At 36.6% G+C, this 1,153,433-nt stretch overlaps 37 protein-coding genes, 9 long non-coding RNA genes, 3 other non-coding genes and 1 pseudogene across 102 annotated transcripts; 26 read left to right on the top strand and 24 right to left on the bottom strand.

The window, feature by feature from the left end:
• Window positions 1-180,448: 180,448 nt before the first annotated feature.
• Window positions 180,449-537,035, bottom strand: LOC100645596. Of its 9 annotated transcripts, none has more exons than XM_048407495.1 (23): window positions 535,773-537,035; window positions 397,919-397,990; window positions 307,648-307,869; window positions 303,625-303,750; window positions 292,335-292,346; window positions 289,346-289,627; window positions 284,615-284,980; window positions 259,181-259,411; window positions 240,294-240,458; window positions 230,977-231,273; window positions 225,859-225,969; window positions 222,538-222,762; window positions 221,907-222,061; window positions 202,273-203,049; window positions 198,655-200,729; window positions 197,804-198,092; window positions 196,796-197,023; window positions 194,896-195,210; window positions 192,966-193,373; window positions 192,656-192,884; window positions 191,459-191,879; window positions 189,954-190,506; window positions 180,449-189,004 (listed from the first exon to the last, which is right to left on the bottom strand). In XM_048407495.1, exons 3-23 carry the CDS (start codon window positions 307,847-307,849, stop codon window positions 188,792-188,794), a joined length of 7,680 nt encoding a protein of 2,559 aa, XP_048263452.1. In that variant the 5' UTR covers window positions 307,850-307,869; window positions 397,919-397,990; window positions 535,773-537,035; the 3' UTR covers window positions 180,449-188,791. The 9 variants fall into 9 exon arrangements, with proteins under 9 accessions (XP_048263452.1, XP_048263455.1, XP_048263457.1 ...); XM_048407498.1 differs by having other exon boundaries at window positions 189,954-190,503; XM_048407500.1 differs by having other exon boundaries at window positions 202,273-203,028.
• TRNAF-GAA lies at window positions 305,364-305,436 on the bottom strand. The gene has a single exon. It is a non-coding gene; the product is annotated as a tRNA-Phe (tRNA).
• TRNAF-GAA lies at window positions 305,520-305,592 on the bottom strand. The gene has a single exon. It is a non-coding gene; the product is annotated as a tRNA-Phe (tRNA).
• Window positions 537,036-539,131: 2,096 nt separating the features above from the next.
• LOC125385439 lies at window positions 539,132-540,490 on the bottom strand. The gene is made up of 2 exons (XR_007224720.1): window positions 540,362-540,490; window positions 539,132-540,231 (listed from the first exon to the last, which is right to left on the bottom strand). It is a non-coding gene; the product is annotated as an uncharacterized LOC125385439 (long non-coding RNA).
• A 2,540-nt stretch (window positions 540,491-543,030) lies between these two features.
• On the top strand, window positions 543,031-545,598 carry LOC100645492 (lipid droplet-associated hydrolase). The gene is made up of 4 exons (XM_012310561.3): window positions 543,031-543,424; window positions 543,695-544,014; window positions 544,082-544,273; window positions 544,350-545,598. Exons 2-4 carry the CDS (start codon window positions 543,706-543,708, stop codon window positions 544,776-544,778), a joined length of 930 nt encoding a protein of 309 aa, XP_012165951.1. The 5' UTR covers window positions 543,031-543,424; window positions 543,695-543,705; the 3' UTR covers window positions 544,779-545,598.
• LOC105665629 lies at window positions 544,550-554,529 on the top strand. Of its 4 annotated transcripts, none has more exons than XM_048407506.1 (6): window positions 544,550-544,686; window positions 546,073-546,183; window positions 548,177-548,336; window positions 550,909-551,033; window positions 553,305-553,406; window positions 553,638-554,529. In XM_048407506.1, exons 2-6 carry the CDS (start codon window positions 546,126-546,128, stop codon window positions 553,724-553,726), a joined length of 534 nt encoding a protein of 177 aa, XP_048263463.1. In that variant the 5' UTR covers window positions 544,550-544,686; window positions 546,073-546,125; the 3' UTR covers window positions 553,727-554,529. The 4 variants fall into 4 exon arrangements, with proteins under 4 accessions (XP_048263463.1, XP_012165949.1, XP_012165950.1 ...); XM_012310559.3 differs by lacking the exon at window positions 544,550-544,686 and adding an exon at window positions 545,891-546,002; XM_012310560.3 differs by lacking the exon at window positions 544,550-544,686 and having other exon boundaries at window positions 545,931-546,183; window positions 553,308-553,406.
• A 1,989-nt stretch (window positions 554,530-556,518) lies between these two features.
• LOC100645248 (guanine nucleotide exchange factor subunit Rich) lies at window positions 556,519-562,883 on the bottom strand. Of its 2 annotated transcripts, XM_012310557.3 has the most exons (17): window positions 562,609-562,883; window positions 562,358-562,532; window positions 561,890-561,997; window positions 561,664-561,819; window positions 561,278-561,592; window positions 561,126-561,217; window positions 560,783-561,056; window positions 560,530-560,682; window positions 560,249-560,449; window positions 559,795-560,158; window positions 559,512-559,717; window positions 559,105-559,446; window positions 558,556-559,045; window positions 558,191-558,485; window positions 557,616-558,091; window positions 557,167-557,527; window positions 556,519-557,085 (listed from the first exon to the last, which is right to left on the bottom strand). In XM_012310557.3, exons 2-17 carry the CDS (start codon window positions 562,490-562,492, stop codon window positions 556,758-556,760), a joined length of 4,296 nt encoding a protein of 1,431 aa, XP_012165947.1. In that variant the 5' UTR covers window positions 562,493-562,532; window positions 562,609-562,883; the 3' UTR covers window positions 556,519-556,757. The 2 variants fall into 2 exon arrangements, with proteins under 2 accessions (XP_012165947.1, XP_048263461.1); XM_048407504.1 differs by having other exon boundaries at window positions 562,358-562,883.
• A 486-nt stretch (window positions 562,884-563,369) lies between these two features.
• On the bottom strand, window positions 563,370-567,563 carry LOC100645376 (la-related protein 6). The gene is made up of 4 exons (XM_003396767.4): window positions 566,946-567,563; window positions 566,076-566,867; window positions 565,581-565,905; window positions 563,370-564,836 (listed from the first exon to the last, which is right to left on the bottom strand). Exons 2-4 carry the CDS (start codon window positions 566,835-566,837, stop codon window positions 564,280-564,282), a joined length of 1,644 nt encoding a protein of 547 aa, XP_003396815.1. The 5' UTR covers window positions 566,838-566,867; window positions 566,946-567,563; the 3' UTR covers window positions 563,370-564,279.
• Window positions 567,564-574,957: 7,394 nt separating this feature from the next.
• LOC100645126 (CCR4-NOT transcription complex subunit 10) lies at window positions 574,958-578,380 on the bottom strand. The gene is made up of 10 exons (XM_003396765.4): window positions 577,669-578,380; window positions 577,265-577,587; window positions 577,085-577,191; window positions 576,845-576,996; window positions 576,562-576,761; window positions 576,149-576,440; window positions 575,719-576,066; window positions 575,505-575,614; window positions 575,317-575,395; window positions 574,958-575,247 (listed from the first exon to the last, which is right to left on the bottom strand). The coding sequence occupies exons 1-10, from the start codon at window positions 578,075-578,077 to the stop codon at window positions 575,192-575,194; spliced, it is 2,076 nt and encodes a 691-aa protein (XP_003396813.1). The 5' UTR covers window positions 578,078-578,380; the 3' UTR covers window positions 574,958-575,191.
• Window positions 578,381-579,048: 668 nt separating this feature from the next.
• On the top strand, window positions 579,049-582,876 carry LOC100651525 (zinc finger protein 90). Of its 2 annotated transcripts, none has more exons than XM_048407210.1 (5): window positions 579,049-579,294; window positions 579,381-579,583; window positions 579,725-580,850; window positions 580,917-581,482; window positions 581,574-582,876. In XM_048407210.1, the coding sequence occupies exons 2-5, from the start codon at window positions 579,524-579,526 to the stop codon at window positions 582,171-582,173; spliced, it is 2,352 nt and encodes a 783-aa protein (XP_048263167.1). In that variant the 5' UTR covers window positions 579,049-579,294; window positions 579,381-579,523; the 3' UTR covers window positions 582,174-582,876. The 2 variants fall into 2 exon arrangements, with proteins under 2 accessions (XP_048263167.1, XP_048263166.1); XM_048407209.1 differs by having other exon boundaries at window positions 579,055-579,327; window positions 579,437-579,583.
• On the bottom strand, window positions 582,865-586,043 carry LOC100644443 (peptidyl-prolyl cis-trans isomerase FKBP8). Its single transcript, XM_012310554.3, has 5 exons — window positions 585,781-586,043; window positions 585,065-585,373; window positions 584,649-584,848; window positions 584,279-584,580; window positions 582,865-584,197 (listed from the first exon to the last, which is right to left on the bottom strand). Exons 1-5 carry the CDS (start codon window positions 585,808-585,810, stop codon window positions 583,890-583,892), a joined length of 1,149 nt encoding a protein of 382 aa, XP_012165944.3. The 5' UTR covers window positions 585,811-586,043; the 3' UTR covers window positions 582,865-583,889.
• On the top strand, window positions 585,978-588,313 carry LOC100644681 (peptidyl-prolyl cis-trans isomerase 5). 3 transcript variants are annotated; one of them, XM_048407212.1, is made up of 5 exons: window positions 585,978-586,066; window positions 586,683-586,965; window positions 587,349-587,556; window positions 587,751-587,935; window positions 588,010-588,313. In XM_048407212.1, exons 2-5 carry the CDS (start codon window positions 586,873-586,875, stop codon window positions 588,142-588,144), a joined length of 621 nt encoding a protein of 206 aa, XP_048263169.1. In that variant the 5' UTR covers window positions 585,978-586,066; window positions 586,683-586,872; the 3' UTR covers window positions 588,145-588,313. The 3 variants fall into 3 exon arrangements, with proteins under 3 accessions (XP_048263169.1, XP_003396809.1, XP_048263168.1); XM_003396761.4 differs by lacking the exon at window positions 585,978-586,066 and adding an exon at window positions 586,367-586,475; XM_048407211.1 differs by lacking the exon at window positions 585,978-586,066 and adding an exon at window positions 586,400-586,501.
• Window positions 588,314-589,211: 898 nt separating this feature from the next.
• Window positions 589,212-591,218, top strand: LOC100644805 (uncharacterized protein KIAA1143 homolog). Its single transcript, XM_012310553.3, has 5 exons — window positions 589,212-589,876; window positions 590,250-590,395; window positions 590,477-590,599; window positions 590,791-590,920; window positions 590,977-591,218. The coding sequence occupies exons 3-5, from the start codon at window positions 590,489-590,491 to the stop codon at window positions 591,144-591,146; spliced, it is 411 nt and encodes a 136-aa protein (XP_012165943.2). The 5' UTR covers window positions 589,212-589,876; window positions 590,250-590,395; window positions 590,477-590,488; the 3' UTR covers window positions 591,147-591,218.
• A 629-nt stretch (window positions 591,219-591,847) lies between these two features.
• On the top strand, window positions 591,848-601,244 carry LOC100644135 (MOG interacting and ectopic P-granules protein 1). 8 transcript variants are annotated; one of them, XM_048407196.1, is made up of 10 exons: window positions 591,848-591,911; window positions 593,441-593,568; window positions 594,991-595,083; window positions 595,488-597,830; window positions 597,930-598,018; window positions 598,658-598,795; window positions 599,325-599,501; window positions 600,086-600,208; window positions 600,433-600,537; window positions 600,648-601,244. In XM_048407196.1, exons 3-10 carry the CDS (start codon window positions 595,014-595,016, stop codon window positions 600,960-600,962), a joined length of 3,360 nt encoding a protein of 1,119 aa, XP_048263153.1. In that variant the 5' UTR covers window positions 591,848-591,911; window positions 593,441-593,568; window positions 594,991-595,013; the 3' UTR covers window positions 600,963-601,244. The 8 variants fall into 8 exon arrangements, with proteins under 8 accessions (XP_048263153.1, XP_048263152.1, XP_048263151.1 ...); XM_048407195.1 differs by having other exon boundaries at window positions 591,904-591,981; XM_048407194.1 differs by having other exon boundaries at window positions 591,907-592,043.
• A 1,237-nt stretch (window positions 601,245-602,481) lies between these two features.
• Window positions 602,482-603,097, bottom strand: LOC125385396. The gene is made up of 2 exons (XR_007224596.1): window positions 602,971-603,097; window positions 602,482-602,696 (listed from the first exon to the last, which is right to left on the bottom strand). It is a non-coding gene; the product is annotated as an uncharacterized LOC125385396 (long non-coding RNA).
• A 251-nt stretch (window positions 603,098-603,348) lies between these two features.
• On the top strand, window positions 603,349-607,143 carry LOC100644329 (poly [ADP-ribose] polymerase). Of its 3 annotated transcripts, none has more exons than XM_020863788.2 (5): window positions 603,349-603,490; window positions 603,839-603,980; window positions 604,066-604,610; window positions 604,692-604,897; window positions 604,998-607,143. In XM_020863788.2, exons 1-5 carry the CDS (start codon window positions 603,377-603,379, stop codon window positions 606,961-606,963), a joined length of 2,973 nt encoding a protein of 990 aa, XP_020719447.2. In that variant the 5' UTR covers window positions 603,349-603,376; the 3' UTR covers window positions 606,964-607,143. The 3 variants fall into 3 exon arrangements, with proteins under 3 accessions (XP_020719447.2, XP_048263158.1, XP_048263159.1); XM_048407201.1 differs by having other exon boundaries at window positions 603,825-603,980; XM_048407202.1 differs by lacking the exon at window positions 603,349-603,490 and adding an exon at window positions 603,563-603,587.
• Window positions 607,144-607,229: 86 nt separating this feature from the next.
• Window positions 607,230-609,019, bottom strand: LOC100644561 (eukaryotic translation initiation factor 3 subunit I). The gene is made up of 5 exons (XM_012310542.2): window positions 608,871-609,019; window positions 608,220-608,466; window positions 607,862-608,142; window positions 607,588-607,788; window positions 607,230-607,513 (listed from the first exon to the last, which is right to left on the bottom strand). Exons 1-5 carry the CDS (start codon window positions 608,871-608,873, stop codon window positions 607,265-607,267), a joined length of 981 nt encoding a protein of 326 aa, XP_012165932.1. The 5' UTR covers window positions 608,874-609,019; the 3' UTR covers window positions 607,230-607,264.
• A 329-nt stretch (window positions 609,020-609,348) lies between these two features.
• On the top strand, window positions 609,349-612,189 carry LOC100644020 (protein abrupt). The gene is made up of 7 exons (XM_003396755.4): window positions 609,349-609,755; window positions 610,047-610,223; window positions 610,301-610,712; window positions 610,791-610,984; window positions 611,063-611,392; window positions 611,485-611,613; window positions 611,689-612,189. The coding sequence occupies exons 1-7, from the start codon at window positions 609,561-609,563 to the stop codon at window positions 611,761-611,763; spliced, it is 1,512 nt and encodes a 503-aa protein (XP_003396803.1). The 5' UTR covers window positions 609,349-609,560; the 3' UTR covers window positions 611,764-612,189.
• Window positions 612,190-612,365: 176 nt separating this feature from the next.
• LOC100643893 (AFG3-like protein 2) lies at window positions 612,366-617,318 on the top strand. Its single transcript, XM_003396754.4, has 13 exons — window positions 612,366-612,567; window positions 612,829-612,952; window positions 613,031-613,331; window positions 613,419-613,512; window positions 613,579-613,744; window positions 613,831-613,960; window positions 614,316-614,434; window positions 614,524-614,799; window positions 614,880-615,107; window positions 615,208-615,434; window positions 615,503-615,679; window positions 615,766-615,984; window positions 616,068-617,318. The coding sequence occupies exons 1-13, from the start codon at window positions 612,484-612,486 to the stop codon at window positions 616,329-616,331; spliced, it is 2,409 nt and encodes an 802-aa protein (XP_003396802.3). The 5' UTR covers window positions 612,366-612,483; the 3' UTR covers window positions 616,332-617,318.
• LOC100643767 (zinc finger protein with KRAB and SCAN domains 3) lies at window positions 616,762-636,044 on the bottom strand. Of its 4 annotated transcripts, XM_048407204.1 has the most exons (6): window positions 632,476-636,044; window positions 631,712-631,905; window positions 627,692-628,156; window positions 626,918-627,610; window positions 626,127-626,618; window positions 616,762-625,661 (listed from the first exon to the last, which is right to left on the bottom strand). In XM_048407204.1, exons 2-5 carry the CDS (start codon window positions 631,875-631,877, stop codon window positions 626,179-626,181), a joined length of 1,764 nt encoding a protein of 587 aa, XP_048263161.1. In that variant the 5' UTR covers window positions 631,878-631,905; window positions 632,476-636,044; the 3' UTR covers window positions 616,762-625,661; window positions 626,127-626,178. The 4 variants fall into 4 exon arrangements, with proteins under 4 accessions (XP_048263161.1, XP_003396801.2, XP_048263163.1 ...); XM_003396753.4 differs by having other exon boundaries at window positions 626,918-628,156; XM_048407206.1 differs by lacking the exons at window positions 631,712-631,905; window positions 632,476-636,044 and adding exons at window positions 628,618-629,624; window positions 629,935-630,256 and having other exon boundaries at window positions 626,918-628,156.
• A 6,906-nt stretch (window positions 636,045-642,950) lies between these two features.
• LOC110119383 lies at window positions 642,951-720,914 on the bottom strand. 3 transcript variants are annotated; one of them, XR_007224594.1, is made up of 4 exons: window positions 720,819-720,914; window positions 656,175-656,973; window positions 643,266-647,872; window positions 642,951-643,124 (listed from the first exon to the last, which is right to left on the bottom strand). It is a non-coding gene; the product is annotated as an uncharacterized LOC110119383 (long non-coding RNA). The 3 variants fall into 3 exon arrangements; XR_007224593.1 differs by lacking the exon at window positions 720,819-720,914 and adding an exon at window positions 708,190-708,284; XR_007224595.1 differs by lacking the exon at window positions 720,819-720,914 and adding an exon at window positions 666,239-667,876.
• LOC100643530 (zinc finger and SCAN domain-containing protein 21) lies at window positions 668,499-699,409 on the top strand. Its single transcript, XM_012310539.2, has 3 exons — window positions 668,499-669,427; window positions 679,009-679,774; window positions 680,454-699,409. Exons 1-3 carry the CDS (start codon window positions 669,109-669,111, stop codon window positions 681,106-681,108), a joined length of 1,740 nt encoding a protein of 579 aa, XP_012165929.1. The 5' UTR covers window positions 668,499-669,108; the 3' UTR covers window positions 681,109-699,409.
• LOC100651405 (juvenile hormone esterase-like) lies at window positions 700,271-704,437 on the top strand. 2 transcript variants are annotated; one of them, XM_003396486.4, is made up of 10 exons: window positions 700,278-701,905; window positions 702,134-702,271; window positions 702,377-702,536; window positions 702,642-702,827; window positions 702,911-703,110; window positions 703,202-703,364; window positions 703,455-703,606; window positions 703,688-703,835; window positions 703,947-704,079; window positions 704,179-704,437. In XM_003396486.4, exons 1-10 carry the CDS (start codon window positions 701,699-701,701, stop codon window positions 704,393-704,395), a joined length of 1,704 nt encoding a protein of 567 aa, XP_003396534.2. In that variant the 5' UTR covers window positions 700,278-701,698; the 3' UTR covers window positions 704,396-704,437. The 2 variants fall into 2 exon arrangements, with proteins under 2 accessions (XP_020719232.2, XP_003396534.2); XM_020863573.2 differs by lacking the exons at window positions 703,455-703,606; window positions 703,688-703,835 and having other exon boundaries at window positions 700,271-701,905.
• Window positions 706,936-718,923, top strand: LOC100643327 (solute carrier family 26 member 6). 4 transcript variants are annotated; one of them, XM_012310538.3, is made up of 14 exons: window positions 706,936-706,959; window positions 709,969-710,082; window positions 710,814-710,975; window positions 711,449-711,559; window positions 712,375-712,547; window positions 712,898-713,065; window positions 715,764-715,865; window positions 716,078-716,211; window positions 716,314-716,476; window positions 716,883-717,059; window positions 717,206-717,478; window positions 717,670-717,831; window positions 718,031-718,157; window positions 718,246-718,923. In XM_012310538.3, exons 2-14 carry the CDS (start codon window positions 709,986-709,988, stop codon window positions 718,407-718,409), a joined length of 2,013 nt encoding a protein of 670 aa, XP_012165928.1. In that variant the 5' UTR covers window positions 706,936-706,959; window positions 709,969-709,985; the 3' UTR covers window positions 718,410-718,923. The 4 variants fall into 4 exon arrangements, with proteins under 4 accessions (XP_012165928.1, XP_012165926.1, XP_003396798.4 ...); XM_012310536.3 differs by lacking the exon at window positions 706,936-706,959 and adding an exon at window positions 707,002-707,460; XM_003396750.4 differs by lacking the exon at window positions 706,936-706,959 and adding an exon at window positions 708,248-708,377.
• LOC100651284 (signal peptidase complex subunit 1) lies at window positions 719,017-719,901 on the top strand. Its single transcript, XM_012310533.3, has 3 exons — window positions 719,017-719,177; window positions 719,329-719,388; window positions 719,468-719,901. The coding sequence occupies exons 1-3, from the start codon at window positions 719,133-719,135 to the stop codon at window positions 719,648-719,650; spliced, it is 288 nt and encodes a 95-aa protein (XP_012165923.1). The 5' UTR covers window positions 719,017-719,132; the 3' UTR covers window positions 719,651-719,901.
• Window positions 720,915-720,934: 20 nt separating the features above from the next.
• LOC100643201 (signal peptidase complex subunit 1) lies at window positions 720,935-721,971 on the top strand. The gene is made up of 3 exons (XM_003396749.4): window positions 720,935-721,185; window positions 721,325-721,384; window positions 721,456-721,971. The coding sequence occupies exons 1-3, from the start codon at window positions 721,141-721,143 to the stop codon at window positions 721,636-721,638; spliced, it is 288 nt and encodes a 95-aa protein (XP_003396797.1). The 5' UTR covers window positions 720,935-721,140; the 3' UTR covers window positions 721,639-721,971.
• Window positions 721,972-725,896: 3,925 nt separating this feature from the next.
• On the top strand, window positions 725,897-727,888 carry LOC110119401 (uncharacterized histidine-rich protein DDB_G0274557-like). Its single transcript, XM_020863696.2, has 4 exons — window positions 725,897-726,134; window positions 726,701-726,759; window positions 727,020-727,302; window positions 727,634-727,888. The coding sequence occupies exons 1-3, from the start codon at window positions 726,114-726,116 to the stop codon at window positions 727,264-727,266; spliced, it is 327 nt and encodes a 108-aa protein (XP_020719355.1). The 5' UTR covers window positions 725,897-726,113; the 3' UTR covers window positions 727,267-727,302; window positions 727,634-727,888.
• A 234-nt stretch (window positions 727,889-728,122) lies between these two features.
• LOC100643081 lies at window positions 728,123-730,306 on the bottom strand. Its single transcript, XM_003396748.3, is given in 7 exon segments — window positions 728,123-728,243; window positions 728,329-728,402; window positions 729,103-729,153; window positions 729,156-729,200; window positions 729,203-729,296; window positions 729,298-729,338; window positions 730,292-730,306. Coding segments are annotated over 7 exon segments (441 nt in total).
• A 2,145-nt stretch (window positions 730,307-732,451) lies between these two features.
• Window positions 732,452-736,443, bottom strand: LOC105665972 (glycine-rich cell wall structural protein). Of its 3 annotated transcripts, XM_048407742.1 has the most exons (6): window positions 735,907-736,188; window positions 735,692-735,817; window positions 735,412-735,473; window positions 734,992-735,305; window positions 733,442-734,252; window positions 732,452-733,303 (listed from the first exon to the last, which is right to left on the bottom strand). In XM_048407742.1, the coding sequence occupies exons 3-6, from the start codon at window positions 735,471-735,473 to the stop codon at window positions 733,168-733,170; spliced, it is 1,323 nt and encodes a 440-aa protein (XP_048263699.1). In that variant the 5' UTR covers window positions 735,692-735,817; window positions 735,907-736,188; the 3' UTR covers window positions 732,452-733,167. The 3 variants fall into 3 exon arrangements, with proteins under 3 accessions (XP_048263699.1, XP_048263698.1, XP_048263700.1); XM_048407741.1 differs by lacking the exons at window positions 735,692-735,817; window positions 735,907-736,188 and adding an exon at window positions 736,196-736,443; XM_048407743.1 differs by having other exon boundaries at window positions 735,692-736,188.
• Window positions 736,444-744,710: 8,267 nt separating this feature from the next.
• LOC105665971 lies at window positions 744,711-748,629 on the bottom strand. The gene is made up of 2 exons (XM_048407002.1): window positions 747,612-748,629; window positions 744,711-746,341 (listed from the first exon to the last, which is right to left on the bottom strand). The coding sequence occupies exons 1-2, from the start codon at window positions 747,920-747,922 to the stop codon at window positions 745,618-745,620; spliced, it is 1,035 nt and encodes a 344-aa protein (XP_048262959.1). The 5' UTR covers window positions 747,923-748,629; the 3' UTR covers window positions 744,711-745,617.
• Window positions 748,630-755,017: 6,388 nt separating this feature from the next.
• LOC105665939 (glycine-rich protein 5-like) lies at window positions 755,018-757,715 on the top strand. Its single transcript, XM_012310532.3, has 3 exons — window positions 755,018-755,304; window positions 755,823-755,884; window positions 756,729-757,715. Exons 1-3 carry the CDS (start codon window positions 755,290-755,292, stop codon window positions 757,141-757,143), a joined length of 492 nt encoding a protein of 163 aa, XP_012165922.1. The 5' UTR covers window positions 755,018-755,289; the 3' UTR covers window positions 757,144-757,715.
• Window positions 757,716-757,718: 3 nt separating this feature from the next.
• On the bottom strand, window positions 757,719-759,616 carry LOC100642963. The gene is made up of 3 exons (XM_020863558.2): window positions 759,282-759,616; window positions 758,885-758,952; window positions 757,719-758,709 (listed from the first exon to the last, which is right to left on the bottom strand). Exons 1-3 carry the CDS (start codon window positions 759,282-759,284, stop codon window positions 758,001-758,003), a joined length of 780 nt encoding a protein of 259 aa, XP_020719217.1. The 5' UTR covers window positions 759,285-759,616; the 3' UTR covers window positions 757,719-758,000.
• A 32-nt stretch (window positions 759,617-759,648) lies between these two features.
• Window positions 759,649-760,793, bottom strand: LOC125385479 (annotated as a pseudogene).
• A 625-nt stretch (window positions 760,794-761,418) lies between these two features.
• LOC100642882 lies at window positions 761,419-762,994 on the top strand. The gene is made up of 3 exons (XR_132025.4): window positions 761,419-761,561; window positions 761,631-761,998; window positions 762,068-762,994. It is a non-coding gene; the product is annotated as an uncharacterized LOC100642882 (long non-coding RNA).
• A 147-nt stretch (window positions 762,995-763,141) lies between these two features.
• On the bottom strand, window positions 763,142-765,599 carry LOC100651040. The gene is made up of 3 exons (XM_003396484.4): window positions 765,518-765,599; window positions 765,072-765,127; window positions 763,142-764,921 (listed from the first exon to the last, which is right to left on the bottom strand). Exons 1-3 carry the CDS (start codon window positions 765,539-765,541, stop codon window positions 763,229-763,231), a joined length of 1,773 nt encoding a protein of 590 aa, XP_003396532.2. The 5' UTR covers window positions 765,542-765,599; the 3' UTR covers window positions 763,142-763,228.
• Window positions 765,600-766,886: 1,287 nt separating this feature from the next.
• LOC100642638 lies at window positions 766,887-769,287 on the bottom strand. The gene is made up of 3 exons (XM_003396745.4): window positions 769,044-769,287; window positions 767,992-768,053; window positions 766,887-767,822 (listed from the first exon to the last, which is right to left on the bottom strand). The coding sequence occupies exons 2-3, from the start codon at window positions 768,019-768,021 to the stop codon at window positions 767,559-767,561; spliced, it is 294 nt and encodes a 97-aa protein (XP_003396793.2). The 5' UTR covers window positions 768,022-768,053; window positions 769,044-769,287; the 3' UTR covers window positions 766,887-767,558.
• Window positions 769,288-769,341: 54 nt separating this feature from the next.
• Window positions 769,342-772,074, bottom strand: LOC100642519 (palmitoyltransferase ZDHHC3). The gene is made up of 7 exons (XM_020863551.2): window positions 771,528-772,074; window positions 771,243-771,390; window positions 770,954-771,139; window positions 770,748-770,884; window positions 770,585-770,669; window positions 770,302-770,514; window positions 769,342-770,228 (listed from the first exon to the last, which is right to left on the bottom strand). The coding sequence occupies exons 2-7, from the start codon at window positions 771,321-771,323 to the stop codon at window positions 770,067-770,069; spliced, it is 864 nt and encodes a 287-aa protein (XP_020719210.1). The 5' UTR covers window positions 771,324-771,390; window positions 771,528-772,074; the 3' UTR covers window positions 769,342-770,066.
• A 45-nt stretch (window positions 772,075-772,119) lies between these two features.
• On the top strand, window positions 772,120-775,832 carry LOC100642403 (vacuolar protein sorting-associated protein 26B-like). The gene is made up of 6 exons (XM_003396743.4): window positions 772,120-772,308; window positions 772,415-772,558; window positions 773,035-773,429; window positions 773,518-773,624; window positions 773,722-773,933; window positions 774,005-775,832. Exons 1-6 carry the CDS (start codon window positions 772,306-772,308, stop codon window positions 774,272-774,274), a joined length of 1,131 nt encoding a protein of 376 aa, XP_003396791.1. The 5' UTR covers window positions 772,120-772,305; the 3' UTR covers window positions 774,275-775,832.
• Window positions 775,833-776,717: 885 nt separating this feature from the next.
• LOC100642285 (motile sperm domain-containing protein 2) lies at window positions 776,718-779,827 on the top strand. Of its 2 annotated transcripts, none has more exons than XM_048407691.1 (9): window positions 776,718-777,205; window positions 777,450-777,590; window positions 777,688-777,865; window positions 777,946-778,315; window positions 778,402-778,477; window positions 778,685-778,791; window positions 778,876-779,076; window positions 779,145-779,273; window positions 779,348-779,827. In XM_048407691.1, exons 2-9 carry the CDS (start codon window positions 777,527-777,529, stop codon window positions 779,522-779,524), a joined length of 1,302 nt encoding a protein of 433 aa, XP_048263648.1. In that variant the 5' UTR covers window positions 776,718-777,205; window positions 777,450-777,526; the 3' UTR covers window positions 779,525-779,827. The 2 variants fall into 2 exon arrangements, with proteins under 2 accessions (XP_048263648.1, XP_003396790.1); XM_003396742.4 differs by having other exon boundaries at window positions 776,719-777,174.
• On the bottom strand, window positions 779,377-780,933 carry LOC125385480. The gene is made up of 2 exons (XR_007224799.1): window positions 780,792-780,933; window positions 779,377-780,725 (listed from the first exon to the last, which is right to left on the bottom strand). It is a non-coding gene; the product is annotated as an uncharacterized LOC125385480 (long non-coding RNA).
• On the top strand, window positions 780,720-787,133 carry LOC100652194 (transcriptional repressor CTCF). Of its 5 annotated transcripts, none has more exons than XM_048407687.1 (13): window positions 780,720-780,946; window positions 782,176-782,348; window positions 782,422-782,645; window positions 782,720-783,084; window positions 783,169-783,338; window positions 783,470-783,606; window positions 783,672-783,822; window positions 783,908-784,049; window positions 784,143-784,415; window positions 784,497-784,633; window positions 784,878-785,017; window positions 785,103-785,357; window positions 785,437-787,133. In XM_048407687.1, exons 2-13 carry the CDS (start codon window positions 782,219-782,221, stop codon window positions 785,494-785,496), a joined length of 2,184 nt encoding a protein of 727 aa, XP_048263644.1. In that variant the 5' UTR covers window positions 780,720-780,946; window positions 782,176-782,218; the 3' UTR covers window positions 785,497-787,133. The 5 variants fall into 5 exon arrangements, with proteins under 5 accessions (XP_048263644.1, XP_020719207.1, XP_020719206.1 ...); XM_020863548.2 differs by having other exon boundaries at window positions 780,720-781,086; window positions 784,902-785,017; XM_020863547.2 differs by having other exon boundaries at window positions 780,720-781,086.
• Window positions 787,134-790,370: 3,237 nt separating this feature from the next.
• Window positions 790,371-796,127, top strand: LOC100652314 (transcriptional repressor CTCFL). 6 transcript variants are annotated; one of them, XM_012310523.3, is made up of 12 exons: window positions 790,371-790,561; window positions 791,678-791,850; window positions 791,922-792,142; window positions 792,216-792,577; window positions 792,662-792,831; window positions 792,955-793,091; window positions 793,157-793,307; window positions 793,392-793,533; window positions 793,602-793,874; window positions 793,956-794,223; window positions 794,316-794,549; window positions 794,638-796,127. In XM_012310523.3, exons 2-12 carry the CDS (start codon window positions 791,721-791,723, stop codon window positions 794,698-794,700), a joined length of 2,151 nt encoding a protein of 716 aa, XP_012165913.2. In that variant the 5' UTR covers window positions 790,371-790,561; window positions 791,678-791,720; the 3' UTR covers window positions 794,701-796,127. The 6 variants fall into 6 exon arrangements, with proteins under 6 accessions (XP_012165913.2, XP_048263646.1, XP_048263645.1 ...); XM_048407689.1 differs by having other exon boundaries at window positions 790,371-790,750; XM_048407688.1 differs by having other exon boundaries at window positions 790,371-790,768.
• A 3,796-nt stretch (window positions 796,128-799,923) lies between these two features.
• Window positions 799,924-812,191, bottom strand: LOC105665937. 5 transcript variants are annotated; one of them, XR_007224804.1, is made up of 7 exons: window positions 811,683-812,191; window positions 811,158-811,340; window positions 810,062-810,646; window positions 809,694-809,852; window positions 806,696-808,728; window positions 806,388-806,604; window positions 799,924-805,792 (listed from the first exon to the last, which is right to left on the bottom strand). It is a non-coding gene; the product is annotated as an uncharacterized LOC105665937 (long non-coding RNA). The 5 variants fall into 5 exon arrangements; XR_007224802.1 differs by lacking the exon at window positions 811,683-812,191 and having other exon boundaries at window positions 799,924-802,815; window positions 803,481-805,792; window positions 811,158-811,443; XR_007224801.1 differs by lacking the exon at window positions 811,683-812,191 and having other exon boundaries at window positions 799,924-803,608; window positions 803,744-805,792; window positions 811,158-811,443.
• Window positions 811,430-1,114,611, top strand: LOC100651955. Of its 4 annotated transcripts, none has more exons than XM_048407710.1 (23): window positions 811,430-811,745; window positions 848,520-849,407; window positions 878,119-878,316; window positions 976,094-976,294; window positions 976,722-977,697; window positions 992,089-992,178; window positions 1,012,125-1,012,242; window positions 1,023,267-1,023,360; window positions 1,023,475-1,023,564; window positions 1,024,019-1,024,108; window positions 1,027,438-1,027,655; window positions 1,028,211-1,028,349; window positions 1,061,502-1,061,627; window positions 1,108,398-1,108,845; window positions 1,109,216-1,109,468; window positions 1,109,791-1,109,866; window positions 1,109,955-1,110,128; window positions 1,110,236-1,110,607; window positions 1,110,777-1,110,920; window positions 1,111,007-1,111,220; window positions 1,111,300-1,111,416; window positions 1,111,531-1,111,737; window positions 1,111,825-1,114,611. In XM_048407710.1, the coding sequence occupies exons 1-23, from the start codon at window positions 811,674-811,676 to the stop codon at window positions 1,112,049-1,112,051; spliced, it is 5,532 nt and encodes a 1,843-aa protein (XP_048263667.1). In that variant the 5' UTR covers window positions 811,430-811,673; the 3' UTR covers window positions 1,112,052-1,114,611. The 4 variants fall into 4 exon arrangements, with proteins under 4 accessions (XP_048263667.1, XP_048263668.1, XP_048263666.1 ...); XM_048407711.1 differs by lacking the exon at window positions 811,430-811,745 and adding an exon at window positions 832,231-833,825; XM_048407709.1 differs by lacking the exon at window positions 811,430-811,745 and adding an exon at window positions 833,885-833,995 and having other exon boundaries at window positions 1,111,534-1,111,737.
• On the top strand, window positions 816,670-817,750 carry LOC125385483. Its single transcript, XR_007224807.1, has 3 exons — window positions 816,670-817,130; window positions 817,222-817,343; window positions 817,500-817,750. It is a non-coding gene; the product is annotated as an uncharacterized LOC125385483 (long non-coding RNA).
• Window positions 891,145-891,285, top strand: LOC125385518. The gene has a single exon (XR_007224906.1). It is a non-coding gene; the product is annotated as a U4 spliceosomal RNA (small nuclear RNA).
• On the top strand, window positions 1,047,379-1,048,858 carry LOC125385482. Its single transcript, XR_007224806.1, has 3 exons — window positions 1,047,379-1,048,371; window positions 1,048,443-1,048,485; window positions 1,048,592-1,048,858. It is a non-coding gene; the product is annotated as an uncharacterized LOC125385482 (long non-coding RNA).
• Window positions 1,114,612-1,115,929: 1,318 nt separating the features above from the next.
• LOC105665936 lies at window positions 1,115,930-1,119,670 on the bottom strand. Its single transcript, XM_012310519.3, has 2 exons — window positions 1,119,577-1,119,670; window positions 1,115,930-1,119,210 (listed from the first exon to the last, which is right to left on the bottom strand). The coding sequence occupies exon 2, from the start codon at window positions 1,119,208-1,119,210 to the stop codon at window positions 1,116,031-1,116,033; it is 3,180 nt and encodes a 1,059-aa protein (XP_012165909.2). The 5' UTR covers window positions 1,119,577-1,119,670; the 3' UTR covers window positions 1,115,930-1,116,030.
• A 3,816-nt stretch (window positions 1,119,671-1,123,486) lies between these two features.
• Window positions 1,123,487-1,125,744, bottom strand: LOC100650645 (syntaxin-17). Of its 2 annotated transcripts, none has more exons than XM_048407713.1 (5): window positions 1,125,330-1,125,744; window positions 1,125,068-1,125,263; window positions 1,124,863-1,124,990; window positions 1,124,495-1,124,711; window positions 1,123,487-1,124,422 (listed from the first exon to the last, which is right to left on the bottom strand). In XM_048407713.1, the coding sequence occupies exons 1-5, from the start codon at window positions 1,125,459-1,125,461 to the stop codon at window positions 1,124,274-1,124,276; spliced, it is 822 nt and encodes a 273-aa protein (XP_048263670.1). In that variant the 5' UTR covers window positions 1,125,462-1,125,744; the 3' UTR covers window positions 1,123,487-1,124,273. The 2 variants fall into 2 exon arrangements, with proteins under 2 accessions (XP_048263670.1, XP_003396778.1); XM_003396730.4 differs by having other exon boundaries at window positions 1,124,779-1,124,990; window positions 1,125,330-1,125,741.
• LOC125385481 lies at window positions 1,123,543-1,127,470 on the top strand. The gene is made up of 3 exons (XR_007224805.1): window positions 1,123,543-1,123,675; window positions 1,124,840-1,125,035; window positions 1,127,027-1,127,470. It is a non-coding gene; the product is annotated as an uncharacterized LOC125385481 (long non-coding RNA).
• Window positions 1,127,471-1,153,433: the final 25,963 nt, after the last annotated feature.

Below are 1,153,433 nucleotides of genomic sequence, written 5' to 3'. Positions count from 1 at the left end.
AAGAAAATTTATCTTAAAAATCATCTCTATCATAACTAGACTGCGATATAACCAGACTATTATATAGATTCAGTTTTATCAGAATATAATTAAAAAAGTGCAAACTCGGCAAAGTATCACTTTGCCTATTAACATAAATATTATCGCGAACACCATACTACTTCGAATATTTTATGTATTTTTTAACATTATACGCATTGTGAGCAACTTTGCAATTTGTAATTTCCTATGAATGCACAACAATCCGCTGTCCAATCGTAATTCTGTCTAACCGCGTGTAAACATTGCCCACATTCATAATCGAATTAAGGAACGATCAAGTGTCGCTGTCATCATTCTGGTCGGCTCTTGAGCCGACCAAAAAATGATCAATGAAACGTACAAGCAATTAAAGTCCAATTAAAAAGCTCTCCCAGCGAAAATTGCAGGAACGCGGCAACGCGGCAGATTTCAATAAAAAAAATCCGACACGGACACGGAGCCGCCATATTTCTCTCTTATTCGTCGAATCGTTTGTTCGTCCAGTCGATGGATCGTTTGTAAAGGGAAGAACTCAATCCGCCGTCGAATAAAAAGTTTCCATTCTCTCCTCTTCTCTCTCACCCTCAGCCATCTCTCACCAAAAAAGGAAAACAAGGAGAAAACGAAAGAATGAAATAAAATAGAAAAGAAATAAGAGAGATAGGATCGTTTCGTAAAGGGCTACAATCAATTTCAGAGACGAGTCTAAATATTTAACGGACCGCGATAAATTAAATTCTATCGGCAGCGTTTGTCGATCGAGCAGTTTTTTTTCTATTCCAACTTCGACGAAAAATCGTCACCGATAGGACAACATTAATTGACCGAGAATTCGACGAGCCACCCCCTTCTGATAACTTAAACGTTGGAGAGAAACTGGAGCAAATAGAGTCGTATATACACCGTGGTCTTAAATTCGTGGTACAATTGAAGTTAAGATGATTCTATGGTTAAAAATAAGACGAAAATTACAGTAACAAAATTACGTCGGATATTTCAGTTTGGACAAAATCGAATTTGCATACCTACCAAGTATCTTTTGGAGGAAATCCAATTAAAAAATTAATCTAGGACTAAGTACGTGGTCGTGTACTAGCCTACTACTCGATTAAACATGTTCAATCTCTCTATCTTCCCGAAAACAAGGCCTTTACTCTACATCTTCGATTTATTTTCAAACGTATGATAATCTCCTATCGATTGTCAATTCTCTTCTAATTATGATTACGCAAATTCATGTATACTTGACGAGGTACCAAATTCGATTTCCTCAAAAATAAAACCTTCAACGTGTAATTTCATTACTCTTGGTTTTTATCTTAGTTTGAAATATAGATTTTCTCTGGCCTCAATCGTACCACGAATCTAGGGCCACGGTGTATATAGAAATGGCAATGGGACGAGAAAATCGAGGATAGAACCGAGGCACTGACGGTGACGGTTGGAGGATAAAAAAAGTGGTTCTTCTTGCTTCTTCTACTGGTGTTCGCTAGGCTCAAGAGCCACGTATGTTCCGGATGTTATGTACGTCCCGATTTGCCAGAGTTCGATCACGAAATAAACGGATATCAATTGACAAGCGTTTTAGGGAAATGGCTGTAGGCGTTTGATCTCAATTAAATTATCTTCCGGTTGGTATTAGAGGCAGAATCCAGCTTCGATTCGCCGGCATTCAATCCTTTCATCTGATTAATTCCTTCTTACACTGGATTCCTACTTTGCTTTACTGTTTTGGAATTTTTCACGTTATCATAATTTAATAAAATATTATTTTCAAATTGACATTAGTTGCTCGGACCATAATGAGTATTATTATTTTCGTAACGTGTTTATTTTATTTGGTTTACTGACGAAAGATATTTCCACTTGCTTTTTCTGCACCTTCTTCTTCTGGTTATTGTTATTTCAATATGGTATGTATGTTGTTTCGGTTAGTCTATGTATGGCTATCATTTCACGTTTGGGCTATTAATGGTGTGCTTTTAACTGTGGATGTCCATTTATATTATTATTATTGGTAGTAGTAGTAGTAATATTTTAGTAGTTTTATTTTTGGATGGAATTTTCGGGTATGGTATTTGAATTAAAGGTGGTATTTATTGATATAATACATTTGTAATCTTCTTTCTGCTGTTTCTTTAATAATTATTACTTTGTTATTAAACAGAATCGATAAACACAGTCTTCTCATATTCATTAACACTAGAACTACCGATAGTTAACACGAAGCTATTTCTACCAAAACCAGTAAAAATGATTGGTCTTTAAAAAATACGTAACAATATAATATTTTTATATTTATTGATTTATTATTACTTTCTTACAGAAGGAATTCCATGTTATATAGTACACTTTTGGTATTATTAATTCATCTGCGACCATGATCCCTAAACGAGTGTCAACACATTTATAAAATTGTAGAACCAATCGTTTTGACTGGTATGGTATTTCTAGTGTTAGCATCTAGCAATCCAGCGATCGATCCGGAATTTTCCTGATATCTGATATCATCATATCGGATGATACGCAGTAAAAATTTTAAAAACGTGTGTAAAGTTGTACAAAACGGGGAAACTGGTTAATTGGGGTTCGATATACAGATTGCAAGACCCTTTTACACTTTGACAAGTACCAGTCATTTTGATTGGTATTGTTATAAGTAGCATTGATACAAAATTATTTTCAGTTTGAATACATAAAAAACAAAATAAAATTCATTATATTATTCTTTTAGTTATCGTTGCGAAAATCATTACATCATTGCGGAAAGAAAATATAACATGAAGTAGGAATTTTAAAATGAAATTGTAAAACCAGCCAATTTGACTGGTGTGGTAGTTCTAGTGTTAATTGGTGCGTAATTTTTAGAAATATCGAGGTTATTAAAACAACTGTGAACAATAATTTATAAAATGACACGATGGATTTAAAACACCGCTGTACATTAGATGAAGATCAATTGACTTTACGATAATAAACCGATCTCTAAAGTACATTTTGCCGACAAATTGGACCTAATGTACAAGATGACGATACCAAATGTATTTTAAGAACATTTCGTTCGATTTGCGGTCGTGAAAAATTTATGCAATTCGACGGTGAAATAGAAATGTCACTCTACGACTACGGGGTTATAAATGGAGTAACATTTCATTAAATGAAAACGTTTCCGCCTTCAGATCTTTATCTGATGTTTTATTGTAAAAATAGTGGAATTTCTCTGAAAATATCAATTTCTTCTTAATGTATTTGCGATATTCTAGATCAGGTATTGGTAACACGAGATTCGCGGATACTTAAGTTTCCAGTTAGATACTTTCGAAAAGTGGCTTTAAAAAATGATTGTACATAATATAGTTGTTTGTAAATAGAATTTTAAATTAATAAATTCGCTAAAAATAAGTACTCGTTGAATGTACCTCTAGCTTACAACTAAAAAGGTTTTAATAAAAAGGTTCAGGCTCATCTCTGATCAAGAGCTAACTGAAGTTACAATCTATTTAATAGTAATATTTAATTACATTTTATTCATTCGTTTGCAATTCTTCGTATTAGACAAATTCTATAATATTTTCAATATATAATAGAAATATTTGAGCTAAAGAGATAAAAATGGATGCTGAAATTTTCATTTAAAATCAATTAATATTTAAATATTTCGTTTCAATATTTGAAGATCTCATATATTTCTGGCTCCTATATTATATATATTTTTCGGTATAAGTAGGTCTGAAGAGTTAAATTTGTCTGCCTTTCAAGCACAAATGGATGCTTGGTTGCATAAAACGCATCCTTCGTTCGTTGATTGAGTTCATGCAGAAGAATTAAATATAACTTCTCGTGTGCCATCAAGATTATATTTTGTGTCATATTTTAGTACGATTCTTTTTATAAATATGAAAAGATATGTACAGTGATATGTGCTAATAGTATTTAAAATAAAAAAAAGGCATTTGTTACTAGCAGATATTTTTATTGGATAACAGATTTTTCGGATATTATGGTAACTCTATTGTATCAATATTTGTTTCCGTAAGAAGATCAATACTCAGAAGATATTAATCAGACGTTTTGTTATTTCAATAAGTTCACACCTCTCAATCCTCGTGTTTCACAGTAAAGCTTACGATCACAATTGAAGTAGCAAAGCGGCTTTGCGCTTATATTTTCCCCGATTCTTCTTCTTGTGAACATTGACGAATGATTCATCTTTCCACTATAACGTAATCTCCATCTTTTCACTCTGTTATTTCTTCGATCTTCGATTCGCACCCCTTTGTAATTCTCTTTTCCTTCAAACATTTTTTCCTTTTAAAATTCCAAGTTAAACCGTATCTATACGTGCTGTATAACTTTTATTTTCCTTTCATTCAGCTTTTCTCCCACCGTGATCCTACTTCAATTCTCCTATTTGTTTCTTTATTCTTTCTCTTTCCGCCAAGGAGATAAATTCCATCCCTACCTCAGTGTTCATCCCTTCGCTTTACACTTTTAAATCTCTTTCGGGTCCATTCGTTTCTTCCTTTCCCTTCAATTTCTATTGCTTCCTTTCCCAGCCGCTTTCATCTGACAATTTATCTTCTATTCGGGTCCCCACCGACCCCTTGGTCTCCTCCTCATGCTACTGTCCCTTCTCATTCACATTTTCCCGCCGCCGTTTCCACCATCGCAGCCACTTCGTCGTTCGATTTATTTCCTCCTCTTTCGCATCTCTCTCTCTTTCTCTTTCTCCCTCTTTCTCTCTCTTTCTTTCGGTCTCTGTTTTTCTGTCTCTCTTAATGTCCTTTCCGATTTCTCGTTTTGCCGCTGCCGCCCCTCCATCGATTTCAAGCCACGAAAACGTTCGTTATTGTCATCGTGGGGAAACTTCAAACCAAAGAGGAAGACTCGCGTCAGAAGAGTTCTCTTCGTTTTTTGAAGCGAGAAGTGGATCAAGGATCGACGAGAATCGAAGTGTTTTTCGATTCCAGCGAAATCACAAGACGGTGTACACTCCCGTTCATAGATGTTAGAACACCTGGGCCTTCTTGCACAATTGAACTAATGTTATTAGCGAAATTGTACAAGTCACTGGTTACAAGTTTTCAACAGTAATATATTCTCCCGCATAACAGCAACAAGTTTGATAATTAAACGGAATTATACACGTAAATTAGACGATTTAGATTATCGGAGCAACGATTAATTGATCGGAATTACATGGTCATGCAAAATGAAGATTCCGCAAAAATGTGGCAGTCATTTTTAAGAGTTACAAAAAAGAAATGAACTAAGATTTTTTATTATATAGACGCATGCAATCATTTGATCTATACCTAATTAAGCAAATTTTTGATGAATTGGTTTAGAACATCAGCGAAGTCTGAAAATTTGAATCTCACTTGTGAAATCATTTATAGAATATTTAGAACCAAAGAATAACAAATAGGATAGAAAATATAATAATATAAATGTTAAAATTATGTGATTGGAAAACAATAGACTTTTATCTGTGACTCATATTTATGAGATTTTTTATCATAACCTAGTATATAGGAATTCTTCGTAATCCAAAGATTCAAGTAAGAAGATAATTGAAGATCGTTGGGTTGAAACGTGACAAGTACATTTTTGTTGATTTTTTTTTATTTTAATTTTTCTTCTTGAATAGATAGGAAAATGTTAATGTGACATAACTAAAAATTCTAAAGGAGATAAAAGAACACAAAATCAGCTTCTTCAGGATTGATTAACGTACTGAATTTGAAAACTGCTAACCCACAACAAATAGGAAATGTGACTCATCGTATTCTCCATATACTAAGCGTTCTAATTCGATTACATCGAAAATTAAATCTTAGACAAATGATGTTATCCTACATTTTCGATTTATTTTCTTTCGTAGTATAATCTCCCGTCGATTGTCCATCTTTGTCTTGTTGGAATTGGATAAATTTACTTAATAAATTATCAGTCTCGATTTTCTCAAGAATAAATCTTCCAATGCAATTTTGTTATTCCTGATCTATTAAGATAATAAGTTGCTAATCATTCGTCCAGTTTATCTGGTTTTCTGTAAACATTTTAATACTTATGAACGAGGATGTACGTTAGGGAATCAGACGGGAGAATCACTTTTCTGTGATGTTCCGATCGCGAAGCGGTCCGCTTGACACGTGCCAAGAGAAATCTCGTCGGTGCGTATGGTTCGTATGGAAGATTGCTCGGCAAAGAGGAACAAGAAGGAGTTGGAAAATGATTGGTACCTTTGTGCGGGGAATTTCAGCGATTCCAACGGAGACGTTGTGGTTAATAGAGCTGCTCGACGATTCGCTGGCTCTCTGAAAGGGAAGAAGTGCGTGAGAGTGTGGATCAGAGTAAATTGCACGCGAAATATTTCTGCAAACGGTTGAACAGACAGAGGGAAAGGGGATCGTCGCTGCGTAAAATGGGATTTCGAGTTAAGTGGATGAAATCGGGGAGGAAGATGTGAAAAGAAGTTGTGGGTTATGACGAGGTATTTTTATTGGAAATGATAGGGCGAGATGAAATTTCCTTAAAAATTGGGTAGATAGGAGAAGGTTAGAGTGAATGTGGAATTATGCGGAAGTTTACTATGCTGATATGGAATATTAGCACGTGTATTACGGAGGATTGCTGCTAAACCTTCCGCTGAATCTGGTTCAAAGTTTCTGCATTACAGTGGCGATTAGCAATTCTAAAGTAGGCGATTATGTGTTAGGTTATCTTGTAACTATTGGCCGTAATAAACTGTTTAGTTTCTCTCGAAACTGTGGTAATTAGAGGAAAGTTCAACACTTTATCCTACAATTTTTATCTTACAATGATATCATTCGCCTGTCGTACAATGATTCAATGAATGAATTCAATGAATGATTCAATGTCGTACAATGAATGAAGTGGTATATTTAAATATCATAATGGTTGTTACAATTTCGTTAAGAATATGAATATACTTATTTTGCGTTGGGAGAAGAACTGTTTTAATAGTCTAATAGAATATAGAAATACTATGATTAATTGATCAATGTAGATCATTTCTGTAAGTTAATTTTAATAAGAAAATTCTACAAGAAATATAAATGAATATATTTTACGATCTTCGTTTATTCACATAAACTATAAATAAATATATTAAAAAGAGAAATTAATTAATTCATAAATAAATCTTATATCTTATTTCATAAATATCTAAAAATATGAACATCACTACACTAGATCTTCTATTTTTTTGTTTGTACTGTACTGGGATAATTCGAGTTATAATTTCATTTTATACCAGTTTTTGTAAATGCCAGGAATAAGATGTGAGATGATCTGAAATCCGCAAGTTTAATTTTTTTTATATTTTAACTTTCAGGTTACACGCGCTTTTAAAGGGTATTAGTTTATTAATGACTGTTTTACATTATTAGTATACAATTATCTTAATATAATATAATCTGTATGAAGAGTACATGAGGCACGGAATAGTATATTATACATATTATATTAAATGGTAAACGTCTAACATCTCTCAGAAATAATAAAATCTTCTTACAAGTATTTTCTTCTTGTAAAATATCCAGTGAATTTGACCAAAATTCTTATCATGTTCTTTTAGTTTCATATTTTGGGCCTCTTACAGTGACGATTGTGTTCGATGGAATTTTTAATTAATATCGCATATGTCACAGGTGGTTGGGTTTTCTTTGGCAACAATAAAGGAATAAATTAGATTTATATGGACTATTCTTAATGTGGTGTAACCCAACACTGTATTTCGTCATTAATCCAAAAACAAAGACACAGCGAATTATACGTTTAAGCAAGTGGAATAATTACAAGCATTGTAAATTGAAACGAGGTTATTTGCATGAGAACAGTTGATAGTGTGAGAAGCTTCAGAATATAAACCGTGTCATTTTGGAAGAGATACCGTTGTCGGTACATCATCAGACCTTTAGTAACGTATCATCATGTCATCAGACATCTAATGCAGCAACAATGCCAGCAAAATGTCAGAGCACTCTTACAAAAGGACACGTTATGCCATCAGTAGCTTGATATCGTATCAGTATGTCACTCGATGAAACCAGTAATACTGGCTAAAGGATGAAATCTGTTTTTCGCAGAATATAGATATTGTGTATTAAACACGAACGATATATGTAGATTTATATTATGCTAAATCCAATTGCACCAGTGTACTTTAAATTATACTATGGAAATTATAAAGATATTATCAGATTTCCTGGCAATTTATTCCTGGTAATTTTAAGGAAATTTTTTATTCATTTCTACATTTAACGATTATCGTCGAATTATCTAAAATATATTAACCCAATTGGGACAGAATAACTTAGAACGGTTGGGTTAATAAAATATTATTTCAAAAATAGAAGAATTTTAGTTATTTAAGAAGCGTATAAAGACCAATTAGAAGACATTTTTATATGCAAGAATAAAGAAAGAGTATAAAGTAGCGGTTCTTAATATTCTACTTACCACGAACTCGTTTTAAATAATTTTTTGTTATCGCGGACTCCCAAGACTTAACTCAAAATTCTGTATATTCGAAACAGTAATCGACCTGTCATTAACAAGCTTCACTAAGATCACTGACATATTAGTAACGTACCCTTTCTTTATCACAATGACTATCATTGTTCAATGTCTTTATTACATATACACTAAGTTTTCTACCATTTCAAAACGTTTAAATACATATTTTAAAGCTGTCTTGAAACTTTGAAAACTTTTAAGAAGACCTTTAAATCCATTCTGTAAAATAACAGTCCTAAGACATAACGCATCACGCCATTACAAAAATTTCACCACTTAGTACATCCATATAACTCTATTAATAATAAAAACTGGAGGAATCCACGCTATTTTTCAGTTAGGAAGCTTTTAATCGCCGGAAGTTCTAAGCCGCACGAGTGAAGTGTTAATGGAACGGCCGATGGCCACGAGCAAAGGATCGATGGATCGTAGCCCGTAACGACGATGAGAGCGAACGACCGTTGTAATTTAATTAGTAACAGGAAGCTACGACAATGGATTAATCGCGAAATTAGTGAGTCGGTAAATCGAATGGCCGTGCCGTTGTTGATTTTATCGCGGACCGGGCTCGTCGTTCGCGGAGAACGGCGTGTAATGGACTTTAAAACGCTGGATTTCGCTCTTCGCTGATTCTCTGGTCGGCCGAATCGGTGTTTATTTTTTGTCGGGGGGAAAAAATCCACGGCCACGGGTGCAACTAAAAGAGGGTAATTGAAACGGTCAGCGAACTTTAGTCAAAGAAAAAAGCGACGGACTTTGAGCGTACCGGAATCGAGCAAATTTGAGATTTTTCGGTTGCGACCGACAAATGAAAGGAATGAGCAATGTCCATGTAGGCGAATGATGTGATGTAAAGGAAACTTGTATCAAAGCTGCTTTTGAAAATCGTTCAGCATAGAAATTTATTTTATGATAATTTCTTATAAAAATTTGCAAGAGTAATTCTATTATTTACGATACTTTCCTTACAATAATCGATAATGGATTAATTCTGGTGAAATATTGGATTTGTTATTTAAATCTATGCTATTGCTATACACTACGTTTAATTAAAAATACGGGACGAGTAAAATGAAAATATAATAAATACAGTTGCGTGTAAAATAGTTTGGAAGGAGTTTAAAATATAACAAGCGTTACTGCTTTATATGACAAGTAAGTAAATTAAGTATAGCATTTGTACAGATACTTAAATTTCTTGTTCAGAATTTAAATGTAGTAAAGTTAATACTGTGGAACTAAAATGTATTACTTCACCTCTTTTCTAAAATATTTCTTCCATTCTCAGAGATTTGTAAATAACGAGTATCATAGCTCTTGGATGAAAATTTTTCAATAAGGATTCAGGCGATTGAAATACTTTTAGAGAAATATTTTATCTTTTGATGTTTTCAAGATACGTTTTATTTATTAGTCCAATTCTATCACATCTTATCTGAAATAAGTATCTACGTATTATTTTGAAAAGTGATGAAGGTACTGACAAAAGCGACAGTGACAGGAAATCAGTGGAAACAGACAATAACAGTAGCGCTACATCATCGCATAAAAATATAAATAATTTTGTGTGCAATTTATCGTAAAACATGTATTTTTTATCTAACAACTTAATTTTACTGAAATTCGTTCGAAATGACTATTACTTTGAAGATTATTGAACATCAGTAGAACAAGTCAATAACGGTAGGAGCGTATTATAAAAAATCAAATAGGAAAAGATAACTTTTAATAATAAATATTTATAACAATGTTTTTACATCCTAAAGCCCAATTTACTTTTTAAAACAGTATTTTTTAACTTGTCTATATTATAGTTAAATGAAATATATCGCGTTATTTATTTACACACAAGATGCATTGGTAATATGAAAATACGATGATAAAATATTACTTGAAAATATATTGCCATCTAAAATTTTTTCAGATAAAATATTTTATTCGTAATATGATTCACGTACAATCGATCACAAAAATCTACACACACCTTTTGAATATAAATATCTATGGTAAAACTGTTACTCTACGAATTCCTCTAGCACATTAAGGCACATATGTATTGTTAAAATGTAACACAATTTATTCATTTTCACATTTATCAAGAAAAAAAAATGGGTGAAAGATATAAATAAAATGTGAATAAAAATAAAATAGTTATGTTTAGGAACATCACATACATTCGTTACATCAACATGAAATCATAAAAATAATAGATTTAGTATTATATTAATATCACGTAATCTCCTAATTCTTTTAATTGGCAAAATTCACCATATCAAATATTCGGTATCATCGCACGAAATTAACGGAAGAAATATTAAATATCCGCTCATGTAAAATAATTACAGAACTCTGCATTCTAAATTTCGTGGCTAGTAAAATAGGTAGTTCAACTAGCATAAAATTGTTATTATTTAGCACAGTTCTACTTTTTGTACGTCGTGTGTGTGTGTATTTATTGTTAATTTGTCACGAAACCTATGTTCTAAATGACTGTCTGTAGTCATTGAAAGGTCAACAAACTCACGGCGAGAACTTATTACTAATCAGAATATCAACTCGGGATTCTATCGAAATCGTTTATCTTCCCAGTAGAATCAAGGAAACGAGTATTTAATAGTCGAACAATATGATCGGTCGTTTGAATGCAAGAAATATCGCGATCCATTCTGCCTGCCCCGTTAATGCCTTTTCACAGATCGCGTGAATCGGCATGCTCGCATGGCATTAAATTGTGCCATGCTATTCGTTATCGCAATTAGCGGCGTTATTATTACAAACGTCGCGTAATTTCGATCTCGCACGACTGTGAAACGCATAGAGCACATGTGCCACGAATTATAACGCTGTACGCGTCTAATCACAGGAATACCTTCGGTGTGAACAATGTGTCGAATTGCGTACTGACGCGACCGCCAGAGGAGCAGGAACTTAATAACCCTGCCATGAATCGGATTCCATCTGGGGTCGAATGTAATAGCCGTTCTCGAGAATCGTTCGGGGTTTGTTAATTAAGATGGAAACATTTTTGTTTCTAATCCCTTGAGTCGTAATAGTCTGAAAGTGTAATAAAACGCGATAATAGGAAGAATTCGAAAAGATCGATTTAAAAAATGATTATTTTTTCATCGTCCAAATTTTCTACGTTTCTGTTATCAAATTAGGTATGATGGTATTTAAAATGCGAGTTAACGAATTTGTAAATTTTCGTAGAAATGTTATTTATATTTACGGTGTGTTTTTGGAAATTTTAAAATGTGTGGGTACATACTTGGCTTTTTCCTTACTTTAGAAATTTGTTTACGTATCTTTCACTTTTGATTTATCGTCGGTTGTCATAGCGTAAAAATATAATACTTGTTTGCAGCGGAATTTTATTTTCCGCGACAAAATTTTACTACAAAAAAATAATTATTTAAATAACATATCGTCACATGTGTATCTGGATATTGTATTAGAGTATTGGTAAAAACGAAACAGCGTAGCTGTAAATCCGAAGGTTGGAACGTTGAAATATTTCCAATGGATGCAAAGATCTGAAGCCCCATTTAGGAACACACGACATCAATACTACTTCAAAAGTATATATTTTAATTTTTAGCAACTGCAGTGTTAGTGAGGCTTAATGCCATACAAATTTAATGAAATGCCGTAAGCTTAATGTCAATTTGTCCACGATTTTTGCAGCTAACGATTTAAAATGCATCTCAAAACGTTTTATCTGGGACAACATCGGTAAGTGCTATTACTCAGTACTGTAATTTACTAATTGCTTCATGTTTTTATGTTTTATTTCAAATAATTATAAATTTTATTCCAAAAATAAAAGAAGACTCAGGAAGGACATAATTGAATAAACATTTATTTTAATTGTAATTACAAATAGACTAAGAAAGAAAGTAAAATAAAGAATCTCTTTAATTTTCAAGAAAGAAAGAATTTAAATAATTGTATATCTTTTAGATCCTTCAAATTCCTGAATATTGTTCGTCTCTGAAAATGTGCTAACTAAATTACAAAAATGATCGTTGCTTAAAGATATAAGTCAATAAAGTCAATGAAACAAAAAGAAAAGTTAGGATCATGCTATGAAAACGTGCTAAATGACTTCCTATAGATTAGATCTAGTTATCTTAATCGACGTTTTGTTATATGATCGCAAAGTCATAGGCAATGATTAGAATTGATGAATTTCAATTAAATGAATTCCAGTTATACGAACTATTTGTCTCCAGATAAATGAAGATCTACTTTAATTTGAAAAAAAGAAAATTGGAATTTAATATCTGTCTGAAGGCAGACAAAGAGATAAAAAATTATTGGTTTGCTAGTGAACCAGCGTATTTTTCTCGTTATTGGCTCATTTATGAATCAGAATATTGAATTAATTTGATGTATACATGGAAAGTTAAAATTCAATATCAGGTGTTTATAATCAGCCTGTACGAAAACTGGATGTAATAGCTGTAATAGAAAATTATTGGATTTTTGTTTATTAACGGAATATGCTTTTACCGTTAATTTGTAATTTATATGCATGCGTATATCATATAGAATATCAAGTTATATTTTGAAGCTAGTACACAAAGATTGGGAATTAATGTTATTAAGCGTAAATACGATTTCCCAAAAATTGTACAGTATGAAAGAGTATTGTTGATTTTTTATTTAATAATACAATTGATCGAGAAGTATATGTTACCATTGATAATCTTCCCTATTTATTTAAAATATTGAATAATTTTTGATTCACAAAAATGAAAGAATTATGTTTATTATATTTGATCCTATTAGGTTTCATATTTTACATGTTAATAATGATTCCATGATTATGTGAACTTAGTTAAATGCTAACCGTGTGCTGAAACTATCTCAGACATTAATCATTTATGATACTAAAACGATAATAGAAGATATAAAATAGAAGAATTATTGTTCCTAAAATATTAATTTGCTAAGTTACTAAGTAGATTATTGGATTGAGAGCGAAAATGATATGAAACCACAGTCATCAATAAAATAACGGTGCTGTGCAAAAATAAAGAAATAAAATGTTGAAACTTTAATGATAAATTAAAATTCATTTTGCTATAAGCAACGCGAGAAGTTGTATGAATGTTAATGTGGAAGTGGCAGCAGAGAGCTAGAACTCTCTCTCTTTGGTTCTTGGTAATTCTGGTGACTTTCTTGCTCGTCTTTTCGCCGATGGTCAAAGGTTTAAGAAAGTGTCTCGACGAGGGAATGAATAAACATCCATGTGAAATGACGAAAAGTGTGGAAGTAACGAAACGGAATTTTAGATCGGGTTGACTTAAGTGGACATAAAAGTGTGTACGTGTATATGTTATCTTTCGTGCAGCATGACGATAAATTCATAGAGCTATGCTCGTAAAATACGCATTCTCGTAGCGCTTTACTGAATGGAAAACATGGGTAATGAGCACGAGTTATGATAATATTACAGCAATTATTAACTTATTTAAAGAGAGAATATCAGCATAAATTTTCTTTTTTCTTCGGCTGCATAATAACGAGGCAATGTAACGTATATGTGTACCTAGCGATAGTAATTCAACTTTAAATTTATGATGAAGGATAGAATATTAAATAGCAGCATGTAGTTGAAATAAAACTAAGAACATCTTCCTATAAATGTAGATAAATTCTTTCTTCTTCGATGTTTCTGTGATTTTTCTTCTTTAATATATTGTTTTAAAGTCGCATCGAATATTTAGTTATCGAAAATTACAAAGTATTTTACATTATTTTGGACAGCAGGTTGGTTAGATTTAAGAACACGAGAAGGTTACCTATTTTCTTCTTGTAGAAGTTGTGTTTTAGTGGCTGTTATAAGTTACGTAACAAGTTAAAAATATCAAGATCCTCTATAAAAAAAAGTATTAACCGACGTATGTTGCAAAGTTATTAGTTTAAGAGATATTTTAACTTTTATCTTGTAAATGCTACCGTATAAAAGACAAGGGAAGCAAATATAAAAGTAGTGCCTTATGTCTTTCTTTGTTGTTCATACGAAACGATAACTTTCACGAAATAAAAATTTAAATATCTATTAAACTAATAATTTTTCGACGTAAGTACATTAATAACTTGTTAATAGAGAATGCCTAGCTTTATCGACTAATGCACTCAAAAGGAAACTGTTTAAGCTAACAATGTTGATCTTCACATGATCTTCAATCACTCATCTAGAATGTTCTTCCATCGAAGTCATTCAATTTTTATCTTTAATAGTAGTGACGTAAGTCAAGGTGTTCGTATCGGGCGAGACACCTATATATTTTGTATATTCATCAACATATTTACATCAACATATATTTACACGGAATCCTACGAATTTATTATTAAAATCCTCTGAAACGTATTCAAACGTAAGAAAACAAGGTGTCTCGTAACACGAGGAAGAATCAAGAATAGCTTACACTGAAAAAATGAATGTAAATCATCGTTATACAAGAGGAGAAACGTTGAAGGAGAAAAGAATTTCTTTTGACGTTACAATAGAAGGCTGCTGTACCAATTATAAAGTTTTCTCGTTTCAGATCCGTGTTGGACGAGTATAACGAGAGTAATGAGATTTTCATTCAGCCGATATCGGTGATCTGCGAATTCAACGAGGAAAGGTAAACCCCAGGCCTGCAATTTCTTCCTTGGATCATTCGTTCTTATTCTTTCAATCCGCCTTTCTATCGCGATTCTTCGAAACGATGAATCAAAGTATCCGGACATTCTGCCAAATTATATCGTCAGTATTCCAATTAAACTTAACGCATCGATCCTTTTTGAAGTTCCAAGAATTATGCAGTCCACGAACATTTGCTTTTCCAACGATCAAACGAGGTCGTTACTATTGTTATTTACCAACTTCCGATATCGGGCGCAACGATGAAAGGACCTTCTACGAAATCACTTCGTTATTTTTGCTTCCCGTTAAGTACGATAAACAAGTAGACGATAGAAACTTTATTTTCATTTTGACTCTCCTCTGTGCAAAAAATAATTTTTCTAGAATAGAATAATTGAAGGGATGAGTATAAATAATTCGAGTTTCTTAGGAATAAAGTGGAAAAAGAAAAGAAACATTTGTGTGAAATAGAATAAGAATATTTCGGTTCCAACGTCATAGAAATTTCTTCAAATCATCGTAGATTTATTTAAGATCGAAAAACTGTACTGATTCGGAGAAAAGAGATAATGGTCCAAACATTTTCAAAGAGTTTCCTCAAAATTGATTATCGTTTATTCCATCTTCTTCCAGTAAATAATCTTCTGGAAGTACTGTCATTCGTATGTTGAAAAATTCAATACTAACAATAAAATCTAGAAATTTACAATAAGTGGAATTTGCCTTTTGAAAGGCTTAATTAATTCTAAAAATAATCTTTAAATCGTCTCTAACGATCAGTCCGTTTTTCAAAACAACGTTAACATTATTCACTATAGTTAGACTAATTGACGTGTCTTTCCGCGTAAACAAGATATATTTTTTTATTTTAATTACTCAAATTTTCTACGTTATTATATAATAGCGGAATTCTTTTTCTTTTCATTCATCTAAACTTAATACATTTTTCACGCAAGACTTCATCTGAAATTGGAACCTCTTTTAAACATGTCATTACTGAAAAAATCTTCATTTATAGCCATACGCCATAACCAATGTATGTACACCTATGTACACACATATGTATGTTACTTTTATTCGTAATAATCGTCGTTGTCACTGTCGTTACTCGAACTAACACTTGTAATTCATAACGTAGAAACAGTTTGACATGCACGCAATATGAATCGCAATGCAGCGAGTTACTGCACATGAGCATATTTCCTCGTACAAGTAAACCGTCGGCTGATCCAACCATAAATTTCAAATTAATAGGTCATGGGACAATGGCTATACATTCATACTCGTATATTCATTTGTTCTTGTTACATTGTAATTTATCGAAATTGTGATTATATATTTATTGCTTGTCGAAGTTCACATCGAAAGAGATTCATAACGAAAATATTCTTGCACTTCATATGCTGAAAGCTGACGTATTGGTGTGAAACAATTCGAAAAAATATGTTGCAGGAAAAACCTAGTAAATCTCCAAAGTTTTAGATTTAAAAAATATTGTTTAAAAAAAACAGATGCTTTTAATGTTAGAATCTCTAAAGAAGCGTAAAATATTCGAGATTTTGACTTTTGCGTAATACGTTAAAAAGTTGCAACGATAAATGCTTAATGAATTTTAAAAGCTCGAAGGTTTAAATTTTCATAACTTTGTAACTTTTCAGTTTAACTAGATTTCAAGTTTCGAAATATCAGAACGTTTTATTTCGTGGAATTTTATGACGTTAAATCAAATCCTATATATCTCTGTTCTAAAATTCCGCCGAGTTTTTAAGCTTTCAACAATTTCAAATTTTTCATATTGCGAACGTATCGCTGATACAACAATATGTGAAAGATTGGGAAAAGCTAAATTTGTCACGTACTGTATCAGTCTATTGCATTAATCCATCTCATGTTATTGTGAAATCATTTTCGACGCATATATAATTAGAAATTGAGCCGATTAATGGTATCCAAAAAAATAATTGTTAAAAGGTGAAATATTCTAGAGCTTTACGATGTTACTCTTGAAATATTTCACACGATTGTTCTTGAAAATACATAACTAAATCATCAATATGTTAACTTAAGCACTGATCATATTTATATTTATCTTATCCACAGTGTGCCCTTCAGAATTAATACAATACTGCATACGCTGGAGATAAACTAAATAAACAGATTTTTAGAAATCTGTTTTTGCAATCAATTAGTCAACCAATATATATATACCACATAACGATATCCAAAAATTCAGAAACTTGAACACAGCCATTTACGGTCGTTCATGAAGCGATGACAATTCCAAAGCGCGTATAGAACATTTATAGTCCACTTTGGCCGATATTACGTCGCTAATCGTGCCATTCGTGTAACTTGTCATCGTCGTCGCGCGTCTACAGAAGCGGAAGTGATAAAAGAATGATCGTACTATAAATCGTAATGAAACAAACGAGTAGACACGAAGCGGATTCTGGATGGGAGGCCGAGGGCTGCTGACAGCTGCGGTCGTAAATTCCAAATTAGCGGTCGTGCCAGCCATGGGATTCATTTATCTTCATCCCAACTTATCGCGCGTATATACTTTTGCGAACACGATATCCACGTGATACAGATACGCGAGGACCTTTAATAAAAAGGTAGGCCGGTATCGATTCGCTCGTAAGTTCGATCGAACAAACAGCACCACTTGCTGTAGAGTTATTCGTATTATGTGTTAGTATAAAAGAGCTACAATAATATTTTTATAATATTAATACGTAAAAATTATTCCTCAAGTGATCGTATCGAGTATCATGAGGTGATTCGCAATAAATTGGGTTAAATTAGTTTAGTTTAGAATATCTATTTCATTTTAATTCGTGGTTTGTATTTTAAGCGATAAGATCAACTAGTGACATTTATCGTGTAAATTATAAATGTTAGTTTATCGTGGAATATAAATCGATATTAAGTATCTGGTTCAAATCCAGCGCAAACTGTTATGGCACCTATGACCTAATGGCACCAATTGAGGGTTAAAGGTCAAACCTGTCTGTCAATTGTTCTTGTCTGCAGAGCGTACGTTTTTCGTACATACGTGGACGGCATATATCTCGAAGAACGTGTCTTATTATGGAAAGGTCCAAGTTAAAAGTATTATAAGAAAAATGTTAGTTCAATGAATTTTCTTATGCAAAATGACCGAGCTAAATAGGGTCGTCTAAATATTTGCCTTATTTATTGTCGCATGAAGAAACTTCTCAAGACAAAGTTATATTAATACTTCGACGGACACGTATATGATGAGAAAAAATAAATTAATAGAGTAGAATTTTTTATTTCATTTCAAATGATCAAAAGTGATATACATATTAACATTTTATATGTTTCTTTCTTTCGTAATAACAGGCAACAATATTTTATTCACATTCCCAGACAGCTATCATAAACAATATGGAAGAAGTCAAGAAAGAAGTTGCACAAACGTGCCATAAGACGCTATAGGGAGAGCAGATAGTGTGAAATTAACACGTCAGGTGTGTGATCGGCTGACAGAGCAGTGATGTTTGTCATAACGGATCAGGCGTCTTGCTTCCTTCATAAGTTTCGACCATGATATACGGTCTTACGAAACTTTGAAGAACTTGACTCCAACCAATCCCCGTTAACGCGAATATAGAAGACGTAAGATGCCTTGAACCCAAGGTATGACAACGTGTCAACTACTTCTGTAATAATCTATCTATAATATTAAATATAATTCTATCTAATAAATATCTTATCCTGTTAGCAAACTTCAATTTTATAATTACGATTAGAATAATATTTTTGTTAGATATTTACAAGTACATTAAAAAAAATATATATATACAACTTTTTCTTGTTAGATTCTGTGTTTTAGTTTGAGTAGTTTAGTTTCTCAATTTCTTCCACAATTAGTTAAATTTGCTCGTGATATGTCAGTTTTAAAGAACTCTAGGAATTATTTTGCTATGAAGAAAATATGAAACAATATATTAAATTCTAATGAAAGTTTTACATTTTTATTCGTTTCTAATATTTAATTAAAAAATTGAAACCTAGCCCTAGGACTTCAAACGTCGTTAGAGAAACGTCGTCACAAATTGGATTTATATATACGTACCAATTCCTCTTACGTAGTAAAAGTAAATATATCATTCACGAAATTCCGAAAACAAATATTTAAGAATTTTTATTTCTATAATAACGATCTTTATCCGTAATATTTCCATAGGATTCAATGTGGATACATATCGATATCAAATCCAATAGAAAAAAAATTTTTCCATCAAAGTAAGGATATGAAAGCTAACACGATCTTCCTACAGAGACAAACCGTTCAGAGCAATAATTATTCCATAAAATATTTTTAAGGCGACTTTTCCAATTTCGTTCCATTTACCCTTTTTCGTAATTTCGATGGTTGATGAAAGAAGAAGCTCGATTACTTTTTAATCATTGCTGTTAAGCCCACGAAACGAACGGCTATCGCGAAATCTCTTTATCAGTTTATGTCATATTTTCACAGGGAAAAATTATAGCACGTTGATTATTCATACGAATTAATGTTTCCATCATGATCGGTTCGTTCGCTCGATTTCTGTCCTCGTGCTCCAGCTTTAATATTTTAACACGGTGCATCGGGTCATACTGTTTATGGTATCGAAATATTGATTTCTGATCGTTAAAGTATGTATATGTGTATTAAATCGTTATAACTGGATGGTATTACGTAACTAAAAATGTAAAGTTGCTTTTGATACTTAATGGCATATGAATAATACGGGGTGGATTATATGTAATGTTGTATATGTATTTCAGTTAAATTAGAAGTAATTGAATCAGTGATGAAATATTTTGTAATCTCTCCTGTTATTTTATCTAATTGAATACAGTTTCGGAGGTAACTATCATTTACAATTAGTGCTTTAAACAAAAATTTATGTGTTTTAATAAAGTAACAATTAGGTAGATATATTGTTAGCTCTTATTAATTTCAATATAATTCCTTTGCTTACTCGTACTTTCAGTTTTTCAATTGTCGTTTTTCACTAATTAATGAATAAAGATTGTTTCATTTTTCTGACAACACCTTAATAGTCAATACTTTAATTTTCGATCTCTAAGATCAGCTCTCTAAACGTAAAAATATAGAAATCCAAGTATTTTGGATTAGACTAATCTCTTTCATGTTTCAGTAATTTGAATTTGAATACAAACTTTAAAAAATACTTTAAAAATAGTATTTATAAATATTAGAATAAACATGAATATACTCTACTTATCGAACTTTTAGAGTCCAAGCCTAGTGAATGCAATAAAAATTGAGTAAAGAGATGAATATCCTTTTTATCCTTTTATCCACTTTTATATTGCTACTTGAGAAACTCTTTAATTATCATAATGCGTCTTAAGTATCGTTTTGAACTAATAAATCTAAGTATTTCTTCTTGTTAGTTTAATAAAGAATTAATTAAATCAAAATGTTATTTTCTTTGTCATATATTGAAATCTGATTTTTGCTCATAGTCCGCAATAGTTAAGTTTCAGTATTCTGAAGTTCTTCTCATACTTGTTTAAATAATTTATAACGTCAATAATTATCTTCCATTTCTTTCAACACGATTAATTTGTAGAGTATGTATGACTCCGCTTAGTTAATACAGGTACCATACTCCAGCAAATCAATTACAAGCACGCACAACTCAGCAATTTCTCTTATCTGAAACCAACTTCCCAGAACGCAGACAATATCGTAACTTCATTTCGTAAATCTGGATCATCAATCGATCGATGCAATGACAAGTAACGAGTCGAGACGAAAATCACAGTGATACAGTGTTAGTCAGTCAATTTCGAAAGAGACATTTCGCAGGTCATCTATGGTCGTTGGTAGGTAGTCACGAATTGCCGACCGGATCGTTAGGTTGATAAATCGGCCTGTGAAGGGCCAGGTGCCCTGGATACAGACTGACACGCTAGATAACGAAGGATATGCGTAAATCACGCACGTATCACTGATTCGAACGATGACTTCCTAGAAACTAGTCAACTACGCACCAGATTCATCTTAGAATTGAGACAAAAATGAGGTGAAAGAAAAGACATCGAAGTTGTTGAAGAATATGTTATTGAAACCATACAATGTATACAGTTGGCCACAAAAGCCTACGCACAAGTATCAAAATTTTCGTATCTGACTTAACAATAAAAAAAACTAAAAAAATGCAATTTGTCGTGAAATTAGTCAGACGTATAGTGGGAAAAAAATGAAGACTTCAATTCACGAATGTTGGAAAAAAAGTACGTCAGAAATGACAAAACTTCAACCTTTTCAACGCCAAGAAGATGGTAGGATATTTACACAGGGAACTTACAAGATTTTAATGTGATATCATGTCAATTATTTCTATGATTTCACGTAGATATAACAAGTATATGCAATTTCTGTAATTTTATTTTATACGTTTTTTTACTTCTTTTTCCTAAATAACGCTGCAAATGAATCATTTGCATTACGTTTTAATGATATGTGTTTTAATATAAAAAAAAATCGTAGCTTCTACTATAATATTTTATATGTAAATGCTGTACGTACACTTTTCTCGCTGATTATACACGACAAGAATACTAGCTGTATCTTGAATCGTGAAGTGATGATGTTAAAAATTACTCAAAAGGAGATAAATGGAATAGCAGAGAGCATACTTCGACAAGTTAGGAAAATATTGAATGGATAGAGGATTGCAACAAAGGAAATATTTGAAATTCCATCTACAAAGTGGAACTTTCTCGTTATTTAAATCTTGCATTTGTTGACTAGAATTTTGAGTCTTTGTATCTCATTGGAGCTAAACTCTGTGATATTTGTGTAGATGCATTTCTATCATCTTTTGCTTAAATATAATATCTAGTATGAAATCTACAGAAAACGTGCAGTAGCATGTGTCGAGGTTGAGACAGACACTTTGAACATTTCCTTTAATCATCCATAACTTTGAAATTAAACTATGCAGGACATATGTTTGTAAGAGGGTTTCTATTTATTTTAATGCGTTGATTCATCCTCACTTTCCTCACCCTGTATATATAGAGTGCATATTTTAATTTTGCGCGCAATGGAACACTCTAATTAACAAAATATCTCATAATCTAGTACTTTATTCGCTTGTTGGGATAATAGGCATGCTCATTATTGGGTATTTTAGTATATCAATGTCAAGTGAATAACAATATAATTTAGAACCATACAGGGTCTGAATTTTGGTACTTTGTTGTCGATATTGTACACTTTATGCTGTATAAGGTGCACTCAAAGGATTGTGTAAATTGCTCTTGGAACTTAATTATTCTGTTTCAGAATGTAATTAAATAGACTTAATAGCACTTGGAAAATAATATGTTTGCGTAAATTTATTTAATAGAAGTGAAAAGTGATGTATGTTTGTACAAATTTATTTAATAGAAATGAAGATTTGTGTGTGAATTCTCGATGTCAATAGCATTGAAGTAAGAAAACACATGTTTGGAAAGCCTACGTGCTGACTTGAAATAATGAATCAAAAATTGTTTAATTGAAAACTGTAAATTTTTATAATGCAGCTATTAGGTTGTCCGAAAAGTTTCTTTCGTTTTATAAGGAAATAATAGGCGTCAATGTTTTTTGTTTTATATTAGTTTATTGAATTATGCACGAACATAATAATAGAAATATAACGAAATGGGCCATACCTAATTCAATAAAATAATATAAAACAGGAATTGTTGTAGCTTTGTGCTACGGTGATTATGACGCAAGGTTAAACTGCATACATCTTCCCTTTCAGTAGGAATTTTTATGTTAATAATCCAGGATGAATATAATTCAGGAATTATACTATAGTTAGTCACTGTTCAACTATTTAAAGAGCAGTGGAACTACTAACGGGAATTGAATATCTGTCTTGTATAATAAATTTTATTTATTCTGTTGAAACGAGCGAACAGTGAGAATAAGTGAATATTTTTATTTACTTTATATGGGACAAAGAGAAAGAAAGAAATACAGAGGAAATGACAAAAACTATGACTCTGGCTTGAGACGCAAAGATTCGGAAAGCATGTATTTTATGCTTTCTTTTGCTCAAGACTCTCTTTGGTTCGTTTGGTTGGATCTTTGACGAGAATGACTCCAGTGCTACGGAAGCTTAATTTTAATTGCAAATTTTCCTTTTTCTTCTTCCACTTCGACTTCTACGCAGGAACATCTTAATGCGTTCCGGTTGTTCATCTAACAATGAGACTTTGTTATCGTTCTCTAAGATAAATTTTATTTTTCCAGACAAACTAACAATTGGAATGAATTAATATGATTTCACTGAATGTTATGTACGTTAACTTCATTGAAAAAAAGTATTATGTGATCTTAAATTTGTAATTAAACAAGATACTCATAAGCAAGAAAAATTCTGTACTTCTGTATATATAAAAAAAGTGTCCTATCAGTTTAAAACTTTTTAATTCGATTGAAATAATTCACTGATTTGTAACAATAAATATTATTACTAAATAGGACTTTATTATTATTACTAGATAGGAGTATTTAACTGAAAGTTAAAACTCCTCTCGAATAAAACATATCCAATAGTATTGCAAATACTTTAATATGATTTTGATAAAATATGAAATGTTAAAAAATTTTGTATTAGATGAAGAATGTACTCTGCAATTGTGTTTCTGCAAATGTACGTATAAACATATATATTCGCTTTTTATATGTTAAATTTGATACAATTGAAATAAAAATATTAGTTGTACTAGACTCATGTATCCTAATTCTTTTTTAAACTAAATATTTGACAATAAATGATTTACATAAAGGAAATATCCGTATATTTTAAAAGGAAGTTGCAAAGTGCACCTTTAAAAAGGGTAATTCGTTGCATTTAAAAGAAAAACAAAGTTGTAGAATGATGAATTTTCCTCTACCGCTCATATTTTCCTAATTCCAATCAGAAAACAGACAACACTTGTTTCAGTTACACAAATGATCCCCATATATGTATCTACACTACATACTGCATATATATTACATGTACTACAGCGATAACATAAAGACTTCAACATCTTTTGTTTCCAACTTCTTAAAATCTACCCCAACGCCATTAAAACTATAGCGTCTCATGGTTCTCTCATCCATTGAATTTCAAATGAATTTCACTTCTTCTATTCGATATCTCAAACATCAAACCGGTACATCAAACCATTCTCCGTCGTTACGATAAACAACAGATCAAGCAGATTTATCCTTTATCCAAGCAGATCAATGACCAGCTTACTTATTTGCTTTCCTCTTGGCCCACTGTTTTCTCTTCAACTTTACTTTCTGTCTCCCTTCACCGACGATATTAAGCCGCAACGTTTCAGAGGAAAGAAATCTCGCCGCTTGAAATTCACCACGCGTTGCATTGAGTGCGGAGATCAAGATAACTCAAAACGGTACACCATATATACGAATATGTAAAGGTGTTGGTAGTAGTTAGTTTTATGCCAAATTCGTGACGCACACGTTATGTTATTTTATGTATAGTTCTAGGCTTTCTATATGCATTTTTGCTATACACCGTGAGCTTAAATTCATGATACAAGCGAGAACGGGTAAATTTGATGAGCGAAAATAAAGCGAAAATCAGGAATAATGAAAGTTTCTTTAAAATTATGTTAAAATAATTATGTTAAAAACGTGTCCTATAATATACAAGAAATTTGATTATTCATGATAAAATTCAAAATTGAATTTTAAGACTTTCAAGTTTAGCTGACTTAAATAGCCTTACTATGTTCTCGTATTACTCGTCGTTTCTTTCAACAACACGTAACCGTAACGATCATACAGTTCACTTTGTCGAACTATTTCACGAGCTGTTCGTAGAAGAATTCGTGACGCAAGAGAACACAAAAGTTGAACAGAGAGATTAGAACACGTCCCAGCAGCTGTTCGTTGGAAGGGACGAACAAAGAGATTGCAGTAGCCACGGTGAGAACGGGTGAACGGAGAGGAAATTCTGTTGCAGTCGAGTCTAGTTCAACCCTAAATTTTGGCTATGCGACGAACTGCGGTGTACCAGACGAGATAGAAAGGGAAAGAGAAAGAGATGACGCTGAAAGAGACTGTCTGCGAAGCTGGAAGCGCGTCGGTCGGATTTTCGGTCGGAAAAAGGATTTTCCGTGTCCCGCGGGACACGTTCGCGGGGTCGAAGGAAATTTCGTATACGTGTTTACCGTGGCTGGATTCGCGTACGTGCTAGCAGACGCGGAACCAGAGACGCTACCAGCACGTACGGTATCCACCAGTATAAACAGACCAGTACTGGTAGAATTTGCGGAAACGACGAATCCGAATTCGCTTTCCCGGATCATCTTGTTCCGTTCGCGTTGCCGTGGACCACTGTAATTGAGTGATATAATCCTTTATTGGCTCGAATCTTGACGATGGAATTAATTTGGCTGCTTACAGAATAGTTTCTTGATTTGTGAAATTTGTCTTAGGTGCTTGTACGTAGTCGGAGGAATTTACATAAGTGGTTGCTAGTTGGTTAGGCAAAACGTTAATAGAAACAGTGAAGAGGAGGTCGTCGTTTTAGTTGCGAAATAATCAACCAGTACAATCCTTGGCTATTAACTCCTTGGTTTCGCGTTAGTATGACTCATCATAGTGATATACAACGTATACAAATAATGATAATAACGTTATATACAGAGTATACAGTGACGAGGTAATTTTAATGCATTTCGTTCATCGTGTGGTTAAAGTAAAACCACTTAAAGCTTTCATTGTGTTTAATTTTTTTAAGTAGAATTGAGAATATATGAGAGAAGGTTGATAGTAAAAAGAAAACGTTGCACAGATATACCTGTCTTTCATGAACATTAGGATGCCTGATAGTCTGACACTGAATGTGATAATTAGTAAAAATTGTATTGTATAGTGTAAAAATTGTATTCAAGAGAAAATTTCATTTATTAAATAATTATGACCTAGGAATTATATATATGTTGTTTTTTATAACTATCTCATTTAAAGTTTACTAAAATAATTCGCGATGAATTAAACAGAAAACTGAAGAATTATTTAAAATTTGAGTTTTATTTACAATATTACTTTGTAGTGTGTAGTTGTTGCTAACGATGAATTATTATTAAAGACGTATTGTTATAACAAGATATTACTGAAATTTGTACGTTCTCTTTAGCTATCGTAATTTCATTTGGATTAATTGAATGCTTTAAAGAGTATAATTTCTATGGTTAATATCTATTATTTATTAAAGATACTTCCAGCATGTTAATTACTGGACTAGATATTAATATATTAAACGGACATTTAGATATTAGTAGATGAAAGAAGTGCTTTCAAATTACTAAGTAAATAACCCTGCAATGATTTATGATATTCTACCCTTAAAGAGAAATCAGCGCTATATATCAAAAAGCTTAATTTAATCTCCATCCTGATTCCTTGGAACATCATTAAGCTTAATTACCAACACAATTTAAATAGGAACTCGGTACATTATTATCGTATTTGGTTTTAACTAAATACTAATACAATTCCAATTAAATTATAACTAAGAATAATTAAATTCATAAATTTACAATGGAATTTAATTTTTGAATTATTTTTATTGGTATAATAATGATTTATGTCCTAATATTTTCTTGCAACTACATATATAAAAGATTATGAACTATTAAAATAAAAATTGAATCATTTGATTCTTATCCTTGTTTCCTTAATTAAACGTTTGACTTTATGTCAATGTCTGACTCTACTTCGATATATCTCATTCTCCTTACATAACGTCTTCATTTTGACTGATAATAATTATTTTCAGTATTAAAGATTTCGGTTTTTTTTTGTTGGCTGGAATGCTGACGGTAAAATTAATCTCGCTACTAGACGATTCTAGTTAGACAAATCCACTTGGTGGTTGATTAGATGAAACATTAACGGACGGAGAGTGGAAAGGAGTTCATTATTTTAATTGTGGAATCGCCAAGTTCAACCCTTGGCTATTAGATTTGTAAATTAGACGTTTATCTACGTTAGAAACCTTCTTCGATCTTAAAATTTACTATATTTTAAAAAAGAATTTTTGTTTTACTCTGACGACGATCTCATAAAATCCGATAAAAATTCTTTTCTTCTATCTACTAATTACTTTAATAAGTTTAAGTACTAATGAAGTCGACTGAATTGTTTAATCAAAATTCACAATATTTTTTGTGAAGTAATTTTACATTACTATAACTATTTTAATATCTTCTGAAACTTCAGCCATTTTCAATTTAGTCTTCGCTAACTAACATTCTATCAAAGTAGAACTCCATTGACACGGTCCTTTAAGTAACTTCGATCGCGTTCCACAACTTGATACATCTAGGAATAATTTAACTTTCAAATAGAAACGGGAATCTGAAATTATAAAAAGCAATACAAAAAGAAGGTTGCCAATTTTTAATAGTAAATTTAATTTGTGCCATTAATTCCTACACGACTTTTATAAATATCAGATATCGCATTATCAATTTACATTAATACTTTACAGCAAATAAAAACAAATTAATTGGAAATCAATTTAAAACTTAATTGATTCTCTTTTTTAAATTTAAGTTTAATTACCTTACCTATTTAATTGCTGACTGTACATTGATCTAAAACTAAATGCTAACTCTCTGAATACTGAACCATTTAGTGAAAGTTAGTTTCTAACGTTACTAACTAATTGAACTAATTAGATTAAATTGAAAGGTAACGAGTCTATTAAACTAGGGAATAAATTGACACGAATTGATCGTTTAATAACAATTTTAAGAAACGATAAATACAATTAACAATTATTATCTCTTTCAATGTGTATATGTCTGTGTGTACACTGTTTATGTATATAAAATATACACTGACAATTTCTATATAATCTTCTTACTATTGTAGGATAATCACTATGCGAGTTATATTTACATACAATGTATATAAATTGTATTGGAAATCATGTTTTGTTTCTGCAATGAATTTCGTTTAATACAAGTTACACAGATCTGTATTATGTGCACTATTAATGATTAGCCTATTAACGGTTCTTTCCACTATTAATGATTATTGAATATTATATGGTAATTTATTATTATGTCTAAATATTATTATGTATATAGATTATTGATATTATGCAATATTACTTGTATAATATTCATCATCGTTTATCTCTTATATTATTCAATAAAATGGAAATGAAAATGTAATCTTTAACCAAAATATAGTTCTTCAGTTATGTATATTTGATAATTTTACATATGAAACCACAGTATTATAAAAATGAATCTCATGTAGCTGAAACAAAAATTCAAACTTTCGAAGAGCTGAATAGTTTGTAATCGAAAGATGAACTGTATCAGCTATTTGATTGTAATAGTATATTTGACTAATGATATTACAATTATCTTTCACTATACTCTCTTCATTACAAGTTTTCTAAAAAAATTCTAAGTTCAGAATCGAAATAAATAAAACCTGTACTTATACAAGGAATGTTTCTATTACAATTTTAAAGCATCAACGACAAGGAGTTACTCGAAACCATGGAACCCCATGGAAAAGTTATTTTATTATTACACATATATGTACATCGCATATTCATGGTGCATCATCTACTACACCTCGTCTATGAATTTGTTGCATATCAGTCTACTAAAGACATGAATATGTATTTCACTTGTAATCTTTCATTGTATAATCAACGCTTGCAATATTTAACTTGTTACTTTCACCAATTGCAACTTTTGATTCCAGCCTAATCTATAATACGTCTATTACGGAGCGATTGTTCCAGCAGGATTAATGGAGAGGAAAGCGGTATAATAATCATATAGGCAATGGAATCGTAAATCGATCGTAAGGAATTTGCAACGAAATGGAGCTTCGAATTCTCTTCCGAGATATTCGTTATCGTTCGATGAGAGTTTTCCCATTCGATGCGTCGCAACTTCTCTCTATGATTTACGACCCTGACCGTTTCATAGCTAAATCGCCATCTTCCATCGTACTGGAAGTTGGCTCGTTTTGTCACTATGGACCATCTTCTCCTCGACGATCGTCTCCGCATCCTCTAAAACGCTACTGATCTTTCTGCCACCAGTTGTTCCCTGAAACGAGGAATTACGCTTCGCAAGACTCTCGTGCTGGTCAAATATGGTTTCATTCCCCACAATCGTGTTTCTACCCCTTTAATTTTAATGCGAGAGTCGGTCCTCCCTGATCGAAACCTGTTCCTTATGGCTTCCAGGAGAATACGGTTTCACTTGCCTAGTAAGCGTTAGAGTTGCTATAGTTGTATGGAAGATTCTAAAGGGTTGCTGGAGGCGGTGGAAATTTTCAAAGACGAATATTTGTGTTAGGTCTCGTAAATTACGTTTTATTTATAATTGTTTCCCAGCCAATGTACATTATTGAATTCTGTTTCTTAATGTTTTAATTATGCAAGCGAATAGAAATTAGAATTAAATAATTTTCTAACGTTAGTGTTTCTTTAAAACTTTCTAAAGGAATTAATTAAATATCGCAATTAATAGAATACACTGATTAATTATTTAATGTCCTTCAATCCTGTGATTTAGATATCGCATTTCAGTTTATGCGGTTTCTTGTTTTTGCGTTATATTGCACTTTTTAAATTGGTGCTAGGCAACACGATATGAACAATACACGTTCTTCGTTTAACATTTATAGCACGACATTGAAGTCTCCCTGGTGACTCGTGACTGATAAAAATAATAGATAACGTTTAGAGAACGAGTTTCCATTGGACAGACGATAATATCTCAAAATACTAATTTAAATGAAAATTGGAAGAATATGTAAGTAAAAACGTTTATATATATTTTCCGTAATTTCATTATTTTATTTCATGTAAATTATTAAAATTATTGAACAATTAAAATTTGCGGGATAGACAATTAATGCAACTTTAATTGCAGTAAATTTTAATTCATAAATATCTTGATTAGCAACGAAGATCATTCATTTTGCATTTAACGATTGCATGAGTACAAGAGTTTCATTAAATATGTTTAATTGTTAAACCTGTTTCAATTTAAGGATGTCCCAATAAAAGCTCCATTTACATGTCGCTACTTTTCAATTAAAACCTACATTCATGAAACGAACATTGCAACGATGCAATTACGAATTCAACAGTGTAACCAGTAACCACAGAACAACACGAACTTGTTTCATTCTAAAACATTTAAATTCCGGGGCAAGTCGATCTGAAATGCAGTAAAACTTTTATACCGTACCAATTCACCACGATCATACAGTATCATGTCACAATGAAACATGAATTGATTACCCAATTCCACGATTTCCGTTCGAAATGATTCTAAATTTTCCCGTTCCTGATAATTTATTTAAGGATAGTTTCATCCGAAGATCTATAATAATTTTATTTGCTTCTGAGAAGCTATTATCTAACAATTTTGGAAAAGTACTTATAATTTATTCTGTGTATAATAACGACGAATATAGAACGTATTATAAAATAATTTCTTAACGCAGATTTAATTTTGACAAAAAAAGAAGGTATTTAATTGTCTGGAAATATAACATTTAAAATAGAGATTGCCGACGATTACGGAAGATAGACGTACTTTCGTAAAATGAGAAATTTAATTGTGCTAAAGATAATGGATGTCCAATGGTGAGCTAAATTATGTATTGTTTTTGATAACATGCGTATTTAATGTCTCCAATTTCCAATTTTTCACTCTGTTACTTTTTACACTTTATCAACTTCTTTTATAATTGTCTCGTCATATTGACAAATCAATGCGTTTACTTTCTTAATTATCAAGTATCGGACAGAGAAGTTTTCTGCGTTCATGGGAAATTTAATAGTTCACAGAATAACATACACAAGCATTCTTTATAATATTTAGAGGATGGAACAACAATATCTCCACTTTGGTTCTACTTCGTTAATTGTATAAAAATTGATAATCTATGGATAGATAAAGATCAGGAAACTTCCCTGGCGGAAAACGAAGATCACTTTCAATTGAAAAATGTTTCGGTGAAACGAAAATCTGATTAGCTTGACAATAATTCAATAGCTGACATTTTGCGCAACAACTATTTTAAACTGTTACTAACGAATATTAATTCAATAAAATTCTAAGCAACTTAAAATAAAATTCTAATGACGTAACATCCTTCGATTTCATAAAGTCTTAATCGGTAGGAAATCACGATAAGATTAATCGTCGCTCGATTTTCTGCTTCTTCGTCAAAATTATGAATTTTGCAGCAATTCTTTCGACAGTAATTTTTAGAATTTGCGGATTCTTTTTGTACAATTATGAAAAATTTAAATGTTTAGACTCGATTGAAAATATGCCTCTGATCAGCAAACTTTTCTTACAGATACAGAAGTTTATTTTGTTTAAAGACAGAATAATTGTTATCGTATCTCGAAACCGTAGTACAGTAGTCTTCGAAACTTGTGTAAAACTCCATAGAAGCCTCGAGTTCGATTCATTTCTGCAGCAAGGTAAGACGTTTCCTTTCCACTTCCTTTTTCACCTTATTCGCGTTCGAATGGCTGCAAGCTCCACGATAACTCTGGCTGCGATTTATGCAGAGGTCGCGCGTTAAACCGCTCGAGCGTGCAACGTATGTTAGGCAGTGGCGTCTATAAGGGGTGAAAAAAAGAATAGGGTATCAGACTTCTCGCATTCGATTCGGATAATATCCTGCTCTGCAAATAATATATGTAAGCCAAGAAAAATCGACAATATCGTCGTTGATGCAGGTGGGAAGTAGTCGACAAGAAGTCACTTGCCAACTTTTCATATATCAGACCCATTTTGCATAACAATTTACCAATAATATTGGCGAATTTCTTGTGAGACGAGCAAAATTGCGAATTTATGAATTGAGCAGGTGGCAAGTTGTAGATTATGATCTCACAACTTTCTACGTCTCTACAATTTTAGTATTCAATTGGTTCTTAAATATTCGAAACACGATAATCAAATGACTTGCAATTTGTAGAATTTTCTTTTAAAATGTCACAGTCTCATTGGAAGAAACGCGTTAATTTGTTGCTCGCGACTTATCAAATTTCGCCAATAACTTTCAAGCTTTCTATAGATGCGTAAAAATCCGCTCAAATCTAATGATAACGCATTCCAATTCCATAAAGAAAGAGGTCAAATTGCGTTAAATCTTCGTAAACTTTCAAAAACACGATGTGTCTTAACAACAACTCCATCCAATAATGTCACTGATCGAACGTTCCCTAATAATATTCTTCTATACGAGCACACCACCTTGAAATCAGTTGGCTATAAGAAATTTCACGACGCTGCGACGTCGAAACTTCGTTGGTTCTCTGATCCAATAAGGTGGCTGAAAATTGTTCGTAGAAGCTCGACGAGGGGGGTGGCGGGATAGTTCGGTGAACCCTCTTTACGGGTCTATTCAGCAGGCAAAATGCGTACACGGTCGTGTTTCGCGGGTCGGAAATACATGGAAGAACGATGATAAGAGGATGAGACAAGAAGAGAGAACGTCCAAAGGGTGGGAGAAAGCGTTCCACGGATCTATGTAGATAGCGTGAAAGCCCTGAAAGGGTTGCACACCGGGACCGGGGGCAGGACTCGACGAATCTTGCCAACTGCGTTTCGAGATCGTAACCGGGCAAGCCTGGAAGCTTTTATTGGCCACGTACACTTACGAATAAGCCCGTAACGAGTTGCAATTTTAAGCCCCGCGGGAGATCCGTGTAACAGTGTGGAGCAACGAGCCCTTCGCTCTTCTCTGCGTGAAGCAACAAAAAAAATGTCCGACGATGGGAGGAGAAGAGGAGCAAATTCATGACGCCTGGAAAAGAAACGGAGCGGTGAATTCTTGGCGCAGTTTTAGGAAATCTATTCCGTTCTCGTGACCATTCCTTTCCGTTTCCCTGGAGTTCGAGTTCATTAGATGGCATGAATCTTGTAAGAAACGCGTTCAAGTGTGCAAATTGATTTCTGAGTCTACGAAATATTTTATGCGACGCGACGATGCAATTTGGCCGATGCAATAAGCGTCGTTTGTTTGGTTTACGTTTTTCGATTTGAGAAGTGGAGTAGTTATCGGAAAGTTAGAACCTATCTTCGTTAATAAAACTCTGTTCGTTAATAAGGTTTAGGTTTGTATTGTGCAGATTGAATTTGTTTGTGGATAAATTTATTTTGCACTAATCAAAGTAATTTATTATATTAATTTTTTATATTACTTGATTATTATCGATTATTAAATATGATTATTAAATAATGTAAAATAACAAATATATAGTAAATATAATAGTAATATAATAGTATGGTATATAATAGTAAATAATAAAAAATAATAAATTAAATAATTTAACGTATTATATACTTTTATAGAATGAGAAGAAACGAAGGAAACTTTCTTTTTTTTTTATGAAACAATTAAAGATGGTACTCTAATAATTCTTTATTATACATTATTATTTATACATTTTTCATATCTAAATAGATACCTATATTAGTAAATCAATTTCGATTAATCCTATTAAAACGAGTATATGCGAATAGTAAAATGTCTATATTTTTTACGTACATCATGAGATAAATGTTTGATATCGTAGAATTTCTTTTACAAGAAATGTTACTTCGATACTGTGTATATAGTTGAATTTTTTTATTTTATTCAAAATTAAATATTATTTTACTTTTCAAGCCAATGTTTATAATATGCTTATGTCTGTAAGGTTTTAGGATCATCTTTTCTACGATGAACAGTCATTCTTTATGAAGAGATAACTTTCAGTTTTATAGAGAACAGCAAGGTTCTTACAATTGCAAGATTTATATTGAGTTAAGTAATTTAAGATGAAGTAAAACGAAGGAGAAGTAGGTTACTCGTGATGCCATTTTTCTAAAGAATCGCTTGGAAAGCTGAAATATGGTAACAATATTTTTGATTTATAAGAACGTGCAAGACTCAGTTCGATGAGCAATCTTGTAAAGGAGAGATATCAATCTTTATAGCTAATATTTTGTAAGAAAAGTGGTGTATTATGTGCAGTTATTTTGTTTATTCCAAATCGCTAACGACAAACAAATTCTTTCAATGATGACTTAGTAAATATGTATGAAGATATATAGATAATCGTAGTAAAGAAAATAAAAAACATTTTGATAAGGAAAAATTGTTAAAAAATTGTGCTTATGTAAATAATACAAATTATAATGAACGATATGTATCCAATTTTTAAATCAATATTTTAGGATGATATCTATTTAGATAGATATTAGCAATATTTGGCTTTGAGATGAAATATATTAATTTTCCATAGAAAAGTACATATTTCAAATATAATACTCCAGATACAAATAGAAACGAATCAGATTACAGTTTTCAAAGCGTATGTATATTTAATCCTTAGTTTTCTTATCACTATTTATTCCAATTGTTTAATCCTGTTGAGTTTCATAAGACCGATAAGTTTCAAAATTGCGCTCTTAAAGATTATGTAATTCCCTACGATACAAATTCTTTCACACAAATTTTTCATATTTTTATTGTTGTTATATGACATTATTTTAAAATTTACAATATCCATGAATAATTCTTAATTATAACATTCGTCATTGGATAAACACATATAAAGTAATTTCACAAGTTGTTTACGAATTATAAAAATTCCAATAGAATTCCTTGTTTCAAAGTTACTCGGGCATTTAGAGGAGGCTTAACGCAAATCTGTGTTAAATATGTTGTTTGCTTCTACTTCGCGTAAGCTTCCGCTCTACTGAATTAAATATTCTGAAAAAACAAAAACGTGACAGACTATTTACTAAGCGAAAATTCTATCAGATACGTTATTTATACACAACTAATTATCGCGAGTAATTTGTCGATATCGACAAGTTGAAACGATTCGAAAATCGTTTCAAGTACACGCGAAAACTCTGCGTGGTGATTTGTCGGGCATAAATTTTCGAGACCCGCAGAATATTTTGCCGGCATTGCGTTTATCCCATCCTCTCCTTTTTTCCTGCTCCTTCTTTCTCTCTCTCTCTCTCTCTTTCTCTCTCGTTACTCTCCCTTATCAATAATGCCGGCGTTTCCTTTTTACATCATCGCTAAATTCCAGGCGAAATATGTCGAGCGGTGCGTATTTCAGTTTTTGCATTATTAATCGTTTATATTTGCCACGGAGAGAGTGTAACGCAGACAGGCGTGCCACGTTTGAATAGAATTTTTCCGGCAAAATTTTATCAGTCGAGCATCGTTCAAAGTGAAATATAATTACTGCTATTTAATAGGATGTATCATGATCGAAACGAACCGTAACAGTGTACACACACATGTCAGGTCGTCATGAAAATCGGCGAAATGCAATATTAACAAATTTGAGGATATTAAATTATGGTTAGTTTTGTTAGGCGATTTTGTTTAACCGTTTCGTATTATAACGTTTTAATGAAAGTTAATGAGTTATATTAAATGTTTATGCAACGATCAAACGATCATACTTTTCTAAGGAGCTTCTGGTTTGTTCTGATAATAGAGATCATTTGCTTTGTAAATATCTAATGGTTAAGATAAAAGATAACGTGACTTTTCGAATATTCATTTTCATGTCACATTTTTTATGCTTTTTCCAGTGCTATGGATATTGATACTTCCCATATAACAAAAATTGTCATATTATTACGTAAACATACCACTGTTTATTAATTGCATCGTGGAAAATATTATGTATTTAATTTAATATTACGAAATTCAAGAGAAGGTCGTAATCATCAAAGTGTAATCGTAGTACTAATTATTTAATTATAATAAGCATGATACAGTTTTGGAATAATCGTGCTTTCCGAGGAAGCATAAAATATAAATATTATTCATAAATAAATTTAAATTACATCGTTAAATGTGGACTTTCCACAAGTCAATTGTATACTAGACGAAACATACTTCGTCGTTATGTATGTTCGTATAAGGTTTATAAATAAATTCTATATTGCATTTATTAGCAAATTTCGCAACATTTCCTCCGAGCAAACATTTTACAGACTTGTTATAAATTTGCAGGAAAAAGTTTGCAATTTTTTTCTTACAATAAGCGCTTGAATGCGCTTTCCTTTACTTCCGTTCCAATTTTAATAAAAACTCACGATATCAGGTTGTTACATGGGAATTCTTGCTTTTAAAACACGAACACCTACATCTGCTAACTTTATGAATTTATTATTCTGTCCCAACAATTTTTCTGGCACAACTTGGAATTTATATAAATCAACGTATATATCATTAATTTGACAAAATCCCACTGTTGTGAATGTACACAGATAATGTAAGCAAAAATCATAAGTTATAGGTGCATGTGCAACTTCTTTCCACGGGCAATATCCATCGTAATTGTGCAATGAACGCGACAAAACATTTGTATTAATATTTGTTTGATTGCAACCGTTCTTTTCCTATTAAAATTAAAAACATTTTGTTTATATTTTTCACTAATCAACATTAAATTCCAATTGCTACAGAATATATAAATTATCATATTATAAATTATAAGACTCAAAGTAATTTGATTAACAAGTTTCATATAATTTTTAAATCTCGTACACATAAAGTGATAAAAAATGAATTTTTAAACATCAGTCAGCGAATCTAGTGATTTAATCTTAAGATTAACAGAATCACTTTTTTCATGAATATACACAACTGACTTCCCTGTGCGTGTTTCCTGTTTATCTGTTTGCAACGAATTATATTTCTCCTGTATAATAAGATGTACGAACGCAAATGTAAGGTATTATATTAAGTTTGGGGTATCACAATAATGCGAGTGCGTTAGGAAGAACAGTTTTCCTCGCGTAACTTCTTTTAAAGTCGGCGCAACGACACTGAAAAACACGCGTGGCGCGATAATGAAAATTACGCTACAGCCCACCAAACTTCGCTCGTGCTACTTTCAGAATTAATTTTCTCATCTTTTCCTCTTGGAAAGGATATTACCTTCTCAACATTTTGATTGCACTTTTAAAACTTTAGACATCTGTACTAATTTCACATAATTTAAACTGGCAATTACGTTTCCCACATCATTTCCTTGGAGATATCGAACTTGTGAAATTAATTTCAAGTATATAGAAAATAAGGTTACGTGATTAGAAATTTTGAGAACAGCACTGAAGGCATCGCTTAACAAATAACACGATTTCATGCGGATAATCCCTAACAATTGGGAACTCGTACAAAATTCCACACATGCTGTATTTTCTAATAACTATATCATTATCTAATGATTATACAAGTTAACATTTATTGAATTATAAATTAATATGGTTATAAATTATGAATTCTGGAAATTAGTATTTATGACGATTAGTACTTCTTAAATCAGGATACAATAAATATTTTATATTCGTCAATTACCATGAGAACATCAGAAAAATCAGAAAAATAATTACCAATGAATTCGTTTTAAACGAACTTGTGTTACAAATACATTGTATGGTATCGTTACATTTGAGGATAAACTTGAAGGAAAGAACTGTAATTTTTGTAACGTACAATAATTAATTAAACGACTAAAAGATATCTAGATGGCGAGTACAAGTAATTTTCCAGAACTTGCTTATAAAAGGCTTTTATGAAAAAAGAAACATTATGTCTATGTATTTTAATGTGAAAGTTTAACATAATCACCACCAGCCGGCAATTCTTACATTCTGTCATAAGAATTTTTAAATTTCTAATATAAACCATTAATCTATTTTATCAAGCCATCAACTGAAAGCGAACGAATTAAAAATTGTACGTGTTTTTATTAAAATATGTTTAATACGCTTAATAATATTTATAAAAGAACGTATTTACCGTGTTATATTTCTATAAATATTTAGAAAGATATTTATCTTTGGTAAAATAACATTATTAGGTTTCAACAAGCGATACTAATTTTACCAATAAGCCATTTAAATCATAGAATGTTCTATATTCATCTCTGATCTTAATACGTACATCGATTTCTCCATGCAGTTTCGTCGTAATTTCATCGACACTTTTTCGACTGGCATAAATGAGACAAGCCACGACTTGTTGGAAGCGAGTGATACGTAAGAAACGGAGAGATGTTGGTCGAACCAAAACTAATAAATTTCGCGGGGAATGGAATCGCAAGGAGAAAAGAAAATGCGGCGTCTCGTCGTGTCGTTGTGACTTCCGGTCGATCTAAGCCACTCCGTCGTTGGTGCGGTCGCATTCGATGAAATATGGCCGCAGCAGAAGCAGCTACAAACACGTGCAAGCTTTCCGTTCTTGAAATCCGGGCTCGGTGAAAACGCGAAGTCGCTTTTCACCCGAAGGAAGTGGAGCCAGCAACGCGAATTGAAATGTTCTTGCTCAACGTGTTGGCTCACGAAGAGAGAAATTACTTTGGGACGCGACTAACTGTGTCTAGCCATACCTTCGTGATATTGTCTTGTAATGGAATTTTAGAAGAGAATCAAAAGTGATAGTTACTGACCTCTTTGACTTCCAGCCTTCAGAGAATTATATCCGCTAGGCATCATTTTGGAGATAAACTTGTTTTCAATCCTTTGACAACGCAATGAGACGACGAAGGATTCGGAATAGACGATTTAGGAAATTGTTGTCGTTTTATCTTCAAGATTTTCTGTATTTTTAGATATGGAGAAGAGATATTTGCACGAATCGTTTTATCGAAGAAAAGTAGATGTAAAATATATTATATAACGAGCGACAAAGAGGTATAAATTGGTAATTGAAGTTTGATATGATTTTAATGAGGCCTTCCTGTTTCATATTTTGGTATATTTTATTTTACAAATATATATACACTCTTTGACATTCTTTTATCTCTTTTATTACATTTATACGCAACAAATTGAAAAGTGAATTTAGTTTTCATTAAATATTATCACTTCGTTTACATTATTAGATTTTGTTGTTTGATCAAATTAAAGACCCAGAGATAGAAAAATGCTTAAAGAAACTTTATTGAATTATCTTTAATTAGACGTCGAAAACTCAGAATTCTTCATAGAATATTTAGTAATCGGATTTTTTATTATACTTAATAGAAAAGTTTATTATGTATTCTACTTGAGCTTTCATGTTAAATATTCCGTAAGATTATTCTCATTTACATCCCATGAGGTATATTATTTAATAAAAAATTTTGCTAAATTACAGTCTTCATCAGGAAGCATATCCTCAGTGGAAAAGTTATGAAAAATGTTAGAAGTTTATGTATATTATAATACTAATGCCATAAAGTAGTTAAATGGTTATTACTGAAACTCCCAGGCAGCAACACTTGCGCCCCGATGTGGCCCGCGCTCTTGAAAAATGTTACTTAATTGTTGAAGTAGAATTTCTTAGAAACTTTGTTGTATTACGTGTGTTCACTGTTCATCCACGTGCATCATACTAAATACAATTTGAAACTTCCATATATTTATGTCATGCTCCGATAACATTTTAAGAAATTAGTCTTGAGAGTTATAAACGGTATTAAAACTTAACGAGGACTTGGTACAAATAGTAAAAAGTTTAAGACCGAAAGATTAACGTATTTTCATGAATTCATTAATGAACAATTTTACTTTAAAATAATATTATATAATTCTATCCCTTTATTGTCTGTTCTTTGATCAACTTAGCATAAATAAATATGTAATAAAAATTAAACAAATTTTTTTTAATTTCTTATAACGATTAGAAGATAAAACCTTTGACGGTTTGATTAACCTTTGAGGAAGAATAATTTTTAGTGTATTCGATCGAAAACAATGTTGAAAGGATGTGTGAAAAATGACGAACTTGAAAATTATTCAAATTTCTTAAATATATTTTATTAATCTCGATGCTTAAAAATTACTTGTTTAACGAAAATTATATTGAAATCAATACGAAAGAAAGGTTGCTTAAGTATATCTGCTTTAAAATCTTCAACATTCTAAATGCATGTAAATGTTATAAAATGCAGTATTAAGTCGGTAAATGGAAAGGTCGTGGGAGCATTAAAAGTAACTGTGCTTAGCTATTTTACGCGCTGAAGAGAATTGTTTGAAACCAGCGTTATGCAAATCCTATTCTTAAATACTTTAATTGCTTTCGCTATTGATATCTACTGAAACAAAGAATGAAATATTTTTATTCCGTGCTTATCGTGTGCGCACAGATCTCTCCTATCTGATCATTGTTAAAATAGCTATGTATAAAACGTATTTGGAATTTGTACTTTTATACAAAATTTATTCGTATTTAACTCTGATCAAGGTGTTTCTCATCTTTAACTTTCTTCAATTAGGAATTAGAAATTCAAACAGGGAATTATTTGTTGTATATATAACACAGTAAGGGAAGAGAATTGGTAGTGAGGTGACTTAGAATTTTAATAAACGAATGAATTTTATATTGAAATGATACGAAATTTGTATCCAAAATACGGTATGTCTTTGCGAAATAAATGATAGAAATTTCTAAATTAATTCTGACAACAAAATTAACATGACAGTGACGAGTATTAATCAATATACTCATCAAATAGTAGTATCAATTTGAATTTCTTAAAAATTTATTCATTTTCAGAACATCAAAAGTGGTTAAAAGTAATTACAATTATACAGCCTATTAAGAATTTTCAAACGCATTTAAATAATTTACTGTTTTATAATAATTCATCTTGTGATTTTAATATCAGATATAGTAATATCAGTAAAAGCAGAATTCGACTCAATCGATTAATATTTTGACCGACATTCTGCTAAACACTGAATTATCAGGAGTTTCTGATGTCTGACGTGAAAAACTCGATGGAGTAGTTCGATTTTTATATAATATTTCGATATTTTTCAAAACAAGGGAGACGGAGCAGTTGTGAAAATAACGATGGCAAATGTTCAGAGACTTTTCAACGATCGAAAAGGGCGACGTAGATGTGAAATTTCATCGTTGTCCGTAATGCAGTAAAATCGAACCACGAAGATTGATAGTGAAAGTGACTAGATTTGTATAGTTGGGATTCGATTTCGAAGAAAGGAAGCAATATTTGACTACGATTATTTCTTTTCAGTATTACTTCTGTCTTCCTTCCTTTCTTATCCTCATTTATAGCATCGAATTATTTTAACAATACGTTTATCCTCTAAAATAATAATGCTTAATTATTTTATAATTTTTGTCCCCCTGCCACGAAAAATTCCTGTTAATTAAATTTCTTCCTTCATGAGAGTAACGTAAAATAATTTTTGTTACAAAACTAAATTTCCATAATGGACTGTACTTACTTATTTACTTAACAAATAGTAAAAATAACGTAGCTTATTTAGAAGTCGTACAATATCTCTGTAATGCATAAATAGTACTACTTCAGAACCCCTTATATTCTCACTATCTTTCTCCAAGTTACTATTTTTAATACTAATCTCCATTATTTTTAACAAACGATGAGAAATTTGTAAAAATTCCCAATATACAAATTTGAAAGACTCAGTTACTATCCTGCAAGTATTCCGTATCGTGTTTTACGATCCACGTGTTTAATTTATTAGGTGTCTCTAAACTTCCCATTTTCCTCTTTAAACAAGCATGCTGGTGATGGAAAATTAATTCACGAGTTTACGTTAAATACCTCTACATAACTAATACGCCATACTTCCAAGTTGTTCAAGTTTTTCTTCGCATTGTACTACATCTGGTCTACTTGCAAAGGTTCTTGCACGTGCAGCATGCAAACGATGCACGATTTCTTGTTTACTGAACTCTGAGCTTCAAGCAACTAAAGTTCAAGATGAAATTCAGCAAGATCTTGCTTGACGTCTAAGTATCACGAAGGCCTCCGGGAGATGTGGTCAAGTAAATAAAGGTATGTCGGCACACTGACGCAACAATATTCATTTCGTCAGTTCGATAACGAAAGTAACTACTACCATGTTCCTACATTTGAATGTTGCATCTTAAAACTATTATTTTTATTAATAAAGATATATACTTTGAAATGCGATAAAATGCTATGATGCAAATGATCTTTGAAATAAATGTTATACGTAGCATTGAATGTAATTGATATTACAACTGCATCTGTAATTGTTCATGAACGTTCCAAATGTACGATTCTCTAATTTGTAATAGGATATTCGTTGCTCAAATGTATATTATAGGACACGAGAATAATATAAAATTCATACGCATATGCGTGCGCACTGGTAGCGTTATAAAATTACACAGAATATCAAATACCACAAAAGATGATAAAAATGGTATAAAAATTTAGAAAGTGGAGCCGATTGTTCGTTTTTGTTACTACTAATACATTAGCATTATATATTGTTCACGTACAATAGGGAACATCTCACAAATGATAAGAACTTTATCTTCGTTTAATTAATAACAAAAAATTGATAATAAATCTAGATGGGAATTAAACAATTTATTTGAAATTATTAGATACGAGTTTAAAGTAAAATATTATAAATTTAAGAAATCATAAAAATTCAGGGAAACGTATATATATTTTATTTCAAATAATTTCGCAGTGTTGTTTTTAATTATGTATTAGCATAAATTCAATTTTCTTTCGAATGGAAAATTTCAGAATGTACTCGTAATACAAATCGAGGCAGATTGAAAAATTTTAAAGCAATATTTCTAAATTGTTAGTAACTGTCTTCACGTGAAAGTTTCGAGAATTCATGTGGGACGTAAAAACATTTCTTTACAGAACTTTTTGAAAGTAAAAAAACCCAAATACCCGGTCCCGAGGGGAAAAGTCAAACATTACAGTGAAAAAAAAACTGGCGCCTGAACTATGTCAAAGTAGATAAATATTCGAACCTCAATCAATATTCATTTCTCCAAGTAGCTAGATAGCTTTCTCCAGAATGTTAACATCAGAAGAATTCCCGATGGGATCGTAAATCTATGGAACGGTGACTCGTTTTTGTACCTTCTCAAGATGATCTTTGCTCTAATTCATTTTCTGTATGCTGAGAAAATGTTTAATTCTACGTTCAAACATTTTTAACTTGTTTCTTCTCATTATCTTTCTACTCTGAGCAATTTATGTAATTACCTCGTGTGATTTTAAGTAAGAAATGACTCATTCATTTTCTTTTCTTTGAAAAGAAACGTGTATTACCTTATTCGAATTTTTGTATGCTTTTGAATACTTTCAAATATTACATTTTGTGATAATTATGGCAATTAATTTCTATGTAATCACCTTTTACAATCGCAATCAAGGTTCATATAAACAAAAAAGAAATTCTTTCGAAATTATTCGAACATTTTATAGTTATTTGAGAAAGTTGAAAAAGTAGAGCTATATGTCAAAGAAAACCATGTATCTCAACTTATGTATTGCGATAAATGAAGCTCGTTCGCTAAAATGCTCGGGCATTCCATCAAGAACACCCCATACAGTGACCATCGAATGGCTAGTGGTCGGAAACATCTTTCAACTCGAAGAAAAGATAGCAGGTGGATCGATGGTATCACGATGTTGGCTTGTAGGAAAATCCCGACGAGAAACCAGTTCGTTCAGTGGTATAGGTTCGTTATGTCGAGGTCAGAACGAGGTTTGCGGCTGAGAGGAACGCTCAGTAGTGTCAGTCGTTTGTAGGTCAGACGTACAGATGGATAGAACTTGCCCCAAACCCCTAGATTCCCTCCCCTTCTTCATTTACCTCACTCACCTCGAAAATTCTATAATTCGAGGATCATTGTTCTCAGGCTGCTGGGGTCGAATTGCGAGATAAATTGAAATGAGCTGAAACGAGAAGCAATTTTTTCAACAGCTGTTGAGTATGAGAGGCGAATAGAAAAAGGATTTTTGTGAGCGAAAAAGATGAGAGGTTGAGTGTGTTAACTATCCTGTTGTGTGTACTGAACATTCATTAAAGACTTTCTTTTTATATTTGTTACAAATGTGATTAGAATATGGAATTTTCATATTTCCAAATAGTAGTTGAATGATCTTGTCGTATATAATTTTATATTATTACTTTCTGTTTCTTCTACAGTTGGAAACATGTAAATGAACTCTGATGATTTATGAAAAATAATCTCACATCGGTACCGAAATATTGTTGTTTTTATATATATTATTGTAAATATATGAATATATTGAAATATTATTGTTTTTTAATAACAATTTCCATATAATGGGATATACAAGTGTTAGAATTTTAATGTAATTGTTCCAACGCAATTCTATCTCCTAAAAATTTGTTCTAATCAATATCATACCGAGTAATATTTTTTGATAATATTTACTGCATACATACTTATAATTGCGCAGGGGACGGTTATGACATAACATCGATCAATTTCAAACCTTACCTACTATAATTTCCATAATCCATAAATCTTGGGCACTTCGACAATTATTTATAGCAAAAATGTTCTAGAATCTACGTCTTAATAATACATCAAATTATCTCCTATGTAAATAACCTTCTTTCAAGACATCCGTTTTTTTATTTAAGACATCCGTGCGTGAGACTTGCTTGTTCTGAAAAACGATACAAGACTTTATCGTCAATCCATGTTTCTTCGTTTATCCAACCAGTTTCCTTTCCAATCCTTTTCAATTCTCACTGACATTGCTAAATTTCTTTTTACGAAATTAATTTGTTCTTATTAAATTCGAATTTTGTGACTGAAGAAATCGTTTCAGCAATTTCATGAATGGTTCTATTGGGATGAAACATGGAAAGTAATACGTACAAAAGAGTAAGTAAAAGAGCAGAGTAAAGTTGTTTTCCGCGCCTAATGCATCGCCTCGTTATGTGGCAAGACGAAATCAGCCACACAGTTAAGGTATGCTTAGTCAATGAGATATAGTGGGGTCATAAATTAATAGCTGACACCGATTAATGCGGTTGCAGCTAGAGCGATATGTATCTAAGGGTAAAAACATAGCGAGTAGATTTAGGTCGCGGTATAGTTACCTATTCAACTGACTAGTCAGGTTAACCTCTTGCTGTATAGCGAACCCTATATGTCACAAATCAAACGTTTATTTATCGTTCATTTTTTTATGTACAATTTGATATATCTACTGTTTATCATTTGATATACATTCTTATATATGTATATCGTGATTATACTGCATTCCATGCCATACATTTGATACATTATGTGTCGTTATTTTTTTTATTATTAGTTTTCTTACTTTTTATTACTTTTCCCAAAAATGGTATAATTCTTCCTATGGTTAGTATATTTTCTTCAAGCGAAACGGATGTGGTAAAGGTTTACATCAGAGTAAAGTGTGCGTAGCCGCTAGTCAGCTGACACTAAGTCGCTCTGTATGATGTCGCATTTGTTTTACGTGCCTTGTTCTCTCAGTCATCTGAGAAGTCAGCTACATCGCGATCTAAATCTGATTGCTATGGTTTTACTCTTAGAGCAGTATTTTGAATTCTGAGCTTCTGAATTTCTGATTTCTGAAAGTCATTTATTATTTGACATTATATCAAGTTTTTGGAATATAATTTTGAATCGATACGATTTTCTCAAAAATGTAAAGTTAATATCGTACGGTCCTGAATAAAATCTTGAATAGCCCATCATCTGCTACACGTTTCAAATAACTATTTCTGTTCTCGAAACACATGACCTCTAATGTCTGACCAATTTTATGACCTAGCTGTATCTCTCCCAACACAACCCCGTTGCAGGAAGCCATAGAACAGAAATGGCGAATCCTATTGCGGAATTTTGCGCAACGAGGTGAGAGTAGATAATTAAAAAGAGATCTGACAGTGACGTGCAGCCCCGGCCGGGTTTAAAACGCCGCATAAAAAGGGAACAAGGAAATATTCCACTGGAATAAAAGAAACAATTGCCAACTCGCCCTCTTTATCTTTCCACCCTTCAGATCTTTTTCCTCTTTGCTGCACTCTATTGTATTCAACTAACCAGCACTTTGATTCAATTAATATCGACTTAATTACAATATTTCGCTGTTAAGCCGCAAACAGAATGAAGTTCGTGTTGGCTCGACTGTTTCTAAGAAACGATCTTCGATGCGTGGAAATACATATAAATGTGTTAGATTTATTGTACACAAGTAACACGCGTTATTTTTGCCGCTACGTTACACCAATTTCGTCTTTCAATTATCCTTATACGTTGTGATTTCAATTTGATGTCACCTTTAGAAGAAATATAAAGAAGAATATTGAGTTCGTCCTTTTAATAATGCTTAAAAACCCAGTAAAATTGATGAACATAAGTGTTTATTATTAGCTCTTGTATTAGTATTAAGTCGTGTAATGAATTGTCCATAGGGAATCGTGGTAAGATGAAATGTAAAAACGTTACAATCAGGTGACGTAACTGTACCACCTCTCGAAATTATTTCATTAATTGACTTCAGAGAAAATGCTGTTCTACTTTACGTACATTATCATTATATTTATATTTTGGCGATAATTTCATTCATCTTAAGTCACAATCAATGGTTGCACAGTTGTGAATTTCTCCTTGTACAATGATGAACACATATTATACATAAAAACAGAAGAATCCTTATGCTGAATTCCATTTGATTTAGTTTGTAATTATTACTCGAAATAAAAATTTAAAGATCTTCTATATTTACATCTTGTGCTTCAAAGTACAAGGAATATATCTTTAAACCTTAGCTTGCAGAAACAAAAATAAAAATAAAATTTTTCACGTTATAATTAATCATACCTAATAGTAATTTCCTATTTATAGGCGCATCAAAAAATACTACAAATACCTATACTACGATATATTTCAAATTATGCACATTATATGCTAAAGTATGGTATATACTCAGGTAGATAGCAATATCTGATGAAGCGCAATATTTATATAGACCGCTCCAGTATCGATTCGTTTTCCTGGAAAAGGCGCTTGATGTAGACGATGTTTAGTTTGATAATGAAGGCAGAAAATGAAATATGATTCCGCTGGTTCGTTTGTTCATTCTCCCTGTATCCGTTTCATTGTTCGTTGCCCTCTGCTTTTCGTATGAAATTATTAATGTCGGTTACTGCAATCCCGTCGAACGGAGGGGATTCAGACTGATCCAGGACGGGAATTAAGGTAATCTGCTTTTGGATTGTTGGGCGTACGCTTTGTAGCTTTATTGCACGTTTTTCGGTGGTGTTGATATGAACCTGCTCTTAATTACATTGATATTTGGAGAAACTTGTACGTGACTCTTATTGCTCTGTTGCGTTTATTATACGTAAGCATTTATTGAAATATATATTTTTTAATGTTGTTTAACTGTTATTATGGCCGATTTTATTATATTTTATCTGTTGATGAATTACAGAATTTATGAAGACTTTCTGTGTGTAACAATTCTCTTATTAAATTCTACCATGATAAAAATTATCAGAAATATAATTAGAATAAAACAATGTTTATTCATGAGTAATTAGTACTTTTCGTTAAAATTCATTTGAATTCTTACGTACATGTATTTTACCAAATATATTGAAACATTTTGAATACACCAATTTATGTCTAATGCTACAAAAAAACAATGGTAAAAATTCATTGGATTATCTTATTGAACAGAATCTTCCTAATATACATATGTTTACTACGTATAAACATAACGCAAACTGGTCATCTTGAAGATATTGCAGAATACAAAATAACTTTTCCTTATTGATTGCATAATACAATTTCTAAAGTATGTTAATGTGTAATAAGTAGATTGCACAAGTGAAACTGGAATAAAGGCGCATCTTATTCTCAATCTTGCATATTTACTTTTGACATTCGATACATTTTTCTTTAGCGTTGGTAACTTGTAACTTGTGAAACGACATGAATAGTTACATTGATTCTGCAAATGATCTCCGGCAGTATAAAAGTACATTTATTTATTGAACATAAATACTATATATACAATACTAAATAAATTTTTTTTTCAGATGGCTATAAGGATTAACAATTAATGTTAATCAACGTTTTTTTTCTACTGTCATGTGATTCATGCAAGCATCGACAACGTCATAAATTTTTAAACATCTTAAATTTGTACATATATTGACATAAATTCCATGAATATTAATGAGAATTTCGGTTACACCTCTTAGTGACATTTGGTAAATAGCAAACAACACTCGGTAGAATTGAAACTAATTGATCGCACAATAATTTATGTAGATTCTACGCTCTGCAATTACCTTGGAATTATACGGAGTACACGATAAGTGAAACATAGTGCTTGGTATTGCAAACAAAACCTCTGGAGACCGCGATACGAGCATTGCGCGAGTGAGGTATCTGATCATTAACTTGAAGTACGGGGACAAGTCGGTATATCTACGATGAAGTTTTGATCGACGAACTGTTCGTTGTCTTTGATATCTGTTTCGAATTCCAATTCGAATTTGTCATGCTCCAAAATATCGGGGAGTATCAATATTTCATTCGCAAGAAGATCTAGTCTGTGATCTGAATTAAAAATTTCTCCGGAATGAACTTTCTAAGTTTTACATTGGAATCTAGGTAGAATTTAAAAGCGAAAAATATTGTGTTGTAATGTTAATGTGACAGAAGATAACGGCAAATATTAGATTTTGAGTCAAAATGTAATCCAGAATAAGTATAAATTTTATGAAGTATCGGTCATATACCTCGAAGTTGAGAAATAACGAGCTAACTAAAAATTATTCATAAGGCCTTTAATCAATATTGATCATACACAGTGCATTCAAAAAGTTCCGGAACTAATGTCATTAAGAACACGGATTTTGAGGTAAATGAAATTTTATTATCTATTATTCAACGTACATGCCTTTTCCATTTATATAAATTTTAAGTCGCTCATGCAACCATTGAAAAGTTCTCTTTTAAAATTGTATTTAAAACAGTTGTCACATTCTTTGGAATTGTTTCTACGTCGTCAAAATGTTGTCCTTTTATATATATATCTTTAGCTTAGAAAACAGGAAGAAGTCAGCAGGAGCCAAATTCACGGAATAGAATGGGTTCTGGGTAACCCATCAACCAAGCGTCATAAAAGGGAAACGTGAATGGTGCGATTCAGGAGATGTCTGACCGATGAAAGTGAGGGCTGCAAAAACAAAAGTGAAAACAACGTTGATTGCATTTTAATGCGTTACTTAATGATGACATGTTGATGAATGGACATTATAATCTCCCTTATTTCTTGTCGGTATGGTCTTGTAAAATATTGCGGTACATTATCGTATCTGGAGCACATAAACAGCAGTAAACTGATATTTGTTTCATTTGTAGAGACTAGTATAAATGAACATAATTTTTATTTCATCTGATATTGTCTGTTGTTCGTATTGAGATCATAGACATTTCACGCTGAAGAATAATCTTAGGTTTATCGATTTATCACGGATCTTACTCTTGTAATCTTACTTTCGTATTCTTGTTTTACTTATCTTTTCATACTTGGTTTGCCATTTTAAATTAATTATTTGGACTGCTACAGCTACGATTTTAAATAGTATATATCCATACTATTAGAATTATCTCTATTGGAATTATTTTATCTTCTAAGAATACAAAACTAATATTCAAACTTTTGCGGTGAAACTAATTAAGTTAGTCGATAACAATATAGGTATGTCTTCATTTTTTCTAATTTTACGATTAATTTTACGGTACTATTTTTAATGAAATTTAGTCAAAATTATCGCTATTTTCCATTGTATCTAAACTATTTCGCGAACGTGGCGTATCGTTTACTTTTTTACATTTGTTTCTCCAAGACGATAAAACGCAATAGTGGCGCACGTAGCACGTAACGTGTACAGTTTCCGCAATTGAATGGCCAGATAAAAGTATTTCGGGAATGAAGGAAGATAGAAAGTAGAAATTTGTAGAATGTTCATAATGCAAAACGCTGCAGATGCTTGTTTTTAACTTGAAATAAAAACGCGGATGACGCCGGTTGGCTAGAAACGATTTTTAATAATGCATTCTCGTAATATCGATCGAAATCTCAAAGCTCTGATTATGCTATATATTTTGTGTCAATGAAACGCATTCTATTCCCACGTTGGTTAAAAACGTAAAATGTCTCAGGTTGAATTGTATAGTTAAATGTAAGTCTAGAATTTTAATGTTCTTTCTTCCCTTTTCTTTTGTCCCCTTTTTTCCCAGTTTCCAACGGTGAGCTTTCTCGTTGTTTAAAATTGTTGTATTTTACAAACTGCTTTCCAACGAAGTTCGCAATTGCTTACTGCGAACTGTTCTCCTGCAATGGTAATTGCTGTAATTAAATACTTCAAGTTCAGCTAATTTTACTTTGCACTATAATGGAAAAATGTGCCATGCCACGATTAGGAGCTGGTTTTCGTGGTGCCTTGCTTTCCACTGCCAGAAAGGATGAACTATTCCTTGCAATCTTCTCTCTTTTGAATAATTTTTACGCAAAAAATTATGAAATATCAAGATCTGCTATTGTGCCAGATGTATAAATATTCTTCATGTGAAAGATTAAAGAATTTCAGCACGTTGAATCAGCATAATATTTTATAAATATGCATAGCTTGTTTGTATCGTTTTAGTCTAATCAAACTAATATTTTCTCATTTTAAATGTATTCTGCTGTGTCACATTTTTACTTATAACAGGGAAACTAAAAAGACACGTCAACTTACTGCAGTCTTTCCTGTTGATTATTAACTAGGGAAGGAGAAACTAAACTTTTAAACAGAAAACACGATCGAATGAACAGAAAAATACAGATAATATTCAGCAAGAATTTTCATTAATGCCATATTTTAATCAACGTCAAAACACGAGTGGTCCGTAACACAAGTTTCCACTCGTATAACGACAAATCTGTAAATCCATAAATAAACGATATCAGAATAATAAAAAAATCCGACCAATTGGAGACCCAAATAATCGATAGCCGGATAATCAGTATTTTAGTGCATTAGTACCGAAAACAGAAGGACCCTCTTCCTTGTTGAATTCCAATTACCATTCACCTATTTTTCCATTAGTATCGAATGGAAATAATTCACAGTTGAGTTGTTTGGAAGGAACGTCTTAGAAAATTTAGGAAATACATTTTGAAACTAAATGACTTATCATCGTCAAGTTTTCTCGGATATTGAATTCATAAAGCCATGAGCACGTTGCCTGGTGCACCATAAACGCGGTAAAAGTCGCTGAGATAGAGAGATTCAGCGTGGCCTGGGAACGAAAGTAAAACACTTGAATTTTCATATACGACAACAGAAATCCTGATATACGCTCGTTTCACCGAGTCGACTTTAGAAACACTCGATCAAATTTTCCAGACGCTTCTCCACTATCTCCATTTGCATTCAGACGTCGACTACGCGTCCTATACTTTGTGAACGTCTTGTTTCAACATCCGTTCCCAGCGAGGTATATGGTTTCCTAGCTTAACTTACATTAGATGTAATTATTTAAGGGATTAATTTGGTTCAAATAACCCGCGAAATATATATTGTCAGAATATAGTAAATTCCGGCGTTACAGTATTGTTTCGATGTCATGAATATTGTGCAATGCATGTGAGGAATTGGTACAAGTTATGAATATTGGGAAATGTAGATAAATCGGTAATATTTATGTTTTAATTACATCAATAGGTAATATGTATTTGTAATAATTCAAGACTGCAAACTATAAGGTTATTATTGGTTATTATATGGTTTAAATGTATAGTGTATACATGATGTTATTTCTCTAACTATTGAAAATATGAAAGGATCTTTTATATCGAAATTAATAAAAGCTTGAGATTCTTTTTAATTATTATTTGTGGAGACTTCAATATCAATGTAATTCTTTGAAGTGAAAATATATATATTTTATTGCACATTTATTTATTTCCAAAATGGGTTTTATGCGTTTCATGCATTACTCTTTACAAAAATATTTCTATAATTTTTATACTGCGATTTTATATTTTAATTTTATTGATGTACTTTGAATATCATTCAGCATTTACGTTTCAGTTTTATTTACATATCAATTTATTTTAAAAGTGAATTACGTTTAATGTTCACAGGTTTTATTCTTTGTAAATTATTATTTAAGGTTGAAAAGTTTAAACTGCCTTTCTTCTCTTGTTTCAGTTCATAATTCGAGTTTATAACCTCCAGTTTGAAAACATAAAATTACTGTCATAATTTTATTCACCATTGCATTTACGATATACACAACGTTTAAGTTATGAACGTTAAATTACTTCATGTTACTATATCTATCGTAAGCCATAAGCTAATAATGACACAATAAATATATACGTAATAATATATTCGTAAGGACATAAATTCGCTTCACGGTTATTCTTTATGGTGACTTTATGGTGAAAATTTATTTCACATTGCTTATTTATTCCTCTTATTGTCAAATACTGTATCGTATTATATCACTATTCCTAATTAATTACATCAAACTTGGGCCCAAAGAGTTTTATCAAAGATAAATAATCAGCAAATCGCACGTATAAGTATTTTTATTTTATCGAATTTACCAATAATTTGTACGTTCAATATTATACAATTTTTAAAACTGTTTAAAAATAATAAATGCAATAAGTATACTATATATATTAAATAATACGTAATTATTACATTCTAGGTACCATTAGGAAATTCATTTTACTATAATATAGGACTGTTTCCAAAAAAAGTGTTTTACTTCAGTAAAATCAAAATATTATAAATTATAATAATAAAGAGATTGAAAGAACCAGAGAGAGAGAGAGAGAGAGAGAGAGAGACGCAGAGAAATTTGTTTGCCTATGACCACGCTTTAAAACTCTCAAATCATTTTGTTTTGGTTGTCAATCATCATATCCTCACAACTACGTCATATGTCAATTTACATCCGATTGATTATCACGCCACGAACAGAAGTCAATTAACTTTAATAATCCATAATGAAATATGCAAATAGGGCAAGAACTACTAAAATTGTTCTTACATTACACCTAAATATTCCTATTTTTAAAATGATATTGATAATGATAGATTGATATAAATATAATATGATTTCTTATCTACTGTTGTAATAATCTAATATCTTTTATGTAAAATGAAACCTTTCTCATAACAATAATGGAAATATTCCAAAATCCCAATAAACGCACGATGTCTTGAATCTGTTTCAATTCTTGCTATATGTATTTTTTCTTTTGCGTTTCTTACACGTGCTTTCTAATGAGATAATCAAAAATTGTCACGCTCAATCTTTAATTAGTAATTTTACATTGTAATTGAGCACTGTGGATATTTTACACAAATACCCAAATATTTTTACGAACACAACTAAAGGAAGACGTTTAAATAAAGATTTGTTTGATTACATTGATATACAGACAGGTACTGGCGTTAGATATTTTGGCGATTTCTGCATATCACGTACGCCCTGTGCATTCTTCGCGTTCAATTTTCTCATAAATGCACAAACAACTGCAATCTATCGACTGCAAAATATTAATACGAAATTAGGTTTATTAAAACAGTAATAATAGGTACCGTACACGTGATATTTCCTACTTAAAACAGAATACATAATAAAGTCCTCTAAAATTAAACGATCCAAACCACTTTAGTCGCCTATGTATAACCCAGCCGTAATTAAGTTCGCAACAAACTTCACTTTCGTAATGAAATACAGCCCAGGAACAATTTTAATCGCTGACTATTGCTCAAACTTCTTCCTTATCTATCCCTCTCAGGATGCAAAGTCCGCAACATTTTATACGTAGATACACGATATGTAAACATGTAAACAAGTCAAGTTCGACGGTTGAGAACAAAGCACGGATGAAAGCGCGCAGCTGGTAAAACAAGCCTGTCTCGTGGATGGCGAAGAAAAGCGTGCGCTACTCGGTGTAGGAAAAAGGTAATGCTCCTGATAGTCCTCGGGGTGGATTTGTCACAGAGAATCCGATGGAGAAGAAACAGCGAGGAAAGAAAAAAAACGAAGAAGTCGAAGGAGAAAAACAAAGAGAAAGCGAAGGAAACAGATGAGAAGATGGGAAGATGGAAAAAGACGAAGGTGGGATAGAAACGGAGAGAAGAATGGGGTGGAGGAGGACGAGCACGTAGCTTGTTACCACTTGTTTATCCAGCCGCGTTGCGGGCTTGTTCTCTAGCTACCTTAGAAAACCGGAACCGTTTCCCTGCATCCTCTGCCGGTTTGAGTCTTTGCTCTCGAATGCCGGGGACATACTAAACGTACGTTGTACGTGCACTCATTAGCTTCCTGGAAGATACTCCATTTCTCTCGATTGTCTCTTCGTTGCTCGTACACCTTTTCTTTCCTACTTTCGACGAGCCTCGATCCACGTATCCATTTATATCCTCTTGTCTTCTGGTCGTAGTGCGCCGCTTCCCGTCCTTCAGCCCGTTTCGCTCGTTCGTCCATCCCGAAACTTTGTCCCTGTCCCCTTCAGTCACTCCGTTTCTCTCGACGCTACCTACAATCTCCCTCGTTATTGGCTCCTTTCTGCTAGAAAATCACGAGAAACGAGATCGCAGTCCACTTCATTCGACGATATTTTAGGGAAGCTCCTGCTAGGTATACTGTGTAATCCAGTTGCGCCGAAATGTTGCTGCGGACGTAGAGTAATCGTCATTATTTGTTCAACCGTTTCTTGTTCGTGGAATTTTGTATCGTGGACTTCAACTGATCGCGTTGATTTTGTACGGTTATCTGAGTACACAACTTCACGAAAGTACTTTCCAATACTTCTGGGAGCTTATTCTGAATATATTGTGTGTGATATATAAGGCAGCATTAGGAGACGAATAAATTTTAGTAACGTCGGTTTTATCCCTTATAATGTAATGTATAAATACGTATGTATTTTAATATAGTAAAATATAATGTATTTTTATCTTTAGCAACGAGAATTCTCCGAAACAAAAGTTCCACAATTTCTGTTTCGTGGCGAAATGTAATACAGAAGGGTGCAATATTTCAAAAGCACGTTTCATTTGCAGAATAAGGCCATAAGATCGTGTGTTTTAACGTTATGAACAGAACATGAAATTTGGGTGATAAAAGATAGAGTAATAATGGTGTCTGAAAATATTAATTCAGTTTACCTATACGTTCTAGAAAACATGACAAAGATGGATTTTGAATTTGCGGAAGGGAAATTTCTGTTAAAAAAATTTTCACCATAAAGGTTTCTAAATGGAAAAGCTGATGGAGAACGAGATAGAACATTGATAATGGAATTAATGCTTTTTCTTAATTTCATATGAAGTAATATTAATTACTCAAATAATACATAATATGGTAATAAGAGAAGAAGAGATTTGCAGTTGAATGAACGACATATTTTCGGAAATGCAAATATTCATGTAAAACATGGTAAAATTAAACTTTGCGTGGTTATACCTGTCGGTATAATTATAATATTATAATTGGAAGATAGACGTATCGTGGTGTTCAGTTTCACGTTCGAAGATTGCAAATAGTTCAGTTACATTTGGACATACTGGTATAATAATCTTGCTGGAGAAGAATGTAGAACTCATTAAACTTGGAATTTTTAATTATTTTTAATTATTTTGAGGTTAGAGGAATTATAACTTTTTCCAAGGAGATAATAACAATTCCAGAACAATGTACAAATAATATATGATATATTGTCAACAGAAAAGAAGAAAGCTGAGAAAGGAACATGAAATTTATGAATGAAAGTAGAGCACAGTTTATCAAAAAACAGTCGACCAACGAACAAATGTAACAAGGTGAGGGAAAGTGACAATGAAAAAGCAACAAAAGAAAGAAAATACATGGTATGTCGAGTAGTAGCTACTAGCCATGTCGACCTATTTTTGTTAGTATGGTACGCACGACACTGCAGACTTCCACACGTTCCATAGAAATACAGAGAGGAACTGGCGTAACACGGTTAAATACCAGACGCGGCTCGTTTATAAAATTCTAACCCCGGAACGGTAGTTGCTGGACTCTCGATGCTATAATAAATTTCTAGCTGCAGCAAGGGTACTATTCCCGCTATTAACTGTTCGAGAGCCAACTTCCTTATAATGGTATTTCCGTGTTCGACCGTGTCCTTAAGCGATACCGTGTTGTACAAAAACGATTAATTAGAACGTGCTACATATTCTAGTAAATTTATATTCAGTTAGACAAAATCGAAACTTGTTTTCTTCTGATTTATTTGGATCGTAAATTGTATGTTTTTTAAATGAAATAATGCGAATGAAATTCTATCGTTGAGAAAATTATCTTTTTTTAGCTGAATTCATTATTGGTAAAATTATGTAGTTTACTTCATATGTATATATAAACGTATTTAACGTATTGAATTTAGGGCTCGTTAACATAATATCATTTTAATTAAAAATAAATTAAAAAGTAATAAACAGAAATACTTGAATGAATAATTTTGTGTATAATTGGTAGTTGGTGAAAATTCCTTGAATAAATGATAGCTAGATAGATTAATTTAGTGAAATTAATCAAATTTTAATTTAATTTTTCAATTCAAAATTCAAATTATTTTGAAATTATGTAATTTTACGGGCGCAGCGAACTGATTTACTTTAAAGTAAAGGCAAGACTACCAATTAACTAAAATATAATTGTAAAGTATTAATTTTCTTGTCTTGAAGTAACTTATTCAATTTCCTTTATTTGATTCATTTCTCTAAAATATCATGTTAAATAAAGATCTTTTTTTATCAAGAATTCTAAAGAATAATTTTGTTGAAAAGAAAGTTAATTTTGTGTTTGCGTTCCTGCCTATTATAATTATCATACATTTCATTAATTATCCAAATAAGCATTATAATCGAATAGAGAAGAATGGTAAGTGGATGGAAAAAGAAGACAGATGATAATAGGAAAGTAAAGCACAAGGAATATTCGTAGAAAATAGGTTAAAAGGAGAATCGTGGAAAGCAAAGGATCACAGAAAAGGTAAGATTAGATAAAACAGAATGATAAGAGTAAAAGAAAACATGCAAAACTAGGAAATCTAGTATTCTGATAATACCTGCTTAATAAAAACCTTGTTAAGTTTTACAGGATTTCGTCAAAGAAAAGTTACAGCTGGAAAGTTTCTTCTTTGGCTCCGCGAGTGAAGAGCTGTTGCGAGTAAAGAACTGGGATTACGGATCAATGATTCGGTTTAAGTATCTTCTTGGATACTTTAGCATTTATCACAATCTTCTACTATTTTTAAACTTAAGAATTTTTTAACAAGATTTTATAAAAAATATTAGAATATTTTGCAAATTGAATAAAGTTATTTTCTTGTATTATTATTAATATCAAATTATCGATATTATTTTATTATTATTATATTAAACCGTAATAATATCAATATTAAAAACTGCAAAATTTTGGGATTTAAAATTTCGAAACTTCAATTAAATGAATTTCACAATATCGTATGAGTTATATTATCAGGAAACAGTTGTAAATTACGTACACTATATTTCGCTTGATCCAATTGATGTAATTTTACAATGTAACTTTGTGTCTTTAAGACACAAAAAATTGTATCTGCATTACATTGTAGACTTAAAGTCTTTACATACGTTTCATTCATAAACATTCTCTTGATAAACCGAATTTGAAATTTAGATTCGAAATTCATTTTGTTATTGTCTTTTTCTACAAGGTATGTTTTAAAATTATTCAATTTCAGTCGCAAAATCGAGCGGCGATTTGAATGGAATAAAGTAAGAAAAACAAATTCATTCCTACGGCGTGCATGCATTATTCGTAGACGCACCTGTGACATGGAAGTTAATCGATATTCGGAACAGTAGTGGTTCACCAAATAGAGAATATTCCAGATAGAAGTGATAGCATGTTTAGTTCTTCCCTACCTTGTTGCACGGGAATGTTATTCTTCCGTGAAATATTTCCATTGAAATATTTTTGTGAGATTTCTTTGCGATTATTTTTCGATATAAAAAGATAGATATAAAATCCATGTTTTCTAAATGTTAGCTATTTAACGCAAAAAGGTAGTACAACGCGTTTTCAGAGATAAAGATATTAAATCTATTCACTTACGAGCCTATTTTCTTAATTTATTATGGGTGATTTGCATTATGAGGAGAATTTCGTAATTGTATAAAACGAGGCAATGTATCCACATAGACACTTTGTGAGGATTAAATTTAAAAATAATAAAAATAAATGAAGAATTTATATTCCCTGAATGTTTCAACTTTATTCATGTTAAATTGCGTAAATTTAGAATTTGTTCCCCGTAGCCTGTTCTTTACATTTTTTTATAACTGCTTTGTTTAGAAACTATATAAAGTACGTAATGTTTTAATATAAAACTATAGATACATAATGTAGCTTTACTTCTTTTAATTGGTTGTTTCAGCTACCATATTTTGGAGTATCAACCACCATAATGAGTTACTACTAGAAAAAAGAGGCATCCCTTAAGCGTAACATCCTGATAAAACTTTGCAGATTCATACTGCAACCAAAAATATCTGACATATATGTTTTTATCGGCAATCAGCTACATTTAAGTGATGAAGAGGGTTCTCGGCGGTCAGTTAACTGTAACATTAAGGAAAGGTTTCAATTGTAACTGTAAGTTTTAACTGCAACTTTATTAAAAGGCTTCGAATAATGTATGCTACCATAATAACATCAATCATTTACGATATTATTACAATCTAATCAAATTTTGGCGTTGATAGATTAAAAATTAAATTCTCCTTATACTTTGTACTACTTGTTCCTAAGAGTTTTATCAATTGATTCTTGCGATTCTCCTAGTGAAAATGAGAACAAACATCTTTTCTAATTATGATATTTTTTGTCAGGTAACGCTTTAGTTGTTGTTCAAGCCAACAAATTTTGCTTACTTTACGATCAAGAAAAATTAAAAGTAACTGATGCTTACGTTATAAGCTTAGTGAAAGCGTTACCAATGAACGAATAATACTTTTCATCTCCTAGATCGTTTCGAACACTTTTGCAGAGAAGTAACGAAGAAAAATTAAATTCAAGGAATAATTTTTAATAAGCAAAATGTTCCCTCGAGTCGGAACACGTGTCGAACAAAAACTTCGCCGTCAAATTCCTCGATCGTATCAATGTCCGGAGTTTGATTGCGCTCCAGCTTGCGTGCTTGCAGTTTAACGTAGAGACGAAAATGTTTAAAAGTGTACGCGAAGTTGCGCGGGAAAAGCGCGACGACCGGTGTCCTATTAGAACTTGGCTGTAGTTTCGAAGTTTTTCGAAATACAAACCGTGGCGGTGTTCAGTGTGTACGCGTACTAGCGCATGTGTGTACTATTGAGTAGCTGTGGCGTGTTATACGCTGGTCACGTTTGAAATCGAAAAGTTGTATACCATAGGAACTCACCTCGTGAAAAGTTTTTCCAAAGTTTCGAGCATGTGTACCGTTGAACGAGGAATGACGGAATTATAAGAGTATAAGAAAGGAAAAAGGACGAGAAGAGGTTCAAATTGTGTAAAGAAACGAAGAAAACAGGCACGAATTATCATGAATAACTTAAGGATATTAAAGATTCGTTTGCTTCGGAAAAATGATCTTTTCTTTGTTTAGATGCTGATACGTATGTATGCGTGCGTATACGTATATAGGAATTATTTTGTAGACGTTCTATTTCTATGGAATTAAAATATATAATTAATTTATCTATAACTTTTCGTATTTTGAAATTATTTTATTCTTATTTTTCAATTATTATAATGTGTTAAATCGCTACGTCTCGGCCATCACACTCATACGGATCAAATTCAACTATTTTCTCGTAATCATTAATCAAACATGCGAAGAAGTTAATAATTAACAGCATTGTTCAGCAAGAGAGAAAACCGGCATTCAAATTTAGAGAAATAAAGCGAAAACTCGTATGAAAATCATTAAATCTTAACACAAACAACATACCGATACTGTGTTGGTAACAAAAAGAATGGAATATAAAGCCTACGACTACTCACGATGGTAAAACGATATTTAACTTTCATCATCATATTTTATCAATTAATCATTTTATGTTTTAAAGACAAATATTAAAATTTGTCACATGAATTATCACGAAATAACTGATCTCTGTATATATTTATTTCTATTCGTTTTAGATTTTCTTAATGCAATTTGTGTACGTTTATTGCTTTTCGTAAGTTTAAAAAGCTAGAACAAAATTGCAAGCTACAGAAAAAAGTGACATAAAACTTTAGTTTAAGATTTTTTACACATTCAGAAAATTGTTTTATGTCTTTTCAAATAGTGAAATTGAAATTTTATAGAAATTTTCTGTTTTTCCCAACAATTTTCATGAAACATTCGACAGTGTGAAGCGTTATTAATGAATTTTCCGACCAGTTATTACGTGCTAATCCTTAGTCGCATAAATCTGTGAATGATATTAATTACTGACTGCTAATGGACAGGGGATGATTGTTACTCGTCAATGTAACACCATCGATCTAGGTTTCTAAAGATTAATTCCATTGCACGCGCATTATGGCTATCAATTGTTATCTGCGATGCTTGTCCATTTTATTATGTTAATATAATGTAAATTTGATAATCCACTGTGGAAAATTGATTGTATGCTGATTTTACGTGAACACGTGTAAAACTATTGTAGGACACATTTGGTATAAAAGATTCATTTCATTATTCGCATAATATAATGAATATAAACTATAATGAAAATTAAAAGTAATAATATATATATGTATGATTAATTAAATCACATATATTCATTAATAATCGTTGTTAATAATTTCTAGAAAGAGGATATAAAATCCAAAAGAAAAGAATGTTTATTGAAAAATATGATATAATTTAATGTACAGCAAGCATCAAATAAAATGACAGAATAATTACATTTTTTAATGATAAGACAATCACTTTTCTGATATTAAATTTCATTTCATTAAATAGGAAACATTTCATCATTTTGTTCCAATATTTAAACATCTCATATTCCTTAGCTGCGACAGTAGACCACATAACTTCGTACTTTACTTTATAGAAACAAAGTGTTTAAACTTGTTAATTTTACTACATTTTAAGTGCAGCTTTTGATAATTAGAATGTGTTACTATCTGAAAAATTGAAAAATTCTACGCGAGTCGTTTTCTTAATATGAGCGCTTCAATCACGAAAGCTATTATTAAATATCTGTTGTAAGATATTAGAGTTATATGTATTATAAAATTTGATATCGTATAATATGTTAATCCACAGCATATTACCTTATGTATTACGTATAGTTGCATATTTTGCATATTTTATATGCATAAATATCATAATAATATTATGTTCCTTGGATATCTGTCGTGCATAAACATCCTAGTCTGCTGATAATGCTTAAATTGGAAATTCCTTGAATTCTAGACTACTTGTCGATTTAATTTACCACTAGCCGATGAACGATGATTGCGAAATTAAGAGACGAGGCCGATAAACTGTTTTCAACTGTTCGTGTTCTAAGTTCGTGAGCGTATTCCAGTTCAATTACAGATCGGTTAGTTCTGTGAAATCAGTTTTTCCGCGGGCGGTTTGGAAGTAGAAATGGAGAAATTCGTCGAACAATTTGCAGAGCTGTCCTCTGCTGTAATCGATCGTTCCCACGCCGTCCGTTACCACTACAATTAGACAAGCCACCCTTCTATATTTACACTTTAGCCAACCTATTTCACGAATTTATTTTCGGTAGTTTTGGGATCTTCCTTCGCACTCCACTCCACTTCTATATTGGATGCTTGAAACATTTAATGAACAGTTAAGTAATCATACATAATCAAAAAATAAATTCAGGGCGACCTTAGAATAAAAGAGTTCACAACAATAAGGAATTTACAGCTTCAATATTTAAATTGCATTTGTTGCAAGAGAAATAAATATATAGGCTTCATATTAAAAAATGTTGAAGTTTGCTATTATTAGTTTATTATGAACTTACAGTATGTTTCTAAAAGCCAATTGTTTTTAATTGATATCGAAGCAGTTTTCCATGTTTTACATATTTTTACGTTCTTCAAAAATAGAACTGCCTTCCTATTCTAGCAAATCCTTCAATTATTGTTTAATCCGTTGAAGAGCATTTAAGTATTGAAACAATATGTCAAAGTTGCGTAAATGTAACATAGTAAAGAAGTTATACATCGATGAAGTCGTGTAACAGAATAGCATTCATCGATCATCTTGAAAATTTAAAATCTTAAAGGTATTAAGGAAGATGAACAATGTAACTTGCATGTTTTGTCAAAGTTCCGAAGATGTATTACGATAATATTGCAATAATAATACCGTTTAAATGTCCATTGTACAAATTAAACACATAGACAAATTTTACACTGATTTAAAGAAAAATGGTTTATCATGGTATCATAAATATTTCAAATTCATCAAATTTTATAAAATTCTTGGATTTAAATGGATTGGATTTGTGACGAAGACAATATTAATAATACAATGTTAACAAAAATAGAATTCGATAATGTAAATTGAAAAAGATTGTAAACGAAATGTTGCATTAATGTAACGTTGGCCCTTAATGGTTTAAGCAAAAAACTACGAAGCATGGCATTTCAGGATGAAAATGTAAAATAACGTAATTATTTTGTACATCACCGATCTCAGTTGACATGTGCTTTTATGACATGCATGTGATATATTGATTTAAATGCTAGAAGTATATTAAAAATCACGAAATATTTAGACTTCAATATGAGGTTTTATTAAACCAGAATGCATCAGTACATCTCGCTATATTATTTATATTTATGGTCATTCCTTTTCGATAATTAAATTCAATGTCTCATCGAATAATATTTGCTCCTCTTGAAAATTCTTTCACTAAAATTATATTATATTATTTTCATTTTATTAAAAGTATCATTATTCTCCACCTCTATGTACAGGTTCATCTAAATTCACTCAAGGATGTACTTTACAAACGTATATTTCAAATAAATAAATTAAATTAAAAATATAATGGATATATTTTACTTATTTAAAATATATTTATTTATACATGTTTAAAGATATAAATATAATACCGTAGCTCTTAAAAAATCGGTGAAGTCTATGAAAACAATGAAGCTTCATATCTTATGTACAGATTAATTATTATAAAAGCTAATTATACGAAATATTTAATTATATAATATTTTAATACATAAATCAGCGGTGGTAATACAAAAGTTATTTATCATTGACAGAAATGTTTTAAACAAACGTCTTTTGTTTCCTCATAGTTATTTCTCGAAGAACCGTTTGAATTTCTTTCGTTATTATTTAAATCTTATTCCACAGACTCGCATATATTCAGGCAAAAGATTCTACTTTCTCGGATATACTTAATATTCTTGGTTTCCCCGCATCAAAGTTTCCAACAGGACTTCTGGAAGAAAAATTTTGGTAAAGAGATCGCGGAATGGAGATCATTTCAATGTGAATTTAAAATGAGGCGAATTGATAGATAGGCGAAGTGCTTCACGTCGATAAATCATGCTAATTCATTTGAGTGACTTAGATACTGAAAGATGTTAAACAATCATTTCCATTATCCACTTTTCCAAAGTTGGCTCATAGACAATTTCTATGGAGTTTTGATATCTGTAACAGTTCGAGATCGAAATAAACTTCGCGAAGAAACAAGAAAAATCTCTTTTCTTAAAATAGAAATGTTTAATGTGTAGATGTATATGTATCATACTTTACCTGATTCAACGAATGCTTATCTATATATAACATATTTGATGTATTATATTCATCATGTGGAAATCGCATTATATAAAGTTTAAATATATGAAGTAATTGCTTATTAAGTAAATTCTGCATCCATTTTGTAGGTCGTAATTAATAATCAAATTTTTAACTCGTTAAAATTTTCTTATCAGAATATTAAATTTGGGAAACTCCGTGTTTTCAATATAATTCCCATTCTATATTATGAAACATAAATTTTTGGTCATAATTTAATCAGTTGCACATAGCTTAGTAATATCGAAATAAATTAATTCTTTCGTGTATAGATTCTCATCAAAATATGTGATGTATGTAAATGCTTCTATTGTGTGGTTTATTTTATTCTCGATTTTTAATTTTTTAAATTTTCATTAAACTTTTGTATTGAGATTGTTAGTCTCTGGGAATTCTAACTCAGTACACGTTTCAGCTGACTCTTTCAAACGTGAACGTTAGATGAAGAAGCGTCATAAAGACGGATACGAGGGTACGTGCGAGCCGTTTCTTTCTGTGCACGAAATAATGGCAAAGGAGCCGTAATTTGCTGTGTTAGCTTTCATTGCAGAATGATAATAATAATCACTATATAAATTATTTTATCAAATTATGGTATGTATAGTATATACATTATTTTCCTTTTTTTCTGTTTTTATTTATGAAATAGACGTAGTTATATTTCTATCTGAAGGTTTTTTATGTTACAAATATAAATATTATATTCCAAGTAATAAATCTGTATTTATATTCTCTTAATAATTCTTTAAGAGAATTCTTGTTTTTATAATTTTTTCTTGTTGAATATTGATCATATTTGCGAGCAATCTATAATCAATTGTCAATTAGTGTACTTTCTCATTCTATATGTTATTTCCTATACACAAGAAACAAATAATAGCATAATTCCTAAAATACAGAATAATATGGAAACTATATTATTATGGCAACTATGTTGACCAAGCATTAACCTATTATACACATAACCCAACAATTTCATGGAAGCTTCGATTCTAGCAAACACCGTCTATTTGCAATTACTCCAATTATTTGCTAGAATAGAAACAACTAGGAAACGAGATAATTATTCAGATAACTAAATTTCACGGGTAATTAAATAACTTTCTCTTTATATGAGATAATATCATTTACCTGGAACTATTTTATCGATAATAATTTTTTGAGTTTTTACCTTTGTTTCCCAATTTTCCTTATAGGCAATCATCCCAAGTTTTCGATTAATCAATGTTCCAATATTGTTTTTCGATGTTTTAATAATCAAGCTTCTATTAATCTAATAATCTATCTAATTTTTCACAAGCAATCATCCCTATTGCTATAAAGCTTATTTTACCGGTCACTTCACTTGGAAATCAACACAAGAAGCAAATAACTCGGTTACAAAATCTGATGTAACGAGAGACGACTTTCCATCTGTTTTCCGAAGTCGGAGGAGCAGTCGAATCGTCGTAAATGGTTCTAGAGAGAAGCATTAAGTTCGTAGATCTGAGAGGTTGATTCTATGTGTACCGAACACGAGGTTCCCACTCGAGGATACGAGATCGTGATCCGATACTTTCCGTAGCCTTTGACGTAGCGTCGAAGAGGATCGATTCATGGCGGGGGTGTCTGTTACGTGTGTATTTCGTGGCGCATTCTCCCGTCGATTTATTCAGGACAACGTCAGGAAGAGAGGAAACGCGTGCCCCGAGAAGTTCAGGGCGGAATAATTTGCCGGCAGATCCACTGGCGTCCAGTCTTTCTGTTTTGTTTATCCTCTCGGGTTGCTGGGAAAGTTTCCGGGGAACACGAGAACTCGACTTGGACGGGCTCGTCCTTTCGCTTGTACTCTCCCTTTATTAGGCTGCCGATCCTGATTTTGTATCCTTTTGAATCGGGTGTTGTCTTTTATTGTTTTTTACCTGATTTGCTTTTTAGTTGCATACTTAGTTTTCCTTCTTTATTTTCTTCTTTCTTTGTCATTATTCAGGTTGTATTAATCCATAATTATTTAAAAAATCTCTGTATACGTAGTGATATATAAAAAAGATTATTTTATACTTGACTTTGTAATATAAAATTATTAATGTCGCGGTTTCAAAAATTTAATATGCGCATTTATATTTCAGAATATTGAAGACCATTGACATTATAGGATAATTGACAAGGTAGTTGTTGCTTGTAGCTGATGCATAAAGTAATTGTTGCGTATGAAGTGTCCTGTTATGGAATTAAGATCCTTATATCAAATTTCTTCCTTGTGGCTCAGTGAAAGCACTGCGCCAAGGGTAACACATACCCTTGATTAAATCTCGGACATTCTTTGAAGTATCGTATAATTTTCTCAAATTACTGTGAGGAAACATATTCTTTTATAAAATTATTACATCACATTACTTAAAACTCATTTAATGCATAACTACTTGCTCGTTCTAAGTATTTAAAAATTCCTCAAAATAATTAAATTAAACAGAACTGTTACAAAAAATTTTCATATAAGTCCTACGTATATAGTGGCAAAATATTAAATAAATAAATCTGCATCTTATTAAAAATTCGAATAGCTGCAACTATTTTAATTTAGGTAATTACTGAAGCATTTGGCATCGGGAATTTAATTGATATCATCTTTACATACGACCACTGCTTAATTGAATAACCGTTTTGAAACATGTTTGAAGCTTCCAAGTATTCTCCTTTTTCTTTTGTTACGACGAAACCAGGTTGAACGTAAAAGGAAATAATTTTATTTTCCTTGCTCTTCGACCACTATAAATTATCCGTTATCTTCATAACTTGGATACATTCGTTCTCCGTTATCTTTTCCACTTCGAGCAGCGTTCTTTACGGTGGCTTTGGTCGATCTCTAAACTAGAATACTTTAATTTCTGCTTCTTTAGTAGGCTGTAGTTGCTGACTGAGTGCACGAGGCGAAGGTAGACTACTTTACAGGCCGAAAGAATTTGTGAGTCATTCTTGTTGATAAAGAACACATTTGGAAGTTTGTTATAATTCCGTCAAAAGCGCTTGTGTACAAAATTTTCTAGAGGACTACGATTTTTATGAAAATTTTGCATGTTTGTAGAGAACCTTCATAAGAGCATTGGGAAATATTTTTTGCTACTTTTTGTTTTTCAGAACAAAAATATTCTTTCGTTATTAACACGTTCATTATGTATATCGCAGATCCAAGTCCATTTATAGTTTTATATATTATATATTATTATTATACTATTGTATTGTTTGTAAGATGTAAATTTAGAGAAACATTTTATAATAATTCAGATAAAGTATGTATGTACGTAAAGTTTTACGATGCATAATTGGATTTGCCTGAAAATATCTTAGATGTCTATAATAGATAAACTACGATAGATATAAAAATATGTTTAGAACGAAAATTATTTGTAAATTGTAAAACAAAAACATGTTTTTTGCTATTATTATTTCTAAAAAAATTTGTTCTTTTGTAATATAGTGAAATATGATTTTTAAAGAAATGCATCTTTCGATCTTCATGCCCCCACCAGCAATATTTTACTAGTAAAAAATTTGCATGTTAATTGATTCAGTTTTTCAAAGAGCTTCGTTAATTCGTGCATAACGCATATCGCATTATGAGATTGCTTTCAACAAATTCAATTCAGAACGCGATATTGCGCCAGGAAAAATTGATTTAAAACCGATCAAGCAGAAGTTGAATGCTTTAAAAGCTTTTACGAGTTTAATTCAACTGATTAAAATATGTCCAAGGTGTATAAAAAGCATGAAAGTACTCGGGAAAATTTATGTATTAAAAGAACATGTCCAGCTTCATAAAAATTTTTAAATAGATAATTATTCAATTATTATTAGATATAATATTATTCTATATCATTAAGAGAATATTACGATATATGTACACCTTCATTCGGAATTAAAACGTGAACTTTCCAGTACACGTGATAATATTAAATTATATAAATGTAAATATTTCAATATCATATTATTTTATATTGTCTTCTATTATATCTTACTTTACTTTTTATTATTATTTTATTCATCATAGGTAGTTTCAACATTACTATAGTCTTGGTTCAATATCGGTTAAATACAAAGACTATCGACGTAGCCATCCAGGCATTTTTTATAATTTGTTGATTTTGTTTCTGAATAACGATCAAAAATTTTATTTTTTTTATTAGTTCACCGCGACATGCAACTTTCAAACTATCTTAACTTTAATCTTAACATAATTATTAAGTTATACATATATTTGTAATTAATCATGTTGTGAATTATTAATTTGAAGTTTACTTTGTACTTTCTTAAGGAATTATTATATTTTATTCGTTGCATATATTAATGTGTAACTAAAACTCTAATATAATGTACTCTACAGCATCTCAATTTCCTATTTAATATTCAAACAAGGATTTTAACAATTCATGTTACTACTTCCTCAATTTATAATTTCCTATGGCAAATCAATATTCCTCGGTTCATAAACAATTCATACTAGAATTTCATAATAAACGTTCCCATTTCTTGTAATTCATCCGGACCATGAAAATCGCCTGTGACGATGTCAGTCGCGGGTGCTAAGGAGCTTAGAATCTCTTTGCCTAGATTATTAGATTATTCATGATTCGAGCGTGTTTTAGCGGTGAACAAACGGAAGAAAGTTCGTGAAAGGATGTTTCGTTCGTCACAGAGAGCAGCGTAAGCCGACTTGCTGACGTCGAAAGCCAGACAGACAATCATGAATAATCAATTCATTTTCACGACACTCGATGTGCATCAGCTGGCTTGTTGTAACGCGAAGGAATAGTTTCAGTGGGTTTCACGCCACGAGAAACCGCTCGCGGCGGACCTGAATAGTTTACCAGCGGTAGAACATTGTCCGGATTAGCTGATGCGCGACTTGTTTTTATTTCTGTCGCTCTTGAAACTTTTATACGGATCCTCCAAGGAAGCAAAACCGATGGAGAATGTGCTCTTGAGGAAACGATGGTTGATCCACCTTGGAACGATTCTGAGCTGTTATTGTAAAACAAGTTGTTTCTGTTGCTATACATAGAGCGTATCATAATATGTGAAAACCATTAATCGATAAGAAATACCACTCAAAACTATTCGAACACTTGTTTATTTTTGACAGGATATATTCTAATTCGTGGCATTCGTGGATATCACAGAGATGGAATGCGTATGTTTTAATTTTAGTTAATTAAGGTAGATATCTATAGGCTTATACTTTGCAGACTTTCGTTCACTGATACATTACCTAATTATGAACGAAAAATAAAATAATACTCTTTCTTTAATTCTTCTTCTTTATTAAATGGAACATATACGTATAAGATTTCGAGATTCATAGAATATTTTTGCTTTATTATACCCACAGAGTATAGTTATGAAATTTGGCTGTTATATCCTGAAATACCCTGTGTAATTAAAATATTCAATTTTATTCAACCAAATTAAACTAGCGTGCGCAAACATACATACATGCAATATAGGTATGTAAATATGTGAATACATTATACATGCGCTATATATATATGTGTGTGTGCGTGTGTGTGGTATGGTTACAACTGAAATACATATTATGTATGTATTTGTTAGGACACTTGACTTTTATACGGCGTAGCCCGAATCCTGTTCGTGTAAGATCTTGCCCCCTCTCTATCAAGTTCCATGGTGAACCTACGAGGCGTACGGGGTGTCATTATACAACGTATTGAAAACTCGTTTTGGATGCAGCATTAACCTATTAACTACGTAATACCATGGTAATGGCCCGTTTTCTGACTCGCCAATTTGACTCTGGATCTATAATGTGAAGAATCGATAATGAAACTGGTCAAATACCAGTGAAGACCAGTAAATGTCACTCGTTTCTGGTTCTGCCTAACCATTTTTCAAATTTGGCAACTTTTTCAGTCGCCATTGCATCATAGTTGCGAGATAGGTTTTGAAATGAATAGGTATCGTTTGGTATTTTGTACTATGGGTAGCGGTCGCTATGGTCGTTACTCGTACATGCGACGGCTACAGAAAGTGTACAGCACTGTGTTCATTATAGCATTTATATATGTACTAATTAATTAAGTTCAAATATATTAATTTTATATCATTTAGTAATGCTTTCGTAAAACCACTACAAACGATACTATGAAAATGAAATGTAGGACCTGCTAAAAAAATACTTCATTGAAAAATAAGGGTATATAAATATTTTTTACAGCCACCGTATGTACTCGAGTGGTGTGTTTTAGCGATATTCTTTTCTTTTTCTTTTTCCTTTTTTTTTTCTTTTTTTGGCGATTAAAGAATCCCGAACCTAGGTTTAAGTTTCAACGGGCATCGCGCCCGAAGAAAGAAAAGACTTTAAGCTGAAGAGCCCCGGCAAATTGCCATAGAAAAGGGCTACTACCTACTAATGGTTTTCCATTCTCTGGATCAACCAGAGAACGGGAAGTCATTTTTGCTACTTTGTCACTGTGGTCGCTTTTAGTACTAGTAGTACTAGTAGTAGTAGTTCGTGTTTCGGCTGATGTACATTCCGGTCCGTGATCATGAACAAATCATGATTCTTTTCGTATGATTTGTTGTTCATTAACATTCATTAGCTTACGTCAGATTTGTAAAGTAGCTGAAATTTCGCATTTTAAATTAGAGATCCGTCGACTAATGTATTTGGCTTGAATTAAAGTTGCGAAGAAGTGCTAACTTTGATTTGAATTAGTATTATGATGAAATGATGATCGCATTTATTTTAGTATTGAGAATTGTGAGATATAGCGACTACTTTTAGAGTCTTTTTATTATGAACTGATGTAATTCTTTAAGGAATGATGTTAATTTTTAAATTGAAGTTTTAATTTATAATGTAATGTAACATTTTACTGCTTCAATCTTCCTTGAAGTTTTTTAAAAATACACCAAAGAAGAATTTATTTGAAACTGAGAAGATTTTTAAGCATGAAAATACTATGTATGAGACGTAATTAGGATAGAGTTATCATTTCATCTCATAAAATTCTTATGATTTATATCTTCAAGATTCAGAAGATTTCTATAAAAGAATATTTGTTCAATTTATAAGATCACGAAACTGGAGATCAGATAGATATAGTCTTCGTTTGTCGAAATCCAAATTCAAACGAGGTTCGAAACGTAATTCTGTTTCTGGTCTGAATTCTATCTGAGATGTCGATCGAAATCCGGGGTACAACAATGCGATTATACGAAAGAGAATGTAGGATGTTCCTTCAACCGAGTAAATTCCGTAATTCGAGAAAGAGGTATGTGTTCATACTGACCAGAAGCAGTACCATTAATTTAGTGTCGTGAAAAATTAGAATATCGTAGATTATAGAATTAGAATAGATTATAGAATGCTTAGTATTGATCACAATTAGTTGGAACTTAGCTATTTCAATGTTTTCTACGCGAATGATACTCATTCTTGCTAGTAATGTTTATCCGTTAATAAGATATAAGTTTATATCAAACAATTTTTTATTCTTCTTAATTACAATTACGGGCTGTGGATTTTTATACATTTATACAAAATTTAAAGATGCAAAAATGTATAAAATGTAGCAACTGTACACAATGTAGGAAATGTATAAAAAATCCAAAGTAGAGTGGACGTTTTAATACTTAACTGGAAATAAGAAAGTCAAATTTGAAAATTGAATTTTTGAAAAATTGAAAATTTGAATTTTTGAAAAATTGAAAATTTGAAAATTTGAAAATTCAAATTTGAAAACTCAAATTTGAAAATTTAAAAATTTGAAAATTCAAATTTGAAAATTTGAAAATTTGAAAATTAGAAAATTCAAATTTGAAAATTCAAATTTGAAAATTTGAAAATTTGAAAATTACAAAATTCAAATTTGAAAATTCAAATTTGAAAATTTGAATTTTTGAAAAATTGAAAATTTAAAAATTTGAAAATTCAAATTTGAAAATTTAAAAATTTGAAAATTTAAATTTGAAAATTCAAATTTGAAAATTTGAAAATTTGAAAATTCAAATTTGAACATTTAAATTTGAAAATACAAATTTGAAAATTCAAATTTGAAAATTTAAAAATTTGAAAATTCAAATTTGAATATTTAAATTTGAAAATTTGAAAATTGGAAAATTCAAATTTGAAAATTCAAATTTGAATATTTAAATTTGAAAATTCAAATTTGAACATTTGAAAATTCAAATTTGAATATTGAAATTTGAAAATTTAAAAATTCGAAAATTCAAATTTGAAAATTTGAAAATTCAAATTTAAAAATTTGAAAATTCAAATTTGAAAATTTAAATTTGAAAATTTGAAAATTCAAATTTGAAAATTTGAAAATTCAAATTTGAAAATTTGAAAATTCAAATTTAAAAATTCAAATTTGAAAATTTAAAAATTCAAATTTAAAAATTTGAGAATTCAAATTTGAAAATTTGAACATTCAAATTTGAATATTTAACTTTGAGAATTTAAAAATTTGAAAATTCAAATTTGAAAATTTAAATTTGAAAATTTGAAAATTCAAATTTGAATATTCAAATTTGAAAATTTCAAAATTCAAATTTGAATATTCAAATTTGAAAATTTCAAAATTCAAATTTGAAAATTTGAAAATTCAAATTTGAAAATTTGAAAATTCAAATTTGAAAATTTGAAAATTCAAATTTGAAAATTCAAATTTGAAAATTTAAAAATTTGAAAATTCAAATTTGAAAATTCAAATTTGAAAATTTAAAAATTTGAAAATTCAAATTTGAAAATTTGAAAATTCAAATTTGGAAATTTGAAAATTCAAATTTGAATATTTAAATTTGAAAATTTAAAAAATTGAAAATTCAAATTTGAATATTTAAATTTGAAAATTCAAATTTGAAAATTCAAATTTGAATATTTAAATTTGAGAATTCAAATTTGAAAATTTGAAAATTCAAATTTGAAAATTCAAATTTCAAAATTCAAATTTGAAAATTCAAATTTGAAAATTTGAAAATTCAAATTTGAAAATTCAAATTTGAAAATTTGAAAATTCAAATTTGAAAATTTGAAAATTCAAATTTGAAAATTTGGGAATTTGAAAATTCAAATTTGAAAATTTGGGAATTTGAAAATTCAAATTTGAAAATTCAAATTTGAAAATTCAAATTTGAAAATTCAAATTTGAAAATTTGGGAATTTGAAAATTCAAATTTAAAAATTCAAATTTGAAAATTTAAAAATTTGAAAATTCAAATTTGAAAATTCAAATTTGAAAATTCAAATTTGAAAATTTAAAGATTTGAAAATTTGAAAATTCAAATTTGGAAATTCAAATTTGAATATTTAAATTTGAAAATTTAAAAATTTGAAAATTCAAATTTGAAAATTCAAATTTGAATATTTAAATTTGAAAATTCAAATTTGAAAATTTGAAAATTCAAATTTGAAAATTCAAATTTGAAAATGTGGGAATTTGAAAATTCAAATTTAAAAATTCAAACTTGAAAATTTAAAAATTTGAAAATTCAAATTTGGAAATTTGAAAATTCAAATTTGAAAATTCAAATTTGAATATTTAAATTTGAGCATTCAAATTTGAAAATTTGAAATTTCAAATTTGAAAATTTGAAAATTGAAATTTGAAAATTCAAATTTGAATATTTAAATTTGAAAATTCAAATTTGAAAATTTGAAAATTCAATTTTGAAAATTTGAAAATTCAAATTTGAAAATTTGAAAATTCAAATTTGAAAATTCAAATTTGAAAATTCAAATTTGAATATTTAAATTTGAGCATTCAAATTTGAAAATTTGAAATTTCAAATTTGAAAATTTGAAAATTGAAATTTGAAAATTCAAATTTGAATATTTAAATTTGAAAATTCAAATTTGCAAATTTGAAAACTCAAATTTGAAAATTTGAAAATTCAAATTTGAAAATTCAAATTTGAAAATTTAAAAATTAGAAAATTCAAATTTGAAAATTCAAATTTGAAAATTTGAAAACTCAAATTTGAAAATTTGAAAACTCAAATTTGAAAATTTGAAAACTCAAATTTGAAAATTTGAAAATTTGGAAATTTGAAAATTCAAATTTGAAAATTCAAATTTGAATATTTAAATTTGAGAATTTAAAAATTTGAAAATTCAAATTTGAATATTTAAATTTGAAAATTCAAGTTTGAAAATTTGAAAATTCAAATTTGAAAATTTGAAAATTCAAATTTGAAAATTCAAATTTGAAAATTTGAAAATTCAAATTTGAAAATTCAAATTTGAAAATTTGGGAATTTGAAAATTCAAATTTAAAAATTCAAATTTGAAAATTTAAAAATTTGAAAATTCAAATTTGAAAATTTGAAAATTCAAATTTGAAAATTCAAATTTGAATATTTAAATTTGAGCATTCAAATTTGAAAATTTGAAATTTCAAATTTGAAAATTTGAAAATTGAAATTTGAAAATTCAAATTTGAATATTTAAATTTGAAAATTCAAATTTGAAAATTTGAAAATTCAAATTTGTAAATTTGAAAATTCAAATTTGAAAATTCAAATTTGAAAATTTAAAAATTTGAAAATTCAAATTTGAAAATTTGAAAATTCAAATTTGAAAATTCAAATTTGAAAATTTGAAAATTCAAATTTGAAAATTTGAAAACTCAAATTTGAAAATTTGAAAATTCAAATTTGAAAATTCAAATTTGAAAATTTGAAAATTCAAATTTGAAAATTTGAAAATTCAAATTTGAAAATTTGAAAATTCAAATTTGAAAATTTGGAAATTTGAAAATTCAAATTTGAAAATTCAAATTTGAATATTTAAATTTGAGAATTTAAAAATTTGAAAATTCAAATTTGAAAATTTAAATTTGAAAATTTGAAAATTCAAATTTGAAAATTCAAATTTGAAAATTTAAAAATTTGAAAATTCAAATTTGAAAATTTGAAAATTCAAATTTGAAAATTTGAAAATTCAAATTTGAAAATTCAAATTTGAAAATTCAAATTTGAGAAATTGGAATTTGTCAAATTAGAAAAGTTGATATAAATTAGAGAATATTTTGTTATAACTGCTTTATTGCAGAATTATTAACAAATATTATATATGTCGGATTAGAGTCAGGATTAAGGAGATGGGCGTTTAATGGATTTTCATAGAATTAGCCATTGTTGTGATACAACGGAGAGTTTATTAGCACAGGCTTATTAACAATATTAAGCACTCGTAGCACTAGTGATGATGACCTTAGGTTCGAAACGAATCCGCGGTCACGGGATGGTAAACGTATGTTCTCGCACAGTTCAAGTCTAACTCTTTGTTAACTAGATGTGTGGTATTCACTGGTTGTAAGGCGGCACTGTCATTCGTCGATGAGATCGTACCAAAGAATGCCTCTCCGTCTCGACGATGTCGTCGAGGAAAACTATATTGGGTCGGTCTAAGGATATGAGATCCTCGGATTCGTCAAAGAAAGCTTTCGTTCCAAAAGAGAGGGAAATTAGCGCTATTGCTAATTGGTCGATCTCCACACCGGCGTTTTGAAAAAGACGCTGGCCGCCCTTGAGGGGCGGTTGTTGTCGGGGGGCATCGCTCGTGGAGGATAGGTTTCTCCTATCTTCCCGTAGTTGCAACAAAGTCTATTTGACGGACTTCGCTTGACTAAATCTTAAGATCTATAGCGGGTCCTCACGTTAGCTAAACATACGCCACAAAGGTATGCCGTCACCCGGCGATCATCTTACCCGGTGGCCAAAATCTGCGTGTGGTGGGCCGCGGGATAGAAACTATTGAAGTATTTACTGCCACGTGTCGCTACGACTATTTCTTTTAAGGAGAGGTATAGAGTTACTCTGTGCCTTTGTTAGATAAAAGGTTCATCCCTTTGACCGTGGCTACGTTCGGCGACTGATTGTCGCCTCGAGCCCAAGCTCATGATCATAAATCTCGAACAATCGGAGCGGCATTTGTTTAATCCAAGTTACAGAGTTGCGGTATTCCCGCGAATCCAAGGAGGAGCTCCGGCGTTCTTTCATCTCCGACATATATAAATTAAAATATAGATCTGGTAATGGATTCTACATTTTGAAATGAGTGTTGAAGTGCTTTAAGCAATTTCTGTTATCTATGTCCTCTTGCTACAATACATTTTTACTAGAAGAACTAGTTAAACATTTAAATTAATATCTTTCATATAATACATATCCGATACCAGACTTTCTTTTAGATCAACTTTAAAAAATAATAGAATTCTCGTGAAAAAGATATTTAAGCGAAGGGTATAATAGAATTAAACCATGAATCACACGTTTTTAATTTAAGTGTAATGTAGATATTAATGTTCATATATGGTTATTGGTACATTATAATGTACCAAATTTATTATTCTTTGACAACACACAGTTTAGTTTATAATTCTATTTATAATGTATTTTTTCTTTTAAAGTTATCATTTCATCGTTCTAAAATTATAAAAAGGTTGTAAAAGTGATTGATACATTAATACTATACAAACACAATATTTTTTAATGAAGAAAGGCTCTTTTGTGACATTTAACCACTAAAGCAGAAGTAATACAAATTTTAAAACGCATTTTGTGTCTGAAATTAGAAATACCGAGCTCTATTAAGTTATATGGGATGCAATTAAGTATATGCTTTTAATATTAATATAGATGTATCATCCTTGTGTTGGAAGTGTCATAAAATATTTATTCTCTATTTTTTTCTCTGACTGCAGCATTCACTGTAGCAAGCTTCAACATTAAATTTTGTATATAATATTTTTAGAGATTACAGTGACACTGCAACATTAAATCAATCTAGTGCTAGCCTAGAGTTAATTAAATCGTGTTCAAATAAACTAATAAAAGATAAATGATAAAAGCATCTACCATACAAATGTAAATAAAATATTTAAAAAAGAAGTAACTTATTTTATATGAATTAATTTTATGCAATTCATTTGTAATTTAAATTTATATGAATTATTTATATCAAATCCTATAAGCAATTGGCTAAAATAGAGAATATTTCTTTATAAAAAAATTACACATATTTTATTACACAAAATTACAAAATTACACAAGTAATAATATAATAATTAACTAATTGTTCCAAACCAATTCTACAAACTATTGCTTCTACATAGCGTTGTATAAAGGAGCTCGTGAATGATACTGTGGATGTCAGATTATAATAATAAGTTCACTGTTTCCAACTATGATACGTAAAATCCTTCGTAATTAGTCATTACTTGATGAAATTCTGTGAAGTGCATGGTAAACTCACGAAGCCTTTTTGAACTTTCAACAGCTTATTGACAAGAGAAATCTCTGTTTAAATGCCTCTCTATATATCGAATTCCATTGTGTTTCTTCCAATATTGTTAGAGTCTGCTGAATTTATTCTTATTGTGTAAATAAAGAGGAAAACGAAGTAGAAATCTCTTCGTCGTACGCATTTACGTTTAAATACTACGAACAAAACGCGAAATTTGGGCACGTCACGTTATAATCAATCAAGATATAAACTAAATATATTTCGACAATATCTGAATCATATCAACATTCTTTTTTAATTTTGTCTTATGTCTAGACAAAACGCATTGTGTCACAATGACAGTAGATACAACACTTATTTTGAAATAAAATGGGCAACCATGAAGATAACATTTATTATATAAATATATTATTTATTTCATAACAAAGAAAAATGAAAGTATACGAAGAAAGTATAAGAAAGATAAAAGAAATATAATAAGAGTACCGCAAAATAATATTTTATATTTGCAAAGAATATATGTTTCGATAATGACTTTAATATAAAATATAGTCCTAGATAACAAATTACTTCTTAGAATTACTTTTTCTCAATAGTATTTTGTCCTATATACAAATTTCGTAAGAAATTTTAGAGTTTTAAAGGATTAAGTGCTCGTTAAGAGCATTTCAGAAGCTGTTAATTATTAAATATGTAGAAATCAATTAAATCAACTGTTACTCAATTTTAATAGTATAACTTACTTCGAAACAGGTTGTATAATTTTTTTAAATGATGTAATGTAACAAATTTTCGTATAATCTTACAAGACACATATGTACATTCAATAGCAATAGAAAATTATATGAACTTGGTTTCATCTTTAAGATTTTTAATAACGTGGTATACGAGAGAAGTTTTTAAAATGTATAAATATCCTTCTGATTTCAATAACCGGGGAAAACGCGACTTTTCTTATCCACACGGTTAATGACGATCCGTTCTTGCACTGAGCTCATGCTACAATAATTAGTGAACTGATAATGAGAGGTGAAATATATATACATAGAACATTACATAATTACTTAAACCGAGATACACGTGAAACATAATCAACTTACGAACTTGATAAAATATTTCATCATAACGTGCGTTGCATTAAATCTTTATTGCTACTCTGCTATTAAGTTCCACTGCCAAATCTCCGTAGGAATAGATATTATAATTATCAGCATAATACAAAGATTGTAATAGCATATATATAGCTACTTCTGCTTTTAGATATTTTTATTATGAAATATAAGTATAAACTTTAAACTCTCATATAAGAAAATTTGGAAAGAAGTGTCTTTTTTCGAGTATTTTGAATTTACCATAATTGTGTGATTTGATTATTTTTATTTTCTTTTTAATTAATTATATCACATGCGTAACTGATTTCAATTCTTTTTACTTGTTTTAAAGGAACATAAATTTCCGATCATATGGGTTCTGTAAATTATTAATTTAATTGATAATTGCTAGCGTTACCAATCCTGTCGAAGCATTTAATTTATTTATGTGTTTCATAATATTCACATAATACCTGTATATGTCTCACAACAAAATTAATAAACTGCAGTTAATCTGATTTTCCTACGTTGGTATTATGTATAGATTTTTAACTCATAATCTTAGATTAATTACATAACTGATAATCAATAATTTAATTTGATAATTAATTGTTCCAAGTGTATACGAAATTAGTACTAATTTTGATTAATTTTGAAAGATGTCATGTAGGTGTATCATTTTCCTATTTGTGTAGGGTTATCTTGTATAAAACTGTAATTAAATTATCTCGTACCAAAGTAAATTTAATACAAAATGCTCGATGGAAAAGTGGTACCTATTATTGAAAATATCTTTGAGTTGAGAAAATTGTAAACATAAATGAGATTGTAAATATTGCAATGCATTATTATATGCAGCTTTAGAAATTCATAACAAAATCTTTTAGATAAATATAAACACTATACTTTTTGTTTCTTTCTTGCAAAATAAATGTTCTTGAATAAACAACTTTTCTACTGAGCTCTTCAAACACAGTACATGAGTCACATCTAAGCCATGATATCAGAAGAACTCGTAAACATAACAAAGAACCAAAATTAAGTTAACTTAAACCCAAGATTAAAATACCAAAGAGCACACAAATAAAAAACGCTCCAATTTAAAACTGAGTCATAAATGTCGTAATCTAGGAACAATGGGCGTCGACTTAGCCAGATTTTCTCGGACAATGAATGGAATTTCCACGAAAGTCATATTCAATTAATCGCACGTGATGGAGAACGTTGGGACGTTTCTTAAGAAGCAAGTATGCATAGCAATCGGAAGAAAGGGAATTATAATGAAAGGAGAAAAGGAAATAAAAATTGTTTCTGCCGCCATTGCGGCATTTAATTAAAATTTGCCAGCTGGGATTAATAATTTTTCTTCGTGCTCGTCCCGTTCTTTCTCTTCTCATCCCATGTTTCTATTCGGTGTACCTTTCGGAAATAATCGACCCTTTCCGACAATACCGATCTGATGCTTTGACGTTCCAAGAAAATGAGCGGCGGCATTCTTTCTCCGCGTACTTCGATCTTTAATTACTGGCTGGCGGACAATTACAAAGCCAGACAGCGTCTCTGCGACATTCTTTGCCTCGTGGCCATTCCCTTTCTATTGCTTCCTTCTTATATAGCTTGTCATCGTTCCGACATTATCCACTGAATCGCAATACGTGACCAACGAAGCTTGTCGTAAATAGTGGCTATCTCTGTTTCGAACTATGAAACCTCCCATGCTCGTTGGTCCTTAAAAAAAGAATGCTGCCCGTCTTGTTTTCATATTAAAGGCTGGATTAATGAAGACTCTATATAATGTAAAAAGTTCGTTTATTGAATGTGGATATCGACTGACTAGGTTTGGTGCATTGATTGTGCAGTTACAGAGGAGAAACGAGAGAGAGAGAGAGAGAGAGAGAGAGAGAGAGAAAGAGAGAGAGAAAGAGAGAAAGAGAGAGAGAGAGAGAGAGAAAGAGAGAAAGAGAGAGAGAGAGAGAACTGTATTGTGAAGACTTCTTATTCGAGATGATACTTCAGTTAAGAGTTGTTGGTTTTATAGTGTGACTTTGGAAGTGGTGGACCTCTATTCCTGAGCTTGAGAATCATATTTATTCGCATGATTAGAATAGTGATTCTAATCAAAGTTGCGATTTTCGGAATTTGAATTTTTTTAGTTTCGTAGCTAAACGCATATCACTGAATAATCATGATCTTTTTATATGAGAAGATAATTATTAGTAAATAGCTATCAATATATTGACAGGACACTTACTGTGAGCAATGACTTTGTTCAAATCGGATTTTTGTAACAATTTTTGTACAATTGTAAAAAATCTGTTTCTTAAATTATTGCATATTTTAATAATAAAAATAATTAGATTAAGATATTGATATGAAAATTTAACGATATAAGTTGCGAAGGCATCGATTCATTTTTTCATTATTCATTATTTTTGACATTGTTTGTTTAAGATTACTCAAATTACATGTTATTTGAAATATACTTATATTTCAGATGTAAACGTTACAATGAAATTATTTTCGTAAGAGGCGAATTACCGTGCCTTGTTGTCAAAGTATTGATAACAGAGAGATCTAAAAAATAATTCAAACAAAAATGGGCGAGGAAGGTAATAATATTGTGAGAATATAATTCGGTAAGGTATCGTCCCTGAATAGACGTGAATATCGTCTGCGACGTCGCGGTACTGGAAGGTTTCTAATCAAAAATATGCCTCATCTGATATACATCCTGATATGCATAATGATTTATAGCGGAGCTGTATCGGGAGTGCTGTAAATTACATTCTAATGCGTTATTCATAGGGCACGTGTAATTAATTGATAACATACGAGCGGTTGAGAATCTAATTTTTCATCCAATTCTACCTTCACGCATTTTGGTTTTGCAAATCAAAAATGTTTGGTACGAGATGTATATAGGATTTATAAGAAATTTGTGTCACTAATTGAAATGAAGTAGCTACTTTAAAATTAAGAAACTTAAATCAAACATTGTGAACGATCCGACAATAATTAAATAATATTAGAATTTATCAGAGAAGTAAAAACGACCATTTAACTTATTAATGTTATTATATGTAATCTTTTGTAGACAATTAAGGAACACGGTAGTCTATTTTTGAGAAATTAAATAATTTTTATAAAATATATGAACGAAAGGACATGTACCTTTCATTTCGATTTCTATAATTATCTCAAATATTAAGGATTATTAGTGTCCTTCGTATTACTTCCAAATATAATTAAACTTGTGAATGTTCTCTTATGATAAATTCTACCAGCGATACATTATCTCTATCTATGTACTATCCAAGATTTCACAACTCCTTCTTCTTAATTGCAGCAAGTACTCAGGAAAATCGTAATTCCAGTGTGACAGGGATTCTTACGTCGTGGAACGCCCGGTTTCCACAATAATGTACTGTAGTATTGCGTAATTTAACGGGTACAATATGTAACAGTGCGATTATGGATGACGAACATTAGGGAAACTTGCTATAAATATAAGTGGATGTGGTACGTCCCACTACACACCGTGTTATATCAAACCGCGTAATATGCAATTATGTGGAGTGCAATGTGCGCAGGTAGGAAGGTAGAGGGAAAATTGTGTTGTTCTTCAATTTCAATCCTAATTCTCGTTACCAAAAATGATGCTTATATGCGCGAATTATTCGTGTAATGAAGCATCATTCCATTGAACGCCAAATGTATCGTATTTGTTAATAGATAAACGCGATATTGTAGCATACAAGAGCTATACAATTAGCATTAATATATCATAAATTTGACAAAAATAAAATTTTTGTTGCAAAATATTTGCTCCAATAAAAAAAATGTATCTATAAAAATTAAAAAGGTAACATTTTTATTTTCTGTAATTACATTTCGGTTAGATTCTATAATTATCGTAGAATTGTGTTGTTTAATAGTTGTGTCATTACGTAAATACAATTTTATTGCACGATGAGATATCTTTCGAATTATAACATTGTAGAATTGCAAAATTATAAAAGTACAACATCATGAAATTCTTTATTAAAATAATTAATGAGAATCAATATACTGGAAATAGGACGGAAATAAAATTTGTGTAATTTGTAACTGTCCAACCAAAACAATTTATCTATTAAACATATTATAAAATTGATCTGTTTTCTGTAATTTTCTTTCAATTAAACTCCGTAATTAAAGAGTTGTAACATTTAAAATTTGTGCTGCTACGTAGATACAAAATTTTAGAATTATCTCACATTACGGGACAATATAATTTTAGAATTACAAAATCTTAGAGCTATAAAATTACGGAATTGCAAAATTATAAAGTTCTACAACTGAACAGATTATAATTTGTTAATGTTCACTAGGCACTATCTTTTCTAATAGAAAAATATCGTAGAACAAAAATATTAGGCAAAGGAAAAGTTATACAAAAGAATATGTATTTTGAAAACAATATAAGAAATTATTCGTGCTAGTGGTTAATTGAACTGATAATTAAATTAGATTTTCGTGTTGGAGTGTGCACCTGACAGGTCTACGCAGCAATTACAGTTAGCAATTAGATGCAGCAAACTTCGATTTTCCCTAGATTCGTGCGGCATGAAATTGTGCCGCTGAATAATATTGTAATACATTAAACTCGTCTTTCTTGGGTTAAACTTACTTTAGCTACTATTATGTAAATTCTATATTGTAATATTTAACGATGAATTAATATAACAATAATAACAACAACAACAAAAGTATTCGAATTTTAAGTATTTAATTTCATTTTCTACAATAATAATACATACATGAAACTTTACAACAATAATACCTAATCATATTCTAATATTTTCTTCGAAATAATATCCTTAAAATTATCTAACATTATCAATTAATTTCATTACAAAAAATTATCCAAATTTCAACACTTAAGTAATCATAACAGATTATCTAACATTAAACATGTCGTAATCGAAGTGTAGTCAAAACATAGTGCTTTTGCTAATTTTGCTAATTATATAAATATGTCATTGATCGTTCATATTATGAGATTATGGACACAAGGGTTGATCAGCGTTAGACAGACTTCGCGTAGACGCGCACAACTTGTATACCTCAAAGCCTCGTTCGAAGCTAAACTAAGCCAAGTCGAGACGATCTAGGTTTCGTACTCCACGCCATGTATACACATACACGTTACTGCCAGCACTTGCCTAACTTGTCCTACACCAACTCGCTTTTCCTCAACCCAATGTCCTCCCCAGAGGGTCGTTGGTCACCAAACATCGGAGAGTCTTCGTTTATTGGCACGAAGCAGCACGGACTTTATACTCGACTGTTACAAGATCTGTGCATAATATCAGAAGAAAATTGATCCGATGTACTTATACAGAAACACATGTATAAATTTTGATTATTGGTCTGGAACTGTGACAAATTCAACTTTGGAATTACCCTTATCAATTATTGATTTTATGGAACTGGCACATCTTTCTTTTTTTTTCTTTTGTTTGGGAATGTTACATTGAAATTGTTTCATTAAAAATATATCATTGGTTTAATAGAAGAGTAACATGTTTAAAATAATCATCAATTTTATGATATCTGTAAAAAATTATCTGAGATCATTATCTGGATCATTATCTAAAAATTATCTGAATCATTTGCTGTCATAAGAGTCGAAAAATTACCTAGAAAATAATACTATCTGATAGGAAGAATGTCACTATTCACAAAAGAAACAATATTTATTATGTTAAATTAAAATTTAAATTAAAAGTTTGGGGGAAAGGTATAAATTATATATTGTAAATAATATATTTATATTACTCGTTTGTTTTAAAACAAGAAGCACAAAATGTATGCATATAGGAGACAATAACTCCTCTGAAGATAGTACAATAAATAGTGGAGAAAATAAAGAGTGCGAAGGGCTGCAGGGACAATACAAAAGTGGCGAAAGAAATTAGGGAAAGAGGAATGAGGGTAGCCGAGGACATGAAACTCATAAATTGTACCCAGTGGAAATTAAGTAGGGACATATCATAGTCTCTTGAGAACGATAAAGAAACCAGGTAACCGATATATGTATAAGAAGAAATATTTGTGCAAATTATTACATATGATTGAGAATGTAATACAAAATGTCGCATTATACGCAACATTTATATATTTCTATCAGTAAAGGGGATATTAATAATCACAAGCCAAAAGAAAATAAAAAGAGAAATACAATACTAATAGAGAACTGATAATAATTAAATTATAAAACAATAATAATTTTCGATAACATTAAAACAATAAATTTTTCTACTTCTCTTGGCATATTTATGAATGCTTTTTATATTTAAAAAAAAGTTCTATTAATATATTAAGAATATTTGTACTCGTGTTCAAAGATTGATGAGATGGTTGATTAGATAGATATTTTATAAGACTAATAATCTTTAACGCTAAAAGAAAACACAAACGTATTTACAGTGAAACTTCGTTTACATGAACTTCATTTATATATCATTTTTGTAGTGTCTGATTAACTGAACTTTAGCTGATCCTATTAGGATACATTTTCATGCTTCACAATCGATACAAGTTTGCAACATTATTATGTATTTAAGAGCAAATGTTTCGTGAAATCCTCTTATATGAACAATGAACGTAAACTCCTATTAACTGAACGAAAAATCATAGGTGGTGGGGAGAAATGGATGGACTCCTATTATATGAACGACCTGGTTGTATGAACCAATTTGTCGTCTGACAGGTTCACATAAGTGGAATTATATTGGACATAATTTAATGTATAAATTTTTATTTCTTTAAAGTATGTACATTATATCAGATTACTCAAATTGAATTTTCTAAGTCGATCGACTTGCCAATACATAAGGTTGGGTACAATTACGGCATGGCCGCGCGTTGAAAGAAATCTCGTGAAATATGTCTGAAAATGCGGCCTGGCATTATTGAAATCCGATAAAGTTGTATACGCGAAACATGTGTAAAGTTTCCTACAGTAGCCGCAAGCTCCCACGAGTCGGCTTACAGAAGTATTTACGAAGTTCATAAAATTCTATTGAGTTTCTTTAAGTATCGAGTGATCGGGGAAACTGTTGACGATGTATTTCATATCGAGTTCTGTACTGGGACCGCTTTACCCATCAAAATTGTAACATACGCGAGCTACGAGTTCAACTTTCGATGAACTCAAAACGGTCCTCCTGCATCGTGGACGAAACGTTTATTTATTCGTCGTTACGTAAACATACAATTTGAATACTTTCATCCTTTTCCTTTTTGGTTTCCTGCAATCGAAAACCTTTTTCGATATCGAATGCAAACGTCAAAGGTATTTTAGCAAACTAAACAGAAAAAAACAGCAGACACGGGCGTGACGAATAGACAAATAAATGTTTAATATGAGGAACTAAAAATATTTGAAGCAGATGAATATTGATACTGGTAAGCGAAAACAAGGAATGTTATAACGTAACGTTTCGATTTCATAATACTGACGTTTACAAAATTGTTCGGTCCTTGAATTAAAACAATTTTACGAAATAAAGGGTGATATGAAAATATTTAAAATGGACATTATTCTTAATTATATAAAATGGTATTAAAATTATGCAAGTTAAATTATTTCATCCTTTTGATGAAAGCATTTCGAGCAAAATTATACGTTCCTTTTACCTACTGCTCCATAAATGTAAAATAGGACAAAAAGGATAATGCATTAGCTCTTTATATTTCTCACTACATTTAAATGTAATTTCTTTAGGAAATAACTTCTCTAATACATGTGTTATACAAATACGATATTATATAATTATAAATCCATTATCTATAATATACATAGAGACTTTCATAATTAACCAATTAATAAATGTTATACAATTAACCAAAGCTAAGGATCGCAATCCTAAAACTTTGTAATTTTGAATATTGAACATAAAATTCAATGAAAAGAATCACTATTGTTCACTATTAAATATGCATCGAAAAATTGTAATATTACGGTATAATAAGAAGTGTATTTTTGGAGCATACTTTATTTTAGAATAATATCTTTATCCATTTCCGAATTATAACGTACGCGATACAATATATACCACATATTGAATGCCAGCCAAATTCTAAAATATCGACACTTTTTTCCGAGAGATGCGTGTGTACATAGCATACTGATGGTAAAAGCTGCTGACTTAGCGTCTGATCACTCCAGTCCCGCAATACGCGTGTACAAGTGAGAGACCCAATCAGACGAAAAAAATAGAGGTAAAGAACTATTAAAAATTTAACTTTTCTTTGAACGATGATATTTCGATACCCAGATGTCGTGTTAGGATAAAACACAGCATATTTTTAATGGTAAAGTTCACCACTTTTAACTGTGGTCTAATTAAATTGATATACGTTTTAGATTGCATAATATAATAATTTACCTTTTTACAGAGACTAATCCGATATAGTAAAAATGAGTATGCTTTTAAAATCATATTTCCATTTCAATAAAAATGAACATTAATTTTGGTGAAGGTAAGCTTTTCATTGATTTTAATTATATATTTTAACGTAATATGTTTTAAATCGTACATTATATAATTAATTATTCGTAATTAATTAATTATTGTAACAACTTATTATATTAATACTGGAAGAGAATTGTAACGTTTGAAGTTATTGTCCTAGATTCTGCGGCAATTGATATCAATTATGTTTAATATTGTTATTCATGACTGATCATGAGTGAGTAGTGTATGCAGTTGTATTGAAATCAATACATGTATATAGGAGTGAGATGTCTTTATGCACTTTATGTGATACATCCATCAGTAAAAATATTGTGTTTTTATGCAAATTTATCAGGGTGGCTAATATGAATCGGATCGAACACAGATACATAGGTATAATTTATTAAATCAAATGTGACTGTTAATAAAATACTGTCAAATATTCAATATGGAATTGATATAAGAAATAAATTGTATTTGTTCTTCAAAAGAGATAGCATGAAGCAATAATTTTATAAATAAACACAGCACGAATAATTTCTTCTTAATTAATTATATTCTGATTTGATCAATCTATGTGAGTTCCACTGAAGAAAGTTATCGACTTCGTGCTTTACTTTGAATTTCAGTGCAACATTAAGTGATTATTTTAGTTCGAAATTAAACCATAACTATTCTCATTTGAAATACTCATTACATAGTTGTAACACTCTATTTTCACAGAGGAAGTTGGTATGCATGAGTTAAATATTTCAGCAAAGAATTAAGGTTATTCCATAAAACAACGCGATAATGTTAAAATAAATTTATCTATGATAATGCAACGTATAATAAATTACTTTTTTTACAGCTAAATTACGGTGTAGTTATAAGTACATTAAATTATAGAATATTAAAAATTTCAGATATCATCTCGAATAAATGCATTGTTATCTATTACTTTAATTTATTGCTCCCTGTATAGCATTATTAATTAATATTTTTGGTAATAATACAAATATTGACTGTTATCTACAAAATAACATTTGAATATTAGGATTTTATGCCCTTTCATTTTAAAGTCATGTTTAGTCAGTCGAATTTTTCATTCTGTGTATTTTATTATTTTCCTTTATAATTTTCTCGTCATATTTAGAATTAAATAAGTTTACTATTAAGATTCTTAATTATAAATGAATATAATCGATCTTTTAAGACATCTTGAAACTTATCGAACGATAGTTCATTAATAAATTACGGATATTTATTTATTTCTAGCAAATATATAAAGTATCCAGAATATAGGATACGTTATAAAATTTTAAAATATGTACAAACATTTTAGACACCAAAGTTACCCAAATTTTAACCATTTCCTATTATCTTCCTTTTATTAATGAAACAATATATTATTATATCCAACAAAGCCTCCCATTCATTGAAAAATTTGTATCTTTGAATTCTTTCATCTTCATAACAATAATGCAAATAATATATTTGCAAAAACAGGCTATAAAGGATTTCGTAAACAAACACGATTTTAATTATCTCCCTTCGGGTTAGTTTCAATTAACCAGCCTCAATTTCAATAAGCCGGTTAATCGAGATTTCAGGGTACTTTATATTTTGCATTATTTCGTATTGTGGCCAAATTAATCCACCGAATGCCCACCTATTCCAATGAAAACCGCTTCTCATTTACATTTTTACCTTCATCACAACTTAACGCTCGACGTTAATAGCCGACTGATTAACATTCGAGTGTTTATCTAAGATATTTGCTCACGGATGTTCCGCAAAAATGTAAATTCAGCCAAAGCTCATTTTGTAAACAATACGATTACGCTGTTTATCGCGATGTCCGAGTTAGCGTTTATTCGCCCTCGCTTTTTCGACACGCATACATGTTATGCATAGTAATCCACGCGAAATTACAACAAAATCGTGAAAGAAAAAATGTGAATGGTTCAAAGGGGACTAATTTCTAGGATTACACGTTTGCATGTATAATGATGCATGTGCGTTATGCATTTGCGTAACCTATTTTTTAAACAGAAATATATACCTACTACGACACTAGAATAATTAACCTTAATCTGTATTTGAATTTGATACATTTAGACAATTATAATTAAAATGATATGGTGAAAATGAAATAAATACATGCATATAATCACATGTTGTTCCCAATGAAAGTCTGCATTAATTCTTCCAAAAGCTCTTACATATTTTGGATAACTGTAGAATGAGAAGACTGAATTTTGAATATTTTAGTGAAATTAATGGGTCTTGTAAAAATCACACGTGGTTACTTATGTGACACTTGTAACAGCCGGTATATGTTAATGATATTATGAAATTTGTTGATCATGTACATTGAAAAAGTTTAACGAATTGTACTTTATTTAATATTATATATTATGAGGTAGATATGTACAAATTTATTAAAAAATTGGTCGAAAATTATCCTGAGCAAAGGAAAAGGTAGAACGAGATTGACAGTGACAAAGAAATATTTTGTAAGATGATTTAAATAAATATCTTTATTAAATAAAATATACAAAAATTTGTCTATTGAATTCGATTTCACTGTTTCCATGGCTGATCTGAAGTTATTTCCATTTATTGCTATCATTTTTAGCTCTTCCGTAAAATTAAATGGTCGCGCGTGAATATACCTTATTTTTTTATCGCTTCGTATATATTACGTATTAATTGGTCGGATCAATTAATAATCACGTACAGAAGGTAAACGATATCATCGGCATGTTGGTTGCACGTAAAAATAAATCTAGGCAAGCAGACAATAAAGATGTAAATATCTCGCATATCGGCGTTGCTGTTTTACGAGGGCAATTTTTAATTCCCAACGAACAGCGAATCCACCGCATAAATAATACGGGAATGGTATCGACTAGCTGACGTAAATAATACGAAGTGCTACAAAGTGTCAGATGGGATACTCTATCCCGTTCCCCTGGCACGAATTTTATTTCAACCGTATTTGATAGCTTTACGAGCGTAATTCATAATTGAATCGTAATATCATTGAATTAAAGTCACTTGCTTTCCATGAATGCAATATTTGCGATACTGTTTTAAAATATTATTATTGTTTGATTTAGTAAAATTCACATTCCGTCTCATTCTCTTATTTTCTTCTCTTTAATTTGATAATACTCTTATCGTTAAAAATTCTATCAATTTCATGAAACGAGGTTATTCATCGCAACGTTCATTCTAAAATTATTTATTTTCTAATATTCCCTGATTCATCTTTTAATTTTACAGAATATAGAATCTCATTTTTTTTTCATAGTTTCAAAGTCATACGTTATTTTATGGCGTCGAATAAAAATTTCTGTAAATATACTTAATGCTTCCGTTTTAAAAACATTGGTTTCTGTAAGCTTTTTATAACGGACGAAATTATTTCTCGAATTATTTATTTTATCTTAATTTTAATTATTTAATATAACCGCTATAATAATAATATAATAATAGCGTATAAATCGAGAAATATCTATATTATGAATAATGAGAGAAAAAGAACAAAAGAGATATTTGAATTATTTCCATCAAGAAATTGAACTACTGTAACTTTAACACACCCAAGATTTAATAATTTCATTGATGACAATTGTACACGTGAATACATCATTTTTATCACAGAGCATCGGACACAATTTTATCTATTCAAATTTCACAGATATGAAACTTTTATGATAGGTAAAAATTCCCGTTATAAATGGGTTTATTCATCGATGAAACCAAAGATTGAATGATAGCATAGTCTCGCCAGTCTGCCAATAGACTCTTGTATTGCAGAACGATGTTCTGGAGGCTTGTCTGGATGAACACCATTCATTGGTGGAAACATTGTACGATCATCGCGACACTTAACACCACTTGACATCGTTGAATATCAGTAGGAATTGACCTGATGGAAAGAGGACATGGCCGCTGATTCATCTGCTTACAGAATACTCTGCTTCTCAAAATGGAATTTCTCTGTAACTCCGTGGAAACTAGAACAATCACTCTCTATGCTCATGTACGATCCTCGTTTTGCTCTTTAAAATGCATCTCTTAAGATCGTTCGTCTAACAACGCGATGTATCTAATGCGCTTTAGGTTTTCTCTTTGATTCGTTTTATCGATTTCTCTTCCCTTACTTCGACGAAGATTTAGTAATTCAATTGAATTTCCATTAAAACTTTGTGCAGTATAGAAAATTAGAATATATTGAAACGAACTTTTAGGTACTGTTTAACATAAAAGAATTATATGAGCATTTTATGTAGAGTTTGTTACATTGAAATTCATGATTGCTATGATGATAGTCTTTCGACTTTTTATTGTATATTTGATTTGAAAAATTGTCATAACGATTGTTGAATAGTTCATTCTTCCAATCATTATTAATTTCATGCCGGATTATGAAAAATGCGGCACTCAGCCGGCAATTGGAATGAAAATTAATTACCGCGGCTTGATTTTGATGTACATCGGACCTGACTTCGAGCGAATCCAATTAATGCCTCTGATCAGAAATGGATTTATAATTAATTCTCTTTAATGATTTAAACAATTATAAATGAGAAATAGTAATAATTTGTTTGTTGTTTTTACTCATTCTTTCTTTCTTTTTATTCATTCTTTCCCCAATAATTTATATTTCGTACTTAAAAGCGACGAAACTCAAGGTTTCTTTTTATATAGAGCTGAACTTAATTTTTTAGTGCATTTCAAAACTTACTGATTAATTTAATAAGCAATTTACAAAATGTACAAAAGAGAAGTCAATGACTATGAAATTATACAATTGGAATAAGTAAATTATATTTGACATAATATTTTCAAGTAAAATAAATTCATGCCAAAATTGTTTTCTAGTTACAATATTAAATGAAGTTATGCAAAGATTAATTTCATGATGGAAAGTTCTCTTAACTTTTAGAAGAAAACTTTCAGGGACGCGTGATAAGAGGACAAAATTCATATCGGTTTTTTTAATATACAGATACGGTTCCTTCTTTTTTTTTCTTTTTTTTAAAAATTTAGTTTTTCTTAAATCAAGATCAGAATCGCTATCTTTCCTTCATAAGACACTTTTAACACTATGTTTTCTGCAATGTGTACATCTACTACCCATTGATGATATGGTAAAGATAAATAGGAATATAAAAGCATATTTTCATTTAGTTTAATTAATTTTATTAAAAATACATACTTGTACGAAAACAAAAAATCTCGCTAGTTCTATAATTAATGCAAAATATCTCCAATAATATGGAATTACGATTTTTATTGGTTTTAATTAAGTACAGATCTTAATCATAATAAAATTAGTCGACTTCTCGTATATGTGTAATGTACTGGAAGAGCACAATGTCTACAAACAAAGACGAAAACTGTGTAGCTTCCCGAATTTTATCGTCTCATTTAATTCATCGTGGTGAAGTTTTAAGACGATCCTCCTTATAAGTCAATTTGTAAATACGATTCACGAAGTCCTGGTATCTGGAACGTCACGACGACATCGTTGACGAGGAAGTTAATATCGAACTCGCGATGTGGTGGAGCGATGTTGTCGAAAGTTTTGACCGTGTTTTCTTCATTGTCGTGACGCTGACAATTAATTAGGATAGCTATTTAACAGTTTGTAATTTCTCACCGTAATTACACATTTTCCTTGAATGACCGAATACTTAGACAGATATGAACTGGATAATTTTATTCACATCCGCGAAATCTACATACATATTATGTATTCATGTACATCATTAAACACAATTCCAAAGATTGACGATACATATCATTATATTAACACTCTCAGTTGCTTGTTACATCAAAGAAAATTCTCTCTTTATACATCCATATCTTCGTGTACATCTTTCGATCTTAAAACCAAACTTTACGCGTTAGGGACATTCGCGTGGCACAAGAAGGCGTGTTAACGTTCTCGTGAAATCGCGCGAAACAACCGTATGAATTATACAAGCGAATTTCATAGGCTGCTGCGCAATACGTCCGCATGAATATTCCCAAGAAATAATATAAGAGTACAACCCGTGATCCACGAGAAAACACAAGTTTCGTGGCCGCATTCTACAGGGCTATTTTCGCGAGATGCTTTAGCGATCGTGAAACGATGTTTCTAAACTCCTGGTTAGCTTATTTGGCGAACAACGGAACATGACAGAGCAGTTCAGATCAAAGGGAACTTCTGCTTATATTTTTTTCATGGAACCAAGCTCAGTCACGGAATTTTATAACATCGCGTTCCACGTTTTCCATGCACGCGAATTATTTCGATGAAACTTTACCCTACCCGTCGTATATTTCGTCGACACGACACGCTTCGAACAGTTGCAATGCTATTTGCCCACCTGGCGTTCGTCAACTGTGCTCATTTACTTTTTAAATCTACCGATCGTTAACTGTACAGCATCGGTTTCCACGTAGAAAAGTGCTCTGTAAAGCGATCCTAAAAATCCCTTGGTATTGTATGCTTGAAAATCAATTGATCGCGTAAAAGCACTTATCATACACTCAACGGTAACACGTATAATCGGATTTCTTCATAATCTGAATACGTTTTTCACTGTATTATCCAATCGGTGTGTTTAGAGCGATTAATGCTTAAGCGAAGAATAGTTGAATTTTTCTTTTACACCATGAATGGTGTACTTTAATATTCTTTTCGCTTATTTTTGTATTTGGTCATTTTATGAACTTTTGTTTTATTATCAATCTTCAATAACGTTAATGTATCAAGACAGAAAGTACACAAAAATTTCTTTCAAAAAAAGGCTAATAATGAAATGCATTAAAGAATGTTGAATGTTGGAGGTGGTGTAAGAATAATTGTTTTTTTAAACAAATAAATGTAAGCTTTAGTGGATGATACAACTACGATATACTCGGGACATATGTCAAAAAACATAGAAAAAATGTTACAGAAAAGAAATACCGCACAAAGCTTCTTTTGTATAAAAATTCAATTGGCTGTCACAATTTTATGCAATACATGGATTTTTAAATTATTTATGTACTTCGTTTGTATATAAACTAGAACGATTATTACTAAATTTTGATAGTTCTTTATATTAGTTAGTCCCTTTTATTATTTTTATTTTTCACGTTACTTTATTTTAAAATATGAGAAACAGTTCCACATATGAATCTAACGTCTGCATTTTTAATAATATCTAATGTTGAAAATTATTCGTATTTCTTTGTGATATTCCTACTTCTATCTTTATTCGTCACATAATTTCAATAAAAAAAAATTTCCACAAAATCCTCCTCTATAAAAATTTGTATCCTTTTGTACAAAAATTTTGTCTATTGAAATATAGAAGCAAAAAGCAGGGAACGTCCACTTTTTAAAATAAATTACTGTGCATATGACGTTTCATTGGTAGAGGCTGAGACTGCAAGACTATCGAATCACGAATAGTCACAAAGCAAAAATGTCCACACGAGATAACATTACAGATTCGATATACTGGTTAAAAAAAGGAAATGTCTATAGAAGCATAAATTACATATTATGAATAATATAAATAAATGCAATGGGAATTTTGGTTCTGTTTCCTACGGAGACTAAAGTATTAAAGATTGGAGAATTGACTTTTCGTCTTTTTTTAAAAAAAGTTTTCATATAGCACATTATTATAGGAGTGAAATATATGAAAAATCAACTATTTTAAAATATGTAGAAAAAATGACTCTAAAGGAGAAGTATTTATTAATACGAGCGTGTCATATAATAAATTATTATATATTAAAATTACACCGCACACATATATATATGCATGTATGTAGGTGAAATAAATGTTACAATTCACAAAAGCTGTTTTGCCTCTACTTTTAGTAGTAAGGAATACAGCTAAGGAGAAAACTATTTTCATTGTTAGATAGTTGAGTAATTAATAATTATTTACTTCAAACTATTTAGCTCAGAAATTTATTTTTCCAATTATTTGATTATGTCATTCTTGTACTAAAACAACAATATGTTACGTAACATTTCTTGTCCTTCCTTACTAATCCTTACTAAAAATTAAGCAAGTAATTAATACAATTAGAACTTAGCTCAAGCATGCAACAGACTGTTCACAAAAACCGGCTATATTTCATGCTCACAGTTTTATTTCCCTAAAAGAAAGGACTATTCGCGTGCCCACTGGCATCGAACCGATAAGAAATGTGCAAAAGGTATCGTTGGTGGCACGCGAGGCAATAAATCCACGTGAAACGAGTCGCGCTGTTATTGTTGCTCGACCGAGATAAAAATCAGAGTAGCGCCGTTAAGTAGCTAAGCAACGATGTTTTACAAGCCCACCCAGTTGATACAGGCGAGAAGAAAAATCGTGGGTTTAGAAGATTCCCAGGAGCGCTATATAAAACACTGAGAACAGCATTCAATGCCGAATAAAAAGGCTCCGTGGCGCACTAAAAGATCGTTTACGGCACTTTCGAGCCTCTTATTACCTCCGCGAGACGGAGAAAATTATTAATTCCCCTGAAAATTAATGTTCTCTGCGACTGGCAAATTCTGCACGATTTTTCTTTCTCTTTTTTTTCCTTCTTCCCTATTTTTTTTATTTCAGTTACAAAGTCGAGAACAATCGTCGAGGATTCAAGGGTCTGAGCTATTCTTAAAGGGTAAATTATGTATATTTCTAGTCGGAGGGAGTTTTATTATCGTGCTAAATTTCAGACTATTATTTTCCCTTGGAAATTGCAGGTATTAGAATTTCTGTTATAATGAAGGAATTATTCAGGGGGAAAGATCAATTAATTTTACATTTAACGTGGAGGAATACTGATCATTTTTTGTAGGGATCCTATGGAATTATTTCTTTTTATTTTGATTTAGTTATTCATTTTAGTATGTTTTCTTCGTAACTTCGTTCAGTATATTAATATTTATATGGAATCCATATATTCTTCATATTGCAAATACAATCGTAATACATTCATTTTGACAAAATTTTAGATGAAAAGGCATATACATATGTGTATCAATTTATTTCATTTACCATAAGCGAGCATAACATTCTACTATATCAGAAACGTACAAGCCAAACTATAATATACCATTTATAGCACACCATTAAATTTATCAAGATTTCAGAGATATCGTAATTATGCAAGTGGTGAAATACAGAACCTAAATATCTCAGCTGATGCTGAATAATATAACAGCTGTTGATTCGAAGCTCATCCAATCTGGAACTGTTAAATTTAATTGCTCCTCTAATACGTTCTATCTACGTATTAATTTTTGTAAATATACCACATTGATATACCATATTGATATATAGTAATGGTACATATGACACCTGTGCTACTAAATTAATTTAAACACTTATTCACGCTTCTAATAATATAAGGAAAACTTCAAAATGAATTTTTCAATTCTTCTACGTCCATCAAATCCAAAATCTCACATGTCAACTTCAACTAACAAGAAAATCAACGACTAGTACAAAGGAAATACGAATAGTGAGAGACGAGTTAAAACGGGAGACAGAAAGGCCGCAAGATGAAATGCAATGCACTTTATTCTCGTAGTTTGTGCCAGGCAAGTAAGAATGGTTAAAAGGTAAAAAGAGCATGCTCGATCTCTTAGTTGGCTCGTTAGCAGACGAGTTCTTTCTCCTTTCGCGGGCTGCTAATTATCTCTATAGCTTCCAAGAGACCGCCATCTCGACAACTACCAATCCCCCTTTATGCACCCCCTTCTGGTGCCGAGTGCTGAGCTTACGAGTTCGATAATCGCTCCTCTGCCACGATAAGCTCTGATTTATGAGCTTTTCAGCGTTTCTAGGCCCCTGCGACTACACCAACTTCTGGACAATGAAAAACACTGTTGGCCGCAGTTACTCATCCGCGAGCACACAGTTTCGCGCCACGAAACGGTTGCACGCTACTTTCGACCAAGTCGACGACTCGTTTTTGTGTCAAATCGCGCGTGCATTACCACTGCTCGTGCATCTTCGTTTCTCCCTTCTTTTCTTTTTTTATTCTTTCCGGAATCAACGATACTTATCAACACTTCCAGGAGGCTGGTTTCACTGGAAGATTTATTTTTCGTCTTCGGTACCTGTGACAAGCTGCTACGTTATCTACGAGTTTCTGATATACGTGATTCGGCTAATTCGAGGATATATAAACATCGCGATGTCAGCGATATTTGATTGTTAGTTTAGAATCTGGTAAGTGTTCTTTGATAACATTTTTTAATATAAAATTCTTTATATATATAACAAAAGGTACATATGAAATGTTATATCAGTTGTGGCTACCTTTTCGGGAGTTTCCTCTTGCTTTAAACTTCCTAACTCGGTATAAATTTCAGAGTTTAACGTTTGTAAGTGAACAGACACATAGTATTGTATTTAAAGAGATGGAAGAAAATACGTACGTACTACTTAAATAATGACAGAAAATTTCTGGATTGCGTGTGCCTGTGAAACTGCAAAAGTGATATATTCTTCTTGTCCACTTTGAAATATTTTCTTCTCTCTTGTGCGCGCGTCACAACCCTCTTGTACATCTCACGATGTTTATAACGAAGTTTACACGCAAATAACTTTTCCAAGATGCCAGATATCCACGAAGTAATTGACGCGGGTTTAAATCACGTAAAACTAAGCTAGGATTCGTAACTATATAATACAATTTGTTTGCCGAAGATAGTGCGAAATCAGATCGCGTATCAACCACGAAGCTTACGAGTTCGATAATCACTTTGACGCGATAAGTCCTGATTTATTGGCCACTCACTGAAACGCGTTTCGAATCGCGGTTACTTTTACCTTTTCATGTTAGTTTCTTCTATCTCCCTTTTTTCTCTCTTTCCCTTTTTTATTTTTCTTGCAAGCTCGAAACGATACGATCCTCGTGAATACATCATATCTGATTGTTCCAGGCAGAAATGCAATTATCGTCAGCTGCATAGTAATATTTTGTACGTCGGAAGTGATAAATTATTAACACGTGCATGAACGCGTGATTTCCTTCATTGCTAGTCAAAATTAATTTCCCAATATACGCGTTACGTTGAATAGGTAAAATTTCATTTTCCGAGGCAAAAATTCGGGAAACTTCATCCTGACATTCCGGTTGCTATTCGAAGTGGATTGTTGATCAGGCAATTTATTATATCGAGCGATATATCATTCTAGATAAGAGCTGTTACCTAGGGGATTGTAATTATAATTTGAAAACGTGTGGAATAGTTGTTTCTTTATTCTATAATTATATTCCTTGTTCTTGTTATATATTTTTTTTCTATAAATATTTAATATTTAGATGTGACATTTTTCTGATCAATTTCCAATTTTAAGTGCGATGTTTTAATATTTTAAACATCTCAAATTATACATAAATACATGAAATTATGTATTTGTCAACTTTCATATAAGCAATTTTTTCATTCCAATCTTAATGTATTATTGAGAATGCATACAATGTAACGAGTAGATTTCGTATAAAAATGTGAAGGGACATTGCCCTCGAAAAAAAGTAAAAGGATATGTCTGTTGACCGGAAATATTGATTTATCAAGTAGTCTGGCCTTCGCAAGACAATATCGGTAAAAGAACATGTATTAAACAAGTCTATTATTTATAAAACACAATTAACTATAATTTAATTTGATAATAATTTAGTTATGAAAATAAATATGTCCTCTTTGATTTGCAAAAACACGATAATCGTCGCTATTATTATCTTTTACTGCTATGTTATTGTATCAAGTAACTTATTTATTATTTTATTATGTCACAATGAAAAGTTTGTGGGAAAGTTGACGATAATTTTTATAAGCACACCTAGAAGAAATTCCAATGGTAAATGATTAAATATTACTATCACATATAAATATACAAAATTCTGCATAAATGGTAGTTATAGAAATTTTTTATTTTAGAAAATACATCGAACTTTTTATTTATATAACCGATAAACATAAAAATATCGTGTATATAATTAACAGATATATTATTAAACGTATTATTAGGTAAATGGCAATTATTATTGTCAATGAAAAATTCTACTTACAAACAGGACCACTCTTCTCTTAAATAATTTACTTAAGACATACAATTATTACCTACATGCAATGGTAAATTAAAAACAAAGCTATTAATGATTAATAAAAATTTTTGAGGTGAAATTTGTAATTAGAAATTTGATTATACATTCTGTCGTATACGTCTAGTATAAATGACAACATCTTTTTGAAATTAATACCTCAATAGAAATTCAATAATTCTCTATTGAATTAATGCAAGATATCTCAGACGCACGGAATACTGAATTCTAATCAGCTAAACGTTATACGTATATAAATTACCCAGCTTTATCTCACTAATGAGTGGCTGTTGCCAATGTTTTTATCAAAGCGCTTCTCTGTATCGATAGCTTAAAATAGAAATTTTCCCTTGAGCGAACCAAGCCGTGCGAAGATGTAACATTAAACGAAAAAGTTTCGCAAACAGACAGGAGGAGAACAGGTGGGCAGAAATGAGGATGAGGAAACTCTGAGAGGAATACTAAAATGTAAGCACATGTAAGAGGAATAGAACCATTATAAAAGTACTGCAATAAAGAATAAACTTATACAATGGAATGTTTTGTGAGTAATTAAAAGTAATTTCCATGAGTGAATTGATAGAGAAAGTATAAGGGTTGTCCAAATTTATTGCAGTTTTCGTTTAATTTCATAAAGTATTTCTGACGTTGTTTTGATCGAATGTTTTTAACGTTGTTCTGCTTCTAAATGGTATAAATAGACTGACAAATAGCGTGAATGAGATATATTTAAATTTACATTATACTACATGTAGTCACATTACTATACTGGTAATAAATATAATAAATCTAGACACATAATGAAAGGACAAAATAACCAACATGAACGAGAGAAATCAAGGTAAAAGGGACTGGAAGATAGCAGAGATTGAGTAAGAGGAGACATATCCCCAGAAGGGATTCAAAATGAGAAAATCATGGAAGAAAAAAGAAGGAAGAGCAAAGAGAGAAGCTGGACAACAGTGACATCGCGACCTTTTAAATTTTTCATGCCACGTTCGAAAAACTGTGACCAGAATCGCAAACATATTTAAAGGATGGGTAGAATTTAATGAGATTGCACCACGTACATTTAAAGTTAATCGAACTGTCAGCGAGATTAACCGTTCACGATCTTCTCTGTGAAAAAGACTACAAAATTATTATAAATTTTTCTTCTTGTATAGATCAATCTTTGAAATTATTCATTTTTTAAATTACACTAACGTATGAGTATTGCCACTGTGTTATTTTGAAAAATGTGAGAAAGAAAAATTCTTAATTATGTAACTACAGTTAATAGATTTTATGCACGTATGTTAATATAGATTTATATTCAACGAATTTTAATTAGTGGATATTTGTCACAATGATGTGGATATCGACATAGGGACATTGAAAAATTAATTCTTTTTTGCAATTGTATAACCCATTTTCTAATATTCTAATGAGTTTAACATTTCTGTCTCTAACGATACATAATGCAATATTATCAAATTAACAAAATTTCATTTTATAATTTACCGATTAAGATGTAAAGGAACGAGAATACCAAAATGAGCCTAATAGTTTATATTACATTGGGATACATATATACTATATTTCATTATATAATGCGTGGCTTCTTAGTTCTGCAAAATTTATTTATTACTTATTTTAAAGCAGAACGGAGTATAACTGATATTAACAGAGAAATTTAATAAGTTACTACTAGTAAAAGTTAGTAAAATGACAAAAAATTTAATAATAAATTGACTCCTTAATTAATTTACTAGTTCTAAAATTTGATAATATTAAAAATTAGTGAAGTAATGGCAAAATTAATAACAAACTTTGGAATTTAATTCACTAATAACAAAATTTGATATATTATGCCTAGGAGAAATTAGCACGTTTTTACCAATAATTCTTAATAGGAGATTACAGAATTTAAAGTTCAATTTCTTGTACCAAGTAATCAGTCAAAATCTTCATATTCCTATGTCAGTATCCAACACAGACTTATGTTTCTATGGTAGTATTTCCAACATTTCCCATTTTCACTGATCAATATCAACACATTCAGAATTCAGTATCGAAACAGATATCTGTATTTGTACTGTAATTCATCCACTTTACGTGAATCAAGGGTATTTTCACATAAAAACGTTTGATCTGGCAATCCAGCAAACGACTAACATCGATCAACTGAGCGTGTTAAAACGCAGCGGATCGCGAAGTCGATAAACGATACGATAGGACAGGATAGGACTCATCGAACGCGTAAAAAATTTCATTGCTGGCATCGTCCAGCGACTACGAGATTGATCGAATGACGAACGCCGGTCATCCTGCGATGTTCTATTCGATTTTCGCGACTGCATTGATGTTGAGCTCGTATACTTGCTCTTTAACGAAACAAAGGATCCGGCGGGTGAAACCGAGATCAACGCATAAAGAAGAAATATGGATTTGCGAAAGAAAGAAACTTGACACGGGGAAGAATGCATGTCGACCTATGGAAAAACGGAAGATCAATGTGGAAGGGAGGAAAGTTTAAAACACGGAGAAGAAAGGAATTGATATGTGGGAAAAAGGAATTGATATACAAAGATCAAAATGTGAAATGTACAGTGTATGTAAAATAAAGAAATCAAGATTTGTGGGAAAAAGAAATTGACGTAAAAGAAAACTCTGCATCACAAAAGTAGAACTAATTTGTGGAAGGAACAAAATTTAATGTATGAAAATAGAAAGATATATAGATTTATTATATGGAGGATAGAAAAGTCATGGGTCGAAGGAAAAAGGAATTGATTTGAAAGAAAAGTCTGAAACAGCAGAAAAGTCGAGCTAAATTATAGAAGAAATAAAGATTAGGAAAAGAAAGAGAAATATTATATAGTAAATGAAAATAGAAAAATTACAACTTGTAAGAGAATGAAAAATCTAAATTTGGGGAAGGATTGAGTCAATTTATAGAGGAAGTGTAAATTAATATAGGAAAATAAAAGCGGAGGAATATATTTAGTATAGAGATAAGTAGAAAATATAATGGTCCATAAAGGAGAAACCATAATAAGAATAGAGATAACTATATCTTTTAATCATAATATTACATAAAAAAGTTTGGGAGAATTAAACATTGCTAATATATATCTATATATGTATACTCTTTCAATATTCTGCTTTGACAATTCCATGAAGAACGAGCCTTCTGCTCACAATCGTAAAATGTTAGTCCATGATGCAATGCCGAGAAGGGTCCAATTTATGGCACCCTCAAGAGTTTACGCTTTCTCTTCCTGAAGCCAATGATGACAGAAACCGAATGACCCTTCCGAACGGTCGACCCTTCACATTTTCTTACAAAGTCAATTTCTAGAAGCAAATATTAATGAAAATAAAAAAAAAAACAGTATATAGCGTACGAAAAATACGAAGTCACAATTCGAAAGAAAAAGAAATCGATTTAAGAAAAAAGTAACAAGTGTGGCAACGAAAAGCATCAATCGAAAACAATAGTAACTAATACTCGAGATAATGAAGAAATTGATGAATTCTTACGCAGCAAGAGAAGGAATTGATATTCCAAAATGAAAAAGACGTAGGAGAGGGTCTATAAGGGGTGATCGTATTGTTAGTCAACTTAAAGGCGATGTCGCCAATCACACCGCGGCGATAACGCCTTGTCGGTATGTGTGATCTGTCATCAGAGACCGATATCACTTCTGTATCAGGGTGGAGACGGTTATATATGCAAAGTGAAAACGAGAGTGTGTGATCTACGGTGTGTTTGGCGATAGTGCGTTTGAGTTAACCAGCTGCAGGATCATCTCGTAGAAAGGAATGATCGATGTGGCGAAGGGAAAAGGATCAACGATATTGAATATGAACGGGAGAATAGAAATTAATTCACAAAAGGAAAGAAAATCGATAAATAAAATAAACGAGTGTTATAGATATGGCTGACTGATAGTCCCTATTAGTTCTTCGTATAAGGCTATGTTACGAAGAGTTTAATAGTTATGTATTTTAGTTGTATATTAAATAAATAGAGGAAAACAGAACGATACAAAAACAAAATAAAAATCCGCGTAACATTGTTAGATATTAATATGTTACGTTATATTTATATAATAGAATGAAAGAAAATAAGATGGAAATAAAGAAAGATAGTAAAAAGAAGAAGAGGAACGTACATTTTCTTTGGGTGCTCGCTAATGGAAACGTTAGTAAAATTTCTTAACCTTTTCACTATAAATGGCAGGACATATAGATATATATATATTTATGTGCATTTCGTGCTGTTTCTATAAATTATTAATTGTAATCTAGTAAGTGCAAAATTTACTTTTGTTCGGTCAAACAATTGGTTAATCATTTTCTGTGTCATTTTGATTTTTCTGTTCTGGTTTCTCTAGTTATTCTATATTCCATTCTAATTTTTCTATAATTGAGGATCATACGAGTAACGTGTCTTGAAATCTATAAGACTTCCGCGCTCCTCTTCATTCAACTGGTACAATAGAACCGTTCATAATAGCAATCTTTTAACTTCTTTGAACAGTGTATTTCTATAAACGAGATGATTGAACGAAGAATTTTGAGAATTTTCTTTAACATTTGGTAATAAGCGTGAAGCACAGAACGTTATAAAGTACAAAACCGACCGATAGATAGAGAAAAACGGGAATGAGACGCGATCATGCTTTCCCATTTGACGCATATCGAATTCTTGCGTCGCCGAACATCCGCGACAGAGCGTGGATCAAATCTGCGGAATAGAGCGGACAAAAAGCGGTGGTTACGATTCACGTGCCGATTTGTTTGCACGCGGAAACTATTTGCTCTATGACCAATGGTTCTATCTATCCCCGAACTTCCATTTGCGCTCGATGGAGCGCGTAATGCACCGCGTTTGACGTGTCAGCATCGTGCTAACTAATGGGAGCAGTTCGGTTTTGTATCACGAAGACCAGAACTAGTCCACCAGGTAGAAAAATTAAAAACGAAAACAATCGTAAAATACTAAGCTAACGTGACTCGATCATATTATGGAAAACCATTATTGTGTGTTGCAAGGAAGGAAGCTTGAGAAATGGTATTCTAAAGAGTCATTTTTCTTTTTAATAGTAGAAGATTGTGCTTTGCAACCCTTACGTGATAGCGATCGAATTATGTGGGAGTCGATTGCTGAAGGAAACATACGAATGCACGTTTAATCGTCAAAGGCTATCACGAATGAAATTTCATCTCACATGAATTTTGTTTTTGAACGTTTTCGTCTCGTATATCATATAGTATCGTGGAAGATGATAATTAACTATTCGTTGGAAGAAAGGAAACTTAAGAGGCGATTATTATTTAAGTAGTAATGTTTCTTTTTTATAGTATAGAATTACGATGTGCAACCCTTGCGTGCAACCTTTGTGCAATTGGATTATTTGAGGCCCTAGCACTGAATGAAACAGAGAAATGTATTTTTAATTCTTACGTACATAAGTACGTAACTATTGTACAAAACATTGTATATAACATTTCACACATTACACATTACACACGTACGAAATAAATGAATTAATCAATGCAGAACTTAGCTTTTTAATCTTGCATTGGAAAGGGTATTAAAAATATATCAGCTAATGAAAAGTGCAATTTTCTGGCAGGAAAAATGGAAAACACGTATCTATAAGCAAATACATTTTGTTTATCAGCAATTTCAGATATGGCAATCTTAATGATAAGAAATTCGATTTTGTAACTTTCATTTTCCAACATTATAACAGATACATTATGGCAACTTAACTAAAATTTTGTTCTTGTCATGCAAGAATATGTTTATTTGACAGATTTTATAATTAATTTACAACATAATAATTAATTATATTAGAGAATAAATTATAGATGATGTTAAAACGAACATTTAATAGTGGTTTCTGATTATTGAAACGTAAGCTTCATTTAACAGAAACTCCTTATTAATTATTTATCTGAAATTTAATTGATATAGTTATTATTTAACACTGCCCAAATATCTAATATTATTTTCATTTAATTGTAAATTTAATATCAAAATAAGGAACACATTTAAATTCTTAAAATGGGACTTATTATAGTAGAAGTTGTTTCTACCGTATAATTAAAATAATTAAACCAAGAATGGGCTTGAACAAGATTGTTATTTTTAATTAAAATTCTTATTACTCATTTAGATCGGATAAATTTAACGAATAATAAATTTAAAAAAGAATGGAAATTTTGGTAGAATTTAATTTAAGCAAAGGAATGAAATAAAGCTTTTTTGCTAGGTAGAATTAATGACTGTTAAAATAAATAATATGAGTTTACCAAAAACAAATGCAAGTAGCGTTCTACAATGGTGTATTGCGTGTTCCCAAGTAATGTTTCCTCGAAATCACGTACGTTCATTATACAGCCGATAAAGGAAGCGGAAACATTACACTTAATTATATAAAATTTAAATACCATAAATTGTAACTTGATATCGAAACATTGCGTGACACTTCTTACTGCATAACTACGCAAACACAATATAAATAAGCTCGTACGATAACGACAAATAAAATTAACTAACAGACCATTATTCTTATTAATAATCGTGCAGCAATAGTAATCCATTTAACTTGTATAACTCATTATAATTGCGAAAGAGGAATACGTATTTAACAATTTTTTGAAAGATGCTAGAGATGCAGAAGGTAGAGATAGACTTACAATTAGATATATGTTTTTTATCAGTATCTTTTACTAAAACATATTCTCTTCGTTACACTTAGAAATAAATCATTTTTCATTTCATGCAAAACTAATTTCTAGCTGTATCATTTTAATATAGTAAAACATGATAAAAAATTATAATCTAAACATTTAAGGCACTATCAAAAAAATATATTACTCCTTTGATATTCGATGCAAATATTCTACTTCATATTCCATACAGTTATGTCATAAATATTTTACATATTTGTACAGCTGAAATAAATTTCATAAGATTCCAAAAAAAAGAAAAAAAAATGTAATAATTTTCAATTATGAACAGAGAATGAAGCTATTAGATCAGGTTTTTTAAATAATATCCCTTTTGTTCACGTTTTCGATGTTCTCTGAAGAGAAACAATTTAACATATATTCCCGCGAAATAAAACAATGGGAATCTGCGGGATGTACTATGAAAAATGTTGTTTAGCTCATAATAGAAATTTTATTCCATTGTATTTAAAACATAATTTATCTAACTTTTAATTAATCCCAATAGCATTGTCATTATTAACGTGGTTTTAATTGTATCTTTTTTTCGAAACATATCGTTAAAATGATTCGCTAAAGCGAAACCTGAAATGTAAGACAAAGTAATATAAGTCTCGAACGGCAATGGAGTAATAATTTTCAAGATTCAGTTTCGTCGAATTTATAGTAGAAATCCCAAAGGATACGCGGATTTCCTTTTTACTTTGCCGCGGTACGTATGCAAATAGAACGAGGCGTAATTAACACTAATGTAACTCACCTGAATGTGGAGTGACACTTGAGTGACGTTTTCCCCTAGAAATTCTGGCCCGCCTAGTCCAGAGGGTTACCTCTTGTGGTCAAAATCTGCCCATATAACGTTAATCAACCATCAGTCGAGTCCAACTGCCTATCCTACTGTATACTATTTGCTGTTAAGGATCACTTTCTGTAATGAAAAGGAACACAACTCTATTGAATAGAAAAGCGTAATTATTTCACCAAGTTAAAGATATTTTCAAATGCCATTGGAAGGATAGGATAGGATTGGAATTAACGTGGTTTGAAAAATGTAATGTGCCTTAATGTAATTTGTGTTGTATTTAAATTGAGAAATGATAAAATGGTACATGGAACTTTATATGTATATTCTATTTATTTTCTTTGAAAATTTTATATTCTTGAACAATTGGATTTTAACTTGTTGCATTAATTTCATTTAGGAACTTTCTTCTAATAGGTGCAAACGTATAGATAAATATTTTTTCCAATGTACTCTTATATTTGGGTCCATTTTGTCTTTAAATAATATTTTTGTCTTTAAAACGCGAACACTATCTTTAGTTTAATTATTGTTTAATTTCTCGAGTTCGTTTCTTCACTATTGTCATCTTCATATCTGTCCATAGATTTCTGAGTAAATTTATATCAACTTAGTCGAGAAGGTACACACATATAATTGCATAGAAAATCCGTGTTTCTCTAATTAATACATACGTGTCTTGTGCGCAACGGTTGCGCAATTGAGAGATGGTCACAGCTTTTACAACGCCAGTTGCCGATCGGTATCAGAGAATGGCAGTACTTGTTTGATTGTCGATTCATGTAGAATCTGTTAAATTGATTCCACTGAATTCTCCTGCGACACTATTCTTAATGAATTCAATCTACAGGAAATTAATGAATTACTTTCCGCGCGATCTGTCGTATTCTTCGAATTTCGAGCTAAGAAATTCTTTTTCCATCGACTGAAACGTTTCCACTTCGTAATTTCGCTCTGAAATAACGGGATGAAAATGATTCCATAAAATTGGAATATATCGAGTCTAATTGTATATGCAGCAATTTTGAAAATTAAATACGTCATCAATTATTCCCATGTTGCCAAAATTGTCCTTCTATTTTATGCTGACGTTAAATACACATTTCCTTGCCCTCTTGATAATTTAAGAAATTTAGATATTCGTTTTAAAAATTCAGGTCGATGTCATAACCGTTTGGATTTGGATTTGGATCTCATAACCGATTTTCCCGATGGAAAATCAAATAAAGAATAGCGAGTTCTACAAATTTACGCAGTTTTTTATAAGTAAAGTTGCCTAACCTGATCCTTAGTCGTAACGATGAAATCAACAATTTGCCAAACGCCTTGTTTCGCAATACGCTCGCTATTTTTCCATTACGGTGCCGAAATAGCCAAGTACGTAAAACTAAGAGAAGAAAAGACCGAATAACATTTGTTAGAGTATGCAGCAACAAGTTAACGAAAATATTCCTCATGCAAGGTTGAATTCAGGCTTGATTATTATTTGTCAGCGTCTACAAGTATTTCAGTATTTTCTTCAGCAGGAATCGTGTCGATCAGAAAAACAGGAACAAAGAAAAAACAACGTAAACAAACAAATGTTTCACAAATGAACAAAGTAAATGTTTCAAGGGAATTGAAACAATAGGTAATTTAGGAATGTTTTAATATTTGAGTGTCTGGACGGAAATGAATAATATTCCACGGACATCGAGCTAATTCCTATAATACTCCTTATTCCACGTCACGAATGAATAAGATTCGTTTGCAATGAATTGATATCGCTGCTTTAGTAACATGCATAAAGTTATGTAACCAGCGTAGATAATTTCAGTCTTAAAAGAACGTGACTGGAATCGTAGTACTTGTATTTGCATGAAGTGAACTGTCGACTTGAAAGTAGACAAAACTGACAGTCGGATAATTTCGCCGTGTTTTGATAATATACTTTATCATCGGAGTAAAATGGTTCTGTATTAGTTTTTGCGTTAGTGTTGCATATTACCGTCGTGGATTTTTGTGGGCGAGTACGATTGGGGACTATTAGAATAATTAATTCATCTTTTTTTACGAAATGAAAAATACTATCGTGCAGAATAATTATAATAATACAGGAAGTTTTCGATTTTTCACCGCAAATTGTAAAAATGAAAAATATACACATGTCAAATTTATTTGTGTAGATGCTTTAGTATAATACAAATAAATGAACGTCGAATGCAATATGAAATTCGTTTCTCAATTTTTATAATATTACAAAGAATTTTTCATTACTTGTGCCGCGTAGTGTTAAAAATTTATCTATAACTTTTTCATCGGACCCATTTCGCCTTCTTCCAAGCTGTCGGGACAAATTGGGAATATATCTTGTATATTTTATAGCATTTTGTAATAGTTTGTAATAGACTGATATGTAAAATATGAATGAAAGTTAAAACATACGTAGAAAAGATTACGTATATTGATTTATATGAAAACATCGTGCAAAATCAAATGTTACAAAATTCATCATAAAATACTATTTTTCCACAATTATATTATCATTATGTATTGTAATTATATTATTATATTTTTACTTATTATTAGAGCGCATATCGGATATTCATATTGCTGTCTATTAAATCTTCGAATTTCATATCATTTTTCTTTCTATTAAGGAAAAAAAAACACTAGCTATCTTTAGGGATGTAATCCCTGTAATCTAACGATAATCTGATCTCGTTTAAACAGTGTCCATTACGGATCACGGGTTTCCCTTGTAAGCAAACCCCAACTACATTAGCTGTGTTCTTAATCCAGTCCCTAAAGATGGATAGTCCAGAATTAACCTCCACTTTATCTCAACCAAGGCAGTCCAAAATAATCCTGCATTGCTGAAACTTCCCCTACAGGATATATCCGTAAGCTACATGCAGCGAAAATTAATAATATCAGAATCTACGAGGTTCAATAAAAAAAATTATCTTGATATTTGGCAAATGGAAGATACTGACACAGTATCGTTGCATTGTATTTTGACTGTTACGTGCATTTAGATTCCACCAAAAAATCGTTTCTTCTATGAGTGACAGTTTTCATTTCACTTTATTCCCCACTTTTTTTTATTTGATGTTTTATTTCTTTTTACGTATCATAATAACATGTCGTCATTAGTTATGAGAATACATAATTGTGCTACTACGAAAATTTATTACGAATATCAAACATGTCAAAATGACGATTAGACTAGATTAGAATTGTTCATTTTGGTAATTATAATAATTTATTAGTTTTTGTGCTGATATAGAAAATTTAAACAGGTTAATTACTCGTTGAAATACATACCATAAAGTAGAAAGAAGTGGGCGATAAACATTATTTGACGAATTAAACATTAAGAAAGAAACGATCTCTCTATTATTAATCTATCTAGTAATCTCAAATTTTAATCTTAACTTATTAATGTTTCTTGTAGGACATAATAACGTTACCTGATAACAGCAGAAATTTCGGCAAATAAGAACCTAGCAGTAGGTTAAAAAGGGGATTTTATGCATTTTCATACTTGTAAAACAAACGAGGAATGCAAGAAAAGAGTACATGTCACGTTTTTCACACTTTAGTAGAATTTGCCTAATTTTCGTAGAATTCATTTACTCGTCAAAGCACCTTCCTAATAATATCGCACAGTTATCGTGTTATACTCGTCAATCGTTGTAAAGATTTAGTCTACTTCTCTTACGTTTATTTGCTATGTTAAAAATCGCAAGTATCGAGCTACTTGTGTGAGCGTTCGCAGCGCAACAAATTGTTACAAAAATCTCTTAATTACACGTTCCGCAAATACTATACTCCGCCATTGATCATCCAAGCGGCATAGTTACCTCCAAAACTAAACTTGAACATTATTCGAATAAATTTTTATCTAGCCAATAATTCGAATAAGTAAATTATTCAATACTTGTATTCACGAATAAGATTATTCACACACAATACTATTCTATCCTATATGTCATTATTCGCTATTAGTAATTAAAAATTGCTATCTGTCATTTACTATTCGTATATTTATCCATGAATGGTATAAATAAAAGCATATTGTGTCCATTTGTTATCTACGTATCCGTACGGAAAATACTATGTTTACGCGCTTTTATCCTCGCTATTGTCCTCGTGCTTATCTTCTGCAAAAGATTGATTACAAACAGTGTAGTTGTATCTATTTGTCGGATTATCTTAATTCACTCCACGAGTACAAGTACCGAGAATAACTAAAATTATTCGCAATTCGCGAATAACGATTACTTTGTTTATCTTTATTTCTCATTCGTCGTTCGAATAAATTTCGTCCGACTTTGTTTGAAACTATCAGGTGCGGCTAAGAATATTCTCGTCGTACATTGATGGACGTTCTTGGATGGACGTGCGATTGCGAGCAGCGATCATTCGGTTTATCTACGTGGACGTCAACGGTTCGTTCGATCGAACGGGCGACTTTCGACCCGGCGGAATAATAATTCCGGGGTGGGGGGGGGGGGGGTGTAGCGGAACACCGTGGCCGTGGACGGCGTTTGCCAGAGGAACGGATTTGCACTTGGCAAAGAACCGAGAGACAACTTCCTGAGAAAGTTTCTCGAGTGGCCGGCCACCCATCTATCTCATCCCCATTCGACTCTCTTCGCGTCGCTCTTATCTTTGTCTCTTTCCATTCGGCCTTATCGCCTTTGCCACTGCGCTCGGCGAAGCTCAAAGAGCCAAGGGTACGAACGTGTCTGGAAAAATTTTCTCGCAACCAGCCACGGTCAGAAAACTCTTCGCTTGGCTTCGGCTTTCGAAAATGGACATCGCGCCTGTAATGTTCTCCTTGTGTTCGAAGCTACCTTAGCTCGATGAACCCTCCAACTATCTTCTGATTACGATCGATTTACGCTCCACCCGGTAAAGGGACGGAGAGTTCGATCGATCGATCGATTAATTTTAAGGGCCAATGCTTGAAGTTCCATGGTGTCGGGGATATTGAGGAGACAGGACTTAAACGGTAACTGTGTTTAACAAGATAGAGGATCCAGCCGGACACCTGTCGGTTAGACTGTATGCTATTTATAAAAGTAAAGAAATAGGATCTAGAGAGAAATTTGTCTGGCTCTTTAAACGGTGTAACGAGTACTTTACCTTGAATATTTTTTGCACGGTTTTTATTTATTATTATTTATTGTTATTATTTATTATTAGTTATTTTTGATACATTACAATTTTGTACATATTATCAATTATTATCAATTTGCACCGCATTGCAGAAACATTGATCTTGGCAATGATACAATGATCACAGTGTACCTTATGAAAGATTATATCACTTTCGTTTATATTATTATTTTTTATTACAAACGAATTTAATCAATTTCTATCGAACGGAAGAAAAAATGCGTTAAAGGGTTGCGTAACATTGCATTGGAATATTAAATTTCAGACATTTATCATATTTGTTGTATTTTATTTTATGCGATGGGATATTGTAAACGAAAATGAGAATATAACCTACCGTAGAAAATAAATATAATAAATATAATAAATTAACCGAATTATTTCATCTTATATTACGAAAATATTGAAAGTGAACAGTAAATTAGACGAAGAAACGAATACTAATTTGACTGAAAGTGGAATACATGAAACGAAAATATAGGTCGGAGGAAATGAAAGTAATGAGAAATAAATTGCAGTAAACTAAGTAGACTACAAAACGTAGGATGTAATATAGGTGGATATGCGCTGCTTAATTATTTATAGAAGCTGTAAAAGAAAATAATGAGGTAATAATAAATATAGGAATATTAAAAATTAAAAGTAAATTACATTACACGATGGAAAATCGAAAATAACACAAATTCAAGCATTTAATCAATTTATTTCAAATGTGTTGATAATTTGCAGTATCGATATCAAACTGAAACCGATGATAAACATTTCATATTAAATAATTATTGCTGTATTTATTTTATACAGAATATCTTCTTCTGTTTGTTTTTTTTTCAAATATTTCATATAAATTGTGTTTCCTTTTTCATGTTTTTTCGTATTGATTAGCGACGTTCCAAATTATGCAATTAATTTTCCAAAATATTTTTAGTATCAAGTTGACTAAAAAGTTTTTTTCATTTTTTCCATAATTACTGTTTGTAAATTTGAGATAACATTTTTCCACTTATTTTGAAAAAAGCACTCATAACATCTTCAATAGAGGTTTTAATTTAAGATCTAATGAATTTAATTAAAACGATATAAAGAATTAAAAATTGAAAATTTGGAATTATGAACTCTATGGATATAAACTAAAACTTTTAACATTATTGATATGACTTTTTTGAAACGTTATTCAAGAGCAAGTAGTAATAACAATATTTTCTACTCTGTGTCGTTATTTAAATATTTTAGCAACTGTGTAATCAACACAATTTTTCAAGAATTTATTAATAATATAATGACTGATGAAAGAAGGAAAGAGTACTGGACCACATGAACAACAAAATAACACAGTGTAAGATTAATCTCATAAACATACAAAATCAAAAGTCAGATTACTTTCGTACCAGTTAAAAAATAATCATACTTATTCTTACATAGATTTTATATCCATAAATGTGATAACAGAAGTCAACATAAATCTCTATCAAGAACAATCAGTAAGAAGAAGTGAGGGTAATTAGAAGATGTAGAAGTTCGTCGTTTAAAATTAGGAATATAAGTTAAGGAAGGAAGAAGTAAGTAAGGAATTTCCTTTTTCACCTTCCAGTCTTTTCTTATCCGCCAAATTTATTTTTCTCGCAATTCGATGAAGATTCTCGCCGCAAGAATCGTCGATCGTGCACGTCGATATGAAAAGCCTATTCGTTTTATGGTCGATCGTTTTCCGTGCCAATCCGATAGAGATATTATTGCAGCGCGTTTTCGTGAGAAATCCGCTTGCTGGTTGGCCGCCCCGGTCGTTCGTTAAGTCTAAAACGAAATTAGCCTAGTTTGTCGGCAGTCTACGTCCTCTGCTATTGAACATTGGGTCGCTAACTCTTTGTCGTTGCTACAAAAAGATTTTCATTCATTTAATTAAGCGACAGAATGCTAAATTGCGAAGTCTTTTATAAATAGAAGCAATTTTCCAGTATTTGCCAATGCCAATTTCGCTTATATCAATCGAATATTTAACTACAGTACCTCGCTTTGAATATAGAAATTGAGTACTAATATTGAGTGAATCGATAAAAATAATATTACTTTGGCATATAATGTCATTATACAATAGTTGAAAAGAGCAGCATTGTAAATTTTCGGTGCATGAAACATATATTTCTAGATGATAGAAATATGTAATCTGAAAAAATAATATTATTAGTAGAACAATAAATATTGAATAACGAAATAAAATCGTAATTGCCATTCTTTTCACAGTTTGTATTGGACAATATAAAGACGATTAACACAGTAACCTGAAGCACACACATATACAAATATTTTGATATCATTCTATACTTAGATAATATATCTATTTCAACCTGATAGTAAATATTTCATACTCCTGTGTATTTAATGATATAGTAATATATTTAGCTATTAAAAATTATTTGCTATAGAAACGATAAATATTTAGATAAAGTATGATAACATTTATTATGGATTTACATATATTCAAAAAAGTATTATAAAATATTGGGATAAATATTCACATCTCTGGGTTAAAATAAGTCTTAAAATATATAACTAGCTACTTATATTGTAAAGTTAAATTTAAAATTACCTATCGTTGAAAATAGTTACCTATAATCTATGTACATGTACATATATCTACGTGTACGAATAACAACACAACGTATTAGATTTTCATATATACACACAACTGATGTGTGTAATTTAGAGACACGCACACATATGCCACATGATTTAATTTATGTAATTTATCACAAACGGCACAGTGTAATAGAATCAAAGTTAAATAACGATCGATTGCTTTATAATACCGTTCGTGTGAAATCACAGCCGGCGAAAATAAAATCGACGCGAAGCAGGACAACCGTGTAATTCGATTTAGCTTCAGTTTTATTTGTAAATGAACAATTGTCGTAGAATACGTGACGATATTGATCATATCTAAATCAACTTTCTGAATGAACGATTATCAGGACTTCGCGTATTAAAAGTAAATAGCACACATTGTTGCGGAAATCGGTGATACGTTTCCAATAAATGGTAATGGTTGGTGCTATCATTAAAGAGAAAAGCGGAAATTCGGGTGGCTGTTCAATAAAAGGATGGGAGTGCTCTTCTAACGGAACGCATACGATGCAATTTTGCGACATCTGTGATCATTGGAAAAAGGAAGAATATAACAGATGTTAGACATGAAATAAAAGCAATTACTGTGCAAATAATTTACTAGAATTTTATACAAGAAAGACTTCCACGTAACGTGCGGTAATGCACTAACACGAAACAAACGTGTTGCTATATTTTGTTTGAAGCAATTTAATGGAAAATTGACGATCATTTTTGCAATGCAATTTTTCAGATTTCTCAGAAATAGCATAATCAAAGAGCGATAAAAGAAGTCGCGTAAGTAAAGGCTACAACTGTACAAGTGGTATAATCAGAGTTTTAGTCAAACAAGTAGTACGAGAGTAAAAACACCGATCGTTGCGGTAATAAAAGCGTATTGTACAGTGGAGCGCTAGATAGGCAAGCCATTTGTGATGAAAATAGAATTTTTCGTTTCAAGTACATCGTTATATAAAAAGGTAAAGATAAAAGTAATGTGTCTGATATTTACAGAAAAAGCTTGCATTATATTTTTCCCTTCGGATGCAGAAAAATAACACATTATACATATAGCGGCATAATAGCAAAAATGTTCCTCGATAATAACACAATGAAATATATGAGAATAAACTTGTTTCAGCTATATAAAATCTAAAAACAAAATAATAAACTTATTTCAATAGTTAAAAAATATATCTACCAGATAAAACATATTTCAATTAGAGAAAGTGTATCAAAAACAAATTTCTTTTCAGTTTTTATTATTTAGAATTCGTATTATAACTTTTTACTAAAGCTTTAAATGACCAATGTTTATACAATAGTTTTTGCATGATTGTACCCACGGAATATGGTAACATTGGTAAAGTTTGGCTATTAAACTCTGCAACACACTCTATATGAAAACTCATTCGGGGTCATAATCGTGAAAGAGTTGACAGTATTCCATATCTTATGTCTACAAATATTTTGCAAAATACTCGATAATATATACAAAAAATTTCTCAAAACCTTCTCAAAGGTTCTCAAAACGAGTCAAAGCAATTTTTTCAAAAATATATTCCAAACTAATCTACACGTCTGTAAAGAATAACTTCATTCTGAAAAGCTGCATTCTTTGACTGTGCGTGTACGGTACTCTCACAATCACCATCGCAGGCTAACACTGATTCGAAAACCATTTCAAACAACAATCTCCTTCATTGTATGAAATCCAATTTAATTAATAGCAATTTATAAACCGCTTCAACTGGACGCTTTTCGATGTTTATCTAATGGCTGAAAATGGAATCTCAAAACGAAACCCAGCGAATCGGTGCGGTGATTGTTGCGAAATCGGGCAGGTTGGGCAGAAGGGGAGAGAGAGAGACGCAATGTGAAAGCCACGATCGCGATTCAATCGCCGAAAGATTCGAACGATGTCGACAAAAGGAAGAAAACGAACGCTTCTGTTAGAAACCGCACACTTTACGAACGAGAGTGCTTTAATTTCATCGAGAAAACGTCGACGCAGAAAGCCTCGAATCGACGCGGCGCGAAAGAGGACACCGGAAGAGAGGAAAAAAAAAGCGAGAACGCGAACGAATCGGTCCCTGCGAAACGAAAATAAAGGCAACGATGTCAGGGGTTGAGAGAGAGAGAGAGAGAAAGAGGAAGAGAAGCAAACGCCGCGAAACCGTCGTTCTTCCGCAGCAACGAATGAATTTCATTCGCGATCCACTCACGTTAACAAGCGGAAATTAAAGAAATTGTTTATGTAGAGGATTAAAACAATGCCAGTAATAATTAGTTTTTCCGTCGACCGGCCACTACGATTATAATTGCGGCTGAACGCAGTAACAATTCAAACAAGAGCCTTTGGCGACACGAATGAAGCGAAGAAAGGAAACACCATACCGGGAGAACGCAAACAAAGAGCTCCTATTTCATTTTGTCAATTATTTCGAGAAAAATAAATCCGTTGTTTTCTTTTTATTCTCTTTCTTCTACTTTTTGTACTTTTATGCCGCGATAAAAACGTTTAAAGGGTAGTGAAAATCTCTTAGAGTTTCTCTTATAGGTGTTATAAGGGGGATGTTTAACGAGCTTTATTGCAAGAATTTTATTTATTATTTGTTAGTTACTTTTTTCGTTGTTCAATTCGGTTTCAATGCAGAGGTAAAAAAGGATTGCTATCCAATTACATTTTTTAATTTCTCGAACTAATGAAGAGAATATTTTGTAAAACGCGAATTGAACTTTGATTTTTATGGATACGAACAAATTGAACATTTAACAAAGCATAAACCGAACGCACAAACAACTGAAAAGTTTTGCGTTGATATAGAATAGTATTTGGGCAAATGGAGGCTTTGTAATAATAGTTTCAAGAGTTAAGATATGTAACACTGGTGGATTAAATCGATAATATATAAAATTCCCAGAATATTTTACTAAAATCCACAACATTTTATTAAAACAAAGAATATACGTGGTTGGTCAGTATGGGGGTTGCTTAATGACTCGATCGACAACGTTATAAGCAATAACGATGCAATTTCCTTGACGATACTTGTATATCTTCCTCACTGTGGCCCGCAATGACGCTTTAAATCGGTACGGTTTCACGATACAATCGATTATCTATCGGAAACGAAATTGGTTTTCGGTTGTTTCGAAAACAACTATTCACGCGAGAATTAATAGCTTTATCGTACGAACAAATAGCACTAGAATATAAAAAAAGTAAGTAGAGAAATTGACCCCTGTCGCTAATAATTGTTTCTGATCGGGATTATTGTATATATATATATATATATATCGATTTGAATGCCGGAAAACTCTGCATGCACGCATGTTCCTGACGATAATCATGTGTAATTTGGTCCGTTGTCAACGTTGATAGATTGAGGGGTTGAAGCCGGATTTAGACGATAAAAGCTTCCTTCGTGATTTATTCGGGGGATAAGTTTAATAGTTCGAACGGTGACACACTGTAATTGTTTTCATTTGATTTATAAGTGGGATCAATATGGTATCGAAAAATCATTGCATATGAATTCTTTACTTGTTTGTTTGATATATTGTTAGTTTATTATCAGAGTTTACATACAGCAGGTAAAATTTGAGATATTATAATAGAAATGTTCGCTTTATCGATGTTTTTGGCATCAAATTTTAAATTTACTGAAGATATATGTATATTTAGAAAAAATAATAGTTTATTAGAAATATTAACCCTGCTGTTCTCTTCGGATCTGAATGATCCAAATGAATATTATATTTCAGGAGATATCTTTAAAATATAAATAGTCTTTAAATATTTCGGCTTAGGATTCAGTATATTTAAATGTTACCACTCTTTGTATATCTCATGTTGTTCATGAATAAAGTATTTCAAAATCAAGAAAAGAGAAGATATCTAAAAGAATAGAAAAAATAATTTCATTCAAACATTCATTTGGTATTTGAATTATTTTTCGGATATACTCTTCTTATAATAGATGCAATACTAAATTTCCTTTCATCGCTCTCTAATATCTTTACGATCCTAATTGATGTGTTTTATCTAGCTATAAATATACAACATTTTATACGTGTAATTTTAATTGGTTGATTAATAATGGATAATCTTATTCTATGACTATTTACATTTAATCAATACCTTGTTTATTTCATTTAATACAGATGGTAAATAGCAAATTCATGTAAGTAAATGCCTATTAATATGTAATAAGTGGTATAAATGGCAATCTAGGCGAAAGATTTTCTTCAGAGATTACTGATTGTTTTAGTTTAATTTTATCAATTGGGGTAAATGATAACATCATATAATAGTCGTTGCGTGCTAAGGCATGTAGATATATATAGTAATAACTTTAATGTTTTAGATCAAGATTGTAAATAATTTTTTAATCCTTGTTCTTGAAAGTTACTGACAGCGTAAATATTATTATTATATTAATTGAGAAATATCTGTGTACAAAGATCTATGTAATTATTATTCCGGCAAACTATTACATAGAATATTGAACCACTATCCATAGGTACAAAATATACTGTAATATGCCATATAGGTAACATGTAACTCCAATTTATACGTATCTGACGATTCTACGCACTATTGAGCTGTTTATGTGACTCTACCAAATATCTATTTATATTTAATCATTTATAACATCTAAGTTTAGCAAATATATATTATAGAATATATAAAATTGAAGGCGACAGCGATAAATTTAATGAAGAAATATTAATGCAAAATATTTAGTACTTTTTTGAGGAAACTCATTGAAAATACAGTGACAAACAAAGCAAATTGAATTGAATTTAATTATTACGCGAAATGAAAATGTGGAAGTTTTTCTATGTTTATAGCGTTTTAAAGTATAAGAAATGTGTTTGTAAATCCTATATTACGGAAGAAATAGAAATAGAATTTTCCATAACAAAATTAAATACACGAGTATGCATCTCCTTATTTATATTATTTTATACGCTCGTCACTGGAGAGCGTGTCTGACATAACACGGCTCTACGCTTATTCTACTTATAATTGTTTTGAGGACTTGACTTTTCTCTTCCTTTTGAAAAGTATCTGTGTAAAAGATACACTCACACTAAGCATACATTACTTGACTAAAACATACATTCGATACCTTTATATTATATTAATTATAATTAATTTATATTATACCCATATATTTTTACCTATATTATAATATTAATCCTATATATTTTATTAAAAAAGATCCTCGATTAAAGATCTTAAAATAATTAAAATAATAAAAATGATTTCTATTCTAAATTAATTGTAATTGCAGTTATTATCGAGTCAACGTTAAACGTTGCTCACTATTGCATGTAACATACTATAACATTAAATATCATGTTTTTGGACAATAATGAACCGAGATATTATTTTCACGAAGGAAATATTTGATATCTTCATAACTGTTTTGTTATTTAAAAGAATCTCTGTGAGACTATTCAACGGCTATGCAAACGATGCATTTGCAACACATGTTGCGAAGAAAATTGCGCTTTTTCGATCGTAATGGCCCCGTAATGGTTAATTTAGCGCTGCCAAAGCTGGGTCGTTTAGTTTTATTGAAAGATAATTTTACCTTAATGCTGATAACAGATATTACGATGGTAACAGGGGACTTGGTATCTTTGACCGTTATCGTTGCAGTACTGAAGCGTTCTGTAAAACGTTATTGGCCCAGATTGTATGTTTCGGCTGGAAACTCGTATAGAATATTTCGAATTTTCTGCTCTGTTATCAGAGGCAAAGCAGTAAAATAACCTCGATCGATTAGACCGATATTGGGAATTGGATTTGAGGTCACGTTATTGCGGACCAATTATAAATACCTTTACATATGTTAGTTCATGTACTGTACTCTATAGAGTAGTTCACTAAAAAATTACACCAATATCACAACGTCTGTATAGTTTAAAAATTTTAATATTATAATTTACAGGAGGTATGTATTTTAAGATAACCTAACGTAAATGGTAAGTTGAATAAAATAAACAGTTTAAAGAAAAATTTGTTATTTCAAAAATATATTTGGCACTATTGACATATTTAGTACTTGGTTTGATAATAACACATTTTCTTTATCAATGGGAAAGATGATTAGCAGCAAAGTGTATATTGCGATTAAAATCTTTATACCTATTATAAGGTAATACATCATTCTATATAATTACATATTTAGTATCTATGGAGATCATGTTATTTTCTAATTAGCAAGTACATGCAACAACTGTAGTTCTGTCTTTATTATATTATTAAATTTTCAATGATGACTGTAATTAAAGTATTCTCACGTAAATGGAACGTACATGCATGGTGTGATATAAAGATACACGAAAATATTAATAAGTACAAAAAGTAAACGACTTTGCGTGTGATACTGCAGTAAACAGTTTTTAATCAATCTGTAGAATAATCTTGCTCTTTGACGTAGGTACTAAAAATGTAGCTCGTTATAGATAACATGCAACAAAGCCCTATAGAAATGTTCAAATTAATATTAAAGTCCGTTAGAAATCTTCTAATTTGAAATTTAATATCGCAGCAAATATTGTTTAATCAATCCTTGAAATAATTCTCCTTTTAATTTATTATTAAGAAGATATCTCATCATCCACAATTTTCCACAAAATGTTACAAAATTCTAAATTCTAAAATTAAAAATACTATCATCTTAGAATAGACTAAAAAATCAATCGAATGTAATTTCACTTGACGTTACACGTAATATTGTAGCGAACGCTCTTCGATCAATCTCTAAAATAAGCCTTTCAATCTATTAACAAAATAGTTTACTATTTGCGATGTACCAGAAAATATTGTAAAATTCTCAAATTACCGTCGCTTTGAGAGATATTAAAAAATCAAGCAAAATTAATTAAATTTCGAATCGTTTGTTTCTCACAACGAAAAGGTCGATATCTTCGTACTAATTAGAACTTGTTATCATCTCAGAGGATACGTAGACGAAATGCAAAATGTATCAAATGTACACATACTTATGCCTGCGGGAACACGGGAGCATCTAATCGAAAGCGTACATACAGGCACGAAAACAAGCGAATACACGACGGTCAGGTATGTGCACAAGTGCACTAAGGGAATCCGCGCACTAAGTGCTATCAATAATGTTCAGCTTTCCGGTCGAATTAAAGGAGAAGCTCGAGATCGACTTGATTGCCATACCGTTGAAAAATTCAACTATTCGGAAAGGAGGGTTATCGGATGTTAGTTCCTATTTTCTCTGACTAGCTAAAGATTCGTTTGGTCCTTTAATGTCGAGAAACATTTGTTCGTTACACGAGAGCGTCGCTGTCTGTCAGATGGAGAGAATTTCAATGAAATAATAATTATGCGATAGCAGCGTGACTGAATTTCTATTATGTATCGTGATCGATAATACTGCAGTGAAGCTAACAAGGAAATCATTTAGCTAATAATGGATTAATTTAATCTTTCGTACATTTATCGTTAAAAATATTGTATTGAGTTTTAGTTTGTTGCATTTTCCTAATAGTTTTATTAATGTAGGTTTTGGATTTTTTCTAACTGTAGTAAATGAGTGATCAAAGTATTTAATTATTTTCTGTACACGCAGTGTTTAGTTTTTAGATTATTTTGATTTTACGTTAATCCTTTGTATTTAATACACATATTAGATTTTTATATGAACTTCTCAGGGGCCAAATCAATAAATTCGAAATTAATAGATAATTAATAAGATTAATATTCAGTTCTCAAGAAAAAATTACCTACCTCCATAGATTCATTCATCGCAAAAGAATGACATAGATAATAGTACATTCTCAAGTAAATTTAAAAGACAGTGTTTGTGGTCTCTAAACGGTTTATATAATATATTCGTTCTTCCTATATGCTGTATATAATATCATTTTCTGGCCATTTGCTAACTTTATGCTCGTTAATGTTTTATGTATATTACTTTAAGAGTTATACTTTATTGTTTTAACTGTAAAATTATTTGTGACATTTTAAGAATGTCAGAATACGAAGATCATTTTTATAATATAACAGATTCTCATAAAACACTGTAAATTTATGGATATTGTGCAATAAATGTAGAAAGAAATTGATGTTACAACCCAATAAGTTAAAATAACTGTCACTGTGTAGTAAGTATCAATTTGGTCTCAAATTTTGATTGGAAAAGTATAATTTACGAAATGTATATTATACGATATAGATATATACATATATTCAATTTTTCTTCCTCCATGGTTTAGAACAAAATTTGTATCTTCGAGTGACTGAAAGCATATTCAGAATATATCGACTGAATAATATAGTTAATTTAAGACTCTTCATTTTATTTAGGCCACGATATCATATACGATACGAATATCACTTTCTCTTATCTATGTACGTACGTGCAATTCTATATAATGCAAGCTGCGATTAAGTATGTGAAGTTAAATGATGTATAATTCAATACGTAGCAACTATAGAATCGATTATTATTTCATTTTCACTTCGCAATATATCTATTCACAATTTTCATTTTAATCTGTCCTTAAAATGATTAAATGTGTACGAAAAATTAAACTAAATGGCTGGTATAAATAAAAGATAAACATAGGAAACATTTAAAGTCACACTTTGCTAACAAACTTTCGAAACTATATAGGATAAAGTAAATATACTTTGATGGCACGCCATTTGATAATCGAGACTTTGCGTAGCAACATTTTAAAGAACCTGTGATGTAACGTTTCGTAGAAATCACTCGTAAGCCTCGAATAATATTCCAGGACTGCTTGACGTCCTTTGCTGCATACACTCAATTTTAATAGAGTCCGGATCAAAGGGAATCAAGGATCTAACTACAGGAACCCAACAACGTGTTCTTGTTACACTAAAACCAGCCCATAACCCTCTGGACAAATCGATGCCTCGTATAATGGGAAAACCGGGAATATTAATCTCCCTGGCCGACAGTATCAAGACTATGGTTACTTTTTGCTGAATAGAACGAGCTTAAACTCTCCGTCTGCTGCTCTTTGAAAGCACAGTTTTTTATATCTTGTCTTACGTATAAATTAATAAATAAAAGTTACGATATGAATTTTTTAAAATGTATATCTGTAATAATCTTTATATCGTAATTGTGATTATCACTGATAACAGGATTATTACGGTGGTTAATATTTTTCATGAATCTTCAACAAATTTTACGTGGATTTTTATACACAAAATATAATACTCGTTATACATGTACATATATATGTCTAGAAAGTGAAACAAATCTTCATTTGGACCAGCCCATTTCTTTGATCGAGTTCACCAAAATATGAATTTGCATGAAGATTCACAGTTTACTTATGAATATTGAAATTTTATAAGATGTCCGGATTTTTTTATGAATTATAGAGTGAAATTAGAATCAATAACAAAATGGTGAAATGGCGAAGGTAGTTGCAGAAGGTGAGATATTGATTCTGAGATGTTGCAGCTCTACGTAAGAAGGTATAATCGAAGAAAACATCAGAATTGCTATAAATTTACAATTGTGCATTTTTCGGAATTTGAGTAATTTATTATAAAAAAAATATATGTTATAAAAAATCTCATATATCCTTAAACCTAGAAAAATTTATCGATCATGTTATACTTTTAATTCTGAAAGAGAAAGAATTTATTGGCAGTACCAAACTTTTAGAGTTAAGAGACAGAAACTTTATTAACTTTCAGTATCGTAAAACTACTTGTTCAAAATAACTAAATAACTAAAAGTAAATTTATCTTAAATTTTTAATCTGATTTTCATAGACACAAAACTGTGGATAAGGAAAGAATATATCATTATATTTTGAACTTATAACCATCTTTTGTTCGAATAAATTATTCGTTCTGCTGACATCACATCTTGTTCATAGATTTACATACGAAATATTGGTATACCTCAATCGTTGAATTTGAAAACACCTTACATCAGTGTTTCATATTATTCATAGAATCTCCATTATTAGAACAAGCAATACGTGAATATTCCATTATGCCGATACTTTATTACTATAATATTATATCACTCAAATGTACTTGTATAACATTGTACGTTGACTACCACTAAAGGAAAAGCAGAAATTCATAATTGAATATGTTTTATTATAATATACACACATGATTTAGCGTAAATTTATTAGAGTACCGTAACAAAGACAGTAGTTTTTATTATATTGAATTGTCAGTTTAATTAATAACAACATTTCATGCGCCGCTGTATGTATTCTATTAGGTTGTCCAAAAGTTTCTTTTGCTTTATAAGGAAATAACAGATGCACAATATTTTTTGTTTTATATTATCTTATTGCATTTTATTGAAGCATAAAATGTTGTGCATCTGTTATTTCCCTATGAAACGAAAGAAACTTTTGGGACAAGCTAATAAATAATCGAGCTAATTGTCATATAAGTATTCTATGACAGTTCAAAATTTTTCAAATTTGTGCTAAAGAAGTATTTAATTATTTGAGATATAGAATCAGTTAGGTAAATAAATTATTAATTTATTGCTCAGAAACGCTCAAATATCCCGAAAAATATGAATAATACGAAAAAATATTTCGAATGAAAATTGTGCGATAGCGAGGTGGACATATTGTATTCTTATCATTTGAGATTTTTGATGATCTTGAAATGTCCTGTTAATTTTATCGATAATAATAATAATAAAAACAGCATAATAATCAACGGTTAATAGCTTCACGCAGTAGATCGAGATAGGAAGAACCGTTTTAGAACGCTTATCTTCATTTCCGCGTTTCATTGTATTTTCGTTGGAAACGACATTTTTCACGACGAAGAAACAGAAAAGGTGAAAAATATACACGCGTGTTAAACGGGAAGTCATACGGTTGAGCATTTTACTGCATGGTAAAATTGTTTCGTTTATAACGTCCAAGGGAGATAAAGTACGGCGGACTCCCGATGCGATCGCAACGAGTTGATGAAGTTTCGACCAAGTTAGACGACGAAACTTTACGACAAAGGGAAGAATATCGAGGCGAGAAGGGACTTTCGAGAGAAATCGAAACCGTTTACCGAATGACAAGTGACAATGGAGTTTCGACGGCACGAAATGAGGTATATTTAAACGGCGACAAGAATTTTGGTCTAAAAGGATTCGAGAAAAGATAAAAATTCTATTTATATATAAGCTAGGAGAAAACTATTTAATTCGCTATTTACAAAATTGATGTAAATTTGCTTTATCTCGATACTCTATGAAAATCATGATAATAATTATTAACTATCTCAAAACTTATAATTGATGAACATTCCACTCGTTAATTAATGGAATGAATAACTATTCAACGAACTATTTGCTTCCCTTTGGTTCTGTATGAAAATTACGATAATAATTATTAACTGCCTCAAGAGTCTCAGTTTACAGACATTCCATGAAGAAATAATTCATTAATTAGTAGAACTTAGAACTATTCACGCAACTACCGTAGACAACTATTCGTTTGCACTTGATCTTCTGTGAAGATCAAAGTAATAATTATTTGATATCCCAAGATTTATAATTGACCGAAAATAATCATTAATCGGTGGAATTTGTATATTTCCTCCTATATATATGCATTATACTATATCGAATATACGTGTATTCGGCTAGTTGTGTTTCATTATATCGCCAATGAAATTTCCGAAATCAAGATCAGATCAAATACTTACAAAAATTTCCCATCGTAAATGTTCGAATATTTTCGTGAATCACTATGTACATATGTACTACATATGAGTTCATTGTAATTGTTATTTCCGAATAACAACCAAGGATCAAACTTTATATGATAATTGAAAAGAGTGGAGCAGTAAAGAGGCACATGCTGTAAAGTACCGTCGGATGATAACGACTTAAATCTCTTCGTTAAAATTCATACAGTCTGTATCGTTAACCTCGTTCGTGACTTTTGATTTGAAAATTCCGAGTGGCTGTCTGAATCTTCCATACGTTGCGTACGCTGTATCCTCGCTGCAGAAACTTAACCATGAGCTAACAAATCTAACGTAAGCTCCATTTTCTAGCAGGGGAAAGGAGGGGTAAGTGTCGCGACGGGTTAACGCATAGCCGTGTCAATAAAGTTTCGCGATACGTCGGGCGAAGTAGAAAAGGAACGACGGTAATCCCGATGGAAGATTTAACTGTCGCTAGAAATAGGCGGCCGTCCTGCACAGAAACTTCCTCTTGCCGTTTGCTTCTCCAAGCCCCAAAGGAAATTATAAATTGGACAGCTTGCTACCGCCGTGGTCCCCATGAGCAAAGTAACAACTAGTAACCGGCAAAATTTTTGGAAAGAACTCAATTATCGGCCGGCAATCGGCTGAAATTTAATCAGTCCCTTGACGAACTTTGAGTTCTCTTTGGGAACAGATCGAAGTTCTAACAGTGATTTATGGACTGTTATCGTTTTATGATTATAGTTGTGGTCGTCGTTCTTCTTTTATTATTATTATCATTAGACTGTGGATGTTTATACAAATTCATACTTCTCTGAATATAATTAACAAAATGGATATCCAGGCAGAACTTTGCTTTATGTATTAGGTTGTCCAAAAAGTATCTTTCTTTTACAGACACGTCCTTTACAACAACGCATCTTTATACAAACATGAAACCTAATCTGTCGAATGTTGTAATCTTTATCTGGATAGAATGAGATGGATCATACGTAATTCGACAAAATAATGTAAAACGAAAAATATTGTGCATCTATTATTTCTTTATAAAGCGAAAGAAACTTTTCAGACGACCTAATAGCGTTACGTTATGGATATTTTTACTTTTTAAATTATTTGATCTTTAGATATTTTATACGATATATTTTCGTATATTATATCCATTCTATGTGTTTTTTTACTTTAAAATTCCTGGTAAATTAATAAGAATTGTCAATATAACTATGTGCATATTCTTATCGTTTTTAATTTATTGTTGTTATAAATATATAGTAATTCATATTTCGTTTATTCATGTTAGCCCTATTTGAAATTTGATGAAATTATGGTTTTGTCAATACAGAACTGGAAATGTTACGAACTTCAATCATCTTTTACTAAATCATCTCTTAATAAATAATTGTAAATTTAATAAGTACGAACTAAAACTGATTTTAAATTTTGTGCTATTCCATTAAAGTTTTAATTATACTGAGAAATCAATAAAAATTCATTCGTTGGCGATTTGATAGAAAATTAATTTATGTTTTTGACCAAGTAAAACAATTGTGTAATAAATTGGAACGTACTTTGAATGGCTGTGAAACACTATTGCAAAAGAAAATGAATCTTCGATTATTTTAATAGTTTTCTGTAACAATCAAATTATTCGTAGAACTTTCTTATATTATTTTCATATTATCTTATATTTCTTAGAGAATTCTTATATTATCTGATTAATCAATTTCTCAATTCTTGTTAATATACGAATTTACATAAAGTTAGATGAAGAAAAGGAATAACAATGAACGTACAATTTTTAATTAAATTTTGAAACCGATCATTCGACCGGGCCTGGTAAGGTTAGTGTTAATAAAGTAAAAGCTACACATAGGTATATTTATATATTTGTTTAAGTTAAAGTTTGAGATTCTCCCACATCTCATGTTTTATGTATTCATAGATAAAAACTTTTCCACTTTTAACACGACTCCGTACGTTTCAAATGCTCTTGGACTTTGGCTAAACTTAACGAAACTTCTACGATCGCGCTGGTCTTTCAAAACTATCACGTGGCACGTGTCACTTTACATTTAACGATTCATACGTTCCCTGAAATTGAATCAAACTCAGCTTCTTTTTCAAACTGGTCACTAAAGATACACGACAACTAATAACATCTAATCTACACTTCAATAAAAACTGCTTCATTTATTTCTCATGTCTAAAAGGCTTTATGCAATGTATTTGTTTCCGCTGTCCAGTAACATTAGGTTCAGTAAACGTTAATACGATTCTAATAATTGTATTTTAATTATTATAATATTCGTATTCCTTGAAATTTTAATGTTTGTTAATATATTCAATCGTTGAAGAATAGTTTTAAAAATTTTATGTAACTTGTAACTCTGAAGATATTCAAAGTATTTTAGGAAGTCAAGGGTGAAATGTTTTATTATTATTATAAATAACTTTTGGTTAAGCAGTTTCATGCACACTCATTTTGATTTGTACGAAGAAAATGCAATTTAATATTTTTACTGACGACTAGTTTATTCACTTTGATTTATTGCTGCCACGGTATCATTTACTTTAATGTAAAAAGCATATTGTATAATTTAACGTTATTATGTCAATATTACTATATAAACTGTGTAATTTAATCTTAATCTCGACCACGAAACCTGCTTAACCCTTTCGATGCAATGACTCTTGAGCATGAAACAATTTCCGATAGCCAACAGTCACGAGCTGTAGATACGCGCACTATTATTATTTTCACATAGTATCTCATTTAATTGCTAGTTTTTAGTAAATGATATATCACACGTATACGACTTCATCATCCTCGATACTCCTATGGAAAAATATTACGAAGCAGCTCCATTTTAATTATAGAATTTTATGATTACTGAGTTCGTTATTTTATTCGAATTTGAAAGAAAAATATGTGATTGGATTAAAACAAAACATCGATGATGTCGAACTCTGATAGAGAAATGAATTGCTTTTACATGAATATAAAGAACACATAGCTCTTCAAATAGCGTATTTTTCCTCTCAGAAGTCTTTTCATATAACAATGGCTGAGAGAAATATTTAAATCTCACTTAAACGAGTCACTTTATACGTACATTCTACATAATCACTATAATCTTATTTATATTTATAAAAACGTTGTCTTTATTTTTATTAATCATATTAATCGCGATAAATGTGTTAACTTTTCGCCGTCTATTGTGTACTTTATTTCTAAGATGAAAGAAATATTGGATTCGATGAAAAATGAGGTATTATATTATATGTTAATGTAAATTAGGTATATATTAATGTTGAATGAAAAAATTTACTACTATTAATATTGTTGACTATAAGCTCAAGGTACATTTAAAAAAGAACTTGATTTTTAATTAGCTTTTTATTCATTTACTTACATTACCGGCGAAATAATTCCCCAAAGAATATCAATAACATTTAAAACGACATAATCCAATTTGGAACGGTATAACGAACTCTAAAAAGGACGAGAAAGGCGAGAGAAGGAAGGAAAGGAATAAATGTGCATAGTTAGTTTCCATATTACGGCTTAGCTTTTGCCGAGTACGAAAGAGAAAAGGAGAGAGCACCGGTCAAAGGCGATGCTCGTTCAATTTTCCATGACGAGAAATCGTCATAGCAAAGTCCAATTTCATCATACTGTAAACAAATACGATCGGGTAAATAGCTGAAAATCCTGCTTCGACCTTTATACCTTTGCGATATTTGCCCGTTTTTCGTTCAGAGGCAAAAGCACGCGGCATTTCGAATTCGTTTCTAATGGATTCTCGATGAGTAATGGCCAACCAACATACAAATGGTTTCACAGGCGATACGCTTCGTTCCAACTGCCGTTAATTAAAGAAAATACAGGTCAATGGAAATTATGCAGGTACATTTCATTTAGATCGGTTTGAGAAGAATCTCGTTTTCCTCTTCTTCTTCGTTCGTTTTCCTTTGTCACGATTATCTAGCGATGAGCTGCGGTTAATGAGATGCGAGAGTATTCGAATACCTTTTATCAATATATCGAGTGTCATATAAGAAAAATTTTAAATATATTCATTTTTTTAAATTACAAGTTAAAGGTTACGTGCACCTTCCAAGGTGACCACGATGAGAATCAGTGGAACAAACACTTGTACATAGCAGGTGATAAAAGCTAATATGTTTCAAGAAGATTAGAACTAGATCCATTTTTGTATCGTAGGATTTAAAAGAATTTCAGCCATAAATTGATTTAACACTCTGTATTAAACTCATGCGACTTTTAGTCTCAATTATATTAATCGATAACGTTCATTTTGATAATTCTGACGAAGACTTTTTAGTAATTGATGGCTCGGTAACTTCGCGCAATTTCAAGTTCTAATTGCTCATTTTCAAACAAAACATTATGTTTGTCTAAAGTGATATGGATATCATGCACTTGTGAAAATAGCCATGCCGGAGAAAATGAATTTTAACGAAAATTGAAGTTTCGGTTCACATGCATAGTCATTATTAATTCACGAATAACATTCTATTTATTTAACTCTGAGCGTAGTCCGCAGTACATTTCATCCCAGGTCTAGTTTATCGATAAATTTTCATTTCAGCATGAAAGTAAAATTATTTATCTTTACTTTTACGCGATCCCATTTTTCTTCCTTTTATAAAGGTGTTGAGCATTGAAAGATACTATTTGAAATTAAAATGAATTTATATTGAAATGCGAATTATAACGATGAAATCAGTATCGTCGTCGTTATTATTGTTCCAGTGGTTGCAATACAATAGAAAGATAATAATAAACCGAATATGAGGCATTTCAATGAGAAAACATTAAAATATACCATTTCTATTTACATATACATGTTAATAGATATTGTAATACCTTCGATCTGAATTACTTCGGTTAAATAAATAATATTTTCATTATTCATCTCCTTACCTCTTTATATAATTATATTCTCTCTTTATCTAATTATATCGCCTTATCTCTATAAATAAAAAATGAAAATAGGAATAAACTAATAAATTTTAACAATATAGTTTAATATTCTTATGGATAATATTTGAAATACTACAACGGCTTGTTTAAATAAATAATAATTTACGGATTTTTAATGAAAATATTTGGAAGGTTTTAGATTTGACTTTGTTCTTAAATAAAAATTTATTAAGTTGCTTTAAAACATTTGAGCATATATAATCTCCAGTTTCGATGGATTATTTTGTTTTGTACTAACAATTTTTTTCAATTTTGATACAATTAATGCAGCTGTAGCTCCAAAATTGTCTATATTTGTAGCAAAAGTGAATAAACATATTATGTCTAACAGGACGAGTTGTTAATTTCACAAGATGATAATTTTTTACTTTAAACTTGATTGTAACTTGAAACTTTTGCGTGTTTTATCACTGTCCTTTATGAAAACACATAAAATCTTGTCTACCAACGAACATGATTTCGTTGCAAACGAGTTGAAGAGGTTTACAAAAGCGTTTGCTTTCTCTGTTATTTTAACATTCATAATGACAAAAGAATGCGACGGAAACATTTTATATAATGATGTAAGAAAGAAACAAAAATATTTGTACCGTAACAAACGATTAGTCAGAAAGTAGGTAAAACAAATGTACTGACAGCCTTTGGTATTTTAAAATTAATGTTAGCTTGAAAAAAATAATCGAAACATCATCATGTGTAACGAAACATATTAAAAAAATTTATATTTATTAAATAGTAAATAATCACTGGGTACATTTATTGATAATTTTAATTTGAAATAACGAGTATGTATAAAATATAATATCTGTTGAAGTACAGCGTGTATGTTAAATTCGCTAAAAGTACGCTATTAAATACATACGATTAATGCGAATAGTTAAAATGTCAGTTTCCTTAGAAATTTCCAGGTGTCTCAATTCCATCTAAATTAGACATATGATGATAATACTTTCTATATTAATAAGGTAGAATAGATAATTTTAAATTTATATTTATTAAACTCTATATAAATGTGTTACCATTTTCACTAATTTGGTCTGACAAAGCAAAATAATATATGTGGATATCGTTAAAACTTTATGAAACCGTGACTCGACCATTTCATATCAATTTTTCAAATTAAGGAATTTAAAATAGGGTGACATTATTTAATTAATATCAAATTAAAGTAATCTATCTTTAGCAAGTACTATTTACTAAATGTTATGGTAATTTTTATCGTAATATACGCTGCTATAAATTATATTATTTTATAGTTTAAGACATAGTACGTAAAATACAAGTTTGTTTGCAATTATAAATTAGAAGATATCAGAAAAATTGCCTTATCCAACAATTGATGCGTCTTTACAGCATGTAATATTTTACTGGTTAAACTGGCTATCTAATTTATCCAATATGCCTCACCTGTTCGATTTTTCGTAATAATTGATAGTATCGATCGTGCAGTTTATTCTGAAATTCACGGTCTTAACTTTGATGCAGTTAATAAATTTAATTAATGACACGTCATGTCTTAAGGCTCACACAATTACTGGAAGAATATTTTATGAGATGTTAATAAATTACATGAATATTTAATATCAGAAAAATGCGCAGCACTTTAAAATCAAGCAATTTGTAAACCTTTAACCGATGACTACTTGTGTGCTCGTAATGAGTACTGAACCCTTAGAGATTTGTTTAAACATTTTCATATCTCTCCCTGTGTCTGTCTCTCGTGATTAATTTATTCGTCACGTACATAGTCTTTATTTTAATAATTCTCTGAAGGCAAAGGCGATGTACAGAGCGGTAAAAGAATTATATGTCCTGACTTTGACAGATGATTCTACATCCTCGGGTCGTTGGTGATCCGATAAAAAAGTGTAAAATTGACTTGGAATTCCGCGGTTAAATGTTTGTTTATTGCATCGTGTAGTACTCGTCGTGAACAACTAAAATCTCAAAGAAACGATGAGTCGCAAATGAACCGTTCTCTTGGAAATTGATATTAAAGTTGCCTCTTACATTGGTATTATCTACGATGTACAAAAACATAATCGATCAATTCAATAGTTATAGAAACATAATATCATTAATCGAAAGATAACAAAATTGAACGCAATTAGATTTTTATACATTTTTCAATTCTTAACAATAATATCCACTGACAATGAATTTAGAAATAATTTTCATCGCGATCAATTACATCTAAGCATAATACTCGTATCAGTTAGAAGATAATACAAAAATCGTTCATCAATCGAGAAATTCTCGTTTCATCGACTAAAGATAAATCCCTTTCTGTATGAGAAATTCGAATTCCAACGACAATAAAAGCAAGTCGATCCCATAAATCGGCTGCCGGTGCATTCAGCATGCTTTTCCGGATTGATAGTGGTTAAAGAACTTTAAATCGTTACCTCGAACAGATTCGTTGTGCACGGCGCCGAGTAGACAGCATTGTTTCAAGTTTCGAAACATTCCGTTGATTGTGTTTTACTATATCGTAAAGAAAGGATGGTGCTAGCAATTAATTCGATCTCTTTCCTCCCATTCTAGCCTCCTGTCATTTTCTCGCCCAACATTCTTTGATTCTGTCCTATTGTTTCCCTTATTTGATTCGCGCTTCTACAACCTCTATTTCTCTTCTGGATTTCCTTCACCTTTTTTTCTTTTTTTTCTTTTTTTCTTTTTTTTTTTTGTTGTTGCCGCCCACTCTCTATCGCTTCTTCCGTCTCTGAGAGATTCACACTTTTCTGTTTCCTCCCCTGCCCCTTTGGTCTTCTTTGTTTGCTCGTTTACGGAGTTTATTTGACTTTTTTAATTGAAAACACAGCGCCGGCCGGCGTGGAGATTGTCTGACGTGGAAATGAAATGTCATTGCCGCTCGTCGGTGACCAAAGAAAAGAGGAAAAAGAAGAATCATGAGAAATGTGGAAATATGTTAACACAAGATAACGGACAAATTAGAATTTATCTTATTACAAGGAAAATATGACAAATTTGTTGAATTTATTAGTGATTCATTATCATTTTACTATTTGGGCCATCTTATGCAATAACTCGCTAATTAAAAATATTTGTGAATTGGCAAGTTGAAAATTATAGGTTCTCCTTTATGATTTCATAATTTCTTATCGATTAGAATAATTCATAATTTTTTATGGAGAAAATTTCATTTAGTTTATTATTAAATTTAGTGTGCACTAAATGCTGGCAACTTGTAATTCAATTTCACACAACGAACGTTTCGTTCGTTCATTTCTGTCTATTTTTATCAACTTTTATTGTGTAATAGCATAAGAATTTTGAAGTAAAGAGATGTTGCTATCGGTTTTTCTAGACACAAGGAAAAAATGGAGTTACTGATAAATATTCTACTAGACCTATATCGCGCCTGTACCACTAGCATCAAGTTATCGCTTCTATACTTTTACTTTCGCCTTGAGAATTTATTTAATCGAATAACTGGTGCATAATACGATACATACTTCAGTTAGTTATCAAAACTAAAATATCAGGTATTTCATCGTATTTACGTAAAAACCCACTAGTGATCATTTTGACCAAATACAATTTTTTACAATTTTATCCACGTATTTTACAAACACTATTGGCAAATGCTATTTTAATGAATAATATTCAATAATTTTCATAATTTTGATAAATACGTTATGGAAATGTAAAAAACGAATAATCAGTCATTTTTTATAGAGTTCTCACAGTTCGATTAATTAACATATCTTGTATAAAATATGCACACTGAATTACTACCAAATCGCAAAGAAACTATCATACTAAATGATTACAAAAATAATCTATCTCGCTGAAATTGATCTCACAAACAAATTCTTTTTTATATTCTAGCCTAAACGCAAAATAGGGTTCGTATACAATCGTATCGTAATTTCTTAATTCTAGATAATGGTAAAAAAATTGTGATCATGTCATGATTTCTTATTCTCATTCCATGGGATGTTACTTGTATAGCGTAACGTTTTACTGTATCTAAAGTTTCAGATTTATTTCTTCCGGCACAAGAGACATCATGAAAATGCCAGTCTCTTTCATATATTGTCTCGTTGTTTGAATCGGCACAACGAGTGTCATAAAAACGAAAATCATTGTCCTGGAGGATGTCTCACGAGTTATCGACTTTCTCGTTCCATTTTAGCACGTTCTCTATTTCGAACGCCTCTCATTACGGTCACCGATCGAAAGAGTCGACTGTGCCGAAGCGCCAGTCTCTCGTTAAAAATAAAAATTGCCGATAAAACGCCCAGGAATTGAAGTACGGCGAGTGCAGCTGGCGCCGTTAAAAATTTTTCGATATTTCACGCCTTGTTTCTTTAAAGGCAAATAGAGATCGACTCTTTATTCGGTAACCATTTATATCGTACACGGTCGATACAGGCACAGTTGAATGATTGTAAATGACTATTAATTCGGTTTACTATGAGATTTTTAACACGTTATCCATAAAAAGTGCATCATTCAACTGATCGAGATCAATAGATGGAAATTCAGAAAAAAATATAATACATTCATATTTGTATTATATATATAAATACAGTAATTGTTACACTGAATGGTCCAGTGTATTCGTACTGTCAAAATACAAAATATTAAAACAAGGGAAGAATCAAATATTTTTACATAAATAAATTATTTTCTGTTTCATTTCTCTAATTCCAAAAATGTATCCTTTATTTTCGTCGATAGTTACATATGAAATTTCATACGAAAATAGGGTAGTATTCAAAGAGTAGATTAGTATAAAAAAAATTACCGGGAAGATCTAGTATTTAATATATTATTAAAACAAGTGACTCTATATTATTTGAACTGTTCCATATATATTTGAAACGGTACGTGTAATTTCAAACCTCAACTTTGTGGACTGCTTTCACCCTTTTATGATTTCCAATAAAAAAAATACCTATCAAATATTTTTTCAAGGACTATCTTCAACATAAAAATCGGCGTTCCGGAGTTTGAATTGTACTCTTGAAAGTGCTACGTGTAACTATTGCCTCTATTTATATGTAGAGTGTTATTCCACTAAAGTACTCTCAGAAGCTTGCTATGCAACCAGTAAAGTAAGCAGTTTATTGTATATTCGTAATAATTACTTTGAGAATTGTTCATCGATTTTACACAGGTTGCAGCCATTTAGCAGGAAATCTTTTCATGCTTTATTCAGAATTAATTATTCAGATTCAATATGATGTGATATACCGTTACGGTATTTTTGGTTAATTAAATAATTATTTTCATTTATCGTATAAATTTTCTGATTATCTTTAATATGAAAAACATTTAACAACGAGGCATTTAATGACAACGAAAACTGATTATGAGATGACAGAGGGTGATATTACATATTTTCATTTTACATGCAATATAGTAATATTCAAACAAATATTACAATTTTAATACCTCACGAGGACAACGAAGAGAACAATGAGAACGAAAATTATGTCCAAATCATATAAATAAATTATTTAAAAATGTCAATGACTAGAAATTCTAGATAAATCCTTTTCAAATAATAAAACGATTAAAATAAATTCGTCCCCTAGTTTCAATGGAAAATTTACCAACTTCTTTCCTACATTACAATTTTTCCTAGTTTTATCTATAGTTTTTATATTTGTGTCTACTCCTTTTTGTTGCTTCTTTATTTTCCTGAAGATTTGTCTTTCCCATTTGTTTCTGTTGCCAGTTTCCTATAATCGAAAATTGTCAATTTCATCGATCGAATAAAAGGAATTTCGAATAATTTGAATTGTTTAAAAACAAACACGCTCTTCAAATAAACCGTAATAACGTTAGTATATTAACAATTCGTGTTTTTAATATTATTAGTTTTCATTAATGATTTGTTTCTCAATTGAATGATATTTTTACTTATTTTTATTAATCTAACGATTTTATTATTGTTAATTTTATTATTCCTACGCCGATTTATATTTTTTACTCGTTTTTATTGGCCTCGCTATTTTACTGAATTTATTATTCTGACGCGAATTTATATTATTACTAACCTTTTTATTATTTCTGCTATTTTCCAATGTTATTAATGTTACTGGTGTGACCCGAATTTCCATCGACTCTCTCAGTTGTTTGCTAGCATTTCACGATAATGCCAAATGAATATCGAGTCTTAAGACGGTGATGCCTAATTCAGGAGCGTGCTACTCCAGTAGCGACAGTTAATGGCTCACTGTCCCTCGAAGCGTGCAAGCGAGCTAATCTTGTTACACCTGATCAATAATTAATAAACTCAATTAAGTCTGAGCTTCCGAGAGACGAACTATAGTTGCGAGGCAAGTGCTGAAGCAACGTTGGCTTTGATGTGCGAACATTATGGATTCGTTCAACGTACGTTAGTGTATGGGCCCCGATAATCGGACTCGGTCTTTTTTTTTCTGCTATTTGAATGTTGCATACTTCGTTTTCTTAACGTTTCTAAAATCGTGTAAATAGTCAAATGAAATATTAATTAATACGAATACATATATACATTGGAGTATATTAACAACTTGCCTCGAATTTTAGTTTCTAGAAATTGTTACGTTCTTGGAAATAAAATTTATGTATCTATGTTTTTGAATGTAGAATTTACGGAGAATTTATAGGAAATGTATCGAAAATAAGAAGACTGTAGTTGGAACAATTAAGTGGATAAATGAATGATCGTTAATTTGAGTATTTGCCTGAAAATTGTAATTTATGCATAGTAATTGTACGAGTACATTTGCTAATTCACATGTTTACAAGAGATAAAAGCGTAATATGGAAATGTTATAAATAGCATATTGCACTACCTTTTATTGCATTCCACTGTAGCACGTTTCATGTTTACATAAGTAAGTTTTACATTTATGATTTTGCATAATTCTTACAATGTACACTCTTGCTCAAGAATTTGCAATGCCCTTTGCTTTTAAGCGTATTCTTATTACAATTCCCATTCTCAAAAAATTATTTAGAAAGAATAAATGTCATTTATCGAACACTTAAAATAGTATTAAACAGCAAGTGGCTTTAAAAAGTGAAACTTTAGTCGATAATTATATTATCCTGGAGGAAGCGAAGATACAGAAGATCAGGTTAGAAACACGGGAAGGAGCACAAAAATACGAAGAAAAAGGCGGAAGAGAAAACGGAAAGGAAATAATAACAGAATGTTGGAGACAAGTAAAAGAAAAAGAATACAGCAAAAGATGAAGATGGAAATCAAGAAAGAGAGCGGTACTATATGAAAAACGGGATAGCGATGGAAGAAGTAAAGGAAATCAGGACGGAGAGAATAAAGAAATATTGTCTTAAAAATCGCAGATAATGAAAATCGAAACAAGGATAATGTGAAAAAATAATGAAAAGTAAATAGAATCAAAGATACAAAGCGTTAAGCTGCTGAAGACATTCCAAAGTATCTGACGATGGAATACGGCGGAGGAGATCAAAAATTAATAGCAAGGTTCAAATGCGGTAATGAAGAAAGGAGAAATAGATATTGGAAAAACGACGAAGAAAACAATTGTGGTTTATGCACTGGAAATAAAGAAACGATGGAACATTTAATAGGGGATTGCAGCGGTATGACAAGAACTATAAAGGCAGTTGCTGAAATATTGAGGAGCTCAGGAGAAGGAGTGGAGTGGGTAAGAGAGATTATTAACAGAAGGAGGCAATGTGAAAACGTAGTGCGGTTATAATGTATTCTCGGTGTCGAGTGGAGATGAGTTGAATTTTGAAGATATATGTTAAATTTGATAGGTATGAAAATTTGTTTAAATTTGTGATCCAATTTATGATATTCTATTAATTGTTAGGAATCAATTTGTAAATCCTCCTTTCAAAAACCAAAAGGCAAAAGAAATAAACGCATTACCACTACTTTAGTCAACAATAATTTTTTAGCTATTTTCCAACTAAAATGAAAATGGAAATAAAGAAGCGAAATTAAAAATTGACTAAAATATTAGACGAATATACAAGTAGTGTAATTAATCAAAATCAATGAAAGACTTTAATGCAAGAAAATTGTAATGAAGCTTTAATGAGATGCACTAAATATATATGATGCCCAGACATGTATTGGTTCATTGTTCTTTGTAAGCCGAGAAGCAGTTTGCTATACTGAGTTTTGTACAAAAATAAATATCGGCATCGCTTCAAAGACTAAATGAATTGTTATACCTAATTAATGCAATATACAGCATATCTTTTTGATATTCATAGTTCTCGACGTACTATTTTCGTGTCATGGAATTTCATTTCGCTTCTATTGATGTGTACACTTCGTAGCAAAACGTGTATGCTCAGATATTTCGAATATAAGCCATATTTTCATATATTTGGGATATGTACTACCTCTATTTCATGTTTATTATATTTTCTATTGTCTACATTTCACATTTCATTGCCTAATTTATATTCCACGCACATTTATATTTTATACAGCAAATATAACATACATGTGCGTTGAAGTATAGATACTTCGATAGAATATGTGAAGTATAAAATGGTTATACATATGAAGATCCCAAAAGAAAAACGTGATAAGTAGATTTTTGTTGACTTCCTGATTTTAATATCACTGTATGATAAAATAAGAGAATTGTTATATGACATAATCGAAAATGAATCTGTCAGGTCTAAAAATGTATGTCCTTCAAAAATAGTTGACAAGTTGTTCACGTTTTATGGAAGCCAAAGACCTAATTTATTTTTAAGACAAAAAATATTTTAATACCTTCGATGTTGTAATATTATGACACGGGATATTTTAAAAATGTTAAAGAGAATGGGAAAATACGTGTTCAGTATGAGATTGATTGACAACATACCGAATTTTAAAACTGCTTCTCTGTAAAATATACAAAATGCGACTTATCACATTCTTTGCTTGTAGTTTTCATATCTTCATATAGAAACAAACAAATAATATACAGATTATACTATACCGTACTCGATATAATTCATGCTCAACTTTCATACAGGGTTATCTCTTAAAACACCATTCAAGATATTTTTCATATCTATCCATGCGCAAATTTTTGCGTTTAAGGAATGATGATTCACGGTTACAGAATATACCATGAGGGGTGCAACTTTAGCACAGTTTCCGAAAACGTTCGTTGAACGTACGTAAAGCTGAAGATTAGAGGGATCTCCATGTAAATTACACAGGAGAGATGAAACGAGAGCAATTTCATCGTTCGTACAGAGACGCTTGAACTTAGTATAACGCAAATTGTGAAATGAAAATTGCAAATATTATATGTAATTCAGCGAGTAGAAACTTATAACGTACTGGTCCTCGCTTTCTATTTCGCTCTAACTGGCCGACCAAATACTCTGAGCGTTAGGATAACAAAAAATTTACTATATACACGGTTTATTATATATCATTTATATACAGGGTATACCGCGTAAATATAGCCACGATTGTTCAGGCACTTTCGATAATTTGACGAAGAAATGTTTTGAATACAAGTTAATTGGCTTTCAATCGGCTACAAATTGCAATATAAAAAATTTCCATGAAATTGTTTTTCCATAAAAAATTAAGACCATCTTGACTTTTTTAAATGACATTACTTATCCTTAATTTCATATCGTTGTAGCTGATATTAACACGAGTTCAATGACCTATTATAATATGGCCTTGAAGTGATTCCGAACATTGAAATGGCGGTTTAATCAATGGAAATGTTATTGCAAGGGAAATTGCACATTTTAAAATGATGAGCTTCAATAAAAAAAAAAAAAAAAAAAATATTAACCATACGCATATTACAAAACGAGCATGAACAGCGTACAGAAATAAATATACTGGCGAAATTCAATGCCATTTCGTGGAAGATATTAAAAACAATTATTCGTTTTTCACTATTGGAACAATCGATCAGAAATATTCAATCGGATTTCATTTGATTAGAATAATTGAATAGAGTAATTGGTTAGAAATGTTTGATTAGATTCTAATTCAGAATAATTCATCAGAAATAATCATGAATTTAAACATAACATATCGTACAATCAATAACTGTATCTTTTTCAATAATGTATAATCCACTTTTAACAAATTATTATAATCGTTTAGGACAGCATTATTAATAATATAAAAAGATAAATTGTGTATAAAATATACATATATATAATATGACTGTAATAATTATCAGCATATGTACAACCAATTACATTTCCTGAATTTTTGATAAATTGTTTTAATAATCAAAGTTACAATCTCTATTTTTTTTCTGTAGAATTTTTTTTTATGTGATATATCAAATCAGCCGTTGCGATATGTAATCTTATTTATTCATTCCTTGATGAGTACAGTCTAAATTGTATATTTTTAATGAAAATATTCAAGCAATTCACATTTCTAATTGTTTCAATTGATTCAGTGACTTCGAAACTCCTTTCTTTCTCAAATATATAATACTTATCAAGCCGCGAACAAATGTAACAAATGTAACAGTGAAACGTACAAAGCGAGTCGGGCAACTATTCGACAGTCGCTAATTTCACATACCGATTTCAGAATGAAACTTTGCGAGAATTTCCAAGGAACAAGGTCCAACGTAAGATTGCGCGTGCGACAGAATGAAAACGCTCCTCTCGAAACGTTCTCAATTTCGCTACGGAGAGAGTTGCAGATGTCAAAAGAAACGCAATTAATCGCGGAGAACATGGTCGAACGATTGAATCTTAGACAATGGCCACTTGTTTATACAGGGAATGTAATTTACGCGATACCACCGAACAGTAAGAACCGTTTAACCATGGAACGCATTACACGACAAAGCGTTCATTATTACGAACAGGACAAAAGGAAAGGATAAAATAAAGGATGAAGAAACGTCCGAGAAAGGTTAGAGCGACCGACCCTATTATTCGCACCGAGGAAATAATATCTGAACCACCATCGAATTACACCCTCGTTACAAAATGTGTACTCTTCTCAGTCTTTGATCGATCCTTCTTCTTTCTTACAACCCCATTATGACCATTGCTCTTTAACTCGAACTCGTTTCAAAGAAGCCTGATATTTTTATCGCGCACTTTCATATATATCAAAGTGTTTAAAATATTATTTGAAAATTAAGGGGAGTATTAATGTATCGTTAAATCTATAGAGGATTGACCCAAATGACTCGACGTAGCGTACAAATTATAATAGAGACGAAAAAGTGATAGATCTATGAAAACCTTATTTTTTAAAGAAGAAATTTTATTCATAATTAGGCATGCTTGTAATTAAATAACGAGAAAAAGTGTTTGATATTGGCAACAAACTGATATAGAAGATTTTAATTACTTTTTAGTTGCGTCATAAAGGCTATTAACTGTTATAATGCAAGAAACTGTTACTGGAATAGTATTTTAATTTAAAGAATTAGAATATTAAATTGCTAGAAAGGAAGTAAATCGTGTTTCTGCAATTATTTATAATTTGAGTTAACTTGTTTTCTATGGAGGTCTTCATATATTTCATGCAATCGATAATTACAAAGTTTATGGTTAGAAAATCTACTAATTAATAATTGTGGAATTCGTCGTAATTAAATTTATTAATTAAGGAAAGACTTTTGATTTTCGGTAATCTCGCGCGATTCTACTTGTCTCTTTATTCCTTTATCACCTTCTTTGACATAATTCCCACGAATACTTCGAATTCGTAACGGCTGTAGTACAAGACGCAGTGAAATTTCATCGACAAAGGGGGATTGTAAGACGAAAAGTGGAAGAAGAGGGAGGATATACCATCGTTCTACTCCCGATACGATCTTTCGTCGACTCGACAATGGAGGATCGCGTATTATCGTAATTATATCTCTATCTAATATAAGTTGGATAGAAACGATAAGTGGGTGTGAAGATGGTTGCGGCACTTTCACATTCTCAGAATAATTTACAGCTAATTAAGGATCCCTATGACGTACTTCCATAGCGCGATAATTATTATACAGCTAGAACTACTTGGTAGAAAGGAGCCGTTCCCGCGGGAACTTCGATTTTGCAAATTTTGCGAAATTCGCGATCTTTCTGAAATTACGTAATTAACTGTTCAGTATGACGGAGATAAATAACGTTCTTTCATTGTATGTCTTTTTCGTGATAAGAAAGAAAGACGCGGGTGAAAAAATTAACTACTAATGAGCTCATCAGTTAAGTTTCCTATTTCGCGCCTTAGACGCGAATGATAATCCTGTCAGAATATATTTCTTCAGACAACGTCGTTAACTGAAGATCTTTAAAAATTGTATTCATACAAATAGCGTGGTTGGCACAGTGTCTCTGTTGTAGTTTATACTTTAAGATAGTATTCTTAGCTTAGTCACAATCTGTTTAACAGGAAATTCCAGTTAATTCGTCACTGAATTCACAATGCATTGAATGTAATCTTTTCTTTATTTGTAAATTTCCCACATTTTAACGAATCGCGTCGTTTGCGTTAGAAGTAAATATTATATTTGTATTTAAGTTTGTAAGGAGTGAAATCGATCTTACTAAAGTTAATTTGTCTTTATTAATTTCTAGTTCTATAATTATCGAAGTTTTTGATTAAAAAACGACGAGGTCAACGGCTGAGTCGCAATTCAAAGCACGAACAGTGGAATTTTCTAAATTTAAATGTTTGAACGTCAATTTAGAAACTTATTAATCTTTTTATAACAATGTTTGTTTCTTTTGTATTAATTTAAGATTTTTTCTTTCAAGTACATATTTTTGGAATATTTTTATTCATACACATAACATACATAACTTATTTACCTTGGCAATTTGTAAGTAGAATACAGTACATATAAGTCAGACAAATAAAATTCCCAACGAGGAGAAAAAATCATTGAGTTTACTACTGTATTGCATGACGTTAGGAGGCATCAATATACTTTCCTATTTAAGGAGCATTAAGTTAAGATTAATGAAAATATTATATCACTGGCTTAGGGAATATATTAATTTTTAAGTCATAAGATTGACGAAATTCGGCTGAAATTAGAAATTTCTCGTGTTTAATGATATCTACGATGATTCTTTTAAGATGTATCCAGAAGATTTATGTACGTAAAATGTATGGAATGTAATGAATATTCTTAAGGACGGTCAGTACGAGGTAAGAGCGAAGTATTACAGAAAGTCATGAGTACTGCGCCATTTCAGAAAGTAGAACAAGCAATATCCTGCGAAGAATTTAATGTTAGTAGGTACGTAGAAACATAATAATAATTCCACTCTTCGCCAGTATAAGAACCAAAGCTACATGCATTTTTGTTAATTCGGATGTAATTAACTTTGAAGTCGAAACATGACAAGCAATAAATACTGACATTTGATAATATGTTATAATGTATATATTTATGTTTAATAACATTTTATATGTGTCTATCTGTATATTTCTATTCCATAAAGTAACTCATTGTTGATTGACCTTTTCATGCTTTTATAGTACTTTAAAACTACATTAATCTATAAGTGAATCTTTCAACATTTCTAGATATAAACAGTCAAAAAAGTTTCGCCAAATAATCAACACAAGCTGTACCTTTTGAAACTAGCGAAATTCTTAAAAACCCCGAATATTTATCCCTAACACTCTGCTCTCCTTGGTTAAAGTATCCTCTCTACTATTTCAAAGCTGAAGACCTTCACTCAATTCATCAAATATCCAACCGCTACTTCTCAATGTGTATAATGTAACTCTACTTTGAAAAGTAAGCAAAAGAATGAAAAAAAAACACGGAGAACTTCAAATATCTCGGCGCATCTTAAAAAAGTGAAAAATGACGAACACAACGTCTTAACAAAGGAGCAAAGAACCAAAGACGTAAAATGCATGAAAATTTCGCTCGTGGTATTTTACAAACTTCCCGTGCGGTACAGATGTTTATTAAATTACGTCGGAATCGCATAAATTCCCTCCTAAAAATAGCGAATTAAAGTCTTCGTATCGTTCCACAAAATACAGAACCGAGAGCAGTTTCCGTATCGAAGGTGGAATGCGATATCAAATGCTAACACGGAAAGTGGAAATTCATATTTCTCCGCGCACAAATAAAAAGTTACTCTCGCCGCGAGCTTTATCCTTTGCCGGAGCGCCGTGAGAGACGACCTCTCGTAAAGGAACAATGCAAGAGGAAAAGAGTGGAAATCGCATATGCTATTCTCTCGTCGAGGAACGAACGTATAGACAGAGTCGTACGCGCGCGTCGTCTTTTATTCTTCCGATAGATAGGCCAACGGCGTGTGCGCGGATCGAAAGAACGCGATCGAAAGAATATGAAAATTGACGCGTGGCTGCAGAGACGTTCTCTGTTCGTCTGTTTGTCCTCTTAACTCTCGATACCAGCGTAAAGGGAACGTTGATCGACTTTTTCTTCAGAAAAGGAAAGCTGCGAAGAAACGAGGTATCGCGCAGTGATTCGACTTGATACGCGCGGAGACTCGACAAGCATCGGAATCTTGCCGTTTTCCCATTTGTTGTTAGTAAGATCGTTTACCATGTTGAGAGAATGTAATTGTGTTTGAATATGCTTTGGTACTCATTTTCCTTTTCTTTGCTCATAAATCTTCAAAATTTAATTTTTTTTTTTTTTTATAGTAGACGTTTGCTTCTGCTTACATTTTTCCATTGTTGGACTCGTTTAAAGGAATCAGGATTGTACGAAATTGTTAAGAATCCTATCTTTGTCTCTTAACACTGTCAATCAATTTTTTCAACGGTTAAAAGATAAAGTATAATAGTTGATTCTATAATTCAGTATATTATTGAAATGATTTAAAAGCTTTTATTATCAATATTTATTTATCGTGCAAAATATTTTCGATTTAACGTTTAAAAGATTTGCATACGTAGAATATCGGTGTTCTTGAAACTTTTTGCAAGATTAAATATTTATATTAACGTAGAAACACTTGAAATTCTGGCACATACATATATCTGTGTCACAATCTGTACTTTTCATTTTTCCCGCGAGTAACAAGTAAAAATGCGCGCTATGCAATTTTCACGATTTCATAAGCGAAAGCCAAGCGACAGAAACAAATGGAGTAGAACTAATTTTAAACAGGGTTATAAATGTAATAGTAACAAGTGGTTATAACGCGGGCTCGAGCTGCGGAAACTTATAATTTATAATGGAAACGATTACGAGACAAACTTATCCAGCTGCAATAAGCGTAGTAGCCGCGTTAAATCGGACTGTGTTTCAATTTTTTAGAAATCTTCCAGAACACCTCGAGCTGTTAAGACGTTCTTAAAGCTACCTTCCGTGAGCCGTTCCGCGGTGGCAAGTTTCATGAAAACATACTATCGAGGAAGGCAGCTACAGAGGAAATGTTTCATAATGTCTTTTCTCATATTTGGCTCGCGCGTTTTCTTCTGTTCTTGCCTTTACCGCTTTGTAGGGACTCGTGATTTAATAAAAACACAGGACGCATGCGGAAGGCGAAAACTGTGTCCAAGACTTCGTCAATTTATCAAGAATGTAATCAATCCAGTGGCTAGCGGAAGTATTCGAACTTTGCTATAAAAAAAACTTCTATATGTATGCTGTGCGCGTGCTTTATAAAACACTTTGAAATTTCATTAGTATTCTAATGATATACGATTGTCGTGGTTATATTGGTAAAATCTGAAACTAATCTGAAAATGTACATAGAAGTTACGAGATATTTATTGCAAACATATCCCATTGGATATCAAGATTTGTTAATATAGTGAATAATTGACCGTTTAAATATTTTTGTGATCTCTGCGAAATATATAAGTACTTGTTCTAAATATTTTGTAGCTCTTATGTACATTCTTAGATTTTAGAAATTTCAAGATCTACGCATATCGCGCATAATATATTTATAAAAGATGTCTATAAAAAAGTATTCAACTGGTTTTATGAATTGCTGTACATATGTACCTTTTAGTTTTTAACTTGTCGCAGTATTTCAATATTATGTAATAAGAGTCAAATATTATTTTATAGTTTATCGTTAAATGGCAATGAAGGCTAAAAATAATATTTACCGATTTGCATACGATCGGAATCATATATTTGACATGATAATATCAATATTTTATACTATTGATTTCATAAGTATTCTCGTAATGCATGTTTATTTGTTACGAATTCGTGCGAGTTGGTCATTTATTGAATTCATGTTTCATTAATCAATCTGCGTTCCGTTCCACCATGAGTGTTGTTAAAACAATTTATAAATTAAATATTCCTTCTCATTTAGTGAAGTCCTTACGGCGAACAAGCAAAAATTTATTAGCATTAATAAATTATTTGTTTCATAATTATTAAATTCGATTATTAAATTCGTCGTTAAATTTGTATAAGAATTATACAATTGTTCGTCAATACTTAGCAGATGTTAAGAAATCTAAAATGGTCCTTATACAAAACCCTCGAAATGAAGAAAGTTTCTTCAACTAAAATTATATAACTCCAAGTTTTCGCTTCTCTTCTATCGTCTGCAAAATTTATTGTATTAGGATTTTAAACAATGTGTTCGTCGTTTGTCTTTCTAAATTATGATCTACCTGCTCAATCCAACAAGTTACAAAATTCTCAACAATTTACAAAATGCCAATAATCGAATTTATTGCAGCATTTAGAATCGAGTATTTATTTCCTTGTTTTGATTACATTTATTTTTTGATATCGTTTATAAACGTCACTTCATCGTTATAGGGAGAGAAAGATTGGAGAAAATACAATATACAGCCAACATGTTAAATGTTTCATTTGTTCCTAACTTTTAATGAATATCTCATGATTTTCTCGTTCGAGTGCGTATCCGCGTAACACGAAGCAAAGATATTCCATTTCACGTAAGGTTCAGAACATGTAACGACAATCGGTACTGAGCGTATAACGAGCGTTCCTCGAATACGTTCGCAATTGCAGAAACTCGATGTCTAAGCTGCATCCACGGAGCTTTCCAAGAGAACCGTTTAATGCATCCGAGAAAGTCGTAATGGCAACACGACTCTCATTTCGTTCCACGATGATTCACGCCAGCTGGCGTTCACCATTTAAACGTAAATTATTACGTACAAATGACTGCTTCCATATAAAAATTTGTGTTAAACGAATCTATAACTTGCTTTCATACATCCTTTCTTTTCTCTCCTTTCTCTTCTTCTCTTTATGTAAATATGATGATATTTCTAGAAAACATAAAAATATTACATTTTTGTACGATGAATGTCACTTTTTGCCAAAGTCTTGTTTCAGTCATTTTAAGATTAGGGAACATTTGATAATTATTTTTTTTTCGCGATATTTCTAACACAACTATTGTCCATTTCTTCCAAAGTGCAACACGTAGAAATGTAACCTGCGAAACATTTTTATTGGTTTCGCATTTTATTGAATATTATAGTCAAGCTTTTTGTTAATATTTAGGGAACCCTTTAATTGTTTCTCTTAATGGTAATTTGTCATAAACGTTGATATATGTATTGCTTAAATTTGTAATGTTCAATCGATATATTAGATTTCTGTTTTACTAATGTATGAAAGCTCGATAAAAATGATAAAATATTAACCCTTTAAGCTGAGCGCATATATGCAATGCACCTAGTAAATGTCATTGACGTAAATATATACATATGCATGTGAATATACATACGCAAGCAGTGAAATTTCACTAATATGGGTCATTGTTGTACCTGAAATAAAATATATATTCATCGTCTTAATTTTATATAAATAATACAGAACCAAAAAAATAACTTAATTATGACTTTTAATTGATATTTATATAGCGTACAAAACATTGAATATATCATAACAAAGAGATCATTAATACGTATGAAAAATATTCTTGTGCCGTGTTTTTTATTTTGATAATTGTATATTATTGACAATTAATGATAATTGATGCAAATACTCCTATCTTCTTAATTCGCTACTATTGCGAATACTAAAAGTATAATGCTCGCCTTTGGTGAATCGCGGGCAGAAGAATCTTTCACGTTTTAACGTTGAATGTACTTTAATGTTGTTTAGTGATGTTTTAAAAGAATCGAAAGACCTGTTATAATGAGAAGCTAGCTCTTTCTATTAATTTAAGTAAACGAACAAAAACCAACTCAATATCAACTAACGTTAAATCACTTTCTAAAACGTACTATGAATTCGTAGTCAACTAATATTCATAATAAATGCAATTTGTGTATTGAAGCTATCTCCTTGTTGCGCTGTAAATCTGTTAATTGTAAAAATTATGTATGAGGAACTCTCGATTTGTAATATTAATCGATAGAAGTTTCGCTGACAGGCATAGATCAATGTTCTTTTTATATTTATTACACGTACTTTTATTTTTCTCTTCATATTTCACTGAAATTTAGAGTAAACGGTAAAGGTCGAAATATGTAGAAACATATCAACTGTTCGCGTTTGATAACGGCAGATATTCATTTTAATGTCTTTTCCAATATTTTTTCAATTTAACGTTTTTTCCAACGATAACGTGATGCAAAGCATTTCACATGATAAAATGCTTCGCGAATTTTTACAACACCCAGATGTTCTTTTCGATAGAATGGATTTTAATAATGAAAAAGGACAGCGAAAGCAAGAGAAACGAAGATTACAGAGGACACAAGACCTTGTGATTATCCGGTGGAAATCAATGTAATTTGCGCAGGCCAACGAGGCAACGGGTCACGTTATGAAACGAAACGAAATAATTCACTCTCCTGCAACCTAGTGAATAAAAATAGGAAAGTCAAGAACACCTGAACCTTCGCGCACGATGCAGCTAATATTATTCATGAAATTCTGAATCTCTGCAAACTAGAGATTGCAAACTATATTAATAAGTTCTTAATATATTAAAACGTACATATAGTAACTTAACATTAATCAATTCTTTTGCATAGCAACGGATTTGGAAATAGAGCGGACAAAATTTTACAGTTAAATTCTACAAAGCAAAAAACATTCAAGTTATTCTATTCGTATCAGACATTTAGTTACCCTATTAGAATTCGTGGAAAATAAATCCATAATCTATGATTAACTGGTGAATTATTGTGCAAGAAGGCTAGGTAATACAACGATTTGTCAAGAGCTCAAAGAATTACTCCATTCAGAGACCATTAATACAGGGTGCGGCTAAATGACACGTACGAACGAGCATGAGGTAATTCCTTATGAAAAGATAGGAAAATGTAAAATAAAATCTTTCTGTCCGAAGCTTAATTTTCGAAAAAAGCCAAGATTGGGGATTTACCAGGTATACTTGGATTTGGTTTATACTTGAAATTTTTAAGACTATCTTTAGCTTTTGTTCTTTGAATTTATTTAGTCGATAGGAAAATTCTATCGTCGAATTTTACTTCTGTATTTATGATTTTATTTGGAGATTTGTACGTATATTGTATGCAAACTATATGTACATACAGTAAGAACCTCGTTTATCTGAACAGACAGTTCCAATAATGTTTCTGCTCCGTATAATCATTATAAAAATAAGTGGTTATATGTATTGCAAAATTACGTGCGACAGTAATTCGGATAATAAAGGTTTAGCATTAATTCGTTCGTATACGAGTGGTGTGGATAAACGATGTTCTACTGTATATGTTACCTGTCAGAACATATATTACGAAAAGACAGTGTAATATTACTGGAGAAATTATCTGTTGCTGAAAATTTGATCAGTAAATTGTTGTATAACAAAGTTTCGAGAATTTTCAATGGCCTTTGCAAGAGAAAATGGTAATTCCTTTTGACGTTCGTAATATTTGTCGACAGAAAAATATATTGATTACTCTCAGTCTGGCTACAAAGGCATTTAATAAATATTTTAATAACAAAAGTGGTAAATTGAACAGCAACCAACAGAGATAACTTAATTACCAGATAAGTGGAAGATAATCAGTAGTTAATATGAAATATTATAGTTACTACCGACAACTAGCATGATGTCTTGTGTTTTGAAGATTACGTCTCTAACAATTTTACTAATTTCTAATATTTAAACGAGACAACGTTCTCAATATTATTCAGTTCTTTTAAAAAGCAGCTCCTCTCAGATCGTTTGTATTTAAAATGAGGACAGATTAATAAATATTTCAATGAAACCCAACCTTCAAAGTAGAATAAATCAAACAAGAATGTTCCAATCGATTTAATATTTATCTATTATAATATAACAAATATTCTTGTCCTTTGTTAATAAATTCATTACCTCAGCAATTGCCCGCGAATCTTGGTGTTATCTATAATGAAATGATATCTTTGTGAATATATTGAAACATACTGAAATATATTGAAACATTTGCATTTTGAATTTCCAAGTCATCGGGTAAATCCCACGATGCTGTTTAACCGTCCTGTCACTCTGCTGTATCTCAAAGCTACAGGCGTACGCTCTGCCCATAAAGGATCACTCATGACGTCACTCAGAGTACTACAATTTGCTTTGAACAGCCAATTGATCTTCAATATGCAACAATTCATACCATGGATCCTATCCTTCACCAATACTCTCAACCTGATCCTCCCTACTAGAAATTAACACTTAACTCTCTTACGTAACGATAAACTTCCTCCTAGTACAGTAAACTCTCTAAAATCTTAAACAGATTGCACATATTTATGCAAATTCATATTTTCTCTAGATTTAGATAAAGGATTATAAATCAAACGTGAAAGAGTATTTTATTGTCCAAATGTAATAATATGTACTTTTCATCTGATATTTTATATATTTTTGCATTCGTGCATACCTGTGTACATTTTTACATATATGTTGTTTCATTTGAATCTAACTTGATTATTATTATTCTTAATTTGATATTTTATGTTATTCGATATCAAACAGTACATACGTAAATAACGAGAAATGCAAATAAGTAAATGTCATCGTCGTAAATGTACAAATATCCAATTTAATCGTAAATCGTGCGAACTGCGATCTTAACGCTTTGCACTTCAAGAATTCTTTAATATAATCGACCAGTAATTGAAGCTTGTCGAAATCATAGGTTACGTTAAGCTTGTCGTTATCATAATTTTCTCTCTTTATTGATGAAAAGTGAATGCCAAAGGATAATTTATATATAATAATTTACAGAAATCAGTGTTTTCAGTTTGGTAATTTGGTTAGATTTCCATGAAACTTTTTGACACAGGAAATGTTTAATAATGCTCCGTATTAGATTCTGAAAGTACTGTATGAATATTTTAGTAACAAAAATGAAAACTTTTGGCAGGAGTTCATGCTCGATACTCGGTATTAAATTGTAGAAACATCGACGGAATATTTTAATAACAAAAATGAACATGAAAATAATTGAATATCTACAAGCACCGTGTTAGAGATTAATTAATTCATTAATTAATTAAGTTGAAACAATTCACTTTTCCCTTCTCGGAGAACGTAAAATGCAGTTTACCGGTAATAAATTAATAACGAATTAATTTCTTCGTCAATTCCTGCCACGAATTTATTTGCGTACATTCAACACATATCCAACATGCATCTTGCATCATCACAAACTACCCTTTGAAAAATGGCTCGCGTTAACCTTTCTTCCAACAATACCCACGCTAATAAAAGCAAAAAATTTTCAAAATAACCAAGAATCTTTTCTCAACGTAACATGACGTGACAAGGCGTGTTGCATAAAATCGATTGTCCCTATTCTAAGCGGAGATGTACGGTCATCCCGCAAGAAAGCAGAGTGGATGAGCCAGGACAGAAAGAGGAGTAAGGGGCTAGCTATTCTCGCGGCCGTCTTCTGCCCGATAAGTTTTCCATAGGCGCGTTTCACGGCCGCGGACAAGGGTGAAAGAAGCCGCAACACTGGCAGGCGTGAAAAGTACGGCCAGGAAGGATCCACCTTGTCGGAAACGAAAAGGAGCCGGTAGAATAGCAGCTCGGCCAAAAGGGACAGAATTCCTCGTGATAAGATGGGAGGGACACACGAACGCTATTGTCGTAACAGATATAATGGTGCACCTACACGGAAGTGTAGTTCTGTTGGGAAATAATGGCACGCTATGAGTAGTCTTAGCCACTCGCTTTTCACGTTTCGAGAGGGTGTAACTACCACTAAATGATGAACACTGAGATCTTGGAATCTGCATTTCGTGGATTAAATTAACCCTTTGAATTCGGCGGTAGTCAATAGACAACGAGTCAAAAATTTTGTAAATCAAAATCCTCAAAGAACGATATTAAGATTTCAATTAAGATTTCAATTAATTATATCATAATTTTATGTGCCTTTATTTTCTTATTATATTCTTTCTTACGAGATAAATATTTCTATTTATAAGCGTGTCTCAGAATTAACCTAATTTTGGTACGCTCATTCGCATGTATTATATTGATAATGATGTATTTAGCTTCATCATTTGCTTGCGTTTGAACGAGTAATTTAAGAAAATGTATCCTTAAAGATTAAAGACATCTTTTTATCAAAAAAAAAAATAATAAGAAACATACTAGTTTCTCCTATCCATCTCCTATCGATTTGTCCTTTTATTGTTGGTGATAAAGCTCTTAAGAAAAACTTGTCTGGAATAAAATAATCGAAATAGTCAAATTGTCAAAATTAGAAAAAGTCATTAAATTGCATAATTATCGAAACGAATTACCGTCTTAACCTTACAGTTGAAAGATTAGATTTTAGCTACGAAATGCCGCTTTCCAGATCATTGTGTAGCGTTTGGCGACATTAGGTGGCGTTGGATGGTATTGGGCGGCATTGGGTGGCGTTGGGTGCTCGCCTAGTACGCGACAAGCGTCGTAAACAATTTCCTTGTTACGAGAAGAGACCAACAACAATGGAGCTTTCAGAGGGTGGAGTATCGGCCAGGAAAGTCGATGGTGATTTATATGAGGTAAGCGTGGGCGGATGCGAGTATATTTTCTAACTAAGGAGGAGAGGGATATTTAACGTTCGCAGCGTTGTTGCTGGATAAAAGGGGCTTTCTGGTAAGAAGGCCAACCCTTTGTCTTTGTGCATTCGACTTTCTACGCCTTGTTTTCGCTCGTGACACTTCGGGAATCCGCGAGGGAACGGGTTGAAAGATCGACTGGTCTTTTTTGAGGCAAACTGGAGATGATGCTCGAGAGTGGCCGGGATTTAAGAGGCCTTGAGAATGCTTCGTGAGATTTCTGTGCTTGAAGGTCCATTCTTAATTTAATTTGATTTTGAATAAATATTTTTACGTGATACTGAAAGTTGAGAAAGATTCTCTGGTTTCGAAAATTATTATATATTAACAAATAATTTAGAAGAATATATTTTCTATTTAATTAAATTAAATTAGTCGGTCAGATAGCGTCAAATGTCGCGAAACGCTTTTAGAATATTACTTTTTGTAAGATTATCAAATTTTGAAGATTTTTATATCGATTTAGTATCGTATTTTACTATTTAAATAAATTAAATCAGCGTCAGAACTATTAACCTGTGAAATAATTCTCTTAAACCCTTTATTTTTGGAATGGTTGGAAAGATGTAATATTAATATTAATGTAATATTAATGTCTCATTTTCTTGAGACAACAGAACATGATTACGTGTATTATATATCGTCAGCATATCGTTTTAATTCTAATTCTATATAACATATTTATGTACATATTAAAAGTTTTAGTGATAATCAATCAGACTGAACCAAATACCACGAGTTGTTTTTAATATTGCTCTTCGAATGTTTCATATTTTTGTATTTTTCTTTATTAATATTCCTAGTGCTTTTTAAATCGTTCAAGACTTGTAAAAATCTTGCTGAGAAGTAAACGCTCGAGTACCTATTTCTTCGTTGACAAAGGTTATTGAAATCCACGTTCCAATATCGTTGCAGTCTCGTAAATAGGGAAAACTCGTAAAATAAAATGAAATAAAATTTATTTTATCGGAGAATTTATAGTATGATTCGAGTCACATCAACTGAAACATCAGGAAACGGAATAAAATCACATTATTCTGTAAGTAGAAAAATCACGATAGATTCTCAGTGTGTGGCGAGGCTTTATCACGTTGACATTAGAATGCACGATAGAAGAATCCGAAGAAAACTATAACGAAATCGTTTTTGAAGAAGAAAGAAAGAAAGAATCTACATCGAATAAAACTTAAAGTAGCAAAGTCTGTAATACTATCCTCTCTTGAATGTATACAAGCTCGTAAAAGTGTTCCAAAATTTGTACACATCTTTCATCGATATATTATGCATTTCATAGCAAACTTTTTGAAATTTTATTATCACTGTTACGAGATCCGATTATCATAATTATATTGTCAAAGTTTGAAACAGATCTGAAGATGTACATGAATGTCATAAGATATTTAATACACGTATATGTATATGCATTTTGCAAAAGTTCCAAAACTATCTGAATAGTCAATCATCCATTGTGTTAATGAATCACAATATTCAATGGGATCATACTTGACATTTATTTAAGATGTCTGTTCACGTTCTATGGTAATTTTTTACTAAATATATATTTACAATAAATATCTCCTAATTTCTACATACGTTTTCAGATTGCTTTACAATTTTACGAATGTAGTCATAACAGTTGCATCTCGTTATAGTGTAAATGAAATTCCATATTGCTTTATATACCGTATACAATACGTGGATATCGAAGTTTTATATGGTAGATATTCGAATAATTCCGTGAACCACTTCTATATAGCAGAGTAACTGTACTTAACACTAATTGGATCCTAAGAATATCGATAGTATCGGAGGTAACCGAAATTTACGAACATCTTAACCATGTGTATCGACTCCCCGATAAGTGCGTTACGAAGTTCGAAATTCAGCGGCGCGGTTTACAGGTCGTGTTCTGCGCGGTTTTTGTTAGCAGAAAATCGATCTGGCTCGAGGCTTCTCGCAAAATACAGCGGCTGATACACGCGTTATCCTGCAGCGTTATGTTGCAGCTGTAGTTACTGGAGGTTCGTTTATCCTCCAAAGAGAAACGGATGCCAGAAATACCGCGACCACGTTTGGCTTCGATAGCTTTTAACGAAGCTTCCGCCAGTCCCTGGAGTTTTGGTGATATTTTGTCTTCTGATCAGCTCGCCCCCATTGTTGCTGTCGTTACTGCTACCCTCGTGGCCGCAATTGATGTTTACAGCTACTGATCTTTCCTCCAAGACAATTTGTTATTTGACTGTGAATGTACGTGCAAATTCATACATTTATATCTTTGCGGACACAGCTAAAAATATGAAAACTAAGTATTTTTGATATTATTATATTATATTATATTATTTTTGTATATTATTCGTTATATATCTTTATTCGTTTCTTATATACTTTTATATATGATGCATTCCATGTATTTCTGCATCTTAATCCTCTCAGGATTGAATTTTATTTAGTCAGTGAGAAAATCTTTAGTCTATTTCGTTATTAATTATTAATAGCAGAAACACTTTTTTCACTGGTTTTTCAAAGAAGGTTTTGTAATGTGTTGAAAGTTGAGATCGATACTAGAAAACACTGTGAAGCTTATTTGCAATTATAAAAACTAGACTGTAAATATTTATAAAAATTCGTATTTTTATGGGCACAACTAAAGAAACAGAATTTAAATAAACGTGAACATTCTCCATAACTAACGAAGTCTCCTCTATTGTGTCTTGAATTTATAAAGTGAATGTAAGTGGTAACTTACTGAAACTTAAGTTAAGAAGTAGAAAGAGCACAAGTAACATTGGTATGAAATTAGGAATTATTATGACAATCGCCAGTTTCATAGAGGAGGGACATTAAATAAGACATGTAGAGTAATAGAATCGAAAATTATTACATTATTTATCCTGTTTCGTAAACTCAGTACCGATAAACTTTCATTTATTTCAATCACTACGAAACACTATAAAAAATAAAGAGACGAAATGGGCAACCTCAGAAGTGGTAACAAAATATTTTGCGTCAATTTTCATTCTGAACCCTTCGATTCGAAATATATTGTCGTACGATTATGGCGAAATCGAAAGGGTTAAATACACAATTCAAAGGAGAAAAAACTTTGAAAATTAACTTGTTCATGGAATTGACTTCAAGTAGTAATCGATTTTAGTCATTGCGAATGTAAATACGATATAATTTATTCGTGTCAAAAATGAAAAAAAATGAAACAACACATTACAAAAGTAAAAGCATTATTATATCAAAGAGCTGGTCCTTCAATTCTTTTATATACTTGTTTCCACGTCGAGAATAACCGAAGATTCTTTTAAGTATTTATGTCATCTTTTCTGTGAATTCAGCTGTCTAGTCGTCCTTTTCAGAGACTCAAAGAATCGGTGTACAAAGGGACTCTCCGTGACCGTATTACCTTTTAACGTGGTTTGAACGATCTCTTAGAAACAGAATTTAAATGAACAAAATTGAATGAAATACAATTTAAAGCAAAGAGTCACAACCAATGTAAGATACAATGATATCACGCTGGTAAATATAATTTTATATTCGAAATGAATAAACGTGTATAGTTCTATTATTATTATTAAACATATAATTTTGGTAGAGGAATATGTATATTTATGTTTCAATTTCAATTTTTATTTAATCTTCATTTCAATATTGAACAAAAGTGGTATGTAAAGTATTATGATACAAATAATTTAACCAGAGTTTCATTTTCTTGAATTATATTAAGATAATAATATACGAGATATTATTTCAGAAAACAGTTGCTCTTAGAATCTCGAATTTCAAACTTTCTACGTATAATAAGATACAATAATATTGCCTATAATACAATACGATCTAAGTTGTATAAAATTTTCAAGGTTTTAGAAACAATAGCAACTATAAGATGATTCTTGTAGTATTTTTCCATTGTACCTTAAAAAATGGGGCTACTCTAAACAAAAACGTTCTTCGATTTAAACACATAATTTAAAATACATTAAACGAGTGAAAGTGGAATTCTTTCAGTTACAGAAACTATATCCAATTTTAAATTACGTAAATTGTCTCGTTCTGCTATTTCACCAAGAAAATGGAACAGCAGTTACCCTATTTCCAACGTAGCACTTCAGATACCATTTTTCCCAAGTTTATTTCGATCCTCTTTCCTTAACCCTGAACCAACAAATCCCAAGAATCAAAGAAAACAAGAATCTCATCCTAATAAGCATCTTTCTACAAGGTCCACTCCCTACATATACATATACATCGTTACATAAAGAACAGAGAACTCCCGAGAGAATTCTTTCGCTCATCGACCTTAATCCAAAGATGAGAAAACGTAGCCCTTGCTCTTCCAGCCTTGGTCGACAAAGTGATCTTACAGCAGGCCTCTCTAAACGTAGACGCGAATGTCTTTGGCGTAAAGTCCTTAAATCCCTCGATATCGGTGTTTGCGCAGCAGTGCCGGCACGACCGTCGCCGTTTCATTATTTCCGTTCCTTTGAAATAACTAGGCCAGTAACGCGAGCCCGCGACCAACCGCCTTTCCTCTACTTTCCCTCCCTTTCCTTTACAACCATTGCTCGAAGGTTCTCGACATGGCAGTAGCGGCGGTGGTCGTCGTCTTATTCCGTCGAAGCCATCGAGTTAAGTCGCTCTTAAGTCTCAGCCTGGCGTCTGCGATCGTTGCGGGATTTCAGCTTTAGTGAAATTTTAAGCTTCGAAGCCGTGTGGAGAAGAGCAACGATTGCATCGAGAAAAGGGAAAGAGAGATTCCTATTTCCTCGTCGGTTACGTCCTTTATTCCCTTTTTCCTTCCTACACGCGACAAAGTCCTTTGGTCTGTCTCGACGTCTTTCTCGATGGTTTCCCGACTATTCTTTCCTGAGTCCTTTCAATTCATCGACTTCGCCGTATCTTTGCTGGAATTTCGAAAAATTCTTCGAGAAACGTTTTGTTTCCCATCGTCGAAGAAGAGAGAATTTGATACGATCGCGTTCGAGGAATCTTCTTTCAGCTTTGTATCGCTCGTCTCGCGTCTCTTAGAACCTTTGAAGCCTACGCGTGGGAGTTCGTTGCGGCACCGTTTGATTGGGTAGATCGGGATGGATACTCAGCTTTTGCCCTTTCGTGAAACTATTTGTATATTTGAGAGAGGAATCTCGAAAGAATTCCATAAAATAACTCGTTTGGTATGATATTATCCTTTTACGTAACTTTGATTCATGCGAGTCAATATAACAAATGTTCAGAGAAAGAACACGATAAATCACATTTCTTACTAATTTCAAGAGCACCGGGTGAAACAAGTCGTAAACACATTACAATCTTCGGAAACTTTTATCATTGATGTTTATTGCTCCGAGTTTCTATTTGGTTTAGAAAAATCTATCGTAATACCTAAGTGGATATTTCTTATAAGAGCCTGTCTTTTTTACATCTTCGTGATAATCTTCATGACATTTTCTTGGAAAAGGGGACAAGTATAACCTCGTTATACGTAGACGCAATTAGCGTTCGACTGGGATTCTACGAGAGCTTGTTTTTTCAGAAGACTCATTGCCCTGACAAGTGTCAATTGACGTCCTGGACGGGAATAAGCCGTGAGAACTCCTCGGGACCCGATCCATTATCCCAACAACGTTGGAATCCAAACAGCCAACATAATTTATGATTGGCGCGAGTGTCACTGCATGTTATATATTGAAATACTTTTGCAAACTTTTTGGCGAAAAAGTGAAACTCGAGTGATAAAATTGCATCGCTTAATTACAGAAAATTGATACCTTTACTTAATTATACTTGTAATAAGAGATAACTGATGCATTTATTGTATTCTAATTAGAAAAAACTTTTTTAGAGTACTTACTTAAATACGTTTAAAAGATTTAGCGTTTAATTTATATTCGATGCCAATATATTGTTACTTCATTATTTATCTTTAAAAATTTTACAAATAATTTTCTATATATTTTGGCACATATTTTAAATTAGTATGCCATTATTATTGTCATTAGGTAAGTACAGAATTCATATCGATTACTTCCACAACAATCTATGTCAATTGCCAGATAGTGTACAAAAGTAGGAGATCCTTGCAAGTTATATTCGATAAAAGATTAGTATGCAGCTAAACAACCATTTTGAACGTATAATGAGCATTAAAGATAGATATTGAGACTTCAATTATAAGTAATCTTCAGATTTCAAACTTTAATATTTAATCATGATTATTCTCATTACAGTGTTAACGAAATGTTAATATAATTTTGTGCGACATGTGATAAATTTCTGGCAGATTTCAACAAGCGTTTCAATGCTTTTGTGATTTATTTTAGATAATATAAACATATCCACGATACAAACGAATCGCATCAGGTCAGAAAATTCAGAGCTGTTCTATGTATAGTACAAATAGTAATCAATTTACGATCAATATATTCCAGCAATTTGTCTCCGAATTAGTACATTAAACAAAGTAACGTTCCGTTAGAAAACGAGTGTAAAGCGAGAATTATCACGAAATTACGACGAACTGCGAACGATATAAATTGGCGAACTAATAATTATATCCAATGGCGCGTAAAATTTTCACGTGAATTTTATGAAGACAAGTTTGCCTATTTGATTTCAATGTGGAATATAAATACAGATCCATGTGGATTTTTATACTCGTAGCAAAGCACAAAATGTTACATTTCGACGATGAACGAGGCACGAACAATCGCCAAACGAATTTGTACGTTCGAGATGGGTTATGTATCTGCAGAAAAATCAATATCCATTTAAAAGGCTATACTTCGTTTCATGCGACTTTATACAGGCATAGTTATACGATACTAGTGAGAAAATATTAGTCGAGTTGCTGCTCGAGTGTCATTTATTTCTTTCGATATTAAACCAAATTTATCTCACTTTTGACTTTATTCGTTTATTGCGATTTCATTTGACTTTTTCCATGCTGAAAAGAGATGGCAATATCGGATTTTTAAAGATTAGAGATTTTGCATTAGTAGTTTATGGGATGCTAGTAAGAAAATATTGAGTTGTTTACTGGAAAGTCATTTGTTTTTTCTGGTATTAAACCGAATTTATGTTATGTTATGTTTTCAAGCAAGAAACAATATTTCGAGTACGTAGTAGCCAATAACATGATTAATATCACGACTAACATAAAGTTAATTCTGAGAATTGTAAATAATTAATGATTGGCCACAATCAGTCACAAAAATCTACATACGTCTCTCTTTCAAACGTTATGACAAAAATGTCAATACTAATAATACATTTGATATCAAATTTTGTATAAATAAAGTTACGTTCATAAAAGAATAACAATATATTGTATCGATTAAAAAATATGCAAAATAAAATTTCACAATACATTTGTACATGCGTTTGTTTTATCTCTATGAAATCATAAAAAAACATGGGCTTGACATAGTATTTGTATCTTCTATAAACTTTTCATTATTTTATATTTTTTATAAACTTTTTTCCACTCTATCGAAAACATTACGATAAGGATTCCTACTTTTCCGAATAAACAATAAAATAAATACCGACGAATCCTACTTAAATGAACCAGCAAACTAACAAACTAACAGAAATCAAACGCAGCCGATTGGCACACAGCGATCGTTAACCCCCGAAAGCTCGACCCCGAAAAGTAGTCTAATTAATTCTCGACGATAGCTGATCGCGGGTTATTAAATTCGATCGATGAATCAACGAGGTTGCCAGGAGCGAGGCAAGAATCTAGAACGGCGTTCCAGCTTAATAGGCGATCGGGATGAGGGAGGGTTGGCGGTGGTAACGACGGGGGTAACAATGGTCGGCTATTATGCAGAACCTTCTCGTTTTCTACGCTCCGGTTACTCGCAATACGAGGCCCGTCCACCACGAGACTTAAGCGTGTATGTAAACGATTCCTAATTATCGGTAGCGACGACATGGCCCATGGCAGTACAACCTCTTAGAGGACCGTCCTTACAGGGAACGAATCGCTGAAGAACACGCGATAAAACAGGAGGCGAGCAGCTTGTACGTCGGAGCGTCTTGAAAATTGCCCACGATCGTCGATTCGGACGAGGATACCACGAAGAAAGCAAAGAGAGAGAGAAGGAGGGGGGAGATAGAGAAAGAGAGGAGTAGAATTTGCGATAACCGCAATTACGGAACAGGGATCGATGCCAATTTCGTGGCCGCTCGAATTCTATCACCGTCCCTGAAATGATTCTTGCAGTTACGGCACACACAAATATTTGCCGAACCGGGTAATGCTCCTTAATCGATCGAACCGGATCGAATCGCTATCCCTATATTTGCCCCCGTTGTTGCGGAAACATCGGTCTCGGTTAAGTAAATACGCTTATCCAAGGATAGACCGTTGATGAAGAATTCGAATCGTGTGATATGTTGATTAAGGTGGAGCGAAAAGATCGAAATTATATGATTATTTGCTAACAGTTAAGAAAACTTGTCACTACTTTTTCAGATTAAGCGAGTGAAATTTTATGTTTGCACTCTTCAGATGCTGCAACAGTTTTTTTTTTTTAACAGTTTAAAATTAATAGTTTTCATTGAAAGCTATTTAATATTAGTTACTCGTAACATTCGATACTTGGTTTGTAGTAACAATACGTGGATAATAATGAAACGTACAAATGAATGGCAATTTAATCACTGAAAGCAGTACTTATTACCACCTATGCAAATTTATGCATGTAGAGATAGAGATAAAGAATTGAACGTTGAATGAAGGACGTTTCATAGCCACGATATTAACAAAACAAAATTCAATAGATTAATTTAGCATAAATTGTCCTTAACAGATTAAAACTAAAAACAAACTAGAGAAACTGCTATTTTTTGACAACATTTTCTATTCAAATATCCTTTATTCCAGATACAGAATACGAAATTACAAAATAACCTTCCTCGAACTTCAATCAGAAACACTCTAATATTTATCCACACACGTACCTCAATATCTATTCACAACACCAATACATTTTCTAAAAATGTTTGTTTTTCAACCGATTCAGAAACCTGTACTGGTATAACACGACCGCGTTTAACGCGTCGACCACGAGGTTAGTCATCGGCGACCCACGTTATTAAAATTTTTAGAATGATTAAATTAAGATAAATTTTATGAACTAAATAATTTCCAACAATGTGAATGACCTAGATGAATCCATCGTCAAAGAAAAATGTCCAGATATGATATAATATTTTGAAAAAATTAAATTTTATGCTGTGATATTTATTAATATTTCTCTATTTACTTACTTATTTTATCTTATTTATATCTTTTAATAATTATTAATATTTGAATTAATATTTCACTGCTGCGAGCAATTTACGGTTCCCAGGGCAAAATATCTAAAAGAGCGACAGTCAACGTGTTAACGTTTGTAGTGTCAGTGAAACTCAGGATCGATTTAGCCCCAAGATCCTGCGAACAGTACCAATATTGAAAGGGCAGGTATTTCATGAGATCATGTTTCGGTTATTCAATGAACCAAATTACGTGGGTTAATCAACGCGGAGACAGCGGGGGCAGCGAGCATGAAGTAGAACAACTCGGTGTTGGTCAGACGGGCGGAGCAAGCACCGATATTACAGCGTGGCATCTCTACGTAATATAATGGAATGTGGGGTACATGGAAAGCGTATTTGGGAGTTCGGTGTTCTCAGCGATTCATCGCGTGTGCAGATTCGCTTTGGAATATTGCGCGGAGAGGCACGCCGATTGGTAGCTGGGAATTAGTCAGAGGTCACACGTGATAGCTTCGACGCACACGTGCTCGCTGCTGCGATTTCGTGGCGGCTGCTTTGCGACCGGAAACGTGCCAACAGTGTCATTGTTGAGATCAGTTCAGACGTTGGCTAATTGTACTACGTGTTCTTGTCAAACTAATATAGGGTCTCATGGGAATATGTGGAGGAGCAACGGCTGACAGTGGCGACTGTGCGATAAGCAAACGTAACATGACCTATAAATCGGTAAAGTCTGGAAAAGTATCGCATATTGCGATCCGTGTTTTGAAAGATTCTGTATACATAATGGGGGGGGGGGGGATTTTCTGGGAAGAGAGTTCATACGATATAGTGGTGAATATAGTAAATTGCGTTAGAAATGTTAGTATTGGTTTTGTAATATGAGCTATGTTTGAATTGATAATCATGATAATCTGAAAGGCCAGAACTTTGTTCTTTTTATACTCGCGAAAAAAATAAAAATAAATAAATAAAAATGATCTTCTTAGGATGTACTGTAATTGGGACTTATATTATTATTGGAAGTTTTCTAGGTTGAACAGATGCATTGAAAAAATTGTCTGAAAAATATTTCGAAGAATATATATATAATTTGTTCATTTAATTCAAATTTACTTAAAAGAACAATTAGTAATTCTTTCTAATATATCGTATTATTTATTTTCTTTAATATAGAACAGATTATAATAAAAGTAATTCAATAATTAAACAGAATCTAAAGACTATAAAATACGCTTATAAATCTGAAATAACACATACGGCACTACTATTTATGTTTAACTTTTAATAATTTAAATATGATGAATGTAATGTAATTATGAAATTGTTTATAGCCTGCGCACTGGAAAATTATTCCACTTTCTTTCAGTACTATGCATTCATTTGCTAAGGCCACATACATATGTATGTGTACGCGAAGGAACTGAACATAAATTTCCGAAAGTAGAGTCATCCATTATAGGTCAGACGTACTTCCTCGCAAATAATAATCACTATCATCGTTCACGTTCTACCATATGCGACACAATATAGTGTTCCTACTTTATCTAGTTCTTGTCAAATTTACACAATTCAACCTGCAAAATATGGCAACTGCGTAATGTAATGTGATTCAATTACCACCACGATAAAATTCATAAACCGATTCAGTTTAAAATAAATATAATGGAAAGAGAAAAAGTTTTCTTCGTACGAATTTCTGGAATTTGTTCCAGAACGATATTTCCCAATATCGCTTTAATGTTTCAAATGCCTGAGGAGTATTTTTATTGTGTTTTGGAATTTCTGTTTATTTTGATTTCGAAACTTCCGTTTGTAAGAAATTTTTAGTCGAAATATACCATATTAAGAGAGAATATTTTTTTGGGAAGCAAATATTTATGTATTCGTGAAAATACTACAGAACGTGATCTTTATTGAAACTCTGAATAAAATGTTATTGGCAAAAAATACTTTTTGTTAAAGTAACTAAAAAATAAGGAATGTTCTTTAAATTCCAATTTCTAATTTATAATGAACTTGATTCGTACTGATATTTAAAATATTAAACGAAATAGATTTTCAGATAATGAAATATCAATTGACAGTCAATGAACCAATATATATTGTTGTTTCGATATTTCTTAACACAATAGTTCTAATAATGTGTATACAATAACTTTGCATAATTTGATTTCTGTTTCTCTATTTCCCTCTGAATTTAAATTATTTCTACCGGTATCAATCAATCTTAATTATTGTCAAAGTTAACTTTCTACGAACACGACACAAAGTCATAATTATCGGTACAATAGAATTTCATTTGTCTGAATTTATCAAGGAACAAACAGTTCGTATAACTGGATTTCGTACAATAGAATTTCACCAATTCTTCCCACTATTATTTTTCATTCGCGCAATAGAAATTCACATTCGAGGGTTTAATTAATCGAACACTATCGAAACTTTCGTTTCGAATGGTATTCAGTACAATAGAATTCTAATATGGAGTTCTACTCTGATATACAGCTCGAAGCTTTCTAACTTCAATATCGATCGAAGTTTAATTCGATTAATTCGAATCGTAATCTCGTTGATATTAAAAAAATTTCGTCGATAAGTAAAATGGCATCCAACAAGAAACCGATACTTTGTCTCGTAATGCAGGCAACTTTAGTCCGCTATATAAAATTTATAGCTGGACTCGAGGGCAAGTAAGGGTTGAAAAATGCTATGCTCGAAAGCGGTTCGTATAATCGATGAGTGTAAGATCTATCAACATGAAGTATATCGCTTTAAGCAATTACCTCAGGTAAATATAATACATGTAACTTCTCTATGTTTCAGTATGTTGAACAAATAAAGTGGAAATATGTATATCCTAAGATAGAACGATAAGGCGTGAAGTCCTGAATTTTATTTTTGTTCTCGCTGATGCTGGTGAATAACATGTTGATTTGAAGTGATATTTTTTCTCTTTTTTAATACAACTGTGTTGTGTATACACTGACGTGTGCACTGACGTAGTTTCCACTTTGTCAGAAATGTATATTATTTCACTTTCACGGTGAATAAATTACATGTTTGTGATTCGTCGGCTTTCAATCGTGTTATTAGAGTACGTTTCGTTTCCTTCGACACGACATTTCGCCAACATTACAAGCTCATATTTTTCGGTGATAGACCTGAAAAGACCTCTCTTCGAAACCCGACGAATCATAAACATGTCATCATAGAATAGCTTGTTGTTTCTCCAAGCTTCAGTGATTGAAGAAAATTCCAATCAGCATGCTTTAAATGTCACTCTCGCCCTTGCGATATCAGCACTGACATGAGGCGATGGAAACTATTAGGCAAGATAGCAGAATTTTCCTCGGATGACCCTCGATCGATCGAACATTTACGCGATACTATTTATTTCTTGGAAAAGCCGAATTTATGACCTCGGCTATTCTGACACGACAAACATAGAAAGTATAAAATGCATATATACGTACGACAATGAATATACACCAGCAACGAATAAAATAGCTACGATTATTGTATTCGATTGTATTCGAACACGGGTGTCACAAAAATATTTACGAATATTGCTTTGCGCGAAACAAGCAATGTTTTAAAGTTACCAAGAAGGTTGAGAAAATACGGATTGAATTTTAAGAGGCTCAAGCTTAAGGCTTCAAGGACTCAAATAATGCTTACTATACTATTAATTAGTCACTAATTATAAATAACATAAAAATAAAAAATCAAGGAGAATCAAGTTTTGTGATCTTTTTCGCGTGAATCCTTCATACGTAATATTTGCTTTCTATATCGACTTTGGAAACCATGTATCAGCCAAAGAATCGTTAAAAGGGCCTAATTGCAAGATACTAAGGAAACACGCAATACCGGCGCGGCACTGCACGGTATTAAATCAATATTCGCCATAATTCGTTGGCTCTGTCGTGTCGCACGCGACGAAACTTGACACGCCTGCGAGAAACTTTCGACGATCTAGCGATCTAAACTGAATTTTCCAGCGAAAAAATTTCCGCTTCGATTGAGCGGGATAAAAACGCGATAAAAAAGAGCCGGATACAGACCGCGTAGGAAAATTTGTTGTCCATTTGAACTCCGTTTACAGCTGCTCTGTTATCCCGACCGTGTCACGCGCTTGTAAAGCCGTTAAATTAAAATCCAATTGGAAACAATAGGTGTCCCAATCGGCCTCCGAAATAGGACGATCGTTAGGGAGACAAAGCGGAAGCACTTTTTCCATATTCGGGACTGCGGGAAACGGGGATCGTCTCTCCCGCTTGTAGATCCTTGTTTTGACGATTGTTCGATGACGCTTGGAACATGGACATCCTCGTTCTCTCCGTTGTTTTCCTGCCGACTTTTTTTTCGCCGCGTTTCAGTTTCGAATATTCCAGTCACGTTCAGATTTTAATTATTCGTCAATTTCTTTTTTCTCCTAGCCGATTTCGAAAGTTTGCTTCGACTAGATGTTCTATCGCCAAAACAGATGCGTCATTTGGTCGAACTGTTGGTATTACGATCGAAAAAATCTACGACAACGTATCATTTATGTACGATGAATTTTGGGTTTGTCAGGATCCGGATATTCTTTTTGGAGAATTTCAATTACTTTGTTAACTTTAATGTATACTTTCGTGTATCTGAGTTTTTCTCGCGTTGCAGCTTGGAAAAATATTTTTGTATGTTTTCATTCTATCGCTATTATCATTATCATTATATCGCTCTAATATTATCTATTATATATTATCTCGCTTATATATTATCGATCATTTATTTATTTGATTACTTTTCTCTGATTTAATTAATTTTGAATAAAATCGTACATCTTTTATAGTTTATTGTCGATTTTTCGCAGATTTAAATTGACGAATTTAGAGAAAAATCATTAGAATGAGAATACGATTTAGGATACAATTTATAAAATTCTTTAGACACCTTTGAGCCATTCAGAAGTCACATTGATCAATTTCATAAAAGCAAACGTACAAAAAGTAATAATGTAAAAAACATTGTTTTATAAGATTATCTTAGAATTTATATTATCTTCTTGTAATGAATCGACTTTTGCAAATAAAATTTGTTCCTTGAAAATTCAATTAATTAATCTCGTACTTATGCAAAGAAATTAAGAAATGTATAAAAAGTGAATTGATTCAGAAAGACAGTTGATCATTTTGGCTTTGGAAATGTTCAAATAACAAAGCTATTTAGTTTATATTTAATTTGTTCATTTGTCGTCGCTCCTTGCTTCCTAATCTACAAGCGGTCAATGTTGATCATTAAAGTTTTAATACACTTGAGAGCAACGTCAACAACACACGGAATGTCTAAATGGTTGCACATCTAAATATCAATTATGTCTAATATAGTCTAATTTTAATAACCAAACGGGAACTGGTGTTCTCTGCTAAATAGAAAAAAAAACTAACAAAAATTAATTAAATTATGAATAAAAGTTCAACGTACGTTATAAAATATGCAAGAAATCTTTTCACAAAGTATCGTCTTATTAACTAATACGGTAATTATCGAATATCCTAGTTTTTACTAGAACTCTAGGCAAATTAAATCTCCTTTAACTTGTTATAAAAATAGAAAGTTAGATCGAAATGATTGAAACATCAATCTAAAATTGAAAATGCAAAGTTCGAAATTCGAAGTTGAAGTTTGAAACTGATTTCTGGATTTGGAAAACCGACACGTTGTCGACACCATTCGAAAATTAACTTCATTTCATGGAAAATGAAAAAGTGCAATGAACGCGACTTTTCGAATTTAACAATACAATTGATTAAATTCAATTGCATGAAAATTAAATCTAAAGATTTTTATGTAAAGTTTGCAAATACAATTATATCGATTTTAACACATTTACGCTCAAAGTTATTCGAAGCGTATATATAACATTCTGCTTCAATAATTTATTCACGATTTAAGTGAACGATAAATCTATCTGTTCTCAATAACAACGGTCCTAATTTTACTTTATAATATCCTTTTTACAGAAATGTCGAACAGAATATATTCCTCTCGTCGATAAACTGAGAATATTTATCCAAATACGTATCTTTAGGAATATGATTGAAAAACCTGGAATTTCGAGAAAAACGTATTCTGCCTACTAAATACTACAAGTATATTAGATATTTCATTTTGATAGAATTTAATATCTTTAAATCTCTCATAAATACATAAATATCTAATACTTCAACTATCGATGATTAAAAAAGAAATTCTCATAATCCAAAGAAACATTTACTTTCATAAGAGTTAATACAATAATTTCCAACCAGAAATTGTAAAATCAATCAGACGAAGAAGCATCGCTACCTGATAACTTCAAAAACCCATCTCACTTCTTATTCCGCGAACATTTTCCTCGATCCTCGACTTCGATTCGCGTTTAGATTGAATTTATCGGTTCTCAGGATCAACACTCTCGTTCACTAACCCTGGTAAACTTGGTCTATCCCTTGAAACGTTTCAAACGAGTCACTCAAAGCCGCCTCTCTCCTCTGTTTTCCCTATGTCTCTCTGAATTTGTTACGTCCGGCTTGCCTGTTTCCGACTTTCGACGTTCTAAACGGCTGGATACGTCGTTTCAACGATCGTTACGAAAAACGTCGTCGACGACGAGTCGACCATCTTCCAAGGGTGCCTCGACGAGCTACGCAAGTCGTATCTATCTTTGCCTTTCCGACGGTCGTTGCGCCTCGTGTTTCCGCTTTCGTGGAATTTTTCCCGTTCGTTTTAATTCCTTAGCCCGCTTTAATTTCCTCGTTTCGAGGCTCCGTTACGTCAGTGTCTTGAATAACGATTACCGCTCCTGAAACGATCCGTCTGCTACTCGAGTAGCCTTTTCACAAGTTTCGTTCGTCTCCTTTGCGCCGATCCTCCAATTTGGCTTGTGTTAGCAGCCAGTCGTAGACCGACGACACTCTGTTCCGTCAACGTGAGATTGTTAGAAACGATTTCTTTTTCTCTTCTCGTTGCTTACAGAACGTCAGAAAATACGTGTGGAATATTTATAGGATCAATTCTAGGCATTAAAATGGTGAAAGTGAAGTTCAGGTACAAAAATATGGTTCGAAGCTCGTTTTCAATGCTACCATGACGAAAATAAAAACATTTTTAATAATAAATAGATATAAACTTACGTTTACAGTCTTTCATTAAGCTCGTCAATTATTCCGTTCAATTTACGGAACTGCTTAATACGATGAATATTTACAGGGAGCAATTATTATAATTAGAAAGTTGCGGAAAAAGGAATGGGGATTTTTCGCTCCACTTTAGGGCCACGGAATGGCCACAAGGGAATTGTTAATAATTAAATAAAAGCAACAAACGTACGGGAGTATCTTAATTTATCAGAGTCGAGTGTTTTTCATCGAGAAATGAAAACATCATCGAAACGAATTCCAACGGAAATAAAGAAGAATACGATTCGAGGAGAGCAGCAGGGTTTCCCATTGCGAACGTATTGAAAGCACAGCCTTGAAATGGTTTCTCCTATGGGCCATTTTTGTCGGCCATTGCCTGCTGAAGCGAGTATCTTTTATTGCTTCCATTTTCTCTTTCTGATTTTGCTTCCAATTTTCTTCGTGATATTCTGTCGGATTAACGACTCGTGGGCGACTTCATTTTTCATCGATGTTTCTCCATCGATATAAATCCGCTTTTACAGTGAAAAAATAAGAAAAATATTTGCCCTTTCCTCTACGGTTACGCCATAACATAAATGTACGCCACATAATTTTAGAATTAGTCTGTGTCGTTCCATGAGCTTAAACGGAAGTGCCTGTTGTGAAAATGTTGAACATTTATTGAATTTTATAGCAACGAGATTTGGTTGGTCCAATGTAACTTCTTTCCTATTTTTATTGATTTGATTGATTTTATTATTGCACTTTTTCAATCACTCTCTGGGAGATATATTTTTTAACGTAAATGATTTGTATATAGAATTTCGAACCTCTTGTAGAGAAAATACTTCATTTGCGAGTTTCATAAAATAAAAGTATTTCTTAGGGAGGATATTTATATAGTAAGAATATTTCTTATACGATAGTGTATTCTTAGAGTAATATTCTTAGAGTAATTTAACATTTAAGAAATTAGAATATCTGAAGATATATCTTAGAATAATATCTGAAGGTACTATCGTACATAAATCATTAATGTCATTATCTTTAGCTTTATCAATGGCTTAACATCATAAGTTTTTAAAATAAATGTTGAAAATAACAACGTGAGTTCTCGCTCGCCGTCTATATGCTGACAGCTAGTTACAAAAGGAGTAACTAGAAGTTATCACTAGACGCGGTCGATAGATCTGATCGATAGTTTTAAGACTTGTTTTTTCATTCTTTTCGTTCGTGTTCCTTTCAAATGTGTGCAATAAAGGTTTTCTGCCCCGAGAAGTATGGATTTATTATCCAGATAATAACTAACGCGATCCTACCTCTAAAATATAAAATAACAACTGGTTATGGGCCCAGGTTCGATAATTAGTTATTATTTTTATTGAAAATATTATAAATAGTAGGGAGCGCAGAAGATAACCTAAAAAACAAAAAAAAGTCACGTGGTCGATGATTCAGTGTTGAATATCGTAAGGGCGCTTTATCAAATATAAAATAATTGCTTGCGTTATAATACAGTTATTAGAAGAACAAAAATGTCGAGCGGAGTGAGTTCAAGTATTGAAAAACTAAACAGAGAAAATTACGATACGTGGAAAATGCAAATGAAGGCAATACTCGTTAAAGATGACTTATGGGAATATGCGGATGGTACAACAAGTAAACCCCAAGCGGATGAAGCCTCTCTATGGAATAAAAGGGATGGTAAAGCCCAAGCCGATATTATTCTTGCCATGAGCTCGAGTGAGCTATGTGAAGCATTGCAAAACTTCACATGAAATATGGAATAAATTATAGGAGGTTTACGAATCCAAAGAACCCGCAAGAAAGGCTACGCTCCTGAAATAATTATTATTCACGAAAATGTCCGTATGTATAAATGTAATGAAAATATGTCCGATCATTTAAACAATTTTTTCAGCCACATGGATAAACTAAAGGAAATGGATATTGGAATCGCTGATGATCTGCTGTCAATCCTATTATTATACAGCGTCCCGAATACGTATGAAAACTTTAGATGTATGATCGAATCGCGGGACCAATTGCCTACCCCAGATGCACTTAGGACAAAATTATTAGAAGAAGCTAATTCTTGTTGCAATTCGAACGCTGTGAGCGATCACCAAGAAGCTCTACAAGTGGAAGATTCAAACAAATACAAAAGGTATGACAAAAATAGAAATTCCTTAAATAAGAATGGACTTACTAAAGCTAATAAGGCAAAACACATTGAATGTTTTTATTGTTACAAACATGGACATAAAGCAAATCAATGTTTGAAGAAGAAAAACAATGACCATAAAGCTCAATTAGCACAAGTCCCTGAAATACCCAACACTGAACAATGCCTACTTCCAATATTCAGGATGAAGATAATCAGGGAAATAGTATTATTACTGATATTTCATTGAATACAAACATGGAATTACCGAAGGAATGGTGCATTGACAGTGGTGCAAAGTCACACATATGCCGTGACATAAACTGTTTTGAATCCATAGAGCCAATCAAAAATCAAAGGGTAAGATTAATGAATGACAAATTAGTACAAATCAAAGGTAAAGGTACTGCAATACTATTTAGTTACAAAAAAATAAACTTGAGAAATTCCGATTGGAAAACACATTGTACGTACCAGAATTAAAGGCAAATTTGATCTCGGTATCAAAAGTTACAGCGAAAGGAAAAAGAATCGTGTTCACAAGTAAGGTGGCCACAATACTTGGAAAGAAGGATGAGATCATTACCACTGCAAATCGCAAAAGGGATTTGTATATTATAGATACAAAATCTGAACATGTTGGTATGGTGTATGAAAACAAAAATACACTTATGGACTGGCACTATCGATATGGACACCTAAATGAATCTGATCTTTGGAAATTAATAAATAAAAATATGGTAAACGGTCTATCTGACATAAGATGGAGTAAAATGAATGCTTGCGAAATATGTCTGAAAGGCAAACAGGCAGCAATCCCAATACCAAAGAGGTTGGAATCAAGAAAATTGGAAATATTGGAACTGATACATTCTGACGTATGTGGCCCTATAAAACAAGCATCTGTAGGCAGAACAAGGTATTTTGCCACCTTTATAGATGACACGTCAAGGTTAGTACATGTATATATCCTCAAGACAAAGGATGAGGTTAAGAACGCATTCTTGAAATTTAAAGCCTTAGTTGAAAGACAAACAGGAAAAAAGATAAAAACCCTCAGGACTGACAATGGTTTAGAATATCTAGAAAAGGAGTTCACAAATGAACTGGAAAATTGTGGTATTCGCAGGGAATTTACAACTCCCCATACACCTCAGTAAAATGGAATGGCTGAGCGAATGAACAGGACACTTGTGGAGATAGCACAATGTATACTGATCCAGTCAAAGTTAGCTATTCATTTTTGGGTTGAAGCTGTTAATATAGCATCATATATTAGAAATAGATGCCCAACAGTTCATGGTAAAACACCATATGAAATTTGGCACAAAAGGAAACCAAATGTGAATCATCTAAAAATTTTTGGCACTGAAACTTATGCACTAAATAAGCGGCCCGAAAAAGGTAAATTTGAAGCAAGATCAACAAAATACATTTTTGTAGGATACGCCGACGAAGCAAAAGCATTTCGATTATGGAATCCAAATAAAAGAAAAATTGTAATAAGTAGAGATGTTTCCTTCTTAAAAAATATTGAATACCACGATGATGAAACTGAAAATGAGCATGAACAATTCAAATATGAACTGATAAACCAAAAACTTTATGAAGAAACCACAGAAGAGATTCATGAGGAATAACATGATGATGATGATGTAAACATGGATCAAAATGAAAATGGTGGTCAAGGTAGATCTGTGGTTAAGAGGGGGCGAGGAAAGCCAAGCATAATACGAACAGGAAATGTAGGCAGACGAAAGAAAATTTACAAAACAGTTCCAATAGATCAAGAAACGGTGCACTAGTTAATGATAATTTGACCGAGTCAGTAGATGAATTGTTATCTGGACCTCATGCCGAAAAATGGAAGGAAGCCATGAAAATAGAATATGATGGCTTGATTAAGAATGACGTTTGGGAATTGGTAAAATGCCCAGCGAATAGATCTCCGATTGGATAAAAATGGGTCTTAAAGACCAAATACAAGGAAAATGGAGAGGTTGAGCGCAGAAAGGCTAGTTTAGTAGTGAGAGGTTTTGCTCAAAAACCAGGTATAGAATACAACGAAACCTTCGCTCCCGTGGCTCGATTGACTTCCATTAGAGTCATAATGGCTTTAGCTGCCAAATTGAGATTGGACTTATATCAATTGGATATAACCATGGTGTACACTTACGGTGATTTAAAAGAAGATATTTATATGCAACAAGCCAAGTATTTCGAGGTATCGGGCAAGGAAGACCATGTATATTACTTGAAGAAATCATTATATGGATTGAAGCAATCCGGTAAACAATGGTTTGGTAAATTAAATGGCTTCTTGAAAGAACTCAACCTTAGACAAATGGAAGAAGATCCTTGTGTTTACTCAATAAGAGATGGAGATAAAATCCTCATACTGGCAGTTTATGTAGATGATTTGATAGTAGCAACTAACAACCATAAGTTGTTTGATTATTTAAAAGAGAATTTAGTATAAAAGTTCGAAATGAGAGACCTTGAAAAGTTGAATTTTTGTTTGGGTCTGCAATTCTATCAAAATGACAAAACCAAAAGGGTAAGGATAAGTCAAGAGAAATACATTAAAGATATGGTGAAGAAATTCGGTCTTGAAGATGCTAAGATAGCACTTACTCCGTTAGAAGCAAAAATAAACCTAAGTAAAGATGACAACTCACCTGAATTTGACTCGAGCACCTATCAGTCAGTGATCGGATCGCTAATGTATGATGTCAAAGCTGCCAGACCAGACATAATGTATATTGTGAGCGCGCTAAGTTGTTTTAATGACAACCCGAAGAAAATCATTAGTTATCTGCCAAAAGGGTTTTACGTTACCTTAAGGGAACGTCTAACATTGGTCTATGTTTCAGAGATACTGGTGATAATCTAACAGGATATGTCGACTCCGACTGGAGAGGTGATATTGACGATAGGAAATCTAGAACTGGCTTCATATTCAAATTATCGAATGGTGCCATATCATGGGAATCTAGGAAACAAAAAAGTGTGGCGATTTCCAGCACTGAGGCCGAATACATGGCGCTAACAGAAGCCACTAGAGAAGCCGTATACTTACGACGATTCCTAAACAAGTTCGATATAGTAGCTGAAGATAGAGCTACCAAAATATACTGCGACAACCAGAGTGCAGCTAAGCTAGTGCAAAACCCACTGTTCCACGGTCGTACGAAACACATAGATGTCCGACATCGTTCGTGAGATTTTCCAACAGGGGATCATTGGAATTTGCTACATGCCCTCAAATGAGATGCCAGCAGACTTGTTAACGAAAAGTTTGGGAAGGCCAAGTCATAATGCTCACCTAGAGACTATTGATTTGACGAGCATTCGAATTCCGTTGAGAGGGGGTGTTGAAAATAACAACATGAGTCTCGCTCGCCATCTATATGCTGACGGCTACTTACAAAAAGAGTAACTGGAAGTTATTACTAGACACGGTCGATAGACCTGATCGATAGTTTTAAGACTTCTCTTATTTTTTCATTCTTTTCGTTCGTGTTCCTTCCAAGTGTGTGCAATAAAGGTTTTTCTGCTCCAAGAAGTGTAGATTTATTATCCAGATAATATAATAATAACTAACGCGATCCTACCTCTAAAATATAAAATAACAACAATAAATGTATAAATCTTTAAATTATTCTTCGTGGTCTTGATTAAAAATTCAATATGAAACCGAGCTAAAAATCGTAGACATAATGATTAAAAGATTTTTTAAATCCCACTTATTATTTCAAACAATTGCAATACTTTATTCGACATTTAAATAATCAAATCTGCAACTATTAAATCAAATTAAATATCACAGTAAATGAAAGAAATATTCAGAAAATTCGTAGAATTCCCTCTCAGAGTAACAAATTCCATAGTTTGTAAATTAATTGAAAAAAAATTGCAAATTAAATATTGCGTGTATACCTTAGCCTTTAATAAGATAATTAAATTTATAAACTAGTTAAGAAAAGATTCAAGAAACTGAGGAAAAGACGATTCAATGTTTCGAAGATTTTCGTCAAATTCACCAAAATCGTAAGAACAGAAAGAGGATCTGGAGGAGATGAAAGTTCGGAATAAAAACTCGGTTTGATTTTTTATCTAATATGCATTTTATTGTTGGCCAAGTACTTAGCTAATAGAAGTAAACAAGAATGCTTCTCTTTGTTCTCTTGCTTATCGCTATAACCGATGGCCCATTCTTTCTGTCATTTGCACTTATCGTATATCTTCGTCATCGCGACAGAACGCGCGTTCTATTTTATCATCGATATATTTTATATACAAAATCACCGTGTCATCGTGTTCACGTAGCTTCCGCTAGTTTTTATCATCTTTTTTTTTATTTTCGTTAAATCTGCGTGCGTAATAATATAAATGTGCTTATCACATCCCATCGTCCTAGCTTCATTTTCTGACCGTGTAACGTGTGTGCGCGTTAAGTCTTCGACAGATCAAAATATCCCTTTCATCGTGGACAGACGGTTCGACAATCAATCAATCGGTGGACAATTCGACAACTAATCGGTCGTCAAACAATCGTATAATATTAAAAGACGGTGGGTAATACATGGTGAAGATTTTCTATTTTCATTACAGGCAACTGACTTTTCTAGAAGCATTAGCACAAAACACGCTTAGAAATCTCTTCTCTTTCACTCTCTCGTAATAATTCTTACTGCGACTCGTTTGTTTTCATCTGTGTAAAACTATACAGCCGGAAATGTACAGTTATATCGTGCAATAAAGCTATGTATAACGAACTGATGGAATGATTGAAAAATTTGATATAACGTGTATTATGATACATGGAAATATTTCAACACTTGTAGAAATCCTTTATAAATATATTACGTGTGTTATGAGAAATATTTAACAATTTTATTAACACTATAACGAGACTCGTGTCTATAGTATTGTTACAGGATGAAACAAACCTAAAAATGTACACGGAAGCTGCAAAATATTTTACACAAGCATATACATCGCAAAAATTATAAAAATGAATTATCCATTGCATTAACAAGCTTCAATATTCAGTGGAACGATTTTTAACACTTACTCTATGTTTAAGATGAGTATTTACGCCGTATAATAATTTTTTACTAAATATATATTTTTTTCAATAAAATAACTCTCATGTACATTTTCAAATTTGTTTCAAATTTTACCAACATAATCGTGACAATCGTGGTTCATTACAGCGTTAATATAGAACTTGAAGAAATAAACTTCACGTATTATTCGTGAACATGAACTTTCTGTATCATCTTGAGGTTTAGAATCGACTTTGTAAGAAGCACGTAATACGTTCTTTTAATACTTCGTATACGAAACACCTATTTAGTTGTTGCTCGTTTACAAATCATTTTCCTAATCGCACGTAAAGTTTAGTACACGAAAGACATTTCTTTTTAAATGTCATTCTTTACTCCAATATTTTCTTTCTCCCGTCTCTTTCGTCTTTAGAAAAGCAATATCATTGAAAATAAGTTTTCTTTCGATACGTTGTTTGTTGTTGTTAGACTGCGGATTTTTGTGCAAATTTATATTTTTCTAAACGCAACTAAAATAACAGGATTTATATAGATATTTATTTCACCTATGAAAAATAATAAAGAATACTGCGCTGTGTATATTTCATATATTTTTAATCATTAAATTTTCCATAAATATATAAAAATCCGCAGTCCATTAATTACTTTAATTCTACCATTTTATTTCTCTCTCTTTTTTGTTTCATTATCTTACTCCAATTTAGTTATCATTGGAGCAACATTTTGACTAAAAGTTTCGCTATGAAATTTGGACCAAAGATGAAAGAAAAAATGGTACATTTATATGGAAAAGCAAAAACTTTCATTCTGATTACTTTTTTGTTCGAGTTCTTAGAAAGCGTTATTGCACGACATAAATGAAAATCGATAGCTGGCTTCGCCTTTCTCCTCATTCCCTGCTTGATCATTCGTACATGCACACGTTTACACCTTCTTCGATCTCATTCTCTCATTCCTTCTCACAAATATACTGTTTTCCGTGTATACGCAACAATAGCTCCTTCTCCTTTCGCGCTCAACCGCGTTACAATCGAGGCAAACAGCAGAACATCCTATAGATATTCTAAACCGATATTAATACTATTCAGACGCGATCATCGAACATCCACGGTTGGTTTCTTATCGATCAATTTCACTTTACCTCGCGTATTGCCTCGCCACTTTCGAATCGAATTTTCTTCGCGGAAGTTCTACCATTCGATGAACGCCCGCCTATTTTATGATGCGAATTCTGGAGATCGTTGGAAATAATTTCGAGGGGTACATTTAGATAGATATTCGATTGACTTATTAAATTCGTTTTTCGAAGGATTATTACCAATATTTTCAAGCGAAATAACGAAATCAGTCGAACGGTTCTTTATAATATAAAATTTTATATATAATATATAAAATCTATTTATTATCGTTTAAACGTTTAAACGTAGTATTATTTTTTCTCAAAATTTGTCATGGATTTCGAACCTACTTTGAACTCAATTGATATAAAATACCCTTCTCAATTATCAATATTCCTATATAATGAATCGTATTAATTGTTTCGAAAGCGTACGACGTTTGAAATATCGTATACCTATATCTTCGTATTATTAATAGCTTAGAACCGTGTTTCAGAGTTTAATAACTTTCCAACTAGCTTTCAAACTTATATTAAGTGTTATGTATTTTAAATTCCAACCAATGTTACGACAGGCACAAAGCTGAAAGAGAATACGCGTTTCTTTCGATTATATCAATGGAATAATTATAATCCAGTTTACGTAATTTATTTTCAATATCTTACGTTAAGTCTGTAATTTTACAACTTACTCTTAAATTAGCAGTAAAAATTGCAATGTATGATCTAGTAAACACTTTATGAATTTGTGGTGAATTTAGATGTTATCTATAATGTACTCGTAAATGACGGATTTCATTTACTCGAAATTGTCTCCAACTAAATCGAGCCGAAGGAAATAATTTGCCGAAATGGCGATTCGTATTCTTGTGCTCTGCACGATATCATTTATCTTTTTTTTTTCTTTTTTTGTAGTTAAATTGATATAATTCCTATATCAGCAATACGGTATTACTCATTGTCAAATATTTCATTTTTACAAGTAAAATCGAATTTTTTCGAAGGCACAGAAGAAGAAATCTTTCCATTGAAAGCGTCAAAAATCTTTTGTTGAACATAAGCTCCAATAGAGAAATCAAAGATATTGAAAATCTGTCAGATTAATGTGACAAATGTTTCAAAGTCTATAAGAGAGGTTCGATCATTATTAAATAAATACGCATTGGTCCAGGTTTTATATAAATGAAAATATTCTACATTTCTGTATGAACATTTATCAATTTTTATTTGAAATTTTTATCCATTTTATGGAAATAGGACAAATGGGAATATACGTATGAAAATTGAATTTTATTTATATTAGATCATATTGTATGTCTGTTTCCTAATTCTTGCGTTATATACATACATAAATACATTATTATTAGAAGTATTGCTAATATTAATGTTTCTAGTATTTATTCAAGAGAGAAAATAAAGATGTTAAGAAAGTTTCTTAAACAAAGCGTAAAGCCTTTTTATGAATATAAACTAAGAGTATGATGATACCTTATAACGAAGTTTAATAGATCTTTAAAAATCTATTCACGTACTCGATAGTGTATAACGTGTATTTTAAAATTGATTATCTTATGCCTAGTGCATATAATAAAATTAGACCTCGTAGTTATTCATAAATTTATAATATTACAGAATCCATTTGATCGAGTCCCTGTATCGTATTCAATAGAACGTATACATATTCCGAAATGAAGAACGACGTCTTTCTTCTGCATCTTCGAAATATTCAATCCATAAACACTAGCATACTCAAGATAAAGTAATAATTCGTTTATTTCATTACCCATTATTTTTCATCTACGTCTTCAACATCAAACTACTTAATTGTCGCTTAGAAAATAATTAAATGTAATTCAAAAAACTTAGTCTATCAATATATACACAATACTTCACCCCGCAAAATACAAAAGTATTCGTTCGCAATTTTCGAAAAATCCCTGTCATACATTCATCTGCTATTCAAACGATCACGATATCAATCATTCATCTGGGTATTAATGAGAAGAGAAAAGTTGACAAAATAGGCGAGGTTCATCCATCCTTACGACGTTCATTTGAACAGGATCGAATTGAAAATTAATGATAATTTTCTACGATGACTCGTGTGTACAACCACGTGTGATCGATAAATGTTCATACAGAGGTACTCCGTTGTAGATCAATAATTTTGCTTCGAATGGAAGCGTCGTTATCGACGACGAATTCTATCACAGATTTGCCAGGTTCTCCCTTCTTCTTTTTCTTTCTTTCCTTTTTATTTTTTAAGCGATAGGAAATAGGTTCACAGACTTCGCTCGATTCCAAAGAAAAGGATCGATAAAGCGAAAGAAGTCCGAGGTCCTAAGCGTTCCGTACGATGGATAAAACAAATTTCGACTTGAAGCCTCTGTGATAGTGATTGGCACGTAAGGGACTTGGTTTTTGGGAACCTGTGTCAGATACTTGACGTTTTACTGCGATCAAACATTGATTATATTCATCTTTCTACGAAGCTGACGTTATATCTTTAATGCAATCGAAGAATGAGACGAGAAATAAGAAGTTTAATTCAGATATCATGTCTATTAGCCTTTTAATGGGATAGCTGAAAGTAGGTTTCGTATTTTGTAACACTTTTACAACGCTAGACGATAACTAACATTATATAACACTGGATGTTTATGCAAATTCGTATTTTCACGGATACAACTAATGCAATGGAACCTAAACAACGAGTTATTTCATTTCAGTAAACACTTTGAATAGTTTGTATATTCTATAAGCTTTCTGTATATTTTTATGTTTTTAAACTTTTCATAAATGTGTAAACATTCAAAGGCTACCAATAATCTTTAAAAGGAATGGCCATTTCTAGAAATTTAGTTACTTGAAGACTAAGTTACGACTAGTAGCTGTGAAAAATACAAAAATTAAAAGAAAATATTGAATTTAAATCTGAAATAAAGCGAGAAAACGACACTAATTAAATAATAGAAAAATATTACAAAAGAATAATGACATATCTGGATTAAAATTACGAGTTAAATAAGAATATTAAGGGCTTTAATAACGAAAAAAAATATTTTGCAACAATTTCAACGTACTCGATATAGCTTGACAATTAGTATGTTTGTCGCTATACTGTTTTAGTATCTGAACAATAGTGAATTTTTCAGTTTTGTATACTTACTAAGAAAATACGACTACTGTGATATAAAATATATAGTGATGGAATTACGTATAACATGTACATACATCACTAAATAAATTTCTTCTCATAACTTTAGGAAAATATAGATTACTATTATAATTTATGATTCGTCTTAAATATATCATTAACTATAAGCTCATATCAAGAAAATGACACAGATTGTTTTATTCCAAGTTGGGAATGACTAAAGACGTTCGTCCAATGAATAGACTTTTCTATATATTTTAAACAAATAAGTTGTCAATAATTGCGTCCTGAAGTTTACTTTCCACTGACGTATGAAATATATTTTATTTTTATCTTTCTATTAATTTTACCAAAAATTACAACTGAATGTAATTTCAAAAATAATATTATTTGTTAAACGAAAATGAATATCCTATTATCATTGATACAATATAAGGTCTTGCTGCTAAACTTGAAAATTTGAAAATTAAATCCTACAAGAAAGAAAAAAATATTAAAGAATGTTGAATATTGAATAATTATTGAATTGTTAGATCGGGTTATATTCTTCGATATTTCCGTAAAATTAGAATTTCTAATTAAAGTTTTATTGGAATTTATTCAATTTACGTTCGTAAGTCATTGTTGTCTTCAGTCTTACATTCTAAATTTCATTCTTAAGATTCCATTTATAAATTTAGTTACATACCCTCTACTAAATAGAAGATTAATTTGAGAAAAATCTACTCATAGAACTGATCTAATCTTACGTTAAGTACTAATATTAATCTATTATCCGTTCCACAGAAACTTGTTTCTCAATAATCGTACAGGAAAGCCAAGGAAATCCTTATCCCAAACGCAATCGAGGCACGCATGACCATCTGAGCGGCTAGGCTCAGAAGAAAAATGTCGCCAACAATATAAAGAAATCTGAACGAAATCTCGTTATCATGTCCAGTAAGGACTGCATTTATTGAAACTTTCCGCAATGTAAATACGAGAATCGTATATATCGAGTAGAAAAAGAAAAGGAAAATCTATGCAATGTGTCGTTCGATCACGGGAAAAAGCAGTCGACCTGACAATACTGCAAAAACCAAAACACGGAGAAATACAAAATACTTATATACACGTTTAACGCAGTACATCAAACGTTTTCCGCTTCTTCTGCTCTTCCCATATTTTCCTACATATAACACGTTTGAATGTCGGTCTTTGAATTTCATGCATGGTTTTTTTGTCGCTTGTTTCTTTTTTCGTTTTTATTACAAACAAACGTCAACCGAGATTTTCCATACACGCACACGCACACACGCGTCATTCGCCATACAAAAAGTTTCGCGTAGGAAAATATAAATGAAGTTCAACTGTATCTCTCTTTTGTTTCATTTTTCTTTTTTTTTTCTTTTTTGTTTTGTTTTTAATCCTGAATTCTTTTTCTCAGACTTTTGGGTTCGAAAAAACAGTCGCTCCATTATATTTTTAAATTTCTTTCTCTCTTCCTCCCTCCCTCTCTCTCTCTCTCTCTCTCTCTCTCTCTATCTCTCTCTTTCATCCTTACATCACCTTCACTCGTGCATACAATTCTTCTCACTCGTATTTCATTTTTTTCCTTTTTTTTATTCGCGTCTTTTATACCTTTTTTTTTGTTGTTGTTGTTGCTTGTCATTTACTTGCACGATTACTCGCTCTCTCGCGTCTCGTATCTTTCGTACTACACATTTTGTTTTTTTTTTACTCCTTTTAAATCGCAGCTCCGTTATTAAAATATAATAATTTCGATAATTCTCTACGATAAAATATTATCTTCTTCTGTTTTAACTTCACCCTCTCCGTCTCTTTCTCTCTCGTTCATTCTATTTCTCTCGCTCTTGTTCTTACTCACTTGCCTTAATCATCCACGCATCGGCTATACATATCGTAAAATATACAGGCTCGCATAATCTCCTAACCTTAGCTAGATCGCTTATACGTTGTCCTTTTCTTGACGCTTCGTGACTATAATTACGATTTTCTTTTCTTCTCCGTATCTCGCGCGAACGATACAAATGGCAATCGAGTACGCAACGTGACGAAAGAGGGATCCTTCTTCATGGTACCGGATGCACGATAACGTTCACGTCCCCTTTTTAACTAGTCAACCTCTCTATGAAATCCAAAGGAAACTGTTGTACAAACAAATTTCAAATTTATTACAAGCCTAGAAAATAAGAAAGATTCTACGTGGAAAGATAATAAAAATTCTAAATAAAATAAAAATATTGGGTAACTAAGTGGTAGCGGATTTTGTCATTGAGTGGTAATTTGTCAATGACAAATTACCACTTAATAACAAAATCCGCATTCATTTAATTGCCAAATCAATAGAAATTGCTCGTTTCAGTTCTTCTATAAACGGAGACACGAACTTCTCGTTCATCCGCTATCTTGACCAGACGCTTACAAACTATCCTTATCGTAACGGCTAGACTAGCTCGAACGGTATACGCTTAAATCGTACGGATTCTCTCGTTCGTTCTGAATCGTCTCGCTGAAAAATGACAGGAAAATAATGTCGTATTTGCCGGAGCGAAGCAAGCCTCGTCTCCTCGAGAAGGAAACGTCACATTGCGGTTCATCTTTACGCGATATAAGTAGATTTGTCGATATACGGTGGTTCGTTCGACATAATCCTCCAAGAAACGATCGTAGCCCTCAACGAGAAGCGCCTCAATTCCATGTGAATTCGAAGAAAGAGGAGTGTCGTCGCGAAATGTCGGCGTCTCTTTATTCATCGTGTGTATATACAATGGTCACTTATTAAATCTCTCTTTTTTTTCATTAACTTTCGTCATTATCGTACATTTTGTTTCCTCGTTTTTTTCACGCGAAACGCAGCATCGTTTCGACTATCTGTTCCCATTCTCCAATTATCATAGGAAGATACATTGGACGACGTAGAGGAGCAAAATGGATCGAATGCAACGACCAAGAAATCGATTTTTTGGAGGGGACGTATAAAAAAACGACCGAGGACACCGACATTTCCCTCGATCTACCTAAGTCTACGTTATTTACAAATCTACAAGCGAACGTGCCTCGTCTACGTTGTCTACCGATAGGCTACTCCTCATAGAATCGAAGCATCGAAAAAATTATCGTCGAAGAAACGATATCTCTGAACGAAGAACCGTTCGCTCCTTCGAGCGATCGGTTTCGTCGACTGCGTGGTTTTCTCTTCGTGTTCCATTTTTATTCTCTGAACGTTTATCGGAATGATTCGACTAAAATCTCTTTTCTTTTCTCCGCCGCTGCTTCCATTTTGATCGCTTATGTACATTCTCGTCCATGTCATTCCGTCTAACGCGCTTGAATATCTTTCATTGAGAGAACAATATGGACCAATGGAAAACTATCGAGTCAACGAATAGCATCAAAGATCGCTTGTAGGATAACGATTCATCGACAGTATCTTTTCCTTTTTTTTTCTTTTTTTTTTTCTTTTGCCTTTTCCTCGTCGTTTTCTACCTTAATGGAAAAATACTATGCAATATACAGATTGCGCGCGCTGCGTGAGACCTATCTAAGGATAGATCGATCGTCGTGATTTTTAAGATTCGACCACGACGTCTCCGCGCGCTAATAACGTGCACGCACGACGATAACAATGAATGTACACTAGAGATAGAAATCTATGGAGATCGATCAGCTTGTGTCTAAGACAGGCGACTCGCCGATCCTTGTACGGCTTACATGATCTATTTACACGCGAACAATAATACGCGCCACGACGTAAGTACTCTGGTTCGCTTTATTCTCCCGTTATATCTCGCCCATATGAATATGAACGTCAGCAGAAAAAATGCATGATAATTATTGTATCTGCAGTTTGTACTAGGATCGTGTTTTTCTCGCCCTACGGGTGGTTATCCTCTTTTAAAAGGGAAACCAGAGGACTGAACCGGGAAACGACACGTTTATCCGCGTAATAAGTAGGCAAGGTATCGAGAATCGGCGAAAAATCGGCGAAAAATTCTCGATCCGTTGCTGATCGACGAAGAGCGTCATTGGTACCATCACCATCCGAGCTATGCGTACGCGTGTCTCTGATGGATCTGTTATTAACGTTCCTCTACGACGATCTGTCGCGGATTAGAAGAGAAACGATCGTTGTTTGATCGTTAAAGCGATCGAAAATCGTGGGCGAAAGTGGTCAGCTCTCCCGTTCTTTCTGTCGACGAAACGAATACCGCGGAGAGATACAAAGAACGATTAAAAAATCAAAAAAGAACATCTTAATTCTAGCATGATAGCGCAATGCTCGCAAAATGAACGCGTATACAATATGAAAAAATGATTCGCGAGTGTCAACTTATTGTTTAATACGCGCTCGCAACAAACAAAAACGTTGTATGTAGCACCTTATATCGTATCACCAGCAACAACGGTTCGCCATGGACTTGACGCTCCAAACGCTTCGATCGTTCCGAGCGCCGCGATCCATTGAATCTCTTCTGTAGTATCGAGAAAATAAAAAAAGACAAATATACAAAGTGTGGAACATCCGCTCGCGTCAACCTCTCCATCTTATCATACGTATCAGTGCCTTGCAACCTGTATTTCGAAGCTTATAAAAGCTTTTTTTGTTTTTATCTCTATTATCGTAGATAGAGAACGTCAGACGGTTGAGTATCTATGTGGTAATAAGCGACAGAGATTTAATGAAAATTCTTGTTCCATTAAGTAGTAATTGATCCCTTTGCTGAAACTAATTTATCAAATTTTCACTTCAAACGGACAATACAAATTGTTACAAATGTTTTATTTCAAAAATATGTTTAAATGATTAGCATTACTCTGACATATAATTATTCTGTCAAAATTTTCAATTTGAATGAAAAATCAATATCAGAACCCTTCTACGTCTATCGATTTATACTCGATACAACGTGTCTTTCCACGAGCAAACATTTTCTTGAATTTAGAGAAAAATACGAAAGGATCGTCGTTAACATACGTAATTTCTCATTTCAATTTTATATCAATATTTTTCTTGATACGTTAAATCTTTTTGTTTGTTGTAAGCGAGCAGTTCCGATGGACACAAGAATATTTCAGTAATAGATAGATAATTAGGAAAAAATTATCGATTGTGCTAACTTGCTAACATCTTACTTAAACTCTACATTCAACTTTATCTTTTATAATAAAAGTTTTACTTTCATCAAGAAATGTTCGTCAAGAATTTTGAAAAGAGGTTCATTCTGAATATAGAATACTGCCTGTATTGTTCGTCTCAAGTACATACAGATTTTTCTATCTAAACCAATGGAATCATAAAAAGAATCACTATAAAACCTAAATCTCTATTTACGAACAACGCTGAAGTAAGTGATCGACACTCGAAAGATGAAGAAATTAACGTGAGAAGGTGATTTTCAATCTAAGTACATCGCGTCTTGTAAACGCCGATCGCTGGAGTATTGAAATTCTCAAAGCTCGAGAATGGCAGAACAGGCCACTTCGTCTCGCAACTTGAAATTTTGTTATTTTTACGTGTAGAGTCTGCGTGATCGGGCTACAAGATTCGCACAAAATCTTCCGATTTTCTGTTTTTCAATATCAGTACATGTGTGTGATTGTATATACAATACAATGTATTGTATTTTCGCGGTTAGACAACGATATATAACACTAGTCTAACGGTTAATAATCGGATTTTACACTTACAGATATATACGCACTTAACGTTTATGTACAGCATACATATACGTATATATACTATGTATTTTCTATTTACAGTCGATAAAAGATTTTTATAAATATCTTCGTAGTTGATTTCGCGCTTTTTTCGTTAATGCCACTCATAGATTTATTGCATCTGTCCTCTACATATGTAATATATATATATATATATATATATGCGTTCTTTGTAATTATTCATCAACGTACGTGGTGGGAAATTCAATGTGATCCAAGTAGCGACAAACGCAACCCGTAGGCATCAAAAAAATTAAGCTATTCATTTTGTTTCATTTAACTTTGTTATACACAAGGCACAAGCCTCCTCCTCTATCTCAGTTCGAAAATTCTTTGCGGTAAATATTAAACTCTCTCGGTTCTTATTTACAAGCTCTTGGATCCTAAGAAATCTCGGAAAAAATTCCACCACCCACGTGCATCGTACACATTTATCGCGTTAACGCACAAATAATCAGATATCCCTGTCAAGAACAGTGATACAATTTTGTCATTGCACGTTTCTCCTCGTATTCCATCGGAAAAATATACAACACTCGCGTTTCGCTTAAATGCGAATCATATCGTCACAACAACATCCCGCGATTCACAAAAATATATTCTCCATTCATCGTTCAGCACCAGAAATGAAATACAATCCTGTCGAATCTGTGAGCGACGCGAAAAACGCAAAAATATTAACGGAAAACTATCAAATCAACAACGATTATCCCGCATAAACAATGCATATAAATGAGAAAATAGATTCGAATGGATTCTATGCTCGATCAAAAGGAAACCGATCGTAACAATGTATGCAATACGTAATAACCGTAAAAAAAAGACAAGATATGATCGATGTATAAATGGGAACGATCTCTTGTCCATTGTGACAATAAATAATGCTTGTGCCTTGTAGTGATTCTGAATGCCTCTCTGAAAGCTTATGTCATCGATCGCATCATCGAGCCAAGGTTCAAAATTGAACGTGCTCGTTATTCACAATGTAAAACTCTAATGTCTCTGGATCGACGAATGTTCGATTCGTTCGTCCATGTACGTGAATCGTACGATAATCCTAATCCTCACATCTCGTTTCCAAATCTTTGAAAACTGGCAGACGTAACAGTTTCGATCACGGCGTTAACGGCCATGGCGTTTCATATAATTTCGCATAATATTTTATTGGCTGACAACAATTAAGTAACACCAGTTAACCTAATCGTCAGCTTAAGCTGTTCTCAAACAACCCCTGGCTGCATGGTCAACAGGTACGTCGTGGGATCGTAATATCCAGCCAAATAGTAAATGTCGTTGTTATCGTATATAGTCAGATATCTATGCGGCTCTTTTCCTAGCTTGTCCGTGTACTCCTGAAGCGGCAAGACCTCACATTTATGAGAAATCGTTTGAACATCATTCTCGTCCATGTGAGGGGATTCGAATAGAGCACCCTAGGGACATTCGTTTGAACAGATTTCATTAATACAAGAGGAAAAGTTAAGCGTAGAATGCTGTGTAGAAAATTTCTAGAACGATACTCGTATTCTATAATGATTGTGACGTAGTGAAAGATAAAGACTGGTAGTTTTACTGTTGAAAACTTGTGTGTGGATGTGAATTACGTGGAATGATATTTTCACTTGCACTATTAGTCTTTTTCCGCTATTTTTATTTTTCTTTGATTATTTGTTCTTTTGCTTTTTATTTACAATTGAATTATTTGTTTGAGTGACTCACTGGAAATTTATTTGTCCTTCTTACTGTTTTGAGATAATATAAGAATGAAATATGGAGAACGTTACGGTACATGTATGGTAAAACATATAGTAAATGTATGTTAAAAATCTTATGTGCATGTAAAATGCTTTTTGAGAATGTGTCTGTCTTTAAAATATTCTTCCTCCAGCGTGCTCACGTTTATCAAACTGTGCAATTTAATTATCTGTTATCAATCACAAATTTGAAATTACTTTTGCCGAAACTGTCTATCGAATTAACACATTTCTTTCGTCAGAATAATTTTATTATAAATAGCAATGTTTCCTTCGATATCTGCTTTTTCCTTATTGTTCTAACCAGGCCAAAACTTGAAGAAACGTAATAATTAAAGAAATGCAAGACTGATAACAAATCTCTATTGTTTCAAAATATAGTGGCTGCAGAAGATATTCGTACGTTGTACTTATCATAGTCACTACATACTAATCAATTTAACTCCAAGTACACAAGTAACGATATTTCGTATCATTGAGTAATAATTTCGTATGACTATTCAAAATTTGATACTATACAAATGATATGTAAAATCTGATAGAAGAACTCTTCATTAAAGAATAGGAGTCCGTACTAATAATCTTTCTAGCTAGTGTGATTATTTAAAACATCCCATGATATTCTTACCGGATATTTCAAATTCTTCGGACAACCCACGGTTTCTTCAGGATGATAAAACCATTTTACTTTCACGATCATATTGGAACTTGAAGTTTCCCACATGGATTCGATGCGTCCAATGTAGGGTCTATCGGGTCTACCAGTCGACAGAAAGACGGCACTGTCGCCGATTTGGATCGTTTCGCTACCTCGTTGAATAGCTCGGAAGAATTGTTTCTTGGCTCTTCCCTTGGCACCTGGTCGTCTGTAACCTTTTCCAGCCCAGCCCCATAATTGTCTCGCTGGCAAGAAAGCTGCCATTTTGCTTCGACTTTCCACCGATTCTTGTCGTTCACGCACTTTCGACTTTTTGTCCGTTTTCCTCGATTTCTCGGGTTTTTCGGGTTTCTCGGGTTTCTCGGGCTTTTCCTCGCGAACGGGTTCTTTGATCGGTTCCGGGACTACCTCTTCTTGCGTTACTACTGGTTCTTCTTCGACTTGTTCTTCGCATTCCACTGTAGCTACCGTTTCCTTGGGCAGTTCTTCTTCGCTCTTCTGCCCGCAACAACTTTCCCCACTGCTAGAAGCATTTAAAAACATTCAAATTAAGATCGAAAAAGTAGTGTAGAGATATATTGTTTTAGTTTTATTTTATTTATTTACTTATTTATTTTATTAAAAATCTTTCAGTATTTTTCTATTCATTTATAGATTTCATTGCGCGAAACGAGAGTAATAAAGAAATATGAAAGAAACATCTTCCAGTTTGATTAAATTTTTAACCCTTCCACTGCGATGCTCAGAGAAAGATACTGTGACTGAGCGCCTGCCTATAGGCGCTGTTCGCTCGGACAGAGCGACTCTGGTTGAGCACCTACAGGCGCTGTTCGATCGGAGAGAGTGACTCTAGCTGAGCGCCCATAGGCGCTGTTCGCAGCAAAAAGGTTGATTAACCCATCAAGAGCTAGATAATTGTTGAAAGTATGATTTAATAACTTTAGTGAAGAGTATGGATGTTGGAAAGATAGTATAGCGTGTGCCTTGTTATATTTTGAATAGATTAAACGTGATGTAACAATTAAGTCATTACAATTTTCTGCTGTAATAACAATGGTAAAATATAGAATTTAATAAAAGAAAGAGTTATAACTGAAACACCCATTAACTCTACGTTTGCCCTTAATGAGTTAATGTCTTATGTTTTTCATTTATATTTATAATGATACAATCAATTTCTTTAATAATAGCATTTTTAGAATGAAGAACTGTTGTTGTATAACTATATTTAATAATTTAAAAAATATCAAAGGCATACTGCAATAAAATCTTTTCAATTAATTTATAGTTTATTCCGTATTTACTTGTATTTACGTATATCCTACTGTCATTGACAAGAATTATAGATCTCAAATTGTTATCGAATAAATATAGATTTTTAGTAGTTTCAAACGGCGATTCAAAACAAACCTTATATATCAAAAAAATAAAAAATTGATCCAATGTACCATAATTTAACGCGAAAAAGAACAAACCTAATATGACTTCCTTCGCTGTGACTGCTGTGATGACTATGCCTGTGCTTGTGTTTACGGTGTTTTCTGTGCTTGTGCTTTCTGTGTTCTTCGCAAAATTTGCGCCTTCTGTGTTTCTTTTTCCCTTCTTGAGTCTCCTGTAATTTTTTCAATTTGTCTCTTCTCCTTTTCTTCATTCGTTTCCTTTCACGATATTCTTCCAATACTTTTGCATCTACGTCATCCACCTTCGGTCGATCCAGGGACTGTGCGTCAGACGGGGAAACGTAACAACTCGTTGTGGATAAAACAGGAGGCAACACGTTATTCGTATTCGTGGAAGTAGAAGGTTGACTGTTACTGGAAGAGCGTTTATCCTCCGTCGACATTGACGTTTGTCGTCGACGTTTTCCCAACGACAACAGGGGATTGGGATCATATTCTGTAATTTGATAAAAAATTCGACATACATGAGTATGTTCGGATGATAAAGAAATTGTTAAATACTATAAATACATATATGTGAAATTTCATTCAGCTTCGTGAAAACTATCTGAGAACAAATACTTTATATACGTATATACATATAACTGAAGTTCAAGTAATAGAAGCTTTCACCGATTCTCCCAACTAGGTATTGCTTGTGCAAATAAGTGGATTTAATCGATAGAAATTCAGTTAACCTGGTACTAAATGAAAGTTTCGTTTGAATAAATTGAGTTCAATTTTATAGAAATACAATTTTAACGATGGTAGATTTCGTGATACTCGTACACAAAAGTCAACACTAATAATTCAAGAAAATTCCAAAAAGTTAAAAGAAAATCCTTAAACCATTCCAATACGGTAATTTAAAATTCTCAAAGAAAAATGTATCTTAAAAACCAGTAATCTTTAGAATATCACAGCCAATACCATAAAAATTTCAAAACTGAATTCCAAATTCACATCTCTGAATTCAAATCTGCGTAAGTAGTTATTAGGTTGTCCGGAAAGTGTCTTTCTTTCGTAAACGTGTTTTTTACAACAATGCACCTTCACACAAACGTGAAACCAAGTCTGTGAAATGTCGCGATGTTTATCTCAACAGAACAAGATGGATCGTACGTAATTCGACAAAATAATATAAAACAAAAAACGTTGCGCGTCTATTATTTTCTCATAAAACGAAAGAAACTTTTTGGACAATCTAATACATTAGAAAACATCCAAACTTACCAACAACGGGATAATCGGGCTGCAACAGTCTAATATCATCCAAAGCTATCCTGCCACTATCCCCGTCATCGAACTCCACGCTAACAAACTTCTCATCGAGCTCAGGATCAGGTTCCGATGGTTCAACCGATGTACCCGGATACAGACAACGATATTGCTGACTCCAATAGGCGCATAATCTCGTGCCAGGCGGTAGCTCTTTCGTGGAAGTGGGACAGACCTCGACGATCTGTAAACAGTAACGGAAAACAGAAACATGAGCCCTCTATACGAACGAAAGATAGAGTAAAATAAATCAACGTTAATTTACCGCGTCTCGTAGAATCTCTTCTCTGGAATGGATGTGAGGCCTGTTGCCCCGTTCGCCGTCCAGCGTGATCGCATAAACGTCAGGCGCCTGAACCGCGCTCAGTCTTCCGGCGTAAAATAGACCACCCATCGCAGTTAAGACCCTCAACTGGTCTATAGCCAAGTGCGCCGATGTTAATTTGCATTTGTTCAGACTCTCCGTCTTCTCCGCTCGAGCAGCCTTTGCGCATTCCTTGCACTCTTTGCACTCGAGCGACTTTCGACGTTTTGACTCTTTCTTATCTCGATCGCTTAACTTATGTCGCGATGGCGATGACGAGCTGGACTTCCGTTTCTTCTTCTTCGATTTCTCGTGTTTATTTTTTTCAGGTTCGTTTTCGGTAGGTTGGGCCGTGTCTACTGGGATTTCCTAACGAATTAGAGAGTAGATTACAGTGGATGAAATATTGGTAGGAATGGCGTTTGATTATGATGGAATTTGTATTTCTTGAAGAAGCGGTGAATGGTGGAAGATATATGTTTTCTAATAATACTATTTCCTTTAAAAAATTTTATATATAAATTCTGTATAACTTTATCTCGATCATTGACCCCCAAGAAATATCCTATTTACGTACACTGAAATTGTATTCGTATAAGATCAATTTGGGGGGAGGTGTAATTCTTTTCCTCTATTTTTTTTTTTTTCGTATTTTTTCTTTTCTTTTTTTTTTTTTTTTTTTTTCTTTTCTTTTTTTTTTTTTTTTTTTTTTTTATTAATGTCTAATGTTGAATAGTTTGATAATTGAATCTTTGTTTCTAATGTTTTCTAATAATGTTATTTCCTTTAAAAAATTTTATATATAAATTCTGTATAACTTTATCTCGATCATTGATCCCCAAGAAATATCCTATTTACGTACACTGAAATTGTATTCGTATAAAATCAATTTGGGGGGAGGTGTAATTCTTTTCCTCTATTTTTTTTTTTCGTTTTTTTCTTTTCTTTTCTTTTTTTTTTTTTTTTTTCTTTTTTTTTTTTTTTTTTTTTTATTAATGTCTAATGTTGAATAGTTTGATAATTGAATCTTTGTTTCTAATGTTTTCTAATAATGTTATTTCCTTTAAAAAATTTTATATATAAATTCTGTATAACTTTATCTCGATCATTGACCCCCAAGAAATATCCTATTTACGTACACTGAAATTGTATTCGTATAAGATCAATTTGGGGGGAGGTGTAATTCTTTTCCTCTATTTTTTTTTTTTTTCGTTTTTTTTCTTTTCTTTTTTTTTTTTTTTTTTTTTTTTTTTTTTTTTTTTTTTTTTTTTATTAATGTCTAATGTTGAATAGTTTGATAATTGAATCTTTGTTTCTAATGTTTTCTAATAATGTTATTTCCTTTAAAAAATTTTATATATAAATTCTGTATAACTTTATCTCGATCATTGACCCCCAAGAAATATCCTATTTACGTACACTGAAATTGTATTCGTATAAGATCAATTTGGGGGGAGGTGTAATTCTTTTCCTCTATTTTTTTTTTTTCGTTTTTTTTCTTTTTTTTCTTTTTTTTTTTTTTTTTTCTTTTCTTTTTTTTTTTTTTTTTTTTTTTTTATTAATGTCTAATGTTGAATAGTTTGATAATTGAATCTTTGTTTCTAATGTTTTCTAATAATGTTATTTCCTTTAAAAAATTTTATATATAAATTCTGTATAACTTTATCTCGATCATTGACCCCCAAGAAATATCCTATTTACGTACACTGAAATTGTATTCGTATAAGATCAATTTGGGGGGAGGTGTAATTCTTTTCCTCTATTTTTTTTTTCGTTTTTTTTCTTTTCTTCCTTTTTTTTTTTTTTTTTAAATTAATGTCTAATGTTGAATAGTGATGAATAATGATAATAGTGTTGAATAATGATAATTGAATCTTTCTCTTTACGTTACCTTCACTGGTTCCTCCGCGATGGATTCTGGCAATATATTTTCCGTGACACTGCTGGTTTCGTCATCCTCCCACGTCTTCACCTTCGCTTCAGCTTTCAATTTCGGCTTCATCTTACTTTGCTTATCCAATTTCACTTCTTGACTTAATTTTGCCTTTTCCGCGATAATGGAACTGATCACATTCTTATTGTGTAAAGGAGTTTGTTTCGCTGGTTTCGGCTTCGATTTTGTCGATTTGTGACTCTTGGAAGAGGATTTTATGGAAGATATCCCAGTCTTGAACGGTAATGGAGTGTAACCAGTTTTTCCTACATACTGTTTAAACAAATAAAATGAAATTATGCCTCATGCGTGATAACAAAATAATTATATATTAGAAAATATAATATTAGGTCGTCCGGAAAGTTCGCCGTTTAGGATCTTACCTCGTTCTGCTTAAATAAACAAACTACACTGTCGCCAATCGTGTGGCCACCAGTTATCCTCTGGTGAGGCAAGAGAACAGTTCTTGATGTTAGTAGAAAGTGTATTGAGTGTTTTTTGGGTAGTGAAAGATGGAAGACCAAAAGATGCATTTCAGGCTATGCATGCCGCAGCATTCATGCTAGTCGTAGCATTCATGCTATTTCTCCAAGCCAATAGACATTTGCAACATTAAACCCACTAGCCGTTGTTGAATATAGTGAAGGAAAGTGTGATAGGAGTTATGGTGATCGGTCTATAACTATTCAAATAGTCCGGAATTTACGAGGTTTAGAGCCGGAAACTTTAATTTGAAAGATGAAGATCGCAGCAAACGTCCATCCACCACTGATAATGGCTTCATCAAGGCCTACCTCGATAAAAACCCAAGGTCTAGTGTTTGTGAGATAGCATATGCTTTAAAGATTCCGCGAACAACGATTCATGAGCATTTAACAAATGGGTACGTTAATCGCTACGAAGTGTGGGCCCTCATGAACTGACTGAGAGTAATCTCTTAAATCGAATCTCGACATGCGATTTGTTAATTCAACGCAACAAAAGAGAGCCATTTTTAAAGAAGTTAATTACTAAAGATGAAAGTTGAATTCTCTACGACAACACTACGCGATCTTGGTCGAATCGACATAAGCGTTCTCCAACGATAACAAGACCTGGATTTCACCCGAAGAAGGTGTTGCTTTTAATTTGCTAGGACTGGAATGGTATCCTCTACTACTAATTACTTCCGAGTGAGCAAACGATCAACAGTGAAAAATATTGCACTTAATTCGAAAAACTTAAGGAAGCCAGTATCACAAAACATGCTGAAGTGGTGAACGTACGTGGCGTCGTGTTCCACCACGATAAGAAGTCATACGTTTCTTTAGCAGTGCGTACGAAAGTTCTAGAGTTTGATTGGGATGTTTTAACATATTCTCCATACTCTCCAGATCTTGTACCATCGAACTATTATTTGTTTCTCTTCCTAAAGAATTTTCTTCTCAATAGAAAATTTCAATTAGTAAACGAAGTGAAAAACGGCCTCGAAGAATATTTTAAAAGTAAGCCAAGAGAGTTTTGGAAAAATGGCATTATGAGACTCCCGGAGAGATGGCAAAAGATGGTAGAAGAGAAAGGATCATACGTTATTTAAGAAAAGTAGGAAATATATTTTATACTTACCTCCTGTTTAAAAAACGAAAAGAACTTTCTGGACAACCTAATAACTACGTATTATATTGTTCTAAAACTATAGTTTGTAATGAAATTATTTTATAATTGTAGTATTAAAATAAAATAGAAAATTATGTATAATAAATATAATAAAATTAAAATTCATATATCTTTCTCTATACTGCGTTGCATATATTTTATAGATATAATGTATCTCATATATCTGAAACATCTAATAAACAAAGCTAGAAGCAAAACTCACTTTCGTTTGAAGATGTCTATTCTTCGACAAAAGATAGCCCACCAAAGAACTTTTGCTCTTAGGTTTTTTAGCAACTATCGTTTCCGTGAGGTGTCTGACACCTCCGGATGAGCACATTAACTTCCTGGGTCGACCAACTTTCCGTTTCTTCGATGCTGAACTAGAACTCGCGATAGTAGGTGCTGGAGATGATGTATCATACCCAAGTTGCATACATTTGTCAGAGATCTGATGACATTTATTAGAAAAAAATTCTTTATTTATACACATATGTTATAGTCTCTTCAACTCCTTATATCTAATACTTAGCGAATCGAATAGGGAGATCTCCTCGCTTTAAAATACATTGCTGCATGATCCATCGGGGAGATATCCCATTTTGAGCTTGGAAACGCATTCTTGTTTTCTATTAACCAATTTAGTGGTGAACTTAACTGATATATTTCAATTATGAGATATTCGTTCCTACTAATCTTAATGTTTAATTGTCATAAAAACATTCGAAATTTTAAAATTAATGAAATTAATAAAACATATCACATAAATGAAATATATCAATAAAGATCTTAATATCGTGATAATATAATTAATATATATGTTATATATGTATATATATATATATATATATATATGTATATATATATGATTATATTATGTTCTTTATATATATAGTAAAATTTATATATAATTTATGATATGATATGATATTATATATATATACATATATATATATATAATACATTATAACTATCTTTAATTTGAGCGTTACAGACAAATAATTTTTCATTATTTCTTGTCATTAAAATAAATCTTTTTTCATTTTTTATGTTTTTCTTAACAATTCCTTGCGTTTTAATTTGGTATCTTAATTTGTCAAAAATAACAGAATTGTCCTCATTTATAAAATTTTGTATTATAATTACAAATATAAACTATAAAAATTTTATTAGCTCTAATTATTTAATGGTCTACTTCTACTTTTTCTGGTGTTTTCATTTAATGATTTACCCGTCTTGCGTTTTTCTCATTGTCCTCTTGCGGCGATTTGTTTGTTGGTAGTTCGGTGATTGGTGAAGCAACTGGTGCAACGGACATGGGAATACTTGGTATACTATCCAGTAATTTGATGTGGCTCCTTTGTTCACCCAGTTTTACCAAATTCACGTTACATCTTGGCATAGCTAGGACAGCTGAAGCTAATGGCTGCGGAGCTCCATCGGACGATTGCGATGGAGATTTGTGGGGTAAAGATGTCGATTCCGACGCCGGTGTGGATGTGACGAGACCGTGATCGGAACTGTGAACATTATTAATTGTGTTTTATTAATCATTTTTATGGTAACTCAATGATTTTCTATTAAAATTTTAATCAAGGTTTTTTCAATTAAGTTATTCAAGAAATCTTGCAGTAAGAAAAATATTCTGCATATATATATTTATAAACTATATTTTTTTCAAACTATAAAAATCGTCTTAGTCGTTATGAGAAAGGAACTATCCTACGTGAAAAAGTAAGTTAATAATGTGAAACAAAATTTTTTTACATTAATCCCTTATAAAGAGTTTCATATAAGACTTCGTTTGTGAAAGTATGATGTGGTGAAATTTTGTTATCTAGAAAAATATAATTAAATGCATGCATATATAATGATTTTTCAAAGCAAATTTTCTCAAAGCTAGAAATGGAAATTCTATGTTTCTTGTTTCTTGTTTACTACCTTAAAAAGATCAATTTAATACATGATATACTATAAAAAATAAGCATATACATTCTAATATAAATATATGAAATAGCAAAATTTATATCTACGTAAACACATTTAAAATGATTTAATAATAGAGTGTAGAATTTGACTTACTTAGAAGAATGGCTCTTCTTGCGCGGTCTCCCAGAACTCTTTTTCTCGTCTTTCTTTGGGATCAATTTAGACAATTCTTTCTGCGTTTCTCTATATTGTCTTTGAATGTCAGCCAACCTGACTCTCATGTCAAGTTCCATGGCATCCATGTTCGGCCAATCTGCATCATTATCAATGTGCCCTTTTCTAGCGATAAACTTCTTTGCGTCTAGTTTCGCTTGCAAATTTCTATAATCATGACAATCTCGGTGTTCTCCCAAGATATGTCTTCTGTCCTCATATCTGCTATCTTCGTCGTTTTCCATTTTATCATCCGAACACATCTTTTCATCGTACATTTCAGCATCAGAATCCGATAGAAAATCATCAATAGATTCCTTGCTGCTATACGTTTCATTCATATGATACTGTTCGTATGTTTTTCTTTCATATTTTTCAAAACTTTCGTCTCTTTCGTAGCTTACATCATTGTAAGGACTACTACTACAAAGGGGAGAGTCTTGTAACATATCATTATCTTCTTCATCCACATAAATATCATCTTCTTCAGAAAAATTTATGCATCCTCTTGTATTTTCATTCATCATAGACACAATTTTTTCTGTCTCATTTTCATCATACCTTTTATCACAATCATCATCTTCGGAATACGAGTCGAGAATAGATTCCTCATCTTCCAAATTACTATCGGTTTTGAGCCTCTTGCAATCTTCAAAATTTTCTTGCGCGTACTTTCTCTTTTCCGATGGCTCTGTTTTATTTTCTGGGACATTTGCTCTGCCCAGGTTCAATAATAATCTACCAGCATGAGATACCTCTTCTTGCGAATTCTCCAGATTCGACTTCCGGGAAGCCTTATTCCCTACTTCCTCCATAAATCTTTGCTCTGCCAAAGCGCACAGCAACCCCAAAGGGCTGTTCACGTTGTTGCTGTGGTTGATATTGGAGCCCTTTTCCACAGGAAAAATTACTCTGCCCTTGATAGCCGATCTGTCTAATTCAGACCTTCTACTGCCGTTTAATCTCATGCGTTCCAACTCCGCAACACTATTTGACAGTAATTCTAAGCCGCTAATATCAACTATAGGTCTCGATCTAGAATTAAGAGATAATCTAGATTTGGGAGTTTCATTAAGCGTCAAGGTCAACGAGTTTTCTAGCGGTTCAAATTTTCCTTTTTTAGGCGTTACCGCGTTATTGTTCGTGCATTGCATATCGCAGACCTCGGGCGGCGAGACATTCTCCTTTTTCACGACAGGTTCTTTATCGTCGTTTAACTCCATATTATCATTACTGCTTCTCGCGTCGTTGTTATCATTGTTCAAAAAGTAATTTATGGGCAGGGGATGCGTGCTACTCGTAAGAGAATCGCAAGGATGTTCGGTCGTTGTTACGTAATTAGGGACATCCTGAGAATCTTTAGCCGGACGAGCATTTTCCGAAGAAGATACCTCAAGTTCTCGTGCCACCTCGTATTTTTCCATGAACTGAGAGTTCTCGCAGGATCTCAGAATGTGTTTTTTCAAACCGTTTTCTAGTTTTCTTGGTGGTGTTTCTGAATGTTTTCTTGATCTAAGATTTTCTGCACTTTTCTCTTTCGAGTCGTCCGCTTTTTGAGGTGTCGTTTCCTGTAAAGCTGCAGCTGCGTTCTTTTTCAACTTCTCTACCACGTTCTCAATTCCAGGATGAGACTTTTCAACAATGTGCTTCTTAGACAGGTCCTGACACTTTGGCTTTTCCGTGGTTGATGTTGGTTCGCATCTGTATGAATAATCTTCATACATTGCTTCATCTGCTTCTTGCTTTATCACAATTGGTTCGACCACCTGTTCCACAGAATCGATGTTCGGCATATCGAATGACCTTACAATGATCTGTGGACGCGGATCGGTTGCCTGCGATCGCTCGTCTTTACTCTTCTCAAAACTTTTATAATTCGGATCGATCTCTACTTTTGATTCTTTCGGATCCTCCGATAGTTTTGGAATTTGATTGATTTCTGACGTTTCAACCGAAGAATTTGCATGTCTGTGTAACTCAGTCGCCGACATTTCATCTGGTTTAGGTAATTCGGCCTGTAAAATGTAACGTGAATGTTATTGAAAGTTGTATAAAATTGATACTTTGTAATTTCTTATCGGTCGATGAAATCGAATGATTTTAACACTTAGCCAACCGAATAGGCAGATTTTCCTTCTGTGAAGTACATCGCTGCCGTGACCGAACGGGGAGATTTCTCTTTTTGACTTTAGCAACGCGTTTTTTTTTTTTTTTTTTTGTTAACCGATTTAGTGGTGTTAAACTTAATTAAAAAGATACACTATCAGTTATTCGAACGATATCACATTGGAAAAAATATTGAAATGCATTGTGAATTTTTAATTTCAAGTTCAAATCGTATTATTTATCTTTAATCATTTTTAATGTTTTTAATTCTACCTATATTTTTTTATACTTTTAATATATACTATCAATTTGATGTTTTGTATAAACGATATGTAAAATCGTTAAACAAAATTATCACCGGAAAATATAATTGACCGTTTAAATAATTTTTAGACTTCTTTGTTTTTTAAGTAGTGAAAATTAATCCTCGATACTTGGAAAAATGCGCGCTGGACTGCATATAGGTTTGTATATTCGAGCGCGGTGGAAATATATAGCTCGCTGTGGCGCGCGCGGTTGGCTAAGTGTTAATAATTACATTGCGTTTGGTTTATTTTTTTCGTAAAGAGTAACATTGAGAGACTCATGGTTCCATAAAATATTTCTTATTTAAGTTCAATGATAGTTATGAAATAATCAATTTTATCTTTTATAATAATAATAATTAATTTAATAATAATTAATTTATAATAATTAATATCGAGAGTTGACTATCGTATTATATATATTAACAAATAACATTATTTTGCACATTAATTTTCTTCATCTAATAATCAAAAAATTGTATACTTTTCTTTTTATCGATATCGAGCGTCGACTGACTATCACGCGATATTATATACAAGAAACGAAAGATGTTTCTCTATATGTCGATGTTACTGTTTCGTTAATATAATAACATATAATCGAATTACTGAACAAGTGACATGTTAAAAACCTTCAATTTCCAGGTATAATGTGTTATTCTATATTATTGTTTTTACTTTATATCTAACAAGAAATACATCACATATGCGTATATAAATAATATTTTGTTAGTGATACTCGAAAGCTAAAAATCATTCAATAATGTAAAATATTATGAAAAATATTATTAATCTAAAATAAAATGTAGCGCAGAAGAAAAAGAAGAAAGTTGTTCATTACTAAATAATTATATAATTGATCATCTTTTACTTCAAATTTTCTATAAAAAAAAAAATTTCCCGAAAAATATGGTTTTCTTAGTTATGCCACTCTTCTAATGAATCAACGATAACGAAAATCAAATAACACTCACAGCATAAAATTTCATATTAAACGTGTATTATCATTATAATCAAATATATTACTCCTCATAAAGAAAAACAAGGTGCTACAACGCGAAACTTCTCGATCTCCAAAAAAAAAAAAAAAATTAACATTTTCGCCTAACGTCGAAAAACAAGAAACAATAAATTCTTTGATTCTTACCTCGCACTTTTCGTCGGCAACTTTTGTATCCGCCTCTTTCTCCTGTTCAGCACTAGCAGTTTCCTGCGGATAATTCTTTTTCTCGTCTCTGAGTCTATCCAAGGAATGATCTCGTCTTCTTCCAAAGAATTCCAAATTCTCATGAAAACTATCGCAATTCTCTTCGGTTATTTCAATAATTCTCGGTCCAGTTCGCACATCTCGACCTGATATCCTATCCTCGGCGAACTGTTGCTCGCCTTCCTCCTCCATGTGATTTCTATCAACATGTTCTCTATCAATCTGCCGTGTAACCACGTGTTCGATCGTTCTATCGATCGACGTGACGCTTCTACACTCCTTCGTGATAGAATATTTCGGGCAATCAGCCATGTTGATGACAGTATTTTCAGCTTTATCCACTTTACCCACTATGCTACAGACCGCTGGATTTACGGTTGTTGTTGTGGTGGTTATTCGAACAACGTTGCACACCTTCTCCGGTGAGGCAGCCACGATCTCGAAGTTGGTCAAATTCGTCAAGTTGGTAGTGGTAGTGGTTAAGTTAGCCGAATTCTGTAGTTGACAGGGACTCAAACTTTGTTCCTGTTTAACGGATGCCTCGATCAAAGATTGCTCCTGATCTTCGGATTCCGGTGCGTCTGTCTGATTCGACGCGTCTTGTACGCCTACTATTGGCGCTACTTCAGCTGGCTCGATCGCGTGGATCGTCGTTACCTCTGGCGGTGGCGTCAAACACGAAACCGGAGAAGTCGCCTTCGACAGAAACGAATTTCGCTGCAACGCGAGGGATATTCCAGGATCAAATATTGGTGAGTTAGGAAACGACGAATTTCGACAAAGTTGGACCAAGCTGGGAAATCGAACTGGGTCAACAATTCCGGGCAACTGCCTCGAATTGACTACTTCGGGGGTTTTCAAACGCCATTTGAATCTTTAGGGATCGTTGATTGAATTGAATTGATATTTGAGTATGTGGCACTGATTAAATGTAGATTTCTTGGCCATTATAATGGAAATTATATACGTTTGTAAATATTAGGCAATGCACTTATAATTTCATGTTTTCGAGACATTTGCGCGAGGAGAGTTAATATGAATATAAAATGACATCGTTCTGCTTGTATTTGTAAGCGTAATAAGAAGTTTAATGCATATCCGAGGTGATATTGATATGTTAGAAAATGATTTGATATAGTTATTCCTATACTTATAAAATGTTCTGATAGACTTTCAAAATTATAGATTTTTATGATTTCATGTTATGTAAAATATCAATTCGGAAATGTTTTACTATACTTGGAAAAATTATGCAAATAAAGTTGCTGTTATTAAAAAAATCTATAATACATAATGATATACAATACCCGTGATTTTATTATTCGAAATATTCAATATGTGTATATTATAAATAAACTTTACACTATAAGATATATAAAATATATAAAAATTGGTACCATAGTACCATTCTACAAAGAACAGCAATGAAGTGAGACCATTAAATGATTCTGATTTATAATTACACAGGCTAATCAAACTAGATGAATGCTAGAAAAGAAACTATAATAATAACTACAACGTAATTTTACTAAAAAATAGTGTACTTTTAAATCAAGAAAAATAAGAATAATAAAAACAAACATGCAGAATAACGTTACACGCTTTCACATTTTCTTTCTGGTCTCCAAACGAATAGGGAATACTAATAAAATATCAATATCGCTCCTCAACATCGAATACGCACAACTTAAGCACAACGAACATCAAATATATTCGACGAAGGTTACGCTTATTGTCCACCGCTTTGTCCGAGCGATCGGTAAGATCGTTTCAAAAATGCTTCGACCAACTTTGTTATAATTTGTCGCAATGCATTGCGATATTATAACAGAAAGAACCAAAAGCCAAAGACTATAGCGTTGTTTCGTATGCAGAGTTAAATGAATTGGTCGAGATTTGATAACTGAAAATATAGAATTATCTGAAATCTATCACTGGTTTGATATAGCTTCTATTCGATCGCTACAATCGATCAAGATCATTGAAATCGCTACAATTGAAAACAGAACCGTATTACACAGATATAAGTATGCAACTTAACCCTTTGAGTGCTACGCACGCGTATATGCTACCAGCGAAAACTACCCGCGTGAACTATGGACACATATATATGCGTTTATCAATTTTCATCCCTTCACTCGCGAGCGAGATTCTTTCAGTAGCGTATGAACGATACACGCGTATTTCTTAGCGAACGACAAGAAACAAGAGAAAAATGAAAGTTGATTTACCTTCTGTACGCTTTGTGAAGAGTTCACTTGTTACACTACGAGAATTATGACGACGCACAAAAATTTGTCGCACAGCGTTCTGACTACGTCCACGTTACGAGCGAAACTAACAGATCTGCTTCTAGCAAGGTACGAAAACTGGACTATGAGTAACAGGTGCGAAGTTGCCGTAGTGGGCACGCTCTGGGCGGAGAAGTACTAATAGTAAATGCGAATGCAAGGTTTACTTACTGACAAACAATCCGTAAGAAATATTGTGGAAAATTTTCGGGCGTCGAAAGTTCAAAAGAATGTTATAAACATGCAATCTATAAATGCAATTTATGTTACGTTTGATTTAAAAAAAATAGCCCGTCCTGAATGATTGCAACCGATACTCGGGGAATCTATCCACGCGGCGTATTCATCACTCAAATGATTAATCCAATATTTAATATTTAATATTTAATATTTAATATTTAATATTTAATATATAATATTTATCTGCTGCAATAAATTATATTGATGTGGACATAGCAAAATAATTTCAACATGCGCGAAAGTAATAATGATAGATATATGAAATATTTTAATACAGCTTTTATTTCTAATTATATCAGGAAACGTAATGCCAATGAGAAGAAAGTGTTTCGATAATTAATTATTCTATATAAATTTTGAAAAAAAATTCAGTTTACAAGATAATTTATATTCGATCGCTACAATCGATCAAGATCATTGAAATCGCTACAATTGAAAACAGAACCGTATTACACAGATATAAGTATGCAACTTAACCCTTTGAGTGCTACGCACGCGTATATGCTACTAGCGAAAACTACCCGCGTGAACTATGGACACATATATATGCGTTTATCAATTTTCATCCCTTCACTCGCGAGCGAGATTCTTTCAGTAGCGTATGAACGATACACGCGTATTTCTTAGCGAACGACAAGAAACAAGAGAAAAATGAAAGTTGATTTACCTTCTGTACGCTTTGTGAAGAGTTCACTTGTTACACTACGAGAATTATGACGACGCACAAAAATTTGTCGCACAGCGTTCTGACTACGTCCACGTTACGAGCGAAACTAACAGATCTGCTTCTAGCAAGGTACGAAAACTGGACTATGAGTAACAGGTGCGAAGTTGCCGTAGTGGGGACGCTCTGGGCGGAGAAGTACGAATAGTAAATGCGAATGCAAGGTTTACTTACTGACAAACAATCCGTAAAAAATATTGTGGAAAATTTTCGGGCGTCGAAAGTTCAAAAGAATGTTATAAACATGCAATCTATAAATGCAATTTATGTTACGTTTGATTTAAAAAAAATAGCCCGTCCTGAATGATTGCAACCGATACTCGGGGAATCTATCCACGCGGCGTATTCATCACTCAAATGATTAATCCAATATTTAATATTTAATATTTAATATTTAATATTTAATATTTAATATATAATATTTATCTGCTGCAATAAATTATATTGATGTGGACATAGCAAAATAATTTCAACATGCGCGAAAGTAATAATGATAGATATATGAAATATTTTAATACAGCTTTTATTTCTAATTATATCAGAAAACGTAATGCCAATGAGAAGAAAGTGTTTCGATAATTAATTATTCTATATAAATTTTGAAAAAAAATTCAATTTACAAGATAATTTATATTCGATCGCTACAATCGATCAAGATCATTGATATCGCTACAATTGAAAACAGAACCGTATTACACAGATATAAGTATGCAACTTAACCCTTTGAGTGCTACGCACGCGTATATGCTACCAGCGAAAACTACCCGCGTGAACTATGGACACATATATATGCGTTTCTCAATTTTCATCCCTTCACTCGCGAGCGAGATTCTTTCAGTAGCGTATGAACGATACACGCGTATTTCTTAGCGAACGACAAGAAACAAGAGAAAAATGAAAGTTGATTTACCTTCTGTACGCTTTGTGAAGAGTTCACTTGTTACACTACGAGAATTATGACGACGCACAAAAATTTGTCGCACAGCGTTCTGACTACGTCCACGTTACGAGCGAAACTAACAGATCTGCTTCTAGCAAGGTACGAAAACTGGACTATGAGTAACAGGTCCGATGTTGCCGTAGTGGGGACCGCTCTGGGCGGAGAAGTACTAATAGTAAATGCGAATGCAAGGTTTACTTACTGACAAACAATCCGTAAGAAATATTGTGGAAAATTTTCGGGCGTCGAAAGTTCAAAAGAATGTTATAAACATGCAATCTATAAATGCAATTTATGTTACGTTTGATTGAAAAAAAATAGCCCGTCCTGAATGATTGCAACCGATACTCGGGGAATCTATCCACGCGGCGTATTCATCACTCAAATGATTAATCCAATATTTAATATTTAATATTTAATATTTAATATTTAATATATAATATTTATCTGCTGCAATAAATTATATTGATGTGGACATAGCAAAATAATTTCAACATGCGCGAAAGTAATAATGATAGATATATGAAATATTTTAATACAGCTTTTATTTCTAATTATATCAGAAAACGTAATGCCAATGAGAAGAAAGTGTTTCGATAATTAATTATTCTATATAAATTTTGAAAAAAAATTCAATTTACAAGATAATTTATATTCGATCGCTACAATCGATCAAGATCATTGATATCGCTACAATTGAAAACAGAACCGTATTACACAGATATAAGTATGCAACTTAACCCTTTGAGTGCTACGCACGCGTATATGCTACCAGCGAAAACTACCCGCGTGAACTATGGACACATATATATGCGTTTCTCAATTTTCATCCCTTCACTCGCGAGCGAGATTCTTTCAGTAGCGTATGAACGATACACGCGTATTTCTTAGCGAACGACAAGAAACAAGAGAAAAATGAAAGTTGATTTACCTTCTGTACGCTTTGTGAAGAGTTCACTTGTTACACTACGAGAATTATGACGACGCACAAAAATTTGTCGCACAGCGTTCTGACTACGTCCACGTTACGAGCGAAACTAACAGATCTGCTTCTAGCAAGGTACGAAAACTGGACTATGAGTAACAGGTCCGATGTTGCCGTAGTGGGGACCGCTCTGGGCGGAGAAGTACTAATAGTAAATGCGAATGCAAGGTTTACTTACTGACAAACAATCCGTAAGAAATATTGTGGAAAATTTTCGGGCGTCGAAAGTTCAAAAGAATGTTATAAACATGCAATCTATAAATGCAATTTATGTTACGTTTGATTTAAAAAAAATAGCCCGTCCTGAATGATTGCAACCGATACTCGGGGAATCTATCCACGCGGCGTATTCATCACTCAAATGATTAATCCAATATTTAATATTTAATATTTAATATTTAATATTTAATATTTAATATATAATATTTATCTGCTGCAATAAATTATATTGATGTGGACATAGCAAAATAATTTCAACATGCGCGAAAGTAATAATGATAGATATATGAAATATTTTAATACAGCTTTTATTTCTAATTATATCAGAAAACGTAATGCCAATGAGAAGAAAGTGTTTCGATAATTAATTATTCTATATAAATTTTGAAAAAAAATTCAATTTACAAGGTAATTTATATTCGATCGCTACAATCGATCAAGATCATTGATATCGCTACAATTGAAAACAGAACCGTATTACACAGATATAAGTATGCAACTTAACCCTTTGAGTGCTACGCACGCGTATATGCTACCAGCGAAAACTACCCGCGTGAACTATGGACACATATATATGCGTTTATCAATTTTCATCCCTTCACTCGCGAGCGAGATTCTTTCAGTAGCGTATGAACGATACACGCGTATTTCTTAGCGAACGACAAGAAACAAGAGAAAAATGAAAGTTGATTTACCTTCTGTACGCTTTGTGAAGAGTTCACTTGTTACACTACGAGAATTATGACGACGCACAAAAATTTGTCGCACAGCGTTCTGACTACGTCCACGTTACGAGCGAAACTAACAGATCTGCTTCTAGCAAGGTACGAAAACTGGACTATGAGTAACAGGTCCGATATTGCCGTAGTGGGGACGCTCTGGGCGGAGAAGTACGAATAGTAAATGCGAATGCAAGGTTTACTTACTGACAAACAATCCGTAAAAAATATTGTGGAAAATTTTCGGGCGTCGAAAGTTCAAAAGAATGTTATAAACATGCAATCTATAAATGCAATTTATGTTACGTTTGATTGAAAAAAAATAGCCCGTCCTGAATGATTGCAACCGATACTCGGGGAATCTATCCACGCGGCGTATTCATCACTCAAATGATTAATCCAATATTTAATATTTAATATTTAATATTTAATATTTAATATATAATATTTATCTGCTGCAATAAATTATATTGATGTGGACATAGCAAAATAATTTCAACATGCGCGAAAGTAATAATGATAGATATATGAAATATTTTAATACAGCTTTTATTTCTAATTATATCAGAAAACGTAATGCCAATGAGAAGAAAGTGTTTCGATAATTAATTATTCTATATAAATTTTGAAAAAAAATTCAATTTACAAGATAATTTATATTCGATCGCTACAATCGATCAAGATCATTGATATCGCTACAATTGAAAACAGAACCGTATTACACAGATATAAGTATGCAACTTAACCCTTTGAGTGCTACGCACGCGTATATGCTACCAGCGAAAACTACCCGCGTGAACTATGGACACATATATATGCGTTTCTCAATTTTCATCCCTTCACTCGCGAGCGAGATTCTTTCAGTAGCGTATGAACGATACACGCGTATTTCTTAGCGAACGACAAGAAACAAGAGAAAAATGAAAGTTGATTTACCTTCTGTACGCTTTGTGAAGAGTTCACTTGTTACACTACGAGAATTATGACGACGCACAAAAATTTGTCGCACAGCGTTCTGACTACGTCCACGTTACGAGCGAAACTAACAGATCTGCTTCTAGCAAGGTACGAAAACTGGACTATGAGTAACAGGTCCGATGTTGCCGTAGTGGGGACCGCTCTGGGCGGAGAAGTACTAATAGTAAATGCGAATGCAAGGTTTACTTACTGACAAACAATCCGTAAGAAATATTGTGGAAAATTTTCGGGCGTCGAAAGTTCAAAAGAATGTTATAAACATGCAATCTATAAATGCAATTTATGTTACGTTTGATTTAAAAAAAATAGCCCGTCCTGAATGATTGCAACCGATACTCGGGGAATCTATCCACGCGGCGTATTCATCACTCAAATGATTAATCCAATATTTAATATTTAATATTTAATATTTAATATTTAATATTTAATATATAATATTTATCTGCTGCAATAAATTATATTGATGTGGACATAGCAAAATAATTTCAACATGCGCGAAAGTAATAATGATAGATATATGAAATATTTTAATACAGCTTTTATTTCTAATTATATCAGAAAACGTAATGCCAATGAGAAGAAAGTGTTTCGATAATTAATTATTCTATATAAATTTTGAAAAAAAATTCAATTTACAAGGTAATTTATATTCGATCGCTACAATCGATCAAGATCATTGATATCGCTACAATTGAAAACAGAACCGTATTACACAGATATAAGTATGCAACTTAACCCTTTGAGTGCTACGCACGCGTATATGCTACCAGCGAAAACTACCCGCGTGAACTATGGACACATATATATGCGTTTATCAATTTTCATCCCTTCACTCGCGAGCGAGATTCTTTCAGTAGCGTATGAACGATACACGCGTATTTCTTAGCGAACGACAAGAAACAAGAGAAAAATGAAAGTTGATTTACCTTCTGTACGCTTTGTGAAGAGTTCACTTGTTACACTACGAGAATTATGACGACGCACAAAAATTTGTCGCACAGCGTTCTGACTACGTCCACGTTACGAGCGAAACTAACAGATCTGCTTCTAGCAAGGTACGAAAACTGGACTATGAGTAACAGGTCCGATATTGCCGTAGTGGGGACGCTCTGGGCGGAGAAGTACGAATAGTAAATGCGAATGCAAGGTTTACTTACTGACAAACAATCCGTAAAAAATATTGTGGAAAATTTTCGGGCGTCGAAAGTTCAAAAGAATGTTATAAACATGCAATCTATAAATGCAATTTATGTTACGTTTGATTGAAAAAAAATAGCCCGTCCTGAATGATTGCAACCGATACTCGGGGAATCTATCCACGCGGCGTATTCATCACTCAAATGATTAATCCAATATTTAATATTTAATATTTAATATTTAATATTTAATATATAATATTTATCTGCTGCAATAAATTATATTGATGTGGACATAGCAAAATAATTTCAACATGCGCGAAAGTAATAATGATAGATATATGAAATATTTTAATACAGCTTTTATTTCTAATTATATCAGAAAACGTAATGCCAATGAGAAGAAAGTGTTTCGATAATTAATTATTCTATATAAATTTTGAAAAAAAATTCAATTTACAAGATAATTTATATTCGATCGCTACAATCGATCAAGATCATTGATATCGCTACAATTGAAAACAGAACCGTATTACACAGATATAAGTATGCAACTTAACCCTTTGAGTGCTACGCACGCGTATATGCTACCAGCGAAAACTACCCGCGTGAACTATGGACACATATATATGCGTTTATCAATTTTCATCCCTTCACTCGCGAGCGAGATTCTTTCAGTAGCGTATGAACGATACACGCGTATTTCTTAGCGAACGACAAGAAACAAGAGAAAAATGAAAGTTGATTTACCTTCTGTACGCTTTGTGAAGAGTTCACTTGTTACACTACGAGAATTATGACGACGCACAAAAATTTGTCGCACAGCGTTCTGACTACGTCCACGTTACGAGCGAAACTAACAGATCTGCTTCTAGCAAGGTACGAAAACTGGACTATGAGTAACAGGTGCGAAGTTGCCGTAGTGGGCACGCTCTGGGCGGAGAAGTACTAATAGTAAATGCGAATGCAAGGTTTACTTACTGACAAACAATCCGTAAGAAATATTGTGGAAAATTTTCGGGCGTCGAAAGTTCAAAAGAATGTTATAAACATGCAATCTATAAATGCAATTTATGTTACGTCTGATTTAAAAAAAATAGCCCGTCCTAAATGATTGCAACCGATACTCGGGGAATCTATCCACGCGGCGTATTCATCACTCAAATGATTAATCCAATATTTAATATTTAATATTTAATATTTAATATTTAATATTTAATATATAATATTTATCTGCTGCAATAAATTATATTGATGTGGACATAGCAAAATAATTTCAACATGCGCGAAAGTAATAATAATAGATATATGAAATATTTTAATACAGCTTTTATTTCTAATTATATCAGGAAACGTAATGCCAATGAGAAGAAAGTGTTTCGATAATTAATTATTCTATATAAATTTTGAAAAAAAATTCAGTTTACAAGATAATTTATATTCGATCGCTACAATCGATCAAGATCATTGAAATCGCTACAATTGAAAACAGAACCGTATTACACAGATATAAGTATGCAACTTAACCCTTTGAGTGCTACGCACGCGTATATGCTACTAGCGAAAACTACCCGCGTGAACTATGGACACATATATATGCGTTTATCAATTTTCATCCCTTCACTCGCGAGCGAGATTCTTTCAGTAGCGTATGAACGATACACGCGTATTTCTTAGCGAACGACAAGAAACAAGAGAAAAATGAAAGTTGATTTACCTTCTGTACGCTTTGTGAAGAGTTCACTTGTTACACTACGAGAATTATGACGACGCACAAAAATTTGTCGCACAGCGTTCTGACTACGTCCACGTTACGAGCGAAACTAACAGATCTGCTTCTAGCAAGGTACGAAAACTGGACTATGAGTAACAGGTCCGATGTTGCCGTAGTGGGGACGCTCTGGGCGGAGAAGTACGAATAGTAAATGCGAATGCAAGGTTTACTTACTGACAAACAATCCGTAAAAAATATTGTGGAAAATTTTCGGGCGTCGAAAGTTCAAAAGAATGTTATAAACATGCAATCTATAAATGCAATTTATGTTACGTTTGATTGAAAAAAAATAGCCCGTCCTGAATGATTGCAACCGATACTCGGGGAATCTATCCACGCGGCGTATTCATCACTCAAATGATTAATCCAATATTTAATATTTAATATTTAATATTTAATATTTAATATATAATATTTATCTGCTGCAATAAATTATATTGATGTGGACATAGCAAAATAATTTCAACATGCGCGAAAGTAATAATGATAGATATATGAAATATTTTAATACAGCTTTTATTTCTAATTATATCAGAAAACGTAATGCCAATGAGAAGAAAGTGTTTCGATAATTAATTATTCTATATAAATTTTGAAAAAAAATTCAGTTTACAAGATAATTTATATTCGATCGCTACAGTCGATCAAGATCATTGAAATCGCTACAATTGAAAACAGAACCGTATTACACAGATATAAGTATGCAACTTAACCCTTTGAGTGCTACGCACGCGTATATGCTACCAGCGAAAACTACCCGCGTGAACTATGGACACATATATATGCGTTTATCAATTTTCATCCCTTCACTCGCGAGCGAGATTCTTTCAGTAGCGTATGAACGATACACGCGTATTTCTTAGCGAACGACAAGAAACAAGAGAAAAATGAAAGTTGATTTACCTTCTGTACGCTTTGTGAAGAGTTCACTTGTTACACTACGAGAATTATGACGACGCACAAAAATTTGTCGCACAGCGTTCTGACTACGTCCACGTTACGAGCGAAACTAACAGATCTGCTTCTAGCAAGGTACGAAAACTGGACTATGAGTAACAGGTCCGATGTTGCCGTAGTGGGGACGCTCTGGGCGGAGAAGTACGAATAGTAAATGCGAATGCAAGGTTTACTTACTGACAAACAATCCGTAAAAAATATTGTGGAAAATTTTCGGGCGTCGAAAGTTCAAAAGAATGTTATAAACATGCAATCTATAAATGCAATTTATGTTACGTTTGATTGAAAAAAAATAGCCCGTCCTGAATGATTGCAACCGATACTCGGGGAATCTATCCACGCGGCGTATTCATCACTCAAATGATTAATCCAATATTTAATATTTAATATTTAATATTTAATATTTAATATATAATATTTATCTGCTGCAATAAATTATATTGATGTGGACATAGCAAAATAATTTCAACATGCGCGAAAGTAATAATGATAGATATATGAAATATTTTAATACAGCTTTTATTTCTAATTATATCAGGAAACGTAATGCCAATGAGAAGAAAGTGTTTCGATAATTAATTATTCTATATAAATTTTGAAAAAAAATTCAGTTTACAAGATAATTTATATTCGATCGCTACAGTCGATCAAGATCATTGAAATCGCTACAATTGAAAACAGAACCGTATTACACAGATATAAGTATGCAACTTAACCCTTTGAGTGCTACGCACGCGTATATGCTACCAGCGAAAACTACCCGCGTGAACTATGGACACATATATATGCGTTTATCAATTTTCATCCCTTCACTCGCGAGCGAGATTCTTTCAGTAGCGTATGAACGATACACGCGTATTTCTTAGCGAACGACAAGAAACAAGAGAAAAATGAAAGTTGATTTACCTTCTGTACGCTTTGTGAAGAGTTCACTTGTTACACTACGAGAATTATGACGACGCACAAAAATTTGTCGCACAGCGTTCTGACTACGTCCACGTTACGAGCGAAACTAACAGATCTGCTTCTAGCAAGGTACGAAAACTGGACTATGAGTAACAGGTCCGATGTTGCCGTAGTGGGGACGCTCTGGGCGGAGAAGTACGAATAGTAAATGCGAATGCAAGGTTTACTTACTGACAAACAATCCGTAAAAAATATTGTGGAAAATTTTCGGGCGTCGAAAGTTCAAAAGAATGTTATAAACATGCAATCTATAAATGCAATTTATGTTACGTTTGATTGAAAAAAAATAGCCCGTCCTGAATGATTGCAACCGATACTCGGGGAATCTATCCACGCGGCGTATTCATCACTCAAATGATTAATCCAATATTTAATATTTAATATTTAATATTTAATATTTAATATTTAATATTTAATATTTAATATATAATATTTATCTGCTGCAATAAATTATATTGATGTGGACATAGCAAAATAATTTCAACATGCGCGAAAGTAATAATGATAGATATATGAAATATTTTAATACAGCTTTTATTTCTAATTATATCAGAAAACGTAATGCCAATGAGAAGAAAGTGTTTCGATAATTAATTATTCTATATAAATTTTGAAAAAAAATTCAATTTACAAGGTAATTTATATTCGATCGCTACAATCGATCAAGATCATTGATATCGCTACAATTGAAAACAGAACCGTATTACACAGATATAAGTATGCAACTTAACCCTTTGAGTGCTACGCACGCGTATATGCTACCAGCGAAAACTACCCGCGTGAACTATGGACACATATATATGCGTTTATCAATTTTCATCCCTTCACTCGCGAGCGAGATTCTTTCAGTAGCGTATGAACGATACACGCGTATTTCTTAGCGAACGACAAGAAACAAGAGAAAAATGAAAGTTGATTTACCTTCTGTACGCTTTGTGAAGAGTTCACTTGTTACACTACGAGAATTATGACGACGCACAAAAATTTGTCGCACAGCGTTCTGACTACGTCCACGTTACGAGCGAAACTAACAGATCTGCTTCTAGCAAGGTACGAAAACTGGACTATGAGTAACAGGTCCGATGTTGCCGTAGTGGGGACGCTCTGGGCGGAGAAGTACGAATAGTAAATGCGAATGCAAGGTTTACTTACTGACAAACAATCCGTAAAAAATATTGTGGAAAATTTTCGGGCGTCGAAAGTTCAAAAGAATGTTATAAACATGCAATCTATAAATGCAATTTATGTTACGTTTGATTGAAAAAAAATAGCCCGTCCTGAATGATTGCAACCGATACTCGGGGAATCTATCCACGCGGCGTATTCATCACTCAAATGATTAATCCAATATTTAATATTTAATATTTAATATTTAATATTTAATATTTAATATTTAATATTTAATATATAATATTTATCTGCTGCAATAAATTATATTGATGTGGACATAGCAAAATAATTTCAACATGCGCGAAAGTAATAATGATAGATATATGAAATATTTTAATACAGCTTTTATTTCTAATTATATCAGAAAACGTAATGCCAATGAGAAGAAAGTGTTTCGATAATTAATTATTCTATATAAATTTTGAAAAAAAATTCAATTTACAAGGTAATTTATATTCGATCGCTACAATCGATCAAGATCATTGATATCGCTACAATTGAAAACAGAACCGTATTACACAGATATAAGTATGCAACTTAACCCTTTGAGTGCTACGCACGCGTATATGCTACCAGCGAAAACTACCCGCGTGAACTATGGACACATATATATGCGTTTATCAATTTTCATCCCTTCACTCGCGAGCGAGATTCTTTCAGTAGCGTATGAACGATACACGCGTATTTCTTAGCGAACGACAAGAAACAAGAGAAAAATGAAAGTTGATTTACCTTCTGTACGCTTTGTGAAGAGTTCACTTGTTACACTACGAGAATTATGACGACGCACAAAAATTTGTCGCACAGCGTTCTGACTACGTCCACGTTACGAGCGAAACTAACAGATCTGCTTCTAGCAAGGTACGAAAACTGGACTATGAGTAACAGGTCCGATGTTGCCGTAGTGGGGACGCTCTGGGCGGAGAAGTACGAATAGTAAATGCGAATGCAAGGTTTACTTACTGACAAACAATCCGTAAAAAATATTGTGGAAAATTTTCGGGCGTCGAAAGTTCAAAAGAATGTTATAAACATGCAATCTATAAATGCAATTTATGTTACGTTTGATTGAAAAAAAATAGCCCGTCCTGAATGATTGCAACCGATACTCGGGGAATCTATCCACGCGGCGTATTCATCACTCAAATGATTAATCCAATATTTAATATTTAATATTTAATATTTAATATTTAATATTTAATATTTAATATTTAATATATAATATTTATCTGCTGCAATAAATTATATTGATGTGGACATAGCAAAATAATTTCAACATGCGCGAAAGTAATAATGATAGATATATGAAATATTTTAATACAGCTTTTATTTCTAATTATATCAGAAAACGTAATGCCAATGAGAAGAAAGTGTTTCGATAATTAATTATTCTATATAAATTTTGAAAAAAAATTCAATTTACAAGGTAATTTATATTCGATCGCTACAATCGATCAAGATCATTGATATCGCTACAATTGAAAACAGAACCGTATTACACAGATATAAGTATGCAACTTAACCCTTTGAGTGCTACGCACGCGTATATGCTACCAGCGAAAACTACCCGCGTGAACTATGGACACATATATATGCGTTTATCAATTTTCATCCCTTCACTCGCGAGCGAGATTCTTTCAGTAGCGTATGAACGATACACGCGTATTTCTTAGCGAACGACAAGAAACAAGAGAAAAATGAAAGTTGATTTACCTTCTGTACGCTTTGTGAAGAGTTCACTTGTTACACTACGAGAATTATGACGACGCACAAAAATTTGTCGCACAGCGTTCTGACTACGTCCACGTTACGAGCGAAACTAACAGATCTGCTTCTAGCAAGGTACGAAAACTGGACTATGAGTAACAGGTCCGATATTGCCGTAGTGGGGACGCTCTGGGCGGAGAAGTACGAATAGTAAATGCGAATGCAAGGTTTACTTACTGACAAACAATCCGTAAAAAATATTGTGGAAAATTTTCGGGCGTCGAAAGTTCAAAAGAATGTTATAAACATGCAATCTATAAATGCAATTTATGTTACGTTTGATTGAAAAAAAATAGCCCGTCCTGAATGATTGCAACCGATACTCGGGGAATCTATCCACGCGGCGTATTCATCACTCAAATGATTAATCCAATATTTAATATTTAATATTTAATATTTAATATTTAATATATAATATTTATCTGCTGCAATAAATTATATTGATGTGGACATAGCAAAATAATTTCAACATGCGCGAAAGTAATAATGATAGATATATGAAATATTTTAATACAGCTTTTATTTCTAATTATATCAGAAAACGTAATGCCAATGAGAAGAAAGTGTTTCGATAATTAATTATTCTATATAAATTTTGAAAAAAAATTCAGTTTACAAGATAATTTATATTCGATCGCTACAATCGATCAAGATCATTGAAATCGCTACAATTGAAAACAGAACCGTATTACACAGATATAAGTATGCAACTTAACCCTTTGAGTGCTACGCACGCGTATATGCTACCAGCGAAAACTACCCGCGTGAACTATGGACACATATATATGCGTTTATCAATTTTCATCCCTTCACTCGCGAGCGAGATTCTTTCAGTAGCGTATGAACGATACACGCGTATTTCTTAGCGAACGACAAGAAACAAGAGAAAAATGAAAGTTGATTTACCTTCTGTACGCTTTGTGAAGAGTTCACTTGTTACACTACGAGAATTATGACGACGCACAAAAATTTGTCGCACAGCGTTCTGACTACGTCCACGTTACGAGCGAAACTAACAGATCTGCTTCTAGCAAGGTACGAAAACTTGACTATGAGTAACAGGTGCGATGTTGCCGTAGTGGGGACGCTCTGGGCGGAGAATTACTAATAGTAAGTACGAATGAAAGTTTTGCTTACTGACTAACAATCCGTAAGAAATATTGTGGAAAATTTTCGCTAGAAAATTTTCGGGCGTTCAAAGTTCAAAAGAATGTTATAAACATGCAATCTATAAATACAATTTATGTTACGTTTGATTCAAAAAAAAAATAGCCCGTCCTGAACGATTGCAACCGATACTCGCGGAATCTTTCCACGCGACGTATTCAGCACTCAAAGGATTATTCCAATATTTAATATTTAATATTTAATATATAATAAATTATATTGATGTGGATATAGCAAAATAATTTCAACATGCGAGAAAGTAATATTGATAGATATATGAATCATTTTGATACAGCCTTTACTTCTAATTATAGTAATCTAATTATATAATCAGAAAACGTAATGCCAATGAGAAGAATATGTTTCGATAATTAGTTTTTTGTTAGAAATTTTAGAAGAAAATTTGAAGGTTGCAAAATTTTGATATAAAGACTATGAAAATGTACCTAAAATACTTTACATTCTTCTATATCGCTAACAATCCATGCTCGCGGTTTAAGCAATTATAAATAATAAACAAACTATGAAACAAATAGTATGTGTTACATAATTAAAGCGTTTCAAAAAAGCTTATTAGATTTTTCTTTCATTTACAGGAAAAAAAAGATATTTAGAAAAATTGGAAATACTAGATAGTAAATTATCTAAAATTTAAGTAGGTATTCAAAATACATATTTTAATATTATGATATTAGATCAAACGAGAGAATTCTATATATTTTTTCTTATGTTTTATTATTATTCTGCATTAAGTACAGAATTGATATTAATATGTTTACATTCGATATCTGCGATATATATTCTGTACACGATATCGCATTTTGAACAGCAATTTCAATACAGGACGAAGATTATTAATTACGAGAGATTCAGAGCAAGAAACGTAATTAGTAGCGATATTGGGAATAACATAAATATTTGTGTATGTTCTTAATCTATATTCGACCATTATTGTTGCTCATTATGTTAATAAAAAATTCAATCTCAACTACAGTTGAGAGTTTCATAAATCAAATTAAAATTGAAATATTGTGTTGAATGCTAACTAATAATATAAATGAACTTCTAAACTCATTTAAAAAATTGAAGATTTTGTGATATATGGAAAAAACCAAAATATAATACAAAAAAATATAATATAAAAAATTGTCGTAATTAAAATTATTTGATAATTATACCTACATAATGCAATTGTAAATATTTATCAGTTAGTGTCAATTAATATAGTTGTAACAAATTCCCTCATGTAATTTCATTTAGAAAAGGAAATAATAAAATTTATGAGAATCGTCAAAATATAATTTTGACAGAAACAATATACTGATTTAACAATATACTAATTTAAGAAAGATATATATATATATGCCTTGTTCGACAACAAGTAATTAATCAGAAACTATAAATTCAATTGGAAGAACACGTCGTAAAAGAAATTGGTAAAAAAAACCATAAGGTGCATTATTTCATAAAGGAAACCAATTTTACGAAGAAGTGAAAAAATGAGAGCGAGGCTTATTGAAAGAAGCGAGAAAAGAAATCGACAATGCAAGGAAAGAAACGTAAAACGAAAGAAGAACAGTAAAATAGAAAAGAAGCGATAGAAAAAAGAAAGATAAACGGTATCGTAGTCCACGACTGAAAACCTCTTTGAAATTCTACTTAGAAAAAGTAAAACGTCGTAAGAAAGCAGAATAAACGAGAAGTAACGCACTTTCTGATGAATAAACGACAGTTTATTCTTCTGTTTGCACAAAGGATTAACACTCTTCAGACATGAATCACGGAAGGAGAATCACGAGGAAAAACATGAGGAAGGAAAGAAATATGTTTTTTGTAGTTCTGTGACATGTACGAAATTTGAAGAATCTGTAGAAGAGAGATTAATTATGCGATATACCCGATTTTAAATTAATTAAAAATTTTAACCCTTACCTCTGAAACCTTTAATTCTAACAATTAAATGTACTAAAGAAGAACACGTTAAAACATCATGGATGAAATTTCACATTAATAGATACATGCGTTTTATTTTAAAATTCAGTAAAATCAAATAAACGCAAACTCTGTTATAATTATATTTGCTATTAAATCAAGTGTTTAAGGTGATTATAAATGGGAATAGTATTATTAAAAGATGATAGTATTGGAAGAAATCTCGCATTAGGTGTAATTTTTAGATAGTCTATATAGACGAAAATAAGAAACCAAAAAACTTCTAAACAAGAAATTTTACCACTTATTCAAGAGTAACCTTTAATAGAGGCTACTTTTTTTTATTAAAAAACAATTTTTAATCGGAATTTTATAGGCAATAATTCTTTTTTTTTTTTTTTTTTGTTTCAATGGTAATTTCTGCCCATTGAAATGTTATATATAAATCTATCGATTTTTATACGTATTATCGAAATCTCGAAATTATTCAGAATCAAGAAAATTCAAAATTATGCGAGTGACCATACCACGCGCCATATAGCCATACTCTTCCGCTATACAAATCACGTCAAAAATCGAAAAATATCAAAATATAAAATAAAACGTCGATTCGAAAGAAAGATAATAAAATAGAAAAGCATAGAAATGGTAACAGATAAATGACCAACGAAAAGCAAACCAAAGACCGCGTCGGGCGAACCAACGGGAAACGTTCAGCGTTCCAGAAATTGCAGGGTCAACAACGAGCTGGTTAGTAATATCTATGCAGATAGCGACGCAAATAGGTTTGCGCATGATTAATACAATGTGCCACAACGTTTCCGCATTATGCGAACGGTTGGACCGCGCCCTGAGCTTGGCATAATTACTGTCGTCTCTCCTCTACGTTTGCTTTTCTCTCTTGTCACTATGCTCGATTCGACGTACGATTGACAAACATATAGCGGTTAACGAAAGTATTTCGTCATTTACCATAGAAAAATGTGTGTGTGTGTGTGAACTCCCCAGAGAGTAATTATTTAAAACATTAAAAATTGACGGAGAAAGATCGGTAGCTCAGGACGTTGAAAATCGATTCTCGATTTTCAGCTAGACACTGCACAAAACTTGTTATTTATTGTTTACTGTTATTAATTGGTTACTGTTTATTTAATTATTCTTATTATTTGTTATTAATTATTAATTGTTATTTACTCCTGTATTTCATTTAAGTATTTTCACAATAAACTCGATTTTCAGACTTCAGAATCGATCTTCTGAATATTTAATCGGCTGCTTAAATATTTTTATGATCTCCGCCAAACACATACACAGTGTGATTGCGCTAAATATCTTGTAATTTCTATTCACAGTTTCAGGCTTATTTCGAACTTTTCCAATTTAACCATGATAGTCTCGTTATAGAGCCAATGAAATTTCAAAATGTTTCGTGTAACGCACGTAATATATTCATAAAAGGTTTCTATTAGTGTTTCAATACTTTCGTATGCTATCGTAGATACGGAAAAAGCAATAGAGTATAACGACAATAGGGAAACGAATTGAATAAAATGAAAGGAGGAAAAGCGATGAACAGAAGCGGAAACAGGAAAAAAAATGGAGGACTTACTTGAGATCTGCAGTGTGTTGGTTCGGCCTGGCTGATTTGAACTAATGCAGGCGCATGAGGGTAATAGTGCAACGTGGTCACCAGGGGTGCATCGGGTACAAGAGTTCCAGTCATCGAAGTTACGGTCTGGAGCGCCTTCGTTGATTCTGTTGACGCTGTGGGATTTAGAATTTCCATGTTATCTAGCAAGCCATTCGATCGATGAATCTTTGCATGTGAATGTTGTTAGCTGATTACAGTACGATCTCCTTTGGATACGTGTATTTCTGCTAGTATTTTGATTAATATTTATATAAGAAATGTTGAAATTATATATATATATACGATAGTTCGTACGTAGTACACGTAAATGTATTTTTGCAATAGAGGATTTAGTTTTAATTATCATTCGAGAATGTATTTTTCGTTACTGCTCAAGCACTTGATCTATTTTAATTATCTTCATAGCAGAAAGATTTTCTGAAATTTTTTAAATAGACACGTATCTACTCGCTTGCGACTTTAGAATTGTTTATATTCTATAACAATAACAATGAACAGAAAAGAATTACTGATCATTTTTTCCTCATTCAATGCCGTCAATAATTTAATTAGAAAATAATTAGTTCACTTTAAAAATCACATCGCTTACTGATTATAGTCGTAGGGCTGGTGCCGCAATCTGCCTCTATTTTCACGATAGGTAAGGTGCTTTGCTGTTTCCTTTTACTTTCCGTAAGAACTAGCCTTGCGCCTCCAATGTCGCTAAGAAGTTGAAGCGAAGGCGGCGGAGGAGGAAGAAGAAGAGGCGGTGGCGCGACGTTTCCGTTGTTGTGATTCGAATAATTTGGCCACACCACGGCTTGTTGCATTTGTTCTGCGAACAGAAAATTTCATGTTCTTTTTTCAGAAATATTCCGTTGTACGTTTTATTGTACATGATATATATTTTCTAGGATAGAATTTTTATATTTGCCGAGTTGACGTTTAAAACAATATTCCGAAACTTCGACATTGCTTATTGTATATAAACTTGCTTTGTATGTGTTCAATAAGTTCAATCTAACGAAAAAGTATTCCGTCCACAGCGATCGTCTGCGCTAGCCGTGCGCCGTCCACCTCTAAGGATTAATATTTTATTATACACCATGTAATTTAGTACAAAGACTATTTGGTGCCTAAACTATTTGGCGCGGTAAACGCATAATGGTCGTTGGGCATCATGGTGTGCTTGTGACCGTAATATAGCTTTTATGACATTTTTGACCTTTCTCGAAATATTTCTGCATTTACGGGGATTATTTCTCTGGTGATTCTATGCAATAAGGATTACACGGCAATCTTAGTAATCAATGGTAAATAGATTATTTGTGTAAAGTGAATTCACAACAGGTAAATATTAGATATTTTTAGTAATAGTAGAATGTTATTTCATCGATGTTCTACTAGCTCACTTGTTTCGAAGCAAACAATCCTTCTGATGCACGTTGCACATCATGGGATTATTGTTTAGTTTCGTGTTTCGATATTAGAAATTTTATTCTGAACAATTGAGAATGCAGAATTTACATTTATAAAGAAAACTGATTTTTTCATTTCTCCTACTGATTTTGAACAAGTATCATTAGTATGATTTTCAACAATGATTGAAATATATTTGACATTAATTTATTCTCCCTTTATTCCGAAATATGTTCAGTTTTGAATTTTATAAATATCATTTTTACTTTTTCCCTTATGTTCTTTTTTCTCAAAACTTACCAAATTACATTCCGTTGTTTGGATACATTTCGCTGAGATAGAATTTTCTCGGTCGACACTTAATTTTAGACGGTTATTATTGACTGTTGTTTGAAATATTCTGTAGTTTCACGGCATAAGCAAGTGTGCACTTAGTAATATTAAAATAAGTAATAACCCGAGAAGAAAAAGAAGAATAGTTAGAAGATAATTCAAGTCTCGGTAATTCCTGGAAAATTTTAATTTTGGGTCAGGTTTAAGATTTTGGTTGATAAGAACTTCATATTACCCCCTGCTGCTCGCCGCCAATAAATATTAGAATTTTTTCGAAGGAAGGAAAAAGGGGAAGGAGAGGAAAGGTTTATTGCATTACTGAAACTTAGGATTAATGCCAAGAAAGCACTAAGGAGATTTTCTTAAGTAGGTAACTATCGCAGGTAGAAGTTACTCTTCCGGAACAGTCAACGGAAAATGGTTATAGATTAAATTCTTATAGAACCAAAAATTAGCTGACACTTTCTGTTGTAGCAACCCAAAATTTTCTAAAATTATCAGCCTTCCGTTTGTCGTATATGTTAGGTTGTCCGAAATGTTTCTTTCGTTTTATAAGGAAATAATAGACGCAAAATGTTTTTTGTTTTATATTAGTTTATTGAATTATGCACGAATATAATAATAGAAATAGAACGAAATGAATCACCTATAATTCAATAAAATAATATAAAACAGAAATTGTTATTCATGAAACGAAAGAAACTTTTCGGACAACCTAACATACATTTTTTTAAATTAATTTATATATTTTAAATTTATTTATTTTAAATTAAAAATTTAATTTAAAAATTAAATTTTAATAAAATTTAATTATTTAATTATTTAATTATTAATTATTTAATTAATTATTAAATTAATAATTTAATTAATTATTTAATTATTTAAAAATTAAATTTTAATAAAATTTAATTATAAAATTAAATTTTAATAAAATTTAATTATGAAATTAAATTTTTAATTTATTTATTTTAAATTTATACTATATATTTTTATTTGTATTATGTATTATATATTTTGTTATATTTAAATATATAACTATTTGTTGTTATCAATTTACAAACGTATGCAATATCCGATAGAAACAAATAAATGGTCACTTGCCATTCTGCATGCACAGAATTTTTCTTCTGACATTTAAAATTACTTCGCTCGCGACGCAACAAAACATTTTGAGAGTATCGATTGTAATTCTCAGGTATGTTGATATAGCTTTTAAATTCAATATAGAATATAAATTTAAATTCAATGTATGTTCAAAGATATTTAAATTATAAGATATAATATATATTTTATTATATTATATTTTTTAGTTGCGAAATAGATTCGCAAAGAAAATTCATGTAATTATACAAGTTTGTTAAAAACTCGTGTTATACGAAAGCGGAATTTATGCAAAAGTATTTACTTGTGGTTTACACGCGAAAGAGTTTTCTTCATAGAAATAGATAAAAAGAAAAACGTAGAAGGGGCTTGTGTATTACACGCGTATTTTAATTTCACGCATCACATTTAACTATGTCATAGGTATCTGTCATTTTCTACAGAATCAAATCTCCTAACGCATTTCTGGCTTAAAAATTCCGACTAAAATCCTTTATTAAACGAAAATAATTTTAACGTTTTAAGTAAATTATTTCTCGGTTGAAAGCTTCTATTAAAAAAATAATTGGAAATTAATGACAGTGAATTATAATTCATTTATTCCCCAAAAATGCGAGCCGGATACTATATTTTTTAAATAAATGCAACAGTGGCTCGAGTTCCTTTAATGTACTTAAAATAATTAATAATTCCTGTGCAACAGTTATATAATATTCACAATTTGAATTACGAGTTAAAAGTTAAAACTTCGATGTAGGATCATTGATTAGAATCGTTGAATGATAACTTTTTGAAAAAGATCAATTTCTCTAGAGGAAAAGAAGCATGATACGATGTTCAATTGGTATTTTTGGTTTTACGCGTTTTTAAAATCGATTAAATTTTATAAAAAATAGGATCTTAGATAAATTTAGAAATTTTATAATTTTTCAAATGACCTCTAATCAAGTTTGTGTGTTAGAAACCTCGTGTTAAATTATTCGAGAAACTGAACTCTTTTTAACATTCATACGTATACTCAATTATCCTTATGTCAATTGTTACATTGTATTTAATGTATATTTTCCATCTAACATACCAGCAGCATGAATAAGAAGAAGGTGACCTGTAGTTGGATCTCTGACCAGCTGCAAACCACCTTGGAGACCAACACCCATTTGGGGAAAACCAACTGGTTCCATTGGCATCGCTGTAACATAATTTAGTGAATTAAAAAATTAATGAATTGAAATTAAAATATCAAGATTAATATTATGAATTTCCTAAAGATATCTTTACTGTAATGAAATTTACTTCTGTTCAATTTTTATTTAATTAATCCTAATTAACATTGACTTTTAAATTTTAAATTTTGAAAGAAATTGCAATATAATATTTCGTTAAAAAAAAAAATTCATATAATATAATTTAATAGAAATGTGGAAAATTTATCAAATGCAAAGCCTTTATTACGTGAACAAAAATTCTCTTTGATTCAGTATCCAATTTAACGATACATGCGTGAATGAACCGCGGCAAATACGACAATTCCCCAATTGCAATTTTTTATAATTACTCTGGTTCTATCTCTTGCATATTCGAAAATTCCATTGAAGATCTTAATTTTCGTGCGATACAAAGGTGTATAAAACAAATTTCTACGAAAAGGAAAAATAGCGGGGGGAAAAAAGATTCGAACAACTCGCACTCTTCGTTCAAATGGGAAACCTCGTTCGTTTTTATACCGTCTACGATAAAATCTCTACAACAGCGTTTCCATTCTCGTATTCCATATTGCCCGCAAATTTCAAATCTTTCCTCTGCGAAGGATTTCCCGATACTTCGCTGTCGGGCCAAATTAAAAACCATTTTTTACCAGACACGAAACGCGCCCGAAGGATTTTTCGCGTCTCTTCAATGGCGATCAAGAAAATCGACAGCCGGTCGAAATAAACGACGAGCAAAGAGTAGAAAATCGACAATTTGAATGCAGAACATCGTGAATGATTTAGATGGCGCGAGAATGCTCAGGCAAAGCGAATATAGACGCTCGTTATTCGGATAAATGTCACTCGGTCACCGAGGGAGGTCGGCCAGGCTTCCGAACAGGGGTGAAATTCCACCCGAAATCGCGCTCGACGCTGTTCGAAAATATATATGTTCCAACGAAACCGCGACAAAACTTTGATTTCTATTTCGTATTTAATTCCAAGAAAAGATATTTGTTATTAATCGATTCGTTTGCGAAGTGATATATATTATTGATGATATAAAATACAATTTAAAAAGGAATTTTGAAGAATAATTTTATAGATACGTGAATTATTCGGTAAACATCGATGAATATTATTTTTAATGAATTTCGAATTAGAAGATTAAAAATTTATTGAGAGATCAATGTTTGAAAAAGTTAGCAACATAGCGTTTTTTAGAACGCATACGGCATATATTAGAAAAATCTTATGAATAAAGAATCGTATATTCTCTAGCTCTTTTAAATTCAAAATCGTAAATGGATCTTCTAATTCTAATTAAATGTATGAATTTAAGAGATTACCTACATTAATTAAAAAATCCAATTGAATGATGAATCGAAGTACCAGCTAAATCCAATATCATGCTGCTCACTAATAAAAGCAATAAGACAAGAAAAGATATTTGAAACAATTAATACTACATATTCGGATTTGGAAACTACGAGTTTAATTGAATTTCCAAAAGCCTCGCCATTTTATAAATCCATCGCGAACGTTCAATCAAAGAATATGACAGCGATCAGTATCTAATCCAGACACAACGATCCTTCAAAATAAACGTAAAAACACAACAGAACACAAAGGCAAACTAAAAATGTACAAAATGTACAAAATGTACAAAATTCAATTAAGCATAAATATCAATTATTTGATCAACATCATGAATTGAAAAGCGGGGAAAAATAATGTTGCAAACACTATTTTAAAGTTATGATAAATGCTCATATGAAAGTAAATATGTATTAGGCTCTACTAGACCATGCACTGTCTCTACGACAAAAGACACTATGTCTTTAATTTTAATTATAACGTCTTTATAATTTGTTGAAATGCATCTTGCAACAACTAGCTTATTCACTAGACATTACTCCTTCGGATTATTACCCGTAAAGCACGTCATATCCAATATATCTACTTCCAATTAGCGAATGAGATAGAAAAATGACTTGACGATTGGATTTTTGCGTGACGGAATTCATCACTTGCCTGATAGATGGTTGAAAGTAATAGAAGGCAACGACGAATATTTTGATCGAATAACATTCTGTACATTCTGTTAGATAGACCTTGAGTTTCACTGAAAAATTTGGATTATTCATTTATTTTATCTTTTTTTTTTTTAGAATTAAACATCGATCATGTACTGATACAATAAAGTGGAAAAATTGACGAATAGTCGAGTTGATTTTACTTTGATATTTTGATTCAGTTTGATTAATTCTGATTGTTCTGACCGTAATGTTAAAAATGCGATCCAAGAGAGTACAAAATATCTCTGAAAAAAACTTTCCCTTTTCGAACTTGCAATGGTTACTTTTGTATCGCTCGAATAAACGAAATTAATGGTGACGACTTTTTGGAAAATATTCTCGATGTCACGGGAGGTACGACGCGTTCAACGAACGCGATGCGGCGCCAGTTCACGCATCGAGTACCGAAAGATTTGCACGGCTTAACTAAATGGCGGTCACCGGTTTGCAAATAAATATCCGATTACTGGAATGATTTATTCCACCACGCAATCCGCCGGAGAATTAACCGAAAAAGAAAAACGAGCGGGTTGGTTGTAACGTTGCTAATTCGCGGAATCGGGGCAAAGCTCCGCGCCGGTACTGCACACGATAAATTCGACAAACGGCTAGCTTTTTACTTTCCCCTTTACTTCCAATTACGCAAGTTCGAACGCGAGCATTTGTATAGATTCTCTGTTATATGTACATGATGCTTGATTATTCGATGACTATCTTTTGTGTCTTATTTAAGATAATAGCAGATCGATCTTTAGCAATTGAGTTTAATAAAATACATTAAAAGAACATACCTAGCTAAACTCTGCTATTTCTAGTCTATTTTTATTAACAAATGTTTTATGGTAATATTAATAGCGAATAGAAATAAAAATTAACATTTTTAGAAACAGAACGTGCTAAATATGATAAGAAACGGAATGTGTAAGAATGACAGTTTAACGAATCGTTCTCTGCTCTGGTTTTGATATTTGTTTATAGCCGATGCATCAACAATCAAAGCGCAATTGATAAATTCATACGCCCGTTAAATAGTAAATTACAAGTAAATAAGTTCGTTATACATGCTGATTATTAACGTAAGTAAATAAGTTTGTTGCACATGTTGATTATTAACGTGGCATTTATAAATAAATCCGAAATCGTGTTTCGTCTGTGGTATCAATTATTTGCATAAGATTAATTTTCGCCTTAACGCATTATGAATTTTCATTCCACTCTATCAGAGTATATTGAAGTTTCAACAGTCGTGTTATAAAGCATCTTTTTATCAATATTCGTGATACCATTTCTTTCACTTGAAATGAAACTTTCATTAAACTCATACGTAGCTTGTGTAACAAGCCGAATTAACATTAAAAAAAACTATTAATTAAAAAGTTAAGGTATTAATCGACGAAAACGATAGAAAATAAGAAAATATGCATACCACCTTTAACTACTAGCCATTACATACTACGATGTCACATTAACAATTCAAAATATATTTCGTACTAAGAACAAAAAGTGATAAAAGCGACGAAAAGAAATTTAGCGTAGCTGTTTAAATTTTCTCCCTTAACCTACGATCTACGTTCGAGAATTTTGGATCGAAAATGTAAACAAGCTCCCGCAACTTTTGAGCTATTTGCACGACATGTATAGAACGATGACCCGTACATGAAGTATGCCCGTAATATTTACATTTGGTCCAGTCATCTGCTACGGAACATTCCCGTAGTTGCAGGTTATAGACGCAGGTCTCCCGTAGAGCGAGACAAGTTAGATAAGAAAAATAAACAAACCAAAGATTCACTTTAAGGGTAGTTTGCCAGACTCCTTGCTATAACCATTTGTGACATTCTTTTTATGACTCATACTACGAACTACTATTTTCCGAAACAGAAACATCGTTGCCAAATCTAACTTGTACACCTAGCATGAAATTTTAACCATTTTAACATTTAGCCAACCGCGCGTGTCACAGCGAGCATTTTTCCAAGTATTTAGGATTATATTTAAAAAATAAAAAAATCTAAAAATTATTTAAGTGGTCAATTATATTTTACGGTGATAATTTTGTTTAACGATTTTACATGTTATTTATGCAATATATCAAACTGAAAGTATATACTGAACGTATAAAAAATATAGGTAAAATTAAAAACATTAAAGATGTCTAAAGATAAATAACACGACTTGAACGTGAAATTAAAAATTCATAATGCACTTTAGTATCTTTTTACAATGCGGTATCGTTCGAATATAATTTTATTTAGTCGTAACTGATAGTGTAACTTTTTAATTAATTTTAACACCGCTAAATTGATGTATTCTATTATATACTGTACTTTATAAAAGCAAAGAAAATGATGCAATTAATTCGGAACAATTCCAGGTAAACAATAACTAATGATAACAACAAAAAAAGAAAACACGTTCCAAAGGTCAAAAAGAGAGATCTCCCCTTATCGTTCGGCCACGAGCGATATACTTTACAGATGGGAGATCTCCCTATTCGGTTGGCTAAATGTTAAAGGTTCTGCCGAGAAAATGATCAAATAACTGAAAATTGTAAATACGCTGCTGATTCACCTATGCTCGCTTCTTACTTTATTCTGACTCCTCGTTGATTAGAAATCTATAGATAGGGATCGATATATTTATCTCTAGATAAATTATTATTTATTATCAAAAAACGTTGTATACTGGCAGATAACGCGAAAAAATATATTTACCCACAAAAAGATAATTTTCCGAGAAGGACAGAAAGGAAGAAAACGTAGCGTATCCCCTTTAACCTTTCGAAAAAGAATCATACATTTCCATGTGTTTCAAAGAAACATGCACTACCCCATTCATTAAAAATTAAAAGACAATCCGAGAAACGTATTTATCATCGAACGGGAAAAATTGGTAAAAACGATAAAAGGAGAGAAGGGGATTTGGCCTCACCTGCAGCTGCAGCTGCAGCAGCCGCGGCCGCCGCGGGGTACTGCCATAAGGTTGGCGGCCATGCGGCTGTGGCCGCGGCCGTGGCGGCGGTTGCCGCGCTCGCCGCCGCACCGATGCTGCCCAACGTAGAATTTAGGCTGGAATTTAGGCTGGAATTCAGGCTCGATCCAAGAGCGGCGTTCAACGAGGGTGCCAGGGCTCCCGAGGGAATGGCAAGGTGGGCCGGTCTGTCCTCCCCTCCAGGTCCTCCGCAATGCACCAGGGTCGCGCCGCCTACCGCCATGGCCGTGCTCGAACCTAACAACAGGCCCAGTTAGATGTATTTCTCTTACGACGACGCGATTAGATTCGTCGTAATTACCTATCGTTAATCTGTTATTGCACGGCTATCGTTGTATTACATGTCATGTTCGATGCTTATCACCCGATGCGTGGGTAAAACGAATCGCGAATAGAATCGAAATATTTCGGAAAATTTGATTGTTCCGTGCTTCGATTTCCTTTTGAAAAGATCGAGCGATAAGAATGTTAGTGCGTCTAATGCTGACGTCGAATTATTCAAATGAAACGCGCGAAATCTAAAAATTTGGTTGCTCGTGCTTCAATTTCCGGGGTTGGTCGAAGTTTGGAATGAAGTTTGGAAAGATCGAGCGATAAGAATATTAATGCGAGTGGTTAGAGATCTGTCTAACGCTCGAGTCGAATTTATTCGAGTGAAACGTGTGAAATCCAAAAATTTGTTTGCTCGTGCTTTGATTTGTAGAAGCGACTGAATTTTGGCAAGATCGAGTGATAAAGTGATTAATTGAAATGGTTGAACGTTTGTTGCGTAAAGTATTGGAGCAGGTCCTAATTTTGTAGTTGATATTTAGCTGCGGCGATTCTGATTTGACTATTTAAAGTAGGACGCGTATCAGATGAATTCGTGCGTATTTCTGTGTAGAATAAAACGAGAGAAAGCTAAAAAGTTAGAATTTATTTCGACTAAAAATGTATTTACTACGAAATATATTCTATGATTCATCTGCGTAAAATGATTTTTATGAGACCGATTCTTTTTAACAATCACGAGAAAATGCTCGCGAATTTTCGGTTCGAACACTTTTATACAGTAATTTACTAATTAATAATATTAATGTATTAACAAATGACAAGTTATTGGTTATCACTAAGTATTTGGTACTTCTCATTGCGCAAACATTTTTAACAATATTAGAATTTTAGTTGTAAATTGTACAGTTCGCTTATAAATTTTCCCTTTGCGTGTGTCGAAACTTGTTACTGTTACGAAGTAGTACTTATTAAGATTGATAATTTGTAATTCGTGACTTGCAAAACTTCATTAATGATATTAGTTTTATCACGCTAGAAATTCCTGACCTAGATAAAGTCTGATTTTCGTATAAAACCATCAAAATTCGATCTAAAACCCATCGGAAGAAGAAAAAGCACGCGGTAGATATTGATAATGAAGACGAATAATGACGATTCGTAGATGACAAGAGGCATAGTATGTTTTCCTGGCTGCCAAGCCTATTTTCGTCCGTATATGTTCACGTTGCCATTTTATCTGGCTCGTAACAATGGAATAGTGTTCGCCGAGGGTGCGCAACAATGGAATAGTGCGCTTGGGATACTATTTCAGCATTGTGCGACAGGGAACAAGTGACGGCTACGACGAAGATTCCTGTCTTCCTGTGTCAGATATAACAGTCGTCTTCATTCTCATCTATCTTCGTCGCGGTCTATGATTCATATCCGAACTGGGGTGAGATTACACCCGCTACTATTATCTGTGATTCGTGATCGATTCGAGTGATCGTGGCGTATACCTAAATGTACTACTTCCAGATTCCGAGCTATTAATGATAGCTTGCCACCAGTTTTTTCTTCCTTGTATAAATATTTATATTTATATATATATTTATATACGCGGATAAAAGTTTACATTAAATTCATTCCGCTTGTGTTTTTAAGCTATTTCGAACATTAATTTCGCTACGTTCTCCTTTTTCTGTTTCTAGAAATATCTACGTACTTTTCTTCTTGCTGTATTTTATAACGTGTTGGATTGACAACACGGTGATTAGCAGCGGTTTTGCTTATATCTTGATCTCGTCTCATACGTCTGTTAAATTTGATAAATCTTGGGAAATTCTCTCTACTTTGTCCCGAACTGAGTATTTCCTTGTGTTCCTTGGGAATTTTGAATCTGTGTGCGTGGTTTGTCTAATTTTCTACGTTTTAGAATCGTGTGTCGCCCTGTACGTGATAGGTCGCACAGTTCACACGGAGAAGCTTCCCTTCGTAATAGAAATTCGTGCGTTAGTCTTGTGTATCCAATTAATAGTCTGAATAGTTTAACTTGATCTCTTTTATTAGTAGTTGGGGGGGGGGCAACATTGGAACATCGCTGTTATTTTGTGTTATCTTGCGAAGCTATTTCATTATTGTCATAATGTTCAGCCTCTCAAACGAACTTACTAGAAAAAAAAAAAAAAAAAAAAAAAAACTAAGATCCTTTCTACCTATAAAATTCCACTTGCATCCGCATCATTTCCATCCGACATTTTCCCTTCGATCGGGAATATTTCTACCCCAAAAGAACGGATAATACCTCGACGCACGCCGTCGCTATCCTACTGCAAAGTTATTCATGTCCAGAAAAATTCCGCCTGCTTCTCGTTCTGCGACGAACGATCCGTAACGCGGTTCGGTCGCGCGAAAAAGTATCGATATTCCACGCACCGATTGGACACCCTTCGACGAGGAGTTGCAACCATCGTCGGAGAAATCCACGAATAATTATAACAAAACCGAGGAAGACGTGGGACAAATAAAATTTCGAATAATAAATAAATAAAATTAAATTAAAAAATCGATGCGATTGCAAATATTCTTGCATTTTTCGCTTCCGATTGGACACCCTTCGACGAGGAGTTGCAACCATCGTCGGAGAAATCCACGAATAATTACAACAAAATCAAGGAAGACGTGGGACAAATAAAATTTCGAATAATAAATAAATAAAATTAAATTAAAAAATCGATGCGATTGCAAATATTCCTGCATTTTTCGCTTCCGATTGGACACCCTTCGACGAGGAGTTGCAACCATCGTCGGAGAAATCCACGAATAATTACAACAAAATCAAGGAAGACGTGGGACAAATAAAATTTCGAATAATAAATAAATAAAATTAAATTAAAAAATCGATGCGATTGCAAATATTCTTGCATTTTTCGCTTCCGATTGGACACCCTTCGACGAGGAGTTGCAACCATCGTCGGAGAAATCCACGAATAATTACAACAAAACCGAGGAAGACGCGGGACAAATAAAATTTCGAATAATAAATAAATAAAATTAAATTAAAAAATCGATGCGATTGCAAATATTCCTGCATTTTTCGCTTCTTTCAAGAGACGATTCGTATTTGTCACGCGCTTGCTTTTTACGTCGAATCATTTGCCGTGACGAAATTTCTCAAAAATCAGTTTCTGCAATTTCGTAATCTGGAAGGAACACGAAACAATTTAATTACATCATCCACGAGTGCTTTTATTACGCTTGCTCGCGCTATTAACTTTGTACCTACACACACATTTTCGAAAAAATAGTAGGAGAATCGGCAATCTCGTGTCTCCGAGACTGCTGCGCCGATAACCTCCAAGTGATAACGAACATCTGTTACCAAGACACGAAACTACTCTTATACTGTTTCCGTATCTAGAATCATCTCTTCCAGATCGTTGTAACGCGTTCAGAGTGGCCGCAGATGATTTCAACGTATCGGAAACTTACAAGTTTTTTTTTTATACAACGAAGTAATTCTCTTTATAGGATCGATATCGTATCAATCCTAGATAATTAGAAATTTGTTTGATAATAAACAAAGGATTGAATATTAATTAGGCGATTTTGGTTTGACACAACGAATAGGGATTACTAATAGTTACAAATTGCTATGTTATGCTAGTTTCGTCCCATTTTTCAAGTGCATTGGTCCCTTATTGCCGTATGTTTACAAACTAACACATGAAATGTATACACAAAAGTGGGCACGAGCTTATGGGATGATCTAATATCTAAATACACATTAAAGTACGTATCATTTTCAAATAGCAAACTCCTGTCGAAACCTTCAAAATAAAATGAATATTGAATATAAATAAGTATTAAATTTTAAGCATCGGCTAAAATATTCAAAATAATTCGAAAAAAGTCGAAGCTTCAAAATTCCCAGGCTTCGTTCACTTTATCGCCACGACATTCTTTGCCTGTTGACTTAAAAAAAAAGAGTATTATTAAGAAATTAAAAATTCCCCTCTTCGTAGATAATTATACCTGCGATTATACTCAAGAACCCAACACCCTACGCGTGTTACGAATATTAAATTTGCAAGGAAGGACCTCGTCCCGTGGACGAGCAATGAATATTTCAACGAAACGTTAATTAATTTATCCCGGCTGGCAACTTTTATCGATATTCTGGTGGTTCCTTTAAGCTTCCAAAGTTTCCTTTTTACAGGTTTATTGCGGTCTTTGCGTCGTTTCGAACGTCAAGTTACCTGAATCACCTTGTACATCGTCTGTTCCACACATATACTACCCCTCTGAGTCATGCACCTGCCGTAAGAATGGAAGCTCTTGGTTTGGTTTCGCGATATCGAGAGACAAATGTTTTATGCGTGCTCGTACAGTATAGCGTCGACAATCGCTGTTTGCGTCGAGAAATATGCGTTACGTGGGAAGTAAAACGGTAGAATTATTTTATTTTGGAGAAACTTTCAATTCCTCTAGTGTAGTATCGCGTTATATATATATCGTAACAGCACGTAATTTAAAATTTTATTTTCGTACAATATCACGTACCTTAATTAGATTTCCTATGTTCAATCTTTGAATATACAAAACAGAAGTCTCTTTTAAAAAATATTAGATTGTTTGATGCATATGAAATATCGTTTCTTCGAAGTTTGAATTTAACACCAACTTTGCCAGGCCCGGTCAAATGACCGGTTTCAAAATTTAATATAAAGTTGTACGTTCATTGTTATTTCTTTCTGTCATCTGACTTTATGAAAATTCTGGTATTACCTGATCAATCGATCTTTTAATTTTTGTTAATATATATAATATACGTAGACATTTTGTCAATCCAGTATGAGATGAAAATTGCAAAAGATTCAGCGACGGGTAAACCCTGTCTTTGCTTCTTTTATAATATTCATCCTCTTTTCTAAAACGATTATACGAATATCTACAAAGTTTCAGTGATCAAATCACAGTAGATTTGACAGATAAAACTCAACTTGTATGTGCACGTTAATATGTAGCTTTCCTGAATCGTTGGTTATATTTATTTACTTTTATACTCAGTACACAGCATGCTTTTATGCCATACCGCGTGTACGAATATATTTTATCAATCAAAGATCATTTCAAAGAAACCCATCTATGTTTACCTTAAATAACAAAAAGCTTCTTAGTAAACAACACTAGCTATGCAAAAATTCTGTACAAGAATATTTTCAGTAATGCCTGGAGGAATCGCAGCAATGTCCAGAAAATTTATATTATAAGTAGAAAAATGCCTTTCAGGGAAGACCATAGAGAGAAAGGATAGATAGAAAATTCAACCACCAAATAAAAATCCTTAGTATCTCGTACAGCGCAACTATTTGCTTGAAAAGCGAAAAGTATACGAAGTATTCGCTATGAAAGGAAAAATGCACGGCCACGAGGAAATTTTGCCCAGGGTCGGGTCGATCTGGACGCGTGGAAAGATGATCGGTTTCGTACCCCTCGGACGACGGAAGAGGAATTCCCGAAGAACGTCGACAGCCCTTCACTGTCCCTCGTTAATATTCCGTCCAGATGTTTCAGCTCGCTTTAGGAATGCCGATGGTTGCAGCACCGCATCAAATGAAAACAGCCGTATATCCGATAACGCTTGTTCCCCCTGTGCGTAGGCAACCGCGTGGAAATATATCTAATATTCCACAGGTGAGGCTGTGTAACAAAGGGAAACTCTCGTTGTAGCGATGAACTTTGATAACGATGAGAATCATCTCGTGATTAACGCATATTCGTGGCTAACGGGTCTATTTGATTTCATTGCTGTTTGAAACAAAAGGAAAAAGAAGGAAGCTTGAGATGTTTGAAATGTATTTATCGTGAAATTAACCCTTAAATGTATGATTTTTTTTTTAATTGAGCAAAACATTTAAAGATAGCCGATCCATATGGTGCAAGACGATAGAAAAATAATAATAAGACGATAGAAAAAATCCGTCTGATTTTTATTTGGATATAGAAACCTACAACATCTAAAGTTCTTATGTTTCATTGTTATTAATCGATCTTTAAATAACCTGGAAAAAATTTCCATTCATTGGTTACCGCATTATCAAGACAGACATACAAATACCAGGATCGGAATTTAGATTACGACAACCATCGGGCTCGCTGCGAGTGAAATTCAATCGCTCGGACATTCCCCTACGTCGAAACGTAAAAAATTCGAAAAGTGTATTGCCTGTGATGAAAATAGCTCCTATGTTCGCTGACGAATAATTCGAATCTATCGCCTGTGTCAAAAATACCAGTATCTATGGAAGAAAAAAAAAAAGCATCCTCAGAAGGAATAGGTGACGCAATGAATGCGCTGTAAGCGCGATACACGGAACAATGTATACAACGAACACAGTCGGACAGGCATGAAAAGTAATTAGCCTAGAATGAGTTTTTCTCGGCAGGTTTCATACACGCGAATGTAGTCGACCCTGAGCATTATTGCGTATCAAAGGCGGATAAAAGTCACGGAGGAAAACGTTCCTATAGCGATTCTTGATTTTGGTTTTACGCAAGCATTGTGCAAGATAATTTTAAAGATTTCACGAGCTTCTGAAACTTATTAAAAAGAGTAGAAGATGTTTAACTAACATTGACGCTAAGATCAATCGTTTCGATGAAATACATAATTTATTTTCACACTTGTAAAACTTGTCTCGCGTGTTTTTCATTTTAATCAATTTCTATAAAATTTTCAAATCCAATAGATTTCAATGCAACATAGTTCATAAAGGATATTACCTATAGGTTATTGACGATATAAATTATTCTAAATTTTTTATCGTAGATCATCGTAGAAAACGTTAATTGAATGAGAAATTTCATATCTTACAACCCTCAAAATTTTCAATTTCCTTCGTTACTAAACGTTTCATCGAAGTCTCTTCGAGTTTAATCGTCTTCGTCTGATGATTTTCCTTCTCGAACGACACTCGACCACTGAATATCGCCTCTCGAAAGAGAAAGAAAGTAATTTACCTCGTTCTTGTTTACTTTTTTTCTCCCGTTGTTTTTCATTAGACGAATTTTGATCCCACGAAATGGCCGAGCTTTTACGGATATCGTTCGGTCTCTTAGGGTGCAAGCAGCCTCCACGAAAATACTCGCTGCATTGTTCCCTCGAAAACGTTCAACTACCCTGTAGTCCGGCTTTGTGCCTCGCGTGCTCTTTTCCTGCGATTTAATCGCGATATAATTATTTCGTTGAAACGATATTGTGGCACGCGTCTTTAAGAATCAAAGGAGACCACTTCCCATGATTCTACACGCTCTGTTTCTCAACAGCGTCTTTTGGAGTCACCCTCTTAGTCCTTGTCGTGTGTTCGATGATGCTTTCTTCTTATCCCGTGAACTTTGGTTGAACAATATTTTTTCTTTCGCTTTTCGTTTCGCTGCTATGGATTTTCCGATTTTTGCATTCTTTTATTCCTTATTTTTTATACTGTTCAATGTTTAAGTGTAGAGTATAGGTACTTAATATTAGAAATAATATTAATATTTCGTGATAGATAATTGATTTATGCGATTGACAGTCTGGTTGATGCGATCTTTTTGAGGTGTGTGTGGCGTTATATATTGTCCGTGCGTGATAGTTGTAATTGCTGGGCCTCGTCCGGAATAATTGTTGCTAGGGGCTGTAAGATGTCGCTGCTGCTGGGGTACCTGCTGATTTTTCCTCCGTTTTTTTTTTTTTTTTGGTGTGTGGAAGAAAAATCGGACTCCGTCGCCGGGATTTGAACCCGGGTTCCGAACGTTCGAAACCTAAGACGCTAACCACTGCGCCGCCGTCGTCCAACACTAGTTAGTGTCGAGTGATGGTATTTGGCTTGTTGAGTGCCGCCACATTTTCATCAGCAGTGATCTTGCGTTAAGCGTCTTTCTAACAATATTTTCAGAATTCATTTCGCGAGTTGTAGTATTTCAATCCATTGAGAAATTTTTAACGTTATTAACAAACACAAATTATTATTTAGTAATACAATCGTTTGGTTAAATTCCCGATCTTTTCCAGACGTGATTATGGATACCGGAGAAAATCTTGAAAAGATCAAATAATAATTAATATCTGATGATGATAACATTAAATTGTCGAGTATGATATATTTATCAAATTCCGTTTATATTTCGATTGTAAAGCAAACATTACTTTATTCATATCATACATAATTTATTTTCTTTGATTGTCCAGAGACATATTTTCCTAATTACTTCGAGCATTACAATGTATATATCGAAGGAATACATCTCTTTCATCGATACAATTCATTGTTCTGTAGCCCATAAATTCTATGCCTAGTGACAAGTGATTAGCAATTCTCCCACACTGGTAAATTTTAATAATTAATTTAAAGTTTCACGCGTGACAGTCAACGCGAAAATATTCGATAATAAATAATGGATAGCCACGTTTTCAAATTGCCAATAACAGATAGTAGAAAATATTTTATCTGGTTGTTAAGTAATTAATCGTAGCAATTTTTACTGCCGTAAATTTATTAACGCGATTGCAATTGGTTATTTTACAAAAATCCATAAGTCAAAAGAAAAGGATTGAACTAATAATTTTTACAAAAAAGACAATAAGCGACCACGACCATCGTAAAAAAATATAATAATCTTCAAATACTTTATTTCCAATCATCGTTAAAGATATCAATATCGTGTATAAATAAAATCCTTTGTAGAAACATTATATTAATTTCTACTTCCTTCTTTGCGCAATTTTGATCATCAAAAAATAAAAATTTCGTTTCTCCGACTATACAACTATTTTTAACGAATCAGAACAAATTGGATCTTTCATAACAACCCTTTCCATCCAAAAATTCCAAATTTTCCAACCTAAATTTCAAATCCTTCGTAAATTGAAGCACGAGCAGGACGAAGATTTACCGCGCGTTTCCCGGAGACTTGTCGTAAAAGCATAGAGGTGGGAACATAAAGAGATCGTAAAAACTTACCCAGATTGTCGGGCTGGAAGTGATGATAGCTCGCGTGATGCGAGGTATGATGACTCAGGGAAACATTGCGCATCGAAGTGGATGTTTCCTGATGCTGCAGTCTCTGCCTGGCCACCGCGATCCCAACCGGAACACCACCGGTTCCTGCATTCGACACCACGATCCCTGAAAGACAGATACGCGTTCGTATAAATTTCCACTTCCATTTTCGCGCCTTTTCCCTGCGAACACTCCGCCGGCCGGCAATAAGCGCGAAATGAAAAACTGTAACGCGGATACGCGGTGTTCGCAATATGCGAACCTTCGCCTGATAAATCACACAACTGTGAGCTGAAGTTTGAACGACATTGCATGCTGTGCTCGCGATATTTCACGCCCCTACACAAAAGGAGGTGTGTACGTGAATGAATGCTCCGATTTTTTGTCATTTCTATGGCTTTCTTGTTCTGCGTATAGGTTTGAAGTATGCCTGCTAATTTGTCAAGATTCAGGCCAATTCGAAGGATTAATACGTTTTAATACGTACGCTATCGCTCAAAAGTATGTTACGCATTTGCTTTCTTTTTTCTTTTTTTTTTTTGCTCGTAGAATATAATTCGATCACGACATCATAAATGAAGAGTTCTAAGATGATTTATTTATTCCCTGTTAGGGTTATCATAGAACATTATGACACGATAAAATTTATTTTTTAAATCTAATATACGATAAAGAAAGCTATTGTTACCTGTATGTTATATTAGGTTGTCCGAAAAATGTCTTTCTTTTACACACACGTCTTTTACAACGATGCATCTTTATACAAACATGAAATCTAATGTCAAACGTTGTGATCGTTATCCTGATAGAACAAAATGGATCATACGTAATTCGATAAAATAATATAACACGAAAAATGTTGTGCATCCATTATTTCCTTATAAAACGAAAGAAACTTTTCGGACGACCTAATACATTTCAAGTTATAGGTAAAATTTCTTCCAGATTGATAGAAAATCTATCGTGATTAATCGGAGTAACGATATATATTTTTTTTTTATCTCTGTTTATTTGTTCCAGGTTATTTATATATTTTTTTACATCATTTTTTTTCCAGAATAAACGCTGAATTCTAATTGTAGGGTGGTACAGGCAAGAGTACCGATACGCGGCGGTACGACGTAGCCATGCATTATTACATTCTTTTCTCTTTTTTTTTTTTTTTAAGATTATTATTGTTAAATAAAATAAAATTAAGCCGCTGTTGCGCTGTGCTTATGTACGATATTTTAATTTATGTCCTGAAAGCCTGGACGGAGTAACGATATATGAGACAGATTAACGTGTCAAGGCGTTTTACATTTATTTTCAATATTCCATTTGATATCTTTTAAGCGAACTATACAAATTTCATATAATATATATTCGTTGATTTCACAATTGTTTTCGACCATTAGTTTGCCATTAATTCATACATTTTAGTAACATTCCTACTATTAAAATATAAATAAATCAAAATGTACACATACTTATAAGCGACAGTGTTCGTCTCAAATCTAATTGTAAGACGACATATATACTTTTATGTGGGATATATTAATTTAAAAATCGGTCAAATAATATCTCACAATTGTTTTATCAATTGTGTTATCAATCATGTTGAGCAGGAATAACCACTGAATAAATTTAAAAACTCGTAACCTATTAAGAAAATTATACGAATTTGAACTTTCAATTATTCCTATCTTTTTAATACGATTCGCCTTAGCTGCAATATATCTCGAATATAAAGATACTCGATTTGTCGTATAAAAGAAATCCGTTTCTTAATATCTTGGAAGCACACGATAGACTGAGAGATCTACGAGGAAAAACATGGAATAAAGAAGCAAACCGTAATTCCATTCATCGATTTTTCTTATAGATGCAACGTTATATGCGATATTATCTATTTTATAGACAGACATCAATATAGATTTATTTGAATTGATTTTTACGACAAACTACCTCACAGGTCAACTTCGAACTTCAACACACATATGTTTCTTCGTTATATACACAGAATCAGTAGAGATAAATGAGTATTGACACGTATGTGCATTGAAAATCTCGAAATATTTTACAAAATGATTCAGATTTTGATAATAAACTTTGATAATCCTAATACTTTTATGTGCGAAATGAAATTATTTGAAATAATTATGAAATAATATATTATGAAAACCAAATTATGTAATTCTATTCATAAAAAGAAACAGGTGCAATATTACAATTTGCAATCGCATCAGTGCACGGTATCAATTAATTTTGTTATCCTGAAATTGTTATCTATTTCGAATCGTTTAAAATATACGTGTGCGTAGAATCGTCCAGTCGCCTCAAGTACTCTGTATAACTTCATTGGAATCCGCGCGTTTATTCTTTCTTGCCTTACATAATTTCAAATTCATGCACTTAGAGATTTTTATGCCTCTTCCACCCATACAAACACCTAGCTATCGACACCTACCGCTTTTCTTTCCATGAACAATGTCCAATCAATGCAGTTACCTTCCACAACGATCGCACCCAACATCCTCTCCAACTATTATCTTCTATCGTATCTACAATCACTCTTTCTCACATCATGTACAGCAGTATCAACAGAGTAAACACGAAGTATCTTAACCGTTTCCATCAAATATCAAACTATAGTAAAGTGGAAAAGCGTTAACTTTTCACTGGTGTTCTAAGGCACTTTACTAAAAGTCTAAATCTTATATAATGTCAACGTCATTTTAATATTAAAATGTAATTCATACTTGATAATATTGAAGTAATTATAGTCATATAATTATAAGGTACCAATTAATGGTAACTGATAACGGGACACTTACTATTAGCGTTATAACTATGAGCTTTCCAAAATTTTTCCGATAGACTCCAATAGGTACCAATTGATGGTAACTGATAACGGGACACTTACTATTAGCGTTATAACTATGAGCTTTCTAAAATTCATTCGATAGATTCCAATTCTCTTGTTTATTCAATTACCGAGATTTCATACTTGATAATATTGAAATAATTATAGTCATATAATTATAAGGTACCAATTAATGGTAACTGATAACGGGACACTTACTATTAGCGTTATAACTATGAGCTTTCCAAAATTTTTCCGATAGACTCCAATAGATACCAACTGATGGTAACTGATAACGGGACACTTACTATTAGCGTTATAACTATGAGCTTTCCAAAATTTTTCCGATAGACTCCAATTCTCTTATTTATTCAATTACCGAGATTTCATACTTGATAATATTGAAATAATTATAGTCATATAATTATAAGGTACCAATTAATGGTAACTGATAACGGGACACTTACTATTAGCGTTATAACTATTTCCAAAATTTCCAAAATTTTTCCGATAGACTCCAATAGATACCAATTGATGGTAACTGATAACGGGACACTTACTATTAGCGTTATAACTATGAGCTTTCCAAAATTTTTCCGATAGACTCCAATTCTCTTATTTATTTAATTACCGAGATTTCATTAGACGATTAATATTCAATTCTCAAGAAACAAATGTAAATTGTAAAAAATATTTGACGAAGTTATGATAAAGTAGAATAGAGTTTAGGCAACTCCCTGGGAGTATTCGTTAAACAAGCAATTTGTTACGAGATTGCCATAATTTGAACACCTTACTACCTCCATTATATCGCATCTTAAAAGAACAAAAGTTTCCCACGGTATTGAACTTCTATCGTTACTGGCTTCTGCTCTCAACGCGTCTGCCTAAAATTTATCCTCGTAACTCATCCCTGAACTCACCTATCGCTACCTGCGCCTCCGCTCATATCTGCCGGCCAAACCGCCAACGCGACTTCTCATCTCCTTCGAATTTTCCACGACGTTAAAAGTCCATCGATCACCGCACGATCCAACGTAACAAAGCAAGCTCGACCCAATCAAACCAAACCGAACCCAACGTCACAAAGAAGAAACAACGAAAGTATCCGAAGAACGAAAACTAAAAAGAAACAAGAAAAAGATGTTCAAGGAGGGAAACGAAGCGGAGAAAAATGAAAAGAAAGAGACAACCTCTTGACGCGGCACGCCGACGATCGATTCCCGCGGCGGACTGTTGGAATCAGATCTACCGAATGAATTCTCACGGCGGCTCTCCCACCCTCGCGCGCGGCGCTCTTTCACGTTTTACTCGTCGTTATTTCGCCGCGAGATACTCGCTCGCATGACGTAACGCGCGCGGATAAACGTGGGCCGTGGATCGTTCCAATCGTGGGTGTAAGTGTACGTGTGCCAGCGGGTACCAGGGATAGACACATAGGGTCGAGACTCTTTTGAGCCACGCCTTGTGTTTGCGTCGCCATGCGTGCCACGCACCTCCTACTTAACAAGGTCGTTTCTCTCCTTCTCTCTCCTCTCTCTCTTTTTCCTCTTTTTTTCCCACTCTATCTCCTTCCCTCCTCTTGATCCATCCCCTTCTACCAATGGTTCTTCCTTCTCTTTCTTAGCCCTTTAACGTCAGCCCTCCTTCGTCCTGTCTTCTCCCTTTCTCGTTGGAAGGAGTTCTTCGAGCACTTGCTGCTTTCTTTTTCACCACCCTTCTTCAACTTCTTTTCTTTGGATCTCATGGTTGACTCGTAACTTCCTTTTTGGCACCCTTCTTCTTCCTCTTCTTCTTGTTGCAGGCTTTTATCGTGCTCGTCTCTTCCTCCTCTCAGCCTTGTTAGTTTTGTTTTTGGTGAATCGATTACGACATCTTCTGAGAACATCGGGACGAAGCGGTTTCGGTCCGATCGACTTCGGTTTCCAACGCTACCGAGTCTATACTCGAATATGATTTTCGATGGTGGTATTCGTTTTGGAAAACCTCAATCTTCTCACGCGTTTCTACCTTGGCTTAGTTAGCATTGCCGGTATTCTAAGTTTGTTTCCGCCGGATTTGTCAAGGTTGTCGTAGAATTTAATATTCTTAAAGGAAAGTTTGTTATTGGAAATGTTGTTTTTATACTGTGGCTTCGAGAAGAGTGAATTTCTAATTAAATTCTATTCAATTTTACGCGCTTTGTATAAATGATCTTACGTCCTGTTTTCTGAAGGGCAAATTGATTAAACAAACGCAAAAATTAGATCTTTTCCTTCCATTGTTATGTAATGTTTTATAATAGACTATAATGTCCGTAATTCGTAATTTTTCTGCTACTCAAAAATGTACTATGTAAAGCGAAATAATTTCTTCTCTTAAATTACACAGTTTAGTTATAAGATATTTCTTGGGAAATTTCAGCGTTTGTTTAAATAATCAAATATGGGCAAATGAATGTTTATATTTGTAATGAGATGACGAAGTACTTGTAATGCTTTAGAATTGTTCTTGTGTTATTTACGTTCCGTTGTTTTTTACACAGAGACATATTGTCAAACATGAAACATTTAAAATACCTACATATTCTGTTTACGAGTAAGCAGAAGTTGTTTTCAGTGGCAGTCTTGTAAATTACAATTACTATCAGAGCTATCATTTTTAAATTCGTACACATATAAATTATTTCATACAGATATTAAAAGTTAATCTATAATTACGTCATAATTTTTCCAAGATAAAGCTCAAACATATATCGTTGTGCATAGCGCGATAGGAGCACGATTCACTTGCAACTACGATAAAGAGAAACGTTTCATATACATCAAAATCCGTATATTCAAGAACATCTCACAAATCCGTTGTCATTTATTTCACAGTGCGGCTGGCTTAGATTTGAATGGGAGTCAATGACTATCATCACCGTTTGTCACGTGAAGCGTGACACAAGACTTTTACGTTAGAATAGTACTCTTACGTAACACGTGACGTTGAATCGCACAAGCTTGACACAATTTGCGATAGAGTAATAAACGAATAAAACTATGGAACAGGAAGAACAAGTGAAGAAGATTACGTAATGTCAAAAAATATTTATTACATAAGGAAATAAACGAGTAACGTCTAAATTTTTTATAATTTTCGCGATAAAATATATAAAAACATCATCCTGGAATTATTAGGTTGATCTATCATCATTAAGGGGCAAATGAGATAACACGTGAAAGTTGCATAGATGCAACGTTGTTACAGTATATAACGATGTAACGTACGTTAAGCACATTACCGTTTTATTAAGTAACAACGAATCTATCAAAATACTAGACACATTACAAAAGCCTATTACACATATTAAACAAAAATAATTTTTATAACTTAAAGAGAAAGATAGTAGGGATATAAAATATCTCAATCTCTTGAGAAAGAAATTACAGCTTAACAAAGTTTCTCTGGATTTATGCAATTTTGCAGCATACAAATACAAAGAAGAAATGAAAAAAATTTGTTTACTTTAGTTTCCAAATTTTGCTATTACGATACCCAATATCATGTTTATTTTCTTAATAATTAATTAAAATATGAATTTTTTGCTAAATGAATTTTACGTACCGTCTAGCAATACAAGTCGATTTAATATTTATTCTAGCAAATGTAATATTGAGAATGTAGCTTCTATGTTTATATATTCAAATTTTTATTGCTTTAGATATATAGATATAAAATGGCTCTTTAATGGCTCTTCTCCGTTTTTAATTGCAGCACCAATTTATGTTGTCTATTACTTTTAATTAAGGCGCTTATTACAAGCTTTGTTACTATATTGTATTATGTTTCAAAATCTACAAACGAACAAAATTATCCGCCACCATCATTCCGCTCATAAACCAAGAGGCAAATTCAAAAATTTAAAAAGAAGGACGCTGGTAACACGTTCGATAAGCAGGAAATCCGTCAGATAACTGCAATCATAAACCTCTTTCGATCGAAATATTATCAGTCAATAGTAAACATAAAGCCTCATCCAAAAATTCGAAAAGAAAAGCGATGGTATAATACATTCGATAAACTGGAAATCCATAAGATAGCAGAAACCGTAAGCCTCTTTCGATCGAAACACTATCAATCGATAGCAAATACAAACTCTCGCTCGAACACCTCAAAAAACAGGACGACGATACGACGTTCGACACGTAAGAAAGCCGCAAAAGATAATAAGAATCGCGAGTGTTTTTCGTATCGATACAAATTTCTATCTCCTTCAATATACAATCGATCAATATAAAACGCAGCTTCGAGCACAATTGATCAATCTCACACAAAGAAGCAAGTCGCTGCGCTATTGCTGCTAAACATTTCCTGTGACTCTTCCCCCCCCCCTCTTCCACTTCTCTTTTTTTCTCTCATGCTGGATTACACGAATAAAACGAACAGCCAGCCACAACGAGGCCCCCTTTTTATACGAGCGATTCGTACTGATTTTCGAGGGGTTTCTCGAGAAGGGTTCCACTCGAACAGCCGACCTCTCATTGGTCGATTGTGGTTAACATTCAACCTCCTCGCGCCGAGCCACGTTTTCCACCCCTAGGCCACGCGAGAAATTAATCGGCATGCACAGGACCTGATACTCTCGTCTGGGCGGTGCTTTTTCGTCGTGGTTTTCGCACCGTAAACTCCTTTCGACGGGTCTTCCGCATCGAAGAATCCACCCCCTCGTTGCACTCTCGCGTGTATTTTATCGCGACCATTTCAGGCATTTTCAAACTGACATTTTATTATTAGATCGGTGAAAATTAATTGGACTTTTGATATGGTTCTTAATGAAAGTAAATTTTTTTTTAAATATAAAGTATATTAGCATAGTTCTTCCAACCTTTATCGGAGATTGTGTGTCAATTCGAAGTACAATTTGTCCTGTAGATTGCTTCTTTATTCGCGAACGATCTTCCGTTTGACAAGGGGAGATTGGCAAACCAGCAGATTCAAAAAATGTTGGGATTTTAGGGTTATGCAGGGGATATATAGCTACGTATTATGCAATTCTTTTTTGCTGGGCAAGTGTACTCGAAGAGGGTAGAATTGGTCCTTGGAATTCCGATCATTTCTTGATTTTTATAATTCGCTGTGACATTGATAAATCTTTTACTAACTCGTAATTCTTACCAGAAGAAGTAATTTCTCACTGTAAACATTTTTTAAAATTTTTCAAATCTCATTTTCAAATCTGTAAATTGTCAATTTTTTTTACGAATGTATAACCATATTTTTCCATATCAACAGTCATAAATATAAATCACCGGTCCTATCAATTAATTAATTAATTTTTCAAGTGTCTTTGATAAAGCAAAATATACAAAATTATAATAAATTGTAACAAATAAATACAACAATAGAAAGAGAAAAAATACGTCCAAGATTAATTCGCCATTCTAACATTCCCTCATTCCAATATCTCATATTTAACATTTTCTTCGTTGTAATAATATTTGCTTATGCATATTGTTCCTTTCAAAGTAAAGAACAAAGATCCACAAGCGTACACGTATCTTGTATTTAAAATACAATAGGTAATGATCGAAGTATCTATTGAAATCATGAAAATTGGAGTTAGATCGTGCCGTTATTCAGAGTGGAAGAAGTGGCCTTGAAGAGTCAATTGATCTTGGAAATGGAATAGTATCATCGAGATATTGAATGGAACCAAGTACGAGAATTAAAAAATTGACATCTATAGCGCACACAATTATAGTGTGCAAAACGATCTTTATTTCTAACCCTTTCATTCTCAAATTATTTAATAGGAACAAACATTTGTGTATAATTTTTCTGGCTATTAATTCTGGCAAATAAATAATTCATACGAACATTTTGATACCTGGAAACGTATAAAAAATTGTTTGCTATAATTCTACATCGAAACTAACAAAGTTATTTGTTGAATTTGTACAAATTGCGTGTAATAATATGGGAAAGAATTGTTTTAGAAAAAAATAATTATTGAGGCATAATTTACATGAAATTTATTTGCAAATTGCGCGGTGTTGCGCTGATTCGGAGCAACGTGCATAGATACATTATAAGTGCTTTAGTAAGTTATGAGGTAACTGAAATTGAATGTCTTTATTTTTAATTAAACTCGTCTCAAATTTTAATGCGTTATGTTCCATTTACGAAAACATAAAAAGATTTGCTTCTTTGTAAATAACTAACAGAGAGATAATTCTCCTAGTAGTTGAAATAATTTTGTCGTAAGTAGGGAGCGAAACCTAGAAATTCCCTTCACGCCATAAATATTATAATGAGTATTTATCTTTGGACATTATGCGCATTTTGAACACTTTCGTATATTTAATTTCCCCATAAATGAATAAATATTTTTTATCTACCTGTCTGTAACACCAGCGTCTGACAGGTGGAACCCATTCTACGTAATAAATCTGAATATATACGTGCACTGCAGCTCATAAGTACTTACGTTTATTTCGTCTGTACTTTAACGATATGAATGTTAATAAAAATATACGAATTAATAGCAAACTAATGAACAAAGGTAATTTTATTTTATTTGCCGCGAAAATTCATTAGTAATAAAAGTGAATAAGTAAAAACTGAATAAGTAAGTAAGTGAATAATCTACTAGGAACTCAATAGCTAAAACTAGTGCTAGCTGATACATAATTAACAAAAGATAACAAACTACTTAAATAGAACTTCAATACCAAGAATTACTAATTAATAAAATAAGAACATAAACAACGAGATAAACGAGACCTAAAACGATACAAGAGATCGTTGCTGCGTGTCTGTGTTTAAGTTAAGCGACATGGTTGCATAAAAAAGATCAGCGAATGTACGTGCGCTATTGGCACACACTATTGTAGAATTCACACATATATGTATATTATATGAAATTTAATTTGTTTACTCAAAACTTAGTCAGCGTTAAATTAACCCTCCATCTACAGATCTGGGTCGTTTTCAACCAGTAATTTTAAACATTTTTTAATTTTGTCGTTTAAATTTTCGTTTAAATTTTGCTTCGTTTAAAAAGATTATGGTAACACCCAGCAATAAAAACTATTGGATGATATTCCAGAAAGTTGGGAGTATATTCGAGAATTGTTTGGGATTTTTTAAAACAGAGAAACCTAAAAAAAAGCTGCATGAACTTAAATGACCCAGTATGCAAACAGCGTGAGTAAAAATAAGGTTGCAGACGGAGGGTTAAAATTAAAATTGAATGTGTGCCTGTTCCATATATTATTACTTCGATTAATCACGATAGTCTTACAGGCAACAAAATTTTATCTGTAATTTCAGTTAAATGTATAACATTGAGAGGTGGTAATTTTTTTTTATTGCATATTAAATTTTAAAAATAAATTTGATCGCACAATAATATTCTACGATAGCCCTAATGCGAGAAGAAACAACCCCAGCTCTTTTTCTTTGTAATTTTAAATTAAATTTAAAAAGTACATTCTATCAGAGACAAACGAACTTCCAAACGAAAATGTATATATTTGCATATACTCATATGACTGCCATGCGAGCAAGAAGGATAATAACTCCTATGTTTCATATATTGTATCGCAAAACTATTCTATTTAAAATTTTACTTTTACTTTACTATTCTACTTTTTATTCAAAGCACCGAAATTCCTTCTGTGTGGAACTGAAAAACCTATAAATCGCAACGAAATCACAATGCTCGAAATATACCAAGCACCTAGTTTCCCACAAAGGATCCCTTAATTCGACCAACGAAATCGATTTCGTCCGTTTCTGGCCGCGAGCTGCCAACCGAATGATGTTTGCCAGCTCGCGAGCAAAACACTGGTATATCGCGAAACGCGAAATTATTGTAAATTTCATGGCTACGGAACAAATCGACCGATCATATCAGCTTGATGGACAAATTCGTGGGCGTTTCACAGTAGGTATCGATCATTACGCGAAGGCCACAGAGACTATGATCATCGTGAAGAAGGAGAAACGTTAGGTAAGGACACTATACTAACGTAAGAATCTTGTGTCACGCTTCGAGTGACAAACGTTGATGACGGTCATTCGCGTCCATTCGAGTCTACGCGAGATACACGATGAAGTATAGGGTAAGGTCAGGGATTTGTCAGGTGATCTTGAATACACGGATTCTTGCATATGCTTGTACGAAACATTTTTCTTCATAATTATAAAAGTGAATCGTGTTCCTTTCATCATGCTGCATACAATAATAATTCTTTGAAATTTATTTTCATAAGACTATAATAAATTAAAATACTTAATAAGTGTATAAAATAGTCGTGCAAATTTATAAATAACAATTATGATAATAATTGTGATTCATGCGAGTATCATTGGAAACAATTTTCGATTGCCGGTAAATTTTGATCCTAATCGTTTGAGCGACTACTCAGTCTGTTCTTTTTCTGTATCAGAAGTCTGTGACGTTGGGAAAAAAAATAATTTCCCTTATATTGCGTTTAAGAAATTGAAACATTACAATGGTGTATTTTAATAAAATGAAAAAACATAAAAGTACTTAGAGATAGATGCGTTCTTTATACGTTGTATCCTAAGACTAAGACGAAGACATTTTAACATGAAATCAATCAACAAGATATTTATAAACACAACGAACCCTTTACTATACAAACGTGCAGATGGCTGGCGAAATTAATACAAAAATTCGTGGATATTTCGCCGTACCGATTATTACGAAAAATTATTAGGAAAATATAGCCTGGGGACAACTACGTAAAGGGTGAAACAAGAATCTCGTCAATTGTGAGGACGATTCAACGATAATAGGCCGGGAGAATCGATAGAGAGAAATTTTCGCGCGGGACGCTAACGATGACGATTAAAAAGTATGGACGCGATAAAATCCGTGCCGGAAACGGCCCTTTTCCGTGGATCGAACGGAAATTCGAGAAGTTCGGAATATTAAGAACCAATGGAGAACAGGAGCTGGTTGATTGCCTTTTTGTGCGAACCAGTTAGAGATCTTTGATCGCTGATATTTGCACGGAAGCGGAGAAAAGTAAGAGAAAATTGTGACGTTTCAGCTTGAGATTGATTCGATGATGTTGGTGATTGAAAAATGTTACTTACTACGATTCCTTTGTAAATGTATTTACATCTGTTTTACTAGTAAGCGTTCTTTTTTTTTTTCTTTATAATATTATGCGTATCTCTCTTATAGTTTTATCACCAAAGTTAAAGTTACCAGCAAAGAAATAATTTTCTGTACGAAAACATGTATCTTACGATTATTTCAAATTCGTATTCCTTTGAAGTCAAAATAGCGCACGCAATTGTATATATTGCAGACATTTGCGAATCTGAAGTTTATTAAATGTATCTACTTGTTTAATCTTTTAATATAAGAATAAATAATGTTTCACATGATATTTTAAAGAATTTTTACTATTATTATGCCAATCTCTACTGTAAGATCTCTTAATGAATCTGTGCGAATGAATAATGTAATAGCAGATAAGATACGATATAATAAAGATATAAAAATCAGTAATTATAAGAATCAAGAGTAAATTATGTTAGATGAAATGTTGGGTATCATAAAAATAACACAATTCTAGATTATTCGTCTAGATTGTTTTTCTACGTTATTACACTACAAATATACATAACTAATTTAAAAAAATCAAAAAATATCGCATGCTATTTTATCCTAAAATTACACACATTCTACGTTTAATTATTTCAAATATTAATTATACATAAGATGGTAACTTGAAATACACAGATATTATGCAAATACAGAAGTATTATTTCAAACATCTATAGAAATAGTATAATGGTGAGTTCTAGAAAAGTTCGAAATATTCTCAAAAATTCATATTTCTATATGCAAACAGAATACAATTTATTAGAATTTTTAGAATTAGCTAATGCAACGATATAATCCTACAAAAAGTAATCGTCAAATTTTCATCAATGAAATGAAAATGAAAATTTTAGAAGTTTCAAGGCTTGATCGCGATTTTTCATGATTCCATTTGATCCGGACATACTACGCGGGTAATGTAAATGAAGATTTTAATTGGCCAATATATGCGTTTCATTTCTTGTCATTTCTCTTTTTAAATCGTACGAACCAACCGGCGTGTGTCATTAAAGAAATAATTTGAAAAATCAATATTCACTCTCGAAAGCACATACCATGTCTTTGAACGGACACGAATTTTTTATTCACATACATGCACATACACTCGGCTCTATCCTCTGCAGATTTTTTTGCGATTTAAATTTAAAACTTGCCATTCTATATTCTTTCGAAATATTTATATACTTTAAAACTTCATACATACGAATCTGTACAAACTATAAATTCGTAGTTTTGTTATTTTCTTAAGAGAGAAATCTGTGAAGTTGTAATTGACCGAATAAAAGAAGCAATTGCAAAGAAAGTCCAGAAAAATTGTTGTAACACGATTTATAATGAAACGTGATTTTATTTCTCGATTGTATAAAATTTATCTATGACTTAGTGATATATTAAGACCTTTAAATTGTTGTGATTACTAGGTTGGAAAGTGGAAGATTTGCTTTCTCCTCCAAATATTGTTCCACGCATTGTCATTATTATTTTTATTTATTATTACTTCACTCTTTATCATTATAGTTAATAGTATACTTGGAATACTTTATGGGCTCTACTATATAATTGTATACTATATACATTTTTTCACATTTTTTCGTATTATCTAAAGAAAGGATGTTAATATGACCGCCTCATGATTTTCCATATCACAACGAATACATCTAACTATTAATGGTGTCATGTGTTGCATCTACTAAATTTGCAGGTGAAGAAACATGAGTAAATTACATGTAGGTTAAAAGTTACGAGATTAAAGAAAATTATGGTTCTACAGCCTAAGAGAAGATAATGGAAAAAAAGATTATAAGTCAACGTCGACTTATCTCATAAAGAGCACACGATGAGTGCACATCGTGTGAAAGAAAAATATGCGTGTGATTTTCGTATATAAATAGAAGAACCTGCTTCGTTTATTTACTTCTAATCTCAAAATGTTACCAAAGAGTGATTTTCTATGATTTTCGTTAAGAGTCTTTTGCTGATGTTCCAGAGACGACTTTCATAAAATACAGACATAAAATATATTTCGAAATTCAATTAAATTGTCTTTCTTTTACTTTCACCTTTCATATCACAGATAATATTATCAGCCTACGAACATTTCGCGCAAGAATTTAAAGCATTATAAGTTTTAAGAGTCAGACTTTAGGAAGAAATATAAAAGTGTGGGGGAGGTGAGTTACCTCTATATTCTATGCATTTTTGCATCTTTAAACTTCACGCAGACGCATAAATATTTACAGTATAGTAATTACCATTCGTGGAATAAAAATCTTTGGAACGTACACTTAGGTAGGAAAGAGTAATAAGCCAAGCAATCCAAGCGATAACTAAATATTTCATTTTCTACTACTTTACATTCTACTTTATATTTAAAGTTGCTTTGTCATTATGTTTTGCGATTATGCAAATATATTTCATACTCTATTGACTAAATTATTGTATCTTGTATGTAAATTCAAGGAATATTTATTTTTACGAGTTTATCGACGAAACTAGCATTTAACAATTTATTGTAAAGGCGAAGCGTGCAGTTTCCGCGAATGATATTACATTTTAGTGTTGCGATCGTGATGCTCCACTTTCATACTTCGTTTGTATCTTATATTTATCTTCTTACTAATGAACGTCAAGGATGATCATCTTGTGCCTCAAATTATTAATGATCCGCAAATTCTTCGAAGTTTAGTAACCGTGTATATTTAACCTGCGTGATCATACCATATATTTTGAATGAATTCCAACTTATAGTAATATTTTCCATGATTCTTTATATCCATAGAGAACTCGTTCTACTGATTGAGCTAATTTAAAAGCTTGAAGAAAAGCATCGCTTATATTCTCGTTTCATATTTTCCCGAAGTATATTTAAGAACTGAAGAGTATATTTAAGAATATCTACATTACGATAATGGCCAATGCATTTGTTAACAACTATTCACTTTTTATCTCCATCATAGAATTTTGTTTCGTTGAATCTGAGCTTCAAAAGGTTAAATGCAATTTTATGTATTTTACGATGATCATCTTGAATACAATCAGAGTACTGGAACCCACACAGAGATTTGTTTCGTTCATTAAAATGTCATACTAGTACTATACCAGTACTATACTCCGGATACTTTGTACATTTCCGTTTATGATATATGTTCGGCGTATTTTTGTGCCTTTGAATTTTTCATAAATGCATGAACGTCAGAATCTAGTTAAATGTCAATAAACTTCCAATTTAGAGGGCATACGTGGAGTTTCGTTTATTACGTCAGAAACTGACAATATTTTAACATTTCCAATAAAACAAAAGAAGAGAGAACTCCGAGAACATACCAAATGTTCATAGAATCGAATAAAATTTCTGAACAAGTCGCATCAAATATTCACCTCGGAGAGAATCGATCGAAAGCTGAACTTTCTTTCTTTTTTCTTCTTTTCTTTTTTACACAATTTTTAGTATTTCCAAAACCACCTCGAAACCCTGAACGCTAAAAATTTGTAATTCTCTCGCACTCTGCTCGGTTCACCGTGTGAAACCCTGCAGGAGGAAAAGAAAAGACGAAAAAATCTTATTCAAACAACACTTGCACGAAACGAGGAATATTTTCACGACCATTTTAGCAGCGATGTCGCGGAAAAAAGTGGAAAATCGACGAGGCAAACTTTCCGATAAGTGCAAACGATCTGACCTCCCGTTCAAATGTAAATCGCTTAATTACATGCCCGACAGCGTCGCAGTAAAATTCTGCCATTGATAAAAACTCGCTATTATCCAGCCAGGGGCACACGACTCAGGTATTCCCGTCCTAATTGCGCTAATCGATAACGCTAACAACGTTCGCGAATCCTTAGTCGCCCGAGACCCACGCGAAATAGCTCTGGATATCGTTCCTGTGGATCTTAATTTCGATTATTGAATAATGTCTTGGAGAAACGTCCATGCGGGATAAGACGCTCGAAAGATAACACGCAGCTTGAATTACGATCGTTAATTACGATACGACCACGTCACGCCTCGTGTGCACAGCAACAGCTGTCCGATCGCTTTTTCCTGGAAGCTCGAGAAAGAAAAGGGTTCGAAGGAACTACGAATTCTGAGGAAAATCTCCTTTTGGAACTATTATACTGGTTTTCATAAACGTTCGCACAATTCTATTCTGTTATAAATATTACATTATAATTTATATATAAATATATATACAGGGTGGTCCGATGAGAATTAGCTGTTGAATATTCTTTAAAATTGTTGCCTTTGGAAATATGAGAAATCTTTATTAACGAAAATTGTTCAGCATAGATGAGGCTATAATATGGCAGGAATAACCGTATTGCAGCTAAAGTTGTTTAACAGTCTTTTAACTAGAATCGTACGTTCTTTTATGCACTTCGATATTCGCTATAAAAAATTATTAACTTACTCAAATCGAAAAAATATTGGTTTGTAAAAAATATTTTAACTTGGCATTGAAAAAATGAATTTCTTTCCATAATTACTGTTTCAGGTAACCATCCAGGTAAACGTATAAAAAAATTCTGTAATAGTAACTTTTCTATTTACAAATTACCTTTGTATCAAAATTCGCTTAACCATGTAATATTACATAAAACGTAACGAAACTTGCAATAAATAGGATTGGATTAATAAGCCTAGTTAAACTCTCTTTCTTCTACGTTCTTTGAAATTTTATTCCGTTCCCTTTTATCCATTCATCTGCTATATTTCATACGCTCTCTCACCTTCGAATATTAATCGTGAAAATCAAATAGATTATTTTACGAACAAAGCAGCAAGGGTAGCAAAGTAAATTAACGAGGTATAAATTCGAGCGGATACAATAGCGCGTTGAAGCGACCTAAAACTTTCCACGCGAATTGAACGAACAGTTCTATTTGAAACTCCTTACGGAATTACTTTAAGCAAAGCAGAATCCAGATATCGAGCAAGAAACTCGTTTCACGGCCCTCAAATTAGTTTCACGACCAACGGCAAAACGAAATCAAAGATTTCGTTGCGTTCCCTCTAACAACCCATTAAAACCTGTGCATCGCGAACTTGCCAAAACTCCAATTAAAAACTACGCCAGTGTATCATCAATCACCGGTAATATTATAACGATCAAACTGGCGTAAAAAATTTCCAACTTCGCAAGTTGCGTCATTCTAGAAGTCTGCTGTTCGAACTATAGATCATATTATTATTTTATATATGAAATTAGTACAATTGGTAAAAGAAAAATATAATTTCTTTTCAGTTCATCTAATTCCCAACGATATTAATAAATAAATGCAACTGTAAGTGTAGAAACAGAACGACAATCGACGTAAAATAATAACCGAAGGATAATTAAAATTATTAAGTTTGTAATTAAAAATTCAAAGTGAAAAAATAAATTAATTGCGATTAATTCCACATTTAACCCTTTGCACTACGACATGAAAGTATCTACGTTATGTATAATTTGATAGCATGTGTTTCATTGATTCTTATTTTATCTTTTTCTTGCCATTTTAGTTTCTCAAGTTTATGCTTCGATAATTACAAACGTTATTCGTAGAAAGTAAAATAGTTTGAAAATAATATATTATTTGTTGGAAAATTGGCGCAACAAGGAAGTGTAAAATCTGTAGGAAATTAAAAGTAACTCGAAGAAAATACTTGATCATTTAGCGATGAAAATAATTCTGTTCTTTTACGATTCGGATAATGGGAGGTAGGGGAATTTAAGGGAATTTAAGGGTCAATTTCAAGGGAATTTAGTAAAATACTGTTTATTATATTGTTTGTTATTTAAAAAAAAAGATAGATTAAAATAGTTTTTGAACTGTGACATTCTGGTTATAAAATAGCACGATTTTATTAATTACAGAATATAGATAGTTCACGTTTAGAGTCATTTCCTTGAAATATTTCGAAATTTCCAATTTTTTAGATGCTTCACGTTTCAAACATACCGACGATATGACAGTAGACAATTCGCAAATTTCACAGATAAATTTAGCGAATGAAGCAATTATGTTTGAACAAATGTGATAAGGAACGTCACATCTAGTTCAATGGTAATTGTGAGAAGTATAAAACGCGAGGTTTTCTAACTTCAAGAGAATTTTTTTTAATAAAACTGTTTCCTACTGATTTATTTTATTAACTTACCCAACTGTTAAATTAGATATGATTCACGAGTTCTAGAGAAAAATAGATAATTTTACCAATGTCATTTATCTAAAGCAAATTGAGATGACTATGAAAACTATGCTTTGTCCAACCAAATATGTAAATTCTTCTATATTCGTGTAGTCAAACCTATTCGTACTCCCCAGCGTATATTCAGCGAATGTCACTCATACATTTCTCATAACTTGTTCCCTTTTTCACTTTCATCGCTTTCAAATCTTACACGAACAAAGCTCAGAAATACCTCTCTATCCACACACGAGAATTCGTACACGCATTTTGTCAAATGCATATTATCATTCAAACCACTATCGTAACGCTTCATTCTGTTATTTCACGTACCAAATCAAAATATGCCTTTAAAAAATTCCAAAAGACGAGATATGTACAGCCATTCTCAAAAGTCTTTATACACCTAACATAAAAGCTACTTTTCTAAAAATAAAATACTAGGAAAATGCATCGCGATATTAATGCATTTAATATAACGACAGACGACTAACGATAAGATCTATTTTATTTAATTATTTCTTTTTATTGAGACAATTTTAATCTCTGTAAAAAGATGGTTTATTGTAACACATTGTTTATTCTTCCTTAGAAAATAAAATGTTATTATACTACATATAATTTACTTCGATAAAGATGTCCCTTTTGCGATAGAAATGTACCAAGACTTTTCCAGGTGACTGTATACTAATTAACACTGATCGCCAATGATAAAAACTTACCATTTTCTGATTTCGGTGGGACAGGCTCGATTTTCACGGAAGTGGTGGTAGCATGAAGAGAAGTTGAAACTTCAGCAACCTGACAAGGCACCGAAGCCAATGGTTCCCTCTTTACCAAGTTGTTAGCCCCATTATTATTGCCATTGCAGTTTGCATCCTGTCCGTTCCAAGACGAGGCGACTGGCAACGTTCTGCTGCAGCCTGCGTCGGAATGCACCGCCTTTGTCTTTCCTAAAATTTGTAAAACGAGTCGACTATAGTCGTATCTTCTCACTTTACATTTCAGAAAAAACTTTTGTATAAATAAAACAAGTTACATCGAGGAAAAAATGTATCACGAATGTAAATTCTATTGTCGATACTCATTCACGGTGATTCTACATGAAAAGATAGAAAATACATGGAATAACATTCGTTTATTTGAAGCCACGTTTTCGAGAATATCAAATTTGAAAATTTCTCAAGTTTGCGTGTATCGATGTATCGAGCAACTTTTTGATCAAACGAGTCGAATGTCTTGGAAACGAAACCGTGAAAGAAAAAATGTTACAAACTTGATTTTCTTGGAAAGGAGACGTCGTATGAAATGGATAATTTTACTCTATGTATTTCTGTACTATTTTTCCTCTATATTTTCACGTAATAATTTTATTCATTTTTTCACATACAATCACCCCTTTCTCGATTGTACCATAATTACCGGGACATTGTGTATAGCGATTACGATTATTTAAAACTGTATTACCCTCGCTGTTACGGTAAATCTACTGTAAGTTGAAGTTGCATCATTTGAATAGAGATTTGTTTCACTTATTAAACATTATCACGAGTATTCTATTTTAGATACTTGCAGATTCTTTTACATATTATAACGTAGTTTGCACATTTTTTTGTTTGAAACATCCGCAGTCTACTTATCACGAATCTTTCTACTCTGCTGACGACCATTTAAAATACATTTTGCTAATTCAATCTCTATCGAATTGAGAAATCTTGCAGGTAAAATGTCAGATTACAGATATTTCGCTACTATGTTACAACTCTGCACTGATATACGCGTTAGCATGTACATCGTTATATATTTAATAAATATTTCTTTTAGGAAGTAATTTCACAACTTGCAGAGCGAAAATTCAAATGGTCTTAACTATACTAGAACGAAAGGCACGTGATTTTATTTTTATTAATACTATTTACTAATATCAATTGAAAGTTTCACAGCTCCTGAAACAACCTTATAAAAATACCTGTTAGGAAACAAGTATAATATTGAATAATAAGTTCGTTCAACCGTCAGTGGTGTATTGAGGAAATATGAAGATAGATATTAGTTCGAAAATTAATAATATTAAATATATTACAAAAATATGAAGCATATACAGAAAACGAAATTAAATTTCTTTGCATTTAAAGCAAAATGAAAACCATGTGCAATATTTCAAACTCGCATAGATTAACTGAGAAAAATTTGCTGAACTAACAGAATTTTGTTTTTTCAAATCCATTTCTTTCGAACGATTAATTATACTACATAAATAAAAGCAACTTTCGAATGTTCAAAGAAAACTTTTAGCTTTTAATTTAATTTTGAGAAAATTCTTTCCGCAAGAAATTATTAAACAAATGGAAAGAAAGTTTTAAATTTAAATAGACCATTTAATAACTTTACAGAAAACAAAATAAACAAAATAATATATACATTCTTGATTGTGAATTTTTGATATCTAAAAATAATGATATTAAATGCTCTTTTTAGTAAATGCAAACGAACTTATTATTCAACCCAGCGCATTACCTTCTATTAACGTCACCATTAATAACACATTTCATATCTTCCTATTAACACAACACAATAGATACTTAAACTGCGCGTTAACGTCCCCTCCCTGACTCCATTCATTTCGATTCAAACGCATCCATCCACGAATCAAAAAAAAAAAAAAAAAAAAAAGAAGCAGAAGAAAAAAAACAAAAATTCCAGCCTCACAATTTAACAACCATTACCCACACAACACTCGTTCCGCGTAAAGCACAATTCAACCGTCACAATAATATTCAACGCACACCAGCGTCCCTTTCCTCGCGCCATCCACTTCCGTTCCGTCGAATTTCCAGCGGGCGCCGCGTTTAAAAAACACTCGGCCGATCCTCTCGCGTCTCGCGATCGTCGAGACAAAAGGGATTCGCAACGAGGTCAATAGCTGCGTGAGTAACGCCGACATTAATTCCACGGGCAACGGTCTCTATCGCGGGGCCCAACGGGGAAAAAAAGGACGATCTTGATTTTATCGTTTGATTAAAGTTCGATTCACACTGGCGACCACAGTACGGTCAGATCACGGCGAGTCAGCCATCGATCCAAATCGCTTACACGTACGCGTAATCCAATGAGAGCACACACAGTAATAAGTCAAATGAAAATCTGTTGACCGTGGCGTCGGTTTGTTAGCGATCAAAAGGCCGCGGTCAACATTCGAAAAGGAACATGAAGGACGAGCGTTTAATTCGATGTATCGAGGACCATCGTTTCTTTGTAATAATTTTTAATGCAATATCCTGCTGGATTAAAACTGACGCGACTTTTATTAAAGTACAGTCGAAAAACGATATTGTTGCTTCTTCGAGCGAGCGAATAAAAATGAGAGAGATTGCGACGAGATTTGTTTGTTTCTGGTGGTTTCGGTGTGAACGCCTCGGTGAAATCCTCGATTTTGATTTATCGCGATCTGATCGTACGTTTGGCCGTTGGTATGAATCGGGCTTTAAGCTGGCGATCAAAGCTGGACGGTGTTGGACTGTGTTGGAAGCTTGCAAGGTTCGTGTGAATTGCAAACCGACGAACAATATTTGGTCCAGCAAGTTTTGTACCGAAAGATTGCAAATTTTTGATGACCGAAACAGTAAAAAATAATCAATTTTTGCATAAATGTAATTTAGCCGTTTCAAACCAAACTATACGAATTGCTGCGAATTGGTATAAGTTTCACTGTTATTTTATATGTAGTTCTGATTTAATCCTTTGATTTCTGCGAAAATCTAGCGCCACATCGTGCAGTTTTCTTTCTAATTCAATTTTTAAGTTCACTGTACAACACTGTACAAAATCTATAATGCACGAACACGGTTTAAACGTCACTTTCTACAACCATAAGGAACATTAAATTAGAAATCAGCACTATTATGCTGTATTCTTTAAGACGACAAGATTATAGATATCGTTCCACTTAAATAATCGTTACGGATAAATCGCAATTCGATTTGTAGTTCCTTAAAAATATAGAAACTTAGATAATGTGGAATGATAAAAATTATGAGCTTTTCTCAGCCAGGCAACCATTGTCAAACACCGTGCATCGCACGGTAGAATATTCGGCGCAGACAACTGATTAATATTCAACCGAAGGATATAAAAATTGAGAGTAAACTGTAGAATAAAATATATAGTGAAACCAAAGAGTAGAAAATCTCATAAAACTAATAAAAATTAGTATTTCTCGGGCACAATAATTTTGTCCCGTTGAATCGCTGAAATGTCATGTCGCGATATCAACGTTTATGGGGGCTGGACGCGCGACGTGTAAAGTTCGCGTGAACGTCGTACAGACGGCTCGTTCACCGCCTATGAAAACATTTATATCGTCCAGCACTTTGTGACACAACACAAAGTAAAGGGAATTATGGCCGGCGAGAGCGTTCTTTCCGCTATTGTTTCCGAGGAGCTTCGTCGTGTCGTTCCGCGCCGCGCTCTTTGTGCTCACCTCGCGACGACCCGAGCAACACGACCAATAACTTCTCGGCTGGAACGAGACTTTTATGGCCCAGATCCGCGATTTTGCCAGCTTTCGTGCAACTTTGTTTAACGATTGAAGCGAATTGAGGTTCCGTTTAATTCGAACCTGTTGGAATTTAGATTAGGCCACGCTATCTTGGACTTCGGTGTCAGTGGCTTTGGGGATGCTCGATAGAGTACTTAATCATTGATTAACAAATTAAATTGCGTAGTGAGAAAATGTAACGCGTGATCTATGTGATGTTATATCACGTGTGATGTGTCTCAGTGAACTTTTTGAACGATTTTTAAATTCTTGTTCGTTTGGCGTATTTTTCCTCTATGATCTTCGAGTGTAATATTACCTTCCATTCATCCCTTTGGAAGGTTAATAGACAGATTTGAGTTAAAGGAGAATGCAAGGAGTTCCTTTAACGCGATAAACCCAAAGACTTAGTTCAGAGTCCAATAATTTTAGACAGTGGTGTTTACGCGTGTTGGAAGGAGAAGAAGGAGGAAAGGATGAAACAAGGCAGCAATGCCACGAAGCTGTAACCTATTTACGCGTTAACTAGAATCCAGAACGCGTTTACCTGTTTGTCGCTAATCTCGTTACTTGTGATGCGTCGAGGCGGAGGACGAGCGTAACTTAAACCCGGCCGCAAGGTACTCGGTGCCGCGTTAATTCGACAATTGAAGGATTTGCCGGGAGAGCGATTTAACTCTCCGTCAAACGCGATGTTAAGTATTTAAAGCGACCGTGCTTCGCTTCGAAATCAGAGGATTTTCGCCGATTCGTCGATTTCGAGGTTGTAGAAGTTAGAAAATTTCTAATTTAATTATTTTTCCCCGCAAGAGGGTTTTTTTTTAGGTTTTTCATTATATTGGGTTGGCAACTAAGTGATTGCGGATTTTGTCAATATCACTTAATGACAAAATCCGCAATCACTTAGTAATCACGATAGTAATCATTTGGTAAAATATAGTGCGTTTTGCAAGAAAATTGTGAAGAAATTCGTTGAATCGATTCAATCGTAAATAATTGTCATTAACTAACTCGGTGAGAATCGTGATGATAGCGAGTTAGTTCATTGATATTTCTCATAAACTAATTCATAAAATCTCATAATAATAAATAATGAATTTTACGTTTGTAATAATTGTAATAATTGTATACGCAAGATGAGATCAACTTTTATTTAGGATCAATTTTTCTGAATTGAAATACAGTGATTAAATTCAAATATTTAATATCTCCATTTGCACAACTGTAATATTCAGTTCACCAATTGTGGATGGTGTGTATGTCAGCGAGAAAATTGGTTGTATGTCTTTTAATGAATTTTTACTAATTATCTGTAATAAGTCTAATATTTAATTCTATGTCAAACCTAATTTATTTATTAGAGTTTCAAAAGATTTAAAACAGTTCTCTGATACTTATTAATTATCTCTACTGTTATACATCATACAACTGTTCGTTAAATATTTGAAAGCTTTTTCAATAAAAATTAAAGATTCAAAAGAAAGATATTTATAGGAAAAAAAATTCCCTCGTCGAAGCTTAATTTTCGAAGTGGCGTTTTAATCGATACTATCATCTCATCTACGGCAGAATTAATATTTTACCCGAGTTAAATTAAATTATGCTTGCAACAAATAATCCAAATTATTGTAATCGCAGTACATAAAATCATGAATTTAGCAAATAAGATGGTAGATATTTTTACTTGGTATTTATTTAATACAAATAAATTGTATAAATTTCTCGAATTGTTCAAATTTTATGGATCATTACATTAATATTTTATAACGAATGAGAAATTATTTGGGCACGCATTTAAATCTTAGTCTTGTTTGGAAAATTTACTAAAGTACATATATTTACAATAATTGTTTTCCAATACGAGTTTACAATGAGACTCCTAGATATTTTAATCGATAATATCATATTTCGTAATAAAAGAGGAATTTTTTAAATTTATGTAGATCGTAAATTTCTTGAAAGAGGAAACACGCGATGTGTAATTCCAATGTATTTCATGTTATTATACATTTTAATATAAATAAACTGCTTTTGTTTTCAGATACGAGAATTGTATTAATTTATTAATGTTGTAATTCCACTTGATAACATCGTATTCTTCAACGAGTCAGATATTTCGATCCATTTGTATCGCATACCTTTTTCAAATAAATATAATTGACGAGTGTTTATCACGTATTACTTAATCCATTTTATAAATGAATTTTATTTTTTTATTTCGCAGAATATTTTTTCTATCGATGCAGAATTAACTACGCGTAAGTGAACATTACACCATGGAGAATTAAATTTTATAGCAGAGATTTATGTTATATCTTGTATTTTATGGATAAATGTATAATTACCATTTTCCATTTTCTTATGCAATGAAGCGATTGCTAATTAATAACGTAATAAACTTTTGAGTAAAAAAAATGTTGATCCAATCAAAAAGAAGGGGCATAAAAATCATTCTCGATATCGTGAAATATCTTTTTTTACGTGCCGCAACATATTGAATTTCAATTAAATTAAAAAGTCATCGATAGGTGTATGATACGTTATCCAATAAATGAATAACTTGGAAATTTCAATCGCGGTATTATCAATGAACTTTTTCACAAAAAATTAAACTTCCTTTATTGTCTCGTTTTCCAATTCAATTCATCAGTTGAAATTGAAAATTTTATTCAACGCCGCCCTTCGAAAATTCCCTCGTCAAACGCCGCCAATTGATAAGCGTTAAATGAAGTAAAAGCGAAGCTATTTATTTATTTTTTTCCTTTCCACCTTCGCTCGCTAGTTTAATCCTCTTCGATGAATAATATTGATAAAATAATCTGTATGCATCGAACGGAACAGCATAGAAACGAAGGCAAAACAGTCTATTCAACTAGAATTGATTTTCACGCCAAACTGCAATCCTCAATTATTCATCGGTTTACACCGGTATTTTACAGCTAAACTGATTTTCAATCTCATAATACGATTATCGATCACTTATTCGAATTTCCTCTTTTTGCAATAAGACGTACACAATTATTGTCGTTCCCTTCATGAAAAATATAGTCACACGCGAAGATAATTCTTACAAATGTTTAGAGGTATGAATTTTTTAGAATAAACAAATGAAGAGTTTGTTAGAACGAATGATTAATTATTAAACATTAGATTATTTCAAGGTTTTATAGTATATCGAAAGGGCAGACGAAACATCGTATGTTAAACTTGATAAGTTTACATGCAAAATCAGTGGATTCGATATGCTCTCCATGGAAATTAAATCAACTTCGATGAAATAATTTATTGAAATATTCATTTCCAAGAAAATGATGTTAAATGTTAAATTACCCGTTAGAATAATACAAGGGATTAAAATCGACTTATAATTTCAATATTTTAACGACTAAATACTTAACAATATGAAATTTGCAGTAAAAGCACGAACTTCGAAAATGATGGCACGTTTTCCTGAAAAATATATTTGCTAAAAACAAACTATTAGTAAGTTTTTAATTTGCCTTTCAAATAATTCCCCATTAATGTTATTGATATCTCTGTTATCTTTTCAAATAGATAATAAGACTATTCGATATAAAAATTCAATATCTAAAACTGACGTGAAAATTATTGTCGAAAGAAGCCTAATAACAGACTATACTTCGTAATTTTATTTGTTAGCTTATATTTTCCTCAATTCCGACTCCACTTTTCCTCTACATCCAGTAATAAATATCATCATAATTCAAAGAAATCATTACTATTATGAATGTAATTATTATTTTGTAAAATTTCTTAATACTATAGTCTGTCTAAAATAAATAAAACAGCTATTTTCTTAGTTAGAAATCAGAGTGTACTGAAAATAACGTCATCACAGATATTTAAATTACTGCAATAAAAATAAAATTAATATCCAATTAATATGACAACGCATAAATCTAAAACATAACCATAGAAAAATTGCGCACAAAAATACTGCGTTCAAAGAATCCACAATGAACACCAATAGATAGAGAACGATGTTAAGTAGATGAAGACATTTGAAAAAGGAAGAAGATGAAAGATACTATCACTGAGTTCATGGTCGACAAAATACAAAGGACGAAAGACCGTCGGGCCGCGACGCTCGCTCGCAACTTCTCATCTGGCAACCGTCGGATCACGAGCTAATCCTTTCAGCCGTGCACGTCGTCTTCATCGACGTTTCCCAAACAAACGCGTCCTCGGCGAACAGTTCGCCGGTGGAAAGCACCTGCCGTTATCCTCTCCGTTTTCCCAGTCATCCTGTTACATCCACTCGAAAGAAAACATACACGACAATTCGAACGATTCGAGTTCAAATTTTCGAACTCTCAGAGACAAGAAAATATTTAAGAAAAAAAAAAAAAAAAAGGAAATGATAAAAAGCAACCGACGTTAGTTACAAAACCAATGTAGATACCATATATAATGTGCTAAGACACGATCAAATTGTAATTTGCAGAATTGAGACCTAAGAGACTTGGGGAGAGTCGAGTGATAGAATTAGTTCATTTTCTCAAGAGAAAATCACATATGAATTATGTATGCAATATCACATTAACGATAGAACATTTCATTCTCCAATGAAAGAGTCTACCGACAGGAATTCGATTGAGGAGAATTTAAAAGATAAATATATCGTAAATCAACATAAGGATTATTAAATTAAAAGATGGAACCAATGCCTTATATCTCCCTTAGTTGAATAATTTTGCAGTGACTGATAATAATTATAATGCCATGGTGGTGTATCTGTAGAACAGAGAAGATGAAAGAGAATTCCAGGTAATTACATTTACACATTTTTCAAATTCGTGTAACATGATTAAGCTAAGAACAGGCTTCGTCATTTTCCATGTCTAATTTTGCTGAAATACAAATAAAATTGCTCGAACTACACGGACTGTTAAGTTCGAACGTGAGTCAAGTGTTTTATAAACATTAATATCATTTAATTTATTATTAATTAATATTAAATTATAAAATAATTTCATCGTAAACCGTGACGTATTAATTATTTCAGACTGGTTTTCTTAATTTAATCGAAAGCCGACATTACATTCCTGCCAACTTAATACAATCGTAACTTTTCATTTCTTGCGTCGTCATATAATAATTCACGCGAACGGTTGATGCAATTATAATTAGAGAAAAAGAAGAAAGCTCGGAGATCTTTCTTTTTTCCGTAGATTTTAACGTCGCATCAGCCGCGCATGTGTGGTTATTAGACGACAACGAAGATTGAAAATATTACGGGGATTAAATCCTGTTATACAACACCGCGTCATTTAAAATGACACGACGAAATTGACGTTTGTTTTCCGTTACTGAAATTTCCATTTAGAGTTTCTCGGACGTGGAGTTTGCAACGGGACTCTTTATATTTAGGGCAGCTGAAAGGAATGCGTTTAACGGTAATTCGGCAATTGCAAATATCGGAAGTTGTCGTTGGATCAGATTTAGAATTAAATGTGCACATGTAAATCTGAATCTGTTTAATATCATTTGTCGCTTGCGGTCGATATTTACAGCAGTTAGATCTTTGCCGAGTAATTCTTTTTAACTCAACTGTTCTGTAAACAGCAGGGATTAGAAAAATCGAAAAGAAAAAGCCAAGGGAAACGACGATCGAGGAAAAAATGCTTCACGCGTGCTACTCGACGATTTCTGCGAGAAAAAATCGAGAAAATCACACTTTTGCAGGCGACGCGTGTGTTTCATCGAGGGAAAAGGGACGAAAGTCGACGCGGAAATTTCGTTCCGTTGAAATTAATTCAGCGTTCTGTGGCGAACCAAGCCGAAGCTACGAAAATTATACAGGTATTTAAAATATACGTGCACCGGAATATGGATAGCTCGTTTAAGTACCGAGCCGGCGGCCTTTCACGCGTTCAACCTTTTGAATAAATGAAACCATAATTTACCGACCGATAATAAAACCGGCCGACCGATGCTAATACTCCGCGAATTAAAAACTTATTAAGACGAGTTCCCGCGCGATTTCACGCTGCGACATCGACCTCTTCGCGAATCGATCGCCAATCAAATTAATTTCCATCGATTGTTAAAGTCACCCGCGATAGAACGTTTACCTACCTCCCCGCTTGTCTCGGAAAATCGACGATGGAAAATTATTAAGTATGGTGAATTTTGTTTGAAAATCGGCAGAAAGCAAGGAAGGTTTTATCTGAAATAATCAAAGTTTTATTTTTCGCGATCGAAGAAAAATAATGTTTGACTCGAAACTCTTGTTCGAATAGTTTCCATTGTTGATGCGGTTGTGTGGTTGAATATTGCAAACCACAGAAACCAAGAAATTTGAGGGATGATGGTAAATCTTGTTTGGAAACGAGGAAATTTTTGTTTTTGCTATTGAGAAGAATCTTAAATTAAATCGGATTTGTTGATGAGTTTGATTGCATGTTTGAAAATGGAAAATTGAGATCAAGAAATTTAGAGTTTGATGTATAAAGTGTGAAAACGGGGAATAAAAATAACGCAAAGTTTTGTTTGAAGCAATGGAAGAATGATTGCAAAGTGTCTTGTTGAGATAATTTTAATTTTTTAATTATTGTTCAATTTAATTGGAGATTGGAAATCGAACAGACCAGGTCATTTATAACTAGATTAATTTTGTTTAAAAACGGAGAAGAGAAAGCAATGAAAATTGTATTTTTACGATCGAAAAGTCTTATTAAAATAATTTTGATTTGTTGAATTTAGTTCGTGATGGAACGAGAACGAGGATGCACTCAACGCGGTATAAGCGTTGGATGAATTTGTTTGTACAGTTTGGCATTTGAAGTCGAAATTATCAAAAAATTCAGAGTTTGATATATGAATTTCAATTAAATGTTTGATGAATGAATCAATTGAATGCGAAAGTAATAATACCGTAGTTCCACATAAATGTTTACGTTGACCTATTTATAATGGACACTAAATACATGAACGTTAATTATCATATAACTAACTAATACTAACTAATAACTATGTTCCTGACATTACTATTCGAAATAAGTAAATGATCGTTTTAATAAAATAATAATTAAATAAAAAACGACGCCATTTATATCTTGAACAATCTGAAAAATTTTCAGAGCTTAAAAAGCAACATAGTACGAATTTGTGATTTTCGATTTAAAACTACTTTCTGATAACAGAAATGAGAAATGAATTATTTAGAATTCCATAATATATTTGTAGAAAATCAAATTTTGCTCGGAATTTCTCCCGACAAATATTTATCTGCATATTCTTTATTCTGTTTTTCTTTTTTATCTATATCATTGTTCTTTCATTAGTACGATTACGATTCAAAATAATTATGCACTTGTTTCATTGAGTCATAGCAATTAAAGTTATTTTTGATAACATTTCACGTAATTATGAACGTCTCTTCGAGTCGGCTTTTTATACGCAGTCTCCGATATATTGTATAATCATATTTCTTTGCTTATGTTAGCCGGATAATTAAAAACAATATCTGGCTCGGTTTTAAAATTGCACGGTTAACGAACGAGTACATGAAGTTTTATTACTTGCTCTCATTTCTTTTCCACATTGCTTAACCTAGATGATATGCATAACTGAAAAATTTAATGGTACCTAAAGCGATTATTAAGAATTCCTCCATATGCAAATGCATGATAATCACTTAGGAATAAACCCGGTTAAAACACACTGTTTTAATAGCTGTCTTGAACTTTGCAAATGCTTTTGTTGTGTTTATTTATAGTTAGCCATGGCTACGAATTACCCATTTGCATAGATATATAATTATGTAAAATTCTTTTTAATATTTTGTTGCCACAGTATGAAACTTACTCACAACAAAGTATTAATTATTTTACTAGAGAAAAAAATTTGCCAGTTATTCTAAGCTGTACTTTTCGTGTAGCTTTAGTATTTCTTGAATTATTAAGGTAAATATTGTTTTGCATCGTGTTTTCTGCACTCTGGCAAGATATGAAAATTTTAATTTGATTAAAAGCATACGTATCAAGCTAATGTATATCTTGCAGTATACATATACGTTGGTTAATATTTATTAGCCATATTGCGTATATCAAATTTTATATCAAGATTTGTGAAAGGCAGATGTATGTATCATTGTAAAACATTTGTTAGAGAAAAGATAATGACATAAAAGTTTGAAAAATTTACGAACAATTATTGATTCTAAAACATATCAGTATCGGCAGTTAATATATCTAATTATTATTATATCTTATCGAGATTTATTTCATTATCGATAATTTCATTATCGAGATTAATAAAATATATTTCTATTTAGCGAATAATTTTTTTTTAATTTCATCAAAATCTTCAGACCTTAATTTACAATTTATTCCTGGATAAACTTGTTTTCAATTATTTTGCCGAAGTAGCTAAATTTGCAGAACGAAAACGCCCTACAAGATTAATTGTTGCACAATATCTTCAATTTTTTAGTTGGAACCACAACTGAAAACAAGTCTAAAATTATTTTTACAAAGTCGCCTGAGGCATAAACAATCAAATTGACAAATTTGAGAAAACATAATTTTAGTAAATACTTGTATGTTGCTCACAAAGTTAAAGTCCCTACCAAAAATATTACAACTATAATTTGCTCTATGAACAAATAGTTATATTCATAACTATCACATAAAACCTATGTAAAAGTTAATCAAAATAAACTCGCGCAAACTACCAATCAATCACGGAAATTTAGCTTACTGATTAGCGTCAATAACGAGGACGAAGCCTCGCGATGTCCGTCGATCATGTTACGAAAAATTAGCTAGATCGCTGGTCGAAGCCTCCCATTGGGAGAGCTCATCAGTTTCTCGGTATTTCGTGCAATTTACTCAACACGCGGGTAACGAGTTTTGGCCTACAAAAGTCGTCGCGGTCGTTCTTCGAACAAGTAGCCCGCCGTGGGAAGCGTCGTCGACTGGGCCACGTGGTGGACAGGAATGAATCATGAAAACGAAGCGTAAAACTGGCTCGTCGGGGGATACCAAAGAGAAACTGCCGGAGAGACCAGTCGGTTCTTACAGTAAATATAGAAGCGGGAGAATCTTGCGTAAGCTCGTCCCTCTCTTTCTCTCTCTTTCCTCATTTTCCTGTCTCACCTCGTCGTTTCCTTCTTTAACTAACATGCAACCCTCTTTCATATCAACCTTCTCCGTTCATCCGTCTCTCTACCTCTCCACGCTTTTTTGTCTCCTCTTTTTTGGCTCCTCCTCCTTCGCCTCCTCCTCCTCCGCTACCACTTCTTTTTTCTTTCGTCCCTTCGTTTTTTACTCATCCCCCTCTTCCTCCTCCTTCATCCTCTTCGTCCCTTTTATTTATCCTTTTCTACTGCTTCGATTTCGTCCTTTTCTTCCTCGACCCCTACCCCTTCTTATACAGGGTGTCACAGAATATATGGGTAACATTTATGGGGTTGATTCGAAATTAGAAAACGATGGGAAACTCTACTACTTTACGTAGAAATGTGCTGGCATCAATGAATCAGCGAGTGAACCTTCCTCTCAGTCTCATTCACGCTTCAGGTTTCTGATTTTGAGATCCACCAACCGAAACAAATGATATACAGTTGCTCACTTGTAGAGATATTTTATGAACATGTCACGTACGTGTCTTGTACGAAACATTCTGGAATTTCATTAACGTCGTAATGAGATTCGGCTATGACGATTTCATTGATCAAGTTTGAAACATACCTGAAAATGTACGTTACACAGAAAAAACAAGATATTTAACGGATGTATATATTTCACAGAGGTCATAAATGTACATGAATAGTTAAAGAGACAATTATTTATTATATTAATAAGCTTGAATATTCAGTGGAACCATCCTTAATATTTATGTTGCATGATATATTTTTATTAAATATACATTTGTAGAAAATGTCTTGCAATTACTATATGTGTACATCCCTGGAACATTAGGACATCCGTATGTTGATTTAGTGTGTTACGTGATAATTGGTATAGTTTGTCAGGGAAATATTTAACCGGCTAGAGTCTTGTATTTGTACGGAATAACACTTGATACTACATAGCGAGAGATTGTGAAAACTGTTTATAAGAATTTTAGAGGTAACTAATGAATTGATAATATGTTAGCATCTATACAACTCTTCGATCTAAATCACGTTGAAAGAATTTGAGATGAATCAAATAGCCTAAAGTTTGAATCTGACGTATGGAATTGCTTACAGCATTTACAACGTTTATAACGCAATAACAGAATATCTAACAGGTACAACTATAATCAGATACCTAATACGTAGATACGACGAATATAAGCAAAACCGATATATTTCAATTTATTACATAATTTTGGCATTTTTATTGCAACGTTGAATTTATAGATTCATTACAGTCTGAGCTCACGAGGATTGACGACGATTTCCTAATAGTTTGTCACAGGTTTTACCATATTTTTCTGTAAGTGTCCTGATACTTACGAATAGGGGTGGTTCCGGAGTTCTTTCAGATTTTACCAATACATACAATTATGACAGTCGTGTCTCGTCATAGTGCTAATGAAATTTCAAAACGTTTCATATAGTGCATACAATATACCAACATATCAGAGTTTTTTTATGGTAAATGTTCAAATGATACTTTCGTTGGCTGCTGTAGAATATAAATTGGATTTCGACTGTTACATTAAAATGAGAAACACGAAGAATATGAATAAGATCGAAGCTTTCGTCAGCTGATTTCTTATGTTAATATATTTCTAACGAAAAAAACAGCGTTGCACATAATTTGAAAAATAAGCCTTAAACGACATTCTTGTTAATGGGCATTTCTCATCGTTTCGGTACCTACAATCGATCTTATAAATTGAGAGCTTAAAAGCCAATAAGTACAAGTCAGTAGTTCGTTAAGAGTGATTTATATGGATCGCAAATAGCTTTTCATTGCCAAATCCTTCAACCGACGATCCTATCTAATTCAGGATTCGTAATTCCTGTAGCTATATCAAAACGACTATGTCGTAATGTTAATAAACCGTTTCGACAATTGCAACGAACAAATAAATATCCCTATTTGCACGGTGTAAGACATTTTTAACCCGACACTGACATACACCGATTCGCTCCTGTACCCTTAAAATTTCCCTACATATTTTGCGACACCCTGTATTCTCTCGTCCCGTCTCCCTCTTTTTCTCCCTATTTTACTTCTTTACTCCTTCAGCTTGCCTTTCCAACTCACGACCATTCCCTCCTTGCTTCTCCGCGTGGTTCGTGTGTCTGTTTCAGCCTGTCGTTCTCCGACGCTTTTGCCCTCTCTCTGTCGCGTCCGACCAACCCGTAACCGCCTCTTTCCCCTGCTGCCGACTCCAAACACGACTTCGTGTTGCGGAACGCCCGGAGGGAGTCGCTGCAAGGTCGTCAATTGCATCAGCGACGGTAGCTCCGCACGCTTCCTGCTTCTCTTCTTGCCCGCGCGCCACACTGCTCACGGATCGTGTTCGACAACGACCAACCGATTTCGAGTTCGTTCCAGTCCACTCTATTTAGACGGCCAACCGCGAAAATCCGAACGAAACATTCGTGCTTTCGATGCTTCGTACGAGTAGATATCATGATTTGTTCTTGCCCGTGCGCTACATCGCTCGCGGACTGTGTTCGACGACGACCAACCGATTTCCAGTTCGTTCCAGTCGATTCTATTTAGGCAACCAACCGCGCAAACCTCGTCGAAACACTCGTGCTTTCGATGCTCAATAGGAGAAGATATCATGACCTGTTGGATGGTTGCGGTATTTTATGGTTGTTCTGAGGTGATGTTCCGAGCTAGAGCAAGTTAATTGATCTAGTGATGTTTACGAGGATTGGGTAAACGACTTTTCGTCGATGGTTGCAAATGGGTTAATTGAAAACGAAGATTTTTAAGTTGAGCAGAGTGTTTACTTCTTAACTTTTTTTTCTTTTTTTTTTTTTTGAAGCGTTATTTTGATGAGCAATTTGTCGGGTGATAATCGATGATGGTTTGAGCGGTAGGGTAGAACGAGGTAGATTTGAGGATTGCGATCGATTGATTTGATTAAGAAGTTCGGTTGCCTGAATTCAGGCGTTGAGAAATGAAAAGTTCATAGAGATAAGGCCAGACGGGTTCGATATTTCAATTGCATTATATTTATTGGAAGAAAAAGGGAGGTATAGATTTGGTATTCAAGAGCGCAATGTTTGTTATTAGGAACGTTATTTGATTACGAATTTATGGGAAAATTGAAACAGTGACTTGACGATTTTGAGATGCTTTCCGTTGATTTACTCGAGTTATTGCAGCAACCTCTTCAATGTGGTTTGGATAGTTTGCGTGAAATGTGAGTTTGAATAAGGATTTGTTTATCCTTTAAATTTGGAATCTTTAAACAGCGCGTTCCAAAAATAAGACGGTATAATACTACAAATTTCACGTGTTAAATGCCGCTGCACGTAGCACAGATCTTAACATTTATTTTTCTATAAGAAGCCAAGAAAGAGAGAGAATATGTACGTACTTTTATATCTGATATCAAAAATACACGACTATGCGAGAATATATGAATCACAGAACTCATATACTCGAATCAATCAGAAATTATCGGTGTCTCTTACAAGTGGTGTTGAAAGTCTTTCTTATAAATGTGATTTTCAATTTTAGTTATTTAACTTGTTCGCGCAGTTCAAAAACCTGCAAGTTTACCTTACAGCATTCTTTAGATCGTTTTCCAGTCGATCGTGTTTTTCTATTATTAAAAGATTTTATATTAAACTTCTTCTTCAAATGCTAAAAACTGGTAAATACAGTTAAAAGATGCGCGAGTAAGAAATTGTCGTTGCGAAAATGTACAGCTGAAATCGCAACGTATAAATAACAATTAAGGATCGAAACTAATCATTGATGAATTTGATATGGATGTTTCAAGTTGGACGTAAAGTTTGACACGTGATGAGCGGTTTATTGATAGTTAGATGATCACATTTTGGAAAGTGGCCGTTATTAGTCTGGATTAATTGCTTCTGGATTTAACTTAGATACCCTAAACTACGGTAGAAGCACATACGAAGCTTTGTGCATTTAAGCCATTAACAGTTCGATAGTGGTATTTTGTAAAGTAGCTCTTTATCGTGGTTAAAGATCTAGTTACCAACCTTTTCGACACGATCAATTTACATATTCGATATTCTAAACTAAATTTACGTAAAGCTTTAATATTAGAAAATAAGCAACTCGCTGCTAGATTAACTCTTGAAAGCTATCGTCAAAGAAAATTAAATTTCTGCTATTACCGGTAAAATTTAACTAATCCTTTTCGCTTTAGATCAATAAAGATCGATAGAATTAAACGAACGCTATGTATATTTAAATGTTTCATCGCTATGCGATGTTAAATAAAAAATAGAGAGATTGTCGTTTGTGATGGTTACAAATAACATCGGGATAGCATTTACGTGTGATGGAATTTCACCTTCGATAGCTTTTACAGATTTATTTTGCTAATATTTGAACAACTATGTGTGTGTGGTTAGAAGTTACTACGAACGATACTTAAATGTTTCCAATTGAAATCTCCAGTTTAAACGTTTTACTTATCGATCTACCAATTTCATTAGATGGATAATTAAAATGTTCAAATAAGATATTCTAACGAAAGTTCAATTCAGGAGCAACAATTTGTTCGTGTTCACTCGAGCTGAAAATACTGTTATCGATCACTTGGAGTTCATTGCTGTTGAATTTGATTTAAACGCCTTAAATTTCTGTAGAAAGTTATACGGAACTTTAATAGTCATATAAGTTCAGTTGCAGTTTCATGTTGCAGTCTATGTGTTCATGTTGGACTTGGAATTAATGGCTTCCGTTCAATGTTATAATGTTATTCGAAACTTCTATTATCTATCTATTAAATGGTAAAGTAGTTTCGTGAACCATCTTTGTTTACGAGTATTATAATCAAATCATTGTTTCTTCTCTACTTGCATCGCTCTTCAATAATAACATTCGTGCTCCAATTTAAGCTGCTATAAATTGAAAACAATTTCAAACACACAGACAAAATTCACATCTGAAATTAAGTATCATTTTTTCTATAACTCATTATAGATTCCTATCGTAATTAAGCTCTATCGTGTATCGGAAATTGGAAGTTACTTGTTCATGATAAATTTCAATTAAATAACAAAACTCTCAATTTATATGAATGCTGTTCTCAGTCGGATCGATTAAATGCAGCAATTAAAGAGAAATATTTGGAATTGGTCAATAATTTATTTTTTAACAAGTTGATACTAGACTTCGATCTGTCAGTGAAGAGTGCGCAGAAATTGTCGGATTCGTCCGATTTAACCAACGGAATGCTATCTGACTGTTGTTCATTGCAACATTTGCAAAATATTTTTAACCGCAAGAAATTGAAGAAACTAGATGTTTGTAGCAACATCGCGTGGGTAAATCTATTGCTGAGGATGACGAATAATTTCTTCAAAAAGAATTACGATAAAAATCATTAACCCTTAAATTTTAGACAGTGAAATGAAGAATCGCGGAAAGATACGATATAAGCAATAAAATAGTATACAAATATTATTGAAAATCGTAAAAAGAAACTGATTTATATATCGTTTTGTCATAAATATTGACACAGTAACATCTCTTGGAATGATAAATATTTTAAAAAGGTCCGTGATACGGTGAATCAGGGACGCAACAGAGATTTCCATAATTTGAAAAAGAATAATTTATCACAATCGTGTAAATATTTATGTGCTTCGATTTCTTCAAGCTCCATGATACAGAATTCAAAGTAGAAGAAGAGAGCGTAACGAGAAAAGTATTAGGAAATCTTGGACTTCGCTTTCGTAATCGTTACCTTAGTGAATAAGATTCAATAACTTAAACAGCCTAAAAAAGAAACTGCAAATGAAACGTTGCGTTAACAGTGACACCTGATCGATTGAGCAAGGATCAAATCGCGAATCCGGTTCTTAACAAATTCGCTCGAGCTTTTTTTTATTCGGCTATATAGGGTGCCCCTTCGTAACTGGATCAGACTATGATCCTGAAACGGCGAAGGATAGAAAAGAATTTCATTAAGCAAAATTGAACGGTTCCAAACGATGTGGTGATTCGATGATGCTAAATGACGCACAAGTGGCAATCTAATCTTTAAAACGTCGTCGCTTGCAAATTACATCAGGTCGTGTATTATTCGAAGCTGTTTCATTTCTCCTTATGAAATTTTCTTCAATCTTCTATCGTTTCGTACTTATAGCTTGTCCTAATTGCACGGAACACCCTGTGTAACTTCTACGTCTCTCATTCTACATTCACAGTTAAGTAAAATCCTCTAAATCCGTAAATTCTCGTATATCCGTTATCGTAGCATGGAATTCGATACAAATAAGCATTCGCTAAGAAGTCGACGAGAGAGAACAGCCATCGAACGCGAACAGACCTTACGTAACGAAACGTGATTCGTCGAGCCGATGAAAAACGTCACGTCTGGGACGGCAACCATGAAGTTTACGTCGAAGTTTAGCAACCGTGCACCCTACAAGGAAGTCGGCTGTAACGTCGTCAATTGCATAAGCGGCAGTAAAGCTTCGAGGTTTCCTGCTTTGCACTTCAATGCAGCCAGTCGACCGATCCTCAGATTTTATCTCGTTCTTAGTTCCGCGATGTTTGCTCCAAAGTGCCAAGGAATTCCGTGGAATTTCCACGGAATCCCGTCCGCTCTGACTTTTACGCGTCACGAGGCGTTGAAATATACGAAACCTTCCGCTGCTTGGTCTAATAAATATTAGATGCGATCACTGTTGCACGATGCTACGTCAATACATGTCAATAGAGAATTGTGTCAGGATCGTATATCTCGATGATGATCGTAATCGTAATTGTATCGGTAATTTTAAAAACGAGCGAGGAATTATCAAGTAGGTTTTTTCAAGAACTATAAATTGATTACTGCACTGCTTTAGTACGTAGATAGATCAAGTAGCCATTTTACGCAGTAGAATTGATCATTCTAATTGCAAAAAATCGACAGTCCAATGCGACGAATGCAACTTCCTTTTAATCTAACAGCAGCTCATTCAATTACAAGCTGCTAAGAAGTAGAATCTAAATATAAATCGAAGCCCTAAGTGTAGAACAAAACCCTTGCTTAAGGATAACTTTGACGACGATATAAATATAGGAAATATAATTTATTGGAATTCTTGAAAGGTCTAAAATTAGTGAATTACGCAGAATAATCTGAATAACGTTCACGTACCGTACAATACTTTCTATTCTGTTTTTTCTCGTTTAAATTACTCTTATGCCCCGTTTGCGTGCATGCGGTTTTTTGGTGCACATGCGAGGAGACGATAATGAAGAAACGAAAGACAAATGATGTATATTTCGATTCTACCAAAATGAAACATTTTCTTTTCTTTGTACACGTGCCTCAAATAATTATGATGATCCATAGGTAAATCGATCGTCTCTTCCTATTAGGGATGATGTTTTTCTTAAAGTTATTCTTCGATCTAAATTATCCTGGAACTTTCGTTTTAATATTGTTGATTTTTTAATTATTTCCAATGAATGCGCATGAATGGCCCATGACTCGATAATATCTGTGCTTGATAAATTACCACGAATAATATCTTAAATATTCTTTACGATTTCAAATGGACCATTTACAAATATTAATAAAGTATTCTGACAGAAGGGAAGTCGGTTCAGGGAATATTTATAATAAAAGATGAATCACTTATACGTAATTAATCTTCCACTAAAATTTTACTTCTTCCCGTTCCCTCATTTATCATTCATCATTCATCGTTTTTCAATTGTTATGTTCCTCGGTTATTTTTTTAAAACCTCGTCAAAACATTTTTGCCTAAAAGAAATTCAATACAGTTCATAAATATTTGGTACAAAAATTTCACTAAATCGCTAAAATTTTAATTAATGCAGATAATGTTTCCATCGTTTTTAGAATTCCAATACAAGCTTTTTCAATAGAAAATACAAAGGAGCACTAGTTAATTATAAATCGATCAATTATTCCAACTTGTGATTTGTCATTTAAAAACATCGAAGACACGTCGATTCGATAAAATAAATCTCTAGCTTCTGCAAGTGAATTGCATTAATTTTCAGTGTAGAATACTCCGGTCAGAATACTCCAAATTCTTAGCTCTTGTAACTATTTGAAACAAATATAAAGAGAATCTCATAAAATAAAACGAATTCCGAAAGATTTTAGACCGTGGACCTTTAAAGATTAAGAAACTAAAACAGTTTGATAAATAGATTTTTTAAATTAAACTTATGAATACAAATTTCGTAATACTTTGTTCATTTATTATAAAATATATTTTTTAATTACTTAAAATTTGTGTAATTCGAAATTAAATTTTATTTCTGTCATTTTATTAAAATAGCTACAAGAATAAGAGAAACGTAGCAAAGTCAAATTTAACTAGCTAACTAGCTTTGTAACTAGCTTAAGCTAAATTTGATGTAAAATTCTTGCCATGTTAAAAGTAATAATGCATTTATAGGATTTGCATTTCTTAACATTTATATTACATTTCGTTTATAATGCCAGTATTATACACGAATATAAGTGTATTAAAGATATAGGAAAGATGTAACGTGGAGATGTCACGAATATTTATTTAAACATAACGTTGTAAAAATTTTCAAATATATCACTTTGAACATAATTGACCTATTATATTTTAAGTGATCGGCTTCGTGCATTTCACGCATCAATTATCATGCTTAATATGCATTAACCTAGCTATATTGTAAAATTTTACTCGAATTCTGAAAACTCGTATCGTGTTAAACTTGTGCTTTCATCCTGTTAAACTTCACGCTCAAACATAAATGAAGCAGTATACATTTTCATAAAACAGATTCTTTCTCTCCTTACGGATACATCAAATAACATAAAGCGAAGAAAAATGAACAAAAATTATTTCTAATAAAACAGTGACTTTGAATCGAAACGTACTACATTTATCTTCCTTCAAATTCGTTGATACGTTTTGAATGAAAACACAATTACTACGCCATCGGGAAAAAATTGTAAAAAAGTACGTCCTTGTAATATTCCACTATTCCAATCGTCAATATATAACTTAATAACATTTCCTGTAGAATTCTCATCTCAACGTTTCCGCAACAGAATCACGTTTTACCCCTAAGAGCGAAGCATTAAGATCACCATTCGTAATTAAAGTTGCCATCGAAGAAGCCCTTCGAACAAAGGACGCTCTAGCTCACCCCCTGACAATAATGCAGATGCAAGAAGACTTCCAGCAAGGTCAGCAATCGTATCTCCGACCTGTTCGAAGCTTTGATGCGAGGGCATCTCTCTTAAAATCTTCTGCCAGCTTTGCTAATCCCGATAACAAGTAAAAGGAAAGCGTAAGGACTTCTAAGAAATCGTTCTTTCGTGTCAGGGACAAATTACCAGGGTCGAATCGCGTAGAATAGAATTGAATGGCGTCTTTTACAAAGGAAACAGGCCTTCTAGTGACTGGACTGAGGCAACTTAAAAGACTATATACAATATAATGCGGAAGTTCTATATCGACTACATTTAGAGTCTCGTAATGGCAAATAAATATAAAATTGATCGGGAGATTCCGTCGTTTTGTTCTTTGAGAGGAAAGAAATTAATTGTCCTAGATCTGCTACGTTCTTTGCATTATTTTCGACTGAAATTTACGTTTCGTTATCCTTGGAGAGTTCCTTAATTTGTGAAAAATTAGAAGGAATCGTCGTTGATGGAGTGCGGATATTTATGCAAATTTGTAGTTCTATAGATAGAATTAAAGAGATGGAACTTACGCAGAAATTTGTTTCACCCAGTAAATATTTTTACAGCTGCTCTACTTTGGATATTTTAGATATTTTTCCACATTGTTCGCGCAATTTTCCGTACATGCATAAAAATCTGCAATCTAGTTATTAATAATTTCTTCCCTCGATACCACGCCAAAGATCTTCTTAAAGGATCAATTCCTTTTTCTCGGTAAAAGAAGAGCAAGAAAACATTGAACCGTCTGTTCAATAAAACATTGAAATTATTATCAGTTAGTCTTCGATATAAAATTCACTGTTACCGCGTCTACAGGTAATTCAAGTATGTCCCGGCATTGTTGAATTTTTCATTTTTATTACTAAAATATTGCTTCAGCGAGTTTTCTTGAAGTTTCATAAAGACTCAAACAAGTTACCACTTTATTTAAAAACTGCTGTAGAAGATACAATTTTTCTATCTAATGCTCGTAAATACAAAGTGCAACCATCTTAATTTCATCTCATTTTCTTTTATCACTTTTAACTTCATCTAAGATGCGCTCTGTTACAGAATAATTTATTGATCAAATTTTTATATGTCTTACGTCTCATAATAATTTAGCCGCTCCACTCATTTAACGTAGTTACTTAGTTTGCAAGACAAATTTACTTTGGTCACAAAAATGTCTAGGAGATTGATGTATGTATCTACTGGATTTCTACGTACATGTAGAGCCTTAATGCGTTCCTTCGGCCAAGACAGGCTAACTGCACACGACAAACCTGGCCTTAAATTTGGCAACGAACAGCGTGTCGTGATTTATGTTAATCTTTGTCCACGGCCAGAAACGTTTCGATAGAGCTACACTGTGACCAATCCGTGCAAGGATTAATTGGACGTCGGCCTAGAATCGAAGCGTCTCTGAACGTGTTCGGACCTTCGTCGTAAAATACTGAGAATCGCCTCTAAACTCTGTCAGTCCATTTCGATGCTTTCGAAAGTTACAAATTTACGCCCTTTTAAATGAATAAAATAACAACATTTTTGGAGTCTTTCAATATGAAGTATGAAAAGTATACAACTTCATCTAATGAAAGATTTTTTAGTATTGGTACATAGGAAAATTTTGCTCTGGAATAAAATTAATCTTAAAGTTTAAAGGAATATATTGAGAATTATTGAAATTCTATGGATGCTATTCGAAATTTAAAATTTGTTTAACTTTGAACACATGCTTCCATTGTGAAACATTGGAAATAAAATTAATTTCAAAATCTTTCTATTTTTCATTCAGGTAAAATGTTACAAGGAAGAATTTAGACGTTCTTAATGTGAAATATCAGAGGTCTAGAAATTCAGTTGAATGAAGATTCTTGGAAGCTTTAATCCGTTGTTCAGAAAAATTGATTGGGTCATCTATTATAAAAACTTTGAACTACAGCTAATTTCAAACGCTGATATATCAATTCTTATTTATGAAAGATGCTATTTCTTCATACAGAATATATCAAAAATCACATTTTTCAATGCCATTGAATGATTTTGATATTTCTAGAAATTCAAAGCTAATGACCAAAAGAATCTTGAGTCTTCATTGTCAAATATCGGAAATATAAATAATTTTACATATTTAGACATATTTTCTAACAAGACTTTAACGCCTTTACTTTTTAATAAAAATATCGAAAATTGCATCCAAACGATATTGATCTCAAACTGTCGTTGCTTGAAAAATACATGTATCGTAGAAAAATGGTGTTTCACAATATCCAAAGGTCTACGTCCGCCGATCAACGGCCTAGCTAACCCAGAAACCAACGATCTTGTCTTTCGCAACTAGCGAACTGTCCGATACTCGGCAATCAAACGAAAAACAACAAGTGTCAAAAAACGAGTCCCGTTCCACAAGATCATCCTAACCGATCTACTTTCGAATTCCTCTTGTAGAGGCGTGACCATTCCGTATAGTTCGAGATCCGACAATCAACCTCGCTATGGATCGTTAAAGCATTAACCAGGAAAGATGTAATTAAGTAAAGATCCCTCTGAATTGGGACGATAATATTTACTATTGGATGTAGCGATGCGAGAAAAGAACCACGTGGCAGTTAATCTTTGTACAACGCGAAAGGAAGCAAAGCCATGTAATACTCGTGTAGCTACGTAATAATAAAACTATAAACTATAAAAAAAAATAGACTGACAACTGAAATATATTAAAATTCAGTTTGATATTTTTCTCCCAATACTCATCTTTCAGGGATTTAATAGTCCTCTTCATTTATTTATATTTATTGCAACATGTTAATTGTCACTATTATTATCACCAAATAGTAGGAAATATCAACGTTTAGTGATCGACCAATGTTCTTCTTAAATTATGTATTAAATTACGTATTAATATAATCCTTCTTGGAAAAATTTTGTCGATATTAGTATTGTTTATAAGATGCATTATATACCGTACTTGCGTAAGAGATTTTAATTTTCTACAACTTTTCATTCCAAGAGTATAATAAGAGTACGTTTGGTCCGAAAACTTTCGACAGCCACTCTATATAAATTTTCAATGTGTAACCGATATTCCTTTATGTTTTACCAATTATTAACCGATTATTATCAAAGATTTAATTGCCTAATTATAGAATTCTCTACTCGATAAATACTCGATTCGGTAAACAGGTTACGAGTTCTTGTCGATGGGCGACACAACTGAACGTTGTTAGCGCAGATAGGCAGAAGAGAAAAGAAGAGAAATAAAGAGAAGGAGAAACAAGAAAAAAGGTAAATCAGCTAGGGCTACACGTACCGTTGCTGTTTCTGCAAACACACGGCTGCCTCGTCGATTTGTTCTCCAGTTTCACTGGTTGACCTTGACTCGATAGGAAGGCCTCTCGTTTCTTGCCAGTGGCCTGGACAACCTGGTTGCCATTCTGGCCACCCTGCACCACCATCGCGCTCGAGGTCGAGCTCGTAGGGCACGAAGTGCCGTTCACAGTGACCGAGCATCCGGTAGTCGAACCTGCCGGCGATTGATACTCCTGGAGCAACACTCCCGTCGTTGGTACCACATTCCCTGTCGAATTCGGTGACGAGAAGCTGTTGATCGTCAGCGTTGGCGTGTTCCCGGTCACCAGAGACAGTTGAGGGGAGAAAGTGTTCTGGTGCAAGCCTCCTGTTCACAGAAAACATTATCATGTCAGTATTATCAGTGATTCTACATTTGGCTGTGTGAAATATCAGTTAGTGTAATAAATTAATAGTATAGCCAGCGTTTAGAGAGATATTCTCTTTGCCATTCGTTTTTCATTTTTCCTAGTTTATAAATTCTTATACTACCTTATCACTTATGTACTATCCTAGCCTACTACCCTAATATACTAACCCTAAGATACTACCCTAAGTCAAATGTTAGAAAACGCATAGAGAAAGATTTTGAATGAATCATAAGAATGAACTTTGTGAAAAAAACGTGAATGATCTTATTATAGCGCGTAATAAGTTGCGATCGGTTGATTTATGGTACTGGTGAAAAGTTTAAATTTTTCTATTCAGGATTATATAGTTGTATTATTGAGGATGATGACGAGGATGATGAATAAGGGGAAAAACTGCTCGGTTTACGATGAAACGAATTTTAGGTGTTATCGAGTTTGAATCGCAGCAATATTGCATAGAGGGTATAAGCTGTTTGAAATGAGATAAATTTGAAGTATTGCAGAGTTTCATCTAAAGTAGGATTATGTATTTGTTATATATTATTATATATTATTCAGTTAATACGTTAATCATACTAAATATTCGAGGTTGTCGTGAAATGTTCGAGGTTGATATATATGTATGTGAAATGTTGGTATATACAGGATGATAAACCTTTAACGTTACCAACAGATATAGTTTAATTAACAATTATGGAATAGATCATATATTCTCGTTTAATTTAAGGATAAAGTTTGTTCGTTCTACAAAAATTCATATACGTTTCAATTTGAAAATTGAAACGAAGTATATAAAATGGTATTAACTAGTATGTACATGATATTATTCAAAGAAGCGTAATCGATTAAAATTCACTGCAAACTAATAAGTAAAAATGCATTATTCATTGTAGTAAACATCGTCTTTATTCTTGAATATTTCTCAACATGTAGATATATTTCTATTTTTAAATTATTAATGAATTATTCAATAAAAATGGCTTAATTCTGTCTAGTTATTTAAATCGTAAAGTAACAACTTTTTAATTTCTTAATTTACTTTATCCATTACAATTAATTGATTGTTAATTGGGTTATAAAATATTATTTCTACGAAAAAAAGCAATTTCATAAAGGAGGAAACGAAATCCGAATGAATAAACGAATTTTAGACCGTTTTCGAAATAATTAATGCTAGTAATAGTAAAAGGAAGTAGACAATAAAATCGGCGAGTAAGATCCTCGCGATTCGGATAACATTAATTAAGCTACTAACCACGAAATATCTGGCTAATTATTAATACAATGTGGTAGACGCAATGAAACCACAACTTCGACCAGTTTCAAACTTCTACTCGATAAACCGATTTTGTACGGTTACCTACACTTTTGTGACAAACGTTTCACACGATTCATACGTTATTTGTATAATAAAAACATTATGCAAATATTTGATTTATTCCCACTTGCATTTTTAATTCATAATAGCGTCGAGTATATCGAACAATTTTGCGGAACGAGGTTGTTTTCAAAATAATTATATCATTGTTATTAATACATTATAGAGATATGTATTAGGAACATATATTGTTAATTATTTAAGATTATTTTGTACTCTATGTTTCATACGTAAAACAAAAGGGAACATATTCAGACAGTACAGAAAAACACGGAGAAATGTGATATAATAATATAAATGTCATACGACACAAAAATTACTAGAGTATCTCATTCTATACTGCAACAAATTTTTCATTGTTAGAGCTGCTGAATTTTGTAAAATCAAACTAATCTTTTCCAAAAATTACAAATGTCTTACCAACAACGTATTAGAGATATTGATACGATTACAAAGAACCAATTTAAAAAAAGAAAGCGATAATACGTCCTAGAGGAATAAATTTCTATATTTGCTTCTGATGCTTTCAGGATATAAAAAAAATCTCATAAAGTAAAAATGTACTGAAATAAATAATATAAAAAATGTAAAAATGTTCGAAAACTATCTATAAAAGACTTAGGGACAAAATCACTGATTTTATCGAAATTGAAATTTATTAAACTTCGATGTACGTTAATAACTTAAACGTCAAAGAATAAAAATTCAGTCTACCAATCGCTATAATTACAATTTAATTTTTATTAAATATACCGAATAAGAAATAAAACCGAGCCATGCACGTAGAAATAATTACCAATAGATTACATCAATGGCGAGATCAAAGGCTGCGAGGGAGCAACTCGAGGTGATTTATGAAACAATTTCAATTACATACACAGAGGAACATACATACATAGGAATTCCAACTTGGAAACTCTTTCTCACGACCATCTTATTTTCCGACATTGTAAGCTGCTTAACGGGCGAATCGACGTCGAACTTGGAGAGCGATTCGTCGGCATAGATACAGCCTTAAAAGTACTCGAGAGAACGTTGAATAACCCTGTGTCAACTTCCGCGGTGATCGAAGATTATTCCAGCATTCGCGTCGAATTAGTCGGCAATCGAGCGCCGATTAAACTCTTTCCGAACTTGTTGAATGCGTAACTTTTCGTTCCGTCGTTTATTACGGTAACACGATCGATAAAGTTAAACGAGAAAACTTTCACGACTTCCTTCCCGATATCTTCGAGATCATGTTTGGATGAATCAAAACAAGTTGCTCCGTTTGTTTTTCGTCATTTGAATCTATCGTTTGCGTTGGGTGGAACAAGTAATTTTCGTCATTTTTTGTCGTATTAAATATGCATTAGTATGTCCATTATTATATTTGCACAGTTGACCGAGATATGCAAATTATCCTTCCAGAAGAATAATTAAAGAAGTTTCTGGAAAAATGGCTGACAAAGCAGAATGAAGACTTGGAAAGTTTTTAGTAGATTGAATAATTAGTCATAGAAAGACGATGTAGAAATAATAATGAAATTAAAAATAATAATTTGCAAAAATGAGAAAACAATAATAATGGAAAATATAATTCTTAAGTCAGCTACGTTTGAATTAATAATTATGAGTCCTAAAGGATACCGATTATCTTTCATTTATGAAAAGAATAAAAATTTCATAACATTTCAACCGTTTAATTAACAAATACACTGCATATTTATGTAGATATTTATGGGATTTATATCTGATACACGACGATTCATTTTCATCAAATATTACTCCTTTTTCAAGATACCTATATTGTTATGTAATAGAATATTGGATAAAGTTACGTAATAGAATAATAGACGAGGTTATAAAAATAGTTAATTAGTAATTAATTACATTGTATGATTTTATAATATTTCCTGTTGGATGATGGTCGACTTTTTGAAGAAACACCACATATTTCTAGAACTACTTGCTAGATTACTTTCTACTACTTTCTAAAGTTCTATCTCTTTTTAATTAATATTTACTGATAATATACTAATACAAATTACTTTCTCTATTGTATCAACCTTGTTATTCGTCATGTTTTACAACGGCGTATGATAAAATAACTGTAGATGAGTGATAACTCTAAAATTTGGAGAGAAAATGTATTGTGGAAGTAAAATTACTAACTGTCATGTTCATCCCCTTCTATTTTTCATTTTTAACAGTAACAATGATAAACGATGATAAAGTAGTCGAGATAAATAAAGTGCTCTGTGTATTACTTGCCCTTAACAACATTTAATTCTAAAAACGTGAAATTAAGATTAAAATCAAATTGCATCACGAGACCATTAATGTTTCTTACAGTTGGATTAAAAGTAACTTTGCGCAAACGAGCATGATCTCGATGGTTTAAAGGTTAACGAGTCGAAAACATTTAAGATTTTTAATTCGATATATAAAATAATATACGACGGTATCTAGCATAATTCATACATATCTTATATTTTCAAACTAGATTTGCACGCGACATAATAACCTTTTCTAGGTCACCTGGTATTTTTAAACAAATCATTATAAATGTATCGTTATTAATAAAAAAATACTCTCGAGAACGTACTCGAATCAATTGCAAGTTTATTCATTTTCTACCAAAAAAAATACCTAAACATTCTTCAATTACTTCACAAAGAGCAATCCAGAATAATCCTAACGAAAAACTTATCAGTCATATTATCTGTTTCTTGCAACTTGCGGCTAATTTAATTCCTAATTTAATTCCAAACGACGAGAAAAAGAAGATCTCTTCATACTTTATAATATAAAAAAAACGTACCATAATGAAAATTATGAAGACCAGAAAATTCATTCATCACGTTATTCATTTCAAATTAACAACTTGTTGATACTAATTTAATTCCAAACAATATATCTCTTCTATAATTTATGGCAAAAAAAAAAAAAAAAAAACACTCACCATGATGAAGATGATGAAGACCAGTCAGATTTAGTGTATGTTGCGTGTGCTGGGTGTGCTGTGTGTGCTGAGCGTGATGCAAGCTGCCTACGTTCACACCAACACCTTGAAGGCTAAGCGCTTGTTGACCCGGAGGAGCCAAACTAGCCAAATTCTTGGCCAGCAACTCGAGCTGCGTCACGGGCACAGGACTGTAGGGTGAGCCAGGGGGTGGCGTGGGAGCACCCCAGGTGTAGCCACCCACCCCAACTCCAACGGCCGCGGAAAACACGCTCTCTGAAACTACAGAATCCGACGATTAATCGATTTACTCCTTCTCTGGCTCCCTAATCGGAACCGGGCCGCTTTCAGAGTCACAATAGTCACTTTGATCCCAGTCAATTATTTTCCCGATACAATTGTACATAGAATGTGCACAAATTGCGAATTGTTTCCACAGACATAATAGCATATCTGTGTCCAGTCTCGTGGAAAATTTATATATTATACTCTCTCAGGGAAATAAGAAGGATCAAAGTGAAAAATTTGATGAATAAAGGATTCGCACTAACAACAAAGTGGCAGTTACAAATATTCAAATCGCATTTATTAAAAGAGAAGGAAGTTTCGTATTGGAAAGTTTCACATTCAAAAAGTGCAAAAGTTTATTATTACGAATAACCAATTGCTTATGGCTTTATAGCATCATTCTAAAAGTACTTGATTTTCAGTTTTATTTTTTACTGGTTCGTTGAAATTGCTGTAAAGTGGAAGTGCCTGGTTGTGCCTTATTGCAGCAACCGTTTCGAGTATCATTTGCAAGTAGACTTCGAATACTTATATACAGATTCATATTTTTATGAATATTCAGAAATGCAATCGAAGTATCTAGATAGTTGTTTCACGTATTAAACGTTATAAAGAGCGCTCTGTTTTCGATGTTTTATATATTTGTGCATATTATACGCATTTTGGATACTTCTACATATTTGATCCTCACACGATCGATGTTTCGTGCACGCGTTAACAAGTTATCAATTAACTGAACGATGAACTTATTCGCTTTTGATAAAAGTGGTTTCAAATTTTTTTTATATTATGCACTCTTTACAAGATCACCCGAGATGTTTCTTTATTATTTATAATTGATACGAAAAAACTATTTTTCTCAAAGGCAAAAAGAAAAATTCAATTCTAAAATGTAAAAATTATTATTCAGTAAAATTATTATTGAGAACTATTTCTTAAATTAATTCCGACTGTAAAATCCAGCACATTTCGCTATTTATAACTTCCCACTTGTTCGGTTGCAATTTTTAATCTGTACAATTAGCACTAATATAGAGATTATCCTTATTATTAAAATTTCATAATAATGTAAAACAAAACATAAATTATTAATGATGGACGATATACATATCTACTATTAATAGATCGTGTATCTTTTTATATTCAATAGAAATTTAAATATGCAAAAATGTACGGAATGCACATCCTATGTAAAAATACACAAAATATTCAAAGTAGAATATTCAATATAAATATGTATCCTCCACTTTGCAATTCTACAAATGTCTACACTGGCATCTACACTGTACTTAGTAATTGCAAAAAAAGAGGGAACTAAAAATTGTCATTTTGAGAAGATTCGTAGCGTCAAGTCAAGTCATTACACAATTGGAATTAAAACATAAAGCATCGAAGGCGTTTGAATCGAACCCTTATACGACCATCCTGAATCAACGTCGTATTAATTCCATTGCATCTTATCGATATAAAAAAGAACCGAACGAACGGCACTCGTCGTTAATTCTCCAATCAATTCATCAACGAAATTCCATCGAGGCAGAATCTCTCTCGTCGTTTCCAGCAATAAGCAAAGAAGCACGAGGCGTGGTATACGCCGAATGAAAAATCAGTCGAAGGAACGCAGTCCAGCGAGCGCAAAACGTCTAGCAGCTCGACTTGTGACTTGGATCGTAAATCAGGCATCGAGCCCTCTCACGACAAGGATCGTTCGCGCCTCCACGTTTCGAAACGCTCGTTCTACCAGTGCTGCTTCGCCTGTAGACGGTTTGTTGCATTTCCTGATTTCGCGAACGATCGTCCAAAGCCTCTGTGTACCCGCGTATGAATATTAAAGTCGGCGTGTGACGCGTTACCCGATGGGCTTATTGAAATTTATCGCATTAGTTCTTCGCCACTTTCGATAAATATGCAATAAACGACCGGCCAGACGGATAAATGGAAAATCTATGCAAATTCATTTAAATCGGACGCGACACTCGCCGCCGTGAACGGAAGAAAGACAGACAGTGGCCGGAGAACTGGGGAGAGAGGGCGAAAAGCGAGCAGGGTGAAGGGAAGTGCACCGATTTGCTTTTTACCCTTGTGCCGGGCAGTATTTTTGCTTTGGGGATGATACAGCGACACTTTGGAACAAATTGTCTCGATTCGCAGAGACTCACTGGCTGTTTTGTCCCGATGACGATGGAATCCTCTGACGATCTTCCGGTTATTGGTCTGAGAGACCTTTGAACAATTGGAAATCGTCAGGTGACAGAGTGCGTTTCGAACGAACGATACTGCTCTTTTAGGAGTTTCAATTTCTTCGTGGATGAATGGAGTTGAAATAATTCCGATCGTTCATCGGCTATTGTATCCTTCTGTCTTTCGATGTAACCTTTGATCCGTTTCGAGTATACGATACAGCTAATTTATTTCATTTTCATTGCTCGTCTCTTAGAAAACAGGATAATATGAATGAAACGACGCGTATAATATTTCATTTATCAATGTTGAAACATCCCTCGTATGACCTAGTTTCCTTAATGTTACGCTGTATTTGCAGTAACTATATTTGATTTATATAAATGTATTATCTAGTATACCATGTTACGTACAACAACAATACTAATCTGCAAATTAATCTATTCCATCGTACCAGTTGTCAAGCAGATATCTCACCCTAGCAATTCTGGGTGATGATACTTCTGAATATTGCACTCACCTGTTCGTTCTGCTGACCATCCGCAGCATGAAAGAAAAACGAAACGTACGAATTATTAATGAACAACTCTTTGCCGTAGACTTACAATTTACAAGGCACAGATGGAAATCGAAACCTTTGATTATCTGTCTCTCGTATAATCGAAAAAGAAAGCTGTAATTTATATCACCTACTCTTCAATTAGGGTAAGTGAAACAAGTGGAGTGACATTTCGAGACGAATAAAGTACTATAGAATTGCCTTTATTTAATTTACGACTTATATTTGCCTTTATTTATTTATTTAATTTTTAGAAAGTGTGTGAAGCGTTTTAATTAAAGAGGAAATATGTATTAAATATGTGTTTCCAATATTGGATTATTAATCGTCGTTCAAATCTTAATTGATGAAAAAGAAGTACAAGTAATATGAGCTTCCGATATGTTGCCGATCCTAGTCGCATAACCCGTACTTGTTTCACATAAATTTGCAATCTTTTTCGCTGAACTTGCAGTTCTACCGCTTGCATAAAACGAACGAGAAATGATTTTCTTCGGAATATCGTAGCATGTGATTACGGAGAGTAAGAGTTTATTTTCAACTGAATTTGAAATTGAGAATTGAAACTTGAAATATTTAAATCTTAGATGTATACGTATGAAAAGCATAAGAATTGTAAATATCTGAGTTCTTTTAGAGATTAGGTATGTAGTTTTATATAACTTTCAGAATATTTAAAGAGCGATTACTAAATATTCATTTCTATGAACTAAAACGTTACGAAAGGAATCTCCAAGTCAAGCTGTACGTTAGTCAGTCACTTAATAGAACGACGTTTCGAAAATAAAGGCAGTCTATTTAGACACATTCTTAAATTTATATTCGTAAAAAATCTAATTCCCTTTGCGCGTTTTAAAAATTTATTTCAATATCGTTAAAGGTAATTTATTAAATCGAAAAATCTCCGATATACATAAGCCTTTCAGAAAAGTAACGAGCAGGCTGAAGCAATACATGTTTAATGAATTGGAATTAATCGACAATGTGCGCAATTTTCAAACTGTTCATCCGTAAAAAAACAGCAAATTACCACTTTATCATATTCCTCCTCTGTAATTTCCATATCTGATTATTCCGACGTAATCATCGGAATGACATTTCGTCATAACGCGAATTCGCCGTAACTATAGCCTTTCCAACCCATCCCAAAAGATCATCAACTACCCATAACCCAAAGGCCAGCCCCGATACCATCCACCCTCGACTAAATTCGCGTATTCATTTGGGATTCGAGCGGTCGGCGCGGACGGAAAGCGTGGCGCGGACTCGGGCGCGTTCGCGCCACGCGAGGCGGGCCAGCTTGTTCGCGTGGATTTGCATGGCGGGCGGGGATAATCGAAATCTCGCCCGCGGCTCGAGATTCGATTTTAGACAAGCGGCCACGGCGTTAAAGAGGAATCGATCGGCGTCTAAGGTGTTTCTGCCGGTACGTCCTACGTACCAGCTCATCTCTCTCTTTTTCTTTTTCTTCCCCAACCACGCGTCTTTGCTTCCTCTCTTTCTCTCACTGCCTCCAAAAAGTTCGTCTTTAATTTCTTTTGCTTTCTTTCACTCGCGCGGACGCACGGTCCTCGCGAATGGCGTTTTGGATTACACCTCGAACAATGAGGTCGTTAGGGGCGAGCGAAGGAGGTAGAAAGTAGAAAGACGCGGCTCGCCACCCTTACCACCTCTCCACCCCCTTCCCCTTCTTCGCTCGCTCTTCTGTCCACTTCTTTTCGGCCTTTCTGTCTTTTTCCTTCGCTATTCTCGCGTAGAATTCGCGATCTTTCTTGCTCGCGCAGCACGAAGAACCGGCCAGGATACACAGAGAACGCGCACGTTACGATGGAATTCTATTTGGCCGAGACTTTTTCGTCCTCCCCGCGTCCTGCCCACCACCGGGCCCACCTCATTCACCCGCTTTAATTGCATAATTGCGCCATTGTGCGAGCGAGGAGGGGGCCCCGTGAAAGGCCAGTCCCGCCGACGGGGGCAGCTTTCGAGGTGAGAAAAAATGCCAAGGGGCCCCCTCCACAAAACGACTTCGCCAGGTAGCCAGCCACGGTACGATTACGATTTTTCGCCCGCGACTCGCCATTGCTCTCTGATCTAATTAGTACAGTTTTAATTAGGCGATTCGAAACACGTTTTCGGGACGTAGAGCGATATTTTTCTAGTCGGTTTTCGGATAATAGCCAGATGGAGATTCTGAAAAACGAATCGGTCGGAGACGAGTCAACTGGTCACTTAGATTTTCAATCTTTCGACTATGAAAATCTTTTTATTCGCAAGTATCTTATTTTTTAATAATCGACTCGTTGATTCATGTCTGTTGGAAATATATCGTGTTGAAATTGTGTTCGTCAACACAATTACCTTCTGTAGATAATTATACAAGTTTCTGGTTAAAGAATTGATTAACAGGTTAATCGATAAACCGCTGTCTGTAAATTTCTTAGTTTTATAATCTTAGGTGCGCTTACATGGTATGAAAATTATTAAGATTAGTCATGCGGGAAGTTAGAGGTAGTAAGTTGTAGATTTCTCTTTTCTAATTTCATAATGTTACATCGTTTAGAAAAATCAATAAATTTAATTTGTAAAATTTACGAGCGAAATTTCGCTTGTATAATTATCAATTTATAAGAGAATTTATTAGTAGCAGTATTTTGTAACTTGTAACTTAAAATTTCTAACTTGTCAGATTTCACTAACGATGTTAGATCAATCGTGCAAGAACATTTCGGATATATGATTAATAGAAACAAAGCAATTTAAGTTTACTATTGCAGTTACTTTGTTTCGATACGACAAACCAATTTATATATATATGTAGGGTTGGCGTTAAGGTTAGAGTTAGGGTTAAGGGCGTGAAACGAATCCCTATTGACACTAGACGTGATCATTATGCAATAGAGGAGATATTTACCAGTGCAAACATGACCATGATGGAATTGGACAAGTAATCGCGATAATTCAATACTCGAGAAGTTAATGACAATGATCCTAGGCTCAATAACGAATCCACGGTCAACGGGATGACGGACTCTACTCCTCTTTAGCGTCTAAGTTGTACTCAATGTTAATGCATGGGGCAATCACTACGTATCTGAGAGTTACTTGAATCGTCGTCGAGATCGTACAGGAGAGTCGTTCTCTATCACGGTGACACTGTCGAGGAAAACTGTGATGGATATGCCTAAGGGCACGAAGTCATCGGATTCGTGGAGAAAAGTCTTCGTTCGGAAAGTGAGGGAAATTGATATTACTGTTAATTGGTCAATTTCCATGTTGGTGGTTAGGGAAGGGTGCTAGCCGCCCTTAAGAGAAAGTTGCTATCGGGTAGCGTCGTTCGTAAGAAAAATAGATTTCTCCAAGTTTCCTGTAGTTGGAACAAAGACTATTTGTCGGTTTGAAGGACTTTCGTTAAATAAATCTTAAGATTTATAGCGGGTCCTCGGGCTAGCTGAACATGTGCTGTGAGGACGCATCAACATCTGGTAATTGTCTTACTCGAAGAATAGAGTCTGCGTGTGGCGAGCCACGGGACAGAAATCGTTGAAATGCTTACCGTCGTCCCAAGTATTTCTTTTAAGGAGAGCTATAGAGTTACTTCATGCCTTTGTTAGACAAAGCGTTCATCCCTTGACCGCGGCTACGTTCGGCGACTGGTTGTCGCCTCGAGCCCAAGCTCACTACCATAAATCTCGAACAATCGGGGTGACATTTGTTTAATCTAAATTACGACATTACGGTATTCCCGAGAATCCAAGGAGAGATTCCGGTGTTCTTCCATCACCGACATATAGATTAAAGAAAAATAAATTTAATGTTTATTTTAAATGATACGAGGATTTCGAGTCTAGAAGGCACTCGTCTAAAATTCCGAAAATCATCAAAATAAAATAATTATATAGAGATGAAAATTCAGTTGTTCTTACTCTCGTAATAAAATAACGCTACTGTGTCATAAAAATTTTAATTACCAAAGTTTACCTTTTCGATGCAATATATTTGAATGTAATTTCGTTTTCAAATAAAATATATAATTGGAAAATTAATGAAAAACAAACATGAAACGCAACTGCAAACGTAAAAACACAGGAAATTTTAAATGAATTGTATCTATAGAGGCAAATGTTGAAATATCAAAAATTAAATTGAGATTAAAATGACATTTGTTTCCTGATTTTTTTTTTTCTCTTTATCGTAAGAAAATGCAAGAAAAATCATTACCTTGCATTTGTTAGTTAAGTTTAATAAATTAGCTGCCTGTTTCAGACAATCTAGGTATACTCGCCTCTTCTTTTTCGTATATTAATTGCCTCACCGCAAAAATGGAATCCTTTACTGCTTCTTCATAATTCAAAATAAAAACGAAAGACAATATAGATGCAAATGAAATAGCAGCGCGTTTTATTTAAATGTAACTGACCTCGTTTACCAAAATTTAATTAATTCAACCATCACTCGTGAAGGTAACCATTTTCATAATTCATTTTTTCTTTATCAATTGTGCAATTATGTTGTTGGTATACGCACAGTAATTTATTTCCAACGTGCTATGCTAAAAAATTATTATTTTAATTTATTTCCTGATTAAAAATAAATATTTTGCGCAATGAAAATAACGAATTTCCGAATTTCTTGTGTTTCTAGAAAAAAATATTTCAAATCATTGTTTCAATAAGAAATGAGAATAATTTGAAATTATTATTCATGAATGTATGCATTAATATAATTAACAATTCTTTTTGTATCTACGAAAATACATAACAGACTTTTTGCATTTTAGTAAAATTTAGACAATTGACCGAGATTTAAAATTTTCAAAAATAGATGTATACGATGCTACACATACGATAAACGTATTATCTCTAATTGGCCTAAAGTCGAACACAATTATCACAAAAAATCTTCCCGGCTTCAAATGCAAAGCGAACAAAAACCAATACAAATGACCAGGCGAATTTGTACGTTCGCACAATCGAGACCGTTTCCCTCGGTCAGCCTTAATTTCCTCGTCGAAATTTCCCATTATTCGTATGCAGCTGCAGCAGGTGATGCGTAGTCCGCGTCCGACAATCATTAATGCCCCGCGCGTATTATTTCATTTAGATCGCATCTCAACGGACAAATTATTGCCACGCACGTGTTTGAAGACTCTCTCGAGCTTCCTCGAGCATCGACGTATCGAGGCTGCCATAGCAGGCGTCGCGACCGGAACACAGCTGGCCTCGCGTCTCGAATTTATTTCCCCGGAAACCATCGACTCCTTCGTTTCTCGGCTCGATACCGGCGCGACGCCCGCATTCGCCTGATAATTATCGGTTTTCTCGGGGCATCTCAAACGACGTAGTATTCCAGACATTGCGTGTTTTTGGTTCAACATGATTATATCGCTAGGCTCTAGTATGGTTGCGATATACAGTAACGTTCGAAAGATTGGAAACTTTTATTGGATAAGAATTGAGCTTGAAGCGTGTGTGAGTAGTATATCACTCTGACAGTTTAAAATAATTGAACGTTCTTTTTTTTTAATTTTTTTATAATGCCAATTTTTACAGTGTTAATGAAATGTCAAATGCTTTATCGACGTATGGTATATAAGGTGCACATGACACGAACGATAGTCATCAATGAGCATAAGATCTTCAACTTTATGAATCGGATATTGAAACGCATTTTCATGTATGTGGTTTTCTTAACAGATGTAATTTCCAAGTTTGAGCTTTCAGCGACTGGCGGTCAAAATCTCATGTATCTCGAAAAATAATGCATTTATAATGTAAGAACTTTATGTATAAATATAATGACTTTTTTCAGCGTAATGCATAAAAAGTATTTGATACGTTCATAAATGTTTTCATCGAAATAACATGTGCTAGATTGAAATAATTTCTGCAAGGTTCGATACACTTTCTCGATGATTAATTTCATTATTTCAGATTTACAACAATTGTTCATTCTACATAGAATTGAAAAATTCTTCGAACGAAGTTATCACAGTTACATGTTATGTGTAACACACATGTTGCTCTTTTAACCTGTCTGATATCTTTCTCACTTCTGCTTCACGTTCACGTCTCTTCAAATTTCCTAATTATAACGTAGATGAGTTTCCTCGAGAAGAAGAATTATATTGCAAATATATTTTCAAAGAATACCTAGAGACGCCTTTAAAAATATTGGGAGAAAAATGCAGCTTCTTCAGGAAATTGAATATGTATTAGGTTGTCCGAAAAGTTTCTTTCGTTTCATAAGGTGATAATAGATGAACAACAATTTCTGTTTTATATTATTTTATTGAATTAGGTATAATCCATTTCGTTCTATTTCTATTATTATGTTCGTGCATAATTCCATAAACTAATATAAAACAAAAATCATAGTGCGTCTATTATTTCCTTATAAAACAAAAGAAGCTTTCCGGACAATCTAATATACATATAAACCCGCGTAGAATTTAATTAATTAATAAAACACATTAAGGAATAGAAAACATTGCAGAACCCGAAACCATAATATAATTTCCGCAATGCTTAGCTTTTCTTTTTTTTCAATCTGTATGCAGATACCATTTTGCACCATTAAAAATGCTAATTAAAATAATCAATGCATACGTGTAATAAACGAAATTAAGGCATAGCTAGAAAATGATATACATATAAATATTTCGACAACCTATTAAACGTTGAAAATTGTGCATTTTTTATTCTCGCATTTCCTACATACTTTTGCGATCTTCTTCCGTTTGTAATACTTCGTTAACTTATCAAGCTCTTAAGAACAAGTATTCTAAAATATCTGCAATTATACCAAACCAAACTGAAACCACTCCACCATATCAAATTACCCCATAAATAAACAACCCGCAAGCTTATGTTTATTAATACCTTTCCATCTATTTTACGAGACTAATGAAACCATTTATTTACATCCATTGTTCTCAAAAGCTCTTAATATACCGCATCATCAATAATTCTCTAATTCGATGCAAAATTTTCGGCACGATGAACTAAATACCGGTTATTTAAGCTCGGGCGAGTCACGCGTTGTAAATCGACGCTGAATGCTCACGTGAAACGGAAAAACATTGGGCAAAAAGACGAATAAAAACGTATAATGCAAACGACGTTGGTTTCGCGGAGGTGGCGCAAAGAACACAAACGAAGAGAAATTTTCGTAAGGTTTGAAAAGCTGTCCGAAACAGAAGCAAGTCGCGGGGAACACACGTATCCGAGGAGAAAAATATGTATTCGCGCGTTCAGCAAAACATGTGCGCAAATATGGCGGGACCAGCGTCTCGCATAAACTGGTTGAACGACCACAAACTTTACGCGAGTTGCGTAATTTCAGATTTTTACGAACGATGAAAGCCAATAATAACGACTGATGTATGCACGAATACTATCGCGGTGATTTGAGGAAGTCAATTATTATGGAAATTTCCAGTGCTGGAAAATGAACGCCGATGTACGTGGAAATTCAAACCGAATGCAGCTAAAGAAACCAATCGTAGACGGAGACTTATTACTTTTTTTAAATACCAGACGTTGTTTTTGGATACTATGTTCCTTCTTCTTATGTCAAGTTATCATATTAAGTTCATATTATGTTCATAAAGTTTGTAAGTACATTTTTACATATATATACGTATAAGTGTTTTCACAGATAAAATAGAAACACATAATGCACGCTTTAATTATAGAGACCCTCGCGTTTTTTTTATTTAAATCTTAACCTTTGAAGTGACTTGCAATGACATAGATGAATCTAAATCGGTTCGACTCATGGACGAAGAATTTTTTAGATAAATATTAATCGATTGGCTTTTTATTTGATTTCAGCATTCGAGCCGAAACGTTCGTGTTTCTTTTAATAAAATACGCGTTTATGGCAGTGAATTATCTATCAACGATTTGACGATTGTATCGAAGTATCTAAAAAAATGTAGAGAAATTAAAATAGAACTCCGTGTCTTACTGTTTCTTTCGTAGTATTTCAAATAACGCATATCATGCTATTGGATATCTAATGGTGAAAATAATTCGCTAATTTTTGGATATCACGTAAAGGATGAATTAACGTATTGATGACTTTAACATTCTGACGAGTTATATTTAAAGATACAATTCTATTTACATGATCTTATTGTGAGGCAAACTGTTGATACAACTAGAATTCGTATCGATATAAAGATCATGTTTAGATAAGTAGGAGTTCATTTAATCAGAGATAAACTAAAATTTACTTTGCATAAATCTGAGAATTTATTTATTTATTTATTTAATTTATTTTTTCTACATCTGGAATTCTATTGTATATGTATAACAGTAGTGTTGAATTTTTCGTCTTACACGCATGATTTTAGCATTTAATGAATGGTATCTTTCTTGTCCTACGACCGATTGAAGTTATGGTATGGTAAAAGACAGGTAAGGATCGTTTGAAAAACCGCAAGCTTTCTATTTCGCTGCTTTAGAGTCTCGAGTATTAAAATTTGATTTAACATTGGTATTTTATTAGAAAAAAAAGAAAAGATTATTAGATACGTAAAACTGTCAAAATCTTGAACCTTTTAATACATACTATTCATAATCATTAGAACAAAAATTACTTCAATTTAACATCCAGTTAAATTAAGATATTCAATTTTGACGATTTCTAATTAATATATTATTGTTCCAGTAACATTAATTAATGATTCCATTACTCTAACATCGATATTGTCAATATTCGTAGTAGCATCGATATTAATAAATTACTCGATATCATCAATAATCGTAATATTGTTTACTAGAAAATATTAGTTGAAAACATTCTCTATTACATACAGTAGCTATAAAAAGTATTGTTTTATACACTTTCATATACTTTATTGCGGTATTTACGTATTAATTAATTAGTACGTAATACCACAATTACTTAGTAATAATACATGTATACATAAAGCCTGATTAAAAAAAAAAAGGTACGCGTCAATACTTTTGTAGCCATTGTACATTAGAGTAGCTTAAAGAATCCGAAAAATAATATTTTGCTTGTTTGCTTAAATAATAAAGTATATCCTCCTTATATTACAAATTAAAAATACGATTAATAAATCAATAGAATTACAAAGGCGACTTAAACAGTGAACAAATTAAAGTAAAGTTACACATACGATAGATCACGAAAAGGGGATGCTCGTGGAGCGCGTCTACCGGAAGCACAGTTCCCTAGCAGCATAAACACAAGAGCACAGGCATCAGACAACCAATCACAGCAGACGAGTGAGTCCGACTGATCACGAACAATGAACAAAGTGTCGACGGTCTAGGCCGATGGATTCCGTAAATATCCGAATTTTCACGACAAGTTTACGCAACTACGATACACGTACTAACGTAGCAAACGATAATAGGGCTAGTATTCTGAGAAGCATAGTATGAGGAGCAGTTCTTGGAAAGGTACAAATTAAGGGAAAGAAAAATAGACAAAGGAAAACATTGGTGAATCAGAATAATCCCATAAATATTTTGATCGACAAGAGGCACAGGCAATCAACGTGGTATGTAGCTTCATTAGCCAAAATATTCTTCTTGTGTATGCTTTTATTTAATTTCCTTATTATTTATTAACTCGCTATGTAATTGCATTATAATTTAGAAATTAGTAAACGCACACACAGTCGCAAAAGTATTTGAATTCGTATCGTATGAAACTTTTACGGATAGAAGAAAATACTTTTGAAATTTCATTGGTACTATGATAAAAACCACGATCGTGATTATATTGGTAAAATTTGGTAGCAATCTGAAAATGTATAATTATTAAAATATTTATAGAAAAATAAAAATATCGGACAACTCTTGCTTCTTCAAATAAGAATCATTGTCGTTAGTAAATAAATTTTAAATAATTTTATATATTTAATTTTATGTATTTAATAACCTGTGTCAGTGGTTAATGCAACTAAAAGATTAGAAGCAAGATACATCCTGATTACAGGAGGCTAAATATCATCTTTATCTTGATTTCTACTGCATAGGATTATTTTATCTAAACAAAAAAAAAAAATAATGATATTTTGATTTAACTACGATATTGCTTTATTATTACTTAGGATACTGGAATATGTATCTGAATATTATGTGTTTATAAACCACAGAATATCGGGTAACGTAATATAATACAGGTAATACATCATTAGGGTAATGGATTTTGATTAGAACGTAGTGCATTGCATGCATATAATTTAATGGAAATTTATATTATTATCGATGATTATATTATTATTTTATATTATCATTCATCATATTATATTCATATATTTAAAACAAAATATCACGCTAAGAATTACAATGATCGTATTTGCCAAATATCTATTACGTCTGGAAGTCTCTCAGTATCGTAACAATGAAATATTTTCATAATATGCAATGTATATATTATTTATAAAAAAAATTTAAAGGTGAAAAATTGAAAATTAAAAGTATAGAGTCGATATACACTAATCACAATATCATCTATCGCACAATTAAACAACTAGAATCTGATATTTCCAATATCAATTTAATGACTAAAATGGAATAAATACTTTACAGTAAGCGTAGTAAAATTCCAATTGAAGTTTCTATACAGGATATTTCCAAACTATAGCCATAATTACAAAGAGAATTAGAAAGTGTCAATATTATAATTTCTTCGATTAAAATATCAGAATTCCTAATTATATCAGTTCTTTCTACCACGTGAAACGCATTACAGCAACGTGTCAACAGCACGATACTCGCTCGCCATTATCACAAACGCACTTGCGATTACGAAGAAATAAAAAAGAAATTTCAATATTTATATTCCTCCGATCATTCGATCCATCCATCAGAATTCGAAATTAGGCTACTTTCTCCCATTAACAATAAGCCAACGGAGCACGGCAACCACCCACCGCGAAGTCAGCGAGAACTTCTTACAACTCCTGTAACTTTCCCATCTGCTAAATTTAAACAAAAGTGATAAAGCATTGCCTCACTGAAATATCCCATCCGAGCTATTTTCATCCTATTGCAATCGAACCGCACGCGATAATAATATATCGACTATCATGTATCGAAAGGGTTGCTACGAGCTGAAAATAAATCTCGCGGAGCAAGTTATAAGAAGATCAATCGCGAGAGTAAATGATAGGCGGGAAGACTCGACTCGCGACAAAAGGTAGAATAAAAAGAGACAGACAGAAAGAGAGGGGGGAAGTAAAATAAAGTAGAAATCGTTGTAAACTTACCCTTGTGTGTTGTCGCGTGGTAAGCTCGCGCAGGTGTGGGTGGTCCAGGGGTGGTGGGAGTGGCAGCGACGTAACTGCCCCCGCCACCCCCTGGGAATAACGAGTATAGCCCGTAACGACTCACACCTGTAACACCATTCAGACGGAGAATTTATTTTTTACAGCGTGGATCGTGGTCGTTGCACGACAACCGTGCATCTCGATTTGATAAGCGGAAGAGAATTACTTTTAACGGTTTAGCTACATCGTTGTAAATAGTCGAGTTTGTCCATTGCTAATTGTCGCTTTAGGAAGAGTTGTGAATTTTATCAATCTTATTCAGGGGTTAAGCAAAATTTGACGGATTGCACGGATGAATGGAATAAAGAAGGAATACAATGTAGAGGTAGCGGAAGATTCTTAATTCGAAATAGGGATGGTTTAACGAAGTTGCAACTCAATTGGGATCTGACATTTTGTGAAATTTGAACATGTAAAAATATTCGTAATTCAATCTAACATTCGTGCTCGTATTAAGAGCAGTCGCATTCCGATAGAGGTAGTTTTATAAGAAATTGTAAGTCATAAGGTGTAAATCTTAATATGTAGTAATAACAATTGTAATAATATATTATAACCTGTACATAGTAAATTGCAAATTGTTTATTATAAATAGTAAAGCGTAGTAGGAAGTTATGGGCTGTAAGTTGTACAATTATAATAGTAAGTTGTGATATATACATATATATGTCATTTATAATACCAAAATACATAGTAACAAAATATGTGTAAATCTCATATTTGTATACAATGTGTAAATTTCATATTTGTATACAATGTCCTATAACGAAAATTTCTATAAATAAAATTGTTATATTGCGTTTTATTAACAAGTGATTGTATTAACACATTGTTGATAAATCACGAGTAAAATCATGCATTCATGCGCAAGCGTTGTTGCCGGTGGCACATATTAATTTCTGCATAAAATAGCCGATGATAGGACTAAAAATAAAATAAAAAAATTTTTGCATACAATAACCGGTGACACGTCACAAAATAAAATAAAACTTTTGCATAGAATAGTCGACGATACGCGTTGAAATAGAATTTTTTGCATAAAATACCGTCCAATCAACAATATGTTAATACCAAGCAGACTACTAATAATAATCGTCGATATCTAATTTTCGCGTCAAAATAAAAAAAGTATAATCAATATTTATTTCTTTTGCCTTAAACAAATAGAATTTTATTCGCGGTAGAGTTAAACAAACTCGTAAAACAAATTCTCTGTGTATTGTACAGAATTCTTTAATTTTGCTACGGTTTTCAATCATCCAACGAACAATCAAATTATAGGTAAACAAATAAATTAATCAAACAGAAGAATCCAAAAGATTTAACAGAAAATATATGAATCGTTCTGGAGCCATATTGATCGACTCCATAAATTGAAATGTAGAGAAAACTGATGATATTACGAACATAATTTTTTAAATTTATTTATTGTTATTTGTGTTATTCTCGTACAATAAATGAATTTATAGAAATAAGACGTTTGCTTCTTACGAATTGACGATTGACCATATACTTCTGTAATGGAATCGAGAAATTGACAAACACATATATTACTCGGAGTAAAAATTAAATAATAAAAAATGTTGTAATAAAAAAATACAACAATTAAATTAAAATATAGATAGAGCTCGTCATAATAAACGTTAAAATAAAAAATTATTGAAAAAAAAATTCCACATTGCCGAAACCCGGGATTGAACCGGGGACATTTAGATCTTCAGTCTAACGCTCTCCCAACTGAGCTATTTCGGCTCTTGGGAATCTTGCTTTCCAAACTCAACTTATTCTGACCTGCTCGTAAAATTACGTAACTGTAAGGGGAAAAAAAAACCACTTGCCGAAACCCGGGATTGAACCGGGGACATTCAGATCTTCAGTCTAATGCTCTTCCAACTGAGCTATTTCGGCTCGTGCCAACCACTACGATGCAACTATAACTGGAGATTCGATTACAAAATTAAGAAAACCGGGTTAAAGGAAAAAGGACAAAATTTTGTTTATTTTAAATAAATATTACATTTTGAAGGTATTAATTCTTTTTCTGCAATGTAAATAAAAATTTATTAGGCAAATCAATATGAAATTGCCGTTAATCTTTAATTAATGATTCGTTATAAATTTCCGGATTGGAAAATAACTCGAATATCGTGATATTTTAAACGGAAATGATTTAAATACGATTTGTCAATTTTATTTACGGGAAATTATTTTTTTTTCTTCCTTCTTTAATTTTTCATTCGCAAAAACATGAATTATGTAATAATACGTATACGAATGAATTGCACATTGCAAGTATGAAAGTATAATAATAAGTTTTACGGATTAAAAACTTTACGATACATCGAATCAGACATTTTGTGTTATCATCGAATTTGGGATTATAATTTTTACTTTATATAGCAAGCTTTCCGTGATTTTCTGCGATGCTGATGCTCGAAATTTATTACATTAATATTTCAGGCTTTTTAAATTCGGCAAATATATATTTTGCAATATAATGACAATTTCTATAATCCAACAATTTCAATCATTTACGAGGATAATCTTTAACATTACCTGCAATTTCGTAATATTATATAAAACTACATTACAGTTTAATTATGAATGACAAACCATATCGGAATAAATAATTCAAATTATGACTTATAATTATTACCGATTTTTGTTGAGTAAGTAATCTAATATTCTAGCCACGTTGCTTGATTGTTAAAAGTATTTCTCTCGACGATAAGATCGACATTCGTAAATACATATATACTTGACGATAAACTTAATAAGAAATCTAGTACTTTTTAACTGGAAAACAGTCATTTATCAACGCTTGTTTGTCAATGAATACACCAAGCCATTTGTTAAAATACTGATATTTATATCACACTGGGCAATAATAAGATAATGAAAACTAGATTTAACAGTTGCTTCAAAACCAATTTAATTTATAACAAGAAAGACGCATCTTATAGATAAGATTCTGTACTATCGAGAAAAAGCTGTATTTGCGTATATATTTATTTACGTGAAGGCATGATAGATATTGCCACACCTTATTAAATAAATTTTATAGATACTTTATTCTTTTCGTTAGAAAATATCTTATTTTTTTCATATCGATTCTTTTCTCATTTTTGGAAATCTCAGAACAAATGATTTACACGCAGATATTAAAAATTCAATTAAAAAAGCAGAACATTTAATTTCCATAATATCAAATTGTTAATATTAAATATTAAATCAAATAAAGATATTTTATAACAGAGAATATTACATCATTCGTATCAAATATTAAATTAGATAAATATATTGCATACTTTATGATTAAATATTACAAAATAAGTATTTTTCCATCTAAAGTTAGAATATTTTTATTACTTAGAAGTAATTAATTTGCATAAAGGAAATAAGAACGATTTAACTTTATAGGAACATTGCAAATCGAGATATTGCCAGAAGAATTCGTGTAACAAACAGAAGAATTTCTATTTCTCGAGAAATTTTATATATTATTTCATTCTACAGTTTTAAATTTTACTTCCGTATGAGACGCGTCTTTCACAGTCTGAACAACGTTATTACGTTCAAACGTATATGAATATCAAGGGTGGAAAATATTACTTTATAAAACTTTATAAAACTTTATAAAACTGCTTGTAAAATTTTCAATTATATCATTTGATCAACCTATCTTATATTGCGGTATATTTTTCGCATAAAAATGTTTATTCTAAAATATTCTCATCGTTATCGTATTGTACAATATTCATGACATGAACTTTTTTTTAAATCTCAATTTTCTTTTCCTTGATAAATGATTTATCGACGAAAAATTTTAGATCATTAACGTCCATCAAACCCAAACTGATTATCGTTCTATAAAGTGACATATATTTCAAAATGTTTCCCAGTCGTTTGGATAAAAAAATAAAAAATAATTTTTTAGTGATTAATACAAGGTAAATAGCGTACCTTGGTTGTGAGTCGGCGCGGGGGTGGCGGCCAGGGGTGGAATAGCCTGAGACTGCTGGTTCGGAACCTGATTGGACTGTGCAGGTGCTAAGGGCCATAGGGTTGCTGCCGCGGCAGGGCCGGACGTCTGTTGGGCCCGGGCACCCGTGTCGCCCACGGGACGATCCCCAGTCCCACTTTGGGCCACGGGAGGGACCAACATCGGACCTCCCCCTCCCGAGGCTGAAATATAACACGAACAGAATTTGGCGATTAAAATATTTGTATACTGTCACATTACATTCGATGAATGTTTTACAAAAAATTTAAGGATTATAATGTTACCAAAATTATAAAAATTATAGCTTCTTAGGGTTACATTGGTGTTCTAAAGTTATAAGAGAAGATGGCTTATATTTAGAACGTGATTAGATATTTCTTGTAAAATTATATTCATAGAAAATATGAAGAACATTGGAAGCAAGAGATTCGAATGGATAGAAATTTGAAACAAAGTTAGTGCAATACATACATGCAAAGTTAGTGCACGATACATTTTAAAGAAAATTTTCTAGTTTCATGGAAAGCTATGATACATCGACGAAACCATTTTGAAAATTAGAATTAGATTCCAATTAGCAGGAAGATTCCAAATGCTAAAAAATAGCGATCGCAATGCTATTCTTCACACTGAATTAGATATTTTCTATTCACGCGTTACATGTTGCACGATTTTTAATAATTTTCATTGCGGCTATTTATATAACCTTTAATACTCTTCTTTAATTAATTAACGTAATAGTTGACACTGACATTTCATTCAGCTTTACGTTGATATTTATTTTACATGTACCGAAAATTGCAATGAGTTGAATGGAAAATTCACCATAAACAATATATGACATACAGGCTATGCGAACGTTTTAATAACGAGCGATGTGACGTTTCACTTCGTTCATCATTTTCCTAGTCGGTGAATCGAAAGGTATAGGGAAAAGCAGATATCAGTATCTGGCTATCGGAATCAACTTTTCATCGTTAATCTCTCTGCACACTTGTATCTATGGATCGTGGTATCAAGGGGCCAATAGGAACACATACAGTAAAGGGAAATTTGGCAGTCACGTTTAGTAGAACAAAATAGGAACAAAGAAAGACTAACAGCGAGATGAACGTGAAGAACGAAATATGAAAATACATATTTTTCGTCAGTTGCAGAAGAAAAAAAACTACGCAGAAATAATATGTTAATTTGACATTAAAATGAAATTCAGAGGAAAGGTGAATGGATTAAAATAGAAATAATTGCTTCAGTAGAGGTACCTATGAAATTAATCCACAACAGAGTTTCATATATTACGTACAGTTTCATATAATACTCTAGAAAATGATAGAAATTGAAAAATAAACAGAAAAGAAAAATTGCATATATATACTACTAGCAATACTAATTAAAATATTTGAATAGTATCGTTTAAGTAATTTCGTACATTTAATAGTCAACTAGTGTCAATTAATGCAGATATATTTCAGACACGACATATGTAAAAATTTTTCGAAGAAATGAAAAGCTAATTAAGAAACTATATGGTTTATCAAGAAAAGGTAGAATCTTTTGTCTTCTATTTTACTGATAGTTCAAAAATTACAATTCACATACTTCCACAGAAATATATATAAAACCTGCTACACGGTCAAAGAAAATCATGTATCTATCGAAAAGATTAAGGATAACACAATGGAAAAAGCACCTACTCGAAACGCGACATAATCCTCAAAAATTTAATTAGTTAAAAAATTAAGGAACGAATAATAATTACTACTTCAACTTTGTTAACGTTTCGATACATAATTTTTTAATAAATTAACAAATAAACAATCGTTTCTTCAAACTTCTATATTCCCTAAAATGAAAGAAAATTCTCTTGCTTTTTAAATATGTATGCAAATATTCTAAAAATGACGATGGATAAAAAAGATCACCGAAAAAGAACATTCGAGCTCGACCAAAAATTAGCGAAATTAAAAACCCAAGCTCTCTTCTTTTTCGCCGCCCTTCATTTCCACGGAACAGGAAACGGAACAGGAAGAAGAATGGAAGGCAAGGGCCAAAAAGCCGCGTGAACACATCGTGGATGGCGTAGCATCGTAGGCGCCTGGACCAATGTAACCTTGTGCAAAAAAAGCAAGAAAAAAGAGGGGACAGACAGAGGTCGAGATAGAATATAGAACATTCTCAATGAGCTGAACGAAGCCAGAGCTTCGCCATTTTCTAGCAGAGGGTGATTCACCGAAGGGATGGCCATGGAGGGTTGAGAAGCGGTAGAAACGGAGGAGGGGTAGCAACAGGTCGGCAAGCATAATGTACTCTCTTAGGTACACACACACGCACACACACACGTCACTATAGTTCCATTTGATACACAAATCTCTAAGTATGAGTTCACGTCTTTTTCTTGCGCGCTAAAATACAGGGGTTGCGGAAACGACGTACTCGGAGAAATCTTTTTACCGAAAGAATTTGTTAACGACAGGATTTTAATGGCGAGAGGAGTTATACGAGAAAACGTAAAATATACGTTGCGTATAATTTGTCGAAAAATTGTCATTTTTCGAGTAACAAAAAAAGGTGGATAATTTGCACTTGATTGTATCGTAAATTCTGGCAAATGTCAAATTACATGGTTCGCGTATGTACATCGAATACTTTTTGTGGATGACTGGAAACTGTAACAAGTTCTGAAGAATAATCGAGTGTTTCTGAGATATGTATATAAACAAACACAGAAATGCAATTGTGATATATATCATAATGGCACAATTGAAGTACTTTGGATATTTCTATACATGGAACGTATTTCTTCTCTTTAATTCTTGGTCGTTTCTTTCTAGATAATTTCTTAATTTTATAAAGCTTTTACGTATAACATTTTTTTAATATAACGTACTTTATTTCTTTAAATACTAAATCGAAATTAAACAAAACTAAATAAATTATTTTAATTCATTTAGGTTATTCTTTAGGCTAATTAATTTACAATGAATATTAATATAATTACAAATCGTCTTCATAATACAATTCAATACAATTTTAATACAATTTGATTTCGTCAGGGGCTTACAGTAAACTGAAGTTTTCATGACTATTTTCCAGTGAAGTATCTTCTTAACAGATCCTACCGTTATTTTTCCATTTTTTATAGTCGCATGACGGTACATACTACCAAACGACATGAAATTGAATATTCTTGAAGCTATTTAATTAGTATATGAATCCTATAATAAATACAATGTACAAACACCTTTTGTAGTCATCACATATCAATTTGATAATATTTGACAAACGTGTAAGAAGAATATTAATTAAACTTCACGTCTAACAATCCTTCATTTCCCACATCCTTTCCCAAATTTTCTCCGATTTTGTATTCCTTTCGCAGAAAAATTTTCCGTATCACCAAATATATTCATTTTCAAAAACCGTAAAAGGAAGAGAAAGAAGCGATGGAAGTGGACCTGAAAGTGAATCACTCTTAGAACACCTTGCCGGTTTCACGCCAGTATCGTCGTTGGAATTATTCAGAACCGCGGGATAAATCAGGATACTTGCGGAACAGGATAATGAGCCCGGTGCGACGACCTGAAATTCAAGCGAACTTCCAGCTGGAGAAAACGGCGGATGTCGCGTGTCCAAAAAAGCTGCACGTGCGAATACGATATCCCTCTCGCTTTCGCTATGTGAAAATACGTCTTAGTTGCTCTCGTTAAACTCACGCGATAATAACTGTCAATAAACTGTCAATCGGTCGGGTGTATGTTGCGGAGATGTAAGTGCGCAGCGATTAACGTCGCTACCGATCGTGTCCGTGAATTATAATGATTAAGTGGCCAATGTGCGACTCGACGTTCCCAACTACCGATTCAGAATACGCAAATAACGAGTTTTGATTCGGGCTAATAATTTACACGTAGAAAATTGAGACGTTGCTTCCCTTTTTTATCGTGTATCGCGTGGGGATTTTAGGAAGTTGATCGAAATTTGAAGAGACGTAAAAAGTGAGACGCAGATTATGGTGCGCACGTGTGAGAAATACTGTGTTAAATACGATTATTATGAGACAGTAAGTATTGAACGGAGTGTGACTATTAAACTGTGAACATTTATGGAAGATTTACAGACACAAAATGAATGTGTTATACATACATGTACAATACATAGCGTGCAAGAATGTAGCAAGTATCAGAGGGTAATGTATTTATGTAATATTTAGAGGATTTAACTTTTCCAAGCGTGTTCTGCAAAACGTAAATTTGCATAAATATCTGAGCGTTCTTGCATGACCGAGCTAACATTATCAGTAAAATTTTCCAAATCACAAATAAATTTGACAAGTTGTAAGTTATAAGTCATGTTCGGTGAAAAATTTTACATTTTTGATATTTAATTTAGATGATCATGTGATGATAAGCTAATTACATTAGCTACTTGCTTTCCTTTCCAAGAATAAAATTTAAACTTTAAGAATATATTAATATACTTCAGCCAGTTCAGCTACTTTAACGAATAAACGGAGAGAAGTCGAGAATGAGTCTGTAATTTTCGAAATGTTGGGAACTAAAGTTTCTTGAAAGTTACGAAAAGAATTCAACCTCTGTAACTCCGTTGCATCTTTTCTTACAACTTTTCTTTAACTCTGTTAGTCTCCTGGTCTCAATAGACTCGAGTATTCATTGCAGTGTCAAAGTTTCCTTGCATTTGTTCTTTACTTTATTACACTCTGTAAACGATTTGCATGAAACCGTGTTATATAAGCATGAAAGTTATCGTTAAACTTTGATTTTTGAACGTTTCAGCCTGGAAAACATTTGAATTCAAAGAAATAAATGGTGAAACGTAATTACAAAAATTGCCCATGTGAGACTCGAAGTAGCGATGTGTAGCTAATATGACAGAATGCATACTCATATATCTACATCGTGCACGCAGTTCAGTTAATTTAATTAATAAAAGATAGTACTATTAAATACTAATATACTTTGTCTGCGAAAAAGGATTTTAAACCCAGAAATTTTATAATGGACGAGGCGGATCGTATGTCCTCTTAAAATTTACGAATTACTTTTTTCTCATACTTCAACCTTTTTTATACTGTAGCGTGTTATTTTATAGAGAGATATGTTAATGTGTTCCTAAAATTAGATTTCATTTTTAAAAAGGAACAGACGATTTATAACACAGTAGTTCATACTGCAACAAGATAAGGTATTTTTACTAGCTTTAGTAGGTTAATTGAATCTTGTGACGATTATAAACACTGAAAATCTATAGTTCAAAGAATAAAGCTAACATCAACAGAAATGTGCTTTTTCATTCTATTAGAAACTTTTTAATTTCTAACATTTATATCGTTTACCATCTCAACTCCTGAATTATTAAACATACACGTAAATTAAACCTAGTCTTATGTGGATTTACGCCCATAATCACAACGTTCTATGCTCTAAACGCAATTTACTGGTTTTCTCGATCGAATCTACACGCAGGATATTCCGGTAGGTCGTTAAGAAATTCGACGACCGACTCTGCTCTCGATAATTAAGGGTCCACGAGAACCCGCGGTTCTTGATCCTGTAATTTGTACCGTGCACAACTAAGAAGGGGAAGGCAAGAAAAGTCGGAGGCGTCAGATTTTTACGAGCACCTGTTCACCATTTTCCAGCCGTGAAAGGGGCCAGCACTACGTCGTCAGGTAGTCACGATTCATGGCGAGGCCCTTCTCGTACCCTACCGACCTGAAAACCTGTTCTTCTAGCCCTCCTCCGCCTCACAGCCCTTCGTCCCTCTTCTACGCTCTTGCAGCCAGCCAGAAGCAAGGGAAATTAAGAATTAGGTCGCTGTCAGGACTCTCAAACTTTCTGTTTCTGTCAATTTTATTTCTTTACAATTTTCCTTTGAAAATTCAAAGCCTCTTGCGCCATACAATAGAGTAGATTTGTACAAAATGTTAACTCGTTAAATCTGTACTTTCATATTCAATGTTTTGCATGTTTAATTGGTAACTTGATGGCAATGTGCAACGAAGGAATTTTTGACGTTTAACGTCATGAATGCAATATCACAGGAAACAGAACATAGCAAGTTCACTTTGTCGAATATACTGTAATGTTAAATTAGATTAAAGAGGAAAATTTTAATACGGTAGAAGTTGATGAAGGTTTGCGAAAGTCAAAGGTATAATTATCAGGACAGACAATGTTTTAATACTATGGCGAGGAATATTTTAAAAAATTTGAGGAGGACGAAGAAACACGCCAAAACGCCAATAAATCCAAAATCAAATAACGAAACAATTTTGAAAACTGTTTCCCTATGAGAAGTAGGAAATGTGACTTATCGTGTTCCTTTCGTACAGTCTTCAATTATGATACTTGAAAACTCAATGAAGATGTAAGATATATTATCGAATTGAATTGTATCATACTTTCAATGTTTGTTGCACGTGGCGTAAAATTTATCAAAGTATTATAAATTTATCAGTACAAGCAGATTGCGTGTAACAATATTTCATAACATGATGCAAGATAAAATTTTAGAAATAATAAACGTCACAATATGAATCTTTAATACTAGAAGCATCTGTATATGTTTTCTATATATCGAAAATAAATATAATAAAAATTATTCAACTTCAGCACGGGAAGATATTTATATCTCTTAGAAATATAAAATTATTATCGAATTGTTCAATTTTTTCCAGATCCTGATAATCATTACTGAATCAATTGTTTCGTCGCGGCGAAAGAATTCGTACCACTGTTAAAATATATTTTTTCATTTTCAAAACAGCACTAGCGATAAATTCGTACTTTAAATTTCATGGAAACAACGACTATCAATTCAAATGTAACTACAGCTTAAACAAACAGAACTAAATCTCCCAACAATATTTATTTAATTCACCACTTTATCTTACGGTCGATTTTTTTCACAAATTTTCTCCTATTTCCAATTCCAATCCAACGAATCAAATCTCCAAAAAGCCGGTATCCATTTAAACAACGAATTTCCATCGCCGTATTTAATCAAACAGGTGAAACAGTCTTTACCATTGTATTCATACGGTGGCCATCCGAACGTGTATCCCCCGAGTGAACCTCGGGACCAAACAGGATCGGACCAACAGTTCACCGGACGAGCTTGAAACCCCGGTAAAGCTTCGAAAAGCGTTTAAATCACGTCAAAGAGAAACGAGTTTCCCCTTTTTCTCTATAATACGACCACTTTCGTCTCGCTAGCGGTTCAAAGAGTAAGCACGATCGGGCACTCGCTCCCGGCTGACCTATATTTTTCCATTGAACATTTTATCATTTCAAGCTTGTATTTCGAATCAGTGGTCGAACGAATTGGACAATGAATACAGTAAAATCACGCAGGATTACCCAAAACTGGTGACGCCTCTCCACTTCTTTTACCGATTCTCGCGGATTCAGATAATCCTGGTAACAGCGGTTAGCAGCGCTGACAAACAAGAAATTGTGCAAACAGCTAGCTGTCGGTTCACAACATAAAAACAGCGAAACTATTTTTTAGGAAGCTGTTAGCTTCAATAAACAACTTTCTTCGGGGCATCGTTCGTTAGAGAATTTTACGATGCCGTCAATAGAAAATTGCTAGTCTCGTGAACTCTGGATTTCCCAAAGGGTCCGCGACGCGAGCCCAGACGGCCATGGTCGGTCACGTCGCGACTCTCGGCCCGGGCCCGGAGCAAATCCCGTTACGTCGCCAACTTCCTCTGGCAACAATACCCTCCCCTCTTCCAAACGTGCAAACGAAAATACGCGAAATTTTCACGAAGGAAAAATAAAGAGACAGGGCAGAGTCTCCGACGCGTACAGACATAAGAATTTCTGGCTGAAAATACAGCATCGAAAAACTAACTTAGCGATTCCTGGACTCAAAGTACACGATGTTTACCCATTCCTTCGTTATTACGTTGCGAGCAAAGAAATGGTGTCCCATAACATGCAGCAAGTTTGATTATTCTGTGCGAAGTTTCAAATATTCGGAATTCTATACTCTCTGTCGCTCAATTTGGCAGATCTCGCTTGCACAATCCTATGCAACCCTCGAGCACGTGCCCAGTCCCGCGTGTTGAATCTACTTTTACACAGAAATCCGCGTGTACGTGTATGCATGGAGATCGATTTTTGGTAGAGTCGCAGTGGTACCAGTTAAGTTTCAGGGGAACGAGACTAGCTGCTACAGAGCTTGCTACTTTGCGTTAGGGAACTTGTTTCGCGAGAGTTTAACCTGCTATGGAGTGTGAGCTTCTCATGGTGGCCCACCAGGTTTATTCGTAATGCGGCTTCTGGTAGTAGGATGGGAATGTTCTATGAGCTAACAAGTTCAAGGCTGGTGATAACAAATACATGTATGTTCTACAGGATTTCCTATTTTAATCTACTATCGCAAAGATTTTAAAAGATGTACTGGGTTGTAGAAAGTGGTTTAAAAAATTGGAGCGTTGTAAAAATAGGTTGCTAGGTTAAGGTCAGGGGAATTTGGAGAAATTTACGTCGTTTTAAATGGAATTGTATAATTTTTAATGCATCAATTACACATAAAAACTACTTTCTTATTTGATTTTGAGATCAAATATGTCTTGTCATCTTCTTGAATATTTAAAACCATTAATAACGTTAGTCATATATTATACAAGGACTAGTGGTTAGGTTGAATTAATTCTAAGATAACAATTAAGCTAATATTATTAATGTCTTTTTGTATTAAGAATAATATTTAATATCCACCTTTTACAAAACATCGTAGGCATATCACATATTCTCCCATCTATTTTACAATGACATTCTTTACAATGACAAGCGACATGAGATCAGGAAATCAAGAAAAATAAACTTATTGTATTTTTCCCGTGTATTCTGCAAACGAAGCCATATAAAAATACACACAGCCTTTACCCAAATTGTTTAAACAAATGACACAAAAGTAATCATTTAATGTACGAAATAGCGAAAAATAATAGGGTAATAAGATATTTACTCATTGTTACGCCAAAACAGGAGCTTCAACCACCACTTTGCATGCTCCTCAAATCTACTTACACCTAATCGACTTCAATCTCGAGAAGTCGAGAATCGTTCGCCTGTTCTTTAACTAACCCACGACCATAGACCAACCGAAAAAGAGATTCGGTCAGAAATATTACGAGGTCCGACGTAACAAGCCACCGTGAATCCAACGTGAATCATGCAACGTGCTATTCTTTGAAGTCCTTTCGCGGTGACGGCGAAGGAAAGCGCGTCGCAAGTGTTGTCCGCGTGAAAGTCACGGGGCGCGTACTCTGGCACGCGTGTGCGTGTACGTACACACGAACAGAGCGCACGTGCACGTTTCGACATAGCAATTTATGTAGACGCGAACGTGAATGGCGTAGTAAATTCAAGTACACAAGGGTGCGGCCTGAACGAGGCCGCTGCAAGCAAAGAGAGATTCGGCCGCTTGCAGCCGATGTGATTTGCAGCCAAACTTTTTTCCCCTCTTTTTCTCTCTTTTTTCCACCCCCCTTTTTTTCATTTCACGGTTGTGGTTTATACGAATACACGAACATGCTGGAAGAGGTCTCGCGCGGATTAACCCGAAACTATATCACCATAACCGCAACAACGGTAATTAGTCCTCTGGTACTTCGCGCGCTGGTCTCCAAGGTCTTACTGTCGCCATTGCTATACCGACACTTTGTATGCTTTTCCGAGAAATATATATATGTACATATGTACGTTATATGTATAGGACTGGTGATAATTAATTTTTTAACGCTATCCAACCGGCCCTCTCTAATTGTCGTATGCCCTTGAAGACTCGTTTATCATCTTCCATGCGCTCTTCTGGACGAACGCGAATTATGAGCTTTTTAATTAATGTCCGTGGCAAATTATTTCGTGAATTACGTGGATACTGTCAGATATTTCCCGGTTTCAGACGGTTTCACACCATTCGATTAGGATCATTGATTTACAAGTGGTTAGCGTGTTAAGAATATGAATATGTTTAGGCAGAGATAAAAATATTCTTGTAAATATTATGAAAGATGTTTTGGTACGTTGGAAGTCGGTATTTTTATCGACTCTGTAGATTTTGTAGATTTTATAAATTTTATGCATTCATAAATTTGTAGATTTTATGGATCTTATAAATTGTGCAATCAGAAATTGAAGTATGAATTATATGCTTAGCATTAAAGAAAATGTCAGTGATCTTTTATGATAACGATGGCCTTTTAAATTCATCAACTTCCTTGTTACTTGTATAGTTCCTGAGTTGTGTAAAAATTATGGCATATAATTTTGCATATATAATAGTTTTATTTAAAATGTATTAGATCGGAATTTACGTAACGTTACGTATTGTTTTTTTATATAAAATCTTAAATATAAAAATCGTAAAAGTCCAGATCACGTAATTTGTGAGTATATTAAGAATTAAATAATCTACTTTCGTGTTAAAGTATATAAAGATTCATTTCCGTCGTATGAAGATCGTAAAAGTCACGACCATATAAATCGCATTAAATAACGTGTGTTTTTCAAACAGAATCTCGTCCCGCTTACATGGCGAACCTAGGCAGACAGATTGATGAGCGCATATTGCATATCGCTCGAAATGCACGTCGCTGTATGCACTTTTTATTCCTCTTATTAATGTCTATGCTATCAATGCGAATTCTATTCGAGCGGAAAAGCTCGAAACGCGAGGCCGAGGCAAAAATCGAACAAAAGTAGACTTTGAAGTCAAAGTTGAATTATATCCCGTGTGATTAAACGGACAGACAGAGTTGACGTGGATAATTAGCGATTATTGCGGAACTTTCACCGAATCTAAAAAAATATCGCAGCTATTTATTGCATATGAAACTGCTCGCGCTTGCAATGCATTGAATCTCGCTGTACAAAATATAATGACGTTTCTGTATCTTTGTCAAATGTAATTTACATTATTACGTTACTCGCTGTACTTGGAGTGAAACGAAAGAAAAGGGACGTGATTTAGGATATTTATGAAGAGAAAAGTTTTGGAGAGGGAACAGAAATCGTTTTCAGGGGAAAGAAATTATGTTAAAAAGGAAACTTGTTGTATTTTAAAATTAATCGTATTAGGATCGAATTTTGTTTTTAATCTGTGAAAGAAATATTAGCTGTTAATAACAGAAATGTATTTTTGCGAATAGTTTTGCAAAGAAGGGACGATATAATAAATAACATAATTTAAGATCAGTTTTATAGAAAACAAGATACGTCTATTTAATTAATTAATAACTCATAAAAGTGCAATGTACGTATTCGATATCGAATGTGAAATGGTTAAAAAATTTGTATTCTAACAAAATGTTACATCTTAAATTACGTAATTATTGGAGTTTAAGTTGTCTACACATTTAAGTTGTTGCAACAAATGACCACTTTATATTTGTATGTATTATAGAATCTTGTACGCAATTAAGAAAAACCCCAAAACCTCAACCCGTTCAACGACATCGACTTTAATTTATTTTTTCGATATATGCAACGTAACAGTTTCGATGTACACAGTATGAGTGCTATTAAACGTTGTAATTCGAAAAGGGAAATCGGTATTATTAATTTCATCTTTCCACTTTGTTTGCAAATTTAATCTCTCATAAACTGTTATACAACTGTTATAAATTCTTAATTTATTTTCTCTTGCCCGTTATAACTTTTATAGGAAATTAACTCATTTTGAATTATTGAACAAAGTTTCGAACTTTTAATTCATGTAATTTATTACTTAATAAACATTTTAAATTTTATAGTCACTTTAAGGAGAAGTACAGTATCAACCCTTAACTCTACAATAGTGAAGTAGCTATATAAGATATACTCCATAAAACTAATACTAACATACCATATTACACTAAATTCAAATTTCTCCAGAAGTTAGTAACATTATAGAATATTATTTTAATGTAATACGAGCACAAAATTACAAGTCCGTGCTTCTCATTGTGAATAATATTACAAGCAATCCTATCATAATTTATATGATAATCTTCCACTAATAGATTTATATTTTTAGCCCTCAAAACAAACACGCGAAAAGAAAAGACGCAACTCACAGTAGCGAAGTATGTAAAAACGTTAATTAACTAAAATAAGCCGAATAAAGGAATCAAGGATATCTTCTTTTATCCTTAATGACAATTACAAGTTCATTCGCTGTCATATAGAATCCTTCAACGATTAAATAGCAACCCTTAACTAAATCATTAAAATTCATGAGATAACACCTTAGAACGAAGCATCGAAAAGGAAACCGCACTGCAGAGCAATCACAATCGTGTTAAGTAAAGAAAAGAAACGGAAAAAAAACAACGGAAAAGAAACATAGAAAGAGAGGGAAAGAAAACAAGAGAGCAAGAGAAACCGGGGAAAGCGCACGATACGAGACAAGACACCTGTGACAAGATTTGCTGCGACAGGAGACAGCGCGATGGAGAACTTGAAGATGTGTTTGTGAAGAACCAGAGTGCTTGTAAATCCATAATAAAAGTATTCTGTCATTATTTTTTTATATCTCATACGATTATTTTAATACTTTGCCTTTACTATGAAACAAGATTCATGGATAATAATTAGACTGTGGATTTTTATGCATTTATGACAAAGTTAAAAGTTCTAAAATGTGTATAGAATGCGTATATTATTAAAACATACATGGGGCAGACAAAGTAAAATGCTTTAATATTTAGTAGACGAAACAAACTTTCTCTCAGGTTTGAATTTGTTCAAGTATATCTATAAAACTTAGAATGCTCATAAATATCCGCGGCACAACCATTAACTTTCACCCCAGTGTAAGTAAAGTCCAGTACAGTGCAAGTCCAGTATAGTACAAGTTCAGTCCAGTTCAGTACAGTGCAAGTCCAGTACGGTGCAAGTCCAGTACGGTGCAAGTCCAGTACAGTCTAGTATAGTACAAATCCATTCCAGTTCAGTACAGTGCAAGTCCAGTACAGTACAGTACAGCTTTTTGTATGGTATAGAACATTGTTTGAAACCTTCGTCCCGAATTCTCAGTTCATCAGACTTTTATTGGTCTCAAGCTTGAATTACAATTTATTGAAATATCATTTTCTGAAGCATAAGAATAGTGTAAGTGTACGTGTTAAGCACTAACTGATTTATTAAAAGTTCGATAATAAAAAGATACATATTTCCTTCACGATCATCTTCGCCAAACAAAATATGAACTTGATTCATTCATCTTTAACCACAGACACACACGACTCACCTAAAGACTCGTTTCTTTAGTAATCGATGTTTTACCTTGACGTCATTCGTCATCGAAGCAAAGATGATTTTAAAATACAAGTATGTACTTAATCTTCCTTTCTATTTTCCGGTTACGTGATCTTTTCCAAAGTCCTTTTGAAAAGGCAGTTTCGTTCCCTTTTTCGATTTCGTCGATTGCACAATTCGATGTTGCATCGGTCGAACGGTTTTATGATCCAGGAAAGAGGAACACAACCGTTTGATACCGTAGAAGGAGAGAACTCAACTCTGGCATGGAGGTGGAATTGAAGGAGGAGGAGGAGGAACGACGAGAGGCTACTGTCTAAGCGAGTCTATTGTTGTGTCGGCGACTTAATACGAGTCTCTCTCTCAAAGGCGAACTCTCCAAGCTTCTCTTTCTTTCAGACTTTCCTCCGCGAACGAGGAATAAACGACGAATCGTGTCTGCCTGTAAAAACCTCGCGATGTGCTTGTGCATCTCTTAACACTTTAACGACAGAGTACGATCAATTGACGTCCTAACTGAAGCTCACGTTATCCATAGAGAACGCTAACTGGCAATCTATGTGAAATAATCGCATCGCGTGTGAACAGTGAACACTGTGTGTCTAAACGGTATATATGTGTTTTACGATAGCACAAAAGTATAAAGTTTGAGCGACTAATGAAGCGATTGGATATGTTGGAGAATTCTGTTGCGTTTTAAACTCCTAAACACAGTGATATAAAGTAACTCAGAATCGTTCGAAGTTATTATTTTTAGGGATTCTTGAATAGTTTCGAATTCTAAGAAGTAGACTATGAAGACGAGAGGATTTCTTCCATTTCTAGAATGATACATTTTAATTTGTATAACATTGTACTCGTGATAGTAAAGGAGGATTGTGTCAGGCAGTTTGTTGCAAAATTCTGAGTAATTCGCTGCGTAAGTTTTCAGCTGTGGAATTGTTTTTGGTTAGTTGAATTGAATAAAATATCCTTCGATCACTTGTACGACTGGACAGTGTAAGATAAAATACGAGTTATATGAAACATGATTCGATCATGTAGAAAATACCTTAAATTACATAAAACTTTTATCGTTAATTCATCGTGTACTCATCATCCTACAAAACGTATTCCAACGTAGAAGAAGAGAAAGATGATTTCGTTGCTGATGAATTCATAGTAGATGTGACATGAAAGAAGAAATGTATATTTTCTATTATTATTATAAGAACAAGAAAATGTAATTCCTACACAAACATGTACAGCCAACCAAACGATGAGCTCAAAACCATGAATATAAAAATAAATGACTCGCTAAACATATTAAATAGCTAAATAAAATGAAATAGTTAAATTACTTCCAAATAGTTAAATAAAATGAAATATCCAGTTACATACCGTAAATATCTAAATTGCAGATGAAATGAAATATCAAAAGAAATTATAGAATGAATGGACTGTCACTAACGTATCAAGGATTATTTCCTCATTTTTCTCTTCTCTCGTCTTATCAGTATGTAATTAATCCTCGTTCTTTCATTATAAACGATATGTTGTCCGTAATCTCTACTAAATATTATATCTCAAGCATCTCCCTAAAATAGTAGATACCAATATAATAATACTAGACCACTTTGTAAAGTGCTTGTATTTCCAGAACTTCTGGTTCTCGTAAGTTTTCACGGAAGCCTGAATATGTTCTTGACGAAGTCCAAACATTCACGTTCTTGCTCCTAAACTACTTAGGAGTCCGACATTGTTCTGATCAAAACACTAGATTATCCCGTTATAAATTCTTTGATCAATCTCGCATTTACGAGATAAACTATTTGCGAACAATATATTGCCAAATATTAATACCACCAGGCAAGAAAACGTAGTTAGTTTCTCAATTTATCATATACAATAATCGAAACAAAAAAATAAAAAGAATGAAAACGTTGGAAAATTCGATGGAACTCGGGGGCAGAAAATATGAAAAATTTCATTGTAATCGAACGAGATAAAATTACTAAACTCACTGTAGCGTTCGATCAATCGAACGTGCAATTATTTTCGAAATTAAATACAGAGATATGTTTTCTATTATCGAATCGATTCGCTGTTTCCGGTCGAACGAATTCCCTGGAATATAATCGTCCCGAGGAAACGGACGATTCTTAAACACGCCAGCAAACAGGATTTAATGAATGTTATTGTATTTACGACAATAGCGCAAATTTCATCACGGAAACATTTATTACGAAAGGCCTGTTAAATCGTCCCATTGAAATCGAGGGTTAGCTAATGAGCGGATTCGCTGCCGACTGACACAGGTAAATTAATCGCGATTCCAGTGATACACATCGTTGTTCTAATTGTTTGCTAGCGACACGACGATTCCGCATAGCGATTTAATAATTCACCATGCCAAAGGAAAAAGTAAATTTACGTTCCTCTACCACGAGATTTGATAAATGACTGATGAGACGCAGAACAGAAAAATCTTTGACCATAATAAGAAAAAATATCATCCATCTTCTCGACATTATATATATATGAAACGACCACGTTTGAGGATGTGAAGATCGCAGGAAAAAATATGATTGGTAGGTGTTTGTTAATTTTTCGATTTCAACTCTCTGTACTCGAAAAACATTTGAACTTTCCCTTTCATCAATTCGGTAAAAAAAAAAAAAAGAAAAAAGAAAAAATAGGTGTTACGACTATTTTGCGTAGTTTTATTCGACAAAACGAAATTTTATATTTTCCGAACGAAGGGGAAATTATTTAATGAAAAATTCCATTAGCGTGCGCAACCGAATTAAAATTTCTCTGGACTCTCGAATTCATCGCATTTTTGTATTGTGTGCGCATTCCGTTCCACTCGTCAAATAGTATTTCAACTCTCTCAATCGTTCATGGTTCCCCTTTGAGAACGCACGGTTGGAAGTTCTTGCGTGTTATCAAAGGAAAACAAAATAACCGTAGGAATGACGTAATTTCTGAAAGAACGACAAATATTCCGCTTTTCCTTCATCGATGCATATTTTCGCGTGCATGCGCGGATGCCATGCCGGAAACGGTAACAACGACTGTCGTTCCGCAATAAAACGAATACACATTTTCCAATATAAACATCGGCCCACCGTGGAGACACCCATAACGATAAATTCTTGTAGCACCACGTGCTTCGAAATCTTCGATGTCAATCCTTAAACGTTATATCCCAACGGTGTCAAGCCATCGAATGTTATGAACACGTTTTTTGGCTCAGCCAATTCCGATGGTTCAGAATAATTCAATTTTGATCAATATTTTTATTGAGACAATCGTTGGTATTTGTAGAAAAAAATAATTGGGCAGAAGTTAATTTAGAAAGTATATCGATTCTAATGAAACGAACGAATTGTTAATTTCGTTGATGTAGTTTATTGGCAATTCTGTTTTGATTACCTGTTGCACTAATTTATGTTCATTTCTTTTGGAGATAGATTTTATGTTATGAAATTACATACCAGATGATGAGTGATTTATATTCGTTATATTTCTCTTACTACTTTTGTATTGGTTTAATTTTTATTATTCGATACTATATTATAAGCGTCGAATATAATAAAGTACGGTATTCTTTAGTTAATTACACGGAGATACATATTTCTACAGATTGATTTTTAAATCTTTCTGCTATATGTGAATATAATAAATAGCGAACTATTTGCTTTAAACTTCGTTTCATTGATGTTTTATATTATATTTGTCTTATATAGAATGTATTTCTCTTGCCCTCTTTCTCTTTCATGTAACGCGAATATATGAATTATTTTCATTTGAGTAATCTAATATAACATATGGATTATTCCAAAACATTCTAATAGTAGCAACAAATTCAGGACAATATCCAATAGATGTGAAAAAAGAATTAATTTACATTATAAACATCCCATAAATATTTCTGTGTAAATATCTCGATTTCATAATTACAGAGACGATTGAACATACATGTAAATCAATAAATAAATCTACGTGTATAGATAAACGGAATTCCTGTATGATTCTAATACCAGAGCCCACAAGAGTTACTTCTTCTATAATGAACATAATTATAATTTTTAATACCTAACATCAGCCTAGTCATAAAAAAAGACAAAAAAGAAAAAGAGCAAAAGCGAAATGTGTGGATCTCGATCAAACAGAAACACTAGAACAGAAAAATCTATCTAGAAACAAGAAGAAGCAAGTAGCGAGGTGAAAGAAACCTTGCTAAAACCACGAGTTCGAAGCGAACTCAGCGAAACTCATTCCAGTAACTTCTGTTAACCCAAATCGACGAGTTTCATAAGGCAAGGAATTTTCTGCACAAAGAGGGTCGACGTTGTCGCGTGTTTTTTTCCACCTCGCCCTCTGTACATCACGAAAAGTACTTTATACTCCGTTGCCTTCCCTCTTTCTTTACCTCTTTCTTCGTCGTTCGCTGCTGCACGTGTGTTTCTCTTTTCTACCCTTCGCGAGCACCGAATGCGCCTTTTTCAACCTGCTACACTCGCTAACATAAGCGTCAGGAGTCGGTGCCTAGATAGATTACCGCAAGATCAAAAAGAAAAATCACGATGGACGATCACCTAACGCGACGTGGTAGCTTCTCTCGCGAACTTCACGTCCGACGCGATTTCGAATGTGCGAAAATACGGAAAGAAATTATTTACCTGATCACGGAACTACGTTGCACATCGTGCAATTCTGGTTCTTTTGTTTCTTTGAGATGTACAGTGCTGTGTAGGAAAGTAAAAACAAACTTCGATTATACAAGGTGGTTGGTAATTGGTGGTACAAGCGGAAAGGGGCTGATTTTACGCGAAAAAAGAAGTCGAAAATATAGAATAAAAATTTTTTGTTTGAGGCTTTGTTTTCGAGAAAATCGACTTAGAATTTTCGCTCGGTACGCGTGCACTTTATCACGTCTTGTTATAATCGCAAGTTGCGAGCAATTGAAAGAAAAGATTATTGTAGCCTTTCATATTTTAAAACTTTTGTAATAATAAACTTTATGATTACTTTATATTATTTCATTATGTATTCCTAATTTTTCGTTACGGCAAAAACAAACTTGAACTGCGATAATATCCATCGAGACTGCGATCTACAGTGAGATCCGTTATAACGAGACGTGATAAAGTGCACGCGTACCGAACGAAAATTCAAAGTCGATTTTCTCGAAAACAAAGCCTCAAACGAAAAATTTTTATTCTATATTTTCGACTTCTTTTTTCGCGTAGAATCACCCTCTTTCCGCTTGTACTACCAGTTACCAACCACCCATAATTCTTTACGTTTGACGATTAAGAGATTTGCCCTTCGCATTGAGAAAAGTGAAAAATCTAACTAATTCGACGTTTGAAGAGTTCTCTGTTTGTGTCGCTGGAAAGCAAACTATTTCGAACAGAAGATTCACGTTGGAAGGAAGGGTACGTGAAAAATGTACGTAAAAAACGAGAAGACAGATAGATATCGAGTTTTGATTACTGAGTGCTAGAAATTTACCGTAGAAAAACGAATTAATGCTAGGATACAGTGTACTGAAGTATATTGAAAAAGCTTCGCGACTTTATAATTTAACAGTCCGCGGAAATAGCAAGATTTATGGGGTCGAAGAAAAGCTTCGGATTTCTATGTCGATTCACTTTCGTCGTGGAAAAGAGGCCAATCGACTCGCGTGTAAGCCCGATGTGACGCGATTTCGTCTCGGTCAATCAGATAAGGCAACATGCGACGAAAAAAAGGAACGTGCACTTAAAAAAAAAAAAAAAATATACGTGCGAACCTTCGTCGCGTCCGTTGCATACCGGCCCGAAGAAATTACGATCAAACGGCGTTTAGAAAGCCATCGCGTGAAAAATACGTCGCGTGACGTGGGCAAATTTGAAGTATCGGAAGGGAGGGAAAGGTATGAAAGAGAGAAAAGAGAAAAATATATGGAAACCCCACCATCGACTTTTGCTCGTCGGAATAAATTAGATGCGAATCACGAAACGCTAGAATTTCAGATGCAACGATTCCGAGGGATGCTTGTTGTTCAAATAACGTTATTTATCAGGTTGATACATACGTCGTTAATTACAGAAGACCAATTAGAATCTACTGGCAATTATATTTGCGTAAAGTTCGTGGAAGCTAACATTGTGGCCGATAGGTAATAATAAATACACTTTTTGTATTTTATTATCGAGAAACGGGCGTCTGTTTACGAGTTTATCTAATTAGTCATAATGAATGTTTCAATAGCGCCAAATTAAAAAATGGAAAATACAGCGTAGGTATTAAAATGGTATTGCGTCGTAATGGCTAATGAACATTAAACGAGCATTAAGACCCGATTGCCTTGAAGATGCATTTTCATTTATTTTTCATTAATCATTTATTGCCTCGTATACCGATAATAAAGAACACATTTATTTTATAATGTTGCTGAACATTGCTATGGTCCATAACTACGAATGGAACTAATTATCATAGCAACTCGATCTTACTAGAATAGCTATTATATAATATATCCTTCGTGAATCTTGATAGTATACTGGAAGTAGCTGGAAGTTTGTATTTCGTATTGTCGTTTGTATCTTTTTGCTCAAATTGTCTTTCGTATCTTCGAAAAACAAGTTGTTTATTCGACACGTTCTTTTTTTAATGAAATAAAATATGAATATGATATGAAATTACTACACTACAATGGATGCAGATATTTAATAAGAGGAATTTTTCGTAAACGCGTCAACTTTTTGAGGTTGAACCATATAAGAGATGAGAAATTTGTTCTCAAATAGAAATAAGTAATTTCATTAAGCTCGAAAAAAATGAGAATCTTCTCTGCTACCAATATAAAGAAATCATCATTACACCAAAACATTGTAGTTTCTAAATTTACTGTGGTAAATTTCGAATACAGAGATCTACTTATACACGAGATGCTAATACAAAATTACAATCACCTGTTATACGTCAGAAATAAAAAGGATTTATTGAATTCTTCGTTTCTCTGTTCAGTTTATTTCGCGTTTCTCACTTTTAACGTTGTATTTTATCGAAAGAGTCAAGTACTCAATCATAAAGTGTATTACTACAAAACGAAGATATCGATTAATGGGAACGATACATATCAATTGTCTTTCTAAACAGGGCGCAAGTTATCGACAATTTTCATTTACGTTGAACGAAATGCGGTGGCCGATGGTTACCGCGGAAATATCGAACGAAAAGTTTGCCTCTGGTTTTTGCATCCTGTCTCTAATATAATTGGAGCCTGGGGAAACGAGATCGACGAGGACCGCCTGTACGAAACAAGATCGAAAATTGGAGAAAGAGATAAAAGAAACAGACCAGCTGGGTTTTCGATACGACTCGAACGCAGCGCGACTGTGATTTCTATAAAATCACGCTGCCCGAAGGTAGACATATCTCTACATGTTTTGACAATTTGTTAGCTTCCATCAAATTGATATAACAAAAATATTTAGTTTTAATGTCGCTTCCTATCATTTTACCTTTCGCGCGAGATGAAATTTAGTATGAATTTCTGGGCTGAATGGTTTCGGGTTGGTGTGTGATCGTGTGTGTAAAATTTAATTATTATTTGCTTTCAATTGGAGATTAAAAATTGCTAGGATTTATGACAACATTCATGGCAATTTACAGAATTTTTAATCTCACCTAACTAGCAGTGTCGCTAATTAACATTAATTATTTGTAAAGGCAAGATTGTAGACTTTTGAGATGATAGATTTTCGAATATTGCAAATTTATAAAGCATACGATGTATTATTCGCTTTAGATTTACGTTAAAAATCAGGTTAAAGTTAATAATCGAATTGTCAGAGAAAACTTTGTAATTTCAATTTTAACTATATGGTGGTTCCATGTAGAATTATTGTAATTTAATTGATATATTATACCACGTATCGTAGATTTATCTTAAAAATTACATGTCAAAAATAATGCTTCAATTATCAAAGGAATCTTCCAAATAAATAATGATCTTATAGAAAGCGCGCATAATTTAAATATTATACGCTATTTGCTTTAAATGTACGCTTAAATGAACAAGTATTAGTAAAAAATTAATACTTCTATAATTACAGGCAGCTGTAGTTTTAGAATAATTATAATTACAGTATCGAAATCCAACATGCTTGCAAAATCTATGAAGTTACGATTGTAATACTGATAAAAGCTAAGGTAGTTATAGTTGCATTACTGACAGAAACCAACTTAGTCTCACGTAGAGCATAATTGTTAAAACATGTTATGGAAAACTGTACAATATCGCAGTATTATACAACAGGTTACTGTACAGCGATATATAACTACCCATAACAAGTTCTCCGTCATCCAAAATAAAATGAGCACGATCGAAAGCTTATAACTCGTGCCATTAATAAGAAGAACGGGGTTATAACTCAAACAACATTTAAAAGTCCATCGATTACCCATCGATTATCCAGAAAGAGAAAAAAAAAAGAAAACTGCATGATAGAAGCATCCAATAAAGAACGTTTCGAAGCGCAAAATGCGCTTTAAATTTTGACAAATTTGTCACGGGTGTCGCTCGAAAATTAAATTAAACCATTCTAGTTTAGAACACCGGTTTATATTAAGCAACTTTTTTCTTCAGTCCAACCAGCTTCTACCGCGTCGTTCGATGTAAAATGACCACTTTTTAATGAGCACACGGCACATCCACGCCACGACAAATTACCATGAGACCAAAGGAGAAAGAAGAATGACGTTGACGACGTTTTCAACGTGACGCTTTGATAGCCGCCGGTTCTTGCGATTCTCAGAACGGCCAGTTGCTGAACCTTTTCTTGGAAATCAGTTTACGTTACATATTACGTAGCGGGCTCGTTGTTTCGACTTATTATGTCATCATAAAAATGTATCGCATCTTGATCAGTACGGGAACGTAGCACCTTGCCTTGGTTGGTCCTACCAATTACACAGTTCCGTTGTTAGAAACTGTTATTCCTTGCACGAACATATCTCTTTTTGTTGTGGAAATTTCGTGTCAGTTTCCGCTTAATCTCGAATTAGATTTTTTGGGAATATAAGAATTCTTGTTTAATTCTAATATATTATTTTTTATGTAGATTTAGATTTATCGAAGAATAAGAATTGAATTTCTTTTTCTTCGTTTATTTTCTGCATCTTAGAAATGTTACTTCCATCCTCTATTTGCTATTCTTCTTTTTTTATTCTTAAAGTTACTTTAGGAAACTAAGAACTAGTTTCTACTTTCTTTCCAGATCTTCCCCTTCCAGTGATCCAATTTTATTTCTGTCCAGCTCTTTTTTCTTTATTTATTTATAGAAAAATTCTTATCTTACGAACTTCTCTATCTTTATTGAATTTCTATTTACGAAATAAGGATGTTTCTTTATAATCTGAAAACGACTATTTTTATCCCCAAAAATGTGGAAAGTAGCAAATAACATATTCATTCATTTTCGCTTAAATTTCAAATTTCTAAAAAATAAGATAGATATTTTATCTATTAATTTCATCCTATGTAAATTCTAATAAAAGACGTTTCCAATAAGAATGCTATTTCAGACTCATTCCTTTTGCTTAAGTGTGGAAAATAAACATTTCAGTAGTAGCCATACTCGTTGCTTTTCTTCACGTTTTCCTTAGAAAATAAAAGTTTCAGTTCTATCACCCTATTATCCCTATCCCTATCCCTATCCCCATTTATCACTTTAATTCTACACTAACCTGCAATTCTTCTAACGCTACATATTTTCTCCTGACATCCGTATCTTTAAAGCTACGTAACATACACAATGCACTTTATACATATCACCACACAAACGATTGTCAAGCCATGTATATTCATTCAATCCGTACCAATCACTATAAAACACATTATCACTATTACATACGTTAAATTCCATAAAATATCCCGACACTGACCTTAACAATCATGTAAGAACACAAGAAAAGAGAAGAATGAAAATACCCAAGAATCAATAATAAGACGCAAACATAAAACAAAACGAATAAAATAAAATGTGTTAAAAGTCGTACATATATTCTACCTTAAGAAACTTTAATGTTTTTTGTCTGTGATTAATAACTTACCATTTAAGTTCCAGGCTTAAGTTAAGAATTTCACAAATTTCAACAAAACGTAGCAAACAGAAAATAGAACGAGACAAAGGAAGACTGTCACGAGAAATCTAAATGCAAGCGGGGTTCATTAGATTTTCTGGCTGACTTATTCAAAATTCTCTGATTGTGGTTTACATCACAAGATTGTGAACGCCTATATATTGGCTTGTCCGGAAAGTGTCTTTCTTTCTTTCTTTCACAAACTTTATTTTACAACAGTATACCTTCATACAAACGTGAAACCAAGTCTGTGAAATATCGCGGTGTTTATCTCAACAGAACAAAATGGACGTACATAATTCGACAAAATAATATAAACCAAAAAACGTTGTGCGTCTATTATTTCCTCATAAAACGAAAGAAACTTTTCGGACAACATACAACAGATACATATAATCCTTTATTTATTATTTTTCCCGTAATTCTTATGCGTAACTGTTCAAAATATATACTCTGAATTTTGCGTTATTATCTTTCGTGAACACACAATTGTAATCGATTAATCGTCCCTTAATAATCCGGATCGATTACTATATTTTGTATGTGACCAGCGTAGCCAAAAATTGACGCGCAGTTCGCACCCTATGACAAAAGATTCCGAAACAATATGAATTTCGCCAGCGGTTAGGCTGTTTCACCTCCCTCTAAAACTCGAAAGAAAAATCAAAGAACCGTCGAAAAATCAGCAACAAGACGTGATCGTAAGGCGGAAAGAGAAGTAAACAAGCGCGTGGAACGTGCGGAGAGCGTGCAGCGGACTGTTTGTTTCGCGGCAATATTTCAGGAACATAATATCGCGTAGCCAAGAGGGGCGATTTAGAGGGATGGTCGGAGGGGTTGGTGGGCAGAGGTTGGGTGGAAATGACAGCCAGTTTGCCTGTCCCCTGCTCGAGGCACACGCGAACCCTCGAGCACGAGCCCAACCGCGTATATCGACCCATCGTCAGCTACAGGAACAGGGAAGGAGAGAGAAGGAGAAAGTGAGAGAAGGTCCAGGATTTCTGACACGCGTACGGCTCCATAGGCCGCGTGTGTGCACCACTGACGCTGCTTCAAAAACACTTGAATAGCCCAACGACGAAGAGGAAAAAAAGGGACGAATCATTAAATTGTTCTACTTGTTGACGCAGGTTCCGATGGGATCTTCCGGTGACAGCTGGCAACGCTCGTTGATGACGGCTTGGATTCTGCTTTCCGAATTATTTATGATTTCGCGAATGTCCACGAGGGAGATATTCGATGAGAAAATTAGTTTATCGTGGAATATACCGTGAAAGAAATAATAGAATCAAAATACGTTTGGGCGATTGCGCGCACTAACGACAATTTGTCGCGCAACAGTTTCATTGCTTACGAAAAGGACATTCGTTTGTACGATCGCAGTTGGCAACGCGACTGCGGAATAACTTTTTCGTTATTTGGAAGAAGAAATTGGATCTTTAATTGGTGCGAACGAGAGCGACGAAACTGTTGCACGACAAATTGGCGATAGAGCGCGCATAGCCTTATTGTTAGTCTGAAATGATACGAGTTATCGATTTACCGAATACTGCTTGACACTGCCTTTTTTTTCTCCTGTGAATTAGCGATATTTTTTTAAAGTACATATAGAACAAACATCGAGAGCAGAAGTGGACTAATTTGTTGCCTAAAGTGGATATGAACGCAAAATGTTCGACGCAACAACAGGTTTAGTTATGTTGTTTGAAATTGAATTGGAGAGAATGAATTCTCCTGTTTTTGTACTGTTAATACGATTTAAAAGATCCATTTTTACCATACAATTATGTGTATTCCAAAAAATGTCCTCATTTAGTCACAAAATTGTTACAAAAATGTCTCAGTTAGTTGAACAGAGAATGTTAAACGATACTCACGAGGTCATTTGTGTTCATGTACGAAAAACACGAATGAAATGTACTTGGGTGATCTTAAATCATGAGAATCATTGCGAAATGATGAAAGAAAACACCACAACGTCCCAAATAATTCCAACACAACCCTACGTGATTAGACTCTCATAGTTTCTACAAGATACAAATTTTCTACAAACATATACCTAGTAAAAGTTAGTGTACCTTTTAACTGTTAATTAGCGTAACTAACCAACTTAAGTATATAATAGGCGTTAAATGATTGAAGCGTTATGATTGTTCGTAAATTCTTAATTAATGAAATTTCCAAATATCGAAATAATTAATATATTCGAATATTAATTATTGCTATTATCGAATATTAATTTGCTATGTAACGAAAGACATTTGTAATAGGATATGTAAATTCGAAAACGAACTTATTTCACGTAACTTAATACTTTTTGAATTTTCCCCTTTTTCTACATTTTTCGTCCAAATTCATTTTATTATCCGGCTCTTACTTTTCATTTTTCTTCTCGTCGTCTTATGAAGATTGGTGGAATAGTGAAGAACGCGGGATTAAATTTCGTAATAAAAATTAACGGGGGATTCCTTTGCAGGAGCACGCTGCGCTTGGAGAGTTTGTTGAGTTTATTTAACGGAACGCTGGGTTAGGTTTAGAGTGGTTTTTTAAATTCGCTTGGAATAATTTAAAAATATGACGTAGATATTCGGTAAGTTAATCGCGAGATTTTCGGATAGTTTTACCATTCGATGTAATTATTCAAACTATCGTTCTGTACACAATATACCATAATTGGTTATAATTAGAGAACAGAGATAGAATAAAATTAATACAACAGATTAAAGTACGATAATGCAAAATTAACTAAAGTAATAACGATTTAAATGCCATTTATACCAAGTGGGAAATATCGTATAATATACATTCCCAAATTGGATTTAAATTTTACATATTATATAATCAAGATGATTGTATCTTATTATAGTTAGAGTCAAATCTCAGCAAGTTTTATATTCCTAAAGTTTTCCCGTGGTAAATGTTCAAGTACTTTTTCCAGTCCCAATTGTATATCAACTTAATTCCTATGACTCTTCAAATTAACCGATTCAACAGCTTTCTTCGATCGAAAGGCCTTCTTCGGTCTTCCTCTAAAGCAAAAATCCTCGTCGGCTCAACGGCGAATGGAGAAGGGACGAAAGAGAAAAAACGAAAAGAAAATTTATACCCTGAGAAACATCAAATTTCACGTGCAACATCATACGTTCGTAGGAATTCTACAAGTAGCCAAGTCGCAAGGAACGTAGGTTAAAATCGTTGCTCGACCTCCCGCCAGCCGCGGTTCAGATAAATCGTCGTTTCTCGAGGACCCTCGCCCCGTGTCTCCAATTATTTTCGCGATTCGTAAAGGAGAGATCAAGGGTTCGACGACCGAGTAACGGAGGCAATAATTCGCAGGATAATCCGATAATAACGTGGAAAGAACTCGCAGGCTTTTCCTTTAACAATTTATCTTCATCGTTGATATTTATGGATTACAGAAGAAATCGATCTTCACAGGATCCTATCGAGTTTTCGTCGAGATACACTGGCTACGAAAAATAAGCCCACCGTTGTATCTCTTACGACATCTACTGATTAGGTCCAAGTATATTCAACTTCATACAACATAATATGAAGTGTAAAAAATGAAAAAAAAAAGAAAGAAAAGAAACGATTCATCGGAAAGCAAAGATACGCGTAAATATTTCTTGTAGCCGCTGTATTTCTTTCCTCTCTTTTACCACTTTGTCCGTCTCTGTGTTGAATTTGCGAAGCTTTCGATTCTGAAATTTCATTCCAAGTTTGAAAATCAGGGAATTATAATTTGACACGACAAGATTGGTGTTTGCGTAACCTCTTGCAACTTCGATCATAAGGAAACTTAACCAAAGAAAATAAGTAAAATGCATTACGACGTCTTGCAACTTCGATCGTACGTGGAGTAAAGATTTCCGAGTATTTATTGGAAATTTCAAAATGCACGAATACATGGAACACATTGTAACACCTTGTAACTTCTATCGTAAATAAAATATGGATATCCGTACATGTAATACACCAGAACAGATAAGATATCTAAAGTATATTATTTCTTATAATATTCAAAATCTTCGCTCACGTTCCGTTTCTACAGTTCTGTAGATAAAAGTATGAATTTTCTTAAACATTCTAGAAATACGTTAATATGAATCGAATATCGTCTAATGGAGCTACACTATTCTATAATGTATCTAAAAAAAAGCATACGTTAAAATACTCGTCTTCCTCTTCGACTTGATCTAAAAATATCAAGTAATCTACCATTTGCATTCAACATACGCGCTACTCGTACATCTTTATATCCTTTAATATTTCCGCGGTATATTTCAACGTGGAGAAAGAAGAGTTGCCATAAATTTCCGAAAAGTTGCTGCAGCGAACGTTGAACACGTTAAATCGCAGCAACACATGTGACGTTAAGATTGAAAAGTTCCCTCGAGTTCATACAGTACAGATGCGCATGTATTAAATTGATACACGTATCGAGCAGACCGTGAAAGTAATGCGTATCGATTACATCCGGCAGTTGGAACTTGGTGAAATACGGGTCAGAAATATCCGTCTGGCCGAACTGTTTCGCGGATCCTCGAAACTTTTCGCGGTTGTTCGGCCAGGTTTCCGTGGCCTGCTACATTTTCTTCCTGTTTCGGCGAGCAACTTTTATGAATCGACGTCTCGGAGCACCCGTTTGCGTGTACAGCCGCGAAGGCAAGGAGGGTTCCACGTTAAAGAACGGAAATCATGGCAGAAGGATTATTCTCGAGCAAACTTATCGCGTTTTGATTACGCCCGAGATAAACCGAAGGATTGTGAATCGTTCTCGGCCTGGAATGAAGTTCGTGCTTCAGAACGACGGGCTTTTAGATTCGAACGAGTTCTCCGATTCTTCGTAATGGATTTGTTTGATTCCTTTTCCCTTTGTTTAATTATCCGTAGATTATTGTATTAGGTTGTTAGTGGCAATATTTCAGGAGGACAGATCCTCGTGAAATTTACATTTTATCGAATAAAATACGAATCTTTGGTTCGACTGGGAGTAATATTTGTTCAAGCTTATCGGAAAAGGGATGGAAGAGAAGGAGAAAGAGAGAGAGAGAGTTATCGGCTCGGAACATGTTAATCGACAAAAATGTTGAAAACTTTACGAGCAACTAAATAGCATGGTCTAAATTCATCATTGACGATACGAGGAAAATATGATAAGTCTCTATTTGTTGATTTATTAATTTTTATACTACACTTGGTGATTGAAGAGAAAGCGGTAATTTTAATATGACTTGTAATTAATTCAAACGAAAAATCACCTATTATGTGTGCGTAAAGACTTTGTATTAAACATTATATAATTCTAATTGATCACTGTTGTATTGCAACTAGATCGGCTGTAGAAAATTCTTTGTAACCCCCATATAATGTACATTTGACATTTTACCAGTATAATCGTAGCGATCGTACCTCATTATAACGCTAATCTTTCAAAATGTTTTATATAGGACGAATACGATACGAACATAAAAGGTCTCTATGGTAGTTAAGTGTTTAAATATTTTCGTCAGCCATCGTAAGATCTTAGATAAAAGCAAATCTTTGACGCTCTTTTGAAAAGATACGAACGAATTTATTACGTGTAATAATTCCTATGTAATAATTTCATGAACGATCGATTTCTATGTTCGAGGAAGTTTAAGGCTTCGAACGAAATAAATCGATGGCTACGTTGTTTCTATCCGTTCTATTGCCACGAAAGGACGAAACGTTGAAATTTCCCGTTTCTCGTTTGTTTCTATGAGAATTAGCCCACCGGTACGTTGCCAGCTTATTTATTGACTCAGGCTATGTTCCAAGTTCGCAGGTAGAACAGCACGAAAACGAACCAGTCCGGGTCGAATTGAATCGAACCGAAATGAGAATGAAATGACATTTCGATTTTTAATTACCGCCGGGCTACGTTGTTTCTTCCTGATCCTCCTGTTTCATAAAATGAAACAGGACAAATAATTGCGCTTCGATCAACCCTTTTTAATAGAATACAATCGATATTTCTTCGTAGAGCATCGAAAACGGAGTATCGCGCGCGAGTCGCCAATTTCGCTGCATATTGGTCATGTATGATCGTTATGATATTTATGCTAATGGACTAGGTCCGTTAGTATTATATCTGTGTATGAGCTCTCCACTTTCATTCCTTTCTTCATTCATTCATTCATTCCTTTCCATTTTCAGATAGGTTGTTAATTTTCATTAAAAAGTATCCAATTTATATTCTGAACACTACTTTGATCCATTGAGGACCAAAAATTAGAACCTAAGAAACATGTTAGAACACTAGATACGTTACAGAAGCCCATTAGAAATAATTTCTATAAGTTGAAAAAATAGCTGCATACACTACTTCTACTTCTTCAAATTTCGTAGAATTGTACGATCCAGACGGAAGAATAAATAGAAACAAAAAGAATGTTGAGCAAATTTTCGAAATTTCGTTTCACTATAGCAATTTGGATTTAATGGAATTCAATAGTATAAATCAACTAAAAAATAAAAAAAAGAAAAAATAACGAATGAAATATAAAGCATTTATTAATATATGTTTTTCTATCAAAATTCAAATCGTTCAAATTTCCAGTGCAAAACTACAGTGTCGTAAAAAAGTTACTATACAAAATTATGAATTTCAATGATTCTGGCAGTTCTAGTTATAAATTTGTTTCTGTGATTTTATCCAATTTATATGATTTTATTTATGATATTATTGAAGAACGAACCATTTGATTAGTATTTAATTATTTCTTTATTTGTACTATTGTATTGTAGGTATTGGATGATTTAATTTAGAAATCAAATAAGCTCTCTGTGTTAGTTTTATGTTTTTAATCTTCAGTCTGTTTTATGCTATTTATTCTATTAATCGGAATTATTAAACTTAGAAGATAATTCTTTTTCTTTTTTAAGCAAATATTTAAACATATTTAACTGATTCTCTTTCTGATAGTTTTCACTGGCTACATCTACGTAATTAAAAATTTATGTCACTGAGAAATCGTATTTCTTCTCTTATTGAAATTAGGTTTATTTCATACTCGCATATACACATTGTTTTCGCAGTACAGTAAAACTGCAAGCTACAAAAGCTTCCACATCCTGGTATTTTTTAATAAAACGTTATTTCTGTTATTTTTGTATCTGGTTGTTCCGATATCAATTTTGCTCAACCAAATTGGTGTATTCCGAAATGAAAAAAAATAACAAATTGAAGCAAAATAAGCTTTTCTAATTATTGGAAGAATTTTTCTTTCGAAATTGACAAATCTTCCGTTTAAAATAGAAGAAGAATGAGCAAAAAATCGTGTTCATTAATTCTTAAAGATCGAGCTGATCAAACCAATCATCTCGATCATTTTACCATTTAACCATTTTTCCAATATTATCAAGAGAAATACAAATGAAGCTATTAAATTATCAACACAATTAGTCTCTTCTTCCACAATATTAAATTGTGTTCATGATACGAGATAAATTTGTATTCTAATTTCAGTTTTAGCTCGAATTATGTAAGTTCAATTCTAACCCGAGTTATAAAACAAAAATTTTACGATAGAAATGTTTAGGCCATTTTTACATTTTTGAGATTTTTTCAAATTCTTATTCGGATTACAAACACATTTACACTGATCAAAATGTTCTTTTAATCTTTTTCTTTCAGACAGGTACAATGGCTAGATCAGTCGCTGGAACGTTTTTTTCTGTATCTCGCGTAATTTGAATTGTTTTTGCTTACGCAAGACCTACATACGCAACAATTCTTATTGGGAAAGGCCCTGAAAAATATCTAAACAATGGCACGTTAAGTCAAAAATAAATTTAATCGACGCCATAAATTAATTTAATCAACTAGGAAAGAAGATCACGAGGCAAAATATTCATTGACGAAATTATAAATTACTGAAAAATATCTTTTTATCATATTGCAAGTAAGTATTCTAGCGAGATAGACAGATTCGAAAATAAAATCTGAAATCGAATAGAGATTCCATCGAAAAGAGATTGCGAAAGACAAACAAGAGGATTCTACTTGTTGCCCTGATCGCGTCAGATGGATAATTATCTACGAACACTGAAAACATAGGAAAAGAAGGTTGTCGTACAGGACCGTATCTTCCGGAATCAAGGATTTTAGACGGCCAAGCACGTTTCAGCTCCTGGCAATAGGACAAAGAGTTTGCAGAGAGGTTCGTGCCGCTCCGATCGATGTTTGCCAGCGGAATTTCTGTTTCGTAAAGCAGAGGCACGCCAATGTGCGTCCATCTGCCGACCTTGTCTCCCTTAATTCAAATGGTCGTTAGATGCACAACACTTTCCTGACGTTTTGTTGCATCCACGAAGAGTATTTCGAGGCTGAAGTATTGATATTTCATACGTAAATTCATAAAAAATTGTATTTTTTATAATATTTCATTTGTTTATACGTCACACTTATATTGTTGCTCCTTTAACCTAATTATCAATTAAAAAGAAAAAAAAGAAGAATAGATCGTTAGAATCATTTTTTTGTAATTTTGTAAAACATAAATTGATAATTTCAAAGTGTTTTATTATGTTTGACAAAATCGTGCGTTTAATAATTATCAAATTTACTTCTATTCTCATTAGTCGTATTATTACATATTTTTGATCCGTAAATTTGTTAAATTTTCACTAACAGGTTGTTAAATTTGTTATATTAAATATTAATCAATATAAAAGAAATTTCTGAAAACATTCACTACGTACTATGTGAAATCAATACTTTGTAAATTGAAATAGAAATTTTAGAAGAAAATACGATTATGCACAATCTTTTTTATTTACTGTAAACCTAGTCGATTAATGTAGAATTTTTTTACACGATTATGCTAATTTTTATAATCATTTGCACGAAACTTCATGAAAAATTCAATAGCTCGAATTAAATTTAAAAATTGTTGGCTATATTAAGTTAACTCCATTATATTACAGCATATTTGTTTAAAAAATAACACAAAAATTCTTTAAAAAAGATAAACAGCGAGTTCGAAACTTTAACTCAATTTCTTCGATCTTTCGTAAATTTTGATTATCGCTAAATATAGATAGAATACTAGGGAACTCTGGAAATATAAATATAAAATACTATGCCAGTGTTATTCAACTTCTTAACTAATTTCGAATAACAACGTTACGTGCGGAGAATCTACGAAACTTAGCATTTGGGAAAAAGTTTTCTAACTATAAGGTATCGTTCACGTTCGAGCGATATAGACGCAAAGCTGGTATCAGCGAACGACCGTGTTCTTATCAATTTTATCAGAACAACTGACATTCTGTTGCTGTCTCCAAATGATAAACGCCTGACCATATAACTTTCCCATCGTTGGTACTCCTATCTCGACTTCTTGCACGAATCAGCAGCCTTTTTCCGATTTTTCTACTCACGTGGAAAAGATTTTACGAATGTGAAATACATAGTGACATTAAACATGTTATTCGTGAATATTATTTTTTTAAAATACTAACACTGAGTTTTACCATCGATAAGGTAAGAAGCAACAACAACAGACTAATACATCATCTGTAAAATTTTTGAAATTAGATTCATCGATATTACCGAATAACGAACTATTCGTTATCCTTCGAGTTCATTATTCGTGATTTCCATAAAAAGAAACGATTTAAGAATTGTTATCGATTTCATCTAACTACTTATGATTGTAATTACAACTTGTATAAAATGATAATTTTGTTTAAACCTCAGTTTAAAATAGAGTCTCGTAAATTAATGTTTATACACACAAGGAAAATGATCGGAGTGCGTATTATTTTTCTATCGAAGGTTAAGTCAAAGTCCGGATTATACGAAGAGATTTTAGTTACATAAAATTTATAAACGCACTACGTGTAAATATTTCATGTACCGAGGAGAACTCAAAAACCTATTATTACATTAGATTTAAGTTCCAGATATTGGAAATTTTACTTGTTACTCAATTTTTTCAATTTCATTTCGTTTTATCGTATATACGTAACTACATATTAATTTTGAACATGATCGATATATATTAAGCAAGTTATTTTGTTGTATTATTTTCGTCGTGACAAAAGTCATGATTCCAGGAAACTACATATACATATTTATGTCATATAATTGCTACATACATTAAAAACTAATTGCACGTCTTCAAACATAACACTTAATTATTTCTTTCCTTTACTTCTACAAAATTAATACTTTTTATGTTTCTACGCGTTGCATCGTTGATATCATGAATTATTAATTCAACGTTATGCCGATTAAAGCAATATAAAAAAAAAAAATTCAATTTTTGTGCGACGTAAATTAACCCCGGCCGGAATACACTGTCAAAAATAAAAAAAAATTGGCCTCGATTAATTAATATTTGCTTAAAATTCTAGGCAAGTAAAATCGATGATCGAACGATTACGATTTTTAATATAATTTTAATTGTATAATCGATTGATCTGTATTTTCTAATGAATGTATAATATGTACATCAGCATCGAAATTTTTCTATCATTGGTAACCGATTGTCTAGAATTTTATATAAATGTACAAATGTACGTGCACATTTATATTCATTAGAAAATACATACGATAGGATTAATTGATTATGTGATTAAAATTATTTTAAAAATTGCAGTCTCACGATCATCGACGCTAATTATCTCGAATTTTATCAATTCAACTTTTACTATTGAAAAACTCATAAAATTCTACCAAGCTTAAAAAATTGTTGTTTCGCAAAAATTTAATCACGACCAGGCTACTCATTTAACAATATTAATAATGAATATTCGTTGGAAGACAGTACGCCATTTTGTTTTTATTCAGAAACATTTCGATATCGTTCGCTGACTATGCTTCAAGGGGATCAGGTTTACACGACACTCGTACGATTTCAGTTTCATTAATTTAATTAATACCAAACCGAGGGAAAAAGACCGCGAAAAAAGTGATCGTCCCATCTGAACATTCGTAACGTCGAACGAGCTTTCATCAGTTGCTGTACGTCTGTAGTCGATTATGAAACTGCAAAAGTGTTGGTCAAAAGCTTCTATGAATCTTCGAATGTCAAATTAATGAAATTTAGAACTAATAATTATTTATTTTATGAATTACTAAGCTAATAAATTATTGTTGCTAACGAAGAAAAACTGTCATGATAAGAATGAAAATTCGATTTTTATTTCAACTAACTCTATTGTATTAATATTTTAGTATCTAACAATTTATCTGCTAATATGTGATCTACTTGGTAAAAAGTTTAGTATTGTATATTGATATTTTGCTTCCTGTTTTGCACGAAAAAGATCTTTCAGTAATTTATTAGCCTAACAGGTTGCATCGAATGCATCGGATTTTTGTAAAGTATATGCGTAAAAGAACTTGTGTTGCGTGATGTCTATTAATCTCGCATGAAATCAAAGTGGAATTCAAAAACATAAAATTTCCCCTCTGCTTTTAAAAATTCATGAGAAATAAATGGTTCGTGAAATATATCCACAGTCAGCACATAATTATGACAACTATTATATCTGATTATTATTTATAATTTCCTGATTTATATTAGATTTATACTAAATTTATATCTTTATATTTATTTATATTCTTTATATTAGATTTATATTTATTAAATGTGATCCTTATCTTCAAGGAAATTCTTAATATATGTAATGTTCGCCTCTGCGTATAAAAAATGGTTATAAAGTTTGTAATTGCGATTCCTTCTCTTTACATTCGTTGCTTTATACCGTCACAGTTTTTAAACATTCAGGAAATTTCTTAAAGCAAGAAAATTTTGCTAGAATAATAATAAAATTGGAGCTCCTAAAAAATTGATTAATACAAACAGGTTGAAACTTTCGCCAAAATGGAATGCAGTAACTTCGATTTTCTTTTACTCTTTCATGTTCACCGTACCATTTGTAAGAAAAATCTATTTCAATTTTGATAAAAGTATCATGATATTTCGTTTATTGAAAATGACAAAAAAACACTGCCTTTTTTCCATTGTACGCATTTAGATCTACCGTATGTCGTTTAATAAATATTTTCTAGTAAGAATATTTAATATATGCTATCATTCATTTCTATAGCTATAGCAATTAATACGATATCATTTTTGTAAATGTTTAATAGCAACGTTTAATAAAACAACAAGCGCTATCACAAGATTGTATACCACTGGAAAAATGTATATTTCTAAAACGCAACCAAAAATAGAAAGATTCGGATAAAAGATCTTTTACCATCAAACTATCATCTCTTTCTATTAATGTAACAGCTTGCGATAGAGAAAATATTTGAAAGCGAAGGGTATACGAAGCCCCGCAGTTTTTAATACGCAAAAACATACAAATTGCTTAAAAAAATCCAGATACATAGAATATCCTGTGTATCATATGATGAATAGAAAGATCATGGAAATATACCCACTATTACCTACGTATGTGGGTCTTCGTTCAGATTATCCTAATGTACTGTACGACTGAAAATAGTATGAAATTGTTCTACAAACAAGGCTGTTCCGAAGCTTCCTTAAAAATGTGCAATAAAAATATGAGCATAAAGTAATGAATAACAATCATACACAGAAAGTTAAATGTTGTGTATCAGTTAGACGACGTAAAATGCAAAAATTAGCTCTGTAAGTAGGCTATGAGTTTTCTAACCGGTAAGTATTATTATTTGATCTAATAAAATCATACAATTAAAGAATTCGGAAATTATTTTAATAGTAAGCAACATTCATCGACAGTACGTTTGTTAATCGGGAACCTTAACAATCTCAAAATTATTATCGAAATTACAAAAGGGAACAAATTTCTTCCTTACTAAATCATCAAACTATCGATAATTATCTGCTTCAAACTTTCCTAATTTTAAACCAATTTCCTTCAAAATTTACTTCTTCTAACCTTGCTGCTCTTCTATGAAATTCCCCATAATGATAAACGAAAACTATATAGACCATTCTCTAGAATATTTTACTTCGAATTAAAGCATCTCTCTCTCTCTCCCTCCCTCCCTCTCTCTCTCTCTTAGACGAAAGTGCGGAATGGTTTTTCTCGGCGAGAAGGAAGCTTGTTGCGAAATGCTCGATAGAAGAACGAGAAAACAGCCGTATGTGCACGATGCACCGTGGGAGGGCTCGCAGCAACTTTTATTGCGTCCGCCGCAGTAAAACAGCCGACGTAGTTGGTGGCGATTTGCCGATCGTGTCGCAACACCAAGTCCCAGGGATTCGAGGGAAACACCGAGGGACAGAGGAAAAAGCCTATAGCCTTTCGAAATATGCATTACGTGGAAATAATTCATGCAGAATGCGCTCGCTATCGGTGCAACCCGGTCGACGTTCGCGTGCAAGAAAATGCAGCAGGGCCAATTAAAGGAGAATACCGAGATCGCAAGCCCGCCTTGCAATTAAACTTTCCGATACAGCTACTTCGATATTTCTACCCCTCCTTTGTTATTTTCCGCCCTTCCTCTCACTTTTTCGTTATATCTTTATTTCTTTCTTGTTGTTCTTGTTTTATCGGTAGCTTGAGTCATAATGCCGATAAGAGGCTTAAAATTGTGAGTCACAAGAAGGTTTACGGGAGAAAGTTGATATTTAGGGATGGCGGAGGGTGCAGTTTAGTAATATGTAAGGTTCGTGTTCGCTGAGAGAGGAAATAATAAGCTTTTGAATGGAAGATATTAAAGTGGCAGGATTGAATGGTATTTTTTGTTAATAGTATAATTTATTTTAAGCCTGGTTCGTATTATGTGTTTCTTCTTTTTTAGTTGCAATGGCTCTCACGTAACGAGAATACGAGATTTTGTTTTATTCCGCAAAATTATTTCGTAACTTCTACGTTATAATATCTCGTAGAAATCATACGATGTATGACAGTGTTAATCCGAGAAGTTTTATACGTTTATGTTCTACTCTAAACATTAAAACATACTTTCTAAATTCGAACGTAACAAACAATGTACAAGTATATAATATATAATATACAAATGCAGATATTGAATAAAATTTTATTTTTTACAGTTGGATATTCCAATCCAAATCTTTGTAGTTGCTTATGACCCGATAATGCTCGACGATTAAAGCCAACTCTACAATTGTTAATAAATCGAGAAATTTATTAAAAGTAATATTGGTGTATAGTAGGTTGGAAAATTCTGTCACTGTCACAGTTTGAAAGAAAAGAATCAATCGTATCGTGATTGTCTTCCATCCATCTGACAATTTGTTTATTATCCTTATTGTTGAATTTTTCATTCTTGTTATACATGTATAAATATATTCCTCCAGACGAACATTTTTCAAAGATCCAAACAAACTATCAATTTATCGGAGATTGGCTACGAAATCTTAATCAGAGTCTAGAAATACCGTGGAAGCTGCTTCCCAATATTCGTATTAAGATCCAGAAAGCTCTTCAAAAATTGAAATGAATTCCACCAAAAAAAACGTGCAAACTCAATACGATCTTTTCACACGTTGAATTACGTACGAATTGTATATATTTTGTCCTAGGGACCGCAGCAGATTGAAACATACCGCATCGTAACATTCAATTTTTTCAAAATATTATACGATATTGGCACACTTTTTTTGACGATTTTACCTAAATCGTTCACGTTGTTGGAATTTTGTTAATCCACGATATTTATCTTACTTTGATCAAACTAAAAGACTTCGGGAAAATTTGTAAAAAATTCTAAAAAAATGTAAAATGATTGAGATGCATTTAAAAAAAATTTAAGTATCGTCTCACCGACGATCAGGATGACGGTGAACGTGTTAAACAGATTCAATACAACGCTAATCAACCTTCCATCCATCTTCCCAAGCTTAATGGCACCTGACAAGGTAGCAAAATATATTTGACAAAAATTGATCGAACTCGATAATTACGATAGTGCGTGTAACGCTAATTTCCGAGGATTCGTAAGCATCATTAACACCGGGTCGTACGAATATATAGAAAGTTTCGTTGCTTCTAATCAGGTGAATATGGTGAATAATCCGAAAGCGTGCCGTGGGCAGCTGACAAATTACGTGTTATAAATTTTACCGTCGATCTATTCGCTGTTTCTAACGCAACTAACGGCGATCATCGATATTCGATTAGTCGAGATAGACGACGATACGTCTCTCGATTGAGCCAGATGTTTGAAAGAAACACACCAAACATCAAAGTGATAAAATACCTTTGCGACCTTAAACAATCAAGAATTTATTAAAATTCCATAGCTCGTTAAAGGTGGAAGATCGATGTTGTAGCGTTGAAGAGTGGCAAGTGGACGTTGATCGACTCTTTCTGAAGGAGCATCGTTAAGTTTCAGAGGAACCAAGGGAATGAGGATTACGTGATGGGTAGTTGGATACGTTAATGAGTTTTGTACCTGTGTAGGGCGAAAGATATATTGCAAGAAATTTTATATCCTTGACAATAGAATTTTTCCTTCTCGTCTTATTCGTTATTACGGTGTTCTTTAATGCTCGATGATATTTCTTATTCTTATTTCACTTTCCTACGATTCTCGATGTTTGACACTTAAAAAAGAAGAGAAAAGATCTACATCAATAAGAATTTTTTCGTATATTTTATTGACATTTGAGATGTATTTTGACGTTCGATAAATATAATGGAGTTATTATCGCATTATATGTACAAAATTTCGTAATCACTTTCGTAATCGTTTATGACGCGATCATTTATGAATCCTAATTTGTATAAAATATGCGAAACCTGAGAAAAGAAGAAAATTTCATTTGTACGTTTTGTAAATGCTACGTTTTGCAATTATTTAAAATCTCTTGTATATCGTAGAACGACATGATATTTAATCGTAATGTTTGTAATAATATCAAGAAACTTTTACGCTGTCGAAACGATCGTTACAAAGGATCTAAGGTGCGTAAAATTCCAGAAATTCTAGAATCAACCCTTCCTTACTAAAATGTACGAGACATCTCGCAGTGAGTGGTACAACATTGATTCGAATAACAAAGTTCACGTCTAATAATAACAACATCATAACAGAGACTCTGTATTTCGATTTGGAATATGCATTAATAAGACTACGAGATATGTATGTATTATGATCGAATACAGTAAATTTATAATGTCATGTTTATTTTAACATTTTCAGTCTGATTAATAATAAAATTGAAAGCCAATACTTCGTTCTGAGTACATACGTCTAAAATATGAGTGTAGCTTAACCATGTTCAAGACTAAAGTTTCAGTGACCACGTTATTAAACTTATAACGAATAAAATTCGTATCATTCATATTTATAAACTATTTATAAAATAGCATCAATTACAATAACGAAAACGATAAAGTTTGAGTAATACGTTTCACTGTGAATGTGGTCATGAAATGGTCAGCAAGTGATAGAAATTTAATCGACTCAATCTGCGCAAGATTATATAATTAATCAGCCTATCGTATTGTCCGTTACACACTGCGCTATGATAATCATGACCAACCAAGCTAGGAATTAATAAAACACATTATATGTGCGTATTTGTAAAAATTTCTAAATTTCTAACCCTTTTTATCTCCTTCGATTTATCAACAATCATTGTTCATTCGTAGAAAACCTACTTTCAATAAAATCTAGCTGGATATATTGAAAATAATTCTTATGATAAAATTGTCTACTCGTATAATTACAAATAAAAATAACCACAACGATCCTCTAAAAACTGCTTTGCGATTTCCCTCGCAGAGTGTAAGTGCAGACGTGCGGGTACTCTTGCCATCAATGCAAAAAATTCAAGTTCTTACTATTTTTTTTTTTTTTTTTTTTTTTATTGTCTATTATTACACGATTCATCAAATGGAAGAGAATTACAAGGAAACGCAAAGAGACTGAAGAAAAACATGGAAAGGAAACGTATTTAAAGTACGTTTAAAGGTGAAGCATTTACGTCTCGTGGCTTATTCATGGATAGTAATAACATTACAAAATTGGTTAAAATGATGTCGCATTTCTAGCAATGTTAAGAAAAGGAAACATGCCTGAGAATTTTATTTCGTCTATCAATGTGTATTATAAAATTGCACGTTCCGCGTAAGTTATAGCTTGTTTTTCAAGTAAGACATAACATGGATTATTAAAACTATTCTTCTCTGATTTGATAAAATGAAGATCACAGGCAAACACGTGAAAAGCAATTTCAAAGTCCGATAATCAATTTCACGTTAACTGTCCCTTCGCTCGATTGCGTAGTGGTTCATTTTATCGAACATGATTCTCCCCTCGTGCAAAACTGATTCTTTGCTTGATCGTTTACGAAATTTTACAGATGTGTCACCGATTTTCAAGAAACTTACTTGTGAACCTCACAAGTTGTACGGAATCGAGAAATTAAAAGCAAACCTGCCGACAAAAGTGTTCTTCTCGTCTGCTTCTCATACATAAATCGACAATTTCAAAACGCTCCACTGGATATCAAACAATTTTCCATTTAAGATTTAAATCGTCCAAAATAGCCATGTAACTTACTCTTTGAAAGTACCTCTAGTATGACAGTCTGCTGCATGAAAAATTTTCAAATACTCCGACGCTAACAAGTTCATTAATTTCGACGAAAAATCCGCCAAGGTACGTCCATGTTTCGCATTACGAAACTCCCGCAGCGAGTTAATATTTTACAGGGGAAAAAACGTTCGATTTTTTCGGCAGGCACGAAAGTGGCCGAGCGCCGCGTGACGCGGCGCAAATAACGAAGTATTTGCATTTAATTAACGCGGCGTGCACACGTTCGTGTCTGTCGCATCCGGTACCGTTCGATCGAAACGTCGCCTAGCAAATGTAATTCATGCTGACGTTAGGAAATCACGCGCTATAGTTCGCGCCAAAGATTACGCCCTCTTGAGACTGCGTCCCTATCCTCGAATAATACTCAAACTGATTTCTACTTTTACGACTTCGACACGTGCTTCGACTTTCATCTAGCGTCTATTATTGATAGGAATAAAATTATGGCCGTTCCTTTCGGTTCGATCTTTTTGCTATTTATTTTTATGTTATTCGTGTTTTACGTGTTTTAAAATTATTCGCTTTTCGTACGTTTCGTTCGTACGTTTATGTTTAATCTTCATTTAATAGTTAATTTCTTTCCTGCATCTATTCGAGATAACTTGCTTCTTTTATAAATGTTGTCGCTTCTTCGTTAGGAATTTGAAATGAAATTAGAAGAAAACGTTGAGTTCAATTGGTATTGACGTATTTTTCCAAGTTTTCGTCCCTTCCTGTCTAAGAGACAACTATTCCATCATAAATTCTCTGTGATTTTGGATATGGCCAAAACTTTCTTCAGATAATTTCTAATCTCCTCGAAATGCTTCCTTGTGATCCGCAACTTGTAGATAAATTGAATCATGGAATATTTCCAGTTGTCATTTGATATTTTATATGAAATTCATAAAGCATAGAATGTCGGCAATACTTTTAATTTCTAACTCAAAATGGGTCTTTGTCAGAATCTTAAATTCGAGTATTAAAGTTACCTATCAATATGTATGTTTAATTAGGAAATAGTAACAACATCTACTTTACTTAAACAACGTAACAGGGAATATTTTTGTTCACCTAATGAACATTTTTCGTTTGTCTCACGGATCGTGTTGATGTTCATGACATCTATTTTATGCACTATATGATGTACATAATAATAATACATAATGGTAGGCGCTATATGGTACGCACAAAATAAATATTATGAACATTAAACACGACCTGTGTGACAAAACAAAAATGTTCATTATATATCTTTTTCTTCTAAATTCCTATTAGCCTCTAAAAAGAAAGAAGGAATAGTACGATAATTGAATTATACGATAAAATGATAAGTTACTCTGTTCTTGAATGGTGAAAGTGGCTTTAACTCTGATTGTAATAAATGACGGTTATTCCTTAGATTGGCATATGTTGTTTGTCATAATAAATACTCCGAAAGATTTATGTGCAATTAGATCTTACTCGATGGATACCTGCTGTTCGAATAGTATTATAGATTGTCCCCCTTTATCAGCTTGTTGGTTACGAAATTTTTACGCAATTACGTTGCAAAAAATGTTTCAACGGAAATAATAAAATATATGTAACATGAGAAAAATATATGAAAGATAATCACGCGATTTCAGGCTGAAGAATTTTCTAGCGACACGATCACGATTGTCGTGAATTATACGCCTTTAAATCTTTCACGTAAAAACTTTTCCAAGCAATAAGCAGACCGAACAGAACCATCGAACTAGTAGCATTATTATCATATCTTCAATTTTGTTACTTTTTATTATTATCCTGTTTTAAACTGTAGAATCCTCCTCGCTTTACTTCTCTACCATGATTTACAAGCTGCGATACTGTTCGTTGCTACAAAACTTGGCTAACGAAAGGAATGCGAATCTGATTGTTCCATGGTACAATAGAACTGAGTTTCCTACTACAATCTGAATAATATAGGATACATATATTTTCGATATCGAATGAAATAATCCCATCTACGAATGAGAAAAGCAATGGTTGAGAAGAAAAGAACAGGAGAAATTTGCAATTTGCAAATTATCTTCAACTATTGAACGGCCAATCGTAATATAAGTCTTCTACGATCAGAACTAACTGGACCAATTAGGAGGAAACAGAAAATGCTTATTAACATGTGTCCAATATCTTTAATAATATTTCATACTGGACCAGCTTTTATGTTTATAATAGATACTAAAATATTTGTTTTGAAAAAAACTTGAGAAATTTCCTTAACAAGATAGTCTGGTAATCCGTAAATAACAAAATATTAAAATAATAAAATAGGAAGCAGATAATAAAGTAATTCCTCGTATTTCAGCCAAGCACGTTCGCAAACGCTAAGATATTTCTTACTTCAGTAAAAGAACTTGAAAGAAGGAATTACCTCGATTTTCCTTCTAACAAGTTAACTTACTAATTCCTAAAAAACAATATGATAATGGTAATAATTTCTAGCGTGAAAAAAAGAAATTGAGAGAAGGAATTGCCATCCTTTAACGAGATAGCCTAATAATATCCAAATACTTCGACAAAAGCATCACCAATATCCTTGGACATCCAAACTGTTCGACTTGGACTACAGCGATCGAACGAGGCCATAAGCGACATTCCAAGCTACATACCGGAATTTTGGCACGGGAACTGACGTTCTCTTGTCGTCTCTTGATATTTTATATCCGGCCCTACGAAACAACGCGCACAATACGACGCGGGTTGGGAACGAGAGCAAGAGATATACGCGAGGCAGGTTCTTAAACCGTCGTTGCACGAGCTAACGCGAGCAGATGCCGCAATTCAGCCGCGTCTATTATCCGTATAGTTGTGAGCCGAGTACGCGCCAGTAGCATCGTAAACTTGCCGCGCGAAATTTTGAGCAATATTAATACACTGCGCGCGGATTCGCCCTATCTCGCTCTTTCGCACGATCATACGATCACTTTTGTTCCAAGTTTCGACGAAACACGGGCTGGTATGAGTTATAGGTAATTTTAAGTCAGCCAACCCATAATTAGAAACGTGAATTTTAAGTTAGTGGTAGTGCATAATATATAGTATGACATGATTTAATATTCCTAGGACTTAACTGTCGCGATGATTACGATTGTGCAGAATCATACTTCTAGCAATATATTCTGTCACTTTATGCGACTTTCTTGATTAGTGAAATAGAGTAAGCTCGAGAGAACGAGAAATTTATATTAGCAGAATATTGTTATTTACACGTATAAGGAAATATGGATTGATTACAGTATACGAAAGAATTTCTAATAACAAACACGAGGGAGTAGATATTACGTTAATGTAAAAGAAATAAGATAGGAAAGTGTCTATTTTTATCTTAAGTAACAGAATGTGCAATAATATAAGCAACAGTTTCATATATTAAATATGAATTGATTCGACAGAAATTTCGAATTATCTCTTTCGAAAATGATCAAGCTTTTTGTGTCTACTATAAATATTTAGCAACGTTCTGTATTATGGGAAGTACTTTAATAAAGAAGAAATTAACGAAATTAAGATACTTGAAGCGGGATCTTAGTATTCCAGCAAGGGAACAGGCAAGAAAATTGGTAGGATCTTTTACAATTAATCATTCCTTTAGGGGTTCTAGAGTTTATACGAAAGAAATATGTAAAAAACAAAGGAAAGAGAGACATTACAAATTCATTTAAATTACTGCATTCAATTTAGCGTGTGATCAAAGATCATGATATTCGTAAATCTACATGCTATGAAAAAAACTCATTATTTCACGAAATTATAAATCACAAAAGAATATTTCTATAGTATTTTATATAACATTCATTAATTATTCATTATTAATTATTTCCTAATACTTATTGCTATTATTTATTAGAACGGTTCTGTTACTAACACCTATTGCTCTATTATTTATCATATTAAATCGAACTCTATGTATGAATTCTACAACGAACGAAAATTAACACTTAAGCAATTGAGCATAATAATTGCCACCCTATATGAAATAATCATAATGAGATCCATAAACATAAGACACCAATAGATACACGTATAAGAAATAACAATCAAATTTTCATATCAACATCTTAATAATCATTATCTGCCATAAAGACACCCCATCGATAAAATGGTAATAAAACCAAATTCTCACAGTTTAATTGCGTATACCGTTAATTACAAAAGAATATTCATCCGCCGATAAATATCCATCTCTTAATTTCAATACAATAAAGATAATTTCAGTTAACATCGAACAAATGAAATCGCACGATTATTTTCATCTTATCGTAAATTGGTCGTCGTCGGTAAAGCACGCGGAGATCGTAGGGTTCGATGACATTCTTTCCTTTTGCCAACGGAACCTCTTCATTTTATTTTCCGCCAGAGGAAGCTTCCCAGGGGATTCGTGTTCTGGCAGCAGTGCGTCTATCTCGATAAGCTTCCAGTCACCCCTTGGTGTGTTTCGGATGATATTCTGTTCCCTACTGCCGCCACCCTCTGCGCGTCGTGTATTAGAGATATGCGAGTAACGTGCATTAGACGTGGCTAAATTCGTGCGCGATAAAATACTACTAGGAAATAAAGTTTCACAGCGTTTTCCATGGAATTTACGTTCTGCCGATTATGAACAAGGATTTCCTATTATTTTCTTTTGTTTCTTTTCCAACAGGAAGTTGAACAATTTTTATTCTCGAATTTATATTGCGCTCATTTTTAGTAGATTTTACTCTGTTGATTTTTTTTTTAATACGAAGAGATTTAAGGTAATAGATGATCATAAATGTATCCTGTAATTGTAAATATTTGGATAATCGGTACACGATGTTTATTTACGTTGCATAATTTTCTATCGTTTTGTATTATTTTATATCAAACATTCGCGTATTAATCTGTTTACTTCTGTTGAATACACACGTACATACACATACAGAATATGGAATTATTAAAATGGTCTCTCTGTTTCTGAATTTATCACCATTAGGGAACGAAACAAATTCGTGTTGTACGAATGAAAATAAAGTATCTTACGAAATCATTTAAAAGGAATAAAATTTTGAATAATGCAAAGACGATATCGATTGCTAGTGAAATTACTGCAATGTATCTGATTTCTTTCTTTTCTTTCGTAAAACTATTTCCAATAACAATATGCAGTCGATATGGAGTTTATGAAATATAAACCTTTCAATTTCAAATTACGCTGTTACCGTTTCTAACAAGCCTCCTCGAGTCGATTGCCGAACTAACGTTTACATGGAAACATTTCCATCGAATAAAACACTAAAATCAATTTAATTTCAAATCATAGAGCCACGATTGTTTAAAATAGCCGTATAGAAGTGACTGTGGGTATCAAATAAACAAAGTAAATTCAGAAGCAAACACAAAATGAAATGAAACAAAATTTATATGAAACAACAGTAAATAGGGCTGGAACGTTGATACAACAACACTCCTAACAAAAATATGAATCGTTTTGTATATAAAAATTCTGATACCGATCAATTTTGCTTTAAGCTATACAATCAGGAATATTTCAGTCCGAATAACTGCAAATATAAAAAATCCTACGTGAAAATGAAAAATATTAAAAACGAAGTAAAAATAAATCAAAGAAATATCAGGCAAGAATATATCACATTAATCTATACTTACAAATAAACATTTTTAGTGAAATTACATAGACGATAAATACAAATTTCTGAATTTTTAATATCTAGAAAATAATTTAAAGTAACAATGAAGATGCTATGTGAAGAAAAAAATTCTGTAACATATTTTTAATTTTATAGTTTATTTTGTACTTTCAAATTCAATTTCAAATATCTCACTATTCTTTCGCCTAATATGAAATAATAATTTTAATCGTATTGTTTTAATACATAATATATATGTTGTATTCTGATTACGATACATCTATCACAAAAGATACAAAATACAATGCCAGTCGATAAAACGTTTATACATGCATTGCATTCTGTTTGCGTGTTAGTTCAATAAACACGTTATTGAGGTAGCTGAAACAATTTGTTCCGTTCATTGATATTAATACAATATACTTTGGCTATTGAAAATATTGTAAATGTTCAGAACTTTTAAAAGGATTTTTTGTTCACAAAAATACAGAAAATATGAAGCTAAAATCACGGAATATTTTTCTAATTGCATACGCGTGCTAAAGAAATTATTCAATCGAAGATAATACGAGAAAGATATTCAATATTCAATTTCAATAGAATAAGAATTTTCTACCCCTAAGAATTACATTCAAAGAAATTATTTGACCAAAATTAATTTCAAATATGTATACACGCAAATTTGAAAAGTATAAGAATTTTTTACATCTAATTAGATGCATTAAAGAAGTTATTTGTGATGAAGATAATTCAAAATATAGAAACTAAAATTTCCAACATCTAGTTGTTAGTTCGAAAGACGAGTTTCCAACAAGTACATGATTTCAGTCGATGGTTTCCTTTTTCTTTTTTTTTTTTTTTTTTTTGCTCTTCAAGTAGTGTTTCCTGCGTGACTGAACTTGCGTAACTCGATTCCTATTCGGTAAACATTTTTCGTGTGCTGATGGACGACGTTTATCGGAGATGTCGCGCGTAGAAAAGCGGCGGACGTTGTACACATGACCTACAGAAATTGATCAATGGTCAGCTTTGCATACGAATCTGGCCATTGGTGATGGATGGAGATTTCTTTTCTACGCGTCGCGTCGTTTCATTTACAGATTTCTTCCAATCTCCCGCGACAGATTAATCGTTGTACGATCCTTGAATCGCGTCGCGATTATTCCTTTGCTTATCGTATTGACGATTTCAGAATGATTCGCGATTATTTTAAAAACACGTTATTTGTTCAAGATATTAAAGCGGAGTAATAATATAGCATTTTTATAGAAATCTGGTATACTTTTTCTATTCTTGAAGCAATCAGATACTATCTATGACAGCCAATAGAAGATATTAAATTTATATCGAAATATATATTTTTATTTAATCAACTATCATCGAATATGTGAGAAAGAAAGGTAATTTATATTTTGAAAAAAGATTTACGAATCTCTTAACGCTATTATTTATAATCAAATCACGTTATAATGTATCTCCTTATGGAAATTCTTGATTTATAATCTTAAGAGAAATATAACTTGATTGGTATTCTGGAATACACAGCATTGCACATGTAGGTGGGTTCAAGGGGAATTCGAACAATATCCGAATTGACATACTGGATTTTCCGTAATTAAGATTAGTTGGCAATGTCACTCTATCCGTCTGTACCTGACCATTGATGAACAAGCGACCTCATAGAACAGTACTCAGGGATCAGGAGCATTAGATGGTTTGATATCTTCTATATACTATGAAATTCTCATGAATGACGTATGTTATATAGTATTTACTAGTCAGTTTTATTTACAATGGTAACATATTACACTATCGCGTTACCATAATTCTTAAATCTCAGGAGACTCGAATGACATTTATATCTCAACAGAAACTACTTGAAAAATAAAAGATCCTATAAATATCGAACAATTCATCTTCACTTGCATTTCATTTATCATGATAATGTAAAAATGATTTGATGAAAAACCTTTGTGTTTAAAATTATACAGAATTTACCACCTTTGCGAAACTCTCAATTTGAATGCATTTTTCAAGCTTACATTCTATAGTTATCTAAGTATAAAGATGACGTGCTACAAAATAGTCTACCACGAATACACTAATACTTTTATCCCAGCATCTCTGAAATTAAATGCATTCTAGGTACATAGATTTTATAAATATAGAAGATTAAAATATCTGGATATCTCGTGTAATTGAATCAAATGCAATGAGTACGACTAACGATATAAATAATGGTAGAGATGCCACTGTTGTGTAGACAATACACACGTACATTTTTAGAAAATAAATCAAGTTTTAAACGGTACTGTGTATACACTGAGTTCGTCCGAGTAACATGTAAAAGCTTCGATGAGATAATTTTTTATGAAAAAATACGAAAGAAAAGATAAGAAGAAAACATAGAACAATATTTTTTCGTCCGAGGCTTAGTCTCGAAGAAAATCAAATTTGAAACTTTGTCAGAATACTCGCATTTTGCTAAATGTCTGTCTGAATATAAGAAAATAGTCGACAGTGGGATGTTCTACGTGGAAAAATAAGTAAAAAATGTGTAAGTATAAAATCTCACGCATAGATTTTCCTACGCATTTGCGTATCATAAATCGTCTTTATTGATACGCATCGCTTGCCTCTGTTACGCAAGACTGATTACGCTTTCTCCTAGCATCTGCAAGCTTCATTATCGCCACTTTTACCTGACTAACCTAAAATTAAAATGCAAATTAATCCAAACCTCTCGTCATGTTCTTCGATTGTTAACGTCTGTCAAGTAGTAAGTTTAAAATTGCGTTTAACTGTTCTATTGAATCCTGTATTAATCGCGCTTCTATAGCAGGAAAAAATAACATTCGTGATGGAATAACGGGATAACGTTTATTTAAACGTTAATGGTAATCCTAGTCTGGCCGCTTTCACGGATGACTTTTTCTAACGAAAGTATGTAGAAACGTAAGTGGAGTATGAAAGTCTTTTGCAAATTTCTCATATTATGCTTGCTTTCATTTCTTCTACCTCCCGTGTTATTTATGTTCATTGACTGGTTCTATTATATTTTCCATTTTTTTCTTTGATATTATTTATCTTCGATATATTTTTATAAAATTGTCGAGATGTTAAAAAACAGTCTAACATGACTTATGGGGGAACAAATGTTCTATGAAGGTAAACGTGAATGATCGCTTTCCCTCATTCAATTCATCGACTTCACTAACCAACGAATTCTTAAACCATGTTCTTTAATATGCTACGTTATTCTTAAACAAACTATGGCTATGCAGAGTATACATTTTCTACATTGAAGATAATTCAGGTAAGTTCGCTACTGTATTGGAACAATTTTAATATCTCACTCGTAAAATTAAATCTCATCGGTAGCTATTTCTTTCTATTTAATTTTTTTTTTTTTTTAATTATCACAAATCTACGGAATCACGTTCTCTAGACTTTTAAACTGGAACAATATTATTAAATCAAATCAAACAAGCTAGATCGACGACATATTTATACTGTCGGAATGTCTCATTTAAAATTAAAATTCCACAATTTGTCATTTAATTCATCGAGTATCGCGTATCTTTGGTTTCTCGTGTATGATGATATCACGTCTCTTTTTAACTTTTAAACTCTTCCAACTTCTAACCTTATAAATAAGTTAGTTCGCCCAATATATTTATGCTATCGAAGCATCTCATTTATAACTAAATCCATTAATTCTTCTACACAAAGTATCCAAAGTAAGATCAATTATATTTGTAACGAAGTCATTCTAATCAAATATGCTCGTTTGAAAACAGGTGTTTTCATTGATTCCATTGATTAACAATCAATGCAATCAACAAAAATCCATTGATTAACAATCTGTATCTATCCAACAAACTAGAGAAATTTTCTTCGATAAGAATTTCTTGCCTCATTGCACCACGAACACAATCCAGTTTCGTTTCAATCACGACACGAGCACGCTGTAAATAAACGTTATCATAAGCGTGTCACCGGAAACGAACGACACTCCCTCGATTCTTGACTTTTCCATCCTCTGCAGCATCGAACACCCGACCATTTCCGTAACGCGTATACGCGTGTTCGCGCAATTGCTGTCCATCGCCCCGAGCTATACGCGTCCCCTGGATTCGTTGCTAAACCCACGTACGATTCACGGAAAATCCACCCCTAGATAATGTTACTCGCTAATTGAGCGTCTAGGGGATTCCGCAATTTTCGTGCAGTATTCTATCCGTCTCCTGGCTAACATCTCCTCGACCTACGACCTTCGTTCTCTGCGTATCTGATTTCCAAGAACCGTGTTCCATATTCCCGTTTCCACGTCGTTTCACCATTCCTTTCCCGTTTTCCCTGTTTCTCCTCGTTGTTTTGTTTGCCTGGATATATCGTATGCTTTGTGCCGAAGCTTTTGTTGTATTGTAATATTGTATATATATATACTCTTTTTTTCTTTTTTTAGATTGGGAAAATTAGTGGGAAATTTAGAATACGTAATATAGAAATAGAATATTTGGAAAGAAATATTTGATACAAGTATTAATTTACTATTTAGCCTTTCAATTTGAATTTGAGTCTCTTTACTTCGAGTGTTTATTTCTATGGAGGAAAGTTTCAGATATTTGACTTAATTGTATAACATAGTAGAAACATTAATATGCATATTCCAGAATCTTTTTAGATTCTTGTCTGAAGACAATATGCCTATGAAATGCCAAAGAGTACGTTTGACTACGGAGGTTTAATTAATTTTTGCTTCTTTATATCGTCAGTTTCCCGAAAGTAGAGGTTTTGCATCGAAAGCTACGCAGTTAAAAAATATTAATTTTTATGATTTTCACACTGTTTTAGTTTCTCAATAAAATTTCTTCCTAAGTTAGATAAAGTTTATAAAATAAGGCAAACTATCAATCTCGTTATTTTCAGCTTAAAATCTCAAAGAATCCTTTCTTTCTTCACGGTGATGCATGTTTTCCACAACAAGCACGATAGAGAATCTACTTGTCTCACGAAGGAACCTAATTTTCGGAATTCTTCCTAGAATACGTTCAATTTCATAAATTTAAATGCTACTCTGCTTCATACCTTCGTGTAGTTGCGTGCAGTAAGTAGTTTGCGGCAGAAGAGTTTCGTAACTAGTTCGTTTGCTCAACAGAATGTCATTAAAAAATATTCTCTGTAGAACGTTAAGAATTATTGTGCGTCAGGAAAAACCAACAGCGTCATATCATTATAACACACGCTACAATCAACCCGGAAGTGATAACATGTGCATTGGCTTTAGACCTAACGGTTGCAATGTTGCATTGGTGCAAACTAGTGCTTCCAGCATCTGTTACGATGTACGACTCGTTGTTTTATTGCTTCATTTAACATGTTAGTTTGCATTGTAGGTTGTTGAAATCGTCTACTATTGTACAAGAAACAAACGTGTATAACATGCCATTTAAAAATGGAATAAAAGTACTATTATCCAAACATACATCGGCTATTTACTTTTATATTAAATATTTTATATATATAACCATTGACTTGTTTTTAACATACACTACAATTGTATTGAAGTTTACTAACTGTACTGTAATTATACTCTATAGATGTCCAAAATGTATAGATACTATTATTTATATTTGTAATTTGCCCTGTATATGTGTTTTGTATATCCTTGTTATGTATTTTGTTAATCGCGATTATGTCAAACGCGACCTTAAATAAAATAAACAATAATAACGAAAGTCTATCATTCATCGGAGCAAATGATACGTCCACTGATTTCCTCCTTTCTTTCTCAGATCACAGGATTTCCTGTTATTCCCTAATTACTTCCCTCAGAATCATCATTTTTCTTCCCTTCTTCACGATCTGCTTCTTCCTTTCTCTCTTCTTCCTCATTTATGTTAGTTTTATTAACTCGTATTTAAACTTCGACACGTTTATCTGCCGTTTCTTTCTGCATCGTCTTCCTTTCGCGAGGACCATAGTCTATTTATCTCATTTGTGTACTCGCTCGCTTCCCTTCTCCTTCGTTTCTTTTGCTCTTCCCCGTTTTCCTGCTCTGCTTGTTTCTCTTTGAATCTTTGCTCCTATACTCTTCCTTTCGACACTCGTTTCCTCTTCAACACCGCATATTTTATCTTCTTTGTATGTAATTATCCTTTTATCGTCTTATCCGCATACTTTCTTTCACCCGTTCGCTGAAAACGTCCCCTTCCTGTTTCATCTTCTCGATTTGCTCTCATCCTTCTCCCCCTATCCTCTACTCATCGCCTCTTCTTGTAATTTTTCTACGTTTTGTCTTCGTCGTTCGTCGTATCTTCCCGCATCATCAATTTCTTCGTAATTTACCTTTCTCTTTTTTACACGTTTCGCTTGTTCTCTTTCTGTATCGCACGTTGCAGGATATATGTCCATTTTTCGTTGATACTTCATTCCATATTGACGTCGTTTTTTTCTTCTTTGATTTTTGTCGTTTGTTTATTACCTTTCTTTCTATGGATTTTATCAGATTTATAAACGTAATATGAATATTATTCTATGACCTGGTGCGTGTTCTACATTCATTACACCCCTTATCCCCTTTTACGGTTTATCTTAGTCTCTTTGTACGTTTATTCTTAGATTTTCATGTTCCAATTCGTTCCATCGCATTGATTTTCTTGTATTTGCTCTCAGTTTCTTCTACAATTCTATTCTCTACATCCTTCTTGAACCCTTTTTATTCGTCATACTTTATCTTTATTGTTTGTTATTAGACAATCGTTGTACTTAATTAGTTTTGCCGATGCAGAAGATCATATCAGAACAAAATTACCTGGCAGATCGACGAATTTACACCAGCTATTTCTTCTTTTCTAAGTTAAATCTAGTTTAGAAACTCGACATACTTCCATTTCCTTTATTCGCAATTAAATATACTCCGCCTTGCGTTCTCATGAATAATTGTGTTTTTTAATCAGTTCTAATCTTTGTAAAGCCTGCAGTCTATTTTCTCAGGTTCTCTTCTATTTTCTTTTCACAATTTATTCCTCCCTTCCTGCATCCCACCTTATGCCATCTTTTCAAATTGCACCATTCTTACTTTCCATACACTTCTTGCTCTTCCTTATTCAATTTAGATTCTTCCTTCTTCCCTGAGCATCATATTCTCTCTGTACCGACATTTATCTTTCTTCAATCCGCCTCTTCTAATTTTCTCCGATACTTCCTTCCCTGTTATCATCTTAAATCAGTTTCTCTTCTCTTTCGTTCACATTACCTTCCCAGCGCATATTATTATTTTTAACATGTTACTTAATTTCTCAATTCTATCCTTCCTTTTCTAATTGCGCTCAATATTTCCCAATTTTCTTCTTTGCGTAGTTTCCATTCTCTTCTGATAATTTATTCTGCCTCCTCTCGGGTTCTACCTATCCCGTTCTATGTTTTTTTAAGTGTTTAACTTTTTTTTACAGGTTTCATCTCACGAACCTCTCGTTTAAAATTTATTTTGCATTCCCGTTTCTCTCGTTTTCCCCCTTAATTCAATTTTTCTTTGTACGTAGGTATTCCTTTTCTTTCATCGCCATATTTTTCTTCTTCTACGCTCCTCGATTCCGCTCTATAGCTACTCATTTTTTACTAATTATCTGCGTGTAAACGATCAACCTTAAATAAAATTCCTGCTGGTAATTTATATTGTTTCTTTTCGCTAGTAATATTTGTTCGTAACGTTAGTTAATTAATAACAGCGAAAACACTTTGAAGTTAAAATTATTAGAAAATTTATCATGCGCATCTTCCAATTTTCTTCTCGACGATATTGTCGTCTCTTGATTGACTTTTCTTCCCGATTTTACGCGACGTTTTAACGTTTTCCGTTGTACGATATTACTAGCGAGATTTTGCAAGTCACTGAGTGTTAAACTCTCTCGCAGCAAGTTCGATAAGAAAACAAGCGATGTTCTGCAGGTAAATTTCAGACACCATAAGCTACTTAATGAACTTCCTCAACGTAAGATTGTAAAAACTATTTATGCGATGGAAGGCTATAACCAACAACTTTCTACTTGTAAATTCACCGACCTATCCACTTATTAGTCGGCAAATTATTATACGAGAAGGCTTGCTCGTAACAGAAATTTCGTATTCCTATAAATACGAATAATGTGAATCTCCATGATCATTTCACCCTTAATTTAAGGGATGCTTTTAGGATTTAACAAAAGGAGCAAAAAAATTCGTCGCTTCTCAACGAATGAAACCACGAAAAAATATTCTTCTACGTTGTCGACAGCAAACGTGTCAACTTTAAAATCGACATTTCTTCCCTGTTTTTGCCTTCTCTTGCTCCATCGACACATACTCAATGCGATGCATCCACGTACTCTCCTCGCTGTGCCATCATAATCCAGTCGTTTCCACGCCTTTATTCCTTCCGGAGTTGCTTGTTTTGCTGTCTCGACGTGCCGGCAGCATTTTCGTCCCGTCATCCGTCTTTCCATCTCATTGACACTATTCGTTACGTTTCCTTCGTTCGTACCTCATATTTTATTCATGTGCCACGGAATCCGTAATTGATCTGGAAAGTAAGGTGGTATCGCCAGACGTTCTCGCTATCCGCCGCGACCAATTAATACACGAAATTCGCATGCTCAACGCCAAATGATATAGTTGAGCGTTCTCGAAGCGCCGACGATATTTAATCGACCACGTCTTTCATTCGGAGACGAGTCAATCTGTTCCGTTGTTAAGGCGGAATCTGAGCTCTTAATGATATCGTTAATCATAGAATATCCGCATCGAAGCAAGGAAAGTTGTTTGGAATAATAAGATATATTTGGGAAATCGCAGATGAGCTGTCGTCTATTTAAAATACATTTATATAGATAATCGTAGCTTTGACGACTTAGTATCCAGCATGTTTTGCCTTTTTGGTCGATTTTATGAATTGCTTCGTAACTTTCTATGAGATCCTAGAGCGATCTGAATGTTAAAAATATCGTTTTCATTTCTTAAGTTCTCGAGCAATGCGTAATACTCGATGTTTCGTTGGTCTCCGATTGGATTAAAAATTGGATTAAATTATAATTTTTTTATTGAAATATCCGAGAGATTTACGTGAATGTTAACAGCCTATTTCTATTTTATCGTACTATTGGGTTGGCAATTAAGTGTTTGCGGATTTGTCAAAATCCGCAATCACCCAATAATTAAGAGTCGAAGAAGAAGAAATTTGCAAGGGAAGATTAAAAGACTATTACAAAGGCGTACGGAATTGTTATATCGTAAGTTCTTTCCTTGTATTCATTAACTGACTGATTTACGTTTAATGATAAAACCAGACATTGTGATTAAAAGACATTATCATACACAAGACCATATATTACTGTCGATATTTAATTTTTTATGTATATCTATGATTTGCAAAAAGTCAAACAGGTTTTCCTCGGCTTGTAAATATTTAACGCATCGAACAAATTCAATTCTTATATAATATTGTGGTAGCTAACGAACAAGATAATTCGAATAATCCGTACTTTTTGGCGATTCAAATTCTCAAATATACAATAACCTATATCATTTTATTAAATCCACAATAATATTTAGTAACGAATAATATTTTCTACTAATAATTATATTGCATGCATGATTCATAATAATGAAATGTAAAAGGAAAAAAATTGAGGGAAAAACTTTTGCATAATTAACAACGCGTCACTAACCCAATACCCTCCATTTCCATAATTACAGCTATTCAACATATTTCAAGAGAAATCAGAACCTCGCCTCGGTAATGTACTAACACCCATTTCGATATTAAAATTCAACATCTCTGATTCAACCTAATCATTCACACGATTAAGCCATCCTTGGAGTTAAAAAAAGGAACTACGTACCACTTAACCACCTCACATCTAACACCAATCTATAACTGACATACCTGAAAAATAAAAATACAAATAATATTAGTAAATGATAGTGTAATAAAATTACACCGTAAAAAAAAAAAGAAATGTGTAATGATACCAGAAAAGTAAGAGCACATGTAAAAGAGAAAGATAAATCTGATTTCCAGTCTTTTATACTGCAATTTGAAAATGCAAAGCTACTTTTGCTTTTTGATTTTAGAATTAGATATGTGCTTGTGTGTATTCGCAACATTTCATGAATGTTAATAACGTTAATTACGCAGTCACGTAGACTGATGTTAATTAAACTAATATAACAATTAATGTAATATTAAACAATATCATAGATTATCACATATTTCTTAAATCTATCGGATTATTCTCTTCTTCGACTATTTCGTATTGAAATACAACTTTTTTAGAATTCAGAGAATCAACAAAAACAAGCTTGTCATATTCCTTTCCTGTGATTTTCAATTATTATCATTCTCGTATTTATACTTTCTATCGAGCATACCAGATATAGACACAAGATAAATTGAGAATGCCACTGTTCACGTGGTCAGCTCATTTTTTGTCGTCGATCTTAGCGATCAGCTTAAATACCTCGAATAAAAATTTAAATCAAGTGTCATTTCACAATCGAACTATCGTTCTTTGCATTAAAATCGTAAACACGTCGAACATAGGCAGAATTTCATGCCTTCTTGTTTACCTTCTATCGATGAATCAATCGTAGTACGACCCACGCAAAACGTTACAAACTCTTTCCTTCAAAATTGTTGCAAAATTATCGACTTGCTCTTTCCTGGTTTAAATAGGACAGAAAACGACGAGAAATTTCTGAATGAGATTCTGTTGGTTCATCCGAAACCATTCGGGCTAATCTCACGAGAAAATGTGTCGAACAAGAAGTTCGAAGATCGATAACAAATTGCAACGATAAAAACATCGAACGAATCTGAATTCCATACAAATTTTAGGTCACTTCGACCTTCTCAAATGGTATCGTATAAAAAAGGCTAGCGGAGAAGCTTGAAAAATCATGACGATTATTGCGACGAACACCCGTAATTAATCGATCCACTCAACAACGAAATTGAATGAAAATTCGTTCATCGATATTTTGATATAAACACGCTTATAGCACGCACACCATCGCCATATTAGGACGTAGAAACACGGGCGAATTTTTGATCGTCGACCTGCCGGAAATTCCACTCGCTGTCCCTCAACCTGCATTCTCTTCGACGATATCCGACAAAAAATTATGCAAGTACTAAACGTATTCCACGAGCATAATGTCTTTGTTCTGCGTCGATTATACTTTAACCTCGTGTCTTCCTTTCTTTCTTCCCGACAACTATTACGATCATCAGGATGATTCGATGTACGGATTCAAGGATATTCCACTTTTCCTCGATGGTTGTTGCGGTTAGAACAGACCTTGATCAACAGAGGCTCCTTACGAGGAAGAACCTTCGCACGGATGAGTCACGCGGCCGGAACGAAATCGATTGACCGCCTCTTTCCTCCTCGATGGATTGCAAGTCCCCTCCTATCGTTTCCCATCGAAGAACAGGTGGCATCCTGACGATACGCCGACTTTCGGATAGGGTATTTCGCCTTGTAATTCGATTGGGTCGCTAGTCGCTGCCTTTCCAACACTCGAAATGTTGGCATAGTGATGGATAAAGTAGGGATGCTCGTACATTTATAGCATGGGAAATTCGGCGACATAGAAATAGAGATAATGTATAAATGTCGCGAAAAAATATAGCTGTATATATTGTATAGAAATATACTAGATCGTAGTAAGAAAAGAAAAGTGTGAGCAAGAATATGAACAACGGAAGAAAAGAAAGAAAATCATACGATTTATTTTTGACGGAAGGGCGGTTTCCATATTCGGTAAGCTATCAATCAATCGCATGTTTCTAGGATTGTATTGTCGTCTGGTTTTGAAAGTAAACATCGTTGTTTCAGCCTATGCACTATTTTAAGTATTAGCTTGCCATAAGTTTGTCGTGATATTAAAACGTTGATCGAGAATATTGAATTATTGGGTTGGCAATTATGCGATTGCGGATTTTGTCATTAGGTGGTAATGAAAAAATCCGCAATAACTTAGTTATCAACCCAATAGAATGAATATGAAAGTTTTTAGAGTATTGCCTGTCTTAGTAGTTTCATATTCGGTCTTTTTACAAAATTTCGTCAGCCTGTAAGCTATTTCTGAAACGTTTCTATTCGTAGATCTAACGGGTTGTTCTTATGGTCAACTGTGCCGTATGAAAATATTATTTTTTAGTCATAAAGTGGTATTAAAATCAGACGATCGATAAAACTTGTACTTGTCGTGTATCCCCCTGGGATCTTCACGTAAAATATCCATTTGAAGGTTTCAAAATTTTCATCTAGATTATATTATATAAGGGAAATACAAGTGAGTGGAGAGATACAATTCGTCGATATATAAAAATATATATCCGTTTTTAAACGATTTGAGATAATATTTCCTATTTTTATTTTCGATGATAGAATTAAGATGCACACGAGGATAACAGATTCAATTTAATTGAAAGATATTTATAAATATATTCCTTTCATTTTGTTTTAAATCTATTTCCCCTTCTTTCTTACAGGATGATAATAAAAAATGTTCTCTTTCATGCGTGCGTTGCTGTACTATCTCAAACTTTATTATATGTAGGAATGTTCAGTATGAGAGGATAAGTAGCTTAAAAGAGCGTGCTTTTTCTAATTTATTTCGGAATTCTCGCATACAATAACGATTAAAATATTCCTCTTTGCGTACCTCGTTACATTGTTGGAAATTTGATCGTAGATTCAATTTGAGAGGGTGAGAAGCTTATGAAAGTATTTTACTTCATCTCATCTCTAATTTATTTCTGTTTTAATTTTTCACGAAGATGATTAAAAATGTTCATCGTTAGGGCATTGCTATAACCACGAATTATTTTCAATTTTATTACAGTGACGCGGATTGTACGCGCGCTTTAAAAAGAAAGAAAATTAAATAAATTCTTCTTGCGAAATATTAAATGCTACGGTGTATATTTATTATGCTACTACTAGTAGAGTTTGACAGCTAAAGATTGTAAATTTTGGCGCTTCATCGATCATCATGACAGTTTCATTAAACTTCGATTTGAACTTCGTAAAGTATTTATATCGCGAACACATACTTATTCAAATATATCCAACTTTGTATTTTTCTAACAATGTTCAATTTTAATAACAATTTTCTATCTTAATATCTTGTAAATCGTAGATTATAATACGCGATTAAAATCAAATATAACAGTACTCGAATTTTCAACACAATACATCAGCTACAATTATTTTCCACGTGTTAGTAGTCAGAAACTTAGCAATATCGCTCAGAACCGTTTGTCTCTTATAGTACGACAGATCTGAATTTTCAACACGATTGAATAAAATTAAATAAATTTACTTAGTAAAATCACTTTTTCTCAAATTAGTAACTAAGAACTAATATTTGTTAATACCGTTTTAAAAATACTTTCCTCTTATGGTATGGTAGGCTTGGCGTTAATAAAAAATAGCATACACAAACTATGATCTAAGAACATTGCGTCATACGTACACGATCAGCAGATACAATATAAAACGTCTCCAGCTGATTCAATGAATAATTAATGATAGAGGTATGTTCGTGTTAAATGGACACCATTATACATCGCGGCCTGAATTTATTAACGATGAATGCAAAATAAAATTTGCAAAGCACTTAGGATTAGACATTCTATGGGTGAATATAAACAAAACCATTTACCACATCGGATAGTAATTTAAAATATTACTTCAAATGGCTTTAGAAAATGACGTTCTTATCATATATTTCGGGAAAAAACATTTGCAATCGTATACATTTACATAACTTTTCCAGGTGTTCCCGTGAAATTTGTGAACAACAGCGAAACATTATACCATGTTAATGTATTACCATAATAGTAGATAATACATTATATGTTTGATAAATAATTTGTCGAATATCGAGAAATTCAATCGTCTTATCTACTTTAACCGAAGCTCACGTGTCTCTTGTAATGAATAAAATTAAAAAGTGGCAAATGGAACCCATTACTACACGTATACGTAAATATTTTTCAACTAAATACAGTTGTGTCGTAATAATTAGTCAAGCAGATGGAAATGTTAGTTCGAATAAATTTTTGGTGATTTTTAGTCGTTTGTCATTCGAACATCTATTAATAAAGCCAGAGGAAATTTGTCCATCATAGCTATTTCAATAAATGATAAATTTAACAACTATCGAAAACAGATGTAGAAAAATATTACGAAAACCCAACATAAGTTATTTATTTTTCACTAAGTATTAAATATCGAATACCAACGTTCATTCTGTATATTCTAAACACGAAATTAGCTGTACAATTTCTTTTTATACTTCGAAATAACGAATGAGATATTTCGCTTATATAAAGAAGTATATGAAATGTAGATCAAAAATTGTTGCAATAATGTAAGCAACAAGAAGAGTCTTCCAATATTCTTTCTTAATCGCATCATAATATATCACAAATAAATCAGAAGCACAGAGGTAAATGAAAAGTAAAAATTGTGCCAATAAACTAATCTTCGTTACATTTCTTACTTCTCTATACGATACAGAACGTACGTTATATTTCGATAGATTCTATTAAACTATGGATATCGTTTAAATATTTGGCTTTAAAACACAGTATCATTTTACTACCTTTCGTATTATATATTCTATGCTTTCTACGAACAGAGCGTTCCAAGAAAGATATCCGTCAAGATACAGACGCGACGAAGAAGCGAAGAGAGCAGCGCTGTAAAACCTACGGAAAACTTAAAAAAAAAGAAAAGAACCCTTATCGACACACACACGATTACTCGTTCCGTTTACGTACCAATAAGTTTTCTTAAAACGTCAAGTCTCCTTCTCAGTTGAAACTACATAAACAAAAATTGAGACATAAAAGATTCGCGAGCCGCATCCAGCGACTGAAAGCCATCGTCTATCCGCTTAAAACCTAACGAGTCATCGCGATGACCATGTGGGCGTGAAGGACGCAGGCTATGCCAGGCGATCGTACGCCGATCGTGCGCCAAGCCGTCAGAATTCCTTGCGGTTCTCTAATTCGAGGCGTCCGGGGGCCGGGCCACGCAAAGCCCGGGAACACCGATTGTTATTACATTCCGGTCATCGCAATCTTCGCAGGCGGGCAACAGGGATCGCGCTGGCGATCGGCAAAGGGAGAGAACACGGTCGGCGTTCGTGCGGTGGTCGAGCCGCTGCGTTAGCGATGTCTAGCTAACAGTCCACTTGAGTCAACAGACGACTGATTGTTACGGCAAACAGCCAAACACACATCGCCAACGAACGACCAACGTGTGTATACCCGACGATGACGTTCGTTCCTTTCGTCTATCTGCACGTCTTTTCTCTACGGTTTATCTACAGACTTTATCGTGGCGTGAAACGACCGACATTCGTTCTCCTCTTGCCGCGGATTTCTCCTCGCTTTAGAAGTCCGTCGGAACGCAATGGCTCGTGCAACTTATTCTGACGGATTTCGATTGCGTTTCGATACCAGTTTGTTGGATTATCTTTTTCTTGCGTGTAGGTTTTTTGTGGCGTGAGAGGTTGGAAAGTACGAAGAGTTTGTGTGTAACATGCATATGAAAATGACACGCGAAAGTATTCGAGTATTATAACAACGATGGGAAAACGAAAGGTTCGTAGTAAAAGTAACATTCTTGCGATTCTAACAAATTCCATCAGAGAACATGTTAATCGTCAAAAGCTCTGCGAATTTTCCGAACAAATACTAAGAAATAGCTTAACGATGACGGAAAATAGACAATGATCGTCAAGATAAATACCGATCGTTCGAAAAGAACATTACACCAAAGACACAAACGCAACAACGATAGAGAAACGAAGAATCGAAGTATAGCGAGGCGATTGAAGGAGCGACGGAAGCGAGCGCGTCGCCTCGGTGCACCGCGAGGAATTTCAATCCCGTCGTCCCTCGGCCACGGTTTATCTGGAAAAGTCATCGAGCCGCTTCACTCGTATACACGTCACCCTCTCTGTTCGCAAGAAACTCTGGCTTTCACCTGGCAGCCGGAGCGAAGTCGCGTGGTCGTTGGAACGAGAGTGAAGGCCTTTGCACGAATTCTATCCGTTTCCATTCTATGGTCGACGTAACCGATGTTCGTGCCACGAGAAGAAAAACATCCTTCCCGGTCCTTTTAATCGTGGAACCGAGCTGCGGTGTTAAATGCGAGACGCGAAACGAACGAACGCCCTGTTGAATTAAAATTAAATGTTAAAATGCCCTTTGAAAGGCGGAGACGCTTTGTGCGGGGTCATCTCGCGACAGACGCGACAAAATGTTGTATTGATGCTTTTTAGAGCAAGTTGCCGCGGTTGCTGTCGCTGTCTGGCAAAGTAAAATGCGGAGGTGTGTCGCGAGGGGGAAAAAAAGGAAAGAGTTTCAGCGATGGGTTTCTTGTTTGCATGTGAAACATTGTAAAATAGAATTTTTCTAGAGTGAGTTAATTCTGGAAAATTTGTTGGTCGTGCGTTTTAGTTTCGAGGTTTCTGCCCTTTTTTAGCCGAGACGTACCATCCACCAGTTTGAAACGGAAGGGAACTGAAATTTTATTATTCTCTTTGCGCAAGTTCTTCTTTCGTCCAATTTGAAACATAATATCCAGTCGTTGTTTCGTCACAGTCTGTACGATGCACGGTGACTCAATGAAAGTATTCGTACTTTGAACACTTTGAAATTTCATTATCATTGTAACGAGGCATGACTGATTCCACGATAGTGCAAACCTGGTACACATTTGTTTCTTCTTTAGTTGTTCGTAGAAGTCGAAGAATTTATCTTATACTCTTTTGTATAGCGTATCTTTGTATGAAATTCGAATTCTAAGAATTGATATATGTGCCTAGAGTCGGAGAATTCTTTGAAATCTCTATACGTGACGATTACTATTTACTTTACTGAAGTAAATATCTACTGAGATAGGGTTGAAATGAAATTCCAAGCGTAATGAAGATTTTCCAAGCTTCCAGGGAAGCATAAACTTGTCAATTCATAATGTAAGTACAATAATTTTAGTACGTACAGCATATTACGTTAATCGCAAACATTCACTGTACGATGTTATTCCCCAGTCCATTAGAAGCTAAAATTTTCTAACTTTTATTAGAATTTGTAACTTCCACTGCACCGCTCATTCACCGTTCACGCATCACGAAAGTTCAATTTCATTTTCAGGAAAAGGAACGTAATTTCGAAAAGCAAGTATCAATTATTTTCCAATTAGCCAAGTACAAATGTAAAACGTTTGATGAGATACTTAATTAGAGAAATATTTCTCGTGTTGTTGAGTTTCATTTTCCACCAGTCATGCACGAAATAAAAAATCTCATGAAATAAGAAACATTCTTCGCATCGCATTAAATTAAGAAACTATCGTTCGTGTTATAATTGTGTTTTATATTATAATATAAATGCAAACGTACGAAATGGCATTTCGCTTTAATACGTTGCATAATATTGTAATAACAATTGATTGCGTTCTCTCGTTCGATGAAATTGATATTTCTGTCAACCACGATATTACAATTTCATTATCTTTGGTAATGAATCATTACGGACTCGTGCGAGAAAACCTCGTCTGGATAATATTCCTTTGATATAAATAAAAATCAATGCACTGAAGTCTATAAAAGTTTATTCAAATTTTACCAATCAGATGCCATGCGCGCAAATAAAAAATACGTAGAAATAAGAAATATCTTTGGACGAAAACTCCATAGACAGAACGTTAAAACGTGAACTGCAGCTTTTTCATGTTATTTTCCTTGGAGCGTTGAACAGCTGATTTTAAATAGAATTTAATTCTATTGTTCGTCGAAGGTTTTCGTCTAACGTTCCATTGGTCGTTGTAACGAGTCCTTTTACGGTAACGAATCGCAAATTCCTAGACCAGAGACTAGTAAATTCTGAGAATCGACTATAACCGTCGTTGAGGTATTGTTCAAGGGTACTGGGTTTCTGTCGTTGTCTGCCAAAATCCAGATTTGCATTGCGGTTTTTCGATACTTTTCTAAACTTACTTAGCCCTCCGTAAGTAAACTTACGCTTTCACTCTTTTGTAAAATATTTTAATCTTTGTAGGATAACATTCAAAACCTTTGGAAAGCGCGCAATTGTCCTTCAACTTTTCCTAAAACTATCTCCATTTCTATTCGAAAATAGTTTTAAACTTAACGTAGATAAATTCATTTTTAAATTTCTTCGAGAAAAACTGTTACAGTTTTATCCCAAGAGTATTTTAGTTCTAGGCCCAATAATCTCTCATAAATCTGGAACGTCGAAGCTAATTGATCGCGCATTGGGAAAGTAATCGAATTACGTGGAAATTATTTCGATTAAATGTCTGCCGTTTCAGAGAAACTTCTTGGAAAATCATTCAATATGCGTCAATCTGATAATTCATCGAAAAAAAGTGAATTAAAAATAAAATAAAATTGAATTAAAAATAGTGAAAGTACTTCGCTACGAATAGAAAACTCAGGAATCTCAAATTGTTCCCCAGCTGTAACCGATAAAGTAGGTTTTTACGAAAAATATCATACTCCTGATGACGATGTCAACTATTATTAACCTTCATTCGCGGCTGTTTTCGCCACAGTTATCAAAGCCTGTTCGATGAACGATTCATAAAGACAGCATCGCAACGATTATCGAGGAACGAATATTTAATTCCCTGGAACGAGTTTCCTTCCCGGATAAGGCGAAAACGCGAGTTTCCAACCATGTGCACACTTATGTACACTATGAAAATATTTGAACGCTTATCATGGAAGATTTTCATATCCATATTATATGTGTCATATAAAACATTTTGAGATATCACTGCCGCGATCGTATTGGTAAAATTAACGTCGTAATTATACTGATAAAATTTGAAACTAATCTGAAGATGTATATAAAAATTACAAGGTTTGTATTGCAAGCATATACTCGATAAAAATTACTATACAGAGTGAATAGTCCACCTTAAACATGTAATAAATGTTAAACATGGTTCCACTGAATATTGAGATTTGTTAATGTAACGGATAATATGTTATTTAAATACTTTTGTAATCTCAGTGAAATATGTATCTGTATTGAGTATGTAGCAGTCTCTGTATACGTAGATATATTTGCAAACTTGTTTCAAACTTTATCAGTATAATCATGATAGCCGAGTGCTCGTAACAACGCTAGTGAAATTTGAAAATATGTCGCATAATATCAAATATTTTGCACTGCGGAGACACACCTCAACCAATTACGAACATTTTATTCGCTTAACTTTCTAATTTGTCGTATCCTACTGTGTCTTATAAATAAAACTCAACATTAATTGTATCCTGACTAGAAGGGTGACTTTCCAAGATTACTTGATTTTGTGAGCATTATCTTATCCGTAAATTTGATCTAATTCTGTGTAGAAATAGTTTTTCGTTGCTTCTGGAAAACATACTTTTTCCAGTTGCGACACTTCTTCGCAAGGCTGCGATATATTCATAAAATCGTTGTTTCCAAGTGTTCCAATACTTTCGTCAGGTTACGTATCTCACAAACATTTACGCTAAATAAAAATTTACACCGCTTGTCTCTGCGATCGTGTCACGGAATAGCAATTCATTCGTATTAAGTCTCGAACGGAAGAACATGGACGAAACAGCGTGCAAAACATAATACGCGTGATACACATACCAGTTTGTCGTCTCTCGTATTCGTATTTTATAGCGTCGTCGAGTGAAGCCTCGTATTTTAACGATAAATCATCGCAAAAATCCTTTCCTCGCTTCCCTCTCTCGAGATGATAATTTTCGCGTCGAATCAATGTCCGCTCGACCGAGTTAGCAAAAAGACAACCGTCGAACGAAATATAAATCAAATTGTTAGAAAGGAACGTTGGTCGTCGTGTCTCGAATTCGAAGCTTTGTGCATTTAAATGGAAAAGCGAGGGACCCTTTTGACCATCGACACGCGGGGGTTTTGTTTAGGTTACCCTAACATTTCCTACCCAGGTCAGCATAATATACAAGCTGTAATGCCAAAGTACAATTGGTATGACCATTTGGAGAAAAGTATTGTTCTTTTTTGTCGTTAGGACGGTTGAAGTTTTACGCTAAAATTTTTAAGTGAGATATTTCGTCTTAGAAATATGGGCTTGCAGCAGTAAGAAGGCAGCCTGCCATTTAAATTGTATTTCTATGGAGAGAAAGAAAGACAAGATGACATTTAAAAGCGCGAAAGTTTCTTATTACGAATATTAGTCGACCATGAATTTATAGCACGTCTCAAAACGTGCTATGATTTTGATTGATTTTTCAGTTGATTTATTTGAATTACTCGTTCGTTCCACGACTTAAATTCAGTTTTCATGTTATTTTATAATTTTGAATGAGATGAATTATATAATGTTAATTCTATGTAATACCAGAAATTAAATGCTGATAAAACACTGGTGTATGCAACGCTACGCGATCTGTTTTATAATACGGAAATCGCTGAGCTCGTCTTTAGCAACTTCAGCAACTCCGACACTCGTGACAATTCGAGAACTGCACTTTTAGCACTTACTTAGCGTCAACAGCAGCTAGTTCACGACAGAAACTCGCCAAGTCGATTTAGACTTCTAACTTCCTTGCGCTCCATATTGTTCAAGTTTCTATTTACTTACTACTGTTCTTACTACTATAGTTTGACGAAGGCCGGTTCGCCTAAAGGGAAATCTGTAAAACTTGCGCAATTAATCAAGTTTATCCGTGTTTCTCTAATTCCTGAGATTAACTCTTTCGAAAAATCAAATCTCCGGAAAACAATATCAATCTTTGTGTATTGTTGTTGTATTCGAGCATTAAGAAACTAAAATTTTCAAAATTCTCTGTACAAACAGAAACAATCCATCGAAAGTAAATCGCGTACCACTGCAACCAAAATCGCAGCTTTTTCCCTGGTTAAACACCGAATACGTAGATCGTTCCCACTGTTGTACGATAAATCGTTGGCTACCGATCGAGAATCTCTCCCGGTCGCCTGATAAATTATAACCTGGCCGAACGAGCACCAAACAATCGAGATATTTATGCAAAACGTACGAATACACGAATAACGAGAAGAGCACAGTCCGGCCGAAAATTTACCTTTCGTCCGGTCGCGCAAATTAGCCTCATTATTCAATCAGCTCAAGTTATATTACTCGCACGCGTAAACGTTACTACTATCGTAGTTATATTCAACGCGGCGACACGGCGTCAATTTGAAGCAGGAGATCCCCCTTTTGGCCCCCCATACCATCCCTGTAGTGCATCGATTGTATATCGTTATTAGATTACACTGGCCTAATTACGTTAAAAGGTACTCTCCTTCGTTAACGAAGGCAAGGTAAACATTAAAGTAACCGTCCCTCTCGCGGAGCAATCGCTCCGATTTTAATGAAATTTTGTCGCGCCTGATTCCCTTACGGGACGAAAGTAATTGTCGAAGGACAGGCGGAAAAGCTGGCGAATTGTCCATTTTGCTTTTTTGCCTAGAGACGGTCTACCAAGTCGTGAATTTCTTTTATCGTCTGCACGGTTATTCGATTGTGAAAACTGACGTATTGTACGATACATCGTTAAGCTTAACTTGAGCGAAGTTTTTACATGAAATTAATTGTACGTTCTCTTTTTCATTCTCAATGTGGATAAGATTGGTATAGAAATTATCGTTTTAATATCTGCTACGTTCGTGCAAAATTGACTTTTCGAGTAGTTCGTACAAGTCTTGACTTCAATTTTACTGAAAGTTACTGAATATCATCACTCGCCAGCTTTCTTTTTTAAAGCACGGGAAACGAAGAGAGAAATACTATTTCTGAATGAGTTTGTTACGTAGAAGTATATTCGTGATTTTGTAAATTGTTTCACTTTGGATAAATGGAATCATAGTTATAATAATAATAACAATCTTCTTCGCAATTATCGATATGGTTTTCTTAAGCTTCGAGGAAATTGTTCCTTAATAAAATAGAGAATTTTGTTTTCTAATCTACGCTGGTACTTGACTTTAATGTGTTTGGAGAATGTTAAAATCTTCAGTCAACAATTTAAAGGCAAACACGTTTCTTCCTCACGACACCTCTTCATCTAATAATAAACTCATCAGGATGTAATTAATGTACTTCGTATCCACTGCTCTTCTTAACGTTAACCTTATTTCTAACAACCTATCTGTTCTATCGTATTTTTACACACACATAAATGCACATATCAATTATTCTTCGTACGTAAGTACATGTATTAAAACCCTGAAATAAATTCAACCAAATTAAGAACCCTATTAAGAGAGAAAGAGGAGGAGGAAAGTATGTAATGTCTAACGATATGATAATTTTATAAACATACCTTTATATTTCCGCAACGAACGTTTCAAAGGACAAGATACACACATTTTCCTTCATCGGTCAAGATAATTTCAATCCACGATCTTCAAACGAACATGGTTGCCACTCGACTGATGTTCGGAAAATACTCGAATATTCGGAAATTTTTCACTGCGGACAAAGTGCACGGCCGGCAGCGCGCAGTTTAGTGACGAGACGTCGACGCACACACCGCCTTCAGGCCGCAACCTAAACAGGCACCAGAGGGCCAGAGGACTCAGAGGACCCAGGGTGGGTCTTTGCCTACGTATATACTGAAACGCCTTCTCCTTTCCTTTCCAACTGATTATTTCCCCCCAGGTCTAACCACTCTTCCCCGTATTTCTCGCCTTTTCCTTTCCTTCTCTGTCTGATACAGCGTGCTCGCCCCCTGGTCACGAATCGTATGTCCATCAGGGGTGCTCATTTTTCCACGGTACGTGACCCAGCATTTCCATTTCCATAAGCGAGCCCGCGGATTTTGTTTGAACGAGATTATTGATATTAGCGGATGGGATTTAGACGCGTCGTTACCGAGCCTACTGGTTTCGAGTGATACGGGCCCGAACGAGATATCGGAGAATGCCGGTACTTGTCGCGTGTGCAATATAGCACGATAATAGAGCGATCCGTGTTCTCGGTTCCGTGGTCACGGTTCCTGCACGGATTTGTAGCAAAAATTGGCAAGTATTGCGGTAGGTTCGAGTCGACGCGCGCTGTTGTTCCAATTGATTGGGTATTTTGTTTAGGCCGAATTTTTGACCGATCGATATATGTCCGCGATGAAAGAGGATAATGTTTGAGTGGAAGATTTTTATGTACGGAGGATTAGATACTTTAATGTCCAAAATATACAGATATCTGGGCGAGACAAATCGAATTAACGAATTAAGGAAATTTACGATAGCACTGTTGCGCTGCTTGTGCTCAAGCAAATTGGAATTTTCAGCGTGTGAAATGAAGGTTTTTAAAGAATTTTTGGATGCGGCGATTTAATCGAATTTTGATAGGAGTTTTAATACTCATTTTTGAGTTACTCTTGGCTGAACGCGCGGTAACTTTCATTTTATAATTTACATCGGTTTTTGTTCTATAGTCTCAAATTCGGTATAAAGAATGTTTACAGGAATTAACGTTTAATCAATTTTGAATATTAACTTTTCATTTCGTTTCCAATTTAGAAATATGCGGCAAGCGTAGAGATTTTGGTTCGAGAGCAAGTGTGACATTCTCATGGTCAAGTAAAAGTAACATTTTCATAAATTATTCAAATACGCAAATTGAAATAAATTAACATATGATCGATGTTATTAACACAATTCCATATATCAGTATAAAATTCCTAGCTGACGTTGGATTTACAATTAAAAAGTTTCTAAACTACACTAAATTATCGAGAATGAACACAGTTACGCTATGTACGATAATTTTGTTATAAGAGCAACACGAACTCCAATATGTACCACTAAACTTGCAATAAACACTTGAGCCAGCGTAGACAGGAAGAATAGAAAGCAGCTCAATGCACATATGTAGCTTTCTCGAAAGTTAGTCTCAATCTCCTCAAGGAAGCTATCAAATTGTCCGCATCGTCAAAAATAATCTTCGTACAAAGCACTATGCAAAATAGTGCTTCACTGTTTCAAGAAATCAGCCCATTCTTGTGTCTAAAAAACACAAAAAGAACAACGCACGCCATGGAAACGCTCGACTGATTTCGAACAATTAAAGTACCCTTGCAGAAAGAGCACTGTTAGTGACAAAATTGAAGAATATTGTTTTTTATCGAAAAATATTCCACCTATTAATAGGAAAAATCTTTTGCAGTATCCTCGTTCTACTTATTGAATAAATATAATTTTGATTTCCTATACGATTTATCTTACGGTAGGATTTGCGCTTTAAACGAATGACATTAAAAGTCGGCATACAGCATAACGCAAGTTTCTTTCTCGCGAATTTGGTGTAAATTAATACAAAAGAGAAAAAGATAGAAAATCTTGTGATGCATTTAGGTCTTTATATTTTTATTCATATTTGGCGATAAAAACAAACCGAATGTTACACATAATATAACTTTTATCTTTTTCCTGACGAAATTTCATTTTTGTCAGCCACGGTGTTTCGTGCAAGTATGCTTCGATTAAAATTAACGCGTAAGGCGGAACTGACCTCCCCGTTCTAACAACGCAAAGAGGCTAACTAATACGGTTGTTCGGGCGTGACCCGAAAAGGAAACACGCGATTGTAAACAAAATGAGAGCCCCTAAAACGAGAAGAGAGGCGGAGCAGGCCTGGAGCTAGACCAGACAGGAGAAAGGAAGACCAGGATACCGTCATGTTGATGCCTTTAACAGAGAACGCGTAGGCCAACATAGAATCACAGGGAAACGCAGGAACGAGAGAGACGAAACGAGGGTTGAAAACAACAGAGGCAGGAAGCATGGGAAGAGGACGAGAAAGAGAGAGATAAAGAATAAACTAGGGAAAGCTGGAAAACAAACGGTGGAGAAGGATGGATAGAACGACGGTATAGAGACAGACGGAAGTGGGTGAACGTAATGAAAGTGAAAGAGACGAAGTGAGAGGGGCTGGTGGAAAGGGAAGAAGGGAAGAGAAACGCCCGAAGCTAGGTATGGCATTCCAGGACCCGATCTCCTCTTCATCCCTTTGCCAGGATCAGGGTCAACACCAGGATTGTTCAATGGATAAACGGGCCTGTAAGCATCCCCTGGCTGCATCGACCGTACAGACACCACGATGCGGGTCGAATTGCATTTCTTCGATTATCGGAAAAATGACGAGGGTGATGCGTATGTGTATCGTGGTGGTCTGTTTTCGCAAGAATCGGTGAGATTTCGTGCCTCAGTCGCGGATATTTTGGGGTAAGATTAGAATGCGCGATAATTTATCAATGGCGTATGAACTTTGTAAATGGCATTTAAATAATTATATGGAAGTAATTGTATAAATTACGTAGTAATGTAGTAGTAGTTTATGTGGTTATATAAGAAATTTATAATTTGTGCGAAAATGTGCAGCATATAGAGAGTCTATAAAGTTCGTAAATTATGTTTGTTTCGTTGCAGGGAATTTATATTGTATGCGAGAATGAATCGTTGGGAAGCTATATTGATCAACTTCGTAAATTGGACACTGAGGAGAAGCGTGTTGAATATTGCGATTTTTTAAGAACTTTCTTGAGATGTACGTTTATTTATGTTATTTTCTTGTGGCGAATAAACTTACAGAGAAAGTTAATTTCTTTACAAAGTTCTTGTATTAATCGCATATCCAGATGAAATTCAGTAATTCACAGAAAGCAGAATTAGTCAGTTTGGCTTCCAAGAAGCTCATATATAAATATACATAAAATATCCCTTATAATTTTTAATTGATGAAACAAATGTCTATTTAAATTCCATTCCTTTAGTCATATTCGTAAAAATATAAATGTAGCTTTCTTTCCCTTTTTATTTAATGTTTGTTAGAATAATTATTGTGAAATGTAAGTGAAAAACTTGAGAATTGAACTTGAGAGTTATCATAGGAAATATTTCTTTCTTTTAGACTAAAGGTTATCTTCTTTCATATAATATTCTTTCACTATTTCCGTAATAAAAAAGGTCTGCTTCACACAGAAAGAATTTATTTAGCACTAAGATCGTTTAAGCGATACCTTGAATATTTAATTCCTGCTAAGCGTGCCATAACGATAATAAAAAATTTTCAACGTGAACTTTTCTCACCTATTTATTCAAGAAGAATAAGCACAAAGTAATGTAGATCACAATCGAAATATTTAATCAACAAGATTGTTTTATAAATCATATTAAACGATTCAACACACACTGATTCAGATTTTTAGAAGAATGGATTCTTCCTAAATTAAAAAATCCATAAATTATGCAGCTTTTATTACAGACAATTAACGCGATGTATCGCATTGCAAAATATAATAAATATAAACGACACAACAAATATGTAAACTTATACAATGCAATATTCATATGAAAGTTCCGTGACAACAATAAAATATTCCCACGACAATTTTCCAATTTTTTATTACAAAAATATAAACAACGTAACAGATATAGATACAGATTAACGCGATATAAATCATTCGACATAAATCGAACAATCATTCGAAATGTTGAATTCCACAATGGCGATAGAAAAATTTCAACGTTTCCTATATGAACACGCGAAAATTCCATTTACACGAGCACCTTCATTTTTATCGTAATGGGCTGTTACCACGTGATGTTTCAGAAAAGCATTTCGTTGCGCCATTTCGTAGCACACAAAAACGCGGAAAGGCTGAATTTCACCGGCGAGAGAGGCTGTCGTACGCGCAATATCATTCGCCTACAAATTTTTCAAGCAAACAATACGCGACTGGCACTGGCAGAAAGGCTTCTTGAAAGCGGAACTACGAACAATATAATTTCATGTTTGAAAAGTTCGGTTGTACACAGCGCACGGCTTTATTGCGAGGATGAAACGCTTTATAGCGAGGTTTGGCTCCGAATGGTCGACAAACGAAACGCGTGCACACGTCCAAGGAAAGTGAATAAAGAGAAAGATTGCGAGAGTCCCGATACCGATACCGACACCGATACCGATGTGGAAATAATCCGTCGCGTTTCCTCCGGCGATATTTTAACAGAAGAGTATCTGGCTGTTTAAAAACGAGTATCGCAAAATGTATTGAAAAAGTCAGGCCTAATCGATGCGTAAGCGATGAACACCGTCAGATATTTCGTGTATCGATTCATATTGTTATGAATATAAAATGTGGAAACTGGAGAAATTTCTTCCATCTACTAAGTAATCATAAACAAATGCTACACTTTCAATGTTTCGTATAGTTTTGTGTATTATATATACATTCTGTGCGTTTTTGCACCTTTAAATTTACCACAAAATCTTGAGAATTTGTAGTCTAACGATTATAAACAGATATATTCTTATTGGAAATTCGAAGGTATAAAGATGCACGTGATATACAAAGATACGTATATCAAATATCTAGTATATACTATTCGTTGGAATATTTATCGAGAATAAATTTTCTTCTCTTTAGGTTTCATTTCTTTAATTACGCTGCGTCTAAAACACGCACAAAAGGTCTACGTGGGGTCTTCGTCGAATAAATTTAAAGGTACGAGCATAAAGAGAGCTATTTGTGAATTGGAATCTTAATCTTTTAAGGGAGGCAACAGACAGCACACTCTTTAGAATTCTAATTTATTTCGCACCCTATTGCATGGCCTATTGCCTGGAACGTGCTGTAAACTCGAGATTTCCGAAGGGTAGTTGGAAAACGCATCTAACGGTACAAGTTGCCGAAGCCTAGGGCTTGGAGGAATATCACGATCTTTCCAAATAGATAAATGTCTCACGTAAGTTTAGATAGCGCCCTTCGCCCGTACTAGAAGATATATCACGAGCATGTGAAAAGGTGGGAGTCACGTGAAAATCAGATTTTCGTCAATTATCAATCCAGCAAGCATCAATACATTGACTTACTTAAAACTTTGTAAAATTCTTAGTTTTACTTGTTTCGTACAATGATATATATATCAAATATATATAATATAAATATAATATATTCGTTGTTAACAATTCCCGAGTGCTTTCAGTATCCAACGAAAACAATTAAACATTCACTGACCGTTAATTCCGCGCGTGAGGCATCCACAAAAAGTTTCTGTCAACGTTAAAAAATATTTGACTCGCGACGCAACGTGCATTTTTCTCATTATCTTCGTAAGAATACGAACTTGTGCAAATATCCGTAGCCTAATTAAGAATTTTGACTAGCAGCCCATAATAGTAGTTTCACCGTTTAAAAAGACCCCGTCTCCAAAATTTTCGCTAATAAACCGTTCCAACATCGCTTCGCGATATTCTCGTTAAACGACATGCTTGGAGACAAAATGCAGTTTAAGAAACATCAATTACACTTGGTAGTTGGCAATGTAAAAAAGATACGGAACCGAGCAAATGTTCGAGGCATGGTTGGCTCGTCGGAGGATTTTCAGCTGGCTGCGAGATACACGAGATGTTATCGGTGGCCAGACAGCGAAGGAGAATAGCGTGTTGCTTCAGCGAGTGTATGTAAAAAACGATAATGACAAGGATCGTGCGAGATAAAGATAATTATTGACAACGATCGGAGCCGATGGCTCGTGGCCGCTCCTCTTTCCGCCTTGCCGTTTGTTTCGCGAGTGAAAGTATCCCTCGGAAAACCTGCCTGCGCGATCCTTGATCCTTGATCCTTGAAAGGTTTCAAGGGGCGCGAAAGCAAATGGAAAACTGGCCGCTGCACGTGCAACTTCCAAACGGTTTCTTTATTCTTATTCGAAGAACTTGCGCGGTATGTACTTTGGTGCTAACATCTTTTGCTAACATCTTTCACTTACTGGTCGTTGCAGAAAGTATTTGCACATGTTTTTATTTCTCAATGAAGTGTTTTCTTTTTTTATCAGTTTCTACATTTTGGTTCCCTATCTTCGTAGCATCAAATTTCTGTAAGTTTGTGCGATCGAATTGTACATATATATATATTTAAATCTTATTGATCAGTGTGTAAATGTTATAATAAATAAAATGTACTATAAATACAAAATGATTCAGAATTCACAATCTTCTCTTACAGTAGTTGGCGCAATTAAGAAACGAAGTACATATGGAGCAAGAATTAAATAATACAAAGTATTCTGAACACGCAACAACGTTTGGTCTATTACGATAGAATGAGAGTTTTAGAGATTTTCATATACTTCCTTGGAATTCGAGTTTATCTTGTGAAGACGAGATTTTTAAAATGATAAAAAGAACGTGTATTAAGAAGTCAAACCTGACAGCTGCGTAGAAGCATACAACACATGTATTATAAAATATTTATTATTCGATATAGAAGAGAGACGCGAATGCCGAAATGGAGAGTCGAAAGTGAATTTTCAACTTACCAAGAGCAAGTCACGTAAACTTTCCATCGCATCAAAAATATTCGAAAGGGAATAGGAAGAAGCGAGACTCTTTCCAATAAATCGCACACAAAATTTCAAATATACGTAAAAAGTCTTAAGAGGAAGATATTTTAAATGTCAAGTCGCGAAGATATTCGTTTTTTTTATCCAACAAATTTGCTCGACTTGTGATTTGTCAAAGGGCTTGTACGTAATGAAAAAAGCTACTCTCAGCATGAAAACCGAGTACCCCGAAAAAGATAAAGCTTTCTAGTACGTAAACGGCGAATTATTAAAGTATCACTATTGAAGTATGTGCGCTACTACCCTTCGACGTATCATATTTCGCACGGTTGACACAATATCATCTCCAAGAGATCGGGTTACAACGATTTGATATGTCTCTGCATCGTCCATTTCTGAGACACCAAAATAACTAATTTCCTACATGGTTTTCTTACAAATTTCGTTCGTCTGTCTTTTATTGGGTTGGCAATTAAGTGATTGCCGACTTTGTCATTACCAGCTAATGACAAAATCCACAATCACTTAATTGTCAACCCAATAATATAATTCAAACGTTTCACGGAAATTTCTATTCTATTCGCGTAATATACAGTAGATAGGATGGTGACACATGGCCGAACGACTATAATTTTATTTTCTCCGTATCTGTATCGAAAATGTCACTTTACTTTCTACAGATGAACCAGAGAATTACTTGGTTACGAACTCAACTAAAGTAGAAAAAGTAACAATGAAGTCCATAAATAACCTTAATTCGGAAGATACGAGAAGATACGATGAGTTAATGAAAGCTACGTGTATTTATCGTGTTGTGTCTAGAGTTTAACACCTTCGCTTCGTTAAACTTTCTTCCACTTTATACGCGCTAAACTAACAAGAAGAAGCTTCCCGTTTCGAAAATGCGGGTTATGTCAACTCGTTCGTTATTCGGTCAGTGGTCAAAGGTCAGTCGGTACTAGGTCGATGAAGATTATCGCAATTAAATCGTCATTTGAACAGAGGCGCGTGGCCAATCAAAATTTCCAATCAAGAACGTACAAAAAGACAGTTATCGAGTTGCTGGAAAATTTCGGTATGTTTGACCAAATGGAGATAATTTATCGATATATAAGAAAAACGATAAGGTGTAAGAAAGAGAGCTAGTATTTATAATTTGCTAATTTCTATTTATTATTTATCAGTGTACGCAATTATTATGTAAAACATAATAAAAACATGAAACTTTTACTATTACTAGATATTATTATTATTGTTTTTAACGATCATCAAACACAAATTTATGCAAATTCATATTTTCACCCCTTAGTATTTCTTATATTTTTGCATATTATGCGCGTTATATATATTTTTATGTGTCCAATTTTCCCAAAAAACAAGTAAACAATTAATTTCATAATTTTTATATTCCTTTTCTTGGATAAATACCTTCTTCGATTAACTCAGTATTATTATTTTACTAAACGTGCGCTGTGTTACTATCCTTTAACGTCTTCCTCCTATATCGCACTCTTTTATTTCAACAAACTACATATTTACTATCATACAGCGGTAAATGATAATTAAAAATGAAGATCTGGCTCTTTTCCCTAACAACATCACCTAAAAGGGATATAAGTATTTCTTATATAATATTTAATACCTCGCGGTAGTTTCAAATCTTACTATTTAGAACGAATTTAATAATAATTCGAAATGTTAAAAGCATATGCTGAGATTCTATATGTAGGTTGAAAAGAATTCTATCGAAGGAATTAAATAGCAATGTAGAGGCACACTTGAAAAGATTCGAACATTTTGCCGTAGATACGAAGAGATTTAACGCGTGTCGAGCACACCCCTGATGGTAGTTGCACAGGGTGCGCCCCGAGGGGCTACGAGGGTTTCCAGGGCCGGTCGCTAGGCAACTGGCGCCTCCACCCTCGAAGGACAACGTGCTTTTCCATGCTCCCCCATCTACAGGGTGATCGGTCAAAATACGAGAGTTTCACGTCCATCGTGCACGTGACGAATATCTGGAAGACAACGTCTGGACTCCTGGGGAGATCCACACAAGGAACGCGTCTGGCATACAACATCTGACTGATTCGAGAAGGTTGCCAACGAACAAGCTAATTAAAATAAGTGCACGTTTTACCGAATAACTGTCAATTATAGTCGTTGTTGAATGCTATACAAGGGATGTAAATTCTTTAATTAAGAATCTTTTTCGATGATGATTTTTTAATATAATTCTTAATATAAAGTAATCACTCGCTAAAGAATTTTTGTAGATCGCAGTAATTTGTGATTATGTCCTTTAAGAATTATTACAGGTAGCTCTGTATTTTCTTTTTAATTTTTATATAATTTAATAAAGTTTGTTCCCAATTATATTTATGTCTCAAATCAGTTCTCAGTTTTCAATTGTAATAATTGTTGGATTTTCGAATGGCGAAGATGTGGTTGTAAATTGCGAATACATTTTTTAAATTGATAATTCAATAATATTTAAGACTAGGTAGCTGTCTTTTTGTCATCGCCGAATATCTTTGTTACTGTAAATTATATCGAGTTAACGAGTTTAGCTTTTTTTAAGTTTTCCTCAGTAATTGAATACCTATTATTTTCGTAAATAGTTTTAACATTCTGATAATAATTTAACTCATAAATGATCGGTAACTGCTTAAACAAATAAGCCTACTTTAATCATAATTATATTCAAGCTCATGAGAAACTTTAGCAGAAGTTCTACGAATGATTGATAAATCGTAAATTTATATAACGCTATACTACAATATCATATACGTAGACGATCGTCTACAACGTACTATCCTCCACTTTACTTCTACTTCTTCCCTCATTTTCTCGATCGAATCAAAGTCTAAATGAGCGCCATGGAATGGAGCAAAAATTCTTTCGGACCACCTAATAAAATCGCCTGATCCTGTAACTGCCGCGAAAGAGCGGTCAAAAACAGGTGTCCCTGTTGAATACGCGGTCGTGAGGACGATAAAACGGGCTGGTTAAACTGGAAACCACAAGTGACGGTGAAAAATGCGTGCGCTGATCAAAGGGTTTGCCCCATAAACGCGCGACGGTTTCATTGTTAGCCGAGCGAAAAACGTTCCATAGCCGATCGAAAACGGCCTGTTTGGGATTTTTACACGTTCGTCGTGTGCACGTGCGAAGGAAGCTTAACAGAATTGAATAGGCACGTGGTGACGACCGAACGAGGAGAGAATGATTGTCGAATTCCCCGAGCCCGATCATCGTTTTACTATTCACGAAGTTATAGCTGGCACCCAAACTTATCGTCAAGGGAATCCTGATATTTAGTATACCTCTATTGCACGAGACTTTTCGATAATAAAGTGCTATAATAGTAAAATTAGTGAAATACAGTGAAATGTAGTAAACTAAATATAAACTATGATTAGGAACACTCGTGATCATTGTCTTTATTTCAATGAAACATCGACAAATTTATTTAGAGGCGATCGTATAAAAATTTGATGAATATTAAACAGAAAAATGAAGAAACAAACATGTTCCAATTTTGTAAATATTGTTACTCGATTTGTTGGATTTTCTGCCTTTTTCCTACCATTACCCACACTTACCAAAATGATACAGAAATTTAATTCTCGCAGTGTCTCACAGATATAATTTTCATTATATTTAGTTATGTTAATAATTTTCAATGTTTCGATACCATATACGTAGTATACCATACTCTGTGAAAAATAATATTAAAAGCTTATTCTTGAATTATCGTAATGCTATTTTTGGAAAGAATACACCTTTTGGTTATCGCCGATGTTAATGTCGTTGTATCAAAGAACCATTAATCTAAAAGTAAATTAAATTACAAAATCCACGATTAAAAAAGTTTGCTAACACTTTTCCGATATTCTGTATTTTTTATACTTGTATTCCTTGTTAAACTTGAAAGATTTTTAATCTACAACAAATTCTCCGTGTTACCGCGAAAGAAACCACACCCTGTACGGTACAAAGAAGCTCTGAAAAGGAAGTCCGACCATCGACAGAATACATACTGCTTAAGGAGTAGTCGCAAGCATTAAAATTACGGCACGTTTTTCATGCAAAATTCATTCCACAAACATTTTTGTTATTCGGCACTTGTTTTATGATCGAATAATCAATCGTTTCATAGAGTAATAACCTACAAGGATCATTCGATCGATTACTATTATAATTAATATATTGATCATCACAGATAAATTTTATGGAAAAAGATTTATTATCGTATAAAATAAAAGAACGAAATTTATTGAAATTTAAAATTCTGTAAATTTTTATGTACAGTTTCTTCGTGAAATTTTCAACAATTATGTAAAATCATGGTACAAAATTTTCATAATTTTTGTTAGCGAGAAACATCTAAAGATATTTAATTTTACCAGTCGAACAACAGAATTCATACGGATTTCACTAGAGATCTCGCTTTCTCGCGATCAAATGCATTGAGAAAAAGTTTAAATGTTTTCACACTATATAGCTTGCTTAAATACGTCGAATCTTAAACATTCCAACATTATTAAACCATGGCTTACGAATTACGATATGTGAAATACGCAGGAATGCGTAATATTCGCTGAATTCTGCTATATATTAAACAATTTTACATTCGAATCTATTTAAATCGTCAAATATTTCTGCACGAATAAATGAATTCTAAGCATGAACGTTAACGCGTTATAGTAATCGAAAAAGTGGATAATAAATTTCGTACGAGCATAGTATTAGCATCGCAGCAAGTACCAGCGGTCTTGCACGTTAATCAAAGTTAATGGTCCTTGAAAATCACGAAAGACTCGGATTTATTAGGAATTTCAATTATGACATCAATGTCGTGCATAATACTACTGTAATATCGAATTATAATAAAATTACATTTTGTGGTACGTAACATTGAAATAGTAGGTTGTCCGAAAAGTGTCTTTCTTTTACAGACACGTCTTTTACAACGATGCATCTTTATACAAATATGAAACCTAATCTGTCGAACATTGTGATCTTTATTTTGATAGAACAAAATGGACCATACCTAATTCGATAAAATAATATAAAACGGAAAATGTTGTGCATCTATTATTTCCTTATAAAACGAAAGAAACTTTTCGGACGACCTAATATATTTGTAGAATACAACGCGTTAAAGAACGTTTAATATTCGTGGAACACTCGCATCTAATCACTGGAAATTGTGATTAAGAACGAAACAAGACAACATTATATGTATATACAGGGTGGTTGGTAACTGGTGGTACAAGCGGAAAGGGGCTGATTCTACGCGAAAAAAGAAGTCGAAAATATGGAATAAAAATTTTTCGTTTGAGGCTTTGTTTTCGAGAAAATCGACTTTGAATTTTCGCTCGGTACGCGTGCACTTTATCACGTCTCGTTATAACGTATCTCACTGTAGATCGCAGTCTCGATGGATATTATCGCAGTTTAATTTTTTTTTCCGTAACGGAAAATTAGGAATACATAATGAAATAATATAAAGTAATCATGAAGTTTATTATTACAAAAACTGCTGAAAATGTTGCCCATTCTGCCGAACACATACTTCTGCCCTTCTAATTAAATTTCTATGAACACTTTCTAAGTCGATTTTCTCGAAAACAAAGCCTCAAACGAAAAATTTTTATTCTATATTTTCGACTTCTTTTTTCGCGTAGAATCGCCCCCTTTCCGCTTGTACCACCAGTTACCAATCACCCTGTATATTTAGAATTCACATCGTAATTGTTTTCTATATTAAAAATTGAAGAGATTATTAATTAGTTCTACGTACATATATGTTTTAAAACATCGATTACAGTAGCCCGAACAATTATAAAATAAAGCAACTTAATTTATAAGACCAATGGTGTAATTAGAATAAGAAATAAAAGAAAGATATAATTCAAATATCGAATATATTACTCAGTTCATAAATAAGAAGAAAATTAGTTATACTGTTTCACCCTTTAAAAATACCATCAAGTATTTTCGATATTTTATATATTTTCGTATATCGTGTCTAAATTTCCCATAAACGAATCACCATCCACAGTCTAGCAATAACCCATACTTTCAGTTAGACTACACAAAAAAATAAAGAAATAAGAGAAAAGCAACTTTATGGTGCGCTATACCCTCTACTTTTACTACCAATATACCTGCTATGTTGTTTACGTAGTACTTCTTTTTTTCAAACGCCATAAAAGATATAGTTTTGAAACAGTTTCTTATCGAATTTAGCGAGATGCAGAAAAAGTCGAATAGATATAATTCAGATAAACAATTTCTCTCATTAATACCTCGTAGTTATGTATAGTTGTACGTTGTTCTTTTAACAACACGTAGACACACAGATTCGGAGAAAGTCTGGGAAGAACGAACTCTCGCCGTTTTCATTCATAGACCGAGATTCCTTCTTTTCGCCGCGAAGTGCCAATTAACGAGTTGTAACACCATCGTATCGTGCAACTATGTCGCAATTAAACGATACTAAAGAAACGCAAATATCACGCTGTGCATCATGTATTGTACAGTCAGTGTCGCTAATTAACATTTCTTACACTTCACCCGCGAATCGAGCAAGACCTTGCGAAAACAGTAAGAAAGTCGACTTTCAGGAATACGAGATTCTAACGGAGGCATCGACAACCTTCCGTTAAATATCACGGACTACATCTGGATCGTAAGTCAAAGTGCGAAAAACACGCGCGGGAAAAAATTCAGCAAACAATGTTAACAGGAGGATCCGTGTACTGAATTCCAGCGAGAAAATCTACATTAGACACGACCAACAAATTACTAATTTGCAGAACTAATGTGGACATATTGGATACAAATTTTGAGAATAGCAGCTAAGTTAGATCTAAAGACAATGGGACTCCAACGATGCATAAAACTAATTGCAAAATATGTTCATATAAGATAATAGGAGACTTATTAATCTTCTATTGAAATATATTCATGCTATTCTACCTATTCTGAAATTCATACTAAACTCGTGTTAAATCTCAGCCGAAGGAAATTCAACACGTACTTTACGATTACACGGTTTAAAAAAATGCATAATTTACATCGATCAAATATCGATACAGGCGATAAAACGGCACCGCGCAAATTTCTTAAAGGAGTTATCGCAAATATCGTATTTCAAAAGATGGAGAAAAAATTTCGTAAATCTACAAATCTTAATAAACAACCGGTACATACCACGGTAGACCTTTCCTTAAGTCATAAACTAAAGATCAGGCCCATATTAAGATCACTACTGTCGAATGTGCGCCGCCGGGAGTACTGCGAGCGTTTCGCTCACAAAAAGCCCATACATCAACTTAATAACACGTTTCGAAATCGTTGGAAACTGTTCTTCCGTGGAGAACTTAGTGGTCAAACCTAACCCACGGCCAAAAACTTCAATTTCGACGTTCGGTTCCTCTTGAGTATGTAAATTCGAATTTATGGACCATAATACGTGAAATCTCTCCAAGACCCTAGCGTTTCATTTAATTGTATGGAACTTTACGATATTATTTTATAGGCATCGTACGTGCAAATTCTTCGACAAATGGAATTTTTATTTCGGTAGGTTTATTTATTAATACGGTTCGGTATTGTAGAAAATATAAGGGAACATTTTATAATATGCTTGGTAATTTCTAAAATGATGAAATTTTAACGAGACTCGGTGCTCCATTTATTTGAGCGGAGAGTTCCGAATATAGATAAATTGAAATTAAATTATTAGATCGAAAGTTTTTAAATTTAATTTCAACTTACGTCGATTTAAGTCATATTTCTTCCGTTTAAATAATGCGAAGAAATGAATAATTCTGGGAATGGCATGAACTATACTATTTTCGAATTTTTCTGATTACAGATCCATTTTTAAGTAGAATTTATACGAGTGTATGGTAATTAGCGTACTCGAAGATTAAACACATTTATTTATAAGTTTCATTATTAAATGATTATTGATTTATCGATATTGGAAATTAAAATTACCGTGCAGTATTTTAAGAAACATTTTAAGAAAAAAAGAAAAATTATCCTTACAGATTAACAAAAGATATTCAACAATGAAATTATTAAACATGAATTTAAATATTTATGGAATCTGATGTGTAATCATGTAATATTTTAAATTTCAAAGCATGCAATTGCTTACTATCAGATATTCTATAGTACAAATCCTATATTTTTTTACTTTGCCGACATGGAGAAACATAAAATTAACCTTGTCACCTAGCACTTAATTATATCTCCATATACAAAAATAATATCTTAACCCGTTTCCTTCCACCACTGAACGTGAGTCACTCTCATGACACAGATTATAGTCCAAGTATAACAACCACGAATTATATTTTTGGTCTAATTTAATTTTAATTTTAATCTACGAAATCAAAAGCTATACAAATTTTGCGTCACTATTAACGTTAAAACCTTTTACGATTTGCCTTTTTTAAAAGTAATAATTTTAAACATTTAACAAATCGTCAGAGAAATGCAACGATTCCTGGCGGTATAAGATTCCTAAATGCATAAATAATGTCTGAAGTAAACTATTATACGATATCGTGACATATAAGTAATGCTTTCTGTATTTCTACGATAAATAAATATACGAATATTTTTGCACCTATTCTCACAGCATATTAGTTAGAAACAAAGAATTGTTTATTATTAATTGCTCAGTGATTTATTTTCCATAATTTTCTAAAATTTGTTGTCACCTCAGTATTAAGTTTCCCGTTTGATTTTCATACAGCTACTGCTATCCTAAAGAGTTTCCCTAAAGAGTTTATCCTAAAGAGTTAAAAATTCGTCAATTAAATTTTTCTATTACTGTCAGCTGATTTGAGATTCCTTCGGGAGAATCTCGTTTAGTATAAACCAGAATAAACTGTGCTGTAAGAAATAAGATTACCTTGTAATCATCCTTCTGAAATGACAGATTTATCTAGGTTAAACAGAACTCTGAGAAAAACCACGTTACATACTTACTGGATGACCTAAATTATGATAAGTAATGTAATCGTTGGTAATCGTAAAGTGATTCTAAGAACAAAGTTAATTGTGCGCAAGGAATGATAAAAATAAAACTATGAGTTTGTGCAACTTCAATAGCAGGGATGACGAATTTTCAAAGCCTCGATGACTCAATGCAATAATGTACAAAAGAAAGGAATTATCATGTTAAGATACTTTGTACAACCAACATCAAATCTTTCTTTATTTTCTGCAAAATTACATTATAATTTTAATATAAGAATTTCCAGTATATAATATCGTCGTTGATAATTATAAGATGAATAACAATACGTATGCGATTTTTCATATAAAAGATGACAAAAAACTTTTGTAGCTTTCGATTTTTGATCACAAATTAAAATTGCATCTATTATTGTACCATAACTCTCACTTCCTATCCTTCTGAACTTGATTATAAATATCTCGGTAATTCAATATTATGATACAAACTGTGATGTTTATGGATTTCTGATAAATCTAAGTATACTATTAAGATATAATTTTGAGAAAAGAATAGCATATTTGCAACGATTATTCTTTTATTTTAAACTTGCTTCTATAAAATATCTCAATAATTATTCACATATTCAACCTACCAAAACGTTAACGAATTCAGCCTCTTACAATAAGAATATCATGGCAAGTCTCGTATACACAGCAGAGCAATCAAAGAGAAAATAAAAAAAGAAGAAGAAAGAAACACGTAAGTACAAATATTCGAACGTTTCGGAGAAAATCGGTAGTATCTCAGAGACGGAGGATGCAAGACACTTGCACAAACAGTGAAAGTCGGGGATGAGGAAGAAAGAGAGGGAAAGACAGGACTCTGTGCGTTTGTAGTTGCTATTCGAGGCGGTGCGGCGCGACGCGCCGCGCGAAAGACGAAGTCGACGAGGACTAAAAATGGCGAGAAACGTAAACGCGGCTGCGATACAAATGCTAAGCGGATTCGATTTGCATAATGAGCAATATAATTAGCGCGTGTCGCTGAATACGCTAAGATGACCGGCGTAGATGGAAAAATGTTCCTCTTTCCCTCGCCAAAACTCTTCGCATTTTTCCTTCGAACGAGCCTCGCATCTTTTGCCTCCAGACCAACAGCAAGTTTAGCCGGCTGAATTCCGTCTGCGGACATATTTTACACGCTTGTCACAAAGCGTTTTTACCAGGAATTATACGTGTAGCCGAGAAAGAAAGGGATCGCTCCAACAGTCACCCGTTTCACGCGAATAAATATTAATTTGTTCCTGTATAAATTTTGTTCTAAATATGCGTTGGCTTACGAATGTATTCGGACGTTTGTAGACAACTTTATATAGGGTGTTTCATAATATGCGGGAGCCGCTTCAAGAGTGAACAGGCAACGGGGAAAAAAATGGAAAAAGGTTCGTAGGAACATGTGTCCTGTTTGACCTCGTTTCAAAGTTATTATCGCTTTTGTGTTACCAATAATCCGCGATGGTTTATCTCCATAGAAGGTACTGGAAATTTCTATCCTCGGTTTGTATGCAAGCTCGCAGCCGTCGTGTCAAAGGATCTCACAATCTTTCAAAAATTCCGGACGAATAATACAGACCGAAGATAGCCATTTCGAGCACCTTCTACGAAGATAAACTATCACGGATCATTGAAATACGAAGGTGGCTATAACTTCGAAACGAGGTCAAATAGAACACACGATTATGTGAATCTTTTTCACTGTGTCTGTGTCTCCTGTTCACCCCTGAAGTGGGCCCCGCATGTTATGAAACACCCGCTATGTATTATCGTATGTTACACGAAACATTTGAACATTTCATTAGTATTCTAATAAGACTCGGCTATCTAATCATGACATTGATATATTTGTCAGATGTGAAACACATCGAAGAACACACAGAAAAGCTATAAGATATATAGTACAAGTAGCTTCATAGAAATTACAAGTATATTTCAAGTCAAATTAAATTAGACTATTTTTAATACTTCTTGTGTGTTTAAAATAATCATTCATGTTTTATATTAATCTTTATTAATTGCAGGCTCTGATTTAAGAGTAAATAGCTAGTAACTCGTATATATATCTTCAGATTCGTTTCAAATTTTGGGGATATAATTATGGTAGTTGTGTCTCGTCATAGTGCCAATAAAATTTCAATATATTTTATATAATGCACGTAATATACACATTAAGTGCGTAGGGTAAGTTACAAGGCTACGGTGACAACGATTGCTATTCGGAAGAAATGTTATTCCGACGAACTCGATAAGTTGATAATAATTAAATATATAGATAGATATTTTTGTTATGTATACATTGCAGTTTTCGGATATTTCATCCATCGTAATCATGACCTAACGTGTACGTACAATTAAGACAATTCAGGCGTGTAAACAAATTTTTGTGATCTCAGGCTGTATATATTTAATGTGACCCTACTATATGCTGTGGATCATTTTTTATCTAATCGTGGCTTTTTTATTATTAAGAAATTTTTTACGTTTATACGAAATGTCACGTCTGGTGACTCTACGTTCGAAACGGCCACCAGCTGTGCACATTGAATTAAGCGGACCGCAATAATTCTAAGGAACTGTCATAAAACGAGCCTTTTTGATTTACCATTAAGTCCATCAATTGGCATAAAACATCTTCGAGTCAAAAGGTAAAAATATGGGAAACGTGGGTTTTCCTATGTTTCCCAGAATTCCACCCGCAAGCGACCAGTGGTGGAGCGATCACCACCGAACAAGAGTTTTCCTTTGCAACAGCATCGTTACCTGACATCACTGATTTATCGACATTAAAACAGTCAACATCTCTTTGTCGGGTTTATACCCGTCGATCATTCACTACTTCGCTTATACCTTGCGCAACAGCGTAGCTGTTCTTCTCTACAAGGTTGTTGGAAATATATAATATCTCTGAACTGTTAATCAAGTGTTATACTCATTAAACCACCTCTATTATCCTAACCGTGATAAGGGATCGATCTGTTCGTGGCGCCGATTGTCTAATCGTAACGGGAATTTACGACTCCCGTTGATGCGCTTCCTCGTGATCGCGTCTCTCCGCGACTGGTCGAAAAGACAGGAAATATAAAACAATTATTGTTAATATACACGAACGCTATGGAAGAAGATGGTCAATTAACCTGAAATTATCAAAATTGTCTGTTTATTTGATTTTCAGGCTAAACGTGTGCTTTCCATGCTCTTGGAATTTTCTTAATATTTGAATTGCCTTCATAATTATACCTGTGACTTTCGTACAACTTGGTCGAATTATTAGTCATAGTATTAAAACTTCTTCTGTTTAAATTGAAAGTGACATTAAAATTAAAAAATATAAATTTCCCAATTTTAAAAAATTCAGATTTTCAAGATTCTCGTACGCACTTACCTTTTTTATTTTCACTAAAAACTGCACCGTTTCGCGAAAGATAATTTTTGTTCCTATTGAACGCCTCAAAAATGAGATTCGCATGTGCCCGTGCCATTTCACAGGCCTGCTATTTTTAGCAGACTATTATATCAATTTTAAAACTTCAATTTCGAGTCGCACCGATTCTAAGAGGTTAACACGGTTAAACGCAGCGAAATTGAAAAGTTTCGAGCATAAATTAGGGGCATGATAAAATCTTTATGCAATATCCACGAAGGAAAGACTTTATGATCATCAGGTACTACCTTATCTGACGTCTTCATTTGAAACTGCAATAACTCGCAAGTGCCTGACGCAGTTGCACGAAGAAAATAAAGATAACATTAAAAATATCGTAAATAGCATTGAAATTTTATAAAATGATATGAATTCTACTTCAAAATGTATCAATAAACACCAATTAATTAAAAAAATCTAGAAAAGTATGCTCGAACTCTGTACGAATACTTCGATGGACTAACTTAGATTTTTGTTTCACATCCAAAAGTTAAAGTCATCATTAAGTAACGTAAATCGTGTAAAAATGTAAATACCGTTGTTTCAACGAGATTTAATGCAATTTTCAAATTCATTTAATTCGGATCGATAGCTGTTTATTAAAAAAAAAATAAATAAATTTTACAATTTAACATTATTTTCCAGATACACGTAACAGGGCATTCCTGCAATTTGGTTTAATTCCAACACAAGAAATTCAAAAATTAAGAACAAAACTGTAGCAGAAAGCTCAGAAGATGAAGACATTTTATGGGGAGTACACCCTTGTTTAATGGTGTTCAATAATGTTAAAGAAGAACAAAATTATCATGCGCTAGTGTATAATTAAGAATGCCCAATCGTAGATATTTTTAATAAGCACATTTCTGATATAATTTACGAAAAGAAAATAATGTGTTTTCATACATTCTTCGAACTTAACTTTGGTTTCTATATCGTCGAGACGCTTAGAACAAATACGTGAATTGACCATCTGTCTACTTCCTAGTATACAGTACCTAATAGAAATTTGTTCAGGCCTGTTTGCCAAAAAATAACTTATTAACAGCTGCAACTTGATAAAGATTTACAATAAATTCAGAGGTCGTGAATTTTCGTTACTAACGAAAAACGTCACAACTGTCGAAATGCTTGAAACATGAAATCGTAGGAAATGACTACAAAAAAAAAAAAAAAAACAAACTGGTATTAGACTGATCATAAAACCAAACGATTAAAACCAAATCTCCACTTCAACCCTGCGTCACTTTCGCATCGGCTCTAGCCATTTCAATAAAAATCCTTCGTTTCGTATAATACGGAACTGAAAGAAACCAACACTTTCTAAAAAAGCTAATCGCTACTAATCGTTATAGAAAGTTCGTCTACGCACGTGAAATATCTTCTAGCAAAATCTAACTGACAATCTGTTTCAATCGCTACCACTAGACATCTATCTAATTCCAATTCACTGCTACTTAAAAGCACAAGTGAAATTGTAGCTAATAACAGCTGCAAATAAATAGAATCTTAGCTAGTTTCGCAGCGAACAAAGCTACTTGCATATAGACAAACACACTAAAAGACATACAGAATGAAATCTGCGTCAATCTCTGTGATCACGCGAAAGGAAAAAAGAAAGAAGAAGAAAGAAATATAAACGCAAGATCGTACAGCGAACGTCCACACTGTATCTCAAGCTTCGAAAAAATTAACGACTACTTGGCGCATTCCGAAAAAAGAAGAAGGAACAAAAAAAGGAAAACGCAACAAATCAAACTGGAAACAAGTATAGTATGCGTTGGAAACTTTACCTGAATGTTACAGTAGATTATAGAGGATTAAGAGCGCGCTGTTCGCCGCAGTGACGAGATCGTTCGTAGATTCTGAAAGAAACGACAATCGTGATGTTTCATGGAAATGTATCGAGTTCGAAGTTCGCGATTAATGCAAATTCTGATGTTCCTGTCTTTGAATAAATCTCGTTTACAGCTCTCTTTCGTTGATGACCGCGGTTCTCGGGTATTCATCAGGCGATACCTGAAGTGCGATCTTTCGATACGTGTAAATAATTGCCTTGAACGTACAGACGTGTTCAGGATAGTATTTCACTTGTATTTTGGAAGTTTTGCAAAAAAAAAAAAAATACTTGGAAAGTTGAATATCATTTGGCTTGTGTAAACTTTTGCACAAGAGGATAACGAGATTGCATACATTAATTAAATTCGAGATTTAATGTTCAGATTATTTTTCAAGAAGATTCGATGTTCTACCTTTTGTGTCGTCTGGTTTCTCAGAATATGAATATTTTCTTAAAATAAGACGTTCGACTGTTGCAAAGACACAAGGTCATATTTCATGAAGACTCGGTAAAGTGAAATTAAAATTCGATTCTTTTGTGAGTTTGCAGAATACGTTTAGCGATGTAACGCATTGTATATACATCGTACATAATTTTACATATTATGTGAAATAGAGAAATATTTAATATTATTATTTCGATCGTTCTCTGAAGCCAAATTTTTACTGTAATTCATACTGTATAAGCTTCTTTGTATAAAGAATTTTGCATAAAATATAACGCCATATAGTGATAAAATTTCTGTTGATCACCAACTCTGCACATCAAAAACGTTACTTCGTAGAGAAAATTTTGATGAAGTAACAGTAGGGTAACAAGATACCGTTGCAAGTCTGGTACCTATTAAATGTGAAACGCGCAAATAATGATTTCAAAAAGATAAACTTCCATGAGATATCAAATATTTTTATTAAGTTTTTATACGTTCTGGTCTATTTTTACGTGTTTATAGTCAGCATAAATGTATATAACTTTACAGTTTGTTGGTTGTTAATATTTTCTAACGAAACAGTAATGTAATTCGTTATGTTTCTCTCACAGGATTAACTAACTATAAGAACAACGATCTATACGGACTTACGAAAGTATCTGAACACCTGTGGATACCTGTCATGAATATATTACACATGTTATAGGAAACATTTTGAAAAGCACTATGTGTGTAATGAAATTCATGTATCATACCTGTATTGGTAAAGTTTGAAACAAATCTACAACATATATATACAAATTACGAGACATTTAATACAAGTATATACTTTACAAAAATCGCAAAACTGTTTAGACAATTAATCAATTATCTATTACATTATTAATAATCCTCGATATCGAATAAGACAAAGTCGACGTGGCAATAAATAAATAAATCAATAAATAACAATAAATCCTTAACACTTATTATTAGACATCAGACGTGGCTATGCATACTGTACACTAATTGTTTACTAAATGTACGTTTGCGATAATATCTTGCGATAAATCTCAATTTCTACCAATACATACATACAAGTCATAATCGTGTTTCATCAGAGTGCTAATGAAATCTCAAGCTGTTTTATATAACACATGGAACGTGTCTACACATGAAAGTTCCCTATGATAAATACTCGAATACCTCCGTGAGCAAGTGTACGTACGTTCTTTGCTTACTTCCATCAAAACAACCTATCGATCTCTCATTGCTTCTGATTCTAATAAAACAGCAACAACGTTCTAATCGTTTTACCTTCTCCTTGAATTCGACTAACGTCACAGCCTTCCACGATCTTCCAAGGAATCAACCGTCATCGTACGCAACACCATCAACACCTTCACCTATCACCTCGTGCAGCAACGAAACACGAGAGTACGACGCGAATACTCGCGACTATGAAAACGATTGCGAAAACCGAAGGGTGCGAATCGGTCGACCCTCGAAGAATCTCGCGGTCACGAAAACCACGACGGATTGGAGCGCGACGCCGTGAAGTGCATACCTTGGACATTTTTGCAATCCACTTTTCCCGCCTCGTCCACCGGCGGTATCCTTTCAAAATGGCGTTGGATCGCATTCATTCGCGTCACACCCTGCGCTGCCCATTCGCATTCACCTGCGTTCTTCTCCTTCCCGCATCCCCCTTTCAGCCTACCCCCTCTCGATATTCCTTTCTTACTATTTTTTTTTCTCCTTCCCCCCTTTTCCTCTCTCTCACGCCCTTTCTACCCCTTCCTTGCCATTCTGTGTCCTCCACTCGCTCACACTTCTTGGCCCATCGACACCTGAACCGCCACGGTGATCATCGGTGACCCACGTTTTACTAAATTTCTCAGGATGACTGAAGTAAGAAATTAAAATATATTTTTTGCGACAGAGATCGAGGAGTATTCAGCGATGCTGATAGGACATAACATTTCGTAAAAATTAAAGCGTCAGTGGGAGTAGCTTCGAATCTAAAGCGGACTTTAGGGTAAGATATTTACTATGCAAGAAGCTGTATGGACGTTTGTTTATCATGATGTTATAAATATGAGAAAATCGTAGAAAATTGTATGTTTATGGTTTTTTAATTTAGGAAACAGACTTTGTGTTTACTAAATGCCTTCATAATGAACGTAAAGTGATAGACGTAGAATTCGAAAGTTTAAGCGTAGTGATAAAAGTTAACGATGAAACGAAATCTCTTCTTTCTTCGATCTTGGATCGTGGGTTTTGTAAAATCGTACTGTACGATATCGATCTTGATCGAAGCTAGTGAATGATACTAAAATGAATGAAAATAGTTCTCGTAAATCCATTCACCAAATATTATACGTTGTACAAAATTTTCGTTCCACTGGTTTATGTCATATTTCTCATGGCTATACGTAAAAGTTATTTTCATTGTTATTTCTTCTAGGTTCACGTGCCTTGGCTTATTTGTTCGTCGACATTTGTTTTTTAACCGTAATTGCCAAAAGATTAAACGACAGTTTAAGAACAGCGGAGTACGAAATGCAACCTCGCGCATACACATTATAACCAAATACGAATACAAAAATGATCGGCGATAGTTTTAAAAACATGCTGTAGACACTGTTAATATATTTCTTCGTGTAGCGTCGAGAATAAGATCGGAAGACTTGAAAATACAGGAAACTTAATAATTCTCTGTGATGCACGCGCTTTGTAATGCATTTTTATCGACAAACGCTTGAATATGACGAAAAGTAGTAGCCAAATGACCGCCAATTTCTTTTTAATTACTTATCAAGATCTTAACCCAGCTATAGAGATAAGCACGATATACGTTTTACCTTGCAATAATATAATACAATTTCGTACAGGTTTCCCATATTTCAATTTCTCCAATTTTCATAGAATCGTAAAATCTATGTGAAATAGACAGTGGCGAAAAAAAACCACCAACTCTAACTACGAATCCTTGAAACAGAAAACAGAATTGGATTACGTAAATTGATTGAAAAAAAAGAGTTGCAAATGAAATGCTGCGTTAACGCAACGTTGGTCCCGAATGAGTCAACGTTGCTGCAATGCCTCCGACGCTGACACGCGTCTACGCTTTTTTCACTCGCCGAAACTGCGACCGAATCCACTTGGTGTTTCGCGGATTAACGATCGGACGTGATCCCCGCGCGCTTATTATCCCCGACACGCCGAATCTTTTAGACATCGAGGACCATCGAGGAGCAGAGAGCGCCGATATGAATTCCGCGACGTGGAAACATGGCCCTCTCAGCTTTTATTATAAAATCGAAATAGATTGCACGGTTTGTAAGGTTGTAACTTTGTGATTGGAGTTTGAGAATGTTTGCGATGATGAACGGGATGGGATGAATTTCAAGAGAGAGCAGATGTTATTCTCGATTACTGATAATTAGATAGCCTCGGGGTGAAAAGTGGGAAACGAGGCAATTAAAAGACGAAGAGTCTCCAACTGACGTAAACGGTACATGGCTTGGCGTTGCTGATCATTTCTATGAGATTTTTGCCGATTTAAAGTGTTTGCTTGTGATCCTGTTGGAAAGCAGATGTCTGCGATTATATCGTTTAATTATTATACAGCAGAACTCGGGTCTTTTGCTTGATAAGAAAATAGTTGTTACGAAGAAGTGTATAGGTATTGTTAAGGGAAAAATAAAATAAAAGTATTGAGTTAAAGTTTCATATTTCCGTTGGATTTAGTCTCTTCAGCTAAACTGTACTAATCTGGCAAAATTATTTTCATACATCTTCGATAGTGAAGTTTGAAATAGAATAGCTTACGTTAGACGATTGTTTGTATCTTTGTCGATTAGAATTTTTAAAGATACACGATATTTACGCGTAATGCTTTCTACGTAAGAAAAGAAAAGTGTACTCTACTGTCCTACGATGTAGGACAAAATCGGAGGCGGACACCTCCTACAGCTCTCTCTTTATGAGTCACACTGATACCGATTGTGATCCACAAAATCTAGCCTGATAGAACGTAATATAAAAATTCGATATTGAAATACAGTTTTAAATTACAATTTTAAATATGGAATAAAAATAATATATCATTGATACAGAGAATATACTCTTTCGTTTATAACAATTGATTTTGAACAAAGTATTCCATTCGCTCTTCTCTTTTCTTCCGCGTCAATATTTCGTTTTAAAATGCGCAATCTCTTCGTCGAATAAAAGTAAATTTAAAACAGAATTTACGTAATCGTTCGAATTCAATTCGAAGTAACGCGAAATGCACAAAATTAGCGCCGTATTCATTCGATAGGAAAATAGCGAATCCACGAAGATCATTTCAACGTGAATGTTTCAATCAACGATGAGTACGACCACGAGCATCGTTATTCTCTGTTCATTGTCATTAATTACCGATGCCCGAGCAAAATAGTAAATTTACGCGAAAGTGGTAAACGATCCAAGTCAATATAGACATGCAAATTTCGAACTATCTGTATTTCGCACGTCCTATTTTACATTATGAAAGCCACTTTCCCTTCAACGTTGATAGAAACGCTAATACAGTTGCGATTTTTACATAGAACGAATAGAAATGATAAGTTTGCTACTGGTCCTGTTGATTCAATCTCCAGTAGCTACCATGAAATAAAAAACAGAAAAAGAAGAAAATTCTACACGCTGAATAAGAGAAAAAGAAGTTACTTGTTACGGTGTATACTCTTCACGTTTTTATCTTCCCTTATTCCGAATTAATTTTTTAAACAGCTGACTACGCCAGCTGAATCTTATATTTTTGTGTACTTTACTATATCTATGCTTCTTTTGTTTCCTTTTTTTATATATATATATGTATAATTATTTTTGCAATCTTTCCGTAATAATTAAATAGTAAAATTTAGCGAAGTCAACGAACACTAATTACATTTTAGCTGAAACGACTCTTTTACAAATTGCTACACTTAGTAATTGCTCGCGATAATTTTTAACGAGTTCAACGAACAGTAATTGTGTTTTAGCTCACAAACGACACTTTTGCAAATTGTTACACATAATGATTGTTCATTAGGAGCATTTGCGTTACTACGAATTTTTGTACGCCCAACATGGCGAAACACCGTTTCTTTATTAACCGTATTTTCGTTCAAACGATCCTTTTCCACGCGACATTTTACAATGCAGGGCGTGCACTCGCAACACATACGATGCCATATCCCTTTGCATTGGAGATGCATACGCGTCTGAAAATTACATCATCGCTATTATACGAACAACTCGGCACAAAATGCGCGACTATCGTGCACATGGTACATCATTTCAACCGTGTATCAATTTTCAACCGGTGGATTTGTTAATTCGCAAAAATATCCTCATTGTTCTCTGAATTTTAAATCGGACAGCGTTCAGCAGCGACATATAGGCGATAATTGGCCATTTGAATTTTTAAAAGAGTTTCTTTGAAATCCATTAGTTCTATTTTTTTTTTTTTTTAATTTATGGTTATAGATATTCGTTACCTTTACAACTCTGTTCCTGAGTATTTATTATCTTTTACATTTGATCGTTGATATCGGAACAATTGACTGATTTAGTCTTAATTCATCTTAATACATTTTTGTTTATGTTGTTTCTATATATTTGTATATTTTCTACTTTTAATTTATATCACTTCGTATTATTAAACAAATATTAAGTGTCGAAACAGAACACAAATACCAAATACAGCTGCTTGTTTATTCGCTGTTTCTCACATAATGCCAATTGTTGTCCTGCTAAGATGTTTTCTATGAAAAATGTTGCATAAACATAGATCGTTTAAAGTTTCATTAACCAGTCTCTTTCTTTCTTTTCTGTCACCTCGAACAATCGTCATAAGGTATAAATTTTGGAGACGATAAATGCGACCCAAAATGTGTTAAAAAACTGTTAGAATCTTCGGAATCTATTATCTATAACATTATGTATTTTATTTTCCTCGAATTCACACCTTACAATTGCTTTCACATAGGTTCCACAATTTTATTTTTGGAAATTCCTTGCCGAGCAAAGATCAAGCTTTCTCTCGTACGAAATACGAAATACTCTCCATACGCGAAGTGAGAAAATTACAAATTTATAGCGTAATGTCGAAGAATACGTCGGAAATGGTTCCTTCAGATAATATAGCGTAAAGTGCAGTTTAACGACGAAGCTGATGGGAACTGTGTTTGACGTTAAATGAATGCTACGAGTGCAGTTTTCGGATACATGTACACAACGTAATCCTAGAATCTGGGTCGAGCTACTGTTTACTACCGAATGGAGGAAATTTTGTAAGAGGAAATTTGCCGAAACTCCTATACTTCTGCAAAAATATTCCTTAGAAGAAAAGTTGCATCATTCCATTCCATCATAGTTTGCTGTATCTTTTCCTTTTTTTTCCTTTTTTTTTTTTGTGTGTAACTTTTCACGCTTAAAATCGATGTTTATCGCCATAAATAGAGAACTGAAGATTGACAGGTAATTATCAACGAAGTATATGAAAAATTAGATAAATTTAGTAAATGACGGGAGAAATCACGAATCGCTACCTCAAAAGCGATATTATTTGACGATGAGATATTCTCAGTTGGCCAATACCCGGAAGAAGGAAACACAAACGCTTGAAGCGATTGATCACAGCGCAGTAAGCCTATTACCTCCAAAGATATAACTTTATACTAATGCAATTCATACTTCCCGATTCGAGAACATCGTGCAAATGTTCTACATGCACAAACGAATCGGGCCAGGCAAAGGTCGTGGCTGACGTCACAGAGTTGATTGAACGAAAGAGAATATAAGCGAAAATTTTTCATGAATTTTTAAACAAGTTGTTCTATTTCCGTGCCACTAATCATTAACCGGAAATAATTCCCACTGATTGGTGTCAGAACCAAACTAACCATGTTACGAATTAATACACAGTGGCAAGTTGGCAAATATTTAGTAATATTAGGTATTTGGAATGTCGATATAAGTAAGAATAGAATTTCATTGAAATATAAATTTTTATTATGAAACGTGGAATTATTGAAAGAATCTTAAATGATGAAATATTAGCCAGAGAAATTTCGTACGTTGAATATTCTGTTTCAACCATCGATTATTGAGAAATGAAGGTTTACGAAAGGATTTCTAAATTTGTAACAACGGTAATGTTATATGTTTCGTTTGCAACACTTTGATGCTATTGCACTTAAAAAATTAGAAAAAATATTGTCTTACGATGAAAATCAAGAACATCATAGAAAACCACGCTCCATCCAATCCTTGATTGACAAGATCAACATACGAATTCTAAATAATTAAATACAATATAATTTCTATACGAAAATTGATAGAAATGTTAAAGATATCATAAATTTCTGTTCATGATAAATTAACTAGTAACATCTGATTTTTTTATTACAATCTAAAATTTTGCATCAACTTTCTAAATAATCCAATATATTAATTTATTCGTTTTGACCTTTATATCACAGAAAACGAAAGACTCTGTTATGAAGCCACGTGATGAATATCGTGTATATTTCGATTTATTTATTACATTTACAGTTCGAAAAAATATCCTGGATATTGTAATACATAACAATAGCATCATCCATTGTAGCCATAAGAAATACCATAAATATTTATATAAAATTTCGTAGTGTCAGAATGCCCAAAATTGGTCGTTCGTCAAGATTCCGTAGATTTTCCGTCAAATATACGTTTTCCTGCTTTTATTATACGTGGATATACTTTTTCATCTATCTTTCGTCACGAGTTTAACCGTCCTTACTTCTACTATAAACGGCTCATCATTACCATAATCCACGTGGCAAGCCACGAATTTCCCAAATTACCACTTCAACCATTTCAGATACCATCTCAAATTCAAATCGAAAAGTCACGGTAAATACGTTAATCGCTATGCCCCTACGAAAAGAAAAAAAGATCAAAAGCCTTGCAACAAATCTTTCATCTTAACAGGTTCCTCATCATCCTCGATTTTTGCTTATGACTTATTTATTTATCGATAATTCGCTGGATCCCAAACGCGCGATGAAATATCGTCGAAAGATTGGCCGTGTATAGCCCACGGCTGCTCGTCCTTTCTTCGTTTTCTTTTCTTTCGTCTTGCCCTTTTATCCCACATTTAATCTCGCAACCATTCTCCTCTTTCTCTTCGACCCAGAGAAAGATCGACTTCTATATCCTCACCTTCCACTCTTTCTCTCGTTCTCCAGCGACTACTCTTCGCGAAATTACGTTACTGTCAGAAAAGTTCTCCTTCGCCTGGCGCAGAGGAAAGTTGGAGGAAAATCGCGGCAAGTTCAATCGGCTAGTTCCCAGCGTACGTGTATGGTAAAATATGATTCCACTTTTGTCAGAGTTCCGCGGAAACCTGACGTTACCCGGCCAGAAATTAGAGGAATTCGTTTTATTACATACTTGTACGATAATTCTCTCTCTAACGGCGGAAAGAGCGTAAACTTGAGAAATAAAACACGCGAGCGCTTCGATACTTTGGTACTTACGATTTCTGAAGTGTAATGTGGGAATTGCGAACTTGGTAAAAAAAGGCGTTAACGTTTATCTTTATCTGTAATATTTTTGCCTATTACGTGACATTCTATCGATATTCAGGATTGTTTAAACATGGAATAAAATTTACTTACAATTCTACGATTAGCTGCTGACGAAAGTAACGTTCTACGTATTTCGTAATTCTGAATATGTAATCATAAGACTGTCGTAGAAATGAAAGAGTTAAAGCCATGGTTTATCCGTATTTATCCTTCAAGTATTCGAGATAAGAATCGTACAGTGCTATTTTACACGCAATTAAAGGAGAAGATACCCTTAAAGCCTTAAGAAATTCAAACAATTCCTACGAAAGTATTAATCAAAACGATGTTAAACATTCAACTTGAATTGATCACGCTTGAATCAACTTACGTTTTTGCATAAGAAATTAGCCCGATATAGACAAAGAAAGGAACGGAATATTTATATCTACTGGTAATATTCTAAGAATGAAAAATTGGATAGAGTGATTTGCAAAAGCGCGTTCCAAAGCAAAATCAGCTACGTTTAAATTAACCTTCTCTAACAATGTGTACATTAGAAGTTACATGTACATAATAATATGCAATTCTATTTACGTTTCACTATACCATTGTATTCTAATATATTATTATACTGATCCCGAAATAGCCATTTATAATTACTACAATTCAAAGTGAATCAACGTATTGCAACTATAATTATAATTCTTCCCTGGAGAACGAATAAAATTTCAACTATAAAAACTGTCCGAGTAGTAGGTCGCGGAAATTCATACAATTTTATATCTTCATTGATAGGACGTATAGAGTCTAAATAGAAATTTGTGTGAAAAATCACCGGAGTATTGCAATTATGCGAAAAGAGATAAGTTTTTAATTTTTGTTATCATTCGTTAATTTTTGTCCATTATATGCAAAGATACCATTACCTGTTAAAAATAGCCAATCTAAGAAGTTTTGTATAATTTGTATAATATTTGTAAAATACTCGAGAATAGACGAGTAGCAATAACATATTATTTCATTCCTAAATCAAATAGAAAATTATTTAGACAGTATGGAATTAGCCAAAAGCGAGTGAAATTTTAAAATCGTATTTTTATACAAGACGAAACATATGACTTATCGCACTTCAAATATCGTAAGTAGCGAGTATATTTCGTTCATTTTATATATTTTTGCATATATTTATATGCTCTATGTGCTCTATCTCTAAATCTGCCACGAACGAATAAAAAAAATCCTCACTCTACATACCACACAAAATCAACTCGCAATTCTTCCTAATAAATTACTCGAAAACGAGAAAAGAAACAACTTTATCTCTCTTATCACTTTCCACGCTACCCTTCGGCAGAAAAAGGAAAGGTATCATAATACGCAGAAATTCTGGCGAAAACTACGATCCAGCGACACTAATCCGATAACCAACAACCAGATAACAGCGATATAAGAATAACAACGATGACAATAGGAAGAATTCCAGACGAATGGAGATAGTAGCCTTCGCCTTCCTTCGTCAGCTTCCCATTTATCATTGACCCAATTTCGCTGCTGCGTATCGATGTAATTTATTAACTTTTCATCTCGACGACGCTTTGATATCGTCGATTTTCTTCTTTTCTCTCTTTCATTCTTTCTCTCCCTCTCTCTTTCTCTTGTAGTCCACACGCCGAACATAAACGATGACAGAGAGACAAAATTCGTAGCACGCATTTTTGATTATCGGTGAATCGACGCAGCTTGGATCGCGCGCGCGTGACACGCCAGCACATCAAAGTGAACATCCGGGGCTCCGCATCGGCGTGTAATGCATCGTTTGCTAGCAAACCGTTCTATCGGAAATGCAGGTTACAGGCCACCGAAACGCAAACGCTCCTCTACTGATTCGTGCAAAATTATCGATCTTCGACCGGACCCGAACACGCGGCTCCCTCCAACCGAAAACACTTTGTCCTGACCTGTACGTGCGATGCACAGATTTATTGCCCGTACGAAATTGTTGAAGAAAACGAGGCGCTCGTGGATGCGATGCATCAAATAGAGGATTAGAGATCGGGCTTTGCCGAGAATTATTTTTAACACAGTTTGCGAATCTCCGGACATTGTTGGATTTATTCGTTTATTAAGGAGCAACTTTATTTCGTTAGAATAAAAACACGATAGTGAACACAGTAGATCACAGATTATATACAAAAGCTATTTGCACATCCAAATTTTCGTATGAGATACTGGCGTATCTTTAAATTATTTATGGTTTGTCAATTGTTAAAACTCATTGTTAATTTCAACAAATATCTGTTATTTTAAGAACTTGTCGAATGTAATTGAATGTTTTCGATGAATCAATAATTCTCGTCACGAGGAAACATCAAACCATCGCGTAAACTGTTCATGAAATTACCCAGTCAATCTTCAAATTAATACTTTCCATTTTTTCGATTGCACGACAATCGCATCGTTAAAGTTCACACTTTGAACTTTCATCGCTATTACGATTCCATTCGCCGTCAATATCGTTTGGAAAATCGTTCTATCATAGCCGTGTTATTAGTCTGTGAACTGTAAAAACCAATCGACTAAACTGCGGAATTTCATGCGTTTATAAGAAATTTAAATATACATATGCGATATAAAATATGGAAAAATGTGTAAAGTTTTCGAAACTAGCTCCTTATTCTCATATTTTATACTGTAATATAAAGAGTGAAACAGAGGAAAGATTAGAAATATCTAAAGAGTAGAGCAAATCTCCGCTAGTGTTCCAATGCTTTAGTTGCGTTCATACAGATTTAAATTTATATAAGAATCAGCAGTTTGATGAATTCAGACAAATATGCAGATTTTCACCGGTTGGTATTTCTGAAAAATATACTTGTACAAACATCTGCAATATCGTTTCCTTCTTTATGACTCTCTCTCTCTCTCTCTATTTAATTGATCTGGAAAATTAATTCGCGTAACAAATCGCCAGAAAACTTCAAAATATTGACATTTGCATATCGCTATATAAAGACTATTCTTGGCCGATAAATAGAAAACACGTTGTGTTTCATCATCAGCAATGCAAATTTATTAGATAATAAATTACAAAACGATGTTACGTAATTTATAATTCTGTTTGTTTATAATTAATTTTTATGTTAGAGGGTTAGAGATGTTTGTTTATAAAAATCTATTGTAAATAGCAAAGTACATGCGTGTTTGCTGTTTCTTACAAACTGAACACAGACTCTATGTTATAAAAACATATTGTTTATTGGAAGTGCTAGAAACGAAAAATGTATTTTGTGAAATCCGGAGAGGTATACTTTTTTAAAATTATCAATAGCGAACTGTTTTTTTAAAGTCGTTGATAATAAATTATATATGTGTAATATATTATACGTATATAAAATATTACTTACATTAGTAGCTCTATTATAATAAAATTGTTGAAGAGAACGATACCGAAGCATTTGATGCTTGTTCGAGTTTGTTAAAACATTCTATATCTTGTATCAGGTAACTTTGAGAAATATAAAGTTTGACGATTATAATGCAATGGAAACGCACCATGAGAATGATCTACGAATATGGTATAATACAGTACATGAAAATACACGATGATTAAAATCCAGCGGTATTCGATTTCAATTCCATTTCAATGGAAACGAAACGTTGGATCGCGTAGCTCTGTTTAAAAAATATATAAAATTGGTAATATTAAATATTAAATACGGAATGTAGAATATTAAATATAAAACGTAATACGTGAAATATTGGATGTAATAAATACACAATTTAAACGGCTCAATGAAAACATGTATTTTAACATTTCTTCTTACAGGTACATCATATTTTCTAAAATTATTCGAAATCTTCTAGAGTTTGCGCGATATTCGGAACAAATGAAATCTTTACACGGTAGACTTGCTTGAAAATTTTCGAAACAGAAAATCGAATGTCTATCAATAGTTAAAGCGTGTTTGATACGCAACGCGGCTCTCGAGAACAGGAAATATTTCAAATTTATTATCAATCGTGTTTAATTGACACGAATATCGGATTTATTGAATTTAAAGCGTATCAATTTCAACAGAAAACAGAGAAACTAAAAGTACGGCGAAGTGCAGTTTTTAAAACAGCATTACGTGCATCAAACGATATACTTTGAACATTGAAAAATTATGCATTTATAAACTATGTTTTACAAGATGTAATAAAGTTTTTCGAGGGAAAAATACTATTATAAAGAACGAGTATTACATTTTATATATTTATTTACTACGATTACTACATTTACGATGTTCATCGATATTTATGAAATTATTCGATACAAATAGAGGAATACTTTTTTAATGTTCGACAAGAATTAAGAAACTTGAAATTGGAGATATAAATTTGTCAGAAATTCAAACTAAACGTTGGAAGAATTAAAATATTACTTTTTATATCACATTTGATATTCTTGAATATTTTACGGATAAAATAACCGATATTTAAAATGTGAGATTTTTATTCTGTGTTAATAATAAGAATCATAGGATAAAGGATAAAAGGCAAAAATATTCTTAGAAAAATGTTCGTCAACATTTTACCCAAATATACTATATTCGAAGAAAATTACATGTTTTCCAAACAATCGTTTGATGTATTACATAAAGAATATAAAACGTATCTCAACTGTGTATTTTAAAACAAACGTGCGAAAGCAAGGCATCCACAAATTCTATAAAAAGTAGAATAATATACATAAAAAGTTTTAAACAGCTTTTCCTCCGAAATTTCATTTTTGGGAATATGAAATTAAAAACCTCTGTTCCATAATAATTTATTAAATAATACAATAATATTACCGAATTAATAAATGACAAATGTATACTGTTGTATCCTTCTGTTAATAATTTTACATTTTAAGTTTTACATTTTAATTTTACATTTTAATTTTAAATTTTAGTTTATATAATTTGTCGTCAATATTACAAAAAAATTACTTAACACTGGTAACTTGTAACTTGAATTATACATTGTACGTTATAATATTAGCTTAATTGTACAAGAAAATTCCAACTCACAAATCTACTAAATATATCTAACAACGTACAATAAAATTCATCTCAAAGAAACATAGTCCAATAACAAATGCACATCTTAAACTTTATTTATATTCATCCTTAAACTTTATTTTCTGCGAAACAAATCTTCGAATGAAACAACTGAATCTCATTATTATATTCTTTGCTTATCTTTTCTTTTCTTAAAATAATTCGATCTAGTTTAGCTTCGTCTAACATCAGGATATTCCAACTCGTCTTAAACCTTCATTTTCTCCGGAACGAAGCTACAAGCTGAAAAACTTCATTACATACCTTCTACCTAAGTTTGATTCAGAGTATCGATCACGGTACGCGATCAAGTCACCACAAGTCAGGCACCGGTCAAGAGATTTTCATTTGATTCTGCCGAACCGCTTACTGCGAATCCTCTCGTGGGATTACGTGTAAACGATTTCGTCCATCACACCATCTTATCTTTTAATTCGTCCTGAAACTTCATTTTCTCCGAAATAAAGGTTCGAACAACTCGATTTTATCGTAACATTTCTTATTTCTCTTCCTCGCAGAAAAATATTTCTCTGTATTTATACCACGGATCTGAAAATACTTTGTGCATTAGCCAAATTGAAAATTAAAACTGAAATAAAAGCAGAATTCGCGGAATACGAAATTTCCTACGGAACAGTCAATGCAAGGTTTTCACCATTTGTTTCGGCGGATGGGAATCGAGCGAGTCCAGCTACGAACAGCCGATTCGAAAGTTTAGACGGGACGTTGGAGGCGGAAAAACGCTCGTGCATTTATTAAATTACATCGGTGGAACTATTTCATCCGCGACGAAGGAGGGATAAGGACGGGTGCAAAAAAAAAAAAAAAACGGAGCATCGAATCGCGAGCTGGCGAATTTAAAAAAGCAGCCTCGGTCTCTAGAAACGCGTTTCCTGGCAGCCGAGCTTAAAAGCACTCCCTTTTGGCCGGCTAAACTCTTCGCGGTGAAGAAGCAAACAGGAAAAAGGTAGCACGCGCGACCAACGCCGAGTGTTTCGGCCGTGCGTTAAACACGCTCGCGAGTTTGTCGCGCGTCCTCGCGCTGACTCGAGCTTCTCTCCTCCTCGGATCGGAGAAGCTGAATTCGTTTGTCGGTGAAAAAGAATCCACCTCGTGGTACCGAGAATTTCGAATGCATTTCGAATGTAACGAAATTTATAGTTGAAATAATTTGGGTGTGATAAGCCGCGTTAGACTACTACCGTACTTACTGAACCTTTCGTTTTTATTTTTATGAATTATGAATTTCTATACGTTTAAATTAGTTTTAATTTAATGAGATAGACGAATTTTTTAGAGGAAGCCAGGAATGTAAATTGACAGAGGATTTTTATATGAAAATATGTTGCAGAATGTCTTGCAATATGTTTGGAATTTAAATAGCGAGAATCGAAAGGTGCAAGTTTTCAGAATCATCAAAGAATTGTACAGGATTTCTACCGCTTTAAACATTGGAAAGTATTCTACATTCTAGAGAATCCTATTTTTAGGAAAAACGATCTTCAAGCAACGACATCAAGTTATATTATAGTGAAAAAGAAGTCTATGATATCGGAGCACCTTCTTGTTGACACATTCTTGTTGAAATACAACACCCTTTTCACTTTGTTTTTTGGAAAGTTTACTTCTTGCTTCTATATAATAATTTTTCATTCCATTAGCTGCAAATAGTCTAAAAAGAAAGAAAAAGGAAAGAAACAATTTTTGTTACATCTGTAAATTCACTACAAACACAATTATTAAAGCCTGAATAATTGTATATATTGTATTCTGTCCTTTGAACTTTTCAGACAAATAAATATTTCTTAGAAAGTAGAAATGTTCATCAATTGTTTAAAAATATGATGTAGAATAAGCAAGAAATATCTGATAAAATTTCAACAGATTATCAAACGTTAGTCGAGTTTCACGCTGCTCGAAACATCTTTAAGCTGATTATCCTTCGATTAACGATCTTCCCTCTTTAAAATACAGGATATACGTAACAAAACAACGTCGCATTTAGTACGTATCTATCAATCAATGAATAACAAAAAGTAAAATACCAACACTCCTTAGGAGCAAAGTAAAACACCTCAAAAGAAGTTCAAGTCAAGCACAATTACTCATTGTGCAAGCATGCAACGGGGCTGTTGCGCCAGCTGGAGGAGACCTGCGCAACGTTTCCCTCTGACAACGTTATTATCGCGAATAAACTATCAGAGGATTAAACGGAACGAGCAGCCCGAGCGGACAGTGGCCTCGGAAGAATAACAAAAAAATTATTTCCTCCGTTGGTTTCGAGCACAAGCGTTGCCAGCCTTAGCCGTTCTCTCTTCCTCTTTCACCCCTCTAATTTTCTCTCGGTTTCCTTGGCCACGTTCGTGTTTAGTCTACGTAGACCACCACGTGGCAGTTCTCTCCGTGTCGAGAACCTTCACGTTTTATCGTGAAACGAACGCCATGAAGAAAGAGAGCGAGGAATACATCACATAGACGTGGCCGAAAGATCGTTCGAAACTCGTCGGCGCATGTTCAACGACGTGTACGCTCCTTTTTTTTCCTACTCTTTCTTCTCTTCCTCTTCATTTTTAGCCGCCTTTTTGTCAACGTTGCAGCGGTTTATTTTTTCGGCGGAACGATGAACTGCCGCAATTAAGCGGCACGAAATGAAATTAATGCGACACCGTTGCTCGTTGCCCGCGAGAAAGACAAACGACCATGTACACCCCTGTTCATAAGTAATGAGCATTAGCACACGATCCGAGTTTATACGAAAGGCGATAATCGGAGCAGATATTTAAAAACAGACGATTAAGCGATCAGAGGAACATCTAAGAATTTGTAAAAGTTGTTCAGGAGAGTTGCAAGAGGTATACGATGAATTAAGAATTATCAGGAAACTGGAAGATTCTCACTTTGCCTTCTTTGATATTTGTACATCGTAAAATATACGTAAAACGAATGAATTTAGAACACGTAACAAATTTATAGTGAAATAACTTGAAAATAAAAGCTGCGGGAGGCATCCTATTTGCTCTAAATATTTTTCTAATATTTGTGATTGCGCAAATGTTATCCCCAGGGGTCTCTTAATTTAGACGTCATTGAGAAAATTGATTGAAGCAATAATTGAAAAATGTGATGGACATAAACGAGAACATAAACGTGTTGTTGCCGTCATAAAAGTAAAATTTGTATTACATCATTGAATACATGGATTCTTTATTTACTTAGAATTCTATAAACTAATTCGAAAATAATACTACGTTTCACATGTTTTATTTTATACTATTCCCTATATAAAATATATTTCAACAAATCACCTGTCAGAAATTCTGTATCAATGTTAATTTGAAATGGTTAAAGGTGACGTATGACTTTTCTAGGCATTTTTGAAAATTATTACACCCTGAAAAATTTGTCGAAAATGAAATATTTACATTTCAGAGTATCGTATCTATCCACCATAGACATCTGCACGAAAACAGTGAATTTTGATTTTAAAAGAAAAAATGATTTTAAAGAACATAACAACCCTTAAACGTGTCGATAATTTTCTAAGAATATTTGAAGCTTACTTTTCTGTAAGCGTGCCGATATTTATGAACGAGGATGTACGCGTAAACGTGGCGACGAGCCGAGTTTTCGTCTCCTATATAGAATCGAGGTTTGATTTTGAGAAATGGAGAACATCGCGAAAATATGGTGTTTATTAGCGATTTAATCGCGTTGTTAGCCTCGTTTTAATGGACCAACCGGCGATCAATTTTCTGATTTTGCACGAGAGGTACAGGAGTGTAGTCTTGACGTGTGTATTGGAGTTTAAATTTGTGGATGCAGAAATTATTAAGGACGGACCATTTGCTTGGTGATCTAACTATAGAATGGAATTGTGACGGGTCAAATTCTAATGTGCATGCTTTGAAAAGAGTCGCTTGCGATTTTAAACATTGATCTTGGTTCAAGATTTAACGTAATTATTTTCCAACAATTATTTAGTATCCTTACTTTCTGAAAGTACACAAGAAGAAAGTTGTAATATTTCGTGTTTTCAATTAATCTACTTTCTATTCATTACGAATAATTTTTAAGTATTTATAAAGTTATTTAGTGCTTAGCAGTTAGAGCGGATTTTGATTGTAGTCTGATAATGTGACTCTGTAAAATTTAGTACGTATATCGATAATAAGTAAAGTAATAGATATTTATACAATAAAACTCGGTTTTTCTGTTTCATCGTGATTAAAACGTTTGCTGGAATTTATTTTAAAATAAAAAAAAAACGAACAAATTAAATTGAAACCGACGCAATAAATTGGAGCTGCAAGAAATATATGTTCGAAGCTTTCAAACGAGATATTGTTAAAAGTATTTTGGATCCTGCAGCACGATTTTCCAAAAAAATCTTACTTAAAAACGGGTTTTTCTTAAAAATCCTTCTTAAAATAAACCTGCAAGGCAACGATCGCAAACGAAGTCTCGTAAAATGTCGAAAAAAGGAGAATGGCGTTCCAATAGCTAAAAAAGAAAAAATCTCTTCGTGACCAAAAAATATTTACACGAACAAGAGGCGGATATTTCCGTGTCAAGGCGAGGTGTTACCAAGCAGCCACTGTATTCGAACCTCCACGTGCGATTTCGAGTCAGATGTTGATCGTTACCATGAGATGACGTTGACGTCATCGGCTAAACCATCATTTTAACCACCGGTGCAACGACCACGATCGTGGCAATAGCGCTTATTCACTCGTCGACAATCTACGTTAAAACAACTCGTATTACATATCGTTCGAACGAACTTGTTAACTGGATTATCTATCGACACGATCGCTATGATATCTGCAGTAAATCAAAAAATATTTGAACACTCTTAGAAACCTTTTGTAGATATGTTATGTGTGTTGCAAGAAACATCTTAAAAAGCTTCGTCATGAGGCTCGTCTATTACGATGATATCGATTAAATTCGAAACAGATCTGAAAGTGTATCTACTGCGAAGGTTATATTTGGTGCAAGCATATATTTTGTAGAGATCGCAAAAGCGTTTAAGCAGTCGATTATTCATTATAATTATACAAATTATACAATTATAATTACAACAATTACTTATTATAACAACAAATCTCAAAGTCAAATTCAGTGAGACCATCTTTCACACTTATCGTTATGTATCATACGTTTAGGATGACTGTTCATGCTGCGTACTGCTTTTTTATTAAATTTTTAAATATATACATGTTTACAATAAATATAGTGTAACTTCTATATACAGTTTCAGATGAGTTTGAAATTTTATCGATACAATCATCACAGTCGTGTCTCGTTACAATGTTAATGGAGTTTTAAAATGTTATATGTATACATATAATACATATAGTAATATATGTACACATAAATGTTCTCCATGGCAAGTTTTCAAATACTTTTACAAATGTAAATATATTGGATTGTCAACCTATCTTATGATGTTTATCGATAGCAGCAAATATTTCATGCAAATGTCCCATCCAACATTCACATTTCTTCGATCCCTTCTCCTATCATCCTTACGCCATCCTTGTTATCTATGATACGTACTATAAGTTTGCCCAAATAAAAAATCAGTCAATTATCATACGAATTTTTGAGTCGCACTTTCGTGAACAAACTTTGCTGTCAAAAGTAAAAAGAATTTCACTTGCGATTCCGCAATCTGGATTCAGCAGGTATCGCAGAATTTATTTTCAACAGAAATTGACCGATTCGTCAGAATGTAGAAGACGCGAACAAAGCAATATTGACAGTCAAAGTGACGAGTTAACTAGCTTTCTCCGATTGATGTACTAAATAAAGTTCTGTACTTTCTTATTTCACGTTTAATTCCACCGACGTGTACAGGAAAAGGAAAGGAACACGTGACAATTATGCAAATGAACAGGCGTCTATCAACTTCCTATGTTAATTCGATTCCTATTTCCAGAACCATGACTCGGTTTGATTTATTTCAACCGGAATGCGGTATAAATTACGCGAGAGCTCTGAAAGAGGGTTGTAGAGCCAGGGGGAAAAAAGCTGAAAACGAAGGGAACGCGTCCATGGAACGAACAAAACGCGCAGAATTTTAGGCGAAGACAGGGAAAAAGAGGCCGGAGAAGGAGATAAAGCGGCACAAAGAGTTGAATATTAAAAAGAGGAGGACAAATACAGGTAGAAACGCGAGACAGAGATTAGAAGGCGCCAAACGTGCAGCACAAAGAGTAGAGACGAGAGAGAGAGAGAGAGAGAGAAAACGCATTATTTCAGAAAGAAAATACAACATACAGTGGCCGGCGAAAATATTCGAACACCTACCGTGAACAATTCTTATAAAAGTATTATGTTCGTTATATTATACTTTTTAAAATTTCAGCAGGCATCGCATTATTATTAGCGAGACACGAGTATCGTGATTATAGCGATCAAATTTGAAACAAATCTGAAAATCTACACAGAAGTTGAAAGATATTCGATGCAAGCATTCATACAGAAATTGCATATTTCATACAGAAATCGCAGAATTGTTTAAAGTATTTGTCAATTGTCCCTTATATTAATAAGCCTCAATATTCAGTGGAACTATAACAATTTATTATTAAACATACGTTTGTAAGAAATATCTTGTAACTGTTTAAAATATTTCTTAATTATCCCTTATATTAGTAAGCCTCAATATTCAGTGGAACTATAACAATTTGTTATTAAACACACGTTTGTAAGAAATATCTTGTAACTTCTCATATATTCATATATACATTCTCGTTCACAAATGATATTGTACAAATACCGTTCCCTTTTGACAACGTGCCGTGTATATACGCGTTAAAGCTTTTATCGCGCGATAAGCAATTTCAATCAAACGCGTAACTTCGTTTCGCTCGATCGACGTTGAATCGAGGTTTTGCATTGATTACCATGCGTCATCTAGCCGCCTATTTCCTGTAATAAATCATTTTTTCTCCGTTCCGACGTGGCGAAGAAACGCGTGAAAAACATAATGATCGCTCGCGAATTAACGTTAAGGCCAATTATACGACGCGTATAACAATTTCGCCAGCGAGATAAACCTATCCTGCGTGTCGCGGTAATTACATACTTGTTAAGCAATAATTGTGCTGCCCGCAATAATTTTCGCCGGGTGAGCGAGCTACGCTGCCGGAGAAAATGGTGCTAGCTTGAATGCTATTGTGAATTACGTTCTTATTCTGTTTAAGCTCTTAAAGTAAAGCATATACGTAAAGTATTTGGTATTTACATATATATTATAAATACTATGTATGCACGTATGTGCTAACCCATTGAAAGTAACTGCGCGCTTACTTGTTTTCGATAAAATTTGTTGCATCGTGTGATTCGATCGAATTGTCTTTTGACTTGATCGAAGAAACATAGCTTTGAGAAAAGTGCATTTACCTGAACGCTCTTCCATGCAATTTTAATTGATCGTTGTATCTTTCAAACAGCTATAACTATATTAATTTTACACATATATCTTTCAAGTCATCCATGTGTTAGGAAGATGTAAAGAAAAATCAATTTTTCGGAAGATGAAAATAGAATGTTCTTTTGATAAAATTAGGATTAAGAAGGTCTGAAATTATTTTAATTAATGGACTTTTATGTGCGACGTAGTTACGCGTGTACAGTAGAATCTTACAATGAAAATAACATTGATCCTCGTTTTTCTATAAATCGCAAAAGTTTCGTATTATAAAGTAATCGTAGGATTCTAAAAAAAACGATGCTACCCTTCCTTTCATGTCTCCGTGTTTAACTTATCGATAACAATCTTCTCTGAAGTAGTAAAAACATTTTTTACATCGGAGTCGAGAAAAAGAAATGAAAACAAGAAGTAACTCACGGAACACTTTAATCTCAAAATATAAATAGACTTCCTTCCTTACTGCGTAAAAAGTGCTCCTCTTTTTAAACAGACTTTTTGTAATTACGTTTAAACACAGTAAAGCTATAAGAATACGTAACATTGTAAATAACATTTGTCTTGACTTTTTTAGGTAATACAAGTCTCTCAGCATTTCACTCTTATAGTATTCTACGGCCGTTTCGTAATAAAATAAACAAACTTGTTTACTCGAAAGTACTTTCTTATTAGGCTATTAAAAAGTTGTATTCCGCATTAATGTTTCGGCGAAGATCAAAAAAATTTATGGATCTTTTTAATAACTTAGCACGTGTAGTAAATTTTGTACTCGTCTAGATATTAACCGTAATTTTGTGAACAATAAAAGGACTTTATGTTCATGTACTAATTATGAGAATAATCCAGTAAGTAACCGAGTTTCGTTGGATAGTTTTGGACGAGAGGTTCTGGATCATCTGCTGTATAATTCAGGCCTTGCTACTTTTCACGTATCTCCTTAAGGTAAAAGAATTCCTGGATGAAGAACATTTTACAGGCGATAACGAATATTTTACACAAATATTTCACTTAAGCATTACAAAAGATTAAGAAAGAAAAACATAAAATCATCTTTCAACCAAAACATAATCGCCCGACTTAACGAAAGATACCAATCGTCGCTCCACCTAACAGCCTCGCAGCGAATCTCCTGGACACCTCCGAGGAACAAGAAAAGTTAACTACTCTTCAGATTTAGCGATACGCTCTAGTAAATGGCAATGTGACACTCCGCTAGGTGTATTCACTTTCAAGACATATACAGATAACCATAATCAATACTAAATATTGTTATTTGATTGGTTGTACGTAAGCAATTAATAAATAAAAAAAAAGTATATATATATCCATAATATCTTTCTTTCTGCGTTACCATAACGTAAGAGAATATTTTAATAATTCGCCCCTGCGAGAGATACGAAAGGCGACGAAAGGTGACCTCGAAAGCTACCCTAAAGGACCATGCCATCGCACATTCTGCCAAAGGCTGGAACAAACGAACCGACCTTACGAGGCACTTTTATAACCAATCAGTCCTCTCCACCTCCACCGCTGGACACAATTTCCAAAGGCAAAGAAAACATCTCATCCATTGGACGAAAATGAAAAAGCTTTCCAAGGTCTCCTACCTACTCGTCAAGGGGCGCAGCGTGATGCAACCGTTAAGAAAGGATCGAGAAGAACGAAGCAGGTAACGATCCCCAATGGCGAAGAAATTACGCTCACCATTCCGGTCAAGAGTCACCCTGTAGAACCAGTCTCTAATAGGTTCGACTATGTTTTATGCCCGGGAAGAACGTGTTCATGGCGCGAGGCAAGGATCGCGGTGTCAAGTTTCGGCAGTGCTAGCTGCCGGCCAGTACAATCATACGTTAATGGTTAATTCTGGCTACCCCATAAAGCCAGCCCCTATAGGCCCTTTTCGAGGATCCGCCAGGCCTCGGTGCTGGTGTATACACAAGAATTAAAGCCAGTTCGGGCGGTTCTGGTGCGGCGGCAACCTTCGCTAGACCGCAACAGGTCCATTCGTCAACGTTCACCAAGACGAATCTGCCGTCTTCAACAATAACCGTGATACAGCATTGCCTTATCACACTGACAACCTTTGCAACGGGCCCTCGACCCGAAATAATCGATTCGCGAAACGTTCGAGCTTCGGGGCCTGGTTTGCTAAAATCGACGGTTCACACGGTCCAATGAGTTTGAAAAGAATTTCATTTGGCTGAATGGAAAGTTTTATGATGACTTTCGGCTTGGGAATGTTTCCTCGTTTATGATGCAAAATGTTTCATAGTTTGATCGTTAGAAGGTTTTCTTCATCCTGGTAAAGAAGGAATTTAGCGTTGATTTTCTTTGTCCTTGAATAATTACTGGAAGAATGTTTTGAAGAAAATTGTTCTCAGGTTTGCTAGCGAAAAAATGTTGTTTCTTTGGTAACGAAGTGTCCATAGCTCGATAATAAAAGAGCTTTGTGTTAATTTTTCTTCGTTTTTAGTATTCTTTATGACTTGATGAGAAAAGAATTCGATGCTTTTTGATTGACTTTGTAACCGTTGAATTGAATTCTTCTATTGGTTTCGATGTGAAATTTGATTGTTTCAATCATATTTATTGTTTGATAGCGACGGGATTCCACGTTGAATTCGTCGTAGGTCGATTACTGGAAAATTTCATATTGATTGTTCTTAGTTTTGGTAAAGTAAGGAATTCGGCGTTGACTTTCTGTTATCGTTCGATAATAGAGGAATGCAATACTGAATTCTTAGTGCTTTGATAATGAAAGAATTTCACGCTTACCTTTCCTGGCTTGATAAGGAATTTGATGTTGATCCTTCTAATTATTTGATATCCAAGGAATTTAATCTTGAATTCTTCATAGCTTAATAACGAAAGAATTTCATGCTAATTCTTCTTGGTTCTATCAAAGAATTTTTTATTGAACTTTTATATCATTTGATGATAGAATAATTCCATGGCGAACAGTTTATAGTGTGACGAAGAAATTATGAAATGCAAATTTTTCCTAATTTGATGAATTAATAAGGAGACGTTAAATAACGAAGTTGAAAGTCGCAAGAATATCGATACTTTAAAAATATATTAACCAATGGAAATAAAATCAATTTTAATTCGATCGAATGAAATACCGTTTACATTTACAAAATCTTATTTCATCGAAAATTTATCTGACTAATGATACATTCGACTAATATTCGAACAACTTTACATACAATCTTACAAGATGTTTATAAACATGTTATTTATAGGATGTTTGGTTAAAGATGTCGTTTATAAGATGTTTATAAAATATTGTTTTCCCGACTATTTCAAAACGATAAATTCTGTCAAGCTAAATTTATTAAACACCAACGATTCCACTCATCTCGGCACAGCATCTGGCTATTTTAGCGCAGTAGACCTATCGCTGTGTTACCAAGGATGATGTATGGTTTCGGTAATTGGTTTATTAGGTGGATAATTTCATGTTCCTCTAGGATGTAGATATCGGATGCTTGGTATATAAATATTGCGTATGTACAATTTTAAAGGAGAAGTTGTAGTCTCTAAGCGGAGTAAAAAGAGAGCGATACGAACCAAAATTAAAAAAAAAAAAAAGAAAAGAATAGGAAGAGAAAGAGATTGAAATGAAAATCAATCGAAGCATCGAACTCGACGGATTCTGGCCATAAAGGAAGAACGCACGAAGCGACGAGTCTACCTGTTTATCGTTAGCTAACGAATGACCGGTTGCTCGGTTTTCAACCGGTGGTCACCAAACCATCAGAAATTCCGCCTTCTTAACCGGATAGTCTCGCATTTGCATATAGATGACGAACCGTAACGTATAGCCACCTTAGAACTAGCAACCGGACTGACTTCGATACTTTTTTCGTGATATAGATCGAAAGGATCTCGAGGTCGAATGATGCGAACGAGAATGAAAAAAATGGAGAAAAAAGAAAGATGCAACGGACTCACGAAAGCGAAACAGATTCGAATTCCATCGGTCAGTTGGACGGAGAGAAATTACCAAACCAATGAGTTACAATCCGATTCTACGGTAGGATGATCCTCCAGATTTGATAATTCATCGAGAGCTGTTGAAATATCAGATTGCGACATTTATATGAGATACGCTTGCTCGAATAAAATCATTTTATATGAACATATTTCCCTTTATATCGTATTAATGATTCGAATTTATTCTGTTTTTTGTTTTTTATTTACTGTTTTCGTTGCATCTATTCGTACGCAAATTGTGCGCGATCATCTCGCTATTATTTTATTATACTGCATTTCTAATAATTTCTTCTAAATTTTTAAGATTATTACAATTTTTGTCGACTTTTCTGATCTTACGTTTATTAACGATTTAAATAAACTTTGAAATTGGCTACTACGATATCTTAGAAATTGTCTGCATAATATATATTTGCATGATATTTATCGATAGTTATATTAAATATAGATTACTTGGTAATTAATAGGTTTTTCAATTTTTCGAAGATCATATAGTTTCGTAATATCTTTCGCGTAATTTATTCTACGTGATGATTAATAAAGGCTGAAAAATGTTAAACATCTACGTATTAGGCTGCCTAATTATAAAGAAATAATTACTTTAATAAAATTTCGCATCGAATTCCTTTACCATCAGATTCAACATTCGTTGGTAATAAATAAACGAAATATATTAAAGATAGAAATTTCAGAATATTCGCGAACAACACAGGGGGAGAAAAATTCATTCAAAGCAAATCCACGTCAGTCTGTCAGAAAGCTTGCAGAGCAACAGAACATGTGTACGCGCTCTGATAATTTCCAGATCTAAAGTTGAAAAACTCGTAATGTCGGTGTCTTACGGGTTCAGCGGGTTCAGTTGGAGTCGATCAGTAAGATGAAAGGAAACACGAATTCCATGTGACAGCCATCGACAGATAATAATTAATGTCTTAATGGCTAAACATTGAGTCAGAAATTAACTTAACAAGATAAAATGTTCTATATCTACTATACTATGTGGCTACTACTATACAGCTATGTATGGTAAACTGCGTTGCAATTTTATAGAATTTGTCGTGATATATAAAAATAACAGCTATTGCAATACATTTTCCATCAAATATTGATCTATTCGCTTTCAATAAATCGTGCAACGAAAACCAGCAATAAGCTACGATATAACCGACACCTAATAATAAATTGCACGAACCAATTGTATGATCCTTTCCGCTATCATCAAGTTCAATTACAGTTCTTACTACGTAAACAATTACATGTTTCACGCACGTAAATTTCGATCGACAACCGCACCGACCCTCGTGTCAATAACTATCCTAAGCAAATCATCCAGTAAAACAGCAAAGCAATCATACACCCCTAAAACCGACGCTTCTTGCGACGGTAAACCAGAAAGGGCGTCGAAGTTACGGCGAATGTACCGTAGAAGATACTACATATGTGCCGTTATACAAGGTGTCTCGTATAACACAATACAAGCTAAAGAGTAATTCTACGTACGAATATAATTCGAATATGTCGAGTACAATTTCTTCATAGGACGCTTCGTTTTTGAGAAAATCGGCTTTGAAAATTCGTACGTTTGATGTACTCGAACTTGGCTAATTCTGAATTGGATAGCGGGCGAATAATCGACAGTGGGTTATTTTATGCGTTAAAATAAATCGAAAATGCATATAATAACGTTTTCTCGTAGGACGCTTTGTTTCTGAAAAAATTAAATTAAGAGATTTATCCACCGCGCGTTCATCGAGTCAATTCTTTAATTCGATGTGTTCACATTCTATGTTCCTGAGAATCAGGCCTTAAAGGGAAATACGTATTTTACATTTTCTATTTACTTTCGCACATAGTATAACTACACAGAATAATCCTGTCGATTACTCGCCAGTCCGGAATAAACAAAGTTCGACTACATGCTGTTAAACGAATTTTCAAACTGGATTTTCTCGAAAACAAAACATTGCACGAGCAAGTTGTCTTCTACATTTTCGACTTGTTTCTGTATATACAATTACCCCTTGGCCTGTGGCTCTACGGCCACCCTGTATATCCTGGCTGAATAGGTGGAACTGGTATCTCTGTGTGGTTCGTACAGATATATAGGAAGTGGGAACGAAGAGAGGTCTCTCCCTCTGAACGTAAAGGGGATAGAAGCAGGGATACGTGGACCGTGGCGAACGTGGGCCAGACCAGTGTGGTCGAGCCAGTGTTCTATCCGCTTTAACAACGAGTTTCAGAGCGCGAGGCGCTTTCTGCCCGCTCCTCCTTCTCCTCCACCTTCTTTTCCACCTCTAGCTTCTCTGCCTCTATTCCGCCGCCTCAACCTCCACCTCCGCCTTCGCCCTCGTCTTCGGCTTCGCCTTCGCCGCCACCTCCTCCTCTTCTTTCCTACCTCTTCGCTGTCTTTCTGAATTTTTCAGCTCTATCCCCTCCGCTATATCACCGGATAGAGCTCTAGTACTCGTTTTCTCCCTTCCCCATTCCTCTCAGTCGCTATCTTTCAACGTCCTTCTTCGTTCCATTCCTCTCTAATAGTCGCGCTCTATTAGCACGCTCTCTTTCTATCCTTTTGTCCTTCCTTCGACTCCGTTCACAGCGGGCTACTCTACTACCGGGCTATCCCTGTCCTTCACGGATCTATCGTCGTTGCATCGTGTTCACGGTTTTCGACCAGCCTCGCGTCATCCACACTTCACGCGCTTTTCTCCTTTTTCCCGGGGCTTCGCACGAAGCAGTCTCGGTGAAAAGTTAAGTGTCCTATGGACGAGTATTCGCGACGAAACCGTTTCGCCAGTCTCGTTTGCTTTTTCCACAATGGATCGACGAATGGATTTAAACGATACGCCAGCCTTTCAGAAGCTACGGTGGTTCACTTCTTGTCAATTTCTCGATGTCGTTACGCAGCTAACGTAACTAACGTACAGTTCTTGAGAATCGGATCGTTCTTCATAAATTGCAAAATTAATTTAGAAAGTAATGTTTGCGATGTTATTTTTCTCCGCTTTGCAGTTTATGCGCAGTTTATTTCTGAGCACCTTCTGTGAAGATCGAGATTTTGTGCACGTTTCTCGGTGAATTATTTTGTAATTAGTATAATATTAACGTTTCGTTCATGGTACGATCTCTCAAAGCAAATAACTTCATAATTGGTGTCGCGTGAAACAGTCATTTTGTAAAAGTGAGCATTTAGCGATCGCTTTTGATCATCGCTGCCTAGTGATTTCGATTATAGTTGGGAACAAAGTTCGATACTGTATTATTGGAATTTTATTTGTTCACGACAGTTGGAATTTTTACTGATTAAGGTTTTCCAGCATGACTTGCAAAATAAGAAGCAATAATTACAACAAATAGATATCTTGATACAAGTATAATGATGTATGCATCTCGTAAGATAGTTACTTCCACAACTTCGAAAATTTCATACTGCTGTTTTATTTTAAAATACAACTTCTACATTAATTATTTGCAAAAAGAAAATATCGAGTAAGACAGGGACATAATTCTATGAAATAATTGAACTCTGTGCTGTAATTAAGGGGTAAATTTGATATTTATCATCATTATCTACCAAGATATTAAGAGAAATAATTAACGAACCTTATATTTCATTCGATAATCAAATATGTAAAAAATCTACGATGAAATAACTGGCAAAAATGAAAGAAGTATAATGTTATATTTTGTCCTCTAAGTCGTATTTTTATATCTCGTGTCTATCATTATAAATTAATTACGTTTCTTCTACCATCGATGCAAATGTGCTTGAAAATTAACCTTAATATCGTGTTTCCTCTTCCTTAATGATATCTCAAAAGTCAGAAATCAGAAATCGCTTAAGGAAGCGTTTAATAATTTCTTTTTCTTGCGTAAGATCCTTCCGTCCTGAATAAAAACTTTTCGTCTATTAATTATTTTTTTTTTTTTTAATTTACTTATCACTTTACTAGAAATCGACCATTTTATTTCATATATTCTTCCCTGTAAGAGTGTAATACAAACTTACTCCTACTAGAAATAGTACGAATAGAAAATATAAAAATATTTCGTGTTTCGTTTTAGCAACGTGGACATTTTCTGCTTTTAGCCAGAATTTTAGCCACGTATTTTTATTTCGTAGCTACATATTTATAATTTCATTCTACAATCCCATATAGCTATTCACAAAATATATTATAAATCAATATTCCCTTTTCTTGCTTTTCCTTTCGATATTAAATTTAAAAGATCAGGAAACTCTTATGAATATTAAAATCTAGTCTCTCTTTCTCAGTCTGTACAACTCGTAAATAACATTACTGTCATGAACACATAAATATTAACGCAAACAGAAATGCAGTCCGCTTTATTACAGTTACTTGAGCGTACAGTGGCTACAAGAATTAGCTATTACATACACATACTCTTATTTACCAATAAAATTCTTTTATTAGCTTCTCTATACGCTTTATTTTTATAGAATCAAATCTTTTCTTTATTTTTATAGAATCAAATCAATTCTTGTAGTTATACAAAGATGCCACTAAATTATACGAAATTTAATGTACAATGGCTACAAATGTACATATCTTTGCTTTTCATTGAAACGTTTCTTTAACGAACTCTACATTTCATTTTCACAGTATCGGTTCTTTTATAGTCGTTATGAAAGTACCGCTAAATGATACAAAGTTTAATATGCTTTCGTCCAATTGATCACTATAAAAATGCTGTAACAAGTATAATACAATGGTGTACGAATATATACTTTTTGGTGGCCATTGTATATTCCATAACGACCCAGCAGCGAACACGAAAATAAATTACGTATTCCAGTCCCACTGCGAAGTTTTGCAAATTGTCAAATGACACGTTGCGCTCGAATAACACGCGCTGTTAATTATTCCGCAATATAATACGATGACTCAACCGTGAGTGGAACTTTTCTCCGCGGTCGAAAGCTCGTATTGTTCCAGTGATTCCATAGTTCAGGAATGTCTGAATCGTGCGTGTCATTACACGTAAGTGGGAGTACTGTAATTACAAGGGGTCGGTGATTACGATAGTTCCTGGCTAATGCCTCGTTGTCCCTTATAATCACGAGTTCGAATTATCGTCCAATTTCCACTCAGAGTCCGCACGATAAAGACCACGGTGATATCTTTCGCGTGACTTTCCCGCTCTCGTTTCCCTTTTGCCCATCTTCGTTCCACGTAGAACTTCCCGAAGTTCGCTCGATGTTTTCCACGACGTTAATGCACCGTACGTCGAACGTTAGCGGAGCAACCGCGACAACCTTGTCGGAGCAACGATAGCCGAATTGTCGATATCAGAAATGATTTTCAATAAGCAGGCCTGACTGTCACCTGTCAATAAGCGATTTTCATCGTCGCGGGCTAATAGCAACGAGAACGTGCCTGCATTCCATGCAATTCTCACGCTCCGCCGTTAATACTGTTTATTTGCTATCGATCGAGAATAAATACGAAACCTCGCGAAGACGTAGATTTTCCGTTGCTCGATGGTAACCAAAGAGTGTTCGTTTTTCGACATATTATGCTATTGATATATATTTTAGGAGTTTTAGTTCTACGAACGTTTATAGAAGTTTCCTAATTTTGAAAAAATGTTGTTTCTATGAACCTGTTGGATTTAACGGATGTTTTATTAAACGAAATTTTGTCCAAATGTTTGCATCTCGTAATTAACGATACGGGAACTGCAGATTTGGAAAAATAATAATTGAAAAATAATCATTTCGATGGAAAAGGAATAGACACGATTTAGTGTGAAATAAAATTAGCAAAACGCAAATGAAAATCCGACAGGATACTAACGTAATCTGTAGTAACTATACCTACAAACATTTTTTGCCCGATTATCTGCTTTTTTTATATTAGTTATTAATACTTTATGCGTTCATTGATAAATATGTTATTATACGGGGGTATGGTTTATTTGAATAAAAATGACCTTTTTTTAGAACGTGCAAAGATCTTCGCGAGTGATTATAAGTGGACAAAATATATACGTAGAATGCATTAATGGCCTATGTTTTTTCATGATTAAAGACCGGGAATACCAATTATCGGTGATTTTGCAGAAAAGAAAATTTCTTGCAATATCATCTAGCCGAGTCGATCGATAATAATAAACGATAAACGGTAAGTAAACACTTAAAATTCTTGCCTTTTAGCTAACTTTGACTTGATAAAACCTTCGAAACGTTTTATTTAATCTAGTCCAAACCTTAAGAACTTAATTCAAATCTAATTACGTCGGACGTCTTTAAGAACGCAGCACGTTTTCCCAGAAACACGACACGAATCCGTAGAAATTCGATCAAAAGACCTGAGAAACGTACTTCCGATACTCTTAAGACCGGGTCATCGAACGAAACATCGTATTCCACGTTTCCAATTCTTTCCCGCACGAGCTCGCGAGAGAACGTCGTTATACGTAGGGAAATTACACGGCAACCTGTATATTCCATTAAAACCTGTACAGTCTCGTTTCGTTGAAAAACGGAGTTTCCACGTTGCCTAAAAATTCTCACGAAATATTTGCCGCAGAGAACTTTTAAACGGGCGAGTGAAGGGAAAGGAAGAAAGGAGCCGTATTCGTTCGCTGTAATTATAAGAAAGCAGTAACGGAAAAATTCGCAACGTTATCGCGATTAACACAGTTGCGCGTGTATCAAAATTCGCGTTTCGTAAATTTCGAAGGTACCGTTGTCCTCCGGCAGAATTTACACGCGTTGGTAACAGCTTAAACTCGGCGTGCGCGAAAATTCGCAAATATTTCACGTACGCTCGGCGTCGCTGCTCGTTCGCTCGCGAGAGTTCCGCTGTGTGTACATCAAAAAACCGGCTTTTCTCCGTTGCATTTTCTGTCTAGACGTGCTTCCACTTATTCGTCGACCGACACACGGTCCTCGTCGTCATCGAGCTGCGCCACGATTTACCTTTAATTCTCATCAACGTGTATTTTCTGCGCCTTCCGTTTAACGCGATACCAAAAGAGTTTCTCCGTCTTGGCGAATGGCGGAAATGAGACAGGAAATTATTTACACCGGGCTTGACCTGTCGATACGAAATGTCTGGCTATTTAACTTACTATGTCTGTTTTGTTAGATCTTTATACTTGGAACTTGGCGTATATTTTTCTTCTTTTTTTCAAATTTAGATGTTCGGATAACGAAACATTTTACGTTGGTTGGTTGGCAAGTTGTGCTGGAAATTTCTACGTCGATGAGAGTTTGTATGAAATTATCTTGTTTCGATATCGTCTATGCGGAATTTGTAATTTTATATAATGTGTTTGAAGAATAACTTGGAAGATATTTTAAGCTATTTCTTTGGAACATTGCACTGAAAATTCGTATTCCGAATGGAGCTGTACATGAAACAAACCTTTCGATATCACTCGTGATTTTCTATATTTGAACAATTTAATACACGTTTCTATTAGATTTAGATAATTATTAGGTCGTCCGAAAAGTTTCTTTTCTTTTATAAGGAAATAATGAATGCACAACATTTCCCGTTTTATATTATTTTATAAAATGATCCATTTTGTTCTATCAAAATAAAGATCACAACGTTGGACAAATTAGGTTTCAGGTTTGTATAAAGATGCATCTTTGTAAAAGACGGGTCTGCAAAAGAAAGACACTTTTCGGACAACCTAATACAAAATGAAAAGTTTTATATTACACCTTTGAAAAGTCGTATTCCTTCTGCTTTGATCTGGATAAAGTTTAGTGCGACATTCTTTCATTTGGGTAAAATAATTTATATAAAATATATAATACAATTCGCTTATTATTACATTTAAATATGTACTTAGAAATTAGAAAATTTCATATTTTGAGGGGAAAGGTTCTATTTAGGTGAAATGAAGTTTCATATGAAAATGACTATAGAGAAGAGAGCATGGGTAGTAATTATTCTCTTTTAAAGAGAGGAGAAATACTCCAAGAAAAGAGTAAGTAAAAGAAACGAAGTTTTTAAGAATTAACCGTGTCTAAAAGGAACGTTTCTCAGTTTCTTTGTACGTTCTAAGTGTTTCGTAAAATATGAATATTACTTCAGGGAAGAATTCATTGCGCAAAATAATGCGAAGAACTTGGTGCACTTGTTGTATCTCTCACCTTCTTTCAACGTCGCAACTATTTTTAAGCTCCACTCTGTTGTATTAGTAAAATAATAATCCTGAATGTTATTGAATATTCCGAAATTTATTGACATTATTAAAACATCAACTTCTCGTATAAAATTATCCATATTTCCATAGCTGTTTGTTTATTTATATTCAACATGAAAACCTGGTACCTATACGTGCAATTATTGAAACTTAAAACAGCAATTAAGTTATACGTTAAAAAAAGATTTACAAAATAGAATATTTGGGAAAAACTTGAAACCAATACCTCGCTAAAATTACAACTTCGACTAAAATACTTATTGTATACTATTCGTATACTAAATATTTTTCAACATTTGCAAACGTTCGCTGTACAGCTGGGATTTCAAGGATAATGTGACTTTTATATGCGCACAGTTCCAACTTCTTTCTAGAGATCATGTTCCAATTTCTTTTTCAATAATGTCACGAACGATCTAAGATCATAGTCACATCGACGCTATCAAAGTTATTAGGACAATTTTTATCGATTTTCTGAAATCGCAATTTTAATTCTTTTTTTACATGGAATTACACTTACACATCTCTGTTTCGGCAAATATCTACTTCACGTTTCGATATCATTTCCACATTATCAAAATTATTATTGCGTATTTATTTAATTTTGGGATTGAATTTTATTATTACTCCGAATAAAATTATTTTCATCGTTATCATTATTTCGAGTAAAATATTGATCGTCGTGATATTATATAGTTACACTGTTAATTTTTTACAAATCTTCGTGAATTTATCGCCTCTTCTAAAGAACTTACATCATTGAACTTAATGACCTATGCCACACTAAAAACCATTTAAGCAACACATAACATCAGAAACATAAAATCGATAAAAATGGACTCATCATATTCTCGCCAGTTGTCTTTATATGCCAAAGAGAATTCGATATCGCTATCGACCATCAAGATTTGATCACCAAAATGACTACAAAATTCTCTGCCCTTTCTGTAAAGACATTTCCACTCGTGTAGCTCTTTCTTTCAATAGCCTTATTCAAAATTACATTTCAATTTATTTCTCAACAAATTCTACACTCGAACGAAGAGTAAAATATTACTCGACGATACTTCGCTAATTTCATAAGATCATTTTCCCTGGTTTTCAAATTTCCCTCTTCGCTTCCAACTCCTTTCTTAACTCTCCAACGACGTAGCCGGGGAGAGATTCATATATAACGTCGTCGAATCCCAAATACCATCGCAATGCAATTATTAGATTGTCCGTAAAGTTTCTTTCGTTTCATAAGATGATAATAGACGAAAAACAATTTCTGTTTTATATTATTTTATTGAATTAGGTATGATCCATTTCGTTCCATTTCTATTATTATGTTCGTGCATAATTCAATAAACTAATATAAAACCAAAAACATCGTGCGTCTATTATTTCCTTATACAGCGAAAGAAACTTTTCGGACAATCTAATGCGAATATTTATCTTGTATAAAAGAATCGAAACTAATAAACATTTTCACATCTGACGCTGGAAACGTAGAAAATCTCGAGAAAAATAAATCTTCGTCGCTTCGTTACCATTACGTTGTTAGAAGAATTAATTTTACTTGATTTAATTTCACCTGAGGGAATAACGAACGATCAATTTCAAAAAACGTCTACCACACGACCGAGCGTAACGGGCGCGTAAAAAATATTTTTCACGGTATCGCGTTCGTTTCCCGCGCTTATTTGCAAACTCGGCCGACGGCCAGCGGGATTTCTTATCGAAGGAGAAAAAAAATTTCCCAGCAGATCACCGTTTGATAGCTCGCTTCCCCCGTTCTACATATTCATCGTATGTAAAGAGAACGCCGTGAAAACAACTTGTAACGCAGATCCTATCCGTCACATAAATAATAGCGCTCATTATTTCCACTTCTTGAGAGGCAACGGCTTAGAAACCGGCGGCTCTCGATCCCGTGAAGGGAAATGGGAGTGTTGCAGCGCGACACCTAAGATTCGTAACAAAGTGGGTGCAGCATCTCGTGTTTTCTCATGCTTAGAATTTTCATACAGAGCCCTTTGTTACGAAAGAGGCTTTGAAACATGCTAGTTCTGCGAGTTTAATCATCGAATTCTTTCTTTTTCAATTTTCTACGTAGAATCTCCAAAATAATTCGAAACAGCTAAGATACACTTAATACGTGTGGTTGGGCAGAAATTTGCTGTTTCTAGGGAATCTTCATTATATCGATTATTCCGATTGGAAAATAAGATTCTTATCCCGAATCGAAGGCTTTTTCGAATAATCTTTGCGATGACAGAAACAACTCTCACGTTACGATACTCGAAGTGGACTGCTCTTCTTGATCAAAAAATCCTATCTGTCATTGGAAAAGTGGAGACAATTCAAGTTTCATCATTTTCTTTCTGCTTTTCTGTCGTCTTTCTCGTTATTCGATTTCAACTATTTAGTCACTATTTATACTTTGTAACAGTCTGTACGATATAACTTTACTCGAGATGTACAGCACGCGGGCAACGTCAAAAGCATTTCAACATACCTTGAAAAATGAGGAAACGCTAGTAGATAAGATATTCCAACGAAAGAGAACAGAATAGTCTGAAATTCATCGAGAAATTCAGATTCGATGTATCTCGTAATTAAACGTCTCGATTTTTTAACTTTCCTTCCTAAAGGTAACAGTTTTTAATGAAAGAAGGGGAAATTTCTTTGTACGATGGTAGAGATAATAATATAAAGACAGATTTTTGAAAGTATTTTAACAATAGCCAATAGGCTTCTTTTATATCAAAGTCTGTCATTGCTAAAAGTTATTCATTCTAAAAGTCTGTCGTTCTAAAAGTTAGAATTTTTAACGAAGGAACAAGGGAACTGTATTAATACCGAATGTACTAAATTATAAACAAATTGCTGTCTTACGTCGATGAAAAACACACGTAGATAAAGCCGATTAGTTATTAGTAATTCTGCAACTGTATTGAAAAACAATCTAAGACACGAATCTAGTTCAAATCCCACACGGATATGTTTGTGAATAAATAATACTACACAATGAAGCTATTTCTATTCGTCTTAACTAGTTCAACAATGTTAATCGTTCGCATTTTTATGTAAAGCTAAACCTGTCGCGGTATATCCATCCAGACTGACAATGAGCTTAGCACTTGAATAATGAAAACACGTTTAAATATATTGCGAGTACGTGAATTAAAGGAGACAATAAAGTATCGAATCAAATTTAGTTGAAATTCTGAAAGTCGATTATACACGTTCAAGATGAAGGAACAGCATTTAAACGTAACAAATCTACGAAAGATTTTTACGAGATTGTCGAGTTTGAAAAGTATCTTGAGAACGGGCACGACAGAAACAGAAATTTCTTCATCCTAAACCGCTGTTTAGCAATTTCATTATATTTTAAACTAGAATCACGTCGGTTTCCTTTTTTTACCTCTGTTTCACAATTACAAAATATTCCACGTATTATGTCACCATCCTTTAATTTATCAGACGCATCTGTCTAAACAATCTTCCAATAAATCGTATGTTTCACACGTTCGATCATCCTGATACGTACTTCCGACGCTTATCCTCTCTTAATCGTCTTTTTTTAATCATTTTCGACCCTATCGTGTTTCATTATAATTAGTAGATTTTTAAGTCAAAGAGAAATATTAAAAAGGTCGCTGCTAGCCCCGGAGAATATGTCTCGAATTAATTTTAATATAATTTCCTTGGCTGTATGTAAAATTTCCTTTGCAAATCATCTTTGAAATCTGTCCTTAATTTTTGCCTCATTTTTGCCCAAAGTCTCTCTTGCGTTACTAAAATCTCTTTAATCGTCGAAGCAGAAACGCCACGATTAAAACATAAAAGTTCCAAGAACTTTTTCACGCATAATACATATACGTAGCAAAATCCACAAACAGCGATATTTAGTATTCCACAGACAGACACACACCGAGACACACACAAGACACAAAGGACCAAAACCCTTTTCCATGTTACAGATACGTTTTCCACGCAAAGTGCAAAGAAGAATAAAGAAAGCAGATAAGAAAGAAGAAGAAGAAGTCCATTGTTTTCTCACAAGGTCAATGTCCGCCATGACTCAATCACGACCGATAAGAAATCACTGACAAGAGGTAGCAACGGAACCGGAAGTGGAAATTGTCTGGAGGCTGTCGCTGTGTTTCCTCCGCGGTAAGCATCGTTTTTACCGGCGCCGCGATCATCTGTCGACGATTTGCGCTCAAGTTCTTCCTACGTCGCTATCGAGGGCCAGGAGAAGAAGAAGATTAAGAAAAAGAAAACCAAGGGGCAAAAAAGCGTGGCCGGCCCAAGAGGGAGCGGAGGAACGAGACTCGCTAAGTGACTGAGCGAGCGAGTGAATATGTAAGGAAGAGTCGTCGAGAAGGAAGAGAGAGAGAGAGAGGGAGAGAGAGGGAGAGAGAGAGGTTTGGACGTGAGAAGGAAAAGGACAGAGCTTTTTGTGCGCCCTCGCTCCGAGGGCCTTAGAGTAGCGTTCAGCCCGCAGAGCGGATACCTTTATTTTTCTTATTTCCTCTTTTCCCTTCATGTTCTTTTTGTTACTCCTTTTACGCCACGGTTCATTCGTCTCCTCCTCTCTCCTACGGCTACTCTGATTTTTCTTCTTGTAGCCTGTCTTCCTTCTCCTACTCCTTCGCCTGTATCGTCTTATCTTCGTCTAACATAGGTTGTACTCTTTTTTTATGCATCTTCCGACGTGCATATATTTTTGAAAAAACTTCAAACGTTTTTAGAAACTTTGTTTCGTTATGCTGCTGTTTCGTTTGGACGACTTTTAACCACACTACCAAATAAAATCTTCGTTTGTAAAAGCAGAACGTCTTACCAGAAGATACCTTGTGTACGCTGATCGATATCGTTCTGTGTTTAACGACCAATTAAAAACAATACTCCTATTCTCACGAAATATAGGACAAAAGTTGTCAAGTTCTTGCAGAACTTCACGAATACGTAGGACGAAAGTAAACTAAGATTCCAAAGAAACGAACATAGTTTCCTAAAATTTGGCGACCCTCTACTTTGTCGAAATCGCCTATCTTTTTCTCCTTCGTTCTTATTGCCCATACTCGTCGCTTGCAGTCCTCCTCTCTTGCTCAATTTGTTTCCTCTGTTTCTTTCGTAACTTCGACGACACCTCGGCGTGTAATTTTCCAAAATTTCACAATTCTGCTATCTCCTTTCATTCGACATTTATTCCTCTTTCCTGGGTCGTTAATCGGCACGTTGACTGCCTGCAATTTTCGAAAATATCCAGGCAAAGAAACAGTCGTTTCGCAAGAAACACAGTGTAAATTGGCATGCTGCACGAGTAAGTTGCAGGCTTTAACGGCCAAAGAAAGAGAAATCAATCAGTTATCGATCCTTCCTGCTGGCAAAGGAGCGATTTTGTTGAAACGAACCGCGCACCTCGAGTGCATCCCTTCTTCGTATACCTGTTTCCTTGATCATGATAACGACTTTTGTCGATATCTGATAAACCATTAATCATTCGAATAACTTTTTGAAAACATTTTAGCAGATCATTATGCGCATTTAAAGATATTCGAGACAACAAGATATTCAGAGATTTCGCATAAAAAGAAAAACTTCATCCAATGTCACCAATTGTATGTCATAATTCTTCCACCGTGATGTTCACGCATTGGTAGGAAATTCACGAGCGCAAAAATTTACAGACATACACGATATACAAAAATATACAAAATATTCAAAATACAATACTTATTAGAATATCTAGTAGATAAAACAAATTTTTATTTACACTCTGTTTCATTAGTTATCCATAAAAATATAAAATTACCAAAATATCCGCAATCTAGTAATTACGTACTTGATAATTACTGCGTTAAGTAGATTAAGTACGTTTTTCGAGTTTATTCTCCTCATAATAGAACATGTTGAAAGTGATACGAACGTTCGAAATGATTTGCTGAATTTTGAGCTGGCACAAGTCCTAATCTATTTCAATAAGAAGATTGATCGTACCTACTTCAGCATATGACGGATATGAATATTAACGACTGTACATTTTAATTAGCACACTTTCGTTTGAATAAAATATTCATTATCATTAACATACGTTGACCTGCGCTCTCAATTCGCTCTAATCCATGTAAATCTAACGCTACGTAACACTGAAACTTCGTTCAGATTAGCCAAGTCGCACGAATTCGAGTCTATGTTTATACAAATCAAGTTACTTGATTTAACATAATTTAAATTCAACAGACTGTGACATGGCACTTAATGGAAACTGGATGGCTAACACGGGGTATATCTAGATCCATCTGGTTTAGAAATATAATATCGACAGGCGCTAAGCTAAGAAACAACGTTACACTGTCTCTGCGTATTACAATATGCTGTTCTTTTCGAGTCTACAGATAATCGAAAGAAACACAACTTCGTTCATAACTTGAAACGATATTTCAAGTCGTTTGAAATGCTAATATCATCCTCGAAGCTTTGACAAACACATAGTTATCAATCGTAAGTTAAGTTTTATCATCTTTAGTACATATCGGCCTGTTTCAAAAATTTTACAATTCGTCGAATTCAAATTTTTTAAATTATCTCCTGTAGGAGGGGAATCGATAACGAAGCACGACACAGAAGCAGGCAATTTATTGTATTTCAACTATTAAACTTTATACGAATTAATCGAATTATCTAAATCCAAAAAATTTGATGGACGAGCGTAGAAGCTTACAAAGTATCTCAAGTTAAATAAATAATACGTTCAGACTGTTACAAATGTTTCAAGTTCCAAATTGACTAATTTGTACGAGATTTGATATGAGACGCGTTACAGTAACAGCAACGAAACCGATTTCTTACGAAATCCAACACAAAAGGTTCACTGTGCTCGAAATAGACATGTCCAATTGCTTTTTCGTAAAAATTTCCAAGTTAATGAAAAGCAGCTTTATTTTCTCGGTCATTTCACTCGCGTGATCTATTTACGAAGAAAAGTAATAAAACGGAATACTGCATCGTAATAATTTTGTTACGCGGCCCGACAAGGTGCACGCAAGTAACGTCAGTAAACGAAATGGCACGCAAGTAAATTTAATAATGTGCAGGGCACGCGACGGCCGCGGCTACTTTTAAAATTATGCCGCGAAAGCAGCGGATTAATGGCTGTACCGCAACTAAACTTTCGATAACCATTGCGCTGCTCTGTTTCGCGTTCGAAAATCTGCCAGCAATTCATCGTCGACCACGATCGTCCAAGGATAATCTGGCAATTAACGACCCAACGTTCTCTACCACACGTAATCGATTACGTGTGCTTGCGCCTCAAAACTGGCGAAGATTAAAATATAAAAATAAAAATCACAGCGCAAACTGAAAAATTTAAGCCGTGTATTCTACTTTGAAACTATACACGTTTACGCATTTGCAGGTTTTTCTCGCGATCTTCCGGCAATTTTCACTTGAAATTAACTTCTGCTCGAATTGATAAAGAAATGGATTGTTTTCATCATGGTTCACGGAAACAGGACATTTCTTTCGGAATACACCGTTTGTGGAAATTGCTTCTAAAGTATGGAAAATTGAAGGACTTAGATTCAAATGTAATTAGATACGACGCTCATTTTTTAACGATTCGTTATTGGATAGATCGTTTATCTATTAAATATTAACGCGACGTATGTCACGTACGTCAATGTGAATACCTTCTGTACGTTTGATAAAATGTGTCACTTTGATTTAACAGAGAAAATCAAAAGTAAAATTGCAACGTATAAAAGAAATCAAATGACCGAAAAGAATGACCCTTCACGCTGCATCGCGAAGCGACGTATTAGCTTTGAGATAAAATTGAAAAAGACGTTGTTAGTGAAATTCGTCGTTGTTCAAATTGCTTAAATAAAAATAGAGAGAGAGAAAACGAACCCGGAGATAACGCGACGTAATTATTCCAACAAAGCCGAACATATCTGAATAACTCGAAATTCCAATAAATCAAAATTCTGTGGAAACAAATAAGCAGAGCCAATTTGCTGCGAGTTGGCCGAGTTAGCAGCAGGCCTATTCAATTCAAGGCAACAAAAGGCAACGATCGAACGTGGATCGCGGTAACGTAACATCTCACGTAACTCATCGAGGGAGCAGCAATTCGAGAAACACGAAGCACAAAAATCAGCGGAGACCCGGTGATTCAGTTTCGGCCGGGCATTATCGTTCCTCGATTTCCATTCTGCCCTAAGCCAAACGGCACCAAAACGCAAGCGGTAATTGGGCGCAGGAGGCAGCAGACCGGAGAAACTAACGGAATTTCACGTCTCCGGCGACTTTTACGCGAAAACTATCGTTCCTAACCCATTATTACGTGTGACTAACAAGCAGAAGCGAAACAAAGACGGATAGAAGGCGATGGAGTGACAGGTGAAGGAAGATCGACGACCGAAAACGAGCTTACGAAAAGGACAGCTCGCCGGAGAGCAAGGAAAAGCAAGAAGAAAAAATAATACGAATTTGGGACGCAGTGAAAGGAAGACAGAAGTAGGGTTTGACGTAAGTAGAAACTAGATACAACGGAGTAGACGCTCTTTTATTCGGTCTGTGTTTTAAGCGTACGTATTTCACTTAGAAAGTCCTGCAGGATGGATAAAGAAACGAGACGAATAAAGGAACGGAAAGTCAACGAAACAAATAAGCGATATATTCTTTGGACTCGAGTTTGAAGCCAGATGAAAAGAAGAGAAGCGAGAAATGGAAAAGCAGAAAGAATTTAACTGGAGAATTCTGTTTCTATTATGAAATATCGCAGTCCCATGTTTTGGTCATTTTTTACATTAGCAAATAAAAATTCTTATTCGTATGGATTGTTGAAAATGACAATGTGAGATCGCGCTCGCCATCCATATGCAAATGCGTTAGTTACAATAAATAGTAACTGGTAGTAGATCGTTCTAGATACAATCGATGGATTTAATCGATAGGTTTAAAATGTTCTTTTGTTTTTATCCCCAGTCCATGTAAGAAAGTGCAATAAAGGTTTTTCGGCTCAGAACGGCGTGATGGATTTATCCGAAGAATAAAATAATTACTATTATGATCCTACCTCTAAATATAGAAATAACAACATAGATGTTGGCTACACGTTGTTTGTTTATGTACATAAATATATATATATATATATTTCTTGCTTCAGTATGTTATATATGTACATATAAAGTAAACTTTGATGTGCATGTAAATATCCAAACATGTAGAAGATGGACTGTAATTTGTGGTACGACCGAGAAAAGGGTAGTTTCGTATGATCTGCGCACGTTTGTTTTTATTACATTACATAACGATACAGCATATGCACCAGAGATAAATTTTACTAGCTAATTTAAAAATTGTTGAAAATATTTCCCGTTTCATGAAACGCGATTCTCCTCCTCCATTGAAATTTCCACCAGCAGTTCCTGCTGCTTCACTTCGTCAGATGTTAAAACAATCCTCTTTTCTAATTATTCGAAAGTGTTATTTCCTCTGAATACGTGCAATATGATTGCAAAAATAAGAATCGAAGAAAATTAGACGAGACGTACAATACGAATATTCAATTCTCTGGGAAACGTAACGTCGAAGATAAAATTTTCGTTTAAGTAGACCTACCCTTTTCTTCGTTCCATCGTCGATTACACGATGACTTGTACATTTCATTTCATTTACAATTAATGTATATCTTACGATTAATAATTTATGATTGTTACACAGTTTTCATGATAACTGGTTATAAATGATATTCGCTATATATTTTCCGATTAATCGAACGCTCGTTCGTACAGATACGAATCGATAGTTTTATCGGCGTCAAGTAGAGAGTCGAGTCAACTGTTAAGTCTACAAAATTTCAGAAAGGAACAACACGAAGAGAAGGTCCAGCGACGAACAAAGAACGACGATCGAACCGTGAAACGAAGACGAATATTTAAATTTTAGAGGCGGAAGAAAGAGATGAAAGACGAATCAGAGTGAGATTAACGCAGAAAGAGACGAAGGAGAAGAGATGAAGCTACGTAGATTGGGGTAGCGGGATTTTAGAACGAGAATCGGTCTATTGAACGAGCAGAGAAACGCGAGCAAAGACGAGGTCTGACAGAGAATGAGACGAATAGGAGGAAACAAACGCCTTTACTGCAAACCGAGAACGATGTAACATGAAATCATTGGCGCATTCATTGTAAATGGCAACGAATCGAAGTTTGTAATAGAGCGAGGAAAGGTTCCTTCCAACGATAGCTACGTTCTTTGACGCGGCGTAGAAATGTTTTCGGCAGTTGGTTCATGAGAAAAATAGATGGTTGCTTTGATTTCGAATCGACGAACGTACGAGATCGCACACCTACGTTAGAGAGACGTAGAAAAATATATTAATAGGAAATTTCTCGAAAGAGAGACGTTCTAGGATCTTCAGTTTCTTATACGTACTCTGTTTCGTTATTCATAACAAAATATATTAGTCGAAAATATCAAGAAAAAAAGATTCTACCCTTTAAATTTTACATTTTATATTATTCTAATAATTTGTTAATCTACATCGTATTTAAATAACTTAACGCTTATTAAAGTGGTCACAGTACCGACGTTTAAGCTTTAAAGTAGCGTCTCATTCGGTATTCTGATTGCGATGTAACTCAAAAAATAGTCGTGAATGTAATACCTGCCGATAAGGTATGTGTACACGTTTCATTCTGTATTCTCATTGCGTTCTAACGCGATAAAAATGCTATTGAAGTTACCGAAGTGGTTTAGTTCATTTTTAATTACATATAATGCAATGATACACACGCAATGCACATTATATGCAAAAAGTGATACGAGGAGTTTTTCAAAGACCGTAAGCCAGACTTGAAACAACATAGAATCGCAAGAGAATAGGTTAAAACGAGCAGAAGATGAAAAAAATGTTATTGATATTAAAATTGAGCTGAAAACGACACCTCGGTACCTATATGTAATTGTAACTGTTTTCATTTTGAATAATAATTATTTTATTTTAAAAATGGGCCTTTTCATTCGCTCTTATCCAGTCTTTTACGAATTTTCTCAAAATCTTCTCGCTATGCGTGTTAAAATAATGTTTATGTAATATATCGGATCGTTATTATGTTTCGTATATCGTTTTGTTTCTTTCTTTTTATTATTGCTATTACTTATTTTTACATTTATTATTAGTAATCAGGTTATTTTTAACGATATATTACTAAAAAGTTTATTTCTAATAACACTCGCTCACCTACTCCGATAGACTTCTTCCTCGATCGTAAATAAATGTTGCAACGCGTATTTAAAACTAACAAGCTTGTAATTATAGGCATTACAAACATGCGATAAGGCATGAATGAATTTAAAAGTTAATGCAGAAATGCAAAATTTCTAACGAGAAACAATTGAATAGGCGAAGCAGAAGTTACGAACAACACGAAGATAAATCACGCGAGTCGTTTAATGTGCCTCCTTAGTTATAGTGCTTTATACGAATGGTGAATTATCATCTTTGGCACGGTATCAAGGCCATCCGTTCGTTCTTTCAAACTAGAAGCTTACGAAGCAAAAACAGGACGCGAGAATTCAAACTTTTCTCTGAAACATTCTTACGTTATCCTATAGCACCATTTTCCGCTAACACCATCGATGATTATACGTAGAATTTTACGATATTAACAATGTTCCAGTCTTCCTTGTACAACTTTATAACAGCTTCGACCTTATAAAAATGAACATAAAGAGATTTCCTTCGATTTTCATTCTCGTTCGTGTTTTCAAGTAGATTCTTATGGTGAAATTTCGTTTCCTCGAATCGTTCAAGCCAGTGTTCAAATGGTGTTTTAATCTAATTCCTTGACACCTGAATCACGTGGCTGAATTCGCAATTTGCTTTCTTCCAGTTTCGTTAAATATCGCATCGACATTTAACCAGCCATTAAAACATTAACAACAATTCCCTTGAAGCTAAGTCGACCCACGTCCTCGTATAAAAATATACCTTTCGATGAAATTTTCCATCAGTTAAGATGCTTAATTGGAGAAAAATTCTGCTGGTTTGCTGATATTCCGATCTCTTAGCACCGCGTCTTATTCCACTGTTATATTTATCTACGTTTGTTTTCTCCGAAAAATTTGGGCAAAATATCTGAATTACTTATCAGGATTTCTACTACATTAAGCAATCGATGGATCTCTCAAACGTTTCCGAAGGTCAAACATTTGAAAGAATCTGCACGTGTTTAGAGTTCTACTTAACAAACAAACAATTCATATGCACAAGCCGAACATGCGCAGACTCTTATCTCACTAGACTGGTAGACTTTTATGCAGTCTTTCATGAACACAATCAAAGAAACGGAATCCAAATAAAGTTTGCAGGCAATTTCGCCTTCCTTGAACATCGAGCTACGTCCATTATACCGAATCAAACTAGTTTAGTAACTGCCGCATTAGAACTACAAAATGACAAGTTCATTGTCGAAAGTTCGTACATTTCTGCGCGTTATATACGCGTTTGCATATTTAAATTTCCCACGGATGTACAAAGATCTGTGGTCCGCCTATTTCGCGCGAAGCAGAAAACAACGCCCACGAAACGATAAAAAAAAAAAAGAAAAGAACGAAGAAACAGGCAGATAAGCCGACAAGCGAGATGGACAAACGCGCGAGGAAAAGCAAAGAGCGAATGGGCGAAAGGCGAGAAAACAGGGAGCAAAGATAGAGGACCAAGGACAGATTCAGCGAGGAAAGAGAAGAAAATGAGAAAATAGCGCGGGAACGATTAGATACGCGGCGAAAGAGAAGAACGGCACGTGTGTGTTCCGAATAAGAGAGAAAGAGAGAAACACAGAGAGAGAGGGAAGAAGAGGCGCGATTCATCGTGAGCAAGTGGAAGTGAGGCGAAAGAAGAGAGGGAGAAAACGAGGGAAGGGAAAAGCACGCGCGCGCGTGGTACTTGTATCGAATAAAGAGAAGAGCGAAGAAAAGAAGAGAGAAAGAGAAAGAGAGAGAGAGAGAGAGAAGAGAACGAAAAGAAAGAGAGAAAAGAGCCAGTGAAGGCCGACCGCTCGTCAAACGTCTCTCTCAGCAATTCTTACTCAAAATTTTATCTATCCCACGCGCCTTTCTCGCGGCGCGCCCCTTTCAAACCCGCCTTTGCCATTTTCCACGTGACAGCGCACACTGTAGCGTACAATAGGCAAAAATTGGAATAAACGTTATTCGATGTTGATCTTGTTTGTTCAATGACGTCATCAGTCTGCGCGTAGGTATAATAATAATAATAATAATAAGACAGATTTAAAAAATAATTCGGTCGATAGTCGACTAACAATTGGTAAAAATCTTTGGAACATCGAGATCCGACCGCTTGATAATTAGCTGGCTCATTCGTCGTACATTCTTGTTTATTTAATCGCTGTTAAATGGTATTACACCTTAGGCGTGGAGAATTTGAGCAAAGATGTGTGTAATTTCAATTTCCAAGTTTCTCTTTCTATCTTTAAAGGAAGGCGATTGAAGGAAAAAACGCGAAAAAAAAGAGTTTTGTAATTCTCATTGTTCTGTGTGACAAAGCTATCGTATTACATTGCTGTGTAATTTTTTATAAACTTCTACACTGCATGTTCTTTGTCATTTTTTAGTGAAATCTATTCGTGAGCGTAAATCGCTGCAAGAGTGGATTTCTCGCCACATTTGTTCCAAGGAAATTTTTGAAGTTACGCGAAAGCTCTGTTCTTTACTAAATAGACACAATATCTAAGGAAAAGGGAGGATAAATGATTTCTACACGACGCTCGCGAAAAAAATGAAACGATTGTTTCGAGTATCGGCGCTGTTTGCTTAAACGTCACCGTATGTGGTTCGACAAGAAGATAAATATCGAAGATATTTCAACGGAGCCAGCAAGTAAGCAAAATACTACCAAAAATTTGATAAACAAATCTTTACTCGCCTCGGATCTCCTGATATCAAGTTTCAGAAAAATTGCACATTATACGCATTCTTTGATCTCTGTTGCGAATCCTCGTTCAAATGCCGCACTGTGGAACGTGGACTATGAACGCGCGAACGTTGCCTGCGAACGTGGCCAGCGAATTTTGATTTCTGTCCCGAACGCTCATTCAAATACCGCACTGTGCAGCGGCTCGAATCTGACACGCAAACGCGAATCCGACGGGCAATTTCGATTCGATAGAGAATAATAGCAACTTGCGAACATTGTTCCGTAACGTGTCCCTTTATCTTTCTATCTTTGATATCTTTTTTCTTTTTTATATTTCTGATATTCCAACTATTACACACCGACGCTTTAAAATATAAAGTTTGCAGTAATCGGATTAAAATGCAAACGTATGAAAATATATGTAGAGATATATAATGCGAGAAAGCGCGCTTTTGTATACATGTTTTAACAAACAATCGTTCGAATCAAAATGTTTTAACATTTCCATCAAAATGTTTTTACGTTCAGATCGTGTTTTGACAAACAATCGTTCAAATCAAAATTGTACGTACAAAGTTGATATGAAAAATTACGAGTTTGACTAGTGGTTCTACTAGCACCTATTGATATTTAAATTTTCTATATTCCTGCAATGATCGTCCTTGGCCTTTCTTATAGGCGTTGTTGGTTTAAAATGTCTTTCGTTACTATACCTTTCTTAAACCTGACTTTTGGACATTTTTATGTGAATCATAGTGCACTGTATACGTAAGTTTCAATCTCACTCATACTCCAAGATGCTGTTTGATTTCATATAGTGACGTAGTATCTACTTCTTGTTAAACGATTAAAATGAAGCTAGCGCGTTCAAACGATGTATCAAATATGAATACAATACGTAATTTTAATCGTCATGTTTGAATCGTATTGTACATGTCTTGAACTGTACGTATATTTCAACGAATTACGCTTAACTTACAGCAAGCGTAGCTTTGCATTTTTATACAGATTCAACGCTTTTTCTCGTAATTCGATGATAGATGGGGATAATGGGAAAAATATACGGAAACGTTTATTCTAGTTACATATAACGCAAAAATTCTGGCAAAAAGTGAACTCAGTTTAAGCCCATTTTACCCATCGATCAGTAATCGCACATACCGAATTTCTCGAAATTTAATCTACCTTTACGAAGTTTACTCCAAGGAAGAACTTGTCCTACCTGAAACAAAAAGGAAAGGTTCATGATATTACAAGAAATATCAATCTGTATTAAATTATATAAAATAAAATTCCAAGATAAATTCTAAATCGAACAGAATATCTTGTAATTGTTAGAAAAGCCCTAAGCGAATCGTTACTTACTTAATTAGTATTAAATTACAGTAGCTGGTTGTAGTTGTAGACGAGAAGAAGTAAAATATCTATGGATATAACAAAATCATCGAAAATATTAATATCGTTGGAAGATAAGAAATACATTTTCTATTATGGTATTTTCTAATATGATCGAACTGAACGCCACAGCTGCCAATGGAAACATTTAGATACTCTAAACGTAAAATGAAAAAAGGCCATTTCCCGGAAGAGGAAAGGTTATTCTACCGCGTGATAACGCCGCAATTGCTATTCGTATCCAACACGATGTTGGAAATTGATCGGGAAGTAGGCACTTAACTGTTACTTTAGCCGGCATATTCTTCCTATATTATATTCTTGGATTTCCATTTTTCTCGGTAAATAAGACATATAGTAGAGCGTTTATTATCCCAACTATATAATCGGGGCACACGTTGTTCGGATAATCGATTTATTTTTATTCTTTACACGAGAGAATGATCATTTATTCTTGTATTATTATTATTACTATTTTTATAAATTTTAGTAACTAACGTTGACCGTAAGAGCAAAAGCTTCTCAATAAGAATGTAATAATTTCTTTCAATTTCTATTCTTCTTCTCGAATCTACCTTACAGTAAATCATCTCCAAATGTATTGGTGTACCAATGACCGAGGTTCTAGTATACAGTTTTCAGAAAAGAACTTAAAGCAACGAAACGTAATCGTAAGAAATTATAAGCTACGTATTTCGAGAAAAATATATAGACATGGAATACTTAGACAATTCTTGCAGCGAGCAAAATTTTCTAGTTAGCAAAATGAATTTAGTATCCTAATGAGACGAACTCCGGGTAGGCAAACGCGGTATATTTTCTTACTGTGTACAAAGTGTTTCATTTTAGCATATACACGCGTTTTCATAATTCGATATACGTATGTCGAGCAATTATAGAAGTTGAAATATTTGAGTATAAATCATAATCTCGTGAAGGAAATATCCTAATATTCTGCAAACATTAATAAAGAAAAGCAGCACAAACAGCAATGATATCAATGAATAACACGACGAAAACAGTAAATAATGAAAGACATTATTTTAGTTGATTATTCTCGTGCCTATAAATTACCAAACATCGATATAGATAAATCCTAATTACTTTACACACGTTCAACATATCAAGAGCAAGATCCACTATACAGCAGACTGTTGCTAAAGAAGATTTACCATTTAGTTATATAGTAGATGATAATACAGTTATATATAATTAAATTATTTATATATATTTTTATTAATAGATACGATACGGGCGTAGTAGCCACCTGTAGCAGCTTTACAAATACGCACCCTTTCAACACGATGCTTCGTAACATTTTCACGTTTCTTGTTTTATTTCTCCGCGAATATTCTGCTGTTTGATCTACCAGCCGCGATAAAGAAACGTCCTAAATCTCCGATTATTCGAGCAACGATGGATTCACTTGGCACGTAATTGCGTAATTGTGAAATCCTCTCTCTGTCTGCGCAGCGGGTGATTAATTTTAACGTTAAATTCTTATTAAAAGGCGTTGCCGTGACGTCGAACGTTCCATATGAAAACTGGATGGTCCGCGCAACACAGTCGTTGCTACAAAATTACCGTTGCCACAAAAGCTGCCACGACGCCAAGTGAAACGAGATAACGACGAAACAGAAAGCTAACGCTCCTTTCACGGCACATCCGAATAACAACGAACGAATAACAATTTCCAATCCAATAAAGACCACTCCTCTTTGTTGGACGCGTGGAGCGCGAGAATTCCAATTCGAATTCCTATAACTCCAAGTTTGCAGCGTGTCGACGAGTATACGTTGGGGTATTTCCGAAGGAAAAGGCTACACTTTGATCCTGTAGGTTCGTAGGGCAGGTACGCGTTCGAAGAGAAACGAAAGAGGCCGTGTCCCAACCATAGAATCGGCAGACTCTCTTCTCCACCTTGTGGGCGGCGCTCGTGGAAACTGGTGGCGTGGAAACTAGAAGGAAAACGACGATCTATTTCGAGGATTTTCGTGCAGGCTAGTTGGCAGCATTCGCAGTGCCCCTGCGTCGAGACAGGTCCGTTAAGTAATGCTTAGCTTTCGTGGAAGTGCTCGATCAGCGTGACGCTCGAGAAAACCAACGATTATTTATTTTCGCGATCGCGATTATCCGCTGAGCGTGCGTAACGCGACGACCGGTGATTCGCTGTTTCTCAGTTTCGCAATCGTCGATTTAAGATGATACATGGATTTTTTTCTGGCGAATACAGATGAAGTTTTTGCTGGAAGTTACGAGACGCGGTGCTTTTTATTCGAGGCCGTTCGATTCAACAAGGGTAAATGAATGGCACAACGTAGATCTTGCGGCGGTTAACCGCGTTCTAAAGACACGGTTCGAGACGCGAGAAAAAGTACACGCGCGCTGTCATTTCGTTAACGCGTTAAATATGTATCGTGACATCGATCATCGATAACAGTGATCTTTCTGTTTCAATCATGTACTTCATTCTTTGACTATTCTTGCGAATGTTCCTTTTTTTTTTTTTTTTTTTTGAGTATTTCTACATTCGCATAATCATTTATTGCGATATCTATTCATCGCGAAACAAATGACTTTGAGCAAATGTTGATAAATGTCTCAGGCCTCTCTACATCCATGCAAACTGACATTTTTCCATCGTCGTATTTCTAGCGTTTCTATAGTTTCCATTAAAAATGTACGTTTCGTTACAAGATCTAGTAATAGCAATTGAAATAGTAAATATCATCGGCCGGCGACAAAATCTCTCTAAACCCCGACTACCCTTATCAAAAGGAGAAGATAAACGCATTTTACGTATTTCGAGAAATAAAAAAAATGCTGCATAGGAGAAGTATAGGAATGGACATGATACGCTTTGCAATGGAACCGGAATTTAAAATGTTAGGTGACCAATGTCGGATACGGTCGTGTCCGACGATAAAACACAAATTGGCACTGTTAATCCCACGACTGGGACTACTATAAACCGGCGCGCCGTGTACACGAGACCCGTAAGCGTTTCGACTATGAACTTTTAAGGGGATAAAACCAGACGATGCTTTTCCCGAAACTCGGAGGCAAAAAGCTGTCGTTTGGCACGGGACGACAAAAACGGTACGACGCATCTGAAAATACGCGCCAGTTTCGCGAGCGCGTCCCACGAAAAGAGCATGGCGCGCGCCTTTGAAGGATTAAAAGCGTGGCAAGGGTGATAAAATACAGGCCGGTATATACGTTATTCGAAAAAGGAAGCGGCAATTTATTCGCATCAATTCGGATAACGAACCGTGCCGTATCGTATATCACTGTAACGCGCCGACATTATAATAACGCGTCGCTTGGAGACGCGACGCTGAAAGAATTGCTAGGATCGTTTTAATGCCGCTTAACCGAGTTATTCGGGAAAATACGCTGCCCGTAAATCGAGCGCCGCTACGAAATTTAGCATCGGCCAATGACAACGAAATTTAGTACGGTATCGGATAGCAGAGTTTTACGGTGTTTCGTAATTCGTGAAATGACTTTTCAGATGACTTTTTAAATATTTGGGACTAGAATTACGGAACCGTTTTCGGCCTTCTCCGACGGACAAATGAGTTATAAACATGGGAAACTATGCATGCAAATTTATATAACGGTTGTTCGAAAGAAATATTTGATCATCGGACAGTTGCGAGTAGCATAGTTTTTAACATACTGTATACTGCGTAGAATGTGTTTTCAAGAGATATAAACGAATATTAATACTTGATATTGTTCAAAGATGAATATTATGTTCTTCTTAGTGGCTGAAGCTTTCTAATGTTTTTAGTATAAAACAATGCGAAAACAGAATCTGTTTAAAGAACTTTACGTAATTTTCGACGCGACACAACTTTAATCTATCGTGAACATTGATCGTGACTTATAAAGATTATAATTCATCGAAAATAATATAATTTTTGCAACATGCATTCGTTTCTTCTCGTCTATATATATATATATATCTACCTTTATCGGCTTTTACACGAGAAATTCATAAAAATTCCAACGCCCGAGTTAATTTTACCAAGTCATAGGAGGCAAATCAAGTTGTACAATGTTTCCTTGATGGACGATCTTTAACCGAAAAAAGAAATCGAATACATATAACGTTGTTTCCAATCTTGACACTCTGAATATTCTCCTTTTTACCTTTATCTATTTGCGAAACCGGGTCGCATTTAAATAAACCTTCTATATTCGTCTCATCCAATTTCATCCATAGATATCTAATTATAGTGACTATATTCTCTACATTCTCTACAATCTGGAAATAACTTGAAATTTCTTATTGGTAGAATATGAGGATCACGAGGGGAAGATAGGACGTGTCACATTTTGCTGTTTAATTTAAAAATCCAATACCTTGTCGATCGATTACGTACTAGCAAAATTCGTTAATTGTCTTCTTGAAAAGTATTTACATCAAAAATATCGATTATCATTGGACTATGCATTTTAATGCATAAAAATGTATATGCTGCGAAAATGCAGAGAATGCACATAATGTGCAAAGATGTATAAAATACTCGAGACACAGTAATAGTTATAACATTTAGCGGATGAAACAAATTTTTGCTTAGCTTTCGCTTCTTTAATTATGTTTCTAAAAATATAAATTTCTGATCTATTTTCTATTCTTTTTCATTTTCTTTCGTCTAAGTGCAAAACAACTTCCATGTCTGTAGATCAAATAGGTTACCTCTATTTTTAATTATATCAAAACATTCACTTTTATACCTTTTCGCGCAAAGTAACATGAAAGTAAAAAAATCGACAAAATTATACATATCGTACTTTTTTCTATAACTTCGGTGTATACGCTTTTAAAATTGTTCATATGGCGAAGGTTGATATAAAAAGAAATTGGATATTGTTAGCGTAACTCCTGTATCGCATCGCGCGAAAGTCATCCGAGGAAATATTTCGAAGTAACGTTTCAAAGTTTTCCAAACGAAAACCACAGCGGCGATTCCATCAATGCGCTTCCAACCGAAAGATTCAAAATGAATGCGCTCGAATCGGGAAGCTTGCGTATTTCCGAGCGGAATAAAAATAAAATTGACAAATAAAATCTATTCCATTCCATTTCTTTCCAATATTGCGTACTCGCGCGTATTCTAACATTTTTATTTTCGTTTTATTCACAAATTGATGTGACGTTTCGTTCGACACACTAACGTTCCCTTCTATGTAAATAAAGGATATTCATTAAAAAAAGACCTTCGTAATCCTGCAGCGCTGCGATCTTGATATTTTGAGAAAATCTTTATGAATAAAGCTTGAACGTGAAATTACGCATCGAAAAGATTCTTCCGTTGCATCCTCGAATTTAAAAAAATGATGGAAACATCTTAAGCACATTATTCTCCACTTTCTTGTTTTAATATCGCTTTATGTTTAAACAGAAGGATTTTAATACGACGTATGTAATTGAAAAGGAAAACAACGTGTAAGGTCTAAAGATAGTAGTGTTTTAAAAATAGCTGCTAAGCTAACGAATTTTTAATGAAAAGCAGATATAAGCATCGAAGCAAGCAATATTTTAATACCTTTAATGCCTCGATATCACGACATGTAGTATGTTGAGAATTTTAAAGAGGATGGAAAACGTTTAACTGCGTCTATTAAAGCAAATAGAAAGACGATATTGGTAATACGAGATTGATTAACACCGTATTAAAGCTGCTTCCCTTTAAAAAAATTTGTCTTGTAAAATTCGCTCAAAGAACGCAACAGAGTTAAACGAGAGAGAAAAGTCGAACCTCGTTGAATGATACGAGGATATTTATTTAATTATAAATAATAAAATTATGCGTCGAATGTTCAACTGATATAAACTAGAGAATTCAATGTAACATATAGCCGTGCGATCGTAACTATAATTTCATCGTCTGGTTTCTCTACTTCAATCAGCTAAAATGAAAGATCATCAAACTTGTCAACTGTATCCTTTTCTTTCCTGACGAGTGATAGACGTGATTTCAAAAAATCGGTAAGTATTACTTTAAGCCCGATCTATTTAGATGATATTACGTTCATACGTGAATGCAAACCTGTTTTAAGAAAAACGAATCGAGGTACTCAGCTTATCTTTGAAATGTTCGAATAACGAATCAGTATGTCTTCTTCCTGCTTTAATATTTTCTTCAATCTTTATCCACGATCATTTACACGATTTCGTATTATACATATCGTTAGAACGTTTCACTCTCTATAATTCAAAATTTCATTTTTAATATTATAGATAACTTGATTTATCGTTTGATGCGATTGATTTTATCAATCTTCTGGTTAAACCTCATACTGCAGGACTGAAAGGGAGAAGCCAATTATTATTCTCTCAATTAATGCCGTTTAATTCGATATCGCAAAGCTATTTTTGGCTAGCGATATTTAGTTTTCTAAGAAGACTGTAAATCTGTTATTTCGTTAAATTGGGACTGATTTGTAGGACGAATATTATCACGGTATTTAGTAGAAAAAATGATTTTTTCAAAGATTTATTACCATTACTATACGACAGAGAATAGGTTAAAAAATTGTCCAAATCCATTCAAGTTTCTCTACTTCTTGAAACACACGAGTAGCTTTCAATTACATGTTTCCGTTTCTCGTGTCATTAATTATAATTATAATTGCTTTTGCAACATCTTCACGCTTTCCTCTATTTCTTGCAATATCTATATTATATCTACCATTGGCTCTGCTGAGCCAACAAATAATTTTGTCTAATCTCTTCGACGATATCTTTTCTTTCCTTTCGACGTTCGATCAGTTCGATATTTCCTCCTTGCTATCGTTACACGCAAGATATTAACGTGTACGATATTAGCTTCGTATTAAAGCGATAAGCGATATGAAGTCACAGAAACGACGCGCAACAGCAAAGGACACAAGCAAAAAATATCGTTCCGTTGATAGAACGTTCAGACAGCGAAGCGTTCTTATAGCGGAACTTTCCTCCACCTTACGTCGATCAAAAACGTACAAAATAAAACTAAACGCTTCTTTATTATCGCAAATATCATCGATTACAACGCGCACTTCGCAACCACCCAGGCCGTTGCAATAGCAAAAGAAGCAAACAACATCGGCAGCGAGAAACCTTGGAAGAAGGCGAGGAATCTTGTTCCTCGGTTCTTCCTAATCATCGTGACGCTTTTATCGTGTCGTCGCGTCGGCCGAATAGGAAACAACTCCAGCTGCGGCGTTTCCTTATAAAAGGCCTGGAGGAGGCCGGTTCGTGTGTCGTGTCGACGAAACGGAAAAGCGCCTTTAGGGTCGGCTCGAAAGGAGCATCCAGCCACGCGCATTACCACCCTATCTGACGCGCTTGCCACGGGGTGGTTACCCCTTATCAGATCGCACGTTAAGCACAGGTGCGAGAAACGTCCGTGGCCATGTAGCGCGATGTGTACGTGGATTCCGCACGATGCAAGCCAGGTAGAAAACCCGCCGGCAATTATTGCGCCTTCGAGTGACCGGCGACCGAGGGACGCCGTCATACGGAACACCATGGTATTTTCCATCGATCGATATAAGTACCCTTCTGGGCCAGCCACGAGATTAATTCCTACGCAGATTCTTTAGCAAAGAATTGTCCATCGCGGAAAATAATTAAAGAACGTTGGATGTAGCGTGGCTGGTACGTAAGTATATGGTATAGCAAGGAAGTGTTTGTGTTCACGTTTAGTATCTTTTTACTTGTGGTGGGTTCTGGTAACTTTTTGAGCTGCTACGTTTTCATCGATCTACTATACGTAGGAATACACACGCAGAATCGACGAGATAAGAGGGGAATGTGGATTTTATCGAATTTTTAGTTCAACGTTCTTCTGTATGCTCCTGTGTGCGCTCTTTGTCGCTAATCATATCGTGTTAATTCGAGTAGCAATTTTCCGAGTTTTACCGTGGTTGTAAGAAATCGAGTTGTACAACGTAGTTCTCACTTTTCGCAGTGTTGTAAGTTAAAGATGACAATGATGCAGAGGAAAATGAAGAATGAAATGTTTCATTGTGACATAGTATCTATGAAGAAATGCGAAGAATTGTGGTATTATATATTACACATTTAAATTTAATTATCAAGCTTGTTATAACGTAATATAAGTGTGCACACACGTAATATATGCGTATGTAGCCTGTAATACGAGTAGCAGGCTCCTCGATACGATACTTCACTGTCTTACCGTGAATGTACAGAAAAATCTTGATTAGAAGGTGAATCTTAAACTAAATCTTAAGCTTTAACGTTATAAAGAAGATCGAAACAAAACGTAATTGAAAAGTCTCATGGATAAAGGGATCTTTAAATATTTTGAAACATTACGTGCATAACGAATTCGATCATTCCAATTACTTTCAAACTAGGTGTCAAACCATAACACATATCGAGAGATCGTTGGAAGAATCTTCCCGTGCCAATTAAAATGCCACACTTTCTATGCTACTCGTAAATCGTCTCGTTTCAATGAACCACAGTTCTAAATGATGAAATATTTTCCATCAAATTCTAATACCGCAAAATAATGCAACATGGCTCGATCGAAATTGAATAAGAATCGTGTACGCCTAACGATCTAACGTCAAACATCGAACATCATCGATATGATCTATCATTTATTATATTATCATAATCGTGATATTTTACGAAAGCATTTGTCACTAAAACGTAACGTAGTTCCAAATATCCATCGATCGGATATGTACATAAAGGATTGCCACTTTAAACGTTAAATAATAATTGAAAATCACCGTTCAATTGTCACTTAATACGCGCGAACTTCCGAAGAGAAATAGGGCCACACGCCATTCTATGTGCATTATTAAAAGTGGGCGAATAATCGAACGACAGCATAACAATCGTCTTCGTCCTTAATTTACCTGAACCACTAACGAGCATAATGCATTGAATGAAGGACATCCTGGCTAAAGGTCTTGCTAATATCGAGCCGGTTGAATGGCATTCGTTAACGATCGATAATGGTAACGTGAAATTTACAGATCAATTTTCAGCTGTCATCGTTCGAAGAAAATTTCATCGTGATATTTGAAACTAGAGAACGGAGGACGTTGTCGTTTTTTAGGCTGCCATTGAATCGTTTTGCATTGCATATTACATAGAATAGTTAGGAAAATAAACAATTCACCGATCTCTTGACACGCGTAAATTTTTCTCAAAATTAAACAGCTTTTTACCCTCTCGCGCGATATGTTTCCATGTAAAGTAAAAGGCAACAATTTTGGTGCGATGACTGGAAATTCTCAACGAACGTTTCGTATCTGTTGAATGATTTCTACAAGAGAAATATACTCACCCTGACAAGACATCATTCGGTAGCAATTTTATGAATTAGAATAACACATACAAAATTTGTTGACGGAAGAAAATCTTCTAATAATTACGCGTTTGATAACGTTATAATAATTCATTCTGAGCAATTCATTCGAATAATCCACCCTTGGACGTGATTTCTTCATTCAAAAAATTTAATACTATTAAAATGTCTTTCGATTCCTGTTAATAGTAAATTATATCGTATTTACATATACAAGAATCAAAAGCTTTTAATTAAAATCTAACTGATATCGATTTGTCTTTATTCATCTGTAATTTTGAAATTATACAAATTTCTAATTATTTCACTTGGCACCTATTGGTAAATTAACATTGTTACAGCTAAATAAGATAACCTATTAGAAGTCTCTGGTGGAGAGACGGCCCAGTTAACGTGTTACAAACTTAAAACGTGTTACATACGTTCTTAGATTTATTCAACCATTCTTTTATACGAAGTCACGTCCGACACTGTACGTATTTGATATAAAACACACGAGATATACGATTCAAGCCAGCGCATGAACGACACTGCGAGATATCTCGTCCGCAGATGTAAAGATTCTAAAAGATTGATAACGATAATACCGGATGTTCATGCACTTTTCGAAGAAATTATATGCAGCGCTTTAATGAACGCGTTTTAATTCCTCCACATCCGCAGACAAGATATCTTGGAACTCGATGTTGTTCATGTGACGCTTTGCGCGAGATACCTCGCGTGGCTTTTCATTAGAACGCGAGATATCTCATCCAAAGTGTCACAAGAGCGACGTCGAGTTACGACGAGATATCTCGCACGTGTTATTTCTACACTGGTCGCTATACCGCTTCTACATTAATTTTTTCACATTTTATGTAGCTTCGAAAAGAATTCTAGTTCAGTAATTAAGATCTTGTATTTCGCAAAAAAAGAAAAAAAAACACACACACACACACAGTTCGCATTATATTTCACGGGAAAGTGGAATAAAGAATCAATTTGCAGATTTATACTGCATTTTACAGAAAAATGTCGTCTGTACCGATACTTTTGTTGGTAGTTAACGAAACAATTAAAACGTACAAGAGAAAGAACAGGGAAAATAGAATGAAATCGTACAATTTATGAAAAGCGAGAATTTATGAGAAAGTACAAAGAATCGTCAACTATCAGGAGAATAATGTCCAAGACATAGGTGAAACATAAATTAGTATAAAACGTTGATCACGGATAAGTGAAATGTTAAAGTACTACCGTGCTGTTCTACAGGGAATTTATGCGTGGCGTACGTAAAACAGAGGAAACAGTCTTAAAAAAATACCCAGTGGCCTTCTTACATCTGCAATTACCGCGTAATCTTCAAGAATATCTGGCAGAGAGAAATTGCTACTTGTAGAATTCATTAGACAATTTTTTTTTTACCATTATACCTGTATATTTGTTGAATAAGTGAAATTAAAGCGATATTGAAATTCAATAATAATTTTCCTCCAGTTATACAGGAAAACCTTCCATGATATAAACACGATATAATTCTTTAGCCTCCGGCCGCTATACTTCTTACCTTAACATGATTTCGTTGTATTTAATTCTAATGGCTGCATTTCAAATAAGCTAAACTGTTTTTCTGTTCTTACGTTCTGACGTCTCGTATTCACGTTGTAACGACGCGAGAGGTAAAACGTATTATCGCAGCTTGGAGCATACTTATACCTCGTACGCTTCAACTTGATGCTCTTTAAAAAAGAACTCGCAGGCCTGAGAGCTCAAGTGCCGATGATTCACATTTATAACCAAAACACATCGTATAAAAACATAATCTTAATATGTTTACGCTCCTGCATATTACGTTTAATTACTAACTGTGTCTTTTATGCGTAATACAACGATGATTAAAAAACGATGAAACGAATACAAACGCGGTACATTTTCGGTAACACGCGACTAACAACCGTTTTGTTCCCAACGTCGTCATATACATCTCCCTCTTGTCATTCAATTATACAAGCATGACTAAATAAATCTGAAATTTTCTCATCTCCCGAACAATTATCTTTTGCAATTGTGTCCTACCCTTTTTCCAACAATGAGATGTATTTCGATTTAACAATTAAACGTGGAAATCCATATTAACGCTGCATCACTCTGTACGTCGTATGTCTACTAGTAAAGTAGCATTCCTTTTTAGTGGAAGCTAAACGAACTACTGGTTGTTCAATCTACTTATTCGTACGCGAATTCCTACCATACGAACGAGAAGTCATAGGTGACGGAGATAATCAATGGATTTTTATTACATGATCTTCGATCAATAAATCGATCGGTTCGTGTAAACAGTTTGTTTAACGTATCATATATATGACATTGTTATTTCAGAAAGCAACGACGTAAGTATAAGATTACGAAATTTCTGGTAAATAGTCTCCAAGGTACCTTATTTTTCGCATAATAAGACAATGCAATAGCAGTATGCCGGTTCGATTGTTTTGTCCTCCACATTACCAAACCAAAAAAAAAAATTATCATTTATCCGTAAAACATAGATTTCTCCAATTAATGAAGACTATCCTTTTCGCCGCGCGTTTCCGGTTCTATCGTTCTTCTTCCAGTTACCCCCACGCACGTACACGAGCTCCCTTTTCTCGTTCCGACAAATTCAAAAATTCCATCCAGTCCTACCATCTTTTGTCGGCTGGATGGTTTCACGGAAATCTTACTCGGGCAAACTTGACCACACGCGTGGATTAAGATCCACAATTCTCAACAGATCTATCTCACGATCGATGCAAAAGTCGCACAACTCCGACGCGAACACCTTTAAAAATAACGCCATGCCGGAAAAAAACAAAGGAGTATTGAAATAAGAGAAACAAAGCGTGATACGAAGATACTACGAAGAAAGAGGGAAAAAAGGATCGGGGGGATGAAAGGGAAAGAGGGAGGTAATAACGGGCAGAATAGATCGGATAAAGCGGCGCACAGGTAGGAAAGAAAAAAGATGGCGCCAACGAGATACACGCGTTTCGCACGCCACGTTACCGATGAGTCGATCCAAGATAAGGCGCAACTAGGTTACTCCACGCCGTTGCGCCATTCCGGCTTAATTGATCGACCAGTAGGAAGGTGTACACGTCGCGGAAATACACGTCGCCGTAACTTGCTCGATTATAAAAACGCGCGATTAATCGAATCGTGGTAACTGGCCCGTCCGGCTTCCTGTTCAACGACGTACATAGTTCCGCCGAACTGAACCAACGAAGGTGTAAAGGAAGAGACAGAGATCTTTCATCGTTGACAATAACAAACAGCGATACGCGTTATGAATTTTTTGCTGGCAGATACGAGAGCCTTTTTTCCACGAGGAATACATAATCAAGCATTTTAATTAAACGTAAGTATAACGTAACGATCATGAGAAACAATGGCTATGATAGTTTTAGATGCTTTTGATAACCTGACAAGGACGTATTACGTGTAGCTCGGTTATCGATAATGAAATGCGATAGTAAAAATTTGTACAATTTAAACGGGAAGTTAAATAAGATAAGAAATTCGCCTTTAAATAGGATGCTAAAAGTTCGCTCAATAGGATGCTCAAGTCCGATATTTTAATAAATAATTAATTAAGCTAAGCGTGAGTAGATACGAACAAACCTCTTATACCTTTTGAAAGATTTAAACAGTCAAAGTATTTTAAAAATAGTTGATAAATTGAGCTAATTTTTATAGAAGCCAAAAGTATAAATATTTACTAAGACGAAAAATATTGTAATGTCATTGAATATTCCGATATTACGACAAACAGTATTTTCAAGATTATTTATTACGTTATTTAAAAATATTAGAATTTCCTTAGCAAAATTCTCTCTCTTTATGAATTTACATTATGAAAAATTCGATAGAAATTATCGCATAAATCATTACAGGAATTTCAAGTTATTCGTAGAAAGACATACATATTAATGGGAAAAATACCTATATAGAGCATTGTTACGACTTCTTATGTCAATGCCTGTAGAGAGATAAAGATTTTTGCATTTCCGCTACAAAAGGTTAGTCGTCGTTTACACTGTAAAATGTTATCGGGCCAACTTTTATGGATTTCATGTTAAAATTTAAATCCACAGGCTAAGACTCTTTTTACCTACGATGTAAAAACTCTCGAGCTCGCTTTCGGCTTTGTGAAAGCTGTTTGAGAAGATAAAACTCCGTGTTCACCGTGCTATTAACACATGAAAAGCAATAAAACCGTCCTTAGACTGGCTGAGGAATTTCTATCGTACATCAACTTCTAACTTCTCTTCGTTTTGCGACAGCCAGCCTTCCTCGTCCTCAAAATACGAGTTCTAGTACCATTAACGACAAGAAATTTAATTAACAAACCCTTTTCCTTCCAACCTACAAATCATTAATTTTTTTTTTTCATCAGAATCGTTCGAGCACATTTATTAGTCTATTAACTGGGAAAGAAGAAATAACGAATTATCGGGGTTGCCAACTAAGTGATTGCGGATTTTGTCAATACTACCTAATGGCAAAATCCGCAATCATTTAGTTGCCAAGCCAATATATATTAAATTAGACCATTCGTTTAGAGAGAAACTAAACGCAACCTTAAATTTATGTCAAAGGTACAACCCAACAATCGAAAATATAAATGCAATTCAAATGCGATAGAGGGCTTTTATTAGCAGAACTAAGAAGCTTTTGTCTTTACTTAAATATCGAAACGTAAACATTAATATTTCGATTAGTGTCGAACATCGACACTGAGATGATTTTGTCTCATAAGAAAACAAATTGACTTGATCATTCGAAACATTCGATGTGTGTCATGCTTGGTTCGTAAAACATATCGATTCAGGTTTATCAATTTTTAATTCCCTTAAAAAAAGACAATTTCTAATTTTGCGTATCAATATTGCAAAATCACGATAGGAACGATATTAACGTTCGTACGAAATATCCTAATTGTTGTGTATGAATTAGCAGCCGTATAGAAATTTCTAACAGATTTAATAAAACGGAAACACATCCACTTTACTAATTGGTGGAAAATGAAATCCGTGAAAAATAGGACGAATTAAGTCGACACCAGATACCGTGCGATTTCCGGAGTAATAATGATATCCAATACTAATTAGGAATAATAGCGATTGGCGATTATTCGTAGCACGCAATGCAAAACTGTTAATCGAACTCGTTCTTATCCTACTTTAGAGTTATCCAAACTTTTAAACTGGGCTATTACGCGATGGTCGTTCAGTTTTCTCGAGTCATCAACATATAAGGAGAACAGACGCGCGAATTAACGGCAATTAATTGAGTCACAGCGATTGCGACACGCGCGAGCACGTTTACGCGGGATCGTCGACTCGAATGCTATATAAAGAAGTAAAAAAGAAAGACGAAGCAGTTGAGAACTTAGCGATAGATAGTACGCGCTCGATGGAGAATGAGAGTCTTATGGAATATTAGTGGAAAAATTAGTACTTTCGAAGTTAGGAACAATTTCGCGGTACGAAAAAATGCCACATTATTTTAGTATTTTTTCTTCCTACGCGATTACATCTTAATCGCGTTGTAATAATAATCTTTGTTATCAGAGAATTACGTACTTTCTCAGAAATTCCTCACCGTATTTCAAACATTTCGCAAACATTTTCTGCTTCTTGACGTAGTTGAGGAATTAGAATGACAAATAACGCAGTGTCAAAATTACACTTGCACACATAGTTTATGTATATTATTTATCGCTCGAACGTTATGAAATTCCAAAATTGATCACTTTTGTAGATTCATAGGAAGAATAAATAATAAAACAAAAAAAAAAAGGAAAGAGAAAAATCGTTGGTAAAATATTCGCGTGAAATTGTTGAAATTAAATAATCGCGATTTTTTTTACCATATATTGTAGTAATGGCAATTATCAATCTTCGACTATAATAGTGCAACGAATAAATTATAATAGAGCTAATTAAATATACCGACATGTAGCTGGAACGTTTAAACGCAAAGGGAATGTTTCAATTACGGGAAACGGAAGGTAATTACGCGTATTCAAATGCATCAGCGATTTCGATGCGATCGATCGTTCAAACGCTTTTGTGAAGCAAAAGTAACGTTAATGTAGTGGATAATCTGAAAAATAGATACAACAATTTAAGATAAGCGAAAGACGTCTTATTAATACTTGTCTGCGAATTAATGCAAATAGATACTTTACTATGTCAGTTAGTATGTTAAAACAATTGCGACTCTACACTAATCGCAATACTATTCAAACTACTTCAAAAATCGATGAATGTTCCTTTATCGAATATATTGGGTTGGCAATCATTACCATCTAATGACAAAATCCGCAATCACTTAGTTTCCAACCCAATGATAATTCGTTATTGTTGATTAATCCACGTAAAATTACGCGAAGATAGTAGCGCGAATTTGTTGAAATATCTTTTGTTATAAAATCAGAATGTGAAAATGAAGTATCATACATATAACGTAAAAATGTCTGTTTTATATAACAATTGTAATTTTCTTTCGATAACCTAAATGTGCTCTTACCTTTTATCCGAATCGATCGATCAACTTGTATTGTTGAAATCGAATTATCCCAACTACCGACGTGAGTTTGCTATTCATTTAATATTTCCAAATGTTCATCGACAAGGCTGGTATCTTTAGCAAAAAGTTTCAGATAACCATGAATAATATGATCATTAGCGCGAATTCTACATTAATGTTATGTCCGGCATTGAATGCAAAATGATTGAGTTTAATGAAGGAAAATTAATCCACAGCTATTCCTTCTATCGTTATGAAAACGATACCGAAGGATTTTTAATGCGATTTCACATAACAGATAATTAGAATATACCTATCGACGTTCAATTTCATATAAATCATATGAAATCGAGACTGTAGAAATTTCGCCGACAAATCTTTTCTCTGCATACGCGTAAACCGTTTAAAAATATTGATTGATTCCATAAATTGATAAATAGAGAAGGATCATGCATGATATGGTAAAAATGTTTCTCTCATTTTTAACTTTTCTTTAAATTTATCGTTATTCCTGTTACCTTCTTATAATAAATCAACTTATGGAAATAAATCATGTCATTGCTTCCTGAGAATCGAACATTAATTTTACACGTGGCTAATGAAATTCAGAAATTCAAGAAAAAGGAGAGTTAATCATTTTGCTATTCCTGACAGGCTCGTGTAGCAGATAATTTAAAAAAGTGTCGAATATCTTAGGAAAGATTGAATCCATATTTATGCTCATTTGTCTAGAACTATTCTCTGAAAGAAATTCTCAAATAGGCTGTGGTAGGATTATTTTGAGTCAGAAGGGCGCTCGAGTCGAGCTACGAATAAGCAATTTCCCTCGTAACTCATCAAATTCGTTCATCGACGATTAGTAAACCGGCTACAATTTAAGGTAGACTATTTAACTCGTTTTTAGCGTCGAGATAAACAGTGAAATATATCGTGTACCTACGCTGATAGTTCAAGGGCCATAGTTTTCCACGAGGATGTAAGTAACTTACGCTCGTTAAGAAGAAAGAAGATTCTTCGATGTTAATACTCTCAGTTGTAATTATTACAATTCAATAACGTGTATATATTACTTTATTTCTGAAAGTCAGTTTGTTCATTAGTTTTTGTATCGTTATATCTTAATTCTTACATCTTCTATTATATTTGATCAGTTCTTACGTAATGCCTTCTCGCTGATTCAAATAATATGAATATGATGATTCAAATGATTGATTCAAATAATATGATACGAATCATGTTTTCCTTCTTAATATTTCTTTCACTGTATCTAAAGTACGTACAGTAAAGTAAATTAAACTAAAGTAAAGTAAAGTATTTACTCTGCTGTATACGCGATATTTACTCGTCCCTTCGTTATTATATTAAAAACTGACGTTGTCTGATATGATATACCACAAGTTTGACCATTCTTCGCAAAGTTCAATTTTAATTTTTCAAACGTTGAAACGCGGATGACTTAAATGACCATATCTATTATATATTACACATTTGCAGCATTTAAAGAAACGAAGCGGAATGTTTCTACTCCTCTCTCTCTCTCTCTCTCTCCCTCTCTCCTGTTTCTTTTTCTACAATACCAGGTATTCATTTTAATTTCAATTTCGCGAGAGCATCGTGGTCGGTTCTTTTCACGCGGCCCGATTCATTTCGAGAGAAAAGTTACGATAAGCGCATTACGAACCGGTTCGAAAAGAGCGTGCCGACGAAAATGCGGTTTAACGAATCGCGTGGGTATCCGCGTATTGAACCAACGATAGGAATACCTGTAATATCCGCAAATTATTCGGCACGATACCGAGCGGCGCGCGTTATTGAGATATGCACGCTATTCACTGATACAGATGCTCGTAACTTTGAATATTCGTTCTGCCGATAAGCAGATTACGGATGTCAGTGGTAGGCATCGTTGATATACATGGACCGCGGAATAGTCGCTATACCACTCGTTGTTATATCGACGTCGGTTCTGAAGCATTGTTCGTCACTGTTAATAAATAAGTAGCGGCCGATTGGATCGTTCGCCAGTACCGGAATTGTTACGATAGCGTGAACGATAACAAAGGATGCTGGTAAATTCGAAAGGGTTGAAAGCACGAATGGAAATATTGAAGAAAAGAAGAAGAATTTTTGTTGTTTGAAGACTCTCGGGGCAAAAGTGAATAATTGTTTTTAAACAGATTACAAGGATAGAATCTCCTACCTTTTTATGTTGTTATATAAAACTATTTACATATTTATGTGTTTGATATTAGGCTTAGGCTGTAACGTACATTGGTACGATTTTCACCGCTTTTTCCATAATTCACCAACTTCACTTTCACAAATGCCTGAACATTTTCAAGCTACATTTTAAAAGTCACGTTTCAGCAATTACCTTGATAAAAATTGATCGTGATCGGTGGATCATAGCGCCTTTTTTGTGAAATTTTGACACGTTAAAAAATGGAGAACATTTTTCAAAAGTAACGATACGTCTGTAATTATCGTCGACGGTTCTTGATAAACTTGTAAAAGTTCCAAAGCGTAAGAAGCTCTTAATTGGTCACTTTCTAGACAGTTCAGGCTATCGAAAAGACAAGTCATAGAAAATGGAAATTAATGTTCGGTAATTAATTAATTAATTACCAATGGAGAGCGTTCTTTCATCGAATAAGAATCGATGAAAAATCAAAGCATTGACAGAAATAAAACGGATAACACAATTAGCGCGATCAATGATCAAACCAGCCAGTGCTTCTTCTAGGAAGCTTACGAAAGAAACAACGCAATTGATTCTTAGAAATTGAGCATCGCGAGAACAAACGATCCCATTGAAATTCATGATTATACACCGCCGCAAAGCTGTATACGACACGTAAAAAAAAAAAAAATACCGCTCGCGTAACTCGTACATCTGTCGCAGAGGCTAATGGTAAACGCGCATGAAATATTTACCGGCCACGTTCCGGATACCGCAACAATACGCGCGTGTCACGAGAAAATCAATTTGCTTCTGACCATCGAACTAGGTCGTCCGATTACTACCCTCTTCTTTTTTTACTCTTCTTTCCCATCTTTCCATGGCTCGCAAAAATTACGACCAATTTTTATAGCAACATAAAGCTCTTATCGCGTCCGTGTCCGCGCCACCCAATCGTGTCTACGACATGTACTATAACATACTTTTTATTTTGATCGGCGTTCGAGTTAGATCTTGCGACCTGACATCTTCCACTCAGATTTATGTACACGATATACGAAAGAGCGTAGTCTATACACTGGTGTCTATAACTACTTAACAATTTTGAAACAATTTCAATTTATTTAATAATAGGTTATCGTTGTTACATCTGTCTTTTCGTTTACAAGCAGGAATATTCTCTTATTTTTCTGTTTAACTCGCGCATCTCATCGTTAATTTCATGGATTATAGAATTTTTCGATTAGACATTAATTCGATAATTCATTTTTCCGTGTCTATTTACCTGCATCTTATTGCACCCTGTTTCTTGAGCAGGCGCGCTTGTACAATTTCTCCACGCCTTCACCGACACGAACTTTTACGAACGCGATAAAAGGGACAAAATTGTACGCTCTTTTCCGTGGAATTTATAAGATTATTGCGTTTAAAGACGCGGACAAATATGGTTGCGGAGACGATGTTTCGGCAACTTGTTCGGACAGAAACCAGTAACGAGTGAAACGGTTCTAACCGGAGGCGGTGCAGGCAGAGAGAGTAGTAAAGATCTCGTCGATTAGGCTCCTTTCTACCTTCGTTAGTAGTCTACAAACGTTCGTTAGTGTCGCTTCGAAAGGACTCGGTCCTTTGCCTGTCCCCGAACGGCTAGTATTTATCGGGACGAACAAAAAATTTGTCCCTGAAAAGGGATCGATGACGCCTCGTACGAGACTAGTTAGCTTCGTTAATTGATGAACCGTATGGAGCTGGTATTTTATTCCGAACGTGACTCGCGCTGGACTTTGATGGCGCGCTATAAAATTATAAAGGGGTACAAGCGACACAGGATCTCTTTTCGCGTTCATGTTCCTCCACCCTCTTCATCTTTTCTTGCTTTTCTCTCTCACGTTTCATTCCCTCGATATATCTCATAGTCGCTAAAATGATTGTTACAACGAAAGATACTACGAAAGTTTATAGGTAGATTGTAAATGTACGCTTTTATCGCGAGCTCGATCGATTCGTTAAATTTATTTCGTTTATTAATTTTTTCTGTACTCGCCTTTTTCACTTGATCGGTCGATGCTTACGATCGGAAGACATCGATCGTCAAAAAATGATAATTTACTCGATTGATTAATGAAACCAGTGATCGATAGGATTGAGAATATATATAGTTAATTACGAATCGTTGGATCAAATTGATAATTGCCCTTATGCACACATTTAATTAAAGATCCTTTTCATCTTTACGAATACGTATCGCTCTAATTAAAATGTAAATATCGACGACTCAAGGTGATTAAGATCCGAGACCAGAATCAAATATTAATTTGACAATAAGAAGAATTTTAATGGTAAGTGATCATCTCGTTGACGATTAACCAACTATTCACTGATGATCGTTAATCCAAGCGATAATTAAATAATCATGCTAATCGGTAATTATATCGTAACCAACAATCGATTGTACATCGGTTAAATACGTTAATCGTTAATTGCGATTAATAATAAAGTATTCTAATTATAATTGATAATTGCTAATTGCAGTAAATATTGACTCACGCGACTGTTACCTCAACCGTATATTTTACTCCTCCACAATCTTCGCAATTTTTTACAATTTCCCAGCTTCTCGTCACGTAAACGAAGAATTTATAATAATTAAAATTTAACGAAATCGAAGTTAGAAGGATGTAAAAAACAATAGCGTTTAAAATAAACTGAAAATTATACGTATATCGAAGATACATTAGGTTGTCCGAAAAGTGTCTTTCTTTTACAGACACGTCTTTTACATTGATGCATCTTTATACAAACATGAAACCTAATCTGTCGAACGTTGTAATCCTTATTTTGATAGAACAAAATGGATCATACGTAATTCGATAAAATAATATAAAACGAAAAATGTTGTGCATCCATTATTTTCTTATAAAACGAAATAAACTTTTCGATCGACCTATATATTAATTAATACAACGAGTGTATCGTTGAAGGGGTTTTCGTAAAATTAATTCTATTTTTATAAAATTAGACCGACGATAGAAAGAATGTCACCACTACAAAAGAAAAACCTTATTTTTTTAATTGTTCATTTCTATTACAAAAAGGAGCCGAGATGTACCAACCAATTTCGACAAGAACAATCGTTTCTTTTTATTCTCGAAAGGGAAAACAATTAAAATATCTCGCGTCATACGTGGCACCGTGTGTGCGTGCGCGTGTATCGAAAACATTAATACGGTGTGTGTTTATTCGACGATAATTAAATCGGTGAGACATTGACGATTTTATCTGTCGACACGTATCACATATCAGCTGTTACTATACGTATTATCAAAACGAGACATCGTACGTCAGATTCCAGTGTTCAGGTCATATCGATGAAAGAAGCGTATACCCGATTCACTATATTCTTATGAAAATGGTCACATTGGACGTCGTCGAACCGTGACAATTGCTTGGCGACGTTCGCATCGTCACTGATCGTTGCGCATCGTTGCTATCCAGCGTAATTTGTTTCGCGACATTACGATAAACCTGCAGCTATTAAATATCTTAAGATTAACTGTACCTCAACATTTTATTTATAATATGTAGATTACGTCTGGTGTATTTGTCTTGCGTATTTTTATCGAACGAATCACGGGATAACTGGGATATACAAATTGCTAAAGTAAATGCTCTGTGAATCATTGCGATGGCGATCTAATGTATATTTACAGATAAGATACGTTCTTGTTGATGCTTTCGCAGATTTGCATAAATTGTGAATAGTATAGAGTGTTGTTAGCTATTGAGTATTAGCTACGAAGCTATCTAACTAGTCAAGAACTAAACTTAGCTTAGTAGGTTGTAGCAAGTTGTTGGAAAATATGGTAAATAAAATAATAGATACGATATATGTATTGGAGTAACAAATATTTTGCGGAAATTCGCTGTACGAATTATTTGAGGAATAATTCTGTGATTAAAAGGAAAGATAGTTTATCATAGTGATATGAAATACTTAAATTTCTTCAAACTTCATAAAATCGATAGATTTAAGTGGAGGAAGAAATATGATGCAGATTCTTGGAATTTCTTTTCACCACAAAAAATAGAATTCTATAATATATAGTGATTGAAAAAGAATCGCAAATGAAACGTTGCGTTAATACACGTTCGACATTTAATGGACTATATTTAAACGATGAATCCGGAATATTGGAGCCATAAAGATATAGCAGCTTCTGATAATCCGAAATTTCATGCAAATTTCACGGGCATTAATATTTTTTTTTAGCAAGATAAATAAATCCTGCGATATAATAAGTTTCCCATTAAGTAGAAATGTTCTAATTAATCGACAAGGACATTTATGTTTAAATTAACAGACCAAAATATATAAATAATTCTTCATGAAGAAAAAATCTAAAAATTAATACAATTTTATTTATACATGTACACTCTCAGCTTAAATATCATTAACCAAATTGTTGAATTAGTCAAATTGTTTCAAATTCATAAAGTAAATTCAAAATATAATTCTATTCTATAATTCAATGAATTTTAACCTCACATAATTATCTTAATTAGCTAAAACGAGTCTTAGATGAAGAAGGTTGATATTTTGAAATCATTGTTTAGTGAAATAATAAAATGTGAGTATCACTGGTTACGTAGTCATCGTTTGTTTTCAACTCGTATAAGTAGTTTCTAATGTCAATCGAACAAAATGAAACTATAAGTGGAGTTAATAAAAAAAAAAACAAAGAAATTCCTTCTCAACTGATGTTTTACCATTTTTAGAACTTAATGGCATAAAGAAACAACGCCTCGTATCTTACGACTTCTTGGAGGAAACGCTATCTAACAACTCTGTAAATACACTTTAAAAACTTACTAAAATTTCTCATAAAAGATTCTTAAAAATCTCTTTCGTCTACTCGTTTAACTACTTTCGAGAGTAGCTGCTTCATAAATGCTTGGATGGGACTTGTCGCGTTTAATCATCCGACTTTCTTCGTTTGTGAATAGCGTTTGTCCTTGATCGAATATTATAAAACTTTTCAACTATTTCAAAAGATACTTTATTACGTGTAATTCTAATTTAACTCGAATGGTAACTTTCACAACGAAGTTAATAGCAATTGAAGCTTTTTCAAAGGCTTAAAACATCTGCTCCCTTTAACCTAACTTCTGATTGGATTCCATGAACTTTGAACTACATTCACTTCTTAATAAAATTGCTTATATATTGCTACGATGTACTGTTGTTATATATTGCTCCGGCATATTTTTATAATTATACGATAACTGAAATAGAATAACTTTTTTCATAGAGCTTTCGAATATTAAGGATTGTAAATGATATCTAAATTACAAAATCTGAAGTACGAGACTTAAATATTGTTACGTTGTTTTTGTTACATAAATTCTTAAAAATCGTGCAATACCTATCGTATCGCATTATGTATATCACATTATATATCATAGTTAATGTTTTTACTATAGTGAAAAGTAGATGTATCTTCCGGAAAATAATTTTTGCAAAATACACAATAAACAAGCTAGCCATGTACTTATATCATATCCTGCAACGCAAATTTATCGATAATATTTTCAAGTCAAATATAAAACAAATTAATGACGAACTACGTACGTAGAATAAATCGTATCTTATTAAACGTGTTTTAAAAAATTCATATTTCTAATCATAAAGACTTCTATCTCGATTAGCAGTGGAAAGCACAAATGGCTTTGACAACGAAGGAAATTGAAACGAAATATATTTCGACCTTCTACGCTAACGAGTATTCGATATATTCGTGATACGATATTCTTCGATCTAAGACGATACAATTCGATTAACGTTTCTCACTGGTGTTCGACGGTTTACAAAAATCCACGCGGGAAATAGTCGCAACGACGCAGATCCGCTTGTCTCGTGGAAGTTACGTTTACATTTTTACCTGCGACGACACGCCAGAAAGCAGAAAGAAAGAAGAAAACAAAGGTGGAACAACGGTAGCGACGTTTTCATTTTACGGCAATCTCATTGAAAAGGAGCGACAGTTACTCTATTAAATGGGTGAATTAAAAGGCAACAGAACGGTCAGCGGAAGCGGAACACTCGCTTCCGGGAATGGAACATTACCTTGCCAGAAGTGATTCGACCTTTCCTGTGACTAACCCTGCTGCCACGAATTATTTATCATTGAATTTTGATAATGTTCTACGTATAAAAAAAAGAAATCGCTTTAGACGCAATATGTAAATTTTTATCTTGAATGTTTTTATTTAGTACTTGTTGTTAGAACTTTTTAGAGCTTGTAATTGAATAAAAAAAAAAAGAACACACAATTTGGCTTTACATCGACGATTCCAGTCTCTCTTATAGTAAAAGTTTTATAGTATAGTAGAAGAAGAAGTTCTTATAGTACAAGTGAAAGGGTTTCAAACAGAAATTGATTGTATGATTACATATATTGTATATATAATTTAAGAAAATGTAAAACCTGCTGTCTCGGTGAATAAAAGCTTGGACGGTGGTTTTCGTTTCAATTAGATTTTAATTGTCACTAGAAATTTTAATGAATCGTAACTGGAAACATCTATAAACGTTTCACGTTTCACCTTCGAGAAGAATATACCTTTTTTTGACTGCCTCGACTCATCCTCTAGAGAGAAGATCCTGCGATTACTGAAATTTCGAAAAATACTTTTTACTTAACGAGCTGATGTATTAAACTAATTTATTCATCGCCAGTAGCAGCACTATCTTACATCAGCCAACCATAGAAAATTAAAATACAATCAAACTGAGTAAACCGCCGCGATAAGCGAAACGATAGTTGAGAGAAATTATGCGGTAGGTATACGAGCAAATTGCTCAGCGCAATTAGAACCCCCTGTAAAAAACAATTGATAAAAGAGGAGACATGCAACGTTGGCGAGTTCCTTTGTCGCGTTTGCACGGGTCACGTTCCCGAAGAACAGAGTATGGCGGCGCGTCTGTTGCGTCGTTGCACACGAGTTACGAGGAAGGAGAGCAAACGCAGGAAGTGCTTACAAGTTGCACCGTCTATAACGTTTCTCTGACACTTCGCTAATCCAATAATGCTCACACTTCGGAAACTTTGTCTCCCTTATAATCCGACTCTCGCCACCAAGGCACGCGAGATCAATTTCGGTCCAAGTATCTACTCAACTTCCTTTAAGTAGCAATCGCCCCTGATCCAAGAGAAATTGAATTCGACGCTTTTCAATTTTTCGACCACGCTGTAAACTTTTCGACTTAATCGTTATACCAGGTCCGATTTACGTGTTTCAGGATGGACGAACATCGCTGTCTTTCGCTGTAGCTATTTGTGATTCTTAGGTCAGTCATATCGTAGGTTCACGATTTCTTACTATCTCGAGTCAATTATTGAGAAAGTAAAAGATTCGTTGATTACGCGATGACACTTTGCCAAGAAGCTAAGGCAACACATATTTCTACTTGAATCTGGCATTAATCCTTCGATACTTCCTTAATATGTGATTTACTTCTTCAAAATATATTACTTTCGTCTCATAAATTTGTAATTCCATCATCCGGATATCAAGTACAACCTGAAGATTTGATATACTTAACTTTCTACCATAAATACAAAAATAGTTTCTTCCATTCTTAATAATAGATTTTACAACAGTTCCTAATAATAGTTCTTCTCGATATTTGGCAAAGTTAACGATTTAAAATCGTTCATTATTATTACGGGAAATTAATAAAAAGGAAAGTTAATTCAGCGTTACATGAAATAAAGAGAACAGAGATCTTCCACTGTATCTCGATAAATAATGACAAAATGAAACTTTGCGACAGAGATCTCGTGTTCCGAAAATTTATCGACCTCTTAAGCTCGTGTTCAAACACCGCTGGTAATCCGGATTTCGCAAACTACCCCGAAAACCCAGCACTCATTTCAAATCCATTTCGTTCTCGTCAAACATCCATTGCTTCCGGCACGAGCATTTTCTCTGGCCCTAAAGGACGCCAGGAACGAACGTACGCGTACACGTGTGTATGTACGTATATCGCGTACGTACAAAACGATAAGTATCGGCGTCGCGCTTTCGCGCATCGGAGTCGGCCGTTCTCCGAAGAAAGAGACAAACGACGAGCAACGTGAACGAGTCTCTCGTGTAACACGATAGAAAGAAAGAGACAACGGCGGGAAATGAAAGCACCGCGGGGGAGTAGGAGCAAAAAGCGTAAGAGGGATGGAAAGGGAAGGGAGCAGGACGGAGATAGCGCAGGCATGCAACAAAAGTAGATACCACGACGCGATATCTCGCGTCCTCGTGGTGTACGCGCACACGTGTGCACACGCTTCGTTCCCCAGTGTAGCGGAACGCGGGTAACGTTGCGCGGTGGGGATAAGAAAAAAAGGCGGGAAAAAAAGAGTCAAAGGGAGGTAAAAAAAAAAGGAACGATAGAATCCGCTTACGAGTAAGCAAGAGGGGAGAAGAACGAAAGAACCGTGCAACATCGTGGTAGAAAGAAAAAAAAAAGAACGAGAAGGGGGACCACAAAGAGAAAGAGAACGAGAGATCGAACGAGATACAGAAGGACGGAGAAAGAGAGAAGGAGAAAAGAGATAGGGAGTGGGATAAGGATTGTGCGTTCACGCACGTACCGTGAGCGCTCGTTTCGTACACGAGTAGCGTGTTGTATATATGGTGGGAGGCGCTTGAATCCGAGCCCTCCTACACCGAAGAAAGCCGCGGTGAACGAGGAATCCCGGTCTTCACGCGTGTGCACATACGCATCATATGATACGCACGCACGCACGCACCCACCCACGCAGTCACAAGCCCACACGATGTCGCGCATACACTGACCTCACTCTCTGCCGCGCTCGTTCTGCTCGTATCTCGCACCCTTCTGGAAGCTTTATCTTACTCGGTCACGTACACCACTTCCCTCCTCTTTCTTCCGCGGGTTCCCTAACAACCGCGCTCTTTCACTTTGTTCCATATCGTATGCACGCTCTATCTTCCTTATCCTCTCGCGCATATTTCCCTCTTATACCCCCTGACACCTTGCATCCCTCTCGCTCCCTCTTTCTCTCTCTAACTACGCTCTACGCTCTCCCGCATTCTTCCTTTCTTCTGCCGGTCACTTATCCGCTCGCGCGCAACTTCTTTCTCTCGTTTACTCTTTCGTTAACTCGATCATTTCCTGTCCTCCTTGTACTCGTGTACTCTCGTTCACCAGCTAGCTCTACTCGCGTTCGCCCCCTTCTGGCTCTGCTCGCATTCTTCCAGTCTTTAGGTCGACCGACTCGTTTGCTCCGCGGCCTCTCCTCCTTGGTGTTCCTTCTTTTTTTTCCCCCCGCCTCGCCCGCTTCGTTCCACCCGATCCGTCTACCAACTCGTCTCGCTTCGATCGCATGTCTCTCCGCCTTCTTCGCTCTACGATCCTCCTAACGGATACCCGGGATAACCTTCGCCGGAGCGACGGAGGCCGGCTGTCAGTGGGACACACGCGTCGTGTTCTTATCCTATCAGCCACGCTAGACTATACTTATCCTAAGGACCACGCGATGCGAGCGAATGGCTAGCGTGTGCGAGAACATACGGACTACAGACCGTTTCAGAAAAGCTGCTGCCAACCTGAGTATGTAGATGTATATCTCAGCAAACGAAGGAAGAAAAATTTCTTGGTAAAAACGAGTCCATCCGAGTAGCATCTCGTTCGAAGACGTTTTCATCGACGAAGCATAATCTACGTGTCGAATTGTTGGAAAAACTTGTGGCACGTTTGTCAGTCGATGCCTGAGTATCTTATAACTGAACAAAATTGTGATTCTATTGGGTTGGCAACTAAGTGATTGCGGACTTTATCAATAGGTAGTATTGACAAACTGCGCAATCACTTAGTTGCCAACCCAATAGTTGAATACCAAAAGAAATTAAAGAGAGAGATACCCGAAATTGGTTAATTTCAAGGTAGCATCAACTACGAGGTTATTAGGGACACTGTAAGAGGATTATCAAGATAACATTGATTCTTATGTGTAGATACAAAACAGGTAACACGTGTCTGAATCTTGACTGGAATGCACAATTTCATTCACTGTATATAACGCTGTCATTTATTCCAGTTTTTATAAACTTTGTTTGATATATAACGCTATCATTTATTCTAGTTTTTATAAAATTCGTTTAACATATGACACGATCATTTATTCTAGCTCCTATAGAATTCGCTTAACGTGTAACGCTGTCATTTATTCCAGTTTTTATAAAATTCGTTTAATTATGAGAAGTTGGACGCTCTAAGGATCTGAAAGTGTTCCAAGCGAGATCGTTGCGAAAAGAATAAGATGTTTCTCGAGAAAGAGCCATTGAAGAAACCGATGCATTATTCGACAGAACGTTCAATTTTTCTTGAATTTCGCTACGAAGTTTCCAAAGAATGTAATACGTGCGAGTTATCCGATATTTGTATTGCGTAAGAAAGTAACACGTAGAAAATTCTCCACACGGCAACGCGGTTAACAGCTCCTTCTTCGATCGTCGTTCCACGTTTAATGAATTCCAGCTTGTGTCGTGATTTTGGCCAATTTTTTACAAACCTATCTTCTTGCGAGTTAAAGCTACGAATCGACGCCGATCTCCCGCAGTTTCGAAAATTACCTTTCGATGTTCCGACCTCTCTTAATTATTTATCTATGCCGTTGAACACGTTACTGATTAAATGCCCTGAGTTTGGAAAAATTTCCTCGTGTAATAAAGTTTCTTGCGTCGTTACAAGCTCGGCGGTGGTTCGTTAAAGTGTCATTCGACCACTTTCACGTACCTTTTACGAATATGTATTGTACGTAACACTTTGAAATTTTATTAACCTCGACTATTTTAACGATACACAGCTACTATAATTACATTGGTTTCTGGGTGGGATTTGAAAATGAACAATATACGGAAAGAAGACGTTTAATGCAAGCGTATAATCCACAGAAATTAGGAAAGTATTTAAGCGATCGGTTGGTTAATCTTTAACATTTATCATATGTTTAAAATGGCTATTCTTGCTGTATACTTTTACAAACTATGCGTTTACAATAAATATTGGTCTCAAATTTTACCGATATAACCATGACATCGTCGTGACACGTTGTAGCGCTAATGAAACCTCATAGTAAAATACAAAATGCGAATATTGGAATACATTTCAATAAACCAGCGTAGTTGAGAACGTTTTATAACTCGAAAACCGATGATATTCGGAGCCACGCTCGTTAACACCGTTTTACTTGTTTCACCGTTTTGTACTACGCGCTGCAGAAATTTGATAACAACTTTTTGAAACGCTCTGTAGGCTCGCAGAGATTCACGCGGGCAAGAACGCAATGCGAACGGTATCGCGGATGGAAGTGCAATCAAGGCGGTAATTGCTATGCCAATCTCGATCGATTTTCGACGCTCGTCTGTTGCGCTCGTCTGCAGTACGAGCGACCGGTATACTTCGCGTTCCTACCCTCTTAAAGCGGCGATTCCGCGGAGTGGGTTTAGCAGTTTCGCTCGGCCGATGATGATGGATGATGGCTCGCCGAATTCGACGTGCATACGTGGCTTTCGATGTGATAGAAACGCAATTAGCGGATGGCAGAGCGGGGCAAGATACCGCGGAGAGAAATTGCTGCGAAAGATTCGGTGAAAGAGAGGAGAAGCTACGCGTGTGTTGACGAGATGAGAGAAAATTTATTTAATGTTCGTCGATGTTAACGTTCCACCCGGTGGATAGTGACGCTACAAGTTTGATAGAAAATAAATACGGTGGGGTGTTTTACAGGGAATAATGTTACAACAGGTAGTTTTTATTAATAAAACTAGGATGCTGCAACAGGTGCCATATCATATTATTATTATATTACAACTATCGTAGCTTACCCTTTTCACGAGTGTTAAAGGGTTTATGGATTTTATTTTTATATGGATTTATCGTACGAGCTGCTACAAAATTCAGAGGATTTCAAACATAAATAACTATATTTATATCTTATAACATATTTATACGATAATGAAGTGTATGGGTGCAAGATGATATCTTTCGAATACACTCTATTTAGTTCCTGGCAAAGTCAGGCTCTTTCGATGGCGTGTTTCATAACAATGGTGAATGTCCGAGGTTGTGATATTCGAATTTCTGCACGAATGTTTTCCTTCAGCTCTTCAAGTGTACGTGGCTTATTCACATATACTCGTTCCATTTAGATAGCCCCATAGGAAGTAATCAGGGGTCGGAGGATCGGGTTAACGTGGCGGCCAATAATGGACTTATTACTTCGGTAATAAAAGTCTACTATTTCTACGCGTTGTTCCTTAGTATAACTCATCATAATAAATCTTCTATGTTTCAGCTCTAACACTTGTAACATGAAACTAAGCAAACAAGGAATTTATTCCTTTCTCCAACCCTACCTTGAATTTTCCTACCAGCTGTATTTATTTCTAAAAATATTCTTTGGATTATTATGTTTTATCATTTAATTTAGTATTATTCACGTGTGGATAGATGTTAAAATATTTTAACGTGACATCATTTCTCTATATTATTTTCTTTTTTTATATTATTTGTATCATATGGTAACTTTATTTTGGAGACCACAGATCTGAAACGAGTTTTTAAATTCGTACACTACATATGCTACAGCGAACAGATGCTGTAACAAACAAAATTCTAGTGAATATTATACAGTATAGTATCGAATACTACGTTCTCTACGTTCATTCATCTACTTGGATGCACTTCTCGCTTACTAAAATAAGCCGGCCGATAAGATAAAAATAAAAATGGATATGTACGGCCAGACGTAATATATCTTAGAGTATCGTTTAAGAAAGTATTTCAAACAGAGATTTGACGTTTTTGTAACCCGCTATCACACGTTGCTAAAAGTTTTTCGGATCAGAGTCACGTTCTTTAAAAAGGAATATTTCAAATTTTTACAAGCAAACGAATGACAACGCTTTGAATGACACGCTGATATTCCGATGAAGCTAACTGCAATGCTTGGAAAACATTGAGATACTTCTGCCAACAGACATGCATCTGAAAACCTCAACTTTTATAACTGCGTTTTAAATAGAACTTGCCGTATTTCGCCGAGGACATTTTATGACAGACATAAGCGTTGTCTATACGAGATTTCAAAGTGACCTCGCTCTTCTCAACAAATGAAACTTTCGTTCAATTATGTGGCCGTGAAAATAATTTTTTTTACTCGATTACGTATGTGTGTAGCTACGACAAATTCATTGGTCTAATGGTCTTACTCTTTTAAGACCATTCGAAATCATTTATACGCATTCGTTTAACGTTCCATGTCAATGAAAATGTTCTTTATCTTTTGTCCTTTGCCTGGAAATGTCAGAGATACATGGATTCCACGCACACAGATACACAGATCGTCTTATAGAACGCAATCTTACGTCCATCGCAAATATAGCGCGAGTTGGCAATTTTAATTTAAGAATCATTTCGAGTAGAACTTGCAGAATTCGTTCTAATCCGATTTAGTCGGTCCAAATATCCTACCTCAAATTAAATATTCAAATTTTCCAAAAAAAGACCTATTACTTTAGATCATACTTTAAAGCGAATTAAAATCTTCGTACCATTCGATACCATAATAATCGTATCTCCACCGCTTTTATTATAGATTATTATAATTCAATATTTTTACGTAATTTAACTTTCTTAACTGATATTCTCAATTTAACGTTCAGTGTGGCATTTTCATGTAATCGAAAATTAGACGCTGGCAGACATTAACCGCTTAAGGACATTGCATATGTGCGCACGTGTATTGAAAATTAATTTTGATGCAGTGTGTGTACAGTCTCCTATATCAACCACACAGTACACTAATTTAGTTGCCTCGAAAATCTGTACCTACGTATCTGTACGATTGAACGCTGTTCTTTTTTTATTTTCTTGCTCTTTAAATAAAAAATTACGGTATTAAACTCTTCAACGACGCTATGCAAATATGTGCACAGTTTCCTATACCAACTACACAGTACACTAATTTAGTTGCCCCGAAAATCTGTACCTACGTATCTGTACGATTGAACGCTGTTCTTTTTTTATTTTCTTGCTCTTTAAATAAAAAATTACGGTATTAAACTCTTAAACTACGCTATAAAAAAAATTAAAACAGGCCAAGACAAGCTAAGCTAAGTATTTTCTGAATATTTATAACATTAATTTAATTCGATAGAAGCTGTATTAATGACACAAAAGTGAAGGATAGATAATTTTAATTTTCCACGTTTAACCTACTTAAGGATATCTTGTGCTCTCATTTACAATATCTTCGACAGCAACGAGTATCGTTCGTTGTCAATTTGTCAAGTATTGGCAGTCTACCTCTGCTCTAAGTGCCTTAAATTTAAATCCTTTTGCGATTCTACACGCAAGTCTCGATCGAACGCGATAAACCCTTAGCAGATCAAAAATAAAGAAATTCTGTTAAAAAAAAGGAACAAAATCCTTAGATCGAATCTTGTTCAAATTCGTTGCTTAAAAACTCCTTCAGAAAGTTCATCGGTCAGTGTTCCTTAGCGCACCGGAACAACGTACCTACTGTGTGCAGTACAAGAGATATCGCGTGGTTCGCACAATAAAATACACGAATCCCCTAATGACGAAGTCACCTACGAGTCAGTGACGTGAATGAAAGGAAGGAAAAAAAGATTAAATCAACGATCGTCATGGAATGTGGCCGCTTTGTCCGCGATAACGTAGGCGCAGAGGAGCGCGCGTCGCAAACGTGAATGTGAAATTCCGCGAGGGCTCGGATGAAAACTAACAACGAGAAACGCGTGTTCCCTTCGTACGGACGATGCACAGCGAGAAAGGCCAGGCCGCCTCGAAAGGGAAATCTCTTTTTTTCCGGGAGAAGACGAACAGACGACGCCCGCGGACGGAATAATTACTCGCGCGGTTATAATTTATCGATTTCGACGGGCTGGGAAATTGAAACGTGGCGAACCGCGTTACCCGTCGTGAGTAATTATCTGAGGACAAATTTGAAACGCGGCGAACAGAACGAGACCTGCCAACATAAAAAGGACTCCTGATATTCTTTTCCTTTTTCTTTCTTTTTTCCAACTGCACCAGCGTTTTTGTACGGTTTCGTCAAATGAAATAAAAACGTAAAAAGAATGGCGCGTGTTCGGTAATGATATAAGGATTAAAAGGCTCGTAACAGGTATGACACATTTATACGTGTTTGTCAGTTGCCAGAAAAACGAAAGAACACTCCTGCGCCTTTAATTTTTGCTCGATCGAACTTAATTCGGTTTTCACGAAATACCTATGGTATTCGTAATTACTCCTTTTCTTTCGTTTATTCATATGCCGCGTCTCTCGTTTCTACTTGACGTTGTATCATCTTAAATCCGAATATTTATTAATTAGGACGCACTAACGAACAATATCTATTTCTATACTATGCTTGTACAAAGCGTAGTTTTCAGGTACAACGTTTATCTAATAATCAGTCTTAATCTATTCTGCTTTCTTATTGCCAGTTTATATTTCCTGTATTATTTTAAGCTGTTCTATGAAAAATATTGTATTTCACGTATATTTTTTATCGTTCTGTCTTTGATCGTAGAGGGGAGCTTTTTTTGTTTTTTGTCTTGGGGCTTCGCAGTCAGAGCAACAGTCTCGGAATATATGTTTTATAGATAATTTAGTATTGCGATTGTCGCAGAGCAGCTGTTCCACTTTTGTAATTACATATCCACGGCGATATTCGGTATAATTATATAATTCTTGGTGTCGTATTATCATCGTTATCATCATCCTCTGATTCAGATAGAGGCGGATTTAATAAATAGATATTTTCTCTAATTCCACGGGGTTCGGTACGTTTACTAGTTTTCCTTTAAGATGATTTTCGTATCTAGAGTTGGAATTTCCCGATTGCACAAGCCACTCTTTTCTTTCGATCTGTAATTACATCGTAGAACCGTATCTAATTAAGTGGCGAAGTTGTGAAACCGTGGCAAAAGTTGTTTTCGTAGAACTGGTTAATTCTCGTTCCATAAGTCACGACATAGAACATTTTCGCGACAATACCGATCTCTTATTGGAAACGTCGATTCTGATTACTAGACTGCGTTATTATGTAAAAAAAGAAACTCGAAAAAGGTCGTTTTTGTCACGAGACCGACGATTCGGACGAGAGCGCAGAATTTGAATAAACGCGAAGTATCATAGTTTGACGACAGAGAGTTAGGAATTCTGCGTTATCGTCTGATCGATTAAAAACAACGAAGTTTCTGATAATAAACTCGGCGAACGAAAAGTAGGTTGGCTAAGTAAGAGAAAAGAACTTTTGACTAGCAATTCGACCATCGATATCGCGAAAAGATCATTCCGTAAGAAAATACAATCTTTCGTTTCGCTCGTTGAATTTCTCTAAGCAAAAATTAAATGCCATTCGTAGCTATGTATTCCTATATTGTATTCGTTTTATGTATTACCAAGGATGTAGAATACGTGTTACAGTAAATGGAAAAACAGCGTCTGTCTAGGAATAAACTTCATCTTATTTCAGTATCTTCTAACGTTATACGAATTTCTAATTATAACTATCATATGCATGATAGTAACTATCGTGTACACAAGTATATACGTACGTATTACGTATATGTATATAAGTAATTACACGTAATATACACGCGTATACATATGAATATATACATTTTTCTAAACTCAGAATATTATTAGATCGAATCAAAGACATTAGTTACAATGTAACCAAGGAAATAAACCATAATTTATATTTAGCCGCTCTACGCGCTTTAAATAACAGAATTTAAATAACAAAGCGAAACGTTAAAATTATTTCCTACACTCTGATAGAACGTAGATTTTACTTGCAAATAATTTTCGAAAAATACGAAAACTTTACACACGTACTACGTAATATACATACTATGCTATATACCTATATCGTACACCTATGTTTATCGATCTTCAATTGGAAAGAATATCGCGAATAATAATAATTTGCGAAGGGTTTGCAACAGCAGCCACGTGGTGATCAGGATGTTCTTCAAGCAACTCTTACTCCGAGTTCTTCGATCGCCCACTTGTTATGCACTGCCACGCACTCGCGTCTTTAAGCGTGCTTGTGTGAGAAATTCGATATGTATCGGTACAATGCGACGGTGAACACCAGCCAGACAACACTTTGTCGGAGTTGTCCTACCTGCGCTGCTACCGCAAAACCGAGAGAAACGTGATGCTTTTCTTTCCTTCTACGTTCTTGTCCAGAAGTCTCTTGGCCTGGATCTATCTCACTGTTTACGGATTAACCGAAGATTCTCGTAGAAATACGGATAACACAGACCAACTTCTCTCTATCTGCTCTCTATCGGCCGTGACACGTTGGTGAGTCAACGAAGGAAGGGCAGAAAAATTCTTAAAAAGAACAGCTCCGATCTCTATAGAGATCTATAGAATAGACTATGTTAAGTGACACAGTATTCCGTAATATACTTTGTAAAGTAGCGATAAAATTCGTTGGTAACCTAACGTGTCGATTAATCGTATTTTAAAATCGTAATTTTAGTATCAATAAAGTCGTTAACGTTTCAATTAGAGATAGGTGTTCTCTAATAAAATCAAGAACGTACGTGTAACAAAGAATTCTATTGTTCGACTAAATCAAATTAGATGTTTCGTTGAAATTTTTTATGTAATTAATCTTCCATTATTTTTTTTATTTTATGCGATTTTATTTCCCTGGAAAACTTTTGGGATAGCGACATTAATTTTTCCTCGAGTATGCGAGTGTGTTATTAAATACACATGTCAACTAGACTTTGTTAAAGCGATCAACATTGTCTCTTGTTACTTTATATCGTCATAGAATGAAAATGTTAGTTATTGCATAATTATAACTGTACATAACTGTACTAAACTAAATATCCAATTATAAATCATAACAATTAAATCGTAATCAGTATTAACAACTCTTCGATTATTTATGATTACATATATAATATACAAGAACACGTAATATATCAAATATGTTGAAATATGTTATATTCAATGATTGGCTGCGCTATTTCATCAACGAATAAAGGAAACTGCTCCAGGAACAAGATCTTCAAAACCACTGGAACAATGTATTTTATAATTAACAATTAATAAAAGACAATTGTTTTAACAGTGAAAAAAGGAATTCGATCCTGAAAGGGTTAAAATCGGGACCCCCGGAAGAAGATCAGCCACGTGATACGAAATAATTGAGAGAATGAATTTTATCGTTAAAAATTTCTTCGTAGCTTTACGCAGGATGTCTGCGAAAGTTGGGACAAAACTTCTACTATAAAGTTAAATAAGTAAAAAAAAGTTCCTGGAAGCTTATGTCGAAAAATGCTTTATCGCAGAGTCATAGTGTTCGAAAATTTCCAGGCAAGTTGTTCTTACGACTCGTTAGACAAAATCGCGGACAAACCCAAACGTTTACTGCTATCTCTGCAACAGCAGGAATACTCGAAAGACCGAGAAGACTCGTTAGTTCGACGAACGAAAACCTGCGTTCTCGCAGAGCAAAGAAATTTCATTCAGAACATTTGTTAAATCTGCCGAGACAATTTTAAATAACAATTTTTGGACGCTTACGATTGGCCCATAGAGGGTTCAGTTTCCGTTTAGAAGTTGATATGAATTTTATTTTTAACTACTTGATCTGATCAACAGGCAAAGTAAATTTTATGCCGATATTTACGGACACCCTGTATATAGGAAGGAGAAAGAAGCATGGAAACAAAGGCGATCAGCCACACGCGGAGATATCGTTGTTCTTTGATAAAAACATCCTTTATTTCGCTGGGGCAGCTACAATGCGGTCCATTGAGAAAGATCTAGCCTCGGATTCTTTGTTCGAAGCGTGCAAATAAAAGACTAATCACCGTTCGACCGCTCGAACCCCGAGTAAATCGCAATTTTGCATTGATCCGGCGAGAATAAATGCGCGGCGAGCGTCAACATTCGCCGCTGGTAAATGCTTTTAATTAGAGGTCACTGAAAAGCCAACGAGTGGTCGCGACCGACCGGAACGAAAAAAAATCAGGCGAAACAGTGAATCAATGGCATTGTTATTAACCAAGCGAGTTATATCGACGCGTGTCGATCCACGCTCCGCTACTTGTTTCACTAATTCAAGCTTTAATTAAACCGCGCTTTAACACTGCTTGCCCGTGTCGAACAGGCAAAAATCCTGAAGCAGCATCGTCAAACCACATTTCCCATTTGTGTATTCCGACGATCGCTTTCGCCAATTCTACCACGTGTCGAGGAAAATTTGCGAGATGTCGCGATACAGTTTACGTTAGAAGAGAAAACAGCGAGAAAATAACGAAAGAGGAGAAATGGTTTGAAAAACGAACGATTATTCGAGGAATTAAAACACGTACGAGAGCATTGGCTGAGAGGTTGTCCTTCTGGGACTGTACGGTGACTCGCAAAAGAGAGATCTTTTTATGAATAATACGTTTTGATTAACGATAATAATAGCGTTTATTTCGTAATTCACGGGGAAGAGAACTCTTTTGTACACGCGGTTATGTATTACAGAGTACCTAAAAAGGCGGACTCACATGAAAAGAAAACATAACGATACTAAATGACAAGTGGTCATAGAAAAATGGAAGATGAGAAAAAGGAAACGATAGGATGGAATATACAAATGACAATAAATAATCACTGCGTTCGTAGGCTGATTCGTTCGAAAGAATGAAAAGCAGTCGATGGTATTACAAAACTGATTAGCAATTATACATATACTCGATAATTATACTTAATTGGCTCGATAAGATGCAGACTCAAAAGGAGTAGAATTTCCAGGCAAACGAGACTCACATCGATAGGATTCGATACAAATTTGATAATCTACATAGAAGATAGAAGACGTGTACTCGACTCGGTGCTATTGGATTGGCAACTAAGAGATTGCGGATTTTGTCATTAGGTGGTATTGACAAAATCCGCAATCGCTTAGTTGCCAACCCAATAGTATCGTATAATTTCGCAAAGATCATACAAATGTCTGAACAGTCGACTGTCCGTTATATCGATAAATCTCAATATTCAGTAGGACTATGTTTAACGCTTACTGTACGTTTAAACTGGCAGTGAATCTTGCGTTACGTATTAATTGTTTCTCAAGTTTGCGATAAAAGTTCCTCGCGGCTCTTATACGTATAAATTTCCAAGTTAATTTTAAATTTAATCGATGTAATTACGAATGCCTGGCAACCAAATGATCGTAACGTCGTAACAGTGTTCACGAAATTTCAAAATACTTTATACGTATAACACGCAGAAAACGTCGCACCTCGTACACCAAGGACGAACTTTGAAAGTATAAAGAAGGATGGAAATTTTCGTCTCTGTCTAGCCGACGAAGAGGAAGAAACTGGAGGAAGCTGGAGTCGCGGGAAAGGGTTGATCGTGTGTGCGAGAGGAAGCGGAACGTATGTAGGAAGAGAAGCAGCTTCTTCGTCTCATGCGCGCGTTCAGAATCGCAATCTGTCGGCGAGTATCTCTTCCTGAATTTAAAAACGATCGTTACTGCTGTCGAGCACGCCGGAAAACATCGAATACGGACGAAGAACTCGTAGAGGAGGCAAGGACGAACAGAGAGACGAGAGCTGAAATGAGAAGAGAGGAAACGACCGATCTCCTAAAGTCTAAAGTTTAGAGTAGAGGCGTTCTAGAGTTCGCGAGGGTTCAACGTCGTGCGGTACGTCGGTCTTCTGTTTCGCCAGAAAGACGATGATCAAGTTTGATTCGGCGAAATAAAGACACCCTCGCGACACGGGAAAAATATCGTCGTCCGCGTCGGCTTCGTTTCGCAGACGTGCCACTGTTTACGTCCGTGCTCGTTTAGGCCGACGTCGTTACCAAGATGTCTTAAATTAACGCGGGAATCGTGATGATGCTTCGCTGTTCAAGACGCTTGACAAACTCACCAGACATCGCATTAATCTCTGTTTAGACTTGTGCGCCGCTACGTTAGATACGTAAGTAACTGGCGAGATGGATAAAGAGGACAGAAAATTCATCGTCAACGAATGATCGAGATAATTGCAAGTCGCGTTTGATGTTGAGCAGTCGTTAAAAGGTTCGAAATCGTCTCTAATATTCGCAGGCGATAATTTATGATTTATTTGGAGCGTTTTCTCCTTCGATTACCTCCTTGCCTCTTCGCTTCGACAAGCAGTAATATTTATATCGTCGTTTTGTCTAGTGTATATCGAAGTTTTCCTTTCTTTCTTCTTACTGAATCTCTCGGTTCGTAGGTTACCGATGAAAATAATTTTAATTCACCGTAAGATCTCATTAAATCATTAACTTTTCGTAGCTAGTTTCTGGTTATGTATGATAGTGAAAGTAGAAGAAATCTATGCTCCAACAATGTTCATGGTGATGAAAAATCGTATTTGAAATTTAGAAACTTTCAGTATAAATAAATTTGAAGTTATTCGTATTATAAATTGTATAATAATTAATTGCATATTTAACTGGTATGGTGTTAAGAATCAAATCTTAAAAACATTTTGAATAAATCTAATATAAATTTAAGCTTTAATTTAAGTAAAACTACCCTCTAAAGATATATAGAAACTCAAGTACACACTCACATATATATCCACTTGTATTTATTTCATTAAAAGATCCAAGTTTCTCTTTCATCAAATCTTTCATTTCTTCCTTCCCCTTCCCTTTTAATCAAAGTTTCAAATATTTGAAGGTTCCTCCTCGATATTGAATAAGAATAATTCTACATTTGAAATTAAACGGGTGTCTAATCGGTATACGAACAGCAAAGGCCCTTACATGTCGTGAGAATTAACATATGTGCGTGTGTACGTATCGAGAGAAACGGAATTATTTACGAGGACGCCAAATAATGTTTTAATATTCGCGAATGAAAAGGTAGAACTTACGCTCGAAGGCTATACAAAGAAAATTATACCCCGTCCGTTGAACAAAAGAAAATTACATTCCCTTTATTAGGTTTTCATTCGTTGTTAAATTACATTACAATTTTACACCATTTATAATTACATCGTTTTCTATTAACGTACCGCATAGTACATTTAACGTTTAATAATTAAACACATTGACTCGCTTCATTATTTAACTCAACTGCCGGGCAAGACAGTTTTAACGATGGAAATTTTTCAGTTTCCCTATACGTAGTCTTCAGTTTTATAAACGAAGATCTTTCTATTCAACTCTTTTTACGCTACTTCCACGTAGAAAATTGTAAATTTTTATTTCTTACGAAATAACGAAAATCATGAATATGGAAAGATCGAATAATTGCGCTAAATAAACTGAGAATTAAATTTATGAAAATTAAAGATGAAGTTTTGAAATCAGAAAATAATAATTTATTTGGCAAATATTTAATTATAGAACATAAGAGAGGATAAATATCTGTTGATACAAATCCAAACATTTCATCGGATCAGGCAACGCGAATATTAAAAGACAAGAAAACGAATGTAACCAGACGGAGACATGGAAATATTCCGGGGGTGGGCATAAATTTTCTGCGTCGTAAATAAACATTTTTATATTTTTCGGGTGAGATCGAAACGACGAATACGCCTACAGCAAATAAAACAACAGACACTGAGACACTGACACTCACTCGCCAAATGCGTTATTATTTAAACAGTGTTATCTACAATAAAGTATCTAACAAAAATAATGCAAATTTTACTTGAACGATTATTCGAGTAAACTTTTATCTCGACAATGATACTTAATACAGCTTTCATACGACTTTTATATTTTAATCGCAATTACCGTGCAAACGACAGCTAATAGCAAGTCGATGAATTCTTCGGTAAATTTTCTAAACGTTTAAACATCTCTTACTCGATGATAATAACTTAATTAGTTAATCGATTTTCACGAACAATATGCATCCTCTAATTATTAGTATCGACCGGTCGTTGATTATTAAAAGTTCGTTAATTAGAATTCCGCACATTAACCATCGCGTTGCTTGGCGATTTCCAATTTTTCGGCTTCCGTATAGAAGACCGATAGCTCTCTAGTCGTTTAAAGGTGCACCGTGGCCGGAACGACCGCTCGAAACCGCCGATTACAGCGGAACTCGATAAAGCATGTCAAAAACCAACGAAACATTTCAAAACCCGATAGAGCCAGATAAATCCAATAAAAGAGCGCACGGTTATCACAATCGGAAAACGTCTTTTGTGTCCGGTAAATTTCGTTCCGCTGAAATTCGAAACATTCGACGTGCAGTACTCCTGTTCTTAGTTTAAAATGTCCCAGCTATCATTTCGAAACATTCGACAAAGCTGAACTTTTATCATTTCCTATTTGCCATCTTTCTTTCTCTTCGTTCGATATTTAATGTATCTAGCTACTGTCTCGTAACAGACTGTTATACAGTAGGTCGCCAGAGTATTTGAATACTCATAGAAGATCATTACGGATGCGTTACACGAAAGATGTTAGTATTTTATTAGCGTCGTAACGACACTCGACTATCGTTGCTATACTGGAACTATCGAGATATGTATAATTTTGTGTGCTACACTAGATTAGCCGTATACTAGTAACACACGTATGTGAGTATGAATGTATGGAAGTATGTGTGTGCACAGCGTCTCGAAAAACGGATGAATGTAACTGCTCCGTTAGTAGCGTGGTATAGAAGATGGTGAGACAAAGAGAGTGCTGAGACGACTGCAAATGCTAATCGACGAAGATCCTGCAAATCATTTATTAAATAAATCTGAAACTATTTTAATATAAATTCTAAGTGTAATCTTAATGTTCCTTTACTTTTATTTCGGCGATTAAGATCCACAATTCTCAACAGGAACATTTGAAACGAATCTGAAAATGTAGATGGAAGTTGCCAACCCAATATTTGGCGACCATACGTTTCGCAAGGATCGTCGAAAGATTTGGTCAGTCTGATGGGTATTCGCTATGTTAGTGAGCCGTAATATTTAGCGAGAGTGTGTTTGACAGAAATTACAAGTATAATACCACTATTCGCGTCGTATATTAATTTTTTATAAAAAGTCTGTTTGCAGTAGAGATGTAGTAAGTTTTGCATATGTTTCAAAATTGCTCCCTTTTATCAATGTAATCGTGAGAATCTTGCGGCAAATTTTAAAATGTTTCGTATAACGTGAATAACAGGTTCATAAAAATTGGCCGCGGTGGTAGTTCCGATGGTTTCGCGAACTAGTGTAACTATTATATAATTGCATACATACAGTACAAGTACACCGGCAGAAAATTTATTATAGTAATTAATTAAATGCTTCAGATAAGATATTCTAATGTATGAAACACCTGAGATCGGATTTAATTCAGACTTTTTTAATATACGACTTCGGATGAAAAATAGAAACGAAGGCTGGACAAATTAATTAGGAAATTAAAAAGTGGCTTGGTGTTCCGACACTTATTATAGAGAACTTTTATGTATACATTGCATGCTCTGCGAAAAAGCATTTTCAGATTTCATTAGCATCGTAACGAGAACGAAAGAGCAAAAAGAAAAAGGAAATAAAAGCAGAGAAAGAAGGAAGAGGAATCAAGGCGAAACGAATGTAAAACGGGCAACCAGGTTTTAAACAGGGCAACAATTTTCAAGAATAATACTTAATTATGGACGTTTAAGTTGCGGTCAAAACGAAGCACGTCGTGTAACGATTTTTTAATTTCTTGTTTCCCGCGCGTTGCACGCGAAGACGCACGATCCCAGCAAAACCGCACGCGTGTCGTAACGAGACGCGGCCAACTGTATGCACGAACTGGAGCGAAAAGTCGGTTTTAATACGCGTTTGAGAGGATTTCGAAGAGAACTAAACCTCCTCGGCGTACTGCAAACATTTTAAGCCTTAACCTTAAGTGGATTACGGAAATCGTTGCGGTATTATGCAACTTTAAACTTTTATTTAATATGTACGAATATATGTATAGCTATTTAAAGAATATATATATGTAGCTATTTTTAATTATATTTTTAAAAACATAAACAAAGGATAAAGAATTGCAAAGCATAACTGATTTCCACCTAGCAATCTTATAAAAATATTAAACGAAGAATATTATCGATAGTTGCCGATGCTGAATTTTCGAAGCTGCGATTAAAGTTGAATTATAAATATTGGGTTGACGACTAAGTGATTGTGGATTTTGTCAATACCGTCTGACAAAATCCACAATCACTTAGTTGCCAACCAGATAATTACGTTCTGAAGCTTGAAATAATGAACCGTTTTGGTAATTTCATGAAAGAAAGATTTTATAAATACGGTAGAATTTCATTTATTCGAAATCCATTGAAGAATATATAATTCATATAACCGGAGTTGATATAATTGGAGTTCCCTAATTTTTCCCCATTATTCACAATTTCTCGTTCAAATAAGAGAAATTCGTATTCGGCCAAATGGGCTCGATCGGCGGCAGCTCAACGAATCGAACAGTAACTAAAATTTTGTTCTAATAAAGTGAAATTCGTGCAAACGGAAATCTATCACAGGTGTAACAAAATTGAAATTGGTACAGAAATTATACACGTTTCGTAGACAAATTAACCTGCTTGAAGTAAGAAAATAAAACGGAACAAGATGAGTTTAAAACTAGCGCGAGAAATTACAAGATTAAAGCTCGTGGCAATTTTTCATAAACAAACAAAGAAACAAATTCAGTAATTTTTTATTTATTAGAAATAATGTAAATGTAATTACTTTGTAAAAGAAACTACATTGCCTAATTTATTTAACAAGTACAACAAGTAATTTCCAAACTAACTTTTGATAAAAGATTTAAGTACGTAAGGTAGTAACGTATTTATTACCTAACGAATATCAAATTAACCCTTCGCCTACTAAGGGTAACTTTAGTAACATAACGTAGAATGCTCGCCATATACTACGGGTAATAGTCAGCCTTGGAAGCTTGTAATATTCTATTACGACACACGTAGTAAAATTCATTTGATATACTGACTTCGAACGTATCTATCCTTAATAAGTAGAAGCTGTGCGCTCGCAAATAAAATCTTGGGAGAAAGTTAATACTCTTCTTTCAGTGAAAGAGCCTGGCGAATAGCTTACAACCATAAGTAATGATTCACCAAAGTTCTATTGCAAGTATACAAGTACGAAAGATTTTCCTTCCGCATAGCGTAACTATAGTTTTCAAACAGAATCGATTATAGGATTATAGGATAGCGTTGTTACAGGATCTCGAAGATGAAGCCAGTCACAGATAATAAAAATAAGACACGTTCATCGCGTTTCTTATGATAAACTATCGTTGTAGGAACGATATATCGGAATTGCGTAACAGATCGATCTTTTTACCGATAACGCGGCTCGTTTAAACTTGAAACATATTCGCTGTTGTTGAAACGTGATTAATCACCTTTGGAATTTCGCAGTTCTTCTTGAACTTCAACCAGAAACGTTCTTTGTTTCAATTGTACCGCAGCATTCCAAATTCTTTCGCGTTCTGCTCCGATCTCAGATATTTTTAACGTTAGAAAAATACATTTAGATGAAAAATTAGCGAAAGAAGGTAGCAAAGTTAATAAAATACATGGATATAGTTATTTAGGAACTTGGAGGATCTTCTATTATTTTATTATTACATTGCTATGTCGAGAAACAAAATTGCTCTCTGTCTACGAATTTTATAAAAATCAGTAATCGCATTTTTCTATCGCTGAAAAATTTCTTCGAAACTTTCCGTTTCGTGCGTAACAATTTTCTCGAGTTTTCTGCAAGCTTTTGTTCGTCATTTTTCTTCCCATTGAAAGCTTTTTACGTTTACTGAAACGCGAACGAGAATGAGACGGAAATATAAAAATTGCATGGGCGACTCGCTTGCCTTTCCACATCGTTTTGTTACAGAAAAGTAGCTGAAATCTTCGCTTAAATAATTGAACCGATGCAACGTGCGCGTGAATATATTAAATCTGGCACCGGAATTGCAAAACTGTTAGATACGTTCCCAAGAAATACAACTGTTCGAATAGGCATGCTCCAATCAGTATGCGACAGAGTCGTAAGAATAAAGCTAAGCTCTAAGAACTCGATACGTTATCTTTTATTTCGGATTTGCGATGCAAATACGATACCCATCAGGTGTCCTGGATTAAATATTCGTCTAGAAATCCGGAATGGACATAAAATTTTACTATCGACGAGATAATGCGCGCACGTGTACGTACGACAGAGATAGCGTATTCGAAAAGGCGACCTTAGATCAAGGATGAAGCGAATGGAGGATAAGCTACAGGAGAAAATTACAATACATTTGCATTTTCCGTGAATTTTATAAAATTACTAAATTCGTTCAATGTATTAAAAACTTTTCACGAATGCTTATATTTTATATCAACTTCGTAAAACTTCTCAACATTCTGCGAAATATATACAAACGTATTAGAAACTCTATGTAGAACGATATTTTCAAAATTAAAAGATGACACGATAATAGTTCGTACCAGAAGAACGATGTACAGATAAATAATAATTCCTGGATGAAGACTAACGCGCATCTATTGATATTATCTATTGATATTTTGTCATTACAACCTAATGACAAAATCCGCAGTCACTTAGTTGCCAACCCAATATAAAGTACAAATAATCGATCTTCCAAATTAACAAGAAATATATACAAATATATAACATCTTTTCGCTTCCTCTCTTTAGACTACGAAAAATAAGAATCAAACACTGCGCCAAAGCAGAATTCCTCGGTATCGTTGCTGGCGCGTTTCAAATTATCAGAAGAATTATCGTCAAGTACGAAATCTTAAAGTACAAAATTCCGAAGATTTTGAACTTTTTCGAAGATTTTGAATTGATTCGATTTTAAAGATTTTAAGAAAGAAAGAAAGGTTTGACGAATCACCATCCTCTACAGCTGCGCACAAAACGATCGAGTAGCGATCGAGCCATAATATTCGATCACCATAATATTCCTGTTCACGTATGACGAACGTGCAACGAACGGAATCGTTGCGTCTTCTCTAGCCAATAAAATACACGTATGCACGACACCACGATATCCGTCATTACACCTTATATACCAACGCGATATAAAGAAGGAACAGGTTCATCGTTTCGAATACACAACGTGCAATTATATCGGTTGGCCCCGTTCCACCGGCTTCCTTTTATTCCCTCGCTTCTGAACCTGGCTTCTGGTTAATGGAATTAATGAATAAGGATTTATTCAGTGTTTTACGGCCCGTATCTTTGAATAACCTCGCGATAACTCGAACCATACAACGAGTACGCATCGGCCGGGAATTCGGTATCTGCGGTTTTTCCCTGTTATTTGTCGTTGTACCGCGAGTTTTTCTTCATTAGGATGAAAACGAGTTGGAACCGCGGTAAATACAAGATGCACGGCTTCATCTCCACTTCGCTTTTATTTATCTGTTTTATTTCCTCGTTTTCATTTTCCAGAGCGAGTCCTGCTGCAATGCCTGCTCGAGATTTCGTGATAAAGAAAATTTCCCTCTGCACGTTGGAGTACGCTAAACGCTTGCACGTAATGCGATATTATGAAAAACACCGTGACGGTGATGATTGATGACGACGACGACGACGATGACTATTGCATCACTTGGATGTTTCTAACGTGTTTCTGCGGGATTAGTCGAAACTTTTCTTCCGTTGAAGCGATTCTAATCGAAAGGCGGCGAAGAAATTTATCGCGGAACGAGATTTTTTAGATCGTTGATTGGCAAGAGAATCAACGAACAATGAGAAATTATTAAGTCGGGAAATTGTGTTTTTCAAATGATTTTATGATTCATCTTGATCTTTTTAAATAGACCCGAAGATTATGTTTCGTTTAGTTTATTTCCAACTGATCTCTGCCAGAAATAGGTCTGATTCTAGTAGATTCGTATGAAATGATATTCCACGAATTTGGAAACAGTAAATATCACTGCTTTATTACTTGCTATACTTTTTCATTATATTGCCATCGCTTTACCTTTATTACTTTTTCAATCTTCAACTTTTAACGATATAACTATTACAGGTACCATTCGTACGAGGATTTTAAACAAAAGAGACGCTTTTCTTAAATACTCTCTTAATAAATAACAAGAAAATAACGTCGTATACGATATTGCATACAACGACTCGCGGAGGTATTTGAACACCATTTAAAACAGAATAAAACATTTTAAAAACTGGACTGAACGGCTCGAGCTTCTCTGAGTAGTTAGGAACATTAGCCAACCAAACGAAATGCAAAACCAATTTTGAAAAAATTGCGACTGGTCGAAACGGCGAAGAAAAATAGTACAGGTCTCCTTTTGCGATCTTCTATCAGAGTCCACGATGAAAACTTAAAAAAATCGTTTCATAGTGTTTGTGTCGATTATGCTAGAACTCTGCTCGAAAGCGATTGATAGAGAAACGAGCGACAGGCATCGAAGAATGTGGGAATCTGTAGATTTATTACAGTTCTATGTAATCCATATTTAATAGACTTTGATACGGCGAATGCATTCATTCATAAACTCGCTATATAGTTGATGTATGCGCATACTAATTTTCTAGTAAACGAAGACATTTTCCCACGCGTACTATTTGTTATCATTTACGTACTGATTAATTACTCCCAATCATAGATATCGTATCGTTTAGTAGTACTGTTCTCGTACGACCATGAAACTTTGATACTTCAAAAATGACATATCTACATACGCGTGACATATAAGTGACAAGAGCTGATAAAAAGATGCCTTATTGTAAAACGAATACTTCCTGCAGCTGCTGCATAATTATCGAGCTTCCGAACTTCGACAAACCACCCTGCTACGATACACGCTTCAACGAACACCTTTAACACGATGGTCGGTGCGAACACGCAATCCGAGACTGAAGATGAAGCTCCGCCGCGTCACAAGCGTCAACGTTCAAAAGATACGAACGCGCCTATCTGTAGCGAGTCCGATCCGTGTTCACACTCGGTGCTCTTTCATTCAGACGGGAACTTCACCCGCCAGACCAGCATCCCCTCGCGCCCTTTGACCCGAACTTCGTTACCATTCGCGTTCTCTTTCTCATTTCCTATCACGTTCGTCGCACTAGCTCGTTCGTCGCGAGATGGTGGCTGTTGGTTTCTTAAAGGAGACAATCAGCCGTGTGTCACGATGGAAGAAGCATCGTCGTGGAAGAGCGGGAGAAGTTCATTTTCAAGTAGTTAACGAGTCTCTATCTCTCTCTCTCTATCATCCTCGAACTATTGCATCGAATCATCCCCTTCGCGTTAATGTCTCTCTCTCTTTCTCTCTCTCTCTCTCTCTTCCCCGTGTTTCTGCCTACTCTCTTACGCTATCCTTCTTCGAGCTGGTCCGTTAAGATCCGCTATATAATCGAGAAGACCAGGATCCCTCGGACCATCGCTACGAGAGCTTCATCGGCTCTTCCTCTTCCTCTCTTCCTTTCTTCTCCATCCGTCTTCCTCTTTCTCCCAACCTCCCCTTCTCCCTTTCCCCGGCCAACGAGATTTCAGATTAATTGCTTCGACGTTAGTTGCAAGTTAATGAGACTAGACGGTCGCGGCCTGACACTTGCCGCGGACTGCCGCACACGCTGACGATAAGTTTCCAGAAACGCTGCATCGAGACAGAGATTTCCGAGTTGGAAGATGATCATCGAATTTTCGCGATCCTACTTAGGTAGGGTCTTGGTAGGTTCGCGAGCGTGATACGTAGCGTATCGGATTTTGCTGCAGAACGTTTTGTACTAAATTTTGTGCGCTTAATCCTGACGCGTTAGGATATTAGGTAACACCGGAGGGTCGCTGTATTTTTGACTAGTTGACATTTTAATTGGTAGATTTTGTTTTAGTCTACGTGCCGCTAAAGTCGATTCTCATTCGGTGTAAGGTTAGACGACGATGCGAATCCCCTTATACTTCAAAACTGAACAGGTGTCGATCGTACGACATCCAGCCTTTGTAATTTGCGACATTTTACGGAAATGATAAGAAAAGCGAGAATTGATCTTTATCGTTAGAATTATACGAATGCCCGCAGCGGCTTCATTCTTATCTCCGAAGAAGTTAAGACTTTCGTGAAAAAGCCAACAGTGCTGCTTTTCGTGGCTACTATATTCTGGAAATACAATTTTCGTTTTATTTTAGCAAGGACGTTAACGACATTCATACAGATCAAGTTTATACATTTGATATTCCTGTCTGTCGTCAATAGGACAAGACGAATAGTGGCAGTCGTACAAAGTACCATTTTCCGCTCCTAATCATCTTAAAACTATTATTTTATGCCATATACATAAATATACTAAAATTACTAAATAAATGTACTAAATATAAATAAATATAATCAATAATAAACAAATGTATTAAATTCTCGAAATATACCACCATAGCCGAACTATAAGGAAACCTCTCACCCGCATATCTTTAGATTCTAAGACCCATATCTGATATTAATATAATCCTGCAAACCTATGTTTCGTAATATAAAAGAAGTTGCAAAGCTACAAAAAGCTGAAAAAGATTGGCCGTTTGAAGAATTCCATTGCATTAAATAATCAAGTTTAATTCAGCCGACCCAATCGTCCACCGTCAGTTCCAAATGAAACATTGTCTACGAGCAAACACAATAAATTCGTCCATGTTTCTACAGCAGTATTTCAGCAATACGGGTATCTGCAGTTAACTCAGTTTGCTGAGAAAACAACGTCAGATACTGTTCGTAGCAGCGTGCAATTTACTACTATCAAAAATATCGCCTTGCCATTCCGCGGGAGGCAACCATAATCTAAAAAGAACGCAAGAAAACTTGAGAACCTGTGAAGCAAATGGAAAACCAAATGGACGAAGACCGTCGCTGCTGGAGAAAAGATGGTAACGCTGGTGGATGGTTAAAGGGCGTCCGGTAACCGAAGCAAAGCATCCTTCCAGTCCAGGCAGAAGAACAGGAAAAAGGAACAAAGAAAATTAGCAGGGAACTCGGATTTACTTAGGATTTTAGGTAGAACAACGTATATTGTACTGTGAGCATTTTCGTACGATCCTCCAGACTCTCGGACACAAAGGCCAAGAGACATCGCGATCTTAAACTGGATATTTCGATTTATATCTCCTCCACTTTGTATTTATTATCCTTGAAACGTGCTTCGAGATTATGCGTATACCTGGTGTCTCTATAGAACTGTATATTACAGCTCTATCTTAATTTTTTAAGTATGCTTTACAGCTTATGTACATCCACGTTCACGGGTACTTAAGGACACCGACGAGAAATTCTGAAAACTTGAACGAATAATCGTTCGGAGATTATTAAAAGCCTTAAGAATGAAAATCTCGTATAGAATCTCACGCTGTAGGAAATCCAAACACGTGCTCGATGTTACAATAACCTTACCGATTATGTATAATTCAATTATACCCTTTTTAAACTATATCGAACCTACGTACGATCGCGATGTCTATGTTACCAGCTTTCCTATCATAATATTTATTTATAGGTGAGATAGTGGAATATTATGGGACCAACGAATAACAGTTAATTCGTTATTTTCCTGTAACTTTTGCAAACAGTCTCTATATATTTTAGTACATCTTGAAACATTACATTCATTGAGTTCAGGATTTCCATCGATCGATACGATTTAGCCTATCATTGCGCAGGGCGCATCTGTCAGTTAATCATTTTGTAAAAGAATCTCTCCGTTTCTTATTAACAAAGACTGATTCGACTTGTAGAGAAACCGTACAAAATCATTTTCAGTTTCAAGAATATCAAATCCACGGGATACTAAACTAGAAGATCCAACGACTAACCCAAACCGAAAGCGCGTACTTTTGTACAACGACCGAGCAAAAGGATTAAGGAACGAAACGACCGAAAATTATGCCGATGACAAAAATTGGATAAACGAGGAAGTACGAAAGAGAAAGGCAGACAATAAACTGACGGATAAACATAGCTTGAAGCAATTATTATAACTTGTTATCGTCTTTATTGTCTTTAGACAAAAGGAGGTTCTATTACCGTAACTTCAAACGTGCGTAAGATCGGCTGTCTCGCCGGTATCTGACATTCCGAGAAAGTCAAAGGGAGGAATGGAGATTATTATAGGGAACGATCGAAGGAGAGAGCGAGGTCCCCAGGAAGGGAGCCAACATGTCCCTTAAATGATTGACGGCCAGCCAGGCCACAAGCGGTTAGGGGATGGGCCAGTGGTTCCCAAATGCTCTCAATCGTGTCGGCGTCATTGAGATAAAGCATGCCGATAATCGTGTTCCAAGGAGAAATTGTTGGCCTCCGTTGATATATACGTATGTACGTATTGGCGTATTAAGCATTAGGACGATGGGAATTTACGTTATTCAAAGCGAACACCCTCGACGAGAAATTACAAACAGGTACGTTGTGTTAAGATACTAAATATAAAGTGCATTTAATATCGTAATCGGGTTTGGAATTTTTCTTTGGAATTACAAATACGTCTCGTGTTTCTAACACTAACGTAAAATTTCTGATGCTTACGTAGTTGCAAAATAAGATATATGGTACGACGAATTGGGAATAGTATGCAGAATCGAATAGTTAAACTTACAACAGTTTTTGTTACAGTTACATCCTGATCATTCTATCCTGATTGCAATCTTTCTGTAATAAAATATTCTTTTGGGCTGGTTAGTCGCAGGGGAATAAACTAGTTTTAAACGAACTTTTTCATAAACGTCTTTTCATTTTTCCAATGCTTAAGCGTGCAAAGTAAAATAATGCTATATAAAGCCATATTAAAACCTGTTTGGACCTATGGGATCCGACTATGGGAAACAGCGAGTAATTCCAACATAGAAATTTTTCGACGATTCCAATCAAAAACTCTAAGATCCTTGATAGATGCACCTTGGTATGTTACCAACGAAACAATACATCGCGACCTTAAGACACCTATAGTTAAAGAAGAAATATCCAAATTCAGTAATAGATATAGCATAAGAGTTAACAATCACCAAAACCCAATAGTTGCTCGATTACTTGACACGACGGACCAGATCCGCAGGCTAAAAAGACATTACCCTCTAGATTTAAACATTAGATTCAGCTAAAATCAAACATACGATAATCACTTATTATTCACAGTACAATACCACGCCAAAATAATTTACTTATAATTCTCAATGAGAATTGATTGTAAAATTCTTCCAAATAAAAAAAAAATTTTCCAATGAATATCATCTACGTTCTTTCCGAACAGGGCGTACTTTATTCCTTATCGCGCGCTATTACGAAAGATCAAATGTTTTGTGGTAGCTTTATAGTTATGATACGCGGTGTATTACTGTTGCTTCCTAACGTTGATATTAGAATACAGTCTATTAATTTTTGTCCGAGGTACATACATGTACGCATATGAAATTGATACTGAGACATTCTTTTCTGATTATTTACGTGCAATATAATATTCCATATAGATAAGAATAACTGAGGCGGGAAATCCAAGCAACGGACAGTTTCGCGTAATCATTCAGCAGAATTAAAAGCTTCGGTAGATCCCAAAAATACATCTACAAGGAAATGTACCTCGGAAAGTTCCAAATATACTACGAAAGACCTGAAAAATACTCGAGAAGGTCACGAAAAATCCCAAATATATAGGGAGAGAGCACGGAAATGAAATATTTCTTATAAAATGAAATGAAAACACGTGTCTTAGAAACCTCAAAAAGAAAAAAGAAAAAAAAAATAAAAAGTTCGTCTATTTAGCCAAGAAACTCTAAACGCGTAGTTACGCTACTTCTTCACCCGTTTCAAGCGATTATACGCGTAACAACAACGTAATACGCACACCTCGCGCATCACCTTCATACTTCGCTACTTTAAAGTGGCAAAAGAACGTTTGAAAGTGCACGCGTCGTCGGTAAGCACGTGATCGAAACAAAAGAGGCGCGATAGCATCGTGTTCTATCTACGAGGGAGCGGATGGGAACTGAGAACTAGCGAGAGCCGCGAGGTCGGTGTTTTTCGGCGTGGATCGGTGATTTAAGACGGCGCGGGCGGTGCGGCGCGGCGCGTAGAACTTTCCGGCGTTACGTCGCGTGTCTCTTCCGCCCGTGAGGGTCAAGGCCGACTACACGCTGGGACTTAGAATACGCATTTAGATTCTTGGCATCGTGCTAACGCGCCGTCTCACCGCGGCGAACCACGAACATAGGCGTCCGACGAATGCGACGCGACGATGTCACGGTTCGTCGTCGATCCGACACCCTATTTTCCGCCTCTTCTCGCCCTCCAACCCCGCCTGTCCCTTTCTATATGTATATTTAGGATCTACTCGTAATGATCATTAGCGGATGATACGAAGACAGAGATGTGTAAGTACGTGGTTAAAAATGTGTCAAGGTAGCGTTCGCGGGCTGAAGATTAAACCGTGTCAAAGTAATTTTTGGTGAAATAATACAGCGTATTTATAGTTTTATGAGATTAATTTTGCAGGTGATATTTGATATTAGGACAACGAGGTTCTGGCGTGTATCCTGTACGAATAATTGCGATTGAAATGATAGGATGAAAGTAAAAAAATAGGTGTATACGTTTAAGAGGAGTTGAGATTAATATTGCAAAAACATCTAGACGTTGGTAGTTGCAAAAAGAGCAGTTGCTGGTAGGAGAAGTAAAACGCGCGTTTATGTGTAAATAATTATAATTAAAGCGACACGATGAAAGTAAAATAAGTATGTACGCTTCAGAAGGGTCAAAGTTAATTTTGTAAAAACACCTGTGTATTCTTGATTGCAGAAAAAGGAAAAAAAGAAAAGAAAACTCGTCGGTTTAACGAGTTTAGTAGTTCCAGGCTCGATACGAAGATTGATTCGGACAAAACTCGCGTTTTTGCATCGTTAAACAACTACTTTAAGTTCGAGAGAAACATAAAACAATCGTTATTAATATGCGCGATTTCCTGGCTCGATCTTACGATAAATTTTCTGTTACGATATTAAAAATCTTCTTATTTGTTGAAACGAGCGCAGAACTGAATTATACAAGTACGAAGACCTAATAGCAGGTTTAATTGCAAGAGGATCATTATGAAAAGTGATTAAATTAAACACAAAACGATACGTAAAATATTAATTGCTTGAACTTTGACCTTTTTATTGCATATTATAGATCTCTGTTACATCGATGTATAATTTATGAACAATCGAGCTTTGATATTTTATTCTCTCTTTTACATTTACGAACAATTACTCTATTTTATTTTATATATTTTACATTTAGATTCGACGTACGATTCGAAAGCAAGCGATTTAATTTCATTGTGTTTGCTTCTTATAACTACGCAAATCTTGCGTATTTTATGAAATAATTACTATGAATTTATAATCAATCGTCTCTTATTAACCTTGCTAAAATGTAGGAAAATGTCTTGAAAATTTCTGCCAAAAAATCTGTAAAAAAAATACATCCAATTTGTCAGAAAATGAAAGAGCTTGATTTATCTTCCAATTTTTTAAACGTTCGCGTGAACCATTTATTTTTCAATTATAAAAAACTTTTTATACGCTTATTTAAAAAACATCAAAAATAGTAGATATTTTTGCAGTTCCTATAGACATAGTAGGTTTGTGTCACAGACCATTTATTCTGGTTTTTTGTGACGTCCACGCACACTCGGCCCACTACAAAATTTATTTCCTACAAAACGAAAACTCGGGCGTATAAAAAATTGTACCGTATACATATCTCTGATTTACCATATAAATCACGCTTTTTATATAAATCGCTATCTTTTATATGGTGTTATGTACTTTCGAATAGCGTGCGTCAAGGTACGAACAATCGATCGATATCAAATCTTATTTCTATCAAATACCGTACTATATTCGAGCCAGAAGCAATCCTAAAGCAAAAACTAAAATTTCAACCACAAGTGACTCAAATCCGATACGCTTAGTACCTTGATACTTCAAGCCCAACGTTACTCTTTTTTAACATTAAAGTAAAATCACTCGGACGAACGATTGTCGATTTGAAATAGAACGTGTATTCCTGAAATTAAATTCTACAGAGATATATCTAAATACTTTATTTGATTTCTTCGCAACTGAACACACGAAAGATATACCTTGTTTCTTTACGTTCGCTTTTAGATATAACAAGGACCAATGGAAAAAATACAAACTAACGAAAACACCAGTTTCACACGTCGATTTAACGATAGATACGACGATAGTCAAAATTTGACTTTCGACAAACTCTTCCTTCGCTTTTCCATCCTGTTCGTCTTTCACGAATTCTCGACGCATTACTCCATGGCCACGATGTGTGAAATATTTCGGAGTTGAACCCTATTAACGCCCCAACGTACAATCCTAATATTTACCGACCAGTTAAACCGCATCACGGCTTGGAAGTTGGAAAGCCGTCGAATCTAGTTTTCAGAATCGAACGTTCAAACGTCTCGAGGCTTCGCTTCGATGTACCATGGCTCACGAGAGTACACATACGAGCACTTACTGTAGACCAGTTTTATGTAGATATTGTTTGTGTTACATAAAACATTTTGAAAGTCCATTAGCGTCGTAATGAAACTCCAATGTCATGATCATATTGACCAAATTTGAAACGAATCTGAAAATATTCAGTGGCTAAAAAAAGTATTTGCACGTGCCCTCATCTCCCAATGAAACGTTTTTTCTTGTCGGATTCTACACTCCATTTGTATAATTATATTTGTGCAGTAACACGAAAACGGTATTAAATGATACGAAATTTAATATACTCGAACCTAATTAATCACTATGAAAATGCCATAACAAATATAGTGGCGTGCAAATACATTCTAGTAGCTAGTATATCTGATAGCTGTGTATAGAAATTCCTATGTATTTACTACAAACGTACATTCAGTAAAATTTCCACGCAACATAGATAATCGTCTTAAACAAATAAAACCAATAAGTCGAAATAATCTGACGATATATTGGGACCATTCTTTAAGTATTTTTATAATCTTTACGAGATATATATATATATATAGATATACATATTGATGTAATCGTGATAAACGTTTTAAAAACGTTTCCTGCAACACACGCGTAATATGTATTTATTCGTAAAAAGTTCGTACAAGCGTCCGAATACTTTTATAGACAGGTGTATCACGCGTATTAAAACGTACGTACTACATGGAAACGCAATCTATTATGAAAAAAGCACGATGTACTTTTTCAAGGGACAGGAAAGCAATTTTCCTCTAAGCTGGATCGAACGACGACGTCGTTTGTCGTCGAGTGACAGGCCGCTTCCTATCTGTTCTTTTTCCATCGCTCGTTCACTTTCCCACGTCCACGGCCGAGACTGTGAATCGAGTCACGGATTATTTGCATGCTTTGCCCACTGTCGATTATTTACGCTTACGCCGAGACGGCGTCGGGTTAATGAAACGCGATTATTTGTCGATCCTCTTTCTGGTGTCGCGCAACATTTACGTAACTCGCGCGTGTTTAACTTCGGAGAATCATCCAAGCTCCGAGAAAAAAGTTTTTAACGCTCTCCGAATTTCCTTCTTTCCTCATCGGAAACGTATTTCCACCACAGATTAGACTGCGGATTTCTACGCATTCACGGGAGATCTAAAGGTACGAGGATACGCAGAACGTGAATATGAAAGCGAAGATCATAAGCTACCTGTTGGTAATAATTTATTATGTTATTTATTAATAATAGAAGTTACGCTGTTTGCTTCTTACAAAAGAGCAATTCTACATTACGTTGTCAATCGATCCCACGCTAAAATCTTTCGTTTAATTTCCAGATTAAACGCGCGTTTTTAACGTCCAACAATCGAACGACTCAACGAACGAACGTTTCGTGAAAACTACCCGACAACATTCTGACAATTGAACGTTTCATGGAAACTTGAAACTAACTTTTCTTATAGATACAGAACGTTCATATATACCGTCCTCCTTTCGATGCACTTTTTCTCGTCCATAAGATCTTTTCGGGGAATTGGCCGTTCCTCTCAGAAACGAACCCCTCTAACTTAACTTGCTTGGTGATTACGATTCAACTTCCACTGGCGACTAATAATACGCAATCCTATTAAAAATACTTCTTTATGCAAATACGAGTTGAAGTTTTTACGCGGATGACGTTGCACGTTGTTCGATAATTACGAAAAGATGGTAAAGATTCGAGGATGGTTGGAAAACATCGTACCGGAGGCTAATCTTCATCAATGACGAAGAAGATTTCGTACAAGTATACCGCGCGCGTGTTTAAAACTACTTTTTCGAATAAGAACGACGAAATTGGAGGACGAGGAACGGAAGACTACAAAAGAAGAAATATAATTGCGAATTATCACAGCGTCGAGTAATTTCATCTGCGTTCGTCAAAAGTTTTGTCATCGATATTAACATTAGAAATTAACCGAAAAATTAACCGATAGTTAACACGAAGCTATTTGTACCAAAACCAGTCAAGATAACTGGTCTTTAAAAAATACGTAATAGTAGAATATTTTTGTATTTATTATTATATTAAGCAATTCCATATTATGTAGAACATTTTTGATATTATTAATCCATCTGGGATCTCTAAATGAGGGTTGACACATTTATAAAATTGTCGAGCCAGTCATTTTGACTAGTGTGGCATTTCTACTGTTAGCATCTAGCGATCGATCCGGAATTTTCCTGATAACTGATATCATCACATTGAATGATACGCAGTAAAAATTTAAAAAACGCGTGACAAGTTGTACAAAACGAGGAAACTGGTTAATTGGGGTTCGATAAGCAGAATGCAGGATCCTTTTACACTTTGACAAGTACCAGTCATTTTGACTGGTATTGGTAAAAGTAGCCTTGATACAAAATTATTTTGAGTTGGAATACATAAAAAACAAAATAAAATTCATTATAATATTCTTTCAATTATCGTTGCGAAAATCATTATGGAAAAAATATAACATGAAGTAGGAATTTTAAAATAAAATTGTAAAACCAGCCATTTTGACTAGTGTGGTATTTTTAGTGTTAATCGAAAACAACTGATAATTCCTTTCCACGATTTTCAACTAGAACGATACTAGCAAAGGCTGTACAACATAGAAGGCTGCACATTATAATACGCTGGATTTTCTTCGTCCATTTTCGTTCTCTTTCCAACTCCTAACGACACTGTCATCGAATAAGATTATTTCACTCGTACGTTTTATTTAAAAATTCTACCAAAGAATTCTATCGTGAGAATTAATTAAATATTGATTTTACTATCGCTTACGCGTTTGCCCTCGTTAGCCAAGTGAAACAACGAAATAAAATTGCACAGGTAGATCCTGTAACTTTCGTTTGCTTCCGCCAATCTGATCGATTCAAGCAAAACAAAGCAATCGAAAACGATTACTAGATTCTACGTTATAAAACTGGATTTATTCCCCTTCTGGTTCTTCCGATTTGATCTAGCGTTTCAAGATAAATACACGATCGTGTAATAGTTATGAATAGCAGCTACCAGCGCGAAAACACGGTCCGCGGCGAAGCTACAACGAATACGTTTCCCGATAAATATTTGCGATTTCATTACGATCAATGAATTTACGGGCCGGTAATATCGAGTGGCCATTGATTAAAAAGTAATACATTTACAATGGAATTATTTATCAATTAGCGTGTAATCTAATTACTGGCCGGTTGTTTCCGCACGAAGGCGATCGGATATCCATGGAAACTGAAAACCGAAAATATATTCTTCCCGATCATCAATATCTGTCTATCTCTCTCTCTCTCTCTCTCTCTCTCTCTCTCTCTCTCTCTCTCTTTCCTTCTCCCTTTAATTCCAATTTCGAGTATCGCCGCCTCTGTTTGTACATAATACGTTGTTCTTCGTTCCACTCGTTCTCGTTAAAGAAAATAAAAAGAAGAAAGAGAACGGGGGAAACGGGAAATTTAATTGTTAGCACCTCTTACATAATAATAAACAACGTTGGCGATTAATAATATTACCAAATTCCGAAGTTACAATGCCGTATAGGCCTTGCTGCGCGCAATTTCATTAATATTATTGGCGAATAATTACATGAACGATAAATTATAAATTACAAGCGATTAATGTCGAGAAATTATTTCACGTGACACTCGACTATTCTGTTTAAGGTAAAATTAGAAAATTGTAGGTAAGAAGCTTGTGATCTACAATTCGTAACTTATCGATTCGCTAATATTATCGATAAATAATAAATAATAAATATCGTGTAAGAAGCTGGTGATGGCGTAAAAACGCGTCGTTAGCAACGCGCAGGGTTACACAAAATCGCCATACACGTTCAATTTCGTTTACATTCCGATCATTGTTTGGTTGGTTTATCAAATTTGGAATGTTTTAATTACCCCTAGCGGTATTCAAAGTCGAAAGTACTTACTTTACTCTAATCTCGTCGATTATAACTTTGTTGAAACGTCTAGTAATATGTCTAATTATGGCCGTAATTACAGGGGTGCTCAAGAAGAGATAGCGGCGTTAAATTTACTAGCGTCACATTTTAGTTGAACGAAAGTTCTAAAACGCTGAAGTTACTCGAAACAAGCTTTCCACGCTTGTGGAAAGTCAATGAAACAGGTATTCCACGACGAAATATTTTTCCTTTCAAACGCTTGAATTAGATTAACATGATTAATAGATTTATAGAAAATCATGTTTTTACGAGTATAATAAACAAGTGGTATATAGGTAGAGAATTTGTTTATCTACTAAATATTATATCTTACGTATCGTGTATATTTTTCTCGTATTATGTGCATTCCAAATTTTCCATGAAAATATGTAAAACCCGGCAGCCTATTGATAAATAAAAATCTGATATAATCCGTATGGAATAATTACGATTCAATTTGCATGGTATTAAGTAGCTATTATCAAGGAAAGGATTTCGTATCACATGCCGTATAAAAATTCATTAACTAAAACAGAAAGGTAGATACGATGGCTTAAAATATAATTTCGTTATTTCCAGAGCTGAATAAAACTGGGTTAAGTGGCTGCTTTAATCTCGATATTAACATGAAAATTCTGCCCTTTCAAACAAAATATTGTCATACTTATATCGAACGATACTTTTTATGCAAACGATCGTTTCAAAATTAAACGCACGACGGGGTAACTTTCTAAAGTACAAATAATACAATTATTTATAAGCCATAGAAATTTGTTTAATGTATCCAGAGCGCATCTGTTCGAAGATAATAAACCAAGTTGCCATAGGTAATTTAAATAAAATAGATAACGTATTTATCATCGGCTGCCTGCTCCAATATGTTAAAAAACCATTTCGTATTCACGACGCGCAACGAGATTATCTAATCAATAACAAGTGCCCTGCAATATTAATCAGCTTTGGTTTTATGTATACCTATACGGGTCGAAAAAGATAACATGCCGCATGATCTTTTGCTCTAATTATGTATCTGCTTTCAACAAGTAGCTAGGTATGTATTACAAGGAAGAAATTGTATTGAATGACAGGAGACTATCGAATCGACGTATAACTTTTATAACTGAGGCTATAACTTAGCAGCAGTTGCATAAATGAAAAATAAGCTAACGAATTATAACTTTTCGAAAGAGAAGATATCGAAGTACGAAGAACAAACGTAAATCGCACAACGAAACTAAATCTATCGTTTCAAATAATTCGTATCGTTCAATGCAATCGATTTAGAAAGAAGATCTTCACCTCTGTCGTTTTGTATAAAAATCTTTTTCTATGAGCCTTTACGCAACTCGAATACTAAGTTTGTACCTTTGATTCGACACAAAATTATTTTGATATAAAATCTGCTCTTCACGCTCCAACATTTTTTGTTTTACAACTGCGAGTGGATTCGAAATACTCGAATGGCAAAGAAAACCTACACGTACAACGAGGCTAATTATTTCCCCCAAATTCATCCTGTCGGGAATTAATGGATCGTAGGTGAAATCCAGTCGCTTAGACTAAATAATGTACTTTATAAAAGGCTATAATCAAAAAGCGAATCACATTCGTCGTAATAATACAAATGACTCGCCCCGTCGTATGGGAAGCTTCAAAACGGGGAAACGTTTTACGAACATCGCTACGAGGAATCCACGAAATCAATACGAAGGACGAAAATAAAATTACAAGAGAAACTGGATATTATTAACGCTATAGGCTTGTGCATTCTGTGCGTGCAACACACTTTCAATTGTATCGAATAGAGAGCGATTACAAAAAAAAAAATTAAGTAAAAAGATAAAAATATGCAAATATAAATACGAATTTAACGTGTATATTTTTATAGATCAAGTGTCGTGATAAGTGGATATTTTTTCAATAATGTTTGTCCATTTTAGCGATCGCTCTATCGTTTAAACTCCGCTTAAATCGGCGAATGAAACTGGCAAGATATTCGAATCGTCTTGCACGAGTGAAAATATCGTCGAAAGTCTTACAAAGCAGTGGTCACGCTCTGTTCTATCGTCAACGCGCGCGGCTAGAAACGAACAAACGTAAGGAACTTTCCAACGTTAGCGGACTAATGGCCTCGCCTCACGGTCACAATTTGCGCGGAACAATAAATTTATATGGAACGTAGCGTTCGAAGGACGCCTACCGCTAAACTACACCATTCCGGATTAAGTAATCCCTCCACCAAGTATCTGTATCTTCCAAGTCATATCGAAAAAACTGACGATCAGAATGCCGATAGTTTGTCGCAAGATCGTTGCCTCCTCTCTACCTGTACCAACACGAACGAGGCTGCGGTTCGAAAACAATGTTCTACTGGTGAAATGGCAAGTCTCTTATTTTATGGAACGTCGAACTCCGTGACAGTGTCGAAATCGAAACAGGCAAATGTCTATAACATTCGTAACCCAAATACCGTAAACTCTCTCTCTCTTGTTCAGTTCAATTTTAATTCGCCAAAATTTTCGATCAAATTGCACTGACATCGATGCATTTGAATAAATAAATCGTAACGACATCATACTATCGTAATATCGATGATATTGGTAAGAATTATAGCGTTATGACAAGTATATCGATAGTGGATGATTTACGTATCCTTGCAAGATTTATATCTTTCTTGATGTATTTCTTATCTTGCTTTAAAGAAACTATTTCTTTGCACAGGTACGTGTTTAATAAAAATTTCTTTACGCAATATCCTCGGGTTGCTACAGAAAAGACACATATTAAGAATCGTTAATTTTGAGATATTTGTCAAATTTGTAGAAGTATGAATTATGTACTAGGATAGCGCTCTTAATTATTCAATAAAGTTATAGTATACGGGAGTATCAATGTTACGATTCTACACAGAGATTCTGAAGTTACTGTAATAATTTTTTTAATGATAAACAACATTATATTAGAAATTAGAGTCAAGAATTATCTATTTGTCTCATTGCTAAATAAATGAGTAATTAACAATCTTTCGTACGAAGCTTTTTACCTCAAACTGAAATATGTACATTTCTCGCTTCTTTCATTTGTTGGATGATTGGATGTATTGTTGTATATTTATTATATCTACGCTTTACTCGCATTAATATAAATAATACATATTATATACTAAATGTATTTATTTTATTTTATTTATATCCCGTAAACTACATCCAACAAATATATTTTCAGGCTGGCTAGCTATTTGTTTATCCCGCTGGGAACCTGGCCTTACAGGGGCTGGCTAGCGGATTTCTCTTCGAAAAATAGCCTACTGATACGATATATCCAAATGTGAAGAGAAAATAGATCAAACGTAATTTTTCAAATAACAGACGCAGTCCTACTCATAATGGTATTCTACGTTTTACTAGATTTCGGTAATGTTCAAAAAAGGAAACGTCTTGGCAAGTATCGCTTCGTTGGCCTGACAAAGAATTAAAACAAAGCCCACTGCCACATATTTATGTTAGTCTTGTGACATAAACAAAATATAATTATCAACGATAGATCGAGCTACGAAATTTTCCTGGAACTGAAAGCAACGAAAACAGCTAAATACAATGATCGGGAAATTTTTGTAAATTTCGAGAAAAATTATCTTCAACTGCCTCGTAAATCATTCCGTAAGTGGTTCGTACGAATATGTGTTCTATGTATCCTGCCAAATTGCGTAGACTATGCGTGTAGGTAGAAGCAAGCTTATCTTTCTTCGTAGCAACATTCTACCAAGCAACTTTCGACTCACATTAGACTCGATAGTGTATATGAAAAAAATAGAAAAATGTTGAAATACTCTGATACATCAAGTCGTGCAATTAATACACGTTCAAAGGACAAATATTCGTTTCTCTTCGCAAAATCCGCCGAGTCTCTATCTCGAGTCGCAACCCACACGTTCCCTTATCTTCCGTTTATTTTCACGCCGGATTGATTTACGAAACGAAGTTCTCGAGATCGACGCTAACATCACCGCGCTGCAGCTTCAACGTTCTCAATGAAGTTCTCGCGAAAGCTCGTTACGATATTACGATATACTGGCGCCGTAAATAACAGGAATGCGATAACTACGTAGAATTTCAATTTTTCCATCGCGTCGGTGAATAAGCGTTGGAAATTATATTATAGGGCCGGCTTCCATCGGAAATTGAACGCTCGCTAATTTAATTAATTAAGATTCTTCACATACTTTAAGTACGGGCTAACGAAATTTCAACGCGACGCGAGTAAGAATGAAATTAAAATCAGTCACGCAGAATGAATATCTTTCGTTTCGTATTTAAAGCTGCAGCCTCTAACGTGCGATGCATTCATTTTTAATGGCCAATGACGATTAAGAAATATCACGTTTCAAATTGAACTTAAGTTCTAGGTGATATCTTAACGTATTCAGTGCCGATTGAATTTTCCTCGTGCGTGTTGTGCAAAACTTTAAACATATACCTTACGCTAATTATTACAAAATTCAAAGTGTTTTTCAAAGTTTCAAATACATGTAGCGGCACTCGACAGCAAACTTCCCAACGGTTTCTACCCTGACGACAGCAGCGCTGACTGTCCTGTTTTTGGGTCCAGGCTTTCAGGACATAAATTAAAATATCGTACATAAGCACAGCGCAACAGCGGCTTAAATTTAAGACACAATAATAATCTTAAAAAAAAAAAAATGTAATAATGCATGGCTACGTCGTACCGTCGCGTATCAGTACTTTTGCCTGTACCACCCTACAATTAGAATTCAGCGTTTATTCTGGGAAAAAAATCATATAAAAAAAATATGTAAAAAACCTGGAATTAATAAACAAAGTTAAAAAAAAAAAAAAAATAGCAGCGCTGTGATTAGCGTGATTGGTTTCGAACGCTGCAGACCCAGGTTCGAACCCCGGCACTCATAGTCCTGTTTTCTACGATTCCTAGAAGAGAAGAAGGGAGCGGTCCGGATGGTTGGAAGAAAATCCCCCAACCCGGATGAGATCAAAAATCTTACACACCACCACGACCTATCCACCCCATTTACATAAAAATTGTAAAAGTATACTGTAAACTGTATACTGTGTACTGTAAAAGAAACTTCGAACAACGTATGGACCGTGGTAACTTGATTAAGAATCATCGTTAAAAATACAAAAGAATACACTTACATAGCAATGAGGAGATCAAACCCCAACCTAACCCTAGAGGGCAAAAGTTCATAGCTTCAAAGCGACTGTCAAAACTCTCGTTTATCACGAATACCGTTGCTTCGAGTATTGATCGTTAACCAAATTGTACGATACTACCACACGACGAAAGATGAAAGGCGTTGCATTAAAAATACAAAAATCCAGAAAAAGTCGTAAATTTCACAAACTTCTCTTATAAATGTTCAATATCTTTAACCAAAGCGATTAGCTACCTACGTTCCGAATCGCGTATCTCCACTTTGCCATTCTACTCAACTTTCTTATTTTAACCGCTATCGTTTCCTAAGAGCTCGTGAAAAACGTTCAAAGTATCACGAACTTGACAAAATTGAAGCAAAGTTATTTACCATCTAAATCTAAAACCGTATTATATATATATATATATTCCTAACACCTTGCAAAAGCTCATCGAAATCGAAGTGTGCCACTCGAGATCCACTCGTGGTTATTAAATTGAAACGGTCTTGTTAGTCGTTTGTTAAACGACTGAATTTCTTTTTCATCGTATCGTTGACACTCTGTTCCTTGTTCGACGAGTTAGTTTCTTATAAATAAATAAATATATATATATAAGAGATGGGTATCGAGAGACGATATCGATGGAAAAAAAGAATCTGCAGGTCGACGGTCGTACCGGGGTCGGGTCGATCGGGGCAAACAGGAAACGGGACTTACGTCACGGTCTCCGGTACGACTCTCGGACCACTCCGAGCACCATCGACAACGTTAAACACGATTTCGCGATTTTATATCCTGCGCTTGCACGCTCGAATTACCACGACCGGATCGCGACGTTTCGATACACCTCCACCGTCACGCTGCACGGATTAAACAGAATTGTAACTAGTAATCTGGCGAAACATTCGGCAGGAAAGATATTTGTTACGATAGTATGTTTATCGTAGTATGATCATTGTCTTTATTATTATTATCGTTGTTTTTATTCATCGGTATTATCACGGTCACTTTATTTTGTTGTTATATTTATCGTTGACATAAGCCGTAATATTGGTATTATCTAATATTATTTATTAATATTATTAATATTAATAATTATTTTATATAATTTATTTATATTATTTAATATTGAAGTACAATTTATATTAAGCGTTTTACGTGGAGGAAGATCGTCAATAACGGTGTTCGTTGTGCAAAATATAAGACATAAAGTAAAATTGAATAATCTGATTCACATGTAATTCAAATAGTGCTGGCCACCTATGATCGAACGATACCAATCGAACGTTGATCGCTATATTAATCTGATTTGTATGTTTTCATGCGGTAAAAAAATAATTTTCGTATAAAATCTCCGTATTGGGTAAAATTTGTACATCGTGCAAAGTTATATGTTGTCAATCTGTTGAAAAGGTGGCACATTTAAAACATTGCTATTTTGAGATCTGCATCTATGAAAGTCATTATTTTGTCTAATAAAAATCCAATCATATTATCTATATAGTCATATTATATATATATAGGTGTTAAGAAAAATACGTTCCAAATGCTCATTTCCTATCGAGCTTCACGTCTTACCGCAAAGAATACTTTTTGAAAACAAAAAACACAATTTGATGAAATAACAAATTTTTAATAAAACGTATCTTTGTATCTTCGGTGGTAAGTGAATTCTAGAAACTCACGTTACGACGTCTAACCGTATAGATATGACAAAAGGTCTGAATTCTCGGCACTTATTATTAGCCTCAGATTTTACATACTTTTTGCTGGAGAAATGGGTGAAGAAGCGTATGTGTTCGACGAAGGTTTTATCTTTAGCCAGGATACAGATACAGAACATGCTAAAAGCGAGTTCTGTGCTATGGATGGCAGTGTAAAGAAATTGATATCGATTATACAATTACCTAAATGCTAGACAATGGTAGTTTGAAACTTTGAACTGGAAAAAATTTCAACTATAATAATTTGGTAACCGTGAAAGTTTGAAATAAAAGTTTCTAGAGTTCAATTCCAGAGTTCTATGCAAAGTGCAATTAAGTGTTGCGAGATAGAATTGAACTTGACATATTATGATATTTGTCAGCTATCGTTCTGCAGTCTTTCCACCATTCTTACGTAATTTTCGTTCTTTCGTAATTTTTCACTGCAACTTTTCGCTAACGATTTTGTTACAATTCGAAGAACGCTTCTTTTTTTTGTTAAATAGAAGAAATCGATTCAGGCATAAAAATTCGAGGGCTGTGAACGTGGCTTAAATTATAGTCGAGCGCAAAATGCTGCAGAATACTGTTCTTGCGATTCTACAGCAAAACCAAATTATCCGTAATTTGAAAACTAAGCATCGATCAACGTTTTTGCATACGAACTCTTTTCATTATTTCGATATCTACGCTAAATTCCATATATTTTGCGACACTCCGTATGTATGTTAAAACAAAATAATTGCAAACTCGAATAACTCGTTTCAGTTTGAAAATACACCGATGAATTGTTCGATCCTAACGCAATTTCTTTTCTCTAATTTAAATAAATCTCGGAGTGATCGCGCTAAGTTTAGCTGTGTAAAAATTGGAAGAACAAAACTGCAAACTATCGCGACAAGAAATTATCGATGTTGGTATATCGGAAGCGAGGGAATGAAAGTTTCATCGGTGAATTTTCATTTACGTGCCACCAGGTCAGTATTAATGTTACGTTATACCTAAGAGCACATTTATGGAAAATCGATTTCACGTGCGTGCGACAAAACTTCAACACGACAATCGCATGACGTGCAATGATTTTCAGATGTATGCACGATTATTCTCAACTGGTCTTCTACCTGTGCTATAGCTCGTGTTACCTGGTATATAAGGGGTGAATGATTAACACCTGACATGTGACTTCCCTTTCTCATACCTCGTTAACATCACAAAGAAACTAGTAATATCTCGGTGCTCGTGCCGAACGTCTCTAACAGGCATCTTCCAACGAATAAAAACTTACTTTTCCATGTTTTATTATTGTTACTATTAATGTTCCTTGAATAGATATAACGTAAGATATAAACAACGAATTATATTCGAAGATCGCAAGAGGAGTACACTTTTGTTGAACTTCCGAATTCTGATCTCGATGTCGTTGTACGATTTTAATAATCCAATTTAAGATAAACAGAAAGAAAAATAAATAAATCGATGCGACTTAAATCAAAGGACGAGTAACAGTGGTAACACAAAACTAGAACATTTCTGTGACTGTGAGTATTTCTGTAAATTCGAATTATTATAAACGCAACTGTGGCGGCACTCGACAAGCCAAATACCACCACTCGACGCTAACTAACGTTGGACGACGGCAGCGCGGTGGTTAGCGCCTTAGGTTACGAACGTGTTCGGAACCCGGGTTCTCGAATCCGATTTTTCTTCCACGCATCAAAAATAGACGAAAAATAGCAGTACCCCAGCAGCGACATCTACAGCCCCTAGCAACAATTACCCCGGACGAGAACCAGCGACGATCATCACGGACTGTACACCTCAGAACTAAGGAGACGAAAAGCTATGGAAATAAAATTTGTTTCAAATCCACGTCCGAATGTTTACTTTGAACATTTTGTATATCCTTGTATATTACGTACATTTTGCAAATTTATAATATCTAATTTTCGAGTTCCGGTTCATTCGAATAAACATACGACGATCTACTTGCAGCGTTCGATCGAATAATCGCGTGTATCGACGGAAAAACCACGAAAGAGAAAATTAAAATCTCAACAGAGAAAAAGTAGGAAAAACGGTTCGTTCGAGGATTAATACGTTTTGGCCGAAAAGCAACGCCACAGATATAGAGATTTCGATGGTTTACGCTAGTACTCTTTACGGTAGAAGCTAAGAGGGTAATAAAGTTAATGTCCAGAGCTACGATACATAGCGAGCCATTCGTCAAATTAACCACCAAAAACCATTGTTCGTACCTGTTATATCAACAAACAACTGACCGTAATGATCGTCGTGCTTTCACGCGACTAACCGAGCAAGACATTCGCAACAAAGTGACGCTGCTCGAGTATAAAGTATGCAGGCTGAAACGTCATTAAACCGGCACTATTGTCAGCTGTCCAAACATCTCGAAAGCTGCTAACAGACAGACGTGTCTTATCTAACGCGTTGCGTAAAAATGAAAACATCATCCGACTCATGGCCCGTAATAAAACATCCTTCTCTATCGTTTAATAAGCTGTGTAGCGTATCGAGCGACTTTCACGTGCTGAAACAGTTATTTAAAGACTCGCAGAAATCGAACAATCTTTAAGAGAAATTTTCACCTCGATCTGACTTTTCGTTTTCGTATCATCATCGTAACGTTATTTGCGGCTATAGTGAACCATCATTTCCTTGCTTCTGCTCTAGTGTTGGATAACGATGAAACATTTAATTTCACTTTCTTTGACATTGGTAATCTTTTGATTTAAAAAGGACGAACTAAGCGACCGACCATGAAAGAAATCACAAAGGAAATCGTCAACGTAACGTTGCTTCTCGATGGATTAATTCGACTCGTAATTAAAAGATTAAGAAACTTCTTGGCCCATCGTCGGATCGTCCGTACAAGCCGCAAGTGTTCCTCGAGAACGCGTTTTAATAACGAAATCACGAGTCATTAATCCATGTCGAGATCCACAAGAGTCCCTAAGCTCAGTTTAACAATGATACATTAGAAACTCGTCGAAATTCCAGCTTGGAAACTGCTTCGTTTCCTCAACAGTTAGCCGCAACGTTCAGACGCGCGTCTACCGAGGTTACAATGTTATTCTTTGATTCGAAAGGTTCTGCCAAAAAGGATCGATGAAACGCGCGACTACGAGATTTTGCTGGCACACAATTCAAATTTTGCTCGACTCGAAACATTCTACCAAAAGGGATCAACGAAATATGCGACTACGAGATTTCCATAGCACGCGACTTAAATTTCGTGCGGCTGGAAACATTCGCCAAGAAGGTTCAACAAAATCCAGCGTACGAGCGAGCGGAATTTATTCGAAACAAGATTTATCCCCTCGAGAGACACTTCTCTCGTCGCTTTTCCCCATGGACTGAGATCTTTGGAAAAAAGGCTGGACTCCGTCCAAATAGAGCGAGCCCACACACCGATCGAAATACACGTGCAACGAGTACTTACTCTGGACGTCGGTCGGCCGTACAAATCATGTTTCGCGTAAGTCTAACTTCGTGAGTAGAATATTCAAAAGCTTTAAGCGTTCAGTTGCCCATAATGTTAATACGCTGAACGCCATGGTGACTATACGTAACGCGCGTTACTAGATACTTTCACTATAATATAGAATTTTAACACAATATTTTGGATTACGATAAGAGGAATTTCATGCACCGACTAATTTTCAACGATGCGGACGGTTTATCAGGTTGGAAACTAAGCGATTGCGGATTTTGTCAATACCACCTAATGGCAAAATCCGCGATCACTTAGTTGCCAACCCGATAGATAACGTTACGGAAAAACTGGAACGCTATCAGGAAAAAATACCCAGACGTAAACATAACATTTTGCAAAAAATAAAAAGTTATGGCGTAGTATATTTCCATGTACCGCAGTTTGTAGACGAAGATATACGAAATTTGGTTGGTAAAGAGAGGAGAGAGAGAGAGAGAGACTCGACGTATTACGCATTCCCGCTACACTTCATTCGCGATTTATCCGAGTCTAAATTGAGAATCACTTATTTAGTATTAGTTAATCGAGTTCCTCTAACTTCTCTATGTAATTATTACTTCGCTATCTATATTGCCTGTACATAGTTGTTTTACACACAGTAGCTTATGAGAGTATTTATTATACGATTACCGCGCAAAATTGTTAATAAACACATTATGTGCGTTATACGATACTTTTTGATATTTCGTTAGTACCATAATAAGACACGATTGTTATGATCGTATTGATAGAACTTGTTCGGAATTTTGAGTGGTCGTTCGTTTATGGAGCGGACAAGTCCATTCCCTTCTTTAGGAAATTCTGAATTACATGTCCTGCCCGAGTTGTAAACCTAATGATTCCGAGGTCAGATAAAAAACCCCGGCAAAGGACCAGTCGGAAGGGCACGATGAACAGACGAAACCCAATGGCTGGTAGAGAGAATCAACAACGTAGGAGGACAGTTCATCAAAAGACTTCGTACCGTGCCGGTGAAATATTTCACTCCCAGCAAGATCCTACCACCGCCGTATTCATAACATCAGACTTTACTTTTATACAACAAGTGCAAATACAGTGCTAGATTACTCTAACACTCGATCTATTAAACCTCATCCACCTTGAGCGTTAATTCATTCCAGGTACGCGATATCGACCGATCGGTTTCGCCTGACCGGTTACTCTTTAGCGGAGAATTCGCAACAGAATTGAATACCAATCAGTCTATGAGATAAGTCTATGAAGAAGCTACGAGGCGTTTGTTACAAACGCTTATCGTTTATGAAAAATTGGTACACGGCTTAAGTAATTGCCTGGAGCATAGAATCAAACGAGAAACGATCTCGCTAGATCTTTTGGTTTACCGATATAGCGAATAATCGATAGTCCAAATAGCACGATCCTTGCGAAGTCTCCAATACGATATTTTCTCATTTTCATACGAGTTTTCGGATCAGTTTGAAACTTTACCAGTGTAATCGCGATAGCTGTCTCTCGCTACAACGACAATGAAATTCCAAAATCTTGCGTGTAACATGTATTAGGTAAAAGTGTCTTTCTCCCGCAAACGTGTTTATTACAACAGTGCACCTTCATACAAACGTGAAAGCAAGTATGTGAAATGTCGCGGTGTTTATCTCAACAGAACAAAATGTATCGTACGTAATTCGACAAAATAATGTGGTCACCACTTCTAAGAAAACTCTACATCTGGTCTTTTTAGTTTTCTCAGGCACTCAAGCCATCGACAGCGTATAGACAATAGACTGGGACGAAGGCAGACCATAGACAGTAAACAAGCGACGATGGCTTCGGGGTTTTCAGTTATAGGGTAACGCTGCTAGCGTGCGGATCTGGACCAGCTCGAATTATATTTTTATTAATTAATTCTTATCAAATTATATACCTATCTGTACTTACACTTCTGTATTAAAATATATCTTCTACCTTACGATTGATCCACGCGTTTCTCTGTTTATAAATACATCTAATAACCTCGACAAAAGCAAAAAACGTTGTGCGTCTATTATTTCCTCGTAAAACGAAAGAAACTTTTCGAACAAGCTGATATATCCGCAAAAAGTTTCTCGCACGTGTTCAAGCGCTTTCTCCAGCAGCTTGTACATTTCAAATTTTCATCGACCCACGACTCGTTCGATAATACGAACGATATATATCGGGTGTTGCGAGTAAAATCAGAATACGTCTTAATCCTTATAAACGGTAGCGTGTACGTCGCAAGTATTTTAAAATATTAACCATTCCTGCTACATCTCATCTGCGTTTTAGCAAATGGGGCAAATTCGCACACGGTTCGAAATACACGTGTAACAAGTACGGTAGACGTCGGTCAGCCGCGCGAATCATGTTTCGCACAGAACTAATGTCGTGAGTACATTTTACGTACTAGTACCTGTTGGAGGACGTGACTGGTAAAAGCCAGGGGGGCAAGACGGAAAGAAAGAAAATAAAGCGAGGCCGAGGGCAGAGAATGGGAAAAAGAAAGAGAGAGGGAGAGAGAGATACGAAGAGAAAGGAGGTAGATGGACTAAACGAAGCTAGAGGAAGGTATGTAGCTGTTCTTTGTGCGAAAGAGAAACCGGTCCGCCAATCTTAGCGCCGTATTGCGAAATTTTGTCCAATCAACGTCGCGCGGCTCTTCCTCCTTTTGCCCGCCAACCTGATTCATTTATTTATTTACGTCAGTGCACAATTAATGATACGTAATAGGGCTGCGAATCACCGAATTTTTCCTCCCATATCGACATCACGAGATTCGTGCGATGATTTCAGAGCGTACCAAGTTTGATGACCCTTTGGACATTTTATGAATTTTGTGAGTTGAAAGTAAAGATTGTTACATTAGGTCGTGCGGAAAGTTTCTTTCGTTTTTATAAGGAAATAATGGATGCACAATATTTTAGATTATTTTATCGAATGATCGATTTTGTTCTATCAAAATAAAAATCACAACGTTCGATAGATTGGATTTCGTGTTTATATTTCTTTTTATTTAGGAAGCGAGTAATATATTCGATATTTGAATTATATCTTTATTACACCATTGGTCTTATAAATTAAGTTGCTTTGTTTTATAACTGTTCGATGTGTAATCGATGTTTTAAAACGTTTATGTACGTAGAATTAATTAATGATTAATTATAATATATAATAAGTATATAATATATGTGAATTCTAAATATATATACATATAATGTTGTCTTGTTTCGTTTTTAATCACAATTTCCAGTGATTAGACGCGAATGTTCCACGAATATTAAACGTTCTTTAACGCGTTGTATTCTATTATACAAATATATTAGGTCGTCCGAAAAGTTTCTTTCGTTTTATAAGGAAATAATGGATGCACATTTTCCACTACGTATGATCCATTTTGTTCTATCAAACACAGATTAGGTTTCATGTTTGTATAAAGATACATCGTTGTAAAAGACGTTTCTGTAAAAGGGAGACACTTCGTTCGGACAACCTGATATATACAGGTGAATAGTGTTCGTACTAGAAGACGCAGTAACTTCTTTGTGTTTGTTGCATTGGATAATTTGATCGTAAACGCTTTACAATCCGATTTAACGTTTAAAGGATGGTCGAACATAATATTTTCCAGAAAAGATCAATACGAGTACTTTCTACTTGTGTACAGAATGTAGTCAACGTGGTATTTAAACCAGCCAAATGAAATGTAGGAAATAAATAAAAAATAAATTATACAATCAATGCTGTCTACAAAATGTAGGAACATAAAGCATTAAAGCGTCAATTTGATAGAAATTGCTTAAGGAACAGACGTTGAAAATATTGCGGATCATGATAATGGCAATATCTGAAAATGAGTCTGCTCAAGTGTAAAAAAGTTATTGATATTTTATCACTGAAACAAAACATATACTTTTTTTAGAACAACAACGACGAACGAATACCTATACCTTTGCGTATTTTTTATAAAAACATACAATTCGCGTAAACGTTCGTGATCTAGATTACGAGCTGCGAATACAAGAAGAAGAGCCAAAAGTTTGAATCTTCAAACCTCATTCTATCGTAACATACTTTCGTAAGCGCATCGTATTTTCGTTGTTCGAATCGTCGTTCAAACTTATCAGAAGCTAACCAATCTTAACTAGAGACTGAAAGAATTACCCAAACAATGAAAAATCTACGGTAACTTCCGCGAGATTCTTCCCTTAGAGATTTCACCTCGATAACGTTTAGAAAGTACCTCGACCTACCTCTACATGAAATTCATTAAAATATCTCGTAGCTTCGCTTCAAAAAGAAGAAGAAAAAAAAAAGATAGAAAAGACAGAAACAAAAAGATATTGCCATTTTGATATCGCGTAAATCGTCGAACGTTTCCGATTTCCATCAATTTTAGGAGTTTCCCAACGATCTAACATACAAATCGACGGATTTAAAATTGCAAATAACGGGAGTTTTCAGAGCATGTAGAGCGCTTAGATCGTCGGAAGGATACAACACGTGCACGCCGCTTGTTTTATAATACACACTTTCCATTGTTGCAACGCAATATTGCGTTTGAGCGCCGGTTTCCATTTTAATTATTGAACGCCACGCTCAAACACTGTTTGCCCGTGTGAGCACTGGTTCCCGCAGTCTCTCGCCGTTCCAGTGAAATTCAAAAATACCAACCATGATAAAAGAGAAGCGTGCAACACGTTCGCGCCAACGAGAAACAAACTTCCTGCGAAACGTTCGATCCGCTAGCAATTTTTCTCGTACGCTTGAATCGCGTTCGAACGTTTCCAAGCGATAGATATTGCTATTATCGCAAGAACGAGCACGGTAAGCTTGTTCGTTCGTCGAAGGAAAGGAAAGCAACGAGATAGCGCGGAATTTCGTCAATGTTTTCGTATACGATACAAAGCAAGAACGGGAACGGACGACGACGTAAGAAAGATAAACCAGGTCGTATGTTTTTGATTTTTACAAGGAAACGCTTTTAAAATTTACTTCTACGCTATTAACCCTTAACGAAGGTTGGCGCGTAACTTGCCGCTGGATCGTCGGTTTACTCGCTGCTTGTACGAAAAGCGTCGGGTTGAATATCAAACTGAATTACTCCGTACGAAAACATATTATTTTCGCATAGAGATATTTCTGTGAATATTTTCCATCGTAATCTGTATATCTATGATTTAATCGTCTATTTGTATATGGCGAATGTGAGATTTTTTGAATATTCTCCAACGTGGTAGAATGATTTTCTGTTACACGTTTTACAAAAGTATATGATCCCAGTTCACGCCAACCGTGAACCTATCGTAATTCAATACAACTTGAGGTTTTTTAGTTTTTAAATCACCTCCTCCGTGACATACATACGCGCGATACGGTAGAATTACAAAGTTGCATCACGGCTGACATACGCTCGTTAAGGATTAAAAATTGTTTGCAATTAAATACGTATTTTCACTTGTCTTCGGAACGCGTGTCTCAAAGGTATTAACATTTTTGGAAAAATTCGTGGAATGGACTAAATTCCGTAATACGCTAAAATCATTAACGAATTTTACCGAACTTTACGTATTTTGTTTTCGTTAGATCATAACGTGTGTTGCTTGTACGATAATACGCGTCTTGTTAAACATCCTATGTCAGACATCAATCATCCTATGACAAGTATATTTTTGTCACGTTTGTAATATAGCCGCTTTCTAGAATTATAAATAAAAATATAGCCCATTCGATCTCTTCCTAGAATTTTATTCCAACTCGGAGCACATTTTCCACGCTTTACCATATATAAACAATCCGAAAACTTTTGCATAGAATTCTTCATTTCCAAGCTTGAGATAATCACTCTATCATTCTCATACCACAACTCTTTCGTCTAACCATTACATAGGCAAATCATTTCTAGAGACTTTTTTACATACGCCTCAGTGTCAATGACTTGCGTATAAAAATAAAATAAAATCGAATATGGTAAGTGTTTTCACACCTTGAAACACGCAGGTGTGCATAACGCAAGCGTATAATCTTGGCTACAAAAAAATATTGACACACTGTATTTATTAGAGCGATTAGACGTTAATTAATTACACTGAAATCTGTGTATGTACCAAGTTTCCTATCATTTACTTTCGTGTCGCTAAAAATTCCATACTACGAAAATCGGACACACAGAGTCGGAAAAACAACGGAACTCGCCGGAAAATAAGGGTACGAGCGAATATTTTTTACAGCCATCTGTATCTCTACCGCGAAAAAAAAAAGCATAACGAAGTTGCAACCACCGCTGACAACCACGACAGGAACTATGTATCGGTGTCGTAACGTGTCTAAAAAACGAACAACGTAGCCGCTGCTCTATGGCGTTGAATTACTTCTTTGAGAACATTCCTCGGACACTTCGTTACTTCGTTAAAAAGAGAGCAATCCTACCTACCACTTCTCCGCTGCCAGAGTTTTCCCGCAACATCGCGAAAATAATACGGTAGAAAGCAGAGTCGTAAACGACGGGAGGAAAGTTGCGTATTCGAGATGGAAAACGCTGTTATTGAAACTTCCACCGTTCGAAATTCCCAGACATACGGACAGAAAATAGTTCTGGGATCGATGGCGAATGGAAAACGATAGTTCGCTATTTGCGCCAGGGAAACGAATAATTACGTCGACCTGGCGAATAAGAGCAACGAAAAGGTAAACACATCGTGTGTTACGGAATTCGCTTAATATTCAAATAACAGGGAATTTGCCTCGCTGCTACGATCGCACGCGTACATGCGCCGAAACGCGAGAAAATCGTGAAAATTATAGCGTTGTTACAGCAGCAAGTAAAATCTTCCGATCGCTCGCGACTTTCGGGATAATATCGCGAATCGGTAAATTGATTTTTTTGCAAGATAACAGGATTTGTAAAGGGAGATCTGTCGGAGATTCGAACGAGACTCGTGTGCTTGTATATTACTTGCATTCGTTTCGTGGCGATCGCGTTTCCTTATCGTTAGAGAATTTTTGGAATTCGAGTGAATCGCAGAAGAATCGCTCGGAATTCGAAAACTTTGTAGGATTTCTCTTCGTAGGATTTCGAACGTCTCGACTTTTCCCTTCGAACTTCGAAGTTTACGGAATTGTTAGAATCTCACAGACTTTCCAACGTTTCGTAGAACCTGAGAATTTAAAAATATTTACGATGTTTGGGTAATTACGCGGACTTTCCACGGACACGCGGTCCTCAAACTCCGTACTAAACCATCATTGTTATTATCGTTAAACGTTCGTCTAGCGGTATACGCCTAAGTTTCGAATTTACTTGCTAAATAACTGATTCCACGAACGAAAGAATTGTATAACAAAAATTGTCACTGATATAAAAGGCCAAGAACGACGAAACTATTTTCCTTCGGGTTAAGAATTAATTTAATTAATTTAAAGTGACGCCTCGTTAACTGCGCGATTGTCGACAAACATCGTTATATTATCTCAATGATCGTTTCGGTATCTTTAACGAATTCAACCTGATTTCGAGTTTTATCGTTTTCGATATTCTTCTTCCTATTGTTACTATTATTATTATTATTATACTATGATAAACTTTATATAATAGTACCTAGTATTATTCTCGTCTCAACACCAGTATTACCTTGTATGGCGTATTATTTTACATGTAAAGAAGCCCGTAAATAAAATAAAATTAAAATTAATTCTTCTATTTTTATCGCTATTTTTATCCTATTATTATCAGCTACGTTTAAGGATATTCCAATTTGTATTCACGAAAGCATATCTCATCGATGGAAAGAAGTGTAGGTCACCTTAACACGTATTTAAGATAGACCATCCTAAATTATCTTGCTTTTATCTGACAGTCTCAAACGAGCCAGCTAGCCCCGTGTTCAAACGAAGAAGCGAGAGAAAAAAAGATGTGGAAATCGATAAGAAAATACAACGACCAGTACAGTTTATTGGCACAGGAATTTTCGCAACAATTTCCCGAGCCCTCTGATCCCAGAAAGGGGACGCAGGTTGGGATGAAAATTCGCAAAAGCGTGGACAGCTCAAAGGCGCGACAGAAATACACCGCGTAGGGCGAAAAAGCCGAGGTCTCGTCTCTTGCGGGCAAGTTGCGCGTGTACGCGTCGAATGATTTTCGTGGCTCGTTAGCCATTCGTCATTAATCGACGGGGTTAATCGGTCTCCACCCTCGGGCTCCCTTGTTCGCGTGTCTCGCCAAGCATCGTGACGCGAACAACGGTATGGCATTAAAAAATGCAGCCGATTAGGCAGAGAATTCGCGAAAGCTCGTCGTTTCTAAACGCTGTTGGTTCGGCAAAGCGACCGGAACGTCGTGCTCTCGCCTCTGCTCGCCTCGATGTTTCGTCTGGCAAAACCGAGAGGACCGGTTTTTATAACCTTTGGAATACACGCCCGATCCCTGCGTCTCTCGCCTCGAATTCCCAGCTGCGCCAAACCGAAATTCAAGTACGTATTCCAGTTACGTCGCATTTGCGATTTATCCGATCGCAACTCGGCAATTACTCGTTCGGTTGGCAACTAAGTGATCGCGGATTTTTTCATTGGGTGGTATTGACAAAAGCCGCAGTCACTTAGTTGCCAATACAATATTTAACGTAGCCGCGAATTTTTCGATCTTGCTCGTTCAGGTTGTCGTAAATGGTGCGCGTTATTAAGTTCAAGCGATTCAAGTATCGAAAAATGCGTACGTATCGCAAGCATTTCGAAACGTCGTGTATCGTTGTTGTTTTGCATTTGCAATTTCGCTCCATAACGTTAGGTAATCTAACCTGATTCGACTTTGACAATTACTTGTTTCTTACTTGTCAGCTCCAACTTTTTCGTCATCGCGGTTACGCGCAACGTGTATTACTCCTGTTGTTATCCGAGTGTTAGCGCTTCGATACTTGAACCGTTTCAACTATCCAAAAACGTTAAGTGGCCAAAATATTCCAAATCATTCTTTCTTTTTTTTCTTTTTAGCTACATCTTATTGCCGTGACTTTTCGATTTATCCAATTCTGCATTGAGAATTTACGCGTTTCGTATTAGCTGGGCTTTCTACAATTTTATTACCGAAAGCGATATTAACCTACATATCACCGCAGAGTGTTGTCACGCCTAAATGTAAGAAGTTTCCTGAGTACTCTAAAACGCTAAATATTCGCGATTTACCCGATCTTCACTGGGATATTATTTATATGCCACGAGCTCGAATTTTTTGGTACCGGCTGCTCTATATAAACGATATAATTATCCACGTTGTTATTCGAATGTCAGGATCTAATAATTGAAAGGTTTGAAATATTTACAAATATCAGGTATCCCAAGCGTTTCGAAATGTCTAGGTTTATTATACGAACGATTCGTATACCAGATTTTGGCTTGAAAAAAATTGACATATTTAGCATTAACTGGACTTTCTAAATCTTTATCGCTGAGGGCGATACGAGTCATTAGACGATAGAGTATTAGCATTGATTGATTATAGCAATCGTTTAACTGCAAGTTTATATTTATCCAGTATCGATAGTGGAGGATGAGTGATACTCGATAATTTGAACAACGACGGGGATGTTTGAACCTCTATAACTGGAATTTTGTTTGTTTACGAGGGTAAAGAAAGGAATTATAGTTGATTATAGCTTTCCTGCCACGATTCCAAAACTAGGATCTGATAATCGCTACAAATATCTGAAATATTTCAAATCTTATCAACGAAATAGCATTTTATATATTTGTTACGTACAATACAAGCCTCGTTCGTTCGATTAACTAGAAAAATTGAAATCATAGTGAATTCACGATAATGAAAATTTTTTTACTTTCTAATATCTTGTCTCCTCAATCGAACCAGTAAAAATTCAAAATTTCTTTACTATTGGGTTGGCAACTAAGAGACTGCGGGTTTTGTCAATATCACCTAATGACAAAATCCGCAATCACTTAGTTGCCAACCCAATGGATCCTCGAGCTAACTACATTAAACGATATTTTCGTTGCTTTTCTTTACGCGTTAAAAGTGATATGATTTCCAGTTACTCGCGAACTTACGTCTTTTGGAAATTCCTATCGTCCAACGTCATCGGACGATCGTGGTTTTAAATAATTATTAACTATCTATAGCTCAACTAACGTGGCACAATAATCGTCTAATTCGATTTTACCAATAGTTCAAACGAAAAGGAAAAAGAAGCGCGCACATATGCGTCTTACGTAAGGACGATACAGCTTCTCTATTCACATCTCACGTACAATCTTAAACGTGACTATATGTTTCTGTACAACACCTGTCGACTACAAACGTAATGCATGCTTTCAACGAAACATGGAACACGAAACTGCGCAAGAAAAAACGATGAAAATGGCACTTTCGTTAGCAGAAATCTGAAACTGCGGAAAAATCGATCCACCGTTCGCTATCTTCCAACCATCATAATATCCTGTATTTCGGACTATATAGCTTCCCTAAGACGCCTAATATTAGGTTGTGTCGTGTAATAATTTGCTATACGCGTAATTGTATGCCTAATATGTAATCGTATATTGTGTAATAGATTCGTTTGCTTCTCTATGTTACATCATTAAACAATATGAAAATATACGTATTGCGATTTTTTGACAAAAGCTCGACAGCTTTGGAGTAAAAGTTACTTAACCAATGCAACGGATAATGAAACAAAATAACGCGTACGTCGTCGACAAAATATTTTATTGGGTCGGTCATTAGGTAGTAATTTTTTTTTATAGTTTATTTAAATTACAATCAATTCTCGCGTTGAGAATTTTCAGCAATTTTTCTGGCGTGGCGCAGTAACATGGCTAGTATTTATAATAAGTTGATACATATTATAGAAACGAAACAACGGACCACATTCGCAGGCTGAACAGACACTACCCGCTAGACCTAAACGACAGATTCAATTAGGTAGTAATGACAAAATCCGCAATCACTTAGTTACCGACCTAAAAGATTATCAAACATCGTTACCTTTATATAAAATCTTCGTGTATCGGGTTGGCAACTAAGTGATTAAATCCGCAACCCAATACACGAAGATTTTATATAAAGGTAACGATGTTTGATAATCTTTCAAAGAAACACGAACGAACTTGCCATACGATCTGATATTTTAAAATCTAATTATTATTGGCACGTGCATCGATTAAAATGTTCGTCATTTGTAACTGGTTGCGCGTTAGTAGTACCGTTTTAGCAATGTTGGAAATAAGCAAGTTGTTATTTTGTTCTCTTTTTGTCAATGGAAAGTGGCAAAGAATATAAATAACTTTCAATTGTAAGAAAACTTCATTGCCAAAGGGTGCGGTTACTTGCTTAAAATAAAAAAAGTTTCTGGCGTGCAAAGGATTTGAGACCTGGTTCATCCTCCCTGTAAGAGGATGATCCAATTACTCTGATTCACTCTGCTACCATACACTGCATGTTTCTATATTTTCCAATACATAGCTGGAAAATGTGGAACTCTCAATGTTACTCTTATTTCGATTGCTGTCGCTACAAACATTATGATACAGCATGAGCGAACAAAGACTTGGATACTTTAAAATTGAAGATTTGACGAATAATTGAAGACTCTGATACCTCGAAGAACAAGGTAAAATTTCAAACTCGACTATAATCACAGGTAAAGAAAGATCGTAACAATGAGAAATACCGAACTTGTTTGGAAAAGTAATTGATATCTCTGATTTCCTGAATAATAACGTAAAACGCCAAGCTCGAAGAACTTCGACCTCTGCGTGTTGCACCAACGATACTCATCGTACTTTTTAACCGACTAGATGACTGCATTGTGAAACTGATAGAAAGAGAAAGTGAGATTGACGTAAAAAAAAAAAAAGATAACTAAAAATGAATTTTCTCGGAATTATCACTTTCACTTCAGCGGCGTACAAATAGTGCAACAATTGGAAATGCTAGCACGTCGCGTATACGCTCCGGATACTCCTCTGGTCGATTCAAACGACAAAGGTGAATAAACGTTTATCTCGTAATCAGTTCGTTATTCGAATGCACAAGGAGATTTCACGAAGCCTTTTGCTACAATAAAACAATAAGTTCGTAATAAAATAATCACGTTTGATACGAAGAACAAAATCATCGAGAGATATATGTAATTTCAAGGGAAGATGAGTTTCCAGATTTGTAAATCAATTACAGTTAAAAATTGTCAAGCTTTAAAAGTTTGTAAGAAAAGAATGTCCTGGAAACGAGGCAGGAACGACGAAGGAACAAGATGGTTTTCACTTTCGTTCTCTTTGCCGCTGTATTATTACTTTACTTCTTGTCTATCTTTTAACAGAGCTAAAGTTACGTAATAGTCGGCGAACGAGTCACCGTAATTATTTAAAATCCTAGCCTGGATTACGTTTCAAATTGCGATACTGCAATGCTCGACCTAATGCTGCACAGAAAATCCGATACTAGATCCGAATTTTAGTAGCAGATGGTTTGACAATCCCAAAGATTACAGTCATATTTATACTGACATGATTAATTGCGATCGAAACGAAGGGAAGATATACGACTTGTAGAATATCGTATCTTCGCACTAGCATCGTGTATTTTATTCGTAATAAAGAATTTTAAACGGCCAGATTCAATGGTCGTCGATTCATCGCAACGAATCGATGCTTCTCTAAAATTCCTTTCTTATGCTAAAAAAAAAAAAAAAAAGCTTCAAGCAGGAGACCAAGCAAATATTAGGTATACAGATAATATTCTGTACTTAAATCGTCAATATTATTTTGAAGCGAAGTTTACCTTTAAATAGACGACTTTAACAAAGTAACGATTGTCTACAATGCGTCACAGAGTGTGCATTGTGCATACTTCGTACATTGGCCTTCGAGACAGCCAAGGAAAAAACTGAATCTTTATTATTTTCTATACGCTCCTTGTTTTTCTCGTTCGATACATAGTCGTTATTTATTAAAGGTCTTATTACAACTTTGATTACAAGGCGATGAATCTAAAAGGAGATCTTAAGAAATTAAAAAAAAAAAAAGATCGTTGTCAGAAGTCTAAGCGCATCGTCTCCTCCTTGGAAAGTCATCGGAAAAACAAATGCGTTTTTAATATCAACAACTATAAACTCCAGGTATTTATAGACAATTTCATATCTTCGTCAAGGGGATTAATGAAAATTAAATATCCTAAGACGCGTCAACTTTTGCGTCTTTGAAATTTCTTAATAAATACATAGAAAAAATCTCAAGTATATTAATAGCCAAGACAATGGACTGACCGAGAGAGGATTGATCTATGTAATTATCGGGCAAAGGGGCTGAGGAAGAGGCAGAGAACGGATGGAAAAACGAGAGTATGTCAATGAAGAGTTTCTCGTTTCGTCGGGTAACGAGAAGCGGTGTGTCGCCGTTCCAACAATTATTTCAACTACGATCGTTTTACGCTTGAAAAGCTGCCTAAATCGATCGGAATAAGCACCAGGGATTCGTAAGCCACAAGATGAACGACGTTCGTCTGCCCATAACGCAAAATATTTCGGCTATTCGTTTTGGCATCGAAGCATCCAAACCGACGGCAGTTTCCATCGAATAAAATAGCTGGATACTGTCCGTTATTTATTGTCTGTTATACTTGAGTAAAATAAAGACAACGAGCTGTACAACAGCTCGTACGAACGTATACTAACGCTTATGCAAACTTACAAATATATTACCTATGTGTCTTTGTACAAAACACTTTGAAATTTCATTAGCTGTTCTAACGAATATCGTAGAGTTTGAAATAAATCTGAAACTGTATATGGAAGCTACAAAATATTTAGTGCAAGCATTAACAAAACTGGATATTCAGTGATATTATATTTTTAACGCTTATGTATTTAAAATGACTGTTCATTTGGTATATTCATTTTTTTACTAAATATATGTTTATAACGAGTATCTGTTTATAACTAATTATATTAGTTCGAAATTAGTCCCGAATTTTATAAATATAATCACACCAGTCGTATCTTGTTGGTATTAACAAAATTTGAGAAAAAAAAAAATTTTATATATCGGACACGATACCTACGTGGAAGTTGCCTATAATATTGTAGGTATCCGGATATTTTCGTGTGCCATTGTACATCGTTCGTTTGATCGTGGTTTATGTACAATTTGCTGTTTACGTTCCCGCGTTCCCAATGCTTTTATCAGGGAAATACAGAAACAAATTTTTCAACCGTTTTAAGTTACTTTTCTGCTCGAGTTTAATTGGAAAAATAAATTTGCCTTTCTTTAAACTTCGCGTTTTGTTTCCCCGTTTTCACCAGTTTATTCGGATTATTCGTTAATTAAAGGTAACCGCTACTACGCTCCGATCTATCTTATTCTTTGCACCAGGACCCTGTTTTACAAAATAATTTACCAATCGATGTAAGTAACGTTAGTAAATGGACAGCTTAGAATTTGTAAACTTCGTATTATAAAATATCGTTCGTTTCGTAGGTTGTATTTCGTGATTTGTAAAATTTCGGTAATTATGTTTAGGTAATTATATTTATAAACAATCCTGTATGTAGAGAAGATACGTGTTAAGCGCGTGTTTAAAATCGGCGGCACACGGTTAAAAATAAAAATAGAAATTCTAGCTAGAGTAGGAAAGAGAAATTACGGTAATTTGTGACATTTAGTGAACACGAAGAAATAAACGACAGTCAGCTTGAAATAGATAAAGCTAAGAGGGTTAAAGTACTCTAGATAACAAAGTAATCAAGATGAAAATGCACAAACAGGATAAAATTTCACTCTAATCGTGTTATTTTTCTTCCCAAATTTGTACAAAAAAGATAGGAGAAGGAAAGTTTTGAAGCAAAGGTTGACTCTAAATGAAATCCTTTATCTTTCCATGTATGATTCCTAGCTGTTTGTAATTTATTTCCGTAACTTACGACGATAATTATAAATAATTACAACTTATATACCGTTAATAAATATTAGAATTTTATAACACGTGCCGAAAGAACAAATTCAAGGATCTAACTTTTATTTAATACGCAAAATACAATCGATTTTTTCTACCTCTAATATTCATTTTCGCATTTTTTATTGCACTCGTGTTAGTCGATTGAATATTAATTTTAAATACGAGATTACCATGTGTTTAAACTTAGATTATCAAAAATTGTTCTTTGTGCTTTAGTCCTTCTCCATAGTTCTGTTTTTCTCGCAACAAAGAAGCTTCATTCTCCAGTAATCTGTATAAACCAACAAAACCGACCAAAATCAAACTACTTTCTCAAATGTGTTGTAAATTCGTAAATAAATAATATTCGTAGTAAGAAGCTTTCGCATTTCTCCATGCTACTCCCTTGTCTTCGATTATAATTATGTATTTATATACGATTACCACGTACTCTTACTCAATATATAACTTCGCAAATAAGTAATTTCACAATCTACTTCATCGAAGTTCTAAAGAGAAAATAACAGAGAATTTAAAATTCCTAACTATCTATTCCAAAATACAGATTTAGAGAAAACAAATGTAAGTCTACGATTCCCCTATCTGAGCTACTCACATACCTATATATAGTAGCTAGTCCCGTTTTATGGAACCACGTGTTCGTTTGTATACCTCTGCGAAGCATGAGTGACAAAACACATTTACGAGAAAGGTCAGTAAAGGCTGAACCATGTAAAAGAAAGTTTCAGAAATCTGACCTGCGAGACGCGACCGCGTGTGCCAGGAAGAGGCAAACTATGTACATATATACAAAAAAATTCAGTACCCGAGACACCGTCTACTTATTGTAGAATTATAAATTCGATTAATGGATAAAACGCGTGAAAAATAACAGAAAATGCTAATATTATAAATACTCGAACAAATATAATTTTCCTAATTCTTCTCATAAGCGGTAGATTATCAGTTTTTGTTTATAAAAGGTGTTCGACGCGACTGCAGTTTTTCTCTCTTTCTGTTTTCCATACTGTCATCGATAGTGTAAACAAAATTAATCTATAGAAAAAATACATTCCGAAGATTTGCATTAGTATCAACACGCGGAATTCTCAATATTGTTGAATATTTTATAATACCGTACGGCGCGTAAATAAGTACTTACATACGTATGTACAGATACCGAACTTATAGGTTAGGAAACTAAATATCTCTGTGACGATTGGTCTTCAGATACGTGCTTATTATACATATCCATTGAGACTCTTCGATTAGTTTTCTTTTATTTTATTTCTATTCACTAGTCGATTGTTTACTTCCACTATGCCAAACATTCTATATATAGTGACTGAGGAAAGTATTTAAACATTTACGGAAACCTTTTATCAATATATTACGTGTATTATACAAAACATTTTGAAATTTCATTACTATCGCATCGAGATGGTACTGGTTATATTGATCATGTCCGAAATAAATCTGAAAATGTATATACATTATACATAGAAGCTGCAAAATATTTAATGCAAGATATCTTTTTCACAGGGATCACAGAAATCAATTATTCATTATATTAATGAGGTTCAATACTTAATGATACTATTTTAAAGACTTACTATATGTTTGTAATAAATATCTTCTAACTTCTATATATATTCTCGAATCGGTTCCAAGTTTTATAATACCAATATAGTCGTGGCAGTTGCGCCTCGTTATGATGTTAATTCTTACAATTTTCATAATGTTAGATTTTGAAATAAATAATACAAATAAAATAAAACGTATATAAATAAAACAATATCTACATAAAAACTTTCTATGGCAAAAACCATTATATTATATCGTGAGCTCTTCAGAAAGTAAAGTGACGTTACAAACCCTGTTCTTTGAATTTTCTATTATTTATGTCATCTTGAACTTATCAATGAACTTATGATAGTAAATCATTTGTTTCCTGAAAATATTCATCATATACTTATGTAATGAAGTTAGGAAATTAATAAGAACGAAAAGTGAACAGTTTAGTTTCTGAGAACCTTATATAAATAATTTTTCTATAGCATGGAATCCGATGAAAGAATCCTGCGAACTTTTAACTCAAAGGACACCTTCTGCAGATTAACAAAACTAAACAGCTTACAACTTAGGTGTAACAGAATTACACGAACACGCAACGTCGCTAAACGATAAAGTCGCCTAACCTATCTAACAGTGGATGCATTCGAAACATCATATAAAAAGCGTTCTCCTTCGATAAAAATTCGCCGCTACCGATAATGCGACCGATCGTTAAATCATACCGACAGAAAAATACGCGACACGACGTAGAATGTCGGTAAACGCATGGAAAAATGCGAAAGAAATCGATGGTCGATACATCGAGGCGTCGTTCGCTCGAAGATTATGATAGTACGTATTTCTCCGCGAAGAAAGCAATGACCGATTTCACCGAGATAGAGGAGAACGACTGTTTTCGCTAGATACTATGCTACACGATCGATCTTCCGTGTTTGTGTGTTTACCTAGAAGTTTCAAGCGAAAGAAATTTCGTACAAACTTTTATCGTTATCAAGAACAGGACAAGAAACTTGCATATGTATGTCTTACGTGCATATTTTGAGTAATATATATATATGAAAATCGAATCGAATCGAATCGAATCGAACACTAATAAACAACGATCTCAGTTTTCGATTTTTATCATAATACATATGTCGGCTGATCGAGATTCGATTTTATGGTTTCCCGATTAGCAGAGGTTCCATTATGTGATACATTAAAAATGGTACCTACTGTTGTTGTTATCTGAATAATATGGATTTTCCAATTCTTTTTTAATTACACAATAGCGATTTTAAAATACACAAATTATTCTTTGATCTATGTACCGACAACTATTATCGCATTTCATTATTCAACTTCTATTCCGAATAAGTCGAACTTCTATATGAACAGTTAATTGCTATTATACATTTTGCAACTAATTTCTATAATAATGTATTATTACCACTATTTTTAAAAAAATAATTTAACTTAACAAATGTGTCTCATACTGAAAATATAGCCTTTATTTTTACCGACAGATAGTTCCTATCGAGCAATTAAAAACAAACTGTACGCGAAAAATGATATACGTGACACTATACGATTAGCTTGTGTGACGGTGTTCTGTGTATCAGTAGAAAACATCCCATTCAAAATCCATAAGCAAATACCGTTCTTGTAACTCCTTCAAAAGTCTCGATTTATACGAGCTACCTGATTTTGATTATTCTGAGCAATAAATATTTTGTAATATCTAATATACTATTATATATCAGTCTTCATACGCCTAAGATTACAATCTTAGAAGTTACATTTCGAATTTAGATAGCATTGACAGCATTAATGTTAAAAATAAATATTTACATGTACAATTATCATAAAGTTTTATCACATTTTAATTTCAACTATTTCTAAACGCCTTAAAATTCTATAATATTCCATATAATCTCTCTGTAATTTTCTATAATATTCTATATCTATGATAGAATATGTTGAATGTTCATTAACGATGGTTTACCATAAAATGGCGCGAAAACGAAATATCATATGACCTACACCTTGAGATTAGATATATATTTCGTGAAGCAAGAAATTCATAAAAAACGCGCCAAAAATTTAAATCCCATCACCACGCAATAATCTTACATAGTTTCCTGAAGCATCAAGTTAGTTTCGATAGAAACTTCGATTGAACTTTTCCGAAGTGAAGAATTTTAAATCATAAACGCAATTTCGTGGTTGAAAGCACGAAGAAACGGAAACAAGTACAAACGCGTTGAACTCGTCGTGGCGAAAGTTTCGTAACAATACTTACCTGCGATTAAGCAGAACTCCACTGTGACGACTATACGAACGCTCCGTAAAGACAGGTTCTGGTCATCCTGGAGAGATGTCTCCAAGAAAAAAACGTATCCGTTCAAAAAATCATGCTTCTTCAAAAACGCCAAGTCGTAATAACCGAGCCGTCGGAAGTCGTTACTCCTGTTACGATTCTTATTCCGACTCGAACACACCACCGTAATTCACTCGTTTGTTCACTATTCACTGCCCGACATCGAGTTTCACTTATAGATACGCAACAAGCAAAACAACAAAATCAGTAAACAAAGTTCGTATAACTTTCGCACATTCACTCCACAACAAAGAACATGGCTCTCGCGATCTCTCTCGAACACCCGAAATCGTTGGAAACAGCCAATAACAAGAATGTCCGTTTTCACGTATCAAATATCTCTTAATCGATCCGCAACGATAAAAACTTAATACGTTCGAAAACCGAACCGAGCGAGAAGTAATAAACATAGGACAAATCAGGTAAATATTTATGGAGATGGATCTTCGTTTGGCATTGTCGTCCTTCTGTCGAAAGAAGGTATTGGGATTACGAACCACGAAAAGCTACATTTTCAACGAATATCTCGAAATATTTAGCGAATAAGAATTCTTACAGTTCTTTGAAATTCCTCAGTTCGTATCGAAGCAAGGTACTCATTTCGACACTACTAGCGTTTTCTCGAACTTCGCTTGTATAAAGACCGCGAAGATATCGATAAGAACATGGACAATTCGATACAGACATTCGATTAGTAAATTCGAATTTGAGAAGAGTCGCAACTCGCAACACAACGATAGTCGAAACGGAATTCGGTGACTTATACGCTTCGGTTATATTCCCTTTAATGCGGGCGCCGGCCGGCTTAAAGCTGTGCAACCTAACAAACCTAGCGGCTCTCCTTGCTTTCGATCGGTAGCTCGAGAATTTTTTAAACACACGCAACGATCCACTTGATGCCCGATCAACGTACGAATCACTTTTTCCAAACGTTCAACAAGCTTGCATTTTTATTAAACGAAGTTTTGTCGTCACGTTCACAGGTTCGTTCGGTCACGCACTGAGAAAATTTACATTGGTTGTTATTTCCGTATAAGTGGAACGACGTATAACTGGTTTCAAAATATCACGTATACATATGTCAAGATTCAATCGACGGACAAGTAATCTCCTTCGTTTCCGGTAAAAGGAGATCTACCCGTAACGCGGCGCATTATAACGTACTCACCATCGAGCGGTTGAATTGTGACTGCAGCTAGCTGGGTTCGATGCCGTCTCCCCCACTACCATGCTTAACAGCTAACTGGCGAAACGCCTAGAAGGGTAGTGGACGTTTCGAAGGTTACGCCCATTGCCACGCCCTCCGCTCTGTTCACACCTCCTTTGGTCGCGCCTCTTTTTTTCGGGACTTCACAAGGACTCCCTTAGTCCCCTAAAGTGCGTTCGGGCAACTTGAATATTCTCGCGCGCTTTTTTTGAAGTAGGTACAACCTGATCAGGAAAAATTATATGTAATATTACGTTGAGTATTTAAGAGAACAACTGTAAATGAAATAACAATGAAAAAGGTAAATTAAAATTGCAAAAATATATGAAATATTTGAACAAATAAATGTAACTTGAATTTGCGATGGAATATAATTTACGAAATGAAAAATACCTAAATGTACGAATGAATAATCTTTTATCAACTTTGGATGTGAATGCAGCAAACAAATATGTACAGATAAATTCTGTCTGCGATAAACACGTATGCTATATGTTCGAATGGTCTTTTTGATTTCTCCTTGACGTTGTATTTCTCAGATTAAAGGATGTGAATTGAACGCTTGTTTATATACGAATTTGGATTAAGCGTATCGAAATATAGGAATAGTCAAAATATTATCGTGCTTCGTAATATTAAACATGGAAAGTTAATACTTTAGAAAATCGTACGATTCTTTTTCCTTGGAAAATTATAATATGCCTCTCGTATATCAGGAAATAATGCGATGAAAGCAATAAAATAAGGAATTTAATATATAATATAACTAAGTATATAATTAAATATGTATCAGCTAAATATCTGTAACTTTCTTTCACAACATAACCTATAACTAGGACAATTTAAGCATTTAAATATACATACAATTATTAAGTTGTATTGGCAAAATCATGTTATTCGTCGTTTTAATTGTTAACTGAAGACTCGTTAAAAAATTATAAATTCAATAATGCTACTTAATATGATTGATATGTATCCATCTTTAATTTTCAGTCAAGTTTCTTGAATGATTAAAAATCATTCTTATTCTCAATTGTTTTAATCAATAGGACTTTATATCTATACCTAAGCATTATTACTAGATAAAATAATTATTTGTTAACGATAAGACTTGAAAATCTCTGTACTTAAACTTAAGTACATACATACATACTTAGAGTTTCAAGAAATTATGATAAGTTGTTTGTTTCAAAGATAAAATGTACTTTTTGTCATGAAGTAAGTAATCTATAAATTAAATTATTACCCAAGCATGGATAATTTCATTTTTACAATATTAATATAAAATAATACTCGTGGTAAGATAAAAAATTGAACCATTGGAAGTAAAATATCTATATGCTTCGCTATTTATTAGATATCTCTAGGCTGTAGAGCATAATCTTCTGAGTGTTAGTAAGTTTTCTGTCAAACAAATATTATAGAACTTTTTATAAATAACGTATGGTATCTCGGTATCTAGATAACGCATGATTGATTGAACGAATGAAATGTCTATGATAAGGTTGCGTAAAGACTTACCAGTATAAACCGATCTGAAATACTTTCTTTCACGCAAATATCTGAAATACCTGTACGAAAATGATTGTATTATTATTACATTACTTTCCTAAAATTTAGTTCTAAAACATCTTGTTAAATTATACAGCACGAACAGGAATATTCCCTAGTAACTATTAACTATACTTATTTCATTATGATTAGATATTTTAGCGAACTTCTATTACGACATAAGAAAATCCGAAATTATAATTTGAGAAGTATTAAAAATCATACATTAATCAATATACACTACGATTGCTACTGTGGTACGTATTATGTAGGTATGTACGTAGAGGTATCAACGTAGCAACAATAAATAACACAATTCGATCACGTGATGGTTTCGTACAATTAATTTTATAATAACAAATGGAAATTAGATGGTAGACGTATTGTAATAGTATATTTTATAGTGCAACGCTAATATTGTATATACATTTACAATACCTATACCTATTTTTTACGATTTATACATGGTATAATGTACTCGGGGGTTAGGTTAGGGTTAGGTATCTATATGTTACAAAGTATCTATATGTACATACTATATTATAAATCTAGATATGAACCTATATCTATACACTTAACAATGTTACAATTTTATACTAAATTATGATACGTATTACCTACATATGTAAGTATCAAAATATTGAAGATATTAACATGCATACTGGTACTAAATATGTATGTATATGTACAACTACCTACATACGTGGTAAATAGTGATAAGTATTGTATTGCAATAGTATTTCAGTTGTTACGATGATATCTGCTTTGTTTTCAATAAATATATGGCAACAAATAAACATCTTTCAAAAATCATATAACAAGCATATATAATAATACTCTACGCACTTCACATTTTTCATTAGCCTTTTTAGATAATAATGAATATAAGAATATAAAAATGTGTAAGTTGAAACAACCGTCGATGTCATATGTCCAATACATATGTACAGAGTAAACATATTTATTAATCATCAAATGTTTATATGAATATTGTTCGCAAATTTCTATTAGAACATAAGAAGTTCCAGAATCCTTATTATAATATCTAGAACTACAAATTAAAAGAAGAATAGAAATATCTGGAAGTACAGTTTTTAATTACAAGAACCTAGTACTTGAGTTCTAAAAACATCTATGTATGTATTTATTTCTTTATGGTAGTACCTGTTGCATTAAATTTAAGATCTAATCTTTGTTATAAAATATGTAATAGGTACATATGCATTGGAAGTAACAAAAATGCTATTTGTACAAATGCAATAAAACTATATAAAACCTAATGCGACCTTTAATTTAATGTGCGATAGTTTCTCAAATATATGTAATACCACAACCCTATAATAATAGTAACCCTGATAAGACAAATGCCATAATAATAGAATCATACTCATAATTAAACCTCAATCCTACATATATATTTCCATAACGTATTATAATATGTACTATACTTTTTTATTTGTAACATTCTTTCTTCTTGCAGAATATCCTGTATTTCTCCAAGAATCAATTCACGTATACAACAAACATCTCCACCATATCTGTCGTTTATTACTCATCCAGACGAGATACATAACCGCATGCGTGACCATTCCCATACGTAGTCTCTCCGACTGCAAATAATATCTAAAAATTCATGCAAATGAAAAAAGAAGAAGGGTAGGAATGATGAAAAATTCTGTAGCAGAGATTGAATTTCACTCGAAATGGCGAGTTAAGAGAATAAAATGGTACGGAAGAACGGTCATCCGATTACCTGGAAGTGCGTGCGCGTCATCGTCAGCATGGCGCTTCCCCGTGCGTCCCCGTGGCGCCACGGCTGCCTTGAACTTCCGTCCTGCCCCACGAGCAACCCGAACCCCCCACCCCCCTGCATCGTTACACCAGAGAAGCGAATGGTGCCGTTTTATGCGGTTTTTGCTGACAGTGATGCGGTACCACCCGGTACAAGTTAGTTCTGGATGCCGCTCCGCCTACCGACACCATCGCAGTCACACGTAGTACCTATGCTGCGCATGCGCAGCATACAGGGCTATATGACGCGTGTTCGAATTACCCTCCGCCATCTTTCCACCAGCCGGAATCAGTGATACAACTCAACGTGACTCTTCTCTCTCCATCCTTGTCTACCATATACGCTGTAAGTACACGATGCCTTGCCTGCGCGGCTTTCTAGCTTTCTCTCTCTCTCTCTCTCTCCCTCTCTCTCTCACTCATTCACTCACTTTCTCCCTCTCTCTCTCTAATACATTCTATCTTCATCTCTATCTATCTGTCGCTCCTTGATGCTATCTTCTTCTCTCTCACTCGATACCTTTCTATCTCGCCCTTTCTCGCACTTGTTTGATTCTCCTGGAGCAGATATTGCCGCGTCTACTGATGTCGCAGTGCACCGTGGGAAATACGCTATCAGAGAAGCTACCAAAATGGCGGCCCACTAACTTCTGCGCCTATAGAGATTTATACTGGATCTTTATTTTACTAAAATAACACTCGCTACTTTATATAAACTGTAACTTGGCTATACTTAACTTGGCAATGTTTTACATACGTAGACAACTTTATTCAACCAATGGACGCGCATGCTAATTAAGTGATTGAAAAATTAGTGCAAATATTGCAACTTTGTACGAATTCCAAAATTAATCGTATGCGGCATGCTAGATATTAACTTGTTTATTATGTTGTATAATTTGGAAAACAGAAACTCGTTGGTTTTGCAAATATCGATATTTGTTTTCTTTTTTTATACAAGGAGAAGAAAATGCATAACAAAGCATAAGTTTTTACTGCATGTAAAGGCAAAATAATTAAAAGCTGTATATAGTCTGTAATTTAGAAGTTTGCCAAGATATTTTATCGTATTTACATATCTACAATACAATAGGTAAACAGAAAGTACTTCCCTTATGAAATAATTTTTCAATTTTTCAGTTACGCAATTATTCAGTTTATATTATTAAAAATATTGATAATTACAGAAACAAAATTATGGGTTAAATATTTTTTATGAATTATATATTATATTAATTGTATATTATAAGAGTTATTTCTTATCAAAGCAATTTTGCAATAAAAACATTAGTTTAATTAACATAATAGTTATCTATTAAAATCTATAGTTGCGTTAAAGCTTTTCTTGTATGATAATATTTTATTATATTACAATACGAAATATATGTTTTATATTGAGTCATCTCATAAGATCGCTTTTCCAGTATACCTTTTACGACAAAATTTCAATCACACCTGTTAAATTATGAAAATTGAAAATATATCATCTTCCCGTTCTATTACCTGTTTCCATCATTTTGGTAAAGATATTTTATGCCTTCGCTATAAAACATTTGTGATTTTTCACTAAAATATTTTTTAATATTTTATTTTATTTATTTATTGTTGCTTAGTTCGTGCCTTTCGGCTTTGGACGAACTTTCGGTTTTACATCTCTTATGTCTTATTTTTTGATAAAATCATTTATAAATTTTTGTAAAATATTATTTGATTTTCATCTTTTAATCTCAATAAGTATCGTCAAATATTTTGCCAGCTAGAAAATATTACAGCGAAGAAATAAATAGTAATTTGGGAATTCAATATATTGAGGTGGCATATGTTGTTCGTGATAGTTGTAGTTGCCGGCTATAGATGTCGCTGCCGGGGTACTGCCAATTATTCTTCTATTTTGATGCGTGGAAGAAAAATCGGGCGCCGGGAATCGAACCCGGGTCCGTTGCTTAGTTAGTGTGTCGAGTGGTGGTATTTGTTGTCGAGTGCCGCCAAAATATAAAGAATATGGAATATGTGATAAAACTTCCCAATTAAATATTCACGTAATTCTTTTGTACATTTTGTGCTACACGTGCTCTAACATCGCTATGATATAGAAATGGTGAGAATTATTCTGAAAAATATTTTAGTGTAGAGCCACAAGTTTCAGAAAACTAGTTGTAGAATGAGAATGTGATTACATATATTCATAGCATCTACAGGTATGTGTTGAATTCTGGTCCAAATACCATAGTAAAAATCAAAACGAACTTATGGGATGACTTAATGTATAAAATAATTATACCTTCTGTTTTAGTGATTGATCCTAATTATATTTTGACCATCTAATTCTTATTATCAGTTATTACTTTTACAACAGAATGTGTGTAAATACACACATAATGAATGTCCGAATAAGATCGTATTAAAAATTAAAATTTGATCAATATAATTTTATTGTATACGCTACCGTAAAATATAATTATTATAAAAATGTAAAAGAATTTATACTTGTAGAAAAATAATTACAAAGTTTCATAAAATTATATACAAAACCACAGAAAAAAAATTTTTTTTTGCTAAATATAAAACATCTGGAATTGAACTGGGACTTTCGTATTCTGGACTTTATAGTTTGCTCAACTGAGCTTCTTCGATGATAGGATATATATATAGTTTAATTTCAATATCATATTCAGTACATGCATATGTACAATATAAAGTGCATATGTTAATGTAAAGTGTCACCAAAATTGTATTTCGATATTTATGTATTAATGTTAAAGATATAGCTTCTTAAAATTGTAAGTTATTTATATTTATCATAAAAGTACAAAAACTTGTTACTGGTGAATGACACGTCATTAATTGGTTAAGAAGAACACAAAATTCGAAGCAAAAGTTTAGTGTAACATAAACAAAGTCTTGCTCCTTGAAACTCGTTAGGTTAAATTTATCTAATTATTAGTCATCTATCAATTATTAATATATCTATATTCTTAAATAGAAATAGCCTTTATACGTGATCCGTTACTATCACTACTATCAGGTATGTTAACCCAACATTTTTATTTAATTTGTGTCTAAAAAGATTAATATTAAGTTTTGTTCTGTTATAACAAAATGAATCTTACGTAATTCAATAAAATAATATAAAACAAAAAATGTTGTATATCTATTATAAAAATATAATAAAATAAAAGAAACTTTTGGAACAACTAAATATAATGCATAGCAATTAAATATATTTTGTAATAAATTTGATAGATACTAATAGAGAATTAGAAACATATTGTATATATTAAAAATCTTATTATAGTGAGAAACAATATGCAACGTGCTATGTTACGAATAAATGACATACCAACTCAAGTAATTACAGAAGGTCGTTGGGTAGAAGAAGGCCTTGCAGAATATGGTAAGAAAGACATAGTACTTGTTATTACAGGTAACCCTGGCGTTGCAGAATTTTATGAAGGATTTATAAAAACTATAAAATCAAGACTTCCTACTGAAGTACCTGTTTGGGTGGTTGGAAATGCTGGTCATGTACAACCACCGAACAATTTGGCGATTACTATGCCAAGTAATTCAACTTGGAACGAACATTATAGTTTAATGGCACAATTAGAGCACAAGGTATTTCTATTTATTAAATTTTATTGTTCTGTGGAAGAAACTTTAAATCGTCATAATTTAATTACAGAAAGACTTCATAAAGAAATATATACCAGAAGATGCAAGACTGCATCTTATTGGGCATTCAGCAGGGAGTTGGATGATATTAAATATGCTAAAAGATGATATCATTGCTAAAAAAATAACCAAATGTTATCTATTATTTCCAACCATAGAACATTTAGCCACAACCACTAATGGATGGATATTCACTAAAATTGTAAGTTCTTTCGTTATCAAAATAGTATTTTGCGTAGTAGCATATAGAATGTCAATTAAAAACTAACTTTTTCCAGATATCGCAAATTGCATTCTTTGTCATTTTTGTTGCTTGGACTTTTCAATTTCTTCCACATTTTTTACAAATCTTTTTTATCAGTATAATAACACTATTAAGAGGAATTCCTTCAAAATACAATAATGCAGTACTTCAATTGCTAAATCCTGATGTTCTAGAAAGGATAATTAAAATGGCAAAGGAAGAGATGGAAATAATAAAAGAACGAGATGACGACATAATTTCAAAATATGCAGATAAATTATGGTTTTATTATGGCAATTGTGATGGTTGGACACCAGTTAAATATTACGAAGATTTGAAATCTAAACATCCTGATCTCAATGCAGAACTATGTAAGCATGGTTATCATCATTCCTTTGTTTTGCAATATGATAAAGAAATGGGAAAGCTTGTTGCTGATGTAATTAATGATAACATATTGTAATCTTAAAAAAGAAAAACGATAATTAATCTTTTATCATATTTTTAAGACATTAATTTGGTTGATAATTAATAATTCATATTATTTTAAAGCTTTTATTAATATCTTAATAGTTAAATAATTGTTTAATGCTACTTAAAACTTCTCACATAAAAAACATTGGTGCAATATGTTTACATTCAACCTTATTAAAATCATAACTCTGTGATTTGAAATCCAAATTTTAAATGTTTTTACATGAAAAGCATGAGCATAGGGAGCACCACGTTATTCAATTCATGCTTAATGTTCCTAAGTGTTTCATCGTGTACTAGTTTATTAGCAATAACTTGTGAGAGATATTGTATTATATGTAAACATATTGACATTATACTAGATGATCAATTAAATTTAGCTCCTTTATGAATTTCAAAATTGATCATGGATTTTTCCATTTATGAAGTTATCTTCAAGAATTTTGGTTGTATCACAAAATCTATTATACTTTGAGCAGTTTAGAAGGGGATTATTATCAATACGCCTATTAAATTATTAAATTATATTCAATTTACTTATTATGTGACAGAAATTGAAATGAAGATATCAATAATACACAAAAATATGTATGTGTCTTTTAATTTACTTTTATTGTCATTTATTATATCTAAATTGCGCGTGTGTGTGGCGCGTATGTTGGTGAATACAATTCAAAATAAAATACTAATATTTTAAAATTTTGCATGTTCGTGCGATTTCAAAATCACAAAATTAGTACGTTCTATACTGAAACAATTAAGCGTTATTTACTTTATATGTTAAGAAATAAATATGTTATTATACGATATTACATATGTTTTATTTAAATAAAAATAGTCTTTTCCTAAGATGTACGAAGATTTTTCTAGATGATTGTAAGTTAGTGTAAAACTATATATATAATAGAAAGGATTAATACAGATGTAAAATAAGAAATGTACACCGTTTAACTTACAAAATTAAATCATAATCTAAATTCAAACATAATTTAATATATACATAACATTAATATAATTTAATATTCAAACAAGTACTTTATGGCTAATGACAAATCAAAGTTACCGCTAAAAGCGTGATTAAATGATCGGCTTTCTTCGGCAATATTCGACTGACGCAAGGGATGAGGCTGACATCTTTTGAGTCATACCAACATTCGACACTATATTTAACAGTCTGCAACTTGCAGCATTCCGTTACATATTAGGGAGAAGAGTTTGTACATTACGTTTGTTTATTAATTGTATAGTTAATAGGTACCTCAATCTCAGTGTATTATTTTTAGGGTCAATCTTGTTGAAGCCATAATTCTGTGATTTGAAATTCAAGTTGCTTAAAATGTCGCGTGTTACTACTTTATTCCTGCTTATTTGCATCAACGCGGGGTTATCTTATGGTAAGTGTGAGATTTCAGAGTACTGAATCTGTTCTTCTAGTAACAGGGTGGTATCAACATAAAAGTAATCTGGTAAAATTAGATACGTACGACAATAACTGATTCACTATGATTATTAACTATTAGAAATCCAGAGTATTCCACTCAAACTCGGTGTAATCTATTTGAAATCTAGATAAAAATCTTGCCCCTTGATTTTGCCTTATGTATATATGCATACAGTAGATAATAATGGATATCGTCAGCAAATACATTTTTTATACTTACAACCTTTCGTAGCTGATTTCTGAGAAATACATTATTAATTTTAAAAAATTTATATTTAATATGTAACAACGTAGATTAGTCTATATATATATATATATATATATATATATATATATATATATATATTTATAGTACCTTAAACTTTAAATTACATCTATAGATTGTAAGCATCAAATATTATTAGAAATGAAAAATTTTTCTGTATTATATGTTGTATAAAAATATTAATATTGTTCATTTTACGTTTTTATGACTACTATTTGAATGGTTTTTTCTTCGTATATTTTGACAAATATTTCAATTATATGTCTTTCTTCGATTATATAGTATTAAATAATTAACAGACCTAATTACATTTTATTATTTCTCAATTACTTACTTTATGTACTTTTATGTAAGATCAACATTCGTACATTAATACATATGCAGTTACCTCTATGAATAATTAACCATATAGTTCAATATCTCTGTTTGTTATTATAATGATATTCAAAGAGGAAAAAATAGTCATATAAAAATATAAAAAATTTAGAATTTTGTGGGTAACTTAAGATTCTCTGATGGACGCTCATAAAAATTGATTAGGCTGTAATCTATTATAAGTAAACATTTTTTAATTACTTTCGTTTTTAGAATAAGAAGTTTCATTGTTCAAAAATATAGTTTACATTGTTATTAACTAATCTACATTAGTAACTTATCTTTTCATTAATGCCATCTTAATCAACATTGTTTGTATATATCTTAATTTTATCACCAAAATAAGTGAGTTTGTATTAAAATTACGTAAAATTGAATTGTTAAAACAATTTGAAAGAATTGCATAAGTACGTAATATATCGACAAACTTAATAAAAAATAAATTTATAGCCTTTTTTTAATGATTTTAACAATCTAATGGTTATTCATAGAATATTTCAGCAATCTTTTTTCTTCCGATTTTCTTTTAATTCGATAAATAATTTGAAAATCAATTTATAATTTTACAATTTATAATAACAGCGGTTATGATCATCGATTTGTATGAAGTATACACTCGAATTATAGTTTCATATTTTCTACTTAGTCGACATCATCCTTTATCTTTTTATTTTAATTTGAAAGTTTGGTTTATCTGAATCGTTGAAATATAAGACCGGAAGCTGACGCTATCAACGACGGCTATTTCATTTATCTATGTATTGTATGTATATACATATAAAATGAAACTGTAAAATTGACTATAGTTAATTTAATTAACTGAAATTTGTATCATGTAGTTACTTATAATTTCTGTGATTATAAATAAGGAATAGATGTATAATTCTTTAATTATATGATGAATTAATAAGAAAATATATATTAAATGAAAGTATTTATAGGAATTAGGAATATTTTCTATTTAACCAAAATTAAACATAGAATACACAAATAATGATATTAAAAACTGCATCGAGTATGTAAATAATGCATACAGTAAAGTATTTAAAATGGCATATATGTAATTATCTTAAACAATATTTAGCATAAAAAGAACGTTCCAAAACAAAAAATATAATAATTAATATTTTCTCATAATTTTTCAATATCATTTAATTACGTTTTTTTGTATAAATTCTAGCATACTCGATAATATTTTAGTTATTATTTATTTATACATTATATACATATATAATATATATATATATATATATATACGTATGTATGTATATTTATTAATGTCCCCAAATGAAATTAATTGTTTTAGGAATGGAGTGCTCGCTCAGAAACAGTAACTTCATAACACGAGCAATTAATTCATGTCCAGGATTGCTTGATCCTACGGAAAAATCTTATTGTTGCTATGATATTACTAGTGAAAAAATTTATTGCTGTGATGCCATGGAATTTAGTTTGCAATCGTCATGGTAAATGAATTAACATTAATATTTTTGTTTATGTAGTCTTTTTGTAATTTTTTTTATGCTCTTGCTATCGTTTATGCATAAAATCGTCAATTAATTAATGCTGCATTTAAATAGGAACATCTAAATATCCATTACTAACGATAGTATGAAAAAACTCGAGAAGTCAAAAATATACTGTTTAGATGGACACATGTAATAGTAATGGTGACATTTTTTAATGAAATTTCAAGGTCATCGTTGTTTTTTTAATGGAATCATATATTTTCTAATATATTAATCGATCCACCTCCAGATTCTCTATAAAAAAAAAATATTAATCTGTTTGTTGAAAACAATTACTTCAACAAATATTTTGTCTTTAATTTTGCTAAGTTGAGTGTATGAAAGACAAGGAAAAATGCGAAACGATATTCTTGTGTTTATGTTGTCTGAGGAGTTTTTTCACACAACAATAGATATAAATAAGACAGATATTTAAATGATCCCATTTAGTTGAGTTACACCATACAATGTAAAGCGCAAAGGAAGTATAGTTCATTCTAATAACTTGAAATTGAACTGATATTTTAATAATGATATTGATGACGGCACACATTATTCTGATCACCTAGTCAATTTTTACTTCCGCTTATAGATATGATAGCCGCTTGAAAAAAATTTGTCATTTACTGAATACCAGCGAGATAAGCTAAAACGAACGAATTGGTTCTGCATCCACGTTCGTTATAGCATTTATTCGTTGAAGTATATATTGAAAAATATGTACTTAGGAGTGATTCATCTCAAGCTCACAGTTAAAAACGAAGTTATCATTAGTACAACGATTTAAACAGCGGAAAAATATAACATAAATTAAAAAATAAGTGACAAAAATAATATGAAATTTATTTATTTAGTAGAAATTATAAATTGATGAGACAATCATGTTTACCAGCTTTCTTTTACCTACGTTATCTTCCCAAAAACAAATCTCGTCCGTTGACTATGACATACGATACTTGTTCATCCTGGACTACATTAGTTTATAATGTCATTCACGAGTGCTTATACTGTTTAGTTATCTTCTATACGATAGATATTACTAAACGAGAGAAAGAAAAGTTTAAGCAGATTCGCATCGTCAATATCATCGTCTACCATCGTAACGAAGGCAGGATGAAAAAATCGGTGAAGCGAATTACGTTGAGCAGATATTTCTTCGTATTCGTTGTAACATTTTTGTATGCTATGCTATAGCAGTCTGATATTAGTTATAATAATTATTCATTGTAGCATTCGTTCATTATAGCATATCTTACTATAGCATATAATACATACATATATGCATATGTCGCGTAAAATAAAAAAAAGAAACTTTATTTTTTTCTCGTTTATACACTTAATAATACACTTATAATACACTTCTGAGCTCTAGGCGTGACTGTTCGAGACTGAAACTCTTACAATTTGACTTTCGGGCGGATCTGCTTCTTCTTTGTTTATCACCCCTCAATATCCCCACTATCCTGTAGGCGTATGGGATCGTTGCCACGCTTCTAGAGCATTCGATGGAAGGACCGTTGGGATATCGATGACTCATTAGGCACTTCGGCGATATACATTGTCGCCGAAGCCGCCACATCTTTATCTCCATTGTCAGTCCATCAGATTCGAAGTATGCCGATCGTGACACCATCCTGCCCGCGGTGTGTGTGTCCTGATCTCTGACGTGATTTACGTTACACATACATGTATGCTCTAGCATAGCTAAGTTCAATTCCTTTCTTATCTTTCTGTATATTTACAAATTAAAACGTGAGACGTATAAACACATTCCAGACAAACGTATATATATAATATAATCATATCGGTATATGAACTTGGCCCAAACTTAACTCAAACTTAATCCACTATAGTAAATTTGTTACTGAAGTAAAAATATCAAAAATATCTTCAGGTTTATAACTACCTATTCTATTACAATATATTGCTCTTTCTATTACTATTATTACTATTAACTATCTTTGGATCCTTCATTCCTGCCCCCTCGTGTCTCCCCATTCTTATCCTCCAGATATCCTAATTATTCTATTATTTCTTTGTAACTCGGACCCTCCACTATTTTTTCCAGTCTCACGCTTCTGCCCTCCATTACTCTGTATTTATCCATCCAATGTTCTAAAGTCTTTACTATAACACAACATACATTTCCTCTGTTCTTCCTTCAACCAGTATCTATTAGCTTCTTCCATACTTCTGCATTTAAATAATTTATTATTACAGGTTTATTAAATTAAGTGCAAATGTCTTTGCATTTTATTAATTTAACTTAATTCATATAAGTTAGTTCATAACAATGTCTATACGTGATAATATTTATATTTAAAAATTGCGCATATTTTCTATAAAATAGTGTCTCTGTAACACATCTATTAGTGTGTTAATATATGTATTAAATAAACTGTTACTAAAACGGTTAAATAATATTAAAATTAAATAATAATGTAATAATTTAAAATGTCCATTACAATTCACTATATATATAAAATGATTTAACTTTGCTTGATTTTCTTTCATGAATTCTTCTTTATAGGGTGGTGCTGGTAGTGATTCTCACAATATGCGTTTTGTTTACAATAATAGTATTCTGCATATCATGCCTATGCTGTAGTTGCTGCCCATGGTATCGTAGACGTCATCGAGGAACAGTTTATGGAAGTAAGAATCTTTTTTGTATAATATTCGCGTTTTAAAAATATTATTCTATATCATTAGATGAAAATTTTCATAACAATCATCAATTTAATTTTGATATTTTTCCTTTTTACTATTCTTCTTTTTATGATATAAAAATTGGTCTAAGCATTTGCAACTAAACAGATATTTAATTAAAGTAATTGAAAATATTATTACTATTACCATATATACAATATATAGACCACTTTTTATATTATTTTATATACTCAATTTTTATAATATATCATATCTCATGGAAATATCAATTTATTGATTTTATTTCTTTTTTATATTGCTTCTTAAACATATACATATAAATAATATTATTTAATTAAATAAGTAATCTATTACCTAATTTTTAATTCGTATTAAATACTTATTTGTAGAGACAGTCAAAACGAATATTAAAAAAGAAATACATTTTATTTACTTATAAAATAGATTTGCAGGAAAAGTAATAGCTAATTTCGTCCTGTAATTATTTTTAGGGCCACCTATGATCTGAATCCATTTCATCACATCTTCCAACCTCCTGACATTACATATAATATTTCCTATAAGTATATATCGAACTACACATGTTTTTTAAATATTTTGACTTCGCTTCCTATTTGTATAATCTTAACGCATTGAACTTATGTGCTTATAACATTTTTTAACGTATACGTAGATGCGCGATTTTGAAAACTATGTAACGCTCAGTACTTCTAGAACAGTACTTCAATCGCAATATGGTACAGTTTTGTTGAAGAAACAATTCTAGAAATATCCTAATGATAAATCACAGTGTTTAGCTTACATTGTTAGAAACAATGTTAGAAAATCATTTATTACTTGACAATATATTGCGCTTAATATTACTACATTGTCAAGTATAACAACTACAACTATTCAACGTTATGAATGACAATTATGTTGGTAACTTTCACGCGTTTGCCTTGAACTCTTTGCATGCCAAAAAAATTCTACGACCTTGAATTTTTAGGTAATCAAAGAGTGATCAAACATTCCATGATTAGCTTTTTTTTTATACAAAAGATGTGATATTTTTTTGCTTTTTTTATATCTATGTTATGTAACAAATATATCAATAATATAAGGCGTTTGTGAAATTAAATAAACAGGCGCGAGTCGTGTTTATTTAATGAAAACTAATACACGTATAACGATGTTTATTATATTTTACATTTATTTTAAAGATTCAATCTTATAGATATATGCACTGAAATATAGTACATATTTACTTGTTAAATGCCGTATTGAAACCGTTATGCAAGTATAAAGTTTATCCATATATTTGTAAATTGCAAGATTTTACTTTTGCCAGATTATACAGCGAAACAGTTGATTTCCATTCTTAATACATAATATCTATTTTTATATGCAATTTTATATTGACATACACAAAGTATTGTGATAATACTTGTGACCCACTTTTTGTTTATATGTACTTCAATGACTAATGACAGAAAGCTATTGAATTTTGTAGAAAAATGTAAACTTATGATATATAACTAACATATATATAAGTGCTTTTTATTGTAACATTATATAATAAATATCTTTGTGATCTTTCAATGTGAGCAAACATTTTCTTCCCACTGTCACATTAAGAATGATAAATTATAATATTTCAAAACAACCATGTTACTAAGGTATGTATTGTAAAATATAGGTCACCTAAATTGCCTAACGATTACCGTTAATATAAAAATAAAATGTAAATATTAATTTATTTTTAAATCGGTTTCCATAAAACATGTTGATAGATAAGCTTTAAAAAAATATTAATGCAAGAAATGATAAATAGTTGTTATTAATAATACTTCAATTACTTGGAATATTTTTCTCTCGTCATCTTTTTTGAAATCGTTTTTGAAGCTTCGTTGTTGGTTTGGAATGCATAATTTGTAGAAAATTCGAAAAATAAAATCTCTTTTACTACGGAATAATATATAATTTTACTTTTATGCGATGAATATGAAAATTGCAATATGATTTTATTATATCAATTGCGAAAAGTATAATTGTTCATAAAAAAAATTAAATAAAGACTTGTAGATAATAAAAATTTTTCAAAATATATATTTTTTTAAACAATTTATTTAAGCATTTCACATACGACACATGCATAACAGATTTTCAAACTTGTATCTTTTAACTTAACTTCTATATATTCAAATATTCGTCTACTGTCTCTATAAATAAAATATTCTCCTGAATTGGATTTACTTTACGGAAATTTTGTTCCAGAAGTACAGTTACCTAATATGGTACATGTAATTCAATCACCCACGAGTATTCCACAAGCAACTCCACTCTATATAAACACTGCGTATCCAACGAATTCAGCAGGTGATTTTTAAATACATATATATAAAATAAAAAAAGTAGCAATTTTTGCATAAAAATTTTCATTAACTTATTTCAGACACAATTTACGAAAACTAAAGATGAACTTTTTAATATTTATATTACTCAGTATTAAATATTAATTAGTGTTGTGTTTTACAAGAATATATAAATTTACCTATTCTTTTACTATTATAAAATTTAAATAATAAAATTTAAATTGCCTCCTTCTAGGAATATCACAACCACCGATTTATTCTGAAGCTATTTATGAAAAACAAGCACCTTATAATCCAAATTATATGTCTCCAACGCAACAGTAACGTCGAATAATGTTTGAAGAAGTCCCATCACAAACCGTGTATTTTCGAAACGGATGCTTGTAACATGATTTTTCGTTTACAAGTGTTACTCGTCTTTCCCTTCCAAGCACTAAAGACGCAGTAAAGTTCCGAGTTTTCACTAATCTTCCTTAATCCTAAAGAGCTAAGGAATGGGGTACTCGTACAATTATTACATTTAAATTACTGCGATATTTCAGTTGAACGCAGGAAATATCAAGATCAGTATTTATTTAGAATATGCCACTTTTTGGACGATTTTACAAGAACGTGTCCAAATGGACAATTCAATAAATTATGAACATTTTATTTATACGTTTATTAACAAAATGAACTCGGTGCCATATCAATTCTATGAAACTAATATTTTTTGTATATTTAAAAGACTACTGATAGTTACATAACTACACTCCAAATAGTCAATTTATAAGGAAATTAATATACTGAATTAATATGAACAATGTATTATTAAAGCTCAAATGAATTTGAAATATTATAGATACCTTTAAACTGATGTAAAACATAAAAATATTGTATGTATTTGGATTCACATTTTTATAGAAGTTTCTGATATTTTTTTACGTATTATTTACAAGTATATCTTATTGATTATCTTTATATATTATCATTGAATCCTAATTTAAATTTTTTAAAATATTACTCGCTATATAATTACAGATATCTAAATGTTAAAAAATATATGTTCAAGTGTACTACTATGTTTAGTTAATTATAGACACTACTATCACAATGTATAATTTGAAAATAAAATTTTCGATTATTTATTTCGTGTTTAAAATCACTTCCTTTGTTTCTAAAATATATAATTGTAACTAATATGATGTTTTCAATGTACAATACGATTATATTCGTCCTACAATTCTTAAAAATTATATATTATATATTTACGTAAAATATATATTATAAAGCATCATATACATAAGTATATTGTACGTGTTACTTGTATTTTATATTAACATTTTATCATTTTGAAATACATATAAAAATTAATTCTTATATTGGTAAAAAGAAACCACATGATTTATGGGAAAATATATATTTCTGAATATCTATGTTACAGTATGTATATATATATTTGTTTATTTATATATTATATATATAAATAACTTACTATGTATTAATGTTTCACAGTTTTTCTTTCTACAAATTATGTAAGACAATTTTTTAATATAAGGTAAAATCGAATATTCATTGCTAAATCCATAGAAATTGAGATTTATTAGTGACTAGTGTCTAATTAAAAGAGAATTGCACATTTTGGTTATTAACTTAATGTATTTGCTTCTGTATATAAAAAAAAGCAGTATTAAATATATTTGTATTACATGTAGAAACTGTGAAACAATGGAGCTATCGTATTCGAGTTTAAATATAAGTTTTCTTTATCAATTGACCATTTTCCCATATTAATTAAATTTACATTCTGTCATAAATACTTATAAATAATTTTGATTATTGTTTTTGACTGTGTATAGTAACCTATTCTCCTCAATGCTAAAATTTCGAAATTAATACATAAAATTAATATTTTCCAAAATCAAAAATAAAACTTAGTAAATATAAATAAGATTAAAAAATTAATTATTTTAGTACATACTAGCCATATGTAGTATAAATAAAACATTGAGTTTCTTTTCTTCATAAGTAAAACATAAAGTAACCTTGCATATTAGTTTGCTTTCACTGTTTAGCAAGACATTCAATTATAGTTTTTAATGGTATTACTCTTATATTTTTAATCTACACTATTAAAACTTCTACTTCCAAATAAAATATTACAAATTATAATTTCAAAAATTGTTTATACAACATAAATGCGTCTATCTCATTCTTATAAAATCCATTTTACGAGTATTAGTGTTCCCTTTAAGCATACAAATAATTTTGACATATTACTAGTAACCAATAAAATTATATAATCTATAATTTTTTTAAACAGAAATATTTGTCATTAACTATTACTATAAACTAAAAAGTTTATGTTATACGATTAAAACTCTTTAAATAATTATCATTTTATCTTCTATCATCGAGCATATTAGCTCTTAATAAAAAAACCAATATCTATAGCAATATCAATCATGCAGTTATTGACATTAAATTTATATAGTTACATAGTTAATTTCATTACATAAAATTCAATTTTCTACCTGTATGAAAGAAATTTAGATCATAGGACGGCCATGTTATTTTATCAACTATTGCTCAAATAAAATTATATTTTGTCAGTATTAGATTTTATAACTTTATAACTAAGTATATAATTTATATTGGTAACTTATATTGAAATAGATTGAATTAGTGCAAATTATTTTTTCACAATATAGTCACAATTCAGTCAGTATACTGTTCCAATGTATAAAATATTAGAGTCTATTATTTTCGTTTGTCTCATATCTAAATCTACAATCTACTAACATCAATTACATTCATATAAATATTTATTATTTCTGTATATTGTCTACGAAGAAAGGAAGAAATAGTATCAGTCATATTTTGCTGTATCTCCGAACTCTATTGTTTCTTATTAAATGTTACTAGAATAGCCCTAAAAATATTTCAACAGTACTTTTTTCTATGATATTAGTAACATATTTACAGACATAAAAATGTTTACAAAATGACAAATATTAATTCTGTAATATCTTTTCTTAGATATTAAAATTTTCAATAGAGATATTGTATACATAATTATCATACAATAGTTAATTAATTACGACGAAAGTTGTTAGTCCTTTTTTTGTATAATGCACGTATAATTTACTGGTTAAATTTTGGGGTTTAATACTCATTGTATTTATATTGTACATTATTTTAAGAAAAATCTTAGTACAAAAAAGTAATCTGACAAATTCTTACTTCAAATTCTTATCATATTTAACCACATTCCATAGAAAGCTGAAAAATTCTGGAAAATCTTTGCATTTACTTACCAATGCTAGAATATATGTATAACACAATACATTTGAATTTTAAAGAAAACACCTTTGTTCTAGGAGACCACACATGTAGATTGTGAAGTAGCATTTTCCATATTATTGAGGTTACTATAACTACCTCGAAAATTTACATCTTCCACTTTTAGCGATAATTCATGTGATCGGTCTTCATCTAACGGAGCAGTTGCTGAAGTATGACTAATAGATGAATGGCGGGATCGAGATAAAGTTCCTCGTTGATTACTACCTGCCGATGGAGCTGGACTAGGAGAAGGACTCTCTGGTATTTGCTCTTGTTCTTGTTGTTGTTTTGTTACAATTAGTCTGTTTAGCAAAGAAATCTGACCTTGGATACCTGACATGAAAGGTTTATATCCTAAACTGAAACGCAAATTTAATTTCTCCTATAATTTTTTAAACTACTTTTGTTTTAAACACACATGTTGTTGATATAATACATACCACTCAGAATGAGACCATTTCGTTAATGTAAGAAGACCGTCTCTTAAATTAATTACAGAATCAAATGTTTGCATAGGAGCATGTGCTGCTCTGATAGTTCTAGCCATAGCAGGTGCATCACGTAAAACAGTTGCTAATACTGCAGCCCATCCTAAGCAACCACCTTCCAAAAATAATTGTAAAAGATATCTAAGTTGCACTTCTGCACGACTTATCGGTGCACAAAGTGAAGCGTTATGAACTTCCGTTTGTTCTACCGGATCTGCTGAAACCCAACATACTGTTCCCACTCCAGTTCCAACAATTGATTCGGTATCATCTCTCCAAATAGTACTGCTATCACTAAGAACGCTATTAGCATCTATAAAACGGAAACAAAATTTATTTTTGCTTAATTTAAAATGATTTTAAATTTTGATTAAATTTATGTAATAAGATGATGCAAATACCATGTAACATGTTAGCTGTTAACTTAGTTTCAGTAGCAGGAAATTGTGTTTCTAAACTTGCAACAGGAGATATTAATGTAGTATAAGGTGGTCTTCCACTTGGTAAACTAGTATAACCACTATCAGGCAAATCAACGACAAAACTAGAATTTAACGGTTGTTCATCTTCTGGACTTTCTAGACTGACCGATCTTATAGAACGTAGAGAGGTAAGGCTAGATCTTCGAAACTTTTGTAAAGTTGGAAGAGATAGCACGGGATAAGCAAATGAAAAATCTTCATGCACTGCTTTTAACGTTACAATGTAATCATCTATTTTCGCTGCTCTATCGCGTTCTCTGGCAAACCATGTAACTAAATGAAAATCTAATCGTGCAGCAAATCTGCCTAAATCTGCGAGCCGCTTTGCTGAAAGTAATCGACGGGCATGACGTTGTAGGATTACGTCAATGAAAAATTCTTCGGCTGAACCTTCTCTAAAAAGTAATAAACACTTTATTTTCGTACCGTCTGCATATTTTAACAGTTTTGATCAAAATCTATATTAGAATTTAATTTCAATAATTAAAACATACTTGCTATCAGCCTTTTCAGTTTTAGGAGTGCTTGTAGGTACAGATTTTTTTCGTCTCATAACGACGTTTCTAGTCTTTTCAAGCATTGAAGACGGAGCTATATCTTTGGCTACTGAATCAGATTGTACTTTAGGCGTTATAGTAGTACTGTAACTTCGACTTCTTGAAACTTGCATAGTCCCTAATACTAAAGATAAGTCATCTTCATGAGGTGAGAGTGGCGGAGTTTGAGGAGGTCCGCCTAATTTTGATGTTCCGCCCCAAGATGTTCTTGGTGATTCCACGTCGTTTGGATCTTATAAAAAGAAAAACAAACATATAAAAATAATAAAAGCGGTATAAGCACAACAAATTTTTTATGTTACCAATCGCTCTAAGGAAGCGAACAAGATCTTTTGACAGCTCCCATCTTCCTTGTTCCAGAGCAGCGTCCAATAATAAAGTAGCATGTTGCCGACTAACGGTTGAAGGTTCTAGGTTTTGTAAAATTATTAAATAGCTAGCAGCAGTATCAAGCTGTTGACGTTGTAAACAATCTTGCAATAATTTCTTAGGTGGCCCAGCAACAGAAAATAAATAAGGCCATAGTGCTATTTCAGTCTTTCTAGCGCATTGTACAACTGCTCTAGCCCATACTCCTGGAAATTCACGGATGAATTCCACCACAGAAGGCAGTTGAGCATCTGGGATTGGTTCTTTACTAGTTGCTTCTTCTTCCAGTACCTCATGAAGTAAAAGCTCTAATGAATGTGGAAAGTATGGCAGTCCAGAGCACGAACGAGCAATTTCCCAAGCATGGTATCCTAAATTGCGGTGAATAAGTTGTCGCAATATTTGATGGAGATAGACTTGACTCTGCAATTAAAATGACAATTTTTAACTAGAAGGAAATATTCCAATGATATTACACTTACTGTAAGTTCTAATAGACTGAATGGCAACGAAAATGGGGAGTTAGTATCCGAAGTAAAAAGTACTGTGTCATTCTCTGCACCCAATAAAATGGCATCCTCAAATAATATAGCCAATGGATAAATACGTAAATGGAAAGGTAACATTATTCTTTTGCTCATAAAAGTATGCGTTTTTTCTTGATGATTTCTTGGGAATAATGGAAGCCAAACACGCATGCCATGAGCACCGCAAAATAACCATAGAGCTTCTGTTAAATGAGGTTTATCTCTTCTTGATCTCCATGGTACCCAAACATTTTCTACATAAGAAGCTAATACTGTTGGAGCACTACACGTAAATAGCTGTAAAATATAATAAAATTAGAAGAAAATTCTTTAAATTAAGTACAGAAATATTATTTACATACAACTTCTGGAGTATCAGTACAGTGTTCCCGTTGAACCATAAGAAGACGCCCAGATACGTTCAACAGAAGACTTTCAGGATGTGGATGACTCCCAGCAGTTTCTGCACGTATAGTGGTTAAAGTGGCACTTACAACACAAGCAGGATGAACACAAAGTCCACTGATATCTACAGTTTGCAATCTCGTTAATTCTATACTTCCTGCATCTAAAACCATAACGTTTTAAAACAATTTCCTTACCTGTAATTCATAATGTTATTTTCCCTTGTTTATTCTTACTTACCACTATTGCTTTCTATTACCATGTCATAAATGCTAATTTGTGCATTAGCACAAAATGTTAAGAGCCTGTCTTTTAATGTATTGAGCAGTAATACCTGTGATGGCATTCTAACAGTTCTAACGTAATTATTATCCAAACGTGTATCACGTGGATATATTCTAACTTCGTCTTTATCATCTAATATTGAATAACTACTGGCTATCAAGAAACCTCGATGCCATAATAACCCTCCAGTTACAATAAAATCTCGCTCTTGTGTTTCATTACCAAAAAGTTTCCATTTACGTGAAGGTAAAGAATAATGAGCTAGTCCTGTGCGTCCAGCTACAGCTATACTCATACCTTCATTATCAATAGCAGTATACTATAAAAAATATACATTTAATAACATATATATAGTGTGTTACTGTATAAAAATTTTGGCAATCTACACATAACATGTGGAACTAAATACCCTTATTGGCCAATTGGCTCCACTGTATGCAATAGGAATAGGAACAACTAGCCATTGCTTACAACCTGCAAGTGTCTGTGTTATGGAATCATTAGGAATTTCACTACCAATATGAAAAGTTGAAATATTTGTGGAAACTCCACCACCAAGATTTAAATATAATCTATCTTCGCCTTGTAAATACAAATGTCCATGATGACCCTATATAAAAATTCATTGTTATTCATCAGTGTTACTAATAAAAGATAGAAATTATGGAAATACGTGTTTTGAATATGTACCATACAAGGATTAATAGTTAGAGGACTTTTTACAAAATCTAACTGTATTAAAGAACATTTTAAATTAGCTTCCTCAATTCCATTTTCTTCAACCAAAGAAGGAATTGGAGACTCTCTTAACATCCAAAGCTGATAGCCTTCGGCAGACCATTCCTAATATATATAAAATCAAGTTAAATAAAATGTATTTAAATAATACCAAGAACTAATATTATAAAATCATATATACATATATAGTAGTTAATTCACTAACCATTGTGTGGATATGTAAAGGATTATCATGTGTTAAGTCTACTCTTAAACCATAATCCCATTTTAAACTACAAAGTAGTAGAGCTCCAAATGTACTCCATATTGCTAGGCCACCACCTTCCCAAGCTAGTGCAATGGCACAACTATCAGGAGTCCACCTTAAACATCTTACACGGCCTGGCCTTCCTGGATAATCTTTTGAGGATAAACTTAATGTATGTGACATTTCTAAACTTCCTGTGGTTTCATCAACATAGTACACTACACCTTCAGAACTAATAAAATATACATTATAAATTACATAAATTGATTTTAAAAGACGAAAATTTGTAAAGAAAGCATACTTTTGCCTTCCAATTGCAATAAGACGATATTTATGATTTACAGCTGCACAGGTAGCATCGTCAACATCCCTAGCCCAAATTCCTTGTACTTGCTAAAAAAATAATACTATTGTAAATTATTTGTCTACATATATTAACAATAATTGACGTACATTAGGATCAAATTTTAATGACTGTGCTGTGAGAAATGCTGCTTTGCCAGTGTTTAATACAATTGCAAATCCACCAACTAAAGGAGAATATTCAATATCGGTGACAAACACATTGTTTTCAGTAAGTGGTATAGCTACAGTAGATATTTGTTGATCTACACTAAATGGTATTCTTCTTAGGTCAAGAGAATAATCTCGATTTACTGTACCATCCCACTTATGACGTATTACATGACTTGTTTTTGTGGCTACCATAAGCTCATCACGTATACAAACTAAAGAACTGATTCCACCATCTATCCAAGCTGATTTTTCCTAAATAAAAAAAGTTTTTCTTATAAATTATTTAATCTACGAATGAAAAATATATTTGTATATTTACTTACAAATGTCAAAACTAAAGAAGGGATAACTTCTTTAATAAAAAGTTCAGCACTATCCCTTTTTAAGCTCGTAACTGGAGAGTCTCTTTGTTCGTAGAGACCCCTTCCCTCTGGACTGGTATCTTGCAAACGATAAAATAAAAGATAACTGTCTGATGTCTAAAAACAAATTAACAATATAAGATCCTTCCTTGCGATATAATTTAATTTGTTACACAATTTTTCATACCGCAATAACCACCATACTGGAGTCTGGCCTCCATTGTACGAAAATATTGTCACCGTGTTTCTTTAAAGAATCTGTAGTTCGTCTGATGAACACAATGGGCACACATGGCTATATGAAAAATTAATATTTTATAATAAATTATATAGTTGTACTAAAGGAATACATATCTTTTACAACATTATTTGAGAAGAAACTGTCAATGAACATACATAATAAATGAAAAATATAAATAACAAACATACGTAAGGTGAAATTATAATAAACATAAACTATTATACAACAATTATATCAAAATATTTCAATATAAATGAAATAAAATTGCTAAATATAAATATTATTTATTACAAATACAATTCATAAATAAAGAAAGATGCTTTTCATATTCGATATTATGCATTATAGAGGACTATGATTTTATTTTTTAGGACATTTATAATAAAATTACAATATTACATTTATAATACATGCCTTACAATACCAGATGGTAAGAGTATCCGTCGTTAAGACAGCAAAAAGTATTTTATCTCTATTGCAAACAACCGCAGTTATTTTTTCTGGTTCTGTAGTATTTAGAACCCGTGGCCATCCAATAGGAAAAAACATGATTTAGCCTTAGGATTGTTCCTTTTTTACGTTCACATTCCTGTTATGTTTAAGTCGTCTTTTGATTTCATTCTTTGCCTCGAAGAATCTGACAAGTAAACACGTTCTAACCTCACCATTTTATACGAAGCATACATACTAGGTTTCTCATTTCTCATGTAACTAAGCGAAGTGAAGCTTTTTGGCATCCACGTAGCCTAAAGCCTATAAGTATGAAAACTCATTATTCGCACTACTTATCTAAATGGCGATGTCAACCCATTTACAATCCCTATGTTATGTGTAATCTCTATTTTAGATACATATTTGAATGCATACGTGTTTCTCATGTGATTTGTATACAATAATTAACATAAATGTATATAAGCAAAAAAAGTGAATGGCGTAACTTAGGTATACATATATACATATATATATGTTTAATTTAAAAAAAATTAGTATTTTGCACATAAAAAATCGAATTATTCGAAAATATATGGTTTAAAACAATATAAATTAAAATATACAATATGCGTATACTTGTATATATATATATATTTGGAAACAGTTAAATTATTTAATTTTTTAAAATCCAAAATAAATTAAAAATAATTATATAGAAAGATCCTCGTTTTATTGTAAAAAGTTTTAATTATTCCGTTACTAATTTGTATTTGTATGATATTGTATATACATATATATGTATGTTATAAGCACGATACTTACTAAAATTTGGTTCCAAACTAATATTTAGAAAAATAATGTTTTAAATCTTTTTTTAAATATATAAGAATGTCTAAAATTAAGAACAAATAAAATAATTATTAATTTATTTATAGATTTAATATGAGTACGATATAGAGTGATCGAAATCTGATACAAAACTGGTACAACTGAAAAATTGTTATACCAATATATTTGTTCTAGAATGTTTACACAATTAACATTTATCATGAATATTCTTATAATACTCTTAAATAATCAGATTCAGATGCATTGCTGATTGAGTATCACGAACAGTATAAGAACGCGTCTGTCTAGCACAGGTATATTCTACTTACTCGCGGTTTCGAAGTCTGTACATTATTCGTCAATATCACAGAACCTCAGATCGAACATTTTTATGTAAGGCTTCATACGACTTTCGCCTACCCTTACAGTAAAATCGACGCTTATCACAAATAACATTATTGTTGTAATACTATTATTTACATATTTTCTAGGCACAAACCTCTTATCAATAATATAATATGTAATCCAGACAAATAGAGTTCACATAAATATCTTTAAACATACTCATTTTCGGCGGTTATAGGCAGCCTTTATAAGAGTTCGAAATCATTTCGTAAGATGGAATGGAACCATGAATTTCAGAGAGGGTATTAAATCTTTCATACATATATAAGATGTAGATCGCTGTAAATGACAATTTTTGTTAAAACTCTCTAATGCTATATCAAAAACAATACATATATGAAAAATATGCAATCCGTCTATAAATGCAAATAACGTCATCCAGTAATATATATATACAACTAATAAAATACATTAAACCATGGTAAATACACTTGTACATTAACCAACGTTTTTGTACATCATCAATTACTTTACTTAATTTCAAGTAAACGACTGATTGTACTCCAGAGATCTCTTGTATAAAAGTCGTTAAAAAACATATACGTGTATGTAAATATATCTCTTGTTTAATCTATTGGAAAACACAGAGTTGGTCATTCAAAAAAGAGCAAGAAACAACGAATATATGTAACGGTCTATCTACGATAGAAATTCTCGAGAGTAATTGACGTCTAACAGGTGGGTTCCATTGGCGGCGGCATGGCGTTCATTTTGGGTGGTCGGCCAAATCCACGCGTTCCATCTGGTCCAGACGGCATTCTCGTCACATTCTCTGGAAGATGAGTCAATGCGATACCACTGTTGCTTCTGGGCCGACAATAGCTACCCTGTTCAGAACCGGAAGAACATAGAGACAGCCTCCTGGAACCTGCGTCAAAGGCTGAATCTCGGCTGCAGGCGGACAATCTTCTCAAAAATGGTCCGTAATCCGCGGACCCGCGGCGACTAGAATGATAACAAACACCACTGCACTCGGAGCCGGAACTCGAACAACAAGAGAAACGCCGATTCTCTTGATAATAGTAACTCGGCGGGAAAACTGGGTGACAGTAACCAGTCTCAGAACCGGAAGAGCAAGCGGAGTAACGTCTGCCAAAACTTCCGGTTTCGGAACCGGAGCCTGAACCGGAACAGGAAGACAAGCGACGTAGAATGAAACCGTTCTCTGAACCAGAGACAGAACAAGCGGACAACCGACGGGATAACCATGCATCCGGTGAGGGGGGTCCTGCAACAATAGCGTTATAGGGTGAGTTTTAAAAGATACAGAGGAAGAGAATAATTTTTTTTAACCCTTAAGCAGTGAAACTGTTTAATGACCGAATATATATGATATTAAAAAAATAGTGCAAAATATAGACAATCTCAAATAATAATTGATAAACGATAGGACAGCAGGACTGTAGTATTTTACTTTTGCTTAACTCTTACCTGACTTGTAGCAAAGTGTTAAGATATGTTACATTCGAGTTACTTAGCTCAGAAATATAACAATAAGGGTTTGATTTATTTTACATTAACTTCTGTTAATGAGCGAAAAGTAATGAATGAATTATTGCACTGTATACAGTTAGCACAATACTTTAAATAATATATTTTTTATATGAAAGAAATCTGAAGGAATGCACTGAAACATTTTGCTAATGATGCAGATAGCTGATGCAGGAATTTGATGAATCATTTTCTGTGCTTAAAACTAAGTAATTGTTCGTGATCAGTTTCTTATTAATAAATTTGGATACAATTAATATTTTTCCTTCGTAATTGTGTGTAATGCTTTAAAAATAAAAAGGATATATCTATAAAGTTATCTTCCTCTCTTTAAAATATCGAATAAGATGAAAAATATACGAAACGAATAATCTATACTAAAGTAAGAGTAATATGTATTAGGTATAAGAATTCAAATTATGAGAGACTCGAAAACTTCTACATCGCAAGAAACAGCATAGCAAATAAGTAATTTCCAAACCTTGGAACGGATGGCCCGGATAAGCGTGATACATTGGGTAACCATGAATGGGTTTCTTATGTCTGGCTCTTCCATCTTCTGTCTCGGATCCGCTGGCGCAACTCGAGGAGTTGTAAGCTTCCTCTTTGGTCAATCTTGTCAGGGCACTTTTCTTTGCTGGTTGTTGTTTCCTCTTCTTGTCGCTGGATTGTTGCAGCTCAAATACCTTGGCATCGCCCAAGGTCATTTGTAAGGCGGTACGAGCGGACGCTGAATCCGTGAACTCGACCATGGCGCACTCCTCGCTCGATGCCAATTCTGGCCTTTTGGCGATTGCTTGTCGCACCTGATAATTGATAGATTAAGCGATTGCTCCTATTAATTACGATTATCAAAGATTTTCTTTTCAAAAAAACGAATTTTATAAGTTTCTAACTCAATCATATTTCCTTCTTTCCCACTCTTTAAATCAACGTATCAACAATTAGGAGCGCGAAAGATAAAAAAAGATGTTACCTCAGCTGGTGCTGGATGCCCAGGTCGAAGTACTCTAATGAGAGCGATCTCTCCACACGGCCTGAAGATTTCAGCCACAGATTCGACCGACAACTTCTCTACCGGGAGTCTCGCGGCTAATATCGTCCTCGATGGGGTGGTTTGATCGAAAGGTGGCAAAGGATCGACTCTTCGTAGCTTAGTACCCTGTGGATTTACTTGAAGTTTCTTTGATTTTGCCAAAGCAGCTCCAACGACCCGCCAATCTCTGCTTAGATGTTTTACTCGTTTGAAACTCGAGATAAGCTTCAGAGATACGTATCCTTCCTTGTTCCTTTTCACGTGTTTCAAGAGAAAAGCATCCTTCACGATGTTTTCGTCCGAGAAGTAAAATTCCACTTGCGCGCATATCTTCTCGGCCAATTCGTCGCTTGGTGGAACAAAGTCATCTTGAGTGGTTGTACTTACTTCGATCGATGTTGGCTGTTTCTGATCCTTTGGATCTCTAACGACATTTTCTTCCAAAGAATCTGCTCCCGAATCTGGATCGCAATTCTTCTGTTGCTCCATCGCATCGTTCACTTTTTTCTCATTGTCAGAACTTCCACTGTCTGATAAGTCGGCCTCTTCCCCTTTCGAGCCTCTTCGATCGAATGAAAGGCTCACGTCGCTGTCTACAGAGGAGATGCTTTCCCTCGTGTCGGATTTTTTCATCGGTGGTGGAGAAAACATCAAGTTGCCCACTTGATCCCTCGACTCTTGCTGAACATCCACCTCTTCCATGTTTGCGTTTCGACCCTCGACGATGAATCCCTGGATATCCAAGAGTCCAGTTGATTATATATACTGTATATTTGTCGAGTTAATCCATTAGAGAAACTGAATTACAACCTGTCCTTCGGAGAATATCTTCAGTCTCTCGATATCTCGTATTTCGATAACCGATCCTTCCAACAGTCAAACGAACATCACGCGTTTCATATTAGAGATAGAAATTCGTCGGATTTCGTTGATAGCTCGTTTCTTACGATCGATCACACTCGAAGATAGTTGAAACTAAGACGACCAAGTCAGATCGAAGAATCGAATATGTTCACGATCAATTTGCTTCCGAAGGAATTATATTTTCATGACTCGAAACTAGAGACGTTGGTGTTTGCCTCGAAGAAAAATTCGTCTGGTCAATGGCGGTGATCTCTTCCTTCCTGTCACGTTCGCCGATACCAAATTGAACCTGCGAAGACAGACCAGCGGGTCTATTAAACGAATCGATGGCACACTGACGTTTCTTGGAGAGGGAAAGTATGGAGGACAAACGATTCTAAAGGAGGGGAGAGACTATGATAGCGTTAAAGGGACGATTACAAAAAGGGGGAGAAAATAGACTAAAAGAGCCGATTTTCCCGCTCTCGTTGGGAACGCGTGCTCGTTCGCCTCGGAAGGGGAGGAAAGTGGGGGACTTGCGCGATTCGTGACAGTTCGGGGAAGAGTGGCCTTCCCGAAGGCGCGTCCACCTCTTTAAATACTTTCGCCCACAGGTCGCGCATGCGTGAATATTTGTCTCGCGACAAACCTACCCTGAGGTCGTGACCTTCCTAAATACCGGTCAAGAGTGAGGCTCCGGGAAGATAGAAATTACTTGGCGAAACCTTGGAAAAATAAAAATATAGACACCAGAAGGGTTGATGAGCGAGTTTGCCTGTTCTCTTATATACATGTTTATTTTAATCGAATCATTTACAAAATGTAAATACTTTTATATTCAGTCAGGACTTTTTGCTCGAGAAAAAGTCAGTTACGACTTTTCATTCAAGGTTGTAACGTTCCGCATAGAGGAGAAATGAGCAACGTATAAAAATTGATTATCCTTTATTCAAGGCCTGTAATACTTTACGCGTGTAATATAACATGTAAGAGTTACGTCAAATATTGTTTCCAATCTTGCCTCTAACACGTTTCTGTAAAAGTATGATAGATAGCAAGACGAAATTTCCAAGTTAAAGATATCATTAAAAATTGATCTAAAATCTCGCACTGCTCCAAAGCATCGAAACAGATAATATTGATATTACATTTTATCATAAAAGCAAATTAAAAGTTCGATAGTAAGAGAACCTGTTTAGAGAAATGGTAAATGAACGGATCCAATTAGTCGGTCAAATTATTAGCAACCAAATACGTTAAATTAACAGTGTTACTGTTAATTACTTACCGTAAGAAGCACAGTTCCAATATCTTACACGTAAAAGTAAATATTGACACCGATGAGTAAGAAAGATTTCCATTCAAAATCGTTACGTTCAGTGGACTGCGTTTGGAAAAAAACGTAAAACTAGAAGAGCGACGCGAACTCCTCGACTACTTGGACCTTGTCTGCGTCTGTCGCGGAAGCCGGGATATCGAGACGACTGCTACAGGAAGGAAGGACTTCTTTATGGTGGTGGTGAACCTCGGTAACCTCGAAGAGACCCGGCGGGCTTATTCACAAACGCTTCGCATTGCATCCGGACGCTGCCAGCATAATAAGATATAGGTCAAGTGCGGCTGGTACCATGTATGGCTATACCTGTGGTGAGGAAGGACAAAGATATACGTAGGTTATCGTTGTCGAATCGAAAGGGTTCATTCTATATCTTCGTCTTACCGCCTCTTTGTCTATTTCAGTATACCACCTGTCGTATATAAAACTTCTTAATCTCGCCTGAGATTAATACCTACGCACAGAAAAACTCAATTAAATTTATTATCGTATCATATTTAATCTGTGGATTTCTATGGGAATTCGCACTTTTACCGATATTAATAAAAAAGTTCAATTTGAATGAAAGCATGTCTCTAAATGTTGTAAAATAGAATGTATCGAACACGCACAAACTTTAACACTCGTAAGGAAATCGTTTCATTTTATTAGCTTAGTTCTTTATTTTAAATGACAATTTAAGGATAATTTAGTATGATAATTTAATATTTAGTATTTGATGTCTAACATTTAGAGGGAATCTTCCAATGTATTTAATTCTGTGGTAAATTTATTTTACACAAATATGAGTCTGTTAATGGTTCTTGTGTCGATGTTTTACAAGACCAGAGGTGTAAAACGATTGATTTTAAAATTATGAAAAATGTGATTAAGGGATAATTACAGAGAAAATATTATCATATCAATAATTTATCGTAGTAGGATTCAACGTATTATTAAGACATTTATTGTCTATCCAAAATTATATGTATCGATGTTAACATTTATAACAATGAAAAAATACAAAAATAAATTTATTTCATGACAATTTATACATATCTGTAATAATAATCAAATTGATGTCGATGAATCATCGGAATCTGATTAATAGTTCGAGTCAGTTATGAATACATACATATGTAATCGCGGCAATCATGTAACTTTTCTTATACCTACTGTGGCTCATAATTATATTATAATCTAGAATCATAATTGATAAATTTCTGTAACAACAAAATAATTATGCAATTACGATAAAATAGAAAGCAAGTAATTCTTAAAACAAATTCTTTTAATCTAACGTTCGTTTTTTCAAGAAGCAAAAGGAACGGGCCGAGGATGTGAATACCATCGCGAAAAAAGAAATTGGATTAAGATTTACGTAAAAGTATTTAGAGCTACACTATATAACCCTCTTAGGTATGGCTTCGTATATTGCGTAAGTTGTCGGTCCGAACCTTTCAGAGTGTAGATTGTTCAAGCAGCGCTCATTCTTTCAGATCGTTGTTGGTTAGCTCATATACATATACACGATAATGATTACACGTTCGCTATCTTTTGTGAGATTATAAGACAAGTATAATTACGTGTTGTACAACCGTTTGTCACGTTCTATTAGCGATGATAATATTCTTTATTAGATTTTCAACTAATACTCATCTTGTTTGCTATTGCGTGTAATTTTTCTGTAAAATTAAGTAATCTACTAATTGCTCCTAAATCTTTATTTAGCACTGGCTTCTGTAAGCTCTCTATGATCTTCTATCAAAATCACATGCAGTTTTTCCATCGTATTATTAATGAAATTCTGAGATATCATTTTCAAACTTAATAAATTGTACAGCAATTCCTAATTATCCAATTAGGACATTGGGATTCTATGATTAATCTCATCCGAATTCACCGTATGAGCGGATGTATTTAGTATCCAATGTGTGCTTCGTGTATTCAACCCTGAGGGGATATTTCAAAAGAGAACCTTTTAAAAGTCTAGTAACATAAGTAGAATGCAGAGACCCAGCGGGAACAATATTTTTAACGACGAGATATGCATATTACGGTGAAAATAGTACAATGTTCTTATTCATCGTCAGATTTCCCTCTACACGCATACGCTGGTTCTTCCGTTGTACAAATACAATTATTATTTATGTTCTGATATTTATAAATGTTCAATCACGTATATATTAACATTTTTACATCGCTAGGATACGATAAATTAAAATAAGTACATTTTGTATCGATCTAAATATGATCATAAAATTAATAGACGTAATTTTACATACTCCGTGCATTGAAATTGATAATTAATCTCTGAAACTTGGTTATTACTCATTCTACATAATGATAGATGAAAGTAAAACGATATTTCCTGGCTGTTTCGACCAATCGTACCTGGAAATATTCGCCCAGGGATATTCGTCAAACGTTCTATCGCCTAAGGCCACTATAGTGAATGAATGGCATGAATAATAATAGCCTTAAAGTATTATGTCATATATTATTATATGAAATAACTTCACGTAACAATATCATTATTTGTTACTTTAGAAATAAATTATCATTGTTGATAAGATACAGCCACGTTACAGGAATATAATATATATCGGTACAAAACAACAAATAGAAACTATGTACAAAATAAAATTGCTAAAATCTCGGTTATCTGTTATTCAATATTAATTACGCAATTGATTATAAGGAAAGAACATAATATATGTATAAATCATATTTTTATCTTTTTGTCATAGGAAGGCAATTTAAAAATAGTAAAGAAACTTTACATGCATATTTGATATAGAATACCAACTTCAAAATAAATAAGGCAGTCTCTATTTGGTTTTTCCATTAAACGTAGTTTTCCTATCCTCTTGAACATTTCAAAAATCGTCTATCGATCGTATCGAAAATTGCGAATTTATTAGCTGCGAACTTTTTATTTTTTTCCAATTCCGCGTATTGTCGCCCTCTTCGAGCGTCATCGAACGTCATTGAAATAAAAAAATCCTGAAAGTAACGCTTAATTCTAAAACATATCGTTTATAAAATAATTATTCAACAAATAAGTAACGAATACAGAATATAGAATGAAAAATCTGAACGGGAACAGGAATTTTGCCCGTCATTATTTAATGAATTTTTCGATTACCATGACAACGTTCCTTTTACAATTGTCAGCGAATGTCGCGTTGCAGATTAATTGTCTGTAATTATTTTGTTGTTTCGAGAGAAACCAGGACGCGAACATTTATAATCGCCGACCTACTGAAGCCTGGAGGAAGGATCTTAGATACGAGAACGATCTTTTCTCTCTTACGTATGTCCTTGCTGATCTCGGTAATTTAAAAATTTTGAACAATTCAGCAAGGTCCGTTCTTGCTCGCAAACTCTCAAATTCACGGGACGGTGCCAAGATCTCGTATTTCATGAAAATGTGTCACTCATTGACCTAAGAATTATTAATCATTATTTGGACGACATGCTGATTTTACTGATTAAAAAGTGGTATGTAACCACTTTCTGTCATGTTGTTCGTAAAATATACAAAATATCATACTTTCGACACATTCGTCATTTATTATAGTTAGTATAACAGATAGTACGTCTAACGAATGATTTATACGTTGATTACGTAATAAGACAAGGTACATAAAAGAAGTAACACGCGTTAATGAGAATTAATACATTAGTATTTAATAATATGTTTAAAAGGAATTGAGGCATTTTGTGAAATTTTGAATAAATGCTTAGTTAAATGAAATTATACAATAAAAAAAGACAATAAATTGCTTCGTGAACTAGACGTATCGTTCGACGTATATAGTATATATACAATGTAATCGAATAAATAAAATCCAATGAAAGATGAAAAGATAGAGGTGGAAGCCAGATAAAAAATTAAACCAAGTTTCTATTAGATTTTATACCTTCTTCAAACATCCAATATTCCACCATTAGTTCTGTCTAAGATACTTGACTATTTGAATTACAAATAAATTCGAATGCTTAAAGTAATAAAATAATTGTACATTTAAGAAGTATAAGTCTGGTAAATATCAAGATAATACCTAGAATTTGCTATCTTCTTAGAAACATCTCATTTTTATTCACCGATTACTTAATACCTCGGCTTGCTTTTACGTGTCATCTTTCTTTACCAGCCTGCGATATATAAAAGATATATTTTAAAGATCAAGTGAAGTAAAAAATGTAATAGGATATCGTGCGTCTTCATCGTTCTTAGCCTTTAAGGTATTCGACGTAAAAGAATGTTGATGAAAATTTCAGTATAGATAGCCTTGTTCACGTGATACCCATTTTCCTTTTATCAATGCGTTTGCTGTTATTCATTACTACTAAGAAATCACGTTGATTAAAATAATTCCAATAACTGATACAACTTTCTTATTCTCAGTATACATCTTATTATTCATAAGTTATTCGGAAATTCGTAAGTTACGTAATCAAGTATCTAAATAATTATAGAATTAATCCTAAAAACATGGAATCGTTATATTATTAATTTGGTAGACCTATTTTTCACCAACGTTTCGTGCAGTTAAACGTCATAGCAAGTGAGTCGTTTATTTCGTAACTTCAGATCTAAATTAAGATACAAAGTAAACGAATCTTAATCAATGTGTGTCATCAACTTATTTTTACACGTTCTTAGTTAAAAAGGGTCGATCATCTTTTAAACTATCGCTATTTGTCTAAATAAAGAATGTTAATTTTTGTTAACTTGTAAACTTAGGTATTAGCTCGCAGGAAAGTACAGATAGATGCAAAATAATTATATACCTACTAATATGACTTATGATTATAATATTAAGAACTTTGCTTTAGCACTAGTTAAGGATATGATGATTCTTTTACAATTAAAAAAATGTTTATTACATTAATTAAAGTACTAAGCAAAAACTAAGCGATCTTTAGAAATATTGTCATTGCACGGTTAGAGGAGTTACTTGCATAAAATTTTTCTAATAAGTATAGCAAGTACAAACAAGTATTAACGGAGATAGAAAAATCTGGAAAACCGCAGAAGTCGGCAGGGTACCCTACAGTTCTCCAATGTTCGCGACGATTTCCCGGCGCAGAGGGCGGCGATTCCCTGAGGCGATTCTTGGTGTTCGTCGTCTTGTTCTGTTCACTGGAGACGGGAGCAGAACTCGAACTGGGTCAGGGCAGCGCGCCAAATGGTTGGATCAATTTTATTTTAAATTTATCAAGTCCGCTTCGACTCCATGGACACGCGTGATCAGTTCAGATTTCCAGACTGTGCATACCGATTAAAATGGTATCTTGCTCGTGTAACGTGAAGAATAACCAACCACCGAATCGTTTGCTAGTTCAATCGATTCTTAGTCCTTTTTTTTTTTAATAAAAACCTTATTATTTTCTACCTATGTTTCACGATATTTCGCAAAAATATGTAATTATGCTCTTTGTTTGAAAGTTAGAACTATCAATTTTGCTAATTTTTGCTAATTTTATATCTTACAAGTTTGTTGGCTCATTTTTATACAATATAATTTTCTATTATATTTTTACAAACAAACGAGTCTTAATAACAATAAGTAATCGTGTATCGCGAATTCAAATTATAAGCGGAATGAGAAAAATATCAGCTCAATGTTACTTTAAACCGATTTACGAAAGAAAGTCGCGTAATATGTATATCGCACCTGCGACTAAGGACCTTCCGCTGTCCTTCAATCGAAGAAGCATTGAAATTTCCAGATAAACCTTTAGTGTGATTGTTCTTCAATGCGATGCAATTGAATTGTTTATTCTTCTTTCATTGTTTAAATGTGATTACTCATGGAGTTGGAGCTTCTTTGATTGAGGTCGTGTATGTATATCTTTTATCATGATCATATACATTCATATCTTTACAATTACTTTGATAATCAGTTACTACAAAAATTGTTATGAAGATATTAATATGAACATATTATAATTATGAAATCATATTGTAAATAATAAATACTTATTTAACATATTTATTATTTACAATATGATTTTATAACGCGATATGAAATTATCATTAAGTATCAAAAACTCATGTTTAAATTCGTATTATTTACTTGCAAGAAACGATTATTTTTATGTTTATTACGTATATTCAATAGGAAAAAAAGAGATAAATCACGTGGAATAACAAACAGCGGAGAACCACTGGAACTATGTGAGTCAGACAGAGTAAGGTCCAGTATAAGGCCCTGGGGTGATTCGCCTAGACGGCCATGACCATATTACAGGCCAGAGGCCCCCAATACCATCCAGTAAACTTCCAATAACAATTGGCGAAATCATTACCGGCAATTCGCTTCTCATGTTTATGGCGATAATACTGGAGTTCGTAGACAAATCTGTTCTGACAACTATGTAGAGTTATCTTTATTCTTCATTGTATATTTGAATATTATCTAGTGTATACCTTTATTATATTTATTATTTCTAGTATAAAAATGATTCTAAATAAGTTTAAAATATAAATTTTATTACAGAATAATTTTAGAAAAATATTATGAAACGATGAATTTCTAAATTATATAAATATTAATTACATAAAATAATTGATATTTAAAAAGGGATAAATCATATACTTTTTTGTATTAAGAAAATATTTTTAAAGTATTCTAATATATGTACACATTACTGTTTTCAATACAGTAAATTTTATTTTACAAACATCCTATCATTTCTTTACCACACAAACTATTCATTATACTTATGGGAATAAAGCTAATTCATATTTTACATATAAAGGGTACAAAAATTTTACAAATTTTATTAATTATTTACGACGTACTTGAGAAATCCGTGATTTTTTAAGGTATACATTTATTTACAGCTATAGAAAGAAAACTTTACATAAATATAAAATTTACCGTCAACGATACTGTGGACAATGTTGTTTTATTATTGATCTTGAAATATCTGCATGACCTATTGCATAAAAAAATCGTTAATTATATTTTGCGTGATATTATTTATAACCAAAAATACTATTATTACCTAATTGCAATTCTATATATAAAGCTAGCATTATTACATGTATAGGAACATCACAGTCTGGACCCTTTGACATCCAAACCTAAAACATTTATTAGAAGCATCGATTAATAGGTATATATTATTAAGGTAATTCATTTATAAATTTGTAAGAAATGTACACACATAAATGGCATAAGTTTTTTAATTACCTGTTTTAAAATTTCTCCAGACTTATCGAGTTCACCACGGATTGCGTAAGCTACGGCTAAGTTATAACGAAGTACAGCAATACCCGTAGGAACTGTCGTCGGATACCACACTATAAAATTAGTAATTATTTTATGTAGTAACCGTTTATACATAAAATTATGATAATAACTAATAATTTCATAAAAGAATTAAATGATTTAAATAAATTCTCACTTTTTATTGGTTTTGAAATAACCTCATCTGATTTTTCTTTATCTTTATCTTGAGTTTCAGGAATAAGTACAGAAGTACTTAAATCTTGAATATTTTCCGGTTTCAGATATTCAATGGCATCACTAATTTTGTCCATAAATATCAAACTTTCTGCTGCATAAAGATTTCCTAACATTCTATATGCACCAGGTAATTTATTAGTATTTAGTAATGCTTTAGCATGTTCAAGTGCAATAACATAATCACCAAGACATAAGCATACATAAGCACTTGCAGCCAGAACGCTAATTTTTAAATTTAACGTTTCAACGGTAGTAGTTGGAGACATTACAGTTGAATGTTGAGCGCCTAAAATATTTTTGATACAAATATATATAGCAATCAAACTTATGAATATTTACATTTTTGAATACATAGATTATTTAAATACCTAAATTATGACCGGCTGTTAATGATAAAGGTACTGTTTGTGGAGTAGCAATTGGTGTAATTGGTATATTAAGTTCATTGTTATTTGGTAATAAAAATAACGCATTCTTTAAACACAGAGAAGCGAATTCTAATGTTAATTGTGGTATAGCGGAAGGAAAACCTTCAGGATGATACTTTATATCTTTGGAAAGAGAAGAAGCTAAAATAATCTTTCTATAAATTCCAGTACCAACAACTTTTTGTACTAGATCTTTTCTTCGTTTTGGAATATTAAAATCAACTTCATTTGTCTGAAAAAATAATAAATAAAAATAGTATAATAGCAAATGAAAGAATAGAAGATATTTAGTTTCTCTTGAAATATTGTGTAACGATCTAACTAACAATCTAACATATAATATATATATTTACCGGTTTATGACAATAAATACAACACTCGGCAATTCTCAGCCATAGTTTAGGATTATTATGAAGCTTTTGTGCAGCTTCCATGAAACAATCGAAAGCAAGCGATGCATGTCCTGCATGTAAAAGTGTTACACCAAGACTATACATTAATTCATAATGTTTATTTCCACCAAGTGTACACAGTGGTCGTGAAGATAAAGGATCTATATAAAAACAACTTTCTAAAATTATTATTTCCAATATTTTTACATAAAAACACTATAGAGTAAAAGTTTATTATAATTACCATTATCTTTTACTTGTACACTTTCTAGAGCACATTTATTTTCATGTAAAGCCTTTCGTAAGTAGAAACTTGCTAAATTTGGTTTACCCATAGCAAGATATAAACATGCCATATTATTATAATATAACACAGGAGAAGATTCTCCACAAGTCCTAAAAGCCAAAAAAATTAAAACAGTAAATGTATTATAATTACAAAAAATTTTTTCCATTGTGTAATATAGTAATATAATCATCATACTTAAAATCTAAATTCTCTGATGTTACAGAATTCAATAATCTAACGGCTTTCTTGTAATTGCCTCTTAAATACTCAATATTAGCTTTCAAAAATACAGTTGATATATTCTGAAAGTAAAAGAAATTAAATACAAAATATAACACATAATACAATAACATAATTTTTAAAAATATATCTTACTACAGGTGTACCCAAAGAAACTAATGTCTTCCATTCCCTTTTACATAATTTCAATTGATGCATCATAAGGTATATTCTAGCTTTACATTTTAATAATTTTAGTTTGAATGCATCTGTAACTATATCAACTTCTCTTTTTGGTTCCTTCTGTTCTTTTATGGATTTTATTATACCTTCTTTGTCAACAGATGAAATTTTGGAATTATCTGTGGATATAAGTTGACTTTCTATGTAATTAATTAGAGATAACGCTGCATCTGGTTGTTCCGTTACTATATGTAATTCTATTAAAAGAAGGCACACTTTATGTGCCAATGATTCCTCTAAAAAAAACAATGCATATTTGTAGGATTTGATATTATTAACTTAAAAGCTATCATGAAATTTGTTATCTTATTACTTACCCATAGGTTCTATGAAAGCAAATAATCTATTCATAATTTGAATTGCAGCATTATATTGTTTTGTGTGATATAATAAAACTGCTTGATTGTATCTCATAACACACTTCTCAATATCATCTATGGTTTCAGTGGAATCAATTGTAGACATTTGCCCACATATTGCATTCAAACTTTTTCTTAATAATTCTGTTTTCTTTAAATCATTTTTGTAACATTCTACCACAACTTTATTATGCATTACTTTCAAGTCTTTGGGTCTTAAGGTTTCTAATTTGTTTAAATATGACAGACAGTTAGCATATGCTCCTTTTTGAAATTCAGATAGTGCATTTTGGGCCAGTTCACGTTCTTGTTCAGTTATAACTCCAGGACCAATATCTTTATTCTGTGTTTCAGATGTTTCACCCATTTTTATTTATAGCACAGTAATATTTATATTATATCGTAAAATCCTATACATACAATGTTTACACTTAGTGATTTAGATTAAATAATCTTTTACATCTCCACATTTGACATTTATAAAGGTTAAAATTGTAGCAAAAGATTAAAAGATATTCTTATTCTCGAATAATACTTTAAAAATAAAAATTGTTGACTATGTGCGTATGTATAGTGTTAAAACAGTCTTTAATAAAAAATAATTACTAATTTATTTTAAATAAATCTTTCTAACAACAACTTTTCATATTGACATTATTATTTTGCTGAAAGATGCCGCCACAAGTTAAAATCTCCTAGGACTTGAAACTAATTAGGTGAAATGTATTTAGCGGGAAATATAATATATATTATGATAAAATGATTATAGATATGTACTCTACCTTAAATAATTAAATCAAAACATTTAATAATAAAAAGATATAAAAACAATCAAATTATTAAATTGCTTTTATATTGGTTAATGTTTTAAATAAGCTTTTTAAGCATAAAAAGCTCTTTCTGCTTTTGAAAATATCAATTGAAGCATGCTTATTCTCGGAAAAATTTCTTATTTGTTTTAATAATAGTAATTAAAATTAATCTTTAAGTAAACCTTAATTTATAATTTTTTTTTGAATTAAAAATTGTAGTAAATTTTTTAATATATTATTTCAAGTATTTCTAAGCTTCTAATTATAATAATTAAACAACAATGTAATATATTTTTTAAATTAAATATGTTATAATATCTAATAATAATACAATAAATTTATACATAATTATATATGTATGTGCATTTATAAATTATATGTATTTTTATTACGTCTTTATACTATAAATAAAAAATATGTAAAAATTTAGTACTCCTAATTTTATTTCAATTTATTTCTATAATATTATCTTCCCTAGATTACATATAAATGCTAATAATTCGTAGCTTTGAATTAAAATATAATACATATGTATACGAAATATAATAACGCTTATACATATACAAATAAGTATGTATATATTTTTAATACACGTATATCTCATTTAATTCTTAGAGGTATAACGATTGTGTTCTAAAAAATACTACAAATAATAGATTTGTATTTAAAGATCAATGAAAATAATAGTACAATAAAAATCGTTATGTCCGATGGACCATGATTGTCAATTTAAAAAACATGGTGCATATTAAAATACTATAAACAAAAAAATGTATTTATATGTAATTATAAGTTATATAATAAGGTAAATAGATGTACTTAAACTAAAATTATTTTTTTCGTTTATAATTTTTTTAGGTTATATTTAAGTGCAATTATGTTATAAACATCATGAAATGTTTAATTAATTTTAGTTTTGGCTTAAAAACTATCCTATAGTTGTCAAATATACGAAATATCATATGTGGGACTCATTATTATTGTTTAAAATAATTTGAACAATGTCAGATATCAAACACCAACAATCAAAAATGTTATCACAACATTCAGTTGAAGATCAGGTAAAATTTCTTAAGCAAACAATATTTTATTAAAAAATAGAAATATAATTTGTAATCAGCAAATTTATTAAATAATTGTATTAAGGAAGGAATAATTAATAATGAATATAAATATAATAGATTAAACATTTTTTTTATTAGGATAATTCAATACTACAGGTAGTACAAAAATCGCCTTCAGAAATTAATGAAGTTAATGTCGTTGATTATTTACAAGACTGTGTAAATAAATTTTTAACTAAAGATTCAGGAATACATTTATCTTCTACGCCAATATGTAATTCAAACATTGAGTCACAATTGAAAAACAAAAATAATGATTATAAAAATAATATTGAATTGGATTTTATAAAAATTGAAAACATTTTTTTACAAAATATACCAAATTCTCAAAATGAATTGAGATTTAAATGCATAGAGCAAAATCATTTAAAAATGAAAAATGAATCTGCAGAATCTATAACTCATTTAGATGAAAAGAGTACTAATAGTATTAAATCAATAAAAATGAATAATGCAATTGATACAGAAGATGTAAAAAGTAACAATATCCCTATTAAAGTAAAAAAGGCTTTTGTACTTGAGAAAAATATTTTTACTCAAGTTAAAGATAAATCGTATAATTTAGAAGTTAAGAATGAAAATTTGAATGATGAAAATAATGATCCTGAAACTAAATTTATAACATCAAATAATCAGAGTAAAATTAAAATCAATAATCTAGTTATGTTAAATAAACAAGTTAAAACATGTAGTCAATGTTCAATGACATTTAGATATAAAAGACATTTAGATCGGCATCTGGAAGGTCATCAAAAAAATAATTGTTCTCACTGCAGTGCAAAATTTGCCAGGCGTAAACACCTTGATATACACTTATTTCGTTCACATGGTGAAAGAGTAACAAAATATCCACATTCTTGTGATGCATGTTCCCGTAGTTTTCCTAAACGTATTTTATTAAATCGTCATCGTGCAAAACACAACTATGAAAATGGCAAAGTTTGTTCAGATTGTGGAGAGATGTTGAAAGTAGAAGAAGATGATAAGGAACACAAAGAAAATCATTGCACACGAAAACAATTTAAATGTAAAAGATGTTTACAAACATTTAGTATTGAACAGACATATATAGCTCATATCCAAAATCATGATAATCATAAATGTCCAAAGTGTGATGTCACTTTTGCCTCCAAAAAGAAGGTGCATGAACATTACAAAATGGTGCATTCTTCAAAATTGAATCATAATAAAATATCAAATAATGGTAAGTTTTTAAAAATAGAATAAGAAAATATATATTCATAATTTATAAAAACTGACTATTTTATAGGTATTTACTTTTGTACTGACTGCAGGCATACTTTTTTAAAAAAGGATGATTATTCTCGTCATTTAGATTCTACATTACATCTTAATAAAGTAAACAGGGAAATATTCCAAAGAGACATTTTTACATGCCTAATTTGTTCTAAGAAATTAATTTCACAAAGAGCTCTCGATCAACATGTTAGACGTATACATAAAGAAGAAAAAAGATTTACATGCAATATATATGGTTGTACATTTCAGTGTGCAAGAAAATCAGATTTGGATAGACATAGACAATTACATGTAGAACAAAGAAATGTTGTATGTGAACAATGTGGTAAAACTTTTACTAGTGTTAGTATTCTTAATGATCATGTTCTCTATATACACAATAAGGAAAGACAATTTATATGTGAAGAATGTGGTAAAGCATTTAAACGAAATAGTTTATTAAAAAGACATAAATTATCTCATCAACAATATCGGCCATTTGCTTGTATGCAATGCAGTACTGCTTTCAAGAGATCCCATCATCTTTCTCGTCATATGGAAACTTGTCATAGAATTACACTTGAGAAGAAAAAGAAGGTGAATTTAACTCTACATTTATATTTTACTTTTTAAGCATTTATATAATTTAACAAAGATGCACAATTAAAATACAATAAAAATTCAACAGGTTGTAAAACTTATGAAAACAGAAGATGGTCATCTTGTTCCAGTACCAGAGAAACCAAAAAAGCTTAAACCTAAAAAATTAAAAATGAAAGCAGGATCTAATAAAATCTTATCGTCAGATGACAAATCTGTTACTTTTCAAAACATGGATATTAATAACAAATATTCTGATTCATATTTGGAAGCACACACATTGCTTAATTCTAATGACTTATGTGAAAATTCAGCATTGCCATTAGAACTTACAAATGTATTATCGAACACAGATTTTGCCCCTCAGGTTCTTTCATTAGTAGATATTAACGCAGAACAAATTGTGACTGTAGAAGTTACTACTCCAAAAACATTAATAATGAATGATCTTGTAGATCAACTTGAAATAAATTGTAATGAAATATTGAATCTAACAAATTATCAAGATTTAGAACTTGGAATTTCAAATACAGATCAAAATTTGTATGATCATATAAATTATTCCGAATTATCATTAGAAACTGCTGAAGGAACATCATTTTTTGTGGATTCGAATATTAACAAACTAGATACTTTACCAATAGAAAATTATTTGAATCAATCGTTTCCATCTTTTTTAAATTTTTAATCATATTACATAATATGTATTAATATAAAATATCTAGCTTATAAGCTAAAGAATTTTTTCTATATCTCTATCATTATTTGAATTTATAGATACAAAATTTTATTAACATGAATTATAAATATATATTAAAAGTATGTAAAACTGCCTAAAATTACTTTAAACATAATTAAAATGTTTAATAAGTGATCAACAAAAATGTGATATATTTTGTAATACTTAGATTTTATCAAAATTTATCATGCATTTAATAAGTATAGTAAGTAATGAGTATAAATAAAATTGTATAGTAATCTTTCTAGATTTTTTATTTATAGTTGTTTTTATTAATGTATATAATATATAAATGCCATGAATATGTTATTCTTTTTGCTTAAAAATATACATTTTAATGAATATAACTAATGTTTATTTTTATTATTTATTAGAGACATGGATAACTCATGCTAGTTATCATGATGAGAAAATTATAAAACAAGGTATGCACAATCTCATATACTCTTATCAAATTTGATTAATTTCAGATGAGCTCACATGAGCTCACCATAAAAACATTTTGTGACATGCCAAATCAGTTTTTTATAAGTATAAATCATTATTTCTCAAAATATGATATAACATTAGATATATTTATTTTTCCAATTTTATTAGTGCTAATTTACTTAATTAGTGCCATTCAATAAATAATACTTTGTTATATTTTGTATATCTGAGTTCTTTATTACAACAGCAAGTTTCTAAAAATAGAAAGCATTGACAAATTTTGTGACATTTCCCTACTCACTTGATTATTGCTCCATTTCACGTCATTTTAATTATTGAGTACACCAAATGGCATACTTATAGAACCATTGTTCATAGTGAAGATTCTTTCGTATGGACAACAGTTAACCATACCTAATTTACTATATTAATATAAGATAGTATATATGAAATCTAAATAATAATAGAAAAGATTGAAATAATAAAAATATATCATAAATACGTATTTAAGTGGTATTTGAATATGCCCAAAAATATTAATGCAATTAAATTGTTATTAATATAAAACACAAGTGTAAAATATATTGTACATATTCGTTTAAATCATATACACTTTTTCACATAAATGTTTGAATTTATATATCTTGTATATATTTATTTCTCACGTTATTTATATTCTTTTTAACACACCATCATTGTACATCATTGTAAAAATTGCTATAAAATAATAATAAGGAAAAGAATTCTATAGTATTTCTTACTTTATTACTGATATTAAGATAAATAAATAATTAATATGAATAAGATTATGAGAATCTTCCTCTTATTAATTACGTTCGTAAATGCAAAAAGTTCATGTTGAGTATATATGTCAATGAAGTTTACACATTTAGAATATGTATATAATTACTCACATACATATAGTTTTAACCTTTTTTAGCACCCCGTATATTGTAAATATCCAATTGAAAAGGTTAACTATATTTTTGTATGCAAATTTTTGTTGCAAAATTTACAGACATAATTTATAATACAAGATTTGAACAAAGTTTAAATAAAATTTTATTAATAGTATGATCTTTTCTTTTGATTTGTCCGTATATTATTAAAGTTATCAAATTTTTACTTGTTTTTACTTATATCTTTTAGTTTGAAGTCTATGATACTTCAGTATATATATTTATACTTATTTAGCTTAAACAATGTGTTTCATTTAAATTTTTTCCTAAATTTTTTTCACGAAACAAATCTATATAAAAATACGCTTAAGATTGCTGCAGTTGCTCCACCAATTAAACTCCATGTAAGCTTTGATGAATTTTTACTTTTTTGTTCTTTTGTATTTTTTTGAGAATTATTGCCATTTTTATGTGCTCCTAACATTTTACGATACAGATTTTTTTCATACTGAGCATCCTTAGCATTCTTCTCTTTTAAAATAGCTAATTCCGACTGAATAGCCTTTGTTTCTGGCTCCAACTTTGCTGCTTGAAGCAATGTTTGATATGCTAATGCATGTTCTCCTTTATAATGCAAAATTTTTCCTAAAAAAAAAAGTGTAATATGCTTAATATACAAAATTTATTATTATATGTATATATAAAATGGCACGTATACAATATTACCTTTCCTAAAGAGTGCTTTTACATTTTGAGGTTGGCAACTTAGAACACTTTCTACACTTTTCAATGCTGCATCATAAGCTTGTGTTTTCATTTGTGCAGCTGCTAAGTTATTATATACTTTCATACGATCCTCCAGTAAAGCCTGTAATTCTGCATCAGTAGTAGTATCTTCAACTTCATTTTGATAAGATGTATGACTTTCTGTTGGTAACAAAAATTCTAATGCTCTCCGATAACACTGAATCGCAAGTGTTGGTTCATTACGAGTAAACCACCAATTGCCCCGTTCCCGTTTTTTATTGCTTTAAAAGAAGTAAAGATATCCAATCAATCGTAATATCAAATATCAACAATCATGAAAAATAATTACCCAATTTCTTTTCGCTGATTGACATTGAGTGTTTCTGTTTCTTCTTCTAATTCACTGGACTTCAATTCAACTGTATATAAAATAGTGGCATTTGGTGGAATATTTGGTTCTTTTCCTAGAGAACCATAAGCAAACCTTGGGTCAATCTCAATTTCAGCAACTTCATTTACGTCCATTAATGCAATTGCTAGATCTAATCCCTACAATTGAGCAAAGTAATAACAAACATTATTGATACTACTATATCAAGTAAAATTTTTTTCATTAGAAAATTAATAATAATTATGTTACTCATAATCTAATAAAACATAAGTAGCATTATAGCAGAATAATCAATATAACATTATTTCCGAAATACAATTTAAAAAATATATTTATAAAACAGAGATTTAAAAAATAAAGATATCACTCAATACCTGAATCACTTCAACATCACCTAATTGAATTTTGAGGTCTTCATATTCTTCAACCGTTGTACCATCTTTTAATTTACCAGTAATTTTTAAAGTACAAATATCAGATCTATTTGGTCGTGTTCCATTTTTCCCACTTTTTATAACTTTCTTTCTAAGCTGTCCATTTCCTAAGATATCTATCCACTCTTCAGGTGGATGTTCATTTAAAGCTGCTTTTGTCATTGGTTCATTTGGGTTTATATCAAAGTTTAATCCTTCTTTAATGAAATCAGTTTGACTTGTCCCTGGTTGAATAGATTCATCTTCCATCTTCAAAATCCACAAAGTCCAACAAATTAATCACTTGTTATAGACATAAAAAATTAATGAGTTTTTAAAAGATTTTATTTGAAACAGTAAATCTCTATAGCAATATTAAGAAATTAAAAATTCATTCTATTATAGATATAGAAATAAATTTCAATCTTAATAAAATGTTCATTAATTCTTAATTTGCAATACCAAATATGTCATATTCATTAAAAATAAGAACATTATAAATTGTAAAAAATGTTAAATGCATGTAAAAATAAACAATATAAACAATCGAAAAATGCACACTCATTCTATGAAACGAAAAAATTTTAAACAGAAATAATAATATTAACATTATTACTTCTTGTTATGTGATAACGTGATACGAGTTTAAACTGACTTTTATTTAAAAAGATACGTACCTTGTTATTTTCAAAGGTTTCAATAATCATTAGAAATGCTAAGAAATAATATTCAACTTGTGTTTATTTGCAGAACACGCGATACTGATTAACTTCACTGATTACTTGAAATGAGCACTACTAAAATATCGAATCGTATTTAATCGATAATCGAACTTTTATCGACTTTCTTAAGCCAGTTGATTACGTAAATGTATACGTATAACGAATGTATATGTATCTTTGTGTTTATTAGAAGAAACAAACGTGATTTAATTGCTTAATTCAACTAGAATAAATTTATCAAGTAAATGCTTTCGCTTTATAATTCATTCTGATACATATGTAATAACCGAAAATGAAATTAATCCCTAATTTTGATTGGTAGTAAAACTGATTATCAAGATCATATAATGCTATTACCCTGTGTTTGTTTAACAATCTAAAATTCCCTGCAATTTTATTACAACAGAAATAAATTTATATAACTGCTAAATCATAAAATCAGCTCTTTCTCTCTCTCTTTCTTTTGTGTTTAGATACTATACATACATATGTATATACTATATGTACATATATATGAGCAACAGAATAAATTAGCGAAATGTTACATAAAATATGTTTGTAATATCAAAGATCATTTTGTGTCATATCAGTGCGTAAAACTTTCAATCTCCTATATACCTTTAGATTGAGATATCTATAGATTGTAGATTGTAAGTTTTAAAATCTTATTACTGTGGTAAATAATTTTTATTTTCAACTACATTGAAACGAACATGTATTTTTATATAAGATATTCTATAATTATTGCTCAAATATTGATAACAGTTGCTAAATAAATACTAAAATCATATTATATCATATCATATCAATCTGTTTCAATCTTTTTATCAACTAATAACATATTTACCAATTCTCAGTTGTAGTTTATATTACATGTAAGGTGAATGGAACCAATCGAATGATCCCACATTTCTAACATATGCGCATGCGCATGGGATCCACGTTCGACTGTATATTGTATATGTACCACTCTGACAAAGTGCATAGTTGCTAAGAAGTCTTTATCCTGTTAATTCCCATTCAATTTTAAAATTCTTTTTATTAATAATGAAATCGCTTTTATTAGTGGGAGTCGTATTAGCGACCTTTTGTTCAAGTAGTATCGCTGACGATAAAAAAGGCCCAAAAGTTACAGATAAGGTAAATAAATGAAATGTACTAATATAAAACATCAGACTTGTTAACAAAGAATTTATTTTCGAACAAAGTAAATAAAAATAAAATTAAATAAACTAAATATGACTCATTGTTGAAAAATAGTCGCTTTTCTTATTTTCAAATTAAGAAATATACTTTCGATTTATATATATTTTGATTTATTTTTTACATTCATATGTTAGAACATTTTTAAAATTAATTTCGTAATTAGGATATACAATTTTAAATTCTTTATTTGTTTTTGTCTATGAGGTATTTCTATATAAGTATGTGCTATATACATATATAAGCAATAGTTTTTATAAGTCTATAAAATTTTAAGAAAATAATTAAATCTATAACTATACATACATATTTATACATAGGTATGGTTTGATATTAATATTGATGGTAAATATGAAGGAAGAATTGAAATTGGGCTGTTTGGAAAGACAGTTCCAAAGACTGTCAAGAATTTCATTGAATTAGCAAAAAAACCTCAAGGAGAAGGATATAAGGGTAGTAAATTTCATAGAGTCATTCGTGAATTTATGATCCAAGGAGGAGATTTTACAAAAGGAGATGGAACTGGAGGTTTGATATCATCATATTATTTATTACTAGTCTGAAAATTAATGTTTACATTTTATTTAGTATAAAATTAAGATTTAATAAATCCTTTAAATTTTATTAAATAAAATGACACATAGCTCAAGGTTTGTATAATATTTAAAATATTGGACAATTATTAATAATTAGATTTAGTTTTATTTAATTTTTTGTATTAGGTCGCAGTATTTATGGAGCTCGTTTTGAAGATGAAAACTTCAAATTGAAACATTATGGTGCTGGATGGTTGTCTATGGCAAATGCTGGAAAAGATACCAATGGATCACAGTTCTTTATTACTGTGAAACAAACTCCTTGGCTTGATGGTAGACATGTTGTATTTGGCAAAATAATTAAGGGAATGGTATGTCATTTTCTTTACATAATCTGTTGGATTACATAACTTATTAAGTACCTATTATGAAAATAATTTTACAGGACGTAGTAAGAAAAATTGAAAATGTAAACACTGATACTCGAGATAGACCAACAAAAGATGTTGTAATTGCTGATTGTGGTGCAGAAGTAGTAGCACAACCTTTCAGTGTATCAAAGGAAAGTGCTACTGATTAAACATATTCTTATTTTTATGATGATGGAAACTAACCATTTATGGCTCTTATGTATTAAAAGAATAAGCTTATTTAGTTTAATATGTTCATAACTTCATATACACTAAAAATTCATAAAATGTAATATTTACTAACTTTGTATAAAAATCATTTAGATATTATTTACATAATTGCTCAAAAAATTATTCACAAACCTTATTGTAATATATTTATCTAAAATACATTTTAACAATTATGATCAATCGTTAAAAAAATAAGTAAAATAAGAATTTGTTCTTAACAATTTTAAATCATAGAACATTCAAAGTGAAATGCATGTTTATAAGTAGAAATTTCTTAAACAAGTAGAGTTGAAAAATCACAAAATCGTATGAAACCATCTTGTAATCCATTATCTTATTCCAATTTTTATAAAATTATATACATACATATGCTAAAATGCGCAATAAATTTTATATACTTATAATTACATTTTTTCAAATAAATAGATATATCTACTTTAGTGATGTATTTTATTCGTTTTCCGTTCATGCTTATTTTTATTCAATACAAATATAAATAACATAGTACAATTGAATACAGCAAAATTATGTGAAATATAAATTGTATATATTATAAATCTACATATATATGCATAGGTATGCTTTTTTAATTCAATGCAGTAAATATATATGTAGTATGATATAGTACAAACAGGTATGAACAATATTAAGCCTTTCACTTCAAAGTTCATGACATTCTCATAAGTAAGAATTCTTCATTTATTTTTTACAAAATACATACTGACTACGTAAATGAAAGTTAGTTAAATAATTTCTGAAGAAACTTTATTATATGTACTTATATGTACTTATATGTACATATGTTAATCATGCAATTATATATGTTAATTAATTTTTGTAACATAATGCTTCTGTATACAAGATATTAAAAAATTTGTACAATTTTAGATATAAAATATTTATATTTAGTAGTTAAATAAATTATATCAAAAAATACTAATTCATTTATATATATGTCAATGATGTCAATAATTTGCATTGAAATATATATAAGTAAATATATATGTAAGTATGTGTATGTAACGTCATAGCCTTGCGGCTCCCCATAGCGTATGGGGAGCCATACATTTACGAACTTTTATGTATTGACGCAGCCTTGAGGTTCGCGTAGCACGGTAACTGATAGTTCGAAGCCCATCTTAAACTATAGGTCCTACATGCCCTTCAATGGTACCAAAAATCATTCTTATTTACTCTCCGAGTCGTACCTAAGCCAATTAAAATACTAGTGCTTGATACCGAAAAACAAATCCCTTGGAGCACTAGAGCCCATGTAGGCAAATACCACAATGATACATGTTTAATGTATAACCTAAACTAGTCGCTAATAACCTCGTATTTCTTACGATTTTAAATAAATAACAAACGGTCATGATCGTGTATACACTTTTGTTTTTTTTCTACTCGTCTTTTGTTTCTATTCGAATGTGTGGCGGCCTAGTGACAACTTCAATCACTCATCGTGGAGCAGTGTAGTGGCCACTAAACGTGCCGAGGAATTTTGTCGCAGTGCTATGAAGCCAATAAGTGAACTAATATACATAACATGATGACATTTTACAGAAATTGAGCGATTTGCTGGTCATATAAATAGGTCTGAGCACTCCTTACTGAAAACATTATTGAAACTTTCTATCTTTTGAATTGAATCGAAAAAGACCGAGATGAGAGGTAAGGGAAGGTCTCGTTCTGTGTATACACGATGCTGATATCATGTATACTTTGATAGTTTATTCGTTTTCCGGGTGTTTACAGCTTTCATAATATATTGCACATTTCCCCCAATGGTGGTGTGTCGGAAGAGATTCTTTCCTATATTGCCTTCTTATAGGTACACACGTATATATATATATACATATGTATATACATACTATGAATGTTCAACAGAAACATTATTCATCTCTATCTATTTTGCAAGAACGTGGACTTTGTTAATCTTTCACCTTGATTTTTAATGATTAGACACGACTCAATTTACGGACGGTTTTCCCTAGTAAATATTAAGACCTGTTTATATGATCGTATCGTGGTTTTTATACTCCAGGGATAATAACTAACAATTTAGCTTGAAATTCCCCAAGTTTCTGAACGGCCACACAACAGTACCAACTAATTAAAATTAAGACACTAGTGAATTTTGCTAGATGTATCCAACTTGATTTTATTTCCCGATCTATGTAGAATTCATACGTAATGTATTGCACAGTATTATTTTGTAGCATACAAAAATTAGGTTATATTTTGATGTTTGAAATTTTAAAATATTAATAGGAAGATAGTAAAATGTCAAGGAAGAAACATAATGTGTCGTATATTAAGCCGAATGAACCAAAATTTTTACGTGAATTAAAGGAACAAATCGGATACAAGGAAGGACCTACAATAGACACAAAGGTAAATCGTATTTTTCATTATATACAAATAATTGCTCAACTTCTAGGTTATTAATTAGGACGTAACTATATATTAATAATTATTCATTGCAATTAAGTATATTTGCAATTAAATCATTACATACACCACAATATATACTTATAACTAACATAAACAATTATTTAAATAATTTAAAACATTCTCTTAAACAGAGAGAAGTATTACCGCAAGATTCAGACAATGAAGAAGAACATGAAGAAGAAAAGCCTGTTGTAGTTGTATTAAATTCTGAACACTTGACAGCAGAACAAGCAGAGGCATATAAGAAAAAGAAAGGAGAAGGTATAAAGTGCATAAATTTCATCTATGATAATTACACATGAATTTTTATATTGTAGAGGAAGCTAATACTCCAGCAGATTTATCTAAAAGAATTATATTCAAGAAAAACAAAATAACAGAGGCAGAATCAGATAAAGCAGATAAACCATTGAAAAAGAAGATTAAAAAATCAAAACAAGAGAAAGTTGTATTATCATTTAGTGATAATGATGAAGATTATTCGTAACATTGCTTATGTATGCCAAATGCATTTATAATTAAAATATATAAAATAAAAATGACTGTACAAGATCTTAAAGATATTTAACATATTTTCTAAATATATACACTAGGATCTACAGCATATAATGGTTGATGTAATAACATATTTATATGTTATTGAAGGAACTTTGTATATTTAAGATACTGAAAATATTGATATTTAAAATGTAAATATTGTATATAAAACTCTCACATTTTTTTCCAATAACAATGTTAAAAAAAAGTGGATGTAATTAGCTGTATAAATATAAATTCTTAATAAAAAGATAGTATATTTTTGAAAATAATTCTTTTAATAGTGTAAAAAAGAATGATAATAAAAATTTATTAAATAAAAAAGCTATGTTATTTTATTTAGAATACATATATATATATATATAAATTAAATAATAAACTTTGTATTTATAAGTATAATGTATATAAAAATAATAAAATTACATATTTTAATACTCTTACGTGAATTGTAGGTGTGTCTTCCCAAAGGAACCTATAGAAAAGGGCGGAGGCTTGTTAGTCAACCCTATTACTAATATTACTATACACATTGTTGCAATTGCAGATTGTCCTTATTCTTGGGAGAGGCTCTCATTGGATGTGCACGTGTACCTAGTCACGTGACTATATATAACAAACGCTACTGGTCGTTTCGTCCCTTTAACATCACGCGTACGTCATAAAATTTACGGTCACGTGATTATCGTCGCCATCTTGGCAGTTTTCGACGACGAAGGTAAGAAGGATCCGTGACGTCGAACCCAAATAAACACAAAGTATATGTGAATAATTTTGATATAAAAACGGTGTGTATCAAGTGTCGAAGGAGTCGCGTGTGTAGCCGAATATTTATCAGTGCTTGCGAACGGTCAGTGAATTTAAATAGCACGGCATTTGCGATGTGTGTGTGCTTCGATTATTGGTCCTCTTTGGGGGGATAATCGCGATCGGCTAGCGACCACCACGGCAGCTGTTCGACAGTTAAGCCAGCCCTTATGAAGAAATGGCGGCACCTTCCTAAAAAATTTCAATGAATTAATAAACACGAGTGTTTCCACAATTTTCGAGATCGTAGATGGAAACAAAGAATTATTATTTGTAAAAAAAAAAAGGAAACGCCAAGGGACTTGCGATTGATTTGTTGGATTTTATGATTTGTACAGTTGTGGTACCGAATAACACAATATAACCAGGGCCGTGACAATCCTCTCAATTCCCTTGCGTATTTCCCATAATTTTAACTCCTCTTATCTCTCTTTATTAAACAGATTGTCTCGAAAGATTTTTGACAAGAAATTTCTTTCGAATGTATACACTAATGTTTATGTTTTTTGACTTCTAGTGTAAATACATTACCACACTATTGATGATATTAGAATTCATTTACGATATATCGATTGCTATTAACTACCGACATTCGCGTAACTTAACTAAATTACTTACATTACATATAGTGATATTAGTGATACTTACACGCTAAGAACTGTTTAGTGGAATTTATTATGTACTTCGTTACTATTGTTTTCACGTTGATCGATCGATTCGAAACTGATAGTTAATTATTTATTTCAATTATATCGACGCAGAACGTATTTATCCTTTAAATAATGCGATCTTGCACCATTATTTTGCTTACTTAAGTGCATGATCAGCAAGATATGGAGTAGAAGAATGCTGTATGTGAATTATTGAAATTACAATAGAGAATCATGATTTTGATCCTTTAAATGGACTAAATAAAACATTGCATATTAATGTTTCTATAATTTCAATTATTTAATTGTATATTTCTTTGTTTCAATTTTACACTACATTGGAATAGAAGATAATTCAATCAATGCTCTCATTTTATTTTTAACATATTTTAAACAATTTGCATCTCGTACACAATATACATTTTTTTTACAAAGTAAACGAAAACATCTAATCAATTTTGTTCTTTTATTTTCATTAAAAGATAATGAATATCATTCAATATTAAAAATATATCTTTTTAATATTTTTTGTACAAAGTTTCGTTCAAGACTAATGACATTCATATAGACAGCTATAAAAGAATGATAAATAGCATCCAGGGAAAATATAAATCACGAAATATTCTGTTCCGTTCTGCCACCCTTTCTTTCTAGCTTGATTTCTGCTTAACCCTTGTGGAAAAGAGCCCACGATTCTTACGACGGCCCTGGGCATAACTTTTTAACGTTTCCAACGTCGCGCCTGCCCTCTGGTGCCTAATTTTCAGCGATGAATGTTCACTATTTACAGGTTTTGTGAATAAATCGTGTAGAAGTGTGTATAAAGGACAAATCGTAGCTCCGCCACCGCCACTGAAGATCGCACGTTGTGAGAATGTCGCGGTATCAGAAAATCGTTTAGGACAAGCAAGCGGTCAGGTGCGTATATTTGTGCCTAGTGACAGGAGACGAATGGAGTTTGTACGCGTTCCATTACCTCATAGATCTGCCGGGGATTTGTGGATAAGCGAATTAAGTAGCACGAGACACGTCCCGAAACGAGCATACTGAATGGAATTCCTCGGTGTTTTCGATCACTTGCACACCCGATTCTTATTCACGTTCTCCAATTTCCAAATAATCTTATCGTTACTACTTCCAATGAACGATGCGAATGCTGCATCAAAGAGCATTAGTGTAGGTTAAAGTATGCTTAGCATCTTTTAAGAGAACACTGTAATGCTCTTTCAATAGGATGCACAAGAGACTTTATCATTGTCTCTTTCTACTTCATATATCAAACCACTTATTTCCTACAAAATTTCGTTTGTCATAAGGACAAATGGTAGTAATTTCGATAATTTTAATAAGAACTTTGAATAAAAACGCCATCGATCCGGTGAATCAGATCTATGTATACAGATAATTTGACAAAATGATCCGCGTTTATCTAGTTTCTTCTTCGTCACGTATCATCAATCTATATTAGAATGTTACTTGACGTGTTTAAGTTACATGGATAAATGTGAAACTATTTGATACTTGCAATTTCAAATTCGTTCACGTTTAGTATCGTCGTATGAGATGAATTTGTCATGATTGGATTCGGTAGGTCATAGGGTTGTTCTGTAGGTGGTTGGCGTGTTGTCCGGCATGTATAGTGTAGAGTACTGTAGAGAGTCGGAAGGTTGTGCGCTCGCGCGCTCACCTATGGATGGCGAGTCGGATGGTTCGTGTGTGCGTATCACTGCGTGTATGTTTATATACCTACGACTACATGTCTGTCAGTGTGTACGAAAGGCGAAAGTTCGATGTATAAGTTGTAGGTATAGATGTAGGTTTGGTAGGTTTGTGAAGGTTGAGTGAGGAGAGGTACGGCGGAGGGCTGACTGGCTGGCTGGCTGGCGCTCGGACGCGGTGGCTGGCGAGTGCAGGTGACTGACTGAGAGACGCTAACCATTCAAGCTACTTCGCAGGACTTCGCTTCGTCTCCGATCATTTTTATCCACGAGTCCACTCCCTGGTTCCTCTTTCTCCAAGTGTGCGCGCGTGCCAAGAGTTTCTCACCGACCAACCAGAGACTCATTTCGGGAATTCTGTCGGGTCTGGAGCGTGGGGATATATATCCAACGAACTTTGTTGGTTATGGGAACAAGGAAATAGGAGTACGGAATTCGCAGCGCCATTTTGAAAAATTCGGCCCCGCTAAAAATTCCCTCTCTCTCTTTCTCTCTCTCTCTCTCTCTCTCTCTCTCTCTCTCTCTCTCTCTCCCCGCCCTCGCGTTCTCATATCGTCGATGTAATGAAACGCGTCGTCGTCACTACGAGCCGCTTATCCCTCTGCTCTTATTAATTGTTTAGATCAACTGTACAGTGGTGGCCCCATGGAAGGCACGCTGGAAGAACCCCCTATTAAGGACTCATCTCAGACCAGTCCTGATAAGGTTCTCAAAGGTATGCTCTATTCCTCTTTCAAACTGTTAGAGCAACCCTTTTTTATGCGACCGATATATTCATTTTTCTGTTTTGCTTCGCTATTTTCTTCCGCTATCGTTGAAAAGTGACGCCAGTATTGAGTTTTTCATTTTTCTGGTATATGGATGGATATTATTTTATTGTATTTTATAACATTTTATTGGATTTGCATGTTGTTAAGAAGGTGTAGTTTGCTCAAGTTTTGTAGAAATGATTCACATTTTCTAATATCTCTGCTATGTTCTCTGATTATTGTAATGTAATTGTAATTATTAGTGAAGTACTAATAGTCTGCTTCATCTATCATGTTATACTTAATATAATGTATATTTAATATTAAAAAAGAATTAATACTTTTATAAAAATAATGTTATATTTTGCAGATGTGATTCCAAATGGGGTTAATGGAAATTATAATGACAAGGAAGAATTCATTGATGCTGACACTAATATATCCAAACTTGTGTCAAAAGAAATTAGTGTAGTAAGGGAGGAGAGAGAGGCAAATGGAAAAGAAGATGATGAGGATAAACACAGAATGGATGTTGAAATGGAAGAAAGGGGTCTAGAACCTGAAAATAGTGAACAGAATGGGATAGCGCAAAACAGAAGTAAAGGGAGTGAAATGTCAGAGTCAGAAAATGACTCTAAAATGTCTAAATCTCCAGAGGGTGCCAGTGACATAAACAATTTTAGTGAAGTGTCCAAGACTGAAGATAAGTGTAGAAACACATCTTGTGAGGCTATGGAAGTTGATGAACAGAGTAATAACTCGGATGTTGAATGTCTTGACGAAAACATAACAGAAATACACTCTGATAACGATGATGTGTTCACTACAAAAGCTTCTGCCCTTAAAGATAATAATTTATCAGGCAGTAGTGATATCCAACTTAATGACAGTAGTGAAATTGCTGATAGTAGTATGGATACATCTGATGTCAAAATTTGTGAAGAAAACGGTAGTTGCGATAGTCCTGATATTGAAGAAATAACTGATAGTGCAAAGAATGGTCATAATACTTCACCAGAACGTATTAATAAAGACCCAAAACAAAGAAAACAAAGAAAGCAAGTAGATCTTAGTAGTATTACACCAAGAAGAAGTTCTCGAAATATAAAGAGGACAAGTTACATAGAAAAAGAAATAGAAGAAGAGGAAGTAGACGATGATGGCTCAGATATTGAGGAAATTAAGCCAGAAGATCCTCTGGCTGGTATTGATAGTAAAGATAAAGAGAATTCTAAACTAAAGTCACCAGTCAAAAATAGTAAGACTACTATTGTAGTCAATGATACGAAACGGTTAGTAGAAATAGCCGCTGGTAGCAAATCTGTAAAAGGAGGAAAGAAAGAACCTACCTTAGTTATCATAGATACAAATTCTATACTTTCTGGACGTGGTGGCGTTCCTGTAAGTAGCAGTAAACCTCATCACACTGTTTCTAGTACTAGTTCATTTTCAGTAGTTCCAGTGGGAATGACTACACAAACTATGTATCCTAATATGAGGACGACTATTACACCAGTGCCCATGACGTCAAAAACTGCACAGCTAAGTCCTAAAACCACTAGTATGACAACGGTAACACCTACGGTTACACCTCCAATATTACCTACTTTAAGCGATGACATGTTTGTGGTAGAAGCACCATCTTTTATAGTACCATATGTATATGAAAAACCACCTCTGAAACCTTTAAAGGAGTTCGTCACAAAATTGGAAAAATGCTTAGAGGAACAAGAAAAAGAAGAGATAAGCAAAAGAAGCATAGAAGAAAATAAGGGAGAGGAATGTGATGAGGATTCACTGGATATAATTCAAAAAAATAAAGATAAAAGTGATGAAAGTGAAAATGAAGGAACTTGTAGTAAGAGTAAAAAGGATGAAGACAGAGGTGATAATTCACTAGATATAACTGAATCTGGATTTAGTAATATAAGTGATAAACAGGATATACGACAAGAGGATAGGAATAAAGTACTGACATATTTTGATTTACCACTGGGGAAATTTTTCATGCAAATTGGAGTGAATCTTGTTCAGGAATATGTGCAAACTGATCTTTTACGGACTCAAAAACGTAAACAGGGAAAAAATAGCACATCGGCTGAAACTCAACTAGCTATAAATTCACTCATTAAAAATCTAGAATTTAGTAAAGAAAATAATGAACCATTCCATTTAGAACAGAAAAAATGTGAATTCTGTAATTTTAAAACAGAATCAACTTTAGTCATGCAACATCATTTAGAAACTCCACATATGCGCAATTATGTCTACAAGTGTAACTTTTGTCCGACTGAAATGCGTAGTCCTCACGACATATTATACCATATGGAAGCAGAACATAATACTCGCGGGAGGTTGGAGCGGGGTCCAGCTTTTCATCAATGTCCTAATTGTCCGTTCGAAGACAACCAGAAAGGCAAACTAAATCGACATATACTTGCTTGTACTAAGAAATTCAGATCAGAAAAGAATTTAGAACCAGGTGCTGACTGGGAACCTCCAGCAAAAATTCCACGATTCAATCGAACAAGACCTGTTGGACCGACTAATCCCAGTGCACTTGCGATGGCAATGAGCGGCAAAGGACCTCAACCACTTTTACCAAAATTACTTCCTGCTCCAATCACTGGTCGTGGAAGAGGACGACCGCCTATGCAACCAAGATATTCAGATTTGAAAACGTTACGACCGGGTGGTACGACAATGCGTCAAGGTAACTTTTTATCATTTTACATTAATATTAACATATTACATTGAATTATACTCGACCTGTGCAAATTCGATTATGTATAATATATTGCTGATGTTTTAGATAATGTTGCAGGAATGATGTATCGTCCAACATCGTCTGGCTTATTGGTCCCTACTTCATATCGATTTGGTAGTAATCAAATATTTCAGGTAAAAATGTTTTCATTTTTTTAAATTCTTTTTTATTAATAATAGAACATATTTCAGTATTTTTTTGGTAGAAAAAGGATGCACAGTATTTTGTAAATATTGAAGGATTATGTTGTATATTAAACGTATTCTAATCTCATAACTTTTATAAGATTTAATAGTAATAAGGGGAATGATAATTATTTAAAGTCATGTCCCTGAAGGCAATGTCCATAAAGCAATGTAATTTCAGTTACAACGTATAAGCACACATATGATATGCACAGTATATATTTATGCCTTTATATTTCTTTGAATCTTTTTGTAATAATTATCACCACTATTAATACACACAGTATCTAATAAAATTTGCAAAAGCTGTCTTACAATATTTTATGTATCAAATTTAAAGAATGATTAATATAGTAAATTATCATAATGGGAAGAAAAGAAAGGATTATATTTGTTTTATTTATTTACATTTAAGTATTTTATTTTCTATCTATTTATCTATTAGTAGTGGAGTATGTTGATTTCCTTCTGTGAATTTTCCTCAACTAATTTTGTTTTACTAATATCTATAAAAAAAACTACAGGTTCACAAATTCAAGTATATAAGAGTTTAAGAATTAGTAAAAAAATATATGGGTGGTGACACAGGTGGTGGGTGGCTCTGGGACTGTCATGTCGGCTGTCTCGGGAGTGAGTAGCAGTAGCGGCGGCAGTTCCGGTCAACCCACACCCATTGCACTTGTACCCAACGTAATCGACTCTCTCTCTAGATTGTCCTCATCACAGGTAAATAATTGTTGGAACCTATCAGGAAGGTTATATTGATTTTGTAAAATTTGTGGTCGCATGGATAATGTGTTCTGCAGGTGCAAAACGGCTTTTATAACCGACTTCTTGAGATTTACTTAATCGAAGCTGTACACAATTGCTTATAAGAGTTAACAATATGTGTAAAGTTATGGCTAAACATATCATTAGTGTGCAGTGCAACTAGTTTCGTAATTATTGATTTCATCAATGTATTTTTACCCTTATAATATTTTGCATTATGAAAATATTTAATTTTGTATTGATATAATCTTACATTGTTTATAAATTTCGAAGGAATTCATTGACAATTTTTATTACCTTTACTATTACCTTTGTAAAAAAGGTCAATAATAACTAGTATATATTTAAGTTATATTTAAGATATAAAGATTTTTTTAAATAAGATACAATTTGGTACTGTAACATAATTGGATTAAAAATTTACCGATTCTGAAAGTACACATTTTTAATATTTAAAATAATTAGTGTATTTTATATTTTTCAGAATACAACAGCAAGTCCCAAAAATCCTACTGCAAAATTGCTAAGTCAACCAAGTATATCTATAACTCCATTACCACGTACAACATCTCAAACCTCCATTCCTGGTTCTGGAACTTCATCAAAGTCTGGAGAAAAAACTACATTTGTCATATGTGAAATTTGCGATGGTTATATTAAGGTGAGTTATGTATTAAGATGATGGGAAAAATACTGTCGGATTTTCTATTGTAAAATGTTTCATTAATTTTTAATTACCTATTTGCAAATAAAGATGCACTTCTGTCTTTACTATCAGTTGCAACAGAGAAATTCACAAGCAAAGATTAAGACAAAGTGCACTTATCATCTCATTGTATCTTTCATGGGTTTTAAAAAGTTAACAATGCGACTGTTGTGATTGAAAATTTGTGCAAAGCTTTCAAATATGAGGAACATATAGGATAAAGATGATATAAGAAGCTTCAAACTGGTGATTTCAACTTTGAGAGAGAATCAAGTGGAATATTTTTCTTTGAAAATTCAATAACTTTTTTGAAGAAGTGTAAAAAAGATGGAAGATAGCCATAGGAAATCATGAAAGTGCCTTATCAGAAAATTCGACATTACTTCCCGCTCAACTTAATATCTTATATTCAAATGGTTTTAACGATATAAAATGTTGTAAAATTAAATAATACTCTAAGTATTATACATTATATATTATAAGTATCATACTTTGTACATGTGTCTTGTCTCTTATATAAAATTGTTTCTATCTTTCAGGATTTAGAACAACTACGTAATCATATGCAATGGATTCACAAAGTAAAAATACATCCAAAGATGATTTATAGTAGACCTCCATTGAATTGCCAAAAATGTCAATTTCGGTTTTTCACAGATCAGGTACATAAATATATACTTTTCCTCTTTTATAAATTTTATTACTGCATTTAAATATAAAATAATACAACAAACAACATGTGATATATATAGAGCACATTTTATGATTTAAAAATGAATATTTTTCCAATTTTTTAATTTTTTTTATTGAATTATTGACTGTGCCTTATTCAATCTTTTATATGTAAAAATAAAATTATAATAGTATTGCGTAAATATTATTACAGGGTCTGGAAAGACATTTACTTGGGTCTCATGGTTTGGTTACATCTAGTATGCAAGAAGCTGCAAATAGAGGTAAAGATGCAGGTCGCTGTCCCGCTTGCGGCAGGGTGAGTTATATATTTTATGTTGCTCAACATTCGAAATTATATACATGTGAGATTGGGAGATATAAATTTAAGCAGCATATTACTTGAGGGTTGTGGATCTTAATTTTTAGGTATATCAATGGAAATTACTAAATCATGTTGCGCGAGATCATGGAATGACATTAAAACCAGCGCATCTATCTTATAAATGTACAGTTTGCACTTCCACGTTTGGAATGTATAAGCAGTTTGAAAATCACGTATATTCGGCACATAGTGGCGTAGCTAAAAGAGTAATGGATAAGAAGAATACACCTTCATCTCCATCGTCCAGATCCAATGACTCCCTTCTGAAACCACTGAAGATTAATGATGAAATTACGATTATTCCACAACCAGCAAAACCTACAACCAGGTCGGGTACATCTCAAGGCAGAGGAAAATAGCAATGATCAGCAGAGTGATACATGTGTCTTGTCTTAACGAATTTCATCTAATTTTGTGGTACTCCATACCAGTCATTGTAGTATACAATGATTGACGTACCGTGTACATGTGTATGCATATTATGCTTAAGACGCAATTACAACACATAAACATACAACTTTCAGCAAAAAAACTAGTTGATTGCGTAATAATATTCCATCAGTGATTATACCGATATATTTATTTAAGAATTTTTATTGTTGTTATCAGACATAGATAAAATAGACTGTAAAAATATTAAAGGGTGGCCTTCAGTCTAATTCCTTGGTTAATCCTAGAGCTGCATATTCCTGACCTACACGCCTATAAAAACCTATAAATACGAAGTATATTTACATTTTATGCGACACTCACATGTCATATTGCGAATCACTCTTGGATAGTAAATTCACTAATAATATAAATTCTTTTTCTAAGGACAAATATATTTGAATTAATTCTATTTTGTTATTAATCCTAATACGATTACGTAAGGCAATGAACGATAAACTGTCCTTACTCCATATATTCGATGTGTCTACGCGTCATGTTGCGAAGAAATTTCTGAACGATATACCAAATAAAAAATTGTATTAATTAACGGGAGTGACCTAAAACTCGCGATATTTTTTGGTAAATAATAAGTATTATTTACCAAAAAGATGGGTAAATAAAGGGGAATAAATTTTCTCCATTTTTTCCATCACATATATATTTTTGTCTTCTTTTCAAATTTGGAATCATACTTTTAAGCGATGAATGTGGGATATATAATTCTCTGTTTAATTTGTAACGTTTCATAAAGTTGTGTGTATGAAGTAAGTTATAAAATCAAAACATTTTTTGAAGTTGTAAATTGTATCTATTGCTATAAGTTTAAATTTTTCGTGGCAGACGTCATAATAAAATATTAAGTTTTATTTTTGCGCTCTTATATAAACAAAAATGTACATTAATATAGAATATAATATAAACGACTATATCAATAAAATAGGATGGCACACATATGTGTATACATTTTTTCTGTTGGAACGATAAATTTATTATGGAACACCGAATTTGTTAGTACGAACAACGTGACATCTAAACATATATATTTATATATGTATATATATAATATCAAGAAAAGTATTATATATATAAATATGTAAAATCATATATATATATATATATATACACTTATTCTAGCATAGTGATAGCGTGGTATAAGAAGGGACAGTTAATTATCTTCTTGTAAGCACTATGGATTTACATAATAGACTTATATGAATATGTAGATAGTCGAAAGAAGTAACAATTAATTTAATAATTTTGATCTTTTCTTAATAAGTTTTGTACGTTATTGTAGGAAATAATTTTAGAAAAAAGAGATTGCATTCGATAAAGGACATAACATAGTGCATTTTTACACTGTATGGTTATATTATTTAATTGAACTACCACTTGTCAGCCACTTTTATGGCAAACTATGTTGGTAAAACAGAAAAACATTCATAGACATAATTACAGAAATATATAGTTTACTGTAATAATTTGTACAATATTATACGATTATAAAAATAAAGTGTACCAACATTGTATTACAACTCACAGCTTATTTATAATATCCTTTAGACTACGTACAATAATGTAGATCTATGTTTACCGGGTACGCATTTATTTTAAATGTTTTATGCATTTTAATGCATCATGTATAATTGATAATGAGTACAAGCCTGTAACAATATAATGTAAATCAAATCATATAAATTGATTATATATAAAGCATTATATAAATTAATAAATAATTATTAGGTATGAAAAGATAATATTATATATATATATATATATAAAATATAAAAGTATAATTGTATTATAAGTAAAATAAATGTTTCATATTTTAATTATTAGTTTGAAAATAAATTTAAAAGATTAAAAAATTGAGTAATTTCCCAAATTAAATTAAAGATTTTATATTAGAAAGAAAAAATAATTTCCAAGTTAGAATACCTTTTTAGAGTAAACTAACGTATAAATGTATGAAGAACGAAAGTGATAATTAAGGTAAGTTCTAAAATTCGTAGAAAATAGGATATCACTTCCGGTTTATATATCATACGTATATATCACATGATTGGTCATCAATTTATTATCGAAATATTTAACACATACTTCTTGAATTTAAATTGAATTAATTGAAGTAGATAAAATTGAAATTACATATAATCATTGTAGGATTTTTTTTTTATGATTAGTCACTTATTTAAGATAGATCGTAATTGTAACAGAAAATAAGATAAACTTCCGAATGTACTGGTATTTGGCGCGCAACGCGCATTTTGTCTTCGCTCATTGAATACTGCTCTTTGGCACTTGGTTTCAAGACTAAAATTATTGAACGGATTTTAGTGAAACAATGAATTCTGATTTACCATATTCTGTCGAATATGCAAAAAGTTCGAGGGCTTCATGCCAAAATTGTAAGAAAAATATCGAAAAAGATTCGTTAAGACTCGCCGTTATTGTTCAGGTATACCATGTCAACATGATTAATTTTGCATGAATTTATACGTCATTGCTGTAATCAGCATAAGTTTTAAATTCAATTATTGTTCAACTTCATCAAGGTTACATAATATAATGGCAATTGATGATGTGTTCGATAATACAATATAAAATGCAATATATTTATGAAGATTAATGTGTTTCTATTAATAAATTATTATTTTATCTACAATTAATTTGAATAAAACTGGGGAAATTTATTTAGAATTACTTTTTAATAAAGTCATTGAGTTTATCCATATGTTTTATATTCATTTAAAACTATTATAATGTTTTAAAATATGTTTGTTAAATTTTAGCGTTTAAATTTTAGAGTCCTGTTCATGATGGAAAGGTACCAAAGTGGTATCATCCGCCTTGTTTTTTTATGAAACAAAGGCCAAAAACTACTGCAGATATTGCTAATTTTGATAATATTCGCTGGGAAGATCAAAAGGAACTTCAAAGGAGAATTGGTTTGTTTATTATATTGTTGTAAATCATATTTGATATTATAATACAATAATATAATGCAATAGTTTGAATCAAACATTTTTATAGAGGAAGCAAGCACCCTTCCATTGCCTGCGTCTAGAAAAGGAAGAAAGCGTAGTGGTGGTGGTACTGCTGCTGCAGGTCCATTACATGATTTTTTAGTCCAATATGCAAAATCTAACAAATCAACTTGCAAAGCCTGTGAAGAAAAGATAGTACAGGGTGAGATCAGAGTATCAAAAAAAGATTTTGAAAGTGAGCACGGCAGAAGATACGGTGGTATAGATAGATGGCATCATCTTGAATGCTTTGCCAAAGTAAGGGAAAGTTTACAATTTTATGAGAGTGGAGATGCACTTCCTGGCAAAGATGAACTTTCCAAAGATGATCAGAAGAAACTCAAAAGTGTTTTGCCAAGAATTAAGGTAGATGATGTCCCACCCATTAAGAAAATCAAAGATGAACCAGAAGATGCAGAAGAAGAGAAAGAAATGAAAAAACAAAATGATGAATTATTTGCAATTAAAGATAAATTATCCTCTATAAAGAAACCTGACCTCATTACCATGTTAGAAGAAAATGAACAACAAATACCAGAAGGTATTTCAGCTGTATGTATCTTATTTTAATTAAGTTTATTTTTGATTTAAAATAAATAAAATATTTAAATGATTAAAATATTTGTTGTGTAGATAATAGATCGTTTATCAGATGCAATTTGTTTTGGAGCTTTAAAGCCATGTCCAAAATGTAATGGACAGCTTGTGTATAACTCAGGTACTGGATACAAATGTACTGGAGATTTGACAGAATGGACAAAGTGTGAAAATGTCATGCAAGATCCTAAAAGAAAGAAATTTGTAATATCATCTGATATAAAAGAAGCATATCCAGATCTGTAAGTATTTTCATAAATTAAAATTAAAAGCTATTTTTATAAATTAGCATATTTACAAAAGATATGTGAAAAAATTAATCACTGTTTCAATGTTTAATAGCAAATCTTTGAAATACAAAGTTAGAAAACGACTTATAAAGATAGCTGTACCATCAACATCTAGTGCAGTAAAAAAGGAAGATGAAGTTGATTCTGGACCCAAAGTTGAAGCAAAACCCAAGCCATTAAAGCATATGCAATTCTTTATTATAGGGAACATAGGAAAAGATAGAAATACCTTAAAAAAGGAAATTTTACATTTAGGAGGAGAGATAACTTCAAAACTTCATGAAAATGTAGCTGCTATTATATCAACACAACATGAAGTAGATAAAATGAGTAAAAAGATGGAAGAAGCCAAAAGTTTTAACATTCAAGTTATTACTGCAGACTTCATTGAGGAAGCTAAAAAATATACGAAACCTGCTATATCGCTCATTGAAAAGAAAACTATTTCAAGTTGGGGAGGTGACTTGTCTAATAAAATTAACGTTCTGACAGAAAAATCGAATGTCTCAAAAAGTAAAGGGAAAAGTACATTTGAAAAATCAGGATCTGGTAAAATGAAATTGCAATTGAAAAAAGGTGAAACTGTTGACCCAGATAGTGGTTTACAAGATTGTGCACATGTATATCAAGAGGGTAAAAATAAATATAATGTTACATTGATACTTTCAGATATACAAACTAAAAAAAATAGTTATTATAAGTTGCAGATTTTAAAGCACGATAAGAAAGATGAATACTGGTTGTTTAGAAGCTGGGGCAGGATAGGAACTTCTATCGGTGGTTCAAAAGTACAGAAATTATCTCTAGAGGAATGTATAGCTCAGTTTGAGGGATTATACGAGGAGAAAAGTGGAAACTGTTGGAATCAGAGAGATAATTTTGTTAAAGTACCTGGTAAAATGTACCCAGTGGATATTGATTATGGGGACGATGTATCGACAAAATTAGACTCTCATATTAAGAGTGAGTTAGAACTGCCAATTCAAGATTTAATGAAATTGATTTTCGATGAAGTAAATATGAAAAAGGTGATGGTTGAATTTGAAATTGATGTAGAAAAAATGCCACTTGGAAAATTGTCCAAAACACAAATCCAAAAGGCGTATTCAATATTAACTGAATTACAAGAAGTATTAAAGAAGAAAGATGTCGATTCGGTTCAGTTGGTTGATGCATCCAACAGATTTTATAACCTAATACCTCATAATTTCGGAGTATCCGAGCTTAAAATCTTGAATACGATGGAAGAAATTCATGCCAAGTGTGAAATGTTAGACGCATTACTTGAAATGGAAATTGCGTATTCGCTTTTGCATGTTAAGGCGGATGCAACAAAGAATCCACTCGATACCTATTACAAGCAACTCAATACTGAAATTAAAATATTGGATAAGGAAAGTGAGGAATATAAAGTCATTAAAAAATATGTGCAAAATACTCATGCAGCAACTCATACACTATACGAACTTGAAATTCAAGATGTATTTGTTATTAAGAGACAAGGAGAAGACAATAGATTTAAGCCATTCAAGAAATTACACAACAGGAAGTTACTGTGGCATGGTTCTAGAACGACTAACTTTGCTGGTATACTTTCTCAAGGTTTAAGAATAGCGCCACCAGAAGCTCCCGTTACTGGTTATATGTTTGGTAAAGGTATATACTTCGCGGACATGGTTTCCAAATCTGCGAATTATTGTTGTACACACAGCGGAAACCCTACGGGTTTGTTATTGCTTTGTGAAGTGGCATTAGGTAATATGCATGAACGATATCGTGCAGATTATATTGAAAAGTTACCGAGCGGTAAGCATTCAACATGGGGTCGTGGTCGGACGCAACCCGACCCTGAAACTGTTTACAAAATGAAAGACGGTGTTGAAGTTCCATATGGTGTGCCTGTATCTGCTAAATTACCAAAAAAATCTGATTTATTATACAATGAATACATTGTATATGATGTTGCTCAGGTAAAAGCGCAATACTTACTGAAAATGAATTTCAAATACAAAGAGTAATATTTTTTTAAATATTTAAGCAAAATAAATATAAAAGTAAGTTTATATTCAATATAATTTAGCTATGTATGTTAAATATTTAGAACTATTCCATTAATAATACTATCTCCCATGTTTTTGCCACTGATAGTGATGTACCAATTTTCATTTTATATGAACAATAAATTTAAAAATAGTAAATCTTTATTTTTAACATACTGTATTAGACCGCCTTTATCCTAATATCCATACATCTCAAGAATAGAAAAAATAATTTACACTATTCATTTAATTGATACATATTTATTTTTATTTCATAAAATTAGTATTCAAAATGGAAGTCAAAATAAGATTGATCAAATGTATTAATACGAACATAACCATCTTCTCCACCTGTTGAAAAACTACGCCCATTAGGGTGAAATGCTAGAGAATTAATTGGACCAAAGTGTCCTTTTAAACGTGCAAATTCTTCTTCAAATACTAAATGGAAAAATCGAGAATCGAATTTTCCTTGACGAGTGGACGTTGTTGTGACATCCATTGCATCTTGACCTCCTCCAAGAACCACCTATGAAAATACAGTATTTATAAATTTTGATAAATATTATTTCCCAAATGTCTTAATCACTATATGACACATACATGATCAAAAATTGGAGAAATCGTAGCAGAATTAACAGGTCTTTCTGTTTTGTATGTTTTTAGTAACATTAACGATTCACTGTCAAAAAGTTTAGCAGTATTATCTTTTGAGGCAGTCACGAACATAGTGCCATCTTTGTTGAATTGCATGTCATTTATTTGTGATTTGTGACTTCTGACACTTGTCATCTTTTTTCTTGTCTACAAAAAAATAGATAAAATTATAAAAAAGTTTTAAACATTTAATTCATGAGAATACAAACATATTACATACTCTAACATCCCAAAGAGTGATTTCACCATCTTCATGGCCAGTAATAATTGTTTCATCTAATGCACCCCACAAGATAGCAGTGATTTTGGGACCATTCACAGCGATTCTAGAAATTGCATCTGCTTGTGATAATACTGCATCAACATTTTTGATATCAATGATAAACATTTCACATTGGTGTCCTAAAGCTTTATCTGTAGAATAAACAGCAAGATTTGCTGAATAACTAAAGCTACATGTTCTCACTGAACTGTTTGTATGAAGCAAACCTATTTCTTTTCCTATAATGTAACATAGTCATATTTTAATAAATAAAGCAAATAAGTGAAAAAATATTTTATGTATGTGCAATACAAACCAGTTTGACAATCCCAAACCCTTAGTGAATTGTCACCACTTCCAGATAAAAATCTTGTTGTATCCCAATTAATGTCAATACACCATACAGAGCCATTGTGTCCGTTGAAAGATCCAAGACGTTCTCCATTCAAAGAATACCAAACATTTGGCTTTTTATCCTTACTAGAGGAGAATAATAAGTCTCCTTCTCTATTGTATTTAATTTGCGTTATGGCACGTTCGTGCCCATGCAACATTAGAGGTTTCTACAAAAAATTATAAATTTATCATTTTTAAATATGTTTTATATTAAATACGTTTTTTTTTTTATAAAAACGACTGACTAAATATTACCATTACTAAATTTTACAATATATGGAATAACATAACCACAAAATATCACGAAGCAATATGTGATAATATCAGTTTAAATTATTGCAGTAAGTATTATAAAAAGAATCTTTCAAGCTTTAAAATCGTGAATACAATTTAAAAAAAAGAATATCCGAATTTTCAAAAATGCATTCATACTTAATAATGTGTAACATTTTTAACGTAGCAATAATATTGAGGTTATGCTGTCACATGTTTAAATACATCAAAGAAAATGTACATCGAATCACAATGAAAAACAATATGTAAAATGATTGATACGTATAAAATCACTAACCATTCTGTTTTTAAATAGGCGATTAAATAAATTGGTCAAAAAGTTAGCAAACACAAACACTCCGTTACTCTAAAGCAGTCATACAACTCTCACATATAAAAGAACGTGAGTTTACTAATACATATAAAGGCTCAATTCTTTTGTATACATACATATCTTTGTACTAACATCTCAAATTTTATGAAAGTTGGCAATTAGAATCAAGCGGAAATATTCTAATTACTAGAATCTAAGCAAATGAAATAAACTTAATTATTGTTTAAATAAAAATCTTTCTATATTTTATATTTTATACATTTTTTACATATTTTTTAAAGCTTTAAAATGAAATGTTATATCGTTAAATTCGGTATAGATAACATGTGTATGAACCAATCATAATATACGTTTAACTGACAATTAGTATGTTTCTAATACAATTTTTTTATTATATTTGATTTTTAAATAAGTGTTTGTATATAAATATAACACGTACGCAAAATAGTTTAATGATACATAAGTAATCAGGATAAATGATCGTATAAAGGTGGTGTAAAATTTATTAGGGTTTTTACAAAGTGCCATGAATAATCACTGAGGTCCTCCGTATCTTGGTTGTGAAGCACTCTGAAGAGTTCAGTCCTGTTCCAAATTCCGGTTGTATATGATACGAATTATTGAAACTGAAAAAGGAAACGAAACTGAAACGGCATGTCCGAAATTACTAACCAACACGAGATCAATCAGAGTTATTGGTTTAAATGGAATGATTATCAAAACCATCTCTCCGATGTAGTTAGACAACTTTTAGAGGAGGACTGTATGGTAGACGTTACGCTGGCTGCGGGCGGGGAACGTATTCATGCTCATCGCATAGTTCTCTGCGCTTGTAGTACTTTATTTCGAGTAAACAATCTTTGTACTTTTAAGAATTCATAGCTTTGAATTTGAACATTGTTTTATGATTACTTTCAAATAGTTTTCAGTGATTAAAGTTTGTACTTCAAATTCATTTTTATACAAGTTTTAATAATTTTTTCTGTGAAATATATTACAAAATGTAATGTTCATTACACACTATAATGACATACTTTTTCATGTTAAAAAAATATATATTTCTTTTTGTTTTAAGATAGATTAGGTATGTATGTAGTATTCTGCATGATTTGCATAATAATCCATTTTTTTTATTTATAGGAAATATTGAGTCAAGTAAATGAAGATCATCCAACAATAATATTAAGCGATATATCTGCTCAAGATATAAAATCTATTATAGAATTTACTTACCATGGAGAAGTGAGAGTACCAGTTGAAAATATTAGTACCTTATTAGATGCGGCACGTTCACTAAAAATCTGTGGCCTTATTGAAGTTAGTTATACTACTTAAGGAGAGTTAAATGGAAATATTTTTCTTTTCTTATCATTATTATGTTTCTTTGTTTATAGATTGATGGACTTGAAGAAACTGACTCAGTTGTAAGCAATAAGGATTTTAATGATAATAATGAAGAGCCAATGACTGTAATTAGCGAGGCTGAAGAAAATGTTATTAATGCATTGCAACATAGTTATGAAGATTTAGAAGATCAACAAAAAGATGAGGTTGCTGAAAATTCCACTTTGAATAAAAAAAAGAAACGTAGGCGCGATACAACGAAAAGAGATTATAGCGAAGATATGTTGGCAGCGGCAATTAATGATTTAAAAGCAGGACAGACATTAATAGAAGCTTCTACTAAACATAATATACCACGTTCAACTTTGTACATGCGTGCTAAAGCATTAGGTATACATTTAAACGCATCAAGAAACGAATATCCTGCAGAGTGTATGAAAGCTGCTATAAATGCGGTAATTGGTTGGTATCTATACCATATTTACTGAACATATTAATTCTGTGGCATTATTCAACTTGTCATCGTCACTTTTACTACAGGTGGATCAAGTTTACAGCATGCATCAGAACTTTTTAGTATACCAAAGACTGTATTATGGAGGAGGATTCAGAAAGAAGGATATCAAATACTACGTTCGGAAATGAAGAGGTCTTATGGATCAGATAAACGGGAAGCTGCAGTTAAGGCTTTAGAAAGAGGAGAGAATTTAACGAAAGTAGCACTTGAATTCAAAGTAAATTATTTAACATTTTGTTTCTTGCTCAATTTTATTTAGGCTGTCTAAGAGTAATAACGGTAATTATGATTTTAGATTCCGAAAACTACTTTATTTAGAGATAAGGCGCGATTGGTAGATGAAGGAAAATTGCCATTATCATTTTGGAAGAAACGTAAGACGGAAAATGAAGAATTGAAAAAATCTCGTTTGGAAGAAGCTGTTGCTGCATGTAAAGGGGGGAAAATGTCGCAAGCAGCAGCATCAATGACTTACCATATTCCAAAAACAACGATATGGAGACGTCTCCAACAAGATGGTAAAAAGTCAGAGCGCTCGTTAAGTTCAAGGAAACAAAGAATAGCGGATTCTAAACATAATACAGAAACAAAGGTACAAGAAGGATCTGATTTTACATATTGCGAGGTATTATGGATTAATAATATCTATCTTATATCTTTTATTGTCAAAATTTTTGTGTTGCAGATTTTGTGATTGCTAATAAATTTTAATTACAGGTTTCGTCAGAAATTCCTATAACTTATATAGATGAAAATAGTATACCTGAAGATTCTGTGATAATATTAACAGCAGAAGATATGGATGGACTTAATTTAGAGGAGGGACGACAAATTATTGTTAACTCAGTATGTTTTTTATTCATTCTTTTTTTAAAACATTTCATAAAAACTCTTCATATATATAAAATTTATGTTTTGCAGGAATCGGGACAAGAATATGTTCCTTGTGCTATAAGTATTGAAGAAAATTCAAACTATTCACAAACTGAAAGTTAGCATATGAACTATTACCAATAGAGTAACTCTCATTAATATTTGTTTTGTATAATAATACGTGTATTAATTTAGATTTTAGTAATATATATATATATATCATATATGAAAACAATGCGCATATACGTATACATGACGTAGCACATATAAAAATTTGTATCTAATATCTTCATGAGACGATTGAGTTATTATTAACGTCTACATTTTTGTGTGCATAATTTCCTTATATTTATTTATAAATAAACTTTGTTATAATTTTTGTCTTTTAGAAAAATGTATGTTAACTTAGTTAAATCTGAATCAGAAGCTAGAGATTAGTAGAGATATAGACTTATACAATTCTTTATGTGAATTGGTATAATATGTTTGATTCATCTGAATGTCGCAATGATCAAGCATGTGCTTCAATAAAAATAATTTTTCTTAGAATGTCAAAAATATCTTTCACTTTAGTCCCCTATATTTCTAGTAACACTAAATAAAATTAATATCCTAGTAGTGAACTGAGTCATTTATTAGTCAATTCTCTTCGTGCAAAATTGAATAACCAATAATTGTTCGGCTTAAGAACTTATATACGTTTTGCGTTGTAAACGAGAAATAGGGATTAAGACTGGGGATATTTGTTGAAATAATGTCTTGTGGCCGGTAATCTACTACAAGGAACGTGTGGAAACTACGAAATTTCATCATATTACGTGATTACAGACACTTACCACAAATATGGCCCATCAGCTATTACATTCGACAAGTAAATTAGAAAGATTTGTACTGAACTCTGTTTACAAAAATGCCAATATATTTCAGGTATAAATATGATCTGACATAACCTTTGTTTTTTATCATGAATGACTTCTTTAATAAAGATCAATTTTTTTTTTAATTGATGTATACATAATTTGTAGTTATCCGATACTTTTTGTAATTATGTATATATTTATTTAAATGTGGGTATATAAAGATTAAATTAATAGTATTTGAAACTTTTATAATGTTTGTATAGAATGCTTTTTATGTTGCATTTCATTGCTATATTTGTTATATTGTATATCACAAAATTTGTTTTAGTTAAGAAGATATTTATCATTGATAAGAAATAGCAACGAAACAAGTACATTGGAACATTTACGAAATCAATGGAGATTACTACGCAATGAGCCACCAAAAGGATTTGAAAAATTTTTTAAACCAAGTTATTATCCTATATGTATTAATTTGCTCTAAACTATAAAAAATAGATTATAAAATATCTTAAATTTCTCATCTATAGAAAAAAATTCTGGTAAAACTGAAAAGATTACTGAGAAAGCTAAACAAGAACAATCCAAGGAAGCTTCTCAATCGCAATCATCTAGAGCAGAATCTCAAAAATCTAGTATGCATTCTGCGAGTAGTGATAAACGTATATTTTCATGGGAGTTTAAATGGAATGGAGGCAATAAATCATTTGGAGATAAAAAGAACGAAAAATTGCTTCTTCTTGGTGTTGCATTAATGGGATTGTTTTACTTGTATTTGCAACAATTATCGAATCAAGCTACAGAAATTACATGGAAAGAATTTGTAACAAAGTAAATGAATCATAATGTATAGTAATTTTTTGTAGACATACCCAGTATGCAAATTTTATGTAAATGTTTTATATTAATTTTATTTAGATATTTAGATAAGGGAGTAGTGGATAAAGTGGAAGTTATCAATAAACAGTGGGTCCGTGTCAAATTATTACCTGGGAATTTTGTGAATGGACAAGTAAGTTTAGAGGTAGTTTAATTTAAGTTTAATAGGTGAATGAATGGATACTTTATCATTGTGTAGGATACTTTATGGTTCAACATTGGTAGTGTTGAAACTTTTGAAAGAAATTTGGAGAATGCACAAATTGAATTAAATATAGAGCCACAAAATTATATATTAGTACAGTACAAGGATGAGCTAGAATTATATCATGTTTTAAAAGTTTTACCACAGGTGCTTATGTATGGTAAGCTATGTTTATTTTTGTGTAGATATACATTTATGACAGATATTTAGATCATAGCTGGATATAATATTAAATGTTATTTACAGGAGCCATATTTTATATATTCCGTAAATCAGCAGAATCACTTGGTAAGGGAAGGAAAGGTGGCCTTTTTGGAGCGTTAATGGAATCAACTGCAAAAATGGTTAATTCTAAAGATATTGGTGTAAGATTTAAGTAAGTTAATAGAAATATTGTTGTATAATTCTACTTTATAGTATATCAAAAGATTATCATGAATTGTAGACAATTTTCTTCTACTCTGGGCTCTTCTGCCATATTCGTTAGAATGTTTTAGGATGAAATGAACACAGTGGAAAACAAGAGGTATTAACAAAATAACAAAAGCAGGTAGAAGACAAACGAATATGCAGTTGAAACGATTAACAAGTAATCAATTTATAGAGTAGGAAAAAGTTGTGTGCAATTGTACGACTCCCTTTAAGGATATCGTGTTTGAGTAATATTTCATTTATCACCTATTTGCTATATAATTGCTATAAATATTTCTATGTGTATTATTGAAATTTAGGGATGTTGCTGGATGTGAAGAAGCTAAGATTGAAATTATGGAGTTTGTAAATTTTTTAAAAAATCCACAACAATATATAGAGCTTGGTGCTAAAATACCTAAGGGTGCAATGCTGACAGGTAAGTACATATAGCTTAGGAATAAATAGCTTTTCTTAGATTTGGATTAATTTAGGATTATAATTTAGAACTTGTATAATATTTTATAGGTCCACCGGGTACTGGTAAAACGTTATTGGCTAAAGCTACAGCTGGTGAAGCAAATGTACCTTTTATTAGTGTATCAGGTTCTGAGTTTTTGGAAATGTTCGTTGGTGTTGGTCCATCAAGAGTTCGAGATATGTTCGCATTGGCACGGAAACATGCTCCGTGTATATTATTTATTGATGAGATCGATGCTGTTGGAAGAAAAAGGGGAGGCCGAAACTTTGGCGGTCATTCGGAACAAGAAAATACACTTAATCAACTTCTAGTTGAAATGGATGGTATACAATAATAATTGATAAGATCATCTATTACATTATTCAAAATTTATATTTGTTGAGTAATATATTTTTTTCTTCAGGTTTCAATACAACTACTAATGTAGTTGTATTAGCGGCAACTAATAGAATAGATATTTTAGATAAAGCTTTGTTGCGACCTGGAAGGTTTGATAGACAAATTTTCGTTCCTGCTCCAGACATTAAAGGTCGAGCTTCTATCTTTAAAGTACACTTGAAACCTTTAAAAATCACAATGGATAAAGACCAATTAGCCAGAAAAATGGCTTCCTTAACGCCTGGTTTTACAGGTATAAAAAGTGAAATTAGTTACTAATAAAATCTTGAAAACAAAGATGAAAGAAGAACGTTAAAAATGTATTGAAAATACTATGAGTGAATTGATTTTAGGAGCTGATATTGCTAATGTTTGTAACGAAGCAGCTTTAATAGCAGCCAGAGACTTGAGCGATAATATCTACTTAAAACATTTTGAACAGGCCATTGAAAGAGTTATTGCAGGCATGGAAAAAAAGACGAATGTCTTGCAACCTGAAGAAAAAAAGACGGTTGCCTATCATGAAGCAGGCCATGCAGTAGCAGGCTGGTTTTTGAGATATGCGGATCCATTACTGAAGGTGATTCTTAGATTTCAAAAATAGTAATAGTTTGATTATAATTTCACTTATGTTTTTTTATGGGGCAGGTCTCCATAATTCCTCGAGGAAAAGGTTTAGGTTATGCACAATATTTACCTCATGAACAATATCTTTATACAAAAGAACAATTGTTTGACAGAATGTGTATGGCACTTGGAGGGCGAGTGTCGGAAGAAATCTTTTTTGGTCGTATTACGACAGGAGCGCAAGATGACCTACAAAAAGTATTGTCGTGCTGCGTTTCTCTTCTTTCTTTACAAATTTATAACGCGCGTAAGTAATTTACTAATATTGAATTTATTTTTATCAGGTAACTGCAAATGCATATGCTCAAGTCATTCAGTATGGTATGAACGAAAAAGTTGGCAATGTGAGTTTTCAAATGCCACAACAAGGCGATATGACTTTCGATAAACCATATTCTGAACACACTGCACAGCTTATCGATACTGAAGTACGTGAATTAATTGAACGAGCCCATACTCACACACGCGATTTACTTATGAAACATAAGGAGAACGTATCTAAGGTATAAAATATTCTTGGTTTATGAAAAAAGTTACTTTTTATGATTATAGTAGCAGGTGAATGATTTTACGATTGTTTGTTTAGGTTGCCGAACGTTTGTTAAAGCAAGAAATTTTAAGTAGAGATGATATGATAGAGTTACTAGGTCCTAGGCCCTTCCCTGAAAAGTCAACTTACGAACAGTTTGTGGAGGGTACGGGATCGTTCGAAGAGGACACCAGTTTACCTAAAGGTTTACAGGAATGGAATAAATCGAAGAAGGATAAGAAAAAGGGTGAAAGTACAGATACTCCACCGCAACCAGTTTCAGGAATGAGTTCTCAAAATCAACCGCAACAGCGATTATAAACCATACTATTATGGATTATAGCCTATTAAGTACTTTGTATTATAGTTTGAAATACATGTAATAAGTAGCGATACACGAATATACACTCGATTGCATTGGTTATAAATGATAATATTATAATTTGCAATATGCAAAGCTTTTAAATGTCAATGAAATTAAATACCGTTTTGCAAAAAAAGATATCCATATCGGTTTGATCCACTGTATAACAATGCCCTTTTGTAACAAAAACCAAGTTGTGTACAAAAAGCGTGACAATGAATATAAATTATTAAAAAACTTTTCTTATAATTATAGTTAAGCGATAGTCAAAGCGATAAGATGATAAGGATCGTATGACTTATTATTTTTTTAAAGAGTAAATGAGCAAAGTGATGAATTAGGTGAAATGAATAACAACTTTTGTTCACGTCATTTTTTTTTGCAACGTATAATTAATAAAGTTTACAAATGTAGTGCAATGAAACTTTTTATCCTTAAATATTGTAAGTACATTGATAATTTGGTATGTTACTGTTTTCTTTTTATCGCTAATTGTTGGGTTTCGCTTTGGTGGAATTTCTGTAGTATATTCCAATGAAACATAATGCGTTTACATTAATTGGATTTTTGTTTATATTAAAATAGCAATTGAGAAAAGAAAAGACCAAACGGAAAAAAAATGTAAACTTGCTTCTACTTGCTCTTTGTATATGAAGCTTCATATACGTATAATTATTTATGACAAGATTGAAAATGCTTTGATACGACGAAGGTCTCTTCTTTGTCAGTAAAAAGGTCATGGTTCTAGGAACAAATTTTTTTTATCCTTGATGTATCTCGTGTTGTCGTGAATGTGTTGTATTTTTATCGCGTTTGTAAGGAGTTTCACGAAATTAAATTATTAACCGATTAATATAAAATATTATTAACGATGAATATAGCATATAACAAATTGTACAATCCATTTTTAGAAAAAATAAAAGAATATCTACGTTAAAAACAGAGTAAGATGCGTCCATGAATGTAGAAATTCCAGACCTTCGTTTATTTTCTCCCTCATGCATTCACTCACTTACTCTCTCTCTCTCTCTCTCTCTCTCTCTTTCTCTTCCTTCTCATATTATTTACGAAGTTAGAACATTAAAAAATGACCTCTATAAGATAAATAAGCTTTGAGCTCATTTAAATGTGTGTTTAAACAAATCGGAGCAATACATGTGCATGCATCTCGATATATCCACTATATCAGTCTTGGGATTTTTCTTTAAAAATTATTTTCATGAGCCGAAACGCCCTTGGGAATATTGAACGTTTTGTCCCGAAGAAAAGTATCGTTTGATCGAAAAATTTGCTAGTGTTTAATTTTATACGCGTCCCGTGTTATTGTTCCCATCAGAAACAATTAGAAATTTAAAAACAGCGACACAATTTACTTCTTCGTTGGCTTTTCTGCACGTATTTTGCTTTTTTCCTCGCATATTGTGTAGTTACATAAATATAGTATTGAGCGTGCATATTGTATAAAAAAGGAAGACCGCAATTTTTTACCATTAATTTCCAAATACATATCTCTGAATTAATTCAACCGATACTCGTTATACGCAGTGTGTTATATAATATCATAGTTAATAGCATGAAAGAAATATTATTCATTTCTAGTTGGCTTGATGCTCTTAATACGGAACGCAGGCAATATGTAAACTTGAAGTTTTCAGCGATGAAAGGGTTACGTATAAACATAAATTTGTATGTAAACATCTGCAATGTTTTTACTTTTACAATGTTTGTTACTTATATGTTACGTTTACAATTTGCAATATTTTTACGTGTTTCGCATAAAAATTATCCCTTGGTGCTTTTTAATGCTTACAACGTAGCAATAAATGTTTCGAATAACTGCACATTTATTTATAAAAGATTTTTGTTAATTTTTATAAATGCATATATAAAAAGTATAACGTAAATATTATAATAGAGTTTGCAAAAACAATTTTTCTACGTACTTCAAACGCGATGTTCACATACACGTACATATGTGTAAGATTATTAATGCATAGTGTATAAAGAGGACAAAAGGAAAATGACGAATTCAAAATCCAAGAAGAAGAAAAGATCGTTATGAAATTTTATCATCGATCGTCAGCTTTACATATTTTACTAAAAACCCTTTCCCGACCTTCGTCGCTCTATCTTTGATCCCAAGACAGCGTTTTCTTAATTTTTTTTCTTTGTTTTTCATCTCTGAAGTGGCGAATCTTCTCAGCATTTCTACAAAACTATACGATTTATCGAGTAGGTATTTATAGGTTTCGAAAGTTCACCATTAAACTTAGCTCGCTAACTCACTAATCAAATATATCGTACAATCACTAAATTATTGCTTTGTCGTGCTTTGTATCACACTAATCTAAATCTTATGTTTTCTGTTTATCTTACGTTTTTTTCCTTTTTTTTCCTCGTTTTCATTTTTCCTCTTTTTTTTTTTAATCCTTTTCACAAAAGCCAGGTTTACTGATGATCATGCCTGCTTCTCTATAAAGTTCTGCTTTCACCGATGCGTTTCTTTTTCCCTAACGTTGTTCGCTCGTATCTTGTCCTCGTGTCTACGTGTGTTTTCTTGTGGTACATGCGAAATGATTCGATGGCGCAGATAACTTGCAGATTTCAGACTTATCGACTCTGCATGAAACTCGAGCGAAATCTAAATTATCGCGTACGGAGGCGAGCCTGGATCGCGCTCTAATTAATTTCATAATTGGATTTAATAAAGGATAACCCGTTTCTTATCTAGTGCCTGAAAATTGTCCGTTTAACGTGCAATGGATAATTCATTTTTCACGTCCTCTTACGTCGTTGCGAATAATTTTCTCCTAAACTACGTTCAGAAATAGAAAATCTTGAAAACGAAGCTTAACATCAATCTATCATAATTGCTATATCATGACTTTGTCATTAATTTATCATAACATATAAGAACATTCATATTAACACATAAATACCAAGAAATATAAATTGTATTTATAAGAGCGACTCTATCGTAGAGGACCGATACAATCCAAATTCCAAAGACATCAAGCTCGATTTACAATTTTTTTTTCTTTTTTCTTTTTTTTTTCATGAAAGCGTCCATGTATCGAGATTAATTAGAGGCGATCGTTCTCGCGAAAAGTTTCGGTGTAGCGAAAATTCGACTAACATATACGTACATATACACATAGATATAGCATATATCGTGCATATTCGGTCTAATAAGTTAATTAATTATAGTTACAGCGGACAACTTTTGTCACGTTGGTTTCGTTGTTCATTTTTACCGTGTTTTCGAACGTACGTAATTTTAACAGTCAGCACCTTCACGCTTATTTTGCTCTCTTTCTTCTCTTTCCTTTCTTTTCTTTCTTCCTCGCGTCATCTTTTCCTTCTCATTATTACTCGTTTGCTTATTGACAACAATCGCGAAAGGTGACATTAATTACGTTTTATCGCTGCGTTTAAGAGCGCCACGGCTTCGGCGTAGTTACGTTTAAGTACTTTGGTCCTCTTTAGAGTCTTCTAAACGCTTAATTATGCGACGAATCGAAATAGCAATCGGTCTCTCGCTGAAGAAACAAGGAAAATCTTCTCTTGTTTCGTTCTGCTTCCACTCTTTCCTCGCTCTTCGGCTCGTTTGTCCTTTAGCTAACATTATAACGGCTATGAGGCAATTAGTTACATCAGGGCTCCGTTTAATCAGCTTTATCTACTAGAAAAATTCGGTTAAGCGTGGCTTCGTGACGGCACGACGCAAATCCGAGTAATTAACTCTGACATACGCAAAAAGTAGAAAATTAGTAAATTATGTTGTACTGAAAAACTTGGCCAATGGAAAGATTTAGATCAATTACGCTGATAATATAACGACGCAATTATAAAGTTTCCTTCAACTTACGAGACAGATCTCGCTCAGATTAGAAACTTAGAAACTTCTTGATTCGTTGTCACGCGGAAATTAGTTTCAATATACAGGGCGTTTTAAAACCTCGATCCTATAATTTAAAGTCATTTTGCGGCCCGAAAGATGTTCAACCCTTAAAGGCTATTTACAAGTTAGGAAATTTCACTTCGTATGAATTTTCTCTTGATATTATCGCTCTGTAACAGTACAATGTTATCTGTAACTACTTTGAACAATAATCTTCTACCTTCTAATATCGAATAACAGTGAAACATTTAATTCTATCTGTCCAACTTTATTAATTCTTTTTATTCGAAACAGATGTGCTGTTTGTGAACTTTTACCAAGTAACGATTAAGGTAGCCTTTAAGGATCAATCTTTCTGTAAGAAGGAGCGATTAATGTTTGAAAAATTTCATTTCCAACTTTCTTTCTAAATATCCTGTAATATAATATATTATTAACTTCTGCTCTACAATCCGAGTTTAATAATAGTCCCAATGAAATCAATAAAGTTATTTTTAAAATATATCACAGTAATTTTACCCAGATAATCGTCGTACACATGCACGATTCCTCCAATTCGATTAAATTCGGCTCGAAGTATGAACGCACAGCCAATAAAAATTGTGTGTTCTTTGTGACGTTGAACAAGAAAAATTGATTTTCACTGGACCGAGAAACGTACGAGGCATGATCGTCCTGGGTCCTGGCTTAACTCGTTTGCGTATCTAAAAAATAGCGTCGACTGCTTGTTTATCGTTAATATAGTTAATAATTACACCATTTTTATCGTACCATTTTTTTTTTTTGTAAATTTTTTTTGCTTTCGTTCAAGTTTACACTACGGCGACGATCTAACGTTAGTTTGTAATCGCGTGTTCATCAGTTCTGCGGTTTGCTACATCGTTTCTTTTCTTTTTTCCCCCTTATTTTCCTCTTTACCATTGAATAATTAACTCCACTAACTTATCATGCTTTCCTGTCCACGAATTCGACAAAAAAGCATCGAGGAAATCGTGTTTCGAAAACTTTTTTCGTCGCTGAAAATAGTCTTCGAGACGGCAACGAATTTTTGTAATTTTTTATTCGAGTCAAGCATTGATCGCTGAGTCGTTTGATCTTGAACGAAGGAATTTAATTATTTGTAGATTTTTTTAATTCAAACAATGTCGAGAATTTTAGAAATTTGTTAAAAGTAGTATTATGTGATAAAGATAATAATATAGCGTTAATAATAAGCAACGTGCCTTCATACTTGTATAGCATCTTTCAAATTATTTATCACCACTGTAGCGATTATTAGACTGCAGGTATCTATGCGAATTTATATTTTTCTGAACGCAACACTAAAGATATGGTGTCTAAACAGAAATTTATTTCACGTAGTCTGTATTATATCAACTACTCCACTTTTCATGTTTTACACGTATCCTGTTCATTTTTGTTTCTTGAAATTTCTCATAAATGCATAAAAATCTCTAGTCTAGCAATTATTGAATGAGAAAAAGGTATCGTAGCTCTTCATTAAATAATAATCTCAGTGATCAATCGCTTGCGCTATACTATATCTTTTTTAATTTTCTAATTCGAAGAATCCAGACGTTAATATACTTCGCCTTTCCTAAGAAGTTTTATCTTTGTTAAAATTTGTTGCGCTGATGAAGAAGATGTACTTTGATAACCATATAGATCATTCTCTTTTGTTTCATTATTGACTACCGTTACGAGGTTAACTCTAATTGATTAGAGATTCGATTGACTGTCGAGTATTGTGTATTAGAGCACGAAAACGAGACTGGTACAGCTTGTGAATATCATTGAAGATGTGGATCAAATTTTCCAACGACCTGTTCGAATTGGTCGTTCCCGGTTATCGCAACACCGGCATGAACTATTATTATCCGTCTCCCATAATATTGAATAGAACTGGAATGTTTGGTTTGTCCCATGGAAACGAACGTACGGGACGATTTTCGAAGCTGTTCCCCTAATCGTTGAAACTTGGTCAGACACAGACTCGCTTAACTCATCGTTAATTAAAATGATATAAATAAAAGCGTTAAGAGAAAATAGCTACTACGTCTAGGAACCTTATACTTACAATTATAATAGACTTTATATAAGAACGTGGAAAAATAATCGAATATATTTACATGTCAACAGCCAATCTAGTCTTATAGAATCGAACGGACGAACGTTAGGCAAGTCTATTTCTGACTTTTCGCTCAAACACTGTTACGAGCAACGTACACGTGATTTCATTAATTCCGTTTACAACCGTCGATCTATCAAAGAGAGTGGAATTAAATTCAGAGTTGTATCTGTTTTTAAAATCTTCCTCTTTCTTTCAATTTTCACCCTTCAAGGCTATCATGGACCTTGTTTTGATGTTATCGTCCAGTAACGATACCACCACCGTTATGTTATTTGACCAGCGCAAACGGTAATTTTGCTGCTGCTCGTCTAGATCGAACAACGATAAAACAATTAATTTTATAGTTTAAAGAAGATTCGTCTCAGTAAACTTTCATTCGTGATCGCCTTTAAGGGTTGAATTTTCTTCCATTTTCTGTTTTCGAAAAATCACTTGCACGTTGCTGGTATGTCGAATGCAGACGTGAAAATCCTCGAGATCGAGGTTCGACGTTGCTCTGCTAAACAGACACACGGCGCGAGAAAACTTGCAGACGCATTCGACGCCGTTTTATTCTCATTTTCTTTAGTTTATTAGAAACTTAAACCGCTAAAGCTCGTTTATTCCGTTGCGTCCGTTTAAAAACTACTTAACGCGAATTAACCGATACGTCGAGTACGCAATAATATAATCGGTCGATCCCCTAAGTTTCTTGTTTTTTTTTTTTTTCTAATCGCTGAAAATGTTTTCGTACCAAAATATCTCTACGGTCGTTATAAAAAACGCGTTTTTTCCCACATGAAAGCAATAGCGACACGAACAACTTAAATTTAAGAACGATCACTTCACCTATTATACAAGACTAAGCCCCATTTTTCGAGGCAACCTAAGATAAAACGATACAATACAAGCGTAGCTCACTGACTAGAGCGGAAGTCTCTTTATTCCTTTTTTCAGTTTCTTGCCGGTGCTTGTCCTTGATATTTTCTATACGTCGACATTCCTTTCGTCTTTCCCGCTCTAATTTTCCTTCCGTCGTTACAATACAATATTAAATTAATATTACGATTAAGAGTGGTACGAGTGAACTAGACGATAAATAAAACGACTATTGGACTAGGAACGATGAAAGCGTAGCTAACGATCTAAGTACAATCTTATGCATAGAACAGTCTACATCTATTTTGCAATATTTGTTCATTCGTTAATTCCTAAAATAAAAATTTATGCACTTACAAACTATCGAGTAAAAGTTGCATTATTGCCTTATTAAATTAGAAATTGTCGAAGGAGATTTCCATCTTCGAAATTTACGATAAAAGAAGAATCTCAAGGTTTTGTTAGTGATCGATCACCAACTAGAAGCTTCTGACTAGATAGGTGATTAGGAAATTTCTCGAGGATGTAAAAAATTTCCATAATTTTTTAATATGCAGATCGAGTCATTCTATAAATCATCTCTCATTGAAGAAAAAAAAAAATGGAAACAGAAAAATGGCGGTCTCGTTGGCGTATACTTCTGACAACGAGGAAATTACGGGAGGATGTTCTATAATTTAGGAGAGCGAAACGAGAGAGCGACCCTTTCGCCACCAATGGTCATTCCTGCATTCAACAGGTGGTCCAGTTTACGTGAAATGTTGATGAAAACCTCCGACGTGTGCTCATCCTCCCTCTATCGTTTCCATTGTACGCCAAGGGCGCCGATGGAACTTTGGGAAAACGATTCCTCGAGGAAATTACATTCGCGCGGAAACTTTTCGCGTTTCTAACATCGATAGTCTCCTATCATCCATCGATAGGTATCGGATATCAACTTGCCCGCGAATCATTTCGACGACGATCAAGTTACGATACGATATATTGTTTTACCTCGCCGTGAAGATATTAGTACATTTGTACGAAAAATAAATACGAAAGAAAGTTGAGAATGAGGTTGAGATTAATCTCGAGCAGAATCGAAAAAGAAGAGGCACGTTAAAGCGTTGACAAGTATGAAATGGAGAATCAAACGAAATTTTCTTTGGCTATAGCTTGCCCTGAAATTAGTTGGTCGCTTGAGATCGCTTTCCCTATCACGAATCACGTTTCAGTCTGTGTTTCGACTATTTTATTCCGCGCGACTAAGATAGAACTAAGATAGAAGTAAAATATTCCTATGAACATGCTAATGATCCCAATTAGTGGATCCACTATATACAGGCTATTACATTAAGTCAAATTGCAGAAGAGCACGCAGAAAACCAATAAGAATTTGACGATGGTACACAAATTGCCACGCGACATCTGAAAACTGCCAAGTTTCATCAAAGAGAAGGTCGTTAAATCGACTAGTAAGCGTACTTGGAGCATGCATTATTTTCATTGGATTCCGAAGTTCTTTGACTAGAATTGACCCGGTTCCCATCGACTATCGGCGATTCGAAATGAATTTTACTCACAAATTGATGGTCCCTCGATAGTATTGCATCGATTTTCGCCGCGCTGTTCGTTCTTTGCTTCTCCCTATCGTATATCAGACACTTCATCGGGAAGCGAACGAGCGTCGTTTTCGTTTCCCTTGATGCCACGCGAATATCGATTTCATCGGACGACGAATAAAATCTCATCGAGCGTCCATGGACGAAAGGAATGTCGTTTGAATCGCACCATGCGCGTCTTGATGCAATGAAACACGTGTCTCCTTACTTTACGACGATTTATCCCTGTATATACGCTCCGTTCTCCTCTAACGTTCCTTTCTCTGTGCGAACACGACTTTAATAATCAGCTTACGTTAATAATATATGCCTTTGGATGTTTACTCACACGAAGAACAAAACGAGAATTCAGAACGTTAGTTTAACCACGATATTCTCGTGTTGGTTCAACGTCCGCCTATTTTATGGGTTTCATCTTCAAAATGTCTGTTCCTTGCTTGCTGGTAGCTTCTGGTGACATGAATCGCGATCAGTTTGAGATCGTTTGCTTACCCAGACTGGGAACTTGATGAATTCGTGATTGCTGGTTAATAATGAAGAATCACCTGTGACGTCAACGATCGAAATTCTTCGTTGTTTCTGTTGTTTCGTGGACGAATCCTTCCTTTTACGGTTTTCATCGAGAGAATGGTTCGTGGAATTTTGGAAGTTTTCGAGAGGGAGGAAGGGAAACAACGAAGTAGTCACTGTTGAATTCCAGAAAGATTGAATTGACCCATTGAAGTTGATACCAGAAGGGATTGCACCTTGGAGAATTTTTTTTTTGCATTTCGTTTATCGTCTGATGTGTCGCCAACTGAAAGAAAAGAATACGAATTGATTTCTTGGAGGAAAAATTATTTCGAGGATTTAGATATCTATCAAACATCTTCGAGCTATTTAAGTATCTTACTACATTCGTTATCCGTTTACACTAATCCACCAAACTTTCTTAAACATTCAAACTTATAACTATTCAATTTCAAAGACTCTACTCTAATATCTAATATTCTCGCTTCTTATCCTTCAAACATTTTCTTTCTCACAACCACTTCCTGAATTGCTTCAAATTTTCTTACCAAAGTTTCTATTCTAGTATCTAATATTTTCACTCTCAACTTTTCAAACATTTTCTGACACCGTCAACTTCCATTTACTTAATTTCTCAGAATTACTCTCCATAAATTCTTTCTTGAATTTTACCGAAAACTTAACCCAAACCTGACTCAATTTTCTCGATCGTTCTTTAAATTTTTCCAGTACCTGAAGCTTAAAAACCTACTTGATGACATGCAGCGACACTAGCGCCAAAAGTGACCGTAACTCGATGGAATTTATTGAGGTGCATCTAGGTCATTGTTGGAATCGTCGTTCTCCCTTTGACAGGCGGATTCTAGATGCTTGTTCAGGTAAGATTTGAGCGCGAACGATTTGTGACACTTGTGGCACTCGTAGTTCTTGTCCGCGGAGTGCGTCTGCATGTGGGCGCGCAGATTCGACCGATCGGCGAACGCTTTGCCGCAATGCGCGCACCCGTAAGGTTTCTCGCCCGTGTGACTTCTCAGGTGTCCTTGGAGTAGCCACGGTCTGGAGAACATCTTGCCACAGACACCGCAACTGTGTGTTAGTTTATGGGTCAGCACGTGCATCGCCAAGGCTGGCATGCTTACGTATGCTTTGCCACAGTGGATGCATTTCTTCGCCGATTGCGAGTCGATACTACGATGGGTTTGTTTGTGTCGTGACAAGTTTGACGAAGTCGCGTACTGTTTACCTGGAAGCAGAAAATTGCTACTGTGAACGATGACGTGATGGGGCTGACCTGCTGTTCGGGTTTAAATGGATCCTATTTTTCAAGAGACACATTTTATGTAAAACTAATCCGTGCCTTTGAAGCTACAAAAATTTGTGTAGTTAAAATTCAATATCTTTCTTTTTAAAAATACCTATAGCAAAAAAATGAGCGACACTCGAAGAAATGACAATGAGAGTACTTTAGATGGGGTAATTCACTGACAACAACTACCCTGATCCCAATATTTCTCACGATATCTAATTTTCTCAACAACTTACCGCACTCGCAACAGACGTAACGCCCGATCTTTGACGCCTCAAGTCCCTCAATCGGTTCAGTCTCCTGCGTCTTCTGAATAGGTAAAACCTTCTTATTCTTCGACCTCCCGTCAGTTACCAATAAAGTGTCATACGTATAACTCGCCGGTTTCACTTCGCTCTGTTCGAGCACCGTTTGCACCTCTTTATCCTTCTGACTGGGTTGCGAATTGGGATTATTATTTTCAATATCGCTGCTACACTCTGACGTAGGTGGGGTCAATGGTGGTGCTGTCTCTATGGTTGGGAGAAGATGCTGTTGCTGTGGTATTAGTTGGGGTGGATGATGTGTAGTCATAATCGGCGTGCACGGGATGGTCGGTGTGCACGGGATGGCCGGCGTGCACGGGATGGACGGCGCGCTATAGGTGAGCAGAATCTCTTGAACAGGGGATAGTGGAATGAACACGCTGCCCGTTTGCTGGACTATCGCTGCGCTGGGCTCGTAAATGATGCTCGCTGTTGTTGGTTGCTGGTGTTGGTGATGGGTGTAGACTGCAGAACCTGCTAAACCGATAGTGTTCACTTGGTAGATCGGTTGATTCGGTTGGTACACCGTCATCTCTTGGATATCGGTTGCAGGTGACTCTATCACGTTTTGTGGCCCGATGGCGACACTGGGTGGTGGTAATGGGGGCAACGATCTTGAGAGCTCTAGTAAATCGTGTGCAGCTTCTGTTTCAGCTGCTGAACGGTCTTTGAACATCGAGGACACGCAATTGGTGATCACATTACCGTTATTGGACCCTATCCTTGAATCAGACGTGGAATGATCCGCTGTTTCTTCCACGTGGTACGGTGTAGCGGTGTTCGAAGGTGGAGAAGGCTCCCTTGGTGGCGTGTAATGGAGCACGGTCGTATGTTGCTGATGGTCTGTGTGAACTGTTTTGGACGGTGATATGGGAGCCGTGGAAGGCAACGTGGACGTCGTGATCGTTGTGTCCTCGACGCTCAAGGCGATTGATTCTGTCGTTTGAGGAGCTACCACCGTGGATGGTGAGCATGTAGCTGTGCAGGTGATCACCGATGTCTCCGTTCGAGCTGTAGTCGAAGATTCCGTCGATGGTGTACTCGTGGTGTTTGTCGTCGCCGTCATGTCCACATTGCTAGGCTCGTTTACCTTCTCCTTCGGGACATTCTGCTCGAGCGTCTTCGCTCCTGTCGTCGCAGTCGTATCTTGGGACTTCGTATTCAGGTTTTCTGCGACAGAAAAGATATTTCTGCAGCTGTGATTGGTTTACAAAGTCAATTGATGCATTTAAGACGACCAATTCTTATATACAATTTTGAGATTCCATTGATGTGTTTAAAACTAATGGTCTTTGCAAGATATGGAGTTTAAACATGCTTAATCCCTTAATCTACAATCGTGTGGAAGACGTGGAACGTCGATGTTATTGATTTATTATTCACTTTAAGATAATAAATCTTTCTTGTTTAATGATCAATTGTAATAATTAGTTATCAAATATCTTGCAGAATAAAATTAGTTGTACCTTACACATACATTTACATATCAAAAGACATGTGCCATTTGCACAGCTTCGAACGTTCAGCCAAACCGTGAAATGGCTCAGCGTGCGACCAACCCTGTCGTCGTTTATAGCACGTGCTATTGGAACTTAAGTTGTAAGGCAAGAATTAGCCTGGTGCATACGTACTTTGCAAATCTCCAAATTAAATTTCCACAGAAGCGAGGCCTTAAATGAAGGGAGCCTTGTTCTACATCTTCGACTTATTTTTGTATTTTGTTTTCTGCTCCACGTATTCTCAAACTTGATTTCGAAACTAAAATATCCACCGTGATTACTCTTAATCATCGTCTTACTTTGAGTCGTAGAATCTCCCTGCTTTGATCGTACCACAAATTTAAAACCATAGTATATACAATTTCGAGGTACTATTAACGTTACGAGGCTGATAAATCCTAAAATTTGAAAGATCCCTCAAATTCTCTGCTCCATCGTTCCAGGTAAGTTCTCAAAGCGAAACGAGGAAGCTGGTGCAATTCAATAACCGCGGCTGCTTTCCTTCCTCCGAGAAAAAAGCACGGGAAAGTCGAAAAAAAGGAAGGAGAACACAAAGGAGAGCCAGGAGCACTTTGAGCAAAGGAGCGGAAACGGCATCGTCAGCCCTATTTCGTCCCTTCCGTCCGCGACAATGCGATATTAACGAGACAACTGACGAGCGACAGCGCGGCGCGTAACTCGATTTCTTAATTTGACTTTTTAATCGAGGTTTAACGAGGAGAAATCGCGGGGGAGAGGAGCGTGCCGGGTTCTTCTGTTGTCGACGTGCCAACGAAAGAGTGTCGAACCTCGTTGTAGCAGTGGCAAGAGGGTGAGACGAAGGAGGACCAGGGATTATGACGGCAAGCATGTTGGAAACGAGGTCAAAGGGGATGGGTGGCTGGCCAAGGAAAGTGTACGACCGAGCGGATATAAAATTTCACGATAACTCGGTTATGAAACTGCGTGTCTCGTTTCAACGACGCTCCTCTTATCTTCTTTCCTTTTTTTTCCTTAGAATTGTTTCGAGTCTCGATTCAGTGTTGTTGTCGCTGTGTTTCACCTCCCTTGGGATAAGTTTCTTTGCTATTAGCGTGACAACGTGATGAGCCTGCAATTTTCTCCGAGATCTACGGAGTCTTGCGTTTTCAGCAGTCGAGCTACAAGAAGATGAGATTGAGTCAATTGTGGGTTATTGAGTGCTTAGATTAGGTGAATTCTTTGATTTCATGGGCTATTTTGAAAGATTTTGAAGTATCATGATTTTTCTAGATCAGATGATTGGATGTTGTTTCGATGTTTGATCATTCGAAACAATTGATATTCGTTAATTTCGATATTAATTCTAGCATCGATTGGCTTAATTAGGAAACTCCAGGAAGTTCACAAAATGCAAGTAAGAACAACTACCTTCGTACAATAGCATTGAAGATCTGGAGAACTTACGAATCTATTGTATCTATATATTACCTCAGTTTTGATCATAGAAATCTGTCCCTTTCTCAAGATTTCACCATTTAAATCGATCTAACTGAAACGTCAAGCGAAATGTTTTATCTTCAGTAAGTTTCTGACGCTTTTACGATGGAAATCGTTCGTATTTCACGTTCGATTGGCCTGGTTTTACCGAGAGAGGCTCCAAGCAAGCGTGTACTGGCATTGTAACGAGTCTTAAGTGCGGTCTTTGTAGCTCCATTAACGTCTCCGGCAAGTTTCGCATGACACTCTCTCATTCACTCGATTACTGAACGCGAAGCATAAACGGGGCCGTTGCTGGAAACTGCTGCCACCGGGAACGACAATTCAGACAATTAATGCAGCTTTGCCGTGGTGAGTAACACGTTACCGCGAATTACTCCGACGCTAGGAATTTTCACCACGACGACGTTAAAATATAGTAACGACGAAGCCTCTTTAAAAGTATTTATAAAAATATATGTATATACATCATGACCCTAATTTCGTAGAACAACGCGAGTTGATTAATATAGTTTCTGAACGGTTCATTTATAAAAAGACGGAAGAGTTTGTACGTATTTGACACGTTAATCCTTCGACTAATCCTTCTACAGTCCTTGAATTTTTTATATCTCAATTTCGCTTTAGTTTCAACTGAGTAAAAGTGTTTTAATGTTTTAAGAGAACGTTTGGCATAAAATTCAAATGAGAAATTACCTATATCAAGAATGATTCTTTCACATTTTCCACGTCATTCACTTGCATCGTTCACTAGTTACGATGTGAAGGGCAATTTAGTTTTTTGCAAAAGTATGCAGAAGGTTTTCTTGCTAGGAGCAAGACACGCGTCCGTGCAGTGCCTCGGCACGAGATGAACGATATATGGCTACAGGCTGAATCAATACCACGGGCCAATAGCAAAAATCGTATTAATTGAACGTAATAATCGCAAGTAAGATATCGCTCAACATTCTTCGTCGTGATATAACGATACTCGTTTCTGAATCTTCACGCATGACCGCGATCGATTTTCCGCTTCAAAATCGACCATTATTATTTTTATTTGTAATCGAGCTTCATCCCTTTTCAGGATGATAACGCTTTGAGAATCATGGAAGCAATGGTTTAAAATAATCTTCGATGCTATATAATTCTTTTGAGTATGTGTTTGAAAATATTTTCTACGTAAGATAAATTCGAATATATTCAAATAAGTCTAAATAAATTGAGATTCAAGTAAGTCCAATTACGTCCCCCTAAAATAACAAAAAGTCTAAATAAATGCCAATAAATCCAGACGAATTTAAAAATATCTAAATAAATCCAAATAAATTCGAATAAACCCAAGTAAATTCGAATAAACCTAAATAAATTCGAATAAATCCAAATGATCCTAAACAAATCTAAATAAATCCAAATTAGTTTAAATAAATAAAAATAATAAATCCGACCAAATTCCAATAAATCCAAACACCCGAATAAAGAAGAACTAAAAAAGAAAAAATATAATAAAAAAGAAAAAATAACAAGATTATAGTACAAAAATCAGAAGGAAGCATGTATTAACTTTGTATCTCGTATTCTTAACATCTGTACTTAATCGCAACAAGTATCAATCAATGAAAGCCTTTGAGCTATAATCAACCCGCCACGTACTCCATAAAACACGAAATCCCCAAACACCTATCGCTTCTATCGTAAAGAATCTTGCACGACCATTTAATTACTATACCAGGGATCATAATCGAGCCAAAGGTAGAACTATAAGAAGCCGGAGCCAGGATTGTACCTTGAGCAACAGGGGGTGCGACGCTCCCTTCTGTAGGCGAAACTGGGATTTGTATGGTGGTCGGCGATGGCGTGGTCCTTCCGCGACCCCAGCTCTCGAATCCTCTGGCAACGTTGCTTATATACTTGTTGCACAGGGCCTTCTTCACCATATAACACCGCGGCATCTTGGCTTTTGGTTTCTTTCTCTTGTTCCTAAATAGAGAGAAATTCAGATCCGATGTAGATGAAGAATAAACAACTAACAAAAAGAAATCCTTCAATTTTTATATTTTTTTGGAAAAAAATTCTTCTCTATCTTCGTATTTCCAGAGCATCGGATAGATTTTTATTGAATTATTTCGATTATATTTCTAGTTAAAAAAAGGTGTGACGAGTAAGAAGAAATCCTCCAATGTTTATATTCTTTTCGAAAAACGAAATATTTTTCTCAATGATCAATTCTTCCCGAGTTTGTACTTCCAGAGCACCAGATAGACGGTCGTTCAGCCAAAGACGATCGTCGTTTATCAAACGATCGATCGTGGTTTCGATTCGCGCAAAATGTCGCCCTGGTGGTCCTCGTGGAGGCCACCAGGATTACGGTCGATCGAACGATCGATGCTTCAGCCCAGCAACGCCTCGTTTCTCATCGTCAATCTTCTCGACCTCATCCTACTTCCTGTTCGCGATTGGATCACCTATCGAATCTCCTCTTGCTCGTTAAACAAATTTCGTCCTGCGTTCTCTGTGTCGTACGATGAAACGTGTTCCAAGTGGACTTACACGAGTGTTTCGGGAGGAACTAGTCAAGCTCCAAGTAATTGCAGCATCGATATTCGATTCGCAGAGTTGATAAAAACGGGACACTTCCTTGTGGCGGGCTCGTTTCTACCGGAAATGTCGATTCCGATCGCCGTTTGGGGGCGGTATTTTAATTCTAGATGTCGTTGCACGATTTCAAACGGAGCTACGTGTGTATTTCACGTAAATATATATACACACGTGTCTGTGTGTATAAATATACTTGTATATTTGTGTATTTATATAGTGTGTATATATACACATATAGATACGTGTATAGATTTATATTAAAATATTTTTTCGGCGAAGCGAGTCAGTCCAACTCGAGATTTCAGATACACCCGGAAGTTGAGATTATCCGGAAATGTTTCCTCACTGGAAACTTTCTTTTTAATAACACTTGGTTTGCACGTGTTAATGTACGTGGTTCCAGATGAGATTCTTCGGTGTAACTCGAGTTTATAAGAGAGAAAGAAAAATGTAGCTTGCCTTGCTTTATTTCTTCTTAGTTTGCTTCTTTTGTTTTTTTTTCTTAGATTCTCTTTGTTGCTTTACCTTGTTTGTAATATTGCTTTCGTTGTATTCACGGGTGGAAGATTACGTGGTTCTTACGGTATTTCTCGGTCTTCGTCTACTTTTGCCCTGTCTTCCGCTTACTGTCGCCTCCGGTGCTTACGTTCTTCCTCTGGATAAATCTTTCATCTATACGCTTCATCGTAGTTTAATAAAATCCAAACAATCCGTATCAACTATTTTATTAACGCTATTTTCTTCGGTAATTTTCTTTCGTACACCGCTTGAAAAACTCTCTTCGATTAAAATTTGCTTCAGTGTTCACGGTTATTAAAAATGTACATATACTTCGTGATTATTTATGAATATTCATATTATATTTAATTATTTATGTTTTATATCTCGGTTCGTCCTGATACCGTATCGAGTTTCTCTCAGAGGTCAGTTCTCGCCACTCGGACTAATTTTCACCGTCTACTCGCCTTCCTGATCCGAGCATCGTTCCATTCTGCCGGCAACACTCTCGTGCAGCATCGGGCGTGTCCATTCTCGCGACGATACCCTCATCTCGGCGATTTCGAGTACGGTGAATCCGATAAATGATGGTCGCGACGCCGCGTGCTTCCTCTTACTCTTCTTCTCTAAAACCGTTCCAGTAAATTCTAAAAAAATCTTTCCAAATATATTCCTTCTTCTCGATACAAATCACCGATTTTCCCGATAAAAACAGTCTCTCGTAGAACCTTCAATCTTCCACCATTAAACAGATTTTCTAATAAGAAGGTACAATTCCAGTAGCGTAGAGGAGCAAATCGAATCACCAGTTTCTTATCTCTGGAGCGAGCGGATTTATAAAATACGCTCGATTAATCACGATTCTCTCGGTAGGCTGAATAACAGACCGAGCCAGCCAGGCTGTGGTTCTTCCAGCTGAACATTCAAGCTGCTATCTTCGAGTTAACGAATTGTAAATAACCGAAGGTCCTTTTTCGGAAAGCAAACGTGTGCGTCGTGGAGGCAGGCGAGGTGTGCCTTTTGCAGGGACGAGCAACAAGTTGGACAACAGGTCCGCGATGTTTGTGTATCCGTACGTGTGCGCTGTCGCCTTACGTGTGTAGTCGATAACTCCCTCTGGTAAGTGGTCCCCTCTCCCTTTCTCTCTTTCACCCTGTCTCAGTGTCTACTGGTAGCTTGGTGTCTTGCTTGCCAGTCAGAAAGCAGGAACAAACCCGTAGGAGGACTTTGCGTGACTTCTTCGCCCTCTCTTAGCCTCCTCGTACTGGTGATGGCTGGTTTTGTACGGCGGGGAAGCACCGTGAAAGGAGGAACCCGCGTGAAGCTACAACTCTGCCCTCGTGCGGCTGTTCGCGGGCCTCGTCGCAGCCTTGGATCGCCGGTGGCTCACGGCGACGAACCACGTATGCGTTCCTAGTCCCTCCTCGTACTCTTTCTTCGTCCCACCTTTCTCTTTCTTCTATTCCTCTTCCTCCCTAACACCTTCGATTAACGCAGAAATAATTCAGGCTCGACTTTACCTGTCTACTCGGTTCGATACGACTGGGTCGTTTGCCGTAGAGGGGTTGCTTCGAGTAACGCACACGGTAAACCCAAGCTCACAATACACATAGACGCGAGTATCATGAAAGCAGCACCACGGAAGTATACGTAAAAGTAACCACGACGACGAAACAAATGACGGACGAACGTTGAAAACGACGTTGAACGAGGAAACGAAATAGGTTTTTGCAAGCGGTGGCACGTAAGTAACACTAGGGTCTCTAGACACGTAGAGAGAGGCACGACATGGACGAGCAGAGCGCGGTTACGAGCAGCACGACGCGCGCTTGGTCGAACGGTCAACGATAGATCGAGGCTCGTCCATGGGCCCCGGTCGCGTTCGACGACGTGGCACACCGGACGCGAACGTCTACGGGCACGAAGATCGAAGATGAAGATGTACCACCTGTGGGCGCAGAAGCAACAATTGTCCGCCGTGTATCGCGGTGGAGGGTAGCCCGACTACATGGCTCGTACCGGGTGTGGCTGGGGTGCAACTGCCAATGCAGCGTCGTCGAGCAGCGTCGCCCCGCGTCCTGGGCGCCTGCGTCCTTTCCTCCTCGCTTCGTGCAGAGCTCCTTCTCGCTTCCCTCCCTAAAAGGCCTGCACACAACCTGCCCGGTGTTGCCCTCTCTGTCTTCCCAGTCCTCTTCCACCCTCTTTACGCTTTGTCTCTTTTTTTCTTCCATACTTTCCCTCTATTTCTGTCCTGCTCCGTAAACCATCCCCAGTACCTCTTTCACCCTCGTAAACTGCTTCTCCTTCTTTATCCTATACGTTGGTTATTTCTTTCCTTGTTCCGCTTTATCAACCATCCCCTGTCAAGCGTGAGCAGCGTACTGCTCGTCGTCTCTCCGTTTCGCTTTTGCTCCGTTCCATCTCCAACGAACTGCCACACCGTCTCGCGAACACACACGCCAGGCATTATACGTATACGTGTATATATAAAGCTCTGGCTGGCTCCGCGATCGAGGGGTTGAAACGAGCAGAGGAACGAGGAAGCCGAGCAAGAGGGCGAACCGGCAGGGGTAACCCACCCCTCGCCGCGACGCCGATGTGGCTCTTGCCCATCGATTTTGTACGAGTTCGGGGCCGGAGCAACACCTGTTACCGCGTCGGATGGAAAAGAGTCGTAGACGGGGGGGTAGGAGCGGGTACGGAGAGCAACGAGGGACCAACGAAGAGAGCTATGCAACTAGCAGGCTGCACAAGGGGGTGTAGATGGCGAGAGAACGAAGGGTGGTTGCTTCTAGCCGGTGGTGGAATCATCCGGCGGGACAGAGATGGGATCGTCTAATGTGTAGTGAAATAGAGAAGATAGAGAAGAAGTATATAGAGATAGTAGAAGCTCGACGAATAGAAGGGTGATTCTGTGCAACAGAGAGGGACACTGTTATAGGAAGCATTATGAGGGCGAGAGAGAAGAAGAAGCGAGGGTAAACAGAGACGAAGAGGAGGGTGGTTCGAGGGTGGCGAAGCAGGATGAACGGAGTGGAGGTGAGAACGTACGAGGAAGCAAGACAGGGAGAATGGAAGAGGGTGGCGAGTAGGAGGAAGAGAGAAAGGAAACGTCGGCGGCGGGCAAATAGCGACGTCGAGGAAACGCCGACGCCAATCGATAGCGCCGACCCCGGCGTCGTGCCGCGTTCGCTGCCAGGGTTTTGCGATAGCGCATCGCTCATGTTACCTTTTCTCTTTTTCCTTCTTCATCCTCTTTCTCTTTGCCAATCATCTAGCTCTCTCTTCCACTCACCGAAAGATCTCTCTTGGTCCTTCTCCTTACTCATTGCCAGCTTTGCGTCCTGCTTTCCTTTTGCTTTTTCCCCTCTGCCTTCGTTTACCACCCCCTCTATATTCCTCCTTTTCACCCTTTTACTGTTTCTTGCAGATATTTTTCTATCTATCTTTCTCTTTCTCTCTCTCTCTTTCTCTCTCTCTCCAGAGAGGGAGAGCTCTCTCCCTCGCTGGTTACAGTTACGAGACGTCCTTGTTGTACAAGGTAGCTCTAGCTGTGCTTGTTCGTTGAATGTTCTCTGTCTTCTGTCCACGTGGTCGCTAAGAGAAGAGAGAAAGCTGGGGTGGTTTGTATGCGTTCCTTATAATCTCGACGCTTACTCCTGGACGTCGTCTAACCGCTCGTATCGTCTGCGTCGTTCGCGATAGCGCATCGTTCACTTATTTAGCCTGTTCTTCTTCATCTTAGAATTCGCTCTCTTTCTTGCGGTCTCTTTCTGGCTGTGTTCATCCCTCGTGTTTTCCTTGATTCCTAGGGACGCCGTAAAAGTTATACGATCCTCCTCCTTTTGCTTCTTCTACTGGCGTGGATTTAATGATACCTAAGGAGTGGTCGAAATTCCTCGTAGACGAGAGAACTTTGTTTCTGACAGCTGGCAGCAAGATGATATAAGTTGCTGATATGTATTTTTCGTACGCTTATGTAGAGTAGAATGGGTCATCGTGTATGTGATGGAATATATGCCGATAATGTTTGATCAGGGATTATAACAATTATTAGAACGTTTATGCGTTTATGGAAAATTTAATCTGTTAACCAAACGCTCCTGCAATACCGGAATTAAAAGTTAGTAAATTCAAATTCGTTTTCAGACAGAGAAGGCAGCGAATAAATACGAAACTGGAATATGCGAAAATGTTCAAAATGTTTAAAACAAAACATTCATTCATCATGAACAGTCATATTTCTAGAACACACAGAATATGAAAAAATACTCCAAATATTCGAAACAAAATATGTATTCTAATATTTAAGCTACAAAGAAATTTCATTTCAGTTGCATTCATAAGAACATGAATTTGCACAAACATTTATGGTGTAATAATAATTATTCGGCTGAGAATAATTATATTTCGAGAAAGATCATGTATGGAGAGCGGAATGGCGGGTAGAGAAGCTCGAGGGAAAATATTTCTGCGGTTAGTTCCGTCGTGCCTTTGATAACGAATTAACGTAGTATATGTAGGAACGTTTTTTCGTTTGGAAAACTGAGAGTCGGTAGGGAAGAAAAGTCACCGGTGAATGGAGAAAGGAAATTTAAAAGGCGTCCTTTCAGAGGTTAACGCGATTCAATCCTTCGATACGTTCTTCCAGACACGACGGTCGATTCAATCGCGTGAAACTCCGAGAGAGGAACGCGATCCCGCATTACGGACCGTGTATTTTAGTTTTACGAGCCCCGCGGTCCCCGGTTACAAAACGCTCTTATTAATATTTATCGAGCCGCTTTCCAGTGCGGAGCTTTGACCGACAACGAGACAATTAAAACGCTGAACCGAATTTCGACGTAAGCCCCGAGGATTAAAGGAAAGTCTGATTAGCGAATCGTGTTACCGTTCGATCTTCAATTAAATGCAACAGAATTTTCATTCGCAATTGTCATCCCCCTTGTGTGCGAAAATGTTTCCTTCCCGTGGAACGAGCAGTTTTGCTCTGGAATTGTACGCGTTTCCATCTGTCTTTTTATGAAATGTTATGTAACTAACATGCTCTGAAATTAGAAAAAAATCATTTAAAAAATCTATCTCGTTGTATCTTTCTTATTTAATACAGATAAATTAATAATTATGTTCGTAAATGGTTATTAGAAAAAATCAATTCGCAATAAAAAAAAAACAGCAGTTTAAAACTTGATTTTAATAAATTCGTACCTCAAAAAATTTAAGGGTCAAAGATAAATGTGAGTGGGGATTTATAACATTTTCTCTGTATTGTTTTTTTTTTTTTTTTTAGGAAATTATAGCTCGTTGATATTGCATACGCGAAGAAAACTGACTTAGTTCCGTTGTAGCTTGTTTGAACTTAAACATCTTGGCTATTTTTCTTTGAAGATGTCTCAAAGAGCTTGTTTGTGGAAGCCTAGTTGGTGGTGAATAAGATTTGCATGCAGAAGGTTACTGCGTAATATAGAATATTTTTCCAGTTATTGTAGTTCGCCATATAATATCGTAGAACTTGTATCTTTTACGTAGATAGAACGTGAAAATGTTTTGTGAGATAATATTGTTAGAGAGGAATGTGTTTATCCGCATGGCGCTACACCGTAAAACTTGTAAACGCGTCAGAGCATGGGATGCCGCGAGTGGATCTGACGCAGAGAACTTCATTCTTTATTTTAGTATCCTTTAATGGAAAGCTTTCACGGTATACATTGCAACCTTAATTTAATGCTTTTAATATTTCTCCTATTTCTTTTCAAGTTAGGAACGCCGGCAATTTACAATTGCGGTGTCTCAATGTTTCTCCGTATGTTTTCGCGGTGATACTCGTGACTAATTAGTTCGAAAATCATTGAAAACATTTCAAAGTTCAAATCGAGCTGTTCGGAATTCGTATCGATTAACTCCATAAATTGGGAAACAAGGGAAATTGAATCTAGTGTTACAATTTCTCAAGAATTTATGCCATTTTCTTCTAATAAATAAACTTATGGAAGCAAATAATCCGTTTCTTCGAAAAGGCAATATTAATCACGTATCTAGATAAAAACTGGAATTAATTAGTCTGGCTTCCGAGAAACCCAATTAATTCAAGCATAAATTGGAAAAATATTAAATTCTTTCAACAATAGTTGATCTTAAAATTCGTTAAAAAAATCTCTGATAAAAGCTATGAGTGTGGAAAAAATCAAATTAATTCAATCGTGAATTTATAACGAACAGACAATCTAAAAATTCACGACAGGTATGAAGAAAATCATGAAAAATATCCGATACTCTCTAACTACGGATATTGGAAATAAAAATAGTAGCAGAGAATATATTACGCAAAAAATTCCAAATTGACCAAGAACCGTAAAATAGAAGCATCGATAGGACGATGGGAAAGTTAGGAAGTTGTATGAAAGTTTCGTCTCGCGGATGGAAACGGTCAGAAGACAGGCCGGTTGGCCCGTGTTGAAGCTACTTCCGATCCCATGGACGATAATCGCGGGCAGGCTCTTACGTTCGATCGCGTTAGATGGCCGGGTAATTGCGGGATACATTCTATTTTACAATCTCCTCGGTAACTCCCACTTAGCGTCCGTTCGCTCGTTCTCGCCCGGTCCTCTGGTAATTGCGCATATTCACCGGTTGCTCGGCAACCTTCGGAGCACGGCGCGGCGTCGGCTCAACCGGCATCCCGGGACCATTGCGCCAGCTACGCGGATACGCGCCTCCTCCGGGGCCGGAACCTCAATTCGACCGGCCATCCATGAGCTAAAATTTTATAAAATTAATCGACGATAAAAATCTTTCGGAAATCAAACTGATTAGCTACATCTTTTGCCTTTAGCCAATGTTGCTTGATTTACATTTAAATGCGATCTTATCTAGCATCGAATTTAACGATATGATAACGAGTGACCTATTTTGTGTTAATCGAAGACACGATAACTCTGAGAAATTAAACTGATCAATTGCACTTTTTTCTTTATCTAGGTATATCGGTCAGTGGTGAAATTATAGGATAATAAATAATTAAGTATTTTTATAAATTTATATGCTGCAACGATATGAAACAGAGAATCATAAATTTCAAGGTGAATTTTAAAAAGTATATATTTTATTTGTTAGAAGTTATTTTTAACAAATTTTCTCTAGAAATATAGTTTTAAAGTTATGAAATTAATTAGTGGTTTCTGAGAGGCTTATATTCGTTTCGTTCGAAGTCGTTGTGGAATTTATCATTGGTTCGTACTACTTGAAGATTTTTGGGTAGAAAACCGTAGGAGGTTTGTCATACTTGGAATACTCTTTTCAAGAGTATGAGTATACGTGGGTTTCGATGAAAGGTTTACTGTGAACCTAAGGACCTATATAAGAGTTCGATATTGATATCGAGTATTTTCTTAAGGTCTTAAGCACTATATTGAAGTTTAATATACTCTCGATATCTGATTTATGGTGATGGTTATGGAAATATTTAGTTTACTGAATTTACGCAAATATAGGACTTTTAATGTATTTCTTACATCTAAGGATAGATAACATTATTTGTCACAAACATCAATTTCTTGCAATAGAATCTACGATTAAATGAATCTGAATCTAGACAAACGAGATCTTTTACAATTCTGTTTGATAATTTGATCTCCAAATTCTTAGTAACATCTTTGTGAAAAATCCAGGAAGATCAATTTATCAAGTTTGCAATAATCCTTAAGACGATTGGAAGACTACTTAAAAGTAGCTAAACACCCAATCTTGAAGCCACTACGACTTTACGAATATATATCATAGAATTAATCTTATATCGCGAGATCGGTTGAATGGTTACCGGCAACGGATGGGGAACATAGAGCCGTCGTTGCTGAAACTGCTGATCGATTAAAGCGGCCCGACTGATTCACTGGCTTACGAACTGATCACGAGCAGAAGCGGCGCGAGTAGGTCTTCATAAATCAAAGGATTACCCGGGGATTACTTGGAGAATGAAATACGTTCGTGGCGGAGTCGCGATCGTGAATTCTGGATCGTTTGTTGAACCAGAGTTATCCGACAATCGTGGAATCCTTTTATTCCTCCTTTTCTTCGTTTTCTTCGACGACGAAAAGAAGAATCCTTGGCTGGTACCCGCGACACGTTCACGAACCACGGTGATCCAGTGAAATTGCTTATGTAAGTAGAGAAACGGCCAATAATTTTCCGCTCGTTTTAGACGCCCCCGTGCCACCGTGCATTCTCCTACTACCACCATAGAGAATGGACTCCTTGGAAATCGGCGCACGTTTACGCGCACCTTTACGTGGATACCGGTCCTTTTCTACGTGATTTAATCTGCATGGTAAAAATGCAATGGCTCGGCGGAGATGCCTGGACAGGTGTATGAATAAGGCAATGCCTGTTTCTATGGGAACTCTGGTCTATTTGCGTGCTGTTAAATAGCGGAGAAACGTGAAAATTGTTGGAACGGTAGAAATTTTTCGCGCGTGGTTCTTCGTGGTATTTTTGGCTTGATTGAACGAGTGCAATTATTTTGCTTGCTGGTGTGTGAATTAATGAGATAGCGAGCTTAGGTTCATGCAGGAATGGAAGATTCCGAGGTGAAGTACATTCCAGGCAAAATATCCAGACACTTGTCATAGAAAATATTTATGAATATATTATGTGCGTTATACCAACTTTTTAGAAATATCGTGCACTTTAACGAGGACAGTAATGAGACGTGACTGTCGTGATTATTGCACAATTTGAAATCAATCTGGGAATGTATATATCGAATGGGAGATCGGAGCGCCAGGTTAAGTGGAATATATACAATCATGGCCAGACGCACGGAGCAGTAGAATGGGACGGGTTTTACAGCGCAACGTAATTTGCTGAAATTCTTCTCTTGTATTGATTGGATGTAGAATCCTATCTTTTTCGAAGTTTAAATCTGACGTACTGGTGCTACCTACAAACATTTGATTTAATTATTTGATAATTTCGTTTTATCATCTAAAAATGAATATAACAACGTCAGGAGTGTATGAACCATGTTCAGACCCATTTTATCAAGACCTTTTTGCTATTTTAATAAGTACTAAAATTTGCTACTAATTTCCCAACTCACCCTGTATACAGACAACACAGAAAATTCTCAAATAAAAGAAATCAGGAGACAAACGCAGAAGTTGTAAAAAAGGATGGAAGCAATAAAAATTTGCAAATAAAACCCATTTAAAGTGCGCAGGTCGCTCGATGTACAATACTATTGTCTTAATTCTTTCACCACTAAGCCGATATTATTTTTGTTCTTCCCACTTGTGAATCGATTCCACTTTGGACAAATGCGGTTGGTATATCGATTCCAGGAGAAACAAGGGACGTTGGATCGGTTATGGACGCGCAGCTTCACGACGAGGCGGATCAGAATCGATAATTGAACCGTCGAATCAAGAGAATCGTGTTGTGAATGGCCGATGAGGTGGTGCATCGCGCCGGCCCCGAGGATAATGGAACGATATCGTGGGATCTGCGTATTCGGTGACTGCCATTCGGATATCCAGCGAACGTACGGAGATTACGACCGCCGTTGGTTTCTGTGCCATTTGTCTTACGTACGTCATCCGGCACCCTAGCTCCGGAGACTACAATTTCGCGCTATAAATTATTTCGCTTAATGCGTCGCGATGCCGGCCTGCGTTAATGCACGGCGTCGTGCGATTCGTGTCATGGAATTGGCTTGGTAATTTTACAGGATCGTGGCTTGCATCTCGACGCCTGTTCAGGATCGAGTATTGCATTCGAATTATTACGTTACTGCATAACAAATGCCGTTTCGAGTTAAATGATATCGATACATGTAACTAGTTGTAAAATAAATATGTTTTCTTCCATTCATTCTTTTTCTGTCTCCCCTTCCTTCTCTTCTTCCTATTTTTTCCCTCTTTGTTTTCTCCCATTTCTCCTTTTCTTTTCCTTTCTTTTCGTTTCACTGCGCCTCTTCTTTGTGTAGATTCCTTTCCTTATTTTCTATCGTTCCTTCCTTCATATCCATTCCTCACTTTTCTTCTCTCCCTTTCACATTTGACCCTCTTGCCCTTACAAGTCGCAATTCACAATTTGAGCATCCCACGCATCTATATACATATAATAAAACAGTAGATGGTCGTATCTGTACATTGAATAAAATAAATAAAACATTCATTCAGGAATAGCTCATAAGCTATGGAGTTCATAAAACTAATTTTTGGAATTTTTATCTGTCTGTTTGTACTCACATTATGTAAAAACTGCCGAGAGAGTTTTGGTTGCGTTTTCTATGTCGTATAGCCTAGTGTCTGGGAAAGAAGATAGGGCATCTCTCATCTCGATTTGTATTCTAAAAGCTGAGAAATAGCTTGGCATTTGAGTTGCATGCGCTTCCAAGTTTGCTAGAAGTTAAGCAACGATGGTTATTATTTACGTCGTGTTTCTTCTGAAATCGAGCAGTTCTATAATTGAATATTTTTTACCTGTTACATTTCGTTCACAAAAAATTCATCTGCTGAAAATTTTCCGTATATTAGTAGTATTAGCGCGAACGAAGTAACAGGTAAAAGCTGATTTTTCAATAATTCCATGTAACTTCCAACAACCATTTACATACATAAAAATAAAATATCCAATTCTGCAATAACTCATTAAACCAGTGTATCAAAATTTCAAGACTCTCCTCGTTTCGATACACCAAAATTGCACGATATCTATTCGAATGTTTCCCGAGTGAGACTGTCGCATCCCCGCACGTGGCATCCTCGTTAGCCGTTCGGCTGACATTTCTATCTCATCGATACAGGAACGGGTAATGTTGCTGACACCGTAGTTACCGCAGCAACACGTCGAATTAATAGAGAAAGGGGAACAGAGACGGGAATTCGCAAGAGTGACAAAGAGGAGAGAACACGAAGAGAGAAAGACAGAAAGGTTCGTCGTTCTCGTTCGAGGCTGTAAAGTGCCTACGTTATCGCGGTGCTCGAGCTCCGGTGCACGAGGGGATGATTCATCCCGTGCCGCGGAACTTCGCTGAATCAGGAATGACTTCGCATACATTAAATACATTGTAGAAAAGCCTATGCGGATACATGTGTCGCCGCTAACGAAGGACGTAAGCCAGCCCCTGATTAGTTCGTTAGGTCACTTTGCTTTGCTCTTTGTTATCTAATATTTTTGCTCATTCAATTTGATACCAGCAATCAAGAACTTCGTGCGCAGAATTTTTACTTTTATTCTCATGTAACATCTCTTTTTTACAAAAATGTTTTGCATTTCAGAAGATATAAATATATAGAAAAAGGGACGATGATGTCCGACGAATGCATATTTTCATAAATACCGAGATTGTAGAGAAACGAGCCTCTCAAAAGCCAAGCGGAGCAATTCCACTTTTTATCAATTCTTTAATTTCATTGCATAAGTACACGATTATCGTCCATTCATCGAGGGACAAGCGATTTACTTCCACAACTTTATTTCAAATTAAACGATTAATTAAATCATCTAAAATTATTTGAACAACGATGAATTCCAATGTAGGTTTAAAAATCAATATTTGTAACATCACCGCCCTTCCGTACCTTTCAATTTATGGAGTTGATCAATATCCCCTCCACAAAACGCGTCAACCTTGTTTGTTAACATTTTTATATTAATAATATTTCCAATTATCACCTACCCTATATAATGACCTATACGCTTATATTGGGTTGGCAACTATGTAATTGCGGATTTTTTCATTAGATGGTAATACTTCGTACGTTATTACCAATATATTATTAAAATATTCCTACTCTTCTATTATAACGTAAGTTTCCTCGTTCAATTATCGATCGTGATTACTTTCTAGAAGTTCTTGTTTAGGCACGTTTCACCATTACCACAACTAAATTTGCGTCAATTATAATTTGTTTCTGTATATATACAGAAATATATATGTATATATATATATACATACGTATATGGAGAGGGAAATTCCGTTTCAGTTCTTGGAGAGCTTACGTTACCATGGCGCTCGAGTGGCGTCGTGTATAGGGGATAATTTACCCGGCAACTGTGAGTGTGTGTATCGTCACAGAGACACTGGGAACGCTGTTCTATCACCCTCGCTGTTCTCCGGCTCGTTTTACGATGCCGTACGTTCTTATACCTCTACGTAGACAAATCGCGCGACAAAATGAAGAATAACGTGAGCCGTCGTATTCTTTTTACCGTATAAAATGGAAATCCTGTTGAAACCACGAAATAATACCGTATTCTCCTTCAAGTAATCACAGGATACGATATAGTGATATATCGAACGTTTTATGGCATTCTTTTCTGATCACGTAGCTGCTACGTTTTTCTTTATTCACGAGTACCGCTGCAATTTTCTAAACTTCTCCAATATCGTGTGTTTTTTATCTCACATTAGGATATGAAAAATATAGGGCTGAGTTTCTCCGTGCACTTTATCAATTGCTCTTTTATCAATGTATATCGTATAAATATTTTATTAACTGCTTTCTTCTTATCGCTCGGTATTATACGAGTGGAATCTAATACGCACAATATTATCTCAATCCCATTTGCTACCGATAAAATACGGAAAAGGGGGAAAAGTTACGAGCTAAATAAATTTACAAATAAAGCATTTCTCTTTTCAAAACAGAAGTTCCTAGTTTTAAAAAGTTCTATCGTTAAAAATGTGCTAAAGCTATCGATCGATCATATACAAAAATTGTGGAATCAGAAAGCACGTTAAACATTTCCAACTCTAAGAGGACCACTTTCAAAAACAGAAGCTCAACATTCATCCATTCTGCTTTCCAAAAATATATGATAATAAAACGCGTGTAAATTTTATTGAGACACTATCCATGTAACTAACGAAGATTGATATTTATTAAAAACACACGTACTATATTGTTTGGAATTCATGCGCCAATAGGAGCGAACGTAAAACTAGGCACATTTTACGGACGATACCGTTATCTCGGCGAGCCAACAAACAACCCTCTTTTCGACTGGAACAAGCTGTCGAAACGACAGAGTTCGGTACCACGAATCTCACAAGTGTCACGTATAAATTTCGTTAGCCCGATATCTCTTCAGTGTCTCCGTTCTTTCGTCTCGTTACACGAACTTATTGCGGTTGACGAAAGTTCGCGAAAATTCAGAAACTTACCATAGAATATTGTTTTACGAACATATTATGTGTTTTCTTACGAAACTTTTTGGAAACTACGATACATAGCGAGACCATCTATAGCACTAATCTTATGTTTAAATTTATTCATGAGATACGCTAAATTTTTTACTAAATATCGGTTTACGATAAATGTCTTGTAACTCCTACATATACTCTCAGATTGATTCCAAATTTTACTATCATAATCACGATAGTTGCTGTGTCTCAGTTACGGTGCTAATAAGATTTCAAATATTATATATATCTAAAAATATTCTGAGAATGTTCGAATACTTTCGCGAGTCACTGTATATATTTCTGCTCGTAGAAAGTCTCTACCCTTTCTTTATAAATACGACGTCACGGTTACGGGTTAACCTGTACGGACAACCCTTTCGTTGTACGCCACGAAGTATTTACGTTATCGTGAAGGGGTTGAGGCAGCGTGAAAGCGGCAGCAAGGGTCCTGGAACGTGGCAGACGACGACCGTCCTCTAAGATTAGCATAGTCGATATAAAGTAACCATGAAAGACGTTCAGAGGCGAATCTACCGCAGTTTTTCTTTGTTTCTTCGGTAGAATTTGTGTGCTAGCTCTTATGTAGGACGTGAGATTGATTACTGAGAGGTTTAAAGGGATTCGATAAAGACAAAGTTTTGTCTCAAGTTCAAATAAAATTCGATCGCTTTACCTTCTAATCTGTTTCATTTTTAAACGTCGATGTCGTATAATACCTGGCACAGGTGTGTTGATCCACTGGCTATTCAGCGTTACAATTCTCTAAAAATAAAACGATAGGTATTAAGTTTGTTACAAAGAGTTATTTTAATACAAAATTAATACAAAATTATTTATCGGAAAATTTGTCCTTCGCCGAGTTTCCACAGGAAATTAAAAAGAACTTTTTGTTACGATCGTACGAGCATACAACGTTCCATTCGCGTCGATGAATTCACCAAAATCTTCTGCCTATCTCCCTCCCCAGAAAATTCAAAGCGTCTAAATTAGAAGATAAACAAATTCCGTAAAGACAATAAAAAGCCTGTTCGTCCCAATAACACTCTTGTCAAACTAAAGTTTCGACAGCTTTCGAAACGAAAGTTCCCCAGCGACAGCTCGATTCCTGGCCACGGCGTTCCTCCAGTGGCGTCGAGAAACTCGCCAAGATCATCAAGTGTATCATCCTCGCGGAAATTCGAGGCGGCTACTTATCGTTTGCTCGGTGTAATCACGGTGGCACGGCGATAAAGAAGAGATAAAGAATAGTCGCGGAGAACACTCGAGTAAATTGCACGGTCGTTTGACCAATCATCAGATTGCATCTTGATATGAAGAGGATACAAATGGATTCGCATGGACGAGGTCGCTCGCACACCAGCGGCCATCGACGAACCGCAGAACCGCAAAGGCGCGTTTTATGCCACGAGCTCGATTGTATCGCGGCATGATTCACCCTGGAACTGCAGCAGGGTGCAGCACGAGCACCCTTCTTCCTCGATTAGATCTCTGGATATATCCTTGGCCGTACAGCGCCCAGTGCTGCCCCCGATTTAACTCCGCTGGATTTTCGTTTCATGGAGGAAACTGCGAGTGGAAAGGGTGACGACGAGCCGAGGATATCCCAAGAATTGGATACGTTCCTATTTTCTCTCCTCGTCTCTTCGCTGGTATTTCTGTCTGCTGCTGGAAAAGATATATTTAACCTTTTCAGTTTTTACGGGAATAGCTGAACGTGGTTGAAAAAGTATTTATTTCCTTGGGAATTATATTGTTGGTATCGTTATTGTTATTACACAAAGTTTTTGGTATATTTGGTAAAGTAAGGTATTTTTGATTTTTGTATTCATAAATGGTATATTTATATGTTTTTGTCTTTACGAAAATTAAATTACGGATAAGAGTTATAAATACGGAAACATACGTACGAATTTGTATATTTCTTATATTACTTTTTATATTTTTGTAATTATTGCTTCTTGTGCGATAGGTTAAAGTATAATATCGTTTCTATCTTCTAATCAATGTTTTGTATATATTGTTGTTCGTATATATTAAAACAGTTTCTGTCCTTTGTACTTGTATTTACACAAAGCCTTGACAATTTTTTTCAAGGAATGTATTTATACGAAGTTTTGAGAATTTTTCCAAAACGCTTCGACTATCCTCAGCTTCCTGAGCTTTCTGATTCGTCAGAAAAGATCTTCCAGTGCTACAATGACGAACCAATATTATTTCCAACGATTATCACCGTTAAATTTCCAGACAAAACACTCGTTTGAGGAAAGTATCCCGCTCGAACAGCTCAACTCCTTCCGTTTCAGCACCCTTTAGAAAAACACAATCTCGCGAAGTCTCCCCCTCTCGAGGCGTCCTCGAAAAAAGGAATAAAAGAGAAGAGCCAAACCCCTTCCAAGCCCGCTTCAACTCGTTTTAATAAAATCTCCTTTCTGCGGGGTGCATTCGATTAAAACCAAACGCAGAAAGAAAAAAGCGGCAAAAAGGAGGAAGACCAATAAAGAGGACAGGAAGAAAACGAACGAACCATCAAGAGAAAGAGGAGGGTAGAGAAAATCCTCTCTTCAGGGTGACACGCTAAGCTTACTTAGCCCCACTCGACCACTTGCCAGCTACGATTCTGCTCGAATCGCGCTGTGTTCCTTCCACGACGACGAGTGCTCCCTGCAAGATTTCGAGAGGACACCATTACCATTGAATCAGTTTTTATTAGGCTAGAGCCTTGTTTAAATTATTTGGACGGATAGTAAATTTAACGGTTTGACGATGTGACAAAATAGAAAATTTAGAAGAATTTAGAAGAAGAGAAAGGTACGAATTTCTGTTTTTTTCACAGGGAATAAACATTAAAAATAAATATTAATAATTGTGTTACGTACAATGGCATTTAAAACGTGAAATTTGTGGTGTTACGTTTGAAGATTTGCTGATGTCTGTTTAGGGCTACATTGTAAAATGATTCAAGAATATACGTATTATCTTCTTTGGCGTGTTATTATTTATCTTGAAATAGTTACGTTGAAATTTATTTGACTAGGAAAGTTAACTTTCTTTCTAAAAAACTGGAAGAATCTTTTACTTTAGTTCTTAATTAAATAGATGTTTTCTGAAATACAATGTAAATAAATTACTCCTTATAAATTGCAAAAAATAAAGTTCTTAAAATGAGAAAAATACCATAGATTAATTAAAATGATCCGTTATTTCGATCTGTTATTTTTTTTATCTCTATCTTAAATAAAACTTGTTTAGATTTGTTTTCTAGTCAGCGAAGGGAGTTGGTGGGTTCGAGGGGTAGGGAAACAAGAAATCGTGGGTTGCTGTTGCCTGGAGCAGAGGAACGAGCCTTTCAGCACGGGCCATCTCGTACCCTCTCTCAATTTCGTCCTTCCTCCGCTATTCGAAGGTTTGGGGATAGAAACAGAGGGGTTGGAGCACACAGAGGGTGGACATATTCGACGAACGTTGTACACGGTGAAAATATCGGTGCGACGCAGGAATTTACTGCCTCTCGTCCAGGAATTTCGTGCATCGCTCGTCGTACAACCCCGTATCTTTCGTTTTTCAACCCCCAAACTTTCCTGTCCTGGCCCTTGCTAGCAAACTATTTCCGTTGCACAGGAATCGCCGGTATTTAATCTCGAAGGAAATCTTCCGTTTCAATTTACTCGTCCAAGCAGGAAGTGGCACGACGTCTGAGTCAGAGGGATGATAAATAGGCTCGTCCCGAAGATCATCCACCCTTATGTGAATATATTCCCTGGAATATACTTCAGGCTTCGTTTGGGACACATCGAGGAAACTGGACTCTGAGCGGTAAAATCTTCGAATATGTAGAATGTGTTTCACTAACCCTCTTTATTTTAGTTACACACAAGATCTGTGTTTTTTATTCGAAAAATTTTGCCTATTACGAATTTGTGTCAGCGAAGCTTATGTTAGCGTTGAAATTAAATTTTGTTAGAATTAAAACCTGTCTCTGTCGAATTTAATTCGTATCACGGGTATAGCTCGATATTATAATGAAAGAGATAAAAGCAGTAAGGTACATTCATCATCGTTAAGATTAATAATAGTAAATTGTATATAATTTGTTCATATCTCGCGTCAGTAAATACCTGACATTGACTTAAGCAGCTACTGAAAAAGATCGCAAGGTAAAAGGTGAAGGATGAACGTTCCTCTGACCCGTAGAGAACAGTTGGTTCGGTTAAAACGAGTGGCAATTGTGCTCGTGCTTTATCGAAAATTTAATTCCACTGCTGTTCCATGGACGGAAGAGGAAATTAAGGAGATTTAATGAGAACCGTTTCTCGCTTGCTCGCGCAACGAAATGAAATTGTTTTTCCTGAGCGCCATGCGTATCTGTCCTGCAACGGGGAAATTCTGCCGTAATAAACGTTCCGCGTATTCATCGATTTTTCTAGGAAGGCAGACGAACGGTCGACCGTTCAAAATGTTATATCGCGTTGCTTCGTGTTTCTTGCGATATTTTTGCGTTACAAATTGTCGATGTAAAAGTTTATAATTCGATGCAATGTTAATCCTTAATCCCTTTATCGATTATCAACAGATATCAATTATTAATCAACTACCAACAGATACAAATTAACTCATCCGATTATCAACAGAAGCTAATTAACTCACGCAACTATCCAGTTTCCAGAATTTTCCACTCGTATTAATCACCAAACTTGTACCCAAGAAAAATCCAAAAATTTAAAACACGCTTTAAATATGTTTAATGACGGTATGCAAATAAGAAACAGCGCCAAAGATAAAGGTAATAAAACATGTGCTGATTTCATCGAGAGTGGCTGGCTCCTGGGAATGCGGAATAACGCGAGGCACGCGGTTAGCGCAATACCAACATGATATCAAGAGCGTTATAAGAATATATTAATATTGCATGGCTGGCTCCATAAAGGTCCGGCTATTAGAGGCCAAATTTTCCGTTTATAGTTGGCAGGATTCGCGTGACACCGCGATAACAATGAAGTAAATGAGAGGGAGCATAAGCGTAATACGATGCTACTCCCCAGCACCGACAACGTGCCACGTTATGATACTTATTATTACTGTTGTCGTATTCGCGCCGCACCGCGGTTAATGATTATGAGAAATCGTTATTAATTACGTGGCCGTGGTTGGTCTGGCCTTTATCGTTGCTCGACTATCAGGGTCAGACAGGGATAGACTAGGTTCAATTATTTTCGCGGAAGATTCTGGTCCCTATGGTTGTACAGTTACTCAGTACAGTTACTCACAGAAATATCCGAATATTTACCATTGAAAATTTTTATGAATATATCGTGTATATTATATAAGACATTGTGAAATTTCAATGGCACTATAACAAGACACGATTGTCACGATAATGTGGATAAAATTTGAAATGAATTCGAAAATGTACATACAATAGTTACAAGATATTTACTGAAAATATATGCATCTTAAATATATATAATTAATAAGTGTTAAAGATGCCGTGAATATTAAAGTTTATTGATATAACGGATAATTAATATAATGTATTGATTAAGCAATTTTGTGGTCTCTGCAAAATATACATGTAGATATTTGTATGAAATGTCTTGTGATTTCTATATTATATGCTTTCAGGTTTAGGTTCAAACTTTATCAATATAATCATGATAATCGAATATCATGATACTGGCAATGAAATGTCAAAATATTTAATACTACGCACAGGTTATATTTATAAAATCTGTGTACAAGCGTTCGAATACTTTCTCGAGGCACTTCAGGTTATTAGGTTATTTATTTACCCTGAAGCTCGGATCACGGTTCGCGATATCCGGAAGAAAAATGACCCCGGAACGTTTCCAATTTCCTTTCGCGCTTCGTTCCCGATCGAATGCCTCGATAAGTGGGGGGAGCCAGGTAGAAGATCGACGAATGTTCATTGCAAACAGAGAATACGTGCGTGTACAATGTTTAATAGTATGATTAATAATTTTGTTACTTGAGATAGGTAGACTAAGTTGGGCTTGGATACCGGGAATTGTTATTGCGAGAATAGGGAAGCTTTGCGTGTATCATTTGTTGAAGAGTTGCGCATGGTATTCAATTTTGCAGGTAGAATAGCCTGAATAAGACTTCTCTCGTCTTCTGTTAGAATAAATGCTCATTGTGTACTTTGTTACAGTTGTAAATTTCAACTTGAATTTTCCCCCTTCCCATTTCATTTTTTAATTTTTCCTGCCACTCACTTTCAAATGAACAACCTAACTCACCTAACGAAGAACGAAAGAAAATATCAAAGTTTTTTTGTACGATGTTCTTTTAAATTTTATTGGTCACGCGATCTAGAAAATACTTACTTTTCTCGGAACACGAAGCACTTTAAGAAAACGACGTATTCCACACCTCTTTCCAAAATGCTGTCGTTGTTCATTCGAAGGACACAATGGCGAACGGAGGAAGCCTTTATTCCCCTTTTCTTTAGTCCTGTCCCTTCGTGTCGCGTAGGGTAAAATCGACATAGACGTATACGCGTGTGTCGAATAATTTACGAGCCACGGTCCGATCCGATTTAGGTCCTGATTCCGGGCACCGCCCGGTGGGACGCCACGAAGAGATTGCACGCTGCTGGGATGAAATTAGGCCCGACGCGTGTCCGCACGGTCCGATACCAATCGCTAGCGACACGCTAGTCGCTCGTGTCTACTAATCTACTCGAGCTATCTTAACGAACACGAGGACTATCCAATTGCCAGTGGATTTGTTCGAGGAGAGATCGAACTTCGAGTTTAAGGGATAAAGCGTGTTTTAATTCGAAGATGAGAAGGTCAAGATTTTTTTACGTACATACAGATCTAGGGAAGGAAAAATTTTTAGACGGCAGTAGAAAAGAGGAGATCTTTATAGTGGCTATAAGAATTATTTGTACATCATTGCATTTTTATTATAACATTTATATGGTAATCAATTATGACCAAGCATATTATGTTTCATATCATTTGGTAATATCTTCGTGTAGTTATCTGTACAGATAATTTTCGAAGCTACCGTAGATATACAGCTAGTTTTGCATATAATTAGAAGAATGTCTCCAAAAATTCTTTTACTTTAACATCGCCCATCACTATAGAAACAAATTTTAATTTCCATTTAAAGAAATAAACGGTGTCTGTTAAATTCCTATTTCTGAACAATATTGTAAATCTACTGTTTCAAACTATTACGCGTATTATTACTTACTTCGACAACGAAGATAAATAAAACACTGTAGCAAATGTAGGTGTAAATAAATGAAACACTAAATACGTACGTACGTAACGAACGTATGTAATCCAGTATCGAAAGCACATATATCAATTCCTATCTCTATGAAATTCAAGTTTTAACCCGTTAAGGATCGTTAATTCCACCGTATATCCACAGGTAAAAGAGAAAGGAGAAAAAAGAAATATGGTAGCGGAACATCGTATCTCAATTATCGAGCACGGACGATTAAGATAACCGATAAAACGGGAGGAGGCGGATAGGAAAGAAAGTCCGAAGAATTCGATTAATTGCATAATGGGCGACCGTGGCGGGAATGAAATTCGCGTTATTGAAACTTTATCGCGCATAATTGGTGGTGGTAGCTGGCGCAGCGCGGAGTCACTTAAGTTGCATCCACAGGTAGTTGATTTCGCTCGGGGTGGTCGCGTTCCGCAGGCTGCAGTCGCGAGAGAACCAACGGTTGAAAGAGGGAGAGGAGTACACGGAACAGATGGCAACTAGTGGTTGAATACGACGCCGAGAGATCTCAAAAAATTTCAAACCCGGCGGTGGCTTCGTCGACGAGCGGCCGCTTTAATTAAATTCTTCGAGCCACTTCTTTCGCCGGATTTAAAAAACATTTGCTCCATCGCCCCGTTGTACTCTACGTCCTTACCCCCCTCACCCCTTCCTCTTTCTGCTTCGCCTTTCTTTTTCGAATAGTACGAATATCCGTGCTCGTTATCATGAAATTAGTGTAGTAGAATCTTTAATGAATTTCGAAGAAAAATATTCGTATTCTGGAAGCTGAAATACACGGTGGAATGATGGATACACATGATGGATAATATCCTCTTTTCGTAAACGTGGAACTATCGGTGTATCGTTTGTTTTATGGCAGACAATTCGTTTTCTTTCGCTCTTCTCTTCTCCGTCAATTCTTGCAGCGCTGGATCCTTAAACTTTCAAGCGACCACGTTGAAAATGGAGCTTTTATGAACGAACGCATGTTGTCTTTGAACAGAGCAACGTTTCGAGTAATTATAACTTTCTATTTGTTTACGATGCGTGATAGATCGAATATATTTATTTTTATTGAGCCCGTAAATTATTCTCTTATCTCAACTCTTAATTCTTCAAGTGGTCAGAGTGATACCTCTATGAACGTGCTATCCTTAAACAGAGCTACATTTCGAGTAATTAACTCTGGCGGTAAGCGCGTGGCTACATACGAGGAATACCATTGGCCAAACAGACGCAAGTGGTAACATTACACCAAGCTGGCCTCTAGTAAATACCGTTTAAACGGAATCCGGCCGAATTGTTGTTAAGCAATTTGCAACGAAAACATAGAGCGTTCGAGCGTGTGGTTTTACAAAGGAGCCAGCATGCAAATGTCCTGACGCGAATTACGGATACGGGCACGACACGTTACCCTCTCCCTCCTATACCTTTCCAACTTCTCTGTGTGTACGTATGCGTTGCGAATAATTCAAGCAAACCGAGAAACATAAATATGTCGTTTGAGTACGACTAATGTGTACGCGCTTAAACGGATTTGCCACTTAGATTTATCGCATGGAACGATTTAAACGGATCGCGCAGCACGCTCCCGTAGAAGGTCAATGCAAGAATAACGCGTCCAAGATTAATAAATCTATAGCATCGTGAACACACACACCGGTTGTCGATTTAATCCCCAGCCACGTGAATCCCTTCCACGACCTTATAACGCGTCGCTTTGTTCCATCCCATTTGCACATCGTACCTTTCTGATCCATGGTTCCTAAGTACCTTTACAGACATCGATTTTTGTTCTCCTTTTTCATATATTATTAGCGCAGAGGTTTACGAAGGTGTTCGAACACCTACAGATACCTTACCATGTTAAATTTGCAGAGCCGACAGGTCACTATTTGTGCCTATCAGATAATTTCAGAATGGGAGATTTAAAAGATGATATTCAATTGTCCTTATGAAGATGAATTATTCTTCAGGATAAAAAAGATCTTAAATCTATTCTCAAACTTATTCTCTGAGAAACAAATAATGGAAAATATATGAAACTGAATATTTTCAAATGATGATTATTATACATTACTACCTCCGAAGCAAAAAGAAAGAAACGAAGCCGAATGAAACAACATTTTCTAAGATCATCCAAGAACTATGTTACGTATCAAATGCAAAACGCGTACACCTTCGAGTTATGTAAGATTAAACGAGTAGGCTGAAAATTTTCTAAGGATGATTTGTGACGAAACGCGGTTTCCACGTCAAAGGTTTCCAATAATAGACCCCGAGAAGGCATCTTGTTACATCATACGTTGCCAAGTTTAGCTTTTAACAAAAACATAACGCTTGAGCTTCGGCATACGAGAAGACGTAGTACTATGTCTTCGATCGATCGCGAACGTTGTATCGGTCTCTCGAAGCTGTAGCGAATGTTTCGTGGAAGTTCGAAAAATGGAAAAATCGATGGCGAGTTTACGGCGCGTCGAGCAAAGGCCGCGTTGGTTTCAATCGCAGATCTGGACGTTTCTTTCTCGTAACGAAACAGGATCAAAGGGGACTGGCTCTGGAAACGAAACGCGCGTGCTCTCGCGTAATTGACTCTCCTCTTTCTTTCATCTCTTTCCTCATATGTATGCGTGCACGTTCGTGGCCCGATTTTTCGTTCTTTCGTGTTTCTTCCTTGAAATTGTTCGCGCGGAAAGCGAAACTCCCTGACAATGCTTACCATCACCTCTGTTAGTATTCCTCGTTGAAAAACGGGCTTCGTTTCTTAGTTGTTTCCGCTTCGCTTTGTCGCACGCGTGCATCTAAAATCGGTGTAAAGAGTACGAGCTGAAAAAGAGGAACCCAGTCTGTATAAATGTTGGAAAATAATCGTTCTTCTCTTTTTCTGTTTTTGGACCTTTGTTCGTTGAGAAAATGGGATGCAGTATCTCTGCATGTAACATGGATTTCGACACGTAAAAATACCTTGTGTCAAACTTTTTTTGTTTTGAAAACTACATAATTTACATATAGAACGTTTCGTTAATACATTGTATACAGTACAGTTATCTCGTAGATAACGTAGAAAACTTTTGGCCAATATATTGGGTTGGCAACTAAGTGATTGCGGATTTTGTGATTAGGTGGTAATGATAAAATCCGTAATCACTTAGTTGCCAACCCGATATAGTATTCTAATAGATTTCTATGAATTTCAGTGAAATTTAATGGAGAGTATTACACGTGTTTAACATCGAAGGAGTATTTGAGATACGGACTGTAGTTGGTGGGTAATTATTTACACAGGAAGCTGCCGAAAGTAACTCCTTAAATAAAAAAATAAAACGGAGGGAACGGACGAAGCACCGTTGTACGGTTCGTGTGACTTCAATCACGGTCCCTTTGAGGACACACAATTTGCTTGCTTCGGCCAGCACTGAGATCAAAGCACCTCCGTCATGCGTCGAACCGTGCTTATTTTCTTCCTTAAATTCCTCCTCGCTTCATCCTCCAGTTTTCCCTTCCGTACGCATACCGTTCTAAAAAGAAAGAAAAAGAAATGATAAAAAACAAAATCGGATTGAGCGAAAACAAAATGATTTCACCAAATATATCGAGTTTCGTTACAATCGTCTAAATTAAAGAAAAAAAACAAACGAATCTCGCTGACCAGAGAGACTTAACTTCAAGTTCATATTTGTTCAAGTCAAATTTACTCGAAATAGGCCGGTTCTTAAAGTTGGCATTAAACGTCAAGAGATCATCTAATGTTTATGCGTGTTTCAGCAGAATATACAAAAGTTAAGTAGATAAAATGAATTTTTAACAAATGTTTAGTATGAAACAAAATTTCTTTTGAAAATATCTGGAGACATTGACAATTTGGAAAATATAATTCCGATGTACGACAATGTATTAATATTCTCGTTAGTTGATGCTCAATTAAGATCCATTAAAAAGGGGAAAGGTTTAAACATAAAGATTAAACGTAAGAAAGAAAGAAAACAAAGAAGATACTCAGCATCTGTTTCTCACAAGCATTTTCCTATTTCTCGAGTTTTCCCGTTCTCAAAGACTTCTCATTCGATAACTCGTACCTTTTCTATTGACTATCGTCTTTCTTTTCATCTTCGGCTCGTTTCGAGTCTCTCGTTTGCTTTTGTTCCAAATTCAATTACGCGTCGCCGACAAAGGAACGAGGTCCCGAGTTCCGCGAACGATCGATTAGGAGGGTTATGCAATTTTCAGAACGAGATCACGGAGTTCCTCGAGTAGGAGAAACTGTGCGACCGAACGTCGCGCGTTCTCGCTTCGCTCTTCCATTTCCTCTTCCCGTCTTTCCTGTTCCTTTCCGTTTCCTCCTTTTCGCCACGATATTTATGGTACACCCCTTAACGCGACTCCCTTTCAGGAGAAAACGAAATTCTGGCACGCGGAATGCGTTTGTCGAACGAGTTTTCTCCATTTCTTTGAACGAATGTGTCGCCACGCTCTTCTCTTCCCTTCTCTTCTCCACGACGATCTACCCGAAAAAGGAATTTTCCTCCATTTCTCTTGTCGTATTTCAATTGCTACTTGTGGTTAAAAGTATTTGTCGTTTGATGAGAAGTTGTAGCAATTTTGTCGAGACACCTGGTCGAGGTAAGTGAGATGGTATGGAAGAAGAAACAGATTTATTTGAGCCATTGTGGCTATCGTATTATTGTATTTTCTATTCTTTAAAGATGCTCAAACGTTGTTCATCTTTTAGTTTCAAATATGTTGTTATACGATGGTTATGAATTTCAATCAGTATGGAGTTCTGCCGAACATTTATGAAAATTATATTCCTATAATTATCATTGTCTGCCGTTTCCATAGAAAATAACAATATAAATAGAAGTGTAATTTTTTCAATAAAAGTATACGAAGCCTTTTAAATACGAGTCTCCAATAACAAAATAATTTACATTTAAATTAAAATATAAAAAATACATTCCGTAGAATATTACAGGTTTTATTAAAGCGAAATTGCGAAGTAATTGAAGCAACAGGAAACCGAAGCGAGTCTTCCCTCTGACATTTTCCATTTTCGCTATCTCTGTCTTCCTTGTTCCACGTCATTTATGTTGTTTCAGCGTTGCAACCCGTGATAAAGTAATCCCCGGTGCTCTTTGGCCGTGTGTTCCCGTCGAAAGTTCAAACTTTCGTCGAACGAACGATCGATCGATCAGGAAAGGCATAAATTAATGGCTTCCTCTCTCCTGTACCGCAGCGAAAATCAAGGATAAAGGGAGGGGAAGATTCCGGATACGCCGACTTTTATGAGGCAGCCCGAAACTCCCGGCCCTATCAACGAGAAGAAAGAAATAGAAAGGGGAAGCCTGAGGGTAGAAAGGGAGAAAAGTCATTACGGATGACCTGACGTGCCTCACTCTGCCATTAATATTTCTTTTACGCAAGATATTCGTGTGTTATACTCTGCTTCAAATGAATGATAAACAGAATTAAAGATAAAACTATTTTCGTCTTGTAAAAATTATTTTTATTTTTATTTCTACATTATTTTACTACTATTAAATATACGGAAGAAAGTCGAACTAACAGATTGTTTCTTCGAAGAAAAATAACATAAAGTTATTTGTTCGATGATTCGAGTTTTCCGCGTTTTTGGACGAGATTCAAATTCATTTTCCTTCGACGCCAGTCGCAGCAAACAAGTTTCAAAGGTTTCCATTTGTAACATTCGTGTTTCCTCGACATTGTGCGAAACGTTAAGAAAGACGAGGTTAACCGATTGTAGCTAATTCTGTTTTTGAGATTAACGTAAAATGGTTGGGCAAATCTCGACTGTAGATAACCCGAGAGAAATATTTGTACATGTCGTGCGTATCGACTTGCAAATATCTATAAGATATGTAATCTAAAATATCTAATTCCTTGTAATTTTACCCGTCTGGTTCGTGCATTAAGAGAAAAAACAAGAAGCAGATATTTTTTGTAGGATTTTTTTAATTTTATCGATCACACGAGGGATTAACCAATCGATATACGTTACAAATGCCTGTGTATCTCGACGCGAACGTGTAAAATCTGCGAATAAACGCGGAAGAACGCAGCAAGGATGAGAGCGAAGGGGTGGATGGGTCATAAATCGAGCATCGATTGCGTTTCTTTCGATGGGACGGTGAGCGAAACGAAATCTCGATCCCCCAGCTGCGTCGAAGATCGTAAATCTGTCCTGTATCACGATAAAGCGTCCGTGGATACGTCAGCAGCGTGTTCCTATTGTTTTAGAATCCCTCGTACCCTTGCAACAGTTGGCACGCACTTGCAGGAGGGTGAAAACAGGGGATGCGACCGTTTCGTGACGGGAAAGCAACCCTACTTTGTGAAAGATAATTTCGAGGCTGCGATAATCTGTAACGCGGCGCATAAATTTTCTTCAGCTTCGCGTAACGAATCCGACTATCCTAACCACTTGTTCCACGATAAATTGGTCTCTCCTTTTTGTTTCCAAATTGTTCTCGATTCTGTTTCCTTTTTACCTTTTTATCAAGTGTCATGAAAATAAGAAAATTGGTAGAAATGAACTTGCTGATGAAAATGTTCAGATATATGAAGTTTTCACGAGAAAAGGGACGAACAAAGGGAGAACAATTGTTCGTACGTTATTTAAACAAATGGCTTGTTTGTCAATTTTGTACGGTGGATTGTTGGAATATCTACTTTGGTAAAAAATGTAATTTCACGTTAAATATAGGAAGACGTCGTATAGTATCGAAAAATATACGCAAAATATATTTATAATATACGTATTAAGAGATAGATTATGCTAAGCTGAAATGCTATGAATATCTTTGAAATTTCCCATATATTTTTTACTTTATGTATTTGTGTAGATTGTCTATCGTATTACGTTTTTTATCGCGGGAATTTATGATGTTTTATTGCGAGTGATTCGAAAGAGACAAGCGATAGAAGATACGAATTGATTTTAGAGGAGGGAGGAAGACGGGCAAAGAGGAAGCTGAATTCCTCGCGTTCGAAACGGCGATTGAATTGCTTCTCAAATTGTTAGGCGTTCCTCTCTGTTTCGAGAGTTCCGATATACGACGATGCTTATTGTACCGTCATTATTCGGTATCCGGTTCGAGGACGTATTTATTCACTATGAAAGGAGTTTTTATGGTTGCATAAAGTTTGGAATTATTCCACAACCGACTTTCGAATTTTTACGAATTCTCTTCAAATAGGATAGGATACTTATGAAAAGAGTATTTCATCGTTCAATTTTGTAAGTAAATATATTGTACAAATAAATGTTCTATAAATAGATATAAATAGATCTTTATAGAGAATTATAGATAAATTCGTAAACGAATGAAACACTAGGTATTAGTCGATATTTTTTTAATTAAAAAAATAGATATAAATAGATAGAATAGAATAAATAGATATAAAAATAGATATAAGTAGATCTTTATAGAGAATTATAGATAAATTCGTAAACGAATGAAACACTAGGTATTAGTCGATATTTTTTTAATTAAAAAATTCCACAAGTTATCACGATAATTTATTCTATCGCTCTTTTTTCTTTTTTAATTTCTAACTCTGACAAGCACTGACTCTTTTTAGTCGAAAGCAGAAATACTGCAGGCAGATTGCTTCGACCAGTTGCGCATTCGGTGCACCTTTGCGTTTCAACCCCTTCAGCTCGAAGCTCGAAATATTCCCCGCAGCATGTTACTTTCAGAGCAATCCCCTCGGTATACGTTTAAATATTACTTCATGCCATCATTATTAATCACGTTATTATCTCGCAATTTTTCTTATTTCCACTGCAAAAACAATTTCGAAGAGGAAATTTCATTTCAATGTTATAAATAAATGATCACGCGGAGACCCCAAAATAAACAGCTACTACTAAAGTACAAATACCACGTAATCTTTTTCATTATTTCGTATCTAAGACACAACGTGTTCAGTTTAAACGTATAATATACTACCGCATTTTTAATTAGTGCGAATATAAACAATTTTGGAATATCTATATTTGCGAAATTCTGCATTTATGAATCTTTGGAGTTTTTAAATCGATAAAGTTTTGGAGCTTCAAATATTCGAATATTTGAAATTTCGAATGTTTGAATATTTGAACTTCATTTTCTTTTTTATTTTTCAGTGAAAAAATTTACGAATTTAGAACCAGCGATAGTTAAACAAACTGGACGACAATTACACAATTTTATTACTTTTTATATTTATTGTCATTTATGTCAAAGGGAACTCGAAAGATACTTCAATTCTCCACAACTCGTTCCTATTCTTCGCTACAGGCGAATAGAGTCGATATTTCTCTGCTGAAACGTGGTTTTATCTCGAATGTATTAAACGTAGGTGAAAAGTCGAGATACAATACTCGCAACGAGGGTAGAATGTTGGAAGCGCAAGCCTCCAACAAGCGTCGAACGCGTTATTGAGTAATCTCACACGGTACGGACTTTATTTCGACGTTTCGCCATCGGGCGCCGGGGCCAAGAGGGCAGGATGCCAAGGGATCGGCGTAAGAAGGATCAGATAAAGTTCGAGATATGTTCGAGCTCCGCCTACGTAACTAGAAAATTCACTTTGGCCCTCGAGAATCGCGAATCGACCGACCTCGTCGACTGAACTTCCAAGTGTACGTCACTGCGAACATTTGCAGTTAAGCCGACAGAATGACAATCTGATAGACCAGATTCCGAGTTTCAAACATCTCGTTCTTATCTATGGTCGACCTTGGTAGTCCGTGGGATCTAAATAATCCAAATTTCAGATATTTGAATGTTCAAAAAAATTGAGTAGTCTCGAAGTTACAAATATTTTGAAATATATTCAAACTTTCAAAGTTTCAATTATTCCAAATTTCAAAGTCCCAAATGTTCAAAATTTCGAATTTGTAAGATTTGAAACATCAAAAATTTCAAATACGCGAGTATTACGAATATTCGAAATTTCCAAGTTACAAACAATTAGAAATTCAAAGTTTCGAATCGAACATCTTCGTTTGTTGTAGCATTTCGATCCTATTCGCAGGAATTGTTTGTTTTACAATCATTCGGTATAACATACCCTGGTCTACGCTTTACGCTTTGCGCAAGCTTTTTTTTAAAAGAACATTTCATTTTCATTCCTCTGGCTCACTTTCAAAAAGAGCAAAGGTTTTGTTGGCGATGGCGCTCCGAAAGCCCTGTTACTAAGAGCCAGGATTTAGATTACGAAAGCAGTTTTCGTTGGGACGAGCCCGGGATAGTGCGATCGATCCCGGAGACACAATTGACGTTACGCAATACTCGACGGAATCGAGTTGGGGAATGAAGTGGAACGAACCGATTGTCCCCGCGATTGCTGGCAGATTAGGAATTTCAAGGCATGTCGTGCTCAGCAGAAACAGAGCGCCCCTGCTGTTCCATGCTCCGCGGTAATGAACTGTTGTCCGCGTAAAAATATGGCATCAGGGAAAAGGAACTTCGATACCCTACACCCTAATTCAACGTAATTTTCCGTCAGTATATGACTGTTCCATGAACCAGATACGAGGGTGCACATGTTGCTTCCTGTGAGAGAAACCACGTGTTTAAATTTGCATATTTTTATACAAGAATTTGTGTATTTCTGCTACGAAAATTTATTTAATAAATATATACAGGCCAGCTTTTACATTTATAAGTCCTACTTTTAAACGAAAATTTTATATACTCTTGTACTGTAAGCTTATCGATTTACAAGCGTTTTTTACAATTTTTCAGTGATCGTAATTTTGAAAATTCTTGCAGAACGTGTTACCATTGTTTTACAACTTATCTCGCAAGACCATTTTTGTCAATAGATATTCCACCGAGATTTAATTTGAAATTGAATACTAATTGATAAAAATTTCTATTAAAATAAATCCAACCTCTTCCCTTTTAGAAAGAAACGAAGGAAACAGTCGTGGCATTAAACAGAAATCAAAATGAGTTTGGGGGGACTCTTGGAAGGAAATGTCTTCCATTTTGTGGCATTATCTTTGATAAATTTCTTTCTGACGATCGCAAAAAGTCAGCATTTTAAAGTTTTTAAGGTATATCCTTGGCGATCAGCGCCAAACAGTGTGGCCAGCCATTCAACCTAACCGTGGCCAAGGCAGCTTAATTTTGGCGATCGATTAGAAGAGAATCGCCCGTTAGGCGATTAGAATGGTGTAGGAGGAAAAGTGGAGGGACATTATCGCTAATGGCGCGTATAATTCGCCGCCAGGGACTTGACATTTCGAATAATTTTTAATCTTCTTATACACCAAGAAGCATCAACTGTTCCTGATTATAGAAGAATAAATAAAACAGTTATTAAAAAGATTTTAATAGCGAAGATAAGACGGAACGATTCTTACTTCGTGTATCTAGATATTAGGTGTTCTCCATTAGCTTCGTATCCATTAACCATTTATCAACTTTACGTATCTTTATACGTGTATATCGTTGACCTAAAATTATTTTATGACATAACAGAAAAACGTAAGAAAACATTAGACGACCTTCAAAATGTTATTCAGAGATGAAATACAAATTCGACGATCGAATAAAATTTCGAAATTAGCAGAAGACAAAATGACAATATCTTGAACAAAAAGATAAAAATTTTATACAAGGAAACTTTCTATATAAAAAGCGATTCGAATCGATTAGGGTATCAATATACGGTGCACGTGTGAGGGCAGGTGCGAATGACGAAAAAAAAAACAGAGCGGTTGGCGGGTCAATAAACAAGATTAGCTCATGCAGAAGCGCGTAGGAGTGACACGCAGTGTGAACGCACACCAGCTGGATAAATCACGGGTCGAAGGTAAGTGGCGTGGTTCGCGCCATCGTTTAATTAGCGATTGATTAGAGATAACGGCGGGAAGATGAATGCCACGCGAGATAAAGCTCAAATTCGACGCGGTTATTCGCGTTTCGAATTAATACGATCCAGTTAAATGAAATAGACCTAAATTAAGTACTATTAACGAGCAGATGTGTTTACATGTTTGGCTATTAACGCACTGTAGACGAGATGTTTTATCTTTGTTTTGTTAAGAATTTTTAACGAGAAAAATATTTGCATTTTTGTTCAAACTATGATAGAAACGATATAAGGCAATCGATTGAATCTAACAAATTTTGAAGATAAAAGATTACAAATTTATGTATATAGTTTCGAAGTTTTAATCTTTTTTAATGAAACATTCAACATGAAAATAATATGTAATGATTAAGAAAGCACAAGTAATTTAAAGATACTTGAAGCAAAAAAATAACTGAGATGTCTGACCTGGAAGGAACAAGGATCGTGAGCATTGTATAGGATAGAATGATATTTTTTATTATTTTCTTTTCTTCTGAAAGCTATTTGCATTAGGAGTTTTGAAGCGTGTAGTTAGGATTGTATTATGCCAGAGAGGGTGAGCAAGGGCTTGACTGTTCTATTTACCAATTCAAAGGGATTGATAGGGTCGTGTAAGAATAGAAGCACTTGTGTTGATTGCTTTAGAATGCTTTACGAGCAGCGATGGAATTACTCCAATTGTTTCTAGTATATTGAACGATATCTACCAAAAGTAGTTTCTCTTCTTTAATTAAGAGATCTAAATAAAAAATGCCTTGAATTAGTATTTTACACGATATGTTACTAATACTACTTAATTTTGTTGCATAATTAATTTTTTCTAATTTCTGAAAAAAAAAATATATATATGCCACTGATTATGAAAGCGGTTTAAGTCATGTATTTTTTGTTTATTTCTCAAAATATTTAACGTTTTGCATTCAGCGAATGAAATGCGTTCTGTTTAACGACGCAACAATTTATTCAATTCAACGGCTCAATTCCTCCTACTTTGCAGACATGGTTTCAGATTATTACAATGTAAATAAACGAGTTCACGATAGATACGTATCGTAGGATCGATCTTGCAAATCGAGATGCATCAGCTGTTGCGGCACGGTTTCGTCATATGGCACGGTTATTACGCGACACCATTTAGAAAGTTTGCGCGCTGCTGGAAGAGCGACAATAGTCGGTAAATAGGACACGGGCGACGAGGAGAGTTCCGTTGAAACACGCGGCGAAACATCTGTCCGCAAAACACGAACCAATCTCGATATTGTCGTGGGTGATCGACGCCCCGAACTCCTTCGTTCCGGCAGAAATTGTAACCGATAGTTTACGAGCCTTTGGCCACAGGTGATACGAAGAACATTGTTGATAACGCCAAAGACAGATGTGTATAAGAACTATGTACTTTATTTCTGAACTCTTGTTATCAGATAGCGAATGTTTATTCATTTACGAGAGATGTAAAGAATTTGTAAAACGAAAAATTCCATTTTCCTCGATATTGAAAGATTTCCAATTATTCGTATCATATTTCTACAATTTTTTAAATAGTACAATTGAAAGTAACTGTTATTATTTGTCGTATTACGTAAGAAAGAACGATACTATGTAACATGTAACGAATTAACACAATGTCTAAAGTCAAGGTTTACAACTCAGAACTTAATCTCTCCACCTATACCTAATACTGCCCCTCTAAATTCCAAATTTCGCAAAATCGCATATCGTCCCCGATCTCAGAAAATCCATTGTACTCCGCAAACAAAATCTTATCGCAAACCTTCTATACACAATTGTGTTTGACCATTGATCGGACCTGTGGAATCGATAACAAAAGAAGGAAAGACCACTTCGAATTTTCATTCGCCGAAGGTTCATAACCTCTTGTTCCCAAAAACGGTTTAACGAGAAGGTGCCACGTACCGGTTTCGATTGGTCTGTATCCCATTTACGAAAACTCGAGCCGTAAGAGCGACGAAAGACATGGTTGGCGTGGGTCAGTAGACGGGACAGGAAGGCCAGCGTGATATTCGATACGAGGTATCGCGTGCGCGGGGTGGCTGGTGCCACCCTAACGTGGCACGTGGGGTGCTACCAGGTGTTGCCTAGACGTCGGGTCGATGCTGATCGGTAGCGCATGCGTGGCCATCCCCATTCCGCTTCGCTGTCCCCACTATCAGCTCCGCTAACCCTCGCGCGGACCTTCGTTCTCCCACCACTTTAGCCGACATTCTCATTTCTGGCTCCTCCACCCTCGACTTTCTCCCCCTTTTTGCGGAATAGGGGAGATAGAGGCTACCCTCTCCTATTCGAGATCTCACCCCAACGTGTGCCAGCTACCCTTCACCCCTCGCACCGTTCCTTCTACACGCTGCACTAACACCATCAACCCGCTACCAACAAGTTCGCGTCGCGTATCGGGCGACATAGCGTCACCACTATGCAGCCAATCTTCCATAGGAATTACCATCGGCCTCCCCCTTGGGAGTTTACACACTCGTCGTGACGCGAGGAACGAGGCCGGTGCCCGTGGCAGCCCGGCCAGCTGTTCTCTCTTCCGCTCTTTCTCTGTCTCTGTCTCTATCTCTGTCTCTCTCTCTCTCTATCTTTCCTCTATGTCTACATTCGACACGGCGCGGCGGCCTCGACACCGACCACTTGCACACGCATCCCTCGCGGACGGTTTCGGTGCACGGTTTCTTTTTTTCTTTCTCTTTTTTGCTCGGGTTCACTAACCTCCACCGTGACACACGGCCGGTTTCGAACGAGCTTCCGTTTCGGTGGATTTACGGGCTGGGGGAAATTAAGCCTCGATCGAACGTGAATTAATTTGATATGTTTTAGTTATAAGTTGCTTGGGGACGGCCTCGAGGTTTTTGGAACGTTCAACTAGGAAGGTATATAAGTATCGTTTATGAGAAAGTTAGAGAAAGCATAGAATACTAACAGCGTGGTTCATACTTCTGTTTAGACTAGCTACGATTTGGGCTAACCAAAGTTGCAGGCTACTATAAGCATACGATGGCGGCAGACTGCCATAAATCCGAGTTTGCACAATGTGTGCGTGCGCGGGAAAGAGAGAGTCGATCTGTTGGCGTACACCCTCGTCGGGACGCAATAGCGTCGATCAACAGGGTTTCCGAAATTCCCTCGAACTCCACACATTCTTCCTTATCGACCCAACCTCTGCATGAAATATTTTCCACGTTTCATTCTTCCGAAATTACTCCAACAGACAATCTTTTCCAGCAACCATCTCCCAATTATTATAAAATTCCACGAAGTAACAAGCTAAAAGATACTCTTAAAGACCAACGAAGCGAGGCTACGCCAATGGCGATGCACACACGCGCGTTTCGCGCAAACGTGGAGGTCGCGCGCGCACACAATCAAAAGGCCTGCAGGAATCGAGAACTAGCATCGGCACCCTCGAGGGGTTGCGCAGCCATCCCTTGCTTCAGCAGAAACCATCAGCAGCAGCGGCGGCGGCGGCGGCAGCGGTGGCAGTGGAGCGATTGCAGCGCCGCCCCCCGATGCTGACTCAAGGGGAGCCGCAACGGAGGGACGACGGGGGTTCCTAGTTCCGTTGTGGTGGAAACGAGAGGTGGAATCGGTAGTTGAAGCCAGACGAGGAGAGAAAATAACGTAAGGTAGGGGATAAGCGACGGAGCGGCAGCGCCACCGACTAAACAGTCGCACCCCGTCGTTGTGATCGTATTCGAGGGCACCCCCTGTCACTGGCGAGAGCCGCGACAGGGAGCGACCGAGAGAGTATCGGACAGACAGACAGACGGACGGACAGACGGACGGACGGACAGACGGTCAGTCAGTCAGTCAGTCAGTCAGTCGGTCCACTCAGTTAGCCAACCAACGGAAGTTAGTAGTAGTCGTTGTGTGAGAAAAACTGTACTGCACGAGGGGACGGAAGAACTGAACAACATATATCTATACACGTATACATACATGCATATATATGTACAAACATTGAAGAGAGGCACGCTGATGAAAGAGGATCGAGAGACGTGGACGGACGGCGAGTGAAAAAGAAGAGCGGAGTAAGAACGAAGAGGAATATAGACGAAGATACAAGGAAAATCGGTAGTAGGCATCAACCTGATCAAGTAGTAGCATAGTAGTTGTCTAGTGGTAGTACCGAGGGAAAAAGAAAACGTGAGTTTGCTAGTACGAATCACAGAAAGGGGTGAGGCCGGAAAAGTCGAGGAGGGTTCTCGTGCGAACAGGCTGGCATGGTGGCGGTGCATCCTACGAAGGAGCTGCCCTCGCTGTGCCGATGACGAGGCTGCAGATCACGCCCCAACGTGAGCAAGGAAGGACGAAGAGGAAGCCGCAGCAGGCACCGTCAACGGATAGCTCGATCATCCGGGGAGAGGTTAACGGCAGGTTACAGATACGGACGGCGCTGAGTGACGGACGGCGGCGACGGAGGCGACGGCGTCGCAACATCGACGACCGCATCGTCGTGGTTGACGGCTGGTGTAACGAGGAACGCGATACCGGCGATAGCGGTGCCGGTGGCGGGCTAGGCGTCGCGCTAGTCGACGTCCTCGACGTCCTCGACGTCCTCGGGATCGTCGATCGTCGTCGGTACGGTGGTGCGTTTGGTGCGGTTGGTGAGGGTGTTGGTAGTGGTGTAACAACGTCGGAGGTTTTTCGTGACAGGGATACTACGTCAGGATCATCGTCGTCGCCGGCGCCGAGTGATCAACACTTGGTGAACGAAGCACGGAGAACCCGTGGTTGCAACGGCTACGGAACACCACAACTGCGTCAACATGCCGCGCTGCCTCATGGCCAAGAAATGGAAGGCCTACCCGTGGCCGGATCGCGTCGACGATCCACAGGAAGAACAGAACGATCCTTCGAACATTCTACAGGAGCAGGGGAACCACGGGATACAGCAGACTTCCGCGTCATTAGAGAAGAGGCAACACAGGCATGAGCCAGAGGACGAGGAGATCGACGTGGTTGGGGATACGGATAGCAGGCAAGTCGATCATCAGCAGACCTGTTGGGGTCCGCATAGTCCAACCGCTGGTGCCACTGCACCTAGTCCACCACCACTGAACGCATCTGGTGCTCTGTATTATCATGGTGAGTAGGTAATCTTTAGTGTTATCAGTCGCAACTGGTCGTCAGAATACGTATATGAAAGCAACCAGCTATCCCTTAAATCTGGCCTAATATAAAATTCCACGTGTTGGGTTAAGGAGAATCCCCTAAAGGAATTACGCCATCATCTTATTTAAGATAAATGCTAGATCATCGTAGCCTACCCTCTATTTACATCTTCGTGCCACGCCCTACATTGCCCAGATTCCATGGATTCTAATCTCGCGCGTAGCATCGCGAATTGCGATCAAGAGGACCGTGCCACCACTGGTCACAGAGACTCTTTTACCCTCCGAGATTGGACCCTGGAGTCTGGCCATGCGTCGAGCCACGGGGGTGACACACCCGCCGATTGGCCGATCGGCTGCGCTATAGAGAAATTGCGGTACTCTACCGCGACGATAACACGAGGCATGCTCCCCATGGGACTCGCAGAAACGGATGCGAGATAACTATCGTGTGGACAACGTCTCCTTCGACCGACTAACCCCTCTTCATCCCTTTTGATTTAATGATTTTCCTCGTTTAGCTCGCGATCGTGCGATGGATTCTGGCCATGCGTCGCACGCACACGTATGAATACACGTGCACATGTATACATGCCCGCACATAGACGTAGGCACAGACACGTTCACGCGTTCAGCGACACACCCGCCAGGCCGATCGTTGATTCTACTGCGGATCTTTGGGTGGATCGAAGCAAAAGGGGAGGAATGATTCCTCTTCCTCGCTCTCCCTCTCGTCCCATTTAGGTCACGTTCCTTTTACGAACAAAGCGTCCGGCTGTGTTTTTTTTGGAACCGCCTTTTCTCTTGTGTCTCTCAGACAGATTTCGCGTTATGACAAACGGGGACATCGGATTTTCGGCAGACGCGCTCTGATTCGCTTTACGTACCTCTGCCTGCAGTTTCTCATCCTAAAAGACTCTCGTTAATATCGACGATCTCTACTTGTTATTATTCTCCACGGCTAAAATATAAGAACGAACATACAGATAAATTATTCGTTGATTCCAAAGAAATAAGAATTTCCCGCATTTATTTCAGCTAATAATAAGTGGTACAACTCGTAATATCCGAAACCAAATCTTTTAAACTCTCGTAGTTTCCTACCTTAAAATCCCAATCAAATTACCAGTTGCATTATTTATTTCTGTTTATCTGTAGAGACGGTAGAACGTTTTGAAAGTGCATTGAATATTGCTGCTCTGCTCTGCACTAACTGAATCGCACGTTTAATATACCGCCACAGAGAGAGCGCACAGAATTAACTTTAAATTCATAAAGTAGGAAAAACATTTCAACGTGCAATTTGGGTCAGATCTTGGTATTTACAGTTCCATCTCCGATCGAAATCCAAAGTCTGGATTCATTAGTTATTTCGAGACGTCTGCGATATTTCGAAACCACTTCGACGAGCCATTGTTTAGAGGGGACACGATGATGAACAAAATTAGCTACTCGACACAGAAATTACTAGCATTTCGAGGCTATCTTCTTCGAGAACGAGCAATTTCACGAACAATACATGTTTTAGCTGGAAACTCAAACGACGAGTTGGAAAACCAACAACAAACAAGGTACATGTTGAGTGCATTCCACAAGTTGACTCGAACGAACGCGTACATAAAAAATACGTGCCCTGTCCATCATGGGGTTGAACATTTCAGTTCCTTGTTTATTTATAGCCCATTAAAGCTATAAGCACTTCGATTGCTTGGCTTATGACGTATTTTTGTTACCCTTTGTTACGCAATGAAAACGCTCGCTTTTGTCTCTCTCTCTTTCTCTCTTTTTAACAATCACGTTGATCAGTTGGTTGCAAAAAATTCACGCGAAAGCAGCTGTTAATTGAATTCAGTTATCGATTATAACGCCCGACCGTCGGGTCTTTAACATGGCGCGAAGTGTTATGTAACACGTGTACCACCACGACGCCGCGACGGCGTGGTCGTGATTCAACGTAGAATTTATGAAAAACAAAACAACGATCGTTCATCGTTCTTATCGCGGAATTTGCATACCAGTAAACGTGTCCTCTTGTTTTATTCCAATCCTCGAATAAATATCGTTTGAGAAGAATTTCAATAAATATCCGTTTGTATTGTTCTGATTCTTGGATATAACGTATCAAATGGCGAATTATTTTTCTAATTTTTAATAATTATCACCGATGAAACAGTTTCTATTTTTACCGTTATTTTGATATTAACGTTATTGAAGAAATATTTTGGCTCGTCATTGGAAATTGTTAGAGAAAAATGTAATTCCTTGAGTATGATTTATTCGTAACCTTTCATCCAGTGTTCGATTTTATACATCGTTGAACGCGACCTTGTCAGATCAGAATTCAGGTCGAAAATATGTAAGAACGACGTGGCATCGATTAAACGGCTTCCTTTTACTGTGACTCTCAACACACGAATAAACGAGCTGCATTTTCTTCGCGGTCACGTAATGCCTCATTGTAAGGGCTGCTTCTCACGCTTCCCTCCTATCATATGATTCTCCTTTCACAGTGTTTACGTCCGTTTAATTTGTAATGTCAACCAATGCAAACAAATTATTAAATGCCGGACAAAATATAATATTTTAGAACGATTGTATTCGTTACCAAACACTCACAATTGTACGAAATCATCAGCCTCGGAAATAAATAGCTTTAGATAGTATTAAAGCTCAGAAAGAAATCCTTTTATCTTTGATCGACTTATTGCTCCGTAACCAATTGAATTACATATTAAAAAAGCATGTTGGTTCGAAGAATAACTAGTCTGAATCAAGTTTATGCTAGGTTTCCGTTAATTCCGATGCGATATTTTTAATAATTCCACGAAGAAGCTATGTGAATGACGATCAATTAAGGGAATGGCTTGGCTTCGAAATTAGAAGATTCGAATTAATTTTAGGCAAAGTTTGGCTTACGTTCGAATCACCTTCGAATTAGATTTTTATTCCGTAAAAGAAAAGTTAGCTCTGCGAATTTTCCACAAACGCCGCAGCCAGAATTTTCGGAATCATCGGCGGCCCGGATCAGTGTCGGCGGATACGCTAATTGCCAGCTTTATTATCGCGACTCGCGAAACGGACGCGCTCGCTTGACACCCACTGCGGCTCCGCGCGTTGCGCAAACGCGCGTCACATCGCGTTTTTCGTCGCAGCGGTTCCCAACAATTCCGGAATCCTCACCGAATTCGAACAAGCCTCGAACAACCGCGTTAAACCTTGTATCATACTTCAAAAAATTGGAAAATATCTATCGGCCTCTCCATCGAAATTATTCTATCAATCTCTTTCAAACGGTTCAATATCTTGTGTAATATGGTACCGATAATGTAGCGTGCACGGCTGGTTCGGAACGATCGGCGAATAACAATAGCAAAAAGGACCTTACGTCGCCCTTTGAAAGGCTAGAATCAACAGACTCGTGGGAGCGTGCAGAGCGTTCATTCGACATTATTGATTCTCACCCTCTCCCCTGACCCCTCTGTCTCTCCTTCAACCCTCCCGCTCTCTTACCCTCTTTCCACTCACGGTCTCTGTCTCTCCCTAGGCCGTTGATGAAATGCACTTCCAGACACGACCGCTCTCTTCTTTCTCTCCCTTTCTCTCGTTCACCCTCTCTTTCTCATCTTCCTTTGTGTGTGTTTGGAAGTGTACGTATAGGTTTGCGTGTGTATGAGTGTTAACTTCCTTTTATTTCAGCCAATAATAGATGCGCGCCGGTTGATCGATCGTCGGCCACGGTTTTCTGATTTATTGCTGTCACGCCCGTCCCTTACCCCTCTTCTGCTGTCGGCCCGCCGAGGAAATAGACCCCCTGCGATTCGTCAAAGCGCTGCTCTTTATTCGCCTTCTTTCCACAATCGAGAGATTTACGCGCCAACAGGGTTCTCCTGTTAATTTTCATCCGACTTCTCTGCTTTCGGCGCTAACTCATTTTTTTTTTGGTGTTGATAGTTTATCGTATTCGTGACGAACGACCGGTCGTCCTCGACCTTCGTCGAAGCTAGAGATTTTAATATCGTACGTAAGAAGATTCCTCGTTCTTAAAAACTGCGATATCTGCACACGCTGAAGTGCCATCTGTTGATATCAACGGCTCCCTTTCCATTATTCAGACGTTACGATCCGGTAATCCTTGTTGTTTATGAATCTCGAACTTCTTAAAGTCGCATGGACTTGCTTTATGGATGTTTTGTCGAATCTTCTTTAAAGAACCTCTAATACGACTTTATATGTGCGATATGTGTCACGGTATTGTCCACAAATGATACAACATATTGTTCCTGCAACTTTAGCGACAATTTCGTCCCGTTAGAACGTAATGTAATTTGAATAACGATACTCTAACAAAATCCACGTCCAAAAATATGAGAAACCATGTTTCGCTGAGATAAAATCTATAACTTTGTTAATTTAATAAGTACGAATTAATCAAAATTGCTGTTAGCAGTGGAAAGATCTCGTTTATAGAGCGTTTATTGTTCGTTGAAAATCAGCAGGAACAGTCTGACTGATCGATGGCAATTAGGCAGGATGATCGCGTAATTAACAGTACTGCTTGACGAACGATGATTATCGTGGCTGGATGGCGCTAGTGTCGGGATCAAAGGATCGGGTCAATGAAGGGAGGGGGATAAAGCCTCGTGACGAGAATGGAAGTTGAAGGAATAGGAGTTTCTCTGTCTTACGCGGTTCGAAAGCTTTGCACGAGGGAGGAAATCGATTTTGAAAATCCGCTGAGTACGTGCGGATTATCGGTTTAAGGATTGCCGTTCGACGAGCGCGGCTTTCGACGCTGGAACGGGGTCAACACCTTCCGCGATTTGTTGCATTTGCGGAATAAACTAGCTTCTGTTTGCCGAAGACCTTCCTCCAATCCCATCGTTGATGCAATTTTCTAGGCTTTACGTACGAATCGTATTATCATCTTATTCGAAGAGCAAATTAAAGTTTGCCTGTTTGTTGTTTTAGTTGGTTTAGGTTTGAAGTAGATTTAAAGCATTACGATCGCAACAAGTGTCGTATGAATAGTTAGCGACGTTAGATTTTTATCGTATGTAATTTGTTTTAATGATGCATAAAAGTTTCCCGTCACATCAAATCTGGAATTAGGTTAATTCAATCAATCTACTTTCTTAACTTTCGGGAAGATACGAGATAATCTTCGTTAATATACGTAAATTAATTTCGATTTTATGCGAAAGTTCTTCTCGAAACAATAATTTGTCGAAACGAGGAATGATTCACCGAAGGCTAAAATATTATTCGTTTCTCATTCCCCGATGTCTAAATTCTTTACGTTCGCGATCAACCATCGGAAACATCGACGAATTCAATCATATCGCGCTACAATCGTGAAACGTATTTGTATTATACGATCAATGATGGCAAAGATAATAGAACCGTAATACATTTTCAAAAAACAAAAATTACCCAATTCCAATTTCTCGTTACTTATTCCTAACGTCCAAACCTACATAAATCACCGAGAACATCGACGAACCAAGTCGTACCGTGATATGCACACGGAAAGACGAATTTGCATTGTACAATCAACGAGCACGTTTCATCGATTGCGACCGGGTAGACCGCTTGACAAATCTACTGGAAAACAACAAGAATTTCCAAATCGTTTCGTACGCACGAATCGCTAGTGAGAAAAGGAAAAGCATAAGAATCAAGTTAATCTCAAGCTGTGTTAAGTTTTAGCGTGGAAACGATTCCGACACATACATTTGTACCGAAAAAAATATTTTGAAACTTATTATAATATGAATTCCCGACTTCTGTCTCTCGAGAAGCAGCGCAGTTAACGGTAAAAAGCACGGAAACACGGGGTTGACGACGCCGCGACATGGGCGGGCAATTTCTGCGCTCCAGTGTTCGGGTCCTATTCGCAACAATGCGAATGTCGCGTTACATTGTCGCAGCGGCGGTATCGATCGTGTCCGGTGGAAGGCAACGTGGCATCGAAGGCTAACTGTCGCGTGTCCTGTCGCGTGGACACTGGCAATAAAAGGAAGGACCGACCGTTTAACTGTTTCGCTGAACATTATGTGGAACTCTTCCGAAAGTATACTTAGAGCACAACTAGAGCCGAACTGACGTCGAACGAAAAGTTTGACTCGGTTGAAAGGTGTTGCTATAGTTGTTCATTGAAGGTTTGAGAAATAATGGAACACGTGTTTTTAACTCGTAGTTGGCATTGTCGACGATACTTGAGTGTTTCAGTACTTTGTTTCAGTTCGTTTTCTGCGACAAAGAATTTGTTACAAGATAGGATATAAAATACGAATTAGAATTACAATAGATGATCTGAGATCAAGTAGTCGAATTGAAATTGAAGTGAAATTATAGTGGTCGATTATGTTCCCATTATACCAGTTGTAGTTAATGACAATGTATGGGGCGTTGTTGTTGAATTTCATTGTTTAATTTAGTCATCGATCAACATAGGTGAAAAATAATATTGACATTTTTAATGAAAATGATAGATGTGAAAATTGGGGTAATTGTCCTTGGATAAAAGCTATTTCTACGAGGTAGATTTCAGATTTGCTGGATTTCAGACGCTAGATTACGTTAAAATTTCTACGTTTTTATCGATTGACAGTTTTAATGGATGGCTTAGGTATGTTCTTGCGTAGTTAAACGTAGATGACGTAGATAAACGCTGGATAATATTTTATCTTGACATTTGTCATGTGCCAGTGACAACAGAACTCTTATAAGCGTCAGATCGCCATTTACGAGAAATATACAATAAAAGGTCGAGAATCTTTATTTAGAAATATCACGGAACACCAAAATAAAATTAAGAAACATGAAGAAAATATGAAACAACCTGACTCGTAATGATATAGTACAAATCTTAAAAATTATGAAACCAATGCAAAAGGTGCACATCAATTTTAATTCAACGAAAGAATAAACCCACGTATCATAGAGACAATAAAGAAATCATAAAAAATTGTAAAGATCGTAAAAAATACAAAAAGATATAAAAGTTCTTAGACGTCCTCTCGTCAAAGGACGATGCGAATCGAGAGCGACTCATGTTGTTATTTTGCCTCGAGACATTAACACCGTTATGATATGCGAAATGTAATAATGAACAAACTCCGAACAAAACAATATAGTCGATACGTGCAATCGTCAACCAAAGTTGAATTTAGAGTTTCCGGTACTCCCCCGACCAGAATAAATAAACGAACACGAACGTTAAGACAATGAGTCGATCAGTAATCAGTAGTCAATATTTATCGAGCGTTGTTATAGCGAGTCGTCTTATCAACCAGAATCAGTTAGTCAGTAGTCAATCACGAATCAGTTAGTTATTAGTTATCAGTCAGTCAGTCTTTGTATGAGTCAGTTATCGATCAGTAGTCACTAAGCAACACTTAGCGAACGACGACGAACTCTGTACTTCCAATAGTTTTAAATATATTTGACTACACCAAGTATCCACTCGTCTCGTCACTATATACACCAACACGTTTAATCCTCTTCTATAGAAATTTTTCCCACACACACGCAACAGATACCCTTTAGTATAATACAGAAAGAAACTCATCGCCCTTTTCTTCATTTCGGTCGTTTTCTCGTTAACAATCGCACATGCTGGGACCAGCTGACGCGTGCCAGCAACAGGAAATGAAACGGCGCACCAGTTCCGTGTGATTCACGAATTCAAATATTCATGGCGGGGACCGTGGGGGTTACGAGTGAACCGGCTGCCACCTATACACGTTAGAACGGAAAGTAAAAAGGGAGAAACAAGGAAGAAAAAGAGACAGAAGTATCGCGCTATCGATGCCCTTTAATTTTCGCCGACGACGTGTCTCGTTCCAGCCGAGAAAATCCTCCGAAGATAATTAAAGGCTGTCATTTCGTGGCTTGGCTCGATTCGTCGTTCGTATTCACGACGATCCACGCGGTGCAACCCCGTGAATCGGAAAACCTCGTGGCGTTTAATTTTCGAACCAGCAACCGTTTCCAATAATCGTTCGCCACGGAAATGGCCAAATTAAAGGAAACTTCTATGGATGGAATACGAAAACTCGTCGATGGACAAAATTTCAACTGTGTTGGATAGAATTTCGTTGCTGCGAGAATATTGCAGACTGGTTTCGGGTTAATTGAAAAATGCTTTTCCGTGTTATCGCAGAATCGAAGAGATCGTACCTAGTTGTAAGAAGTCTCTTATTTTGTGTCTATATATATTGTATATCCTATTTTGTAAAGGAAGATATGAGCCTTCATTTGGCGTAAAAGAGAGTACAAGGTCTGAAAATTGCGCAACAATTACGAAGTCATATAAATCTTAAATTGTAAAGTTACAAACATCCGTATGAAGTCACATAGTACGACATATGATTTTATTATGGACTGAAATAACTTTTCACCATGGATGATCTAGATGATACAGACATTCCGTTATAATATTATAATTTCCAGAAATAATATTTTCATGAATGTATCAATTACAATAGATATATTAAAATTTTGTTGAAAACTCTCTGGCATTCTCTCGTGGGCGTAGAAAAAGACACATCCAATATTTGTCTTGGATTTATTGGAATATTTAATACTTAAGAAATTTGTTTTATGATTCTTTTTTCAATTCATTCAAATTGTGATTTATTAAAAAAAATATGGAGCTGGTTCTTTAGAGCTGGAATTCTTTCGATTAAAAATATTCTTGTTGTTTCTACATTAATTTCATTTCTTTTTCTGGAATTAGAGTTGTTTGTTTCGAGTGGACTTAGGCGATCAAGCTATCTGATTCGTTGCAACTAGAAAGGGTGAAAGGAGTTCATTGAACCCTCAACGGATGCGAGTTTCGATCGCATGAATTTCGAGACGCGAAACCTTCAATTTGCATTATTCATTAGCAGTCCCTAATCAGCTTCGAATCCCCCATTAAGTTTGATTGACCGTGTATCCCTCATTACTTAATATTCCGTGTTAATTTTAGCCCCGACAGTGACTGAGCCAATTCGTTACCTGCACCAACACGCCGAGATTGATAATTTCAATTGATAATCCTGTATCGATAATTTGCATTTCGATAATCCTTCTCGATCAAAATTGAGAAATATAATGGAATATACATAAATTTTATCCTTCGTTTACAAGTTTATAAATAAGTAGATTATAAAAGAAATATTTTCTAACACAAATGAGAATTCGTTAAATTTTATCAAACGTACGATATGCAAAATATCAGAAGGATGAGACGCAGCAAAATATTATTTAACGTATGGAGCTTGATGAGATAATATCATCAATCAAGTATTAGATGCTAGAACCTATCTCTTAAACCATCAAGTTACAAGACTGACGAAACCTTGGAAAGTATCTTCCGTAAGAATACAAGTTATACCAAGAAACCTAGATTTGAGAAATTATGCGCCACTAACCATAAGCCACAAGAGCTCGAGTCTCTAAGACGAGCTTTCCCATTTAACGAAGCAAGTTTATTAGGCGATTAATGTCACTACATCCACCAAGTACCTCATAAACCTAACCGATTTACCAAAACCAATCTACCCGCAGGTTACACGCACGAGTCATGGATCAACCACGAAGAACCACCAAAGTACGCGACGCTGCGCTCAGCGGCGGAGTTGGCCCGACCAGTGGTACCATCTCCGCCGCCTCCAGCCGCGCCTCAAGAGCTGGCCACGGTGATGACCGGGTCCAGCCTACACCAACCACACCCAGCAGCCCCAATGACAACTCCGTCGTCGTCGTCCACCTCGCTATGTTTGCCCCCGAGAAAAAGCCTCTCGATGTGTTTTACCAGCACAGGGACGGCGCTATCGCTGCCCCCGAAGAAGAAGGATATTTACAGGCCCTATAGCCTTCAACCAATGTCGGAGATCCGCACGTCGGAGATCCGCACGCCGGAGATCCGCACTTCGGAAGTCCGCACATCGGAGATCCGCACATCGGAGATCCGTACGTCGGAGATCCGCACATCGGAGATCCGTACGTCGGCCGAGGAGGATCTGTCCGCCGCGCAGGCGATCCTCGACCTGAGCGCGTCCCCGGCTGCGCCCACGCACTCGGTCTTCATTCACACTTTATCGCCTCCGCCTCCGCCTCCTCCGCCTCCAACGGTACCCTGCGTCGCGACGACAGGCCAGCTGCAGCCGACACAGTTGCAGCCGGCGCCGACCGCGCAGCCTATCCCTGTCTCCGTATTGGTACCGGTGCCCAGCTCGCAAACCAACCAACTGCGACAACAGGAGCAAACCCCGCAGCCTCAGTCGCCCGCCACCGCGGAGGCCAACGCAAATTGCTCCGCCGGAAGAGATGGGTGAGTATCCAGGGTGGGCATTTCCATGAGAAGCGATGGAATATTTTTGTTTTTTTTTCCTTTTATTTGATGTAATATATGGTTCTACTGAGAAGTACTATACAGAGATGAGAAGGCAAGGTTCTTCCACTTCGAGTATCTATTTTTATGATTATATCGGGTCGATTAGAAATGATCAATCAGATACGCATTCGTTTGCCTAACCACCTTCTTATCTTTACACGGTAGATAATTCCACTGAGAAGTAGACGAATCTACCGAAAGGTAGACGAGTCTCTTTACATGTAGGGTTGTATATATACATATATATGTTGACTATATTTGGATCGTTATAGAGGATGAATGTAATATATGGTTGATGGATGAGTGATTGTGCAAATCGATGTCGCAATAAGCTTTCTGTATGTATGTGATATATACACGATAGCTTGTTATGGGTGTCACATTGCTTTAAGGTTGTTGTATAACGTATTGTGTTCGTCGATATGGATACGTGTATATATGTTCTCTCTCATGTCGTGTACATCTGGTTCACGAATCTGTCGCATGGGTGTTACTCGTTGTTTATAATAAATCTTAAACACCAACCTCGATTATAGGCAGTACACGAACTTGATCTAACCTCTCGGAACAAAATTCCAAATTTATCATAAATCACGGTGTTTTCCTTCCTCGACAGCACCAGCAGCAGCAGCAAGACGGTAGCCTACACGTACGAAGCATTCTTCGTGTCGGATGGCCGGTCGAAGCGTCGCAGTGTGAATACAAATGGCGCCGCGGTGCCTGACAAGGAGGCTGCTCAGCCGGATAGGCCAAAGTTCACGTGCACAGAGTGCGGCAAACAGTATGCAACCTCGTCGAACCTGTCCCGGCACAAACAGACGCATCGTAGCCTCGACTCTCAATCGGCAAAGAAGTGTATTCACTGTGGCAAAGCGTACGTGAGCATGCCAGCACTGGCGATGCACGTGCTGACCCACAAGTTGGCCCACAGCTGCGGCGTCTGTGGCAAGATGTTCTCCAGGCCTTGGCTGCTACAAGGCCATCTGAGAAGTCACACGGGAGAGAAGCCATACGGGTGCGCGCATTGCGGCAAAGCGTTCGCCGACCGGTCGAATCTACGTGCCCACATGCAGACGCATTCCGCGGACAAGAACTACGAGTGCTCGAGATGCCACAAAACCTTCGCTCTCAAGTCCTATCTGAACAAACACCTGGAGTCCGCTTGTTTACGCGACGACGAGATGCCGCCGCAACAACAGCAACAGCAACCTGCTACCAATGGTAGCAACGCGACGACGCAACATCAACAGAGCAACAATCGTGGTTTGTAGCAGCGCTTCGACGACAGGAAGACCACGACCAGGCGCCTCGACGCCCTAGAGACCGCTGCTAGGGAGAGCTAGCGGTCGTTCCCAGCGACGCCCGGCTAACCGGGACGACGAGGCAAGATCGATGGAAGAAGATTGACGGGGATGAGGAGGGAGAGAGGGAGAAAGAATAAAGGTTTGCCGTAGGTTTTAAGTAGAAAAGTGCCAGTAGAGAAAATGGAGGATAATAGAGAGAAGTAACCTAATGGTAGATGGGTAGAGGGTGAAGAGAGGGGGAAATGATAGGAGTGTGTCGGTTTCTTAAATAATGTCTAACATTAATAAAAACGTCCAATAATGTTAAGTCTTAAAACGAGCAGAAAGAGAAAAAAAGAATAAAAAACAAGATGAAACGACGATGGATAAAGGAGAGAACGATGAAAAAAATAAAGATGAGATGAAAGAAACGAGAACAAAGAACACGTCGAACGGTGACGTCCACACTGCAGTCTAGTCACTCTAGTCGATTATATCTAATACATTATGATATTATATTATTATATTATATATTATATTATTATTATATATATAGTATATTTACTAGCGCGTACGGTTCTAGTCGCGAGCTCGTTACGGAGACACACTATTTATTGATACTTAGCTGCCTAAATGAAATAACGAATAAAAAGAAAATTCTTCGAGGATTAAACAAGAATTACACACGTACACGCATATAACAAACCAAGGGGGACACACACCATGATATAACGATATTAACGACGATAACGAAGCAGATTATTAGAAGGAAATTAAAAGACGATAGATTCGGCGCAATAACGACTCAATTAGAAGAAGGCTCGACTTAACCACGAGCTAATGAAATTTCCGGCCGGTTTTCGATTCTCCCCAAATCCTTTCCCCCGCGAGACCCTGCATCGACGCTCGTCCTCAGCGTCCTAACGCCAATGCATTGGCGACACGGGTATCGAATCGTGTCTAGAGATCGATTCGTCGCTCTCGTTGAAACGTACAGTCGTCACCGGACCATTCTGTTTCTTTCGAAGAGCACCGGTTCGAATCTCGAGACGATCGGCCCTCTCCCATGTTCCTTTTTTCGATGGCTCCTTCCACGGTTGGACCACAATTACACTCGACCACAGGGCGATCGACGGATGATGGATACTCTCGATACAGGCGCTGGTGCAGGGCTGTACGTTTCTTTCGATGATAAGGAAGGAGGTTGTATATAACTCGCTCGTGTAACTTGTTTTCATTTTTCTCACGTTGATTGTTAGATCTCTTGGCGGCCGTTTGATGGTAACTTCTGCGGTTGAGTAGTGAACAAGGGAGTATTTGATCATTAGCAACCTTTTCAAGAAAGACATAAAAAAGCAAAAACCGAGATTCAATTTTATGTAGACCATATGTAAAGGACTTGAAGCATTCGAGTAGACAAAATCGGGCTAATTATTTAGGCAGGAGAGAAAAATGAATCTCCCATTCGTTTTATAGAAATAAGCAGAAAATTCGAAGATTCTACGCCATACATTGCATAAGAATTATACCGGACGAAATAATAATGCGATAGATGTCAAAAATTTCCTTGCTCGCCATCGTGTACCTCGACCATCCCAATACGCTCTACGTCATGCAAAACCGTTCCATTCTTACGAACGACAGTTCGCGGAACTCCTCAACTTTTCAAATATTTAATTCCATCAATTTTCTCGTCGTTATTTTTACCTCGCACAGAAGAACACGGCTCCCATAAAAGAAGGGGGAGAGAGAAAAAAACAAGAGAAAGTCATCGACAGTGATGCGTGGCATAGAACGTGTTAACGACACGTGGACATCGATCGAACCGCCTCGAGGTCGTCGTATTTCCAATACTTCCAACGTGTTCACAGTTTTTAGCGATGTTACACGATCGGTTATATAGAAGCTCGAATACGAAATAAAGTAATATTCTAAGCGCGTTTACACGCGTACGCGTGTACACGTTTACATTACACAGTAGGTATACATAAGAACACGTAGAAGAAACAGACAAATATACACAGACACACGACACGAAGCGCGTTACACGTAATATTTAGAGCAGATTCGAGTAATAGATGCGTAACTTTGTTATACACATATTTTATAGAAGCAATATAACGAGTAAGGAAAAAAAAAGTAATAATGACGACGCGTACGGTCAAAAGCAATGTTTCGACACAACGAATTATATAATTATACATATAGAGGCGAACATCGAAGTTTAACGTGATGGAAAACGATGATTTGCTTCGGCAGAAACTTCTTCGATCGTCTGAACCCTAACCACGCTCTTCCGTTTTTCGCGATCGTCGTTCTAAATTGGCGCCACGACCAGTCGGATTTCGCGACTCGTAAAAATTCATCGTTTCTTCCTCTTTTAAACTAAAGCAATATCTTCGAACGTTCCAACGAATAGGCCGCTTCCATTTTAGAATTTAACGAAAGAAAATGATTGAATATTTATCGGTTCGATCGTGGGAGAGATCGACTAATCAGTGGCTTCGTGGTTTGCCTTTTAACGATGGAGAATGCGCTTCGTAAGGCTTAATTAGCTTCTGAGATTTTTTAAACGGGCCTATAATCAAGTAAGTTTCGTGCAACGAGTGGAACACCAATCTAGTCTTAAAAAGAAATTCCGTTTAAGTATATTTTATATAACGAACAACGACCTTCGCTCCGAATGATAAACGTAGTGTTAGTGACGCATGTAAATTCCCACACTGTAAGCAACGCAACGATTACACATCGAAATTCGCGAATCCTTTTATCGTAATATTAAACGTAAATTCTTGGAACTACGTTTTGTAGAAAAACAAAAAAAAGAAAAACAAAGAAACATTTCGAAACAACGAAAAGGGTGTGTCAGCGAAATCCGACTGAAAAATCCGACCTCCGCTTCATTCGACCAACTTTTTCTCCGAAAGCAACGATTACAGCGCGCCGAATAATTCCCGGAAAAATAACGAAAAGGAAGAAAAAGAAGAGAGGAAAAGTATAGAGGGATTGAAAAAAGAAAAAAAGAAGGAAATACACGCGAAACACGATCGCGAGAGAACAAAGAAGAGCGTGGATCAGTGCCAGCTTGGGAAGAGCTGTCGCGACGATCCAACGAGTCCTTTTGTATTAATTATTGCCGACAAATAATTACCGCGTTGCATGTACAGAGTAGCCGACCTCACCGCCAAAACAGTAAAAAGAAGCAAAAAATTGCAAAAAAAAAGAAATATTAATCGCGAGAAAAAATGGAGAAACGAAGCACCGGAGAACAGAACACACATGAACACGTCTTGTACTATACTTTGTGTTTTCGCGTAGCGCTCGTACGCTCGCCGTTGGATTCCACCGAGGGCTGTAGGAAATTTTAGACTCTAAAGAAATGTTAGAAGTCTTTCCTCTCTATGGGATCCAACGATCGAGTGGATGAGAAATCGATCGATCCCAAAAAGCTTTTCTAGTCCTCGCCCTCCCCTTCGTGCATGGTGACGTTTGTTTCGTGAGTTTTCTCGAAAACGCCGTGTACCGCGTGCAGCGATTGCGATTGTCGCATACGTACGAACGTAGAGCAATAAAATACTAAGCAATACTAACGAATTAACGAGTTAATTAACGAGAAACGAAGTAAAATGAAATTAGTACGTCGGTCCGGGTAGAGAGCAGAGACATTTTAACCGAAGAAAAAAATATAAAAATAAGAACAAAAAAAAAAAAGTAATAAAGAATTAACGAAGTGCACCGTTTGACGCGTGTTTGTTGATTTGGTCGACCGAAAAAACGCAAATAAAAGGCATGTGCGAGGATAAACGTAGAAAACATAAAACAAAGAAACTAGGACGAGAGAGAGGAGCGATCTGAATAATCGTTGATCGCGCTCCTTTCCAGTTCCTCCACTTTGCTTTCGATCGGAGAATTCTTGACCACCGGCACTAATCGTCTCCCGGTTTTTAGCTACTGATTTCATTGTTCTTCATTACGTATAGTAATTATCTTTTACGAATTGTTATCAGTATTATTATTATTATTATTATTATTATTATTATTAACGTTTTTGGCATCATCGTATTTATTATTGTCATCGGTATTTATTATATTTATTTATTAGTACTATTATTATTATCAACGCCGTGTACCTTTATTTACCTCCATATAAATTCATCTTATTTCGTTGCTGTTGTTTGTTGTTGTTACGTATAGTCATATCCATTATCACTGGTGATAATGCTATCATTTGTAACTCTCCAGTTTGTCATCGATCATCTGTTCTATGGCGATTATAATTTTTGTTGTTGCTAATACAACGAGTCGATACAACGATCGGTATCGTTAAAATGCATCGCGCGAGGCAACGAAAATAAATGTTCGAAAAGGGAAAACGAGGCACACACAATCTCTGTCTTTATTTTTCTCTTGCTTCCCGCGGCCGCTCTGATGAAAACAAAATGCAATATGGCGTCGCGAATTGCACGTCCACCAAATAAAGCTGCTTCTATTCACGAGCCAGATTCGCGTGTACAGTCGTTGGTCGACGTAATTGGCCGACATAATTGAGCTTCTGGAGCGTGGTGATCGCATAAAGTCGTAGATTTCCGGTTCGAGCGAGGCGGAAATTTCAACGCGCTTAATATATCTGGAAGCTTCATTTCACCGCCGTATTGAAAGACTCCGAGCGACTATTCGAAGGCAATGTATTTTTGTATTCTCTGTTTACGGCGTCAGGGAAATATTTTGGAATAACACACGCGTGGAATTATATATATATGTACGTTTCTAGTGATAAGCTTGAATTATTTTCTATGGAACGTAATTGATAATTATAAGATTCGTAAAGCGACAATATTTATTTTCGCGATTTTTGAAGAAAATCTACCCGGGGATTAAAAACACGAAGAGACAGATATTCTTTTTTTAGTCTATCTTTTTTTTTCGCTAGATTCAGGCGATTAAAGCAAACCAAAGTCGGCTGATCTCCAATTAGATTGGTCGACGATAGGAGAAAAAAATTGGGCGGTGGATGCAAATATTCGGAGAGAAGGTTGGACTCCGAGTTCGTTACTGGAAATTGCACCGGTTCGTTACGGAAGTCTCACGGACAATTAAACTATTTTAATTGACCAGCCAGCGAGACCATTTCACGTTTGTCCTAACTTCACGGCGATATTAACGGCCGAAAGCGATTCCCGAACTAATTAAGAGTTCTTTTCCGCTCTGCCCGTGGAAAATTCGGCCTCTGTTTTCGACCGCCCACTTTTCTCCTGGCCTTACTGCTACGTCGAGAGAAATAATCGTTAATCTGTCTGTTTTCGCTGAGAGAACCATCTTTTCTTGAGGAAAACAGTCAATCAGCGTTAAAAGGCCGCGAGTAATGAACTGTATCTTCTTCTAACTTTGTGAAAAAGCGATTAAGAAAGAATAATTTCTTCAAGAAAATTTCTCTAAATTATTGTAATGAAATCTACAAAGGAAAAATTAACGAATTTCACGATTCTTGATGAAGCTTCCGATTCGATGCGCTCTTATGCACGACATGCACCACGAAACCGGAAGTAGCGCTTAATGATCGAATAACGCGCTTCAGTTAAAGGTTCTAAGAATTATTAGCTTGCACAAGGATATTTTTCATACCGATCTCACGAGAGCCATGAAAATGAAGAAAGACGAACGCTTTTGTACGCCACATCTGTGTCGCGCATCGATATTCAATTATTATCAAAAGGAAACACACACCACTTAACAATTGTTACGTAATAACGTAAAACACCAATTCGACGAGTTTGCAGAAAGTAGAGATTTTTAGAAACGACGACACCGTTCTGGCAAAAGTAGCAGCTTCCCAGTCTAGTTTTCTTTTCCCTTTCTAAGAAAACTTTGCTCGTCTTGCCCGATTAAACGAAGGAAAAACAAACGCGCGTATCTCTTAAACAATGTATTCTGTACATACATACGTACGTACGTATATATCTATACATTACGTAAATATATAATGCATATATATACATAAAGATTTCCTAAGCTACATTTAAGGAAAACATTTACACGTACGCACGAACACAAAACTACGTACTCTATTAGATAAATCTATCGTGTAGCTCTGTAATTCGTAGTCTAATTTTCCTCTAATTATAGCGAACGTCCTTCGCTTATCTACTAATCGCTTTTCGCTTTTGACGTTATTTATGTTAGCGTTACTCGAACGGACAGCGCCGCGCGTTTTTATTCGCTAGAACAGCAGCATAAATAGTTGCGCGAAGTTCGTCAATTGAAAATTTCATGCAATATTTACTCTATCTTAAATTATCGATCTGTACTAATGTAAAATTATATCGAAGTTCATTGAAATGATCGTAAGTGAAAATTCCTTAAACGAGAAAATCTGTGGCGAGTTTGGAATAAGAAATTGTTTATACCACACAGAATTTGTGATGCTGAGTTAGCACTGTCAGCATCCCTAACATTTTTGACAGATCGTAATTACAGAAATGAAACGATCAAGAATATCGCGGTCTTTTACAATTGTCGATCGATCAAAGACAAGTTCGTCGCAACTATCGCTGCTTCCAGCTTCCTCCTGTCCGCGACTGTCCGTGCTATTCCTTCTGTTCCTATCTCGAGTGTCTGTGCACTTTCGTGAATTTCTATCGACGGCTGAGATCTTCGCCGTGTCTATTTCCTGTCTCCCTCGAGTGTCGATCGATGATCAACAAGAATCTTCAACTACGTTTGTCCGACTTTCCTTCTCAATCGGAAAATCAATCTCTAAGCTCGTCGTGTCGTCTATCTCGCCGCAGTTATAATTTCTTATCTTCTTCTGGAAGAAACATACAAATCAGAAGATATATATCTTTAATTGATTGTAACATCACTATTGGATACTATTGACTATCGTAGGATGCTCTTAAGTTCCTGTACAATCATGTTGTGCAACAGTTAAATACTATTATATAAAGCGCATAAGACTTTCTCGATCACATGATCAGACGGTAAATCCGGCAATTAAATTCAATTTGCTCACCTAGCGATCCTCTATCGCGAAGAGTAACCAGATGCGACCTACATCGCTGATTCGAATTGTTCTCGAATGCAATTTTCTGTGTTATCGACGCGATCGAATTAATTACATTTTGATCGCCAAAGGAGAGGGCCAGTTACGAAACCAATTTTCCGACAGTATTTCCAAAATATTGCTACGATTAATTTTAATCGAAAATACGATGGGACTCAAACGACTCGACGAGCTTTCTCGTATTCCATCGTGAATTATTTTGATAGTCTATGAAGTTTCCAAAATATGGTTAAAGTAATCAAGAATTTCCTCAAAGTATCTGTCGAACGAGAATCTCTCCACGACCAAAGACTATCAGAACGCTCTGCACTGTCGCTAGCAATTCTCCGAAACTTTGTCTGAACTTGGAACACTGTCGCGCAATCTCTCCTCTGACTAAGGCTACGTTTCGATCTTCGCTGTAGTAATTTAACAGTCGAACGAATAATGTCAATGAGAGCAGGCGGAACACAAGTAACGTTAAGTGAATCTTGTCTTGTCAGACTGACGCGAACAAGCAACGCGAACACATTGTGGGAACACATTCGTTATTTCGTCGCTTTACTCGTATAGTTTACGGTTTTGTGTAAGAGAGAGAGAGAGAGAGAGAGAGAGAGAGAGAGAGAGAGAGAAAGAGAACAGCAGAGACAGCAAAACTCACAACGTCAGTAACTAGCGATCACCAATTCTGCTACGTTTTAAGGACGAGACTCTCGTTCCGAGATAGTGTCGTTCGTGTTATATGAAGCGGCACGTTATGGTTGTCGGTGAGATGTTGTTGATCGAGATGACTATAACGATGGATGAACGACATCCTGGACGCGTCGCGTTTTATAATCCTTCCAACAAAAGCCTTGACAATTTTTTAACTATTCGTTAGTTGCCTTAGTATAAGCGAAAAGAAAAAAAGAGAAACAAAGAGGGAGAGGAGGAAATTAGATGAAGAGGATGACGAAGAAGATAGACGAGCGAACGCTTCTCCGACGCAATTTCAAGTAATGATTAATCCCGTGATTATATTGTACTTGGCACCGGTGCTTCTCTATCTGCAATATTAGAACATTTCAGTTCAACGAATATTTATTTGCCGTTTGAAAAAATATCGTAAATAGTTCAGACTGTATTGTTGAAGGGCGAGAAATACTATCGCAATGACCACCACGGCAGACCATTTTTAGACAACCGCTCATCCCCCTGTTCCAAGATGAATCGGACACTCGTTATAAACGTGACCCCTCAGTTGTCGCATTATAAAGCGAGCCAAAGATTGTTCCTGGTTCGAACCGCGCCCGTGGCTTATTTAGTGAACGTGACTATATTACCCGTAGAAAAGAAGCACGAATCGAACGCCTGAACCTTCGGATGAACATAAAACGCGGGTCCTTTGTCTCGATTTAATATAATATACACGCAATATAGGGATAGTCGATAACTTAGTGTACACAGTTATGATATATACGATATATTATCATACATAATATATTTTATATATTCCGAACGAAAGCGTAAACGATAATTTATTTAAGGGAACTCGTGTAGCTTTCGCCAAACGTGATTTTTCGTGTAAGACATGAACTCACTAAAATTTAAGCCACACATAAGGAGTACAACACTACCCCTATTATTCCGTATGTCTCGACAGATATATCCATATTATATATACGGGAATCGAGAACGCAGCCTCGTTTTGCAGTAGGTTCGAGGAGGCCGAGTACCTTCGACTCCGTCGATGATAATAAGATGCGCTTAATAGCACGACATCACTTAGAGAACGATGTGTTCAGGATCTAGTTCTAGCGTTAAGTACATATGTACGCACCAAGGTAGCCACCGGAAGCGTATTTCTCACGATCGATTCATCCGTGCTCAGCGGACCTTATTTTCGTCGGGTTTCGTTCGCGCTGGAGTTTCCATTTGTTTCTCCGCTCGTGGTTATGCCGATTACTATCAAAGATACGGTACGTATAGAAAGACATTCGTTCGAATATATTTATCGTATAAAACGACGATATATTCGTAAATTAGGTTATCACTTTGTTTTTTAAACATACCACTGTCGATACGCAAGTGTAGAGGCAATCTTTCGAAAATTGCTTGATTAATAGTTTGTTCTTCTGAAATTCAAAATTTGAAGCGTATATTGAGGAAGGTTTGAATATAAAAGATGTATAACATACAAATAGAAATTACCTTGAATGCCAGGTACCCATCCTGACGATGTGACGAATTTTCGAACACGAATAATCAGGATAATACGTATTAACACTTCGCAACTACGCTGACACTTCATGCTTGATTTCGTTTCAAACGATTACTTTCGTTTTCAATCTAATCTCACGAATTTACTTAAAAATGTCAGCGTGTATGCACCTTCGATAACATTGCAGAGAGCAACGACACAACATTGAACACCACTGTTTCACGGTATCAACAACGAAAAGATCGTTCTTGTTGCAACAAACCGCCAAATATTGCTCACCTTAGTTCCTCGCTGATCGCGCCACCTGCAAAACCGTCGAGGTCTATAAAGCTATGTACATAGATTTACGCGTATGCACACGTAAATTTGAATATCGAAGCGCGATCGTGCAACAGCACCTCTTTATTTCTCTTTCGAAAGGTTGAAAAAGCAGAGGGACACGAAGAGCTCGGTACAGTCGAATACGATAAAAGGCTAAAGATAGAAAGAAAAATAATTCTATTTTATATTTTAACAGAAGCGATGCAACGAAGAAAGAGTTCGTGATGTTTCATCAGTAAACTGCGGATGTGTTTATGCATCTATAGATAATTAAGTGCAAAAGTCTAGAAAATATATGTATATAACAGGCAAAAATATATAAGGTATCCAAAGCCAAGTGCTTGTTGTATTATTTAGTAAGTAAAACAAGTTTCCATTTAGGTTCCATTCCTTTGGTTATCTTTACGAAGATAAAAGGTTGCATAAACACAAACATTCGCAGTTTATTTATTAGGAACAGGACGAACGAGGACAGTCGCGTAATAAATCCGAACGCTCACGCACACTCTTGATGCATAAACACAATATGTTATATATACACTATATACATCCATAGTATATACATATGTATATGCATTAGCGGATTAACGAAACTTGCCTAATTATCGCCTACTACGGATTAATTACACCATTCATCTGTCTTTATCGATCCTTTCGTTCGGTCGCATCTGTTTCCCTTTGGTTCCCCTTTCTCCGCGTTCTATAGTGTAAATAAGAAGCTCATAGAGACGATGTAACGATGTAATGGAATTAGTAGGATTAACAAAATAGTAGCAAAGGTGAAAACTTTAAAGCATATAGTATATAAGAGTCTCACGAGACGAGGTACACTATAAAGTAAGTAATGTTATACTGGCGAGAACTGGGTTCCCAGTTGGGCCAATATTCGATAAATATCGGCGTGAAGGATCTAGTTACTTTTCTTTTATCTCCTTAGTTCGTTCGTGATCGTAACGGTCGTTGCCTTTTTCGGATGGTAGAAGGCAGAAGCCAATCTCAACGTGACATTGCCCGGATTCGTTGGTCATAAGCATAAGAATTAATTTTAAGTTTCTTCGCTTCGCGAAACAACTTGTGTGATACAGTCACCCGTGGTTTTACATGTTTCCCCAGTTTCTTGCTGCTTCTCGACTGTATTTTAAGAGTCACGACGAATCGTGCAAAATTTAAATACTGCATAATTTAATTTAAAAAGATTTGTTCTGGAAATTACTGTATATCGAAATAGATCACACAGGCCAGATTAGGGATAATAATTATAAACTTAATTAACGTGGATGCTAGTAAATATGGAACGTAACTGTGTAAATTGCAATATACGTCAATAGTAATTTCAGTTGCAGCTGATATCAATCGCGTACAGTATCGTAATTGCCAATACCCACTAAAACATATATTGGTTAGCTACCAATGTCATATGAGTAGTTATCGATCGTAATTAATAATCGTTAATGCAATTCTGCAGAAAAATTGAAATCAGTTTAATTGAGTTTGCGATAACGTTGGACAGTTATCTATTTTTTTTTTTTTTTTTTTTTATTCGACAGAAACTGGGGTAACGATATATGAATTTCACGTATGATTAATCCTTAAACGCTGATTGCATCCGGTGACCTAAATCCCAGTAGATTCCTAACCTAATTGCAGGCACATGACACGGGGCAAACGTAACACATACAAAATCGGTAAATTCTCGGATAATTTCTCGAATATAGGTTTGGGATGTTATACGTACGTGATTACAAGGCTAAAATCACTGAAATTGGCGATCGCTTTAACGTGGAGATGAAATTTATCGAGGATCGTTAGATGCAAAGAAATGCTGGGTTGAAGAGCCTTAATGAGAGAAGGGAACCTGATGGGTAATCGAATTTATTGAAAACTTCGCAAGGAACACATCGGACGTTTTCGTTGTCGTTTTAAAAATTTATGTTTCGTTCTTAGGAAAAGTGATATCATGCATTCATAAAGAATTTGATATAAAAATGAGAAATTAAATTCGATCGAACTTGTATTTGAAACTGTTGAGAAATTGCTCGTAAAAGCTGCATGGTGGACATCAGTTTCGTGAATAATCGCATCGCGTGCAAATCTTTCATGTATACACGAACGTGTTGAGAAAACAAGAAGAGTTGCACGCAACTTTACAGCAATAATGCTCAAACACGAGATTAAATGGCTACTTGTGTAACCACATTTGTGTCGTCGATGTTTAATGTTCGTGGAACAAGAAAATTAGTAAAAAAAAAAATGTTGTATTAAATGTTCAATTATACTTGGTGTAATACTCAATAAGGAAATAAGAAAACGTGTCAATAATATTATTATATGGAACGCCATGTTTTTTAAATTGAAACGACTGGACCACACGGACGATCGTCGAAGCGGCAGCGAACGTCGCGTTTGTTGCGAACTGGCGCTTCGACGCGAGCTCAAAGATGAAAAAGTGATACCTTAATTTCGCTGATAAATTAACGATTCGGCTCATGTCTGATAGTAGAACTAGTCGCACGTACTCCAGTCAAGTCAAAAGCAATACTCGAATGTAGAATAATTTTTCGTGTGTAATGTCCATGAGTATGTACAAATATTCGAACACCGTTAAGTATGGAAACTTCGATGATTGACCATATTCGATAACACGATAACATGTTGCGAGTGAAACTTGTAACACGTCTCAATAGATGGTCGAAGTTCATAAATCTTAAACACGTAGGAGTCGCACAGTCTCGTTTGAGTTGAATTAACAGAAAATATATACGTATAGAAAATAAAAATTGATGCTGGAAGAAAGTTTCATTTAAAAAAAAAAAAAAAAAAAAAAGGAAGAAAAGAAAGACAAGCGCGTAGTTTCGTTTAACACATAAAAGGAGATGGTTAATGGTAATTGACAGAAGTATGAAAGTTCGAGCATGCTATTGGGTCATCGTTACAAGATTATCTACATAAGCAATAACACATTACGCCGCCTAATAATCATTTTAAAAAATGACTCCGGGTTCCCACGAGACTCGTTCTATGTGTGACACTCGATAGCAAACGTCCAACGAGAAATGCGCGCGATCGATCGATCAGTATTGCTCAAGGAACTAGAAACGAGTCAATAACGAGTCAATAAATTCGTAAGAGTCTCGTTAGTTTAATTAAACATTGTAGCAAGCTAACCAAAGTTTATAGCAGTGATATTAAGTACAAAAAAAAGAACAAACGAAAATAAAAAAAAATCGTGAAATTTCGTAGTCAACAAATGCAACTATGTATGTATATGTTAGTCAAATGTCACTTTCTTCGCTCTTCGATGTTGTTCGCGCGCATTTTCAGTCAGTAAGAAAGATCGGACAAAAGTGATCGTCAAAGATGCCGTGGTGTCGATAATGAAAACAAACCTACAAAAAATATTTTGTACTTACATATAAACGAATGGTTCGATTTTAGTGGGAATCTACTGATGATCACTTTTTTCACTTCTCGTGTCACAAGAAATTTCTCTCTACGACTCTCACTGTTCACTGTATTTTCCACTTCGTCTGTGACCTATATGCGCACGAGAAAACATCAGTCGCAAGATCTGCAAAGCGTTCGCAATTAATAATTAAACTTTAACGAACATAGTAGACACTGAGTATAACGACGCTGGTGTTTTGTGGACGTAGAGATCTCACGTTATACCTTGTTTCTATATGAACGATGAAAATGACTAGGTGAAAAAAGAATCTTTTCTTTCGCGTATCTAGCAAAGATAATAAAATCTGTTCCTTCTACTTTGAGTTCTTTAGATCGAATTTTTAAAACAGATACGGATAACCTGTGAAGAACTACGTCCGGAAACAAGTGCGAAAATGTAACAGAAGCCTCTCGCTCGAAATTCTCCTGTCTGTCGCTATACCTTTTCCTGTTTCGGCTTCGACTTTCCGTCTCCATGTGGCTTTATTCTTCTCTACCAACCAACTTCTCTATTATTACATATATCGCTTCCTGTCTAAACAACGTAAAGCTTGGTAGAAGGGTTAGCGGACACAAAACGACAAAACTGTTCGCCTACTCCCTCTACACTGTTTTCTATTGCTTCCCTATTCTCTCACTATCTGTCTCTGGTAACCTTTTGTAAATCGAACGAATTCTGTTAACGAAGATGGTTTGATGATTCTTCGTCAAGGTGGTACGCGTGAATTTTGATTCGATTCCGTGACGTTTCTAGCTTTAAGAAACGACTATCTAAACATAGAGGTCTGTCTTTGGAACTGCGAGCTTTCCTTATCGAAAAAAAGGAGACTAACAAGGTTGATAGATACATAAATTTGTAGCGCAGTTTGTTGTTTTGGGATAGTGTAAGAACGAGATAAGAGCGTCAGGGGTATGGAACGAGAAAGAATAAGAGAGGAAGAAAAAAGGAGAACGAAGAAAAAAGTGCCTATATACATCAGTAAAATAATTCGTTAGCGTGCATTTATGCGTTTCAACGAGTACGGACAGTGTCAATTACAGGTAAAAAGAAGCGACAAACAAGATACATGTGCGTGATGAAGACGAAAGATACGAGCAAGGATACGACGAAGCAATATCGAGTGACGATCCGAGATTACAAAACGCTTGCGAGTACCAATTATTAACAACGACTACGACGATGATGATAATGATTGCGAACTATGATTACTATTATTGTTATTATTGATTGCGAACCTAAATTAATGAGCTAATCGCCGTGGAGTGTCGCTCGGGTTCTGCTAGGTTATGCTAATGACGTTCGAGATAGATATTTTGCGATCAATTAAAAAATCGTTAGCCTGGAAGTTAATGAAACGAACAATACGAGAACACCAAATTGTATAATATAATTATGATATCGTAGGACGCAGTAAGTATCAATGCGTATTATTAACATTATATAGCAGTGTATTATCGTTTGGAAGCCAGCTTGAAATTTACGTTTAATGTGACGAAGAAAACGTCGTCGTTTAGCTGAAAAATCGTGCTTCCAAAGCATCGTCCCACGTAGATCCTCGTGAGCTCGTTCGACGCATACCACGGCGCGTTAGGGACGGATGTGATATAAGGTGAACCTTAACCTAACCTATAACGCATATAGATATTGATATTGTATGCATTGTGATAGTATTCTCGAGGAAAAACAAAACGACACACACCAATTCAACAACAAGAACAAGAAAAGAAAAATAGAACAAACCGCGTAAAAAAAAAATCCCTGCCTCCTCCAAAGTGCGACTGATATTTACAGGATATTGTTCCAATTGGATGCTCCCAAGGAAGCCGGGGTATTCAAAAGCAATAACTTCGTAGGCGGTCGCGGATCCTCGATGAGGTTCCTTTGCGACCGATTAATATAAATAATAATAACGGCGCAAAAAAAAAGTATGAATAGGCCGATGAATTTTTAACCTTAATAATTTTAATTGTAATGATGACTTAGCGGTGCAGGATCACATACCGACGTTACAAGTCTGGATCACGAACAGTCGAACATACACACACGTACACACTAACGTAGTGAACAATTATTTGCTACTCGTTACGATAATAAACTACCGAGAAAGGAAATGAATAATTAGCGAAGAAGAGAGCAAGAGAGAACGAGTGTGTGTGAAAGAAGAGAATACGAGCAAGAGAATGGTAGGCATAGGCGTAGATAATGAATCATCTTTACACGAGCGCACGCACGTGCGCGCGCGCACCCATCCACATAGTCATGTAAACACAGACACACCATACAGTGAGCCTAATAAATGATTTAGTAAGAGTTATTATTATAATTAAAGAAGAAAAAAAAAAAGAATGAGAAAAGGCGAGGAGACTAGCGATGGCTTTTATAAGATGAAGTAATACGATGCAGCGCGACAAAACGCGCACCACTGGTTACATTGATATACATAAATCTATTATATATATAAATATATATATATTATATACATAAAAAAATATTATATATATTATAGTATTCGAACTTTAGTTCGAAGAAAATAGCGACGGTACGACGAGTGGGTAGAGAGCGCAAAAATAATAATATTATGTTTCGTCGTAAAAATTTGAAGAAAATGTGAGCGAGAATGAGAGAGCGGATATGAACAAAAATTGTCAAATAGAAGAGCGAGAGGGACGTGAATGAATGTAACAAAAAAAAAAAAAAAAAAAAAATGGAATAACAGTAACAGAAAGAATGAAAGAGTAGAGAAGTAAATGCAAAAAAAAAAAAAATAATACAATTGTGCAGGCATCCATATTTTATAGCTTTTACGTAAGAAATTAAACCGTACACACGCAGAACGCGAAGTTAACTATATATATTTATATAGATACGTTGACACGGTATTACCGATGAAATTATATCGAATTACTGGTAGGCTGGCGTTATTACAATGATTTATCGCTTTGATGATTAGTACCGTCGTTCGCGTTATTGCGCGTCAACGCGTGAACTTAAACAGATACACAACCCGAGAAGAAAATCACAACACGAAAGCAACCGAGTTACTTAACATTCGATAACGATTCTTTTATCATCGTTATTACTAAAATCAACTGTCGTTCTTGCTACTATTATTTTCATTTATAATTACTATTATTACCGGTTATCGTCGGTCGGATATTATTATTTATCGCGACGTTATAATTCTCATTGAACGGTGATGAAGAGAGATACCAGTTATATTATATCTATTAACGGAAAAAAAAATAATACAATTATACCTTGCATGACTACGTAGGGCTATACTGCCGCCGAAGCAATACAAAGAGCAATATAGAGTTAAAAGGTAATTAACGAGATTAAAGGTACTAAAGGTAAACGATATTAATAACCGCGGAGAAAAACGCCGTAGATATTATACACTGAACACTCGACACTACTCTTCTTCATGACACTTTACACACACGCACATAAATACAGAAATACGTATTAACACACATAAGACACGCAACATGACAGAACACAAACAGAGACACGCACGATCATAATTACTTACACGCATGAACGCCCAGATACTCGGGACACAAAACACACCACAGGTGGACACTATGTATAGTCATTAATTTATTCTGACCGTAGTGCTAATTGTACTTAGCATTTACGTAGATGACACTAATTGCCTAGGTCGACCAGCTCGTCCGGGGTTCCTGTTGCCGTACGAGTTACACCCTCCTCTGATCACCCCTTTAACCTCGCCGGTATATTTCCCTTCCGCGACGCGAACCGAAGCCACGATCGTCGTCGACGATGTAATTTCCTACGGTGTATCCGGCGGCAACGGCGGGAACCCTCGTCGATCGAATTTCGCCTAATAATGAAATAATAAAAAAAAAAAAGGTAGCGATATAGAGTTATTCGTAGAATCGCTAATGTATTACACTCGGTGCCTGTGACAGCTGAGTTAGCTATCCGTTCGAGAACGAAATGATTGACAATACATTGTTGAATAGAGAGAGTGCAACTTATGAAGAATCTTCATATTCCTTCGAAAACTTTGATTACTGTTACCATCTTCCTATTTTCAGTCCATCTTCTTTTTATATATTTTATATCTTTTTTATACTTATCCTTGAGTATTTCTTATTTCTAATTTGTTTGAAACTTTTCGTAAGGTTTCTTTGAATCGTCAGAGAAATTATCTTTTTCCGATTGGAAATATTAGAAACATATTTCCATCCTCTTCTAGTCTACTCGATCCTCGATATTTTTTTATTTATTTTGTCAAAAAATGTGTTCCTAATAAATCCGTTTAGTTTATCTCTAAAGTATTATCTCGAGCGAAGGATTATTTAGCGAGCGACGGATAAAAAGGACACTAATCGCGTGTTGTTTGTTTTCGATGTCTCTATTCGACAGCCAATAATTTCCTCTATTTTCACTCTTCTAATTACCTACTCACTGATGTTTCCACATCTGGTCGATAACAAGTTCGACCGACTATGACAAAGCTGCTCACGGGTACCACCTGGAATACGTAGTATTAGCATGGTGTGAAAACGATAGTGACGCTAGATGAATTAGCTTTAAGCTTCTTTCTCGCTAAGAGGGAACCTATTATTATAATAACGATATTTACATACATTTGTATTATTTGTAAACTAGCGCTAATACAAAACTCCAATTTGTGCATCGACACGCGAAACAAGAAGAGAGTCCCGTTTCCCTGAACCCTTATTCCTGGACCCACGAAGCCCAGACGAATGAGTCAAACGAAACCAAAAAAAGAAACAAGAAAAAACAAAGAAAAAATGGTAAAAAAAAGTGAAAGAAATGGAAAATAAGCTCCCGCCCTTGTTCCTGTTCCGCTCGTTCGAACGGACTACCGTTTTTGTAACAAACAAAATACGAATATGTGAGTCACAACACTAAAAGAAAAAGAACACCAGGACACTTTCGTTTCTCCGTTCCAGTTTGTAATTTTTCGCTCTGTAACGTCTCTCGTCTATTATATGTATCTTCTCTCTCTGTAATATCGGGCCTTTTTCCTCCAAACGAAGTAAAACGAAAAAAAAATGAAGGGAAAAACGAGAAAAAAAGAGAAAAAAACGACGAAGATGAAGAACACGGAATAAGAGAACACGAACTTTACCTATCCTGACATACTTCTCATAGTGTTGGATGGTAACGTTACAAGACAAAAGGGAATAAAACGTTAATTGAGCATTGTTATCTATGTAATACAACATAGGATGTTTTGTATTATATTTTCATAATAAATAGACACGTAGAAAAAGACGTATTAACCATACCAGTGTTATTTTTTTACTCTCCATCCACTGTTTCTTAACTAAGGAAAACTTTCGGATAAATACATACTTATTGATTTATTTTCGTTTCTTTTTCTAGCCTTTTATACATACGCAATCGAAAGATTGGGATTTTTCTTTAAGACAATGATTCCCTTCTCAAAATACATGGATTATTTACAATATTTGTAGTTTATACAATATTTACAAGTCTTTTGGTTCTTTTCTTCCTTCCTTACCCCTTCTCTTCTCTCACAACGTTAAAATTAACAGAATATTCGCATTTCCGAAATGAACAATTTTTGAATTCTTCGACTTTTGGATCTTTGAATATTTAAGTTTTCTCTTAAGTAATTATTTATAGAGACTTTTAAATTCGTTGTTCATTCTTCGTTTTCTCAACCGAATTTTTAATCTCTCCCTTAGTTGACTATTATCATAATTTTACAACTCTTGCAAAGTCGATAGACAGACGTGGAAGAAGAGAGGAGTCACGGATAGCTCCGTAACAGGTCACCTGTTATATAATAGTTCCTGTCGACGTTACGAGAGGCATGAAAAGAACCTATAGAGGCGATCACGTATTGGCTCTTCCATTATAAAGCAACAACTTCGATACCCTTTCCCAGTAGCTAACAATAAAAAAGCGCGGATGTTGAACTTAAGGAGGCAGCCGAGGGCTGAGCGTAGAAGAAATTCAAGTGAAACTCAGCAGAAGTTAGCAACGTTTCAAGTACCCAGAGAATGTGGAACGTTTCGTTCACGAACCTTCTCTCGTTTCGCTTCCAAGCGTTCCTTTGCTTTAAATTTCCTTTTAATTGAAAAATAATTGAGATAACGTTGAAATTTCTCCAGTCGTTTAATGTATTTTCACCAGAAAAATTTATCTCTATCACGGTATAGCAAACAACTTTTATGATATCTTTTCGTATCTTCAATAGTTTACAAGATATTCATGAAATAACATAGAGATTACTTAATTTTTTGCTAAATCGCGATAAGTTGGAAATTCGATGAAAATCGTATCAAAGTAAATACATTGCCTTGTCAGTAATTTGATCTATGCCAGTAAATTGAAGATTAATATCTCGAATTAATGTTTCGAAATTAATCCAGCAGCATTATCGTTCCTAAATCATCTACATACAGCAGATATCATCACAACGAAGTATTATATTACACGATAACTTTGGTATGATTTAAAGAGGATATCATCGCGTTTGGAGATGATCCAAAAGCAGTGTCTTTTTTCTGACAAAAGCCACTTGTTTTGCATTTCGTCCTATGCTGACTGCGCATGTGTAATTTGTCACATTCTTTTCAAAAGAAGGTATAATATACATATGCAGTCGCAATTAATATAAGCGTTTGATCGTTTAACCTTTTCGCTGCGATATTCCCGCAACAGAAAGCGCTTTGGCATACAGGTCGAAGCAATTTATCAAATCGTTAAAATGTCTCCACTTCAAGCGGACTATATACATCATGCTATGCAACATTGGAAACCGTTTCGTTTTGTCCATTTTGAAACCGTTTCTTATTTTCTACCGTCCGGAAGCTGTAACTTGGCCCAGTTACGTAGCAAGAAGGTTAATTGGTTTATTTTATTATTTATTCTTTCCACTCTTTTGTCCTTGTTATTAGTGTAGTTCATAGCTTGCTGCTTCTATTATTTAATGTTAGACTCCGCATTGCGTTTATGGAAAATTTAAAGACATAAAAGTGCACGGAATGTACGTGAAATGCTAAGACATATAATATATATAAGGTGTTTATAAAATATAATTGTGTTTATAAAAATATGAATTGTCTCATGAAAATCCGCAACTACTTCTTACTATTTGAAGTCCTTTCTATCCACAAATTGTATCTTTATCATATCTTCTATCTAATATCATATTTATCTATGTAGTAATGTCAATATCAGCCATAGATCGATCAGATATACAAAATATACAAAAGATAGCAAATATCGCTTTGATATTTCATCGATTGTTTATGAAAAAGGAACGTGTAAATAATTACGCAATGATTCACCCAAATAAATTTGCACCACCGACGCAACTTCGATAAGTAACAGTATTGTCAGGTGAAATTCGAAACTCCGAAACTGTATTTTGAGAATTGCATACCGTGCAAAATTAGAATGCTGGTTAAGCCGATTAATATTCGGCTTACTTATTATTAGTTGGAACGAAGGTTTCAAAAGTGTCAAGATCAACTAGTCAATACAAGTATTTCTTACATTCGTATAATTTCAACAGTTTCAATACATTCATTAAAGAATCAGCATGAATGGCGCAAATGTCTACCTTTTTGTTCTTTTAATTTCATCGTTGGAATATTTCATCATCAGTTCCCCTCGGACTTTCGTTGTTGAAACACTTAGTGGACCTGTTCGTGGTTTGGTGTTGCGCACAGTATGGAATTCAGTCAAATATTCTTCGTTCAAAGGGATTCCCTATGCGAAACCACCCCTTGGTGACTTGAGATTTAAGGTGAAATTAAGTAAAACAGTTCTTTTTTCCCGAGTGTTCTTGATCTGACTTCCACTGCTGATTACAATATAAAATTTGAACCAAAAATATCAAAATAAAAATCATATGAAAAATAAGTATCCCTTCACGAGGCAAAAATAAATATTTTTTGCGTTTAACAGTGATTTCACAGACAGAATGCTTCAGTGATATTCCATATAATCGTTTCATTTATTTTGATTATTACAGCCTCCGGTTCCGAAAGAACCATGGAAAGGTGTGTTAAATGCTTTCAAAGAGGGCAATATGTGTCCTCAGTCGGATTATGTGACGAGCGTATTTAGTGGTCACGAGGATTGCTTGTATCTGAACGTGTATACTCGTGAGGTAATTATTGTTTCAATCTCGTAAAGATTTGATACTAAATAATTTCGATAAAGTTTATCGAGTTTCTGGACCAAAGACTTTAGAAGATACAATCGTTATTAATAGATCATATTCAGGGGTAAAATAAGATTGAGACCAGTTATGGTGTGGTTATACGGTGGTGGCTATATGTCTGGTCATTGTAATTCGTCCTTATACGGACCTGATTTCTTTATGGAAGAAGATGTTGTTTTGGTCACCTTCAATTACCGTCTTAGTGTTTTAGGTATTACCATTACAAACGATATTTCTTCGTTTGAAATTAATTTTTTATGGTTGCCTAATTTAGGCAACCTTTACTGAATTCGTCGAATATTAATTATACTTCCAGGATTTCTGGCGCTAAATCATCCGAACGCAACGGGTAATGCTGGTTTAAAGGATCAACAGTTGGCTTTTCAATGGGTACAAAGCAATATTGCCGCGTTTGGGGGCGATCCAGAACAAGTGACAATTTTTGGAGAAAGTGCTGGCAGCACTTCCATCGGTTTTCACATGTTATCTGAACGATCCAGAGGTACATTTTTAAAATATTCGCTATTTTTCTGTTTTTCTTGCTTTGGATTTTTATTTCTTGTTTTATATCGTTCACTTTTTCAGGACTGTTTCGTCGATCGATTAGTATGAGTGGCACACCGTTGTGCCCCTGGGCGTACCATACACCGGAACAGATGATTCAGAATGCTTATAAACTCGCTGGCTTTCTCAATTACGTACCTAAGAGCAGGAATGATTTGTTGAATTATCTTCGTCACGCACCTGCGATCGAACTTATAAGAGCAGCGGAAAAAATTGACCTGGTAATTGATCCTACTAATACTGGATTAATTACTTGGAAATTTTAATATCGTCACATATTAATTCAAATTCCATGATTTCCTATATTTCTAGAATATATTGCCATTTCGACCGACTATAGAAAATCCCGATATAGATCCTACCAACAGCTCGTTTCTAACAGAATGTCCTATAACAAAATATCATAATGGAGACTTCTATCATCACGATATCATGTTGGGTTATACTCGCAACGAAATTCTTCTCTTCCTAGGTCGTAAGTATCACGATTATCTTCTAATAATATTAATTGTGCTATATTATTGTACCGTATGATACTAAATACACTTACGTTTGACACGTTTAGCGCCAATAGGAGTGGCAAACATGATCGACTGGGCCAGAAAGTATCTCCAGAGCATAAATACACATAATGGGAAATATACTAAAGAACCAATAGCTCTATTCGCGCAAATCATATGCAATTTCTTTAACTCCAGTTACAACAAGCTGGAGAAGGTAAAAATGATTTCTTTTTAGTATCTCTATATAACAATAGTATTTCTTATCCTTTTGTAATAATATCGTTAACATTTATAGGTCGCGATGGATATACTTTTCTCTGGCCCCATAGATCTGACTCAAAGGTTAATTACCACACACAATAAGGGTCACTCTACATATTATTATAGATTATCGTATCAATCAAAGTACTCTTGGCACATAGTTGATCACAATCCATTGAATGGTACATTTTTAAAAATACATACTATGACGTTACATATGAAGAATAGAAACGTAAAACAAAATATAGAATATAAAGAATGGTATTTCTGGAATTAATTGAGAGTTCTTTCAGGGACTGCTCATTTTGACGATGTTGGATATATATTCAATTCAAATGCACTTCATGCACCTACAAATCCGAGACACAGATTCAATCGATTCAGAAAAAAGATGGTGAAGCTGTGGGCTAATTTCGCCAAATATGGGTCCGATTAATTAGAAAATGAAATAGATACCTAATTACTTATACTATTTTATATATTTATATTATATATGTTTATGTATATATGTTTTTATTTTCTCAGAGATCCTACTCCAAAGAATCATAGTCGTTCACATCTCGACGTCAATTGGACAAATTCTGGGCACAATGGTCTTCAACTGGATATTAACACAGTTTCCACGATGCATAAACGTTTGATCGATGCACAGACTGAAAGTTTCGAAAGATTGTACTACAGGATACTGCCACTGTTTTCGTCTTGCGTGAACAAGCCTATAAAATTTTTAAATTGTGTCTGATATTGTTGTATATTGTTACGCTTAATAAAATTAAGAAGAAAAGCTGTGTTCATCTTTTCGAGTTTCTTTCAACAATTATTAAAGCTCAGAACGATAATCAAAATTTTGTCGAGTGTCGTTAATATAATATTAGGATCACAAACGAAATCTCGATATTGTAACATGAAAAACATATTTTGATGAGTCAGGAAATAGTCTATCTTCAATTCCAACAAAAGAACAGTAAAAAGATAGCATTTATATGCCTAGCTTATCATTCAGATAGTAATTAACACAGATACATATAGAAATAAGATATAAATTTACATGCAAACGAATTTAAATAAACTACGCACAAAGATATCGAAATTCATTTAAATTTATGTGTACCGTTCAAAATAATCAGCAGTGTGTTGCTTCGGTAATTTGAAGGAAGAAAAGAAATCAGGAGAATAGAACTTATTCTTTTCGACCAACAAACTTCTGATTTAACATTTCTACCGTGCAAATCTCAGAGATGCTGACAAAATTCATTATCTGGTTGGTAAATTCCGCCAATCTTATCTCGGCAGATATACAAACTCAAACAAAACCATAGAAAACAATGTCATATGTTTTATGTATTCTTTTAACAACAACAATTACAATTCTTACCCGCGAATATTTATAAACTTTAGTTAGAAATTATACGTACGATATCTATAATGGATTCTTAATAACTGTAACACAAGCTGTCATGTGAAAACAGGAAAATACCTATAAGAATTTGTACATCGTCTTAATAACTCGAAATCAACGAAGAATGTGGCGTGAAATTCTTTGCTAATAATTACTAAACTCGTTTCGATATCTTTCCTTGTGAAATAGACTCGACACATTGGGTAATCATTTTCACGCGACGAAACTGTTTCTCTATACGTATGTGTTTCAAAGAATGGATCTTGGAAATAATTGGAAAATAATTTAATACAGCGATACAATTAATAAATTTTAGGTAAGTCGTACGTACTAATGTTGATCCAACTGGCTTAAAGAAGGCAGAATTGCTTTTCATGATTCATCGAATTTACAACAGAGGAGATACGAGTAAAATGTATAAAATTTGTAAAATTAATAAAATAAATAAGATTTATAAAAACGTAGAAATGTATAAAAAGCTCAGAATTTTTGACGTCAGACGATATATTTATTCGAGCATAATTTGTATTAAGTGATACGAACAGATTGCGGCGGTCCAAAGAAAAGAGTTTAAGCACATATGTTGGCCGCATAACGACGTGCGAGGCCAGGACGTCGTAAAAGAAAAAGCCCTGACCAGGATGTCGTAAAAGAATAAACCCTGGGACTTGCAAAAATGCGCAAGGGCCTTCGATAATAAAAAAAATGCCTACCAATAGAAAAGAAAACTTCCTCTTTCGGGGACAACCTATAAATGAAAATGAGAAAAAACTCGAAACAGTTACAGACGATTAGTCACAATCAATCAGTCAAAGTTACAATGTAGACGAAGTTACACCCGGAATCGCATATGGTGAATAAAGTCGAGTCGAAGGCAAGCAAATGAAAAACAGAGTAACGCGCGCTAATAAGATTGTGAAATCCGTCTCATAATGGTAATAAACTAGTTATCAAATTAAAAAAAGTATTTCTTTGGCACCCTACACGTCCTAACACTTCAAGATAATCCCTGCAATAAAGAGAATTTCGTGCAACGTAAGACTAAAGCAAAATCTAAGACTAAAGAAGTGATATGAGTATCAAACAAAGTGCATACAAAATACATAATAGGAATTAACAGTTCTAATGCATCGCAAACAGTTTCCCTGATTAAGACAAAGAAACGAGTGTTGGAATTCTTATTCATTTAACTACCGCGTGTGCCTCTTCCTTGTTAGATTTAAAGCAATCAACGAGCCATTGTTAATAATTTGCTCTTTTTCTTTCTAAAATATTTCACAAGTAGAACATCTTTCTGTCAATTTTCTCGTATTGATCGCTCTCTTCAATACTCTCTTCGTTATCACAAAATAGTAAAAATAACCCTATTACCGAGCTGCGTGTAAGCGCCAGTTAACTGATATTTTATCTTCCAATCTTATTATCGTGCCAATAATCTGTCGTGTTTACATTTTTAGTATTGCAGCATACTAAGAAAATCACTGTTACAAATAAAATATTCGTTTCTACGAACGATGCAACATAAATTGATATACGTCACCAAGAGATTAATAAATCAAATCTTCCAAGTGTCTACTCTGAAAAATAAATTTCGGCGTATTTCGAAAGAGAAGAATCATCGCAACGTCGGAAAACACAGCTTGTTTAAAATGGTAATCACGACTTCATGGTTCTTTCAATTAACTATCACATAGGTAGAGACAGAAAGGGGAGATAAGGAAGGAGACGTCCATAAATCGTTGAGCTCTGTGTGTTAACAAAACATGGGTTTTGCAAAATTCTGATTGACGCCATAGCACCTCGGATTACAGGAGAACGGGGTGTCCTCGACAACAGAACGTAACAAAGTTAAACAAGACCGCTATACTCGAGCGACCCAGCGCTCGATCAAAAGTGAAATCTCTCTGGTATGTACTTCATAGTGCTCCCTCGAGTTCGCGATTTTAGTTGGACTTCGTTAGCGTCGACAGACTAACGTTCGTCGATCGATCGACCAGCGCTCGATTTTTCCATCATAACACGCGTTTTCATCTCTTATTCTACTTTCTATATTATTAATATACAATGGATATTTTCTAATCGAGCATATTTTATACCATAATATCCAGAAAGTATCGTACTATTCTATGATATTTCTTGAAATAATTGAAAGAAAGGGAAAATCAAATAATTGTCAGTGAAATTAAAATATTATCGCTTTAATTGCTTGCAAATTCAATCTCTGGAGGATCTTTAAATTTATTTCTTCGTAAACCATCGTTAGATTTCACACAATGCCTTTCACTGGTGGAATCACGGAGTACTGAAGGAAGAAGATTTGTTCTCGTAAAGAGTTTTAGTTCATCTTTACGCCTGATAATTGGAATAAACGTGGATTAAGAGGAAGTGTGAATCTCGCTAAACCGTCGGTAAGCATCCGAGTTTAAAATATCGTCTCGACGAGATAAGTGGTGATTTGCTCGTTTGTTGGAAATTTTTTCCTCGTTTCCGCGGATTTTTACACCATCGCTCTATATACTTCGACCTGCTTTGAAACGCAGCGTCAACCTCCCCGTGCTTGATCGACAGCTCGAAGATCGTATGATGTAACTGTTAAACAACGCTGTGTATTTGAGAGTAAAACTCTCGTGATAAACTTTCCAGAACATTTCTCGCCAACGGCCACTGCGTCTGCATCTAAAAATGTTCTTTATCTTGTGTACTGGAAATATTGACTGTTGCAGATCAATCTAGCGGTTTACTTCATCAATGGACGACAAGTATTCGATTCGTTGATGCATTTTTTTCTGACAAGAGTTACGTTGATTCGAGATATTTATGTATATTTGCCTATGTAATTTTATCTTTTTATATAAATAATTATTTCTATACTTTATAATAAGTACTGATTATTCGTCAACAACGAAGAACTTCAGTTTACTTGTTATACTTTTCATCCTTGTTTAAGATAGCTTTCATCCAACATTCTCAAGAGCAATGATTTACGACGGTTATAAAATGTACCGAGAATTGCATCATTGTATTTGTTGCTTCAGTTACGTGCTGTTTAATTATTTCCATATTAAATTTCTTATCATATAATTACAAAAATTTGACACCACGAAAATGAAGTGTGGAAGCTGAGAAGAAAACCATACCTGTGGAAAAGAATGTGCAAACTGCAAATATTTTGTGCAATGTAATACACCAAACACCAAATATTTGATTTCACGTTGATCACATGGAGAAAACGCACTATAAATGCAGAATCGGGTCGCGAGGGTTAAAATCCTCGATGACGCAATTTCATCTCGTGAATCTTCAGCTTCGTTCCACGACAACAGAGGTATCAATTTCACTTTCTAACTGGTCAGACACGCAGTTACATCGGTCCAATTAAGCATCTTAATCGAGATGAAGTATCATCACGGTCGTTATCCGAGGAACGCGCGTTTATTTGACAGCTCTTGGCCCGATTACCGGCACGTGACTCAATTCCAATGGAAAACACACGAGCCAAGCGTTGCGTTCACGTTTGTTACGTTAGTAAGCGATAGACAGCGCAGCCGAGTTATCATAGTGTGTCGATCTTCTGTCAGACCGCGTTTTCCTTTCCGATACGACACGTAGCGTTATTCAGCTGCTCGACACGCTTGCGTGCTCCTGAGAAGCCGCAAATCATACCGTGCAAGTGGTACACGTCTCACCACCACCATGACAGGTCGCTCTCTATGGGGTTTCCCCGGTCTATCCTATAAAAACGCGTGGTTTCGTTTCGATCGAGATCGATACTATCAGTGGAGTTCTTTTCTTTGTTCTGCAACGGAGGACATTTAAAATTTTGAATTTTTGAAAATTTGAAAGTGTGAAAGTTTGCGTTCAAAAAAATGTTAAGATTTGAAAGAGAGTTTGAAACTTTCGGAAATTACAAGATTTAAATTTCGAACATTCGAAAATTCTTAATTTTAAATTTGACTTTAAGACAAGAATGATCGAATGCAATGACTTCATAGTCGTCACAGGAAAATCGAGGTCAAAATGTCGTAGGTTATGATCAATCGAAGGATTTTATATTTCGATGATATCACTATCTATGCTCACACGCGTAATATTAAAAGATTGCAACACTCACGGCCTCATTGAGGCATTTATTTTTGAGCTAATTGATTGCAAAGTGTTTGATCGATCGTATATGATGGAAGATATTGTTACCATTCGAGTATTCCTTATTTATACCACGATTTCACAATGAGATTCAATTGAATAACGTTTAATACGAACTTAGGTGATTTCAAGATGTTGAGTCAAATAAAATACGATGTGATCGTGATAAATTTATATCTTCCAACTTAAATTTAAAATTCAAAATTAACCGTTTCAATCTACCAATCTCCTATCTCGAAAGAACACTCGTTTAATTATCCGCTCTAATTCACCCAAAGAACTTCGACTTTCAAATAATCACGTGCAACGATATCAATCTTTGTTCGAATTTTATAAAATCCTTTTCCACTTGGATAATTTCCACCTTTCAATATCATAAACTTGACATTTAAATTCTCGCGCGTAGATCGAAGAATTCCAATTGTTGGTAAACTCCTCCTTACGGCACTAATAAGCACGCGCTATACGAGACATTCCATGTAGAAAGTGGGAAAGGCCACGTGGTAAAATACCTATACTCTATAATTTCTTGTTCGTATGCCTGAGATAAGTTTACGTAATTTTGCGTAAGTCATACCGATAAACTGTTAACGCATAAGTACTTGTACGTTTGTTGTCTCAGTACTTTAATTACGTGTAACAATACACGTTGTCTGAAACACGTCTTCAGCATTTAACACGTTTCCTGCGATATTATATGCCAACAAAAATTTCGCACATCGGTTTGAATGAAAGAAACGAGAAGGTCTCACGAGACACGAACTAATTCACAGACGATCTGAGCGACGAGATGACGGCACTCAGCCCTGAACTAACTGTGAGACGACCGGTTTATCAACAGGACGAGCTTAATCATTTGTTCAAATATGCGAAGCCAAACGAAACACGTAAGTATCGTATGCGGATTCCCAGCAAGCAAATCCAAGAATCGTGGCGCCTCGCCAAGCCGCGATGCTTATTTGCCATCAAACGTCGCGTAATCATCGCGCAATGTGCTATGTTTCGTCTGATCAAAGGAATGAAAACTAACGATTTGTTATATAAACTTCGAATCGAAGAATCGAGCAAGGAATTTTTTTTCGCATTTCAATTGCAGTCGAACGTTTTCTTTCCTTATTGTGCAGCATAGTTAATCGATTTTCATTATTACAGCTTTACGATTAATACTATCTACGATTACCTAATAATGTTATCGTGATTATCACGTGGAGAATTTGATTGTAGATATTCATAGTTGCAACAGAAACTGAATATATCGTGTTATTTGTGTTTGCTATATATATATATTTGTTATTGCAACGATTATCGTTAACAAGTAATATTTATCTTTCACTCTTGTTCTATTTTGGGAATAGATTTCTGTCGTAATAATAAATCTTTATACTAGCTTTCAAATCAATCTCTTTTCCTTCTAACGACACCCTGGAAACCTTAATTACTCCCCACTTATTCCATGATTAATTGATGGGTTCGGAGAAATAAACGATACGAGGGACAAAATCATTAATCCAGGAAAACTAGGATTAAACTTTTAGACAAAAATCTCTATACTACCAGACATTCTATAATAATAAGGGTACAAAGATATGGTGCTTATAAATGATGGTCGATGTGACAGTTCTGAAGAAGATCTCGATGAAATGCAGAAAGGTCAAGCCGATGAAAATTCTGAAGAATACCATACCCCTTATCGGATGGTTGTCGGCTTACAAGTGGAAGGCCGATTTACTAGGCGACATCATTGCTGGAATCACCGTGGCAGTGATGCATATTCCTCAAGGTACGAACGTTTGCAAAGAGGCATTTTTATGTTTAATACAAATGAGAATAATAAATTCACTTTGAGATATGAATGAACTGATGCCAGATGTCGAGAGATGTCTGTTTATCCTGAAAATTTGAAGTCTTATGTTAAGAAAATTAGAAGTACAGTGTTTGGATCGTCTGCCCTGTCTCGTGTTTGAGTATCTTATTATCAGAGCTGAGTGTCAATGATATAAATCTGAAGAACAATATTAAAAATAAACGAATTTTGGTAGACGTCCGGGGTGGAAAATTTATTCAGAATAATTTCATATTACGTATTTTCGATAATAGTTGGACTAAAAAAATCAAAGGAGTTCATCGTCTATTTAAACGAAGAGGATCGACAGCCCTATTACTCGATAAAATTTATTTTTCCTATACACTTGATCTTTACCGATCCAAGGGGCCAAAATCATTTTTCCCATAATTAACGTAATTACTTTTCAGGAATGGCGTACGCAATATTGGGCAACGTTCCACCAATAGTTGGTATCTACATGGCATTCTTTCCTGTTCTTGTTTATTTCTTCCTTGGCACGTCAAGGCATAATTCAATGGGTAAGCAGCAAACAAACATGATTCAGTAATTTCAAGACTCTCTTGATAATACTAACGATGATTCTAAGTATGTAACGTGTTACGAAATACGGAAGCTTCACGGCTGTTCTTCTTCCCTCTTTTTGTTAACCATCGATTAGTAGCCACTTGCCGAACTTTTACCATTTTGTACAAAAGTTGCATGTACATGCCTTTGATATTAATGTTCCCTCCGAATGTTTTCTCATATTCGTCCAGATGTTAATAAATTTAATCGCCGATTTCATAATGTCATAATTTCAAGGAAACAGTTTTCCGTGATTCTAAAACTGAATAGTTCTCGTAATTCGATGAAGCTTCCTAGTATCCGCTTCCTTCTAACTTTCATTTCGGCTTCACTTTCCAACCTTGCTTAGACAAAATCGCCACGCAATTTCCCATGGCACTTGACTGCTTTTTCTCGTTATAATATCATCCCCTGTGTTATTATTACGTATGTTTATCAATATAGATAACGAAAGTTCGATTATTCGAGTGAGTAATATCTCATTAAAATAGACATACCGTGTACGTATACACGTAGAACTTCGTTTAAGTTATAATCAGCTTGAAAAGTTTCATTCCCAGAAGCTTTTCAAATATTTCAACATTAAGAAAAATACCTGTAAAATTATCAATGAAATTTTCGAAACACCTTCATGCTGACCGTAGACCATTATTTTTATATACAACTCATGTAATACATCGACGTCTACTAATGTCCAAAAACATACAACTATCGAAGTTAAAAATTCCCACAACTTAATAGTTAAAATAACCAGTCTGTTGATGTCAAGGTACCTTCGCGCTGGTTTGTATGATGACCGGAAAAGTGGTCACGACCTACAGCTCTCAAGGACAACTGTCGAAGAACGCCACAACAGAAAACGAGCTATTATCCTCGACGAGTAATCGATATTCCCCCGTGGAAGTAGCCACCGCAGTCACTTTCGCCGTGGCTCTGATTCAGGTAATCTTTTACCGCCTCCTTATCGTTTTTCTTCAATCTACGAAGTGTTGGATCTACCGGAACATTCTATCTATTTTCCTACATGTGGAATCTTCAAACTTAAAATTGTTAAAAGTAGCAAATTAACGAAGAACAATTCCTTTCTTAATATCGTGTACCATATAAATGGTATCGCAGCTTTACAAATTTTATAATTACTCCGCTAGAAGTGTCATTTTTAGAAACTACATGCAACTAGACCTGGAAAAACCCAAATATAATTTTTAATTTTCTAATTAATATTTTTATTTTTTAATCTTTCAATTCTTTCTTAATTTTTAATTTTTCTCATTGATCTGATAATCTTTCAGTTGGCAATGTATTTATTGCGATTGGGAGTGATTGCATCGCTTCTAGCAGATAGTCTCGTAAGCGGGTTCACCACATCCGCGGCGGTTCACGTGTTCACGTCGCAAGTGAAGGATCTACTAGGACTGGGAAACCTACCTAAACGCACAGGACCCTTCAAGTTGATCCTTGTGAGTATCAGATTCTTAACGGTAGACGTACTTTCCTCGTCTGTTCTCTGACAGTTTAAATTTTGGGCAAAAAGGAATATCTTTTTTCGTATAAAATTAAAACCTTTGGAGAACAGTCGAAGAAATCGATTATATTAGATAAGTAAGTATTACACGCGAAGACCACAGGAGAAATCATTCGATTTTTACGAGAGAGCAATCTGGAAATTCGAAACGTTCTAAAGCAATATCGCGTTATTGCAATTTTACGATTAAAGAGAAAAGTAATTTTCAATTCGTTTAATGCGTTATAAATATTCGTGAACTAAAGCGAAGATAGGAAACTGAAGTCGGATTATTTGTTTGTTGAGCGAAATTTATAGGAGAAAATAGAAGGTTATCGAACTAAACGTAATTGATACGACTGGAGAGACCTTTAGTTAATTGATCGAACTGCTTGAACCATCGACAGGTGTGTTGTCTACTTACTTTCTCCCAGAACGTAATATAGGAAGTTAGGCGAATTATGCGGAGAAAGATACAAACAAAATAACCTGCTGTGCTTAAATTAGAAAATTCTAGTAACATGAAAAATGCAAAAAAATGTTGAAGAAGAGAATGGAGAATCCTTTTTGTGTAAAATTAAGACTTTTAGAGAGCAATCGAATAAATTAATTATACAGGAAAGTTTAGTTTTTATTTGTCGTAGTAGCTATCATAAATCTTTAAAAGTGTATATAACACTCCACGTACGACCATGATGAATATAATTGACGTCCGACACGTGATGGTTTACCAATTATGTAGTTGCTGGCTAGTTAATCTTTTCGCTTCCATAATTAATGATGCTGTTTGTTCTTACATACGTATATTTCAGTATACCGTTGGAGGAAGTATTAATTAGCGTAACGAAATTTTTCCATGCGATAACAAAGTTTACCAGGCTATAGAATAGTCAACTTCTTTTATTTCTCATCATCGTAACATTGTCAGTCGCATTATCAAATGTTTTCTTAATATGACGAAACCATATTCTTGCGAGACCTTGTAACAGTGAACTAGTTGAAAAATGTATGATTTTTAACTGTGTGATTTTTAAGTGCGAAACAAGCACAAGGAACAGTGAGGAATAATTTAAAAAATGTGACTTATACAAGGCAAAGTGTTGAACTTCTTTTTTCGTGTAATAAAATTCGACTGAAAGAAGATTTCTTCTTTCGCGTAAAATAAAAATGTATATCTCGTCAGCTGTCTATACACGAAAACCGTCGTTAAAAGATTTATGGGCTATTCGATCCTTGAAATTCTCCTTCATATGAATTTACTTCTTTGTAAAGGATTAACGAGCCGTATCGGCAGACCTCAATTTCAAGTACGTGCAAACGAGAAAACCGGCTATCATAGAATTTTATATCCTTCCTCTTCGGCAAACGTAACACGTGTCTTAAAAGAAACAGTAACTTCCTCGAGTGAATGAATATTTTATTCGTAATATTACTCACTTTTAGCCTTGATACTGTAATTGATTATGTTTAACAAGGAATGTTAGAATTATAGTATTATTTTCATTTCGTAAAAATATATTCATCTGAAGAGCAAAGGATGTTCCAAAGTTTTGAACAGAAGCGTACATCAAATTAAACAAAACACAATGGTCGCGATAATCACATCAGAATGTCCAACACTTTACTTTGTTCTTTTCGTTTCCGGGTCTCTACTTCCTTCAAAGACACTCTCTGAGCCTGCAACGTTTCTAATTGTTTGTTCCTGATGTCGTTAAAGAGGAAATAGCACGAGAATCAAAAAGTCCCGGTCGTTAATATCATCTCGTCTCGTTTCCTTTCATACCAAATACGTCGAATACCGCATGCAACACGGTCGATTTTCCACTTTGTAGTTTTCAACACGGACTATGTCCATTTCAAAGAACTCGGTTCTTGTTTCTATCCGGAGACAGGTGAACGCATGAAATGCCAAATGAAATTCCAACAGTGACTTTCTAACAATTTCAATTGCTCATTGAAAGAGAGAAACAAGTTCCGAGACATCCGGAATCCCACGGTTCTATCTTGGAAAATGGAAGACTTCTTGTGGAAAATTGTTGGGAAAGAAAAAGTAGATTTCAAGGCTTTGTTAACGCTTTAATTTTCCACGTACGCCTGTACCTTAAATTAAATTTTCATCGAAAAAGTATAAAAACGAAATTAGAAGTTCCAGTCAAAAAGCTATTTCAAATTCAATTGTCGCGTATGAAACCGAAACTTTCTCAAAATTAAATAATCTTGTGCCACTCTGTAGGCAACCTAATTTGAATTTCTTCAAGTGGTTTTTCTTTATGGTAAAACTAAAGAAACCGCAGAAACGAAGAAGAAACTGTTCGAGTGACAAAAGACCTTCGCAATCTTCGTAACTTGTTGATCAATTTGCACCTGGCAAAAGAATGTAAAACGTGCTGCTTTTGACGATTAGACTATTCTTTCAGCAATACAGTTGCAAATAATAGAAACGAAGGAAATAACGTACGTTTAATGTAACAGTACTTTCACCGATTGTGTTTCACTTACATAAGGGAATTGAACTTTTGAGATACAACCTTATGGTGGATAATGACATTTACGTAAGATGATCGCGTTCGTTTGTTTTATTTAGAAGACATTGTAACAAGATTTTGGTCTTAAGAAGCTCAGTCCCTAATTATGGTTGTTTAATATCGTTTTAGAGTTACGTGGACTTCTTTAACAACTATCAATCTATCAATGGGATTGCCCTTCTGCTATCCTGTTCCATCATTTTGGTTCTCATTGTCAACAATGCGTTAAAGGTACTTTACAAAGTCGAATTAAGATATTACTTTTAACTAACAGCATAAAAACCTTAGAGATTATATTGAAATATTATAAATCTTAATAAAACTCAATTTTTTATACTTCATTTCAAGACTCTTCGATATTTAAAAAATTTCAGTTTTAATATTTTCCAAAAAAAAGAGCCAGGTAGCTGAAGTTACAATAAAAAATGGTATTTTATTTGCAGCCAAAGTTCGCGAAAATAAGTCCATTTCCAATCCCTATAGAAATGCTAGTGGTTGTGCTTGGGACTGTCCTCTCAGTGTACCTAAACCTTACGGAAGTTTATGGGATCGCGATAGTGGGTGACATACCAGTCGGGTAACCAAGTTTCTCGAAACTGTATTATTCACGATAGTTGTGTCGTGTTTCATTGAAACAAAGCAACATCTTTATGGTAACTTTCTCTTCCATTGCTTCCAGTTTGCCGTCTCCGACCTTGCCACCATTGTCTTTGGTACCGAACATTTTATTAGATAGCTTCGTCATTACTATGGTGTCCTATACTATATCCATGTCCATGGCGTTAATCTTCGCGCAGAAACTCGGCTACGAAGTGGATTCGAACCAGGAGCTAATGGCGCAGGTTTGAATGTATATTTAACTTGGAAATTTCGAATGAAATTTGAATTGGAATTTCTGATGTATAACCCAAGCCTGAATTATAATATAGAAATATTCGATCGTATAACCATTAAATTAATCTTGAAATGCATTCAAGTACATCGCATGAAACGATAGCGTGTGTAGTCACACGATTAGAATCTGATGCATTGTTATTGACATTTTAATTAACCGAGGAATCAATTAAATAATTCATGTCGTAGACTTGACCTGATTCGTCAAAGTCAATCTCTTTTATCTATCGAAGCTGACACCGCGACCGCTTTAGAATTAATATAGCGCGATAGCAATCAATGTCACGCTGTATGAAAGATAATGCAACTCATTTACATAAGAAACTAATTATCGTCATTCTCAATGATTTCTAGGGTGTCGGAAATCTAGTTGGATCCTTCTTCTCTTGCATGCCATTCACAGCTTCGCTCTCTAGATCCCTGATCCAGCAGACTGTCGGCGGACGAACTCAATTAGCTAGTCTAATATCCTGTGGAATTCTAATTAGCGTTTTACTGTGGATCGGCCCCTTCTTCGAGCCTCTGCCACGGGTAATTCATAAATATTTGAATCATTGTTAATTATATAGTATACAAAAATCTAATAAAAATCTGTACAATTTTGAAAATCGACAAATTCAATCGATTATATGTGTAAGTTTCAAATAGCTAATAAAAGATTATATTTCCATCGACAGTGTGTTCTAGCCAGCATCATCGTGGTGGCTTTAAAGGGGATGCTAATGAAAGTGACAGAATTTAAGAGATTCTGGAAATTGGACAAAACTGATGGGGTTATCTGGGCGGTGACATTCATATCAGTAATTCTGATGGATGTGGAATATGGTCTTCTAATTGGAATCGTGCTCTGCATCGGCAAATTAATCCTCTTTTCTATCCATCCTTACACCTGTTCACTCGCTCTAGTACCTGGTACTGAGCTTTATCTGGATACCAAGAGATATAAAAGCGTATGGAATAATGATAGTCTCTCTTTTCTTTTCTTTTCTTCTTTTATATATATATATTCTTCTTATCGAGTTACGCTAAAATGGGAATCTATTTCGATTAAAGGGGATTTTCTTTTTCGTATCGTGTATTTCTCGAGGCGGTACAGGCTGAAACGAGTCTGATAGATCTAACACGGAAGTCGTATTTTCAGACGGTAGAGCTGCCGGGTATAAGAATATTTCACTACTCAGGCAGCTTGAACTTCGCCTGTCGGCAACACTTCCGTGACGAGGTATATAAAATTGCTGGCCAGACGCCGAGAAAGAAACCTAATGGAGGCTTCAAACACGACGAGTTGAAGGAAGTTAAGAAGGTAAGAGATGCGATATAGAATATCTTCCAGTATCTTACAATAGTATCCAGTATAATATAATCTTGTTAATAAAATCATTATTTAAATCGACAAGAAGGAATATCAACGTTAACTATATCCTCATTACACCAGCCCGAAGAAACCATAAAACTGCCGACCCACTTTCGTAGAAAATTAATTTCCTTGTCATTGTGCACAGCTGAGAACCCTGATACTGGACCTGAGCGCAGTGAGTCACATAGACCTGGCGGGCGCAACGACCCTGGGAAACCTGATCAACGAGTACTGTGAAATCGATATACCGGTGTACATCGCCGGGTGTTCCGGTGAGTAGAATCGCGTCGCGGAACCATATGACCAAACCGGAAGCAATGTTAGGCCCGATCGATACGCAACGATTTGAACACATTGTAGGACCTGTGTACGAGATGATGAGAAAGTGCAACCTGTTGGAATACAAAGGTGGCCTGTTCGCCGCGTTCCCCACCGTGGCAGATGCCGTGCATTTTGCAAGGTCTAACACCGAGCCAGCATGGAGTTCGCCGATATACGACGACGCAACTGTCGCCAGGCTCTGATTGCGAATACTAATCGCGGCTACATGCGGCGAAGTTCATTCATGATTCCCAGGGAAAAATTTCTCAATCAACGTGATCGACTGACAATTTAACTGCCATGTTATTTCTAGACGCATGCATTTGACTGTTTGATGAGAAGTTGTGAGATGTTGAGGGATTGTAGATATAACTTTGAAGAAGAGATGATTATGATAGAGTTGAATTGTGTACGTAGACAGTGTTTGTTAATGAAGAATATGTCGAAACCAGATAGAGCAAATTGCTCAAGAAAGAATATTGTGAAGGTTGAATGTGCTCATCTTGCTTGATTCATTACAAATCGTATAAACAATTCTGTACCACTATATTTTTGAAAGATATTAAAGGCACACTACCTCGTTGTGGTAAATAAAACTTAGAATTGGGTGTGAAAATTGAACGATATTTATATGTACAGTATTCTTGTAATGACAAGTAATGTTTTGTGTATTATAAAATTATGAAACAAATAATATTTATAGACATACTTCCAGAATACCTATTTATGATATTTCTCTAAATATTTAGTACGTTTAGTATAAATATATAGCCTGAAACTACTTAAAATCATCATAATTCGCGCCACAGTAGAGCGCACGTGAGAAAGCACGTCTCAGCGCATGCGCGAATAACGTCGCGTAATCCACGTCTAAATAAAAGCTTGTTTATGTGAATCTGCCGGCAGATCACTGTCACTTTTTTAAAATGGATGCATGGATACAATATATCAAATCTATCCCGACGCACATAGTAAGTTTACGAATTAACCTCGCAAAAGTAATGTTACGACTTTTTAAAAGTGCATAACATTTGTGTTAGGTTATGTTATTTTACTACAACAGGTGTTTATATATATTTACACAAATTCGTACGTTTCCTGATTAAACAATTTTCTTTTCAGGACTATGATGGCCAAGCGCGAGCAGAAAAATTATCAAGAGTCATTATAACACTGTTCGGGGTTGGATATTATACATCAAATATTGATGTTCAATTCAACTTTATAAGGTTACTTACATATGCCTTATTTATGTTTGCAGGTGGTTGGATTAATTTGGGGATATGTTATTCAGCAATTTTCACAAACAATGTACATATTAGGAGCAGGATTTGCACTGGCAGTTTTAATTACAGTTCCACCCTGGCCTATGTACCGTCGTAAACCTTTAGACTGGCAAAAACCACAATCTGAAGTTACAATTAAGCAAAAGAAGAAGAAATAGTTTGCTGTCATTTTTAACTATACTTAACAATATTTTGTTACAAAGTGTTACATGATAATACTTGTTGGTTCGAGGCAAAAATACATGTTTCGAACATCACTTTCTATTTTAAAACCTGTACTTATGAATGTATCAATTTATGAGAAAGACTGTAATAAGAAAAAGTACTACTTATAGCGAATGTATCATGATTATATTAATATCCTAAAAGATTCTTAATTCAAATAAAAGAATGTTACAAAATTGTCAAATATTCGATGTTTATCGACTCGATCTTTGATTCTGGAAGGCGAGAACATTTAAAATAAAACGGCGTGTATTTATATTGCGGAAAGAAACATGACCAACATTTCGTAATTCCAACCCGTCAATTTTCTCGTTCGATTGCGATAGTCTCGTAACACAGTGACGCCCTTGAGACATTTTACTTCAATCTCGTTTCGAATTCCGCGCGAGCAGAAACGCGGTCAGACTTATACATGCCGCGTGACTCGGTTTCTCCTTTAAAACTGTTACAACAATGCCGGCTAACTGTTGCATACTATTACACGATTAGAAATGCGTTTCCTAACCAATACCGTTGACACATAGAGAGTATTGTCGACACTAGTTGACTGACTCTCATTACTGTATTCCATTTAACTGATCAACGACACGATCTCTAGCACGAACTATGATAATTTCAATTGCAACCTCTTTCTATCCTAACGATACGCAAATTCGATAGAGGCGATGGAAAACAATGTGAAGGAATCCAAAGATGCAAAGTCTTAAATTCATTTTTTATAAGCGTTAATATAACTTAAGAATCAATATAAGTATATGTGTATGTATATACTCGTGTATAATTGGCTTTTGAAATCTTATACTCCAAACGCATTATATTAGATATCATTGAATTTCAATGGAGAAATTCTCACTTGGAAGCATTAGAAAGTACAACGCACGTAACGTTTGTGCACGTTATATCCGTAAAGTGATAAACCAAAGAAATTGCACAACAATTAAGAAAGTTATAATGTTATAGATACTGATTTATATCAATGATTACAGTAATATCTTACTAATTCGAAATGAAATTAATGTATCGAACGCGGAAATAAGTTATTTAATGGCCATTATTTTGTAATTTTATAAATTCGTTGGTTAAACTAAAATTTTGACTCACACGAAGAAGGCTATGATTATGAAGTCTTATTTTCATTGATGTTTCTTTTATTTCCATGCTTAAAACACAGGTTATTTCAGCAATGATACACAATTTTACGAACTTGAACACAGATACGTATAAATACAACTTATGTACGTAGATATTACATTAAATTTTGTTCATTGTACTTTCTACAAATTCGTTAAAATTGGCGCTGCTAAAAAACTACCACTACAGTTTTCACACGTATAATAACAATTACCAACGTGTTAGTCAAGATCTATGACTATACTGTAGTTTGATTGCGTGGAAGTACCAGCTTACTTTATATTTGTTTAAAATGAGTTCTTGGGTGCAATATATTAAATCCGTCCCAACGCATATGGTAAGTTAATTTATTAATATATGTAACTGTCTTTAGTTTGTGTTTTCTTCTTGGTTAGGTTATGTGGCACCATATGTCAAAATTCAGTCAGGTATCAGGTTCATTCCTCTATATTTCTTTGAATAAAATTTTTTTTCAGGACTATGATGGTCAAGCTTGGGCAGAAAAATTATCAAAGCTCATCATAACACTTTTTGGAGTAAAGTATTGTATTTAAAAATATTGTGCTGTACAGAATATGCTCAAGATTACAAATGGTTTTTTTTACAGATAATTGGATTAATATGGGGATATGTTATTCAACAATTTTCACAAACAATTTATATCCTTGGTGCAGGATTGGTGATCGCTGCGCTAATCACAATTCCTCCATGGCCTATGTATCGTCGTAAACCTTTACATTGGCAGAAGCCACAGTCTGGAGTTACCACCAAGTTAAAAAAGAAAAAATAGTCTATTCTAATTGTACTTAATAAAGTGTTATTCTTGTAAAAAATGCCAGTACTTGATAAGGATTTACAGCACGAAAATACTTTGTATATCATTTTATAACTAAGCAATATATTTATGACTGTGAAAGCAATGGATGAAAGTAATGGATGTGACAAATGTAGATTGAATCAATATTTTTTACTTGATCAGCAGTGTAGGTATATATATATAGACTAATGTATATAATTCAAATTATATCGTACTATGTAAAGATAGTGCTCGTACCATCAGATTGCATTTACCTTTGTATCTATATATCAAAATAAGAATAAAACTCATTGTTTAATAAACTCATTGCCAGAATCGTTTATATGAAAATTTAATAATGCCACATGTTGTTTGTTACATAACAAAATATTGTTAGCAATAGCTTATCTTTGGAAAGTAACGTTTTTTGCGAAACACGAAGATCTATGTCCTCGCTGGGCTGTACTGTATAAAAAATCGTACTCAGGATTTCCTTTTCGCCTCAAATCATGATTATATAATATGCAATAATCAAAAGGAAGAAATCTCGTAACAAGGTTGATTCAGTATAAAATGCTCGATGAAGACTGTTGATCGATCGATGTCGTCTTAATTTCGATTTCAATAAATCGGACGAACAATTAACCAGCCGTTTATGATTATATCGCATACCACGAGTCACACGTTGGATTTGTTCCAACGTTTGACTTTCATCGGACACGTTTCTCATTTTCTCTCGTCACACATTAACCGAAGCATATTTCCCTCAAAATCGGGCTGGTGACGTGACTTTCACGAGACAGAAGAGGTAGAAGCGTTTTGGATACGGTGGGGATGATTGCAAGCAGATTCTTACGTAAGCGGACAACGATCACAGCCACATCGAAAATACAAAATGTGCCGTAACGCCCGTTACTGTTTTCTTTCTCCTCGTCTTTTGTTGTTTATGCTCTAATCCTGTCCCTTTCGTCATCATCGTACGACGCGTCTCGTCGTTATGTATTGTCCATCGCTACGAAACTAGAATACAATGTTATGCAACGAAAAGGATTTCGTTGCAAGCCTTCTGCAAATGTACCTTCTTTTTATCGAAACGTGCACTGGCCCAAAACGAGAAAATAAAGAATTATATCTTGAGCAATGATACTAAGAAGCAAAATCCTTTCGCAACATGAATCACTGATAATTCACAATGTTACAATCGCAATTTTTATTAATCTTTAAGTACAGATCATTCGTTTTTTACAGGAGTTTTAACTTATTAACTCATTACTATAAAATAATGTAAAATTTTAGAAACTCTAACATCATTTGATCTCCTCTACTACTAGTTAAACCTTTTCCTTTAACATGCGTCTCTCCTTTTTGTCAAAATTATGCCATAATAGACCAACCAACTTAATTTATTCCAGATCATTTTATAATATATGCTCGTTTTGCAATACACATTTGGGAGGATGTATATTCTCTTGTGTAATCTCGAATACTCCTAAATCATCATGATCTTCGATCCTTTTTTAACTTTCGCAGCTCGTAAAATACGGTTCGTATTCCAGGTGGAGGATTACGAAACGCTTTCTCCCTATATGATGGATATTTTAAGTATGCGAGCTACACCACTTCCTACAACACTGGCTGGGTCGACGCGGTGCACACACGAAAAAAAAAAAAAAAAAAAAAGATGCAACAGGCATTACATCGACGCGGATCGAGGTTACCTTGCTCTTAACACTGACTTCTTTCGCAAAACAACTGAGACCACCTTGGCTAGAAAGCGAGTCAATCACTTGGACGTATTTCACCGGAAATGCCGAATCTGAAATTAAGGAATTGCATCTTTTCCTCCTGTTTTCTTTTCATCTTTTTTTTGCATCCTATACGATGTAGCGGAGGCAAGAGTTTTCACGTAACTGAGCTAATTGGTGACTACTAAACGAATTTTTCGAAGATTTAACGTGGTTCGATTCTCACAACATTTAGATACTAACGTGCAATTATTAGGTACACCCTCGCTCAAAACTCTTTGGTCAGGTAATCGTTAAAACAAGAAGGAGAATTTATTTTGAAATTTTAAATACAATAAAGAAGCCAGATAATATATTAACAAATTTACTAAAAAGAATGCATGTAATTTAAAGTTCGCAATCTACTTCAAAAGTTTTATTGAGAATAAAAAAAAAGTGTTCCAAGATTTTTGAACGGGAGTGCGTAATAAATGATAGTTGCCAAAATCGTGATTTTCCACGTGGTTGTCCGAGTTAATAGATCGTTTATCCAATGCTTTGATCAAACTGATAATGTATTTTCTAACGTGCAATTAGCAGATGTATCTGTCGTAACTTTAACGCAAATTACATATTTGAGTTTCATATACATTGTATAAATAGTGTCAGTGGCACGTCTGTCAAATAAGACTTAATCAAACAGTAGAGGAATTGGGATCGATAAAGGTAGAATGTTGCAATTGCGTGCAGGAAGTTGCATATTGCATCTAATTTTTATCCACGCCGTTTACACTCAATTAACGCAGAGAAAAGGAAAAGAAAATTCGTGACTCCGATCGTTTTGCGCTAAAGGAACTCATAGAAGAGTAAAAATGTTTCGTGGAAAATGGCACTAAAAGATTTTCTAATGTGCACTATCGCCATTAAATATTGAACAGAAAATGGGAAGAGATAAACTGAATTATTAGCAGGAAGAGAAAAGTTTTGCAACTTTACAGCGATAGCAACGAAATAAAGTTTCTAACTTATTCACGATTAGGCGCCAGGTGTTATTTGCCGAAGAAAAGGGGAACAGATTGATGACAATGTCCGGCTATTAGACGTCTCCTATAATATAATTTTCCTGTTCCACTTCCAACGAGTTCTGCTCGACTGGCGTTGAGCTTGATTCGCGATACCACAATTAATAAGCAATAAACTGATATACAATGTCTCTTGCGTACATTAAGGCCGGTATGATTATATCATCGATCATGCTAAACCACAGAAAAATTTTCTGTTATGTCAATTACATGACTTTTGGGCTTGTTACGATGTTTCGACACTGTGATTTAGAGTTATGAATTTCTCTTTCTTGCCAAAACTACGAGAATATATTATATCAATGGATAGATTAATTGATGTATCTTGATAGAAAGTGCTGTTACTTAATGATTATAAGTCAGTCTTAGAAGTATTGAGCTTGTAGAATAGAAAGCATCTGTTTGTCATTTATTAATTATTTATTTGTTTATACCTAATCCAGATATAACAGAAGACAAAATTTTGTAAACGTTTTGAGTGAAATCGATCACGTAATGTAAAAATTTCGCCAGCGCCTTCGACCAGTTACGCAGTAACGAATAATATATCTTCGACATAATTTTTTCCATTTTAAAGCACAATTTACAGCCAACTTTTATGTAACACATGCATATCTTCAACATTAAGAATTCCTTTTTGGGAATCATCCGATCGAAAGCATTTACGCATCCGATATTCCTACCTCCCATACTCTTTTATAATCGCTTCATTAGAATAATTTTCTTATTTTTATTACGACATCCTAATTTAAATCTATATTTGATGTAACATTTTGATGTAACATTTTGATGTAACATCAAATCGAGTCTTTGCGTAGGAACCATTATTTTTCGATGGTATCAGAAATATCCGTTTTGTCTTTTAAGATACGAACCAGTTTCTCCTTTCTGTCATTTCTGACAATAAAATTCACAAATGTTCACACTATCACCAAGTTTCAACAAATACAACGGGACACTTAAAATTCCATCCACTTTTCATTTCCAATGGCCATCGAACTTTCCTTTAGGAAATTCAACTATCGCACATATGCTCACAGGAAATTCGTGAAAATTTGGCAAAATTTACTTTCCACCACCATCTGATTCGACACGTTTCATCCATAATTCAGAAAACGCGGGAAACGCGCACTCGCGCTATTTCTACGATCGTCTACGTAACGGTGAAACGACTAACGGATTGACTCTTCCAATGAATTAATATCGTAATTACAGACAGGCTTTTGCCATTTCTCGGTCCTAAGTAAATTATATCGAACGAAGCTGGACACGTAGCGTACGCAGTGTGTTGTTACGCAGGCTTAGAGAACGCTTGGAACGGACGTAACCAGAGAGTCGGCCGCTTCCTATCTTTTACGTAACCGTAAAGTCGAGCGACTTTGGCTCTCCCACCCTGTGGCTTTTCACCGGGTGGTTTTGGCCACCTCGGTTGGTCCTTTATAAGCACACATCCCCGGCCGTTCAAAGCCAGAAACGTATCGACATCGGTAAAACATTGGTCTCACGTGTGATCGACGTATAATCGAGCTTCAATTCGTCTCATTCGATTTTTCCTCTTTCTATCGTTTCTTTCTTTTTCTGCGACCGTGTCGTTTCGTGAGCTCGTCGCGTCGAGCAAGAAAATTGTAGTCATTTAAAGAAGAAGAACAGACAGCCGGGCAGGATGCGCTCCCAGACCATCGTTGTGAGTAGAACCTTCGGCCAAGCTTCGTGTGGAGGGTGAACTACCCTTGTGGTTCGACGAATACAGTGATTTCGAACGATGTGTTATAAACTTGTAGAATTATACGAAAATTCTTTGTGAACGTTTTAGGAATTGATTCTGATATTAATTACTTTGTGGATTATTTTTCTGGTAATTTTGTTTATGGCTTCGTTTGAAATCCGTACGAAATTTTGTGGAGATCAATGCTTCTGACCATATACGTAAATTAGATTAGCTTCCTTCTTGGTTTCTACTTCTTTGTATATTTGTTTTGTCTTTTTACCAATTATTGTAATGTCGGCCAGTCAGGTAATGTTATAATGGTAATAGGTAAATTCATTTCGATAAATGTTTAATTAAAATTAGAACTGCAAACACTTTCACCCTGTCGAGACATGATTGCACGAAGCATGTAGGATGAGTAGTGAAACTTCGAAAAAAAAGAGCAAAAAAAGTAACGTCGTGCATATAAATGACACGATACGCCGTGTCACGGTGCACTTTTCGCCTTATGGGCAAATCACAAATTCACATTCGTGTTGCAGCTAATCGTGTTCGGAATACTAGCCGTGGCCTTGTCTTCGCCAGTACCAGGCTACCATGGGTAAGTTGTCAAAATGTTTGAACGTTTCGTATGACTATTTTCACCTAGTATTATCTTCAAAAATAAAAATACAAATTTTTAAACACAAAATTAAGATGCATTATTCTGTTTCTTCTTTTAAGTTGTTCTCTTAACTAACAAAGTATTATCGCGTAGAATTTACATATTTTATTATTATATTTGTATTAGAATCTATAGTTAGTATATTAAAAAGGAAAACAGTCAACTCGTTCGGAAGAAAATCAAACGTATGATTTCAGTTCGCACCAGCACGTCCGTATTCATGTGCCTTATCACGTGCATACGGTTCATCATCATCACGTGAAGAAGATACCAGTGCATCACGTAGAGAAGGTGCCCGTCCCTGTTCCAATTCCTATCCATCACGTGCAAAAGGTGGCCGTTCCAGTGCCAGTCCATCACGTCGAAAAGGTGCACGTACCTGTTCCGATCATCGAAAAGGTGCCTGTACCCATCCCTGTTCACGAAGAAAAGAAGTGGTGGTAATGGGAGCGCTTCGCTCTTCGGCTTGTTATTATTTAGGTAATTAAAACAAAGAATTTCTCGCATGCGTCAACGACATTGAAACAATTAAAATTTTGGTTAGAACGTAATTAACGATTGACAGACATTTAATTATTTTCATGGCGGAGGGTAAAGAATTTTATTCTCGTATTACGGAAATCAAACATATTTTGAATATTTAAAGAAAAATTGAAACGAGTACAAGTGCATAAAAAGTTTCAGTGAAAAACTTCCGTAAATATAAGAAATTCTTGAATGACAGGAAAACACGATTGAATGGAAAATAACCAAAAGCACGTAGAATCGAAGGAAAAGTTACGAGTAAAGATTTCTTGTCACTTTGTTGCAGATTCTAAAATAAGGGCGTTCGGGTTGCTAATAGAATTTCACGATGCTCCAATTTTATTCTCGCTCAACCAAATCGTTCCCGGAAGTACGCAGAAGCTACGAGAAGGGAATAGTACAAAATGTAACTCGAATTGCCTGCATCATTAGTCGTTTAAGTCTGTAATATAGAACTAATATCACTTGGTATGCACATGTGTGTACTTAGGTTAACATTATTTGTACATATTGTATCATGTTACTTTATTTTTTTATACAATACACGTGTTTGTCAAATATCAAATGTACATTTTTTCAAATACCTAAGATCTTGTGTTTTATGTTACAATTAACATTATTCGATAACTTTTATTAACAGTATTTTATTAACACAACATAAGTTCGCAACAACGGTTAACGATTATAATACAATAACAATGGAACAACGTTAACATTAAGAAGTCTTAGAAAGATATCGTACAAACTCTATGAAACTAGAGAAACTGTACGAGTTTCACCACTCTTCTATGTGATCGTGACCACCATCATCTTCTTCGTGTTTTATGTGAATCTTCTTCACATGCGTATGATGGTGTTTGTGAATCAATTCTGGCACGTGAATGACAAAGTGCGTGCTGCGGAGAACGAAACGTTATCGAATATAATGGTCCAGTGTAAAATGCAAACGATAATTAAATTTGTCGATTGGTAAATAATTACTGTTCGTGATGACCGCCAGGGGAAGGCATCGAAGCTACGAGGACGATTGAAACGACGAGGACAAGGAGGAAGGCCTGAAAAATAAGTATAAATAAACAATAACATATCAAAATACCTGAGAGGGAAAGAAGCTTCACAGAAACGATATAAATAACGCGACCTTAAATGGTAGGTTAATACTACGCGAAATATTTCATGAGTCCGTAAGAGAGTAAATTAATTACGTTAGATTAAGAGCCCTGGTGAAAGTATCTAATGTACGATCAGATCGCGTCGTTAAATGGTGAAATTATCGTGTCGTTGAGGCACGCCTCTTATTGTTCCTTTTATCGTTAAAGCCATTCTTCCTAACGACTTGCTGCTTCCATAGAAAACACGTTGACGTGAAATTGACCATACTCATGTGCGCGTTTAACTTAAGTATGAATTTAAAAGATACCATGAACATTGCTATGAATAAATATTTCATAACTATTTCACGGCTACGTGTATGTATGTATAGTATGTTTTCGAAGAATACGAAATGTACAGTTTTCTTCTTCTCTCTTTTATAAATTTGTCTGTGAACAAGTTAAGCAAAAATCACGAGGATGTTCAATCGAAACATTCAACAAATATCCAATTAAAAAATTTTTTAAACTAAAAGAACACGACACCGCGTTTCGAAGGTCAGCTAATTTTTGGAATTCACTCGGCGTTATTTTTGATAGACGCGTAATTTTTTGTCGAAGTAAATCAAGGTCAGCGAAGAGGATCGAGGTGATCAACACCCACTTGCGCTCGGAGTTTCGCCATTTTCTGCCTCGAGTCTGATTGCTCCAACGTTGAAATCCGAGTGTATTCCAAGACTGTTGCTCTTCGGGTACTAAAAGCTGGAATCCTGGCAAGCCTTATAAACGGAAGCATAATCAGTGAACGGTACAGGAACGAGCAAAATAGTTCCTGCGTGCACCCCACCCAACCCTCTACTCGCTCTCACTTGAGATTATATGAAATTTCACGTGCCCCTTCTATCATTGTCGTAGACACCGACTTGTCTCTCGTGTGAAAGATATCGCCCCAGTAGTGTGAGTGTAGTAGAACATTGATTTAAGAAGAAAAAGACAAATGTAATGGAGATGTTGCAAGGAAAAGTAACTTTATTTACTACGGAAGAAAGAAGTTTCGCGAATAATTCGAGATACAAATCGTTTAAGAAGAGATTGGAGTATTCCTCTTGTCTAATAATCGCTGCTTGTTAAGGAGAAAGCAAACATTGTAAAGAATTATAAATACAAATGATTTAAAAAGAAATCAGAGTGTACTTTATCTAATAATTGTTATTTATCGACGAAGAAAACACGATTTGGATATAATACGTATTAAAAAAGCGATGGAAAACAATTTTCTTTTAAAAGAAGGGACATTTTAAATTAAAAGGAGACATATTCGTCTCTCATAGACAATGTACTGATTCAAGCTTGAGAAATATAAAAATTATTGAATTGCCAACGACTTTACATAATCGTATTTGCGAAACAGACCTTTTACAGTATCTTCTATTACCATAACTTCTATTGTAATCAATTGCGTTGCTTGCTCTAACAACTTAGCGAGCAACGACACTTCAAATGCTTTACTATCGACATTACGCTAATTTACGAGCTTACAGACGTCCGTTTCACCAGGAAACATTGCGCGTAATCGAATATCTCGAATCCTATTATTACTTCTTCTTCAATGGCCCATTTACGTTCATTGATACGTATTTAAACAGCCGATTGAATTAATAGAAAGTTGTAATCGATCTCGTTCGCCTATACTGTTTCGCTATTATGATTTCCAGGGAAGAAAGAAACGAAAGAGAAGGAACGGTGAAATGGCCCTTCGAAAGTGTTCGATCTTTCTGGAACTCGCGTTCACTTTCTCTGTCTTCTGTTACCGCTATCAGAGTAACGTTACATTGTCGTAACGTGCCATTTACCGTCGTAATCTCCATCATAAACACATAAACGATGCGTTTTGGTGATTCCAGCAAAGTATCTGTTAGAAATCTTATCGATTCTCTAAACACTGTAATATCGTTCGATGTCTGGAGAAATTTCGAAAAGCGTTCACCGTGATCTAGATCTGCATGTATCGATCGCTTTACGCCAATGGTACGAAGAAAGTAAACGGGGAATTATTCTTTTTTCTTTCTCAATCGAATCCCTCCTCCGCTAAATCAGCTCCGCGTTGCACTTCATTTTGTTCTTTTTTTTTTTGTATGTCTCGACAAATGGGCGACTTCTCACCGTAATGATACGATCTTGATATTTTTACTACGTGAAATAGGAATTCCGATGGAGAATTGGATAAACCTAATTGTATGTTGCGTTCTGTGTCACTCGTTCTTTTTAGACAATGATATCGATAATTGTTCATCCTCTGTATTTATAAAGTATAACGATGTTTCATTTTTTGTATTCAAATTTTATGAACCGGTTTCGCCCACGAACGCCAAAACGAACGTGCGTGTGTAAGATTGGAGAGTGTAAGTACTCGCGCGTACGGTGTATCTCGTGTAAATTAGCGTAAAATTTTCTGTTATACCAAATGAAAATTTGAACGAATTAGCAACACGTCGTTTCTTTGGAAGTTCATAAGCATAGTTAATGGCTGTGTCGGAAAGTGAAGAATCTCGAATACGCACTTTTACAAGATCTCAGGCTAGAAAGTTTAATTTTCATTTCAGACAGAATATATCCATTTAAGGCAATTGCTTTATCTATTCGCAGATTTTTTATGTTTTGTCTACTTTCACAATTTTGTTATGCAAACGATCATCTTCTGAGAAACAGGAACATCCTGATTCATATCATAACAATGAGTTCGCCGACTTCTGTTATTCGTAATTTCGAAAGTCCTAAATATGAAAAAGAATATATAAACAATTGTTATACGTTGTATGCATGTTAAACAATTATTATACAGGTCGGTTCCATTTAAAAGAACGATTCGATTGTTGTTTGTACATGCACCATTGCGCTTTAAAAAAGAAAAAATGATGCTACGGATGTAGAGTACTCTTTGAGCCATTCATCTTTCTTATTCAACGTTTTTCTGTAACTGCATTGGTAACTGAATTACAGTCTGAAACAATTGCATAGACCACACTGTATATTACAAGGTTAATATTACGTTTTGTGTGATATATTACCACATAGTTATAAATGGAAAGAAAGTAACAATAAGGAAGTATTGACCGATTCTCAAAAGATTCAGACGTTCTAAACAATCCCTGTATTTTAATACCTTGTCTCGGCGAATTGTTTATACGGTCATTGATCTCGAGGCGCTGTTGCAAAACGAGAAAGATTCTCGGCGCAGACTATCGTAGATCAAGGACAACATCCGTGTTACTTGCCATACGAACGCCTAGAATCGTGCGAGTGAAATCGTCCTCCTCCGTGTACCGTAACATCTACTCTCTTTCACTTTTCGCGTACTTTCCATTTCGAACTAATCCTAGACGTTCTGAAGCAATTATCGTTCCAGAAAAGTTACTCCATTATGGCGAACAAGTTCGTAGCGATCGACAGACATCATTCGCCTGTTTCCCGAGATCAGTATCCTTGATTAATTGCTTCCTACGACAACTAATGACCATGTTGGTTTGAAACTATGGGGATTTAGTGGTTGTTAAACCCTCTACGATGATAAAATACATTTACTAGGTTTCAGTAGCATCTTTGGATACATTTGAACACAAAGGAACGTTAGCGTTCAATTTGGGCATCCAGATTTCAATTGTTATCCAGAAAACTTTTTAAGAATTAACTTCACAGAGTGTTTGATAATAAAGAAGCGACGTTAGTAAGTAAGTGTTAATTTTTTCAAAATTTTTGGAAGCCAGAAAGATTAACAAATTTTCGGATGGACAAAATTGAGTCTGTAAACAAAAGAAGTGTACTAAAGAGGATTCGATATTGCTGAAAAAAGTAGGCTGATATAATTATTTTCAATTATATGTAACTTATGGTGCACTGATTTGCTTCAGCTGATTATTATCAGCTGATTAATCATGCGTATGGTAAGTGTAAGAAGTATAAAACAGCAAATGTTTCCATTTTCCACTTATGGGATATAAAGAAAGACTCATGACTTACAAAATACAAATAAATCAATTTATTAAAAATAACAGTAAACGAATAGTATTTACACAACGTATAATATATACAAAACACAATAGCTGCGATAAGTAAAATAATCAGGTAAATGCGTCGCAGTTGCGAAGCGCACGCGAGTAGTCATTAAAGACTAACTAATTGTAAAACGCAGTCATGCAGGATTTATACGAAATTGTACGAACAGTCGATCTTCTGGTGATCGAAACTATGTCATATAATCCATAATACACGAATGAAATATTCTTCCTCGTTCCTAAATTCTCGGTAAATTATTCTATTGTTAATCTAATTCATACACGATGTACCGACAGATCCGTTTAATCCACTTAACATGCTAAATCGACATTGCAAACGTTATGACGATACTAATTCCGTTCGATCGAATTTCTAAACTTTCCATTTTCTCTGCTGCGTTTAACAGTAAACGCCAACTCGTTTAAAAACGAAAGTGGAAATGACAAATAGTTTCCTCGAAGTATCTCGAGGAGAATCAGGGGAAATCGAAACGATCGTTCTGAATTAGCGTCCTGCTATGTAGCAGTGAGTGTTGTCGATGAATCGCGATCGACAGTCACGTGACGTTAATGGTCGCGTGATGAGAACGCGGCACGAGGAATAACGCGATCATCACGATGTCGGAAATCGGTCAAACCGACCGATCGGAAACACGACATTGACTCGTCAATCGCTATTATTTTTTCTTGTAATAGCCTGAGAAACCACCGCCATGGCCGCCACTACCATGACCGCCACCACTATGACCACCACTTGAGTACGAATCGTAACCACCACCGGAACTGTATCCACCTCCGCCTCCACCGTGTCCACTGAAATAAAGATTTAATTATTAAGATATAACGTGGTTACAAATGAAAACATTAAGCGCGAAATTATGCTCAGGAAATATACAGATGCTTTCAATATCAGGGTTAAGAGCAATACTAAGAAAAAGAACATCTTATTACCTGCTTCCGAAGCCGGAAGATATGCTGTTACTAATGGCATGGTGTTCGATTCCACCGAATCCACCTCCTCCGCCGCCACCACCGTGGCCACCACCGAATCCACTTCCTCCAAAACCTCCTCCGCCATGGTGTGCATCAAAACCTCCACCACCGCCTCCATATCCACCGCCACCGCCATATCCACCGCCTCCTCCAAAACCTCCTCCGCCATGGTGTGCATCGAATCCACCACCGCCGCCTCCATAGCCACCACCGCCTCCATAGCCACCACCGCCTCCATAGCCTCCACCACCACCATGGTGTTCGATGATCAATCCTCCGCCACCACCGCCACCTCCATAACCTCCTCCACCATGGTGTTCATCGAAACCGCCACCACCGCCTCCAAATCCTCCACCACCGTGGTGTTCGATGATCGCTCCTCCACCACCGCCGCCTCCATATCCTCCACCGCCTCCATATCCTCCACCACCGTGGTGTTCGATGATTGCTCCTCCACCACCGCCGCCTCCATATCCTCCACCACCGTGGTGTTCGATGATCGCTCCTCCACCACCGCCGCCTCCATGTCCTCCACCGCCTCCAAATCCTCCGCCACCATGGTGAGCATCGAAACCACCACCGCCACCGCCGCCTCCATATCCTCCACCACCGTGATGTTCGATGATTGCTGCTCCACCACCACCGTATCCACCTCCTCCTCCAAATCCTCCGCCACCGTGATGTTCATCGAATCCACCACCACCGCCTCCGTAGCCTCCACCACCGTGGCCACCACCTGAACTGGATATTATGATGTCTCCGTGACCACCTGGAATAATATTTTTATTCATTCATTTGGAAGTAATCTAATCTAAAAAAAGATGCTATTTTTTCTTTGTTTTAATGATACTTTGTCTGGTACACTTATTCGTTATAAGCGTACTGTAATTGTAATCAATTCTAAATCTGCCTATAATTAATTATAAATTGTTCTACGATAAAAAAAAATAAGAAAAAAGGATCTTAATACGAATATTTTCTAAAAAGGAATACTATTTGTAGAAGGTTAATGCATGAAATTTTGAAGTTAAAGTAAAGCAAAGGACGACTAAAATGGGATTTCTAATAAAATCACGGTCAACGTCCAGCCTTGCAAAGAGAATCACGAAGTACGAAGACACGGTTACGGCAATGAAGTATGCGGATGGGTTTGTAACGTTGCACATGTGTATGAGTGAACGTAAGACGAATTCTCGGCTTCGAAACGAGCCGGAAGTGAAAAGCCACGAAACGAGTTCTACGGCTACGAAGGAGCGCGAGGGGAAACAGGGGACGCATTCTCTGCAAATCAACCAGATATCGCTATTGGTTAAAGAGAACGTGAGAAGATGCTCTACTCTACCATTATCTCTTACGACTCGAGAAACGCAACAAGAGCTTCTGCGTGCCTTTTCGATGATAGTAGTTTTCACCAAATTGATGAAAATTCTTTGCTTATATCCTTGCTATGCTTGCTTTGATAAAAACGACAGTAATCATTTTGACACATTTTCAATTTGAAGTTTTACCTCCGAATCCTCCGCCACCTCCGTGGCCTCCTCCGTGACCACCTCCACCGTGACCACCACCTCCAATGCTAATATGTCCACCTCCAAAGCCACCTCCTCCGTGGCCTCCGAAACCACCTCCAAATCCACCGCCAAATCCTCCGTGACCACCACCGCCTCCGTGGCCTCCACCGCCTCCAGGCGAAGTGACTATTATAGTCTGATCGCCACCTCCACCTCCTCCTCCATGATCATGTCCACCGTGATCTTCGTATTTAATAACCTTCTTCTCGTCATGCTGTATTATCTCCGGTACGTGGATTCTGATGTGTACGCTGAAAAGTTAATGGTTGAACATGCATATTAAGATTATTATCTTTCTTATAGTAATAAGATTTTAGTGGCGCCTGCGGCTACGTGTAATTGCTAATGTGTACTTACTGCTCTTTGCCAAATGTGGCAAGCGCGACGGTCAATATTGCCGCAAAGATCAAGCACCTCATCTGCAAATAGAACAACTTCATTAGTACATTTTTTGCTCCTTTCTTTTTTTCTGTAGAATTACGGAAGATTGAAAATGGGTGGCCAATATGTGAAATTGACATTTTACCCCTGAGAAATGCAAAGCCGTATAATAATTTCTATTCGAATTATATAATAAATTCTATGAGATAATTTATGTAAACTAATGGAGGCTGTAGAAACCCAAAATTTTCTGTACCTTTTCCCTATTCACAGCTGATAATCCGGGTTTATTACAATAAACTCTTTGGTCTTTTTAAAATTGTTCCAAAATTAACCTTCTGTAGAATTACGATGCCATCGGCAATTTCGCTAATCTATCGTCCTAGTATCATGAAATTGACCTCTATCATATCATCTCTTCGATTCATTAATAGAAGAAAATAAATCATTCTCCAATTACTTATTAATTACCTTGCTATATACATAAGTATATCATCATGAATACGATATTAAAACACGACTCAATTATTCAGCCAGTAACCCATCTACAATACTCTACTATCCTAACATCACGAAGACACTCCACCACTCAATCATCGATCTAACCATCCCCCGGATCCAAACTTATCACAAATGTAACTCCGATAACTTGAAACTCCCTAGTCGCGTATCACAACCGCGTATCGAATCTCGCCATCACAGATCCGTCACCCAAAATCCAACAGATTATCTCATCAGCACGAATATCCTTGCTTCTTACACTGATCCCGAGCTGCATGGTGCACCAGGTCCCTTCCTGTCCCTTTCTCGATCAGCTCGATTCTGTGGCCAGGAATACACTGTCATATATATCCAGCAAGGATCCTGGCTATATATATAGCGAGGCCGAATGAAGTACCGGAAGAGCGAGGCAGGTGGGGAGACGATGAAGATCGGTTTGCCCAACCAGCGGAGGAGATTCGAATCGAAGGTGGCCGTGTTCGAGCTCTCGTGCACACCGGCCACGCTTCGAGCCTACACGTTTCAAAAGCAATCAATGTACGTGTTCGTGTGTGTGTGCGTGTGCGTGTGTGAATACATGCAGAAACGGCCGTGACCCAGAGACATCAGAGAAATTCGCGCTTCGGGCGGTTTTCGGCATTGCTGCCCTCTAAGGTGACCAGGAAATCGCCGATGGCCGAGCTTCTGGGATTTTCTTCAGAGACATGTAGAAACGGACATTTCTGGTCTGCCTTCGAGGTAGTGACTGAAATTCTGAGTCGAGACTGTTATGGTGAATTAGTTAGAATTGAGCTTTGCAGGGTTGAGGATACATTTACGAATTTTTCTTTTTATTGTCCGTTTAAATCTGCATCGGTATCGAATTGAATTGAAACGTGAGAATTAAGAGAATGAATTTATGGTGAATTATATGGAATTAAAAATTTGATGAACTAGGTAGAATTGAATTCTTGGAGGTTGGAAATTATATTCAATTTCTATCGCCTTCGGACTGCATTGTGTTTCATTGAGAAACTTCAATGGAAGTTTATTCTAATTTGATAAAGAAGAACTCGTTTCTGTGGTAATTAATAATTCATGAACAATGAGAGGATTGTAGATTTGGAGAAACTATAGTGGTGTTTTTATAGCGTGAATTGATTAAAATATTTCGAATGTTAGGTAATTTGAATTGCTGAGTAATCGGAACAAGTGGAAAATTTAATTGCCATTTATTACAGTCGAATGAAATTTTATGAACGTTGATATATGTGTAAAACAGTTGGTTGTGTGTTTAATTTAATTATCAAGTGTTGTGTGTAGCCGAAGGAAATTCTAGAGATTGATGTCTAATATATCGGAGAAAGGTTTGTTTTATTCATCAAAGTGAAAATTAATCTTAAATTGATGTGTTGATATTTTAGATAATAAAAATATGATAAACATCAATGGCTCTATAGCGATATGTTAAAATCAGGAAAAATGGAATTGTTAAAATTGGAAAGAATCAACGAGGAATATGAAAGTAATTGTTATCAAGTAACGCTGATATACTTTCAAAGAATCGCAGAGGATTCAACGTCCGTATTTAACCTACTTCTTCGATATCGACCGTACAATGAGTGAAAGAACGTAAAAAATCCACGTGTATTCTAATTGAATGTGAGAAGGCATTTCGATGGCTATAGTTGAGTTCCCACGAGCCGTAGTAAGCGCTGTAAATCTCTTAATCCACTCTTTCATTGTGCCTTTTATTTTCTAGGAGCGAAGCCAATTCCACGACTAGAAAATCAATTCACTGCTTTTTATTCTTTCCTTTAGGAATACCTGAATCTTTTTCTCCTTCTTGTATAATAGAACTATCGGATCGGTGTACACATAAATTATTTCTACTTTTCTCGGTGATCCACAAATTCACAATTTACAAGAATCTACAATCCCAACGTTATTTTCGTAATATTTTCTTTGATATAACTTATGAAAAAAATTATTCGTGTGTTTAAAAAGAATAAGTCTTGCCAGCGCTCGATATGCCATTATTACAGCAAATTCCTCTTTAATATAAAATAAAATTTCAAAATATCTATTTGTCCAACAAGTTCCTTAAAACACCCCTTAAAAAGTGTAAACTGTACGGTGGTGGGCAAAAGAAAGTTCGAAGATATCATAACTTATCAGGCAAATATCAAGTTTCACCTTGCTTTTTTGTCCGTAACTCTAATAAATAAATTGATTTTTATCGTTATTATATATTATAAGGTGAGAAATTACGAACAAAAAAGCAGAAACGTACAAGTATTCATTAATGTTTCTAAGGTTCAGAGGAGAATTGCAACTGGTCGCAGCTTTTCCATCCGCTTGTCTCCTCGATCTCTCTCACATCCTCTTTCACGTGCAATATCGAAACAGGTATTCCAATGTTTCACGGGAGATATAATCTACGCTCGGTGCACACACGGTCTGGCAAAAAGTAGCGTTTTCCATTTCACTTTACGCTCGCCACGATGCGAACGTTATCGAGGCGACGATGCTCGACGTCGTCTTCGCGCATCAATTTACTTTCCTCGAAGGTCGTTGCATAAATCGGCGGCCAGAATTTTTTCGATATCTTGTTAGGCTTTCCCTGAGTTCCACTACAAAATAGAGCGGAGAGAACGCGACATACTCAAAGATACGCATTATACACTGAACTATTGGTATTGTACGAAGTTTATTACTATGATTACTCACTTTTTCTTTCAATCTTGGATCGCTATAATGGAATACGAAATTTAGTGGTGAGCGTTTTAACTTTAATTTCGAAGCGATTTGAAATTCTTCAGAGTCTTAAAATTCAATGTCTGCTCATATATGTAAATCTGAGAAAAAATTAGAGTTACTATTTTCTTCTCGTCCCGTTAAATTTGGTTCTAAAAAGGTTACAGTTCATTCTCCTCGAAATCGACTTTAAAAATCGAATTAAAAAATTTAAATTTAACATCAAATTTTGACATTAATATCGCGTTTATTCTCAACCTATCTATTAATCATGTATGCTAAATTGGTCAGTGGTAAATTTATTCGCTCTTTAATGGGAGAAATAAATGGACAAATTTTGCAAAACAAATGAAAGCCACTGATTTCGCGTTACGACAGAAATAACGAATTATAAGAAAATTTCGTTTCCTTATGAGATTTGCAAATGAATAATCGATTTGATTGTTTTAATAAATTATTTTAATTTTACAAGGAGAAAGTAGTAGGATCGGTGTTGATATGAAATATATTCAAGAATAGTTCATTTTTTAAACGTTTTTATTACGATTCTAAAAGCGATTTCGTGTTATAAAATGCATAATACGGAGTTCGAAGAATCATGCTGATTTGTTAATTAAAAGAAAAAAATAAGAAAGGAAACGTTGCATAATGTTAAGTATAAATACAATTACTTCGAGTAATAGCTCTATTTAAAAGTTCACAAAGACATCCGGCAGGTAAATAGTTTAAATACCCCAGAAACCAGTTTGGTTTCGTTAAAAATCACTCCATCACCGACTATCACTTTCGTGCTCTCTAGGAGTACTCTTACTTGATGCTGCAACCTACAAAACCTCTCTAATCGAACTGACCGATTACTTTATGTAACATGAACACGTGATCGGAAATCGCTTTGCTGCAATAACGATACATCTAAAGAATTTGCATTCTTGAGATGTTTGTAAAAATGAATTTTAGGTTCTGTTAGATTGGCAACGACTTTTAAGCAACAAATTAACACAAAGCGCTTGCGCCAGCTACAAGAGAAATTAAACGCGCAAAGGTGACGGCACGCGACTCGTCAGCATTAAAAGAAAGTTATTTATAAAGTTCCATCGCATAGCAAAATTAATATCGCAAATAGAGATGTTGCTAAATGATTGAACGACTCGTGATTTTCTAGCTTGAATTTTTTATCTCCGAAGAATTAAACACTTAAAATAAAATGAAATTAAATCGTGAAGAAAGTACTTTTCTTTTAGTTGCGTCATTCGTTCAACTAATCAACGGACTCATTTCACAGACGAAGTGAATTAACTTTAAAAAAAGAGAATAGTTTTAAGAAAAATATCGCTGTGAAAGTAGAACGCTCTTGTACCTTCATCGACTGTCGATCAAAAAAAAAAAAAAAAAGAAATAAAAAAGAATAAAAGAAAAGGAAAAAAGGAAGGGATCACAGACTTCGATAAACGTAGAAGCAACCCCGTTCGGTAGAATCGCAGCAATAGAGACACGTTTAGAATGTCGTCCCGCGATTAAAGATAAAGGCGAATCAAATTGGTTAAACCGTTTCAACTCAAAGGCAATCACGTCGTAACTAAAAACACGTGCAACCATTGACCAACAGTCGATGATCGGTGAAACTGAATAGGAATCTCGACATTGACATTCTCGATGGGGTTGATCAGCGGCAAAGTGAGCGGAGAGAACGGTAGCGTTCGAATAAATTTCGAATGGCATCCCGCTTTTAATCGTAAAACGACCTAACACTGTTTACTCTCGTGCGAAAGAAAGTGATCTTTAATCGATACCGCACCTATTCGATAGTTCAAAGACTGCTCGAGCCAGGATTTCACCGCAGAATCTACGATCGATTCAAGTTTTATTGTTGCAAGTTACAAGTTGGTCTTTATATGGCTAAACGACATAGAAGGTGAGTGTCCTCTTTTATTCGCATCTTTTTACATAAAAGCGATGTTGACCTTGTACGACCTTGTACAATCTTGACTCTGAGCTTGATAATGATGGTAATTAACATTACGTAATTGGCAAACATTTTTTACAGGAAATTACTGTGCCCGCCTCGGGTAAGCGTAATGACGATCATTGGAATTTCTTTATTAAGTCATTCGTTTTCTTTAACGTCAGGTACACTAAATTACTCTTATTATTCTCTATAAGATCGTTTACAATTACAGTCAATTACCACAGTGCAAAGAGAGAGATAGGCAAACCGCCTTGCGATCAAAGTCAAACACGGAAACAATAGATTGTAAAACAGCTTTCGCTTTCAGAAATGTTTCTTCGTCCAGCTAATTCCCATCAACTTCTCTACAATGACAGAGTAAAAGTGGCATAGGAATCCTCAAAGACTCGCGAGTTCGTAGCATCAGAAGCACCAGGTAGCATCATATCAAGGGAATATACTGAACAGAAAGTTTGTTCAAACATATATGCATACTCTTTCAAACTCCCCTATATGTACATACATATTTATTACAAATGAAGTAACTTAAACTCTTCTATTATGTAGCTATATTACACTACCCATTGCTTTTACCATTTCTTTTCTATTTTTACCGTTATCTATTCTGCTAATCTTATATTACACATCTATCTTTTTCTATCTTTATCTTATAATTCCTCCTTAATTGTCCATTAATCTTCATTAACTGCCTTATAATCAAGTACACATACGAATCCCCAGAAATCACAAACCAGGAAGTCCTGTCACAATTAAAGTTCAGTACGATCCAGAAGATCGCTGAAGATCATCGCGCAACCTTGCTATCGTTGCACGATGATTACGCGCATGATGGCTCCGTTCCTGGATAATTAACGAGCTGATTTATGCGCGCTGGTCGCTTTAATGACCGGCTGTTGCCAGGGAACGAAATAGAAAGTGGCGAGATATACACGAAAAGAGCCAGCGGAAAAGGGAACACCAGGGAGAGAAGATGGACGAGGACGCAACGCAGGGACAAGAGGAGAGATCGAATATTCGCACGAGACTCTGCACTCGAGGTAACTTCAGTATACCCTTTCACTTCTTCCATTTTCGTGTTCCGGTCTTCAGAGAGATTCCCCTGACGGGAGAATTGGAAATTCTACCCTGTGTCGTTTGCACGTTGCCATTTTTCAGATCGCTCTAGGATCTTTCCTTGTCGGTGTTACTGCAAGAAGAATGATCGAACAGATGTTCACAGAAGCATCGATTAATAGCAAAACTACCAAAATAGTAAAAATAACTTTTTTCGTTTGAGTTTCATAGATTTATGATATTTCCTGGGGAAATTTGAACGATTTTCTTTTTAAATATAAAATTACATACGTATCAAATTTCACGTGATTTTCATTTTGATTTGTCTGGTACGAGGTTCGTACTTTAGCCGCAAGCAATTCTTCCGGGTAAAACTACGTGGTTGTGGATCGACGAAGAAAGTTAAGAATGGAGAAATTTTGGGGTCGATGGGTTTATTGAACTAGAATTCGACTGTGTTTCTGTACTCTGCTATATATATTTTCCACGATGCAGGCAGAAGATTGTTCTGTATGCAAAAATAAGTGGGAAAATAAAGATAAAGATATTTCACTTAAGTTACTCTTGAGTCATCTGTGTATATTACGAAACATTAGCAGAAGTGGACAAGTACTCGATATTTAAAATGTTCAACTTTATTGCTAATAAAAGTTTATTGAATTTCAAGGAAACACCTGAGCATCCCCTTAGAAAACTTTCTTCTTTCACTTTATATAATCGCTGGCATTTTGCTAGACGAACACCGTCAAAAACTTTCAACGACGTTAATTCAATTCGTTGGTTTAATCATCGATCAGTTAGGCGAATGAATGCACATTCGTTGCAGCGCCTGAATGAGTCAGCTTGCTGATATTCCTTGATCATTTCCATTTCAAATAGAAACTGCACGTGTTCCGGTAAATTTACCGGAAAGAAAAATTTCGCTTTCCCACGAAATGCAAAGTGGCCGTGATGATGACGCGAAAAATGTACGTGGAACAACGTTTAGTACAGTGAAATAATTACACGCAGTTTGTTTCCGCTTTTCCAATAGCGTTTAGAGAAGAAAATGGCCCTTGCCACTTCGTTCAACCTGTACTCTCTTGTCTTCCTGTTTTCTTTCAGACAACTGTACTTGATGAACAACTATTTGTTTGTTCTTGTCAGGCTCTTAAGTAGCTATGTCGCAGCAGAATTTATGTTGACGTGCTCTATCGTAAAGTAACAAAGCTTAGAATTAATATGACTTTCCTGATACTTTCTTGGTGGATATGCTATTACAACATTCTAAGAAAATTTTAAGAAAGTAACTTAATAATTTAAGGAATAGTTTAAGGTAAATAATCTCAATGATTTTCGCGAATTAAATAAAGTATCCATCGGCTTCTGATCTTTTGAGAAATGAAAATAAATCCGTGAAATTTATTAATAAATTTGGGACGTGATTAAGATCGATCAAAAATCTTTGAAATATTTCTGAAAAATTTTGCATTTTATTGATTCATGCCCGGATCAAGTTCTGCTTACGGTTCATGGGCTTTGATATTTGATCGAAAGTTTCTAAGGCTGTGGTTCTTTAATATTTTTAATCAAAATTGTTTTCCCGATTTTTATATGAAATTTAACTTAGGACTCGGAAGATCGTCTTCAATTTTTCTTTGTAACAAATGAAACAGGACAAAGAAATTACATTTTGAAAAATTTCAAAAGTTTATAATTCAATTTAAGATACCACGAACAACACAATCAATCCATGAAAAGATCGCTTCGCAGTTCTTTATCTTTCTTCAAAGTCTAAATTCAAACGAAAAATATAATTCTTCCTCATGAGAAAGGACAACGAAATAAAGAAAATATTCGAGAATTTGCGAAAAATTTCATCCCATTTGCAATACTGCCGTGCAATGCAATATCCGTGGAAAACTGAAATCACGAAAAAATCATGAATAAAGTGGAAGGCCAGCTCGTTGACCTTTCAGCTTACACGCAAACTCGTCCAGAATAATAAAGTGTCTTCCCAGAAATCGAGAGGATCGGGCGACAGGCAAGGTGGAGGCGGTGAGTTGAAAAGATCAAGAGGATCTCGCATCCTCGCGCGATAGAGCGACTTTCTCGACTTTCGAACGTTCAGCCGGTCATCGGACCTCGGAGTGAAAGTAAACGAGGAAGATGTGGTCCTCGCGACCGTGGCATTCGATCGTTCTTTTATTCGTGTTCGAGGCTGCCAGCCGATCGTTTCATCCGTCTTGATCACTGGACCGTGACACTACATTGAGCCTGTTTCACGCTTGCCTGTAGTTGTTTCGATAGTTTTCATAGAATTTTAAAACAGTATTTGAACTTGATAAAGTAACCCTGCTACGTTCTTCTCATCTTCGATTCGGCTTTTTCACGTTGCTCTATGTTCTTTCTTACAATTAAAAAATTTATAATTAATATTAAGTTTGAAGAACGTATGGAAGCGCGAAATTTTACGTCAGAGATCTTTTTTAAAGTATTAAAAATCTGCTAAAACGAAGTTGAGAGTGAGATTGAGACATGAAAATTTCAAGGTTGTAATAGAATTACGGAAGAGAGATATTTGACGATTCACACAGTTTGAAACTTTATCGAATGACGTTTGCCTGTGTGGAGACTTGTATGATCATGTAGCAATGAAATCGACAAGTTCACAAAAAGTGGAGTCGGTCAGTTTTGCTTCTGGGAATCCCAATTACAGCAGTAAAGGAAAGTAGACTATGTATTTCACTTTTACTGGAATTTTACGATCACTTTTTCAGTGATCTCCTTCCGTTTTTGGGAAAAGAAAGAGCATCCGATTTTATTCGTATATGTACAAGGTGTGTATGTATGCCATAGTGGAAGAATCGTTGTTCACAAGTTATTGTTGTTCGTGAATCGATTTAATGATGTCAAATGTCGAGTATCTAAACGCTAAAAGAGATGCTAATAATAAAATAATAAAATAATAAAATTATAATAATTCTAAGCTATGTAATAATATTAATTCTAACGCTAAGAGCATAAAATCGTTGTCATTCCATGCCCTCCAATATGTACAATTCAAACGATTCGTCATTCAAGTATATGTCTGCTACAAAAGATACAGAATGTAACTTGTAATTTTCGAGCAACTTTCCAGATGAAGCGAATAAAAGAAAGATTTACTTTCACCGATGTTCGAGGAACATATTAGAAGCCATACGAGAATTACGCTACGATACAAGTTGCGAACTTTCTTGCATTTCATTTATCCGTGCTATTATATTCGAAATCATTAACAAATTTAGACATTCACATTTATAACAAATAAATTATTAAATTTCCTTAAACATCCACAGATCGAAGTATAAAGATACACATTGACAATTACAACTCTCGAGACATTTTCTGGTCAGTGAACCTAATCTCCTCGGTATCCGATGCAGTTCAAATGCCACGACGATCTTGTAAAATTCCTGCAAAACTGAAATCAAGAGAATCATTTCACAGAATTTCAACATTTCTTCGTATCCTCCGCACGTCGTAACCTAATTGCACATGGGTCCGTGCATTCGTCCTCCATGCATGTCATTGTATTATACTTAGTGAAAACGATGAAGCGAGATGCCCAAGTTCATCCTCTACGCACATTGTTCCCGCATTCTTCCTCCATTGTGATTTAGAGAGTAACGAATTATGTATCCCTGGAATTTGCCTTCCAAGTTCTAAATTATTCAAAATTCTTTGAATATATAATACAATGAAAGAGATAATTGAACAAACATTGTACAATCCTAAACGTGGTCTCAAATTCTTTATCCCTTCCAATACATTTTGGATCAAATTACCAATTTTCATCGAAACCTACAAACTTTAACGCGAAACCGATCTCATCATCTCGCTGTATCTCTTCCACCAACAATACCCGTAAAAATAACTAAATTAACGAAATAACCCTAATCTATCTAACCATGAACCGCCTGCGTGGGCGCCGGAAGCACCACGTTCATCGGAACAGGGAACGTATGATAAGGCGAACTCTGAATAGGCATATTCCTAAAATCAACCGGCGGTTCCATAGTGTCCTCCTTAACGTCGTAACCTTGCTTCGGCTGAGCAAAATTCACTGACCAGCCACTAAAACCAGGAGTTGTAGAGCCACCCGTCGAGTAACTCGCGCTAACCTGTTGGTTTTGATAACTGTTTCCCAAAGTTGTAGCCGCGTTAGATAAAAACTGTGGCCAGGATTTGGTCATCTCTTGGAGCTTTTGTTGATATTCGCCTAAAGCTATTGTATCTCTCAACACGATTCCCTCTTTGCTGCCACCGATAGTGGCCGATGGAATGCCAGCTGGTAACAGGACGCCACCTTGCGGCTGAGAAACGATGTTCTTGTAGAGATCGGTAGCCTTCTGCTGGAGCAGGAGTATCTGATCCTTATTCGTGGCGGCGCCGAGGTCGATTGGATTGTTCGTAACGAGGTCCTTCTCGATGGATCTCGAAGAGTAGAGTCTCTTGCGGTCGCTTTGCCTCTCGTTGTAGTTCAAGGCTGTCTCTGCATCTGGGAAGAAGGTCTCTGGCTGCGGAGACTCATACGACGAAGGTGAATGCTGAGCGTCGGATGAGGAGAACGGTGGCGATGAATATTCCGATTCTGACGTGTATTTGTGCTCTTGGGAGCTTGGATTCCTGCGGTGAGTGTAATGGTTAAAGAATGCCAGTGAAATAGCAACGGTGTTAGGAACGTCGAAGGCAGTTAAACGCTGTTCTGCTTTCGAATGATTTGTGGTAAGTAGATAGAGTGCGTGTGACCAGTGAAAGTGCGTGAAAGAATGCGTAATTGTTTAACGATGTTCGGTCAATTCCAGTCGTGTAACTGTAGAGGCAATGATTGTTTAGAAAAAAAACACAAGAAAGTCATCTATTTTTATCTTTATCGAAACTCTATTGAATTTTCGTGTAGAAGCTTAGAAAACAACGGTGACAGGTATTTATCGAAACAGCTACAGGTATCCTTGATAAATCGTTGTGGAATATTTAATTCGGATTCGCGCGAAATAAGATGACAAACGCACTAGCACTGTTTTCAAAAATAGCAAAGTTGTTCCTGGAAGAACTGACCTTTCGTAATCTGAATATTTTATAGATACAGAAAATAAAATACTGTTTCTTATGAATATTATAGAATCCTCTAAAATGCAATTTTTATATTGCAATTAACTTTCATCCGTGAATATATATTGCATTTAATTCTGCAAGTAGTAATAGAGTAAATGAAACGGTTGGCCTGATATTGTGAATGCTGTTCTACTGGCCGCAGTAGAATGTACCGCCAGTAGTCAGGCACGATCGGGCGGTACCATCTATTTTACTGAGAATTCAAACTTGAAACTGATTTATCCTATGTTTTGATATCTAGATGTCAATAAGTCACGATTAATTCATAATTTTATTATAATCCAATTAGTTGCAACACTACTCTTCAGTTAATTTATTACTGTAGAATGCAAATTAATCAGAAACCACAAATTAGCTATGTATATTTGACATATATATCTCTTTATTCGTCTGGCCTTTTGTGAAAGAATTCTAGAAACTAGGGCGCTCCTTTCCTGGCAACGCCTCTTTCTCTGCGCTCGAACCATAACGTTAAATGATACGAACAAGTGAATATGGATTCGCAACATGGATCATAAATACCTTTCTGCAAATACTCGGTAACACATCTTTACAATTTTTATAATTCTATTACCTTCAACGTGTTTCAGTCTTACTATTATTATTAACTTTATCTTCTTCTTTTCCATATCACGTACTTATATTTCTCGATAAACGAATCCCCATCGTTGAAACGAAGAAATAAATAAATAAATGAATGAATACATGAATAGATAAATAAGCATATGAAAGAAGGATGCGAAATGAAATCCTGTCCTATCCTTAAATACAGCGTTCTCACCTTTCACGACTAAACGAGACGCTACCCTTAATCTGATCGTAAGGGATGTAACCCTTTCCGTACGACACTGCATGACTGATGCCCTTGCCATGAGGAATGTTCACGTGGTTCACATGTTCGTAACCTTGATCGAAGTCATCCCCTCCATGAGGAAACGGTGAACTTCCATACACAGATTTCTTCGAGTGATAGTGTACGGGAGGACCATGATACTTGTGATAATGAACTTCGCTGGCGTACGATTTTCTGGGACGCGGTAAAGAAGATTGCCACGGTGGTGGTCCCATGCGCCTGGTTTGCTGTGGAATCATCAGCAACACCCTGTTGCTGTGAAACGAAAAATATTTAATAAAATATGTAAAAATCCGCGCTCTAATAATTATGGTCTGCGGGAAGGTTTGTAAGTTATGTCGTGCTATAAAGAGTTCGAGCTCGACACGGTCTGGTAACGAGAGTTATACTTTAGTCACGGGAATACTTACGCAGACTGGACGAGTAGAGGCTCGCTGATTGTCAGCACGAGAATGCAGAAAGCCTGTAGTAAACATAGATCGAAGATTAATGGATTGAACGAGTTGATTTTATTGAACATAAAGATTTGTTGCGTATACATAGTACAAAATACAATGATGCTAAAGTTTTGCAAAAAATATTTTCGATTACAGGGTAGAATTTAAGAGTAGAAATAGGATTGTTCGAACAGAAATTTTTAACAAGACGCGTTTAAGAAAAATTAATCGCTGTTCTATGGATAAGCAACAACTAATGTGCTCGATCATGCGACTTACGACGCAAAGATAGCGGAGCGTGTAATAAGAACTAAAAGTTTCCATGTAAAAGTACGGAGGCGTGTGTTGATCTTGATTGATGTTTTAACCTACATCGGAGCCAATCTAAAATCAATCTCTTCTATAGTACTAAATATTCTATTTGTACTACTTAGCCACAATCTAAAATTACTTAATTCTACATAAATCATGAAAACTGGAGAAGTTCAAACTTTCAAAATCCAAATATTTAATCCTGATGAATATAGCGATTCGCAATTGAAGGTACGGTAATCAGATAATTTTTGGGAGGAGATGAGCCATTCATCACTTTAATTTGTATTCTTAAAGACAAAAAAAAAAAATACTTAGCCCACTTTTTACCGAGAAATTAAAAAGATCTATAATACTGAAATATGAATAAAGACAAACACTACAAAAGCAGTACAAATATACTGGCGAAATACAGAGATCTCATTCCTATTGAAACTTCAGACTAGAAAGACTGAAATTGTAACTATCTAACACAACCTAACAAAACAAAACCAACCTTCGCAAACCACCCCTTACCATTCTAAATATTACTTCAACCTTTCCTCATACCTTATGCCAAATTGATTCTGTTAATTAAATCACCAATAATCAAGATCCACTTACCGAATACTTCATGTTGCAAGTTTCCTGAGAAAACCTGCCGAATCAAACAAAAACCTCAAACTCGTGGTCGTATCGATAATAAATCCGAACTCGAGGGTACAACGACGTGTAAAGTGTCCGCGTAGTTATCTTGCAACTAATCGAAATACAAACGATGTGCTCCGTATGCTCCAACCGGTGCGGACAAATTGCGGGAGGTCCGTCCAGGACTGTTCTCTTTTATACAAGATAAAAAGAGCATAATCGCCGGTGGACTCGCGGCCGCCTCCCACCGACTAGCTCCAGCCCTGGAAAGAGATCGCGCGTCCAGCTGTGGAATCTCCGCGAGGATGAAAACGGATTGGGTAGCCGAGACTTGGCGTGCCGATACGAAACGGACAGTCGAGCACGCCGACGAGGGGGTATTTTTCTTTCGGGGGAAATCGACACTTTCTTCTCTCCTAGGCGTTCACCCGGCGCACCGTGTCCTAAGACGCGAGTAAAACGCGACTCCACGAGTGTTAAGTCATGCGACCGCGCCCCATCGATACCGACGTGCTTTCCAAAACGCGACCAACAAGAACGAGACCGTCGTTCCACATTTTCGAGAATAACACGCACTTGCGGAGCGAATGTGAGAATACGTCTGTTGATTCAGGGTCGTGGCGAGGGAAACGTGGGTATAGGATCGTGGGAAGCTTGGATTAGGTTAGCTGGATAGCCTTGAACTTTTGTATTTACAGTGATAGGCAAAAGAAAGTTTAGCATTGGCACTTTTATTTTATTAGTACATTTGACGCTATAGAATTGATATTTTATCTTATAAAATTATGATGCTTTTTGAATCACATATACCTTGAACTTTCTTTTCTCCATTGCTACTAGTTTGATTAAAATTTGTTTGAGAATAAAGTTTCTCGAATTACTCAAATTCCATTGTGAAACTGTACTCGTCGTGTACGTTCGATATCCCTATCGTGTTTCAAACGGAGGACGCTCGTCCTCGCACTTTAGACGATATATTAAAGTAGTTCATCCCTATGCTAGTCAAAGCGAAGAGAATAAAAAAAGAAATCAGTTACGTTCGCAGAGCGTGCGACACTGACTCGTGATGGATGAAATATCATCATCAGTCCCTCGTGCGTTCCATCCTTCGCGTCTCCATTAGAAAGCTTTTCACTTAATTTATTTTCCTTTTTATATCGCATTATATACCTTCCAGCTTTGTTACTTTCAGGCTTTTAAGAAAAAACACACGTCTTTCTTTTCCCAATTATTTATTTCACTCAAATTTTCGAAATTTACACAAGACTTTTCAGTTATATTTAACAGGAAAATAGATAAACGAGTGAAAGCGATCACGTTGAAAGTTCAGTCTCGTAGATGGTCGTTTTTCGATCAAACATTTCCAACCATCTTGAAAAATCGATGAAATCATGATCATATGTTTCACAAGGAAAAACGTGTATCAACTTGTAATCTAGTTCATACTGTGTTCCATTATATCCACTATGAAATTCAAAAACAAATTCGCTGAGAGTGAAAGATGATGGAAAATAATTCTTGACAATTAGTCAACATCTGTTAGATATAACTAAAGTTTGAAAAAGTGTATAACAAGATTTACGCGTGCTTATCATTCGTAGATAATGCGGTAACAGTGAAATCTTACGGATAAGTAATCTCCGTTTAGGAGCTGTAACGATCGCTTTCTAATCATCCCCCACGACGTTCTTCTAACACGACTATTCCGAGCTTGGGTAAAATCTCGATAATAAATACTGAAAGTCTGATTGCAAGATTTCGCAATGTTTATTACTTCATTTTCACTTGAGCAAATTAAAACAAAAGCAAAAATTCAGCGTGAAAAGAAATTCTATTCCATGGAATCTTACTTTTCGGATCACTCGAAGGGCGCTCGAAGAATTTATAAAGAAAAGAAAACTTTCTTCCGCGCTTATATTAAACCAATCTAACGACACTATTCGCCTTACGAGTTCAACGACTTCAATTATAAAAATACAAAGAAGAAGAAAATAAATTGCATTTGATGGTATGCGATCGCAATTTAACAAGCACGAAAGTGGAGAATCATCCGCTAGAATTCTTCGTTCCAAAGTTACTCCATAGCTAGATACAAATTTCGCGGTGAGAGTAACGCTGTTTGCAACAGAGAAATCTAAGAAATCTAAGAAATCGTTGCGCTATAAAATATACATACCTACAAATACAGACGCGATCCTTCCACAAATACCGCGAGGATCGTGGTAACGTGGAACGCGAAATTGCGATCGATCTTGGCGAATTCCATCGGACGAAATATCTTATCGCTTCGCGGATGACCGCTTAACGATCGAACGAAGATCAAGGTCCTCGAGGCCGACACTATCGCTTTCTATCGGTCTCGACGAACGATCGACTCGGACAGAGTTATTAGAAATCCAATAAAAGTAATAACGCTGCTTAAAGAGCTCACTGTGAGTCAGAGGGGGAAAAACTTCCTGGTTTCACACGGTGTGGTACGACAAGCGTATTATTACTTGGAGGTTTCGCTCGAATTTTATGCTTAATTACGGTTTATTACGTCAAGAAAAACGGAACAGGGAGGAAACAAGGAAATTGTGAATAGAGTAGAATCTAAACTCTGTGAAACACTGTAGGAAGTTTTGTCACTGGACAATTGGCATATAATTGGTAGATTTTTAATTCTAAATTACCTACCGATTGCGTGGTAATTTCCTTGTAAAATATTTCCCTTTTATTTCTTAGTTACTGGTAGCAAGATTTAGGGTGTCTATTTTGTTTGATATTGATATTTATATGAAAATTGGCTTTCTTACAATGCTCTACTTGATTCGCAGGCTTTTCATTTTCGAAACTTGTATAAAATAATCGAGCATAAATTGTTCTAGCTTGTCGTTGATTGTTAATTGATCGTTTATTAAAATCCGAAGGTCTGCAACTTGCACGCTGGTTCTTAATATACTTGACTATTTATAAAGAGGAAACGAAAAAAGGAATCCGAGTAAAGATTGAGTAATCGTTTGATCGGAAAACCATTTTGTGGATTTCGGTTCGTGATCATTCCTTGTACCGCTATAATTTTCTTCTTTATACTATCATTATTTATTATTATTCTGTTCACGGAGTTCTCAAATTGCACTTCGCACTTTCTCTGTTTTTCTGACACAGAAGCTACTTAAAACGAACAACTTTACATTGTATAATACAATAGTAACTATGGTCATAGTCAACTAAAGACGAAAACTATAGTCGAAAACTATATTGAAACTTCCCATGCAAACAAACAAAAAATTACGATTTTGTTGCCAATGCTTCATAAACAAACCCCTGTACCCTGAAATCACTGAACACTATTTTCCACCATCCTTCGTCATTTGTAAAATTTTCGTCAGCCATCAAGATATCACCGATCGTATCGGACCCATATTCACGCCCATGCCTAACTCACCTGGCTAGAATGAAATTCCTCGAGTAGAGAGTTCACTGTCACGGTTTCGCGATCCGCGTTAAAAAAGGGTAACGCGTTGCTCGTTTTTGTTTTCGCCCGGTCTATCGTTGGAATGCACGCGCAATTCGGTCCAGCCGAGTATGGACGTTTTACAAGGCGAGGCGATCGGTTTCCCTTTCTCCTATAGTCTGGCGTATGGTACACACGATCCTAGAACGATGGATCGTCTTACGGCCACGATTTCTATGGATCTTCCCTCTGGATCCTCTTGGACGATTGAACGGATCGGTTTCGTGAAAGGGTACACCTCGATTCTGGTGAAACGATGCCATCGCAGAGAATAGAAATCACGAGTAGTTCGGGGAAGGAGATTCTTTTCTCCTGTCTACAATGCATTTACCTTTCAATCTCAGTATACAATATAGATTTTAGTTTAGATCACATTGTCGATAGATAGAATTCTATCGAATTCTTGAAATGATGGAAGAGAATTATTGGTAGTAGATTGGCAGTACATTTAAGCAATTCAAATTTAATGAGAGATTCTGTATATCGTTAGACATTGATTAATAAATAATTTGTTTCGTTAACCGAATTGTCGAATTTAAAAATGAACAAATTTAAGTGCCAGTTAGAATTTAATAGAGGTTCATGCTGTCTATACGAGCTCGCTATATTAGTTACGCTAGCTGTACATTCTTGCCTCAAACTTATTCACGCGATAGACATCACCTCGGCACAGGATCAAGTTTAAGATCAAGTTTACAATATATTACAACGAATACCAGCTAAATTGCCACCGTAATAATACTATGACACGAGACGTGTACACGTAATATTTCGAAAGGCGTCACAGCTCCTACTCGATAATTTACGATGACACGTCTCTCATCAACTTAACCAGCTAAGCCACGCAATGTGTTCTTGAACACGCGCCGCGTTTTATACGTTGACAGGAAGATAAAGAACGGGAAAGAATCGGACGTCTTTCATTAGTCGTTCTACCGGCCAAAGAGTCGTCTATGAAAATTCAACATTAAATGAAACGCTAAACGCTAGCATCTTATTTCGCCAAACGCAGAACACTCGAATGTTTGACATTAAACGTGTGAGCTTTAGGTTTGATTCTTATTATGCAAATACATAGAAAGTATCGTCTAAGTGAAGTCTGGTCTGACGTTAATTAAACTGCTAATTAACTGCATTAAACTGCTCTATAGAATAAGATTAAACAAAGAATAAATCTGACGTCAAAAACCTAACGATCCTACGGAATCGTTGAAGTATTGCTCTTTAATCCAACTTTCGAAAGCTTGATACAATTTGATACAACTGACACGTAGCTAGGTTGTTAATTGCAAATACAATTAATTGCAAACTGATATCTGGAGATAGGACGATGCTTTCAAGACGATCTTGAACAACAGTGAGTGAAACGGTGACCGTAACGAGCAAAGATTATCGTAGGCAGTTGCATTGTGACGACGGATAGTTCGCTGACCCAGCGTTCCTTCGATCTGTTAAAAACGAAATCAATAAGCAGGTTTCACTTTGATGACGCGATGATGTTTCCTGCAGCATTGTTCAATACGTTCACTACACGTGGCTATACCTTTACTACAGATGTACCTATCAAATCGACTTCTAAACTCGAATACTTCGAAATTTGGAAAAAACGAAAGAAACGAAAAAAGAAGCTTCAAATTCTAGGACATAGATCCTTTCGGAATTCAAAGCTTTCGATTCTTTCGATTATATAATATCACGTTATATGCAACGAAACTAAAGAAATGATAGGTTTAAAAGTTAAAATACGTGATTGAAATCAAATTCTAAAAATCTTCACTTACATCGCTGTGATTTTCAGTCCGCCTAAGCGAAACCCGACAAACTGCAACCCAAAGTTCAGTCGAAGCTCGTCTAGAAAACTTCTCCAAACTTTACCAAAAGCTCCATCAAAATCCCACAAACTAACATTGAAAAAAGGAAAGGTTATTCAATTCAAAAAGAAGTCAAAAAAACGATATCTACAGAATGTTGGAAAACGTCGAAAAAACATTTCTCGCGTAACCCAAATCGCGCGTCCGTCTGATCGTGACCATCCGTAACCACTGCTCACGATTGTGTCTAATAGCAACTGCGTGTAAAAAGTGACAAACAGAAACATCGTCCTAGGCGTCGATATCGTCGTTCCCAGACGCCAGAGACGAGTGAAACGAACCGCGAGAGCACCCACCTCGTATTACGACGCTGATCTTGATCTTGGCCGTTCACCCGGCCAAGTCCAGCTTTCATTAAAAAGACCACAGAACAAGAATATAACGGTGGCGATAGAGAAGAAGAGAGCGAGGAGAAGAGAGGAGAGGAGCAGATTGGAACAGATCGGAACGGATCGGAACGTGTAACTCTACTATGAAAAAGAGGAAACGAACAAAACGATGAGATCGAGGTGAAGGGTAAGCTAGCAGGTGGAGGGGCTGCTCTGGTCCTCCGCTTTTTGCCACGGCTTCTCTATTAGCCGGCACCTTTCACGTGCACCGGCTTTACGGCTGCGAAAGATTCCCTTTCATTCTTATCCAACTCCAATCACGTACATGTATAAAAGCGGCGAGCGTGTGCACGACCAACAGCAGATCAAAACCGCGGTTGAAACCGCCAACTGTATCGCGAGGAAGGAACCGGTAGTTGGCTCCTGTAGCCTTCGTCGAGCGTTGTCTACTTGATACTTCTTCCTCTGCTTATACTCCAGAGCTGATTATTTTACGGTTAAACAAACGAAACAGGTGTTCGAGGGCGCAACACGATGATCAAGCTCGCGGTAAGTTCACCCGTAGGGTGGATCTTCAGTATCGTTAGAATTTTGTGCCCTTTTTTCGATTTGGATAGTGACGGATAGTACTTTTTGACTAAGCTTTTCTGAATTATCCACATATGCATAATAATGGCTTTCATGGTCAATGTTATCGATTGTTAATCTTGCATTTTGATACACTCACGTTGCATCGGAGAAAATATCTTCTTAATATTATCGATAGACAAGCGAGAAAATTTTCCCGATAGTATCCAGTTCAGTTTGAAAGAATTCCTGTTATAATTGTCAATTAGAAGTTCCGACAACTTGACACATTGGAAATTACCAGATCACTTTAGACAAATTTCACGCAATCGAGTTTCTATATGCAAATATCGTCATTTCATATAGTAACACTGCAGAAAGACGTTTACAACAACCTGAATTCACTGAAATTTCTCTTGATTTCGAAACTCTTGAAAACTTTGCATGTTTGCAGTAGCATTCTAAGACTCCGGTACTAATTGAATTGCCTTTTTTTGCAGGCCGTCTTTGTGGTTGCCTCGTTGCTCCACTTGGCTTCAGCAGGAGGACAGCACGGTGGACAGTAAGTTTGCTTTATCCCTGTAGAAAATAACGTACACGAATATTAGATCGTTCTATAATCACGCGGAAATACATGCGTCTGTAAATCACTATAAATTGGAATACGTTTAACGAACCGTGACTCGACCCACGCGTATCGACTTTCTCCACGGTTCTTTGCTTATCGACGGTCAATTTTCCTCGAGAATTATCGAACGTAAAGGAGACTGGTCGAACGAATTCATTCTTCCCCATTGAACGACTCAGGAAGTCGATGTTTCCGAGCTATTACACGCATAATCGTCCGTATCGAGGCGACATTCGAATTAGCAGTCTACGACTGAGACTAATTGAATAGTAGCTAGTTTCTGAACAAATATTTTGATATTTACTTATTTATGTAAAATTACGGTATAACTGATTAAAACGTATATTACATTTGACTTTGCTAAATGATTTTAATTCGGAATAACAAAGACAAAGAATGAACGCGTCCGTGATGTTCGTCGTACTGGAACCGTTTATTTTTACCGAATCACTCGGACTAGTTTGTAGAAACTAACCATTTTCTTGATTCCATGACACGAGCAGACTCTGAAATTCTCCTTAATGGACTTTTAATAACATCGCTTTAACCATCAGTTTAAAGAATCTTCCTGGAACCACCAGGATCAAGAAATTGGAAACCGACGTCGCTTTCCATAAAGATCCACCATTTCTACTGAAAGAATATAAATATTAGTCATTTAAACGATACTGCCAAATAATTTTTTTGAAGCCACTATTAAGCGCAAAGAATGGAAAACCATCACCGCTTTCGTTAAAATCTGTTGAAATCTGTAGAAAATTTCTGTTAAAATTTTCAGCGACCATGTGGTAATTCACGTGCCCTACAAGATCAAGACGATCCATCATACGCACACCATCACGAAACACATCCACCATGGCGGTGGAGGTGGTGACAAGTACGAAGTTCTAGGCTACACCGTGGGTCATCCGATAGATTTAGGTCACGGCGGCGGTGGTGGTTACGGTGGTGATATCGGAGGCGGCCACGATTTGGGCGGTGGTGGTGACTTCGGAGGTGGCCACATCGAATACAGCAGCGGCGGCGGCGGTGGAGGCGGTGGAGGTGGTGGCCACATCGAATATAGCGGTGGCGACATTGGCGGAGGATACGGTGGCGGTGGATTCGGTGGCGGCCATGGAGGAGGTCTCGGAGGTGGATACGGAGGAGGTGGTCTCAGTGGTGGAGGTCACGAAGACTGGGGCGGCCATTAACCAGTGGCTCGCGCTAATTTTGGGAGGAATACGGTAGTTTTCTTTGCAAAAGATCGATTGGTTGTTCGAAACGCGCTTTCGACTCGAATTTTATTTTATTTGGTACTTGGTTAGGATACCAAACGAGTGTCTTTTCTTTTATTTTATCTCATTTGAGAAAAGAGAAAAATCAATTTGCTAAGTCTTTTTAAGCTTTAGTCAGTTACCGGGTACTGGTGACGTGTTTATAATTTTCTAAAATGTGGAATACGTTCGATTTGAAAAGGAGCTTCTGTTTTTGAGAAGCTTCTGTTAGAAACTATGGAATATCGAAGAAATCGAGTCACCGCGCTTCAAAAAACCATCAAGCATCCCCCCATCGCACGACACTTTCACCTCTTCACGTTTAAGGGAGATAGTTCTGAAGAGATAGATATTTCTTCCGAGAGATTTTATATATTTTATTACTGTTATTTTTGTTTCTTGACTGGTGTTCTTCGGGGAATGCTGATCGACACTTTATCGCCCTGCCTCTTACCTCTCGTCCTAGTCTCTCATTAATCTGTTGTCACATCGTTCGTACTGTTAATGTAAATATTTGTTACTCGTTTATTTGTTTGTAATATTGTTTTGTCTATTGTCTACCGCGGCACGAATGATCTATGTATAGTTACGTCGCGAGAAAGTTAATTAAATTGCGTGTGTACCTGAAACATCGCCACCTTTTTATTTCCTGTGTTACTTATTATTTATTACAACTATACAACGACCAAAACTTACAAACAGAAATTACAACAAACATCCAGAAACCACGTATCTACAAAGTCACATTACACATACATGCGTCTGCACATTTAACAGAATACCGTTCCAACGTTCTACGTTTTACTATCGTTTTTCGTTCCCCGACTGGAATTCGTCGGTGTTTTATGGATCCTTTTCCTAGATCTTCGACGATGATCGCGTTTATCCCTGGTATTCTCGTATTCTACATCATCCACCAAATATCTACCAGCGTCCGTTTTGGTTTCGAACTCCTCTTTAAACCCATCGGTCTCGATATCACCCTGTTCTTCGTGTTGATCATCGTGAAACTTGTGCATCTGACCAGATCGAACGTGTCCAGTTACCGTTTCTAAACCCTTTTTGTATCCCTCTTCGTAATTATAACTAAGAGTCTCGGTATTTGGGGGTATATCATTCACATCCTCGTGAACCGCGTAAGTATCTTCACCATGGTCCTTCAAGTCATTATCTTCCACGTAAGACGGCGGATGATAAGAGTCTTTGTGATGGTCGTACACAGGAAAATACTTTTGTCTGTCTCGTTTGTGATTCTTCGGCCATTTATCGTTCAATTTCTCTTCGTGATCCTTGTGATGGTTCTCGTGGTCAAGTTCCTCCTCGTGCTCGTCCTTCAAATCGTGATGACGCCCGTACTTCCACGAACTCCAACTCGCGTGGTGAGTCCTGTGATTCTTGTGAGTTTTCGGCTTCTTCGGCGTTGGCACGTGAACATGCAAGAGAACGGTCCTCGTGTGCGTGTGGTGGTTGATCAGATCTGGCACGAGAATCTTCAGGTGTACACTGCAAATAAGCGAAAGGGAATGAGCGCGACTGCTGTGAAAACGAGAGTGCAAGCCTCGTGAACAGACGCTCGTTTTCGTCAGAGAAAGCGGGGTACGCTGACGCTGCGATTGTTCGATCTCGAACATTCAACGATCTTAATAAATCTTTTGCTGCAGTTTTCATAGTTACTTACTGCTTGGAGGATACTCCGTAGATCGCGATTTGGTTTAGTAGAAGAAGGCATAGGTATTTGTAGATCTGCTGGAGAAAGAAGAAACGGCGAATAATGTTATTAAGACGTAAAAATAGCAGTACTGTTATGTAAATTATGTAAATCTTCTTTTGTAGAATGAAGAATATTTAAAACAAAGGATATTTGGAATATAGAATATAGAATATATATATTTGAAAAATAGAATATAGAATAAAATGAATGACAGCATTTGACGGTCACACGTTATTAGAAAGAAGCAATTACAGAACTATAAAATTAGGCGGTAATTTTGTCAAAAATCTTCAAAATTCTAACACCAAATATTTGCACAGGATTCTATATACAACACCACTGTAATCACTAATTCTTTTATTACCATGATTTCTATCAAAGATGATAAGCGTCGAACGTCAGGATCAACGTTTCAACATCGTTTGACGTCGTAGAGAATGCTCCTCTTTTATATCCCACCCTCTATCGTAACGAGTACAATGGAACCGCAAAATTGTCATCGAAATTTCACGGACCATCGAACACTTTCGCCGTCTAGTTGAGATATGCTCCGTCTGCCAATCCGCTTCAAATGACACGCCCTGGAAAAACGTGACCGTGGAAGTTCATTGCCGCGCCGGTAATCCGTTGTTGCTTAAGAAACGCGGTCACTGATGCCTGTGATTCGTCTTTTTCCTTATTTATTAGTTATTTATGAAAGATATACATTAATGAAAGAAATAGCAAAGAAATATGTTTTTGGAAATAAACTTCTTTATTGATTCTTCATAAATTCTTTATCCTATTATGAATTCTTCGACATTTTTCCTTTGTCGACATAAAAAGTGACCTTATCTTCTTCGAATATTTAGTTTCTAATTCTTTGTATATTTTCTCTTATTGTGTACAAAGAAATTTGCGAGCTTTTAACGTTGGAATTTACAAAATTTGTTCCCAGCTTAACTTCGTTAAAGACCTAGTCATTTGTTATTTAAATAAACTCGTTATACATAGAATACTGTTTGAACATGACTCGTAGGCTCTATTAACTAATCGTTGGGTTGTAATTTACATCTATTTGTATTATATTATATATTATATTATCCGCTTATTTCTAATAATGTTTATCGTCTTCTTCTATATCCTCCTTCGTATCTTCGTGATAATGCGGCACGACTTTGTAGATCGTATGCGTGTGCTTTATGTTCTTTATTCGATAGGGGATATGGATGATCACCTTTTTCCTATTACACGAAAATATAAAAGAATTAGTATGCATTCTGTCGATATAACTACACTTAATACAATAACGTTAATTCAAATACTCACGACTCAGCTGGTTGTTGCAGCAACACCAACAAAACCAGTAAAGCAATGGCATACTAAAACAAAAGAATATAAATTTTACAAATGAAATCCTTCGCGAATCGAAACTTGACCGAAACCATTCAGCGGTGAAATTAATTAATTTCATCTTTTACGAATTTCCCAAAGTTTACAAACGATCAGTGCTTATCTTCTCTGAAACTAAACGATGGAACTTGATAGAGTTAATCGGTGTCACTTGTGGCTCGGTTCCTTTAAAGAAAGAAACTACGAAAATAAAATGATGTCTTTTCGTACCAAAAGCTTTGCTCTCATTCTGAGAAAACTCGTCGCTTTACACCGCTCGCTTCGAAGACGCTTTGAGAAGCAAACACTTTCTGCTCGTGATCGTAACAAATCTAACGTTTATATACATGCAGCTGAAATTAGCGAGGCGAATCAGTCGAAGCATAAAATGTAGCGAGAAACTCCGCCCAACGTGCAGGGATCCCAGCCATCGTGTTTTAACGTGTATCTTTTCATTTCTTTGCTTTTCGCTAAACAAGACATCGCTGTTTACACTTGTTATCATGCGAGCCAGCCATGTAACTGGTTGCTATTCCAAAGAATCAACAGGTCTGCGTTTGGCACGCGATATGTATCATGGTGTATGAAATTCTTGTAATTATATTGAATGAGCTATGATCGCTGCAATTTCTTACTAAAATTAATTTTAATTACAGACTTTATCCCTGTTGTTTTGTCGGCAAACTTATTGCACGCACTTTGTAATTGAAACGATTAAATTAGAATTTGTCTGAATTTAAAAAAGATTTTTTAATTGGATGTTGGAGGATGAGAAGATGTGAATTAGGAGAAACTTACCTGAGTGACAAACTACAGTATGACACTATTATTATCTTCAACGAAGTGTAATTTAATTAAAAAATTACAGATAAAGCAATTATAATAATTTTCTTGTTTTACTAGAAAATATTACGGTGCGATAAAGTCGTTCTTTTCTAGAAATTGATAGGCAACAACTATATTACCATTTGAACCTTATTGACGTCTCTATTCAAATATCAAATCACTGAAGAATCACACGTCACGAAACGCGGCAATAATTGCTTCCAAGAAACCAAATAAACTACTCGTCTCCAAGCAAAAAAACCTCTGCTGGTGATCAGAGAGTTTCTAACCGCTCAGAAGTGATGGAAGAACTGACCGCATCTAGGAAACAGCGGAATCTACTGCACTTCCTCCGGCCGCACCCAACCGAGGATCAACTGTTCGATACGTACTGCACGCACGTCCAGTTAACAAGCAGAGATCGTTAATAAGAATGGAAAGCAAACACGTAAGAACATACATATAATGTTATTAATTGTAATTATCTCGAGCCTGAATAACTGTTATATTTTTATAGCATTTTTATTACGTTCTCAAACGAACCGTCATTTCGTGATCCTAACGCTTCGAAATTTCTCCATTAATTGAGAGGAATTTGATTGCTTCCAAAATATTTGAAAATAGATGAACGACGTGGATAAATGGACACGGTAAACTGAAAATGTGCATAAAGGAAGGAAAATGTAGACATTACACGCTTGACGTGAATGGAGAAACGCGCGAGAACGGCGCGTCATCGCATTAATTATGTATACGAGCTAAACGATTAACGTACTTAATCGAGTGTTTTTCGCGATATTTTTGCGTAAGCACATTAATCTTATCTCGTTTTGGACTTTGCTTTCGAACGTAACGAGTCACGACACAGACGTAGCGTCTATCACGGTGTGTATCGCGTGCCGATCTAGCGATTAGGTGTCTTAGATAATTAATGCATTACTTTCGTTTTTCCAGCTTCTTGCGAACAAAGATTATTACGATATATCGAAGAAATATTTGTATAAAATAATCGAGGATCAACGTACGAAGAAAGTGATTTTAAGTAATCTACGATAGCGATTCATCGTTCCAGCATGACCATGAATTAGGCAAAAACAGTCTCGCTTTCGAACAGGTCACGCATAAATTATTTGAATTGAATGCAACCGTGGCTACACCGTGAAAGAATACGCTATTAAGACTGTTGGAAAAGCTTTTCAACGCGTCCAATTAATTTACATGTACAGCTCGCCAATTAAAAGTGAAAATTGTTCGTAACATGGAAAGTGAAAGAAACAAAACCGAATATTTACTTTTATGTAGTGTGTAATTGTTCGTGAAATAATCAACGCAACGATGGAAATTAAGATAAGAACTACGGGATAAGGGATAACGCGTGAAACACGTGTGAATTATTACGATTTTTGTACGATTTTATAGCCTCGTAAATTTCTTAGAATGATCATTTCTTTTGGTTTGAATTTTCCTACGTTTTCCTATTTATAAGTTCTGCTTGCCAAACGGATGTACTGTTTAAAATAATCAGAGCACGTTAATTTATCGCGTTCAATATTTCAGGAATTTCACGTTCCAAATAAATCGGAGCAAGCAACAAAAATCTTATAATTCAACCTTAATATCTATCCTGTGCTGTATATTTATGAAAAAAAAGACGATTTGCCAATTATGTGAAACAGTGCAGCAGTTTCTTAAGACTAACGAGTTTCAATAAATACAAAACAATATCAAAAATTAGTTATTCGATAACATTTTAATCAAACAAAAATATATTCGTTCGAGTTACACTTGAGTATCATAAATCAGCCTAGTATACTTGACCAAAGGAAGCATAACAAATGTACATATGTAAATTGAAAATAATAAAATATCTGCTTTTTCTTCCTTCCTCGACAACGCAATTACAGTTCACAGAATATAGTATAAAATAAACAAATTGAAAGAAAAGCGGTAAAGATCAATTAGAAACGATCACGATATGCTTAAACTCAGATTTTCCACATGTTCGTCGAATTTCTCCAGAACAGTTAAATTCTGGGCAACTGCAACGACTCCAAATTGTCCATCGATCCGTTTCTCGACGCGGATTTCACGTTGCTCGCTGAATTATTTATCTTCTTATATCTCTTTATTCTTGCGAGCAACACCTCGGCTTCGTCGACCTCTTCGCGGTCTTGGCCGTGGCCGTGTATTTAAATAATTCATCCTATCGTTGTTTAAGTTCCGAATCGTCTCTAAAAACGCGTCACCGTTAGCGACGCTTCTTTTTCGCAATCCTCCGTGATTTGCTTTACTCGTCGATGATTCAATTGCTTCGCTCGGTCGTACGTTTATTCCCTTGCGAACCTTCCAATGAGGATCGACGGATCTGGGTACTTTCGAGTGAACACGGCTCAGCTCCATTGGCTTGAAACCTTCGTCGTTGCTATTCTTAATGGCGGGCTCCACGCTTCCGTCCAGATTGAGATACCTCATGTTCTTACTTGCAAACTCGATGCTATATTTCGGACCATCTTCGGTAGACCCTTTAGAATTATTCTTCGATTGACGTTCTTGATTGATCGAAGTTGGAATTCGCGGACTCGTGAAGGATTCGACATTTGGAAACCTGTCGTACGAAGTGGTTGGATTACTATAAGTTGCGTACTCCGAGACTGAAACGTTTATCGGACTCTGCAACTGCTGGAAATCGATGGTCAGCAGTTTCGAATGTTCGTTATTAGATTCGTTTAGCGATGGATAGTATGGGTACACGTGATCGACCGAACCTTGGAAACCAGTTGCTCGCTGACTACTTTGCGTCTTATTTGCTTGATCAGATAGCTTAAAAGGAGAAACAGAATTTACATGATTGTTCCTCGACGGTGAAACCAAAGATGGGTGTCTTTTATGATGTCCGAGTTTCTGGACACCGTGTACATTCCCATGTTTGAAATTCAATTTATACGTCCTGAAGTTGCGATTCCCTGTAGTGTAACCATTCGTGTGTCCAATGTTTTGAACGTGAGCTTTCGATGGTTTTGAAACTTGAACAACGTTGTCGCTAGAAGACAACAGACTATCCGAAGAGATCGAATGAACGTCACTATGATGCTCATACGAGCCGATCAATCCTTCCTTAGACAGGGGAAGTGGTTCGTGACTGATTATCGAGATCTCAGGGTGTTCTATTATTTCAGTGGGTGGAAGAATATTTTTATCAAACGTCGACTCCATTTCTGTAACTGGTAAATGGGTTATCAATCGTATCATCAGATGATTAGAATTTAATGGTTCCAGAAGGCGTATGTACACCTTATCACCTATTCCTGGGAAATTGAACGGTCCAACGAGGGGACCCAATGATTTTGGAGGATCGACTATTTTTTTAACTACATCCACGATCGAATCCAATATGTTTTTATTCTTCGTCACCTTGTATACGGGTTCGATGCGAACTGCTCCTTCGTCGAAAGCTTCCGCAGGTCCTTGCACAGTTTCTATTTGCTGGTTTTCGATATAGTTCTCCTTGACGTCGTACGATCGTCCCGTATGAACGCCGGATTTTGCTCCAGAATGTTGAAGCTGCCTTCTACGTCGATTTGCTTTGTATCGATTTACACCACGCGATCGCGATGGCTTCGAACGATCTGTGCGAACCGTCACTGTCTTCTTCTTTGCACCTAGGGGAATATTTGTATGCAACGTTTGTTGGTCGCGGGCCGTTTCTGGTCTTGAAGCTTCTGGTCGAGAGGTAGTGAACGTTATTTCGTTGGTGTTGGTGCCATTTTGGTATTTGGACTGCGGCAAATGATCCTTTGGTTGCGGTCGCCTAAATTTCAAATAAAATTCTCTACGTTATTATCTTTTTTAATTCCTTTTGATACCTATCTTTTACTTTCTTGTTTTTCTTCGTATGCTTGTATTTCTTTGGTCCCTTCCGATACAATTATATATGATACAATTCGTAGAGAAAACGTACCTTTTGGAACGCACGGCTTCTGTATCGAGGAACATCGATATCAATCCGACGCAGACCTGCAATCATGGAAATAAAATAAAAAACCCGTCAACTTTATACTTCTCGTCATTAATAATTTCTTTTCTTTTCTTTTCTTTTTTTTTTGAACAAAAAAGCAAATAAAACACTATGTTCACAAAACGATATTGATAAAAGAAGTTTGCATATTTAAGTAGTACACTCTATCATATCACAACCACATCACGAATATCGTTAAACGAATTCAAAGTAAATCTCAATGACATTACAGATCATTTTTGTCCAAGTTAAAAAACGTTCTTTCACTTTTTATTATCTTCCACTAATTTTTCATTGATCGTATTTTTATTGATTCCTTTTAAAAAAAATCGAAATAATCGCAGCACCGTCATCCTCATGTTGTACATAGCGCGCATCGATCCACTCACCGTAATCACACGTGCGATCTTCATGTCGCTGATGGTATACTACGTCCCACTAGATCACTTCACCAATCCTAGTATGGGGACGTCTGTCCATCGGCAACGTCTTTTAAAGCTTCCCCGGACCCGCTTGTACGGCAGCGCTAAACTGGATCTGACAACATTGTTTTGCGTATGTACGTGGTATTAAAGCCAGTGGTTTTCTCTTGAATGAAAGAAAAACAACGAGAAAAAAATACAAGTGTACAACGAATCCTACCTGTTTCGTGCCGACTCACCAGGAATTGGTGCGCATCACACGCTACCACTTTGCAACCATAAGACACGCGCGATGATAATTAATAAATTTTTCGAGCCACGAAGCGTTTACGAAATTTAGATTTGGTTACTTTTAAATTTGTGTATCTTATTAAATAGGGAAAGATCTCTGTTTCGTGAAAAATAAAGTGGCGAGATGAGGATTTGCCTATGAAAAAAAGAAAAATACAAATTGAAAGAACGATCTCTGTCCCATAAAGAAGAAAGTCGTCAGGAATGCTAAGATGAAAAATCGTTTTGAAATCGCCTTGTAATTTCTGTGAGAAAAATATCGAACGTACTATTTTATAATTACAACGAAAAAATAAATTAACGAAACAATCCCTGTTTCACAAAAGGTAAGATAGTACGGAATGTTAAGATCAGAAATTTTCTTCTAGCTTTGAAATCGTGTTAGAACTTCCCGATATGACAAAAATTTGATAATAAAAGAAAAAGAATCTTATTGGGTCGAAAGACCATACGGTTCTATTCGACAAAGTTTCTTATACAAAAGATCGTTTTTAGAAAAAATCTAGAAAAACAGCCTGCGCGAATTATCTTTCGCGAAAGAACCGCGAGTAGACGCACTATAGTTAACGACGATAATGAATTAGTTTTCTTTTTCATTTATATATAAAGCGACGGTGTGCTCATAAATTACAAATAATTTCATTGCATTCTCTCAAATTCCACTACTAAACGCAGTATTTCAATGAAAGTGAATTTCCCTGTTTAAGATATTTTCAGTTGCACGAACGAATGCAAGCGCGTATTTCTATTTAAGTAATGTATCCATTCGTCTGTTATTTAGAAATGGTGATGATAAAAAGCCAAACTTTCAAGTACTCGCTCACGCATCCCGAGATATCTGTTTCAAACGACGATTGATAGAAATGAAAGCGGCAGCATACCTGTCCTAAGAAACTAGTAAACAAATACCTGTATCGCAATACCATAACCATAACGAATGGTGAATCGAACAGAGAAGGATAAAAACAAATAGTTAATTACTTGTTAAGAAGGTTTATTAGAGATACGCCGACGAGATGATTGCTCGGCAGACAGTAAAAACTGGTATAATAAGGAATTGTTGAAAATGAATGTGGATCGCGTCCGAGAATTTCTTGTTTTTAATAAAACAAAAAAAAGAAGGTCCCCTGGGAAATGTCCCGCAAAACGTCTCGATGACAGGGAAAACTGGAAAATTGCGAAGTACATAATTGAATTTAATGCGATGTACAGAGGGTTTGTTTTTTTTTTATTTCCAATTAAATCGTGCGTTCTACATTTTAGTAAATTGTCGTAGATCACGGAATTTGATACATATTGTCGTTTCTTTATATGATACAATTTAAGAGTAATTTATTTTCAATTATCGAAAGTATAGCTGTAATTCCAAGAATTTGACTTCGATGTTGATGATATTTCTTACGCACACAGATAGTTTATCGTTAAACTTTTCCCAATTAGCCGTAAAAGTTTCGATGGCCATACTGCGAAACGACTTAAGCTTTTTTCACGGTTTCGATAATGAAGTAATATATACCTGAAGAAAAAAGAAAAAAAGGAAGGAGGGATCTAATCGTGAAACTTGGTCGCTGCAATTGAATAAATAGCATCTCTCTAATGCATAATACAACTAAATGATAATAGAGAGATAATAGAGTCATATCACGGAACGCTACGAACGCAGCGAAGATTCTCTGTGCGTGGCATTATATTCAATTGCAAATCTCGATAGATTCGTTTAATTGTAATTGAAACGGCGCTTTCCATCGAAGCGAAAACCGTACGCAGCGCTGTTCGGTGCGCTGACTAGGGCGGGATTCTTGTATTGATGAAACGAGCCATGCAAATGCGGAGGCCTTACGGCGTTCTGTTCTTCCTCCTGCGACCCTTTCAAGTAGAATGCCTCGAACTGTCCTTCCGGTAACAGAATATCCTTCAGCGATTTGTCGTTCGGATCGTAAGCCACCCCATTCAACGCCAAAGAAATTAAAAGAGAAAAACACTGGAATCATAAATAGACGAGACTTTGTAGTATATGTAAGTAACTATTACATAAAGTTAACTTAACAAACACTCGTTCATCTAATTTGTCCTCTTCAAAATAAGTGATTGGAAATAATAAGATAAATTGTTAAAATGTTTTGATATATAGTGGAAGTAAAGGTACGTACCGTGAACAAGGTAAGAAGGTTTGCTGCCATACTTCGATCTGTATTCTACGTAGACCAAAGCGCTGAAATGACGAAGAATGTTCTAGGTATAAAGTGAAAACTAGCGAATGAATAAAATTGCAGTTATGCCGCTATAAAAGATACGAAAGCTCTAAATCATATAATTAAAGTTATTTGAAATAATTTGTAATGACACGGCCGCGATACGAAGCAACCAACTGAGTTATATTTTAATGTCCTAGAAAACTTTGTAGTTGCGAAGATCTCACAAATTTATTTATTTATTCGATACTTGAATCAACGGGAGACATTCCCTCGAGACAATATATTCTGTTCTATTCTTGATCAATCCAAATATTTACACAGATCAAAGTATACAATTAATTTGTACCAGGTGAATAACACAGATACTACATCGATGACAAGATTACACGACTTCTATCGAATTAACATACGTAACCGTATACTTTATATCTAAACGATATTGTTTTCTGATTGTTCGCAATGGTACGTGTTTTCTACTTATCTTTCCTTCGATCAGTGTATGTAATCGATAAAAAAAATAACCAATTGTGATCTACGCACTGATTCGTCATTTATTTCACGAACACGCAACAGGTTTATGTTCTTTCTCATTACATCTGTCCGTTTTCTTTTATTATACACACGATTAAAAAGAGTTTATAGTGCATGCTTAATAACTAAAAGTAAAGATATATTTAACTTACTTATTGAACTCTTCTATTTCGACGTTTACAAAATCGCGATACAGGAAGTTATCAAAGGGATAAAAATACTCATAATTAATTTAATTAGATCTTAATTAACTTTAACGCGTCATTAATTCAACTAAACTAAGTGTAAGTAATTGCAAAATCTACTTTCACTTTTCTGTGAGTCAGTAACGATTGAAACCGCTCGCGAGGAAAGAAAAGGATGAAACAGCAACGTAAATTCTATATTGAATTTAAGTCGAGATATTAAGTCTACTGTAAGAAGTTCTTTATCATAAAAAGATTGCTAAACTACGAGTTTTCATAGTTGAAACTTACCGAACGTGGTCGTAGCAAAAGTGAAAGCCGCTCTGCACACAACAGTTTAGAGAGACGTTTCCTCTACCTGCACACATTTAACGACCTTGCCACTGCCAAGCGTCCCCACCCTGAAGACCAAGAGCAACCTCGAGGCCTGCAGAAACGGAAGCCGACAGAATTGGAAAACGTGCAATCCTGGATTTCGCCACTGGCGTTGGACATAGGTTTCGTAAATAAAAAAAAGTTTGTGCTGAGAAAAAAATAATAGATAACGAACAAGAAACTGCATAATTTATATAAAGACAAACAAGAACAGTGTTGGTAGACGTAAGAAATTGTATTTGTACAAACTGTACAAAAAAATCAGGTATCGTCGTAGAAATACAGTATCGAAGAATAAGAAAATGTAATTAAACTATAATATGCTTATAATCGAAAAAAATAAGATTTATCTTATAGAACCTTTTCTTTTTTGTTACATATCATATCATATAAATTATTGATAAATGTAAGTAGTACGTTACTATCACAATGTGCAATATATATTCTCTAAAACAGTGCAAAACGTCGATCCATTAACTCTTCGAATCGCTTAAAACTCATGATATGATAAACTTAATGTCATGTTCCGCATATTACTCGTCACATATAATACACAATCGCACATAGTTTTATATATATTAACTTTCACGATATAAATTATGCTAGTACGATAAACAAGTCCCAGTATTATGCGTAGATATTGATGGATAAAAAGTAACTTGGCGCTGTCGCTATTACGATCAATAATAAAATGTTTTAATACAAGAAGCTTTACAAGAAGCATATCTTATCATATGCTTACAAGTTTACAAATTTTAATTATAATATATATGTTGGATGTTCGTTTTGTTTAAGTATCTCTCACAAATCGTCGCAATGAAATAATAAAATGTTAAATAACAGTACAAGATTATAGACATTTCCTTTGCTGGTACATGAATTCATGATGCATCACAATTATTTTACATTTACAAATATTAAATATCCCTGGGATGCATGTTATACGGAATATAAATAAGAATCTTGCTTTGTCTTTCCTTTTGGAGGAGAAGTAAAGGGTGAGAACCAAGCAATCGAAAATCTTCCAAAGACAGCTTGAATGGATTTCCATCTACTATTACGAACCCACCTGGCTTCTTCTTTTTTAAGTTGCTCAATACCCTATAAAAATGATATAAATAAGTAATCAATTTAAAATTACAATTAATTTTTTATTTAATTATCGTGTACATACAGTTTCATCATTCCAAATTGCTTGTAATTGTGTCCCTAACATTACAGCCGTGAAAATGGCAAATAATAGGGCTTCAAATGCCAAGCAAAGTAATAGTACCACTGTTGCAGGTGGATTAAATGTAGAACATTCTTTCCACTCTTGTCTTATGCATGTAGTAAATTGTTGTATACATAGCAATAAAGAATGCAATGACATTGCTGCTATATAGAACTAAAATAAATTACATAATACAGATGATGCTTCGTGTTATCACTTTACATATTTATATAGCAAGACTTACAGTAAAAAGAACAAAATACTTTTGATTATTTTCCCCAACACAATTATTAACCCATGGACAATGATGGTCCATTTTTCTAATACATCTATAAATAAAATATTTAAAATATCTGTCATTTTTCTATGTATTCGTAACTAAGATATTACAAATGTTATAAATTTACCTTTGGCACACAGAACAATGATGTGCTCTATCAGGCTTAATAGAACAACATTTAGGACACTTAAATATGACTTGTCCATCCCTAAATCCCATTTGTTCAATCATTTCCTTGGTAGCATTTCCTTTCAGAACAGCACCCTATAAATATGTTTAAGCCATATTACTAGTATGTTTCAAATATGTTAGCTCCATGTTTTCATGTCTTACTGGATCTGTGAACATTGTCCTTAAATGAGATGCAAAAGCCAAGAAAGTTAATGACTGAAATATTGCAGTGTTTAAACTAGAGTATAAAGTATTTATTGTGGGAATAAGGATAACTGCCATTACTACAAACTCTGCATAAATTATTAACAACCAGGTTAAAATTGCACATATAATTCCACATATATCCTACAACATAAAATCAATTAAAGAATACTTAATATGCATAAAGAATATTTCAATTATTTAATTACATATTATTTAATACCATAAAATATTTGTGTGTACATACTTTTATACACCACAATCTTCCACCATAACATTTATTGTGAACATCCTTTTCTCTATGAAAAGACATATAGTCATAATCCATGATTTATTGCTATTTACTAAATTTTTCACTGTTAATCACACGAAGAAATTTCAACCATGGTTCTTTGCTTGAAATAAAAATTAACCCAAATATTAGTAAATTTTATATGGCGTATTGTATTTTGTTTGTGATTTGTGAGAAATCAATCATCCATTAAAACAAATTTATACTATTAAATAACATGGAAATAACATAGAATCTAACCTCATAACTAGTATTCACAGATTTCTTCTTACAGATTCACCAGAATCGGATGATTTGCATCAACTTTTATTTCAATTTTTTTTCATTATGATACATTTAACGTGTTTACGATGAATATGAAGTAACAAAATTGATTTTTTCGTCCTCAGCTTTTTCTTAATTAGTCTAAGTAGTAGATTCGTTACTAAATAATTATGTTATTAATATAAAAGTTCTCTCAAGTATCCAACTGTCGTATGTTTACACCGATTTAAACGCAGTGCAAAGTAAATGAACTGAAAACGGAACTTGAACATGTTATCACGTGTAGATTATGATAACTTGATTTCTAAACGTCACCGATTATTCGCCATTGAACAGCATTACGAACGCACCACGCACCTGACATTCGAACGAACAGATGTTTTTAAGGGAAATAATCGAAACCTAAATCCATTGTCTTATACAATTGACAATAACGAATGTTAAAAAGAAATAAAAAATGAATGTAAATAATACTAGATATTACCGGTTCGAACGTTGTCTACCGCATTCTTACACGCGACTGCAAGTTTGACAGTACATGGTAAGGGTGGGGGCTACAGTGCGCAGCCATATTGGCTACTTGTGACTTTTGGGAGGAAGCGAGCAAAAAATAATACAACTTTTCTCGTTTCTACGTGAAAAAATGTTGCCTTCGAGGATTTTTCATTGATTTCACACGTTGGTCTTGTTAACGCGAATACGATTACGATAGAACGTGCGATAATTTATACAAGCTCAAACTTTTTTACGAAAAATGGTATGTTACTTTTTGATTAGTAGATTCTTCGTCTTAGAACAGTTAAATCATTCGTTACGAAATTATAAGATATTCCCGATGTATCTACTTTATTTTTTTTTTGTAGAGTTTCTTTGGGTTTGGTCAGTCGGCTGATATAGAGATTACTTTGGATGGTGCAGAAACCAGGAAGACTGCAGACATTAAATCTGAAGATGGTAAAAAAGAGCGCCACTTGTTATACTATGATGGTGAAACCGTTTCTGGAAAGGTAAAAATATTTTTTTAAACGAATAAATATAAATAAACTAAATGAAATATTTGTACAGAATGTAATCCATAACCTACGGTGTTTATTCGTAAACTCTAGACCAATAGCCGTAAAAGATAAAATAAGAAATACTCAACATTACGCTATTCTATATTAATTATTTATATTAATATTTAATAATTTATTTATTTTCGCACACTAATATTGTTATATATGCATATACTCCAAAAAATTACAGTATTTAATGTATATGGGTATATGTATAAGAGAAAGACAGATATGTTTTAATATCTTTAAGTAAATATAATTATCTTATTTAATTTGATAAATTCAAACCATAGAACTATAATAGAATATATTTAAAAATAATCTCCTTTTTGTGAAACATGACTTTTAGTAGATAATGTCATAATGTAGTTCAAATCCTTCTTGAGAAGCAAATAAGGTCATATTAATTAATACAATATTATTTGCAGATTAATATTAGTCTGAGGAAAGCTGGTAAATTGGAGCATCAAGGTGTAAAAGTAGAATTTATTGGGCAAATTGAATTATATTATGATAGAGGAAATCATCATGAGTTTACAAGTCTAGTTAAGGAATTAGCTAGGCCAGGAGAACTAACTCATAACACAGTATATACTTTTGAATTCGCAAATGTAGAAAAACCATTTGAAAGTTACACAGGATCTAATGTACGACTAAGATATTTTCTCAAAGTTACAATTGTTCGAAGACTTAGTGATATTGTTAAAGAACTTGAATTAGTTGTCCACACTCTTAGTTCCTATCCAGATATGAACAATCCTATTAAAATGGAAGTTGGAATTGAAGACTGTTTGCATATTGAATTTGAGTATAATAAAAGCAAGTAAGTTGCTTTGATGTAAAGTTTAATTATGTAACTCTTAATGCCTAATATTGAGTTTAAAGATTAACTTACATTTATATCTTTTCAGATATCATTTAAAAGATGTTATTGTTGGGAAAATATATTTTCTTTTGGTTAGAATAAAAATTAAACACATGGAAATTGCTATAATAAAACGGGAAACTACCGGTTCTGGTACAGTATAATTTTTAGATCTTTCTTTTCATAAAAATATTCATAATAATCTTTCTTATAATTTGGATACTATTATAAATAGAATATATATTTGCAGGTCCACATACATTTACGGAAAATGAAACTATAGCGAAATATGAAATAATGGATGGAGCACCAGTCCGAGGCGAGTCTATTCCAATAAGAGTCTTTCTAGCAGGCTATGATTTGACACCTACAATGCGTGACATCAATAAAAAATTCAGTGTTAGATATTATCTTAATTTAGTTCTCATGGATGAGGAAGATCGTAGATATTTCAAACAACAAGTAAGTTAAATAATAAGCCTCTGATATACTAACTTCTTATTGAGATACTTTTTACAATTACATTTTTTTAGGAAATAACGTTATGGAGAAAGGGAGAAAAAAGTAGGAAATCTCAAACCGCTTCACCACATATGCCATCGCATTTAGTATCAGCAGAAACAGGATTCCCACAAGGAGCTGCTCAGAACGGTCCACCATCCGTAACTCCATCAGTCCAATCAGGACAATTGCCATCCACTAACATTACCAATGTAGAGGATGCACAGGCGCCAATAGAAAGCATGACACGCGAAGAAGGAGATGGTGAAGGTGCAAAAGAAGTTAATTCTGAAAGTAACTGAATTTTTGCATGCAAAACAGTTACTGAAGTCAATGGAAGTTTTACTATTCAATTCAGAGAATGGGTAATAACTTCGCACGGAACTAGTAGTTTTAAACGAAACTCCTCTTCTACTGTAAAGAGAGATTGAATTTTAGGAACTACAAAATATCGAAACATCTGCAAGTAAAGTTGTAAATATTTTGGATACCTATAAATAATGCGGATGATTAAATTGAATAAGTAGCCAATTATCGATCAAAATTTCAAATTATCAAGAGCTATAGATAACATGCAGTGGTGTCTAATGGGACAGACTTGAAATAATTAAACAGAAAAAAATAATATAAAACAGAATAATACAACCATATAAAATGGATATTTATAAATGGACAGTTTAATAACTGAATATTTATCTGCGGTATATTCTTGAACAGCATCTGAATGTTACAGTGTTCAGAATATTTTATACAACCGTATTATGTGTTATATTCTCAAAGATCTTTATCAAAATCTTTTGTGTTATATTATCAAACCTCTCAAATGGTCAATTTCTGTCAGATGAGAGTTTTCTAAATCTGAAATGGATATACATATACTCATAATGGCTGCCCTATTTTAATCCATTCAACTAGTCTGCAACTAATACGGTAAAGGCACTGGGAGGAACGCTTTTATATATAATACACTATTATCGACATAATTTTTGAGAAAATGTGATTTTTTCAGCAGAAGATTTTTATTAATATTTGCAATAAATATCATTAATAAAATATGTTAAGATACAGGCACGATATATAACGTAATATCAATAGTTCTGTCCCAATTATAGCATAATTGTATATACAAATCATTGAATTGTATATGCTAATTAATTTTTTAATAGAATTTTTATGCAGTTTCAAGAATCTTAATATAAATCATTGTAAGAAATACATGCCTTAGTATGCTTGTTCAATTTTTAGTATGCCTTTATTAATATAAGAGTGGACTACGATAGATTAAAAAATGGGATGGCCCCACATGTATTTATATATATATAAAAACATATTACAATATGTGTGTGGATATATACATGCATATATATGATTTTTAATGACAGTAGTTTAGTATAAACTGAGTTATATATACACACACACACAAAAGTATCCACCTCTATTGTAATAATACTGAAACGTGTTCTATCAAGGCAGTATCATGATTGCTACCATGATGGAAGTAATATATCGGTATAAGAAAAATACCAATCGTTTTGTACAATTCTATGTTAACATGGGTTGACTAAAGAATCTTGTTAAAAAAGAAAAGCTGCATAATAGTCAACCGCGTGTATTTCGAGAATTTTGTTTCATGTAAATTAAAAGTTTCATATTTCATGCCTTTGTTATTTGTTGACAAGAAAGATATATGTGTAAAAGGGAGAAAACAACTATTTGTGAATTATTTGACATGTCAAATATTGTATATACATATACATATTGTCATACGATATAAACTAGCTGCATATTTTAATGCCCACATAAATATATTATACATCGCATACAGTGTGCCATTGTGTGCACGTGTATCGGAAAACATTACTTCGTCTATGCATAAGTACACCCTTCCTATCGTTTTATATAAATCAGATATCATTAGATTTTTATTCTCGCTATCTATAACTTGTTTTTTATCTGAACGAAATAGACATATCAAGTACAGATTTCACCATGACAAGTAAACTATGGATTTAAGTGCAATTAATTTTATGACGAATTTATGAAGGATGAAATCAACAAATGCTAATGCAATAGAATTTTATAACGACAATTAAAACGTCGATTAAAATGTCCCTAGTTTTTCAAATCATTTCCCGTCTTTTTTTGGAATTATCTCAATTATAAGCAAAATATTTAGAATTGACATTACGATTAAGTGCCTTCGTAAAGCACGATTAGTATTTCGAAAATTAAGACTAAATATTTTATACATAAGAAGTACTACTATTTAATTAATTAATAGAGCTCATTACTTTTTCTCTTCAAAAGCGTCTATGTTTTATGAATTTACTATCTTTAACTATTGTTTGTAACTTTAATAATTTAATTATTAGAATCTTTAGTCCAAAATATTATTGTGTATATTAACGGACTATTGTAAAATTATAAGTGCAACAAAAATAGTTTTATATTCAAAATTTTTTTCTATTCATTTTCATAGACCGAAGCAAATTTAAAAAGTAATAAACCCAAATATATACAAATAATATAGTAATTAAAAATCAATTGCCAATGATGTTAAAACGATTATGATTTAAAAAAAAAAAACATATTTTAAACTTATACATAAAACATAAATTTTACAATATTTAAATTTCTCTTGTAGTACAGTAACATTTAATATTTTAATATACCATTGAATTTTATTTATTTTCATTAACGAATGACTCGTATATTTCTCTGTAGTACATATCAGAGTGAGCATATGGAAATCAAGCTTAAATAAATATACGTACTGACAGCAAACCAATACGTAATAGTTTACAAGGAAATTATTCATAGATCATATTTTACAAATCAGACTTTGTGGCACTTCCGTGAAAAAAGTAAAACTTTACATCAAGTTCTCTTACGTCAGTATAGGTTTAAGAAAAAGTGTTTCACATATAATTATAGAAGAAAGAATGTATGATTTCAATTAATTCAGTGTAAAGTCCAAAGATTCCGAACAGTATGCGCGTGTCTCTGCGCGCAGATCTGATGTCCGGATCCGGATAAACAATTATCGTGTCTGGTTATCGTATTAGTAGTTCACTGCCGGTTAAAGTGTTAGTGTCACAGTCATCAGCAGGTTAAGCAAAAATGGAAGTACGAACAGAATTAATTACGGAACTCCGTGAAAAATTTTTTAAAAAGTTGGCTGACGAGGGACCACCAGATCCTAGTGTGTATATTTATTTTCATATCGTAAAAAGGTGTACTTTTTCTTTCCAATGGTATTTTGAAAAAACCTGATTAACTCACAGGGTAAAATTTAAGCTTAGTGTCATATATCAAAGCAATGTTTTCAATATGTATTCGATGAAAGAATAAGAATCATTTTTATGAATAATTTATGAAGCCTTTGTTCCACTTATTATTATGTATTTAATTGATAAAATGTATAACACATAAAAATATTTATGATTCAATTAATCATTTAATTGAATCCAATTTCAGAATTTCACCCTGTAGATATTGCTAATGTAAACAATAATAATTGGTTAAAAAGATTTTTAGAGCACAATGAAAACAATATGCAAGACTCACTTAATATGTTATGGGAGACTTGCAGCTGGAGGAGTAGATTTGGTACAAATGGTATGGATAATATACATTCATATATGCAGTTTTTTTAGTTGCTATATATAGATTATATAATTTTTAATGAAACTATTACAATATTATCTAATTACAGAGATTACAGAAGAGAATGTGATGAAAGAATATTTAAATAATGGATTGTGCTTTATTCATGGTAAAGACAAAGATGGTAAAACAATGTTTGTTATTAAATGTAAGTTACATACTAAAGGCAGTAAAGACTTTAGTCAATTGCAAAAGCTTGTTGTGTATTGGTTTGAAAGATTAGAAAGGTAAGATTAAATAATCTGTAATAAATTATTTAGATCAATTTGTTTTCAGAATTAATGTTATCTTTTCTATGGTATTTCAGACAAACTAATGGCAATCAAATTTCACTTTTCTTTGATATGTCAGATACTGGTATTTTAAATATGGATATGGAATTTATCAAGTACCTGATCAACCTTTGTAAAAATTATTATCCCAATTTTTTGAATTATATCATTATTTTTGAAATGCCATGGATATTAAACACTGCATTTAAAATGATAAAGTCATGGTTGCCACCTAAGGCAATTCCAAAAATTAAATTTGTGCATAAAAGCAACATACATGAGTTGGTAGAACCTAATGACATACTTACATGTTGGGGAGGTAGTAACGAATATACCTTCAAATTTGTACCAGAAGCACAAAATAATATAGATGCTACAATAAATGGAAAATTCGATAATAAGAAGGTATATAATTAATTGATGGAAAAATAAATGTCAATTAATTCACAATTTCTTTTGAGAATTAATTTTTTATCTTTATGTAACTATAGGTACATTTTGCAGAAGGTTCTCCATTAACAGAACAGTCTACAACTAGTTTTGGAGATCAATCAAATGAAGAACAATGTAAGTAAAATTATACTTTTATCGGCATTATTAAATCATAGATGTAGAGATGACTCTGTAGAATTCTTTCTGATTTTTGTGTGAAATGGAAATTTCATTGTCAGAAAGAATTCATTTTTACATCTATTGTAAATATTGAAAATATTTGCGAAGACAAAAGCTCTACTTTGATTCTTATACTGACAAATAATACTTATTCTTCTGCAGTATTATCAATTGAACCAGATGCATTTATATTTAATAAAGTAGGAAATGAAATTAGTGGAACAATTACAATTAAAAATATAACTCTAGATAAACCTTTATCTTATAAGGTAAGAGGAGTTTTTCTTCTATGATAAAATTTACGATATAATATATATGGAACATAGCATAAATATTTTCTATTATATATGTAGGTAAAAACAACGTCGCCGGGAAAGTTCAAAGTACGGCTAAGTTCGGGAGTTTTATTACCTCAAGAACAACGTACGATTTCAGTTGTTGTACAGCAAGAACATAATATGCGTAGTCCCTTTCATGTCGATAAATTCTTAGTTATGTGCCTTCCATTAAAAGATCCGAACGCATCGGCCCAAGAACTAGCAGTTCTATGGAAGGTAACACATCGATATATATTAATTATATAGACGTTTAATGTGTAATTGTTAATTTATGTTTTATTCAGTCTGAGAAACCAGCAGAGGAACATAAATTAAGATGTTGCGATGGTGGAATTACAAGTAATGAAACATCAAAATTACATTCCACCTCAGGCTTGTCAGAAACTGGTCAAATAGATATACTTTCCCGGAAAGTAAGGCAAAATAATGTGATTAAAAGTATGGTATTAATGAACACTATACTAATATATAAATTGGTTACTTACAGATAGCGCATTTGAAAGATAGTCACATAAAGTTGTACAATGATGTTGCTTTCTTGAAGCATTTATTATTCTTTTCTATGATAGTTACAATCATAATGGCCATAGTAGTTATTTATATTTTAAAAGTTGATATTAAAAATTCCATGGATCAACAAGCCTGTGACATGCATGGAATATAGGTTGTTCAGATAGAAATTTATTTAATTTCTACATACACATAACACAAATTTTAATTGTTATATATTTATGTTTACGCTATAACTCTAATATTTTTACATTGATCTTTCGTATTCATAGTTTATATTTGTTTTTCGTTGTTTTTGTTAAAAAAGAATTATGTAAGATACGTATAAAACATGTTTTATGTTATCAATATTAACATAAAAGAAGTCAGTTACTGTTATAGTTTGGGACGTTTATGTATACTATTTAATATATTTAGGAAGTAAATATATTATTATTATAAGAAAAAAATATAACAATTGGAATTATTTTTATAACGTTTTACACGTATTTCTACATACTATTTGTACAATTTATCTTCCTTGTAATTTATAATCTAATAATACAAATTATTTCAAACTAATCCTTTTATTTACATAGCTCATCTAATATCTTTAACTGGTTAATAAAACAATTATGGGAAGTCCTTTTTGTTACATATACATGATAAAACTGTTAATATCAAATTCATATAATATATCATATGTAAATATTTCATTCACGATAATTTTATAAAATGTATTAATAAACTATATATTTAAAAAAAAACAGTTTCTTACTTAATTATATACTTTTACTAGAAATCATTGTATTCTTTTATTTCAATATCATATTTGTTAATTTACTCACTAATTTATATATATCATATAGTGTACTAACGTGTAATATCTGTTTACTTCAATGCAAACTTATGATTAGAACTGTTACAATAAAAAACTGATTGAAAGTCAAGACATTTTTTGTGTCTCATGCTTGACAAAAAAATTTTAATATTGTATCTAACAAATGTTCGAATAATTGCACATACATATGTATATAATTTTTTAATACTTAGCATATGATTGTATCGTCATTGTATATATTTTCTCATCAACGTATATAAGTTATTAATCATTTAGGAAAAAGTGATATTTCGCATAAGTAAATAGGTGTTGGTCTCCCCACTAAGATTTTAATCCTTGCTCCCACCTTAACTATGGCTTTCCCGCTCTTTTCGCATGGCGGTGGACTTTTTTTATTTCGTCGAATGCACCTCACCATAAGTATATCACATGAACTTACATCTCAGCATTATCAATGCTACATTTACTAGTAACGAAGTATTATTAAAGTAGTTTCACCGCCGTATGCTTATAAACATGCTTCAGTGAGTGAAAACTGAATACATGAAAAAAGGAAAAAGTTAATTGGTAATATGTAGGTAAAATTACTACCCGGAAGTACCTAAAAACGACAGTCGTCCGGTGTAAACATGACGAGTGATGCATGCCAGTGCGCAGCTATCAACGCGCAGCATTTGAACATTCGTAGTTCGATCGGCCATATTATCCTCCGGGTCTTACACAACGCCCTCACACGAACTTTCTCGACTTTACGAGGTAAGCGAATATTTAGAGGTTTCGAGTTGTAAGCGATCTTAGCACAAAGTGAAAACACGATTCTGTGTGAAGAAAGACGATTTTTGAAGGTATTTAAAGAGATCTGTGCCAGCCGGCCGCGAGCTGAACGCAAAAGATTGGTAAGTTATATCCAACACGTAGCAGAACGAACAGTATTCCCTTCCGTTGCGTCCTCCATATTGATGACAGCGCCGACGGTGATAATTTTCTGAAATTTTTGTCGTTAATGCCCCCTGTGTCCTGAAATCGAAAGCACCCGCGTTGTCTTAAAAGCTTTCCGACAGAATGCGCAACTTCGGAGCCTCCGATGTTTGACAAAAGTCCTCGGTTACGGAACCCTGGAGGCCCGAGACCCATTTCCACACGCTCCTTCACCCGTCACGGCGCAATCACATTTTGCCCATGGCGTCATCATCGTTCGCATTACCCGCTTCGCGTGTTACATGGCGTTCCGCGACAGTATGCGTCGCTTCTGTCAATTCCGTTTGACTTTCCAATGATATAACACCGATGCTCGATTACGAGGATTCCAACACATGGTCAATCCTATTAATTATTCGCTCTTGTCTCCTCTGGTTCATCCGTACCTTCCGTACCTTCAATTTCTTTACAAGGATATATTTATTTTTCCTTAATTTCGCACCACTCATGATGCCTCATGCATTCCCACTGATATATCAGTAGTGATCGATGCAATTTCCGAATGCATGCACGTGTTTTCGAATGCTCTCGAAAGCAAAACCGATTACACTTGTGCATTCTTACGAAACGATTGTCATATTCTATGTATGTGATGTTTCGACTCTATGTCGTTTCTGTAATAATTCGATAACTATATAAATGATTCCATATATTCATGGATATTTACTCAAGTAAATCTTTTTAATGCCAGAACTGCATATTGCAATGAGTGACTAGATATGTAGATAAATATCTTCTTCACAATTAGATATAGTATGTATATATGTATATATATATATATATATATAGTACTATGTTATCTATAAGTGATGATTGTGTAGTTAGCATAAAATATAAAATTTTGTTTGCAATAGAATAACTCCATTAAATTTATAAAAAGATATACAAATGCATAACTAATTACAATATGTTTTTATGACAAAAAGTAAAATATATGGTAAACTATTTGAAAATGATACTTTTATTTACAAAGCATTCAGTAAAAAATACATCTTTTGTCCTTTCAGATTAATGACAGAAAGTAGCCTTCTATGAGTTAATGATTTGACCATGACAACTAACGTAGCAACAATTAAGTTAGAAGAGGAGCAGGAATCTGTAACAGAGATACAGACATACTTAGAAACATTTAATAGAGAAATAGAAGGGGGTCAAGGGGAGCAATTACAACATGTACAGTGTTAGTATTTTCAAATGAATTTTCTATATTTACCTTAGAAGGAACAAGCTTCTATTAAAACTTTAGCTTATAGTGCAACAAGTGGAAGGACTGTCTGGTGGAGAAGAAGGTGGAACTTACTTTGTTGACCAATCTGGTCAATATTACTACCAAGCAAATAATGATGAAACACCTGTCATGACACAGGTTCAAATTCAAGAAGTAGAAGAAACAGATGTAAATAATGACGGAGAAGCACCTCAAGAAGAACAATACCATGAAATTGAAGAATTAGAAAATGTTGATGGTGATGAAGATGTAAGGGAAATCATCTTTGTTCATGGAATACCATACTGTATACCATTACTATAAAAGTATGTTGTTTTTTATAGGGCCAGGTAACGAGTAATGGGAATAATGAGGTTGTAATCAACTCTGGAGATGCATATCAAACAGTTACTATTGTACCATCTGATACCAATCCTGGTGAAGTCAGTTATGTACTAATAGTTCAGCAACCTGATGCTGAGGATAAGGAAAGCAAACCAATAGCACGAGAAGGAACAGAAGGTGAAGAAGGAGAAGGAGAACAAGATCTTACAGTTTATGACTTTGAAGATAATGAAGATAATGAAGTACCTGTGGAATCAGAAGCAGAAGATGACAAAACTAAGATTGTAAAAATCTTACCTAAAAAGTCCCAAACTGTTACTCAAGCTCATATGTGTAATTACTGTAACTACACAAGTCCAAAACGGTAATTTTTTAGTTTGTTCTAAATTATACCATAATTAAAATTTGACTAACTTGTAAACAATTTCTTAATTTGCATATGATATAGATATCTGCTATCACGACATATGAAATCACATTCTGAGGAAAGGCCACATAAATGTAGCGTTTGTGAAAGAGGATTTAAAACACTAGCTTCTCTTCAGAATCATGTTAATACACATACTGGGACCAAGCCACATCACTGTAAATTTTGTGATAGTGCATTCACAACCTCTGGTGAGTACAAAATATTTATGGACTCTTTATATCTTTTTTCATTTGATAAGCATTTGACCTTGAATTATTAAAAGAAACAAGTAGCATTGAAGTGCAGGAACATAGTAATCATTATTAGTAATAATTTGTAGGTGAACTTGTTAGACATGTTCGATATAGACACACCCATGAAAAGCCACATAAATGTCATGAATGTGACTATGCATCTGTTGAATTGTCTAAACTCAAACGTCATATTCGATGTCATACAGGCGAACGTCCATATCAGGTATATTGTATACTTATACTTTAAAAAGTGTTAATTACGACCATAAAATTATTATTACATTACAGTGTCCGCATTGTACATATGCAAGTCCTGATACTTTCAAGCTAAAACGCCATTTGCGCATACATACAGGAGAAAAACCATACGAGTGTGATTTTTGTCAGGCAAGGTTTACTCAGTCTAATAGTTTAAAAGCTCATAAACTGATACATAACGGTATGTTGATGCTTTATATATTAAAGGTTGTTACATTTGTTATGTAATTTTCTTTTATTTATAGTTATAATAATATGTGTTATAGTTGGTGACAAGCCAGTGTTTCAATGTGAATTATGTCCAACGACGTGTGGAAGGAAAACAGATCTCAGAATTCATGTACAAAAATTACACACCTCTGATAAACCTTTGAAATGTAAACGCTGTGGAAAATCATTCCCTGACAGGTATGTGGCAAAAACTGGGCTGTATAATAGCTACAAAAGTGAAAATATTATATGTTGCAAACATAAAACATATAATGTATTTTACCATTGTAGATATAGCTACAAATTGCATAGTAAAACTCACGAAGGGGAAAAATGTTATAAATGTGATTTGTGTCCATATGCTTCTATATCCGAGCGCCATCTCGAGAGCCACATGTTAATTCATACTGATCAAAAACCATATCAATGTGATCATTGCTTTCAATCATTCAGACAAAAACAACTTCTCAAACGGCATTATAATTTATATCATAATCCTACTTATGTCCCCCCTCCGCCACAAGAAAAGACACATCAATGCCCTGAATGTGAACGACCGTTTAGGTATGTAATATTTGTGATACACTTATCAAGTGAAGATATGGAGGAGCATATAGTTGTATGCTTATGTATTTTGTTTTTCAGGCATAAAGGGAATCTTATTCGACATATGGCTGTTCATGATCCAGAATCATCTCTTCAAGAGAAGCAACAAGCATTAAAGATGGGCAGACAAAAGAAGATTCAAATTATAGATGGACAGAGAGTTGAGGTCATGACAGGTAAAGTTTCATCAAACTTGTGAAGCAGAACAAGGAAACTTAGTTCATTTATATGTGTATAATTAGGAATGAGTCGCAAATTTGATATTTCTAAAACAATATTTAAATTTTATGAATGAAGCAAATTGTACTACACATATACAATGAATGAATAATCATAAAATATTGTAATCACAGGGACACTTACTCAATGATCTGTATTCAGGTCATTGACTAATATCCATGTGTTGTGTTATAATAACAGGTGATTTAGCTACTAAACTTAAAGGTTACGAAGATGAAGAAGAAGATGAAGAGGATATGATGGCGGTCGAAGGAAGTGATGGTCAACAATATGTTGTATTGGAAGTTATACAACTAGCTGACAATCAAGGAACTGATCAAGTGTGTATTATAACCAACGCTAAAAAAATATTAGTTTATTACGTTTATATATGAATATAATTCTGATTGTTTCACTTTTGTTTAGCAAATGGCCGTAGTAGCCAGTGAAGACGGAGATTTGATGATGCAAGATCCTTTGAGTCAAGAAAGTGGGATCGTAACTGGTACAGGCGAAGAAGGAGATGAAGCAGAAGAAGAGGAAGAAGAAGAAGAAGAAGAAGAAATAGAAATGGATGAATTAAAAATCGAAGCAGGAACGCCTATGAAATCTTCATCTCAGAACACACAAAGTGATCCAAAATTACAGAAAGAAATGGAAACCTGTTTTGGTTTTGATGAGGTAAGTGAATTTAATCTTTTACCACCTTCATAAATTGCCATTTATTATGACGTGAATTTATTGTAATATTGAATATTAGGAAGAGGAAGAAGAAGATGGAGCCAATGGCAATATAAATATATTACAAACAATTTCGTAATATGAAAAATGCGACAAAATCTATCTACGTAATCGTCAAACATTTTATCTGTTTCGCAGTAACACCGTACATACTGCGAGGACTGTTTAATATTATTTAAGATCTCTGTAAATAGCTCCAATGGAGCCAATTTTCGGGGCCAGCGTGGTCCATACGCATGGTACAAGAACATTTTTTGCCACTAGTGCATTAGATGTATGTAATAATTTATGAAAAAGTAGTAGTTCTGTGGTTTAGTGAAATGTGAAGCGAATGTACAATTATAATAATGTAAAATATTATTTTACTTTATTATCAGTAAAATTTGCTTTAAAAAATCGTAAGTGAACAAGATCGTCACTAATGCATTCGGATATATTATTAACATAGGTTGACTTCATGTTTTTAAATCAGTCACTTAGAAAATGTTAACATAAGAACATAGAATGTAGCAATACATTTCCATTGATTGATTATTGTTGATATGTGGTTAATGGAACTAAAATTACGAAATAATGCGAAGCTGCAATGTATATACATGCTTACCATTACATTTCATTTTATGGATAAACATCATATTCTATAAATAACTAGAGGAAAGACAAGCGGTAAATTTATAATAGTGATGATCGAGGTTTAAGTTATTTAATATAAATATCTGCATATATGTAGGAATGTACATAATAAGAAATTCGTAATGCAGCATAAAAAGTTAGCAGTTTTTCATTGACCTAGCAGATGTTACATTTGTGATTGTATAGAAGTATTTCATAATATTAATAAACGATCATTCTATAAATAAGTACCTATATATAATATTAATGACCATGACTATCAGGTCAAATTTTTTGTGGATACAGGATAAGGTATGAATGGCAGAAAGTAACTTGATATTAGGAGGACTGTAATGATTATTAGTATAATTATAATAATTTTTTATTCATCTTTTTTAATTACGTTTCCTTTAGAACATTAAATGTTTAGGCTGCACCTTCTTTTCCATATTGATTGCAACTACTATAACAAAATGCAAATAGACTATTAAGAAAATATTACATATGATTGTAAACAGTGACGAAACTTTTAATTCATTGAATCCTTTTGCATTCCGTCGTTTTGTGACAGTTTAACTTCTTGTATAATTTTGTGACTGCGCAGCATCCAAAAACAACCATTTCCTATTTATATGGATTACACGTAGACTTCTCTTATGTAGCCAATTTCTTGTAAATGTAATATTACACGCAATTTTTCATAAACTGTCGCATGTAAGTTATTCTATATAAATCGTCAATGTAATTGATGCTGTAAAAACAATGTAAAAATTTTTTACGCTCTTCTACACTTTTTATACAATTGTAATTGAGCAATTGATAATTGTGTGCTATTCAAGCCGAAGCACTTTCATACAATATCCCAAAGAAAAAATGGTGTAGCATCTTCTTTATAATAAACATTATGTCATCGACGATACTTGCGCATATTATTTCTGTTGATAAATTATCATTTCGATATTTGTTAGGAATTAAATTGTTCAACGCACATATTATTCCGAGCAACGCATAAAACTACAGGATCCAATCGTTATATTTCGGATCGTTTATGTATGACATTTAATATATTCAGAAAGTAAATGCATTATTATTATAAGAAAAATATGGCTAATTGGAATTACTTTTATAATGTTTCATACATATACCTACATATTATTTATACAATTTATCATCCTTGTAATTGATAATTTAGACACATTATTTCAAATTAGTTATTTCAACTCATCTAATATGTTATAATATAACTTATCTAATATGTTAAACTGATTAACGATAGAATTGTAGTCTTTTTTATGTTAAATATACGTGATAAAATTCATATAGTATCACATTCATATAATACATCATGTATAAATATTTCATTCATGATAATTTTATGAAATAAATAACAAGCTATATACTAAGAAGCTAACAAGCTACATACTTCATGAAAACAGTCTATTACCGAATCATATATTTTTGAAACAAGTCATAGTATTTTTTTATTATAATATATTTATTATAACAGTTACCAATTTATACTTATCGAGGTATATTTACCTACAAGTAATAAATCTATACGTATTGCAATCTGTTTATTTCCATGCAATATATGAGATTACAGCTGCTATAATAAAAAAGTGATTAAAAATAAAAATAATTTTGCATCTCTTCCTCTACTTTTATTACATCATTATTTTATAATAAACAATATATAAAAACAATATAAAATCAATTGTTTTATTAAAATTAAATGATAATATGTCAATTTGTAGAAACAAGATATGTGTCAACTATGAATTCAAAAGAATTTAATATTATATCTAACGAATACCCAAATAATTATAATATATACATATATAATATACTATCTGCCCACTCGCGGCTTCGCTAGCACAGTATTTGAATTATATTTTGTTGTTACTTTTATGTTCAGAGGTAGGATCACATTAGTTATTACTATGTTTCACGGATAAATCTATCGCACCGCTCTGAGTCGAAAAGAATCTTTATTGCACGCATTTACAGACTAGGGAAAAAAGGGGAAACAAAAAGTATCTAGAATTATCGATCGAATCTATTGATTGCCTCTAGAGCAATCTTCTAGTTACTGCCTTTTGTAACTAGCGCATCCGCATGTGGAGGGCGAGTACGAACTCACGTTGCTATCTTCAACATATTTACTAGCCTTCGATAAAATACTCTTTAAGTATCTAATTTTAAAAACTGGTCAAACATGTGTTCGTTTATTTTTAATGAGTTCATATGCCGAATTTCACATCATTAACTTTAATGGACATAGAAATACGATTATTCTGTAAAACAAATTTTACCCTCTTCTTACCACCTCTAGGGTTAGGTTCCGTATTTAAGTATACGAAATGAACTTATATTTCCGATTATCAATTTACGTTTGCCGTAATACGATAGCCTCGTATTGTTAAATGAATTTAACTATTGCATGTTCAAACATACTTTAGTAAGTGAATGGATAGGAAAAGGAAAAAAATAAGATCTAGATAGGTTTAATTCCCGAGTCTACCTAAAGAGATAATTGTCCAGCGTGTCAGTGCGCAGTTACTAATGCGCAGTATTTAAAGGACTTCCACGGTTTGAACATTCATACTTCTATCGGCCATATAATTTTCCGGGTAGTATACAACGCCCTCACACGAACGTTTTCGACTTTACAAAGTAAGCCAATATTTGGAGATTTTGTGTCGTAAACAAATTAAACATAACGTGGAAATACGATTCCATGTGAAAAAACATGATTTTTAGCGGTATTTGAGGAGACTTTAGGCAAATGATTGTAAAGTGGACGCAAAAAGCTCCACTATCTATCACTAATCCATTTCCAGCACGCACCATATAGCAGAACGAACATTACTCCTTCTGTTGCGTTCTATAGATTGATGACAGCGCCGACGGTGAGAATTTTCTGAAATCTTTGTCACTATTGCCCCCTGCGTCCTGTAATCGAAAGCATCTACATTGTCTTAAAGCTTTCTGATAGAATGCGCAACTTCGGAATCTCTGGTGTGTGACAAAAGTCTACGGTTAGAAACCCTGAATGCTCGTTACGAATTCCACATGTTCCTTCACAGCATAATCACATGTTGTTCATGTCGTCATTTTCGTTCGCATTACACGCTCCATGGCATTACATGGCATTACATAACGTTCCGCGGCAGCGTGTGTCGCTCCCGCCAACCCTGTTTGATTTTTCAATGATATAATATAACATCGATGTTCGATTACGATTACAATTTTTTCTTTAATTTCACTTGGCTTATGATGTCTCGTGCATTTTCTTTCTATTAATATACCAAGTGATTGGTACAATTTCGAATGTTCCTATGTATGCGTGTTTTCAGATGTTCTGGAACGCAAAACCGATTACGCTTGTGCATTTTTGCGTAATGTTATATATGATTTTTGGACTCTAGGTCATTTCAACTCTACGAATATTTACTTATGACCATTATAGATCCTCGAAACTTTATTCCGAAATTTACATATTGCAATGAGTGATGGGATACATATATATAAATATTCTCTTGATAATGAGATGTAGTATACATACATATCCTACACATATAGTACATATAATAGCTAGCTTAAAATACAAATTTCTTTTAACAACAGAATATAACATTTTAATAATAGAATATTAACAATAGAATTTCAATATTTTGAAATTTAACAATACAAAAGGTAATGCATATGGTAAACTATCTAAAAATGATAACTTCATTCATTTAAAACATTGAATCAAAAATACATATGTTATTGTTTCAGACTAATGAAAGAAAGCACACTTTTATGTGTTAATGAGATAAGAAATTGAGATTTTAAATGGTACAGGTGGAAAAGGAGATAAAGCAGAAGAAATAAAATTAGCAACATCTAGTAAATCTGTATTTTGCTCGTCAAAGTACATCAGTTACTAACCATTTAGGAAAAAAATAACGATATTTCATATAAGTAAATAGGTGTTGATATCATCACTAAGGTTTTTAGTTTCTTTTCTCTCTTAGCTACTTTCATATGGCATCAGATATTATTTCTTTCATCAAGTCTAAGTATCTTCATTCGCAAGTATGAGATAGTTAAAATCTTGGCTTTATCAAGCTGCGTTTACCAATAGCATCGTATTACTAAATAAACCGTGGTATGCTCAAACATGAAAACCGGATGCATCGAAAAATGAAAACATTACTTGGTAGGATCGGGTAAGATCGGGTAAGATCTAGATAAGTTTAATGTCCGGAAGTACCCAAAACGACAATCGTCCGGCGCCTCGGTGCGCAGTTACCAACGCGCAGTATTTGAACATTCGTAGTTCGATCGGCCATATTGTCCTTCGGATCATATACAACGCCCTCACACGAACGTTTTCGACTTTACGAGGTTAACGAATATTTGGAGATTTTGTGTTTTAAGTGAACTTAGCACAACGTGAAAACACGATTCTGTGTGAAGAAAGACGGTTTTTAGTGACATTTGAAGAGACCTGTGCCAGCCAGTTGCGAGCTAAACGCAAAAGATTGGTAAGTTATATCCAGCACGCAGCAGAACGGATAGTACAACCTTCCGTTGCGTCCTCTACATTGATGACAGCGCCGACGGTGATAATTTTCTGAAATTTTTGTTGTTAATGCCCCCTGTGTCCTGTGATCGAAAGCATCCGCGTTGTCTTAAAGCTTTCCGACAGAATGCGCAACTTCGGAACTTCCGATGTCTGACGAAAGTCTACGGTTTGAAAACCGTGGAGGCCTGCTACGAATTTCCACATGCTCCTTAAGCGCGCAATCACATTTTGCCCATGTCATCATCCTCGTTCGCATTACCCGCTTCGCGAGTTACATGGCATTTCGCGGCAGCGTGTGTCGCACCTATCTTTCAATCTTGTTTGACTTTCCAATGATATAACACTGATCCTCGATTACGAGGATTCCAACGCATGATGAATTGAATCACTTTCGATCCCTGTCATTCATTCGCTCTTTCGTATCTTCAATTTCTTTACCTCAATGTATTGATTTTCCTTTAATTTTGCACGATTCATGATTCATGATGTCTTGTGCTTTCCCACCGATAGACTAGTGTTGATCCCTTATTTCAGCTATTTCCGAATATTCTTATGTATTCACGTGTTTTCGGATGTACTCGAATGCAAAACCACTTACACTTATGGATTCTTGCCACACGAATATTGTCATATTTCATTTGTATGATGTTTGGACTTTGTAGCGTTTCAATAATAATTCGATAACTATTTAAATAATCTCATATCCTTAATGATATTTATTTATATAGATATTTGAAGTTTTTTATTTTGAAAACTATATGTTGCACGATGTATTTTTTAATTTTCAAGTCATAAGTGATTGAATATATACATAAATACTCTCTTATCAATTAGATGTAGTATGTATGTGTATACATATAATATTATGTTTTTTAGAATGATTGTGTAATTAGCTTAAATTACAATTTTTTTTTAACATAGAGATCTATTGAAAATTTGTAAGAAAATATGCAAATACATATTTAATTTTAAGTTTTGTTGCTAAAATAAATAATAATATGAGGTAAACTGTATAAAAGTAATAGCTTTATTTATTTAAACCATTGAATAAAAAATACATTTATTGTTGTTTTAGACTAATGAGAGAAAGTATACTTTTATGAGTTAATGATTTGACCATGACAAGTAATGTAACAACGATTAAGTTAGAAGAGGAGCAAGAATCTGTAACGGAAATACAGACTTACTTAGAAACATTCAATAAAGAAATAGAAGGAGGTCAAGGAGAGCAATTACAGCATGTACAGCGTTAGTATTTACAAATAAATTTTCTACATCTTTTACAAAAGGCATACCTTTATTAAAACTTTTTATTATAGTGCAACAGGTGGAAGGATTGTCAGGTGGTGAAGAGGGTGGAACTTACTTTGTTGATCAATCTGGTCAATATTACTACCAAGCAAACAATGATGAAACACCTGTGATGACACAGGTACAAATCCAAGAAGTAGAAGAAGCAGATGTGCAAAATGAAGTAGAAACACTTGAAGAAGAATTCCATGAAATTGGAGAATTAGAAAATGTTGATGGTGATGAAGCTGTAAGCAAAATTATCTTTGTTCATAGCGTGCCATGGTAATATCATTATTATGAAAATATATTGTGTTTTATAGGGGCAGGTAGTTAGTAATGGAAATAATGAGGTTGTAATCAATTCTGGGGATCCGTATCAAACAGTTACTATTGTACCATCTGATACTAATCCTGCTGAAGTCAGTTATGTACTAATAGTTCAGCAACCTGATGCTGAGGATAAGGGAAGCAGACTGGTAGAGCAAGAGGGAACTGAAGGTGAAGAAGGAAAAGGAGAACAGGATCTTACAGTTTATGACTTTGAAGATAATGAAGATAAAGTACCTGTAGAATCAGAAGCAGAAGATGACAAAACTAAGATTGTAAAAATCTTACCTAAAAAGTCCCAAACTGTTACTCAAGCTCATATGTGTAATTACTGTAACTACACAAGTCCAAAACGGTAATTTTTTAGTTTGTTCTAAATTATACCATAATTAAAATTTGACTAACTTGTAAACAATTTCTTAATTTGCATATGATATAGATATCTGCTATCACGACATATGAAATCACATTCTGAGGAAAGGCCACATAAATGTAGCGTTTGTGAAAGAGGATTTAAAACACTAGCTTCTCTTCAGAATCATGTTAATACACATACTGGGACCAAGCCACATCGTTGTAAATTTTGTGAAAGTGCATTCACAACATCTGGTACGAAATATTTATAGACATTTTCTTCCTTGCTTTTCCGATAATAATTTGTCCTCCTTATTAAACAAATAAAAAATATTGGAATGCAGAGGAACAATAATCATTACAGTATTAAATTTATAGGTGAACTTGTTAGACATGTTCGATATAGACACACCCATGAAAAGCCACATAAATGTCCTGAATGTGACTATGCATCTGTTGAGTTATCTAAACTCCATCGTCATATTCGGTGTCATACAGGCGAACGTCCATATCAGGTATATTGTATACTTATATCTTAAAAAGTGTTGATTACGACCATAAAATTATTATTACATTACAGTGTCCGCATTGTACATATGCAAGTCCTGATACTTTCAAGCTAAAACGCCATTTGCGCATACATACGGGAGAAAAACCATACGAGTGTGATTTTTGTCAAGCAAGATTTACCCAGTCTAACAGCTTAAAAGCTCACAAATTGATACATAATGGTACGTTGATACTTTACATGTTAAAAGTTGTAAATTTTGTTATGTAATTTTTTGCTATTCTGTTTATAATAATATATCTTATAGTTGGGAACAAGCCAGTCTTTCAATGTGAATTATGTCCAGTAACTTGTAGGAGAAAAACAGATCTCAGAATTCATGTACAAAAATTACACACCTCTGATAAACCTTTGAAATGTAAACGCTGTGGAAAATCATTCCCAGATAGGTATGTGGCAAAAACTGGGCTGTTATATATTCCAAACATAAAACATATAATGTATTTTACCATTATAGATATAGCTACAAACTGCATAGTAAAACTCACGAAGGGGAAAAGTGTTATAAATGTGATTTATGCCCATATGCTTCTATATCCGAGCGCCATCTCGAAAGCCACATGTTAATTCATACTGACCAAAAACCATATCAATGTGATCATTGCTTTCAATCATTCAGACAAAAACAACTTCTTAAACGACACTGTAACTTGTATCATAATCCTTCTTATGTTCCTCCTGCACCTCAAGAGAAGTCACATCAATGCCCTGAATGTGAACGATCTTTCAGGTACGTAATATTTGTTGTGCAAATATTACGTAAAAATACAAAGGAAAATACAGTTGTATGCATATAAGTTTTGCTATTTAGGCATAAAGGAAACCTAATTCGACATATGGCTGTGCATGATCCAGAGTCATCCATCCAAGAAAAGCAGCATGCATTGAAGATGGGAAGACAGAAAAAGATTCAAATAATAGACGGGCAAAGAGTCGAGGTCATGACAGGTGATTTAGCTACTAAGCTTAAAGATTATGAAGAAGATGAAGATGATATGATGGCAGTCGAGGGAAGTGATGGTCAGCAATATGTTGTATTGGAGGTTATACAGCTAGCTGACAATCAAGGAACTGATCAAGTATGTGTTATAAGCAATGTTAAAAGCATAGTAGTTCGTAATGTTTATGTACACATTTGTATATAAAATATAATTTTTTCATTCTTGTTTAGCAAATGGCTGTTGTAGCTAACGAAGATGGAGATTTATTGATGCAAGATCCTTTGAGTCAAGAAAGTGGGATTGTAACTAGTAAAATTGAGGAAGGAGATGAAGTAAAAGAAGAAGATATGGAAACAGATGAGTTGAAAATGGAACCAGAAACGTGTACTAAATCTTTGTCGCGGAACATGCAAAGCGACCCAAAATTACAGAAAGAAATGGAAACATGTTTTGGTTTTGACGAGGTAAGTAAATTTTATTTTTTTATGGTCATTATGATTTGCTATTTAAAGGCATGACTAATTATGATATGAACTTGTTATATTTATTCAGGAAGAGGAGGAAGAAGAAGAAGAAGCTAATGGTAATATAAATATATTGCAGACAATTTCTTAATAAGAAAAATGAATGTGAGGAAATCTATCTATGTAATAGTCAAATGTCTTATCTCTCTCGCAGTAACAGTGTATGTACTGTGAGTGCTGTTTAATATTATTTAAAGACTTTGTGTATAGCTCCAATGGAGCCAATTTTCGGATCCAGCGTGGTCTATACGAATAGTACAAGAATATTCTTTGCCATTAGTGTGTTAGATATACGTAATAGTTTATGAAGAAACAGTTTTGTGGTTTAGTAATATATAAAGTGAATGTACAATTATATTAGTTGTGCAAGAAAGTAATGGCAAATTTTTACTTGGTAATATACACGCGTTGGCAATTTAAGGTCATTACTTTCGTATACACCTAATTATAATTTTACTTCATTTTCAATAAAACTTGTGCTTTGAAAATTTTAAATCGGCGAAACCTTTGCAAATAAGATCGGGTATATTATCAACATAGATTGATCTAATATTTTTAAATCAGCCATTTAATAAACGTTAACATAAAAACATAGAATGTAGCAAAGTGTTGACATTGGTTGATTCGTTCATTGTTGATATATGGTTAATGGAACTGGAATTGCAGAATCATGCGAGGCTCCAATGTATATACATATTGCTATTATATTTCATTTTATAGATAAACATCGTATTCTATAAATAATTAGAGGGAATATAAGTGGTAAATTTAACGATCCATCGAGTTTTGTGTTATTTAATATGAATGATGTCTGCATATTTATAGGAATGTATATAAGTAATATATAATGCAACAAAAAAAATTAGAAATTTTTCATTGACTTGAAAGATGTTACATTTGTGATTGTATAGGAGTATTTTATAGTAATAATACACAGTCATTATGTGCATAAATAGAATGATTATTAATGATATACTGTTAACGATTATGATTATAAGATCAAGTGTTTTGCGGATATAAGATAAAGTATGAATGACATAAAGTAATTTGAAGTTAAGTGTAATCTTATAATTATTATAATTATAATAATTTTTTATTTTTCTTTTATTAATTACATGCTCTCCAAAACATAGAATTTTTAGAATGCACCTTTTTTTCACGTTGGTCGTAACCATTATAGCAAAACATGAATGTACTAATAAGAAAATAGCACGTATGTTTGTAAACAAGGACAAAACTTTTAACCAATTGAAACTTTTTGCGTTTTGTTGACAGATTAGATTATTGTATACTTTTTGATTGTGTAGCATCCATAAAACGACAATTTCCTATCAATCCAATATCAAGAGAAATTGACATTGTAAAATCCTTGTAAACTTGTATATACAATAGTATATACAATTGTAAATTAGCAGTTGTTAATTTTGTGCTATTCAAATCGGAGCACTATTGTACAATATTCCAAAGAAAAAGTGGTGTAGCATGTTCTCTATAATAAACATTTTGTCTTCGACGATACTTGCGCACATTATTTCCGTCCATGAATTATCGTTTCGGTATTTGTTAGAAATTCAATTATTCATTATACACATCATACCTATTACTCCGAACAACGCGTATAGACGTTCTAACACAACCGTCTATTTGCTTTGTATCCTGTAAATAATCGGTGAAACGTTTGCTCCCACCTTTAACGATATTAGGAAAAGCCGCACCCAACTGCACCCCCTGCGGTCGTTAACCCTGTATATACATGCGTATTATATCGTCTCGTTTATCAGGGTACATTTATAGAACACGCGATAGTTTACGGTTCATAAGAAGTGAATTCTTTTGTATTTACAATTACTACATTAAAAGCGAGTGATAACAAGTGAGGAAAATTACAACTATATATTGTTAATTAATCTAGAGTTGTACTAATTTCTAAGATATATATATAAAATATAATATCTACTTCTGCGACCAATTTTTGACAATACACGTGTAATTTATGATTCGAGACATTATGCTAATTTCCCCTTTTTTACCCACTCGATAGTTCACGCCTTTCATTTGTATTCCTGATGCGTCCGTAGGACGTAATAATAATCTCTCTTTCAAAGGAATGTCGAATGAAAGCGGATGTAACAATACGTGTATATAATTTCGTGCGTGCAAACGATTCGCCTAACGTTGGCATATTTGCTGGTAGCGAGTGTTAACCCTGTTGTATACCCGTCTCAAACTGATAACAGTACCTTGAAAGAGAAAGAAACGAATATGTAAAGTAAGTGAAGTATCATTACTCTTTCTTATGTACATGAATTTTGATTCTTCTAATATCTACGTTACATATTCCATACGCAATAATTAGGATAATGCAAAGTAAAATGTTAAACACGCGATGATACGTTTAATTAATCTTTACTCAGCAGGGGCGGTTTATCCTTCTGCTAGGCTTACTATAAAAGACGAAAGACCGTAACGCGTTATACGATTTACGGTGACTCGTTTTCCACCAAAAGATAATCTCGACAGCGCATACATACTACTGTCGACAAACGAAACGGACACGGGGACAAATGGACGTGGCACAGGATACAGGCCCACGCGAATGCACTCTCTTCGCCTCCCACGGTCCTTCTTTTACACGATGGTATATATCGGTGGTTTCCACGCAGAAGAGCTTACTAACCACCTGAAAATTCATATCGGTGCGAGAATACATTTTGGTCCAACGACATCGTGCGACCAGTCTAGATCAGATATCTCAATCTCACGAAATCGATTTCGATGCAAAGTCTCGAAGATTTGCATCGCGAAGCCATTGTTAAATATATGAAAATTATTATAATATCGAATATATACGATATAACATCAAGTTTACTGTTAATTCTATGCAGACGAATTTCTCTGTTTATTGTAAAATAGTTGTAAAAAAAAAAGAAGATGTCATTTAAAAGAATTGTTTAAACGAGAGGTTTAATTTTTGTAAAGTATTTCGAACGCAGAAGAGAAAAGAAAATAAACGAAAAATTGTCCTGGCACCACTTGCGTCATGTCTGATTCCATCACAGCGCATAAGATAAACCAGCGTGTCGGTGAACTCGTGTCGCGCATAATGCGGTTGCCTTTCCTTTATGCGTTTGCCCGCGTGCCGCAATAAAACGCGTGTGCATATATTATGCAGTTTCCTTTTCACGAGGACCACCTAGACGGCCCATGACCATGGACAATGATGACCTAACCGCGTTCTTCGCTGTGGGAATCCATGTGCTGCTCTCCGCCCGTATGCAACGTGAATCGAACGTTAGAATTCAATGAACAAACGAAACGTTCGAGACAGCGGCGGGGACGATGAATGAATAAAATATACGGTGCGATATTTTAGACTGGCAATCAACTTGTGTATTCTTCCATTGCGTTTCTATATATTTTCCAGAATTTTCAATTCTATAACGTGAAATAGATCTTTGCTTACCGATCGAAGATGGTGACCTAGCTTATTAGTTAATCGAAAAGCATGGATAAGTATCTTGATCTTCACTTTGCCGCAGAAGATCAAAATAAAATTGTAACAATGATGATTAATAGATATATATATTTCAATAATTTGTTCGATTCGATATCTGGACGAGGATGGTTTTTTAAACGAGCTTCTCAATTACGAAAGAAAAAGAGAAAAGAGTGAAAGCCATCGCACGAAACCATTCGAAAACTGAAGAAGATTTTCGATATTTAGATATCTTGCCTAAAGTAAATATAACTCTGAAATCATTTTAAATGATGCCCAATGTTGAGTCACTTCGTTTTACGTCAGATCATATAATTAATTCCCTAATTAAAATATCAAGGATCGCGTGATATCGGTCGATGGTAGTCTGACTGGATTCTCGACGCGAGTATAATATAATCGTACAACTACAAGCGTTCGTACATACATTCGAAGATATTGAATGAATAAATAGGAAACGCTGGCGGCATATCGAACGTAGACACGTATACGTATGTGTTTTCCAAGATCTCTTTACGAGCGTCGTTTTGCGTGACGAAGAGACCGCCTCGCGTGCGATTCCATGATAAGACGTGGAGCATATTAAGCACGCCCGTTTTGTTCTCCATGATCTACAAAACGCGTATTGTCCTGAGAAACGTCTACCGTTGTTTAAATCGACGGATCGTACGGCTTTGTTGCACGACGCGTTTATTCACGGAGATCACAGGTTAACGAGCGAAACCTTTTAAACCACAGGGTGTGTCGGTAACGAGGTAACCCTTACAAACGGGGTAATTCTTGGTATGAAAGTTGGTCGAAAGTCTAGAGTCGCTTTCTTCTACAGAGGAAAACTTTTGTTCACGGGAAAATTGAATTTCTTTGCACAAACACAACGAATATTAATCGATAGGTGTTTAGATTTAAAATAAAGAGCAATACGCTTTCTATTTTAACTCTTTGTACATTAACGATTGTTATCGTGCTGTAGCGAAGCTTTTCCTATTTTGCCGTTTGAGCTCGTTAAGTATGTCTTACGTACAGAGCGCATAACGTTGATTTATGAATTTGCGGGGAAAGGCAATCAGTTATAGGCGACTGAGAATGATTTCACCGAAATTCGCCGGCCGTCGTCTTTCGATCTCTGCTCCACATGTCGTGGAACTGTATCAGAACAAGTACTTTAATTGCAGGATGTTGTTAGTCCATTGCGACGATTGGCCGCGTGAATGACTGCATCCACGAAGCGTGACCATGGACAGACACAGTTCCCTATAATGCGTACGCGATTAAGTACAAGATAGGCTCTTGCAAAAATTTATGACGATAATTACCTTACTCTATTTCCCGGCGTTCGTTCAGTTGCAAAATACACGCCCATTCACGAACACGTATATTGCACGTACACGTATGCAAGGACATATAAAGAAATTGGTGAAACGCTCTGTCCACTCACTGTCGTATTTCTTTCAATTATAATCGTTTCGCTTTCCACCTTTTTCCGTCCCTTTTACCGTACATACATATAAAATATGATCCTCGCGTGTCTTCCAAGAATTGATTTTCATGTTGCTTGCAACGTAAATTAATTAATGAAAGTGGTTTTATTTAAACCTCAACTTTGAAGGATAAAGTTAAGAAAACTTATATCGTTTCCTGTAATATAATTGTACGATCGATATTGTTCGTCTATAGTATATCGTGCACCCTGAAAGTTCTACCTCGACAAATTACCTCCTTGATGATCATCTATGTTCGCCCTTATACAATCCAAACAACGCCGTTAACAATTGCCAAGAACGCGATAAAAGTAGACGGTTAAATAAAATAGAAGCTAAATTAACTTTTATCATTTGCCTTCGTTATTATTACATTACAAATGTTTAATGCAAATAGATAAATTACATTCATTTCATTCGGCAAATATTACAACAACTGCTTTGGATATTTTACATATTTATTTCACGTTCGAAGCATCCTGTGCATTTTTTCATCTTGAAATTTCCACAAACCCGTGAATGTCCGCAGTCTAATTATTACAGAAAAGTTCAATGTATTGTTTGAAGTTATAGCTCAATCGACTATGAAATTAATCGAATGATTATGAATCTTAATCTCTTTCTGTATCGGTCGGAAAGTTGATTCGCGCGAACGAAGGTAAAGACGTGGATGGACGGAGGAGTGTTGCGAATGCTCAAGTTTTATTGCACAATGAACGGCGACAGTTTACGATCTTCCGTAACGATCGTTGACTCTGCGGCAGGATATCTTTTCTCCAGGGCGGAAAGTCAGAGCGGAGCCAAGAGTCGGCTGGAAATCGCGTAACGAGAGACACGCGCGATAATAACCGCACATACGCGGGACAGTGATCGATATTTAGCTCAGGACAAAGCCGATGACGGCGAACCATGGCTCCGTCATCGGCGCGGTTGTCATTACGTAATTCGAATTACGCAAGGCTGCCACGCAGGATCGCGTCAGCTGTTGGAAGCACGCGTTTCCTTCGGGCTATTATATTCTGACAAACAATGCTCTTTCATTACATCGCGTGGAATTCATTCAGCTACCGCAGAAGCATCGGTCGAAGGTATCAAGTACGCGAAACACTCGACACTTTGGGAGTGACGTGTAAGCTTCGTTCAAGTTGGTAACTCTGACTTTATCTTCGTACGAGTTACATCGATCATTTCTATTTAAATAACCCGACTTCAAGTAAATATCTAGAGTCTCGTTTGGATTAGATAAGTTTCTTGAATTGAAGCTACTACTTGAGTTCGAGGAATTTGAAATCACTTTACCAACATGAAATTGTCATTTACTTAACATGGAACGTTCTTTCAAGTTTCTTGCTTTGTGTCTTGCAATAAGACAATTTTTTCGCGATTAGTTCGCACCTTTCTATCGTACATTGATCATTAACGATCATTAAATTGGATTTAGTTTCTTCCGTGAGGCGTAGCAGCATCTTTTAGAACCAGGCTTCTTGCTATTCGGAGAAATATCCGCGTATTTCACTACGCTCCCCGTGCCAAAGAGCGTGGTAGTCATACCTATTGTCTAAGTTCGATTATGGTGAGGCTCACATCCGTTCTGAGTTAATTTACTCTTTGTGTTCCTTGCCTTCGATATGCTGTAAACCCATAATTAGACTCAGAGAAAACCGGTTATCGCTTAATTTCGTCGTCAACATGCATCGATATCCGCGAACCTGTGAACGTATAATCGAGAGCATCTGGTACTTTTAGTTAGAACCTGAACTATCAGCCAATCACATTTGTCGAGTAATATACCGTATGTGTTAATAGATAATTGCGACCGTCTGCCATCTGTCGATGACTTCCTCTTTCCTTTTATCTTCTCTGCTATTTTTACTTAACATTTTATTCTTGATACTCTGCTTCAAACTTTCTGCATTCGATGAGAGATGGTTTCGATCATAAAATCTTATTTTTCTATCGTTGGAAAATTTCTCGAGTTTGAAGGAAATGTGAATAATTAATTAATCAAGTCACAACTTCATTTTCTGCTACGGATATCTTTAGGGCTGTAATAATGTATAATGAATTTGTTATAATGGTAAACGCAGATCGCTATTTTTTAAAAGATACCAAACCATCACTATGATTCTGAGCTAACCAATTACAAGAAGAAAATAAAGATTAAAAGTTAAATAAAAAGATAACAAAGAAAATTTAGCTTAATCTTATCGTATACCATTCTTCACCGCTGACGCGACGTCCCACACCCTGCAAGCGAACCAAGATCCGGTCAAGGAATGCTCTGAATTATTAATGCGAAATCACGAGGCGAGATTCGGGATAGGTTGTGGACCCATATCAGTTGTTTGCCTTTCGACAGGTCGATCCATATAAGAAGCGACGCTGGTGAACCGCTGCGTCGCGCCGTGCGAAATTAAATGGATTCGTGGCCGACGTGCGTGAAACATAATCGCACCCACGAGCATTACCATAATCGGTCGTTATACACTGATTTACGAAAATATTTGAACATTTACTACAGAGAACACCTATGCATATATCGTGTATGTTACGTAAAACATTCTGAAATTTCATTAGTATATACATGTACAATAGATAACCGGATCTCGCTACAGTGCTAATAGCATTTCGAAACGATTTCTACGATACACATAATATAATATATTCATAAAAGATGTCTACAAGTGTTGGAATACTTTCATGAGCCTGTGTATACGTTACATCTTTATTAAGACGACGAACATCCTGCGTGTATGCTGTGAAAGAAGCGGACGACGGCGATGAGGGTGTGGCGTCGTTCTTCGAAGTTCCGCAAGGACAGAGACATTAAGCTTTTATTCGATTGCGCCACCATTCGCGGATTTTCTTGCGTGTTACCCACGCGGCGAGCGGGTTTTTCGAGCGGACGCCTCCGTCCTCGATATTCCGGAGGTGCGAATCAGGGAAAAAGTCTAGGATGACTTCTTCCAAGGTGAACTTCGTGGTGCAACGTTCTCCGTTCGTTCGCCGTGGTATATCGAACGCTTCGCACGCGTTTGCATCGATCGTTCGAAGCTGCAACGAATCCACGTTCTCTTTTACGACGTGGCTTGTGCGAAGAGCTCACAATGCGGAAAAAATTCTCCATGGAAATTGTGTTTCGTTGCGCGTCCCATTTGCATATAGGCCGCTTCATCTTTGACGGGATTTGATACGTTTGGCCGTTGTCTGTTGTTAGCTAATTTTTCGCAATCTGAAAATTGCGTCTGCATTAATAAAATAAGCTCAGATAGATCTGTTGAAAATTGATGAATGCTTTACTGCTCTTTTTAATTGGAACAGTCTATTTTTTATTTTATATTTCGAATTTGAATCTTTCGTTCACGTTTCGAATATAATACTTTCTATTTCCAAAGAGATTCATTTGGATCTCGTTAAGTCGTAGACGTCTAGATTAAATTCCCCGCAATTCCGATACAAGGTCGATCGTATGATCATATACTATGGGAGAAGTCTCGGTTATAATGAAACTCCTTTTACAAATACTTTTCGCAAATGGCTAATGTGTTAACGTCAAAGGATTTTTCTTTACGAGACTATGCGATCCTTACACAAGAGTACGTATTGTAAATGCTATTTGAAGCGATCAAAACGTTGACGAGATTCATGTCAGACGCGTTCAAGAGCGCCTCAGAGGAGATCCATCAAGAGCAGGCATCTGAAACGGGTTAGTCCGTGTCCTTGGATCGCCGCGATGCTTCGCTTGCGTAACGAGACAAATATTCGTCTTTGCGACGGAAAGCACCGACGTCAATGATCCCTTTTTAACAAGGGATCGTGTATTCTTATGAATACTACGATCAAATCGTTATTTACAGTAAAAAAAATTTTTAATGTTAATTGGTGGAAAAGACTGACCTCTGGCGGAATATCCGATGTTGCGAAGATCTTGATATAACGTACAGTTTTATATTTAATAAAAACCCGTTTTTATCGTGGATGAGACGTCTGGCACGACATAAAATTATTTGCAGTCAAATGTTTTCCTGGAATTTTTCAATATACATTCTAAAGCAGCTTTCGCGTTCGTGTTAAGACCTCGTTATTATAAATCATTATAAAGAACCGAATCTACATGATACGGCAAAGAATGCCACTTAACACGATGGGACGTGACATACACGAGATAATCGCTAACTGATCCCATTCACGGCGATAATGACCAGCATCCTTGTTGATACGTCTTTAACGGTAGCCGAAGAATCGTCAGATGCCTGTCTTCGCACGTAAAGAGTTCTGTAGCCTACATTCCGCGAAGAAAGAGTCGTCGTGCAGGATAATCCATCTGGTAATCTCGATAATCCTGTAAAGATGAGACATGTGTATAAAAATCGATGACTGTGTAGACCGCTTCTAATACGAAGCAGCAGTTATTGGCAGTGGAGATCAAAGTAGCAATCGATCGTCAATCAGAGAGCTTGATCGTACTTGTCATTCGACTACAGTTATCGGCTTTTTAGCCTTTCGTTTTCCGCGTTATCAGCTGGTCGACAGTTCCGTTGGTTGTTGGTATTGCGTGTATTAAAATGACGATAGAGACGGTATTATGCGTGCAAGGCAAAAAGTAGCAGAAAATCTCGAGACACGATCGTTCGAATCAGAGTAGTCGACCACCAGCTTTCCTCTTTTTACGATGACTCATCGCTCGTGTGTCTTTTCTGCTCGTTTCACTTTAGCTTCTTTCTCGCGTTCTTCTTCCTCCTCCGCTTCGTTCTTTCTTCGCCTTCCTTCACCTCCCGCGCCACCCCTTGTGCCTATCGTTCCTTCCTTCCCGCCTTTCTTCCTCCACCCTGTAGGTATCATCCGTTCCTTTTTCTTCGTCGTCTTCGTGTATCGTTCTCCACTTCGTACACCGAACGCGCGTCTACTTGAACGCTGGATAGGTATTCACTGAAAAGAATGCGAAGAGAAAGAAAATGGCCGCACGAGCAGGACAAAGGCTCTCGAGAAGGCGCTTTGAACGCACGAGTCGAAAGGGTATGGCGGTGCCTCTTCGTCGCGTCGAGCTGTATCGTCGCCGAGAACAAAAAGAACGCGTCGTAAATGTTGCTTCGACGTAGAGAGCCGGATGGTTGTAAAGAAAAAAAAGGACGTGGTTGGTCGCGGTTTAGTGCGGCGAAATATCGACGATTCCCTGTCGAAAAAGGAACGTCGCCGCCTCCCTTTCGAACCAACGACTCTAACTATACGTGCACCTCGTACAGGCAAAAAGTGATTTGTTGAAGAAGAGAAGAAGCCTCGAAAGTTCTGCGTAATCGACGATGCTTGTGCGTTACTTGTTTCCTTCAGCTTCACCGACATATTTGTCCGTTAAAGCGTGCGATTTACTGGCGTCAGTTTGTTCTCCAGTCCGGAGAAGAGACTCGAGGTCGGCTGAAATTAAAATTCATTAGGAATTCCATTATTTCGACTACAAGTAACGTTTCTCCGGTTTCTCCAGACTTAACATCAGATTACTGATATTTAGTGTTAATAAAGCGAAAAAGACGGCGCTTGGTAATACACATTCTTTTCTTTTTTCAGTTTAAACAGATGAACGTGAATCCCGAATCAGGTTCACAACGAATTCCGAAACGACGTTCGTCTCATTACCGGGAACGTTTTCACGGATATTTATGGGAGACCGTGTTCCGCGATCAACGGTACGTGCTAATTGTTAAGAGGGCCGTAACCCCGTTGTATGTTCTTTCGTTATTTTCGTTGTAACCTTACGCTGACAGTGTAAGTACCTGTCGTGGCATGCACTCAGGATATAAAGTGTAACGTGCAAAACCTGCCGGTCGTACGACGTGCGGTACGACGGGTTTGCAAATGCGGTGCGGGATCCGAGGCGCCATAATTTAGTCCTCGGGGCGGCAATCGTAAATCCGCGGAATGTCAAATTTTTACACCACGGTAAACCGTTAAGTAGCATCATTCTCATTATCGTTACGTACTCTCTTTTTTTATAACTCAGCGGCTGCGAAAGTAAATGAAACTAGATGATGGAAGACTATGAGACTAAATTAAAATTCATTGGACGAAAACAGTTTGACTGACCAGATTTGGAAGCGAGGATTCTTATGAGTCAGCTTTACTTCGAGGCAAGAAGCCTTAGGACGCTTAATCCTTTTTAGATCCATTCTTTGATCTTGAAAGCGTTCGCCGGATCTCTCGGCTCAATTTTTTAACTACAAAGAAACGAAACTTGGAGTTAGGCAGATGAATTAGGATAAAGCGTGGGATGGCAAGTTTTTTAGAAGGTACGATTCCCGGTGTTAAAGTAACAAATTAAAAATTTCGCAATCCACGCTGAAACATGCAACCGATTTAAAATGCCCTAATGATCGTGTTGGCCAGCTTGAGAAACGCTCTCAATCGGCGGCCGGAATCGGGCTGGATAATAAGTGGCTTCTAAAAGGGCTACGGCGCGCGGCGCGGCGCCGTGTTCGCGAAAGTGGCTCGAATAAGATCGATACGTAGGCGAATTTCGCCAGATCGAATAATAATCGTCGTCGTTACACTGGCTGGTTCTTCGATTAACCCGGATAACCTCGCTGGGTCCCCAAAGGATCGTGATAATACGATCTCTCGCGCATTTATCTATCGTCAATTCGTGGTGCGGCGTTCGTGGCGAGCACTCCCTCTTGCTCAACGAGCGAACCAGTGATTCACGATTCGTGTTGCACGTTACGATTTCAGACCGATACACATGCAACCGATACACATGCAGAACGCTGTTTCTACAGGTACGTCTTACGACACGTTAATCCGCTCTCTAATTACCTACGCTTCCTTCCACATATCCAGGATGCTTGCCCTTGTAGTTTCGTTCGATGACATAAAAATTCTAATCATCATCGATCTGGATGTTATCGACAAAAGAAGACGTTTCGGAGCTGTCAATTTTCTCCACGATGAAGGAATCTCTTTTTTCTGTGCGTAGATGATAATGCCCGGAGCAATACTATTGATGAGCGGTATTATACGAATGCCTCGTTTCCTGCAGTTAGAAACGGTGGTTTACGTTTACAGTTGTGTAACAGTAGGTTTATGTTAGCTAGAATACTGGGTCGTTGCCAGTAACTTCTTACCGACAAATATTTGCATGGTCCACCTGTTGAATTTCAGTTTTAAACCTAGCTGCGAGCTGAAAGTTTCGCTGTTTGTTCGTATGGCGTGTCTGCCTCTTGCACGCGATGAAAATTTTGCTCACTTGGGAAAAGCCAATCCTGTTCTATGTTAATGTAAATTAGATTGCAACAACTTGAATGTGCAAAAAATTACAGTAGATGGTTCCTTGTTCCTTCTACTCACCAGAACTTTTTTCCGCAGATTACCATCTACGTAGTGGTTCGCGTAACTTTCTCGAAGAAAAGTGACTACTTACCTAAGAAAGTGTGGAAAATTTATCGAGGTAGATTCGTCTGATTTTTGCAACAGAAGAGATTGGCAAAAGAATAATCTCTACCTGTCACTAATGGTCGAGGTGTCGATGCGATATAAAGTCAATATGAAAAAGAAATCTTTGTAAAAACGTATAAATTGAAACAAGAATTTGCATTATCAAACACTGGCGTCTCGCTTTCCAAGGCAACTATTCAGTCTGATTTTCCGCGTATACATTGGAACACGCATGAAACAGTTGCCAGCCCGAAGCGGTCGATTCATGAACGAAGCCTAGAGTCGTTACAATTATTGCGCAGTGTAACGTGTCGGTCCGACGTGCAGAAAGCGTTCAAAGTTTAAACGCACCGCGGGGGAGTGACTCAGAGGCAAGCTATCTCATAGAGCAGCTAGACATGCCTGTTCGTTGCCCGGCAATTACGATTTGTGAGGGTCGAGCGCGTTCACACGGGAGGGGTTGCTTGCGAAATAATAAACGTTAGTTCCTTTATCGATTCCGAGCACGATAGCGCTATTGGAAGAGATCCAAGAATAGTCGTGAAACCATTGACATTGCCGTTCACTTGCTCGTTTTTATTACGCCGCATTTCGTAGATCGAAGAATCCTGTCGTCGATCGTCTTCTCATTTATAATACTTGCGTACATACATTGTATAAAGAGCGTAAATGGTTGAATAAATACGAATTCAGAAGCACGAAAGGTCATTGTACTTGGTGCACAAGACGCGTTTATTTACCTTTATCCAAACACACTCTATCTTTCACGGCTTATTTAAGTAACAAGTTCACTGCATTCGTTCCACGGATTATTCTCCTGTCCCGGCAGGGTACTTCTGTCGGGCAGCGGTTGAGGCTGTCGAGCAAAGGACATTGTTACGGTGACGCATGGTTTGCACGGTGTAATCGTCCGCGCACCTGCAAGACTCACGAAAACCGTCTCTGAATGGTACACGGTTAAACAGCGGTTTTCTGCTCTTTCTGTCGTTCGGTTCTTCTTGACTTTCCGACGCGCGGTGTAGGGTCATCAGTGTCGACCACGAAACAGGCAGACCAGTATGAATGAACGTCAGGAACCGAGGGCCCTTTTTAAGGGTGCTCACGTGCCAGTCACGTGAGGTGGGCACACCCATTGTCTCGCAGAGAATGCACGCTTGTATGCATATGCTGCGAACAGGCGCATAGTGACACGTACAGAGGATAACACGTTGCACACATGCGCGATATATTTGTGAGGTACGCGTATTTACGTGTGTCTGGCGGCGCGGCGGCACAACGTAGGTTACGAGAACGGTGGCTGAATATTAAAGAAGGGAAGAAGTAAAAGGCGATAGGATGTGGCGCGAGGTAGAGACACAGCGGAAGTGCCGTGACACCGGCGCTAATCGCGAAAGAGAACCATTTTGCTGGGGTGTGTTTCTTCGTCGTAAGCGGTTCCCTTTTCAGTCGACGATCGAACAAACGCGTGGCTCGACGTTCGGTGTTCGATGTTTCAAGCATGTCGCCGTGTTTCAAGGCAGAATTCATGATACGCAAGGGCTGCACGTTCACGTATTAAAAATTCAAGAGTTAATGGCGTCGACGAGGTTCGCGTTGCCTCCTACATCCCGAAACATTTGGCATTTTTTATGCGCCGTCTACCAGTTCTCCGAGCAGTTCTCCATATTTCTTTTCACCCTTCGCCGTTATATACGTTCTTCTGTCGTTTCGTTCTCGCGCGTATCTGGAATTTAAAGAGGGAATTATTGGAGGCATTCGAAGAATTATCGCGGTTTGTAGCGTTTCATGTCACGTTTCGCGATATTCCTTTAATTTTTCCACGCCCGATTGAGCACGGAATCGTTCAACGACTCTGAAAATTTATCGCCAATCTCTTTGCCTCTTCTTTTTTTCCTTTACGTTCGTCTCGCGAAACATATCATTAGCAGTCGGAAATGTTCGCATTTTAACGTCACTTACGCTGCGGGATACACGAGGTATAACGTCAGACGTAAGGAAACAGGGAAAAAACATCGATGCTGTAACGAGAATCGAGATAGCCATTGCGAAAGTCAATAACGGGTGCATTTTTATCTGTCCTAATTGTATCGGTGATTAGGTCTCGTTAACGAGAGTGCCTTGAAAACGTTTTATCGGCTGATAAATCAAACGGCCCGGATGTGTAATATATAGGGATGGTAATACAGTCGCGTAATGTGCAGCAGCGAATGGGAAGTCGAGTGATGGCCAGCATTGAAGTGAAAACAAACGAATGTAAACAGGAGAGGGCACGTGTGGAGCGGGGGCATCGAGCCTTCCGCTTGTTTAGCTCTGTTTGTTTTGGCTGCGCCGTGAGACACGCTGATTCGTTTTAACTCTTTCCTCCATTACGACCGCCTCGCGTTATATTGCTTTTTAAACGCCCGTTTTTTTCCATTTCTCCTTCGACTCCCTCCAAACCATTCGCGTCACCGGTTTACGATGTCACGGCGGGGAACAAAGATCGTTTCTTAAGAAATTAACCTTTCTGTTAAGCGTCGCATACGATTTATAAAAACGACGTTCGCCCTGAAAACGTTATTCGCGGAATAACGTAAAGAAATAGAGGAAAAAGTTAATTTAAAATCGCTGTGTTTCTTGATTAATAGCTGATTGATAGCTGAATTATGCGGTATAGTAATTAAATGGTAAAGAGTCTGAGTTGTTTACCGCCTATATGCCTCGGCAGATGCCAGTATTACTATGAATGGTTTCTTTTTTGTTTCTTCATTTTTGCGTGACAAACAGCTGTTAGTGGTGTCTTTAAGGCGTGTTACCAACCATGGTGCCTGGCATCTTCTTCGAAATGGATTGATACCTCACATATTCCTTAAACACGAATTTATAAATCAATACAGATATTAAGGCAAATTACATTAAGTTATAGTATCGATTTATTGATTAAATCGTGGCACTTGTCCTTATAATACTGCCAAACTATGATATTTCAAATATTTAATACATTTTAAATTGAAGTGTTTAGGGGTTAAGATGGATTAATATTAAGCAACATAAAATAAAAGTATAAATAAAAGTACCTCGATATCAGAGTTCAGCGAACTCGAGATTTCAGGGACATAGACCTCAGGAGCACACCCTTTATTTCCATTAAACGTGGTGTCGGGTGGTTAAAGACACGCCTAAAGTTGCGCTGAAACGCGATTCAGGTATATATCGTTCCGTAGTTCCGGCGTTCCGGACGTTCCGTTTCATCGTTCCACGGTTCGAGCGCGAGAGTAGGTAGTTGCGTGTGTCGTGTCAGTTATATCTCGGCAGCGAGAGCCGTCAGGCATACGGGTGTTTTGACGCGCGTCGTTCGTTCAAAATCCTCGTGCGTCCTGCTGTATCAATACCAACAAAAACTTTCGACGGAATCTCCGTGATCGAAGGCGTTCTAATTGTCGAGCGTTGTCATCATAGTCTTATGTGATTTTCCTTTGGAGTAACGTATCATACAGAGCGTAGTTACGAGAGTGTTTATATCCTTCGAGGACGACAGAAAGTCTCATTGGTTCGTCGATTAAATCATGACAGTCGCTTCCTTGTATTCTGGTCTGACGACATTTCTCGTGACACTGCGTGCAACTGATTCATTTCCGCCTGTGTACAGGCGTGCATCTTCCCTGCAAAAACGAAGGATTTCAAGGTTAAGTTTATCCCCTGACACGTGATTATATATATGTGTTGAATCGGATGCCGTACCGTGGTTTCGTATAAATCAACGTATACGCGCAGCGGCGATTTCGATCGACCGAGTGAACACTGGCTTTGATGTTTATCGATTATATCGTGCGCGTCGATAGTATTGGTGGCGTGCATGGCCGGACGCAATTACAATCGGGACATTATAATGAATTATGCAAGAGATCGAATTGCGCCGATTCAAAGATTATCAGCTTTCGCTGTTCTGTATTTTTCTGTTAATGCATGGATCGCGTTCATTCATTTTTCGTGACGGTTGGAGAAAACGCGAGTTCTTTGTATACTGAAAATTATCGTAAAATGAATGTAATATCAGATACAGGAATAGAGAGGAGTTTTATAAAAACGTGTTACGAGGTCAAATCTTGATTATGTTTTTCTCTATCAGAAAATAGTGAAATCTTGGGAACGTTTGAGTAGAAAAATACATACTGTTCCTTTAGAAGTGAATGGTGATTTATCCAGTCGCTCATTATCGGAACGGCATGAAGTTTGTCGCATCAATTTGTACGCGAGATGTGTTGCTTCCTCTTGTAACGTACGCGAGACACGTTTCGTTATTTTTCTGCTCGACGATTCTCTCCTCCCTTTTCTTCGCTGTGCTAATACGAGAACCTTGTACAAAGTGAGTATCATTGGTTAAGGTTAAACGGTCGCGGGGTTGTTTCACGCGGGAAAAGTGGCGCTATAGACGAACCATTTTCGAATTCGATATCGACTTTTTATCGCGCAATCGTGTTCCCGCCATTATCCAAAGAACCGATTCGGGATCGAGATGCGGAGCAATTTCGATAATCGAACGATCGTATCATGGACGGACGTTTGCGAATCCGGACGCTGATGGTGTTAATCTTTGAAATTTTTACGTGAAACAGTGACAAAGTGTGAAAGGTGACGGAATAATCTCGAAGATAACCTCAGGAGTGAATCGGAAGTTGGATAATCGTCATGGCTTACGTGCTCTGGCGGGTCTTTATGAAGAAGTACTCGAAGGTGCGGCTGGGGCTCAGGAATCTGCCTGTAAGTGTTGCACGCTTTGTACTTCGTAATTTGGCGCCGTACGCGCGTAGTTTAGTTTACGCGCGGGCGTGTGGTTGTTCACGATGCAAATCATTTGTCCGAACGGAGCAAAACCGCCGTTTGGGATGGGTTTCCATCGACAGCACCGGCGAGAAATAAACGTACGAACGTTGCATCGTAATTCTCAAGGTCAGGATTTTATGACCGAACTTAGCCGCGCTTCGCGTCAAACGGCCGCTATAATTGCGGTAGCCATTGAATACGTTATGCAACGAGCCGACCGGAAACCGTACTTGGTATGAAAATTACCACCTACCGGCAGCATCGATCTTTTTTTTCTCCTCGTAACTCTTTCGACCGAAAGTACAGAATACTTACAACGAAGTTATACATATAAGGGTTTACGTTCGGAACTATTAATGAGACGTAAATTCGTTGCATGGTTGTTGAAGTTTAATAAAAGAAAAGGAACTCAATATAGAATGTTTCAATTTCATAGCCGCTAGATATTTCTATCGAAATACTGTCCAAAATAATTCAATTTTCCCTCGATTTTCGATTAGCTGAATCGCTGGTTGCGCGCGCATTGTATCGCGACTTACCGGTGAGGTCGTTTCACGTTCGAGCGTTTTACCAGAACGAAGGTGCAATTATTAGACGTTGCAACTGTAGCTAATGCGAACACGGTAATTGGATAATTGCCGTAGGGGCCGACGTAGCAGTTCTAATTTCTTTTTGTACCGTTTCGTGCCGGCCGCGTTGTCGATTTCCATCGATATATCATTATTGTTATTATTTATTTATGGCCTGTAAGTCCTATAATATACATTGTATATTACAAGATGAATATCGTTATCTCGATCATCATCATGATCGATCAGATGCATGTACGGTTCATTGGTTCATTGATTTTTCATCGAAGTAGGATTCGTTCGCCGTTCTCAGCTTGACGTGGACTGGATCTCCCCTTTCTACGCTTTTTTCCTTCGTGTCTGCTTAATTATCGATACTTGTTGATTAATCGATAAACAATACGACCGCGTCTAATTTGTCGACAGATCTTTTTATTAAATTTTATCGTTGAACGGGTTAGCAATGAACACGGTAGATCCAGCAAGATGTGTTAATCAATCAGGAAAAAGATGGCTGGTCTGTGTACCGTACCTATAGGCACGCCCTGTTAATAAATTTCGTATAGCGGAAGGGAAACACGTTTGGGTTGGGGGTGCGCGCAATTTACGACTTGTCGGATTGGATTACTTTGATGCGTAAGCACGGAGATCCACCGCACGGTTATGCAAACGATTGTTATACCCTGATGTAACGGGGGTTCGCATCGAGCGTTAAGTCTCGGTGGAATAAGTATGTGGATATTCCAATTATACAGTCAGTCATATATTTCGATGTATTTCGATTCCCGTTGTTGTAATGGATTTTAACCAACTTCTTAAATATTAAAATTGAAACGCGTTTGGGTGAACGAGTAAGCACTAGAGTGAAATGAGAGTACTTTAATTCTTCTGTAGTTCTGAGACACCACGGTCAAAAGTTTAAATCTCTGAAATTATGTTATAATTGTGGATCAAACTGAAAATCGCTGAGATGCTTCAAGTGAAATATCTATCGCTAGAATCTTCGTGCAGAGTGAATTGGATTAATATCATTAGCAAAGTTTTACACAATAGTACATATTAAGTTTAAATGAAGATCAAATTATGACTCAGGCTCACCACCAGGGAGACGCATCATCACTTTTGTACGCGCTGGGGACATCAATGGCGTGAATGGAAAGTTCAACGTGTATCCATTATTAGATTCACACGGCACTGACTGTGTCAAGGGTTAAAATTAGAAAACCGATAATATCGTTTCTAATATTAACAACTCTCCAATTCATCCGATTTTCTCTACGTCGATCTTCACCCCCTGCTCCACACGAAGAATCCAACGAATCCAAATCCGACTCTTCGAATCGTCGCAAGAACTCATCGCGTCTCGAGAATAGCGTCGACTCGCAGTCAGTCTGTTTCCTAGAACTCGATCCGCGGTTCTCGTATTGTAATTATCGGGAGGGAGAGAGAAAAAAAGGGACGGCGCTTTTGCAAAGTCCCGGGTCGGTGGCTCGAGGGAAGGGGGGCGGAGGGGGGTCAGCATCTTAATAAATTAAACGGATCGGTCCGCTGGAGGAGGTGGGAGGTTCGCGAGTACAGCTAGGGTAGACGAATGGCAGAATAGCAACGTGTAGAGACGAAGATCGGTTCAAGAGGAAAGAAAGGAGCGGTAGGCGGTCGGAAACCGGGGGGTTAGGGTGGACTAGGGGGTGTCGAGGGGCGGACGGGGTGCAATTCAGTTTGCGGTCGTCGAGTCAGGTTACGTTAGGTTAGTCCAGCGGTTGGTCCCCGTGACCGTGAACCGCGGCTGACCTGCGACACAAACACACAGAGTCTCTCTTTCTCTCTTCCCTCCCACCTTCCATAAATCTACCTGCACTACATCGCGTCTCGTTCCACAGCCTGGCGAACCGCTCCGTTCACCTCTCTTTTCTTCTCTCTCGCCTTGCATTGTGCGCTCTTCGGGATCTCGGAGTGATAAATACGGCCGACCACCCCTCTCCCATCCCTATATCTCGTTATCTGTCCTCGTCTGGCCCTCGAACAACTCGCGAAACCGGCGTGAACCGTTTCCCCGTTTTATCGTGCTTACCAGCAACTCCGGAGCGGGACATCGTCGCGTGGGCGTGTTGATCTATTTCGATTTTCGCCGTCGTACGTTTTAAGCTTTTTCTCGAGGACGATCGCCCTCTATTGTCATTATCGTTCTTGACAATTGCGTGGAATATCGAAGATGTAAGACAGAGAGAGAGAGAGAGAGAGAGAGAGAGAGAGAGCACAGTGGCCCTTCATGCATCTGAACTTGTCGGGGGAGAAACAATTTATGCGACTGGAGTTCATATGATGGAAGTTAGCCAATTTTCTCTATTACCTATCATCCTTCGTTCGCATAATAGGAATTCGCGATCAGATAATCGAGCATTAACTAAAATTTCGTACCAATAGATGTAGCTTTACAATAGATAGCATGTATGCGTATACGAGGATTTAAATTGCGCGTTTGAAGCGCTTTGTAGGTACGCGTTCGAGAATTACTTGAATTACACATATTTACATACGTGTATAAAATAGAAACTCTTTCTCTCGGAGCGAGGAAGAGTTTCAAAGAAAGTTAATAAATTCTTAAAGACTTTTACTCGCGTTGATCGGCCTCGGAGGCTGATGGAAACGACGTTGAAAATCGTTGCGATTCAAAGGCAGTTTTATCTGAAACTCGTTAACGCAGCATTTTCTCCCGTTACTCGCGCTATCGCAATGTTTTGCACATCTCGTATCGTGGTTCGCAGTCACGACCGCGGATCGGAACAAGAAACAAGAAGAAAAGGAGGAGACTTCGGTGGCGTCGGTAATCAAATCGTTGTTTTCTTTCTTAGCAGTGTTAATTTAATTTGCTTCGTTCGTATCGGCTCTTGCCCACGCTCTTCAACTTCTTCGTTTTATCGGAAATAATTTGTTCCATTATCGAACGGCGTACTTGAATCGAAAGTGGAAACACCGAGAAGAATGTTTGCTTTGAACGAATGTAGGCGGACAGATTGATCGATGACTCTTTAATCGCTATTGTTAACGTTCATGGCCGTTGCAAATCGGATCAGCCATGTGAGATACGATGTTGCAGTTGAACGAACGAGCTTCTCTCCGTTCTCTCCCTAATATTATACTTGTTTCCAGTTATATAAGGTGTTATAAAAATAGGCTGAAAGACTTTGTTTGGAGATTTATAGTACGTTTCGAGAAAAATATTTGCTCGATTTTAGGATCTTCGTTTAACGAACGTATTTTACTCCTCTTGGCGATAGCTATAGGCTTACGAAGATCTAGATCATTTTTTTTTATAACATCCTGTACATTCTCTTAAATCGGTTAAAACGCTATCACGTATATCCTCTTCCGCGTGGATCTTATTATGTTACGTTCGAGGCGCTCATTCATCGTCCCTGAAATTAAATAGAAACGAAACGAGCTACGTTTCATCGTACGATACTGTTTTCTTCTCGAAAGACTCTCATACTATATGAAGCAAGATCGATGATATCATTGTTCGTTCTTGGCGTATATGCTTAGGTTACACGGTCGCTGCTCGCGGATCGTCAGAAAAACGTTTGTCCCCGGTTTAATCGCACGAACCCCTTGTTTAATATGTATTAACGTATATATTTCTTACGAAACCTCTTTGCCACGACTGAAGAAGCTAATTTTCACTCGACAGCGATTCCTGTCGGAACTATGATGCTGTGATTTCGAAGCCACGTTGGCAAGCCTACGTTTATGTACATTGACACGGATTTATTACTCGGCACATATTTGACGTTGTTCTAACGCGACGCCCTAAAACTTCGTGTGTCTACAAATTTTCTGAAAACATACACATGTATCTTAACTTTACGACTGAACGCTTCGCTTCGGTCAACATTACCGACTTTACTTAGTTACTTACGTTCATCGTCTTGGAAACGGCAGAAAATTTTCATAGAGTCTCGCCACGTTATCTTAGGCTAGTTATTGGTTCGAATCGTGATACCTTCGAAATTGGCGATTTCGTGTAAAATATGGATAGTATATAGGTTTCGACAGAGCCTTCTTTTTTTTTACAAAACGATGTTAGTATTTTCTATGAATAGAAATAAGGTTACTATGATAGAAATGTAGAAATAATATAAAATGAATAATATAATAAATTGGCTTATGGCAGTAAATCATTTCTTTCTCGAGAACTGAATATTAATCGCATATTTATGTAACAAAATTAAGGAATCAATAAAACGTGGAGTTGATCGGCGAGGCTTCTGAGAAGTTCGAATATCGTTCTCGTCAAATAGTCGAATCGAAGAGTTTGATCTGGGAACGAAGTGATTATATAGAGCGAGGAACGTTATTCGCGCGCGTTTCGTATTTTCACGCGACCTACATAAGTGATTATGATTAACCGAGAAAAATAGCGGGTCGACATTCCGCCTTGGCTGGAGAGTACGGCACCTGGACGCGGTTAGCGTCGTGCAGGGATGCGCCTGCCACAATGCACCGTGTGCAATTTCACTTACTTTCGCCGCTAATTAATCGAGCGCACTTCTAGACGGCCGACTTGCCCCGCTCGTGAGGACCAGAGAAAGGTACTATGCAAATTCCATCGAAAAAACGAAACACGTGCCCTTCCCCCACTCCTTCTGCCGTTCTTTTATCGCGAGCCGCTTCGTTGCTTCACGCTTCGTTGCTTCTATTAAATATCGTCATTGTGCCGCCAGACGATGCTTCGTTCCTCTGACGCGACGTTCAGGTGAGCTCGTAAAGCCAGAAAAAGTCAAACACCACGAATTTTGATGAATCGTTGAATTTTCGTTTCAACCAAATTATTATTTCACGAATAGGATGTATGATGTTTATCGCGTTGGAAGAACAATTTTGAAGTTTGGAGAGACTTGGGGGAAAAATAAAACTTCAGATGGGACCTCTCTACTAGATTTCGGATCGTTCTTTGTATCCTTAACTGGTATGGTTTAATAGAAATATATTGACTTGCCGCAGATATATATAATTGAAAATGTTGAAATGGGTCTGACTTCTAGGAAAACTCTACATCTTCTCTAGTGTTTAGTTTTTGGTATAACGATTCTCTTTACAGCGGCTTCTTTGGTCTCTGTTATAGTACCGCGGAAAGATCGTCAACGTACAGACAATGTCAACGATGAAGCGCAAATGCCGACAAGCCGAAAGGGTTGGAAAACTTCGATAAGCCTAACGGCCATCAATATATTTCGGCACCGGAGCCGTTGATGTTCAGTTAGCCACTGGACAGTGAAGAGTCGTTAATCGAAAGTTGTCATATTACACTACTGCATTAAGTTCAAGTTAAATAATCATCTTTTTCTGTTTAATCCACTGTAATATATCCATCTATCAATAAATTATCATATAGGATAGAAACCACTGGAAATCTTAATTTCTAACATTTCTGATAAAGAAATCTTATAATACATTCATCCACGCGTTTGCTCTCTCTGTTTCGAGATATATGAAATCTCAAGAGAAAATTATCGAGACATTTGGCATCGTGTGTTATTTGAGTTAAGGGTTAATTATAGTTGTATAACGATATATAATATGTATAGTTTGTATTATAGGATATAGTTGAGTTAACGGTTACATTTTCAGTCAAATTCAAGGATGTCGCGATAAAAAGCACATAATTAGTATTATATATATATAGTATTCACGGTTAAGCTTATAAAAGACATCTGAAAGGTAATCTAGTCTCTTCAATGAGCTCTATTAAAATGTAAGGACACGGTTACCCTATATATCTCGCTATTACAATGTCTTTAGTCGTCCGACAAAGTTGGCTACAGCGCTTGCGAAATACCGGAAACGTTTTCCTTAACGAGCATCGACTGCAACAGCTCTCGGCTATCAAGATCCAGAAAACCTCGTACGTTGACGTATCGCGGAAAGAATTCGTACTTTTTCTTACAATCTCTCCACACCATCAATGTGTCTAACCGCGCTCTCAAATCGAATCAAATTATTCAACATGAAGGACGCGACAAATGATCTATGGAGCAACGTCATCAACCTGATTATACTTGGCAAATGTAATAACGTAATGGGGACGTGCGTAAGGCGAACATTGTTGAGTTTCAACGACTTAATTTAGTAAGACAGACGAACAGTTTTGGGACGCTTAGAAATCACGTTGACCAACTTCACAAATTAAATCGCACAGACGAACGACAATTACAAACATTGTTTCTAAAAAATTTTCTTAGAATTTACAGTTATTTACGCTTTCTCTATTTCTGGTAAATAATTTTATGAAAATAAGATTTTTTTCGAGCTATTGAATACTATTGTAAAATTGCTAGCTTGAATAAGAACCGGAGTTAATTAATTTGCCTTTTCGACGATTCAATTGTCGCGCATCGTATAAAATATGTGTCCTAATACTTACGAAGTATACGTAGGAAATTCAGTATTCGATAAGAATCTAGAGTGTCGCGGGCTTTGTTCGCGTCTCGGGAGAAACCTAGTTCTTTCTCTATCCTCGTGCATACACAGGAACATCCGGCGTCGACTGACAAAAACTTTAATCACAATTAAGACAATTTCACGGCAGGAATGGGCATTGTGTCGAGAGAATCTGTACCGTCGCGAGCCGGCCCACTCCGGTTCTCTCGTGTCGGCGTGAGGTGAACGCTCGTAAGCCTCGAAGGATAGAAAGAGCGTCGTCTCTCCCAGCTCTTCGAGGCTCTATCGAGAACAGCTCGAGATGTGCCACGAGCCGCGTGTTGCCAATGTCGGAGGATAATTGATGATAGTTGCTTAGCAGTCGACGACGACGCACAAAAGATTCCCGGGCTCCTTCTCTCCCCTGGCCACGGCTACGTATAAAAATTTAAATTAGTACGATAAAAGAGCATTCAGTTACGTGTTCTTCCTTTCTTTCTCTCTTCGTGCTCTCGAATACCAGCCGGGCCAAGGTACGTTATTGTTCCAATGAATTATGTTACCGGCCACGCTTTGTAATGAGTTCGAAGAGAGCTGAAGGGGTGTGAAGCGGACGCGAGTGCTCGAAGGCTCGTTTCCTCGATAGAAGGCTATGTTTAGGTTGTTTCAATAAGATTGATGGAGTTAGATTTTTTTTCATGTTGCCCCCTGTATAATTATATCGTTAATTGATTCATAGGTACGGATAGATGTTTGGAGTTATACGTATTTGAGCAAGACAAACGTTTTTGGAGATTTACACGATTTTTGTAATTTATCTCCGTGAAGATAGGACAACCTTGTTAGCTCACTTTGGAATTAATCTTTGTAGACCTAGTTTCACGTCTGTGATAACTAACACGACTTTGTATTATTCTATGGGTGACATAAGATTCTGTGTTCTCTGCTTCGAAAACATTGAGATATGATATTAAACCGTAGTCTTCTGACATTTCTCTAACAAGATAAAAACAACGAACACTCGATAACAAAGTTATTTCGGCTTATTCACGCCTCGGTAAATAAATATCACAAAGGAACTAGCAAAATATTACTCGTAACATCTATCCATTTGGACAATCTAAGATGGTATTTATTTTATTTCCTTTACTCAAGATAGCGGAGCGTGAACTCGGTCACAACGAGAAAAGAATAAATCCGCCCGGTAAATAAAAGATCAACCGATAAACTACCGAAACTTGTGAATTGTTATCGGATTATTTGTCAGTTAGACCACGCGCTGTTCTTCACTTGCGCAACGCGTTGTTTGAGTATACGCGCGAAGGCCGATAAATTTTGAATATGCGGCGCATTCGTCTCTCGCGCATCTATCCGCGCAGGCGCGCGCATTCGCGCGTTTCAATTTAACTCGCGCGCTTGGCGCGCCAACGCGAATGAAAGTGACTCACGCAACCGTCCGTTCGGTTGCGGTTTTTTTTCGGTGTGCCGTTAATTATATCGTTCACGCAATACGTTGCAGAAATACATGCAATTAATTTGCTATCGTGAGATCGTATTTAGGTAGAAGATTCAAGAATTTAGACAGGAAACTTCTTGGGATAGAGGTGTATAGAAGCTTAGTAAGATTAAATGTGATTTGGGAGATAGAGCTTCGATATTTTTTGCAGATTTCCTTTTTATAGTTTTATATGGTTATTACTATTTTTAACTAACATTAGAGCTGCCTAACTAGTCAAAATTATCGGTATCAAACTTTTTGTTTTTGCAGTCATGAGAAATGTGCAAGGATTTTTTATATTAACGTTACTTCTATTAACTTATATTGCTTCAGTTTTAACCAACTATTATAACAGAAATAGCCAGTAGCGTGTTTTAGTTGGAAATTATTTTTGGAGGGGTTTAGAGCAATAAACTCTACATTTTATCGCATATTTCTATTCATTAATAACGTTGATAGATGAAAGTATTCTTACATGTATGAAAGAATTTAGATAATTGAAATATTCAAATTTCATTTTCCCCCATTTGGTTGGTATACGGTTCGTGCATCGAACACTCAGCGAGCACTTTCAGTTCTGCTCCGCGAGGCGACGGTGTAATTACTCGGACTTTCTGTTGCACGCGTACCGAATCCCCCATCTGCATACAAACTGCGCCGGCATCCACCTTGATTAATATTAATTTTTTCACAATGGATTTTGTCGCGACGAGAGCGTGAGATAGTTCCTGTCTCGTTATTTGCCTTACGCGTTTGATAGCCGTGAAATTCATGCTACGATTTCCTCGTTTGCGTTGCTGGAGATGTCTCGTTCGAACGATCAGAATGAGGCTTCTTTCACCATTGAGAAGATCGGTGGAAGAGCTCGACGTTCGAGATACCTTGAACCTAACGACTATAAGGGTGAGAAAATTCTCTTTGTTGTCACGCATTCGTATTCTATATCAATAAATAAATTCATCGGAAGTAAAAATTCACTGTATCTACCGTACACCGTGAAATTTTTAAACGTTTATGCACAAACATCGCTTCTTAGTCAATACGACTGTTGAAGAAGCGTTTACCAGCCTCGTTATCATCCTTACGTGAAAGATCGAAGATTTACGAGTTTGTTCGAAGGTGATCACAAATTCCGCGTGAGAATCGAAACCAGGCCAACCGCAGAGGTATTTACCGTTTTTCAGCAACGTCGATGTTCCATGTGTCGGGAACTGTAAACTAAGTAGAACAGCGAGGATGCACCGGAGCATTATCGATTGTCAGGAAGTTATTGCGTAAAGTTAGGAGGCGCCAAGTTCGTAACGTGATTTCCTAGCGGGACAAGAGCTTTTACGAAAGTCTCGACGATTGTGTGGGAGCGAGGGGTTGTTTTCGTGGAAAAATACACGAGTTCCATCGATCACTTAACGATAACTAATATTGTCCGAACGTCTCTTCCGGCATAGTGATCCTATCGTGCGGCAAAACACGAGAACACCGCCACTTTTGAATAATTATTACATCCGTAGCGGGGTAACGTAACGGTCTATCGCTTTCACTAAGAGATTCGTGTATAAACGTTGGGCGAGGTCAGTCTAGTACGTCGTCCATGATTGATCGGTATTAAATTTGTATTTGTGTTCCACCGCGGGCAAACTAGATGATAATAGCTGTAAACATCTCAGCTTCTATCTTCGATCTGGATGTTGACCTTTCCCGCGATGTGAAACGTGGCTCCGCCGATTGTATGCTCGCTAGACACGATGTACAGGCTATTCGGAATATGTGTAGTGAAATATTAGATGCTTCAGACTCGTTGCATTCGAAACGAAGTATAATAATCACGAGCCACTCGTGATTGAACCATTCAAAAAGCGATTTTTTTTTTTTGAGTCACTTAAACAATGGGATTAGCCATGACTTTGACAAGTTCGTTTGTCATCGTTGATTTTAATAATTCCAATAACTTGGAAGATCTCGATGGACTGACACAGCTATTGATTATCTACGAATCTACGTATATTGATAACTTTAATGATTTCAATGTAGTCCGTAATCAGTCAAGATAGGCACGTAATTGTCAGTGGATCGCGCCAGGCACGGCTAGGTCTTTTAAGAGTCAGGATAAACGAATGCAGTATCGTTTCAGCGTAGGGACATCGTACGGTGAAGAAGCGCGCACGAGATTCGTATCTTTATTTATAATGTTATTAGAGTCGGCGTTCACACGAGTAACTGTACAGAGAGTCGTGGCACCGGCGATAAATTGAAACACTTCGTTCCTTAGTTGGCTTCTGTGTACATACATCGCGCGACGTTCCACCGTAAAGTATCAAGAGTCGCTTGGTATCTACTCGTTTGATTACAATCTTTGTTCCCCTCGTGGGATCAGCTACCACGCGACTACCTCTGTTTTCGGTGTAAACTCCGTAAAATATAGGAAGGTGCGAGTTCTAACCTGAAATTTATTTAACCTTCGATTGATAACGCCGCCATGGTGCGTGTATCCACTTTGCCCTCTTTCTTTTTTTTCGCTTAACGCAACAATAAGGATTACTAGATTCCTCGTACAATGGACCCTCAGGCAAATATTACAGATTTAATTTCAAGCGAATTAATGGCTGCTAATGAACGAAATGGAGGAGGAAACGCGAGGATACACATACCGGTAAAGGTCAGGCAATAAATACCGACTCATTAGCCGACAAGAAAGCGCAGCAACCGCGAGAGACTCTCTTCGGTGAACGGAACGAGCGTTTGTGTCTCCGCGTTTCCCGCTTCCGGTTGCTCGTATTTTTCGTCGTTAACGCGGTTCGTTACTCTTGTCCTCCCTTCTTATCTCCATTTTTCTTACTTTTTTGTCTGCTCTTTAAAGCATCTAATCCGTTCCGTCTTTCACGTCGCGCGATCCACGTCGTCGCACTAAATCAATCAGATGATAAACAGTGATAGCATATCGGAACAATGTACAATAGAGGTTTCTCGCCTATTGTTACGAATTATCGGCACTGATCGTTCGTTTCTTTAATAAGCACGCCTTTTGTTTAACGCGTATCGCGTGGCCCTGCCTTTCTTCCCTTCTCTCTCACCCTTTTACGCTCTCTCTCTTTCCCTCTTTCTCTTTTTCTCCACGTGTTTCGATACGCTTTCCGCAAATACGGAAACAGACTGAAATGGAACTCGTAGAAATTCTTCCTGCTTGTCGCTGATACCACGGCGCAACAACGCGACGATACAATGAATGGCGAACCACGGTTATGGTAAGATTTATCGCGGCCAGGAAGAGTTTACCTACATAATTATTTATCCGATTCGATAGGAGGTTTCGATAAATGGCACAAGTCTTTGTTCGACGCGTGTAACTCGAAAAAATACACGCCTCTCGTCGCCTGACCAATTAATATTCGATAATAACGGTGGTTGTTAATTGATCGGGGGTGAAGCGTGCAATTACGCTATGATTAAAGTGCAAGGACGACACGTAATGTGTTGGCTGTTGATCGAGTCGATTATCGATCGTTCGTTTGCAAATATACCTCGAGATAAAGGTAAAATTGTAATTGAGCGCTCAAAACGCGTACGAAACTTTCACCTTCGCGATCTGGCTGCTGATCGTGAATCGTGTAAGTCGATAACGATCGCTGGTTGGGTAATTTTAGTGGAATGTGTTCCGGTAAACAATGGTTGAATCAAATGGTTAGTCTCGGTTTTATAAGACTGACGGAGAATGATGATTCACTGGCATTGAAACTGAACTATTTTACTTTTGGAATTTAGGAAAAATGTGGTGTTGAATTGTTCAGATATGGTCCTCTTTTACGGAATCTCAAGTCTGTAAAAAGTATATATTTTCAGATTGTTTCGTTCCTAATACCAGCTTTATTTGATGTTTGCGAAATGGTGTTTAGATATTAACGTTGACTGTTATCGGGACTTAATTCATGCATATATAAAGATCAATCTACAATCATAAAATATTTCGCGTAATCTGATTTCAAATAGAGATCTAATGGCAAATAGAGACCTAATGGAAAATAGATAGCGTAAAACCGAGTGGTCTCAATTCAAGGAACATATATAAGCGAAAGTGGAAATAACATTAACAAAGTATGAATAACATTACGTAGCAACTATTGTTCCTTTCAAGTCGAGTAAAATAACTGGTTTCGCGTTAGTAAGTTGGTTTCGAGCTATTTGAATACAAGCGACTCGAAACCGAGAGACCTGTCTAACGAGGACGAGCATAGAAACTTGAAAGAATATTTCAACTTAAATGACAAGTTCACGCTGGTCAGATGGTTTCAAGTCGCTTGAATCCAGATAACATAACAGGTCTCATTCGGGTTATTCTAATTAATTACACCTGAATTTATCTCTCTAAATTATTACACTCTTATGAAACGCTATTCTTGTTATAAATTTAAAGAACGCTCGTCGAACAGCGAAAAGGTTAACAGAAATAACTTTTTTTTCATTAATCGCGTTTCTGCATTTCAAACGAAGCATGTTCAGGACAAGAACGCTACAGGCTATTAAATTTTTTTCTTACGTAATCATCGAACGCAAGCTTAACTGGACAGTTATAGCATCTGGTAACGACTGATTTATTCGACGTTCCTCGAATTTCTTCGTGTCACGCGTTTCTAATTAGATTCGCAATTACCCAGGTATTAATTCGAAAGCTCTTTAGATCGGGGCGATATCTGGTGCTCGGTTAGCCGCGGTCGCGTTCCCCGCAAGATCATCCTCGTTAGACGATTATCCATTTAGTGGAGCGGATCTTGACTCGCCATCGATGAATTATGCATTTCCGTCGCATTGTTACGCGGCCAGTGGCATTTTAATCGAGAATTAGATTCCGATGTTACGATTCTTAGTATGAGTTTAATTTTCATTCCATCCGTTCCCACCTTCCAAAGGTTGAAAGAATTATGGTGGCGATGACAAGATCGGATAATTATGATCGGTGGTGTGTGAATCGCAGCCTTTCTTTATCTATCGTCTTACAATGCTTCTTGAATATTCGTTTCATATGGAAAAACGTTCGGTGTTTGGTAAAAAAATTCTTAGATAAAGCGAACATGATGATTTATGTTTTCACGTGTTTAATCGTGAAGTGATATTACAATCAGGAAATTAAGAATAATATTTATTATACTATTCTCTTATGATCTTTCTGATCTGTATACATCTGTTTATTTTCACGATATTGCTTCGATTATAATCATCGATGTACAATAGATGTAATTACACATGACAAGTTGTTAGGTAGTTGATGACAGTTCTAGAACTAAGAGGGAAATTATAACAACGTTTATATGGTCTAAAGTTCTTCGATTTAACAATAGGAGTTACAGATTAATAAACGATGTACGCTAAACGGGATAGGTTATTGTTATCGTTGAATGATTTCCTAGGTGCAATAGATCACGATTACCACGAAGCTACTTAGCATTCGAACATAGTACCGTCGATTCACTCTCTGAAAGGTTCGTATCATCGTATTCATATTTGAATCACGAACGATCATTATAAAGCGTGATCTCTATCTAGCATTTCGATGTGTACTTCCGTCTTCAAAAGGAAGAGCCCGGAGGTTTCTCAGAATAAACCGTTGCGATTAATCATCGCTGGTTAAACAATGACGCGCCTAATGTAACGAATTCCAAGTTCGTCGAGTCGAATTATACGATTCCTTTCTACCATTAATTCGAGAGCAACTCTTTAATCGCCACCTAAACCCGATCATGGCGCTTACGAGCCTGCGAACCGCTCTTTGATTCTCGCATCATTCGCTGAAACAACGATTTTTCCCATTATTCCCTGCCTTGAGAAACTTCAGCGTGCCGCGAATCGTATCTTTCATACCGATCTACGACTCGGTCGCTGGAAAAATGTTCCAGGTAAATCGTGTTGCATTTTCTCGATGCAGTGGAAACTTCGTGACATGAAACTAGTCTACTTCTGTTTTCTACAGTGAAGTTGAAACTAGAGATATATACTGGATCACGAAACTATTTGAACGCTTACCATAGAAAACCTGTACGTATTATATAAAATATTTTGAAACATTTAGTAAACCTCGATATTTACTGGAACTCAGACACGAGACCTTAATTTTTTATTACATATATGCCTGCGATAAATATCCTCTGATTTGTACGTACATTTTCAGATTAGTTCCAAGTTTCAGCAATATAGTCACGAAATTTCAGGATGTTTTATACAAAAATCACACAATACACGCGTCACAGTTTTCGAAGATAGGTATTAAAATAGTTTCGCGAGCTATTGTATTGTACTATAAATCCCAGTCAATCTTACGATTTTCAAGATACCTTTAATTAACTCTTCAAAGTTCTTCGAGCAACACGGAAACGCTTATCGGTTGTTTTTGCTGCAAAGGATAATTAACTTCTTTGCTGGCGCGGAGAGAACCAGCCAAGCTATCGATCGAACGACAATTACAAAAACGTCGATAAAATTTTATAATGAAATTTATCGGTTGCGTATTTTCTTCTCACCTAGCGTGCGCATCATTGTGCCTCTTAAATCAGCCGGAAAGAAGACGAGCCGTGGTAAGAGAGTACGCATTACGTTGGCTGACGCGAATCAATTGCGAAAGAAGCTTCCTCGCCTCATTAAGATCCTCGACGCAATCAAACGTGCGCGCGACCGCCCAGCCACAATAGCACGTGCAAACGAACGCTCCATGTTACCAATGAAACTCTCTTCGAGAACTCTATGGAGAACTATGGCGAACAATGTTTTCCTACTGTGTTTTTATCCTCCGTGTACGGGGAATCAATGGATGATCGAACTAAAGTCGTTAAATTAAATCGGATTAAAATAACGTTTGCATGTTCTCACGAGCAAATTTTAGAGAGAACTTCAAATCTATGGATTGCTTGCAGCGTTGATTTAACGATAGATAGAGAGTAATTACTTAAATTCCTTGTTTCGTGATAACCATTATGCGTTTGATTTTCAAATCCTTCAACGTATATTGAAATTTCCTTCGAGTGGTTTCCAAAGTTGTTTTATTTTACTCTTCGTTAGGTCTCGGAATATTCAAAGCACCTAAGGTTGTAGCGTTCCTAATCTGAAATCTTCGTACTCGAGAGCGAATTATATAAGCAAATTATAACGAGCCTCGTTTTTCACGCATCACGCTCATTGCTAATCGCGTGCTATTTTAATCTCCCGATGCATGATCTAACCATTTATTCGAAACGCGTTATCGAATCTATGTATGTATATCGTAGAGTGTTTCTAACGTTAAACATCATATGTTGAGAAATTAAGTAAATGAAAGAAAGTGCATGTTCTTTCTTCCTGAAATTATAAAAAGATATCCGTGTTGAAAAAGCTAAGACATAAACTACGACGACTACACGATGATTTAATCTAAGTGTAACTTTAAGGATGAGATTAGTAGTTCTGTTTATAGATACGATCGTACTTAGTATCATTGCATCGATCAAAGATCTCTTTCTAATAAGTCTCCGATTGAAATTTTGTTTGCCCACATGTCCGTACCTCTGTCGATTCTGTTGTTTCAACTGTTCGAAACGTGATTATATATCACGATCGCTGACCAATTTTACAATCATCCTATATCATGACTTTGACATAACCTAACATCGAGTAAATTAAGCAATCAAACAAGGTCCAACGAGGGATGAATCTAAAACGGTTCATCGAACAAACTCTGGTATAAGAAAGAAGATTGAAGATGGTTGGAGCGGATGCCAGGATCGTATCATCGACGCCTGGCATCGATATTTCCTGCTCTCGCTGGATTGATCTACAGAGTGGAAAGATTAAAAGGAAGAAGAAAGGCTTGGTAGTTGAAGGCGGGCTCTCTTTCTCTTTGCTCTCGTATATTTAGAGCAACGAAGAAGTGGGATTCGCACTTAGAGCGTCTGACAATTTGATTGCTATCCGGCAGCGATATCGCAACATCGTCGAACCAGGACAGTCGAGTACACCGGCGATTTATCTTGATTTACACGTGATCGTGATGCCGGTTACCCCGTAATTGAATCATAGCGCTTCGGCTCGGCCGTGCACATTCTTTACCAAGAGCGAGTCGACTCGTGGCGATTCCCGGTCGCGATTCATCGCTCACGCGCCCTCCCCTCTTGCGCCTGTAATTTGCGGTTTTGGAGACAAGACGTACTGCTGAACTCGTTTACCGAGCAAGCACACGTTATTACGTGAATATGGGTTAACTGAACGATGACACGTTATTTTTGACAGAAAGTTTCAAGTTGCTGGTGTTTAGAATCTTTGGGTAAAAATTAGCGATTGACGATTAACGAATATAGTAGGTGCGAGACTTAAAAGCGAGTCTCTAGTCATCCTACGCGGTCTCGCCTCGGCCCACGTTGTCCCACGAGTGTAACGCGAACCAATAATCGTGAGAACAATCAATTATTGTATTTAATAGGTAAGAAGAATAAGAATAGGGAAATCTTAATCTTTCTATTATTAAGTCTTAATAATACATGATAATATGCAATGCCTATTTAAAGTCGATATTACAAGAGTAAGCGAGTAAAAAAATTTCTTTTTATCTGTACACACTTTACAAAGGTTCGGGTGGGAATGAGGTCGTGCGGTGTCTCGAATGTTTTTGTATCGCATAGAAAGTGACATTTTTGCGAGGTTAAATTCACTGGTAAAAATCGTTTGCCCGTTATATATTTTATAATTTAGCAATTTTCACGACCAATCGTGATTCAGTGATCGACGCGAGGAATTGGATTTTTAATTGACAACGAACGCGCGATTTTGCACAAGGGAAGTTGAAAAAGACGAGCTAATAGTACACGGTACGCCCGATTTGCATACAAATTTGCAATGACTTTCTCGTTAGCGGTGATATTCGAGGGTCCCCTGTTGATCTATCACGATCCCAACTGCATTGTTGATGAAACGCGGAAGAGGTTCCCTTGGTGCTGACTTCTCCTGATAGATGGCGCCAGTCTATCCACCCATCAAACTTGCATATTGCCATTTTTTGCCCATTCTCCTGCCATATCCGTGCCGAATAACGGTGATCGAACTTTGTCGCACTTTCCAGACACGATTAACAATTTGGAATTTTTAATATCGGTGACACAGTTTCGTTTTTACTTGAAGGAGTCTGTGATGGTACCACGATTGTACTCTTCGAGTTTCACAGATTAAGTACCTTGCAATTGCAGTACCATGTCTTCGTCTTCAGAAAAATCGATCTTTTTATGGTCTTTGCCTTTAAAAATTGGAATTATAGAATTTTATACCAATGTTTAATCGATTACACGGACAAAGAAATTTTAAGAAAGTAACGAAAGGCATTGATTATTTTCTTTAAATAGTTGGAAATTTTTAATTACATAATTGAAATTTCGTTGTTGATCAGAATTAATACGGTGCCATATAATTCCTGGAACGTCGTATTTTCGCATTTTTTTTACCAGAGGAGGAAGGTACAATTAGAAACGCATTTATCTAAGTTGCATTGATAAAACAAAACGTGAATGGAATAACAAGAGCTCAAAAGGTTTCTCTTCCGTGGCGAGTTCGAAAAATATCAGGTTCGATCTGTATTCTGCGTGAAATTCATCTGTGAAATTGATCATCGACGAAATGTATGAACCGTCAGCGTGGTTTCGTTACGAGGATCTCTATCGTAAGATTTATCGTTGAAAATCATAATCGTATAATATTAAAGGATCCCCGGTGGAAGTGAAAACAGATGAAGTTTCGTCCCGTGATATGTAGGATTTTCACTTCGTCGGCCGCGAACGATCACGCGAAGCAATTCGCGTGAGATGAAAGTACGCGAGGAACGAGTGGCCGCGGTGGATTTGCAAGATAAGCGCGGCGAACGAGCCACCCGATAAATTTCGCTCGGCTTTGTTGGACAACGAGGTCTCGACGTTTAAAATGAAAAAAAAAAGAAAAAAAAAAGAACGAAGTAGGAGAAGTAAAAAGTTGATGCTGTTAGGGGAATTGAATACGTTTATACCGTTCTCCGTTTGACTGTAAATATTTACGACTTCATGAAAGGTTTAAAAATGTAAAAATGGAGAAAATTCGTGTGACATGTAAAATTGTTTTTTCTTTATCCGGTCAGAGGAAGATAATTACATACATATTTTCATTACATTGGTTTAATTGTATGTTTCGACGAACATAAGAGATCAACGTCAGATTTCGGTCGGAAGTTCTCTGCGAATTAATCTCCATTGTTGCAACGCGGATTCGGAGCAAGTTGCCGGAATAGCTTTCGAGAGCACGAATGGGACCGGTGCACGCGATTCTACGTAGAAATTAAATTCGACGTTGCGATTGAAATAAGAATTAACTGTTATGATTCCCGGAGAACAGACGTGACTGGAGGCAGTCACGACGCTCTTTCAACTTCGATACCTGGGGCTTCTCTCGGGACTTCCGAGTTTGGGGAATGAATTGGAACTCGGATTATTGGATTGAAATGGCCAGAGAAGAATTTTTCCTTGTAATTCAAGGTTTTTTTTTTGGATGGTCTAAAAATAGATAGAGAAATAGCGTGTATAAACATATATACATAACATAATAAATAATTAAATGCAAGTACGTATCAAAGTTAAACCATCGGTTCGCAATTCGTATCGTATAATATCGTATACCTGACAATATTTATCTTACAGCACTCTTGAATATTCTTGTAATTATTTTTGTCTCGTGTATAATACATGTAGCTTAAAAAGCTTTCTGATTTTAAAGAAACAATGCCTACCTTTAAACATCTACAATTTACCTATCATGCAACGATGGAGATTTCGCGACGAAGATTGACGACCACGGTACGACTCGATAGCGGATGAAAGAGTCATTCGATTGATCGAGTACTGGATGACGGGACGAAAGAGACGATCCAATGAGAAGCGACCTCTCGGTATCTTGCCCTCGCGATTCAACAAAGAAGATGACTGCGACGACATTAAAGACCGTGATTTCATAGTCACGCGAGCAGTCACGAGTGGAAGAGTCGTAACCTCTGTGTTCGCCGATGACAATCGTCGCTTTAAATCCGACAAAACGTATTTTCCTCGCCGATATACAAGCCAGATATAACCAGGCACGGTGAACGTACAATGCGCCATTAAACCGTAAAATTCTCGTCGACATTGATAAATAATTTTGTAGCCTTTCCCCGATGCTTCATGCCGTGGGAAAGCGCATTACACTGATTCTCTTTGCGTCCATTTCTATGCTTCCTTCGCTTTTCCATCGCGCTTGGTTATTTTGCCACGAATTTGCGAAATTACTTCGTTTTACAAATTGGAAGCTGTGAAAGTGTCAAGGTTTTTTATCATCGTGCAAATTGATTTTCAATCGAGGAAGTTGCCCGTAGCAATTATCGAATTTATTTTTGTAGACTCGCTTTTTTCATTTTCTCATTCCGCTGAAACGAAAACGGATATAAAAGGAATGTTTTAAGTCAACGCTCGAGGACAATTTGGAACATTTAAATTACTATTGACACATGGTATTAAAATAGACGAAGCGATAAGGAAAAAAATAATAGTATACGTCTTTAAAAAATTTCCTGGATCACACACAAACACTAGAACATTAAAATACGTCAAGTAATGAAAAAAAAGAGCAGAAAATATCAAATTCCCAATCTCTGCGCGCGAAGCCAAATCGTTTTCAACGATCCTAGATCCAAAATACACTCAAACCAACTCCAAAAACTACCCTAAAATCTCCCGTCATTTAAAAATTCTTCTCGTCCCGTCAACAAATCACTCAACGCGCACGACAGACACACATCACGTAAACTACCCATAATAAATCTCGACGGTGGACCTTTGCCGTAGCACGTTACTTTCATTGAGCTAGTAGCTGGCGTAGAGTCGATGGCAGAGAGAGGACGGTGTTCGATTATCCCCGCGTTGACGGGAGGACCGCGTTCATCACGCATGCCCGTGTAGCGCGCAGAGCCCCGGCACGTCGACGTCGGCTCCGTGGAAACGGCAGATATTTTGACAGTACGCCGCCCTGCATCCTCCGCTCGGTGCCACCCTCGTCGTCACTCCTCTCTCGCGCCCCACTGAACTTTCCGATTCTTCATCTCGTGAAAAAGACAAGGAACTTCCGGTGCAAAGGTTCGAAAGATAGGAGTTTGTGTCGATGGCGTTGTACCAGAGCGCCACTTTCGGAATCAGGTCAGTCGATAGACGTCGAGGCGAGTTTCGCGAGAGTGTTGGTGCGCTCGTGTGCTCGTAGAATGAATGTTCTGGTGGCCCCCAGGGGCGGAGGAGGGCCCAGAGATTTACGTGAATCGGCGAAGGAAAGTCGTGTCACGAGACATCGCGTCGTAGAGGTTTGGTCGTCGGCGAGGGATGGAAAGATGGCACGCGAGCTCGTCGGCTGCACGAGCGATGCGAGGGTGCGGGAATTGTCGCGTTGATCATTCCGCCGCCGCGTTCATCGATCGCCCGCGATGAAAGCCGAATACCGGTGTCACGGTGCTCGAGGCGTATGAAACAGTGACAAAAGCAGCGAGGTGGCCCTCGATGCGTCCTTCGTACGTCTTAATCATGTTTCGAATGTGTCGTCGTGTTTAAGTAGCGTGATGAATGCTTCGTTATGAATACCACGTCCGGTGGTGGGATTTTCGCGATTCTCCATCGTGAAGGGGTGACGTGTAAACGCTGTCGGTCGAACGTCTCGCTAAGGATCGGTGAAACGATATTATTAACGAAACAAGAGAAGGGGGATGATACTCGAGGGAAAAAATGATGCTCTTAACGCGAGTCTGTTAGACTGTTTCGTGCATCGTTAATTCGTTGATGGTCAGTGGTGGAACGAAAGAAAGAAAAAGACAAGCAGGAGGGAGAAGAAAGGAGCGAGGGTATAAGAAAAGGAAAAATCAGTAGACCTTGGCGGCGAATCTCTCGGCGTTAAACCGTTCTCTCGAGCGGGTCTGGACAGATCCCGCGTTGTTCGCGTGTATTCCAAGTGGGCGGATGCCGCTGTCCATACCAAGGACACGTATCCTCGGGCGCGAGACCGCAGAACAATGAGGATTTCAACGTGGAGGCTCGCGAGGATGCCGTGTCGGGAATGCAGAGTCCATAGCGTCTCGTGTCGGTCGTGTCTTCCCTCGTCGTCGGCGTCGTCGTTCCCGTCAACAAGACGCGTCAACCAAACCTAGCTTGGTCTTCGTTCCACGACGACGAAGAAGGACGAGGCGACCACGAGGACGCTGTCTCGTGTGTACTCGTGTTGTGTGTGCGTGTATGCCCCGTGTGTTGCAGCGGCGTGGGAATAAATCGACCACCTAAGCCAGGGTGACACGAGCGTAGAGGTACGAAGAGAGGAAGAAAGGAAGAGAGGAAGAAAGGAAGAGAGAAAGAAAGTGAGAGAGAGAGAGAAAAAGAGAGAGAGAGAGAGAGAGAGACAGAGAACGAAGACGAAAGGAGTCGCGGGAGGACGAAGCACGATAAAAGAGAGGCTAACGAGGCGAACAGGATGAGTCACTTCGACTGGAAGCTGCTGCGCCGGAAGAAGGTACACACACAGCCTGTCTTCGCGACGCGAACACACTTTCCGTGTGCTCCTATTCCGAACTCTTGACCCCTCGCATGCTCCGTCACCGTTACTCGACTTATCGACCCGTGGAAAAATTAGCACGGGGGTGGATCCTGTACGAACGATGGGACGATGCGAGTAGCGGCCAGGTAAATGGATGATGCCTATAATAAAGGCGTTGCTCCGACCGTTACCATCCATTTGTCAATGGTCGCGACCGAGTCGTTGACGTAGTCCGCCTCGTCCGTTGTCGTTCTGGCTTTCCCCCTCTGCTACAGGAGATGGAGATAGCGCTACTGACAGATGGACGATCCTGCTGCAATTTCCTGTAAATGCCATTTTATCGAGGGGTCGGTGAACGGAACCATGAAATTGCGACTTTTTCGGCCAGTATTTTGACGAGGGAAGGTCTGCAGTGGATTTAGGGTGGAGGGTTAATCGGAGCTCGATAATTAACGAAGAACTCGCTTCCTGTTCTTCGAATGGGATTCTTTTTCCCATATTTCCTTCTCTATCCGTGTTTCTTCATCAAATACAGAAACCAGGAATAAGAAAACATTTTCTAAAGCATCGATTGCGATTTGTTTTGGAAGCTTGAAAAAGTAGTCTCTGGAGTTATTTAAGGGTTGGCAGGACAACGCTTTCTGTCTATTGACTTTACTCTACAATTTATATTTTCGCTCTTCTTTCTCAAACACGGAAATCACGATTAAGCAAACATCTCCTAAACTGTCGCATCCTCTAGAAAGTAGTTATATGCACAGCTATAAGACTATTTAGCGATGTAGGTACCACTTGGCCCAGTTACTTCTCAGTTTTGCTACGACGCTATTTGTACACGTTCTTCAACGTTGTAATTCAAGGTTCTTCCGTGCAACTGAAGTCGGTACTTTCATCGAGGCATTGCTGGCTGTAGGGTTCCGCGAGGACAACCAGAGTTAATGGGAATTTCGAGTCAACCGCGTGAACCAGAGCGATCGTGCGCGAGAAACAGAGGCGTGCTTTCTCCGTCGACGGTCGATACCAGAACAAACCGTAGAAAAACCGATGCTTCCGATGAATCTTGGTTAATTAATACCGAATTGCCGCTGGTGGCGCTCCTTTCAGCCTTTCTACGTAAATCTAATATACCCAGCCTCGCGGCGTGTACTGTGTCTTCCCTAGAGTTTCCATTCTCTTCGGGTCCTAGAGTTTCTCCCGAATTCACGATTTGTTGCATAGAGGAGCATAGTTCGATCCATTGATTTTCGATTATCGATTTAGAAGTTAAGTAACTGGTGTGCGCTTGATTGAATGACGAGCTTGTAAATCAAGACTTCCCTAAACAATAATTTTCTAAGTAATAACATTAACGAATTGACAAGTGAGAAATTGTAGATTATGCACTTCTCTTTTATGATTTTATGTCGAGCAGGATAATCGAATGACTCGTAAATGAATGATCGTTTCACTATCAAATTTGTTGTAACCTAATATAAGAGCATCTGTTGGTGCTAATAATTTGCAACGTGAGACAGGATTATCGTTGATACGCTGCGCATATCGTGAGGCGTACACGTGCGCGCAGGCACGATCAACGGAGGGACATCTTTCGATCGATCGAGATGTTTCACGTGGATAAGGCAGGCCACAACTCGCGAGTTAGGTATCGTATCGCGTTGAAAAACAGGCAAGAAAAGTTATATGGAATGATAGGAGGAGCGGGACAGCGTGGTGTGCCTCCAATAATAATCGGCCTGCCGTACAACGTATTATGAAACGCCTTCGTAAATATCATCGAAACAGCCCTATTAGCAAAGTAATGCAAACTTTCCTGCATGAAATTATTGCTCGACACCACCTGGTGAAAGCTACTTACAGCTTAATTCATTTACCTTTGCCAATTATCGCACAGATGTGCGCCCAAGTTCCGCCATCTCCACGAATGTACGTACGGCTTTCGAGAACATATGGTGCTTGTGTTATGACGATGATCGGCGCATGATATAGTTCGATAACGTCTGATGATTTACAATGGCTACAAAAAGTATCGACCACATAGCCTTATTTTGAAAAACAAATTCAAAGGTGAAATTTTGCGTAAATCTTTGATGACTCAAGTTGCGTTCAGAGAGTTAGATATTTTCGTTCTTCTTTCTCTTTCTCTCTCTCTCTTTCTAAATCCATTGCATTGAATTTCTGCGGTTTGACGTTGTACGTTGTTCGTTTCACTTGGAGGTTTCTCTATCGAAACAACGTACCGTGGAAAAAGTAGCCTACGCAAGGAGCAATAAATCGAATCGCGTCTCTGCTCGCGAGTCCTGCGAATCTGAGTAGTGAGAGGACATTATAGCGGCAGCTAAACGATTCCCACGCTCGCAGCCTATCACCTTCTTCATTTTTCGTTTTACCAAGTCCCTGCTTTGTCCTCTCGACACGTCACTTCTAAGTATTCCTGTCATCGATCAAACATGCTTTCATGGAAACTTTGTCTTTTTTTAACTTTATTCGAGTACTCTATGTTGCTGCTTAACTTCAGCTCTATTTAATCGAAAATTTTGTTCCTTGTTCCACTTTTCCACTGAACGTTTCAATCACAAAAAATCGGACAACAGCGTTTCTTTTTCAAAAATGACAAAAGATATTTTTATTGTCCCCATTATTTAAAGATTCATATATATTCTTAACAGAGACGTTTGTACAGTTACAGTACGCTATAATAATTTCTCGTGCTCGTCGTCGAAAGCATCCTTTCTTTCTGCAATTGCGGCAACGAAACGATATCTCTTCCTTTTTGTTGCCTCGGATCATCGTGTTTCCGGTAAAATAGTTGCGCAGAATACGAGCCGCGGTTATTACATAAACCGTTGTTCCTGTGGCGTAGGTTCGATGGTATCGACACGCGGTTTCTCGTAATGGAAAGAGTTTTAAAACGTTTCGGTATTCAAACCGCGACGGGCACGGGATCGTGCTGGGAAACACGAACAGCGGACAAATGGAATAAGCGTTCCTTTACGTGCAAGTTGTGAAATATGGAATCGTCGTCGCGTGTCTTTATCCTTAAACTTTGATTCTATCCCTTTCAAATCTAAAATAAATTAGCTTTAACTAAATTTACAATTTTAAAAAGATCTCCCACACTTGGAAAATGGCAATTATAATTTTTCATCCTCGAGAGAAATATCGATCAAGTAAATTTAATTTAAAATAATTTTAACTTCTACTTCTATTTAACGTCACGTTATGAAGAAAAATATCGACGAAGTAAATTTAGTTAAGTACTTGAAACCGCTAGACCGTAAAATTGCGACTTTGAACTTTCGACAACTCGCAATTTCACCGGAACCGGTAAAGAAAAAAGGGAAGCAATACTTTTAGCTCGTTATTTCTGTCATTCACAGTTCACGCTATATTTTAACGTACCGATAGTCTCGTCGTTCGGCCAGAAATGTCACGTACGACATACTTGTACGCAAACTGGGCGATCGATCGGTCTGGTTTTCGTGATGCATCGCACCGATAAAAATCGAATATCGCGTGCGAAACTGTGAACGGAATTTTCCATGACTTTTCGTGACTATGCCGTTTGCATAGCGTTAAAGTAGGCCAACAGAAGCGTGTATTGGCTAGCTAGAGGGTAGAAGGAGGGTCGATGCAGTTACAAATCAATAATCGCGTCTGCAGTCGTCTATTTAAGTTTCGTCGGGCATACTTGCACCAGGAATAGCCTCGTGTTGCCGGGGTTAATGATATACGCGTATCGATCACTTTTTTTCATACGATGTTTTTAAATTATCTATAAATATTTGGTTTTTCATTTTATAATAATTCATTTTATAATAAAATATTTTTAATCATTTTCATACAATAAACGTGTATATTCTATACAAAAATTCCGGTTTCATATTTACATACCTGTTAAAGCTAGAGGAAACGAATTATTTGCGCTGGAAAATATAGACATGAGATTTTTTCAATTTTATATTAGTTGCTGGTTAGAAGAGAGTGGTTTTACATAAAATTGTTGTAAAGGTTAACAATCTTGTAGGTTCGAAGATATAAAAATCCGAAGACAGATGGTACGTTCATAAAATTTTTTAAAGAAAGAATAACAATCAAACGATCGATATCTTTCAAGTGCTCGAACACATATCTTTAACCCAAAAATCCAATGAAAAGAGCGTCGCTTAATTAGGATTGACAGTACATAGAATTTCAAAGCTACTCTCCTATAAAAAGATGCAAAATGTGGCTTACGTCTTCTCCTCTGTGGTCTTCATTCGTAAATAATAGCGGATAAGTAGACGTATAAGTAACGCAGACAGTTTTACGGTATAAGTATAGTATCAGTGCATGATCGGACTAAGCAATGTTTATAGTGTTAGCAAAATAGTTGAAAGTTGGCAACGTTAGACTATATGTGCAAGACGTGTATGTTTACAGTTACGTTGCTATTTAGAACTGAGTTTGATATAGACGTTTATGTGCTTCTTGCTATTCTCCTGATAAGCCAGATAGGCGGATGACCTTTCCTGTGAAATCAAGTACAAGGCAGCTTTTGTTAGAGGTACTGTATGCCCATGTTTCTTCTTACGGTTTTACGATTCCTCCTCCCATTTGGAATAGGTAAATAGCTAAGTTTGAGATAAGATCAAGCAGGATAACTGTCCTGAAAACACTTCTCAGACTTTATCTTTACATTATTACACGCTTTGCATAACCTTTACCTAACTGGATCAAACAATAATTCGTAAATGGAACTTCTTCTTTATAATAGACATATATTCCAGTTATATAAAATTACCACCGATTTTGCATATATTTTCTAAAAATTTATATTCGTATTCACGGGCTGTGTTATGCGAAGATAAATCGAAAGAAAAAGAAAACAATAAAGTCTTTTCTTTCATAACCTTGTTTCCGAGGTTGAACTCTCAAACATACCAATTTCGAATTCAATTTTCTCGAAAACGAAACCTTAAACGAAAAAATATTATTCTACTTTTTCCACTTACTTTTATCTATAAAACAACCCCCTGTCCAGTTGTCACACAGCTCATGTTTTGGCTTATGCCTCACAGTTAATGAAAGACATTTTCGTGCTAAACTGTATCGAGCATCGGTCCTTGATACAAGAAAAGTCAATTTACTTGTTCGATCGTAATAGTTGCCGCGCTCGCGAATCGAAATTATTTTAATGAACATCCTTGTTGCGCTTCTCTATGTATTCGCGACATATTTGTCACGGTATACCGATTCTCGCGGCAGCGGGAGTTTAATAACTTTGGAAAAGCGGCAGGAGCGCGTCCAATCTTCGCGCAGACGAACATACGTGAAGGCTCTTGGTAAATTCCCGGGTTTTACGAGCCTCGGCAAATACAGCAGGGGGACGCGGCAATCCGCTTGGTCTAATGGTATTGTCAATACATTTTTTACGAGCTACTACGCCCACTTTTATGAGAACAAATAGCACCGGTGGTACACGCGATCCCTCGATGCTTGTCCTCTTATGTGTTTGACTTTTCTCGGTAATCGTGGACACGTCGATCGTTTGTCTATTTTGAAAATGCCAGAGAAAGCTGCGTTCCGCTAACCACCCTGGGAACTGGTCTGCTCGAATCGTAAATTTACAGACGAACGTTTGAACAGAATGTTTCGAGGAACTTGTTTCTTCGGCTGGAAGAATTGCTAGGTATTTTTACATGGTGTTGATAAAACGTATTTTAGCTTCTTTAAAATCTCATCTTATTAAGATACTCAAATTTGTATGTTCCGATGCAAGTTTCATTCAAAAAAGTACTAACAACGACGATTATTTCCCGAACTTGAAAGATATTGTAACGACGGAAGATCAAAAACAAACGGAGAATGATCGAAAGGAAGCGACACCACGAAGCTTACTTCGACAATTCCTGAAAGTAAACTTTCCATTTATTCTTACGATCGAAAAGAATCACGATTTCGGTATAAACTCAAAGAGAGTCGTCTCTCTACCTCAGAAGCTGCCAGATTTAAGAATTCCATTCCGAGACTCGGCATTCTATTTACTCTTGAAGACTCGATACGACGTGATTTTAACAGCGTAACATCCTTCGAAGGGGAAAAGCAAGTTGTTGGACGGGAGCTCCACCCTCACCGCAGGGAAGATAGACCAGAGATGCCGTTGACAAGCGATATATTTCACGATTTTCCACCTGCCGCGTGGTCGATAAAGTATCTTATTATAAAGCACGACACGACGCGTCTCCCTCGGCGATGCTGCGTCTACGAGTGCACGAGGATCGAGGATAGTGCTTCTGTCGGTTGCCTATCGCGTCTGCGGGTGGGGCTGAAATCGATTCTGCACCCCCGGCTACCCCCTTGCAGCGACTGTTGGCCCGCTGAGTCGCTTCGAGGACTGGCAACCCCGTAGCAAAAAGCTCTTTCACCCTCGATGCTGTACTGCTTTGTGGATCTCAACCCCTTCTGGCTATTTTCTTCGTCCCGCCATGCTCCCCAGCCTCTCCTTGTCCTTGGACCGTACAGGCCAACTCTCTCCCTCTCTCTCTCTCTCTCTATCTATCTATCTGTCTATCTATCTCTCTCCTCTTTCATCGAGTAGACACAACTTCCGCCCTCGTGAATCCGCCTGTACGCGCGGTGTCGGATGTTTGGGAAACTGGCCTGTCACGTTCATCATACGAGAGGGTGTTTTATTTCCGCGTTTCTTTTTTATTTTTTTATAGAGAGGGTTACTACCTGTTTCCTGCTTTTTTATTCTCCTCTGGTTGGAGTGGTTGCTTTTTGCTTAAAATGTCTTTTCTTTTTCGATGACGTAGAAAGATGGCTTGGGTTATGCGGCGAGAAATTTATTACCTGTAAAATTGACCTGGGAATTTTTTGGTAGAATAGGCCGAAGGGATTGAATGAGGGAGAATAGAATTGGTTGGGTTAGACGGTGTTGACAATGGGTGTGATTATAGAATAGTGAATTATAGGTTTGATGATTATCGTGGAATAATGGTACGTATGATGGTTAGTACGGTATTTGTACTGCAGTATATTAATTTATATAAGACGAATGATATATGTATGCATAGTAACGTTTAAATCACTTGCTTCTGTATTATATTATTTTGAGTCGAATCGACCAGTCATATTCAGTCGAGAACTTAGTATTGCGAAATTCTAGATGAGAAATTTGATGTCAAATTAGTATAATGCAGTACACGTAATCACTAATGCTGATTCGTGTAGGTGTAAATAACTCAAACGTACACCAGCGTCGATTTCATAGGAAAGTAAATCAGGTTCGTAGTCACGATTTATCCGATTCTACGTATTATGGTGATCACGTAGACTCGTTACTACCGTAACGTGCACGATGACCAGTACGTGGTCCGTGAATGAAATTTCGCTCGGCTCGCGGCGAGTCATAATGGAAACTTCATTGGACGAGAGCCAAACTTCTCTTCTCTTTGCTCGTGTAAAATCGCGTATCACGGATAAACCTGAACGCATTTGACAGACTCAATTTTTTTAGAGTGGCTTTCGAGTAATTGTACCGCTATTTGAGAGGAAATCTCTTCGAATATCAAACAATCGCACGTAAGAATTAAATGTATAGAGATTGGAAATCAAATGGTTTTCTACAAATTTTCTGACTGTTTCTTGAATCACATATATGGAATTATATCATTGTTTTCCTTTTCTGGGAAGCGTGTATCTTTGAAAATACGATACATTAGAATTATGACTGAAGAAACAAGAGCATGCAGGATTCGATTAAAAAATTCTACATTTGTAGATAACATTCGCTGCGTTTTCAAATATCTGTCTAACGAGTTTAAGAAGAAAAATTTCTATTTTCAACTCTCTACGATCAAAATACTTCGCTTCTTGAAATACAAATCACCGAATACGTTTCAATTTCTAGCAACACGGAATAACACACAGCACTTTGAATCTGTCTCACCTATTTAAAATCTATTCCTTTCTGTTCACGAATGAAGCTCATCGTCGGAAAATATCCATGTACGAAAACCACGAGATAAGTTTCCCAATACTAATCGGTGCAGCGTCCTTTAAAAATCAGTCCGCACGTTCCCTCATCGAAAAAACGTCGACTCCGATGCTCACCGAGCAAGAAGTTGATCGATGATGAAGCGTTATTAAAAAGTTTCGAAACCGCGAAATTAACGTAGAAGAAGATGAAACGAAAGTCCTGGCGACACACTGGCCACCCGCGCGGCCTGTTTTTTTTTTTAACCAAAATTTCTCTGTCGGACGGACGTAAAACGCGAACGGAGACGTCGATGTAGCTCGCGGTCATCCGTGTCTACCAGTGATTCTCTCTATATCTCGCCTTAGCTGACCCCGATTATATCTCAATAACCTTATTTCATGACGATCAACGACGCGGAGACGTGAATGGTCTTCTGGGTGAAATTTAAGCTTGAATTTCACGGGGTTTCACGCTCGAGTTACTCGAAAGCCTCGATACGGGGACCGATCGCTGGGCATTAAAATCAACGCAGGCATAATTTCATCGAGAACCTTGTTGGCCGGTTAAAACGTGAAATGGTGTTAAACAGTCATACTAATTTGCTAATTTGCTTATTTCGATCGTTTGCGTGAACTAATTGTTGTTGATTATGCTATCTGTTTCGGGCGTTTTGGTTACGAGAATTGAAAGTGTAATTTCAGGGAAATACGATTGTAATTTTGTGAATTGAAATTTCACCGATGTCGAAAGTGGATAATTATTATAGAATCGATGGATTGGGGCAAATGAACTTGGATAATTCTGAATGAAATACATTTAGGTTAAGAATAAAATATGTTAGAGCTCGATCTTTATGTATCGACTCTATGAGAATTCGGCGTATGCAAATGTTTAGTCGAATTTCGCTTAAACTTCTGTTTAAACTGCAGTCAAACAACAGTTAAAGCTTGTCTCGTTAATCGCATCTGTCTTTCCCATCTATCAAACGATTTAACTTGTTTTAGCAATTCTACTTTATGTCGCGAAGCTCATTCGCATATCTTAAAATCTCCTTTCTTACGTACGCCATACTGAAGATTCCATCCTTCAAACTACATGGACCACGTTTTCTTCTAATATGTTCATATTACCTGTAGAATTTTTTATTTCACCCAGATTTCTTTTTACTCGTTTCATCGTCACATAGTACTGATCATTAGTCACAGTTTAACAGTTTTAGAAGGGATTTAAATTAATGATGAGAAACGACAGGTATTTATATAGTAGACACCCTAAGATTTTTGAAAACGTGCATAGTAAAGTCGAATGACTGTGCAAGAATCTCATGTTCTCTCAGTGAAGCGTAATTCTGATTAACGATCCTGCTTCGAGAAGCCTGTTTCACGCTTCTGGGTATTTACATTCCATCGGATCTGTCATTAAGCTGAAACGAAGAGGGAAGCCAATTCGTAGAGTCAGGATCAAAATCCGAGGCCATATCACGAAATCATCGAATTTAATATTTTTTTTTAACGTTTCGGTACACGTCTACATTTCGGTCGAGAAAGTTTCTCGTGAAAACCTTTTTCTTCCTCGTCGAATCTGTCCGTTCACCTATGTATTTAGTTTTGTAAACTAGTTCTGAGAGTTTCCTTTTGCAAACGCCTCCTAAGATTGCAATTTGCCTATTGACAATTTTACTTGTTACGCATTCCTTAACGATAGCTTGCTTTCTCTTTCGCTCAGAGGCAAAACGCATACCCCGCGTAAGACGTAAATCATACGAAATGTGAAAGAAAAGAGCTGGAACTAATTCGCAACGGTCGGGAAAGGATAATTCGAGGAAACGAAAGGATAGTTCCAATGACTGCTTCTACCAAATTAAGGGGGTGCTCTGCTACAAGGCGCCTCCTACGGCATTTCTTTTACGAAGAAATTATACAACCTTTTCCATCCACATTTTCCGCATGTACGTATATTTTCCTACGTTTTAGTAACATTCTACATTTTTTAAAGGTTAATTTTTTAAATATTTCGAATTAACCGTTGTTCTCGTTTCATATTTACGTCTGCAAAGACAAAACGAATCCAAGTAAAATCTATGTGCTTTTATTACATTTTACGTTCGTAAGAGAATCTAGTTAACAGGTTGAGATCAAAGGAAAATTTTCCTCGCTAACAAACAGTCGTATCTTTTCAAATCAACGTTCCATTGTTGGAAAGACAGATCCACCACAGGTCGATAGACGATCGAAACGACCTAAATACGATCGATCGTGAATTACGGAGACCCACGCGACAGAACCGCGTGTTGGCTCGGCTGGTTCGCGAGGTGGGCTCGCCTCGAGTCCCGGAGGAGGTTTCTTCATACGTCGCAGGCTGCGCGTGATTTACGAACAAGTCGTCCGCGACGCTCCTCTCTGTTTCCTAACGCAATCCATTCCGCTTCGCCGGCCTCTGGGCGACAGATAGGGTACCGATGTATAAATTACTCTCGGGCCAATTAACATTGTCGCCTAGCGAGTGGACGCCTCGCGAGGAACCGGACTTTGAGTTGCATCGCCATTGCATGCGGGGGTGGGCGAGTCAAGATTAATCGAGACCTTCTTCACTGGCTACGCGGTGTTATCTGGAAATTCTCTGGCTACTCCTAAGAACCCGTTCGACCCCGAGGAATTAATTTCGCGTGCAAATCGTCTGTAGATCGCTCCGTTGACAGGCGTTTGCTTAGCTTTTTGTTGCTCATCCATTGGACGTTAAGCTCGTCACACTCGGCTTACCGTTTCGAGGATCGTACTCGTAAGTCGACGGAGAAAAAGGTTTACAAGTAGACTTGTTAAAAGGGTAGACGTTCGATATACAGTATTATGGAGGCTCTTGGATTATGGACTATGAAGATTTTATACCTTCGCGCGGAAACTGAATGTACGTAGCGGAATACGTTCCTAAGTTTATCGAGCGATAAAGTGCATTATTTCGGGTTATGTCGTGTGTTAATCCGCGAGAAATTCCTTTACAATTTGGAAAATCGTTGAATCGGATCTTGTTTATACCATGATTTAAATTTCGCAAATTGTCAGATTAGTTTGTTAGATTTAACAATGTTGGCAATTGTTCAACATTATTTACCATTTGGAACGAGTGATGGACTTTCTAAATTTTCCATACACATATAAAGTTACTATCACAATAAAATCTTTGATCTCTTCCTAGTTTCGTATTTCAATTACTTAGCGATACCGAAAGATCTTAGCCCTTAAAACATTCTTCTTAGTTACAAGAACATACGCGTTCCTATTTACCGTACGTTCGTGAGTTCAGGAAACACGTTGCGTCGAGCGTACTTAAGCGACACGACACGGTGAAAAGATGACGCTGGTGTACGCAACACCGGCAGCTTCTCTTGGGTACACGATTACACGATATTTCATTGTCTCGTCGAGCATTGTTGCGCAATTATCCACGGCTGTACACCCTTTTGGCGAGAGTGTTTGCGTAACGCTACGAGCGCGGTTACCGGTATACCTATTTATAAACCCCCGTTGCATTGACGATCGGTAACTTCTCGTTACCGAGACTACCGCCAAGCGGCTATTTCTTAACGGGTTTCCGTACAGAGGAGTGCTGGTTGCACTTGTGTCGCGTACACGCGCGTCTTGCGACCATGGTTCCGGCGGAGAGGTGATTTAGCGGCGTCGCGACGGAGTCGCGTAGTACTGCCATGGATCGCGTCGATTTCACGTGTCACGGCTTGTATTATCGGTTCTCGGAAGGAAGGCATGCCGTAAGCGATCAAGAATTTACGCTCGTTACTCTACACCGAGTCAAGGCTGACGTTTTTAGTCGAAGTTGCCAGTTCGACAGCGAGGAAACGGTTTCGGGAAAAGCGAAAGCGACCCGTGAACTGTGCAGGTAGATCGGTACGGAGGCTGCGCATGCGCAGAGGAAATGCTGCGTACTTACGCTGCGCTAAACGCATATTTTACCAACTCTTCTGGCGGAAGAATCTTACGACTAGCTTTTACTTACTGTATTATGTATCGTGGGGCGGAGAAGGAAGATCTCGCGTCTTTTATTCTTTTGAAATCGAGCACGCTAAATGTCTACCACCTGCAGCTTCGAGTAATAAGATAAACACAGAGTTGAAAATCACGGGGAGAGAATGAGAGATGAAAAGGTGTACCAAACAATTCGATCAGGAAGCTCGTTGAAGCGGTACTCGCTTCGAGAGAAAGGGTACTCGCCTGTGTTCTCTAATCTTTCTCTTCTCACAAAGAACAGTTGGCAGGACCGTTTAATATTCTTTAGCGATTTTTGCACGCGTCGCGCTAAGCGATCGCGTCGACGAGAAGACCGCGCTCGAACGAACTTTCCCTCTTGATGGGTTCGGCGAGGAGGGAACCGGCCGAGGAGACACGCGCTTTGAATGAGCTGCTTGCCTCGAAAGATTAGCTTCGACTCGCTCCCACGCCTCATCTCGCTATCGCGTCATCGCAGAGATTGAATCTCGCCGCTTCCAGACTCCTCGGACGATAAAAGCAGCCGGCCCCGCTGTCGATCCGCACTCCAACCTCGCTCACCGCGAAAACATGCAAACTCTGTTAGCTAAACTTATTAAGGAAGAGATATTCGCCGGTCGTTTCCGCGTTTACATTGAATACCATCGCGCTGCCGCGGACCCGAGGAGAATTGATGTTCTCGTGGACGAGCCGCTTATCGATTTAGTCGCAGAAGACGCGTAAATCAGACGAAATATGAACGGAGAAAGATAACCATGTATTCGCGCCACGACGGTGACCGATGATGACGTTAAATACGATAGTCGGTCCCCGGTTTTTCAGCTTCCTTGTGTGGCGCGAGACCCGATGCGTTAGATGATCTATGCGTCCCGCATTTTCTAAACTATCATCGATTTATCGTCTGTTTGCGTCTTTATGAATTAAGAATACGCTTGCCGCTGTTGATTTATTCATTTATTTATTTTATTCGTTTTACGAGTATGCGTATAAATTTACTTCTCTCTTTTACTCTACGCGATACGCGTACGTGAAATGCTCGTGATAGGTAACGTTTAAAGACGACACAGATCGCGAACGAGATAATTTTTAGATTTTTAGTAAATCCGCAAAAATCTCCAAAGACATATTTCCATACCTAAATCATCAAATTACAATCCTCAGAGTCCGCTAATTTTTTCATCAATATATCGCCGAAAATCGTACGATATATCGCGTCGCAAGTTGCATCGATAAGATTTGTGCGATCCCTGACAGCGAGGGATGAGGTTTCACGGGACGATTCGTAGCAAGCGTAATCTGTTGCTCGCGTGTGCAGAGGACGGTGAACCAGCAAACAGGGTCCGGCCCGGGATGCACACGGGTTCGTAAGTCAGCGCAGCGTGACTCACGTTCACGTAGGATCCCCTGATTCACGTTGTATTTCAGAAAGCAGGAAAGCAGGAAGTCGGTGTGCATTATGAAATCGGAGATATTACGCGAGGAAGTTGTATTCAGCGTGATCTTATGGGCACGGTCCAGCTATGGCGGTGCTGAAGCGTAGCGTAAAATATCATCGTTATGCACCGCTCGAGGTTAATATTAGCAACGACGGCGCCGTCCGCCGATATTTACTATAAGCCCCATTGTTTTATGCGGCGCTGAACGTTGGCAGACAGCCGCTGATACAGTTGTACGCTCGGCGCACCTCCGCGCCCGCTACCAACTGCGGAACTCCGCTCTTGCGAAATAGAATTGAATGACCGTTCGCCGCCACGCTGTTTGCGCTCGATTTCGATCCGTCTCGCCTTTTTATCCAATGTTCAGCTCCTGATTTTCCCATAGTAGATCAACGCAGAATTAATCAGCTTCTGAAGCAAGCTCAGCTTGCGAAACCGCTGCCGTTGATCGTGACGTTGCCTACGATTCCCAATAGCTACGCGACTCTTTCGTTGTTCTTTCGTGTTCTACGGCGGATTTAGAGCTGCAAATATGGATACAAGGGATGAATGTAGTAATCTTCTAAGGGATTCGATGAAAGTTTTTGGTATCGATCGACAGTCGATATAGGGAGTCGAACAACTGTGATGTGACTTGTAATAAAGAGAGAAATTTATAATACGAGTATTTTGGGGGAAAGGACGCTACAGGCAATATTTTTGTTTCTGAGAAAAATACTTGGGTCGATTGGTTGAAATAGCCACCCCTCGTACTTGGGATAGCATAAGAAATCATAGATGATGAAACAACAAAACTGAAAGATACACGGCTGAATCTTATTCCCAAGATCTTTAGGAAGGAAAACTTGGAGTAATCAGCTTATGTCAGTGGATTAAGATACTAAATCATATTTTCTAGACCACCTCCCTAATCTAAACAGACTTTCCCCTGTATCTAATATCCCAAATAGCTGTTGCCTCCGATTTATCAATTCTGATAAGTAGGAACCCACTTCTCTAAATTGCAGGGAATGAAAAGGTCGATTTATCAACTTCTTAGTTCATATTTCAAAGACGATCTTTTTCTCCATCACACTATCGCCACTTTATCTTCCTTTTAAGAGTAACGTTCCCAATAACCCACATCCTCAATTTTACTTTAATCTTTATCAAAAAGAATCGCGATCTAGAAATCTTCCGGAAAGCTTTCTTTAACAAATATTTGGCCACGAAAGGCGTAATGTTACGCCAACGTACACTGACAAACATTTTCAGCAGCAAAATCTTTTTGTTACAGGTAATACCGGCGGAGCGTCGTATGCCAGAGCGAGAAGAGACCTGGACGCTGGCTCCGGACCAACACGACCCATGTTCCTTCTTCGACGACATCTCCGATGTCAAATCCAAACCAGTCCACGATGTGGATCCCACGCAATCTCGGATTGTCGGAGATACGGGTGAAACCGGCGAGCACCCAGAAGGTGGGACCTTACCACGTAGCCAAGAAACCAGGAAGAGCAAAACGAAAAAAGTGAAAAGTTACCTGAGGAAGTGTAAGGGCGCTCTTTCCAAAGGCGACGAAGCTTCCTCGGACAAGAAACGTCACGAACACTGTACCTCGTGGTACCTGGACGAGTCTCACCAAGAGGATCTCGACGTTCTCTTACAGAAACAGTCAGAATGTCTGGACGATAGGATCGTGGAAGCGCAAGAAGCTTCGAATCTGATACCAGACGAGACCTTGGAGGACACTCCATTACCAATTGATACATTACCAACACCTGATCCTCTGATAAATCCCACGAAAGAAGACGATCGCGACGACCCTGACGACGAAGCTCTGAGTAGACTAATCGAGGATGAACCTAACGAAACGAGTGACTTAAGAAGAAGCCGGACGTCCGTGTACGAGGATGCTAGAGATTGCATGAACGATCGAGAGTGTACGGTAGAAGAATCCTGCGTATCCGATAAGACCGAGAGAAACGATGCAGTGTCTTTGGAAACTCTGACCACGGAAGATACGAATTTGAACAAGTGCGACTCGAACGACACTCTGATAGCGGAAGTGGCGGCCAGTGGACCGGACAGCCCGTCACTGGTCGACGTTGAGGAGGGAAAGGAGGAAGAAACGCGCGACCAGGAGGTGGACGGTGAAACACCGAACGCTCTGTCTCTGCTCGGGGTGAGTAGACTATTCGATTATACCGTGATCTTCGATTGTACTCTTTGTTTACTTGCGTTCGCGCGTTCGTGCGATCGTCGTTGGACAAACATAGGAATCACTCATAACGCGAGATTTCTCCCGATACCGGGGCCGATAGCATCGATTCGAGACGGTGGTTGTATCGAATCTAACGGTACCACCGGCGTGGAAGGCACGGAAAAGGAGCGTGCAGCTCCCATTTGAATACAAACCACAAACGGTTGCCGCGTGTGCGAGCGCGGGCGAGCACGCCGCTAAAGCAAATTGCAACACACAGAGAGGCGGCCACGGGCAACGTCGGCCTCTCTCGGTAATTTATACCGTCGCTCTTAATGCACTTGTACCGATGATTAAAACGTAATTTCCACGGATACGGGTAAACGTGCGCGGCCTTTTTCACCTGGTTCATGATTTACGGCGCCCAGTTTCGCAGTCGCCTCGTGATTTACGACGGGCCATTCCGTTGTCGTGGGATAGATACCAAGTTCTACGATCGTGCGTCGCGTATTCCATCGCGTACAGTTGATGAAATTCGGCGTTTTGTGGGAATGCAGCGATTGAAGGCGATCAAGCTGCTTCTGGTTTGTGAAAAGGTAGTTGAAAATTGACCGTATAATATGAGTGTTGTTTATATGGCAAACAGATTTGAGAAACGTATACTGTACGGAGTTAGAAAGAAGGATATTATTGCACATAATTAACATCGCGGCTGTTTATCTTATACGAAGGTCACGAATGAAAAATATGGTAAATGCATCTGTCTTTTAGTTTTAATTCGTCGTCTTATACGACTACAATTTCATTAATTATAAAATCCGACTGCCCTTTCGAGAACGACACAGGAAGATTTGCCTGTCGCAATCGTTGAATTTACAAGTACCACGAGACACGCGAGCGCGTCCGTATTTCTTCGGTTTCGATCCTTGTCTCTCCAGTTGAAATTCACGTGGGCGTAACTCTGCAGAGATAACCGTGAATTTGTCTCGTTTATCGATCGTGGCTTATCGATGACAGTCGGCGTGGCTACATGACTTGAATTCGAGCTCATACCGCGCGCGAGTTAGCGGCGGGCCACGGTTGACAAACGACGATGTTGGGCGTTTCACGACGCCGCGCCTGTGCCGAAAGGTGCGTGCAATAATGTTGCACGTCGCACGCTGCGCTCCAATAGCGTTGCACGCCTGCTCGTGATCGTGGAAAAACGGTCGTAAACCACGTGACAATATGAGCGTGCTTGCAAATGCCACGCGACCGTGGTAATTGAAGTTTGGAACGAAGATGAAGGGTTGCGTGACTTTTAGTTTCCTTTTTCTTCGTTGCGCCATCGAAGAGTTTGATTTAGGGCAGGCTGCCGGATGTTTTATGGATATTGTGCCAAGTTTATGTGGGTAGGAATTTTAGGAAGTTCTAAAAGGCGTGAGGTAATGTTGGATGTGAACCTGGGTTTGCTTTTGCGATGCTACGATTAAAAAGAAGGAAAAAGGTAGATTTTTAAAGAACAGTTAAAAACTTACAGTTAAGAATTACGCAGCAAAGTGTACCTGCCCCTCAAACTCTCTTTCATTTTCACAAAGATTCCAACCCTCCCATACAATGCAGTCGTTTTAAAAATCACGTCGCTTTCTCCCGGAAACAATCACCATCGATACACAATACCCCCCGACCAGAGAATGTCTCTCGGAATCGTTTCATCGGTCGTTCTTTCCAATTCTTTTACTGCGAGTGGGTAGGGACACGGCATTCCGCGCTATGCAAATCGTTTGATAATCGATAGGGAATAATAGCGTTCGGGCGGTGCTCCGATTATTAGACTACAGTGCGATCAGAGCGCATTTTTTCTGAAATATCGTCGTGGCCACACGGGAACATGCGCGGCGCCTCTCACCTAGATACCTACATAACTTCCCCGCGAGTAGAATAATTCTGTTGTCGGCATGACTTGTTGTCACTCTGTCACTCTCGCTTGTGTCACTTTGTCGTATACCTGATTAGGTTTAGGTTGGGTTGACTTCGTCGAGGTACTTGTTAAGGCGGTCCCGCCAGAGGTGTGTATGGGAATTGTAGCTCGTGCTCATTAATTATATCGGACGTGATTTATCTGGACCACGATGCGCCGTACACGTCTCGCCACAAATTATCGAGTGTACTCTAGAAGTGTCGTGCAATGACAATCGAACGAGCTTTCGAGGATTCTCCATTGGACGGTGGATTTTTCTTCGTAATTAAAACAACTCCTGCATTTTATTAACTATTCAGTGAACCTTGACATTCAATGTCGAAGAAACTGAACGTTTACGATTGAGATTAGCTACTAAATTTTATCTAAGATCGTAAATAATTGCAGTCAATTTCTGTATTTTTCGACAGTACAATATCTAAGAGCTAAAGGCCGAAGGTTATCTTTTAGATACCTCTGGACATTCGTTGCAATTATATAGAAAGATTTATATCCTCCAATAAAGTGATGCAATTCCGCGTGTCATTCTTCAGGTTTGAAACCTAAATATACGTACGTATAGTATAACGGTAAAGGTGATTCGATATTTCAAATGGAACGAAGAAAAACAAAATCGATAAGACATTTTACCTAGGGAAAGCACTATAGATACGAGAGTAAAAAGTGATAATTTAAGTTTTCTATGCATTTACCTCGAATTTTTCCGCTATCGTACAACGATACAGGGCGAAAGGTCCCGGAAGTGGTGGATAAGTATGTTCCACTTGTCTCCAGGGCTGAGACTCGATGCGATGGGAAGCGTGTGTTTGGTTCGCGTGAGGCAATAGCTACAGGTAGGCAATAGGTGGGCGCGTTTGCACTGGCATTAGAGCGTGCAGTGGGCCGAGAGTGGCCGGCAGCGTGGTTCCGTGGCACGTACGCACACGGGGTGGCGTAAATCTGACCAGTCGACAGAGTCGATCGCCGCTGAAACGCTACCCGATCATCAGTCGTGAAAGTGTAGCCGGGGAAAATGATCGGCCGTGTCCGCGTGCACGCCACGCACGCACGCACGCACCCACCCAGCCTCTGCTCTTCTCCGTTTTCCTTCCTCTCCGTCCTTGTTCGGTTTTCGAGCTGCGCATAGGCATCGCGAACCCGTTACATCGGCCGGATTATAGATTAAGCCGCGCCTCCGCGTGGAAAAACGATAAGCGGAATACTGTGCGGGATTTATTGTAATTGGCGGTAATGACGGTTTTACGCCGTCGCTGCCACCATCGTCGCCATTAAACAGCCGTGCCACGGACGCCTCGTTGAGTTCCGTGTGCGTTTAGAACCGCACGCTATTCTCAGAGTATGTATTATTTGCTGCGTATATCGAAGAGTATAAAGAGTATAAAGAAGATCGGAGCTTCTTCGTTTTATTGGACATTGAGGATGCATCTGGTGTGAAACGTAGCGTCGCAGGAGCTTTCTGTTCATTCTACGATGATTCTGGTCTTGAGAAATTCTTTCTTACAGGTTGTTGTGAATCCTAGAGTCATTTATTTTAGACTCTGTTTTATACGCAAATACGCGAGAAATGTCCAGTATTGGACAATGTTTAGTGCAATTAACGGTTGGCGATTAGGATTAGGAAATATTTCAACGATCGTGATTAGGAATGAAAATTTCTTACGACCGATGTACGATTATAATCAACGATTATGTTCGAACGAAACACGCGAAGAACGAAATGCATGCAACGTAGCTGCTCTCGTAAGAATCTGTCTATTCAATTGTTCTGACAAATTCGTCAGTGTAATTGCCAATTACATAAACGACCTATTCGAATTCTCTTCATCGTGCAACTAATATTCAAATCTGCCCTCGGGTCTAGTATCAATCAGTTTTACTCGTCGACAGTCTTCGCTTAATACAAATAGAAGTTAATTAAATTTCGACTAAAAACCGATCTTAACCATCAATCAATCAATCAATCAATCAATCAATCAATCAATCAATGGGATTAAAAATTTTAATCCATTTATTCTAACACTGTCAGAGACTGAGAAAACCGTGTCGGCCCCCGATATCGATCTGCCATAAGAAACTATCCGATCGACTCGCGTGACACGCGATCTCGGAACGCACCCGGGTGGATGTGGTTCACCGCAGCTCGCGTGGTCCGTAAACCGCGAAATTTAATTGCTCGTTAGTCAACAGCAGTGTCCCGTATTCCTGGCATTGAATTCTCGCGGGAAACTCGACGACCTTGAAAGTCGATCTCGCCCGGATCGTCCCGTCGACAGGACACATAACGCGTTCGCTTCTCAATCGACCAGTTCTCCTTTCTATACCACCGCCGACGATGATGATTCTCTGCTCGCTTCGCGACGAGCAACTCGAAAGAGCGACAAAGAGAATCGCGCGTTCCGAACACGTTGTAAAACATATATTTAACGGTAGTCAGGTACCGTAGCGAGAGAGAGGATTGTAATCTTATACGTCCCAAGTGGTGGGTATCGGGTGTTGCTCGTTTCAAACACTCGGGAAATATTAATGACCAGTCCGTTTTCGAGAAACCCTCTGGTCCCTCGATCCTACATTTTAAGAAAAAGGACAAATGCCAGTCGAAACATCGTTACCTACGATTATCGTCGATTAGGTGCCGATAACTTACCGATAATTGGCCGCGGATAATCTGTTACGTATTGGAAAATTACATGTCATTTCGAGGCGATCGTTTCGCAGCTTCGCGGCACCGGTAAGCATTGTCCTCGTATCGGCGAAGATTGTAGCGTTTGTCGAGGAGAAAAACACGGTTTGGATTTCATGAGGGGACTTACAAGCTGGATTATTGCTTCTTCGATACTCTAGCTTGTAATACGTTCACGGTGTTACGTCGATGTTCACGGTATTACGTGTTTTCGATTCCACTTTCGCTCATAAGTGTGCAACAGTTTAGCAACGGATCAATACAAAAGGGAGCTACGTTCGCGTCGTTAATTCTCATTAAATTTTAGACAGAAAACCACGCAGTTAAATCGGGGGAAAGCAATAATTTCGATCGACGCGATTAAATTATTTCGCGTATTCGTCAATTTTTTATATTTGCCTTTGTAACTCAAAATTTGCAAAAGTACAAATCTTTAAAACGCGGTTTGTTCATGCACGCTTGAGCAGTTCGTGGAGAATATCCGTTCAGAAATTCAAACGGCACACAACACTGAATAAAACACTGAAGAGTGGTCTGAATATTAAGTTGAACGTCACAACAGTCTCGCTCCAAATCGATCGGGTTCATTGTTGGAGGTCAGCGAAGAGCGATCGACCGCAATCCTCGGACGAATATAGCAGTGTACAGTTGTTTGGGTTCGCACGAGCATAACCCGGAAACGGTTGTCTGACACGAGACTAGGGGTTCGTGAACGTTGACACCTTATTATCGGTGTGCCTGGGGGCCGCGATCATCGGGTAGAAGAAATTGCTCTGCTCGTTCTCCGCGGCACGGCGAAAGTCACCGAGTGAAAAGAATGGCCCGCTAAACTATATTCCGATCGGAAGTCACGCGGAATAATCCCGTGGCGGAGCCTTCTTTCTCCCTTTCTCTCTCCTCTCTTTCTCTTTTTCTCGTTTTACAAAGGATCGCCCATGAGATTCGATCGGCGAACTGGCGATCGGACACGGTTCAACGAAGAAACGATCCTTTATCCGACACTCGAGAACCCTCACCGCGAACGTAACCGGCTTATTCAATATCTTCCATATTTAAATAGCCGGCACACGATGCTAATAAAGAAACTAGAAAGGTACCTGGCCCGTCGCGAGCGAATCTCGTCGCTTGATAACGTTATTGAACGCGGTTTCGCCTCTATTGAACGCGGCGATGCGATTTAATAGCGATCCTCGGTTACTGGTACACTGGTACAGCACGGTGAAATCGAAATCGATAATGTTTATGCGATTATGTTGAATGGGAAGAGTCCGATCAATGTGGCAATGATACGCGTTACGTGATGTTTCGTAACGGATTTACGAATACTTGTTTTTATGTATTTTTGAAATCGGACGGTACAAATTCAACTGCGGATACGAAAGGATGAATGTTATGGTTAAGAATTCACGAATATTCGCGATAAAAATTCGTTATTAGATATGAAAGATTCCAAGAATATATTCGTATTCCGTATATAGATGGACTCTTAGGAGAGTGAGAAAGTTTCAAAATTTTTAAGGCTATCGATATTTTTGCTTCTGATATAAGAAACTTGTATATTATTATGAATATTACGAAGGAAACATAAAGATGTTCGGGTTCGGTAAAGTTCAGCTAAGAACTTTCACATCTTTTATGAAATTTGTAAAATTTGGAAAGATCTGTTTTGAAATACGGGAGAAATTTCGATGGTCTTAAGAGATGCTCAATCGGCAAAATGAGAAAACTGTTTTAGTCTTCGTATAAACGATCGTAATTATCGCTAAGAGATAATTTATCCTCGACAAGGATGAAATCGTGGAGAAGTTGGTTTATTCGTAAACTGTCGGTAAATAATCTCTTAACGTATAACAGAAAACACTGGAAATCAGCGAGGATTTATCAGCTACGGTCGTTTCCATGAAACTGTTCAAAAGATTGTTGCGAATCTCGCGACTGAGTCGTAAGCAGCTGTTGGCTCGGTTCATACGAATTCTCGAAATTGTAATACACGAGGGAGAAAGCATTCGCGGAAACTACCGCTTTCACAACACCACCGAGTATCTTAACAGGATACTTTTTCCAGATGTCACACCACCTGACACTTTGCGATATTCCAGAACAGTAACTCGAAATCTTCTTAGTCTCTGGCTCGTCGTCTGGCTGTCCATTTAAGTTGAACTTCTTCCACTCTCACACTCTCTTTTGCTACGAATCCATTGATCATTCGATTTGATAATTTAACAATTAGTAGATACCGGTAATGACAGTTTTTAATTTCCCTTCTACTACAACCATTCACAATCTTCCACCTTTCCAACGAACATCGAAGAACATCCTCAAAATGTCCCACGGAAGTTGAAAAATTTACGATTGTGAATATTCCGAGGATGCAAAGTTTTGCCCCTGGCAGGATTAGGTCGAATCAGATGAGAATCGGGCGGACGTGTTCGCGGAGAGAAAGTGATTGGTCAGAGAGAGACTCGTAGTCTCGACGCCCTGCTCGAGTCGACGTTCTTTCGTGATGCTCGTGATACGACGATATCTTCTCTCGCTGCACCCGATGCACATGAGCCGTGCAGCGCGTGTCACCAACCAGCGGGTCACGTTTCCGGTAATTAATGGTTCACGTCATCGGCGAGGTCGAGACAGCGGTTACATCTGTCGATTGTTGTTCGTATCCGGACACTCGGATCAGGGACCGGCTGATTGTGCGGTTCATTTGGGGCTGCACGGTGAAAATTAGCGAATTAAGCGACGATTCGAGCGTAACTGCGGGAAGTTCGCTTGCCGTTTCACGCGGCAACTGGTTTTGTACTCTGTCGGTGATTTGTGAAGGTACAAATTAAACGGACAGTTGTGGAAACTACCTCAAACGTAGGATCTCAATGGAGGCACGAAAGGTATCGAACGGAATGAAATGAACGGTTGTGCGAGGTTGAGGAAAAAGTGGAATTTTCAGCTGTTTGAATTGGAATTTAAAAGTTTCTTTTGCTTTTAAGCAATGGCTGAAATTTGAGCAATTATTGAGAATTAATTATGTCATAAAACTGGTAAAATTCACAATTTTTTTGACAGAAATTCAAACGTGGTTTTATTAGACGCACGAATAAAATTTGAGAAATTATTATATAGGAATCGTCATAAAAATCGGGGCTATTGTACAATAACGAGAATGATTTATTTTTGAAGAGTGAGTTGATAAAGCATTTTCAAACGGGATTGACTTGGTTTTAAGCGCTCGAAGCGCGCCCGAATTATTAAACCTATATGAATTTCACGACGAATGACCAACGACACGATAAAGAACGGTGAAGCATTAATTAATTTTTTCCTCTCGTTCGTCGGAACGTTACGCTCGTTATTCGTTTGGCTCGAAAATTTATCACGTTACGCGTATGTATACGCGAGGCTGGGACGCGCGACTACCGCATAAATGTATCGAACAAACACGCTCAACAACTTTTTCACGGCTGCTTCGGTGAGTACGTTGAAAATACATCGGTAATCGAAATTCACTCGCCGGAAATCAGTAGTTTACAATCGCGTTAGCACTGTTTGAATCCAGCGAAAATACGAGTACCGATTAATTTAAAAAGTGCTTTATTTTTTCCCATGATTTTCCATCATTGATTTACATGTCCTCTGTAAACGGATAAAAATGTTTCATATTTTTCGTTTTTAAATAATATCTTCCAGTATTTCCAACACCGACAGACGATTAATCGTTGAACGAATTACGAGTGCCAATTAAATTCGACGCGATCTAATTTCCTCGATCGAAGGAGAATTCTCGTTCGCTCCGTGGTAAAGTCGTGGAACTCGCAGAAACTCGAATCGAGTACAAATTCACGGTGGTATTCTCGGCGCGGTACGGAAGTCTAGAGTTGGAACAAAGGGAAGGTTCGAGGCGGCGTTTCTTCTGCCACGAACGGGTTACGGCTGTACACGTCTGAGGGATTAAAGGATACGGTCGATTAATGGTCGACCAGGCCGCTCGTTGCCTTACCCACCGGGCTCCGTAGGTTTCGTGTGTTTCGCAGTGAAGAACGACATGCTTCGGATTTAGGACAAGCGTTGCGTGATTCTATTTCCATGGCACGACCATGCGGCTCCGTGTAACCCATATTCGTTCCAAAGAACCCCGATGAATCACGACGATCGATCACGAATGTACCCGCGCGCTCTACGCAAATGTTCGTGGAGAACGCGATCCAAGCGAAAAGTTGCCATACTTGTGCAACTTCTTCGCGTAGTTCCGTACTATTTCTGTTTACCAAGGTTCGATCGTATTTACCAGTGTCCTATCGGTTATCGAATATCGAAAAGATTAAGAATTTTTGTTTGTCACTTTTTAATAGCGACGCGCGTATAATACGAAGATCGCAGGAAAATATTTTGACGATTACTAAAGGATATTTTAATACAACGTAGCTACAAATGGAAAGAATCTGTTAGGTCCGAACATATTGTTGACAATTTGTTTTACAAGGTATAATTATTCGGGCAAGAATGTTATTGACAACATAATTAATTGACAACATGCTATTTTAAAAATGCTTCCTTAGAAAAAGTAAGTTAAAGTTGTCGTGTTCCCTGTGGTCTTCGTGCGATACGAATGCGTCACAGATAACGCAGCGTTGGTTATCGAACTTGCCAAAGATTCGATTTTTCTCGGAAGGAGATAAGATGTTTCGAATCAACGCCCGGCTGGGAGCCAAGACGTGATCGACTGCCGTCGCAAACACACTGCCAGCGGATATATCGTGTCAACGACGACGCGTGGTTCGTGCACGAGGTCTGAAAATCACGGACTACCCCGTGTGCAGTCACGGATATTAAGTAATGGGCGGTCATTACATCGGTGACGCGTACACGGTGTCGTGTTGGCGATCACCGACGTGGCATCCATCGCGTTTCTTCGCTTTTTCCAAGACGATCACACTCGACGAACCCTGTGACCCACATCCCACGGTCGAGACTCCTCTTCCGCCACGAGGATGACATTTTCCATGTCGTCGTCCCCGCGAGTTGCACGATGATCGTGCGCCAACCATGCCGCTAACCCGCCTGACAAATTTATGGACCCGGTTCCGTTGCTGTGATTGAAGCCCTCAGGATAGAGGAAACGCGATGTCCAAGTGGCACGCTGTGCTTATGTACGATGAAAGGTCATGTAGTCTCGCATACCGCAATTTGGTAATCTCGAATTTCGTGGGTTTGTTAGTCTTCTTATGATCCTTCGTAAAAATTAATCAATTGGGAAGCGTTCGTGTACTGACTTTTAGCAAATTAATCATAGGAAGCACGGTTGCAGCAAGATCGAAGAATAATACATCTAGAATAGAGTGGTTCTGTGTGGAGAAATAAGCACAAACTTTAGTATGAAACCTTGTCTTTTTACGACTTCGTTCTCGAGGAAGTCAAATTTGGAAATGTTACTCGAACGTTTCTAGTTTCTTGCGATTTCTCCCCAGCTTGTACGTTTCCTTAAGGTTACCTTAGCCTTGACTCAAATGTTCTCGCCATTCAATTTTCAGTGACCACCGTCACGTGATCGTAAACCATTTTACAAGCAGGTCACGCGCGCTTAGTAATTCCGATTATGGCCGAGCAACTCAAGGTTTCGGTCTCGCCCTTTGACGTTGAATCCGTCGATAATCTTCCATGCAACGTACGTGCTGTTAGGACCTGGAAATGTTTGGAAGATACAGATTTTCCCATTTTACTACATTCGAGAAAACCACTTGATCAGCGGTGGGTCTTGTTATGAGACTTCAAAGGAGACCGGAAGAGCAAGGTTAAACGAACCTGTTAATAAAGACCGGTGGCCGATTGAAAAAGTTGATTGAATCCGTCCCGGGCGAAAGCAGTTTTCGTCGAAGGACGATCCTCCTCTTCTCTCTCCCTCGCGTGCAATAAGATACTCGCGCTTTTTACCCAGCGACGATGACTCTCTTCTCTCTTCTTTTTCTCTCGCGCTGGTGGCCGGCGTGACCGGTAGAAAGCACCCGGCGATCAGTTGACCGCACTTCACCGGTTTCTTTGGCAAAGAAAGCCGAGAACCCGAGTCAGCCCGGGTTGAACGCCGTTCTATGGAAAGTCTGGCGAGGAGAGAAGCGACACAACGGGATGAAAGGACGTGGAGAAGAAGTACCAAGGAAGGATAGAGGCAAAGGACGAGGAAGGAAAGGATAAGGAAGGATTAGCGGCGTGTTAGCAACGCTTGTAGTCCGTCAGCCACCACGACACTGGATGTCTTTCTTCATTAAAGACTGTTCAGACGTCCCGGTGTGTCGAGACGTCCATCTGGACGGCTCAATCGAGACCCTGCTACGACGGGAGGATACCCCCCTGGTGCGAACAGACCCGTTTCCATGCGCGAAACCATCCCGATAGTTCGCCATCTTTCGGCTCATCATCGTGCCTGGCATATCGCAATTAAAGGTCACCCTTGTCCGAGCCACTTGCCCCGTAGAGAAACTAACGTTCCACTTGCTTTTACCTTGGTCTATTTTCATGACCTACAGACATTGTACAGAGTGTGTGGAAAGGCGATTACGACGTACGTATTCTGAGCGTAACTGTATATTATTGCGATCATCTGGTATAGAACATCGAGGCTTACTACTGTCCAACTGTAGAATCAAGAAGGTAGTAGACTCTTGGTATGGCATTCTTACGATAAACTTTATGTAAATACTAAGTACACGAATACGCAATGCGGGAAACAAAATCGGAAGGTTCCCAGTACTCTGTTGTTCGAAAGAATTTTTCCACGGCGAAAAGTCGATAGGGAGAGTATATAGGAACCATAGAAGCGAAGTCGTCCGAGGATCAATATTTGCCGTCTTGTCTAGCGCTGACTTGGACGTAGTCGAGAACACTACATCGAACCAATACCGCTTCACCAGTGACACGAAGCATCCATCTCCCTTTTCGTTCCATGGCATCTTTATCTTACCTCATCCTCAGTCGTAGAATCTTCAAAAATGCTGAAAGCTTCTTCCACCTGTGAAAATTCATAATGTAAATACGATATACGTAGTTCGTACCAAACTTTTCTAAAAAATTCGTCGAAAATTCCCACGTGTGTCTCTTTCATAGAAAAATGACTATGAAAGTATCGAACTAAATATCTTTCTTTTCTTCCGATAGAATCTTCGCCCCTTCCCCCACTTCCACTTCTCCTCCACTTCCTCGAATCTTTAAAAAAGACCGAAACGTTCAAGCGTGAAACGTTCGTAGCCTTAAATAAAATACGTTATTCGTACGATTCCTACCAGAAAACTTGTCGAAAATTTCCACGTGTCACTATCTCACGGAAAAATGAAAATGAAAGTTCATAGAAGCTGACTGCTGTTAGTCGGCAGCCGCTGTCCGCTCGGTGTTTGCGCACGGAAGCGTGTGTTTGCGTTGGTGCGCGGTGCAAGTGTGCCGTGTTCCTTGGACAGGCCGGTTGATCGGCGCCCATGACGTTAATGCTTCCTGCAACCTGGAAGCGGATAACCTCGCGTCGTGAACTGAGGATCGTCGACCCAATGACGTTTCCATCGTCGACCCCAAGTGTCGTGGCGAAAAGGGGTCAACGATGTCGCGAAGCAGTTGAATCGTCGATTCGTTCGATGGTCGAGAAAGTATATTTTGGAAACTGTATTGGGAAACGTAAACATCTCCAGGTGGCTTCTGATGGGTGGTCGACGTTGTCGAAGATCTGTTTGGAGAAAGTTGGAATATGATGTTCCTATCGGCAGGTTTGACGTTGGTTAATTGATCGATTGGTATTTGAAATTTAACCATCGTCCCCGATAGTGTTTTACGATGTTAGGATCAGTCCTGGAAGGTAGTGGATCGGTTGATTGGGTCTGAGAAATTGTAACTCTATGTTCGATAGGGTAAGCTAATAAGTGGAAACAGTTTGCGTGAGTTTGAAGATTAGACAAGTAGATTATTGACTCTACTAATTGTAGGTTTTACTGGTTACCCTTTAAACGCAAACATGCTACAAACATCTTGTTAATTTGTAAAATCAACTTTCTCTATTCTAAGATGTTACATATAAAAATTTCAATGGCCGGCCTCAACCTTCTTTACTCCGATTAGTTGCACAAGAATCCCACAACTTTCCAAACTTAGTCCTTCTTTCTATACTATAGAAAGAAATAGATGGAACCATGATGAAATATTTGCCAACAAATTTTCAGTTTTGGTAGTTTTGGCCGTAAAATAGCGATTGAAAAGATCTAATTCTCGACAGAGAAAAATCTTTCTTTCCAAGATCCATGGTAAAGATTTCTCTTTTTAATAAAGGAGAATCTAATTCGGAACGATTAATCGAATTGGAAGTTCATTAAAACTCCCCATTTACCGTTATTCCCCACTTTTCCCGCTATACAAGGAGTCAGATAGCATAACTCTAGTTATCATCGAACAAAGTTCCGCTACAAGATTCCCTAATCTATCTTCCCGATTCGTTTCACCAACGGTTCACCAAATGAACTCGAAAGAACCGTCTAGGAACAAGGAAAGCTCGTGGTGGCGTTCTGTACCGTTGGTGGAGCTTTGAGAGCGGCAGCGAGGTTAGAAGAAACGGGACGATAGCGCGGTACAAGTCCTTTCCATCGTGTCCCCTCTGATTTGCATGAAGTTAGCCTGTTACGGAACGGTTGCAAAGCGAGCCCGTTTCCACCCACGCGAGCGTGCGCCGCCGGCTGCCGTTTGCAAAAGGCACCGCGCGTTCCGCTTGCTAAACGCGCGCGCGCCCGCTCGCACGCTGCTGACAGAACGCGCTTACTGTGCTGTCCACCGCGGCGACACGCACAATGCGCCCCTGACCAAGCTTTTACGGTCTTTATCACTCGAATCTATCGGCCTTCTCCTTCTTGCTTATTGGATCCGTGGCTAAACTATGTTACTATCAAAGCCGCGGAGAGTTGCAGCGAACGGATTGGATTCCGCACACATGTTTGGATTTATTAAGGGTTCCGTTAGCGGCTCGTTTCCTGTTGCGGCCAATCGGTGAGGTTGCAGATAGTGGAGAGTAGGAATTAGGATTGATAAATGGAGGGAGGGGCTGGGTTATTGCGCACGTGGGTTTTTGGGATAGCTTGGGGGATGATGTAGAGTGGTAAGGGAAGATGAGTGTGTTGGAGAATGATTGTAGATTGTATTAATCCTCGAGCCGCGGGCGATTTTCATATTTTTCTGTACAAAATCGCGGATGAAATTTATATCTTGTACATGTATTGTATTATCATAAGGAGACTTTTAACGCAATAAAAAAAAGTCAGCATAAGCGAGTAAAAGCAATTAAAAACGTTAGCAACATAGAAATAATTTGCATAAATGTGCATGTCTCCACTGAAGCTTCGAACGTGTGATAAAAAGACAAAGAACAATAATCACCGTTTTACGTGGCAGTTCTTCATCTGCACTAAAGTTAACAAAGTTCCTGCGTTAGTTTTTAGATCGTCCAAGGATTTCATTCCAGGAATCCGACATTATTACGCGCTTACTGTCGCTTAAAAATGCAAATGCCTCGCTAACGACCATACTAGTCGAGACCACTTAGCCTAAAGTAAGACATAAAGATGCGATCGTCCCTGCCCCGAGACATCGTTCTTCCCCTATGCCTGATTCGTTGCGTTCGTTCTCGATTAATTAGCGCGTAGCTTAATTACCCGGCGCGTTTGCTCGAGAGAATTAGCCAGAGGTATAGCGCATAGTTCCACGCGAGGCTCGCGAGCACCGGTAGCTCGCGCTTCGTTCTGAACTATTCCAGTTATCCTCACGGTGTTATCAAGATGGATTCCAGCCGAACGATATGGTTCGCGGAGAAATATGAAACGCGAAAATAATTAGTCGTGACACCTAACAATTTGACGAAGAATGTGGCACTTTCGTATCGTTTTTCCGTATATACGCCGAGATAAGAAGAAGGAAAAACTATGATCGCACGATTGTTTCTTCTTTTTTTTGGAAAGTTACTTATCTTATCGCTGTGTGACACGACGTGCCAATTTGAGCGATGTAAAAGACAGTCTATCGTAACCTCGACCTTTCCGAGTACCTCTCAAAATTTCTAGTTGACTGTAATTCGAATCAAGGCGTTGTCTATTCTCGTCTACGACCTCGAACTCGGAGCCGCCTCGCGATTTATCACGATTCCGCTTGTCTCTCCGTCTCGAATCGCCTCGACTTCGTGGATGTTGATTAATAATGCAGACGAGTTGCATCGTATGCATCGATAAACCCTCGTGTCTTCTTATTAGCAAAGATGAACGTTACCTGAATGGTGGCCTCGATTAATTATTCGCCGGTGATAGATGCCGCGTCCTTGTACAAGCGTTCTGCAGTCCAGAGAAAGAATTTTTCCTGTTGTTCGGACCAAGGATTTGGACTAGGTTGGAAACAGCTGTTGGTGGTCCAATTACGAAGGCAGTACGGTTCAGTGAACCGCGAAATTGCCATTTTATACTGCTACATTCTTTTTTCTATGAAAATCTAATTTTCTATGGCATTTGACATTTTTCCATTCTGCCTGTCGCCATTAGGAAGTGACGACTTCAAGTAGTAAATTAAACTACAAAAATATCGAGTTAATATTTTTACATTTAATAAGAAGTATCGTACCATTAAGAGGAATTCTTTTCAAATATTTTCCACATACACCGTTTCATCAAATAGCCACGCAAGTGACTTCATCTGTACCAAACGGTATAGCAATCACCGGTAATCCATGATTCGATTGAAATTAACGTAATTACTCTCCGCTTCGTTTTAACGAACGTAGAATCCTTGTTACGGTACGATACCGCGATTTCCTTTAAATTACAATCCCTGGAATCGTCGCGATGCAATTAAGGGGTAATTAATACTATCTCTTGTACGTAATCGAGCGATGTCTCAGCGCTCATCGTTCGATCACGTTCCTCAATTCTAACTCTAACTCTAACACGAATCACGGGCTATTGTCATAACTGTCCGCGGATATTACGTCGCTGGCTTTAATTCAACGGTTGAGGCCCAACGGTTGATAGGGTTTTGCGGTCGAGGCTGGTTAATCCAAGCCGATTCGAATAACGAAACCGACACAGCGTTACGTAAAACGGCCACTTCTCATTCGGATCCTTCCTATCATTTCTGATCGGATAACAGGAGATGAAATGACGAGGCTGGTTGGATGTTCGTGAAATTGCGTTTCGTTTACACTATCGTTAAGGAAACAATTGAAATTTCTAACAAATTGCTCCATATTCCTGAATTTCTTTTTTCCAAACATTTCACGTTATGGAAATTCCACGTTTATAAAACGTATCTTCTATGTAAATTCTACAACTTTATGAAATTTGAGGAAATTTCAAAGGTATCTTCATAATTTCGATAAATTCTTATATAAAAATCGATGTTCTACCTTTACTCCGACTCTACCAATGATTCTGACCTCGTAAATTTCCCCTCATAAGCGCGTACCACTGCGTAACACCGTTCAGTCCGTTCCAATATAACTTAACCCAGCAAGAAATTCCCGGTGATGGCGTTAAATGTTTATAAAGGGCAGTGACCTGTTTCTTGGCTGTGCAGGAATGGCGTAAAGTCGATGGGCAAATATTTGCGGTATCATCGTAGTCGGGAGGTGAACACGTTCAGCTCGCAGGGTTAATAAAGGCGGAGAACGGCTCGAAAGAACGGATAAAGAGAAAGAGAACGAAAGGGAGTTAAAACGGAGGGACGAGGAAACGAAGGGAGAAGGAAGCTCGAAGCGCTTGAGAGAGGCGGTTGCTTCTGTGGTCGATCGGTACGCGAGCATCGAGATCCGAGTTTCCACCTACGAGTCGCCGGAAGGGACAGTTTCCGCGGTCCGAGAGCAACGGGGATTTCATTTGCCGCGCGATTCAAGGCGGCTCGGTGATCTCCAGGCGGCGTCTGTCCTTTCTTTTATGCAGCACGCTCGGATCCCTCGTGATCGTCGTGCCAAGCGCGAGGTGAAAGTCTATCTCCTCGGATCCTTCGCCTGCCTCGTTGCTTTCTTTCTCCTTCTTCGATTTTGTACACCTAATCCTGATATAAGCTCCGTTACAGATATACACGATGAGCGGAGAAAAATAAGGAACGGTGTAATCAGCGCGATTAATCGAAACTATTGAAATTTTACTGAATAAAAATAAAGACTCGTGATTCGAGGTGTATCCCAATGTACTATATTATGGACACGGATGTATATGTAGTTTCGTCTACGGATATCTCATTCATCAGAACATGATACAATTGGTCAGCAGGTGTCCTATGTTCTATACAGTGCGCATATTGGGATATATTCAACATATTTTGCAACACATTACGATGTAGACATAGTTTAACGTTCTTCTTTCACTGGGTAAGGATCACTTGCTTCTACGTTGCTGCAAACTCGCTAGAGGAGAATCGAGGCTGATTTTTTCACGAACACGGATAAGCAGGCTATACGAAATTATATACATCTCGCTCGAAACATGGAAAATCACGCGGAGGTTGAGGAAATTCGACTCCCTTGAACTAGCTGTACTCGTTCATCACCCAGGGACTTTGTTACCGCCGCGGATGTTGCACAACGCGCGAATACGAGTGAGTCTCCAAGCTGATTTACGGGGTGCGTGTTTCCCGGCCTCGAGCGGTTCCTGTCGTCCGATCCACCGATAACTTCGTGGATACATGGAAACGTTTTTGAAGAGAATGTAACGGCCAGGGATCGCCGTTGTTGCCAGCGATCTTCTAGCGAAGGATCGATAAATTGGATCGATAGCGTGGGTGTGTTGATTTGGTGAGAAAGTAAATGACGATGTTCGTCTTTGCGGATGAGAGGATCGCGCGTTGTTTAGCGTGTTAAGCGACTGTGATATGTTTTAATTTTCTAAATTCTTAGCGAAGCCTGTATACTTTTAACTCTTTTTTTCGCCTTATAATTATATTTTTGGAATTTACTTTTGACAATTGGAATTTTTATAGAAATTCAGAAGCAGTTATATTAGGTTGGCGACTAAGTGATTGCACAATCCGCAATAAATATGGACTATTATTTAAAAATACTATTGTATCGATGTTTTTTAATTTTTCTAACACGGATCAAATATTTTTAATTGGAAGATTTCTGTTCCAAGTGGTATGTTAAATAAGACAAGAAAATAAAATGTGTAGTATTTTCGTCGGTAATTTTGTTAAAATCATATAGAGCAAATATTCCGCGTTAATAGCGACGGGACTGAAAGTTATTACGGTATTCTCAACGATTCTAGAAATCGATTCATCATTTTCGAGATATTATCCGCGATGGATCGGGCAATCGACGAATCAAATAACGACATCGTTCTCCCCTTTATAGACCCGTCACCTCAACCTCCATTATCCTTAAAAGCCATCTCGCCGCGTCCTTTCTCGCTTACGATTTTCGACCGCGCCAAAGCCTCCGTCTTACATAATCGTACGTACGGTAATTTTCCTTCGAGTTAACGACACTGTGGCAATTCGACGTGGAGATTTCCGTTGCGCAACACCGTTCGCCGCTTCGAAATTTGCAGTAAACGGGTGCGATTTGCGGGACGATGTAACGCAAGAAAATTGGAGCAAATATTACAGGTTATAGCGAGCAAAAGCGACGGGAGGAAATGTTCGCGTGTAGAACGTTTGTTGGAGTTAAAGCGCTTCCGCGACTTCTTTGCGGGTGGCCCTCGTGCCAGCCGCAATTAATTTCAACCGTACACGCAACGAGAATTTAATCGCGCGGATCCACGGGAATGACCCGGAGGTTGTGTCAAAATTTCGTTTTCGAATTCTCCTTGACGTTTCCTGATGAGATTCGATAGTTAATTAAAAGTTCGAATTATGCGAATTTAAAGATTCAAACATGAATTTGAATTTGAGTTTGTGTTTGAGTTTAAGTTTGAGTTTGAAAGTAGAAATGATCTTTACTTATCAGACACTCGGAACTCAAGTTTCGTCGAACAGAGAATTACAAATTGAAAGATCTAAAACTTCTCTGTTCAAGATCGACAATAAAAGTGAAGTAATTTCAAAGCGCTTTATACGTAGTAACTTCATAGTACCAATTTGCAAGCAATGTAGATGGCGATTGATTTATTACAGCGCGCATGATATTTCCGCAGAACTCGCGAGCGACATTAAGAGCATAATTGGCAATGTCGTTGATAACGTGAAACGCGAATTACAGTAATTACCGAATGAATTTTTCAGTTGAGTCGCGTTTTCTATGCGTTTACGCGCGCTTGTCAACCAACTAGGACCAATGTTCTGCTTGATTTTTAGATTTGGAGGAGAGAGTTAAACGATATCGACTGGTAAATAGGTGTCTTGTACGATCTGTCGCGTTTCCATTATTACTCGTTCCCCTGCTCCGCGTTATTCGACTTTCCCTTATTTGTTTCGTGGCTCGTGTAGCGAGCTTTTCGATCTGTTCGATTCTTATAAAAACGTTTCACAGGCTGTAGCACATACCTTGGCATATACTGGCGATGTTACATTTCAGAATTTCTTGCTACGTCATATAAGAAACGATCTTGTAAATCTCGCTTACGATAGCACAAGTTCGTTTCTAAATAAATTGTACGAGTTCTCTGAACTTCCGCAAAGTGAATTTTCGTGACGCATTGTGTTACGTTCGGTGACTATCTACACAAACCAGGCCCAGATGTCTACACACCCTTATTGCGTATCCTCAGCAATTTTAAGGATTCACCATCTTGGTAGTCTCATAGTTAAGGTCCCTCAGACCAAATATGTATCTGTTTACTGTAAGTGTTGCTTGGTATTTAGTGTCCACTCCGGGAAGGTACAAGAAATTTGGTTTTTCCCACCTACGGTGTCTCCCTCTAGCAACTTTCTCTCGGAGACGGCTAGAACCCTTCCTTGCCCACCAACCTTTTTCTTATCCAATTGGAAGCAATGACTGTTGCCCTCACTTTCCTGGCCAAAATTGCCATCAACGAATCCGATGTGCTAGAACACCCATCAATAGCTTTCCTCCGCCACAGCATCGTCACCTAATTTCACAAATTTTCCATTTTTAGATCAGTCAACATCCCTTGACTGGTTTTCCACCCTTAAGATCAGTCTTCTATTTACCTATATATACGCTTCGAGCGTAACTGTCTATGCCTATAAAGTTGTTGGAATAAAATGTATATTGTAACCTGTTACTTTAGTGTTATAATCAGTTCAACCACCTCTACTATCCTAAACGAAATAAGGGATCGATCATTTCGTGGCGTATATTATCTAATCGTAACGGAAATTTAAAATTCCCGTTGGCGCGCTTCCTCGCGATCGCGTCTCTCCGCAAACGGTCGAACACATTGGAAAAACTTTTTTAGGAAATTCCGTGTGTAGCGCATGGTCCAGAGCCATACGATAGAACTCGTCAAAAAATCATAAAACATTCCAAGTTCTAAGCTTGAAATTCGAAATACTATGATATTTCCTGCTGGGAACGTCGGTGAAAACGGGATGGCGAATCGCGGTGGCGGCCGGCTACGATTACCTTCCCTTTCGCGGCGGGTCGTTTACGCGACGCGGCGCGACTCTGCGACGGTTAAAGCCGCGCGGCGTTTGTAAGGAGCGGGCTGGTCGCTCGTAGCGCCAGCGCGGAGTCATAAAGGGTATGGGAGCGACACACCCACCGGATGCATTTTACACACTCTGCTCCGGTAGGTAAGCCGCGGTGACGTCATCGTCCTATATACAGGGTGCTGCAGCCGTGACCCGTCGCCGCGACCTGCACAGCCAATTCTTTCCTCCGTTCTGTTGGCGCGCGAAAGTCGGATTCTTGATATCCACCACCGATAATCCAGCATCTGCGTTCCAACTGCCGCGTGACTCTACATATTCCTCGTTACAACTTATACCATTTTTTCTTCGTGTTTACACGCATAGAAACTCAATTAGACTTTAAAACGCTTTATTCCGGCATAATTCTCTTGTCAACGTCGAATCGACCCCTGACTCGTTCTCTCTCGAGTAGTTGTCGAGAGGTGTCAGCGATATCGCGAGCGTGTCTACACAGAGAGATTGTCTCTTTCTCTTTCTGTTTGGCGTGGCTGCATTGCATCGTTGCTCGAGTAACGCAATCGCACGAGTCACGTGCGCCGAGCACGTAATAGAGGCTGGAGAAATTTTTGCTGGATCGGTGATCCGTGGGCTTCGACTTGCGTTCTGCTACAATGTTGCTTCGAGCGTTTTTGCGGGACAGCGAATTAATTGCGCGACCGCAATCAAATCGGTACAGGGTGGAGATTGACGTGGCAGCTGACCGGGGGTGTCGCAATAGGAAGTGCTGCACGGTATTCCGACAATTTTTCTGATTCAGGGTTGCTTGCCACGTTTCACGTCGTTTTCATTAATTTTGATTTCTCGTAGTGAACCTACTTATAGACCGACGTTAGACCGATGCATGCGAAATATCGTTTCCATGGGTTAATACCAATCGTTATGTTTCGTCTTGCTGTCAATCATCGTCGATGACACGAAAGAAGAATAAATTTTACTTTGGCATAATCTGTATGGAATATTTGCAAGATTTGTAACAGAGACGTTACAAATTCGTAATTGACCAACGAATTTTTTAATTAACTTCGTTCTTGAATTCTGTTATCGAAATCGTAATAAACTACTTTTTCGTACTTAGTAGGTGAAAATATTCGTGGAAGTTATTCGTATAAACGTAAATGTAGCATTTGGAGAAAGTTATGCAAATGTTGGGACATATCGATTTTTCAGCAGAAAATGAATCGACAGGGAAGCTATAAAATAACGTTGACAACAACATTTTAAAGAATATTACTATAAATAATACGTGACAATTTGAAGTGAAAGTCACATATTTCCCATACGCTATGTTATCCACCACTCTAATAAAATTATACGAGTTTTCATAGAAAGTTTCATTCTCCCTATCCAACAGATATTTCCCCCGCAAAGAGGAGGTAGATTATTTATCTCCCTAGTAGTTTTTCCTTTCAGTAATCTTTTTTCACCCTCGTATAAAAGATCATAAAAATTCTAGAAACAGAAAGAAGGTAACTTCCTCTGCACTCAACCCCCGCAGCGTGGAAACCGGTGAGTTAACGACGGGCATTGGTGGCCGTTTCTAACATGAAATATCGGTCGGTTGTCGTCGATATCTGCCGTTGTAATCTGAGTAGAAACAAATCCTTGGAATGCACCGGGCTGGTTGGATTGAGTCGTCGTCGTCGTCGTCGCTATTGCGATTGCGCTCCGGTCTGCTCGTCGGGGATCGAACACGCCGCGCGTCGGCCTGTTGCGTTCTCGAAAGCGGCTGCCATTGTTCCGTCGACGGAAGACCGTGTTCGCCGTGGAACCGAGATAAGGGATCAATTTTAGATACAAATATCACACTGACATATAAAGTTGTTGCGGCCTCTGTTGTTGTCCTATCCGGGAAAGGTTGATGAACTTCGTTCGATTAGCACCAATCTTTGCGATGAATTTTTCACACTTCTAAACTCTGTTCTCTGTTCTTCTGATACCCTGCGTCTACCGCTAAGGGTAAAATTTATGATTTTTTTCAGAGTTGTTATTTTCTAATGTTTCGATTAATTACGTCTTTGTAAGTTTGTAGCGATTACATCAAACGATCAAATAACGACACCTACCTCCCTACTGCCGAAAGCGGAAAGAAAAAGAAACGCGTGTCTAACGAATCTCACGTGCGTGCCACAGCGTTAGAAAACGACAATTCACGAAGCTTATCGGACTAGCGAGCGAGAGGCACTTCATCAGGCCAGCGCGGGTTTCCACGTGCGGAGATTGATTAATGCGCGTTTCCATCCCGCTCGTGTCCCTCTTCCCCTTTCCTCCTGTGTTCGTTCTGTCTCGCTCGAGAAACTCTCTCCTTCGGCTCGCGGACTCGGTGGTCCGTTGCATTATCCTGATCCTAAACAACGCAGCATTGATGGATATCGCGAGCGCTTCTGGTGTATTGTGCAACCATTCGAAGTTGGCTCGCGGCTCCGCTTCCGATGGCTTTTCTCGGTCGCCGCGGCGATTTAATTAACGACACCGGCCTCTCCACTCTTTCTCTCCGCGTGTTTCGATTTTTCGATAATTACGAAGCGACGCCGCGTCACCGTCGCGTCGGTCGATCGTGAAACAGTCGGCTGGCCGCTTAGGAGAGTTCTTAACGAGACGAGAACGAGAAAATATCGGCGAAAGTAAGTGGATCGAGCTGCAAAAGTGTCCCTGCCACTTCTCACAACGCTTGCAACGTCGATACCTTTAACGAACTTTGCTCAAACACGATCTTCGAGAACGACCGATCGATTCGCGTTTTCTTCTCTATCACGATGGTTATCTGTTCGGTTCGATTGTCGTTGCCCGGTGTCTATCGTCCGGTTCAGGGTCTCGGCCTAGCGGTACACTGTTGCTATTCATGGGAAAGTATGATAGCGTTTGAAGCACGGTCGTGAAGTTTGTACTTAAGATAATTTGATTTGATCCTCGTTCGCACGACGAGGTGTAGATTTCAAACGGTGATTGGAAACTTAGTTTTAATAATAATATAAATTTATCGATTGTAAGATCTTGGTAAATTAGATAGTAGCATACATAGACGTAGCAGACATAGAGAAGCGTATACATAGACGTAGGAAAGCGTTCTCCATAAAACTGCAACGAAGAAGCAGCTTTTCTGATTTCAAAATGTTGATTTCTCTGCTGTTGAGACAGCTAAAGAATCTTTGCAAATCGACCACGAAATCTTGTAGAAGCATTGAAAGGACGAGTCAGTGAGGCGAACGAAACGAAGTACTTACGGAGAAGTAGAATAGGAATTTTCACGCAGACTCAAGGGGAATCGACCGCGAGAGAATCGCAGGCAGAGACTGGTGCGAATTCGCCACAAGCCCTCGCGAATACCGGCCACGTAAGAAGTGTCAGACACGCCAGCGAGAGTGATAACCCGTCAGTTATATAAATGTATTAAATTATATTCTATGCCGCAGACACGCATCGCGGAGAATGGACTGGACGTCTGGCTGATTGGTTAGGGAGATCGTGTAACAAATGTTTTCACGATCTGTATTATTCCCGCGCGAGAAAAGTGTTCTATGCTCTCTGCCTGCAGCCTGTCTCCTTCTCTCTTTTTCTCTTTCCTTCTTCTTCCTCTCGGTTACGTTTCATTGTTTCCATTATGATCACCATAGATTCCCATGACCGGAGTTTTCGAGCCGCGATCGGTGTCACGGTGAAGACAAATCTCCCGGGATTACATTAGATCATTGCGAAATCTGTACACCTCGAATATCTGTTCGGCTCGAACGTACTAATCAAATGTTCACCGGTTGACGTGGTCGCTCGATACAAACTGGTTTACACGAGCAGAACGCTGTCTCGGACAGTTCGACGAATTAATAACGATTGGTGCCGATGGAAAAACGTGATCCAGGCGTAGATATTAATTGTTCTCTTGAAACACCTTTGGCTTGTAGCAACAGTATGTGGGTGTTACTCGAATCGTGTACGTTCATGATAAACCGTATAGTGATCGAGGATGACAGGTATTAGCTTCCGTCAATTTGAATTATTTGCTGAGAAACTTACGAATATCATTCGTAAAGTCACAGCCTTCCTATCGTACGAGCAAACGTCAATTTTGTCGTCTTACAAGATTTTATTATACGTACGAGAATAACGACTGAACAATAAAATCAATTTTATCATTTAACTTATTATTTTTAATTATTATTTTAATTTTATTATTTAACTTAACTTGTTCAAAATAAGCAAATATGCAAATACCCTGGAGTAACGGTATTTATAAACGTTAGATCCGAGTCGACTAAGGTTTTCGAGCAAGTTTACCCTCTCGCGCAACGTTCACCCTTTTCCTCCCACTTTCTCCCAAGTGGGGGAGACTCCATCTCCCACAAAATCCCAATCATACACAAAAACTCAGACCGTGCTGCAACATGAAATTCGCGAGTACGTACGAAATGCAAATTGGTGGGCGTGAAAGGAACTCGCGGCTCTTATAACGGGACGCGATTAAACAAAGCGACCGGTTAAACAAAGGGGCTAATCAAGGCCCACCCCGTGGCGTTCTCGGTCAATTTCAATTCCGCGATCGTTCCAGCTTTGCTGTCAGCGAGACGGGCGCATGAAAAAGGCAGGGTTGCTGGCATGCTGACGTCCCAATTCTCCTCGCGTTCTTTCTATGCCGGCACTCCGCTTTGTACCGCCGACAATTTCGACTCTCTCTCTCTCTCTCTCTCTCTTTCTCTATTTTTCTCTCTTGCATTATACTTTTTTCTACCCTTCTCACCCTACGATGACTCTCCCTCTCTCTCTCTTTTTCTTTTCGTTGCAACGTAGCTTAATGAATGCATTCGCTGCGGGGATTTGAGCGAATTCGATCGAAGGCTCTTGTAGTAGTTGATCCGATTGATGTTTGGTGGGGCGAGTTGGTAAGGGAAACGGCCACTGAAATTCGTTTGAAGTATCTTTGATTTCGTTATGCCAGGTTAAATTGTCGGGCTTTATCGAATGTTTGCTTGGAGGTTGATTAATTTGGCATTGTTTTGGTAGAGAGCTCTCGTTTGGAAGTATTGTGTATCTACAATTTAGGTTTGGTTGAAATTAGGGAATGAGGAAGTTTTTAAATGAGACAAATTTTAGAATTTCTGGAAAAAATATTTTCATTTGTTCTAGCTGTTTATGATAGCGATCCTTGTTGAACTTTTGTGCTAGATTTGTCGATCTTATCGTGTTATTAGTGAGTATAGCTGCAGTTTATCAATAAGATCATTAAATATAGAATCTTCGAAACTCGTATGTAAATTCCCAACGAACTTCCCACCTAACTCTCATTAGAATATTTAAATCTAATTTATTAATGATACATCTGCCTTCAAAACCCACCACGTGCTTCTAAACATCGAAGCGTGTTTAGTCCAGCATTTCATAAATCACATTATCACAGGGAAGTGTAGATACATTACGGTGAATCAAGAGCGGACTGTTCGTGCGAGCAAACGCATTAATAAACAATATGCCTCCATAAGGTGGTCTATTAAAACAGCTAGCGCTGTAGCCACGGTTAATTTATGCGAACCCTCGGCTTCCACGTCCCTTTCCATTCTCCGGAATCCCCATAGGGACGAGACCATACTCCCTAACGAGTCTTTTATCCACCGTCGACTTACCCTTTTCCCATAAATTTCGACTGACCAAATATTGGTATTGACGAACCCTGAAATGGCCCTATTATTCGAATATCGTCGTATCCTGAGGGTCGGACTCCCGTTCCACCACGAAAATTATCGATACTCGGCATTATCGATCCAGCGAGACAATAGCTGATTTATACTACTCGTTTATGAGATCGACAACAGTTGCTCGAACCATGTAATCGGGACATTACAAATTGAAGTGGCTGTCACTCGAGCGGCGATCCAAGCGAGCGAATAGCGATTGTCGAGGGTGATTTAGATTCTTTTCTTAAACTGTTTGATCTTGTTAGATCGCTGTTTTCAGAGAAAGGAATGTATTTGTTCTACCTAGTTTATGCTTTTGTTTGCGAAATCCACGAGAATATGTCGCTATTACTTTATTCGAGCTTGTAAAGTCCGATGCCGTATTTATACTCGACTACCTCATCTGCAATTTTTTTATGTAACGCTATTTCTTTACAAAAACAAGGTTGAGACGACAAGCGTAGGAGCGTGTGAAAAGAAATTCTAGGAATGAAAAGAGACACGAAAAAATGCAAGGGGAGTAGCAGCAATGAAGATAAGTAACGTTTTCTTAATAGTTGTAAGTTCAACACTATCCATTTGCAAATTTGTGATGTGCTACCTTTTAAAGTTGTGACTAAATCATTTGAAAATCTCAAGCTGAAACATAATGACAAACAAAAAATATCCCATTAAACTCTCAACCGGACGCATTCCACACGTAGCTCGCGTAAGTTTCGTAGCATTTTCGCTCATCGAGCACGGAGACCAGGCGGATGAGGGCGGATACACGTGGGCGATCGAGTACGCGTATAATGGTTACATCGCGGTGTTCCCTGGTTTCTCGAGTGGCCGCTAAACTGCGATGTTTATGCAGTCCGGTGTAACGATGCACGCCGATATAATGCAGCCACATCGCCGCTGGGGCGACGCATGCCACTTGTCCGCTTCGCCATCCGACGCCCGCCGGCCGAGCGATTCGTAAGCGGATAGCACCGGGTCCCGATCCCCGCTGCGTCGTCGTTCTGCGAACAACCAGCCGATTTTGCTGGAAAGTATCTGGTTTACGGTCTCGAGGGGCCGACCAACTTTGCGTTCCTCGAAAAAGACGAACTGGATCGCCTCGATTCGCATCGATGAAGGCGAAGGGCCACGCGGATTGGAGGAAGGGATCTTGGATAAACGCGTTTACGTCTGCTGGTGATTTGTGTAAATACTAAGGAGAATCGTTCTCTGTCGTTGGTTTTTACGAAGATGGACCTTTTTTTCTTTCAGTTTCTTATGGAGTTTGAATAGTTGACACGTTATAGGTGAACGAAGAGATCTCGTGTATTTGTATTTTATTGTCAGAGTCTGTTGACGAAGTACCCTGTGTTTCGTGAAGATATCAGTCAAGAAATTTGATCAAGATTTTATGCTTAAAATAAACGACAAAGTAAGAAGGGTTGACAGTGATTTATTTAACGTGTAATATTTGACACGAAAGAGTAGCTGACAATTAGGTTCGTTTAGTACGTAAAATGTTTAGTTCGTAATGTGTTAGAATTCAACTCTTGAGACTGTAAAATTTTACCACGTAACTGCGCGACTATAAGCAAAAGTACATAGCCAGCTTGAATTAAAGCGAAAAGTTCCTCGATAAATCAGCACCCTCGTTTCAATACACTTTGCGTACATCTCTCGAAAGCACAAAAGACAGGCAGAAGAAACGGAGTCCAGCGATGCTCCTCGAATTGACGCACATACCTCCCCAAAAGCAAGTTCCAAGAGTTCATTGGAAGTGGTGGACGGGTGCTGCCATAAAATTCAATTTATTCCCCCTTGTTTGTTCTCACCGTTGGGGGAGATCGGTGTCGATAACAGATTCTCCTGGCGTAGGCCATGATTCCATAACAATATGGAAGAGAACTTGGAACCGTTAGCTCGCTTGTCCCCTCGGCTTCTTCGACCGCTTCCCGTTTCCGGAACCATGGCTCAGCGCGTTAAAAGCTTCTGGGAACGCGGAAACCCGAAGGTGTTATGTAACTCAGGAATGTACGCCGCCATATATTACGTGAAATCTCTACATTACGAATATAGTAAGGTAATGGCCAGTAGTAATATCCTTACCCTATTTTGCGCTATTATTATATTATGATATCGTTATGATATTATGCAGGAATAACTGGGCCGATTTCATAGCAGATTTAATCAGACACTATTTCATTGTATATCGACGTACATGTAGTGGCAACAATGTAGTTAATTATCGACTATCTGTTGGAATTAATCTGGTTTGCCCCAGCTTACTACCAGGTATAATAATAATGATCTGGTATTCGTCCATTTATCACGGGGCTACAATAAGGAGATAAGAACGCGCGCATTGTGCTGCTGCGTCCGTGATAAGTGCTGAATATTAACAATGCAACTATCTCGACCTTTACCAGCCATTATACCGTTCATTAGCGATAATGGGGATTGTATATTCAATTATCAATTGTTTTCTAAAATTAATTTCGTGTTCCTGGATTAGGCCTTCATCCAAAAGAATCCCGCGAACAAGGAACAGTTATTCGCTACCGAACTTGTTCCCCGTGCCAAATTTCTAAACTTAAATTCTGATCACGCGTGTAGCTGTGACACTAAAATTAATAAAGTACACGGTGGATCGATTTGAATTCCGAATGACTCGCTCGTCACATCGCATTACATCACGTTCCACCACCTGTCGCCATTCTATCACGTCCCAACCCTTGAAATTCATTCCTGTCCAGATACGAACAAGCCACGTCACTTCACGGTAATATGTAACGTTTCTCCGGGAAACAGGCTCATGAAAGGACCGCTCTGTTGCAGGGTCGCGGAGATGTCGCATCGTTGGTCCGGAACTTGCTCGGACCGATTTACGGCGATGGTGTTATCAATCTGCTGATAAGACAGGCCCGGGACATCCTGGTGTGCGCTTATCACGGCAACTTGGAGAACTTCCTCAGGACTTATCTGTCACCAGCCGCGTCCCTTCTGGCGGAAGTGAAGTCTGTCGCCTCCGAAACGGTGAGTTTATTTCCTCTTTTCGCGTAGTCGCTAGCGAATGTACGAGGTTCGTCCGTGAAACTGGATCGTCCGCGAGGCAGGAAAGGTGAAAGAGCGGCGGGAATGCGGCTCAACGGACGGATTGTTCCTCGAAGCGATTAAAGTAATCAGTCTCATAGATGGCTATGTCCAAGTATGGTCGCGACCGGATCCACTTCGCGACCAATTGCGAAATCCGACTTATCGTCCGGATGACACGGCCTTCTATTTATATAACCGGTGACCGATTTAATCGGCGATGAAAGCGCGCATCGAGAAATTCATCTTTTTGTTCGGCGGTTGTTTCTTTGATAGCTGGAGAACACGCGAAGATAGCAGAGTTTCCGATCAGTGTCCTTTGCCTCTGCTATGATCTACGAATTTTTTCTTATCGTAATCTCGGTACCGGTTGAAAAAAAAGATGCTTAACATTTTACGCTTTTAATATTTATAATTTCAACAGAAAATTGAGGCGAGAAATTAAACGGGAAACGATAGGATCGAAAATGACTTAGAATCTACCAAAATTAAACTTAAAATTAAATTTTTCAGAAAAATCGCGACTTTTCCTTTGACCTGGTACATACGTAGTTACTTAATCTTCCGAAGTTTGTCTCCAATGACACAAGTCGGCTGGCGTGAATGTGATATAACGGCAGATTAACCAAGTAACGCCGTCGCAAAGGTACTCAAGACTAGGTACGCGAGACATTCCAAGAGACAGTTCAGCGCTAACGCTTAGAAATTCAATTAAACCGGCAAGAATTGTCGAGCGAGGAGTGGTCGTCGAGAAGAAAGGCAACCCTTGCCGGTCGATCGTCGCTAATAACACTTGTAGTTGCGGGTAACCGGCCTGTCTCGAATCTCGTGCGACGAGGGTTGTCAGCGCGTCGAAGCACGTGCCTTCACCGAGGTTAATTTATTTACGCGGAGAGCCACGCCAGTGGCACAAAGTGTCTCGAGAGGGCGTTCGCAAAAGCCTCCGCCTAACCACCGATCTCGAAATCTCCCGCTGTACGGTTCGTAAACGTTAATTAAAACTCGCAGTGAAATAGGGACAGTTCTCGGCTTGGGGTAACGGTCGAGCACGTGGCGAAATAACCTAATCTCGTGACACCAAACCGCTTCTACTCGGCGGAGGAACGCTCTGATTCGAGATGACTCGAGGGGAAGATGGGTTTGATGAATAACGTTTGGAAGGTCGATAATTGGCGCTGAGAACTTTGACTGATTGATTCGACCGACCTGAATTGTGTTTGATCGGAGAAATGAATTTCTGATGATGGAGTTGAACTGTGTTTAAAGGTATGATGATATAGAATGTTAGTGATATACGAGTTTGTAATCGGAGATCCGAGGTTTCTGCACAGTCTCGCGGTGTCATCAAAATCAAAGCCGTTGTGTTTTATCGAAAAATGTACTTTAACCTTACAACGTTATAGTTTATTAAGAGTCAAACAAGACAGTGTTCGTGTTCGGAATGGTTGCGGAATTAAGCTTCAAATAAATTTAGAGAAGTTAGAAGAAAGTAACGTCGACTCTGTTCGCAGACCAAGCCTGTCGCGAGTAAAAATAGGTTGACTGTGTTTGAAACGAACTGTCAATTATCGAAGAGAGTACCTCGACCCAATAGTAAGAACTTGATAAGATTACAGCTACGAGTCCATCGTTCTACCCTGAAGCCTGAACGAGGAATTTCCGAAAACTAACTCTTATTACGACGTGAAGCGAGTACGAGGGAAATTTCTACACAATGGAAGGCACGGCGAGCGGTACTCGATAAATTCTAAGGAGAAGACCAATAAAGAAAACGACGCGCTGGCTCACGACAATTTGGCAGATATGGGGCAGCGATGTCCACGGTGGAAAGCGGAGCGACGCGAGCGGAGCTCTGCTCGCTCGTTAGCGCAGAATTTCTGAAAGTAGGTAGGCAGAGAAGCTAACCGACGCGTTCTACCTAATATAGGCGAGCTGTGGCCTTTGTCCGCGCGCAATCACATCCGGTACTGTCGATCTGGAAATTTGTCCGCAGACCAGTCGACTCTTCCGTCACGATTCGGGACTTGTCTTCTAGCTAGCCATTTCGGTCGCGTTGTCTTCGTTGCGATTAGTAGATTGCCTTTTAAAGCTCTTCGATCGAGGAGCAATCAGGGTTCAAGAATCGTAGAATTTTGCTAATTAACGGAACGACCGTAAACGTTCGAATTTAACATATAAAAACCAACTACATTGAAATCTGGAATGTAGCCTCAGACCGTAAAGAATGAATTTGCTAGATCGAGTATGACTGTTCGCGAACTTGACTTACCTTAACAACTACCTGCAGGAACTTAATAAATCCCTCCCACTGTCGTACGGTGTAATTACTCACCCTAGAAGAATTATCCTGGTAGAAAGTTCGATGCAACATGGAGCAGTCCCTTGGAAAAACTGGAATAGGTAGCTCGCGAGCGACGAAAGCGTCCGAGAGGCGGTACATCAGCGCAATTTGCCAGCGTCGTTTCGATCAATAAACATCCTGCACGATGTATACGGGACGAAACAGGAATTATCCGTCGTTAAACGACGACCGGCTTCGCGGAGCGAAAGGTTGTCGAATGTTGCGCCGAGTGAATTACCTACCGGACAAGTAATTCGATAGAGCTCGTTACACCCGAGCTTGTATCCAATTAAACTAGCCTAGACGCTGCTTCTTTCTCTTTTTCTCTCTTACGCGAGTGTGACTAGTGATTTTCCGTGTACGAGCTGGTGTACGTAGGTACACGGTGCCTCGCCACCACGCGACGCATCCGTAATCGCCGTATCAACCAAGCCGATAACAAGGTTACGCGCGTGTGCTTCGTCCGTAATAGCAATAATTTCTTGCCAAGTAACGACCATTTCGAACCGTATACGGAAAAGGGACGCCCGGACTAAGAACGGCTCTGGACTCGCCCTTCACGTTCTACTGGAGAACACGCTCGTAAATATCATTTCGCGGCTTTTCAGGCTCTTAACTGGCTCAGAGATTTTCGTTTTGGGAAATTGAAGCGGAGAAAAATTGATTTATAGGCGGTTGGTTGCTGCTCGTGGTACTTCTTTCGATACCTTGGCTAAACTTAATCGACGGTTGGATGGAGGATGTAGTAGTAGAGATACTTCCTGAAATCGTGCTGTCCAACTTCGTCAACCAAAATGAACAGGAAGATATGGATATTACAAATATCTTTTAACATTTACGTTGGAATTTACCATTATTTATATCGTCTGTTTGCAATAAATAAGCTTAGAGAGGTAGTCTTTTTTTTAAGAAGTTGAACCCTAATCATGTATTCAGGTAGTAAAATTCGAGAATTTATACGACGACCTCGAAATATTTCCATAACTTAATATTTCTGCAATTCATTTGAAACAAAAATACAATTCAGATGCTTCACTTCGAAATCCCACGTCCAGTTTTGGAGCTATCGTAACGGTTGTTTCTGCTGGAAGAACGTTTCACCGAGGAATCACCAGCGAGCCTGTGACTACGCTGCAGCAGCAGAGAGAAAGAGAGACAGAGAGAGAGAGAGAGAGAGAGAGAGAGAGAGGGAGAAAGAGAGAGAGAGCTAGAAACGTGCATAGTGCTTGGCTCGATATTCGAAGGGCAGGAATTCGCGTGGGTGGGTCGAGCCCTGCAGATAAACGCGGACTGGCGAACGGTCGCACAGGTGTACGGGGCCGAGAGAACCCCGCGACATTTATTTCCGTTCGTATCGCAACATCAAGTTACAGCCGAGACGCTTATCGAGCGTACTTGGGAGACTACGATCGCGAAAGAAACGACGGGGGTCAGTGGTGGGTCGGTCCGTTTCAATCATCCACTCGTTCTCGATTCTCTTTCTGTTCACCTTCGGTATTGTTTCTTCGGCGACGTTCCCGTTGCATGTGAAATCGCGTCTCGAGTTAGCGATGAAATACGATTCCAGTTCCATTCTCTCGAGCAGAATGTCTTGTTAACCAGCTTGGCAGTTTTAACGCGATAACTGTCTCGCGTTAACCTCGATGACATGTCGATACGGTTCTTGATCTCGCCACAACGACAGATTTTGAGCGTCTTTAGGTCTTTTAGGGCGCACTTTTTCATTCTCTAGAAGTTGATCAATCGTTTTCGTTAGCTTAGTGTTCGTTTCAACGAGACCTCTCAGATCCAATCATCTCCAAACAAAGAGTAGATCCAACGTTCGCTTCTTAAATTCAGGACGTCCAGTCTAGTCAATTTGATCGAAAGGTTGTGTTAGGTAGCCAGGACCAAGATGGACCTGCGTCCACATAGTCGAAGGGTGTGCACAGATTGACGAAGCTGGTGGAAAACGGGACTGTAAGGTAAAGGCTGGAATGTCGGCGAAGAATAGCAGTAGGTAGGTGTAGCCAGATAGCACGGGACGAGTGCATCGAAGACACCGTAACGGTGCCTCGTCCGAACTGATTGACAATGATTGAAGGCTGCGGGTTTCGACTTGGGACTACGATAGTCATAGCCAGGTTCTAGGTTCCTCGTGTAAACCACCAATGGGTGTACATGTATGTAGGTCTCTGTTGTGGCTATCCGGCGATCTTTCGCCATTGAATCTGGAAGATCTGCGCCGGGAGCAGAAACGACGGCCCACGCCACGCGATCGCTTGGTTTCTCTCGATCGTCTCGTTCCAACAACCGCCCAATGCGCTCCTATTATTCCCGTTCGATTAAATTAAGGCTATTTCCACGATCTTCTGTCATCGATATCCCCCATATTGGATACGGCGGTGGAAAGCTCGGCTTCGTTAAGACAGAGAGAGGTGCTATACAATGTGTGTAAAATTCGTCATAGTCTATGATCCTTTCGTTTAAGACAGAGTTAGCCCAGTTAGAATTGACTTATGTGTATCTTATCTACGGTTTTCCAAAAATCGAAATATCCTACTCCTTCGAGATTCTCATCGTTATCGTTCGAAATCATTAAACGATACATTTCACAAATACTCGTCAAATGTTCGTTCCCTTTCCTAACTCTGACCTCGTTCAATACGGTTTCGTTATCGAATATGAACTCGTCATGAAAGACCTACTAAAATGCTACCGTGCAGAAATCTTTTCATCATGAACCATTTGTCACCGGCGAACGCACGGGCATCAGGCCATGAGGAATTTTAAGGTTTCGTTGAACAGGGCTAACGCGTACGTGGTTCACGCGCAGCTTATTGGTATGCGAGTTTTCGCCTGCACAGGTAAAGCGAGACTCGTGCTCGCGGGATCGACGACACGCTCGAGGCTCGACCGCCTCGCACCGCGTGATATATCGATACCGCGGAGACAGTATCCGCGTGCTGCTACCAGCTACTTAACCCGCAACCAATCGGTTACGTATGCGACTGGTTACATTACCTACCTACCTACTTGCTGGCTACCAAACGAGGACCGACCTCCATGCGAGAGACAATGAGCCTTCCTCGCTTTCCAGCTACCGTTCGTTGTTCGCCGATGCTTCTTCGACGGGAACTTGGAAAATCTGTCGAACAGCAGAAGCTTGGATATTCATTTCTTCGAAACTTACAGAATTTTGAGACAATGTGTGTATCAAAACATCCTACCGCTCAATCTTTAAACCGATTTTCGAATAAGAATGACAAGTACTCCAATGACTATCAGGCCCGTTTGTTATCCTTTGGATAACCGCTTGAGCCACGAACCTAATCTAGCTAGAATCACCTGCGAGTGTCGAGCTGCGAAGAAATCGAAGAAAAGTTGATAGCTTCGCGTTTCCTTTTGCCTCTTCTTTCGCTGCGAGAAACGGGCGGTATCTGCGTTGGCATCGCTTACGCGTATCACAGCGGCTCATTGTTCGTGGAAGATTCAATCTCTCGGGTCCGAGAGAGCCTTTCTCCTCTTCCTGCATCCGCGCGAGCAACGCCGCGCCGGGAAGCGAGGGGAGCAGCGGGAATAGAAGATAAATGAAGCAAGTGTTATTTTCCAAACGGGCCGCTTTTACATAATGAATAGGAAAGCGAGGAAACGCGGCGGGGAATTTTTGTTTTATTTACGTAAGCGCGATCGAGCGGACAACGAGGCGGGTCGCGTTGAATCCGCGCGCGTAAAAACTGCGACCAATTTCTAATAGCTAGTTAGAAACGTGGCGGGGGGAGGGAGTAACTGGTAACGCGCGTGGACAGTCTCGCCAACGTAAAACGCTTAACTACGCATGGACCCCCCTCCCTCCTATCGTATCGATTCGATGGGAGATCGCGATAAGATACGCCGCGAGGCTTGTCATCCTATCACGGGGCCTGGCCTACGTCCATGGCTATACCAAGGATGCGCTTGTTTCCGTCTGCTTGCCTTCGTACTTCCTCGATCTTGCAATTCAGTTTGTCAACGAGGTACTTATCTCAACGCGGCAACTAATAACTTATTGAGAAATCGCGTCTTTGCCTGTGGCAAGGACCGAGGAAAGTTAGGCGAAAGCTTGTAGCAGTAAGATTGCTGGGATAGGAAGTGTTTTTGACGTTTCTTTGATCTTCTACGTTTTACTGAATTTCGAAGATTTTTGTACACAACAGCTAAAAAGAAAACAATTTGCGTTATACCAAAATCGAGATACGACAAGTTTCGTTAATAATACGAGATATTTCAATTTCTGATGTCGAATAACATTTTTGTATCACTTTGACACGGGAAAGTTTGACACCCCGCGGCGTATCAGAGATATCGCGAAGAGATAAAACGTTATTCTTGATTCGCTCTATTTACATTCAGCTATAATATCAAAAATGTTACAATTTTTTTCGCGAAACTTAGCCTAAACGGAATCAATTGCTCTAATCAACATTGTCATTCGATACCCTCCTCGAAGTAAAGGAAACGTCTCGCTGTAACAAACGTATCAAGACCACCTAGATCATCAAAAACAAAATTAGAAGACTTTCTCAAGATTCCAAAGCAATGATGCATGAAGTCCAATATGTAACACTCACCATCCGCTTCCAAAAGCGTAGCGTCCAATCGATTAAGATCCCCTTGAAATTACCGTGAAATCAGTCTTGAAACCCTTGAGACGATGGTTCTAGGCTGGGCAAGAAAGTGGCGTGATGAAACGTTGGCGAATCAAACGGCTTGCGTTTCACGAAGATTGGAAGGAAGATTACGCGAGTTTCTTGCGAGTGGCTTAGCCTGTACGCGTACGAAGGCCGAAGGCAGCCGATGGTGGAACGGTTCCGTGATGCTCGATCGGGTAGTTAATAAATTAGTCCCATAACGTTGCGGACGGGGCAAAAACTGGCGCTGCTTCATAAGCTTGTTCTCCTCCGGTTGCGGTAGCCGGTGTGTTCGTTCGTGTGCTCGCTCTCTTACACGCGGGGGAGAGCTGTACCCGCGAGCTCTCGCTCGCGTTCTGCCTTAAACAAGCGGCACGCGGGCTATCTGTAACGGCAGCGGCCCTCTTAAAGGAGATACAATTTAATTGGAGCTCAACTTCCTCAGCCTTTCACCTTGAACACCATCCTTCTGTCTCTGGCCTGCAGTCCAGGTTTCTCGTCGCGTTTTGATATCTAAAAACTGGTAAATTGCGATGTACACCCCTGCTCAGAAATATTAGGCTATTTATCGAAGAACGAGATACTGAGAAATTATTAGAAGATTATTGACGTGTTAGGAATTATTGGAATCAACGAAGAATTGTTTCGTTCGGTTCTATTTAATTGTAAGTATTCTAACGAAAATCTTCAATTACGTATAGTAAAATTCAATTTCTTCAATTCAATATCCATTTGAATTACGTATACCTTTCAACGTTCTCTCACGTCTCTTTAAAGGATTATGTCCTCTAGATTACAATGATGAACGAACAAACTACTAGAAACTTTCCGTTCTTTGAGTTCAACCGGTTCAATTTGCGAATAGCGAGTGACATAACGCGTAGTAGGTTGTTCGGATCGATCAGAGTTGGATGTTTAGCTTTGACGCCAGGTTACGTTGGATAACGTCGTTGGAACGGAGAAAGTGGAGTTCGTAAATCGTCGAGTCAAACGGTAGCCAGCGGTGACCGGCATGAGAAAGCAATCATACGCCGGACGAGATTCGTTGGTCGCTAACGAGTCCGTTTCCCGTGGTTCGATCTATTTCTCCCGATGGAATGCCATCGCTTTCACGCCGGGATACATCCTCTTTGCGATGCCCTGCGGCCCGCTTTTTCTTGTCACCGTTGACGCGCGCGAGCCTTCACGCTCGTGTGACGTTTCTAGTTTCGAATTTGTGAAATTTTACGCGTGAAACGCGTTCTTCCCTCGAGGATACGCCGGGTGATTAACCGTACAGGAAACGGGAAACACAATGATGAGAAAAATCGATTCTTAAACGGAGAAACGTTATATTGGTGATTGTTTTTAAAAGCTTAAATATCGAATATTATTCCAGATAAATATTACAGAGGCATCCAATTAGAGAACGCTCCGATTTATGTAAAGAGGGAACTTATTAATTTTCATATTTAACCGCCGAGATAATCTAAATTAACGTTATATCTAGATTATCATCTTATATTTTATTCGATGTTTTATATCTTAAGTCAATTAGGTATAGCTTTGTCTTTAATTTGAGATATTCCTCGTGAACAATACGTAGAAGAAAGATATAAAATTCGAAAGTCCGAGGAATACTCGAATACACGTGAGATAGACCACGTGTTAAATGTTCGAAACAGCACATTCTTCCTTTTCCAGCTGGCGCATCGTTTTATTAAGCGCGCCGGAGGAGCTCGCGAACACTTCGTCTATGCGCTCGTGTTACACGCGTTGCCTGGAATTTACGGTATTGCCATTAAACCTCGTGGAATCTCTCATCGTTAGCAGCTAGAACGTCCAATGTCCATTATAATTACTGTTATGATTCAAGTACTATGAATCGCCGCATCTCACCGACCACTTTACCCGTGTGCTAATGAAACAATATTCTGATAAAAAGTTGGACAAATGAGTTATACACAGTGATTTGTATAACACGGATATCTTCTTTGTCGTTGATATATGCAAGACTGAAAACTTCGCGAAAAAGCAAAATAAAAAAGTTTGCACGATCTTACGCAAGAACAAAGAAGTACGTAATCGAAAAGTTTCAAGTAATCCTAAGAACTCGAACGTTTGTCATCAGCTATATGTCTTTTACGATCTGGTCACCCAGTACGTAGAAAGAGCAATTAGAAGCAAGTAGTATAGAGCTGGCGCGAGTTTCTTATCAGGCGTGAACGTGACGGTTTACGTAGGTGCGATATTTAAAAGAAAAGGCGCGATACGAAGAAGTTTTCACGGAGCTGCATCGCCAGCTATTAATTGAATGATCGCACTCTCGGCGATTTATTATGCGCGGTTTAATCGGATCGGGTCTCGACAGTCGGTACTGTTAATCTGCTCGCGGTCCTTTTCTCGTCGCTCGTTATCTCAAGTCAGGGAAGCCTCGAGTCGCGCGCGGAAGCCCATTACACGCCTTGTAATAAGCGGTGAGCCGCGACGTCCAGGAAGAACTGTTCATGTCGGCATCGCGAATTAGAATCTCTTTGGCTGCCTTTAGCATGTACCTTCAGTTCGATGGAAACCGAGCTTTTTGGTTACAAAATAGATGGAACTTCGGTTGGTGCCTGAAACGAACAGTTTCTGAGAATTGTAAGTGTCGTATTGAGCAAGGTAATAATTCATGATTTGTGTAATACTGGATTAACGAGTTTCCAATTATGGGGTTGAATGTCGATAAGCATAGAATCGTAGAATGTGATGCGGTTGATCATAGGTTCCTAGAATTCGATATGGTTAATGTTAAGATCATGGTCTGTTATAGGTACTTGGGAATTCGTAGAAGTCGTTGCAACTGATTCTGAGCACGTAGAGTGTAGGTGAAATGTCATACTTAGAACGCTGTGTATACTGTCCAGAAATTGCAGGAGCTTGCACAAATGGCTCATTGAACCTGATAGAGACATTGGATCCATTACGTTCTATGTAAATGACGTTATCGAAATCAATATACGCGGTACGGTGATCTGTAAATCTAGGGTGTTGCATACCTCGATACCTCTGGTACCTTATGACCGTTTACGAAACTTTCATCTCATGACGTTGTCTGAAATTTCTGGCAACTGCGAATTTGAGTCCCTACGTGCCTCCGGTCGTCGAGCAAGGTCCTATATTCCAGGATGTTGAATTCCAGATAACATAGTCGTATCTATCGTTAGTAGTGGTTTCTACGAATCTGTCGTTACTTATCTAAATATACATACATTTGAAAGCCTATACGTATCTTTTTCTCGAAATTTTAATAATTCACGAAACGATTAGTCAGGCGTCGAAGAGAGTCTTCTCTCGGAGGAAATAAGAAATCAAACTATGTATCTGTAAACCTCGATAAATCGAGCAACGTTACACACACGAGGTCTAATTATGCCAGAACGTTCCTTTTCGGTCCAAATTAGATCAACAGATAGATTACCATAAGCTAGGCGAACTGGGATATTTATGAGAGAGAATGTTTCTTACCGACGCGCTTCCTCGTTCGTTACCTCGCTGGTATATACGCAACTAAATTCGAGAACCAGTCGAAGACCATTATCATTACGCTACCATGCGGATAACGTAATTGAATCTCTAAAAGCAGTTTCTTCCCCCCCTCGCCACTTATTACCGCGTGGCTCGTTAATCCATGCGGGGGGAGGGGGGAGCCGATAGAGTCGAGCGGAGCAGGTGCTAGAGAATAATGCCCTGATGATAATGGATCGGCAGCCGTGGATGTGGGCCGCGCGAGATCGCGCGGGAAATTAAATAATTACCGTCAGTAATCGATCTGGCGGAGTTGGTTCGCGTGATATTGATGACAGAGGCGTACGAAAACAGCGGCGCTGCGTTCGCAGTGAAAGCGCGCGGTACTTTTCAACGTGATTGATCGCCGAGGAGATTGAGTATCGGAGATGTATCTCGCACATGTGCGGACGTCGCCTTCTAATGACCGTTCGGTTTATTCGTGCCGCGATTACGCCGCGTCGCGTGAGAATGCGTTCTAAATTCGTTTTTCTATTGTGCTATTCTTCGATTCGTGCGAGGCACGAGTAGCATCGATGCGTTGTTTCATGAAGTCTTCGACCGCTCGAAAGGTATGCGACAACGTGAAGTTTTTGCTACTAGAGGAGGATACACGCGAAGGGTATAGTGTTGTTGCGATTTTAGATCCGTTGCAGACGAGCGACTTTTTGACGCTGTGTTCTCGCTGCTTCGTACGTCTTTTTTTGTTTCCCCAATGAAAAACAGGGAGAATGCAACGTCAAAAGATCGCTCGTTTATATCAGACCTTACAGCAACAATCTTGTGTAATTTTGCACGTCTATATTTCCAATAACAGGCTCGTACGCCTGTGTGAATTGCATTATTCATAATATAATCTCGTCGACTCGCGTAGCTTTACTACCAGATAATTGTAATGACACTGCATTGGGTTTAGGGTACAGTGTTTTGACCAATACGTGCGTCAGGATAACTATGAATGTATGCAGTTCTGATGTTTTATTATATATATAAATATTATATTAAAACGACAGTCTGTCAGAAAATGCATCCAGGGTAATCAGAACCTTATTCGGACGATTTGTCGTTTTGGGTTGGTTTTAGGCGAATTCGACTAAGGCGGATTGCGTTAAAGGCGCGGGAAAACTCGCCGTCTCGTTGCGAGCTTTTCACGATAACATCGGAAACCGGTAATAATCTAGTCGTGGGCGTATGAAAACGTAAAGTCCTCGGAGAAAGTGTATATCGCTGGTGTTTGCGTTCGGCGCGTGCGTGCACGCGGAATGATTTTCACGGTAGAAATTTTGCACGTGGTGAGATACGATCATGATTGGAGCAATCATGTTTTCCCGCGTTTCGCGAGAAAATACGACAATTGTGAAAAAACTTGATAATTATTATCATTACGTCGTGCTGGTATTTCTGATGCCAGTACTTACGTACGTTAGGATTATGTTCTTAATAATCGTGGGAGGAGTTCGTTAGACTGTGACCTATTTTGCAATTGTCTTTTTGAATAGATCCACGTTAACATGCGTATGGAATCGTATAAAATCGAAAGGAATCGTTGTTTCAGCGCTTCCTTTCTATGAATTCGAGAGAAACTTGCGACGTGATTGAATACGTGTACCATTTGTGTTTACAGGCTCGTTTCAGCATAACTTCTTGATGAAAGGGTAATGCGTGCGCTATTACACTTAGAAAAACCCACAATAAATCTCACTACCATGCGTGGTAGAATAATTACAGGAGGGCTGCGGGAAGCACTCATTTACTTTCCACTTCGCTCGTGTTACGAATGTCTATAAATTAATTTTTTACTCGAGCTGTGACGATTAAATACAGCCGCTCAGCGTATAATTTAAACTCGTACAACTTTTTGAATTAATATCTTTCGGCTTCTTCTGCGAAATGCAACGGTTATCAAGCATGGTCGTTTAAAGCATTTACATTTCTATCTTTGGTCAATGAGATATACATATAATAATCGTAGGTATGATTTATCGCCAACAAAAAGTATGTAACGTCATCGAGAAATTTCTCGTTCATTCAGATATATTAATAAATTTTCAAAAGTATTTTTAGAATCGATTGTTCACTTCCTCAACAGGGGTAAAGTAACTTTGAACAGGGGTGAAAACACGGTTATGTACAGCGTGTAGAGAAGAACGTTAGTTCTATCCTCGAGAACTAGATGGCGACTCGATTCGCGTTGTTTCTCGCATGTAAAACTGTTCGCGGAATGTTATATCTGGAATCAAGATAGGTTGAATCTTCAGCTTTGCGCAGTGGCGATATCGTAACCAATGAGGTTCTACCGAGGTGCGATTATTGCTAGTTGAAAACTTTTACCAATACCCCGCCAAGACGATGTGAAAAACCATCGGCTACGGCAATTTTTGGTAACCCCTACGGGGGTTTTGATTGATTTCCAAAGAAAAGTATTTTAATATTTCAGCTGTTCAGAATTGAATGTTCAAAATTGAAAGGTCTATAGAAATAGTCTGATCATGTTTTTTCTCGTGGAGGATTCATTTGAATGTTTTTAACCAAGTCAGTTTTTACTGCTTCTCAGTGCGCTTACCTCGTGCTTTCTCTCGTGGAGTAAATTCATTTGAGTGTTTTTAACGAAGTGAGTTTTTACTGCTTCCCAGTGCTTACGGAATTTACGTGTTTTGTGCTAGTCGGCGGTACTCTCGATGTAATTCTTAATACGAGAAAACAATCTTGACATTATAAACATCACATTTTCGCCACCCTCTCGATGATCATTCTTCGACTCCTGCGTTCGCTGTAACTCAATCTCGGTGTGACGTTCAATTCCGGCTCATCGAGTGGCAATTTCTCTGCATGTTTACCGCGCGGTAAATTTCTTATCGATTTCACTCCATTCAGGGGCCGATTCTCGCATTGTGCGCGAGGCCATTAAGACGCGATTGCACGAATGGAACGTCGGATCCATCGACTGTTCGGCCGCATGTTGGTATGCGTGCACGTGTTATTGCGTGCAGCCAGGTCGAGGTCGACGTTTTGGGGTCTATCGAGCGTGTGATTTCCGGCGAATCGATAAAACGTGGAATAGTTGGCTCGCTTAGAGCCGCTCGCGCCACTCGAAACTCCATTCAGGACGAACGAAACGGCGATTAGCCTATTTACCTATTGATCGATCGCCACTTCCGGCAACCTTGTTTCGTGGATCAGCGTGTATCCGCTGGTTGTTACGCGCAATTACCGTCGAGGATGTTACCCAGGTCTTGGTGCGGAGTCACGGCCCAAGAAGTATCCTTGTGCTTACGTAATCGCGAATCGAATCGATGGAACTTAATGATCGTCGAAGACGCGCTTCGTGTTACAAGATTGATCAATGTCGGTGAATGTTTGAACGGTAGTTGAAGTATGTTGTGCGTAATATGATATTATTTGGAGTTTATGAGGGGCATTTATCTCGCGTGAAATACGACGTGCCGTAAAGTTTGTAGATATTTCTTTATTTTCGAAAGAATCCAATTTAACGTTAATTGTACTTTATGTGATTGGTTCAGTGATGAAAATTATGAAAGTCGATTTGCCAATAATATTAACGTCCATAATTATTAGAATAATAGAAGCTAGGAAAGTCTTTTATCTTCGCGTTGAATAATTTGTAAATCATAAGTTAAATCAAGAAAATTAGTTTCATTAATTCAACCACTGATATTCAAATCAATGGCTACATCCACGAATCACGTATTTAGTCCTAATTGAGTGGTGGTAAACTTTTTATCAGATAATTTACAGCTAGATGTCATAAGAAGTTAACTGCTACTTTTACTCGCTAATTCGCCATTAATTTATATAATTTGCGCACTATTACTAGAAATTGCTATCTCTACGTTGCTTCCCGAGTTTCTACATATTTTCAGAGCTGAAAGGTGTAATAATGGATTCTAGATATATCCATCGGTTTGTTGCTTTTCCTTAAGTCACTTCAATGTTTTTCACTTTTTCCATCGATCATTTGAACTTAACTAGAGAGTTCAATGCTCAACGTGACATGGATATTGATGAAAGCAATTGCTCTAGCGAATCGAGCGATTTCTGGCAGGGAATGTTTGGAAACGGGATTCCGTGTATCGAACGGCGTATTTCCATAATGATGTATATATTCCGTTAAACGTGCCGCGAACCAATTCGATGCGTACAGACAATACGGATCCTCGTTACTCTCACGCAATAGCCGGGCATGCGAGGAATAATTGCGCGTTGCTCGGGCCTTCCACCGAAGATCTGTCGGAAGTTGGCGAGGCGTGCGTGATTCGCCAACTTTGGCGTCCGTGGGAAGAACCATCGAATCCCGGTCTTTCGTTGCCAACGATTAATTCCCGCCTCGATGTAACGAGTATCGTGTTCGAAGTGAGAATTTTAATATACCGTTTCAATTTACCTTCCTTCATCCTCTCTAATATTACGAGACTTGAAGATTATACATATCCATATGCTTGTATTCTCCAAGTTTGTTTTACTCGATTATTGCTGTACTGTTTCGTCCGTACATTATGGCACCGTTACCGATCAGCTTTACGATTTGAGCTACTCGGAGGGCAGATTGGTCGACCACGTAGCCTTAAAAGTGGAGAAAAACAACGATATCGCAAATACTATTTCTTAAAATTAATCATAAAATTCACGATTCTTCGTGCTTTTATCCTTTTGATTAAAAAATCGACTGCTATATACTTCCTCTTTTTTTTTCTTAATTCACGTCCACACATGAACGCGCAAGAGAAACAAAGATAAAAATAGCATTTGTAATCGCAACAGCGGCATCGAGAGCGCGAAACGCGGCTCAGGGTCGGAAATGGAAAAGGGAAGGCGCGAGTTCACGGTCGGTTCCGGTGGTAACAGGCTGGTGCTGTGCAAGGCGCGGAAAGTTGGAAAGTTGGAACTTTCGTGGCGCCTTCCCGGGCTTCTCTGCGACACGAGGAGCTCGCGGGGGTGGCTGGGGGTTTGATCGACGACGGCAGACTTTTAATTACGCCGAGAACGGAGCGCAAGCTTCGCCACGTGGAAGCCAGAGATAAGCCTCCTCGGGAATGGAACCGAGTCCGGCGCGAAGTTACGCCTCAAATTATGCAGTTAAAAGTACGAACGGATACGGGTATTGGAGGGCGTCTTGCAGTCTACCAATTTCTCCTGACATTCGATATCGACTCCCGGCTGTGATTGGCATATTCTCTTTCCCCTTTTTAACCTCGATTACCCTACAAATGATTTTCCTTCTTCGTGTTCTTCAGATTCGATGGCATGTTCAATTTGGAGCACGTTTTCAAGAATTTATTCACGAACTAGTCTTTAAATATTGTATTATACCTACCTGGTCTTCCAAGTTATTGTTTTTCTTCTATTATTAGAATACAGATTTGAGAGATTCATCGATCTTTCGTTGGTAGTTGTCGTCAGTAATAGGGGAAACGCAAGATTCTCATTTACCTAAACGATTTTGTTAAGAATTTCCAGGTCTGTACGAATATGTATTGTCGATATTTAGAAGCACATAGATCTTCTATATCAATGCATGACATCACACTTTCCTCAAATTAAAGATTTTATCATTCCTACCACTGTTCCTCTAACTGGAAATCAACTAATTCGAACAGATAAAACACGTTCGGTTATACAGATCGAAATTGAAAGGTAGACCAGGCTACATCGAACAAATTAAATCGATCGATATCGTTGAAGATTTATATATTCAAACAGAACCCATAAGACACGATAAAGTTAACTTTCCATCTCACTATCTCCATGTAATCAGACACAGTCACTGGTCAAAAACGTTTCTCCCACATAGTTTCATTAATTAAAAACCGTATCTCGGTTGGCGCGAAATTCACGCCGCTAATCGGAACTTGACCCAAAGGTGATTCAATTATCAGATACACGGTTTCCATACGTCGAGAAGGCGTCGGCTCTCCCTTCCAACTCTCTCTTTCTCACGCGACGCGTCATCGACGAAACACCTAATCGACGCGAACGGACCCGTACGTACGGAAAACAACATTTTCCTCCGACGAAAGACGAACGAACAAGCCACGAGAACGAGAAAGGTGGTGGCGTCGGAAGGCGCACCTTTCGGCGCGTACTCATTAATTGGATCGCCAGGAGGGACTGGCGACCAGGCACGGCCAGCCTGTGCTACGGGAACTCGATAATTTCGCGTCTGTTTACAGCTGTTTCCGATGGAACACCAGCAGATCCATGGTGAACGCGTTTAAAGAGGTCCGCACAGCTATTTGTCTTCGTTTTGCGCCGTTCACGCACTGATAGCAACGCCATTAATCATAATCCTCGGTCACGACGTGGCCACAACGCGCTCGCGGCCTCCGCGCGAGTCACACGCGCGAGATAATCGAACGACTACCTGACGGAGCGCGCGAGGACCCTCTCCCGATACGCGTCATTATTCCTGGCTGGCGCGAGACTCTGACGCGTCCGATGGATTAATTGCGTATCACGTCGTCACGCCGATTGGAATATCACGATTCTTCCCCCGAGCGATCCGGAACGCGAGCTACGTATCGTACACGCGCGACCGTTCCCCTCGATTATAAATTAAATCCGCCGCGATCCGTGGCGTGTTTCGCTGCCCCTTCGAGGGCTGTTCATGTCCCTTGGAACGAGTGGATGTTATGCTATGAGTGCTATGCAAGGATCCAAGGTTGGCTTTCGTTAAACGAATCTTCGGTATCGATTGTGTACCTAACTCATGGTCATAAGTTCGTAGGTATTTGGTATGTATGCAGTATGTACTTCTAAATGGGGGTGTAGGTAAACTTTCGAGCTGAAGAGCAGTTAGAAAACTGTCCTCATTGTTGCGTTACCGTTTCTCGCGAGAATGCATCGACTCGTAACGCTAACGTATGATGAGATTCTTCATGCATATGGAACAGCGTGTTCTCGGCGAAATGTCGAACGGGCGATGATAGGATAGCGTCTACGATATTTTCCCGATTGGCGGTTTCGCGATTGCGCAATGGGAAAGGGCACGATCGTTACGATATTGATGCGTTTCACGTGTTCTTTATCCGTGCATTATACCAAAGACACGGGTGGGCTAAGTTCCTCGAACAGACGTCATTACGACTGTTGTAGCATTTTGCCTGCACCCCAGTAATTCCACCTGAAAATAGCCGCAGGAGATTTAGACTACGTAACGAACAATATGCCAACGAAAAGTCGTATAAATTTACGATCGTCTCTGAATTTACTATGAGCTCAAACGAGTACCTTAACAAGAACGTTCGTGAGTGACATGCGAGAAAATGCAGATAATTTAGGAATTTGAAAATGTTGATAACTGGGTTACTATCATAATCTGCATTTTAAAGCAATATAGAGGAATTATAATTTGTTTGGGGATCAGTGAAAGTTCAGAACAGTAACAGAGGGATTAAGCTGATTATTATTTTCTAAATGGATTTAGGTATTATCAATCGTATTACCAAAGAGCGCAAGGCATTAGAGTTTTGCAACAAATCTTCCATTTCGTCTTAGTTATCCTAGATGGCATGTTATAGTGGCATACTACGAGCAAGCCAATTAATTCCAAAAATAAATTTTCATTTATATGTATACGAGAGAAGAAAGAGATGAAGTTGACGAAATTAAAAAAAATCACTGTTACACCTCAATCGATACGCGTTGCTAAAACAGCAAGGTAAGGGTCGTTGTACCCTCCCGTCTAGCAGTCACGTGCGCGAGCAAGCGGACCTCCCTTCTCTTTTACTCTCTCTTTCTCTCTCTCCCTCTTTCTCGTTCTTCTTCCGTTTCTCTCTCCGCGTTGGATAATGGATGAGTCCCGATATTTACATATTTTTCCATGTTCGTGCTGTGTGCCCGGCAACGGCTAGGTCAGGCAAGGTACAACCTAGCACAAAGTAGCACCGAGACCGCGGCTGCGGCAACTGTGCCTCGGCCCTGAAAATACGCGGTCTGCAGACTCCGAAGACCATCCTTCACGCGCGTTCATCCTGTTATTGGACTCACGTAATTTCCATCTACTCCGAAATTTTTCAATTATTATTATTTCGTTAGCATCATATCCTTTATAATTGTTTTGTAACACTAATTAAGCGATAACGTTGGAGAAGAAAAAGTTGTGTTTGACAGTGGAGATTATCATTGAACTATGTTATGATGCCATAAGTTTCTTGAAATTTCCAAAAAATCGTCAAATTTAGATGGAGGAATTAGCCTATTCGCATTCGTCATAATTAGATTAATCAAAGACCTCTATAGTTTACAAATTCGTAAACTCCAGATCTTCCATCATTTTGTTTACAACTATACGATTCAATTTCACCTGTACAAGCTTGCAACGTGTGTTGATGACAGCACGCTGACGGCATTGTTTCGCAGTATTCGCGAAGGGACGCAATCCGCCGAATAATGGCGATTCTTCCAGCCTTTGTTATTCTACCTATGGTGGTACGGCGAATTTCGAAAGCTTGTCGGCATTCGGTGCGTTGCGTAAGGGCGGGGTTATAGTCCTGGTCGAGTGGCTGAACTTCCGACTGCAGGGTGAACGGAGGTTACTACCCTTGGTCGTCGAGCAGACGGTAATTTTTCATTTCGACGCCTTCGTTTCTGGTTACGCGAAAATCCCGTTCCACCAATTTTATGAAAAATTCTTCGTCTTCTGGACTTTGATCGCGATGCCACCTCCTCGCTGCTAAAACAAAAGAATTTATCAAGGAAGTGCCGTGAAAGTGTCGGAAGCTCTGGAATGTGGAATTAATTAATCCTTGTTCGGGAGAGCAAGCGTAGTTCGTGAGTCAGGTTGGATTTATATAAATTGTGTATTTAACCCGATTCTTTATGTTTCGATATATTGGAATTTTTTTTTAATTTATTTAGTAGACTATTGTCTTTTATCAATGATCAATTTTAGAATTCTACACATACATTATTGATTAATCCTACAATAATTGGATTATGTACTTCATCTATCGAATAAAGTCCTTTTTATTCGATTATGATATTAGACACACAGTGTTCCGATTATCTTGAATGGTTCAAAAATATTGATCGTTGTTAACATCATTGTATTAAAATTAATTACACCGTTGGTTTCTTCTAAACTTTCACGGCTTTGACAGTTAGTTTTAGAAAACTCAGATATATGTTTGAGTCAATTATACTTCTCGTTAATTATACTTCTGGAATCTAGTAACAATTTCTAAACAAACGTATCCTCGAATCAAACAAGTCTACCCTATTAAAAACTCTCTCGTATCAATCAAATGACATCAGAATTATAAAACCGATCTCGTCACTTTACTTTCCGGAACAAAATTTCTTTCAACTGCTCTTTTTATCCGCGACTTCGTCATACCATCGGCACACCTGGAATGATCATCAACTCCCAACTTTGATCAAAACCAGCCTCTCTTCCATCAAAAACGAGCGGAGGGAATGAAAAAAAAGCGTGTCTCTGTAATTACCATCCCACCCGTGAAACCGCGACGCCGTACGTTAGGCGGGAGTGCGTGCGGTACAGGGTGAATGTGTCGCGGATGGGAAGCGAGTAGAAGCGAGTAGAAGCGAGTGGCAGCGAGTGGCAGCGAGCAGAGTGGCGAGCGCGGTCGGAAAAGTGTCGGCGGAGTGGGGATATGTATGGTGGTGGGGAGGGGAGCTCAGGGTTCGAGCGCGTCAGCGGCGCTAAAGCGCTCGACGCGGGGGCATTGCCGTCGTGGCCGCAGTTACGATCCGATCGAGCGTCTCGTAGCGCGTCGCGACATCCTCTCGCAGGACACTCGCAGCCACACACTTCAGTCGGACACGTGTTCACGTATTTTCGATACTCTGGTGCTTGTTTCAACAACCAACCGTGATCGATCACGATATATAAAACGTTACCTCGATAATTGTATCAACGAATATCGATCGTACCGAATGTGAATCGTTAGCTCGTGGCTCTGCCGATGAACCAGTTTCGAGCCCATGAACCGTTGGAAGGATCAACATGTACGATCGAGCAGAGGATCGATGGTCACTGTTTCAGGAGACGACGGAACGCAGCTGAGTAACGAAGGGACGAAGGGCGTCGCTCGATCGAAAGACAGTCGTCGAAAATGAAGTGATCGAAGGTGGCATTGGACGCGATATTTTTTCTCGTACGAGCGTGTGGTCCATTCAACCGATCGCCGGTGAATGAAGCTTCCAGTGGCGAGCGATTCGCCGTAGGTCAGTTTCTCGAAGAAGGTCGTCGGGTACGGTTGTGCTCCGTTTTCTCGCGTATATACGTGAAGTCCTTCGTTCGAAGCGGAACACGACGGCGGACGATGTCCTCTGGGGTTCGACTGGCTGTTGGATTCGAGTCCGGAACGGAGATCGTGCTTTGCAATTTCGTGAGACGACGGGATCGCGATGAGCGACTCGCAGTGTCGGCTGGAACATCGTGCTCCGATCAATAGCGGCTCGTAGAGAAGTTTATCGCGATTTTATGGATGCATCGGATTCTCTTTGATCGACGATTCAACGTTTTCGTGCCATTTTTCGTTGCCATTTTTCATAGGATATCCGGTGGTCGTTAACCGATCGTTGATGAATCAGTCGTTCGAATTCACGTGTTATTTTTGTTCGTTTCGTTGTGGTTCCTGGAGACACTTAAATAAATCGTGACAAGTGTGCCGATCGGACTTAGTGAAAAAGGACGTTGCTGGTCGAAAGGGATTTAAGTGGATTTTTGTGAGTGAAGATATTCCGGTTTTTACGTCGTTTGGGATTATTCTACAGAAACAGAAGGTGAGTGAATCAGTGTTTACATATTAACAAACTTCTTATATAGGCGCGGAAACCTTCGGAGAATTGTTTATGTTTCTTCGTATACAGCTCGCGTGCTCGCGCTTCTACGGTATTCGCACGATCGATAAAACCTTTCATGTTGAAATTCGTCAGAGCGAAGAATAACTCAGCGATCTCGCGTCGTCTAACGGATATCGTTTCTAAGTTTCTTCGACGTTGGGACATATTACTTTCTGCGATGGTTTTCGATTTGAGATTGGTGCGTGGTCAAATTTTTTTTTCGAGGTTCAAATATTTCTAAGTAACGTATACGTCCCATAAGAAATTCAATAAAACCTTCGATAGAAAATGATACAAAATTATCTAAAACTCTAGCAAGCAGAGCCCCGAAGCAACGTAGCAATACGAGAAAAAGCGCTATAAAACCCGAGTTTACTATCACCGGTACTCTAAATCACGAAGTAACCCATATCGCAAAGCTCATAAAACGCGTCTTTCCATCAAATATAACCGCGTTCTCGAGACTCTTTCTTCGACACATATTCCTCGTGATAAGCTCGTAGGAAAGCACGGTTCCGAGGCGTTCTATGAAAGCTCTTCTCCTCGAACGGTATTAAATATCACGAGGAAACGGGCGCTGCGCTACCATAAATCGCGCGCGTTACAACGGGCTGCCGGCCCGTAAATCGGCCTTGCGACACGTTTATTTCCAGGCGCCATTAATTAAAAGCCACGCTCGCTGTTATCCACGTACCCTCACCCCTTATCCTCGCTTCCATCTCTCCTCCTTCCTTGCACTTTGTGAATCGGAACGGGTGCGAGGCGAAATAATTACGCAACGGGATGAAGGAAGGGGCGGGGACGAGGAGGGGAAGGTAAGGCAACTATACAGTAACTATCCTCGTCCGAATCTCATTTCCATTCACGGCGTTTACGGTGGCCGGCTGGATCGCGGTGGAACGAGTTTGGCGGGTCGGACTGGCATAATCGCGCGTTTATCTCGACGAGAATGGTCGCCACGAGTTCGACCGCGAACACTCTTGCTTCGCGAAAAAAAAGAAAAAATGTGTCGCCAGTGTATGAATGGTCGTGAGCTGTTATTTTTTATTCGACACATTTTTCTACCCTGTTCAGCTCTACCTGACGTGGGAAATCTAGCTTGTTAATGCGCGTTGACACAGGCTTGACAGGTGTCCGTTTACTTTTCTCGTTTGTATGGAACAAGCACTGGTTGTCAAGCAGTTACACGATCGTTTCTTTTCTACGTATAATTGGTATAATTACGAAAATTTCAGGAAACGTAAATACCATTTTACTTTGTTTTCTTTGCAAATGTAATATGCATGTAACAGGTTACTGTTAGATTATAGCAGTTTCGTATTTTTCAAGGATATTTGCATCTCCTTGAATATACAAATTAGGTAATAATTTCTAAAGATTTTAATAGTTTCCTATAATTTTCCAAGTTAATCAGATAACAGGTAATAAGATAAGATTTCTCGTTTCGCGTAAATATCGTAAAATGAATTTAACTGCTTTCGATCGTTGTTGGTCATCGATGGTCTGCGAAAACCGATTCGTAAGATCCGAGTTCTCGTTCTTAGGGCTTGTTTCGCGTACAAGAAATGGTTCGTCCAGGAAAAAGCGGAGTTCGAAATTGGGGCGAGCTTATCGCGAAGCGGATTTGCCATTGGCGACCAATAAACCTCCGGGCCGTGAGAAAAACGCTCTCGATCGGTTGTTTAATCGCGTCTCGATCGTGGGGACTCGACGTTCGATCTCACGCTCCGGCGATCGTGGATTTGAGGCCCCTTAACTCCGCTCTCGTTATCGTATCGTTCCTGGGCGTGTATATCGTCCGCGTACAAGGTTCACGAAATGGGCTAACGTTGTTCCAGGTCGCGATAGCCACGGCGCTTTCGAAAGTTTCCGCCCCCGCCATGTATAGAACAGTTTCGCCGGTTGAAGAATTTCGGACGGACTCGGGTTGTCTACGTTCGTGTTTTCACGCCCGCGACACACCGATCGTTTGCTGGAAACACGGACGCGGCCGATCACTTTCTCGTCGACACGTCGATCCTCGTTTCCTCGCGATCTCTTTTCAGCTGTCTTTTCAACGATTTGTTGTCTGTCGAGAGATTTGCCTGGATAAGACGATGTTGTTTGATTGGACGAGAGTGTTAAATTTGATGATGGTTTTTGTCGAAAGTATTTTGCGATGAAAGTTAGGAGAATAATTGAGAAACTATACAGTGAGAAGATTTTCTTAGATATTTTTTTAGTATCCCGCTGAAACATTGCTAAGACGAAGTGTGAATCGTTCAGTGAAGCGTGACATGTACCTACCTTATACGAGTAATTAATCTACGTGTTTTTATTTCTTCTTAAAGCATGTTACCTTCTATGTTTTTCTATTTTCACGATATTCTAGCGAAATCAAACGAGAGAACCAAAACTGCTACCATATTTCTATCAGAAAGATTTCCTTCCATAGGCATCGCTATTTCAATATCCACTGTTAAAACAAACCAACAAAACGCACGTAACAAACCCAATTACCATTTTTGTTTTACAAAACGATTCATCGTCTCACTACCCACGCTTCAATGTAAATTTTTTTGCCTACCAAATTGATTCTAACCGAATCTAATTGATTTTAAACCAAACACGTTTCCTACTTGCAATAAACCCTATTAAAAACCGCGCATACCAATATCGTCACGTTAGTGGGAAACCCGTCGCGACTCCAGCATAGTCTATTGCACGTTCTCCAATCAATTATCGAGCCTTTCAGCCAGACTCCATAACGCAGGCAGCGCGATGTGTCCCTGTCGATGACGCGCGCCTGCACCTGGCGGCAATTATGATATACGAAGCAGCTCCCCTTTCACGTTCGACCATCGACCGAGCTGAGAATGCGGCTCCGTGGTCTGTCGTTTTCGAAATCGCTCGTTTCGCGAGCGCATCGCCCACGTATCGCTCGATTATGCGCCATTAAACCGCCCCCTGTTCTCTCGTCCCCGGTTGCACCCCGTGGACGGTTCTTTCTGGCCCTGGCAGTTCCCGCCCACCCCCCGTCGGCTCTGTGGCCACCTCGTGCTACCTGCCGAGTCGTGGGCAGTTTGGAATGCGCGTATGCGGCCGCCAAGAGCCGGCTCGTCGGGTATTATCGTCCTAATACTGCGAGCCGTCTTTATTAGCGAGCACGCGAGCCTCGGTTAAGCCGCGTTTTCACCAGCTATGGTACGCGTTCTGGGCGTGTTGTACAACTAGACCAGAGAAAAGCATCGGTTTCACTTTTCCTCGTGATAGGTCGAAATAGGGCGGAGTTGGGATCGATTCGTTCAGGGTGGAGCTGCGAGGTTTGGTGTAAGAATTTTGTGTTTGACGTGGCCTTTTTGGAGATGTTTGATCGATGTTGGATAGAGATTACGTTCTGTAGTTTGGAATCTAGATTTTGAAAGATCGGTAAAGAATAAATACGACGTGATCGTAAATCGAAGGATTAGATGGTGACACGAAGTGAGGTTTACGAGCACTCTATGTCTCGGCCTGTAAAAATCATTCACGAATTGATATTTTCATGTTCAATAACAATTTTCGTACGAGTAAAAATCTAAACTATACAGTAGTAAACTATACGTATAGTTGTTAAAAATTAGAATGTGTATCCTCGATTAGAGAGAGGCCAGAGGAAACAATTGCAATTTCTACAAGCGTATATCATTTTCATTTAGTATATCCATTCTGAAAATCACAACGAATTGCTGTAAAACGTGTTATTCTTATTCTAATAGAAATATCAATTACTTACATGTAGGAGAGAAGGAATACCAACCTTCCAGGCATTGAAACGTCCGAACATAAGTCTGTAGGAGAAGCGATGCAACAACGCTACAGGCCATCATCGCCTCGCGAACACACCGATCATCCGCGGAATCGTCGAAACCATTTACGTCACGCACGCAACTAGATGCTCGGTAATTTCATCGAAAAACGGCCATCCGTTTCTCGGGTTCGCGCGTTACACGTGTGGGAACGCGCCTTAAGGCCGTGTCGGAGCGGTCCACGCTGGTAGGCCGCAGGTACGCCCACGCCGTTAGATAATTCATATCATTGATATTACGAGGCCCCGCGGCCAATGCACCGACAACTCGCTACGTCATTCACCATAAAGATCGACTCGGGAGATTCGTGGCCCTCGTGGAGCGCCCGGTGCACCGGCTCGATCCTGTGTGGGTCGTTCGCGTTTCGCGTTCTTCGTGCCGATGCGAAAAATCGTTGGAAAGATCGAGTCGATATATGGCGTGGTGTACCCGCGTTCCTTACGCCGAGAGGAATCGCGGTCGACCTGGACGGCATCGTTATCTGCAGCTGCTCTACCGCGCGATCATGTGGATAAAGGATTTTTCAATGTCAGAATAATTGAGAATGGAAAAATTGCATGGGTGGATCGGGAAGTGGTGGATTATTTTGTAATAAGCGGCGAACAGTCTGTAATCTATGAAATTTATTTAACTATCGGAGCAAAAGAAAGAAGACTAGATACGTATCTTATGGAATTATCAGGTCGATGAAAACGATCGATTGGTAATTAGAATAAGAAAATTAGGATAAACTAATATTAAATAAAGTTAAAAAATTAAATTAAAATTAAATAAAATATTATTTTGTATTTACAGGATCGTTTGGAATCTTGATATCTTAGTTAGAAAACAAGTCTGTCCGTCAAAAAGACACATAGGCGCGATCGTACCGCTGGTGATGTTAACGTGCATTGTGACATCGAGGTGACGTAGCGGTTTCGATGGCACATCGGAGTTTTCTAACGCGACACGGTGGCAAATGATACGACGTGTCGTATAATTAACCTTGAATGTGACGTCCACATGCCTTCTCTGCACAATAATTTTTGCTTTCTAATAAGCATAGTCGGTGTGCAGCGTATATAAGTTCTCCAATTACGTTGTTCCGTCTGTACCAATTTCCTTCGCACGCTAATTAACCATTATTTATTCTTATATCTAAGCAGCACAGGAAATCAAGCGTCGTTGAATCTTCTCAAATATTTTTCTTTCATTCCATTCTTCTTCTTACTCGTTATACAAGTTCAAACTCGTCGTAAGACGCAAACCATCGAAGTGAAAACATTCAGCCGGACACAAGTCATCGATTATCTCGAAAGGAAAAGTGTTCGAACCGCTATGTAAAAACCCGTGAGAAACTGAGGATCGTCGATTTTGCGTTTCCTCGCTTCCTTTCACCGGACAAAGCGGATTTTGTCGCAACGTTTCGCTCGTGATCGTTGATATTTGCCTTGGTTGCGTTGCCGACATCGCGCGTCAAGCTCGAGGGCCACCGAGCCAGCGCGTTTGATACGCCACGTCGCGTCGCTCCGTAAAATTCGCGTTCCACGCTATTGTTTGCTTTTCGTAATGCCAGTTGTTTCCGGTTTCTGTAATTTCTCATTACCAGCGTCGCACACTTGTCCTGTAATTGGTCACACGACTAACGCGCCAACAAATCACGACCACTACTATCTAGATATTTAGGATAATCGTGAAATATTTTTGCTTTCTCTCTAGATTACTCTTGACTTCTTCAAAGCAACTCCATAGGAAATCTCGTTAGAAGATATTCTTTTATAAAAATACACTATCTAGAGATTATATGTACGGGATCTCGATCTCTTGATTATTTCCTCGTTTTTACACGCGAGCTTCGTTCGTCACGTTTCGCCAACGCATGGCAGGATACTTTAATTAACCAAACTGAATTTGATATAACCAAATTAAGTAGCGATAGGCGGCCAGGCACGGAACTTAGCCTCGCTGCATTTACCGTAAGAAGTATCTAAGATTGGCAGCTAATTGGTCACCTAGTTCACTGCAAAATTCTCAATCCTCGCCTGCACTTTCAGTCCCGTTCTCATGCAACGAGCGAATTTCCACTGTGTTCTATGGGTAAGTCGAGCATTTAGGTTAATGATTCTCATCTACAAATAACAACGTTTCTACAAAAAGAAGTTCGTAGTAATCATCCAACCTGCGTCTTCGTATCGTATAGAATCGGAAGAATCAAAGTGAAGGGGAAGTTTCAAGAACTAAATTTGCATAGCGAGTTCGTAGAAATTTTCGAACGAATTAGAGTGAAAGAAATGGAAGTTTCGCAGGAACTTTGCTCAGGACGGTCTAACGGTGTTTCGCGTCCTCAGGATCGAGGATCATCAGGCAACTCCTGCTTCCAGGATTACAGTAATCGTTCCACTCGCCGACTTCCTCATTTTTCTCTGTTATTCGAGAAAGAAGCGAAGGTTTCAGGCCCGCGGACGTTAACGTTCGAGCCAGCAAACGGTCGGAATCCCTTCGGGCGTCTAATGCAGATTCAATGGTGATTTACGTGGTACGCGCGGCCGCATCTCTGTCGATGCAACCTACGCATAACCGCGAACACGATGTATCGTAATAACGCGATGCGAAAGGGAAGCGCGCCGACTGATTGCCACCGTGTGTCGCGGTTCTACACCGCGATCATAGAAAACCGCTTCGCCTCGTTCCATATCGGCTCTTCGTCATCGTTCCGATGAAAATCACTTCGTATGAATAATTACATTGACGACCGCGTTCTTTGGTTTTTTCTTTATTTAATTGTTCTGTTTCGTAGCTTCGTTTCTTACGATTCAATTCACAAGCTTCTCTTTTAACACTTCGGTCTCTCAATGACGTAATTCTTTAATATTTCTCAGTTTTGATTACTTATAATTCTTCAGTGTATTTCTTTGGTTTCTGGAATATACAAAAGATACTTTGTTTCTTGATTATTCGATTCTCTGTTTTAGCCCGTTTGATCTATCGATTCCTCGATATTACGTTTATTTGACACTTTGATTTTTCGGTTTACCGTGGCTTCTCAACGCCCTCGTACTGTTTAATTCCTTGATTCTTCAAAGTATCCAGCGTTGCACATCTTAGTAAATTAATACTTTGTTTCATTAACCTATAGTTCAATTGAACTGTCTTTCTCCGGTATATTATCATTTCCAATCTATCAAACCCTTGTCAAACCAAAACGTTTCTCTCACAATTTCTCAGTTCCTGCTAAAACCAAAGTATTTCCAATCATCGCAATGGCGCTACTCCATGTAAGCGCATGCAGATTTCATTGCTCTTTGTGTACAGGCCGCGATCATTCGGCGGAGCGATACCCAGACAGAGTCGAATTGAAACGGGGCGAGGGGCGTGTACACCGACGCGATATATCAACGCGAAGTGAAGTATTCCAGAAGCGTGTTTAGTCCGTTGAACCACACCGTTCTACCCGCAAATTACATTACTCCTTCACTTTTTTCTCCGTCTACTTCTCTTGATACGCGTTCAACGGCTCCAGAGACCACCATCGGTTTTCCCCGGCGTCTCGATTCCGCGAATCGATCGGCGACCAGGTAAAAACGCGACGTCACCGCGGGACGCAATTATCTGGAAAAGGAAACGGGCTTCTGTCTCGGTTTCCCTCGATTCGTTATCGTAATCGTGGTAAGTAACGTGACATTAATCCGTAACGAAGCGATCGCGATAAGTATCGATAAGTATCAGGTATTACGTGTACCTAGGTAAGGTATTAGATGAAATGTTTCTTCGTTTCTAAGAAAAATTCTCAACATAGATTTACGAAAGATTCTAATGATTTATTTCGAAATAATTTATTCGTTGAAAGATTGTTTGGATATTTAGGAAAATGATAATTGTTAAGGGTTGGAGAAATATGGTGTACGTAACAAAATTTCATATTTTACGATCCATCTTGTGCGTTTCTTTAAAGTAGCGAAGCTGTCTTCATTCGTCTTTGCTCCGGCTTGTCGCTTAACTCATGCGGAACCCATTTGTCCATTTTCTTTGACTTTCCTATTTGCTCCGAGTGACGAATAATCATAGCGTGGTTTAGTTTCAGTTGAAATATTATCTCCTGTTATTTGTCGGTGGCATTTTCCAGCCTTCCTTTTAGCTGATTCTTCGGTGAAAGCTCATTCGTCTTAAATTCATCGAATCGGCGTTAAACTAAAAATTAATTCTATGTTAAAAACGAAACGTTCTTAGTAGGAAATAATATTAAATTTTATCTAATTTCTGATTTTTATCTAATTTTTATCTAATATCTGATTAACTAAACAATAGCTTGTAATACCTACTTCATTGAGCCGTAGCAATACACCGTAGCAATCATTCACTTCGTGCAATCTCCTAAAGGTAAGAAAAACATATTCTTCCATCGACTTCTGTCTACCCAAACGCACGACAGCAACACGTTCCTACTTTCGGCATCGACGTTATCTGCACCCGTGAACAACGTCGTTTCAGCAATCTTACTCGGCGATTCTCGTACAACCAGACTCCATCCAATTTCCTTCATGCTTCCTCTTCCCGTTATCACGTGTCAGTCGAAACATAATCAGTTTAAGGTACGTCAGGTCGTTCGATATTCCCGAAACGGAGCCAGCCATTCGCACGATACGTATATGCACTCTTATATAGGAGCCTCGCTTTCTCCGCGAGCTTCTCTACCCTTGCTCCCTCGAATCGTCCGTTATCTGACCGCACGTCGATCTCGTTGCACGTTTTCTCGTCGAGCAATTACGGATTAATCGACGTCACAACAGCCAACTTTTCCTCGGTAGTGTTCCGCTCCCTTTGCAACAGGCACCTCGCGCAATCCACGACGCGTTTTCGCGTTTATCTGTGGTTCCGTGACAGCCTCGAACAAAGGATTGCTCTGTTCAAGCCACGGTTATTAATTATACCCTCGTCGCGACAAGATTTCGTTTGGCGCCTGTATTAGCTCGATGCAAATATTTGCGAAAGTTGTGCCTTTTTTCCTTCTCTCTTGCGGCTCTTTACAGACAAGTTGATTAAACCTAAAGGGAGATAATCGTCATTTATTTCCATCCTAGTCCTATTTGTTAGAAATATATTTAGAAGTGCTAAAGGAGAAAATGATCGAAATGTCCGAGAAAAATAATTCCACCATCGATGGTTTCACGAAAAATTTCAAGCGAAAGTTTATCAATATTACACGAAGAATCTTGTGGTGTAAGAGAACCTTTTGAAACTTACCTGTTCTCGTAACGACATTTCGCTTTTTACATTCTTAAATTGCACAAAAATACCAATTCAAAAATATAATGTTAGAACCATCAGAAATTTCGTAGCGATAAATTTTCGTGCTGCATCTTGCAGGCAATCGTTTGTCCATTACGTCATAGTGTGTTTTCCAGTCACACTCAACTTAGAAAAAGATTAACTAAATGTCCATACACGCCTCTATATTCCAAAGCTATAAATTCTTTCTTCGTTTCGATTTCGAAACGTCTCCTTTCTGACGAATAGCAGCTGATAATAAAAGTTCAAAGCGGTTGGAAGGATGCGTCTTTGCGTAAAAACGCGCGTAAAGTCGCTCGCAAAACGCGCTTTCTCTCTTCTCCATCCACGTTTTTTCATCCGTTTTTCTCAAACGTTTAGCACCGTCGCCGCTTTATCGCCGATCCTCACGAAATTACGAAACCTGTTCTTCGCTGTGCCTCTTGTTCGCTTCTTATTTTTTTATGACGTTGTTGTAATCGTTTATTGGCTATGCGATGCCTGCGGTGTTCTTTGACTCGAAGAATTCTCTGTTCCATTGCGTGTACCTGGATTCTTTTTCCTCTCCTTTCTTTTCTTTCTTTTTTCTTTTTTGCCGGATATAATGAAACTGTCTTATTCAAATTATGTTGTACTGCCACTATGTAGTTACTAGAACAATTAACCTTACTAATAGTAGGATTGTTATCGGTAATGCTGGTATTAGGTTTACTGTTGCTTTTACTAACAGTAGTGCTACTGTCGCTTGTGCTGTTTCAATTAGTAACGCCGCCGCTATTATTTCTTGCATCACTGTTGCACCTGTAGCCGCATTTGCTAGACGTAATCAGACATACGTTCCATTCTCCCTCTATAGCCGTATTTTTCTTCGCTGGTGAGAAAAAAGTTAATGTTGATTACCATTTGCATTCTTGTGGGAGGGGGAAGAATTAGAGACTGTTGCAAATGATCATTGAATTTCTTGGTAGCGATGTAATAATATAACAGTAAAATCAAATATCATGTGTATACGTACGAAATAATACTTTCGAAATATAGATATATTGTACATTCTATTGAATTGGCAACTAAGTGATTGCGGATTTTGTTATTAGGTGGTAATGACAAAATTAATTTTTTTATTTACCTGTGAATTAATTTCCCTAATTTTTCCTTACGTATTTGTCAAAATTTACCACACTGAGTATTTTAATTCCGCGAGTTGTTTAAAAATTACGATTTTCAAGCTTTCCCTCCACCCACAAACCACACATACACGTATACCGTGAAAACCTTCGCAGCAAACATCGTAAACAGACAGCAGGACTCGGAAACATATCGCTACATAGCGATCGAACGTCGAAGCCGCTTTCCACCATCCGTGTCGTCGACGTGGCGATACATTCGAAATGGCATCTATAGGAAGAGGAAAAGTCGCACGGGGCCGTACCAGTGATAATCGTTAGTCACGCTGCCGCCTCGTCCATGGTGTTCGTGAGCGAAATACGTAGCGAGACTTTCGCGCGCGAACAAAGCATCCGCACACGATCGCAAACTCAAACATACACTGCAACTTAAGAAAATATCTTAATGTTAACCTTAGAGACTTTTATGCGTATATTGCGTGTATTATTAGGTTGGCAACTAAGTTATTGCGGACTTTGTCAATACCACCTAATGACAAAATCCACAATGACTTAGTTGCCAACCCAATATATGTATTGGTCAAATTAGGCCAATATAATGACAGTCGTGTCTGCTCGTATGTCGCGGCAATGAAATTCCAGAACGTTTCGTATGGCACATAACAAGTATATTCATAAATACGTGTTTTTGTAAGTATCCAAATACTTTATTGAGTCACATGTACAATAGATAGATACAAGGAGAGACAGCAGATGTATTGTGGGTCAACGGTCGTAGGTTTTCTGGTCGCAGTGGTCACAGACCCGGACTCACTCGGCCAATCGTCGAAGATTTCGCAAGCGGATCAGCCGCTCGGACAACGTTCTCTGCTATGCGATAGTGTGGCGGCGGTGCAACGGCATTTGCATGTCACGTTGTGTACCGCTGGCAGAACGGAGCCAGGTAAAAGGGGAAGGCTCCCTGAGGCTGATCGAGGATTAGTCCGGCGATCGACGCGAGATCGCACGGTGATCGATAGAAATCGTGAACGTTCGCCCCGATGTAATCGACACGCGGGAAATTATCGACTACGTGGTTCCACGAATCGAAATAAACTTCGAGTATTTTGCGTTTCGTAGCGAACGATTGTGGGATCGTGGGATCGTTAATTCGCTGGATGGATCCGGGGAAGCGACGCGTGAATGTTGGATACAGGGATTTTTTTAAATGAAGACGATACGTTTAACGGACCAAATATATGTTTATGAACTGATACGTAGCGGTAGAAAATCGAATTATTTGAGAAAGCCATGGCATGTAGAATTTTTCAAGAGAAAAGTAAAAATCGGATTTTTTCTACTTTATTTCGTACATGGCTGTTAAACGTACGAGGATTGTAAATTAATAAATAAAATATATATACTAATATATAGGATAGTTAGAAATGAATAGAATTAAGGATATCTGGAACAATGGAGTCTCTCGGTATTGTAACGTAAAATCTTCTGGGTGGTCTAAAGGATGCAGATGCAGGAAAAGGAACTACCGTTCCGTTGGAATTCACTCGGTAGAGTACGATATTCATCGGCCGATAACTCTCTACCAAGTAGAAATTACTCGTTGTTCGATTACTGAAGTTAAGTTGGCATGATTAGTGCTTTCCAGCGACCAATCATCCGGGAGCTTCGTGCGTCTGTTGGTATTGCTGATTCAAACGCGATCTGAAATCGTAGCTGCTCGATTGGGCTTAGGTAACGAAGAAAAAGGAATCGTTCGAACAAAGATAGACGCGTTAACTACCTTTCATACCCTGAAGCTTTGTTAAACTATCACTTTCATTAAGGTTCAAGTATTATAATGCCTACTGACATGTAGATACTTATTAGTACTACCTTGAAAGAGTTGTACGTAAGCATTCGTGCTCTCCTTTCTCTCACAAATCGACGCTCCTGCAACCGGACAAAAATCTGTCATTGAAATTTATTGCTTTATCGCTCGATAATCCAATGCAGAGAAATCAAAACAAAAGCTGTATAGAGGACTCGTGTAGAGGATGTTTGATCGTGAGATTTATTAGACGAGATTGCTTGTTGTTGAAACCGTCGAATATATTTAAAAATAATTAAATAAATTAGTATACAGACAATATTCGTTGAGACGCTCGTACACTGTATAAATCGCAAAATAAGATCGCTGATAAATACTCGATAGATACTCGTAGATACTGATCGATAACTGTTAGATAACTGGTTGATAACCGATTCGCAGGACTAACGGATAATTCTCTTCCTTACGATCGCGTCTGTTTATTTATACTGATCGGGGGAGAGTCGGAAAATTCAAATTCGTTTTCATTCGACGATTGCACGTAGCGGCGACATCGTTTTGCCCGGAGTTTATTTATTATTACATCACGTGTTTCCTAACGATATTGATACTCCGAGGCAAAACAACCATATTAAATTGATTTGAATTGTCTTCTTGCTCATGTGCCGCTACAGCTGGATCATTAAGATTTGCTTAACTCCAAAGCGGATCGACGCGACGACGTATCTAAAAGGGGAATACGAGCGGGAAGGAGAGAGTTGCATAGGCGGTGGACCGGTTGCAATATTTTTCTTTCTACTCTCCATCGTGTATACACATATAAACTACAAACGTTTGCGATAATTGATTCACGTCCCGTTGGTGACATTTTCAACGGTTTTCCGTTTCGTGGCAAGACCAATCTGAAATACAGAGGCAACATAGCGAACGAGCATTTGTATTCCACTGGTAATAAACGCGGTTTCATAACTGTCTCGTTACCAACGGTTAACACTAGCACACGGTTACTTACGTAATCGTAATGGCGCGTGGAACGTTTAATCAATCGGTGATATTCAACAAAAAATCAATTAACCGAGCTCGCGTGACAGATGGCCACCGAAGTTGCCGTTTCTACTGGCAGGTAGAACGATAACGTTTGCTGGTTACAGCGCTGGTTTGATCGATAGATTTGTCTACGTGATTATGTAATTGTAATATCTGATTGACTGACGATTTTAATTAATTGAGCTTAATATGATACGATAGAAAACAGGTTGATTGTTTGCTGGTTTGGTTATTTAGTTTCGTTAGAACGATTTTCTAATTATTGTAGCGGATAAATAAGGAAATGCAACTGGTTGTAATAAAACCAGTTAACCATTTATGGTACTATGTGACATACAAGTTACATACCTGTATAGTTAATCTCTTTTACTTTTATTTTATTGGTGCATTTGTCTGGCTTAATGTCAAAGAAAAACCAAGCACTATTTTTATTCTAGAGAATTAATCGAAATTAAATTCTTTTTCGTTTAGTCTCATTATGTCTCTGGTCGTCTTTATCGTCGATTTAATCGTTTACATTCTCAATTCGCTTGTTAATATTCTCCGCTATATTTGTTTAAACTTTCGATTAATTTATTTACACCTTCCGCCTGTTGTGTTTGTTTAAAATTGGTACTAATGCCACGCGCGGCACTGATCGTGTTAATTAACACCGCGGGACACGCAATGATTATTAGTCCCATGGAACATTAATATCCGTCTAATAACCAAAGGTCAACCGTGCTTAACAACATCATTTAATCGCATATTCTTAATGGAAATTAATTAGCAGAGACCGTGCAACGAATTATCGTACGGTTCGGCTTTCCTAGCTCCATCTACCATTAAATCAAACTTAACACAAGCGTAATTAAAACCTGATTACATGATTCCCGGTTTCATTTATCCGATCACGCTGCCACAGCTTCGCCTAACGAACCTATGCTGTGGTTTCGCAACTAAGAATCAATTAACCAACATCGCAAGGCACATTGTTAACCGTGACAAATGATCGCGTAATTCGACGCTTCGTTCTTAAATAAACCTCGTCCTCGTAAATCATTCGCGCCGTAAAAAATCAATTAAGGCCATGCGACAAATATCCAAGGTAATAGCACGTTTCTTTACGTTAACAAGCAATATTGGCACAGTGGTGGTGGTGGACTCGGCTGAAATTAGCAGAAATTGCCTTTATAAGAAACCGCGCAGTACGCCGTGTCCCAAATAAAGAACCAGGCAATAAAAAGCTGTATGATCGATGTAAAATATAAAATAGGTTTGTCAGTCGCCAGTTTACCCGTATTGCGAAGTATATTTACGAAGCGTATCGGTAGTGTTACCAGAACGGGCCAGCTGTGTTTACACGATCGGCAACAAGCCTCGTGTGTCATCGCGAAAAAGGAACCCCTGTCCCGCCGTGTTGGAACACGTGTTTCGTTGCGTTGTACTCGTAAAACGCGACACCGAACCGGAGTTCCGGTACGTCAAACATCGCACTGGGTTTTTTCGCTCTCCTGAGTTTCCGCGGTTAAATGACTCCGTTCTAGTCTTACCAAACACACGCCAGAGGTTGCAACAATAATTTCTACACAGTTTAACAACTTTCCAGAAGTGATAATTTAACCATCTCTCTCGCATCCACGTGTCGACGATCAATTTCGCGAACGACCCATTAATTAGTCTTTGAGAACCGCGTTTCGCCTTTAATTCGCTACGAACGTTAATTTCATTGTCGATGTTTAACGACACTCGTTGAACGAACGCGGTCTCGCGGTCTCTGGCATGCGACTTGTCAGTTATTGCTCGTTAGAGGTACGCGTACAGCAAATAACAGTGACTAGCCTCATGAATGAGGCAACGATACCACGACGGAGGAAGAGAGAGGCGAAGTGAAAGAGAAACTAGAGAGGGAGAGAAGTGGGCGTACTCGTCGGGCACGGCAAAGGGTTTGGCTCGACGTTTTCGAGGATCATTGAACGGGTAATTCATACGCGCAGGAGGACGTCGAACGATCAACAAATAGTCGAGTACACATGTTCGGCCAACTGCGCGGTGCACTGTCGCGATCGATTTATCGCGCAACAGGCGGGGCTGTGGAACGCGAAATCGCCGTTCCTTGGGTTACGATGAATGGATCGCTTGCCATTCTCGTCGGTCGATTCGTTCCTTTTTAAAATCGCAATCGTTTGTTTTGTCTCGCGTTAGAGTTTAGATCGCGAATCAGGCTGTAGATCGATTCGTTGGTTGCTCGAAGTTTCCATTTTTAACATTGGATTATACACGTATGTGTGCGCTTGGCAATTCTGTCAACCGGGTGCAGTGTTTTGTATTACATCTTATCGTATTTTAAGCAACGTCGCATACTACGTCAAATTTCTTCCTTCTGACAGTAAGAAATTACGACCGAGCTCAAGTCCCAATCGAAATCGCTATGCCATAAATGACACGCTTTCCGAGATGTATAATTTCTACGTGCTACGTACTGATCGTATTATCGTACTCGAATCTACAAAATTTTCAGTACCGCTGAAACATTTTCGAATTCATAAAAACTGAAACGACACCGTCGACAAATCACCCAGCAATAATTCGTCGATCGAGTTACGCAATATTTCGAATCACCCGGGCCAGGTTTTCTGCGCGCAGATCGGAGTCAGGCAGATAGTCGATAACCTTTAATCCGAGCGCCCAATGAATCAGAGTCGCATTATCGTGCGGGCCTTTGGTCGTGTGTAAGCGTAACACGATCGATACACGGGATTGCCGCGCCACGGCGTTTATTCGCTACTCGACCAACCCTGTCCATCGAGCGTACGACGGATAATGGGAGCTGGTGAATGAAAGGATCGGTCGCAGGTTGTCCGGTGTCGTGTACCCTGGTATTTTTCCCCTTTCGCCGGCGGACGGAGCCCGATTATTTGTAGGTAGACACGATCGTCAGAAACGGAGCTAAGCGGCCGGATAATTGAGCGCACATGTTCCCCGTGTTACCGTTTCTTTTTCTCTCTGGCCTCTTTCTCCGATCCGCCAAGTGATTGCGTGTCGGTGCACGCGGGTGAATAAGCGGAATAAGAGATAAAGGCAATATTGCATGGAACGAAACTGGAAGGCGGAGCGGAGAGACAATGCTTGTTATGCATTGTTCCAGTCGTTGCATTTCTCCTGTTCTCTATCGATCTATATCCTAGCTGTGTAGGTGCTATTTATTATGATATTTTCGTGATTGTAACATCATCGCATTTCTGTACTTTCCAGTGGCTTGTGAACGGCACACTACTGTGGCACAGACATAATCCTTCTTACAAAACAACCTAATATTGTCTTACGGAACACGCGTATCCATTCAATCGATTTTCACCGGTAAATCGAATACTTTCCCATCTCTCGATCGATTCGATCATCTTGATCACGAAGGAAACCTTGTATAACGATAGCGAGCTCCGAGTTTAATTAACACCAGAAGGAACGATACAACTAGTGAGCAACCAGTGAGATTACTTCCCCTTTCGCAATTATCATTACGCAACGAGTAATCATTCTCCACAGATTACATACACCTCCACTGAATCATCCTATTGTTCTCGCATAATAAACTCTCCGTGTCTGTTTCTCTCGAAAGGAATCACGCCGTGCATTTCACGGGCAAATTCCACCCCCAGGCCACTCATAACGTTCGAGTGCATGAAAATTCGCGAAAGTGGTTCCTCTATAGCGAGCAAACCGAGCCGGTGATGCATGTAACTGTGCTCGACCCAGGAATATGATACAGTCCGCGTGTTCCTGCTTTATAAGGCCGCGTAAGCAAGCAACCAGGAATCCCGCGTAGGGTCTACTTTATGTACTGAAGTATCTAGCGGGATTATGTAGTGACCTATGTACCTCGTGTGTTTCTGCGTCTTCTCTCTGTGGCCCCGTGCTCGTAGATGGTTTCGTATTGCAAACTAGGCTATAGCACGCGATCCATCCTCACCGTTTCTAGAACAATGCATATAGCTCGTCGCATTCGCGTGTACCGACGTATTATCTACTCGTGCAACGTTGCACGCACCGATGGAATATCGCACGTGCGCTAAAGTGTCGCGTTTAGTGTGTGTACGAGCATTACTTCTTCGCGGCTGTCCAAATGGATTTTGATGCTTTAGTGACAGGACGATAGAACAGAAAGATAGGAGTGAAAAATCGTTGTTTTGCACGTGTTACGGTACACCGACCCTTACGCAAACTATAGAGCGTAAATTGTCGCCTATTTTTGTAAATGAATACCTAATTGACCTCTTAAAAGTTCAACTTTAAAATTGTATTTTTCGAGAATTTGCGATTTGGAAAATATTGATCCTTCTGCAAAACCATCGTAACTCACAGAGTTTAACCATTTCCCTTCGCGTACGAACTGCTCGGTTTTGAAACCTGTAGTTTCTAATTCCCGCCAGCATAAAGACGTCGGATCACGTGGGGTCGTTCGCCACTGAGATCGTTTTAGTCCAGAAGCGGCGCTCGCGAGCGATAAATCATCGCGGCGCGCGCTCCACGAGCATAATTTAACCGCGAATAATAAACTGCCGCGCGACGTAAGCGATTCACGTGCGAATTTGCATCGCGCCGCGCCGTGGTCCGTTAAGCGCACCCACGCGACCCAGGACGCTTCATTAACGCGCCGCCTGTCCGCTCGTCTTGCCTCATGCGAGCACGACTTCCTGTCCTCCACCTGGGGTTCAATGCTTGCGCAATAATACGAGATCCCGTGACCCGAGCCAGCTCGAATTTTCGGTATACGTACTTACGAACGAGCGTATCGCCGTGCCATTTGCGAGCCAAGCGCTCTTTGTGCGTGCTCGCGATTTTATCTAACCACGTGGTTGCGTGTTCGAAACGGTACCGGCTGCTCTTCCGGTCCGGAAGATGCATCGAGATCGCTACACCGGTTGCGTATATGGATGTTGAGAAGTGGTGCAAGAAAATATAAAAACGGAGCTCTTGTTTCGGGAATTATTATTTTTTTTTTTAATTATTTGAAAGTTGATCTTATGCGTCGTCAGGATTATGTGACGTGGCTTGCAATTAGAAGCTACCGATTCTCTTGCAAACTGATTATAAGAATTATGGATTTTTTTTTTTTAAATCAAAGTAAGAGACTGTACATCGTTCTTTCTCGCGAATAAGGTGGATTTCGATTACGGTATGTTCATAAATTCTTATGTATTATTCGCCTAAGCAAAATTTCATTCCTAACGATCAACGTGCATCGTCCAACTACACAAGTCCAAATTAATCTCCACATCGTTCTCTGCGTACTAACGAAATTAAAAAAAAAAGTTGAAGGAGTGAAGAGAAAAGAAGTGTCCTTGAAGATCACGACACTTGACGGCTACAATCCTCCAACCAAGTGCCACTTAAACTTCAGCGATCAAGGACAACGTTCCCAGTCGACTATCTTCCACTTCTGTCAATGCTGTTTCCTTCGCGTGTACATTCTTTTAACCATCCTCGTGTGCATCGTCACAGTCAACCGTCTCGAAGCTTGGAGAACGACGTTAGATCTAATTGGGAGACGCGTGCGGCGAAGCAGACCGACGCGAGACGAGTTTGCCGTTGGATCGCTGTAGAAAGAGAGAAACTCGCGAGTTGGAGGAATAAATTTCCGATAACGGACGTGTGCGTTGCCGCGGCGAGGAGGATAAACTCGCGGCGTGTGTACCGCGCCGCGCTTAATATGCGCATACTAAGGGGCTGCGCGCTGCCGATGGTCCGTTGATTTATTGAAAATCGATTCCGGACCGACGTTCCCGTTGCTACCGACCGTTTCACTGGCTGCGCTCACCGACGCCGATTACATAATAATTACAGGTAATGAATTCGTCCGCGGAGCCAGCGATAAGCGGCGTTGCACGTCGCATTCCTGTCGTGTTCTTCGGCCCGTGTCTTTTCCGGGAGCTTCTGGTGCACGTTCCACGTCCATTCGAATAAACAGCCATTTCAATTGATCGAGCGTGTAGTTTTATAGTTTATCGAGCGGAATGGCGGAATGTTGAACGGGGCGCGTGTGTAGATTATTATGCATCGGACGTTGCAGTCTGAAATTATTTCAATGCTTAGAGTATTCCTAACACGTAACTCATATCTACGATACGCATAACACGTGTTTGACGATCGATTAAAATTGAAATTGAGTACCGAATATTCATCGTCATTAATTAGAAGTGACACTAACAACGCTACGGAAATGTAGTTTGGATTCGGGACAATTATTTTATGAAATAAGAAACAACGAGTTTGGAAAAAGAGACTGTTGCTTCGCAAAATAAAAAGACGCCTTTTTCAATGAGAAAAAGAAAAAGAAACACGCAATGTTAAATCGAACCATCTTCTAAGTGCAAAAGAAGAAACTGCTCGATCTTCCCACGAGGCTAAAACATTACTGATCATTCTCAAACGACAAACCGTGTCCGAGAGCAACAAAGCGGATCGAGAATTTTTCTTGACCCAAGCGGAACCCAACGCCCCCAGACGCCAAGAATAATCCGAACACGGTACCAGAGAGTAATTAATACAGTTGTACAGCCACGGTCGACTCGGACACGCGAAACGAATCGAAACTTACGATCGCCGTCGAACGGTGTCGAGGAACGCTCGTTGGTTCGACCGTTTTAATCGCGAACGCACTTTGTACCGTTTGTCAACTACGTAGCCCTTGTGGCTATTTATTTGTGGCTGCCAGGCGCGGATAATTTCTTATCGTGACGGGGCTTCAAGGTACGCCGCGTGTCACTGACCAGGCCAACGCGGTTATTATAGATCCCGTATTTTCCCGTGCGTACGTGCATACGTGCGTGAGTGCGTGGGCCTGTTTATTTGTGGAACGCACGCACGCGTCGACGAATCGTCACGTGCTTCAACGCGAATGCACGCGTGGCTCTAGACGCCTGGATTGGTCGCGTGTTTTCTCCAAAATAGAATCGAGGGTTTCGTAGGTTAGGGAACAGGCTTGAGTTTCAAGAAGCGTGTTTGAGAAATATTTGATAGGTTACGCGATATTATTTTAGCAGGAATTTCAGCTTTTAATCGCTGTAATTATGGAATGGCTGTTTTTTTCTGACTACTGTACGTCACACTGCAGTTTCTTGGATTTCCCGTGTTTTTCGCACATTTTCGATACGTGAAACATGCTGCGAAGATTCTTTCCAAAAGAATAAAACATTTTCAAGTAGGTAGTTTAACGTAACTTAGACTCTGTTAAAGCAAAGAATTGTGGCGGCACTCGACAGCAAAACTTTCCAACGGTTTCTGTTCCGTGGCTTGCTACACAAACACCCTATCCTAGGCCCGGACGATGGCAGCGCTGTGGTTAGCGTAATTGGTTACGAACGTTCTAGACCCAGGTTCGAATCCTGGCACTCACAGTCCTGTTTTACACGATCCCTAGAAGAGAACAAGGGAGCGGTCCAGATGGTTGGGAGAATATCCTTTAACCTGGATGAAGACAAATATCTTATACACCACCAGTACTTATCACGACCTATCCACCTCAGAATTATAAATAACAACAGCAACATAGAAAAACAACTGCGTAAATGTCAGAATATCTCGGTATCTACGCACACGACACAAAGGTATTACACAAAGTTCGTAAAACAATTAAAAGGAAAATAATCTTTACGACTTAACCTTCTACTACGACACCGATGAAAAAGTCTAACGTCGGCTAGTAACGACGCGTCTTTCTTCCTTAAGTCAACAACAGGATGCCAGCGGTGGCTCTGACATAGTAGCGGCAAGAATCCGGAGGAAAAGTCGCCCGATCCTCGTGCGCCGTTTCTATTATCTATTGTCTTTTCTTGTAAGTCCGTAAGACTGTGTCTTGCGAGAAGTCGCGCACGTGTATTCCGGTATGCGACGCCGAGAGAAGCGGACGAAGCCTTTCGTAGCGTTGGCGCCGATACCAAACCGGTAGAAGCAGGTAGTCCATCTAAGTCCCCGAGGATCGGAGTTACGCTCAAGACCACGCATCCTGGAATCTATTTTGCGATTTTAGAAAAACGATTCCTCTCGTCGAACCGCATCCACCAGTGTATTTCAATGTCTGCGGCTTCTGCACTCGAGGGACTGGTTTTCTTTTTCGTTTAGAGTTTATGGCCAAATAGGCAGAATGTCGGGACGAAGAGACGCGTCGCTAAGTCTGGTCCTTCCAATTTTGTCCTTGCAATATTTAATCAAGATAATCATAATGCACTTTTTCTAACAATTTGGTAACGTTTTGTCGTTACAGATTCATAAAACTTGTGATTCCTAAAATTCTACAATTCACGAACGCTGTTTCTACAGTTCTTTGATTTGAAACGATATATTATGAAATTGTCAGGCCATTCAGAAAAATACGAATCTAATGTTCATAATCTTACTTACCTGAATTTCGTATCCGAGTGCAAATTCGAAACGGCGTCCAAAAGTCGCATAAAAGATCATCGATCGTTTCGAAAATCACTTATCGACGTTTTACAGCTATTACGACAGATCTCCGAGCGATTGAAAAGTCGTTAAAAGCTCCTCTCTACCGTTTCATTAGCCAAGCTTATCGATCGTGTCCCTTCACGATCGCACGCAACAGATACGTGTAAATTGTATCGATCGTGAACAGACACGCGGTGTCGAAGTAACAGGTGATCCACGAACGATCGATCCATTAACAATTTGCCCGTGACACGTGTGCGACTCGCACACGACCGTCGGGTTAATTTCAATCCTCTCTGGAATACATAACAAACGAGCTTCGGGATTCCAACCGGCCGAATTTGCATGGATTAACCTTCCATAGCACCGGCCACGTCTCGTTGCATATTCTTGTCAGGCTGTTGGTTGGAATGTTTTATCTCGAGTTATTCCGGCCGCAGACGCGTTGCAACGAGCTTACATTTATTCGACCGTAGCTTGAATCGACGAACGAATTCTCGTAAAGGCGTCCACGATCGTTCGTCGTATGTTATATAATGACAGTTTCGATGTATACAGTTGTACATTAGCATTGTTAAATATGGTAAAACGTGACTAAAGAGCAACATCGATACGAGGTCAATAACACCACGGCGATAACGACAGACTCGTTTTTCTTTACTTCGTCGCGTCGCGATGTAAAGAGCGAGAAACCGGTATCAATGCTACTATTTTAAAATACGCCCGATGCTCGACCGTTTTATAGTCGTTTTATCTTTGACACACGACTTCTGATACTTTCGATCGAAAGCTTGGGCAGGATTTTCGAATTACGAGCGACCGCAATGGGATTGTGGCTGTTGTACGGCTCGTATAATACGGTAATATGTAGCATCCTATTGGGACGAATGGTTTGTCATTTTAGAGGAGGATCCAAGGTCTGATGGTCTTCGGTGGCGACGAAAGTGTCGGTGGCAATTCGCGAAATTGCCAGTTCCTTTGTCTCTGGCTCCTGTGGGATCGTATGAAGCGAACGGGGACCGAAGGGACAGTCAGCACGCGGCATCCTGTGTTCCGCAGGAGCAGCAGAGAATTATGTTCTTATTGTATGTTAATAGGATCCCCTCGCGCGCGGGGAGTTCCTCCTTAAAAATAGCCGCTGAACTCGGCGACCGTGTGCGTCTACTCGTTTCTCTTCCCTCTTTCGATCGGGATTTTCTAGTTTCTGGAACTCGTATTTTAGATAACGCCGGTCACGAACCGAGGCCTCTTTTGTGATGCTTCTGCGAAACTCTTATTATGCGTCATTGTGAGCCAACCTCGTGGTACCTCGGTAAATACCTACACGCTCCAATATACAGTCTACGCGGAAGATGATATCGTCCTCGTCAAAATTGTTTCATCTTCTTGGCGAAAGTGAACCACTTTGTTGCAACGTTTAATTATGTTTCCTTCGAGAAACATTAATATGAATGTCCACGAGAGTAGGTTTCGACAGTCTAGAATATTCGTAACAATAGCGATTCACAGATATCTTGACAAATAACTTTTACCAAGAGCCCAAGATTTAAAATGCTTCTACGAAACGAATACGTTCTTTGTTGCATCCCTACCAAATGGTATTAATATTCGATACTTCGATCTACAATCGCGTTACGTTCTTTCTGCTTATTATTCGCCGAGATATTTTCAGCTCCCACCGTCGGTGAGACGAAGCTTTTACGCTTGTCGCCATTAGTATCTTTTTCGGTGTTTTCACTGAAGACGTCGTGTCCCTGGGAGTGATTCAAGGCAGGAGAGAAGCTCAAAGGACGCCTTTACGACTTCGTTTGCAAATTAGGGGAGTCGAGTCCGTTGAAACAGACGGTACTTGGTCGTCCAGACGATGGATTTCGCCGACAGAGCGAAAGAGGAGAACACGCGACGTTCCTCGTAACGCGTCCAGTCAGCGTGGCGTTACGCGGTTTCACTCGTGGAGTGGTATGAAATTAGCATGACCCTCGCGCGAGTTTAGCGGGGAAAAAAGTGGCACGGAGAGTATAATATGGTAACGTTAAGTGAAAACGTTGAAACTCGCCAGGGCGGGCCCGCTTTTCAACATAGAAATCGAGCCTCTCCCTCTCTTTTGGATCTCGTTTTCACAGAAAATTACGCGAAACCTGTAATTCTCGTTCGTTTGTTGGCTCCTTGTAATCTGCCACTTTCAGCTCCAAGAGAGTCGGTTTTGGTATTAGACTCGACAGGGTCTTTATGTTGCTGTTATTAGGTTACGGAAGTTTTTTACTTTGGACAAATACCTATCTATGCGTTTATGATGCGACTTTAATAACACCATCTGTCACAATCTTGTCAGATTCATCCGACTCCTGTAAGATTCGCGTAATGGTCTCCAGAGGATCCTTTAGTTGATTAACCTGTGTTTTTTCTTCTTACTGACTCACCTGATGCGTCTAAGTTAGTCGATTGACGTAACCCTGAGTTACCTTACAACGGGTCATTTAGGTAACCCAATTCATTCGATGCACACAATTTATTTTATCTGTTACTGTAATTCGCGTTAATTATGATTTGCACACGAAGTGTCGAATTAAATAATAAGAATTATATTTAATAACGAGGCAATAACGGTAACGATTTGACTATGAGTTGTAACTTTCGTTCTGTTCTAAAACTCTTACTCTAATTTCTCTCATAAACTCTCTCTTTCTCCCTCGACTATTCATTTTGAACTTGTTGACGTCAATCGCTTGTACACGCATTTTTCATAACCATTTATTCCTCTACATTTACATTTACTTTCGTTTTGTATCTCCTTTATACGAACTATACATTCCCAGAAAACGTGTCTACGTTTAACATTTGCGTACGTCTATACAAAACCTTGAGCATTCATGTACCCTTCTTTCAACCCATACATCCTTCTTTCACCTATAACACTTGTCACATGTGCGATATTGTAGATTAGACTCACATGCTACCGTTTTGGTTCAAACTTTGAATTTCATTTAACCCTTTGCACTGTGAATTTTATTTCAATTTCTTTACCAGCAGTTCCCAACGCTTTTAAGTGTTTTATTTGAAATTTACTTTAATTAAAAAAATAAGACAATTTAAATAAATAAAGGAAGAAACAAATTCACTTAAATACCAGTTTTATTCACACTATTATTGTATTTTGTAATTTTTAAGTGTATGATATATCCTGAAACAATTTCCAGAATGCAATCCTGATTTCCGCACGTTTCACACAAATAGGTGAACACGAAAGAATGTCGAGTGGGACTCGACAAAGGAGCTTCTGAGATTAAAACTGATGTCGAGTCACACTCGACATAGGAGTGCAAAGGGTTAAAAACATTACAAACTACATTTTTAACTCAATAGATAAAAATGCGTTATGTAATTCGTAGATTCGAGCCAGTGAATTCGTACGATTGCTGTTCAAAAACATTCCATAGAACATCATCCATCGAATCCAAAATGACAAAATTCTTATAAAAAATTACGTCACAGGATGCTTCCGCTCGCATATCATCCGGTTTGAGTATGTGAATAAAAAATACAAGGTAGTGAAGGGGCGTGTCGAAAAGCTTGGCCCCGATTTCAGGCATCTCAAGCCGCGTTTACGAGCCCCTCGTAAAAGCGACTGGCCTTCGCCAAGCATCTCGTTAACGCTTCTCATAACTTTATCGTTCTCCGTCGTGTCGACGTTCACCGACGACGTTCCAAAGTCTTCGCCTTTCCGCTGATGTTCCAGAGTCTTGGTCTTTCCACTGATGTTCCACAGTCTTAGTCTTCCTACTGACACGACGTTGCACAGTTGTGGCCTTTGAAGAGGATCTACTCGAAAAATTCGGAGGGTCGAACATGAATTCTTCTACGATATTTATCACATGGCGAATCTTCAAAAAAGAAACTCGTTCTCTCGGCGTCGCAACTTGCGCAACACGTTTCGCGTGAATTTCGTATGAGTTTAATGGAAACGTACGACGTTCTTTGCCTCGTATTTCGTTGTGTAATGAGGAATCGCCTGTGCAGGATGAATGTACGATGCTCGTGGATTCGCGAGGCTAAGAGAGGGTGGTTTGGCGAGTTTACAATGTAAGTTGAAAGTTGGATGTGGTAGGTGCGAAAGACGAAATAAATTTCAGTTGTAGGTTGCGAGTGCAAAGTTGTTGAATTTCGCTTGACTTTGTAAATCGATGTGACTGGAATTCTTTATAAGGACGAAAGAGAAATGTTGTATAATCTGGTTTGCGGGGACAGGTTGTTTCGAATATTTTAAATTAAATTAGTGTGGTTCGCGTGGCTTTGTTATTTCGTGTTCTTATTTTTATTTCTTTACTTGAATATTTTTTATCGAATGTAATAACCTCAATATATAAATAAATTATTCACGAAAAAGTTTAGCTGAATATGTTTAACGATGGCCTATGTGTCTTGGACAAATTGCAGTACCATCAGGAACATTGTGGATACGGAGTCGTCGACCATGCTTCCACGTCCGTAGAAACTTTGTCCGTCGTCAATTTCCCCATAACGTTATTTTGAACGTGGCACTGCGCCAGGAATACATATTCACCGGTCGGTCTATTCGCGTACTTGAATCGTGGTATCTATATATAACTCGCCACTTGCGCATATTGTTACTAAGAATGTTTTCTTTTGCTTTGTTTCAGGTATGTATCGCGCAGATCCACGTATGAATATGCTTAAGAGTGCAGCACGTGAGTCAATAACGTTATACCTATTACCAACGCATCGTTATTTTCTTATTATTTAGTATACGTATATACGAATAAACAACGAAGAATAAATGAGCGAACAAAAATAGAAGAGTGGAGAGTTGAAAAGAGCGAGAAGAGTGAGTACCTGACGAATAAATACAAAGGTTAATAGAGTGTTAACAAAGGGTAAAGGAGTGTAGAATAAGAAAATGATAGGCAATGTCCAATGGACTAAGAGAAAGGTTAAAGTTAAGAAGACATAAAAAATCGTAGAAAATCAAAAGTATGTATAAAGTTAGGAAACAGTAAAGCATTTTTGCTTTAAAGAAGTAGGAAAACCGGTAGAAAAGGGGACGCGAAGAAAGATAAAAGGAATTTAAGAACAATTCGTAACTTTGAATAGTAAATTGAACAATCCAGGCGAATAATCATCGTCGTGATACGGGTATCGTTGCGAATAAATCGAGAGGGAAGCGTGCAGAAATCCAGATCTATCCTGCTCGTAGTAGCCGCTCTAACAGCTGAAATGTTTTTAACAATCGGCAACGACTAACCGGTGGTACCACTTAAACCTTAATTTGTTCCGCTGCACTTAGGTAGCCGGTTTAACAACCCTTAAGACAACGTCGGTGACTCGTGTGAACGCCCATTACGCCTGTTAAATTGAACAATTGCCGTCGATGGGATCTCTCTTAAACACCTTCGATCTCACGCGCTTCTCTTCCCACGCGTCGCTGCCGAACGCGTTCCGTTATTCCTCCAACTCGTTAGAATTCGCAAAAACATCGCGGATTAATTAGCATAAAATCGTAAATGATGCAACGAATTAACGATAAATTTATAGATAGGAAAAACCGCTAGATTTTCAGAGTTTCGATTGAAATAAAATAAATTGTTGAACCTAAAGTGAAAGAGAAACGCGACGTTCTTGCGATTTCGCAACGGTGATTTGCGGAAGATTTCGTAGTTTTACATTTTCAATGGCAATTCTTAGCAAATCATCGAAATTTCACCGAAAGTATATTAGTTTGACAATTTCGGTGTTATTATAGCGTTAAAAGCGTAAATCTTCCTCATCGTTCGCAGTCACTGCTGCGAAATCTCGACTAGATCGCTTATCTACATCCAGCCATTGAACGTCATTAAAAAGCTACGAATATAATTCAGAATTAATTATTACGAGCAATCGCTATACTTCGTTCCATCAACCAATAAATTACAGAATCTTCTTCTAATACGAGTCTTCCTTTCGTCTAACCACGACGAGCAGAGGGATGGAATCGGTGTTTACGGAATTAGGTGGTCACGTAGGTGGAACACGAATATACGTGGCGGTGTAATTCGAATGAAAATTCTTTCCTCATGTTTTATTCCGAGAACGGATGGGCGGTTCGCTTTGAAATCAATTGCTAGGGACGCGTTACATACTCTGCCGGATGGAGAACCAGTCTCACCGTCTTTCTCCATCCAACGTCTCGATTCTATGTGAGACATAATGAATAGAAGAGAGTGAGTAGTTTCGACGAGGAGCAGCTGAACAACGGCAGAAAGAGAAAGAGTGGACCGCCACGATGAGACGCTGCCCTCTTCATCGTTCTCAGCAAATGAATTCAGTCATGAATATGTATCGGCCGCTCTTATGACTGAATTCATAACGTACCGGGTCGAGATGTACCGAACTGTTCGTTCATGACGAACGGAAGTCGCTGCAGAATCAGTCGGTCGACTTCCGAAACGTGTCCAGCGTCGATGCTTCAGCGAGGACGCAGCGTTAGATACGAAGAAGGGAAAATGAGAATTGAGACGGAGTAAAAGAGGTGGAAGTAAAAATGGTAAATTATAACGAGGGTTAAGGAGATGGAGGTAGGATGGAGATAAAAGGTATTTCTGAAAGTGGACGGCAACTTTCGTAGGAAAGGAAATCTCGGGATAAAAGTAGCTGAAATTTTTACTACACTGCGAGGAGAAGAGAATCGAGGGTAGAAACGAAAGTAGGGGAGTTAAGTAAAATGGACTGTAATGAAAAGGGAGCTAAATGAGTAACGGTGGAAATGAGGCTGGGCACGAAAGAAACGGCGAAGTGGTGTAAGACGGTGAAAGGAAGGAAAAGAAAAGGGGTGGTAAAGGAATAGTGAAACGAACAATTAGATGAAAGAACCGAGTGCTTATAACTTTGACACTGCTTTAATTTCCACTCTTATATTTTTGTCACATTTCAAACTTCATATACAGATTACTTCTTGTCGATACCAATACTAGCACAATTGAGTTGAGCTATAGAGTCAGTGAATTGCCTAATTTTTCTGATAATACGTCACACCTGTACTCTATTCTTCAGTTTCCGATTAACCAAGAAATGCCGAATTAATTAAATTACAGCATCGTCTTTTGACCGATTCATTTTGCTAATTCTAAGTTTCAAAAGACACATTCTTAACCTTCCTCGCCTCGAAGAACCTCATTCGTCTTCTCTCGCATATATAAATTAATACTATCTAACCAGCATTAGCAATACAACATTTCACACACCTTCCATTTAAATTAGCATTATTCGCTTCTTTATATTAATCAGATTCTGTATTGCCATTTTACCCTTAAAATCATTTAAAAGACATTGAAGTATCGATCGAAAGAAACACCACGGGTCGATCCAGCAGCTCGTCCTCGTGATCGTTTGGAGCGAGTCGAGCGCAGGCTCTCTGGTTCCGAGCAGGCTGAGCAGAGTTGGAAGGGGTCGTAGGGTCGGCGATGTCGTGTCTCTGTTTTGCAACGCGTAATTACCAACAACGGGCAAGCACGGCGTTCCCGTGGCGCACGGCTGCCAGTCGAGCGCGGCATTAGACGGATTTTTATGCGAACGCGTAACGAACGGCGTTTTGCATATTCCGTGGCAGCCAGCGTGGCCGCCACCAGGCCATGTCGCGTCGCGTTCAGCCGCTCTCGCGATTGCGCCCTTCCAAGTGCCGCCGGTGTTCCGTCACGCGCGACGACCTGAAAAACGATAGTCCATCGCTACGTTGCTGCTCTTCGTTAATCTGATCATTTGTTTTACGTCGTTTGGGATCGATATTGGTACGAACGACATTGTTTAATGTTTCCGACTGAGTGTTAGAATAAAGAGCAAGTAAGAATTTCCTTCGGCATTCGTTGTAAAAATTGTCGAGTAAAAGAGGCAACTTTCGCTGAGTTAATGAGTTCCTCTAGTGTGCATCAAATGTTAGGAAAGTATAATGAACCGTTCATATGTTCAGCTGTCTCATTAAGAGGAACACGGTGATGTTGGCTATTTGGAACAGATTTATTCTGCTTGATTGAAGATGGTACGCAAAAGGAATTGAAATTGCTGATTGGAACTGCTACGTCTGCTGGAACTACGAGATTCGAAGCAGGGTCGTTTGTTTCATCGATGAGACTGCTCGAATGATCGATAAGTTTCCATGCTCGATGTGCCAAATGACTGATGCTTACGGAATAACGAGATATTGCATATATAGATGTCATAATTATAGGGACATAATGAAGATTAACGAGACGTTTGTTCGTATGATTTTGCGCAACGAAGAAATCACGACAAAGAAAATATTAGTAAAATCACTTGTACTCGTTTCTTACTTCGGAAATATCTGTCTTGTATCCCAAACTCTGGGCACTTGGTTCTTTCAATGCAAATGGAAGATGAAAATTCCTTGGGTCTCGCTTTTTAATCGTCACCAGTTAACTTTGAAATTGAAATTCACGAAAGGAGTAAGGGGAATGAAGCGTGGAACGTTTCGAAATTCAAAGATGTCCAGAGATGTTGGACGATACCGTCGCAAAGTTACGCGTCGTCGATGCAACAGGATGCATTCTCACGGGTATATCCCCCCTGCGTCAGATAAATGTCGTGCCATCGAGACGTAGATAAATGATAATACTCGTCGGGATCTCTGCTTGCCGTGTGTATACTTCTGGAAAGACAACAGGATTGAAACAGGAATCCTCGGCATTACGATAACGTGTTTATTACAGCCTCGATATCAAGCGTTTTGCATTTTTTAGACGCGCGGTTCCGCGAACCCTCACCAAGTCGAATTCCTTAGATATTAATTTCGTGTTTATTCCTCTTGTTGTTATAAATATGAACCTTATATACTACGATATAGGTACAATACATTACAACGATATCACGTCGTTGATCTATTATACGTCTCAATTCTTGTAAATTGTTTTTCCTTTCGAGCAAGAAATTTCATATTTTCGCCGTATTCAAGCTTCCGTTTTGTTGAGGTTATTCGGTGTATAAAGAGAGAAAAACACGTGGATAAAGTATAAGGTACAAAATATATATTTGATTTAATAGTGAAGTGTAATAAGTAGGAATACAATTTGAGCTGGTCCAGATCCGCACGCTAGCAGTGTTACCTTATAACAGAAAAATCCGAAGCCAACGTCGCCTGTCTACTGTTTATGGTCTGCCTTCCTGCTATTCTTTTGTCTATATGCTGTCGATGGCTTCAGCGCTTGAGAAAACTAAAAAGACCAGATGTGGAGTTTTCCTAGAAGTGGTGACCACTTCAACACGTTTTAAGTGCAAAATTTCTCATTTCTGTTGAATATAATCTCATATACTAAATTTCTAATTTTTCTCAATATTTGAAATTTTCTTCCCGGTGTTCTTGAAATTCCAGCGCTTCGTTCCACCATCGAGTCAGTCTGTTATTCGTACTGAATTGCCGCGAATGGCAGCTAATTCGCTCGCTATACCCTCCGGCGCTTAATCCGTCGATGTTGCAAGTATATGCACTCACAGTACTTGGTCGTCATCGTCGACAGACTCGAAAACGTGGGTGTGCCAGGCGCAGCGAAGCGAGCAGAGTCGTGAAACGCTCTCGAACTTGTCCGCTACGTGATTCCAGTTAAGTCGAGCAACGATCTTAAGTACGTGTTCACGCCGCCTGGCGGCGGTGGTAGCGGAGGAGGCGGAGTCTTTTCGCTTTCCGGCGTCTCGTCACGATTCGCATCGAGTGGTCAAGCACACGGGACACGTACCAGCTAGGACCGAAAGGTCGATAATGAATCCCGGGATCGGAATTATTGGTCACGTTCCTCGCGAATATCGACTCTCGAGAAGACGATTGACCTAATGTCATCGGTTAATGTCACTGGTCACACGATTTCACCGGGACCAGCTTTTCGATATCGGCACCGTGAAACTAAGATGTCCCTGGTCTCCAGTTTTCTACGTGATCGTTGGAGAAAAGAAACACCAGAAAATGGTGGATGAGAGATCGTATAATCGATGGAAAGGATATAACGAGATTATAAATTAAGGCGTTAGATACAAACACTCGTATGGATGTAATCACACCTAGGACTAACGTGATGGGTTTAGTAGGAAGAAATATCACTAATAGAGTAATTTAAATTCTTAATGTTTCATTAAAAACCTACAGTATTCCCATCGTTTCTTGCTCAATAACATTTATCACATTACTCATCGTCAATTTTACGACCATATCTCTCTTACCAATTATACGAGTATAGGCATAACGTGAACGTGGATGCAAAGAAAAAAAAAAGAGAGGATGCAAGGTTGTAGTGTCTGTGCATGTGGGTATACGATAATGGAAAAAGTTGCGAGTTACTTCTGACACGTGCAACCAACAATTACGATGATTGGCGGTAGTTGAATCGACGAGGCATTTAAATATCACTGGTTAAGGGTGAAAACCGGTAAAGAAGCATCCTGGTTTTTCGTGGGAATCGGAGGTGTCTGTTTGTTCGGTTCGCGGATGTTTTCAGTCATTCTCGCGTTTAGACTTGTAAAACAGCCGGGGGAAAGGGAAAAGCGACGTTTTCGTTTGCCGGTGTTCGTTGCTTGTGTCGATGCTCCACATTCGTCGAGAGGCGAGTACACGAGCGCGAGGAGAAACCGACGAGATGCATCGAACGCAAATCGGTGAATCATAAGAGGGTGGTGTGAACGCGGCCTAAGGTAAATCCCTCTGGTCCCGGCGGGGTCTCAGACCGTGACCGGTCGACACGAGGCCCGTCACACGATCGCACGGTTCTCCATCTGCCGATCCTCGTGGCCGATTCTACCTCCTTTCCTCGCCGTCTAAACTGTCCTTGGATTTCGCACACACAAGGTGTCCTCGTACAATAATATACACCGTTTCGCGAAGATACTTGAATATCTATAGTGTTGTATATAGCGTTAGAATATTATGTAAAACATTTTAAAATTTCATTAGCAAAGACGACTGCCATGATTATGCGAATTTATATAAAAGTCACAAGATATTTACTGCAAACATATTGTATTTAGTAAAAAGTTAATGTACAAAGTGAATAGCTATTTCAAACATATACGCAACAAATGTTGAATTGAAAAGAGATCGCCTGGAAGATCTCCAATCCGTTTCATCTTTCGTTACCATGGAAACAGTGTACAATATTTGAAAAGTCACACCGTATATATGCGAGCCACGAGGCCGTGGCATTATTATGGGATTGTCACGCCGATAGCACGGCTGGGCTGCACGGTTCTCGTCTTTTCACCGGTTGTCGTCGGCGTCGATAGTCGTCTTCGTCGTGTCACCGTTCCATGGCTCTGGTGCACTAGTTTCCCTGACCGATTTCGTGGCAGCTCGGGCTCTCGTTTTCTGCACGAGCCTCGTGAGAAACGCAAGGAAACGGAGACACGCCGCCGGATACGATCAGCCGTGCGACATTTTCGATAGATCGTTAAGCGATTCTCCTCTGGGTTTAGTCTCGCAGTTCGATTTTCTAATTAAACGCGGACAATACCCCGTGATTCGTGGATCATGGCGGAATTTTCTCGTAACCTGAATTCGAATCTACGAAATAGTTTCTCTTCCGAAAAAATTCGGTGACATTCCTCGTTGTATGATTTATGGAATAGCAGTTCCTATCTTGGTACGTAGTTTAGGGAAGAATTCCTTGCGAAAACTAACTATCAAGAAGGTCTTAGTTCTGGTATAAGATGAATAAGTGTGGCGTTTTTCACAAAATATCACGATTCTTATCATGTATGGCTAAAGGTACTAGCAGTTCCATGTATTCTTAATATATCGGAAAACAATTAAAATCTCAGAAATGTATCCTCGAATTCGAGCAAAGTTCCTGGCTTGCCTTTACTCCAGCCAATAGTTGTTGTTCGAGACGATGGTAGATCCGTTTCCGCATAAAATATTTCACAAAGATTCGAATCTGCTCCCTTAAAGGGGGAACTGGTGGAATTGTTCGTTACTTTTCCACCGTGGACCCGGCGGTCGCGCTCTTTTTCCCTTTTGTCTCCCCGCGGACACTGTGTACTTCCCTCATAAGACATTCATATATTCGAACGATCTCGACGTTCCACGGGTTCCTGGAAGACTGGCATTAGAAACCGGACGGGGAACCGGAGACCGGCTCTCCTTCCTTTCCGATTTGCTCTCCCTAGCCGGTGTTTATCTCGTACCGGGATCCCACGGTGGTGGCTTTCGTCCTTTGACCCTTTTCCCTGTCCACCAAGAACAAGCCGCATCGCACGATCAAACCTGGACTACGCGCCGTATCCTGCCGCGGATTTATCGCGTTTCGATCATCGCTGTCCCATTGATATAGCGTTCGCGGATGCTTCTTTTTTATATTTCTTTTGTCTTTTCTTTCTTTGCCTGTGGACGAGAAGACGGTGAAACCGAGAGCGTTCCAGAGGAAATCGAAAGCGAGAACGTGGTTTACAGCGGCCACGTGGGCGAAGAGAATTCCTAACGCGCCGCTGCCACCCGCTAGGGCTCCGCTATTGTGCGCGAGAAATCAATTGCTCGTTCAAGGACGCTGCCCCACCACTAGAGATTGCTTCCTTTCGAATTTCGACGACTTGTTTAGCGAAATTGTCGAATTAGATCATTGAAAATAATTGGACCTAGAGTTTCGGATTGCAGTTGTTTCTCAGGCAATCAGAGATCTTAAAGCTTTAAATCTCTTGGGTAATTTATATATTTCTGCATATTCTATGTATTTCGTGTATTTTTGTATCTTCGAAAGTATTAGGTTATTAAAGCATAATTCTGTGGGAAATTTTAATTTTAAGTAACACGTCCACTAAACGTTCGTGCAACTTTCCAACTTTGAAAAGTAGGATACGAACACCCACGAGGTGTACGATAAAAATTCGAATTCCGAAACAGGATATTATTTTTACGGGAATCATAGCAACATTCCTTTCATCGCAACTGGCGATTCAGTTTGCGTAATTACTTTCCACGGGCGATACACGCGGCGCTTTTAAATAAATCAGGATATACGTCGCGCATTAACGTACAAAAGAGCGTTCGCCGTATATTATCGCGTGTATAGGCTCCCTGACAACCAGGATACACCGCTGTGTCTTTGTCGAGCACGATGCAGCGCGTCCCAGTGTATAATTCATCGTGTCACCTTTATCGTTTCCGCGACGTTTTATCGAATAATGAACAAGTGGAGTAGAAGCGCTTGTTTCTCTCGCGAGATTCGCCTCTTCGCACTTCGACGCGTTCATTCAGTCACCCTATACGCGTCTCCCTTTCTCAATAACAACTTGAAACTCTTTAAAGATGATTGTCACAGTTTCTTTCGATCATTCTGCAATTCGTTCGTTTTAATGTTCCTTTCATCCAAATCATTTAACAACCATAATGATTAGTATATAATTTTTCTCACCTAAACTTTGTTCTCCTGCCATTTCTAAAGTACAAATCGAATTAAAAAGAAAATTTCCTTTGATTGATAAAAAATCTATGATGGTTGATTAAACAGCGGTATATGATCCTACATCGTCGAAACGAGAGGGTCAATGGAAGAATCGTGAAAACATCGCGCGACGAAAAAAGATTAAAACGGAAGTGGAAACCATTCCTGGAATACCAGTTAACCAGGTGACAGCTTTCAATAAATAGGATATCGGAATTCAATTATCCAAATGGACGTTCGAAACTCGTGTATCACTCCAGGCGAGATATTCACTGAACTTTCCACTACGAGAGATCCTGGTATCTTCCCCATATTTTAACGCGAGCCCGTTTAACAACTGTGTCCCGCTACGCGGCTGCACACCGTTCGGTAAATAAGTGCCAATAAACATGCAAACTCTCGAGACGCGGTTCGGATGCAGAAATCGAAATCGACGTCTCTGCCGGCCGGCAGAAATAAGTCAGAGAAAGCTTAATTATCTGTTGGATCGCGCGTGCGCGCCGAGAGGCCCGGCACGGATAGACCGCGCGAAATTTAAACTCTGAACCTCGCGTTTAATGGGACAATAAGAGCGATGGTGGAAAGATTCGACGACGAGTGCAACGGACCGCGTCACGGAAATCACTCGCCGGAAATACGTTTCGCAGCCTGATCGTTCCTTCTAGAGAGCGTCGATCCGAGGTGCGATCCGACGTGTTTTAATGTCACCGTGGCGCATGGAGCTGATCAGCCAATAAAGATCCGATAGGAGAATCACGGAGAAAGCGGCGCTCGCCGCGAGGACCGTAACGCGTCTCCGTAGGGGGCCCCATGACGAGAAAATGGAGGGGAAGCGGCTGGGCACGAGCCTTTGAATATTTGTAAGACTTTTCTTGACCCTTCGTGAATCTCAATGGGAAAATAAGGGAAAGGTTGGACGAAGAAATTGGTGATAATTAGAATGAAGGTAATAATTTAAAGTTCTTATGAACAATTTTGCAAGATCGTAGAATTTTGTCTAGGAAATAGATGCAGAGAGAAGTTGTTAATAATCGTGACGATCGAAGTTCTCGTGGATAAAGTTGATGATATTACGTGACGTCGTGGTTGGTTTTTGACAAGTATCGATGAGTAAAGGGAAGAAACGTGTGGATAATACGAGCGCTGTCTTCGTTTGGATTCTTGAACTGGGAATCACGTAATTAACAAATATATCGATGAGGAGAAGGAAGAAATATTCAAGTGAATAAGTTGACTACATTTTAGGTTTGGGTTCTCAAACTCAGAATCACATAATTAGCGAATAAAAACTTGAAGCTTAGGACTTAACGAATGTATATGTCTTTCATAATGATTCTTTACCATAAGAAGATTGCGTTAGATCTATATCGGAGTGCGCTACTACAATCAAAGAACGAGGAACAACATAATAAAGCAAACGTTTCTGTCAGGTCTCACGCGACAACTACCGGATTCCGGCAGGTCTATCGTAAAGATCGGCGAAACTCCGTTATCGCCATTTCCGCGAACCAGTTTCCAGGTGTTCAAGTACTCCGCGCGCTCGTATTTCGCGGGTCTAAGTGCGGAGAAGTGTCGCCGCCCACGTGAAGCTTCGTAATTCAGCGACATGTGTGAAAGTGCGACTTCTGCGTGAAAGCATAGAAAATCGTCGAATTACCGCGTGAAGATAATTCTTCGTAAGATCATTCGTAAGTTCAAGAGAAGCGAATCGTAATTCGTATTACGTGAAAATAGTCGTTTGCGATTAAATAAACTTGAAGACCACAGGTAAGGGACGTGACGAGCAACTTTGAAATTCTAAAGTCACGAATATACACGAGGGTGGTGAATCGTTTGGACAAATGGACGCGGTCTCGCCGCATCGAACCCTGATTTTCTGACACGATCAATTTGTAAAGAAGCAAGGCCGCCAGTCATTGCGCGATGGTAAAAAGAGCGGCTTGAACCAGTCCTTCATCGCACAAAAACGAGTTTTATGGTTCGTTACTCGTACCGTGTCTCTGACGGATCGAACATACATATTGCATGATTCGTCCTGATCGCCTAGGAAGTGGCGACTCGTCGCGAGCCTATCGCTCTTCCGTCGCGTCGAGGAATTCCCTCAGGATTCTCCGCGTGTTTGTTTAGTCTCCTAAACATCCACGGTTTCGAATCCGTAAATCGATACGCTTCCATTCTATGGATAGCTGGGATATTTGCTGACATCCTCGAAAAGGGAAATGCGTCAGTAATTTTGCTGGTAGATTTTAATGGAGTTTGTGTCTGATTGATAGACGACCTGATCAAACACATTCACCGTGTACGTCTCGGATTCAAATCAAAGAGCACGTCAAAAAATGTTGAAGCAAGTTTTAGCAGTAACGCGAATAAAATACACAAAGTACGCAAAATATTTTACAACATGGCAAGAAATTTTACACGAAAATTATTTATTAATGAAGACGAGACGCTCCCTGCGATCGATCATCTCTGTGATTATGTGTCGAGAAATTCTACATATTTTCCATAAGCGGCTGCAAAATCATGGAAATAACCCCTATTTACTGTCATCCTTATCTCGGCATGCATGCACGAAATCGCTTTAGGAAAAAAACTGCCTACTTTTTCATCGTAAAGTCGGTCATTAGCGCGGGCCATGGCACGACTCCGGTTCTTAAGCACAGGGAGGTAGAAGACCCCCGTTGCTTCCGGCGAAATCACCGAATCACCGACGAGGGTCTTCCCCGATTCGAGTTTAATTGCCGTCAGAGAACCGGCGATTTTCTCCGACTTCGTCGTCTTACGACACACGGCACTCGAGATCTACCTTTTTTTCCCTTTCTTTTCGATCTTCTCTCGAAGCGATCGATTCGTGGAGCACGCATCATTCCGTGCACGTCGAAGGCCACGCGACCTGCTACCTGCAGGACACATCGGTGCATCCAGTATCCTCTTCTGCCTCGTCATTTTGTCTCTTCTTTCTTCTCTTTGTCTTCCTCTTTGTACCTCTTCGAGGACTTCTCGACGGTCTTCGTAGTCGTCGTCGTTAGCTGTCGCCTTCCTCTCCTCCTTTTCCTTCTTTTTCTCCTGTCGAGGAGGGCATGTACGGGTTCCTGGAAAACACGCTTACTCCGGATGCCGATATCTGACGATCGGAAATAATAGTCTGGCTTGGTCGATGTTCGAGTTTCAGGCTGTCTCGGTTAAAGACGCATTGGGAATTGGATTGGCGAAAGTTCCGTGGCGCCCGACGATGTTCCTGAAAATAACACAAACGAGGAAATGGAAGTTGAGGATGTGACGTTTACGAAATTCGAGGAGCGAGTTTCAGTAGTGGAAAATTAGATCCGACAGAGCTTTTGGAGCACAAAGCTTTCACAGTCTCAAGATTCACATAACCGGTCACAGCGAACCTATTAAAATATCTATAACACGTCGAGTTACTTTTCCCACTTTCTCAAACATTCTCGGAAACGAAATTATCGAAGAACGCAGAGGCGTGGCAAGAGCTTTTACGTAAATTCGATACACTTTCAAATTTCTTATAATACATAAATCCCTTAATGCAATAACGAGACACCTTATCCCGTTACTCTACCAAATTTCTGAAATAACGCTGGAACCGGAGTTTGCGAAGAACACACAGAAGCGGCATTTTTCTCGTCGCGGCAAAAATAGCCCGAAGGAGCGCGGCAGCAGTTGCACAATACCCTGGATAATTTCGCGACCGGTCTTCACTCTCGCTTCGTTGCTAACGCGCGATCCTCGCGACGAGCGTCGTCCTCTCTGTCGCAGCTTCTGTCTTTGCTGCTTCCCGTTCCGTAGCAGGCCAGAAGAACTGGAATCACGGCCTCTGGCTCGTTCTTGTTCGGAGTCGAGCGATGATTATCGCCGCTAACCGAAGAAGATCCCGTCGCCTTTTATTCGCGCGGACGTTCCGCGACGACGAGGGACGAAGTTCAGGGACGAACGTGCCAGCGCAGCCAGCGACGAGGAAGCGGTTCGATGTTTTTGATGGCGGGAAGATTGTTCGGTATGGGGAAACGTCGCGCAGCATCGCCAAGAATGCTGGCACGAACAGAGCAGCGAGACTATGTTTTGATACCATTTTTCAGTTAATTGGGATAGTTGCTGATTTCCTGTGTCGTGTGGGAATGTTTACCAGGAATCGAGTACTCGTACTGGTTAGAACTTAGCATGCGGATATCGTAGTTCCAATTCGGTTCGACGTTACATTTTTTGTGATGTGAAACGAGGAAGAAATGTTCTATATATATATACGTTAAAATTATCGAAATCGTTACATTTTTATCAATTAACGTTACGAACCATTGGGATATTCACAATGTTTGCGAGTTTGAGTTTAGAGAAATGTATCGTAGAAGCTGTTGGATGTATGAAGACAACATTTAAAGGAACCTACACTGTATATGTTAAGATAAATGAACGTTGATTTATAGAATTTAAGATCGATGATCTTTCATTGGTGGATAAGTCAAGGGAAAGGCTGGAAAATGCCATCGACGATAATGGCTTGAGAGAAATTATTGAAAATAATCCACGGCAAACATTAAGAAAGATAATATTTCAAATGATACCAAGCCATTCTAGAATTATTCGTCACTTACTGCAAATAGGAAGGAAAATGGACAAATGGGTTCCGCATGAGTTCAGCAACATGCAGAAGCCAAGATGAATGGAGACAGCCACTTCGGAATAAGTTACTTCCTTCAAAGAAGCGAGTAGAATGGATTGAAGTATGAAATTTCGTTTCGATTTGCGCTTATAGATTACAGTCCATTTCAAGCGTCTAGATGTTTCTTTAATGAACACGTTTCTTCGAAACGTTCAAAGAATTTCTTAATCAATGATTCCTGTAAATATTGTATAATTTCGCAAATCTTACGTTCAAATTTTGATCCTATACGTAATTCGTTGTTAAAGACCATCTATAATGATCGTTATATGAAAACACGAAGATAGTAGGACAGCGACGAATCACAGTTACGTTTATTCAAACGATGCGCTGTTCGTTGCACAAGCAAGGGACTTAAACGTGGACACGCGCGCGATTGTTTCGCGGAACACGTTTAAAGGCACGTAAAAGCAGAATTAATAGACGCTTGTTTGGTTGTATCAGACTCACTCCATTAACAGTTGCCGATGAACGAAAAGGTCGTTACGAGTAAATGCCAGGTAGTTCCTCAATGGATTCACGATCCTTACTGGATCGTTCAGCCGGCTGAATTCTCCGCAAGCTCTCTGCCAACTGGGACCATTAGTCATCGAGCTGTTGCCCGGCTATCACGGGACCGTTGATGTGCTTTCCATTCGTCCGGGTGGTCCGACGACCGGATACCTCGGGCAAATCCGATTAGAACCCCGCGTTCCTTACCTTTATCTTGGAATCCGTCTGTCGAGTAGGAAAGGGTGTCTTTTAAAATCGATGCAGAGATAGTAGGACGAATAGGTATGTTGGCGTGTGGAATATTCGAAAGACGATATCGATGGAACGTAAAAGAGAATTAACGGTTTAAATGTAACTACGTAATTGTTAATAAGTTTTGTCGCTAAACATACTCCGTTTCATAACTATTTTCAATCTTCTTGTCATTTAACTATTCGACAAATCTATCGATTATTCGTAGTAATTTCCTCGAACTCTAAAAAAACGAAAGGTTCAGAATTAGCTATTCGTTAATAGCTTTCGAGTACTATAGATCTCGTGAGAAGTTTCAAGGATTTCAATGGTCTAAATAGAATAAGACGTACTTTTTGTTATCTTATTACCTTAACAACTTTCAAGCATAGACAGCCACCTGTTTTACCCATTTCCCAATGGTATCATTTTCCACGTGTCTTTACAAAAGCCAGGCGATTCCATTGGGTGAAGCGTTATCGAGTTAAGAGGTGGTAAAGGCCGCGCGAGTCGAGTTTCGTGGCTCGACTCCGTCGGAACGTTGTAATTCTATGGAGATAATGATGCATCGGGATCCGTTTAATTTACTACCGTGATTAACGATGGAAAGCGAAGCCAGTAACCGAACATGTATATTTCCTTGGGCAGCATCCACTTGCTTGTGCTCGCGCGTTTCGTCTCCCCCTTCCTCCCTCTCTTGACCTTTCCGATGCTCACGTACAGCCGCCGCGGCTGGCGCGGCCCCCACAAGAATAATCTCGCCTGGCTTCCGGGAGGAAGACGTTTTTAGTGATGGATTGTTCGCCGTTTTGTCCAGTTTACAGCTGGATTAAGATTTATCGTCGTACAGGCCAGAGGAAGAGCAACGGGCCCGCCGTTCACAATCGAACGCGAAACCACATTGCGAGTTCGAGACGAGATCCTCCACTCTCTCGATAACTATCGCCGTTCGCGATACGAGCGTCATTTTTAGTGGCAGCGTGGGACGACTCGTTGCAAACGTCCCGGTTGATTGGGTATACCGGTTCGATTTATCGTTCGCCGTTCGTTTCTTTATATTGATCTCGAATTTATAGTTTGGAGAAGCTTCGTGTAGGATCATAAGGGCAGTTTCTTACCGTGTGATGATATAGGACTGCTCTTGGGGATGATGACGAATTAATTGAGGAACATGTAGTTGTGTATTTTATGTTATGCATTTTGTCAGATATCGAGGTTGATTGCTTTAAGAATGAAAAAAAAAAAAAAAAAAAAAAAATGAATTGAGACATTTTAAGGGAGATATGAATGTAAAGGTTTGGACAATTTTGACTTGAAACATTTCTGGACTATGACAATGTGACATATAAGCGAGCACAGGTAACGATAGATGAGTACGATTGACTCTTGCTTCAATACGTTCGAAAACTTATATACGTCCGAGAATAAATAAATGTAAAATCTGCCCCCGCCCTGTCACAATGACGAAGATTCGAATCTACGTTGACATACGGCCACTTAAAATAAAATTATGAAAGAGACGGTCACGAAAATGAAATAATTTACAGCCCATATACTCTTACTTTCAAATATAAAACGTCGAGCACTGGCGAACCAACAACCAATCACCTGCCACTTGCCTCTGCCCAATCATCCTCTAATTCAATCTCCGAGAGAGCCACGAGATCCCCGTCGACGTGGCCGAAGATTAATGTCCACGGGTTGTTCAGCTTCGAGGAATCCTATGATCGTATCTCGAACACTCGTTAAACGGTCGTTACGGAATGGAAAGCGAGTTCGAGTTCCCCTTGAAATTGGTTCGCGCAAAGCGTAAACAGAGGATCGGCCGTGCAGCGTTCAGTCACGCGACTCGCGCGACGCACGCGACACCCGTGAAACGCAATCTCGGTTTCGTTGGAGCGATTCTTGGTCGATGCACGACCGGTAATCGGATTAAGCGCAGGTGCGCGTCTTTCGGATGGTTAGTAGATGGAAGAGAAGTCTCGTGACACTTGCCACACCGGTGAGACGCTGCGAGTCTTGCGAGCTCTCTCCTTAAGCGAAAGAGGCGATTACGCGCACGATGGAAAAACAAGCTCACCCCTTTTGATCGAGGCGAGAAAGAAACGCGAGCTCGTTGACCCGTATGAAGACCGTGTATGGCTTCTCGCGTGCCAGCCAGGAGCTTCCTCCTTTGAACAAGCTGTAGAGTGAGGCGCGAACGACAAGTCGGTTGCTTGTTGACGAGAGCGGTACGATTTGTAAGCACAAAGGGCGTGGACGAGAATTTTCTGGATTTTCGATTATTAACGAGGTTTCTCCACAGATCTCAATGATTTCTCTCCATTTATATCTATTTGAGCGTTAAAAAAATTTCTAATGATAAATTATGAATAACTTCCCAAGCGTGACAAATGCATGGCTCGGTATTATTTTAAACAACCCATATTTGGTTGTTGAATGCGCATAGATAGGTTAGGCTACCGGTTCGATTAAGTGGTAATCAGGGCTAATTAGGCGAAAGCGCGACAGACACGCGCGGGTTCCGATCGCGGGGGCGAGGTAATCCCATCGAGAGGCCAACGCCCACGCGTTTTCTCCTCTGCAAAGCACGCAGTGGTCTATTAGCCACGGTGTGGCGTGTCCGCGTGAACGTTCTCGCGGTCTGACGCGTAGGCGTGCGCGCATTACTCACGCGCGTGCGTGCCGGCGAATTCGCGCGCGAAACGAATCGTGAGCGGGCAGAACGACGCGCTTGGTGGCATTAGAGTGCCATTAGATCTTGGAGGGCTTGGCTCTCCTTTCGCTGAACCGAAGATCGCGTTATTTTCTGATACACATCGTATATGTTTTATAATGTTTTGAATATGTATAATTTTGAATTTATATATAAATGTAAGAAGTGAATGTCCTAATACTTATGTATGGCTGATACTGGAACCTAGAAGCACGCGGCGAACGTTTTAACTTCAATCGATTATTTTAATTAGAAGAACTACGCGACAGAATTTAGCGACCCAGCCCGTACATAGTCGAGGATATAAAAACTTTGTTACGGATTCGTAATGTTCCAAATCGTAAGCAGACACGATCTCTGATTCTGATTCTTTTCCACGTAGGTACATTTTGTCGCCCCGCTAAGATAAACGGCAAGCTTAAGGTTTCCAAGGCAACGACCATATTTTTTCGAGCTCGTAAAGTTGGTCGTGCATTCTCGCGTACCGGATGTTTCCCAGGTTTAAAATTCTAATTTTGACGAGGGTGCGTTGAATTATGCAAGCCTCTTTTCCTTGCGAAAGCATCCGACTTCCTCCCTGCGATTCTAACGTCTCGTTCTCGTTCGTAAATTTTAATTTCTTCGGTAAAGCATCAAACTCTAACCTGTTAACCTGAAAACGTAGATTAACAAAATTTATTTTTCCATTACACTACACTATTCCATTTATTGGTAAATTTTATATACCATACGGTTGGTATATTTATTTCTACTAATTTAAATTACAGACCATTGGAATTACCATTCCCACTAGAAAATACAAAGCGAAGTAGCGAAACTCGTTCTACGTCTCTCATCTAGTTCATAAAGTTTCTCTCGTATCTACGAAAAGTCAAAAAGAAAATCAGTCGGTTTCGAATATAGAATTCGCCACATAAACACACCACTTGTCTCCGTTCTATCTTCGTGTAGTGCGTACGAATGTGTCGTGGACACGAGGAGAACTGGTATCGCGATATCTTACGGCGGCTGCCGCCATTAAGAGCAGATTGCGCTTTCGTGGTGGTCTACCTATGGGGTTATTACCAACGACCTGCCACCCAGGATCAAGGTGGGTGTGCCAGGTACTCTGGACCCTGCGTTGTCGCTCCGTTATGCTAAACAGTCCGTCGTCTGTCTTCTCTTTGTTATCACAATTTCTCTGACGCTAAAAAAATCTTGAAGCTCGTCGATCTTCGAAAAACTATCTAAAGAGAGAGCTAAATACTTCAAGTATAAGAATGACAGTATAGAAACCAGCGTTTTTCTTACGTAGTTATTTGAAGATAATTAAGAAGGTAATTTGTAGCAGTTGGTCGGAAGATTTAATTATTGGCGGAAGATACATCGCTTTGATCGTAAGCTGAAGCTTGATTGCTTCTAAATTCCAGGTTGATTCCGATTGATTAATGGCGCTGACTAGTTTAAGTGCCAGTTGTTAAGTGCCTCGACTTCTGATTGCTAGTTAGTTTCCTGGAATGTTAGATAACCAACTATTAAAAACCAACCTGAGAAAATTGGTTAACGCCGTGAATACATGTAAAAATTTCGCGAATTCCTTCCTACCTCGTCAGCCAGCCCCATTCAGCCCCGAGCTTCATTCAGTCTCGCTAACGAACGTTCATTCCCATAACGTTCACCGCGTTACTCATCACATTAATTCCCACCTCGTCTCGAAATCTTGCTTCAACCACCGACACGAACACTGCCAAGACACCGACACTGGCAAGATACGAACATTGTTAAGATACAAAGACGCTTTATATACGCATACAGTAATACATAGGAGTCAAAGGTGTCACGATCAAAAGAAAGATGTTCAAAGGCGAGATATCGCGTGTGACAAGGTGTGAATATGCGAGGCACGTGTTCCACTCGTTTGCTCATGTTCACCACGTAAAGCACGGCTGAATAAAGAAAGAAAGAAAGAAGGAAAGAAAAAGGAAAGAGAGGGTTACGCCGGCTGTGACGGGAAAAAATACGCGCACATCCTCGCGAGAGAAACAAACGCAAGCGCGTAATCGTCGAATCGCGCCAGCACGCAATCTTATTAGGGACGTGGACGTGACGCTGTTGAGCAGGAAGTTGCCCCTACGACGATACTGTTTGGTCGATAAGGATAACGAGGCAGGTCAGTGAGCGGCCGGGCCACGAAGCCTGCTTAATAAATCACGTTTTCCCATGGCCCACCGATAATCGACGTGATCGACGATAACTGTCTGTCGATGCCGGATATAACAGGATCCGATCCTGCGAAGGAAAAGTTGGATACCTAACTGATAGATTTCCTTGGAATTACTTCGTTTAATCCCTCGACTCTTGTCGATTCGACACGTTGATATAAGCGTGAAAAGATAGTACAATATATTCTAAATATCGATTTATAGCATTAATATTGTAGATAGTATCGATTATAGATACAGTCTTATTAGCCTTGTTCGTCCTTTTCTTCAGAGATTCTTACCGCTCGTAAAAGCTAAATCAACGCAGCAATTAATAACGTTAATGATCATACTCGAATCAAGATCAGTTCCCAGCGAAAGTAGATGTGAAAACGAAGCAAAAACACAGCGGACTCCTCTGTACAACCTCCGGTATTAAAACATCCATCCATTTGCCTTAAACGAACCGCCCAGATCCGTGTACCAGTTAAACATCGAAACCAACCAGTGTTTCAATTTCCCCTTTTGAAATTGATAATCAATATTCCGCCGGGGCTGAACTCTTCCACGAAACGCGTGTAACACCCATACAGTAAAGTAACTACACCGGTCATTGCTGTAGATCGTTACGTAGTTGCATCAGATCCGACAAAGTGAGTCCAGAGCTCTCTCGCCACGCCTTTCGAGACCCGTGTGTAATTAAGACAAGATAGAAAAGCACGCTCCATGGTCGGGCCGCAGTATCACGATGAAATAGTCGCTGTGTAATCGACAGTCGCGTAACCGATATTAACCGTGCGAATGTTCGATTGGCCGCGCGGTTCACCTTCTTATTAATTAGAATTATCCCGCCCCGTATTTATCACACGATTTGGAGCTTTATTGTCCTTTTTAAAGAATTATTATTTTTTAGGGATACAATTTAACATTGTCTCGCGCACAATCAAACTACACTAATAAAATTGGCGAAATTTCGCAAGTCACAGATTACAAATAACAGAACTCACAAAATTTAAATGATTTAAATGATTTATTGTACAATTAGAACAAAGCCTAGGACTTATAAAATTTAAAAATACGGAGTAGTACAGCGCGCGTCAACACGAACTATCGCTATCAGCATTCACGCGCTGTTCTCTTAAGTTTGCCAATATTTGAGCGATTCTTCGATCAGTTGGTTAAATTAATCGCACACATCATCGGCGAATTTTATTTACTTTAATCCAAAGGATAAGCGAATCAACGGCGGATATCAACCTGAGAATTGCTTATCCCCCTTTGGCTGTTCGCTGGTGCGCGATGAAGCGTCTGTTCTCGCTTCGCGACCAGTCTCTGCGATTAACATTTCACGTTGTGGCTATGATATTGGCCGATTGCTTCGGGGCGACGTTTACTAATCAGGCAACGTTCACTGCTTAGATAGAGACGCTTTCTTTCTTTGCACACGCCGAAGACAGTTTTCGATTGGTCGATGATTGTGTTCGATGGTTTTATCTGATGATCGTTAGATTAGTTTTTTGCATGGCTGGTATTAATCAAACGAATCGTTTGTAAAGATCTAGCGATTCTAAACGAGCTGCTTGAAATGGTACGCGGTTGGTCAGGTGGGTCGACGAAGAGGCGGGGGAAGTTTGTAAAGCAAACATTAAATTGGAGTTGATGAGTTAAACTCGGGCTGCAGGGAGTACGGGCTGCTGAAAGATACGCTGTAATTACAGTTATGGAAATTGACTACTGCGTTTGCGCAAAAAAATCGATTAATTGTTGGCTTCAGATAAGTTCATATATCTTTTCGATTCGTATGTAAGAATTTTTAGTACATTCTAACGAGTCAGTAGAGAAAGAATGAAGAAGAAAACTGGAACAAATGTTGGAAAAATTCTGAATTCTATGATCGATGCTCTTTATTAATCTGAGTATATTTTAATATAACTAGATCGGTCGTTTAAAGATCTCGATAAGATCTTTTTGCTTATCAAATAGATATTTTATATGCATTAGTAGTAATTGCATCGATATTTTATATGCGTCAATGGTAAATAAATATAGAGAAATAGAAAAGCTACGATGATATAAATATTCGTAACGAAAACTGTTGACAAAAAACGCTGTCGATGATTCTACCTTGATATTCCGAGAGTTAAGAGAAGTACCTATATAAACATCCACAGAAATCACTCTAATTAAATACATGATATCTCGAAGGAACTGCACGCGTTAGAGTTTTACTGGAGAAAACGACATTTCCTATGCGCCAACTCAATAATGAACACACGGCAGCGTACGAATCTGACCAAACGAGTTCTACGTGGAAACGTAAAGCGCGGACGACTGCTACCGGCAAAACGAGCGCAATTAATTACGGGCGTCGCGACGGCTGCGCGGCAACGTCTTATCGAACAACCGCGAAACGGCTCCTCGATTCGCGTTAAAGGACGTTAGCCGTTTCTCGCGCCTTCGTGGCCGGAAATCGAACGCACCGCTGTACCGGCTGGCTTAATTTACGCGAGGAAAGTGAACCGGGCTGATCGTTAATAATTAAGCAGTCGAACGCTCGAGCGGCCCGTTAATTATCGAGTTTTTCGATCGAGTCCGAGATTCCCTCGCCACTTTCCCGTTCTGCTCGAATTATCGTCGCTTTTATCGAGAAAGCAGCAATCGTTAATGGATTGGTTCACGCTTATTCAACGTTTACGGTATACTGCAAGGCGACATTGTCTACTCGTTCCATTTTCTTCAGTCTTTTGTTACGATATTTGTGTCCTGGACTACCTTGATGTATTCGTTTTGGTTGAGTTTCGCTTTTTTAAAGAGTGACTTTTGGGTTAAGGAAGCAAAAGGATGATAAAACACAGGTGTGATCGACAGATTGCATGATATACGAACTTTTTATTGGACAAAGTTCCAAGAACGAAGAGTCTCGTGGTTGTATTGGATGATCGTCGCCGCGACGAACGATCGATTTCCACTTGTGACACGAGGACACTTTCATCGAAGGGAGCGTCGTTCGAGCATCGCAAGACAAAAGAATGAAAATTGTCTGATGACCCGTAGAGTGACTTACTTGCCTCGTTGAGAGACGATCGTTGTTCGGTTCAAAGTTCGCGTTAGGAGACCCTCTCGAGAGAAACAATTTTCTCGGTTTATTTCGCATATCGTATATTCTTCACTCCTGTCGAAAGATATACAAAATACAACAGAGCTCCGTCTATATGAAATCCATCTATTCGAACAATTTTTAATTGCCATCTCATTAAATAAACTAGATTGAATAATAGTCGAATAGTCGATTGAATAAATTTTGAACGAGAGAAAAACGTACAAAATTTTTATTCCTTAAAACATCCGCACTAATCAAAACCAAAGCCAGAGCGAATGAAAAACAACAAATTTCTATTTCATAACGTTTAGTAATCGCGTATTTCAAGCTTGCGGGCGAATCCGTGCGTGAATTTCGCTCGAGTAATCTCGAATACATACCTCGACGAAGATTACTCGCGACGTAGCAGACCTACTTGAAGGCGATTCACGTTTGAGACTGCCAGCTAAACGCATTAATGAGTACCTGGAGGTTGTCGAGGGTCGACGTCGAGCCTCTTCTCTCTGGAAACTCGGCCGTTGGATACGCGTGCATCGAGATATTCCACGAAGCGAGTGGGCCGAGTTGCTTGACAATTTAAGCTGCTTACCACGGTGCCGAGCCACCTAGCGCGAGGAGTAACCGCCCCTGGATTAACACGTTAACTACCTGTTTCACCCCGACGAAGTCGCCGTCGAACGGTCTTCATCGACGTCACCGGCAAATCTCCCTCGACAGCCCACGCTCTCAACCTCCACAGTACGAACAGCATGAATTGAATGTTATTCGTGATAGATTAATTACTCGCTTCGTGGTTTTCGTTGATTTTCAAGTAAATAAGATGGTAGCTGAAAGATTTTGTAATGATGCGTTTGATGAAGCGTTTGATAGGAAGACGTTTGATAAATGACGAATTTATCGCTGGTTTAATCGCTCGATGAATATTTTGCTCGTTGTTTGTGATGAAGTTGATCGCAGAGTTCTACATTGAGTTTATTTTGAATTAATTAAAGAGGTAGATGTTTGATTAAACGTTAGGTCAGGAGAAACTGTAGGTAATTATAACAGGTACGTTTGGTTTTAAAATTACAACCACTGTACTCGTAGGTATTAATATTTCGCAATATGTTAATTCTTGCAAAAGAGTGCTGGCTACAAAAATTATGTTGGATCGCATATTTTCTTTTTACCGAATCATTTTTTATCCTAAATATTTTCATTTCCATAGTATCAAACTTTTGTAGCCATATGAAATTTAGTATACAACATTTGATATGCTTGAACCTAAGTAATCAGTATTTGAATGTTATAATAAATACGACGATGTGCGAATACATTAGGCTTGAAATATACGACTAAGTTCAAATTCTTAAAGTCTCCACTTACAACACCGTAATTTGCAAACCGTCATACTTAGAAATTCCAACACGTTCCACGTTACTCCTTCACCTTATCGTTCGCCTTATCGATCGCACGATTCAACTGAGAGCAACTTGCGTTCGCGAGTAAGCTGGCTAGGTGACGCGTTATTAGGATATGTTAATGACTTCCTGTTTCGCGTTGGTCGCCACCTGCGACCGCCTCGGAGACCGCTTAATCGCGTGGCGTCGTACCAGACCGCAGAGAGGGCGTAATGCCGAGAATAATTGGCCGTGGATCGCAAGTTAAGAGGTAACAAACGATCGGTTGGGATTAACGAGAGACGAATAAGCTGGCAACGGCAATTGAATGCACACGCTCGCCCAGCAGTCCGTGCCCGCGGGCGATGATAAATCTGAGAAGCATCGAGCCCGACCGCTGTCTCCATCCCCTCTTTTTCTCTTTATCTTTCCTTCTCTCTTTCGCCTCTATCGGTCCCGTGGAGATAACTGATTAATCGTCACGTTGATACCGGATTCCTCCGGAAGTTGGACCCACAGTGCCTTGGTTGCTTAATAAACGTGTAGCTGTTGGATCGTGGAAGGTAGAGGCGTTAGAAATTGACATAGTCGATGATCGATGGCTGGATGAAAGATTTCTTGGAAGACTATTGTGAGATTCGTTGTTAGGGCTGGGGAACGTGTGGATGTGGTTTACGTATTGAAAGTATCGAGTAGTTGGTTTTACATAAAATATTGAGAATCCTTTTAATTATTGCAAGATTAAAATTTAGGATATTAGATATTGGGTATCGATGATCACACATGTCTTATAAAAGATCTGGCAAGAAACTATACGGAGAGAGACGTAAGTGTATATTCTCATGAGATATAATGGTACCAGTCAGTGCACGGAATGTGGATGTCGATGAACTTTCGCACACCTGACAGTAGCCGAAGTATAATAGGCCATTCTTTTACATCCTATAGATACAATACGATACAATTAACAAAATGAAAGCTTCCAAATATATATATGTACTTTTGTGTACTTTGTATGCTTTTATCGTATTCTATAAATTTCTTATTATTTCATAAATATGAGCGATGTCTTGATGACGATTGAAACTTCTCTACATTCTATCACTATAAAATTATTTGGTTCTAGAATTCTGGATTTCACAAAATTCTCATTAGCATCCTCCCAATATTCACAGTGGCACCTTCTCAACACAATTTAATACTCTCGTAAGAATCGTAGAGGCACATGGTTCCATGTCGTCGAGGTCTTCATATCCGAAGGAGACTCGCACGCTCGCGATATTCCGGGGCAGATAAGAGCCGAGAAGGTCTCGTTCGTTTCGCCGAGTAATTAGCAGAGGTTGTACTCTCTCGTCAGAGGAGTGGCGCTAGTCATTTGTTGCAGCTTGGGAGCGCTGCCATCACCGGCTGTGAGTGCCGCGGTCTCGCGAGCTGATATATCGCGCCGAAAACCACGTTAATTTAAAACTCCGGCTCTGTGTCCAACGTATTCGAAAAAAGGAGCGCCTGGAACCGTGCGACTCGTGAAATTACGATCTTGTTACTGCATCGTATTCCTCTGTGAAATGTACGACGCTACATTTTGAGCCTGTGTTGCATCGTATCCTCGTGCAAATTGCGGGAATCGAGATTTGCGTTGCGGATACACCGATTGCTACTCGAGGACGACGAGTTCTCTCGCGGACGACAGCTGTTTGGAAGAAGAGGAGTTTGTTGGTAACGCGAATGTCTCAATTAGTGGGGACGTTCACTGCAAAAATTCAACGAGGTATCGTTTCTCTAGTCTTGTTTTCTGATAATTTGTCCGTTATTAGATATCGCGATATTTCTGCAGTCGCATTCCTTTGGGAAAGGAATTTCGATCTTAAAAGCTATATAATTATATACTGGATTCCTTTTTAAAGATTCTAGACCAAAAGAGAACGAAAGAAGAAGTTTATTGATTCGGAACGTATGTAAAATCTTGAATATTCCAAAAATAATTCTGTTTCAAGAGAATGGAATCTCTGAAATAGCAGAACATAGTAAATGACCTAACAAGAACACGCGACGGCGATTAGAAAGTTTCTGACGTTGTGTAGATCTATATTTGGTTATTAATTCATACGAACGACATAATTTTCGTTGGCAATTGCAATGTGTAGAAACGACTCTATGTATAGAATACGGGTTTGGTTGGTTCTTAATTGTCACGAAAAATGTACTCTCGACAACGTGTTTCGATAAGTAGTGTTCGCGAGATTTTTCTCGTCTGATAAGATCTTATAGGCACAGCTTGATCTATAAGTTTAGTTAATAAACTCATAACGTGTCTTTCAAGAATTTCTACAGCTTTAATATGAAAGACAGTCGACATATCGTTTATTTAAAGTCAATAATCACTAGACGAAGGTTTTTCGCGAAGAATTCTCGAGATTACAGGTCGGTCTTGGAGCATAAAAGTCGGTCGAACGACTGGTAACACGGGTACACGGAGTAGCGAATATCCCGAGGGAAGAAGCGACGCAGTGCACACAGTGGGTCCCGGGGAAGAAGTCGTCAAGGTGACCGGTTCGAGATTAATCGACCAGATAATCGCGAGCGACGCTCGCCGCCGGAAAGAAACTAATGAACAAATATATAAGCAGCTCGGCTTGATTTATAGGAAGAACAAGGAACACTATGGCGTGTTTCATAGGGAGCTTTATATGAGATCGAATATGTGTTACGTATTACGGACGGATCCACTTCCTTTTCATTCATAACTGGTGACCTGTGTTCGTGAGAGCTTTAGTAATTAGACTTTAGAGGCTACGTGCTAATGAGTTTTCGAGAGACAGAAGCTAGAAGCATCCTGAAATATTGGTGCGAATATATCATAAAATATTTGAATTTTTAAACAAAATATTAAAAAAGAATGAATTATTATTTCTTCATATTATTATTAAGAATACTTGTGATAACTTTTTTAATGCTTCGGTATCTTGTTGAGATACTATTTTTAAGAAAATTGCAATAAAGGAATACTGGAGACGTTTATAGCGAGACAGCAGTAAATCCGTGTGTGATCTTGGTTGTCTTGTTTCACTGTGGCGTCCCGGAGACTGTCTCGTTTTAAATAAAAGTAAAACTTATTTATTCTTTTTAGAAATGTTAATCGTACAACAAAACACGGTTCCTACCTTGTTTTAGTTATCTAAAATATAAAATATTTCTTGCACTTTCCTTTCATAAAAGAATAGGGAGATATAGAACGTGTTGCGAGGGATAGAGTACAGGTACACGAACAACAAGCCAGTTGCAATACTGTGACCCCTTTAAACGATAGAAAATGAAATAGTAGCGAACAAATATCTTCCTGTCAAATTTATCGTACTAATCCTATTTTCCAATTTGTACATGTTCTACATAAATCTTTTATAATTAAGTTCCAATTTGTAACTTTGCCAGTTCTTCACATACTTTTATCCCTACCACAACATACTTGAATCAATGGGCGTTTCTGATCCAGTTACCGTAACAAGCGATTACCCACTGAATCCTATCGATAAAACAAGCTCTACCGCGTACATCTGTCACACTTGAACGTAATCTTACCAACAAGGAAAGCCATTTACCCTAACGTCAAACTTAATCGGTCCTCTTCATCATTCCACAAAAAATATATCAAGCAGAGGAGAAAGAAAAAGAGTAAAATCCCAGTATACCGATATTACTCTTGTTCCATAATGTCACGACATTCGCTTCCAAGCATTCGTTCTTGTCGAGCGAACACGTCGAATCTCCCGAAAGCTTCGCGTTGTTGCGCTGCAGCAAGCGCAAGTCCCAATTAAAATCGCCTCTCCTCCCACTTTGCTAAACCGTGAGAGAAAAATTAATATCTGGATGATCGATCGATTTGTATCGACGCGACGTGGCAAGACCGTAATTTACTCATAAATTCTCCGATAATTATCGACAATAACCAATGGCAACGAGCGGCTTTTCCAGGACGTTCGCGCGCATTTATTAAGAGGCGGACGAGCGATTTATCAGCGAGCCGCTGCCGGACGACGCTCGGTACCGCGCGCGCGTCCAGTCAAACAATTAAGAAATTGTTTCGGCCGTTAACCCGCGAGGTCGCCGCGGTGATTCATCGCCAGCGACGCCTTCCGACTCGAGAGCGGCTCCTCTAATGCGATTCTAATAGCAGCGTGCCAGCGCGACTGTGCCACAGGATCTCCCCTCTTGCTTCCGCTTGCAGTTTCGCGCTTCCTCCAGGCCCCGTGCACCGGTTACACGTTGATTGCGCGCTCGTTCTCAGGCTCGTTCCTCTTCCTTGTTCGGTGTAGCTGGTGTATTTCGTTGTTTGGTGGTCTTTCAATCGAGGTAGAGGAAGTAAGGTGTCGATTAGGAGAGAAGTAATTTGAATACGTATAGGCGCAATCTGTGTGAATAATTTGAAGTTACAGTTAAATGGTACTTTCTGGCATGATTGAATGATATAAAATAATTAATACGAATGAATTTCTTAGATGCTGAGAGAAGGAATGGGGGAAAGTCAAATGCATTTTTGAAGAATTAAACGTACAGAGTTTCGAATGGTCATTAAGAATAGTAGAAGAAATCTCTCTTCGATATTACGTAGAATATTACGTAGAACGTTTAAAGAGAATTTACTTAATCCTTTCTGTTTTAAATTGTTCAATAGACACAAATCTTCGTCTATAATTTTTCCACCTATTATATGGCAAGTTTATGATTCACATTTGTAGCTGTTTCAGTGCAACAAGAATACAATCTCAAAATAGCGATTTTTCAGCAGACGAGGAACCAATTGCAATTACTAACACTTGCGATTAGACAACGATGGCTATGTTTTATAATTCAACATTGTTTGCATTTTCTTTACTTATTTACTTTTACCTATGCGATGCAACTAACACCTACGTCGTTGTCGGTACGAACGACAAGTGTTCAACGGTAACAACGAGTGTTTCTGTTACTCCCACTTAGTGGCCAAAGATATTTAAAAAATTATAAAGTTTTATAATTAGGTACGTCCGAGACTAGTTACTCATTTACCTGAAAATTTGCAAATTTACGGTTACGTAATTATGGTACTGGAACGATGACATGTTAATGACAGATGTTGTAGATCTCTCTTTTCATTTGTCAAAGTAGAAAGATACAGAATGAAACTTCAATTATGAATTATCGACCGTCCACTCGAACACTTTCTCAATCTCTAGAATAGTCCATAACATCGAAACGATTGTGGCTCGCAGCAGGATCGTTACTCGCGCGTTCGATGCTCGTTCCCGCGAGAAACGCACTTGACCTGCTCTCCGTACACACAAGTGCCCACTGTATACTTAGCTCGGACGTCGTAGCTATTATGAATATCCCGCGTGATGTACGACACTCCCGAAGCCAGCCTTTCGCCGATGCCGATTGCAAGATTTTATCTGGAGTGGAAAGTTGACAAGCGGACGCGTGAATCTTCCTCACGCTTCTCCAGTCTTTTGTTATCTCGTAGATGTTTGGCAAACAACAGGTTCTTGAATAATTGGAGATACCTCGATTCAAAGACGAGCTCAGTGTCGCATTCGAAATGAGATCATTTTTGAAAGCTCGATCGTAATGGATAGAATAAATGATAACGGAATAGGAATATATCAAAGATTAGTTTGCAAGGAGAATTGATTAGTAATGTAATAATGTAATACATTTAAAGATAAATAGAAAATGTTAAATAGCAGAATATATTTGCATAATACATAGCATAATAATAATAAATAATATTAGGTTGTGCGAAAAGTTTCTTTCGTTTTATGGGGAAATAATAGACGCACAACGTTTTTTCTTTTATATTATTTTGTCGAATTACGTACAATCCATTTTGTTCTGTTGAGATAAACACCGCGACATTTCATAGACTTGGTTTCACGTTTGTATGAAGGTGCACTGTTGCAAAAGAAAGACACTTTCCGGACAACCTAATGCAATCGAAATATATTATAATAAATTCAAAGGTATATACAAGGGGAATAACAAAAGAAGCTGTGCGATTGTGAACATCAGAGGAAAGAGTAAAAATTTATAAATGTACAGCGAATGTTTCAATAATTGGAGAAATGTTTTAAAGGAGACACCAAAAAATGATTTAGACAATCAAACAGTGCAATTTCAAGGTTCATCGACTCGCCAATCGATCGTACTGATCCTGTTTGCACGGAAGCAGAATACGAACATACCTCGAACGTCCGTGAAACATCGAGTCTCGATTTTTCCGAAGCTCGTCGTTTCAGTTTTATTATCGTGTCGTGTATATGTCTCGTGCAGGTTTTCAGAGCGACGTGGCGGAAATCGACGGCGCGCTATAATCAGACCAACACCGCGATTATTATTCATGCGGTACGCGTGACTTTGTACGCGATAATGTATGCACAATGCAGCCGCGGGGATGCGAGCTGAAATATTGGCCGGAAGAGAAATTCCGCACGCGACCGTAATTGCGTTTTCGCGGGGGGGACCACAAAGACGACGACAACGTTCGCGATCCCGGATCGATTTATCGACCGATCGCCGAGATCTCTTTCGCTTTCTCGCCCCTTTTTGTTCAGTTCCGTACCAATCGAAGATTATACGCGCGTGTCGATACCGTTCTACGAGTTATTGCCAGCTACCAGAAGCACGGGCGAGGTATAGAAATGATTTATCGCTTTATGAAACTTTGTGTTTCGTGCTTTTCAGTATCCTTAATATATAGGTAATTACATACGTATTTCATTTATACACACACACACACACACAGATATCAGTGATCTTTAATAAAATGCACAGGGTTCATATCTTATTTCGTGCTCACGTTTTAATGCATAAGTATTCGACTGTTGCGGTAGATAGGATTGAAAAAAAGCGCATGAGAAGAACATGACAAATCCATTAGCGTTATAAGCTAAGAACTTAAACACGAGTTGCGTTTAAAACATTTTGTCTGCGAGAACATCTCTTTGAACATCGCATAGATCAAGTTGCAAACATCTTCCTTCCTATAATTCCCATATCATTCGCTCGAACCATTTAATTTGTAAATATGAATCTTCCGCAAAAGTTCGCAGATAAATTCCAAAAATACAGCCTACCAAATAATCCGCCTCACGACATTTCCTACAGCCGTAAATGCGACACGTTTTATTTACAGTCGAACATTTACCACCTCAATCTTATCGAAAAGTTGCGCATCGACGGTGTGGTCGCGTAAGAATCCCGTTAAATCCGAGATCTTAATCGTGCTGGCCAGTTTTCCCCGATTTAAACGGGTTCTTGGATCGTGGACGATTTGCCAGTGTCGCGCTGGCTCTTGGGGACGAGGCGCATTAAATCTTGGCAGATCGTTGGCGGGGGTAGCGTGAGATCCTTCCGGGCTCTCGCGGCGCTCGCACCACCCACGTGGTGCAGAGCTGTCGAGCCACCGATCCTTTTCATCCTAAACGAGCGATTCAAACGCTGGACGTAAGGTAAATCCCCGGGCATAGTCACGGAGAAGTCGTATATATTTCGCCTGTACCACATGCTCGAGCAGTCTGAGCCTCCTTGCCCCCTCTTGTGCACCGTGTGTGGTCCTTTTATATAATTTGTTCCCGGCCTCCTCCTCGTCCTCTTCTTTCTTCTTCGTCTTCGTCGTCTTCTTGTTATTCTTCTTCCTCGTCTTCCTCGTCTTCTTGCTGTTGCTTGTTCTTCTGGCTCTTTCCTCTTTGGTCGCTGGCTTGTGTCCGTTCTTCTTCCCGGACTATTGCGTTACGCCACTTCTGGGAACGTTTCACTGTTCCCCTTGAACGTGAGAAGAGGTTTTCGCGGACTGGAAAAATGCTCGCGCTGGTGGCCAACGATTGTTCACGCTGCATCGTATGCTGGTACACTGTGATCGAATGTTACTTGATACAGTGTGGGGACAATTTTTGTGCGGTAATTGCCAAGTGTAATATGATATGTATGAAATATGCACAATATGCAATAATTATCGAACCAGAGGGTGCAGATTCAGCGTAATAGCGTATTTTATAAAATACTACTCTTTCATGATATTTTTCAAGTCCTGAGAACGCATGGCAACTAAGGGCAGAGTTGTAACTTAATTAATTATGAAACTTTCGTGACACTTGCTAAGATGGGGCTTTTAAAAATTGAAAAATGTGACTGAATCGAAATTCTTCAAATGTAAATGGTAGAAACTAAAGTCGGGGTTCGATGTAAGTTTTGTTGCAAATACAGTTAGCCTTCGTTGCACGTATGTCTCGATATTACGAAGGAAAGATTGACTGGATTCAAGATTGAAGGGAATGGTTTGCTTTAGGCGTGAATTCGTTTGGATAAGTTGGATCTAAAGTGTCTACAGGTCACAAAAGACACGCCAATTGCATTAATAAATTCTTTTTTCCTATGATTGTTGGCTGAAGATGAAATTATTAAATGTTACATCGTCAGGGAATTTCCTCGGTGAAATCGATGGATTTTAAAAAGGAACGTTGCGGCATCGGTTTGAAAGCGTTTCGTCGTATGAAACGAGATAACAAGGGAAATAATGGCGATCGGTGAACTGCACTTTAGACGGTTGCGTACTTCGGAATTCCTTCGCGCTTGTCGATCGGTAAATGCAATGTTTAAGCATCGATCGTCGATCGTGGTCTACCTGTGGATGATTTATTGCTCAACGATGTAAATTTCAGAGCGTGTAACTACGCTTAAAGCACTTGTAATTCTCGGACCGATGTCTGTAATTTAGGAATAATTTAAATAAATCGAGAACACAACTCGGGAAGCTCGGAACGATTGTGTAAGCTCGAGAAACACTACTACTCGCTGGCGATTGTCGGCGAATGTAGATAACTTAGGTAACTGAAGTGACTCAATTGACTTAAGTAACTCGACTGACTCAATCAAATCGACTAATTCCACTTAAGTAGTCTAAGGAACGTAATCTACCTTGACTACTTACCAAGCTTTAAAGATCTAGCGAACACAATGTGCCTGTCTTTTGCATGAAGGAAAACCTTCAAGTATCTCTCTTGAAATTTTTATGTGTACCTTTTGCGTGCATTGCAATTGTCATTTGCTTCAAGTTCCTAAACCTTACAACTCATAGTCTCGTCACGTTCATTTATCCACCAACGCGTACGATTATTTAGTTAGTATATCTAAATTGTAGAATGTAGACATAATAACTACTTACGGATTATTTATACACCTAATTGTGTAAAACTATGTAGGATATGTGTAATATATTCAACAAAAATATGCCAAGCAACATGCTCATTACAACGTGTAAAGAGTAAAAAGAATTTCTACCTGTCAGATTCCATTGCTATGCATGTGTTTAGAAAAACATGGATTTGCATAAACCAGTAATACATAACACACGCCTCATTAGCTCCCCTTTTTCTGAAACCAGTTCTCAAAAAACACGAGGATTTAACATTCATCGCCTTCCCACGTAATCCTTATGAAAGCTCTCACCACGCTTTCTATCAATGGTAGACGAGATTCATCGTAGATTCTTAACCTGGTAATAGCAATCAAAGCAGCAATAATTAGAAACGAGCGATCACAGGTTAGCGGGCCAGGCTATTTTCCTCTAATCTATTGAACATCGACGGGACAGCTTTCTCTGTACACGGTCGTTGCAACAAACTCACTGTGCAGCAGCTCCATTACGATCTCCTTTTTCGTCTCGGCCGCTACCTCGGGCCAACCTGCAAAAACCATAGCCGTGAAACGAACTCACGGCCAGTTTGTAATAGCCCGTAATTGTAGGTGTTCCCTGTGGGAACCCGCTCGCAACGCGAGATACTTTTAAATGCCATTACGCGCCGCTTAACGTTCAAGCTTAAGAGCCAACCGGATTAACGAAACATCCACGAGTATCGTCGTTTCCTTGCTGAAGAGTAACGACGCGACGTCATCGTGATAATCGATACTCTTCGCGATATTGTGTCGTAAATCACGCCCTGTAACTTCGAAACGGTGCCATGGTATTTTTCTTCGGTCGGGGCTCAGCCCTAGAAAGGATCGTAAATCTCCGTGTTATCCTGCGAGCTTTAAAAGTTGGAGGGTTGCGTTGGAAGAATCAATCTGCCTGCAGTCTTCTTATCTTTCTTTAATGGAATGTAATCTCGAAGGAACGTACATATGTATCTGTGTCTTTAAATTGCATTTTATCCATTTTTCACTGTTCCGCTAGATTTCCTGTTACTATGTTCTATTCTTTTCATGTCAACCAAGCAAAGCATTGACATTTTACGAATTATTTGTTTCTGTGTTCTTACTTAAGATAAGGAGATTCTGCCTAATAATTAAAAAATATTCTGATTATAGAACGTTGAATTACTTTAATTAGAATATACACGAAAATTGATAAAATATTTACAGTGTAATTTTTGCTTATAATATTTAGTAGATAAAACATTTGTCTACCTAGGTAATTCATAAAAATATAAATTTCCACGAATATTAGCAACCTGAAGGTGATAACATTTTTCAAGTATTTAAAGGGATAATCAGAATACGTAAAAACGTAAATCTGACAGTGCATTGAACTTCAAAATCGCTTCTCTTTAAAAAAAAAAAAAAAAGAAAAAACACAGACGATATGACTTATCATATTTTCCACCGTGGTCTTGGCATAAAGCACATGACAAACGTTGCGCACACGATTCGTCGGTGCACAAACAGCTTTCTCGGTACAGTATCATTTCGAACCATAAAATGATGACAAAGGAACTAGCCGGCCTATGTATCCGAACGGGTGAACGTGGACGCGTGCAGACGATGGCCCTGTGACCGGTGGTTATCGGCGCACTTATCGAAGGCATTTCACCGGTCGATTCGTAAGCAGCGATCGGCCGTCTAACGATCGCCTGTATTCATCCACGTCGTACCATTCAATTTTCCACGATGGAAAGAAGGGCGGGAGAGCCGTTCCCACGCGACCGTTCTTCGCCATTGCCTCTCACGTTCCCCGCTAAAGTGAAAGATCGGACGCCGATTTCTGTCGTTCGACGCGTTATCGATCCGAAAATCGACGCTTTGAGGGTTGTTTTGGCAAAGGAAGCACCATTTATCGAGGCTTAATGATCGTTTTTAGCAGTAATTAACCGTTATTAGGGAATCACAGTATGTTATACGAATGTAACGATATGAAGGGTACAGTTGACCGTAAGTGGCGGACTAAAAGAGCAAGTTTCAGATCAAATGTGACGCTAAATATACGTATACGAGAGGGAGAATTTGTTTATCTTTGAGTAATGTGTCAATCTGTATTTGCCAAGAATTTTTATTAGAAACACGCTTAATCTTCGTTCCTCGTGTTCTTGGATCGAAATGATTTTTTAGACGATAGTATCAGATTTATTTTTAACTTTGTCTACTTTTGAACATGGAATTTAGGATACGTATGTATAAGATTTCAAAGCTGTGAAAGTTTCTACAGATTCTTATCTCGCTGCTACCCTTGATCCGCTTCAAAGACCTTGTCCAAGCCGATTGACTTGCAGGGACTCGTCTTCAAGGACTCGACTTCGCAAAAACAAAGAGACGAATCAGTGGTACGTGGAAATGAACCAACCACCGCATCTTCGACAGTCGTATTTTAAAACTGTAATTACGTCGTGGTTGCCGACGCAATGCTATCAGCGGAAAATAATCTGGGCAATTTGACGAGACGAGAAAGTGGAAGATCGAAAGTTAAAGGTGGGAAGGTGGCGCGTTAAAATGAAAGCTTCAAGACCGGAAATTGAATCGACTGACCCCTTAACGTCGAAGGTCTTGCTGTTGACCATCAGGGAAAACCGATCACCTCGTGCAAGATTACAGACCTTCTTGCAGAAATCGCGCATTCTCATCGTGCATGTGTATTTCACTCTATGGTTCTTCGTATATATTTATGTGTTATACGATCGAATTATCATGTCGTGGCATCGAGACCCGTGGTTTTCTAACGACGCGACGAATGAACGACAATGAAAGCGCACGGTGAACGAGCGATTTTCGCGCGGAGACCATCGGCAGAGGAAGTTCGCAGGATTATGATGAGGTCGTCGACGCACGATTAACCTCTTCCTATTTAAGTGTAAATATTGTTGGCGATAAATTCGACGCGAGAGAAATCAAGCTTTGCATGTCGAGTATAAATGGGAATTGATGCTTGGTGCTTGTTGATGTCACATTGAATATGAAATGCGATTTGAGATTTGACTAGTGAAATTAACTTGTGGAGCCTATTGGTTTATGTAGAATTTCCTTCGAATGTAAAGTCTGTTCATTAATAACAAATGAGAATGGCGAGAAGATTATGAAGGTTAACATTTAGGTAGAGGATTTATAATTTTATTTAGACCACTATATTTAGAGCTTAACACAGATTGACGATAAAGTAGAGAATAGAAATATTGCTGGCAAGGATATCAGATTTGAAAGAGAAAGTAAAAGCAAAATTACTTCAAGAAATCTATCAAACAGGGGTTAGTACGTGTAAAAACTAAGCAAAATGCAATTATTTTATTAATACAATTAGAAGTATTCGATACTTGTCATTAAATCTATGATTAACGAATGGATCCACCTGACGATCACAGAGTACGAGAATCGCGAAACGCGTAATTACAGCGCTGGATGATCGATTTTCGTGAACAATCAGCGCACAAGTGGAAAAAGTCGAGGAACACGCGGCCGCTTTGGATCGGTGTATATGCAAACCGGTCGTATTTCATACGGCGAGTCGGCGCTTATGAGCACCCCCCGCGGCTTTTATGCGCGCGGCGTTTGAACAATGAAAACGGCTCTACTGAAATATTGTAATGGTGGTACGTGATGCATCGATGCGGTGCCCTCTGTTCTCACGCGTAGCAGGATCCACGATGTTTGCGTGTCTTTCCGGAAGTATCGATCCCTCTACTCCATACGTTCCTCAGGATATCACGATGGATGTCGTGGCTTAGTGGAGATGTTTAGAAAGCGGTGACATTAATTCGATAATGGATACCAAGTGTAAATTGTGTCTTATAGAGAGATAGTATCTTGTTACAAGGTTTCTATATAAAATTAATCAGCTGTCGCTGAAATTTTGCTAAATTGTTTATCTTCGATTGGTGATTTCATACGATTTAACCCTTAAAGATTGATTTTAATAATAGATACAATTCTATCTCTGTAACATCAAGAACCTTAGAAATTTATGTGTTGAATCATAAACATAATAGAATCGTTTCCTAAGAAATATAATCTTCAATTCGTTTTTGTTACTATTGAGATATGTATAATTTTGTGTACTAGACTAGATTGACCGCGTAGTAGTGGTACACGTATGTGAATATGAGTGTGTGAAAAACAGATGAATGTAACTGTTCCGTTGGCAGTGTGATATGGAAGATGGTGAGACAAGGAGAGTGCTGAGACGCGTGCAAATGTATATCAACGAAGATCCTGGAAATCGTTTATTAAATAAATCTAAAACTATTTTAATATGATTTCTAAGTGTAACCTTAGTGTTTTTTTACTTTTATTTCGGCGATTAGGATCTACAATTCTCAACAGTTACAATTAAAGTGAAGGATCAGTAGAATAAAAAAATATTTCTTCTATTTTGATACAATTTCCTAAAATCCGATTCCATTGCAGAATGAACAAAATTTTATTGAGAAATATTCAACGAAGTTTAATATTTTCACAATAACAGAGAAAATTTGTTTGCCTTGAAAATCGTAATGGAATAACGAAACATCGAAAGTAGAGATCTTCGTTTTCTCCTCCATTATTTTTATCGAGGCTTGATTAAGGGAGGTACGAACGATATACCGACGCATCCACCGTTATATAATCGTTCCATCCATCCGAATTCGATTTCTTCTTCCTTTCAATGGAAACATTTGTTCGCGTTGCGTAACGCAGTTTCGCGCGCGTCCGACGCATTTCTCCTCGATAACACGTAGCCATCGTCACGGCGGCGATTTCTTTCGTCGCACCAGAGCCATCTCGATTATGCAAAAACAATTATCCCAGTGCACGTATAAGGAGCGCAATTATTAAGCCGGTTAAACGGCAGCCGGGTTGCGAAAGTATCGCGAACTCGCGCGCGTTGCGCCAACCTTCTATCGGCTTCTCGTTTCATCCCCAACTTTTTCACGACCGGTTTTTCAACGGCGACGAAAAAAATGCGGACAGCATTCGTGACACGGTTTCCAAGCGGCGGCTGACTCGAATTCATCGACAGGAAGAATGCCGATAATTATTTGGAAAGTTTAGAACTCGCGCAGTTTTACTGGGTCGTTCGTTGATTGTTAGACTTATTATGGAAAATTGGAAGATGTAAAAATGCAAAGGACGCATAGAATATACGGCACATCAAATTTCTAAAGTATAACGACCGACACAGTATATTAGAGTTGTGTAAATAGTAGGTGACTGGTTTAATAATAAATGTACATATTATGTTACCATTATTTGTTCATAATCCATGCTTCGCGAATTAGAATGGCTTCCGATTTATATTCTCCTTAATTACAATATGTGCTTGCGCCATATTTACCCTATAATTGTAATATAATTACGTATTATTTCGAGGAAAAATAACCCGATTTCAATGTAATTTGCTTGCGAGGAGATGATCGCGTTTGAAGCTGATAGCGATCGGTGTTGCACCGTTTGTAAAATATCTTATGTTGTGAAGGTGCTGCTGGTTTCTTCGTTATGTTTGGTAAAATTATGAAATTTTGTATTTCTAAATACGTCTAATGATCATATCTGAAGTAAAGCTTCACGACGATGAATGGTTAGCTGACAATGTAACATAAAAAATATAATCACACAGCCGATAAAGATTGAAGCAGCTTCAGGATCTCATTGATACATTGTGTTTAATTTCCGGACATCAGTGAATTACAAAAAGAACGATGATCGGAAGTACATGAATCAAGGTTTTTGTTTTTCATCAATGATTTGTTACTACGCAGTTACTGATACTTCTCTGGTATTGCTTCGATTTTTTTTTTAACTTTTACGTGGAAATATAATTTGCCCTTTCCCTCCCTCGTCTTCGATGTCTGCAACGAAACTTAGGAGGAAAAAGACTAAGCAAATATTGATTACACGTTGTCCAATCCGTTCTTTGATGTTTTTCGATCGATGCGATGGATAATAAAGCTCCTTTCATCGCACTGATAAACGGTTGAGAGATCACTGGTTTGTTTTTACCTGCAGTTCGCCGCGATGACATACGTAATAACAAATTGCACGCAACCGCGTTGATACATTGCTCCGATCTTATGGAGTAAACGTGGATCGGTTACAAAGTAATTTCCCTTCGATCTCTAGACCCATTTAATGATTTTCTTTGCCGTAATTTGTCAGGAAACCAATTAAATCCGAATCGTTAATCTCCCTTCTCCACTGACTTCCGAAGTATCCTTCGAATCTTTGAACATAAATTACGCGTGAATCTGATTCTCAGATCTATGCTTATCAAAATTCAATTTACTAATAGCGGATGAAATTTTCATTGACTAATAGGAAACTTTCCTTCGTCTGTTAAATAAATAGCACGTAATCCACTAATTAACAAAATATACCGTCTCACGAAAGTATTTGAACATTTACCATAGGAAACTTTTATCTCATTGTGTAGAAAAAGTATCTGAAAGTGTGCATCGAACTTTAGCAATAACAGGAAACCAATGCAATAAGAAAGAAAAAGGAAAGTGAATTGCACATCTTCGTCAAGGACCTGTCAACAGCTAAGGAAGCACTCGAGCATCACATCCCAGAAACGATTTTCCTGGACAAAGCTCGAAGTAACGCAGAAAAGGTAGCATTTGCACGCAACAGTGCTGCGAGCGTTTGTAATGATCGTGTATCATCGAGATGCATGCGTGCACCTAGAGAAGGTAGACTAGCGCTCCTAGAGAGAGGATGATGGCGGATAGATCCATGGCGTTCACCATTATGTCGCTTGGAAACGGTTTCGAACGACTCGAGGCAGCTCCTCTAGCCATACGTTGCGAGAGCGCTATAAAGATCGAGTAATAGGCTGTTTAGTGTTTGTCTTGTAAAGACAAACGAGGACTGATGGGGTTCTGGTACTTCCTGGACGTTGACGCGACACGCTGCCTTCCTCTTTATTTCTCTTGCTGGAATTTCCATGCTGTGTTGGTTTGAAGTTGCCTATTTACGAGTTGCTGCTTTTAGCTAGATTTGCGATATCCTTAACACTGGAATGGAGTGTTGCGTTCTATTTATTTCTGAAACGTGGTACTTTCCAAAATGATCAAACAGTATAAATTGAAATTTTGATACGGAAAAATCAAAATTGTTCGGTACTAGGTTTGAACTTGTTTGATATGAAAGAAATGATTATTTACTTTCACTGATTTTCATAGTTAAACTATATACTAGAGAACGATAGATGTTCAAGAAATTGTCGATAGATATGAAATTAAAACGATCCGATATAGAGTATAGTTTTTTCACAAAAAGTTTCTAATCTTATAATTGACAGAATCACAAAGTTTAGTAAGATTCGAACAAGATGTATCTTCTGTAGCGTGCAATTACCCCCTTCGAGTAGTCTATTTTTCTGAAAATTTGAAGGATATAAATTTCACCGTGGATTATGAAATTATTGTAATTACAAATTCGCGGATTTCTCCTCCGTATGGAGCTTGTTCCGTCTAAGAGGCAATTAGCTCGGTCTGCGATACTCTGATTGTCACGAATCGACCGGTGTCCGCAAGTTCCTCGAAACGTCGCCATTAATTACGAGCGGAGAAGCAGAGTAAGAGAGAGGGGGAGGATCGTGGTACAATTATCATAATTATATAGGTGCGTGCACCTGAAAGATATCGATGTTCCCCTGGCGGTTGCCTGGCCAACTGGACGACCACGATAAACGAGCCGACTCCAGATCGAGTATCGCCGGATCTAGATCGCTCTATGATCCTATTATGTCCGTAATGAATTTATGATCGTGATTATCGCCGGTCACTTCGAATGTGGATCACCTTGTCGAAACTCTGGATAACTCGAATGGAAATGTGGGTGTTGGTAAGCGAGTATTGACGAAGGAAATATCGCAGATGAGAAAAATTACGTGGAAAAGACACTTGATAAATCTTTTATTGGTATCGGCAGCATAATTTTCTTAATAGTTTCTATGATATCGTATTCTGGACGGAAAAGAATAAATTGTTTGTGTCATCGTGATTTAGAAGTTAGAGATTAACAATGTTGCTAGAAATTGATTGCTCGATGACAATATAACGGTACGTACCGAATGCAGGAGGAATGATATTCTTTCATTTCTCATTAAAGAATTTGTGAATATAATTTTTATAAGAGTTTCCTACAACTCGATTAAACAGAGCTTGTTTTCAACAATTCCCCTCTATTGGTTGACAATGTCCCTGACAAAGGTTAAAGTCACGGCGACGCGAACTTAGGTTCATAGAGAGAGGATGTAGACTCGTCGATAATCAGAAACAGGATGCGGCTGTCTAAGGGGAGACTCGGTTACTCGTTTGCCAACAAAGAATGCCGATAACGAAATGATTGGCAGTCTGCTAATTAAACGACAATTTACTTGCGCGCTCTATATTTAGCCGTGGCAATCAGCGGGCCACAACGCGAGCGAGTTGCTTCTATGGAAACGGATTGAAGCCTCTTTCATCGCGACCGCTCTTTTCTTATAATCTTTTTGAATGAGAAATTACGAGATTAATAGATAGTTTACAGGATTATTAGCATATGACGAGAATGAGAGAAAATATCTAAAAAATAATATTTTTATTTGCTTCTTATTTGCAATGACATTGTCGTTGTGTCGATGCAAAGATCAGTATAAGACAAATTGGATATCAATCGTTAAACATTATCGAGAAATTTTATAATTTATAATATTGTTTTAAATATTTCCACGTAATAAGATCTTCAAATGGACATTAACGTCATGAAAATTGGCTTTCAGATTGACTCACGCAAAATAATAACGCTCGTTGTTCCCGATCACTTCTTCTATCGCTTTTCCATTCATTCTGTGATTAAACACACGATTAAGAATTGCTTTATCCCAAGAAAACCACGTTGCCCATCTACGATAGAAAAGTTCAGGAGACAAGACGCGGAGGATAGTCAGTTGAAACAGTGTACGACGTGGATCCTTGTGATCTGACCCCGTTGGCCTCGCCCCACGGATAACAATCGCGATAATTACACCGTGAGAACGATAATTGCCTGGCGGCACGGTGCTCGCGGCTTGGCGAGCCTAATAACGAACGAGCCCCGTCATATTTTCATGAAATGTCACATCAGATAATGGCGGGTTGCGAGAGAGCCGGAAAAGAATCGCGTCCCGCCGCCGCGCCGCACCGGCGAAGTGAAATTGCGAGTCGATCGCGATTCCTCGGGCTCGATCGGTCGAGCACACTGGCAGACACAGGCCACGGGAGAACCAAGATAGGATCTGCTCGGACGACGACGACAATGTTGAAAGTTGGGTCAATTTTCTTTCGAACGCCGCCGGAACTCGTGTCTACGGTGTTATCTGTCGCGTACGGTGAACGCTGTTTAACGATATCTGATCGGTCGACGACGCGGTGTCGCTGTCGCGTTCGCCGTTTATCGGAACGAATGATGGATGTCGTGGACGTCGTAATGCTTCTCGTCTGCAGTCGTCTGCAGTCGTCTGAAGTCTGTGAGAAAGTTACACGCGGTATTTCCTAAGATTTTTCTATTTGGTTGTCGGAGAGGTTAGGCGAAAGATCGTGCAGGTTGTGTTTCTCTTCGAGATGATCGGGTTGAGGAATCTTTTCGAGTAGATTCCTCATAGTCCTCCGTTCGAAGTGTTGTTGCGTAATAGGGGAGAAGGGAACATGCGAGAAATTTCGAGGGAGATAACGTAAGAGGAGAATAGTGGAATGTCTGGAAGAATGAAGTTCGAAAATTCTTAGTTAGTCGATAGAGGCTGTTTGAAGCTGTTTCCTTGTGGACGTGGAATGTACGTCGAAAGTTTCTGTAACTTCAGGTCGTAAGATAAGGATAGACGAACTTGAAACTTGTGCAAAGGACTTGCGTCGACTTCAACGAGGAATGTTTCTTTAGAGATCCCAGATATACGTGTTAGAAACCAACACGCCACGCTGGCTCTGGCACAAATTCGTGTAGCGATCATAAACAAAAAATGAGCACCTCAAATATCAAAACGGAACTGAAACGTCTAAACGAAACAAGTGCTTAATCGTTCCTCAAATTGAAGTTCGACACGTTTCACGATAGTCGTGACCGAATCGAGACACGAGACGACAGGTAACACTAACGTTCCAAGCGTCTAAGGATTAAACGTCGGAGGGAGAAGGTTGCCATGAAAGACGAGGCAGAAACAAGGAGAACGCGAGACGATCCGACAGCTGGTCGTACGACACGGCGATCGCGATAAAAGCGACGTGTTAATCGGCGTCCGCGATCGCCACGACCGAGACCCGGACTTATTAACTCGATAGAATCGATGAGTCGATCGTAATTCATGAGACGAATGCTCGCGGAGAGGTAGCTGACTACGCATATGATCGCAGATACCGCGACAATGAATTGCATCGTCGCGACGCGTCGCCTCGCTTTTAACGAGATAACGCCAAGTCGGACTTGAGGAACACTGTTAGCGCCCTCCAGGGCCTCCAACAAGCTTCTGGATCGGTTAATGAAGTTGTTTAGGCACTGAACGATGAATTATGTTTCTCATTGTACGGGAAGTGGCTAACGAGATTATTAAACTGTTTTTGCATTCATTTTAGTCTTTGACGTTTTTAATGAGAAGTCAGGTGGAAGGTATTTGTGATTTATGGAATAGATAAATCTATCTGTTGATAGGATGCATATATCGGGCGTAAAATATAACACCAGTCTACGAACAAATACAGTTTCTCAATTTTTAATGAAAAGGAAAACAAAAAAATCTGTGTCTGCAAGTAGTCCAAATTTAACTAACATAGCCGTCGTTATTACAACCTACTACTTCGTATTGTCTGAATTCCCTACGGTTTCCATTGAACCAAAATCAATGGAAGTCTCTTATACCATCAACGATATGAATATCATACCATGACAGGGATAACGTTCGATATTGTCGTTCGATCGTAAAGGATTTCATTTCTCCGGTCCGCTTTCTCGCGTTCGAGCAGAGCCCGCGCGAAGAAAAGGGACAGAAGCGAAAAACGATGCGCCTAATGAACGGTTCGCGTGCGCGACGTTTCTCGCGCCTCGTGTCGCGTGTGTACGCGCGGACTAATTAAACGAGAATGATAAAAGAGAAAGTGCTGATATTTTTTTTCTTTCTCTCCATCCGCTATTTTTTCTTTTTTTTTCTTGTGTTCAGAGACACGCGTATTAATGTCGTATAATCCGTTGATGAACGAGATGCAACGTGAAACGAAAGGGAAACCATACGAAACAAATGGAAGAAGCTACGAAAAAACCTGGTTCGATGTCTTGGAAGTTTAATACCTGAAAGACCATTTACCGCGTTACGTGGCAAATGGTGAACGTGCTGAACGACCTGGAGACGTTGACAGCAATTTAGTGGCCGTTTTAAAGAGGGAACGGATTCCTTCCGCGATTAGCGAGCCCCTCTATTCTCGTTGGTCCCCCTCGAACGAAAGGTTAAGCGATGATTAATTGGTCGTGAGGAGAAGTTGCGTTTCGCTACGACCGCCAGCTGGACGCGTTTCTCTCCCACGTGAACGTCCGACGACCACAGTATCTCCAATGAAATTGATTTCCGTGTCCTTTAAGAAAGTTCAAAGAATATTTTTAAGAGCGGAGATTCTGGTTAAAAGGCTAAGAAAGTATTCGAATTTCTCCAAGAATTTTTAGCTCATCGCGAGCTTTGCTATCCTTCCTCGTTCATAATCTATTCAGTGTTAGATATTAACGTTTATGATTTAAGGAAGAATGCCATAGCAGAAAGAGATATAATTTGCATAGTAAAATTCTCTCGCATACTTGAACTCACACTATAAATAGCGAAAACCTTCAAAACAGAATCACATTCATTTTACAATCTCTGATTGCCTCTGCGCTTATGCCAAATTCTATATGCTTCGAAAAAGAAGGAGCCAATAAAATTTCCTGCATAATAGTCACTTTGGTAATGAAGTGAAATTAGATAAACGTTCGATTATCTCATTCAAGGAAAAAAGATTCTACAATATGTATATACCATTTCTCTAACGAAAATCTACAATCCTGTGGTACGATATGGCAATTGTCGATTGTCTGATTGATGGTCCGTTATTGCGCAAGAAGCCCTACATCCAGGTATCGTAGATGGAGAAAGCAAAATGGCCGAAGAATTTAACTCGGCAGCGCGAAGAGAGGCGATTCCCTTCTCGCGAGGAGCGAGCTCACGGCTCGTTTAAAATGCAGATTAGGTCTTAGGCCGTCTTTCAATACGAACCGCCGCCGTTCTGGTGGCTTGTTTCTGGCGACGCGCGCGCCTAAGCCTTTGCGGCTTTTCGAATGACTACACAATGCCTCTCCATTCGCAGTACGCGGCGGAACCCTATTTGGCGCGGCTGCCCGCTTGTATTTGTCTCCGCGCTCCGCGAACACAATTTCGCGATCAAAACCGGAGAACTCCGCGTGCGGTTGCTTTCTCTGCCTGTGGGAACTTGTCGGACAATCTTCTGGGTGAGATCCTCTGTCTACGTATTACGTTGCATCTTAAATCATGATCATTGCGATCAGACACGTTGACATCTACAAGCATTTAAGTCAGAACTGTTATATATTATATAATAAACTTAATTCGTACATTCACTGGTTAAAAGATTAATATCTTGTTTCACCTGAAAGTGGTTAGGCTTGCTCATTGACCACGAATGTCAAACAAGTAACGCGGAACGTATGTACATAACCGGAAACGAGTTTACTAAAGCATTTTTTCGGTCTGTAACGAGATCGAAATGGATCTCAAGTTGACTTTCTTCAAGCTCACCTAATCTCTCGCCGTCTTCGTGTTTTCTTCGTACGCGCATTACGCGTGAAAGAAGTCCGTATGCGTCGCACGGTATACGCGCTAGTAGTAGGAACTAGGATTAACGAGGCTTCGTCAGTCACGTACCAGGCGTCTGTCACTTTGATGGCATCCGGTACAAGAGTACTTCTTTCGCGTTCGATCGTTTATTATGAATTCTTCCGTTCGATCGCATCGATACCAGATGGACACTCCTATTTGTAACGTTACTCTTTGTCGTTTTCTTATGAACAGTTACATGAGTAGAATTTCCACTGGTGCGTTGTCGGTAAATTTTTAAAAGATCCCAAGTGGAACATAAACAGGAAGAAAGTTGAGTTTCAGTCGCCAGTAACGGCTTGGATTTCCATACATTTGGAAATAGAACAAATTTAAAGATTCGGAGATTCGAATATGCAGATATTAAAATATTCGAAAATTTAGAAATTCAGAAATACAAAATTTGAAGCTTTTTACTTTCCTTCCGCCATCACAAGACTTCCTTCGCCCATTTCTTATTTCGCATTTCTCTATTTTCCACTGCACCAATAATTACGCAACACCATCAAAATTTCAACAACCAATGATGGCGAGAATCTCGTAAAATCATCGCGTCGGAGTATTATACGCCCGATCGTGCGATATTGTTCATATCGGTCCATTATCGTGACGCAAGCGAAGAGAACGCCTTCTCGACGCTTTATGGCCGGCGTCCCCGGGAAATTGGCGGCGAGTGGCGCTTTTAACGATCCGGAGCTGAGCCGCGCGCGGCTCACGGTGAACGGTTTGATTTACACGCTTCCTATCTCTCCGCGTATCCGGCGTAGCGTTGGTTTCGTGGTCGGGGCGAAACACGACGCGACCTAGGTGCGACGTAAATTGAAGGGCGCCCGATCGGTAAATCAGCGGCGCGAGTGAAAGCCCAGGCTAGTTTCGGCGCTAGATACATCTCTACCGAACCGTTTACCGCTAATGAGACACGCCAGTGACAGCCACGGGCCTCGTTTCTTATCGCGTCCATCATAAACGTAGTCCGGCCTGTTGTCGACACGCTGATTCCGTTCTCCAGGTTGTCGCACGGCCGCGCTATGCCGCGCGACCCGACCACCTCGTCGTGTCGCCTTGTCTATCCAAGATGAAATTACTAGATATTACCCGCCTGTATCGTACGCTCTCCTTTCCCCCCAGCGGCTATCTCGTTTATAGCTCGAGAGCGTGAATTGGCTATTTTGTGCGGTGCAAGCGATTGCAAGCGATCTATTGGATACTAGGTGAGAAGTAACGTTGACCGTTTTGGCAGAGGTTTCTAAAGATAGTAGGAGAGATTGAGAATAGATCTAGTAATTTACGTGTGTATTTGACTAATTAATAGCAGGTGTGTTGTGTAATACCTACACAAAATAATCAATGATATACCAGATGTGTTACTTACATACTACGTTATGCCTATGATCTTCGATATAAACAGAAAAGTATTCGAACTACCAGCGTTGGTTTTATGATGAGATCTCAACTTCGAATAGATTAGGATAATTAGTTTTGCCGTATATCTATTCATTTTTTCATTTCGATATAGAATACGTACAAGATAATTATTGTTGAAAGTCTTACAAAGCACCATGTTCTCCTTTTCGTTTACCCTTACTACTTAAAATGCTCCTCACAATATTCTTGCAACTAGTATCTCGATATAGTGATCTAACAAAATGATCTAACGTTACGAATAACTTACACAAATCTTGGTCAAGTCCTTTCATACGATAGTCTGAAGTATCCTGTTACAAATTCTGCCATACATTTCATAGACATACGTTCTCCTGCGCTTTTTTGACACAATTCGCAATATGAAGCGGATCTGCAAGATACTCTGGCCAATTTCTATCGCTCTACTATTCGATAGATATACAAAGGAACCGCGATACGTGGCACATGGCACGCTTTCGCGTTCTCGACTTAATTAAGCCGCATTCTCGATTAAATTACGCAACTACTTCCCCAGCGATATGATCTATCTGTAATCACCGCGTGGGAAACAGTTTTTCGCGATCGATATCGATGGAATTCGACTGTCAACCGAGCGATTCGTGCAGATTTTTGTCCGTCTCTGCGACTTTATTATCGTAGTTATTTATGGCGGTGTCTTGGAAAAAGTGATCGATATCGATGCTAGGCGCGGCGGAGAACGCGATAGCGGATACAATGGACGTCGATGGAAATGTCCGATGTATCTATAATGGTTCGCGGTTTTACGGCGAATTAATGAGTGTAATGAATTCCTAAATGAGTTGGCCGATTCGAAGATAACGTCTCCGCTAGGTGTCGGGTTATTGATGGATACACGCGTTTATACGACTCGAGGTGGCGAGAATGGAATGGCTCTGCAGTCGGCTCAGGTTACTCCCGTCTTTTCAAACTGCAATCTGATTTTTCAACATGGCTTGGAATTCGTTGGGCAAGGTACCAGTCCATAGGCAAGGTACTTACTTGGCTGGCAGTGTTTTGATTTATGTGCTACACTTGAGAATACCGTGTTATTAACACTGGGAACACCGTACGGTAATATGCTTTAAAATGGTACTATTTAAATGGTAATTGAAGTTCGATTCCAAGACAAATTTCATTTGACTGAAAATAAATAATTTGGTGAAAGTCAACGTTAGTTTTCTTAGAACGTTTACACGCTTTTAATGATCGCGAAAATAATAAGATATTTCTGGAAATAGAATTTTTCTGAAAATCTGTACGTCGCATGTGATTCTAGCGAGTATGTCAAATTGTACGCAGGGTGGAAAAAGATCGCATAGTTTGATGGCGTGTTCGCGTCGTTTAATTTCCAGCTGTTGGTATGCGGGCAAGGTGTGAGCATTCTACCGGTCGCTTTTATTCGCGTGTCGCACCGTCTAATTGCTTACACGTTGGGTCGCGCATCGATGCGCGTGGGCGAAACATGAGGTTCTGGGAGTAGCGTTGCAACGCTGCCCTTTCACCGTTTCTGACAAAGAGAGTCTTCTGGTCGAGACAAGGATTCTACTCGTTCATGGAAGTTTTTCACTCGATTCTATCAGATTCTTAGTATCTACTCTAACAACAAAATATTTAGTAATTTACATAAAATCGCGAAGATATCATTGCAATATTTATTGCGTAGAGTTTCATGAATATATTTCATATTTTTTCTCGTAATAATCGGCTTGTAAAAGACTGTTTGTTATTGATACGAAAACAGGTAGAGCAGGTTTTATTAAGCAATTACAGCCGTGACGATGCCTATTACTGGAAAGTCCTTAAGAGCGAGTCTCAATAAGGAAATAACGAAACGCGCTTACGTGAATACTTGTTCTGTCTGACCTCGTTTCCAGCTTTACGAATGTTTCTGTGTCTCAATAACTCTGTTCTTAAGTAAGGAGCTCCACGAGATTACCTTGTACCTCGATGTAACCAAATTTTTCACATATTTAAATTATCAAGTGCGAGTTCGTGTTATGAAACGCTTTATATCTTAATCGAGTAAAAATTCAATCGCTGTCAGATTGAGTCTTTATCTGTCACAAAAGTCATCATTTATATCGCACAAAAAATTTAGAGTTTCGCCAAGATTCCTAAAAGGCTCGTTAGAGAGCAGCTGGTCTCAGCTATACCAGGATATAAATAAAAATATAAAATCGTTATTTTTTATTTGTATAATTATCGCAGAAAATGGACATTACGTTTCATTCTGTTTCTCCAGTTCACAAATGCAATCGGAATTCAGGCAAACTCCATTCGTATTCTCCCCTGACAGAAACGGGTTAAACCGTGGGACAGGTATGTCGCGACTAGCAGCGCACGTCTGCTCAATTTTGGGCATATCCGCGTTGATTACCCTCTAATCACCGGTGATTAACGTTCTCTCTCGCGGAGGCTTGGCTTTGCAATTACCCTCCCTTTCTCGTATAATTTATTTAGAGGAATTTCATTAGCCACGAAGCTTCCGGCTTTTAATTAATCGTCCCGATTGTACGGGGCCCTTTTCATCGCCCCTCTAACGCGACCACGGGACGATCCAATTGATGTGGGAAACCGAGGGGACCGAGAATCACTGTTTTGCGTGTTTGCGTGCATCGTAAACCAATATGGGCCCTCTCCCCCCTCGTGTGTTGAGGTAATTGGAACGCGTTTGTGGGTGTTTTATGTTTCCACAAATTATAGGGGAAATAAATATCGCTGTGGTAATTTATCGGAACTGTCGCGTGGGTTTGCCGAATAGTTTGTTTAAGCATATCGAAAGTCGTAATTATTTCTCTACTCGAATATTACTGCCTTCCTTTAAGTAAAATGGTTAGCAATACCGAGATAAATTTTAAATTCCTTTGCTACAGGTTACGAGAAAATGTAGAAATGTGTGTGCAGTATAATTTATCGGTCGGTACAAAGTACTTACTTTATTTATTTATTTATTTATAGGCTGAAACTGTTTAACATAAGTGAAATGTACCGGAAAGAAAGAAAGGAAAAGTAAAAGAGAAGCAATCTAACATGAAATTTTGAGGATGAAAATATATTTTTCCTTATTGCTCCCTCCGATTTTGTTATTAATATTAAATATTAGTTTATCTCTCGAAGTCTTCTCAGAATTTTGTTCTATATTGTTATATCGTTTCATATAACCTTGAATAACCTTGAATTGTGAATTAGCATAATAATAAGCATGATTCCGTTGCAGGGAAACGAGTCGGTGGTACCGGAAGGCTGGCCTCTGACGTTGGGCAGACGTGGCCTCGTCCTGCAGCTAGGAGAGCTCGAAGCCTCCGCACTACGTCTCGGGGAATGTTACCTCTGCATACGCAGCGCAGCTGCAGTTGCAACCACCTCGGGGAGCGGCGAAGTTGCCGCTGGTGAAACCGACGAGCGAAATACCGTCGAGGTGAGTCACGTTTCTCTGTCGTCTTTTTCATTCCTATCCGCCGCAAATTGCTCGCGTACTCGTATAATCTTACTAGATTTGTATATAAGATTTGTTCCCCTCATAAAGTTATTTGTATAAAGTTTGTGTCCCCTTTGAAACAGAGCAACGTGGAGCACGTTTTCACGTGAAACAACATGTGAAACGTCGAAGAACAAATAGTTACGAAGATAATCTCATGAATGAATTAAAATGTAACGCCTAGTATAGTCAATAAACTAATCTACATTCGAATATAGTCTCTCCCCACTGACGTAGTTCAGCCTCCCTACAACTTTCACCAATCTATCCTACATCTTTTTCCACTTCTCATTTGATTTTCACCATCACGCAACCGATCCTGTGTCGTATGTACGTCAAATGCATATATCAACCCTCTTCTACGCAGATCGCAGTAGTTTGGCGAACGACGTCGATGAGGGCTCCAGGGTTCCTCGGTTGGGACCGTGAGGAGAAGTTCATGGACTGGCGGGAGGTGTCTCGAAAGGGGCAGGGGAGCACCGGTGCGGCGAGCAGCAGCCTGGCTGGGCCGCAATCGTCGAGTACCGTGAAGAGCATGCGGCCCAGGCGACGTTCGCGCGAGGAAGTTCGCTCGAGGACGCGCGAGCAGGGCTACGCGTTCGAGCATCGCCGCGAGGAGACTCGATCGATAGATCGGCTCGAGTGCAAAAGTTCGAACGATAATCGCGACGTCGACTCTGAGGTGGACAGCGGTCACGCGGTCATGAAGTCCAGGTCGACGTCGAGCGTGGGCACATGGAAGGCGGAGCTGGAGGCCGCTGAATCGAACGGGACGTCGACACGGGCCAGCTCGAACCACTCGTCTAGTCTTTCCAGCGACGAGAGTCGCGCTAAAGTGAAGAGATGCGCCAAGGTCGTCTCGTCGATGACCATGGAGAAGTGGAAGGAGACCACCAGGTGCGAGACCAGGAGCAAAGCACTGGCTCCCGATCACTTGAAGACCCCCCTGCGACTGGATCAGGCTGTCCTCGAGCAGAAGCAAGATGGAAATATCGCTGGAGACGTGGAAAACAGGCTGCAGAACCACCGAAACGTGGATGACGTTGGTGACGACGAGTTGCCCACGTTTATTGGAAATCTTCTGGTCTCCGTAGAGAGGAAGATCGAAAGGGTTTCGCTGGATGATTTAACGTTCCCTTGCCCAGCGTGCAGGAATATAGACACGGATGACCCTTTACTGGGGTGTAGGTGCGCTGGAGATGATTGCAGCTGTGGAAACGGAGATGATACTTGCGATTGTTCGTCGTTGATAAAGAGGAAGGAACAGTCGACGAGGAGCTTCGAGATCGCCGGGATTAAACATATCGACAGCGACGACGAGGAAGAAGTTCGGATGGGATTCGGTGAGTGAACGTTTTTCTATGTTGAGTTAAAAAGTAGAGAGAACGAATGTAGACTTGGATGTTATAGATAGACTTGAGTGAGTGTCTTCTAGGTTAAGCGTAACTAACGAGCTACGATGGTATTTAATTAAGGGCACTGAAACGGTCGCTTAATTCAGTAATGAATCGCGAACAGGGTGGTCACTTTATTACTGTTATGCGCACGATGATGTTGAAGTTGTGGCGTTATTTCGTTACATCTCGTTAGCAGCTGGTCTTTCTATTTCAATTGGCCCAATTTTATCTTGCAAAAAGAAACACAAAGAAGAAGAATGATAAATACTCGAAACATAAAGTTGATGATACGAATTACGATCTTAATATCCCATTCAATTTTGAGTGTACGAAACCTAAATTGCATATGTCATTCCACGTCTCCTTCTGCGCGTCAAAGTTTCCGCGCATATCTCCATCGACTTTATCGTCCTACGACAGTTCCCTAGCGTACAAAGTATCGGATTCGCGTTTCGCGAAAAGTTCACGGCGCCCACGAGTCGAGTATCGCGACAACTTTATACAGACCCGTTCTTATGATTTATCGAGGCCCTCGATGAACTTGAAATTCTGTCGGAAGCGGCGCGTGGGCGGCGTTCGGCTGTAAAGTGGCTACTTCACGTCACGCCGGCCATTGAAGAGCTTCCACATTGGCTCGATTCTCACTAGCAATTTACGAGAAAAAATATGACGTCGAGGACGCGAGACGTTTCTCGATTGTCCTGCTCGAGAAAATCTTCGCTCGAAGTTTATCGTTTGGATTCCGAGCGAGCAATGGCGGATGAGCCAGCGTTTCTCTTTGGGCTCGAAGATAAACACGTATCAGCAATACGAAACACGTCACAAGGCGTCGCGCTCGAGTTTCGAGAATTCGCCTCTGATTACAGATTCTCTAATGGCACGAGCGACTGCAAAATCTCGAAGTATGTTACGCGAAACAATCTCCACATCGCATCGATTCCAGTCCTAACGAACGAGATTAATTTCCTTGCCTCGAGGAATGGACATTAGTTATTATGTATGGTTGCTCGTATCTTTCGATTCGATGTCGAGACTCGCGAGGTTTATTTAAAGCAATGACGCAAGAATAATACTTGAACTTGCATCTCGCTGTCAGGGAACGAATGTATATGCTTTTATTCTTGACACTTGTAACCTTTTGCGGTTCAAGTTGTCCTTTAAGTTAGAATACTTGACATCGAATGAATGGTGAATCCTGGGCTATTATGCGCCGCTTCTAGGACAAGTTTCATTCGTACAATAATATTTCTGATCTCATCTACTTACGTATATCCTTCTTAGAAGAAGACCACAGGAGAAAACGTAATAAGTCTTTCGTCTTTTATAATGAAATATTTCTATGATTTAATATAGGACCGTGTATCGATTCAATAATCGATTTAATAGTCCCAATAATCTTCAATAGGTAATTGAATTTAATCCAAACCAACTATCAATAGAGAATTATAACTTCGTTGCTACCACAACTCCTAAGCTCCTTCCACGTCTCATAAACTCCCATAAACCCAATCAACGATCTACAGAAACCCAACCTCACCAACAAAGGATGAGCATTCCATCGGACCATTCCATCGAACTTGCAAATTGTCAGCCAATCTTTCGTCGAGGAAATAAAAGACGTACCCGAATGGATCTTCTCGTGAAGTTTCATGACTCGGCCGATCTCTTTTCGTATGTCCTCCCACGCATCGCGTCTCGCGTCTTCCGGTGTCCTTTGGTACCGCCGCCGACAGGTTTGCAGAGCGCCGAATTCTGTGCGCCACCCACCAGTACCGTTTGCCATTAGCGGTGTGTTTGCGCCGCGCTAACGCTGACTTATGGTATTTGTCTCCTCTCGTACAACGAGGTTACGTAACACAGCTGACTCGCGTAGGTGAACGGGAATCGAGCGAGGTTTCTACCTTTAATTCCTTCGCGCCGCAGCCCGGGACGATGAAAGGGATTCCTGGCATCGCTTGGATTCGGACGTAATTGTTCGCGAAGCATTTTAGTTGAAATGTTGTTTTATTGCGATTGATCAATAGTAATCCTGTTGGCTAGGGTACATTGCTCTTTAGGTAGTAGATATAATTACAATTTAGGTAATCCGTAATCTGTATTCGTAACTTAGGTATTGCGTATAATGAGGCTTTGAGAAAGTTGATAAAATCAGTCGATTTTAGTGGTCTTGGATTCGGTGAAATTTTTCCATTGTTGCACTTCTTCGAGTTCAAATAAATACAGTAGCGTGCTTTTCGAACGTCCGCGTGATACTGAATCGCGACGATAATCACCGGACGTTCTATCTACTCATGGCGGAGCTTTAAAATTTCTGTTAATAACGTGCTAATTTCTCCAGTTTGTCTTTCCCACTAATGTCGCCTTTTAATCAGTCAGATTCAGGATCATACACAATATAAATTACAAAAATGCATTTTCCTACAATTCACGTCACAGTACATCCAGAACACAATCCAAATGAGTGGCCAAAAATGGCCGCGCAGAGCGTCGAAGAGGAATGTCTTTTAAAGCCGGGACATCACGACACGGAAACCGGTCCCGAGCCGTTCGAATGTCAGTCGCACTGTCATCGTGGAAGAAGCTGTGACGCGGTTTGTCCATCTAACGCCATAAGATTGGACATGACTTCGCGCTGGCCGTCGCGTTTCATTAGTGCGCGGCCCATTGTGCCGTACGGCTTCTCTTGCATTCGCGATCGCCGCGGTTCACTCGTTCGCGCGCGATTCGTCCTCGCTTAAAGACGTAAATGTTCAAGAGCGAACAAACCGCCCACGATTCATCACGAAATCTCGAAACTTGCTGGTCTTCCGGTTACTGCAAGCTTAGGACCTTAGGATCTTAGTCTCCTTTCAATGAAAATTCGGAGGTACATTGGCTCGCGAAATTACACATGTATCATATTTAATATAAAGTTAGTAAACAGCATGAATATCCAGGTATTAAATATGAATCCAATGTATGTTAAGACCTATTGATATAATGGATAACGAATAATTGGCTGGTTAAGTACTTTTGTGATCTCTCCAGAATATACTTGTGCTACATATGTACCTTGTAACTTTTATTCTCAAAGTATAATAATAATATAATAATATATTCACAAAAGACTCCAAAAGCATCGAAATACTTTCCCGAGCTATTGTACACATTGTACACGTACACAGCTGGCGGTTCGATCGAATTAAAGTGTTTCGATGTAGGAGGCCGTGTAGCGCGCGCGGTCTGATTGAACGTTTGCCTCCACCGGCTGACTATACTTAGTAGCTCATTGATCGTCTCTATGGCGGTCCTCAATCATATCTGTTTAAGCGGGGAATCAAGCGGCTACCACAACGGAGGCTGTTCACCTCTGTCCGCCCGCTCTCTACGCGGTACATAATGGACCGTGTTAAACGCCACGATAAAATAGTGTCTGCGTTTCATGGTTCGCCGATCGAGTGCCGCTTTCGGCCGCGGACGCACCTTTCTTTCTTTCTCGAAGCTCCTTTAGACGAAGAGGTTTCATTCTGTTTGCATGTTCGATCGATAGATAATTTACTTGTTTCAACCATTGAAGCGATAGAACTTGATAATTGCTGCTTTCTCGTGGTAATCGTGCACATTAATGGGAGTTGGTATTATTCATCGATCGGTTGATAGCAGCCTGTGTTGTACGATGGAGTTATAATTGCAGGTGTTTCTCGATATCTACGTTTACGTTAATTCTCTGATGTTACACCTGTATATTTACTGTAACTATGGAGATAGGTAAATGTAGCGTTCAATTTTGCTACAGCAATTTTTCAATTTTCGACTCAGTCGTTTCTGTAAATTACCGTTAAGAAGAATTCTTACTTTTGAAAGAAATATGGAAGAATCGTTGTTAGTATCCTGTACATGTACAATACATACATACGTACATACATGCAAGTTTTCTATGGTAAGTGTTCAAATATCTTCGTGAGCCACTGTATGCATAGTAGCCGTCCACCATTCACAGAAGCTCTCGGGCTTCATGGTTCGCTAAACGGCACACGGCGTCGAGGTGGAGGACGTTGTTCCCCTTGTTCGGTTACTGGCAAACACAAGACAGGCGTTCCTTCCCCTTTCCATAGAGAAACGCAGCGACGATGACATAGCGATACAACGTCTTGCATTGGCAGCCTTATCTCTCCGCAGGACCAAACGATACATCGAGACAAGACTGCGTTCTATCGCGCAATTCCACGTCGATGAGCGATCGAATAGTGTCCGTAGTCACGTTACGATCATCGTTTTTTGTTTCTATGCTTGATGGAAAGCCACCTTTCGGTACGATGGGAAGAATAATGGCTCCAGCGGGAAACATCGCGGGTACAGGTAGTAAACACACGGCATAGACACTGTGATTTCTTAATCGGCGCTGCTGACGCAGGGGAAATCGATTGCGCAGTTCCTGCTGGAGTTCTTGTACGAAGAAACAAAAATGTTGTCCCCTGAAATAGAAGGGAGATTAAAATGAAATAAAAATTCGAAAAACCTATGAATGTTACATAATTGGAAAATGTTATTACATTTTCTAGTACAGTATCCCAGGGTTAAATATAGTACTTAAATCTACGTAACTATCCAACCACCTAACAATACGGTAGACTCACGTTACGCGACTCATACGTACAAAGAAATATTCTTGATTACCGATACTGTCATCCTATAACATGCAAATATACGCATCCATCGCTCCACGCCCAATATCGACAAAAAACAAGGCGGATCAAATATCATGTCCGGAGGAATTGCAATTTACACGAGCCTGTCTGTCCACTCAGGATTCATTCATCGTTGCGACTGTTTGAAAACGAGTCCTCGAAATGGCCAGTAACTCGATCGAGCCAAAGGGTTTCTCTCCTAATTGGAGGAAGCTCGTAATGGTCTTCCGCCCCGTTGTTCTACGCGCGTATCGTCCTATGGGATTCGCGGTCGCTGGCAAATAAACTCATAAAGTAATGGCCCGTGTAATTCGAGGGTATTTATTCGCTTGGTTGAGAGTCGGGACTCGACAACGGTTTTCGTTCCAACGGGACGAATTTTGCGCTTATCTCGCGTTTCGATCGGTCATCGTAGGTTGGCCAACGGTCGCGAAACAAACCGTGGAACGACGTCGTTCTATAGAGATGCGCTTTTGTCCTTAATGCGCCCGGATACTTAATACGCCTGCACGGACCGAGCAAATAGCGTGCGGAATCAAGCCATCTAACTCAATTGTTGGAAGCGAGGGAATCAAAAGCCTGAATTAATCCAATTGTCTTGCTGATGGATAATTCAATTGCCTTAGGAAATGAAAAATCAATAGAGGCTGCTGTCGATTACTCGCTACGCACTTTATGCGGTGCATTGTGAGCTCTAGCGTTTCTATTGGATTACACACTTCGTTTACGCGTGTGGAAGGAATGTACGGTAGCTTGTTATACGCTGTGCAGTTGAAATACGATTAGGATGTACATTCGAGAAATTGCGTGTAGTATAAAAACGCGGAAAAAAACTTGAATTATTTATATTATTAGTATCGTAATATTTTGTACTTCGTAAGAATCGTGTAAGGAACTAGTCTTTAAGTACTTTTCAAGCAATGTTATTCGTTCGTGGCTTTTTCTGGTTTGCAAATATTTTAACAATATCGTAGTAGATAGCGTGCGGCAATTTAAAACGAGTCAAAAGGAGAAAAAACTCTTCGTCAAAATTTCCGCATCGAATTCCATTAACACACGTCGTACTGTTATCTTCAAATACCCAACCTAGAATTCACGATTCTGCAACACGATTCATCATTGTGCTAACGGGTACTGTCATACCTAACCGTGTATCAGAATTTCTAGAGCAGTGTATCGTTCGACAGTCACGTTAACGTGCACTTCCTTGAACCTGACCGATTTATCCGTCCACAATCCTCGCCGATCGCCATTATCTGCCTTCGTTTCCCATTCGAAGTTACTGAAATCTGGTGCGACTGGATGCTGGCGGAAGTGGTTACGCTCACAAATGGAAACTGGAAATGATCTTTCAGAAGAAGGTACCGTGCTCTGGCTTCCAGGTTCTCGGCAGCTCACGCGTGACTCTACGTTCCTTGAATACCGAACGACCTGGCTACGTACGACGTGCCCGCGTAATTGCCGAATCGTTTCGCGTGCAAATTCTATTTGCGGGCTGAAATCGGCCGTAACGAAGCCTGCCGGCCCGGAATAAACGCTCGTGACGCGAATCGTTGGTCTCGCGTGTGGAGAACTTCGTGTTTCGCCACGACTGAGGTCACTGGTCTGTTAGAATGCGCTGTAACGTGACGTGGATGGATATTACATCGCCGATAGACCCGGATTATGGGGGGAAAAAAAGGAGACGGTAGTTTGAGTTGAGTGGAGTGTAATGATATAGGGTACTGGGTGTTGATCGAATGCCCTGTGTTTGGTATTTCGTTTCTTCAATTTGCATCTGATATGTGGATGTTTCTTGTTGCACGGGTTCTTCCATCTCTGTCCTAGTGAATCTCTTTCTCTTTGAGCATTTAAATTTGTTTTCTTCTCGTGTTTCCTCGTGTTCCTTTATATGTCGGTACTAGGATCTTTTAGTGGATTTTGGTATCAAGTTTCATACTTTAAAAAATTTCTATATCATCAATCGAATACGTTGCTAAATATATGAATTGAGATTAATAATACGCATTGGATTACCATGCATTCTTCGCAGCCGACATGTAATTACGCTTTTAAATTTAAGCACTCATAAAATATGCAAATAGCTTTAAATATTAAAATAACGATTATCTTACATGACATGTACAAAATGCACGAAAGTAAAAATGTGTTGCATAACTCGATACTTTCTTAAATTGGTTGAGATATGGCTTATTACATTTTTCACTCGTGGCCTTCAGGTATCTGAGCTTCATTCATAACTTCCATAAAATATCTGTCAGCGCTATATTTCATTTGAAACTACACGTTATTAATATAAATATCAGAAACCTATCTAAACCCATATATTATGTCCGCGTTAAATGATTGCAACGCGTGGTTAAGAGGAACAAGTAGATCGGTGGGCAACGTGTTAAGTATCGGAACCGCATATCTCTGTAGACCTGCAGCCGAGAGAAGTCGTTCTTTAAAGGGAGCGAGGCCACGAAGAGGAATATGAATCGCGAATGGAAGCGTTTAAGTTGCAAACGATGCGATGGGTCGTAAAGAGAGCAGATCCAATCAACCTTCGGTTACGAGTCAATCGTAGCGATCATCTTATGCTAATGAGCGCAGTTTCGTAGAAACGTAAGCGCGCCAGTCAATTTCGCGTATACTTACCAACTTACCGCGTTAACGATTGAAATTCGTTCACTAAACTGCGATACGTTAACCTATATTCTCAGTTTTCTTCAATTTATCAGGAATAGAAACTTGAGAAGGAAATCGACGTAACGAGGACGAAATTGCTCAGGATTTCACATGTTTAACCATTCGTTTGCGTAGCTTTCTGGTTTATTTTACGACGAAGCAATTGAATTAATTGAAAGGAAACAATTTCACGTTTAAAGTATACCTTGTTAAATAGTTTCGTCGTTTTATAGCGCATTGAGTACTCAAAAGTGTAAAATAGCAGCCGATACGACAGTTGGTGAAAAATGTGCAAATAGTTTGTACGCATTACCTATAAGACTACATTGTAAATAAGATAACGAAATAAAACTGGCACGGTAGTATCGATAGTGGACGTAATGCTCGAGAGCAACAATTTCTGCTCTAGTTGTGGAAAACGTCCACTTTACCGACGTTCACTTTGCCAACGTACCCAGATTTTTCATCGTCGTCGTTAGGCTCTCTCTCGCGCGCATTTGCACGAAACAAGTTATTTGCGGTAATGTTATATCGGGAAAGCAGCGCGGCTTAAGTGGCCGTTTCTCGCCGCCACGTTTCGCGTTTAATCGACGCAAATTATTCCGCGGCACGGCCGGCCCGTAAAGCGGCGCGGCGGAATCTCAAAAATCTCCTTCGCAAATATTCACCGTGGTCGAACGCGTTGCGTGCTGTTCTCTTTGGGAAAACCATCGGTTAGTTTCATTTCAATCGTCGGTGTCTTTTTCAGGAAATTTTCTATGATATATTGCTTTCTTGTTCATCCGATGAAAGTTACCCACCGTAGCCTTAGAGTTCAGAGAAACTGCTGTACTTACGGTACATCAATTTTCTTTATTTTCACGTTATATGTCTACGATGTTCATGACACAAAAAACACTTCAACAATCCGAAAAAATCATATTCGATTTTAAATTAATTTTGTAATTCCAATTGAAACATTCCGAGCATTCGATCGGCGCTTGTAAAACTGTAAATTCCGAACGAGAGAAAAAGGGAACTGGATGGCTACAATCCGAAATTAACGCAACCTTTCAATCGATCCGCTCTTTCAGCCGATCCATTGTCATCGAATCAAGGCGTACGAAATTGCGGACCGAACCCGTTCACCGCGAACAACAGTCACGCGTGATTAATACGTAACGACTACAAATGACTGCAACGAAACGGGACGCACCTCGGATCGACGGGTTGAAGAACGACACCCGTGAAAAACCGGTTCCAGGTTTGATGCATTAACGTGCATTAACCTAAATTCGACTGGTGGCCACGGCACGCGGAACGAAGTCGTTTCGTTCCTCCGACCAATCTTGGCCCTGATTGACCCGACGCTGAGGCGAACCGGTAGCTCGACGGACAAAGTGCCGTGAAATGAAGCGATTAGGTCCACCTGATCGTTACGCTCCGTCTGTAAAAACCAAAGAATCCCCGTCGTTGCCATACCTCTTTCGTCCTCGTTGTCAGCGTATTTCCCTGCCAACACGTTCACTGTTATTTCCAACGCTTGCTACATGTTTATGGGACAGCGGTAAAAAGTATGGTTACAATTAGAGCGAAGAATCAATTCTGTACGACTTGTTGGTGAAGTCGTAGCAAGATTCGAGCATGCTGTCGTTAAAGGTTAAGTGGAACCTTGATTATTGGACAGAAATTTTAATTGTTGTTTGATTAGTTGAATTTTCGCTATTTGTGAATGTCTTTTAACGTGAGATTAGTGGAATAAGTAATGAAGAAAATTGGGAACTTCTATTCTGCGTAATTCTGGAGAAGGTTAGGCACCGTGTAAATTGTGCAATTTTTTTCTTTGTACCCTTGAATGTTTTCGATTATTATTTTGTCTTTATTCAATATAAAAATATGCTAAAATTTATATATTCCATAATATACCTAATGACCAGTATGACTAGTATACGTAGACGTTTATGTCAATTTATCGCTATATGGTTTCTCCATAATTGGGCAATACATAGTATATGAATAATTATTTATCTCTTTATGGAATTTTCCATAAACTTTAGCGAGATTGAAAAGAGAAATTAAAGAAAGGAGCAGAAACTACGATTTCGACAGATTTCTGAATTCGTTGTCAGTGATCATCTTTGATTGAAATACTTTTTAAATATTCTATATATGACTGTCATCATCGTCTTCTCAATCAACTGATTTTTGAGAACAGACGAATTCAGCTGTTCTTCGCGTTTCAAGAAGCACGACACCGCAGCACGAAGTCGATAAAGGCTTCCTCCGGAATCAGGCTTCGGTCTCGTTTCTATGAACAGAGCAGCAGCAGCAGCTGCATCCGCGACACCGTGTGCAGCAGCATCCGATTGCGTATCAGCGACCTCGATCGTCCCCCGTGCATTCCCCTTTCCCTCCCTTGTCCTCCCCCACCCTTCCATTCAGATCATTATGTCAATGATCCCAGCCAGATCCAGGAGGAGGAAGCACGGCTACGCGAAGCTCATCCGCATGCATCGAGCCTGAACTTCCTGATTCCCTTCGTCACGATGGCTAATTCGCCCCATGTTGAGAAACGATTTTTACTATCGTTGCTAAACTAATTCTATAGCCGTATATAATATTAGCCTTAAACAGGTAATGACAAATTCAGTTTCTATTTCCTGACGTAGATACAGAGAGGATAAGAAAAGTTTTCAAATATCTAAGATTAGAATAGCTTTGCGAATTAGCTAGCTTTGCGAATGTTTGAAGATTATTTAAGTTGGAATACCAAAAGTGACAATAAAATTCTTTTAAGAACGAGACTGTAAAAACTACTTTCCTTGAGAGACAATTCATTTAAAACGTTTATATCTGGAATATTTGGAAATTAGAGTATCGGAATTGTGAGGTAATAGTAATAATCCCTTCGGGATACGAAGAATGCAGGAGAATACAGAAGCAATTTTTGGAAAATATTTAAGTCTGGAATATTCGAAATATATTAAATTACAATCCCAGAATATTAGATATAGAAAAATTGATCAATAGTCCAGTTCTTAGAACAATTGACTGATCCTGGTGGAAAATCAAACTCGGAGGACCGGTTCACCATAAAATATCATCTTAAAATAGACAGTATCGCGTGTTACAGGCCTGTTTCTCCGCAAGAAACCTCCCTTGAAACCGTTCTGTACTACGGGCAGCGAAGCTGGCGTCGTAAGCAAGCGCATCAGCTGTTTCCTTTGCGTGACGTCGCGCAATTGGCACAGCTTGTACGATCATTCGGAAAACCGAACGATCGTTGACCCACGCGATGCCAGGTTTCTCAGATCTGCCTTCTGCGTGCGTGTGTGCATTGGAAATTAGAAATCTTGACGTTGACTGCCAAGCGGACACCGTGAATCCGCTCGACTCGAGCGCACTTTGCATATGTCCATAACGAGTACTCGCTGTGGATGGTAATTAGATTAGTAGCAACTAATAGCTCGATAACTTGGTACCAAGTGTATACGAACGAAGATTAAAATCGGGTGTAGGCGTGCAAATTGTCGTTAGAAATCGTCAATTATTGTAAGAAGTTTTGAAAAATTGTAGCGATGATGTTAGAATATGATAATTACTTATGTCATCTTTTGCGATATGTAAATTTATGGATGTCATTTGCTTCTTGACAATTGAACATTAATCGTATACTTATGCAATGAAATTAAGGAATTAACAAGCGAAGTTGATCTTCTTTGACTTCCGAGGCACTCAAAATGTACGTAGAATTGTACATGTATTAACGTGGAGGGTTACAAGATTTTATTCTAATTAACGACATTTCGTAACAGAAGCAGCACAAATTAAGACTTTGAATTAGTGTTTTTCTTTGTATCTTAATGGTCTACCATCTATTAGACACTCTTCGCGGAAGTTTTCTTATGTAAGTACAATCAAAGACCCTCCGCATCTTCTCGACAATCGTTCGCTCAACACTTTTAACTACAATCATTATGAAACTCTCCAATTGCAAATTGCAAACACGTCTTAATGCGATTTCAAAGTGAGAAACAGTGATGTTCGTTTGTTCAAACGAGCAACGGACGATCGGTGTCTCGGAATAAATTAAGACGTTGAGGCAGCCACTAATCAACGACATGTCGGATCGACGTGAAAGAAATGACGTTCGTATCGCGTTCAACAGTCTCGATCATCGAAATCGTGTGCACCTGGTTTTCTCGCCCTTTCTCTTTACTCGGGCTTGTTTTCTATTTCACTTTCATCCTCGATCGTCTTACGAGCTTGCCAATTTTTCCATCGTTTCGCGACTTTCAGTTTTACGATCTTGATCGTTTCACGCTGCTTCTGCGTTACTTTAAGGCTGAGCGAAAGGATTCATCGACATGTTTTTGATATCCGAAGAGTTCCGTAAATTCTACTGATTTTAATTGTCCAATTTAATATTCTTCTGACAATTCAATGGAGATTTGCGTCAATTTATATTCCCATTCTGTTATGTCTTTCTCTTCTTCAAACCTAATTTATTGTAGAAAATTTATATTCCCATTCTGTTATGTCTTTCTCTTCTTCAAACCTAATTTATTGTAGAAAATTTAAAAGTCGAAAAATGTACAAATGAATGGATTTGCGTAAGATCGCAGTAATAATAATTACCATCATCCCCGGATGTTTCTCTACTTTTTCCATTCTTTTTACTTTTATATTTTTCTCTAATCTTTCATTTTTCACCGATCTTTCCGCTCATTCATCAGTCCACTCCCTGATTCTTTCCATAACAAGGGAGATAAACAGGAGAAAAAAGAGCCGATTTCACGAGACAGTTAGTAATAATGATCGACGAGTTCCATGAAAACGACAGTGATAAGTCAGTGATAAAAGAAGCGATTCCTTCACCCCTTATCGTCGATGTTTGCCCTCTTTGTTCACGAGCCCTAGTTCAAGCTCTCCCATAACTATGATGCAGTGGCTTCATTGTCTTGCGAAACTGTACAGCCTCGTTATCGCGCAATTAACGCCTCCGCATAAAGTGTTTGACCGTTGAAATTTGCGTGGTCGTTTCGCAATCGTACGAAACGTGAGATTAAAAGACTCACAGGAAGTGTATAACTGATTTGATATTGAAGAACCTTAGGTCTTGGTTACATCTTTGTTCTCTGCGTCTTTATATCGTGGGATTTGGTAATGTAGCATCGTGGAAAATTTTTCAAAGAAAAAAGCTCTTTAACTTTGTCGACAACTAACTCGTAACATGTAAAATTTGATTCTTCTCGCAACTTGAATTTTTATCGATTAAGCTTATGACTGAGACTAATGAAAAATTTAGTGGAAAGGCTTTTAGAATTTCTGTTTTCGTCCCGTCATGTAAATCAAGATTGCCTACGTATACATATATCCTACATTAATAAAACGTGCAATCAATGTCTCGGTGTCGCAATTTACATCGACGCAAAGACATTAAAAGCAAATACGTAATTACACAGATCCGTATCTCTTCCTAATACCAGAAACATTCAGAAAACACAGAATCCGTATTCAAATATACAGGCAAGGAGTTAACTAAGAAAAAAAATCACATCTAATTTACTCCATAATTTCTCCAGGACTCATCTAAAAATTCTCGAATCGAATATCCGATAGATAACGAAAGATCAGAACCTTCCCCTTCCAAAACGAATTTATCGGCTGCATGATCACGAAAGCACAATAAAATACCAGCATCGAAATTCAATAGTAATTCGCCGGTCCATAAACAATTTCACGATGCTTAAATCATCGACACGATGTTCGTTTGGTTTGGCTGGCGCGGCGCGTTCCTATTCCGCGATTCGAATCTCGCCGCGCGGCGTAGCGGTACTTTCGTAGTGGATTTTTGCAGTGTGATGTTTAGCCGCGGAGCGAGCCACAATAAACCATAAACTGTGGCCGCGGCGCGGTCGTTTTAATTGCCTGCAATTAATTTGTCCACGTCGCGCGATAGAAAGTGCATCCCGACTGGTGGAACGATCGTTCGAAGGTGAAAAGGTACGCGTATCGAGACATTCACCTTCGATCGTTCGATCGCCAGTCGAAGATGACACCTGCAGGTTAAAAGGTGAGATTATCGGAGGCTCGAGGTCAAATTAGCAAGTACTTGCAGTGGAAATTACGCGTAAGTGTGGGACATGTCCTTAAATGGAAGCGTTATTCGTTGCGAAATGGAGAAGTTTGTGCGTGATGTATGGCACTATAAATCTAAGTTTCCGGCATTTGCGTTTGGGATGCTAATAATTTCTGAATTCGGGATCTATGGATTTTGAATCCAAGGGCCTCCTATGGCAATGCATGTTAGAAGTCAGTTTTAGAGGTATTTATCTGATTCTTCAAAACGATTAAATTTGTTTGACGGGGGAAAAAATTTAATAATTAATTAACTTAACGTTCTATCATCGAATACCGACTATTGGATTGGCAACTAAGTGATTGCGGATTTTGTCATTAGGCGGTATTGACAAAATCCGCAATTATTTAGTTGGCAAGTATAACATTTGCGCGAGAGAGAAAGTATTATGTAACAATTAATAATTTAATATTACGTCACTACTTAAATCCCAAGGTGCGAAGCAAAAGTGAAACTGTAGAATCTCCGGTACGACAATTTCCGCCCCTGTCCTCCAATTTGTACGAATTTGTCAGGCAGACAGGCGAAGGTATACGAGCCTGGGCACGCGAAACGAATCGGTGGTGTTCGTACGAGTTTTGCGATAGGTCAGTTGGCATTGGGAGCAGCGCACGGCTGAAACACTTCCTCCGGTTTTTGAATCGGGGTTGAGAAAGTTATTCGATATCCTTTCACGGATGGATCGCGGTCATATTTGTGCAACTGTCACCAGAAGGGACACTTTATGCAAAACCTCCCGTATACGTAGCATTATATCAGATTACCAAAATCTGCTGGTGTACGATTCCGTTCGTCGATTGAGATACAAACGCGAGCCTTGGGAGATCGGATTCGTAAAGGATGCGGGAGTAACGAGATCCCTGTTGTCTCCTGTTTCAGGAACGAAAAAGAGAGTGGACGACGTGGTAGCGCCCAGGACCATTCACGATATACCCGAACATGTTCTCACGTGCGGCCTCACGCTTCCTGGTAAGTCTTACAGATTTACCTTTTTATGATACTCATCGATACGAAAGAGTTATTCTTTCTTTTTCCTCTTTTTTTTTTTTATTAATTCGTCAAATTAATTTCAATATCCTTTGGCTGATAAATAACAAAAAAAAAGGAGAAAAATATATGGGAAGAACCTAATTAGAATTCTTCACAGACACCATTACCGAAAAGTAAATTATAAAACAATTACTATGAAACAACTACTAAAGAATTACATCCTTGTCATTAATGTTCTTAAACACACTACATACATCCCACGTTTGCCCCAAATTACTATCTCGACTCATAAACAAGCATCGCCTCCTGTCTTTCAAATTCTCCATAATTCTAACACAAATTCCTGGCCGACTTGGTCATTAAAATTTTCATTAAGCGAGGCTCGCGACACGCTGTCTTCGCGAGAAGATAACTCGCGTTGACCGCGAAGGAGTATGCGGAAGCCAGGGCACACCCACCGCCACGTGGGCCTGTAAAGCCCGGTTCACACGCCTCCGCATCCTCGGCAACCGTGTCTATTTACGTGCTTGAGGACGCTTCTCTCCGTTGCTTATCGCCGCGTTACCACGTCCTTCCCTTTCTTTTTTCCCCTCTTTTCCTCTTTCTACGGCACGTTCTTCCTTTCTTTGCGCGTCCTGTTTGTCCTTTCCTCGAGGCTCTCTCGCGGAAGTCTAACTGTATTCCCGCGGCGGTACTTTGTCAACGATTAACCGACCAGGGAATAAAGGTGTCCGTGCAGGGTTTCCTGAAAGGACGGCATTGTGTGGCGAAGGAAATATGTGGGTCGGAGCAGAGAGGCCAGATATACGCTGGCTTTTCGAGAGGAAGTTGACTTACTTGGGGTGGGACGCTTCGTTGCGTCGTTTGCGAGGGAAGGATCGTCTTTTTATGAAGAGGGGGTTTTTAAAGAGGATCAGATACGAGGGTGGTGAGTGTTTCATTCTTTCAGGGGGATCTTGACAGGTTCTTTTTTAATTTATGAGGGTAATTCGGATAGAAAAAGAGGAAGAGTGCAGTGTATTTTTCATTTTGTGTAATTCGAGTATCCTCTAACTTCGAAAGTTAGAATATAAGTTAAATATTGGGGCTAACTATAATCTACTAATTGCATGAAATCATCGACGTACGTTCGAAGTAATCACATACGAAAGCGTCCATCCTTTCGTTCACGTTTAAAAATCATTCTCTACTCGTTTATGCGCGCTCTCGATTTCGATACCGTGACTTTCCACGCGTGCAACGATTCCGAACCATTTCATGTGTGCGCATCCATTGCCTTCCTCTTTTGGAACGCATAATTTCCTCGCATTCCAACGTTCCCTCGCTACAACGTTCTCCACAGAGCGTTTCCAATATCTCGTTGTTAAAGAGTAGAGAATCGTAGGAATCGTCTGCTAATGCGACTAATTCGAAAAGAAAACAGCGTAACTGTACTTTCTCGTGATCTTTATTAAACGTCCCGCGGATCGAATCTCTCTTCTCTCAGTTCCATCGTCTTTTATTGAAAATATCACAGCGACGCTTCCTTTTTTTCTTTTTTTTTTTTTCTTTGCTCGAGCATCCGCTTTCTCTTTGTAGATGCCTCTTTCGCCATTTTGTCTCTTCTTTCTACGTAAAAGTGTTTCCTGTTTCTTCTCGGCGAAACCTGTAATTCCGCAACCGATTGTGTCTCCTCGTTCCATGGCCGTTTTCATCGACGCGCGTGTTAAACGGCAAACAAAATGAAAAAGGGACACTCGTCGTCTCAAGACAGAGAGGAAGACAGAGGAGAACACAAAGCGGAAGTCACTGTGGAATTCAATTTTAACGTGAAACGGTTTCTGCGTTCCTTCTGAGAACGAGCCTCGTGTTTCTTCGTACGAGCCGAGAAATTTCATTTGAATTGACCCGAATTGCGAGGGAAGGATCGTTGCATTTGTAAAAAAAAATCCTTCGCTATATTAGTTTTTCAAAGTATATTGTGTGTACAGCATGACGTGACTCATATCGGGAAAACAGTTGTTTGCTAGTTTGTTTTCTGATCGTTGGGAATCCTAGGCCTGTAATCTTCCATCGTTCGCAGGAACGTTTTACCGTGTTATTAATCGGTCTGCGAATGCTGTAGTAAAAACGAAGCTACGTATTCAACCGGTGGTGAATTTTTTAAACGCACGAACAATTACACTGTCGCCGTTAGCGTAGAAAGTAAAAGACAAGGTGGCCCAAAAATCCGGGAACGAGTGAAAGGAAAAGCGATTTTACGCCTTTTAGTCTCTAAATTAAATTGACTACTCTTCACGCATATGTTCTGTAGCCTATTCGCAGATATGAAGTATCATGCGGCAAATTATAAGATGAATCTCTCCGTATTTTTATGAACAGTGATCATAAATCTTCCACCTATGGGAGACTTAAAGACACGGAATTCATGAATTTTGGACTCCGAGATACGTTTCTTTGATACTTAACCCTGAATTAAGATATTCTTGTATTCCATTGTTCTTAAATTATCACGATTAAAGGATGCTCATAATACTCTTAAATTATCTGCGAATTTCCCGTTAAGGCAATGTAAATAGTCTGTCGGTACAATAGATCATGCACTTATTTTTCAACCCTCTGTGAAAACACGCCTTTGTTCTTTGTTGCTACCCGAATAATTGTACAATTAATCAACTTTATGTCAATTACCAGTGTTTCTTGCTAAAATTCTCAACTCTGATCCTTGTATATTTTCCCGGCAGCTCATCACTCGTAAGTATCTGTTTTTCTTTAATCGAGTCTTCTCAGTTAATTAAACGCGAGCATTTCCTGCGTGCACGGATTTCGCACGACTTATTTGTCATCCTACGACAGGATTCGCACGCTTCCTCGTTCTCGTGCAAAAATTATCGCTCGGTTACATGCCATTATCTTCCCCATTATCCCATTATATGCCTTGCCTGACTGTTATTACATCCGATCGTTAGACGCAGCTAGAAACTAAGAATATCTACATTCGTGTCTATTTTTGGTAACAAAGACAGTTGTATAGTTGAACGTATTCTAGCATCGTTGAAAATATACCATACAATTCTTCTTATATTCTTGTAGGACGAGTAAAACATTAAAATTGATGAGTGAAAAGTTTGATTAATAGCATATCGTAATTGAATACTCGATTAATTGATACGTGCTCCAGTTCTAGATATTTTGTATTAATCATGAGATTAGTCTTCGCATAGATCTGGAACAATACTTTTCATTCAATCCAAATTAAAACACCAGATTACAGAACATCATAAATTAAACAGCCTAAGAGGGTTTCAAATCATGAGATAGTGCCAGAATGCTTGACGATCGCGAGAGGCAATTTTAACTTCCAGAGCTTACTTGCTACGACGAATTACGAACAATCGCGAAACAATTCGAAAACTAAGCGCACGTGTGAGCACATCGTTCCGCGCGAGCTTTTCTCAACCAATAGTCGAGGGAACCTAAAGTGGTTAACTGTAATCCCATAGTTGGCAAAGCAACAGTCGCTTTGTCGCCGATTAGCTAGTTGAGAACGCGTGCGTTTGTCCAAAAGAGGCGGATCTAGCGAGAAAAAGAAGAAGCCGGCTGCGATGGATTACGAGGCCGGATCGACAGAAAGAATCGATCGGCGTTTCGTGTCTTGAAAGTTGACCGCGCTCGTCCAATCTACACGTGTTCGCGAAAGTATTCATGTATTCGCTACTCGTGCCATAGTCGCGGCTCGTTACACTGTTAATTAAGTCTTAAAAAATTGCATACACGTTCAATATATTTATAAAAATGTTCCAAGTGTAAAGTGCCTGAACACTTTCGTATGTCCGAAGAACGTTTCCTCGCTCGGAGGCGTTCGAAGGATCGCGAAACGCACCTTTAACACGCCTTTAACACGCCTTCGTTCGCTCTGATTTCCACCACTCAGGCAAAATACAGTCTTCGGTCGCGCGATTAAATCGAATCAGCCGTCTAAACTCTCCGTCGAGTTATTAGTATTTAGTTGCCGTTTCCTGTTCAATTAGGGATGCCGTTTGAAAATTACATCTCGTTGCGGGAGAAATCTAGATATATAATCCATGTTAAATTCGCGTCGATCGCATGGTCTGCCGTTCAACGATGAGCAAATCGACGATGAGAAAAGGTGTTGGAGGGGTATAGTGATAGCGATAAGAAATACGAAGTTAAGTGATTGGATAGAAATTGGTAGGGATAATTGGAGGTGGGCGGTGCCGAATGTTTTAATATCGGTGGTAATCGAGTAATGAATTAAGAAAGATAAAAATATTACGCCGATTAACGCCGTCTTCGCGTTTCGTTTCAGTTATCTGCTACATCATGTATAGTTTCGAACTCTAGTTTCGTTCATATGGTTGAACACGTTAGGTCGTCCGAAAAGTTTCTTTCGTTTTATAAGGAAATAATGAATGCACAACATTTTCCGTTTTACATTATTTTATCGAATTACATATGATCCATTTTGTTTTATCAAGATAAAGATCACAACATTCGACAGATTAGGTTTCATGTTTGTATAAAGATGAGTCGTTGTAAAAGAACGACGGTACGAGAACGATAAAGCAATAAATAACTTGGAACAAAGATCTTTATTAATATATTCTTGGTAAAAGGTAATTATCAGGCCTGCTTCACTGTTCTACCGAAAGTATATAAGTCTCAGGCGTGTGCTAAGTTGTTGGTTATCCGTGAACTTTTCGAGTAACGATAGAATATCATGCAGAGCGGGGTTCGTCGGAAGATTATCGAAGTCGCCGGGTCAACGGCTTCGCAAACATCTTTATTGTCGAACGAGCGAGCGTAAAGAGCCGATCGCTTTCACGTGTAAGCTCCTTCGGCTAAATTACGCGCTCGTGTGCTCGAGCATGAATTAGATGATTTAGCTTGATCCGTGCTCGAGCTAGTGGAGCAGACCTGGTCCTACCCTTTCCTGGAGAATGGCTTCCGCTATCGCTGCTTCGAATTCAAAGACAGTAGAGAGCAAAATCTTCGATTTTAGCTTGAATAAAATTAGATATAATGGGCATTGAATTATGAAATATAACGTAAAGGGTGATATTGTGATTATTTTCCCCCAATTGCAAAGTAAAATCGACAGAAGCATTAATTCCACAGTTTTCTTTTTTCAATCTTCGGTCTCCAAATATTCTTTACGCTTTGGGAAACAAACTTACTATACTTGAGAATTATATTTAATCTAAAATTCCTTTTCTTTCAATGGAAAGAGTTGCAGAAAAGAAAATGATGAATGTATGGTACGATACCTGGTGTTAATCATCCTCTGCGCGATCAAACCGCGACTGTTCAATGGAATGTTTCGCCTCGCAATGCTAACCAGCATGAATCGTACCGAAAGACATTCCTGGTATCTTTCAGTCAAGTCTTCGTGGCATCTCGCGTGGGTGAACCACATAGTCCGCGACACCTTCGAAAAAATCCGTTGGTCGCGATAATTTATCAGACGCGGGGATCGACGAAAATTTACGTTCCCTTTGCGGATAACGACGAGTTATGATAATGACCGCTTTTATGCAACAAACGGGCATTAGACTAATTATCTATGCACGGTTTGCGGTACTTTGTTCATTGTACTGACCGTGGACAGCGATAATTAAAGACCTTTTCACGGCCTGTTCGTTATTAGTTGTGGCTCGTTACCGGTCAATTTATTATTGGATGCGAATGCACTTTTTAATCGAAGATATATGGGAAGCTCTTTGCTATGTTTGATTATGACAAATATTAGAAAAGTTTAGAATGAATCATTAAATTAACACCGTTATCTGTTAACAGCGAGTCACTTAATTAATATCTTAAAATTAAAATCAAGAACTTAATCACAGAATGTAGACACAAGAGATTGAAGAGTATTCTATTATATTGAAGAGTATTCTAATATAATCGTGAAATATATTACTAGCAAAGCTTTGTAAGAAAAGATATAAATTACGAGCTGCTAGTGTTGATAAACTATCTTACATAATATTAACAGGTTTGGCAATAGAACGAGTACAATTCTGTAATTTCGTATTGAATATAACAATCAATTTGTTTATAATTATAAATACCGATGAAACCGCTTGTTTCTTCTACTCCATCTGAAATTATAAAAATAATTAGTATAGCCAAGGTCTATAACCTACAGCTCATTTGTCAATTCGGTAAGATCGCTAGTTAGCAAATCATCGTACAAAATGTCCAAGAACTCGGCCCGAAAATACATTGCATCGTCGTACTTATACCAATCGAAAAAACCAAGAAGAAGCGAAAAGATGGAGCCCAATCGCGGAATAATAAGCTTATGATTAAAACCGGTAAATGCACGACTGAAACGGAACGTTGTAATTTTCGATACTCGATAATCACACGGATTCGGGCGTCGTTTTAGGTGGCGCACGCTTCGGCTACGTGAGCAATTACGCGCAGAGCAAAAGCTCTGGGATATCGTGCACGCAGCCAGAATTCAGGGTACGACCCAGATCCCAAGCCGTTGTCAGGCTAAGATTTCGCCGAGGCCAATCGATAATTCTTCGCCAGACGATCGATGCGCCTCGCCCGTATCGACCGCTATTATTCGTCGCGTGGATTTTCTACGCTGCTAATTGCTTTTATGGGAACCGCGGATCGAGAAAGTTGCAATTTTACCATCTGCTTAAAATTAAGTTTTTGATCGATGATCCATAATTTTAGGAAGTAATAGAGTGAAGAAGGGTGAAATGGTAAAGATGGAAACGTGAATTTTGAAGATTAACAGTTGGAAGTGGCAAGTTCCAAAGGGTTTGAAACAACAATATAAATTTTGATACGATTACGTTTATTTGATACTTGATTTATAAAGAATCGTTTATTGTTAGTTTTTTGCTTTGACATATTTCTATCGAATATTATCTTCTATAATTTTTCTTAAATAAAATCGATCGTCTGTTTTTATTCTAGAACCATTAAGACCATTAAGAACCATTAAAATGATGTTTCGAAAGTTTCAGTATGATGAAGCTGTATCAATTATAATCATCTACTCGATCAGACATCCTAGTTAGTAAAATACAAATCTTATTTCTACTTCTTCGGTGGTATGAAAACGGTCTCTGAATAGACTTCATAGAATCTTATATCGAACCTTATTCATTCACCTGATCCTTGAATTCAAACTGACCCCGTCATGGTTACTGAAACATAGAACTATCGCCTAATTAATCACGCGTTGTCGTATACGCGCTTTCGTTCAATTATTCACGTTTCTCGAGGAAGCGTCGAGAGGCGTCGAACTCTCGAGTGGCTCGACCTCTCTAAACGCTCGAGAAATTATTATCTGATCAATCAGTGGCGTGATACAGCGCGCCGATCAATCGGATCGAACCTGGTGTTTTGCAGCGAAACGATCGCAGAATAATCGGTGAATTAATCAAACGGCGAATTATCGTGCGATCGAGGATTCTATTAATCAGACGATCATGGCCATGGCGATCGTCTTATTGCCTCGTTACGGGACTTATTGTCGGCCGGCCGATCTCTCTAATCGGCGGCGAGATGAAAGATGAAATCGTCAGCCTGGAACTGCCTAATGAGGCAGCTTCTATATCAATAATACATATTCTACATAGAAATTTCATTTTAATTTCTGAATTTTATAATTTCAACAATCTTATTCATTGGAAATTCTTATTTTACATTTATCGTATTTTTTACTCCTTGATCATCTCAGGAAATATTATAACGCAAATTTTTTTTTTTCTTGTCACTAGTTTTCACACCTTGGGTGTCTCCCACGTTTTTTCACTGAATATCTATGGCGGCAAGAGACTTTTAAATATTGACTTTTTAACGCCTATACTAGCCAATTCGCAGAATTGATTTCTTTAAATACATATGCTTGGAGAATAGCGTGAAATGAATAACCGGTCCTAGGGTCAGCGACCGTGGTCGTAAACACTCGCGATCAGCTGATGAGATGTCTATCTTTAAGATCACGAGTGTTCCAAGAAATATACATTACGGTACTGGTGGCCCGTTCGTGTAAGTACGCAAATATAAACGTGCACTTTCGATGCTTGGTTCAATGACTAACATCTCTCTCCTTTGTTAACATTTGGCAAAGACATTATGACTCATTGACATATAGATTGCTCTCAAAGAAACCTATTTAACTCTCTTATCTTATAATAAATGCATTTTTTAACTCTTAATTAGCATCGTAGTGTCACGAGTACTCCAAAAAACAAGTAACTTATCTAAACAATTCAAACGAATAGCACGCTACTTATATTCGTCATCTCCACGCACCATCGTAGCCGCACGCTGTCGTAAATTCTCGAATCACTTTTTCGATTTTCTCCAAGCTGCAGTCGGGAATCAGTTTCCGCGTTGGACGTTTACGAGCTGCTTGGCGACGAATAATCCGCGCGACGTAATTGCTACGTGCGTCCCGGCGAGACACGCCGCGTTTGCGTGGCAAACGTTTACTGGTTGCCGGCGCGGCGCAGCGCAACGCGACGCTTTGGTATCAGCCGGTGCAATTAGCGTCCGCGAACGATTCATGTCGGGTTAATAAATTGAAAGGACGCAGCTGACCCACGATCGGAAGCACGTTGATCGCGGATCGAGCGTGACGGAGGTGAAACGATCGAGTATAAATTCCTTTCTGTCGGGTTTCTAATCTGGTACCGGTTACGACTGCTCTTCCATTTCGTTGTCATACTTCTGTAATGATTCTTCTTATTGGTATATCGCCTTGCATTCGTGTAGATTTAAGTTATGGTAATTGAACTGTGGTAAAGAAATACAATACAAGATGCGATTCGCCATTAAATTGGCATCTGCTTTTCTCTTTTATATAATCAAGAATATTGTATGTACCATAACAATGCTAATATCGGTTATTTAAGTGGGATATGAATATTTCTGATATCAAATTCATTAGCTTCGGTGCTTCTACATTCTTTTCAATTTCATTGGTGCTTTTAAACGACTGGTATAAGGTATATCATATCATCGTACAATCTTTTGAAAACATTAAATTCTGTTCAATTCTGGAAACCAGGTATTGCATACAGAAAAAGGGAATACTTTTATAATGGATATGAGCAGTGTATAACGTTGTTCTAATTAATTAGAATAATTTAGTTGTACGAAAAAGTCAAGCAACACTACGAAGCATTTTCGATTATCCTAAACCCAATTCCATTCCTGCTCCTGAATCTTTCCATACGCTTTAACATCTACTTACAACCTCGTAGTTCAAGAGTGGTTGAATTGCAGCCAAAGGATCTTAAATCAAGCTTCGGCTCGGGTGATACACCCAACTACGCTCCAAAGCATTTCAATGACACACAAAGTGCAAAAACAGATGGAACGAGTTCCGACGATTGGAACGTTCGAATCGATATCGATACCATCGTGGTATCTCCAGCCAGCTGGATAATTATCTGACTATCGGATCTTCGCGTCGCGACAACTCTCGAAGCTCGATTACCTCGCAATGACTTATTCGCAGCGTTAATTGCGCCGATAAGCGCGAGCATACGAACGAGCATTGGTTAGTTTGTTTGGAAACTACTTCGTTCCGCTTTACTTGTACTCATTTCTAAGATTTCGTTTTCAATGTACATATCAATATATCATGACTGGAAGCTTTTACAACGTCATATTTTTCAATAAAATTGTAGTGCAAACATTGTGTCTTATAGAGAAATTATATTCTATAAGGTCATATTTTGTTTGAAGTGTTTGTTGTTTAAATATATCATTGCGTTTCCAACGTGTCAGAAAATCGACTACATCGTCTTCGTTCTCCTCATTGCGATATTTTTCTTCGATCCTCTTCCGAGGAATTTTTCCGTTACGCCTCCGATATCGTTTTTCTTTCTACTTCAGTAAGTCGCTCGGAGAGTGGAATATCGAGCAGCCACGATCCGACTCTCGATCAACGATCAATATAACTGCAAGAGATACTTTCGATCGCTGCTACGAGCGCAATGTACGCCCACCCGCCGAAGACCCGTTATCGGTTGCTCTTATCACTGATCTTCGCTTCTGGAACGAGCAGTTCCTCGAAACGCCAGAGCGATCTCGTTTCCTCGGAAAATCGTGGCGATGCCTGAAAAATAATCGACCGTCTGCCGGTGTTTCGAGAAGATTGAAAATTTCGAACGTCGAACTGCTCTTTCCATCGTTCGACAGGCAATCTTTTTTCCACACTGAGGCACGTCAAAGGCTTCTATATAGAAGCTTTCAAGTGAAATTGAAATCAGTGAATGGAGCAATACTCCGTAAAATCGAAAGTGTAAGTAACTTTGAAGAAATCATAAAATTTAATGGCGTACGAAACGATAAACAGTTCGTTTCATCGATAGGAATACGAATAAACTTGCAAAAATTCATTCTCATCGCTATTATTAAGATCTATCCTGTCTTCTATAAGAGCTATAATATTTATCATTTCGGTTCTCAAATAATAGTAATGATTTCCCATAGCAGAAGATTATTACGAATCATTAATCATTCAAACATCCACTGGAAACCAAAAGAAATGTTCGCACAACTTCTCCTATTCTCGATTGTTCTAACAAAGCGGAACAAAAAGCATCAGCTATCACCAGTGGGAATCCCATATAGGCTGTTATATGTACACAAAATGTAGAACACGCGCTTTCCCATAGTTGAATCCATTGAGGCGCCTTGCTCTGCGTCGAGAGTGGCGCGTTCCCCGATTAAAATTCGCTCACCAATTAGTAGTTTGATCCCGTTCTGCGTCGGACAGTCTGGTCCGCCCTCGACCCTCCGTTTCTACTCGTAAATAACGAGGATCGCGCGGGCGTGAGACCCGCCACAGGGGCTACGTCGATAGCAACGACTAGGAACGGGACGTCTGAATGCGAAAAAGCTGGCGAACTCTCGAGGAAACGGAGAAAGGCGGGTCTTCGTTCGTTTCATTCAAGCTGCGTCTCTTCCATTGCTCCAATCTTGGCTTTCCAATATCCTAGCATCTATGTGCAGTTTCTTTCAGTAAGAGATAATAACGAGAAATAAATAAATCGAAGCATTGCTTGGAATAGAAATGAATAGAGTTGGAGATACGAAAGATAGAATTTTATAGGAATATAATTATCTCTGGACTCGAAACGTTAATTTGGATTTTTGTTAATGCTTGAAATATATGCAACGTTGTATATCCTTTTTTTTTCAATGAAGCATCTTTTTATCTTGTTCTATATACATTTCGTTTTTCTAGTATTAAGGTTTTGCGGTCATATGGAAATACCAATATTATCGAAATTTACAACGTATTTCTCTAGCGTTTGCAATAAGAGCAATAAAATCTCCAGCCAATATTCTCACAGTACTGCGTATAGAGAAACTAATCACAAAACTAATTCTGACGAGTTTCTCAAACAAAAGCCATATAGGATCGACAGAACCTGGTATCAAGCACGAAGCCCAAGATCGTCAGAGGCGCGATCCACGCAGTCTGTACGGACACGTTCGGTACACCAAGCCGCTACGTGATTATGGTTATCACCCAGCCGATTGGATCGAGCGTATTAGCCACGCACGAACTCGCCGCGCGCATTCTAGACCACACTGGCGAGCGACCGAACGAGCGTCTATATACGTATGAACGTATGGAATACTTTCAGACGAGATCGAGATGAGGATTTCTGAGAAAGTTTTCCGCCATGCTTCTAGTGGCACACGCTCGACCCGTGCGAACTCGTCTCCAGTCGCTTCTTCTTCTTTGATCTTTGCTTTTCTTCGTTTCTTATCTTTTCGCGTCTCCTATGACGCGACGATTCACTGGAATTTGCTCTTAATTGAGACTACGTTACGTACATATGTCTATAAATAAACCATGCTGATATATCGTTGAACTACTTATTCTTGTTAAAATCGAGATTGACAAATTTTAGCGATATTCGATCAGTTTATTTATCAAAGTTCGATTTATCAAGGACTCTTATATGTGAATATCACAAGGTTTTTTAATTTTATTGTTACCTCGTGACTAAATTTTCAATATAAAACGACTAAAAACTTTAACAGGGTTAAGAATTTTAAGCCGCTTTTCTGTAGAATAGGACTGTAATAGAAAATGTGACTCATCGCGTTCTTTCTCTTTACTCTTCGTATTTAGATATTTTTTTATTTTGGACTTTATCATATTTGAAATCTTCCAATTCGTTTCGAATATTTGCTTTAATTAACATCGATCTAACCAATGCTCTTCAAAGAATCATCGCTTTATAGAAAGATTAGAATTTTCAGTGCTCAATTGATCCATCTTCAAAGAAACTTTAAATTACAAAATGGAAAAAGTAGTGCTCGTCTTGAACGTCGATCGGATTTCTAAGAATCGCGAGAGATCCAGGAATCGATTGGTTAAGAAGGAATTCGAATCCGGATCCTCGATTTGCCGGACGATTGACCCGGCCGATTGAGCTATCCAGGTCGTCGACAAATTACTTCTTCCTAAGTCTAATGTTTCAAACGGCTGCCGCCCACAATTTCATCTCGCGCCGCGAACCTTCCAGCAAATTGCCTCTCCTTTCCGCGGGTTTTCATCTTCCTGCCGTTCGTTTCGCCAAAGTTAATGATATCTTCGAGTTTCCCAGGTTCTTCGTATTTCGTCTTTCTTTTCCGTTCCGATGCAGTTTTTCTTCTCGCGGTTTTAGTCGTTGCGTGCACCGATCGTTACGCGTTTAACGAGCCACTCGGTAACGCGTTCCCAACAAATCCATCCAGAACGATCGACGGATAAAGTCAGGGCGTGGTCCCGCGTCATTTTGGCGTCGCGATGCGCGAAGGGGTCAGCCGTTAGAATGTGTTCCACAGTGGAAACCAATGGAAAGTTTCGATAGAAAATTGCCAGCTCGCTGGGGAAACTGACTTGATAAGAATTGGGATTCTGGTACAGTGATACAGTGGTACAGCGTTCTTTTCCTTTTTTCTTTTTAGAGACACTGGAAGATTTATGGAAGTCGTTTTGGGACATGAGGTTTGCGTGTGTAAGGTACATACACGATCGCTATTATTTACGATTTTCTGTTTCTTGCGAAGCGTACATTGTTGGCGTGCGGGGCCTACTGTAAAGTCTCTCGAAGGCCGTGGGATCTTAACCCTTTCACTGATAAACTGTGGCTATACTCATTCACTAGATCTGTGGACGAAGATTGGTTTTATTCGCTTTCCACGATAGAATATTCTACAAAAACGCAGTGTTCGCGAAAATTATATTAATATCAATTTCGGGTAAAGTTCCCGCGAGGTAATTTCTAGGCAATCATCGAGCGACAGGATGTATCATATTTCCGTGTGTACGAAACACGGAAAAAGCAGCATTGCGAGGCGCCGTTCGTGCTTTGCACGTCGCGCATGATCGACGAGCGGTACGCAGAAGTCGATAGTCTGTCGAAAGGTGAAAGATCGAAGGTTAATAGGGGTCGAACGTTTTTTATCGCATTACCGCGAATATTCTGGCCTAAGTAGTGAACACGAGTTGGCCTTTGTGCGAAGACTTTCCACAAATAAGATGTTCCTCTGGGTATTAATCAACGCTTAATACGTTCGTTCACTCGCGCGAATCTGATCCGGGATACGCGCGAGCAATTTCCGTGAAATCGTTTAACGTGAACGTATTAGAAAAATTCTAGCGCGGTGTAAAACACCGAGAAGATTGCGAAGATTCCATGGATTCCGAGTCTGCGTTAGCAGGCTTGTTTGCCAACAGATCGTCAGAGTGTTTTACAAGATTTGGATTTTTTTAATAACGAAAAGAGAAAATTCGATGTTCGATTCGATGATTATTTAGAAATATAATATCCATAATCTATATAAAATTTAATATTAATGTAATCTATATCTATAATCTATATATAATCTAGTATTTAGATTATAAGCCTAGATTAGATTTCTTTGACGAACGAACGATCCAGAGAGAAATCCCTCGTTCGCTAGACCACTAATCTGTGATTAGACTTCTTCTGATTCCAGCGTCCAAATAGCTGACGCCTGGAGCTCCAGGCAATCGCGTGAAAGTGGCTGTTACTTCCGAAAACCATAAGAACAGAAGAAATCAATCGTACAACAGCAGAACTAAAAAGGAGAAATCCTTTATTTGCTATCCCAGAATCCAACCAGTCAAACCATGCGCAGCTTCCTTTTGTCTAATCCCAACTTTTAATAACAGACTCTTAAAACTAACTTCTAGATAATAAATAAAAAAAAACTGATAAAATGAAATGAAAGGAGAAAATGACGAAGAAGGAGAAGGATAGAAATATCCTCCATATGATATCGTCAAATTTCACCTATCAATTTTCAAAATTCATCGACTCGGCTGTCGAAGCGATCGGGCGAATGGAAGGAAACATGATCCAAGCTACCTGTCCGTCGCGGTGTGATTATAATTGCAGATCTGGCATTCAGGATCGGCATTAGCGAGTGGTGAAATCTTCGTCGCGATTCGCCATGAGAAACGTACAGGGGAATCGATTATTCGGAGAGAGGTGCGGGTATTGGTGCCGTTCAACGACTAATTAAGCGATTATAGCGACTCTCGAGCGAGCTAACGAGTGTTAATCCGCAGCCAAGTCGTGGCCGATAGAGCCAGCGCAGGGTCAACTTGAGCGCACGCTCGCGCGAGCACCGCGATAATTTTACTTATCAGCGTGCTTGGACGAAGCCCCCTCTTTCCGATGGAAACGATCTTCCTTTCTCTTTCTCCCCGTTTAGTTTCCTTCGTCTATTAGTCCGTCTTCAATTAAAATCAATTTCTTCGACACGATGAAACTGAATATTTGTACTCGGGGGCGTTTTCAAGTAACGACGCATGAATGGCAATGTCGATGAATTGGTAATAGGGATAATAACGGTGCCTCGAGAAAAATATCGAAGATGATGTTCTATGTCGCGACGAATGTAACAGGGAACGAGCTTTCAAACAATCGGTCTTGCGTTGATTTGTTTCTTCTTGAAATCATAGGTGTCGTCTGCAAATAGTAATCTTTCAGGATAAATAAGGTTCAACAAGTAGTACTAAAATACAAATGACTCGACTAGTTAAGGATAATTTGGCAATTCAAAAGCATGTTTTAATTGAAGAAAATAACAGATTCACGCTTGTAAAACGGTTTTGTGGTTAAAACAAATCTTTGCCTAAATTCCATTTCTTCGATTAAGAGTATGAAATTGTAGAAACAGTCGCAGTCTTCTTATAATTATAGCGTGCAGAGGTACGATATTAGTTGATGAATTTACTTATTTATTGATTTTATATTACTTTACCTAAGTGCGCTTCGAAGTAACGATATCGGCGCATTTCTAACCGTTAGTTAACCCGTGCGCACATTCGTCTCGTCAAAGCATCCGCCATCGAGCTTAAAAAAGGAAAAAACACCAGGATGCTGAAAGAAACCAACTTATTAAACCTCGCGTACATTCTATCCGCTAGATCCCATGGATTTTTTCTGGCGAAAGCACATCGATTTCCTGGCTCGGTTATTCAAATTACCGTTAAACCGAGCCGCTTGAGGAATCCCTGGTAGCGCGCGTGGATCGTCGGTTACGATGGACGAGCGAGAGTCGCGCGACTGCGATCGTAACGCGCCTGGATCCTCGCGTCCGCAGCAACGGCGAGGCGCGACTAATTAAGCGATTAGCGGCTCGCTAGCGCATCGAGGTATTAATCCGTAGCGTGGTCGCGGTCGAAACGACGGGACACGACTTTGCTTCGTTCTACGAAATAGTAGAAGAAGAAGAAGAAGAGGAAGAAACGTACGAAGAAGAAGACGAAGAAGAGGAGGAAGAAGCCTCTCTCCTGGCTAGATCTTTCTCTGTTAGCGAACGATCAGCGAGCATCTGGCTCGATCGACGCCAATAATTCAACCGGGTGTCGGTGAATTACACGTTCCGCTACGCCCTGCAGCCCCTTTTCACGGCGCTCGACGTTTTCATTTTAATAGAAATCGATCGTGCTCACAGTCACAGTGTACTCGCGTTATAGCGATGGGAACTGGCGAGCTATATGAAAAAGAAACGTGGATCCATAGAGAGGTAGAAAATGAACGAAGGTGGGGGAGGGGGGAGGGGAGATGAATCGCGAGCGTGCAATTAGAAATCGGGGATCTACGGGGCGGCAATAAATCCAAAAAGCAACACGGCTAATGGCGTACGCGTATTGACGTATCCATCCGACTATCGTTCATCTTTCTCACGAGTCGCGGCGGTACGCATCGTCCGCCTCGCGGCTACTCGCGATCTTCTCGACGCTCCCCTCTCTTGCAACCCCTTTTTTGCATCTGCATCTCCTCCTCCTACTCTTCTTCTTCTTCTTATTCTTCTCCTTCTTTCTTCATTATCATCGTCGTCATTTTCTTCTTCTTAGTTTTCTTTATCTTCGTTATGTTTATTCGTTATTCTCCCTGACTTGCTTATTACTTGGCATGTGAAAAGGATAGCGGATCAAGCGGATTCCTGTCGGTGTGGCGGCGGCTCGCGAGGTGGAGTGGACGCGCGTCGTGAGCATAAGTACGCTTGATTTACGCTAAAAGCCGAGTACTCGGGCCCGGTTCGTTCAATCTTTATCGAGGGGGTAATGCGATGATGATGGACGAGCGACGATTTGTAGAGGCAGAATGCGCGCCACGCCGCGTCGGTCCACGATATATGCGCCTCCGTCGTCGTGGAACGGTTATTATTGTAACTCGATCTCGGGATACGGCGTCGAAGCCGGGTAGAAAGCGCTGGAATTTCGTAGGCCTCGAGTACCATCGGGGGAAACTTGCCGAGGGAATTGTTTTGGAGGGGCGCAACTGGCATTTTAGTCTGTTTCGTGGGAATCGAAAGCGATGAAGTCATTTCGCAGGGGTCGCCGACATGTTCGGCCAGATACCGTGATCGGTCGTTAGAGAATCTGTCGTAGTGAAAGTGATTTTTTCGGTGGAAAATAATTTCACGTTGCGATGACTTGTTTATGTACTCAGGACCATTTCTTAATTTTTTTTTTTTTTTTTTTATAAAGAACCACCACAAAAATGCTTCGGAAAATATCATTAGATTCTCCAAAAACAGTTCTGAACTATGGTTTTAACGATTTTCGTATTAGATGTAATGGCCAAAGTTCATAAAATCTGTGTGTTTTAGAAGAACAGGAGGATCTATAAATTCATTGGCCAAGAGGGTTAAATCCTCTCTCAAACTCTAAGGGATTACAGCAAGTCTGAAAGGTTTTCATTAAGAGAGAACCTCAGTGTCCCAAAAGTTTGATCTCCGTTAATATGCTTTCACCTCGTAACATCCAACCCACGACTTCTCTCCATTATCCATTCTAATTCGCTTCATCTCACTCGTCAACCCTCCGGAGGTTTTGTCTGAACGCAAAATTCCTTCGATAAACGTCCATCTACCGTCCTCCTTCCTTTCTGAATCCTAGCGAACGACTGCGAACGCAAATGGGCGCACGTTTCCACGGAAATACGTGAACGGTCGCCGAAGGCTGCATAGAAAATCGGGAAGCGACCGAGGGAAGAAACGGGCACGGTTAATCGTGTCGTAAACATCGAGAACGGTGCTAGTCGACGTGATTTCTCGAAGCAAGGAAATGCAAGATCGCGCTGCCCGCCGCGACCTTTTTTAACGATCCGGCGCAGCCGCTCGGATTACCATAACCGATCGATTACCGAGCCTACTACGAGCGCGGAGCGGTTTCACCGCTCGATGAAGACGTTAAGGTACGCTCTAGGACTGCCTGCAGCCCAAGGAGGCCGACATCGTCTTTATGTCACGAGGAGCACCACGAGCGTTTTCACACATCGCACTTGGACAGTGTTCGTGAGCCAGACTTTTTTCTTTTTCGTGGAAACGCTTAGATACGTAACATTATTTCTGAGAAATGTCCGGAAGAACGTGATCGTTTGTGCTAATGTAGAAACAGGTAGTTGCGCCTTTATGGAGACTGATGTCGTGTTTCTGGAGACGCGTTTCGTGATTTTCAGCAATAAGGAAGACTTAATGATACGAATGTCAAAGAAGTTCAATCGTAGAAAGATGAAATATTCTAGGATAATTTTGAGGGTGAATATGTGTATTACGTAGCATAAGCAACAGCAATATAAAGCTTTAGTATTAGGTTGTCTGAAAAGTTTCTTTCGTTTCATAAGGTGATAATAAATGAACAACAATCTCTGTTTTATGTTATTTTATTGAATTAAGTATCATCCATTTCGTTTTATCTCTATTATGTTCGTGCATAATTCAACGAACTAATATAAAACAAGAAACATTGTGCATCTATAATTTCCTTATAAAACGGGAGAAACTTTTCGAACAACCTAATATATATGTACTAAAGAAATTTAAAAATTCCACTTTTTTTATATCGATGCTTCAAACGAAGAAGTATGTTTCAATTTGTTAAAAATTTAAAGTTATTTTTCTACATCACAGGAAATTTCTTTCTTCCGGAATTGATCGAAGAAAATTTGTCTTTAGGTAATCAACGAATCGAATTTCCAAACTAGAAAAGTTTCATCTTTATAAGCCCAAGCTTGCTATTCGTTCATCAAAGGAATTGTATACTGTACAACACGTGTTACATGTCAAAAGTGTATTAACACTGGTAACCCGGGAATTCGCAAGCGTACACGAGTTTGCCCACTGGCATTGGGCATTATCATCGCCTTGCCATGTAATCGCTTGTATAACTTACGCCACTATGAATTATCATTAACGCCCTGAGCGATCACCCTCGGGCAGATTTCGAGCTGTTGCTCGTGTGTTCATTCGTAACGGCACGCGTCAGAGGCACGTGATCACGCATGTCAGTCAGCTTTCCAAAAGAGACAAGTTAAGCTTCTCCGGTTTCTTCTTTTCAATAAGAAGATAAAGAATCATTCCATCAGAAAATTCGTACATTCTACGCCGAAACTTATTAATATCGAATTATTTTTATTGTTTTCGATCCATTTCTATCCTTTAATGTTAAAAAATATCTCAAAGGACAAAACACGACCAAATGCTTACTGAAATGCGTGATTTCTCGATTCAATACTACGTCGGACACCATTTTAAAACATTGAAAATAACTTTCGCTTGCTAAAATGCGGGCCAAACTAAAATATAGAAATTAGAGGATTACAGAAAGATCGAATCTCCATCTAACTCTCACTTCCATATCGATCGCAATTGTTGTCATCGAGTAACGAAAGCGAAACCAACTCTAAGGAAGAACGTGGTTGAACCATCTAAGATTGTATCGCTCATATATCGAGTCTAATCGGTGAACAACGACAAGATCGTTGGTAACATCGGTCGTGCGTCAATCGAACGATCCGATCGACGGCGGATAGCGTCCTTATGTATCGATATCCGATTCCACGATTAAGACAATAAGATTTTACGACGTCCTCTATTTCATTTGTCGTTGGTTATACCAACGATTCGATCTCGGCCCGTGTTTGGCTATTACATTTTCATCGATATACAGAGTCAGCAGTCAAGCAGTCAAGATTTTACCGGAAGATGACCTACTCCGGGTGGCGCAGATAGGCACGGCTAAAAGCCGATCATTTAATAACTTATACGCCAGTTCTCGATTACGATCGACCGTGGTGCCAGCCCGAATCGGACCACGGTCTGTAATCAAATGCTGTTACCGACTTTTATTACGCCGTTAATGCGGGACGATCGGTTCGTGGATTGGCTCGCGAATGCGTCCTGCGTTCCTTGCTATGTATTTTTCAGTCACCAGTGCCTCGGTGTGTGTATGTGTGTGTGTGTGTTCATTGTGCCGCGAAGAGTAGAGAGGAAAGTCTTTAATCGATACGGTAAATTCGACCCATCTCGAAGCACATCGTTAAGCCCCCAATGTGTTTATGGGTTGCACGAACGATTTCAAGGGGTAATTAATTTTTCGAACTTCTGTGTTACAGGTTGCACGGATGCCTACGGCAGACCCGTTCTCGAGTTCGAGGACGAGCCGACCAGAAGGGAGACCCTGTCTGTTAAGGAAGTGTCGTCGTTTCTACTCTACCTCGCCCGTTTGCCCAGGTAATTACGTAGCTGGCTTACTTTTGATTATTTGGATGACAAATTTGTTATTTCGCGAAATGAACGGACCATTAAGTTATGCAATAAATGACTGGGATTTTTTAGTATGTACAGTCTCGTTTGCATCGTCACGTAATGACAAATTAACTTCACGCTAGCAGAATGAAGTTGACACTGGTTAACTATTTACGTTATAAAGGAAAGTAAATCGTGCCATATCTGTAAAATGTCAAGTGTCGGGTGAATTATGAATGGGAGTGTTCATTAGGTGAAAAGGAACAAGTATCTGTACCGGTAATTAATCATCGGTGTATTTTCCTTTATTTTCAACATTTTTGCCATCTTTCTACTAAGTTTCCTATTTGCTTTTTACGAAACCCGGTTGTAACGAGTTCTATTACTCCTAACAAATTATCTAATATCTTTGTATCCCACGATAAGGAAACTATGTACGAGCAGACTGTAGAATATATCCAGAAATAAAGACATATTTCGTTACAAGCTACTAGATAGGAAATAATAATTCCAACGTGATACTTCGATAATCGATTTCCGATATTCGATAAGTACTCGCTATGCAGCATCGCCATCCGTATCTTTCACGCGTTACGCTCGAAATCAAGGATATATTGCGATGACCGCTTTTCTCGGCAATCACCGTGGAATAATAACGGCGATTCATTAATCCACTCGGCGAGGAACGAGCTTTCCAGCCGGACGAACATGATCGACGACGGTTTCCGTAATAATTATAATTTTCCATGGCCGCGACATCGACGACACGCCCACCGTAATCACGGACAAGGTGCAAAATCGCGACTTGAATATCGTGCTTCAACTACGAATTTCCTAGACGTCAGAACATGGCCCGTCCCGCGAGACAAATCGTGACGCGGTTATTAATTAACCGAGGGCGCGACGTTTTTTCTAATTAGCCCACTGGGCCGAGGCTAATCGGAATCCAGTTGAAAAATGGCTATCGTTGGTAATTACCGTGCTTGTTGCTCGATAATTCAATTACGCTGATAAACGACCGGCCTTATCGGGATTTTCAATCAATCCATCGTCTCGAAGGACTAACGAGGACCTTCCTCGTTCGACATCCTCTTCACGTGGCTCAGAGTTCGTGAAATTTGTATGATACTTCGACCACGCGTCTAGCAACGTCGATCGTTAGAAAGCTTGCTGCTTCACCGACTGACTTTAATGGTGTCATTAATATTTCCACGAAAACTCTGTCACAATGTCCGTACGTCGACCGCGTTGTTTGCATAAATTCCCAAAGGTGAAACTCTGCCTACGTACAAACGTTCGTAGAAATTAATTTCCATGTTCCGCGCGCTACCTTCTATTCTTCTCTGTCGAAATCGCGAGTTATTATCTCGCGATTTCACACCATGTACACATTGTATTTACTAATCGCTTGTAATTAAGCTGACGAACGACGCGCAGATTGTCTCTAGTCCGGCCCGTACCGAGCTGCGATAAATAATCGAAACGGAGAAACAGGTGTCGCCCTTTCTCTCCAGGCGAATTCTTTCGCCGCCGCGAGCGAGCTGGGCGAATTTTCGATCGTATCGATGCACGGCATTAAAACGGTGTTCACGCAGTGTTGCGAATAGGTGAATAAAGGCCCGGTGGAACGGGAAAGGCGGTAAATCATGCGCCACTTAACGCGTCGGGGAATAGAATTTTGAATAACGATCGTCCATTATCGCGGCGTATCGAGGAAAGCGTGCAACATGAGGAAACTGAATATATTTCACATTACATAATATGTCTATTGTTCGGAGAAAGTGCATATTTCATTGATAAGAATCGAGCATAAAGCCAATTTATTTTATTGCTATCCTTGCCGTGCCGTTTAACCGAGCCGCCGCGGCTCTCCGATCGATCGAGACCCTAGGATCTCTGCCAATTCTGCCCGCTATTGAAGCAACTCCAATAGCCTGCCGTGCAATTTCCTGATCGAGAATCGATGTACGGTATGGCGATATTTTACGTATCTCTGGCAGCCGATGCGACTTTTTCATTTCGCAACGATTCTTTGATGACCACTTCGAAAATTGCGGTTTCCCTGGCGAGCTTTGGGCAGCTCGACTATATCGAATTCGTGAGCTATGATTGAGAATACGAATATCTTGGATAGAGTAGAGAGAATATTTAACGGGAAAATTATCGAGGGTTTTAACATTTTCTTTCTTCATCCCTTTTCCACAATTAGTAAAATCATGACTTCTATTCACATACTCACAATGGGTCTCGATAGATCTTCGGGAAAGTTTCAACAACCCAGAAGCAATCTTTGTAAAAGCTACCTCGAAACATCTGTTCTTGCTATTAATTTTGGAAGACTTAACCGATTAAAATCACATAAATTTCTTTCGAGTTTTGGATGCTCCATCTTCATTTCTTTTTAAATTTTATTGTTTTAAGTGGCACTACCGGAACCTCGATTCAGCTATCCACTACGCTGAACTTCGCTGAAAATCGCGGGCCACAAGCTTTACAAACGCAATTCGATCCTTCCGCCCGATGAACATCTAAACGAGCAACAAAACAGCTTCCACCCCATAAGCTTCGTTCCAAAAGCGGCAGCAGGCCGATGAATTATTTAGTACCAAGCCGGCAAACGAGCACGATACCCCGGCAGCGAGCCGTGCCGCGACCGTAAACGCCCTGGACGCGTTTTTTTCTGGCCGGTCGATCGCGATTAAGAACCGTTTCGATCGGGACGAGCTCTAAGCCTTCTGGTCGATTGTCAGCGGGTCGGAGGAATCGAAAGGCGATCGTAAAGGATGTGGCCGAGTAGGATTCGCGAAGCAAGGTCCTCTTCCTCTCGAATCGGCCGCTCGTTTGGCCGCGTTCGCATGCTACCCAGCTCGTAAAACATATCACGTACGATAGCCACGGCAGCCTATTGCGGTATCGTCAATCGTGCGGCTTTATGATGCCCCGTGCAACCGGACGAGCAGCAGAGAGAAGAAACGATATTCCGCCCCGGGGCTCTCCTCTTGAGAAACGTCCTTCTATCTTTCGATATCTACTCAGCCGTTTCATGCGCGCGGAAATGGGAAATTCGAGGTGAATGGCCTCGTCAGAGCTGTGTTTTGCTGAAATCTTTCGACCTTGTTAGGATTCTATTAAGATCAATTTAAGAGCTCAGAAAACATTGGATGTTGCACAAGGTGAATAGCGAATATCTACAAGATCGAGGGGCTAAAAAAATAATATTTACGTCTTCTTCAAGAAAGCAGTGTTTCCAATAGAGTTGAGAAAACATGTGAGAATAAATGGTAGGAATTAGATAGAAGAATTAGTTTCGCGTGTCATCGAGAGGAATTCTGTGGCATCCACGGTCGGAATTATGCGGAAAATCAGAGGTGAGTTCGAATCGCGAGACAATCATTACGAAAGAATTCCGAACAGCGATGTTCTGCGAGATTGGACATAATAAATGCTTAATAACATGCGTCGTGAATGTAAAATACATGCAATTAATGCCTCGTGACGGCGTTTTCTCATGGCGAATGGGAATGACTTTACGCGAAATTTCAAATATCAGGTCTGGAACGCGCAAATATTCCGTCAATATACATAAATAATGTTCGAACCGGCAGTTTTCCCATGCATTTTTAAAAGATTCTTTAGGAGAGAGTTGTGAGAATAAGTAAATGCAAAAATAGTGCGAGAATACTTTGATATAATACTTTGGTATGCAATTTGATACGAAATTTCCTTGATGTTCCATAAAGTTACAAGAATCTTTTAACGCAAAAAAAGACGACCAAAAATTTAATCAATGCCCGATTAAATCCAGTTAATCGAATCTATTGACTTCAACGTAAATTCCTATTACGTAAACGAAAGGTAATAGGCAGTAGGAAGAATCAACGAACTCCATTTATCTGAATTATTTGTCCCACGGCACAAATTCAAGTAGATGGATAAAAGTGAAATGAACAAAATCAGCCATCAATTATCATTACCTCATTACTAGCTACTTATTTCTACATATACTGAAGGTATAACAGAACAAACCAACCAGCTCAGGATCCACGATCGAACGTTTCCCACGATCATCGGAGACAATCGAACACGATGGTGCGTTTTCACCTGATGCATCCCCGAAACGGGTACGCGGAAGGTCGTCGGGGTTGCGAAAGTTTCTGGTCTTTACGCGTGTCCATTATTACCGGTCGTCTATATTCTGCAGTAGCGAAGAGGAAAGTCGCGAGTACCAGGCGCCGCGCCGTTGGAATTCGCCGACGAAAGCTAACAGTGTCATAATGATCCCCTGAGCGGAACACGATCCCCATAAATCAACGTACCGGTTACGCGGGATTCATTAGCGTTTTTCCTCGTTTGTCACCTTTTTTCTGGTAGTGTGGCGGCGCGCGGCGTAGTCTCAGTGGGAAAGCGCAAAACCGACGTTGACATAGCGGTAGGCCAATCTATCGATGGCGGATTACTTCGCGGATACAGGCTGCAGATTATTTATTGATCGTACGACGACAAAACACGGATCTTATGTGAAACTCTGAATTTTCACACGTATTTTTTACTTTCTATTTCCTTTTACTTAGATTAAGTCTGCTTTGAATATTGTGTTAATTGTTGGATGTCTGTCTTACGTATGTAGCGGATGATCGATCACTCGGAAAAGAAGTTTCGAAGCAGACCCTAAATAAAAGATAAAAGAATGAAAAATGCGTGAGAAGCTAATCTCTGAATTTTCACATGAATATGTATATATATCTTTTTTATTCAAGTTCAACTTGCCTAGATGGTTCGTGAAGTATTTTACGAAATAGTTGATCAAATTCAATGACGTAGAGAGAACAGTTTTCTCTTGAGGTTGATTGAAACGCGGCGATAATTAATATACATCCGAGATAATAAGTTCTGATGTACGTGATTTCATGTTTCTTATGCAAAGTGACATACTTATTACTTGATTGATGAATTGTTGGGAATTTTGTTTCCACGGATATATGTCCAATATAACGAAACATCTTTACTCGTTAACAAAGTTAGTTAAATCCCTTTGATAAACATGTTTAATAAATAGCAGAATGATAAGTGGCTTCTAGTTGATGAATACAAAGTTCAATCTGTCGAATCCAAGATATTTATACAGCTGTTTATTGATTGAGATTCTTAATACCGGTAGGAGGACGCTTTCAGAAATTAATTAGTAAGAAAAACAAATCATCCAAGCGTCGATGAAAAACGTTCAACTCCTCTAAAAGTTACCATAGTACAGAAAAAACTTGTCCCACATTTTCTATTCCACTGAAAAATCCACCTGGCGTAAATTGTCACGCATTAATGGAACTTGTTCGTTAATGAAAGAAAGCTGTGTGTCAAATGGACAGTCTAACTAGGAGAGGTATCATTTACCGTATCAACGTTGCAGCGATAGCAGAGCGCCTCTGTTAATTACCGGTTGTCGCGATTTATTGGTCCAAGGTCGAGGATTTTCACTTCTATCAGCTGCTTCCTAGATTCTGTGGGCGAAACCTGTCGCGTGGCTAGAACCGGAAAAATTGGATCGTGCTTGCACGAAGAACACGCCTCGATCTCGTGGAGATTGAGGGTGAAGTGGCGAAAGTTCTGAAATACGCCACGTGTCCTTGCGAGATTGCGGTGCATTTGTTCGCAATCCTTTTGTTTATTCGCACTTTCTTTTGCCTATACTTCTTTATTTGCATATTCTCTTTGTTTACAACTTATGTTTATTTCATCTGTCTACATCTACTATTTATCATATGTCAGATATCTTCGTTTGCAACTGCAATTTGTTCATGTGCATCTAACTCACCACTTAAATAAAATTTTCAAAACTTTCTGAAACGTAGTTAATGAACGATCATCCATCGCATCAGTACCTATACCTAGCACAATTAATCAAATCTTTAAAATCCCATCTCAAATGAAATTCCTTTCAATCCTCATATCCTAACTACTTAATAATCCGCATCAAACTCTCCTAACAATTAGTCGGCACACGATAGCGGTTTAAACTCAAAACTATCCGTGCAGCTGGCACCTCGTCGCATATCGCATATCGCTCGAGAGGGAGTCACGAAGTCCGGAGATTGCACGACGATAGGATCGCGGGGGATCTGTTGGCCGATCCAGTTGTGCACCTGACCGCATTTCTGCATGAGTTATGGACGTGCATCAATCCTTTTAGCCAAGCTCCTACCATCGGGCTCTGATCGTCCCTCCCGCGTCTCCCAGCCACCCTCGTGTTCGATGGTAACGAGTAACGGGTTCGGCGAAACGTCCCTCGTTGCTATCTCGCTTTTCCCCGCGGGACCAAGATCTAGAACTGCAGTTTGTCGACCCACTTCCAAGATCGTATCAGATAGTCGAGCATCTCTTTTCCTACCGTTCGCTCGTTTTCCTTCCATGTATTACATCCTTTTCTATAGTGTTCTTTCTCTAGTGTTCTTTTTTTCGCTTCGGTTGCTTTGACTCTGTTTCGCCGGATTGTTAAGCACCCCTGTCGTTATTCAAGATTTCGAGATTAGGGGGATCCTTTCAGGTCTCTGGATATCGATGGTGGAACGCTGATTTCTTCAAATGGCGGTACTTTAGATCGTAGTGAATTTGTATTTGTGTGTGTAGATCGATAGGGCAAGAGTGAAGTTTTTGGGAACTAGGGTCGAGACATTGGAGATAGATGAATTTGGGAAGTGCGTCTGGAAATGCCAATTGGACTCTTTAGTGATCGTAGTTGATTAAGTTAATGATAGGTAATAAAGGAAATTGCTTCTATGGGAAATATCGTACGAGGCTATAGAATAATGGGAAATGGTGTATCGTGTATCTTTTCCATTTATGTGCTTGGACGTGAACTTAGAAACTCTGCTATTGCTTGAACAAACAAGAGTAGAACTGGTTCATGAATTAATCCCATATTTTGTGATTTCTGAGAAACAACGAACGTCTATATACTTCGTCGACTGTTCAACATACAATATGTATACATAGTTGGCGTGTGCAGCATGATGTTATTGCATGCTCGACTGGCATAGGTGAAGTACATTGGTCAGAACACGGAGTTCTGCTTCTACTTATCGAACTGTCTGTGATTTCAATGCGGAGATTTGTATGTTGATTGGTCGCTACAGGCATATTAAGAGCTCGACGGAGCGTTTCGCCCGACAATCGTCGTGTCAATGGGACATGAATGCCCTCTTATCGGAATTTTAAATGAGTTGATGTCGAACGACAGGTTGCACAAACGCGGTAGCCTTATCGAAACTATATATTTAACTATACCATTCGACAACTATCAAAAACGATACAATTTTGTTATATCTTTTTTAACGCGAAACACTCGAATTACTTTGAATTGGGAATATTCATGCTAAAGTGTAGTTACATGTTATACGTAAGTATAGAAGTGAAATTAACATGGAAACCGTTTACTAACGAGGAAACGAATATCTGAAACGATGTGCATACAACGTTAGAACATAATAAGTATGTATATTGGCCTTAAATTTTAGCTATAGACAGATATGCGAGGTTTAATAGGTCGTAATTCTTTGAACTTGATGCTCCACTTATGAATCCCACGATGGTTTCGTATTTCGCATTTCATTTGTAGAAATATCAGTTGACCATGTTAGCAACCGCTGATTGAATTTTACTTTCACTTTCTATAATTTTCTCTTATATATCGTAAAAAGGAGAAAGAAATTACAGATAGAATAAACTAACATAAACGAATGTTGTTCGTGCTACTTATCTCCTCGATAACAATTCTAAAAATATCCAAGAATAATTCATATATCTTTCGATGCTAATGGACCATTGTCCTGACATCGTCGTTGGCAAATTTCTCTACGAAGATGATACTAATTTGCATACATTCCACGACAATATCGCAATTACGTAAAAGTTTTTATCGTTGTCACGACCTGAGAACTATGCACTCTTCTACCAGGTGTTGCGTTTCCTTTCATTGTTTTTTCCTTGCATATTAATTTAAATACTCAGCACTGAACTCAGCAGATCTGCACTGTTAATAACGCGTAAATAACTGTCTAACCAGTACCAGTTTCAGTATGATACTCTAATCGAGCTAATCAGTTTTCTACGAAACTCCAGTACCCTCGATTCTAGCAAACCACAAACTGGAGCATCGCGTACGTCACTAGAAGCCGAATCCAAGATGATGCACATTCTCTACAGAGCACCCTACTTTTGTATCAACGATAAAAATATAAAAAGGAGAAGATTAGAAAAAAAAGAAAATCAGAAGGAGAGCACACTTATGAAAAGATTAAAAATTGGACAAATTCGAGAAAATCGAGGTCTTCACTCCTTTAACCCAGTCCGCACGAACGGCTGCGGTTTTAAGTACACATAGGATGGTCTGTTGCGATTTCAAACACGCTATTTGACCAGTAACATCCAGGCTTACAATGCTGCTAATGCGTTTCTTCTAAGAGAGTGGGCAGTGGCGTAGCGGTGGCCGACAGTTACGATCGAATTGTAAATCCACGTGTCACAGTTACGGTGACTCGTTTACTCGACAAACGATCCTGGAGGTTAATTGCGAGCGACTCCACACGCTGCCTATAAGAGAATTTTCTATGGAAATCGTGGTGACGCACGCGCAAACGCTATTTCAACGTTTGCGGTCTCTGTTTCGGAGGTTAAACGTGGAATGTCTTGGGTTAGGTTGAATTCTCCGCACTTCCATGGTTTCCTGGTTCGTTTTGGAATTCTCCTTTCGAAAGGCTAGTTACGGTTTCTTAGGCAGTTGACACTTGTTTGCGGTGGTCTGGAGTTATGGATCGTAAATATTCAAACAGGTGGTTCCTCGATTTGTCTCTCAAGTGTCGATCATGTTAGGAATTGACAAGCTAATGTGATATTTCATGTACAAGCTTTTTGCAGGGGACGTAAATTTTGATGTAAATTATAGTTTTCTCTCTACATTTAATGGAAGTGCCTTTTAACGAACCTAAATCACTCACATCTATGCTATTCCATCGTCCTCTATGCCTTGACACTGTTACTTATACTATCCAATTAGACTCCGTGTCCCTTCGTGCGATCACGAATGTAGTCACGGAAAAATCGGTTTGGCTTATCGAATCGATCGACGGTTCAGGGAAACGCGTGACTAACTATTCCGTGAGGCTGTGAACGTATCATTACCGTGCATGAGAACAGCCCGTAAATTCAATAAATACGGATTCGAGTGGAAGAGGACGACGCGAACCTGTGCTATCCGATAGGTATCGAACCAATCTTCCTGCTTACCATCACTTCGATGAATTCTTCGAGGACAGTGTCTTTGCTGAGGGATATCTTCTTACTATTATTTAGAGGATATTCAACGTTGAAAGTTATACAGGAATAGTGACAAGAAGCAGAACGTTAAAGTATTTCTATTGAGATTATGGTAAGTGTCGAATTCTGTTTTCTAATATGTTACTCGAGAATCGTCGATACTTTTTTGAATACTAAATTCTTTCTAACGTTCTTGAATTATTCTCAAGTATATAGTTGAGTCGTGTAACAAAACCTTCTCTTCCGCTTTCAACATATTGAACATGGTACTCGAAGAACTTTAATTATATTTATTTAATCGTGCGAAGAATTGAACGCAAGGAAAAGTTTGAATACCGTCTGGTCGGGTTAATTCCTTGGCTGGTAGTCTCAAGAAGAACGAAAGTGTCGGTGGTTGCACGATTTTTGTTTGTCAATAGAAAGGTGGAGGGGCATGAAAGCTAGCAGCGAAACGGGGCTGGAGACGGATTAAAGCGATCCCAATGTACAAAGAACGGCATTGTAAGCAGTGCATACGCCACTGTGAAGTGGATGCATGATTACTATGTGTATGAAAAGGGGGACGCGGAGGGGGTTCCACTGCCACTGGAGCCGCGTGAGAAACGCTGCATACTTACGCGAACCACCCACGTGTCACAGCTTAATGCAGAGGATCGTGATACGCTTTTCCTTCATTCGATACTCTAATATGATCCCTCGGTGCCTCGAGTGAAACGTTCCCTCTAAGTACACATGTGCATGACAGGAATAAAAATACCGGGGAACAGACTGGGTTAATTATGGGTCTCGTAGGTCTACGATCGTGCTCCGTGGGAAGATGTCAAAAAGTGCTCTAGAAAAGTTCGAGTTCGATTTCACGAGGGAACACGCGATATATTCGTGGTACGTTTCACTCTTCGAATTGTTTGATTAACATTTGACGCGTTCGTGCGAATGCTTTATTCGCGTGTAGCGCCAATGATGCATACTGTTATTTATTTTACTGTTCATAAATCACAGGACACTTAGTGCACTTAGGGCAGCCATAAATAGATATGTACAATTACTACACTGCGGATTTTTATTTATGCAAGAATATACAAGATATTCAAAGTGTAATACGCTTTATATTTGATAGATAAAACAATTTTCTACTTAAGCTCCATTTTTTGAAGTATATTCATAAATACTATTAAACGAAGGTGATAATTATCGAATTATTTATCGAATGATCTATAATTTCAAAATCAGCTAAGCAAGATGTTACAAAGTGAAATTTACTAACACAATCTACTATCATATGAAAAATCTGGAAAAGAAACTTGTTTGCAATCAGGGGATCATTATACACATTAACAACTGCGATACACTTGAGAAGAAACGCAGGGAAGAAAATTGCTGGATTATCCGCCACGAAGGTCAGAGTGAAACGATCGAGCGGCCCGTCGGTGGATCGGGTCGTATCTTCGAGCGCACATAATCGGCGCGCGAACGTGTCGACACGACGAATGACTCGTTTCACTCTCTGAGCATGACTCGGAGGAGAAATCGCGGCGACACGCCGCTTCACGTGGGAGATCTTGTCAAGCGTCGGACTACCGTATCACGGTGACTCACGCGTATGCACGGAATGTCTCGATAATTTATCCCGTGCAATTTATTTCATCATCTGCCAGAAACGGTTCCTCGTCATCGAGCTGATCTCGTTTCTCTTCTGATTTCAGCTCCGATGTCTCAAAGAACGGATTTACCCTTCTGGTTCGTGGATACGTCCCGGAGTGCTTGGAATTTCTCGACAAGGTTCTCACTCTCTTGCAGGTAAAGCAATTAATCTCGTAGTCTTATGTAATTTTTATTCTTGTATTTATCTATGACGAGATGAAGTAAATTGGACGAGAGATAAGTTTGAAGGGAATGATTGTTATTTTTCAGGGACGAGTAAATGTTTCTCAAGCATTACTTCTGCAGAATTTTGTCGCTGAAGAGTCAACCGATTCCCAGTTACCTCTGAGTCGCGTTAAGGTAAGCACACTTGATTTTACTATCCAACTAATATTATTTAAACTAAATCGAAAAGTTTGATAATTGAAGAGTGGATGATTTTTATTCCTATTGGAAGATTCTACAGAAACAATATTAACTCTATCGACATAAATTAATTACAATAGCATTCTTATATAACGAACAATCTCCATGCATACTTGAACGTCCACACGTGTCCTTCGCAGTAGAAGGATTAAGCAATTGTCCTGAATATAACTTGTGTTCAAACGCGGTCATTGTTTGCTCAGTCCCAATTCCACGGTGAAAACGTTATTCCTCTATTGGTAACGCGTTTCGTCTGGACGTCTCGATTGCACGGTTCTCAACGTGAAGAAAGGAAACGGTTTCCTTTCGAGTACGTTTTTCGGAGACACTGTTGTAAGAGTCATTTGTCTTGTCGAGGAGTTAAAAGCGTTTTTGATTTTGCTTTCAGACGATCGTCGTGGACGAGGGCGCTTTGAGAGAGCACATTCCCAGGCGAGAGCAGAACCACGACCAGGCTCAGTGGATCGCGTTTTATAAGGTAACCAAAGCTTCGTTCCATTTAATTCTCGAGGGTTTCTCGTTTCGTTCTGCAGTGTTTCTTCGCTGTGAGTGACTCGCTTGTATGTATATATGACCACTTCAAAGATGTTAGGGGAGATAAAGGGCAGCATTAATGATACAATAATTTACGATGTAGCTATTTCTCTAGCGGCGATTATACTGTAACAACCCCCTTGCATTCGTATATCAAAAAACACATTCTCGAAAGAATTCGCTAATCTCTCCCTTCCTACAGTCGCATCCACCAGCCTAATCTCGCTGATGACTTTTCTTAGCAAATCCCGCACCTCACCGACTCCCTCCCTTTCCTGTCCGTATTATATCAAACCTCGTGTCATCCCAGTAAAATTCCCTGATCTCTTCCAAAAGAATCCTGACATCTAAACTTCGCACAGCATACACCAAACTTATAATCCAGCCAAACACCCTATAACAAGCGAGCAATTCGACCAGTGACAGGCAATTCAATGGAGGCTCATCCGTCTGAATCCGAGTTGCGACAAATTGCTTCCGAAAACGATCGCGCCTCGACAATGTCCTCTGACGGTAGGACGGTGGAAAAAAAACAGAGACAGAATCAGAGGGACAGAAATTTCGCTCAGGCCGGTTGACTGAGTGTCACGACAGTGATTCGGCAGGTTCGATGAAAAATGAACGGGCGACCGTGAGCGGAATAATTGTGCCGGGGACCGGTGCTCTCTCGAGTCGCGGCGCAATTATTGTCGGAGAATTTATCCTGCGACTGATGGCACTGACCGATGTTACCAATTTATCCGTGGCTCTCAACCCACGGCCGCGCGCTTAATGGCGTTTTAATGGGTCCCGTTAAAGCCAAGGAAAAAAGGAGACGCGCGGCGCGTCTTCGTCGCGCCTGGTATCGTGATCGCAATTCGTCACGGCCCTCGCAATTTTTTTCGCCCGCGACATGCGTCTGTATACACGCACCAATCCAGTAGAACGAATGTTTTGACGTGAATTAAGCATTCGTTCGGGTAATTGAGTGGCATGGGTGTCTTCGGGCTGTGATACGGTTTCGTTAGGTGGCGGTTTCAGAGGAGATTGGGAGATTGCAGGCTGTGCATCCAGAGATTTATACGATCTTCACCTTGCACTATGCAATTTCGATCGATTAAGTCTGATTCGTGTGTTTCGAATGGGTTAGGTTATATGGTAATTGAATGTTTGCTCGAAAGTGAACGATTAAAGGTATTATCAGATTTGAATATTTAACCCTCCGTTAGTATCGTATCACAAGCGACAACGATGAATTCTTGTAGGTTACTTTGTTTTGGAGAATTTCAAATCTTTAATATTTCGATGACACGTCGACAATTATTTGAATTACAAAATTATGCAATTATCAAATCGATCGTACTATTCTGCCAAAATTTATCAATTAGAATCTCTAGCTTATTCAAAGAACTTCAACTTCGTTCAGTATAAAACGAAACAAAATTTCTTTTCTCTCCGTCTTCATGGCCTGTACATCGTCCTTCGTGGCTCAACGACTTCGCAGCAATTATTCCAGCCATTGTGCGAACGTAAATGGCACAATGGGCGAATTCTATCGGTCTGTCGGTCGATAAAGCGATGCCGATCGAAGGTGAACCGACTTTACAACAGTTATTCGCGACCTTGCTGGAGATAATCGATCGGGAAACGTTACAAGGAGAAAATTTCGCCGATGGAAAATGTTCATAAATAACGGTCGGCTCGTGATCATCGTTGAGATAGGCAGAAACATAGCTGCAGGATTCTTCGGCGGAAAGTAAGGACTCGTCTTGTCGTTCCTGCTCGCCTGCCTCTTTCACGAAGTATGTTGGGAACGAACCTTCGTCGTGCGTGGTCGAATAACTGGCGTTCGTGTAACATCGTTGGCGTACGCTTGAAAATGTCGAACTTTCTCGTTCGCGAGGAATCGTCGAACTCAAGCATATCATAATGTCGTTAGTGGAAGAGAGATTAAATGGTGGTGATTGATAACTGGAGTAGAACACGTGTTCAGTCTGAGCTAATTCTAAAGTACTATAACGAGTACTGAATTCTCTACTTATTTCTAAGAGATGGCTCTCTGTTATTTATTCTTTTTAGGACTATTCAGTGCCAGGTTTGATGCTGTTTTCGTTTGAAATGGATGTTACGTTAATAAAATTATATTCTCCCAGACGTTTAATCTCTACTTTCACTTATTTTAATGGTTATGATAATCAGACACTCGTTATAGTAGTAATGAGATCAGATATAGGTGTAGTATTGCAGAGTTAATGGATAGCAATTTCTGGTTTATGACTATGGCGAGAAAGCATATAAGGATTGTACAATCTTACATACTATTTTTCGTTCATCTCTTCCATCCTTCTACTATCATTCCCAAAATATAAATATCGACTAGATATCTTTTAGTGATCTTTAGTGATCAGCAATCAATTTTCTTAATCATAGAAGACCTCCATCTTCGAAAGGCCCATTAAAATTCATTTAATTAAAATCAACGTAAAATGCTCTCTAGAAATATAACAAATGACTTTGGCATATTTATAATTTTTCGTTATTCTCTTTAACTGATACTTCTTCGAAAGGCCCATTAAAATTCATTTAATTAAAATCAACGTAAAATGCTCTCTAGAAATATAACAAATGACTTTGGCATATTTATAATTTTTCGTTATTCTCTTTAACTGATACTTCTAATTACTCTGAACGATATATCATCTTAAGTCCGTTAGGCTCTTTCAAACTTAACGGTTATTAGAAACGTTTAGCTTGGGATAAACGTTCGAAAAATTAGGAACGATCAGTGGACGGCATCCGGATGTTATTCACAAAGTATATTTACACGTAAGGTAATAGTTATTTTGCGCCACTCTGTATAATATTATAGTCTACCACGCGACCTTTCAGTGGAAGAATGTTATAAAGTGTCCCCGGATGCTAGTCAGCATAAAAGCATGTACCGCATTTGCGCACGAATGATTTCAAGGGATAGGAATTTGTAATCGATGAAGAATTTATAAACCTGGGCGAAATTACTTCAGCAAACATTCATACCGTATAATTATCTCAAAATAACTAATATTATATTATTAGAATACTAATTTTCCAAATATCTCACTCAAATAAGTTTCAACCTTGGGATCTACTACGAGTAATTACAACAAAAGTATCAACTAAACTACCAATTAAAAATATCTGTTCTGCATTTTTCGTCACTCAACTCTTGCCGAAGAAAGACATAAAGAAATATATCCAAAAAGTATAATGGCCACTACTTTTCACTCGTCTCACGAACCTAATATTATCCTACAGGAATACGATGGACTAATGACGGAATGGCAGGCGGCAGGACGCAGGCTGGCCCTCGAGATGTCGGAGTTGAAGGAATGCAGCAGTCTATCTGGCACGTTGACGCCTCTCGGTCGGCTCCTGACGGACCCCACATTGAGAAGAACGTCGAGAGATGCCGAGGAGGCGATCACCTCGCTGGAGGAACGCGCGGCACCGCTTTTGCACCTTGAACACGTTAGGTTAGAGAGCAACGAGTCGCGTTAGAAAGCGCGCGAATCTCGCCGCAAGCAAGACACTCGCGAGGACACCGATCGATACATTACTCGAGCTTATTGTCGTTCGTTCCCGTTTCCCTCGCGCGTGTCTTTACATCCGCTCGTTCCGCTTTAATTGTCCAGCGGATCTCTCCTTCGCACGTTCATAAAATAGCTATCGACTCGCCTATTAATTTCTCGCGTCGAAGACCCGATCCTCTTCGCGGTTTCTTTGAACGACGTGCATATGCAATGATTCTCGCCGTCGTCGTTTCTTCGAAGCTCGAAGAGTTTGCTCGTAGAGTTAGGTCGCGATGGCGAATATATTTCTCGGCGCCACGTTCTACGTGGACGGGAAACCGTGATGGGGTACGTTTTATAACGATGACGATAACGTTTGTGTCGTGTTAGCGCCCACTCGCGTATGGAAGAGACGAGCGGCGGCGGGTTAGCGTTCGATGTTTCGTTAGCGATAACCTAGCCACTAGGGAATTCCTAACGGTGCGTCGCGATCACGACGCCTCTCTTTTATCTTTTCAGATTGTCGGTGAAACGCGCACGGAGATTAGTGGAGGAAGTGGGAAACGCAGCCACCAGGCTGGAATCGTCGTTCGAGACCCGACGCGCCACTATTCGGAATCTCGCGGTTCTCAGGAGCATCGAGGATCAGGCACACGAGGTAAGTGATATTATGCAACTTCAATGATTTTTGGCTACTGAAGGTTACGTAGTAGTAGAGAATTTTTTTGGTCCTCCGCCTCAGATCGTTTTCTATGTTTCTCTTAAAACAATTTTGTAAAGTGGAGAAGCGATCAAAATCAAGATTTCTTTCTCTAACTTTTTTTATCAGTGTGTAGGCCATCGAAAGATATTAAACGTTACATTATATCTTCGGGATATTACACTCAATGATTGTGAAAGTCTCAAATCTCTAAAATCTGTGTTTCTCAATTCACTCATCCGTTCAGTCGGCTATAGAAAATAAAATAGACGTCGAAAAATTCTTACCATCCAGACCAGTCAAATAGACAAAGAATCCTTTATACCTCTACTTTCACCTTAAAAAATCACATGGTTATCCAATTTCACTGATCAAAGCAGCTTCTGCTACTACATCCTCATCGAGCGATCCTCGTCAAATTGATCAAGACGTTTGCACCTTGTTTCCTCCACCACAGGTTCTTTCTTCTTAGAAACTCTTTCGACTTAACCTAGTTTCTCATATCTTCAACAGTCTCAAATCAAAGATTCGATCTCGTTTATGTAAAGTCATCAAATACACGTCATGTTCCAGTCTCCTGGTTGTTCCATGGTTGATGATCGTGGTGTATAAGACGCATGGAAATCGCGAGTGCGATTAGCCGTGTCCCTATTCGACACGCGGCGTTATCATGGTCATTCGCGAGGGAGTGTTTGCACATAACCGAGCATAATCGATAATGGAACGTCGCTGGGTCGTTAAACGGCCGACGACTGGGCTGGCGCTGTGGGAATCGTTCGATTATAGCGATGGATCGCGGAAGGAGGATCGAGTTTCGTAATTCCTTGCCGGGTTTTAGACGAGATGGATTGGAAGGTTACGACTGGACGTGAATGGCTCCCTCGGGGAAAAGACTTTAATGCCTGGAGCTACGTCGTGCGAACGCGTGACATATCGCGAATTAGAAGAAGATCGATGTTTCGAGATCGTCACATAGATACCTAAAAGGAGCACGCGAAAAAAAAAACGAATTGTTTTGAACTCTTTTATAAAATAAGAAATTTTTAAACGAATCCTTTTTTGTTGTAATTTCCTTGACATATGAAGTATTTTTTAACAAGGTTCTACAGTATCAAATTTTTTAGTAAATTAATAGATTTCCAGAATTTGATTTTCTGTAGATAAATCTTACCTTTACGAGATAAATGTCGTGAAACAAATGACGCAACGAGATATATTAAGCAAATTACTGTCCATATTGGAAAATTAATCACGATCGGTGCACTCCTCCTCTCATTGTTTATAATAATCCCTCGCGGGCCGTGAATCGGCGGTTAATGACCAGGCGGAACCGTGTTATTTGCGATGGCTCATTGTATTATGCTAATTAAACGTGTAATCAGTTTGTCGTACACAGCGCATGCACGTCGACGAACATGTGGCTCGACACGATTCGCGTGTGCGCACATGTGATGGTTCCGTTTCAAGCGGAAACACGTGATCCTACGTGACGGAACTATGTAGACGATGTAAAACGTGTTTTTCTGAATCCTGGGAATCTAGAAACTAGAATTTACCTATGGCGCGTAGTATTGACTCATTTGTGACGTAATCTCTTCGTGACCGAGATCCACGTGGTGGACCTTCGAGCATTTGTGATGACTAATTCGATGTTTCGTTTGGTCTGCTGTGACTCCATCAGTTTTGGTGTCACCATGTTGTTACACTCGCAACTATAAATTAATAGATCACAAATTTTTGTAATGTGGACAACTAAAAGAAGGATGAGAGTATGAAGCGTTTACTTTCCAGTTTTATCGATTATTATAGCATCATCTTTAAAAATTGTCACGAATGAAATTTTAATCCATGCGAATTTTGTTCCAACGTCATTGTCAAACCATAGTAAAAAATAACTTTTTTACTTCTCATCTAATATGTGTTGAATAATGGCTATACTTTCTACATAAAAATCATGACTTCTCATTGACAGTGATCGATACGTTAAAATAGAATTGACAGGTTTCTGGTGTTGCATTGGCGAGGAAGAATGAGTTAAGTTTTGTGCAAATTTAGAATTCGTAACGGAAGATGAACGCGATAAATCACAATATTGTTTGAAAGAAGTCGCCAGTCATGCAAGTCCAGTCATCGAATAAAATGAAACAAAGTGTTGAATGAAAATGTATTAGTTGATTTATGATCTATCGGTTAAATGTGTCAGGAGAGGAGTTATTTTTACGATCACCGATCTAAAAAAATCTTTCGGTCAACGAGGAAGTAAAACGAAACGAAAAAAAGCGGATGATGGGCTTATTGCCGCAAGATTCACACGGTCGTGATTTGAGCAGGTTAATATCGAACATTTTGAGAAAGTTCCTGACCCTCTAATGACATCATGAGTTACCCACGTGAGCTGTACTGTCTAAAGTTTCCCATCACTTTCTTATAACTTTCATCGACGCGGTCAGTTGCTTAGTGTCGTTAAGGAGGTCAATGGCATCGATGACCGAAATCTTATCCCTGCTAAATCTCGTTACGAGATGTAGCTCGTTAACCGAAGCGTTATTTAATGGGAGAGACATGACAAAGGATATTGGACAAGGTGCTCATCCACCATATTCGTTTACGATGTCTTTATATTTGAATAAGATATATTATTTTACATTTTACATCACAGACAATATGTTATCTTTTGCCTTTAAAATTATAGATTTTGTTTTATCTTTCATTTTAAGTATTCTCCAAAGTTCAAGCATATTATTAATTCAAAGGCTAAACTTTGCAACATCATACAAAGTACCGAAGATTAGATACAAAAGATTCTTTGCCGCTCTCGTTATGCATGTCAACGATCTTCTCTTTTATCATAAACAAACAATTACTTTATTCACAAACCAATCACTTTTACTCACCACTGGTACAAAGTAGATCACTGAACGAACGATCTTGATAAAACATCGTGAAACATAACTACAGTCAGGATCCATCAAGCGTTCCTTGGTACGACCTCCTGGAGGTCGATGTATCGCGAGGAAATGTATAGAGAAGAGTGTGTAATCCTGGACAACGATGTTGCTTTTACGGCGAATCGTCTTGCCATATAAGTCGACGTTCGATCTTGATCGAAAGGATCTCGCGGTGGTGCCTTTTATTTCACGTGACGAACAGTGGCGCGCGTTGTTCGTGAGGCGCGAGGAAGCGCGCGCGGATTCCTTGCCCCGTCGAGAAGTGGGTCGATACCGACAATTGTTTAATTGTCCGCCAGGAGCGTGGACCGCTTTCACGTGTGCCTCGACGAAAATGAAAACGACGAATTTCAGAATTGGCCCTTGTTCTTTTAATAATTTGATGCTTGAATTTCATGTTCTTTAGTTCCTTCGCCGCGCTTGTATCGGTCTTTGTAATCTTCTGGTGCCAGCCAAAACTTCTTTGTAAATAAAACACCCTCGTTACAGAAGTCAGACTTAATATCGTAAGGAAAGGGGTTGCGCTGCTCAAATTTAAACCATATTTCTCGAGAATTCCCCGAATTCCTCGAATTTCCCGAATTTCTATAGAACCATATTGTCATTAAGAAATTTCTTTGATTGAAGGAAACATTCTTGATTTTCCAAAGAATCTGTAGATTTTCTTTAAGCATTTAAAATTGTTTTCTCGTGTGGAACGAAAGCAAGATCGAGACATGAAAAGTTCATGGATCGTAGAGTTATGAATGCAAGCTTCCAAAAATATATTTTCAAATACAACGAACTTTGACAGATTTCTTGTCTTCGTATCATCAAAAACAGGCATGATCTTTAATTTCCTTTAAAAAGAAATCGGTTTTGTGTCTATTAAAAACACCCACGCAGCAGATCCTTAATGGAACGCAGCCAATGTGATGGTGCGAACCGATGGAACGACGAGCTCGAGACAGCTCGAAGCGGATCAGCCCAGTGCATTCCGTTATTACGCGTTCCACTTCGATCGCAACAACCACCTTCGTCCTCGAGGTTGCCCTCGACGTTGACTCGCCTGCGAGCGCCGTATTTGGTTCACGGAAATAGCGCGCGTGTACACGGGTCGCTTGCTATGGCGAGGAGGAGGAGTTGAAGAAAAAAAGAAGAAGAAAAAAGCGTGGAAACGAAGAAGAAGGATCAGAGGCGGACCGATCGGGCTCGAATTAATTGCCATAACACCGGTTCCTCCCTCTCGACGAACGCCACGTACGTATTCTCCTCTCTGGGAAAGTGTGTTGAATGCTACAATGAATCTTCGTTGTTCTGAACCGATTCCTTGCGGTTCGTTTGCTCTTTCTACTGACATGTATTGATAGGTGACGTGGTTCTTCCTGCCGAGCAGGACATAACGAAACGAGATATCTTTGCGTATCGTTAAATGGAAAATTGTAACGTAAGATACTAGATCCTTTATCTTCTCTAAAGTACTTTATTAAGATATAATGTGGAGGAAAGGTATGAAGCCATTATTCTCCTTTCATACTAATTATTAGACTGCGGATTTCCATGCATTTATGAAACATTTATACGTAGACAGACTTTAGATTATAGGAAGTTAATTTATAGGAAGATGAAGAACTTATTACCGTGTAAAGAAGGTGCTTGTAATGTTAATTAATAGTCAAGGTTCATTTACTGATCAACATCCAAATGAAGAAAAGTAGCTTCCGATTTTAGTAGATCTTCAATTTAACACCTGCGAACCAGGAAAGCTTCCTGATCTCTTCGGAATACCGCACGTCAGTAATACACATGTTATATTGGAATATCGATATCGAGGAAGCACAGCGAAACTCAGCCAGTTTCCCCATTTGCCCGTGACTTTTACACTCAATTACATGCGATGGATTGAAACCACGTCACGTTTCACGTTTACCCGTACTTTCCACTAAGTATCGACTTGCTAGCCGGTATTAGAGCTTCTTAGACTGACGATTACGCGGCGTCGCTCGAGATTCCGATCGAAACGTGAGGCTTTCGAAAGGAACCGCCTTCCACTGCTCGTCACGCACGGCCTTCCGATTTTCTGGCGAACGGATCATGCTAAATGCACCCAGTTCCCGATACGACGATGCGAAGAAATCGAACTTTCACGCTGCCATCGGTTTCCGATCAAATAATCACAAACAACAATATCGAGCGCAGTCCTACGCCTCTCGTAGACGATGTCTTTAAATTTTACTTGCTCCGAAAGTTATGGAAATATTTCTCCAGATAAGGAATGAAAGTGAATGGTTCTTTCTTAAGATTTTCTGCATTTTTCTGGAGTCTTTAAAAGTTCTTGCATTGCAATTACTTTTGTACATCTATGACAGAAATTTTAGTTCAATGATAACGCGTGAAATCGAACAACATTCTATCATCTTCGACGTATACAAAACACACTTCGTGAAAGATTATTGACGATAACCGCGACAAGCTGGTCAGAATTAAAAATCCGTTTACGATGGAATAACGCGATGAATAACGTAGACTTACAAGTCTTTGTCCGTGGTTGGATTCAAAGATGATGAGCCCTGAGGAATCGACGAGCGCGTGCTGCATTGCCCGTTCATCTCGTAATGATAGGAAATGCGCCGATTTCTCGGACTATTAGAGGGATCGTTAGCGTGAACGTCCTATTTCACGGTTGGATATCCGTGTCCACAATGATGTACACGGTAGATTCCGCCTCGGCTTGTGTGCGGGACTCGTTCTTTTTCCAGAGTACGCCGTGCCGTAGTATCTCTCGAATCGGGTGAAATTTTCCAAGGTTTTATAAAGATTGAGAAGCGAAGAATTTGATATTAAGATGTAAACCATTCGAACCTTTGTACTTTGTATATTGTAATAAATTCGAAAAGAAAAGCAATTTTAAGAAGTTTTTTCTTTACTATATAATGTGTGGTAGGTACAGAAATTTCCCATCAAGATTCTATTCATCTTCGAAACTAATTTTCTCTGAAAACTCGAGAATAGAGGAGACATTTCTTCAAACTTAAGGAAAAGAAAAAATTATCTTTCTAATCCTTAATTTTCTAGATATAAAATGACATTTCTATTGTATTCACGTAACCTAATTCCGCCATAAAAGTGGATCAAGTTATCCATATTTTGCTTGGTCCTTCTTGAACATGTCAATTTACGAAACGTTGTCCAGATTTCAATGAGTGGGCAATTGAATTTTTCCACGAACGATACGCAATACACGATTCCTTGTTGCCTGTCGATCGTGCAAGATTGATGAACGCATGACGCGGTATTGATCGCGACCAAAGAACCGCGCTAAAGACGAACGCGTGCAGCTCGCGATCAAAGGGATCCTCGTGTTCGTTTTATTTGTCGGAGATTTATGCGCCTCGAGGGCCGTAGATGCGATCGATTGAAATTAATCGAACGTGTCTAAGCACCTGACGAATGATCGATACGAGATTGGACGTCGAACGAAGAACCTCGTCCTGGTAATGCTCCTTGATGAACGACGCTGTAATGAGTGTCGTTACGTTGCCCGTTTTCTTTTTGTTCCGTTCGATGCCATTTGCATTGAAAATCTTCGTCATCTTCAACGTGTAGGCACGTCATTGCGCGTTGTTTCGCAAGTGTTGATTTCACTCCCTTCATAAATATCGTGTTAACATAGCAAGACTTAGATGGTGAACTAACAAAAAATTGGCACTTACAGTGCCGTTTTTCGCACTTAATGCAACGTAATCCGCCTTTCGTAATAATTTTCACAGAAGCTCTTTAAACTTCGCGGATTATTACAATCCTCTTACAGTCGATATTTAGGACTCTGTATCTATTAATCTTGTCTGATCAATTCGATTCATTCTACTTGAATCTCTGTTGAGATTCTCCTCTATAATAGAACACAGAATTCTCTTAAATTTTTCTACAAAATAATGCAGTCCTTTTATCCTAATAAATTCTGTATTCTATTCTTCTGATACTAAACGATCGTGACAGTCAACATTTTCAAAACAACTGTCCAACAAAACAACAATCGCTATCGATTTTCTAATTGGCGATTTGTCATCCACCAAATATTTAGCCATATCCACCATTATATTAAACAACAAATTTAAGATTTGCACTATACTGACTCACGAGGATCTCAGACTCAATTTCTCTGGCTAAAAAATTCCAGGAGGCGGCTTCTTTCCATCAGATAAAGCAGCCGAGTGCTTTTCTCTGCAACAAACTGGTCCTATGCACTCATTCATCTATGACCGCGTTTACAACGCGTATCAACACGGTCTGGGTTTGTATGGCTTTCAGAAGACCTCTGGCTGCTTCGTCCCCGCCTCTTATCTAGCCATTGTACGTTCCCTCATTGTTGCGCGCCGTTTTCGCAATGTCGCGTTCCCGCCGCCACAGCCACTCCGCTTCGTTGCGTAACCAACGCCGCTGCTTTTCCCTTTCGAAGATTTTCCCTCCGATATACAGATTCATACAATTGCTTCTAGAGCCATACGTTTTGAATGTTATAAGGTTGGGGTGAGGTGGGGTGGCTATGAAAATTTCATAGACTCTCTTTGAATTTACAATGTTTGCATTTCGGTGAATATGTATTGTGATGAAAAATATGCTGTCTAATAATATTTGAGAATATTAAGTTCTATTTGAAGAATCATATGCAAGAATTTAGAGCTACTAAATAGTCAACTTCCTGTAACAATAAATTCTGAATACTATATTATGATTCTCAATCTTCCAAATATCCTTGATGCATTAATTAAAGATTAACAGCAACATACGAAACCCAATTCAAAGAAAATCTAAAGAAAGCTGGAGCAAAGGTTCAACTATCATCACGATGTGCCAAGTTCTAATAAAAATATTCGCATCATTGTGATTTATTAGCAAAGAAAAGGAGCCGAAGAGCCGTCCTGCATTCCGCAAAGTATCAGTTGCGCAGAATGCGACACGGAGAACGCATTCGCGAGGTCTGATACCATTGTCGGTGGAAAGCGCATGCAAACAAGCCCGCAGAGACCTTTTCTACGTGTCATAACGCCTTATAGGTAGAATTCCTGCCGGCATTTCCTGTCTGGTTGACGGCGAACCTTTCCTTCTCCCTTTTGCTCCTTCACTAGACGGTTTATCGTTTCCACGAAAGAGCCCACAAAGGACAGGATGTCCACGGGTCATTGAGACTCCTTTCAGTGGATTCTATTCGCCGCCGTCTATACCTATCCGCCGATGTTTCCCACCGTGTGTACGCAGAATTCATTTCTGAGGTGTTTTCAGCTTTCGTGGAAACAACAAAATGCCGGTTTCATCTTTCCCCGACTGATTATATCATGTTTCCTCGAATTTAATTAAACGATCTAAGTATGAAAGCACTTGCACACGGTGGTGGTGGTAGCAGAACAGGATCATCGAGAATCGAGATCTCGTGGTTAGATAGGTCGCGCCGGTTGATCGTGATCGGGATGTTTTCTGAAAATTAGTGGGCAATTAATTCGATTAATGCTCGCAATTAATTTTGCCTCTTCAGGACTGGTTTAATTGAGTCGTCGCGTAAAGCAGAAACTAGTTAACATCGACTTCCGCGGTTCAAGATATTTGAAATTGAAAAGGAATGCAATAGAAGCTTCTGCTAACGTCACTGGTCCCAAGTCATCGTTTTGGATTCATATTTCGCAATTGTAATTTGTCATAAACAGCAAATCTCTGCTTTGATTCTGTTAACGTAGGTAATTAATTACTAATTAATCGACTGCGGATTTTCATGCTTTTAGAGGAAATTAAAAAATGCAAAAATATATGACAGATAAAAAAATTTTCTTCCAGAGTTTCATTTTCGTGAATTTTAATGGACCGTGATTCCAAATATGAAATTGCAGAAATATCCACGGTCTACTGATCGCTATATCGGAATCTCACAATCCTCAACTCTAAATCTTATCTACCAAATATCATTCCGAACTTACAAACGAATTACCATCGCTTCCAACGCGTTCAACTTGGCCAAAAATAGACGAGGTTACCTGTTACCTTATATCGTGAATATCTTACGTCTTAATTAAAAAAGTTCTGCACCTTCGAAGGGGTGGAGACGTCGACTGTCGAAAACAGCCCTCGTGGCGCTCTGTGATACCGGTAAAACACGTAGGAAAACGGTGAAATTGCGTGACTGTCGACTATTGGATAAGAAAGCTGGCTCGTGCCATTAGGCCAAACACGAGTTATCGGTATTATCCCGAGAGGTCGTAGAATCAACTTCCGGAGTAGTCGCAGGACACCGACAGCCGGTCTGGCGAGGATATCGAGTGTCTGCCATGGCGCAATTAGAACGAAAAGGAAGGTTAATGGGATTAGCGTGGAAGGCCAGCGTGGATTTTCCAGTAACGGAGTCTCGGTGCTGTTGTTCGAATAAGGGTCGAGATCGTACCATGGGGAAATCGAGAACAATGATCGGTGCAGTTTGTCTGGCAAAGGGTATTAGGTGGATTTTTAGAGAATGGGAAGACTTTAATTGCTGATGGTGGTAAGCACGATTGGGATGGTACGCTTATAAGTATCAGGTATACTCGAATAGGATCGGGAATATTTTACGATTATCGAGAGCTAATGGAAGCTACTTAAATTGGTTGGAATATCGTTGGAGCAAAAGAAGTACTTAATGTAGCAATATCTTACGCCGTTTGTTTTAAGTAATTGTAAAATACTGTTGCAATAATGTGAAATTCCATCTGTATGGTTATTCAACAATCTCTAAAGAATCCTTAATTGAGTTTCACCGCTCAGCTGATTTCACGCGAGAAAAAGTTACCAATCGCTATTATGCCGTTGCAAATTTGAATTAAAACAAGCAATCAGAAGTTTAATCGCTCGAAAGGTCCATTAGAAAGAACTCTGTTACGATATTTTTTCAATGGATCTTAAGGAAATATACTAAACGTTCCGCATAAAGAAGAAACGACGTTTGAAAGAACTCTTTGACTCGACCAGGTCTGAAATAATAACGACCAACAGTGGCACGGTCGAACACGGTGGCCCTTAAACGCGCGTTCGAAGGGGAGACGGTCGTTTATGATCCGGCCGTTTATTGCGTCGACGATCGAGACCCTGTGTACGAAGAATGGTTGTAGAACCGCGGGTAACCGCGAACGGGCTGTATAATTTGCCAATTATTGCTAATTGAATGGCATAAACGGCACGGCAGGCCGAGACATTTAATTATCGGCTTACCAGGACTTCCCACGTTATTGGATCTCGCGAGTGGCGACCCCGCGAGAAAAACCATCCGCCCAGCCGCCTTGGTAATCCACCTTTAGTGCCGCTAATACCCTGTGACTGATTTAAAGTTCGTTTATCATCGAGTCACACAAATGTACGCATGCACTTGTATAAGTACATAAAAAGGTCGAGAGAAGAAGAAGGATGGAGAATGACGAGAGAAGCTGGCAAGTCGATGGACGAACAGAGACCGGACTATTACTCTAAGAAGTTATGGTTATAGATTATCGCTGGACAGAGAGAGGACGAAGAATCGTACAACCGTTAGGAGAGATTGAGAGATTCTCGCCGTTGGAAAGTGGCTAGCGGAGAAAGAGTTAAAGGTTGAACCGGAGAAAATAAACGAGAAGAGAGGAAGACGGAGATAACGTAATCGTTGGTTAATTCGTTGACGATCGTAGTTCGTCAAGCGTCGAAACGTGTACGCGCCGGCAATTAACTTCGTAATCAGGCGTAAAGCCGATAGGTCTGTGCACCTATCCAACAGAAATATACGATTATAGATCGAAATACACTGTATGAGAGCAAGAGAGATGGTTCGATTAATGTTTGTTCGGTCGCTTTATGAAACCTCAATCGTAATTCTGTCGCTTTCCCTGAAACTGACCGACACGCTATTTAGGCGAGAGCCGAGTTTCAAATAATAAATCGAGTTGCGCGTGCCTCGCCAGTGGATGCTGTCTGGAACTCGCCATCGAAAGCTTCAATCCTCCGCTCGGTCTAAATAAATATTGATTCGCCGATCGATGCGCGCCAGGCAACTTTGTGCAGTCTGTGATCGTATTGTACTCTATTTTCCCGTCAATTTTATCTTTTAGATCCGTATTTATTGCATTGAGTTACTTATTACGCAGTATATAAAGCATTTGGACGATCATCGACGAACTTTTCGAACTATTTTATCCTCCATATCTTTCACTAAGTATAATTTTCACTAAGGGACTGAAAATCGGAAGCAGTAAATAAGTAAAACTATGTCGTGCGTTATTCAAATATATTCTTCGAGTTGATAAAGCATTCAACCTCGTTGTATAGACAATCGGAGGAAATCGTAAAGCACAAAGTCCTGTGGAAAGGTTCGCTGCGTAACCTGTTGTCCTAAATCAAGCGGAACGATGCTACTTTCAAGACGAATTCCGCTTTCGCGCGTGCATCTCGTACGCGAAAACGGGAAAGAGCGGTCAGATAAATAGCGAAGTACCGCGAGAAAGAAGTCTTCTCAGAGGCTCACACGTATACACGTAAACTTGTACGAAGATATGGGGGAGAAGATCGAGCGCCACGAGCGAAGATGCTCGCAAGATAGATCTCGTAGGTAAAAGAGGGCGAAATCCTGGAGCGAACGCGGCTCGATCCATGGATCACGTTCGCTACCAATGCTCGAGAGCGTAACCTCGCGGGCCTTCTATCGCACGTGTACACGCCGTGTAAATATTTGTATGATGCACGGCCTGAACCACTCGTATCTTAACAGAATCTTTGCCACGCCGTGTACACATATAATCTCCGGTTGATATCGCGCCGAGCAAAACGCTCCACCGTCCCGGGGAATAAGATCGTTTTCAAACGTGTCCCGAAGGATGAAGTATCGACTCGACCCGCGCCTCGCCCAGTTTCTGTGAGAATTCGCCTCGACCTCCAGAGCTGCATCTTCAAGATGCTCCATTTTCAAGCGGGGAATTTAAATGGCAATGTAGATCGAATACAACATGTAGCGTGTTCGAACAAAATTTTTCAAAGTTTGAATATTATCTTTATCTACACGTTTTCGATGTCACCTCGCTGTCTTAGAATAGAGTAGACAGATTATTTGCATATTTTAATAAAATGGAAAGTTAACAGAGAATTTAAAAATAAGGGCTGATATAAATAATTAATAAAAATGGGAATTAATATAGAAGATTAATTTCTTCGCTTATCTTACGTAAAGAGAAAATTCTCTCTGAAACTTTGTAACCAATTGTTCCATGATTTCCATTAGTAATCGTGAAAAATGAGAACTGAAAATTCCAAATGTTTCAATCGTCTAAATAGCTTCAAATTCTCAAACAAGCATCGCGTTCTTTTAATATTATATCCTAAAGTTAATGCTTGATACAAGGTATCTATAGAACATGATGTGAAGAATGCCGACATGTCATCGTCCGATTTTTCGTTTTAATTCTCACATATTTCGGCCGCGTGCCGCTAAAATATGCGAGGAACACGGTGGATCGCGCGTTGGAATGGCGGCTTAATGTCGGCGAAATATCGGCGAGATTATTCGGTCGGGCTTGATTGGAGATGAGCAAACTCGATAAGCGGGCTGAGTCCTCGCGAAAGAATTTTCAGGTCTGGGAGCAGGTGTCGTGTACCGGGCAACCTGTTTCACCGCGTCGAGAGAAAACGACGAAACAGCCAGCCTGCCGCCTTCTACGATGCCCTGCTCTCGTATTCAAATTCCCTGGAGCCCAGCCGACAACAGACTGGGACGAATCGACGATGAATGACGTTAAATGTTGGGTTACACTCCAGTGAACGTTTCGTCTCCCACCTTTCTTTTTTTTTTTTAAGGTGATTTTAAATTTCGTATGGAGGAATTTTGATTGTTTCTTTTTTTCCGTTTCTTCATTGAAAGAGCTCTGTAATTAAGCTTACTCTATAATTAAGGAAGGCATTGTAACCAATCCAAAATTTTATGAACCGAGGAACGATCATCTTCTTCTGTGTTGATTTTTATCGTTTCAATTTACCTAAAAGGGGTGCGGAATTTTAATATCTTTGCGAAACAAATCACAGTGAGAAAAATGTTCACCTTCTCTGCGGTTTTTCCAATGATTTCGTGAAAGTAGCATTGTGGTTGTATGATGACTTCGTCCACATCTTCCTGGTCACGAATTAGCGGTTTCTGACCCGGAAATCGTCTGAAATCCATACGAGTGTGGTAGCGCTTTCGACGAAATTGATCTCGATATCCTTAATTCGTTTGGAAGGGGATAGATTTTGGAGAAATCCTTGAGCAAATTGTCTTTGTTTACGAAGTTTTGCATTGTACACCCTGTAAAGATCCTTCGACTGCCATCGACAGAGTCGTTCACTTGAACGGAAGCTGTGTTTCATTTTGTGATACGAAATATAACGAGAGATTGGATATCGATAAATTTCGATTATTCGTTTCTTTTCAATTTTCTGCCTATTTATCTTCTTCATTTACAGTACGATGTCACGTTCGTACTGCGAATTATAATTCTGACGTGAGAAATGTTACATACAGCTATTATATATTTCCTTCTACCTTAACTCAAACAATTAAACAACTCTATCATACTCGTTGAACAAGTCATTAAACAAATCTCGAGATAACGAATTGAATATTATCCGCCAGCTATCAACGTCCCGATCTCCACTGGATATCGCATTTATCTCTAAAACTGTTGAACGAAAGTAGCTATAGTGGCTCACAAAAGTATTTGAACACTTACAGAAAACTTATAATGTAGATATATATTTGAGATTATCATTCATGTTGTGTATTAATTTATTATTGACTACGCTTCTTGCCACTAGCTGTACGTTTGTATTGAATGAATTGTAACTTTTATGTATGTACTTTCATATCGATTCGAAATACTATTATGATGATAATGTGAGTAACGTTTCATTACAATGTCAATGAAATTTCAAAATGAAAGGGATAAAAGAAAAAAAGAAAGAAATCAGGTTGAGAAACGATTAATCTAATTCGAAACTTAAATCTGGACATTGGAAATCAGGATATAGCGCAAGGCTGGAACTTTCTCTGAAAATCGGGCGAACAGCGTTGATCTCGGGGCGTTATCGAGGCTACGTGACAATCGATCGGCAGGAGTCCGCTCCACGATCGATTCTTTGTCCAGCTTCGCGACGATAAGCCGCGTCGAATCACGAGACGTTGACTGCAGCTGATTTTGCAACGACTCTTAAGCCTCTCGCATAAATTATACGCGCGTCTCTGTTCCTCTGTCCCGACTTGTCTATTACGAAACACGACCACTGTCTTTGTTCCTCTAGTTCGCTCGAACAACTATAGTCATCGCGATGTGACTTTTATTACTGTGTCTTAACCTCTGGCACCGGGTACACCGGCCCCAGTCGACTTTGTCGCACGAGTTTCACGCGTTTGCGACACCCTTGCACTCGCGATCGAACCAGATTCTTGATCGTCGATGGGAAAACTGGTTGACGATCGAAAGTTACGACTTTCTTGGGTTGCCGTCGATGAATCATTTTGCAATTTGTAGAGAAGAAGGGATTACTGTCTTTTCTTAGTTTCTTCTGCTGATCGCTTTCCTATATCTCTGCCCAATAAATTCTGTTCAGCTATCATTCACTCATCAGCCAATTTATTCTTAAAAACAGAAACATCCGTCATTTTCTCCATATCGTCATCTATTACCGAGCCATTGCCAACGTCGCACCATCAAACTCACACCGAAGATCCGATATCAACGAGTGAGTCACCAAGTTCCACTGACGTTCCGAAGGAACGCGGATCGGTCGACTGGTTCCCGGAACGCTCTGGTATGCTAATTGCGATCGTCTTGCGTACTCGAGCACTCTCGAGCATTGTCGTATGCGTGCACAGCGTGTACACGCACGTTGATCGAGTCGGTGCATCGTTCCACCTCGTACGCCTTTATGCTCTTTTTCTCCACTTCTCGCTGCCTTCTCCGCCTCTCTGTTGTCGCTCTCGCGGTAGAGAACACGTGGAAGCGCGGAACTCGTTCTAAGGGTGCGGTTACGACATTGTAAACCGATCGAGATTGCGTTCACGCGTCACGTGACCGCGGCTAACGATCCCGCGGAAGCGACTAACTCGCCTCGTTAATTACGAGTCTATGTTGTCGAATGAATGACGGAGAAACGATCCTAGCAGGTGTGATTAATTGCATCGTCTTTGGATTTTAATCCTAGTATACCGATTCTAGCAATCGAGCATTCGAGTTCTTATTTGTGCATTTGTCGTAAGAAATATCTATTTTGTCGATATATTCGTACACGATTGATTCTGTAGACTATCCATTCTTTGGATATTTTTGCGTTTAAATTTGTGCAAACGTTTTAAATAAGCTTTAAGTTTGAAGCTTCCAATTTAGTTATACTTTCATTGAATAACAGAATTTTGATCGCTTGGATAATGGCTTAAACAATGGTTAGATATATTCTGAAGGAGATCTAAAGATAATCGTGTGTTCCGTTTTTCCTATTATGGATTTACGAAAAAGGAAATTCCTTTGGGATATCTTGATTACCAAGAGGAACGACTATATAGGGAGAGCATAAAGCAGTAAGGGATTTAGTGGTTCGTCATTTGGACTAGCCAGCAGGGTCCTGTTTTAAAGGACCAAGGTAAAGCAATTTGGAAAACAGGATCTCTCGAGGATAGGTATTATACGAGACAATAGAACACGTAACCTATATCAGTGGTATTCTGAAATATGAAACCTCCTGGGAGCATCACATTCGGTCTTCGAATTATCTTCTTACCTTTATCTTAACTCTTTGACCGCAAGTGTTCTCGTCTACCGTCAGGATCTTCCGATTAAATCTTTCTTCTTGATATACGGTTGTGTAAGTACGAAGTGTAATTGTTTTCTGACCGTTCATTTTCATCATCGCATCACTAATTACCTGCTATCCTTTGTGTATTTTTCACACGTTTCGCTATATCGGTTTCGCTGCCTGATTCTTCTTGACAGGAGATTTGCATACATTTCCTCGCTATTCCAAGACATTTTTTTTACAATAATTTTAAATTCTCGACTCGAAAGGAAGATTCGTTACAGACAAACCGTACGTAGAATTTTAAGTGAGATTACAAATGAAACTAAAGTTTCTAAAAAATACAACTTTTATCGTATCGACAAAATAATAACAGTAAAGCATTGAGAATATGGTAACACAAAAACCATAAAACATTTAAAAGACGAATATCAAAAATGCGAACACAGTTATTTATGTAGCAGTGACCAATAGTCGCCAAATTCTTTTTTCGTGTACCCTGCCCAATGCCAATCTATCTTTCCAAACTTCCAAGAAACTATCCCAAGATAAACCACACTCTCTAAAAACATTGCGCAGAACGCGAGGAACGCGTCGTGACAAATTTTTCGCGCGAGCCGCATAGTCGATGCGGGGAATCTCGAGGCGAATTCCACCGATGCTAATCGCGTCTGATCTCTCCGTTGGAGCCGGCTTCTTCTCCACAGTCGGCTCTTATCTATCTGGCATCTGTGTGTTCGGTTATAGACGAAACAGCGTGTGTACACGTGGGTACTCGGTCCCAATCTGTGGCAGGTATCTCTCTGATTCGCGAGCGGAGATAATCCGCGGTTATGTGTCTCCGCGCGACACACTTATTCAATTAAATCGACGACGATACACCGGACCGAATATACCCGGTACGATCGAGCGGTAACCTACATCGTGGGCCCGATTAATTGCATTCTAATAAATGAATAGATACCCGGTGATATTTATGATGATACGCCTCGCGTGACGGGTGAATTGTTAATTGAACGTCCGGAGAATAATCGAATATCGTGGTTTATGGTGTACCCGGTGGCGAAGATAATTGGGTAGAGACAGAGATTTGTGTTTCGTTGGGAAGATTGAAGAGATTTTTTATAGACGAGATGTGTGTGAAATTCTAACTGAAGATAGAAGTTACAAGTTGGAAGGTCGAAGGTAGTTTGAATTTTGTTCAGAATACGACGACCACGTTCGCTAAACTGTAATTCCTGAGATTCGATCTTTTAAGACAAGCAGTTAAACTGTTCGGAGGTGCAAGCTTTAAAAGGAATCTTATAGTTTAATGAACGTCGAATGGTTTTTGTATTTTCAAAAATACGTAATTTTCTGTAAAAGATTTAAAACTGCAATTGTATCGTACGAATGTATAGATGAAATTTGCAGATCTCGTTAATAAGAGAGTCGCGATTCAGTTTCACGGTATTTAAATGATCCGAAAAAAAGTGTTTCAATGTACAAAGTACAACCTGTTCATCGAACAGCATTGATTTTAGCCTCGAGGCGGTCTCTTTACAATTCCTTTTCATCCATCGGTTCGTGAGGTGAGCGGCACATGACCATGCTGTGAAATTACTTTTACACGGTGTTCGAAAATAATTAGGAGACACGGTGTTTCCAGGTGTAGCTTAGGAAAACGTAGCGAACGTTATAAATCAAATCATTTGTAACGTACGAACAAAGTTACTTAAAAAACTTCGTCTATGCCACTATGTATGAAATACAGTAATTACTGGTAAATTCCAATTCATTCCAGTGACTACCGCAGTCTAGTTACATAAGCGTCGAATAATGACAAAGTCAGTCGAGTAACATACTCATAATTCTTAAAAACCATTAAGCACAAGCCTCTATACCATCGAGTCTCGTTATTTGTTCGTTCGAATAAGGAAAAACGTTTGAAACGTTTCTGTCGGACGTAAAACGAACAATTGCAATTAGAACCTTCGAATCTGTTAAATACGTTAGAAAAGTTGTTAACTCATCGAGAGACTCGAATATTAGCCACTTTAGCGAATTATGATGGGTTCTTGAATCTCGTGGTACCGTGATTGGTGAAGATTCAGCCGGACGGACGAAGATCCTTATTACAGGAAATAGCTTCGGAGCCAGTCGTGTCATTAAGTATGCAAGTCGCGGCCACAGGCACGGCTCTACCTCCGGGAACGTCTGTGCAACGTCGAAAACTTCTAATCTACCAGCTAGGATACACCTCCTCGATCGTTTATTTCTTCACGTTCTCGCTCTATCCTGGAAATAATTATACGCTATTGATCGTTATTGAGCGACTCCAATAGCCCGGAGCTTTTTTGTCCGATTCGTTCCATTCCGTTCCCTCCGCTAGATATAATACATAACCATTTATATTATTTATACGTTTCATTCGAACTCATTTTCATTGCTTCGATATTCTTGTTTTTTTATTCCTGTATGTTAGATGCAAGTATTTAGATGTGTGAGTAATCTGATGTAATTGTATGTAAATATTTGATTGATACATTTTTCGTTTTAATCTGGATACTTAATTTACCAACTGTACCAACTATTTAATTTGCTACATGTACCAACTATGGCTAACGCGCCGTTTCGTTTACGTATTTGCACTTAATTAGACTTCGACCTACAGCCACAAGCTTGGTTACGTTCAGTCTGTCTCGAGCCGTCATGAATGCCGGAACGAAATAATATCGGTGGAACGAAGTAGTGTTCGTGTAATTAATCTCGACTACATACATTTATCGTAATTAATAAATTCAAATTGATACTCGTCGGATTTCAACGGTGTGAAATTTGAAATAAAATTGGATAAGCAGATAAGAAGAGCAAATTTTTAATGGTGGAGTACTTACTTGACATTTAAATGACAAGAAAGAAATCTAAAAGGAAAGGGTATTTCATGTTTCAATATGTTACAAATACGCAATATAGTCAAACAATCTGGTTCAACTATGAAATCCGACTAAATTATGCAAATCCACTGACGATAATTATCGCGATAAACTAGCAAAAAGGAACTGCTGGTAATGTAAACGTTTTGCAATTCAAATTCACAGCTATCTCATTTGTCGATAAATGGTTGAGGCAATAAGTGTACCGTAAGAAAAGTGGTGATTCGAAATCTAACACCCGACTACGTCAGCAGGGACTAATCTTTAAAGCTTTCCTCGCCGATGCGAGTGTCTTCTGGTTGCAGCTGTAATTACATGGAAGGTAATTAACATATCAAAATGACGTTAAAATTCTCGTGAACGGTACCGAAGCAATTAGAAAGAAACTGAAAATTACACAGGAATCAACGCATTATCCGTGTACTCTAATGTAATTAAAGACTCGGCAGCGCTGTTGACCTGAAAATCTCTGAATTATAGAAAAATTATTCCAATTAGACACGCGAGGCACTGTTTCGTGTTTAACTCTTTGCTTTATCTTATCGAGTCACACTCTTCCTATGAATTATGAATTCTAACTTCTAAACGATCCAAATTATTCTGACACTTTCGAATTAAACGCTGTAATTCCGCAACTGTAGTAATTTGGCAACATAACAATCAATAAAAAGTTATTGCTGTCCTAAAAACTTCAAATCTTCTGACGAGACGTAAGCACCCAAATCTCAACTGACAGCGATAATTGCGAATCGAATCGAATCGAATCGACGTGTAGTCACTCGTATTTTGCCAGTCCAAATACAGGCCGGTCATTAAATCGAAATCGATGTTTCGGAAACGGAAGGTGTGGGCAATGTGGCGCAAGTATCATGACCAAGTAGGAGGGGCGTGCGGCTTGTTGCGGCGTAGGTACGTCTTGACGCGCGATCGGACCGGCCATCAGTGACTCTTTCTCTGCCGGCAGCATCCGATCGTTCTGAGGTCTCGCTCTCGTCTGAGTCTCGCGGCTACGTGTGTGCTCGCGACCGATTACCAATCCCGTGATCGATTACCGAATCCGTGAGCGATTGTCGAACTCGCGACGTATCAACCGGTCGCACTACATGCGTGACCAACCGAACAGTTCTATATGTCAAGAATCGATCGTCGACACATCGATTTCCGGACCAAGAAAATTCAGAAGAAATTAATAGGGGTGAATCGTGGATGTTTTATTTGTTCGTAGTGACGTACTTGTGTGTGAAACAAGGAGGATGTCTAACTACAAGGTTATTTTTCGGGGTGCGAGAATTTCCGGATCGAGAGAAGAGAAATAATTTTGATTAGTGATTGATTAATTGGTAAGATTGTCGATTATCTTTATATTGATTGTATTTAGTAAATGACGATCGTGTTTATCTATGAATGTTAGAAGAACGTGCTTACGGATAGTGGAGGTGGATGTTCGTTGAGAGGTAGGCTCTAGGTAGTTCATTCATTAATTTCAGCTAAGATATACTAGTATGTTATGGATGTTGATAGCAGGTGCGAAAACAAAGGTAACATTGAATAAAATTTTAGACGTCGTCGACCGTGCTGTTAATATTATGGATTTATGCGCATCTATTTAAAGAACAGCAGAGTTGATACATATTTATAACCCAGATGATGTACTTATGTATAAATGAGAGCAAAGGTACTCTCTTACTGACACTCACACCTTATGAGAGCAGCTTACTATTCTTCCAAATCGACGTCTTACTATGAAATACTTCTTTCAAGTCAGAGTTTAATGTTTCAATATTATTCAACTATATCTTATAGAGCAAAGTATTTTCAAATGTTATAAACAGCTGTTCAAAAATTCCATATTTTTTTACAAACAAAGAAATAAAATTTTTATTTTATATCTTTAAATTATGTCATAGACACATAAACATCCGAAGTCTGCTCGTCGTAATACAAAATTTATCTCGATCTCACTTCACCCCGCACAATGAAACCATTCCACGTTTCCACAGTCTACGTGCAGACCCTTTCGTGTATTCACCTTTCTCCAACCCTGTTACCCAGTACCCCTCTTTCGATCAACGAAAGTAAAACCAAAAAGCGTGCCAGAGCCGGAGGGTAAAGAGTCAGGTGTGGAAGGGGTGGTTCACGAATCTGATGGAGATAACGATCGCGGCGCTCGGAGCAGCAAGTAGCTAGCAGGTACTCAAAATCGGCCTCGAACGAGAGAGAAGAGACCGGTCCGTAAACACTTGTACGCGACGTCCTATGGTGACTCGCGGAGGGCTTCCATGGCTCGGCATGTTCAAGACCACGCTGTGTGGTCCTCTTAAGAAGGCTGCGCGAAGTCCAGGGTACCGGACCAACAGCCACCCGAGCGACGAAAGGGGAGACACGATGGCAAAGAAGGGGAGGAACGAGGGTGGGGAGAAAGGTGGCAGCATGTGACCCCGAAGCGTCGTCCCGAGGAGACTCGCCTCCTAAGGTGATTTACGTTTCGCCAATGGCGCCTTTTGTCTAGCCAGCCGGCTGTCAGACGTGTTTGATTTTCGCAATATATTATACGCTCGACGAATTATACTGCGCCCGGTCGCGGCCATAATTCAACGGCGACGAAGTGACGCGCGAAGCTGTTCGACGAAGCGACCGATTCTGCGAACGAACCAGGACCGGAAACGTCGTTCCCCACGCGCCACGATCGTGTCTGTCCCGACCGTTCCCACGACCACGTGGATAAATCCTCAGGGATTGAGCTTGTTTTGCTTGATTTTTGGCTGATGAACTATGTATATGGTGTCCTTTGTCCGGAGGAGGTAGGAGATGACTGGGACGATCGGTGTGGGTGATGTCACTTGGATGGAATGCAAATGCGATTGGAGAGGTACGATGGTCAAATCGATGTTTATGTAGTAGCGAAATGGCAAGGATGGATCGCGTGTGAGAAACGGGGAAATGGTTGATTCTCGTGAGAAGATGTCGATTTCTCTATATTTTAATTCAGGGAAGACGTAACCGTGCATTGGTTTTCCTAGGTGAAAACTTCGACGTGGCTGATTTCATTTGTTTCGTAATAACATAGCTGTCTTGTTACAACACTCCTCGGATGTAGACTAAACACGACAGAATCGTAGATACTTAGCATAAAATAATATTCGGCCATGTCGTGATCGAGATCCTCCAGTTAAATTCATATGATAATATTATTTTCTTAGAAAATATTTTAAATCGAAATACTAAAACATTTTGATGTCCAATTTCGTCCAGCGATTCTATATCTAAAATAAATATTCCGCTGAATCGGTATTTTTTTATCGAATAAAAATTTTAATCCGGTTTAGAGCATATTTGTATTGTACAGTTAACATATTTTAACTCCAATTTGTAACTCTGAATTTCTTTATATTAAATAGCTGATTTTGCACGACAATCGTATGTCCAAAATAAATATTCGTCCGATATAAATAAAAAGATCTACTCTTATCCAAAAAAAGTCGTCTACACGTTCTGAGCACCTTATTCTATATTCATCGAATTGCGAATCCTCCCCCCTATAGTTTTACAATGAAGCGTCGCGTAATTAAAACGCGATCGCCACGGTTTAGAGGCTTCTCGTGGGTCTGTCGCCTTTGCTTTTGTTTCCCATGGGAATCCCCACGAATTCTCGTGGAACAGCCGGATAATTAAAGAAGCACGCGAGGGCCAGACTAATTTCATCCGACGAACATCGTGCTACGATTCGAACAATGCCCCCTGCACCGACCGTAAATAGGAAACGCAGATATAAACGCGCGTTCCTTCGCGCGTAATTGGGCGCGTGCATCGCTGTTTCAAAGTGCTTGTCACGTTAAGTGGTTCCGTCGCGAGTCTTATCTTATCGGGGGTAGTAGAGATTGGTGAAACAACTACGTATCTCACTGTACGACACGTTTCTTGAAATTGCTTCTTCAACCTGGTTTTTTCGGTTACAGTGTATATGTACTTAAGAAATTTTGGAGAAGTGGAAATAAGAGAGTTGAAATTGAGGTCCCGTTTTAAAGAATGCGGTTTTGAAGATACGTTTAGTTTGGTTAGGTTTCGTTGTGTGATTACGGTGTTGTAGAAAGGATATTTTTCCACGATATTTATGTTCAAGCCTAACCATTTTATCATATTAGATTATTAAAAAATTCGAGGACGATTCTACGATGTCTAACAATGTTTCTACTGTATTATACAACCATACGTTAAGTCGAATACTTGAAACTCTTTCCAATAAGAATAAGAATTCATCTGGAAGAAATTCGAGATTGAAACTTCGTTCGAATCGTCAACAATACATTTTTCTTACGAAGGGTTGAAATGTTACATTTTTTCTACGTAAATTCGATCGACTAACCGAACTTGTATTAGGAAAGGAATAAAATTATAAATACGCAAAACTTAGTGGGTGATTAATATAATTAATTCTAACGATGATTCTAACGATTCTACTTCGAGAGGAAACGGGGATTCGCGGCACGACAAATGGGATGCGAACAGATCACGAACGTACCCGTTTTTCGAGAGTGAAACTGCGTTCGAAAGTCCGCGGCGCACGGCGAAACGAAAACTGATCTCGTACAAGGCGTCCTTTAATTGGTCACGTTCGATCCGCTTATCAGCGGGAACGCAGGATCGGCGAAACCGAGTATCCCCTACAAAGTGTTCCCGTGGGAACGATCGTTAATTGTCCATAAAATGCACTCTCACCTGGCACTGTGCTAAAAGCAGAACCGTGTTCGCCACGGAAGAATCACGTATCCGCGAGAGGACAACGATCATCCGAAAGAAATAGCTCCTGCCCCGTTCCCCGCCCCTCTTCTGTCACGTTTCTACCTTCGATAGTTTTGCAAGGGTGTCGATGAATCTTTCGTTAGCGATTACTACTATCCCAACTACACAAGTATTTCATGGAGTATCAAGGAAATAGGAAAGCTTCAACCATAATACTTTTATTTTAAATAACGAGCTTTACAAGGGTCAATTTACGATACGGATGTTTGCAGCAACTAAGTAAATTAAGTAGCTTCGAGAAATTATTAATCGCTGAAAACTCTTATAATCTTCTCAACGTATCCTTTTGCAATTAATTAATATCCTCTCGCAGTTCCATCGGTAATTAATTCCCACCCTCTAGATTCGATTACCTAGATTAATTTCGTATTTGAATCTGGAGAATCGGAATTAATTAACAAACTGTAGACTCGTGATTCGAACAAGCGTAAAAATTGGCAAGTGCCTTTCTTAGCCTAAAAAGTATGTCATTGTTTAGAATTATCTGTGTCCGTGGCAAGAAGAAGAGGAAAAAGAATTTATATAAGAAGCAGGTAAATGCAGGAAAAGTAGGTAGTAAAAAACGCGGTCGCATGTAAGATGGTAGAGGAATCGAGGGAACCGTTTAGCCAGTGTAAACATTTTATTACACGTCGGGGACGGTTGTATTCCCGCGAGCCGACCGAATGAATCGCGGCATTCCTCTCGGCGAGCGTTGCCGAGGATGAGAAGCCCCCTTTTGCTTCGCGTTCGAGAGCAAACAAACCGTGTATCTTTATTACAGTAATAACTATAATCTCGAGTCCCAGCGGAGAACCCTTCCTTCCATATACGATACACCCAGTCGTCGGCTCTCTTCCTCGAAACTGCGTAATCAGTTGCCGTCTACTTCACTGAAAGCAGCTCTCCTCACTTTGAATCACCTTAACCGACAGTACGGTAGGCAACCGTGGCTGAACACGCTCGCGACTTACACACGGAGGAACGTGCCGCGTCGGTGTTCACTGTCATTAGAGGAGGGAACCGCGATTAGAGTTGAAATAGACTCCGGGCCTGATACAAACGACTCGCGATCAAATTGATTCGGTTGCAATTTCCGTGGGCTCCTTCTTCACTTGCAACCTTTCCTTTTCCCATCCTTTCGTGGCTTTCTTTCATGTAAATCCACCGAGGATGCCTCGTAAGTGGTCCACCTTTTTGCCCTCGCCGCTCTGACAATTATCGCTGGTTAAGAAGTATGATTTAGGTCGACGATCCACGGTAGTGGTATCCGCCAAGATTTGTAAGAGACTCGGATTATATGGATCCTCTTAACGGCCGGTATCTTTTTTTCCCTGCGTCTTTATGATCGCTGGTTACAAGTTACTTTGTAACGCGTTTCGTTTATTGCGATTCTTGTAAATATAAAAGACATTTCTGAATGAGTGGTACATCCACCCGGAAGATTACATTATGGACAAGAGTAAGTCGAGAAAGGAGGATAAAATTCCTTCGTTCGACAACGAGCTTTTCAGCAAAATGCCAAGCTTGAAAATTCCTAGTGTACTTAATTATTAAAAAATTCCCATCTTTCCAATTCACTCTTACGCATAGAATACGGTAGTTGCAGCTATTCTTAAACACGCGTTCCAAGTATTCGAAGGATCGGTCGTATATCTTTCCGCAATAAGAAGAATCGCCACTTTCGTGCCAAAAAGGAAGAAACCGAAACGTAAAGCACGCGCATTCCGCGTCCCAAAAAATTCCACCTTACGTTCGTAGCAAGCTTGAGGCATCCGTAAAATCAAGCCCAGTGCCACACATCCACAAATCTCGGATCCCGAACAACCGTTTAAACATCGGAACGACCTCAGAAACGACAAGAGGCACTGAAAAAATATCATGGCGGTGCGGTACACCGACGCGCGGCAATCGGTAGAGGCTCGTTAATTTCACGGGAGGATTTACAAGCTAGTGAACGCCTACCGTGTGTGCGTATTGCCTGGCGATCATTCCGCCAGCCGGCAGCGTAAAACCCGCGCGACTAAGCTACGGTATTTTATACGGTGAATTTCATTGTGCTGTCCGCGTGAGAGAGGGTTGCAGAGGATAAGGGTGCGATATCCAAGGGATTTCGTTTCGCTCCTGTCTCTCCTTAAGCTCCTGTCTCTCGTTAAGACATTCGCGCCTGTTAATGGGCTGACGCGCGCGCAAGTAGCTTTAACGCGAACTAGTCGCTATACATGGCGCGGAAGCGACTGCTACTCTCATAAAATATGACGCGTATCTTCTTATTAGAAGTAAATTGTATCCTCATTACCTGGCGCGCTTCTAGCGCCGCTATCTCTTTCTCTATTCCCTCGTGGTTCTCCCGCCTCCCTTCGTGGCTCGTTTTCATTTTGTTTAATCGTGATCTGACTCGATCGAGCAAGGCAACTAATCAGACCACCGTTTGCAATCAGATTCCACGGAATATTAATAGCCTGGATGCTCTTTCTAGGCTTGTCCCCGCGTCCACTGTCGCAGCGTCGATAACACGCAAAGTGGACGTTGGAATGTACCTAGTCCTGCTATAAATATTGGTATAAATGTATCGAATAGTAATTTTAAGGATACAGGAAAAGTTATAATGCGTAGCTAATAGGATTTTATTAACATCTATACACATATCAATTTAATATTTATTTGAAATAAGGAAAAGAGATTAACCGATGTTGGCTGAAATAGCCATTCTGCTTTTATATGAATTTACAAACGATATTCGAGAATTTGCTCGGTCTGTAAACAAACAGTCTCTGTTCGATTCTTAGGAATTCGTCGTAATAGTGGCTTCGAAAAATCGAAAATCTAATTAACGCATTTATACGGAGCATGTACTGACATGCAAAACCAACTATTACTATTATTATTAACTTCTTTTATTCATACGACGATGCAAGATTTTTGAAGCAATCGTCGTTCGAAATGTCCGATAAAATGACAAAAATTATAACAGGACGAGATATGTAGAATGTTGAGAAATTTTGAGAACTGCTTAGGTGAGAAAGTAAGTGAATATGTGGCTGTATTATTTAATAAAAGATCGTTGAATAGAGAAAAGGGATCACAAGGAGAGATTTCACGAAGACATATCACGGAGGATTATTTCATAGAAATGAATTGTGTAGGTATAAGGTGGATAACGGTGATTGAAGTAATTCGTTGACGCGGATACGTAGGTCAATCGATCTTTATCAATCGACCCGATTCGTTAGCGCGTTTAGAGTATCGGTCTGGTGCTCGCGTAACGCTGCATTTAAATCACCAAGCTGCATACTTGTTGCCTGATAAAAATCAGCCGGTACATTGATCGCGGGTAATTTATGAGCTGCCGTGTTGGGCATACCAGAGCGCTTACATAATTTATGAAATCGTCGTATAATATCTGGCTAGTCCTCTGTTCGAACGTGTTGCGCCACAAAAAAACGCGTCCGCAGTCGCCTGTCTGTCACAGGATTTTCAGCCACGAGCCTTTCGCGAAAGATAAATCACCGTCAATCTTACACCGGGTCTTTGCAGATTTGATTATTTATTAGAATTCATAGACAGAGAATTATGGGCCATTGTATGCAAAGTAGACGTGCACCAAAATACTCCTCCGCGGTTCTACTTAATTCCTGGTGTATTCTCGTACTACCTGTTCAGTGCGATATATGTAGATAATTTTAGAGCGATCATAAAATGTGAGATAGGAAGTCAGGGTATCTGAATCGTTCAGCGTCGAATATGTCAGAAACATGTCTATATCGTAAGGAAATAGAAACTTGAAATACTACAATTCTTAAGTGTTAAATGTCATCGCAATTCCTCTGAAGTCCGTTATTTCCTAGACGCCTAGTAGCAAACCTTCGATGCCTAAAAAAGGACTATCGTTTGTATACGCTCATTAGCAAACGTAAATATTAACAAATGTCCATCATGATACTCTCGCATTTCTCACAACAAGAACAACAAGAGCAGCTATCTTCACGAGTGCACCCAATCTAGAGCGTTCCACAGATTCGTCGGTCACCCACCATTAACATTACTCGAGACTAATTGGATGCTCCTTCGAACGACATTAGCGTACCACGCGTGTCGTATACATTACCACGCGTAACTTTAACCGTTCAAAAACATCGAGAGAAATGATCCTCGTCCGTGTACAAAATTGTTTCTCTCCTACGGGCGATCGGCCAAGTCCATTCAGAAGGATCGAGACGAATGTCGTCCGCCTCTCTTTCTCGATCGCCAACGAGAACGAGAATGAGCCTCTGGGCTGTGCGATTACTCATTGAAGACGTTGATTGCGGCTACGGCATACTTACCGAATCTCATCGTCGGCGGCCGAGCGAAGCAATAAAACGCGCCCGGCTGAATTTCGACGTAGCTTCCTCATTTTTTCTCTCTCTCTCCATCTCCTTTTTTTGCGTTTCGCGCAGAGAAGCACTATTTTACGGCCTGTTAAAGGCCCGAGTAATTGTTCCATCGAGAACGAGCACTTGTCCCGGAGACTAATGGCTACTATTCGCTCGTCACATGCTGGATCGCTCTTCTCTCTCACGGTGTCGTCAATTTTCGACCCAAAACCACGAACATAGTCCTCTACAGCGAACTTTCGTTCGTTTCCTTGAATTCGACGTTATGCAACGTGTTTTTCGGACGTGTTACATGTAGCTGAGGGAAATAACACGCTCGGTACTTTGCTTTCTACGTCGAAATTTCGGTATAATTGCGAGCAGGTTTTTTTTCCGTTGTGTAATCGAAACTCTGCTGTTCTCTTTTCTTGGCTGAACTTTTTTTGTATCTTTCCGTGTTGTGCGAAGTATGTAGTGATAACAGGATGCCTTGTCTTTAACGTATCTTAAATTCCTTGTTAAATTTCCCTGTCAGCCATTTGCGTCATTGTAACTTGATAAAGCATTCGAACATTCAAGTTTCTTGTAGGTTGCCTGACTTAGTAGACATTCTCGTCACAGGGAATCGATTAAAACTCGTTCATCGATACTTTTCGTAGGCGTCCATGCATAATCAATACGGGAACTCCCACTGTTTTGCATTTCTCTCTGAAAGTGTTATGACACGATCCTTTGTAGCCACTTTGCCTGAATATTGATCAGCGAAACTTGTATAATTAAATTACGAATCGATTTTATCGATACAATAGACGTGCCAGACTGTTCTAGAGTTATCTGTTTAATCATAGAGACTCGATCATAGAGACTGTTCCCGAGATACAGAGACAAGGTAATGTAACGTCAGTGTTGAGATACCTATAAATACGCGTTATAGAAGCGAGAGATGCGCTTTAATGTATCCGCCATTAATCCTCAGTATACTTACACCCCGTAGCTTCGTGTAAATAAACGTTAGCCTGCGCTAATCTCGCCTGACATCGGGCTGACCGATAGACCGATTGATGCGACTATCGATGCGAGAATCCAGCGAACTTTCAGCGACAGGGAGCCACCGATTCTCGCGTGGGTGACCCATCTCATGCTATTGATCCATGTTCCACCTCTGGGCACGGTTGCTTTAGTTACCGATCCCAGTCCTACCTACAGATCCAGTCGGTGTCTATGCCTTGGAAAGATTAAAATGAAAAATCTGTTTGCGTTTTTTTATTCATTTTCTCAGTACTTTCCTATACACGATATATTATGTATTAATTATTACGTATTTTGAACGATACAACAGCACGTTCGAACAAGCAAGAATCATCTTCTATAATGAAAGCTTCGTATAACTTATGCTACGAAGTCAAAATGCTGATTCACTAGATGTACGACGTGATATGCCACGCGCAATTGAAAATGCACGAACCTATTGTACAATTATATAAACAAAACTAATTACACTATGTAATCAGACATCGATTTTTATTCTTTCCCCTATCCAATTTATCTTTCATAAGATCAGCCCTATTTCAAAGCCCTTAACGAAACCAGCAATCATCCCTATAACAGAAACTCCATGGGGGCCATAAAATTATCGTCGAAAGCGAGGATCCTGGCCCGTAAACCCACTGAGCACCCTGAATGAGGATGAAAGGGAGATGAACACGAGCACCCTAGGGTCGATGATAAAAATTTGGGTCTCGATGGGTCTCCGAGCTAAGCGATCATGTTCCTGGTTCGACGTCCTTTCCATCTCGTCCACGCCACGAATGTGGGACGATAAAACGAGGCTCGCCCCAACAACCAAATGAGGCGGCATCGTAAAACGCGCGTTTCGGGAAAGGTGCATCGAAGAAGATCTTCATTCAGCTTGGTAACAAAGACCGCTTCGGTCGCTATGTGGAACGTATTCTATTTAAGAAACTATATGCTCGCTATAAAACTTATCGGTGTGATCTTGACAATGAGCGCTTCATATAGAGCGCTTCATATAAAAGAACCGAGAACATATTCTTGTTAGACACAGACGAACATATTCAGACCAGTTTATGGACTCAGAAAATGTTTATAAACTGGATCGTTTAGTCATTAACTTATTTGATATCGATCTGCAACTAGAGGTTCATCCCTGTGAATAGATATTTTGAAATCTTGATAGCTTCCATTACTGTCCATTACTTTTTTATTTTAAAACCAACACCACTTTGTAATTTCATACAATATTTTCTGCAATATTACTTCTTCGGTACTGTCTGATAATGATAACACGAATTCCTTCAGGTGACGCATATGATGCGTCACTGATTGCATTGAGTAGACATTATACGATGCACACGGTGCGTCAGCAATTTCAGCAAATTCATTTAACCAATATATCTTTGCGTTATCTATCGTCGAATTATTGACTTTTAACTGAACTGTTTCTTGGAAATTGAACATCGATCGTGTCAGTATTTATGTAACGAGATTATAAATCACCAAAAAGTGAAGTTTATTCAATTGATTTGCGAGAGGCTCGTTTACGTTCACGAAGATATCAAAATTCATAATCCGCCGTTATCCACCAGAAACAGCAATTTCGCACGTTCCTCTCACTCACACCCTTTTCCACCCATCCGTCGTATTCTCAAACATCCAACACCCACGCGAATGCGCACGATCCGAGACGCGGATCGCCAGCAGATCACGACCCCGTGATTTCGCGTGAAAGACAACTTTCGCAGAATGCCCGTAGCGTGCAGAAGGTGTCCATATTAATTCATGATGGCGCGTTATCGGACATACCTCGCTGACGATAGGATCGTCCATTCTCGTGAGAAGATGCGACGCAGGCGGAAGCGACGCGCGCCACGCTCGAATCTAAATACCTGTCAGCCGTGTGTTTACACGGCACGACGTGGCCGCGCGATAACGCGCACGTCGTTTGCACGCGCTTGCACCTGCACGCGCTTCCATCGTCGCAGTTTTATCGCATTTCGCGGCCCAGTAACCCGCATAACCTGCGCGCTTATGATCCAAGAAGTTTCCACTTAATCCTTAAAAGGATGGGACAAAGTGTTCGTTTCTGTGAGACTCGGTTTCATAGCTTCAAGCTATCGACTGGTCGAAGAATAGCTAGAAGTCGGAGATTATTTTATTGACGGTGAATGGAAACGGGAATTTATGCTTCTTGGATCTGATAGGTTGCCTGGATGTTGTTTTGTTGTCTGTAAGGGGCATAGGCCAAGAAATTTTTGCTTAAGTTTGGTTTCCTGAAATGCTGTAAGTTTACCACTGTGAATTGTTTTGGTCTACTTCAAGATCCGTGTTTATATTCGTGTAACTTATTAGACTTGTCGATTTTAAATATAATGGTTTATGAGAATAGGCTTGAAATATAGTATAGCATAGTTCAAGCTTCATCGTAATTGTAGCAAGTGACTTACGTTACGAACGTACGTTGTCACGCTAGAATATTGCGATATCCATATAAAAAGATCCATTAAACTTACGCAACGAAGTTACAAGAACATCTATACTCCTCCAATTTTTATTAACGACAATACCATTAAGTATATAACTGTAAGATCACGAAATTTCCTCGATCACGAGTATCTTAAACCTGGTTCATAAATCAAGAAATCCAAAAGCATCGGGACCTGCAGTAGTCGCTAACATTCTCGTTCGTTACTTTCTACTCGATCCTCGTCCCTCGCTCCTCCATGATCCATCTCTGGGTAACCATCCTTCAGCCGGTCGGTCGCAATTACCGGCACACTTTTTCAAACGACCAGCCAAATCTCGGCGAATTAATCCCACTCGCGGCGTTCTTCTCGCGCGTCCACGCCTCTGTCCGATCGTCGTCCACCTAACGCGGCCCAGTGACCCAAAAAACCAAACGTTGCCCGTGATCTGACCACATGTTGTGGTCCTTCCACGGGCAAACTAGCTGGTTTCTTTCGTTCAAGCTCCTCGACGTCGACAACGACGATGATAATCGCGAGGACGATCTCGCACTCCTCCTTCCACATGCTCTTCGTATTCGATCGGCACATTCTCTCTTCCAGCTGTTCCCGTTAATTATTCTCGCGGACTTTTCGCTCGCCGCCACGTCCGACCGCAACGACGAATCATTAATCACGCGTGACACGCCCGTACCAGCGATCTAATTATCGGCTAAAAGAGCACGCGGATACCCGCACCGAGCTGTTGCCCCGGGGGTAACGCGTGCTCGGCAGGTGAACCTGATCTATCACCAAGAAACTGATTTTCCGTGCTGGAAAATCGAATCGATAAAGTTTTGTTTCGTCGAGTTGCGAAGAGAAGATGTTGCGTTGCTTCTCTGCTCTTTGATTTTCGTTTTTTCCTTTCTAGCAGAATAGGAAATAATTATGAGCTTTGCAAGGTGTCGAGGATAGAGTATAAGTAGTATAACAGCTGGCGCATTGATGGGATGACGAAGCGAAAATCAGATCTCTTCTGGTTAGTGAGAAAACTGTCTATTCGGTTAATCATGTACGACAGATTGCGTACTGCGTGGAATTTTGGTAATATTTTGCGTCTACTGCATTTTATTTTCTTTATGAAAACTTCAAAGCAGTTGCGTTATTAACAGATTCTAAAGTGTTTAGAAAACTTATTCGCGATCATCACTGAATTTTCATCCATCGTCGTTACATAAATGCCTGGAATAAGAGAAAATTGAACAATAAAATAAAAAAGTCAAAATGGGTGAATCTTCCTTTCTCTTGCCTCGCTAATAAATTACTCGAATTTGGTATAAGATGTGTATTTATTGGGAGAATGCAGGAGCACGTAAAACAGACTAGTGTGTCGTGTGTTCAAACGTTTCACTCGAGGTGTACTATGACGTTCATAAATAACCAGACCTCCGCCGTCGAGCACGGAACAGCCACGATCGTTCTTAATTATTTAACGAATCCAGGCAGACGTTAATTACTCACTGTCCTGCCGCGTTAAATTCTCCAGTTACGTGCTAGAAGGTAGCAAATATTGCGCTTGGAGAAACTTTGACGATGCCAGTCATGAGTTTTGGCTTGAAATTTATCGCACGCCGTGCACTTACTGTGTTACGTTGAAATGTATAGCGATTACAACAAAACTGTTGGTACAATGGAAACTTTCGTTGTTAGGAAAATAGGAAGGATGTGCTTTCAATTTTTACGTAAAGGTTTTAAAGCAGGAGGTGATTTTTAGTTTTCTACTTTCTAAAAGATCGAAAAGAAAAATAATTTAATCGATACCGGTCGATGATAAACGATTTTCCCATTTTATTAATTAACATCGTATTATTACAGGTACTATCCTGGTTCTGCAAGAAAGGCGACGACGTGCTATCGAAACACGCGCAACATTCTGCGACGAACCTATCAGCGGCGCGACTTCACGAGAGAGAATTCGAAAAGTTCTACTTCACGTCGATGGTGAGTACCCTAGAATACACGAATACACCTCCTCATTATTTTGATGATAGATAGGATACATAAATCGGTCGAAAAATACTCAAAAGAGAAAAAGGAGATTGTTAGAATCATTAAAGATAAGATTGAAAATTCAGTACTTTAATTAACTGACTAATAAACTGATCAAGTAAAATAAACTGATCAAACTGGAAGTTAGAATAATAATTTTAGAACGTAAGCGAAAGTCTGAGTATATATCTACGAAAGCTTCGACTTGAGCGTTATGCTAACTGTTTCAAATAATGGGATCGAAAGCAAGTCAAGATCGGCCCATATATGTCCCGAGATTTCACTTTTTTCACGTCTCATCGAGTCTTTCGTCACGGTTCGATACCGAAGAAATCCCGAGGAGAGTCGGCCGAAATGACTGAAAGATAATAAAAGGCTTCTTTGTAGCCGGTTGCAAATATCACCGCCAGTTTCGCAAACTTCCTCCTTTGCTACCGGTCAAATCAATCGGAGAAAAGGTACACGTGTTTCGTTTAACAAAAAAAGAAAAAAAGAAAATAAAAGGATACAAGGAAGTGTATTAGCTTCGGCCTTAAAGGAAGGCGTAATATGAATATTAGATGCTCCATAGATTGGATCAGATCGGAGATAAGGGTTTCATTTAGACCGATGAACGTGTAACGATGACTTTCGGATTTCGTTGGACAGGAAAACTGCAAAAAATGGATTGAATGTACTTTAAGTAATTGTGCGTATCACTAGCGAATGTGATTTTGACGTAAGAACCTGTTCCAATTTGAAAGAAATATTTATTCAATTTTTGTATAATTCGTGGAACGCAGGGTAACAAATATATCAGGAAGCATCGAGAGTAAGTAAAGACGTAAACATTAAAGAGAAAGTTAGAATGATCTATAGATCTATACTATTTTACCGACAAGTATCCCGTCGATAATGACATTCTTTTTTACGTAATTCTTTAATAAAAGACATTTTCAACAGGGAAACGTATGTTATCTTATATTAGGCATACGCATATAGAATCAAAATGTAAAGAAATTCACAGTGGGAAAGATCTTTAAATAAGATTTAAGGAAGCAAATTTCCATCTGTGGTTCAACAGATCTCGATCATGAAGGATCGGTAACTCGATTTCCTAGTCAGGTGGTGCCGCCTAGTGTCACCCACTCGAAGCATCTTCCTGCAATACCGACCGATAAACGCCGCGTAAATTGAACTACGTTAAGGAGCGCACGAGCTCGCTAATGGCAGCGATTATTTTTCTGCCGTGACTCGAGGGGATTGTTTAAATGGTTGGAATCTCATTTGCGCCCCGTAATGGTCAGATCGAATCGCGGCCATTAATTCGAAGACGCGAAAGCGCCTTGCCAGTAACTTTCGCAATTAGAAACGTATTCACGGAGAATCGATTAGCCGGCGCAAACCTGAGTGGATTGCAATGTCTGGTCTTATCAATCGATCGTGCATGCCCGTGTCCGGCGACGACGCTTTCCGTTCGGTGATAACGGGGCCAACGCGACAACGTGACCTCCGCTTTCTGCGTTTCCCATTTTCTCGATAACCGATCGCAAAAGTGCCGGAGAACCTTGAATCGCAATTAAGTAAAGGTATACGGCAATGATCTATTCGGGCGACTTGTCGCCGCTTATCGGCGAACCTTTTATCGGTGAACGTAGCGTTGGCGAAACGGTATGTCGTTTGAAAACTTGACTGCAACGAGTTCCTCTATTATATATTGAACTGTTCGAACTTTTTTCAATAGTTTCTTATTACTTTTGATAAATCGTAAAGTTCTTAGAATAAGTTTAAGCCTTTAGTATCCTTGGACGAGTTGTGTGTTTTAATATTTAAAAATGAATTTCATCGCATGTAAAAACCTAATAAATAGGTCATTCGTTTTTCTATACATAACACCTATTCCTTCGGTGATAGGATATTTATCAGCACCAAAATCTGTGGAACTTATCTTTCATTTTTCAACGTCCCCTTGCAAGATTATTAACGAAATAACTCTCCAAATGAATTTTCATACGTGCACGCGTATTTATTGGCTGATGTTAAGTAGATGCATCTGGACCAACGGGGGGTGGCGCAATGGACGACGATCCCGCGTGTGAAGAGGTCCTATTTTCATCCACATCTCGAACCGGTCCACGTCCACCGGTACCTTTATCGTCGAATTAATTTACGATCATTTCGATTGATACGCTCTTTAACTGGACGTCTTGCAATTAACCGGACGCTCCAAATATCGGGTTGCTCGGTGCAACGCGGTGCGATGTAGCACCGATCGCTTAATAATAAATCGGCGATACGTTCCAGTTCCGTTCCACCGACCCAAATAAACGGTTTTCTCGATCGTCGTTGACAATTATGACAGGACCGTGTGGGCAGGGTGCCGATGGGGGTCATTGTGCCGTCGCGGCCAATAAAAAAACGTCCATGGCAGTTTGGATAATGATCCAACAACTTGCAACGACCACGTGAAACACAGATAATTGAAGTGGGTGCCATATGATTAATTAATGTGCTGCTCGTTCGTTCGGGATATACATCTCTCGCTTGTCCCTCGATCGTTCCCTGGTTGGATTAATTGAGCAACAACCGCTCCGGTGGTGTCTTTTTGCGCTTCGTGAACTTGGTTATCGCTCGGTGAAAGTCAAATTTAAATTAGTGAATTGACGGGCTCGAAGAACGGATCCTCTTTCATTTCCCATTTTCGTATTGGCCAGTTTCTTTTTTATAGATGTGCTTAAGAAGAATAAGCAGAGAGATATTCAGATTTGTAACGAGTACTCTTTGAACTTTAACTGTCTACTTTCAGGCACAAGCATCAATAAAATCATCGCAACTTGTGCCTGTGTAATGGAATTAAAAAGTTAATAAAAATCAATTAATTTAGCTTCTGAGACACTCAAATTCTGCCCTGTCTCTAAATCATGCAGCTCTTGCGTACCATTCGAAATCGATCGAGCTACCAGTTCTTTTCGCCATTTACAATCTGTTCTCACTTTCCGTGAGCGTGAATTTCTCCGAGATTCTTCGGGTGAAAGAGAACAAGACCTACCAATTACTAGCGATGTTTCTTTTTTACGAGTCGGCCACAAGCGACCCTACGTTTTGTCGTATTGACGATCGTTACCCGGAAGGTGGACGGTGTTTCCTCGAAGTACGAAGCGATGTCGCGCGCCGGAAGCCGCGTTCGGCCACGGCCATCGAGGCGAACAGCGTTCTGTTAACCCAATTACGTAGACGAAGAAGAGGAGGCGACGCGATCGTGGCGTGAATAAGAACGAGACGTCTGCGGGCGTTTTAATAGGACGTACGTGAAATCACGATCACCGCTCCCGAAAGGAAATGTTCACACCTGAAAAAGAATCGTGATCCTCGAGCAAACACAGAATTCTCGTGAACGCCCGACGAAATTTTACCGCAACCGATCGTGAAAGTGGATGGCATTTTTCTTTTCTTTGTGGCTTCCGGTGGAGAAATGTCATGGAGTCGGAATTGGTTGGTTTTTGTAATAGCATGATTGAATTTGGGTAAGAGTGGTTTGTTGGTTTAATGGTTAGTTTAATTGGGTTTATGTGGAAGTAAAAGTGTGGCTTTTTGGACCATGATCTTTTGTTCAGTTTCTTATGTACGGGGTCGAGGAATCTTAAATGCGTCTTATGAAATAACTTTACGGCTGTCGATTATTTTAACAGGACTTCGTTTTCCCTGTATTTTCAAAAGTATCGAAGCTTTGAAATCCAACTAATAAACAAGGAATTTGTTCGAATTTTTCATTATTTGATAAAAATTCATAATGTATACCTCACAATCGATCTTTTAGAATAATATTTCTGTTCAAACATCTGAACCTCACAAATATTTGAAATTCAATCTTTCCGTAGAATGAACAGGCACTTAGGCCCAAAGAAATTTTAGCGTGAAGAAGATAAGAATCTTGTATGGGCGATCACCTCGAGGAGCTCGGCTTTCTAGCATATTCTCGTCGATATGATCGCGAGGAACGATGATTGCGACGCGTTATATCCGGTGGAGAGTGGACGCGTGTCGCGAATCGCGATCGGGAAATCGTTTCGAAAACTCGATTGCAACATACCAAATCGGTACAAGGCGGTCATGCTCGTTAGCCCCGGCGTTTAATTCGCCGCTCGCCACCCTGGAAATTGCGAATCTCGCGTAAGCTTCGGCCTCGAGCCTCCTCGGGCCTGTTCAATTAAGACGCGCGAGCAACGCTGCTAATTAGCCAATAAATATGGAAACGCGCGGCGAGCCTCGCCTCGTGTGCGTGTTAATTGAATGATTAAAATGTTAATCAGCTCTCTCGAACCGGAGTGGTCGCTTTTTCGTTTCGTTCGGATGACACCTATTTGTTTCACCTTTTTACGAGCGTATTCGATGAATCTGCCACGTGGTCGTTTGCAAGTTTAGCTACGTTCAAGTAAGAACAAGATACATCTGGAAGATTTTAAAAAAGTGCATTCTGACGAAGAGTTTATTTGAAAATTTCATTATGTACGTTTATCTTGTTTCGTTGAGATATAGATTATCAAGTACTATTAAAGCGTTCGACGATAAATAGGCACATAATTCAATGTTGAAATACATCTTTAAATTTCCTCGCCGTGTAAAGCTCAGCGATTTTCTCGATCCTCGTAGCCCCAATTTTCACTGTAATATATCGCATTTAATGCCTCCGCGAGTCCATTCGTTTCGAATAATCGATCCTCCGCTCTGTATTCAAATTGAAAAATATTCCGCTCGCTGACGACGAGTGATCACCGAGCAATTCAATTGGCCGCCTTATCTAAGAGCGAGGCTGCACCCGCGAAATTAGGGGTCCGCCCGCGTTTCGACAACCCTGAATTTTATTAGGTCTACCCTCCAGGAGTTCGTGGCTGGTGGTGCGAAAAGCTTAATCGCCTAATCGAGCTCCGATCCACGCGCAACGCCCATCGAAAATTCGACGGATTCGCTGGCTCGAGGGATGAAGATACATATATCCCTCTTGAAAACCAACGCAACATCTGTCGTGGCGATTTTCTCTTACGTTAGTAATATCGTTGAGATCTTGATTATCCTGAGTGAGAAAATTCAGATGAAAAATATTTCGTAACTGGCCATCTTTGCAGAAAAAAGCGACAACTTTGTAACTTCTTCAAACACGTATTTCGTCAAATACTCAGGAAATTATGGAGAAAGATTGTACCTGTATATTTTCTCTTAAATGACACGAAACATCACATCGTTGTTAAGAAAAGAAAAAGAACGAAAGACAAGGAACAAATTGCCTATCACAGGCTAAATGGCTTGCACTTCTCTCGAGATCAGAAAAACTGAGAAAAAAAAGCGAATACACATTTGCCTGGATAAAGCGGCGCATCTGGAGAACGAGAATTCCACGCGAGCCGAGCCGATCGAAGAACGGTGCAACAAGATGCATTAACCCATTAGTGCTCGAGTATGCATGCGAGTGAATCGTCTGACAGAGATGAAGCTACTTCTTGTTACGCATAGCTGGCCGTACGTAGCGTAGGTGTAACGCGAAAAAATAAAGCGCGAATGCACTTCGACTGATATGTGGGTTAATCGACGGGCAAAGTGGAACGATGCTACCTGGTGCCTCCTCGTTAAGAGGTGGGCTGAGTCTTCCGGGTCTTCCTGTTCATTTTTCTGGGCTAACTCTTTCAGTTGTGTAAAACGTGCTGGGTTTAATTTCCATATATTTTGGAAAATATCTAAGAAAGTCATAAATGGATATTTATATAAATTCATATCTTAATGGATATAGTTAAAAAATTAGGAAATGAGAAAAATATGATTCTACCTTCTGAATATTATAACGGTCGCCTTGGCTATTTATATCTTTTAAATTCTCAATAAATGCAGGAAGACCACAGTCTAGTTATAAATTGATAATTATTTGTGTGCTAATATCGCGAAATGATTATAACTCCGACCACAAAACATTAACGGAAGATATCCATACGAGAGATATCTATAACGATCGAAGAATTAAATGCTCGTGCTATGAAATTAATTAAACTATTAATTAAACCAGATTATGAGACGGCTTAATCTAAAAAGGAAATCGCAGATATCTAAAATTAAAGGAAACTGCCGTGAAAGTAACTCTCGTCAAGTAACTCAATCATGATCGATAGATGGGCGTTATTAATTCACTGTAACTGTCCATAAAGCAAATCACCAGAGCACCGCGCGTCGCAGAAAAAGACTGATTGCATCCAGTTATACGGGACAGAACGCGTTTCTGGCAAAAAACCAAACTACGCTAACGACGCGCTCAACCCAAATATGAGAATTCCGAGCGGATCGGGGCACGAGACAAGCCGAGATAAATCCACGTACAAGGTATTCCAAGGTCTTCCCTTTTCTTACACGCTAAGCTCACCGTGACCCGTTACATTTACGGGGCGGAAGGCGTGGCGTTTTACGGTTTCCTCGTAGAAGAGACGTTGCGCCGGGGGTAATCGCCAAAGCTCGATTGCATAACACGATATCAACGTCGCCTATTCGAAGGAAACATCGTAGCGCGCCATAAACGACATCATATTCTCTTTTTACGCCTTTTTTGTCGCTTTTTACTATTTTGTTCTTTTCTGTGCCCCTTCTCTCTTTTTTGCACGAAGGCTGCACGAACATCCGAGAAGTTTTGCAATTGTCATGTCGCGAGAATACGGTTTCGTTAAGATGGCTCTCACGTTCTCTGAAGAACAATGAGCATCGCGGAATGAATTGATGCGACTCTCGTCACGGACCGATCCTCCGCAGGCAGACGATTACGCGATACAGTAGCATGAGATTTAATTCGAACGACGTTTGGTTGTGAAATAATTGAAAAACTAATCAAACGAGAATGCGATATTCTGTGCAGGTGTTATTGTAGCAGATCTTCGTTACAATTTTTTATTGAAATTCGTACTGCTCAATTCTTCCCACAATGGAGTTACTCTAATTTCTTCCATCGTATTATTCTTTCTCCTTTGAATATATATAAGGACCCTCGTTTGCTCCTCTCACACGTACTGTTTTCTATGCGCATTTGTTACGCTTGGCACCTTTTGCTCCAGGTGTTCGAAGATTTTAATTTTCAAACGACACGGACGCTCCTCCGTTGAATATCTCGCTGAAATATGCAGTACAAATGTTAAGTGGGCGTCGACTTCATGAAAGTGAAGAACCGAAGCAAAAACGTGCTTCGTTTGCTATTTAAACGTAAAAATCTGTTAGTATAATGCACTTAGTTTTCCTTGGGTCAGTACATACGTCCGCGACAAGCTCGATTCGTCTACGTTATTTAACGATACGTAGACGGATCAGACTTGTATCATTTACCCCTGTCAATCGTTGTCTTGTCGGTACATATATACATTTTCCCGTAATCTCGTATGCAAATGGGCAAAATAGAGGCTGACATTAGCTGTCGAGCCCAAACAACGTAAATAACTCGATGAAATATCGAGAGGCGAAATTATCTGCGATTCTAGAAGGCGATACGCGATCCACTTTCGTTGACGGCTTCAGTTATGTTTCCTTTCCTTTATGTAATAAAGTTGTCACAACATGAAGGATTCTCAAACTAATGCGAAGTATTTGCAGAGGCAACGGCAACGACAGTAAAATTTCCGATACATGTTTACATCGAATTACGAAAGTTTTATTGTCGAGAAAACTGTCAAATCTCTGGTGAACATTTTTCGCGTCGATGTGAATAAATGCGTAAATCACTACGTCCACGGTGAAACCACGAATCTATCGTCACGCAAGATAATATCCACTGAGACACGCAAATTCGTTCAATCGAAAGCGGTTCCTGGTAGCCGAAACGTTCGATGAGCATATTACGGTACACACCAAACCGATCTATGACTCGTTTAAGAATCTTTGATGCCCGTTGCGCCAACCTCGAGTTACGTACGTGCTCTTCATGAAAAATGAATGGGTGACCCGACGGCTTATGCGGCATTACGCGGCGCGTGTACATGTGCCGAGTAGAAATGAGTGGAAAACGTAACTGTACCTTAATATCTCCTCTGCGAGATGTCATCGTTGAAAACGTGTCGGTTACTCTCTTGGGCTTTGTTCATTGCCGCTTAATAGCGCCGCGAACGTTTATGGATAACTATACGATACGAACAGGTTGATGGGGAGCATTTGCGAAATGTAGAATGCCAGCGTTAACGTGCAATTGGATGTGACTACATACATGGTGATCCACTAATCGTGGAACGATCGACAAGTGTTATTATGTGAAAAAATAAATCTAAGATATAGGTAGAGCATAATTATGTTTTTTTAATATGTTGTTTCGTTTTCGATAAAATCTAATGTGAACGTTCGTCTAGTATATGTGAACACGATTAATTAATGGCTCGGTACAAAAGTGTAGAATACTATTTTTCCGTTCAAGGTATCGTTTTTCAGAGTCACGAAAAAGTCGTGTTTCATATTTTTGATGTATCTTTTCACGCCCCTGCAAATTATACCATAATTACCGGGACACCCTATACATCATGATATTGCCACGTGTATTACTATATGTTGGGCATCTTGGATAAATAGCCGTAAGAAACGCTATTAGGATCATGTAAATTGTAAATGACACTCGAGTGAATAAAAGTAGCCCGATGTATAATAAGTGAGAGCATATCTAGTTAAAGCAATCTATTAAATGTTTAAGAAAAACGTGTTTTAAAAAGCGAGGCCTGTCATACGATAAAACAAGGAACAAAAACGATCGATTTGGTTCAGTGCGGAGTCAAATAATTGGCCTTAATTTATCGGCATACTTTTGTACGCTATCTTTGCGTACTAAACTCCGTTCACTAAACTTCCTATGCGTCGAACGAGTTCGCGATTCATGCATATTTAAATAATTATCGTTCTTTGGTATTTTCAATAATTAGAACTTTATACAACTACCGTAATAGAGTGGCTCTTACGGAAATCTCTTTTCCATTTGATCCAAAGAAAATTCTTTAAGTATACGTATAACTTCTACTGGAATCTTTTAATCGTAGATGTTCAGAATGGTTTAAGCCAGGTTTGAAACTGAAACTGTTTCGTGCTCTTTCACAATTCGATGCTACCGATTGAACGTTAATTTATTGCTTGCTTTCGGGTATTGTTTCGCGAAACTTCATTCGTATTCGGCAGAAAAATAGCACAGTCGCCGGTAAAGCAGTGGAACCGGAGAGAAACGCGAATTGTCATTCGCGAGATTCGTCGGCGAAGGCCGCCGGCGTAGTTGCTTCGCTTTTATTTACAGGTCTGACGCAAAAGCTGTCGGAAGGAGCGCAGAATTTGGCATACAATGGACGAGCACAGCTCGGCATTCACTCACGAACGAGAAAAGCGTCGAGGAACGTTCACGGGCCCGCCGATATTCGTGCCACTGGGTTACTACACTTTCGAGTTCAACTAAATCGGCCACGTAGCTACTGTTCTCTGGAATTATCGTGGCTTTCGTAAAACGACGAGAGTAACATTTCGCAAACATCGGTTTCTTTGTCTCTCCTTTTGTTTTTCATCGAATGCTCGGCTTGTTGCTTCCTGCTTCGCCCGTTCGCCTATTCCGTCCAGACTTTTTGGTTCGTTCTCGTACGAGCATAGATTAATTAATGATTTCTTCCGGTTATTGCTCGCCAGTGTAATAATACACATTTACGAGTGATCTAGATTACGAACGAGCAATCGAACATCGTGTCAGTGCGTGGCGTTTCACTGGAGGCGCGTCGCGAAGACCTAGAAGATTGCTACACCGGATTGGCCTGTAAGTAGGAAATCCCTTCGATTCCCCTTTCGTAGAAATGTTTCTGCCACATATTACAAACCTATCTACGATTCGTAGAATCACGCGGCGAGTTCCATCGCGACATCTCCATTATTGATTGAAATTGGTCGCCGTCGAGTTTAAATGGCTGCGCGTACACCGAGATATATCCATCCTTTTCATTATTTCTTCTCTCTAGATCGAACTATTCACCGAGCTAGAACTTTCGCTTGGAGAATTTGGGAGATCAGGGACTTTCCATTCAAAATTTTCGCTGGAAGCACGTGGCAAGAATGCCCTATTAGGATAATAGACGACTTTCTTGAACAAGGTTATGTATACTTCATAGTTCCGTATTAACACTTTAAAACTGCTACGACTCTATAACGCATTAAAGTGCAACTATGACACAATCTGTTTTAAAACCGATGACTTTTTAGGTGTATAACGTGTAGGCTTGTTTGATAAAGAAACGAGTGGATGAATTCGTAATAGTAAAATATATTGAAATAAGTATAAGTACAAAGATAGTGTATGCCAATTTTGATCGTCGCTCGCTCAGTGCTACAATATCAAAAGAATATCATAAGGAGCACGTTCATACATTTATATTATCAGTGGTTACTACAAAAAGTTAACCTTCTTATGCAACTCTAGCTGAAGATTACAGGAAACAGCAATAACAATCTAAACCTTGTAACCCAAAACAAAATTAGTATACAGAGACACAATAATATGGATCTTTCCGAGTTTTGAACTTTTTCCATCTCAACTTGAAACTATTTTTACGGCCATAGGCAGCTACACTTTTCATATTATTCTCACATATCCTAACAAATCAACGATGCGTTTGCTCAAATATAACACTATAAGCCTACAGACTTTATAATTATATACACTTGTTAATATCCAATCGATCAAGTACCTGATCGTGTGATTATTACATACCTCCGCGACTAGACAAATGTATCTAGTTGAATGTGATACATTTGAGCGTAGCATATAACCCTAGGATTATATGAGCGTCTAATAACTACATAAATATAGGCACTCGCGACTACAAGACCGTACAAGTTCCATATTCGACGCATCAAGATTACGCGTAACAAATGTATGTACGAGTGTCGCAATTCGGAACTCCCTGGCGAACCCGTTCAAGGACGCGGCATGGAGTCCAGTGAACCTGGGGTTCGTTAGCTTCGAAGAATAACGCGAGATCCGCGTAACGAATATGTAATGCCCGTGCATACGCACAATAGCATACTTGCGATGAAAGTGGCTTGTAATCCAGGCTGAGCGTCGCGAGGGATTCATACTTATGTGTCTCGTTAGCCGATTAAGGAGTGTCCGTATGCCGATTCAGCAAAAAGGACGATCGAACGTGCCGCGATGATGCTTCCTCGCATTGTCGCGACCGATCGCGACCATTTTTTTATGTTTCAGCGACTCGAACCGAACGAGACACCGTTAACTGGAATGAATGTCACAAATTGTCTCAAACAAATCTAAGTGATGGCGGGGCTTGCGGGTAGCAGATTAGATCTGCGCTTATGTTTAGGTTACTCGTGTAGTCATGCGATATCGCGAGTACCTATGCGCTACACACTTTACACACGGAATTCAATACGATTGTACGACCAGGTCTTTTTCAAATTTACCGTCAGAGTAATCGAAATAGTGGATTATACGAATTTTGCATAGCCCTTTCTGTACACGAAAAAACCTTACTTTACCTTTTTCAGATTATTCTTCGGTCGATCCATACATCTCATCCCTTGTCTCGAAAGAATAAAAAAATCAAACCCTCAAAGCAAATCCTCAAAGCGAGTCCTTGTGTGTGACCTCGCGATCAAAGTTCGCTCACTGGATTCGCGTAAAGCCGTATATTCCCCGAAAATAAATGGTAGTGGCGTGTTTACGAGTCCGGATTCCGTGAACTCGCTCCAGCTTTGACATCCAGCTCGTTCGCAAGGACATCGATTCCGTGCACTCTCCTTTCTCTCGTTGAGAACTCAAGCCTTTCCAAGCATAGAATCTAAATACGAGTTGCATAGCTTCGACCAAAACATCGATTACGAACTTAATGAAATGTGTTTGATTCGTTGGTCACAGCAAATAATTATAGATCAATTTTTCTATATCGCAGATATTTTAAAGAGTTTGGATCGTTGAAATCAAGTTTCTTTCCATTCGTTACTAGCATTTACTCGACACAGCAACATTACGTCAAAGTTAATACGAGACGAATCAGATTTCTTGATATGTAAAACGTTAACTGGTAATATAGTTCATAATCGCCCGTCCTTGGAATACCACGGCATTCCTCGGTGACGCGGAATCGTGTCACTCTCATGATCGAGCCAAGGTCAAGACGAGTTCGATCCTCCGCCCTGTTACACGATTTTTCCAAGAACTGCACCGGGAATAAATTAAACGTCCAGGGTCAGCGAGTACCCATGAGTATTCTTACCCACGCTGGAAAACGTCTAACGGTGATATCTCAAGCTTCTAATTACATCCCCGGTGGCCAGGTCGCTTTATCATAAGCGGACCGACGCTCTTTTTCCGTCGATTCTACGCTCGTGCAACTCGCGCTCGCTTATGCTTGGGAAAAGTGATCGTGGCCGTTGACTGTCGTCGCGCGAGTAATTTATTGGAACCGAAAGGATGCGCGTTGATCCTTAATAACACGCTTTCAACAAGGATCCAAGTGATGAATGCGTTGTGACCGCAATTGGGCCTACGCGCGTTTTGTACTTGTTCCTCGCGAGCTGGGAAAACGACTTTGTCGCTTTGCTATTTTTCGCTGCTCGTTGTTCCTGATATCGCTCGTTAAGTCCACGATTCCTTATTCGTACAAGCAGGAAGAAAAAGGGACGCTGGGGATTAGGTGGTATGCAGAACATGGTGCGTTTCTTGTTGAGAGATGATCCTATTTTGTAAACGAGCGTGAACATCGAATTCAAAGCCCTATTCTAACATCCTATATATCAGTTTGCTCCTCCTACTTAATTACTAGGTGGCGGATGTTTATGCGCATTCGTGTTCCTATAAACGCAATCAAAAAACTAGTAGCTAAATATTTCTAGATTTATATCGTTAGTAGACTAACCATGCTGTTCTTCTCATTTCCTGTTGGTCTTTGTACACTTCCAGGCATCTTTTTCTTTTGGAATACTTTATTCATAAAAAAAAAAGATAGCAATATTATATTACATACTAAAACCAAATTCTTAAGGATTATTTATATCCATATGATTAAGGATGAGAACAGCAGGCCTAAATATTGTAACTACTACTTTGAATATTTTGTATACTCCTGTATAATATGTGAATAGCGTTCATTTCTGCATCTTTCAATTTTCTATCCTCTGCTCATACAAAAATCCTAAAGAAGAGCAATCGCAAAGAATATCTCCACATCAGCGCTCGGATCGATTTCCTCTCCCTTTTTCTTCTTTTTTCAAGCATTTCAACCCCTTATTCACGTCTTTCTATTACGTATCAGCCTCCCTTCTACACCAGACATCATTGAACGATCAAAGCGAGGGGAGAACGGGATTGGTGCTCTCGCGAAAAGCAGGCAAAAGGTCAGCAGCGTCGAAATCGCGATATTCCATTCGTGGACGGTGTTTCTCACGGTCTCGTTATCGCGCAAACATTGTGATTTGTTTGCACGAGCAGTAACGAACGGCGATGGAGGCGTGCAACGCCAACCGATACTGCGAATCGTGCGTCGAGCAATTAATTGAATCCCGCGTACACGTGCGTAAATGAATTTACTGGCACGTGCCACCGGATCGAACGTACGTTTCGAAAGTCCCTGCAGGGCTCTCTTCCGCTCGATGCACCCGTATAAATAGAAACGGCTGTGTCGCGTTCGAACCGAGTCTGCGAATTGTTGGTCGGTCTATTTTTGCGACTCGAGGTGGACTTCTTGGTGTGGCTCACGTTTTTTTGAAATATTTGTAGCGCGAAGGGTGGACAGAAACGGTGACGGCTTAATTGCGGTGCTTTTCGGTAAAAACAGATGCTGGAGGTTTAACGCTCGAGTGAGTTTAGGGGGAGTTATTTGTCGAATCCTTTGAGTAATTCTTCGAGGAAGGGATTCTGATGTCATCGAATGTTATTAGTACGACGATATATTTATCGAATGTCGAAGAACATTCGAAAGTTTGTATTTCTTGTTGAAAAAAAGAGAAGATATTTGAATAAATATCAAGAAAATTGCTATAAAAATTATCCAAAGTTAGCGAAATCCGAAATTGAAAGTTTATTTAATTTCTTTTTAATTTGGAGATGAATATTTGAATGCGAATGTAAGTATGAAAAGTTGAATTTAGAACTATAGAGATAGATATCTACCATCCTGGTTTTCGTGTATATGTTGCATTGACAAGAAATTATATCCTGATATTTCAGTAGCATCTCACGCAGCATCTTCAGAAGCGATATCGATATCAATAAAGGAAAAGATAACCGTGATGCTGACGATGTATCAAGATCGTATAATTATATAACTCCTCGTGAACACCAGCTTCTACCAGGAAGCTATTACGATATCCGATTTCTATGTATACTAAAATCAATACACCTTTTATTGCTTAGAATTATACAAATTCCTTCTACTACTATTATGATACGAACCAGCAACACCTCTTCTCGAACCACAGCTAAACAAGTTTAACATCCTGCACGCGTCAAGCATGCGGACGACGAAGCAATCGATGATCTATCAAAAGAAATATGCTCTCAACAACTTCATTCGTTCTACCGTGATATTTCTTTCTCTTCGACGAAGAACAAAAATAAGAGTCGCGGAGGAATCGATGCTTCGTGTTCGATGGTTCTATCGGAGACGGCGGAATATCAAAACCAGTCTCACGTGTGGCGAGCCACGGGCAAAAACCTGTGAAAACCACGAGGCTCGGCGAATGGCTCGATAACGACGTTCAGTACCAGCAGCCAAGTGAAATTTTACACCGGATGCAATCCGAGAAACGGCACAATAGAAAATGCTGTCCGCCAGCCTTTTATCGACGTTCCTTGCGCAAAAGCGAACCGTGCCTCTATTAACGAGCCATGCGGGACACTTTCCTGCATCGCGTTTTTCATTCTCTCCTCTCCTGTCAAGCCAGCCCCAGCCAACGATCGATCGTCCCAGCCATATGGCACGGAACTCGCGTTCAGATTCACCAAAAGGGGTGTTTGTGGAATCGCGAGATGAGAATGTTTCGTATTTTATGTGTTTCGGAAATTAATTGGGAAAAACTTTGGACTTTTCAAATTGTAAAATCGAATCGACGAATATCTGTCGCAGTTGATATTGTTTTATAGAATTTTTAAAGCTCGCGAGTTCTATTGGGAAATTTTTAGGTATTGCCTTGTGATCGACGCTGTTTGCTTTATGAAGAGTAAACACAGTTGCGTGACAAGACATATCGTTGGTGTTATCTATCTATTTTCGGTACTTTCCGCTTAAACGTGAGAATTCGATGTTATTTGACATTCTTCAACGCTATTGAGCAAGGAGTTCTGTAGAATCAGATGGACTCGACTGTTCATCAATGGAACGGTATTCTTCGAGCAAAACGCTCGTACTACTTCTAGAAACTGTGTCCATAACGATGACAGACAATCTGCGGTCATGCGATGAACTCCGCAAAAAATAACCGCTATCGCGCGATGAAATAATTAACGTGAGACTGCATTTTTACTCTATCGAAATTCGCGCACCAGTCTTATCTATTACTTCTTGCATTCTTTTATCGCTGCATTTATTCTATTATCCTTCGCACGTTCCAAATCACGTGAATCCTGTATACTCTCACTAAAATGTCATCCATGGAAATTTTAAACACGTAAAAACGCATAGAACACGTAAACCTATAGAATATACGTAATAGGCAGAATATATAAACTACGAAAAGTGTGGTATCTTTGAAGATACATGGAATGTGAAGCAAATTTCTGATGGAAGTCTAATAGTAAACAACAAAAGAGATGTCATAATCACAAAAGAGGGTAGTTGCACTCGTCGCAGCGTCCTTGCCTCCGCTGCACCCTCCCACGCGCTCGATCGATCAATCGACGACGGTAACGTCGTTCGATCGCGGTGCGTGGAGCGTGTAGAAGCGAGGGCGACTGGTTCGAGCGGGTTTCCGAAAGGAAAAGGCATTCCAGGCCGCAAAGTGGCGGATCGCGCGCTGATTGGAGGACGGTATACGCGGGCCGTTCGCGCGTACGTGTTTGGGACAGGACTGTTGGCTGGCTGGCTGGCTGTGCAGCATGTTCAGACAGGGAAAGGAACGGAGCGGAACCGAACGAACTCTCCGGCTTCTAGAGAAAGAGAGAAGGAGATCCGCGACGCGTCGAGCCGCGTCGGTGAGAGTTTAGAGGCGAGTGTCGAGTAGAGCGCGGCTCGAATGGAATGGAATCGCGTGTGTGCCCCTAGATCGTGTTCCGCTCGGGCCGGCGTCCGCGTCAGTGTGCGTGTTGCATACGTGCTGTACCGTGCTGTGCCGTGTGCGCGGGATTAGAAGAGTCGCACCAGTAGGCCACTGGCGCTCGACGCCTCTGCGTCTCTTTTTCCGGCTCGCGCGGCTCCGACCTACCGTAAAACGATGATCCTCGATCCGCTGATGGATATCGATCGCTAGCATCGATTTGTGAATCGATCGAACGCCGTACAAACGCGTTTTGCGGGAGTTTTTCTGGATTATTCTTCCAATTCTTCGATTCGATCAATGGATGTTGACATTTGATATTTTGTAGTTGGTATTAACTTACTTTCAAATCAAACTGTGAACGGTCACGTGTATTCGTGCTTTTGACCATCTCGTAAGATTGGAGGATTTTAATCATCGACTGTCAGGATACAACGAAAGATCGAGAAAGATTTAGAGCGGTCGAAGAGCGGCGAGCACCGTTGCGGCTGATAGATCGCCGTATCCGCTGGCTCGATCTATCGCGAGGCTCGCCCTCGAAGACCGATCGCGTGACGCGAGAAACAACTTTCGCGCTAGCAAATTGCCCGCGCCCTCCGGTCCAGCCTCTCCCCTTAAACCGTCTGGAATCTATTACATGAAAAGTATTTGTAGCCTTTAGACAAACTCGCGAAACATCTTTGGAACGGGAGAAGTGTGCTAGTCATTTTACGTTTCGGAATCGAGTGCGTAGAAACAACTCGCACGCGAAATACTACTCATATTTCTAACATAAGTGGAATCCTTGGCGACGGTTTTGAAATAACGAGGCCTTGGAACACGCGAAACAAAACGCGTAACAAAACGCGAAAAGGCGAGTAACTCGGGAAAGAACGAGCTCGCAATTCAGTTGTACCGTAATGTAAAATCGAACCAGGCGGAATTGCACGATATTAGGTGTAAACTATCGGTATTGGTTTCTCATCGTGGTGCGGGAACGATTGCTCGTGCAGAAAAATATTTTTAAACGCGAATGGACGTGCAGACTTTTATTTGGTGCGCTATCATTACGGTGCACAGGAGCGGGTAATATCGGCTTGCAATGTTGTTGAGGATGAGATTGCAGAACGATTGTTTGGGTGGATAACCGCGAATTACGTATAGTGTCGGGGATTTGTGACTCGGCTTCCGATACCATTGCAAGCGCGCAAGTGGCAGAGAACGAGTCGGTTACGGTATCTCGTTATCGCTGCGTTAAAGCATCTGAAAATTTCCGAAGGAAGAACTGGAATTTCGTTTTAGTTGTATCTGTATGGAAGTTATTAACGGAAAGAAGTTGCTAATTCGACGTTGACATTAATAATTTCATTTGTATGTTTTTGCAAAGAATTAAAGCAAGCCGAAAAATTGCATAATATTGGACCAGGTTGATATATCGTTACATAACATTGATATGGTCAAAAGAACGGTATAATTTATAAACTGTCTATCAACAAACAGTTTTGATAAACGAAAAAGCTCCAGTGAGTTTGGAAAGTCTGAAGAGTTGAAATAATTATATATCAAACTCGATATCCTAGAAATCCATTTTTATGTTCAAGCTATTAATATCGCGAGGAGAATATGAAACGCGTAAAAATTAGTTCGACGCTTATCTACGAGCGGATCGAGAAGCAGCGTGAGGAACCGGCGGCGCCCTCGGTTCGCGAAATACCCTCGTAACGACGATGACGCGCGTCGAGTAGTTATTTCGGATGTACATCATCGAGGAAGATAGTGGGGACGACGGCGGATGCCGTCTGATCTCCGTCCGTCAGTGCGTCGACGCTGACGGAGCGCGTGAGACATCGTGCCCGGAAAACCGGCGTCCCGACGAAGACGACGTCGACGCCGCTAGCCTGCTGGACGTCAAGTGTTTCCCACGTGTGCACAAGACACCGTATATCCTCAAGAAGTCCGCCTCTCTGGACGAGAAAGGTCGTGAGTCGAAGAAGGATCAGTTCCTAAAGTCTTCTCTTCGTGTCGACCTGAAGCCAGACCGGTCGACCGTCGAACCTGTCGCGTCCCAAGACGAAAAAGAAATCTCGCGGGATAAAATCATCGAGGAGAGTGCGATTTGTGTAAAAAACGAGAAGCTGGAAATTTCCATTAAGTTATTAGAAGTGGTGAATTGCGAGAGCGTCTACGATGACCAAGGATACAAGACCACGGTGAACTTTCAGTACAAAGATACTCTAACGAGAGCCTGTAATGCATCGAAACTCGAAAAAGCACGCGGACTGAAGCGAAGCGCGTCCGCGCCCGGAAACGGCTCTTGCCAAGTCTCAGAGAACCAGGATACCTCGACGACGACCAAAGACAGTGACAGCCAAAGCAACTCGAAGGATCGCAAGGAAACCAAAGACTTCGTGTTCGTGAAGAAGAGCCCGTCGAAAGCGTCCGCGAAAGCGGACGGCGGTCAGTTGACTAGATATCGTTCGAGGACGAACAGATCGCAAGAATTCGCTACAAAGACCGAACAGTTGATCGCGAGACGCGGCCAGCAAGATTATCCGGCGCGAAGAGCCAGAGCCTCCTCGTTCGTGATCGAGAGGAAGAAGTATCGCCAGGCTGCAATTACATCCTCGAGGTCCAGCGAGGATCTGTCGAGGTGTTCGTTGAGCAACAACGAGACGACGGAGGCTGATGGAATGCGGAATTGCAACAGCGCCGTGGCGGGCGTTGACGAGAACGAAGGATGCGTCCTGATCGGGGTCCGATCCCTCGAGGAGGGCCCCCAGCTGCCTCTGATTCCGCGACAGGACGACAGGTGTACCAGAAGGGATAGGGAGCGCGCCAGGATTTTGCGGCGGAGAAGAATCAACGGAAGATCGGCCTCGGTGCCTAGGGTGCATGTGAGTTCAGATTTTAAACCAGTTGACAAGTGCTCTTGCGTTCGCTTTCGCGATTCTTTGTTGCTTTCGCGTGATTAGGTAGATTAAGAGTAGTTCTGGATTCCCAAAAATCTTATTTTATAAACATATTGCATCTGACTCGAGTATATAACGTTATTGTGGTTTGTTAAGAGCATTTTGATTATTGCTCTCTTGATTAAAATTAATTCCAAACGTTGAAGTTTGGAAATACCGTTGTCTCGAGAGCGTTTGAACCAGTCTTTTTCCGAAAAGTAGTCAGTTGAACGTCTCAAATATTCCACAGCCTCCTCGCTCTATTTATATTCACCGCCTCCTTCGCATTGAACTAGATTTCCATCCACGACCTTCCCACCAAATTTCTCTTTGAGAAACCAGTCAAACAAACTCAACGAAAAAACAAGACCCTCCTTCGAAGAATTATTCCTCTCACGGAACGAAAGCAAAACACGTACATGATACGATTCGATAGTCGGATGATTTACTATGGCCTAAAAACAACCGCAACATCCCCTCGCGTTCCTCTCGTATCACAATGTAGCGACTCTATGCAAACGTCAGCCGAGGGGAAACAAAGAGAAGAACTCGCTGAATCGAACGATCCTCTCGCGAACGTTAAAAGCACGCCTATCGGTTTGCACGGCGCGTTACTGCTCTCTTCCTACCATTCGTAGCGCATTCTATTGCGCGAGTAAATCACGGCGCGGCATCAACCTGCTAAAATGCATCGCTTTGTGAACCCCCCGTCGCGCTCCGCCGCTGTCACGGATACGATCGCGGTGTTCTTAAAGGTGCAGCCACACGGGGAAGCTGCGAACAACGGTGAAACGCCAGCGTGGTATTTAGACGCGGGCCGATCGCCTCTTGCGAAAGCCACTCTTCGGATATTTGCGTCGGCGAGCGCCTCGACCCGACTAGGAATTTACCTGGTGCGCGCCACGTTGTTTTCCCCCGTGTCGTTTCAACGCGACTACGAACGCTCGATCGACATGCGTGTTCACGTGGGTGAAAATGAATCGGTTGCATGAATCGAGCAAGCATTCAACCTGTTGGGAAATTTTTGTACGCCGAGAGAAAGGATGTTTCCGATTCTTGATGGATGATGTGTGCTTTCCAGTCGAGCCATCTCCTTTTTTAGGCGCTTGTATTTTGCCTCTGAAAGTTATTATCCCATGTATAATAAAGGATACTGTATAGTAAGATAGAATTATTGAGTCACTTGAGATTCAACATCTCAAAATTTAATTGTAATCTTTGCATAGAATAATGAAACTCGTTGTATGTTATGACACACTATTAATCCTTGACGAAAGAATGAAAAGATATGGTTCAAATATATTCAAATATGTATCATACCCGTCTAATAATATCTAAGCTCATATCTAAGCGTGGAAATTCGTTAGTAACTTATAACACTGAATTATAGTGAAATTGCCTTTGATCCTTAGAAGTTTTGATATTAGCAATTTCAATTTTCCTTCCAAATTGAATCGAACGATCTCTCGGCAACAAAGTCCGAACTGTAATTCAAAACGATCGATGTTTCTTCTTTGGAGAATAGCGCGGAATATCGAAGTTCGACTGAAGTTTCGAGGAAGTTCTAGCAATGGAACTCTACCAGTGTTCGCATTTTGCTTTAAATACCGTGTCTGGTACAACATCGACGACAGTGGACTGGCATTCTTTTGCTTGTCCCCTATTGGAAAACAATAAGCGTTCCGTATCGCGAGCACGGTGACGCGAGTTGCACGTGCGCCCGAGGTGCACGAGGATGATTAACGATTTGTTAGGTACACGCCTAACCTTTGATAACGACAGGCAAACAATTTAACAAGCCTCATAGATAATGCTTCGCCATACCACGATACATGTGTGTAGGTATAAATTACTCCGCGTTGGAATGTAGTTTAAGAAACCTTGAAGATCGAAATATCGCAACACATCGAATTATACTACAGAGTATACTTTGTTTCGCCGTTTCGTTACGGTACTAGATGTTCTTCAGTGCTTAACGACGACGACTTTTTGCTGCGTTTCAGGGATTATCGATAGTTTACGCGACACAAAGCGCGGTAACAATGATGCAGTAATGAGCACGTTGAACAGAATTAGCATAATAATCTCGCATTAGCATAGCTCGCCTTGAGCGTGCAAGTATTCGAGCGTTAAAAGACCGTTGCCCGGTAATTTTGAGGCGAGGAAAACAATGGTGGTGTCGGTCAAAGGGAATTTCAAGTTTGATTCAACACGCTGTTCCTCACGGACCACCTTCGTTCCGAGTTATCTTTTCCACGCAACGATTACGACAGAGTATGTTTATCGGTTGTTTACCGTGTCATGAAACTAATTCCCTAGGAATCTGAAGGTATTTACGTGCTCCTACGAAAATTTCCGGCCACCAATGGCAGAAATGTTAATAGCACCAGTGGTTCAACGAGTCGAGGTAAACGATACCGAAGGCTTAGGTCTAACGTTGCGATCCAGTTCGAGACCACTTTCGTTTTTTCTTGCTCTCCCCTGTCAGCCGAAAGGAAACGACAACGATGCTTTTACGATCGCGACAATGCAAGGCGTGGCGTCTCTAGTTTACAACTAGCGAGGTTGCGACGACGATCGTTTTTCAAATGTCAGAGCGATCAAAGAGGATGGAAATTTCCATTTAAATTGCAGTAATAATGTATGGAGTTAATTATTTTCAGAGTAAACTTTGTAAAGAATTGTTCTGTAAAGACTCAAGAAGCTTTCCCGAGGCATTAAAGATTAATCAAAAAGTTTCTAAAAGTTTCTTGATAGATCCTGATGACCAAACGAAAGATTGTGTATCTGACACAATTAACCATCGCCAATGCCGCCAATGACGGTAACTTAGTGTACGTGGACGGCTTCTCTGTTGCACTTATACGACGTCTGACCTGAATATATATCCTCGTTGCAGCCGTTTTCGCGCGATAGATCGCCTTCAATTTCGGCTTAAGAGGATTTTCAAACGGTCAGTCTTCTAAGTGAGCTTGAAATAATTTCTTCCTGGAATTTTACATTAAGCTATCACGCTCGAAAATTGCACTGCTGTCCGGTTATCTGAACTGCTTTAAACGCTCATGTCACTACCAGTTTGGCACTTTTTCCCTGATAACGGAAACTCGTTCCAATTTCTATTTTTCCAACTTTTATCGAATTGGTTAAAAAATCTCCACTGTTGGTAAACACAGGATATGTTTATCAGTATCATGGAGGATATGACAAGCGTGAAAATTTGTCTGTCACGTAATACCGTGTATTTTCGTTTTGTAGTTTCGTTCGTATAATATTATTTGTAAAATTTCGTTTACCACATTAACAAATTTACCACTTTGATCAATTATCAATGAACTATCAAGAAAAAAAGAATTTCTGTTAATAACAACGATAACAAACGGATCGTAGCTTAATGCTTGAAAGGAAATTCCTCAAATTCTTGCTCATGCCTTGATTACACAAACTCGTGATTCTTTAATTTAGAATCTCCGTGAAGTTTCCGACCACGAATGTGTTAACGCACCTCTCAAACTGGCGCGCGATAAGCAAAGTGCTTTCATTGAGTATTCGCAATTGGGTCTGTCTCCCAATGAAGATCTTTCTTGAGCAACGTCGATAACGAACATCGATGGCATGAATACCGGTGAATACTGGTGAATCGTGAGGAGAGGTAGATCGAAGTAGGAACTGGTCGATGCGACGTAACGACACTCGAGTGGAAGAACGGGTGTGACGTAATGAAGCTACTTTTGTCGGCCCCTGTTTTCTATGAATTTGGAATTAATGGATACCTGGTTTTCAAACATTTCTTACGACAGAGGGAACTAGGAAACACGTATGGAGCTGCGGATAAATAAAAGTATCGACGTTCCGTGAATACGTGTTTGCGTAACGCCCACTGGGAGGAACGTTGATTTATACGAAGTCCGACACGTGACGCGAAAGAAAATACTCGCAGACTTTTATTTATCAGCGAATTTGGAGCAGAAACATCCAGTGTGAGCATCGATAAAGTCGAATCGATTGTTGCACCAGGGTTGAGTAGGGTTTGACTGTTCCTTATCGCTATTTTTGTTTTCTGATACAAAATGAAGGATGTACGTGACTGTCGTAGTGCTACGTTGAAAAGTTCTGGGCGTGGTTAATTGAAACGTAGTTAGAAATTATGTCAATGATTTCCCATTTCTATTCTCTACTGGATATTATGTACTATTTATTGTTCCAAACTACCAAGTTAGGAAATAGTAAGTTACGTCGTTTTATAAGTGTAGCATCACGTCGGATATTGCGATTTATAAAAACACGTAATGCTACGTTGTTGATACTGAAATTGCAATCGTGTAAGGAAGAGTACTACATAGTACTCCTTTTTCAGCTCACTGTAATTGCTAATCGCTTCGTAATCGAATCGGTGCATCGATCGCATAACCATCAGCTACAGATTTCTCCGATCGATGGTTCCGTTCGCACCGGAAGCCGGCTTTCCCTTCGCGACACGCAATGTCTGGAACTTCATTGGTATTCGCTCAAACTTTTAGCGTTGCGACAGAAAGAGGGTCCTTATCGGACGAAACGATACTATCGGGTACGATTCTTGGAGTAGAAAAGAAAGAAGAAAGAATGTCCGTATTTTTATTCATAATCGCCGACGAACCGCGAATGATTTCGAATCGTAAGCGTTCCTCGAACGAGATAGGAATCGAGCCCTTGGAGACGCTGACGTTCGACAACTCGTAACGAGTATCGAATCGAATTTCTCGCGATTATGCGCGATGTATATGCGTCGAACTTCTCGGAAGCTATCGACGTCGGAGCGTGCCCGTCGAGAGAAATACTGCGAGCTCGACGAGCCGTGACGGAACGCTTTTGCTAAATAATACGCATGAAGGCGCAGATAAAACGTTCGCGTTGAACGTACCACCGAATCTCGACTTAACGACGTTACGTAATTCGGTCTCGGTTCCGTGGAAAATCGAGCTAAAAGAAATGTGGGCGGTCGGAGTGTACGTTGTGGAGCATTCTGTGAAATTCGCAAGAAAATCTATAACGGAAACTACATCCGGTCATCAAGCGTTAAGGAGACGCGACCGAGTTTGCAAAATATTCTAGATTATTTATTGCTTTCATTACTCGTTGCGATGAGAAATTAATGTGCATGTGACCTCCATTGCTCGAAAAGAGATGAAAATAGGAGAAAGTGACGTAAGTAAGGAAAGACAGTATAGAAAGAAGGTCATTATCGTGCATTTAATTTTGCAGATCTACTCTAATGATTAAACCACTTTAACCTTTTACCAATTTCTCGTAGTTGTACAAGTCGTACCATGACGACTTATCGATCAATCAATACATCGAGCAAGTAAAAGCTTTGTGAAAAACCGAATTCTTTTCCCTTCGACGAAAATAGTCGATGATAGATGATTGGCGATCCGGTGGTATGAACAGTAATGATTCGAACCGACGAACTTTCTACTCGGTCGCGAGAGACAACGAGTGGCCGGATTGTTGCCGGTTCTTTCACGTTGCCAGAGAGCGTAATACGGTAATTGCTGGTTGGTAATTGCATCGGCGGATTAATTTTCACCGGTCGATGTTTCAGCCCGATAAAGTTTCCTCTTGCGGCTGGTATAACACCGGAATTATATAATACGCGTGGGCAGCGAGCTTTCCTTGAACAGGAACAAAACAGGTGGAGCAATTTCATGCAAATCGTGCAATTAATTCGATCGATGGTTACCGTCTGTAACTATGAACTACCCGGAACTCGTGGCATTTCTTGACTTTTAAATGGTAAGAGAGGAGCGTTTGAAAATTCATCTTGATCGTCTATTATCTTCCCTGATTTTTTGTACTAAATTTTACTTCGTAGTGATCTCACATAAAAGTATTTAGACTGTGCAAAATGTCCAAAGAAATTGTTTCAGAGCCTCAAAAAATGCGCCTCTACCATCTTCTATGTTCTCTACCAGTAAACGTCGATTTAAGATCAGGATTCTTCTGATACAGCTAGAAGATCCATAGGGACGCGTTTCACGCATTCCAGCAACCTAAATTTCCCTGATCAGACGAACGCAGTTGGTGGCGATTAGCTCTCGTAACGCTCAACCCCATTGTTCCGTGTCGCGGAACAATGGTTATTCGAAAAAACGTCAAACGCCTTTCTATATCGCATTAACACGCAACAAGAGATCCTAACGGTCTGCTGCAGACTTGATTGCGCAATGATTCGCACGCCGCGTACAAAATATTCAGTCCAACCGATAGCGTTAATTGAAGGGCCAGGACTTGTGTAAAAGTGGAATCCTATGTGCGACCAATGTACACGTTTACGTCGGAAATAGTTTCAAACTTAAACCTCTGAAACCAAACGACGTTGCGAAAACAAACTACGTGATTCTGGTCTACCTGTTTCTGATGCAAACGCGTGCGTCTTATACACACAGGAAATCCCATTTTAAATCGCATTAATCAGAACGTCCTGACGCGACGTAACGCGACAATAATCCGGATTTCACGCGTGTACGAGCTCGGCTGGCACGCTCGAGCGAACTTTCGCACGATCTCCCAACGTTTTTCCTCGATGCGCTGCATTCCGCGTTTTCCAGCGGGAAAAGTGCTCGCCGAGCGCAACGACCGGCCCAGTTTTACGTAACGAAAGTGTGCGACGCTGGTTTTCTTTTGCCAGAGTCTGTAGTCTGTCTGTCACGCGGAATTAGTCGCGGAATTATCCCTTGCAAACGAGGTAACGTGTGATTATAAAAGTAATGCGTTGGCTATGGTTGTTTTAGTTCCTATTTTAGGTTTGACAAATCTGATACAACTAGAACTTCAGTTCTCACTTACCACTCTCCCTTAAAAAAAAAGGGGGAACCTATGATTACTATTACACCCTACACCCTATTACTGATACCCTATCTGCAGCTGGGCTATTTTTTTACACGTTCCTTCATTAAGTTTTTATGTTCAGCTCCTATTTCCAACTAGCCGAACTTTTAAAAAAAAGAGTCATCTAGACGTTCGGCAATATAGTTTGAACTCTGACTCCCTTTCATCGTAGATATTCTACGACTATCGTGCATTCGTCGCTCTTTAAATATTCTGTGTATTTCACATGATCACGACTTCTTCAAATAACGATCTTCATCATGCGTACCATTTTAATGACGATCTCTTTGATAATTTCTCCTATGCAATTCCAAAACGACATAAATTCGAAAAAATTGAAGAATTCGAAACAATAGAAGGACAGGACCAACGTTTAAATTACATATTGAAATGTGCAATAGTTTATTACGCCGAATGTCAATTCACTATAAATTTATACATAGTACGCTTAAAAAATTGATTTGATTTTTATTGATTTTATGCCGTTTTCTTTTCCTTTTTTTCGGTTTACTCAAATTACTGTAAAGTAGAGCTGTTTCTCTATTGCAGCAGCTCCTTCAATTTCTTACAGATCAGAATAAAAACATTGTCCTTAACTTGTCTCTGAATTCGCGTTCGTTATTACTGGTTCGCGATGGTGGCCGTTTCTAATTCAGGCGAATGGCCTCCGCGTCGCACACCACCCAGTGGTATTTATGCGGTCGAGATTCCTTTAAAAGGTACGCAGGGCATTTTCGAGGATAAACGCGGCACTCGAGGAAGACGGGTTCGCCAAGCGAGGAGAAGTCGTTGCCTTTCGCTCACATATATTTTTAGCGTCGCGGTTGGTCAACATTTTCTCTTTCCCAGAGTGACGTCTCTCCCTTTTCATGGGCCTCGTATTTTCCTTCTGGACCATGCTGTCTCCGCGTTCTTTTGCTCCCGTTCTGAGCCACCGACGCAGCTGCCATCGCGAAATCGCGCGTTTTAATTGCGTGGATCGTCTGTTGCTATTTCAAGGTGAAACACTCCGCTCTCGCAACCGACCACTTTGTTATTCTAACGTTAGATCGCTTTGAAGATTACCTTTACGCTTGCCGTTTAATGCCTTCGACGATCTGCGTCATCGCGTTGCTTATTGAAATTTCGAGCAATTAAATGTTTGATGCCACATGGTGCGGCGAGGAATTGAAATGCCCGCTACGTCACAGTATTTGTGTACACACGGTTTTGCACAAATGAGTCGTACAATACTATCCATAAGTATTTAGACATCTCGTACAATTTCATCGAAGGTATCGACCTTCGGTATCGACTTTTGTCGTATTTTTCCAGTTACGATCAAAGAACCAAGAAGAATTTTACTCTTTTTGCTTGCTGATGTGTTATTAATAAGCATTGCCATTTTAATAAGAATCAATTTTTTAAAAGAGAATGCAATTGCTGTTTGCAGTCGAAGCTTATGATTACGATCATAAAGAAAACCGGATTGGTAGGAAGGTGGGACTGATTAAATCACATAAAAGTTTCTCCTAGAATATATATATTTTTTTTGTTCCTGTGCTTGTGAAAGATCTATAGCCCGTCAATATAAACCTAAAAAAATGGCGTTCAATTTATTCGAGAACCTTTGCTGCGATGCTATTTGCCAACGGCGGTGGCTTATGATTAACGAACTCCTCGACCCGGCGCCACGAGGGAAATGTGCGGCATATATGAAGTACGAAGGAAAATATTTTCCTCGGGCAGTTTATTTCTAGCGCGTGAATACTTTCACGTAGGGTTTGCAAAAATATTGACCAACGACATTTGTTTATCAAATTAGCTGTACTTTGTAGTCATGCGCGTAACACGTGTTTAGATTCTGCAGAAAACCTCTCATAAATAATTCTAAAGGTAGAGATCTGATTAAAAAAGCCAGGTTATGTTTCTCAATAAGATACATATTTTGCATGATACTATAATTTAATATGATGTTAGATATCGTTATGCATAGATATTATAATATTTACAAGATTTAGTAGACAAGTATAATACTTAGTAGAATAATGTTTTTTATCTTCTAGATCTTTGTATTCTTTATTTCCTATACTGCCTCATCAAAGTATTTGGATATTTATCATAGAATAGCTGTCGTATCCATGTTCCATCTGTTATATAAAACATTTCGGTTATCATCGTAATGAGGCACGTTCGAAAGATTTCAACGCATCTTAAAATAGGAAAAAAGTTAGATAGGAAATTTCAACTAACTGTAAAGATAACAGTATGGGTCTGTTCCTAATCTTTCTTTGACCAAAACCATCTTCATAGTAATCTTCCATCCACCTACTCATAGTATACAGCGTCGTAGAAAGCTTTCACAAGAGTATAAACTCTAATTCACAACGCATTACCATCATAATATGCTTGTTGCGAGAACCATCCAATTTCGTCAAGAAGCAACCGTAACGTATTCATCGTCGATCCATCGACGATCTCTCACGGATAAACGCTGTGTATCATACACGAACGTACTGAAGAATTAAGATCGCGTTAAGAGACGCTCGCGGCCTGAAAGGTGTACCTACCGATTTCATTTGCAATCTCGTTAGCATTAAGTCGAACGCACTCGTAATTATTAGGCGTCGTGTAACGAGCCCGTGCGGTCAACCGACGTGGAAAACAAGTGCGAGCTCATGGCTTATTAAAATTCATGTTCAATTTGCCGGGTCCGTAAGATTGTGCAATGGGCTGTCGTGCAAGTATCCGAGCAAGGGTCCGCGATTATCCTTCCGCGCGATCTCCAGCTCAGGCCTTTCGCTTTCCAGCGTGCCAGCTGTCACCTTTTCATCGAGTTTTCTAAATATCTTCGATTATTCAGATCGAGCATAGATTTTACTTTGAGATTTTCAGAAGAATTTTAAACGTAATTTCGTTATGTAACCTTCGTTTTTTCTTTTTTTTTTAAGTTGTTCTTAGATCGTGAAGTTTAAAAAGATATGAGTTTTTTTATTGGGCAAATTTGAATTTGATATAATTTTCTGGAGACTTATGGATGCAAGTTGATTCTGAAGTGGCAAGATCGTATATATTTGGAATTTTTAGGCGAGGCTTATGTTGCTGCACTTTTATCGCTTGGCTTAGGCAATCAAATGAGAACCACGTTTTCTATGCAGCGGAGCCATTGACATTTTAAGAATACAAATGGTGTACTGTGCATTCAGCGGAGGATGTTTCTTAATAAGTGGAATATGCTGATGGGTAAATTCAAGAGTAGTAAAGGTCGTGGTATCGTCGGAATTTCAATCCTTTCTGTGGAAGAAACCTAAAAATATTTGAGCCAATTTCGTCCTGATGTTTATAAAATATGATTAAAAAATTATTTTTAACATCACAATCCATAAGGAACATCACCCTACAAAAGATATGCTTTTTAAACACCCTTATAAGAAAAACACTCTGGGAAAGTTATGATAATTTTTTAAAGTACCATAAAGGAGTCGATCCGAAAACGATTTACATCAACGCAAAGCTGAATCAACCCTCTGGTTCGCGCGTTAAATAGAACGTGTTCTCACGGATCCGAACGATAGTCGTAATTGTTCACAGATGCGCAGGACACGAGCGACTCTCTGTCTTGGACCCGACAAAAAGACCTCTTGGTACACCACCGCGACGAATTCTCCTTAATTCGATGTATTTTTAGCGGTGACGGTGGTAAAAGGCGCGTGATCTCTCTGGAATTCTGCTAGGGCTTTGCACCATTATCTTTTATGCTTGAGAGGAAGTGATCATTTCTCTTGCTCGATGAATCAGGACCTCGATAAGTCGGGAAATTCCAAGTTACAATTACGGTTGTAATTCGATTGCTTAAAACGCGAAACAGTTGAGTTACAGGTGTGTCCCATTGCACGTGCATGCGGTTATGCTAATGTTATTGTATTTCATAACGTACGAAGTAAACAAGAATTACAGTAAAATTCCAAACACAATCAAATATAGCAGAACGCACAGAATACTCCGTGCGTAATATTAATCAGTAATCCATGGAACGTAAAAAGAACAAAGGCGAACGCAGCTGATGTTCGTCCTAACAGAGGAACAATTGGTCGACGAGTCAGCGAACTTTATTAGAACTGTGTAGTTCCTTGGTGTTGTTGTCGAAAAATCGTTGTCAGACGGTTCGTCCTAGTGTCTGTGGCAAAATTCTGACTGCGTGAATCACCCATATAGGTGCACTGCGAGGCGCAGAAGAAACACGAGATTCTTCATCCGCGCGTAGAAAGAGGGATGCGACAAGAGTACACGCGTCGACGAAAAATTCTTTCCTTCTGGCAGTGGTCCACACAGAGGCGTTCCACTGATGTCATACATTTTTACGTGACTCGTAGGCGTGTCTCAGACTTCCATAAAGAACGAGAGCGTTAGATCATCGTGTCTCGTGAGTCGAAACGATCGAACCGATCGTCCCGTAACTCGGAAGAAATCAAGCAACGACGAAGTGGAACCACGGCGCGCGACATTCCTGTGGACGATCACGCAACATGTGGGCGATCCTGTTATCTGTCGATTATCGCGGTGGTCGCGATAGCAAGTACAGTCGATCGACCCACGATCGCGTCGTTGCGCGAACCACGTCGACCAGGATCTCCAACGGCGGGCTTTTGATATGTGGGACAGCGGTCAGGAGATCGTATCGTATGTTCGCGCGTGAGGCGTGAAGCCGGGAACCGCAAGCTCTCTTTGGTAAGATCGTAAGATTTCAGGATTGAACGACTTCCTATGAAGTGCAGATTTCAGGAACTGAAGTTTAATTTATTACGGGCAAATGTTGTAACTACGGATTCTTTTCTGTCTTCAACTCGTGGTTGAAGGTTTTGCGGAATTGGTTACATTGCCGATTAATTTATTGTATTTTGACAAAAATCATGTAAGCTATTTTATTCACGCCTTCTTAATAATATTACGTTTTAATTGGTTTTTGATAATTTGCTTTTTCTATTTGTTACGAGATTGAATGTAACTCGATAAGAAGGAAAAAGGAATTTGTTGCTGTAGACAATATTTATCGTTCTGATATTCCTATGCATTGTTTCGCTTACTTGAAACTGAACCTTGGAAGAAAGTCAGAATTTCTGGGGGAGCATTATCCCGGACGGTTGTTTTACGGTGCAAGGCGAAAGACTTTATGGGACGTTGGAATTCAATCACCTACGGTTTCAGCCATTATACCGCCTACCTGTCGCTCTTAAATTGACTCCTACTCTCTTGTGGAACGTTCCTTCGCTTCTACCATTTTGGACTTATTGATGATCATTGTCGTACCACGTGGTGTTCCAACGAGTTCCATGCTCCAATCCTAACACTGAATTTGATATGTTTCTCGGTTGAGTGACAGCCTTTCAAAGGAAGTCAAACAACTTCTTGGCAAAGGAAAACACAATTGTACGAGCTGTCGTGTCGTAAAAGACTAGAGAAGTTTGTAGGAAATTGAAATTCAATGGTCGGCATTTCCCAGCATTTTTTCTTCTGTACGAAGGGGAATAAAAAGAACTACGGAATACCTGAGCATTTTTATGCCTCGACATACTCTCGGGCATCTCGTATTCCACGTTGTCCAGAGACAAGCCACTTCATACCTACTTTATCAAAACGTTGGCTACTGAATTCCAATTCCCTTCAAGATCCTCTATTCTTCATCCCGTGACACTTTGAACAATCATACTTTCTTCCCTCTAAAAATATTAGATTAATCTCTACCCACGTAAGAAAAGTTATTTACTAAATAAACTGGATTAGGATCTCGCTTCACTCCATCCGTTTTAGACAATCATGCTTTATTCTCTCCAAAAATATATAATATTCGTTTCAACCTACGAAAGAAAAATTACCAAATAAAACAGATCTTAGAATTCTTCACTGTCCCAATCAACGCGAACTTTATTCCTCTGTTCGCGGTATTCCACCGAGATTCGCGCGTCGTGATTAATTTCTCGGGCAGCCCCCGATTCGCGTAAGCGCAACTCCAGCGAAACGTGTGCGCTGCGCCGTTAACCTTGCACATAGACACGTCCCCGAGACAAAGCGGTGCGCTTTATCACGTGGTTTCCACCGCGCGTAGACCATTATTTTTAGATAGAACGGACAAGACGCTTTTCAGGGTAAACGCTCCCGAACTCTGGCCATCGGTATGCCGGGGAGAAGCTCGAAGGCCTTCTGGAGGCCACGTGACTCGTTTTCGAATACCGTTAAAGCCGAGAAGTCAAAGGAAGGCTTGGTCTAGAGGGCTGGGTCAAGCTTAGCAGTCTAACGACGCATCCATGGCTAGTATACGCTGTTGTAAATAAATTTTTAACGCGGTCATCAGTGTCGACGACGTATTACGGACAGCTCGTAGTGTTCTTCGACAGGAATTTATATACACTATGCGTTCTGGCTATCCCGATAGCTGTTTGGTGCTAGAAACGTGTAAGAGACTTTATTTAGGGAGTTTGGTTGGGGTTTCGTGAGTGTTGGCGAGAATATATGGTTCGTATATGTATGGTGAACTTACTTGATGAAATTATATGCATTTCTATGATCGCAGATGAGGGGTCGTTGAACGGAGGGTTAATTTAACGCAAGATGCTTATTTTGTAAGATTGGAAACGGTAATTTCGTGTCTCTCGAGTATTCCAGATTCCATGTTAATCTAGTCGGTAATGATTCCTCCAGGTTACGAGAGATAATTCAGGTATCGCATGTCAGCCCTCGGGCTTGAAAATCGGGTAAAAGCTTAACTTTCCATGTAAAGCGGTGGTAATAGGAAGTAAGGAAACACAGGGATACTTGAATGGTAGTAATGGTTAACTCATTCTTAGTTTACTTTGTCTTAATTTTAAATAGATATAAATCTTAGACGTCCTACGTCTATATAATGTATGTCTCCCCTTTCTGTCTCTCCTCTCGAGAATTCTACTTCGCTTTATGCAAACGTCCGCGAAAATAAGCAGCTATAAACTCCCTTGTGCGTATCCCCAAGCTACGCAAAAGGGAGCTTCCGCGAACCCAATAAATACTAGGGATTTGCGCATGTGAAAACAACGTTAATCCGTGCGTCACGGTGGTAGTCGTTTACACACAAACGCGAAACGGGATACCGAGCAAACGGACAACTGACGAGGACGAGAGAAACGATATAGCGTGAATACACACTGCACTGTTTCGAACCAGAACAACTAGAAATATCGCATTTTGCACGTTTCAATATTTCGTGACCATCGATTGAGACGAATTATCGAAGAGGAAATAATCGAACCGTAACGATATATTCGATGCTCTTTTATCTAACATTGGATCGCTCTTCCGCGTCGAATTATCATCGTCAAACTGATCAGAGAGTTCGATTTATCATCGATCACGTATTCACAATATACTGTACCACGTGTAGTTTTGCTAGATATTTCATCGTGGAATAATTTAATCAGAAACGATAGGAAGAAAAAACGACGAGAAAGGGAATATAATTAAAGAATGAGAGAAAAATGAATGTATAGTGGCATGCTCTATCGACCGTGATGAACATGCCTCTCGTTAAACAACGATGACATGATTTTCAATTAAAAAAACACCGGGAATTTATGTTGAAGTAAATAAGAGAACGACAAAGCGTGAAATGTAATTTAACGCGATGTTATTGAAGCGTAAGAAGGAGGCACGTAATATCGTCCGGTACCCTACTATTTCTCTATTTTATGAAAACACCGCGAATACACGTGTACGTTTCTGCATGCGTGCACTCCTCGTTGATTCAGTGATTTCGGTAGTTTCACTTTTCAATTAACTTTGCGGCAATCGTTAGCGCACATGGCTAATCTGATTTCCATAGCATCTTTTACACGCTATACAAATTATATTAACCGTAACACATAAGACAATCAGAATATTCTTCGTATAACGCTTTAAATATGTACCAGATATTTAATACTAAATTTTTCACCATAAAAATGAAACTACAAGAAATTCGGAAAGGAATAGAAAAACAAATAAAATCGAAGCACAATTGTGAGATTCGCTAAATCCCAGCGATAATTCTTATTACAAAGACGATTTCAAACTGCAAGAATAATTATTAACGATGTCGAAAGAATACCTCGAGCGTTTTACCGTGCGATGTTGTTGCCGAAATGCGCAACAAAATTAATGAAACGGAGCGAGCGTGTGGCTCATGTAGCTCGTGAAGCGCTTTTAATGAATCGTACGATACGGTAATTAATGTAATTGGTGCACTGTACAGAGCGATTATTCGCCCGTTACAGTGGCGACCGTTGCTGGACCGTACGAATTACAGTTACACGACAATATACGCGAATAAAAATAACACGTTCGGAATAACGATACGTCGCCGCGAGCATTTCATTTTTGTTCGTTTGCTAAACACACGCGGAATTGTTTCTACGGTGAAGTTAACTCGCGAAATCGATCCGGAATTTTTCTCACGGCGGGTCGTTATTCAACGTCCGAAGCGAGCTAGCTGCCTTTTTCGCCGAGTGGCTACACTCTTACGTAAACGCTGCAACATTTAATTGCATTGTAGTCTTGATATGTTGGGGAACGTTGCTTGACTTTTCGCGGATCGCGATCCCTGACATTCGAAAGCTGGTGTCTGAAACCTATGAATTACCGGAGGGCGTGACTGCTTAACAAACAAGCTAGAATTAGAGAAAAAAGAAAATTGTGTTTGGATACGATTACTTTGAAGAGAAGTTGAAGGGTTGTGGTTTCATCAATTCAAACTTCCTGCGTGAACTCCCTGTTTTATACAGTTGCATGCAGGTTAATTTCTACGATAAGATTTAATCAATTCTCGATCATAGTATATCAACTGTACCAAAACAGGAAGTATTGAGAAATTAATTAGCGCAAAGCTTTCCTTAATGGTTTCCAAACTTCTCCTTTTCCACTTCTAATTTCCGGTCAAGAAATCGCCACGTTGATCAAGTGAACAAGAAAAAAACTAGGTACTGCGACTGGTAACCTTTTTACCAAATAACACGTGAATGTATTAGAGAGGAACGGCTGCCGAAGTCACGCGCGATCGAAACTGGAGCAGCAAAATGTCTACGGCCTGCACAGTTCGTTTCGCTAACTCTTTTAATAGATGCTCATTGGAAATGAATGAACTTGGCGTGAAAACGACGACGAGATTGTATTTGCACAAGGAGAAGCGCAATTAATACATTGAGCATTCTGAAAGGGTTCGTTCTAGACAGGGGTATGATTTATTTATGCTACGAGTGGAGACTGCGAATTACCGGGACTCGAAGCGCGGACATTAACTTCACCGGTTTGCGTTCCTTTCGATTTGCGCAACCAATAGCCGGTCAGTCGCGTGTCCCCGCGCCTTTTCCAGAGGGAAATGCGGAATTCTTGTCATTAGCAATTTTAGAACCTCGATTGCATCGTCGATTGAGAAATTACAACGAGAGACACCGCGGAGAGCTAATTGTTCTTTGATTGATCGATCGTGTATTTGGCACGAGTGACGAAACGATTTAGCGAGAAGAATCTTGGTACATTGTGATATTTTGAAACGTCTTGTCATTGCGAGGATACTTTCGAGAAGAGATTAACATTACCTTATTTAGGATTGATATTTACGAGTGAATTCTTGGAAATCGCTGAAAATCTAGCGGATAACTTTCAAGATATTAAAGTATGATTCTGTCGAAGAAAGTTGGAATTAGACACAATAGCATCTATGCTCTAGACAATTAGAAATTTCTCCATGGAAACTTATTATAATAGTAACGCTAATAACTACCGCTGTAACGCGTGTATGAATAAACAATCGATCGAAAAACGCCACGCGGTAATCACAAAGTTCAAACTCCAATTCCGTGTTCGATTTCTTCGATCTCTCTCTTACCCTGTAGGAACCAAAATAACAGAGAACGGTCTCAAGGGGTGCGGTTTCTATTGAAAGAAATCGACGAAAAGCAAACTCAATAGCATCGGGACCCACGAGACAATCGTAAGTTTCTCCATCGTGTAACCAATTGTTCCCGTTAATTAGCAGCGAGATACCCTTTATTACCTGAATTCCAAGGTGCACTGAAGCTCGAGTGATTATTCTATGAAACGGTGTACGTCCGATCTGATTAAGATACATTCGTTCGATGGGGTCCAGGTGCGTCGACAATCTTTGACCATTAACGTCAGTGAAACTCGAGTGACCCATACTCGAATCTGATTTTCGTAGATCGGTCCTTTCATGGGGGTGCACCGGTGGCGCGCCTTTGATGCTTCTATGGCTGGCCGTGTGGCCCATGGAAATTAAACGAAAGGGGAGAACGTCGATTAAGGTGACAAAAGGCTTTAATTCGCCCATATGTTCCGATACGCGAGTCAAAGGCGACACTCGTTGTCATAATTTGCGCTCAAGTTACTGAGATTAGTGTTCTAATTCTATCCTTATAGAAATATTATTCTCTATAATTCCTTTATAAAAATATCATTTTCTATACGCGCTATTACGCAATAATTATTTATGCGAACTCATATATTCCTGAATACAACAGAAGAAATATTTCTTTGTTTATACATACTTTAATTCAAAAAGAAAGTACACAAGAACTCTAGAAACTTTAAGAGATTGAAATTGCTCAATTAGAGAGTTTTCATGCGCTCTTTTACATGAATATAGCTTTCCCCCAGTAGAACCGTGAAAAATAATCATTTCAAAGCTAAAAATCCCTGTGGTATGAAACCGTATCTCGAGCGACAAACGTAAAAGGGTATAGCAAGTTGGCGGAGTACCGTAAATCTGTACAATTAAAGGAAGTTTGTAACATCGACAAGGAACATTGACCGACTACGGTAAGTTGGCGGATCGCGATCGTTCTCGCTCGGAGCGTGCAGGATTAACTAAGCAGCTGCAGACTTTCACACCGAAGAAAGAATACATTTTCCGAGCCGTTCGATAGCTAAGAGCAGCGCAACGGTTGACAGTGGGAACGACAGATGCTGGGTTCCATTTATGCGTGACGGTCTATGCGCTTTGTGGTCGCGTTCGTTCTGTCGTGAATGACAAACATTGCATGGGGTCGTTAAATTACGCGCGAGTATGCTGATCCATCGTCGTTCTGTTTTGCGTGCGCTTCTCACTAACGAAGTTTGCTCGCTTTTGCGGATGGAAAAGAAACCTGTTCTTTACAATGTCGGTGAGAAATGATTAGACTTTAATCTTGCATGTAGAAAGTTGGAAAGGTATTCGGTCGTTCGACGTGGCCGACTAAAGTGGATCGAAAATCTTCGGATCGAAAGCGTTCATGCTTTTTCCGGAGCGCCGTTGCGATCGACGTGTCGTGACTTACGAAACCTTCGCAAGTTTCACAAACGCGGACTGGATCCGTTAGCGCGTGATCAGAAATTGCTAGTGATCCTCTGCTAGTAGTAATCACGGGGAATTTTCATGATTTTCTGTAATGCCAAGTTTCTAAAGGTAACCTGATCCTTTCAGAAATTGACGATGACTAAATATTAATCTATTGATATGCATAGTCATCTCTCACATGGTTTAAGATATTATGGCTATTTCTTATTAATTTGACTCTTATTACTTCAAGAACTCATATTAAGCCTTAAGAACTTGTTGGAAAGTTTTCGTTAGCGATTATTCATAGTAATAAATGATAGTAAATAGTATACATAGGAACGCTGAGTGTGGAAAAATTAGTATGCCAATGGGTTCGATAGTTCGTATGAATTCAGTTTGAGTTTGTTTGCGAGCTCCATGATCTTTTCTGCGAAGCTATGGAAAGAACCACAGAACCACAACGACAGTATACCGTGCTGCGGTTTTCAAAGTCTTCTATGGAGTAGAGGCATGTCACGCACGGAGAATAAAGGTGCAAGGGCACACTGAGTGCGTGGGGAAATAGTCAAGAGTCAAATGTGCAACCACGAGAGCGTTCCCTGCTTGACTTCTCATATTTCTCGCTTGAAAATATCGTAAATTACGCGAACGCTTCTTGACGACGTTTTAAGTTCGACGCGCGCAATCTAACTTGTTAATTTCTATTAGGATTTATTAGAAAAAATTACGACAGAAGCGAACAGAATGATAAATAGTTAACATTTTTTCGATAAGTTGCGTGATTGTATCAAAGAAACGGTTCATGGACGATATTTTAAACGAGAATTACTCGTATTACAGTTGTAAACCAGCTAAATTATCGACAAATTGATACAAAATACCGCGAAGTATATCAAGTAACTAAACCGCAACGCTTTCTTGGATAGAATATATCTAGATCGTAAACGGTTGAGTGTCATTCAGATCGTAGAATCTTCTTAACGATCTATGTTCGCGCAACGATGCCGCGCCTGTTCTAATAAATGACTTGATGTAACGAATTGCCAGTACATAGCCCACCGATGAACCATTTGATTCAGATTTTATTCGCCTTGATCCCTATGCACATACTAGTTTTTGACCAAACAAAATCTTAATGTTTAAAATTTCAATTAAAAAATAGGAAAATCCTTCAGAGAGAAAAGGATGTCGAATTACAAAGAAAAACATTTTCAGATTTTTCTTTATGATTGGGAAGAAAATAACGAGATAACAAGTTTTCGAAGTTCTTGTATTTAAAATCAGAGTTTCAAGAGAATAGAGTAATCCGAGAAATCGAATAAAGAAATTTAACGAACAACAGCCTCCGATGTTTCTTCGATATTGGCAAGAAAGTAATGAGATAACGAGCGACGAAACTTCTTGTTCCATCCGACAAACTTCTTATCCGTGGAGCCAGCTTAAGAAACCTATAACTCGTGGAAAGGAACATCATTGACCTCGACCGGTAGAAATTTCACATCACTTTCACAGCCTCGACGCGGAAATTTATGTTCGATGTGAATCTTAATGAAGTCGCTTCGGCGATCCTCACGGAATTCTTCTTTGTGATTCCATATATCCCAAGGGCAAAGAAACGATCAACGAATCATAGTAAATGAACGACGCACGCGGAATACGTACTCTCACTTTCGACAATTTCCGTCCGCGCTAAAGCTACATAATTCAGTCGGCAAATAACGCGGCAATTTTCCACGCGTACGCGCTGCAAGTTGCAAAAACTCGTCAGCACGATTTCGCGATTCCTTCCTCGGATCCTTCGATCTAACCAACTGGTGGAACGACTACTTTCAACGATGCCGATCACCGTCGTCCCTAACGCGACCGGCCTCATAAAAATTCCCCGGATCGATGGAATTTCTTCGACCTACGACCTCGGGTAGGCTTCATATCCGGAGGCCATGAAATTTCACAATCATTAAGTGACTCTCTACATGTCACTTTTACTTATTCTATGCTGACACTTTCTGAAATTTAGTTGATTATTAATTTGTTTATGGAATGCGAGGAATTTTTAGAAGCCGGATAATTATTAGTCCATCTTAGCGTTTACAATTAGTAACATTCAATATAATTCAATATACCACATAATACAGTGGAAATTAATAACAAAAGGGAGGAGAATAAAGACACCCTGTTTCTATCATTTCATTCATAACCAGAATTTTGTTTCCCTATTGATATTACAAAAATGCACAAGAGCCGAAAATTTGTATAACCATTTGCAGTTTACGTATAAGCAAAAAGAAAAAAAAAAAAGATAGTAACTGATGACAGCTTCTCAACGTGGTTTAAAAATTGATAAGTACGTAAAACTAGAATTGAGAAATTGAGAACTTCTTAATTAAACTTGACAGCGATCGTTCAAACAAGTAGTTACATAAATGAGTATTTACATGATTTGAAATACGACAGTACAGTAATATGGCATATGTGGTGGATCGTTTCATCTTGCACGTTCGTAAATCTTAGAGCAATGACGGTACTTGGCGTGTGCACAGTGGCATCACGTGGAATTTTCAGCTACACGTTTCGGGAACGTGTCATAGAATTGCGATAGGAGAAAGTTATCGCGGCAGGTGATTTGTTACCGGGAAGACTGCATCGTTAGGCTCTGTCAGCCACGAGCTGAGAAACTTCCAGCTGTCCGCGGAGACGATAGAAACAATACACCATGGCGAATGTCGCGATCGCTTTCGTTTTTCCATTTGCAAGGAAGTCCAATGATCGACTACCGAGTGTTGTCTATTTCGAGGTGAATTAGAGAATCTTTGACGTCTCTGGGATTATAAGTGACTCCAGAGATCGTTGTTTCTTTATTTCGATACAAGTTGTATAGATATATTGATAGCGAGTTTATCTACTCGTAGCTGATTTATCAGTATTTGAGAAAGATATAAGAGGTTCGCAACGATTTAATCATCACTTCGATAGTCGCTATTATTATATTATCTGATCTCTAGAAATTTCTATTCTAAATCTATACTTTGATAGGTCTTTAAGGAGAGTGATAAAAAGAAAAATGCAGAATTTCATCGAGTCAAGTACACTAGGAATCGTAAAAAATTCAATGATTGGTGTCAGAAGATCGTTTCAATGCCAGAAGGAAATGTCTGTCATTGAAGCAACGAATAAATTGCTGTTTGGCCACGCTAGACGTTTCACTTCCGATCGATTCGAACGTAACCGAGCAAGTTCTGAAGAAAATTCCGCTAGTACTTTCTCGCTGCAGGTGCAAATAGTGAGTTCCTAGACTTGGTGGATACCTTGACCAGAAATCTACGCTTTCACGCTTGTTCGCACTCATAAACATTCACGGCGAATCACTCGTAAAACGAAAGGGTAAACCTCCTGGGATGCCTGGGCAAATGTGCTGAATAATTGAGTTTTCACGATACGCGTCTATTCATCGACTATTCCACAATCGCTGCCAAGACGTAATCATATACAATTATCTCCAAGGATGGAGAAAAATTTGAAAAGCTCACATTTCACCCAATGATCGAAGAATACCAGTCACACCCCGAGAGACATACCTTCGTTATCGCGCTTTACAGTCGTAAACATTTATGTTGAATCGCTCGTAAATGGAAAGAGTAAACCACGTAGAATATGAGTAAATCACGTTCGAATATGATGAATAATTAATCTGTCACGATACACCTATATTTATTATCAATCCTATAACCACTGGTGAGGCATATGAGTCTCTGCGTAGCCAAATTGATTGACTCCATTTTTAAATTACGGATTAGCACACCTGCTCATATGTACTATAAATTAAATGTTTTTCTCTGCTTTTATTTTCTAGCCACTTTACTATAGATCAACTATTCATGTTACATATTTCATAAAAGACTAAATAAGGTAAAATTTGATACGGTTTTCCAATAACTGTAACAAGTAAGTGTCCTAACATTTATGACTGGCAGTGTAAGTCTAACACGATCTGTTTCGTAAAAGACGAGAGAGTGAAGAGCTCACATTTGATACAACGCTTAAAAATACCAGTCGCACTCCAAGAAGCAAACACACGAAATTATGTACCCTCTGAATTAATTCTCCTGACAATCAGTCACACCTAAGAGAGGTGTCAACGAACCAAGCATACAGGCAGGCTGGGTTCCCGCCCCGCTGCATTGTCGACTCGAAATTCCGATCGCAGGCGGCTTTCGCGGGACCGGTAAGTGGCACTTTCTTGCATGAAATTCCACGATGGTCAACAACCTCGGTTGCAGTAGCGCCTTTGGTATATCGTGTGCCATGGAAGCTCGTTTTTCGTAATTCAACGGGCCGGTTCGGCTAGGAAAACCGTTCGCAACCGGACCTGAGACGACGCACATCTTCTCGACGCGACGCGGTCAACATGTCCGGTTCGTTCGTCGAGATTCTGAAAAGCTACGCGACTACCGGTAGAACAACTTCACCCGGCTGTACAAGAAAGTCCATAGACGCGGAAGCGCGTCGACACGCGTCGATGATAAACGGGCCATGTCGAGGACGCGACGATTAGAAGGGTTTGATAGCGCTCGAAAGTCGACAAGAGATTTGTGTACTCCTCGATGCATAACTCTTATGGAATGCAACTTTTCTTAGTAAAAATATATTTCGTTATTAATTGAGACTAATATTGAAAGTTTTGATTAAGTATGTTAGGATATGGTTCGTAGGCAAATGGTTTCGATTGTAAAAATCCAACCCGTAAAAGCCTTCTCTTACGCCACGTTATGTAAATAACCTACTTTTTAATCAGCGTTTTCTCAATCGTATTGTTTTTATAAATGTATGCATCGATGCGGTAATACTGAAATTACGGAAACCACTAGGTGTTTCGGTTATTGCACTTAACGTTCTATCGGATCGTTACATATCATTTATTAGCTATGTGGTAAGATAGATTGTATAGATTCTTCATAAATGTACACTTCATATTTCAATATGATACTTGTCTACGTGCCAATAAGTATTCGACTTAAATAATAGGAATTAATCACTCAAATTGTTTGAAAGTTCAAGATTTATCCTATTACAAATAAAGAAGAATCAAATGCAAATATCTAAAGAGCTATCTTCAAACGATATGCAATAATTACACAACGATATTAGATCTCGAGATAGGCGATCATAACTTGCAATTTCTCGATTGAAAACAAAAGGTGTATTCTTCTTGTGTAAAACATCAGACACCAGAACATTTCACGTAGATGCCGTTATAAAGCCATGCGTTTCCAATCGAATCTCATTACACATCACGAAACTAACATTCGAATTCGCAGAAATACTCAGCAATCTCATTAGAAAGTGTAATCCTGTTACACAGACATCGTCTTTATACTCTCATGAAGGATCGTCGTGTAAACCGCGAGCGTAGACCGCGTTAATTGACGATTTATCGTGTTAATCGTCGATACGTACCAATTAATGGGCGCACACGGTTCACTGTTCCAATCCGTGGTCTCTGTGCACGCGGCTGGTCACGTTTTTAGCTAATCTGCTTTCACGCTTCGGCAATTATGCACGACAAGAGGCGCCTTTCTACATTCCGCCATAATAACCAGCCGCGACCTGCTCGGTGTTCACCGAGATTTTCCTGTTGCGTCCACCGATCGAGCCTCGTTACGCAACAGCAACCGTAGATATTTGTCGCGTCACGATCCACCGATGACGATCGATGGATCGTAATTGCGGACAGCGCGCATCGAGGCGTTCCAAATACGCGTGCAGATGATGGACTATTGCCGTTTATTTATGTAACCGGTATGTTTGTTTAATGGAGAAAATTGTGAGGTATATATGGGGAGCAAGAACCGCGGCTAATGATAATATTCGATTATGCCCGTTACGGTGGGAGGAACAGTAAACATAACCGGGAAATGAGAAAGGTAATGCGTATCAATTGTGAAATCTTATGCACCCGTGTTACGTCTACGATGATTTCTTTCTTCGGACGTAATTATAGGGATGGTGGTAACTAATGGAACTCTTAATTAAACTCTGTGTCTTAAGATATGCTATACGATCTTTTCTAGTTACTATCTACCCCTGTTTTTATATCGGTAGAATCAATATAATGAGATCGTGAATGGAAGTAATAAAATGACATTATCGATGTAGCCGTATTTTCGAATCGTAGTCTGTGAAAATCTTTAATTAAAACTGTGCTGTTTATAGTTGCATTAAAACCGCACGAAAGTCCCGTCGTTTAATAGCAACTGCCATATTGGGAAAAATTTCTTTTAAATGTTGAATAAAATGAATAAAATTTCAAAAATCGTGTTAATAGATTCGTTCTGTTGCTCGTTGCGAAAACTCTCCGTTACGGTGATCGAGAGAATTCGAGCAGCGGGTTATCGTGTCTTCAGTAAATTAATTAAACGTTAGTATTCGCGAACGAACCGCGCAGACGCTTATAAATATGGAAATATAGCGAAATAAAGTATGTACGCGCATACTTTCGCGGCGTTCCTTGCGCCAGACTAACGCAGAATGATTTCTCTATCGGGGACACGATAGTATTCTTGATCGCGCATGTATTTCGTACGCTTTCATATTGTTAAATGCGGGCCACTCGGTTTCGTAAAGATGCGGGCAAATTTCTACCAGAATCCAAATCAGTAATCAACCTAAATTTCGAGATTTCCGTTTGGCAAGATCGTAGATTGGCCCACGAGGGAACACGCCCCGCATTCGGATGATTTTGTTGATTAAACGCGACGGTGAAACGTTGTCAGTCTCCCTTGGTAATATTTTACGCACCGTGCCAACCATTTATAATCGGTCGAGCGGTATACGAGAAGTTCAATATCCTAATTGAAACTTCGTCAAGCGTTCTGGTTCCGTAATAGTTAGTACAGTGGTATTGGCGTATTAATTTTGATTAATGGTTGCCTTGTGTCTAGATATCGAAGTTGCAATTTGTATAAGATAAACTGTTTTATAATTTATTCGTTGTTACAGATAAATTATTCTAATAATTATATATGAATCATTTCATATATTGTAATTACACTGCAGATATTTACGTATATATGACAAATGTAAATATACAAAAATATACAAAGATGAATAAATAAAACAAGTGATAGAAAGAGACACGGTATCTGAGAAAATCAGCGAATACATTTTCCGAATAGAAAGCAGCAATTTACGAACGATCGACGTGTCGTGCGAAAGGTCGACGCCGTACTGATTACGATATCGCAGTTTGTATCGGAAACTTTCTGTAGTGCCACCATACCATCGAACAGGTATAACTGAACTTAAGTATTATACTTCGATGAAACATACCATCCTATATAAATAATAACCATTAAATGAAATAAAATAATAATCACCTAAATTCTGCTAACAGACTAATGATACTTCTTTTCTAACAGCGAAGAATTCGAATAAAACTCGATATTGAAGTATTATATTATGAGACTTTAAATCGTTACATCAGATCGAAATACATAATATCCACTTACGGAAACTTCTAATCTTACGTAATTGACTCATAATTTCGATTATTCCGTGAACGTAATATTTCGCCACGTATTTGTAATTTTTGCAGATTTTTGCAAAATATTTTAATATTTTACGACTAATCTGACATGCGATCACTGAATATTTTTGCGAATACGTAACGAATTGTACGTACTTCTGTTGTATCGAATGTTCAATAACATACCAGCGATATCGATACGGTTGAAATGAGTAATTTTAGAGCGGCGTTTGTTAACGATGCTCGTTAGCTATGGACGAACTTCAACGATATTCTCGATATACTTCGTTAACGTGCACCGTTGCACGTGTCGCGATCCTCCGTTCTAAAAGCAGAGAGAACCATTTCCGACGGCTTAAGAAGGGATCCTGCCACGTGTCCAAGAGGAGAGGGTAGATACAGAAAACAGAGACGAGGTATTTCTTCCCCTAGCTTCGGGGTCCTGTACCAGTAATGCTTTCAGTCGACCGTGAAGCGCGAAACGTAGAAACTTTGATCCAAGTGTACTTCTGCCAACGAAAATGGAACAATTCGTCGCTCGAATTCAATTTTCTAAATATTTTGTATCTCCGGCGATCCCCCCAACTTTTGGAAACTTTCAGAAATTGCCTTGATCAACCCTGCAAACTCATGATTGAAGTTCGTTCGTTAATCCAAATCGCAATGCTCACGAACAAGTACAAAATATTCGTTCGTTTAGGAAATCAGGAAATTTATGGATTGTATTCGTTCGAAGAAGAATATTGGATCGTTAAGATCGCGAACCGAACGGTTGCACGAGCAATCTATCTTGTTCATAATTTGGACATATGATTCAACCCATGTACTGTGAAACGTGATGCATTTTCGACATGGCCACTCTACCGAAATTGTTCTTGTTCCAGAATGTTACCAATCCATGTCCAATGGGATTTCATGCTTCTACGGTCGCTGTTACATATTACTCGCGTAAGGAATAATGGTAGTTATTCCAGCGCGACGTATTGAAAATCGATCGCTGAAATCGAGTGTTTTGTTGAGCCTCATTTTATATTATTGTATTACGTCAAAATCAAAGTATGATAGATATCGTGTAAAACGTTTCATCATTCGAACAATGAAACTCATCGTAAATTTCTGAAACGTGAGAACCTGTAAATTTTTCTGTAAATTTTTCAAGTTCTAAATTAATGTTATCCATATAAATATTTGCTTGAAATATAATTTATATTCCTTGTGGAAGAATAGTTCATCATAGGTGGACACTGTGTAGGCTATAGATTATAAATGGAGTAGGTTTTGTGTAAACAGACTCCCATTCGCTCCATGCACAAATAGACAATGTCCTGTAGCGAAGAGCACGAACTCCCTTGCTCATCGCTGCGTTCCTTTCCCCATATGTCGATTTATGGTCCCGCCATTAGGCACGGTTCCCTACTGCACCGCGGGAGTTCCAGTTCGATTCGCTCAGAACAGGATATCGTTTCCACCGAAGAAGCAGGGTCTTTATTGTTCTCTTTTGTTACGGTCAGACCGATGAAATAGTTTCGTGTGTTTACACACAATATCGTATTCATGGCAAATCTGAACAAACACAGTTCTAGGGGAATCGCATTCGAGGAGAAACAATAAATCTAGAAATAGCGTGGAATCACATGGTCGTTTGCTTTATCTCTTTGTTTTATAGTAATGAATCTTCTCATAGTCATATGCTGATTCAATGTGTGTATATATATACACTGTGAATGGAGTAACTGAATTATTTAGTGTAATCCACGTATAATTTTGACACTTATAAATTCTTTTGCAGTAAACAATGGTGTATTTAATGAATTAATATCTCGATCATAACTGACGATTAGAATAACCATGGAGTATCACCGAATTATCATTTTCTGTTACAGAGACATCTTGACAAAGGAAGCGACCTTGCCGAGGCGGCGAGTGCGAGCGGACTTCGCGAACTCGCGAGATCCTTGAAGCATCATCTTCGAGGATTCGGTTCCCGTCTGGAGGACAGGCGCGAATACCTCGAAGACACGTCGAGATGTTGCCTGCTTCAAGATCGTGCGTACGAATGGGCCCAGGAGGCTCGTCTCGCTGGCGAACGGGGGGCCCAGCAGTTTCTGATGGCCAGACCACCCCTGCCTCCCGAGCATTTCACGGAAATGATGGCGCTCGCCGAGAAACTCGGTAACGAGATCCTCTTGGAACAATGCCGCATCGCCAGGAACAAGTGCGCGGAAGCGCTGGAAATGGCGAGGACGACTTCCGCACCTGGCAGTCCGGCCAGGAGGAGATCCTTCGCCGCCTCGGAGTCTGCTACCTCCTGGGAGGACAGTTTGACGAAGAGTATGTAGACCTCTTGCTCTTTACTATCTATTTACTTTATGCTCACAATGTTTGGTATTATATGCGTTAGAACACATAAAATATTATTCTTGTTAAACGCAAAAGGATATTTTTATTTAGATAATATAGAACGATCCATCATTCACGGTATAATTGTGTTTTAGACTTAAAATTGATAAAAATTAAGTGCGTGTGAACGTCCATTTATAAGTTGTATAACCTTGTCCGCGTTTAACGTTCGAAACACGATACGAAAACTATACCGAGATAAAGCAAAAAGAGTACAAGTTGAAAATATTCCAAGATTCATTCACTTACCCCGATCGTTCCTCGGAAGTGTCTCCACTGCAATGTGCTACGACTGTTCCAGGAACTTCGTGGGATGACAGCGACAGCAGCGCATCGTACGCTTGTCCCATGGAGAGCGTAGGATCGGCAGGAAGCGGCGGTCGACCGGTACTGGACAACATCGCGGAGCTTCGAGAGAGCGCCGAACAGCTGCTCGATTGCTCTCCTCCGCGAACGCCACCCCGAAGCCCTGCTCCACGAAGGCTGGTCAAGCCACCGGTGAACTCACACCTTCACAGAGCTGCCAGCATTGCTCCTGGAATGAAGGCCAAAAAGTACGTAATAAAAATTCTGTTTTATTTTTTTACTATTCTATTAGTCTCAATGTATATGCAAGTGTTGTGCAACTGGCATTGTTATTATCGCTAACCTGATTAAAATTCTCGTTAAAAGCTTTTCGCTAGGAATATAAAAGTTCCTCAATGTGTTCAAACTCCGCGTGAAAGATAGCGGATTTCTCGTTACGTTTTCAATTCTTTTTCCGTATTCCTTGGCTCAGCCTTGCTAACAATACTTATCTATAATAATTCTATCGTGCGATTATGCGGAATTGTTACATGCGCGGCAACGTGGTTAACGAGGAATTTCACCTTGCAGGACAATACTGCTCATAATGAGGGAAATGATACAGACCGAGCGGGACTACGTAAAGTCTCTTGAGTATATAATAGAGGTAACTGTTTTGCTTCGTATCGCTTAACATACGCGTCGCATCGTATTTTGCTGATATCGTGATTAACGTTTATCACTGTTTTTAAAAGAATTATATTCCGGAGCTGGTGAGGGAGGACATTCCTCAGGCGCTCAGGGGACAACGCAACGTGATCTTCGGTAACGTCGAGAAGATATACGAGTTTCATAGTCAGCATTTCCTACGGGAACTGGAACAGTGCGAACAGTCGCCAATGAACGTGGGACAATGCTTCCTCAGACACGTGAGTCTTTTTCTTTCTTTCAAATTCTTTCCTAGATCTTCTCTTAAATTTATCTTCTTCGTGTTGAATGTTTTACTTTACTGTTTTGCTTTACATTCACGTTGCAGGAGAAAAAATTCTACCTTTATGCACTGTACAACAAGAACAAACCAAATTCCGACTCCCTGATGGCCGAGTACGGCACCGCGTTCTTCAAGCAGAAGCAACTCGAGCTCGGTGACAAGATGGACCTTGCTAGTTACCTACTGAAGCCGGTTCAACGAATGGGAAAGTACGCGCTACTGCTACAGCAGCTGGTCAAAGCGGGCACCGATCTCTCCGAACAAATGTCCGGTAAAGACGAGAAGGATGAGAAGGACGACGGTATGAAGCCGATAGTCGAAGGGGAGGCGGATTTGAGGGCGGCTGAGCAGATGGTACGATTCCAACTACGTCACGGGAACGATCTGCTAGCGATGGATTCCCTTCGAGATTGTGATGTATGTCCACGTATTTAATATACAATACTATTCTAGAGACGCGATATTGTAACTAAATAATAATGTAATAACTAGTAGAAGAAACAATCGTGTCAACAATGGCAATGGAGAGTCGTTCTTTGTCGTAGTAACAGGATTCTATAGACGGTAAAATTTACGTGAATTGTAGGTGAACGTGAAGGAGCAGGGCAGACTACTTCGTCAAAACGAGTTCTTGGTGTGGCAGGGTAAAGGCAAGAAATGCTTGCGACAAGTTTTCCTGTTCGAAGACCTTATTCTCTTCAGCAAAGCGAGAAGATTCCCCGACAGAAAGGTGAAACAGCTGTTTAGTCTACTTCATGTAGTTTACCGATCTGCTCGTTGTGCGATATACAAACGATGGGTTGTTTGCTTTTTCAGAACCTCGATATTTACATCTATAAGCACAGCATCAAAACGACGGACATCGGGTTGACCGCCGTGATCGCGGACTCGCCTACGAAGTTCGAGATTTGGTTCCGCAAGAGGAAACCAGGCGACACGTACACGTTGCAGTGTGCAAGCGAGGACATTAAGAAAGCCTGGACGGAGGAACTGAGCAACCTTTTATGGAAACAGGCGCTGCGAAACAGAGGTACGCTACGTTTTGAAATATAGCTTCCTGCAACCGTGTTTGCGGGCCGACTTAACGAGAACGCCTTTTGTGACGACAGAAGTGCGCCTGGCAGAGATGTCGAGCATGGGCATCGGAAATAAACCTTGTTTGGACATTAGGCCTAGCGCGGATCAGATCAATGATCGTTCTATCAGTGTAGCTCAACTCTCGAAAAGTAAGTATACGATCGATTATTTTGAATAGAATGATCTTTCATGACTTTAAATAATCTTAAATCATCTACGAAGTAAGATATCTATAGCTATTAATTTAATTGCTTGCTATTAAGCAGCACCTAGATTTAGAAACTCGATAGCGGTATCAATGTCAGAGGACTCGGGACGCTGCAGCAGGAGGCCGCACAGTGTAATTTCCGTAAGTTCGTCATCGAGTAGCGGCGGAAGTAGCGGCCCTCCGACGACGTTGAATCTCGGTTTGGATACAAGTCCTCGACCTCATCATCGTAGTACTACGCTCAACAGTCAGTGCAGTGTTGGTACGTGTATAACATTCTTTCCATATATATTATGGTGTATTGGTTTCTATAAGATTCCTGTCTATACTACCATTGTGTGGGTTGCAGAAAGCGGCATAATAGCCGATATTTCAATCGTTTCGGATGATGGTGGCGATGGAACTGAGAGAAGTCACTGGAACTCGACTCTGGAAAGTCCCACGTCCCATCTACCAACGACGTCGACGCCTCTCCAATCACCGACCAGCGCAACCGCGACAGCAACAGTTACCTCGGCTTCTTCGTCCGATACGAATCTCACCCCTTACGACCAAGACATGTCCATTAATTTATAAGTGTCACCCCTGAAAAGGGCGGCACGGCTCTGATATAAAAGAGTATATGTTATATACATACGTGTTGTCGATTCACTTGCAAGTTGTCTTATAGTGAATGCAGTGTGACTCACTCGAATTGCATAAAATTTTTCATTGGAAAGTGGCGACGACCACGTGCGTGTAACTGAATAGAGAGTACTAGAGCGCGTATTTTTCTTGGGCAATCTTAGTTCGATGAATGACCACGAGCTATAAGATGGCATGTAACAACGCCGTAAACACAGTCCAATAGATCGCTGCATTACGCTTATCACGTGAGTTCCGTCACGAGCGTCTGTTGCAAAACGTTTAATGTGAATCCTGTTTTATGTGACAGAGTTCGCAAAGAGGCACACATACACATACACAGACACACCCTAAACACCCACAATATACCTTGTGTCCCAGAGAGCTCAACTTTCAAGTGAATTTATCTTTTGATACGCTTCGAATTTCATTGATCTAGGCGATTGCATATATAGTTGTCACGTCTGAATTTTATAAACCATTGATTTTTCAGAAGTAACGGCGACGTGTATTTTCTTATACTATCTCCTCGAATCCACCAACGTGCTCAAGAGAATGATCATAGATACAGATGTGTTCCGACAGAATCTATATGTGTATGGCTGCATGCTTCACGATGTGCTGCAGTGTTGTAAACAGCATACACCGGTTGCCATTAACTCTCATTAACATTGGCATTCCTGATCAATCAGCGACTGAGAATATTATCTTGGATTTACCGACCATTCGTTTATGGTACTTTTATACTTTATTTATATGCGTAGTGAATAAATATCGATATTCCATGTCCACATTGTGTTCGCGCTTATTACGAAATGAGGACGTTATCGTTAAATAACGTCACAGTTCGAGAATACGCAGATTATTTTTTCCTTTCCTTTTTTCTTTTTTGTTGTTTTTTTTTTTTTTTTTTTTTTTTTAATGAAACATCTGAAGACTAGTTCTCGTTTCGTCTTCTCTTCAGGTATTCCATTAGTTGCCAAGATCATTGTTCGTTTCCTTGTCGAATGCGCTTCCGACCATAAATGAACGCATCCCTTCAGGAATGTCAAAACAATGCGCACACATACATACCACTTTGTAATATAATGTAATATTAAAGGTTTATACGACATAGCCGCAAGTAATATAACCGATAGTCTAAATATTATTTCCAGATTATATATTAAATATATATAATATTATATTCTTTTTATGTCAGTCATTTGTAAAACCTTTTATCACCTGTAGATGTAAATCTAACTCTGGCCTGTACACGAAAGCCAAATTCTACCCTCACTTTTTTCTTTTTCTTTCTTTTTTTTTCTATATTTCTCTCTTTTTTTATTTACAAAGCAAAAGAAGTAACTTACGTTTGAGCGATGTTTCTCTCTCGTTTCACTATGTGGACGTCTTAGGGAAGCTTAGATTGAGCTTAACTGAAGACTCTTCATACAGAACGCGCATTTCTCATGCCAATTTCTTTTTGCTCGAGAAGCTTGACGTTTGTAACTGTGCAGGTTCAATTATGGTTCGTTGACTGATGCTTGTAGCACAAAATGGAATTCGTACATCGCCGTAATATACAATCTCGTTGTGCTGTAATTAAATAGTATATGCGATAAAGAGCTTTGCGTCATATTCCATCTAAAAACTTCAATCAAGAGCACACAATCACCTGTACAGGTTTCGACCAACATAGTCACGTGCTCATTGAGCTAGCGACCGAAGAAAGGAAAATCACGTTGGTGCATGTAGCAATCAGCAATTATCCCGTTATATAATTCTGTATTGTTACGCTGCTTTCAAGCGAGTCAGTTGATCAAGCCATTGTTAATGCCAAGGTCTGCCAAGGTATTTTGAATGATACCTTATGGACAGTGACCAAAACTTCGTTTAGTTCGTAATTTGGGATCGATCGAAAAAGAATTAAGGTATTTAGAAAATGTAGTTGTAGACGATAGTTCGGTATGAGAAAAATTTATGTCCCGGCACAGTCTGATGCACTCCCACGTAACGTTTACTTTTATTTGCGAGTCGTACTTTTAGTTGTATTATACCATACACACCGTGATTCATTTTCGAGAATCGAAATTTATCGAATGTTCGATGTATCGAGGAAGAAAATCGAGAGCATGCCATATAGAATCGGTGCATCCGGCTGAGCATCCCGCTCTTCGAAAGTGACACTAAGCGAGACAAAAAGTAAATAATTTTCTATTTTCTCCACGATTATTTGTTTGGTATTGCTTTTGAATTTGGGATGTCGAATTAAACGACGAGATAATAAGGGATAACACGGTACCTTAAGATACCGATAGTCACTTAATTGTACACGCTCGTAGATATTTATTAATATTTTTTTAAGTAGATCATTTTAGTCTATAGATTTAAGTATCCGCATCATTATAATGAAATGTATATATTATATATTTACATTAATAACATGATTATTTCAGTATTGTACTGTGTCTAACACCGATGTATTTTATTACTTGCTAAATATACCGTATTGGGTGCCTTTTGTAGCGAAGTTAAACCTTTCATTTTTATCTCGTTATCCTATACCTTGTTTTTAAATTAGTGGTGTATTTGAAGAACGGTTACTTACTTTACATTACGTATACTCCAAAAATCGGTGTATGAAATTTAAGCATAACACGCGGCAGTAGTTTGAACGTGATTTTATAGTAGTCAATGATTGAACTGAATATATATGAATATTACGCATTAAGAAGAAGGTAGACGTGACATTAAACGGGACTTTCTGCCTTAGGTTCTGAAATACCGACATGAAACAAATGAAAAAGAGTGTTTCCTACGTTCTTTGCGATTTCATACGATGAACATAGGAGAACAAAGGGTTGCTTCGATTTTGTCGCAATTCAATAAAGAATAAAGTTAGTGATGAACCCAATACATATAGCTATAGTCCTACTGATGATGATAGTTGCTGGGACCGATAGACTGTAGCTTGTTCCACACCTCAGTTCATCTAAAACATAAAGGATCGAAGTTGACAAGAAGGTCCGAATAAAATTTTGTTTATTTATCTGAATCATTTCACAGTGATCTTCGAATTGATCCGGCGGAAATGGATGGAAGCTGGTAAATGACCCATTTTATAAATATAACATATTTTAAATGTAATTTATTTAGAAACGACAGTGGCTCGTCTCAAGTAGCAACGGCAATTATTTGATAAAAAAAAGAGGACCGTGTTCGAGCACATAGCGTTAACTTTTAAAAGGAAAGTAACTTTCACTGTGAGAACCAGCGGAAGGACGGGAAGGGAAAAAACAAGCTGATCCACGCTGCTTTTCTATTTAAAATTGTTATACTTTAATAAGTCTTCGAACTTGCCATTGGCGTGCTCGCAAGAAGGAGGAATCCATTAGAAGACTGAGAAAGTGCAAGATAAGGAAAATGTCACTCGAATCAACGAGGCTCGAAGAACGGAATGTAAAGAACGATTAGGAGAAAAGAAGATCCCAATGAGAAATGATTCGAGCAAGGTGAAGAACGACAAAAAGAGAAGATGAGAGATGACTAGATGCGACAGAAAAGATTTCAAAGAAGGTAAACGGAAACTATTTGGTAAAACTGAGGTGAGATAAAGACAAGAAAAACAACATATGAACGAGAAAAGAGAATAAAATAATGCAACCCAGTGTACTCTACCAGACATAAAGTCTAAACTATCATCGCTTTTGCAAAGATTAAGGGAATTCTTTGAAATATGTTCAAACTAAATTTATATATACAGTGTATGTAGTACGTACAACATGCGCAGTATAGATAAGTTGATGAATTTTTACCTTTTTGAAGGGAAATCAATATGTCAGATAAAGTAAGCTTGCAAAATTTAATACAAATTAAATTACTACAAATTGTTACAATTCTAAATTAGCCACAAAATCAGGTTACAAATGCAAATGTAAAAGAACTTCGCTCATAACATAGCACGGAAGTTGACTCTGGGAAGGTGAATGCCAAGCACCTTTTCGATGAAATCCCTGATAGGGACAAGATCCACTCCGTCGTTGATGACCTTCTGCCTCATTTCCAGGAAGATTGGTGATTGGTAAACCGTGTTGACGATTGTCTGGAATTCATTGGAGTGCAGTCTTTGCATGAAATTCTGGAAAGCAGGGGAGGTGTGCATCTTTTCATTGTACATAGCCGTGAATTTGTCCAAAGGGAGGGCAGCCTCTACAGCGTTGAACAGAGCTTTCAATCCACCAAGGTTTGACAATGTATTCATCGATGAGAATTCCATGGGTGGGACGTAATCCTCCATACCGAATAATTTATGGATTTTGCTGATCACCTTTCTCATGTCCAAGCCAGAGTCTTCCATGTACTTCACCAAATTCTGGTATTCTGGCATAGCTTCGACCTTGCGGACCAAATCGTGGAATGCTTCGCTGTACATGTATTCGATTGCCCTCTGCACTTCGTCATCATCCAGGTAGGACATAACGATGTTCATTATTTTGTTCTCGTCGACCAGGTTCAGGAAGTCATGAATGTCTCTGGATAGTTCGTCAGAGGCGAAGGTTTCCGCTCGTAACATGGCACGGGAGTTGACTCTGGGAAGGTGAATGCCAAGCACCTTTTCGATGAAATCCCTGATAGGGACAAGATCCACTCCATCGTTGATGACCTTCTGTCTCATTTCCAGGAAGATTGGTGATTGGTAAACCGTGTTGACGATTGTCTGGAATTCATTGGAGTGCAGTCTTTGCATGAAGTTCTGGAAAGCAGGGGAAGTGTGCATCTTTTCATTGTACATGGCCGTGAATTTGTCCAATGGGAGGGCAGCCTCTACAGCGTTGAACAGAGCTTTCAATCCACCAAGGTTTGACAATGTATTCATCGATGAGAATTCCATGGGTGGGACGTAATCCTCCATACCGAATAATTTATGGATTTTGCTGATCACCTTTCTCATGTCCAAGCCAGAGTCTTCCATGTACTTCACCAAATTCTGGTATTCTGGCATAGCTTCGACCTTGCGGACCAAATCGTGGAATGCTTCGCTGTACATGTATTCGATTGCCCTCTGCACTTCGTCATCATCCAGGTAGGACATAACGATGTTCATTATTTTGTTCTCGTCGACCAGGTTCAGGAAGTCATGAATGTCTCTGGATAGTTCGTCAGAGGCGAAGGTTTCCGCTCGTAACATGGCACGGAAGTTGACTCTGGGAAGGTGAATGCCAAGCACCTTTTCGATGAAATCCCTGATAGGGACAAGATCCACTCCGTCGTTGATGACCTTCTGTCTCATTTCCAGGAAGATTGGTGATTGGTAAACCGTGTTGACGATTGTCTGGAATTCATTGGAGTGCAGTCTTTGCATGAAGTTCTGGAAAGCAGGGGAAGTGTGCATCTTTTCATTGTACATGGCCGTGAATTTGTCCAATGGGAGGGCAGCCTCTACAGCGTTGAACAGAGCTTTCAATCCACCAAGATTTGACAATGTATTCATCGATGAGAATTCCATGGGTGGGACGTAATCCTCCATACCGAATAATTTATGGATTTTGCTGATCACCTTTCTCATGTCCAAGCCAGAGTCTTCCATGTACTTCACCAAATTCTGGTATTCTGGCATAGCTTCGACCTTGCGGACCAAATCGTGGAATGCTTCGCTGTACATGTATTCGATTGCCCTCTGCACTTCGTCATCATCCAGGTAGGACATAACGATGTTCATTATTTTGTTCTCGTCGACCAGGTTCAGGAAGTCATGAATGTCTCTGGATAGTTCGTCAGAGGCGAAGGTTTCCGCTCGTAACATGGCACGGAAGTTGACTCTGGGAAGGTGAATGCCAAGCACTTTTTCGATGAAATCCCTGATAGGGACAAGATCCACTCCGTCGTTGATGACCTTCTGTCTCATTTCCAGGAAGATTGGTGATTGGTAAACCGTGTTGACGATTGTCTGGAATTCATTGGAGTGCAGTCTTTGCATGAAGTTCTGGAAAGCAGGGGAAGTGTGCATCTTTTCATTGTACATGGCCGTGAATTTGTCCAATGGGAGGGCAGCCTCTACAGCGTTGAACAGAGCTTTCAATCCACCAAGGTTTGACAATGTATTCATCGATGAGAATTCCATGGGTGGGACGTAATCCTCCATACCGAATAATTTATGGATTTTGCTGATCACCTTTCTCATGTCCAAGCCAGAGTCTTCCATGTACTTCACCAAATTCTGGTATTCTGGCATAGCTTCGACCTTGCGGACCAAATCGTGGAATGCTTCGCTGTACATGTATTCGATTGCCCTCTGCACTTCGTCATCATCCAGGTAGGACATAACGATGTTCATTATTTTGTTCTCGTCGACCAGGTTCAGGAAGTCATGAATGTCTCTGGATAATTCGTCAGAGGCGAAGGTTTCCGCTCGTAACATGGCACGGAAGTTGACTCTGGGAAGGTGAATGCCAAGCACTTTTTCGATGAAATCCCTGATAGGGACAAGATCCACTCCGTCGTTGATGACCTTCTGTCTCATTTCCAGGAAGATTGGTGATTGGTAAACCGTGTTGACGATTGTCTGGAATTCATTGGAGTGCAGTCTTTGCATGAAGTTCTGGAAAGCAGGGGAAGTGTGCATCTTTTCATTGTACATGGCCGTGAATTTGTCCAATGGGAGGGCAGCCTCTACAGCGTTGAACAGAGCTTTCAATCCACCAAGGTTTGACAATGTATTCATCGATGAGAATTCCATGGGTGGGACGTAATCCTCCATACCGAATAATTTATGGATTTTGCTGATCACCTTTCTCATGTCCAAGCCAGAGTCTTCCATGTACTTCACCAAATTCTGGTATTCTGGCATAGCTTCGACCTTGCGGACCAAATCGTGGAATGCTTCGCTGTACATGTATTCGATTGCCCTCTGTACTTCGTCGTCTTCCAGGTAGGACATAACGATGTTCATTATTTTGTTCTCGTCGACCAGGTTCAGGAAGTCGTGAATGTCTTTGGACAGTTCGTCAGAGGCGAAGTTTTTCGCTTGTAACATGGCGACATACTGGAATCTCGAATTTGGTGATGGGTAATGAGAGTTTGCTGTTGCGAACGCAACGAGCGTTGTGAACAGTACCGGTAGGAGCTTCATCTGCAAAATGGATGATGGTTCAATGGTAAGCTTAATTGACTGGTAAGAGAAAACACTGACAATGTATATATTTTCAATTGTAAAAATGAGGACGAAATGTTAGCATGTTTAAAGAGGTCGGATTATTGTTGATCGTGTTAAAATTTTAATCTGTTTTTACAGCTTTGATGAATTTCGGTGAAATTTGTCAGATGATGAAATTGAATTTGTCTATTTGCAGTACTTGAAATTAAAATCGTTCGGATGCCAGTAAATATGAAATGAACTTATTGAGAAACTCATTTAGACAATAAATCATTAATAGGTTTCCAACAAAAATGGTTGATATATTATAAAAGTTTGTTTTAGAGCAATCCATGAACTCACCTTGACCACTTTGTGGGAAGACTGTTGTACTTGATGTGTTTTCTGCCAGTTAGGCTCCTTTATATATACTGAAACGCATTCAAGTAAATGGAAGAAGATATCGAGCACCTGGATGAAAGATAAGATTTCATCATTCGTGCACCTGTGTCTCAGCACTTGCAGAGATTAATGCTTGTTGTGCTTGATTATCACTGAAAAATTAACCGATCAGTGAAACTTCCAGAACAAACATCGTGTGACTTTTATTTTCAGCCTACATTGAGATCTTCACGGTGTGGAATCGATCTTTAATCTCATTTACTATCTATAATTACTCTTTGAATACTTGTAAAATAAAGAAATATAGTGAAAAATTTTTCACTATTTTTATTATCTTTGTTATTTTCATCTATTATTAGCAACATGAAAATATATGATATGTACACAGAAAGAACACTTTCCACTTGTCCATGCTGGCTATTATGTGTGAAATATCGTTTAGCTTTATGTTTTAGTGTACTTAATCGAAAATTAAAATAGTACCGATCTAAAATAGTAATATCGGCAATATTAACAAGTTTTATTTCTGTTATACTTGCTTGAAACTGTGATTTTTATGCCAATAGTATGCAACTGATATACCCGTCTTTGAAATTATATGTAAGCAACTTTGCAGAGTATTACATTTTGTAACCCATAATTCTTTTCGACGTTACAAAAATTCTATTAATGTGAATCTTTTATCGACAAGCAAACTGTAAATAAGTGAAGATGTATCCAAAAATTCTGCTAAAAATTAGAAAATCTGATCTGTTCGTGACCAACAAAGACAGTTATGTAACCCGAAAATTAAGAAAATTCTTTGAGTACAAATGAATTATGTTATCCGCAATACAACCCTATTTTTTCACGTCATGATTCGGTGTACCCATTCCTTGAAAAGATTCAAAATCTTTTTCTTTTTGTGAAATATAAAAGAACAATGAAAGGTACCTAAAAAAAGCTTAAGGAAAAGTTGCTTCGTTTCATTGTGTCTATTAAACCCGCAAAAATATTTTTTGAAAAATTCATGATTTTCGATTTATCCCTTCCCACCACCATTTCTTAAAAAATTTGTTTACATATACATGCTGAAATACTTCTAGATACTCTTTTTCGTATTTGTCAGTGACCTATGTGTTAAAATATCTCTTCAATTAAATAAATTAGTTATTATCAAATTTGAAGTCCATTTTAGTAGTTACTCTTTTTGCAGCATGTTTAGTGAATTTGTAGTAGCTGTGGTCTTTTCTTTAAACCATTATTTGACAAGAAATGATTATGTGTATATTTATGCATAATTTTGTACTGCTTTGTTTATTAATAGATTCTGTATCGAATTCAAGCACCAACGAAACTGAACCCTCGTCCGGGCTTCTTTTTGAAATCAAAATACAATGCATTCCAATATCTTATTGTCAGTTCGCAAAACACCCTTTAACGGAAACTCCTTTCTACTTCTACAAAAATAAAATTCTCCTATTTAGGCAAACATTTGTGGAATGAAGGTTTCAGGGAATACATTTCATTTTATAACTGTTATTTTGGAAGAAGATAATAGTCAAAAAATTACTATTAGGGCATAACTAATTGAAAATTTTAACAGTTTTATTCGATTCCTGATTTGATAACGCATCATGAACAAGTCTCGTCGTCATTATCATCTGAAGCTCTATTTTTCAATAAAGAGGGTACTCATGATAATAATATCGATATAGATATTGATCCCGATTATGAAATTCATAATTCGACATCACCAACATGCTCGTTGGAAATGCTGAGTATTTTGGGTGTGAGAAAAAAAGAAAATATAGAGAAAATGGAATTGGATAGTAATTGTTACAAGTCATTAGTTTTGAGTAATAGTACTTTTTGTTGCAACGAACAATTACTGCTTATCTTTTCGCGCTTACATTGTAAAAGACATTGTAGACTTCGCTCAGCTCTATGTCACTAGTCCAGAATTTCTGCACATTTTCAAGATTGTTGATAAAGTTTTTAATATTCGTTACCTTACATTACGCAATGGAGCATTCATACTGGATAAACTATTTTCACAGATGCGGTACAAACAATGTTGAACGAAGCAGTGTTAAATGTATGAATGCTACGTGTAATGTGAATAGTAAACTATTTTGTTCTATTTCTCGCCTTGTAGAATAAAAGCATTGGTTTGGAATTAATTTAGTCACGGTGTTTCATCAAGTCACGGTTGTTTACCGTGAAGGTTTAATTTATTTAACGATGAAAGTAAAATTCATGAAGATGCAATATGCCTCGGTAAGAAATTGAGATTCGTTGGTTCTTCAACACATAAATACTCAAAATTAAAATTCAAAGATCAAAATCTTGCTGATATGGATTTTAAAAGTCTTTATCTGTGTTGTTTTTAACTGTATCTGAACTCGAGTTACCACAGATATCTTATAGATAAAGACATATCCATAAATTGTAATTTACACACACACGTATATATATGTATATGTGTATATGTATTTTTGCACCTTGAAATGTGTAACAAGTTGTCAATTTAAAAAATATGTAATGGTATCAGTTGGAAAAATTAAATTGATATTAAAATTTCGATTAAACCGTAGAAAAGGGACCTCATTATGAATTTAATTGGGCTCCTTTTAATTTCTTCGATGAAGTGTATAAATAATGGGAAAATTAAAATGGATGGTCGTCGAACCGTGTTGACTTGAAAAAAATATAAGAATATCTTGAGCAGAAGAAAAAGAAAGAAAAACTAGTACTTCATAACTAGTACTTCATAAAAATACGTTGTGCTTTTAATGTAAATTATTTATTAAAGGATGGGACTGTGTAGCTTTCCATTGAAATATTGATCTTTCAGAAATAGAAAGGATTCTAAAGAATAGAAAGGTACAAATTGTGCAAAACCTGTCAGAAATTAATTTTTATAAAGTATAATTGGTTCTGTAAATAAGCATACTGATATCTATAATTTTACACAATATGATAATATTTAGCGGCCGGTGATTTATTTGATCCAAATCAGTAGCTACATCATTTTTTAAAAATTCAGGCAGAATCAGCATAATCTGAAACGTCCTATTCAATATCACCGCACATACATATGTATATCAGAATAAACAATTTATAATTAAGACTAAGATGTGTTTTTATAAGCTATTAACTTTTTAAAGATTCCCCCTTTCTCTCAAGAAGTTTTTACTTTTTTTCCTTGAAAAATATTTCTTATGTTTTATCCATAAAATCAAACAACTTTTACGTGGAAAATCCTTTGAATTTTTTACAGCTAAAGAATAAAAATTATTTAAAAAAAATAATGATACAAACGTTAATATCGAACATGCTTTATAACAATAAATTATAACAAGTTTATTTAACTAATTAGTTAATTATTTAGTATTTAATTAATTATTTAATTAATTATTGCAGAGATTGGTTTTATGCGCATAGCCTATCACTGTTATCGATAACGTCACATGTGACACGAAGTGGTAAGCAGGTCAGGTGGCCCTCAAAACGTGGGACAAGAAAAAAATATTGCATATCATTATGGATGAAGTACAGAGTAAATGATGTGACATTCAATGCTTTTTCCTGTCCCATGTTTTGGTCGTCACCTGCCCCTATACCATTTTCGTGTCGCATGTGACATTATCGATTTAGTATAATACTAGTTTGAATTGAAACTAAATTTTTCTATGAAATTACAAATATAGTATAGAATAGGACATTTTGCAAATGAAGTAATAGAATTCTATACTTCTGTAATATGTTTCAAGTGTATTATCACAGAACTTAGTCAATGGTGGTTCGAACGATCGATGCGCAGTAAATCGAGACATTTCGTTATGCGCAGTCAGGAAGTCAAACTTTCATTGCAAGTTCGGTTTCGGTATTCGTTCGTGATATTAGTTTATTTGCAGACACTGTTTACAAGCAACAATAGGCTTTCGGTTTTCGTGTTGGCTTGATACCTTGTAATTGTGTAAACACCACGATACATGTAAGAAGTATATAAAAGGCGCGTCGCGAGTGCTCCATTACGTCGATCCTGCTTAACATAACGCACAATTTTTATATCATTGTAAGTACATTTCAGTGAAAAAGTATTTAATTGTTTATATATATGTACGTTTTCGACGTAATATTTGCAATAACATAACCCTATCTAATCGCATTTGTTTGGTTAATATCATTATTGGGAATAATCTATATGCTATATGCATTATATACATATACATATACATATATATATATACATATACATATACATTATACATATATATTTTGATGTTTCATACAATTGTATAAAAAAATTTTCTTTTCGCAAAGTAAAGAAATTTTTGTTAAGGACCTTAGTAATTTTAACAATAAAATTTGGTCCCAGCAGAAAATTTCATAATTAATATTCAATGTTTTTCTTAAACTTAATAGGTTTGTCACATGTTACAGTAAAAAAAATTTTCAATAAATCACAAGTTATTTTTATAGAAATATCTAGTCACAATATCCTTAATAATAATAATTTGTCAAATATTCCTGTTTTATATAGAGAATAAATACAAAGAATCCCTAAATCTTTAAAAACATATTGAATTATTAATATCAGTGCTTTGAGACTAAACGACACTGCAGGCATTCTTTCTTTTACTCTTATCGCTAATATCACATTTTGGCATATGTCACAACTCCTTCCTAGTTTCTTGTAAATTCTCAGGTAAAGATATTGATTTCTGCACAGTATTTTGCTCAGTTAAACTATGCCCCTCTGTTGATCTTGATTTTTGCATTTCTATCTCCTTTTTCTTTATTATGGATGCTCCAGTAAATCCTGAATATATAATAAGTAATGTAAATATTATGAATTCAGATTGTAGGAGTGTTTAATGGTAGTGGGACTTACCTAAAATACCACAACCTAACGCAGTTAGACCACCGACTTTTAATCCAGCTAGTAAACCAACTGGTCCACCAATACAAGTTCCAATTACAGCTCCTGCTAAAGGGTACATTGTAACTTTGTACCTTGCAGCTTTTTGAAGGAATTTCTCACCCTCCGTTACATTCACATTTGTTACTTCTATGTTGTCTTCTGTTGCATTTACTAGCTCCTTTTGGTCCTAATTATATAAATAGAAAATCATAATATAGCCAAAAAAATAAGTCTGAATAAACTAAAAAATTTACATCAACAATTTTGTTAAAGTCAAGAAATAATTGATGAAGTTGATGTATATCTTCTTGCAAGGTGTTCCAAGTATGCAGACATGCCTCCTGATGCTGCAGCTCCTGCTGTTCTTTCTGGAGCTGGATATATGTGTCGTCAAGTGGATGACTTTTGGGTTGATCTTCTTCTTTGGGTGACTCTGGTTGTGACATGGGCAAATTCAGCTGTAGTTCTACAAATACATATAAATTGTTTTTAAACCGTGACCGCAGATAATGTGAGTGATATACAAATATAATTTTATTTTACCCATATATTCTCTGACTGCATTCATGATACTTGTACGGGCATTGCCAGTTAATTTATCAAACTGATTAATGTCAGAATCAAGAACATGAGCTCTTAAAGTGTCCATTTGATATAGTAATTCTTTAAGCTGTTTTATAATCCTAGCTACATTTATGTGTTCTCTATGCATCTTTTCCCACTCATGTTGTGTTTGATACTGTAACAACAAGAATTTATGTGAACTTACGTGAAACCTTACAAGATAACCTAATTTAATACTTACTTTTTCAATGTTACTTTTATGCCGTTTTAATAAGTTAACATGATGTGGTATGGCTACATTGAAGTTATTAATTTGGATCTCCAAGCGCCTAATAGGTTGCTTTATTGCAACATTTTCAGTCCAAGATGACATATTTTTATATCTGTTGTCTCAAATTTTGATCTGTCACTTAGTGTTTTCGTAATTCTTTAGACATGATACTTCGAAAATATTTTTACCAGTTTGTTACTTGTTATTGCAAAACATATATTAATAACTTCTTTTTGTATAAAATATGATGTATTTATATTGTTAGATATTAAAATAATTTTTTACACGATCAATTTATTTTTGTATTGTGCGGAACACAAGAAACAAATAACAAATCAGCTGAGTATTCCTAAGTCAAACCATTGACTAAATACAAGTGTTATAGGAGACGTACTGCGCTTGCAAACATTGAGATGATATCATCGCCATCTGTATTAGTTTTCTTGAATAGTTAATTCGCAATGACTCATTCTATGGAGAGTAGATGGCAGCATGCACATTGTTTTTGGTTAAAATGATATTCGTTCAAATGTTGAAACGAAACCAGTTTATGAACTACTAAGATGTACTTTCAATTTACTTATTTTAGATTGAAATTTATTTATTTATGATTTCCATCCACGTTACTATTTATATTTCGGGTTTGTTTATTTACCTAATATAAGTGGTCTATATAGTATAGAAAATTGTAACAATAAAGGCTGCAAATATTTTTTAAATTATCGAGTTCCAGATACTCCTCAATACTCCATTTACATACATACGTCTTTCCTAAAATTTCTTCCCTCGATCAAATATTTTGTAAATCTTCCTCAAACGATACAACACGCAAAAAGAGAAAGGAAGAGATACAGACACTGAAAATTCCGTCTACATATTTTTTTTCAAACAACCATTGAGTTAGCAATTGTACCAAGAATTTCGATGCGTCTCGAATTCGAGTTCTATCAGAGTTATCTAAACAATAGCTACTCGTTCAGCGCCAGCCAGAAAGTCACGAAACGCTGTTCCAAAAGGACGTACGATCTTGATGAGTTTCACGAGGGCTTGCCGAATGTACAATTCGGTATAAAGCCGATGAAGCTTTCGGTAATGAAAAACCGATTGCGACCAAATAGGCTCTGGGCTGCCGGTGACGTGTAATCGAGTCTTCTCTTTCGTCCCTTCATCGTCCCACCGTCCATCTCCGTTCTATTCACCCCTTCGCTGCTCTCTTTTCCCTTTTCCTCGTTTTTCCACAACCGCCACCCTGTGAGCTTCCATTAACCACCATACGTCATATATACCAAACGAAGGGAACCATTTTGTCCTGGTTTTTGGTGACCTCTTATTTGAAAACGGTATTTAAATTACTATAGGCTATCTTGATATTCTGTCTCTTGAGCTTTTGTCATCGATGTCGCCTAGTGTTCTGTTTCAGTGATTTGTTCTTCGTCAATGTAGAGCTTACCGAAATTTTGTTATTCCACCACGAATTACGATGATTTTTATCTTTCGTACAATTATATTAAATTGAAGATAACAAGCCGAAATTTTATCGCCTTCCGGATTCTATTCTTGAATGATTGTAATCATAAGTGAACGCTGAACTATAGATGTTTATCCAAATTTATATTTTTATGAACACAACTGCAGAAATGGAAGAGGCATTTTTTCGTCTTTTTCAGTTACTACATTCTGCTCATCCGTTCCTCGTTCCCCACTTTTCTCCGCAAGATTAACTCATGGTTAGACCGTTGTTTCGTGCAAAGCAGACAATCGTCTCAACTTTTCCTAATAAGACAATTAGCTACGAAAGACGGAACAAGATAAAACGGAAGAGGAAAAATGGACGTGCCCAACGGATCTTTGCTTTGTGTGTGTTGCAGGATAAGAAGGTATTGCCCATTAGAATGCAACGTGTTTGTCTGCAATCAGACTGGTACATGCCTCTAACTAGCTACGGATCCAACGAGAGCGAAGGATATGAGCGTATAACAAAATGAATCAATCTACGCAATCGATATTATTCTAGTAACTCGTTCTTCCCGAAGCATCTATTCACGCTTCTGTGTACTATGTTTTTGTACCATCTATGAAATTTTAATAAAAGAAGCGTCTTGTATCTCGTACGTAACGTACAGTTAAAAAGTTAATTCACTGTAATTCAAATTTTAATATTAGGACCAACGTTTGTCTTTAGTAGGTTGTTTCATTTCTCCAATAAATTAATGGAAAAATTAGTCATGAAAGTAACACTTTCATTTTAATATATGAATGGTATAGTTTAATGATTCATAGCAAATTTTAAGGAATATTTATTTAGTTAGAAAGAAAACAGAGATTTTCTCCGATCGATTGTACGCATCATAGTTTCTATGTGGGATGCAGTATTCTTTTGGCTTATTGAATGCACGCGAACAAGTGAACGAATAGCAGTTGCGACTGTTCCTAGGTAGCTGTCTCGGGAAGCTCCAATGCCGAGCACGTGCCTTTGTTACGAGATAATACCACTTCCGAATTTATACCTAAACTCCGCTTTAGAGACTTGAGATTCGAGTTGCTAATTAACGGTCCGAAGTCGACAAAGCTTCCGTCGAAATAAACAATGATAAACATTGAAATTAGAAGAACGTTTCATGGGGTGTCACGTAGAACAATGCTGTCAGACGAATCCCTATCACCCTGGGAAAATGCTGTTGCTCTGTATTTACACTCAAGTACAGATTCGCTCAAGATATTTTATTTGATTTTCGAAATGGAATCCTGAAAGTTAAAAAAGATAAAATTTGTTCTTTAACATATTGCAATACAAAGTAATTATTGACCTGACATTATCATAGGTATATTTATAAATATAAGAAATATAAATATGAGAAGAATTCGATCAACTATCATTCGAATATTAATTCCTTCGAAGATAGAAACAAATAAAAACAATTGATATCCTGATCCACGGCTGTCTCGTGTTGCAGTATTCAAAAAATGTTCTTTAAAAAATTAGAGGCTGTTCCATTTTACCCGAACAGCGATTTTAGCGACAAAATTCCAGGGAACAGTCTTTCATTTAGGAGGCACTTTCCACCTACAGTTCACACGCGATTAAACGACACCGCGGCGACGTAATAACATTAAGTCGGCGCGTGTCGCGCTCGGATCAGACGAGATTCATTTTCCAGTATGGCGCGAAAAGAGCGAACCTCGATAAAAGCGAGCGAAACAAGCGTTACCGTGGCCGAATATGCAAATTTTCAACGTACACATGCCAGATGATGATAAAATATGCGAAGTATAATATATAAGATAATAATAGAGCCAGCTACCAGGGGAGGATATGTTTCGAAAGTTCCACTGTTTCGGACCGGCCAGTAACGACTTTATGAATAACTGAACGCCCCGCGACACGCTAACGATGCGTCGTCCGTTTCGAACCGCTCCGTCCGCATTAATTTTCTTGGTTCTGCTTTCTCCAAAGCGGATTTCGCCAGTGTCTTGTTATCGTGCAGCGAGTTGTTGGATTATACCTCGACGACAATGTCATGGATCAGCCTCGACGATTTAATTAATCTTTGTCGCGTGGAAAATACGCCGAATCACGTTCAGGCTGGAATCAAAAGCACGTGCAACTTTTGACAAAAGGCTAATCACGCGAGTACAGGATTTGTCATGGGACAATTTTTAATCTTTTAATTGAAAATATCGTATTTCAGATTTTTCGTTTTTCTAATTACTAAAAATATAGAGATGATTTTGATAAACATCAACGTTGGCTTTTATCAGGATAAAAACACTTTTAATTACCTGTTTTAATTATAATTCTGAAAATATGATACACCTAGATATACATTAAACGCCGATAGCTTTAACGTTAATGGATAAATGGTTTCATTTTATAAAATGATTAATTTCGTGTTTAATTTTCGTTGCTTCGTAAGAATATTTAAAACGGGACTTGTCACACGTGGAGGCGGTGGAGCGCCCATGAAACGAAGGGAGCTCTTCACGCACGCGTGAATTAATTCATGCAAACGGCTAATTCGAGTGTCCGAAACAGATTGATCAACCGAAAGATCGTTCGGGCATACCGAGTAAATTGGTTTGCTGATTTTCATCGGATATCCGATTTAACCAGTCTACCGTACGAACGACGCGAGAACCGAAGTTTTCTGAAAATAATGAATCCCATTGAGATCCATCCACTGACAACGAGCAATCAGTCATGCTTCGAGTGAATCGGAAAATAAAAAAAAAAAAAAAAAAAAAATAAAAGAAGAAAAAACAGATTTATTTCTATTATTATCGCACTGCATGCAGCGAGATCCAATTCATTTTAATCGTATAAACGGAGAAAAAGGAGACAAAAATAACATCAAACGAGTCGAATAAACGGATATATGTATGTATGCGTGCGTATAACAAAGTGGACGGGAAGCAAAAGGCGTGTTATCGCGTGAAGTTTATTCGAAATCATCCGTTTCCGTGTTTTAAACCCCTCGTTCCATGATTTACGTGTATAATTTCTGGAACCTCTCACCCGTGTATGTGCCTCATTAAAACATTAAAAAAAAAGAGAGAGAAGGGAAATGAAGAAAGGAGGAAAAGAGAGGTTAAGGGAGAGATGGAACACACCAGGCGCCAGCAACAAATCCTCCTCTCTCGAGCAGAAACTCGAATGTAACGACACGTACAATTTACTGCTCTCCCCTTTTTGCGGGCATTATACGTATTCATGCCCGCCAAGAATTCGCAGAACGCTCGGTATTAGCGAGAGAGAAAGAACGAACGACTGGAACGCGAAGAGATGAAGCGAGGCGGACGGGGATGAAGGGCGAATGGCAGAGGGGTAGATACGGCACGCGAGTAGCAATAATTCTCCTCGCGACGATATTTCAATAACGCCGTATAAAGTATCGGCGTCCACCGATATAAGCCCGATATTCAATGGGTACCTATCAGTTTTCCGTCGTGCACGGCATTAAATCTGCATCCGATGAAACCGATTCCCTCTTGAAAATCGCGCCGAGCACTCGGAAGAAAAAGGATCTGCCATCGACAACGGCATGTCTCCAGCATTCGTGTCTGTCGATGATCCGAAAGGAAGAAAAATGTTTCCGTCTGGCAGTCTACGACAAAAAAAAGGCGCGACCGGTTCCAACGAATCTGCTAATTTCCATGGGCGAGACGCCTGCGATTGTAAAGAGCCGTTTGAAGTAGAAGCGTAGAATCTTTGAACGATCGAAGAATCGGCTTTCACCCATTGTAGAATTGTCAAGCTTTCGAGTATTAAATCACTCTATGGATCAATTCTGAACAATTTAACTACGTTTCGAATTCTTTTTCGTAATATTTCTTGCTCGAGTCATCTACTTACGGAATCTCTGAATGAAACTCTCACGCATAACGTCGACCACCTTCGAATCCTTTCAATTTCATTCGAGGCGTTCTTGATTGACGCAGTTGGTGACGATCGAAATAAGCCGTTGTCACAACGTTTTCTCTCAAAACACACCTATCAGTAAGTAGTGCGAGAGACAAAAAAAAAAAAAAAAAGAAGACGAGGGAGGAGGGAAGAAAAGCAAAAAGCTCGACGAAATGGAGGGTAGAGTGTGGTCGATCGAGCTCTCGGTGTCAGCGTGAAATGTAACGAGGTCGAACTTCTAATATCCTGTTCAGAAGAGGTCGGAGAAAAAAGCGAGTCAATTTCGAAAGTGGCAGCCGTCGCGCGGAAAAATTTGTCCCAGCCGACACAAAACCGGTCCCATTTATGATATTGAAATCATAGCGATGGTTTCACCGTAATTGTGCCGTCGGCTCGCTATTATTCAATTTCCGTCGGAGTTGTTGAAATTTGCGTGTTACAGGTAACCAGGTCGATCTTGCCTCGTGTCAACACGCTCTTCTTTGCGAAAACGAAAAGGAGTTACTGTCTGCGCGATATGTGTACGAATTTATTATTTTAAGATGTGTAACAGCCGTAGAGAAACAGTTGTATTGCTTAAGCTATCATTTTTTTCAAAATCTCTTTTGAACAAGATAAGAAATTGTGACTTAGATTTTCTGGGTTCTCTATGATTTTACAAGAGGAAGAGGAAATTATCACTCTATAAATTTTACTAAAAAGGAAGATACAACTAGGATCGCGAGTCTATAAAGTGAGAAATTTAACATAATTTAAGAGGACGTTATCAGGATTGTACGTTTGCCAGGGGAATCGTCGCGACACCACGGTGAAATAGATTTCAGGCTATGAAGGAACAAATTCGCCGCATTTAAGGATAATGTATCGCTACTTACTGCGCATTTCCGACAGTGGGTAAATAACGTCGGCAGTCGCTTCCTTTTGTCACGGACGATGAAATTAAATTCTTTTGTTATTGTTCGCCGCCGGATTTACAGTTTGATCGCCGACCAAGTCATCCTTTATCTGTGTTTGATTAATGAACACCTCGTTCTATCTAAGCATTATACGTATATACACACGTGATTATCTTTCAGTTCTCTTGCTTCTCTTTAGCGATAAACTTCGAAAAAATCGCGGACAGTTTTTTTTTTTTATAAAAGTGAATATAATTCGTTTCATCAATTTTTCTTAATCGAAACTGAATTTTTAGTTGATTCTTGGTCGATACAATTACACGAGTATCTAATTTAGAATCTGGAAATTATCCAAATAGCACGATATTCGCTATTTTTGCTGTTTATCCATCGAAAAGCGTCATTATAAACCGATATCGTTTACGAATTTTCGTAACGTTACCATTAATTTTGGATCCTCGAGCCGCGCGCTAGAATACGTCGCGGCTAACGTACAATAAGCTTCGGAAATCTATCAACCGATTCCCAGCACGTATCAAACCAGACTTCAAACAAATCCGAGCGGGACAATCGTGAAGCTAGGTGGTCGGTAATTTACCGCAATTTCAGGAGTCCTTTCAAACGTGGACGTCTATAGAGCGTCCCGAGTGCGGGCAAACATTTATCGAATCGCTCAACATCGTTAACGACGCCGCAACGCGAGTTCTCCGGCGAGTTGATCGCGCGTCGAATAATGGAGGACCGCGCGTCGGCCAATAATCGGACGGTCGCGTCATCGATGACTCGCGTATTAATTAATTCCCCGGATGGACCTCGTTACAATGGCCTAATTCGAACGGTTGTTACGCCACCATCAACCTATTCGCGACACCGATCCTGTAGCAGCTAGTGGAGACAGCGAAAATCGGTCAGACATGTTGAATCGTATGCGCGTCAGTAGTTACGAATTTAGTGGTCAGACACGCCGGTAGACGCGCTGTCTGCATCGAATAGCCGCTTTCTCTATCCGTTTATTTTCGTCAGGCGTTTTACGAGCTCGTTCAAGACGATGATCTTTCAGTGTTTCCGCATGATTCATTGTTTGTTTCATCGCACGTTACGCAACACTGAAAACAGAGATAAGCTATTTCTTGCTTTATCCGATCACATGATTATCTTTAATATCGTCGCTCTGTTTTCTAATTATATAGAATTAAAATGTTGCTCGATTACGAGAAGAAAAATTACAATCTACATTAATTCCTCAATTAGCAGAAATTGCTAGTACCGATAGAAGAATGATCGTTATAAACAGAAATGGTAGCTCTAACAGCTATCATACTTATTGAGTTCGGCTCACTAGAGAGACCAATTAACAGTCAGATGAAAGAGCAGATAACTCTGGAAATATCTGTACAGACGAATGAATGGGTAATTGGACGAGTACAAAAGCAAAGAAGGAGACAGTGAGCCAATTAAACTAAAAAGAGAAACAATTAAATAAATAGACAAAGAACAAGAAAGTCCTCCGAGATTCGTCTGATCAGGAAGAGATCAGGTCTTCGACGTCAGCTGGTACTATTACGACACTGACACCCATTGATTTATTCCCTCCCCCCTTTCGCTTTTAATATTGACGAAACTAATTAAACGTCTCCGAAGGAGAAGAAGTTACGCAAGGTAGCAGCGATTCAATGAGAAGCCCGACAAGTTTCCGCATCTACAACACTCATCCCTTGTGTTTTACGCCTGGACGATTTCGCGCCAAGCAGAGGTCATATAACGCTGTTTCATTCCGATTCTACCCTACACTATCTATATTTCCGTCCTTATTACCCTTTCATCCGCTGAACGGCTCGCCTGTCGGCTTATCAATGAGAAGACGACTGTATTGAGCAAATAGCGGAGTAGAGTTTCAAATAGAGCAGAGAGGGGAGGTTGCTGTTCGAGTCGTACTCTCCTAGTTCCACGGAGATTCGATTAGCCGTCGCCTCTATCGAGACGATTGTCGCGTGGCAACGCGCGGATCTCGTTGTTCGAGACCACGAGATTTCAAGTCTATTCAGTTGTCTGTACCATTAGGCTCTTATAATTTGCCCATAATTCTCCATCGATATTAAATTTATCCTACCGTGCTGAATAGAGGGTTCTGGGTTCGCTCAAAGTCCTCCCTCCAACCCCTTCTATTCCATTCACCGAAACGTTCGCGAGTTAAACCACAATTACAACCGTAGGAGGGTGCTCTAGAAGTTCGGGGCGAAGCGTAACAATAAAATCACATTTCGTTCGTGTTCTTGGGTCGGGTACAACAGGAACTCGAAATGGTATCCGGAACTGAGGCACCGTTTGATCAGCTCTTAATATCCGCAACATCAGCCACTCCCGAAAACCGCGGTCCCAGAACTAGTTTCGTACAGTCTCGATTCTCCGCTTAATTTTCTGAACTCGAAAGTCATAACGTAGGATCCTAACGTCGTATTTACACAGTGAATACGGCGCCGGGCACGTGTAACTTCGATGTTGGTGCGAGGTTGGTAGTTCGAAGTGGTGGGGTGAGACAAAATCATCTCCCATTGCGAATAGTAATGGTGTAGCTGTGTCGATAGAAGTAACTAACGTGGTACGTGCCTAACGTTAAGTTAATAATCACACTTCTAACGCGGGTCTGAATGTATTTGTACCTCTCTTTCTCTATATCTTATTGCTATATGTATATCCTGTCTGTCGACATTGTACAAAGACAATCGGGAGTCCGAATTTCTGTGTCGTCGAGTAAAACGATTAACTGTATCGATTAGCGATAGAGAGTTGAACGTAGTTGCGTACTCAAGAGTCGTCTGTTTGTCATGAAAGTTTGATGGCAGATAGTTGACTGCGGATAACCCGATGGAATATTACTCCCTGATAATTGTGGTCGATCGAATTCAATGAAGTTTCATTTGTAATCGAAACGATGGCTTTGTGGCTTTCGACATTTTTGATGACAATGGAAATAACGGGAAGCTGATCAATTTTCTGTTAAGTGAAAAGCCAATCGATCTGTTTGGCTTCATTTCAATCGATTTTGTTCCAAATTTAAAATGTAAGATCGATAAATGTGGGTATTTTGTAAAGAAGAGGCAAATTCATTCTGAACTTTGACGATTGTCGAGCATTTCTATTGTCTATAGATCTTCCTTTGATATTAGGCAACGTTCTTTATTCCGATAAGGGAAAACTTGGTACCGTTTGGCGCGAATACCTCTGCGCCTCTTAATCGGTCGGGACGAGAAAGGACTGCGAAGTTTCGTCCTTGCGCAGTTAGGAAACGGGACTTTTCCATATATGTTAAGTGCCAGGTGGCGTCGTCGCCCGTTTTGTCTACAGAGAAACACGACAAGTCGAGAAAATCCAAAAGGAGGCGATGGTAAGTTTCTTTCTCGACGTAACACCGGGGAGGAAAAGGCGTTCCTAGGGCAGTAGGAAGCTGGGGGATGAGAGGCTGCAAGAGGTAGCAGCAGTCCTGGCCGGCCCCGTGAAATTATTTTCTCCGCGAACCGAGGAACTTTTATCCAATATCCACGGTAGCATCTGGCATCAAACGGTCCCGCGGCCAAGTGTCTCTATGGGGTTTCGGAAAATGTTCCGTAAGAGGGTGGTGATTTTCGACGGAGTGGCCGGGGTATATTGCCGGTAAACTGCATCTTTCATTGTCGTTTAATTGAATTTCGATCGTTTTCGCCACTGTTTGACTCTTTTTTCCACAGCATAAAACACGCTTTGGTTATTGTTTCATATCGAATATCCATGCCGATAGATCTCGACGTGTAACGAGCCAGTTCAAGTTGCAAAATCATCGAGGGGAGAAATGTCGATATAACGTTGGATTAAAAAAGTTAACCGAACTTTCGCATAGCTTTGATGCGCTTGAACGGTCAATTTGTTCGGCTTCCATCGTCGATATTCGGTTTTCATAGTAAATTTATCGCTGCTGTTCTGTCCTCGCTTTGGCCATTAACACATATTCCGCTATCGAATTATTTGTCCCTCGCTACACTTCTCTCTTTCAATTTTCCTCTGCTGTCGCTCTCCGTTTACCATTCGTTTCGCTTCTTCGACCACGACTTTCCGAACTTCGTCTCTCAAGCGTTCGCCGCTCGAGATGTACGGCTGTCGCATACAAAGGAACGTTTCCACGGGCGACGACTAAACGTTCAATTGTTTACTGGCAATTCGAAGCCCATTTCCTGGCGGAAATTCTCTAACGACGTTCCTCGTTCCCCATCCTGGCCCACCAAACATATTTGTATTTCGCTCGTGGACCGTGACAACTTTCCTCCGTCTCACCCTCGACTGATCATCGCCGACGACTACATAGAACAGAGCGAAGGAAGAGCCGGGGAAGGAAAACAAGAACAGGACCTGTATTCGTATCGTGCGACAATATTGGCGTCCTACAGCACCTCTGCTTCACACGGATCATCTTGTCTTTACATCCTCCAAAAATTTGCGGTGGCTGTATGCTCTTGCCTATAGAGAAAGTAGAATGCCTCATTCAGCTCTAAATATGTTATAACTGCATCAGTCCAACTACTTCATGCTTAACTTGGGGTCCCCCTATTGGATCCTGCCATAACGAACACGCGCACAGGCTCGTTCACGTATACCAAACCATATATCTAAACGAAACCTACGTCGCAACTTTATTAGCTCGTGTATCCGACCGCGTCACCCCTGTCATCTATGGTTACAATTGGTTGTAGGCTGAGAGCGCCGGGGGATTTTTTTGCTTCCTTTTCGAAAAAGCACCGAAGCTGGATTTTCATTGGATGTCGCTTCATTCCGTCCTAGATAGGATTTCATATCCAGGCGGCGCTGTTTTTTCCCGAAGAACGATGGTGGTTATGGTCGATGCTTGGCCTGCGGAGGGACGATGGCGGGTGCGGTGAGCACCGAGAGCGATGGCGAGGGTGGCAGCGGACAACGGAGAATTCAATCAGGCGAGTCGATGCTCCTCTCGGCGCTATTACCATCAGGGATCAAGTCCGTATATTTACTACCTGTCAAATTTCACCACCATGCCCGCAACGTGCTCGTAATTACATCCTGGAAACCGATTGGAAAGTGGTTTTCGTGGCGCGGTGCATGCGCTCTGGTGTTCACGTAGCGCTGCCGTTGTGTTTGCCTTGGCCCTGCCGCGGTTCTGTCCGAGGCCTATCCGTTTCACAGGCTTCTCCCGTCTCGGGATGGTCACTCGTCCCCTCGTCATTCGGCCTATCACTTTGCGCCGTGATGCTGGCCGATCACTCGAACGCAGAAACGGGATACATGCGGTCAATGCGACCTTCCATCGTTTCATAATAGGCCCTATTCATTCACTGATACACCGGCTCGATAGAGGGGCCAGTTGTCAATGGCCCTTACATATTATATCGTGTGCTGCCCGGCTCTGTCTGTGTTCCTCTCGGCCACTCGCCACAACCGAGCCACCTAATCTTGGTAATGCTCGCAACACCGATCGCTTTAAATTTGATGCTGCTATGTTATGATAATTTAATTATCAGTATGTCGTTTGAGCTGCAAAGAAGCCAGCATAAATATCGATCAACAATGTTGAAACGTCATGTTATTATTCCTATCAAGCATGATTTACAATGAGTAAGCTTAAACCGTATCAATACTATATAATCCCGGATCGTGAAAGTCTAAAATTCTGTATATTCTGTATATTTTAAGTATATGGAAGGTTTTAGATATCGAGGGATGTAAAGAATTTGCTACGTTAAGTAGTAATGTAATTTTGAGTTCGATGACGTTGTTAAAATTGCAAAATCCGATGTACAGGATTTAACACAGCTAGTATACGCATACATACTGGTACAAGAAAGTATTTCCTGGTATACATGGCGGCTTAATTAATGCAAAGTCATTAGCGCAGCATTATTTTGTGTCAAGAAACTGTTCGTGGCGTGTTCTAATTAATTTTATAATTTATAACTGTGGAGCGATCGGGTCGCCTATAATACGACATAACGGTAACGATACTTGGTTTACGACGCTGCATCAGCCATCTCCTCCGTTCAGCTTGCTAATGTCATCTCATAATTTGTTGTACGATTCCATTGAAAAGGAAAAGGCAAACGTTTCGCTAATTTCTACGTGAATCCCGATTAATCATCCGACAGAAATTTATCAAATCTTCGTTGAAATGGTGCTCATTCGAGTCAGTTGCAATAAACCGTAGAAATATAGACTTCGAATCCATTCTTCGTTATTCTCGTTTCCAAATTGTTTTACAACTACTACATCGTACATAACTGATTTCCATTAACTACGGCAATGCGAAATCAATGTACAAAAGTATAGAATTTTTTACACTAAATTGAACCGAACCATTGTAATAACATCTTGTATTTTACAATTTTCTACTCTATGTAAAATTCAAGGTTGGATTTTAAAATATTGAAACTTAAGTAACTCAAATAATTCTAGTTTACTTTATGAAATAGCAAAGAACGAAAGCTATCGCGTCAAGTACTTCGCAACGCACCATCGTCATCCCAGTACTATGTTAAAAATCTTCTCCCCCATTACTATACGATTCACGAATTACAGCCGCGCTATCATGCGCGAAGGTGAATTTCAACAATTGCCGGCTCTCGAGGTTCTTCGCCACGGTTCATCCTCCTCGCAGCGTGCAACAACGTTAATCGCGCAGCAATGTTGAAATTCCACGGGTCTCATTACCGACGATCTGATATTCACGGATACGGACTTTAATTCCCATCGTTACGCGGCGCGACGATCCCGCGTCATCGACGATATCTCGCGGCCACCGATAAAAACCGGGGATAGAGGCGAGGCGAAGAACTCGAAGACGCCGTTATAAATCCCGTCGCCTTGCAGGAAGCTGCAAAGAACGGAGGCGAAAGACCTGCAGTTTCGAGGAAGGAACTGAAACGAAGAACGTAGAGGGGCGGAGATAAACGCGGAACTGGAACTCGCCGTAAAACCGACCGAGAAATAAAAAGATCGTTCCTCGGCTCGTGGCCGAGATCGTTTCGCAATGGGGATTACCCACGGCATGTCCTATGAAATGGTCGATGCCATCGCTCACGCGTATTTCCAACGTGGCTCTGGGATCGTTCGTTTGTTCGAACGACGAATGGTATGTCCGACTCGTTTCCCTTTGAAACGAAGAAACGGTGGATAGCATGTCGATCGAGGCCGACTAACGTGCGATAACAATATGCTTGGAAATGCGATTAATCGAACGTATACGCGTAGAGGGGTGTGAGATTCGTAGAGACAGTGGATAGATGGATTTTTAATATCCCGATTAACGATGGTAAATGAGGAACGTAGAAGCTCTCTCTCTCTCCCTATTGATTCGCGGACACGGATTCGTCCGTTCGTCGTTTATTGCTTTTTTCCGTACACGATGCGTTTAATTATCGCGACGCGCGTTGGCTTAATTAACGCTCTTTGAAAACGGAAATTCTATTAAACGAGCCGAGCTAGGTTCGCCAATACTTTTGGTCAACGCTTGTTTAGCAGGTGTGTTTGGTAATTTGGTAATGACACCATCGAACGGATTCGAACGACTCCGATAGGAAAACAGGTCGAGCTTTTTTCCAGTTGGAACGGTACTCTCTTTGTCTCGCAAATTAGTCTACTGTCGACGAATCGACAACAGAGCTCCCAAACTTAATTATAGCGAGTAGTTTGAACCGATTCGTTGAAAATTCGTAGTGTCACTTATTGTTAACGAGCAACTCCATTGTTTAATCGCAATATGTATAAGCGCAAATTGTATTCGGATTGTTTCGTTTCGGAGGGAAACTGTTTCTACAACTGTCAGGAGAAGTTCTTACTTCTATTGAAAATAGTTCGCAATGAAACTCCTGTCCACCAGGAGCGTACCTCTGTCGTTTGTCAAATAAATGCGTAGATAAAACCGTCTTAGTGATGCATCTATGGGTCGGAATTTTTGTCGCGTGAGAAGCTCGGACTTAAGCTACCTCGAGTGATAAACTGCTGAAAAATTGAAATTGCTTCAAGGAGAACTTAGGTATTATCACTTCGAATTGACGATATTTTTTCAAAATGTTATCATCTACCTTACTCATCGATGTTAATCAAACTAGAAATATTTTTCTTAACATTTATTCGACTTATACGACGTTTCAAATATAAAGCTTTTCGAAATAAATATTATTTGCTTTTCTCGGTAAAAGTACGACATTTGAACGAAAGATTCATAATGAAAGAAGATAAGACGAAGAAGGACATCTTTTCGATCGTGATCTATAGCATAGTCAAATGTTTGACGTCAAACTATCGAATATAACGTAAGGCCGATCTCCTTAGAGGACCGCAAAACTTTACTCCAACGTTGCTGTAATTATTATCCGCAGTGATAGAAGGTAGAGCTCTGCATTATCACGCTTTATAAATCGAGAGAGCTGCACATTAGCAGCGCGACGGTCGATGCACGATGACGCGGCGTCAGTGATTTGAAAGCATTTCGATGTTCGTCGATTCGATGCGAATGGAATGCGAGGGACGTCAAGTATGTTTGTTAATGAGGAAGCGTGGATATAATACGAACGCGTTAGCATTATTAAACATGTCAGTCAAGAATTTCGATGAAGACGTTCTGAAAATAATCTGTCAACGATTCCTCCGAGTGGCGTCAATTAGATGCAAAATGGGTTTCGTTTCGGTTAACTTGCTCCGTTATGACTAAATTATAAAATTCTTACCTTCGAAACACTCCATATTGAGCAACTAATCTTTCTGCAGTCTTCCAAACAATTTCTCGCTTTTCTTGGACAACTTTCAGTTGTGTCGCTTCAGAAATACGTAATTTTTGTGTACGATATAATGATCATTAAGCGTCACAACCACAAATCGCGATCCGCTAGACAATCCGGTCCGAATCGAACGAATAATCGTCGCGTTCCTTTATGTACCAACAATTCGAGCCATGTCGTCGAACATACCAATGGATACGCTCATCGATTCTAACAATCGACCATCACCGACGAGAATTGCATACTGGAGTTTCCAGTGGATCGTGCCCTTTCTGTATATCACGACGTGTCGTAAAACGCCAACCAAAAGTGCTGGTCGTATTGAGTGGTACGGCGCCTCGTTGCTGGCAATCTTTCTCCTAATCTCGGGCAGGTTGTTTCGCGGGTTGCATGGCTCCTGCATCCCATAAAACGTTAGGCGCGGTACCGCCATTTCACGGCGCTACATTTAGCAGACTGTAAACTACAACTTTATGCGGAAGTTTTTATAGTTGCGGCCGAACCGACCGGCTATAAATAATGCTTTATTACGGTCGACCGATGTGTAAGCCACGCGAATTGTATTCGTTGTTCGATCTCAACGGTATCCGGAATCCGTACATCACCCAACTCTCAGTCTCGCGATTGTTATTGCTGAGAAAGGAGTTTGAATGCGTTACGTCGGTGTGATTTGTCTGAATTTCTGCGATAAAGCTTCGTGCGCGGTACTGTTGAAAAGCCTCAGGTTAATGTGTATTAGCCATTTCATAATGATAGACAATCATGTTTTTACGAAATATTTATTACAGAGTTAGAATTCCTTAGATTCTATAAAAATAGATTTAGATATTCTGTGTAAACTTAGATATTCCTTCATGGTACTACTTGTTTTTTCTGTGTAATTTTTCCTGACACACACATTTTCAAATTTTTAATAATAGTTCGATAAATAATGCTAGCTGTAGCATTTCCTCCTAAATCCTTATTATTAACTTTTTTTGTCTTTAAATCAGCCATAAGTTCCCTGTCACGTGCACCTATTCAGGTTCTCAAACTTTTCTTAATTTGACTTGTGTGTGATAATTAATTAGCGCTATTCCAGAACTCGCTTGGCTCATGAATATTTCATTCGCTGGAAGTCATAAATATTTATAAGCAATACGATGTCGATTAAAAAGTTATTAATCGGCTACGTGAATCACAATCTCTCGAAATTGATCGAGGATGATGTACCGTGATGGCTGAATCTAACGAGTTAAACTTCTCCGGGGGAATTTAAGCGACAAACGATCGTCGCAGAATCACAGGACGTCGAGATTTCTGATAACTGCTTAGTAGATGATCACATGTTTTGAACGAAGGCAATATTAGACGAATGCTTATGAATAATGTTCCAGCTATGTACACGTCGTTCTTTTGAATTTATTATTTCGATCTTTAACAAGGGTTTCGCGTCAACGAATCGACCGGAACGCAAAACCACTTTGCGTTTTGTGGAATCCAGGTTACTACGCGAAAATATAGCGATTCCGTATCGAATCTAGAAGCGTTCACGACGATGCTCGTTGAATTTCGATCGTTCCGGGCAACCATCGCGAAACTAAGTGGTTGTTTTGCTAGCTGTCAGCATGTATTCGCGGTATTTTCTCCAACTGGTTTCGCAGCTTGAATTCATTATTTTTTATCTAAATTGGTTGACCTTATAAAAACCTGTTCATTGAATATTTATTGCCTAAACGAAAGTTTTTATGTTGAGTAAATTTATATATTTAATATTTGAAGATCACAGAAGACAAATATGGTACATTACAATTTTTTATTACGCAAAATTTTAATATCCAATAACTTGGTGATTAATAACATGTTGCCGAAAAGTTCTCTTGAAAAATATTTACATCAAAACTATTGGCTTCTCGAATTCTTCTTAGCATATGTGTCCCTGCAATTTTCGATTGAAGAAAGCTCAACGAAATGGCACTTTGCTATCGGAATCTTTTATTCAATTCCAATTATTATACACATCATTTTCACGTATCGCGCATCAAAGTATTCTTCTAGTACACACCATACGTCTGCCGTAATCCGAATGTTAATCACGCTCGCTCTGCTAACCGTTCGAAATTCTCATTTTTCCAGTATCAGCATCGCGGCAATAAAACTTATCTCGTACCCTTTACGTGCCTTATTGCAGTATAATTTACATCACTTTTCCTTTCTCCAGTCTTCGACGCGACTGCTTGGAAAACTGGGATCCAACTTGCTCGTGTGCCGACCGTCTATCTTTTTCATAACGATATCCGCGAACGTTTGCGTTAAATCCGACGCGCGTGGTCGGAATACGTAAAAAGCGGCAACGAACGAGGCCAACCCCTTTTCTCGATGAACCTCGAAGTTGGTTGGTCGTTGAACGACAGGAAATAGACATTTTGGAAGTACGCGTAGAAAGCTAAAGTCAGTTCTTTAAAAATAGGAATTTTCTCTGACCGCGTTACAAACGTGGCGTAACAAAACTCTAACTCTTTCACCGGTTGCTTAAACCTGCCTTTAAACTAATGCGTCGAGCGATACGATAAACGGCAAGAGGGTAAGTGGCATTCCTTCTGGAAGCTTCGAAATTAATTCCAGGCAAGAAGCTCCGCCGTAGCTGGCTCTTCTCGCAGCTCCTTCTCGCTTTCTCTGGCAGTCTCTTTGTCTATTCGCAAACACGGAGTCTGACGCGTGTAGCTTAGGTTAGGCCAACCTAACCCAACGCAATCCAGCCAGTTGTCCCTCTCGTCTGGTGCAAGGTGCAGCCTACGTCTATCTGAATCTGCCACGAACTAGCAGGAACGAGATATCAGCCAGAGGAACAATTCCAATCAATTTGAGGCGGATGTATGCGTCCAACGTCGTCTCCATCCTATCTCTCTCCCTATTTCTCTATCCGTCTGTCTTTCACCCTTTGCTATCCTGTGTTCCCCTCTGTCATTCCCCTTTGTCTCCTTGCCACGACCGCCGATTCTCGTTGCTCGCGAGCCGACCAATATGTGGCGAATCTATCCATCGAGTCTAGAAGGTGTGTGGCCTATATGTATAATCGAGACCACGAATCGAGATGCCATTCGGGGACTATTCGGATTTGTCGAACGGAATCAGATTCGTTCCCGTAGTTAATCGTTTCTCGACCACAGTATTCAGGTCCGGCAACTAGATCGGAAACGAGAGATTGGGCAAGGAAAATGGAAAAGTTGCGGTGATTTTTGCCCCTTGTTCAATGAAACTGGGTCACCGAGATGTTGGCTGCGAGAGTCAGTTTGGATAATTTAGGATTTCGAGGATTCTACGTCGGATTTTTGAGATGCGATAGCGTCGAATATTTTTGTAAATATCTGAAGGTTTGTAGGTATATGTAGATTTTGTGTTAAATCACCGGGCAATGAATCACAAGAAAAGTTCCATCTCATCTTTTATGCTAATGATTCTTGACGCAACTCGCGAGACATAACACCCTTCTTATTCAACACCATTAAAATGGTTCTCGTTAATCATTCCGCCATCTTGATATCACTAGATTAATCGCTTCTTAATTATAAATCTTGTTCATTAATAAAACATGTACTGCGCGATATGCTATCAAACGACATAAAATCGTATTTCTGTAGGTATCTTCATAAATGCGTGTTGTTTGCGTCGATTATCAAGCTTTTATGCAAATTATTGTAGCTCGTATTTGTACAATACATCCAGTGATTTCCACACGCTGCGAGAAGGATAGTTTTTAATTCATAGCAGCGCGACTGAATTTTCGAAGTGTAGGGAGAAAATATTCGGCCGATCGGGTTGCCGAACCCGAATCTTTTGTTTACCGAGCGGGTGCTTTCCCAATTAAGCCATCCAGACCGTCGATGAGTATTTTCTTCGGAACTCCAAAGTCTCAAATGGCTACCGTCTACAGAAGCATTAAACATTCTAATCGCGCAACTTTCAAAGCATTATCGAGTCTTTAACGGAGCAAGTAGGGTTGCAATTCGTTGGAAGTGAAGTTGCAATAACCACAACTTCGTACAAACAAGCCCTCGCGGTCCTCTTCGATTTTCAAGAGTCCTTCGGTTATTCTGGAGGGCGGTGCCGAGGTGAATTTACAAATATACGAGAAGTTGCAGGTAACAAGAAAAGATTACGGACCAAGAGGAAGTTAAGAGAAAGGCGACGGAGGAAACGGAAGCCGAGGTAACATTGGGTTAGAGTTTCTGAAACGAGTTTTCATATATTATAACTGAATTGGGTTACAAACTCTGGTTCTAAACTTAATTTATAGTTATGATATTAAATTGAAACATATTCTACTAATGTTTTTTATCATATTCAATTCTTCATTCAAATATAGTTTCCCTTGTAAGTCAGAGAGATTTTCAGAAGTTCTGGCGTCAGTGAGACAATCTGTATAAGGTGAGAAGGAACTTAAATAATCAATCGACTACGGAGGATTGTTGGTCGTTCGCAAAAGCCCATAGGACTGACCCTCTGCGTAAAGTGTTTGCGGATCCTCCATCGGCATCTTTTCTCTTCTCTTTCGTTCTCGTTTTTCCACTTTTCTTAGTCAGGTTTCTTTGCTACCCTCCTATCAGTTCCCCTTGGTCTCTCGGTTTCAACTCGCAGCCACAAAAGCAGTCCGCACACTAAAAGGCCTTTGGACGTGAATTTTATGGAGTAGAAGCTCGACTTACTTTATGAAAGTGACTGCTTAGAATGACGGGTTATCACCCTTCTTTAGAGAAGTTGGCTCCTTATCAGCTCGTTCACTCTACTAACTACGGTTTCAGATGTGATTGTCCATGATTTCAATGAAATTTAATTCCAAATATTGTATTAATTGTAATTCCGTTTTTCATAAAATTCTCCATTTTCATTATTCGGGTACATTATTAAATTCTCCCAGGTTTGGAAACATGAAATGTTAAGAAAATATAATGTACAAACGTAAATTATATGGAAAATCAAATTTGGAAAATAGCGATAGTGGAATTTGGTAGTGACACGCAATGCAATATCGATTGTGATCGATAAGGTATGCTATAAGTGTAGAAAATTTCAAATTTTTTTTCTTAGTTGCAAGAATTCATCATCTATTAAGCGACTTTCGACTGAAACAAGGCGTAGCTAGATCATCATCCATTAAAAGAACGTCAAACATTCTAATTGAAATTGAGGTTAGCCGCTCGGTAATGATACGCGATCATTCATTTGTCAGTGGAGACCAGGTGGCAGCCGGTGGTTGCAACGTGGAGGCGTTAAACGCCGGATCGCGAGTCACGCGAATCTAAACCAGCGCGATTAGAGATTTCAATTCGTGGCGTGCGTTCGCGGCGTTCATTAGCCGCGAAATTAGCTCAGCCGCGTAACACTGAACGAGAATGGTGATGGGGGGCAAGCAGAGAGAAACGGGGGTTTGGTTAATTGTACGCGGAGCGTGAGTTAATTTGGAAAACGTGCTCATGACCATCGTTATCCAGGAACGTTCGTCCCCCTGTTCCATCGCCGTGACTTAATCTCACGAACGACCGGACCAAAAAGTTTTCAGACCAGAGTAACGATGCCCATGGTGCAGTCAGAAAAGAATAACGTCACGTACGAGGTATATTAAGCACACGTTCTTTGCCAGTTTCGCGAGTATATTAATCTCGAGACAGGAGGAATGGGAAACACTTGTAGCTGTCGCATGACGAGCACGAAACGTGCAATGGGAAATATTTGATGATCGTCTGCCACTGCAACGACGCGACGTGGTAAATATGGTTTCTGTGAAAGATTTTCTCGGGATAAATTGCAGTTCTGTTCCAATGCAAAAATCAAGCTCGAGTGATTTCACGAAGTGATTTTATAGAAAGAAAGATGATGATCACAGCTGTTTAATTTAATGCAAAATCTAGAAATCAATTATTATATTAGATTAGGCAATAAATTCACATTTTCTTAGAAGAGGGAAAAGAATTAATTCATTTATTTCTACAAAGAGATTCGAATAGATATATCTTCACATTGATTAAACAATTTTTATAATACTCGTCGAAAGTATGAATGAAAAGGCAACGAACATTTTCTGAAAAGCTGCAGCTATCGGATCGAATAGAAAAAGAAAATCACATTTCATATTCTGCTTTTATTGTCCTCAAACATTACCATAAGTGGGTATGCTCCTTGAGGAACACGACACAGACGAAAGAAGAGAACACTACTTCTTATCGATTCTTCAGAGCCTTCCTTATAACATCTCGGAAATAAAGCTAGTATTCGCGCGAAAGCACGTTCTTCGGGATATTCTGGCATCAGCTGTTCGACGTACCAAATTTCCTACGGGAACCAGTCCCTTGTCGACGGGTTCCGATGCTCGACTAAAATTTTTATTACGATGCATCGCGTCGCGCACAGATTAGCAGTCTCTCACGGCCAGCTGAAAATTAATCCCCGCTGGTTCGCCACGATTTATTCCCGTCGTAAAGTTCTTGGAGGGTAAGACCACTTGAGCATACGCCAGAGCAAATCTAGTGGACGCACGGTTGTACGTGCGTTTCTTGTACAAGGTGTATAATTATGTGTCACGATTATCACAGCGCGATTCTATATGTATGAAAATTAACGGTGTCCCATAATACGCAACAGGTTTAATTATTCTTGAATTTTAAAATGTGGAAGCTTAAGTAACTCGAGTAACGCTAGCATATCGTAATTTTCCTACACCCTATACATTTTGCTGTACGCGAAAAACTGCGCGTCGCCTTATGTTTGCATGAGGATCAGACCGGCTTGTGCGCGTCGCGATGCCCGCATTTACGCAAAGTCTTATTTACGCGATGCGCGACTCGGTTCGCCTTGGTGCTACGACAACTGCGTGAAGCGACGCGCAACCCGTGTTTTCTCGCATAACTCTCACCGCTTAGAGGATGACAAATGGCGGTTGGACGCGATGCGTGCGCCTATAGTGATAAGACAGCACCAAAATTTAAAGGCGGCTCGAGGATAAGCGGACCTCGAACGCACCCTCTCTTACTCTCTCACCCTCACCGCGCTTATCGCTCGAAAATACCGGCGGAATTTCACGGCCCGTTTGCCCAGACGATATTTATTCGTTTCCTCCTGCTTCCTGTCGCGTTGACCGTTCTCCTCACGACCCAACCGTTCTTCCTTTCTTCTTCTTTTTTCTTTTTTCACTGTGACCAACCCCCTCGAAGGATTTGTTCTTCGATAAATCCTAGTCGAATGGCGCGTGCTCGACAACCGTTATTTGTTAGAGTTATATCGCGTGGAGGAAATTTCGTTATCGGCAGTTTGAAACGAAGCTCGATGCCTGGGTAGTATTTTTTTAGGCGAAAGAATATTGGGGTTAGGTCATGCTCTAATGCGTGCAACACGTGGTAGGGTATTGTGTTCTAGAGGATTCATGCAAAGGGTGCAGTGAATGTAGAAATGGCTGTTTATCGTTCTTATGCAGCAGCTGCAAAAGATATTTGCATACCGTCGTGTTTATTATAATTATATTAGGTCCATGTATGTTAAATTTCGTAACACGACTACAAAAATTTGTATTATAAAAATGAACTATATTTGTAGAATCTGGTTAAAAAGAGAAAACGGTTTATTGGAAAATAAGGGTACGTGAAAATACTTTCCCTAACAACTGTATTCGTTTCCGTTATTGAAAAAATCTTATTGAATAATCCTGAGGCTGGCTATGAATAAATTTTGTCTGACCTAACCTTTCTATTATATGGACTTACTACGATGATCGAACTTAAGAACGTATACCGTATACCGATCGCTTTCGCAACCAACAGGTTTCGTCCTCCTTCCCACGAATATCCATGATTGGAAGATAAAATTCAAGGCTGTCGGCCTATAATCGAAATTCGAAAGGTCCTTCGTTTTATCGTCAATACTCCGAAGCGATGCGATGCCCCTGTAGCATGGAGAGTAGCATAAACGCAGGATCACTTACCATTCCGACTTATCGTTGACATCACGTTTGACGATATTCACGCATTTCTAGAAAATACGGAGAACGATAAACTCCTGAACACAAAATGGAATCGTAAACGCGCAAAAACGAATGTTTCATTTTAGAATCAAGTAATATTTAAAGTTCTTACATGAAACATGTCATTGTTTGTAATCTTGTCTGTCACGACACAAAAGAGTAATATTTAGAATTGTTGAAGAAGGCCACTGGAGTTTTTTCTTACAATAAATAATGTTTGATTATGTAAGGAAATTTATTAACGTCGATAACTTGTGGTTTGTAACTTGCAGAATTTCACTGATGATATTACTTCAGTTCTGCAAGGAAAGCCAGATATTAATATTAACGTTGAAGGAAGAAGGGTATTTTACGTTTCAACTTCGGTACGTTCCTTATTGTACTCTTTACGAGAATAATTAAGCGCGACAATTTTCGCATGGAAACGTTAAATTTTTACGTGATTCGATGTTCGCCGATTGGAAAAGCAGCAGTAATTTTCACGGATGAATAATGTTAGCAGGCAGCCGGACAAGGGGAGGAGCGAAGGACGAAGAAGAAAGAAATGGCAGCCGATGTTCCTTGCCAATAATTCGCAATCTTTAAGAGTCGTTTCGTTGATTGCCTCGATTGAACGAGCTGCGCGTAGCGAGCCAGTGGGCTGACAGTGGAAATTGAATCGTTCAATTACCGTCGAATGTGACCACCCGGAAAGAGTCGTTTGCTGCGACGTTATACCCTCTTAACGACGTTGAATTCCGTCGAGATTTCGGTGAGCAAGCAAGATTCGCATCAAGTGTGTTTGTACACTGAGCGTTTAGGTTGTCTATCGTTCCTGAATAATACTACATTCAAACGATGAATGTGATTTTTAGAAAAATATCTTAATCAAGGAGTAGTTACATATATCGCTTCGTTGTTTGTTTATTAATATTATTATTCTCTTAATAATATTACTCATTTAGAAAATTTCCAATGGAAAGTGTAAAGAGAGCTTCATGACCACTGTAAACATCCACAAATGATACAAAAATCGTCCATAGACGAAATAAACGAAAAATCACAACACGTTCGATTGAATCGAATTTCGATAGTCGTATTTCGTCGAAAAGGATTCACAAAGGCATTAGGCTAACAAGCTAATTTGATTTGTTGTACTTGGACTGCCTCGTATTCGTCGTTGGATAACGTCGAACACGAATTACTTTGACTAGATGTGCTCGTATTCATCGATTTCAGTTGCACGCGGCTCATTGGAAAGCACTTTATATCGCTCTCTAGTTTGCGTTTGCTTGCTCGGTGAGTTCCCAGTTCAAACGCTTTCGTAACCTATTCTACAAACACTATGGAATTGCTACGGTATAATGGGAGTCGAAAATTTTTTCTTCACCGATTAATCGCGAAACGACACAATCGATGTGAAAGTTATCGAGTAACTCGTAATTGATAAATTAGCGTGGACAAAAAAAATAAAGATAAAATAAAAGCTTATCTATCAGATTTGTGATACCTTTATTTTGCGATTTAATCGTTACAGTACTGAATATGTTTTCTGAAAAGTGATATCGAGCATAATATGAGTTCCATGTAACGTGCAACAGATTCGTCGGTACCACTTGACGTTCATCATTCAATACACATTCAACGAAGTCTGTCCGACATCCGACTGCATGTTGTTAGAGACACTTGTTAGTAACGAGAGTAGAATGCAACATTGTGCGTTGTCGATAAACCGATCCCACACATTTTGTCAGAGAATCTATTTGTACCCATTCACGTCTGCGTACTTGGTTAAGATAGATACCGTTTATTTTTGCATCTTTTAACGATGGATTTTTCCAGTGAAAAATTTCCGATGATTGCGAGAAGCTAAACCATCCATTAAATTCACTCTCGTATATCGGCTTTTCAGAAGTGCATATTCAAAACGCGACAGGTTTGGGTTGCACACGATATAATCGAACGCGAGCGAATTCGTCGATTCCCCGGCAGGCTGGCGATAAATCGCGCGGCTCGTGTGAATAAATAAAGTGATACGCCGGACGACGAGGGTAATATTTTCAACGCGACCGATTCAATTTATCGGCGGGCTGTTCTTGAAACGGTCGCCAACGAAAATAATTCCCTTGAACGCGTAGGAAAATATCGCTGCTTTGTGCGTTGGTCATCGAGAACGCAGCGCGTGGAAGCCAGTGTGGCTGCCACCACCGCCGCCGCTACTGACTTCCGGTCTAACGCTAAAATAAATAATCGATCCTGCGATCGCACAGAATTATATGAGGTAATCATTAATGGGGGTGCAATAGCACGTTGCCTCGCAATCACGTACGAGTTTCATTGTTTACGGAGCACAATCGTCCCGCGGCATTAATTAATGCGTCGACGGCATATACACGCGATTAGCATTATTAATGCACGATATCCATGCACACCGACCAATAAACGATTGTCTAGGTCGTAATGCAGGATTCCCGGTTTTGCGCAATATAAACTTTATTGTCGCGTATTATGTCCACCGGGCCGTATACGTTGCACCTTTCCCACTGACCCTGCGCCCATTTCACCCCACCCATCTCACCCTGCCGTTGTATTTTCCCGTTGAAAATTCGCGAATTTATGCGTGTAACGTTCCCGATTATCCTTTCTCTCTTTCTATCGTACCATTGCATACGCCTGGCTTCCTTCGAGCGAGCAAACTTCATTAATCGACTCCGCCTTTTGTGCGCCCTGGCGTCGTTATTAAACGCGTCCCACTGCATCATAAAGTTCCGGCAACTTGGCGATGCCACCAGGGCCAACCCTTTGATACGTAAATAGGAGAGACATTATTGGACCAGTCTGCGATAAATCGAAGCCGCGTTTTGTCGCGCGGCGCACGAATCGCGGTCGCTGTGCCGATTTACGCAGCGACCGCCCGTTAATTCGCGTGATTTGCGACGTCAATATTTAATGGGCGCCTTCGATTTACGGGAACAGAACGCCCGTGGTGGAATCGCGTCGCCATCATCCACTGCTAATTTTTGTACAAATCGTCCGCTCGATTTACGTGGAAATTTATCGATATCGCGGCGAGGAGGATGCAACGGGATCGAATAAGCACCGGCCAGATACTTCGGTTATTACTGTTCGTACTGTAACAACAATCTCCTGTTAGTCGTACACATTTATTTATGGGTAGCTGTAGCTCACGGCTATTCTAAAATTCATAGTTTATACGGGACAGTAGCCCTAAGCTATGCTTTCAAGATACAACCCTGAAACGTGGTTGCCCAGTTGCAGACAAACTCGAGTTTCAGATGTTCGGTTTTATCATCCCCTGTTCGACCTATCCATTAAGCCTTGCGCGAGATATAAATTCGGCAGAGATAGACGTAACAATTTACCAATTTTCGTTTCATTTACGTCCCCCTGTTTGATGTTTCCGAACTCCCAAGCTGATATCTAATTAATATCAATCTTCTCCTAATCGGCAAGCTCCGTCGTTAATTCCTCTCAAGGAAATTAAGAAACTCACCAGGCAGCAATAATCCTCGTCGCTACGTTTCATCTCGCAGCATTCTAAGGATCGGTTATTTTCACAGGAAGGGTGCGCGCGATCATTTTTTCCCCTCCTTCCATCATAGCGATTCCAATAATCTCATTAATTTCCATTACGGATATTGCAACGACTCGCTGCCACTTCGTCTCCCTAGCACGGTTGGTCCTTTCCATTCGCCTCTTGTCGAATTAATTGTGAAAAGGTATCTCGGTCTTTTGTATTACTCGCGTTTTTCACTCGTCTCTTCATCGGTGTTCCTGTCTCTCTCTCTCTCTCTTTCTCTCTCTCTTTCCCTCTCGCTGTCTTTTTCTCCTGCCTTTTATGCAAGCATCTCTGTCGACTCTCTTTTGTACGTAGGTGCCTAGGTTTCTCAGTCCGTCTGTCTGTTTTTTCCGCTTCTGTATCCGCTCGGTGCTCGAGCAAGCGTGCGGATATAACGCGGCTACAATGTTTTTTAATTTAATTAACGCGCCTCCGCTTTCTGCCGTTCCGCGGGGCCGTTGTTTCTCGCTGCGCGGTACGCTGCGAACGATTATTGCATCTCATAAAGGAATTAGCTGCCGTGTCGACACTTTTCTCCACCCTCTCTGTCTTCTTCTATCCCTTCCGTCAGGATACGCCTCCAATTTGCGAGCAAACGACAAGCGCGATAAAAACGGGCCCGGCCGCTTTTACAGCTGTCTGCCACTAGCAGTCGTCGTTCGTCGTTGCCCAACATTTTTTATGCGTTCCGTTTTAGACCATAGTTCGTCTTTTTGGAATGCTTCGAATGCTGGAAACGTACATCCAGGTATTTTAATATCTATTTGCTTAGGGAAGAGAAGAGAAGCGTCATGAAATGGAAGTAACACCAAGTTGACATAGGCAGTTTGAAAAGTTTGCAAGTACTTGTGAAACTCGGATATGCGTTTGAGAGCGGGCAACGAGAAAGTTACAAAATTTAACGCGCTTCGTAATTTAGAGTTTTGGATAGATTTGTGATGCACGGATGATAAATTTGAAATTCACGCGTGATGTATTTGCTGAAAAATTTAGCGATTCTGAAGAACCTTTATATTTGGCTCAAAATCGGTGATGGATTACCGCACGGAATAGATCAATTTTTATTGAATTCGTAGTCTCTCTATTTTTGAAGATATTTTAATTTTAGTTTCATTAAAATATATCATTTTATGAAAAAGTTTTTTTCAACGATTGCGTAAAATCGTAATTTCATTATATTTTTTAGATGTAAAACAAACATCAATGCGCTTGATAAAAACAGAGAATTTATGACGCAAAATTTTTATAGAAAGAGACAAAAATTGTAAAAGCAATTCGATCCATTTTAATCGGGCCTTTGATCTCTTATAATGTTGCATGAAAGTGCACTTGTCGATGTAACGTTCGAGTAGCGTTTTTGGTGGCTATGTCGAATTCCATGAGAAAATTTCGTACCACTTTCAATTTCCATCGATCAAATTTTTAATTCCCGTTGATTGCGAGAACGGTACTTATGA

The sequence above is a fragment of the Bombus terrestris genome, chromosome 7 (genome assembly GCF_910591885.1).
Source record: "Bombus terrestris chromosome 7, iyBomTerr1.2, whole genome shotgun sequence".
Classification (NCBI taxonomy): Eukaryota; Metazoa; Arthropoda; class Insecta; order Hymenoptera; family Apidae; genus Bombus; species Bombus terrestris.
The sequence above is the reverse complement of the archived record's forward strand: the minus strand, read 5'-3'. Positions and strand labels throughout refer to the sequence as shown.

What these genes read in the sequence shown, in the direction of transcription:
- LOC100645596 (XM_048407495.1), bottom strand. Translation starts at nt 307,849, where the DNA reads ATGTTGGTCCCTCCCGTGGCCCAAAGTGGGACTGGGGATCGTCCCGTG. An exon ending in CAGCCCTACGACTATAATCA is followed by an intron (nt 222,062 to 222,537) that starts GTAAGCGATGTG and finishes TAAATCCCACAG; the next exon opens with CGTCAACAGAATCAACGAAG. An exon ending in ATAGACATCTTCAAACGAAA is followed by an intron (nt 195,211 to 196,795) that starts GTGAGTTTTGCT and finishes TTGTTTAAACAG; the next exon opens with TATGTAGGAAAAACTGGTTA.
- LOC100645492 (XM_012310561.3), top strand. Translation starts at nt 543,706, where the DNA reads ATGCAACGTGCTATGTTACGAATAAATGACATACCAACTCAAGTAATT. An exon ending in TGGCACAATTAGAGCACAAG is followed by an intron (nt 544,015 to 544,081) that starts GTATTTCTATTT and finishes ATTTAATTACAG; the next exon opens with AAAGACTTCATAAAGAAATA. An exon ending in GATGGATATTCACTAAAATT is followed by an intron (nt 544,274 to 544,349) that starts GTAAGTTCTTTC and finishes AACTTTTTCCAG; the next exon opens with ATATCGCAAATTGCATTCTT.
- LOC105665629 (XM_048407506.1), top strand. Translation starts at nt 546,126, where the DNA reads ATGTCGCGTGTTACTACTTTATTCCTGCTTATTTGCATCAACGCGGGG. An exon ending in CAACGCGGGGTTATCTTATG is followed by an intron (nt 546,184 to 548,176) that starts GTAAGTGTGAGA and finishes TAATTGTTTTAG; the next exon opens with GAATGGAGTGCTCGCTCAGA. An exon ending in TTTAGTTTGCAATCGTCATG is followed by an intron (nt 548,337 to 550,908) that starts GTAAATGAATTA and finishes TCTTCTTTATAG; the next exon opens with GGTGGTGCTGGTAGTGATTC.
- LOC100645248 (XM_048407504.1), bottom strand. Translation starts at nt 562,492, where the DNA reads ATGTTTTTTCCTATTGGATGGCCACGGGTTCTAAATACTACAGAACCA. An exon ending in TTACCATCTGGTATTGTAAG is followed by an intron (nt 561,998 to 562,357) that starts GCATGTATTATA and finishes TTTTTCATATAG; the next exon opens with CCATGTGTGCCCATTGTGTT. An exon ending in ATTGCAATTGGAAGGCAAAA is followed by an intron (nt 561,057 to 561,125) that starts GTATGCTTTCTT and finishes ATATTTTATTAG; the next exon opens with TTCTGAAGGTGTAGTGTACT.
- LOC100645376 (XM_003396767.4), bottom strand. Translation starts at nt 566,837, where the DNA reads ATGGAAGAGGTGGATGTTCAGCAAGAGTCGAGGGATCAAGTGGGCAAC. An exon ending in GGCATCCAGCACCAGCTGAG is followed by an intron (nt 565,906 to 566,075) that starts GTAACATCTTTT and finishes ATCAATTATCAG; the next exon opens with GTGCGACAAGCAATCGCCAA. An exon ending in TCCGGGCCATCCGTTCCAAG is followed by an intron (nt 564,837 to 565,580) that starts GTTTGGAAATTA and finishes CTATTGTTGCAG; the next exon opens with GACCCCCCTCACCGGATGCA.
- LOC100645126 (XM_003396765.4), bottom strand. Translation starts at nt 578,077, where the DNA reads ATGGGTGAAACATCTGAAACACAGAATAAAGATATTGGTCCTGGAGTT. An exon ending in TTTCTTTGGGTACACCTGTA is followed by an intron (nt 577,192 to 577,264) that starts GTAAGATATATT and finishes TTTTACTTTCAG; the next exon opens with AATATATCAACTGTATTTTT. An exon ending in CTGGAGAAATTTTAAAACAG is followed by an intron (nt 575,396 to 575,504) that starts GTAATTAAAAAA and finishes TAAATGTTTTAG; the next exon opens with GTTTGGATGTCAAAGGGTCC.
- LOC100651525 (XM_048407210.1), top strand. Translation starts at nt 579,524, where the DNA reads ATGTCAGATATCAAACACCAACAATCAAAAATGTTATCACAACATTCA. An exon ending in AACATTCAGTTGAAGATCAG is followed by an intron (nt 579,584 to 579,724) that starts GTAAAATTTCTT and finishes TTTTTTTATTAG; the next exon opens with GATAATTCAATACTACAGGT. An exon ending in CACTTGAGAAGAAAAAGAAG is followed by an intron (nt 581,483 to 581,573) that starts GTGAATTTAACT and finishes AAAATTCAACAG; the next exon opens with GTTGTAAAACTTATGAAAAC.
- LOC100644443 (XM_012310554.3), bottom strand. Translation starts at nt 585,810, where the DNA reads ATGATTATTGAAACCTTTGAAAATAACAAG. An exon ending in AAACCTTTGAAAATAACAAG is followed by an intron (nt 585,374 to 585,780) that starts GTACGTATCTTT and finishes TGGATTTTGAAG; the next exon opens with ATGGAAGATGAATCTATTCA. An exon ending in AAAAGCACTCTTTAGGAAAG is followed by an intron (nt 584,198 to 584,278) that starts GTAATATTGTAT and finishes TTTTTTTTTTAG; the next exon opens with GAAAAATTTTGCATTATAAA.
- LOC100644681 (XM_048407212.1), top strand. Translation starts at nt 586,873, where the DNA reads ATGAAATCGCTTTTATTAGTGGGAGTCGTATTAGCGACCTTTTGTTCA. An exon ending in GCCCAAAAGTTACAGATAAG is followed by an intron (nt 586,966 to 587,348) that starts GTAAATAAATGA and finishes ATTTATACATAG; the next exon opens with GTATGGTTTGATATTAATAT. An exon ending in GCAAAATAATTAAGGGAATG is followed by an intron (nt 587,936 to 588,009) that starts GTATGTCATTTT and finishes ATAATTTTACAG; the next exon opens with GACGTAGTAAGAAAAATTGA.
- LOC100644805 (XM_012310553.3), top strand. Translation starts at nt 590,489, where the DNA reads ATGTCAAGGAAGAAACATAATGTGTCGTATATTAAGCCGAATGAACCA. An exon ending in GACCTACAATAGACACAAAG is followed by an intron (nt 590,600 to 590,790) that starts GTAAATCGTATT and finishes TCTCTTAAACAG; the next exon opens with AGAGAAGTATTACCGCAAGA. An exon ending in TAAGAAAAAGAAAGGAGAAG is followed by an intron (nt 590,921 to 590,976) that starts GTATAAAGTGCA and finishes TTTATATTGTAG; the next exon opens with AGGAAGCTAATACTCCAGCA.
- LOC100644135 (XM_048407196.1), top strand. Translation starts at nt 595,014, where the DNA reads ATGGAAGGCACGCTGGAAGAACCCCCTATTAAGGACTCATCTCAGACC. An exon ending in CTAGATTGTCCTCATCACAG is followed by an intron (nt 598,796 to 599,324) that starts GTAAATAATTGT and finishes TATATTTTTCAG; the next exon opens with AATACAACAGCAAGTCCCAA. An exon ending in TTTGCGATGGTTATATTAAG is followed by an intron (nt 599,502 to 600,085) that starts GTGAGTTATGTA and finishes TCTATCTTTCAG; the next exon opens with GATTTAGAACAACTACGTAA.
- LOC100644329 (XM_020863788.2), top strand. Translation starts at nt 603,377, where the DNA reads ATGAATTCTGATTTACCATATTCTGTCGAATATGCAAAAAGTTCGAGG. An exon ending in GGAACTTCAAAGGAGAATTG is followed by an intron (nt 603,981 to 604,065) that starts GTTTGTTTATTA and finishes ACATTTTTATAG; the next exon opens with AGGAAGCAAGCACCCTTCCA. An exon ending in TACCAGAAGGTATTTCAGCT is followed by an intron (nt 604,611 to 604,691) that starts GTATGTATCTTA and finishes TTTGTTGTGTAG; the next exon opens with ATAATAGATCGTTTATCAGA.
- LOC100644561 (XM_012310542.2), bottom strand. An exon ending in TCACTCTTTGGGATGTTAGA is followed by an intron (nt 607,789 to 607,861) that starts GTATGTAATATG and finishes ATTTTTTTGTAG; the next exon opens with ACAAGAAAAAAGATGACAAG. An exon ending in TTTCTCCAATTTTTGATCAT is followed by an intron (nt 607,514 to 607,587) that starts GTATGTGTCATA and finishes GTATTTTCATAG; the next exon opens with GTGGTTCTTGGAGGAGGTCA.
- LOC100644020 (XM_003396755.4), top strand. Translation starts at nt 609,561, where the DNA reads ATGTCCGAAATTACTAACCAACACGAGATCAATCAGAGTTATTGGTTT. An exon ending in AAGTAGCACTTGAATTCAAA is followed by an intron (nt 610,985 to 611,062) that starts GTAAATTATTTA and finishes TTATGATTTTAG; the next exon opens with ATTCCGAAAACTACTTTATT. An exon ending in GACAAATTATTGTTAACTCA is followed by an intron (nt 611,614 to 611,688) that starts GTATGTTTTTTA and finishes TATGTTTTGCAG; the next exon opens with GAATCGGGACAAGAATATGT.
- LOC100643893 (XM_003396754.4), top strand. Translation starts at nt 612,484, where the DNA reads ATGGCCCATCAGCTATTACATTCGACAAGTAAATTAGAAAGATTTGTA. An exon ending in AAAATGCCAATATATTTCAG is followed by an intron (nt 612,568 to 612,828) that starts GTATAAATATGA and finishes AATTTGTTTTAG; the next exon opens with TTAAGAAGATATTTATCATT. An exon ending in TGGAAAGAATTTGTAACAAA is followed by an intron (nt 613,332 to 613,418) that starts GTAAATGAATCA and finishes AATTTTATTTAG; the next exon opens with ATATTTAGATAAGGGAGTAG.
- LOC100643767 (XM_003396753.4), bottom strand. Translation starts at nt 631,877, where the DNA reads ATGCCGCGGTGTTATATGGTGAAGAAGGCCCTGTGCAACAAGTATATA. An exon ending in CGCACCCCCTGTTGCTCAAG is followed by an intron (nt 628,157 to 631,711) that starts GTACAATCCTGG and finishes TTTCTGTCGCAG; the next exon opens with AAAACCTGAATACGAAGTCC. An exon ending in TTACGTCTGTTGCGAGTGCG is followed by an intron (nt 626,619 to 626,917) that starts GTAAGTTGTTGA and finishes TTCTGCTTCCAG; the next exon opens with GTAAACAGTACGCGACTTCG.
- LOC100643530 (XM_012310539.2), top strand. Translation starts at nt 669,109, where the DNA reads ATGCCGCGCTGCCTCATGGCCAAGAAATGGAAGGCCTACCCGTGGCCG. An exon ending in TGGTGCTCTGTATTATCATG is followed by an intron (nt 669,428 to 679,008) that starts GTGAGTAGGTAA and finishes ATCTACCCGCAG; the next exon opens with GTTACACGCACGAGTCATGG. An exon ending in TGCTCCGCCGGAAGAGATGG is followed by an intron (nt 679,775 to 680,453) that starts GTGAGTATCCAG and finishes CTTCCTCGACAG; the next exon opens with CACCAGCAGCAGCAGCAAGA.
- LOC100651405 (XM_003396486.4), top strand. Translation starts at nt 701,699, where the DNA reads ATGAATGGCGCAAATGTCTACCTTTTTGTTCTTTTAATTTCATCGTTG. An exon ending in TGAACGTGTATACTCGTGAG is followed by an intron (nt 702,272 to 702,376) that starts GTAATTATTGTT and finishes CGTTATTAATAG; the next exon opens with ATCATATTCAGGGGTAAAAT. An exon ending in TGATCACAATCCATTGAATG is followed by an intron (nt 703,836 to 703,946) that starts GTACATTTTTAA and finishes GAGTTCTTTCAG; the next exon opens with GGACTGCTCATTTTGACGAT.
- LOC100643327 (XM_003396750.4), top strand. Translation starts at nt 708,293, where the DNA reads ATGCAGAATCGGGTCGCGAGGGTTAAAATCCTCGATGACGCAATTTCA. An exon ending in GACCCTTCAAGTTGATCCTT is followed by an intron (nt 713,066 to 715,763) that starts GTGAGTATCAGA and finishes ATATCGTTTTAG; the next exon opens with AGTTACGTGGACTTCTTTAA. An exon ending in GTGGGTGACATACCAGTCGG is followed by an intron (nt 716,212 to 716,313) that starts GTAACCAAGTTT and finishes CATTGCTTCCAG; the next exon opens with TTTGCCGTCTCCGACCTTGC.
- LOC100651284 (XM_012310533.3), top strand. Translation starts at nt 719,133, where the DNA reads ATGGATGCATGGATACAATATATCAAATCTATCCCGACGCACATA. An exon ending in AATCTATCCCGACGCACATA is followed by an intron (nt 719,178 to 719,328) that starts GTAAGTTTACGA and finishes TTTTCTTTTCAG; the next exon opens with GACTATGATGGCCAAGCGCG. An exon ending in TCATTATAACACTGTTCGGG is followed by an intron (nt 719,389 to 719,467) that starts GTTGGATATTAT and finishes TTATGTTTGCAG; the next exon opens with GTGGTTGGATTAATTTGGGG.
- LOC100643201 (XM_003396749.4), top strand. Translation starts at nt 721,141, where the DNA reads ATGAGTTCTTGGGTGCAATATATTAAATCCGTCCCAACGCATATG. An exon ending in AATCCGTCCCAACGCATATG is followed by an intron (nt 721,186 to 721,324) that starts GTAAGTTAATTT and finishes ATTTTTTTTCAG; the next exon opens with GACTATGATGGTCAAGCTTG. An exon ending in TCATCATAACACTTTTTGGA is followed by an intron (nt 721,385 to 721,455) that starts GTAAAGTATTGT and finishes TTTTTTTTACAG; the next exon opens with ATAATTGGATTAATATGGGG.
- LOC110119401 (XM_020863696.2), top strand. Translation starts at nt 726,114, where the DNA reads ATGCGCTCCCAGACCATCGTT. An exon ending in TGCGCTCCCAGACCATCGTT is followed by an intron (nt 726,135 to 726,700) that starts GTGAGTAGAACC and finishes TTCGTGTTGCAG; the next exon opens with CTAATCGTGTTCGGAATACT. An exon ending in CCAGTACCAGGCTACCATGG is followed by an intron (nt 726,760 to 727,019) that starts GTAAGTTGTCAA and finishes GTATGATTTCAG; the next exon opens with TTCGCACCAGCACGTCCGTA.
- LOC105665972 (XM_048407741.1), bottom strand. An exon ending in GCCACATTTGGCAAAGAGCA is followed by an intron (nt 735,306 to 735,411) that starts GTAAGTACACAT and finishes TTAACTTTTCAG; the next exon opens with CGTACACATCAGAATCCACG. An exon ending in AGGTGGCGGAGGATTCGGAG is followed by an intron (nt 734,253 to 734,991) that starts GTAAAACTTCAA and finishes ATATTATTCCAG; the next exon opens with GTGGTCACGGAGACATCATA.
- LOC105665971 (XM_048407002.1), bottom strand. Translation starts at nt 747,922, where the DNA reads ATGATTCCACAGCAAACCAGGCGCATGGGACCACCACCGTGGCAATCT. An exon ending in GTCTCGTTTAGTCGTGAAAG is followed by an intron (nt 746,342 to 747,611) that starts GTGAGAACGCTG and finishes CACTCACCGCAG; the next exon opens with GAATCCAAGCTCCCAAGAGC.
- LOC105665939 (XM_012310532.3), top strand. An exon ending in GGAGGACAGCACGGTGGACA is followed by an intron (nt 755,885 to 756,728) that starts GTAAGTTTGCTT and finishes TAAAATTTTCAG; the next exon opens with CGACCATGTGGTAATTCACG.
- LOC100642963 (XM_020863558.2), bottom strand. An exon ending in TACGGAGTATCCTCCAAGCA is followed by an intron (nt 758,710 to 758,884) that starts GTAAGTAACTAT and finishes GCTTATTTGCAG; the next exon opens with TGTACACCTGAAGATTCTCG.
- LOC100651040 (XM_003396484.4), bottom strand. Translation starts at nt 765,541, where the DNA reads ATGAAGATCGCACGTGTGATTACG. An exon ending in AGATCGCACGTGTGATTACG is followed by an intron (nt 765,128 to 765,517) that starts GTGAGTGGATCG and finishes CCATGATTGCAG; the next exon opens with GTCTGCGTCGGATTGATATC. An exon ending in GAAGCCGTGCGTTCCAAAAG is followed by an intron (nt 764,922 to 765,071) that starts GTACGTTTTCTC and finishes TTTGAAATTTAG; the next exon opens with GCGACCGCAACCAAAGGATC.
- LOC100642638 (XM_003396745.4), bottom strand. Translation starts at nt 768,021, where the DNA reads ATGGCAGCAAACCTTCTTACCTTGTTCACG. An exon ending in ACCTTCTTACCTTGTTCACG is followed by an intron (nt 767,823 to 767,991) that starts GTACGTACCTTT and finishes TTATGATTCCAG; the next exon opens with TGTTTTTCTCTTTTAATTTC.
- LOC100642519 (XM_020863551.2), bottom strand. Translation starts at nt 771,323, where the DNA reads ATGGATTATGACTATATGTCTTTTCATAGAGAAAAGGATGTTCACAAT. An exon ending in GAAGATTGTGGTGTATAAAA is followed by an intron (nt 771,140 to 771,242) that starts GTATGTACACAC and finishes TTTATGTTGTAG; the next exon opens with GATATATGTGGAATTATATG. An exon ending in CAATTTGGAATGATGAAACT is followed by an intron (nt 770,229 to 770,301) that starts GTATGTACACGA and finishes TCATTTTTATAG; the next exon opens with GGTATTGAGCAACTTAAAAA.
- LOC100642403 (XM_003396743.4), top strand. An exon ending in ACGGGAAACTACCGGTTCTG is followed by an intron (nt 773,625 to 773,721) that starts GTACAGTATAAT and finishes ATATATTTGCAG; the next exon opens with GTCCACATACATTTACGGAA. An exon ending in GTAGATATTTCAAACAACAA is followed by an intron (nt 773,934 to 774,004) that starts GTAAGTTAAATA and finishes ACATTTTTTTAG; the next exon opens with GAAATAACGTTATGGAGAAA.
- LOC100642285 (XM_003396742.4), top strand. Translation starts at nt 777,093, where the DNA reads ATGGAAGTACGAACAGAATTAATTACGGAACTCCGTGAAAAATTTTTT. An exon ending in CGAGGGACCACCAGATCCTA is followed by an intron (nt 777,175 to 777,449) that starts GTGTGTATATTT and finishes ATCCAATTTCAG; the next exon opens with AATTTCACCCTGTAGATATT. An exon ending in ATAAACCTTTATCTTATAAG is followed by an intron (nt 778,792 to 778,875) that starts GTAAGAGGAGTT and finishes TTATATATGTAG; the next exon opens with GTAAAAACAACGTCGCCGGG.
- LOC100652194 (XM_048407687.1), top strand. Translation starts at nt 782,219, where the DNA reads ATGACAACTAACGTAGCAACAATTAAGTTAGAAGAGGAGCAGGAATCT. An exon ending in TCATAAACTGATACATAACG is followed by an intron (nt 783,823 to 783,907) that starts GTATGTTGATGC and finishes TATGTGTTATAG; the next exon opens with TTGGTGACAAGCCAGTGTTT. An exon ending in ACAATCAAGGAACTGATCAA is followed by an intron (nt 785,018 to 785,102) that starts GTGTGTATTATA and finishes ACTTTTGTTTAG; the next exon opens with CAAATGGCCGTAGTAGCCAG.
- LOC100652314 (XM_012310523.3), top strand. Translation starts at nt 791,721, where the DNA reads ATGACAAGTAATGTAACAACGATTAAGTTAGAAGAGGAGCAAGAATCT. An exon ending in AAGTGCATTCACAACATCTG is followed by an intron (nt 792,832 to 792,954) that starts GTACGAAATATT and finishes TTAAATTTATAG; the next exon opens with GTGAACTTGTTAGACATGTT. An exon ending in CATGTTTTGGTTTTGACGAG is followed by an intron (nt 794,550 to 794,637) that starts GTAAGTAAATTT and finishes ATATTTATTCAG; the next exon opens with GAAGAGGAGGAAGAAGAAGA.
- LOC100651955 (XM_048407708.1), top strand. Translation starts at nt 833,900, where the DNA reads ATGCTCCGTCACCGTTACTCGACTTATCGACCCGTGGAAAAATTAGCA. An exon ending in AGTCTGTCGCCTCCGAAACG is followed by an intron (nt 878,317 to 976,093) that starts GTGAGTTTATTT and finishes ATTCCGTTGCAG; the next exon opens with GGAAACGAGTCGGTGGTACC. An exon ending in GAAGATTCCCCGACAGAAAG is followed by an intron (nt 1,110,921 to 1,111,006) that starts GTGAAACAGCTG and finishes TTGCTTTTTCAG; the next exon opens with AACCTCGATATTTACATCTA.
- LOC105665936 (XM_012310519.3), bottom strand. Translation starts at nt 1,119,210, where the DNA reads ATGAAGCTCCTACCGGTACTGTTCACAACGCTCGTTGCGTTCGCAACA.
- LOC100650645 (XM_003396730.4), bottom strand. Translation starts at nt 1,125,461, where the DNA reads ATGTCATCTTGGACTGAAAATGTTGCAATAAAGCAACCTATTAGGCGC. An exon ending in ATAAAAGTAACATTGAAAAA is followed by an intron (nt 1,125,264 to 1,125,329) that starts GTAAGTATTAAA and finishes TTGTTGTTACAG; the next exon opens with TATCAAACACAACATGAGTG. An exon ending in ACTTTAACAAAATTGTTGAT is followed by an intron (nt 1,124,712 to 1,124,778) that starts GTAAATTTTTTA and finishes TTATATAATTAG; the next exon opens with GACCAAAAGGAGCTAGTAAA.